Source organism: Bos taurus, chromosome 1 (genome assembly GCF_002263795.3).
Source record: "Bos taurus isolate L1 Dominette 01449 registration number 42190680 breed Hereford chromosome 1, ARS-UCD2.0, whole genome shotgun sequence".
NCBI classification, from domain to species: domain Eukaryota; kingdom Metazoa; phylum Chordata; class Mammalia; order Artiodactyla; family Bovidae; genus Bos; species Bos taurus.
In genome coordinates, this window is record NC_037328.1 from 45,490,843 (window position 1) to 46,644,275 (window position 1,153,433).

Genomic DNA, 1,153,433 nt, shown 5'->3' on the forward strand with positions numbered 1-1,153,433 from the left:
ATGCAAAAAAGCAAAATGGCTGTCTGAGGAGCTCTTACAAATAGCTGTGAAAAGAAGAGAAGCAAAAAGGAAAGGAGAAAAGGAAAGATATACCCATTTGAATTCAGAGTTCCAAAGAATAGCAAGGAGAGACAAGAAAGTCTTCCTCAGCAATCAATGCAAAGAAATAGAAGAAAACAATAGAATGGGAAAGTCTAGAGATCTCTTCAAGAAAATTAGAGATACCAAGGGAACATTTCATGCAAAGATAACCTCAATAAAGGACAGAAATGGTATGGACCTAACAGAAGCAGAAGATATTAAGAAGAGGTGGCAAGAATACACAGAAGTACTGTTACAAAACAGATCTTCACGACTCAGATAATCATGATGGTGTGATTACTCACACTCACCTAAAGCCAGACATCCTGGAATGTGAAGTCAAGTGGGCCTTAGGAAGCATCACTATGAACAAAGCTAGTGGAGGTGATGGCATTCCAGTTGAGCTATTCCAAATCCTGAAAGATGATGCTGTGAAAGTGCTGCACTCAATATGCCAGCAAATTTGGAAAAGTCAGCAGTGGCCACAGGACTGGAAAAGGTCAGTTTTCATTCCAATCCCAAAGAAAGGCAATGCCAAAGAATGCTCATACTACCATACAATTGCACTCATCTCACACGCTAGTAAAGTAATGCTCAAAATTCTCCAAGCCAGGCTTCAGCAATATGCAAACCATGAACTTCCAGATATTCAAGCTCATTTTAGAAAAGGCAGAGGAACCAGAGATCACATTGCCAACATCCCCTGGATCATCAAAAAAGCAAGAGTTCCAGAAAAACATCTATTTCTGCTTTATTGACTATGCCAAAGCCTTTGACTGTGTGGATCACAACAAACTGTGGAAAATTCTTCAAGAGATGGGAATACCAGACCACCTGACCTGCCTCTTGAGAAACCTGTATGCAGGTCAGGAAGCAACAGTTAGAACTGGACATGGAACAACAGACTGGTTCCAAATAGGAAACAGAGTACACCAAGGCTGTATATTGTCACCCTGCTTATTTAACTTATATGCAGAGTACATCATGAGAAACGCTGGACTGGAAGAAGCACAAGCTGGAATCAAGATTACCAGGAGAAATATCAATACCCTCAGATATGCAGATGACACCACCCTTATGGCAGAAAGTGAAGAAGAACTAAAGAGCCTGTTGATGAAAGTGAAAGAGGAGAGTGAAAAAGTTGGCTTAAAGCTCAACATTCAGAAAACTAAGATCATGGCATCCAGTCCCATCACTTCATGGCAAATAGATGGGGAAACAGTGGCTGACTTTATTTTTCTGGGCTCCAAAATCACTGCAGATGGTGACTGCAGCCATGAAATTAAAAGACACTTACTCCTTGGAAGGAAAGTTATGAGCAACCTAGACAACGTATTAAAAAGCAGAGACATTACTTTATCAACAAAGGTCCATCTAGTCAAGGCTATGTTTTTTTTCCAGTGGTCATATATGGATGTGAGAGTTGGATTATAAAGAAAGCTGAGCTCTGAAGAATTGATGTTTTTGAACTGTGGTGTTGGAGAAGAGTCTTATGAGTTTCTTGGACTGCAATGAGATCCAACCAGTACATCCTAAAGGAGATCAGTCCTAGGTGTTCATTGGAAGGACTGAGGTTGAAGCTGAAACTTCAATACTTTGGCCACCTGATATGAAGAGCGGACTCATTTGAAAAGACCTGGACTGAGAAAGATTGAGGGCGGGAGGAGAAGGGGATGACAGAGGATGAGATGGTTGAATGGCATCACCAACTCGATGGACATGTGTTTGGCTGGACTCTGGGAGTTGGTGATGGACAGGGAGGCCTGGCATGCTGCAGTTCATGGGGTCGCAAAGAGTCGACACAACTGAGTGACTGAACTGAACTGAATTTTAATTAATTTAATTTTAAATAGCCACCTATGCTTAGTGGCTATCATATTAGAGAGTGCTTGTCTGGAGGAAGAAGAGAAACCTTGAGTGTCAAGATTGGGGACATTTTTCCCTAGAAGTCCCCCAGTGGATTTTCCCAGATGTCTCTTTGATCAAAAGCTAGTCACATGCCTATTCTTAATTAAATATTGGCAAGGAAAACCATGTCCACAGGTAGCTTAAAATAATCAGGATTCATTGCAGGCACAACATTTTTAGCATCATTTGCTATGGTGTCATTTGTTAAAAAGATTATTCTTTTTCTACAGAATTGTTCTTACACTTTCATCAAAAATCAACTTTTTCAATTTATATAGGTTTATTTTGGAATCCGTATTCTGTTCCATTGCTCTATTCATCCTTTTTAATGCCAATAACATATTTTATTGAATACTACACCTTTACAAGAAGTCTAAAATCAAGTATTAATTTGCCTGTGAGGCCATCTAGGCCTAAAATTTTCTCTATGGGAAGGTTCTGGTTTTCAGTCCGGGGTTTTTGTTTTGTCTGTTTCATGAAAAATTCAATATTTAGTAGACACACAAATTACCTATTTCTTCTTGAGTGAATTTGTCAGCTCGGTCTTTTGAGGAATTTGATCGTTTATTTAAGTGGCCAAATGTGCTGATGTAAAGTTGTTTATAATGTTCTCTTATTATCCTTTTAATATCTGTGGAATCTGCAATAATTTTGCCTCTTTCATTCCTTTTATTGATTTGTATCTTTTTTTCCCTACCCCTGTTCAACCAAAATTTAGAAGTTGCATTTTCACTTTCATTCAGTTAGAAATATTTCTAATTCCCCTTTTGGTTTCTCCTTTGCTCATGGTTTATTTAGAAGATGGTTTCCAATATCCAGGGGTGGGATGGAGGGGGTGGGAGGAGAGGGGAGGATTTCCAGGGATCTTTCTGTCATTAGTTCTAATTTAATTTCATAGAGGCTGATAAAAAGTATTTTAAATGACTTAAATCATTTTATATTTATTGAAGATTATTTTTAAAATATTCTGTTATCATTGAGTGAATGATATATAAGTAGGGTTTCTGCTGTAATTCAAGTCAGAAACAAACAAGAAAATGTTGTCCAGAGTAGAACCATGAAAGGTAATCTAGCAGCTGTCTAATTATCTAACTAGATTGATGATAATGATGATCAGGTAAAGATGATAATGATGTTACTGACAGTGATGGTGGTTTTGTTAAATAGCAGCCATTGTTTACTGAATGGTCAACACTTAAAAAAATTTTTTTTTCCCACTTAGTGTTTTGTAGAACAGCTGGTGTTCCTCTTATCACCACTTACAAAACCCAGTCAGGGAAAAAAAAAAAAAAAATCCAGATGATCTAGATTTTTCCTCTAGCCTTCCCCTGAGAATAGTCAACTTTTTAGCTGTTTCCTAAACCATGTATTTTCATAGTCTGATCCTCATTAACAACTATTTTCATAGTCTGATCCTCATTAACAACAAAATTAAGGTTTGAGATGGAAAAGGCATAAGTCAAAAAATTTAAGAGACTTGCCCAAGTCAATAGTGTAGCTCAGTGGTTTACAAACTTTAGTGTGTATCACAATCTCCAGAGGGCTTTAAAACACAAAATTTCTTCTCTGAATCATTTTCGTATATCCAAAATTATATTTTAGAAAATTATTCTGGTTGATAAAAATGCAAATATCCAGTTCAAGTTCAAGATGGCAGAGTAGAAGGACATGTGCTCATCTCCTCCTGTGAGAATACCAAAATTGCAACTAGCTGTTGAACAACCATTGACAGGAGAATACTCAGTCATGAAAAGTGAAGTCGCTCAGTCATGTCCAACTCAGTCGTGTCTGACTCTTTGCGACCCCATGGACTGTAGCCTACCAGGCTCCTCCCTCCATGGGATTCACAGGAGGATACTGGAACCCACCAAAAAAAGATATCCCACATCCAAAGACAAAGAAGAAGCTGCAGTGAGACAATAGGAGGGGTAAAATCACAATAAAATTAAATCCCATACCCACTGGATGGGTGACCCACAAACTGAAGAACAATAATACCAAAGAAGTTCTCCCACTGTTGTGAACATTCTGAACCCCACATCAGGCTTCCCAGCCTGGGGATCCAACAAAGGGACTGAGAATCCCCAGGGAATCTGGCCTTGAGGGTGAGTGGGATTTGATGATGGCCTTCCAGAGGACTGAGGGAAACAGAGACTCTGGTCTTGGAGAGCACAAACAAAATTTTGTGCACACCAAGAGGAGAGGAGCAGAGATCCCACAGGAGACTGAACCAAAACTACCTGCTTGTGTTGGATGGCCTCCTGTGGACCTGTGTGTCAGCAGCGGCCCACCACAGGCACAGGAGCACTAGAAGGTCCCCCTTGGCATAAATCCCTTGGAGTTCACCACTTATCCAACCATAGACCCCATAGACCCCAGGGCTGAGTTGCCTCAGGCCAAATAACTACCAGGGAGGGAGTGCAACCCCACTCATCAGCAGGTAATTGGATTAAAGCTTTTACTGAGCAAGGACCTGCCCACCTGAGCAAGACCCAGTTTTCTCCATGCTAGTCCATCCCATCGAATAGCTTACACAAACCTCTTAGCCTCATCCATCAGAAGGCAGACAGAAGAAGCAAGAAGGAGCACAGCCTTACAGTAGCTAACACAAAAGCTGTATTACAGAAAGTTAATCATCATGAGAAAGCAGAAAGTTGTGTCCCAAATGAAGGGACAAGATAAAACCCCAGAAAAACAACTAAATGAAGTGGAGATGGGCAAACTTCCAGAAAAAGAATTCAAAATAATGATAGTGAAGATGATCCAGGGTCTCAGAAAAAGAATGGAGGCAAAAATTGAGATGATGCAAGAAATGTTTATCAAAGATCTAGAAGAACTAAAGAACAAACAGACAGACATTAATAATATACTAGATGGACTCAAGAGCAGAATGACTGAAGGAGAAGAATGGATAAATGACCTGGAGGACAGGAATGGTGAAAATCACTGCCACAGAACAGAATATATAAAAAAGAATGAAAAGAAACGAAGACAGCCTAATAGACTGGACAACATTAAATGCAATAATATTTGCATTATAGGGATCCCAGAAGGAAAAGAGAGGAAGGACCTGAGAAATATTTGAAGAGGTAATAGCTGAAAACTTCCCAAACACAAGAAAGGAAATAGTCAACCAAGTCCAAGAAGCACAGAAAGTCCCAGGCAGGATAAACCCAAGGAGAAACACACCAAGACACTCTGACAAAAATTAAAGACAGAGATAAAATACTAAAAGCAACAAGGGAAAAATGACAAATAACATACAAGGGAACTCCCATCAGACTATCAGCTGATTTCTCAACAGAAACTCTACAAACCAGAAGGGAATAGCAAGATATATTTAAAGCGATGAAAGAGAACCTATAACCAAGAATACTCTACCCAGCAAGACTCTCCTTCAGATTTGATGGAGAAATCAAAAGCTTTCCAGACAAGCAAAGTTAAGAGAATACAGCATTACCAAACCAGCTTTACAACAAATGCTAAAGGAACTTCTTTAGGCAGGAAACACAAAAGAAGGAAAAGACCTACAGAAAATAAACCCAAAACAATTAAGAAAACAGTAATAGGATTGTACATATTAATAATTACCTTAAATATAAATGGATTAAATGCACCAACCAAAAGACAGACTGGGTGGATGAAGACATGTGCATGTATGCACTTCCACTTACTACATCATTCTGCTTGACCTCCCCCCCAACTGCATGTAATTATTTTATATTGTTAATTACTCATGTACCATTATGGCTTGTAATTGTAATTGTCTTTTATTTTTTGTCTGGCTATTGATTGTGAAAACTAATAAACATCTTTTACTATTGTGATTATGTAACTATTACTCGCTTAATACCATTATATCATGATTGATCAAAAGAAAAATAATAGAACTCTATATCACCAAAACTAGGATCCAATAGAAAAACCTCTAATCACTTTTTTTAAATCCAGATGCATATCATAATTATCTTGAAATTTTTTGAAAAATACAAAGCTCAGGTATTGCTTTGTTTCTCCAGAGCTCCAGATATGTTTCTAATGAGCAGTCATGTTTCAAAACAACTGGACTATACTATGATCTTTTACTTTTGTCCACTTTGCTTCACTTTCTATTTCATATTCAGTGCTCCCATTTCATTTAGTTTATATTCTCCAATTTTTCCATCTCTTTTTTTTTTTTTTTTGATGTTCTCTCTCAAGCCTTTATGAAGTATAGTAGGAAAGCTTTTATATTCATATATATGTGTATAATACATATTTTAGAAAACTTATGAGTTTTTGCCTAACAAAAAAATTATGACATTTTGATTCCATTTTTTTTACTTAGTACAAATAGAATGCTAGATTTATAATTTAAAAATGTATATGCAATAGGTAACAAAGAGGGAGGAGCCAAGATGGCGGAGGAGTAGGACGGGGAGAACACTTTCTCCCCCACAAATTCATCAAAAGAGCATTTAAACGTCGAGTAAATTCCACAAAACAACTTCTGAATGCCGGCAGAGGACATCAGGCACCCAGAAAAGCAATCCAACTCTTTGAAAGGAGCGCGACTGAACAAAGAGAAGAAATACAGCTCCACCCATCAGAACACCGACACAAGCTTCCCTAAGCAGGAAACCTTGACAAGCCACCTGTACAAACCCACACACAGCGAGGAAAAGCCACAATAAAGAGAACTCCACAAACTGCCAGAATACAGAAAGGACACCCCAAACTCAGCAATTTAAACAAGATGAAGAGACAGAGGAATAGCCAGCAGATAAAGGAACAGGATAAATGCCCACCAAACCAAACAAAAGAGGAAGAGATAGGGAATCTACCTGATAAAGAATTCCAAATAATGATAGTGAAATTGATCCAAAATCTTGAAATTAAAATGGAATCACAGATAAATAGCTTGGAGACAAGGATTGAGAAGATGCAAGAAAGGTTTAACAAGGACCTAGAAGAAATAAAAAAGAGTCAATATATAATGAATAATGCAATAAATGAAATTAAAAACACTCTGGAGGCAACAAATAGTAGAATAACAGAGGCAGAAGATAGGATTAGTGAATTAGAAGATAGAATGGTAGAAATAAATGAATCAGAGAGAATAAAAGAAAAACGAATTAAAAGAAATGAGGACAATCTCAGAGACCTCCAGGACAATATTAAACGCTACAACATTCGAATCATAGGGGTTCCAGAAGAAGAAGACAAAAAGAAAGACCATGAGAAAATACTTGAGGAGATAATAGTTGAAAACTTCCCTAAACTGGGGAAGGAAATAATCACCCAAGTCCAAGAAACCCAGAGAATCCCAAACAGGATAAACCCAAGGCGAAACACCCCAAGACACATATTAATCAAATTAACAAAGATCAAACACAAAGAACAAATATTAAAAGCAGCAAGGGAAAAACAACAAATAACACACAAGGGAATTCCCATAAGGATAACAGCTGATCTTTCAATAGAAACTCTTCAAGCCAGGAGGGAATGGCAAGACATACTTAAAATGATGAAAGAAAATAACCTACAGCCCAGATTATTGTACCCAGCAAGGATTTCATTCAAGTATGAAGGAGAAATCAAAAGCTTCTCAGACAAGCAAAAGCTAAGAGAATTCTGCACCACCAAACCAGCTCTCCAACAAATACTAAAGGATATTCTCTAGACAGGAAACACAAAAATGGTGTATAAATTCGAACCCCAAACAATAAAGTAAATGGCAACGGGATCATACTTATCAGTAATTACCTTAAATGTAAATGGGTTGAATGCCCCAACCAAAAGACAAAGACTGGCTGAATGGATACAAAAACAAGACCCCTACATATGTTGTCTACAGGAGACCCACCTCAAAACAGGGGACACATACAGACTGAAAGTGAAGGGCTGGAAAAAGATTTTCCATGCAAATAGGGACCAAAAGAAAGCAGGAGTAGCAATACTCATATCAGATAAAATAGACTTTAAAACAAAGGCTGTGAAAAGAGACAAAGAAGGTCACTACATAATGATCAAAGGATCAATCCAAGAAGAAGATATAACAATTATAAATATATATGCACCCAACACGGGAGCGCCGCAGTATGTAAGACAAATGCTAACAAGTATGAAAGGAGAAATTAACAATAACACAATAATAGTGGGAGACTTTAATACCCCACTCACACCTATGGATAGATCAACTAAACAGAAAATTAACAAGGAAACACAAACTTTAAACGATACAATAGACCAGTTAGACCTAATTGATATCTATAGGACATTTCATCCCAAAACAATGAATTTCACCTTTTTCTCAAGCACACATGGAACCTTCTCCAGGATAGATCACATCCTGGGCCTTAAAGCTAGCCTTGGTAAATTCAAAAAAATAGAAATCATTCCAAGCATCTTTTCTGACCACAATGCAGTAAGATTAGATCTCAATTACAGGAGAAAAACGATTAAAAATTCCAACATATGGAGGATGAACAACACCCTGCTGAATAACCAACAAATCACAGAAGAAATCAAAAAAGAAATCAAAATTTGCATAGAAACGAATGAAAATGAAAACACAACAACCCAAAACCTGTGGGACACAGTAAAAGCAGTCCTAAGGGGAAAGTTCATAGCAATACAGGCACACCTCAAGAAACAAGAAAAAAGTCAAATAAATAACCTAACTCTACACCTAAAGCAACTAGAAAAGGAAGAAATGAAGAACCCCAGGGTTAGTAGAAGGAAAGAAATCTTAAAAATTAGAGCAGAAATAAATGCAAAAGAAACAAAAGAGACCATAGCAAAAATCAACAAAGCCAAAAGCTGGTTCTTTGAAAGGATAAATAAAATTGACAAACCATTAGCCAGACTCATCAAGAAACAAAGGGAGAAAAATCAAATCAATAAAATTAGAAACGAAAATGGAGAGATCACAACAGACAACACAGAAATACAAAGGATCATAAGAGACTATTATCAACAATTATATGCCAATAAAATGGACAACGAGGAAGAAATGGACAAATTCTTAGAAAAGTACAACTTTCCAAAACTCGACCAGGAAGAAATAGAAAACCTTAACAGACCCATCACAAGCACGGAAATTGAAACTGTAATCAAAAATCTTCCAGCAAACAAAAGCCCAGGTCCAGACGGCTTCACAGCTGAATTCTACCAAAAATTTAGAGAAGAGCTAACACCTATCCTGCTCAAACTCTTCCAGAAAATTGCAGAGGAAGGTAAACTTCCAAACTCATTCTATGAGGCCACCATCACCCTAATACCAAAACCTGACAAAGATCCCACAAAAAATGAAAACTACAGGCCAATATCACTGATGAACATAGATGCAAAAATCCTAAACAAAATTCTAGCAATCAGAATCCAACAACACATTAAAAAGATCATACACCATGACCAAGTGGGCTTTATCCCAGGGATGCAAGGATTCTTCAATATCCGCAAATCAATCAATGTAATACACCACATTAACAAATTGAAAAACAAAAACCATATGATTATCTCAATAGATGCAGAGAAAGCCTTTGACAAAATTCAACACCCATTTATGATAAAAACTCTCCAGAAAGCAGGAATAGAAGGAACATACCTCAACATAATAAAAGCTATATATGACAAACCCACAGCAAACATTATCCTCAATGGTGAAAAATTGAAAGCATTTCCTCTAAAGTCAGGAACAAGACAAGGGTGCCCACTTTCACCATTACTATTCAACATAGTTTTGGAAGTTTTGGCCACAGCAATCAGAGCAGAAAAAGAAATAAAAGGAATCCAAATTGGAAAAGAAGAAGTAAAACTCTCACTATTTGCAGATGACATGATCCTCTACATAGAAAACCCTAAAGACTCCACCAGAAAATTACTAGAACTAATCAATGATTATAGTAAAGTTGCAGGATATAAAATCAACACACAGAAATCCCTTGCATTCCTATACACTAATAATGAGAAAACAGAAAGAGAAATTAAGGAAACAATTCCATTCACCATTGCAACGAAAAGAATAAAATACTTAGGAATATATCTACCTAAAGAAACTAAAGACCTATATATAGAAAACTATAAAACACTGGTGAAAGAAATCAAAGAGGACACTAATAGATGGAGAAATATACCATGTTCATGGATTGGAAGAATCAATATAGTGAAAATGAGTATACTACCCAAAGCAATTTATCGATTCAATGCAATCCCTATCAAGCTACCAACAGTATTCTTCACAGAGCTAGAACAAATAATTTCACAATTTGTATGGAAATACAAAAAACCTCGAATAGCCAAAGCGATCTTGAGAAAGAAAAATGGAACTGGAGGAATCAACCTACCTGACTTCAGGCTCTACTACAAAGCCACAGTTATCAAGACAGTATGGTACTGGCACAAAGACAGAAATATAGATCAATGGAACAAAATAGAAAGCCCAGAGATAAATCCACGCACATATGGACACCTTATCCTTGACAAAGGAGGCAAGAATATACAATGGATTAAAGACAATCTCTTTAACAAGTGGTGCTGGGAAATCTGGTTAACCACTTGTAAAAGAATGAAACTAGAACACTTTCTAACACCATATACAAAAATAAACTCAAAATGGATTAAAGATCTCAATGTAAGACCAGAAACTATAAAACTCCTAGAGGAGAACATAGGCAAAACACTCTCTGACATACATCACAGCAGGATCCTCTATGACCCACCTCCCAGAATATCGGAAATAAAAGCAAAAATAAACAAATGGGACCTAATTTAACTTAAAAGCTTCTGCACGTCAAAGGAAACTATTAGCAAGGTGAAAAGACAGCCTTCAGAATGGGAGAAAATAATAGCAAATGAAGCAACCGACAAACAACTAATCTCAAAAATATACAAGCAACTCCTACAGCTCAACTCCAGAAAAATAAATGACCCAATCAAAAAATGGGCCAAAGATCTAAATAGACATTTCTCCAAAGAAGACATACAGATGGCTAACAAACACATGAAAAGATGCTCCACATCACTCATTATCAGAGAAATGCAAATCAAAACCACTATGAGATACCATTTCACACCAGTCAGAATGGCTGCGATCCAAAAGTCTACAAATAATAAATGCTGGAGAGGGTGTGGAGAAAAGGGAACCCTCTTACACTGTTGGTGGGAATGCAAACTAGTATAGCCACTATGGAGAACAGTGTGGAGATTCCTTAAAAAACTGGAAATAGAACTGCCTTATGATCCAGCAATCCCACTGCTGGGCATACACACTGAGGAAACCAGAAGGGAAAGAGACACGTGTACCCCAATGTTCATCGCAGCACTGTTTATAATAGCCAGGACATGGAAGCAACCTAGATGTCCATCAGCAGATGAATGGATAAGAAAGCTGTGGTACATATACACAAGGGAGTATTACTCGGCCATTAAAAAGAATACATTTGAATCAGTTCTAATGAGGTGGATGAAACTGGAGCCTATTATACAGAGTGAAGTAAGCCAGAAGGAAAAACACCAATACAGTATACTAACGCATATATATGGAATTTAGAAAGATGGTAACGATAACCCTGTATACGAGACAGCAAAAGAGACACTGATGTATAGAACAGGCTTATGGACTCTGTGGGAGAGGGAGAGGGTGGGAAGATTTGGGAGAATGGCATTGAAACATGTGAAATGTCATGTATGAAACGAGATGCCAGTCCAGGTTCAATGCACGATGCTGGATGCTTGGGGCTGGTGCACTGGGATGACCCAGAGGGATGGTATGGGGAGGGAGGAGGGAGGAGGGTTCAGGATGGGGAACACATGAGAAATAAAGGAATAAAAAATTAAAAAAAGAAAAAAAAATAGGTAACAAAGGTTTAATGTATAGCATAGGGAACTATAGTCAATATCTTATAATAACTTCAAATGGAAATAATTTCAAAAACAGAAAAGATGCAAATATCCCTCAGAACAGTAACACTGGGAGCTGGTATATTAAGAACCATTATACCTTAGAATTCATGAGGACATTTAGGACTTATTGGAGAATGGAAAACAGGAATACTTGGGCTTTTGAGAGAAGTAGGAGGAAGATAGAAAGGTATACAGGAAACTGAAACGACAATCATCCTAAGGACTTGAGTGTAATCCAGGCCTACAATAATCCTTATGGATGTGAGAATCTATACAGAACCTATGTTCACATCCCCTTCTCTTTTAAATCTAACCGTTCATCTAACTATCCATTCCTTGTTTCTTGCTTTCAGTTTCTTAGTCTTCCTCTAGCCTCAACACAGAACTTAAAAAAAACAGAGAGTAGAAACAGGGAACCACCTATATATCCCTAAGTTATCTCCAATTCAAGGCCACTTGTGGACCAGAACAAAATTTCTAAGGTTCAGCTTTTCATGATCCCATTTGACATGGTGAAATCAGTTTTCTTGAGGCTGCAGACCACACACTCATTACTAAGTAGGATCTCAGGTCTACTGCAAGAAGAGACTAGAATCCTTCAGGGAATTTATTCTCAATTACTATTCCAGACAAAAGCTGAGAATATAATATTTTCCCCTGCTTCTCTTTGCTGAAGTGAAAGAGATTGCCTTCCCTGAAATTATATGATTCACTGCAAACATCTGACATTAATTCCAGAAACAAGGCTCAAAATTAAAAGACATGGAGAAAGCAACAGAGACAGGCTGATAGAGAGTTCATGGGATGAAATGCAGCAACTTCTTGCTCTATGTAATATTAACTGTCACTGCCTGAACAGAAAATTCATGGCCTTTGATTTGTGAAATGCCTTATTCCTAGCACCACTACTCAGAGAAGATATTAAATTGGGTTACAGAATGCCAATCACATGAGATGATGCTGATGGAGCACTGAATTATTCACAGAAAACTGGGATTTCTCATTCCAAATGACTCAACTCATTTGCCAGCAAAGGGTGTGCTGTATCAACCAACCCTCTCAGGCAAATCTGGTTACCAGGCTAGGATCTGAAAGGCCATAAACCAGACTCCAACCATCTAGAGTTTTTCTCTTGCATCCAGATTTGTCTTTCTTAGGTAAAGAACATAACTCAACCCTATGGACATTAAAAGGATAGTCAAGGAATGCTTCAAAAAGAACATTATGTCTATACATTTGATAACCTAAGTAAAATGGACCATTTCCTTGAGATACAGAATTTGCCAAAATTCACATAAGAAGAAATAAATTAATATGAATAAGCCTATACCTATTAAAGAAATTGAATCAGTCATAAATGGCCTTTCAAAACAGAAAGCTTGAGACCCAGATGACTTCACCAGTAAATTTTAACAAATATTTTTTAAAAGAAATTAAACTAATTCTCTATAATCTTGCAGATGGAATACTTCCTACTCATTCTATAACTCATTCTATGATGTCAACATTACCCTAATACTAAAACCAGACAAATACATTAAAAAAAAAAAGCTACAGGCCAATCTTTCTAATTATGTAGATGCAAAATCCTCAACACAGACTGGCAAAATCAAATCCAACAATGTATAAAAAATAATTCTAGTAATACACTATAACCAAGTGGGATTTATCCTAGGGATACGAGGCTGGTTCAACATTCAAAAGTCAATTAATGTAATCCATCACATCAATAGATTTTTAAAAATCACATGATCATATCAATAGAGGCAGAAAAAGCATTTAACAAAAATCCAACATCCTTCATGGTATAAAATTCACCATATATTACAAATAGGAAGTTCTTCAATTTGATAAAGAATATCTACAAAACTCCCCACTGATCACATCATTCTTAAGGCTGAGAAATTCAAAGCTTTCCCATTAAAATCAGGTACAAACAAAGATGTCCTCTCTACTATTCCTTTTCAGTATAATATTAGAAGTTCTAATCAATACGATAAGATAAAGATGTGGTACATATATACAATAAAATATTATTCACCCATAAAAAGGAATGGAATTGGGTCATTCACAGAGATGAGGATCGGCCTAGAGACTGTCTACAGAGTGAAGTAAGTCAGAAAGAGAAAAACAAATATAGTATATGAATGCATACATGTGGAATCTAGAAAAATGGTATAGATGATCTTACTTTAAAGGCAGAAATACAGACACAGACATAGAGAACAAACATATGAACATCAAGGCGGGGAAGAGGGGGAATGAATTGGGAGATTGCGATTTACACATATACACTATTAATGCAATGTACAAAATAGATAACCAATTCTCCAAGCCAGGTTTCAGCAGTACATGAACCATGAATTTCCAGATGTTCAAGTTGGTTTTAGAAAAGGCAGAAGAACCAGATCACATTGCCAACATCCCCTGGATCATCGAAAAAGCAAGAGTTCCAGAAAAACATCTATTTCTGTTTTATTGACTATGCCAAAGCCTTTGACTGTGTGGATCACAACAAACTGTGGAAAATTCTGAAAGAGATGGGAATACGAGACCACCTGACATGCCTCTTGAGAAACCTATATGCAGGTCAGAAAGCAAGAGTTAGAACTGGACATGGAACAACAGATGGGTTCCAAATAGGAAAAGGAGTACATCAAGGCTGTATATTGTCACCCTGCTTATTTAACTTATATGCAGAGTACATCATGAGAAAGGCTGGGCTGGAGGAAGCACAAGCTGGAATCAAGATTGCTGGGAAAAATATCAGTACCCTCAGATATGCAGATGACACCACCCTTATGGCAGAAAGTGAAGAACTAAAGAGCCTCTTGATGAAAGTGAAACAGGAGAGTGAAAAAGTTGGTTTAAAGCTCACCATTCAGAAAACTAAGATGATGTCATCCAGTCCCATCACTTCATGGCAAACAGATGGGGAAACAGGGGAAACAGTGGAAACAGTGGCTGACTTTATTTTGGGGGCTCCAAAATCACTGCAGATGGTGATTGCAGCCATGAAATTAAAAGATGCTTACTCCTTGGAAGGAAAGTTATGACCAACCTATACAGCACATTAAAAAAGCTGAGACATTACTTTGTCAACAAAGGTCCATCTAGTCAAGGCTATGATTTTTCCAGTGGTCATGTATGGATGTGAGAGTTGGACTATAAAGAAAGCTGTGCACCAAAGAACTGATGCTTTTAAACTGTGGTGTTGGAGAAGACTCTTAAGAGTCACTTGGACTGCAAGGAGATCCAACCAGTCCATCCTAAAGGAGATCAGTCCTGGGTGTTCATTGGAAGGACTAATGAAGCCAAAACTCCAATACTTTGGCCACCTGATGCAAAGAACTGACTCATTTGAAATGACCCTGATGCTGGGAAAGATTGAGAGCAGGAGGAGAAGGGGATTACAGAGGATGAGATGGTTGGATGGCATCACCGGCTCAATGGACATGAGTTTGGGAGTTTGAGATGGATAAGGAGGCCTGGTGTGCTGGGGTTAATGGGGTCGCAAAGAGTTGGACACATTTGAACAACTGAACTGAACTGAGACTGTAGAGCTCAATGCTCTTTTAGTGACCTAGATGGGAATGAAATCCAAAGAAGAGGGAATATATATATACATATGTCTGCTTCACTTTACTGTACAGTAGAAACTAATACAACATATTAAAGAAACTATACTCCAATAAAAATTATTTTTAAAAAATACACAAAGAAAAGGAAATAAAAGATACACATATTGGGAAGGAAACATCAGACCCATCTGTCTTCATTCACAGATGCCATGATCATCTATATAGAAAATCTCTAAGAATCCCCAAAAAATTCCTGTGGCTAATAAGCAATTATATCAAGGTTGCAGGATACAGGGTTAATATACAAAAGTCAAGCACTTTCCTGTATACCAACAACAAATAAATGGAATTTGAAATTTAAAACACAATACAATTTACTCCCAAAATAGAAATATTTTGGTGTAAATCTAACAAAATATGTATAAGATCTGCATGAGGAAGACTATGAAATTGTGATGAACAAAATCAAAGAACGAAATAAATGGAGAGATATTCCGTGTTTATAATAGGAAGAACTGATGTTGTCAAGGTGTCAGTCTTTCCTAAGTTGATCTATGGATCAGCCCTGGGATTTCTTTGGAAGGACTGATGCTGCTACTTGACCTAAGACTTAATATGAAGCTACAGCAATTAATTGGAATTGGCAAAAGGATAGATAAATAGATCAATAAAACAGAATGACCCAGAAATAGACCCACACAAATATAGACAACTGATCTTTGACAAAGAAGCAAAGGCAATACAATGAATAAAAAATAATCTGTGCAACAAATGATGCCAGAACAACTGGATACTTACTGGCAAAAAAAGAAAAAATGAATCTTGACATACAGCCATCACAAAAATTAATTCAAAATGTATCAAAGACAAAACTTCAAAACACAAAACTACGAAACTCCTAGAAGATAACGTAAGAGTAAATCTAGTTGGCTTGGGTACTTTTCAGATACAACATCAAAGGCATAATTCATATAAGGAAGAATTAATAAGCTCAGCTTCATTAAAATTGAAACTCTTCTGCTCTGTGAAAGGTATTACCAAGAGAATGAAAAAACAAATCATAGACTGGGAGAAAATATTTACTGAAGACATATCTGATAAAGGAATATTACTCAAAACATACAAAGAACTCTTAAAGCTCAAGAAAATAATCTGATTTTTAAAAATAGCCCAAAGATCTTAACAGACAGACACCTGACCAAAAAGGATATACAGATAGCAAATAAGCATGTGAAAAGATGGCCAAATCATGTGCAATACTGTCAGGGAAATGCAAATTAAAACACCGACAAGATACCTCTACACACCTATTAGAATGGTCAAAATCCAAAACACTTACACCATGAAATGCTGGTAAGATATGAAGCAAAAGGAACTTTCACTCATTACTGGTGGTAATTCAAAATGGTACAGATATTTTGGAAAATAGTTTGGTGATTTCTTACAAAACTAATTATAATCTTACCATATAATCCATAAAGAAGGTTGAGCTCCAAAGAACTGATGGTTTTGAACTATGGTGCTGGAAAAGACTCGTGAGAGTCCCTTGGACTGTGAGGAGATCAAACTAGTCAATCCTAAAGGAAATCAATCCTGAATATTCATTGGAAGGACTGATACTGAAGCTGAAGCTCCAATACTTTGGCCACCTGAGGCAGAGCTGACTCATTAGAAAAGACTCTGATGCTGGGAAAGATTGAAGGCAGGAGGAGAAGGGGATGACAGATGATGAGACGGTTGGATGGCATCACCAACTTGATGAACATGAGTTTGAGCAAACTCCAGGAGATGATGAAGGACAGGGAAGCCTGGCACACTGCAGTCCATGGGGTCACAAAGAGTTGGACAAGATTGAGTGACTGCACAATGACAACAACATATTATCCAGCAATCAAGCTCCTTGGAAATTACCCAAAGCAGTTGAAAACTTATAACCACACAAAAACCTGTTCATATATGTTTATCACAGCTTTATTCATAACTGCCAAAACGTGGAAGCAACCAAGTAGGTGAAAGAAAAAATTGTGGTACATTCAAATGATGACCTACTGCTGTGCTGTGCTCAGTCACTTCAGTCGTGTGTGACTCTTTATGATGCTATGGACTGTAGCCCACCAGTCTCCTCTGTCCATGGAATTCTCCAGGAAAGAATACTGGAGTGGGTTGCCGTGCCCTCCTCCAGAGGATCTTCCCAACCCAGGAATAGAACCCATATCTCTGGCATCCCCTGCATTGCAGGCAGGTTCTTTATCATCTGAGCCACCTGGGAAACCTGATGAAATATTATTTAGTGCTAAAAAAAACATGAAATAAGCTATCAAGCTACAAAAAGACATGAACAAACCTTAAATCCATATTACAAAGTCAAAGAAACCAATCTGAAAGGCAACCTACTGTGTAACTTCAACTATATGGCATTCTAGAAAAGGCAAAACTATGGAGACAGTAAAAATAAAATCAGTTCTGTTGGACAGGTGGCACATAGAGGATTTTTAGGGTAGTGAAAGCACAGTTTGATATCATAATGATGGATAGTTAAGTCATTATACATATGACTAAGTCCATAAAATGTACAACACCAAGAGTGAACCCTAATGTACACTATGGACTTTGGTGATCACGATGTGTCAGAGTACATTCATCATTTATAACAGATGTACCACTCTGGTGGGGGATGTTGACAACAGGGGACCCTATACATGTATAGGAGCAGGGATTTATGGGAAATCTGACTATGGGAAATCTGACTTTCCCCCCTCTCTCCCTCTATTTAAGACTGCTCCTGGAGAAAAAGGAACCTCTTACATTGTTGGTGGGAATGTAAATTGGGGCAGCCACTAGGGAGAATAGTGTGCAGGGTCCTTAAAAAACTAAAAATACAACTACCATATGATCCAGCAATCCCACTCCTGGGCATATATGTGGACAAAAGTATGATTTGAAAGGATACATGTACCCCACTGTTCACTGAAGTACTATTTACAATAGTCAAGATATGGAAGCAATCTAAATATCCATCAACAGAAGAACAGATGAAGAAGATGTGGTATATACATGCAATGGAATATTTAGTTCAGTTCAGTTCAGTTCAGTCACTCAGTCGTGTCCGACTTTTTGTGACCCCATGAATTGCAGCATGCCAGGCCTCCCTGTCCATCACCGAATCCCGGAGTTCACTCAAACTCACATCCATCGAGTCGGTGATGCCATCTATCCAGCTCATCCTCTGTCATCCCCTTCTCCTCCTGCCCCCAATTCCTCCCAGCATCAGAGTCTTTTCCAATGAGTCAACTCTTCGCATGACGTGGCCAAAGTACTGGAGTTTCAGCTTTAGCATCATTCCTTCCAAAGAACACCCAGGACTGATCTCCTTTAGAATGGACTAGTTGGATCTCCTTGCAGTCCAAGGGACTCTCAAGAGTCTTTTCCAACATCACAGTTCAAAAGCATCAATTCTTCGGCACTCAGCCTTCTTCACAGTCCAACTCTCACATCCATACATGACCACTGGAAAAACCATAGCCTTGACTAGACAGACCTTTGTTGGCAAAGTAATATCTCTGCTTTTCAATATGCTATCTAGTTTGGTCATAACGTTCCTTCCAAGGAGTAAGCGTCTTTTAATTTCATGGCTGCAATCACCATCTGCAGTGATTTTGGAGCCCCCCAAAAATAACATTACTCAGCCATAAAAAAGAATGAAAGAATGCCATTTGCAGCAATATGGATAGAACCTAGAGATTATCATACTGAGTGAAGTAAGTCATACAGAGACAGATATCATATGATATCACTTAAATATGGAACCTATAAATGATACAAATGAGCTTATTTATAAAACAGAAACTGACTCATAGACATAGAAAACAAACATGGTTACCAAGGGGAATAGCAGTGGCAGAGGAAAAGATAAATTAGGAGTTTGGTGTTAACATATACACACTACTATATATAAACTATGTAAACAACAAGAAACCTACTATAACAGCACAGGGAACTATATTCAATCTTGTAATATTTATAATGAAAAAGAACAAATATGCATATATATACATGTATAATTTTTAAGATTGCTCTTAAAAAGTCTTAATGAGCAATCCTCAGCTATAGTTACAAATAAAATATAGATCCTTTGCAATTTAAAAAGAGAAATCACTCTAACAATAAATTGTATAGGCTAATGTATTTCATTTATTTGTTTAATATTTATGAAGAGCCCAATATGTGCCAGATACCCTTTGGGACCACAGAGAAGAGACCATTCCTTGCCCTAGAGGAATGAAGAAAAGCAATCCAGTGGTTACTAAATAATACGCTTAATCTTATAAATAGTGGTGAACACCTAATGTGCAGAAGTCCTATGAGGGCATCTATTGCTATCTATCCTGCTGGATGCAAGAAAGGCTTCTATAGGGACTTGATTCTGGTCAGTCTTAAATAGCAAGTGGGAGTTACAAAAACCACTTACTTTTTTTTTTTTATCATTTCTATAGTTTTGCCTTTTCCATAACATCATATAGTTGGAATCATATAGTAGATAGCCTCTCTAAGAGTTCTTTTTCACTTAGTAATATGCACGTAAGTTTCCTCCATGAGTGCCCATAGCTTGATAGTTCATTTATTTTTTAACACTGAATAATATTCCACCGCTTGCATAAAGCATAATTAATTTATCCATTCACCTATTGAAACACATCTTGACAAGCAAGGTCTCAGGTTCTAACAAAATAAGAATTTTTACTTCCTCATAATGGCAATTGGATCAATCAAATGGATGGTGAAATGAAAATAATGTAAAACAGAAAACTCAGTGGCAAAGAAACATGGTTTAACTCTAGTTAGAGCCATAGAAAATGAAACCAATCACTTTTCATTTTTACATAGAGTTAAACTATGTTCCTTTGTCACAAGCTCAGTGGCTAAAAACAACTCAAATCTAGAATTTTGGAGTTCTGGAATTTAGAAGTCGGACATGAGTGTCATTGGACTAAAATCAAGGTGTTGACAGGGCTCCACGCTTTTCTGGAAATTCCAGGAGAGAATCTGTTTCCTTGCATTTTCCACCTTACAAAGCTTACGTTCCTTGGCTCTCAGCCCTCTTCTTCCATCTTCAAAGTCAACAACGTAACATCTCTCAGACCTTACCTCCCTCGCCACATTTGTTTCTTTAACTTTTCTTAGTCTCCCTCTTCCACTTTTAAGTACTTTTGTGATTATCTTGGGCCCACCTGGATAATTAAGAACAAGTGGAAGTCACTCAGTTGTGTCTGACTCTTTGTGATCCCATGGACTATACAGTCCGTGGCATTCTCCAAGCCAGAATACTGGAGTGGGTAGCCTTTTCCTTCTCCAGGGGATTTTCCCAACCCAGGGATCGAACCCAGGTCTCCCGCATTGCAGGCAGATTCTTTACCAGCTGAGCCACAAGAGAAGCTCATAATTAATAATAATAACCCTACTTTTAAAATTTGATTGAAGCATAGTTGATTTACAAAGTTGTGTTAATTTCTGCTGTAAAGTGATTCAGCTGTACATGTACATGTTCTTTTCCATATTATTTTCCATTATGACTTATTACAGGATATTGATTATAGTTCCTTGCACTATACATTAGGTCCTTGTTGTTCATTCATCCTATATAGGATAGTTTGCATCTGCTATTCCAAAACTCCCAATCTTTCCCTCTCTCCCACCTTGGCAACCACAAATCTGTTCTCTATGAGTCTGTTTTTTTTTTTGTAGATATGTTAATTTGTATATTTTAGATTCAACATATGTGATATCATATGGTGTTTGTCTTTCTTTTTCTGCTTTACTTTGTTTAGTATGACAATCTCTAGGTCTGGCCATGTGCTGTAAATGGCATTATTTCATTTTAATAGCTGAGTAATATTCCTTTATATATATATTCCACATCTTCCTTATCTAGTCATCTCTCAATGGACATTTAGGCTGTTTCCATGTATTGGCTATTGTAAATACTGCTGCTACAAACATTGGGATGCATGTACCTTTTTAAATTATAGTTTTGCCTGTATATATAACCAGGAGTGGGACTGCTGGAACATATGGCAACTCTATTTTTAGCTTTTTGAGGGACATCCATACTATCTTCCATAGTGGTTACATGAATGTACCTTCCCACCAACAGTGTAAGAGGGTTCCCTTTTCTTCACACCCTCTCCAGCATTTACTATCTATAGACTTTTTAATGATGGCCATTCTGACTGATGTAAAGTGGGACCTCATTGTAGTTTTGTCATATCCTTATTTTGAGATCAATTGACTAGTAAACTTAATCTTAATTAAGATTAACCTTAAAACTTAAACTTAATCAAACTTAGATGCAAACTTCCATCTGCAACCTTAATTCCATGTTCCCAAATGTATTCACAGATTGTGGAATTACAATGTGAATGTCTTTGTGAAATTTTCCCAAAGAAGTCAAGTTTCTTTGAAATCACTCTAGGAGTTTGGGATTGACATACGTACACTACTGTATTCCAAACAAATAACCAACAAAGACTTGCAGCAGAGCACAGGGAACGCTGCTCAATATTTTGTGATCACCTAAAGGGGAAAAGAATTTGAAAAGGAATGGATACGTGTGTATGTGTAACTGAATCATTCGCTGTACATCTGAAACTAACCCAACATTGTTAATCGACTATGCTCCAGGGTAAAATAAAAATTAAAAAATAAAAAAAAATCACTATGGCAATACTATTCAAAGAACATAAGGAATGTGTGAATGTTAAATATAAATACTTTAGCCTTGAGAAGTTAAAATGGTTAAGAAAACAAAGAAGTGAAAATAAACCTGGAGTTTTAGTTGAGCTGTTTTCACACCCATTACTTGTTGATTCCACCTGAGGAAACACAGCATAAACCTAGCATTGTGAATGAATGAGCTGTGTTAAGAACTCTCTACTGGATTACTCTTTCCTTCTTGAATGGGTGGCCTCTCCCATGTCCTTGTCACTGGGTTTCACCTAAATCAAAGAAATCAACTCATTTAAACAAAGAAGTAGTTCTTAATGCTTCTCTACCAATAGCTATCAGAGCCTAAAAACGTTCACATCCTTTGACTTAATTATTCACACTGGGATATACAAACATCATCTAAACATCTTTAGGAAAATGTAAAGGTTTGCAACAGTACCAAACAACATAAGGCATAAAAAAAAGCAGGTTGATTATATACACTGAGGTACAATCTAATCAGCAAACAATTTAATCACTGAAAACCACATGGCGTTGGCTACATGAGAAATCTGAAATGCCAAGAGGGAAAAAAAATGCAGTTTATAAAGTGCTGTGTACTATATAAATACAATAATTTTCAAAATATGTATAGAATAAAAAGACTGGAAGGACATAAATCCCCATCAGTTGTCTGTACATGGTAAAAGCATGGTGATATTTTTCTTCTATTTTTCCATATCTGTGATAAGCAAGCACTGCTTGTGCAATGAATACTGTGGTCTGAATTCATATTTTGAAACCCTAACCTCCAAAGAGAATGGTATTAAGAGATGAAGGCCTTTGGAAGATGGTTAAGCCATGAGAGTGGAGCCCTCAAAAATGAAATGAATATCATTATTAAAGATGTTCCAGAGAGAGCCCAATCACCTTCCTCCACATGAGGAAACAACAAGTCCATGACCCAGAAGAAAGCCTTCACCCAACCTTGCTGGCACCTGGATCTTCCAGCTGGAGACTTCCAGCCTCCAGCACTGTGAGAAATAAATTCCTGTTGTTGAGAAGCTACCCAGTCTTTGGTATTTGGTTACAGCAGACCAAATAGATTAATAAAATGACAAAATGTTCTAGAAATAATTTTTTTCTTATTCCTAACTATCGCAATAAATACCTGGTAGCAGTAGATGGATTCAGGAGGGCTAGATGCAAACCCAGTAAATAATCAAGGTCCACACTCTTCACCCTGGTGAGTTATTCACAACATAGGGGCCATGTCACAAAATGTAGCGGAGTTCACACACTCAGCACAAGACAAAAGAAAAGCACCAGCCGGCAATGGTGTCTACATCAGTCACGTAGGCTGAGGCACAGTCAGTGAGTCTGTTCTGTCCCCGCATTTAGGTGAGAGTGATCTGCTTCAGACACTGCACTGGATGGTGGTACCTAAGCAGGCTTCATTCAGAACACAGCAGCTGATGGTGGTCATTCTGGGAAAGCCCAGCATCCATTCCATTGCAGACCCTGAATCATTATCTCTTGAACAAAGACCTAACTTTATTATGCTACATCACCCACAATACAAATGCAGAGAAATAGGAGTGGTTCCCAACTTTCAAATATCATATGGAAAAAGAGCACAGAGATGCACAAGGCACTGTCCTCCAGGTATAGGAGCTTCTGGAGTGTGTGTGAAGCCTCCCCTCATTCCTGGACCACTGCAGCTGTTTTCTAAATTGTGGCTCATTTCCTGGTCTCTGCACCTCCAATCCAATAAAAATCCTATAGATCCTGCAACCCTACCTGCTGTTTCCTCCCCCGACCTGACTCTTGCTGTCTGTTCTACCTACTAGCACTGAATACCTGCTACTTGTTTTCAGTTTATCTTCTAAGTAAATGTTATTCAATTTTGCCTCTGTATGCAGGTCAAGAAGCAACAGTTAGAACTGGACATGGAACAACAAACTGGTTGCAAATTAGGAAAGGAGTACATCAAGGCTGTATATTGTCATCCTGCTTATTTAATTTATATGCAGAGTACATCACACAAAATGCCAGCCTGGATGAGGCACAAGCTGGAATCAAGATTGCTGGGAGAAATATCAATAACCTCAGATATGCAGATGACACCACCCTTATGGCAGAAAGTGAAGAGGAACTAAAGAGCCTCTTGATGAAAGTGAAAGAGGAGAGTGAAAAAGCTGCTTAAAACTCAACATTCAAAAAACGAAGATCATGGCATCTGGTCACGATACTTCATGGCAAATAGATGGGAAAACAATGGAAACAGTGAGGACTTTATTTTCTTGGACTCCAAAGTCACTGCAGATGGTGACTGCAGCCATGAAGTTAAAAGATGCTCGCTCCTTGGAAGAAAAGCTATGACCAACCTAGACAGCATATTAAAAACAGAGACATTGTAGACAAAGATCTGTCTAGTGAAAGCTATGGTTTTTCCAGTAGTCATGTAAGGATGTGAGAATTGGACTACAAAGAAAGCTGAGTGCTGAAAAATTGATGCCTTTGAACTGTGGTGTTGGAGAAGACTCTTGAGAATCCCTTGGACTTCAAGGAGATCAAACCAGTCAATCCTAAGGAAAATCAATCCTGAATATTCATTGGAAGGACTGATGCTGAAGCTGAAACTCCAACACTTTGGCCACCTGATGTGAAGAACTGACTCCTTGGAAAACACCCTGATGCTGGGAAAGATTGAAGGCAGGAGGAGAAGGGGACAACAGAGGATGAGATGGTTGGATGCATCGCTGACTCAATGGACATGAGTTTGAACAAATTCCAGGAGTTGGTGATGGACGGTGAAGCCTGGTGCGCTGCAGTCCATGGGGTCGCAAAGAGTCAGAGATGACTGAGTGATTGAACTGATTCATTTTTGCATATGTATTTTGCATAATAGGTATGTGATATATTTAAGGAACTTATGGCTTCCCACTGAGAAGGCAATGGCACCCCACTCCAGTACTCTTGCCTGGAAAATCCCATGGATGGAGGAGACTGGTGGGCTGCAGTCCATGGGGTAACTAAGAGTCGGACATGACTGAGCAACTCTACTTTCACTTGTCACTTTCATGCATTGGAGAAGGAAATGGCAACCCACTCCAGTATTCTTGCCTGAAGAATCCCAGGGATGGGGGAGCCTGGTGGGCTGCTGTCTATGGGGTCGCACAGAGTCGGACACGACTGAAGCGACTTAGCAGCAGCAGCAGCAGCAGCAGCAGCATGGCTTCCCTGGTAGCTCAGATGGTAAAGCGTCTGCCTACAATGCAGGAGACCTGGGTTTGATCCCTGGGTCGGGAAGATCCCTTGGAGAAGGAAATGGCAACCCACTTCAGGATTCTTGCCTGGAGAATTCCATGGACCAAGGAACCTGGTAGGCTACAGTCCATGGGGTTGCAAAGAGTCGGACATGACTGAGAGACTTCACTCATGGCTCTGGGAGTGAGAAGGAATGGAGATGATGGTGGTTTAGTCTCTAAGTCATGTCCGACTCTTGCAAACCCATGGACTGTAGCCTGCCAGGCTCCTCTGTCCATGGGATTCTCCAGGCAAGAATACTGGAATAGGCTGCCATTTCCTTTTCCAGGGGATCTTCTTGACCCAGGAATCGAACCCATGTCCCCTGCATTGCAGACAGATTCTTTATCAGCTGAGCTACAAGGGAAGCTTTGGGAGTAATAAAGAATAACTTCCCTTGGATTATTTTTGTCTCCTTCTACTCCATGAATTTGAACTGTGGTGTTGGAGAAGACTCTTGAGAGTCCCGTAGACTGCAAGGAGATCCAACCAGTCCATTCTAAAGGAGATCAGTCCTGGGTGTTCTTTGGAAGGAATGATGTTAAAGCTGAAACTCCAGTACTTTGGCCACCTCATGCGAAGAGTTGACTCATTGGAAAAGACTCTGATGCTGGGAGGGATTGGGGGCAGGAGGAGAAGGGGACGACAGAGGATGAGATGGCTGGATGGCATCACCGACTCAATGGACGTGAATTTGAGTGAACTCTGGGAGTTGGTGTTGGACAGGGAGGCCTGGCGTGCTGCGATTCATGGGGTCGCAAAGAGTCGGACATGACTGAGCAACTGAACTGACTGAACTGACTGACTCCATGAATAAAAGGAAGGATGGGGCCAAAAAGGGAAAATAAGTTTAATGTGGAATCAGCCCAGTGATGACTATAAAAGCTATAATTAGGATCAGAATTAGACCATCGCCTCAGTGGAAAGCCCTGTCATCTTTTCAGTCTATGCAAACAGAGGCATTTAGATTGAGATCTTGTTTAAATGTGAGTTTACTTGGGAAAGACAAGTTTTTAGCTATTTTTAGTCAGTTTGCTGACTCATTTGAAAAGACCCTGATGCTGGGAAAAATTGAGGGCAGGAGGAATAGGGAATGACAGAGGATGAGATGGTTGGATGGCATCACTGACTCAATGGACATGGGTTTGGGTGGACTCCGGGAGTTGGTGATGGACAGGGAGGCCTGGCGTGCTGTGGTTCATGGGGTCGCAAAGAGTTGGACACGACTGAGCAACTGAACTGAACTGAGTCAGTTTGAGTGGACAACTAGTACTTTCTTCATAACACACTTTGATAGGAGGGAAAGACAAAAAAATATCAGGATGACATCTTGGAACCCCAGGTGAGGGCTCTATTGAGATAAGAAATAGCAGAAGAAATAGAAGCCAGGGCTGAACCCTTTAGCTTGTAACTTGTCTTATATATACTTGCAACCACAGTAACATGTCATTTATCAAATCAAGATTTGTGCATTTTAATGTGGCATCCCAATTTAGTGTTCAGGAAATCACAATCCAGGTGAAAAAAAAAAATGAACATTCTAAAATATACATCACATGGACCTGAAGTGTCAGGAGACTGTGTACTTTCTTTTCTTATCCCAAAGCATGAAACCTAAGGTATCTTTAGCTAAGAATGACTGCAGAGCATATGATTCTTTGCTTATAAAAGATCTTGGAATAAGCTGGGACTATACTTTTGGCTCTGAGTTGCAGATGAAGCAGGAAATGCAAAAATACTCTGGACTCCTTCACAAAGGCTCTCAGTGTAAATCTGAATAAGAAGCCCTTTTGGAAATTATGGGGGATTAGCAGGTGTGGGGCTTAAGTGTATGCATTCTCCTTAGCTGACTCTTAGAAGGGTCCCTATGGTCCAAGGGTCTATCTTGGGGTGACAGAAGGAGATAAAGACTTACACAGGCTAATGCACAGATACAAAGATACTTATGTTCGTCAGCAGCTGAAAGGAAACCATGAGTCACACAGAAAAGAAGGATTAAGTGTTTTAACAGGTTTTTTGCTTTTCCTGGATTTCTTACTAGGAAAAACTATCAGTGTTTTTTTTTTTTTTTTTCCTTAGTGCAACAAATACTATTTTTCAGTGCAGAGGCAAAGAGTGTGTTTATATGCACAAAACTAATTGGTTTTTTCAATGTATACTTTGCCTTCTGTTTCATTAAGGTGAAGAAAAACACCTTTCAGACTTCAAAAACTAAAGAACTTAAGCTTATGAAACTAAATGTTGTATTTCTCTGCCACTATAGGCAAAGGAATGCCTCTATTATACACTGGTTACAATGGTTCTATACTACAGAAAAAATACAGCAGTTTCAAAGAAAAAGCTCTCACCTTGATCTCCATAAGTTTACCAAATTTACTGAATTTTATCCAAAAAATTACACTAGCAGCAAAGCATGTGGCAGATGGTGAGAGAAAAGAAACAAACGAAAAACCCTAACAACGCTTATCTGTCTTCCAGTTATAGAACTTCATTCACTGTTTTTACTGGAAGATGTACAGCACAGCTTAAGCAAATGTGCATGAATGCATCGCTAAAGGAGGTCGTTTCTGTTACTTCACTGAATTATCAAATTATGGGTGATGGGGGCTGGTGGGCATGATGTTCAGCACTTACAGAAGGAATTAAACTATCATCTGCAGCCAAGACTATTTTAATTTTTTTTCATTTTCAAGCTTGTCTCCTGGTTTGTTAGCATAGGAACAGTATATTCTGAAATTACTTGGCCCTGAGGTTCCCACTTAGGGTTTTCATGAATTTAAGTTATCAGGAAAATGATGTCTTTCTGGTAGTGCTAATGGTTGGAACGGTTACCTCTCCTGTATGAAACACCTTGAGCTCCTCGGGAAGTTGGACATTTTGTCAGATTTGAACTCTGGCCAGTAAGAGATAAACTTAGCCAAAGAGAATAGCTATTAAGAAGTAGTCGGAATAAAGAGGGCATTGAGTAAGAATACAGTTGGAATTCAATGCCAGCCAAAAAGAGGAATAAAAGAGCCAAAGGATACTTCTTGTTATTAAAAAGCCTCATTAGATCATTTGCTTCAAAGTAAAGTTCAGTTTTGCACAGTAAGTTGGTTCATGTGGTGCTCATGTTCCTCCCTCTATACTGATGAAGGATGTATCATATTATATGAATTATATCAATTGTACTTTTAATGTCTGAATCCTTTCCCCCATCTCCAGTGGAACTGTGAGCTCCTTGTGGAGAGAAGTGAAGTGTTAGTTGCTCAGTCATGTCTAACTCTTTGCAACCCTTTCAACTGAAGTCTGCCAGGCTCCTTTGTCCATGGGATTTCCCAGGCAAGAATAGTGGAGTAGGTTGCCATTCTCTTCTCCGGGGATCTTCCCTACCCAGGGATCAAAGCCATGTCTCTTGCATTGCAGGCAGATTCTTTACCATCTGAGCTTTTGATGAATATACTTGGCTATCACAATCATGAGAATAACTGGAATTAAGGGCACAGTGTAACAAAGGAAAGCCTGAAGATGACAATTTGCATTCCCAAGACTGTCCCAGGGAAGAGGGCGTTCCCTCAATACAACTATTCCAGGTCTTTAAAAACAAATATCCAGTGGAAATAAATATCATGTGGAAATAAAAAAGAAACAAAAGAGCAATCTATCAATTATAGACTACAAAATATCATGAGCTTTCTTGGGAGGCAAGTCACAGTCAGAGTTATTTAAGTAGAGGTAACATAACTAATTTGTATGCAGGTCAGGAAGCAACAGTTAGAACTGGACGTGGAACAGACTGGTTCCAAATAGGAAAAGGAGTATGTCAAGGCTGTATATTGTTACCCTGCTTATTTAACCTATATGCAGAGTACATCATGAGAAACGCTGGGCTGGAGAAGCACAAGCTGGAATCAAGATTGCTGGGAGAAATATCAATAACCTCAGATATGCAGATGACACCACCCTTATGGCAGAAAGTGAAGAGGAATTAAAAAGCCTCTTGATGAAGGTGAAAGAGGAGAGTGAAAAAGTTGGCTTAAAACTCAACATTCAGAAAACGGAAGATCATGGCATCTGGTCCCGTCACTTCATGGGAAATAGATGGGGAAACAGGGGAAACAGTGTCAGACTTTATTTTTGGGGGCTCCAAAATCACTGCAGATGGTGACTGCAGCCATGAAATTAAAAGACGCTTACTCCTGGGAAGGAAAGTTATGACCAACCTAAATAGCATATTCAAAAGCAGAGACATTACTTTGCCAACAAAGGTCCATCTAGTCAAGGCTATGGTTTTTCCAGTGGTCATGTATGGATATGAGAGTTGGACTGTGAAGAAGGCTGAGCGCCGAAGAATTGATGCTTTTGAACTGTGGTGTTGGAGAAGACTCTTGAGAGTCCCTTGGACTGCAAGGAGATCCAACCAGTCCATTCTGAAGGAGATCAACCCTGGGATTTCTTTGGACGGACTGATGCTAAAGCTGAAACTCCAGTACTTTGGCCACCTCATGCAAAGAGTTGACTCATTGGAAAAGACTCTGATGCTGGGAGGGATTGGGGGCAGGAAGAGAAGGGGATGACAGAGGATGAGATGGCTGGATGGCATCACTGACTCGATGGATGTGAGTCTGAGTGAACTCCGGGAGTTGGTGATGGACAGGGAGGCCTGGCATGCTGCGATTCATGGGGTCGCAAAGAGTTGGAAACGACTGAGCGACTGAACTGAACTGAACTGAACATAACTAATTGCAGATGACGTTGTAAATGGATGCACTGAACTTTGGACTTTCAGGTTCCTTCCAAATTGAGAGCCAATCCTTTATCCCTAAAATGGGGTTGATCTAATCATTTGGCTACAACAACCCGCTGAGCACAGCCCATAATGATAGTTAGCATCCTTGCTCTGACTCTATAGTCACAGCTGAAAAGATTCCTTATTGGTTATGTTTCTAAGATAATTCTCCTAGCAAGAAGAAAATAAATGTTCTAAAAATGACTTAGCTTGATGTTAAGGTCAGGTACGTCTTTCATAAATTACAGATTGACTCTCTGGCACTAATCGGTCTTGTATGAGGATTTGATAACCCGCAGGAATCAGAGAAATATTTTTTGAGAGAGAGCAGTCAAAATGTCAGGAGCTAAGTCTTCTTATTGACCTCCCTGCCTCTAGTCTTGTTCTGCCTAATCCATTTTCTTCTCTGATGTAAGAATGACAATTTGAGGGCTTCCCTGGTGGCTCAGTGGCAAAGAATCTGCCTGCCAATGCAGGAAACACAGGTTTAATCCCTGATCTAGGAAGATCCCACGTGCTGTGGAGCAACTAAGTCTATGTGCCACAATTATTGAACCTGTGCTCCAGAGCCCAGGAGCTGCAGTTATTGAAGCCCATGTGCCCTAGAGCCCATGCTCCACAATCAAAGAAGCCATTGCAATGAGAAGCCTGCACACTGCAACTAGAGAAAAGCCCACTCAGCAATGAAGACCCAGGACAACCAAAAATAAATAAAATGACCATTCTAAAACATAAAATTAAACATTCTACCACATCTCTCCTCATAAAACCCTTAGATAGTATCTGCTGCTGCTGCTGCTAAGTCGCTTCAGTCGTGTCTGACTCTGTGCGACCGCATAGACGGCAGCCCACGAGGCTCCCCCGTCCCTGGGATTCTCCAGGCAAGAACACTGGAGTGGGTTGCCAGATAGTATCTAATTGCCTTCAAAAAGAAGTCTAAATGGCCCTGAATGATCTATGCCTTGACTACCTCTTGGCCTCAATCCCTGACATTCTCTCTTTTGTTCTATATTCAGACAACTGAACAATTGACATCTCCCAACTGTGACATCGTCCTTATCACTTTAACAGTGATTCTGTACTACAGCAGTTTGGCCCCTGGGGACATTTAACTATGTCTGGAGACATTGCTGGTTGCCTAAACTCATGGGATGCTACTGGGATCTACTGGAAAGAGACCAGAGATGTTGCTAAACACCCTGCAGTACATAAAACAACTCCTTACTTCAAAGAATTAACCAGCCTCAAATGTCAATAGTGCCTTTGTTGAGAAACTCTGCTTTAGATAAATGAATGATAGAAAAAAAAAAAAAAAAAACACTGATAAAAGTTCCTTTAAGAGAGTGTCTCTAAAATAGGGTTGCAAACTATGCCCATGGGTTAAATTTGGCCCATCGCCTATCTTCATAAATAAAATTGTACTGGCATACGGTCATTACCTATTTGTTCATATATGGTCATCTCGTCTATGGCTGCTTTTGCGACAGAGATAAACAGTTGCAACAAAGGCCATCTGACCCACAAACTCAAAAATATTTTCTATCTGGCTTTTTACAAAAAAAGAATTGCTGACTCTTGCTCCTAAGACTACAGAATATGTCATGTACAATTATGCCTTGTACACAAGAAAGAAAATATTTTTCCCAACTGGCATGGTATTTCTGTTTCTAAAGACTTAGATACAGGATAAGATACAGGATAACTGAATGGTCATCTAGTCTTCTATGGAAAGCAAGAATGAGCTTTGTTGGTGATACAGCACTAAAAAGAGGAATTTGGGGCTTAGAAGGAGTAGGTGATGATGGGAGAGGTGGAGTGGGGTAAGAAAATTCCTCCCTAGAAGTCTTTCCACTCAGCATTTTCTAAAAAGAGTCTGCCATGCCTTTTGATGCAGGCAGATTCTAATTTGTAAGAAGAGGTGGTTAGGATCAGTGAGGCAAATGACTATTATGAGGAAAAAAGCTAATCAAGTCTATTGCAGTCTCACCTAGCTCCTCAACAACATGAGCTTGTTTTATTGTTGAATCTTCCTTTAACTTTAGCAGATTGCAGGGAAACTCCAGGACATGGTGAGGGACAGGGAGGCCTGGAGTGCTGCGGGCCATAGGGTCACAAAGAGTCAGATCCCATGGACACACTGGGTAACTGAACAACAACAATAATAAAATGAAAATCGCACAGAAGCTGTGATAGATATGTGACACTTGAAATGTCTGTGTGAGTTTCCCTTTATGGCTACTGTTGACATGTGCAGCAGCTGAACAACAAAGACATATTTTATGTACACAAAATGCTAATTCAATGCATAAATTCTTTTCATATAATAAATACCAATTAATGTGTTTATAGAAACCAGTTCCTCATAACCACTGAGAATCCATATGCACATACATACCACACCCTGCTTCATATATCATGAGGTATTTATACTTAGGGAAGCATGGGAGCCCAGGAGAGGGAAATGAGTTTCCCTGGCTATCTAAGTGGGACATATTTTCCCTGGGTGGGTGATGTAGGGAGTGTGCTACTCCCGTAACGGGGACATCCAGAAATCAGGCAAACCAAAAATCAGGATCTTCCCAGATATCTCTAAAAAATAATGTGTGCAAGAAGCTAAGAGAGTTAAGGTTTGCAAAATCTAAGAGAGATTGTCCTGAGATTAAATACCTATCTCAGTAGTGTGATCTGCAAGTACAATGCTGACCCAACTAGTGCCTTTGTGAAAATTATTTTAAAAAATGCTTTCCATGGGGGATGTAGCTGTGAAAACACAAGATGAGAACCTGGAACAATAAGGCTGGGGAACTGAATGTGATTCCATATTAAGCCAGAGATCCTAAAGGCAAACTTTTCATAGGATAAAAACAATAAATTAGCAAAAATACATTAATTCACAGTATTATAGAAAGCCTAAACATACTATAACCATCAAAGAAATTCAACTAGTAGGTTAAAGTATTTTCTAGTCGAAAAAAATATATTTTTTAAGGTGAATTCTATGAAACTTCCAGAGAACATCATCTCTAGCACTTCCAGAGAAGAAAATAAGAGAAATATTCCCCAATGCATTCTGAGGCAAATATAACTGATGCCAAAACCTGAAAAGGATGCCCCACCCCCCGCAAAAAAAAAAAAAAAAAAAGATTACAGACAAATTCAGCAGAATTCGCTATTTCTGGACAACAACACCCCTGAGCTGAGCTGAGGAGACCAAACAAACATCATGGCAAGAAGACCATAATGACTAAAGGACCTACAGACAGTTTCGTGGCATGACCATCTAAAGCTTCCCTGCAATTGCGTGCAGATAGTGAATCAGGGTGAGCATCAAAAAACCTACTTGACCAAGGGAAACAGGTCCTAGGCAACTGCCATCTACAGAGCTGACATGCAGGCTGCTTTCAGATGAATAACTGGAGTAGGCAACTTCTCCCCTCTGCTTTTCCATGAACACAGATTTGATATGGTACAATCTGAAGACAGAGGTTGGCTTCAGCTAACAGATTATCCCTCAGTCTTACCAAGTTCTATACCTGTAGCCATGTCATGTGACACAGTACCAATTTCATTTATGAAATCACCCAGTCTCTGGATCTTAGAGATGTGCTCCTGGTATGGCATTTTTCTTTTTTTTCCAGAAAGTTAGTCTTCATCAGTAACAGAAAACAGTGCTGAAATGAACATTGCAATTTAAAATGCTGACATTTGGGGACGTCCCTGGCAGTCCAGTAGTTAAGACTTCATGCTTCCACTGCAGGGGGCATAGATTCCATCCTTGGTTGGGGAATTAAGATTCCATATGCCAGGCAGTGCAGCCAAAAAGGTTTTTTAAGTACTGACATTTGCTTTTATCAATTGTTGAACATCGTGGTCAGTAACAGTTGATCTTAGAACACAGAAAAATTTAAAACTACATTAAAAGAAATCATTTTATGATTGAGTAAATAGTGCAGGTCACCCACTTACGTATGGAGGAGATGATTTTCATATCCATATTGTCTTCATTCCCAACAAAATGCATGTAACGTTAATAAAGCAGAAGAGAAAGGGAGAGAAGGAGCAAGGTCAAATGAACAGATGCATTTGAACAGAGGCAAATAAAAACAAGTTTTATTCTAGTTCAACTAGAATTTGGGAACAGAGCATCCTTCATCTGGGAGACAGGTTGTTGAGGTTGAGAGAATATGGTAATGTCCTTCTCACACTTGTCTGCTGAAGAAACCCGAAAGCCCAGAATAATAATTACTGGAAGCCAGGCTTCAGCCTGCCACATACTAAGAATTTTTCAGTCTTCATTTCATCTTAAAAATCTAAGTGATTTTTTTTTCTATTTGGTCTATTATATATCCATAGGAATGCAGGAAGGCAAAATTCAGTGATTGTGCCTCCATCATTAGATTACAAAATCTTTAGGAATGTAAAATCTCAGTACCACCCCTCCAAATCTCAAAATTAAACTGAAATGTTAGGGAAAATGTGCCATGCTAATGGTGGGGGTATACTCCCAGACAGAAGGTAGGAGCTAAATTAATTAACACAACAAAAACATCTGGAAAGAGAAAAAAATGAAGTATAACTAGATTTAACAAGGAAGAAAATCACTGCTGAGTTGTTTTATGCAACTCATTGAACTCTCCCCATTGATGGTGCCAGATGGAGGAGGAAAATAAAGGGTCACATCACTTCCTAGAAAAATATCTCAGTGTCTTTAATTATCAGAGATGGAGCATTTGACTTCCAAAGAAGAAGGATATATTCTTCCTAAATCCTTGGGGATCAGTAGCTCAGAAACCAAAGACAGAAGACTTCAGGGCAATGAATCAGGATGAAATCAAAGAAATATTCCATTTTAGAACACACCAGCATAAGAACTCTAGAGTTGGGAAAACACTTTTCCCCTTAAAAAAAAAAAAAAAAAAAAGCAGCAGCATATATCAATGAACCAGTATAGAACAGGGTGAGTACCTAAATCTTAGTAATGTCTAGATTCAATGAACTTGGAAATCAGGTTAAATATTATGCTTGAATAACAACTAAAACAATGACAAGCCTTCACCAAAAGCCTGGGCTGTCCCCTTCTACTTGATTTCACAGATACATACATACATACATTGAAGCTATGGCCACGATTGCAGTTTGTGTGAGTGATAGCTATTGTTGGCATGTGGGTGTGCTAACTTTATTAATTAGAGATCATCTTGGCCCCCCTGGCCAAATTCCACCAGGTTTTCAAAATATCTCAGTGGAAATAAGCAATCAAATTTTAATATTTCAGGGGCTGACTACATGTATCACATCTCTTCCCTCCCCAGCAGTCTACTTTGAATCTTTTACTACTTCAGGGCACCTTCTTCAATGTTCTGAAAAAGATGGCTGGAATTCAAATCAATTCATTTTGCCTGTTGGGCTTCCCTGGTGGCTCAGTGGTAAAGAATCTGCCTGCCAGTGCAAGAGACACAGTTTCGATCCCTGGGTTGGGAAGATCCCCTGGAGAAGGAAATGGCAATCCACTCTAGTATTCATGCCTGGGAAATCCCATGGACAGAGGACCCTGGCAGGCTACAGTTCATGGGGTAGCAAAGAGTTGAACATGATTTAGCAACTAAGCCAGTTTCATAAGGCAAAGACATTGAAATACTACAAACTTATTTTTACAGTAGGTGTCTTAGATAAATTTTAATTTCCCCCACATTCATGGTAGTAACATTACTTATTACACCACTGTCTTTTTCCAACCATTATACCTACATTTCATCATTTCATCAGGAATTCATCATTTCCTGAATGTGAAATTTTACATGAATGTGAAAGTACTATTTTATCCCCAGAGGAAAGCAAGGACTGTTATTGCTATTCTTTACTTGTTAGACCAAGAAACTCATTCAACTTCCAGTTTCCTTCTCACAGTAAAGTCATGGGACCCATGAACATGGATTAAAAGTAGTGTGTAGTGAAGGTTTCATAAGCTCTAGCCTTCCAAGAGTGTAAGACAGTTTGCTTTAAGTCACTGCATACCTGGTACTGTCATTTCCCTTCACCCTAATACTGCCAGAAAAGCATTGCCCTGGAAGACAGAGATCCAGGTTCTAGTTCTGTCTAAACTACTCTTCACATATCTGCAGTAGCTTTATAACCTGAGTCTTGTGTTTCTCTGAGTCTTGATTTGGACTCCAAGGTTCCTTCCAACTATGACCTTCTTTGAGTTCTTCCTCTTCCAGCTCTATGCTTTTACTAACTAAAACTTGGAAAAGTTCAAGATTTATTTTTTTGAGCCTTAATGACTATTGCAACCTCTTCCAAGTTGGGAATCACCTACAGCTGTTACTCCAGCTTTGACCTCTAGGGAGATAGTCAGGAATGTTCTAATAAACAGGGCTAGCCCTTAAAATCCCATGGACAGAGGAGCCTGGTAGGCTGCAGTCCATGGGGTCCATAAGAGATGGACATGACTGAGTGACTTCACTTTCACTCATTGGAGAAGGAAATGGAAACCCACTCCAGTGTTCTTGCCTGGAGAATCCCAGGGACGGGGGAGCCTGGTGGGCTGCCGTCTATGGGGTCACACAGAGTTGGATACGACTGAAGCGACTTAGCAGCAGCAGCAGCAGCCCTTGGCTAAGCAGCCAAATAGGTGCAAATTTTGTTTTACACTCCTCCCAACTTCCCTTACAGAATGACTTTCATGCCAGTCAATTATCTGGTATATATGGAGTCCAACCTTCAGCAGTCAACTGAACATAGAAAGATGATGGCTGATATGCCTAAAATAGCATTCCTTCCAGATACTGTGTTGGAATAGAATCTTCTCAGCAAATGAAGAAGACCTTGAACCACCCCCCTATATCTGCCTCTCTTAGTTTTTCCCCATCTCTTCTACCCTATTAGATGCCTAGGCTCATCCTTGGCACCTCTTTCTTTCATTGTTGTTGTTCAGTCTCCAAGTCATGCCCAACTCTTTGCGACCCCATGGACTGCAGCATGCCATGCTTCCCTGTCCCTCACTATCTCCTGGAGTTTGGTCAGACTCATGTCTGTTGAGTCAGTGATGCCATCCAACCATTAGTCCATGAGCAAATCCAATTATCTCTACCTTTGAAGTCTATTCAAAATTCGACTATTCTTCACCAACATTATTGTTAATACTCTAGTTTAAGTATTTATATTTCAGACGTAGTAGATGGAGGGAAATAATAGAATAAGCAAAGAAAAAAATAGTCTAGATTTAATGTGGGAGTCAATAGATAGCAGAAAGAATGCTTTTTCCTGAATGATTGTCATACAGAGGTGTACTATATTAACATAACAACCAGTACTAAGGGAACACATTCTGTATCTAAATGATAACAGCTGCCTAATCATTCTGATTCCGCCCAGGCCCCTTGACAGTCTATTCTCCTACAGTAGCCAGATCCACTGTGTTAAAAGGCAAAGAAGATCATGCTTGAATGTCCCTGTGGCTTCCCATCTCTCTAAGATTCAAAGGCAAAATCTGAGAACGGCATACTGTCCCCACCACCTCTCTGATCTCTCTGCCTCTCCCCTGCCCTGCTCCTAATGCCCGGCTCCCTCGGATTCTCCAGATTCACCAGGCCTGCTGCTCTGCAGCTTCTTGCCTGCTGTCACTCTGCTTGGAAACCCATTTCTTTGGGGACCCACAAGATTTGCTCCCTCTGTACATCCAGGGCTCTGCTCAAATCTGTCTTTTAGAGGCTTTTGCAGACCGCCTTGTATAAAAGACCACACACCACCAACACAAACACACACACTCTCTCTACCCTCTTATCACCATCTATATAGCTTATTATCTCTCCCTTGCCTTCCTCCCCGCCTTTCACCAGAGCAAAGCTGCGTCTTGTTTACTGTTGGACGGGTGCTGCTGGCACAATGCCTGACATATCCCAAGCACTCAAACATTTATGAGACAAATGAACTGAGGCCTGGATGAATCACTCTAACACAGGAAGATACATGCTGGTCCTTCTTCCAGCTGCTCTTCAGAACACATCTACTACCACATTCTAGGAAAGTCATGACTGAATGGCATCTGGCGCTGGCGGGATGGGCTTTGCTTCATTACCTTCTCACAGTGCAGCAGTATATTGCTAGCATTCTGTTATATGAATGAGATTTCTTCTCTTTGCACTGTGTAGGTTTTGTCCAAATGCATAAAGGCACTTTGACTCATGTGTACATAGTACTATGTGCACTATGATCAATCTTTCATTTGGTCTATCAAAATAGTTTCTTAGAGAAAGCTCTAGGATGGGGAGGATTTTATGTGTCAAAACTCTGATTTCAATTATCTAGAGCTCTGGATCCCAATTCAAGGATAACTGAACTATATGTACACAAATAGAAATGAACATGAAAAGAACCAGAATTCACTAAATCTCTACTAGCAGCCAGCACTATGATAACAGCATAATAAATGTTACCTCAATAAATTTATGGTGTCATAAAGGTTCACATGAAAGTGATACGTTCATTGCATAAACGAAGAAACTGAAGTCCAAGGCGGTTTAAAAATTTAGCTAATATTTAAGTGAAAGAACTAAACTTCTGATGCAGATTTAAGTTTAAAATCTACTCTCTTTTGATACTAAAGACAAGACATTCACACCATTCCTGGGAAAAATTAGTCCTTTCTCTTCTCCTGACCCATCAGCCTACAGTTAATACTATTTGACTACGGATTATCTGAGGGGTCATCCCAGAAAGTGTTCTAAAAAGGTGTTCCCGAGCACAAACTCTACATCCTCTAAAATGAAGATTATCTAACCTGTACTGGGGTTTGATCACTTTTCAAGCTTAGGAAAACACTCAAACACAGATTGACATCATAGCTACATATTTAATTTCACATAAGTTTTAAGACATTTGAAACTATTATCCCAGCCTAGTTTTCTGAAAAAACAAAAACAACACCCAGTTGTGGATATGACTGGTGATAGAAGCAAGGTCTGATGCTGTAAAGAGCAATATTGCATAGGAACCTGGAATGTTAGGTACCTGAATCAAGGCAAGTTGGAAGTGGTCAAACAGGAGACGGCAAGAGTGAACGTCGACATTCTAGGAATCAGTGAACTAAAATGGACTGGAATGGGTGAATTTAACACAGAAGACCATTATATCTACTATTGTGGGCAGGTATCCCTTAGAAGAAATGGGGTAGCCATCATAGTCAACGAAAGAGTCCGAAATGCAGTACTTGGATGCAATCTCAAAAGCAACGGAATGATCTCTGTTCATTTCCATATCATATTCAATATCACGATAATCCATATTTTCATAATTCATATTCAATACCACAGTAATCCAAGTCTATGCCCCAACCCGTAACGCTGAAGAAGCTGAAGTTGAACGGTTCTATGAGGACCTACAAGACCTACTAGAACTAACACCCAAAAAAGATGTCCTTTTCATTATAGGGGACTGGTATGCAAAAGTAGGAAGTCAGGAAACACCTGGAGGAGCAGGCAAATTTGGCCTTGGAGTACAGAATGAAGCAGGGCAAAGACTAATAGAGTTCTGCCAAGAGAACACATTGGTCATAGCAAACACCCACTTCCAACAACACAAGAGAAGACTCTAAACATGGACATCACCAGATGGCCAACACTGAAATCAGGTTGATTATATTCTTTGCAGCCACAAATGGAGAAGCTCTATACAGTCAGCAAAAACAAGACTGGGAGTTGACTGTGGCTCAGATCATGAACTCCTATTGCCAAATTCAGACTTAAATTGAAGAAAGTAGGGAAAACCACTAGACCATTCAGGTATGACCTAAATCAAATCCCTTATCATTATACAGTGGAAGTGAGAAATAGATTTGAGGGACTAGATCTGATAGAATGCCTGATGAACTATGGATGGAGGTTCATGACATTGTACAGGAGACAGGGATCAACACCTACTGCAAGAAAAAAAAATGCAAAATGGTAAAATGGCTGTCTGAGGGGCCCTTACAAATAGCTGTTAAAAGAGGAGAAGCGAAAAGCAAAGGAGAAAAGGAAAGACATAAGCATCTGAATGCAGAGTTCCAAAGAATAGCAAGGAGAGATAAGACAGCTTTCCTCAATGATCAATGCAAAGAAATAGAGGAAAACAATAGAATGGGAATGACTAGAGATCTCTTCAAGAAAATTAGAGATACCAAGAGAACATTCATGCAAAGTATGGGCTCAATAAAGGACAGAAATAGTATGGACCTAACAGAAGCAGAAGATATTAAGAAGAGGTGGCAAAAATACACAGAAGAACTGTACAAAAAAGATCTCATGACCCAGATAATCACAATGGTGTGATCACTGACCTAGAGCCAGACATCCTGGAATGTGAAGTCAAGTGGGCCTTTAGGAAGCATCACTATGAACAAAGCTAGTGGAGGTGATGGAATTCCAGGTGAGCTATTTCAAATCCTAAAAGATGATGCTATGAAAGGGCTGCACTCAATATGCCAGCAAACTTGGAAAACTCAGCAGTGGCCACAGGACTGGAAAGGTCAGTTTTCATTCCAATCCCAAAGAAAGGCAATGCCAAAGAATGCTCAAACTACTGCACAATTGCACTCATCTCACACGCTAGTAAAGTAATGCTCAAATTCTCCACACAGGCTTCAGCAATACATGAACCGTGAACTTCCAGATGTTCAAGCTGGTTTTAGAAAAGGCAGAGGAACCAGAGATCACATTGCCAACATCCTCTGGATCATCAAAAAAGCAAGAGAGCTCCAGAAAAACATCTATTTCTGCTTTATTGACTATGCCAAAGCCTTGACTGCATGGATCACAATAAACTTTGGAAAATTCTGAAAGAGATGGGAATACCAGACCATCTGACCCACCTCTTGAGAACCCTGTAAGCAGGTCAAGAAGCAACAGTTAGAACTGGACATGGAACAACAGACTGGTTCCAAATAGGACAAGGAGTACATCAAGGCTGTATGTTGTCACCCTGCTTATTTAACTTATATGCAGAATACATCATGAGAAAGGCTGGGCTGGAGGAAGCACAAGCTGGAATCAAGATTGCCGGGAGAAATATCAATAACCTCAAATATGCAGATGACACCACCCTTATGGCAGAAAGTGAAGAACTAAAGAGCCTTTTGATGAAAGTGAAAGAGGAGAGTGAAAAAGTTGGCTTAAAGCTCACCTTTCAGAAAACTAAGATCATGGCATCCAGTCCCATCACTTCTTGGCAAACAGATGGGAAAACAGTGGAAACAGTGTCAGACTTTATTTTTTTGGGCTCCTAAATCACTGCAGATGATGACTGCAGCCATGAAATTAAAAAATGCTTACTCCTTGGAAGGAAAGTTATGACCAATCTAGACAGCATATTAAAAAGCAGAGACATTACTTTGTCAACAAAGGTCCGTCTAGTCAAGGCTATGGTTTTTCCAGTAGTCATGTATGGAATCAGAGTTGGACTGTAATGAAAGCTGAGCACCGAAGAACTGATGCTTTTGAACTGTGGTGTTGAAGAAGACTCTTGAGATTCCCTTGGACTGCAAGGAGATCCAATCAGTCCATCCTAAAGGAGATCAGTCCTGGGTGTTCATTGGAAGGACTGTTGTTGAAGCTGAAACTCCAATACTTTGGCCACCTGATGCAAAGAGCTAACTCATTGGAAAAGACACTGATTATGGGAAAGATTGAGGGCAGGAGGAGAAGGGGACGACAGAGGATGAGATGGTTGGATGGTATCACTGACTCAATGGACATGGGTTTGGGTGGACTCTGGGAGTTGGTGATGGACAGGGAGGCCTGGCATGCTGCAGTTCATGGGGTCACAAAGAGTTGGATGTGACTGACTGACTGAACTGAACTGAAGTTTTCTGATGTAATACAAATAACTGAATTCCAATTGTTGTGTAGTATCTTATAGCTCCTTCTCTATAGCCACTCTAGAAGCCCAGCCTTTCACTCAGGCCTACTTGGGGTGCACTGGGTTAGTCCTGGGAAAGCAGCAGAGAACAGCAAGCACTGCCCTTTGCTTATGAAATTTACAGTCTAGTGGGGCAAGCAGACAATTATGCAGTTAAGTATTTAACTACTTTTGGTTAAATGCTATCAACAGCTACAGAGTTGGGTATTAGGAATAATCTCTTCTAAGGCAGTTTCCTAAGAAAGTAATAGTTGAACTGAGAACTAAAGAAAGAAGAGGCATCCCTCAGTTGGAGGAATTGTAAAGTGGTGGCTGGGGTCAGTTTAACAGCGAAGCAAGCAGAATGTGACAAAGCTATGAACTGGGAAAGAGTTTGATGCATTTGAGGAATTGGAAGGGTGGCAATGTGGCTGGAAGCTGGATTGGAGAAGAGTGAAAAGAGATGATGACTGCAATGGTATGAAGCTTCCAAGGTGGAAAGAGGCCAAGTCCCATAGAACTTGTGGAGGATTCCAGGATGGGCCCCAACAGCAACGGGAACTAAGGAAATGTTTTCAACAGAGGTGATATGTTCAGATTTGCATTCTGAGGAGATCACTTGGATATTGAATGGAAAATGGCTTAGTGAGTGGAGGTTGAGATGCAGGGGCAGATGAGGGAGTAGAGGGAATGGATGCTGAAATATGTAAGAAGACCAGTGAGGGTGCAAAGGCCAGAACAAAACAAGAGTAGTAATGAAGTTGTAGAAATGCCAATAGATTTGAGATATATTTATATAGGGGAGTCAATAGAACTTAGAGCTAGACTGGATGTGAAGATAAGGGAGAGGGAGATGTCAAAAATGACTCCCAGGTTTCTATACATGATGTTGGCTGGATGGTATTACCGTATCCTGTGTATCCATACACAGAAGGAGTATGTTTTGGGGAGGTGGGTGGAAAGAGAATGAATTAGACTTGGACTCTGAATTGCCCCTGCTTAGCTGGTAAAGAATCCACCTGCAATGCAGGAGACCCTGATTCGATTCCTGGGTCAGGAAGATCCCCTGGAGAAGGGATATGTTACCCACTCCAGTATTCTTGGGCTTCCCTGGTGGCTCAGGTGGTAAAGAATCCACCTGCAATGCAGGAGTCCTGAGTTCAATCCCTGGGTTGGGAAGATCCCGTGGAGGAGGGCATGGCAACCCACTCCAATATTCTTGCCTGGAGAATCCCCATGGACAGAGGAGCCTGGTGGGCTACAGTGCATGGGGTGGCAAAGAATTGCACATGAATGAGCAACTAAGCACAGTACTGAATTGCCCATAGGACTTCCAGTGGGATGTTGAATGAGCAGTTGGCTATTTGAGGTCTAGAGCTCTCTGAACTTGAGATCTGAATGTGGAAATGGATGCAATCGCTTAGGGAAAGAACATAAAGTGTTAAGAGGATGAAGTCATGACAAACTAAAACATGTTAAGGTCAGGTAGAAAAGGAACGGATTAGCAAGGGAACACAGAATTTCCATCACACGCGGTCTTCATATTACAGCTCCCCTTGAAAGTGCCAGTTTGCTTGTTTACATGGCACCGCAAAAGTAGGGCATATCCAGGAAGCGAGAGGAGACAATATTTTCAACACTTCTCTGATAGCAGACAGAATCAAGGCAGGTCTTTGTGAACTGGCCAAAACCAAAAATTGTTTATGTGCCCACCCACAATTACATAAGGCTCTGAGTTTATTTTGATCATTATCCCTTCCAAAAACACGTTTTTATTTGTTAATCTTTCAATCTCAGTTTTTGCTATCTATTCCTATGCTTCTTTAAACTACTAGAGGTTTAACTAATTAGTATAATTTGGCAAAGCTATTTAGCCTTATAATTGTAGCTTACTTTAGGTAAAATATTACATGTATGTTCCCTAACCTCGCTCTCTTCCTTTTCTTCCCAGAGGAAATACCTACTCAGAATTTAGTGGGTTTTTAACATTTTTACCTTAAGACGTATGTTTAGAAATTATCAACTTCCAGACAGAAAGTAGATTCAATTGCTCAGAAAGAGCATGGTGATTATAAGAGCAGAAAGAATGGACAGAACCCCAGGAAGCAGGATGTAGAGGATTAGCAAAGTAAGAGAACCTGGAAAGGAGACTGAGAAAGACTGGCCAGAAGAGGAGAAAAGTCAGTGTCACCAAAGGAGCCTGAAGTTTCAAATAGGAAAGAGTGACCAGAGTCAAATGCTCAGGAGATCATTCAGACAAGATCTCTGAAAAGCATGGGGTGGATTTAGCACAATGTGATCTTGGGAAGATCTCTGAGGCCACCAACATGTGGACTTCTTTAATTCTATACAATGTGGATATTTTAAGTATATTTCTGCAACCAAGAAAAAGTGCTTCTTTCTTTACTGCTCTTTTTAACTAAAGCAAGTCAGGCCACCCCTCTAGCTCCACTTTGTTGAGCTGAAAGAAGAATAAGTTGCTTAGATGACAGATCAGGTTCTGTTCAGTTCTCACAGGTGTGATTGTCTCAATACCATATAATTAGTTACACTCTGTATCCTTGAGACTAACTATAAGCTGTGTTCTGGGGTCCTCCTCTGGCTTCACTGACACCTTCCTCTTTCATTCCTAAGTTCCCTCCTTGGAGTTCCGCTAACTCCTTACTATCCTGTGCTTCATCCTGAATCACTCTTCATGGTAACAGCCCACACTAACTTGAACTTCTCCTTACCCTCCCCTCAATTTCCACTTCATAGTAACTGTGGGTCTTTTGACTTTGGTTTCTACCTATAAATGATAAGAAGGGAAGCCCATGGTGGTCAGAGGTAAAGATTGCTACTGCTACTGCTAAGTCACTCCAGTCGTGTCCGACCCTCAGCGACCCCATGGACTGCAGCCTACCAGGGTCCTCTGTCCATGGGATTTTCCAGGCAAGAGTGCTGGAGTGGGATGCCATTGCCTTCTCCAGAGGTAAAGACTCCACCTGCCAAAGCAGGAGGCAAGACGTAGGTTTGATCTCTGGGTTGGGAAGCTTCCCTGGAGAAAGAAATGGCAATCCACTTCAGTACTTTGCCTGGAAAATTCCACAGACAGAAGAGCCTGGCAGGCTACAGTCCAAAGAGTTGGACACAACTTAGTGACTGAACAGCAGCAAAAATAAATAATGAAAACACATTACACATACCACTGAACAGGAAAATCATCCTGAGGTGAGTTTTGAGGACAAGAATTATGTATTTACTAATCTTTGGAAACCAGGTCTTAGATGATACTCAGCAAACAATAATCATTCAAAACATTTATTTTGAGTAAATGAAGGGACAGTGACTTTGTAATAGTCCCTTCATTTAATCAAGGTGACTTAAGAGTCTCAGGTTCAACCCCTGGGTCAGGAAGATCCCCCGGAGATCCCATGGCAACCCACTCCAGTATTCTTGCCTGGAGAATCCCAGGGACGGGGAAACTGGTGGGACACATGCATGACTATGTAATCCTGCCTGGGACCTAAGCAAGTGTAGATCTAATACTTGGAACTTCCTTACAACAAAGGGATTGCAATGCTGCCAGTCTGCTAGTGGTCCCACCTCCAACGCTTGGCAACATGGCTTCTGAAAATCGGCACCGGAGAACTGGGATAAACACGCTCAGCTACTACTCCCTGGTTTCAAAGCCCACTGAGTCAAGGTACATGATGGACTCTACTCCAGTGATTACACACTCAGTGACTCTACAACATCCTCTTGTTTCAACATTACACACAACTCAGTGAATTGGGGACCATCTGTTACTTACTTAGCCCTGTTTTCATTCCTAACTTAAGAGTAAGACTGAAATCCCTCTCATTAGATGACACTGAAACCCCCAAGAATCTTCACACTTCTTGGGTTCCCCAGTTTGCTCTGCACTCATGTACACTAAATATTCACACACAATGGAAAAGAATTTCCATCGATAACCATGATCTGTATTTGGGGGAGGAGCGTTGTTTTTGTAAAAGCAAAACATTCTATTTTCTGATGTAGTATTTGTCAGAACTTGAAAATAAACTCATTTATATCTATTCATTTCAGTATCAGCTAATGTCAGACTGAATTATGATATTGAAATGCTGTTTTACACTCTTTGACATGTGGAATTTTAAGAACAAGCACCATTTCTATCTGCCCATTTTTATGTCACCTCTACCAAATTCCTTTTACTTTATATTAACTTTTTTCCCCAAAGTTCAAGTCACTCCTGTTTTTTTCTCTCAAAACAAAAAAATAGTTAAACTTAATTTTTCCAATAAAGCAAATCTGGCACCTTATTTATTTATAGGTTTTTGCCAAGATCTAAAATCACAAATTCTCTCTGTACACTTTTCCAAATATTTTAGAGATATATTTTTGCTGACATTTTAAAGTAATATTTATACCAGTGAACTGAGCTTAAATAAACAGACCATTACTGGTATAGGCATTATACTATGATATTCTTTGAATGTACCACAAAAAGGTGTTTATCTCAATGACACTCCCCAAGGGAAATGAAATCACATATTTGCAGCCAACATAAACAAGTAAAGGTCTTGTTTCCTTTACCAGATCAAGGTTAAACAAGTGGGCCTGATTGAGTAAAGCATCACAGAACATATGTGGGTCAAAATTGGCACTCCCTCAAAGTTTGTGTTGAACTGAATTCAAATATCTGAAACTGCTTTTGAAAAAAAAATACTATTTCCTGCTTTTAAAAAGGCAAGTTAAAGATTGGATCATAAGCCATCTTGGATATGGCAATGCTCTTTCAAAGAACCCTGAATCTCTGAGCAATATTTGTTTAGTTAAACAAGGTTCGACCAACCCTATTGGAACCCTGGGGGAAATTTTTTGTTTAATGTTAGTATAATCCAACCTCAGGCTTCATGGATAATCTTTGTGTTTCTCCTGGTAATAAAGGAAGGAGATAGACAGAAATGATCACAGAAGAAGAGATGATACATTTGAAGGGCAAGGGAGAAATGAATTTATTGAATTCTTACCATATATCCAACGTTGTGCAGGGTCTTATTTAACTCCTAAAACAACTTTGCGTTTAAGTATCCCTGTTCTTTGCAAGGAGATCCAACCAGTCCATTCTGAAGGAGATCAGCCCTGGGATTTCTTTGGAAGGAATGATGCTAAAGCTGAAACTCCAGTACTTTGGCTACCTCACTCAAAGAGTTGACTCATTGGAAAAGACTCTGATGCTGGGAGGGATTGGGGGCAGGAGGAGAAGGGGACGACAGAGGATGAGATGGCTGGATGGCATCACTGACTCGATGGACGTGAGTCTGAGTGAACTCCGGGAGTTGGTGATGGACAGGGAGGCCTGGCGTGCTGCGATTCATGGGGTTGCAAAGAGTCGGACACGACTGAGTGACTGAACTGAACTGAACTGAACTGATCCCTGTTCTTTTATCACAGAGAACTAAACAAGATCATAGGGCTTAAGTATTAAAAACTCATCTCAAAATGCACCACTGGTAAGGGGTAAAACGGGCTTGTAACCCAGGTCTACCTGGTTCAGAGCTCAAGCTTATCTTAATATCCCCAGGAACAAGGAGATCAGGGAGCCAAATCATAGACTTTCATAGAGCCATTTGCCTGTTGCACACTCATGTTATAGCAGCATATTCACAATAGCTAGAGAAAGAAGCAACTCAGTGTCCATCACCTGATGGATGGATAAATGAAATGGGGTATAAACATACAATGGAATATTTTTAGCCTTTAAGAAAAAAGATGATTCTGACATGACACATGCTACAACATGGATGAAGCTTGAGCATATTGTATGGAGATAAGCCAGTCACAATAAGGCAAACACCATGATTACACTTGTATGAGGTATCTGTGGTGGTGGTGGTTTACTCGCCAAGTCATGTCTGATTCTTGCAACCCTGTGGACTACAGCATGCCAGGCTCCTATCTGCAGGAGTGAAACTCTGCAAAAGAAAGTACAATAGAACTGTGGTTGCCAAGGGTGATGAGGAAGGAAAGAATGGAGAGTTGTTATGAGTGTAGAGTTCCAGTTTGGCAAGATATAAAGAGTTCTGGAGTTTGGTTGTACAACAATGTGAATGTATTTATGTATTTAACTTTAAAGTTTTCTATTTTGGAATAACTTTATATTTACAGAAAAGTTGCAATCATGGTATAGAGAGTTCCCCTACTGTTAACAATATAATCACTGTGTGCATGCTCAGTTGTATTTGACTCTGCAACCCCATGGATTATAGCTTTCCAGGCTCCTCTGGCCATGGAATTTTCCAGGCAAGAATACTGGAGTGGGTGGCCATTCCCTTCTCCAGGGGATCTTCCTGACCCAGGGATCAAGCCCATATCTCCTGCTTTGGCTGGGAGATTCTTTTATTGCTGCACCACCAGGGAGGCCCAATATAATCACTATGTTTGTCAGAACTAAGGCATTGACGTTGGTATAATACCATTAACTAAACTCCAGACTTCAGACTTTATCCACATTTCTCCAGTTTTTCCTTGAATGCCCTTTTCCAGTTGCAGGATCCAAAAGAGGACACTGCATTACACTTAAATGTTAAGTCTCCCTCACCTCCTTTGGTCTGTAACAGTTTCTCAGATTTTCCTTGTTTTTGATGGTCTTGGCAGTTTTGAAGAATGCTGGTCAAGTATTTTGTAAAATGTACTTTGGATACTTGCTCATGACTAGACTTGGGTTATGAGTAGCAACTGGCTTTTCAATCTAATTTTAACTAAAATTTAAGGTTGATACTTGATTCAATTACCAGACAACTTTTAAGCATGTCTGGAAGAAACTGGGTATGTGAATCTACTTTTTCAACTATTTGTTGTTGTTCAGTAGCTCGGTTGTGTCTGACTCTTTGCAACCCCATGGACTGCAACATACATCTTCAACTATAAGTTTTATGAAATCCCATTTCAGATCAATGATTTTTGATGAAAATACAGCATTCAAATTGAGATGTGTTATAAGTGAAAAATGCATTCTGGATTACAAAGCCATAACACAAAAAGAAGGATGCAAACTACTGCACAAATAACTGCTTATATCTATTACATGTTAAAATGATAATATTTTGAATATACTGAGTTAAGTCATATATATTATTAATATTGCTTTCACCAATTTCTTTTGCTTAGAACAGATCTTTTCTTTCCTTCCAGTTTTATTGAGGTATAACTGACATACCACATTGTATAAGTTTAAGGCTGTACAGCATAATGATCTCATTTATATACATCATGAAATGATCATCACAGCAAGTTTAGTGAATATTCATCATCTCAAATAGATGCAACAAATGTGAATGTATTTATAACTACAGGATTGTAGTATTAAAATGGGTGAAGATGACAATGTTTATGTTATATGTATTTTACTATGATTTTAAAACAAACACCCCTGCCTAAGTTGTGTTTCCCTCACCTTCACCAGTCCTTTCAGTTCCTTTTCTGCCCAGTATTATGTATTTTTCCAAGGCAGGAATTGGGATTAATGAAATAACACTTTTACACAGACACTCTATTTTACAATCTATTCAAAGGACAAAAGCAATTTTTTACACATGGATACACATCCAGGGCACAAAACAGCCACTTAGTTAAAGAACACAAATTCTTCAAAGCATTTACATAGTCCAATGGAGACAGGTTTCTACATGAATTGACATTTTAAAGTCCTATCCAATGTTTGTGTCTAGTTTTTCCAGCCAGGCCAACTAAAAGGGTGAGAAAGAGGCCACTAGCATTTAATAAACTTCTGTAGCAGAGCACTTCACAAATGTAAGCTTATTTCATCCTTAAAACAACCTTAAGAAGTAGTAACAATAGTATCTTCATTTTATAGGTGAGCAGGTCAGGACACAGAGAGGTTAAGTAACTTGCCCAAAGTCACACAGCTAGGACATGGCCAAGCCAAAAACCTAAACAAAAACAGCCTGGCTGCCAAGGTTATGCTACATGGCCTGTCATTTGTATTTTTTGTGGGCCCATGGGGAAACAGTGGAAACAGTGGCTGATTTTATTTTTCTGGGCTCCAAAATCACTGCAGATGACGACTGCAGCCATGAAATTAAAAGACGCTTACTCCTTGGAAGGAAAGTTATGACCAACCTAGATAGCATATTAAAAAGCAGAGACATTATTTTGTCAACAACAATCCATCTAGTCAAGGCTATGGTTTTTCCAGTGATCATGTATGCATGTGAGAGTTGGACTATAATGAAAGCTGAGTGCCGAAGAATTGATGCTTTTGAACTGTGGTGTTGAAGAAGACTCTTGAGAGTCCCTTGGACTGCAAGGAGATCCAACCAGTCCATCCTAAAGGAGATCAGTCCTGGGTGTTCATTGGTAAGACATGTTGAAGCTGGAACTACAATACTTTGGCCACCTGAGGCGAAGAGCTGACTGATTTGAAAGGACCCTGATGCTGGGAAAGACTGAAGGCAGGAGGAGAAGGGGACGACAGAGGATGAGACGGTTGGATGGCATCACCAACTCAGTCGACATGTGTTTGGGTGGACTCTGGGAGTTGGTGATGGACAGGGAGGCCTGGTGTGCTGCGGTTCATGGGGTCGCAGAGTCAGACACAACTGAGCGACTGAACTGAACTGAACTGAACTGAAATATTCAACACACACACACACTCAGTCAGAAAATTTTAAAAAATTTAAATCTCTTTGTCTCTTTCACACCTGCCAATGTTACTCACTGACTTTATACAGAACCTCTTTTGGAAAGCACATCAAGTCTGGGAGCTTCCCGCCAGCGGCTCTCCTGCTCTCTCTGCCACCCTCTCTCTAGTAGATTCTGCTTCCATCTACCCCTGTTGACCCTCAGTTTTAGTTCACATCCAGCCTCTTTATTACCACTTGCCTGCTGACCAGGCTTCCCTGGAAGCTCCATTGAGTTGTCCTGCCTTATTTCTCCCTCTACGGGCATAGCTGTGGGTTCAGTTTCTCAACAATCCTCCTGATGTAAAGGCCTTCTGTGTGTGCAGAGTCCATGTGTCTTTGAGGCCCTGCATTCTTTCAAAACCTCACCTCCAGAGCCCCTCATATCCCTCTTGGTTCTCTGGCCTCTGTACATGTTTCCTGACCTGCTCTCTCTTTTCAGGCCAAACTTCCTCTTTTCTGGCATGAACACCTGAAGATCCTCAATGCACACAGCATGGAAAAGGGCATTTTGAAGTGAATTGTTAGTCACTTAGCCACATCCAACTCTTTGGGACCCCATAGACTGTAGCCCACCAGGTTCCTCTGTCCACAGAATTCTCCAGGCAAGAATACTGGAGTGGACTGCCATTCCCTTCTCCAGGGAATCCTCTTAACCCAGGGATTGAACATGGGTCTCCTACATTGAAGGCAGATTCTTTTTTTTTTTTCTTTGTTTTTATGTTTTTTTATTTTATTTAGTTTAACTGGAGGCTAATTACTTAACAATATTGTGGTGGTTTTCGCCATACATTGACATGAATCAGCCATGGATGTATATGTGTCCCCCCATCCCAAACCCCCGCCTTCCACCTTCCTCCCCATCCCATCCCTCTGGGTTGTGCCAGTGTACTGGCTTTGAGTGCCCTGTTTCATGCATCAATCTTGGACTTTTCATCTATTTCACATATGTTAATGTATATGATTTAATGCTATTCTCTCAAATCATCCCACCCTCGCCTTCTCCCACAGAGCCCAAAAGTCTGTTCTTTACATCCGTGTCTCTTTTGCTGTCTTGCATATAGGGTCGTTATTACCATCTTTCTAAATTCCATCAGCTCAGTTCAGTTGCTCATTTGTGTCTGACTCTTTGGAGCCCATGGACTGCAGCACACCAGGCCTCCCTGTCCATCACCAACTCCCAAAGTTTACTCAAACTCATGTCCATTGAGTCAGTGACGCCATCCAACCATCTCATCCTCTGTCATCCCCTTCTCCTGCCTTCAATCTTTCCCAGCATCAGGGTCTTTTCCAAGGAGTCAGTTCTTTGCCTCAGGTGGCCAAAGTATTGGAATTTCAGCTTCAACATCGGTTTTACCAATGGACACCTAGGACTGATCTCCTTTAGGATGGACTGGTTGGATCTCCTTGCAGTCCAAGGGACTCTCAAGAGTCTTCCCCAACACCACAAAAGTTCAAAAGCATCAATTCTTCGGTGCTCAGCTTTCTTTATAGTTCAAATCTTATATCTATACATGACTACTGGAAAAAGCATAGCTTTGACTAGATGGACTTTTGTAGGCATATATATATATGTGTTAATATACTATATTGGTATTTTTCTTTTTTACTTACTTCACTCTGCTATTAATAGGCTCTAGTTTCATCTACTTCATTAGAATGGATTCGAATGTGTTCTTATAGCTGAGTCATATTCCATTGTGTATATGTACCACAAATTTCTTATCCATTCGTGTGCCAGTGGACATCTAGGTTGCTTCCATGTCCAAGCTATTGTAAACAGTGTGCAGGCAGATTCTTTATCATCTGAGCCACCAAAGGGCATTTTACCTCAATCCTATTGTCCATAATTTCAGCTCTATAGCCTGAAACTCACCTAGCTGCCTCAAAAGGATGGGCTTCCCTGGTATTAGGGGCAGGGGGAAAGAGGGCGGTCAGTAAATAAAGCAATTGACCAGAAAAACCATTTTGTCAGCTGTGCTCAAACAAACCAAGTAACATTTGGTCCTGTAGCAGTTAAAGCAGGCAGGCTTCCCTGGTGGTCCAGTGGTTAGGAATCCACCTGCTAATGCAGGGGGTATGGTTTAGATCCCTGGTCTGGGAGGATTCCACATGCCGTGGGACAACGAAGCCCATGTGCCACAACTGCTGAAGCCTGCGAGCCTAGAGCCCATGCTCCACAAGAGAAGCCACCGCGATGAGAAGGCCACACACTGCAACAGAGTAGCTCCCATTCACCACTAGAGAAGGCCCACCCACAGCAGCAGAGACCCAGCACAGCCAAAAATGGATGAATAAAGAAAGAGATAAATCTTAAAAATAAATAAATAAATCAAGCAGAGGCAGGCAAGTTTTTTCTGTAAATGGCCAGGTAGAAAATATTTCTTGTAGACTTTGTAGGCTGCACAGTCTCTGTCCCAACTACTCAACTCTGCCATTGTAGGTTGAAGCAGCAATGGGTGAATAAATGAATGGATGTGGTTTCATTTCAATAAATGTTTATTCACAACAACATGTACTAGGATAGATTTGGCCCATGGGTCATAATTTGCTTCTCTCTCAATTAAAGCACAAGAAACCTTTGTGATGTTTTCAGCTTTTAACATGCGTTTCTGAAACCAAAGTCCGTCCTTATTGTTTTTTTAGACTATCCTGTACTTCACTAACTCTCCACTGAAAGTAAAATTAAACTAAAGTGAGAAACATGATCCATCACATCGTTTGCCATATTCCTTTAGGCCAAAGAGCACATCCCAGACATGACAATTATTCACTGCATCAAACTGATCAACATCTGCTAGCACATACACAGCCTCACTCGGGTACTTCTTAATTTCCATAAAGAATCTTCTCTTACAAAATGTTCATGAAGGATCAGCAGACTGAGTTTTTCCAAGTCTAGCTTTGAGATGGCCAAACAAAGTTTTGTGCAGGCATGTCACTGAGGGAACAGGAGAACAGCATGATGTGCTGAGACCTCGGAGATTAATGGTTCACAAATACCAGGCTCTGGGAAAAGTCTCACAATTTGGGACATTCAGGACTGTTCCACTTTATCCCCACAAGGCTCTGAGGTGTTCATTCATTAACTCATTTTTTCATTTGCTTAACGAAAGTTTTGGACAGCCTTCTCTGGGGCAGACATGTTGCTAGGCCCTGGGAATGCAATGAAAACACAGAAAGTGTAACAACAGGAAAGACTAGAAAAGAACCAGAGTCTGCCCTTGAAGAGCTTCCAGCCTGGTGTGTGTTATCTTACCAAACTTCCTGCAGTGATGAAAATATTCTTTACCTTGCACTACCCAACATGAGAGCCATCAGTGCCCAAAATGGTGGCTCTTGAGCACTTGAAATACAGCTGGGTGACTAGGAAACTGAATTTTAAATTTCATTTAATTTTACTTGAAGTTAAAATAGCCACTTATGGCTTGTTGCTGCTGTAATGGGCAGTGCAGGTGTAGTGGGAAAAACACTTGAATCAAATTGATATAATATTAAAACTATGTGCTATACCAGACCACCTGACCTGCCTCTTGAGAAACCTATATGCAGGTCAGGAAGCAACAGTTAGAACTGGACATGGAACAACAGACTGGTTCCAAATAGGAAAAGGAGTACGTCAAGGCTGTATATTGTCACCCCGCTTATTTAACTTATATGCAGAGTACATCATGAGAAACGCTGGGCTGGAAGAAGCACAAGCTGGAATCAAGATTGGTGCGAGAAATATCAATAACCTCAGATATGCAGATGACACTACCCTTATGGCAGAAAGTGAAGAGGAACTCAGAAGCCTCTTGATGAAGGTGAAAGTGGAGAGTGAAAAAGTTGGCTTAAAGCTCAACATTCAGAAAACGAAGATCATGACATCTGGTCCCATCACTTCATGGGAAATAGATGGGGAAATAGTGGAAACAGTGTCAGACTTTATTTTGGGGGGCTCCAAAATCACTGCAGATGGTGACTGCAGCCATGAAATTAAAAGACACTTACTCCTTGGAAGAAAAGTTATGACCAACCTAGATAGCATATTCAAAAGCAGAGACATTACTTTGCCAACAAAGGTCCGTCTAGTCAAGGCTATGGTTTTTCCTGTGGTCATGTATGGATGTGAGAGTTGGACTGTGAAGAAGGCTGAGTGCCAAAGAATTGATGCTTTTGAACTGTGGTGTTGGAGAAGACTTGAGAGTCCCTTGGACTGCAAGGAGATCCAACCAGTCCATTCTGAAGGAGATCAGCCCTGGGATTTCTTTGGAAGGACTGATGCTAAAGCTGAAACTCCAGTACTTTGGCCACCTCATGCGAAGAGTTGACTCATTGGAAAAGACCCTGACGCTGGGAGGGATTGGGGGCAGGAGGAGAAGGGGATGACAGAGGATGAGATGGCTGGATGGCATCACTGACTCAATGGACATGAGTCTGAGTGAATTCCGGGAGTTGGTGATGGACAGGGAGGCCTGGTGTGGTGCGATTCATGGGGTCGCAAAGAGTCGGACATGACTGAGCGACTAAACTGAACTGAACTGATGTGCCAAGAAGGACTGAGAATTCTGATAATTAATAACAGAAGGACTTGACCAGTTCAAGAAGGTCAGGAAAAACTTCTGTTAGGAAGTGGCAAGGGAAGAGAAATTTGAGGGGAAAAAAAAAAAGGATCAACAGTATATAGAAGATGCCGAAAGATCAAAAGAGAAAGCTCAGAAAAGTGAGTAAACTGTCTATTGCAGTGGTCCAGATGACCAATGATAGACATGGCTTAAATTCAGACAAATTTATGGGATGTACAGAAAGCAAGACTGAGGTATCCTGAAAGAAGACGATGTGAGAAATAAGGAAAGAAGATCTGTCTCAAGGATGAGAGCACAACTTGCAGCCCCTGGTGGAAGAGAGTGCTTTTGACTAAACAGAAAACACAGTGGGATGAGTAGGTCTGGGGGGATGTTATTGGTTTGATCTTCAACATGTTAAATTCGAAGTGCTCAGGACATCCATATGGTCTGCTGAATAGGCAGCACCTCAGAGGAGAAGTAAGAAATGAAGATAGAAATTGGTGGGCTATTAGTGAAGAGTGTATATAAATTCTGTCCCCATGATAATGTAAGGCATTCCTGGTCAGTTGCCACAAATTTTGGTAGTTAATGCAGAAAAGGCAGTATGTATAAATAGACTACATCAATGCAATGTGATAATTACAACAGGAGTTTATATGGGAGGAGATCAGGAAGGATTCAAATAGGTGGGAAATGGTGGTGGGGTTCACTTGTAAAAGCTTTATAAGAAAGTAAAACTATCTAAAAAGATGTGAAGTAGGGCACAAGAAATTCACACACGGTGGGTGCTCCAGGCAATTATAAAGGAGCAGGAGAGATGGAAAGATTCAGTTCAAGCTGAGGTCTCAGAGAACCAGCTGATCTAGGAGAGAACACTGTAGTTGAGTTTAACAGATGGAAACAAGTATATGTGGAACTGAGACAAGAATGAGCAGCCCACAGAATGAACAGTGGTGGACATTTTAAAATCGAATTGCTCGGTTTCTGCTTATGTGATAATTATATTTGAATACAAACAAGTTAAATATTTAATTTAAAAAGTGATGTCACAATACAGTTGACAGCAGGAACTGGCAAGTTGTTCATGTCTTTCATCCACTTTCCGTACACGGTTTCCATCTTAGGAGCATGTCACCTCTTAAACTGGTGAAAAGGCAGCTCACCAGTTTTAAACAATCTGCTCTTTGAGTGGCCATACGCATGACTGCATTTGCCTTCCCACTACTTCCTGAGCTGAGATCAATTTCTTCCATTTAAAGGTCTTCCTACTGGGACTTCCCTGGCAGTCCAGTAATTAAGAATCTGCCTTCCAATATAGGGGATGCATGTTCTATCCTTAATCAGGGAACTAAGGTCCCACATGCCACAGAGCACCTATGCCCAAGTGCCACAACTAAAGAGAAGCCCGTGTATCACAACGAAAGATCCAGCGTGCCACAACTAAGATCCAACACAACCAAATAAATGATAATATTTTAATTACAAAAAATAAAAGTCCTCCTACTGAATGATAGGCTAGTGAAGAGATAAACTGTGTTACAATTGCACTAATCAATAATTTTATACCTTGCCCTGAAAATTACAACACTAAAAACAAAAAGGGCTTCCCTGGTGGCTCAAATGGTAAAGAAGCCACCCAACTCTAGTATTCTTGCCTGGAGAATCCCCATGGACAGAGGAGCCTGGCAGGCTACAGTCCATGGGGTCACAAAGAATTGGGACACAACTGAGTGACTAAGCACAAAAACAAAAAATTTACATCGGCTTCCAAGTAGTAGAACCTGTTGACTGTAGTTGAGATTCTTGGAAATGTGTTCAGATTCTTTCAGGACACAAAGGGAACTGAATCTAAATCTGATCAAGTGTAAACAAACACATATTCAGGTATTTCAGGCCCAGACTTTGTACTCGTTTGTTCTACAGACATTGTCCCAGTCAGTTCCCCTCCCCTCCTACCCTGAGGCAGCCACCGAGAAGAACATGGCATCTATCCCTTCCAGTCCAAGCTTTTATACTTTTACTACATTATGAATATGAAAACAATATATGGGAATATATTTGCAATCTGAGGTCACGTTCCAGGAATAAATTATCTGTATTAACCTTCTTGATATCCTTTTGTTTGCTTGTTTTATTGTTGTGACCAATGTCAACCTGGGTCTTCTGCAAACATGCACAAGTAGCTCTGACTGGGTGGTTTTAGTTTGCTCACATATTTCAGAAACTTGAAAGATTCTGACAAGCCCTCTTTGCTGAGCAATCATTTTTGGGAAATAAACATGGCCTTATATTTTACCATATACAGTATTCTGACTCCTAATGTTTTGCTATTTGTGTTGTATATCTCTTCTTCCCATCTATTACTTGACTTTCAAATGTGTTTGTAACATGTTTTGTCAAAGGTATTAGTTTTAATTCAGACAAATTATCTGTCTTTTATTTTATGACTTATGGTATTTATCTCTTTAAGAAATTCTTCACTACCCCAAGTTCACAAAGATATTCTTCATGTTTACTTCTAAATCTTTTAAAGTTTCTTTTTTTACATTCTGGTATGCAATTTGAGACAGAGATCCAACTTTATAATTTTCCATATGGAGAGCCAACTGGCATCTCCATCTACAGAAGAGTCTATTCTTTCCCAAATGATTTGAACACCACTTCTATCCCAAGCGTTGTGTATCTACATGGGTCTTCTCTAGGCTCTCTCTTCTGCTCCATGGTACACCCCTGCACCAGTTCAAATCACGGTTCCATAGTCATGATGTCTAGCAGGGTGAACGTACCCACCATGCTTTTCTTTAAAAGTTCTTTAAAAGTTTTTTGTTGTCTGTGCTGATAAAGTAGACTTCTCCCCAGAATAAAATGAACAGTGTTTCTTGGAGTTGACCATTTCTTCCATTTGAAACTTAGAAGCTAATTGTCTCATTACATGAAAACTTCTACTGGAATTTTGAGTGGGATTGCACTGACTTTATAAGTCAATTCAGGAGAGAAGAAGTATTCTCACCATAGCCAGTCCTTCCATGTATCTACATGGTTCAGTTCCCAACTTATTCAAGTTTGCTTTTACATTTAAAGATTTCTTTTGTAATATTTCTTTTACATGTTTGGGTTGCTTAATTGCCAAGTATTCTATAAAATGGAGGTTTTATATTTCCAAATTGGTCATTACTAATCCAGGAATCCTATTTTTTTTTAATTTAGCCACTATGCTGAAATATTCAGTTTCATAGTTCATTTCCACTGGATTTTCTATGCATATACTCACATTGTTACAAATGATAAAAGTTTGCCTCTTTCTTTCCAATTGTTACAGCCCCTATTTCATTTCTTTGACAAGAAGCAGTGAGAGGGATACTTATCCTTTTCATATTAAATTAAAAACAACATTTTTAGCACAACACTTCACTTACATTCACATGACATTTGATTCAGATGATAGGAATAATAAGGATGTTTCCAATCATTTTTAGTTTTCTAAGACTATATCATGGATAGGTATTGATTCATCACAAATGCTTTTTCTATATCACTTCAGATAATATATAGCTTATACTATATTTATGTTACAGATATAAACTATATATATTTAATTTTTACACAATATATATTTTACACATTCCCTTTAATCTGTTAATATCATATACAAGTACATGCTGAAATAGAGTTATCCGTATGTTCTTGGAGAAACCCTAACATATACTGCTGGATGGATTTTTGGCTACTACTTCATTTAGTATGTTAATATTCATGCTCGTAAATGAAATTGGTCTGTATACTTTTTGCACTATAAATTATCACAGTTTGGGCATTGTATTAGTTTCCTATTGCTGCTGTAACAAACAACCACCAATAAATTTGTTTAAATAAATAAATTTAATAACAAATAAATTTAGAGGCTTAAAATAATGTACATTCATTAGCTCATACAGTTCTGGAGATCACAAATCCAAAACAGGTCTCAATGGGCTCAAAGTATCAGCAAGGCGGCACTCCTTTCTGGAGGCTCCTTGTCTTTTTCAGCTTCTAGAGGACTTCCACAGACTTTGGCTCATGGTCCTCTTCCATTTTCAAAGCCAGTGATTGCTGGTTGAGCCTTTCTTGTGTTACAGCACTCTAACCTTCTTTTCTGACTTCTTCCACTTTTCAGGACCTTTGTAATTCTACAGGGTCCACCTGGAAAATCCTTGACATCTATTTTAAACTCAGCAGATTTGCAGCCTTCATTCCATCTGCTACTATAATTGCCCATTGCCATGTAATGTCACATATTCACAGGCTCTGAGATTAGGATGTCTTCGGGAGATGGTTGTTCTGCCTACTACAGGTATCAAAAATATAATACCTTTAAAAGCACTTGGGATAGTTTCTCTTTCTATTTTGTGAAACAGTACAAGTTAGACATCGTTCACTCCTTAAAGCTTTAATGAAACACCTTCCTTGTATGACTCTTTTTCAGGGATGTTAATACTTGAATTAATAAGTGACTTTTTTTCTCCTTTAGTTCTCTTGTGTCAACTACCAGTTTAGACCCAATATTCCATGAGAGCCATAAAACTCCCGTCAACACACTGGATGATCTGTCCACCGCATTTTGTTTTTCCTGGAAAAATTCCACCAGATCCTTGTGTCTCTTAGCCCAAAACTAGAATGTTTGCTCTTTAGGAAGACCTAATCCTCGGAAAAATCCCTTTGTTACCGCCTTGGGAATTCCTTTTCCTTCTCTCCTGTGAGATTCTCCTTTCCCTGAATGTTTGGGCTTCTCATTTCTTTCTTTTTTTTTTTTCATTTTATTTGAGAGCTTGCCTGTTAGGGGTTTTTTATTTCATCCTGATACTTGACACATGTACAGTCATAGAATTCCAGGGGTAAATATTTTCCCCTGAACTTTAAAACGAGCCCTCTGCTGTTCTCTAGATCCAGGGCTACTGGTAAGAAACGCAATGCCATTCCAATTCCTGATCCTTTCCAGAGAAGAAAGGAAAATGGATGTGAATACTGTCTCTTCATTCTGCTTTAAAAACATTTATTTTATTGAAGTTCCAGTTCAGTCGCTCAGTCGTGTCCAACTCTTTGTGACCCCATGAACTGCAGCACGCCAGGCCTCCCTGTCCATCACCAACTCCTGGAGTCTACCCAAACCCATGTCCATTGAGTCAGTGATGCCATCCAACCATCTCATCCTCTGTCGTCCCCTTCTCCTCCTGCCCTCAATCTTTCCCAGCATCAGGGTCTTTTCAAATGAGTCAGTTCTTCACATCAGGTGGCCAAAGTATTGGAGTTTCAGCTTCAAAATCAATCTTTCCATTGAACACTCAAGACTGATCTCCTTTAGGATGGACTGGTTGGATCTCCTTGCAGTCCAAGGGAATCTCAAGAGTCTTCTCCAACACCACAGTTCAAAAGCATCAATTCTTCAGCACTCAGCTTTCTTTATAGTCCAACTCTCACATCCATACATGATTACTGGAAAAACCATAGCCTTGACTAGACGAACCTTTGTTGACAAAATAATGTCTCTGCTTTTTAATTTTATTGAAGTATGTTTAATTTATTCTTGAAGAGATGGGAATACCAGACCACCTTACCTACTTCCTGAGAAGCCTGTATGCAGGACAAGAGTTAACATTTAGAACTGGATATGGCATAATGGACTGGTTCAAAATTGGGAAAAGGTAAGTCAAGGCTGTATACTCTCACCCTACTTATTTAACTTATACGCAGAGTACATCATACAAAATGCTTAACTCTATGATTCACAAGCCAGAATCAAGATTGCTAGGAGAAATATCAGCAACATCAGATATGGAGATGATACCACTTTAATGGCAGGAAGTGAAGAGGAACTAAAGAGCCTCTTGATGAAGGTGAAAGAGGAGAGTGAAAAAGCTGGCTTAAGACTCAGCATTCAGAAAAACTAAGATCATGGCATCTGGTCCCATCACTTCATTGCAAATAGATGGGGAAAAAATTGGAAATAGGGTCAGATTTCACTTTCTTGGGCTCCGAAATCACTGCAGACAGTGACTGCAGCCATGAAATTAAAAGACGTTTGCTCCTTGGAAGAAAAGCTATGACAAAAATAGACAGTGTATTAAAAAGCAGAGACATCATTTTGCTAACAAAGGTCTGTATAGTCAAAGCTATGGTTTTTCCAGTAGTGATATATGGATGTAAGAGTTGGACCATAAAGAAGAATGAGTACCAAAACATTGATGCTTTTGAACTGTGGTATTACAGAAGACTCTTGAGAGTCATTTGGACTGCAAGGAGATCAAACCAGTCAATCTTAAAGGAAATCAACCCTGAATATTCATTGGAAGGACTGATGCTAAAGCTGAAGCTCCAATACTTTGGCCACTTGATGCAAAGAGCTGACTCATTAGAAAAGACTCTGATGCTGGGAAAGATTGAAGGCAGGAGGAGAAGGGGATGCCAGAGGACAAGATGGTTGCATGGCATCACCAACTCAATGGACATGAGTTTGAGCAAACTCAGAGAAATAGGGAAGGACAGGAAAGCCTGGGTTGCTGCAGTCCATGTAGTCACACAGAGATGGACACGACATACCAACTGAACAATATAGTTGATTTATAATACTGTGTCAATTTCTGCTGTACAAAAGTAATTCAGTTATATATATATTTATTCTTTTCTATTATGGTTTATTACAGGATATTGAAGAGTTCCCTGTGCTACACAGTAGGACTTTGTTGTTTATTGTCTCTTCATTCTTATGCCATGGTGAATTCCCAAAATGGACTTGATGTATTGAGTTCTCCAGGATTATATTTTCTGTCCAGTTTCCACAGTAGTCATTCTTGTTCTAAGTTTCCTAGCCTGTTTTTCTAGAAGCAGGTTTAGGGACAACACAGTCATTTCAGACTCCTTGCTTTATATGAGCAACCCAGTTCTAGCTCCTTCTGCATATAGTACCTATAGACCTAAAGCTTGCTGTAGCTCCCATGTCAAACCCCAGCCATAGAAGTCCATCTAGGCAGGATATGGACTTTCCTCGTAGCTCAGCAGTAAAGAATCTGCCTACTAATGCAGGAGATGTGGGTTTGATCCTTGGGTCAGGAGGATCCCCTGGGGAAGGAAATGGCAACCCACTCCAGTATTCTTGCCTGGGAAATCCCATGGACAGAGGAGCCTGGTGGGCTATAGTCCAAGGAGTTGCAAAAGAGTTGGACACGACTTAGAGACTAAACAATAACAAAACAAAGTCAGGGTACACCCATGAACCATTCCGGTTTAGCCTTGCTTATCTCTCTTATTTGAAGGTGTTTTCATTTTGTTCCCTGGGGATGTCCTTTTTTAAAAAAAAGAAAAGCTATTTATTTAAAATTTACTTTGCTTCCAAGTTTTCCCAAATATTCTATGGTTGAGTGCTGGAAGAGGCACATTTCGTGTTAGTTCAGCTTGTCAAACTTTAAAAATATCTCTAAAATGACATTTGAAAAGGTATTTTGGTCCCCCGGAGCAGGAAATACTGCAATCATTGCTTCATTTACTGATCCAATCAATCAGCATACTATGTGGGTGCCAGGTGTGTTAACTTTTTATCCCCAGAAATACAAACATTTATCTCCTGGATTAAGACATCTACTAGGCACACATTTGAACATGTTAAAACCAATCTGTGTCACATTTCCCTCAGATTTACAATAGGAAGGAAAAACAAACAAAAACAATTTTTTTTCAGTGGTTAAGTTACGATCCTGATTCTTCCTATAAACCAGCTTTAGAGAGGTCCCACTAATTCACTTGAAATTGTTCACATTTCCCATAACTTGATGAAATAGCTTTTCTCTTTACTGTGATTATCTATAGCTATAATGAATGAAGCCTCTCAATTTGACTCTTTGGTGGAAATAGTAGTGAAAGCAACATATTGTATTAGATGTGTTTTTTAGAATGTGATTACATGAAGAAAAAAGCAATATTTAGTTGCAATTTTAATACTACATCCTTTATTTTCCACATTTAAAAAGTATTCAAAGATTCCACATTTAATCACAGTTTAAAGTATCTCAGGAGAATTATTTGCCTTTAAGCTTAATGCTTTTTTCCAATTTTGTAAAACAAATAAAACACTTCATCAACTGCTTTGAAGGAAAATACATTAGCAAGGTTAAACACAGATAAAACTATCTTTTAGGACATATAAATTTACAGTTGGATCTCAAATTATAATGGACAACAACAAATTAAAATTTTAAATCAAAGAATGAAACTATTCTTGTCACCTCAGTGATTCATAATCTCCAGACATCAGCATATCGTGAACATATCTATGAGACTTCAGTTGGTTCATTCACTGTTTAATAATACCAACAGTCATGGAGGATCCATACTACCATAAACTCTGTTGTCCACAAAAGGTAAGACTAGTTAATAACATAAAATCTATTGTGCATTGTAACATGTCTCTCTTTGTTAAAATGGTGGCTTATTAAATTAGTAAAGTTAAATCAATATGCTTTCAGCTGAGCTCCCTGCCACTTACAGTTATTCTCTGATCCTTAAATTCATAAGGAAAATTGGTATCACTCCATACCCGATTGGGTCAGTGTAGTAAGTGTCCAAAAGTTTATATGAAAAAATTCTTATCTAGCCAAGTTAAATAGAATGAATTTATTTGCTATAGTATTTGATATGTTCTAGACTCATCACAGAAGTATCAAACTCAAGAAGAGAAAAGTCAAAGAAGAAAAGAAACAAAAAGCAGTTGAGGCTTTCACAAAACTTGAAATCTAATATTCCATCTCAAAATTCAGGGCTATTAAGCTATTAATTCTACATATTTAATCCAGCTCTGATATCAGCTTCTTATAATTTTTCCCATGTCTAGTGTTCATTTGAGAAACTTTTTTTGGTTTTGTTTTAAATAACAACAGATGGGAGTAATCATGGCTGAAACCCTAACCCCTCCTTCCCTGTTGTTGGCCCGATACTTTCCAAGGGCACATCTGGGCCTGGGATGGGTCCTTTTTTTCAGTTTTCTCAAAAGCATGTGACTAATACATTTCACATGTCTAATTAAAGGCCTTTTGTGTGGACTATGTGTAGCGAGAACCTCTTATGTGTCCAAGGTCACATGTCTAAATCTGTGAATCTCTAATGTCTCATTCTGAGATAGAGTTCATTAAATCAGAATGAGTGGGTGGTTAGAAAGAAAGGAAAAGAAGATAAGGAAATGGAAAGTTATAAATTAAGACTGTGCTCCAGAACATTACTATTGGCAGATCTGCTGAAATCAATATCCACCAAGGATTGTCATGATTTAGAACAGGAGGCGCCCCAGAGAACATCTAGTCCTTAGCAGCCTTGCCTGAATTTCTCATCTGGCCTCTTATCAACTTCTATTGATTAAAAAGTCTGAGAACTCTGGTTAGTAGTATCACCACCCAGGGCAGTAACTACTGAAGGCCCATTAACCAAGGTCTGAGAAACCCCATAGAGAGAGCAACTTCTTACCTGGGAATCAATATTTTGTCTCATCTTGACTAATGAGTAGGAACTTGATAGCAAAGGACAGAGAACAGTAAGCAAAAGAGCCCAAGGGAGCCCTAAAGGATCAAGTGTGTTCCTGGAACTGAGTTGCACAGAGAGGAGTAGGAGATGAGGTTGAGAAGATAGGTTAGGTAAAAATTCAGGAGTTTCAATTCCATAATTTAGTCATCTGAATCTAACAGATGTTCAAATAGCAGAGATGGTATATCATTTTTTTTCACTGGCATTGCTTAAACACTCAAGTATTTTAAAAACACATGTACATCCGTGGCGGATTCATGTCAATGTATGGCAAAACCACTACAATATTGTAAAGTAATTAGCCTCCAATTAAAATAAATAAATTTATATTAAAAATAAATTAATTAATTAAAATAAAATGGTCTAGAGTGGGAAAGAGATTAGGTCAAGGGATATGAGTAGGCAACAGGTCTCTACTCTTTCCAAGAAGGAAAAGATAATAATTTATAAAAAATAGAAGTAAGAACTGCATTTTATTTTTAAACTTAAATAAACTGATAGATTTAGGCAGGGATTATAAGCAAAATAAAGGAAAGGAGAGGGTGGAGGGAACATAGGTTTCTGACTTGGGAAACTGAGTAAAATCATTAACCAAGATTGTGAATAAAGGAAGTGTTAATTCTGAAAGTAAGAGAATGAAAACTTTGTTTCAGGACTCTGAAATCAGGGCGTAAAGGTCTAGACATAGCCTTTTGACCCCATGAAGAAAATTTGGAAGCATTCTGTACAGTGTGAACTACTCAATCTTATAATTAATAATATCAATCTAATAATAATTAATAACTACTCAATCTTATAACTTAATCTTATAATTAATAATAATAATTAATCTTATAATTAATATAATTCATAATCTTATAATTAATAAGTCCTTCTCTGGCTCAGTAATTACAGTTGGGACCACAAAAACTAAGGCAACATGAGTTTAAATAACCATCTACTCACAATTAACCATACATGCAAGCAAAATCATAACTACAGATTTTGAGGATAGTTATTTCCAGTTTGCCTAGTGTTTGTCTAGTTCACCAGTGGCACTTAAATGGAAAACATTATCATTAAATAAACACTTGAGTTCTGTTTTTTGTTTTTGTTTTTTTCATTTTTTTCTCTTTCAGAGGTCTCTTAAACTGTCCTCCTTTTTTTGCTTTTAATTGGAGAATAATTGCTTTACAATACTGTGCTGGTCTCTGTCGTACATCAACAAGAATCAGCCACAGGTATACATATGTCCCCTCCCTCCTGAGCCCCCTCACCTCTCCCACCCCATCCCACCCCTCTAGGTTGTCACAAAGCAGTGGGTTGAGCTCCCTTTTTGAGTTCTGCTTTTAATGGCCTTTACTGAATCCCTACAAAGTTAAAAAAATTATACCTCATTGTCTTAAAATGCAAAGCAAAACAAGAAACAGTTCAAGAACTCTGCTTAATATTTTATAATGGAAAAAACAATTTTAAAAAGAGTGGATATATATATATAACTGATTCGCTTTGCTGCACAGCAGAAAGTAACCCAACAATGTAAATCAACATACTCCAACAAAATTTTTTTAAAATAATAAAAAAAATTTAAAAAGAAATTTAAAGCCTGGAAGCTAAATAATAGCAAGTACAAGTTTCCACTATACAGAATAAAATATTATAGAAGCTATGAGGAGTAAGGGAAGAGTTCCTGGTAAAGAAGATAGAGCCACTATAGAAACCAATATAGAGGCTCTTCAAAAACCTAAAACTAGAACTATCATATGATCCAGAAATTCCATTCCTGTATATATATCCAAAAACATGAAAACATTAATTTGAAAAGATACATGTACTCATGTTCATAGTAGCATTATTAACAATAGCCAAAATATGGAAGCAATCTAAGTGTCCATCAACAGATGCATAAAGATGTGCTATATATGTACACTGAAATATTACTCATTCATTAAAAAGAATGAACGTTTGCCATTTGCAACAATATGGATGGGCCTGGAGGGTATTATGCTTAGTGAAACAGTCAGACAGAGAAAGACAAACACTCTATATTATCAATTATATGTGGAATCTAAGATATGAAACAACCAAATGAATCAAATAGAACAGACTCACAGATACAGAGAACAAATTGTGGTTACCTGTGGGGAGAGGAAAGGGGAAAAAACGAAATAGGGATGGAGGATTAAAAAGTAAAACAACAATATATAAAATAAATAAACTACAAGGATATATTGTACAGCACAAGGAATATAGTTTATATTTTATGAAAGTTAAAGTGTTAGTTGTTCAGTCATATCTGACTCTTTGCAACCCCATGGACTATAATCAGCCAGGCTCTTCTGTCCATGGAATTCTCCAGGCGAGAATGCTGCTGCTGCTAAGTCATTTCAGTCATGTCCAACTCTGTGTGACCCCATAGACGGCAGCCCACCAGGCTCCCCCGTCCCTGGGATTCTCCAGGCAAGAACACTGGAGTGGGTTGCCATTTCCTTCTCCAATGCATGAAAGTGAAAAGGGAAAGTGAAGTCACTCAGTCGTGTCCGACTCTTCGTGACCCCATGGACTGCAGCCTACCAGGCTCCTCTGCCCATGGGATTTTCCAGGCAAGAGTACTGGAGTGGACTGCCATACCCTTCTCCAGGGCATTTTTCCCAACCCAGCGATCAAACTTGGTTCTTCTGCATTGCAGGCAGATTCTTGACCATCTGAGCCACCTGGGAAGGCTTTATATTTTATAATAATTTCAAATGCAGTATAATCTAATAAAACATTACTATTAATATATTGTATACCTGAATCTCGGGCTTTCCAGGTGTCTCAGACAGTAAACCGTCTGCCTGCAGTGCAGGAGATCTGGGTTTGATCCCTGAGTCAGGAAGATCCCCTGGAAAAGGAAAATGGTAACCCATTCCAGTATTCTTGCCTGGAGAATTCCATAGACAGAGGAGCCTGTGGGCTACAGGCTATGGGACTGCAAACAGTCGGATACAACTGAGCAACTAACACATACATACAATACACCTGAAATTATATAATAAAAAATTAACACAGATACGTTATATAAATCTAAAAAGAGAACAGAAAGCCTTCTCAAGTATTCTCAGGTGATACATCAAATATTACATCTGTCTTAGCCAGCACAGCACACTAAAAAAGAGAAAGAAAAGGAAGAAGAAGGAGGAGGACGACAAAGGAAAAGATGCTTATGCTGAATCATGAAGGAGGAAGCATTTAAGAATTAGTGTTGACAATAACAAGTGAAAAAGCACAATTGAAGCTCATCAGGCTTGTAAATGGTTTGAAAAAAAGCATGGAAGAGGAAAAGTGTTACCATGTTCAGAGAATACCACAGTTGCTCTGTGTGGTTGTAACTTACTATCTGAGGCAGGAGTTCTGACTGGATGTTAAATTGGAGTCAGCTTGTGCGGGCCTTCGTAGTAAAATGAGGTCTAGAGATGGCAGCAAAAACGACATGTTGGGGAAAACAGCACAGATAACTGTAACAGGGCTTTGTTGGGGCTCTGATGTAGAAGACCTGCCCCCCAAAGGACTGAGCTGGATCACTGATGTTGCAAAGATTAGCCTAAGGAGCATCCCATGAGACTTCTTTTTTCATTGCCATACCCTAGTTCCTCTTGACCCCTTTCCCCTCTCACCAAATTAGAAATGTTACAAAACCTTATTTAATATACAAAATACACAGATTTCACAAAGGAGTCTGGTACCCAAAAGAAGTTACTAATGATTATCATTAGAATAATAATAAAAGTAATAATAATAACTAGAATTTGGAGCACTTTCTTTGTCCCAAGAGTGTACAGATTGTGTTGTTTGTGCTTACAATAATCCTTTAAGGAGGGTACATTATCACACCAGTTTTACAATGAGAACAATTTAAATGAACTTTTCACTGTTAAGAAGTTTGAGGGTTGGAATAACCAAGGTTGCTTGACATAAAAGTTCTGCTCTTTTCCTTATCCCACACTTGGCATCCACTCGTCTACGAGATTAACTTTTAAGGCATTATCTTTCTAAAACTCTCATTTTATATAACTCTCTGTACGCAAGGTAACTGAGGCATGGAGAAGGCAATGGCAACCCACTCCAGTACTCTTGCCTGGAAAATCCCATGGACAGAGGAGCCTGGTAGGCTGCAGTCCATGGGGTTGCGAAGAGTCGGACATGACTGAGCGACTTCACTTTCCCTTTTCACTTTCATGCATAGGAGAAGAAAATGGCAACCCACTCCAGTGTTCTTGCCTGGAGAATCCTAGGGATGGGGGAGCCTGGTGGGCTACCGTCTATCGGGTCGCACACAGTCGGACACAACTGAAGCAACTTAGCAGCAGCAGCATACTGCATCTTTGATGGGAGGTGTTTAAAAGTCAGGGGTGAAATAATGGAAGAGGCAAGGAAGCCAATGCACTTGGGATTGTTACTTCTCAAATGCTACCCTGGGTGTTCTCTAATGATTCAGGAATAAAGTCCCTTCTGAGTCAGTGAATTCAGTCAAAAGACAAGAGCAAAGCTAGCCAATGATTCACTGACCTTTGAAATCTATGTAGTAGATATCCAATAAAAACAACCCCCTTCCGTTTAAGATATAAGAGATTTACTCCACACCCAAGTGAACAGCACAGGGGACTTACAAGAATTGTTTTTCGTTTTTTCTTTTAAAACACAGAACATGGGCAGATTTCTTCTCTCTCAAGACTGGGTAATGCAATATTAATACCGTAAAGAAAGTCCTTTAGGGATACAGGTTATACATATAAAATGATTTATAGTAAGAAACTGATTTACAGTAAAAAAAAAATTTTTTTAACTGAAGATATTTTTAGAAACTACTTGTGTTTTTTAATAAATTAAAGAAAACAGACTCTTTGAAATGTAAGTCAAGGGACGAGCATAAAATAGAATCAACTAAAATAAAAGCCAAGATTAAAATTGTAAAGGAATTGACCATTTTAAGAAGGGGAAAATCTTACATTCTCATTACCAATTCTCTTGCCAAAAACAATTATGAAAGATGAATAAAAGATGTTTTAAATGTTTGAAAGCATCAGTGAAGGCATCAGAAAGCAACCAAGACAATCAGCAGTTGAGCAAAGTTTCCAAAGAAAAGAGGGGAAGACCGCACTGAACACACTCTGATGACTGGTTTTCCCCTCGGAGGTGTTGGTGATTTGGACCATCATTCCTAAACACAAAGTGGTAGACTGGGGCTTGGAGCAGTTCCATCAGGTCAGGAAGGACAGACCAAAGAGGCCAAAGCATGACAGGAGGAAGGAAAAACAAAGAGGATTGCCCAAAATGAAGCAGTAATTTGCCCTTGAGCCATTTGCCAATTCCTAAGCCTTTCCCAAGCAGAGACTGAAAAACCAAGCAAAAAATACAGCAAAGCCACTAGAGCCTGAAGCCAAGATTTCAGCAGTTCATCAGTGCTACAGAGACAGAAGTTGGAATTCATGACCCACCAAGATCGGCAGGGGTAGAGGGGGGGCGGGTGGAATTAGCACATATCCTTGCTTTTCAGTTGAGATACAACAATGAAGAAAATTATATTTTAAAATTTCCCATTAACTTAAAATATCCATTATAAAACTCAAACATGCAAAAGATTAGTTGGGCAAAATAAAATTCAGTTACCTATATGACAAAACTATGGGCTATAGCTTATTAGAAAGCAGTTTTTAGTAAGCAGTTGTATTAAAACTGCAGTTTTACTGCTTTTAGTAAAAATAATAATCATGAAGAAAGAGAATAGATAAATAAAACATTCAATTATAAATTACAACTAGATTAAAAATATTAATTTATTTAAAGAACAAAGATAAATAAAAAGAGAAAGCAATGAAATTACCAAAAAAATATAACTGACAAGTATATCTAACACATGTTGGAGAAGACTCTAGAGAGTCCCTTGGACTGCAAGGAGATCAAACCAGTCAATCCTAAAGAAAATCAGTCCTGAATATTCATTGGAAGGACTGATGCTGAAGCTGAAGCTCCAATGCTTTGACTACCTGATGCGAAGAGACAAATCTTTAGAAAAGACCCTGATGTTGGGAAAGATTGAAGGTAGGGAGAGAAGGGGACGATGGAGGACAAGATGTTTGGATGGCATCGCTGACTCAGTGGACATGTTTGAGCAAGCTCCAGGAGATGGTGAAGGACAGGGAAGCCTGGCGTGCTACAGTCCATGGAGTCGCAGAGTCGGACATGCCTGAGCAACAACAACACGAAACTAAAGAATCTGTTCTCTTCACAATTCAGTATGATGTCAGTTGTGGCCTTATCATATACAGCCTTTATTAGGTTGAGGTATTCTTTTCTTTACCTAATTTGATTAGAGTTTTTAGTCATAAAAGGATGCTGAATTTTATAAAATGCTTTTTCTGCATCTATTAAGATTGATCATATGATTTTTATCCTTAATTCTGTTAATGAGGTGTATCATGTTTATTGATTTGTGTATGTCGAATTATCCTTACATCCCAAGGATGACTCTCACTTAATCATAGTTTATTGTTCTTTTTCTAGCTCCTTGAGGTGGTAAGTTGCTTATTTGAGATCTTTCTTCTCCCTTAATGTAGGTGTTTATTGCTATAAGCTTCCCTTTTAGACTACTTTTGCTGCATGTGCATCATTCCATAAGTTTTGGTATGCAGTGTTTTGTGGGTTTGTTTTGCTTTTTTCCTAAGATTAGGGAAAAAACAAGGGTGCCCACACTTAGCACTTCTATTCAGCATCATATTGGAAGTCCCAGCCTGGCCAGTTAAGCAAGGAAAAGAAATTAAAAGCATCCAAATTAGAAAGGAAGAAGTGAAATTGTCTCTCTCTGCAAATGACAATCTAATATATAGAAAAATCTAAAGACTCCATCAAATAAAAACCTGTTAGAACTAATAGACTAATTCAATAAAGTTGCAGGGCACATGGTCAATATGAAAATTAATTGAAGTAGGAAATGGCAACCCACTCCAGTGTTCTTGCCTGGAGAAGTTCATGGACAGAGAAGCCTGGCAGGCTACAGTCCATGGGGTCACAGGAAGTCAGACACTACTGAGCAACTGAGCACACACACACACCTCTAAATACTAACAGAGAAATGTCTGAAAATGAATTTAATTAGAAAAAAACACATTTATAATAGTATCAAAAAAGAATAAAATACCTAGGAATATATTTAACCAAGGAGGTGAAAGATCAATACAGTGTAAACCATAAAAAATTGATGAAAGAAATCAAAGAAGACAAAAATAAATGGAAGAATATCCCAAGTTTATATATTAGAGGGATTAATATTGTTTCAAATGTCCATACTATGCAAATCAATCTACAGATTCAATGCAATCTCTATCAATATTCCAAGGGGACTTTTCATAGGAATAGGAAAATTCTAAAATTGCTATGGAACAACTCAAGACCCAGACTAACCAAAGCAATTTTGAGGAGGAAAAAAAAAAAAAAATGGAGATATTATGTGTCTGATTTCAAACTATATTACAAAGCTATAGTAATCAAAATGTTATGGTACTGACATTAAAAACAAACACATAAAACAGTTTAATAGAATACAGAGACCAGAATAAATTCACACATATACAGTCAACTACTCTTCAACAAGGGTGCCAAGAATACACAATGGGGAAAGGCTAGTGTCTTCAATAAATGGTATTGGGAAAACCATATATCACACAAACAAAACAATGAAACAACCCATATCTTACACCATTTACAAAAATTAACTCAAAAAAACAGAGTAAAGACTTAATTTTAAGAACTAAATCATAAAACACTGGAAGAAAACACGGGGAAATCTCCATGATGTTGATCTTGGCTGTGATTTTTTTATATGACACTAAAAGCACAAGGCAACAAAAGCAAAATAACCAAGACTACATCAAACTAAAAAGTTTATGGTAACCAAAGAAATCCATCAGCAAAATGAAAAGGCAACCTACTAAATAGAAAAAAATATTTGCAAATCAGACATCTGATAAGGAGCTAATATCTAAAATATATACAGAATTCATGCAACTCAATAGCAAAAAATAATAATCTGATTTTAAAATGGGTAGAAGAACTGAATAGGCATTTCTCCAAAGAAGACATCCAGGTAGCCATCAAGTACATGAAAAGGTACCCAACATCACTCACCATTGGGGAAGTGTAAATCAAAGCCACAATGAAATACCACCTCACACTTGTTAGAATGGCTATTATCAAAAAGACAAGAGATAACAAGTGTCGGTTAGGTAGGAGAACAGAACTACTATATACTGTTTTTGAAAATGTAAATTGGTGTAGCCATTACAAAAACTCTTTGAGCTCCCTCAAAAAATAAAAAGAGAACGTCCATGTGACCCATCAATCCTACTCCTGGGTGTATGTCCAAATAAAATAAAACCAGTGTATCAAAGAGATATCTGCACCCCCAAGTTCTTTGTAGCATTATCACAAAAATCAACCTATGGCAACAATGAAGGGTCCATAGACAGATATGGGTAAAGAAAGTGTAGTATGTGTAAAAAATGGATTATTTCCCAGCTATAAAAAGGAAGAAAAAATTTTTGATGTTTGTGACAGCATGGATGAATCTGGAAAGACATTATGCTAAGTGAAATAAGTCAGACATAGAAAGACAAATACTATATGATCTCATTTTATGTGGCTTCTAAAATAGTTTAATTCATAGAATCACAAAGTAGACTGGTGGTTACCAAGATTAAGGGAATGGGGGAAAGGGAGAGATGTTAATCAAAGGGTACAAACATTCATTTACAAGATAAATAAGTTCTTGGGATCTATTTCACAGCATGGTGTCTATAGTTGACAATATTGTACTATGTACCTGAAAGTGTTAATAGAATAGATCAAATGTTTTGACCAGAAAAAGAAATGGTAGTTATGGGACATTATGGAGTTGTCAGCTAACACTACAATGGTAATTTTTCAAAATATAAATGTACCAAATCAAAATATCATGTACCTTTCATTTGTACAATGCTATATATCAATTATATTTCAATAAAGCTGGAAAAATAAAATATTTTACCATTTATACTATTTTTTTTAATGTACATGTATGGAAAAGACTAGTTAGACATATCTCAAAGTAATAAATGTGGGCTTCTTTTCCTGGGTGGCAGGATTATAGGATGGACTATTTCTTTCTTTATGCTTTGACATTTTTCACAATAAGCATATAATCAGAAAAAAATATTTAAAGTAAACAAGTACTGGCCTTTCTCAAACTGTATAAACACATCAAAACTAGTTATTGCCAAAAACTTGTGAAAGGAAATGAAAGAAGATATGATTTGAGTCATATATAATTTGTTTATTCTTAAGTCAGCATGTTCAATAACTTTTTTTTAGTTTTCATCACTTTACTATTTCATAAAGGAGAGTGTTCTCAACTTCTGGGAATTGCAAGAATGAACTGGCAATATCCTACAAGTGTGTACCTATCTACCTGTGAGACAGAATTTGCTGGCTAATTATCAATAAGCTATTGCAAGAAGCTCAGAGAAATGAAATAAAATTTTCACTTTCAGAAATTACTCCAAGTCCTTTCCTGTGTCTCCCTCACTGAAGCTACCATTTTTAAGAATGTACGCCATTACCATCTGGGCACTTCATCACAGATTACAGCTTTATCACCTGTACTAAAGATATCACAAGGTAAAAGAGATTGCTGCTCAACAAAAACTTTCAAGGCAGATATTCTTCAAAAATCATGGTTACTCTACTAATGAGATGCCTCTTTCTTCCACCTCTCACTGACATATACAGGATTTATGACATATGTAAATTATTTCTCATTCAATATTTGTCCCAGTTTTAGTGCTAAGAGTTACCAAAAGTTGTTTCTTTAATAGTAAAGAGTACCTTAAAATTCTCTTTTATTTTAATCTCTATATGTCACTCCTTTCACTGGTAAAACTGAGTTATGGCCTACCATACAAGGTAACTGTTCAGTTCAGTTCAGTCACTCAGTCGTATTCGACTCTGCGACCCCATGGACTGCAGTATGCCAGACTTCCCTGTCCATCACCAACTCCCGGAGCTTGCTCAGACTCATGTCCATTGAGTCGGTGATGCCATCCAACCATCTCATCCTGTGCCGTCTCCTTTTCCTCCCACCTTCAATCTTTCCCAACATCAGGGTCTTTTCCAATGAGTCAATTCTTCCTATTAGGTGGCCAAAGTATTGCAGTTTCAGCTTCAGCATCAGTCCTCCCAATGAATATTCAGGACTGATTTCCTTTAGGATAGACTGGTTGGATCTCCTTGCAGTCCAAGGGACTCCCAAGAGTCTTCTCCAGAACCACAGTTCAAAAGCATCAATTCTTTGGTGCTCAGGTCATTGTAATGGTTTGAATACATTTTTGCTTCTAGTAATTGGGACTACTTCTCCCATGGAAGATTCAGTTCAGTTCAGTTCAGTTCAGTCATTCAGTCGTGTCTGACTCTTTGCAACCCCATGAACTACAGCACGCCAGGCCTCCCTGTCCATCACCAACTCCCGGAGTTCACTCAGACTTACGTCCATCGAGTCAGTGATGCCATCCAGCCATCTCATCCTCTATTGTCCCCTTCTCCTCCTGCCCCCAATCCCTCCCAGCATCAGGGTCTTTTCCAATGAGTCAACTCTTCGCATGAGGTGGCCAAAGTACTGGAGTTTCAGCTTCAGCATCATTCCTTCCAAAGAACACCCAGGACTGATCTCCTTTGGAATGGACTGGTTGGATCTCCTTGCAATCCAAGGGACTCTCAAGAGTCTTCTCCAACACCACAGTTCAAAAGCATCAATTCTTCGGCGCTCAGCTTTCTTCACAGTCCAACTCTCACATCCATACATGACCACTGGAAAAATCATAGCCTTGACTAGATAGACCTTTGTAGGCAATGTAATGTCTCTGCTTTTCAATATGCTATCAAAGTTGGTCATAACTTTCCTTCCAAGGAGTAAGCGTCTTTTAATTTCATGGCTGCAATCACCATCTGCAGTGATTTTGGAGCCCCCAAAAATAGTCTGACACTGTCTCCACTGTTTCCCCATCTATTTCCCATGAAGTGATGGGACCAGATGCCATGATCTTCGTTTTCTGAATGTTGAGCTTTAAGGCAACTTTTTCACTCTCCACTTTCACTTTCATCAAGTGGCTTTTTAGTTCCTCTTCACTTTCTGCCATAAGGGTTAGATTAAGAGACAAGAATAGAAAATCTGAATCCTTTAATTTGTGAATTTAATTTGTGGTTTTAAACATCCTCCCACCTTCTCCCAAGTTCCAGACCCAAAATTCTATCAACGATTTTAACAAAATAATCTATTTTATACAAACTTTTCCAAAGATTAGAAAATGAAGAAATGACTCTCTTCTTAAAATGAGGTCAGCATAACCTTGATATAGGCCAATTTTGCTCAAAACTGTTGCTGTAAAAATCTCTAAAAAAGTTAGCTAACTGATTTAAAAAACAATACTATATTATAGCTAAACTGGGTTTACTCAAAGTTTATTTAATATTTTTAGCTATCAATATTAATATCTAAAATAGTCATATAAAGGAGAAAACTTATTTGATCATTTCAATAGATCCAAAGTGCATTTGATAGACTTCTATATACAATTTCGAGAAAATAAGGAATAAAATCTCTTAGAAGATAAAAGGGGGGAAAGTGTAGCAGATGTCATACCAAAAATGATACAATACTGAAATCTTCTCCCAAAGATCAGGAACACTTGAAGGATGTTCACTGTCTATTACTATTCAACTTTGTAGTGGAGATTCTAGTCAGTTCAATAAAGCAAGAAAAAGAAAACAGAGGTTTGAAGTTCAGATGAGGAAGAAATAAAACCATAATTATTTATTTAAGGTCTGCTTGTAGAATATACAAAGTAATCTATAATAAATTATTAGAATAAAAAATGAGTTTTGCAAGGTTGCTAATACAAGATCAATATAAGAAAAATCTATTGCACTTTTGTACCAACAGCAAACAGAAAGTGAAATATTTAGAGGTGTCCTTTATAACAGTGTCAATATCCAATCCCCAGGAATAAATCCAAGAAAATGTGTGAAAAAAATTACTACAATGTTTGACTGAAAATAAAGACCATATAAAAGGTATGGCATTTCTTAGATAGAAAACTCAGTCATGCAAAGTTGTCAGTCCTATCCAAATTGGCCTATAAAATTGATAAAATGCTAATCAAAACCCAACAGAATTATGCACGCGCGTGTGTGTGTGTAGCTTAACAAGCTGATTCTAAAATTCACATGGAAATACAAAAGACTAACAATAACCAAGATGCTCTAAAAAAGCAAGCTAGAAGTACTCTAACAATAAATATTAATATATCTACATAATTAAGATCATAAGGAATCAACAAAAATATATACAAATAGAAAAGAATAAACAGTTCAAAAACACATCCAAGTGTGTACATACATCTAATTTAATGCAAAAGTGATACTACAGAGTAATGGAGAAAGTAATCTCTTCAACAAAATCATCCTGGGCAAATAGATATGGGAAAAATACTGAGCCTGACCCTTACTTCATACCATACAAACAGACAAAGTCAATCATAGCTGGACAGTACATCTAAATGTAAAAGACAAGGCAATGAGCCTTCTAGAGTTTCTTTCTCTGATACAGTAGTTCCTAGTCATAAGTAGCTATCTAAATTAATTAAAATTAAATAAAATTTAAAATTCAGTTCCCCAGTCTTACTAGCCACATTTCAAAGGCTCAATCCCACTTGAAAATAGTATTTGACAGCCCAGATACAGAATATTTCCATCATTTTAGAAACTTCTATTGGGCAATATTGCTCTAGAATATAATAAAGAATATCTTTATGACCTCAGCATTGGAAAGATTAATAAAACAGAACACACACAACAATGAAAACACTTAACCATTAAGGAAAAAATTGATCAATTAGGCAACATTAAACCTAAAAAGTTCCATTCACTGAGATACCACTAAGAGAATGAAAAAGCAAGCTGCAGATGAGAACAGATATTTTTAATACAAATAATTAGTAAAGGGCTTATACCCAAAATACGCAATTAACTTATACAAACCAGGAAAGACAACCCAATAGTAAAACAGGAAAGTAGAAAGGCATGTCCACAAAGAGGTGATCAAATAGCCTACTTTGCAGTAACCAAGAAAATGAAAATTAAAACCATTATGAGCTATCACTATACATGCAACAGGATGGTTAAAATTAAAGTGCATGAAAATACCAAGTATTGGTATTTTAAAAAAAAAGGTGGTGGGGGGAATAATGGGAAAAGAATACTCATACATTGCTGGTGAAAATGTAAATTGAAAAATTTTGGCATATATAAAAATATATAAATCCACATATTTATATACCCATCCACATCCTATAATAAGCAATTCCACTTCTAGTGGAACCCAACAGAAATATGTACACATATACAACAAAAATAGATTTGAGATATTCATTGTAGCAACATTATTTATAGTAACCAAAATTAGAAACAACCCAAATGATCCAATGAGGAAGAAATAAACCCATATGAGGAAGAAATAAATGAGGAAGAAATAAAACCATAATTATTTATTTAAGGTCTGCAGTTAATAGTAGAATGGATAAACTGTGCTATATGCATTACAGTAGAATGATACACAGCACTGAAAATGAATCAAATAAAAGCATATGGAGTCATTTCAAAAACAAAACAGACATACACAAAAGGATACATACAGCATGGTTTTTTTTTTTCATTTAGTAATATTTTTTTTTCTTTTAAGGAAGCAAAACCAGAGGGTTAGAAGTCAAGCTAGTGGTTTCTTTTGTGGGAGAGGAGGCAGTGTTTGAGAGGGAAAGGAAAGAGGCTCTGAGATGTCAGCCACCTTCTACTTCTTGACCTTGGTGTTTATGTGAGCATTTTCTCTGTGTTATAAATACATACGTTTTGTGCACATTTATGTATGTGTATTTGGTAGGGAAGCCTGGCATGCTGCAGTCCGTGGGGTTGCAAAGAGTTGGACACAACTGAGCGACTGAACTGATGTATGTATATTAAATTGTACAAAGTTAAAATTTTGTTTCAGTCTTTAAAATAAACTTATAAGGAGTAATTTTTTAATGGAAATGTTCTTCTGAGAGAACAAGTTAGTGACTCAAACTTTTAAAAATAAAAGAAGGAGCCCCAAGAAGTACAAGGCTTGTTCTAGTCGCAGTGAACATGGAACAGAGGTTAGCCCCAATTGCCTAACCGCTCTCCTTTATAGACCACTCCCATCTCCAAACCTTGGAGTACATCTAAGAGCCCTGATCCCTATGGAAGGCAGCTTAAAAAACACCAATCCATACTTCATTATTTTTCACAAATATTTGAGATTTTATTATTGGAAGCATAGAAGACAGTCCAATGAACAAGGCAAAGTCCTTGCCCTCATAGAGTTTTTATTCTTAACTGGACACTGAAATGTGAAAAGGCAATAGCTCAGCAAGTTTTCTTAAAGGAGAATTTAGTGGATAGAGAATTAAAGCTTTGAACTGAATTAAAAGCAATTTACACCCATAGAGGGATGACATTAACATGATCTGATGCTTCTTCGAGTCTTTACAAGCCAGAGCTTATATATCGGATTTATTTATTTTACAATATCTGAGGACCAACCACATGATCAACACTGTATAGACCCATTGAGATTTGGGTATGCACGATAGTGAATAACACAGGGATGTTTCCGGTACTCAGAAAATATACAGTCTAGAAGTGAGATAGACATGAAACAAAGTATGCAATCTATAATTAAATTCAAGAGAAGAAGCAGAGTTAGACACCGTACTGCTTTTTACCACCTGATGACCATATTTGGCCACCTCATACGAAGAGTTGACTCATTGGAAAAGACTCTGATGCTGGGAGGGATTGGGGGCGAGAGGAGAAGAGGACGACAGAGGATGAGATGGCTGGATGGCATCACTGACTCGATGGATGTGAGTCTGAGTGAACTCTGGGAGTTGGTGATGGACAGAGAGGCCTGGCGTGCTGCGATTCATGGGGTCACAAAGAGTCGGACACGACTGAGCGAATGATCTGATCTGATCTGACCATATTTGATCTGTTATTAACTTCACTCTCTAAAGCACTTGGATAAAGTCAATAGATTTTAATATTTTTCAGCCTATAAAAAGTTTTACAGCTTTTAAAATTCTGACAGTTTGGAGACACCTAAAGACCAGAGTACATCATGAGAAACGCTGGACTGGAAGAAGCACAAGCTGGAATCAAGATTGCCAGGAGAATATCAATAACCTCAGATATGCAGATGACACCACCCTTGTGGCAGAAAGTGAAGAGGAACTAAAAAGCCTCTTGATGAAAGTGAAAGAGGAGAATAAAACAGTTGGCTTAAAGCTCAACATTCAGAAAACGAAGATCATGGCATCTGGTCCCATCACTTCATGGGAAATAGATGGGGAAACAGTGGAAACAGTGTCAGACTTTATTTCTGGGGACTCCAAAATCACTGCAGATGGTGATTGCAGCCATGAAATTAAAAGACACTCCTTGGAAGGAAAGTTATGACCAACTTTGATAGCACATTGAAAAGCAGAGACATTACTTTGCCAACAAAGGTCCATCTAGTCAAGGCTATGGTTTTTTCCATTGGTTATGTATGGATTTGAGAGTCAGACTGTGAAGAAAGCTGAGCACCAAAGAATTGATGCTTTTGAACTGTGGTGTTGGAGAAGACTCTTGGGAGTCTCTTGGACTGCAGGGAGATCCAACCAGTCCATCCTAAAGGAGATCAGTCCTGGGTGTTCATTGGCAGGACTGATGCTGAAGCTGAAACTCCAGTACTTTGGCCACCTCATGTGAAGAGTTGACTCATTGGAAAAGACCTTGATGCTGGGAGGGATTGGGGGAAGGAGGAGAAGGGGATGACAGAGGATGAGATGGCTGGATGGCATTACCGACTCAATGGACATGAGTTTGGGTAAACTCCGGGAGTTGGTGATGGACAGGGAGGCCTGATGTGCTGCAGTTTATGGGGTCGCAAAGAGTTAGACACGACTGAGAGACTGAACTGAACTGAACAACCAGAGTCCCTTGGACTGCAAGGAAATCCAACCAGTCCATCCTAAAGGAGATCAGTCCTGGGTGTTCATTGGAAGAACTGATGTTGAAGCTGAAACTCCAATACTTTGGCCACAAGATGTGAAGAGCTGACTCATTGGAAAAGACCCTGATGCTGGGAAAGATTGAGGGCAGGAGGAGAAGGGGACAACAGAGGATGAGATGGTTGGATGACATCACCAACTCGATGGACATGGGTTGGGGTGGACTCTGGGAGTTGGTGATGGACAGGGGGGCCTGGTGTACTGCAGTTCATGAGGCTGCAAAGAATCAGACATGACTGAGTGACTGAACTGAACTGAAAGACCAGATAAGTCAGACTAGGGTTGGGATCCAAGGGTCAAAAATTCTTAAAGGTCCCCACGTGGTTCCAACATGCAGCCAAGGTTGAGAATCTCTAATTTTGGTGCAAATTTACTCTATATGGTTTAAATTTCTTTCATATTAACCTATAAGCCTATTTTCTATCATATTTAACATTTCAAGACCTTCTAATTCATATGTCTTCTTAGTCTCAGAAAATATGGTTCATTACCAAGTCCAAAATTCAGAGTGGGCACATATCCTGAGCTAAGTAGCTAGAATGTAAAAGTGGCCATTTCAGATAATCTTAAGAAAGCAGGAAGTAAGTTGTTTTACTTAATATTTATTTCAGCTATTATTTAACTCCATGCTTCAAACTTCAATATAATTCATGCAAAGCTGAAAAAGAGTCACATGTTTTTGGTGCTCTGAGGAGTATAGCATCAGTAAAGTAACTGCCATCAGCCCCCCCACCCCCACCCCAGGATGATAGCTTAGTGTCACTACCTAAAAGCAAAGAATTGGGCTGTTTAAAATATTAGACTCATCCTCTACAAACTGCTCTATGCTCCCAGATTTATCTATAATGTGTATGGTCAAAGGACGAAAGTTAGCGTTCAGAGGACCAAACCAAATACTGTGGGAAGAATGTAAAAAGGTCTTTCTTATTACCAGGTGGGCAAAGGATCAAGCATAAACAGAGACTAGGGGCTTTCCAAAGTGTTTCTCAGTTATTTTTCTCTTTGATTATAAGGCTGTCTTAGGCTGTGATGTTTAGAGATCAGCCAGCTGGCCTCCAAAATCAAGGGCAAGTGCTCTGGGTTAGAATTATGATGCCATGAAGATCTCTCTCCCTCTCGCTGGACAAAACAAAGTCTCGCCATTTTGCACTCAAGTTTCTAAGTTTTATTTTCCTCTAGGACTCTCCCACAGTTCTAAACTCACAAGTAAATCTTTCAAAAAGTTTCCCTATCCCAACTTAATCATGCAAAAATAAAACCACAAGAACAAGTCTGCAGTAGAAAAGAGTTCTCTGCAAAGCTAAAGACACAGGAAGGGATTCCTTAAGACACCAGGAGAAATAGCAGTCTATTTTCTAATTAGGGAGAAATTTCACAGCATTCAGAAAGAAACAAACCAAAGATACATTATTGTTTAAATTGTTTTAGCTAATTATTTCCAAGACTCAAGAAATTGCAGAACAATAAAAAAATGATTCTAAATCCTGTAACAACTACTCTTTACCAGGCATCACCTTAGGACCAGAGGTTACAGGAGAACACTGGAGAAGCAAGAATGGAAGCCTATAAGAGAAGACAGCAATGGCTTCCTAAGAAAAAGCTGTCAGGCAATCTTATGCAATCAGATTTCTTTGCTTTTTGCCCTGCTAGGATCTCTTGAGTTTTCACATAGAACAATGTTCTCCCCTTCCCTCCCCCTCCCCACCCCCCAGAATGACACTTCTCCTTAAATAGTTCTGTAGTTTAAAAAGCTCAATTTAATTTCCAGCTTTCTAAAGACCATCAAGTTCTCTTCTTCAGGGACTGAATGGGAGAAGTTTCTGTGGTTCCCTTGTATATTATAGTCCGTTGCAAAGAATTGAAACCTAATCTATCTGACATGAGCTGAAAAGAAAATTGATGCTAAAGGATATTAGCATCTCACATTTGGAGAGAGACTGGAAAAATCAGATTTGGAACCGGCAGAGGCAAAGGAAGGCTCTGCAGGCATGGTCACGACCAGAGTCCAGCACAGACCAGCCAGGAGGACGGACAGCCCCTCCTCCAGCCCCCACCCCTAGTGCTGGAGCCGCTCCCAGGACACTCCTGCTTCTGTCCTTAAGAACTCCTCCCCATCTATGCCTCCAACTTGGCTGCAGTAACTCCAAATCGAATCAGCCAGGCCAGCATAGCTGAGTGATCTAGTCCCAGAAGAGTTTCCTTTGCAGGCCCAAGAGCCATGTCTAGCGTACTTTGAGTCCTCCAACACTACTGAGACCTCTGACCAGTTTCTCCTGATGTCAGTATCAGTTCTGAGCTGCCATGATGTTACCTGTGAGTAGATTTGTCAGACAGTGAAGTCACCTAAAACAAAGTCTACCACTTTATAAAGTAAGCAGAAACTACTGAAGTATGCCTGAGCCCTCTCTAGGTCTCCCATGCCACCTGCCTTCCTCCCATATTCAGTACTCTGGGGTTTTCCCACATTTCTTAACACTCTCCAGAAAGAATCTGGAACTCAATCTCTGACTAGTCTTTTAGAATGACTAATACTCAAATAAATCTGTCAAGACTCAAAACTTTGCCTCATGCACTAACCCAGGGACAGCCTTGGGCTCTGCTCAGATGTTTCAGGGATTCACTGAAAAGTATCTTCCAAAGATTGAAGGCAAAAGGAGAAGAAGGCAGCTGAGGATGAGGTATGAGATAGTTGGATGGTATCACCAACTCCATGGACATGAGTTTGAACAAACTCCAGGAGACAGTAGAAGACAGGGAAGCCTGGTGTGCTATAGTCAATGGGTCCCAAAGAGTCGAACATGACTTAGTGACTGAATAACATCTTCCATCTAAGAGTAAAGACTTTGAATTAACCAATAATCCCTGCTGTTTCTTTTTATATTCTTTTATATGCTACACAATTTCTATAACTTATTTCAATTACAGAGTCTAATACAAGAGTCAAACATTAATGCCAGATATCTAAAAAAAAAAAAATCTCATTCTATTTTTGGATGCAAAAATTCTAATTCACTTTTTCCTGCAGTTACAGTTTTATTACAAACTTTCCCCAAAGAGTTAAAATCCCTATGATTAAGAGCTATATACTAAGTTTTCTTTATCCAAAAATCCTAGAACAAAAGTCACTGTGCTTTCTAGATAATTTTATCAGGTAGATCTGTGACAGCTGACAACCTGATCCCTGACTTGATATGATAGTTTACTTAAAAGTATAACTTCATACTCACATTAGTACCTATTCTGACAATGATATTAAATATTCTAACAAAAGGAACCCCATTACTCCCATTAGCATCACTTAGGCAAAAATCTAGAGTCATTTATCAGCAACATTCTCAGTTCAGTTCAGTTCAGTAGCTCAGTCATGTCTGACTCTTTGTGACCCTGTGAACCACAGCACACCAGGCCTCCCTGTCTATCACCAACTCCTGGAGTTCACCCAAACTCATGTCCGTTGAGTTGATAATGCCATCCAACCATCTCATCCTCTGTCGTCTCCTTCTCCTCCTGCCCTCAATCTTTCCCCGCATCAGGATCTTTTCCAATGAGTCAGCTCTTCGCATCAGGTGGCCAAAGTATTGGAGTTTCCAGCTTCAACATCGGTCTTTCCAATGAACACCCAGGACTGATCTCCTCTAGGATGGACTGGTTGGATCTCCTTGCAGTCCAAGAGACTCTCAAGAGTCTTCTCCAACACCACAGTTCAAAAGCATCACTTCTTCAGTGCTCAGCTTTCTTTATACTCCAGCTCTCACATGCATACATGACCACTGGAAAAACCATAGCCTTGACTAGACGGACCTTTGTTGGCAATGTAATGTCTCTTCTTTTTAATGCACTATCTAGATTGGTCATAACTTTCCTTCCAAGGAGTAAGTGTCTTTTAATTTCATGCCTGCAATCACCATCTGCAGTGATTTTGGAGCCCAGAAAAATAAAGTCAGCCACTGTTTCCACTGTTTCCCCATCTATTTGCCATGAAGTGATGGGACTAGATGCCATGATCTTAGGAGCCTCAGGAAGCCCAAAATTTCTTGCACTGTCCAAGTAGGCATAACACAAACTGAGTATCTTTTTTTTAAATGGGGTATTCAGGCAGTGACTAGCATCACTGAGGCAGTAACCTGAGAAGATGAGAGTTTCAACTTTACAACTATCCTTTCACTAGACACCTGACGCTCACTGAAGTGATAGCAGTTCTTCCTTTCCTGTGGTCATAAGACCATTGTCTAAAATGGCACCACAGGACTACTGAAAACCAAGAAAAATTTACTCATAACAACAGTTGTCAATGGAACATACCCTATGTGGATAGAAAATGAGGGACAGTTTTTCACAGCTGATTTTCTCATGGTATAATTGCCTAGAACACTGATGCCTACAGGTAAACCTATTATTTTCTAATAAATTTTGGTCATTTATCTCTATGACTTCTGAAACCTACCAGATGAGGAGCTCAGTTTACACTCTTATCAAGCTCTCTACATCCCTCATTTCTAGCACTGCTATCTGTAATCACATCAATCACCAAAGGTAATAACTTCATCCATACTTATTTTCTACCTTGTACTGTAATTCTCTATGACAGCATGACCTGACACATAGTTTGTTAATTCTAATTATTAGCCAATAAATATATATACATGTGAATAAATGAATCTCCATGGAAAAAGTAAAAGCACATTAAGATCTCATTGATGGGTCCCCTTGGAACTGTATTATAAAGTCTACTTATATTTTCTCAATAGACCTGAGACCTATTCATCATAAAAGGCATAATTACCAATTACTGACATGTCAAAATAATATTAGCTTTTGTTTTACACTCTTGGGTGATTAGACACATTATAAAAACTGTAGCTCCTTGGATCTACCATGGATCATGTCATGTGTTGTTAACACATGCAGAATAATGAACCCTCTCAAAGACATCCTTATTGTAAATTGCAAAACCTGTGAATATATCAAGATGTGACAAAAGAGACTTTGCAGATATAATTAAGCCGAAGATCTTCAGATGAAAAGTTTACTTTGGATTTCCTGGGTGAACTCTGTGTAATCACAAGTGTCTTTATAATATAGAGGAAGGCAGGAGTGTCAGAGTCAGAGAAAGAGATACAATGATAGAAAGGTGAAAGTCACTCAGTCATGTCTGACTTTTTGCAACCCCATGGACTATACATTCCATGGAATTCTCCAGGCCAGAATACTGGAGTGGGTAGCCTTTCCCTTCTCCAGGGGATGTTCCCAACCCAGGGATCGAACCCAGGTCTCCCTCATTGCAGGAGGATTCTTTACCAGCTGAGCCACAAGAGAAGCTCTGCTTCTGTAATGATAGAAGCACAGGCCAAAGTGATGTAGCCTTGAGCCAAAGAATGCAGTCAACCTCTAGAATCTGGGAAGAACAAGGAAATGAATCCCCCCCCCCCAACCCCCTCCAGAGCTTACAGAAAGGAACACAGACTTGCAGACTCATTTCAAATTCTGACCTACAGAACTATAAAATAATATATTTATGTTTTACACTTCTGAACTCAGTTCAAAAGGCCTGTACTACCCTAATACCAAAACCAGTGAAGGCACTCCAAGAAAAGAAAATTCAGGCCAACATTCCTTATGAACATGGATGTAAAAAAAGGTCAATAAAATATCTGCACACCTAGCAAAACCAAGAAGGAGATGCTAATGAAGAGCACTAATAGAATGCAGAGCAACTTATTAAACTTTCAAAGTCTTCTGGAGAATCCATGAACAACTGAAAAGAAAGATCTCTTCGCTCCCTATCAACTTGTCCACATCTTGCCCAAGAAAAAAATTGTTGTTTCTGAGGATCCATATTTTTTATTTTTTGCCACTTTCTCTTACATAAATTGCATATTTCCCTCTAATAGATTAAATCAATCTACTATTTGTACCTTTATCAACAGACTACCAATAATTATATGTTATTGAGTTAGACTTTGAAAGTCTTTGATAATCAGTTTCAAGTAGATTTAAAACAAGCTATAGTTTGAAATATTTGTGAAGAAAAGCCTTAAAAAGGCTCAGATAAGTGACATTCATTCAATGAAAGTTAGAATAAGTAAGTTAAAGCAAAAGGAGGAGAAGTCAATATACAACAGTCTGAGTTCTTGGTTCCAAACTGAAACTATTCTTGGCTACTTAAAAAGCCATCACATTAGTGATATAAAATGCTAACTATTGAATAGACTAATTTGGTATTTGGTAAGCACTATGGACTGAGGTTCATGACATTGTACAAGAGACAGGGATCAAGACAATCCCCATGGAAAAGAAATGCAAAAAAGCAAAATGGCTGTCTGCGGAGGCCTTACAAATAGCTGTGAAAAAAAGAGAAGTGAAAAGCAAAAGAGAAAAGGAAAGATATAAGCATCTGAATGCAGAGTTCCAAAGAAAAGCGAGAAGAGATAAAAAAGCCTTCCTCAGTTATCAATGCAAAGAAATAGAGGAAAACAACAGAATGGGAAGGACTAAAGATCTCTTCAAGAAAATTAGAGATACCAAGGGAACATTTCATGCAAAGATGGGCTCGATAAAGGACAGAAATGGTATGGACTTAACAGAAGCAGAAGATATTAAGAAGAGGTGGCAGGAATACACAGAAGAACTGTACAAAAAAGATCTTCATGACCCAGATAATCACGATGGTGTGATCATTGACCTAGAGCCAGACATCCTGGAATGTGAAGTCAAGTGGGCCTTAGGAAGCATCACAACGAACAAAGCTAGTGGAGGTGATGGAATTCCAGTGGAACTATTTCAAATCCTGAAAGATGATGCTATGAAAGTGCTGCACTCAATATGCCAGCAAATTTGGAAAACTCAGCAGTGGCCACACTACTAGAAAAGGTCAGTTTTCATTCCAATCCCAAAGAAAGGCAATGCCAAAGAATGCTCAAAATACCGCACAATTGCACTCATCTCACACACTAGTAAAGTAATGCTCAAAATTCTCCAAGTCAGGCTTCAGCAATACGTGAACCATGAACTTCCAGATGTTCCAGCTGGTTTTAGAAAAGGCAAAGGAGCCAGAGACCAAATTGCCAACATCCACTGGATCATTGAAAAAGCAAAAGAGTTCCAGAAAAATATCTATTTCTGCTTTATTGACTATGCCAAAGCCTTTGACTGTGTGGATCACAATAAACTGTGGAAAATTCTGAAAGAGATGGGAATACCAGCCCACCTGACCTGCCTCTTGAGAAACCTATATGCAGGTCAGGAAGCAACAGTTAGAACTGGACATGGAACAACAGACTGGTTCCAAATAGGAAAAGGAGTACATCAAGGCTGTATATTATCACCCAGCTTATTTAACTTATATGCAGAGTACATCATGAGAAACGCTGGGCTGGAAGAAGCACAAGCTGGAATCAAGATTGCCAGGAGAAATATCAATAACCTCAGATATGCAGATGATATCACCCTTATGGCAGAAAGTGAAGAGGAACTAAAAAGCCTCTTGATGAACATGAGAGTGGAGAGTGAAAAAGTTGCCTTAAAGCTCAACATTCAGAAAATGAAGATCATGGCATCTGGTCCCATCACTTCATGGGAAATAGATGGAGAAACAGCGGAAACAGTGTCAGACTTTATTTTTGGGGGCTCCAAAATCACTGCAGATGGTGACTGCAGCCATGAAATTAAAAGACACTTACTCCTTGGAAGAAAAGTTATGACCAAACTACAAAGCATATTGAAAAGCAGAGACATTACTTGGCCAAAAAAAGTCCATCTAGTCAAGGCTATGGTTTTTCCAGTGGTCATGTATGGATATGAGAGTTGGACTGTGAAGAAAGCTGAGCGCCGAAGTATTGATGCTTTTGAACTGTGGTGTTGGAGAAGTCTCTTGAGAGTCCCTTGGTCTGCAAGGAGATCCAACCAGTCCATTCTGAAGGAGATCAGCCCTGGGAGTTCTTTGGAAGGAATGATGCTAAAGCTGAAACTCCAGTACTTTGGCCACCTCATGCAAAGAGTTGACTCATTGGAAAAGATCCTGATGCTGGGAGGGACTGGGGGCAGGAGGAGAAGGGGATGACAGAGGATGAGATGGCTGGATGGCATCACTGACTCGATGGACGTGAGTCTGAGTGAACTCCGGGAGTTGGTGATGGACAGGGAGGCCTGGCGGGCTGCGATTCATGGAGTCGCAAAGAGTCGGACACGACTGACGACTGAACTGAACTGAACTGAACTGAAATATGCGTTTCCGTGGTCATTCAGACAGTTAAAAAATCTGCCTGCAATGTAAGAGACCCGGGTCTGATCTCTGGGTCAGGACAATTCCCTGGAGAAGGGAATGGCTACCCACCCCAGTGTTCTTGCCTGGAGAATCCCCATGGACAGAGGAGCCTGCTGGGTTACACTCATGAAATTGCAGAGTCAGACACAACTGAGCAACTAAGCATGCAAGTACTAAATAAACAACTACAAAAGTTTGGAGATTTCTAAAATAATTATAAAGACTGTATGGTCTATGAACAAAGTGTATAATTGTTCTTTCTGTAAAGGCATTCGGTTTATATAAACAATAATTTTTAAAGATAAAGCTTAGTATGTTTGCATTGCCATGGACATTCATAACATCATCACCAAAGCCAACCTCTTCAAGATTAATGTCCTAATTCTCTTGAGTGTTTATAGAAATATATGACTTAAACACGTTTTGCTCATACTGAGATTTTGCCTCAGGAAAGACATGTTCCCTTTCTCTTTTCTATTCTTCAATGGACACTAAGGCACATAGAGGTTAAAACGCTTGCTCAAACCATTCACCTCGCTGATAACACAGTCAAGCCTCCTGACTCCTGATCTAGGACTCTACATACTGCTATGGCCCCAAAATATGCAAACCAGAACACTGTGAAGAATGCCACACACTCTCATGCCATGCCCAATAAGATTTCAGGCATTTGGAGGTTTAGGTTAAAGATCCTCTTAGATTAGTTCTGTTCAGGGATCTTGTATTAAACACTCTGATTAACTGGCCTTGGTTTAGAGAAGGAGGCAAAATAGAGCTTCAATTTCCATGAAGAAGGGACAAGTATTTTCCTTGTGAAGTTAAACATGTGTAAAATATAGACACTTGTCAAGATTCTATTTGGTTTCTTTCACATGCAAAAATAATCTATTGCTGAAACCAGATGAGATGGGGATATGAGCCAAGAGAACTTTTAAAATGAAACTCTTCCCCCAGTTCACACCAGCATGGACATGGTCAATATCTCTTCTCACTTTCTGTATTTACGGGATCACTCTCTCTACTTTCTACTAAAAAATGTCTGAGAACTTATTTCCAGGCTGTTTATTTCAAATTAGATGAATTTGAACAAAGGTTAATCAGTCTCAATTGTTTAAAAGTGGGTCACAGATTCTGTTTCCCCTTAAATTAAAATGCCTCCTGACTGCTGATGTGAGAATACAAAAAAGCCGTCAATGAAGGAGGTGAGGTTAGAAAAGATAGGAGCTTCCAGCACTACTGCTTGCCTCCTAACTAGTACTCAGTCTGGAGGGGAACTAAACTCATCTGGGTTTGAGAATAGAGTGGGTATGAGCACTAAACTTTCTTTTCTAGCTTACTCTCTTGAAAGAAAATTCATCATTTTTACTTATGATTCTTTAATATTTCATAATAATCATTTTATTTTTAGTTTTATCTACAAGTTACTTTTAAGCAATGCTTACAATCATCATTACTAAAGTTCTTTTCCATAATGTATTCATAATCTTAATGTGCTGATCAAATGCTATGCAGTAGAAGTGTGCTGGCTTGGAGAACACAGAGCTAAAACCTAAGAGTTGTGAAAGAAATAGATGTATCTTTTTGAGGTTCAGTAAACCAAGGGATCAATCACAGTAAGACACATTTTATGGGAGGAAAATGATGTCATATTTAGCTGAGAATATAAATCATGAAAATTAAAGTAAGAAAGTAATGAAAACTAAAGTAAGAAAGTATTGAAAATTAAGGTAAGAAACTATTGAACCATTAGCAAGAAGGAAAAACTTCATGGAATAATTAATAGTTAAGAACAGAAAGGAAGCCATATTATTTCCTATGAGTTTAATATCCATTGTGCCAGGTTGCCATAAGGGTTGAGTACATAGGCACTGTGCCATATATTTTGACTCACATGGCACAAAGTAGATGACCAATAAATATTGGTTGAACTTGAATGTGAGGAGCAGAGAGGAGTAGAAAAGCAATAGTAAGGAGACAAGTTTGGTTGTTACTTAAGCACTAGCTATACTGGAGGAGTTCTAAGTAAATGAAACAATCTATTTTGGCAATTAGAATAAAATCTCTTTGCTTTTATGATCCATACACCTTTCTGTATGAGTTCTCACTTTAAAATGCTCAAGTTTTTCAAGTTATTCCAATATGAATTTATCTTTAAATCTAGTAATATATATGACCATTTAGAGCAAAACTTTGTTTTAAAAAATCCAATTGAACAAAACTTAAAAAAAAAAAAAGCCAATATCCTGCAGCAAGACATCTCATAAGCAATATTTGAGATCAATTTTACCAGTCTTACAATCCAAGGTCAAGAGACCTTGGACAAAACTGACTCTATCACTAATTAGCTGTGTCACCATGACCGCATCACTTAAATAAACTAGACCTCAATTTCAACATATATAGAGCAGTGCATGGGATACCTGATTATAATATTTCAAGATCATTTTTAAAAATTGTTTAATGGATTTATAGATACTTTATGTGTCCCTCATGGCTTATATTTAGTGGAATCATGCACAGAAGAAGTGATGCAAACCAGAACCAGAATAGACTACAGGGTAGTTTCTTAGCCTCAGAATAGTCAGTTTCCTTGGGCATGATCACTTTTGCATATTAATCTCATTAATATCCATCTTATAAGTTTGTCATAAAATTTAAAATAAATATACTTAAAAATATGTCTCATTATTAACTCTTATTCATTGCTGGAGGGAATATAAACTGCTACAGCCACTTTGAAACACAACAGTTCAGTTCAGTTCAATTGCTCAGTCGTGTCCAACTCTTTGCAACCCATGGACTGCAGCACGCTAGGCTTCCCTATTTACCACCAACTCCTGGAGCTTACTCAAACTCATATCCATTGAGTCAGTGATGTCATCCAACCATCTCATCCTCTGTCGTTCCCTTCTCCTCCCACCTTCAATCTTTCCCATCATCAGGGTCTTTTCAAATGAGTCATTCTTCACTTCAGGTGGCCAAAGTATTGCAGTTTCAACTTCAGCATCAGTCCTTCCAATGAATATTCAGGACTGATTTTCTTTAGGATAGACTGGTTGGATCTCCTTGCTGTCCAAGGGACTCTCAAGAGTCTTCTCCAACACCACAGCTCAAAAGCATCAATTCTTTGGCGCTCAGCTTTCTTTATAGTCCAACTCTCACATCCATACAAAATTACTGGAAAAACCATAGCTTTGACTAGACGGACCTTTGTTGGCAAAATGATGTCTCTGCTTTTTAATATGCTGTCCAGGTTGGTCAAAACTTTTCTTCCAAGGAGCAAGCATCTTTTAATTTCATGGCTGCAGTAACCATCTCCAGTGATTTTGGAACCCCCCAAAATGAAGTCTGTCACTGTTTCCACTGTTTCCCCATCTACTTGCCTCTACTTGCCATGAAGTGATGGGACTGGATGCCATGATCTTAGTTTTCTGAATGTTGAGTTTTAAGCCAACTTTTTCACTCTCCTCTTTCACTTTCATCAAGAAGAAGCTCTTTAGTTTTTCTTCACTTTCTGCTGTGGTGGCATCTACATATCTGAGGTTATTGATATCTCTCCCAGCAATCTTGATTCCAGCTTGGCTTCATCTAGTCCGGCATTTCTCATGATGTACTCTGCATATAAGTTAAATAAGCAAGGTGACAATATACAGCCTTGACGTACTCCTTTCCTGATCTGGAACCAGTCTGTTGTTCCATGTCCAGTTTTAACTGTTGCTTCCTGACCTCCATAAAGATTTCTCAGGAGGCAGGTCAGGTGGTCTGGTATTCCCATCTCTTTCAGAATTTTCCACAGTGTGTTGTGATCCACACAGTCAAAGGCTTTGGCATAGTCAATAAAACAGAAGCAGATCTTTTTCTGGAATTCTCTCACTTTTTCAATGATCAAATGGATGTTGGCAATTTGATCTCTGGTTCCTCTGCATTTTCTAAATCCAGCTGGAATATCTGGAAGACAACAGATTCTTATAAACACTTTTTTTTTTGCCATATGATCCAGCAATCTCACTCCTTAGTATTTATCCATAGGAGTTGAAAATTTATATCCAGATTAAAGGCCTGTACACAAATGAGTATAGCTACCTTGTTCATTGTTGCCCAAACTTGGAAGCAACCAATGCGTCCTTAAGTAGGTGAATAGATAAAAAAACTGAGGCACATCCAGACAATAGACTATTATACAGCACTGAAAAATAAAAGAGCTATCAAGTCACATAAAGACATGGAGGAAACAAATGCCTATTATTAAGTAAAAGAAGCCAATCTGAATGACCATTATAAAAAGGCTACAAAAAATAAATGCTGGAGAGGGTGTGGAGAAAATGGAAGCCTCTACATTACTGGTGGGAATGCAAACTGATACAATCACTATGGAGAACAAAATGGAGATTCCTTAAAAAAAAAAAAAAAAAAACTAAGAATAAAACTACCATATGGCCCAGTAATCCCACTATTGGGCATATACCCTGAGGAAAACAGTACACAAAAAAGACACATGTACCCCAGTGGTGATGGCAGCACTATTTACAACAACTAGAACATGGAAGCAACCAAGATGTCCATGGGCAGATGAAGGGATAAGGAAGTCTTGGTACATATATACAATGGAATGTTACTCAGCTATAAAAAGAAATGCATTTGAGTCAGTTCTAATGAGGTGGATGAATCCAGAGCCTATTATACAAAGTGAAGTAAATCAGAAAAAGACAAATAATGTATATTAATGCATATATATGGAATCTAGAAAGATGGGTACCGATGAACCTATATGCAGGGCAGCAAAGTAGACACAGACATAAGGAACAGACTTTTGGACTCAGTAGAACAAGGAGAGGGTGGGATGATTTGAGAGAATAGCATTGAAATGTATAAATTACCATAAGTAAAATAGATAGCCAGGGGGAGGTTGATGTATGCAGCAGGAAACCCAAAGCCAGTGCACTGGAGCAGCCTAGAGGGATAGGGTGGGGAGGGGGCTCAGGGTGGAGGAGACACAGTTATGCCTATGGCTGATTCACACTGATGTATGGCAAAACCATCACAGTGCTGTAAAGTAGGTATCCTCCAGTTCAAAGACATTTTTTAAAAAAGAAGCCAATCTGAAATGGCTACATACTACATGATTCCAACTATATGCCATCCTGGAAAAGACAGACTGTGGAGACAGTTAAAAGATCAGTGGTTGCTGGGAAGAAGGTGGGTGGAGAGATGACCAGATGGAGCACAGAGTGTTTTTAGGATTTTTAGTAGGGAAACTACACTGTATAATACTGTAATGATGGATACGTGATGTTACACATTTTCCAAACCCATAGAACGTACAGCACCAAGACTCTGGAAGTTGCGTGCTAATTTTTTGTCAATATAGGTTCATGGGTTGTAACAAATGCAGCCATCTGGTGAAGGACACTGATACTGAGGGAGACAGTGCTTGTGTAGGGGAACAAGTTAAATGGGAACTCTTGTACTTCCCACTCAATTTTTCTGTGAATCTAAAACTGCTCTAAAAAAGAAAGTCTATTTTTATAAAAATTACATTACACTAAAGGGGTTTAAATAAAATTCTAACTCAGTCTCTTTTCAAAGGTGAGCATGGATTTACCAGAAAATACACTCAACAAAATAAATGTGTTGATGGCAAAAAGATATATTTGTAGCTGCTCCACCACTCTCATGGGAGGAATGGTGGAGAGAAAGGGGAAAAAGTCAACTTGTCTGACTTAAGTATTAAAATATTTTTATTTTAACATTAACCAAGACTTTGCAATTATCAGAGAAGTCATTTAATAAAAAACATTAGACAGCATATAGACAAGGGAGAGAGAGAATAAAAGTGTTGTCCTTGATTAAACTCTTCTTTTTGTCAAATAAGCACAAGTATCCTTTCAAATAATCATGGCAAGACCCAACCCATTTAGGCAGCTGCTTTCCAAACTGTGCAGCTGTGCTATAATCTGGCTTATTGGAAATTCTCAAAATTGTGATATTATAGCCTAGGAAAAGCAAATTAGAGTTGAGAAACTCCACTGATTTCCAACATGAGGGAAAAGTACCTTGCATTTTCACATGATAAGTATTTATTTTTCAGAGATAAAATCTCTCCAGTATTGCTGTAGAATTATTAAAATGTCTCAGTTATAAGTCTGCAAACGTCTCTGTTACTTAAGTGAACAAGCCATAATGTTCAAATAATTATACGGCTGTCAGAATGGCACAGGTCTAGGAAGAGACAAGTGGGCTTGCAGAATTGTAGACATCACACAGTCATTCCTTTCAAGTCCAGGTCCTCACCCAAGAGCAGCTTTCATCTCTTTTCAGCCATAAGCACATAGTAAGATTATCCCCTGTTCAGACAGGTCACTTCAGCACAAGTCAGAAAACATGAGGAGACAGAAATACAAATATTCAAAACCAGCCTCAAAAAGAGTTATGAAGAATTCCTAAACATTTTGAGATTTTAAAACAAATATGTTGGCTCAACTCATTTGGAACCAATCAAATCTTTCCTGTTCACCTACTGTGAATAAAGGACAATGACATATCTATAACATTTTTGGATAACCACAGTAGTCTTTTCTAATTTCTAACTTCTTTCTTTCCCTTCTCAGGGACCAAATAGATACATGGTATTTTCTTTAAGAAAAAAAAAAAAAAGCAAACACTAAGACACATCGGGTTTCCTTATGACATTTTATCTGAGAAAATAGAATAACATCCATGTTTATTTTCCAGCTAGGATTGAAGATTTAGGTAATGGGACTATATGTTATACTCAGGACCAGTAGATGGCTGGTTAAAGAAAAGTTGGTTGATAGGAACAATCAAATATTGATTATTACCTTAAGCATTTTAACTAGAACATGAAAATATACATGTATTTACCAATCTTCAGATATAAGGAATTATTGCAATATCACATTCAAATTTTCAATTAGTCTCAGAGCAGGAAAGAACACAGGGTCCCTTGTCAAGGAGTTTCAGTGAAAATGCTTTCTGGATTAGTTTGATCCTTACTTCCAATATCAATTCTTTCATTCACACCTAATTAAGCAGCAAGCACAGTGCCATGTTTTTATTAACATCCAAAGCCTTTATCTTAGTTTTCATAGAAATAATTTTCCTTCAAATATTTGTTTCATTGATGTATATAGTGTCTAATTAGATTACATAATTATAATATAGTAAACCCCCACTCCAATACTCTTGCCTGGAAAATCCCATGGATGGAGGAGCCTGGTAGGCTGCAGTCCATGGGGTCGCAAAGAGTCAGACACAACTGAGCGACTTCACTTTCACTTTTCACTTTCATGCATTGGAGAAGGAAATGACAGCCCATTCCAGTGTTCTTGCCTGGAGAATCCCAGGGACAGGGGAGCCTGGTGGGCTGCCGTCTCCGGGGTTGCACAGAGTCGGACACGACTGAAGCGACTTAGCAGCAGCAGCAGCAAACATTTATTAGAGTGTATAATTAAAACTAAAACTGAAATAAAAAGATTCTAGAGTAAGCAATTTAATTAGTGGTAGCAGTATATGGTTGTGCTAGAGAGTAGCTTACAGCTTCTGTGAATAGGCTCCATATGCTATCAGTATGAGAACAGCCTTTAAGAGGGGAAAAAAACAGCAGCAAATACAGAAAGTTAGTGAATCAATGTCAATTGGAAGTGTTTCTATAAAATTAATTGGAGGTCTGGATTATGCCCATGAGAAAACAGGCCTAATTAACACCTTTCCCAAACATCATTCCAAACCCACATTATTTGGGTGTTTCTAAAAGTCTTATTTTTCTCTGGGGGAGGGTAGTTTGAGGATATTATGGGCAGTTTACAAGTGCTATAGGAATGTTTTTAAGCTTATTTTTTTAATTCACAGCTTTAAAAATCATGTAAATATATTCTGCATCACCCAGAAAGCCACTTCAAAGCTGAATTCTGCCTCCACAACAATGAGATCGTGGGAGCACCAATGACCACCTAAAGGCACAGAACTTAACTTTGTACGCAGGGATAAGCATGGCTAACTACTATCAGCTGCTAACACCTTACGTCAAACTAAGTTTTCTGCACTGTTGTTGAAGTAATTTTACCAACTATAAAGAAAATTTTCCTCTTACCAAGAGAATCTATACTTGAAAGACATGTCTTTCATAGAAATAGACTTCAGTTTAAGCAAATTTAATATAAAAACAACATCGTCTGGTGAAGAAATGTATTAATTTAATTGTCACAAATTATGGGAAACAGCATAAACTTAAACAGCATAAACATGGATTTAATCCACTAGGCTATTCAGGTATGACCTAAATCACATCCCTTATGATTATACAGTGGAAGTGACAAATAGATTCAAGGGATTAGATCTGGTAGACAAAGTGCCTGAAGAACTATGGACGGAGGTTTGTAACACTGTACAGGAGGCAGTGACCAAAACCACCCCAAAGAAAAAGAAACGCAAGAAGGCAAAGTGGTTGCCTGAAGAGGCCTTACAAACAGTTGAGAAAAAAAGACAAGCAAGCAAAAGGCAAGGGAAAAAGAGAAAGATATAATGAACTGAATGCAGAGTTCCAGAGAATAGCAAGGACAGATAAGAAAGCCCTCGTAAGTGAACAATGCAAAGAAATAGAGGAAAACAATAGAATGGGACAGACTAGAGATCTCTTCAAGAAAAATGGAGATACCAAGGGAATATTTGATGCAAGGATGGGCACGATAAAAGACAGGAATGAAAAAAAAAAAACAGACAGAAATGGCAAGGATCTAACAGAAGCATAAGATATTAAGAAAAGGTGGCAAGAATACACAGAAAAACTATACAAAAAAACTCTTAATGACCCAGATAACCAAGATGATGTAGTCATTCACTAAAGCCAGACATCCTGGAGTGTGAAATCAAGTGGGCCTTAGGAAGCATTACTAGGAACAAAGCCAGTGGAAGTGATGGAATTCCAACTGAACTATTTCAAATCCTAAAAGATGATGCTGTTAAAGTGCTTAACTCAATATGCCAGAAAATTTAGAGAACTCTGCAGGGGCCACAGGCAATGGCACCCCACTCCAGTACTCTTGCCTGGAAAACCCCATGAATGGAGGAGCCTGGTAGGCTGCAGTCCATGGGGTCGCTAAGAGTCGGACACGACTGAGCGACTTCACTTTCACTTTTCACTGTCATGCATTGGAGGAGGAAATGACAACCTACTCCAGTGTTCTTGCCTGGAGAATCCCAGGGACGGCAGGGCCTGGTGGGCTGCCGTCTATGGGGTCGCACAGAGTCGGACACGACTGAAGCGACTTAGCAGCGGTAGCAGCAGCAGCAGGGGCCACAGGACTGGAAAAGGTCACCTTTCCTTCCAATCCCAAAGAAGGGCAATGCTGAAGAATCAAACTGCACTCATTTCACATGCTAGCAAGGTAATGCTCAAAACCCTTCAAGTTAGGCTTTAACAGTATGTGAACCAAGAACTTCTAGATATACAAGCTGGATTTAGGGAAGGCAGAAGAATCAGAGATCAAATTGCCAACACCCTCTGGATCATAAAAAAGCAAGAGAATTCCAGAAGTCTTCTTCATTGACTACACTAAAGCCTTTGACAGTGTGGATCACAACAAAGAGTGGAAAATTCTTAAAGAGATGGGAATACTAGACGACCTTACTTGTTTCCTGAGAAACTTGTATGTGGGTCAAGAAGCAACAGTTAGAACTGGACATGGAACAATGGACTGGTTCCAAATTGGGAAAGGAGTATGACAAGGCTGTATATGGTCACCCTGCCTATTTGACTTATATGCAGACTACATGGTATTAAATGCCAGGCTGGATGAATCACAAGCTGGAATCAAGACTGATAAGAATAACATCAACAACCTCCTATAAGCAGAATATTTCATGGGAAATAGATGGGGAAACAGTGGAAACAGTGTCAGACTATTTTGGGGGGCTCCAAAATCATTGCAGATGGTGACTGCAGCCATGAAATTAAAAGACGCTTACTCCTTGGAAGAAAAGTTATGACCAATCTAGATAGCATATTCAAAAGCAGAGACATTTTTTTTGCCAAGGTCCGTCTAGTCAAGGGTATGGTTTTTCCAGTGGTCATGTATGGATGTGAGAGTTGGACTGTGAAGAAGGCTGAGCGCCGAAGAATTGATGCTTTTGAACTGTGGTGTTGGAGAAGACTCTTGAGAGTCCCTTGGACTGCAAGGAGGTCCAACCAGTCCATTCTGAAGGAGATCAGCCCTGGAATTTCTTTGGAAGGAATGATGATGCAGCTGAAACTCCAGTACTTTGGCCACCTCATGTGAAGAGCTGATTCATTGGAAAAGACCCTGATGCTGGGAGGGATTGGGGGCAGGAAGAGAAGGGGACGACAGAGGATGAGATGGCTGGATGGCATCACTGACTCGATGGACATGAGTCTGCGTGAACTCCGGGAGTTGGTGATGGACAGGGAGGCCTGACGTACTGTGATTCATGGGGTCACAAAGAGTCAGACATGACTGAGCGACTGGACTGAACTGAACTGAACTGAATGGCAGAAAGTTAAGAGAAACTAAAGAGCCTCTTGATGAGAGTGAAAGAGGAGAGAGAAGAAGCTGGCTTAAAACTCAACATTTGGAAAAACGAAGATCATGGCATGCCGTCTCATCACTTCATGGCAAATAGATGGGGGGAAAGTGGAAACAGTGATAGATTTTCTTTTCTTGGGCTCCACATCACTGAGGATTATGACTGCAACCATGAAATTAAAATACATTGGTCCCTGGAAAAAAAAATGTACAGATTAATACAAGTAAAGATATAAAACTGCTGTAATCCCTGTCTTCTTGGGGTTTGCCCCATGACAAACCTAGATGGTATACTAAAAAGCAGAGATATCACTTTGCCAACAAAGGTCCACATAGTCAAAGCTATGGTTTTTCCAATAGTCATGTACAGATGTGAGATTTGGACCATAAAGAAGGCTGAGGGCTGAAGAATTGATGCTTTCGAATTGTGGTGCTGGAGAAAACTTCTGAGAGTGCCTTGAACTGCAAGGAGATCAAACCAGTCAATTCTAAAGGAAATCAACCCTGAATATTCATTCGAAGGACTGATACTGAAGCTCCAATACTTTGGCCACCTGATGTGAAGAACTGACTCACTGGAAAACATCCTGATGCTGAGAAAGATTGAGTGTTGGAGGAGAAAAGGAAGACAGAGGATGAGATGGTCAGATGGCATCACTGACACAATGTATATGAGTTTGAACAAACTCCAGGAGATAGTGAAGGACAGAGAGGCCTGTTGCAGTTCATGGGGTCTCAAAGAGTTGGACACAACTTAGTGACTGAACAACAAGATCTAAATGTATTCATATCCAGCAAAGATCAAATTGATGTTTTCAACAGTTCAAATTTTCTACCTAGGAATTAAGAGAAGGCATTAGGGAAATCAGCTATAAATCACATTTTTAAATGAGGTGCACTAATCACTTCCAGAATTTGCAGATTGACATCAGTTTGAGAGCAGGCTTAGTGTTTAAAATATTACTATTTTCCACATGTGCAGAAATTGAGAACTTCAGGTATTTTCCTTCTTGGGTAATTTGACTAGGTGCCACTGTAATATAGAATTCAATAATAGAACATTGATGATCTTGTCTTGAATAAACATGGAAGTTTTAAAGTGATATATTATTGACAAGGGCATCTAGGATTGTTCATTGTTCGAGTTTTGGAGAAGAATGAACTGATTATAGTGAACAATTTAAAAAACTTTGAAATTATTAATCCCATTCAAAACACTTATATAAGCAGGCATTCTCTGCATTTGTAGAACTGAAGCTCAAACTCACAAAGTAAATATATTACACCCAACAAGAGGTAATTTTGTTTCAGCAAAACATGCATATTAAAATACATCATTAAATTATATTTGATTTTATATTACTTATTTGAAAATCTGTTTCACTTTTATAGTTGTGTAAAGAGTCATATATACAAGGACTTGATACACATGTACAAATGTAAAATAAGTAATAGTAAAACAGGTGCTATAAGTCCAGCAGAAGGCCATCCAGGTAGCGTCCATATCCTTTGGGGGTCCCACTTGTCACTATACACACCTCAGCCTGCTGGTATCACAAAGTATCCGAGGCTCCCCTGTGCCTCCTTTCCCAGGACTGTAATTAGACATTTCTCCAAAGCACCAATTCAGTAGACAAGATCTGGGCACCAAGTAAACTCACTGTTACTATGGTGCTATTTTTTTCTGTACGCTTCTACTGAATAGAATTAGAAACTATATTTTTATAATTGTTTTTATTGGAGGATAATTGTCTTACAATATTCTGTTGGTTTCCACCATATATCAACATGAATCAGCCACAGGTATACGTATGTCCCCTCTCTCCTGAACCCCCTTTCCATCTCCCTCCCCACCCCACCCCTCGAGGTTGTCACAGAGCACTGGGTTGAGACACCTGTACCCCATACTCATTGCAGCAATTTTTACAATAGCTTGGACATGAATGCAACTTAGATGTCCATCAACAGATGAATGGATACAGAAATTGTGGTACGTATATACAGTGGACTATTACTCAGCTATAAAAAAGAACGCATTTCAGTCAGTCCTAATGAGATGGATGAATCAAGAAATATATTTTTAAGTATTACAGATTCATATTGATTAGTTCATACTTATATTTCCAATTCAAATTCATTAAAACACACAATTCTGACTTACCTTCCCAATTCTATATCTGCCTCTTTTTCCTACAGCGAGAACCATTGTTCCCAATGTCAATATTTTTACTTACTCTCTCATATGATACACATACAAGTTTCAAGATCCCTCTTATGTCCTGCTCTTCTTCCCAAACACCTTAGTCCTAGAGCTATTAGATGGCCCAAAGTAAGACAAGCATTTCTATGTTATGGGGGAGCCATAGTGTCTCAGTGTAAGTAGTGGAAGCCCATCCAGGGTCCCTGAGACCTGCTTCTGTGATCTATCAGGTAGTAACACTAAGATATTATTTGCTTTTTGCACTTTTATTGTTTGACAAGAGTACTGTGGAGTTCTTCAACAGCTACAGGACTTCACATGAAAGCTAGATTTTCTTCATACATATATACACATACCTCTTCATATATATAGTCATATATATTTCTTCAGTCAAAACAACATAATACAGTAGTTTGAATGCAGAAGCAGATATGGAATCTAGCGGCCCTCTAGTAAACAAACATTAGAGATTTGCAGAAATATGAAACAGTGCTATACTTCTCATTAAATCTGTTTTGTTTTGGAAAATGTTTTTCATAAAACTATTTTATTTATATTAACATGCAATAGGTTTACCATTATTATTTTTAATGAAAAGAATTCATTTAAAATATTTAATTGATAAATGTTTTAAATTTTCTTTGTGTTTTAATTGCTAAATATTAACTCAATAAATTGGAGAAGGCAATGGCACCCCACTCCAGTATTTTTACCTGAAAAATCCCATGGATGGAGGAGCCTGGTAGGCTGCAGTCCATGGGGTCACTAGAGTCGGACACGACTGAGCAACTTCACTTTCACTTTTCACTTTCATGCATTGGAGAAGGAAATGGCAACCCACTCTAGTGTTCTTGCCTGGAGAATCCCAGGGATGGGGAAGCCTGGTGGGCTGCCGTCTATGGGGCCGCACAGAGTTGGACACGACTGAAGCAACTTAGCAGCAGCAGCAACTCAATAAATTAAAAACAAATTAAATTAATAAATAATTCACATAAATTAAGGCTCTTTGGAGTCCCCCATAATTTTTAAGAGTGTAAAAGAGTCCTGAGGCTCTCATACAAACTGAGAACCAATGCCTTAATATAACGCTGATAAGAAAAAAAAAGGAGAAAGAACTCTGACAGGAAAGTATTATTTACTCAATCATGTCTAACTCTTTGGGAACCCATAGATTGTAGCCTGTCAGGCTCCTCTGTCCGTGGAATTCTCCAGGCAAGAGTACTGGAACGAGTAGCCATTCCCTTCCCCAGGGGATCTTCCTGACCCAGGGATTGAACCCAGGTCTCCTGCACTGCAGGCAGACTCTTTACCATCTGAGCCACCAGGGAAGCCCCAGATAGTAACATATAGGAACTTACATATAATAACCAAATGTAGTGAATGTGTCTTGTTTGAATCTTAATTCTAAAAAATCAAAAAAAGATATTTTTGAGATATAAGGAAACTTCAACTATGTAGTATTAGATGACATTAAGAAATTTAAATTTTCTTTGGTTCAAAAATGGCATAGTGATTACGAAGGAAAAAATACAGGTAAAATTAAATGATGACTAAAATTTGCTTTAAAATGACTCCAGAAGAAAAAAAGTAGCAGGGAGTAGATGAAATAAAATTGGGAACTGTTGATAATTCAGGATGATGGATATATAAGTTAATGATAATACTCTCTACATTTGTATTATGGAAATTCTCCCAAATAACATTACAAACAAAGAGAAACAATAAAAACTCAGAAAACACTGATTTTGAAGATTTTCAGGGATGCATGCTAAGTTGCTTCAGTCATATCTGTCTCTCTGCAACCCTATGAACTGTAATTCTCCAGGCTCCTCTGTCCATGGAATTCTCCAGACAAGAATACTAGAGTGAGCTACTATGCCCTTCTCCTGGGGGATCTTCCTGACCCAGGGATCAAACCCACATCTCCTATTTCTCCTGCTTTGGCAGGTGGGTTCTTTACCACTAGCGCCACCTTGAAACAATTTTGTAATTGATAAAGTTTAATTTCTAAGCACTGTGAATGAGAATTTCAGTAGCTGTTCATGTACTTCTACTTCAAAAATTTCCCCAGATTATTATGCAGATATCTCTGATTCTATGGGAAATACCAGGAAAGTCTGAAGTTGCAAAATAAATTCAGTTACTGGAACGGGAAATACTTAAACCAATTAAGGGATTCTAGTAAGAAAAACAGTTTAGAGTAAACTAGAAGCAAGATTTTTTTTATTCTTAACCAAGTCAGATCAGTTAACATTTTCCAGCAAGAAAAGGAAACTTGCTCAAGTATTAAAGTCTTCTGGGAACAAGTTAATTAATCAATTTAATTACACAGGTGTCTTATGCAAAGCAGAATTTGGGGAGGTAAAGTATGTGTATAATAGAGTTGCTACCCTTAAACCTAGTTAGAGATCTAAGAGACAGGAAGACTTAAATATACAAAACAATGTGTGGCAGAAAAGATAAAGTTTCCTGTGCACTTGAGTAGGAGTTATTCCATCCTCCACAGAGAGACTATGGTTATAAATGCTCCCCATGTGGCGCAGTGGTAAAGAATCTGCCTGCTAATGCAGGAGACACAACAGACACCAGTTTGATCCCTGGGTCAGGAAGATCTCCTGGAGATGGAAATGGAACCCCACTCCAGTATCCTTGCCTGGGAAATCCCATGGACAGAGAAGGCTGGCAGGTTACAGTCCATGGGGTCACAAAAGATTCATAAATGACTGAGTACAAGCACATCATTTCATCCTCCAGCACTATCCTTACTCCATCCCTGATATTAAAGCAAGACAGGTGTTGAAAATTACTCACTCCACATAGACTCAGTAAGAAATGTCCATTCAGAAAAGATATTTAACTAAAAAATAAAGCTATATATAAAATAATAAAGGAGGCCCATGCCAGTTATACTATACTTTAATCATGAATTTAAATGGAAAACCAAGGACTATCAGGTGTACACATGAAGAGAACCAACATTATAAAGAGAAAGACTCCCTACCCCCCAAAAGAGAGAAAAAACAAAAACTAACGATTTTGAGATCTTAGTGGAAATAATTCAAGGTGTAGAAGAAAAAAACTTGTAAGACAAAAAAATTTTTTAATTTACTCAGAGTTAGAAATTATATCCATAACACTAAAACAGAAAGCAATGAAAAAGGAAGAGAATTAGAAAGAACTTTAAGGAATGTTTTAATAGCCAGGATAAATATTTGGTATAATGACTGGAAAACAAAATTTTAGTAATCTCCCAGAACAAGAAGACCAAGACACGAACTATATCAAAGACAAGAGACGCACAGAACCAATCCAGGAAATTCAATTTACAGGAACGTCAAGGATTGAAAAGAAACTATCGAGAGAAAAAGTTACCAAAGGGGAAAATTTCAGAGTTAGAGGTAAATCTTCTGATTGAAAGGACCCACCAAGTATACATTAAAGTTATTTCTTAATAATATTTTTTAAATATACCTTGAGGCACTGCTCTGAAATTTTAGGTCAAGGATAAAGAGTAAACGCTAAACAAAAACAAAAGAATAAGAATAATACTGACACCAAACTTCTCATCAGCCACATTAGAAGCTAGAATGCCATCATAAATTAAGTGCATTACTGGCTCAAAATAATAATCTCACTATATCAAACTCTTTGCCTCATAAATTTGTAGTCTTCTCTCATCTAACTCTTAGCTTAACCAAATGGCTTACATTGACCAGTGAGTTTTAGCGAAAGAGATGTGAAAGGAGTTTGCTTATGTTCGGTCTTTCTCTTGGATGGATCCCTGCCACTATCATGAGAACATATTAGGATAACTTGGAAGGAAAATAAAAGAGTGATATGGAAACCAGCTCAATCACTCCAGATGATGGCCCAACCTACAACTAGCCAATTCCCAAATATGTGATTCCATTTAAAATCAGCAGTCATATAGCTGTTCTCAGGAGATCACAGACTTGTAAGTGTCCCAACTGACACTAAAATAACTGCCTGGACAATTCATAACATTGAATGGTTGGTTTGATTTCTTCCATATTGTAAAGCAATTATCAATCAATTAAGAATAAATAAATTTTTTTTTAATGGTTGAATTTATTTGAGCTTCTACATTTAAAGTGGCTTCCCTGGTAGCTCAGCTGTAAAGAATCCACCTGCAATGCAGGAGACCCCGGTTTGATTCCTGGGTTGGGAAGATCCCCTGGAGAAGGGATAGGCTACCCACTCCAGTATTCTTGGGCTTCCCTCGTGGCTCAGCTGGTAAAGAATCTGCCTGGGATGTGGGAGACCTGGGTTCGATCTCTGGGTTGAGAAGTTCCTCTGGAGAAAGGAAAGGATACCTACTCCAGTATTCTGGCCTGGAGAATTCCATGGGCTGCATAGTTCACGGGGTCACAAAGAGTCGGACATGACAGAGCCTCTTTCACATTTAAGGTATTTTGTCATGCATCATTGTTGTGGCAATAGATAACAGACAGAAACACAAAGGACCAACGCCCTCAAATATTTGAGGAAAACTTTTAAACCTAAAATTCAATACCTAGTCAAACGACCAATCAAGAGTGAAGGCAAGAACAAGACATTTCACAAATGCAAGAATAGATATCTATTGCTTTTCATGTATCACTTTCTTAAGAAATCGCTTACAAATGTTTTCCAGAAAAATTCCAAAGCAAGACAGAACAAGACACTGTATCTAGAAAACAGTGAATCCAATCCAGAATTTTCAAGACAAAAGCCATGCTCTAGGCCCAGGAAGAATATCAAGAATATCAAAGTATTGGCTAAGGAGGACACAGGTTTCGATCTCCAAGTGGGGTGAGGAGCAGGGACTCAGCAAAACAGTAAATATGACTGAGAGATCAGAAAGTAGTGATAATATAATAAAGAAATAATAGTGCAGGGGTGACATCAGTGAAAGTGGAAGAGTAAGGACATCTGAAAAGCCTCTCCATAATAGCAATGAGAACACTGGTAAAATTTGCCAAAATCAACTTTTTTAGAAATCTGGAAATGAACTAAAGGCTTGTAGCAGTCCAGAGAGCATTTGTTCAAAACAAGTGACCAAATCTCAGTAAATACAGTGAGTTTTGTAGCATTTTAATTTGCCCAATTCTCATCCCCTAGCTTTGCAGTATGCTTGAAAAGCAATAACCCATGATCATAGTGAAAACCAGCAGCCACTCTATGGGGCTCCTCTTACCCAGAACACTATTATTTGACTTATCTGCTCATGCCCTGGAAGACCCCACTCACAAGATGTTTTTATCTTCTTCAAATCTCATTAAGTCTGTTAGTTATTAGTGTCCAACTCTTTGCAACCCTATGGACTGTAGCTCACCAGCCTCCTCTGTCCCCAGGATTTTCCAGACAAGAATACTGGAGTGAGTAGCCATTCCTTTCTCCAGGGGATCTTTCCAACCAAGTCATCAAACTCAGGTCTCCTGCACTGCAGGTGAATTCTTTACCATCTGAGCTAACAGGGAAGTCCAAAACTCATCCAGTGTGACAATTATGTCTTCACATGTGAAGGAATGAAGTTGGACATCTTATCTTACACAATATACAAAAATTAACTCAAAATGAATCAAAGACCTAAGAGGTAAAGCTATACAATTCTTGGATGAAAATAGGTTTAATTTTTGTAACCTTAGATTAGAAAATGATTTCATAGATACAACACTAAAAGCATAAGCACTGCAAGAAAAAAAAAGATAAGTTGGACTTCATTAAAATTAGAAACTTTGTGTTTCAAAAGACACTATCAAGAAGGTGAAAAGACAATCCATAGAATAGGAAATCACATATTTGATAAGTCTAGAATTCAGAATATTTTTTAAAAAAATTCTTAGCAACTTATCGTTAAGACAACACATTAAAAAATACACAAAGAAACTGAACAGATGTGTCTCCAAAAAAGGTACACAAATGTCCACGTACACAAAAAGATACTCAATGTCATTAGCAAATGCCAATCAAAACTACCATGAGATATCACTTCACACCAACTAGGATGACTGCAATTAAAAAGAGAAACAATAACAAGTATTGGTGACAGTGTAGAAAAATCAGAACCCTCATAAAAATGATGTAAAAGGATACAGCTGCTTTGGAAACAGTTATGATTACTCAAAAGTTTAACACAGAGTTATCACATGAGTCAGCAATTCCATTCCCAAGAGAAATTAAAACCTAAGTTCACACCAAAACTTATACAAATATTCACAGCAACAATATTCATAGTACCCAAAAAGTAGAAATAATCCAATTTCCATCAACTAATAAATAAATATAATATATCCATAGAATGGAATATTATTTAGCTACATAAAGGAATGAAATACTGATATGCTATACTATGGATGAACATGTCACAACATGGATGAAACCATTATGCTAAGTCAAAGAATCCAGACACAAAAGTTCACATAGTGTTAGGATTCCATTTATATGAAAAGTTCAAAATAGACAAATTCAAAGACAAAAAGTAAATTAATGGTTGCCAGCATCTGGGGTAGAGAGGAATGTGGAATGATTGCTAAACTTTAGTTTTAGCTAAAGTGCTAAACAAGTTTCTTATTTAGGATAATAAATTATTCTGAAATTAGATAGTGGTAATGGTTGCACAACTTTGTGAATGTCTTGTACTAAAAGCAACTTAATTGCATACTTTAAAAGGTTAAATTTTATGACGTGTGAATTAGAGCTCGATTTTTAAAAATAGTAGAGGATAAGAACCTGTGGCGGATTCATTTTGATATTTGGCAAAACTAATACAACTATGTAAAGTTTAAAAAAAAAAAAGAATCTCAAAGCTCCATCTCTTCAAAAAGTCACAGTCTAAATATGTGGCAAATTGAAATGGGAAATAATATTAAGCAACTGGTAGAGTATAAGATGGAGAAGGCGATGGCACCCCACTCCAGTACTCTTGCCTAGAAAATCCCATGGACGGAGGAACCTGGTAGGCTGCAGTCCATGGCGTCGCTCAGAGTGGGACACAACTGAGCGACTTCACTTTCACTTCTCACTTTCATGCATTGGAGAAGGAAATGGCAACCCACTCCAGTGTTCTTGCCTGGAGAATCCCAGGGACGGGGGAGCCTGGTGGGCTGCCGTCTCTGGGGTCGCACAGAGTCGGACACGACTGAAGTGACTTAGCAGCAGCAGCAGCAGCAGCAGAGTATAAGAAAAAAGAACTCATGACTTCTGGTTTCTGGTACAACATAGGAGTTTAGAAGTCACCACTCTATCCTAAAAATAAACAAAAAGCAGAACAAACTGAAGTATTAAAATTTTTTCTTAGATGTACAAAAGAATTAAAGTCATGAAGCAAATTGGTGCCCCCCAAACTGGAGAGACTGACAAGTGAATTCAACAATCACAACTTATGGTTCAACTCACAAGCTGAAATTTCTACAGCAACCAGTGCTATGGTAGAAAAATCAGGAAGGTGATAAATTTTTGAAGGCTCAGAGTGAACACATCTGACAGTGAAAAAAACTTCAGGAAACACTAGTAATAGGAGAGCCGCATTCATTCTTTTATGGCTTTTATCTCTAGGATATCAACCAGATTCTTACAGTAAATATCAGGGAGAAATCCCCTTATGCTTCCAGCAAGGACCAGGGAAATGAACCAATTTGAAAAACACCAGAACACACTGTTCTTCTTAACAAGGTTTGCCCTCAGGGGAAACTATTTGACCAGAACCTAAACCCACTAGAGCTTTAATCACAGTTCAGCTGACCTGGAGGAAAGGAAATGCACAACTCCAGCCCTTCGTAGCCTTCCATGTAGGGAAAGGGAAATGCCCTTCTGCAGACCACTCAAGTCATACTGTTTCACTTCAGTTCAGTTCAGTTCAGTCTCTTAGTCATGTCCGAATCTTTGCAACCCCATGAATCACAGCACGCCAGGCCTCCCTGTCCATCACCAACTCCCGGAGTTCACTCAAACATGTTCATCGAGTTGGTGATGCCATCCAGCCATCTCATTCTCTGCTGTCCCCTTCTCCTCCTGCCCCCAATCCCTCCCAGCATCAGAGTCTTTTCCAATGAGTCAACTCTTCACATGAGGTGGCCAAAGTATTGGAGTTTCAGCTTTAGCATCAGTCCTTCCAAAGAACACCCAGGACTGATCTCCTTTAGAATGAACTGGTTGGATCTCCTTGCAGTCCAAGGGACTCTCAAGAGTCTTCTCAACACCACAGTTCAAAAGCATCAATTCTTTGGCACTCAGCTTTCTTCACAGTCCAACTCTCACATCCGTACATGACTACTAGAAAAACCATAGCCTTGACTACACAGAGGGAAAAGAAGACAGAAGTATTTGTGAAGTTCACAGTTCAGAGGGATAGATTCACTACCTAATCATAGGGCTACAGAATGCTTCTCCCTTTCCTGTACCTTGTCACCATGTTACCAAAGGCCTGTTTACAACAGTTCCTTTCATCTAGTACATGTGTGGAGAAGGCAATGGCACCCCACTCCAGTACTCTTGCCTGGAAAATCCCATGGATGGAGGAGCCTGGTAGGCTGCAGACCCTGGGGTCACGAAGAGTCAGACACGACTGAGCAACTTCACTTTCACTTTTCCCTTTCCTGCATTAGAGAAGGAAATGGCAACCCACTCCAGTGTTCTTGCCTGGAGAATCCCAGGGACGGGGGACCCTGGTGGGCTGCCGTCTATGGGGTCACACAGAGTCAGACACGACTGAAGCGACTTAGCAGCAGCAGTACATGTATGTTCAACTATTAAAAATTATCAGACATACTAAAACACCAAAACATAGTCAGAAGGGACAGAGCATTCGAAGCAGACATGGTAGAGATGCTAGCATTATCAAACCAGAAACACTTAAAACAACCGTGGTTACTATGTTAAAAGCTTGCTATGAGAAAACAATTGTTTTGAGTTGCTATGTAGCCATTTAACAGAATAACAACTATGCTCAAACTCAGAGTCTGGATCTTAGATAAGGACCTGAGCTTAGGATTCCTGCCACAAGTTCCTACCTTGCTTTTTCCAGGGCACCTTTTAAAATAGCTACTTAGAGTGGAGCCCACAAAAATTAGTAACCTCAGCCCCAATCACCTTATAAGTAACAGGAGATTCCTTCTACCTCTTGCTTACCTGTGACTCTGGATGGAGGATCACACTTCCTCCAGCTCATTACACAGATTGCCTCCCTCATTTCTGGGATTTGTAAGTAATAAATCTTGTGACTTTACTTCCTTTATATGAGTATATTAAAACTGCACTTTCAACCAAAATGTCCCTATAGTTTTCACTTGCCCATAGTGGGAGCCCAGATGACGAGGGAGCTACCTGTCAAACCCATGTGGGTGGTTTGTGCCTCCTCATTCAGCAGGTCATAATCTGCATATTCTTAATACACCAGCTACAGGCCCAGTGATACAAGGCTTTAATAGATAAAGTCAACAGCATGCAAGATCAGATGGTCAATTTAAGCAGAGAGATGAAAATTCTAAGGGAAAAAACAAAAGGAAATGCAAGAGATCAAGAACACTGTAACTGAAATGAAGATCTCCTTTAATTGGTTTATTAGTGAACTGAACATGGCTAAAGAAAGAATCTCTGAGCTTGAGGATATCTCAATAGAAACTTCCAATATTAAAAAGAAAAGGAAGACTGAAAAAAAAAAAAAAACCCGAATACTCAAGGACTTTGGTACAACTACAAAAAGTATAACATGTATATAATGGTAATATCAGAAGAGGAAAGAAAGGAATAGAAGAAATATCAAAACAGAAATAAGTGAGAATTTCCCCCAAATTAATGTCAGATATCAAATCCAGATACAAGAAGATCAGAGGACTCCAAGCAGGATAAATGCCAAAAAACTATATCTAGGCATATCATATTCAAATGATAGAAAATCAAACATAAATGAAAAATCCTGAAGGAAATCAGAGGGAAAACACCTTACCTGTAGCAGAAAAAAATATAAGAATTACATCTGACTTTTCCTCAGAATCCATGCTGGCAGAAAAGAGCAGAGTGAAATACTTTAAGCATTGAGAAAAAAGAACCAAAAACCTAGAATTCTGTACTCTGTGAAATTATCCTTCAAAACTGATGAAAATAATAAAGATTTCCTCATACAAACAAGATTGAGGGGATGTGTTGCCTCCTTAAAAGAAACATTTAATAAAAAATTTCTCCAGAGAGAAGAAAAAGGAAGAAAAGAAGAGCATCAGAGAAGATGTGAAGGTAAAATAAAAACTCTTACTTTTCTTATTCTCAGTTGATTGAACAGATTAGTTTTCTCAGAATAATAGTAACAATGTATTCAATCATGTGTGTTAATGTGTATATTGTATGTTTGCTTATAGACAAGTGAAATGAGAGATAGCAATGACACAAAGAACAATGAAGAAATTGGCATTATTTCTTTTTATTTATTTATTTTAATTGGAGGCTAATTACTTTACAATATTGTATTGGTTTTGCCATACATCAACATGAATCCACCACGGGTGTACATGTGTTCCCCATCCTGAAGCCCCCTCCCACCTCCCTTCCCATATCATCCCTCTGGGTCATCCCAGTGCACCAGCCCCAGGCATCCTGTATCATGCATCGAACCTGGACTGGCGATTCGTTTTACATATGATAATATACATGTTTCAATGCCATTCTCCCAAATCTTCCCACCCTCAACCTCTCCCACAGAGTCCAAAAGACTTGTCTATACATCTGTGTCTCTTTTGCTGTCTCGCATACAGGGTTATCGTTACCATCTTTCTAAATTCCATATATATGCATTAGTATACTGTATTAGTGTTTTTCTTTATGGCTTACTTCACTCTGTATAATATGCTCCAGTTTCATCCACCTCATTAGAACTGATTCAAATGTATTCTTTTTAATGGCTGAGTAATACTCCATTGTATATATGTACCACAGATCTCTTATCCATTCGTCTGCAGGGCAAAGGCTAATAGAGTTCTGCCAAGAGAATGCACTGGTTGTCGCAAACACCCTCTTCCAACAAAATAAGAGAAGACTCTACACATGGACATCACCAGATAGTCAATACAGAAATCAGATTGATTATATTCTTTGTAGCCAAAGATGGGGAAAGTGAAAGTGAAAGTCATTCAATCATGTCCGACTCTTTGCAACCCCACGGACTATACAGTCCATGGAATTCTCCAGACCAGAATACTGGAGTAGGTAGCCTTTCCCTTCTCCAGGGGTTCTTCCCAACCCAGGGATCAACCCAGGTCTCCCACATTGCAGGCTGATTCTTTACCAGCAGAGTCACAAGGGAAGCCCAAGAATACTGGAGTGGGTAGTCTACCCCTTCTCCAGGGAATCTTCCCACCCCAGGAATTGAACCAGGGTCTCCTGCATTGCAGGCGGATTCTTTACCAACTGAGAAATCAGGGAAGCCCTAAAGATGGAGAAGCTCTATACAATCAGCAAAAACAAGATGGAGAGTTGACTGTGGCTCAGATCATGAACTTCTTATTGCCAAATTCAGACTTAAATTGAAGAAAATAGGGAAACCCACTAGACCATTCAGGTGTGACCTAAATAAAATCCCTTATGACTATACAGTAGAAGTGACAAATAGATTCAAGGGATTAGATCTGATAGACACAGTGCCTGACGAACGATGGACGGAGGTTTGTGACACTGTACAGGAGACAGGGATCAAGACCATCTCCAAGAAAAAGAAATGCAATAAGGCAAAATGATTGTCTGAGGAGGCCTTACAAATAGCTGAGAAAAGAAGAGACACTAAAGGCAAAGGAGAAAAGGAAAGATGTATCTATTTGAATGCAGAGTTCCAAAGAATAGCAAGGAGAGAAAAGAAAGCCTTCCTCAGCAATCAATGCAAAGAAATAGAAGAAAACAATAGAATGGGAAAGACTAGAGATCATTTCAAGAAAATTAGAGATACCAAGAGAGCATTTCATGCAAAGAAGGGCACAATAAAGGATAGAAAAGGTATGGACCTAACAGAAGCAGAAGATATTAAGAAGAGGTGGCAAGAATACACAGAAGAACTATACAAAAAAGATCTTCATGATGCAGATAACCATGACAGTGTGATCACTCACCTAGAACCAGACATCCTGGAACGCAAAGCCAAGTGGACCTTTGGAAGCATCACCACGAACAAAGTTAGCGGAAGTGACAGAATTCCAGCTGAGCTACTTCAAATCCTAAAAGATGATGCTGTGAAAGTACTGCACTCAATATGCTAGCAAATTTGGAAAACTGAGCAGTGGCCACAGGACTGGAAAAGGTCAGTTTTCACTTTAATCCCAAAGAAAGGCAATGCTAAAGAATGTTCAAAGTACTGCACAATTACACTCATCTCACACACTAGCAAAGTAATGCTTAAAATTCTCCAAGTAAGGCATCAATGGTTTGTGAGCCATGAACTTCCAGATATTCAAGCTGGATTTAGAAAAGGCAGAGGAACCAGAGATCAAATTGCCAACATCCATTGGATCATCGAAAAGAGAGTACCAGGAAACATCTACTTTTGCTTTATTGACTACACCAAAGCCTTTGACTGTGTGGATCACAACAAACTGTGGAAAATTCTTCAGAGATGGGAATACCAGACCACCTGACCTGCCTCCTGAAAAATCTGTATGCAGATCAAGAAGCAACAGTTAGAACTGGACATGGAACAACAGACTGGTTACAAATTGGGAAAGGCGTATGTCAAGGCTGTATATTATCACCCGGCTTATTTAACTTCTATGCAGAGTACATCATGGGAAATGCAGGGTTGGATGAAGCACAAGCTGGAATCAAGATTTCTGGGAGATACATCAATAACCTCAGATATGGAGATGATACCACCCTTATGGCAGATAGTGAAGAACTAAAAGAGCTTCTTGATGAAAGTGAAAGAAGAGAGTGAAAAAGTTAGCTTAAAGCTCAACATTCAGAAAACTAAGATCATGGCATCTGGTCCCATCACTTCATGGCAAATAGATGGGGAAACTATGGAAAAAGTGACAGCCTTTATTTTTGGGGGCTCCAAAATCACTGCAGATGGTAACTGCAGCCATGAAATTAAAAGACGCTTACTCCTTGGAAGAGAAGCTATGACAGACTTAGACAGCATATTAAAAAACAGAGACATTACTTTACCAACAAAGGTGTGTCTAGTCAAAGCTATGGTTTTTCCAGTAGTCATGTTTGGATGTGAGAGTTGGACTATAAAGAAAGCTGAGCACAGAATTGATGCTTTTGAATTGTGATGTTGGAGACAACTGTTGAGAGTCCCTTGGATTGCAAGGAGATCAAACCAGTCCATACTAAAGGAAATCAGTCCAAATATTCATTGGAAGAACTGATGCTGAAGCTGAAACTCCAATAGTTTGGCCACCTGGTGGGAAGAACTGACTCATTGGAAAAGACCATGGTGCTGGGAAAGATTGAAGGTGGGAGGAGAAGGGGATGACAGAGGATGAGATGGTTGGATGGTATCTCTGACGCAATGGACAAGAGTTTGAGTAGGCTCTGGGAGTTGGTGATGGACAGGGAAGCCTGGCATGCTGCAGTTCATGGGGTCACGAAGAGTCAGACACGACTGAGAAACTGAACTGAACAAATTATGAAAGGGGTTTCTTTTAAAATTCTGTGTTGCCATGATGATGCCTGACTCCATCTGAACTTAATTTTTCTCAATCCTTGAGCTAACCAATGTGTTTTTCTATGGAAATATTTGTCTTAAGTTATGTCAATAACCTATGTATATACTCTAGAGTCTCTTCAAGTCAATTGGACTCAGAATCGATAAGGGCTCAACAAACCAGTATGTTTTACTCATACATTTTTCTCCTAATCTATATTAATTAAACTATATATTTTCTTGGAAAACTGCCTCTCTTCAAGATTCATGTCAATCATTTTCTGGCCTGGGATGCCAGTGTTATTTCAAAGTGCATGTTGTGGGTAAGGGGCTTGGTGCCACTATTGAGTTTTGAGACATCTTTCTATATAGCTCGCTAGTAGCTATAATACATCCGTCTAAAGACTACCTTGGGGCACTCTTTCTGCCCCCTTCTGATATCTATGTCAGAAGCTTTCTCTATCTCTTTTATACTTTAATAAAACTCTGTTACAAAAAGCTCTGAGCAATCAAGCTTCGTCACTGGCCCCAAATTGAATTCTTTTCCTCCACAGGCCAAGAATCCCAGTGTCTTTTCATGGCTCAGCAACAACCTTTCAATAGCACATTTAAAAAAACCATTGTGCCAGGTCTATTCTAAATCTTACTCATCCACTGTGATCAGCCCCAAAAGCACACCATTGGGGAGGAAAATATCCATGCAATCATAAAAAGCTTAAAACCAATTTTCTTTCAAACCCAGTGATGTAGCCTTTGGGAATTACATCAGACAGCACTGCTATGAAAAAACTGAAATATTCACATTTTGCTTATTTTTATATGAAACTTTGTGCAGCCTTCACCTTGGATCTCCAGAGGGCAGGCATACAATCATGAGCATCATGGAGTTAGCATGAAAAGAATGCTTGCTATGGTAAAGGTCTCAAGTTACAGTCTAAACTTTGAAGGAAAGGTACATTTGAAGATGAAACTAGGGTGAAGTGTCTGTTACAACTTAAATAAACTTTTAGTCTGGCAATCAAATGTCCTGTAACTCCAAAACTCAGGACCTACCCCTGGCCAAGCTGCAGAGCCAGAAACACCATTTGTAGGGCCCAGTGCAAAATGAAAACTCAGGGCTACTTGTTCAGAAAACAGGATAAAAATGTTTTCTTTCCTTCTGCTGTCTCTCAGTTTGCCCTGTCATGGTGGATTTTTGTTGTTTTTATTTTGCCATTGCATGTTACTCTCCCTTGGACACAAACACACTTGCAGGGCATCAGGAGAGCCTGGGTCCTTTCCCTCTGACTAGGTGGTCACAAGTGCCCAAAACTGACCTCTTCCATGCCCAGACCCCTAACAGGGATGGAAGGCAACATCAGGGGAACAGCTAGCAGAGAACCCAACCCTGGAAGGCAGAAAGCTGCCAGAAGATGGGACTTCACGTGAGCCAAAGCTCAAAGTCCCCAGTGTGTGCTTCATCATCCTGTCAGACATTACTTGTAAAACACCAATTCCAAATACATTATTAAGAATTTTAAGGTGATGCCTATAGAGCATTAAATCCCAAGTGCAAAGTCCCATTCCAAGTATAGGTCTCATGCAACTCACTGCACTTATCACACACCCATGAGGCTGGCCTTGCCAAGTAAGACAGTCTGTAGCCTAATTTAACATTACAAAGAAGGCTGGAACACAAGGGAAAGAGTGAGGCTCCCAGAAAGTAAAATACACCCTCAGACATTCAGACATTACCACCTGCAACTCTGTGCTCACAGATGCTTCCTGCCATGGGACAGGAAGATCTGTGCCTTTGGGGAAAAATGTTGTGGATTTCTGCTAAGTAACCCAAGTCTACTAACTTTGCCTCTATCACTCAGACAAGTGCATCTGGTGTAATTTATCCAAGTGTCAGTGTCTGGTATTTTCTCAAACCTACTAGACATGTACTCAAGACCCATTTATTTAAGAATTAATCTAGAGTGTATGCTCTCTTAGGGCAGTAATGATCATCTTTGTATCTTTAATTTACAGTACCCTGCATAAGTTGATGTTCAAAATATGTTTTCTTGAGTTGAAACAGTGACTGCTTTTCAAATTACTCTATACATAAAATAAAAGTCAACTTTTTAAAAATGGATGGTAGCTAGAACTGTCAGAAAATCTATTTGGTGTATAAATGTGTATACTTATATGTACACTCACACACACAGTCTTAATTCTATATATTTTTCTCAGAAGTTCCATGTGGCTATCAAGATGAATCCTACAAATAAACAGATTGAAAATTGCCACAAAGTCTTAATCAGAAGGAAATCTATTTCAAATCTATTTTGGTTAAAATGCAAAATAAATAAAACAATATTTACAAAAAGTATTTAAATAACATGTATTTAAATACATGTATAAAATACGAAGAGTTTATGACATAATTAAATAAAAAACCAAGAGGAGCTAATATAATACCTCAAGTCTTCCAAAGAAAACCATTTACTAATACATACAAAGTAAAAAGATTGGAAGGAAATGTTACCCAGTAATACTACCATTCAAAACATCTACTTTTGCTTTATTGACTACGCCAAAGCCTTTGACTGTGTGGATCACAACAAACTGTGGAAAATTCTTCAGAGATGGGAATATCAGACCTCCTGACCTGCCTCCTGAAAAATCTGTATGCAGATCAAGAAGTAACAGTTAGAACTGGACATGGAACAACAGACTGGTTACAAATTGGGAAAGGAGTACGTCAAGGCTATATATTGTCACCCTGCTTATTTAACTTATATGCATGGTACATCATGTGAAATGCTGGACTGGATGAAGCACAAGCTGGAATCAGGATTGCTGGGAGAACTATCAATAACCTCAGATATGGAGATGATACCACCCTTATGGCAGATAGTGAAGAAGAACTAAAGAGCTTCTTGATGAAAGTGAAAGAGGAGAGTGAAAAAGTTGGCTTAAAGCTCAACATTCAGAAAACTAAGATCATGGCATCCAGTCTCATCACTTCATGGCAAATAGATGGGGAAACAATGGAAACAGTGACAGCCTTTATTTTTGGGGGTTCCAAAATCACTGCAAATGCTGACTGCAGCCATGAAATTAAAAGATGCTTGCTCCTTGGAAGAAAAGCTATGACCAACCTAGACAGCATATTAAAAAGCAGAGACATTACTTTACCAACAAAGGTATGTCTAGTCAAAGCTATGGTTTTTCCAGTAATCATGTATGGATGTGAGAGTTGGACTGTAAAGAAAGCTGAGCACCAAAGAGTTGATGCTTTTGAACTGTGGTGTTGGAGAAGAATTTTGAGAGTCCCTTGGACTGCAAGGAGATCAAACTAGTCCATCCTAAAGGAGATCAGTCCTGAATATTCACTGGAAGGACTGATGTTGAAGCTGAAACTCCAATACTTTGGTCACCTGATGAGAAGAGCTGACTCACTGGAAAAGACCGTGCTGCTGGGAAAGATTGAAGGTGGGAAGAGAAGGGGATGACAGAGAACGAGATAGTTGGATGGCATCACCGACTCAACGGACATGAGTTTGAGCAAATTCCAGGAGTTGGTGATGGACAGGGAAGCCTGGCATGCTGTAGTCCATGGGGTTGCAAAGATTTGGACATGACTGAGCAACTGAACTGAACTGAATACTAGCATTTGTTTCTAGGTGTATAAGATTATGAAGGATTGGAGGGACTTCTAAAATTTATCTTCTGTATTTCTTAAAATTTTTCTCCCTCAATAAGCCTATGTTGCTTTTATAACCAGGAAAAAATTACAAAATAAAGCTTTGGAAAGAATAACTTTCAGTCATTTAAACCAGTAGTTATTTTAACAACAAAGCATTTTGGCCATCGATAATATGGTCCCCAATATACTTTAAAAAATAAATAGGGACCAGCGTCCTTAGGCAGTTTAAGTCTTTATCACCAGGCAGAAAATATTTCATTAGTTGGAAGCAGCCCTGAAGTGCTGCTTAGAAACTTGCTGATTTTGAATCCAAACCCCAACCAGTGGTTGAGAAAGAGGCATTTGAAATGGTCTTTTATCCCACTTCTCTGATTCACATTTTATTTAGGATATTGGTACTTTTAAGTAATTCTTGGTTATGATTCAGCAGCAAATAAATCCTGAAATCCAAGTGATTGAACAATAAGGGTTTGTTTTTTATTTATTAATATATCAATCCCGCACAAATCAGCTGAGCAAGCAGAGACTCAGGGCTCTAGCTTTTCAATCATGCAACTCTAGCATCTTGGATTTCTTCACTTCCAGTTACACAGATAAAAGAAAGAGGTGGGGAAGGCACATTGGTCATTAACTGCCCTGACAGAGAGACAGAGAGAGAGAGAGAGAGTGTGTGTGTGTGTGTGTGTGTCCTGAAGGAGTCACATTGGTCTCACCCTAACTGCAGAGACTGGGAAATGTAGAAATGTACAAGGATGTTTAGTTATTATTAACAGTGTCTTTCAAGTATTTTATTTTAAAATTTCAAATAATGTTAAAGGACACAAGGTTTATCACAATAGGACAAAATTTAAGAAAGGTTATAAAACACTATATTAGCAAAAAAGTCATTTTTCAAACATTAATATACTTGAAAAAAATTCTAAGAGGATAAGACAAAACAGACTCTTGAGATGAAGTGGGGTTGAGGATGAGATTAAATAGGGTTGAAAGCAAGAAACAATACCCTAACACTTACCATCCTCTGATTTCCAAAGGTTCTACATGAGGCCAAAAAAAAAAAAAGTGGGGCCTTTAAAATGTCCCAGCAGAAGTTGAGAGTTGCCTCAATTTGTTACAAAATTTTATTTGATTTATGCTGCTTACAGTGAACTTCAAAGAGATTCATGCCCATGGTTCCTAAATGTTACATAAACACAATTTTCTATAAACATCAGTCTGGAACTCTAGCAACCTGTACAGAGTTGGTAGACACTCAGCAGAGCAAACTGGCAAAGGACTTTACTCTCAAGCCTTCACAATTGAGCATAGCTTTGTCCATTTTTCTACTTATTTAGTAGAATGCCCATTTAATGTTTCTATTTTCAGGTAGCAATGCACATTCTCTATGGTTTTGCACATCGGTTTAGATTTCTCAAAAACATTATGAATTTACGAGAAAGACCATTCTCCAATCATGTCCACTGCCTAATATTGTGCTCTGTATATTCAGCAGGCTTCTATAAATGTTACAGTTTGATTTATAAATATAGTAAGTAAAATCAGTGGGAGATACACTTGAAATATGATTATGCTAATGTATATGCATGAAATAATTTTTTAAATGGAGCCTCATTCCTATTACTTGGATTAAGCGCATTAGTGCCAAAATGTGAGATAAGTTACTATATCATATTTTCCTGTAAGTGGCCAAGAAAGATTTAAGCTAGAATAATGCTTAACCAAGTTATATTTTTCAGATATTTTTAAAGGATGATCCTTACTTCTCCACTTCCACAATCAAGATGGAGGAAGGGAACAATAGTTTTGCACTATTTAAAGAGCATTTAGTATTCTCTTTAGATCATAGGTCTTCAACTTTGTTTCCCTATAGCTCTCAATGGTTTTATAATGTCTAGATGGCAAACTATAAAATTCTTATTTGCTGTTAGTGTGAAATCAATAATTTTATTCATTAAGGAATGGAACCTCTGAATAAATGATTTTCTGTGGCTCTTATTAACTTACTGGGCTTCCCAGGTGGCACTAGTGGTAAAGAACCCACCCGCTATTGCAGGAGACATAAGAGATACGGGTTCAATCCCTGGGTCAGGAAGAAAATGGCAACCCGCTCTAGTATTCTTGCCTGGTAAATGCCATGTACAGAGGAGCCTGGCAGGCTATAGTCCATGGGGTCACCAAGAGTCGGACACAAGATTCGCACAATCACAACTTACTACCCTCTTGAAAAAGAACAAATGATCAGTTTAATTTATCAAGAAATCTCTAAGAAAATTCACAAGTTTAAATAGCTTTTGAACCTAAAACAACCAAAGATGTAAGCCACCTCAGCATATCCTTCAACAATTTTTTCTTGGTTTAGACAGACTCTTCAATTATTACATACATGAATAAATTGGGCATCATTTCAACTCCCTTATCTTGGACACATTGCTAAAATAATTAAATTTAACTTCCAATCATGGGGAATTATATAGGCATGAATTGATAAGAGTCCTGCTCCAATTTTTCTTTTCTTCCATGATGTCAATAAAGTTTGTAACTGAAACCCATCTCACAGACCTTCGACTGCCATTTTCTCAGCACAAATGTTCCTGCTCTATTACTCTGCTCTTGCAGAAGAGATGACGTGCCACTCACAGGACAACTTTTACACTGCTATACCTCTCAACCCTGTGCGGCAGAGTTAAGAGTTTTTCTGATGTCTGAAAATCAGAGAGGGCTCGGGCCGTTTACGTGGATGTTAGCGGTACTATAAGTGTCCATTTACTAGTCTGTCTCTCAGATTAAACTGTGAGCAACACGATTTGTATATTCTGTAATCATTGTATTCTGTTTCCAATATAAATCTCAACACTAACAAATGTTTAATTCTTTTTCTTTTTAAGTAACAGGTGTTCGTGGAATACTAACTTTTAGTTAAATCAATATGTTCAGGAGTGATGTGGCAGATACCAATGTGTAATTAAGTTATTTGAAGATTTTCTCCCTTCTCTCCAAATTCTTTCCCAATGCCAATCTTCTAACAAAAGGACCTCCTCCTTTTGTCCTTGACTTTAATTAATGTTGAAAAATAGTAAAGGAGATTATTTCAAATAAACCACCACCATGAATTCTAGCTGCATGAAGAAAACTAGGAGCTTACAAGGCTTAGAAATTTTGTTTTCCTTAAAAAAAAAAAAAAAAGACTAATAACATGACAAACCTCAGCAATGCATTTGACGCTAAAATGCCTCCTCATATTTGCAATCCATATATAGTTTTTGTGGCTCTTCTCTCCCTCTCCCTCTCCTATTCTCCTGCCCATCACCAACTTTCTTAGCTGGAACAAGATTTGTATTTTGAAGTTTTCTATGGAAGGAGGTTAAGTCCAGTTAGCTGGGAGCATTAAAAAAAAGAAGAAAGAAAGAAAGAAAAGGGGAAAAAAGACTGCCACAGCCTGTTACTCAAAATAGGAAGGGATTTTGCTGGTAGTTCAGTGGCTAAGACTCCCAGTGCAGGGGGCCTGGGATCAATCCCTAGTCAGAGAACTAGATCCCGCATGCCGCAACTAAGACTTGGCAGAGCCAAATATATAAACATTTTTTTAAAGAACAGGAATGAAACCTAGAAATGCATTAATTAACTCTAGAGGTCTGTTCCCCTTGAGAATGTCCTCCCAGCCAGTTTCCAGATAGTCCAAACATATGAAATACATAACACCTTAAAATATGAAATAAGGTTGACAAAGAGAATAGGAATTAAAAAAGAAAATAACTCTCCATAAGATATTTGATTGGAAGTTGGGAGACTCACCTATTAAGAAGCTATGGGCATGAATCTAAGCCTGGGGCAATGCCTGTCTGCACTCGACTCTAGTCCAGTGGTTACTGCCGTTACTGACACCACTAATCATTAGACTCAGCTGGAGAGCTTGCTAAACCACAGTTAAAATATAAATTGTAATTCAAAAGGTCTGGGATAGGACTAAGGATTTGCATTTCTAACAAGCTTTCAGGTGTGATAATGTTGGTCCAGGACCACACTGAGTAGCACTGCTCTTGACTACCTGGGGGAAAAACACAAAACCAAAAACTATTTTCACTAAGAATCAAAAGATATAACAATGTCTAGTTGTGAGGAATAAGATACCAAAATGTCTAGCATAATGGTAGTGTTATTGACCTGCTTGGAAATAAAAAAGAAAACCAATTAGGAGTGTAAAAGAAAGATGAATTTTGTTTTTATAAATGCTGGATTAGAGATGACAGGGTATCTATATGTCCATGACCTGTAAGAGGGCGGGAAATAGATGGCCGCCACAGGCATAGAGTTAGAATTCAGGTTTAAAGGTAAGTACTTGTGAGTCTCATCAACACAGTAGCTAAACCCAAGAGAACATAAAGCCTCTGGGGTCTGAGAAGACACCAGAGAGCTATGTACAGAACCTCAAAGAAGTCAATATCGTGGGTTAGGAACATGAAACACATCAAAAGAGGGAGAAGGACTAGTTGCAATGATTATGATGAAAGAAGAGCCAGTATATGAGTGAGGGTTGTGGGCATTCAAAGAAGGGAGAGTTATATTTATTAATAAGTTGTCTCTGCTGAGTGTCTCAAAGAGAATGAGGAAGATGAAAACCAAAGAGAGATGCTCCAAGATTAAGCTCGAGAGTCACCAACAAACTTTGGAAAGCACTGTATCGGCAGCATGGAGCAGAAGCCAAACTGCAGATGGTTAAGAACAAAATGGGAAAAGAAAAAGCAAGGCAGTTGGCACAATTAAAACAGGAGTACTGTGTTGAATTTAAACTTCGGTTATGGAACTAGGATTCAATGACATCTATGATGTTTACAACTTTCTTTTTCATTTTCATTTTAAATTTCCAAAGAGTCATCAGTAGGTTGTGGTAGGCTGGAAACTGGTTCCTCAAAAGATATCCACACTCTCATCCCTGATTCTGGGAAAGATTGAGGGCATGAAGAGAAGGGGACAACAGAAGATGAGATGGTTGGATGGCATCATTGACTCAATGGAAATGAGTTTGAGCAAACTCCGGGGGATAGTGCAGGACAGGGATGTGCTGCAGTCCATGGGGTTGCGAAGAGTCAGACATGACTGAGCATATAAACAACGTCCCTGAAACCTGTGAATATTACCTTCTATAAAAGAAAGGTTTGCATCAGATCAGATCAGATCAGATCAGTCGCTCAGTCGTGTCCAACTCTTTGCGACCCCATGAATTACAGCACGCCAGGCCTCCCTGTCCATCACCAACTCCTGGAGTTCACTGAGACTCACGTCCATTGAGTCAGAGATGCCATCCAGCCATCTCATCCTCTGACGTCCCCTTCTCCTCTTGCCCCCAATCCCTGCCAGCATCAGAGTCTTTTCCAATGAGTCAACTCTTCACATGAGGTGGTCAAAGTACTGGAGTTTCAGCTTTAGCATCATTCCTTCCAAAGAAATCCCAGGGCTGATCTCCTTCAGAATGAACTGGTTGGATCTCCTTGCAGTCCAAGGGACTCTCAAGAGTCTTCTCCAACACCACAGTTCAAAAGCATCAATTCTTTGGCACTCAGCCTTCTTCACAGTCCAACTCTCACATCCATACACAACCACAGGAAAAACCATAGCCTTGACTAGACGAACCTTTGTTGGCAAAGTAATGTCTCTGCTTTTGAATATGCTGTCTAGGTTGGTCCTAACTTTCCTTCCAAGGAGTAAGTGTCTTTTAATTTCATGGCTGCAGATGTGATTAATTTAAGGGTCTGGAGGAGATTAACCTGGACTATTCGGGTGTCTCTTAAATGCAATTACAGGTAATCCTAAAAGAGGGAGATAAAGGACTCCTCACACACCAGAACTAGAAAGCAAGGAGACAACTGAAATTAAGATATTATGCTCCTGAAGGCTCTGCTAATGGAGGAAGAGGCCAAGCAACAAGGGATGCAAAAAAGGCTGCTCCAGAAGCTGGAAAAGACAAGGAGACAGATTCTCACATAAAGCGTGCAGAGGGGGGTGGCTCTGCTAATGCCTTGATTTCAGCACAGTGAAACATTTCAGCTTCTGAGCCTCCAGAACTGTAAGAGAATAAATTGTGTTGCTTTAAGCTATCAAGGCTGTGGTACTTTGTCACAGCAGTGAGAAGAAACGAATATATAGATCAATACTCACTCTTGCTGCTGCTGCTGCTGCTAAGTTGCCCCAGTCATGTCTGACTCTGCATGACCCCAGAGACGACAGCCCACCAGGCTCCCTGTCCCTGGGATTCTCCAGGCAAGAACACTGGAATGGGTTGCCATTTCCCTCTCCAATGCATGAAAGTGAAAAGTGAAAGTGAAGTCGCTCAGTCGTGTCCAACTCTTAGCGACCCCATGGACTGCAGCCCACCAGGCTCCTCCGTCCATGGGATCTTCCAGGCAAGAGTACTGGAGTGGGGTGCCATCGCCCTCTCCGAACACTCACTCTTATCTGGCAGTAAATTTAGTCTATACAGTCATCGGTGTGCACGTGTGCTAAGTTGTGTCCGACTCTGCAACTCCATGGACTGTAGCCCACCCGGCTCCTCTGTCCATGGGATTTCCCAGGCAAGGACACTGGAGTGGTTTGCCATGCTCTCCTCCAGGGGATCTTCCCAACCCAGGGATCAAACCTGTGTCTCTTATGTCTCCTGCACTACAAGCAGATTGTTTACTGCTGATTCATCAAGGACAACCCCATTCAGTCATCTACTCATACCAAAAAAAAAAAAAAAAACTACTCTGGATTCATGGAAACATACTTTACCATATGTTATATACAGAGCCAGTGGGAATTTGCTGTATGACTCCGGGAAATCAAACCAGGGCTCGGTAACAATCTAGAGGCATGGGATGGAGAGGCGGGTAGGAGGGATGTCCAAGTGGGAGGGGACATGAGTAAACCTATGGCTGATTCATGTTGATGTTTGGTAGAAACCAATGTGATACTATAAACCAATTATCCTTCAATTAAAAATAAATGGGCTTCCCTGGTGAGTCAGATGGTAAGGAGTCTTCCCACAATGCACGAGACCTGGATTCGATCCTTGGGCCCAGAAGATCCCCTGGAGAAAGGAATGGCAACCCACTCCAGTACTCTGGCCTGGAGAATTCCATTGGCATAGGAGCCTGATGGGTTATGTACATGGGGTCGCAAAGAGTCAGACATGACCGAGCAACTAACACAGGTACAGGTAAAAATAAATTAATTTTTTAAAAAACCCACTCTGAGAGATTATGAGCTATTCTTAAGTGGAGGTTTATTCCTCTTCTCACACCCAATTTGGTAAGAAACAGATTTGCTGTGTTAGATGAACTTGGGGAATGAAAAGTAGTAAAAGTGTTAGTTGCTCAGTCAGGTCTGACTCTTTATGACCTCATGCACTGTAGCCTGCCAGGCTCCTCTGTCCACGGAATTCTGCAGGAAAGAATACTGGAATGGGTAGTCATTCCCTTCTCCAGGGGATCTTCCTGACCCAGGGATCACACCCAGGTCTCCTGCATTGCAGGCAAATTCTTTCCTATCTAAGCCACTAACGGAGGATATCACTACTTAAATAATTTGAAGAGTTAGACAGAAGATATGGATTTTAGCCTCTAAAATGTTAACTTTTTAAAATATGGTTTGGCCAGCTAGCCAAAATAGGTGGTCCAACCAGCATTTTAATCAGATCACATGCCAGAAAGTATAGTCATCAGCACTTCATAACACAGATCCTGAAATGAAAATCTCATTTTCCCAGTAACCATAAAAAAAAATCAAGGAAAAAAATTATGACAAAAAGAAATGAAACTTAAAGCAAGTCACATACACACAGAAAGAGATATTTGACTGTAGAAAATTTTTTCTATGCAGCCAAAGTTACCATAAACAAATGCCCATTAGGGGACATTCTTATGAAAGAGACCCAGGGACAAGTAAACTAGACCTATTCTCTATCACCAGGTAGAATCTGACCACGTCAGAATATCACTCGAAGTACAGGATTGAATAGTCATCAGAATTCTGCATGTGGACCTGGCTGGGTGTTTTGCTCCTACCCACTTCTGATAAAGGACTAGTGTCTGGGTTGCACAATAATGAGATGCTGTGATAAAGAGCTGGCGACACAACATTCTCATTACTTCCAAAACAATTAAGTAAACAGAGAGTCATTCATGGTGTAGTTGGCGAAGGGCAATAATTCTCTACCCTTGCTACACATTAAAATCACCTGAAGGGCTTTTAAAACATTTGATACAGGAAGAGCAGGACCTTCCCCAGGCATTCTAATCCAATTCACTTGAAGTGAGGCAAAGAGCCTATATTTTTTTAAGCTTCCCAGTTACATAATCTTTCATCATAAAACAAAATGGATATATTTATTCCTCAGCAGCAAATCTGTGGCACAGAAGGCCTTTAAAAAAGTAATGAGTTATCCTCTCATCAAAGATACACAGTCTATAATCTGAACAGTCTTACTCAATAATTCTGAAAGTAAAGATACACCCTCCTAACCATATGATCATCTCAGTAGATGCAGAGAAAGCTTTTGACAAAATTTAACACCTATTTATGATTTTAAAAAGTCTCCAAAAAGTAGGCATAGAAGCAACCTGTGAAGTGAAGTCACTCAGTTGAGTCCAACTCTTTGTGACCACATGGATTGTAGCCTACCAGGCTCCTCCATCTATGGGATTTTCCAGGCAAGAGTACTGCAGTGGGTTGCCATTTCCTTCTCCAGGGGATCTTCCCAACCCAGGGATTGAACCAGGGTCTCCCACATTGCAGGCAGATGCTTTACTGTCTGAACCACCAGGGAAGCCCAAGAAACAAAATACCTCAAGATAATAAAGGCCAGAAATGACAAACCCACAGCATATATTCTCAACACTGAAAAATTGAAAGCATTTCCTCTCAAATCAGGAATGAGACAAGGGTGCCCACTCTCACCACTATTATGCAACATAGCCTTGGAAATCCTAGCCACAACAATCAGAAAAGAAAAAGAAATGAAAGGAATCTAGCTGGAGAGGGTGCACAGAAAAGGGAACCCTCTTGCAAACTGATACAGCCACCAAAGAGAACAATACAGAGAATCCTTTAGAAACAAAGAATAAACTATCATATGACCCAGCAATCCCACTACTGGGCATATATCCCCAGGAAGCCATAATTTTAAATGACACATGTACCCCAATGTTCATTGCAACACTATTTACAACAGCTAGGAGTTGGAAGCAAACTAGATGTCCATCAAAAAATGAATGGATAAAAGAAATTGTGGTACATATACACAATGGAATATTACTCAGCTATAAAAGGGAACACCTTTGAATCAGTTCTAATGAGTTGGATGGACCTAGAGCCTATCATACAGAGTGAAATAAGTCAGAAAGACAAAGACAAATACAGTATACTAACACATATATGTGGAATATAGAAAGATGGAACTGATGATTCTATTTGCAGGGCAGCAAAGGAGACACAGACATGAAAAACAGACTTAGGGTCACAGTAGGGGAGGGAGACGGTGGGATGGCTTGAGAAAGTAATATTGAAACATATACAATACTATATGTGAAATAGCTAGCCAGTGGGGATTTGCTGTATGATGCAGGGAACCCCAGAGAAGGCAATGGCACCCCCACTCCAGTACTCTTGCCTGGAAAATCCCAGGGACAGAGGAGCCTGGTAGGCTGCAGTCCATGGGGTCACTAAGAGTTGGACATGCGTGAGCAACTTCACTTTCACTTTTCACTTTTGTGCCTTGGAGAAGGAAATGGCAACCCACTCCAATGTTTTTGCCTGGAGAATCCCAGGGATGGCAGAGCCTGGTTGGCTGCCATCTATGGGGTTGCACAGAGTCGGACATGACTGAAGTGACTTAGCAGCAGCAGCAGCAGCAGGGAACCCAAAGCAGGTGCTCTGTGACAACCTAGAGGGGTGGGATAGGGAGGGAGTTGGGAGGGAGGGTTAAGAGCAAGGGAACATAGGTATAGCTATAACTGATTCATACTGATGTATGGCAGAAACCATTACAATATTGTAAAGTAATTATCCTCCAATTAAAAAAAAAAAAAGATATATCTTCCTTTGGGACAGATCTGGTTTACGGTTAGAAATAATTTCAAAAGCTACCATTATGAGTCCCCCTGCACCCTAGAAACCTCTCACACATCAACATCTTTTCCTTTCTATAACTTCACAATTAATCGTTGTGATTTTAAATCTTCTGTTCTCTATAGTGAAAGAGTACAATGTAGTGATGAATTCGCTAAAGAAGCTTCATATTTGTATGTTTGAAGACAGATGTAAAGGACTTACAAGATCAGACAAGACATTTGGCACACATTCACGCAGGCACAACCAAAGCTCTTGAGTTATTTTTCCAAGCTGATATATTTGCCAGGCAAAAACAACAACAAAAACCTGTCAGGGAGACAGGAGATTTCAGCATGAATTCCTAAACATTCTGTACATAAGCACACAAACATCTTCACACTCAGTAATAAACCTTACTCAATTTCTCTCTGTGGTGAAAAACACACCCTTCAATTTCAGCATTGCCCTGTTGATTAAGGAATGTAATCCTTAATTGCCGCAGAAAGCCTCAAAGCAAACGCACTGGGCTGGGTTTACATCCTATAGCATTTTGCTCAGTTTCTTGGGTTCTGCATAAGTATTTGACCTGCTAGTATGTATCTATACCATGTAGTTTGAGTCATTTCTTAATGGCCAGAAATATTCCTTTTTAAACTCTATATCCTAAAACAACTGGTATCAGTTAACACTGAATAACAGTCATCTAAAATCTTCTTTATCCTAAAGCAGGAGCTCACATGTATATGTATCCTCATTTACTACCCTTGAGTAAGTAAGTGAAGTCTGCCCACATTCAATTTGTCAGATGTACCTCTCCTGTTAAGATACTCAGTTATGGAGAGGGGTAGAATGGGGTGGGAGATGGCAAGAAGGTTTCAGAGAGAGGAGACATGCATACTTATGGCTGATTCAAGTTGATATATGGCAGAACCAACACAATATTGTAAAGTAATTATCCTCCAATTAAAAAAATATAAAAAAATTTTAAAAAGATACTCAATTATGGGTGGAAAGGGGAACAGGCAGCTGGAAGTGGTGGCAAAGACAGCTTCTTGGCTTTAGGGTCTCAGAAGAAAGTTCCCTTGGTGTCTTCATTTTCCTACATTCTCCACTTCCCTGGGGGACTTCAGAGACTGCCACGATTGCAAACACTGCTAAGGGAGAAGCCCAAGGCCCCGGAGGAGAATAGGTTTGGGTGACTGTGACTGTCATGTTGATCTGTGGTCAAATGGGCATTCCTCTGGGGGAAACCCAGAAATATCAGGGGAGAGGGTCCCTTCTTATCAAGGGTGTGGAAAGTGCTACATAAGCATTTGGAGGAACAAACAGAAAGTGGCTTTACTGGTGTCCTTGCTCCCCTTTGTATCCCTATGCTGGTGAAATGTGATCATGCTGAGTTGTTACCATGTGAGGATGCCAGAAATGTTCCACATGTCCTTTCACCTGACGCTTCCAAGCCCTCTGTCCATTTTTATTGTCCCAGACCCCTCCTCCAGCAGCACGAGCCATTTGTGAATAAGGGTTGAGCTTGGGGAGTTGAGGCTGAACCTTAGGGTGTGTGAGATATTCAAAACCCATGTGCTTTCCTCTACACTCTGCCTGTGTGGGTCAGATGTGCAAATAAATGAAACACAAAGTAGAGGGTACCTTCTGCAGAATTTACTACTTTTAAGAAAAAAAAATCCAAAACATAAAAATTTGACAAAAGGAAGCCTGCGTATCTTTCCAATGTCATCCTTGAACATCATCTAACAGGCCCACTTAAGGATTCTTTCTTTCTCTGGGAGAATATACCTTTCTCTGACTTGCTACAAGATCATGTAAAAACTTCTTAACTTTTGCCCAGAAGAGATGCAAGTCATTCCTGTTCAATAGGAAACAAAAACTCAAATATTATGATTGTATTGCCCTTGAGGATATGAACAAGTTTGTCTCTACTTAGCCAATTGATTTTAGCATGGCATGCCCAATAAATTATATAATTTGCTGTTCATCAAACAAAGAATTTATTGGACCAGATTATCATCCTGCCAGTCCTCTCATTCATGAGTTCCATAAATCTTTGACAAGTGCTCACTTTGTCTTACAGAAGTGTCATGATAAGTTTTGGGAAATCATGCTTTGACACTAAAACACATTGTGAAGTTTTGGCACAGGGAGTGTTTTTACACAATAGGGGCCAAGACAAAGAAAAGGCTTTACAGATGAAATGGCCCTGAGATAAGCCTTGAGACATGGATGAGATTTCACCAGTGGTGGTAGGAAGGAGAGCCAGTGCAAGCAGAACTTCAAACATTTACATGTTTACATGGAAAAATGAAAAAGAGGTTCTAGATCCTCCAGAAATACTTATTTTTGACCCATTTTATGAAATCTTCTAAATTAAATATTATCAAAGAGAGTCAATCGATGAATGAAAACAATGATATATTATAACCAAATAGAACTTATTTCGGGAATAGAAGGGCTATTCAACATCTGAAAAATCCATCGACATACTAACTATAATGTAAAATAGCATGTGCCCATCCCTCCCCTAGTCCCTTCACATTGTAATTGCCCTTCTCCCATGTACAACGAAGAACACTTTGTTCACATGGGCTCTTTCTAATTCTTATTTTTCTCCCCTTCTTCCACAACTGGTTCACAGCATGACAAAAGTATGGCAACACCTCAGTTCTTGTAACCTCAATAAAGTCAGCTAAAGAGAATGGATATCTGGAGGTCAGGCTGTCCTCAAAGCTATATAGAAGGACAGAAGCCCTGTGAGATCCAACACTGCCTTCTTCATACCTCAGTCTGGGGCAGTTTGCTCACACTTCTCTTAGGACCTCCTAAAGAGGTCCCAGAACCTCTCAATGACAATATGTACTTCTCTGGCTTAGCTGAAGTAATGTTGTGTTCAGCTCATTTCCTCTCATGAACCCATTGTGTTTTTGTTTTTGTTTTTTTCAACTGGGTAGAAAACATTGTTTCATTCAGACTTCACTGTGTTGAAATTACAAAGTTTTATAGAAAGACAGCTACAGTTAATTTATGATAAGTCTGTCATTTTGGCTTCCTAAAACCACAAATATATACTCCCCCGGGCATTGGTTTATTTAAATTAGAGGGATTTGTTATTATTTTTAAATAAAAGAGCTTCATGGCTTCAAGAATCTCTGTTGAAAATTATTAGCCTGTGGAAAATCAGCCATCCACACAGAACAGTTAGAAAGAAGTCCAACAGCTTAATTTGCCTAATCAACAACTCAGAACCTTCAGCCTCAAACTCAAAATATTTTCCAACTCATTAAAAGAGGAATTGCTTGTATTTGTCATCCACAAACAGCACCAGTGGACGCTGCACAAGATAGCAATCTAAACGAAGCATCCTTTTGGGTAATAAAACCACAGCTGCTGCTCAGTCAACAATACTGTTTATTATATTCAACTACCAAAACCAAACAAAATATACAGTGTTTAAAATGGGCCAGCTAAACACCCACTACTTATTGCATAAGCACTATCAGGAAATACTTTACATCATAAACATTAACTGTTATTCTCACTAAACACAAAGCTGCTTCTCAGTTAATAGTTACTCAATTCATCCTTCAAACCCCACTCCTCCTTCAGCAATAATCATTTATGAGCACCTACCATGTGGCTGGCATGAGTCCTTCCTAAACGATCCATATTAGTGAGTTTTAGTTTTTCACATTCCAAATCACATCCTTCACATCTGACAGATTTAAGTAAATGGCAACTCCTTCTAATGTTAAAAGATCATTCTTAAATTTATGGTCATATTTTAAATCTAATCGCCTGAACAGATTTCATTTTAAGCAAATATGAATTCACTCCTACGACACAGATTTCCTTCTAGAATAGCTTCCTACTGGAGACTTTTATTAAAAAAAAAAACACAAAAACAAAAACAAAGCTCAAGGCAAGGAAAAACTCCAGAAATCTCTCTAGCATTCCAAAAACAACTTTGAAGTCCTGATGAGTGAAATGGAGTTTGAATAGTTAATCACACTCTATTAAGAATGCAAAAGTAGGAAGTCAAGAAGTACCTGTGGTGGATTCATCTTGATGTATGGCAAACCAATACAATATTGTAAAATAATTAGCCTCCAATTAAAATAAATAAATTTAAATTAAAAAAGATAAAAAAGAAATACCTGGAGTAACAACCAAATTTGGCCTTGTAGTACAGAATAAAGCAGGGCGAAGGCTAACAGAGTTTTGCCAAGAGAACGCACTGGTCATAGCAAACACCTTCTTCCAACAACAAAAGAGAAGACTCTACACACAGACATCACCAGACGGTCAATATCGAAATCAGATTGATTATATTCTTTGCAGCCAAAGATGGAGACGCTCTATACAGTCAACAAAAACAAGACTGGGAGTTGACTGTGGCTCAGATCATGAACTTCTTATTGCCAATTCAGACTTAAATTGAACAAAGGAGGGAAAACCACTAGACCATTCAGGTACAGCCTAAATCAAATTCCTTATGATTATACAGAGGAAGTGACAAATAGATTCAAGGGATTAGATCTGATAGACAGAGTGCCTGAAGAACTAAGGATGGAGGTTCATGACATTGTACAGGAGGCAGTGATCAAGATTATCCCCAAGAAAAAGAAATGCAAAAAGGCAAAATGGTTGTCTGAGGAGGCCTTACAAATAGCTATGAAAAGAAGATAAGTGAAAGGCAAAGGAGAAAAGGAAAGATATACCCATTTGAATGCAGAGTTCCAATAAATAGCAAGGAGAAAAAAGAAAGCCTTACTCAGTGATCAATGCAAAGAAATAGAGGGAAACAACAGAATAGAAAAGACTAGAGATCTCTTCAAGAAAACTAGAGATACCAAAGGAACATTTCATGCAAAGATGGGCTCAATAAAGGAGAGAAATGGTATGGACCTAACGGAAGCAGAGATATTAAGAATACGTGGCAAGAACACACAGAAGAACTGTTCAAAAAAGATCTTCACGACCCAGATAATCACAATGGTGTGATCATTCAGGTAGAGCCAGACATCCTGGAATGTGAGGTCAAGTGGGCCTTAGGAAGCATCACTATGAACAAAACTAGTGGAGGTGATGGAATTCCAGTTGAGCTATTTCAAATCCTAAAAGATGATGGCGTGAAAGGGCTGCACTCAATATGCCAGCAAATTTGGAAAACTCAGCAGTGGCCACAGGACTGGAAAAGGTCAGTTTTCATTCCAACCCTAAAGAAAGGCAATGTCAAAGAATGCTCAAACTACTGCACAATTGCACTCATCTCACACACTAGCAAAGTAATGCTCAAACTTCTCCAAGCCAGGCTTTAACAGTTTGTGAACTGTGAACTTCCAGATGTTCAAGCTGGTTTTAGAAAAGGCAGAGGAACCAGAGATCAAATTGCCAACATCTGCTGGATCATGGAAAAAGCAAGAGAGTTCTAGAAAAACATCTATTTCTGCTTTATTGACTATGCCAAAGCCTTTGACTGTGTGGATCACAACAAACTGTGGAAAATTCTTCAGAGATTGGAACACCAGACCACCTAATCTGCCTCCTGAGAAGTCTGTATGCAGGTCAGGAAGTAACAGTTAGAACTGGACATGGAACAACACACTGGTTCCAAATAGGGAAAGGAGTACATCAAGGCTGTATATTGTCACCCTGCTTATTTAACTTATATGCAGAGTACATCATGAGAAATGCTGGACTGGATAAAGCACAAGCTGGAAACAAGATTGCCAGGAGAAATATCAATAACCTCAGATATGCAAATGACACCTCCATTATGGCAGAAAGCGAAGAAGAACTAAAGAACTTCATGATGAAAGTGACAGAGGAGTGTGAAAAAGTTAGCTTAAAACTCACCATTGCAATGGAAAGAATAAAATACCTAGGAATAAATCTACCTAAAGAAACAAAAGACTTATATACAGAAAACTATAGAACACTGATGAAAGAAATCAAAGATGACACAAAAAGATGGAGATATATACCATGTTCATGGATGGGAAGAATCAATATAGTGAAAATGTGTATACTACCCAAAGCAATCTATAGATTCAATGCAATCCCTATCAAGCTACCAACGATACTTTTCAGAGAACTAGGACAAATAATTTAACAATTTGTATTGAAATACAAAAAAACTCAAATAGACAAAGAAATCTTGAGAAAGATGAATGGAACTGGAGGAATCAACCTGCCTGACTTCAGATTATACTACAAAGCTACAGTCATCAAGACAGTATGGTATGGCACAAAGACAGAAATATTGATCAATGGAACAAAATAGGAAGCCCAGAGACAAATCCATACACCTATGGACATCTTTTCTTTGACAAAGGAGCCAAGAATATACAATGGAGAAAAGACAATCTCTTTAACAAGTGGTGCTGGGAAAACTGGTCAACCACTTGTAAAAGAATGAAACTAGAACACTTTCTAACACCAAACACAAAAATAAATTCAAAATGGATTAAAAATCTAAATGTAAGACCAGAAACTATAAAACTCCTAGAGGAGAACAGGCAAAACACTCTCAGACATAAATCACAGCAGGATCCTCTGTGACACACCTCCCAGCATATTGTAAATAAAAGCAAAAATAAACAAATGGGACCTAATTAAACTTAAAAGTTTCTGCACAACAAAGGAAACTATAAGCAAGGTGAAAAGACAGCCTTCAGAATGGGAAAAAATAATAGCAAATGAAGCAACTGACAAACAACTAATCTCAAAAATATACAAGCAACTCCTACAGCTCAATTCCAGAAAAATAAACAACCCAATCAAAAACTCGGCCAAAGAACTAAACAGACATTTCTCCAAAGAAGACATACAGATGGCTAACAAACACATGAAAAGATGCTCAACATCACTCATTATCAGAGAAATGCAAATCAAAACCACAATGAGGTACCATTTCACACCAGTCAGAATGGCTGCTATCAAAAAGTCTACAAGCAATAAATGCTGGAGAGGGTGTGGAGAAAAGGGAACCCTCTTACACTGTTGGTGGGAATGCAAACTAGTACAGCCACTATGGAGAACAGTGTGGAGATTCCTTTAAAAACTGAAAATAGAACTGCCTTATGACCCAGCAATCCCACTGCTGGGCATACACACTGAGGAAACCAGAATGGAAAGAGACACGTGTACCCCAATGTTCATCATGGCACTGTTTATAATAGCCAGGACATGGAAGCAACCTAGATGTCCATCAGCAGATGAATGGATAAGAAAGCTGTGGTACATATACACAATGGAGTATTACTCAGCCATTAAAAAGAATACATTTGAATCAGTTCTAATGAGGTGGATGAAACTGGAGCCTATTATACAGAGTGAAGTAAGCCAGAAAGAAAAACACCAATACTGTATACTAACACCATATATATGGAATTTAGAAAGATGGTACTGATAACCCTATATGCGAGACAGCAAAAGAGACACAGATGTATAGAACAGTCTTTTAGACTCTGTGGGAGAGGGCAAGGGTGGGGAGATTTGGGAGAATGGCATTGAAACATGTATAATATCATATGTGAAACGAATCACCAGTCCAGGCTCGATCCATGATACAGGATGCTCGGGGCTGGTGCACTGGGACGACCCAGAGGGATGGTATGGGGAAGGAGGTGGGAGGGGGGTTCAGGACGGGGAACACGTGTACACCCATGGCAGATTCATGCTGATGTATGGCAAAACCAATACAATATTGTAAAGTAATTAGCCTCCAATTAAAATAAATAAATTTATATTAAAAAATAATAAGAATAACTTAAAAAAAAGAAAAAAAAACCTTAAAAGCTTTTGCACAATGAAAGAAACTATAAGCAAGGCGAAAAGACAGCCTTCAGAATGGGAAAAAATAATAGCAAATGAAGCAACTGACAAACAACTAATCTCAAAAATATACAAGCAGCCCCTGCAGCTCAATTACAGAAAAATAAACGACCCAATCAAAAACTCGGCCAAAGAACTAAACAGACATTTCTCCAAAGAAGACATACAGATGGCTAACAAACACATGAAAAGATGCTCAACATCACTCATTATCAGAGAAATGCAAATCAAAACCACAATGAGGTACCATCTTGCACTGGACAGAATGGCTGCTATCAAAAAGTCTACAAACAATAAATGCTAGAGAGGATATGGAGAAAAGGGAACCCTCTTATACTGTTGGTGGGAATGCAAACTAGTATAGCCACTATACTAGTTTAGAAAAGTTTAGTTTAGTTTTAGAAAAAAAAAAGTTTAGTTTTAGAAAAGGCAGAGGAACCAGAGATCAAATTGCCAACATCCGCTGGATCATGGAAAAAACAAGAGAGTTCCAGAAGAAACATCTATTTCTGCTTTATTGACTATGCCAAAGCCTTTGATTGTGTGGATCACAATAAACTGTGGATACTTATGAAAGAGATGGGAATACCAGACCACCTGACCTGCCTCTCGAGAAATCTGTATGCAGGTCAGGAAGCAACAGTTAGAACTGGACGTGGAACAACAGACTGGTTCCAAATAGGAAAAGCAGTACCTCAAGGCTGTATATTGTCACCCTGCTTATTTAACTTATATGCAGGGTACATCCTGAGAAACGCTGGACTGGAAGAAACACAAGCTGGAATCAAGATTGCCAGGAGAAATATCAATAACCTCAGATATGCAGATGACACCATCCTTATGGCAGAAAGTGAAGAGGAACTAAAAAGCCTCTTGATGAAAGTGAAAGTGGAGAGTGAAAAAGTTGTCTTAAAGCTCAACATTCAGAAAACAAAGATCATTGCATCCAGTCCCATCACTTCATGGGAAATAGATGGGGAAACAGTGGAAACAGTGTCAGACTTTATTTTTCTGGGCTCCAGAATCACTGCAGATGGTGACTGCAGCCATGAAATTAAAAGACACTTACTCCTTGGAAGGAAAGTTATGACCAACCTAGATAGCATATTCAAAAGCAGAGACATTACTTTGCCAACAAAGGTCCTTCTAGTCAAGGCTATGGTTTTTCCTGTGTTCATGTATGGATGTGAGAGTTGGACTGTGAAGAAGGCTGAGGGCCAAAGAATTGATGCTTTTGAACTGTGGTGTTGGAGAAGACTCTTGAGAGTCCCTTGGACTGCAAGGAGATCCAAGAAGCTGAGGGCCAAAGAATTGATGCTTTTGAACTGTGGTGTTGGAGAAGACTCTTGAGAGTCCCTTGGACTGCAAGGAGATCCAGTCCATTCTGAAGGAGATCAGCCCTGGGATTTCTTTGGAAGGAATGATGCTGAAGCTGAAACTCCAGTACTTTTGGCCACCTCTTGCGAAGAGTTGACTCACTGGAAAAAACTCTGATGCTGGGAGGGATTGAGGGCAGGAGGAGAAGGGGACGTCAGAGGATGAGATGGCTGGATGGCATCACTGACTCGATGGACATGAGTTTGAGTGAACTCTGGGAGTTGGTGATGGACAGGGAGGCCTGGCGTGCTGCGATTCATGGGGTCGCAAAGAGTCTGACATGACTGAGCAACTGAACTGAACTGAACTGAACTGATAGCCACTATGGAGAAAAATGTGGAAATTTCTTAAAAAACTGGAAATAGAACTGCCATACAACCCAGCAATCCCACTGCTGGGCATACACACCAAGGAAACCAGAATTGAAAGAGACACACATACCTCAATGTTCATCGCAGCACTGTTTACAATAGCTAGGACATGGAAGCAACCTACATGTCCATTTGCAGGTGAATGGATAAGAAAGCTGTGGTACATATACACAATGGAATATTACTCAGCTATTAAAAAGAATGCATTTGAATCAGTTCTAATGAGGTGGATGAAACTGGAGCCTATTATACAAAGTGAAGTAAGTCAAAAATAAGAATACCAATATAGTATATAAACCCATATATATGGAATTTAGAAAGATGGTAATGATGACCCTATATGTGAGGCAGCAAAAGAGACACAGATGTAAAGAACAGACTTTTGGACTCTGTGGTAGAAGGTGAGGGTGGGATGATTTGAGAGATAGCATTGAAACATGTATATTACCATATGTGAAATAGATCGCCAGTCCAGGTTTGACGCATGAGACAGGGCACTCAGGGCCGGTGCACTGGGAAGACTGAGGGATGGGATGGGGAGGGAGTTGGGAGCAGGGTTCAGGATGGGGGACACATGTACACCCATGGCTGATTCATGTCAATGTATGGCAAAAACCACTACAATATTGTAAAGTAATTAGCCTCCAATTAAAATAAATTAATTAATTTACAAAAAAAAAACCCTCAACATTCAGAAAACTAAGATCATGGCATCTGGTCCCATCACTTCATGGCAAATAAATGGGAAACAATGACAGACTTTACTTTGGGGAGCTCCAAAATCACTGCAAATGGTGACTGTAGCCATGAAATTCAGACATTGCTCCTTGGAAGAAAAGTTATGACCAACCTAGACAGCATATTAAAAAGCAGAGACATTACTTTGCCAACAAAGGTCCGTGTAATCAAAGCTATGGTTTTTCCAGTAGTCATGTATGGATGTGAGAGTTGGACTATAAAGAAAGCTGAGCACTGACGATTTGATGCTTTTGAACTGTGGTATTGGAGAATACTCTTGAGAGTCCCTTGGATAGTAAGGAGATCCAACCAGTCCATCCTAAAGGAAATCAGTCCTGAATATTCATTGGCAGGACTGATGCTGAGGCTGAAACTCCAATACTTTGGCCACCTGATTCGAAGAACTGACTCATTTGATAAGACCCTGATGCTGGGAAATATTGAAGGCGGGAGGAAAAGGGGATGACAGAGGATGAGATGGTTGGATGGCATCACTGACTTGATGGACATGAGTTTCAGTAAAGTCCTAGAGTTGGTGATAGACAGGGAGGCCTGGCATGCTGCAGTCCATGGGGTCGCAAAGAGTCGGATACAACTGAGCGTCTGAACAGAACTCAAACATGCCAATAGCTTTATCAAAATATGTGTTCACCAGCACAGGAAGGCAGATTGCTTACCTGATTCTTGGCTTTGATATACTCTGCCAACAAGGTTACTGGCAACATCAGGACTTTCAGAGATGACTCAGACAGTGCCAGGAATGGTTCCCTGAAGTTGCTTTTTCATGAAGCAACTCAGAAAGCCTTGAAAGATGTTCAGCTGTGGGGAGTGACTGGGTAAGAGGAGCTCAGCTGACAAGTAAATATCACTCACCTCACCCCACGACAGCAGGTCAAGCCATCCCTCACTTCTGAGCTGCTTCGCCATCTCCTTGAAATGTTTTGCAACCATAATCATCCATTTGAAGACAAACTTGACCCTAGCCAGGTTCTAAATCCCTTGAAGGCACAGGTTTTCAGATGCTCTGGAGTGTCTTAAGAACTACCTGGAGTGTCTCATCCTAGCTCTTTGGAATCAGTACCTTTGTAGGGCTGGAAACTGAGAATGTACTTGTTTACATACTGCCCAGCTATTTCTGAAAGAGCTGGTGTTATTTTAGAAACCCTGGTTCAGGACAAAAAAAAATCTATTTCCTAATGGACAGGTATAAGAAATTATTCAGATTGATGGGTAATGTCTCCTGGAATAAAAAGCTACCAGGCAAGAAAAAAAGAGTTGAAGTCTAGCTGAAGCTGACAGCTAGATCACCTGTCACTTAAATGTATATCAGGCTATACCAGTGTTGCTTCAAAAGTGATACCATCTATACTCTACTCAGTTAAATTACAAAAAGATGAAAAGGGAAAGAGATGTCATCAGCATAAGACTGATTCCTATGTGACTAAGCTCACAGACCACAAAGAGCCTAGACTAAGAACATGATTCTGAAGAGAGGAATGAAATTTGTGTTCCTCAGAAGCAGGAGCTGAAGCACTTAAAAACAAAGGTTTGGCACTGTTTCCAAACTGGGTGGGAGAAGGCATGGATGTGTATGATGCCAGCTGGGCCTTTCACATCTCCAACCTCAGCTGAGTCCTTCAGTTAATGCAGGAAAGCCCTGTGCAGCAAGCGGCCACACCATCACACCCCTTCTGTAAACAGAGGGGACACAAGCACACCCTGTAACCCTCCATCATCCTTCCCACTGTCTCCCCCTGGATGAGCTCCTTCTTGGAAAGGCCTAGTGTAAGCCCAGCTACTTTGCTGGATGACAGTTAACTGCAAATGTATCAGAGTAGATGTAGGCATTAACTTCACTTTGGGGAATCTATTCTGAACCCCAAATCAGCCTTCTAAGTAGTATCTTAAGAAAGAGGTGAGACCAACATTTCACTCTTTCAGTCATCTTTCAGGAATTCTTTTGGAGGCACACCAATGCTGAACCTCTATTTTTTTCAACAACCGTTGTCAGGACTGGCATAAATCTCTGGTCTGGGACCAGGCCTGTGCCAAGTAGCTATAAAATAAATCTGAGGCCTCTGAGACCTAGCCAAGGCTTCCTATGAAGGTATCAGAAACTCAAAAATACTGACCAAAGCTGAGGCTAGGCCAACATGAAAATACCCAGGAAAAGGTTATGTGTTTGAAATTTTCCACAATGCAAAGTTTTAAAAAAAATCATTGATTGGAAAATAGCGGAAATTAACACAACATTTTAGATCAACTATGAAAGTCAACATGTCAGTCGATCAATTGTGTCTGACTCTTTGCGACCATATGGACTATAACCTGCCAGGCTCCTCTGTCCATGGAATTCTCCAGGCAAGGATACTGGAGTGGGTTGCCATTTCCTACTTCAGGGGATGTTCCTGACCCAGGGATCAAACCCAGGTCTCCTCATTGCAGGCAGATTCTTTACCATTTGAGCCACCAAGGAAGCCCTAAATCAACTATACTTCAATAAAATAAAAAAATTTAAAATTAAAAAATAAAAGAGAAACAGATAAACCTTGGCTCACCGTGTATGATCAATGGAAGGATCAGAAAACATTCTTGGGGGCCTGTGATCCACAGCAGTCAACATAAGTAAAGAAGGCCTCAAAAAAAAAAAAAAACTGCCCTGCAATTACCTGCAAGGACAGTAAAGCTCCTGGATCCATGCATTTGAAGAACAAAACAGCTGAAGGGTTGAGAGTGAAACAGGCTTTGGTATTAAGAAACCCCCACCTAACTTATGTATTTAAATATCATCAACTAGGTCTATCATCCATATAAGATCAGTTCAAGAAAGACAGTGGCCTTGTGTTTCAGTGTTTAATTAGTTGAAACACTAATTAATTTCATTTTGTCATACTTAGATTGATCAGTATAAATTTATGCATGTGTATGCAGTCGTGTCCGACTCTTTGAAACCCCATGAACTGTAGCCCTCCAGATTCCTCTGTCTATGGAATTTTCCCAGCAAGAATACTGGAATGGGTTGCCATTTCCTTCTCCAGGGGATCTTCCTGATCCAAGGATTGAACCAGTGACTCCTACGTCTCCTGCATTGCAGGTGGATTCTTTACCACTTGAACCATTGGAGAAGCCCCATATCTATGATGAGTGTCTATTCCATAGTCTATTCCATATTTCAGACACTTCCAAGAGTGATGAAAAGGAAATCATGTCAACTGAAAGTAGAACTACGCAGCACTGCATCCAAACCTACTGTAGCCCCTACTATCTTGACACTGACTCTGCACTTCTAGGCCTGACTCCCAGACTTTTTATGAATTGACCTTACTTTCAAAGTCCAAGGCTACTTCCCATTATTGTCCTCTGCTCCAAGCAAGAAAACCTCACTGCATTGCTACAGGATGTCATAATCCCCAGGTCACATTGTTGCTTCTCTCTTCAGAGTTTCCAAGTCCTGGTTGGGAATTGCTTTGCCCACATTTGGGGGATTGTATTGTGTTGAGAGTATCATAGTTGGAAGTGAAACTGGGTCCTAGCTCTCTGCAGAGGCATTGTTAACTATCTTAACCAGGTCCTTGACTCTAATGTGTACCCATCCCCAGCGTACTTCCTGTTCCTGGTATTTCCATTAAATAGAAAAAACAGACAAGTGAGGCCACATCTCCCTCCCCTACCCTCCCCCGCTTCTCTCTGTCCTACAATTAAAATACTTATACCATATTTTCCAATAGTACATTTTATTGAGCAGTGGGAACAAACTGTTCAATTGATGGCAGATCACAAGAAATCCCAGGGACCTAATAGCCTAAGTTACTCAGATGGCGGATACCGGTCCCAGACACTATTTGTACCTTTTCAATCTCCTTGGAAATCTCCTTGAATCTCCTTGAAAATACTATTTAAGCCCATTAAGCTAATTTCCTAAGTGTCAATGATAATAGGAGATCAAATTGCAGATTGAGAAATGAAAGATTTGGAGACTGAAAAATAAAGAAGGATGACCTCATATGTATTCTTTTTCATCGTTTGGCAAATATTTACCAAATCCATGCTGTGTGTTAGGCATTGCAACAAGAGCTGGGGATATGAGGGAGAACCAGTCAGACATGAGAGGTTGCCTAGAAAAGCTCAAAAAACAAGATACACTCTCCCATGCCCAGCATGGGTCTGAGCTGGGTAAACATACTAACCTTTTAGATTCTTGCTGAAGCCATGACTTTGAAGTCCCCACAGGCCCAGATCCACCACAGCACTGGCTTAAAGAGATTCCTGTGACACCAGAGTGGCATCAACAACCGAGGCTCCTTTCCAAGTTTTCAAGGTGACAGTTTCAGTTCCAAATCAGATAAGGCCATTCGTTGGGACATTTAATAGAAGAGTTTAATTTGTCAGAGTTCAGTCTTCTGAACGACTTGCTTTGCTGTTAAGATAATATCTGATAAGAGTGTTACGTCTTCAGAGGAAAAGTACCATATAAAGACCAAACTCCTGGTGTGGTTTTTTTCCGTTGTCTATTTTCTAACTCTTTGAGTGGCCATTCTTAGACTATTTTGCTTTACAGGATCCTGCATTCTTGCCATTAGTATTTAATATGACTGCAAAGCTGGGGGTGGGGGACACATTTTTGCCCTAAAGCAGGGGTCTGAATGCTGAATTCCTTTCAGTTGCATGATTGGATGAGACTGGATATGAAAAATTACTTGTAGCTGAAACATTCTCTCATGACATGAAATTTTCTCTCAGGGGAGCAGCACAGACCCAACATAATGCTAGTAGAGTTCTGGGGTCCAGGCCTTTATCATGTCAATGGTTACACAAAGTGACAAAGCCTAAGATGAGTTCATATCCCAAGAGATGGATCAAAGGAGTTTCCTGGGTCAAAACTAGGAAAGCATCACAAAAAGACAAATATTATATGCTTCCACTTATATGAAGTACCTGCTGCTGCTGCTAAGTCGCTTCAGTTGTGTCCAACTCTGTGCAACCCCATAGACGGCAGCCCACCCGACTTCCCCACCCCTGGGATTCTCCAGGCAAGAACACTGGAGTGGGTTGCCATTTCCTTCTCCAATGCATGAAAGTGAAAAGTGAAAGTGAAGTCGCTCAGTTGTGCCCAACTCTTAGTGACCCCATGGACTGCAGCCTACCAGGCTCCTCTGTCCATGGGATTTTCCAGGTAAGAGTACTGGAGTGGGTGCCATTGCCTTCTCTGATATGAAGTACCTAGAGGTGTCAAATTCATAAAGACAGGAAACATAGAGGAGATTGTTAGGGGGTTGAGGGGATGAAGGGAATGGGGAGTTATTGTTTAATGGGTAGAATTTCAGTTCTGCGAGATGAAGAGAATTCTGGAGATTAGTTGCACAGCACTGTGAATGTACTTATCACTGCCGAATGGTACCCCTAAAAATAGTTAAGATAGTAAATTTTACATTACATTTTACATCTACTTTACCACAACTGAAAAACAAAACAGGAAAGCCAAATATACTGATGGATAAAGAAAAAAAATATTCAGTAAAGACAAAAATGGACAGCAAAACCCCCAAATAGACAGGATTAGGACAGACATCAACTCGGGGCAGGGACTGCAGTGAAGGGACAGTGCCCAGGAATGTTTTAAAAATCAGGGTTTTATATTCAAATTTTACTTTTGTCAGAAGTTGACTATGCGATGATGCTATGTGGTTGTCCTGGTTTAGAGGCACCAGTCATAACAGACATATACAGTAGTAAACACCTCCCGGACCACACTAGACAGACAGGCATATACCTCAGAGACATGTGGTCCTGAACCTTTAGATCCAGCTTAAGAACAGAGCAAAACTTTTCAAACTGTACCTAACATATTGTTCCCCTGGACCTCACCAAATTGGGAAAGAACCTCAGAAAGAAAAGCATTCCTTCTCTGGTTAATGGTCTTTGAGAAGCAGCAAGAAGAGAAGGAAAGGATTAAAGTGGCATGACAAAAAAGAATCACAGAAAAATACTGAGCATTATAATGTCCCATTAAAATTTTACTACTTGTTTAGAAAGTCTTTGTAATGTTTGCAGTTTGCCACTCAAAAATAATCTGATCATTCTGAATTTAGACCAGAAGAGATTTTCAGGCTACAGCCCATAATATCACACTCCAGAGGGCCAGACTCTAATTTCCAACTGCCTGATGGCTATTGACGCTTAGTTGTGCCCTCTGGACTTCAAGCTCAATTTGCAAAATTGAAGACAGACCAAACATGCTTTTCCTCTGAGTCCCTTTCTCAGTAATGGCACTAGCATCCTCACAGTCACCCAGGCTTGAACTATTGGAGTCAAAGGAATTCTCCTCAACCCACAACAATTTGGTTGCCAAAGCCCTTCAACTATGCTTCAGTGATATTTGTACCCCCCCCCCCCCGCATCCACCTGCCAATCTCCTCCTTTCCCCAGAATATTCCAATACCCTAATCCAGCTCTTAGTATTAATCTTTTGGTTGGTATGATGCTAAAGATTCCTAACTGGCCCCAGGTTGGACTCTTGCTTTCCACTCCAACTTTAAAATAGCCACCTGTGTTTTATGCTTACGGTCCCTCCTTAATGGGCCATCCTGCCTCATTCTGTGGGCTTCCCTGCATTCATGAACCAAAGTGAAAACTCCTCAGCCTCAACTTCAGATTGCCACACAACCTTCCTGAAACCTCCCTTAGCCCCAGTCTCCCACCGTGTCTCTTTGGGTACCTACGCTGTGCCATATTCAGCTACCCACCATTATCCAAACGTGTTAGGAAATTTTACAGGTCCGTGCTTTGATTATGTTGTTCCCTTGACTAAAATGCCCTTATTATCTTCCCTATCTTTTTCAATTATTGAAATTTTACCCATCTTTTACAATTCAGCCCAAACATCATCTCCTCCTTGAAAATTACCATAAACCTTTCCATTGAAATGATTCATTTCTTCTTCAGGCTCAACTGTTATTAAATACCTAATACTATGTTCGATGCATGATACAGGATGCTCGGGGCTGGTGCACTGGGATGACCCATAGAGATGGTAGGGGAAGGGAGGTGGGAGGGGGGTTCAGGATGGGGAACACGTGTACACCCGTGGCAGATTCATGTTGATGTATGGCAAAACCAATACAATATTGTAAATTAATTAGCCTCCAATTAAAATAAATAAATTTATATCAAAAAAAAAAGCTTACAGTGAGCTATAAACTTATAACATTCGGTCAGTCCTAAGGACTGAGGATGATAAGCACAAGGTAAGTGCTGCAGAATTGCAGACAGCATAGACTTGCCAAATATTGATCAGCAAAATGGGTTCCTCAGTCACTAGGGAGTTTGGGAGGGGGTGGTTCCCCAAGTGGGAATAATTTTTTGAATAGGATTTTAGTTACAGACGATGCAGTCAGTTGTTTACATGGAAACCTTCAGTTCAATGTAAACACATGAAAACCATTACTAAAATAGTTATATTCATGAGATGGGGGTGACTGTATTAAATCCATTTGCCAAACCACAAATGGTCCAATAAATGGTAACTTAAAACATGCAGGGGCAGGACAAACAAATTTCCTTGAGTTAAATTCATGACAGATGGAACAAAAAAGATAAGTACTTTTTACAGGTTTGCAATGTTGATTACCTTACCAACATTAATTCATAAAATTATCCATTTATCAGGTGATAATTCATGTATGATAGCATCCCCAAGAAAAAGAAATGCAAAAAGGCAAAATGGTTTTCTGAGGAGGCCTTACAAATAGCTGAGAAAAGAAGAGAAGGTAAAAGCAAAGGAGAAAAGGAAAGCTATACCCATCTGAATGCAGAGTTCCAAAGAATAGCAAGGAGAGATAAGAAAGCCTTCTTCAATGATCAGTGCAAAGAAGTAGAGTAAAACAATAAAATGGGAAAGACTAGAGATCTTTTCAAGAAAATTAGAGATACCAAGGGAACATTTCATGCAAAGACAGGCACAATAAAGGATAGAAATGGTATGGACCTAACAGAAGCAGAAGATATTAAGAAAAGGTGGTGGCAAGAATAAATGGAAGAACTATACAAAAAAGATCTTGCTGCTGCTGCTAAGTTGCTTCAGTTGTGTCCGACTCTGTGCAACCCCATACACAGCAGCTCACTAGGCTCCTCTGTCCCTGGGATTCTCCAGGCAAGAATACTGGAGTGGGTTGCCATTTCCTTCTCCGATGCAAGAAAGTGAAAAGTGAAAGTGAAGTCACTCAGTCGTGCCCGACTCTTAGCAACCCCATGGACTGGAGCCTACCAGGCTCCTCCGTCCATGGGACTTTCCAGGCAAGAGTACTGGAGTGGGGTGACATTGCCTTCTCCAAAAAAAAAAAAAAAGGATCTTACTGACCCAGATAACCATGATGGTGTGATCATTCACCTAGAGGCAGACATCCTGGAGTGTGAAGTCTAGTGGACCTTAAAAAGCAACAAAATAATGCTCAAAATTCTAGGCTTCAGTAGCACATGAATTGAGAACTTCCAGATGTACAAGCTGGATTTAGAAAAGGCAGAGGAACCAGAGATCACATTGCCAACATTCATTGGATCATAGAAAAAGCAAGGAAATTCCAGAAAAACATCTGCTTCATGGACTATGCTAAAGCCTTTAACTGTGTGGATCACAACAAACTGTGGAAAATTCTTCAAGAGATGGGAATACCAGACCACTTTACCTGCCTCCTGAGAAATCTGTATGCAGGTCAAGAAGCAAGAGTTAGAATAGGACATGGAACAACGGACTGGTTCCAAATTGGAAAAGGAGTACATTAAGGCTGTATATTGTCACCCTACTTATTTAATTATATGCAGAGTACATCATGAGAAATGCCATGATGGATGAAGCACAAGCTGGAATCAAGACTGCTGGGAGAAATATCAATAACTTCAGATATGCAGATGATACCACCCCAATGGCAGAAAGCAGAGGAACTAAAGAGCCTCTTGATGAAGGTGAAAGAGGAGAGTGAAAAAGCTGGCTTAAAAGTCAACATTTGAAAAATCAAGATCATGGCATCTGGTCCCATCACTTCATGGCAAATAGATGGGGAAAAAATGGAAACAGTGACAGACTTTATTTTCTTGGGCTCGAAAATCACTGTGGATGGAGACCGCATCCATGAAATTAAAAGATGCTTGCTCCTTGAAAGAAAAAACATGATAAACCTATAGAGCATATTAAAAAACAGAGACATCATTTTGCCCACAAATGTCTGTACAGTCAACGCTATGGTGTATCCAGTAGTCATGTATGGATGTGAGAGTTGAACCATAAAGAAGGCTGAATGTTGAAAAACTGATGCTTTCAAACTATAGTGCTGGAGAAGATTCTTGAGAGTCCCTTGGGCCACAAGGAAATCAAAGCAGTCAATCCTAAAGGAAATTAACCCTGACTACTCATTGGAAGGACTAATGCTAAAACTGAAGCTCCAATACTTTGGCCACCTGATGCGAATAGCCAATTCATTAGAAAAAGACTCTGATGCTGGGAAAGATAGAAGGCAGGAAGAGAAGGGGACAACAGAGGATGAGATGGTTGGATGGTGTCATCAGTACAATGGACATGAGTTTCAGCAAATTCTGGGAGATAATGAAGGACTGGGAGCCTGGCATGTTGCAGTCCATTGATGGCAAAGAGCTGGACATCAATGAGCAACTGAACAACAACAACAATCAGTGAGGTCATTTCCTTGGTTTTCCAGAGTCAGACTTAGAATACCCAAGAACTTTAAATAATACCCAGAGCTGCTGGCGGAAGTATAGCATTTAATAAGTTTGGGACATAAGGGCCACTTTTAATTTTGTCTCCCTTGAAAGTAAGGAAATCTTATTTCCACAATATTCCAAAATCATAGGCTTCTCCAAAGGCATGTCAACTATCAGTATGGTGATTTGCAGTTTTATCTTTAGCTAGAATACATGCTCAAGTAAAAGAATATAATTTGGTTTGTTGGGCTAAAGTTGTCAAACCTAAGGTTCTTTGCCTCAGTGATTTGAAAAGGAATTGATATTGCATGTGTAGCTGAGTATTTACCATTTTCATCTTTCAAGTAAGGGCCATCAGTATTCCATGGGAAATTAACATTTGTTAAAGGGGGTTTCTTGTAACTAGGTCGTACTAGGTGATCTATCAAAGTCAAACAGTCATAAGGAATTTTGTCCATGGAAGAAGGAGGAAGGGTAGCAGGGTTCAGATTGTTACAATGAACAAGTGTGATGGGGGGACAGTTAGCAAGAGAATTTCATAAGAAGTGAGATGCCTCACTGGAAGATGTTGAGTGTCATGTGAGTCCAAGATAGCTTAGACAGCATGAGGTAGAAAGATGGCAAAGAGGATCCACTGACAATTTCTTCAATGGCCTTAACTGGAAGGGTAGTACAGGGATAGCCATGTGGCGTGGAGGTTAACCTCGGGCAATAGGATCTAGGATTTGTGACCTAGAAGTCAGTGATAGTCCCTGTGTTTTAGAGTAAGTACTCCAAAGGCATCTCCCTCTTTTTTGTATACAGAAAGGAAATAAGAATAGTTTGGATAGCCAAGAGCAGGTGGATTTGTTAAGCCTTCCTTCAAGGTTTTAAAGGCCAGGTCATCTTGGTTTTCCCAATAATGGGATCAGATTTACGGTATTTAATAAGACATACAGTAGCAATTAAGGAGAGGTTTGGAACCAACTGTGACAGTAACCAGCTAGCCCAAGAAAACCCTGAAACTCAGTTTTAGGTTTTAGGGAGCTCAAGATGGTGCGAAGCCTATCAGGATCTAGGTATAACCTTCCTTGTATTAAATGTCCTAAATGTTCAACCTGAGCTTTAACAAATTGCTATTTTTCCTTTGAGATCTTGTGTCCCTGAGTGGCTAAAAGTTTTAAAAGTGAATCCTGTCTTCTTGTTCAGAGTCTTGAGAGAATGAGCAGAAAAATAAATCATCTACATATTGTAGGAAGGTGGAGCCTCCAGAAAAATTTTATATCATCCAGATCAGCTTTTAAAGTTTGTGAAAAGTAAGAAGGCTTTTCAGAAAACTTCTGGGGCATCACTGTCCAGGTATAATGTTTTTCTTTCCCAGTAAAGGCAAAAGGATATTGACTAACCTTATCTGCTGGAATATTGAAGAATGCACTGCATATATCAAAGTGGAAAATCTGCTTTCAGTAGGTATGGATGCTAATAACGCCATGTGAGAATTAAGAACAATGGAATGGGCAAGAATAACAAAGATATTTATCGCTCAGAGATCTTCAACAAATCTCCATCCTCCACCATTAGATTTTCTTACAGGTAAAATAGGGATTTTACAAGGACTGGTGCAAGGGACATAGTAAGTTCCTGCACTTTAATATTCTTCTATGATAGGTCTTGTGCCCTGTAAAACTTCTTTGTTTATAGGGTATCAATTCTGGGCAGAAGTTTTAAGAAATGAATTTGGATCTAAATGGGGTTGTGGGGGGGTGGGGGAGACTCTATGAATTCTGAATATATCTGTGGAAGATTTTGCCCACAAAGTAGGGGACAATAAATCTAATGATGGGGATAAGTATGAAGTTTGACCTTCCCTGGTTTGTAAAGTACTTATAAAAGAAAAAGGGTTTGGATTTTCTTGGGGATGAGATTCAAGGGATTTGAACTCAAGAGTTATTTCTCCTTTCATGAGAAAGAAATAGTAATATGATATTTTTCTAGGAAATCTCATCTTAGTAAGGGGACAGGAGTTAATTCACTGAGGAGAAATGAATGGTTATCTCCCAAAGATCCCAAGCAAAAGGATATAGGCTTAGAAACAGGGACTTATTTTAGTTTATTTGAGACCACCTCTATTTGAATAAATGTACTACTCTGAGAAAGAGATTGTATCATTGTAGTAGGGTTGTAGCACAGACAGGGCAGCTACATGTTGTAAGGGATTTGTCCCCTAATCTAGAGAGTAGTTCCCTATAGCCTATTTAATGATGCAATGGGAAACAGTCCCTGTGTTTCCTCTGAGTCCCACCGTTGGGAAGAGTCTGATTCACTCTCACTATTTGCAGATGACATGATCCTCTACATAGAAAACCCTAAAGACTCCACCAGAAAATTACTAGAACTAATCAATGATTATAGTAAAGTTGCAGGATATAAAATCAACACACAGAAATCCCTTGCATTCCTATACACTAATAATGAGAAAACAGAAAGAGAAATTAAGGAAACAATTCCATTCACCACTGCAATGGAAAGAATAAAATACTTAGGAATATATCTACCTAAAGAAACTAAAGACCTATATATAGAAAACTATAAAACACTGGTGAAAGAAATCAAAGAGGACACTAATAGATGGAGAAATATACCATGTTCATGGATTGGAAGAATCAGTATAGTGAAAATGAGTATACTACCCAAAGCAATTTATAGATTCAATGCAATCTCTATCAAGCTACCAATGGTATTCTTCACAGAGCTAGAACAAATAATTTCACAATTTGTATGGAAATACAAAAAACATCCAATAGCCAAAGTGATTTTGCGAAAGAAGAATGGAACTGGAGGAATCAACCTGCCTGACTTCAGGCTCTACTACAAAGCCACAGTCATCAAGACAGTATAGTACTGGCACAAAGACAGAAATATTGATCAATGGAACAAAATAGAAAGCCCAGAGATAAATCCACGCACATATGGACACCTTATCTTTGACAAAGGAGGCAAGAATATACAAAGGATTAAAGACAATCTCTTTAACAAGTGGTGCTGGGAAATCTGGTCAACCACTTGTAAAAGAATGAAACTAGAACACTTTCTAACACCATACACAAAAATAAACTCAAAATGGATTAAAGATCTCAACGTAAGACCAGAAACTATAAAACTCCTAGAGGAGACCAGAGGCAAAACACTCTCTGACATACATCACAGCAGGATCCTCTATGACCCACCTCCCAGAATATTGGAAATAAAAGCAAAAATAAACAAATGGGACCTAATTAACCTTAAAAGCTTCTGCACATCAAAGGAAACTATTAGCAAGGTGAAAAGGCAGCCTTCAGAATGGGAGAAAATAATAGCAAATGAAGCAACTGACAAACAACTAATCTCAAAAATATACAAGCAACTCCTACAGCTCAATTCCAGAAAAATAAATGACCCAATCAAAAAATGGGCCAAAGAACTAAATAGACATTTCTCCAAAGAAGACATACAGATGGCTAACAAACACATGAAAAGATGCTCAACATCACTCATTATCAGAGAAACGCAAATCAAAACCACTGTGAGGTACCATTTCACGCCAGTCAGAATGGCTGCGATCCAAAAGTCTACAAGCAATAAATGCTGGAGAAGGTGTGGAGAAAAGGGAACCCTCTTACACTGTTGGTGGGAATGCAAACTAGTACTCCACTAGAACAGTGTAGAGATTCCTTAAAAAACTGGAAATAGAACTGCCTTATGATCCAGTAATCCCACTCCTGGGCATACACACTGAGGAAACCAGAATTGAAAGAGACACGTGTACCCCAATGTTCATCGCAGCACTGTTTATAATAGCCAGGACATGGAAGCAACCTAGATGCCCATCAGCAGATGAATGGATAAGAAAGCTGTGGTACATATACACAATGGAGTATTACTCAGCCATTAAAAAGAATACATTTGAATCCGTTCTAATGAGGTGGATGAAACTGGAGCCTATTATACAGAGTGAAGTAAGCCAGAAAGAAAAACACCAATACAGTATACTAATGCATATATATGGAATTTAGAAAGATGGTAACAATAACCCTGTGTACGAGACAGCAAAAGAGACACTGATGTATAGAACAGTCTTATGGACTCTGTTGGAGAGGGAGAGGGTGGGAAGATTTGGGAGAATGGCATTGAAACATGTATAATATCATGTAGGAAACGAGTTGCCAGTCCAGGTTCGATGCACAATACTGGATGCTTGGGGCTGGTGTACTGGGACGACCCAGAGGGATGGTATGGGGAGGGAGGAGGGAGGAGGGTTCAGGATGGGGAACACACGTATACCTGTGGCGGATTCATTTCGATATTTGGCAAAACTAATACAATATTGTAAAGTTTAAAAATAAAATAAAATTAAAAACAAACAAACAAAAAAAAAGAAAAGAAAAGTTGTAATCACCTAGACCTTTTTGATCTATAGCAGTCCTTTTCCAGTGGCCAGTTTCTTTCACAATAATGAGAACCCAGTAGGGAGAGTTTGTTTGGGAGATTCCATTTGTTGAAGTTGAAAATTTTAGTTGCCCTTCCTTTGGAATCATCTTCTAGGGTGCAAGCTAACAGATTGGATAGATTGACAAGATCAGAGGTGGGCACTGCTTCCCATTCTATGCAAGTTCTCCTAACAGAGACCTGTTTAAACCATTTATAAAAAATTGATTTAAAGGCCACCCTGCTGGGTTCAACATCTATAACAAGTCCAAAACTGTCTTTAAAGGTAATTTGGAGTCTGCAATAGTAATCATAAACAGATTTGGCAGGCTTGGGAGTACACGTCTGAATTGTGTTCCACTCCACTGGTGTAGGGAAAGTGCTTAGGATGGCAAGATGCTGCCTTTCAGGTAAACCATGAGCTTGGTCATATAAAAGGGCCACTGGCTGACTTACTTCGAATTCCAAGGATTGTTTGCAGCTTTCCTAGTTAGCAATTTTCATCCAATACTGGGTTTAACCTTTTCCCACAAGCAACCTAGAGAAGCCAGGTTGTTAAGTCTGAAATATAATATTAAATAATTCTGCAAATCTACAAGAATCCTCAGTTACCTTAGGAAAATCTTTTATTATAGCTTGAGGTTCAGCTTTGGTCCATGGAATGCTGAGAAATTAATGATTTAGCAGGAGCCTCAGAAGACTTAATTTTTAATGGGAGTTGGAAAGCTTCAGCATTACAGAAGGAAAGTTCAGATTAAAGGAAAGGGGTCAGAAGAAGGCAAAGATGAACACAAAGGAGGTGGAGCCGTTGGGAAGGGAAACCTCACTGGTGCTGTGGAAGAAGAGACCTCTGATGATTTTTTATCTCCTTTCAGTTGTTTATTTGCTTCAGTTAACTCAGAAATAGTATTTTGCAAAGAGGCAATTTCAAAATCCCAAATACATTTAGAAGCCTCTAGGTACCAATTAAAACACCTATCTCACTCGGTTTGTTTAGTTCTATCGCCACAGTCTTCTAATTCAGTCTGGGAGAAAAACAAGTTTGGGGAGATCAAGAATTCCTCATAACAGCTCTTTAATTTCTAATTATCTTTAGTAAGGTTGACCCACTTAATCCAAAATGCATGTGAAGAGAGGCTACAATTCTTTAACATAAACCTGGCTGAGGTCCCTGAAGGACGGCCACCCTTAGAGCATTTAAATGAGTGGGATCTTACATGTCATAGGTTTTCTTGAGAGAAAAAGAAAAATTCCTAAATAGCCTGATGTGTGTGCTTTCAGAGCTGGGAGTTGTGTTTTGTTCTAGAGTGTGCCTTTCCCAAGATTCCCTTGATTTTCCTTCCTGGTGATGGCCTTTGCCCCGGTTGTCTGATCCATGACCATGTACCCCTTGTTGTAAGAAAACTGTCTTATAGTTGAGGTAACTTAATGTCAATCTGGCCTTATCCTCTCATAGGAGTCTTTGTCTCTCATAAGGAGGTGAAAGTGCTCTAACAGCATTTATTTGCTCCACTCATACCCACTGATACTGTTTTTAATTGCTTCTCTCAAGAATTTCCAAGGAATTATACTGAAATTCCAGTGTGCTTCAATAAGAAAACAAGTAAGTCCTCACCAAAGAGGATAAGGCCTTCATACAGATCCTGAGTAAAGTCAGAAAACTCAAGTCAAAGAAAAGGAGTTCAAGGGGACTTCCCTAGTGGTCCAGCGGTTACGAATCTACTTTCCGATGCAGGTTCGATCCCTGGTCAGGGAACTAAGATCCACATGCCATGGGACAACTAAGCCCACAAGTTCCAGAGTCCACGAGATGCAACTAGAGAAGCCCAAGTGCCAAAGCAACACAGAGCCCACACACTGTAAGACTCAACACAGCCAAACAAATAATGTTTATTTATTTATTTATTTATTTTTATTTTTTATTTTTTTACAATATTGTATTAGTTTTGCCCAACATCGAAATGAATCCGCCACTGGTATGTCCGTGCTCCCCATCTGAACCCTCCTCCCTCCTCCCTCCCCATACCCTCCCTAATGTTTTTTTAAAAAAGAGAGGAAGCAAGGAAGCTCAGAATCTGAGAACAGACTCACCAAACCAAAAGGAGATGGTAACGCACAGCAGTGATAAACACAAGGGACTTGCTGTGGGCACCTCACCTGATAACAAGGGTCCTTTTGCTTCAGAGGTCATCCCCTTTGGATCTCATTTTTGAGGCCAAGGTATGTTACCTATAGCTTATTATGGCTTGCCTGTCCTGAATTGTATTTCCCCTTGCCATTCCTGAATAAACTCATCTTTTTTTGACAATTTTGAGCTTGCCCCAGTTTACCTCTTTATTTAGGTCAATAACGCCAAGCCTGGTTTTCCAATCCCCATTAACAATTCTAGAAGACACCCAATCTCATTTGTAAATTGGGTGTTAAGTTGGAAGTAGAGACTGAAAAGCACCAGAATACAACTGTCAAAATATTCCGAAGTGAGGAACCAAACCAAACTGCAGAAATTTCCAAGCAGGCAGCTTAGAAATGTTTCCTCTGCTTAAAATAACCAGATTTAATGTCTACTCTTTGAAGTCAAGATACCTGACAGATTCAATGACCTTAACCCCTGGCCAAAGTTGATTTGTCAAAGAATGGAAACCTCATCCCAGCTTGACTTTCTGGTTATGCAGTTTTGAAAACAAAATCTAGCGGCCTTAAACAATAGTTTATTCTCTCTCAATATCCGGTCAGTTGCTGGGCTCAGCTGGAAGAGTCACTTGGCATCTCTCATGCACTTGCAGCCAGACATGAGCTGGGCCTGAAGTCATATGAAGGTCTGACAGAGTTAGATGTTTAAGAAGACTCACTTACATACCTGGTATTTGTTGCTGGGTATCAGGGGGAGCTCAGCTCAGACTGTCAACCAGAGCATATGCACATGGTATCTCCATCAGTTTGAGCTTCTCACAGCTTAGTGGCTGAGTTTCAACAGGGAGTATCCAAGAACTAGAATTGCAAGAGTCTCAGGTAGAAGTGTTAAGGGCTCAAAAGTCACATAGCATCATTCTTATTTAAGACAGAATCCCAAGGACAGCTAAGATTCAGGGAAGGGGTTTACATAAGGTCATTAGGGTACGCAGGAAAATGGCCCTCAGGGGTGTCCATGTTCTAATCCCTGGAACCTGTAAATATGTTACCTTACATGGCAAAAGGGACTTGGCAGATGTGATTAAGGATATGGGCCTTAACATAAGGAGATTATCCTGTATTATCCAGGTGTGCTGAATCTAAAATGTGAGTGCTTCAAACTCAAGAAACTCTCTCACCTGCAGAGAACCAGAGAAATGGCAGTAGGAGAAGGACTTGGCCTGTCGCTGCTTACCTGCAGATGGAGGAAGGGAGCCACGGTGACCTCTAGAAGCTGGCAAAGGCAAGAAAACAGATTCCACCCTAGAGCCTCCAAAAAGGAACACAGTCCTGCTGACACTTTGATTTCAGCCCAGTGAGACCCATGTTGGGCTTATCATCTATAGAAATGTAAGATAATAAATTTATGTTGTTTAAGCCACAAAATCTGTGGCAATTTGCTACTGAATAAGTAAAAAGAAACTAATACAGGATGAACACATACCAGGAAATATAGCTCGCTGGGAGATCATCTTTGGACACCAGCTCCTCCACCTGATCTATAAGGGTCACTTCTCAGAATGTAGAAATAGAACTCTAGACCACTCACTCTCCTAGATGAAAGAGACCTAAATCCAGACATTGCTGGTAGTATCCCATTTTATGACATGTGCTCTATAATCAGAATATACCACTTATAATAAAGGACATGAATTGAAGATGAATTCTCCAGGCCAGAATACTAGAATGGGTAGCCTTTCCCTTCTCCAGGAGATCTTCCCAACCCAGGGATCGAACCCAGGTTTCCCATATTGCAGGCAGATTCTTTACCAGCTGAGTCACAATGGAAGCACAGAACTGAAGATATCAACATTAATTAAAAAGTGAAAAATCTCAGACCCTTAATATTCTGTATTTATGTTGTGCAAAAGAAATTTTACTGATTTATTCAAACAATAAGTCTATATACTTCAACAATGAAATCACTTAAGCCTAGAAACAGTCATTTTGCCTTAACTAATAAATTTCTTGGACAAGAAACAAATGTAAACATGTGACTTGGTAAACATAAAATAAATATTCATATTTAACTGACCTTAAGCAGAAACTAGAATTAAAAGATATCCTATGCTCTTGGGTTGAAAAAATTAATATTTTTAAATGGCCATATGACTCAAAGAAATTTAAAGATTTAATTCAATCCTTATCAAAATACCCATGACATTTTTCACAGAGCTTTGCTTTTACTGAATCTTGGTCAGTAACTTGCTGAATTGAATCTAAGAAGGCCAAACTGGAGAAAAAAGGGTTTGGGGTGTGGGAGTAATATTGTTCTTATGAAAGGTCATAATTCTTAATTTGAAATTTTCTAAATTCATATATATCATAGTCTACCCAATAATTACTAAGTGAGCGAAAGAAAAGTGAATCTCTAAGCCAAAATGGTTAATGACAAAACCAATTCTATTCTTTTCACAATTTTTATTTCAAAATCTTTGATCTAACCTCCTGAGACTTTGCCAAGCAAAAGTTGGAAAACTGGCTAAAACAGTGTCATGGTGTCCATGTGCTTTATCTTCAGCACACTGTCCAGGGCAGTGTGGACCAGAATTATCTATGCACATGCCATGAGTGGTGGCTCAGATAGTAAGGATTCTGCCTGCAATGCGGGAGACCTGGGTTCAATCCCTGGGTTGGGAAGATACCCTAGAGAAGAGAATGGCAACCCATTCCATTATTCTTGCCTGGAGAATCCCATGGACAGGGGATCCTGGAGGGCTACAGTCCATTGGGTCACAAAGAGTCAGACATGACTGAGTGACTAACACATTCCCTTTCTTTTCATGCCATGAGTCACAGAGAGCCTACCTGTGACCCACCTGTCATGAATTGACAGTCTGTGTGACGGACAAGGGAAGCTGAGGCCACCATGTGACCATGTTGATGATTTCCTATCACCTACATTCCAAGAACATCATGTAGGAAATTTATTTTACTTATTAGCATCCCCCTGCCAATGCCCACTGTACATCTCTATAGTGTGCCAATGGACAATACGCACACCAGCCAGGGGTAATACCTCATGCTCTGCCCATGAGGGGATGGCTATATTATGTAATGGTGAAGGGAACAGCTTCTAGATTTAAATTCTGACTGTATCATTTACTATCTGTGTAACCTTGGGAAAATGACTGAACCTATCTTTGCCTTAGTTTCCTCACCTCTTCTAAGGGGATAATAATAATATCCACCACTGTTATCCCCCTTATTGTAAATGTCTTAAGGATATTACTCAATTTATTTACATAAAATTTGATAGTTACTAGCTACTATGATAGTAAGCACACTAAATAAATATTAGTTTTCACTATTATCATTGTTATTGTTTTAATTAATAAAAAGACATATGCCAGAATCAACAATATGAAGACAGATACTCTCATTGGGACTATCTGCACATGCAATCATGAAAGTTCGAATTAAAGTAATAAAATCCAGATCTATACTTCCTAGATTCATCTTACAAAAATTCCAAATATCTTTATTCATAAAAGTTAATGTATCAGTTTCCATGTTACCCCCAAGGAGAGCTCTTTCACATTTAATTTATCTAGTATTTTCATCCTCCATCAAACTCTGGACGGGCTAATATGATATAAATGGTTGGCCTGGAATAGTCCCCTCATTCCACCAATAGTCTTTTAGGGAAAAAATGAAGAGGTATGAGGGGAATTACTGGGGCTCAAAAACAGTCAGTTTGATTGTTTTTAATATGGGCAAATGATGAACACCCAGAACCAGGTAAAACACCAGATAATTGTTATCTGATCACTTTCTAAATAATTGTGTATTGGTTTTAGTCAACAACAAAATGAAGATGTGTTTAAAGTTAGATGCCTTCAGCCACACAGCATAAGAAGTGGTGATTTTAATTTGGTGTGGTTGAATTTCTACAGCTCTTGAGACTATATCTCTATGCCCAAATGGTAAAATAATCAGCAGATTCCATAAAATATTATTGCAAGAAGTCATTTGATTTCTAGCAGAAAAAAAATTATATATTCTTGGCTTTCATAGTGGTATTTGGAAGGCTGTTTTAGAATAAATTTTATTAGCCTAAAAAAAGACAGTAAATGAACATCCCAGCTGTTAGTCCATGAAGTAAAGCAAAGTGATTGTCCTTCTTGGGGGTTTTTCCTGCTTCACTTTATACATATACATACATACACGCACACACATATATATGTATTTAATTATCAAATGTCAACTAGTCCTTCCCAAAATTCAATTTTTAAACTATATTAACTTTAAAAGTTGGACTTGAGGGGAAAGTGGCAGTGTTCCTAAAGGGACAAGATATACTAATATATCTTATTGACTCTCTTTATGTGTTTGATTTCCAGAACTGTTGTTTTTCCACTTCTGGAATTCATATTCAGAAATGTGTATCCTCTTATGAAACCATTTTTTAAACACAATAAAAAAAATCCTGTTGATTCTCTAGGTGTCTCATGCTGACACTGTACCTTTGCTGAGAAATTAACAATAAAGTAAACTTTGGGCTGTTTATACAAAAATTTGGCATGGTGACAATATTTATGTGCCAAGGGGTAGAGCTGAACAACCTCAAGATGGAGATGAACAACACTTGGAAGCTGGTAGCTCATGTTTGATGCATTATAACACCTTTATGACCTCCACCCCAGCAAACCACAAGACTATGGAGAGACAAGGAATTTGTGCTCTGTAATTTCATCATTACCCGAGGGGTTATGAATTTTATTTCATCCTCATAAATATAAAATGAGATGACACAAGAAGTGTCGAGGTATGTTCTAGGACACAGATTTTCTCCATGCCGCCTCATATTTGGGACCTCCTCATGCTCTCAACACTGAGCCCAGCTATGTTAGAAGAAGCTACATTCCAGGCTCTTTCAACATGGTAAACATCAAGTAGTTTACAAATAGCAAGAACTACAAGCTCCTTAATTTGTTTTCTAACTTATCATGTCTAACAACATGAAACAGCAATTTATTTATGCTTGTCTGATTGCTTACTTTTTCCAGGAAAGAGATATTAGGAAAGGTTGTGAGAGCTAATAAAACCACAGTATTCTACTTGGGAATATTTATGAACAATCCCTTCTATAAACACAGGAACTGTAGTCACATCAGACTGATTGTCCAATGCACAAAACAATGAAAAGATCTTGAAAACAGTAACAACTTAATGTCTGAACATTTTCTTAACAACAAGCAGCTCACATACAACTGTAATTGTGGCCAAATGATTTTTCTAGTGTGAATTGTGTCAGCAAACACTGAAATAATTTGGGAGCAGAATGTTCATCACAAATGATCTCATTTCTAAAAAGGACATATGTACGTGTGCATGTTCAGGGCCACAATACAGTACTGTCAACACATGAAATAATCTGAGATTTCTTAATTTTCCACAAATGTGATGATCATTACAAAAAAAAAGATAGCATACAGTATTCAATTTTACCTTCAATCTCCTAGTTAAACATCAAAGCAACTCTGTACATATTAGAACTATACTTTCCTCATAAGATAATAATCTCTTTCAAAGACGTGGCAATTGCTCTCTGCAAAGCATACTATAAGACACTTACCAAGGTGAAATAGCAAAGATATTTCAATAACTCAACATCCTTAGACACTTCTAGTGGTAAAAATACTTGGAAAAGTCAAGCCCCAGGATTGCCAAACTTTACACGTGGACTTAAACCTTTGTTCTAATGTCAGAGCTATTTATTGAAGCTGTGGAATAAAAATGAAACATGTTTCATATTAAACACAATGAATCATGTACATATACCTAATGGTGAAAATTCTAAATATTGTGAAATGCAAACTCCCATTCAAAATTTAAAAGAGATATATTAAAAACTACTTTGTTTGATATGTGTGTTTTAATGTATGATTGTTTCATACAGCAGTTCTATAGAAAACCCAGTATTGAGTAGTCCTAGTAATAGGACAAGAAATATATTTTTTCATTCTCAATGAATTTGCTAAGTTTTTATACCACTCAAATCGTGTTTGTATTGAAATCTAAAGCACTTCTAGAATAGGGGGAAAAGTCTTCCAGCTCTTAATAAATATTTTGTTCTGTGTTGTTCAGTCGTTCAGTCGCATCCAACTCTTTGCGAACACATGGACTGCAGCATGCCAGGCTTCCTCGTCTTTCACTGTTTCCAGGAGTTTGCTCAAACTCATTTGAGCAAAGTCCATCAAGTCAGTGATGCCATCCAACCATCACATCCTCTGCTGCCCTTCCTCCTGCCTTCATCTTTCCCAGCATCAAGGTCTTTTCCAGTGAGTTGGCTCTTTGCATCAGGGGGCCAAACTACTGGAGCTTCTGCTTCAGCATCAGTCCTTCCAATGAACATTCAGGGTTGATTTCCTTTAGGATTCACTAGGTTTTGTGCATAAATGAATGAATAAAGGAAATCTAAAATTAAAACCTAAAAAATAATATAGCCTAAAATTTTTAAATAAAAGAAACTAAATCTTTATATTTGTTAGTTAAGAAGGAAGATGTTAGAATAAGCTATTAATGTGTTGCATAATCTTCCTCAGTCTCTCTCCAGAGGCTGTGCAAGAGCTGAAATCAGGCTACAATCTAGAAAGGTGTATCCATTTATGATCCACCCCAACCTACATAAAATGGATCATATCTCTGAAAACTTACTTTATCGTTACAACTGGCATAGAGCATATTATAGAGAAATTATGAAGGCCTTGGAAATAGTATTTCAATTAAGATACTGCCAAAATTTAATTAATAGTCACTTATGAAGACAGAGTATTTTAAAATTCATCTTAGGATATTCTTTTACTTAATTACATCGGAAAAGGAAAAGGAACATCTTGTGCATTTTAAACAGTCTGTGACTTGATTTAAAGGAAATCTTCCTCTAAATTTCAGTAGAAATAGTTTCTTGAACTTTGAACAACAGGACTTGAACTGAGCAGGTCTACTTATACTTGAATTTTTTTCGGTAGAAAGACTGCAATATTACACCATATGCCATTGGTTGAATAGCAAATACAGTAACATGGATACGGTGGAATTGCCTCTAAGGGGCTTTTCAACTGTGCGGAAGGTCAACAACTCTAACACCCCTGAGTTGTTTCAGGGTCAACTGTACTCTCTTAGACAAGTGCTTTTCAAACTTTAATGTGTTTACAAATCATTTAGGGATCTTGTTAAAATGCAGATTCTTCTTCCTGCAGGTCCAGGAAGGGGCCTAAGACTTTTTTCCTTTTGAACAAGATCCCTGTGATGGTGATGCTGATGGTCCTTGGACCACACTTTGAATGGTACTTTGAATAGCTGACAAACCAATTTAGAGTCTCTTAAAATCACCAATGTCTTTAGAAACTTTTACTTCAACCCAAGGTCCTACTTTTTCAAGTGAGCATTCTAAAGTTTTATTTCCGATTCCATCAAATTTATTTTATAAAACTAGCAACTCACGTCAAGTGCCAGAGAGACAGGCCTAATTTAACAGATTTTCTATCAAAAAAGAAAAAAGTTAAGCAGATGTCATATTGTATTCTGCTTCTCCTAACTGATGTTACTTAGAAATTTTTGCAGCCCACAGTATATCATAGAAAAATCAAAATGAAATATTATGATGTATGTGTGCATTTTTATGGAGCAGGGAGTTAGGGTGTCATATTCATCTCCTGGATAACATCCATTGCCAGCTGGCTAAACTTAAGAAATTCTGAACACTAGTCTTGCCAGAATTCTGCCCCCGCAACCTGGCTGACAGGTTTATCAACAGCCGGGAGGCAGAACAGGCCCCAGCCAGGCTTCCCCTCTCTGCAGTGCCAACTGCAGGCTGAATGTTTGGGCTTCAGCAGTAACAGAGGCAGACAGGCCCTAAAAATCTAAAAGGAACAGATACTGCTTTTACAAACAACAATAATGAAGAAAACAATTCTGACATTCAGAATGTTGTATGCACTTTTAAGGCAATGAGGGCTTAAGCAATCAGTGATATAAATTCCTCAGTGATACTTACTGAATATTGTATTTGAAATACAAATAATCATTATATTAGGAAATAGAAATCACTTTCCTTAAACAAATACATCTTTTAACTTTCTAGAATGTAAACCATACCAAAAAGAACAGAATAACAAACAGAACAATGGCCAGATATGTCAAATCCCTCTTCATCTGCATGAACAAAGTTGAGTAAGAAGACACGCTAGAGAAAGATCATGTGAAGAAAGCTGCTTGCCATGTGGGCATAGCCACTGTGGAAAACAGTATGGCAGTTCCTCAAAAAGTGAAATATAGAATTACCATAGGATCCAGCAATTCCACTTCCAGGTATATACACAAAAGAACTCAAACAGATACTCATACACTAATGTTTATAGCAGCATTATTCACAACAGCCAAAATGAAGAAACAACCCAAATGGCCATCAACAGGTTAATGGGTAAACAAAGGTGAGGCATTGTACAATGGAATATCATTGACCTTTAGAAAAGGAATGAAATCCTGATACATATTATAATATGGGCGAACCTTGTAAATATTATGCTGAATGAAACAAATTGGATACCAAAGGACAAATACGACTCCAGGTATGTGAGGTACCTGCTGCTGCTGCTAAGTCACTTCAGTTGTGTCCGACTCTGTGCGACCCCATAGACGGCAGCCACCAGGCTCCCCCGTCCCTGGGATTCTCCAGGCAAGAACACTGGAGTGGGTTGCCATTTCCTTCTCCAATGCAGGAAAGTGAAAAGTGAAAGTGAAGTCGCTCAGTCGTGTCCGACTCTTCTCGACCCCATGGACTGCAGCCTACCAGGCTCCTCCGTCCATGGGATTTTCCAGGCAAGAGTACTGGAGTGGGGTGCCATTGCCTTCTGTGAGGTACCTAGATTAGGTAAATTCATTGAGACAATACGTAGAATAGGAGCTACCAGATGCTAGGAGAGGAGTGTGGGGGAGCAATTACTTAATGGCAATAGAGTTTCTGTCAAGGGTGATGAAAAAGCTCTGAAAATGGATGGTGATGATGGTTGCACAACAGTGCGAATGAGTGTATTTAATGCCACAGGATTGTATGCTTAAAAATTAATATGGTTAGAAGCATATACAGTACCATATGTAAAACAGACAGCCAAAGGAAATTTGCTGCATAACTTAGGGAACTCAGACTGGGGCTCTGTTAACAACCTAGAGGGATGGGATTGGGAGGGAGATGGGAGGGAGGTTCAAAAGGGAAGGAACATACATATACTTATAGCTGATTCATGTTGATGTTTGGCAGAAACCAACACAATTCTGCAAAGCAATTATCCTTCAATTAAAAATAAATTTAAAGTTTAAAAAAAGGGAGGGGATTTATGTACACCTATGGCTAATTCATGTTGACATATGGCAGAAATGAAACCAATATTTTAAAGCCACTTATCCTTCAATCAAAAGTAAATAAATTTTTAAAATGAAAAAAACTAACAGTAACTTTTAAGTTATATATATTTATCACAATAAAAAATAGAAAAAATAATCCACTGAATACTTAAACAACCTGATTTAAATTTTTTCTCTTTTATTTACTTTTTTATTTTTCCCCATAAATTAAAAATTTTAACAAAAGCTAAGTGTAGAAAGTGGATCTTAGAAGACAGGCACATGTACTTAGAACCATTTTCTTTGCTCTATTTTTTTAGTGCTTCAGCTATTACAAAGGATCAGACTCACACATTTCAAAATCTTACCCAGTATCAAGTTTCCATAATCATGTAAAAGTCAGGTAATCCAGGGGCTCAGACAAAGCAGAGAGGATTTGGGGACATTGAGGTGGCTTCTCTTTCTTCTTATAATGAGCACTCACTCTCTGGCCCAGAATGATAGATGAGCTTGCCAATGGAGGATATATGGGGTTATCTCACACAGTAAGGGAAAATTTTATTCATGATACATCTCTGTTTTATACCCTAGCTTTCATATCAGTTTTCAAGGATATCTTGCTAAGAGCACTCCTGTTAGCAGAGATCATTAGCCTATTTACCCAGAGGTCCAGAATTACATTGTCTAGGCAGTTATGTTGGGTAACCTGCCTTCTTTCCCCTCGTCCAAAGTAGAGCACCCCTTGGTAATTTGGGGCAACCTGGCTTACAGCCCAGCTACATTAACTTCTTTCTCCTCATTAACTAATTTATTATGATTGCACATGTGAACTAGTATGTGTGCATTTGTCTTTAGAAACAATTATTTAAGGTACAAACCTGGTATGATATTTTCGTGGGAGTTTTCTGCTCCTAAAGCTTGATGTCTAGACCTTTCAGTTCAGTTCAGTTTCAGTTCAGTCACTCTGTTGTGTCCGACTCTGTGATCCCATGGACTGCAGCACGCCAGGCTTCCCTGTCCATTAGCAACTCCTGGAGCTTACTCAAACTCATGCCCATTGAGTCAGCGATGCCAGCCAACCATCTCATCCTCTGTCATCCCCTTCCCCTTCCACCTTCAATCTTTCCCAGAATCAGGGTCTTTTCAAATGAGTCAGTTCTTCACATCAGGTGGCCAAAGTATTGGAGTTTCAGCCTCAGCATCAGTCCTTCCAATGAATATTCAGGACTGATTTCCTTTAGGATGGACTGATTGGATCTCCTTGCAGTTCAAGGGACTCTAAACAGTCTTCTCCAATACCACAGTTCAAACGCATCAATTCTTTGGTGCTCAGCTCTCTTTATAGTCCAACTCTCACATCCATACATGACTACTGGAAAAACCATAGCTTTGACCAGACAGACTTTGTTGGCAAAGTAATGTCTCTGCTTTTTAATATGCTATCTAGTTGGTCATAACTTTTCTTCCAAGGAGCAAGTGTCTTTTAATTTCAGACCTTTATGTAAGGAGAACTCCCCAGACAGGTGCATCAGGTATCACCTGGTGAGAGTGAAAAAGAAAAGATGGGGTTTCTAAGTCCTCACATAGCTCAACAAGGTCCCAGATCCAACGATCCAGATGTAGGGAGCTAGAGGCAATGAAAACCTAAGGGAAAAGGAACACTGCTTTCACATCAGTCACCTTTCAGGCCAAAAGGCACTGAAAGGAGGGATGCATTATTGCTTCAGAAGGGCTTTCTGGGGTCTGCTTAGCTTATTCCATCTTTCCCATTCTCTGATGTTAACTTTTACATCATCTCGCTGCTTGGACTGCAGGATTCAGACATTTCTTTGCATCCCAGGTCAACCTTGACTTTAACAAGAACATAAATTTCTTCTTGCCTCAGATTCCTGGTTTGGCTTCAGCCCATTCCATACAGGTCCCACCTCTCAGGACCTGAGGCTGAATCAGAGGACTAGGTCTCCCAGAAATCTGGGGGGAAAACCTGGGCAAAACTCTCAAAGCTTCACGACTGGTTGTAGAAGCAGCTGCCACCCCAAGCTGATCACCATGCAGAAAAAATCGGCCCCTTCATATTGCCAACCTTCAGGACAGGACTTCCCCCTGCTCTGTTCCTCCACTGAGCCAACTCCTTTGCAAATGTGGGTTAAAAAACAGTAGCAGGGAGAAACCAAGGCTCTGCAGACTCTCTTCAAACCTCTCTGATGGTGGTGAGTCTGGACTCTACTATCACTACCTAAGATTCTGAGATTAATAGTGGCGCCAGGGAGCCAGAGGGATGGAGCCAAAACTGGTGCTTCGGTTTTGAGTATATAGTGCCCCTAATTAATCCCATCTGGCTTCATATAATTATCTAAGCAGAAGTGCCTTTGGCATTATTTGAATCACAGATCGAGCTCTAACTTCTGCTGATAGCTATAGAGCTCGTTCTTCAAAGCATGCAGCAATGCAAGCAGAAGGAATAATTTGCTTCTTATAGACATATGCCCTGGACAGGGACATCTTCTGGATGAAATACTACCAGAAACATAGTCAATAAGCACTGAAAAAATCCTTTCTGTAAATAGTGCCAAATACAATTTTAAAAACCTTATAAATCATGGAAGTTTAAAAAATAACAACACATCACAGTTTACTAAATATTTTCACCAATTTTCCCATTTGAAAGGAAAACAGGAAGTGTCACAATTTCCAATTTAAAATAATAGAAGAAAGAATTAACTTTAACTGGGAAGAAGAAAGAATTAAGATACTCTGTCTCATTAATAAATAACAGAGGAATAAATAAGAAAACAAACAACTAACTTAAGACCAAATTCCAACATCAGTTTTATATGTGTCCCTGTCATATAACGATGTATATGTCTCAACATGCTTGGTGGCAGGATTCATCTGCGTTCAGGTATTTCTGGTGTTCTTGTGATACAGGCTTTTCAGAAACTTACAATGCTAGGCAGTTTACTCAAGGGAAGAAAATTATTTGGTTTAAGCTATAGTTATTTTTTATATTTTTTAAAGAGCTGCTGTTATGATCACACCTGTCCTTTATAATCTTTACATATCAATCTTGGAAACAAGAAAAGCAGGATTTTCACTCTATTTATATTCACATCAGAGAAGTGCAACAAAACATTTCAGTGAAACGCTATGGCAGACAATCTGCTCCATTGCAGCAATGTGTTTGATGTGGGCTCTGGACACAAAGCAAACCCTCACAGTTGGGAAACGACAGCTGATGCTTTTGTCAAAGCCTGCCAGCAGCTGATGACCCTGCGCTCCCTAGTTCTGAGCGCATGTCTCCTGGTGGTGGTTCCTTGTGTATGTAAGTGCCCCACCAGAGTTATCTGGGTGGGTGGTCTATGGAACAGATGGAATTTATGGCCAGTTTTACTCACAGATGGGCAACTACTTCAAATGCTATTGCTTGATGTTTGATTGTGGAAAGGGACCTGGTTGATTCTCCCCAGAATCAAAGCAAACACTAATACTATGAGGCTATGGTTACTATTAGTATAACTCCTTTATGAGCAAGGGGAAGACTTAGCAACACACAACAAATCCTTCAGACCCATAATGAAAAAGGAATCACTTTTTGCCACTAAAAACAAAAAGAGGAAAGAAGAATGTTAGATGCCATTCTGTGTAAACCAATAGACAGCTTCTCTTTTCTCCCAAGAGTTCTATTTTCCCTCTAAAGTTCTAACGTATATCAAATCACTGCATAATATTTCTCAAAACTTTGAATGTCGACAAAAATTTCAAAACAAAAACTATTTATTTTTGAAAAATCTTTTCTCATTGTGAAAATAATTATTCACTTGCAATACAAATACCTTCAATTTAGAAAATACAAATACTCTTGGTCTTCCAATACCGTAAAGTATTGACATTATTTTCACTTAGTGTGAATGAAGGCTATGAGAACTAGCTTTAACCGGGAGGAACAAGGAATTAAGACACCAACTCATTAAGGAAGAACAGAAGACTGAAAGTAAAGGGATAGAAAAAAAAAAAAAAAACCCATGCAAATGGAAGTGAAAAGACAGCTGGTTTAGCAGTATTTAATCAGAAAAATAATTCTGTACAAAAGACAAACATGAGAATTATATAATGATTAAGGGCTCAATACAAGAAAAGAATATAGCATTTATAAATACATATGCATTTAATTTGCTGTTGTTGCTGTTTAGTCCCTAAGTCATGTCCAACTCTTTGCTACCCCATGGACTGTAGCACATGTACCCCATGTCCTCTGTCCTCAACTATCTTCCAGAGTTTGCTCAAATTCATGTCTATTGAGTCAATGATGCTATCTAATCATCTCATCCTCTGGCAACCCCTTCTCCTTCTGCCTTCAATTCCAATGAGTTGGCTCTTGACATCAGGCGGCAAAAGTGTTGGAGCTTCAGCATCAGTCCTTCCGATGAATATTCAAGGTTGATTTTCTTTAGGATTGACTGGTTTTATATCCTTGCAGTCCAAGGAATCTTCAGTCCAAGTCAAGAGCCTTCTCCAGCACCACATTCAAAAGCATAATTCTTAGACCCTCAGTCTTCTTTATGGTTCAGCTCTCACATTGCACATGACTACTAGAAAAACCATACCTTTGACTATATGGACCTTTGTCACCAAATTGATGTCTCAGCAAAGTGATGTCACTGTCTAGGTTTGTCATAGCTTTCCTGCCAAGGAGCAAGGGTCTTTTAATTTCATGGCTACAGTCACTGTCCTTAGTAATTTTGGAGCCCAGGAAAACATCTTCTTCCACTTCATCACTTCTTCCACTCTTTCCCTTTCTATTTGCCATGGTAAGATAGGATCAAATGCCATTAGTTTTTTTACTGTTGAGTTTTTAAGCCAGCTTTTTCACTCTCCTCTTTTACCCTCATCAAGAAGATCCTTAGACATTCTTCACTCTCCACCATTAGAGTGGTATCATCTGCATATCTGAGGTTATTGATATTTCTTCTGGCAATCTTGATTCCAGCTTGTGATTCACTGAGCCCAGTATTTCACATGACATACTCTGAATAGAAGTTAAATAAGCAGGCTGACAATATACAGCCTTGATGTATATTGTCCTTTTCCTCCTTTTCCTATTTGGAACCAGTCTGTTGTTCTGTGTCCAGTTCTAACTGTTGCTTCCTGACCTACATATAGGTTTCTCAAGAGGCAGGTCAGGTGGTCTGGTATTCCTACCTCTTTCAGAATTTTCCAGTTTGCTGTGATCCACACAAAGGCTTTAGCATAGTCAATGAAGTAGAAGTAGATGTTTTTCTGGAACTCCTTTGTTTTCTCCATGATTCAAAAAATGTTGGCATTTGATCTGTGGTTCCTCTGCCTTTTCTAAACCCAGTTTGTATATCTAGAAGTTCTCAGCTCATGTACTGCTGAAGCCTAACTTGAAGGATTTTGAGCATAATCTTGGCTAGCATGTGAAATGAGTGCAACTGTACAGCAGTTTGAACATTCTATGGCATTGTCCTTCTTTGAGATTGGAATGAAAACTGACCTTTTCCAGTCCTGTGGCCACTGCTGAGTTTTCCAAATTTGCTGGCATATTGAGTGCAGCACTTTAACAGCATCATCTTTTAGGATTTGAAAGTAGCTCAGCTGGAATTTCATCACTTCCACTAGCTTTGTTCACAGTGATGCTTCCTAAGGCCCACTTGATTCCACATTCCAGGATATCTGGCTCTAGATGAGTGACCACACCATCATGGTTACCCAGGTCATCAAGACCCTTTTTGTATAGTTCTTCTGTGTATTCTTGCCACCTCTTCCTAATCTCTTCTGCTTCTGTTAGGTCCTTACTCTTTCTGTCTTTTATGGTGCCCATCCTTATATGAAATTTTCCCTTGATATCTCCAATTTTCTTAAAGAGATCTCTAGTCTTTCCCATTTTATTGTTTTCCTCTATTTCTTTGCATTGTTCATTTAAGAAGGCCTTCTCATCTCTCCTTGCTTTTCTCTGGAACTCTGCATGCAGTTGGGTGTATCTTTCCCTTCTTCTCACACCTTCTGCTTCTCTTTATTTTTTCAGCTATTTGTAAAGCCTCCTCAGACAACCACTTTGCCTTCTTGCATTTCTTTTTCTTTAGGATAGTTTTGGTCACTGCCTCTCATACAATATTACAAATTTCAGTCCATAGTTCTTTAGGTACTCTGTCTACCAGGTCTCACCCCTTTAATATCAGAGCATCTAAATATGTAAAGCAAATATTAGCAGACATAATGGAAGAATTTGATAGTAATACAATAATAGTAGGATACTTGAATACACCACTTAGATCAATGGACAGGCCATCTAAACAGAATATTAATAAGGAAGTAGTGGCCTTAAATTCCACATTACACCACATAGACTTAATAGATACCTGAAGCTTCCCAAGTGTCACTAGTGGTCAAGAACCTGCCTGCCAATGCAGGAGACATAAGAGATGTGGGTTTGATCCTTGGGTTGGGAAGATCCCCAGGAGGAGAACGTGGCAGCCCACTCCAGTATTCTTGCCTGGAGAATCCCACAAGACAGAGGAGCCTGGAGGGCTACAATCCATAGCATCACAGAGAGTCAGACATGACTAAAGTAACTGAGCATGCATGTAGAACAAGCCATTGAACAAACAAAAACCCAGAATACACACTTTTTTCAAGTGCACATGGAATTTTCTCCAGGATAGATAACATGGTGGCCACAAAACAAGTCTCAGTAAGTTTAAAAAATTGAAATTATATTAAATATCATTTCCAGCCACAACAGTATGAAACTAGAAATCAAGAAAAATGGGAAAAAATGGAAAAAAACACAAACATGTAGAGATTAAACAACATATTACGAATAAAATGAATCAACAAATAAATGAAAGAAGAAATCAAAAAATACCTTGAGATGAATGAAAACAGAAGTTAAACTTTTCAAAATCTATCAGTTCAGTTCAGTCACTCAGTCGTGTCCAACTCTTTGCGACCCCATGAATCACAGCATGCCAGGCCTCCCTGTCCATCATCAACTCCCGGAGTTCACCCAGACTCACGTCCATCGAGTCAGTGATGCCATCCAGCCATCTCATCCTCTGTCGTCCCCTTCTCCCCCTGCCCGCAATCCCTCCCAGCATCAGAGTCTTTTCCAATGAGTCAACTCTTCACATGAGGTGGCCAAAGTACTGAGTTTCAGCTTTAGCATCATTTCTTCCAAAGAAATCCAAGGGCTGATCTCCTTCAGAATGCACTGGTTGGATCTCCTTGCAGTCCAAGGGACTCTCAAGAGTCTTCTCCAATACCACAGTTCAAAAGCAGCAATTCTTTGGCTGCGATCCAAAAGTCTACAAATAATAAATGCTGGAGAGGGTGTGGAGAAAAGGGAACCCTCTTACATTGTTGGTGGGAATGCAAACTAGTACAGCCACTATGGAGAACAGTGTGGAGATTCCTTAAAAAACTGGAAATAGAACTGCCTTATGATCCAGCAATCCCACTGCTGGGCATACACACTGAGGAAACCAGAAGGGAAAGAGACACGTGTACCCCAATGTTCATCACAGCACTGTTTATAATAGCCAGGACATGGAAGCAACCTAGATGTCCATCAGCAGATGAATGGATAAGAAAGCTGTGGTACATATACACAATGGAGTATTACTCAGCCATTAAAAAGAATTCATTTGAATCAGTTCTAATGAGGTGGATGAAACTGGAGTCTATTATACAGAGTGAAGTAAGCCAGAAGGAAAAACACCAATACAGTATACTAACGCATATATATGGAATTTAGAAAGATGATAACAATAACCCTGTGTACGAGACAGCAAAAGAGACACTGATGTATGGAACAGTCTTATGGACTCTGTGGGAGAGGGAGAGGGTGGGACGATTTGGGAGAACGGCATTGAAACATGTAAAATATCATGTATGAAACGAGATGCCAGTCCAGGTTCAATGCACGATACTGGATGCTTGGGGCTGGTGCACTGGGACGACCCAGAGGGATGGTATGGGGAGGGAGGAGGGAGGAGGGTTCAGGATGGGGAACACATGTATACCTGTGGCGGATTCATTTTGATATTTGGCAAAACTAATACAATTTGTAAAGTTTAAAAATAAAATAAAATTAAAAAAAAAAAAGCAGCAATTCTTCAGTGCTCAGCCTTCTTCATAGTCCAACTCTCACATCCATACATGACCACAGGAAAAACCATAGCCTTGACTAGATGAATCTTTGTTGGCAAAGTAATGTCTCTGCTTTTGAATATGTTATCTAGATTGGTCATAACTTTCCTTCCAAGGAGTAAACATCTTTTAATTTCATGGCTGCAGTCACCATCTGCAGTGATTTTGGAGCCCAGAAAGATAAAGTTTGACACTGTTTCCACTGTTTCCTCATCTATTTCCCATGAAGTGATGGGACTGGATGCCATGATCTTCGTTTTCTGAATGTTGAGCTTTAAGCCAACTTTTTCACTCTCCACTTTCACTTTCATCAAGAGGCTTTTTAGTTGCTCTTCACTTTCTGTCATAAGGGTGGTGTCATCTGCATATCTGAGTTTATTGATATTTCTCCTGGCAATCTTGATTCCAGCTTGTGTTTCTTCCAGTCCAGCGTTTCTTATGATGTACTCTGCATATAAGTTAAATAAGCAGGGTGATAATATACAGCCTTGACGTACTCCTTTTCCTATTTGAAACCAGTCTGTTGTTCCATGTCCAGTTCTAACTGTTGCTTCCTGACCTGCATACAGATTTCTCAAGAGACAGGTCAGGTGGTCTGGTATGCAAAAGCAGTTCTAAGAAGAAAGTTTATAGCAATATAGGCCTACCACAAGAAACAAGAAAAATCTAAAATAAACAACCTAACTTTCCATCTGACAGATTTAGAAAAGGCCCAAACTTAACAGAAGGAGGAAAACAATATAGTCCAGAGCAGAAATCAATAAAATAAAGTTCCAAAAATACACACAATAAAAAAGATCAGTGAAACTAAGAATTGGTTTTATGAAAATATAAACAATATTGATAAGCCTTCAGCCAGACTTACTAAGAAAAAAAGAGAGCCTAAATAAACAAAATTAGAGATGAAAAAGAATGAAGTAAAAGAAAAAGCCACATGCTTCATAAAGTGGCCTATCCACCATGGTATAGTTTAAGACTGTTACCTAATGGAAAAGTTTATGGGCAAAATATTGCCTCAATACTTAAAGTACAACTTGAAGGTCATTACTTTTTTCTGATTAAATCTCTACTTAATGCTCCTGAAAATAAAATATACTACTGAAATACTGTTTGAGTATTTCATGGCTCATATAAAGCCATGCAGGCTATGCTTGCATTAACAACATCCTGAGCATCAAAACAAGTAGGAAAACTGACAGTGGCTGGTATTAAGGTGGAGTCATTCCTGTCTTTTCTATGGCTATAGGACATGTGATTGGCAGCTGAAGCACATTCCAATCACAAGGTAAGCTGTACTGTATTTCATTTAGCAATTGCTAAGAGGCCAAGAAGTAGGAATTCCTCTAGGGCAATCCCTGGAAACAGCTATGGAAGTAAAGGAGTATAGTTATATTTGCCCAGATTTAGTAAAAGAATTTAACAAGTATGACACAGAGAGGCCAAAGTATACTGGAATCAAGCCAATCTCAAAGAAAGAATTTTCCATTGATGTTGGTTATGACAGATTCTTGGAACTTGAAATCTTTTTTTCATCCAAAATTTGCTAATCTGGACTTTACCTACCTAAGAAGTAGTAGATGAGGTAATTCAGCATTATCTTACTGATGTCTGAGTTCTCTCAAGTGAGTAAGAATACTGACCTCACTTAACTGGATGTGCAGAGATTTTGAGTGTCATTTTTATATTTTGAAGGAAAAAATGACCAAGTAAATGATACATTTCAAAAAGGAGCCTCATACACAACAATGTGAATTAATTTAATGCCACTGATTAGAACACTTAAAATGGCTAAAATGTAAATTTCTTGCTATATGTTACCAAAATAAAAAATATATATATATATATTTTAATTTAGGTGGCCTCATGACACTTGCCATTATTTATTCATGGGACAAGGAATTCCAATAATTAGGAAATGCTACCAACCTCACATAAAGAAAATTGGTTTTTGCTGCAAGTGTTTTTATAGCTGAGAAGCTAGTACAGTTGACACTTGAACAACAAGGGTTTGAACTGTGCAGGTCCACTTATATATGGATTATTTCAACAGTAAATAGTACAGTTCTACACATTCTGTAGTTGATTGAACTTGTAGATATGCAATCACATATATGGAGGAACCACATATACAAAGGAACTACGAAGGGCTCACTATAACTTATGTTTTTGACTGAGTAGAGGGTCCACACCCCTACCCCCACATTGTCCAAGAGCCAACCATGTATTTGATTAAGTCTAATTCCTTGGACTCCTTCTTGCTAAAAAAAAAGAAAAAAAATTAATAAAGATAGCCTGTTGGATCTTTTTTTTAAAGCAATGTTCCAACATCAGGTATTACCACACCAGTTTCAGTCTGTTTACTGAAATTTGTTTCTGGTTCATGTCTTCAGCAGATGCCACTGACCCAACCTATGAGAGGCACACAGTGCTTGCTGCAGGTGCAAACAGTTCTCTGCTCAGACAAATTTTCTAACCCCTCTCCTATGGCAGAAATGAAGCAGATGGGCAAAGCCAATTAAATCTCTATTAGCTGATTTGAGGTGATTCTAATGGATTTGTTCCCTCTTTGCTCTTTTTTTTCTTTTCTCTTCCCCTCTTTTCCTTTTTTTGTGTTTGTTTCTTGTTTTCTGTTGGGCTTTGTGTCTGGCTTCAAAGTGTTTTCAAGGTTTTTTCACCTGTAGCATGTATTTGCTAGCAAGGTTATGCTCAAAATCCTTCAAGCCAGGCTTCAGCAATATGTGAACCAAGAACTTCCAGATGTACAAACTGGGTTTAGAAAACTCAGAGGAACCAGAGATCAAATTGCCAACACTGACTGGATCATGCAGTAAGCAAAGGAGTTCCAGAAAAAGGTTCTGCTTCATTTACTATGCTAAATCCTTTGACTGTGTGAATCACAACAAACTGGAAAATTCTTAAAGAGATGGGAATACCAGACAACCTAACTAGTCTCCTGAGAAACTTACATGTGAGCCTAGAATCAACATGTAGAACTGGACATGGGACAACTGACTGGTTAAAAATTGGGAAAGGAGTACAAGGCTGTATTGTCACCCTGGTTATTTAACTTATATTCAGGGTGCATCATGTGAAATGCTGAGCTGAACGGATCACAAGCTGGAATCAAGATTGCCAAGAGAAATATCAATAACCTCACATAAGAAGATGACACCATCCTAATGGCAGAAAGTGAGGAGGAACTAAAGAGCCTCTTGATTAGGGTGAAAGAGGGGAGGAACTAAAGAGCCTCTTGATTAGGGTGAAAGAGGAGAGTGAAAAGGCTGGCTTGAAATTCAGCATTCAAAAAACTAAGGTCATGGCATCCTGTCCCATGATTTCATGGCAAATAGATGGGAAAAAATGGAAGCCGTGACAGACTTTATTTTCTTAGACTCCAAAATCGCTGCACATGGTACCTGCAGCCATGAAATTAAGACACTTGGGTTTCCCTGATGGCTCAGACAGTAAAGAGTCTGCCTGCCATGCAGGAAACACAGGTTGTATACCTGGGTCAGGAAGATCCTCTGGAGAAGGGAACAGCAAGCACTCCAGTGTTCTTGCCTGGAGAATTCCAGGGACAGAGAAGCCTGACAGGCTATATTCCATAGGGTCGCAAAGAGTCAGACACAACTGAGCAACTAACACTTCTCCGTGGAAGGATAGCTATGACAGTCCTAGACAGCATATTAAAAAGCAGAGACATCACTTTGCCGACAAAGGTCCGTATAGTCAAAGCTATCATTTTTTCAGTAGTCATGTACAGATTATGAGTTAGACCATAAAGAAGGCTGAGTACAAAGAACTGATGCTTTCAAGTTGTGGTGCTAGAGAAGACTTGAGAGTCAACTGGACAGCAAGAAGCTAAAACCAGTCAATTATAAAGGAAATCAACCCTAAATATTCATTGGAAGGACTGATGCTGAAGCTGAAGTTCCAATACTTTGCTCACCTGATGAGAAGAGCCACCTCATTGGAAAAGACTCTGATGTTGGGAAAGATTGAAGGCAAAAGGAGAAGGGCACGTCGGAGGATGAGATGGTTAGATAGTATCACCAACTTAATGGACATGGATTTGAGCAAACTCCAGGAGAGAAAGGAGAACAGAGGAGGCTGGCATGCTGCAGTCCATGGGGACTCAAAGAATTGGACACAACTTAACAACTGAACAACAACAGTGTATATCAGCACTTCATCCCTTTTCTTGACCTTAGTTGTTTCACGTAGCTATAACAAAATATCATAGACAAGATGACTTAGACAGCCTTTATTTCTCATACCTATGAAGCCTGTGAAGTCCAAGAATAGGGTGTTGGCAGATTTGAAGATTTGGTCTTTAGTGAGGGCCCTCTCTCTGTCTTGCAGAATTTTCACTGGATCCTCACAATGCAGAGAGAAGACAGTCTAGTGTCTTTTCCTGTTCTTATAAGGATACCAATCCTATTATGGGGGCTCTACTCTCATGAGTTCATCTAAACCTAATTACCTCTCAAATTCTCCACCTCTTCATATTATCACATTGGGAGTAATGGCTTCAATGGTGGATCAGGGGAGATAGAAATATTCATTCCATAGCATGACCCAATAATGTTCCATTGTATACATAATACTACATTTCTTCAATCCACTCATTAGTTGATAGACATTTGGGTTATTTCCACTTTTTGACTACTATGAATAATGCTATTATGAACTTTTGTATACAAGTTTTATGTGGCCACATTTTTCAATTCTCTTGAGTATATACCCAGGAGAGGAATTGCTAGTTCATATAGAGACTCCATGTTTAACCACTCAAGGAACTGCCAGTCTGATTTCCCAATGGCTGCACCATTTTACAATTTCATAAGCACCAACACTATTGTCTGTCTTTTTTTATTACAACCATCCATCCTAGTGGTACACACTAGTGATCAGTCGTGTCTGACTCTTTATGACCCCATGGACTATAGCCCACCAGGCTCCTCTGTCCATGGAATTTCCCAGGCAAGAACACTGAAGTAGGAAGCCATTTCCTCCTACAGGGGATCTTCCCGACCCAGGGATCAAACCTGAGTCTCCTATGTCTCCTGCATTGCAGGTGGATTCTTTACTTGCTGAGCCACTGGGGAAACCCTCCATCCTAGTGTATCTTGTGATTTTTGATTTGCAATTCCCTAGTGTCTAATGATGTTGAGCACCTTTCCTTGTGCTTATATCTTCTTTGGGCAAATGTCTATTGAACTCTGCCCATTTTTAATTGGATTCTTTGCCTCTTTTTATTGAGTATAAGAGCTCTTTATATTTTAGATATAAGACCCTTATCAGATATAAGATTTGCAAATATTTTTTTTCCTTTTTGGGCTTCTCTGGTGGCTCAGAGGTTAAAGTGTCTGCCTGGAATGTGGGAGACCAGGAGTTTGATCCCTGGGTTGGGAAGATCCCCTGGAGAAGGAAATGGCAACCCACTCTAGTACTCTTGCCTGGAGAATCCCATGGAGGGAGGAGCCTGGTAGGCTACAGTCCATGGGGTCACAAAGAGTTGGACACGACTGAGGATTATCTTCTTGGTAGTGTCCTTTGAAGCACAATTTTTTTTTTTTAATTTTGACAATAAATTGCTTTTTAAAAAAGCTTTTGGATGTCTGGATCCAGAGTAATATTTTCTTAACACATTATGAAAACTTTCATAGAGTTTTATAGCAGGTAGGAAGGTAATTTAGGAGTACAGTACAAGAAGAACAAGAGAGGTTAACTGATAATTAAAAGGGAAAATATTTTGATGAGTAGAAAATTGAATTTCCACATAGTTAATATATAAGATTAGAGCCTCTGTAATACATTTTTACTTCTTTTCATATGTGTAAATGCACATAAAGCAGATTGAAAGGAGTTATTGTATAAACACAAGTCAGAGAGGAAAAAAAATCCATGCTTGCCTCTAACTCTGACTATGTGGAACTAAGGGAAAAACAGAGTTGATTACTCAGGTTAAAAGCTGGGGATCTATAAATGACAAATAGCTATATTAAAGAAATTATTAACTTTATATACTGAACCACTGCTAATGACATTTTAATTAATAAAAGTTGCTTTTGAAATAAAACTTTCTGGTTAATTTCTCCACTCCCTTTGGACTCTTTGGTAGTGAAAAAAAAATTAAATTCAAAACACATATGAAACTTTTATAACAGTTTATGCAGAGCATACAAACTTCACAGTTTATAAATTCTCCTTACCTCAAGAAAGGCAATGGGCAGAAACAACCATGAACCACTCTTGTAGTCATTTCTGCAAAAATACTTCTCCAGTGTACTTTTAGCTATTCATTTCCTTCTTCTTTGTTGTAACAGACATAGAACATTATGTTAGTTTCAGGTATACAATGTAATGATTCAATATTTGTATATATTTCTAAATGCTCATCACAATATCTAATTAATGTCTATTACCACACACAATTACAAAAAATTTTTTTCTTGTGATGAGAACTTAAGATCTACCCTTGTAGCAATGTTCAAATATACAATATAGTATTATTAACTATAGTCACCATGCTGGACAGTACTTTGATGGGACTTCTGGAAGTCTGTACCTTTTGACCACCTTCATTCATTTTGCACACCTTCTACCTCCTGCTTCTGCCACCCACCAGTAAGTTCTCTGTATCTATGAGTTCAGTTTTGAATTATTTTTTAGATTCCACATATAAGTGAAATTATATGCTGTTTTTCTCTGTCTGACTTATTTCACTTAGCATAATGCCCTCAAGTTCCATTTGTTATCACAAATGGCAATATTTCATTCATATTTATGGCTGAAAGTGAAAAAGTGAAAGTCGTTCAGTGGTGTCCGACTCTTTGTGACCCCATTAACTATACATATATTATTCTGTCCATGGAATTCTCCAGGTAAGAATACTGGAGTGGGTAGCCTTTCCCGTCTCCAGGGGATCTTCCCAAACCAGGGATCAAACCCAGATCTCCCACATTGCAGGCAGATTCTTTACCAGCTGAGCTACAAGGGAAGCCCAAGAATACTGGAGTAGATAGCCTATCCCTTCTCCAGCAGATCTTCCCAACCCAGGAATCGAACCTGGGTCTCCTGCATTGCAGGCAGATTTATGGCTGAACAATATATAAATCACATTTTCTTTATCCATTCATCCATTGATGGATACAACTTGTTTCCATATCTTGGCTATTATAAATAATGCTACAATGAACATGAGGGTACACCTATATCTTTTCAAGTTAGTGTTTTCATTTCCTTCAGATAAATACTAGAAGTGGAATTCTTGGATCATATTGTGGTTCCATGTTTTAATTTTTGAGCAATCTCCATATCATTTTCCATATTGGCTGCACCAATTTGCATTACTGCCAACAGTGCATAAGGATTCCCTTTTATTCACATTCTCATCGATACTTGTTATTTGTTGTCTTCTTACTAATAGCCATTCTGAGTGGATGGAGTAATGACCTCTCCAGTTTTCAGAACATCCGATAGTGGAGTATGGTGCTTTGGAAGCAAAAAGGACAAAAGATTTCTCATCAGTTAGCTGAGATAAAGGATCATGGAGGACCTGCAGTCAACAGTCAGGGGTGGAGAAGGTTGGCCAAGATCTAGGCATACAGCTACGCAATATGCTGAGCCAGGAGACATCATTCCATGCCCCACCTGATGCCTGCTGCTTCCTGCCTAAAAGTTCTTGTGTGTATATCTTAAATCCCCAACTATGTTGTGATCTCCTTGAAGACCTTATCATATGTGAGGTTTCTTTCCTTTTAGTACAATGTTGGACACAAAGTACACACTTAGTAACTGAGAAACAGATTGCCAATTTGCCATGTCATTTACCAGCCTCCTCATTCTTTTCAGAACTGTAAACAACACAAATACATCTCAACTCTGCACACCAATGATGATGATGGAGTTTTTGTTCTAAAGTGGAAGAGTGACATGCCACCGTAGGGATTTTTTATTGCTCAGATGGTAAAGAATCTGTCTGCAGTGCAGAAGACCCAGGTTCAATCCCTGGATCGGGAAGATCCCCTGGAGAAGGAAATGGCAACCCACTCCAGTATTCTTGCTTGAAGAATTCCATGAACATAGGAATCTGGCAGGCTACAGTCCATGGGGTCACAAAGAGTCACACAAGACTGAGTGACTTTGACACACAGACTACTGACCACATAAAGTATGGTTGATCTAATGGAGTCGGAGATAGGATATGATGGTGAGACCCAATGAGAATATCAAAACTCACTCACTAAAAGGTCCTCATTCTTTTCAGAAGCAGCTAGAGGATGTGTGAGATGTGACTTTAAGTTCACTAGAGCTGAGGCTTAGCGTAAGGCTTCACAGGGACCTCTTAATGTTTAGATCCACTTAATGTTACAGCCTTTTTCTTGGGAAAAAATAAAAATAAAATTTTTTTAAGAATTAATGTTTTCATGCAAGTACAACCAAAACCTACATACAACTTTCTCAAAATTAAATTTTATATTATTGTAACATTGGAGCAATAAAAAGGATACTTTCAGAATTATCATGAAAAAGATTTGGCCATAAACTGTGACATCTTGGTGTTTAATACTATCATTAAAGAGCAGAGAGGTTTTGCACAACAAAGGAAATCATCAACAAAATGAAAAGGCAACTTACCAAATGAGAGAAAATATTTCAAAATCAAATTGATAAGGGAATACTATCCAAAATATATGAATAACTGTTACAACTCAAAAGCAAAAAAGTCAATCTGACTAAAAAATAGACTGAGGCTATGAATGGACGTTTTTCCTAAGAAGACATACAGATAAACAACAGATACATGAAAAGGTGTTCGGCATCACTCATCATCAGGGAAATGAAAATCAGACCCACGGTGAGATACCACCTCACACCTGTTAGGTTAGACCCTGGTAGGTGTCCAAAAAGGTTATGCTAAAGGCCCATCTGAGAAAATCACTCCATGATGTATTCAAATCATGCTTCACCACGTAGTGACCTAAGTCCTTAGACCAGGCTTATGCACTGCAGTAGTCAAGGTTCTCCAGAGAGAAACAGAACCAACAGGAGAGTCATTATGAGGAATTAGCTCACATGATTACAGAGGCTGAAAAGTCCATAGCCTGCTACCTGCAACCTAAAGACCCAAGAAAGTCAGTGGTATAAATTCCAGTCTAAGAGCAGAAGATCAATGTCCCAGCTCAAGCAAGCAGGCAGAAAAAAAAAAAAAAAAGAAGAGGTGAATTCCTATTTCTTCTACCTTTTGTTATATTCAGATCCTCAGTGGATTGAATGATGACATCTACCCTCACTGGGAAGGGCAAACTGCTTTAATGAGTTGCCAATTTAAATGCTAATCTCATCCAGAAACACCCACAAAGACACATCCAGAAATAATGTTTAATCTGAACACCCTGTGGTATCATCAGGTTGACACATAAAATAATCATCACATGTACCTTCTTCTTTCCTTCATAATGATTTGTCCTTAGTTCTAAATGCAAATGACCATCCACAGTCTTTTCCCCAAACACTTCTATTTTGACTGATAACCAAGATATTTACACTGGAATCCCCATTACAACATTAAAAAAAAAAAAAAAATTCAGGACCTGCCACAATCAGACCCCTTCCATCTCCACAATCAGACCTCTTCCATCTCTCCAACCTGATCCCTTTTACTCTCTGTAGTGGGTTGATTATGTCCACCCAAAAGATATGTCTAAGTCTTAACCCCTAGTACTCATGAATGTGACCTTATTTAGAAATAAGAGTTTTTACAGATGTAATTAAGTTAACGATCTTTGGAGAAGATTACTTTGGATTCAGGGTGAGCCCTAAATCCAATGACTGGTGTCCTTATAAGAAAAAGAGAAAAAAAAATTTTTTTTTTAAGTGGCTTTCGTTTTTTCTTTCTTTCTTTTTTTTAAGATTTAAATGTTTTTTTTTTATTTTATTTTTAAACTTTACAAATTGTATTAGTTTTGCCAAATATCAAAATGAATCCGCCACAGGTATACATGTGTTCCCCATCCTGAACCCTCCTCCCTCCTCCCTCCCCATACCATCCCTCTGGGTCGTCCCAGTACACTAGCCCCAAGCATCCAGTATCATGCATCGAACCTGGACTGGCAACTCGTTTCCTACATGATATTATACATGTTTCAATGCCATTCTCCCAAATCTTCCCACCCTCTCCCTCTCCCACAGAGTCCATAAGACTGTTCTATACATCACTGTCTCTTTTGCTGTCTCGTACACAGGGTTATTGTTACTATCTTTCTAAATTCCATATATATGCGTTAGTATACTGTATTGGTGTTTTTCTTTCTGGCTTACTTCACTCTGTATAATAAACACACTGAGGAAACCAGAAGGGAAAGAGACACGTGTACCCCAATGTTCATCACAGCACTGTTTATAATAGCCAGGACATGGAAGCAACCTAGATGTGCATCAGCAGATGGATAAGAAAGCTGTGGTACATATACACAATGGAGTATTATTCAGCCATTAAAAAGAATACATTTGAATCAGTTCTAATGAGGTGGATGAAAAAGAGAAAATTTAAGATACAGAGACACAGAGGAGAAGGAATTTTAAGATAAGAGGCAGAGACTGGAATAATGCACCTACAAGCCATGCAACCAAAGACTGCTGACAACCACCAGGAGCTAGGAGAGGGGCATGGAATGGTTTCTCCCTCAAAGTCTCGAGAGGGAATCAACTCTGTAACACCTTGATTTTAAACATCTACCCTCTGTGAGACAGGGCATTTCTGTTGTTTTAAACCACCAAATTTGTAGTGTTTTGTTACAGAAGCCCTAGAGAAGAATACTCTAGTAAATACTCCTCTCATTTTCCCTGAAATACATTAACCTCTTTCCCACCTCAAGACCTTTCCTTAACTATTCCCTCACCCAACATGTCATACCCTTCACCTTTTCACTTGTCCTTCCTAGCCTCTGGGACCTCTCTTAGTCCTATTTATTCCAATCAGTCTTCTCCAGCTATTCCTATCCACTTACCTTCTTAACTGTTCGCTGTACTATATATTATATACAGTCTTCCCCTCCTACTTAAGGTTCTATGTCTTATTTCCCTAAACAAATTGAAAGCTCCATGAATGCAGATTCTTATGCTATAACCTTAAATTTAGCAAGCACTTGACAAAACCGTATTTAATTACTGCATGCTGCTGCTAAGTCACTTCAGTCGTGTCCGACTCTGTGCAACCCCATAGATGGCAGCCCACCAGGCTCCCCCGTCCCTGGGATTTTCCAGGCAAGAACACTGGAGTGGGTTGCCATTTCCTTCTCTGAATTACTGCATAGCATCAGATAAACCAAGAGAAAGGGCCTCACAGCTGTAGTACCACCAATACTATACAGCAGAGATTTGCACAATATTGTAAATCAGCTATATTTCAATTTAAAAATAATTAAAAAAACAAATCTCAGTGACATTACTGCAGACTGCTCCCCAGATTCTATACCTCACAGGTTGAACTTATATAGCCCAATTAGAATAGAATGAATGGGAGCAGGTCATTCTCTGTGGTGCTGCTCAAGGCTAAACTTTCACCCCCAAAGCTATTACAGTCACCTTGTCATTGCTTTGTGAAATAAAAAGGGTACCTATGAGAAGTTACTATAGCAAAGCTATAATTTATACAGCATTATAGCAATAGTGATATTGAAGATCTTTGATGCATTTAGGTTGCATAGGCTTGAGGCTGCTGAACTCAGTATTAATCAAAAAGAAGACTCATAGCAAAAGAAAAATTTTCCAACCTTCCTCTGTGATACAAACATGAAGGAAATATTTTCTCTTATTGTAATGGCCTTGAATGGATATTTGCAAATTATCTTTCCTTTCTTCTTTCTTTGGTCTCAACCAATGACTTTAGATGAACTCTGTTAGCTGCATTCCTTCCGTACCTATTTTCAGGTAAGAAATAGTCTCAGGTAAGAATCCTTGACTCAACTCTTTGTAAAATGTAGGTAACCTGAGGTCTTCAAGTGCAAAGCTAACATGCTGCAGGGAAGAACCTAGAATGGAGTTATGGACCAAGTGTTGAGATGCTGTTAGGACAAGATACACACAAGACACTTCCCCCTCCGGCCTCTCTTGTTAGTACAATATGAGTTGTAATGGTACTAAGTGAGCAGAACTGAGAAGTTACATTACCAAGACAAAAAATCTTCATGGAAGTTTCCCTCTCTGAGTCAGACTTGAGCCAAGATATTGCCTGCCTCACATCATATAGCAGAATCCACATGACCAAAAAAATCTTAGGGATTCTCCAAGCTGAGAAGTCATTGCCTCCCCTAAATTATCCCAGAATCCAAAGGGGAATGGCTACTAGATCCTGGTGATACAACTCTTTCACTTACCTCAAGACGAGCTGAGCAAAGATCTCACATCAGTCTCCATGAGTCCAACCGAGAGAACTCCACAGCTCACTAACCCTCTCCCACTGGCCTGCCCACCACATGCCGCCCATAGCCACTGGAGTTGTAGAACTGCCACAGCAAGAGTTTACCCTTTCTCCTATTTTATATTTGGTCAGCACAAATTCCCAGAAAAACTGAGTCTCAAGAGACTCTCACAGTTTCTCCCTTTCTCCCTCCATCTCCTTTCCCCCACCATCACGTGCATGCATACATTAGAGAGGCTTGGTTTGGCATATTTTTCCTTTTTTCATAATTTACATTCATTCAATAGTTCACCAAGCATTAAAAAAAAAAACAAAAAACTTTATAAGACACTGGGAAAAAAAAGCATCGACCTCTTTGTGTGTCAATGATTACGATATGCAGGGCCCTCTGTCTCTGTCTGTGGCTGCAGCGCGCACACACACACACACACACACACACACACAGCTGGCCAGATAGCTGATGGGCACAAAAGTCACCGGCCACCATTGTGCTGGGCCTTCAGGCCTTTACAGTGAATCACCAACACTCCAGGTCTACAGATTATCCTGCACCTTTTAGAATAGTGGTTCTCAGCCTGGGTGCACATTAGAATCATTTGAGAAGTTTTATTTAAAAGGTGATGCCTGTCCATTCTAGGGATTCTGGTTTGACTGACTGGGAATGGTGTTCTAGGATCAGTGGATTAGTCTTCAGGAGGCTATGACGTACAGTCCAGGTCAAGAAAACCTGGAGGCGGAGGGGCAGGGGGAGGGCAGGACAGAGTTCCAGCCTCTTTTTTCCAAAGGCCCATAGTCTCTATGTAAATTCATATTTGCAAATAGATTTGGGAGGAAAGTGAGATGCTAACTCCTCTTACCATAAGTATCTTAACTCTCTCTGCCCACCAATTACAGCTATTTCCCTTTCACTTACAGTCAAAAGCAAATATAAAAAACTTTGTTGTAAACAACATTGTTTCTCCTTCCAGCTACTGTCTCAGTAGGAAGATGTAACTATTGTCATTGCATTATTACAGTAAAACGATAGCATTTCAAGGGACAATAAAATATATTGATCATGTAATCATGCCTTCTATTCACTAATTTTTCTCTAAATTCAAGGCCGGAAAAGGGGTCATAAATTTCCTATTTTGTGCAATGATAGCCTATTTTAATTAGAAGTAAGCATAGATAATTATCTGAAGAGTCTTCTTCTATTACAGGAAGCAAATTACTTCTCTTAAAAATATTAGTAAATAACACCCTTATGTGACACATGGTCATAACCCTGCTCCAAGAGAGGACAAGGCAAATTTATCAGATTTTGCTCTGTTTCATTAAATTCTCCACTCTTCAGAGCCTGCAATTTAATTGCAGGGAGAAACTATAAATGACCCTGCAGAGTGCTTGTGGAAGAATTAGCCATCATCTTTATTTATGAGTATTCTAAACAAAGAATCTAGCAGATATGGACACAGTCGATGTCTTCCAGGCCACACCAACTGGGGGTAAAAATAGGGTCACCATATGTTATAAACAGGAATTGTTGATTTTGTTCTCCATCTACTCTGCCAAAACTCTCATCCTCTCAAAATAATGCTCAAAGAATTCTGGGAGTTTTCAGGGGCTACAGAAGCTAATGCTTGTATTTGCTATGGATGTCTGCCCTTTCCCTCTGTCCTGCTCAAACTCAGTAAAGCTAAAGTGCATGTCTTGGAGAACACCAGAATTGAGAGCTACACCATCACCACCTTTATCCCTGGAGTGGCTGCTATTACACAGCCGATGTTGTCTGATGCAGTCAACACCTGTGGAGGTTCTAGGAGAAGGGCTGTTTCACTTTTGGCTCCTTCTTAGGGTAACCTTACCTTGGGACTTAAGTATGACTCCATGGAGTCTAAGCTGGAGAACAATATGGACAAAAGCCATTTGCTCTATTTAAAATCATCCCTTCCCTCTGGCTTTGCACCATTCTTCCAGAATCAAGCTTTTATATCTTCATTTTCCCCAATGAAATTTTTTATTGAGACACTTCAGTTTACCTATTTATCCCTCCCCACCCCTAGTCCTCCAAATTATTCATTCATTCATTCATTCAACAGTTAAACACTGTTGTGAATAACAATGACCTGGACAAGTACAGTCCTTTCCTTGAAGACTGAGTGCCATGAGCAAGTTGTCTGGTGGGGAGGTTGGGGATGCTGTGAGCTCTTAGAGGATGGGCAATTCTTCATGTGCATAGGCAAGGAACAGTTCTCAAAGGAAAGAAATGGCCTCAGAATAGAAACTATTTAATAAAAGAAGGAGTAGGAGCTTCACAGGCAAAGCAGAGAAAGATCCAGAGCTCAGAAACAGCGAGAGAGAGAGAGTGTTGGGAGGTGGGATGAGGAAGGGGCAGCTCCAGACATAAAGAGCATCATGCACAAAGTCTCAGAGGTTAGGTAGAACATTTCAAATTCCAAAGACAATCCGTAAGACTGACTTCCACCAGAAGTTTAACCTTTCTACACCAATAACTTGTCATCAGAAAGGGGACAAAATGACTGATTGGGCTTGCTTTCCTGAGTTTTTCTTTGAGCAGGTATTAATTAAGTAGGAACAGGCTCTACAGACAGATGGAAGCAGAGGTGCCAGAGAAACTACAGAAGTGAAGTTGCTCAGTCGTGTGCGACTGTTTGCAATCCCATGGACTGTACTCCTACCAGGCTCCTTCGTCCATGGAATTTTCCAAGCAAGAGTACTGGAGTGGGTTGCCATTTCCTTCTCCAGGGGATCTTCCTGACCCAGGGATCGAACCCAGGTCTCCTGCATTGCAGGCAGACTCTTTACCCCCTGAGCCACCAAGGAAGCCTGAGAAACTACAGAATCCCCAGTTAAATCTGAATTTCAGGGACTTTCCCGGCAATCCAGTAGTTGAGACTTCACTTTCTAATGCAGGGGGTACTAGTTCAATCCCTGGTTGGGGAACTAAGATCCCATATGCCTTGCAGCCAAAAAAATAAAATAAAATAAAACAGAAGCAATATTGCAACAAATTCAAAAGAAGATTTTAAAAATGGTACACATTCCCCCCCAAAAAAATCTGAATTTCAGATTATAAATATTTGTGTATATATATGTAATATATACTATTTAAAAGCAATTATTTTAATATGAATATGTCTAAAATATTGTATGACATATACTAAAAATTACTTGCTATTTATCTGGAATACAAATTTACCTGGCTGTACTATATTTTTATTTGCTAAATCTGGCAACAGTAGATCATGAAAGTGACCACAAACTTGGTCACATTTGTTGGAAAGTCAACTGGAAAAAGAAGAGATAAGATTACAAAAACAGACATCAATGGTAAAAACATAAAAAACATGCAGCTCACAGAAAAAAAGGACTACAGTAGGTCAAGCAAATTTTCTTGTCTGAATTCTAAACAACTAAAACCATGAAGAAGGCCTTACAATAGTGTATAGAGGATTCTTTGCCAGAAGCACTTTCTAAGAGAGGACTGCAGAGGAAGGACCCCTAAGATCGAGTCCCCAACTCGCTAGCAGTTGTCAGCCAGCCAAGGAACCTGATGCCAACAGAAGAGAGACAAATACAGTCATCAAACAGCAGGGTCAGCCACCCTTGGACTCTTGTCACACCCAGCCAAGGCAGTGACCCCATCGTGCTTCTTAAGAATTCTGATGGATGAAAGCACATTTAAATGCATGTGCATTTATCTTCTGGCTGCTCATTATAATACATCCTTATGCCCCCATGTCTCACGGTACAGTCCCACTACACAGGCACTACTTCTAGAAAGAAATGGATGAGAATCAGCATATCAACTGGGAGAAGAAAAGTTTAAAGCAGCAGGAAACAAAATAGATCAGGAATAAAATAGCAAAATAAGGTTTTCTGCTTTCTTAGTTTTGATCTGAATAACAGTAGTGTTTGATGAAGAAATTAAATGGGAAGAAGTGAAGTCATAATTTTTCATAGATAGACATAGCAAATCTGAGTTTTTAAGGTCTCCACTGGACTGGCTTTAGGGGTATGTGCGTGTGTGTGTGTGAGACAGACAGAGACAGAGAGGTCTTGAGTAATCAGACAGACATGAGAGAAAGACCGAAGAAAGAATATTTTTATTCTGTTGTAGCTTGAATAAATTGTTGACCTTAAGTGGAAATATACTAAGCTTGAAGACAGATGAGAACAAAACCAATAAATTTCATAAGACTGTAGTGAACACCAGATGTTGATAGTCTTACCAAACCAGACATCTGCTTTTATCTCTAAGAGACAAGAGAGATGTACAAAATATTTTTAAAGGATACAAAACATGAAGCATTAGAGATGAAAAAGTGCACAGGTACAGCCCCAGATTTCAAACTGAGAGGTACCCGCATGGTGCTCTGTCCATATATGCCTTACCCCAGGCTTCTGTCCCAGACCCCAGAGCTTCCCCAGGACATGATGGTCTCAGTTCTTTATATTCAATATTCAACCCCAATCTGAAATTATGGTCTAGTGCCCAGCTTTAAACTACTCAAAGCTGAAACACTTAGAAATCTGTCTTCCAACTGCCCGCCCCCTTCAATCCATCCTCCGTCACGTGACTGTGCTGAGTCGCTCAGTCGTGTCCAACTCTTTGCATCCCCATGGACTGTAGCCCACCAGGCTCCTCTGTTCATGGGATTCTTGTTCTTCCAGGCAAGAATACTGGAGTGGGTTGCCATGCCCTCCTCCAGGGGATCTTCCTAACCCAGGGATCAAACCAGGTCTCCTGCATTGCAGGAGGATTCTTTACCATCTGAGCCACCAGGGAAGTCCAAGAATACTGGAGTGGGCAGCCTATCCCTTCACCAGGGGATCTTCCCAACCCAGGAATTGAACCCAGGGTTCCTGCATTGCAGGCCAATTCTTTACCAGCTGAGCTACCAGGGAAGACTTATTGAATAGATGACAGCATTTGACGCACATTTCCTGAGTTGTTTTGCAGATATGGAAACCCCCCAGCAAATGGAAGGAGTGAACTACTTGATGACCATGAGCACATACCCCAGGGTTCCAGGAGCTTACGGACTAATACAGTGAGCCCCTGTAACACCACCCTGTTCCCTCACTATTACCCGGTCAGAGAATTGTGTACCAGCTGAATACATATCCTTTGACCCCACTCCCTAACCAGACTTTATAAAAAGGCTTTGCCAAAACCCTTCAGGAAGCTCAGGGCATTTTAGCGCATGGGCCACCCATCTCCTTGAGTAGCCCTGCAATAAACCATTCTCTGCTTCAGACTTGGATTTTTCTAAATTTTGGCTTGTTTGGTTTCACTGTTCATCAGGTACATAATCAGCTGAGCTACCAGGGAAGCCCTAAACCTATGTATGAAAATGAAAGTCACTCAGTCATGTCTGACTCTTTGAGACCCCATGGACAATACAGTCCATGAAATTCTCCAGGCCAGAATACTGGAGTAGGTAGTCTTTCGCTTCTCCAGGGGATTTTCCCAACCCAGGGATCAAACCCAGGTCTCCCGCATTGCAGGCATTCTTTACCAGCTGAGCCACAACGGAAGCAAACCTAAGTATACTTGTTCCAGGTTCCAATATGGAGACATCCTCTCTCACCTGAAGCAGTCAGAGCAGCGAGTGAACCATGTAGGTTGATCTTCCCACCCAGTTCTTTATATCAAGTTAAAATAAAAAGTAGTTTTCACTCAAGAGGTTCATATAATACTCTAGACTTGAATATACATTATATTTTTTTATAATTAAAGCATAGAAATTTGGGGGAGACATTAAAAAAATAATTTAAAAAAAAGAAAGTTAAGCTTTGCTTGTCTGAAGTAATATATAATAGAAGTGAGTCATGTTAAAAATTACCTTGGATGGATGGTCTAACGAGCCAAAGCTTCATTAGAAATCATGTTTTCAGTTGGGAGGAGAGATAAATCAGGAGTTTAGGATTAATATATACACACTACTATATATAGAATAGATAATCAACAGGGACATACTATATAGCAGAAAAATTTCTATATAATATTTTGTAATAACCTATATGGGAAAATAATCTGAAAAAAATAGGTATACTGTACTAGGAAAACTATAATCCAATATAAAATTGAGAATTAAAAAAAAAAAAAGTGGTGCTTTCAGATCAAGTCATCTATTGCAAAGTAAACACATTCTTAAAACAGGTGTTTAATTCCTATCCTTTCTTCTTTTAAGAAATAGTTTTCTTATTTCAAAAACAATATTGAATATATTTGAGTTAGTTCTAATGAGCTGAATGAACATAGAGCCTATTATACACAGGGAAGTAAGTCAGAAAGAGAAAGACAAATAGTGTATATTAATGCATATATGTGGACTCTAGAAAGATGATACTGATGGTCCTATTAGCAGGGTAGCAAAGGAGAGATAGACATAAAGAGCAGACTTTTGGACAGTGAGGGAAGGAGCTGCTGCTGCTACGTCGCTTCAGTCGTGTCGAGGGTGGGATAATTTGAGAGAATAGCATTGAAACATATACATTACCATATGTGAAACAGATAGCCAGTGGGAATATGATGTAAGATGCAAGGAACCTAAAGTCAGTGCTCTGTGACAACCTACAGGGGTAGGATGGGGAGGGATGTCGGGAGGTGGGGGCGTGGATTCAAGAGGGAGCGGACATATGTATACCTATGGCCGATTCATGTCAATGTATGGCAAAAACCATCATAATATTGTTAAGTAAGTATCTTCTAATTAAAAATTTAAAAAGATAAGTAATAGGAATGTAATGTACAACATTGATAAGTATAATTATCACTTGTACTTAACACTGCTGTATGTTATACATGAAAGTTAAGAGAGTGAATCCTAAGAATTCCATCACAAGGAAAAAAAATTTGTTTCTATTTCTTTACTTTTATATCTGTACGAGATGATGGATGTTCACTAAATTTACTGCAATAATCATTTCATGATGCATCTATGCCAAATCATTATGCTGTACATTTTAAACTTATACAGTGCTATGTGTCAATTACATCTCAATAAAACTGTAAGAAAAAAAAATACTGCTGTCTATGAAAAAAAAAGTTTGGGAAACCAAAAGAACAGAGAAGAAAATTTAAATCACCCATAATCCTACCACTTGGAAGTAACCACTATTAATTTACATGTTAGTATTCAGCCTCCTAGTCTTTGTTCTATATTTACATAAAGTTATTATAAAAATGAGATCATCCTGTGTTTATTGTTTAGTAATAACTTTACCTAAAAGATGCTGCTGCTAAAGTGCTGCACCACCCTGCTTATTTAACTACTATGCAGAGTACATCATGCAAAATGCTGGGCTGGATGAAGCACAAGCTGGAATCAAGATTGCCGAGAGAAACAATAACCTCAAACATGCAGATGACACCACCCTTATGGTAGAAGCGAACAGGAATTAAAGAGCCTCTTGATGAAGGTGAAAGAAGAGAGTGAAAAAGCTGGCTTAAAACTCAACATTCAAAAAAACAAAGATCATGGCATGTGGTCCCATCACTTCATGGCAAATAGATGGGGAAACAATGGAAACAGTGACAGACTTTATTTTCTTGGGCTCCAGAATCACTGCAGATGGTGACTGCAGCCATGAAATTAAAAGACGCTTGCTCCTTGGAAGAAAAGCTATGACAAACCTAGACAGTATATTAAAAAGGAGAGATATTACTTTGCCAAGAAAGGTCCATATAGTCAAAGCTATGGTTTTTCCAGTAATTATGTATGGATGTGAGAGTTGGACCATAAAGAAGGCTTAGTACTGAAGAATTGATGCTTTCGAACTGTGGTGTTGTAGAAGACTCTTGAGAATCCCTGGAACAGCAAGGAGATCAAACCAGCCAATCCTAAAGGATATCAGTCCTGAATATTCATCAGAAGGGCTCACGTTGAAGCTAAAGCTCCAATATTTTGGCCACCTGATGCAAAGAGCAGACTCATTAGAAAAGACCCTGATGCTGAGAAAGATTGAAGGCAGGAGAAGGGGATGACAGAGGATGAGATGGTTGGATGGCATCACTGACTCAATGGACATGAGTTTGAGCAAGCTGCAGGAGATGGTGAAGCCTGGTATGCTACAGTCCATGGGGTCGCCAAGAGTTGGACACGACTGAGTGACTGAACAACAACAACTTTACCAATAAATATATATTCAGGCAACATGCTTGCATCATTAAATATTCTTTTAAAACACGTAGGTAATTTTTTAAATTGAAGTATAGTTGACTTAAAATGTTGTATTAGCTTCAGGTTTACAGAAAAGTGGGGGCTTCCCTGACGGTTCAGCAAGTAAAGAATCCTCCTGCAATGCAGGAGACACAGGTGACTCAGTTCGATCTTTGGGTCAGGAAGACTCCCTGGAGGAGGACAGTGGCAACCCACTCCAGCATTCTTACCTGAAAAAAATCCCACGGACAGAGGAGCCTAGAAGGCTATAGTTTGTGAGGTTGCAAAGAGTCAGACATGACTTTGCGGCTGACACATACACATACAGCAGTGATTCAGTTATACATATGTGTGTATCTATTCTTCCTGACTGGTGGCTGAGACAGTAAAGGACCACCTGCAATGTGGGAGACCTGCGTTTGATCCCAGGGTTGGAAAGATCCCCTGGAGAAGGAAATGGCAACCCATTCCAGTATTCTTGCCTGGAGAATCCCCATGGACTGAGGAGCCTAGGGGGCTGCAGTCCATGGAGGTTGCAAAGAGTCAGACATGATTGAGCAACTAAACACAGCACACATTCTTTTTCAGATTCTCTTCCATCATCGGTTATTACAAGTCACTGAGTATAGTTCCCTGTGCTATACTGTAGCATAGGAGCATAACAAGGATATCCTTGCTGTTGATCTATTTTATACATGTAATATGTGTATATGTTGCTGCTGCTGCTGCTAAGTTGCTTCAGTCGTGTCCAACTCTGTGTGACCCCATAGATGGTAGCCCACCAGGCTCCTCTGTCCCTGGGATTCTCCAGGCAAGAATACTAGAGGGAGTTCCCATTTCCTTCTCCAATGCATGCATGCATGCTAAGTCGCTTCAGTCATGTCTGACTCTGTGTGACCCTATGGACAGCAGACAACCAGGCTCCTCTGTCCACAGAATTGTCTAGGCAAGAATACTGGAGTGGGTTGCCATTTCCTTCTCCAGTGTATATGTTAACCAAGTACTATAAAAGAGCTCATGTTGACCTTAAGTGAAAATGCACTAAATTTGAGGAAAGATGACAACAGAGCCATAAATTGGTTTTGTCTTGTAGATATGCCTTAATTTATTTAACCAATTCTCATTTATTCTCCACCACCAGTTTCCTCATTCTTGCTCCCACTCTCTTCTCTCCCCATTCAGTTCATATCAGTTGCTCAGTTGTGTCTGACTCTTTGGGACCCCATGAACTGCAGCACGCCAAGCCTCCCTGTCCATCACCAACTCCCAGAGTCCACTCAAACCCATGTCCATTGAGTCCGTGATGCCATCCAACCATCTCATCCTCTGTCATCCCCTTCCCCTCCTGACCTCAACCTTTCCCAGCATCAGGGTCTTCTCCAATGAGTCAGCTCTTTGCATCAGGTGGCCAAAGTATTGGAGTTTCAGCTTCAACATCAGTCCTTCCAAAGAATATTCAGGACTGATCTCCTTTAGGATGGATTGGTTGGATCTCCTTGCAGTCCAAGGGACTCTCAAGAGTCTTCTCAACACCATAGTTCAAAAGCATCAATTCTTCGGTGCTCAGCCTTCTTTATAGTCCAACTCTCACATCCATACATGACCACTGGAAAAACCATAGCCTTGACTAGACAAACCTTTGTTGACAAAGTAATATCTCTGCTTTTTAATATGCTGTCTATGTTGGTCATAACTTTCCTTCCAAGGAGTAAGTGTCTTTTAATTTCATGGCTGCAGTCACCATCTGCAGTGATTTTGGAGCCCAGAAAAATAAAGTCTGACACTGTTTCCACTGCTTTCCCATTTATTTGCCATGAAGTGATGGGACCGGATGCCATGATCTTTGTTTTCTGAATGTTGAGTTTTAAGCCAACTTTTTCACTCTCCTCTTTCACTTTCATCAAGAGGCTTTTGAGTTCCTCTTCACTTTCTGCCATAAGGGTGGTGTCATCTGCATATCTGAGGTTATTGATATTTCCCCCAGCAATCTTGATTCCAGCTTGTGCTTCATCCAGCCCAGCGTTTCTCAGGATGTACTCTGCATATAAGTTAAATAAGCAGGGTGACAATGTACAGCCTTGATGTACTCCTTTTCCTATTTAGAACCAGTCTGTTGTTCCATGTCCAGTTCTAACTGTTGCTTCCTGACCTGCATACAGGTTTTTTCAAGAGGCGGGTAAGTATCACATCCTTGTAGCTAGCTTATCATACATCTAGTAATTTCCTTGAGATAAATTCCTAGAAGTGTAATGGCTGGGTCAAAGGAAATTTACTATGCTTTCTGAACCGAATGTTTCTGCTTTCCTGCTGAATTTTTCTAGAATTAAGCAAGATTTCCACATGGGACATTTTGATGATGTATGAAGCTTACATGCATATTCTTGCATAATTCATTAACAGTTTCTAATTTCATTCTACCAAGTGGCAGATGTTAAACACATGTCTATTTAATTTAAAAAAAAAATCAGAGTTATTGCAACTTTCTTATGCTGACAGCTCCAGTCATTTCCAGTTCATTACACTGTATTACAAAATTAAATCAATTCATGAAAGCAGCTAAACCTTGTAAAACTAAGAAGAAGCATATTTCTGTCCAAAGTAGTATAGAGAACTATATTATTGTTAAATCTGAAGTCAGTGAACAGCTGGTAGACACACCAACATGAACACATCACATAGGCATTGTGCTAAGCAGAATAAGCTAGACACAAAAGAACATGTATTTATAAGTCTGTTTATGCAAAGTTCAAGAATAAGCAGAATTAATGGGGAGGGAAATCAAAATCGTGGTCATCTCTTGGAACTGACTGGGAAGCAGCCCATGGGAGCCTTCTTGGAGATATTTTATCTATTGGTCTGGCTGACCATTGCACAGGCATATGGAAGAAATGATTGAAAAGAACACACACAAGGAATTGGGAAACTGGGTCTGACATATACACACTGCTGATACTATGTATGAAATAGATGACTAATGAGAGTACTGTATAGCATAGGGAACTCTACTCAACACTCTGTGGTGACCTAAATGGGAAGGAAATCCAAAAAGAGGGTATATGTGTATACGAATAGCTGATTCATTTTGATGTATAACAGAAACAACATTTTAAAGCAACTAAACTCCAATAAAAACTTTTTCAAAGAGGCAACTATAAAAAAAAAACTCAAAAATACTGTAATTATCCTCCAATTTAAATTTTAAAAGATGAAAAAAAAAGAAATGCACTTTAAAAAAATTGAACAATACATTTAAATTTTGTGCACTTTTACTTTATGTATTTTACTGTAGTATGTTGTACTTTGATTTTTTTAAACTCCAAAAAAAATCTAAATTCTAAATCAATGGTCTACATATTTGTTTCCTAGGGCTGCCGCAAGAAAGCACCACAAACTGGGCAGCTTGACACAATAGAAATTTATTCTCTCACTGTCCTGGAAGCCACTAGTTGAAAACAAGACATCAGCACAGGCAGGCTCCCTCTAAAACCTGTAGGGTAGACTCCTTCCTTGCCTCTTCCTAGCATCTGGTGGTTGACTGGAAGTCTCTGGCATTACATGACTTACAGATGCATCATGCCAAGCCTCTGTCTTCATAAGGTGTCCTCACTATGTCTCTGTCATCACATGGATGTAAATTCTTATAAGGACACCAGTCATACTGAATTAGGGGCCCACTCTTCCCATCTGACCTCAATTAATTACATTTGCAACAGCCCTATTTTCAAATCAGGTCACATTCTGAGGTACTGAGATTTAGAATTTCAGTATACATTTGGGAGGGCTTCCCAGGTGGCTCAGTGGGTAAAGAATCTACCTACAATCTGCTTGCAATATGGGAGACGAGGGTTCGATTTCTGGGTTGGGAAGATCCCCTGGAGGTGGGCATGCCAAGCCTCTTCAGTATTCTTGCCTGGAGAATTCCATGGACAGAGGAGCCTGGCAGGCTACACAGTCCATAGGGTCACAAAGAGTCGGACACGACTGAAGCGACCAAACATGCACGCACATAATACATTTGGGGGGAAATGATTCAACCTATAAAAGTTTACACTCTTCTTTTAAATTTTTCTTCCAAAAATTTAAGTTCTGCAAAGGGACCAAAATGAAGAAAATGGTATCTGGAAGGGTTTACATTTGCTGCTACTGCTACTGCGAAGTCACTTCAGTCGTGTCTGACTCTGTGCGACCTCATAGACAGCAGCCCACCAGGCTCCCCCATCCCTGGGATTCTCCAGGCAAGAACACTGGAGTGGGTTGCCATTTCCTTCTCCAATGCATGAAAGTGAAAAGTGAAAGGGAAGTCGCTCAGTCGTGTCCGACCCTCAGCGACCCCATGGACTGCAGCCTTCCAGGCTCCTCCATCCATGGGTTTTTCCAGGCAAGAGTACTGGAGTGGGGTGCCATTGCCTTCTCCGGGGTTTACATCAGTCAGCAGTAAATAAGCTCTATATGCCAAGGGATTCCTCAGGAAATCCTCAGTCAGGACTACAGATCTGTCCTCAGTTTCCATAATATGTACCAGAGGGAGGGAAGACACTTGTGAAAAATGACAGAAGGGGAATTTGGATATGAACAGAGAGCTCACATGCACAGCACTTCAGTGCAGTATTTCTGAAATACTGATATGTTATGGTTCATTGTTGTCCCAGTATCCAGCCAGCTGGCTGCCTCAAGGGAAGCTTTTGGCAGCACAGCAAACAGCAGTAAAGAGTGAGCCTCTCTGAGTTTTATATTCCAGAGTGAGAAGATTATGTGTGTAGCCACAATACCTTGGGCAAAAATTTGGAGGCAGAGTTTCATCCTCAAAAAGGATTCTTTCCTTGGGATGGAAGAAAAAGAGAAAGGGAGATTACTTTCTAATTCCTGGTAGAGCTGCTTGGGTTGGGATAGGGTCAGCGAGGGAAAAACTGCAGCAGAAAAGACCATGGACAGCCTCACAGATATTTCCGCCCCAGGTGTGCCTCAGCATCAGCAGAGGGCCCAGGGCCATGTGGATGCCAAGGGGCACCTCAACAGAGACCCATAAAAGCCAAGACTTGAATGGGCCTCTTACCCAACACACAGCAACAAGAAATGTGATTCATTAAACCAATAACTAACTCTGACACAATGTGTCCCTATTTATGAGATAATCAAAAAGTAAATGCATTAATCAGAAAAATACATCTTTTGTCAGATCACACATTTCAATTCTGGGTTCAGAGATCACAGTCACCAAAAAAATTCAGCAAAAGAGAAAATTATTCAATGGCTCTAAGAGCATCAAGAAGGACAGGAACTAAAATTGAATTAGAGCTGAAACCTGGAACCAATGGTTTGACTTTTATCAACTGTTCAGTTCAGATCTAAAGAAGAAACAAAAAGTACTTGGCATGTCCAGGATATAAGAGCACAAAAGGAACTCAGACCAACAAGAGCTGGTCAAGTCTTGCCCACAAAAAATGAATCCAGCAGGAGAAAGCAATAGATGGGAAGCAAAGAAAGATCTGTGGAAAGGATTCCAATGGTAGCTGGGCATGTCTTGCTGTTTCTCTTAAATTTACCTGCCAATATTACCTTAACCATGAGTGGCTCCACAGCTGTAAAATATGTACTCTGCTAACAAAACCACTTTTAGAGGAACATCGACCAAAACCAGACATACATGCTTATACAAATTGATGCTGTCTTTGTAGACAGAACTGGCCTGTATTCACTGGATACGCTCATCGTTAAGTGGTGCTACCGTTTTCACACTGCTGAGTATTTCTGGCTTTCGCCTGACTTTTTAGATGACCATGATCTCTGAAACAAATCTAGAAAGTCTGATATGACCAGAGTCCTTTTTTTCTGATTTGTGAATTTATCTGTGTAATATATCTCTAAATATATATTTAAAGTGTTATAAATGATGTGTCAGCTTTAGTTAGAGGTTTAATCATTTTACTGAAAAGAATAAAATTACATGAAATTGCATCTCGGCAAGAAAATCCAGGATGTACAGTCATCACACGAGGAAAACTGGGCTTCGGAGAGAAGACAGCAGCAGTCCTTTGGAAACTGTCCCTCATTTCTGGCAGCAGAGGAATTTACCTCCGGAAAATTGATCACTCTGTGAATGCAAGGTCCAGCCCGGCCTCGTGTGCCAAGGAAGACCTAACTCTCATCTGGTGACGATAATGAGAAAAGAAGGATTCCACAGCTGAAGCAAAGCCTGTGTTGGGATCCAGTTTCCTTCAACTGCATTCAGACAGTCCCTGGTCTGCCATCAGCAGGCCCCTACGTGCTCCTCTCCATCCTAAGCACATGTGTGCTGCTCCGTGGATGTCTAAGGTCTCTTTCCAACAGACCTAGCCATGAGATGGACTTTTCTGCATGTTTGCAATTCTGTTAGTTACATTTTGTGCTCTGCATCTCAAATTAATCCATCAGCAAATGAACATTTTGGCCAGAGCAAAAATAGAGAATATTTCCATTTCTTTAAAAAATCATTACAAAAATTAAGCATTATTTCCATTCATTGCTTACTCTCTACCATGGACCTACACATTTAATCTTTAAAGTAAATAAGCTGATATCCTTAACCAAGATATAAAAGTATGACAGTTCTGAAATCATGAAAAAATAAGTGAAATGGACTCTTCTGGTGCTATGCAGGAGTCCTGATGTTATCTATAGATGGTAATGATAGATGAGGACCTTGACTCACAAAGAGCTTAAGACAGCAACTCTCGGACTGAATGTGTGTCAGAATCTCCTGGGATGTGTCAACTCCAGCATCAGAGATTGCTGCTGTGGGCCTGGAGGGGAGGACCAGAGATCTGCCCATAGGAGGGTATAACCTACATATTTAACTCAACCCAGGTGATTCTGTTGGAGGTGGTGTCCAGAATGCACTATGAAAAGATTGAAACCAGCCCCAGAGTCACAAAACATAAAACCAGCAGAGTCTCAGCTTAGAATCTGGGGACTGACAGGGGATAAGGAAGGTTTCCTTGCCCTTGGGCCTGACTCTCCCTCCTCTGCTCTGCTTCTCACCGTCAGGCTGCCCTTGCACTCACCCTGAAAACCATCGAAGTGAAAATTACACTAGAATTACAATTTGAATGGCACACCGCAAAATATACATCAACATACACCACTAGCTTACTAGACTCCCTTAATAAGTATCAGGTCATTTTAGTATCTTCATTTCACAGGAGATTGAAATGACACTCAAATTAGTTAACTATTGGGACCTCCCTGATAGCTCAGTGGAAAAGAAACCGTCAGCCAAGGCAGGGGACACAGGTTCGATTCCTGAGCCGGGAACATTCCACATGCCTTGGAGCAACTAAGCCTGGGTGCCACAGCTACTGAGCCCACACTTCAGAGCCTGAGCTCTACAACAAGAGAAGCCACAACAAGGAGAAGCCTGAGCACCACAGCTACAGTGTAGCCCCGCTCTCTGCAATTAGAGAAAGCCCTCGCACAGCAACAAAGATCCAGGGAAACCAAAACCAAATAAAATTATTTTTAAAAACAGTTAACTGTCCCAAAATTACACAGCAAAGAAGTACAAGAGCCAGACACAAACTTACACTACAGGTACACAACCTACTGCCTCCTTGAAGGGTCAAGTGCGCTGGATCAGCTTTTCCTACTTAAAAATTTGCCACCATCAGATAGCTCCAATTTCTCTCCTCGTTCTTCCATCAGTCAGTTAGTGACATTTACTTGGCGCCCACTGGGTTCAGAAGGCCAAATACAGGAACTCAAACAAAGGCCCACAATTACTCTCACAGGAGCTCAGGACGCTGAGAGTACTTTTCAGTTTACCCCTTGGCTTTTTCTGCAGGAGCACATCTGGCCTTCTGAATAGAGTTAATACTGGGTTACAAAAAAGCTTTTTCCAAATTACTTCCTGATTTGTATTCCGTTTCTAAAGCACAACATGTGTTGGGACAGTATTTAAATCATACTAAAAGCAGAAATTGGACTGCAAGGAGATCAAACCAGTCAATCCTAAAGGAAATCAATCCTGAATATTCATTGGAAGGAATGATGCTGAAGCTGAAACTCTAATACTTTGGCCATCTGATGTGAAGAGCCGACTCACTGGAAAAGACCCTGATGTTGTAAAAGATTGAAGGCAGGAGGAGAAGGGGACGACAGCGGATGAGATGATTGGATGGCATCACCAACTCAATGGACATGCATTTGAGCAAGCTCCAGGAGATGGTGAAGGACAAGGAAGCCTGGTGTGCTGGAGTCCATGGGGTCGCAAAGACTGAGGCATGATTTAGCAACTGAACAATAACAACAGCAAAGCAGAACTGGGAATTCTCTTCAAAATCAAACTGTCACTTGTAACTCAAGCCCCAGTGCAAAATCTGGAGCCATTTGCACTGACTATTGAGTGACTTCAAACTTGAGGAAAAAGATATTCAGTACCTTTGGGGCACAAATACCCTCCCAACTGCCAATCCTGCTGCTCTCAACCACCAGTCCATACCACCCTCCTCCTTGCAGATTCAAAGAGACTACTGGGAAGGAGTGGTATTTTCTAGAAGTCTGTGTAGAGTATTTTGGCTTCTACCACCCTTTCTTGAGAGGAAGAAACAGCATTGCTAAAAGTGAATGTCTTATAATACGAGGATTTATCTTAGCAGTTTTCACACTGTTAGCCCCTGGCTGTCTCCTAAATATTTTCAGGTGGTTCACAAGGTCAAAATTCATTTCATAAGAATCCTAAGGTATCGCTTGGCTTCTCACTGTTTTGATTTTTGCACAGATAGCACAAAAGCAATGGAGAGTAAAGCCACTGGTTCTTCAGCATGAATCAAGGCAGTGGCACCAAATTTAATCACTGTATCCTTTACCTGCAACACTCACAGTAAGAAGGGGGAAAATGATACCACAAAGATGTCCTTGATGAAGTAGTAAAAGTTATTCATTTTATTATATCCTATCGGAATACCAGACCACCTGATCTGCCTCTTGAGAAATTTGTATGCAGGTCAGGAAGCAACAGTTAGAACTGGACATGGAACAACAGACTGGTTCCAAATAGAAAACAGAGTATGTCAAGGCTGTATATTGTCACCCTGTTTATTTAACTTATATGCAGAGTCCATCATGAGAAACACTGGACTGGAAGAAACACAAGCTGGAATCAAGATTGCCGGGAGAAATATCAATAACCTCAGATATGCAGATGACACTACCCTTATGGCAGAAAGTGAAGAGGAACTAAAAAAACCTCTTGATGAAAGTGAAAGTGGAGAGTGAAAAAGTTGGCTTAAAGTTCAACATTCAGAAAACGAAGATCATGGCATCTGGTCCCATCACTTCATGGGAAATAGATGGGGAAACAGTGGAAACAGTGCCAGACTTTATTTTTCTGGGCTCCAAAATCACTGCAGATGGTGACTTCAGCCATGAAATTAAAAGACGCTTACTCCTTGGAAGGAAAGTTATGACCAACCTAGATAGCATATTCAAAAGCAGAGACGTTACTTTGCCAACAAAGATTCGTCTAGTCAAGGCTATGGTTTTTCCTGTGGTCATGTATGGATGTGAGAGTTGGACTGTGAAGAAGGCTGAGCGCCGAAGAATTGATGCTTTTGAACTGTGGTGCTGGAGAAGACTCTTGAGAGTCCCTTGGACTGCAAGGAGATCCAACCAGTCCATTCTGAAGGAGATCAGTCCTGGGTGTTCTTTGGAAGGAATGATGATGCTAAAGCTGAAACTCCAGTACTTTGGCCACCTCATGCGAAGAGTTGACTCATTGGAAAAGACTCTGATGCTGGGAGGGATTGGCGGCAGGAGGAGAAGGGGATGACAGAGGATGAGATGGCTGGATGGCATCACTGACTCGATGGACGTAAGTCTGGGTGAACTCCAGGAGTTGGTGATGGACAGGGAGGCTTGGCGTGCTGCAATTCATGGGGTCGCAAAGAGTCGGACACGACTGAGCAACTGATCTGATCTGATCACTTGCTACAAGTGTTTTTAATATCCTGTGAGAAAATGAGACACATATAAAGCACTTCAGCTGCATACTGAAGGACCCTGCTGTCATCAGGAAAAGTGTTATGTGAAGTTGTGAGCTGTTGTTTGTTTAGTCGCTCAGTCATGTCCAACTGTTTGATACCCCAAGGACTGTAGCCTGCCAGGCTCCTCTGTCCATGGGATTCTTTAGGCAAGAATACTGGAGTGGGTTATTTCCTTCTCCGAGTTATGAGCTGAGGTAGATGCTTTTTTGTGGAGTACTTTATTAGTTTTCTATTGCTACTATAACAAAATGCTGCAAACTTGGTATCTGAGAACAACACAAAGTTACATTTCTGTAGGTCAGTAGTCTGATGCAGATCTCACTGGGCTCAAAGTATCAGCAGTAAATTCCTCTGGAAGCTCTAGGAAAAAAAAAATCCCTCTCCCCCACCCCTCCTCCCTTTTCCAGTGTAGAGTCTATCTGCATTCTACAGTTCATGGCTTCTAAGTTCAAAACCAACAGGATAACATCTCCCAATCTCCTGCCTCCCTCTTTCACTTATAAAGACTCTTGTGTTACACTGGGTCCAGTCTCGTCATCCAGGACAGTGTCTCTATCTTCAAATCCTTATCTGAATCACATCTCCAATGTCTCTTTGGCCAGCAAAAGTAACATATTCACAGATTCCAGGGATTAATCACAGACATCTTGTAGGGGCGGGGGAGGGGGGAGGGGGTATTAATCTGCTTTCCACAAACATTATTTTCACTTGAAAGAATGAATAATAGCCAAACTGTGATTATTCAGATTTGGATATTTGGCAGATACTTTCTCAAAATCAACAAAACAAGCCTGTGACTTTTAGGAAAACAGCCTACAGTACTTATTACCAAAAATCAAGTTCTCAAGTGAAAATTGAAATTTAAGAAAACCTGTGTCTACCACAATGAACTTAACAACTTCCCAATACTTAAGGGCTTTTCTAATGAGGTTGGTAGTGTTATATTTTGGATAATGAATAATGAGATATGTCCACATTTGGAAGACCTGAACCAAATGAACCAACATTTTTCAAAGATTTACTGTATGATATTATGAAATCATGCATGGGTAAACAAATATTCAATGTGTAAGAGGCATCAATGGATTTTAATGTGACAGAATATGAAAAGTTTGTTGATATGGTTTTAAATTCCCCATTGCGACCAACCTCTAAGAAACTATAACTTTCACATTTTGATATAGTATTAAAGAAGGTTACTCACAACTACCGGAAGATGCTATCAAAATATTCCTCCCTTTCCACCTGTGTATCTGTGTCATGCCAGATATTTTTTGTTGTTGTTGTATCTTAATTTTTAAAAGATCACTACATTAAGGACTGAATGCAGAATGAGATAATAGAATCCAGGTATCATCTATTAATCCAGGCATTAAATATTTGCAAAAATGAAAAACAATGCCATTCTTCTTACTGATATTTGTTTGGGAAAATATAGTTGCTTTTTTCATTAAAAATAATTGATTATGTTGATATGTAATGGGTTTATCATTGTTATTTTTCAATGAATTAATAAATATTTTTCAATTTCTCAGTTGTATTTTCTAGTATGGTAAATATTGAGAGTTCTAATTCACATAAACAAAAGACACTCAGAGTCCGCGATAATTTTAAGAGAATAGAGTGGTCTTGACACCACTTGACAACCACTAACCTACCCTAAGCCTACCAGAGTAGGAAATGGAAGTGAAGAGTAGGATACAGTGGTGCCATTCTAATAATGATTTCAAGTGACCCTGAGAAATGCAATTTGCACCGCCTTCTCAATGCCCTGTCCCCAGGGAGAGGGCAGCCAAGCACAAGGGCAGCTGAAAAGGGTTGAGGCGGTAGACACTCTGCAGTAAGCATTCCCCTACCCCCACCAAATTCTGGGAGAATGCAGTAGTGTTCCCTACATGGGTGCCAGCACCTGTGACACTGCCACATAGAAGTCATCAGCCCTGGTCCAGGGTCAGCTAGAAAGGCAAAGGCAACTTACACTGTGTGATATCTGTCCCTTTCCTTCTCTTTCATCAGAGTGTCAACCACCTGAAAGCTAGAGAACCAGAAGGTAAGAGGGAGAATCCCAGAAGAAGACCACACACCATGAAAATGAGAAGGGTGCAGGACTAGAAGAGAAGACCCAGACCCACCCCACTGGCAAGTTCCTCCAGACACAACCCCACCAGTAACAGAAGAGATGGAAACTTTAAAATTAGAGCCTTTCATGTGACAGATTCTCAGTAACCAAACGGTCTGGAGGTTAATGCAACCTACCCAACATGTCATGAAGGAATCTGTTAATCAGTGAGTGAGCAGTTAGGAGACAGCCCCCAAGAGCACCCTCACTTCTGACACCAGCAGCAGAGTTCAGGCATCCCCAAGACCACTGTCACTTCAGGAACTAATTACAAGTTCATGGATCTCCAATGTCAACTACAAATGGGCCCTTGCCAAGAGCATTTACCAATACCATGAAATTAAAAGATGCTTACTCCTTGGAAGGAAAGTTATGACCAACCTAGATAGCATATTAAAAAGCAGAGACATTACTTTGCCAACAAAGGTCTGTCTAGTCAAAGCTACGGTTTTTCTAGTGGTCATGTATGGATGTGAGAGTTGGACTGTGAAGAAGGCTGAGTGCCGAAGAATTGATGCTTTTGAACTGTGGTGTTGGAAAAGGCTCTTGAGAATCCCTTGGACTGCAAGGAGATCCAACCAGTCCATCCTAAAGGAGACCAGTGCTGGGTGTTCATTGGAAGGACTTATGCTGAGGCTGAAACTCCAATACGTTGGCCACCTCATGCGAAGAGTTGAGTCATTGGAAAAGACTCTGATGCTGGGAGGGATTGGGGGCAGGAGGAGAAGGGGACGACAGAGGATGAGATGGCTAGATGGCATCACTAACTCAATGCACATGAGTTTGAGTGAACTCCAGGAGTTGGTGATGTACAGGGAGGCCTGGCGTGCTGCGATTCATGGGGTCGAAAAGAGTCAGACACGACTGAGGGACTGAACTGAACTGAAACAACAATAGCAACAAGGGTATTTACCATCTTCTTCTGTGGAGATTGAACCCCGTGCTGCTGAAGCTGTTGACCGTCAATACCCCCTGAGGGAGTTCAGGGCAGAGTGAGGCACTCTGTCCTCCAGAGAATCTGGTGGGACAGATCGTTAGACAGTTGGATATTTTTAGGTGCAGATTATATGATCCTAGTCCCTCAGTTCAGTTCAGTTGATCAGTTGTGTCTGACTCTTTGCGACCCCATGGACTGCAGCACACCAGACCTCCCTGTCCATCACCAACTCCCAGAGCTTACTCAAACTCATGTCCATTGAGTCAGTGATGCCATCCAACCATCTCATCTTCTGTCGTCCCCTTCTCCTCCCACCTTCAATATTTCCCAGCATCAGGGTCTTTTCTAATGAGTCAATTCTTCACATCAGGTAGACAAAGTATTGGAGTTTCAACCTCAGCATCATTCCTTCCAATGAATATTCAGACTTGATTTCCTTTAGGATGGACTGGTTGGATCTCCTTGCAATCCAAGGGACTCTCAAGAGTCTTCCCCAACATCACATTTCAAAAGCATCAATTGTTTGGCCCTCAGATTTCTTTTTTTATAGTCACATGCATATATGACTACAGGAAAAACCATAGCTTTGACTACCCGGACCTTTGTTGACAAAGTAATATCTCTGCTTTTTAATATGCTGTCTACGTTGGTCACAACTTTTCTTCCAAGGAGCAAGTATCTTTTAATTTCAAGGCTACAGTCACCATGTGCAGTGATTTTGGAGCCCAAGAAAATAAAGTCATTGTTTTCATTGTTTCCCCATCTATTTACCATGAAGTATTGGGACCAGATACCATAATCTTTGTTTTTGAATGTTGAGCTTTAAGCCAGCTTTTTCACTCTCCTCTTTCACTTTCATCAAGGGGCTCTTTAGTTCTTCTTCGCTTTCTGCCACGAGGGTGGTGTCATCTGCATATCTGAGGTTATTGATATTTCTCCCGGCAATCTTGATTCCAGCCTGTGCTCATCCAGTCCAGCGTTTCTCATGATGTACTCTGCTTTTAGTTAAATAAGCAGGCTGACAATTTACAGCATTGACGTACTCCGTTCCCAATATGGAACCAGTCTGTTGTTCCATGTCTGGTTCTAACTAATGCTTCTTGACGTGCATACAGATTTCTCAGGAGGCAGGTAAGAATGCAGAGTTGCCAAGAACAGCAAGGAAAGAGAAGACCTCAATGATCAATGCAAAGAAATAGAGGAACAGAAAAGAATGGGAAAGACTAGAGATTTCTTCAAGAAAATTAGAGATACCAAGGGAACATTTCATGCAAAGATGGGCTCGATAAAGGACAGAAATAGTATGGACCTAACAGAAGCAGAAGATATTAAGAAGAGGTGGCAAGAATACACAGAAGAACGATACAAAAAAGATCTTTATGACCCACATAACCACAGTAGTGTGATCACTTACCTGGAGCCAGATATCCTGGAGTGCAAAGTCAAGTGGGTCTTTGGAAGCATCACTACGAACAAAGATAGTGGAGGTGGTTGAATTCTAGCAGAGCTAGTTCAAATCCCAAAAGATGATGCTGTTAAAGCGCTGCACTCAATATGCCAGCAAATTTGGAAAACTCAGTAGTGGCCACAGGACTGGCAAAAATCAGTTTTCATTCCAATCCCAAAGAAAGGCAATGCCAAAGAATGTTCAAACTACTCACATTTGGACTCATCTCACATGCTAGCAAAGTCATGCTCAGAATTCTCCAAGAGAGGCTTCAATAGACCTTTCAAATGTTCAAGCTGGATTTGGAAAAGTCAGAGGAACAAGAGATCAAATTGTCAGTATCTGTTGGATTACTGAAAAAGCAAGAGAGTTTCAGAAAAACATCTACTTCTGCTTTATTGACTATGTCAAACCTTTGACTGTGTGGGTTACAACATACTGAAAAATTCTTAAAGAGATGGGAATATCAGACCACCTTACCTGCCTCCCAAACCTTCATCTTCTCATATCTAGAAAAGCACTAAATCCGTTCGCGGAAAAATCAGATCCTTGTGACTAAGAGAAAACCTCTTGTAAAGTAAGTGCTTGATTGCACTGAATTCCCCATTCGCCAAAACCTTATACATTGAACTTTCCCCACTACCTCTATGGAGCGGTCTCTCAGAGCTATCTGAGGTGCTGCCTCCCAGGCTGCAGTCCTCATTTTGCCCCAAATAAAACTTAACTACCAACTGTCAAGTTGTACATCTTTTTTAGTTGACATCAATACTACTTCAGATTCAATAATTCACTAGAAGGATCCATCAAACTCACTGAAAGCTGTTGTACATATGGCTTCATTTCGTCACAGTAAAACAATGCAGATTAAAAAAGCCAAGGGAAGAGATGCGTGGGGCAGAGTCCCGGAAAGTTCCACACACAGAGCTTCCAGTTGTCTCTTTCAGTGCATTCATGGACAGCATTAATTTTCCCATTAATAATGTGTGACAATACGCACAGAGTATTACCAACAGACTGCTGCTGCTGCTGCTAAGTCACTTCAGTCATGTCCGACTCTGTGCGACCCCATAGACGGCAGCCACCAGGCTCCCCCGTTCCTGGGATTCTCCAGGCAAGAACACTGGAGTGGGTTGCCATTTCCTTCTCCAATGCATGAAAGTGAAAAGTGAAAGTGAAGTCGCTCAGTCGTGTCTGACTCTTAGCCACCCCATGGACTGGAGCCCACCAGGCTCCTCCATCCATGGGGTTTTCCAGGCAAGAGTACTGGAGTGGGGTGCCATTGCCTTCTCCTACCAACAGGCAAGTTAACCCAAATGTTGGTATCCAGAGTCTTTACTCAGGATCACATGGCTCACCTCCACCTCCAGCCCCTTTTGAGAGTGATTTGACACCACATGACCCAAAGTCCCCACCACAGACCACATGGTTAGACTATCTGGTGTATCCCAAGGTCTCCAGATAAACAAAGACACTTTTATCAGGTAGAATACTTCAAAGGCTTAGAGATTACCTCCCACAGTTCAGTTCAGTTCAGTCACTCAGTGGTGTCCAGCTCTTTGTGACCCCATGAATTGCAGCACGCCAGGCCTCCCTGTCCATCACCAACTCCCGGAGTTCACCCAGACTCACATCCATCAAGTCAGTGATTCTAGCCAGCCATCTCATCCTCTGTCGCCCCCTTCTCCTCCTGCCCCCAATCTCTCCCAGCATCAGGGTCTTTTCCAATGAGTCAACTCTTCGCATGAGGTGGCCAAAGTACTGGAGTTTCAGCTTTAGCATCATTCCTTCCAAAGAAATCCCAGGGCTGATCTCCTTCAGAATGGACTGGTTGGATCTCCGTGCAGTCCAAGGGACTCTCAAGAGTCTTCTCCAACACCACAGTTCAAAAGCATCAATTCTTCGGTGCTCAGCCTTCTTCACAGTCCAACTCTCACATCCATACATGACCACAGGAAAAACCATAGCCTTGACTAGACGAATCTTTGTTGGCAAAGTAACGTCTCTGCTTTTGAATATGCTATCTAGGTTGGTCATAACTTTCCTTCCAAGGAGTAAGTGTCTTTTAATTTCATGGCTGCAGTCACCATCTGCAGTGATTTTGGAGCCCAGAAAAATAAAGTCTGGCACTGTTTCCACTGTTTCCCCATCTATTTCCCATGAAGTGATGGGACCAGATGCCATGATCTTCGTTTTTGAGGGCAAAGGTCAGACCTTTCTCCCAGCAGAGTTAAATTCTTTACTACACAGCAGGGAAGGGAGATTCAATTCAATGAAGCTGGTGAAACAACAGGCAAAAAGCAAAAAGACTTCATATTCATGCTCCACCCACGGACCACAGGGACACGGTCTTATCCTTCTTACCCATGACCTGAACTTTCCTCCCCGAGCCTCTCTTGGCACTGGTGAGAGTGATTGTGCATTGGTGTAGCCTGTACATACCCCTCCCCACCTGAGAACAGAAAATACCAACTAGACAGAATGAAAAACCACATGGGATAGAATTCCAACATAACATCCTCTCATTTTTATTAACCTCTTCTTAAAATGCAAATACAGTGGGAAAGTTAGGACACTGGTATCTATCATTCCAGCTTCCAGATGCATTAGTTTTATCTGACTGATTTTCATCCTGAATTAAAAGAGTTGTTTGGGAGAAAATAGATTAAAATATGGTGAGTTGTGGAAGGCCTCTCATTCAAGCAGTTGAGTCTTTGAAGCCACTACTGTTGTTAACTTTTCTTACTAATAGTGTCCAAAACTCCTAGAACTTTTCAAGAGCTAGGAAAGAAACTTCTCAAGTGATAATCACTTACTGGTATCCACCTGGAGCATCATATTGAGAAGGATTCTAAAGTCATACCTGAGCTCCATTCAAAAAAGTGTGGTAATCCATTAGTAAGGTCTGTAAAGCCACAAGAGAGGAGAGCAGAAGGATCCATGCCTAATATTTCTTATCCTTATCTACTCCTTTGACTTCAGCCCTTCATGCTGTTTTGGAGGGAAGCAGTACCATTTGTAGACCGTCAAAGTAAAGACTCTTGACTCTTCATCCTTGCACCACTCACTGACCAACCCAGCCATCTGGTCCAAGTTTCTGTCTTTGTGATAATGTTTAACTCCCAGTGGTCCAGAGACTGTGTATCATCCATCAAGCACCACTGGCTCTGAATTCAAGGGCAACAATTGTCCCTTCCTAGTTGTGCTGAGGGCTAATTTATCAGGGTGTTCTGAATGCCCAGACCCAAAAAGGAGATGGCAGAGGTGGGCTTAATTTCTCCAGAGCAGTGCTGCATACCTACCTCTAGTGATTGAGAGGCATCAAGTTTTAGCTCCAAGGCTCTGACCATATCACCACCAGCAGCAGCACAGCTATAATTTCTGTGTTTATTATGTGAAAGACATTAAGCTAAGCACCTTTAACGTTCTACCTACTCTGTAAGTTACATATGACTACTAGCCCCATTTTACAGAGAAGAAAACGGAGATGCAAAGAGGTTAAGTATCTTGCCCCAGGTTTAGCAAGCCTTTGAGTGGTTCACATGAATCCAGAATTTCTACTCTAAATATATCACATTTTATTGCTTATATCTTGAAAAAAGTAGTCAGGCACCATTGTGACCTAGGGTTTTAAGTCATGTAGATTACATATTCTACTCTATAATATACCTGAGTGTTTTAATACAAACATCCTATTTCCCAAACATCTTAGTACAGTTGATTCTCCAATAGGAGATGATGTATTTATCCTGAGACTCAGTATTCCTCCTGGAGTTCAGGTACAGTGTGAGAGAAACAGCAGCAGGACATTTTGATTTTGCTCTTCCTACACCTGATGATGGGGCTTCCCCAGCGCCTCAGCTGGTAAAGAACAGTTGATTCTCCAATAGGAGATGACGTATTTATCCTGAGACTCAGTATTCCTCCTGGAGTTCAGGTACAGTGTGAGAGAAACAGCAGCGGGACATTTGATTTTGCTCTACCTACACCTGATGATGGGGCTTCCCCAGCGCCTCAGCTGGTAAAGAACATTCCTGCCAATGCAGGAGACGCAAGAGACACAGTTCCATCCCTGGGTCAAGAAGTTCCTCTGGAGAAGGAAATGGCAACCTACTCCAGTATTCTTGCCTGGAAAATTCCATGGACAGAGGAGCCTGGTGGGCCACAGTCCATGGGGTTGCAAAGAGTCAAACGTGACTGAGTGTGCATCCACACACACACCTGATGATAAAACCTGTGAACTCAGAAAGCAGATGCTGTTATGGTGTTCTTTTCTGTCCATCCTGCATGTGTCTCTAAGAACAAGGGTGTGGAGGGCTCAAGAAAGAAAGAGGGGCTAGGATACTCTAGGTAAAAAGAAAAAGAGAAATATTTTCACTTGAATAATAAATATACAGATTGAAAGTATTTGAAAATCACTTCCTAATTTCACAGAGAAAATAAAAAGAAATAGTCATTATTAATTACAAGGAACCTACTAAGTGGCTCATGTAAATGGTCATGAAAGTAAAAAAAAAAAAAAATGTTTAAAGCTCTAGGCCTCACTTCCTATTCCACAGTTCAAGACCCTTGAGCCTTTGTCCTGTCACCTTTCCTAACATTAGTGACATGCTTCACATCTAAGTACTTGGAGATAAAAGTTCCACATCATCTCAAATACCCATAAGCCCAAACTTGTGGAGTTAACAGCAACAAAACATTGTATTGCAAATTACATATAATTACAAGCATGAAATAACACAAAGCATACGTCAGTAATATATTTAATATTGAGTCCAAATTCCATAAAGATTCCCTGGAGATTTCTGGGTCAACTCTCTGTGTCTGCCACACGATACAATACTGCATACTTTCAGTTATGTGTCATCTCCAGTATTTGATGAGTAACCTTCTGAAATGTATATAATTACTCCTAAGTGAGACATGTGGACAATAAAAACTGAAACCTAAAGGCTGACTTTTACTTGGCTTTAGCAGGTGACATCCTATAGACAAAATAATCAAATAAACCAATTAACCAACCAGGACAACATTTTTCTTTTTTTTTTTTTCTATATTCAAGAGTGCAGGAACATTGTCCCATGAACAGAGAGCAGCAACATATTGTCTACATATGGTTTTGCTCCTCCTTCCAAGTACTGAGCCAAAGCCAGACCTACCTAAATGAGGCCTACAGCAGAAGGGCAAGCTTGCTCACAGAGGAGGAGAGTGAAACGACCTGTGGAATCCCTGCTCTCAGCCTTTGACCAGCTGACTGCAGAGGCCAGGCTTGAACACCATCACAAAGAAAACTGGCTGTTGATTTGGACCTACCACTGGTGCTATCATCAGCAGTGGGCAAAGGCAGGCCTGCCACCAGGGGATACAGAGGAGGAACGGGGAGTGACAAGCTCAATACTGACCAAGTGCTTCCCAGGCAGAAGTGAAAACACGAGAGAAGGTCTTCAGGTCACGTTGTCACTCCTTCCAGCCCCTTCATCACACCACTTTCCACTGCTGGAGACCAGGTAGCACCTGGTCAAACTGAATACCTGACATCCACTTCTAACAGAGTATATTAGTTTGCTAGTGCTGTCACAGCCGAGTAATAGAAACCAAGTGACTTAAGCAACAGAAAGTTATGTCTCACAGTTCTGAAGCCTAGACGTCTAAGACCAAGATGCTGACAGGGTTGGTTCTGCCTGAGGACTGTGAGAGGGACTCTGTTCCAGGTCTCTCCTCTGGACTCTGGTGCTTGCTCTGGTGGTTGGCATTTCTTGGCTTACAGATGCAACATTCTGATTGCTGCCATGGTCTTCACACAGTACCCTTCTTTTATGTCTCTGTGTTGTTATTGTTGTTCGGTCATTCAAACATGTCTGACTCTTAGTGACCCCAAGGACTGCAGCATGACAGGCTTCCCTGTCCTTCACCATCTCTCAGAGTTTGCTCAAACCCATGTCCATTGAGTTGATGATGCCACTCAACCATTTCATCCTCTGTTGCCCCCTTCTCCTCCTGCCCTCAATCTTTCCCAGCATCAGGGTCTTTTCCGATGAGTCGGCTCTTTGCATCAGATGACCAAAGTATTGGAGCTTCAGCATCAGTCCTTCCAGTGAATATTCAGGGTTGGTTCCCTTTAGGATTGACTAGTTTGATCTCCTAGCTGTTCAATAAGGATATAAGGACACCAGTTGTATTAGATTAGGACCCATCCTATTGATACCATTTTAATTTGATCATCTGCAAAGATCCTATTTCTAAATAAAGTCACATATTCAGGTGTTAGGACTTCAACACATTTTAGGAGAGGACACAGTTCAACCAAAAACATGCAAGATCAAACCATCTCTAGTAAAAAGTTGAACTGGACTCTGTGACTCGGCTTAGAGCATGAATACTCCCTTCTCATAAAATAGAGACTGCCTGGACACAGGAAGGGGAGGGTGAATCAGAGCACACATTAAGGTGCAGTTACCTGTCCTCTAGCAGTAACATGCGATCCAATCAATGTCTGGGTTCTAATAGGCAAGGTTTCTTGGAAGCATGTTAAACTTAAGTGGCCACATCAGAGATGATTTTACCCATCTCAAGTCACGAAAACACTTGGAATCTGTTTTGTTCAAATGGCAATTGCCAAGATGCAAGGATGTATATACTTTTGTTCCTGTCCTGGCCCTTTTACCCTCAGTTCCATCCTTATCCTTTTCGTTCCCCTGTGTTCCATCTCAGGGGGCTGGCTGTGCAGGCTTTGTTTCCCAGGATCCTGGGACAGGTGGATTCTGGCCAGGGCAGGCCAATGCAAGATACTGAGAACAGATTCAAGCACAGGAGGAAGGGAGAACCTCTCCTCCTCACATGGCTTGTAGCAGCTGCACCTCCTCCAGACTCAGGATTTCTCTGGACAGTCCAGTGTTTCTCACACTTCTTCCAGATGACCTGACCTCCTAAGCACACTACACCCCCTTCTTGACCCTCCAGCCAACACCCTCCAGGGTGTTGGTGGATTCTCTGGGTTGCCTCAACGACCCTTATTTAGCTCTAGATTTTCCATCACCAGTTTAATCAATTCCCTGAATTAAATCCCCTCTGTTAGAGTCTGAAAGTAGCAATACCCCCAAAGCAATAAGCACATTTGGAGCCAGGTCTGTGTCTCCATGTGTCATTCTCCACTATAAGGAGTCAGAGGTATTTAGAGACATGGCTGGTTTCAGGGCTATGTCAGGGAAAGAATTAGATGAGGAAGCCAGCATGAGGGGCTCCCAACATAGAGACAATTTGAACATCAAAATAATGATAGTAACATTATAATTATTGAACAAATTATGAAACCAAGATTTTGTACTGATATGAATGGATTGATTAATTACTAAATTTTGATGACAAATTGGATATTTACATAGTCTGAAAGTAAACTATCTCTTCATATACTTAGTAGCTATAAAGGTGGAAGGATTAGCTTTATGGTAGAGAAGTCTGATAGACTTACAAGAATGTGATCAAAGGAAACATGATCCAGGATGAATCCATGAACACAACAAATGAAAAATGTGTGCTACCTGACAGGATGCATTGAGAACACAGCATCGCTCCAGTGTAACCTGAATCAAATCAAGAGGAAACATCAAAGTCAAAGATATCCTACAAAATAAATGGCCGACAAAGAACTAAACAGGCATGTCTCCAAAGAAGACATACAGATGGCTAACAAGTACATGAAAAGATGCTCAACATCACTCATTATCAGAGAAATGTAAATCAAAACCACAATGAGGTACCATCTCATGCCGGTCAGAATGGCTGCTATCAAAAAAGTCTATAAGCAATAAATGCTGGAGAGGGTGTGGAGAAAAGAGAACCCTCTTACACTGTTAGTGGGGATGCAAACTAGTACAGCCACTATGGAGAACAGTGTGGAGATTCCTTAAAAAACTGGAAATAGAACTGCCTTAGGACCCAGCAATCCCACTGCTGGGCATACACACCGAGGAAACCAGAATTGAGATACATGTACCCAAATGTTCATCGCAGCACTGTTTACAACAGCCAGGACATGGAAGCAACCTAGATGTCCAGCAGCAGACGAATGGATAAGAAAGCTGTGGTACATATACACAATGGAGTATTACTCAGCCATTAAAAAGAATACATTTGAATCAGTTCTGATGAGGTAGATGAAATTGAAGCCTACTCTACAGAGTGAAGTAAGAAAGAAAAACACCAATACAGTATATTAATGCATATATATGGAATTTAGAAAGATGGTAACGATGACCCTATATGTGAGGCAGCAAAAGAGACAAAGATATAAAGAATAGAGTTGGACTCTGTGAGAAAAGGCGAGGGTGGGATGATTTGAGAAAATAGCACTGAAACATGTATATTACCATATGTTAAACAGATCACCAGTCCAAGTTCGATGCATGAAACAGGGCACTCAAAGCCGGTGCACTGGGACAACCCTGAGAGATGGGATGGGGAGGGAGGTGGGAAGCGGTTCAGGATGGGGGACACGTACACCCATGGCTGATTCATGTCAATGTATGGCAAAAGCCACTACAATATGGTAAAGTAATTAGCCTCCAATTAAAATACATTAATTAAAAAATAATAAATGGCCTAGAATCTTCAAATGTGACAAGATCATGAAAGTTTATGGTTCTTTCAAAGTAAAAAAAATAAACCCCTTTGTTGAAAGCTCAGAATGACTTCTGTTTTCTGTACATTTGATTGATATTCTTGCTTTCTGAACAGTAAGCTCTTACAGGCAGAGAGTGTTTTTATATCTTCCACAACTCAAGCCCAGTGGTGTACACATAGTTAATACCAAACATGTATTTGTTGACTTGACCAATGAAAGAACTCAATAGTCAATTTAGTGAATATGTAAACTTCAACTAGCAAAGTTAATTAGTCCAACTAACTAAATTGGTCTGAGGGCCTGAAGGTCAATTATCCATCCTTATGAGCTACAGTAACATGCTGACTCTTGGGCTTCATTGTAACCCCAGCTTGAGCTTGCACTTGCATTGGATATTAGGATTTAATAGCATGCTTTTATTTAAACCCTCACTTTGTCTTTTTGTCTTCACAGCAACCCTGCAAGATAGGCAGGATGGTTTACTTCTACTCTATAGATGAGGACAAAGGAGAGAGAGTTAAGTGATTCTTTTGATTCAGCCCAAATTACCCCAGTTAGGAAGTAGCAGAGCAGAGATCTGAACTCAGCTAGTTTAACTCCTGGGACTAAATAAGAAGGGAGTGTTCCTGTAAGGTGACTCATCCAGCCAATTGTTCCAACAAGGATCTGAGTGGCCAAGAGTGTCAACAGCTTCATTTCCACATATGAAGAACCACATGATTAGATGATAATGTCTTAAAAAGTAAACTCCTTCCCTCTTTGACAGAGAATCTGACTAGCATCTTAACACAGACTTACAGGCCCTTCAGGTAATATAGGTAATAACAGATTTATAAACAATCACACTGTTGAACGTCCTAGACATCAGAAATGTGGTGCAGAAAAACCTGATCAGTGGTTTTAAGATGTCTAAAAAGGCATCTTGCTAATAAACATTCTAAAGTTTAAAGGTAAATAAATTAGAAAACACAAACATTGGCTTGATATTAAAGCATGTTAGCTACAAGGGGATCTTCCCAACCCAGGGATCAAGTCCGGGTCTCCTGTATTGCAGGCAGATTCTCTACCATCTGAGCCACCAGAGAAGCCCACGTAAATATTTACACTTTGAAAAAAGCATGCATAGGTACCAATACTTAAACTAAATTAGGTTCTGTTTTACATGTTGCTTTGCTTTCCAATTTTTTCACAGTGAGCACGAGCATCTTTTACTTAATTATCTGCTTTATCATTGTTGTATTTACAACACTAGTTAGATCACTAAATCACTTGTTGACTTAATGAATCAATAAATCAAAAATAGAGTAATAAACTAAAATGTGGGGTCAAATTGTCTACAATATTAAATTTTTACTTCACATACTTCTCTTCATGTTTAAATTTTGGAAGTCAATACTAATTCAGATTGCTATACATTCCAACAAGACATTAAAAAGCAAAATTGTGGACACTGTTGAGCTAATATTTAGTACATCTAATAACTCTTCTCTAAAAAAGAAGAGCTTGTCAAAAAAGGCAAATTAAGGAATGTAGTAAAAAATGGAAACTTCAAAAAAAGAAAAATATAGTCCTGCTTAGCTAGAATTAGGAATCTAAGCACTGACCTTACCTTTTCCCTTGTTCTCTTAAGTGAAATTAACATAATTTCTAAGAATCTTTAGGTGTGACACCAGACTTCCCTAATGTGGAGTGCAAGGTGGCCCAGTCATCTGACAAATCCTATGGGATTAAAAGTGGAGCCTGAGAAACATACACCAAGAAAACTTATGCCCCCATAAAACAACTTGTTCACTCTATACTATGTTCATATCAGAACAAAGACAACCACGAAATCATAGAATTTTGGATCTGGAAACGATCTTAATGCTACCAAGTTCAACCTTTCCCCACTCCCACCCCTACTTACAGATGGGGACTTTAGGGCTAGAAATGGTGAGGGACTCACCCAAGTAGCAGAATTAGGAATAGAAAAATAGCTGTTCAATGTCCAGATCCAGGACTCTTTCAGCTTCCCCATACTTCCCATAATTTAATTTAAGATACAAATATGGTGAAGAGTAAGGTCAGCAAACTTTTTCTGTAAAGGGCTAGATAGTAAATTATTTAAGCTTTGTAGACCATATGTTCTACAATGGTCACTCAACTCTGCCACTTTAGCATGAAAGCCACTACAGACAAAATATAAATAAATGTTATGTCTGTGTCCCAATAAAACTTTATTTACAACAACAGGCAGTGGTCTGGATTTAGCCTGTGAGCAGTAGTAGTTTGATGGCCCCTGGTCTAAAGGAACAGCACTGTACTTCCTTAAACTTTGGATTCACTGCCTTCAGATTCATTGTTCAGTCTACGTATGTGTGAGTGCAGAACAAGAGTTGCATTTTGATCTGTATCCTAAAAGCCTCTGCTAAGTCACTTCAGTCGTGTCTGACTCTGTGCGACCCCATAGATGGCAGCCCATCAGGCTCCCCCGTCCCTGGGATTCTCCAGGCAAGAACACTGGAGTGGGAGAAAAGTCAAAAAACTCTCCCCAATCAATGTCATAAATTATTAAAATCACATACTGACAAACACACCTCAAAGAAAGAAAAAGTGAAGCGTGGGAAAACAGGCCAATGAGTGAAAGTTCTGATTATTAATTGGCTGCTTCTTTTTGCTCCTAGTCATTTAATTAATGAGATAAAATCAAGTGGCCAAACTTCCATGTTTTTTGGTATTTAGGGTAGTCATTAATTACCTACAAATCTCTGCTGCTCTCTGGTGGTAACATGAAATTGTTAGAAGACACTCCAGTAAAGTTAGTATAGTTGAATTTAGAAACTGAATTTATAAAATACTTTAGGATAATTAAAAAACTCAATGAGTGAGATGGAGAATTTTCTTATTAGGCAGAATTTTAACCAAATTCCTAAAATACTTTTCATAGAATATAGCATTTTCCTTGGTCTTAAATCCTCGTTTTTTTCTACTGGGACAATCACTAGTTTTTCTGACACCAGAAGGTTCCGTATTTTTTTTTTTCTCTAAAGTAGAAGCATCATAATTGATGAACCATGGCTCAGAAGAAGCTTTAATTCTTTCAGAATTTTTGGAGAGGGCACAAAAAAGTACAGCAGAGAATCAAAGGAGATTAAGTATCTGCCTGGCAGTTGGCTGCCAGCAAAGCAGTTTTCAATGCAAATTACAATTCCAGGTGACATATAGCTAAATGACAGCAGATTCTACTTATCTTTAATGCTGGGGGGTGGGGGGAATCTTATTTCTAATGCCTCAGTCACATCAGAGAAGCAGAGAACCCAACTTCAGTTTTCTCATCACTGAAAACTGTTCTTTGGGGATGGATTCACACTCATAACAGAAAACAAAGTCAGACCTCAATATTCATATCAGTACATTGTGGCTCCTGGTCACTCAAGCCAAACAAGGAGCAGAGGGATTGCAGAAACCAGGTAAGAAAAAGAATAGTAAGGACAGCTTGAAAACTCTGTGAGCACAGGGGTCAGGTGCTCCCAACCCACTGTGGTTAATGCACTCCACTCCAGCACAGAGACTAATATATTGTAGGGATTCAAGATGCTGTTACTGAATCAGTGAAGAAATACATTAATTAACCATTAGTGCTTATGAGAGTGGTTATAAACTACCTCGTACTCTACCTAGTACTTAGTACTCCAGATCCCCTGGAGAAGGAAATGGCAACCCACTCCAGTGTTCTTGCCTGGAGAATCCCAGGGTCGGGCGAGCCTGGTGGGCTGCCGTCAGTGGGGTCACACAGAGTCGGACACGACTGAAGCGACTTAGCAGCAGCAGCAGCAGTACTCTACAAATGATCATTTTATTCATATTAAAAGTAGAGAAGAGGTAAAAGACAAATCAGGAGATAATGGCAGAAAATGGCATGGCTAATATGGAAGGAAGTTCTTTCCAAACTCATAATTCCAGGACTTATTTCTCAGTATAAGAACTTTGGAGTTGCAAAGGATTTTAAGGCTTTTCTTGTGCAAAAATCTATCTGATGGTCTTTATTCACAATATTCCCACCAAGTGATGGTCACCCAGCCACAGTTCAAACACTTCCAGGGACAGGGAACTCTACATCTGCAAAATATGTTTTGTATTTTGGGAGGGAAAAGGAGTTGGAGCAGCCAGCAAAGGGTAGAAAAAGATTCAGAGCTGTGCTGTTTAATACGGTGGCCACCAGCCACAAGTGGCTATTGACCATCTAAAATGTGACCAGTTTGAATTGATTTTGAAAACTTAGTACTCCCAAAAAAGATGTAAAATACTCTATTCATTCTTTATAATGATTACATGGTAAAATCATAGTATTCTGTATAACTTCAGTTAAGTAAAATACATTATTATAAAATTAATGGCCCTGTTTCTTTTTACCTTTCCAATGTGGTTGCTAGAACATCTGCAAGTACGCATATAGCCCACATTATATTTCTACCAGACAGCACTGGTCTAGAGAACACATTATGTCTTTCTCTTGATTTAGCTAAAGAAAAGTGATGTCTTTAGGAGGCACTGATTTGGAAACTTTGGTCCACTTTTAGTATGGAAATCAAAATATTTTCAATTTGAATCTTGTCTGCTCTCTGGTGGTGCTTTTGTCCATGTATATTCCCTTGGCTATGAGATGGAAATAATAGTTTCTTCTCTCTACCTCCACAGAGAGCCATAGACTCATTATAAAACTCTCACAATTACAGACTCCCGTTATCACAGAGATGGTATATAAGAACTGCCTCCATTCAGTAAAAGGAAGAATCTTCTAACAAAGTAAGGACGGTCAGCTTGGCTAAACACTATCCCAGATAGCAGACAGATCCTACATTTTATATTACTGAAAGACTCATAGCAACTAACAATAGGAAAGGGGGAAAACGTTCTTAGGAGTTCCATGATAGGAAAAAAAAAACAATAAATCTTAATCAATTATTAATAAAATGTACTATTATTTTACCATATGACTACAGCTTATGTATACACAATCAAAAGTACTAATTCTTCAGTTAAAAGTGCATATGAAGGGATTTCCTTGGTGTACCAGTGGCTAAGACTCCAAGCTCCCAATGCAGGGGGCTTGGGTTTGACCCCTGGTCAAGGCCTCTTGACTGGCACAGTGGTAAGCAGTCTGCCTGCCAATGGAGGAGAGGCAAGAGACACAGTTTCCATCCCTGGGTCAGGAAGATCCCCTGGAGAAGGAAATGGCAACCCATTCCAGTATCTTGCCTGGAAAATTCCACGGGGAGAGGAGCCAGGCAGGCTACAGTCCATGAGGTTGCAGAGTCAGATCTGACTGAGAAGGCACACAAGCAAGTGAGGAACTAGATGCCACATGCCACAACTAAGAATTTGCACATAAAGATCCTGCCTGCTGCAACAAAAAACAGAGCCAGTATGCCACAACTAAGACCCTGTGCAAACAAATAAATTTTATAAAAATACAATAAAATTTACATATCTTGAAAAAGTTCAAACCTTCTTAGGTGGTTTGTTGAATAGTCTGGAGATAGTGGGTAAAATAATAAAATCAGTTCACTTTACTCATTTTACTCCCTGTCACAAATACGTGCAGGCTTTATGAGTGATTCCCACTAGCTTTACGCGCACACACACACACACACACATGCACGCACAGGCTAATGACCTAATTCCAAGGAGTTTCTCTTTTCTACCACTCACATTAAAGAGATTTGGGGTGGGATGAGAGGGATCTGTATTGATTTGGACAGGGTCACTTCTCCTTTCTCATAGTCTCAGGAGGGTTATCTGTCCCCAAGCCGATGCTCAGCTATGAGTGTCTGGAACAACAGAATCTGACAACTGATGTGTCAGAACTGTCAACCTGTGAAAAGTGGTTTTAGACAATATTTGAGTTGCCATGTGTTCCTAACATTACTTGCATAGGAAATGTAAAAAATGCATTTTCTGATATTTATGGCTATTAATGTCAAATTTAATAAGAAAATGATTAGAATTGTGATTTTCTTTGTCTTTGAAGGTTTTTAAGATCAGAGAAAAACCTTACCTATTTGAACATAATATTCCTTTTAGGGCAATGAAATACAAGTTCTCCAAGCTCTATCCAGCTACACAGACTTAAGTCACTAGGCTATTTCATGTAGCCCTTTAATGACTAAGAATCTCCTTATCTTGGGAGTCTTTTCTCTGGGTATCTCTCTTTATTTGAGGGCAGTGAGTTTGACAGAAATATTGAGTTAAGGACTGTTTCATCAGTATAAGTTCTAGGCATTCCAGGAAATCTAGTTTGATTTTCTGAAGAAAGGGAAAATAATCCAGTCTTTTATGAGGAAGAGGGTTAAAAAAAACCAGCAGTGAGGTTTCTCGTTGCCAGGCACTCATCTCTTCTATGGACCAAGGTCTCTGACCACTTATACTAATTGCAATGGAAGTAGAAACTTCTCTCACTCTGTTCTATTTGGCCACATGGTATACTGAATAATTCTACAAAGCTTAAAACAATCTAGATCAGTGGTTCTCAGGGAGCACCAGAATTAGCTGGAGGAGTTGTTGAAACACACACACAGTGCGTGATCCATTCTCCTAGTTTCCCGGCAGGTCTGCAAGTTGGGGGCGGGATATCTGATGCTCCGCTTCTCTGACATTTGTGTAGGCAGTACCAATGCTGCTGGTCTAGGAACTACATTTTAAGAATCACTGATCTAGAACAGATTATTCCAACAAATAAATGCAAAGATACACATGAGCAAGGGCTGTTCTTTCAGAATTCAGATTGAGATCTCCCCTCTAAAAATACTTTCAAAAAATTTATTGAGGTCATTTTTCAAAATAGTAAACCTAAGCATCAAAGTCTGGTTCATAAAGATGGTTTTCGTATGCTTGATTAAATAACTTGTGAATGCAACATAACATTTGATATGAAATATACTAATTTTCCATTGTGACTTTCTACTGGAAAAATAAACTGTACTGCTTCCATTTTTTTAATTGGAGTATAGTTGTTTTACAATGTTGGGCTAATTTCTACTATACAGCAAAGTGAATCAGCTATACATTCACATATATCTCCTCTTTTTTCGATTTACTTCCCGTTTAGGTCACCACAGAGCATTGAGTAGAGTTCCTTGTGCTACACAGTAGGTTCACTAATTATCTGTCTCATAAATGTTATAAACAGTGTATACATGCCAATCTAAATCTCCCAATTAATCTCACCTACTCTTTTCCACCTTGGTATCTATATGTTTGCTCTCTACATCTGTGTCTCTATTTCCTCTTTGCAGGTAAGATCATTTATACTACTTTTCTAGATTTCACATATATGTATTAATATGATATTTATTTTTCTCTTTCTGACTTCAGTTTGTATGACAGTCTCCAGATACATCCATGTCTCTGCAAATGGCACAATTTCATCCCTTTTTATGGCTATTATTCCATTGTATATATATACCACATCTTCTTTATCCATTCCTGTGCTCTTCTCATCAGGTGGCCAAAGTATTGGAGCTTCAGCTCCAGCATTAGTCCTTCCAATGAATACTCAGGGTTGACTTCATTTAGGATTGACTGGTTTGATCTCCTTGCTGTCTAAGGGATTCTCAAGAGTCTTCTCCAGCACTATAGTTCAAAAGCATTACTCCTTCAGCACCCATGGACTCTAACACACCAGGTTCTCTGTCCATCACCAACTTCCAGAGCTTGCTCAAACTCATGTCCATCGAGTCAGTGATGCCATCCAACCATCTCATCCTCTGCCGTCCCCTTCTCCTCCTGTCTTCAATCTTTCCCAGCATCATGGTCTTTTATAATGAGTCAATTCTTCACATCAGATGGCCAAATTATTGGAGCTTCAGCTTCAGCATCAGTCCTTCCAATGAATCTTCAGGACTGATTTCCTTTAGGATTGCCTGGTTGGATCTCCTTGCAGTCCAAGGGACTCTCAAGAATCTTCTCCAACACCACAATTCAAAAGCATCAATTCTTTGGTGCTCAGCTTTCTTTATGGTCCAACTCTCACATCCACACATGACTACTGGAAAAACCATAGCTTTGACTAGATGTATCTTTGTTGGCAAGTAATGTCACTGCTTTTTAATATGCTATCTAGGCTGGTTTTTCTCTCAAAGAGCAAGCGTCTTTTAATCTCATGGCTGCAGTCACCATCCACAGTGATTTTGAAGTCCAAGAAAATTAAATAAAGTACTCCTTGCAAACTGCTTGGCCACTGCCTCTTTGGAGCACACCTGTCCAACTTCTACCTATGTGAAGATGAACTACTTCTGACTGTATTGCTTTTCAATCATCACACAGACTGAGCACATTAAAAAAAATAAGCTGAGAATGAGGCATGATTATAAATAAATGTAATTAAGGCCAAAAGAGAGAGAGAAAAATAGACCTATGAATTTTATGGACAACAAACTAAGCCTGAGCCACAAAAAGTGATGTAGCTGCTGCTAAAATGAATCCTTCTCAGGTACGGAGATGTAATGCCCATCTTAATAGGAGACAGACTATGTCTGGAATGCTAGAGTAATGCTGTTAACTCCATTTTAGGAAAGTCATCAACACACAGGAGAGCCCACAGAGGTGACCAGGATGGTGGAAGCTCTGAAAAGTTTGTCTTTGGGGGAATATTTGAAAGAATCTAGGGTGCTGGAGAAAAAAAAGAGTTGGATGTGGGGTGGGGGAGGGGCACAGGGGCACATACACAGTCTCTGGAAATACTTGAAGAACTGTCACAAGAAAGAGAATTTACACTTTTTTTTTCTCAGCAGGTGAAAGAATAGGAATCTATGAGAATATCAGGTAGATCAAGAACACACAGCTTTGAAGTCAGATGGTGGTGGATTTAAGACCTTGTTCCAGCCACTGTTGAGTGTATAGACTTAGACAAGTTATTTAACCTCTGTGAGCCTCAGTTGTTCATCTGAAAAGAGGGATGTCAGAAGTAGCTACTCCTGGGTACAAATTAAATGAGATAACCAGCACAATGCCTGACAAGTGTTCACATACTCGTCTGCATCAATGAATTAAACAGAGATGTCTGAAAATGCAATGAGCTGCCTTTGGAGGAGGAGCTTGAGCACACGCTAAAAGATCATCTGCCAGGGATGAACCAGTGAGAATCTCACATTGGGTTGAACTAAGTAACCTGTAAGACCAGTGCAACAATTCTTTACCGCTGTTAACCGGCACTTAAATTTCTCTCTTCTGTGTCCCCACCCCCTTAGTGCAAGACTTCTCACAGTTTCTCATCATTAGTTATAAACACATCCATCACCTACCTAGTCTGAGTGCCTCAAGGTCAGACTACGGCTCATCCAAATTTGTTCCCCGTGCACCCTGCCCAGCGCTTGGCATAGAGCAGGCTTTCTATAAACACTTGCTGAATGAAGACACCCAGGACTAGGCCCTACCCGGGCTTGCAGCTGCTTTTCTACCTGTGTGGAAATTTCTCCAGAAAGGGTCTAGTTAATATTTAGTCCTGGAAGTTTTAGAATTCTTGCAATTATGCTGGAAACATCACTCAGTAGACCTTAATTTTCTGGGTGAATAAAGTCCTCTAATTGCACAGTATCCAGTTTGGAAAAGTTCCTGATGCCCAGCATGTGACTGCCCCCTCCCCAGGCGTCCAGACCATGGCTCTCTGAGCTCTCCTGAACACACTCCACAGCCGCATTTTCCAGCTGAACTACTTTCCAACAGTTCAGTTCATACCCATGGAAACCCTTATGCACATCTTCCCCCTTTTCTGTTCCAGAAGTTTCTAAAAGTAGCAAGAGGCATAATAATGCAGTCCAGCCATGGTATGTCAAAAATAACAAGACCTGCTTATTTACCAAAAAAGCATGTTTGCGTAAGTATCAACTGATTCCTTTAGTGCCATAGCTCTTCTCTGGATAAAACCAAAGTATCTTTCAGGACCTCAGACTTATTAACCTTTAATATGTTTGTCTAAGTACTTACCAAAATATTAATTTTCTTTTGGTTACTCAACAAAAACTTGATGACCAAGTAAACCGTGTTCTGATGGCACAACAGAAATGAGACAGCTTCCAAATGAGCTTAACTTACAGTCATGGAATAGCACAGGCTATCAGAGAAAGTATTTCAACTTATCATTCATTGCAGGAAAAAAGTTTCACACTTTATACTCCGAATAAAACCTGTTCTGAAAGAACCAAAACTCTCCACACCACCTAAAAACCCAGAATGGGATATAAGTAAGAGCAGTCCATGAACTGCCAGTCCTGTTAACCCACAACACATCACCATGTGATGCTAAACATCCTGCCAGGGGGTCAGTTCCAACACCACACACTCTCTTCTCTGGAATGTGGTAAAGGAAAGTCTGAAAGCAAAGCCAATCTTGGCAAAAGCTCTTGTTCTTTCACATCTTCCAGAGACGTGAGGCTCCAGGAGCACTCAACTCCCCACCCCTGCGCATGACTAAATCAGACTCTTATAAACTTCAGAACAACAATTTCCTTCTGGTTCAAACAGTACGTGCAGCACCCAGAGCACAGACCCTACCCAAACTGCAAAAACAAGAAAGCATATGTTTTCCATCAGCATTGAGTTCCTCAGCAATAATTTCTTATTTCTTTATGATATTCTTGAAGCCCATTTTTTTCTATAAACTGTGTATGAGTTTTTTGGTGAGGAGAATATTTTTTTAAAAAGCTTTTCCTAAGACAGTATCTGTCTAGATCTCCGTATAACTTTCTAATTCTTTATGTCATTTGCTGTGCTTCTGTGTCACATCCTTACTGAGGAATTATCTACTCTGGCAGGAATATCTATATACACTCTGTTACATTTGGACAAGGATAATCAAAAAGACTTCTATATGCTTTTCTCTGTGGGACAGCAAAGAGTCAGACACAACTGAACAACAACAAAATGGCTTTTCTGACTATTATTGAAAGAATAAATCGGGAAATGTGAGACAAATGGTAAGCACCCTGGTACCTACTGACTCTGCTGATGTTTATGACTTATTATTACTGTGATGTATGTGGTAAATCATTAGTAGGCTTTATAGTTTTGTGTTTCTCTTCCTCTGTGCCATGAATTTAGGGTTACATGGGTTCAGAGTAATTTTGCAAAGTGACATGACTTTCTAGACAACACTGTTAAGAGAGGGTCTTGTATGCAGAGTTCATTAGTCAGGGCCACCTGGCAAAACCAATTTGACATTTGTGATGACACAAGGAAAGTCCTTCACAATCATTACACCTCATAGACTGTAATCAGGAAGGACCTAACATAAGTGCTGCCCACAAAAGGCAGCAGGGTGAGCAGAACACAACAATTCCCTGGTGGCTGAGATGATAGAGTCTGCCTACAATGAGGGAGACCCAGGTTCGATCCCTGGGTCAGGAATATCCCCTGGAGAAGAAAATGGCAACCCACTCCAGTATTCTTGCCTGGAGAATTCCATGGATGGAGGAGCCTGGCGGGCTAAAATCCATGGAGTTGCAAAGAGTCGGAAACGACTGAAGCAACTGAGCACATGAGCAGCATGCATGGAGATCATTTAAGGAACACCAGCCCACAGTCACACCGGGCAAGGGCCTCCAGTGCTCTGCCTCCATATGCAAGGGAGTTTAAAAGAGGAAGGAAAGACCACCCGGACAGAGGTGGGCTCTTTACAGTCACCAACATAACCTCTGATTATACAGTGGAAGTGAGAAATAGATTAAAGGGATTAGATCTGATAGACAGAGTGCCTGAAGAACTATGGATGGAGGTTCCTGACATTGTACAGGAAGCAGGGATCAAGACCATCCTGAAGGAAAAAAAATGCAAAAAGGCAAAATGCTTGTCTGAGGAGGCCTTACAAATAGCTGTGAAAAGAAGAGAAGCAAAAAGAAAAGGAGAAAAGGAAAGATATACCCATTTGAATGCAGAGTTCCAAAGAATAGCAAGGAGAGATAAGAAAGCCTTCCTCAGTGACCAATGCAAAGAAATAGAGGAAAACAAAAGACCAGAAAAGACTAGTGATCTCTTCAAGAAAATTAGAGATACCAAGGGAACATTTCATGCAAAGATGGGCACAATAAAGAACAGAAATGGTATGGACCTAACAGAAGCAGAAGATATTAAGAAGAGGTGGCAAGAATACACAGAAGAATGATACAAAAAAGATCTTCATGACCCAGATAATCACGATGTTATGGTCCCTCAGCTACAGCCACACATCCTGGAATTGAAAGTCAAGTGGGCCTTAGGAAGCATCACTATGAACAAAGCTAGTGGAGGTTATGGAATTCCAGTTGAGCTATTTCAAATCCTGAAAGATGGTGCTGTGAAAGTGCTGCACTCAATATGCCAGCAAATTTGGAAAACTCAGCAGTGACCACAGGACTGGAAAAGGTCAGTTTTCATTCCAATCCCAAAGAAAGGCAATGCTAAAGAATGCTCAAACTACCACACAATTGCACTTCATCTCACACGCTAGTAAAGTAATGCTCAAAATTCTCCAAGCCAGGCTTCAACAGTTCATGAACCATGAACTTCCAGATATTCAAGCTGGATTTAGAAAAGGCAGAGGAACCAGAGATCACATTGCCAACATCCACTGGATCATCGAAAAATCAAGAGAGTTCCAGAAAAACATCTACCTCTGCTTTATTGACTATGCCAAAGCCTTTGACTGTGTGGATCACAAGAAACTGTGGAAAATTCTGAAAGAGATGGGAATACCAGACCACCTGACCAGCCTCTTGAGAAATCTATATGCAGGTCAAGAAGTAACAGTTAGAACTGGACATGGAACAACAGACTGGTTCCAAATAGGGAAAGGAGTACATCAAGGCTGTATATTGTCACCGTGCTTATTTAACTTATAGGTAGAGTACATCATGAGAAATGCTGGGCTCGATGAAGCACAAGCTGGAATCAAGATTGCCAGGAGATACATTATTATGCAGATATGCATAAAAACGATATGCTTATCTCCTCAGCTATGCAGATGACACCACCCTTATGGCAGAAAGCAAAGAGGAAGTAAAAAGCCTCTTGATGAAACTGAAAGAGGAGAGTGAAAAAGTTGGCTTAAAACTCAACATTCAGAAAACTAAGATCATGGCATCTAGTCCCATCACTTCATGGCAAATAGATGGGGAAACAGTGGAAACAGTGAGAGATTTTAGTTTTTTGGGCTCCAAAATCACTGCAGATGCTGACTGCAGCCATGAAATTAAGACACCTGCTCCTTGGAAGAAAAGTTATGACCAACCTAGACAGCACATTAAAAAACAGAGACATTACTTTGCCAACAAAGGTCCATCTAGTCAAAGCTATGGTTTTTCTAGTAGTCATGTACGGATGTGACAGTTGGACTATAAAGAAAGTTGAGCACTCAAGAATTGATGCTTTTGAACTGTGGTATTGGAGAAGACTCTTGAGAGTCCCTTGGACTGCAAGGAGATCCAACCGGTTCATCCTAAATGGAATCAGTCCTGAATATTCATTGGAAGAACTGATGCTGAAGCTGAAACTCCAATACTTTCATCTGATGCAAAGAGCAGACTCATTAGAAAAGACCCTGATGCTGGGAAAGATTGAAGGCGGGAGGAGAAGGGGATGACAGAGGATGAGATGGTTGGATGGCATCACCGACTCAATTAACATGAGTTTGAGTAAACTCCGGGAGTTGGTGATGGACAGGGAGGCCTCGCATGCTACAGTCCATGGGGTTTCAAAGAGTTGGACACGACTGAGAGACTGAACTGAACTGAACATAATGTCAGGAATCTTCACAGCCCTTCCCCTGGTGTTGAGGGCCCTTGAATGTAGCCAGTCAGACTGCCCAACATAAAGCTGAATTTGAAACCATACTTAGAAATGTCCATAAGTAAAGTGGAAGTCACTCCAGTAGTGATAAAACCTGCTCAATAAAGGTAACTTTTACATTTTTTCACAAGCCTCTACATCAAAGATGTTAAGATCAACAGTCATTCTCTTTGTAAGAGATTACAAAACACTTTGGAGAAGGCAATGGCAACCCACTCCAGTACTCTTGCCTGGAAAATCCCATGGACAGAGGAGCCTGGTGGGCTGCAGTCCATGGGGTCGCCAAGAGTCAGACATGACCGAGCGGCTTCCCTTTCAGTTTTCACTTTCATGCACTGGAGAAGGAAATGGCAACCCACTCCAGTGTTCTTGCCTGGAGAATCCCAGAGACAGAGGAGCCTGGTGGACTGCTGTCTATGGTGTCGCATAGAGTCGGACACGACTGAAGTGACTTAGCAGCAGCAGCAGCAGCACAAAGCACTTACAGCTCACATGCCTAAAACTCAAAGTGAGATTATACAGGAGGGCTCCTCCACAAGGAAGATACCCCTTGCAAGAGGTGTTTCCTTGAGAAAAACAGTCTCACAATACTAGTAATTAGTGTGCATACTAGTGCAATAGTCCAGTTACAGAAACTGGTAACAAATCCCCCAACTTATTCTATAAGAATCCCAAACATACAAAAGAAGGAAATGATTAGACAGGGACTTGCCCCCACCTCCTTGAGGACATCACCACCAGATAATATCAGAAAGATCATCTGGATCTACTGAAGTGCATCTAGGATAAGTCATTCCAAGACTCACATGAAATGCCTCATCCCACTGACTTTATGGAGTCTAGCCTTAAAATCCATCTCAGTACACCAGAACACCACTTTCCGTATTGCCTCCATATGTCAGGTACCATGCTACATAATCGGAGCCTTGGGGAGATGATAAGAGGGATGAAATAATATTTTTTAAAGTGGCATCAGAAATCCTTTTAAAGAGGAGACTGTTTCTGTTTAGGAAAATACTTTGCAGAGCTTCCTGGAAGGTTTGATGTCATCCTGAAGATATGGGCTTATAGGAGCCTAGGAAACAAAGAAACAGCTAAACCCATTTCAACAGAAACTATGGGGTGAAGGTAAAAATGGAAAATAAAAAAGACAGGAGGATAGAGAGTAAATGGAATAAAGGGAGACCAAGAAACCTGTGAAGCAGATTAATAGTGACAACAGAAATAACTGGAGGACTTTCCAAAATAGAAGAATTTAAACTCTGTGTGGGTGTATAATAAAAACCCCTTTTAAACATCTGATTCTTATAAAGTCATCTACCCATATTTTTTTTAAAAAGTAAGGAAACTGTGTCAGCTTATCTGGATCAAGCCTTTACTTCAATTCACTTGAAAAAGTAAAAGTGAAAGTCACTCTTTGCAACCCCATGGACTATACACTGCATGGAATTCTCGAGACCAGAATACTGAAGTGGGTAGCTGTTCCCTTCTCCAGGGGATCTTCCCAACCCAGGGATCGAACTTAAGTCTCCCACATTGCAGGCACATTTCTTTACCAGCTGGCTACCAGGGAAACTCAATTCACTTAATCCTCTCTAAAAAGAAAAAAGAAAGGGAGGGAGAGAGGAGGAAAGGAGTTTGAAACTGAACCTGTAATCAATTGAATGTACCCAGAGGATCACACTGGTTATACCATGTACAAATAATGACGGTAAGTAAGACTGAGGGGAAATGAGCCATGGGAATGAAGCCCTAAAGTATCAACTCCAGATTGTTAACCTCCCTAATGCATCAGCTCTGGATTGTTCTTCTTAGCATCCTTGCAAAGTGTGACCATGCCCAAGTAGAGCAACAAATACAAGACACTGTAATAAGCACACAAATATTTCTCAATCTGTGAAGAACATTCCCAGTTAAGGAATTCTTCACTTGGAAATTCTTTTTGCCCCTTAAAAATTCTATTGCTTTATAGAGACCCTGCTAAAATTCCAAATTTGCTAGTCATAAAATCCATATTATTATACAGGTTTTTCAGTTTGTGGTATAACTTTTCATAAAAATTATCTCATTTAATACCTGTGAGGTTGGTGTTATTATGGTTCTCAATTAACAGATAAGGACATTGAGGCCTACAGAGGTAGATTATCTTTCCCAACATCATGTAGCCTATAAAGAAGTCCCTGGTGGCTCAGATGGTAAAGAATCTGCCTGCAATGTGGGAGACATGGATTCGCTCCCTGGGTTGGGAAGATCCCCTGGAGGAGGAAATGGCAACCCACTCCGGTACTCCTGCCTGGAGAATCCCATGGACAGAGGAGCCTGGCAGGGCCCACAGTCCATGGGGTTGCAAAGAGTCAGATGACTGAGCGACTAAGCACAATACATAAAGAAGTCAAGACTTGAACTTGTACCTTCTGAGGATAAATCCTTTGACTTTTTTTCTACATCATGTTCTCTGACCAATAATGAGAAGAACAAAGTTCAAGTTTTAGAAGCAGCCATATAATATTTCAAAACACAGGTGAAAGCAAGAGATTTGTAAAGCCATACCTATGCAGCCTGTATTCATCCCTCAAAATAAAAGCAGTTTTCAGGCGTCCTGCTCCCACTCTATTTCTACCATATTCTCCTTTCACAGAAGTCAGGTGCTGCCAAGTCCTCACTGCCTAAAAGGAAAGGCTCTCCTTGGCAGCTCTTTGCTGGAGGACAATTCCCAAAATGTCGAGAGACTTTTAATTTCAAATTCTAGACTAGCTTATTAGTATGAATATAAATTTCTGTTTCTTACTACTGATATTTCATCTAATAGTGCTGGAAAACGAGCTCTGCCACAAAATACCATCTGCCATGAAGCCCTGTTCTTAAATAATGCCCCATACTGAAAAGAACTGCATTCAGATTGACAAAGGGGCTTTTGTGGTTATCAAAGAAAGAAAGAATTTCCAAAATAATCCTAATATCACTACTTGATGGTTTAGTCTATCATCAAGCTGTTGGTAGGTGTTTTCTCTAAAACTAAGCTTTTTCTTTTAGAACTATGCAGGTTACTGTGTGTCTTTTATTCAGTGCCCATGACCTCTTACTTACATATAAATCTCAAAGGATAGAATTTCTAGCTGATGCCACAAACATTACCATATTAAGTGCAGGCCTTTGTTAGAAATTCTTCTGTAAGCAAAACCATCCACTCACCTTTGCAAGTTGATCAAATCATTACTTGATTGACAATGTCTTAAGCTGGATGTAGAAAGAAAAACTGGCAAAGAAATTTGAATTTTCATAAAGACTGAGCATGAAGCACCTTTCCATAGAGGATGTCTTTTATGGGAAATGATGTAGTTATTTACAAGGCCATTGTTTCTAGCCCATGTTGAAAGTTTTCACATAAATATATTACCTTCAAACTACATCTGGAAACCTGACATTGATTTTTATATGAAAAGATGATAAATCACTGTAAAACATGCCAGGCCTCTCAGTAGAGCCCATGAAATACACACACATTTCCATGTAAACTAACCAAGGAAGCCTGATCAAGAATGTAATATTGATTTGGAACAATCATTCCAGGGAAGAAACTTTTGATAGCATAAGACTTATACTCAAAACAGTTTAAAACAATCCTGGCTCCATCTTGCAGTTATACAAAATGAATCACAGAACTTTAGAATAAAAGAGACTTCATCATCTGTTCAACCTCCTCATTTCAGTTGGATGGGAAAGAGGCAGGATGGTGTTTCTATTTGTTTTTTATGTGCATTCCAATTTTTTTTTACTTTTTATTACATTTTTAAACACACCTAAAGGTAGGTAGCCAAGTACAATAAACTCCCTTGTGTGAGTAACAGTCAATCTAGTTGAGTTACCAATCTTTTAACCTCCTTACCTTTTACAATGAGTAATTTAAACCCAGAGAAGTAACGTGACCAAGGTCACTTAGTTATTTTGTGGCCAATCCATGACTTAAACTTCTAACCAGCCCCATTCCTCAACTAGTATCTTTCCCACTCTTTCCTCATAGCTCTTGCCATTTGTAATACATGCGTTGGTCAGATGCTTTCATTTCTATTTTTATCACCACACCCACAAGCAAAGTACCATTATGAATGAATGATGTAGAAGACTAATGCCACCCTAGCCTAGGCTGTAACACCACCCTGACCAACTAAATTATTACAAACACCTCTCCACGTTCAACAACAGGAAGAAGTTCTGCTGCTGCTGCTGCTGCTGCTAAGTCACTTCAGTCGTGTCTGACTCTATGCGACCCCATAGACGGCAGCCCACCAGGCTCTCCCGTCCCTAGGATTCTCCAGGCAAGAACACTGGAGTGGGTTGCCATTTCCTTCTCCAATGCATGAAAGTGAAAAGTGAAAGGGAAGTTGCTCAGTTGTGTCCAACCCTCAGCGACCCCATGGACTGCAGCCCACCAGGCTCCTCCGTTCATGGGATTTTCCAGGCAAGAGTACTGGAGTGGGGTGCCATGGCCTTCTCCGGGAAGAAGTTCTGCTGACTTACAATGGAACACTTTTCAACAGCTCTAGCAACTATCTTCTCCCAGATCTGCCTGAGAATGTTTCATAGAAACCAAAATACACTGTCTTTGTTTTCTGCTACATCTATTTGCTTCATGGGAAATAGATGGGAAACAGTGGAAACTGTGGTAGATTTAATTTTGGGGGGCTCCAAAATCACTGCAGATGGTGATTGCAGCCATGAAATTAAAAGACTCTTACTCCTTGGAAGGAAAGTTATGACCAACCTAGATAGCATACTCAAAAGCAGAGACATTACTTTGCCAACAAAGGTCCGTCTAGTCAAGGCTATGGTTTTTCCAGTGGTCATGTATGGATGTGAGATTTGGACTGTGAAGAAAGCTGAGCACCGAAGAATTGATGCTTTTGAACTGTGGTGTTGGAGAAGACTCTTGAGAGTCCCTTGACTGCAAGGAGATCCAAGCAGTCCATTCTAAGGGAGATCAGTCCTGGGTGTTCTTTGGAAGGAATGATGCTAAAGCTGAAACTCCAGTACTTTGACCACACCATGCGAAGAGTTGACTCATTGGAAAAGACTCTGATGCTGGGAGGGATTAGGGGCAGGAAGAGAAGGGGACAACAGAGGATGAGATGGCTGGATGGCATCACCGACTCGATGGACGTAAGTTTGAGTGAACTCTGGGAGTTGGTGATGGACAGGGAGGCCTGGCGTGCTGCAATTCATGGGGTTGCAAAGAGTCGGACATGACTGAGCAATTGAACTGAACTGAACTATCTGCTTACATTCAACATAAGAGACCAGATCAAATCAACGTAAAGTTATATCATTACAATTAAGTTTCCAGATCTTGTGCTGTCCACTCCAACCTTTAAATCAAACCGAACTACTTATGCAGCATTCAGTTGGCAGTCTATAAAAACAAGCCAGTCCTAGCTTGTAAACCTGCAATCCTCTTGTTTTGTTCCTTAATCTTGCTCTTGCTTGACTCTATGCCAGTTTGAGCCAGTTTCCAACCCCTATCTTACCATTTGTACTTTATGACTAATTTTGTCTTAACCAACTTGGTATCTTTGTTGTGCTTTCAAAAATCAATTCACTGTTTGATTTCTCTTGGCCTTAAGTGCCTTAATCCACCCATTCTCTTGCCATTCCTTTGGAATCCAAACCCCTACAGAGAGGAATTTAGTGGTATGAAGCCAAGGCTGCTGACAGATGAGTGTGTGGCAATTTCATGTTTATGGGCTGGGAAGTCATTATTCCCTCCCAGGGAAACTTGGCTACCATTAAGGTTTAACAATGCTTTTTCACACAGACCAACTGAGAGGTCATCTCATCCACCAATATGAAGAAAGAAATCATTGTTTTCTGCCTTTTACAATTGGCAAAGGTAATAGAGATACTTCATGTCCCTTTTGTACTCATCTGATAACCTAGGAAAGCCTCAAAAATAGATTCCAACAGACATATTAAAAGGATTAACCTTATTTGTTGATTTTCTTGCCAAGGAGTTCAAATTTCCTTTTCTGCATGGAAGCGTTTGTCATATTTGAGGTAAAATTCCCCAGAGTAATGTAAAAGTAGTACGTAAAAGAAGACCTATTTATCTCTACCCCATGCTCTACAACCCATCACACTCCCTACCTTTCACACATTAAGATATTACTTTATTTTTTTCAGTTTTTTCCTATTCCATCTTTGACATCTATATTTGAAGAGTAAATAAGTCAATAAATAAATATACAGTTAAGGCTCTAAAAAAAACACACTAACCCAGCAGAGGTAAGACATAGATCTGGATTTGTGTGCGTGTTTGTGTATGTACGTGTGGATGTGCACATATGCATGCATGGATGCTCACATACATGTTTTGAAAGCAGAAATTAATTTGTATTTATTCATTCTCTGAAACTTCCAACCTCCCCCATTTCAACAGCATAAGTTTGTAAATTGGTGAGTTCACGACTGGGGGCAAAGTCTGTTGCCAAAAAGCAGACCAAACTAGTCCACCTGGGAACAAAAAAGCTCATGATGTTTGTCTTGGTTGCATCTAATGAGCCTGGAACATAAATAATTATTTAATCTTAAAAGAAAATATAATATCCTTCATGACTAAACTGTTAACCTACCATTTATTCTCTTCTCACTTTTAAATCTGCCACCTAGCACTCTAATATAAACAAAACAAAACCTCAAGAGAAGAGCAGGCCAATAAACAAACAGAAACCATTTCTAAAGCTGGATACACATTCCTTTCTGTCATAAAGTAGTACCCAGTCTGGGCTTCTCTGGGGTTCAGATGGTAAAGAATCCTCCTGCAATGCAGGAGACTCAGATTTAATCTCTGGGTCAAGAGAATCCCCTGGAGAAAAAATGGCAACCCACTCCAGTATTCTTGCCTGGAGAATTCCATGAACAGAAGAGCCTGGCAGGCTACAGTCCATGGGGTTGCAAAGAGTTGGACACAACTGAGCTACTAAACAGATAGACATAGTACCCAGACTAAGCATTTCTGTTTCTATTTAAAGACTCCATAATGCTCCCTGTGCCTAGAACTTGAAATTTTAGAGTCATCTGATTATTTTCCTTTTCCTGTACTTCATATCCAACTATTCTATAAACATTGTCAACTTTGCCCATATAAAATGTCTTCAATGCATTCATTTTTCTAAAATCTTCCATATCCCTATCCTCATTACATCATGCCGGGACTATGGCAATAGCCATTTAACTGTCCTCCTTTCTCTGTTCTAATACTATACACCACAGTGTCAGGCGAAGGGGAAAAAAAAGCCCCCATGCTGCCATCAGCATGTTTCTTACTTCCAAAGCCCTCCCAGCGTCTATCAGAGTAAGTTCTCAATGCTCCATCTTGTGCTCCTACCCACCAAAATGTGTCCCCACAGCTTCCCAGCCCAGTGCTCTGCCCAGGTAGGCCAGTCTTCTCACCTGCCCTGAACAGCTACTCTTACACTACTCACCCACAATGACTATGAGAATCTAAATTGAAACTGGGGCCATGTTTAGGACTAATCTTCCTGGTTCAGCCTATTAACCCCACAAAGAATTCTTTCTTCTTCTGACTCTCCTGAGCACTAGAGGGAGCTTGCTCCACCCAATCTTGTACTTGATTTTATTCCCTGTGTTTGTGTCCTGTCTTCTCAACTAGATTGCAGAACCTCTAATCCATTTAAGGTGCCTAACATCTACCCTGTTTAACAGTTGCTATGGGAAATGACAGGTCTGAAAAAAGTAATTAAAAAAAAAAAAAAGAGTAAAGATTGTGCTTCATACATCTTTGCCTTTCCCACAACAATATGCTGAGTGTGCTGCAAGTATTTAACAAATAGTTGCTTTTAAAAATATTACTGAAGCAATGAGCTAGGAAAATCTCTAAAGAAAGGTCAGTCTTGAGATGTAACTAAAGAAATGGAGATGAACACAGTTTCTACCATAATAAAAGTATCAAGATCAAATGAATGTTACTCATCACTATATCAATATTTTGTATACTGTGGGCTTTTCACTTCACATAGATTATTTATGAAGCCTGTTGTTGTGTGTTAAGTAGCTTCAGTCATGTCTGACTCATTGCAAGCCCATGGACTATAGCCCACCAGGCTCCTCCATGGACTTCTCCGGGCAAGAATATTGGAGTGGGTTGCCATTTCCTTCTCCAGGGGATCTTCCCAACCTAGGGACTGAATCTGGATCTCCTGCACTGTTCAATACAAATTTTTAACAAATACAATATATGTTTTTCTAAACATTAAAATTGGCCATATATTCAACACCCAAAAGTTTATAACTCAGAATAAAAAACTAAGAATATTTTTAAGTAATTGAAGTAAAAATTCATTTTTAACAGCGACCTAGATGACACCACCCTTATGGCAGAAAGTGAAGAGGAACTCAAAAGCCTCTTGATGAAAGTGAAAGTGGAGAGTGAAAAAGTTGGCTTAAAGCTCAACATTCAGAAAACGAACATCATGGCATCCGGTCCCATCACTTCATGGGAAATAGATGGGGAAACAGTGGAAACAGTGTCAGACTTAATTTTTGGGGGCTCCAAAATCACTGCAGATGGTGACTTCAGCCATGAAATTAAAAGACACTTACTCCTTGGAAGGAAAGCTATGACCAACCTAGATATTCAAAACCAGAGACATTACTTTGCCAACAAAGGTTCGTCTAGTCAAGGCTATGGTTTTTCCTGTGGTCGTGTATGGATGTGAGAGTTGGACTATGAAGAAGGCTGAGCACCGAAGAATTGATGCTTTTGAACTGTGGTGTTGGAGAAGACTCTTGAGAGTCCCTTGGACTGCAAGGAGATTCAACCAGTCCATTCTGAAGGAGATCAGCCCTGGGATTTCTTTGGAGGGAATGATGCTAAAGCTGAAACTCCAGTACTTTGGCCACCTCATGTGAAGAGTTGACTCATTGGAAAAGACTCTGATGCTGGGAGGGATTGGGTGCAGGAGGAGAAGGGGACGACAGAGGATGAGATGGCTGGATGGCATCACTGACTCGATGGACGTGAGTCTGGGTGAACTCCGGGAATTGCTGATGGACAGGCTGCGATTCATGGGGTCGCAAAGAGTCGGACACGACTGAGCAACTGAACTGAACTGAACTGAATATTCAGGTAAACAGTATGTAAATATCACAAAACTGACTTATACTAACTCACCTTTGATTTAAAAAATAATAATAGATGAAAGGCCACTCTGGCCAAATTAATTTGAACAAAGCTTATAACAAAGCAGTGACTAGAAAGTCAGGCCTGGACATGCTCTCATGCTGGCTACAGAGAGCCCCTCCATGCCCGCAGAGGCCCAGTCTAACCAAGGCCCTGTAGTCAGTCTAAGACCCAGCTTACAGACACGAGGAGAAAACTGGCCAATGGAAAGAAGGTTCTGTGGCTTGACTGCCAAGAAAGGGTGATAAGAAAAGTCTTGAAACCTCAATGAAATAAATCTACTTCTAGAAATCTTTCTTAAAGGAACATGCAGAAATACAGAAAATACAATCATTCTGACAATTTTTAAACAATAGGAAATAATCTAAAAGTGACCAAAATATATGAACGAATGGCCAATGTAAGTTTTGGTAAAGCCATCCCAGAACTCTCAAAGCACATGCTGAAAGTGGCCAGAAAGGTCACCGAGACAAGTGAAATAGGCTAGGTGATATGAAATCTCCTGATTTTAAAATATATTGGCAAGTAGTTCAAATACTCGGAGAAGGCAATGGCAACCCACTCCAGTACTCTTGCCTGGAAAATCCTGTGGACAGAGGAGCCCCTTAGGCTGCAGTCCCTGGGGTCGCTGCGAGTCAGACACGACTGAGTAGCTTCGCTTTCACTTTTTACTTTCATGCATTGGAGAAGGAAATGGCAACCCACTCCAGTGTTCTTGCCTGGAGAATCCCAGGGACAGGGGAGCCTGGTGGGCTGCCGTGTATGGGGTTGCACAGAGTCAGACACGACTGAAGTGACTCAGCAGCAGTTCAAATACTCAAGAACATCACAAAAGCCAAACAAAACATATCCATGGGCCACACTTAGCCACACACCACCAACTTGATTTCTGTGGTGAAATCTTTTTGAAAATTATGATTAAAGAATGTTTAATGAAAATGTTCTTTGTATAACATCAGATTAAAAGGGGGAGGGGAGTATGATCCTAATAACGTAAGAGACATATATTGTGGGAAAAAAAGACCAGCAAAAAATCATTATAGCTGTATCTGGAGAGACTGTGGATGATTTGTTTTCTTTATACTTTTCTATATTTTCAATATTTTCTTCAAGTGAGTATTTATTACTTTATAATATAATGTTGCATCGCTAACTGGGTGATGTCCCTAAAGGGGGGCAATTCAGAAAGGTTGACATTTTTTTCCCAATTCATCATGTTAAATTTTGTATATAAAAGGCTGTTTGTAAGGCCCTAAAATTTTGAATTGCTGTGAGGCTGAAAAATTTAACATCATTAATGAGATGTAAAGTATTGCTGAAAGAAGTTATGAAAATAATGCAAATACATACTATATATAAAGCACTCAGCCCAAACACACTCAACAATGGTATTCAGAAATACTTCCCTTTGGTATTTGCCAAATACCTTGTCTTGTCTTGTATGCTGACCTCAGGTCACCCTGATTCTGAAACCATTATCACATGGCTTAATTACTAGCTTTCCTGAACCTTCTCCCCAGCTTATTCTCTGCCCCCATCACCACCCATGTCTCAGATTCTCATCACCATGACTGACAGGAAACCATATCCCTGAGCCCTTCAGAGTCTCCTTGACTAAGCCCCTAACCCCTGGTTATCATAATCCAATAATAAAAATGTGATTCTAACACCTCTAGGGAAGCTTTGTCCAAATATTGGCTAGAAGCTTGTAAAGTATGTGTTTACCATAGCCTGCTTTCCCTTCCCTTTTTGCTCCCCAATTAGCCAAAGTTTACAACTTATCCTAGTCTTTATTTTCCACTCTGCACCTTGCTGGAACTCTTTGGAGAAAAAGTATGTGTAGATTTAGAAGAGCATGTTCTCTTATCCTCAGGAATGAATGAGATGAGACAGTGGATTAATTCTGAGATAATCAGGCAACTTTTCATGAAGCATATTCACATAGATTTGCTTTTATGTTTTGATTGGCAAATATGGAAGTTATTTTGCATTCTTCAAACTCAGATTGAATAAGAGTGGGAGGAAACTTGCCTACCTGTCAGGAAGGTATAAAATTTCATTATGGGTCAGTGAGCATTGCCTGTGGTCTTATTTTTTGGTAATTCCAGAATCACACAGGACCCTCAAACATGTAGCAGACCTTTGAAGACAGGCATATGAAAGAGAACCACAGTATCATTACAAAAAACATATTTCTTTGGAAAAGTAAATTTGATGATAATATTCACATGTAGACCTCCTGATTTTTTTTTTTTTAAGTGTTCATCTAAAGAGTATCTATGGACTTCCTTGGTGGCCCAGTAGTTAAGAACCCATCTTCCAATGTAGGGGACGTGGGTTTGATCCCTGATTGGTGAACTAAGATCCCACAGACCTCAGGGACAACTAAGCACACATACCACAGCTAGAGAGCTTGTGCGCCAACTGCTGAAGCCCACACACTCAGGAGCCTGTGCTCCACAAGAGCAGTCCGCACATGGCGATGAAAATGCAGTTCACCAAAAATAATAAATGTCTAAAAAAAAAAAAAAAAAGAAGAGTGTCTAGTTTAGGGGCTAGGAAAAAAGATGTCATCATTTATATGCCACATGTCTACTCGATACTTTTAAACAACAGGCTGTACCCTTTGGCCTCTGTTTGCAGCCACTCAACACTCTCCCATCTACCCAGCACTGGGCTGCACAGCCTCAGGCACAAGCTTTGTGTGGTGATGACTCTGAAGCACAGACACTGAGCTCACATAGTAACCACCAGTACAAACAGGTCACTAGGGCCAAGGCAGAGCAAGATGCCAGAGCTAGAAGCCATCAGCAACTCAAAACATATGGAAGGACAAGAAAGCACATTAGGGAGAAGGGCAAGGTAGAGACTTTCCATGTTCCCTTCAACACAGAAGCACCTCCCTCCCCAGTGGTGGCTGAAATAGGAATTAGATATCCAGGCCTGCCTGCATGGCTTGTGAGTTCTGTACAACACGGTCTAAGTTTTGGCAAGTTGACTAATACTAGAAAATCAAGTCTCATGACCACCTCTGTTGGCTAGAATTACTGTATTTTCCAGTCTCCTAGAAAATAAAAAGGCAACTGGAAGAAGGAAAGTTCCCAAGATACTTTACTTCCTGTTTCTGCTTCTGAGGAATAGTTTTACTAGGGAATAGAATTATCTGCCCCTTAAATCAGTATAAAATTTGAGAGGTTAAAAACATGTGCCGACTTACATAATGTAGCAATAAAAGATGGCCTCAACAGTGAATATTTTAGGTAATAATTAATTCAACCCGACCTTCCATTCTAAATCAAGCTTTGTACTAGAGACAAAGCTTTCTAAGATAATTAGATGGAAACCCTGGAACAACTGATTTGCAAGGTAATATGTTTATCTCTGTCAGTTGCCACGTAACTCTCATCTATACCCCGTCAGTTCTGGAACAGACAGAAGAGCCTGGCCCTCCCGTGATGCGCTGCTGAGCCCTCCCAAGTGGGGGTCACTGTGAGGTTCTGATGTAAACGTGGATGTGGAGAGCAGCACAGTGTATATATCAGGCCAGGGACAAGAAGAAACGATGAAATGCCATCAGTCAGTGTGACTCCCACCTCAGTGCTGAAAAAATACTGGCAAAGTCAGTGTTTTTATAACATGCTCACTAACATTATCATATACCTGCTCTCTCCATCTCACTGAAAAGAATCACCTGACATTATAGATCTTTCCAAACTATCAATTTTATATTTTAAGTCAAAATTAATTTAAGACTGTCTTTAAAATAGAATAATGTCTAAACCTGCTCATTAATGGAAAGTCCGTTTAAGTTTGCAGCTTTGCAATTCCAAGTTAAATTCTGATTTTGAAACATTGCTGGCAAATATGAAAGTAAAATAAGAAAAAGTGAAGCAATGGAAAAATCTCTCCTGGCTCATAGTGTTGAACAGAAGGTATTTCCAATCCTCAACATGTGTTTTTGAACTTTCTTTTATGAGGAAGAGAGATCATTCCACTACTGTCATGGAGAACACTTCATAAGGAAAATAAATTTCTCTAGAAATAAGTTCTATTTACATCTACATTTTTAAGAGAGATACGCAGCATTTTAAAGTGGTGACTCCAACCCAAAGTCTCCTTACCTGGATACTTTCAGGAGTATCCTGGAAATCCTGCCCTGGAAATGGGCCATTAAATCTATTTTCCCAGTAGTAACTACAACACAAATTACTAATTGATTATTCATCTAAAATGAAATTGTCACTAAATGGTAGAATGAGATCTAGATGCTCATTTTATCTGCAGCATTTCAAATCCAAATAGTATAAAAAGAAGAAAAGGTCAAGAATTATTTTTTTCTTTAATTCAGATTGACTTTCTCTCATAAGGAACTAAGATACCAGAAACCACAGAATCTTTACAGAAAAAAAAAAGAAAAACTTCACAAAAGCTTTCTGTATAAAAACTTTAAAACAGAAAAGTCATGTCCATTGTAAACTAAAAAAGGCAGGGAGAAGGTCATCTTGACCAATTATTGCTAAAAAGCAATTAGAAATTAAACTAGTATCTGTTTTTGTGCTGTGCTTAGTCTCTTAGTCGTGTCTGACTCTTTGCGATCCCATGGACTGTAGCCCGTCAGGCTTCTCTTTCCATGGGGATTCTCCAGGAATACTGGAGTGGGTTGCCATTCCCTTCTCCAGGGGATCTTCCCAACCCTGGGATCAAACCCAGGTCTCCTGCATTGCAGGTGGATTCTTTACTGTCTGAGACACCAGGGAAGCTCAGTATCTATTTTTAGATCTTTATAATTTAGTTTTTCTTCAAATTGAAATCTGTGTTTTAGTTTTCTGTACTTCCCAAGCAATAGCAATTTTAAAATCTGAATCAAAAATGAGCTTCCCAGGGCCTCCCTGGTGGCTCAGTGGTAAAGAATCTGCCTGCCAATGCAGGAGACACGGGTTCAATCCCTGGTCTAGGAAGATTCCCCATGCCTCAGAGCAACCAAGTCCTTGGACCACAATCACTAAGCCTGTTCTCTAGAGTCTGGGAACCAAAATGACTAAACCCACATGCCACAACTATTGAAGCCCGCACACCTAGAGCCTGTGCTCTACAAGAGATGTCACCACAATGAGAAGGCCCCGCTCACCACAGCTAGAGAAAGCCTGACCACAGCAATGAAGGCCCAGCACAGCCAACACAAATAAATAAGTTTCCTTCATTCACATAGGAAAGAAAACATCTAACATTTGTCTTGTGACCACATAAACTTTTGATGTTTTCATACGAGCAGCAGTATCACCTTCCTTGAGCATGTGACAGTTACCTGACACCAAGCAAAACTAAGATCCATCCCCTTGGAGCACAGAGCCATGTAGATGCTTCCAAGCCCCTACATCCTGGGAGGGAAGGATAGGACCTTCTTCCTGGAGGAGTCTGGCATGACACCTTCTCTTTTCAGGGCCTTTCCCCCGGCGCACAGGGACAGCGGTCACTCTGCTGGGATTAAGTTACTTAAATGGGAAGACAAGCCATCTTTCCCACATGGTAAGCCTTGGGAAACAGAGGAAATACCAACACTGGTCACTGCTATGTATAGGATGAACGAGATCTACTTTGAAAGTACATCATCTCTAACTTTCACAAAACATAATTACTAGAACCTAAATAAAACTGACAGGTTTATCCAAGTATTCATTCTTCCTCAGGGCAGTGTTTTGTTGTTTTTTTTTTACAAGGGAAGAACTGAGTCACACGTACATCAGTGCCCTGCCCCCTCATGCTCTTATTTTATTCTGCCCTACACAATAAAGAAATAAACAAGTAAAAAAAATAAATTAATTAAATTAATTAAAAAAAAAGAAATAAACAAGTAATACATTTTTAAATTGTTTTTTAAGATGAAACAATGCCTTTTATATTAAGGCATCATACTACCTGTGCCATCAACAGAAAGTACAGTCAAATTAGTTCCTACAAACCCACCTGTCTGCACAAGCTCCCCGACCTTCGCCCCTCTGCCAGCCATAGCACTTGAAGCTTCCCCTATGATCCGGCACCATTCCCCTTACTATTCCACCTCTTCATCCCGCCTTCCTCCTCAAGTCTGTGGTTAAGAAACACAGACAGGTTATTACATTTCAATACAGCAGTCCAGATGGTCTGATAGGGTTTTGCAAAATGCTTACTGCTTTAGGTTCTGTGAATTACTCAATAAGATTAATATAAACATATGAATCTGAACTCTTGAAACATTTAGGATTGTTTCTAAATCTCTATAAACTATTTCTTTAAAAATGGTTTGTAAATCACTCAAGTTCTACTTAATTTGCTTGCTAGTCATTAAATACATAGGACCCATTATCTCAAGCAAATTGAATGAATACTGTAGACCAACTCTAATCAAGCACTCTTCGGTCTTGTGAATAATAAGTGAGCAAGATGTGGTCCCAACATCAAAGAATTCAGTTTAGTGGGAGGTCCAGAGGATGAGATGGTTGGATGGCCAATGGACACCAACTCAATGGACATGGGTTTGAGCAAATTCCAGGAGACAGTGAAGGGCACCGAAGCCTGGCATGCCGCAGTCCATGGGGTCACAAAGAGTCGGACGTTACTTAGTCACTGAACAACAATATAGGTAAAAATTACAACACAACCTTGGTGAATAGTGGAGTGGAAGCACATACTTGGTACAGAAAAAGGCATAAAAGATAGAGCTTCTTTTTGGAGGCTTTCTCAAAGCCCCACGTGCTAAAAATATGCATTCTTCCCCAAATCTGCCATGGTGTGTGCAATACTGACAGTTGTGGTTGTTCATTTGGAATAATAAATTACTTACAGAAATACCACATACAACATTGGTGTTATTTGGAAAAACATGATTCCTTAACATCTACTATTATATTAGCACAGATCCATTTGTATAAAAAAAGTGGAACACAAGATATGTGTGTGTTTTGGTGAGATACCTTACATGTCATGGGACATAGCCCATCAAGGACTAGCTCAGATGAGACATATATTCAGAAGTACCCAGAAGGTGGACCAGCAGGGTGAACACATGACCAAAGAGTAACTAGGCCTTGTCCTGACCAGACTTTTATTAAAAACAGGTTATGATTATTTCTTCTAAAACTAGGTCATTAATTAATCAATATGTATTTATTGGACACATTTCTCCCAGTTTGAGTTTTTATAATACAGTCTTTGGAGTCAAATCAAGACCACCCTTTTCTTTCCTAAGACTGATTTAGGACATCATCATGCCATCTTGCCAGCAAGACATCATGCAAACAGGGGAAAAAAACATTAAGTTGAGGTTTCTGATGCTTAGGTAAGCGGTAACTGACCTACCCAGGCAGAATTGCTTTACATTGCTCTTATACCATGTTCATGCCTTCTTGTTCTCTTGTAGACAGGTCACCAGTTCCTTCTCTTGTTATAGACCATCTGGTGTTAGCTGCTCACCCTTAATCTTTCTTTAATCAACTCCACCAGTTTTCCTTCCATCCCTGCCTTAAGCAAATGAGGAAAAAATGAAAGTTTCTAAGACTTTAAAGACTGAAGTTCAAGAGAGGCCAAATAATAACTCAGTATCATTAACTATCAACAAATTTCGGGGCAACAATTGGGCTCTGAATCTGTCTTCAATTCTCGGAGACTCTCACTTCACAAAGTTTAATCAAAGACTATCCCTCCCACACCATGCTCACACTGAATGTATTTCTGAGTGGTAATTACAACTGAACTACTGCTACAATCTACAATGTTTTCTTCTAATTGACAAAAAGTGTAGGGAAATTCTTGAAAGAGAAGTTTATTAATAATGAAAATGGCAAACTCTATACATGAGAAAAAAGACCGTTCATATACATAAAGACTGTTAAATTTTTATTTCTAATTAGCTAGTATTAAGACTAGAGCATGTCAAGCAAACAGTACAGTAACATGAGCTTATCTGATCCATACTTTAAATACAGTGTCATCATAAACAAGATGAAACAGAAAAATCTTTCGGTGTCCACACTCCATATTGAACATATATTATGGTATGTACAGTCACTTCATAATCATCACAGTCCACATACATAAATAATTATACCTTATTCTCTGATATTATGGTTACATTTTTCCTATTTATTCCCTTAACCACTAAAAAAAGCAACTAAGTGAAGGAAAAAAGGATAAGGAATCATTTCAACTAGGCTGTAGCTGTAAATTGTGTGTTTTGCTCTGTCTTATTACCCCAAGGGGAGTGATTTAACCTGTGTCTTGTTAAATCAAACAGGTAGTGTAAGGTTTTACAAAATGCATGACTAAAGGAAATTTCTATTTATATTCTTTACACCATCAGTTGCTTTCTGGTACCCTCCCACCTTCTCACCTCCAGCCAGGTTCTTCTGGAGAACACAATGCAACTGATTTGATGATTATGACCGTCACACCATTTTTCTGCATTCACTGCACACTTGGGAATAGAATGAGCTAGGCGGCATGACTCATTGCAGCTGGATTGTAAATTTGAAAGGCTGGCCCCACCCATTCTACTGGGAATTGTTAGAAACATTTTAAGAAAAAAAAATGACCCATATTTTTCTTAGCTAAAATATTTCAACTTAATAAAGGTAAGTTTTCCTCCTAAATCAGCTGTTTCCTCATGGAGCAAATATGTTACCTTGTTTTCCCATTTCAAAATGAAACTTCAATTCACAGGCTGATAGATGTCAAAGTATCCATTATTGAAAACATGGAAATGACACAAAGATGCCCACTGCCTAAAAATTATGAGATGGATGAAGGCAAACTTACCAAAAAAAGAATGCAAATAAATAGATCAGGTACACATTTGAGTCAACATGGCTTTAGAGCCTACAAAGAACATTTGTGCAATTTTCATCTTTTGTCAGAAGTACTAATAAATCAGGGTTGTTCAATTATATTACCATTTACTATGTGATTAAAAAAAGTATGAGAAGAGGAGCAGCCAAGCCATGATGACCAGATACTGAAGAAGAGAAAAAACAAAGAGTGGGATTAAAATCAGGTAAAACTTGCACTTGTGTTATTATGTGAAGTAAATGGGACTTTACAGCACATAACTGTGAACAAATACCCTTAAACCACTGCCATGTGGAAATGGAGTCCTACATACCAAATAAATTTCTCATTATCCAGAACCCAAGAATCCTGTATGTATACTCAACTATGAAGGTTACATCTGCAGGACTCCAAAGCACCTTCTGAACCAAAAAAACAAAAACAAAAAACCACGTTGAATTCTTTACCATGCACTCTCTAGTTGTGGTGCACAGGCTCTGGAGCTCACAGGCTCAGTAGTTTATAACACGCGGGCTTAGTTAATCCGTGGCACGTGGGATCTTTCCAACCCAGGGATCAAACCCTCATCCCCTGCACTGCAAGGTGGATTCTTAACCACTGGACCACCAGGGAAGTCCCAAGGGAAAAGTTCTTTTTAAAAGCTCTTTCAAGATAGTTTGTCCTGTAAGACCAATAGCTCTTTTAGCCCTTACACTGTGAACAGCAGAGGGTCTTCACCATGGAAACTTCATTCTCCAGTGTTTCTCATTGTGGTTCAATGATGACAAAGGTAAGGCCAAAGTCTTTATTCCTGAACTGGGGAGCTCAGGTCTCACCCTGAGAGTTCAGGAGTTCCTTCTATTAACAGATGTGGAGCAGACATTTGCGCAGAGTCAGCAAGAGATTTGCTCTTCAGAAATATGTCAGAATTCTTACTTCACTGATTGGCTTCTGGAAACAACAATCCTCCTTCAGCCCCATTCGTGCTTCTCATAAGTGTTCCACGAGGTGGCCAGTTCTACACCCAAATCATGTCCATCTAGACTCTGCCAGCAAGCAGACATTCATTTAAAATGTTGCTTCCTAGGGTTAACTGGGTTAGGGTTAATAAAAACAAATTTTCTTTTTCATCTACAACAAGCAAATTTAGAATCTTCAACAGAGAAATCTTAGGAAGTTTTACAAATAAAATTAAGCATTAAGTAGTGACAAATGTCATTAATATTTACAATGCTTTAAAGATAAATATCATTTCCCTTTCAAATGAGCGCAGTAGAAAATATCCCAGCAGTGGCTTGTACCTATGCTGAACTTTTAGAGAATCTATTATGTGAGTAGGGAATGAAAGAGAATCCCAGGAAACAGGAAATACCAACCTATATAAACACACACTCCTAAAACCTATGACCCATACATACTTTGCAAAATACCTAGACATCTTCAAGGCTTTCAGTAGCTTTATTGTGGCATGTACTCATTCCAGCAATTTCGTTTCTGGTGTCTTCATAATGAGTGAAATTGGCAATCATTAAATTGAGAAAAAAAAAAAGGAACCAAGTATTTTAGCTCATGGTCAATCTATCCCTGCTTAATAGTATCTGGTCATAAAGAAACCAAAATATTAAAGATTATCTTTGACTAACATGAAGATACCTAACATGAAACACGCCTGCATCAATAATAGCCTATTTGCATACACAACTCAATATTAGGAGTGATAGGGCACTCTCCATGCCCCCTCCAAGGCTACCATTCACAAAGTGCTAGGAAATAGAGTAAAGCTTCCATTTTCAGTTAAAATTTATATAAGATGTGACTTTTTCCTATGTATAGAGAAAAAAAAAGTTATTTTAATTGCAATGGAAGTCCTGCCCTGTTTTATGTAAGCAGGAGTGAATTTAGATACAAGGTATTCATAAAGAAGCAGCCAACCTATACCATAGGAGGGAGTTAAATACTGTTTTTGAAATTAAAACACCAGGAACTAGAGGAGATACAAGGTTTGCACAGGTCATGGTGAGGTAGCAGCAGCAGAGTCAGGGAACCCATCTGTTCTGACTCAGCATACCCATCAATCAGCAAAGTATACTCTCAGTACTGTGGTCTTGACCCAACACCCTCTCCTTCCCTGTCCACTTGATTGAATTCATCTTTAGTCTATGGAGAACCCTCTAAACTTTATACATGTGTGTTGGCCGAGACAGCTTTAAAAAACAGGATATTAACATAATTAACAAAATAATGTGGTTTTGATTAACAGGCTCCGGAAACTGAAAACTCTGGTAGAAGCACAAAGTACAGGCCTAACTCTATCCTAAAGCAAAAAGGTTGCTTTTTCTTCAACGATTTGATTAAAAAAAGGCTTAATATTTTAGTTAGGTGAATGTCTGACCATAAACTATGTTAAAACTACTTCAAAAGCTTTTCATTTCACCTGAATTAACATGCTGCAAATATTCAGCTATTAAGCTTACTTCGTCTGGTAAGAGTCTCACCTTGTCTTCCTGCTGTGAAACCTGAAGCACAGTTGTTAAGAGATACTCTCAGAGACTCAGAAGCAGATAGCAAATGAATCCCCAATTCCCAGACCCGGCTTCTTCCTTATAGAAAACTTTCCAGAATTCACACAGTTTTGATTCCCTTTAAATATAGCTTACCATCACCTCAAATAGCAAATAGATGGGGAAATAACAGAAACAGTGACAGCCTTTATTTTGGGGGCTCCAAAATCACTGCAGATGGTGATTGCAGCCATGAAATTAAAAGACGCTTGCTTCTTGGAAGAAAAACTATGACCAGCCTAGACAGAATATTAAAAAGCAGAGACATTACTTTGCCTACAAAGGTCTGTCTAGTCAAAGATATGGTTTTTTCAGTAGTCATGTATGGATGTGAGAGTTGGACTACAAACAAAGCTGAGCGCCGAAGAATTGAGGCTTTTGAACTGTGGTCTTGGAGAAGAGTCTTGAGAGTCCCTTGGACTGCAAGGAGATCCAACCAGTCCATCCTAAAGGAGATCAGTCCTGAATATTCATTGGAAGGATTGATGCTGAAGCTGAAACTCCAATACTTTGGCCACCTGATGTGAAGAGCTGACTCATTTGAAAAGACCGTGATGCTGGGAAAGATGGAAGGCAGGAGGAGAAGGGAATGACAGAGGATGAGATGGTTGGATGGCTTCACCGACTCAATGGACATGACTTTGAGTAAACTCCAAGAGCTGGTGATGGACAGGGAGGCCTGGTGTGCTGCAGTCCATGGGGTTGCAAAAGAATGTTCAGACACAACTGAGTGACTGAACTGAACTGAAATACAGCTTTTGGTCTTTGTGGATATAAATACCATCACATCTCTGGCCAAATTCTAAAATTTTAAACCAGAAAAAAATTTTGAGTCCCGAATTTAATTTTTTAATAGAAAACTCTTCTTTCAACAGAGTTCCAAATCCAGGTTAATTAATATGATGTAATGAGTGATCTCCATCTTCTCTAGGCTTCTAATCAGTTGCAAATATGAGTTTTGATTAAAGCTCTTCCCTGCTATGAAACAAACAAAGAGCAATTAGTTGAAAAAAGCTAAAAGGTACTGAAATGAACTTTTGTTGAAATGTATTGTCAAACTATCTTCCTAAAATCACCAATCCTTTCTTTGCAGGAAAGTTGTCCTGTGCTTTGCTAAGTTAAAAAAAAAAAATCCAGTCTACAGAGACTATGTAATATTTTTACTGAATCCTAAACCAAGTCCAGTAATATTTTCATGAGCTATTGGTAGATGAAAACTCCAGACTACATGAAAACTGAAAATGTACTGGTCACGTCCCTAACATTTTTTCAATGCTGTCTCCTGACTTTGAACAATCCCCTTAGGGTTATAGTGTCTGTGTGAACATTCTTTTGTTTCACTGGATCTTGTTTAACTCTTCTTTGTTATATGATTTTTTTTCATATATTTTAATGCCAAACAGTTTACCAGAAGAAAGTGAAGCATGTAGTCAATCTGGCTGTCCCTAACTAGGCTCTCCTGGTTCCTCTCTGGATTTCTTAGCCTAGATGAGATACTTTTTTAATTCAGGAAACACAGATGGCTCTGAGGGGCTTATAAAAGGGTCTTAGGAAAGATTAAAAAAAAATCAGTCATCTTCTTTCTATTGGATACCACTGAAGTTGTGCCATAGGTCATCTACTGGCTGGAGATACAGAGATTAGCGGATATCCTGGATTAAAAGGTAGAATCCTATTAATATTGCTTTGACAGCACTCAAGCAAGGTTTGCAGTAACTCCCATTGGCCAAGTCAGATGTTCAGAGAGTTTTCTTCTTAAAGGAGTATCTACCATGCATGTGGAACCAGAAAAGCATCTTCCTTAGTTTCCTTTGGTGTCAATCCATCCGTTCCTATCAAAGGAACCATGAGTGAGGGGCTGCCTGTCAAAGAAAGGGGATTTGGAGCAAAGGGGCAGAGGCTCCAACCAGAACCACATGTGTGGTTGATCCTTTATCAGTTTCTTCTATAAGCAGGCATGAATTGCTCTAGTTTTTTTCTTCTAAAAGCCAGGTGCCATTATCTGGCCTGGGTGAGACCCATCCACAAGGAAGCACCTTTCAAAGGGCAGCTGTAGGACCAAATATCAAAACCAAATAATAATCCCACCCACTACCCTCAGTTAACATCTATAAATGGTCTCTTTACAAGGGTATTGTATTTTTGTAACCTACGTCTTGTTATGGATCGTAAGATGCAAAGAGAAGACAAAAAAACTATGGACACTTGCCCAAAATGTATGCTGAAAAAAGTAATAGAAAAAGACATATTGAAAAGTAAGGTGAAGTTGAAAGAAGCAAGGGACGCACTTTAATGAGATCTGCCTCATTCAAAGTATACCTAAAAGGATCTACAGAGATAGGAAAGGAAGTATATGTTAAAATATGTGAGCATTTGGTTATTCAAACAGGTGACTCTATGCTAATAAGAGAAAATATGACAGAGCGAGGAAGCTCTAGTCCAGAACACAGAGTGTCTTTGTTTTCAATCTTCACTGGCACTTGCTGTCATCTGTGATCCTGAGTAAGACTCTCCATTTCTTTGATGTTTCCTTTCTGCACTCACACAACTTAAATAAGAAACATTCAACTTGTAAAGGCACTAGAAGGAATAACTGCAGAATCAGAGTGGATGTGGATTAACTGTAAAGAACTCAACAACACTGGTTACCAACAAAACCCCTGTCATATGGACAGGAATTATGTATTCACACTCGTGGCCCTACTGTAAGGCGAACTGTTTAGAATCTGGGTGCAGGTACTCTCTTAAATGCTTACATTTGATGTTCTCTGACAAAAGCTGCAAACTCAGGATCCCTGGCATACAGTTCCAAAATTCTCATCCTTTCTTGGATTTCCTTTAAGGGAGGGAGGAAGGAAGGAAGAAGAAGAAGAAGAAGAAGAAAAAAAAAAGCCATACATTACATTAAAAAAAAACTTTAATGGCCATTTAAAAAAGAGGTCTAATTTTTATAAGAGACTGTAGCTTTCTGGATGGTACAGGAGAGAGCTACAGAAAACAACAGACTTTTCAAAAAAAGGTGGAAGTTGTGGCTACTACATGAACTGCTCTGAATAAATCAGACGTATATTTCTAAGGAGTATGGAGACATTTGCTAACATTTCTAAGGGAGGAGGAAGACATTTGCTAATAACGATACAGGAATCACTGGGTAGGAAATATGATACAACACAGAACTATATCCTGGCTACATATCACACTGAATGGGAGGTATCATGAGGAAAAAAAACTAATCGTGAAATAATTTCCATTCTTTCTTGAAGCCTAAGTATACACATGAACACACACACACACACACCCCAGCAGAGCAACAACAGAAAAACCAAGTTTCCTACCTCTCTGGAAAGGTCACTGTTCTCATACATTTGTCTGATCTCTTCCCTGCTCAGACCAGCAATCATCTCTCTGTCTGTGGAGCTGTAGAAGGGCCGCTGAGGATAGGGGCCCTCATACTGCTCGAGGTCGGCCTCGTAACTTTCAAACACGGGGTTGTGCTTCACGGCTCTTTCTACGGATGAGAGGCCATCACGCTGCCTGCTGGAGCCACAAAAAGAAAAGTATAATTGACTCAGGTTCTTTTCTGGATGCTCAGCTATTCAGGAGACTATTTACCTGGAGCAAAATTCCTGTTGAGGAAGAAAAAGAGACTAATTGGATACAAATGGGAGGGGAGTGACTGTGGAAAAGATCCAGATCAATCTCAAATATTATTTACCAACTTGTTATCACTATAATTTCCTCAACTACTTGATAAGTGCCCTGTGGGGCCAGTTCCTTGTCTCTTTATTTTTTATTTGCCCTAAAGTGCCTGGTACCTAATGAATGTTGATGGGGAACTATGTCTGCTGATAGCATTTTATTAATATTAATGGAAATGTTAAATTTTAAGGAATATTAAATATTAAGCATTTCATTAAAATCAGTGGGAATAGCATCATTATTTCCAGCATAGACAAATTAAAAATCAGTGTGTAAATACTATTCAGCCATAAAAAGGAACACATTTGAGTCAGTTCTAATGAGGTGGATGAATACAGTGCCTCTTATACAAGAGTGAAGTAAGTCAGAAAAAGAAAAACAAATGTACACTAATGCATATACGTGGACTCTAGAAAGATGGTACCGATGAACCTATCTGTAGAGCAGCAATGAGACACAGACGTTGAGAAGTGATTTAGGGACATGGGTAGGGGACGGGGGAGGAGAGGGTGGTATATATGGAGAGAGTAACATGGAAACACACATTACCACATGTAAAATAACCAATGGGAATTTGCTGTATGACTCAGGGAATTCAAGCTGGGGCTCGGCGACAAACTACAGGAGTGGGATGGCGGGGAGGTGGGAGGATGTTCAAGTGGAGGGAGACATGGGTAGACCTATGGTGATTGACGTTCATGTTTAGTAGAAACCAACACAATACTGTAAAGCAATTATCCTTTGATTAAAAATAAATATTTTTTTTTAAAAATCAGTGTTTAACCACACAAAGAAAGTAATAGAAATAAAAACTCATGGGGGAATGGGCTTCAATTAAATTCAGTTCAGGTCTACAACTATTTACTGAGCACTGATTGTGTGCCTAGGAATTTTCTTAGATGCTGACAATACAAAGAATTTGTTTGAATCTCTCTAGAACAAGATCATGGTCCAATGAAAAGTCAGAACCAATAAAAAATGTAAGAATGATAACAGAATTATGTTCTGGGTGCTATAGGAAACTAGGAGCAGTGCCTCCTCAGCCAAGCCAGAGGGTGAGTGGAGGTAACCTAGACCGGAAGCAGACCTGGAAGCACAGAAGCAAAGTACAGCCAGTGACTGTGATCACATTACACCAAAAGGTCCCTGGATCGCTAGTCTAGCAAGTAGAATAGGTTCTATCTCCTCTATTAATGAATCTATACTTAACTAAAATGAGAATCAGATTCTATTTCTTGTCAGATTCTTCAGATCAGATCAGTCGCTCAGTCGTGTCAGACTCTTTGCGACCCCATGAATCGCAGCACGCCAGGCCTCCCTGTCCATCACCAACTCTCGGAGTTCACTCAGACTCACGTCCATCGAGTCAGTGATGCCATCCAGCCATCTCATCCTCTGTCATCCCCTTCTCCTCCTGCCCTCAATCCCTCCCAGCATCAGAGTCTTTTCCAATGAGTCAACCCTTTGCATGAGGTGGCCAAAGTACTGGAGTTTCAGCTTTAGCATCAGTCCGTCCAAAGAAATCCCAGGGCTGATCTCCTTCAGAATGGACTGGTTGGATCTCCTTGCAGTCCAAGAGACTCTCAAGAGTCTTCTCCAACACCGCAGTTCAAAAGCATCAATTCTTCGGCGCTCAGCCTTCTTCACAGCCCAACTCTCACATCCATACATGACCACAGGAAAAACCATAGCCTTGACTAGACGAACCTTTGTTGGCCAAGTAATGTCTCTGCTTTTGAATATGCTATCTAGGTTGGTCATAACTTTTCTTCCCAGGAGTAAGTGTCTTTTAATTTCATGGCTGCAGTCACCATCTGTAGTGATTTTGGAGCCCAGAAAAATAAAGTCTGACACTGTTTCCACTGTTTCCCCATCTATTTCCCATGAAGTGGTAGGACCGGATGCCATGATCTTCGTTTTCTGAATGTTGAGCTTTAAGCCAACTTTTTCACTCTCCACTTTCACTTTCATCAAGAGGCTTTTGAGTTCCTCTTCACTTTCTGCCATAAGGGTTGTGTCATCTGCATATCTGAGGTTATTGATATTTCTCCCGGCAATCTTGATTCCAGTTTGTGTTTCTTCCAGTCCAGCGTTTCTCATGATGTACTCTGCACCTAGATGTAAAGTCTGCCTAATTACCACTGGAGTGAGCCAAAGGGGAACAAACTAACAGATCTGGTCCTTACATGGGCCTCACCTTATCTCCATCACCCTTCCAACCCCTCCTGCACCACGCAACAGGCAGTCTGGCCCCACTCAAGGATGCCATTCTTCCATTGTGTAGTGAGATTCATGCATGCCTCTCTGTTTGTTCCTTCAACTGGCTAGAAAGTTTTCCATCTACCTCCTGCAGTGAACATCTACTCTTCTGTCCAGTCAAATATCATAACCATCATTAAAGCATCTAAGCTGCCCTCCCCTAGGGAAAACAAATTACTCATCTAGGCATTCTAGCAGGTTGTTCAAACTGTTGCTTATGTTTGTTTCCAGACTGACACCCTCTGAGGACAGGGACCATGTCTCTTCTGTACTTTATAGCCCTCTCCCCTCCATTCAGACCCCTTCCAGTACTCAGGACACATAAAGTACAAAATGAATGAATAAAAGGAATATTTTATTCCATCAGAGAGCAACTGTTGTTATTTACCTGGAGGGTCTCTCTCTTTCCCTCCTAACATATTGAGCTTGAAGAGCCTTGATGATGAAGAAGACAACAGCAGAAGAAATGAGGACAAGTCCAATCATGGAGGCAATGGTGACGCCAATCACCAAGGGCTCAGACACAAACTCTTCGCAGTGCTCACCACGATACCACCAGTTCTCACCCACCCGGCACCTGAAACAAGAAGTGACCAAGCCCCAAATGAAATCACTCTGTTGAAAGTAACAACAGCAGAACCTTCAGTGGGACTGAGCACAGGTAGAGAGAGAAATGCTGACCACAGGAATCTTCAATAAAGAGGTGAGTAAGATTAAAGGCTGGGCATAATGCCTGGCACAGACTCAAGAGGTCCCCAGTGACTACTTGTAAAGACTGATAAAAGAATAACTAGACTTATAGAAAGTAGTCTAGTCAACTCTGTTGTTTATGGATAATGAAAAACAGGCCCGTTTTCGATAAAGGAAAAAATTGGAGTTAGATCACACAATTTGTCAACCACAGCTGGTCTAGAACCCAGGTCCCCAGACTCCTCACATCCTTCCACCACACTGCAGAGATCCTCCAAACTACAAGGCCACACACTATGTAAAAGCATCCTCAATTCCCAGAGCAGCAATCACTGCTCTATAAAATCAGATTTATTTTTTTGAAAATCAAGAGACTATTTTTCCTCTTAGTTTTATAGCCAAACTTTACATACAGAAAATCTGAATCATTTCCGCCTATTTCCTCTGCTTTTGACATTGATGCCAACACTTTCCCCTTTTGAAATTCACAGACTGTCCTCTTATTGAGGTCCCTCCCTGCTTGTTCTCAGCATCCTCTCCTTCACACCTTGTGACTTTGGTTGGATGTGGTAGGGAGGATGGTTGGTTCTGCTCTGTTTAAGTAGAGTGACCAGGGAAGTCTGCCTGAATCTGCTCATCTGTCTGGTATATTTTCTTTGACCCTACTTTAAAAAATAGAAATTAGATACTTAAACTATCACAACTTTAAATACTTGCTATTCTTTATTTTGGAATACTCATTTTGACCAAAAGCAGCCCAAAGCTGTTAAAAACATAATTCAAATAGAACAATAAAACTCCTCTGTTTCAGATACAGTACAAAGTGTTGATTATATATCAAAACACAATTTGAGCAGCAATCGCCTTGTTATCACCACTAAAAACCATTACACAAAGATCTCTAACTATTCTAAGTACTCTCCAGAAGACACTAGGCAATGTTTTTCTTACAGCTTTGTAGAACATAAGATAAAATAACCCATTGAACTGGGTATAATTCAGGCCTAATAACTGATTCAGTCTTCACATGTGAACTAGATGGCACCCATCTGGTAGCTCAGTTGGGAAAAAACCTGCCTGCAGTGCAGAAGACCTGGGTTCGATCCCTGGATCAGGAAGAAGAAGGAAATGGCAACCCACTCCAGTATTCTTGCCTGGAAGAACAAGAATCCCATGAAGAGAGAAGCCTGGAGGGCTACAGTCCATGGGGTCACAGGAATCGGACACGACTTAGCAGCTAAACCACCGCCACATCTATTACCTAGATATAACTTCTCTAATAAAAATTGTTGTGATCATCCTAACATCATAGGCACAGATCTCTTTCTTCAGAGGAAGTATCTCTAACCTTGTGAAGCCAAAATCTCTCCCTACGACATACCTACAAATGGCCCCATGTCCAGGCATGATGTCACACTTCCCATCATTCAAGCAGAAGTTGGGCTGTAGGTCACAGAGACTCTGACAGGGCAGATCTTCCACACTCAGGTACCCAGGGTAGCATCTGCACTCTGCCTCTCCACTCCAGGGATTGACCAAACACTCAGAAAATTCATTGCATGCTTGAAACTTGCAAGGGTTGGCTTGATCACCTAAAATACCAAACAAACCAAAGAATGGTATAAGGAAAGGCAAAACATAGGAATTGGGGTATAAGAAGCCCCTCCAATAAGGGTCTCCCATTCAAAGTACCATGGGACAATCCCCTTCCTGAATCACTGAAATATATCACCACCCACACCACAAAAAGTTTCCGATTCGCCCTTGACTGATGATAGCTTTTGTCAAATTTCTTTGAAATGCAGAGCCAAATTATAGGATCCAGTGACCTGGGCGAGCCTTGACCTGTTTTATATAAGAAGGATGTAGAAGATTTAAAATCTATGTATTATAGGTCTAAATTAAACAGTTTTCACGTACCATTCATTTCCACCAAGCCTATTCTGCTGTCGTGGTCCTCTACTCCGCACATCAGGCTGCATACCCTACTCCTACCCTCACCTCACTGAGAACATGGCATGGAGAGACAGAGTATAGAGAAGAACTGGTGGAAGCCTCAGGGATGAGTACAGCCACAAAAGAGCAGTCTAAGAACATTTGAGATTTGTGAAAGTTAATATCATGAAAACATATCAGCCCCACACCACCTCAACAGTATTTTGGCTTTAGTAATTCCAATTTCAATTCATGGGATGAGAGAAAGTAACATTTAAAAAAATTATTTAGGACAAAAACCAGTCAAAAATGATATAAAAACTGACCATAGATGGGCCTTCCATCCTATCATGGTAAAACTGCATGTTCTTCAGTGGTGAATGGCAATCTCTGAATTACAAAAAGGCAAATGGTAAAGAAGATACCACAAATAGAAGAAATCACTGGAAATGACCCATGAACTCATCTATATGAAAAAGCATAAGGTTTAGCTAGAAGATGAAGGGAAGGTTGAAAAACAGAAAGCATAGTCTCTCAGTTTCCAGGTAAATTAATGTTGCTTTGAGAATCAATAACTTCCTTGCTGCTGTGAAAATTCAAGACATTTTGCATGAATCTGTGACCTTGGAATATGTAGATTCTCTGCAGCTAATCTTTCTTGGCCTTATGTAGGAATGAGAGGGGAGGTATTGGGTAGAATACTGTCCCCTAAAATTCATGCCCACCTAGAACCTCGGAATATGACTTTGCTTGGAAATAGGGTCTTTACAAATGCAATCAAGTTAAGATGAGGTCATACTGGATTAGGTTACCCAAAGTCCAATACCTGGTGTCCTTATAAAAAGAGAGAAATCTGGACACAAGGACACAAACACACAGGAAAGAAGGCCATATAAGGACAGAAGTAGAGACCAGAGTGATGCATCTACAAGTCAAGTAATATCAAGGATTGCTGGCAAACACCAGAAGCTAGGAAGAGGCAAGATAGGCTTCTTTCTTAGAACTTTCAGAGGGGACATGGCTCTACCAACATCTTGATTTGCATTTCTAGCCTCGATAACTATGACAGAATAAAGTTCTGCTGTTAGAAGCCACCCAATTTGTAATCTTCTGTTACAGAAGTCCTAGGAAACTAATACAGAGGACCAAAAATAAAATGCTCATAGAACAAGAAGAATATACAAATGCGCTAACAGATGGCAGTTTCCACAAGGGAACTACACAGCAGGATTCCACTGTGTATTTCCTAAGTCTTCACATCCTGGTCCTCATATTCACTTTGTGGCTTTGTAATCAGAAAATAATCTAATCCTGGCCTAGGCTGAAATCTGTCCCTGTGAGGGACAGAAGTGTATCTAGGGGGTGGTAAGGATAGTACTGAACATTTCATGCAGGGATGGGAACAATAAAAAACAGAAATGGTAAGGACCTAACAGAAGCAGAAGAGTTTAAGAAGAGGTAGCAAGAATACACAGGAGAACTATACCAAAAAGGTCTTAACCAGATAACCACAATGGTGTGGTCACTCATCTAGAGTCGGACACACTGGAGTGTGAAGTCAAGTGAGCCTTAGGAAGCATTACTACAAAGCTAGTGGAGATGATGTAATTCCAGCTGAGCTTGAGCTATTTCAAATCCTAAAGGATGATGCTATTAAAGTAATGCACTCAATATGCCATCAAATTTGGAAAACTCAGCAGCAGTCACAGGACTGGAAAAGGTCCTTTTTCACTTCAATCCCAAAGAAGGGCAATGTCAAACAATGTTCAAACTACTATACAACTGCTCTCATTTCACAGGCTAGCAATGTTATGCTCAAAATCCTTCAAGCTAGGATTCAGCAGTACATGAAATGAGAACTTCCAGATGTTCAAGCTGGGTTTAGAAAAGGCAGAGGAACCAGAGATCAAATTACCAACATTTGTTGGATCATGCAGAAAGCAAAGGAGTGTCAGAAAAACATCTACTTCTGCTTCATTGATTATGCTAAAGCTTTTGACATTGTGGATCAGAACAAACTGGAAAATTTTTAAAGAAACAGGAGTACTAGACAACCTTACCTGTCTCCTGAGAAACCTGTATAACCTATATGCAGGTCAAGAAGCAACAGTTAGAACTGGACATGGAACAACAGACTGACTCAAAATTGGGAAAGGAGTACAAGGCTGTATATTGTTACCCCGTTTATTTAATTTATACGTAGAGCAATCACATGAAATGCCAGGCTGGATGAATCACAAGTTGGAATCAAGTTTGCCGGGAGAAATACCAACAACCTTAGATAAGCAGATAATACCACTAATGGCAGAAAGTGAAGAAGAACTGAAGAGTCTCTTGATGAGGGTGAAAGATGAGAGTGAAAAAGCTGTCCTAAAACTCAACATTAAAAAACTAAGATCATGGGATCTGATCCCATCACCTCATGGCAAATAGAAGCGGAAAAGTGGAAGCAGTGATAGATTTTATTTTCTTGGGCTCCAAAATCACTGCAGATGGTGACTATGACCATGAAATTAAAAGACACTTGCTCCATGAAAGGAAAGCTATGACAGACCTCGAGAGCATATTAAAAAGCAGACATCACTTAGCCAACAAAGGTCCATATAGTCAAAGCTATGGTTTGTCCAGTTTTCATGTATGAATGTGAGGGTTGGACCATAAAGAAGGCTGAGCACCAAAGAACTGATGCTTTTGAATTGTAATACTGGTGGAGACTCTTGAGAGCCCTTTGGACTACATGATCAAACCAATCAATCCTAAAGAAAATCAACCCTAAATATTCACTGGAAGGACTGTTGCTGAAGCTCCAATACTTTAGCCACCTGATGTGAAGAGTGGACTCACTGGAAAAGACCCTGATCCTAGGAAAGACTGAAGGCTAAAGGAGAAGGGGGTGGCAAAGGATGAGATGGTTAGATATCATCACCGATTCAATGGACATGAATTTGAGCAGACTCTGAGAGACAGTGGAGGACAGAGGAGCCTGATGTCCTGCAGTCCATGGGGCCCAAAGAGTTGGACTCGACTTAGCAACTGAACAACATCAAAGGATGTTATTGCACAGTCCCCCCTTGTTGATGGAAGTTCAAGAATTTCTGAGATATTATATGTGAAAATAAATTAAGCAAGAGACAAGTCAATCTTATCTTTAGCCAATGTTGAGATAAAATAATATTTTAATCTGAAACGTTTTAGCTAAAAATGTATGTGTTAATAGGGAAAATTCTATTTAAAATTTCTAAAACTCTGTGACCACTCTGTGGGTGTAGGTGAGTGCCTAAGGAAAGGAAAAATAGAATCCATAAGGGGAAAAAGATAAATGTTTCCCCCTTTTATTTCCAATCAAGGAGAGAGACTGAGACCAATATTTAAATCATGCAAATAAGAGATTGGCATTTTAAAGTCTCTTTCTAGTCTTTTGTGCAGATATAAGGTAGATGTTCAGAATGGATAGCTCTCCATTTGGAAGAATATTTAATGACTTTATGGGAAAACAGAGGGAGACTTGGAGCTATGCTTGAGATAGGAGACAGCGATCTAAACTGTAGAATGAATTACATTCTGGTTTTCCAGGGACAGGCGAAGAGAAGGATTGATGGGTCCCAGAAAATGGGAGTAGAGGAAATATGAAGAAGGTCTGATAAAATAGCCAGAGGTGCCAGAGTAATGTAGCAGTTGACTCTGTCCTGGAGGAAAAACTGGCTGTTAAAAGACAACTTTGAAAGGGTGGCTGAAAAATTTTGGGATATTTATACCTAACGGTAATATTTTTTTAACCCATTTTCTGTACTATGACAAAAACTCCTCTATCACCCTCATATCATCAGCAAATATCTGATGGAATCAACTGCCCTGTGTTGAGGGTATTTTGGGAAAATAAAATATGGGACTGTGATCTGTGTTGGATTAACATAAAGAACAACCACAAGGGTCAAGACAAATGGTGAGATTGGAAATTCAATAGAAGAAAGTCAAAGCTGGAGAAAATTAAGAGATAGTTAAATTCCCTGATAATTCCTAGAGATGTTAGGGCTTGGAGGGCCTAGGATGCAGGTTTTACACTGCACATGGTGAGGACGAATGCAAATTCATTTGAATATTAAGGGAAAAGGTGGCTCTATAAACCTTGATGACTTGGCATACATCTGACATGTGAGTAACATACAAAATTGAAGTAAATGTACTTATTTATATACTTCTCTTCAAAAAGAAGTGGGTAGACTTTTGCAAAAGGTTTATAAATCATCACTGCTTGCATTTACATGGCTAGTCAAATGCTTTTATATATGCTATTTGTTTAATCCTTAGAATAGCCCCATGAAATACTGGCCAAGTAATACTACCCCGTTTGCTGTGTAAGGGAGTAAGGTTCAGAGATAAAACAGCTCATCTAGGATCACACAAATGATAAATGGCAGAGCAGAGGCAAGAAAGCAGGCCTTCCAAATTATAATTAATTGCTTCTTCCACTACACCACATGACCACATGGCAAAAAATGTGCAAATGTCCTTAAAGAACTCAAGTGGCAAGAGATGCGGATATAGGGGAATTAGCTAAATCATTTTCCTCACTTTCAATGAATAATGGTCCTTCATGGAGTTCAAAGGAAAGAATGTTTGCTTCTTTCCTGGTTAAAGAATAGGGCTGACTTCCAAACCAGTTTGAGAGTAAAGGGCACTGGAGAAATTCAAACCCAGACATTCCATCTTACTCCTACTCAAAACCATGCTCCTCTGGTATGCAGAAGGTAAAAAAGAAAAAAGTCTGAGCATCCACCAGTATTCTCTGCATCCAACTCTTTCCAATAAAAATAATGGTTTATTTCATTCATTCACAGTATTTTTGAGTACCTTCTATATGCAGAGGTTTTGGCTACAAAGTGGCTAATTAAACAGACAAAGTCTCAGTCTGTGCGGATAGTTCCACTGGGAAATATAGCTATTAAGCAACTATGTGCATAAATTAGCATGACTACAACAGTTATAAATTTTACAGAGGGAAAAGAACCAGTCTAGATTATGAATCAGTGAAAGTCTTGAGGAAGAGACATTTGAACAGAGGCATAAAGGGTAAGCAGAAGTCAGCCAAGAGGGGAAAGAGATTAAGGCAAAGACAGAGTGTGCAAAGGTTTCAAGACAAGAAAAGTTTTGGGAATCAAAGGAACCCAAAACAAGCTAGTCCGAGTAGAACACAGTGAGTAAAAAAGTTCGCTTCACTGGGCGATACTGGGGAAGAAGATAGGAACCAGGCCCGTGGTTACTGAACCGGGTAGCCACTGAAAGTATTTCAAGCAGGAAAGTGAAATAATCTGATCAATGCTCTAGAAAGAGTGCCCTGGGTGCTGTCTGAAAAACGAATGGAAGGGGATGGGAGAGAGGAAAAAAAGTGAGATAGTGGGGAGACTGGTCCAAATGAAAGATGATGATGGTCTGGCCTAAAGAAGGAGCAGTGAAGGCAGAGAAAAACACACAGATCTGAGATATCTAGAATTCAGAATCAATGTAAGTTTAGTGAGTGACTAAAAGTTAGAGGTGATGGAAACTGAGGTATCAGAGTGACTCTCTAGGTATCTGGCTTCAGTAGTGGAGTGGATATAATTTCCATTTAACAACAGAGACAAGCTGAGAGAAGCAGATTTAGTTGGAAGGTACGAAGAGATGGAAAACAAGGGCTCAGTCTTAGCTTCAGGGCTTAATCTAAGCTTGATATACATAGAATATATCCAAGTTGAGATCATCAACTATGTAGTTAGATACAGATTCTGGAGCTCAGAAAATAAGCATGATCTGCATATAAAAATGTAGAGAGTTACTGACATTTATATTAGACTTACAATAATGGAAATAGATAAAACAACATGGAAGAATAACATAGAAGGCGAGAGAGTTCACATCTAATGGGCTTCACAACATACAGAGGTAGCAAGAACACATTCAATGGATTAGTAAAAGAGAGAAAAAGATGGAGCAGGTAGAAAAGAGAATGGGAGCTAAGTAAAGATAGCATGTGGGACAATCCTTCTGAAAAGAGAATGATACTGACACCCTTGGAAGAGATAATTTACTAATTATCAAAATGCAGCAAATTTGCCTGACTTAGTCCTCTTCTACCTATAAGTATTGAACTTACCCAATTCAGTGTGGAAGAAAATACACACGGATAATAATTAGATTCCACTAAGAAACCATGATAGTATTCAATATCATTACCTGATTCCACATCAAGGGAGTATTTATCAATAGCCAAGTTCATGGTTTGGTAGGCAGTAGTGCAAAAGTCTTCCAGAATCACGTAGACAGCATTGGTGACGTTAGGAAGGACAGACCTGGTGAACTTCATTCGGCTATTCACCACAATACTGCCATTTCTGAAGTTCAGGATTTCTAAATTCTGGAATCCAGTGAGATTTGATTGGAGATAGGGAACCAGCTACAATACATGTAAAGTGGTCAGTTTATTGACAAAGTTTTACATTTTGTTCAATACACCAAAAACAAAGAAAGACGAACCTCTCCACTTTTCCAAACTGTATTCTGTTTACATTATTTAAATTGTTCATCAACAAAAGTATGAATTGTGAATTATTTGAGTCATGAGGTTATCAGAGTTATTTAGGAAACCCATGGAACTCACAGTTTTAGCCACCAGAGAGTTTATTCTCTGTTTCACTAAAGGATCGTGACAGTGAAAGTATTATAGGTACCTACAAAGCAATCTCACAATAAAATGTGAAAATAAATCTTAAACCTGTTTCAATCCTAGAAATTATGGAATAAAAAATCCAGTATCTAAGTTGTCATATCACTGTTATGCCACATTTGTGTTTTCCTTTTTTTGTATCCACCTGCCTCATTGTTTTCCTACCAACCCTAGGCTATTACACTATTTGGAGATGATAGGAAATGAAAGTCTACAGCAGACCACATTTTCCTTGGCTGAGATCTTATGTTGTGGGGAAAGACGGGTGGTTCATATATGATTATTCACTAATGCCCGTATTTCACTTCTTATGCTTACCAGTTCTAAGAATCTTTGCTCCAGGGCTTTATACTCCAAAGAGTTTTTATTAAACAGATCTTCTGAAAACATCATGTTAGTCACTCTGAGGCTGAAGAAAACCACCACAGCTCCTACGGCTTGGGTATGACTCAGGTCATCACTTCTTGTGGGTTGAGCCACAACAGCCATCTCTGTGGAGTGGATATTTGTAGACATTTCCACATAACTACCAACCATGCCACTTTCCTCAGGGATTAGCTCAGGCTGATAGTAATCTGTGCCTATCTGGTCCAACTCTAATGAAATATCCTGTACACCCATAATGACTTCATCTTCCAGCAGGGTGGAACTTATGGTTGAAGGCAATTTGGTAGACTGTGTCATGGAAGCTTTCAACCAGAGCTTGTCAGTACTCTGTGGTGTACTTGCCAATGTGTCTCTGGACAGTTTCCCTAAGGGAGAAGTTCTTGCCCAAAAGACATCTGACTCTGGCACTGTGGTCCTCAAAGGCTGCACATCTGACTTTTCTATTGAAATCTTGCTGTCAAACCATTCATGGTTAAATGACTCTGTAGTCTGCTCCATATCCTCCTTTAGAAAGTGTTCTACTTGATCTGCTTTATCAATAGAAGCAGAGACTGCCACAAATGTCAGCAGAGGAGGTGATTTGGTAACTGAGTAATAATCAATGTCGGGTACCTCTGATGTGTGCTTGGGTAGAACTGGAGATGCAGATTGAGTTGTGGTCTCTGCAAAGAGGGACACAGTAGGTCCACCAAGGGGCTCATCTTCTGCAAAGTTTGTAGACCCATCAAAAGGCCCATATTCTGAATGCTCAGCACGTTGATCTGCAGAATCTATTTTGTCATCTATAACTGGTTTCACATCTATACCCTCAGTTAGCAAAAGTGAATCCTCAACTTCAAGCCATGACTTGGACAATGGTTCAGTGCTCTTCTCTAATGAAGTCTCACTCCATGGCCAAGTAATCAGGTCTATCTTTTGCCCAGACCCTGAACCCAAACCACTTTCAAACATGAACTCTTTTTCCATAGTTGTGTCTGGCATCCAAGAGCTCACTTCTAATTGGTCTTTGACTTTGGAGGCCAAAGAGTCCATGCCAAACGGTGTAGTTACTTCTTTAGCAAGAAGATCAAATGTGACAGAGGAGACTGGATATGGTGAGGATGGCAAAGATACCCCAGAGTCTTCCATGGATGGTGGTGTTTCTTTTGGCACAGGATAAGTAAATGGACTTGAAGGCAATGGATTAATAGAAAGAAAATCTTCTGACACTTCAACTTTCATTAATCCTAAAAATAGAGTTTTCCATTAATCAATCTACAAAGATGCCAAAATATATTCCCAGTCCTAATAAATACCTGTTTTTCCCCATTAGATCATGACAGACAGTTGCTGACTTTTACTTTGCCAAATCCAGCAAACAACAAGAAGGGATGATTATATTTTTGTGATGTGGTACAGTCACTCATGATTATAACCCCCTTCCCTGTGGATAACAAAACATCAGGTACTAAAATAACTCATCTTCAAACACTTTGGGTTTTTTTACCCCGTGAAAACAGAGAACTGCTGGTAGCCATATTGACAACAAAGACTGACTCTAGTAAAACCTTAGGAAGAAAATTCCCTAGAAATTGAATTCCCATTTTCTGGCAATGTTTATTGTCTACCATTCTTCAGGTTCACCCAATGTTCAAAAAGCTGGGCTCATTATTTATATCTTTATTCATCTTCCTCTTTCACCTATACTCTAGCCCTGAGTCTCACTGATTTGTCCTCTCCTGCCACATCTAAACCATCTACTTGACTTCATTTCTTAATCTCTGCTACAGCTTCCCCAGTTCAGACTTTCCCCTTCTCAAGCCTAATGCAAGCTAAAAATCTCTATTGGCCCCAAATTAATCCTATTGAAAGATACTGGCATAATCTTTGAGGCTGTTTGTTTACTACTAAAATATTCAAGCAAGTAGAGTAGTTCTTAAATAGTAATATAATTTAATTATATATCCTTTAACAGAAGCTTCAAAATATCTATTAGGTGATCTCACCCAAGATATTCATTTCTTATTATTTACCCATTTGGACTCTCCATTCCAACCCATTAAAGCCAATTGTTCCCTTTCTCACACAACTTTTCCAAGACATTTCCTCTCAGTGAATGTGGCCATGCTTTCTTCTAACCCTAGTCTCTTGCTCTCTTCAAAACCTCTGTCATCTAATGCAATAAATTGTGAAAAGTGATTAAAATTCCTTACCATCTTCTAATGAGTGAGACCCAGAAGTCCTTTCTTCAGAAGCCACAGGCAGGTCAGTCTGAAGCACTGCTGGGGTGACAGAATGAAGAGTCAAGCCGCTAACATCTAAAACCTCTGGGGAAGAACTGAGGCTCACCTTCGAGGGAAAGGCTAATTTGGGTGTAGACACTAAATCACCCAAAGGGCTTTCTGACCAGAGTTCCCTGCCAGTGGCTGAAGGAAGGCCAGAGCTGAAACCAAGTGGTGAAATACTGCTCGTGGTGGATTCATCTGCTGAGGGCCATTCAGCTTGAGGGGTATTATCCTGGAGGGGCAAAAAGAGGTTAAATCATATCATAGATAAAAGAAACACATACAAATAATTTCAAATAATCATCCATCCATCTACATTCCCAGATTTTACAGGGACAAAAGGCAATGTAATATTGTGAAAGGGATGGGGGATGGGCTCTAGAAGCAAACAGATCTATAATTAAATCCCAATTCAACCACTTACTAGTTGGAAAATCTAGAGAAAAATCAATCAAGGTATCACTTTAACCTCACCTAAAAAGTAGGAACAGATGACATATTATCTTTAAAAGATCCCAAACAAAATGAGTTTGTGGGATAAAACATTGTTTCTCTTGCTTTAGATGGTTCCTTTCCCTCTATCTTATTGGTGTGCTTTAAATACACAGAAGTTACTAATATCTTTACTTTGTTGTCAAAAACCTAAGCACGTTGCTCACAGCAGGAAAAACAATCGGTAATTTTATTCATCATTCTGAAAGGTATTAAAAATTAATTATAGGTCTTTTATTTTTATAAGAAATGCCACCAAGTGAAATGTGGTCTCTTACCTTGAATAAGTAGCCATATCTGCAAATTATAGCAATATCTGTGAATTATAGTACCACCTTTACTAACATAGTATTAATCGTATCTTAAAATTTAGCTGGTGGCTCAGGCAGTAACGTATTTGCATGCAATACAGGAGACCTGGGTTTGATCTGCATGCAATACAGGAGACCTGGGTTTGGAAGATCTCCTGGAGAAGGGAATGGCAATCTACTCCACTATTCTTGCTTGGAGAATCCCATGGACAGAGGAGCCTGGCAGACTACAACCCATGGGGTTGTAAAGAGTCAGACATGACTGAGCGACTAAGCACACACTCAGGAATAGAAAAGTGGACAGAAACACAATCCTTGAACACATTAATTATTTAATCTTGTGCAGATCAGTCTATGTAAAAAGGTTTAATGATGATTTTAATAGGTAAAATGGCCATGACATTGGATAAGAGTTTATATATTCTAATCTATATTGAATAACAAAACCCAAGAAGTGTCAAATGCATATAAGGAATTCATAAAATATTTCCTAGGTGAAAACTGAAAAATAGGAAAGATCAATAATTCTCTACTCTAAATAGCATTAAAATCTCATGCAGATTTTTTAAAGACACCAATGCCCAAGCCACACACCCCAGAGATCCTAACTTAACTGGTCTAAGAGTTGGGACCAAGACATGGTATTACACTCTTAAAGGTTCCTCAGTAAAGGATGGAGCCTCATCACATGCCCATTGTATTATACCTGCCTGGGTTTCTAAAATACTTCTTTAGTTGTTGAATCATTATATTTTCTCATTAACTGGAAACTTTAAGAAAATTTCCACAAGCATAAACCTGCCTGAAAACTAGAATTCATGGGATAGCTATGAACAAAATGAAGTCCATGGAAACTAAGAACAAGAAACTCTGAACAGAATCCCTTCCACCTTCCTCCAGGAGATTCCTGCCAGAGGTGGTGAACTTTCACTGGCACATACGCTCAAGCCTAACATGCTTTTTAAACAAAAGCACACAATTTTAAGGTGGCTAACTATAGTTTAGTCTATGGCCATGAACTAACTCAACCTACTAAGCTATGGAGGGACTCAACTCAGTTACATCACCTAATGTCTTTTATGCTTTGTCTACACACTTTCTCTCGTCTCTCCATCAAGGGTCCACATGATGAAGCATTAGATAGCACACTCCCTCAATCACAAAGGAGGAAACAGGAGGCAAGAAATTACTGAGCATGTCCGAATTCATCCCTTCTTCTAGTGACAAATGCACAGTAGATCATTGGGTATACATAGAAATACTCTCAGTTTCATCTACTATTTCTAAACTAAAAGCACTAAGTCAAGTAACTAATTTTCTTTTGTGGAACTCAGTGACACCAACACTTCGTTCCCTGTTCAGACTCTTTTAATTAGGTCCTATTTTAAGTGAGCCATCCTATTGGTTACTTTTATCTGTCACAACCCTAGCCCCTTCTCTTCCCTGATAACTTCATCACCCCCGCTCCCTTACGAGTGGTCTTCTGTTTGAGTTTGCACGTTTAGAAGCGGAAGATCAAAAAACAGGAAGACTGAGAGGTTAGGGTATTTCTTTCCTCTAAGCCTCCATACTGTGTGTCCTGCAGTAGCTCTGTCCCTCAAAAAACTAAAGCTTCAGCTCTTACTGGGCTCTGGTCACTGCATTTCCTCCCCCTGCCCTAAAACTCAATGGATGGGAATGGCTTCTCATTGCTGTTAGTCTCAGCACACTTTGAGATTTCCTTTTTTCATTCCCTTAACCTCACACTACTATCCAGGGGGTTCTGCTACCACTGAAACCCTAACTGAGCCATGTTCTGTAGTGCAATGTATTTTAAATATCCATAAAAGTTTGCATCATTTTTGTCAAAAGGTGATTACAAGATATGTGATGAAATACAAATGGCCAGAAAAAGAAGAGAATGGATTAAAACAACAACATGAACCAAACATGATATCATTCTGGCAAAATTTAATTAGAAATAAAGAATCTAAAGAGTAAAGAGGGAAGTGATGAAAAGGGGATGGTGCAATATTAGTATATATTTTTGGCAATGTGACTTGGTCAGAAAGAGGAATTAGACAAAGACACATCTGAGCATTAGATTGGAGTCTAGTGATCTGAGTCTGATGAACTGAATATATAGAGAAAAGCAAAATATATATCAAAGGAAGAGGAAGACCATCTTCAAAAGACTAGATGTAACTGCTGCAAATGATATATTAAAAAAAAAAAAAAAGAAAGAACCATTTAAGGATAAGAAATTACCTCTTGGGAATTCTCTCATCAGAAGTGAAACTGAGGATATCAATCATGAGTAAGGCCAAAAAGATGATTTAAATCATGGGAAAGATTTCTGGCATTTTTCTAGTAAATTTTAGTATTTAAGAGTATGTCATCACCAGGAATGAATTTAACCTTCATAACTTCAAAACTCTATATAGGGAAAGCAGCTTGTGATCACTGACCTATGTACATGGTGCTTCTATATAACCTAGCACCAAACAGATACATAAAGTTGCCTTATATTTCTGACTAGAGAGTCTAAAAGTTTCTGGGTCCTCAAAAATGAGCCAAGAGTGATGTCAGCAAGATGAATGAGTAAGACAACCCCAACTCATACTCCCCTTTCAACAACAGCAATTTTCACCCTTTGTGGACAAAAGTGACTTTGTGGGAGCTGCAGGATTCAGTACTATATACCAAGGGACCCAGAAGGAGTCTGGCCCACCTGGCACATAGGGTAATAAGCATACAGACTTCAGCCCTGACTGTGGACCTGAGGTGGCCCATGAACTAGCTCCAGCCCCTCTTGGACACAATCTGGGAGCCACTGGAGAACAATAACTTGGACAATCACCCGTAAATGAGAGAACCATTGTGGAAGTCCAAGAGTCCAAAAGAGTAGCTCCCAAAATACCACTAAATCCAAGTTCAGACACACTGTTGAAGGTAAGCTAAACAGTTTCACTTTACCCACCTCATCCTTCCCACATGGCAACACAGCCCATGGCCAAGAGAGCACCACTCTGCACAAGATTTCTGCACAGAGGAAAGTGAGAGTGTGTTAGTCTCTGGCCGCCCCAGCTGTGCAGGTCCTTGTATTTCTCTCACTCTGTCCAGAGTACTGAGTTGTAAGATGCACAACTAGGGGATGGGAAGTGGCTGAAAGAAGAGCAGCCAGGACTCTGAACGTATTAAAGGGATACAGATCCTACTAACTGCATGACGGACTCCATCAGGAGGCCTGACCATGAGTTGCCAAAACGCTTTGCCCACTGATCCCCCTTCCATAGCCCACGGGCGCCTCCAGTACTGTGTGTGCCTCACCCCCACACACACCTGCTCCACCCCATGGCTGGTTCCTTGTATGCCCTTCCCATGGCAGAGAGAGCGAGCTTTGGCAGACAGCTAGTGAACAGAAAGCCATCCTGAATCTATAGGCCAGGGAGAGATGACAAACTTTAGCTTCTGCACTTCCCTTGGGAAAGCAAAAGGAAAGCTATCATCACTCAGCCCGGTGCACTGCAGGATCAAGAGAGGGCACACAAACTTAAGAAATCTGCCACAAGAGGTAGCAAGAAGCATGCAGAAGGTATATCCATAGGAGGTCTGAGAAAAACAGAAAGAAAATATTCTAATAGTTATATGAAAAGATATTAAAAAATCACCTTTAACAGGGAAATGCAAGTCAAAACCACAACAAAACATCATCTCACACCTGTTGGAATGGCTATTTTCAAAAAAGATAAAAGTGCTAGCAAAGGTGTGTGGAAAAGGGACCCATGTGCACTGTTAGTGGGAATGTAAATAGGTATAGCCATTGTGGAAAACAGTATACAGTTTAAATTAAAAACAGAACTACCATGTGATCCAGCAATCCCACTTCTGGATATATGGCTGAAGAAAACTAAATCAGTGTGTCAAAGAGTTCTCTGTACTCTTATGCTCAGTGCAGCATTATTCAGAATACTAAGACATGGAAACAACCTGAGTGTCCATCAGTGGATAAATGGATAAAGATGCGTTACACACATACCATGGAATATTATCTAGCCATGGAACAGAAAGAAGTCCTGCCATTTATGGCAATATGAATGGACTTGGAGGGCATTATGCTAAGTAAACTAAATCAGAAGAAAAGGTCAAATACTGTATGATACCACTTACACATAGAATCTGAGAAAGCCAAACTCATAAAAACAGTTGTGTTCTCTAGGGGCTGGGGGTGAGGAGATGGAGAGACGTCAGTCAAAGAGTACAAACTTGCAGCTATAAGCCAAATAAGTTCTGGGTATCTAATGTACAACATGGTGGCTATAGTTAACAGTACTGTTATAAACTTGAAATTTGTCTAAAGAGTAACTCTTAAATGTTCTTACCACCAAAAAAAAGATAAATATGTGAAGTAATGGAGCTGTTAACTAACTCTACTGTGATAAGTACTTCAAATCATCATCTTGTACACCTTAAATTTATACAATGTTCTAGGTCAATTATATCTCAAGAAATGGGAAATAAAAAGAATTGCCCAGATGGAGACAGCAATTCCAGAGTTCAATTCCAAATAAATGAAAAGACAACAAATTGAAGTCTAGAATGTAGAAGTAAAACAAATAGAAGCTTTTGTTTTGCCAAAGGTTTAGTACTTTATAAGGCCATCCTTCGGTTTACAAAAATCTTATGTTAGGAAGGGGGGCAGAGCATGCACATATATGTGAACATAATAAAAGTACCATATTTTATAACTAGAAAGACTCTTAAGAATCATTTAGTCAAAACTTGCCTATTAAAAATAAGGAACTGAGGTTCATAGTCAGGAAAGGCCCACAGTCACAAAAAATAGAGAAAAAAAATCTGAACTAGATTCTGAGTTACTAGAGTTCTGTCCTTGGGTTTCACTCACCATATAGGACTTTTTGTTGAAGAATACGTACAAGTGTATATACCCAGAGGGCAAAAGGATTTCCAGAGGAGAAACTAGAGCTAGCAGATTTGGCAGTCAGTTCTCATTCAGGCTGGCATGTGTGCAAAGATCCAAAAGACTCAGGTGAAAAAAGAGCAGAGAAAGGAGGAAAGACCATTTTCTAATATTTAAATGTCTGCTATGTTGAATATAGAAGCTATTTGCATATAAGGGAATTCTTCCTTTCTCATTTTTTTCTATTATCCTAAAATTATGTATGTATTCAATTTTAAGTAAGAAAGCCATTTAGTCAATACTAAGTTCTGTCCCTCAAAAAAGCTGTTATGATGATAAGAATCATACCATACCAGAGAATTCATTTGCTTTCCTCTTAATTATCTAAAACCACTTCTAGAAATGTATTAAAGCCACCTGTGCTTCCAGTTGAGTCAGGTATATTTATATTGTTGTAATTCTAGGTGTGCATTTTTTCAAAATTCTAGGAGAGATGACTAAGCTCCTCAACCTATACCTAAGAATTTGAGTTTTATCATAAAGAGCCTACGACCTGACACATATTAGGAAAGGCAGTTGAATCCTCAATGAAAAAGAAATCCTCAAGCAATATACATGATTTCAATATACCTGTAAACTAAATTCCTTTTCATTTTCTAAAAATTAAAATAATAAACAATTCTGTAATGAAAGTTTAAGCCACAGGTAAGCAACATAAAATGTGAAGTAAAACAACTTGATTTTTTTAAAGAAAGAAAGAAGACCAAAAAAAAAAAAAGAAAGAAAGAAAGAAAGAAGACCATCTATTCCAAACAAGTACCCCCTTAAGAAAAAAAAAAAAAAAAATGGCATGGCAATGAAGCTTTCTCATATATTTTGAAAGGTAAACACATACATGCCAGGAATAGCACTTCATTTATTTTTATATGAATAGATGTTCCCATAGTAACAAATTCAACTCCCGAATTCTTCTTTTAGCTCAATGTAGTATATCAACAGGTTCAATATTATATTGGCCAGTTTCAGTTCTGCTAATGCCAATTGAAAAGCTTGCTAAGTGCTATAGGAAGCACACTGTTCAACAAGTGATTTTCCAAATCAGAAGGCCAAAAGGCATCAAATTCAATATCCCCAAATTACTACCTTTAAAATAACTTCTAAAAATAAAATCTGGTTAAAAAAAGAAACAACAAAAACCTCACTTCTATTAGAGTAGAGAGGACAGAGAGGAAGAAGGGGGAGGAAGGGGAGAAGCAATAACCAGACACTTCTAGTTAATCATACTTTTCTTTCATGTCTTATTATTACCATTAACATTCCAATGTCTCCTCAAACTGAAAAACCAAGGAGTTGGCTTAAATGCAAATAGACCCACAGAACAAGCAACATAAATGAACAAATGAGTACAGTTAGTCAGTGTCTGCCATAACTAAATGGGCAGCCTCTTTCAACCAAGCTCTAGCCATTTCTTGCAATGGAAAATGTAAACAATGATTTTGGATCTTCCGGTTTTCAAAAGAAATTGAAAAATCTGCATTTTTATCAAAAAATCTCCTAATTTTTAAAAATTGACTTAAAAAAATAGCCCCAAAGCACATGCCTATAGCTGGATATCTAGTCAGATCATCTCAAGTTTGCAAACCCTGGCTTATATAAAATTTGTGTCTTTACATCATTCTAAGTTATCATCACAGATCTGTGGTGACAGAAGCCCTGACCATCAGTATGTCTTCTCTAGTTGGCGGGAATGCATACTTGTACAGCCACTATGGAGAACAGTGTGGAGATGCCTTAAAAAACTGGAAATAGAATTGCCTTATGACCCAGCAATCCCACTGCTGGGCATACACACTGAGGAAACCAGAGTGGAAAGAGACATGTGTACCCCAATGTTCATCTCAGCACTGTTTATAATAGCCAGGACATGGAAGCAACCTAGATGTCCATCAGCAGATGAAAGGATAAGAAAGCTGTGGTACATATACACAATGGAGTATTACTCAGCCATTAAAAAGAATACATTTGAATCAGTTCTAATGAGGTAGATGAAAATTGAAGCCTATTATACAGAGTGAAGTAAGCCAGAAAGAAAAACACCAATACAGTATACTAATGCATATATATGGAATTTAGAAAGATGGTAACAATAACCCTGTATGAGAGACAGCAAAAGAGACACAGATGTATAGAACAGTCTTTTGGACTCTGTGGGAGAGGGAGAGGGTGGGTTGATTTGGGAGAATGGCACTGAAACATGTATAATATCATATAAGAAACGAATCGCCAGTCCAGGTTCGATGCAGGATACAGGATGCTTGGGGCTGGTGCCCTGGGATGACCCAGAGGGATGGTATGGGGAGGAAGGTGGGAGGGGGGTTCAGGATGGGGAACACGTGTACACCTGTGGCAGATTCATGTCGATATATGGCAAAACCAATACAATATTGCAAAGTAAAAAATAAATAAATAAAGTAGCCCAAAACAACTGTTAAAAAAAAAAAGAAAAGAAAAGAAGCCCTGACCAGAATGGGATCAGAAGGAACAGAGGCCAGAGGCATGTGTTTGCAATGGATCACCACTCCCTGCCACCACACCCTGAATGAACGCCTATGACAGCACCACCTTATTTGTGTACAAGTCTGTCTACCACCACCAGACTGGAAACTACCTCTTGTAGGCAAGACCACACCTTATTCATCTTAGTCTCCCCAGCACTTGGCACATGAAAAGGACAAAATAAATACACTTGAATGAGTAAGTGGATGAATAAACAAACACCAAACGAATGTAATCTCTGATGTCAATCTCCCTCTAACCTTTTTTCTCCATTATGGAACTTGGTGAAAAGAGTATTTTCAGTGACTCCACATTTCAAAACTGAGTTGCTCTACACCTGAGCAGAAGGAATGGCTGCTCATATTGATGGTTAAGCCAGTTTGAGGCAGACTTTCTAAATTTCCACTGCTGGATGAAAGCCAAGAAACAGATGTTTGAAATTAATTTAACATTAGTTTCTTTTCTGCCATATGAGACAGAAAAGAAGTATCAAGAGGGTAGAAGGAGTGGGGAATATAGAAGAAGGGAATGTCCAGGGTGCAACCATGTGATAACAGAAGATCCTGGAATCGTTGTAGACAGTTTGGTCTTTAGTGGTATTGTGGTGGTTGTTCTACTGACACTGCAGGAAGCTACTTTCTTTTTGACTGGTTGCTTCTGGGTAGGTGTCATGGCAAGTGGAGGCTAGAAGGGACAGAAGTGTGCCCAGGGGAGTTGAGTGGTAGGAACAACAAAAAAAAGTTCATTCCATGCTGTTTCTGTGCAAATGGGAATATTTTCTGCCCAGGATAAAGGGAGGCTGATTTAGAGTCCCACGCAATATTTCTCATTTGTCAACCAGGCACTATTTTTACTCTTCTTTCTCTCTTTTCCATACGTACACTGTTCTATAGGCTCTGGAATATATAAACATTTTCTTCAATACAGTCCCTGTAACAAAAAGCTATACTCTGTACCTATGTACATCAAATTTACATTTCTGGGTAACTTTTAGAGAACAACTCAGTGGGCACTTACAGTTTAATTATCACCAAACAAGTATGAACCACAAATAACCTTTCTACCATTTGCGGACTTTGGCAATGCTGAACGTATGGACTTCATTTAACCACTGCAGAAGGCTTAAATTATCTGCTCATGGTTGGGTCCATGAGTTGACAACTATGAATAATGTTCCAAGGATGATGTAAGAGAATATTTGAAATAGGAACAGCTTGGGAAATCCATGATGCCAAAGTAAGCAGGCAGGTGTACAAAGACGAGAAGTTTTAGAGCCTGGTTCTAGGCATAAAACACAGAAACATACTTACCAGAATAGATGGTAGGGCCTGCTGAAGACTTGAACTTTGAGTGTTCCAAACTTGGTCTTCACTTTGGGGAAGTAAAACCCCTCTCACTAAAGAAAGAATAACATTAAAGAAATTTTTAGTTGAGACACTACTGTGTTTAAGGTTCAGAGACAATTAAAAACCAAGTTCTTCCTTTTTATAAGCTTAGATTTGGGTAGAACAAATGGAAGGATCTTGCCTAGAAAACGCTTGATACTTTATTCAAATATTTTACTTATATTAGCACCATCTATCTAAATTATAAGACTCCAACATAAATATTCTTCCCATTGTTACATTTTGAACACTCCTATTTTCTTTCCTTTCTCAAGCATTTTTTACTCTTTTCAGGATTCCCATGAAGTATCTGTTCTAAAATTGACTTTTTTTTCATTTTAATAAGAAAGTTGAACTGAAATTCCAATTCATTTGGCTGATGCCAAAAATGGAGAAAATTATACAAAACTATTTCCTTTTTGGCAGCAAAACTATTTCCTTTTTGGCAGAGAGTACCTTTGAAAAATAGGGTAAGACACCAGAGAGTTTATCACTATACCAATACTAAAGAGTCACAAAGTTAAGAGAGTAGATTATATAATTCAACTCAGTAAGATTTACTGAAACCTCACTAGTTACTATAGACTTTGATTATATTGAGGCTATAAACACTAATAAAGCCAAGTTCCTCTTGTGGAAGTGTTCCCTATGTCAGAGAGATAAATAAAACAATATGAGAGGCATTTATATAATGTATGTGAACACAGACCAAAAAATAGAATGATTTTTCCTGGAGGAGAGAAGGAATCAATAAAAATTAAAAAGAAGGGGTTGCGAGAAAGGTGATCTGGTGTATACACCAAAAATAGAAGCAAAATCTCTGTATTTACCTGTTCCTACTGCACTGACACCTGGGTCGGGAAGATCCCCTGGAGAGGGAAATGGCAACCCACTCCAGTACTCTTGCCTGGAAAATCCCATAGACCAAGGAGCCTGGTAGGTTACAGTCCATGGGGTTGCAAAGAGTCAGACACGACTGAGTGACTTCACTTTCACTTTTCACTGCACTGACATAAAGGGATCAATCAAAAATCAAACTTTATTTTTGGAAAATAAGTACTTTCCAAAACTTTTTCTCGACAGTGTGTTCAGTTAACTTGTCTTCTATGGAAAACCAGTAGCGTGAAATCAAAGATGAATATATATTTTAATGACGATCAAGTTACCTAGGAAGCTGCAGCCATTCAGAACTCTGAAGCTGGCGTAACAACAGAAATGTATTTTAGGAACAAAATTCTGAGCAATTGAAATGTGTATCTACTGAAAGGCAAAGCACCTGAATTAGTTTGTGCTGGATATCCTAAAGCTTTTGTTAAACTTGCTGTGAATTACTGACCTCTTTCTAGGACACCTTCTAGAAGGTAGCTCCACATAAAAATAAGACCTCACTATGCTCTTTATGGATTTAGTATCCTAAACAGCCTCATTTTGCCTATTGCATATCTTAATCCTCATGCCATTGATTCACCAGAAACCCCTGATTAATCTACCTGAATTAGCTGCATGGCTAATAGTCATTAGCTTAATGACTATGAACTAAAACAGGGAAAGGAAAATATGAACTATCTGGAAATAAAGCTAAAGCACCATTCATATCAGGATGTTTTCTGTATGATGCAGCCTAGAGAGTGCTAAGAACCATATATATATTGGGAATTTTGTTTTATGAGAATATACTGGGAAAGAAACTAAAACCATACAAGGACTTAATGGTTATACAACTTACCATTGATAAGCTGAAGGGAGTCAGGATCTGGATTCAAAGAAGAGCTCCCCAGCAAAAAATTCTGGTGCAGTGTCTCAGCAATATAATCTCTGAAGTTACTAATTGTATAAACAGCAGTGGGCTTATCATCCAATTCTACAAGACCATGGTTTTCCACCTTGTTGGAATGTAGGCTAATTAGGTCCCAGGTAGTATTGCTGATAGCCTCCCCATTGAAGGTAACTGCATAGTGAACATCTATGCCACTGTGGATGACAAGAAAAACAGATTAGGTCCTGCCAAGGAAACACAAAGAAAGGAACTCTGAAGCCATGGAGAGCAAACATTAGACCTAGGAAGAGTCTCATAAGGCAAGGATTCCATCACCATTCTCCATAGACTCTGGATGGCAACATTTAGCCATACCCTTCTCCTTCCAGAAAACAGAGAGTTTACAGCTCTAAGAACACGGAGGCCACAGAGCCAGCCTGTATAATACCTGAGCATCTTCTTCCCCCCATGTTCTCACTCCTTCAAAATCAACTGTTCCTTTTCACTCTCAGTCAGCTTCCTTCTTCCCCTATTAGAGTTTCTCCTCCCTGATTTAAAAAAACCAAACCAAACCTTCTAACTCCACCCAACAATGGGAAATCCTCTTATATCTCAGTACTGTTGCTGGACGATTTATGTACTCCACAATGGGGAGTGAAATAGTAAAGCAGCTTAATGACTGTGAACTGAAACAGTTATCTATTGTGAAAGGAAAATATGAACTATTTGGAAATAAAGCTAATTGATGAGTTGTGAGTTTTTTAAAAAAATATCATGCTAGAATATCTTCTAATATGACAGCTATCTAAGTCTCTTCTTTGATAGCCCAGACAATTTACAGTCCCATAAAGTTTAATAGTGCATTGTAAAAAACTTACTAAGAAGTGATGGTTTTTTGGCCCACTAGGAATGATAACTCCAAAGTTTACGACTTTACTTGCCTATAGGACATTTAGCAAATTAGTTAATACAACTAACAAATTAGTCCAATTTGGCGGGGCTTCCCCGGTGGCTCAGTGGTAAAGAATCTTCCTGCCAATGCAAAAGACATGGGTTTGATCCCTGAGTTGAGAAGATCCTCTGGAGAAGGAAATGGCTACCCACTCTAGTATTCTTGTCTGAGAAACACATGGATAGAGGAGCCTGGCAGGCTACAGTCCACGGGGTCAAAAGCAGCTGGATACAACTTAGTGACTAAATAGCAACAACATCTAACTTAGCATTCCTTTCCCAGTTAACTATATATATTTCTTCCAAATGCTCTAGAAACTACCTCTCATTTTTCTGCTGGCTCCCTCATTAATGAGTTGAATAAAATTTTGAAAAGTGTTAATAAATAACTTTGTCTGGGAATGGGGCCTTTTCACTATCTTTCCACAGGCAAACAAAGAGACGATTTCTTGGAAGAAAGGATAAAGTGAAAATAAATAAGTAGGACTTGATATGTCATTTGACATTTTCTTAAATAATCATTTTGAAGAAACATCAGAATATAAGATTTTTAAACCAATAGAACTACACCTTATAGACCAACTCAGACTTATCTAACAGCTAAAAACTAACATTTTTGTAAGTGCTTACAATGACAGGTTATGTCCCAGGCTTTGTCTGATTTAACACTCATAACAAATGTGAAGGTTTTATTATCTTCAGATTATTGTTAAGAAACTAAGCTTTAAAGAAGACTTGCCTAAAATATTACAATATATAAAGGGGTAAAGTCAAGATTCAAACACAGATCTGCCTGACTCTGACACCAGCATTCTGAATGACTACACTACACTCAGTAACTTTAAACTATTAACAAAAAAAAAGTCATCACGAGAACAGCTTTGCTCTACTCATCACCCTCACTTCCAGCCAGTCTGTGAGACACAGCCATCAGAAACAATACCCTACAAGCACACCAAGATCCTCCATCCTCTCAAAGATGCACCACCCTCTCAAAGATCCTCCACCCTCTCAAAGATGAACCACTGAAGGCAGATGTGCACGGAAATAATCTGCCACCTTCAGACATTCTGTAGGAGCAAAACGATGCCCAAACCAAATCACTCAAAAAAGCATTTCCTCTTCTGATTCACTTATATATTCCTTGATTATAGACTGTGCTGTTTTGTAAAAAGATTTTGTTTATAGTGAATGCCTTGCAGTCTGTCCTTGAGTTTCTATCTCCAATGTCTGACTTGGTACCTGGCATTCAATGCCTATTAAATTAACAGAAATCTATACTTGCCTGACTAGAGAGAGAAAACTCCAGCCTTAATTAAGGTATTCACATGTCTTTAGAATAAAAAAAATGTCAGAATAATGAGAGGGGTCTCATGGAGTCTAGAAAAAGGGCTACTTAACTAATTTATCTTACTATGAGTGAAAAGCCTGTAGCAGTGCATTGTAGCTTCCTTGTAACACAGAACCCTAGATTGGAGATAGCTACAATAGGCTAGCATGACTTTGATATTGGCCATTAGGATCACCCAACTTCCCTTCTCTGATCTCAAGCTGGCAAAAGAACTTACGATCATAATTTCCTACAGATTGTCCTATGGGGAAAGAATGCATGAGCTAAGCCAATGCAATAATTAGTCAGCTGGCAGATACATTTCTTGCTTTAAATAGATCAATCAGCATCCTAGAGAATGCACTATATTTTGTAGTTTGGTAAGCATAAATTGGTCTTAGGAGACCTCTTCTTCCTGGGAACTCTGGCAGTTCTGGACTTGCCCTGGGTCTACAGGGGACGCCATGAAGGTGTTACCCCTTGCCTACCACAGAAGCAGTGAGGCACAATGTTCCTGTCCCACTCTGAGTATCATCAATAAGGCTTTCCTCCCCAGTCTGATAAGCTGTCACTTCCAATGGTGTGCTTTAGGGAACCTTACAGTGGTAACTGAGCATCTCAACACTTGGATGCCTTGCTGAGTGATAAGACATCTGCTTGTCATCTCTAAATTCCCTCAATCTCTTAATTTATCATGTCAGAACATGTTGATTCATGAGTAACTCCTGATCTCCTTTTGTAAAGAAATAAATTCAGTAAAATATGGTCTGGAAAAAAAAAAAAAAACGATGGCCCCAATGTGAAATTGAACAGTAAGAGGGACACCTACTGGTCAGAACTCACCACACCACGTGTGTCCTAAACATCCCTCACAATGCCTGGCTCCTAGTAGTTCAATAAATATTTTTGAAAATAATGAAAAAACAAATGGTTAGTTTTATTCACTAATGTAGCAGATAGAACCATTGACTTTGTGACACTTAAATGACAATATGTGATATTCTTGACTTAATCGGAAGGGTGCTCAGTCTCTAAATATGCAGGTGGAGCAGTGGCCTGCCGATGCAGGAGATGTAAGTTTGATCCCAGGGTCAGGAAAAGCCACTGGAGTAGGAAATGGCAACCCACTCCAGTATTCTTGCATGGAAATTTTCATGGACAGAGGAGCCTGGTGGGCTACAGCCCATGGGTTCCAACAAGACAGAAGAAACTGAGTACACACATTTTTCACCCTAAAGAGCTTGCATATTAACCTCATACATTTCTGTCTTCTGAGTAATCATTTTAGGGACACCGCTTCACAGGCAGAACATAACTCTGTGAGCATGATCTTTCCAAGCTCTGCGGGATGGCACATGCCTGCATCTCCAGAAAGGCAAGCTTCTCCCTGGGATCTATGCCCAACCTAGTAACCTGTTAACATGATTCTAAGACAAGAACCAGGGATAACGGGAAAAAAAATGGAGGAGAGGAAATGGCTGTGCCAGTTAGCACTCCAGTTGCTTCCTGGACTCGACAGAAAATCAGACAAGGCGAGTCAAGCTCTTATTGAGAGCCCATCATGTGCTTTGCATGACTTTTAAACATCATAAGGAGAAGATCAAGAGAAATGTTTCTGGATCAAGAAATCTGTGCAAATCAGGCAGTCTGGGTTAGATTAGTGGTCTTACTCTTTACTGGCAAAATATAATTTTTCTCCCAGTGTTTTCCTTGGACATCTAAAAATAACACTTCTAATATCATCTACCCTGTCTGGTAAAGATATATTCATTAAAGAAGATAAAATGCCTCACAGAGATATTTCAATTCATTATCAAGTTTCTGTCCTAGAAAGAGAAATCAAAGAAATGCTTGAGGAATCAGAAAATCATCTATTCTCAGATTCGAGAACTTCACTTCAGTATGACCCAGAACAGACTTAGTTCTGGCATGGTAAATGCAATACAGAGATATCTCAGGATAAAGAGCAGAATAAAAATAAGCCAGAAGAACAAGGAAGTACATAAGATGCAGGATACACACTGAGGACAAAACATTATTTGATTGAAGAAAGCTGGGCTGCCTTTCTGCACTCAGCAACACCAAATTAACCAACCGTCCCTACAGCATCACCTTTCACCTTCTAAACTACACTGAAACAACTGCTATATAGAGGAGAGTCTCTCTGACTGCTATTTCCAAAGACATCAATCATGTGGAGGGGAAATTTATTCACTTCAGATGTCCTCATTGGCTGTCTGACGTGTGCAAGTTTTAAATAGAAAAAATAATATTACATCTCATGACGATCAATCAAACCAGAGGTATTTCAAGAAACTCAGATATTTCTTCTTCTCTCACACTTCTATTAGGAAGAAAGTTCATACAAGGCCTGGAGTTGAATTTTTGAAGTGTGGACACCAGGCAGATATTTTGTTGATTCACTTCAAATGGGTCCTACTAACTTAAAATAATGTGTGCCACTTGAAAGAGGTACAAAGCAAACAGAAAACTTCATGTGTATACAAATACTTACGTACAGAGACAGGTTATATATATATATATTACATAGACTACTTCTGTGCTACACATTCACTCATATGCTACACATTCACTCATACACAGCTCAAAATAAAAGAATACCAAGAAGTTGTGAATAAATCCCACCAACTGGTTAATATCCGACAATATTGAACAGTTTTTGAAACTGTACTTAGGTTAAGAATTCTATCATAAAATCAAATGGCTTCATATTGAATTGTTCTCTGTGTCCCCATAGAAAACTCAGCACTCAGCAACTGAACACCATTCTTTGACCAGAGGGTTCACATCAGAATTCAGTTATGTTTTAACAGTCTAGTCTTCCCAGTTCAATTCAGTACAGTTGCTCAGTCGTGTCCGACTCTTTGCGACCCCATGGACTGCATACAGCACGCCAGGCCTCTTTGTCTATCACCAACTCCCAGAGTTTACTCAAACTCGGTGATGCCATTCAACCATCTCATCTTCTGTTGTCACCTTCTCCTCCCACCTTCAATCTTTCCCAGCATCAAGGTCTTTTCCAGTGAGTCAGTTCTTTGCATCAAGTGGCCAAAGTATTGGAGTTTCAGCTTCAGCATCAGTCATTCCAATGAATATTCAGGACTGATTCCCTTCAGGATGGACTGGTTGGATCTCCTTGCTGTCCAAGGGACTCTCAAGAGGCTTCTCCAACACCACAGTTCAAAAGCATCAATTCTTCAGCGCTCAACTTTCTTTATAGCCCAACTCTCACATCCATACATGACTACTGGAAAAACCATAGCTTTCATTAGACCTTTGTTGGCAAAGTAATGTCTCTGCTTTTTAATATGTCTAGGTTGGTCATAACTTTTCTTCCAAGAAATAAGCGTCTTTGAATTTCATGGCTGCAGTCACCATCTGCAGTGATTTTGGAGCCCCCCAAAATAAAGACTGTCACTGTTTCCCCATCTATTTGCCATGAAGTGATGGAACCAGATGCCATGATCTTCGTTTTCTGAATGTTGAGCTTTAAGCCAACTTTTTCTCTCCTCTTTCACTTTCATCAAGAGGCTCTTTAGTTTTCCTTCACTTTCTGCCATAAGGGTGCTGTCATCTGCGTATCTGAGGTTACTGATATTTCTCCCAGCAATCTTGATTCCAGCTTGTGCTTCATCCAGCCCAGTGTTTCTCATGATGTACTCTGCATAGAAGTTAAATAAGCAGGGTGACAATATATAACCTTGACATACTCCTTTCCTGATTTGGAACCACTCTGTTGTTCCATGTCTGGTTCTAACTGTTGCTTCTTGACCTGCAAACAGATTTCTCAAGAGGGAGGTCAGGTGGTCTGGTATTCCCATCTCTTGAAGAATTTTCCAAAGTTTATTGTGATCCACACAGTCAAAGGCTTTGGCATAGTCAATAAAGCAGATGTTTTTCTGGAACTCTCTTGCTTTTTTGATGATCCAGAGGATGTTGGCAATTTGATCTCTGGTTCCTCTGCCTTTTCTAAATCCAGCTTGAGCGTCTGGAAGTTCACAGTTCACATATTGTTGAAGCCTGGCTTGGAGAGTTTTGAGCATTACTTTGCTAGCATGTGAGATGTGTGCAATTGTGCGGTAGTTTGAGCATTCTTTGGCATTGCTTTTCTTTGGGATTGGAATGAAAACTGACCTTTTCCAGTCCTGTGGCCACTGCTGAGTTTTCCAAATTTGCTGGCATATTGAGCGCAGCACTTTCACAGCATAGTCTTTTAGGACAGTTAGTAAATACTTAGTAAATACTTGCTAAAATAATATAAACGAAAATGAGGAAGTCAGAAAGCCCTTTGCAAATGTAAGATATTATATTTATATCTTATATGTGGTGGTGGTTTACTCACTAAGTTGTGTCCAACCCTTTGCAACCATGTGGACTGTAGCCCACCAGGCTCCTCTGTCCATTGGATTTCTCAGGCAAGAATGCTGGAGTGGATTGTCATTTCCTTCTCCAAGGAATCTTCTTGACCCAGGGATGGAATCTGTCTCCTGCATTGCAGGCAGAGCAGATTCTTTACTGACTGAGATACCAGGGAAGCCCCTGATCTTATATAAATGAAGGCAAAATGACATGGATTGATCTGGAGGTATTACACTGAGTGAAATAAATCAGACAGAGAAAGATAAATACTCTATGTTATCACTTATATGTGGAATCTAAAAAATTAAATAAACAAATGAACAAAACAGAAACAGACTCACAGATATATAGAACAAACTATGGTTACTGGTAGGAAGAGGAAAGGGGGGAGGAGCAGGATAGGAGTAGAGGATTAAGAGATACAAACTACTATGTATAAAATATGCTACAAGGATATACTGTACAGCACAGAGAATATGGCTAATATTTCATAATAAGTTCAAATGGAATAAAATCTATAAAACCCTGAATCACTGTGTTCCACATCTAAAGCTAATACTATAAATTAACTCTACTTCAATAAAATTAAAAATTTTTTAAAAATTAAATGAAGAAATGTTATTTTATCTCTAAACATCCCTATGCTTAGCCTATGAATTTGCTTCATATATTCTATATTATTATTATTTATCTTTCAAGAGAAAGTAAATTTTAAACAAACTTGAATTCAAAGACAAAAAGACAAGCAACTTTCACAAAGGGGACTGACTATGCTTTTAAGATTGTGCTTCTAAGACACTCCAGAGAGCAACTGTTTTCACAAATGAACTGTGATAGAAATCAGCTTTCTTCTTTTCATTCACCACTTAAAATGACACTTGGTTATATCACTCAATGACAACTGTATACTTGAAAGTGCTTTATGAATGCCAATTTTTATACTAATTTTAAATTAAGCATAACTTAGTATTTTAAAGTATTTGACAAAGGCTAATTATACAGCACAGGGAATATAGGCAATCTTTTATAATAACTAAAAATGCAGTTTAAGTGTAACCTTTAAAATCACGATGTAGTACACCTGAAACATATATAGTATTATAAATCAACTATACCTCAAAAAAATAAAAGTTTTAAAATAAAAATTAAGAGATTAAAAAATACAAGTACTTGTTAGTCAGCAGTCTATGATAGAAGTCTGTAAACTACAACCTATGAGCTAACTCCAGCCCACTGTCCATGAGTTAATGGATTTTATATTTTTAAATGGTTGAAAAAACTCAAAATAACATTTTGTGACACGTGAACACCATATGACAACGATATTTCAGGATCTATAAATAAGTTTTATTGGAACACAGCCACACTCATTCATTTTCAATGTATCGCTTACACTACTTCCAAGTGAATAGATATGACAGAGCTTATGTAGTGTGAAAAAGTATAAAATACTTAATATATGACTCTTAACAAATAATGTTTGCCAAATGATCTTTAAAAAGTTGGACAGTGATACTGGAAGTAATAAAAGAACTGAGCCATGTTCCTTTAGACCTAGGGCTACCATATTTTCTAAACTATTTCCTAATTAGGTCAACAGTACAGAAAGTGTCAAAAGGTACTCTACCTGCCATTTTCCTTAGGGGACCTGAAAATAAAAATAGAAAGTGTTAAGCAGAGTTTAAGCAAGTTATAATTGTCATATAATTAATCAAAGTACAAGCTCTTAATGTATTTCCTCTGAAATGTTTCTTCAAATGAAAATGCTTGTATAGTACTGCTGCTGCTGCTGCTGCTGCTGCTAAGTTGCTTCAGTCGTGTCCGACTCTGTGCGACCTCATAGACAGCAGCCCACCAGGCTCCCCCGTCCCTGGGATTCTCCAGGCAAGAACACTGGAGTGGGTTTCCATTTCCTTCTCCAATGCATGAAAGTGAAAAGTGAAAGGGAAGTCGCTCGGTCATGTCCGACTCTTAGAGACCCCATGGACTGCAGCCTTCCAGGCTCCTCCATCCATGGGATTTTCCAGGCAAGAGTACTGGAGTGGGGTGCCAATACCTTCTCCGTGTATAGTACTGCTGCTAAGTCACTTCAGTCGTGTCCAACTCTGTGCGACCCCATAGACGGCAGCCCACCAGGCTCCCCTGTCCCTGGGATTCTCCAGGCAAGAACACTGGAGTGGGTTTCCATTTCCTTCTCCAATGCATGAAAGTGAAAAGTGAAAGGGAAGTCGCTCGGTCATGTCCGACTCTTAGCAACCCCATGGACTGCAGGCTTCCTCCATGCATGGGATTTTCCAGGCAAGAGTACTGGAGTGGGGTGCCATTGCCTTCTCTGTGTATAGTACTCCTGCTAAGTCGCTTCAGTTGTGTCCGACTATGTGCAACCCCATAGACGGCAGCCCACCAGGCTCCCCCATCCCTGGGCTTCTCCAGGCAAGAATACTGGAGTGGGTTGCCATTTCCTTCTCCAATGCATTAAAGTGAAAAGTGAAAGTGAAGTCGCTCAGTTGTATCCAACTCCTAGCAACCCCATGGACTGCAGCCTACCAGGCTCCTCTGTCCATGGGATTTTCCAGGCAAGAGTACTAGAGTGGGGTGCCATTGCCTTTTCCGTGTATAGTACTAGATAATGACAAATACCTGTACAATGAAGGAAGAAAGCAAAGGTGGAGAAAGTATTCTATTTAAAAATCTATAGTCTTTACTGTCTTTAAACTTCTTAAAAATACTTTTAAACAATTAATACGTGGTTATCACTTTATAAATAGACTTTTTTCAGTAAATGAGCAGAGAACTCCAGCTGTTGGCATTAACAAAATTGATAACATTTTTGGGGGGATACAATGTTAAATGTTATGTGTTATGTATACAATGTTACAATACTAATGTTAAGTCGTATTAAAATTAATGAAAAGAAAATCAGATAATGTATAGTAAGATTCCAAGGAGTTGGGAAAGGTCTAAATTGACTAACCTATAAGATACTGCATAGTTTTTAATATTTATTTATTGATTTTCTGTATCAGACACTTAAAAGGACTTTCCATATGTCAAGAACTATGCTATACACTTCACAAAAATTAATTCTTTCAATCTTCCTGAAAACTCATTAAGGACCATGAATATCCCCATTTACAGGTAAAGAAACTGAGGAATAAAAACACTAAATAATTTACCCAAAGCATTTCAAAAGTTATTTTTAAATAAAGCACGATTCATATAAATTGTATATATTACCTTTTTTTATATAAATAAGAAATTAAAGCTTGTTAATTTACCCAAAACCATCCAAGCAGAAGTGCCAAAGGCAGGATTTAAACCTAGGCAACTTGATCTCAAAGGCCGTGTTGCCTTTCATATGCTGTCAAATGAGAGAGGACTTCAAAAGCCTCAGTTTCTCATGTGAGCTTTAGTCACAACTGGAGACAGTATTCCTGCAAAGTGCTATGGCTGAACTGGGGAGACAGGTCATGGTATGAGAGGAGATGGAGGGTCAGTTTACCATGCTTGCCCTTGCCCCTGCATCAATAACTAGCTGAGTTCCTAGATAAAGTACATACATTTCCTGTGCTCTGGTTTCCTCACCAGAAAAAAAATGAGGATTACAGTAACTATCTCACAATACGGCTATTGGGATTAAATGAGTTAATAAGGATAGAAAGCCTGGCACACTATAAATGCTATGTAAGTGCTTGCTGTTATTTCTGGAAAACTCAGAAGTTGTGACAAGACTATGCCAAAGTTAAGATGTAGACACTGTCAATTAAGCCCGTGCTCCCCTGCATCTAATAGCTGGGCCACCGTCACCATCCACATGCTCCAAAGCTTCAGAGGACTCCGTCTAGCACTGGGTAACAGCCAGAGACATAAAGATAGCCACTTTGTTTCAAAATCCCTCTTCTGCTCTCTGACCTTGGGCTAATACTTCATCCTTCTAAACCTATTTGTTTTTCTTCCAAATAAGTATTAATAGCAATATTTTTGCTAAAAGAGTTGAAGATTATGTGAACTCAGGAATGTAAAGTGGCCAGTACAAAGTATTCACTCAATAAAATGTGCACAAGTATGATGCTTCAGGTCTTAGACAGGGAAGCAATGTCCTAAAAAGAGGTGTCCGATTTACCTAGAATTGCTATGCTGCTAACACATCCCCTCCAGAATGACTATACATCAAGACGTCAAAGGGACCTCACTGGAGCACTGATGAGCCTTTAGGAGCATACTAGATCACATCTAACCTTATCCAGGTTCCCCTCAGTGCCAAATAAAAACACATAACTTCTCAGCAGCAAGTTGGAGACATGAATTCCTAAGTTCTTACCCTGGCCCAACTACAGATCTAGCATATCTCCTTGAATGTATTATTTTGCCTTTTTTTACCTCGGTTTCCTCATCTGAAAAACCAGAATTAGGAATAAGAATTTAACAAAAGAACACCAAATTAAAGAATCCACGTAATTTTTTCATCACTGTTGTTAAAAGTATATACAATAAACACAAAAGGATAATCCATTTGAAATAAAGACTGCTATAAAACCTATGCATTTTAAAAGTCTATTTACCTAAAGTCAAGTACACGAATGTCCTTGTAGCCTGGTAACCCAGTAAATGCATTTTCCACCTATCAAAAATAAAAAATTTGTAACTACGTAGAAATGTAAAAAAGCACACACAAAATGTTTTTAAGAGTAGAATATAAAGTGCACTGTTTGTAAGTATTAGAAACTTGTACACATACACGGATATACATGGATTAGAAAGCTAAGAAATTTCTAATTGTTACAGTGTTACAAAATAGTTTTTACCACAACCCTGCCACATTTTAAAATTTTTGTTTTTTAAGGTTTTGATTTACTTTAATATTAATTTTTTCCAAATTACAAAAAACATACTTTTATTGGCAAAACACTATTTTTTCCCTTATGTGATGAAATGTGAAAAAAAGGACTAGTTTCAAAAGAAACTGTAATTAAATTTTAAAATGTAATTGTATGGATTAGAATCTGGCCACAGCACACACTGACACACAGACAGGTGTTCATTTCCTGTGAGTGTAAACTGTCTGGTGGCATCTGTTTCCTGTTCCTATGACACCAAGGACTGTGAACACAGCCAACATAAGAAAGAAATCTGCACATGTGGGCTTAGGCTTTGTTGACTGGTGGTGACAGAGGAAGTTATAAAGCAGTGACTGGTCAAAATATCAATTTATGAGCATCACAACTGCAGAAACCAGTTTTATCACCAAGTTTCTAAAATCAGACTACATAAACCAGTATGAGCTTAGTGACTAAAGCAGGGGGAAGTGATAGATTGGACTAAATACCAAAAAATATGAGGTTCTGTACAAATACACATTTAACAAAATCAAACATTTTACCCACAACATTTCAGAAGGTGACGGTCTCATTAGGTTAAGTCACTATGGGGCTAACATCAGAACAGGAGAAGTTATTAGTGGACTTTGGGGCTATTTGCCAGCAAATTTGGAAAACTCAGCAGAGGCCACAGGACTGGAAAAGGTCAGCTTTTATTGCAATCCCAAAGAAAGACAATACTAAAGAATGCTCAAACTACTGCACAATTGCACTCATCTCACATGCTAACAAAGTAATGCTCAAAATTCTCCAAGCCAGGCTTCAACAGTATGTGAACTGTGAACTTCCAGATGCTCAAGTTGGATTTAGAAAAGGCAGAGGAACCAGAGATCAAATTGCCAACATCCGCTGGATCATCAAAAAAGCAAGAGCGCTCCAGAAAAACATCTACTTTTGCTTTATTGACTATGTTGTGTGGATCACAACAAATAGGAAAATTCTTAAAGAGGTGGGAATACCAGACCACCTGACCTGCCTCCTGAGAAATCTGTACGCAGGTCAGGAAGCGACAGTTAGAACTGGACATGGAACAACAGACTGGTTCCAAATTGGGAAAGGAGTACGTCAAGGCTATATATTGTCACCCTGCTTATTTAACTTATATGCATGGTACATCATGAGAAATGCTGGGCTGGAAGAAGAAGCACAAGCTGGAATCAAGATTGCTGGGAGAAATATCAATAACCTCAGATATGCAGATGACACCACCCTTACGGCAGAAAGCAAGGAGGAACTAAAGAGCCTCTTGATGAAAGTGAAAGAGAAGAGTGAAAAAGCTGGTTTAAAACTCAACATTCCGAAAACGAAGATCATGGCATCTGGTCCCATCACTTCATGGCAAATAGTTGGGGAAACAATGGAAACAGTGACGGACTTTATTTTCTTGGGCTCTAAAATCAGCCATGAAATTCAAAGACACTTGCTTCTTAGAAGAAAAGTTATGACCAACCTAGACAGCATATTAAAAGGCAGAGACATTACTTTGCCAACAAAGGTCCATCTACTCAAAGCTATGGTTTTTCCAGTAGTCATGTATGGGTGTGAGAGTTGGACTATAAAGAAAGCTGAGCAGAGAAGAATTGATGTTTTTGAACTGTGGTGTTGGAGAAGACTCTTGAGAGTCCCTTGGACAACAAGGAGATCCAACCAGTCCATCCTAAAGGAAATCAGTCCTGAATGTTCATTGGAAGGACTGATGTTGAAGCTGAAACTCCAATACTTTAGCCACCTGAAGTGAAGAACAGACTCACTAGAAAATAACCTGATGCTTGGAAAGACTGAAGGTGGGAGGAGAAGGGGATGACAGAGGATGAGGTGGTCGGATGGCATCACTGACTTGATGGACATGAGTTTGAGTAAACTCTGGGAGTTGGTGATGGACAGGAAAGCCTGGTGTGCTGCAGTCCATGGGGTCACAAAGAGTTGGACACAACTGAGCGACTGAACTGAACTGAACTGGAGCTATCTCTGGGCACCTGCTTTTAAAACCAAGTTCTCATAAAATCAGGAGAATTAGATTTTTTTTTAAATCTTGGTTCACCAAAAATCCCTCTGCCTTGTGGATAAAGAATCCAAACCCATGAAATTTTTTGGCTACAATAATTCGCCTTGTTTTATTCTGAGAGAAAACAGAGAAGTGCTAATTCTTAGAGGATGGGGGTGGGGATAAACTCCACAGGACTAGGAATGCAAAGACTGACAGTTAGTCTCGGCTATTTTTCACTGGCAGAGTGGCCAGGCACAAGTCTTCTTTCATAGTATTAATGCTTCAATGCCCACTAAATATATCAGTTCTTAAGATTAAGATGAGCATAGCTAAAAGTACTTCATTAGCTGCAAAATGCAGTGTTATTGCATGTTGTTATTAATACTAAACCCATCTTGCTCCTTGGAAGGAAAACTATGACAAACCTAGACAGCATATTAAAAAGCAGAGACACCATTTTGCCAATAAAGTCTGTATACTCAAAGCTATGGTTTTTCCAGTAGTCACGTGCAGATGTGAGAATTGGACCACAAAGAAGGCTGAGCACCAAAGAATTGATGCTTTCAAATTGTGGTGCTGAAGAGGACTCTTGAGAGTTCCCTGGGCTGTAAGGAGATCAAACCAGTTGATCCTAAAGGAAATCAGTCCTGAATATTCATTGGAGGGACTGATGCTGAAGCTGAATCTCTAATACTTTGGCCACCTGATGCAAAGAGCTGACTCACTGGAAAAGACCCTGATGCTAAGAAAGACTAAAGGCAAAAGGAGTAGAGGGTGGCAGTGGATGAGATGATGTGATGGCATCAGTGACTCAGTGGACATGAATTTGAGCAAATTCTGGGAGATAGTGAAAGGCAGAGGAACTTGGGTCGGACATGACTTAGTGAGTAAACAACAACAAACCCATCTCTTCTGGGGCTTTGCCATTTTTTGACTTTAAACATGTTTTCTAATTCATCACACCCAGTTAGCTACTACATAGATGCCCAGCTGTAAGAAGTCATTCCAGTTTATTAGCAACAAGATTAATAACAGGTACAATTTACTGAGTGACTGCTATGTGCCTGGTGCTTTGAAATATTACTTCTAATCCTTGCAACAATCGCAAGAGATACATAGTTTCCCCATTATGCAATTGAGGAAACTGAGACTGAGATATCAACTAATTTGCCCAGGATCATCCATTTGGTGAGTGACTGAATCAGAATTCATTCAATCATCAGTCTTTCTAACACTGAAGCTCATACTCTTCTTACTGAATCACATGCCTCATCCTCTTTCCTTTGATAAATATGATTTTATAACTGGGACCAGGAGTGGGAGAACTGTGAGGCTCACCACAGCTTCTCACCTGAATTAAAATGAAGGGGACTTGGGGCTTCCCTAGTGGCTCAGTGGTAAAGACTCCACCTGCCAATAAAGGAGACATGGATTCAATTCCTGATCCGGGAAGATCTCACATGCCATGGAGCAATGAGCCCATGCACCACCACTACCACTGAGCCTGCCTTCTGAAGCCCAGCAGCCGCAACTACTGAGCCCACAGGCTGCAACAACGGAAGCCTGCAGACTCTAGAGTCCACACTCTGCAACAAAAGAAGCCACTGCAGTGAGAAGCCCACACACCACAATTAGAGAGTAGCACCTGCTCACCGCAACCAGAGAGGTCTGTGCAGCAACAAAGACCCAGCACAGCCAGAAATAAATAATAAATAAAATTATAAAAAATAATTGAAGGGGACTCTGTATGATATAAAGGAAAGAACAGTTTCAAAGGAAGGAGGAGACCTGATTTTCCCTTCCACTCCTAGAAGCTGAAATGATCACAAACAAGTTACTCACCCAGAAGGGTTTCATCTATAAAATGGAGCTGATTATCCACCTGGCTGCTGTTAGCAAACTGACACACAGCAGCCTGCAGAACACAAAGCACTATGCGAGGACACGGTGTTGATTCTGTGGCTGTCGTCAGGTATCCACACTCCAAAGCCTATCACAATGACCTTTCCCTCTCTGATGTCACTCTTGGTGGCACCCCAAGTTTATCTTTCTCAGCTTATCAAAAAAAAAAAAAATGTAACAGCTCCTGAATCTCAATCCTCCCAAGCAGGCTTTCTTTCTCCCTCCAGCATTACCCGAAAAAATAATACTGAAAGAACAACTCCCATGACTGTGTCCTGAAGGGAGAGAGCTTGAGGGTCTCCTTTAGTTTGCAGTATATGTGGAGACAGGACCTTTCAGAGACACAACCCTGACTCTGCAGCTCCACACAGGGAAGTGGCTATCGGTAGACATATCATTCCATGTAAAAGGACCCATATGTAGAAATAGGCCAGAGAAGGAACTGATCCTTCATCACCCTCAAATCACCTTGAGCCAATAGCTATCTACCTCATAAAGTCCCTGCTGGAAATGTTTTTCAGAGTGTTTATTACACCTTCTCTAAATATGCAGTCATTTAGCACAACTGTTTATCCAAACATGGAGGTTTATTAAAGGCTCCTTAATCCAAGAGCAGAGAGAACCAAAGAGCTGATCCAAGACACTGTCTGATGCCAAATGGACACTGGCCTGGCTGACATTTCTTCCACATACCATATAGCCTCACAAATTGGCCACACAGCTAGGAAAATTAATTGTCTAGCCCACACTCCCTGTGTCTGATGGCTGCAATGATGCTGCTTGGCTGAGAGATGTATATTTTTATTTCTCATCTAGACACAATGTCTAGAGAAGGAAATTAGTCCGAGGTAATGGAATCAAAAATCTTGGCCACAGAAAACTCTATCAAGAGGGATGGAAAAGAAATAAACAGGAGGACTAATGTACCCTCTCACTTGACAGAGAGAGAGGAGATGGGCCCTCAGTATCTTGAAAAAAATCTCAACTTCAAGTCCCTAGATAGAATTCTTCCAGAAAGTAAAGTTGTAAGATGGTCTAATGCACAATTCTGTAAAGAAACTCTCTTTTAAAAATACTTCTAACCAAGGAACAGAGATAAAAGGGAAAATTTACTTTTCACTGGATGTCCTTTTGTCCCTTGAGCTTGGGGCTTCATACTACCTATGCATTAACTATTCAAAAATGTTCACCTTTAAAAAAGAATAACAAATACAAAATGAAAAGAAATTAAATTTATTGTTCCCTCAAGGAAAATAACACACTACATATAGTATCTCAAAGATGCTCATTTCTCCAAATATTGTCAAGTAAAAACCATGCCACAGAACACATTCTTCCTTCGCTGTGTGGCCAAAGCTGGAAATAGCATTTATTTGTTGGCATATGGCAAATGGATACAAAACTTTGTTTCAGTGAAATAGTTCATCTTTTGGTGAAATTTTCACAGAGCTTTCTAAAGAAATGGCTAAATCACTACTCACCAAATCAAGTAGCTGGAAAGCTTAAGTCTTAAACCTACCTTTAACCAGTGTTAACATGGGAAATTTACAACTCCAGCAAACTATCTTGTATACAAAAAAGAATAAAAACATATCCTCAAAATCACCCACCTCTGAAATAAAGTCTTCTACAAGGCGCTGGTGATGAAAGCTGGAGGGGTCCTGTAGTTCTTCATTGTACTGTTCCCCCAAAAGGTGGATACTGAATTCTGCAACCTGCTCAGCGGCTGTTTTTGTGGATTCTTCTACCACATTCTCAATTTCATTGCTAATCTGGATTTTTAGCAAAAGAACAATAAATGTCAATGTTCACTCATTCAGTCAACAAATATCTACTGATATGATATGCCAGACACTGTGCCAAAAGCAACTTCTGATGATGACTATATAATATTTGACTTTGAAACTAACTGGTAGATTTTAAGACAGGTTATTATTAAAATTACTAAAATTACTGTGTATTTGTTCATTCCTTTGAATACACAGTGATTGTGGTCACTGGTTCAGGGAAAGAGAAAATTTTCCACAGATAACCACCAAAGTTCACCACCTGTGAGTTAGTAGAAAAAGCTGAAGTTACACATTGCTAATTATTAGAGAAATGCAAATTAAAACCACAATGATATATCACCTCACACATGTCAGAATGGATATCATCAAGAAGTCTACAAATAAAAATGCTGGAGAGGATGTGGAGAAAAGGGAATCTTGATTCATGGGTAGGAATGTCAATTAGTGCAGCCACTATGGAAAATAGTATAGACATTCCTTTAATAGAACTTTCTGAAAATAGTCCTGAAAACAGCCATTAAAAAAAAGTGAGTCGCTCAGTCATGTCCAGCTCTTTGCAACCCCATGGACTACACAGTCCATGGAAATCTCCAGGCCAGATTACTGGAGTGCATAGCCATTCCCTTCTCTGGGGGATCTTCCCAACCCAGGGATCAAACCCAGGTCTCCCATATTGCAGGAGTATTCTTTACCAGCTGAGCCACCAGGTAAGCCCAAGAATACTGGAGTGGATAGCTTATCCTTTCTCCAGTGGATCTTCCCTACCCAGGAATAGAACCAGGGTCTCCTGCATTGCAGGTGGACTCTTTATTAGCTGAACTACCAAGGAAGCCCAATAAAACTCAAATATATTTCCCTACAAATTCCCACTGATCCCAGTTCTGAAACCTGGATGCATATAAAAACTACAGGCCCCAGAGAACCTTCAAAGAAGGATAGGCACCTATCATCTTCTCTGACTTTTCACTAGTTCCTTTTCTCCAAACACTTCTCGGGCTCTTAATGTCTCCCTTAGAGTATGATACACATAAGTGAGGTCTGATAATTAAAATATGGTACAACTATCACTTTCCTGATAGCAGATTCTAATTTCTGTTAATGTAACCTAAAAGTACTATTACTTTACTAGTTTTTCCTCATACTGCTGAGTCATATTGAAACTAATAAAAACCTTTAGCCTTAAGGAATTTTGTACAAGACTTTGCATTCTTCAATATTAAATTTTCCCTCACTAAATTTAAATAAAAACTTCCATTTTCAGTATTACTATAAAAGAAATATCCTTAGTAACCTTGTTGCAATACAATGCCTAAAATGCTGACTAAATTTTTTAATGATTTTAATGCATATCTGGTTTGCAAGAAAATAAACCAGAAATCAAAAGAGATAGGCTAGAAAAATCCAAAGAGGTGATTCAGTAATCTATGCATACACAGTGTATCTAGCAATCTCTTGTGACCTAGGCTTCAGTTTCAAATACTACAAGGGAAAGGATATAAAGTGCCAGGTGTATACGTGTTGAAAAGTCAGATCAAAGACGCCTATCTAGACAGTTTGAACAATAAATTAGACTAAGTCGAAGGAAGAATAAGTGAACTGGAAGACATTTCTGAATGCAACATAGAGGAACAAAGAAATGAAAGTTAAGAACGAGTGGTTAACAGACAAAAGGTATAAAATGAGGGAGTCAGACATATACCCAATCATATGAGACAACACCTGAGAATTTTCTCTCTCTATATTTTTGTGGATTTGCAGTATCCTCAATACTGTATTATATGCTACTATATTGTACTTGTAGTGATGCTTCCTAAGGCCCACCATCACTGCAAGTGACCTGAAGTGCGAAGTCAAGTGGGCTAGTGGAGGGGATGGAATTTCAGCAGAGCTATTTCAAATCCTAAAAGATGATGCTGTGAAAGTGCTGCACTCAATATGTTAGCAAATTTGGAAAATTCAGCAGTGGCCACAGGACTAGAAAAGATCAGTTTTCACTCCAATCCCAAAGAAGAGCAATGACAAAGAATGTTTAAAATATCACACAATTGTATTCATTTCACATGCTAGCAATGTAATGCTCAAAATTCTCCAAGCTAGGCTTCAATAGACATGAACCAAGAACTTCCAGATGATCAAGCTGGATTTAGAAAAGGCAGAGGAACTAGAGATCAAATTGCCAACATTGGTTGGATGACAGAAAAAGCAAGAGAATTCCAGAAAAACATCGACTTCTGCTTCACTGACTACACCAAAGCCTTTGACTCTGTGGATCACAAAAAACTGTGGAAAATTGTTAAAGAAATGGGAATACCAGACTACCCTACCTGTCTTCTGAGAAACTTGTATGCAGGTCAAGAAGCAACAGTTAGAACTGGACTGGTTCAAATTGGGAAAGGAGTTCATAAAGGCTGTATATTGTCACCCTGCTTATTTAACCTATATGCAGAGTACATCATGAGAAATGCCAGGCTAGATGAAGCACAAGCTGAAGTCAAGATTGCCAGGAGAAATATCAACAACCTCAGATATGCAGATGACACCACCCTTATGGTAGAATGTGAAGAGGAACTAAAGAGCCTCTTAATGCAGGTGAAAGAGGAGAAAAAGCTAGCTTAAAACTCAACATTCGAAAAACAAAGATCATGGCCTCCAGTCCCATCACTTCATGGCAAATAGATGAGGAAACAATGGAAACAGTGAGAGACTTTATTTTCTTGGTCTCCAAAATCACTGCAGATGGTGACTTGCAGCCATGAAAAAGACGCTCCTTAGAAGAAAATCTATGACAAATCTAGACAGTGTATTAAAAAGCAGAGACATTACTCTGCTAACAAAGGTCCATCTAGTCAGAGCTATGGTTTTTCCAGTAGTCATGTATGGACTGTGAGAGTTGGACCATAAAGGAGGCTGAGTACCAAAGAATTGATGCTTTTGAACTGTGGTGTTGGAAAAGACTCTTGAGAGTCCCTTGGACTGCAAGATCCAATCAGTCCATCCTAAAGGATATCAGTCCTAAATATTCACTGGAGGGACAGATGCTGAGGCTGAAGTTCTAATACTCTGGCCACCTGATGCAAAGAGCCGACTCAAGGGAAAATAACCTGATGCTGGGAAAGACTGAAGGCAAGAGGAGAAGGGGATGACAGAGGATGAGGTGGTTGGATAGTATCACTGACTCAATGGACATGAGTTTGAACAAGTTCTGGGAGATGAAAGACAGGGAAGCCTGGCGTGCCACAGTCCATGGGGTCACAAAGAGTCAGACACAACTGAGCGACTGAACTGAACTGATGTACACTGATTTTTTAGACAGAATGCTACTGTACTCTTAACAAACTACAGTAGAGGTAAACATAACTTCTATATGCACAAGGAAACCAAAACGCTCATGTGACTTTATTGCAATACTCACTTTATTATGGCCATCTGGAACTGAACCCACAGTATCTGAGATATGCCTGCAGTTATACTATATTATAGTATACTTATAGTAGTACACCATATAGTATTTGGGAGTCTATAGTTTTACAAAAATGGGTATAGGAGTGTGTTTATGCTTATTTACTTTGCTTTGGATTTATTGTACTACCTTAACATGAGGTTTTTAGTCTATTATAAATTTGAGAAATTCAGTCATTATCTTTCATCATTACGTAAATACAGAGAGGGAGAGAGACAGTAGTATCTTAACGGTAGGAGAAAAAATGGATTACCCACAAAAGAATAAGAACCGAACTGTTAGTTGAGTTCTTAATAGTAACTATAAAAGTTAAAAGATAGTGAAATAAAATCTTGACAAAAAAAACCCAAAGACCTTCTATCTAGAAATTTATACAGATTATAAGTATCTTTCTAGAATAAGGGTATAACAAGGAAATCTTCAGGTGACCAAAAACAGATTGAACCAGTGAGAGATTCTTACTAAAGTAATACCAGACGCATATATTTCAGAAGGAAAGTTATTCCAAAAGAGAGTCTAAAATGTAAAAAAGAATTTTAAGAAAATAAAACAGTACACACCTGGGAAAATGTAAAAACGTTTAACTATATAAAATAAAAATGATTCAGTCAAATTTGTAAGATTAAAAAGAGAGAACTAAAGGAGAGAAAGAAAGAACAAAAATACTGAAAATAACATATAAAACAGTAGGGTAATCACTTGAATTACTTTAATGTTCTAATGTTCCTGCAGACTCAGGATAAGGATAAAGATTTTGAAAAACTTAAACTTTGCTAGATTAAAGACACATGATAACATACAGGGTAAATACTAATAAAACAAGAATAAAGTATGTAATTTCTAAAACAGTATCTGAAAAATGTATTCAGGAAAAAACTGAACTGTAAAACTGTACATTAGGCTTCACTCTGAACTAGTCATGTATGCTTGTACTGTTTTGTCTTCCTACTGGTTCTACAAATTACCTTCAAATTACTCTGTTACGAAATGTTCCAACTGATTACACATAATCCCTTCATTTACATTACAGTGAGTTTTATCTCATTCTGTAAAAGTTTCCAGACCTACACCATAACATTCAGCATCAAGTTCAGAACTACAGTATCACTTTTTATTCAAATATTTATCAAATGCCAATATTTTTTGTACCATCTAATTTGGACACAGTTTTACTGAATACTAAAGGTACTGTATTGATACAAGGATCCCAAACTGGCTCCAGCCTTGCTCAGCAACAGGGAAGGTGGTGGACAGAGTGGGATGACATGACTTGACTTCATAGCTGGTAAGAGAAGGTGTAAGGTAACAAATTGTACCTTTCTAGTGAATATGTTCAATCAAAGTTTGCTCTGTATTAAGGAATCTGTGATTTACGAATATTTAATAAAATTTCTAATGAAACATTTTCATCTTCTTAGAAGCATTTACTTTTCAAAAAATTTGGAATGTGACAGCCAACTTAATGCTTCTTAGTGGACAGATTTCTATTAGTAATGATGCATTTAAAAAGTACAATACTTCTTTAAACTACATAAAATCTATATCCTTTCCCTCTGAAGAAGAGAAGACTAAGTCCTGATTTATTAAGAGACAGAGTACATAGGCAAAAACCCTCACAATAAATTATGCACACAGCCCACAGAAGACAGTGGGCTTACCATGATGACAGCTCCCCAGGCTCCACGTCATTTAATTTACAATTCAAATCTATTCTTTGCCAAAAGCAGACTTATTGGGCTCTCCAAGGAATCTCAGATTCTTTTTAATGTACTGGTTTTAGAATCTACATTTCCATAAAGAGAACCACCTGAAGTTTTGTGTTGTCTGGCAATGAACAATAAATCTCTCTAAATCCCTGTTCTCCACGTTAGAAACTAAATAATGAAACGGAACATCACTCACACTGTCTTCTGGCCTCTCCAAGCTGCTCTCTGAGATACCTTCGTAGGAGGTCACCCCTGGATATGGAACACTGAGACCAGCATCTAAAAAGAAAAACAAAAACATGTGTATGAATTCAGTCCGTGACTAAATCATAATGTCTATCAGGAAACAATAAACTGATTTTGATGCCATTCATATTAAGTCATTTGCTTTTTCATCTGCAAAACTGTGTGCATTTTAACCTCAAGACACATGAATTTCCTCAGCACAAGAAATAAATATGACTCATTCAACAAGCATTTACTGATACCTCCTATATGTCAGCCTCTATGCAAGCCTCCAGGGATACAAAGTCTCTATCCTTAAGGAGTAAACTAACTTGTAAAACTCTCAGAGAGGGAAGTAGCTGAAGATTGGAATTGGCCAAAAATTATAATTGTTGATGCTGGGCCTCACCATGCTATTTTTTGTACGTTTGAAATTTTCAACATAGAAGAACTTTTTTAAAAAAAATTAAAAATAAAGAAATCAACTACTAATTTACAGGAAATATAGAGGTCAAAGAAACATACAAACAAAATATACCACAGAATGCAATTAGAAAAATCCTTACTCTGAGAAACTCTAAAAGACAAATGACAAATAGTGGAGCTACAAAGGTTCTACCTTTTGACATAAGCAGTGATTACAAAGTGTTTGCCTTAAACCAATTCTTTAGGTTGTACATTTGTTTTAAGGTTTTCAGATTCTGTATTATGTACTTAATAATTAAAGATTCTTAAGTAACCCAATTATAATGTCATAAAATAAGTGAAAAAACACTGCTTTTTCTTGAGACTTCTTCAACAACAAAAGGAGAGACAAATTGGTATTTTTTAAAATATGAGCTGAAAATTGTGCTTCCTTGCAACTAAACAATAAATTTTAAAAGATAAGTGAATAAAGGCACAAAAGCATACCTCCCAGTGTTGACATGTCACCAACAGGAACTGGAGATGACAATTCAGAGCTAGGAAAAAAAATGTCTGGAGTTAATAAAATGACAGAAATGTAAGGGTTTATTTTGGGGTTTGTTTTCCAGAAAGGAATTCACCTGATCTCCAAATAAGGATTCTCAAACCAAAGTACTAAGTAGCAATCAAAAAAAAAAAACTCATTTATTTTACATTTTTTGATGCCTACTCAACCTGAATCACCCTACATAATATTACATAGTACTACATATTATGTAATATGCATATATATATGTACACACACACATAATATACCCTACATAATACATAATACTACATAACCACTCTACATAGTACTTCCTTACTATTTCATAACCCTGTTTCATTTTTTTCCTCAGTTCTTTTCACTATGTGAAATCATTCTGTTAATTTATTTATCTATTTCTTTGTCTATGTCCATACCCTTCATCTTCTAGAATGGCATTTCCTAATATGGTAGTCAGTCAGGTAATTTAATTTAAAATTAAATGAAGATTCAAAATTCAGAATCTCATCCACACTATCCACATTTCAGTGTTCAACAGTCATACATGTTTAATGGCTATTTTATGGAACAGCCTAGTAAAGAACATGTTCATCATCACAGAAATATCTATTTAACAAGACTGCCTCAAGAATGTAAACTCTAAAAAAAAAAAAAAAAAAAAGAATCTAATCTAAACTCCATGAGATTAGGGCCCTTATTTGCCATATTTGCACTGTATCTTCATCTTAAAACAGAAACTACCACTTAATAGGCACTGAATAGATATTTTTGGAATAAATAAATACTATTGACCAACCAGTCTAGTGTAGAAGGCACTTGGCATACAGCTGTGAACAAAATACTCATGGTCTATGAACGTTACCACCTAACAGAAAATAGTAACAAACATAAACGCAACAAGCAGTTCAGACACAAAAGTACTGGCAGTCACGGGGAACATATAAGCCCAAATCTCATCTCATTTGAGAGATCACAGAATCATGAAACTTCGTAGAATAAAACAAATCAAGCTTAGAGACATGATTTGCTATAGGCTACATTGCTCCCAGGTTTCAGGTCCCCTGGCTTCAGGTCCTCCTTTTACCATTCAACCCTGCAACTATAGGCAAAGATCAGAAGAGATCAGAGGATAATCTGAGAAAGTCCTTAAAGAAAGGGTGTTTCCACCAGTCTAAATCTCCACACATCCCCAAATATATAAATTACAGTAATTGAAAACTCTCTTCAACTTTCTACAGGCAGGTTTCCAAAGATGATTTAAACACAGTCAAAATGTCTCCCTCTTAGACTCGCTTCTGTCTCAGTGAGCCCCATCTTCACTTCAGAACCACTACTTCAAATTGTCCTGCTGCATTAAACTAGATCATGGGGTCACAGCCACCAGATAAATGTGGCACACATCCTGAAGCAGCAATTTTCACTTTAAAGTAAAAGCACAGTTCAGTTCAGTTCAGTCGCTCAGTTGTGTCCGACTATTTGCAGCCCCATGAATCGCAGCACGCCAGGCCTCCCTGTCCATCACCAACTCCCGGAGTTCACTCAGACTCATGTCCATCGAGTCGGTGATGCCATCCAGCCATCTCATCCTCTGTCATCCCCTTCTCTTCCTGCCCCCAATCCCTCCCAGCATCAGAGTCTTTTCCAATGAGTCAACTCTTCGCATGAGGTGGCCAAAGTACTGGAGTTTCAGCTTTAGCATCATTTCTTCCAAAGAACACCCAGGGCTGATCTCCTTTAGAATGGACTGGTTGGATCTCCTTGCAGTCCAAGGGACTCTCAAGAGTCTTCTCCAACACCACAGTTCAAAAGCATCAATTTTTTGGCACTCAGCTTTCTTCACAGTCCAACTCTCACATCCATACATGACCACTGGAAAAACCACAGCCTTAAAAGCACAGAGAGCTAAGCAAAAACTGATATGAATTTGGACATGTATAAACTGCTGTATTTAAAATGGATAACCAACAAGGACCTACAGTTATAGCACATGGAACTGTGCTCAGTGCTATGTGGCCACCTGGATGGAAGGGGAGTTTGGGGGAGAATGGATCCATGTATAGTTCAGTCCCTTCGCTGTTCACCTGAAACTATCACAACATTGTTCATCAGCTAGATCCCAATACAAAATAAAGTTTAAAAATAAATAAATAAAACATAATATTAAAACATGTATGGCTGTATTATAGAGTACAATATAAAGTTTAAATGAATATTAAGTTACAATATGATCATTTCAAAGACATTTCATGACTGGAATTGGAGTGGGGGAATCAGCTGAGGCCATGTTCCCTAAACCCCCAAGCTTTGGTAGAAAATTTGAGAAACATAGGCTAAAAAAAAAAAATCTCACCATAAAGATTCTCCTGGTTTTTAAAAATACTATCTAAAAAGAATAACATATTAAACCAAGACACCAAACGTATCACTACTTGTTATTTTTGGTACACTTGCAGGAACCTGCTTACTTAGCTGTCATTCAAAAGAATATAAAGGAATATGACATCTGGATAAGTCATTTTGATGAATGATGAGTAGAGGAAGACCTGGGTGATAAGAAAAGGTCACGGAGCTAGCCAATGAAGGAACTGTGGTGTAAAACAGGCCCATTTGATTCCAGAAACCTCTCTCTTACCCACATTAATTCCACACTACATGGCCTTTATGTGACCCATATTCCCTAGAAGGGCAACCAGGATGGTTTTCCTTGGTCTTAATGATAGTGGTGTTACATCAGCTAAATGACCTAAAAGTCAAAATGTGTAAGGACCCAGAAATAGGAAGGGAAATCTAGTGAAAGCTGGAGAGCAATTAAGTATGAAGAGCAAAGAGGTCAAAGTAAAACAAAGCACAATACAGTAATCAGCATAGGAAGTTGAGATGACATGGCAGAGAAACCAGACTTCACCAGGGATCGGTCAAATTGTCTCCCACATCAAAATCAAATTTAAGCTAATTCTCTAAGTCAGTAAGTAAGCATTCAGAATGGAGAAGTTCACTTACTTCAATAGAATTAGATTTCACTTACTGAATTCAAAATAACTTTTTTTTTTTTTCAAAATAACATTATTTTAATGATGGTAAGGGCTTCCCCAGTGGTTCAAATGGTAAAGAATCCACCTGCAATGCCAAAGACCTGGGTTCGATCCTTGGTTTGGGAAGATCCCTTGGAGGAGGTCATGGCAACCCACTCCTGTATTCTTGCCTGGAGAATCCCCATGGACAGAGGAGTCTGGTGGCCTACAGTCCACAGGGGCACAAAGAGTCGGATATGACTGAGAGATTAAGCACAATGATGGTAAGTGGGCAACTCTCAGTAATTTAAAACACTTGTCCAACACTCCCAACACTTAATCCCTCATCTTCCCACACTTCTTTCAAAAGACAGTAGCATGAATCCTTTCACATTTTCTCATTAGGGATGACTCCTACAGGGATGCCCTAGAATGTCGCTCACAACAGAATTAGAATACAGAGCTGTATTGAGTTTAGAGACAGAAATGCCTCATTTCTAGGCCAAGCCACAAATTTGAAGTTGGTCAGCTAAGATCTTTAGCTTAATGTGAGCAGCAAACAACCGTCTACTGTCTCATCTCCTCAGCTTATCCAGCACATAATTTTTTCCTCACAGCTACTGGCTAATCATGTCAGTGGAATTCAGATGGAACTGTGTCAAAAATACCACAGTCACATGGAACCTATGTTTAAAAACATACTAAGGGGACTTCCCTGGTGGCAGTGGATGAGAATCCACCTGCCAATACAGAGGACACAGGTTCGATCCCTGGTCCGGGAAGACTAAACGTGCCACAACTAAGCCTGTGCACTAACCTGCTCCGGAGTCCATGAGCAACAACTACTGCAGCCCATGTGCCTACAGCCTGTGCTCCACGGCAAGAGGAGCCACAGCAGTGAGAAGCCAGTGCACCACAATGAGAGAGCAGCCCCCACTCACTACAACCAGAGAAAAGCCACGCAGAGCAACGAAGACCCTCCACAGCCAAAAATAAATAAATAAAATTGTTAAAAATAAATAACAAAAATACAGTAAGACAAGCCAACAATCATTTCATACCTAGACTACTATTCCCTTTTACAATTTCCTTTCCTTTGCTTTGCTCTAGAACCTGTTAACTATAATCAGCACTTAACAAGAAAAAACTTAAGGCAAGGAGTTAGGAATCCTGGGTGCTAGTTCCAGATGTATCACTAACCTTGTATATAGCTTGGGAAGATGCCTCAGTTGCTCTAGGCCTCAAGATCTAACCTCTAAAACAAGAATATCTCTTTCTCTACCTACTTCACCAAGGTGTTGGTGAAAACTAAATAAAATATCATTATACAGAAGCATTATGTAAAGGATGAAATGCTAAACGAACATAAAACAGGGGTGGGAGTTGGATCAAGATGGCCGAGGATTAGAACAAAGAGCTCACCCTTTCCCACAAATACATAAAAAATACATCTACATATGTAAGGATTCTCATAGAACATCTACTAAATGCTGGCAGATCTCAGACTTCCACAAGGGCAAGAAAATCTCCATGTAACTGAGTAGGACAAAAGAAAAAGGAGAGAAAGGAGTAGGATGGGACCTGCACTCCTGGGAGCGAGCTGTGAAAGAAGAACAGTTTCAACCAGACAGCAGCAGACAAGTGGAGAGAGGCCTGCTGCACAGAGGGCTGGTGCCCCCCTCCTGGCAGCACTCCCCAGCCTGAGACACTCATCTGCTGGGGGCGGGGCTGGATACTGAGACTCCAGTTTCCATGCTCAGAGACAGGGAGGACTGGGGTTGGCTATATGGTGACACCCTGAGGGAGCCAGGGTGTGGTGCGTCACACAGAGGGAGTCAGGAAGATGCCTGGACCCATCAGAAAACCAAGGTGCCACTGCTGGGGAGCGTAGAAGGAAATGTGTGCAACTGCCATGGGAGCTTCTTTTTCAAGGCAGGACACCACTTACCCTCTTCTACATAAGTTCCAGGTGCAGCTATTGCTGCCATCTTGGACTCCAGAGGTAGCTGGGACTGCTGCCCTGTGTCCCTGGGAGTATGCACAGGGCCAGGCACCTGAACACTGCTATAAAAGTGATCGTGGCCAGCACATGCTGAGAAAAGAGACAGCAAGCTTTCAAATCAAAAACAGCTCTCATGCCAAAAACGTATTAAACCCACAAGCTACACAGGGACGCTCATGCTTATAAACAACTCTCCAAGACAACAGTAGATAATTGTTTCCCCTAAACTCACAGAATGAGAGAAATACAGCAAAATGAAGAAGCAGAGGAACCACTCCCAGTTAAAAGACTAAGAGAATTCTCCTAAAGGAACAATGAAACAGACCTCTTCAGCCTAATAGACACTGAGTTCAAAAAGAAGGTAATGAAAATACTGAAGGAATTAAGAGAGGTTATCACTAGAAATGCAGATCACTATAAAAATGAACTAGCAACTGTAAGGAAGAACCAAGAATATTGAAAATTTATTTGCTGAGATGAAGGCTGAGCTAAAGACAATGAATAGCAGAATAAATGATGCAGAAGAAAGAATAAATGATCTTGAAATTACCCAATCAAAACAGCAGACAGTTTACAGTAGCTAGGACATGGAAGCAACCTAGATGGTCCATTGGCAGATGAATGAATAAGAAAGTTGTGGTACATATATATAATGGAATATTACTCAGCAATTAAAAAGAACACATTTGAGTCAGTTCTAATGAGGTGGATGAAACTGGAGCCTATTATACAGAGTGAAGTAAGTCAGAAAGAAAAATACCAATACAGTATATTAACGCATATATATGGAATTTAGAAAGATGGTTAACGACGACCCTATATGCAAGACATCAAAAGAGACAAATAAAGAACAGATTTTTGGACTCTGTGGGAAAAGGTGAGGGTTGATGAGGGGATGAGGTTGATGAGGGATGATTTGATAGAACAGCACTGAAACATGTATATTACCATACGTGAAATAGATGACCAGTCCAAGTTTGATGCATGAAACAGGGCACTCAAAGCCAGTGCACTGGGACAACCCAGAGGGATGGGGTGGGGAAGGAAGTGGAAGGGGCGTGGGGGAGGGTTGGGACAGCCACACCTGTAGCTGATTCATGTAAATGTATGGCAAAAAGCACCACAATATTGTAAAGTAATTAGCCTCCAATTAAAATAAATTAACTTTTAAAAAATAGCAGACAGAAAACCAAATGAAATTAAAAAATGAAAGCAATATAAGAGACCTATGGGACAATATAAAGTGTGCACTCTATGCATAATAGGGATTACAGAAGGAGAAGAAAGAGAAAAGCGGATTCAAAACATATTGGAATAAATTATGGCTGAAAACCGCCCAAACCTATAAAAGGAAACAGATATTCAGATATAGGAGGCAAACAAGATGGACCCAAACAGACCTACACCAAGACATATTATAATACAACAGGGTTTAATGGAGTTACATGTCAGCCCAAACAAATAATATATATGCTTTTACATTTGAATCAATTCTAACGAGGTGGATGAAACTGGAGCCTATTATACAGAGTGAAGTAAGCCAGAAAGAAAAACACCAATACAGTACAGTAACACATATATATGGAATTTAGAAAGATGGTAATGATAACCCTGTATGCGAGACAGCAAAAGAGACACAGACGTATAGATCAGTCTTTTGGACTCTGTGGGAAAGGGCAAGGGTGGGCTGATTTGGGAGAATGGCATTGAAACATGTATATTATCATATGTGAAACGAATCGCTACTCCAGGTTCGATGCATGATACAGGGTGCTTGGGGCTGGTGCCCTGGGATGACCCAGAGGGATGGGATGGGGAGGGAGGTGGGAGGGGGGTTCAGGATGGGGAACACATGTACACCCGTGGCAGACTCATGTTGATGTATGGCAAAACCACTACAATACTGTAAAGTAATTAGCCTCCAATTAAAATAAATAAATTTATATTAAAAATAAATAAATAAAAGTGTATTTGGCTTTGTGATCATGATGGGCATCGTCAAGTACAAATCTAACTTATTGGAGATATCAAGAAAAAAAAATTTCACAGATCAGTCCTTACACTGAGAATAACACCAGGGACCTGATAATAGACTTGGATGATTGAACAGAAACTCAATTACTCATCCAAAAAATACTTAGTAAGCACACGTCCTAGGCTGACTTTGTATTGAAGATAAAACTGTAAGAAGATGGTAGGGAGTTAGGTGACTGGAGCTAAGGGGTGATGTTTTCAAGATGTCTGGCTGGAGACAAGTGGTGGAGGAGGATTTTTTGTAAAATAGGTAACTTGGGAAGATTTGAGCATGTTTAAATATTAATAAGTAGTTGGTAATGGGAGAAGCTGAAGACTCAGGAGAGAGAGAAAAAAACAATTACAGGTTGATGTCTAAGAGGACAGGACTGATGCTAAAGCTGAAACTCCAATACTTTGGCCACCTCGTGTGAAGAGTTGACTCATTCGAAAAGACCCTGATGCTGGGAGGGATTGGGGGCAGGAGGAGAAGGGGATGAGAGAGGATGAGATGGCTGGATGGCATCACCAACTCGATGGACATGAGTTTGAGTGAACTCCAGGAGTTGGTGATGGACAGGGAGGCCTGGCGTGCTGCAATTCACAGGGTGGCAAAGAGTCGGACATGACTGAGCGACTGAACTGAACTGAAATGAATGGGAGAAGCTGAAGACTCAGGAGAGAGAGAAAAAAACAATTACAGGTTGATGTCTAGGAGGTAAGATGGGATATGAAGTCCTGAATAACGGGTAGGAAATGGTTTTTTTAAAACAGACTTGCTAGATGACAGTAAGGGGAGGTGAAATCAGTACACAGCAGAGTGTCTGGTGTAAGTCATATGTTAGCAGTTGGGTTACAGTTTACATAGAAGAAGTAACTTAAATTACAGAGAAGTAATGTGGTAAGCAGAAGAGTGATATCCCAAAGATGTCCATATCTTAATCCCCAGAACATGTGACTATGTTATTTGCAAAGGAAAGTAAGGTAACAGATAGAATTAAGGGTACTGATCAGCTGGCCTTAATTCTTAAGTAGAGACCATATCCTCTGGTTTTATCAGGTAGACCCAATGTAGTCATGCATGTGTATGTGTGTGCTAAGTTGCTTCAGTCATGTCTGACTCTTTGTGACCCTACAGATTGCAGCCTGCCAGGCTCCTCTGTCCATGCAATTCTGCAGGCAAAAATACTGGAGTGGGTAGCCATTCCCTTCCCTAGGGGATCTTCCCAACTCAGGGATAGAACCCACATCTCTTAAAACTCCTGCACTGGCAAGCAGGTTCTTTACCACTAGTGCTACCTGGGAAGCCCCAGGGTAGTCATAAGGACCCTTAAATGAGGAAGGAGGCAGAAGAATCTCAGAGTGACAGAATGTGAGAAAGTAAGCCACTGCTAGTCATAAGCCAACCAACACGGGCAGCCTCTAGACACTGAAAAGGGCAAGAAAACAGATTTTCCCCTAGAGTCTCCAGATAGGTAACGCAGGTCTGCCAACATGCTGAGAATCATGTCAAGCTTCTGCACTATAGAACTAGAAGATAAATTTGTGTTCTGTTGGGAGAAATATCAATAACCTCAGCTATGCAGATGACACCACCCTTATGGCAGAAAGTGAAGAGGAACTAAAAAACCTCTTGATGAAAGTGAAAGAGGAGAGTGAAAAAGTTGGCTTAAAGCTCAACATTCAGAAAACAAAGATCATGGCATCTGGTCCCATCACTTCATGGGAAATAGATGGGGAAACAGTGGAAACAGTGTCAGACTTTATTTTTTTGGGCTCCAAAATCACTGCAGATGGTGACTGCAGCCATGAAATTAAAAGACGCTTACTCCTTGGAAGGAAAGTTATGACCAACCTAGATAGCATATTGAAAAGCAGAGACATTACTTTGCCAACAAAAGCCCATCTAGTCAAGGCTATGGTTTTTCCAGTGGTCATGTATGGATGCGAGAGTTGGACTGTGAAGAAGGCTGAGCGCCGAAGAATTGATGCTTTTGAACTGTGGTGTTGGAGAAGACTCTTGTGAGTCCCTTGGACTGCAAGGAGGTCCAAGCAGTCCATTCTAAAGGAGATCAGTCCTGGGTGTTCATTGGAAGGATTGATGCTAAAGCTGAAACTCCAATACTTTGGCTGCCTCATGTGAAGAGTTGACTCACTGGAAAAGACCCTGATGCTGGGAGGGATTGGGGGCAGGAGGAGAAGGGGACAAAAGAGGATGAGATGGCTGGATGGATGGCATCACCGACTCGATAGACATGAGTTTGAGTGAACTCTGGGATTTGGTGATGGACAGGGAGGCCTGTTGTGCTGCAATTCATGGGGTCGCAAAGAGTCAGACACAACTGAGCAACTGAACTGAACTGAAGCTACTAAAGTTTGTGATAATTTGCTGCAGCAGCAATAGAAAACTAATACAAAAATCTCAACACAGAATGAGAGCCATCTCAAGAAAATTATAAAAATAAATTTAAATATAGAAAGTGATTAAATTAAGGGTTTTAAGGGATGACTACAATATTCACTAGCTTCCCTGGTAGCTCAGACGGTAAAGCGTCTGCCTACAATGCAGGAGACCCAGGTTCAATCCCTGGGTCGAGAAGATCCCCTGGAGAAGGAAATGGCAACCCACTCCAATATTCTTGCCTGGAAAATCCCATGGACTGAGGATCCTGGTAGGCTACAGTCCATGGCGTCGCAAAGAGTTGGACACTACTGAACGACTTCACTTTTACAATATTCAACTTAAAGAGGGGCTAAATGAATTCCCAGGCCACTCCCAGTATTAGCTAACTCCAGGTCCCCTCATTTCAGCAAGTACCATAGTTGATGCTTTTCATCCCACTCCAACCTGGTCTGCTCTAGTTTCATAGGAAGGATATCAACTTTTAAATTTTCAAATTCAGTTATATGTATTTCAAATTTAGTTCATATGTATTGCTATTTTTATACATGCCCTATTTTCTAAGGATGATAAATAATACTTTGAGTCCCTTCACATCTAGGACATCAACAAAACATATATGACACACTCAGTTCTCTAATTTGTTTATTTATGTATTTGTTTCAATGGGATTAACACATATTTCCAAGAAATAGTAGATGAATGCAGCAAACCGCACCCAACCAAAGTGAGCTATGTAGAAATACACAAACTACACCTCAAACATCTTCCAGCTACTCCATGTGTTATGTGTTATAACATCAGCCCACATATGGTGTTACAACTTACAACTTTTCAATCTATTTCAGATAACCTTCCTTCATCCCTTTGTAACTCATGAGTTACGATCTTCCCAATGTCTGTTTTCACAGGCAAACTCCAAGGCTTCTTCCAGATTACAAGTGATACTTATTATTATAGCTTTTATACACTTCTTAACCATGTAAGATGTGCTATTGTTTTCATTAGGTACAACCATGAAGATTACTGGCAGGACCCACCAGATTGTTAAGTCTACTGCATGTGTATTGGAATGGCAATCATAAGGAACCTCTGAGCTCTGCCTCTTGAAGGTAAAGGACCCACGCCTAAAGCACCACATGGCCCCACATCTAAGCTGGTGCTGAATCCCAGGCCCTAAAACAGACTTGGTGGTACTGTTAGTTATATGAAGTGAGACCACAAGGAGTCCCACTTCCCTCCTGCTTACTCACACTTGATTTGGAACTTACATATACCCCACTACCACCAAGAGATGCAGTCTAATTATGCATTTGCCTGGACTCTGCTGCCCAGGCTACACCTCTGGACACTGACTCACTTTGTTGGTTTTTCAATCTGTTGTTCCATCTAACTTGAGACAAGATTATGGATCTGAACTGCATGCCCTAGTGATTTTTTTTTTCACCCCCAAAAAGTCACCTACATACTGGCATAACCTAGATACTGAATATGGATAGAATTAGAAATCATTAGTCCCTGTACACTCAAAATCCCTCACCTTCCATGATCTGCTTTGTCCTGCCACTGCTCAGGAGCCAGAAACAAGCTTAATCCTAAGCCTAAAGGCCCACAGAGCCATGACTCAAATCACTGGAGGATTCATTAAAGCTGTGCTAGTCTTATGCTTCAAGATCACAAACATCATTAAACCATAAAGTGACCCGCACCACAACCCCATCATTTAATCAACCATCCTCCACTAAGATGTACCATTTTAGATAAACAGTATTAGCCTGTAAGCCTCAACAATAGTAGATCATTTTGTATTCCAGTTCCAAAAATCTATTTCCTCACCAAGAGAAAGGAACAAGTCCACCTCTTAGTAAGGTCAGTCAGTAAACAAGCACAGTGGCTCTGAAGGTGGTTTGGAAAGGGAAGTGGCCTCAAGATGAGGAAAAGACTTTGAGACTTACCCACAGGCCTGGTTATAGGAACAAGAAATAGGAAGGAATCATTAAATTTGGGATGAGCCTTAGAACAGGTATGATAGATCTCTGTTGCCAAACATGAACTTAGTGGGGAAAAAGACACTTACCCACTTACAGTCTCCTTTGCATATGTCAGTTTCTAAGGAAAACAAAGATACAAAAATGATGATGTGAGTGAAAGACAGTTATTAAAGCAGTAAACAAAACTTATTGCACAAAGAACACTAATGCCCTAACACAGAATCTATGTTATTATTCTTACAGTTAAATAGTTAAAGTACGAATGATGCAAAGTTTATTTTGTGACTCAGAACATCCCACCCACCACTCAGTTTCTGTGTATGTTCCCCAAAGTCCCTGTGCTCTCTTAATGGACACAGATTAACAGACTTTACCTGCTAATCATTCCAGAAAGGTCTACGGGTTAGAGATGGGTAGAGTTTTACATTAATCTTCCATGGACTTAGAACCAAAGTGTTTTGTGATCTACTACGTTTATAGAAATTCCTATCATAGAGTAATATCATCATGTGGATAAAATAATTATAAAATCTAATTCTCCAGAATTCAGACAAAAAGATAAACTGTATCCATAGTTGGATTATTCCTTTGGGGCATTCAAAGAAAACTGTGTCCAAGTTATGTCTAAACTAGTGGTTTTATTTTGAGACCAATATGATAATCTGGAATCAAATTCTATTTTCTCTTTCTCAGCTATGGAGGCAAATCCAAAAAATTTCTCTGCTGCTAGGCCTCAACTTCCTTATCTGTAAAATGGAGAGATGATTACTCTAAATAATTCTCAAGATATTTATAAATAACTCACTGTTCTTTTTACTCTTCACACTCTCCTAGAACAATCTCAGCCAGTCTTTTTTTTCCTAAATTTTAATCTAACACCTTCAACTTGGATTTTATTTCCTTTAATTAATCTCTCAATACATATAAACACAGAAAAATCATCAATTAATCAATTTGTACTATTAGCTTTAAAATTTTATAGGCCAGCATGGTAGTTATTTTTAAAATGCTGGAATTCTGAGTTCTAATAATTGTCAACCACATAAATTCACCACCTATGAGTAAACAGTTGTTATATTTAAAATCAAGCTAAAAAAAATAGATGTATATATATGTATAACTGAATCACTATGCTGTAAAGCAGAAATCAACACAGCAATGTAAATCAACCTTATTTCAATTTTTTAAAAAAAGGTAAAATCGAGCTTCCTTCAGTTTTTGGACAGCCAGTGATCACTTAAGTAACATTCTCAATCCCTCTCATGATTTCAAGTACTACCTCAAGGCTGGTGATCCCTATAGCTGTATTTATAACTCAGACCACTCTTCTGGGCTTCATATCTAAATATTAAGCAATTCACATTTCAAAGATGGCTCAAAAGAATGCATTAAAAAGCAAACTCACTCTCCCCGTCAGTGTCTACAAGCTGCTTCTTTGCCTGAGTTCTCAGTGGTAGCCATCAAAGCTAGAAGTTGGGAGGCTTCCAGGGTCATGCTTTTATCATTGCCCACTCCCATCCAATCTGTCACCGAGTCCTACTAATCCTTTTCCTATTTAGATCCCCTATGTACCCTTTCTCTACTTCATGGTTTATGTAGGATTCTCATCCCCTCAGGCCTCAAGTAGCAACTGATCTCTGCTCATCTTGTCCCCTCTAATCTATCATCTGGTGTACAGAAACCACAATAACCATTTTACAGTTCAAAACTGTACAATCAGCCCCTGCGACTTGCCAACTTACACCCCTTCAATGGCTTTCTATCAACTACAAACTTCTTAAGCTATCCACCCCTCTAGTCTGATCTCCTGTCAAATCTAGTCTACTCTTCTGATACACTGGCCAACATATACATGTATTGTTGTTAGTCACTAAGTCGTTTCCAACTCTTTTGTGACTCTATGGACTGTAGCCCACCAGGTTTCTCTGTCCGTGGGATTTCCCAGGCAAGAATACTGGACTGGGTTGCCATTTCCTTCTCTAGGAGATCTTCCTGACTCAGGGATTGAACCCATGTCTCCTGCACAGGGAGGCAGATTCTTTACCACTGAGCCACCAGAGAAGCCCACATTTTATTATATACAACTAATAATAATAAAATGTAAGAAGTACAATACTAAAGAATGAATAAAGAATTATGGTGTTCAAAAGATTATGTGAGCTAAATCTGCTAGGATGGGGGTTGGGGGTTGTTTTCTCATGAAGGAGGTTACATCTGAGCTGAGGACATGTAGGACTTGAATAAAAGGAAGAAGGATATAAGAAGCCTCTCACACAGCATGTGCAATCTACCACATAGATCATATAGATCTAAACAGTTTCCTTCTCTTGCCATGAATACATGCAACATGAAAAAGGTAAGATGGGCAGATAATTTGTCTATATGCATGCTTGTTTCTCCTTTGCTAAGAATAAACTAAATCTAAAACAAGGAAACCACGTAAGCAAATTCATGCATAAGAACCACATTTATACTTCACTAAACATTTATCCAATGATCTATACCCTCTATCTTTAATCAGTTGTCAATTTAACTTTGAACTGACAAAATGCAAAACTCTGGCAAGAATGTTTGATTCTCACAGATTAATATTCTTAGCCTAAATCTTTGTAGAGTATTATTTCCAAATACTTACATTTATAAACAATCCTGAGGTTCTTGCTGGCTTCACAATGATTATTAATTATAATGGCCAGATCTAGAGATACAAAGATTGGCCACCCTGTGGTAAGTCATCTGAAGAGCCTAATTCAACAAAAGAGTAGGGATCTGGCATTCACTCTTTCTTCCTTTAGGCCTGAGCTCTGTATATGTGCTTCTATAGTAGTACAGTAGTTTCTTCTTGTTACTACATTTACCTGCATAATTAAGCTTCTGTGTTCCACAGACTGACTAAAATGTGTGCCCATTTCAAATATAGTCGTGATTCCATCCTCACACAAATTCATCCAATAATGATATTCCTCACGCCCAGGAAGTCGATCCCAAAAAGTCCTGAAGGCTTCCCAGACAGCTTCCTGGCATACTGAAAAATAAACAGAGGTATTTTTTTATGGAAAGGACTTTAGGGTTCTCACAATGACCACGGACCTGTTATTTCAGATTCCTGAGACACTCTTGCACACAGTGTCTATTCTGCAGGGACATAGGGATGATTCTCATTCAAAGCCCTTCTGTACACCCCATTTAAACTTTCTAGACCTGAAGAGAATCTGCACTCCCCACTCCTTTCCCTTGCAAAGGAAACTGATTCACCTCCTCATAGGCAGGGGTTTTTACTTCTCTTAAAAAAAAAAAATCGATGTTTATGTTTTAGCAAAGTACAGCTGATACGGAGAATATTTCAAAAGGACAAATAACCTGTGGTATATCCATATGATAGGATTAGAATTCAGTGATAAAAAGAAATGAGGCTTCAAGCCATGAAAAGACGTGGAGAAGATTTAAATGCATTTAAATGGTATGGGGAGGGAGGAGGGAGGAGGGTTCAGGATGGGGAACACGTGTATACCTGTGGCAGATTCATGTTGATATATGGCAAAACCAATACAATATTGTAAAGTTAAAAAATAAAATAAAATAAATAAAAATAAATAAATAAATGCATATTGCTAAGTAAGAGAAGACAATCTGAAAAAGCGACATACTGTATGGGTCCAAAGATAATACCTTCTGGAAAAAGCGAAACTATATAAATTGTAAAAAGATCTACGGTTGTCAGGGATTGGGGGGAGGGAAAGATCCAGGAGGTCGAAACGGATGGATTTAAGGGCAGTGAAACTATCTGTATGACACTGTAACAGTGGACACATGTCACTGTACATTTGTTAAAATCCACAGAAAACACAACAGAATGAGTGCACTCTAATGTAAATTATGAAACTACTGTCTTGAATCCTGTACTAGGGCTCAGACTATGCATCTTATCTAGTATGGAGAAATCCAGAATGGAACAAAGTCTTTTTTTAGGGTAATACAGTTTCCTTTCAGAATTGTGGAGCCCAAAACATGAGGAACAGTCAATTTACTGCATAAGGCAAGAAAAAGAAATCCTGGAGGGATGGGGTGGGGAGAGAGGTGGGAGGACACATGTTTACCTATGGCCAATTCATGTTGATGTACGGCAAAGCCATCACAATATCGTAGAGTAATTATCCTCCAATTAAAATAAATAAATAAATAAATTTTTAAAGAAATAGAAGACATACAAATTGGAAGATAAGAAATAAAACTATGTCTTTATTTGTACATGAAATAATCACCTATGTAGAAAACCCTACAGAATATATGAAAGAGCTACTAGAACCAATACGTGAGTTTACAAAGTTACGGAATAAAAGATCAATACATTAATCAACTCTATGTTTATATACTAGCAAGGAACAATCAAAGACCATTTTAAAAAAATACTGTTAACAACAGCATGAAAAAAGTGAAATAAATCTGACAAAAAGATGTATAAGATCTAAACACTAAAAATTACAAAACACTACTGAGAGAAACTGACAAAGATCAAAATAAATGAGGGGATACATCCATAGAGCAAGAGAGTCAACACTGCTAAGATTGCATCTCTTCCCAAATTGATCAACAGATTTAACACAGACCAAATCAAAATTCCAGTAGCTTTCCATGTACAAATTGGCAAGCTGATTATAATATTTATATGGAAGACAAAGGACCTAGCATAATCAAACAGATTTAAAAAGAACAAAGTTGAAGGACTTGCACTATTTGATTCAAAGACTTATTATAAAGCTTACAGTAATCAAGACAGTAAGGCATTGGCATTAAAACAGACAAATAAATCTGTGTAAGAGAATAAAAAATGAAGAAATAGATCCATCATACACAGAAGACTGATTTTCAACAAATGTACAAAAGCTAGAAAAGATAATCTTTTTAATAAATGATGCTGGAACAACTGGCTATGCAAATACGAAAAAAATTAACTTTGACTCATATACACCAAATACAAATATTAACTCACAGTAGATCAAAGACCTATATGTAAAACCAAAAAATTATAAAACTTCTACAGGAAAAAATAACAGAAAATCTTTGTGACTCTGAGCTAAGCAAACTTAGATCCAATACCAAAAGCAAGTATGAAGCAAAAAAAAACCCATCTGACATATCAAAATCTAAAACTGTTCCTCAAAAGACATTGTTAAGAAAAACAAAACAATAAACCAAACATTGGGATAAAATTTATGCAAAACATATATCTGACAATGAATTTGAATTTGGAATCCATAAAGAACTCTTATAACTCAATTATAGGACAAATAATCCAATTATTTTTTAAATCAGCAAAACATTCGGATAGAAACTTCACCAAAAAAGATATATGAATGGCAAATGAGCACATAAAAAAGTGCTCAATGTCATTAGCCTTCAAGAAAACACAAGTTAAAACCACAATAAGATGTCACTTCATATCTACTAGAATGTGGTGGTTTAGTCATTAAGTCATGTCCGACTCTTGCAACCCCATGGACTATAGCCTGCCAGGCTCCTCTGTCCACAGGATTTTCCAGGCATGGTTACTGGAGTGGGTTGCCATTTCCTTCTCCAGAGGATCTTCCTGACCCAGGAATTGAACCCAGGTCTCCTGCACTGCAGTCAGATTCTTAACCGACTGAGCTATGAGGAAAGCTGCATCTACTAGAATGGTTACAGCTTAAAAAGACCGACTATACCAAGCATTACACAGATGTGGAAAAACAAGAGTCCCAATACACCACTGGTGGTACAACTACACTGGAAAACAGTTTTGGCAACTTCTTAAAAAGTTAAACATAGAACTATCATGTGATCCATCCATTCCATTCCAATTAACCAACAGATATGAAAGCAGATTGTTCATACAAAAAAATTTTTCACAAACATTCATGACCACTTTCTCTATAATCACCAATAACTGAAAACCACCCAAATATCCCCAAATGCAGTATATCCATAAAATGTAATAATACCCCAAAATAAATGGTAATGAAGTATTGCTACATCAAAAAATCACAGATGAGTCTCAAAACAATTAAACTGAGTAAAAGAAGCTAAACAAGAGTACATAGTATGAATACATTCATATATATAAGTGTAGAAAATGCAAACAATACCTGGTAATAGAAAGCAGATTAGTGGTTACCTCAGCTCTTAGGTCAAGGGAGGTGCTCAGGGAGGAAGGGATTATAAAGGCACTTGAGAAAATGTTTGGAGGTAACTGAAAAATTCATTATCTTAATTGCAGTGATAATTTAAGGATCAATACATTTGTCAAAACTAATCAGACTATATACTATAAATATGCACAGTTTATAGGCTATATATTAAAAGGTCCAACTACTAATATAATTTTTTGAAGGGAGGATACTATTAATTACTTCCTACTCCAAGCATCCCTAAATATCTGGTTAATTTCAAAAGTCATTAAGTTGAGTGCAGTTGCTTCTTGCGTAAATGGAGATATTCTTCAAATGTGTTATACCAAACAGCAATTGATATCAAATTATCTATGAAAGGAAAAACTCAGCAAACCATTAGAGTGAATTAGTTCAGTGGAAAGAACTAAAATCCTTGGTTGAACAGTGAGTAGATCTAAACAATGTTTAAACAACTGGTTTTAGCAGCATAATCCAATTATCTCTCCAAATCTACTCAAAATCAAGACCTATGTTGAAATATTCATTTCCCCCTTCCCAGAAAAATATCTACTACTGCTTCACTGACTACACTAAAGCCTTTGTGTGAATCACATCAAACTACCAGACCACCTTACCTGTCTCCTGAGAAACCTATATGCAGGACAAGAAGCAACACTTAAACATTGAACAACTGGACATGATTCAAAATTGAGAGAAAGGAGTACAACAAGGCTGTATACTGTCCCCCTGCTTATTTAACTGCTATGCAGAGTACATCATGCAAAATGCCAGGCTGGATGAAGCACAAGCTGGAGTCAAGACCACCAGGAGAAATATCAGCAACCTCAGATACGTAGATGATACCACTCCAATGGCAGAAAATGAAGAGGAATTAAAGAGCCTTTCATGATGGTGAAAGAGGAGAGGGAAAAAGCTGGCTAAAAACTACTGTTTGAACTAAGTTCAAACAAATTTTGAACTTAGCTCAACACTGAACTAAGTTCAAACAAAATGTTTGAACTAAACATTCAAAAAACTAAGATCATGGCATTCGGTCCCACCACCTCATGGCAAACAGATGGGGAAAAAGTAGAAGCAGCAACAGTTTTATTGAAATCATTGCTGCTGGTTTCAGTATTTGGACCCACCAGCCAATAAGAATATTTCTTAGTTCTTGCTTAAAAAAAATAAGACATACTGAACTGTGTAAAATGCACCCATGAAATTGAGACTGTGCTACATAAGTACTACAACACAAAGTAAACCAAGTAGATGTAGAAAATTCATCTTTTCAAAGGATGAAAGTACCAAATGTTGTCAAGATGTAAATCATTCTTTTAACTAGAGTTTCTGAATCAGTATGGAAATGGTTCTAGAAGGGGAAAAGAGACCTCTGAGAACTTCCTCTTAAAGGAGGTTAAATATACCATCAGATAAGATTAAGGAGAGGAAAATGTTGAAGTAGTGATAGATTCTCTTTTCTTGGGCTCCAAAATCACTGTGGATGATGACTGCAAGCCATGAAATTAAAAGACGTTTGTTCCTTGAAAGGAAAGCTATTGCAAACCTGAAGTGAAGTGAAGTGAAAGTCACTCAGTCGTGTACAACTATTTGCGATCCCATGGACTATACAGTCCATGTGATTCTCTAGGCCAGAATACTGGAGTGATTAGCCCTTTCCTTCCCCAGGGGATCTTCCCAACCCAGGGATTGAACCCAGGTCTCCTGCATTGCAGGCAGATTCTTTACCAACTGAGCCACAAGGGAAGCCCAAGAATACTAGAGGTAGGTAGTCTATCCTTTTGCCAGCAGATCTTCCCTACCCATGAATTGAACCAGGGTCTCCTGCATTGCAGGCAAATTCTTTACCAACTGAGCTATCAGGGAAGCCCATGGCAAACCTAGACAGCGTATTAAAAAGCAGAAGCATCACTTTGCCAACAAAGGTCTGTATGGTCAAAACTACAGGTTTTTTTTCAGTAGTCATGTACAGATGTGAGCGTTGGACCAGAAAGAAGGTGGAAGAATTGATGCTTTTGAACAGTGGTGTTGGAGAAGACTCTTGAGAGCCCCTTGGACTGCAAGGAGATCAAACTAGAAATCCTAAAGGAAATCAACCCTGAATATTCATTGGGAGGACTGATGCTGAGGCTGAAGCTCCAGTACTTTGGCCACCTGATGTGAAGAGCCGACTCAGTGGAAAAGACTGATGTTGGGAGAGATTGAAGGCAAAAGGAGAAGGGGCAACAGAGGATGAGATGGTAAGATACCATCACAGATTCAACAAACAAGGAGATAGTGGAGGACAAAGGAGCCTGGCATGCTGCAGTCCACTGAGCTGCAAAGAGTCAGACATGATTTAGTGAATGAACAACAATCTTTCCCCCATGGTAACCATAAGTTTTTTCCTACATCTGTGACTCTATTTCTATTTTGTAAATAAGTTCATTTGTACCATTTTTTTTACACTCTACATACAAGTGATACTTTATGATAAACTGGTACTTTTAAAGTACTTAAATGATTTTAAACCATGTCCATGTCCTCTCTTGAAATAACATAAACTTTTCTCTGAAGCTATATAAATACCAAATTCTTAATAAGTCTGTTTTCCATGGTTAGTAGAAAGATAATATTTGGTTCAGTCTCTACCAAAAGTATGACAAATTTTGAATTGTAAAGAAATACAACAACTGTTTTTGAACTACGTTTGAATTTCACCATGGAGCCCAAGGGTATGAATATTTGCTTACCTCGGACTTTAAAATATTTCACATGGTTTGCCACAGCCTCTGTAACACTTTCATCTGGGCAAGTTTTCACACCATTAGGAAATAAAGTAGATCGCTTTCTTCTGAGCAACCAATGTCTCTCAGTTTCTCTGCTGTCCAGAGGTTGTTTCTTTTTAGCAGATAGAGAAGAATCTGTGGATTCTGAGTCAGTCTGGAGAAAAGAAACTGTACTCTTGGGTTCTTGGATCTCTTCTAAAGACAAGTATGTTTGTGCTACAGAGTGAAAGCATAAACAAAACTGATGATGATGAATGAAGATACAGAATGAGAGGAAATAAACAAAAACTGACATCTGCACTATGTCTGGATTTTTAACTCAATGCTCAAATTACAGGCCTATATGCTTCAAGAGAATGACGTATTCAATTTTTTCTCCATTTAATTCCTCCTCTTTATTTCAAGACTGTTAGTTATTGAAACCAAGTATATATTCAATTTCAACACAAGAAATAAGAAGAGGTAAGGTGTGAATCAAGAAACATTAATGAAGAGGAAAACCAGAATTATTGAAGAAATTATCACACAGTTTAAATGAAGCAATATTAAAGATTGATAGAGTAATATTTGATTCAATTCCTTACAGCAATCATATCAAATAATGTTTTTAGAGAAAATATACTACAGATATAAAGAAAAATTTAAAAAGTAACACAGATTTTTAAATACCTGTTAACGATGGAAGGTTTCCTTCTATCAGGACAAATATCAAAATACACAGAGAAATCTTCCCAAAATGAGGAAACATAATCATTTGAGCCAAAACCAAAAGGAGGAGGAGAGGCCAAACTCTGTAACTGAAAAGCCTTGAAATGTCCAGTAACAAACTGTTACAGAAGAAGTCTAACATTTATAAGTTTATCTTTAAGAACTAACAACCATTCCAACATCATTATAAATTAGCTGAATAAAAATGGTGTCCTTTCAAAGTACCTCTCCCTTCTTTTCTGAAATAACTAACATGCTATGAGAGCAGGAGAGATAAGCTAATTAGGACAGATGGGAAGAGACAATTTCTTTGTTCTAATCTAGTCAGCTAAGCTCTTTATTAACACTATCCTTGCCTTTAATAAGCAGTCCACATAAAAATAATGTTTCCCCAAAAATAATAATGTTACACATACAACTCAGAATTTTACAATTTTTCTCCATCTATTAGATTTACATATTCTCTGATATTCTCTACAACTGATTTAGAAGCATAAAATGCCCAGACCAACTATACTTGTCTACATCAGAAATAGAGAACTACATATAAAATAAAATCAGTTTTCTTGGAGCTGTTTCTGTTTATAATAAATCTACTGTCTTGTAAGCTACTGTCTGTCCCTCCTTGATTAACAAACTTGAAAATCTTCCACTGTAACCACTCTATCTCCTTCCTCATCTATAAAATAGAACAGGAATAGTAAAAATAACTCATGATAGAGATAGTGTAAGCATTACAGAAATATTAAACTTTTTCTAAATCCTAGTTAAGTGACTGGCTTATGACTTTAAAAAGAAAGTCAAGTTTGTTTTTTTATCCCAAGAATTGTGAAATAAAAACAGTATTAGCTTCTTTAAGAAGGCTTTCCCTTTCCACTGACAACGCTCTTGCAACCTCTCTACCAGCTCTCAGTATCACAGTCACACACATACCCTAAGCTGAACACACTCTGGTGATGCCAAAGAAACCATGATTTTTTTAAACAAGCATACTGAAACTGTTCATGTGTTCATTTCTCCTATTAGACTATAAATGACCTAGGAATAAGAGCTGTCATTCATTTTTTTCTACCTTGTACATTTCCTGATAGTAGCAGATGCTCAAAAAATGTTCCCTGAACCGACAATCAAAATTAGCATATGCCTGTTAAAACAGAAGAAAAATTAATCTAAGCATCAACTATATGACATGTACTGAGTATCACACAATTTAAAATTTCTATCTAAAAATCGGTCACCTTTTGTAAGGAAAAAAATTACACCTCAGCCTAATGAATTGGAAATATGTTTAATATAAAATGTTGGTATTCTCAAAGCATTATTTCCATATGAATTTACGAAAATGGATTTTAAACAATCTTCAAAACATATAAGGGACAGTGGTTTCTTTGAAAAACATACAAACAAAAGTTAAGAAGTCACAATAAGATGTATTATATACTTGTTTTCCCAAAATTAGATATACAAAACAATGAATAGTCATCTAAAAAAGTTCCCTCCCCAACAAAGACACTGGGAATGAAACATGTAATTATAACTGTTTTTATAGGAACTCTCCAAAGGACAAATATCTTTAACAATAAAAAGGTGATGACACAAACATAAGGACACTAAGGCTTAACTCAAGTCACATGATTCTGAAATAAAACATCCCAATTGTTAGCTTCATCTTAAATTGCCTTTCCTTCACTGCTATACAGTTACAACATAAATCTAAGAGATGCCTAAAAGAGAAGATTAAAATAATATTATTAAAAAAATTTCTTATCTGAGAAAATACAATATAATTGTCCCCTCAAAATATTCCTGATAACATTAGAAGGTTGTAAAGAGTTGAATCATATGTAATACCATCATTATCACATCAATTCAGGACTGTTACCTGTCAGAACATTTAATAAAAACTTATGCTCCATCTGGTTCTTAAGTCTCTAAAAATTACAATTGAAAAATATAAAAGCAATGAAAGCAATCTGGCTTTTGCAGACAAATACTGGGTAAACAGAGCTATAAAATTATGTATTCAGTCCTAACAATTAGTATATAAGAATTCGAGGATTTTTTTTTTAATTAAAGTTATGAAGACACCAGTTTTATCTTCTATACTTACAGAAACTGTATACATATTCTGGGATGTCAGAGTAGGATAGGAGTCAATATTTACATAGCTATACCTCAAATAAACTAAGTTGAGCTACATATGCAATTTTTTGTGATAGCTAAATTTTTTGCTCCAAATTCACTCTGAATGAACGAACTAAATTCTCAGATCCCCACACATGACAGCAAAAGAAACAAAACAAACAACAGTTAGAGGAACAGTTCCATTTAGCAACTGAGAAAAATAAGCTGCGCTTTGAAAGAGTGAATTCTTATCACCATCCTAACATTGTTTTCTCTTATGCTATACAGAAGGGATGCCGTAAATGGCATTTTCTGAAGCCTTGATACTAAATTCTTTTTTAAAAAAAATACATAGTATTCATACTGCATGCTTGAGCTGCAAAGAATAAAACTACAATACAATGTGACTTGTCAACCAATTTGACAAGCACTGGGGCTGGCACCAGGGAGGACCTAACTCCCTTCCACTCCCAGTTATGTGGAAGTACAGATCACACAGCTGTATTATCTACAAAAACATTCCCACATTACATATACTATTGCATAATCCAATCATATTTAATCAGAAAATATTTATGAAATATTTTGAATCAAATATTTATGAAACTTTAATTCCTATCTAATACATTAATCTATATTACACCCATTTGCACTCCATCTATCAGATCCCAACAATTCTAATCATATGTCTTATATATTTTAAATAATGTACAATGACTTATAAAACTACTGCAAGTTATTTTCTTCTCTGTGAGCTGGCCGACACAAATGCCGGTAAGCGGCTTTCCGGTAATCGTATAGAGCATCTGTGTCATGTTTGTACAGATTAACTAGCTACTGCTGCCCTTCTGCTGCTGTAAATGAAGCTTCAAAATGAGCTCTCGAATATCTTCCCGTTTGGTCTTTATTACATGACGAGGGAACCATTTCTCCAGATGAATTGGAAGTTCAAAGTTAACAATAGGATCCTAATGAGAGAAAAGACAATGTAATCACTTTAGCAGTATAATTCAAATTCGCTCAAAATTCATTTTTATAAGAAATGAGAAATTGCTAACTTTTTAAAATAACAAATCCCACTGCTGGGCATACACACTGAGGAAACCAGAAGGGAAAGAGACATGTGTACCCCAATGTTCATCACAGCATTGTTTATAATAGCCAGGACATGGAAGCAACCTAGATGTCTATCAGCAGATGAATGGATAAGAAAGCTGTGGTACATATACACAATGGAGTATTACTCAGCCATTAAAAAGAATACATTTAAATCAGTTCTAATGAGATGGATGAAACTGGAGCCTATTATACAGAGTGAAGTAAGCCAGAAGGAAAAACACCAATACAATATAATAACGCATATATATGGAATTTAGAAAGATGGTAACAATAACCCTGTGTACGAGACAGCAAAAGAGACACTGATGTATAAAACAGTCTTATGGACTCTGTGAGAGAGGGAGAGGGTGGGATGATTTGGGAGAATGACATTGAAACATGTAAAATATCATGTATGAAATGAGATGCCAGTCCAGGTTCGATGCACCATACTGGATGCTTGGGGCTAGTGCACTGGGACGACCCAGAGGGATGGTATGGGGAGGGAGGAGGGAGGGGGGTTCAGGAAGGGGAACACATGTATACCTGTGGCGGATTCATTTTGATATTTGGCAAAACTAATACAATTATGTAAAGTTTAAAAATAAAATTAAAAAAAATAACAGCTTTAGTGAGACATAATTCACATAACATACAATTCACCTAAAGTATTCAATCGAATGATTTTCAGTATATTCAAAGTTGTGCAACCATCACCACAATCAACTTCAGAGTATTTTCATTAAACTGCTAACTTTCGAACATCAAAATTAAACACCATATGTTCTGCTACAATTCATTTAAGTGAATTAGCGCAAACAGAATTAGTAAACAATGATTCAGTACAACATAGAAGTCAGGTTGGTTTGAACACAATCTTCTCCAACATGTTACTATTTTGTACTATTAAAACAAAGAGAAAAGTCAGCAGTAAATGAAGAATCTCAGATAAAAAACAGAAAATTCTACATTAGTACCTTCTTTTAGTCTAGGAAAACAACCAATTTAGTAGTTTCAAGAATTGCTACATTTTCCATTATGTTAAGCTTAACAAGGAAGTTGCAACTGCAAAGACAATTCTGCCTGTCTTCAAGAAAATAAACAAATAAATGCTGAAGACTACCCTAGATCAAGAACCTGATCTGCCTCTTGAGAAATCTGTATGCAGGTCAGGAAGCAACAGCTAGAACTGGACATGGAACAACAGACTGGTTCCAAATAGGAAAAGGAGTACATCAAGGCTGTATATTGTCACTCTGCTTATTTAACTTATATGCAGAGTACATCATGAGAAACGCTGGACTGGAAGAAGCACAAGCTGGAATCAAGATTGCCGAGAGAAATAGCAATAACCTCAGATATGCAGATGACACCACCCTTATGGCAGAAAGTGAAGAGGAACTAAAAAGCCTCTTGATGAAAGTGAAAGAGGAGAGTGAAAAAGTTGGCTTAAAGCCCAACATTCAGAAAACGAAGATCATGGCATCCGGTCCCATCACTTCACGGGAAATAGATGGGGAAACAGTGGAAACAGTGTCAGACTTAATTTTTGGGGGCTCCAAAATCACTGCAGATGGTGAGTGCAGCCATGAAATGAAACGACGCTTTCTCCTTGGAAGGAAAGTTATGACCAACCTAGACAGCATATTCAAAAGCAGAGACATAACTTTGCCAACAAAGGTCCGTCTAGTCAAGGCTATGGTTTTTCCCGTGGTCATGTATGGATGTGCGTGTTGGACTGTGAAGAAGGCTGAGCGCCGAAGAATTGATGCTTTTGAACGTGGTGTTGGAGAAGACTCTTGAGAGTCCCTTGGACTGCAAGGAGATCCAACCAGTCCATTCTGAAGGAGATCAGCGCTGGGATTTCTTTGGAGGGAATGATGCTAAAGCTGAAACTCCAGTAGTTTGGCCACCTCATGCGAAGAGCTGACTCATTGGAAAAGACTCTGATGCTGGGAGGGATTGAGGGCAGGAGGAGAAGGGGACGACAGAGGATGACATGGCTGGATGGCATCACTGACTCGATGGACTTGAGTCTGAGTGAACTCCGGGAGTTTGTGATGGACAGGGAGGCCTGGCGTGCTGCGATTCATGGGGTCGCAAAGAGTCGGACACGACTGAGCGACTGAACTGACCCTAGATCATGTTTATAAATCTGATGAAACTATTAGAAGCTAGGTGTAAGAAGGACTTACTTAAAAAGGAAATTAAGAATCCCAGGGTTTAAAGCTGAAATGATGGGCTGACTGTGATTCTAGGAGCATATGTCAGTGGAGATTTAACTGTGCAAGTATTTTTATTAGAATTAATGTTGTTTTTCTTAGGCCTAGTTACAAAGTTCCACAGGTTTTGAGTGATCAATCTGAAACCTGTTTTTTTCCACCCACTGTCTGTTATATTACTGCACAAATTTGTGAAACACAAGGTTTAGTTTTTTGAGTTCCCCACCCCCTAGGAATCTTAAGTGGTGCTACAACCTAAATGAGATGTATACTCTACAGACTAGGGCTACATAAAGTAGAATTATATAGCAGATTCAGAATATGTTATGTAATAAGACATTCTGGATAATCTAAAAACAAAATCAAATCTCTTTGGAAAGAGTATTAGAAGATCAGAATTCTCATCCTATAAGGCAGTTCCAGTGTAGAATAAAAAAGGAAAAAGAAAACATAATAACACATTTAGTGGTTTCCATTGTGTATACCATCTTCTACTATAATCAATTCTCCCCAATTATATCAAAAGTTGTAACTGCATACTATAACCTTCATGCTTTGAAAGTACATTTAAGGATTATCTAAACAAGCCTCTGGTCAAAAATACCCTGTTTCTACAGCCATCTTCATAAATAATACTGGTTATGACTGAAGTAATAAGCTAACAGTTAAAAAAAAAAAAGTGATTCCTTACTATTTAAAACTCTTTTTAATGTTGCTACAGTTCGTATAGAATCTCTGACGAGCTAGAAAATAATACCCATTCTTGTCATTGTACTTATGTAGCTCATGGTTTTCTGAGATTCTTCAATACACAAGTCTTTGGTCTTAAAATTTTTCTTCAGCTTTGTCTGTCTTATTCTCTCTCTGCCTCGAATCCATCTGCGACTCCAATTATATATGTAAACTCCAATTAGACTTTTGACTGTACCATACTTGTCTCTTTTGCGCTGCTCTCTTCTTTACATGCTTTTTCCTTTCTTAGCTACAGTGGGATACTTTCTAGTGTCTTTTTTTAAAGTTCCCTAATCCTGTCTTCTGTTGTATTCAGTCTGCTATTAAACCCAGCCAGTAAGTTCTTAATTTTAGATATATCAGTATGCACTTTCAGTTCTAGAATATCCACTCAACACTTTTTTTAAAAGCAGATTCCATTTTCACCCATATTGTTCATCTTTGACTATTTTCTCCAATAAATTAATCAAATTATTTTAAAGTTCTTATCTTTTAACTCCAATATTTGGGTTATATATGGTTCTATGTCTTTTTTTTTTTTTTTTCTTGATTACCTCTAACATTTTCCTGCTTCTTTGCTTGCCCAATAATTTGTGATTATATGTTAGTAACTGTGAATAAAAAACTTATTTATATCTTTACATACCTTAAAGAAGCTTTCCACATATTGCAGTAAATACACACCACAATCACTGCTATTATCCTGTTTAGGAACTTTAGGGCACAGGTCCACCATGTTTGTTTTGCTGAATTCACGATGAGTTTTTCGTTTAACTTCCCATTCTACCTCTAAATACCTTAAATCAACAAAATGTAGAGTGACGTGAATAGAACTTTCTTTACTGTTATGTAAACTTTCACAAGGACTTCCCTGGTGGCTCAGATGGTAAAGTGTCTGTCTACAATGCAGGAGACCTGGGTTAGAGCCCTGGGTTGGGAAGATCCCCTGGAGAAGGAAATGGCAACCCACTCCAGTACAATTGCCTGGAAAATCCCATGGACAGAGGTGCCTGGTAGGCTACAGTCTATGGGGTCGCAAAGAGTCGGACACGACTGAGCGACTTCACTTTCACTTTTCACTTTCAAACTTTCACGAAGATGTAAAAGCATCTGCTGCCAAATATGTTGCCTCCAGCCACATTTCAAAACACTTAAACCTTAACAGTACAAATTATAACTTGTGAGGCTTCAAAAATGCTAATAAAATCATCTGAGTTTCAAACTAAAAACTAGACTTTTTTCAACAACTCAACTTTTACAACTTATATAAGTCACTTATATTTACAAAGTAAACTTCAGTTGTTAGTTTTTTCCAGATCCTATAGCAAATTTTAAAATTACCAACAGACACACAAAATAAGAATGTGAAAGAGTTTTTTCCTAAAGTGTTACTTTTGTTCAATTGTGAATACAAATTTCAAATTTACTTTTGATATAAATCCTTGAGAAATGTTTTATACATAATGGGGTTATTATTAATTAGATTTATAGACCTCACCTAAGTACTTAATAAAATATAACTTCTGATCTAATTTTTTAAGTAATTCTTAAGGCAACTTACCAATTATTGAGATTATAGTAAAATCATCACTACTTACTCTCGTAAATTCTGAACTGTGTTTTGTATAGAAGCAGCTTTCAAGGAATCTAGTATGAGAATGCATGGCCTATGAAAAGCAAAGAAAGAAATCAAGATGTACGTATTTGTATATGAAGTAAACATAAATATCTAAACTATGTGTTACAGCATGTACGCACCTTTTACACATCTTCTTTGGTACTGTCACATTCATCTCAGGACTCTGAAATAACATGAATTTTTATGACTTTGAAATTAAAGCCAGTTTGAATAAATAAATTTTCAGTCATTTTAAAAAATGTTTCAAATAACTTTAAAATTTCAAATGAGAGTTCTTTTCATCATCTCAACTAAGCCAAATTCGTTTTTAAAATTTATTATTTTCTGTCACTGGTGAAAGACTTTATAAACTTTTACATGTGACCTTAAGAAGTTATGGAGCTTTAAAATAGCCTAAAAACAAACTGGAACTTGAATTACTTGTATTCAGAGTTGCCATCTTAAACAAAGATAAACAAGTTAATTGAATCTGTCCTTAATCACATTTTCTTAACTCAGTAAATGAAGTCAGTAGCGACACACTTCTCCCTTTTGAAGCACAAGAAGCAAAGTATTAATGTATATTAAGGGACAAGAGAGGGCTTCCCTTGTGGCTCAGCTGGTAAAGAATCACCTGCAAAGTGGGAGACCTGGGTTCAGTCCCTGGGTTGGGAAGATCCCTCGGAGCAGGGAAAGGCTTCCCACTCCAGTATTCTGGTCTGGAGAATTCCATGAACTGTATAGTCTACGGGGTTGCAAAGAGTTGGACACAACTGAGCAACTTTTCACTTTCACTTTCAAGGACAAGAGATGGGGTATTTTGTTATTTTTGCTGACAAATTTAAGAATCAATAGATCAAACTTTCTTTAATATGCAGAACTTCTCAGTTATCTTTATTATGCTAATATAACAGTAAATCTCAAAGACGGAAATAGAACACAGGATTTACTCAGCTTCAGTTCAGTTAAGTCGCTCAGTCGTGTCCGACTCTTTGCGACCCCATAGACTGCATACAGCACGCCAGGCCTCTTTGTCCCGGCAATCTTGATTCCAGCTTGTGCTTCTTCGAGTCCAGAGTTTCTCATGATGTACTCTGCATATAAGTTAAATAAGCAGGGTGACAATTTACAGCCTTGACGTACTCCTTTTCCTATTTGGAACCGGTCTGTTGTTCCATGTCCAGTTCTAACTGTTGCTTCCTGACCTGCATACAAATTTCTCAAGAGGCAGATCAGGTGGTCTGGTATTCCCATCTCTTTCAGAATTTTCCACAGTTTATTGTGATCCACACAGTCAAAGGCTTTGGCATAGTCAATAAAGCAGAAATAGATGTTTTTCTGGAACTCTCTTGCTTTTTCCATGATCCAGCAGATGTTGGCAATTTGATCTCTGGTTCCTCTGCCTTTTCTAAAACCAGCTTGAACTTCAGGGAGTTCACGGTTCACATATTGCTGAAGCCTGGCTTGGAGAATTTTGAGCATTACTTTACTAGCGTGTGAGATGAGTGCAATTGTGCAGTAGTTTGAGTATTCTTTGGCATTGCCTTTCTTTGGGATTGGAATGAAAACTGATCTTTTCCAGTCCTGTGGCCACTGCTGAGTTTTCCAAATTTGCTGGCATACTGAGTGCAGCACTTTCACAGCATCATCTTTCAGGATTTGAAATAGCTCAACTGGAATTCCATCACCTCCACTAGCTTTGTTCATAGTGATGCTTTGTAAGGCCCACTTGACTTCACATTACAGGATGTCTGGCTCTAGGGGAGTGATCACACCATCATGATTATCTGGGTCATGAAGATCTTTTTTGTGTAGTTCTTCTGTATATTCTTGCCATCTCTTCTTAATATCTTCTGCTTCTGTTAGGTCCATACCATTTCTGTCCTTTATCGAGCCCATCTTTGCATGAAATGTTCCCTTGGTAGCTCTAATTTTCTTGAAGAGATCTCTAGTCTTTCCCATTCTGTTGTTTTCCTCTATTTCTTTGCATTAATCGCTGAGGAAGGCTTTCTTATCTCTTTTTGCTATTCTTTGGAACTCTGCATTCAGATGCTTATATCTTTCCTTTTCTCCTTTGCTTTTGCCTCTCTTCTTTTCACAGCTATTTGTAAGGCCTCCCCAGACAGCCATTTTGCTTTTTTGCATTTCTTTTCCATGGGGATGGTCTTGATCCTTGTCTCCTGTACAATGTCACAAACCTCATTCCATAGTTCATCAGGCACTCTATCTATCAGATCTAGGCCCTTAAATCTATTTCTCACTTCCACTGTATAATCATAAGGGATTTGACTTAGGTCATACCTGAATGGTCTAGTGGTTTTCCCTACTTTCTTCAATTTAAGTCTGAATTTGGCAATAAGGAGTTCATGATCTGAGCCACAGTCAGCTCCTGGTCTTGTTTTTGCTGACCGTATAAGCGTCTCCATCTTTGGCTGCAAATAATATAATCAATCTGATTTTGTTGTTGACCATCTGGTGATGCCCATGTATAGAGTCTTCTCTTGTGTTGTTGGAAGAGGGTGTTTGTTATGACCAGTGCATTTTCTTGGCAAAACTCTATTAGTCTTTGCCCTGCTTCATTCCGTATTCCAAGGCCAAATTTGCCTGTTACTCCAGGTGTTTCTTGACTTCCGACTTTTGCATTCCAGTCCCCTATAATGAAAAGGACATCTTTTTTGGGTGTTAGTTCTAAAAGGTCTTGTAGGTCTTCAATAGGTTCAACTTCAGCTTCTTCAGCATTACTGGTTGGGGCATAGACTTGGATTACTGTGGTACTGAATGGTTTGCTTTGGAAACGAACAGAGATCATTCTGTCATTTTTGAGATTGCATCCAAGTACAGCATTTCGGACTCTTTTGTTGACCATGATGTTACTCAGTTACTCGGCTTAACTGACTTTAAAATCTTTTTTATCATAAATGCATCTTAAAACAGAACTCAATTTGGGAAACCTGCCTCTAGAAGCAAGAAAAAAACTCCCCTATTCTGCCACGGTGACATTAAAGAAGAAAACCTTCCTTCTGCCCAGTCTGTTCCAGTGACAATAAAGACATAAGCCTTTGCCAGCGAGGCTACTGCTATCTGTATGTAAGAAAAATAATTAGGTGACTACCTTAATCAATTAAGATACCAAATCTAGACCATAAATATCAGTTTAGAGGTATATTTGAAGAAAAGTTAACAGTAACTATCTTAGCCACAGAAGTCATATGGATTAACCATGAGTCCACTTTGAATGATTTTTACCAACAATTTATAAAAATAGAAAGTGGAATGTAAAATATTGTATAGGAGGTGGTGACCAAAACCATCCCAAAGGAAAAAAAAAATGCAAGAAGGCAAAGTGGTTGTCTGAGGAGGCTGAGAAAAGTAGAGAAGCAAAAGGCAAGAGGAAAAGAGAAAGATATACCCAACTGAATGCAGAGTTAAGGAGAATAATAAGGAGAGATAAGAAAGCTTTTTTACATAACCAATACAAAGAAATAAAGGGAAACAATAGAAAGGGAAAGACTAGAGATCTCTTCAAGAAAATTGGAGATATCAAGAGAACATTTCATGCAACAATGGGCATGAAAAAAGAAACAGTAAGGACCTAACAGAAGCAGAAGGGATTAAGGAGCAGCAGCAAGAATATATAGAACTATACAAAAAAAGGTGTTAATGACCTGGATTAATGGTCTGTATAACCATGATAGTGTGGTCACTCACCTAGAAATAGAAAACCTGGAGTGTGACATCAAGTGGGCTTTAGGAAGCATTACTATGAACAAAGCTAGTGGAGGTGATGGAGCTATTTCAGTTGAGCTATTTCAAATCCTAAAAGATAATGCTGTTAAAGTGCTCACTCAATATATCAGCAAATTTGGAAAACTCAGCAGTAGCCACAGGACTAGAAAAAGTCAGTTTTCAATCCAGTCCCAAAGAAGGGCAATGCCAAAGAATGTTCAAACTATCACACAATTGCATTCATTTCACATGCTAGGAAAGTAAATGCTAAAAACCCTTCAAGCTAGGCTTCAGCAGTATGTGAACTGAGAATTTCCAGATGTACAAGCTGGATTTAGAAAAGGCAGAGGAAATAGAGATCAAATTGCCAACATTCATTGGATCATAGAGAAAGCAATGGAATTCCAGAAAAACATCCACTTCTGCTTCACTGACTATGCAAAAAGCCTTTGACTATGGAAAATTCTTAAAAGACATGGGAATACCAGACCACCTTACCTGTCTCCTGAGAAACCTATATGTGGGTCAAGAAGCAACAGTCAGAACTGGACATGGAACAACAGAATGGTTCAAAATTGGGAAAGGAGTATGTCAAGGCTGTATACTGTCACCCTGCTTATTTAACTTCTATAAGGAGTACATCATATGAAATGCTGGACTGGATGAATCATAGGCTGGAATCAAGATGGTCAGGAAAAATATCAACAACCTCAGGTATGCAAATGATACTACTCTAGTGGCAGAAAGTGAAGAACTAAAGAGCCTCTTGATGTTGGTGAAAGAGGAGAGTAAAAAAGCTGGCTTTAAACTCAACAGTCAAAAAACTAAGATCATGGCATCTGGTCCCATCACTTCATGGCAAACAGAAGAGGAAAAAGTAGAAAGAGTGACAGATTTAGGTTCCAAAATCACTGTGGATGTTGACTGCAGCCATGAAAAGACACTTGGTCCTTGGAAGGAAAGCTAGACAAACCTACACAGTGTATTAAAACCAGAGACACACTTTGCTGACAAAGGTTTGTATAGTCAAAGCTATGGTTTTTCCAGCAGTCATGTACAGATGTGAGAGCAGGAACTTAAAGAAGGCTGAAAGTGAAAGTCACTCAGTCATGTCAGACTCTTTGCAACTCCATCAACTATACAGTCCATGGAATTCTCTAGGCTAGAATACTGGAGTGGGTAGCCTTTCCCTTCTCCAGGGAATCTTCCCAACCCAGGGATCGAATCCCATCTCCCACATTACAGGCGGATTCTTTACCAGCTGAGCCACAAGGGAAGCCCAAAGAAGGCTGAGCACTGAAAAATTGATGCTTTTGAATTGTGTTGTTGGATAAGACTCTTGAGAGTCTCTGGACTGCAAGGAGATCCAACCAGTCAATCCTAAAAGAAATCAACCCTGAATATTGATTGGAGGACTGATGCTGAAGCTGAAGCTCCAATACTTTGACCACCTGATACAAAGAGCTGTCTCACTGAAAAAGACCCTGATGCTGGGAGAGACTGAGGGCAGGAAGAGAAGGAGGCAACAGAGGATGAGAAGGTTGGATAGCATCACCAACTCCATGGACATGTATTTGAGCTCCCACTAACTCTGGGAGATAGTGAAGGACAGGGAAGCCTGGCATGCTGTAGTCCATGGGATCACAAAGAGTTGGATATGACAGCAAGTGAACAACAATTATTGCAAAAATTGATGAAATGATGAAGAATAAAAGTACATTTTCCCATAGAAATTGGAAAATTAGCTGACCAAGAAAGATGATCAGATAGACTACTAAATAAATGAATCTAGGAAGTTAAAGTAAGATAAACAGATGCAAAAAGAAAGACAATTTCCCTTGATATCTTTCCTATACCAACAAAATAAATCAAAGAATCATGCTGCTGCTGCTGCTGCTAAGTCGCTCTGTGCGACCCCATAGACGGCAGCCCATCAGGCTCCCCCGTCCCTGGGATTCTCCAGGCAAGAATAATGGAGTAGGTTGCCATTTCCTTCTCCAATGCATGAAAATGAAAAGTGAAAGTGAAGCCGCTCAGTCGTGTCAGACTCTTAGTGACCCCATGGACTGCAGCCCACCAGGCTCCTCCATCCATGGGATTCTCCAGGCAAGAGTACTAGAGTGGGCTGCCACTGCCTTCTCATAAATCAGCATAATTTAATCATATGGTCCACCTGTATCTGTCATAGCCTACCTAGCTAAGCCTTATTTGAGAGAGAGAATTGTTATATTCATGAGTTTTCCTCCCTTCACATTTATAAAAACACACTTACTTGAGAATCTTCTGTACCTGAGGACAGTGCGGAAGAAGTATGCAGATCATTATCTAGTTAGAAATAACAAAACAGTTATGTGTGTTTATTTTATGTCTACTACAAAGTAGAGGGATAAAAAATGTAATGTGTATGCACACTAGTAGTTAAAGGAAAAAGAATACCTGGGAACTACTCGATTTTTTTTAATGGTTAATATTACAAAAAAATTCAAGTGATAGATAAAACAGACAATGCTTAATCAGCTGTCATCAGACAATACATAAACCCTACAGCCAAATCTTGAAATACCAGTTAGCTGGGCCAGTTTCCTATAAAAAGACAACCTTCATAGAATGCTCATTTATCAAAATCTCTGCTGTTTTAACGCAGAGGTCCATTAATTCGCCTAGTAATAATTCTTCTAACACATGATCATAGGGTATTGCATAAATAAACTTTTACAGCACAGGAGAATTAGACAAAATTGAAAATAATCAGTTATTTTTTCAGTTTTTCTTTCTCCCACAAAAGATACAGGCTTTGGCTAGTATTAATGTTAATGACTAATATTAATTGTGCTTGCTGCTTAGGCTACAGCTATAAAATATAGTTTGATTTTTTTCTCAAAGAAAGTAGGCTTATTTACCTACTTAAGATCTATCTGGGTTGCAACATAAAAATCATGGAAGAAAGAGACCCCTATATTACCTAATAAAATTACAAGTGTCGACACAACCTGTCTTGATTTATACCAAGAGAAAGAAAAAAAGAGTAGATTTCAAGTTATGCCTGAAGATACATGATATGAATTCTTAGCAAGAATATTTTATAAAAAGTGCTATGATAAACTTAACAGTATAACTTTAAAATTACATTTTGTTTATACATGAGTCTACATGAAAATTTCAGATATTCTAATAAACTAAATGATAAAAAATAATTATACTATTTATACAACCTTGCAACCTCATATTGTTCTCTATAATCATTTTACCTTTGCCATCATTATTAAAAATATGATCCACATTAAGTTTATCACCTATTGTTCTGCTGTCATGGTGGGATTCCTCAGCCTGGGAGTACTGGGGTATAGTTTGTGGAAAATCTTCATATACAACTTCTTCTAACCATGGAAAACAAATGACTGCAAGATACCAGTGAGACCTGTTGAAAAAGAAATATAATCTTAACACAAAATCTAAACAATATAGAAGAATATGTTCTAGAACTATAGCTGAGAAGGTGGGTATGACAAATATTAATTCTGAAGAAGTTCACTGTAATATCTGAACAAACATTTCACAACTAATTTAAAAAGTACTACGACTTCTTAGGGTAAAATCTGAGTAATTCAAACTTACTTTTATATAATTAATATTTCCTGCTGAGGATTTGCTTTAATAAATAAACAGACTTACAGCATCATCTTTTTTTCTTTTAGTGCTTAAAGAGTTTGTTCTCTTAAATATTTGAAGATTCACCCTGAATGCTTTTTCTTTTTTGTTTAGAAAATCTTTTCTTGAGTACCCCTCACCTCCAAAAAAAAAACTATATGCCTCAGTCATTATAGTCTTGTGGGCATTTGTCATTTTATTTTTTTTACTATATACAACATCAGCACTGTCAAACCAAAATCCAAGACAAATAATCTCATTTATTTTAGCTACTTCCTTAGAAAAAATTTAAACGTAACACCTTGATTGATATACCCATACTTTTTTACTGATTACTAATCTAAAAATGCACAAAGTACTTTTCTCCACCCTCCAATTTTTAAAAAAAAATAATCTGAAATACTCACGACTCATTTACAGGCACAAAGATGTAATCTTTGTTAAAGATGTTTATGTGACGAGTCCATGTTCTTACTCTCTTATGTCTTCTCTGAGCCATTCTGGGAATAAAAAGATAGATATATTTGGTAGACAAAAAATTCAAAATTTAAGATAAGAATTTCAAGAGTCATTTTATACACTGAAAAATGCTACTTTTAGTTTATTTAACCATCTTCTTCAAGATACATAATATTTAACAGACTGGAAAATGTGCTTTTATTAACATCTGGCTGTTTTTAAATATGACCACTATTTATAAACATAAAATAATGGATAAGAGAAAGGCAGCAATTCATAAAATGCTCTAGAGATTCTAAAAGTGTCTGGGAACAACTGTATATGAACAGCTATACCTATTTATTCTGATATAAAATACTATCATTAAACCTTAACAGAACTGTCTAAATGTTGTATGTGTGATGAGGGAGTTGTTAAAACTTAACGGAAGAGGAGGGATGAGGTATATATTCTTAAATTTTTAAAGATGAAACTCTTCTCCCTTTATCTCATTTATAGGAATATTATAGAACAAGGAATTCCCTGGCAGTTCAGTGGTTAAGACTTTGCTTTCCAATGCAGAGGATGCAGGTTCGATCCCTGTTCCGGGAGTTAAGACTCCACATGCCTCCTGGACAAAAGACCAAAACGTACAACAGAAGCAATATTGTAACTAATTCAATAAAGACTTTAGAAATGGTCCACATCAAAGAAAAAAAAAAAAAAAAAGAACATCATAGGACAACGAGTTAAGCATATGCACCATCCATCTTTTATTTTATTTCTTTAATATTGGATTCGTAATAATGAAAATCACTCACACTGCCTTAAAGGAATTTACAAAATAATGAAGACAGAAAAAAAAACAACAACAAATAACTAAAATGTAAGTTTCATAAGGGATACAAATGAATTATGGTGATGGCATCTAAGAAAACCATCAAGAAAAAGGTTGGCACACACAAATAATAGTTCCTTTTCTTTATGTCATTAGGGAGTTAAAGAAGGAAGATATCAAACCAAGTTTGGATGTCAAAAAAGGTTCTAGGAAAGGGATGGCATTTCACAGTTGCATAAAGGAGGTTATGGTATGATATTTGGCTCAGTCCTAGGAAGGACCTCTTTTTAGTTAGAAAATTAAACAAACAATGGTTTGTTCTTATATATTTATATACCAAGTAACACAGGAAACAGATATCTTTGCTCTATCCCTGTCCATGAGAATATCTAACCAAACTCACGGGAGTAGATGTTGGGAGTAAAATGGAATCCAGAATGGGCTAAAAGATGTGGTAGGAATCAGACACCACGCAAAAGAACAACTTTGTAAAATAATGAGTCATATGTTTACCAATTTTCTTATTTCAAAGTGATCCAACCATTACAATGATTATAAATAATTATTTTTACCTAGTACAGAATCTCTTTGTTTTCCATTTGAAAAATCTTAAGAGACAGCTGGTTTTCTTTTGTTTTATGTTGGTGTTTGATAAATTTCCTGATTATGCTAACCTTACGTCACTGGGAATACATCAGACTTTGGATGGAGCAAGGATGATAAGAGGGAATATAGGGCCACAATATAATCTCTTACACTCTGTTCCTAACTAACTGGAAAATTCTCAATTAACAGTTCCCTCCTTGTTCAATAACATACATTATTATCTTTTGTTTTGAGTTCCGAGTACGTTCTAAGAACTGAGCAAAATGTACCAGGTATAGAGTAGAAAAAAAGACAGATGTAGTCCCCGACCTTATGGAGCTTATATTTTAGAATGAGAAACTGAAAAGAAAAAAAGCAAATATAAAAATTATTGGAAATAGTTTTAAAATAAACTAAGAAGTACCAGGACAGAAAAAAAAAAAAGTGCCAGGAGAAGAAATTTCTGTCAGAAAACAGCAAAGAGCTTAGCATATTCAAAAACTAAAAGAAGGCAGGCTGAGCTGAAGTATAGTAAATGAAGGGAGAGGATGTTGTGAGACGAGTTTAGGGAGATGGACAGAACTGGATCTTGCTGAATCTCATAAACCACAGTGATGACTGTGTCTATCATTTAGTCTGCTATTTCCTAACGTTAATAGCTTGAGCTTCCTGTAGGATTCATTGGCCATAAATTATGGTTTGTATCACTTGCAAGTTTGTTTCTGGATTCTTTTTTTTTTTTAAGCCAATCTGTAGCAGTTCTTTGTGTGAATACTAACTATATACACATTAGCCAAGCATTAGTATGAGTATTGGTGTGTGTATATGTATGTATGTGTTCATATGTATATGGGTACGTGTATATGAAGATATATTATGCATAAGATACATGTAGTATCTCTCTTACCCTGGAAGAAGTCACTCATCTAATTTATTTTTGTCTTATGTTTATATATGATCAGGCAAATAACATTTAAGTTTTTTCTAATTTTTTAACCAAAAACAAATTTTTAATACAGCAGAATCTACATTTTCATTTCCTCAGTTTCTAAGTAGGTATGCCAACTGCATAATCTCCACACTGACTAGTAATCTTAATACAAAATGTGGGATTAAGTGTAGGGTGCCAACCATCAATTTCAATACACATAAAATAAAAGAGGAGGGCATGAGAAATGTTAAATATCTAATTTGTTTACTACATCCTCCCCTTCCATATATCCCCCTCTGTTAACCCTAATTATAAGGAATATTTTCATACTGTGATTTTCTTCTTAGTTGATCCTGGAAGGCCTTGTCTACCAGCACAAATTTCAAACCTATAAAGACACTCAAAATATGGATGACCACACATTCCAGTTTGTCTAGGTATACAACCAATATACACAGGTTGCCCAATGTAGCTATTAATAGAGCCTCCTTTTATTCACTCAAGTGTTCCAATTTAGACCATAAATTATACAGCTGCAATACTATAAATAAGAGAAAGAGCTTGAACTTTGACATCAGAAAGCTATATCCAACTTCTGATAACTTATCTAACTTTTTTAAGCTTCAGTTCACAACAATGGCCATTTAGCTCATAAGACTATTGTAGAATCAAACAATAACCTTATGTTCACTGTCCTGGTTCCAAGCAGGTACTCAATAAATGTTAATACTCTCTCTATTGCTATTCTTTTTCTCCAACAACACAACAAACTCAGTTTCCCCATTTAATCATCTTTTTAGTTGCTTATTGCTCCTATTATTTTAATGGAATGAAACAACTCTCACAGCCATCTTATTGAAGGCCATCAAGTGAAACAAAAACATCTCTGGACCAGCGGTTAAAAGATAAAGATTTAAGTACCATCAGTCTGTCACTTTATCAGAATTCTGACAATCTTCATTGGCCTGCTTCCTCATCTGAAAAATGCCTTACATATCTAAAATCACTGTTTTGGGAAGAAATAATGTACAAAAACGTACCTTGTAAAGTGGTAGAAAGATGTTTACATTAACTTTTAAAAAAAAATAAAAACTCTTACCACACAGATTATTACACAGAGTATTAGGGGTGGGGAGAAAGATGAAATGGCTCTCTGCTCACAACTATTCAAGTTACTGCTAAGATTAAAAAAAAATCACTCCTTATTCTTTTTTGCCTATCCCTAACCACTGCTCAGACCCTGATGCTGGCAAAGACTGAAGGTGGGAGGAGAAGGGGATGACAGAGGATGAGATGGTTGGATGGCATCATCGACTCAATGGACATGAGTTTGGGTGGACTCTGGGAGTTGGAGATGGACAGGGAGGCCTGGCGTGCTGCAGTCCATGGGGTCCAAGGAGTCGGACACAACTGAGTGACTGAACTGAACCACTGCTCTGTAAGTTTTAGAATTAATCAAAAAAATACTTGGACAGAAATTCAGCTAAATTGTGGGCACAAACATAGTATTTTTTATAATGTTGCTGCTGCTGCTGCTAAGTCGCTTCAGTCGTGTCCGACTCTGTGCAACCCATAGACAGCAGCCCACCAGGCTCCGCCGTCCCCGGGATTCTCCAGGCAAGAACACTGGAGTGGGTTGCCATTTCCTTCTCCAATGCATGAAAGTGAAAAGTGAAGGTGAAATCGTTCAGTCGTGTCCGACCCTCAGCGACCCCATGGACTGCAGCCTTCCAGGCTCCTCCATCTATGGGATTTTCCAGGCAAGAGTACTGGAGTGGGGTGCCATTTTTTATAATGTTACCTCAGTTTAATTAAATAGTAGTATGTTAGTGAGAGTCCAACCAGGAAAAAATAAATCACATATATTTAAGACAGATAAAATGTAATGCAAATTATTGGCTACAGTGGTGATAGAAAAAGTGCAAAGCCACAAAAGGCAATCAGTGAGGCAACCAGAGCTGGGCACAGTAGGACAATGCTACACCCAATGCTGAAGGGGAGAGTGAAGAAGTAGTGGCTCCAGATGAAAGTTAGAGCTCTGCCTGTCCAGTGAAAGAAGGGCCCACAAATGAACTAGAATCACTATCAAAATAACTGCCCAAGGCAAAGAGGGTAAGGAAGAAACATCCTGACATCTTCTTTCCTTGCCATCCAACCTCCAATATTCTCAACAGACAATTGGAAATGCAACCTGCAAGAGTCAGCCTCCCTGTGATGAGGAGCAGAACAGTGGAAGGGTGAGAAATGCCTTTCAGAACAGACAGGCCCAGGACACGCACAAGTGGTAATACTGCTCACTCTAGGAAATACAGTAAGAAGGTATTTTGCTAGGAGCATCAAAATAGTAATGCTTTCCTCTTAAAACTTAAGTATATTGGAAGACTGACTTACGAAAGATTTGGATTATCTTCTGTTAAATTATTTTCCTTTCTTGTCAAGCATTTGTAGAAAAAGCTACTAAAAATATGACTTCGTTCAACAAGTTCATCTGATGCCTTCTCCAATATAAGATACCTATAAAGTAACAACACCACAAAAGTCAGTTATTTTTAGATTTTACCTGGTTTTCCTCCAATTATTTTATGAGTTCTGAAAATCTTCATTTGTATGTCCAATTAGAGTCAAAGCAATCTTGCAGTTTGCTCTCATTTCAGATCTTTTTTTTGCTGTTGTTGTTCTTTAACTACCTTACCTTCTATCAAGGTCAATTAAAGCCGAAATTTTCCATTTTCTCATTCATTTACTTAACACGTATTTCTTAAGTTCCTAGTATGTGCTAAGTACCGTATTTATACTAGCAACATTAAATAAGAGGGGGAAAAAACAAGTTCCTGGCCCCAGAAAAGTGAGGGTAAAAAGGAAATATTAATCAAATCATACAATCACATATAAAACTAAAACCATGACATTCCTAAATAAATCTAGAGAAACTTTAATAACTCTTGAGACACTACTAATTGCTAAATCATTAGTCCATTTCCATATAAAACAATTCAACACAAGCTTGTATTTCAATCACTTAGTGATTAAATCTCTCATATTTACAGAACTCTGGTATTTTAATAGTTTAAAAAGGTTCAAAAATGACCTTGCAATTTCTTTTTTTAAAAAAGCATAACAGACAAATTCAGTTTGAATTTTTTTTAATGTGGTCATGCAGAGCATATACTGTGTGAAAGGAGACACAAAGAATGCCTTCGGTGTGCTCCAAGTATTCTTTTATCTTAATCTGAATGATGATGACATGGATACATATATATGTGAACATTCATGAGCTGTACACTTAAAATTTGTGCACTTCCCTACTTGAAAGATATTCCTCAATTTTAAAAATAATTAGGAAGTAGTTTAAAAAATTAACATAGGATCCCCTCTGAAAAGAATTCAAAGAGACAGAGATACAGGCACCTCAGTGAAAAAGAAGTATAGAAAAATACTCTTAGAATCAAATTATAAATAAAGTTTTAGTAATTATTTCCAATAAAATACATCAAAATTAACACCAAAGATGATCTAATATATCTCACAAAATATAAATTTGACACTACTTAGGGCTACAAAACTTAGTAAGATGTAAGATGCTCAACCTTTAGAAGGAAAAATCATCATAACGCCACCAATAACTTTAAAATAAGGCAAAATATTATATGAACCATAAAAGAGATACAAAAAAGATATTATGAGAGTTAATAATACCTGTTTAATCAGGAAAGGTTTTCAAGAAGGTAACACTTGTGAGGAAGGGGAGTAAAATTTCAAAGGGGAATAAAATTTTAACATGTTAAGATAAAGAAGAGAAAATTCCATGAAGCAAGAGTAACAGGGCATTAAGGCAGAAGAGTGACTAAGGAATGGGCTTTGTTTAGTAGACTGTTTATAATTTAATTTTGCTGGAGACCTGGGTTCGATCCCTGGGTTGGGAAGATCCCCTGGAGAAGGAAATGGCAGCCCACTCCAGTATTCTTGCCTGGAAAATCCCATGGACCGTGGAGCCTGGTAGGTTACCATCCATGGGGTCGCAAAGAGTCGGACACAACTGAGCGACTTCACTTTCACTTGCTGGACTATGCAATAGGCACAGGGTTATTAGTAAATGGCAGAAAATACAGATTAGTGTCATATTATCAAAACACTCAAATGCTTGACTGAACTCACTTTGACAGGTAATAAGAAATTAATAAAAGTTTCTAATGAGAATTGCATTCATCAAGTGGTTTATGAATAATAATGGTGATAATAATATACTTAACAGGAAAACAAAGACAAAGGATATAAAAAAATAATTTAGATAAGATAAGTATACTAATGGAGAAGGCGATGGCACCCCACTCCAGCACTCTTGCCTGGAAAATCCCATGGATGGAGGAGCCTGGTAGACTACAGTCCATGGGGTCGCAAAGAATCGGACACGACTGAGCGACTTCACTTTCACTTTTCACTTTCATGCATTGGAGTAGGAAATGGCAACCCATTCCAGTGTTCTTGCCTGGAGAATCCCAGGGATGGGGGAGCCTGATGGGCTGCCATCTATGGGGTCGCACAGAGTCGGACACAAGTGAAGCGACTTAGCAGTAGTAAGCATACTAAAAAGATCGATGACAGAGACAGATAAATGAACTTGAGAGACGAAATCTACTACTCAGGCAACTGAGTATGTAGAAAAGAAAGAGAGGGTGAAGAGTCAATGACAATGGAAACTTCACTTCCAGCCCAGATGGAATAAGAGGGATCAGATTTACACTCCTATTTGAAACAAGCAAAAAATCAAACAAAATACATGGAGCAATAGTTTTTAAAACACAGCACATCAGCAACAAAGAATACTGACCCTTGAGAGATGGTCAACTCCATAACTGCCTCAGCTTACTGCCTTGATACATTTCAGATTACAACACAGAAAGCAATAACCCAGATGAAAGATGTAGACTCCCTGAGTTTAGGAGATGCTGAGAGTCAGAAAATACTCTTGCTGCTACTGCAGCAAGAGTTTGCAGATCAGAATATTGGAAAGGAAAAAGCAGTATAGATAGAAAACTCCAAACATATGCAGAGCATCCTCCTCAAGAATTTAGCAGAATACTGATCACTGCATTATGTAAGAAAGACACTTAAGACTGGAAAAGGAACTACCTGAAAAAAGTAGAGAGAATGGTACCCAGCATTCATTGTAGGAATACTGCCTGTTGCTACCAGCCAGGCTGGAAAACCTCATAATTCATGAGAAACTGAGTACCGTATTCAGAAGGGTCTTTCCTCAGTAGTGGGGATTAATCTGTTGGTCTTACCTAATAAGTCTTAAAAAGCAAGAGTTTAAAACCACTGAACTGTTTCCAAATCAGTTCAGTTCAGTCTCTCAGTCATGTCTGACTCTTTGCAACCCCATGGACTGTAGCACACCAGGATTCCCTGTCCATCACCAACTCCCAGAGCCTACACAAACTCATGTCCATCGCATTGGTGATGCCATCCAACCATCTTTTCCTCTGCCGTTCCCTTCTCCTCCCACCTTCAATCTTTCCCAGCATCAAGGTCTTTTCAAATGAGTCAGTTCTTTGCATCAGGTGGCCAAAGTATTGGAGTTTCAGCTTCAACATCAGTCCTTCCAATGAATATTCAGGACTGATCTCCTTTAGGATGGACTGGTTGGATCTCCTTGCAGTTCAAGGGACTCTCAAGAGGCTTCTACAACACCACAGTTCAAAAGCATCAATTCTTGGGTGCTCAGCTTTCTTCACAGTCCAACTCTCACATCCATACATGACTACTAGAAAAACCATAGCTTTGACTAGACAGACCTTTGATGGTAAAATAATGTCTCTGCTTTTTTTTTTTTTTTTGTCTCTGCTTTTTAATATGCTGTCTAGGTTGGTCATAGCTTTTCTTCCAAGGAGCAAGCATCTTTTAATTTCATGGCTGCAGTCACCATCTGCAGTGATTTTGGAGCCCAAAAAAACAAAGTCTCTCACTGTTCCCATTGTTTACCCATCTATTTGCCATGAAGTGATGGGACCGGATGCCATGATGTTAGTTTTCTGAATGTTGAGTTTTAGGCCAAATTTTTCACTTTCCTCTTTCACTTGCATCAAGAGGCTCTTTAGTTCTTCCCTTTCTGCCATAAGGGTAGTGTCACGTACATATCTGAGATTATTGATATTTCTCCCAGCAATCTTGATTCCACATTGTGCTTCATCCAGCCCAGCATTTCGCTGATGTACTCTGCATATAAGTTAAATAAGCAGGGTGACAATATACAGCCTTGATGTACTCCTTTCCTTATCTGGAACCAGTCTGTTGTTCCATGTCTAGTTCTAAATGTTGCTTCTTGACCTGCATACAGATTTCTCACAGGTGGGTCTGTGGGGAGTTTTGGAATCTCAGAAGGCAACATAACCAGGAGAGAAAAAAGAAAACCCACAGAATACAAGCCTAACCGCAACTGTGGAAAAGGAACTTTCCCACCAAAGGCTCTAACCTAATAACCTAAGGCACAGCCTGGCTTGCTGACAGAACAAAGGATTGAGTGAATACCCAAGGAGAGATAGCAGGCTGCATACCGGCCCCTCCCCGCCCGGAGGCAGAAAGGCAGGCAGATAGCCAGAGCTGGAAGGCAAGGGGCTGCTGCAATCTAAACCCCAGAGATGGCACCTTCCATCAAACTGTGAGCAGGCTCCCAGCTGCTAACCAAGTTTTTCTGAGATCCTGGATGGTTGACAGCCACCAGGAGGGTTGCAGCCTGAGATCAGCTCTCCAGGAGACATATGGCACAACTGAGACAGTGCTCTCATGGCACACCCAGGAAACCAAGCAGCCGGGACCAAGGAGGTGATTAAGACACATGGCCCACCTAGGACAGTGCACTCTCCAAGATCCTGGTTGCTTGAGCTGCTCAGACCAGGAAAGTGCACAAAATGCATGCCCAACCCACAGAGACTGAGCCAGAACTGTGTCTGAGTGTCTCCTGTGGAGGTATGGGTTAGCAGTGGCCTGCCCCAGGGACAGGGACTCTGCATGCAGCAGACCTGGGTATGGCATAAGCCCTCTTGGAGGAGGTTGCCATTAGCCCCACCATAGAACCACCAGAACTTACACAGGACTGGGGAAACAGGCTCTTGGAAGGCACAAACAAAACCTTGTGTGCACCAGGACCCAGGAGAAAGGAGCAGTGACTCCACTAGAAACTGACCCAGACATGCCCATGAGTGTTCAAGAGTCTCTGGAGGAGGCGAAAGTCAGCAGTGGCCTGCACAGGGTGGGGGGCACTGAGTGCAGCAGTGCGTGCATAGGACCTTTTGAAGGAGGTCACCATTATCTTCATTACCTCCACCATAGTTTGGCCTCAGGTCAAACAACAAGGAAGAACACAGCCTTTCCCATCAACAGAAAACTGGATTAAAGATTTACCCAACATGGCCCCGCCCATCAGAACAAGACCCAGTTTCCCCCTTAGTCAGTCTCTGCCATCAGGAAACTTTCATAACCCTCTTATCCTTATACATCAGAGGGCAGACAGAATGAAAACCACAATCACAGTAAACTAACCAAACTGATCGCATGGACCACAGTTTTGTCTAGCTCAATGAAACCATGAGCCATGGTGTGTAGGGCCACCCAATATGGATGGGTCATGGCGGAGATTTTCCAAATAATCTGTTTCAAAACAAAATTTAAAAATATTTATAGTAATATACCAGCACTCAGTAAAAATATCACCAGACATGCAAAGAAAAAAAGAAAAACAGTATGACTCATAATGAGGGGAAAGATCAGTCAATTGAAACCAACCCAGAACTGACAAGGATGCTAGAATAAGTAGAAAAAGACATTTTTAAAGTTATTATATAATAATTATATTCCATATATTCGAAAAGCTACATACATGAAAGATATTTTTTAAAAGACCCAAATAGAACTTATAGAGATTCATTCTACAAAGTCCAAGAAGAATAGTAGATGGTAACGTGAGACTTTTAAGTCTTATCCTTATTAGAATAAGGATAGCACTACTATTAAAATGATAGGGCTGAAATTATATGATGATAATAAATTGATTTGGGAATGGTCAGTGAAATAATCAGGAGACATCTTGAAAAATAAATGTTAGAAATGTGGGTCTAAGGATATAGTACAAAATGAGGACAAGAGACAAATTATCGCTGCATGAAAGTTTAGAAAACTTTTTTATAAATTCATTCAGCTATAATTTTATAAATTCATTGGCTATATAAAAAATTGAAAACTGTAATAGAATAGTGATATAGATTCTTAAAATGTTGGTTAACTTTTACAGCGCTTAAGGACACATAAAGAACTATACAGTTGTTTCGTCCTGGTTTCCAAAATGATGTGTCATTATGTAAGTACTTTCGTCAATAATATTATAGTCAAAGCATCAAGCATCACTGACTCAATGGACATGAGTTTGAGCAAAATCTAGGAGATGGTGAAGGACAGAGATGCCTGGCGGGCTGCAGTCCATGGGGTCGCAAGGAGTTGGACCTGACTTAGTGACTGAACCACAAAATAGTCAAAGAAGTATCAACCAACAGCAAGCAAATAACAAAAATGAAAACAAATGAAACAAGAATAACTCTTCTGAAGTATACAGTATCTATGGGAAGTAAAGGAATGAAACAACTTGTCAACAGTAGAAAACTTCACTAGACAAAATTTTTCAAATCTGAAATTTGAGTGGGTTATTTTCAGCTAGAGTTAAAATACTTCAGAGGTATTTACTTTAAGATTCACATCAAAACCTGTAAAACAAATGACATAGTGACATGATCATGTTTCACTGTACTTACTTAAGATAGAAATCAATGATTACATCATTAAGAAACTCTCCTTCTTCTAAGCACTCCAGATCTTCATTAGTTACTCCTAAACCCCCTTTAGTAGGTGGTGGAGGATATACAATCAACCTTAAAAAATAAAAATATAAGTAAAATATATTAATAATGAAAACTCTAGTCTCAAAGGGATTTGTTCTTTGGGACAATACAGGGCAGTAGTATTCAATAACTAAAATCTTAGGGTAAAATATCTGACACAACACAATCAACTATATTTTCCTTCCTTTGTTTTCACAAGCTACTAATACTACTGTCACTGAGTATCTTTTCATTTCCAGTCCTTCCCATGTGGGCTAGTCTCAGTTTTTGTCTAATCAACAGGTTATCTCACTATCACTGAGGATGTCTCTCTTCTGTACAATATTTAACTTTCAACAAACTGAAGTAATAAACCATATAAGATTCTCCTATGCTCCAGTTTCCACTGTTAAGTTTGAATACCCAAGACTAAAACAGTCAGCAGTCAAAAACTATGTTCTCCTACTAATAACTAGCCTATACCAGCTGGACAATGAAGAAATACATGGGAACTTAGGAGGCAAGTTTCCCATAACAACATGCTTACAATATAAAACTTAGGAGAACATAAAGGAAATAAACCATCAGATCACAACCAGAAAGAAGTGGAAAACAAAATGACAACTAATTAGGCATTTTTTCCTTTGGTTCTCTCTCTTAAAGTTCAGAAATAAGAGCAGTTGTAAATTCTGGCTATAATCTTGAAACAGACAGGGTGGTACTCACTGTACAAATATAGTCAATAATAAAGGTATAATATGTACTTGTTGAACTAGAAAGATTCAAGAAGGTAAGAATCAACTGCAATTGATTTAATCTTCGTAACCATTGCACCTAAATTAAATAATATGGGAAATTTTTAAGTCATAAAATGATAATAACTATTTAATGACTATTTCCCTATCCTGTGCTGTCCGTTTGTTTTTTAACAGAGAAAAGGAATCATGTAGAGGAATAGAAATTATTCTCAAATGCAAAGACTGCCTTATTCTACTTTATTACCATAAGAAGACACAAGAAAGACCAAATATGAGCAAGAAGTAACTTGTGAAGGGAAGTTCTGATAAACTTCAAAGTACCCGAAATTGAGGCACACTTTAGTAAGCAATTTCTCTTTTCCTACCATATATTCAGATATGGGATATATAATCTTAAAAACCTTATACTTCTATTCAAATATTTTCAATAAAGGCTTTGACACATTTGACATCTTGGCTACCATTTCTGACTTCTTAAAACATAAAACTAAGTGAAGTGGCATTGACTTGTTTTCTTGATTATTTTTATTATTAACTGTCAGCAAGAAAGCAAAACTGAAAACATTTAAAAAGGTAAAATACTTAAAATCAGTAACATGAATAAAAACTACTAATGTGCCCCCCTATTACAAACAGGATATGACACAGTACATACTTCTGAACAGGTCCAGTGTGCCTGACTTCTCGCCATTCCTCATCTGGATTAGAAGTAATAGAAAGCGAGTAGCAACCACTGCTTTGCTTCTGCAGTAAGGTGTAAGTAGGCTTGGCTGTATCTGTATTTGAGGGCTGACCCCCGCCAAAAAAAAAAAAAAAAAGGCAAAGTAAAAGGTCTCCTTATACCCGTACAAATACATATTAACTCTCAAAGGGACAAAGTCAGAAGTTAGACTTGTAGGAGAAAATGGGACAAAAAGAAATACACACCAGTGAGTTATATACATACACATATACTCTTATAATTTCTACAAAGATATAATCAAATCAAAATAATACTCTGGAGCAAAAGATAATGTACTATGGATCAAAGTTTAACCTCAAGTGTTACTTATAGGTCCGGGTTTTACAATTTTAGAATCTGAAATCAGTGCTGTTCAAAATGAACAAAAGAGGTGATAAGTAGTAGGAATGTTTTTAAAAGACTGATAAGGGTTTATAACAACATAAACCGATATTTTATTATTAAATGGAGAACTATGATACAAATTTGTATATACAGTGTAATTATCAAGCAAAATTTTTACAATATTATGCAAAAGCCAGTGGTGAAGTCTTACACCTTATCTTTCACTAATGTGTCTTTCTACAGACCTTTAAAATAACAGATTAAAATAACCAAACCCACATGTGAGTGCATGTGTATGTGTGCACACGCCCCCATCACAGAAAACTTAAACACTTTTCTTTCTGCAGGTATTTGGCAGAGATATATAAGCCATAAGTATATTAACAATCTCCTATAAAAATAAATACAGCATTTTAAAACTTACCATTAATTGTTTCAAGATTATCTTAGATTTATAAGAGTTATAAGCCTCTAAGGTGGTGGTGGTGGTGGTGCTGCTGCTGCTGCTAAGTCGCTTCAGTCGTGTCCGACTCTGTGCGACCCCATAGACGGCAGCCCACCAGGCACCCCCGTCCCTGGGATTCTCAAGGCAAGAACACTGGAGTGGGTTGCCATTTCCTTCTCCAAAGCATGAAAGTGAAAAGTGAAAGTGAAGTCGCTCAGCTGTGTCCAACTCTTAGCGACCCCATGGACTGTAGCCCACCAGGCTCCTCCATCCATGGGATTTTCCAGGCAAGAGTGCTGGAGAGGGGTGCCATTGCCTTCTCCTAAGGTGGTGCTAGTGGTAAAGAACCCACCTGTCAATGCAGGAGACGTGAGTTCAATCCCTAGGTGGGGAAGATCCCCTCGAAGAGCATGGATAGAGGACCTTGGCAGGCTATAGTCCATAGGGTCTCAAAGACATGACTAAAGCGACTTAGCATTTAGCAAGCCTGTCACAGATTCCCCTAATACTAACATCTTTTAAAAAACCACAGTACAATTATCAAAACTAAGAAATTAAAGTTGTATGATACTATAAACTACAGACTTTATTTTGATTTTACTACTTTTTCCAGTAATAAATTTGTTTCAGGATCCTACAATTCCTTCATCTTTCTTTATTTTTCATGACCTTGGTATTTTTTAAGACTGTTGGTCAGTTATTTTATAACTGGGCTTGTTTGATTTTTCTCATGATTAGACTGAGGTTATAAAATATTGAGAAAAACAATATAGAAGTGATATACCCTTCTCCATGCATGATGTGACAGGTACATCAATATATTTTATTACTGGTAATGTTAACTTTGATCATTTGGGCTAAAGTGATATCTGTGACATTTCTCCACTGTAAAGTTACTATAGTGGAGGAAAAAAGTTACTTCTTTTTCGTAATTAGTATTTAAGGTGAGACACTAAGATTATGCACATATCCTGACCTACTTTAAGTTTTCACACATTAAATTTAGCATCTCTCCATGGATCTTACCTGCAACAATCATAACTATGATTTTTCTAGTGGTGGTTTTATATTTCTCTTGTTCCTTTTACATTTTTTAATTGCAATATTTTTCTAAGAAAAAATTATCCCTTGCCCACCTTTTATTATTTGTGTTTTCATTCATCTGTTCAGTTAATCACATGTATCAATACACATTAAAGGGTATATATCTTATTCTCTAGTAATAATTGCACGTATCATTACTGATTTTGTTGATCTGTTTCTAGCTTTGGCACTGGGAATTCCTTTAGGTTGGTTCCTGTGACCTTTGACAAAGCATAGCATTCTAAAATCATGCTAATTTCAATGAAAGAATTTTTATCCAACTGCTTCCCTCCCCCTCACTAATTACATTAATCATATGCTAACCTGAGACACAGATTTCATCTTCATTTCTTCAGTAGTAGCAGCAGGGAAAGAACAAGTTGAAGCACAGTAATAATGAATAAAAGAACTTTCTTTTGAAGACAGGTTCTGAAATAAAGGAAGTGCCTGAACCCAAGACAATGGATAAGAAAGCTCTAATTCTCCATTGGTTGTACTTATTTCTGTCATAATGTCTTTCAATTTCAATTCTTCTCTCTGTGAAATAGAACTGTGTAGCTCAAGGAAAATGAATTCAGTCGATTTTGCTATGAAAGAAAAAAAAATCGGTTTTTATTGGTAGTATTATTTTGCAAGGGGATTAAAATTAAAATAATTTGATTATTAGTAACAATAAGGATGGTATAAGGCTCAACAAACTATTTTGCATCATAGTTAATAACCCAGGCAAATTGAATTCCAAAACAACCATTAGTAGCCTAGAACCAAAACTCACAATTTTAGACTCCTACTGCATTAGAATACAAACTCCACAATGGTACTGTATTTCCAGTACCTGGCATTTATTAGATGTGAGCAAATATTTGTTAATGATTGAAATATATACATTATATACAAAACAGACAGCCAGTAGAAAACTGCTATATAGCATAGGGAGCTCAACCTGCTTGCTCTGTGATGATCTAGAGGGGTGGGATGGTGGGGTGGTAGGGAAGACCAAGAGGAAGGAGATATGCGTATACTTATGGCTGGTTCACATTGTTGTATGGCAGAAAAAAACATTATATTATAAAACAATTATCCTCCAATTAAAATAAACAATTAATTAAAAAAATTTGTTAATGAGTATGTGAATAAGTAAATGATGACTAAACAATTATTTTTCTCTAGCCTTCTCTATATAGCAAATCTGCTCATTAAAATTTTCATTCCAACACTTCCTTCAGAATCATCTTCTTTCATTAGTCATTTCAACAGTGGTTTCAAATGACATTCTCACCTCCCACAATGATTATAAATGGCTTGAGCATCTTCCCAACTCCTCTGCTATTGGATCATAAATTTCCCAAATTAATTTGGAAGCAATCAAGATAACAAAATAAGGAATTTTAAAGATTTAAAATTCAGATCATTACTTAACATCTTTAATATGCAAGGCAGTAGGAGGGGAAAAGGTAGAGAGATTAAAGAGATAAGAAAGAAATTTACTAATCTGATTTAACTAATTCTAAACCAGACTCCTTAGGAGTTGGAAACTAAACAAAGTTGGAAAATATTTCAAGATACATATATACCGATAGGAACATTGGAAAAGTATTCAATCCAGTCTTAGAAAAATGATACATAAGTAAGTATATCAAGTTTTCTTTTTTAGAAACTAAAGAAAATCTTGAAAGACTTCTGTATTTTATTTAACTTTGCCACTGATTAGTTCTGTCATAGGTCATTATGAAATCAGGGCAAGAACTCTTATGATAGGCAGCCAAGGATGTCAACTGACTAAAAGGTAAGGTACTGCTTTTATTTTAGAAGATAATTTTAATTGGTTGAGTAAAATTATAAGGAGAAATTATGAATAAAGTAATTTATCTTAAATAATATCAAGGGATAAATTATTTTTAATTCAGTGAACTTAATTTCAATTCAATGAAATGATTACATTCTACTAAATTATTTTAGAGGAAAATTATTTTATAGGAGTTCTCAGATAATCTTGACATTTAAAAGAAATCTTTTTATACTCACATTGCTGGCTGAATACAGAGTTTTCCAGTTGAGTCTGAATCTCCTGAAGATAATTTGAGGAGACCCAAAGAAAGAGGATAGCATGACTTTTTTTACTGTGATCATCATCTTTATTTTTCCATAATCCAAATCTCTTTAAATGTGTGGTATCCACTAGCAATGAAATCTCATGCACGGACACTGAAAAAAGTAAAAGATAACAAGGTAATAAATTAATCTGTTTAGGAATACAACACATGCACTGTATGACTCCTCTTTAACAATATATTTTTCAAAAAGAATTACATGCAATGTTTTTCAAAAATATTATTTATAGCACATTTCAATAAACTTGGCTGAAATACCTAAACACTATTATTAGAGTAAAAAAGATCATATAAATTAGAAAGGGCTAAATAATTATTAAATGGTAATAAAAAGTAGGAAGTTAGCCTCTCACCATTATATGATCTCAGACTATCTTATCAATGCAGTAAACTAAGCACAGTGTAACTAAGAAAATTATATAATTCTATTTTGGTCAATACTATCAACCAAGATTCCAAATGCTATCATAAGCCACTTAACACCTATTTCCCTTCTAAAACATTTATCCAAAGATTCTCAAGAGTAATATGAGCTTCTGAAGGATCTAGGATAATTTTTTTTTTGGAGGCACCGCAGTTTGCAGGATCTCAATTCCCCACCAAGGATTAAACCTGGACTATGGCAGTAAAATTAAATTATTTTTAATTAAAATTTTAAATTAAGAAATTAAAAGACGCCTACTCCTTGAAGAAAAGCTATAACCAACCTAGACAGCATATTAAAAAGCAGAGACATTACTTTGCCAACAAAGGTCCGTTTAGTCAAAACCATGGTTTTTCCAGGAGTCATGTATGGATGTGAGAGTTGGACCCATAAAGAAAGCTGAGCGCCAAAGAACCATGGTGTTAGAGAAGACTCTTGAGAATCCCTTGGACTACAAGGAGATCAAACCAGTCAATCCTAAAGGAAATCAGCCCTGAATATTCATTGGAAGGGCTGAAGCTGAAGCTCCAATCATTTGGCCACCTGATGCAAAGAACTGACTCACTGGAAAAGACCCTAATGCCAGGAAAGACTGAAGGCAGAAGGAGAAGGGGACGACAGAGGAAGAGATAGTTGGATGGCATCACTGACTCAATGGACATAAGTGAGCAAGCTTCGGGAGTTGGTGATGAACAGGGAAGCCAGGCATGCTGCAGTCCATGGGGTCACAAAGAGTCGAACATGACTGAGCGACTGGACTGAACTGAACTGAATGGCAGTAAAAGCCCAGAATCCTAACCACGAAGCAACCAGGGAATTTCTAGGATGAAATCTCTTAAAATTTTCCGAGGTTTTACTGCTCAAAATTTTGAGGTAATCTGAATTAACACTTTTCCCTTTCATTTAGTGAAAAGAATCTCCTGGAAGGACCTTATTTTGTAACTCAAAGACACATACAAAACTGGTGTAAAGAAGTCCTGAGGTCATCTGGTTCAACTGTGAGAAAACAAGTAGCTGAACTAGGAATATAAATATCAGTTAAGTACAATCCCAAGACTGTTACCTATCTGAAATAAATCTCTTACTACTCCTCCCCCTGTTTTTTCCTGGCACAGTGCTACTCAAAATGCAACATTCTCAGCTTGCAACATTGCCATCAGCCCGGAAGCAATTGGAAATACAGAATTCAGGCCCCACACTGGATATACAGAATCAAAATCAGCACTTAGAGAAAAATAAAAAAATAAACAGGTAATCCAGATGAACGTTAAAGTTTGAAAAGGATTTTACAATGAGCATTCAAATACTCATTAACTTGTCATCTTAATGTTTTCCAAGATAGCTATTCTATTCATTTTTTCTTTATTTCTTTCCCATTTCCTCCTTCCTTCCGCTATTCTTTTCTTCCATTATTTCATTTCTTCAGGTTTTTTCCTTGTTCTCTTTCTGGATTTCTATTTCTCTTCTGTGCCTGTCCATATGCATGCCTGCCTGACTTGCTCTCTTTCTATCCTGTCATGTCTTATTCTAACCTACCTCCCCTCTTCTTTTACTACTTACTGGCTCCTTTTTTTTTTTTTGTATGTCTTTTTTTAATTGAAATATAGTTGACATATAATATTAGTTTCAGGTTACAACATAATGGTTTGATTTTTGCATACATTATGAAATGATGACCATAATAAGTTTAATAACCATCTTTCTCCCTATAAAGTTATTATAATATTACTTACCATATTCCTTATATTGGAGATTATATTTCTGGGGCTTATTTATTTTAAATAAATTTATTTTGCCTTATTCACTTAATTTTGTCCAGCTCCCCATCACCCTCCTCTCTGGCAACTAGCTGCTTGTTCTGTTTATATATGAGTCTGCTTCTCTTTTATTTTTAGATTCCACATACAAGTGTGATCATACAGTATTTGTTTTTGTCTGCCTCATTTTGCTAAGCATAGTACCCACTAGATCCACCCATGTTGCCACAAATGGCAAGATTTCATTTTACAATGGTTGAGTAATATTCCATATATCTCGCATCTTCTTTATCCATTCATCTATCAATAGACACTTAGGTTGCTTCCACATATGTTTGCTTGGCTACTGTGAATAACGAATGCTGCAGTGAATACTGGGGGTGCATGTACTTTTTCAAAATAGTGGTTTGTTTTCTTAGAGTAAATATCCTGAAGTGAAATTTTTGGGTCACACAGTTCTATTTTTAATTTTCTGACCAACCTCCATACTATTTTCCATTGTGGCTGCATCAATTTACATTCTGAATGTATGCCAACAGTGCAAGAGGGTTTCCCTTTTTTCTGCATCCTTTCCAACACTTGGCTTCCCTAGTGGCTCAAACGGTAAAGAATCTGCTTGCAATGCAGGATACCCAGGTCTGATCCCTGGGTCAGGAAGATCCCCTGGAGAAGGGAATGGCAGCCCACTCCAGTATTCTTGCCTAGAGAATCTCATGGACAGAGGAGCTTGGCAAGCTACAGTCCATGGGGATGCAAAAAAAGAATCAAACATGACTGAGCAACTAACACTTTCCAACACTTGTTATTTGCTGTCATTTTGATGATGGCCATTCTGACCGCATGAGGTGGTATCTTGCTGTGGTTTGGATTTGCATTTCACTGACAATCAGTGATGTTGAGTATCTTTTCATGTATCTGTATGTCTTCTTTGGAAAAATGTCTGTTCAGGTCCTCTGCCCATGTTTTAGTTGTTTGTTCCATTGATGTTGAACTGTATGCATTCTTTATATATTTTGGATATGAACTCTTTATCAAATATATGATTTTCAAATATTTTCTCCCATGCTGTACACCTGAAATTAATATGTTGCATGTCATTTATACCTTTATTTTAAAAAAAGAATTTGAGAGGTAGCTCTGTTGCATAGATCTTTATCTACAGATTATAGCACTATCTTTTATGAAATTTTCTTTTGAATCACAGGTCTTTGTTTCTTCTAAATAGCTAATGTTATATTGTTCCATAATAACTTATTAAAATTTCCTAATTAAAAATATCAGGGTGTGTATATACACACACACACACATATACATATTCTAATATATTACATATGCCTTATACATTCTTACTACTTATAGTAGCTTCCTAATCATTATATTTATTCTAATAATACATAGTTGTAGATTCTGTACATGGTATATGGGAAGAGTCCAACTAAAGTTACTTCAATCTCATCTTCAGTCTGGGGAAGGTTTCTTCTTCCCCAGTTCATTTCTGAAGTGCTATCTGTATATATTTTTCTTGCTCATTCTTTTCATAATTTATTCTCTAAAGAGACTGTTCTCTGTTGCTTATTATTAGTTCTCTTAGTGTTGTTTATTCTGAAAGGTTTTTATTTGGGAAGAGAATGAGAAACCTCAGTCTCCACAAATTACAGGTACATTTTCTAATCCACTTTGTACTTTATCTAATCCATTAGATAAAAGTGTACTTTATCCACTTTTTCTAATCCACAGGTACTTTATCTAATTCATTAGGTAACAAATGGTATAAATGCTCTTTCTTAATCCCTATGCAAAGCCATTTACATGGTTGTGTGCAACACTAAAAATTTTCTTCATTCTTAACTTACAGTTTCTATTTTCATCCATTTTTATATATCAAAACTCTCACTATAAAAACTATTTTTCTTATCCCTTAATATTACTTTAAGTCATTAAAATAATATACCATTTTAAGTGTTACAAAATATTTTAACTCCTTTGGAAGCTACTAAAATAGTGTTAGGTTGAAACACATTATTAATCTTACATTTATGCAAATTCTATAGTGGAAAAAAGTATGAAAAACTAGTTGCAGAAATACTTCAGAATTTTTGCTGACCAGTTTTATACTCAAAATTACAGTGAAAAGAGGTCATAAGACAATGATAGCTTACCTTGAAATGGGATCTTAATATACTTTGTTGTGAACTAAAGAAAAAACAAAAAAGCAAAACAGGAGTTACCACTCAAAATGTGTTACTATTCAAATTTTTCAAAAAATTGTTCTTCTTTAAACCACAAGTAAGTAATCAAAGTCTATGTACTAAAAGTCATAAATCTTTTCCTCTTAAACTAAGAAGATATTTCATTGTAAATACTTTGTCTTACAGAAGTTTAAGAACCCTGTGCAAGGAATTTAATTTTCAATATGCTCATTTATAAAACCAGTAAGACTATACGTAATATATTTTCAAAATGTTTCCAGAATATTTAAGGAAGAAATAAGATAAAGTCCAAAAGAACTGCCAAGAGACCTCAGAGTATCAATGATTTTGGTTAATTAACTACAAAGCAGAATTTGATTCTTATCTCTGTTGACATTCCCAGGATTCATTTTTCTTTGTTTCATGTTATACATTTCCTTCTGACTGAGATTCAGCAAGGTTCCCGCTCATTCCACTACATCTGTGCCAAGACACTAAATTTTCTCTAGGTATCTTTTGTATATATCTGATCTCCTTAATTGTTGATTTTATAATAAACTTTCAAGAGTTATGGAGCACCTAAATCTTACGTGTACCATCTAAAATAGAGGTCCCTTCAAGTCTGTCAAATTAATTCATGCCTATTGATTTGTTACTTGGTTAGGTTTCCCTTTTGATCAATACATTTATGAAACTGTTGACCAAATCAGGGATATAGCCTGTGAGCAGAAAACAAAATTTAAAATGGTGTTGGTACAGGGGTACCTAAATTAACTACCAACAAAGTTCCAAATAAGTAGCAAACAATGTTTGGTGAAACCACAGGTTTACTATGCCTCTTTTTTTTTCTAATTAAAAATTTTTTTCATGCTGTAGTTTCCCAAATATAAAACTCACATTTCATTGTGTTAAGTTAGCCACTAAAGCAAAATTTGAGCAAAAGGACAAATGGGGTTCAAATGTTGCCTCTCTTATCCCTACTACTTTTTATAAACAATAAGTAGGTAAACTTAGGCAACTTACTGAACCTCTCAGCTCTAGGTCAGAACATTAATCAAGAGGAGCTATCATCATTAGACTCTAGCATCTGATTCAGTATGTTATCTAATCTGATTTAGTCAAATACATCTTATTACTATGTCACTTTCATGTAACTGCTGTATATTTCGTGTATATACCCCTTGCTAAATTCTTTCTGACATGTTTCACTGGGTCATTAATCTCATAAAATATATCTTAGCAATTGTAAATAATGAGCTATAGAAAATGAATATAAGAAGTGTTTGCTATTAAGATTTTACAGTCATTACTATGAAATTATGAATTAGAAGTAGTACATCTATATATCTGGCTGCTGCTTTCTACATTATTGTTTCCTTCTCCCACCATAAGCAACCTTGTCCTATCAAAACTTTCAACTTGGCAAGAATTACATACTCATTTTGCCTTTTTCAATGACTAAGCCAACATGCAACCTTCCCAAAGTCAAAGCCCTGAATGCAGCAAAAAACTGAATCCCTAGTTAAGAAATCAGAAAGATGTTCTTGTGGCAATAAGGTAATCCCAAGTTCTCTGAAATCATACCATATCTATTTAAACTTAAAAATAAAGCTGAACATAAGAGATTTTTTGTAACTTCTAACAACAGCCAGTACAGTTTTTTTAATATATACTTAATAAACATTTTTCCTATTATTAACAAAGTTAAGATCTAAAAAATTAAATGTGCAGCATTCTCTACTGCAGCATTCTCAACATTATAAAAAAAAAAGGCAATAATAACTTAAATGTACCACTCTAAAATAATGGCTCTAACTTATATAAGAGTTTCCCACTACAGGTATTTCTCTAGTGCAGCTCAACTGTAACTGTCATGACAGAGAACAATATCTCCAGCATCCATAACAATACACAGCAGATACTCATTAAAGATCTGGAAAATGACTAAGTTTAATTCTCTAATATACTATCCCCTCCCAAAAAATAAGACGTTCTTTACCTTATAAGTTATATAGAATATGATAAACTCTGTCTGAACAAGAATATATATTAAGTTTTTTGAAAAGCTTGAAATTTTTAAGACTTTTACGTTTTTCCTGTTTTATGTTATTCATTATATTTTTCAACCTTAAAACTTCTTAAAATCCCTCCATAGTAACATAACTGTTTTAATTTTTGAAGAATTCCTCTCAACCTTTCTTCACACACATATATTTTACCTGCATATATTTACTTTAATTTACTAAACCACATTCCTATAATCAGACATTTAAGATTTTTTGTTTTTAATTAAAGTCTGCATTCCAATAGACATGAGACAAATGTTTAAGACCTGCTTTATGACATTTATTGAATATCTGCAGTCCTATATTACTTGTAATAGCAAAATACTGGGGACAACTGCAATGTCCAACAGTCAGGAATTCAGAACAATCCAATCATTCCAAAATAGGTAGGTGAATTAATTTAATGTGATTATGGTAAGTTAGAAAACAGTATGCAGAATGGACTGCTCTGGTGGCTCAGTGGTAAAGAATCTGCCTGCCAGTGCAGGAGATGCAAGTTCAGTCCCTGAGTCAGGAAGATCCCCTGGAGAAGGAAATAGCAACCCACTCCAGTATTCTTCCTGCGAAATCCCGTGGCCAGAGAAGTCTGGCAGGCTACAGTCCATGGGGTCACAAAAGAGTCAATTAAACAACAATATATAATGCTACATCCTTTGGTTTTAAAGATATACAGTTAATATGGAGAATACAGAATGATGTAGAGTTACTACTAATTGTCTCTGGATAAGCAAGATTACAGGTATTCTTCAAATTGTTCCTTTATTCATTTGTGGATTTCCCTGGTGGCTCAGCTGGTAAAGAATCTACCTGCAAGGCAAGAGACCTGGGTTTGATCCTTGGATTGGAAAGATTCCCTGAAGAAAGGAAAGGCTGCCCACTACAGTATTCTGGCCTATACAACTTCATGGACTGAACAGTCCATGGGGTGGCAAAGAGTCAGACACGACTGAGCGACTTTCACTTTATTCATTTGTAGTTTTTTGTTTGGTTTTGGTTTTTGCCCATAACAAGTCTACCTGAGTGTATAATAGCATAATTAATACACTAATTAATGAAAACCCACTGAGGAATATTTATGTTAAATTTTTCTCCCTTAACTAATCAGTTACTATAACATATTTAGGTTACCTAATTTTTGGCCATTACAAAGAACTCTACAGAAAAAACTGGTCAAACCTGGGTTTTAAATGAAAAAGCTAAAAAGTAAGGGGAAAAATTAAGAAAAAGTGAACAAAATTTCTTAAAGTAATTTTAAAAATCAACCTAGGCATATCAAAAGCATTAATATCTGAAAATTAGTGATCAGAGAAGATACATTTTAAACAGAATTGCTGTGATGTTTTCAATCAAAGCAATTTTAACTATATCATAAGCTACCACTATGGGTACTTCCCAGAATTTGTACACGGTTACTCTGTTGGGATAATAGAGTGCATGGTACATGGTCACCAAGTAAACATATACTTCACGTCTTAAATCATATACTGTCCTCTCTGTGATGTCTTCCCTGACTGCTCCAGCCAGAGGAAAGGAGAGATCATGTCTTAACATTTTTATATTCCCTACCCTATCTATAAGACAGTGAAATATTGCTAAATCTTCTAGGAAAATACTTGAATTATAATTTGATATAGTCAATTCAACTAATGTTTATAAGTGCCTATTTAAGTGTGAGCCATTTATGTAAAGTATAAGAGGGAGTAAAATATGGTTCCTCATCACAAGATGCTTAAAGTCTAATAGAGAGATCTAGGCAAGAATACAAACAAAAACACAAAGAATCAATCTTACAACAGATGTACAAACAAAGTGCTGTAAGTACACAGTAAAAGGAGAAGTTAATTCTGGCTAGGAAGAAGAAATCAGGAAAGGTTTTCGGGAAGAGGAGGTATTTCAGATAAGCCTTAAAATATTTTAACAGGCAGAAAAAAGTAGTGAGAAAATATAGAGAACTGAGCAAAATCTAGCATGGCTTTCATATATAAAATGTGAGGCATTAATATTGAAAAGAAAGTGGAAAAATAAGAGGAACTATTCCTGGATATCCTTAAAGTAACAAGTTTAGGAATTTGGAGAGCTCTGTTGTTGTTCAGACACTTGGTCGTCTAAGACTCTTTGCGACCCCATAGACCGCAGAGTGCCGCGCTTCCCTCTTCTTCACCATCTCCCAGAGCTTACTCAAACTCATGTCCATTGAGTTGGTGATGCCATCCAACCATCTCTTCCTCTGTCATCCCCTTCTCCTCCTGTCTTCAATCTTTCCCAGCATTAGGGTCTTTTCTAATGAGTCAGTTCTTTACATCAGGGGACCAAAGTACTGAAGCTTCAGCTTCAGCACCAATCCTTCCAATGCATATTCAGGATTGATTTCCTTTAGAATTAACCAGTTTGATCTCCTTGCAGTCCAAGGGACTCTCAAGAGTCTTCTCCAATACCACAGTTCACAAGCATCGATTCTTCAGCACTCAGCCTTCAGCACTCAAATCCACACGTGACTACTGGAAAAACCATAGTTTTGACTATGTGGACCTTTGTTGACAAAGCAATATCTGTTTTTTAATATGCTGTCTAGGTTTGTCATAGCTTTTCTTCCAAGGAGCAAGCATCTTTCTATTTCATGGCTGCAATCACCATCTGCAGTGATTTGGGAGGCCAATAAAATAGTCTCTCACTGTTTCCATTGTTTCCCCATCTATTTACCATGAAGTGATGGGACCAGATGCCATGATCTTAGTTTTTTAAATGCTGAATTTTAAACCAGCTTTTTCACTATCCTCTTTCACCTTCATCAAGAGGCTCTTTAATTCCTCTTCACTTTCTGCCATAAGGGTGGTACCATCTGCATATCTGAGGTTATTGATATTTCTCACAGCAATCTTGATTCCAATTTTGATTTTGGCAGCATGAATCCAGAAGATTCTTGCTTCATCCAGCCGGTATTTTGCTGGAGAGCCTGGAGGGCTGCAGTCCATGGGGTCGCAAAGAGTCAGACACAAGTGAGCAACCAAGCACAGCACTCTGCATATAAGTTAAATGAGCAGGGTGAGAATATACAGCCTTGACATACTCCTTTCCCTATTTGGAACTAGTCTGTTGTTCCATGTCCGGTTCTAACTGTTGCTTCTTGACCTACATACAGATTTCTCAGGAGGCAGGTCAGGTGGTCTGGTATTTCCATCTCCTTAAGAATTTTTCACAGTTTGTTGTGATCCACATAGTCAAAGGCTTTAGCATTGTCAATAAAGCAGAAGTAGATGTTTCTCTGGAATTCTTTTGCTTTTTCTATGATCCAACAGATGTTGGCAATTTGATCTCTGGCTCCTCTGCCTTTTCTAAATCCAGCTTGAACATCTAGAAGTTCTCAGTTCACACACTATTGAAGCCTAGCTTGGAGGATTTTGAGCATTGCTTTGCTAGTATGTAAAATTAAAGCAATTGTACAGTAATTTGAACAATCTTTGGCATTGCCCTTCTTTGGGGTTGGAATGAAAACTGACCTTTTCTAGTCCTGTGGCCACTGCTAAGTTTTCCAAATTTACAATAATTTAAACTCAGTTTATAATAATTTAAATTAATAAAATAAGATTCACTCTTTTTGCTATCAATTATACTCCAAAGAAATATTTACTTTACCATCAAATAAGTGTTAGAACCCAAAGAATATCAGTGTTGCACATGATTCTTTTCATACATAATCTTCATTAGAGTAGTCAGATTAGAGACATGATTTTAGGGCATTCCTCTACAGTTTCAAAATTTCCTATTTAAAGATATGTTTCAAAACAGATATATTAACATATTCAAAATGTCCTATATAAACTAATATCAATTCCATTTTCATTTGCACTAAAGAGGCAATCTGAAAATTGACCTTGCCCAAAAGCAAAACTAAAGAAAAAATATATATACTTACTGTAACACAACCTTTAGAAGCTCCTTTTATTTTACCAATATAAACAGAAGTAAATATAAAATCCAGTTGTAGATCCATCTCATTCTTAGGTATAAGACAGGAAATGTTTTCCATGACAGGATTATATGAACATAATTCAGATGAAGTCTATCAACAAAAAAATTATAAAATGCATGTAATGCTAAGTATTATATAAATGTTGACAATGATTTTTTAAGTCATATACGTCTTTAAATTATCATTAATGAGTTTGTGAAGGATTTTACACTGTTCTTACTGTCAAGAAACAGTTATCTAGATTTTTCCCTTAAAAAGTATGATTTACTTTGATAAAATTACTCTAGTTGAATTCTAAATTAATTCCATAGGGCCTACAATACAGAAATACATCCTTCTCTGTATCAAATTCATGATTTTAAATTCAGTATTCCCTAATGGGCTTTATTTATTTTTAACTCAACAAAAATAAATTAAGATTTATATAATGTTTAGTTTAACATGCGTTTTTAAATATCTCTTCTAGTCACCAGAACAACCCCATAGGGCAAGTTATTTTTTTATTTATGCATTTCATAAGTAGAGCTAATAGATGTTTGGACTGGTTAAGTGACTTGCTTAAAATAACACTGCTACTAAGAAGCAAAACTAAGACAAATCAGCTTTCTATCTGCAGGTCAAGGGATATTTCAAGCATATAAAATTGTTTCTATAAACCAAGATGATGCTGTTAGCTATTGCATTCTTAGTGCACAAGAAGGGATATAACTGCCTAAGAAGCACTGATATATCAAATCTATATGATTTACTATGTGCACTATGTCTCAAAAATCATTCCACTTCTCCTCAAAAAATTCACAACTCTGCTTTTAAGTTATAATAGACGACCAGGCAGTATCAACAGCAGCAATTTTCCATGATCTCTTCTGAGTTCTACAATGCTTTCAGATGACTTTTTCAATTCCATATTTGCATAGCTGTTGCACATTATGCCTCTTTAACCTTGATATTGCTAATGACCAAATAAACCACGAGTAGAGCAATTATTGGAGAAGGCAATGGCACCCCACTCCAGTACTCTTGCCTGGAAAATTCCATGGACAGAGGAGCCTGGTAGGCTGCAGTCTGGGGCTGCAAAGAGTCGGATACGACTGAGCGACTTCACTTTCACTTTTCACTTTCTTGCATTGGAGAAGGAAATGGCAACCCACTCCAGTATTCTTGCCTGGAGAATCCCAGGGACAGGGGAGCCTGGTAGGCTGCCGTCTATCGGGTCGCACAGAGTCGGACACAACTGAAGCGACTTAGCAGCAGAGTAATTATGCATGGGTATTCACTCTCCTACCTCTAGAAAACGCTGATTAATCTTCACCTCAAACATGCGCTCTACTCGTTATTTTTAATCCAGCTCACAATGCCATTTATCTGCTTAACAGAATTTTTTATCATTCTCATCTTTTATTGTTTACTGTACTCTTCTTATCCCTTAAGCAAAAAAGGGGGAATCTAATCAACTACAGATGGTTCTAATTAGTCAAATAACTGTGTGTTTTAAGTGATAAATTGAGAAGAGGAGTTATAAAAAATTCCTTATTGGGTCTCACAATTGGTAAAGACTAACTGCCTTTTAAAAATGGTCAATCCATACTTCTAACAACTTCATTTAAAACTGGAAACAAGGAAGGGTGCAGAGGTATATTCTGCCTAACAGATCTTGGTAGATCTCTATGTTATTTACTGCTTGGCTGTGATCATATGTTGTCAGCTCTACAAGGGATATAATTTTCCTTTAACATGATCATTTCATACTGCACTGTTAATTTACATGCTGCCAAGGGAACTGCAGTTCATTTAGAATTTTGAACGCATTATCAACACTTTTAATTACAAATACAGCTACACTATCAGGTAGGCTGCTGGCCCAGATGGGCAACAATTGCTACATTTTAACAAAAATTCACAACACAACTACTGAGGTGATTTCTGTATGAAGTAACAAATGCAACAGAAACACCCATGAAATAATAATCAACCTATCAGACTGTTTTCATTGAACTGACTAAATTCTTCATCACACTCTACAGAATAACAGTCTTTGCATTATTCAAAAACAATTAACATAAGTTAACCATAATTCTGCACTGGTAGTGACTGACAATCATTTCTTTAAAACAGGAAAATCAGAAGCTGATAATATGAATGAATACTGACAATAAATAACTTGAACCTTACTTTAGAGCTATACTCTTCTAAGACGTATGTCAAAAACACCACTGGCTGACATTAAACCAACACACACTTCCACTTCTGTAAGAAGGAAGAGACAAAGGACTTATCAAACTGATAGGTTTGTGACACTTTTCTAAATGCTTTCATATGTTGTTTCATTTAATACTCAAAATAATCTTGTGAAATAGGTGTTATCACTCTCATTTAGTATATAAGTAAACAGGCTTAAAGTTAAGGGACTTGTCCAAATGGCAGATCCAAGATCTGAACACAGCTCTGTATAGCTCAAGATGTCAGGTTCTTTCCTCTATATCACGCTTTTTTAATAGCATGTGAGGAAAAGGAATAATTCCACGTAGCCCTTGTACTACAAAACTACACAAATACCAGAAACCATTTCATTCTATAAAATATTTTGATAAAGTACTTAAATGTCCAATGAGAAACCAAAAAGAGAATATTTGAGTCAGAATATTTAGACTGAAAAAATAAAACTGACCAAAAGAAAAATGATATTAAGCCTTTCACTTCAAAATAAAGACAATTATATGCTTCCCTCAAACTAATACAAAAGTTATCTTAGAATTCAAACTAAGAAATATGTTATTTTTACATAATATTCTGCTTGATGAAACAAAAAAATAGTCATTAGCCAATAGTGTATATTTCACTGTTAATCTGTGAGAAGACAGAAATAAATTACCTGTACAGACTCACAAGTAATCAATGGTAGTTCTGACACTACTGGTTCAGAAGTACTCTCACTTTCATGAGAAATGGCATCATCCTGCTTAGGCTGTAATTTAAGAATTTCTGAACTTTTCTGTTCAGTGGGTCCTTCTTCATCACTAGAAACAACAACTAAAATGGAAAAATGTACTTTTTTTAATGTGTCACAATAATCACATATAAAAAGAGAATTTTCTAACTCATGCAATGTATCTTTAATAATTCCACTGAACTGAATAATCTAACTTTATTCAGTTTCGATAGTAGCCCATCATTCATTATCTGATTTATGCTGCTACTGCTGCTGCTAAGTCGCTTCAGTCGTGTCCGACTCTGTGCGACCCCATAGATGGTAGCCCACCAGGCTCTGCTGTCCCTGGGATTCTCCAGGCAAGAACACTGGAGTGGGTTGCCATTTCCTTCTCCAATGCTACTTGCATACAATGTTTTCACATCAGTGCTATTATTTGGCAGTTATCTGCAACCTTACTCTCTGGAGGAAGAAGGTATTTTAAAATAGATAAAGCCATTAGGATAACTTAGGAACAGATTCTAGTTCTAATAATATATTATTGCCATCATTCTCGGAGAAGGCAATGGCACCCCACTCCAGCACTCTTGCCTGGAAAATCCCATGGACGGAGGAGCCTGGTAGGCTGCAGTCCGTGGGGTCGCTAAGAGTCAGACATGACTGAGTAGCTTCGCTTTCACTTTTCACTTTCATGCATTGGAAAAGGAAATGGCAACCCACTCTAGTATTCTTGCCTGGAGAATCCCAGGGACGGGGGAGCCTGGTAGGCTACCGTCTATGAGGTCGCACAGAGTCGGACACGACTGAAGCGACTTAGCAGCAGCAGCAGCCATCATTCTAAATTGTACTTTAAGTCCTGTTACATTAGTTTCTTCTAGGAGGAAGAAATGAATGGCAAGGGAAAAATGTGGGAGACTAGTCACTAGATATCCTTTAGAACCTTTTTTGTACCATGTGACTGTATCAAATACTTGAAAATTAAAATCAAAATTAATGACAATAAATAAATAGCACTTAAACTCTCTGTACTTCAGTTCAATCAATCAAAATGACAATAATGGTCCTTACAGATTTGTGCCAAAAAAACCCCAAAAAACTGATGAGATACTGATGAGTACACTAATAAAAAAAAATTACTTCTGCTTCCAAGTACTCCATTCCTTACCTAAATCAATACTACAAAATTAATGACATCCCAAAACTCCAAGTCTTTTTTTTCCTGAAGGTAATATATTCCTGAATATATTTCCTGAAGGTAATATATTCCTGAATATATTTCCTGAAGGTAATATATTCCTGACCTGAAGGTAATATATTCCTGAATATATTTCCTGAAGGTAATATATTCCTGAATATATTTCCTGAAGGTAATATACACGGATGTAATAAATAACACAGTGCCTCAGCAAAATTTCTTTGACAGAAGAAATAAAACAACTAAGCAGAGTAGAGACAATTAATAGCTTTTATTATCCTCATGTTACTTACTTGGTTCAGCAGAGATAAATGATAGGTTCCCTTCACTGTGTTCACTTAAAACAGGTTTTTCTATTGTGTTCAATTCATTCTCATCCTTCACAACTAGAGTAGAATTCCCCACAGTATCAGAGGAAATAGAGCTCTCAAAAGTTTCCATGGCTGAACATCCAGAGGTCATTTGAGGAGAAGCACTCAAAGCCAACTCCTGACCACAATCTGAGGGTAGTTGAGCAAAATCACTTTCTATGGATTCATATGTAACTTCTTCAAACAGTTTTGGATCCTCATGATAGTTTTCACTTGACTTTTCCAACTCAGTGAATACTGCTGGGTCATTTTCTTGCTCTTTCTGAACATAAATAAATGCATATGAAAATCAGCATTTTTCAAATTTAGCTAACATGAAGAATCTTTTTTAAGTTTAAATTCCTATAAAAGTAAAAATACTATATCATTTCTATAATTATAGGAATAGAAAAGTACACAATTACACTATATTACTTGCAAAAGTCTCTCAAGTATTAATATACAGATATAAAGCTTGGTCTATCCAATCAGATGCCTAAATAGTTTTTAAAAGGATGGGAAGGGGAAACACCCATATTTACAAGTGGTTCAGAAGGGTCCCACAATCTAAGTCAACTTTAAATAAGAGAAAAATTTTTTACAGCTTTACTTTGCAAAAGAGGCCATTTGACATTATGTGACTTTAGTTACAAGAGCAAAAAAAATAAAAACTTAGGATAACAATATGAAAAATTAAGAAAATCAATCACTGCCTTCATATCTCTCAGTTCAGTCGCTCAGTCATGTCCAACTCTTTGTAACCCTATGGACTGCAACACATCAGGCCTCCCTGTCCATCACCAACTCCTGGAGTCTACTCAAACACATGTCCATTGAGTCGGTGATGCCATCCAGCCATCTCATCCTCTGTCGTCCCCTTCTCCTCCTGCCTGCAATCCCTCCCAGCATCAGGGTCTTTTCCAATGAGTCAACTCTTCGCATGAGGTGGCCAAAGTACTGGAGTTTCAGCTTCAGGATCAGTCCTTCCAATGAACACCCAGGACTGATTTCCTTTAGGATGGACTGGTTGGATCTCCTTACAGTCCAAGGGACTCTCAAGAGTCTTCTCCAACACCACAGTTCAAAAGCATCAATTCTTCGGCACTCAGCTTTCTTCACAGTCCAACTCTCACATCCACACATGACCACTGGAAAAACCATAGCCTTGACTAGACAGACCTTTGTTGGCAAAGTAATGTCTCTGCTTTTGAATATGCTATCTAGGTTGGTCATAACTTTGTTTCAAGGTGTAAGCGTCTTTTAATTTCATGGCTGCACTCACCATCTGCAGTGATTTTGGAGCCCCCAAAAATAAAGTCTGACACTGTTTCCACTGTTTCCCCACCTATTTCCCATGAAGTGATGGGACCGGATGCCATGATCTTCGCTTTCTGAATGTTGAGCTTTAAGCCAACTTTTTCACTCTCCTCTTTCACTTTCATCAAGAGGCTCTTTAGTTCCTCTTCACTTTCTGCCATAAGGGTGGTGTCATCTGCATATGTGAGGTTATTGATGTTTCTCAAGGCAATCTTGATTTCAGCTTGTGCTTCTTCCAGTCCAGCGTTTCTCATGATGTACTCTGCATGTAAGTTAAATAAGCAGGGTGACAATATACAGCCTTGACGTACTCATTTTCCTATTTGGAACCAGTCTGTTGTTCCAAGTCCAGTTCTAACTGTTGCTTCCTGACCTACATATAGGTTTCTCAAGAGGCAGGTCAGGTGGTCTGGTATTCCCATCTCTTTCAGAATTTTCCACAGTTTATTATGATCCACACAGTCAAAGGCTTTGGCATAGTCAATAAAGCAGCAATAGATGTTTTTCTGGAACTCTCTTGCTTTTTCCATGATCCAGCAGATGTTGGCAATTTGATCTCTGGTTCCTCTCCCTTTTCTAAAACCAGCTTGAACATCTGGAAGTTCATGGTTCACATATTGCTAAAGCCACACATCTCCTTTACCATATAAATCTAAATCATGTTTATAATTATAACTCAAAGGCACTGCAAAGTCCTGAAATGCCTTGTGAATCAAAGGACTCAAAAAGCTATCTCCAAAAAACAAAAAGCTATCTCCTTACACTTTTATTGTTAACTATACACTAAGTTTTTGAAACTAAGTAACGTATGCATTAAGTATTATAATTTCTGCAACAGATTTCCTAAACTCTGGAAAAAAAGAAGTCTATAGCAACTGGAAGTAAACTACTACTGATAAAATAGTCTGGTAATAATTTCACAGACCAAGTGAAAAGCAATTGGCTAGATAGTATGACTATTATGTGGTTAAAATAAGACAGAGAGAAGAAATACATCTGTAGGACATATAACAAACCACTAAATATAAAGGCTGGTATCAGAGGAGAAATAGTTTAAACTTTTTTACTTGTTAATAATATAGTTAGCACTCTGTATGTGCCGGTTCCACCAACTGTGGGTTCCACCAACTGCAAATGGAAAATATTTCCAGAAACATAATTCTAGGGATTTACAAAAGGCAAAACTTTAATTTATCATGCACAGGCCACTATTTACATAGCATTTATTTTTCACATCCATTTATGTAACATTTACAATGTATTAGTTGCAAGCAGTCTAGAGATGATTTAAAATGTACAGGAAGATGCAGATTATATGCAAATATTAAACCCTTTAATATAAGAGATTTAATTTAAACGTCTATGGATTTGGTATATCCAAGGTCCTGAAACTAACATACTGTAGATACTCAGTGATGACTGTATTTGAAATTTGTTCCCATAACTATTACTGCAAGAAAAATATTTTAAGTTGCATTTAAAGTATTAAAAAAAAAACAGAATCAAAAAATAGGCAAAGAAAAAAGTCTGATGATAAAATCAGAAAGCTAGAAGAACATTATTTGGTCACAGTCAATTCATTTTTATCATAGGACAAATTATTTCATATGACATCTAAATACCTCTACTTACTGTCTGTTCTGCTGACTTATACAGAGAAGCAGGATTATGAGTATCAGGTAAATTACTTCTAAGCCTTTTCTTTCTCTTCCTGGAAATCAGAGTGGGTTCCATTCTTGAAACAGAATTTGTATCATCCTTGTTTCTACTCCCCACTTCAAGATGGTCACAATCTCTACTTCCACTACTGAGGTCTAAAAAACAAGAGAGACATTTTTGGCCAAAAAGTACAGAAAGGATCCTCTTCAGAAGAGCTCAAAGAAAATCATCAAAATTGCTATACTACTCTCAGAGCTAGTTTTTTTAAACTCTACTGTTAAATAAGCACACCAACATGAATAAATATAAAGACACATCCCATCTTAAACTGCATTCACAAAGCAAATGTTCATTGTACAAAAAATATGAGATAAAGGAAATATATTAAAAGGTAGTATTAGTAACCAAAGTAAAGCAATCAAACCATATTTTGCTTTTGCTATAATTGCATTTGACTATGATAAAGAAAAGTCTTAATAAAATTTTGAAAATTAGTGTCTTAAATGCTTTTTAAATTCACTGTCATTTTAGAAATTACAACTAATTTAGACACTGGTTTTCTTTTTTAAATGTAAGTTTAATACATATATTTAGTAACTGAAAAGGGACAATAATTTGAAACAGTAGAGTACTGATCACTGCTCTCTTAAAAGAAGCCAAAATATTTCTCCTCAGCAGACAATTGTGGTATGTAATCATTCATAAGGCAATCAATTACTTTCAGTTTATTTCTTTTTTGAAAAAAAATCAAGACCTTTAATTTTAAATCTCCAATAAATCTATTACCCTACAGAAAAGGAGGGGCCTCCCTGGTTGGCTTAGATGGTAAAGAATCTGCCTGCAATGCAGGAGACCTGGGTGCAAGCCCTGGGACGGGAAGATCCTTTGGAGAAGGAAATGGCTACCTACTCCAGCCTTCTTGCCTAGAAAATTCCAAGGACAGAGGAGCCTGGCAGAGTCCATGGGGTTGCAAAGAGTCAGACATGACTGAGCGACTAACATGTTATCACAGAAAAGGAAGTGCTACCTTTTTAAAGTCAACAAAGTATTATTATGAAATGCATTTCAAGTATTATCAAACATGCATAGTATTTCAGTTATCAAATATATGTACTATACAAAAATACGTTCCAGAAGGTTCTACCTAAAGTTATCCTAACTAACTGAAGATTATCCTGAATTTTTTTGCTTTCTGAATTATATCATATAAGTACCAACTCAGATATTATACCATTTTATATAAGAGATTTAAGCATTTATGGATTTGGTATGTCCAGGGTGCTGGAATTCACACAAAGCAAGTCCCAAAGCAGCTTCCTTGAATTCATAAACTTAAACCCATGTAACACTGACTGTTCTGACCACTTCATTTACTCAACACTACACACCTTCTATTCAAATTACTCTTGCTCTTACTCTAGCTTTATAAACATCTAACAACTAACATTCATAATACTTCTTTTTCATTGCTTAAAATTAAGGCAGGCATGGGGACAGGACTGAGGCCAAAAACTCAAACCATGAACAGTCTTCCAAATTCCAAAGACAACTCTTAACTCTCTCCCCCAGAAAAATAAACTACCCCCAAATGATCAACACAGTATTTTGAAAATCACAATAAATTTTATTTGCAATTCTATAAACTGTAATGGTTTCTTTTGTAAACTGTAAGCAGTGAAGGACAGGGAAACCCAGCGTGCTGCAGTCCATGGGGTCACAGAGAGTAGGCCATGACTGAGCAACTGAACAACAAAAACTAAAAAGGTAGTCAAATATAATTTCTACATATAATACTGGATCAAGCTATAATTTTGAAACATAAATACTACAGCAAAAGAAACTGATGCAGGATTAGCTCAAGATGGCAGAGTAGTTGGACAAGAGCTCATCACCTCCTTTTGAAAACATCAAAATCACCACTGAACAACCACCAACAAAAAAATGCTCAAATCCACCAAAAAAGGATACCCAACATCCAAAGACAAAAAGGAGTTCTCAGTGAGATGGTAGGAGGGGCACAATCACAATAAACTCAAGTTTCATACCCACAAGGTGGATGACTCAAAAAGGGGAAAACAATTTAACTACTGAAGTGAAAATTCGGAGCCCCACACCAGGCTTCCAAACCTGGGGGTCCAGCAACAGAAGGAAGAGTCCCCAGAGAATTTAACTATGAAGGCCAGTAGGGTTTGATCACAGGTTTTTCACAGGACTAAGTGAAACGGAGACTCCACTCTTAAAGCGCGCATACAAAGTCTGTGCAAACCAGAACCCACGGTCAAAAGGCAGTAACTTCATAAAGAGACTGGGCAGACTTAACTGCTAGTATTGAAGGGCCTACTGGGGAGGCCTGGACTCAATGAAAGGGAAAAGAACACTGGCAACAGCAGTTCTAAATGACACACTAGACCAGGTGGACTTAACTGCTATCTACAGACCATTCCATCCAAAAGCAGAAGAATACACATTCTTCTCATGTGAAAATGGAATATTCTTTGCATTGAACACATGCTGGGCCACAAAGAGAGCACCAGTAAATTTTAAAACACTAAAATCATATCAAGCATCTTTTCCAACCAAAACACTATGAGATCAGAAATAAACTATGAGAAAAAAAAACTAAAAAAAACAAGCATGTAGACTAAATATGCTATTAAACAGTCAATATAACACTGAAGAAATTAAGTTCAGTTCAGTCACTCAGTCATGTCCCACTCTTTGCAACCCCATGGACTGCAGCATACCAACTGCCCTGTCCATCACCAACTCCTGAACCTTGCTCAAACTCGAATAAATCGAATTAGTGATGCCCTCCAGTCATCTCATCCTCTGTTGTCCCCTTCTCCTCCTGCCTTCAATCTTTCCCAGCATCAGGGCCTTTACCATTGAGTCAGCTCTTCGCATTGGATGGCCAAAGTATTGAAGCTTCAGCTTCAGCATCAGTCTTTCCAATGAATATTCAGGATTGATTTCCTTTAGGATTGACTGGTTGGATCTCCCTGCAGTCCAAGGGACTCTCAAGAGTCTTCTCTAACACCACAGTTCAAAAGCATCAATTCTTCGGTGTTCAGCTATCTTTATGGTCCAACTGTCACATCCATACATGACTACTGGAAAAACCATAGCTTTGACTAGATGGACCTTTGTCAGAAAAGTAATGTCTCTGCTTTTTAATATGTTGTCTGGTAGGTCATAGCTTTTCTTAAATGGAGCAAGCATCTTTGAATTTCATGGCTGCAGTCACCATCTGGTACAGTGATTTTGGAGCCCAAAAAAATAAAGTCTCTCACCGTTTCCATTGTTTACCCATCTATTTGTCACGAAGTAATGGGACCAGACACCATTATCTTAGATTTTGAGTACTGAGTTTTAAGCCAGCTTTTTCACTCTCCTCTTTCACTTTCATCAAGAAGTTCCTCAGTTCCTCTTCATTTTCTGCCATAAGGGTGGTGGCATCTGCATATCTGTGGTTATTGATATTTCTCCCGGCAATCTTGACTCTGGCTTATGCTTCATCCAGCCGGACATTTCACATGATATACTCTGCACATAGGCTAAATAAGCAGGGTAATAATACACACCCTTGACATACTCCTTTCCCAATTTGGAAACAATATATTGTTCCATGCCTGGTTTTAACTTTTGCTTCTTGACCTGCAACAGATTTCTCAGGAGGCAGGAAAGGTGGTCTAGTATTCCCATCTCTTGAGGAATTTTCCACACTTTGATGAGATCCACAAAGTCAAAGGTTTTGGCATAGTCAATAAACAGATGTTTCTCTGGAACTTTCTTCTTTTTCTATAATCCCCTGGATGGTGGCAATCTGATCTCTGGTTCCTCTGCCTTTTCTAAATCCAGCTTCAACATCTGGAATTTCACAGTTCACATACTGCTGAAGATTCACTTGGAGAATTTTGAGCATTACTTTGCTAGCATGTGAGATGAATGCAATTGTGCAGTCATTTGAACATTCTTTGGCATTGCCTTTCTTTGGAATTGGAATGAAAACTGACCTTTTCCAGTTCTGCGGCCACTGCTGACTTTTCCAAATTTGCTGGCATATTGGGTGCAGCACTTTTACAGAATCATCTTTTAGGACTTGAAATAGCTCAGCTGGAATTCCATCACCTCCACTAGCTTTGTTCATAGTGATGCTTTAAGGCCCACTTGACTTTGCACTTCAGGATGTCTGGCTCTAGGTGAGTGATCACACCACCATGGTTATCTGGGTCATGAAGATCTTTTTGGTACAGTTCTTCTGTGTATTCTTGCCATTTTTTCTTAATATCTTCTGCTTCTGTTAGGTCCATACCATTTCTGTCCTTTATTGTGCCCATCTTTGCATGAAATGTTCCCTTGGTATCTCTAATTTTCTTGAAGAGATCTCTGGTCTTTCCCATTCTATTGTTTTCCTCTATTTCTTTGCACTGATCACTGAGGAAGGCTTTCTTATCTCTCCTTGCTAGTCTCTGAAACTCTGCATTCAGATGGGTATAGCTTTCCTTTTCTCCTTTGCCTTCAGCTTCTCTTCTTTTCTCAGCTATTTGTAAGGCCTCCTCAGACAACCACTTTGCCTTTTTGTACTTCTTTTGCTTGGGGATGGTCTTGATCATTGCCTCCTATACAATGTCACAAACCTCCATCCATAGTTCTTCAGGCACTCTATCAGATCTAATCCCTTGAATCTATTTGTCACTTCCACTGTATAATCGTAAGGGATTTGATTTAGGTCATACCTGAATGGTCCAGTGGTTTCCCTACTCTCTTCATTTATGTCCGAATTTTGCAATAAGGACTTTATGATATGAGCCACAGTCAGCTCCCAGTCTTGTTGTTTTTGACTGTATAGAGCTTCTGCATCTTTGGTTGCAAAGAATAAAATCAATCTGATTTCAGTACTGATGATTTGGTGACATCCATGTGTAGAGTCATCTCTTGTGTTGTTGGAAAAGGGTGTTTGCTATGACCAGTGCGTTCTCTTGGCAAAACTCTGTTAGCCTTTTCCCTGCTTCATTTTATACTCCAAGGCCAAATTTGCCTGTTATTCCAGGTATCTCTTGACTTCCTACTTTTGCATCCCAGTCCCTATAATGAAAAGGAAATCTTTTTTTGGTGTTACTTCTAGAAGTTCTTGTAGGTCATCATAGAACCATTCAACTTCAGCTTCTTCATCACTAGCAGTTGAGGCATAAACTTGGATTGTGTGTTAGCTGCTCAGTCATGTTTGACTCTGCAACTCCATGGATTGGGGCTCACCAGGTCCCTCCACCCACAGGATTTTCCAAGCAAGAATACTAGAGTGGTTTGCCATTCCCTTCTCCACAGGATCTTCCCAACCCATGAATCTAACCTGGGTCTCCCAATTTGTAGGCAAACTTTTTACCATCTGAGACACTAGAGAACACTCAAAGTGGAGCATAGACTTTATTACTGTGATATTGAATGGTTTGCCTTGGAAATGAACAGAGATCATTCTGCATTTTTGAGACTGTGCCCAAGTACTGCATTTCAGACTCTTCTGTTGACTATGAGGGCTACTCCATTTCTTCTAAGGGGTTCTTGCCCAGGAATAGCATGAAAAGGCAAAAAGATATGACACTGAAAGATGAACTCCCCAAGTTGGTAGGTGTCCAATATGCTACTGGAGAAGAGTGGAGAAATAACTCCAGAAAAAATGAAGAGATGGAGCCAAAGCAAAAACAAATCCCAGTTGTGGACGTGATTGGTGATGAAGTAAATTCTGATGCTATGAAGAACAATATTGCATAGAACCTGAAATGTTAGGCTCATGAATCAAGGTATATTGGAAGTGCTCAAATAGGAGATGGTGAGAGTGAACATTTCAGGAATCAGTGAACTAAAACGATCTGGAATGGGTGAATTTAATTCAGATGATCATTGTATGCATTACTGTGGGCAAAAATCCCTTAGGAAAAATCAAAGAGGATATCAAACAAATACCTAAAGACAAATAAAATGAAAGCACAATGATCCAAAATCTATTGAGATGCAGCAAAAGCAGTTCTAAGAGAGAAGTTTATAGCAATACAATCTTACCTCTGGAAGCAAAAATCTCAAATAAACAACCTAAGCTTATACCTAAAGTGACTAGAGAAAGAACAACAAGCAAAATCTAAAGTTAGTAGACAAAAAGAAATCATACAGACCAGAGTAGATTTAAGTGAAATAGAGCCAAAGAAAACAACAGTAAAGGTCAATGAAACTAAATGCTAGTTCTTTGAAAAATAAACAAAATTAATAAACCTTTAGCCAGAGTTATCGAGATAAAAGACTCAAATCAATATTAGAAATGAAAAAGAAATTGCAACTAATATCACAGAAATACAAAGGATCATAGCTGTATGCCAATAAAACAAGCTGGAAAAATTCTTGAAAGTGAAAGTGAAGTCGCTCAGTCATGTCTGACTCTTTGCAACTCCATGGACTGTAGCCTACCATGCTCCTCAGTCCATGGAATTCTCCAGGCAAGAGTACTGGAGTAGGTTGCCATTTCCTTCTCCAGGAGATCTTCCCAACCCAGGGATCGACCCTGGGTCTCCTGCATTCCAGGCAGACGCTTTAACCTCTGAGCCACCAGGGAAGGTACAATCTTTCAAGACTGAATCAGGAAGACAAAGAAAATACGAACAGACCAATTACAAGCATCAAAATTCAAACTATGACTTAAAAACTCCCAAAAAATAAAAGCCCAAGACCAGATGGCTTCAGAATTGAGTTCTATCAAACACTGAGAAAAAAGCTACACCTAGCCTTCTGAAACTGTTCCCAAAAACTGCAGAGGAAGGAAAACTCCCAAACAAATTCTGTCAAGCCACCATCATCCTGCTGTCAAAACCAGAAAAAGATATCACAAAAAAAAAAAATTACAGGCCAATATCACTAATGAACACAGTCACAGAAATCCTGAACAAAATACTAGCAATCTGAATTCAAGGATACATTAAAGGTGCATACACCATTATCACATTGGATTTATCCTAGGGATGCACGGATTTTTCAAAATCCACAAATCAGTGTGCTACACCACATCAACAAACTGAAGAGTAAAAGCCATATGATCATCCAAAAAGCTTTTCAAAAGAAAAGCTTTTGACAAAATTCAACACCCATTTATAATAAAAACTCTCCAGAAAGTGGGCAACATAATAAAGGCCTACAAACCTACTGTTTGTAGAAACAAACCTACAGTTAATATCATACTCAGTAGTGAAAAGCTAAATGCATTTTCTCTGAGATCGAAACAAGATTAGGATGTCCACTCTCACCACATTTATTCAACATAGTTTTGGAAGTCCTAGCTATAGCAATCAAAGAAAATGAAATAAAAGGAATTCAAATTGGAAAAGAAATTAAATTGTCACTGTTTGCAGATGCATGATACTATACATAGAAAATTCTAAAGACACTACCAGGAAACTACTGCAGCTCATCAATTAATTTGGTAAAGCTGCAGGTTACAAATTAATACACAGAAATCTACTGCATTGCTATACACACACTAAAAATGAAAGATCAGAAAGAGAAATTAAGAAAACAATCCCATTCACCATCACATCAAAAAGAATAAAATACCTAGGAATAAACAAACCAAGACCTGTACTCCATAAACTATTAAGACACTCATGAAAGAAATAAAAAATGACACAAACAGATGGAAATATATATCATGTACTTGGATTCAAAGTATCAATATTGTCAAAATGACTATACTACCAAAGGCAATCTACAGATTCAATACAATCTGTATCAAATTATCAATGGCATTTTTTATAGAACTAGAACAAAAAAATCTTAAAATTTGTATTGAGACACAAAAGACCCTGAATAGCCAAAGCAATCTTGGGAAAGAAAAATGAAGCTAAAGAAAGCATGCTGTTCCCTGACTTCAGACTATACACTTCAAAGCACAGTTATCCACACAGTAGGGTACAGGCACAAAAAGAAAGATAGGTAAATGGAATGGAATAAACAAACCCATGCATCTATGGTCAGTTAATCTATGAAAAAGAAGGCAAACTATAAAAAGGAGGAAAAAACAGTCCCTTCAATAAATGGTGCTAGGAAAACTGGACAGCTACATGTAAAAAAAAAAAATGAAATTAGAAAATTCTTTAAAACCATACACAAAAATAAGCTTAACATAGATTAAAGACCTAAATGTGAGACCACACACTATAAAACTCTTAGAGGAAAACATTGGCAAAACACTCTCTTGACAAAAACTGCAGCAATATATTTATGATCTATCTCCAAGCATAATGGAAATAAAAATAAAAATGAACAAATGAGAACTAAACTAAATGTTTTTGTACAGTTAAGGAATCATAAATAAATGAAAAGAGAATCCAAAACATGGGAGAAAACAATTGAAATGATGTGACCGACAAGGGATTAGTCTCCAAATTTTACAAACAGCTCATGTGACTTAATATCACAAAAAACAAACAATCCAATCAAAAATGGGCAGAAGATCAAACAGATACTTCCCCAAAGAAGATATACAGATGGCCAAGAGGCACATGAAAAGATGTTCAACATTACTAATTATTCAGTTCAGTTCAGTCGCTCAGTTGTATCCGACTATTTGCAATCCCATGAACTGCAGCACACCGGGCCTTCCTGTCCCTCACCAACACTTTGAGTTTGAGCTTACTCAAATTCATGTCCATCGAGTTAGTGATGCCATCAAACCTTTTCATCCTTTGTCATACCCTTCTCCCGCCTTCAATTTTCCCCAGCATTAGGGTCTTTTCCAATGAGCCAGTTCTTCGCATCAGGTAGCCAAAGTACTGGAGTTTCAGCTTCAGCATCAGCCCTTTCAATGAATATTCAGGACTGATTTCCTTTAGGACTGACTGTTTGGATCTCTTTGCAGTCCAAGGGACTCTCAAGAGTCTCCTCCAACACAACAGTTCAAAAGCATCAATTCTTCGGTGCTCAGCTTTCTTTATAGTCCAACTCTCACATCCATACATTATTGCTGAAAAAACCATAGCTTTGACTAGACAGACATTTGTCAGCAAAGTAACGTCTTTGTTTTTTAATATACTGTCTCAGTTCAGTTCAGTTTGGTCGCTCAGTAATGTCCGACTCTTTGTTGGCAAAGTAATGTCTCTGCTTTTTAATATGCTATCTAGGTTGCTCATAACTTTCCTTTCAAGCAGCAAGCGTCTTTTAATTTCATGGCTGCAATCACCATCTACAATGGTTTTGGAGCCCAGAAAAATAACGTCAGCTACAGTTTCCACTGTTTCCCTATCTATTTCCCATGAAGTGATGGGACCAGATGCCATGATCTTATTTTTCTGAATATTGAGCTTTAAGCCAACTTTTTCACTCTCCTCTTTCACTTTCATCAAGAGGCTCTTTAGTTCTTTGCTTTCTGCCATAAGGGTGGTGTCATCTGCGTATCTGAGGTCATCGATATTTCTCCCAGCAATCTTGATTCCAGCTTGTGCTTCATCCAGCCAGGCATTTCACATGATATACTCTGCACACAAGCTGAATAAGCAGGGTCACAATATATAGCCTTGACGTACTCCTTTCCTGATTTGGAACCAGTCTGTTGTTCCATGTCCAGTTCTAACTGTTGCTTCTTGACCTGCATACAGATTTCTCAGGATGCAGGTCAGGTGGTCTGGTATTCCCTTTAAGAATTTTCATGTTGATATATGGCAAAACCAATACAATATTGTAAATTTTAAAAAAAAGGTGTTGCTTAAACCAATAGTTCTGAGAAATAAAACAGTGATTTCTTTAGCTCAAAAAAAAAAAAAAAAATTTTCCACAGTTTGTTGTGATCCACACAGTCAAAGGCTTTAAAGCAGAAGCAGATATTTTTCTGGAACTCTCTTGCTCTTTGCTGATCCAACGGATGTTGGCAATTTGATCTCTGGTTCCTCTCACTTTTTGTAAATTCAGGTTGAACATCTGGTAGTTGATGGTTCAAAATTGCTAAAGCCTGGCTTGGAGAATTTTGAGCATTACTTTACTAGCGTGTGAGATGAGTGCAATTGTGCAGTAGTTTCAGCATTCTTTGGCATTGCCTTTCTTGGACTGGAATGAAAACCGACCTTTTCCAGTCCTGTGGCCACTGCTGAGTTTTCCAAATTTGCTGACATGTTGAGTGCAGCACTTTAACACCATCATCTTTTACAATATGAGAGAAATGCAAATCAAAAGTATAATGATATCTATCACCTCACCCAGTCAAAATGGCTATCATCAAAAAATATACAAACAATAAATGCTAGAGAGGGTGTGAAGAAAAGGGGACCCTCCTACATGTTTGGTGGGAATGTAAATTGGTGCCGTCACTACAGATAAGAGTATGGAGGTTTGCAAAAATAGAGCTACCATATGATCCTTCAATCCTACTCCTGGCCATATATCCAAAAAAACATAATCTGAGAGGATACATACACCTTAATATTCATTGCAGCACTGTTAACAATAACCACGATATGGAAGCAATCTAATAGCCATCAACATAAGAATGGATAAAGATATGGTACATATATACAATGGAATATTACTCAGCCATTAAAAAGAATAACATAATGCCATTCGCAGGAACATAGATGGACCTGGTGATTACCATACTGAGTGAAGTAAGTCAGACAGACAGAGATAAATATATGATATTTCTTATATGCAGAGTCTTATAAAAATGATACAAATGAACTTATTTACAGAACAGAAACAGACTTATAGACTTAGAGAACTATGGTTACCAGGGGGGAAGGGTAGGAGGAAAGAGTAATAGAATTTGGAGCTGACATGTACACATTTCTGTATTTAAAGTGGATAACCAAGGACTGCTATATAGCACAGGGAACTATGCTCAATATTCTGTAACAACCTAATTGGGAAAATAACTTGAAAAAGACACATGTATATTTAGATACATGTATATTTGTAACTGAATTGCTTTGTTGTACACCTGAAACTAACACAATACGGTTAATCAACTATACTCCAATATAAAATATAAAATTTTTTAAAAACTGATGAAAGAACTAAGGCTTGGAAAACCCCAATATAGCAGTTTTTCTCCAAGAAGTTCACTAACTGCAAATCAGTCAAGACAATCTCATGGGAAACTGGAATAAATGTATTAGATAGCATCAGACATTATTTTAAAAAAACAGGACTCTACCTGAAATATATATATATATATATATATATATATATTTAACTTGCAAATATCGTTACCATATAAAATTAAACAGCTAACAAATTCCTATAAACAAAAGAATGTTAAATATTTCCAATGTATTATATTCATAAAAGCAAGTTTTACAAGGCAAACTTAAGGCACTACAAAATAAAGGTATACTGAGTGTGAGGAATAGCTCAGTTGGTAAAGAAACTGCCTGCAATGCAGGAGACCTGGGTTTGATTCCTGGGTCAGGAAGAGCCACTGGAGAAAGAAATGGCAACCCATTCCAGTATTCTTGCCTGGAGAATCCCATGGGTAGAGGAACATGGCAGGCTGCAGACCATGGGGTCGCAAGAGTCAGACACAACTTAGTGACTAAACCACAATGTTTGTATATGACAGATCATAACTAGACTTATCATGGTGATTATTTGAAATGTACAGAAATACTGAATCACTATGCTGTGTAACAGGAACTAATACAGTGTTGTATAATTTGATTATAATTCAAAAACAAAATCAGAAAATGAGACAAGATTTGTGGTTATCAGAGACAGGGGGAGGAAGAATCGAATGAAGGCAGTCAACATGTACAAAATTCCTATTATAAAATAAATAAGTTTTAAGAGACATAATATATAACATGACAAATGAAATTAACACTGCTCTATGTTATATATGAAAGTTGTTAAGAGTAAATCCTGAGTTCTCATCATAAGGAAAATTTTTTTCTAGATAGGTAAATGGAATGGAATAAAAAGCCCAGAAACAAAACCATGCATCTATATGAATAAATGGATGTTGACTAAACTCATTGTGATAATCATTTCATGATATATATAAATGAAATCATTATACTATTCACCTTATACAGTGCTGTCAATTATAAAAAACTGGAAGAAAAAACTTTTTTCAGTGGTATACCTGGGATTTAATTCAGAACACCCATTAATTTATAGGCTTTTGTTAAACAATTGGTATTAGACACAATTATCTATAGGATGAAAATACTGTGAGTTTTAATAATGTTTCAATAGCTAACTTTCTTTAAAACACTTTACCTAAGAGGAGAACCTTCAGGGATACTAAGAAACTATATAGTGCTTTTTTTATCATTCATTTTTCCCTGCTGTAAGTCTAGAATTTGTTACTTTGAAGGAATACTGAAGGACATAAATTAGAAAGCTTTTTATTTAACTATTCCTACTCTACCAAGAAAAGTAATGAAGGTTTAACAGTGTTTTGATGGTATCTGAATTGAGCCCACTTGCACAAATACAAATCCACCTTTATTTTTATACTGTAAGCAAGGATAATTATTTCTAGGAAAAGGACAATTTGTTTAAAAAAAAAAAAAAAGTCCTCCATTACATGCAGATCGTATTTAGTAATCAATTGAAAGATTACATCTACAGTCATAATACTTTCTCTAGAGACTGCCCTCGTAAGAGTTACAGCTGGTTTCCTGTATACGTCAAAGATACTAGTTTCCTTGCAAGTGTTCTCTTCTATGAAAAAGAGTATTTAAAATGTGAAAACAACTGTGTTCCAAATGAAATACAAAAAATTTTTACACAATATCATTAAAGGACCACCTTTTCTTGTGAATAATTTATAAAATCATTCAGAAAACAAAATATTTCAACTAGCTTGAAGCTATCAATAATCGAAGAGACCCTGGAAAGTGTTAGTTTCACACATGACTAGTTTATGAATTGGTTTTGGTGAAAATTTGTATATTAAATTATTTAAAAGTCTTTTTAAAAAGAGACAAAAAGAAGTCAATTCATTAATCCTACAGGCAAGAAAACCTACAATGAATATTTAGAAGTCTGGGATGTATTTACCTTTAAATTTGCTAAAAGTGACTTGTATTGGAATCCTCCTACTAGAGTTGAGAAAAATTCTAATGAATAAAGAATGTACCTGTGGCTGATTCATGTTGATGTATGGCAGAAACCAACACAATGTAAAGCAAATGTCCTCACATTAAAAATAAATAAATTAAAAAAAAAAACAAGAATATATTTCATACTAGGAAGACAGGCAGTGGAAAGCCAATAATAATAATAGAATTAGCAATAATATCAATGACTAGACAGATCCATGGCTCAGACGGTAAAGAATCTGTCTACTAATGCAGGAGACCCAGGTTCGATCCCTGGGTCAGGAAGATCCCTTGGAGAAGGGCATGGCAACCCACTCCAGTATTCTCGCCTTGAGAATTCCATGGACTGAGGAGCCTGGCTGGCTATATAGTCCATGAGGTCTCAAAGAGTCAGACATGACTCAGTGATAAACATTTTCACTTTCATGAAAGTAATATTTAGAAACAGACAAATTAACATTATAACTTTATTGCTATATGCCAGCCAAACAAAAAAATGACAAGAAATAATATTCAAATTTAACTTCCAGATTTAGTAAATAAATCAAGAGATGTACACTGTAGGATACAAATAGTAAATTTAGCAATTTTCTTTGTGTTGCTAAAAAATCTCTCTTTACTTTCATGGATAAATATAGTTATAATTCAAATAGTACTAAAACTACAATAGACAAAAATTCAAATGGCAACAGTTTTCTGAGGTTCACAAACCTTTAGGCTGAGTATCAGACATAAAAGAAATGCCATCATCATCTCTTCGTTTTTCTTTAGTGTAAGAAGTCTGCTTTGCATAATTGTCTGTCTTACTTGATTGTGAACTGCTGCAAAACAAAATATTATTACACTCAATTCTTCTAAGCAAAAATAAATTTAGAAGCCAGTTGGCATATATTCAAGATAAAAATAACAGATCACAAATAAAGTCTTATATAGCAGAGTATGTGGTCTGAACAGTAGAAAGAATATTAAACTATGATTTGAAAAATAAGTTCTCCTTCCTATTCTATCTTTAAATTCTCCATGTTTCTTTGAAAGAAAAAAACAAGAAATGTTTTATTCTTCCAAAATTGTGCACAGGCAAAGTGAACAAAGAAAAATACAAGTGCTAAATATATCAAAGGGATCTAAAAAGTAAACATTCCCTGAACACAAGTAGATGATAATCACACTTATGTGTAATCAAAAAATAAGTCAAAAGTAATCATTAATATGTTTGATGCATAGTTCACGTATCAGAAGTTACATACAAAATAAGACTTAGGGTGTGGTAACAAATTTTACCTACAGAGAAAATAGTTTAAAATATAAGCTACTGGTTAAATATTTCAAATGTATTAAAACCAAATTTTGGATGATTAACATAATACCACTACTATGAAAACATAATACAATAATAGTATGGGACATTAATACCTACCCCACTTTCAGTTATCATTAGATCATCCAGACCCAAAAAAAAAAAAAAAATCAAGAAGGAACATTGGAGTGAACCATAAACTTGATCAAATAGACCTAACATGTTTTTATAAAACAACACAGAACATTCTCCAGGATGTTTTAAGATAGGTCACAAAGCAAATCTTAGCAAACTTAAGACACACACAAAAAAATCTCTCCCAATCACAAGAGCATAAAACAAGAAATCAATAACAGGAAGAAGTCTGAAAAATTCAAAAAAAAATAGGAAGATTAAACAATGTGCTCCTGAAAATCAACTGGCTAAAGAAGAAACCAAAAGGAATATCAAGAAGTATCTTGAAACAAATATATACATAAGCAAAAATTTCAAAATCCATGAAATGTTCTACGAGGGCAGTTAATAGCAATAAAAGTTACATTAAAAAACAAGAAAGAACTCCACTGAAAAACCTCACTTTACACCTCTTGGAACCAGAAAAAAATATAAATTAAGCCCAAAGTTAGCAGAAGGAAAGAAACAATAAAGACCAGAGAAAAAGTAAATAAAAAAGAGATAAGAAAAACAATAGAAAAGATCCAAACTAAGAGCTTATTTTTTAAAACAAAACTGACAAACCTTTAGCTAGACAAACCAAGAAAAAAAAAAGACTCAAAGAAAAACAGATCATCTAAACACTACTATGAATAATTGTATGCCAACAATATGGATAACCTAAGAGCCAGTCCATCGTAAAGGAAATCAGTATTGAATATTCATTGGAAGAATTGATGCTGAAGATGAACTCCAATACTTTAGCCATCTGATGTGAAGAACTGACTGATTTGAAGACCCTGATGCTGGGAAAGACTGAAGGTGGAAGGAAAAGGGGACGACAGAGGATGAGATGGCTGTATGGCATCATTGACTCAATGGACATGAGTTTGAGTAAGTTCTTGGAGTTGGTGAAGAACAGGGAAGTCTGGTGTGCTGCAGTCCATGGGTCACAAAGAGTCGAACACAACTGAGCGACTGAACTGAAGAGCCAGTGTTATGGGGAGGATAAAAAAACCTACTGGCTGGACTAAGGGCAAAAAGACTTGTACTGGGCTGGCCAAAAAATTTTTTCAGGTTTTTTTCAGTACCATCTTATGGAAAAACATGAATTTTCTGGCCCACCCAATAAATAAAATCATTACAACTGGTAGTACAGAAATACAAAGTATTGTAAGTGATGATTATAAAAAGTTATACATCAACAAATCATATAACCTAGAAGAAAGGGACAAATAATTAGAAACATACAACCTACGAAAATATATTATGAAGAAAAAGAAAATCTGAACAGATCAATAACAAATATGGAGACTGAATTAGTAATCAAAAACCTTCCAATACAGAAAAGTTCAGGACCAAATGGTTTCACTGGCAAGTCTATCAAATAAGAATTAATGCCAATCTTTTACAAACTCTTTCAAAAAGTTTACGAGGGAAGAACACTTCTAAACTCAGTTTAGAAGGCCATCACTAATACCAAAGCTAGATAAGGACAGGACGGTAAAAGAAAAATATAAATCAAATACCCCTGATGCATAGGGATGCAAAAACTCTCATCAAATTATTAGGAAACCAAACTCCACAACACATTAAAAGAATCATACACCATGATCAAATGGGACTTATTCAGAGATGCAAGAATGGTACAGCATACACGAATCAATGTGATAAAGCACATAGGTAAAATGAAAGATAAAAATCATTTGATCCCTCAAAAGGTACAGAAAAAGCATTTAACAAAATTCAACATCCTTTCACTATAAAACTCAAAAACCTGGGTATATATGGCTGGTTCGTGTCAATGTTTGGCAAAAACCAACACAATTCTGTAAAGCAATTATCCTTCAATTAAAAAATAAATTAAAAAAAACCTGGGTATAGAAGGAACGTACTTCAACACAATAAAGGCCAGTATCACAAATGACACCTAACATCATATGAAACACTGAAAGATTAAAAGCTTCTCCTCTAAAATGAAGAAGGGTACCCATTCTGATCATTCTTATTCAACACAGTACTGGTAATAGTGGCTATAAAAAATTAAATATGAAAAATAAATAAATAAAATGAATCGATATCAGAAAGGAAGACATAAAATTGTCATCATTTGCAGATGATATGATTTTATAGAAAGAAAACCTTAAAAAATCCAACCAAAAAAAAAAAAAAACAACTCTAAGAACTAATAAATGAATTCACTAAAGTTTCAGGATACAAAATCACCATACTACAATCAGTTGCATTTGTACACACAAATAATGAACTATCTGAAAGAGAAATTGAGGGAAAATCCCATTTAAAACTACAGCAAAAAAAATAAAATTATACTTAGATATAATCTAGAAGGAAAAAGAGCTGTACACTGAAAACTGTAAGACACTGATGAAAGAAACTGAAGAAAACACAAATAAATGGAATGATATTCTGTACTCATAGATGGGGAAAAGTTACATTGCTAAAATGTTCACCCTATGTAAAGCAACCTGCAGATTCAAAGCAATCTTTATGGACATATCAATGGCCTTATTCACAGAAAGAGAACAATCTTAAAGTTTGCATGCAACCACTAAAGACCCCAAATAGCCAAAGCAATGTTGAGAAGGAAAAACAAAACCAGAGGGACTGATTTCAATCCCTTCATGATTTCAAGCTAAATTACAAAGCCATAGTAATCAAAACAATATGGAAAAATAGACACATAAATGACTGAAACAGAATAGAGAGCCAGAAATAAATCCAGGCATGTGTGGTCAACTCATGTATGACAAAGGAGCCAAGAATACACCATGGGAAAAGGATAGTCTCTTTAATAACTGATGCAGGAAAAACCTGACAGCCACATACAAAAGAATGAAACTGGACCAATATCTTATACCATATACAAAAATCAACACAAAATAGATTAAAGATTTACATATATAACCTGAAAACATAAAATTTCTAGGAAAAAACATGAGCGTAAGCTGGTTTTGGCAGTGATTTTTTGGATTAAACACCAAAACAAAAACAACAACAGAAAATAAGTGGAACCACAAAGCTGTACAGTAAAGAAAACTATCAACAAAATTAAAAGGCAACTTATGGAGCAGGAGAAATAGTTTTAAGTCATCTATCTCATAAGGAAGTTAATATTCAAAACACATGATATATAAAGAATCCATACAACTCAACCAAAAAAACAGAACAATTTCATTAAAAAATGGGCAGAGAAACTGAACAGAAGTTTCTCCAAAGACTACAAGCAACCAACAGGTACATGAAAAGGAGCTCCACATGCACTGATCATCAAGGAAAGGTATGTAAAAACCGCAATGAAGTATAACTTCACAAATCTGAGAATGGCTATTACCAAAAGAGAGAAACAAGTGTTGGAAAAGATATGGAGTGCTGTGGAAATGTAAATTAGTGCAGTCACTATGGAAAACAGTATGAATATACCTCAAAAAATCAAAAATATAACATACAGTCTAGCAATTCTACTTCTGGGTGTTTATGCTTAGGAAACAAAATCACTACCTCAAAAAGATACATATACCCCCACGTTCACTGAAGCATTATTTGCAATAATGAAGACATGGAAACAACATAAGTGCACATCAATAGATGAATGGATAAAGAAAATGTGACACACACACACAGTGGGATATTTTTCAGTCATAAAAGAAAAAGAAAGAAATCCTGCTATCTGTGACAACATTAATGAGCCTTGAGGGCATTATGCTATGTGAAATGAAACAAAGACAAATAGCATATGACTTCACTTACATGGGGAATCTAAATTTAAAAACAAACCAACACATGCATAGACACAGGCAACAGGTTGGTGGTTACTATAGCCAGGAGCATGAAATGACTGCAGGTGGTAATAAGGTACAAGTTTCCAGTTATTTAAAAAAAAAGTCTTGGGGATGCAAGGTACAGCATGATGACTATAGGTAATAACTAATAACAAGAGTGTACTGTATATTTGAAAGTTGCTAAGATAGTAGATCTTACAAGTTCTAATCACAAGAAAAAAAATATAACTACGTGGTGATAGGTGTTAACTAAACTTATGGTGTTAATCATTTTGCAATATATACGTATATGAGATCATTATGTTGTACATCTAAAATTAATACAATATTCTGTAAGTAACATATCAATTAAATTAATTCAGTTAAAAAAGACAAAATGAAAAACAACTGAGAAAGCAATTTCGTACTAATTAGAGTAGCCATAAAATTAATTAAATCTTTACCAACAATCTTCTCACCCATGATAATTACTAACAAAACAACTCATTATGGTATTATTTAACTGGGTAAAAATTCTGAAAATAAAAAATTTTTAAATAAAAAACTATCAAATTATTAACCTACAGTCTTCCTTTATAGTACAATATATATATCAATTACTACATTTTCAAAAGTATTTAACAACATAGAATTCTAAATTTTATTGAAGTATAGTTGATTTACAATGTGTTAATTTCTAGTGTAAAGCAAAGTGATTCAGTTATACATGTTGTGTATACATTCTTTTTCATACTCTTTTCCATTATGGTTTATCACAGGATACTGAATATAGTTTCCTGGCTATACAGCAGGATACTGTTCTTTATCCATCCTATATGCAATAGTTTGCATCTGCTAATCTCAAACTTCCAATCCTTCCCCATTCCCTTAGAAATTTTTACATTTATAAAAGTACTAAAATAATCAGCAGGAATAAATCAAGGGCCCTTGTACAATAAGATATGAAATATACACTAAGTGACCTCAGGAAAATTGCAGAGTAGGTAACTTCTATGCAGAGTACATCATGAGAAACACTGGACTGGAAGAAGCACAAGCTGAAATCAAGATTGCCAGGAGAAATATCAATAACCTCACATATGCAGATGACACCACCCTTATGGCAGAAAGTGAAGAGGAACTAAAGAGCCTCTTGATGAAAGTGAAAGAGGAGAGTGAAAAAGTTGGCTTAAAGCTCAACATTCAGAAAACGAAGATCATGGCATCTGGTCCCATCACTTCATGGGAAATAGATGGGGAAACAGTGGAAACAGTGTCAGACTTTATTTTAGGGGGCTCCAAATTGACTGCAGATGGTGAGTGCAGCCATGAAATTAAAAGACGCTTACTCCTTGGAAGAAAAGCTATGACCAACCTAGATAGCATATTGAAAAGCAGAGATATTACTTTGCCAACAAAGGTCCGTCTAGTCAAGGCTATGGTTTTTCCAGTAGTCATATATGGATGTGAAAGGAACTGTGAAGAAAGCTGAGCGCTGAAGAATTGATGCTTTTGAACTGTGGTGTTGAAGACCCTTGAGAGTCCCTTGGACTGCAAGGAGATCCAACCAGTCCATTCTGAAGGAGATCAGTCCTGGGATTTCTTTGGAAGGAATGATGCTAAAGCTGAAACTCCAGTACTTTTGGCCACCTCATGCGAAGAGTTGACTCATTGGAAAAGACTCCGATGCTGGGAGGGATTGGGGGCAGGAGGAGAAGGCGACAACAGAGGATGAGATGGCTGGATGGCATCACTGACTCAATGGATGTGAGTCTGAGTGATCTCCGGGAGCTGGTGATGGACAGGGAGGCCTGGCGTGCTGTGATTCATGGGGTCGCAAAGAGTCGGACACGACTGAGCGACTGAACTGAACTGAACTGAACTGAGGAGACACCAACCATGTTCTCACCTAGACAACAGCGCTGGCAGAATCCGATGAAATTTGGAGTTCTGGAGTCTACTGAAGGCTTGTAACTTCTAGTCAAAAGGTTCAACAGTAACTTTGGTCAATTAAGGCAATTTGGATGGTAGCAGTTACCTATACCCAGCTCTGAGACAAGCAGCCAAGTCCAAGTTCTTAGAACAGTTTGCACAGGCTTACAATCACCAAGATGAGCAATAAGGGCCTTGTCTTTCAAATATTGGGAATCTGTATTCTGATCACTGACTGCTGTCTCTGATTATGGATAAGGAGACATAGAGACAGGCAGCCATTGCTGTAACAACCATCACCATGTTGCAACAGTCTCTCCATTCAGCTAAAACAACATGCAGGAGATTAAAAGAGCTAGCACCTATTTTGTTCTATTTCTTCGCTTCATTTTTCCTATTTCCTCCTTATGGGAAATAAATATTTAAGGACTAAGATATTAAAAAGTAATAACATGTACAAGGAAATTTAGAAAGTCACAAACATGACCATGGAAAGACATAGGCTCAGAAAAGACCTGAAAAGACCTTTTATTTACATATTAGACTGATACCTGGAATGGGGACATATTGCAACAATTTTAAAAACTAAGCAAACAAAGGGAAAAAATCCAGCAAATGCTGGGGAAGGAGAAGAACCTGATCTTCAAACTTCGCATCTTATAATATCCAAATGTCAAGTTTTCAAAAACAAAAATAAAAAAATCACATGACATTCAAAGAAACAGGAAAGAATGGCCAATTCAAAAGAAAAAACAAAAACTAATCAACAGAACCCGTCCTTGAAAAAAAAAAATAGCAGATGGCAAACTCAATAAGTAAAGACATTAAAACGACCATCTTCAAGATCCTCAGGGACCTGCCTGGCAGTTCAACAGTTAAGAGTTGCACTTCCAATGCAGGGAACACAGGTTCAACCCCTGGTAAGGAAACTAAGATTCCCACATGCTGCACAGCATGGTGAAAAAGGAAAGAAAGAGACAGACAGACAGAAAGAAAATCTTTAACAAAATCAAGAAAATGATTTGTGTGACAAGATGAAAATATCAATAAAAGACAAATGAACCAAAAGGAAATTCTGGAGCTAAAAATGTACAATAACTGAAATGAAAATTTTATTAGAGATTCAAAAGCTGATTTGAGCAGGCAGAAGAAACAGTGAGTGAACCTGAAAATATGACCATAAAAAGGACCAAATCTGAGGAACAGAAAGAAGAAAAACTTAAGAAAGGTAAACAGAACCTAAGGGACCTATGGGACACCAAGAAAGGGACTAATATACACATTGCTGGTATCTCAGGAGAAGAGACAGAAAAGGGCAAAGATATTATTTAAATAAATAATCACCAAAGAAGTCCAAATTTGATGAAAGACATGAATATAAACATCAAAGAAACCCAAGGAACTACGCGTAGAGTAAACTGAATGAGACCTATATCAAGAAAAGTTATAATTAAATTGTCCAAAGACAAAGGCAAAGAGAGAACTCTTTCTTGAAAGCACAAAGAAAAAAAGTGACTCATCACACATAAGAGATCCTCAATAAGATTATGAGAAGATTTCTTATCAAAAACCATGCTGGCCAAAAAACACTGAATTGGTATATTCAAAGGAAAAAATCTATCAACAAGGAATTCTATATCTGACTATACTATCCTTCAAAAATGAGAACAAAATCAAGACATTCTAAGATAAACAAATCTAGATAGCACGTTAAAAAGCAGAGACATCACTTTGCCGACAAAGGTCCACATAGTCAAAGTTACAGTTTTTCCAACAGTCGTGTATGGATGTGAAAGCTGGACCATAAAGAAGGCTGAAAGTGAAAGTGAAGTCGCTCAGTCGTGTCCGACTCTTTGCAACCCCATGGACTGTAGCCTACTAGGCTCCTCTGTCCATGGGATTTTCCAGGCAATAGTACTGGAGTGGATTGCCATTTCCTTTTCCAGAGGATCTTCCCGACCCAGGGATCGAACCTGGGTCTCCCGCACTGTAGACAGACGCTTTATCGTCTGAGCCACCAGGGAAGTCAAAGAAGGCTGAGTGCCAAAGAATTGATGCTTTTGAACTGTGGTGCTGGTGAAGACTCTTGGAGAGTCCCTTGGACTGCAAGGAGGTCAAATCAGTCAATCCTAAAAGAAATCAACCCCAAATACTCATTGGAAGGACTGATGCTGAAGTTCCAGTACTTTGGCCACCGGATGTGAAGAGTCAACTCTTTCGGAAAAGATCCTAAATGAGGAGAAAGACTGAAGGCAAAATGAAAATGAAGCAGTAGAGAATGAGATGGTTAGACAGCATCACCTACTTAAGGGACAGGAATTTGAACAAACTCTGGGAGATAGTGGAGGACACAGGAAAAATTCTCATTAATATACCCCAAATGGTTCATATTGTTATATATCCTAACCACATGGTTCCTGGGATGAAAGGATGGTTCAACATACAAGAATCTATCAATATAATAGCCTGATATGCCACAGTCAATGGGGTCACAAAGAGTTGGACATGACTTGGTGACTGAACAACAATAACTAAGGTAAACAACAGCTGAGGAAAATCATTACCACTATAAGTAAAACCAGCCCTGTAAGAAAAACTAAAAATAACTGGTAAAAGTAAATCCATAGATAATTATAAAATCTACTATTACTGTAATTCTGGTTTATAATATGCCTGTTTGTTTGATACATGATTTAAGAAACTGATACATTCTTTAAATTATTAGACTATGCTTTTGAACAAACAACACATAAAGATATAATTTTATGACATCAATGACTTAAAGTATGTGAGGACAGAGCTATAAAGGAGCACATTTATGAAATTAAGCTGGTATAAATTCAAACATGGTTCCTGGGATGCAAGGATGGTTCAACGTACAAGAATCTATCAAAATAATACACCACATTAACAAAATGAAAGAGGAAAACTACATGGTCATGTCAATTAATACAGAAAAAGTACTTCACAAAATTCAGTACCCTTTCCTGATGACTAAAAAATGAAATTCAACAATCTAAGAAAAGAAACTACCTACATCATCATAGCAAAGATCATATATGAAAAACACACAGTAAACATCAAACTCAATGATGAACGATGGACAGCTCTTCTTCTAGAAAAAGGAATAAGACAAGGATGACCACTTTTACCACTTCTAGTCAACACAGTACTAGAAGTTCTAGCCAGAGCAATTATACAAGAAAAATAAACATAAAAGCATTGAAACTGGAAAGAAATACTCTGTTTACAGATGATATGATCTTGCAAGTAAGAAACTCTAAAGATTACACACATACACATACATAAACATAAAAAATGATTAGAGGTAATAAACAAAAGAAGAAATTAAGGAAATAATTCTATTTACAATAGCTTCAAGAAGAGAAAAAACTAAGCACTTAACCAAGGAGACAAGACTTGTAAAATGAAAATTATAAAACATGGCTAAAAGAAATTAAAGAAGATATTAATGAATGGAAATACAACTCATGTTCATGGACTAGAAGACTTAACATGTCAATACTACCTAAAGCAATCTACAGATCCAATGCGATCTTATCAAAAACACAGTGACATTTTTCAAAGAAATAAAAAAAAACTTATCCTAAAATGTATAGGAACCAGAGAACAAATTACCAACATTCACTGGATCATCAAAAAAGCAAGAGAGTTCCAGAAAGACATCTATTCTGCTTTATTGACTATACCAAAGCCTTTGACTGTGTGGATCACAATCAACTATGAAAAATTCTGAAAGAGACGGGAATACCAGACCACCTGACCTGCCTCTTGAGAAACCTGTATACAGGTCAGGAAACAACAGTTAGAACTGGACATAGAACAACAGACTGGTTCCAAATAAGAAAAGGAGTACGTCAAGGCTATATATTGTCACCCTGCTTATTTAACTTCTATGCAGAGTACATCATGAGAAATGCTGGGCTGAAGGAAGCACAAACTGAAATCAAGATTCCCGAGAGAAATATCAATAACCTCAGATATGCAGATGATACCACCCTTATGGTAGAAAGTGAAGAACTAAAGAGCCTCTTGATGAAAGTGAAAGAGGAGAGTGAAAAAGTTGGCTTAAAGCTCAACATTCAGAAAACAAAGATCATGGCATCTGGTCCCATCACTTCATGGCAAATAGATGGGGAAACAGTGAAAACAGTAGCTGACTTTATTTTTCTGGGCTCCAAAATCATTGCAGATGGTGACTGCAGCCATGAAATTAAAAGACACTTGCTCCTTGGAAGGAAACTTATGACCAACCTAGACAGCACATTAAAAAGTTGCACATTTGTGCAACTGTGGTGTTGGAGAAGACTCTTGAGAGTTCCCTGGACTGCAAGGAGATCCAACCAGTCCATCCTAAAGGAGATCAATCCTGGGTGTTCATTGGAAGGACTGATGCTGAAGCTGAAACTCCAATACTTTGGCTACCTCATGCGGAGAGCTGACTCATTTGAAAAGACCCTGATGCTGGGAAAGATTGAGGGCAGGAGGACAAGGGGAAGACAGAGGATGAGATGGCTGGATGGCATCACCGACACAATGGACATGGGTTTGGGTGGACTCCGGGAGTTGGTAATGGACAGGGAGGCCTGGCGTGCTGTGATTCATGGGGTCGCAAAGAGTTGGACACGACTGAGTGACAGAACTGAACTGAAAATGTATACGCAACAAGAGTCAAAACAATCTTCAACATATTTGGAGGGATCAAACTCCCTGATATCAAAACTTACTACAAAGCTATAATAATCAACATATATGGTACTATCATAAAGACAAATATGGAGATCAATGGAATAGAATAGCACCCAGAAATAAAGCCACACATATATGGTCAAATGATTTTCAAATGGCTGCTAAGTCCTTTCAATGGGGAAAGCACAGCTTTTTCAACAAATGATGCTGGAAAAACTGAATATCCACACGCAAAAGAATGAAGAAAGACCCTCACCTAATAGTCTTATACAAAAGTTAGCTCAAAATGGATTGAAGGCCTAAAAGCATAAACTGAAACTATAAAACTCTTAGCATAAGGGAAAATGTTCAGGACATGGGATATGAGAGTATTTTCTTGGATATGACATCAAATAGAAACATAGATAAACTGGACTTCATCAAAATTAAAACTTCTGGGGGCTTCCCTGATGGTCCAGTGGTTGAGACTCCATGAATCCACTGCAGTGGACAAGAACGAGTTCAATCCCTGGTCAAGGAACTAAGATCCTGCATGCCATGTGGCATTACCCCCCAAATTTTTTTCAATTAAAAAAAACTAACACTTCTGTACACCAAATAGCAGGAACAATAGAGTAAAAAGGCAACCCACAAAATGGGAGATCTATCTGCAAATTATACTTTATGACAATATTAATATATTTTAATATTCAGAATAGAGAGAACTTCTAAACTCACAGATAAACAACCTGATTCATCAATGGGCAAAGGACTTGAATACACATTTCTCCAAAGAAGATACATGAATGGCCAATAAACACATGAAAAAGATGTTCAATAACCCTAAAACCACATTAAAACCACAATGAGATATCGGTTCACATCCATTGGAATGATTATCATGTAAACACAGAAAATATCAAGTGTTATAAAGGATGTGAAAAAAACCAGGACCCTTGTGTACCACTGTGGCAATGTAAAATGATGTAGTTTTACATTTATAGAAAACAATATGGTGGTTCTCCAAAAAATTAATGATAGAATTATAGGATCCAGAAATTCCACTTTCAGAAATACACCCAAAAGAACTGAAAGTATATAGAAACACAGATACACGTACACTGATGTTCATAACAGTTTAATTATTCACAATCACCTAATGGTGGAAGCAGCCTAAGTACCCATAGACATTTGTAGAACACCCCAGAAAGTCAAAAAGGAATCAACACTTCAATAAGGAAAGTTATCTCCAACCAGTTGTTCTGGGTCTAATACCTCATTTTAAAAAATCATAAACTAAAACAGCAGCTGACTAACCTATTTTTATACTTCGGGTTGAGGAGGTCTTCCCAAGAGCAAACCAGAACCAGGAGTCAAAAACTGACAGATTTTACAAAATAAAACTTTTAAGTCTCAGTGCCATAGAAGTTACTATACACAAAGTAAAATTACAAAAACAAACTTGAAAAATTTTTTTCCAACACGTATAACACAGAGATAATACCTTTCATAAGAGTTCTTACAAATTAGTAAGAAACAAATGAAATACCTCAATACACACAAGACTTAAGAGAAAACTCATGTAAGAAATACAAAACCCAGGGCCATTGTTCAGAGGTAAAGAATCTGTCTGTACACCCGTGGCAGATGCATGTTGATGTATGGCAAAACCAATACAATATTGTAAAGTAAAAAAATAATAATAATAAAATAATAATGATAAGTTAAAAAAAAAAAAGAATCTCTCTGCCAATGCAGGAGACGCAGGTTTGATCCCTGATCCAGGAGGATCCCACAGGCCTTGGACAACTAAGTCTGTGCATCACAACTACTGAGCCTGTGCTCCACAGCCCTTGACGCACAACTACTTAGCCCACATGCTACAACTACTGAAGCCTGTGCACCCTAGAGCCTATGCTCCACAACAAGAAGCCACCGCAATGAGAAGCCATGTGCCATAACTGGAGAGTAGCTCCCACTTGCCATAACTAGAGAAAGCCTGCGTGCAGCAAGCAAGCCATCCAGCCACCTCATCCTCTGTTGTCACCTTCTCCCACCTTCAATCCTTCCCAGCATCAGGGTCTTTTCTAATGAGTCAGTTCTTTGCATCAGGTGGCCAAAGTATTGGAGCTGCACCTTCTGCAACAGTCCATCCAATGAACATTTAGGACTGATTTCCTTCAGGACTGACTGGACTGATCTTGCAGTCCACGGGACTCTCAAGAGTCTCCTCCAACACCACAGCTCAAAAGCGTCAATTCTTTGGTGCTCAGCTCTCTTTATGGTCCAACTCACATCCATACATGACTACTGGAAAAACCATAGCTTTGACTAGACGAACTGTGTCAGCAAAGCAATGTCTCTGCTTTTTAATATGCTGTCTAGGTTGGTCATAGCTTTTCTCCCAAGGAGCAAGCATCTTTTAATGGCTGCAATCACCTTCTGCAGTGATTTTGGAGCCCAAGAAAATAAAGTCTAGTCTCTCAGTGTTTCCACTGTTTCACCAACTATTTGCCATGAAGTGATAGGACTGGATGCCATGATCTTAGTGTTCTGGATGCTGAGTTTTAAGTCAGACTTTTCACTCTCCTCTTTCACTTCCAATAAGAGGCTCTTGAGCTCCTTTTTGCTTTCTGCCATAAAGATGGTATCATTTGCATATCTGAGATATTGATATTTCTCCTGGCAATCTTAATTCCAGCTTGTGCTTCATCCAGCCCAGCATTTTGAATGATGTACTCTGTATATAGATTAAATAAGCAGAGTAACAAAATACAGCCTTGATATACTCCTTTCCCAATTTGGAACCAGTCCATTGTCCCACGTCCAGTTCTAAATGTCAATTCTTGACCTGCATACAGATTTCTCAGGAGGCAGGTAAGGTGGTCTGGTATTCCCATCTCTTGAATTTTCCACCGTTGTGATCCACATAATCAAACGCTTTGGCATAGCCAATAAAGCAAAAGTAGATGTTTTTCTGGAACTCTCTTGCTTTTTTGATGATCCAGCGGATGTTGAAAATTTCATCTCTGGTTCCTCTGCCTTTTCTAAAACCAGCTTGAACATCTGGAAGTTTACAGTTCATGTATTATTGAAGCCTGGCCTGGAAAATTTTGAGCATTTCTTTACTAGCATGTGAGATGAGTGCAATTGTGTGGTAGTTTAAGCATTCCTTGGCATTGCCTTTCTTTGGGTTTGGAATGAAAACTGACCTTTTCCAGTTCTGTGGCCACTGCTGAGTTTTCCAAATTTGCTGGCATACTGAGTGCAGCATTTTTCACAGCATCATCTTTTAGAACTTGAAATAGCTCAACTGGAATTCCATCACCTCCACTAATTTGTTCGCAGTGATGCTTTCTAAGGCCCACTTGAGTTTGCACTCCAGAATGTCTGGCTCTAGGTGAGTGATCACACCATCGTGATTGTCTGGGTCATTTAGATCTTTTTTTGTATAGTTCTTCTGTATATTCTTGCCACCTCTTCTTAATACCTTCTGCTTCTGTTAGGTCCATACATTTTCTGTCCATTATTGTACCCATCTTTGCATGAAATGTTCCCTTGGTATCTCAGATTTTCTTGAAGAGATCTCTAGTCTTTCCCATTCTATTGTTTTCCTCTATTTCTTTGCATTGATCACTTAAGAAGGTTTTCTTATCTCTCCTTGCTATTCTTTGGAACTCTGCATTCAGATGGGTATATCTTTCCTTTTCTCCTTTGCCTTTCACTTCTCTTCTTTTCTCAACTATTTATAAGGCCATTTTGCCTTTTCGCATGTCTTTTTCTTGGGGATGGTTTTGATCACCATCTTCTATACAATGTTATGAACCTCCATTCATAGTTCTTCAGAGAGTCAGTCAGTCAGTAAGTCAGTTCAGTCACTCAGTCGTGTCTGACTCTTTGCGACCCCATGAATCACAGCATGCAAGGCCTCCCTGTCCATCACCAACTCCCGGAGTTCATTCAAACTCATGTCCATTGAGTTGGTGATGCCATCCAGCCATCTCATCCTCTGTCGTCCCCTTCTCCTTCTGCCCCCAATCCCTCCCAGCATCAGGGTCTTTTCCAATGAGTCAACTCTTCGCATGAAGTGGCCAAAGTATTGGAGTTTCAGCTTCAACATCAGTCCTTCCAATGAACACCCAGGACTGATCTCCTTTAGAATGACCTGGTTGGATCTCCTTGCAGTCCAAGGGACTCTCAAGAGTCTTCTCTAACACCACAGTTCAAAAGCATCAATTCTTCAGCGCTCAGCCTTCTTCACAGTCCAACTCTCACATCCATACATGACTACTGGAAAAACCATAGCCTTGACTAGACAGACCTTTGTTGGCAAAGTAATGTCTCTGCTTTTGAATATGCTATCTAGGTTGGTCATAACTTTCCTTCCAAGGAGTAAGCATCTTTTCATTTCATAGCTGCAGTCACCATCTGCAGTGATTTTGGAGCCCCAAAAAATAAAGTCTGACACTGTTTCCACTGTTTCCCCATCTATTTCCCATGAAGTGATGGGACCAGATGCCATGATCTTTGTTTTCTGAATGTTGAGCTTTAAGCCAACTTTTTCACTCTCCTCTTTCACTTTCATCAAGAGGCTTTTTAGTTCCTCTTCACTTTCTTCCATAAGGGTGGTGTCATCTGCATATCTGAGGTTATTGATATTTCTCCTGGCAATCTTGATTCCAGCTTGTGCTTCTTCCAGTCCAGTGTTTCTCAGGATGTACTCTGCATATAAGTTAAATAAGCAGGGTGACAATATACAGCCTTGACGTACTCCTTTTTCTATTTGGAACCAGTTTGTTGTTCCATGTCCAGTTCTAACTGTTGCTTCCTGATCTGCATATAGGTTTCTCAAGAGACAGGTCAAGTGGTCTGATATTCCCATCTCTTTCAGAATTTTCCACACAGTCAAAGGCTTTGGCATAGTCAATAAAGCAGAAATAGATGTTTTTCTGGAATTCTCTTGCTTTTTCTATGATCCAGCGGATGTTGGCAATTTGATCTCTGGTTCCTCTGCCTTTTCTAAAACCAGCTTGAACATATGGAAGTTCACGGTTCACGTATTGCTGAAGCCTGGCTTGGAGAATTTTGAGCATTACTTTACCAGTGTGTGAGATGAGTGCAATTTTGTGGTAGTTTGAGCATTCTTTGGCATTGCCTTTCTTTGGGATTGGAATGAAAACTGACCTTTTCCTGTCCCGTGGCCACTGCTGAATTTTCCAAATTTCAGACACTCTATCAGATCGAATCCCTTGAATCTAATGTCAGTTCCATTGTATGTTACCACATAGTACTATGTAAGGGATTTGGTCTTAGTCACATAAGGCATTTTTCCTTAAACTCTGAGTTGTTATGGCAACAATCTTTAAGACTAGCTTTAAACCCAGAGCTGATGATTACACAACAAAACAACTCATCCTACTCCAGGGTATGATCTTCCTTAAGTTCTATACTAATGATAATACAACAAAAATGTACCTTGCTTAAGAACATGTTTCTCCTTAACAAAACCTTATGACTAATCTTGTTATCTTGTGGGAGTGGGTCTGGTAAGACCTTTACAACCCTGAGACATTTTTTTGATTTACTGTTAATAACCAGCTCAAAAAGTATACAGCTCCCTTGCTAAGACTAGTGATGGGGCACTCTCTGTCCCCCTTCCGATGTCTACATCAGAAGCTTTCTCTGTCCTTTTTCACTGTAATAAATCTTCTGCCACACAAAAGCTCTAAGTGATCAAGCCTGGTCTCTGATCCCAAAACTAAATCTTCTTCAGAGATCATGAATTCATGAATCTGGTATCATTCACTGTAAGCTACCAGTATCTCTCCTTAAGGAGCTCACTGTCTAGTATAGGATGAAGATATAAACACTTCTAGTGCAAAATGATAAAATACATTTCTACTACCTCTGATCATATATTAAATTTATTAGTAACTGGATAATGCCACTGAAACACTCTTTTTTATTTTCAGCAAATTCAGAAAAAGGATAAAGTTAACATTGTCACTGAGAATTCGCTAAGTAGAATCTAAGTGAAACAGAAAATATTCTCCAAAAGAAGAAAAATTCATAAAATTTATGTTAATAAGAAATAAACAGAATTTATAAAAACAGAATGTTATAAAGTAAGAAATTTATTATAGATACTTTAAAAGGTAACTATGAATACTCTTTAATGTAATTAGCCTTAAAAGAGAAATACAAACCAGAAGTTACCTTTGGATGATTAGGGGTAGAAAGGCAATTAAGATTGGATCAACAATTATTCACTCAGATCACAACTATTTATTGTAGTGCTAGAAAGCGGAAAATAAAATAGAGTTTCACGGTAAATGAAAGTTAAAAGATCTAGTATTATGTACTAACTGACATCCCCAAGCTTTTTAACCACAATTTTTTTTTTTTAATTTACAACCACCATATGAGCCTCTCCTAGTACTTTGCTACAAAGTCGTTCAGTCATGCCCAGCTCTTTGTGACTGTATGCACTCTAGCCCACCAGGCTCCTCTGTCCATCGGATTCTCTAGGCAAGAATACTGGAGTGATTGCCATGCCCTCCTCCAAAGGATCTTCCCAACCCAGAGACTGAACCCTTGTCTCAGGCATCTCCTGCACTGGCAGGTGGGTTCTTTACCACCAGTGCTACCTGGCACTGCTGATTTCCATATTTCTTATTAATACAGTTAAGCTATGTACCAATTCAGCTACCTCATATCATTTTTTTGGTGAGGAATGCATACAATCACTCATTCAGCAGATGCTTAGTGACTAGGCAGTGTTCTAGAATCTGAGTATAAAAACAGTAAAAAAGAAAAGAAGGGATGGATGGATCGATGGAGAAACAGATGGGTGGATAGGACAAAGAAAGATGAGGAACAGACATATGTCAGGGGAATGAATTTCAATTACACCAGAAAAGATGCAGTAGGTAACTAAATTTTCATTACAAGCCTACATCCATTTTCCCAAACACAAGTAGAATGATCAGTACTTTCTGAAACTGACTCTTAACTATGGGCTGCTGGTTCCCATAGCAACTCCAGTCACCAGGGGAGAAAAGTTAACACTAGTTATTTAGCAGTAACACATTTCTCAGGGGAGAACAGAAGAAGGCTCATGAGAATAAGTGCACAATTTATTTTATTTTGAGTAGAGTTATCACTAAACATACCTTTCAGATAAAAAGAAGTTCTTGTGAGGATTTAGATTTTGACAAGATTCTAGGCTGCCATCAGATGATGAAGAAAGCTGCTCTGATTGCAAGTTGTCTGTATCACCCAAATTGGCCTCAGTTACAGATGAGGTCTTTATGTATTTTCTTCCTAACTTCGTTCCCAGGACATTCGTCAATATAACTCTGGGTATCCTGTCATATAAAATAACAAACACTGTACTATACTGAAATTTGCAGTAAAAAAAATTCTAGGAAGTTGAAGTTTCAAACATTTTCAACTTAGCATAAGTAATCTATTAGAATTATACCATCCTGGAAATCAACCCATAAATACTCAGTATTTTGGATGAACACTCTTTTTTTGTTTCTGGAAGTACTTACATCTTATAAACTGGCATAGATTGGCCTGCCACTATATGGCTTTAAGTATACTAGTGGATGCTATTGGAACTGCTTAAAATTTTAACCAATTTTTCTCAAAAAAAAAAAAAAAAAGGTTTTTCCTTTCCAGTAGTTATTAAAAATACAGAGACTACAAACCAATTCAAAAAAATCTTTATTCTCTTTCAACAGAACGGTCTTTGGTAAATAACAACATATTCATAATTGGCAAATGATAAATGCTAAATCCAACAAGAAAGACATCATTCAGACTGCATCTATAGTAATGACAGATTCCTTAAGAAAAACAGCACATATATTGATGGTAATAAATATGTTTTACATAATAGCATCAGGAAAAAGGGTCAACAAAATTAATGTTTAGAAAACTAAAGCATAGTTTTTAAATTGGTGGGATTCATATAAAAACTAGTAATGCAAGCCTGGTATCTTCTTAAACAGAAGAGGATGGCCTAACCTTCCGTTTAGCCAGCTGTTATTATGAACAACTGATACTCGTTGCCATACCACAATGACGTCTTTAAAGCAAATACCTGACCCTGAACTAACAGGCCTAGATCAAATTATTGTGATTTTTAAAATTTGTGTTAGCATTTTCTTTAAGTTTTCCTATCTCCTGTTTATGAGATGTTCCCCCTGACTGTCACTTGCAGCACTTCACTGACATTTTGTGAGAAATAACAGATAACACCTAGAAAGGACCAAAGTACTTTTGTTTAAGTAAACAATGTGAGCTTCCCTGTACTCTGCTACATTTGCTATACCACTCAGAAGGAAGGGAAGGGAAGTCGCTCAGTCGTGTCCGACTCTTAGCGACCCCATGGACTGCAGCCTACCAGGCTCCTCCATCCATGGGATTCTCCAGGCAAGAACACTGGAGTGGGTTGCCATTTCCTTCTCCAATGCATGAAAGTGAAAAGTGAAAGGGAAATCACTCAGTCGTGTCCGACTCTTAGCGACCCCATGGACTATAGCCTACCAGGCTCCTCCGTCCGTGGGATTTTCCAGGCAAGAGAGGTACCCTTCAATTTTCACTACAGAATAGAAGCACTGTGTTCTTTTCACTATGTTCCAGACAATGCAGAATTTCAGATCCTAGGAGAAGTGTAAAATAATTCAGTCTCCCCTTTATTTTAAACATGAAGAACTCAAAGCTCATAAAAGGTAAATGGTTGCCCAAGTATAAGCAACTCTAGCTCCTAGAAGAACCTAGGCTTTTGGGTTTTTTAAATTTTATTCCATTACACTGCATTTTCAATACTAACTTGCCACAGCATCCAGATAACTGAGTTTATCTGTAGATACTTTGCTGCTGCTGCTGCTAAGTCGCTTCAGTCGTGTCTGACTCTGTGTGACCCCAGAGACGGCAGCCCATGAGGCTCCCCAGTCCCTGAGATTCTCCAGGCAAGAACACTGGAGTGGGCTGCCATTTCCTTCTCCAATGCATGAAAGTGAAAGTGAAGTCGCTCAGTCGTGTCTGACCCTCAGCGACCCCATGGACTGCAGCCTACCAGGCTCCTCCGTCCATGGGATTTTCCAGGCAAGAGTACTGGAGTGGGGTGCCATTGCCTTCTCCGGTAGATACTTTAGGAATCCTTAAATATATCCATTTCCAGAACAACCTCCACAAAAAAGTACTGGGTTGATTAAGCAGTATATGATCTTCAACAAGGCTATGGTAAATACAACTCTCTGAACTCAAAAGTTTAAGTGAAGGAAGAAAGGAAATAAAGTAAGCCATTTAGCACAATCACGAATTGTGGAGAGTGAAGAACAAAGATATTTGTCTTTCTCCTCTCATGATTTAAGCCTCTAAGATTCCTATTTATTACTGTCTACTTTGTATATTTGATGCCTGACAGAACCCTCCTTAAAATCCTGCATTTGAAGTAGGAATGAAGACAACAAAAGACCAGTAAGGAGTCTCAATATTTCTTCTGACCTCACACTAGGAATTGCAGGTAAATGAATAAAGAAAACTCAACTGCAGTTCTCAATCTTTAGGGAGAATGTAGGATTATTAGAAGAGAGAATTTTATTCAAGTAAGAACTATTTTTCTTCAAATCAATCAGTTCAGTCGCTCAGTCGTGTCCAACTCTTTGTGACCCCACGGAATGCAGAATGCCAGGCAACTCCTGGAGCTTACTCAAACTCATGTCTATCAAGTCAGTGATGCCATCCAACCATCTCATTCTCTGTCGTCCCCTTAAATTTTACTTACTTTTAAGAGATGAGAGAATTTGATACACTAGTTGATAGCTCATTTTAAGAATTGATGATATACTCTTCATGTTCCCCTATCATTACTGAATTCTAAAATGTAGTTCATAACAAAATAATTCAAGAACTGTAGTATTTAAAATGTGGAGGATAGAAGAAGAAATATCCTCCCAAGAAAAAAATCAGCTATAATTCACTTGTTTAAATGCCTGACTATAGTAAGTTTAAGTACGTTTTTAAATGTTGAGTCCCTAAAGAAAGCTCCAAATAGGAGAGAAAAAGTCCATAGAAGGGTAGTTCTCTACAAAGTACTGAAGAGAATAATCAGCAAAAATAAGCAAACAAAAAAATGTACAAATATCAGCAAGGAAAAGAATAATTATAAAGATTAGAATTCTCTTTTGAATAACAAATGATCATTCTATTCTATTACGGTTTGTTTTGCTGCTAGATTGTTGAAGAAAGAAAAACCAGAGCTATGAAAAAAGAACCTTAGAAGGTAAATGAGAATTTTTAAGCTAAACAAATAGTTTAAAACTCTTTCCAAGAAGAGAAAAATTTGAAAATTCCCCCAAAACCCATTTGAAAAGATTATACACGAATCTACAATAGAAGCCACAGCTCTAAAGTACAAAAGCCCTAAAGGGCTCTGAAGCCACCAGAAGGCTCAAGGAGCTAACTTAGTATGTCTACCATGGCAAGTAAGCCAGAAAGAAAAACACCAGTATAGTATACTAACGCATATATATGGAATTTAGAAAGATGGTAACGATAACCCTGTATGTGAGACAGCAAAAGAGACACAGATGTATAGAACAGTCTTTTGGACTCTGTGGGAGAGGGAGAGGGTGGGATGATTTGGGAGAATGGCATTGAAACATGTATAATATCATATATGAAATGAATCACCAGTCCAGGTTCGATGCATGATACAGGATGCTCGGGGCTGGTGCACTGGGATGACCCAGAGGGATGGTATGGGGAGGGAGGGGGTTCAGGATGGGAAACACGTGTGCACCCATGGTGGATTCATGTTGATGTATGGCAAAACCAATACAATACTGTAAAGTAATTAGCCTCGAATTAAATAAATTTAAATTAAAAAAAATAAATAAATAAAACACTTTGGCCATTTAAAAAAAAGGAAAGCATTCTACTACTGTGAACAAATGCCACAAGAAAAAAATTAAAAATAAGAATATTTAAAGGTTAATGAATTCAATATCATGTAAAATATGTAATAAAGTCCAGTCCCTACTTTACTTATGAAAAAAAATTAAAGGTCAGAAAAATGAAAAGCAGTATGGGCACAGAGTTAGTTAAGAGCAAGGACTTTGGAGTGAAACACAGGTTGAAGTGTTTCAACTTCAACTAGTAATTATATAACCTTAGGTTGGGTACTTACCATAATTTATGCCTATTATCACTGATCTCCTCATCTCTAAGATGTGGAGAATAGTAATATCTACCTTAAAAATGATTAAGATTAAATGAAATAAAAGATGTAAAGCAATTAGCACAAGTCCTGGCACACAGTCAATTTATAATAAATGGAAGCTCACTTTAATCTGCCTATTATTGAAGTCTTCCCCAAACTTATAAATTATCTTTTCAATTAGCATTTAATTGTCATAATTTATCATGCTCTGCTCTGCGATCTTAATGAAAACATCTTCTTAGAAAAGCATATAATTAAATAGTTAGCAATATCTATAGTACTCCTAGCTCTTCATAACACACACCATAGCCCAAACATCTTTCTTTAATTATTTACAACTTAATGTAATTTGGGTACCTTGAAGAAACAGAGTTTTGTGTGACAACCTTACAGAATACAAATGTATAAAGTGATAACTAAGTTCATAATATCTAAAATGCCTTTTGGTATACAATTTATAAATTAGCACTACCATGGAAATTCTAGGGCTAGCCAGCAGTACAAAAGATTCTGAATGTTAACAAGAAATATGTAAAAGTGTATACTTCATCTCTTATACTATCTCAACACAGCAGGAAGGACTGAAAGTTGCCATTTCACACAGTCCATCCAATTTTTTTCTCAAGTATGCAAACAGTATCAGTAAGTAAAACAGATTCAATTTTACTTACTAATATTATGAAAGTGAAAGTTTTAAGTCACTCAGTTGTGTCCGACTCTTTGTAACCCTATGGACAGTAGCCTGCCAGGCTCCTCGGTCCATGGAATTCTCCAGGCAAGAATACTGGAGTGGGTAGTCATTCCCTTCTCCAGGTGATTGTCCCGACCCAGGGATTGAACGTAGGTCTCCTACATTGCAGGCAGATTCTTTACCGTTCGAGCCACCAGGAAAGCCATGTTGAAAGCACATTTCAAAACATAATATGCTAAACCAAAGAACCAAATTTTGTAACAGTGAAATGAAGCAGAAAGTATACTGGCCTGAGAAATAATATCATTTATTGAATGTGTCTCTATACACATTCTGGTCCTTAACTGTTTCAATTACAAATTGTGAGTTCCACCCCACAGATAAGTAGCAAGGTAAATATAAGACTGAAATAAAAAATGGGAGAAAACTGAAAATCTGATAGGAGCTATTAAGATATCCTTGATGTTAAGAGCAAATTTTTAAAGAAATGGAACCCTTGTTGATAGATAACATAATTGCATCTGGCATTAAAGCTATAAATAACAAGTAAAAAAATAACAATACTAATTTAGTTTTTATTTTGCTACAATTTAGATGAACATTTTGCTAAAATTGTGCTGTGGCATTTAATAGGGTTTCTATAAATCTATTCTTATCCCAGATGGTATCATTCAAAGTATTACTTTCTAAATCAGTTTAAGCTACATAAATTTTTTTTAATTTTTCAATTACCTTCTTAAAATAATATACAAATTTTCTAAATTTACCCTTTTCTTTTACTAAGCAATATTGTAAGTGAATAAAGTATCACTCAACTATACCATTGCTGGCTTAAATAAGTCTTAAGGTTACAGGAATACCAGGGTGTCCAAAAAGTCATACCATCACAATATCTGGAATATGTAATTTTTTTAAACTCCAAACATATATAAACTTAAGAAAAACACGGGTAAATATAATTACACCATTTAGGGAAATCCCAAGAACCAGGAGTTAACTTTTTTTAACAGAATATTGTACACTGTCCTAGTATTTCTCTAATAATCTCTGGTGTTAATCAATGAAGACAAGATAAAGATGGTTTACCTCCTCAAAAGTTTTGCACGTATCTCCCACTAGGTTCTTTCTTGCCTACTGACCAAGGCTTATAAAGATCTGGAAATATTCTCCCAGGAAAACAGATATGAACCACATATGGAGATAAAACCTAAACTAAAATATGGTTTATTTATTTTAAAAGATATGTGTGTATCCCACATACTGCTAGCTTGACATTTCTAAAACTCTTGACTTGTTCCTTCATTATTTAATAAGACTGATTGGGATCACATATTTTCTGTTTTTCTTCTCAACTTTATCCAGAAATTAAAAGGCTAAACTGTCTTCATTAAAGGGCAACATACTTAGATCACTACCTTTAGATCCCAGAATGTGCTTTTCTGTACATCTGAAACTATTACAACGTTGTAAATCAACTATATGCCAATATAAAATTTTAAAATTACTTAAAAATAAGTAGACAAAACTTTTAAAAAGTAAAAAAAAAAAAAAAAAAAGAAGCCATTGCTGGGAATGAATAAGTAATTTTGGTTTACTTGGTAGTTAAATTTTAAGTTAAAATTAAGAACCAAACATAAGTTTTTCTTCCTTTCATCTTTCTGAAATAATGACATCTTAGCCAAGTAAAATGAAAATAAGACAAACAGTATCATGTCAAAGTTAAGCAAAGTCTGAAGAAAGTCTAAGTCTCCTATTCTAGATAGCAAGTTCCACACAGAAAACATCTATCCAAACCTATACCCTAAACAGCTCTCCAATTTTCTTATTTGAAGCTTATAATACCTCTTTTCCTGTCTGAGACCAAAATTACAGAGCAGATCGTTGGTTTGGGTGGAGGAAAAGACATTTCAATCAAAGAGACTGGAACTGCTAAGTAATCTCAGCAAACGTTTATTGAGAATTCAGTATGTGCCCAGTAATGTGTAAGGAAAAAATAAAACGTAGTCTCTGCCCTTATGAAGCTTATAGTAAGGGAGGCAGAGAAATCACATTAAATGTTATGGGTGCTATGATACAGAAAAGGCAGCTTTCCCAAAGGGATCAAAGAAAGATGTGGCAGCTGGAATCGAAGAAGGCTTCCCAAGAAGATGGAAATGAGTTCAGTGTTAAAGACCAATATCAGTCAATAAATGGGAAAAGGAAATTTTTCCCAAGATAAGAGGACAAAAAGCTCAGAGGTATAAAACAACATTATACATTCAGTGAGCTACCAGCAGTTCCTTAATTCTAAAGCACAGTACTGAATGTGGAAGAGTAGACAGACACAAGGCTAGAGACAATCAAGGTGCAATCATTATGGACGTTGTAATGCCAAGGTAAAGAGTTCGAACTTTAACCTAAAGATTATCTGGAGCCACAGAAAGATGTTAAATAGCAGAGTGACACATAACATCTTCATACTTCAGCAAAAATATGGTGAAATAATGAAGACGAAAAAAAAGACTATGCACAGGAAGCCCAATAAAATTACTATCAGAGTAATAAAGGCACAAAGTTATCAGGGTTTGAACTGGGGCAGTGATGAGAAAGAGGAAGAAAAGATCATTTGAAGACAGATTTAGGAGGCAAAAATAACTAGACTTGATAAATGATTAGATACAAAGAGTAAGGGAAAAACAGGAGCCAGGACAATTTCTAAGTTCTAATGCAAAGAACTAAGTGTAAAAAGGAGTCATATATTCAGACAGGGAGAAGACAGGAAAAAAGGAACAAGTCTGAAAACAAAGATGATTTACTCACTTTGAAACAAGCTAAACCTAAGACACCTGGAGCTGAGGGGAAGGTCTGGACTAAGTGGCAGCTCATCTGAGTAAGGGAACAGAAACACACATACACAGTAAAAAAACGAATTAGAATCTTATTGGGACTCTATTTCACATTATATTTAAGTTTCCTGAACACATAATCTAGCTGCTAACAATTTCTGGTAAGAAAAACTATTCTGGGGGATGACGCATTACACTGTTCTCCTCACACTGTTCTAATTCAAAAAGATCAGACATGGGATGAGGGGATGGATGTCATCTGGAGGAGAGCTGGAGCTTCTTCTCAAAAGAACCAAAGGGATTGGAAGGCCCATCCCTTTAAGTAGCCCCCTTTATTTAGATCTATCAGCACAGTAAAGGAATAGCTCACCTGTACTAAGAAAGAAAACCGATGTACTTCAGGACAATGAGAGTAAATTGCTTCTTCATAAATTACTAAAGCTAAGTGTCTAAGATTTTGTGTGCTTTAGAAAATTTAATTTACATCAGGTATGATATAGTACGGGAATTCTTGTTATATAGCTTTTTATGTTATTGCATTTTTTAAAAGAAGTGTCCTTTAAAAAAAAAAAGTACTGCACAACACTATGTTCAAATGTTGTGACAGAGTTCTACTTTAGTTTTTAAAGTAATTGTGCTGAAAGTCACCAAGTTTCAGCTGGATCTTGGCTTAAAGCACTTATAAATTGTTATCCAGGGACTTCCTTGGTGTTCCAGTGGCTAAGACTACGCTCCCAGTGCAAGGAGCCTGATTAAATTCTTGATCAGGGAACTATATCCCACATGCCATAACTAAGACCCAGCACAGCCAAATAAATGGATAAAAAATAAATATTAAAAATACTGCTAAAAAAAAAATTGCCATTAAGGTTACAGACCAAATAATCAAAGCACCATCTAGCTAATGGCATGCTATTCTAATTGAAACTAAATACTTCCCCTAAAAAAATAATTCACTTAAGGGTTAAAACTGTAAATGGAAATACATTTAAAACATTATGTTATAGGTCAAAAATTCCCAAAGCTAATTTCTAATTTTTAGTCCCAAACTTCACATACAATTTAAAAAATATATATATAGAACAAAACAGGTCTTGTTAGCTTTCAAAATTAAACTGCATATTTATTATTAAAAATCTGGGAGTAATAATTCAAAATCATCTCCTGTTTTTTAAATGCATGTAAAATATAAGAAAGCTCACAAAATAAAAAGTGGTAAGGACCTAGATTAAATAATATTTAAAAGTTATGTTAAAGATACTTGGCATGCTGCAGTCCAGGGAGTCACAAAGAGTCAGATGCAACTAAGCAACTAAACACCAACAAATGATAAGAAGCAGAAAATTTAAAAGATCCATAGATAGACAGACATTTTTTTTTTCTTTTCATCTTTAACATACCTTTGAGATAATATTTAGGTCCTTACTTAACAAAATCTAGGTCCTCATCTACCTGTCTATATCTAGTTCTTCATTTTATATACGTGAATCTCTAAAAATATGTATATGTGAATCAAATTATTAAGTTAAATGTACTAAGAATATTATTTGTTTTTAAAAATAATTCTAACCCAATTGATTTAACAAAATGTAGAGTCATTAACTTTGTAAATTAAGATTGTCAGCTTTAAGATTTGAGGGAGTTACACGTGTATATGCCGATTTTCTTAAGGATCATTTCCAACAATCTTATTTTTAAGATCATTGGACTTAAAGTACTTCCAGTGCAGTAAGCTGAACAAAATCAATACTGAACAACATACCTTTCAGACAAATTAAGGCTTTGGTGAAGAGGTTCTAATTTTTGACATGTCTCTAGGCTGTCAACAGATGTCGAAGGCAATGAGTCAGACTGCACCTTGTTGGCATCACATAAATTAGCATCGTTTCTAGGTAGGGTCTTTCTGAATTTTCGTCCTAAATCCGTCCATAGGACATTCGTCAACATAACTTTGAGTTGCCTGTTATACACATAAATAATTAATACATACAGTACTAAATATTATATAATACATGTATTCATCACAAATTATAACAAATGAAAACCTTCAGGAATTCTAATTCAGTTCTTCAAGCAATTAACCAGAATAGTAAATACCATAACAAAAAAAAATCTGCCTAACCATTCTCAAATATACATGAAAAACTAAAGCACATTTCACTTAAATTGGGATTTCCTTCAGAATTCTGTCTGAAATACTACAACTGTGGTCACACACATGCACAGCTGTTGGGATTCCTGGTAACTAATCTGTGCTTACCCACACTATCCGTGGAACAATATTCATTTGCACATCACCTCACAAAGGCAACCACTTCCTGCATTACAAATGTGTTCTTAGTTTAGTATTTGTTGATTTGGAAACATAATTAAACCTAAAGATAACAGTACATCATCTACAGTCTTAACTCTATATAGTCTTAAGATACATTTAGGTTTACCTTATTTCTAAAAATAGGTCAACTTAAAACACTGTATGTATACCAATTTCAAAAGTAAAACTGATAAATCCAAGCACTGTCAGCTTTTTGCCTCATTATATTTTGCCCATTACTCATTTAACAAATCTTTGTACCAATGATACTTGGAGAACTGTGTTCAGTTCTTGAACCATGAAACACAGTACTGTGAACAGGCTACCAAGTTGATGTAAAACAATGTCAAATGAGGAATTGTGGGAAGAATTGAAAATGTTTAATTAGAAGAGTGTCTATTCTACTCCCTAGTATCAGTTTTAGACCCTTTTTGTTTAACAAAAGTAAGAATATTAAGAAACAGAAAGCAGTGTTTGTGTATGTTTAAGATAAAACATGTCAAAGAAATGACTTGTTTGCACCTGCCCCTTGGGGCTGTATCTTCAGATCATCTAGTAGAAGAAGTGGGAGCTGCTGCTTCTTCCAAGGAGCCACTACAGAAAGCACTTACAGATTTTAGGATTATCATTAAACAATAAAAAGATGAGAGACATTGCTATGAATGAATAAAAGTTCATTCTTCATCCAACAAATACTTACCAAATACCTTCTAGCAAAACAATTGGCAACAAACAAAACAATTACAGTTCCTGCCTTTGTGGAGGTTACATTTCAAGGAAGAATTATCCAATTAGCTATTTAATTACAACTGTAATGAGCAATATGAACAAAAAGTACAGATGCTGCATTTCTACTGAACCAGATAAGGGAAGTTTTACTAAGAATATGACTTTTACTGAAGTTGAAACTATCCAAAGGAAACAAGTGGAAAATGAAGAGCGGTTCAAAAAGGAGTATAAAATGTAAATGCTCAGACATGAGGAAAGTTTGTTCAAGAAAATTAAAGGACTTACCTGGCTCAAGTGCTTAGAATGAAGAGGAAATTTGTATAAAGATGGGCAGTTAGGCAGAACTGTGTGGATTATATTGAGGATTTGAAACTTTAATGTCAACAACAGTATCTATCCCCTAGTTTTAATAAAAGAATGATGATATCATAGCTGTATTTTTAAAAAGATGACTTTGATCTTTTGTGAAGAATAAAGAAAACATGAAGAGAAAAAATAATGAATTTACAGAGGTGATGGTGACTTAGGGATAATTTAATGGAATGGTGGGAGCAGAAACAGGAAAGAAGAAAAGGGACATGGATACAGCAAATGTAGGCAGTTGACACAGAGCTATGAAAGGGGGATACAGGACAAGCTGCTGCTGCTGCTAAGTCGCTTCAGTCATGTCTGACTCTGTGCAACCCCATAGACAGCAGCCTACCAGGCTCCCCCGTCCCTGGGATTCTCCAGGCAAGAACACAGGAGTGGGTTGCCATTTCCTTCTCCAATGCATGAATGTGAAAAGTGAAAGTGAAGTCACCCAGTCATGTCCGACTCTTTGCGATCCCATGGACTGCAGCCCACCAGACTCATCCGTCCATGGTATTTTCCAGGCAAGAGTACTGGAGTGGGGTGCCATTGCCTTCTCCGATATAGGACAAGGACTGAGGATAAATGTAAGATTCAAGATAGGTCTTCTGAGTTAATTATTGGTTACTTAGCTTAAGATTGAAAATATTTGTGTAAGTTTAAGTGCTTACGGGAAAGAGTTCAACAAAGTAGGAGACGTTGATGATACAGGAGACAGAATAATTAACATTATAATTAAGTTTCTTAAGAAGTGGCATAAAAAGAGCTAGTATTTATTGAACATGCACAATATACCAGAAACTACGCTAAGCCCTTTATAATGCTTTACTTCATTTAATCCTCACAACTAATCCATGAGGTCAAAGCTATGGTTTTTCCAGTAGTCATGTATGGATTTGAGACTTGGACCATAAAGAAGACTGAGTGCTGAAGAATTGATGCTTTTGAATTGTGGTGTTGGAGAAGACTCTTGACAGTATCTTGGATTGCAAAGAGATCAAACCAGTCAATCCTAAAGGAAATCAATCCTGAATATTCATTGGAAAGACTGATGCTGAAGCTCAGTCCTTTGGCCTGAGCTCCAGTACTTTGGCCACCTGATGTAAAGAGCCAACTCATTAGAAATGACCCTGATGCTGGGAAAGACTAAAGGCAGGAGGAGAAGGGGATGACAGAGAATGAGATGGCTGGATGGCACCACCAACTCAATGGACATGAGTTTGACCAAGCTTCAGGAGATGGTGAACGACAGGGAAGCCTGGCGTGCTGCAGTCCATGGGGTCACAAAGAGTCAGACACAACTGAGCAACTGAACACCAACAACTCCATGAGGTACAAAGGTAACTATTCTTCTGTAACTGAGAAGACCAAGACAGAATGATTAATAACTTGGCCCACAGTAAAATGGGTTGAATAGTGAGAGTGGGATCCAGAGCCACACACTCTCAACTCTGTTGACAGCACTCTTAACTGCTCCACTGTGCTGATTTATGATGGCCTTCTTCCAGAAACCAAGATCATTTTTTCAGAGTGATATGAAAGGTAAAGGAATACAGGGTTGAGGAGAGAAAAGGCTTCAAATCTTCATTGTGTAGAGGGGGAACACAAGACGACTAGCAAAACACAGTAGGATTATCTTGGGATTGAGAAATCCAGTAAGATTAATAATTATGAATTTATAATGCCACAAACATACTCTGTTTTGTCATTTTTTTCCCATTAGTGCTCAGCCACCTTGATGTCAGCACAATGCAAACAGATAATCAGGTTCACAAACAATTATTAATTATGAAGGAAAAAGGCATCTTTGTAACTAAACATCTGTCAGCTAGCACCTTAACCAAGTGGTCAAAGATAAGGCTACCAACAGTGGGACAAGGAGATATTATGTATCCTCTGATATGACGCAATAAGCAAATGACATCAGCTAGGAAGCATTCTTGCCAAAAATGTAACATGGACCTAATCATAAGGCCAAACCTAGACAAATTTTTAAAATCTAGTATATAAGACATCTTACGAGACAACTGGCCTGAGCTCTTCAAAAAAGTCAGTGTCATGGTTTAAGAGGGTGAAGAGATGGTGGGATTATTCTAAGATTAAGAGACTAATGAGACATAAAAACCAAAAAATATAATGCATGAACCTCAATTTGATCCTAGATTTTAAAAAAAAAGACATCTTGGAGACATTTAGAGAATTCTGATTCTAGATTTTACATGAGATGATAATATGAAATTATTATAGGGATTTCTCTGGTGGTCCAGAGATTAAGAGTCCACCATGCAGTACAGGGGATGAGGGTTGGATCCCTGGTCAGGGAACTAAGGTCCCACATGCCATGGAGCAAATAAGCCCACATGTCGCCCTAGTCAGGTTTCTGTGTACCATAACTACTGAAGGCCACACAGAGCAACTATTGAGCCCGTGTGCAGCAACTGGAGAGTCTGTGCACTATAACCAAAGATCCCACATGATGCAATGAAGACCAGGTGTGCCACAACTAAGACTCGACATAGCCAAATAAATAAAGTAAATATTTTTAATGTAATTAAAAGCCAAAAATGATATTAAAAAAGAAATTAGTATAAATCTTCTTCATGATGTATTGTGGTTATCATGTAAAAGAATTCCTTGTTTTTAAGAAGTACAGGCTAAAGTATTCAAAGGTAAAGTGCCTGATGTCTGTGACTTATTCTCAAATAGTTCTGGAAAAAGTGTATGTGAATGTGCATATGTGATATGCACTTAAATATATGAATGAAAGACTGAGAAAGCATAAATGTGGGAAAATGTTAACAATATTTCGCATGTTTGTTATTCTTAACAAAATAATTCCACACCTGGAATCCTGTACCAAAAAAATACAAAACGTATGGGGAAAAGTCATGCATGAAGATGTTCATCACAGTATTATTTATAACAGCAAAAAAATACAAGCAACTTTAAAATCCCAGCAATAGCAGAATGGTTAAGTATATACCATGATAAAACCGCTTAACAGAATGTTACTTATTGATCTCTTAAAATCTTCTACTTTAAATTTTAAGGATGGCTGGCTGTGTTGTTTCCTGCTTTCTATTTGTCTTTATTTCTATTTTTTATGCTAAGCAAACACTATTTATGTAGAGAAATATCAACCAATTTATTCTGTAAAGAACAGTAAACATGCTTACCTAGCCAAAAAACTATTAATTAGTGAAAAGAAACTATTTTTTACATTCAGGATTACTCTTTTATAAGGTTTTACAACTGTATAACTTAAAATTCTAAATGATCAAATGAAAACACTTGTAAAATCCTAAGGATATATAAGTTCTACTTTTCAGTCTGATTAGAAAACTATTAGTAATCTGCTAAATTATTTGAAAAAATATCCTAACGGTAATTTAAAAATTGTTAAATATGAAAATCTCCAATGTTGGAAAATGTCATTTTTCTATTCACCCAAATCAAGTAAGAATCACGATTGGTACATGTTATGCATGGCTGAGTCCCTTCAACGTTCACCTGAAACTACCACATTACTAACTGGCTATACTCCAACACAAAAAGTTAAAAAAAAAAAAGAATTACCATTGGTGATTTTACTGGTAATTCTAATTATTGGTTCTAAGTGAAAAAGACAATTGGGTTCTCTGTGAAAATACTTATTTCACGTTCATAAATTTGCTTTATTGTAATCTGACTAATAATATTCTAATTAAAGGTAAATTTTTAAAACTTCTATATTTAAATGCCCTAGCATTCTTTTTAAAAATCCCTTTAATATTTATTTAAGAATATAAAAATCATCTATAAAACACATTCCAGTTTGAAAAGAATAATCCAAATAAATATACCTCACACTATTAGCCAGGGTTTGTTACTCTATTTAGTTAAGTATCTAGAGACCACATAGGAATCAACTCTATATTATTGATTCAGAACATTTTTTTAGGATCTCATTTTTATTTATGTTTTATTGGAGGATAATTGCTTTACAATGCTGCAGTGATCTCTGACATACATCAATGTGAATCAGTCATATTTATATACATTTCCCTCCCCTCCTGAGCCTCCCTCCCCTCTCATTTCACCCCTCTAGGTCGTTACAGAGTGCCAGGCTGGGCTCCCTGTGTTATATAGCAGCTTCCCACTAGTTACCTGTTTTATACATGATAGTTTATATATGTCAATGCTACTTTCTCAATTTGTCTAACCTTCTCCTTCCCCTGCTGTTTCAACCAGACCATTCTCTATATTTGCATCTCCATTTCTTCTCTGTAAACAGGTTCATCAGTACTATTTTTTCTAGATTCCATATATGTGTATTAATAGACAATATTTGTTTTTCTCTTTCTGACTTACTTCACTCTGTATAACAGGCTCTAGGTTCATTCACCTTGCTACAACTGACTCAAATTTGTTCCTTTTTATGGCTGAGTAATATTCCATTGTATATATGTATCACAACTTCTTTATCATTCACCTGTTGAGGGACAGCTAGGTTGCGTCCACGTCCTGGCTATTGTAAACAGTGCTACAATGAACACTGGGATGTATGTGTCTTTTAGAATTGTGGTTTTCTCAGGGTATATGCCCAGTAGTGGGATTGCTGGATCATATGGTAGGTTTATTCCTAGTTTGTTGAAGAATCTCCATACTGTTCTCCACTGTGGCTGTATCAATTTACAATTCCACCTAGCCCTATTATTTCTACAGATATTCAAATAGAAACTTAAATTCAGAATAAAGAAAAACATTCAAAACCTAAACTTAGTATTTAGGGAGACACACTTAGGTGGCAATACTATCCCAAAAAAGTAAGATTAGGAGACAGGTTAGTTTTAAAGGAGAGGAAAGGGAGTTGTAACTACAAAGGTACATGGAATTTCTGGGCTAATTTTCTATTTTATACCTGAATGGTGGTTATATAAAAACATATTAAATTATAATAAATAATTTATTAAACAGTTTACCCTTTATTCATTTTTTGGTAGATGCATTATATTTCACAATAAAAATAAAGAGTAGAGGACAGCTAAATGAAGATCTCCACCTAACCCAACATTCTATTGATGATATATATACCATCCCTGCTAAAATACATGCATAAGCTTTTTTTTTTTTTTTTTTTGTGGCCACACCTTAAGGGATCTTAGTGGGATCTTAGTTTTCTGACCAGGGATCAAACTGGTGCCCCTTGCAGTGGAAGCGAGGAGTCTTAACCTCTGGACTACCAGGGAAGTCTCATCTAAGCTTTTCTTTTTTACTATGATTTATTTACTTGTCTACAATAGGTCCTAGCTGCAGCATGTAGGATCTTCAATCTTCATTGCAGCATGCAAACTCTTGGTTGCAGCAAATGGGATCTAATTCCCTGACTGGGACTCCAACCAGGGCCCTCTGCATTGGGAAAGCAGAGTCTTAGCCAATTGGACCATCAGGGAAGTTCTCACCTAAGCTTTTTAGAATCATCCAACAGTCTATTTACAAAATGTCCCCTTCTAAGCTATGAATTATTACTCTACTATTCATTTAATGTACAAGGGAAAATAGTTGCTGATTGATGTACTCAAAGTTTAAAAATTATCACTCCCAGAAAATAAAAATTATATCACATTTCTTCTGTAGTACTTATCATACACGTAAAAATCTGTAATTATGAAAAAAAAAAAACTCAGCAAAACCACAATAGAAAAAAAATTTTTTTTCAAATTTTGTTCGATTTAAATTTTTCAACAAAAGCAGTTTTTCAATGAATGCATAAATATTAAACTTGGCTAAATTCAAAACTCAGGAAAAAAAAAAAATCACTTCTCAAAACATGGTGTCCTATTTTTAGATTCTAGAAACTGACAGCTGGAATGAAGGCAATGTTTTAGTTTCTTTTTTCATAATTTAATTTTAGTATTTCTTGTCCTTCAAAAAAAAAGGGGGGGTGCAGGAAATAAAAATATGCTACCACAAAACATGCCTCTTTGGCACAAGGATTATTTTGAACTGAAAGCAACTGAGAGTAGATGCCAAAAAGGCTCCCTGTCCACTCATTGCTTGCCTAAAAGCAGGTTTACACTATTTATCACCAGAGACTCTTTATCAGCCCAGGAATATAATTCACATAACAAGCCTTACTAATCAAACATTATCTCCTATTAGTTTCCCCCATATACGTTCTATTCCACAGTTCGCCATCCTTGGAATAGCAAATCTTTTTCCTCTGTCTTATCACTTCTCTAGAAATTTATTGTCCTTTGTTAATACATTATATAAGCCTAAGCTGTAACTACTCCTTTGAGTTACTCTTTATAGGATTTCTCCCATGTATATGCACACTGCATGTGTTGAATAGATTCTGTTTGTTTTTCTTTTATTTATCTGTATTTTGTCTGTCCAATTATGGCCCCAGTCAGAGAACCACTGCGGGGTAGAGGTTTGTGTCCTTCCTCCTCAAGGACAAAATAAATGAACACATCACAGAAAAGACACACGAATAGCCAATATGTATGTGAAAAGATGCTCAATATCATTAATCTCATTTTTCTGGTCTTTTAAAAACAGTTTGTCTTTTCAAAAAATGGGAAAGGGAGCAAAATATTTCAACAGATACTTTAGAAAATATACAAAATAACAACAGACACATGAAAAGATGCTCAATATCATCATTCATCAACAAAATGCAATTATTACCACAATTAGATATCACCACATGGGACTTCCCTAGTGATCCAGTGGCTAAGATTCTGCACTCAAATGCAGAGAGCATGGGTTTGATCTCTGACCAGGGAACCAGACCCCACACGCAGCAACTAAGCCTATGTGCTGCAACCACTGAACCCACACAAATAGCCCACATGCTGCAACCAAGACTCAGTAGAGCCAAAACAAACAAATAAAAAAAATTTTTAACATAGTTCTTAAAAAAAAAAAGATATCACTACACATATATTATAAGGGATGATGACAGAGACTGACCATACAAGTCCTGACAGGAAGATTGAGGAAGTAAAACTCTACTGCATTGCTTGTGCAAATGTAAATTGACACAATTACTTCTGGAAAACACTTGGCGGTTTCTTAACAAAGTTGAAAATGTACTTTCAATGACTCAACAACCCATCTCCTAGGTATTTACCCAAAAGAAATAAAAATGTGTCCATATAGGCACTTGTACATGAGTGTGCACACAGCAGTTTTATTCATTGTAGTATTCATTTTACACAGAACTAGAACAAAAATATTTTATATTTGTATGGAAACACAAAAGACCCCAAATAGGCAAGGCAATCTTGAGAAAGAAAAACAGAGCTAGAGGAATCAGGCTCCCTGACTTCAGACTATACCACAAAGCTACAGTAATTAGAAGAGTAGATATTCCTACAAAAACAGAAATACAGATTAATGGAATAGAACAGAAAGCCCAGAAATAAATTCACACACTTATAGTCAATTAGTCCATGACAAAGGAGGCAATAAATACACAATGGAGAAACACAGTCTCTTCAATAAGTGGGGCTGGGAAAACTGGATGGCTATATGTAAAGTATAAAATTAGAACATTCTTTAACACCATATACAAAAAGAAACTCAAAATGGACTAAAGCTCTAAATGTACGACTGGACACTATAAAACTCTTAGAGGAAAACATAGGCAAAACACTCTTTGACATAAATCACAGCAGTATCTTTTTGGATTCACCTCCTAGAGTAATTGAAATAAAAACAAAAATAAACAAATAGGACCTAATTAAATTTAAAAGCTTTTGCATAGCAAAGGAAATCATAAACAAAATAAAAAGACAACCCACAGAATGGGAGAAAATATTTGCAAGTGATGAGACAGACAAGGGATTAATCTCCAAAATATACAAACAGCTCATGCAGCTCTATATTAAAAAAAAAATAATCAAACAACCCAATCAAAAAATGAGTATAAGACCAAATTAGACATTTATCCAAACAATACATATAGATGGCCAAGGAGCATATGAAAAGATGGTCAACATCACTAATTATTACAGATATGCAAATCAAAGCTACAATGAGGTATCATCTCACACTGGTCAAAATGGCTATCATCAAAAAATCTACAAACAATAAATGCTGGAGAGTGTGTAGAGAAAAGGAAACTCTCCTAAACTTTTGGTTGGAACATAAACTGGTACAACCACTACAAAGGACAGTATGAAGATTCATTAAAACAAATACAAAAATAAAAACAGAACTGCCGTATGATACACCACTGCCACTCCTGAACATAAATCAAAAAAAAAATCATAATTTGAAAAGATACACGCACCCCAATGTTCACTAAAGGTCTATTTAACAATAGCCAAGATATGGAGGCAACTTATATGTCCACTGACAGAGGGATAGATAAAGAAAATGTGGTACAAATATACAATAGAATATTACTCAGTCCTAAAGAAGAAAGATCCATCTGCAAAGGCATGGATTGACATAGAAAATACTGTACTTAGTGATACAATTCAGACTGAGAATAACAAGTACTATGTGAATATAAAAAATGATACAAATGAATCTATACACAAAATAGAAAAGACTCACAGAAACAGAAAACAAATTTATGGTCACCAAACAGGAGAAGAAGGAAAAGAGGGACAAATAAGGATTATGAGATTAACAAATACAAACTACCATACATAAAACAGATAAGCAACAAGGATTTATTGTATAGCACAGGGAATTATATTCAATGTCTTCTAATAATCTACAATAAAATATAATCTGAAAACATATACAACTGAATCACTTGGCTATACACACAAAATTAATTCAATATTATAAGTCAATTATATTTCAACTTTTAAAGTTACTGATCACAGATCACCATAACAAATATTATAATAGTGAAAAGGTTCTGAAATATTGCAAGAATTACCAAAATGTGACACAGAGACACAAAGTGAGTAAATGTTTTTTTGAGAAACGGTGCCGATAGATTTGCTCAATGTAGGGTTGCCTGCAACATTCAGTTTGTGAAAAACAGAGATCAGTTCAAGATGGCAGGGTAGAAGACGCGCTCTCACCATTTCTTATGAGAGCATCAAAATCACAACTGCTGAACAACCATCAACAGGAAGACACTGGAACCCACCAAAAAAGATAACCCATATCCAAAGACAAAGGAGAAGTCCCAATGAGACAGTAGGAGGGACACAACTACTATAAAATCAATTTGTAAAAAATGCAGTATCTGCAAAGTGCCAATAAAGTGAAGCACAATAAAACAGAGTATGCTTGTATCTTATGAGTAGTGTCCTTATAAAAATGGCAGAAACAGATATACACAAAAGGAAGACAATATGAAGACATACAGGGAAAATGTGTAAATATGGAGGACTGAATGCCTGAAGAAAAGAGGAGGGAGACATGGAACAGATCATTCCCTACTGCCTTCAAAGGAAGCATAGCCTTGCTGACACCTTGACTCACATGAAATGTAAATAGATTAAGTAACCTAATCAAAGGTAGAGACTGTGAAAGCAGCTTATGATAAAATAAAAAACAAGATCTTCTATGTTCTGAATGTATGTGTGTATGTGTGCCAAGTCGCTTCAGTTGTGTCAAGCTCTGTGCAACCTTATGGACTGTAGCCCACCAGGCTCCTTTGTCCATGGGATTCTCCAGGCCAGAATACTGGAGTGGGTTGTCATGCCCTTCTCCAGGGGACTTTCCCGCCCCAGGGATCAAACCCGAGTCTCTTAACGTCTTCTGCATCGGCAGGCTGGTTCTTTACCAGTAGCTCCACCTAGGAAGCACTCTGAATGTATGTCCCCACTCAAAATTCATATTTTTAAATTCTAACCCCCAAAAGTGATGGTATTAGGAGGTGGGGACTTTGGGAGGAGCATGAGGATAAAGCCCTCATATATGGGATTAGTGCTCATAAAAAAAAAGTTCAAGAGAAGGCTCCTTCCACTCTTTGAGGACACAGCAAAAAGATGTCCATCCGTGAACCAGGAAGCCTTCATCAGATACTGAATCTGGAGGTACTATGATCCTGGGCTTCTCAGGCTCCAGAATCATGAGAAATAAATGTTTTTGTTTATAAGCCACCTACTCTTATAGTATTTTGTTACGGTAGTCGAAAAAGACTAAGATAAGATCCAACTGTATGCCTCGAATAGAGACACACTTTGGACTCAAAGAAATAAATAGGTTCAAAGTAACATGATGGAAAAAGTATACCATGCAAACAGCAACCTTATGACAGGTAGAGTGGCTATACCAGTATTAGACAAAATAAACTTTAAAGAAAAAAATAACATCAAGTGTGTGTAGAAACAATGAGGACTAATTCATTGACAAAAGGGTTAATTCATCAGTGGGATACACTGACTATAAACATGCGTGCGTGCTCAGTCACTCTAGTGGTGTCCGACTCTTTGCAACCCTAAGGACTGCAGCCCACCAGGCTTCTCTGTCCACAGGGATTCTCCAGGCCAGAAAACTGGAGTGGGTTGCCATGCCCTCCTCCAGGGGATGTTCCTCACCCAGGGATCAAACCTATGTCTCCTGTCTCCTGCATTTGCAAGTAGGTTCTTTACCACTAGTGCCACCTGGGAAGCCCGACTATAAAATACATATATAATAATAAGACGACAAACTCATTAAGCAAAAACTAACAGAAAGGAGAAATTAACAATTCAATAATAATAGCTCAACATTTAAAACCCCTGTCTTGATAGAACAATGGGACAAAAAAATTCACAGAGGCTTGAATAACACTATCAACCAACTCAATCTAAAAGGCATCTAGAGGCACTCTAATAAATAGAAACAAAATGCACATTCTTCTCAAACACATGGAACATTCTCCAAGAAAGACCATATGCCAGGCCACAAACAAACCTCAGTAGATTTACAGGAAGTGAAATCATATAAAACATTCTCAGATCACAATGGAATTCAATTAACAACAACAGAAAAGTCATCAGAATGTAATGTACAGCATTGTGACTATGGTTAATAATACTATAATGTATATTTGAAAGCTGCTAAAATATAAAACTTAAAACTTGTCATCACAAAAAAATTGTGACTGTCAGTGATAGACGTCAACTATACTTATTGTGGTGATCACCTCACAATATATACAAGTGTAGAATCATTATGTTGCATACCTGAAACTAATATAATGTTATATGTCAATTATATCAATAAAAGAATATCTTTGAAATTTAAAAATACATAGAAATTAAACAATACACACTTTCAAAGCAAGTGAATTAATCATACCAGAAACTAGAAAATACTTTTGCTTAAAAAAAGAAAATCACAAAACACCAAAATTTATGAGGTGCACCTAATAGAGTGCTCAGAATAAAATTTAAAACTAAACACCTATATTAGAAAAGAAGACAGATAGATCTCAAATCAATAACCTAACTATATATCTTAAGAAATTATAAAAAAAAGCACAAACTATGTCCAAATCAAGAAGAAAATAAGATTATAGTGGAAATAAATGAAATTAAATATAGAAAACCTGCAGAGAAAACTGATAAGACCAAAACTTGGTACTTCGAAAAGATCAAGAAAATCTACAATTATCCAGGTAGACTGAACCAAAAAACAAAAAACACTCAAATTATTAAAATCAGGAATGAAAGAACAGTCATCACCAGCAATATTGCAGAAATTTTAAACAGTGATAGAATACTATGAACAAATGTATGCCAACAAATTAGATAACTTAAAATACACAAATTCCTAGAAAAACAGAAGCTGCCAAAACTGACTCATTTTTAAAAAGTAGAAAATTTCAAAAGACTTATAACAAGCAAAAATCTGTATTTGTGTAATTTGAAAGCTTCACAGATACACACACATATGCATGCAAGCACATTCACCACCAATAACCAAATGGCTTCACTGATGAATTTTATCAAACACTTAAGAATTAATCACAATCCTTCAGAAACTCTTCTGGAAAACAAAGTAAGACAGAATACTTTTCAGCTCATCTTAAAGGCCATTATTAGTCTCACTCCAAGGCCAGACAGAGACAACATTAGAAAACAGCAGATTATTTTCCCTTCTGAATACATACATAGATATCCTCAATAAAAATCCTAGCAAACTGAAACCAGTAACAAATAAATGGGATCATAAATCAAGATAAAGTGGGATTTATCCCAGGAATAGAAAGTTGGTTTAAGATCTAAAAATCAACTTATGTAATATATTATATTAATAAAGGATACAAATTATATGATATAAATGCAGGAAAAACATTTGACAAAATCAACACACATTCATCACAAAAAGCCTCCAACAAATTAAGAACACAAAGGAACTTCCTCAACACAAAAAAGGGCATGTCTGAGTCTATTTAAGCTACAACAATACATCACAGACTCAGCAGCTTACAAATAGCAAACATTTATTTCTCACAGTTCTGGAGGCTGTGAAGTCCAAGATTAGGGTGCCAGTCAACACGGTCAGCTCTCGGGTGAAAGCCCTCCTCTGGGCTGTAGACTGCAGACTCCTCAAAGTGTCCTCATGTGGTAGAGGGCACCAGGAAACTCTGAGAAGTCTCTTTTATAAAAAGAGCACTAATCCCATTCATGAGGGCTCTACCCTCATATCTGAAGCACTCCCTCAAAGACCCCACCTCCAAATATCATCACATTGGGTATTAGGATATCAGTATACGGATTGCTGGAATATACAGACATTTAAACCATAGCAGGGAATCTATAAAAAACCTATAGCTAACATCATACTTAATGGTGAAATACTAAACGATTTCCCTCTGAGACTGGGAACAAAGCAAAAATTTCTACTCTCACCACTTCCATTCAGTTCAGTTGCTCAGTCGTGTCTGACTCTTCCATTATACGTTGTATATTCTAACTAGGACAGTCAGGCAAGGGGGAAAAAATTAAAGGCCTACAGCTGAAAAGGAAGAAGTAAAGTCAAATTTATCTGCAAGTGACATGATCTTGTATATATATCCCAAGCAATCTACTAAAAACTTCTAGAACTAATAAGACAAACAGGGTCACAGTATATAAATCTGGGCTAATATATATAAATCAATGGGATTTCTATACACTAGTAATGAAACATCTGAAAATAAATTTAAGAAAACATTTCCATTCATAAGAGCATCAAAAGAAGAAAATACTTGGGAATAAGTTCAACAATAAATGTCCAAGACACACTGAAAGTTATAAAATATTGTTGAAAGAAATTGAATAAGATCTAAATAGATGGAAAAATATATTCATGAACCACAAGACTTAATTTGTTAAGATGGCAATACTTTCCAAGTTGGTCTGCAGATTTTCAACATGTCCTCCATCAAAATTGTTGGCTGTTTTGCTAAAAATGACAACTTGATTGTAAAATTCAGCTCCTTAGCTCCTCCCCTGGTGGTCCAGTGGTTAAGAATCCATCTTGCGATGCAAAGGACATTGGTTTGATCCCTGGTCTGGGAAGATCCCACATGCCGAGGAGCAGCTAAGCCTAGGCATCACAACTTCTGAGCCAGGGCTCTAGAGCCCACAAGCTGCAACTATTGAGCCCATGTGTCTAGAGCCTGTGCTCTACAACAAGAGAAGCCACTGCGATGAGAAATCCATGCACAGCAATGAAGAGTAGTCCCACTTTCCACAACTAGAGATAGCCCAAAGACGCATCACAGCAACAAAGACCCATCACAGCCCCAAAATAAAATAAATAAATATTTAAAAAAAATAAAATTCAGCTAAAAATGCAAAAAGCCCAGAACAACCAAAACAATTTTGAAAAGGGACTTCACTGGCAATGGTTAAGTCTTCATACGTCCTCTGCAGGGAGCATAGGTTTGATCCCTGGTCAGGGAACCAAGATCCCACATGTCACGTGGTAAAGCCAAAAAAAGGTTTTTTTTAAAAATTGTTTTAAATCTTGAAACTACTATAAAGTTGGAAGACTCACATTTTCCGATTTCAAAACTTACCACAAAGTTACAATACAGTGTGCAGTACACAGTGGTACTGAGGTAAAAACAGACATATAGATCAATGGACTAGAATCTCAAATCCAGAAATAAACCCATATATTAACGTTAACTGATTTTCAACAAAGGTAGCCAAGAAAAACTGGTACCTCTTCAGCAACTATTGCTGGGAAAACTGCATATTCACAAACAAAGATATAAATTTGGATGCCTATCTCATGCCATACCTAAAATTAAATCAAAATCGATAAAAGACCTAAATCTAAGAGCTAGAACTATAAAAATTCTCAGAAGAAAACCCAAGAGTAAATCACCATGACCTCAGATTAAGCAACAGTTTCTTAGATATGACAACAAAAGCACAGAAACACAAGAAAAATAGATAAATGGGATTTCATCAAAGTGAAAAAAACTTTTGTGCTTCAAAGGACACCATCAATAAAGTGAAAAGCTGAGTGACAGAAAATACTTGCAAGCCATATATCTAATAAGGACTTGTCTCCAGAAGATGAAAAAAAAAAAAACACCTCTTAAACTCAACAATAAAAAGATAACACAATTTTTAAACAGGAAAAGGATCTAAACAAACATTTCTCCACAGATATACAAATGACCAACAGGCACGTAAAAAGACACTCGATGTCATTAGGAAACATTTATTAAGACCACAATGAAACATCATTTCATACCCACTAGGACAACTATAGAAAAAAAGGAAGGAAGGAAGGGAAGGAGCGAGGGAAAGCAAATATTGGTAAGGACAGAGAGTCCCTGATACATTTATTTACTGAGGGCAGTTCACTTGAAAGGTGAGAATTCAGACTAAATAGCTTACAAAGAGCTCTGATATAAGTTCAAGAATTCCAATTAGTCATCTAACTTGTGCCAACTCCCAATAATTTTAATTTTTACTTTGTTACCATCATTTTTTATTCATTTACTGTTCTTAAAAAATATACTCTTTTGCAAAATAACAACTTTTTAAGCATTTACTGTTATCTAATACTAAAAATTTAGCTCTGAATTCCTTCTAGTAAAAATTGTAATTTGAATCCCACAGCTATCTAATTTCAGCATATCCATTACTCATTAATACTATGACTATAGGACTGCAGTTGCTAACTGGAGCAGTTTTTTTCACTACAGACCACAAATGATGAACCCAGCATTTTAAGGAGTTTATATATAACCCTTGCTTTATTAGATAAATCTTGCCAGATGTTCCAAACACACAAACAAGGAGTTAAGATGACAGAATCACAGAAAGTCAGAGCTTAGATGCAACCATAAAGGCCACTGAAGTCAATCACTGTATTTTAGAAGTTGTGGTAACTGAGACCCAAAAAGGTTAAATGAATCATTCATGGTCACACTCTACATAGCTTAAAGACCATCCTGTGTCACACACATACATGTATCTTACCTTTCTGGTGATATCTTAGAAGTGACAGGATGACCACGTACACCTTTTTTACTTTTATGGTCTAGAGAGAGGACCTTATTTCTTAGGCTCCTTTTCCACTAAGGAAAAAAAAAATGGAATTTGTAATTCAATAATAGAGAACACAACAATTATAAGGCACTTAAATTTTCTTTTTATTTAGAAATTAAAGATAAACAGCCAAACTCATAAAGGTTCACAGAGGGGTAAAAATGCAATCTACAAAAAAACCTGGCATCTTTTGCTGGTGGAGAAACAAAAGCCCACTAAATAATAGAAGAAAGACATTTAAAAATATAAAGGTAACTTTAGTCAGGAAATTGACATTTTAAAATTCAAAAGCTTACATAACCAAAAGATGGTAAATGTGTTTAAGGAAATATAAAAATAATTACATGTCAAATTAAATAGAATCTGCAACTCTGAAGTAACTGCATTTATAAACAACTAGAAGGGATTACACGGAGAAGGCAATGGCACCCCACTCCAGTACTCTTGCCTGGAAAATCCCATGGATGGAAGAGTCTGGTAGGCTGCAGTCCATGGGGTCGCTAAGAGTCGGACACGACTGAGCGACTTCACTTTCACTTTTCACTTTCATGCATTGGAGAAGGAAATGGCAGTGTTCTTGCCTGGAGAATCCCAGGGATGGGGGAGCCTGTTGGGCTGCCGTCTATGGGGTTGCACAGAGTCAGACATGACTGAAGTGACTTAGCAGCAGCAGAAGGGATTACAACTAATTCCCTATGAACTGTTACATGGAGAAACTTTATGAAAGAGTCAGATATCTTATTAACACTGCTTAAATTTAATCTAACTAGAAACAACAGTTAAAACTGATTTAGTTAATATGCAACAGTGTGAGTCTAGACAAAAAATTATTTATCTTCTCTTTACATTAGTTTCCTTATGTGGTAAGAGTTGTGTGTGTGTGCTCAGTCACGTCCAACTATTTGCAACTCCACGGACTATAGCCCACCAGGCTCATCTGTCCATGGGATTTCCCAGGCAAGAATACTAGAGTAGGTTGCCATTTCTTCCCAGGGGATTTTCGCAACCCAAGGATGGAAACTGCATCTCTTGCGTCTCCTGCATTGGTAGGCAGATTCTTATACACACACACACACATACACACACACACAATGGAACATTACTTGGCCATAAAAAATGAAATAATAACATCTGCAGCAACATGGATGCACCCAGTGATTATCGTACTAGGTGAAATAAGGCAGAAAGAGAAAGACAAATACTTTGTGATATCACTTACATGTGAAATCTAAAATATGACACAAATGAACTTATTTATGGAACAGAAACAGACTCAGGGACATGGAAAACACTTATGGTTACTAAAGGAGAAAGGGGGTAGAGGAGGGAAAAAGCAGGAGTTTGGGATCAGCAGTACAAACTACTACATATAAAATAAACAACAAAGTCCTACTGTATAGCACAGGGAATATACTCATATCCTGTAACAAGCCATAATGGAAAAGAATATCAAAAAGAATACGTATACATCTGTACAACTGAATCACTTTGCTGTCCACTTGAAACTAACACAACAATGTAAATCAACTACAATTCAATTTTTAAAAATACTGTCTTCCTCAAAGAGGTATCTATATATCCATGTTCAAAGCAGCACTGTTCACCACAGCCACAAGGTGGAAAAACTCAAGTGTCCCATCAATAATAATATCAATAATAACAAAATGTGGCATATACGTAAGTAAGGAAATATTACTTACCCTTAAAAAAAAATGAAATTCTGATATACATTACAACATGGATGAACTCTGTGAGATAATAAAAAATACTCATATTGGTCTCTGCCCACAGTTCCTGACACAGAACTCCTAAAATCCTTATAATTTTCTTGGTAATAAGAGCATCTTTTGCTATAATATTGGTTTTAACCCCAATTCTTGTCACAAGGCTTCTAAAACCCTGGTTAATTTCCTAGGTGACAGGAGTGTCTTTTGTACTAATGAAGTGACTCTAGGTGAGCTTCTGGATAAGGGCTAGTCACCAGAAAGACCAAGTCAGTATTATGAGCTTAGAATTCTCATCTTTGCCTCCCATTCCCTGGAGATGGGAGAGAAGCTGGAAACAGAGTTAATTATCGGTCATGCCTATGTGAGGAAGTCTCCATTACAATCCCAACAGTATGAGGTTTGAAGAGCTTTCAGGCTGGTGAAACCCATCCACATACCAGGAAGGCGACAATCCCGCCTCCACAGAGAAGAAACTCCTGCAACTCGGGACCCACCAGACCTTGCCCTATGCATCTCTTCATTTGGCTGCTCATCTATATTCTTTATCATGTCCTTTAATAAGCTGGAATATGTACACATGTGTTTCCTTGAGTTCTGTAAACTGTTCTAGCATAAATTAATCCAACCTGAGGAGGAAGTCATGGGAACCTCAGATGTATATCCAGCTGGTCAGAAGCACAGATGACAACCTGGACTTGTGACTGGCATCTGAAGTGGAGTGGAAGCAGTGTTGAGACTGAGCCCATAACCTGTGGGATCTAAAACTATCTCCAGGTAGTGTCAGAATTGAGATAAACTGCAGGACTCCCAGCTCATGTCCCAGAGGACTGTTTGGTGGGGGAAAACCCACACACACGTGGTGGGAGAAGTGTTGTGAAAATGGTAGTAATCTGAGAATAAAGGAGAAACACAGGAGGAAGAGGGCTTTTCCCAAAGCGATGACATTAGGCTAAGTGAAATAAGCCAGTAACAAAAAGACAAATACTCTATGATTCTAGTTATACGAAGTATCTAGAGTACATAAAGATAGAAAATAGCTTGTACACAGAAATAGAAAACAGACTACATCAAACTAAAAAAATGTCTGCACAGGAAAGAAAACCATCAACAACATGAAAAAGTAACCTATAGAACTGGAAAAATTATCTGTGAAACACATATCTGATAAGAGGTTAATATCTAAAATATACAAAGAACTCATACAATTCTATAGCAAAAACATATAATTTTACAATGAGCAGAGGATTTGAACAGACATTTTCCCAAAAGAGACACACATATGGCCAACAGGTATGTGAAAAGGTGCTTAATATCACTAAACATCAAGGAAATGCAAATCAAAACCACAGTGAGCCATCACCTCACACCTGGTAGAATGGCTCTTATCAAAAAGACAAGACATAAAGAGTTGGCAAGGATAAGCAGAAAAGGAAACTCTTGTGTACTGCTGGTAGGAATGTAAATTGGCAGAGACACTATGGAAAACAGTACAGAGGTTCCTCAAAAAAAATTATAAAAATCACCATATGATCTAGCAATTCCACTTCAACTTCTGAGTATTTATCCTTAGGAAACAAATCACTAACTGAAAAAATTATCAACAACCCTTGTTCACTGCATTAATTATTTACAATAGCCAAGAGGTGTAAACAATCTAAGTGTCCATCAGTGGATGAATGGATAAACAAAACATGTTATATACATAAACACACAGACACATGGAATATTATTCAACCATAAAAAAGAAGGAAATCTTGCCATTTGCAATAGCATGGGTGCACTTTCAGGGCATTATATTAAGTGAAATAAGTCAGAGAAAAAATACCGTATGATCTCACTTAGATGCAGAATTTTTTTTTAACTCATCAGTACAGAGAACAGATTTGTGGTTGCCAGATGCAGAGGTTGACAGTTGGGGAAAATGGGTGAAGATGGTCAAAAAGTACAAATTTCCAGTTATAAGTAAGTCCTGGGGATATAATGTACAGCATGTTGACTTAGTGAACAAAGCTGTACTGTATATTTGAAAGTTGCTAAAAGAGTTATGAGATGGTTGGATGGCATCACCAACTCAATGGACATGAGTTTGAGGAAGCTCTGGGAATTGGTGATGGACAGGGAAGCCTGGTGTGCTGCAGTCCATGGGTATAGCAAAGAGTTGGACAAGACTGAGTGACTGAACTGAATTGAACTGAACAGAGTAGATCTTAAAAGTATCATCATGGGGAAAAAAAAATTGTAACTATTAATATGTATGGTGATGAATGTTAACTAAATTTACTGTGGCAATAATTTTGCAATTTAAATATGTATCAATCATTACAGCTTTCAGCGACAGTGAAGCTGGGGAGATTCCAGCCAGGAAAAGAATGTCAGATCTCATGGTCCTCCTAGGTTGTTTTTTTTTTTCAGCTGCACTAGGTCTTCATTACTGCATGCAGGCTTTCTCTACTTGCAGAGAGTGGGGGGCCACTCTCTAGCTGCAGTACATGGGCTTTTCATTGTGGTGGATCCTCTTGTGGAGCTTGGGTTTTAGGTGAGTGGCCTTCAGTAGCTGCTGCACATGAGCTTAGTGATTGTGGCGCATGGGCTTCGCTGCCCTGAGCCATGCGGGATCTTCCTGGACCAAGGATCAAACTGGTGTTCCCTGCATTGCAAGCCGGATTCTTAACCACAAGACCAACAGGGAAGCCCCTTCCTAGATTTTTGACGCTCTCCTGAAGCCCTTGGATAGAATGGCTTGATCCCAAAAACAAATAAATCACAAGTTGTGGTACATACATACAATGAAATATTACTCAGCTATAAAAAGGAACAAAATTTGAGTCAGTTGAACTGAGATAAATGAACCTAGAGCCTGTTATACAGAATGAAATAAGTCAGCAAAACAAGTACATATATTAACATATGTAAGGAATAGAGAAAAATGGTACTGATGAACCTACCTGCAAGGCAGGAATAGAGATGCAGACATAGAAAACGGACTTCCAGACACAAAGGAGTGAGGAGAGGGTGGTCGAACTGAGAGAGTACATTGAAAGGTATACGTTACCATATGTAAAACAGAAAGCTGGTGGGAAGAAGCTGCATAACACAGAATGCTCAACCCAGTACTCTATAACAACCAAGAGGGGTAGAATGGGCTTGGGGGTAGGAGGGAGGTTCAAGAGGGGAGGGACATACATACTTATGGCTGATCCATGATGTTGTATGGCAGAAACCAATACAATGTTGTAAAGCAATTATCCTCCAATTAAAAATAAACTAAGAAAAAAGAAATGTAGTTAAATTCACCAGCTGTGAAAGCCATACAGCAAACTTTTCTTCAAGATTTTTTCTTAAAATAAAGTATGTATATGAAAAAAATTTTTTTTAATTTTAATTAAAATTGAAAAGTATTTTTAAATAGATAAATATTATATGTGTGGATACTTGATCAGTCATGTCTGACTTTTTGTGACTCTATGACTGTAGACTACCAGACCCCTCTGTCCCTGGAATTCCCTAGATAAGAATATTGGGGTGGGTTGCTATTTCCTTCCCAAATTATGTTATATACCTAAAACTAACACAATGTTACATGGTAATTATATCTCAATATCAAAAAATATATCATATTTGGCTCACCAAATGTACCACATTAATGCAAGATGTTAATGATAAGGAAACTATGTGTGAGGGTAGGGGAGAGTAGTGTAAGTACACAAGTACTGTTTGTACTATCCCTTCAATTTTTTGGTAAACCTAAGACTACTCTAAAAAATAAACTCTGTTAATTAAAAAAAATTAAGTAAACTGACAGTAGCAAGTGCTGGTACCAGAAGTTGCCACACATTACTGGTGGAAATGTAAAATGGTATTCTGGAAATCAGTTTGGCAGTTAGGTATATACTTACCACATGACTCAGGAATCCCACTTCAAGGTATTTATCCTAGAGAGATTAAAACTTCTGCTCACAAAAAACCTGTGTTCTTAATTGCCAAAAACTGGAAACAACCCTTATGTCCTTCAATGGTTCATTTGGGAATGGATAAACAAAATCACTGCAGATGGTGACTGCAGCCATGAAATTAAAAGACGCTTATTCCTTGGAAGGAAAGTTATGACCAACCTAGACACCATATTCGGAGAAGGCAATGGCAACCACTCCAGTACTCTTGCCTGGAAAATCCCATGGGTGGAGGAGCCTGGTAGGCTGCAGTCCATGGGGTCACTGAGGGTCGGACACGACTGAGCGACTTCACGTGCACTTTTCACTTTCATGCATTGGAGAAGGAAATGGCAAGCCACTCCAGTGTTCTTGCCTGGAGAATCCCAGGGACAGGGGAGCCTGGTGGGCTGCCGTTTATGGGGTCGCATAGAGTCAGACATGACTGAAGCGACTTAGCAGCAACAGCAGCAGCAGACAGCATATTAAAAAGCAGAGACATTACTTTGCCAACAAAAGTCTGTCTAGTCAAGGCTATGGTTTTTCCAGTGGTCATGTATGGATGTGAGAGTTGGACTGTGAAGAAAGTTGAGCGCCGAAGAATTGATGCTTTTGAACTGTGGTGGTGAAGACTCTTGAGAATCCCTTGGACTGCAAGGAGATACAGCCAGTCCATTGTAAAGGAGATCAGTCCTGGGTGTTCATTGTAAGGACTGATGCTAAAGCTGAAACTCCAATACTCTGGCCACCTCATGCAAAGAGTTGACTCACTGGAAAAGACCCTGATGCTGGGAGGGATTGGGGGCAGGGGGAGAAGGGGACGACAGAGGATGAGATGGCTGGATGGCATCACCGACTCAATGGACATGAGTTTGAGTGAACTCTGGGAGTTGGTGATAGACAGGGAGGCCTGGCGTGCTGCAATTCATGGGGTTGCAAAGAGTCGGACATGAACTGAACTGAACTGAACTGAACTGAAACAAGCTATTGATATAGTTTGTTATTCATCAACAACAAGGATGAATCTCACTGGCACTAAACTGAGTGAAAAAAACACTCTCAAAACATTAAAACATTACATGCTCCATGATTACACTCATGTGACACTCTGGAAAATGTAGAAGTACAAGGAGAGAAAACAATGTTAGCATAGATTATGGATGAGGATAAGAAGAATCTACAAAGAGGATAGCACCAGGGAATTTTTTGGAGTGATGGAACCATACAGTATCTTCACTGTGATGACAGTCCTATGCGTCCATAAAGATCCTGTGGCTCATAGAACTTTACATCATGAAAAAACTGATAAATAAATACAAACACACATACACTTTTATTACATTGGTGGTTGCAAAAATGTATACATTTGTCAAAATTCAGAGATCACTTAAAATGGATTAATTTAATTATATATAAATTCACTGTCAAATATATTTGAGAATAAATATAAAATATATATTTAAAGGGGCAAAATATTTGGACACATAACAAAAAAGAAGATACACAACAGCTTATCAACATATGAAAATATTTTCACTACTATATATAAATTAGATAATTAATGAGAAACAACTGTAGACCACAGAGAACTCTACTCAGTGTTCCATGGTGACCTAAATGGGAAGGAAATCCAAAAAACAGGAGATGTATGTATAAATACGGGCTTCCCTGCTGACTCAGTGGTAAAGAATCTGCCTCCCAATGCAGGAGATTCGAGTTCAATCCCTGGGTCAGGAAGATCCCCTGGAGAAAGAAATGGCCACCCCCTCCAGTATTCTGCCTGGGAAATCCCAGGGACAGAGGAGCCTAGTGGGCTATATATACAGTTCATGGAGTTGCAAAAAAGTAGGACGTGACTTAGCACCTGTTCAAGTCACATAAAAAAAAAAATGACTTAGCGACTGAACAACAAATGTACACATAGAGCTGATTCACTTTTCTGTACAGGAGAAACTAACACAACATTGTAAAGCAAGTACACTCTAATAAAAAAAAATATGAAAATATTTTACCACCATTGTTCATCAGGGCAAAACAAATTAAAAGTCCCAAAGTTCACCAACAGAAGAATTAGATAAATGAATTGCATTATACTCATATAATAGAATATTGCTCAGCAATAAAAAGGAACAAACTACTAATAGGTAAAAAACAAAAATGAGCTTCAACAACATTTTACTAAGCAAAAGAAGGCAACACAAAAGAGTATACACTGAAAAAAATAGGCAAAAGTATCTTACAAATATAGAAATTAAAAAATTGGTTGTCCAGAACAGGGTGGGAATAGAGACAACAGGCAAAGAAAAGATACAAGGGTAAGGGCAAAGTGAACTTTCAAGGCTCATGACAATGCTCTATTTCACTGAGATATTGGCTGCATATGTTACATTAGTCAAAGCTCATCCAATTATATACCTAAGATCTGTTTTATATATCTCAGTAAAAAAAAACCACACAATTAAACAAGTTAAAATTCTGCTAAAGATTATGGAAACTGGCATTTATCCCTTTTTCTTTCATTGAAAGCTACGGTGATGTGTGGGAGAAAACATGAAGCAAGATTTTGGTACCACCTCAAAGTCTACAAACTATGAAGCACATTTAACAAATACTGTTACATCTAAAGCAACAAGGGACCAAGGTAGTGCTGACACATTTGCCACTTCAAATCTCAAATAGGATGTAGATTTCCCAGAAGTTAAGTATCACTATCCTAAAGAAGACATCCAACTAGTGTAGGAAACTAGTCATAAGAAAAGAAAATTTGTCTCTGAGGAGGCTGAGGAGGTCCTGTTTCACTTAGTGGGTCAGAGAGAACAAGAGAAAATACGTTGTTACTTCTAAGGAAAAGAAACCTGCTGAAACAAAGAGGAGTTAAGGAAGAGAAGAGAGCAGATTGTATAACATAGAGACCTAATATCTAAAGAGCTCTCTGGTGATCCATGTCTGCCTCTTGAAGGCCAAAAACTAAAGACAGATTATATGACCCAAGGGTAGAGGAAGACACGCATTTAGTAAGACACTTCTTAGGAAAACAAATTCAAATCATATCCATTTACTTAGACTGTGTGTATTTAAAATGATATATTTTTACTCCATCCAGTATTCCAAAGCATAAAATAAAATATGCAAATATAGATAAAATATTCCTAAAATAATGTATTTTTTTCTTCTGTTAGCAACAATTTCACTACATGATAACATTCAGTACTAACTAGTAAATTGGTAGAAATATGGGATCTCTCATGGTGGCAATACATATTGGTACAAATTTTCTAAGATAATTTTTCAGTATTTATAAAAATTTAATATACAAACTTCCTTACACCTAGTAATCCCACTCAAAAATGGTTCCCTGCTTATGAAAAATAAAGGTTGCTGCAATACTATTTCTATTAGTAAAACTCTAGAAACAACCAAACTGTCTAATATCAGTGCACTAAGTGACTAAATTATCGGATATAGTATATTTGGGGAGTATTGTAAAGCCAATAAAAAATAAGTAAAAGAGGTACATCTAAATGTGTTAAAATAGAAAAAAATATTAAAATATTACTAACTAAAAATGGCAGAACACAGAACAAAATGTATTTCATGATCCCTCTTCAGCAATGATCAAAAAATATACAGTCATACATGGGCAGCATGCTTTTTTCTTCTTGAAAGGAATGGAAAAAAAAAAAAAACTGTCAGTAGTGACTGCATTCAGGAAATAGTCCCATTTATTATTTTCCTTGTCTATACCCTGTATAAAAAACAAATGTTATTATTTAATAACTAAATTTTTAAATAACATTAGGGAATTTCTTGGTGGTCCAGTGGCTAGAAAACTGTACTTTTCAATGGGTTCAACTCCTGGTCAGGGAACCAAGATCCCACAAGCCATGAAGCACAGTCAAAATAAACAAAAAAATAAATAAATAATGTTAAAGCAACTAATACTAACAGCTAATCTTTCCTCTGAGAACAAGTTTTAATAAATGGTTAATTTTTCCTGTCTATAACATAAAAATACATATATTCAAGGTGACTTAAAGTCTGTTATCCTAAAATACTACCATTATGAGCTGAACTGTCCCCTTCAAAATTCGCATGTTGACGTCCTAACCTTTAACATGTATGTACGTGAAGATAGGGCCTTTACACAGGGAGTTTATGTTTAAATGGGGTCAAAAGGGTGGGAACATAATTTATAAGACTAGTGTCCTTATAGGAAGAGGAAGAAACTCCAGGGATGTGTGTGCACAGAAAAGAGGCCATATGAGAACACAGCAAGAAGGTGGCCATCTGTAAGCCAAGGAAAGAGGCCTTAGAGAAAACAACCCTGCCCGCACCTTGTCCTTGGACTTCCAGCCTCCAGATCCTGAGAAAATAACTTTCTGTTGTTTAAGCCACCAACCTGTGGTATTTCATTATGTTAGAAATGTAAACCAATAAAACTAGCAGACCAATATGTATATTCTCAAACAGAGAACTGGAAAATCTGAGAAAAAATTCCATTTTTAAAACACCGACCATGAGTAGTGCCAGTCAAGAAAAGAAAAAACATATAAAGTGCTATCTTAAGCCTTACTTATGAGAACTCTATAGTATTACTTAAAAGTGATAAAATTGGTGCAGATTTATAATTAGGCTGTCTTTTAAAATAACTGTGTCACTTTTTACAATATATCCTCTTTAAATTTACAAAACAAAAAAAGCAAGGGATTTTATTAGCGTTAGCGTTAGTTGCTCAGTCATGTCTGACTCTTTGCAACCCAGTGGACTGTACCCTCCAGAAGCTCCTCTGTGCATGGTATTCTCCAGGCAAAAATACTGGAGTGGGTTGCCATTTCCTTCTCCTTTAATAAGCTTAATATTATCATAAATTTAAAATACAATATATAATAATGAGATTTAAATTCCATGAAAAAAACAACCATTCACAATACACTATTCTTAGATTTAAACTGAAAAATGACCCTAACCTAAAAGCATGATATTTCAACATATGCCAGAAATAAATTAAAACCTGCAATTATGTAATACAAGAAAATAAAAAAAAAATATATGAAAATTAAAATTAAGCTTTATTAAAATATTTTAAAACCCAAGAAGAGAGTTTTTATTTACCCCCTGCAAAGAAACATCCCAGTGTTCTGAGCTTCTGAGTTTGGACAGTGGTGACTGAACATGAACATCCTCTGGTTTTGCATTTAATATCTTCGTTATCTGAAACCAAAATGACAAAATAATTAGTTTAATTGAAATATAAGTAAGAGCTGAATGAGCTAACAGAACCACTACATTACTTGCATTAATATTTTGCTATTACTTTCAAGGAGTTTTAAGTTCAGTGCTTAATTTAGAGGTAGTTAAATATATGGAGAAGGCAATGGCAACCCACTCCAGTGTTCTTGCCTGGAGAATCCCACGGACAGGGGACCCTGGTGGGCTGCCGTCTATGGGGTCGCAGAGAGTCGGACACGACTGAAGAGACTTAACAGCAGCGGCAGCACTTAAATATGATTTTATAAAAAGCCTCTTTCACTCAGTATAAAAGTAGATAAATGAGGTATCACAATAACTACTTAACTACTCTTACTTGCAGTTTCTTCCTCTTCTAATCTCTCAAACACTACCCCCTGAGTTCTCTACTACACAAATCTAATTATGGCTACAATCTTAAACTACAATGGTGCCCATTACTTACAGATGTAACTCTTAACAATCTGGCTCTTTGATGTCACTCACACATCACAAACTCTACACCTTAACCACACTGAGTTTACTCAACCTTCTTCAGGCATACATCTCTAGATCTCTGTATGTACTGCTCCTTTAACCTAGAATGCTCTTCTCTCTATTTCTCCCCTATTAAACACCTCAGATTCTGCAAAAAATTATTCTTATCCACACAATCGTCACTCCCATACCGGGGCTTTCCTTTCTCTGGGTATTAGTACTTGGTAGTTTATAAGATAGCATGATATGTGTAATACAATTATTCATCTACATGTTTGTCTTCTTCACCAGACTGTGAAGGGACTAAGAGAGTGTACTCTGACTTAGTCACCTTTATATTCCAAAGTGAATGGTTTACAATACACCGAATAAACAAATGAATGGATGGATTGTAGCCACAAGCTTGAAATCATCTGTTTAGAACTTAAATAATTTTACTTTCACATTATAAATGATGGTTAAGCATCAAGTTCAGCTTATTATATAACATAAAATAAGCACTGGGCTTCCAATATAATAAGCATCGGGCTTCCCAGGTGGTGCGAGTGGTAAAGAACCGGCCTGTCAATGCAGGAGACATAAGAGACGTGGGCTCAACCCCTGGGTCTGGAAGATCCCCTAAAGGAGGGCATGGCAACCCACTCCAGTATTCCTGCCCAGAAAATCCCACAGACAGAGGAGCCTGGTGGGCTATAATCCATAGGGTTGCAAAGAGTCAGACATGACTGAAGTGACTCAGCATGCATAATAAGCACTGTATCAACTACAATCAGTAACACCATAAAATGGTTTCAGTACGAGTAAAGCAAAAGGGCTTCCCTGGTGGTCCAGTGATTAAGAATTCACCTTGCAATGCAGGGGACACCACTTTGATCCCTGCTCTGGGAAGATCCTACATGCCGTGGGGAAACTAAGCCGATGTGCCAGAACCACTGAGCCTTAGCTCTGGAGCCTGCAAGCCACAACGACTGAAGCCCACACATCCTAGAACCTACGCTCCCCAACAAGAGAAGCCACCACAATGAGAAGCCTGCGCACTGCAACTACAGACTAGCCCTTGCTCAGAGCATCCAGAGAAAGCCTGAATGCAGCAAAAAAGACTCACTGAAGCCAAAAATAAATAGATAAAATTATTTTTAAAAATCTACAAATGGTAAATGCTGAAGACGGTGTGAAGAGAAAGGAACCCTCCTACACTGCTGGTGGGAATGCAAACTGATATAGCCCACTAGGAAGAACAGTATGGAGGTTCCTTAAAAAACTAAAACTAGAGCTACCGTATGATCCAGCAATCCCACTCCTGGGCATACAACTGAAGAAAACCATACTTTGAAAAGATACATGCATCCCAATGTTCACTGCAACACTATTTACAAAAGCTAGTAGGTAGAAGTAACTTAAACGTCCACCAACAGAGGAATCAATAAAGAAGATGTGGTCATATATACAATGGAATATTACTCAGCCATAAAAAAGAATGAAATAATAGCATTTGCAACAACATGGCAAGAATACACAGAAGAACTGTACAAAAAAGTTCTTCATGACCCAGATAATCACGATGGTGTGATCACTCACCTAGAGCCAGACATCCTGGAATGTGAAGTCAAGTGGGCCTTACAAAGCATCACTATGAACAAAGCTAGTGGAGGTGATGGAATTCCAGTGGAGCTATTTCAAATCCTCAAAGATGATGCTGTGAAAGTGCTGCACTCAATATGCCAGCAAATTTGGAAACCTCAGCAGTTGCCACAGGACTGGAAAAGGTCCGTTTTCATTCCAAACCCAAAAAAGGGCAATGCCAAAGAATGCTCAAACTACCACACAATTGCACTCATCTCACATGCTAGTAAAGTAATGCTCAAAATTCTCCAAGCCAGGCTTCAGCAATACGTGAACCATGAACTTCCAGATGTTCAAGCTGGTTTTAGAAAAGGCAGAAGAACCAGAGATCAAATTGCAAACATCCACTGGATCACGGAAAAAAACAAGAGAGTTCCAGAAAAACATCTATTTCTGCTTTATTGACTGTGCCAAAGCCTTTGACTGTGTGGATCACAATAAACTGTGGAAAATTCTGCAAGAGATGGGAATACCAGACCACCTGACCTGCCTCTTGAGAAACCTATATGTAGGTCAGGAAGCAACAGTTAGAACTGGACATGGAACAACAGACTGGTTTCAGATAGGAAAAGGAGTATGTCAAGGCTGTATATTGTCACCCTGCTTATTTAACTTCTATGCAGAGTACATCATGAGAAAGGCTGGGCTGGATGAAGCACAAGCTGGAATCAAGATTGCCAGGAGAAATATCAATAACCTCAGACAGGCAGATGACACCACCCTTATGGCAGAAAGTAAAGAGGAACTAAAAAGCCTCTTGATGAAAATGAAAGAGGAGAGTGAAAAAGTTGGCCTAAAGCTCAACATTCAGAAAACGAGGATCATGGCATCTGGTCCCATCACTTCATGGGAAATAGATGGGGAAACAGTGGAAACAGTGTCAGACTTTATTTTTTTGGGCTCCAAAATCACTGCAGATGGTGACTGCAGCCATGAAATTAAAAGACGCTTACTCCTTGGAAGGAAAGTTATGACCAACCTAGATAGCATATTCAAAAGCAGAGACATTACTTTGCCAACAAAGGTCTGTCTAGTCAAGGCTATGGTTTTTCCAGTGGTCATGTATGGATGTGAGAGTTGGACTGTGAAGAAAGATGAGCACCAAAGAATTGATGCTTTTGAACTCTAGTGCTGGAGAAAACTCCTGCAAGGAGATCCAACCAGTCCATCCTAAAGGAGACCAGTCCTGGGTATTCATTGGAAGGACTGATGTTGAGGCTTAAACTCCAATACTTTGGCCACCTCATGTGAAGAGTTGACTCACTGGAAAAGACTCTGATGCTGGGTGGGATTGGGGGCAGGAGGAGAAGGGGACGACAGAGGATGAGATGGCTGGATGGCATCACCAACTTGATGCACATGAGCTTGGGTGAACTCCGTGAGTTGGTGATGGACAGGGAGGCCTGGCGTGCTAGACAGGTGATGGACAGGCGTGCTGCGATTCATGGGGTCACAAAGAGTCGGACACAAATGAGCGACTGAACTGAACTGAACTGGATGGACCTACAGATTGTTATACTGAGTAAAGTAAGTCAGACAGAGAAAGACAGATATATGACATTGCTTATTTGTGGAATTTAAAAAATGGTACAAATGAACCTATTTACAAAACAGGAATAGAGTCAAAGACATAGAAAAGAACCTTACAGTTACCAGAGGAGAAAGGGGGTAGGGAGGAAGGATAAACTGTGAGATTGAGATTGACACATACACACTGTTGTTGTTTGGTTGCTAAGTCGTGTCCAACGCTTTGCGACCCCATGGACTGTAACCCACCAGGCTCCTCTGCCCATGGGATTTCCCAGGCAAGAATACTGGAGTGTGTTGCCATTTCTTTCTCCACATACACACACTATTACATATAAAATAGATAACTAATAAAGATCTACTGTATAGCACAGGAAACTCTACTCAATACTCTGTAATGACCTATATGGGAAAAGAATGTTGAAGAGTGGATATATGTACATTATAATTGATTTACTTTGCTGTATACCTAAAACTAACACAACACTGTAAATCAACTACACTCCAATAAAGATTTTTTAATTAAATAAATAAATAAAACTGGCCATAGTAGCAAGATAATGGGCTTCCCAGGTGGCACAGTGGTAAAGAATCTTCCTGCAAATGCAAGAGACGTGGGCTCAATCCCTGGGTCAAGAAGATACCTTGGAGTAGCAAATTGCAAACTGCTCCAGTATCCTTGCCCAGAAAATTCCATGGACAGGGGAGCCTGATGGGCTACAATCTATGGGACTGCAAAGACTTGGACACACATACACACATAGAAGCAATGTAAAATCTCTTTTTTTAACTCCTTTATTAATCTCACTTAAGCTAAATCCAGAATTTTTCCTTTTATTTTTTGCTGCCTGGCATGGCTTGCAGGATCTTAGTTTCCAACCAGGAATCGAACCCAGGCCCACAGCAGTGAAATCACCGAGTCCCAACCACTGGACCACCAGGGAATTTACTAAATCCAGAAAATTAAATGAAGAAACCACACCCCACAAATTTGAAGTAAGCAAAGGCAGAGTAAGAGTACCCAAAGCTACACTCTCTGTGTGGTCTTGCAAGGTACTGTTGATTTCACAGCCCTCCTTTATGATATCTTCTTCTCACTCTTTTTTTCCAAAAACTGTGCCAAATTAAAGTTCTTTGTGTATAATTAGAATGCTTCAGAGTAAAGTGGCTACTAAATTATTATAATGCAAATCAAGGTACTGCTGCTGCTGCTGCTGCTAAGTCACTTCAGTGGTGTCCAACTCTGTGAGACCCCTATGGCATTTAAATCACAAAATTCTATAGGAAAAAAGATTATCTTTCTAAAAACAGATCAAATCTTTTTCAACACCTTCTAGGTAGGTAGAAACCTCATTTTGCTTGTTTTGCTATTCCTGGCTTATATGAAAGAAATAAATGAAAAAATGTTTAAAAAGATATATACCAAATAGTAACTTTCAGCGCATAACTTGAATACAACACTTCAACATCTACAGTATCATAAATGAATGCACATGAGGTACTCTAATATATTCGATCATCAAATAAATGAGTTATGTTTTACATAAATTTAAAATAATATTTGAAAAGTATACTGGTACATTTTATAATGATTTAAACAAGCCTGGTCCCAGAAAGGACTTCCTATGTTCTAGTTAACCCTTGATTAATTAGGATATACCACTGGTGGCTCAGATGGTAAAAAAGACCTAAGTTCAATCCCTGAGTCAGGAAGATCCCCTGGAGAAAGAAATGGCTACCCAATCCAGTTATTGTTACCTGGAGAATTCCTTGGACTGAGAAGCCCGGAGGCCTTGGGGTCGCAGAGAGTTGGACATGACTGAATGACTAACACATCCCCCAAAAAACACTGATTAGTTATAGATTTACAGTATTTTCTTTAAAATTTTATTGAAAAGACAAATACCAAAACACTTTCAATATTATTAACTCTAAAGATAATCCAAAAGTTAAGAGCAAAACTAATACATACCTTATGTAACTCTGAAGACGAAGGCTTTTTCCTTTTCCCTTCTGTGACAATTTCTACAAAGACATGATAAAAATTAGCATTTAAGAAACAACAGAACAGAATTAATCCTTTCATAGCTGTCTTCTGTCTTAAAGTAACTTTTCTTGTTAGATTTACAATTTATAATGATATACTTCACAGAACCTGAAGGACTTACATAAAGGTTAAAAATAAACAGAAGAGTAACAGATTCTCATAAAATTTCTTGATTAAACAATGTATGTACAATGACAACTGAAATACGATAGGTAGCTGACTCTAAGAACTAAGTAAGAAATTCCCTGGCAAAAATCCTAGTATCCGAGAGGTCTTTGATATATTTTGGTTGAACTGTAAGACCAGATAAATTCTTATAATGGGGAACAAGGGGGCTACGGGAGAGGAGAGCAGAGGGTAAGGGCTACATATCTAAGCTTCTATGCAAAAGAGAACAGCTTAGATCTTTCTTCACCATTTTTCAGACTTCCTAACGGATGTTCTTTGTTTCGTTTTCTTTCCTTTTTTTTTAATTTTAAATTTATTTTTCTAACTGAAGGATAATGGCTTGACAGATTTTTGTTGGCTTCTGTCAAACATCAACATGAATGATTCTTTTCTTCAGTCAGCAAATACGTACTTCATGTTTATCATGTGCATGGCACTGTGCCAGCCAGTGGTATTGGGTAGTGAGCAAATTTAACACAGTTAAGTCTTCCTGGAACTTACAATTCACTGGAATTTCTCAATTTTCATAATAAAAATCAATCATAGAGACCCACACATATGTGGTCACTTATTTAAGACAAACACACCCCCCGCAATTCAGTGAGGAAGGGATGATCTTTTCCATGAGTAATGCTAAAGCAATTTTACAACCAAATGATGTAAACAAATAAGTAATAAACATATGATACACAAAAATTATTTATAAATTGATCAAAGATTTAAATATCAAAGGCAAAGCTTCTAGAATAAAAATGAAGAGAATATTGTCATGATCTTGGGGTTGGTAAGGATTTTTCAAACAAGATTCAAGTAGTACTAACCATAATGGAAAAGATTAATAAACTCAACTTCATTAAAATTAAAAACTTTTGTTCACCAAACCTCATCACTGAATGAGAAAGCAAACTGCAGACTGGAAGAAGATGATTTATAACACAGTTATCTATGTACAGCACGCTGACTATAGTTAATACTGTGTAATACATGTATCTGTCAAAGGACTCATAACCAGAATACATAAAGAACTCCTATAAAGCAAAGGCAAGACAACCCAGTGTTCACAATGGGCAAAACCCTTGAATAGGTACTTCATAAAAATTAAAAAAAAGTCCAAATGGCCAATAAATGTATGAAGTGTCTACTCATTATTAAAGTAGCCCAATTTCATTATTACTAGGGAAGTGCAAGCTAAAATGTCAATAGAATATCATTTACCCTTAGGGTAAAATTAAAAAGACAAGCAATATCAAGTTTTTTTGTTTTTTTTTTTTTACAATATCAAGTATTGGTAATTGGTCATATTCTATACGACTAGAAGTCTCATCTACTGCTTGTGGGAGGGTAAATGAATACATCTACTTTGTCAGTCAGTATCTTCTAAAGTTAGACACCTGCTTACTTAATGTCCAACAATAACATTAATAGATATTTAACCAAAAGAAATGAGTGACTATGCTTCTAAAAGGCATAAGAATGCTATCCTATAAAATGCTATCCTATAAAACAGGCATGTATAAAAATGCTATCTTTGTTCTTAATGACGAAACCTAAAAACAATCCAAATATCCATCATAGGAGCAAGAATAGACCTTTTTAGACAATAGAAAACTACATGAATAAAATTTTTTATACAATAGAAAACTACATAGTAATAAAAAGAATGAATACCTGCTATGCACAATATGAATACATCTCACAGACATTATGTTCAAAGAAAATTAGATGCAGAAAAATGTACGATTCTATTTATGTGGAATTCAAGAATGGGTAAAACAAATCTATGATGCTATTAGTTAGGATGGTGCAAGTACCCAAACAGGGAAAGACTACTAACTCACTGGGACAGGATACAAGTTGGTCTTCTGAGATGCTCAAAATGTTCCAATCTTCAACTAGGTGATAGTTATACAGGTGTATGTATACAAGTATAAAAAGTCATCAAACATCAAAGACATGGTACTGTGTCATATGTAATTGTTGTTTGCTCACTAAGTTGTGTCTGACTCTTTGCGACCTTGTAGACTGCAGCAAGCCAGGCTCCTGTCACCTTGAATATCTCCCAGAGTTTGCTCAAATTTATGTCCATTGTGTCAGTGATGCTATCTAACCATCTAATCTTCTGCTATCCCCTTCTCTACCCCCTTCTCCTTTTGCCTTCAATCTTTCCCAGCATTAGGGTCTCTTCCTATAAGTGGGTTCTTCACATCAGGTGGACAAAGTATTGGAGCTTCAGCTTTGGCAACAGTCCTTCCAATGACTATTCAGGGTTGATTTTCTTAAGTATTGACTGGTTTTATCTCCTTGCTATAGAAGGGACTCTCAAGTCTTCTCCAGCACCACAATTCAAAAGCATCAATTCTTCAGGACTCAGTCTTTTTGAATGGTCCAACTCTCACAAACATACATGACTACTGGAAAAACCATAGCTTTGACTAATCAGAACTTTTATCAGCAAAGTGATGTCTCTGCTTCTTAATACACCGTCTAGGTCTGTCAAAGCTTTCCTTCTATGGATCAAGTTTCTTTTAATTTCATGACTGTAGTTACCGACCTCAGTGATTCTGGAGCCCAAGAAAAGAAAATCTGTCATTGCTTCCACTTTTCCCCTTTCTATTTGCCATGAAGTTATGGGAGTGGATGCCATGATCTTAATTTTTTAATGTTGAGTTTTAAGTTGGCTTTTTCACTCTCTTTCACTTTCACCAAGAGGCTCTTTACTTCCTCTTCACTCTCTGCCATTAGAGTGGTAGCATCTGCATATCTGACATTGTTGATATTTCTCCTGGCAATCTTGATTCCAGCTTGTGATTCATCCAGCCCAGCATTTCACATGATGTACTCTCCATATAAGTTAAATAAACAAAGTATCAATATACAGCCTTGTTGTATTCCTTTCCCAATTTTGAACCAATCCATTGTTTCATGTCCAGTTCTAACTGTTGCTTCTTGACCCACTTACAGGTTTCTCAGGAGGCAGGTAAGGTTGTCTGCTATTCCCATTTCTTTAACAATTTTCCACAGTTTGTTGTGATCCACACAGTCAAAGGCTTTAACGTAGTCAATGAAGGAGAAATAGATGTTTTTTCTGGACTTCCCTTGCTTTCTCCATGATCCAATGAATTTGATCTCTGTTTCCTCTGACTCTCCAAACCTAGCTGGCATATCTGGAAGTTCTCAGTACACATACTGCTGAAGCCTAGCTTGAACAATTGAGGATAACCTTGCCAGCATGTGAAATGAGAGCAACTGTACCACAGTTTGAACATTTTTTGGCATCACCCTTCTTTGTAATTGGAATGAAAACTGACCTTTTCCAGTCCTGTGGTCACTGCTGAGTTTTCCAAATTTGCTGATATATATTGAGTGCAGTACTTTAACAGCATCATCTTTTAGGATTTTAAATAGATCAGCTGGAATTTCATCGTATCCACTCACTTTGTTCGTAGTAATGCTTCCTAAGACCCACTTGACCTCACATACCAGGATGTCTGGCTCTCAGTGAGTGACCATACCATCATGGTTATCTGGGTCATTAAGACATTTTCTGTATAGTTCTTCTGTATATTCTTGCCACCTCTTCTTAAGATCTTCTGCTTCTGTTAGGTCTCACCATTTCTGTCCTTTATTATGCCCATCCTTGCAAGAAATGTTGCCTTGGTATCTTCAACTTTCTTGAAGAGATCTCCAATAGTCTCCATTTTACTGTGTTCCTCTATATCTTTGCACTGGTCATTTAAGAAGGGCTTCTTATCTCTCCTTGCTATTCTCTGGAACTCTGAATTCAGTTGGGTTTATCTTTCCCTTTCTCCCTTGCTTTTCACTTATCTTCTTTTCTCAGCTATTTGTAAAGCCTCCTAAAGCAACCACCTTGCCATCCTACATTTCTTTTTCTTTAGGATGGTTTTGGTCACTGCCTATTGTACAATGTTATAAACCTCTGTCCACAGTTTTTCAAGCATTCTCTCTACCAGATCTAATCCCTTGAATCTTTTCATCACTTTCAAGGATTTGATTTAGGTCATACTTGAATGGCCTATTGTTTTTTCCTACTTTCTTCTTTTAAGCCTGAATTTTGCAATAAGGAACTCATGATCTGAGCCACAGCCAGCTCCAGGTCTTGTTTTTACTGACTGTATAGACCCTCTCATCTTTGGCTGCAAAGAACATCATCAATCGGATTCCAGTACTGACCATCTGGTGATGTCCATGTGTAGAGTCATCTCTTAGGTTGCTGGAAATGGGTGTTTGCTATGATCATGTTTTCTTGACAAAACTCTGTTAGCCTTTACCCTGCTTCATTCTGTACTGCAAGGCCAAACTTGCTTGTTATTCTGAGTATCTCTTAACTTCCTACTTTTGCATTCCAGTCCCCTATGATGAAAAGGACATCTTTTGTTTTTTTTTGGTGTTAGTTCTACAAGGACTTGTAGGTCTTCAAAGAACTGTTAAACTTCAACTTCTTTGGCATCAGTGCTTAGGGGGCAGACTTCTGTCATTTTTGAGGTTGCACCAAAGTACTGCATTTTGAACTCTTCTGTTGACTATGAAGGCTACTCCATTCCTTCCAAGGAATTCTTGCCTACAATGGTTGTCTAATTAAATTCACCCATTACCATCCATTTTAATTCGCTGATTTCTAAGATGTCGATGTTCTCTCTTGCTATCACCTGCTACCATGTCCAGTTTACCTTGATTCATGGACCTAATATTCCAGGTTCCTATGCAATATTGTTCTGTACAGCATAGGACTTAACTTTCACCACCAGACACATCCACAACTGAGCATCATTACCACTTTGGTCCAGCTGCTTCATTCTTTCAGAAGCTATTCATAATTCCCCTCTGCTCTTTCCCAGTAGCATACTGGACGCATTCTGACCTTGGGGGCTTATCTTCCAGAGACATATCTTTTTGCCTTTTCATACAGTCCATGGGGTTCTCCAAGCAAGAATACTATTGTGGACTTTGATTTCTTACTCCAGTCAACCACCTTCTGTAAGAACTCTTCAGTACGACCTGGCCATCCTGGGTAGCTCTGCACCCATGGCTCATAGCTTCCTTGAGTTTGTTGCAACCATGAAGAGACTATATGTGGTACCTCAACTTAATAATTAAAAAACATTTAAAGTAACAGTTATAACAAATGGGCTAAAACTTATCCAGAAATCTACAGACCTGAAACAATTTATCTCATTTCATAAAAATAGTGTGAGTTTCACCAAATGCATTTCCTCGAGTAATCACTGACATAAAAATCATTTTAACTTCTATACTTAAGCTTTTGATAGTTTTAAACAATTGTCAATAAAGTAGTACTTCTTTTTTTTATTATTTTTTTTATAAAGTAGCACTTCTTGAACTACCAAAAACAAGTAACACTTAAGTAAATGTTAAGAACCTCTTAAAAAAAATAGAAAGCCTTTCTTATGTAAATTCAATTTCTAGTCAATTTTCAACTTAATATATAGGGTTTCCATGATCCAGTGGATGTTGGCAATTTGATCTCTGGTTCTTCTGCCTTTTCTAAAACCAGCTTGAACATCTGGAAGTTCACGGTTCACGTATTGCTGAAGCACGGCTTGGAGAATTTGAGCATTACTTTACTAGCGTGTGAGATGACTGCAATTGTGTGGTAGTTTGAGCATTCTTTGGCATTGCCCTTTTTTGGGTTTGGAATGAAAACGGACCTTTTCCAGTCCTGTGGCCACTGCTGAGTTTTCCAAATTTGCTGGCATATTGAGTGCAGCACTTTCACAGCATCATCTTTCAGGATTTGAAATAGCTCAACTGGAATTCCATCACCTCCACTAGCTTTGTTCGTAGTAATGCTTTCCAAGGCCCACTTGACTTCACATTCCAGGATGTCTGGCTCTAGGTCAGTGATCACACCATTGTGATTATCTTGGTCGTGAAGAACTTTTTTGTACAGTTTTTCTGTGTATTCTTGCCACCTCTTCTTAATATGTTCTGCTTCTGTTAGGTCCATACCATTTCTGTCCTTTATCGAGCCCATCTTTGCATGAAATGTCCCCTTGGTATCTCAAATTTTCTTGAAGAGATCTCTAGTCTTTCCCATTCTGTTGTTGTCCTCTATTTCTTTGCATTGATTGCTGAGGAAGGCTATCTTATCTCTTCTTGCTATTCTTTGGAACTCTGCATTCAGATGCTCATAACTTTCCTTTTCTCCTTTGCTTTTCCCTTCTCTTCTTTTCACAGCTATTTGTAAGGCCTCCTCAGACAGCCATTTTGCTTTTTTGTATTTCTTTTCTATGGGGATGGTCTTGATCCCTGTCTCTTGTACAAGGTCACGAACCTCCATCCATAGTTCATCAGGCACTCTATCTATCAGATCTAGAAAGTTCTAGATCTATCAGATGGTCTATCAGATCTAGAGAGTTCCAGAAAAACATCTATTTCTGCTTTATTGACTATGCCAAAGCCTTTGACTGTGTGGATCACAATAAACTGCGGAAAATTCTGCAAGAGATGGGAATACCAGACCACCTGACCTGCCTCTTGAGAAACCTATATGCAGGTCAGGAAGCAACAGTTAGAACTGGACATGGAACAACAGACTGGTTCCAAATAGGAAAACAAATACGTCAAGGCTGTATATTGTCACCCTGCTTATTTAACTTCTATGCAGAGTACATCATGAGAAAGCCTGGGCTGGATGAAGCACAAGCTGGAATCAAGATTGCCGGGAGAAATATCAATAACCTCAGATATGCAGATGACACCACCCTTATGGCAGAAAGTGGAGAAGAACTAAAAACCTCTTGATGAAAGTAAAAGTGGAGAGTGAAAAAGTTGGCTTAAAGCTCAACATTCAAAAAACGAAGATCATGGCATCTGGTCCCATCACTTCATGGCAAATAGACAGGGAAACAGGGGAAACAGTGTCAGACTTTGTTTTTTGGGGGCTCCAAAATCACTGCAGATGGTGACTGCAGCCATGAAATTAAAAGACGCTTACTCCTTGGAAGGAAAGTTATGACCAACCTAGATAGCATATTCAAAAGCAGAGACATTACTTTGCTAACAAAGGTCCGTCTAGTCAAGGCTATGGTTTTTCCAGTGCTCATGTATGGATGTGAGAGTCCGACTGTGGAGGAAGCTGAGGGCCGAAGAAGTGATGCTTTTGAACTGTGGTGTTGGAGAAGACTCTTGAGAGTCCCTTGGACTGCAAGGAGATCCAACCAGTCCATTCTGAAGATCAGCCCTGGGACTTCTTTGGAGGGAATGATGCTGAAGCTGAAACTCCAGTACTTTGACCACCTCATGCGAAGAGTTGACTCATTGGAAAAGACTGATGCTGGGAAAGACTGGGGGCAGGAGGAGAAGGGGATTACAGAGGATGAGATGGCTGGATTGCATCACCGACTCGATGGATGTGAATCTGAGTGAACTCCAGGAGTTGATGGACAGGGAGGCCTGGCGTGCTGCGATTCACAGGGCAGCAAAGAGTCGGATACAACTGAGTGACTGAACTGAACTGGACTGATATAGGGCTTCCCTGGTGGCTCAGTGGTAAAGAATCTGCCTGCCACTGCAGGAGACATGGGTTTAATCCCTGATTCAGGAAGATGCCGCAGGGCAAATTAAGCCTAGCGCCAAAAATACTGAGACGAGACTACAGACCTCAGAAGCCACAACTACTGAGGCCAAGTGCTGCAATTGCTGAAGCCTGAGCACCAGAGCCTGTGCTCCACAAGAAGAGAAGCCAATGCTGAGAAGTTCATGCTCTCCAGCAAGAGTAGCCCCTATTTGCCACAACTAGAGAAAAGCCTGTGCAGCAACGAAGACCCAACACACCCAAAAATAAATAAATAAACATTTTTAATAAATAAATACACTTTTAAAGTAATACAAGTTGTCTAAATTGAAGTTCATAGATTTTTTGCATATTTCTTTTAATTAATACTATTGTGATTTCCCAAAATTTTAGAGGTTTTTATAACTGAGTTGTTCCAACCTATATAAGACTGGTTGGAGTATTTTAATAAACATACGATGTACCTCTGCTTGTGACTGTCTAGTATAACACAGTGCTCAAGGATAAAATTATTAAAGCCAGAAAACCTAAATTTATATCTTGGCTTACTAGCTGTGACTTCCCTGAGACTCAATTGCATCCATGCATGCTTTGTAGTATCCAACTCTTTGGGACCTCATAGACTGTAGCCCACCAGGTTCCTCTGTCCATGGAATTTTCCAGGCAAGAATATTGGAACAGGTCGTCATTTCCTAATCCAGAGACTTAGTTTCTCATCTCTAAAAAGGGGAGTATATCCAGCTTTTCGATTGCTAAGATTAAAGTGAGATAGGCTAATCTCCCTTAAAAAAAAAAGCAAAAATAAACAAATGGGACCTAATAAAACTTAAAAGCTTTTGCACAGCAAAGGAAACCATCAACAAAATGAAAAGATACGTATGGAATGGGAGAAAATATTTGCAAACAACGTGACTGATAAGAGCTTAATTTCCAAAATATACAAACAGCTCATATAATTCAATATTAAAAAAAAAAAAAAAAAAAAACTATGGGCAGATGATCTAAGTAGACATTTCACCAAAGAAGACATACAGACGGCCAGAATCACTTAATAAACAATCACTTAATTGCTAATTAATAGAGAAATGCAATTCAAAACCTCAATGACATATCGCCTCACACCAGTAAGAATAAATATCATCAAAAAGTCTACAAATAATAAATGCTCGAGAGGGTGTAGAGAAAAGGAAACCCTCCTACATTGTTGGTGGGAACTTAAATTGGTACAGCCACTATGAAATACAGTATGCGGGTTCCTTACAAAACTAAAAATAGAGCTACCATGATTCAGTAAACCCACTCCTGGGCATATATCCAAAAAAGATGGAAATTCTAATCCAAAAGATACAAGCAATCCCAATGTTCACAGCAGCACTATTTATAAGAGTCAAAACATGGAAGCAAACTACATGTCTGTCAACAAGTAAATGGATAAAGATAAAATGGATAAATGGATAAATATTCCACACACATAATGGAATATTACCATAAAAATGAAATACTACCATTTGCAGCAACATGAAAGGACCTAGAGAATGTCATCCTAAGTGAAACAAGTTAGAAAAAGATAAATATGACATGATATCACTTGAATGTGGAATCTAAAAGGTAATACAAATGAATCTATATACAAAACAGAAATAAGACTTATAGACATGGAAAACAAAGTTATGGTTATTAAAGGGGAAAGGAGGGGCAGGAGAGAATAAATTTTGACTATGGGATTAGCAGGGCAAAGCCAAGAGAATGCACTGGTCATAGCAAACACTCTCTTCCAACAACACAAGAGAAGACTCTACACATGGACATCACCAGATGGGGTCAACAACGAAATTAGACTGATTATATTCCTTGCCGACAAAGATGGAGAAGCTGTATATAGTTAGCAAAAACAAGCCCAGGTGCTGACTGTGGCTAAGATCATGAACTCCTTTCTCCAAATTCAGACTGAAATTGAAGAAAGTAGGGAAAACCACTAGACCATTCAGGTATGACCTAAATCAAATCCCTTAAGATTATACAGTGGAAGTGAGAAATAGATTTAAGGGACTAGATCTGATAGACAGAGTGCCTGATGAACTATGGACAGAGGTTCATGATACTGTACAGGAGACAGGGATCAAGACCATGCCCAAGAAAAGGAAATGAAAAAAAGCAAAATGGCTGTCTGAGGAGGCCTTACAAATAGCTGTGAAAAGAAGAGAAGCGAAAAGCAAAGGAGAAAAGGAAAGATATACCCATTTGAATGCAGCGTTCCAAAGAAAAGCGAGGAGATATAAGAAAGCCTTCCTCAGTGATCAGTGCAAAGAATTAGAGGAAAACAATAGAATGGGAAAGACTAGAGATCTCTTCAAGAAAATCTGAGATACCAAGGGAACATTTCATGCAAAGATGGGCACAATAAAGGACAGAAACGGTATGGACATAACAGAAGCAGAGGATACTAAGAAGAGGTATCAAGAATACACAGAAGAACTATACAAAATAGATCTTCATGACCCAGATAACCATGGTGGTGTGATCACTCACCTAGAGCCAGACATCCTGGAATGGGAAGTCAAGGAGCCCAAGGAAGCATCACTATGAACAAAGCTAGTGGAGGTGATGGAATTCCAGTTGAGCTATTTCAAATCCTCAAAGATGATGCTGTGAAAGTGCTGCAAATCTCTCAACATGCCAGGAAATCTGGAAAATTCAGCAGTGGCCACAGGACTGGAAAAAGTCAGTTTTCATTCCAATCCCAAAGAAAGGCAATGCCAAAGAATGCTCAGACTACTACACAATTGCACTCATCTCACATGCTAGTAAAGTAATGCTCAAAATTCTCCAAGCCAGGCTTCAACTGTACATGAACCATGAACTTCCAGATGTTCAAGCTGGATTTAGAAAAGGCAGAGGAACCAGAGATCAAATTGCCAACACGCGCTGGATCATCGAAAAAGCAAGAAGAGTTTCAGAAAAACATTTATTTCTGCTTTATTGACTATGTCAAAGCCTTTGACTGTGTGAATCACAACTAACGGTGGAAAATTCTTCAAGAGATGGGAATACCAGACCACCTGACCTGCCTCTTCAAAAATCTTTACACAGGCCAGGAAGCAACTGTTAGAAATAGATATGGAACAACAGACTGGTTCGAAATAGGGAAAGGAATACGTCAAGGCTGTATACTGTCACCCTGCTTATTTAACTTATGTGCAGGGTACATCCTGAGAAACGCTGGGATGGGTGAAGCACAAACTGCAATCAAGATTGCCGGGAGAAATATCAATAACCTCAGATACGCAGATGAAACCACCTTTATGGCAAAAAGCAAAGAACTAAACAGCCTCTTGATAAAAGTTAAAGAGGAGAGTGAAAAAGTTGGCTTAAAGCTCAAAATTCAGAAAACTAAGATCATGGCATCCAGTCCCATTACTTCATGGCAAATAGATGGGGAAACAATGGAAAAAGTGAGAGACTATTTTGGGGGGCTGCAAAATCACTGCAGATGGTGACTGCAGCCATGAAATTCAAAGACACTTGCTTCTTAGAAGAAAAGTTATGACCAACCTAGACAGCATATTAAAAAGGAGAGACATTACTTTGCCAACAAAGGTCCATCTAGTCAAGGCTATGGTTTTTCCAGTAGTTGTGTATGGATGTGAGAGTTGGGCTATAAAGAAAGCTGAGTGCTGAAGAATCAATGCTTTTGAATTGTGATGTTGGAGAAGACTCTTTGGGAGTCCCTTGGACTTCAAGGAGATCCAACCAGTCCATCCTAAAGGAAATCAGTCCTGAATATTCACTGGAAGGACTGATGCTGAAGCTGAAACTTCAATACTTTGGCCACCTGATGGGAAGAACTGATACATTGGAAAAGACCCTGATGCTGGGAAAGATTGAAGGGAGGAAAGGGGGAGGAAAAGGGGACGACAGAGGATGAGATGGTTGGATGGCATCACTGACTCAATGGACATGAGTTTGAGTAAACTCCTGGAGTTGGCGATGGACTGGGAGGCCTGGCATGCTGCAGTCCGTGGGGTTGCAGAGTTGGACACGACTGAGCAACTGAACTGAACTGATGTGATTAATGGACACAAAGTACTACACATAAAATAATTAAGCAATAAGGATTTACTGTATAACACAAGGAGAAATATTCACAAGCATTTAGTATGACACAGGAAATAACATTCAATATCTTATAATAACATAATGGAAAATAATCTAAAACATATATATATATATATATATACACACACACACACACATACACACTATATATATAGCTGAATCACTGTGCTGGACACATGAAACTTACACAATATTGTAAATCAACTATACTTCAAAATAAAGTGAGATTGTCTATATTAAAATATTTAGATTATATCTGGCAAATAGTATAAAATATGTAAAAGAAATAACTTATTATTTTATACTAAAATATCCCTCTTTAAGAAACATTAATGCATTTGTATTAGCATATAGAAAAATTCTAGTTATTCCCATTCTAAATATATATATATATATTCTTTACATATTCAAGTTAAATAATTAGAAAGCATGACTTTTTCCCAAGTAGTTTGTGGAGCCATTCATCACTTATTTATTCCATAAACATTTACTTTAAATAACAATAATTTCCATTGCCAGGCACTATGCTAAATACTTTACTCACATTATTTTACTTAATCCTAACAAAGGCCTTGTGAATTCAGTAATGGCATTATCACTATTTTATAGATGAAGATGTTAGGTTTGAATAATCTAAATAACTTGCCCAAGGTCGCCATGTTAATCCATCCCTGGTCTGAGTCCAGAGTTCGTATTGTTAACCAGCACACTCTAGGTATGCTAGATGTTATGGGGATAAAAAATAAGACAGTCCCTGTCACAGGGTTAACAGGATAACAGCAGAGGTTAAACAATGCAGCAGCTAGAATAGATGATGGAATCTGGTAAGCCTACGTAAGAGGTACAGAGACCTTTGAAGTTTAAAATTAGGAATACTTTTTCTAACTTTGAATTATTTTTTGAAATATTTTCGAGTTAATTAGGAGATAGTTCTTAAAAGGCACAGTTGAACTGGATTTTGAAGTAAGTTTTGGATAATAAGTTTTAGATAGGCAGAAATAGGTGGGAGCACAGTGCAATGCTAAGTGCAGCCAAACAGTGAATTACCCAACATAGGGGACAGTAGGTCCCCTACATATGAACCTTCAAGTTATGAACTTTCAAAGATGCAAATATGCACTTGCATGTCCAAACACCTAAGTTACTTCACATGTCTCGTGCATACTGTCAAATGCCTGCATCCTCTACAGTGGCTGTGTTTTTGTGTGCTTTACAGTATACAGTAGTACAGTATCTTTAATTCAAGTCCAGGATGTCCAGAAGCAAGAGGGTAGATAGAACTGAATCCAGCAAGGAACCAGATCCTGTGCCATCAACATCAGGTGTGAGTGAAACTGCAGCTTGCCCTCCATCTCTTATTGCTGACGATCCTTCAGCTCTACCATCTCCCACCCTCTTCCTCTTCCGGTCCGTAACTCTTCTTGCCTGTTCACTCGATGCCACCCCCTGTATACCAGCTGTTGTACTGTACTACTGTATTTTTCAAGGTACTGTAAGATTAAAAATGTTTTTAGTGTGTTTGTTTCTTTGTGTATTATTTATATGCAAAGTATTATAAACCTATTACAGTACAGACAATTCTGTTAGTTCAGTACCTAGGCTAACTTTATTAGACTTACAAACACACTCACAGAATGGAACTTGTTCATATGTTACATATCAATAAGCAGCAGCAGCTCACATTAGCCTGTCTCCTAAATTATTTAAGACTCATATTAGAGGTAGCCATCTGAGAGACAAGTTTGAGACAGCATCATTATAGCAACGTTCCAGTCGGCATCTTTACAGCTACTCAATCCTATCTATAAACCACTCCTTGTGTTACTACATTCCTCTAATATACTTTCCAATCCTTTCCCTTCTATCACCAGGCCTGGGAATCACATTTCAATGCCCTATATTTCAATCCCTACAGCTTATTACAGTGCTATTCTCTCATCTCAGACAATGCCTCATTACTCTTTCCACTACATTTTTTTTTAACTTGACCCTTGAGTACATGTCTTTTTAATATTCTTTTCGCTTCTGTTTTTTTTAATTGAGGTATAGTCGTCATCTATACTCTTCTCTATCTCCTCCCTAGCCCACCAAATTCCTTTCCCAAGTCAATACATTTTCCTTATAGCCTTCTCACTGAACATTTCCTCCACCTTAGTTTAACCGACTCCTTTTTATTACTTATGCTTTTATTACATAATTATATAATTAAATTATACAGATTTTTATTGACTACACTATTTTTAAAGACACTCTCAAGATTCTTCTCACATTTATAAAAATAGGGGAAGAGATTAACAACCTCCTTCCCCACCACCACTTTCAACTAATATTCAATCCTTATTGCAACAATTCCCATAACTTGTATTATTACCTAATCCATATTATAATTGCCCTGAACTGACCCAAGATCCTCTCCAACATTCCTAAATACTCTGATTCTTGATTCATAGTTTTCCTATCATTAAAAATCTACCATCATACTGGAGCTCTAAAACTTTCAAAAATCAACTCACGAAATACAATGGACTCATCTTAATTTACTTGAGTCCAACAAACTACTTCACATCACATTCCCATTTCCACAACATGCATTAATGAATGGATGGATTTAAGAAATAGCATTACACTTTGCGGGCTTCCCTGGTGGCTCAGACAGTAAAGAATCTGCCTGCAATGCAGGAGTTCACAAATGTGAATTTCTATTCTACAATACACTGTCCTTTGACTCTTTTGTTTTCTCACTCACACTAAACACATGTTACCCCCACATCTTATAACACCCTTTAGTCCTAAGTAAAACTAAATTATTTTCGGCCCCAATTCTTGCTCCTGGACTGCTTAGCACCGTTAAAGAAAATCACATAATTTTAATAACCACAACCACTACTATCTATGGAGTCACATTTATTTTAACAAAGACTTTTTCAAAACTAGTTAACAGTTTCATTCATTCATAATTGACCTCCTACTGTATTTTGAGCTCTAAATACCACCTGAAAGTCTTTCTCAAAAGATGATGTTGACTCCTGTTTCACTTGTAAGTCATGACTGCAATAGCCTTAACTTCTCAAAATTTATCTGTATCTTTATCCATCTTCCCTCCTTTCTGCAAGTCTTAACAAGCTGTCCTTTGAGTCTCCCCATTTCTCCTAGGACCTCACCCTATCAGTTATCTTTCATCTGGTATCTTTCCCTCTCCACTGACCCCTTACCTAGGCCACACAAATCTATCCTTTCTACCTAATTCTGTACTCCTTGTTCCAGAGAACTCCTTTCCTTCATAACTCATTTTCTGCTTCCTCACACCACTCATCATTTAGCCTCTTGAAATGTCTTTTCTCCTACTGCTGTACTAAAATCAGTGGTTTAAAAAAAAAAAAAAAAATGACCTAATTGCCAAATCCAGCATCCTCATACTACTTTAACTCTCTGACTTACACTGTTTTTCACTCTCCTTTCCTTCTCAAACCTATCATACTCCTTCTAATCTGCCTATCTAACTGCTTACCAGTGTTTCTTCCTCCTTACTTTGAAATTAAATACATGTGATTCAACACTTTTCTCACTCCGTAGTTTTCCTGTGGGTAATTCTATCTACTCCAATGGCTTCAGCTAACATCACGACAAATAACGTAATATTACAATGATTACTTGTATCTTCTGGTTTTGAACTTCAATTATGGTTCACTGGATGATACATAATATACAGATATCATCTGGACCTATTTTTAAAAGTGTACCATCCTGTGACACTAGATTCTCAAGATGAAACTGAGGGTTGAGGGAAAAGTTTCAAAATCAATCAAATTTGAAAAACACTGCATGTGCAGTCACTCTCTTGGAGAGGCAAAATGTATATCAGCATAGCAAAAGCTCCAAAAAATCCTGCAGTATGTAACATTTTCTTATAACTACAGTTGTCACACTTATTTGTCCATGAAACCTTTTTTCCAAGTAAGGTCCATTAACATCCTATGAGAGTTAAAAAGATTAAAATTATATTTTCTAATCAGAAAAACCACATTTTAAATCCTGGCTCTGCTTCTTTTATTGCTAACAGTTACTTACCCTCCCTAAATTCCAGGCTCCTCATCTGTAAATCAGATATAATAACCAGCTCAGGAAGCTTTTGAAGGAACTACAACATTTGTAAAATTCTCAGCACACTGTTTAGAACCTAAGTACTCAAAAAACATTATCTATCCTTAAGTGCAAATGAGAATCAACAAAGATTTCCAAGATGTTGCCTTAACAGTTGACAACCTGAAAGGGAAAGGGAGAAGGATGTCACTCAGTCGTGTCCGACTCTTAGCGACCCCATGGACTGCAGCCTACCAGGCTCCTCCGTCCATGGGATTTTCCAGGCAAGAGTACCGGAGTGGGTTGCCATTGCCTTCTCCATGACAACCTGAAATTTCCTTCGACTTTCCTGTTATAATTCAAAAATTCATTTGAACATTGTGATCTATGACTCTATAATATCTGTCATATTGTTGCTGTTGCTAAGCATTTCCAATGGTCATTCTCCCTTGAATGAATGACCCATGCACTTTATTATTTCATTCAACTGTCAGTAACCTGTCTCTGGTGCCAATAATTTTTAATCTGTGTCCCCATGTAATTCACTGCTTTGATATGCTGTGAACTTGGAAATAATATATTTATCTTTATTGGGGTTATAAATAATTTAAACACATAGATACAATATAATACAAAGAAAGCCTGCAGAAGCTTCTCATGAGTGAGATTTAGTATATAAAAATACCCTCTCCTCTCATGCTCAGAGGTGTTTCATATTTAATTCCTGATTCATAGCCATATTCCAGAAAAGTAGGTAATCAGATTTTGTGGTACTTCTATTTATGGACTGTTTATTATTAATAATTCATTTAAAAACAATAAGCACATTGCATGTTAACATTTTTTATTTTTTAAGCAACTTTATTTCCCCAAAATTAAGAAGAGTGGCCTTATTTTACTTTTCCCAGCTCTTTAACATCTGACTTACTGAAAGACAGATGCCTTCCTCTATACGCTTCTGCATTCACTCTGTTGTGATACAAGTCATGTAACCTCTGGAAAACTGTTCTGTACACATGTGGGAGATTAAGAGGAAAAGGCAAACCATGCCTTAAAATTATGAAAGTCTGACCACAGACCCAAAAGGAACTCAGGGAACCTAGAGATTCCCAGACCATACCTTGAGAACCAGCACCCAAAACAAATAAGCCAGAAGCTATTCAGCTCCTACAGTTGCCAATTATGTGAGTCCATAAATACTTGTTTTGCGTTTAGCTTAAACCCACTGGAATTGGGTTTCTGCTACTTGTAACTAAAAGAGGTCTGAGCAGTACACTATGCAAGGCTTAATTCTTCCATGTTCAGCAGGAAGTTTAGGAAAACCTAGTACAGACTCACAGAAGAAACTTTGTCTTATTTTCTCTTTCTATGCTATCCACCTTCCTTATACCTCTAACTTAAAATTTGTTTTATTAATCAAATTTCTATCTTTGGTTACTTATGAAAGTCTCATGACTACAAATGTCATTCCAGTCATTCAAGTTCCAGTTATTCCTAGAATGCACGCGTGCATCCAGTTATCAGTCGTACCTGACTCTTGGTAACTCTTTAGACTATACTCCTCCAGTCTTTTCTGTCTATGGAAATTTCCAGGCAAGAATACTGGAGTGGGTTGCCATTTTCTTCTCCAAGGGATCTTTTCAACCCAGGATTGAACCCAGGTTGCCCACACTGCAGGCAAATCCTTTGCCGCAGAGCCACTGGGGAAGCCCAATTAGCAACCATCCTAATGAAATAGCAACTGCATGCATACAAATGTCACACAGAATTCAGGATCCTTTTAAGCCAACAGACTGTTCTGAGAATTCGTATGAGAAAATTAAAAACACACTATTAGGAAAAAGGGCTTCCCAGGTGGCGCTAGTGGTAAAGAACCTGCCTGCCAGTGCAGGAGATATGAGAGACATGGGTTTGATCGCTGGCTTAGGAAGATCCCCTGGAGAGCATGGCAATCCATTCCTGTATTCTTGTCTAGAGAAGCCCTATGGACAGAGAAGCCCGATGGACTACAATCCACGGGGTCGCAAAAAGACAGAAGTGAAGCAATTTAGCACAATTAAGAAAAAATTAATTCTTAAAAAAATTCATATTCATCTGTTAAAACCAGATGAATACTGGAGAACAGCTAGTTAATATAAGATCTGAAAATGGTTTTTATTCTACATTAACAATTACTTTTCAGAAAGGGCAGCTCCAAAAGGGAAGTCAGCAAGAAAAAAAAAAAAACCTCTCCAGAGGGATAACTCCCATAACTATCAATGTCTTTTAAGAATTAACAATTTTACTCTCAAATTTTACTTTCTACAACTACTGGCATCAAATTAACTGTAATAAAAAAATAAATAAATCTAAGTGTAACCAGGTAAAGATGATGGGATCTGCTGAAGAGTAATGCTAATATCTTGCCCTTCCCCCTGAAACAATGTACTAAGCCAAGGAGAAATGCATTTATTGAAAGAAGGCTGTGTTTGTTAAAGTGAGGTATGACTACTCCCAAAGTTCTGTGTGAGGAAGCACACAAATGACACCAGACAAACATTCTGCCTTTTCCTTATGTGTCAATTTTACTTAAAGGTTTTAGGGGAGAAAAAAAAGTGTAATAAAATAAACATGATCTACTGGCAGCATACATATACATACACATGTGTGTATATATGTATATGGCTTTTCAGGTGGCACTAGTGGTAAAAAAAATCCACCTGCCAATGCAGCAGACACAAGGGACATGGGTTTGAGCCCTGGGGTGGGAGGATCCCATGGAGTAGGAAAGGGCAACCCTTCATGTATTACTGCTTGGAAAATTCTATGGACAGAGAAGCCTAACTGGCTACAGTCCACAGGGTCAAACAAAGTATATATGTATATATACGTAAGTGTGTATATATATATATATATATATATATATATATATACACACACATATATATGTGTGTATATATATGTCAGGTCAGTTTATTTCTCTTCCTTGGTTGTTATACAACAAAAATTTGAAAGGTTTAAAACAATAGACAAGTTACAGCTCAGTTCAGCTCAAGCAGACAGATCTTTTATTAGACAGACACTCTCAACACACAGCAGCAGGCTCACCCCAAAGGAGTCATCCTCCCTATTCCTTTTGGCTTTCCCCTCTGTATACTTCCTGTCTTCTTTTTTTGGTTGTGCCCTGTGCAAATATAGGGCTTGTACCCACTACCAATCAATGAATCAATGAAAGGGAATACAAATGAGCATTCGTTCAAGGCCAACTGACAAATGCAACTTATATAACAGCAGACTCTGCTGTGTATGTCTTCCCATAATTCAGTGTTATAATCAGATGTATATATGTGTAGAATGTTTACAAACCCTTAATGGGTTCCTAGCTGCCTAAGGGTACTTGAGGAAGCCCCTGTGATTAGTTTGTATCCAGTGTATCCTAGGGTGCATGTGCTAGAGTTGGAGAAGTTACCCCCTGGTTATTTTGTAGCAAATGTGTGAGCTCCTGGGTGTGTCTGGGATGGGGTTTAGAGATCAGCTTGCATCCTTTTTGGCTAGGCCATCCCTCCTTGCTCATGTCTAACACACACACGAATCTGAATGTGTGTGTACTCAATCATGTCCCACTCTTTAAGACCCCATGAACTGTAGTGGGTTGCCATTTCCTATTCCAGGGTATCCTCCCCACCCAAGGATCTAACCTGCGTCTCCTGCAACTCCTGCATTAGCAGGAGGATTCTTCACCAATGCACCACCTGGGAAGCCCTATATATATACATATATATTAATATAATACATACATATACTTTCAAAGGCAAAGAATATAGACTACACACACATACACACACACACAAATGGTAACACTGGTTGCTTATGAAAAGGAATTTCAGGTTTTCCGCTGCTTCAAGCAATGTCCCAGAGATCCTTGCTCACGCTTCTTTGCAGCCAGAAAAAGACTGAGATGCACTGCCACAAGGGAACTCAAATAAATTTAGAATTGTTAAGACTATCTATTCAACAACAGACGGCACATTAAGAAATAAGAAAATGAAATGATTCGTTGTGTGTTAGTGTACTAGACTGTAAACTTATCAAAGAGCCCCTACTCCCTCCTCCTCTGGTAGGTCCACGGGACTTAAAACAGGAACTTAGGTACCCTTAAAGGACGAGATCTTTAAGGAAAACTTGCTGACTGGGAGGAGCTCCACCTGACTTCTTACAACACCCTCTTTTGTGTTTCTAAAATCCAGTACCCAAAACTAAAGATAATCATTTAACTGCCAAAGCATTTTCAAAAAGAAAAATATGCTGAGAATAAAAACACAACGAAACAGGGCTTCAAGTCCTTTGTTAGACTTTTTAATCACTTTTGGAAGAAGGGGGTGTCTAGAAAAGAAAAGGGTTATTAAGCGGGCTGGCTCCTAAGTCCACGCAAGGCACGACGTTTGCAGCAATTTAGACGAGAAATGTCTGGACAAGGAAATGGCAACCCACTCCAGTGTTCTTGCCTGGAGAATCCCAGGGACTGGGGAGCCTGGTGGGCTGCCGTCTATGGGGTCGCACCGAGTCGGACACGACTGAAGCGACTTAGCAGCACAGCAGACGAGACATGAAGTGTCAATTAACAAACCCCGCCTCTCCTTCGCAGCTGCTTTTACCTGCCTGGGGTGGGGGCGGGGGCGGGGGCGGAATGAGAAAGAGGCAAACTCAAGAATCAAAGGAAGAGGGGAAAGTGGGGTCAGGCGCCGAGAAGCTGGAAATGAAACAGCAACATTGGTGGAATTACGAAGAAGGCGTGGCAGGAGAGCGACAAACCAACCGGGAAGACCCGTGGTTCGACGAGACCCAAGCAAGGTGCTAGCAGGAAAACAAAAATGAAAGGGGTGACGGGGTGAAAAGCGACTGAGGCTTTGATGACAGCTCGGACTGGGTCTTCAACCCGCAGGGGCCGGGGAGACCAGGGGACCTTCCATTGTGCGGGGCCCCACCGCTCCCTCCCCTCCGCTCCCCGCACAGCCGAGCCAAAGCCGGAGCCCGAGCCGGAGCCGGAGCCCTCACAGCTCCGGGCCGCAGCTCCCGTCGCCGCCTGTGTCTCCCCTTTGCCCGAGGTAGGAGATAATATGCTCAGTCCTCCTCCGACCCTTTCTCACCAGCAGAAGATCGTCGTCTCCCGGCCTTCCCCTTGTCCATCTTCTCCTCCTGCTGGAATCGCAGTCGCTGTCACCTCAAGCCCCCTCTGAGTAGGGGAGGGAGGGGGAGGGGAGAGGGGGGAAAAAAAGCCAAGAACGTGAGAATTGCGCTTGCGCAAGAGCAGTCGCCGGCCTCAGACCGGAAATTACTGCCCCTCCCACCTCCATCCGGAAATCACTTCCTGGGACTTGTTTGCTCTGTGGGTTAGCCGCTCAAGTGTTTGTTTAAGTGGCGTTTTGTGCCTATAGGACACTGAGACTGGGTGTGAGGTTTTAGCCCATAAAGGTTTTGTTGACTTGAAGATGCGGTTGACTAAAAATTAAAGCAAGGAAGCTAGGAATTCCCCCACTTCGCTACCCCATAAATCGTCCTTTGATGGTATTACTTTACTCGTGGCGTCTGCTATGTGTCTGTTCTCAAGGCGCTTCCTCAAATTTAGAAGCAAAAAGACTTTAACAAGACAAAAATCAATAGCCTGTTAGTTTAGCAGTTGGAGTGGAAATCAATTAAGTCAGCTGAGGGAAAAAAAGTAATAGGATCTCTTCAAAATCCAAATCCATAATTTTTAAAGGACAGGGAAAAAGCTGGACCCCAATTTTTTAACGTAAAATAATGAGATGCTATAAAGTGGGTGGCTGTATATTAATTTGTTCAACTAATTTTTATTACAGTACTTAAGGGAATAACCCTGACTTCAACGAACTCAACGATTAGTACTTTGGGGCTGATTACTTTTTTAGTCCTTTCATAGGACCCATCAGTTTATAAAATTGTTCTATTTGATTAGCCATAAAGTACATATTTGAATACTTTTTTTAAGTGGGTAAACTTTAATCATAGTAAGTTTAACAAAATAACACAGAGCACTCTGGTTAGAGGCAAATGATACTGGAATGTTCCAGCAGTTTAACATCCGCTCCCCTCTCCCCCATCTTGCCAAGGCTGGTAATGGGACTTAACTTGTTCAATTCACTGCCAGAGCCTGGCTTTTGCTTTTTTAGCCTTACTTTTTAATTACTGTGTCGTCTGTGTTGGAGCTAGGGGTAAGTCTCCAGGTGATAATGCCTATTGGGCTCGGGGGAGTGTCTTGCAAGGTCAGAATGGCTGAAAAGCAGAAATACGTCAGGACTTGCTGCGAATGAAATTCACTACAAGGATTTCATTTAGAGGCTCAGTTTATTTCTTTTTAGCAAATAAAAACACTGCCTAATGAAAATATCTGAATTTTATTATATAAGTCAACTTTTTTAATTGAATTTTACTCCAGAATCACGCTGGCTTGATTCATCAGCGGATATTATACGAAACAGAGCTGGGAAAAGATGGAAATAGAGGTAAGAGATGGAAACATAAAAAAGGAAATTCTAAGTAAGCCTAATCCATTTCTGTGCAAAGCTTCCTTAAAAGTAAATGGTTTTAAAGTTTAGCAGTAAGTCAACCTATTAGAAATGACATTATAAGAAATAATATTAGTCAACTTGCAAACATATCATTTAAACTTATCATTCAACCAAATATAGCATTTCTGTTAATACAGAGAGTGAGTCAGATTGTTTCTTTGAATGGAGCTGGTTTTGAATAACATATTTGAAGATAAATGACCTTTAAGCTCAAAAACTTGAAATTTGCTTTTTAAACCAGTATTTTTATTGTTTTTACAGTATCTACTGCATAGTTGTATTGCAAACAACTTAAAGGACTAAAAAGTTCCATCTTTTGAGGGAGTCATTTAACAATCTCACTCTGCAGTTTATGAAAGACTAATTACATGATCTTTTGTTTTATAGTGTTTTATGATGTTGAGGTGAAAGCTTCCTTATTTTAAAATAAGTGAATTGTGAACTTTTAAAATAAATGAATCATTCAAAAAAAGTGAATGATTCCCTTAGTATGTTTGTAGATAAGGTCATTTCTTTTATGTATGTTTAGCTCACCATGTATAGAGCCTTTTAAATTAAGATTGTTTGAGATTAGAAATTCATCAGCCCAGTATTTTATAGGAGGAGAGGATGGACAGGTTTGATCTTAATGAGTATGGTTCTTTATTGGGTGTTAAAAGTGTATATAAAGTGTTTAAATTAGATATTCTATTTTTGTTTTGACTATAGGATTAAAAGCAGTGGCTATGATTTTTTTAATAGTTACAGGACATGATGGCAGTGTTAAATTGATCAACTCTTTATTTTACCCATTAAGTAACAATGTCTTTGAGGAGAGCTTAAACTAAAAATGACACTTCTCTTCCCAAGTGAATTAACTTTTAAGTACAATCTGAATATAAATAGGTTTGGTTGGTGACTAAATATATCAAGGAACAGCTATATATGAATTCAGGGGAGAGTTACATGTTGAAGTGTATTAGCCAAGCAATGTAAACTACAATAAATTGTAAAGTACTGTCTGCCTTTTCATTCTACAGGATACTCTGCACCTTGCTCCTTTTCTCTCCACTTAAATACTTGTCCTTTATTTATCGGTGTGCCATATTGGTTATCCAGTTTGCAAACTCCCATTCTTTTCCCCTGAGAATTGTTTCTCAAACAACTAGGTACAAACGCACTTAACAAAGGTGAAAAAGAGGAATTGAATGCCATATATTACATGCTATTAGAAAATACCGATTTTGTTTTACTCTGATTGAAAGAAAAGTTAGCTAACAACATTCTTTAGCTCTTTGGTTTAGTTTAGTTGATTTAGGTTTAGTTCATTGAGTTTTACATACTAGGTTATCTTTCTATTTCAGTAGAGAAAAGGGCAGTTTGTTTGAATAAACAAAGTATTTTTAGATATAAGAGATAACTGCTTTTCTGTACAAACCTCATCCATGCCAGACTATCAAATAGACCCTCCTTTTGGAGAGCAATTTAGCAGTATCCGGTAGAATGGAAGATGTCAACATGACTTAGAAATTCCACTTGTAGGCATATTGCCTAGAGAAACTCTTGATATGTGCACAAAAAAATATATAAGAATGTTCATTGTAGCTTTATGTGCTTAGTCACTTAGTTGTGTCTGACTTTTTGTGACCCCATGAACTGTAGCCCACCAGGCTCCTCTGTCCATGGGGATTCTCCAGGCAAGAATACTGGAGTGGGTTGCCATGCCCTCCTCCAGGGTATCTTCCCAATACAGGAATTGAACCCAAGTCTCACTCATTGCAGGCGGATTCTTTACCAGCTGAGCTACCAGGGAACCCCACTTTGTTTATAATCGTGGAAAACTGGAGCAGCCTTAAAGTTATTCAACAGAATAATGGTTAAACCATGGCATATTCAAGCAATGGAACACTATAAATTAGTAAAATGAATGATCTCGGACTGTGCTTATTAATGTGGGAAAAAATCACAATGTTGAGTGAATAAGAAAGGCTGGGCAAGAGAGAGATTTTTTTTAATTTCATATTTCTCAAAAAGAAGATCATCCTGTCTTATTTTACAGAAACTTCCATGTGTGAGACACTGCATAAAATGGCTTTTATCTATATTAATTCTCACAACAGCCTTGTGAAATGTTATCCTATTTTGCATTTATGCATTGAAAAAATATTTGTATATCCCAGACACTGTTCCAAGTACTATAGATAGAGCAGTTAATTAAACAAAGTTCCTGTTCTCACAGAGCTTTCATTCTAGTGAGGAGAGACAATTTTTAAATATACAATTATATATCAGGTGGTAATGTAGGCTATGAAGAAAAATAGAGTAGAGTGGCAGGATAGAGGGTAATATCATTTGCTGTTTCAGATAGTATAAACTAAAACTCAGAAGTTGAAGAAACTGAAACTGATAGAGGTTAAGAAACCAGCTAAAAGTCATTCAACTTAACATTTGGAGCTAGAATTTAAACCCAAATCAAGTAATCTACTTCCAGAGGCTCCTCCTATCTGTCACTTGCACTCTAGGAAAAGATATTAATTACATAACAGCACCTGAGATCAGCAACACTGAAGGAAAAGTTTTTAAAGGAACAGAAAATAGCAGTCTATATAGGTTGGATAATTTGGATAACCAAATACCTTCATAAAGTACTGGTTGGGTATGGGAGTCAGATTCAGAAAGTGAGAAAAGAGTTAAGAAATCAAAGCAAGCTGGCACTGTTTTGATTTTACCTTAAGCCTTGAGTGGCACTGAAAATCATTTTAAGTGCTATTTATTGGAAGTGGGTTGTGGTTGCTAGTGCGAGTGTTCAGAAATTCAGGAGCAAGAGTATTAATGTATTTGTTAAGAACATGAATTTGAGTCACATAGCCTCAGTACCTAATCATTTAACAGTTGTTTGATTTTAGCACAAACCACTTAACCTTTTTTTTTCTCCCCAAAATAAAGTCTATTGAGGTTTTTTTCCTCCCGGGACTTAACCTTTCAAGGACTTTTCTTTCCCTTTGGGCTATGACTACAATAACTAAGTTAACTTCTCAGTCACTTTTAGTTTCAAACATCAGAATAACCATATCTTCTATTATTAGATAACTTGATCATAATCTCCAGTGCCTGGTTCACATTTCACATCTACTGCCATCCCCTGTCGTTTATTTAATAGCAAAAATATTTAAATGCTTACTGTGGAGATAAAGACTAACCAAATGAGAAAAACAAAATCTATTCATTCTGAGCTCACTATAGCAAGGGAGTCAGCCACCATCACTTGCATTCTCGCAGTGACTCAAAAGCCAGCAGACGAGCAGGAAAGCTTTGTAGTGGAAAAAAAGGGAAGGCTGCTGGCATGTCCTGATTGGACCATATCGGCATGAGGAAGCTGTCTACAAGCTAATTAAAAGGGAGCCATCCTGTGTCACTGGTTAGGGGTGCCTATGTGGCTTTCTCTGGTGGGTCCTAAGTTGGAAGCAGGTATAAAAATTACGGAAGCTATAAGTTATTAACCAAGTCTTGGGACTTGCCTGGTGGTCCAGTGGCTGAGACTCCACATTGCCAGTGCAGGGGACCCCAGGGTTCGACCCTTGGTCAGGGAACTAGATGCCACATGCTGCAACTAAAGATCCTGCATGCCACAGCTAAGACTGGGCACAGCCAAATAAGTAAATAAATACAAATCAAGTCTTGGCCATTTGGGGCCAACTGTGACAGAAGTTATTGTTTGACTTCTCAGATTGTCACTAGAAGTAAGCAGTCTCACTTCCTGAGATTCTGCCTTTTAAGACTGGCTTCCAGGGCTGTTTATTGTAGATGAGAGATTTACTTCCTGGGCAAGTTGCTGCAGATTGTGGGTCAGAGTTCTGTTTTTATATATGGTCTATCCATTGTCCCTTAGTGTATTCAACTTCTCACTACTGTGCATTTTTCACAATTATTTTGAGTTAAAATCTCTACCATAGGTTAATATATTAATGTCTTCATGTTTGCTGTTTGGTCACTAAGTTGTGCCTGACTCTCTTTGCAACCCTATGGACTGTAGCCCTCCAAGATCCCCCATCTATGGGATTTCCCAGGCAAGAATACTGGAGTGGGTTCCCATTTCCTCTTCTAAGGGATCTTCCCATCCCAGGGTTCAAAACCACATCTCTTGTGTCTCCTGCATTGGCAGGCAGATTCTTTACCATGGGGCCACCAGGGAAGCCCTAATATCTTCATAAAGTGCTTAACTTAACATGATTTCCCACAGGAAGACTTAAGCAAGATGAAATTTGTATTTTATTTTTTTCTAGTACTGACATAATACTGCTTTTTACTTTCAGTGGTTACCAGTGACTCAGAAACTGAGCTTCCGAAAATTTATTGAACAATCTGACTTACTAGAAGAACTTAAATATGACTTCAATGAAAAAGCTGAATTGAGACACACTGAGACACATGGGCCTTTTGCCTTTAACTATTATAAAAATGTCCTGGAGAGGAATAGCAAGCGCTACTGGGCCCTTGGCCATTTGCTTGAACAATACATTTATGAACTTTTGGAGAAAGTGTGCAAATTACAAAAAGTATATATCCCACCAGAGGCTGATAAGGAACCAAGAAGCTTCTTTTTCATGAGTGAGAGAGCGTTATCAAATCATCATTCTGCTCTTCTTGTCCTCCTTCAAGACCATGGGGTCTTTAGAGCTGGTCAGTGGAGTCAGCAAGCAATAATACATCATGGTCTCCAGCATGGAAGTCAGATACCATGTATTCAAATGGCATTGCAGGCACATTATGATGTAATTGTGCTAAACCCCAATGACAATTTTGTGGACCAGCATACAGGAGAAGAGTGGAAAGGCCTTTTAACACAAAATGGTGAGTTCGCTTCCAAAAAAATGGTTCAGACAAAGAGCTTTTTCTCTCTCCAGGAGTCTCTCCAATGTATTCCAAAAAGATGCAGCAACACCCCTGAAGAACACATGGCTTATATTTGGGATTACTTCATTTCAAAGACTGAAGGCAAGGATGTTGCTTTCATTGTACATGGTTATGGAGGCTTGGTTTTTATGGACTTGCTTGTTCGTAAAAAGTGGGATGTGATGAGCAAAGTATACGCTGTTGCACTTATTGACTCTGAACATCATGTAGGACACCAGTTGGGACGCGATGTCCAGTTATTAGAATGGATAAAGCAGCACTGCCGTGAATGGGTGACAAGTCCAAAGCCTTTGGATAAACCTGCAACAACCGTTTTGAAAAAGGAGTTTCCTATAGTTTCTGCTGGTACAGAAAAACACAACTTAGCCCCTTCCTCTAGCCTTCAGTCAATTTTTAAATACTTTAGAAAAGCTTTGAAAGCCAAAGCAGCTAATTTCTCTCGAGTGTCCATAGTGACTAGAAGCTCCACAAAAAGAAAGCAAAGTGCTTAAGTTACTTTTTTTTGTCATCTAAGATTGTTTTGTCCCACTGAAACTTTGCAAATGTAGATGCTAGAAGAGAAGAACACTTCCAACTCACATGCAGTATTATGTTCTGACTTCAAGTCTGATTTGCTGAATTTGTTTAAAAGCAAATATGTTTTGCAAATATGTTCTGTAGCCTACTGATGAACCAGGAAGTCAGTACCATCATTAATATTTTACAATATTAGTCAAAGTAGTCTTGTTAGAGGATCTTCTTAGGAAAAGATTTCATATGGTTTAATGACACCAAAACTGTAATTGATAGAAATTAAATATTAAGTCAATATTTGACTTCTGTATTATTAGCACTATATTAAAATTATAAATGAAAATAAAATTAAGTATCATAAGGAAACTCCATTCTTGGTATATTTGTGAGTTTTTTATTTTTCTTATGTGTGTGTTTACTCATACCTTTGCTAATATCTGACTGTCTACTATGTACTAGTAAATATTAATGTTGGGCACATTAACAAGGCCAACAGTGCCTTTATCTTTCTTTGAGGTTCACAAGGAAAAACAAATTACAAGTGTGAAGAGTGTTAAGAAATAAAGGGCATCATGGAACATCTAATATGAGAGCTAATAATAGCTTTGGGGTTCAGGGAATACTCCTTTGACAAAATGATGCCTAGTTTGAAGAACAGTAGTAGTTACCTGGGAAAACAAAGTCACAGTCAAAGGAATCACATGTGCAGAAGTCCTGAGGCAGAAGAAAGAAGTCCAGTTCAGCAAGAGCTAAAAGATTATAGAATAGTAGTAAAGGAAACATTCATTAAACATTCATGACATTCATTAAAGACAGGAAAATTCAAAAGTGATTGGTGCAATGGGGATTTTGTAGTGGGGGAAAGATAGGACTCAACTGCAAATACAATGATGGGAGTGGGGGAGGAGTTATAGCCAAGTAGCAATGAATACCAAAGGCAGTGGCACCCCACGCCAGTACTCTTGCCTGGAAAATCCCATGGACGGAGGAGCCTGGTAGGCTGCGGTCCTGTGGGGTCTCGAAGAGTCGGACACGACTGAGCAACTTCACTTTGACTTTCCACTTTCATGCACTGGAGAAGGAAATGGCAACCCACTCCAGTATTCTTGCCTGGAGAATCCCAGGGACGGGGGAGCCTGGTGGGCTGCCATCTATGGGGTCACACAGAGTCAGACACAACTGAAGAGACAGCAGCAGGATTCTTACTGCAGGCAGGGCAGGGCTGGGAAGATATTGACAGTGGAGTATGAGGAATTTTATCAAATATAATAGAGAATGTTCAGACACCAAAGGTGAGATTTTCACTAACTGACTCAGCAGAATTTTTGCTACACCTGGACTAAACAGACCAAGGGCAGAGCCCAATGTCAGAGCCTACTCAAGAGAAGGGCTCCGAGCAGCCAAAATCAGATTTGATGGACAGAAGTTTTGTCAGTAGCTGCTAAGTTAAGTTGGAGAAATAAACAGGCAGCTTACTTAAGGCTGCAATGTCGAAAAAAAAAACTTTATTCTAATAACAGTGGAAACCATTGGATGGTTTTAGACAGAATACTAGCAGATTTACACTTTATAAAGAATATCCTAATTGTAGTTTAGAGAATAGTTTAGAAGCAGAACACGCTTGGAAGCTAAGAGATCAAATAATTTTGGCAGTAGTTTGAGAAATGTTCAATGCTTTTTTTTTTATATAAGTGTAAATGTCTTACAGTATTTAAGTGTACAGCAAAATGATTCATTTTTTTGTGGATTATATTCCATCATAGATTATTATAAGATATTGAATATAATTCCCTGTGCTATACAATAAGGGGCTTCCCTGGTAGCTCAGCTGGTAAAGAATCCACCTGCAATGCAGAAGACTTGTGTTTGATCCCTGAATTAGGAAGATCCCCTAGAGAAAGGGACAGCTACCCACTCCAGTATTCTGGCTCAGAGAATTTCATGGACTGTATAATCCACGGAGTCACAAAGGGTCAGACACAACTGAGCAACTTTCACTTTTTCATACAATAAATCCTTGTTGCTTCTCTATTTTATAATAGTTTGCATCTGTTACTCCCATACCTATAATTTATTCCTTCCTTTGCTTTGGTAACCATAAACTTGTTTTCTATATCTATGAATGTTTCTTTTGTATGTACATTCATTTGTATTATTTTTTTAGATTCAACATATGAGTGATACCATGTATAATTTGTCTTTGACATTTCACTAAGCATAATATTCTCCAGATCCATCCACATTGCTGCAAATGGCAATATTCCATTCTTTTTATGGCTGAGTGATATTCCATTTCATTTGCATATGACATCTTAATCTAATCATCTATCAATGGGCATTGGGTTGCTTCAACATCTTGCCTATTGTAAATAGTGCTGCTATGAATACTGGGGTGCATGCATCTTTTCAAATTAGTGTTTTCATTTTTCTCCAGATGTACACCCAGGAGTGAATTGCTGGCTCATATGATAACTCTATTTTTGGCTTTTCAAGGAACTCCCATACTGTTTTCCACAGTGGCTGCACCAATTTGCATTCCCACCAACAGTATACAAGGGTTCTCTTTTCTCCACATCCTCTCCAATATTTGTTATTTGTAGACTCTTTGATGAGGGCCATTCTGACAGGGGTGAAGTGATATTTCATTGTGATTATAATTTGCAGAGAAATGCTTAATACATGTAATGAACAAAATTTTGTGATTGGAGGTCAGGAATAAGGAGAAGGAAATAACAAGGAGTGTTCCCAGATGTTTTGTCTTCAGCAACTAGTTGGACAGAAATACAATACTATTTACTAAAAAGAAAAAAGAGAAGTATCATTTACTGAAATAGGACTACCGGTGAAAACTTTATTTTGGTGGTTCCAGAAAGTTTTAAAGAAAGATAAAGGAATAGGTTACAAGTTTTTTTTTTTTTAGCTCTGCCCCTACATGAGTACTAGAGGAAAACAGATGTTACATTTGAAAATTTGACTCTGCCATATCTAATGGGTCATATGAATTTTTTTGTACATAGCTCTTTCTAGTTCTTCTAGTGTTCTAATTCCTAATGGTTTTGTTTTGTTTTTGGTTTTGGGCCACATCACACACCATGTGGGATTTTAGTTCCTCAACCAGGGGTTGAACCCATCCCCTGCACTGGAAGTGAAACCATTTACCTCAGATTGGGACTTGACCCCACATGGCTGAGACTTGAAACCAGTCAAAACCCAGTTTGGGACTCAAACTCAGCCAAAACTCACAGTCTTCCCACTGAGGTCACAGACCTGGTTTAGGACCTAATGAAGCTCAGGTTCTTGATGTTCTCATCACAGAAAGAATTCAGTAAGAGACAAAACGATAGGTAAGAAGTGGAGTTATTCAGAGAGAAACACACTCTACAGACAGTGTGGGTCAACACAAAGGGCCAGTGCAGTGGCCTTGAAATGTGGTGTGGTTGGCTTTTATGCGCTGGGTAATTTCACAGGCTAATGAGTGGGAGGATTATTCCAACTAGTTTGGGGAAGGGGGTGGGGATTTCCAGGGGTTAGGCTACCACCCACTTTTGGTGTTTGATGGTCAACCTTGGAACTGTCATGGCACCTCTGGGTGTGTCATTTAGCCTGCTGATGTGTTACAGTGAGCCCATACAGAGGATCAAGGTCTAGTCAAGTTGACTTGTCTGCCATTTTGGACCCATTTTGTTCTAATCAGTTTATGTTGTGCCCTCCAGCTATATCATTCTTTCAAAGGTGGTGCCCTGCCCTCTTCCCTCCTGTTTCAAAAGCAGACTCCTAACCACTGAACCATCAGGGAAGTTCCTCTTAGTTCTTTGTTTTTTCTAAACCTAGTTTAAGGCCACAGGACTGGAAAAGGTCAGTTTTCATTCCAATCCCAAAGAAAGGTAATGCCAAAGAATGCTCAAACTACTGCACAATTGCACCCATCTCACACGCTAGTAAAGTAATGCTCAAAATTCTCCAAGCCAGGCTTCAGCAATACGTGAACCTTGAACTTCCAAAGGCAGAGGAACCAGAGATCAAATTGCCAACATCTGCTGGATCATGGAAAAAGCAAGAGAGTTCCAGAAAAACATCTATTTCTGCTTTATTGACTATGCCAAAGCCTTTAACTGTGTGGATCACAATAAACTGTGGACAATTCTGAAAGAGATGGGAATACCAGACCACCTGACCTGCCTCTTGAGAAACCTGTATGCAGGTCAGGAAGCAACAGTTAGAACCGGACTTGGAACAACAGACTGGTTCCAAATAGGAAAACGAATACGTCAAGGCTGTATATTGTCACCCTGCTTATTTAACTTACACGCAGGGTACATCATGAGAAATGCTGGGCTGGAAAAAGCACAAGCTGCAATCAAGATTGCCAGGAGAAATATCAATAACCTCAGACAGGCAGATGACACCACCCTTATGGCAGAAAGTGAAGAGGAACTAAAAAGCCTCTTGATGAAAGTGAATGTGGAGAGTGAAAAAGTTGGCTTAAAGCTCAACATTCAGAAAATGAAGATCATGGCATCCGGTCCCATCACTTCATGGGAAATAGATGGGGAAACAGTGGAAACAGTGTCAGACTTTTATTTTGGGGGGCTCCAAAATCACTGCAGATGGTGACTGCAGCCATGAAATTAAAAGACACTTACTACTTGTAAGAAAAGCTATGACCAACCTAGACAGCATATTGAAAAGCAGAGACATTACTTTGCCAACAAAGGTCCGTCTAGTCAAGGCTATGGTTTTTCCAGTAGTCATGTATGGATGTGAGAGTTGGACTGTGAAGAAGGCTGAGCGCCAAAGAATTGATGCTTTTGAACTGTGGTACTGGAGAAGACTCTTGAGTCCCTTGGACTGCAAGGAGATCCAACTAGTCCATTCTGAAGGAGATCAGCCCTGGGATTTCTTTGGAAGGAATGATGCTAAAGCTGAAACTCCAGTACTTTGGCCACCTCATGTGAATAGCCGACTCTGATGCTGGGAGGGATTGGGGGTAGGAAGAGAAGGGGACGACAGAGGATAAAATGGCTGGATGGCATCACTGACTCAATGGCTCTGAGTCTGAGTGAACTCCGGGAGTTGGTGATGGACAGGGAGGCCTGGCGTGCTGCAATTCATGGGGTCGCAAACAGACTGAGCGACTGAACTGAACTGACACTATAATTTCTGTTATGTACTGAATGTTTGTGTCCCCCACCAAAATTCATGGTGAAATTTTAATCTCCAATGTGATGCTATTAGGAGGTGGGATATTTGGGAGGTGATTACACCATGAGAGTAGAGCCCTTATTACCAGGATTAATGCTATTATGGAAGAAACTCAGAAAGCTCCCTTCTGCAATGTGAGACAACAACATCAACAACCTCAAATATGCAGATGATATCATGCTAATGGCAGACAGCGGAAGAGTAACTAAAGAGCCTCTTGATAAGGGTGAAAGAAGAGAGTGAAAAAGCTGACTTAAAACTCAACATTCAAGAAACTAAAATCATGGCATCTGGTACCATCATTTCATGGCAAACAGGAGAAAAATAGAAACAGTGAAAAATGAAAAACCAGTTTTCTTTCTTTGGGCTCCAAAGTTTACTGCAGATTATAACTGCAGCCATGAAATTAAAAACCACTTGCTCCTTGGAAGAAAAGCTATGACAAACCTAGACAGCATATTACAAAGCATAGACATCACTTTGCCAACAAAGGTCCATATAGTCAAAGCTATGGTTTTTCCAGTAGTCATGTATGGATGTGAAAGTTGGACCATAAAGAAGGCTGAGCATCAAAATATTGATCCTTTTGAACTGTGGTACTGGAGAACACTCTTGAGAGTCCCTTGGATAGAAAGGAGATCAAACCAGTCAGTCCTAAATGAAATCATTCCTGAATATTCATTGGAAAGATGGATCTGAAGCTCAAATTCTTTGGCTACCTGATGTGAAGAACTGAGTCACTGAAAAAACACTGATACTGGCTGGGGAAGAATGAAGGCCGGAGAAGGGGACAACAGAGAATGAAATGGTTGGATGGCATCACCAACTCAATGGACATAAATTTAAGCAAACTCCAGGAGATAATGAAGGACAGGGTGGCCTGGCATGCTACAGTCCATGGGGTTACAACGAGTTGGACACAATTTAGTAATTGAACAACAACAGCAACGTGAGACACAGTGAGAAGACAGCCATCTATGAAGCAGGTCTTCACTGGACACTGAATCTACTGATACCCTGATCATGGACTTCCCAGATCTAGAACTGTGAGGAATACTTTCTGTTTAAGGCTCCCAGCCTATAATACTCTGTTGCTACATATTAGATTACCCCAAAACTTAGTGACTTAACACAGTATTTATTATCTCACAGCTTCTGTTCAGGAGCAGCTTAGTTGAGTGATTCTGGTTCAGGATCCCTCAGAAGAGCACACACCAGATGATCTGAAGCATTTAACTCAGAAATATGTATTTCCATAATCCAGACATTGTAAGACCACTAATATTTTAGTGGTTAGGGCAACATTTAACATTAAAATAGCAACTAAAAGTTAGGATTGATGGAGATAGGGTCCAGTATATTTATTCTGTAAAGTTTAGGCTTAAAATGTTAAGATTTTATGACCATGAAAAAAAAAAGACAAGCCATGGTGATCTACAGTTGAGCCTTAGTAACTCACTGTATGGACTTGTTACACAGGCTGCTTCTATTAAAAAATTAACCTAACACTTGTTAAAATAGTAAAGAAGACTTTATTCAAGACTATTGCAATTAGGGTTACTGCCAACAGAGAAGAAAGATCAGGCTCAAGTCTAAACACAACAAAGACAGGTAGGAATTAACACTCAAGAATTAGAGTAGGGGTATTAAAACTGTTTACCTCAGATTGGGACTTGAACCCACATGTCTGGGACTCCAGCCAAAACCCAGTTTCAAACTTGAACCCACATGACTGGAACTCGAACCAGGCCAAAACCCATGGTACCTGGTTTCAGGGCCTAAAAAAGCTCAGGTTCTTGATGTCTCACTGCAGAAAGACTTCGTGAGAGACAAACTGATATGTAAGAAATGGATTTATTCGGATTCAGAGAGAAACACAGTCCACAAACAAGAGTGTGGGCCATCACAGAGGGCAAGTGTACTGCAAAATGCAGCACAGTTAGTTTTTATAGGCTAGGTAATTTCATATACTAATGAGTGGGAGAATTATTCCAACTATTTTTGGGAAGGAGTGGAGGTCTCCAGGACTTGGGCTATCACCCACTCCTTGGTCTTTTGCCCTGCAACTGTCATGGCACCTCTGGGTGTGTCATTTTGCTTGCTGATTGAGGATCAAGGTCTAGTCTTGTCTGCCATCTTGGTCCCATGTGATTCTAATTGGTTTAAGTTGTGACCTTGGGTCATGTCATTCTTTCAAAAGTTGTGCCCTGCCCCTTCCTCTCCTGTTCAGTTCAGTTCAGTTCACCAACTCTTTGTGAAAGTACATTAACAGGGAGGGAACACGCACCACCCATCAACAGAAAATTGGATTAAAGATTTACTGAGCATGGCCCCACCCATCAGAACAAGACCCATTCTCCCCCTCTGTCAGTCTCTCCCATCAGGAAGCTTCCATAAGCCTCTTATCCTTCTCCGTCAGAGGGCAGACAGAATGAAAACCACAATCACAGAAATCTAACCAATCTGATCACATGGACCACAGCCTTGTCTAACTCAATGAAACTATGAGCCACCCAAGACAGACAGGTCTGGCAAACCACTTCAGCATTCTTGCCTTGAAAACCCCATGAACAGTATGAAAAGGCAAAAAGACAGGGCACTGAAAGATGAACTCCCCAGGTCAGTAGATGCCCAATATGCCACTGGAGATAGGTGGAGAAATAACTCCAGAAAGAATGAAGAGACAGGCAAAGCAAAAACACCACCCAGTTGTGGATGTGACTGGTGATGGAAGTAAATACTGCATAGAAACCTGGAATGTTAGGTCCATGAATCAAGGCGAAATTGGAAGTGCTCAAACAGGAGATGGCAAGAGTGAATGTCGAAATTTTAGGAATCAGCCAACTAAAATGGACTGGAATGGGTGAATTTAACTCAGATAACCATTTTATCTATTACTGTGGGCAAGAATCCCTTAGAAGATATGGAGTAGTCATCATACTCAACAAGAGTCTGAAATGCAGTATGTGGATGCAATCTCAAAAATGATAGAATGATCTCTGTTCATTTCCAAGGCAAACCATTCAATATCACAGTAATCCAAGTCCGTGCCCCAACCAGTAATGCTGAACAGTTGAAATGAATGTTGAATGGGTCTATGAAGACCTACAAGACCTTCTAGAACTAACACCCAAAAGAGATGTCCTTTTTGTTATAGGGGACTGGAATGCAAAAGCAGGAAGTCAAGAAATACTTGGAATAACAGGCAAATTTGGCATTGGAGTACAGAATGAAGCAGGGCAAAGGCTAATAGAGTTCTGCCAAGAGAATGCACTGGTCATAGCAAACACCCTCTTCTAACAACACAAGAGAAGACTATACACATGGACATCACCAGATGGTCAACACTGAAATCAGATTGATTATATTCTTTGCAGCCAAACATGGAGAGGCTCTATACAGTCAGCAAAAACAAGACTGGGAGCTGACTGTGGCTCAGATCATGAACTCCTTATTGCCAAATTCAGACTGAAATTGAAGAAAGTAGGGAAAACCACTAGACCATTCAGGTATGACCTAAATCAAATCCCTTATGATTATACAGTGGAGGTGAGAAATAGATTTAAGGGACTAGATCTGATAGACAGAGTGCCTGATGAACTATGGACAGAGGTTCATGACATTGTACAGGAGACAGGGATCAAGACTATCCCCAAGAAAAAGAAATGCAAAAAGGTTGTCTGAGGAGGCCTTACAAATAGCTGTGAAAAGAAGAGAAGCGAAAAGCAAAAGAGAAAAGGAAAGATATACCCATTTGAATACAACGTTCCAAAGAATAGCAAGAAGAGATAAGAAAGCCTTCCTCAGTGATCAAAGAAATAGAGGGAAACAATAGACTGGGAAAGACTAGAGATCTCTTCAAGAAAATTAGAGATACCAAGGGAACATTTCATGCAAAGATGGGCTCGATAAAGGACAGAAATGGTATGGACCTGACAGAAGCAAAGATATTAAGAAGAGGTGGCAAGAATATAGAGAACTATACAAAAAAAGATGTTCATGATCCAAATAATCATCATGGTGTGATCACTCACCTAGAGCCAGACGTCCTGGAATGTGACGTCAAGGAGTCTTAGGAAGCATCACTATGAATAAAGCTAGTGGAGGTAATAGAATTCCAGTTGAGCTATTTCAAATCCTAAAAGATGATGTTGTGAAAATGCTGCACTCAACATGCCCACAAATTTGGAAAAGTCAGCAGTGGCCAAGGACTGGAAAAGGTCAGTTTTCATTCCAATCCCAAAGAAAGGCAATGCCAAAGAATGCTCAAACTACCACACAATTGCACTCATCTCACACACCAGTCGGAGAAAACAATGGCACCCCACTCCAGTACTCTTGCCTGGAAAAGTCCATGGACGGAGGAGCCTGGAAGGCTGCAGTCCCTGGGGTCGCTGAGAGTCAGACACGACTGAGCGACTTCACTTTTACTTTTTACTTTCATGCGCTGGAAAAGGAAATGGCAACCCACTCCAGTGCTCTTGCCTGGAGAACCCCAAGGACGGCGGAGCCTGGTGGGCTGCCGTCTATGGGGTCACACAGAGTCGGACATAAGTGAAGCGACTTAGCAGCAGCAGCAGCAGCACACACCAGTAAAGCAATGTTCAAAATTCTCCAAGCCAGGCTTCAACAATACATGCACCGTGAACTTCCAGATGTTCGGCTGGATTTAGAAAAGGCAGAGGAACCAGAGATCAAATTGCCAACATCCATTGGATCATTGAAAAAGTGAGAGAGTTCCAGAAAAACATTTATTTCTGCTTTATTGACTATGTCAAAGCCTTTGACTGTGTGGATCACAATAAATGTGGAAAATTCTGAAAGAGATGGGAATACCAGACCATCTGACCTGCCTCCTGAGAAATCTTTATGCAGGTCAGGATGCAACAGTTAGAACTGGACATGGAACAACAGACTGGTTGCAAATCAGGAAAGGAGTACGTCAAGGCTGTATACTGTCACCCTGCTTATTTAAATTATGTGCAGAGTACATCATGAGAAATGCCAGACTGGATAAACCATAAGCTGGAATCAAGATTGCCAGGAGAAATATCAATAACCTCAGATATGCAGATGACACCACACTTATGGCAGAAATCAAAGAAGAACTAAAGAGCCTCTTGATGAAAGTGAAAGAGGAGAGTGAAAAAGTTGGCTTAAAGCTCAACATTCAGAAAACAAAGATCATGGCATCTGGTCCTATCACTTCATGGCAAATAGATGGGGAAACAATGGAAGCAGTGACAGACTTTATTTTTCTGGGCTCCAAAATCACTGCAGATGGTGACTGCAGCCATGAAATTAAAAGATGCTTGCTTCTTGTAAGAAAAGTTTTGACCAACCTGGACAGCATATTCAAAAGCAGAGACATTATTTTGCCAACAAAGGTCCATCTAGTCAAAGCTATGGTTTTCCTGTAGTCATGTATGGATATGAAAGTTGTATTATAAAGAAAGCTGAATGCTGAAGAATTGATGCTTTTGAACTGTGCTGTTGGAGAAGACTCTCTGGGAGTCCCTTGAACATCAAGGAGATCCAACCAGTCCATCCTGAAGGAAATCAGTCCTGAATATTCATTGGAAGGACTGATGCTGAAGTTGCAACTGCAATACTTTGGCCACCTGAGGTGAAGAATGACTCATTTGAAAAAACCCCGATGCTGGGAAGGACTGAAGGTGGGAGGAAGAGGGGAAGACAGAGGATGAGACGGTTTGATGGCATCACTAACTCAATGGACATGAGTTTGAGTAAGCTCCAGGAGTTGGTGACGGACAGGGAAGCCTGGCATGCTGCAGTCCATGGGGTTGCAAAGAGTCAGACAGGACTGAGTGACTGAACTGAACTGAACAGTATCAGTGGATCCAAAACTAAGAGGAAATCTCAGGAGTAGAGAGAGTCTTGCTAAAGGCCACCCAAGGGCTTAGACATGAGGAATGAGGAATGATAAACTTGATTAGATATCAAGGTTCGGGATGACTTAGCAGGAATCTTACTAACAGTGACCTATGCACTCTCACCAGAGAAGGCAATGGCACCTCACTCCAGTACTCTTGCCTGGAAAATCCCATGGATGGAGGAGCCTGGTAGGCTGAAGTCCATGGGGTCGCTAAGAGTCGGATACAACTGAGCGACTTCACTTTCACTTTTCACTTTCATGCATTGGAGAAGGAAATGGTAACCCACTCCAGTGTTCTTGCCTGGAGTATCCCAAGAATGGGGGAGCCTGATGGGCTGCCATCTATGGGGTTGCACAGAGTCGGACATGAATGAAGTGACTTAGCAGCAGCACTCTCACAGGTCAAGGTCAAGGACTAGTCCCAGGAGAGGACTCAGAGGAGCTTAACTAAAATGTGGCCAAGGAGAGTTTTTGTCACTTGAGTGTCCTCACAACAGGGCAGCTAGCTTCCCCTGGGATCAATCACCCAGGTGAATGGGCAAGCAGGAAACTACACTATCTTTTATGACCTATGCTCTGAAGTGGCATACTGGTCTACTCTTTTCCTATTTGTTAGACACAGGTCACTAAGTCCAAGGGAAGAGGAATTAGACTCCACCTCTTGCTGCTGCTGCTAAGTCACTTCAGTCGTGTCCGACTCTGTGCAACCCCATAGATGGCAGCCCACCAGGCTCCCCCGTCCCTGGGATTCTCCAGGCAAGAATACTGGAGTGGGTTGCCATTTCCTTCTCCAATGTGTGACAGTGAAAAATGAAAGGGAAGTTGCTCAGTCATGTCCGACTCCCAGCGACCCCATGGACTGCAGCCTACCAGGCTCCTCCACCCATGGGATTTTCCAGGCAAGAGTACTGGAGTGGGGTGCCATTGCCTTCTCCCCACCTCTTGAGAGAATGCCAAACAATTTAAAGACATATTTTAGACAACCACATCAGAAATAATGCCAACTGAAACTAATGGTATAGCAGCTCAATGCAGTTGTTGCTTATAAAATCATCTTGGCTCTGGGAACATGTTTATCTTGAAACAGCTGTGTACTTAGCTACTGCTTTCCTTTTTCTCTGCAAAACATCAAAATTTTTGCCACAAATTGAAAAGAAAGCTTATTTTCATTTTCCTTCCTAGGGTCACCCTAAATAATCCCTTTCTCTGCCTTCTGATGTAGGTCTATTTTAGCAGCTTGAAGTCAAAAAAAGGACAGCTCCAGATTTCTGGCTATAAGCTGTAGACCAGAGACGTGCCCTGATAGAGGAAAGACTGATATGGGAGTCTGATATGCCACTTCAGGAAAATCCTAAGGTTTTTGGACACCAGTGTGTGATCATTTTTTCCCCTTTTTGTGGAAGATACCAACAGTTACAAGTAACAGGTTATGATCATTGTAAGGAAAGTATAAGATTTGTGTGTCGCCTCCCAATACTAAACATGGACTGTAGCCTGCTAGGTTCTTCTGTCCATGGGATTCTCCAGGCAAGAATACGGGAGTGGGTTGCCATTTCCTTCTCCAGGGGATCTTCCCCACCCAGGGATCGAACCCAGGTCTCCTGCACTGCAGGCAGACTCTTGACCCTCTGAGCCACCAGGGGCTTACCTAATACTAAACATATTTTTAACAAAAAAAGAAAACATGTTGTTTGTGAATTTGCTATGGGAAGTCTCTGTTAAAGAAGATGGCAAGAATTTCTCTTACTTCCTTTTCAAGGTTTCTTCAAAGGCAGTGGTTCTCTGTCTTCAAAGTACATAAGAATAACTTGGAAGTCTTAAAACACCAACTGCTAGGTGTCACTGCCAGAGTTTCTAATTCAGTAGGATTGCTAGGTGGGGCCACAAAATTTGCCTTTTAACAGTTCCCAGGTGATGCTAATGTTGTCAGTCTGAGGATCACACTTTGGGAACGACTGTTTGAAAGATTAGGAGTTACCAGAGAGGTAATAAAGTTAAATCTATCTCATGTGAGGTGAAAGTTATCAGGGATGATCATCTGGACCAAAGTTCCTCCCCTGAAGAAAGCAACAAAAGAGGTTTATTGGCTGAACCCATGTTTTATGGTCCCAATGATCCAACTGACACATTTGTCTCTCTCCCCACAGGAAAGGAAGTGGTGTGTCTCACTTGTCTTTCACGACCATTACCTCCAGTTGTCTACCATATAATTTAAGGGCAAATACAAATTAAAAATAAGAGATGTAATCCTCATTGTTGAAAACAAAGGGATTTCTTCCCCTCACACTTTCAGAATTTCTTTCTCCTTTTCAAATAGATGTAAATATTCATAATGGCTAAATAAGCTTCTTGCCCATCTCACAACTCAGGAATGTTTCCTCTAGAACCTGAAAGCCATCTTTTTAAAATATAAAGATCAAGGAAGGTAGTTCCCCTATCTCATAGTTCTCATGCCAGGGCAAGAACTTAAGTTTGATGGATGCCTTACTCCAACTGGCAAAACCATGTCCTGTCAAAAAGATTGGATAAAGCTAATTAACAAATAAAAGTAACCTCAATTATCATGGTAAAGTTAGGATGAACTTCACATGACAAAGTATGCTGTTAGGTTCTCTTGAGGACTGTTTATTGTTTATTTTGAAAATATGTTTGCAGTGGGGGTTATCTACTTGGCTAGTTAAGGGGGTGAGATTCCTTTCTGTCTTCACAATCTCTTCACAGATTGCCTATGATGCCCACCACAACCTGGTTTAGTGCTTATTCAAAACTAAATGTTTTCTTTCTTTACTATCTTTGTGGAGAGGATTTGTGGCTTGGGGGAAATCCTGTTTTTAGCAGTATTTCCTAAATAGTTCAGTTAGTAAAGAATCCGCCTGCAATGCAGTAGACCTCAGTTCGATTCCTGGGTCAGGAAGATCCACTGGAGAAGGGATAGGCTTCCCACTCCAGTATTCTTGGGCTTCCCTGGTAGCTCAGCTGGTAAAGAATCCGTCTGCAATGTGGGAGACCTGGGTTCAATCCCTGGACTGGGAAGATCCCCTGGAGAAGGGAAAGGCTACCCACTCCAGTATTCTGGCCCAGAGAATTCCATGGACAGAGGAGCCTGGCAGCCTACAGTCCATGGGGTCCCAAAGAATCAGACACGACTGAGTGACTTTCATTTGTGTGGTTTCTGTAGCGTAGTCGTTATCACGTTTGCCTAACATGCAAAAGGTCCCCGGTTCAAAACCGCATGGAAACAGCTTCATAGGGGCTTCCCTGGTGGCTCAGGTGGTAAAGCGTCTGCCTGCAATTAGAGAGACCCGGGTTCGATCCCTGGGTCGGGAAGATCCCCTGGAGAAGGAAATGGCAACCCACTCCAGTATTCTTGCCTGGAAAATTCTGTGGACTGAGGAGCCTGGTTGGCAACAGCCCTTAGGGTTGCAAAGAGTCAGACATGACTGAGCAACTTCACTTTTCCTAAATAATACATCCCAGTTCCCAAATCCTAGAACAATTAGGTAACAGAAGACACTACCTACCCTCGGGCTGAGAGAGGAATGGTCAAGGTATTGCATAGCAATAAACTTTGCAAGGCATGAAAGGACAAGAAAATCCTTTTATTTGGCCTCTGACTCTTAAGTATCCTAAAACTTTCATCTCACTTTTTAAAAATCAAAATAATATCTGCCCCAGAAAGCAGAGACCTCCCTAATTTTAGTAAACTGTAAGACAGGCCCACACCAAAAGAGAAACTTCAAATGCTACTAAATACAGAGTACAAAGTTGAGTTTTGAATCAAAAACTGTACCATACTTATACCCTGACTTGGATTTCTAGATCATCTCTCATGACCCAACCCACTGTAATCCTGCCACTGACTCTTGTGGTCATGGCCTGAATCTTGGCTGTACCAAATATATATTGCTCCACCAAAACATTCACAAAAGTAGATGATACCTGGCTCTTTTCAGTGTCATATTGTTCAGTTTGCTTACTCAATTACATCTATTCACCTGTTTCTGATCTCCTACTCAATTCCATCTACTAACCTGTTTATCATCTCCTTTGTTGGCAAAATGGAGGGGGGGCGGAGATCACATAACAAGATAGAGTGATATCACTACAAATACTCACAATCCTTTAAGCTAGGCTTCAGCAATATGTGAACCAAGAACTTCAAGATGTACAAGCTGAGTTTAGAAAAGGGAGGGGAAGCAGAGATCAAATTGGCAACATTCCCTGGATCACAGAGAAAGCAAGGGAATTCCAGGAAAACATCTGCTTCATTAAAATTCTTAAAGATGTGGGAATACCAGACCACCTTACCTGCCTCCTGAGAAACCTGTATGAGGTCAAAAAGCAACAATTATATCCGGACATGGAACAATGAACCGGTTCAAAATTGGGAAAGGAATATGATAAGGCTATATATTGTCACACTGTTTATTTAATTTAAATGCAAGGTACATCTTGCAAAATGCCAGGCTTGATGAATCACAAGCTGGAATCAAGATTTGCTGGGAGAAATATCAACAATCTCAGATATGCAGATACCACTCTAATGACAGAAATCGAGGAGTTACTAAAGAGCCTCTTGATAAGGGTGAAAGAGAGTGAAAAAGCTGGCTTAAAACTCAACATACAAAAAAAGATTAGAGCATGTAGTCTCATCACTTCATAGCAAATAAGAGAAAAAGTGGGAAGAGTGACAGATTTTCTTCTCTTGGGCTTCAAACTCACCATGGATGGTGACTGCAGCCATGAAATTAAAAACTTGCTCCTTGGAAGAAAAGCTATGACAAACCTAGACAGTGTATTAAAAAGCAGAGACATCACTCTGCCAACAAAGGTCTGTATAGTAAAAGCTATGGTTTTTCCTGCAGTCATGTATGGATGTGAGAGTTGGACCATCAAGAAGGCTAAGTGCCAAAGAATTGAGCTTTCAAACTGTGGTGCTGGAGAAGACTCTTGAGAGCTCCCTGGACTGCAAGGAGATCAAATGAATCAATCCTAAAGGAAACCAACCCTGAATATTCATTGGAAGGACTGATGCTGAAACTGAAGCTCCAATACTTTGGCCACGTGATACAAAGAGCTGACTCAATGGAAAAGACTGATCCTGGCAAAGATTAAAGGCAGGAGGAGAAGGGGGCAATAGAGGATGAGATGATTGGATAGCATCACTGACTTAATGAACATGAGTTTGAGCAAAGTCCAGGAGATAGCAAAGGACAGGGAAGCCTGGCATGCTGCAGTCCATGCAGTTGCAAAGATTTAGACATGACTTAGAGACTGAACAAAAACAAACAAACTGAATTAGATTGTGTGTTAGTAGCTCAGTCATGTCTGACTCTTTTCAATCCCATAGACCACAGCACACCAGGCTCCTCTGTCCATGGAATTCTCCAGACAAGAATACTGGAATGGGTTGCCATTCCCTTCTCCAGGGAATCTTTCCAAAACAGGGATCAAACCCAGGTCTGCTGCATTGTAGAAGATTCCTGACTGTCTGAGCCACCAGGGAAACCCAAATTAAATCATAAATAGAGCCCAACAACATGACTGTCATTCCCTAGTCAGCTGACACTTCTTTTCCTTTTTTATTTCTAATTGTGATTTTAGGGAAAACATAAGTTTACCATATTAACAATTTTTAACTTCGGTAGTGTTGTTGTGCAACAGATCTCTAGAACTTTTTCACCTTAGAAAACTGAAACTTTATACCACTAAACACTTCATTTTCAGCACCATCCTCTTAGCCCCTGTAAATGCCACTCTACTTTCTATTTCTATTGCTGACACAAATAATCAATACTTAAACTATTCTAAGAAATAGAAAAGAGTTTTACTTGAGCCAAAATGGGGAATATAGCCTAGGAGGAAGCTTCTTAGTGGTTCCAAGGATCTGTTCCAATGAAGCATGGTTTTCAACACAGTTTTAAACCTTATTATTAAAACAAAGAACACACATCAAACACAACAGGGGTGCAATCATTCAATGTTTCAAAACAGACAGATTAGTATGAATTCAATGAGATAGCAGGATCCTGGTGTCTGGGAAGGAAACATCATCATCAAGAAACTATTAAACAATGCCATAGGTAGGGAGCTATTTATCTTTGTCTTAATTGAGGGCATTCTTTACCTTAATAGTTAAAGCAGATATGCTGTATAAGCATTCAACAGGTCATAATTCAGGCTGTTTTAGTTCACACAAAGTTCAGGCAGAACCATAGATAAAAGCCAGAAGGACTTCCCTATACCAAAATATGTGAAAAACTTCTCCATCACTCTTAGTATGTCACATTAATTATTCATGACAGTATCAAACCTTCTCCCTTTCTTCACTCTCCACAGATTCTTAGCAGACTACTTCCTTCAGAAATGGGAACTCTTAGCGAAAATCTTACTTCCCTGGTGGCTCAGCCAGTAAAGCATCTGCCCACAATGCACGAAACCCAGGTTCGATCCCTGGGTTGGGAAGATCCCCTGGAGAAGAAAATGGCAACCCACTCTAGTATTCTTGCCTGGAGAATTCCATGAACAGAAGAGCCTGGCGGACCACAGTCCATGGGGTCGCAAAGAGTCGGACACGACTGAAGCGACTAACATTTAGCAAGAATAGAGACGAAGATGTAGAGAATGTACTTATGGACACAGTGAGTGAAGTCGAGGGTGGGACAAATTGAAAGAGTGGCATTGAGATATATATACTACCATATGTAAAACAGACAGCTAGTGGGAAGCAGGTGTATAACACAGGGAGCTCAACCCAGAGTTCTGTGATGATCTAGAGGGGTGGGGTGGGGTCGGGGGGAGGGAGTTCCAAGAGGAAGGTGATCTTATGTAAAACAGACAGCTAGGGGGAATCTGGTGTATAACACAGGAAGCTCAACCCAGGGTTCTATGATGACCTAGAAGGGTGAGGTGGGGCGAGGGGAGGGAGGACCAAGACGGAGGTGATCTGTGTATTATTATGGATGATTCACATTGTTGTATGTCAGAAACCAACACAACATTGTAAAGAAACTATCTTCCAGTCAAAAATAAATTAAAAAAAAAGAAACTGGAACTCTCAAATTACAACTGCCATATCTACAAACTGATTTCCATCGCTACCTAAGTTTCTTCCCTTTTTGTTACAAAGGAAGTACTCCTCCTGTACAAGAGCGATCCTCTCCAACTGTCCTCTGAATCCTTTCTTTCCTTATTCCCATGTTAACAATCCGATCAGTTGGTCAAATCTCTCCCAATAAGAGTAAAAATAACGGAAACTTCCTGGACACCACACCGGATGCTGAGTTCACCGAACTGCCAACTTTCATAAAAATGTTTGAACTCGACTTCATTTTCTCATATTCCATTCATCCGTTACCCACTCTCACCTGGCTTCAGCCCCCAAATCTCACAATGTGGTTCCAATCGTCTTTGTACTGCTAAGGTCAGTGGGTGTTTTTCAGCCTGTGTTGCACCACAGAGCTACTTTCCAGGCCGCAGACGCACCCCTAATGGTGTGACGTCATATAGCAGCGCCTGGAGGAAAGGGCGGGATTTCCGGCTTCTAGTCTTTCGTCCACGACGGGAACTGTGTCGAGTGATAGGCAAGCTGTGAGTCACGTACGGCGCTCATCCCTTGGCAGAAGTTCACGGTAGAATCTTGGGTGCTCTTGGGTTCCTTGCGGTTTGCACCCGCGGGAGTTATTGTCTCTGCACTGCGGGTATGGGCGGCTTTCTTGTCTCCCAGCGTGTGTGGCGAGGTGGGAGGAAGCGGGAGGCCTAAGGTACTGGAGCCTGTGCGCAAGGCCGGCCCATAGATAAAAGGAAGCCCAGTGATTCATAAACTGTAAGTAGAACGATACCCGGAGGGCTTCCCTATTGGCTACGCAGCTAAGAATCTGCTTGGCAATGCCGGAGACCCGGTTAGATACATGGGTTGAGAAATGGCAGCCCACTCCACTATTCTTGCCTGGGAAATCCCATGGACAGAGTAATCTGGTGGGTTACAGTCCATGGCGTCTAAAAGAATGAGACACGAGGTAGCAACTAAACAACATCAACAAGGTACAATACATGAAACGAAAGGGTGTTGCCTAAAATGATATTCTTGTTCACTGTTTAAATTGGGGGGAGGCGAGTATTTCTATGATATCCTAAAAATAGTTATCAGTTACAAAGACAAAACTCAAGACTTTTTCTGAAATACATACCTCTCATATTGAAGCTGAGAACTCTCGCTTAAATATTTAGAAGAGTCTAAAGTAAAATGCTTTCTTCTTTAAAAGCTGTCTGAACTTGTTTTAAATAAGAGAAGCATTGACCGGGAGTATTTAATCGAAAAATACTTGAATGATAAATGTGAGCTATATACCGCGAAGCATTGGGTTCAGTGTCAAAATATAAACACAGGCCTTGTCCAGATTACCATGGTGGTGGTTTAGTTCCTAAATCGTGCCTGACTCTTGAGACCCCATGGACTGTAGCCCACCAGGTTCCTCTGCCCATGGGATTTCCCAGGCTAGAAATATTGTAGTGGGTTACCATTTTCTTCTCTAGGGGATCTTCCCAACCTAGGAATGGAACCCAGGTCTCCTGCATTGCAGGTGAACTCCTTCACTGCAGGCGGACTCTTTACCAGCTGAACTAAGAGGGAAGTCAATAGGAGGAATAGTTAATCTAAAGTTTGAGGTGACAAATAGCTAGAGATGTAGCTGGAGATAAGCAAAAGGTGATTTTGTGGGGGGAAAAAAAATTATATGCCACATATATTAAGTTTAGAGTTTGACCTGGTAACAGTGAGTTTAGAAGTACACATTGAGGAGGATGAGTGTATTGATCTGCACTAGCTCTAAATTGTTTAGAGAAGAGGGAGAGCAAATTTTGAAGCTAGGAGACACAATTAAGGAAGTTGAAGAGAAGTGAATGGATTCAAGAAGTACTTAGAAAGTAAATGATTATAACTCAAATTAGGAATGGAAGGTGTGAGAGAGGACAGTAATGAAATGACTCCCAGTTTCTGACATCAGCAAATGGATGGATATTATTGTCCCTTCCTGAAACAACAGAAGGAAAAGCAGATTGGGAAGGAAAGGGAGACAGATTTCAGTTTGTTGCATTTGAAGTGTCATCTCATACATGGTGATCAAAGTCAGGGAGGTAGATCAGAGTTCATAGAGAAAATATTTAGATTGAAAAGAGGTCTAAGGACAGAACTCAGAAGCATATCCACCTTGTGTGTGTTTGGGGGAGGGATGGGGGATCGAGCTGAACATCAGTGCACAGGTCAGACACCTAGGAATATGCAGTGTCAGTAAATGAAGCCAAGGGAAGAAGGAATTTTTCAAGTATTTTAGTTGCATTTTGTGAAAAATCGAATTCCTTTTTTTTTTTTTTTTTTTGCTTCAAGTCAAGCATTAGTTTCACATCTTTAAGCATCTTCATTGTTTTGTGGACTTCCAGACCTATAGGATAAAATTGTAGAGCTTATATATATATATATATATATATATATATATATTTGCCCTAATTCTGGATATTTTGTTTGGCAATAACATTATTTGCTGCAGAGTAAAGTCTATATTGGAGAAGGGAGATTTTATTTTGTTTTTAAATCAGAAGATCTCTCTAGGGACTTCTTGGTACTCCAGTGGCTAAGACTTGGCGCTCCCAACATAGGGGTCCCAGGTTTGATCCTTGATCAAGGAACCAGATCCCTTATGCTGCAACTAAGACCTGGTACAGCCAAATAAATAAATATTTTTTTACAAAACTTTAAAAAAATCTCTCTTTTGAAAACATGAGGGCATTGGCACAGTGGCTGCCAAATGGTTTTTACTAGTTGCCATTTTCTGTAATGTTTCTGCCCTTTGTCTTTACATATTGCTCATTGAGGATCTTTTGTTTGGGTCTGTATCTAGGCTTAATAGAAAATGGAGAGTATAGTGCTATCTCAGCCATATAGTACATAACTTTGTTTTTCAGTAACATTGATCTTCTGGGTCCCCAGATACAAACCTAAGTAGGATCTTCAAGGTATCCTTTGTCTAAAACAAGAGTGAAATTCATATGTCAAATAAGAACCCAAAAGAGTTTTCTCCACTTTTTTCCTAATGAATGATCACAGGCTGTAGGCCACAGGAATCAAGAAAAACTAATGGCGCAACAATTAAGTTGGACTAAGATTCCACTTTGTGTTTCAGAATCAATTGTATTTTGATATCTCAAATTTATACAATCTTTAACTTTTCATTACATTTTTCTTTTTTTATAGGGCTTTTCTTACATGCCTGTTCTCCTCAAAATGAGTGTCAGTATCACCTTCTTAAGACCTTTTGCCAGAGTTTTAGTGCCATTTACCCTTCATAGGAAGAGAAGGGTTTTGTATTCAACAATTATGCAGAGATACATGTCTTCCAAAATACCAGCTGCATCCTATCCTAATAAGGAGAGTACACCACCTTCTGAAGAGCTGGAGTTGGACAGGTGGAAAATTACAATGAAATCTAGTGTGCAAGAAGAGGATGTTTCAACAGCCACAAGTAGCGAGGATGAAGATCCTCTAGCTGCCACCAGGGAGTTAGTTGAGATGTGGAGGTTGCTTGGCAAAGAAGTACCAGAACACTTCAGTGAAGAAGAGCTCAAAACCCTTATGGAATGTGTTTCTAAGTCATCAAAAAGGAAATATTTAAAATACTTATATATTAAGGAAAAAATGAAAAAAGCCAGACAAATAAAAAAGGAAATGAAAAAAGCAGAAAAAGAAGAACCTAAAAAAGATCAGCTACCAGAAACCATTAAGGAAGATAAACAGCAAAACTTTCTATTTCTACGACTTTGGGACAGGAATATGGACATTGCAATGGGCTGGAAAGGTGCCCAGGCCATGCAGTTTGGACAGCCTTTGGTTTTTGACATGGCTTATGATGACCATATGAAACCAAAAGAATTACAGAATGCTGTTTCCCAACTTTTAGAAAGTGAAGGATGTAACAGAAGAAATGTTGATCCTTTCCATATTTATTTCTGTAATCTTAAAACAGGTGGTGCCTACTATAAAGAGTTAGTTAAACGTTATGGAGAAAAATGGAACAAATTGCTTTTAACAGCAACAGAAAAGTCTCATGTAGATTTATTTCCAAAAGATAGTATTATATATTTAACTGCAGATTCTCCCAATGTTATGACTACTTTCAAGCATGACAAAATTTATATAGTGGGGTCTTTTGTTGATAAGAATATGCAGCCAGGCACATCCCTAGCCAAAGCAAAACGGCTGAAGCTGGCAACAGAATGCCTTCCATTAGATAAATATTTGCAGTGGGACACTGGTACCAAAAATCTCACTTTAGATCAAATGATGCGTATTTTGTTATGTCTGAAAAATACTGGTAGCTGGGAAGAGGCTCTGAAGTTTGTTCCTAGCAGAAAACATGCTGGTTATCTGGAGATATCTCAGCATTCTCAAGAGTTTCTCAACAGAATGAAGAAGTCAAAGACTTTTAATTCATTTCCAAGAGGCTCTATAAATAGACACAGGAAAAGCAGCTTGAAGGAGAACATTTGATAGCTTAAAAATAAAGTGGTTTAGGAATACAGTTCTATTAGTCCATTTCATCATGAAGGAAATTCACTTCTTTTTCTTTTAAAGGTTGTCTTTCCAAACTGAAGTATTGTCTTTCTCCAATTAATCAAATGTGTAAAACTTCAGAAATATATTTTGTTTACTATAGAAACAAACAAAATCTTAGAAAGTAAAAAGTTGTCCATGTTTGTTTGAGCCCAGTAAAAGAATTGTACCATTTGTGTGACTTTTTTATGACTAATTTGAGTCTCAGACTCCATTTTCCTTAAATGTTCTTTCAGCCATGTCAACAACCTTTCATCAAAATTGATGAAACCCCAGGTGGTGGTTTATTTAAGGTAACATTTGGTACAGTGGTGGGCATGTCATAGACACTAAGGTATATCGTTTAACTGAGGCTTTGTTAAGATGTCCCTTGGAATGTCATGAGATTGAGCTATATAATGAAAAATGTGTTTGTAGAGATAAAATTTATCTCTTGTCCTCTTAGGAAAAAAGATTTTATTTGAAGAGTGTCATTACAGCACTTCCCTGTTGTAGATAAAAGTATTTTCTTTTCAAGGAGATACTTCCTTTTTCCCAGTCCTGTGATTTGAATGGAAGCTGCCATATTTTTACAGGCCTTGCTCCCCTGGCCACAGCTGATTATCCCAAGAAAGACACCTCACTCACACTTTGAGATGAACATCTGACTTTTAAGTGAGGCCAGTCAGAAAATTCTTTTCCAGGATTTTTGGACTTCTCAAGATAGCCTGTGTTAATTCCTTTTTAGTGGTGAACTTTGAGAGGAAGCTATCGTGCCCATTGCTTTTTCTATGAAGGGGATACTGAAAGGAACTTTAGGAACCACATTCATTGTAGACTTGCACCATTGAAAAGTTGGAAAACATGGGAATAGAAATGGCCAAATATTTCTACTTGGTTTCTGAATTGGATGTTAGCCTGAGGCATGCTATCCAGTACATTTATTAAAGCAGAACTCAGTCTTTTACTAAATATTAAGTACTTATTCTGTGCCAAATTGTTACTGTGCAGTTTGTTGTTGTTTACTCAGTCATGTCCAACTCTCTTGTGACCCCATGGACTGTAGCCCACCAGGCTCCTCTGTGCATGGGATTTCCCAGACAACACTGTAACAGGTTGCCATTTCCTTCTGCAAGGGATCTTCCTGACCCAGGGGTCAAACCTGCATCTCCTACATTGAAGACACATTCTTTACTGCTCAATCACCAGGGAAGCCCTACTATGCAGAATTTAAACAACTAAATTTAGGTATTATCATTAATACTTTTTTATAGATAAGGAAAATGTACTCAAAATAACTGCCTTTTGGGCTTCGCTGGTGGCTCAGTTGGTAAAGAATCTGCCTGCAACGTGGGAGACCTGGGTTCAATCCCTGGGTTGGGAAGATTTGGAGGACGGCATGGCAACCCACTCCAGCATTCTTGCCTAGAGAATCCCCATAGACAGAGGAGCCTGGTGGGCTACAATCCATGGGGTCACAAAGAGTAGGACAGGACCAAGCAACTAAGCACAGCACAATTCTGCCTTTAAGTATTATCACAATTCAAAAGGTCTGTCTTGACTTTTAACCTACAAATTATGGCCACTATAATAAGGCAAGAATGAAATGCAATGGAAAAACGAGACACCTAACCTAAATTCATGGCATCTGGAAAGGCCTTGAAAAAGTCATGCGTAAACTTAGAATTGAAACAACTGCATTATGAATGAATTTCAACTCTTAGACCCTACTAAGTAGCAAGGTGCTAATACTTAAACTGCTTGAGATACAACCAGAAAGTAAAATAACGTAAATAAGTGATTAACATCACCTGACAGGATTGGCACTGGGGGAAAGCAAAGAGGGTTCCTGGACCACCCCATGAGTATCCAGTGTTCCAGCCCTGCTCCCTGGGTACCAGCTCCACTTCATAGGTTCTAACGTTGCTTTTTTAGATTGATCAGTTTCTCAAACTTTGTTTTTCTCATCTTATAAAACATTAGAAATAGTTCTTGACTCACATAAAACATTCAATATGGTGCCTGGCACCTAAGTGCAAAATAAATATAAACTAATTCAGACTATACATTCAAAATGTATAGCGTTTCTAATACAATATGTGCAAGTTATGTCCCTTTGGGGACACATACTTCTGTGTAACAATATGCTAAGATGTTTCAGTGATGCAACACTGGACTTTTTTGTGAATTTTTTTTCCTTCCCAATAGCCAAGCAGTAACTGACTTCTAAGATTGCTTCTAAATCACAGTGGCAAGCTTCCACAGTTTGAGCTCATACTGATGTTAGTTTTATAGATTTTTTTAGAATTTGGAATTTAGCAGAACCTCAAATACTGCTTCAGTTTCTTATAACTAGATAGTCTGATCTCCTGAGCGTGAAGTAGGAAGGAACAGCTTTTCCCTTTATCTCAACCACCCAATAATTTATTCTATAGTATTCTTTCCCTTTGAAGGTAACTTGTTTCCTAAGGTCTTCCCTTTATTACCTATTAGTGACATTTTCAAATAATAACGTTTCTAGTTCCCTCCTGCTCTTCAAACATACTACCAAATTCCCAGATTTTAATAATTAAACAATTTTAAAAATCCTCTATTTGCTACTATTACCCCTACTATATTACAGTTTAATTTCTAAGCCAGATCCTTCAAGTCAGTGTTCAGAACACAGCTTCCATTTCCTTTACACCACTGCTATTCAATAGAGATTCAATGCAATCCATATATGTACTTGACCCAGTAGCCATGTTAAAAATAAAAACTGAAATGAGTTTTAACATATTTAATCCATATGCCTACATTATTACTTCAATTTGTATTAGTTATTGAAAACTAATGTGATTTTATATTCATATTGTTTTTCAAACTAAACATTCAAAATCTGATACGTATTTTAATGGTTACAGAACATCTTAATATGAATACTAGGCTGCTCTCACCTTCTGAAATGGCTCACACTCTGGAGTGAGTTTCTCGCAGCACAACTCTCACTTTCCTAGGTGACCCCACCCCCTGGGGCCACCTCTGGCCTTTTGAGATAGCTCACACTCTTCTATGGGGTGTGTCTCTCATTAAATAAACCTGCTGTTCACTTTAATAAATAAATATATGAATACTAAATTTTCAATTGTTAAAATGCAGTCAAACCAAAACAATAGATGTGTTTAACAAAAGCTAACTGCTTCAGTTTTTTAACTTAAATGAGTTCAGTCCTTCAGTTGCACAAACCATGCTTTAAGGGCTTAGAGGCTGCCAAGTTGAAAAGTGCAGCTCAATAAACCTTGATAAACCTATGATCTATTCTGTGCTTATATCAGTTCCATTGTTTCCAGACAGATTCAGTAGCCACTTCTTACTAATTAATGGACCATGAAGATCTCACTCAACTCTTTCCTCTTTGAAATCCTCTTCCTTGTTTCTATATCACCACAATGGTCTTCCTTTTTCCCAGTCTAGCAGCTTATCTGCCTCATTCATTCATTTAGCAAGTATTTACTGAGTACCTACTATGTGCCCAGAAGCACTTTAGGAGCCTGGCAGGCTATGGTCCATAGAGGTGCAAAGTTGGACATGACTCAATTGACTTAACAGACACACACACACACACACAAAAGCACACACACACAGTCACAGAGAGTCGTATACAACTGAGTGACCGAGTACACAGTTGAAAAGTATAGCTGATTTACAATGTTCCATTTTTCCTTTTTGGAAAGATCTCATTTTGCTGACTAGGGATTGCACCCAGGTCATGCAGGTGAAAGCCTGGAATCCTAACCACTAGGCCACTAGGGAACTCCCTTTTATGTCTTATTTACTGCTGTATCCCCAGGACCTGGTACAGTGCCTGGCACATAAAGTGAAAAAAGAAAGTGTTGGTCACTCAGTCATGTCTCACTCTTTGTGACCCCATGGACTGTAGCCCACTGGGCTCCTCTGTCCATGGAATTCTCCAGGCAAGAATACTGGAGTGGGTTGCCATTTCCTTTTCCAGGGGATCTTCCTGACCCAGGGATCAAACGCAGGTCTCCCACATTGCAGGCAGATTCTTTACTGACTGGGCCACCATGGAAGATGCAGCTTGATATATGTTGAATGAATCAACCTGATTCATTTAAAAAGGATAACTTTAGATGCTCTATTGACACCAGATTAAATGAGAGGGACCAGTTAGGAGGCTACTGCAGAAACAAAAGCAAAAAAATAACAGTGAGTTGGATCAGAGTGGTAGCAGTTCAGTTCAGTTGCTCAGTCGTGTCCAACTCTGGGACCCATGGACTGCACCACACAAAACTTCCCTGTCCATCACCAACTCCCAGAGCTTACTCAAACTCACGTCCATCGCATTGGTGATGCCATCCAACCATCTTATCCTCTGTCGTCCCCTTCTCCTCCCACCTTCAATCTTTCCCAGCATCAGGGTCTTTTCCAATGAGTCGGTTCTTCACATCAGGTGGCCAAAGTATTCAAGTTTCAGCTTCAGCATCAGTTCTTCCAATGAATATTCAGGACTGATTTCGTTTAGGAAGGACGGTTGGATCTCCTTGCAGTTCAAGGGACTCTACAGTGTCTTTTCCAACACCACAGTTCAAAAGCATCAATTCTTTGGCCCTCAGCTCCCTTTATAGTCCAACTCTCACATCCATACATGACTGCTAGAAAAACCATAGCTTTGACTAGACGGACCTTTGTTGGCAAAGTAATGTCTCTGCTTTTTAATAGGCTGTCTAGATTGGTCATAGCTTTTCTTCCAAGGAGCAAGCATCTTTTAATTTCATGGCTGCAGTTACTATCTACAGTAATTTTGGAGACCAAGAAAATAAATTCTGTCACTGTTTCCATTGTTTCCCCATCTTTTTGCCATGAAGTGATGGGACTGGATGCCATGATCTTCGTTTTATGAATGTTGAGTTTTAAGCCAACTTTTTCACTCTCCTCCTTCACTTTCATCAAGAGGCTCTTTAGTTCTTCTTCACTTTCTGCCATAAAGGTGGAGTCATCTGAGTATCTGAGGTTATTGCTATTTCTCCAAGCAATCTTGATTCCAGCTTGTGCTTCATCCAGCCCAGCATCTCGCATGATGTACTCTGCAATAAGTTGAATAAGCAAGGTGACAATATACAGCCTTGATGTACTCCTTTCCCAATTTGGAACCAGTCTGTTGTTCCATGTCCAGTTCTAACTGTTGATTCTTGACCCGCATACAGATTTCTCAGGAGGCAGGTCAGGTGGTCTGGTATTCCCATATCTTGAAGAATTTTCCACAGTTTGTTGTGATCCACACAGTCAAAGGCTTTGGCATAGTCAATAAAGCAGAAATAAATTTTTTTCTGGAACTCTCTTGCTTTTTTGATGATCCAGCAGGTGTTGGCAATTTGATCTCTGGTTCCTCTGCCTTTTCTAGAACCAGCTTGAACATCTGGAAGTTCACAGTTCACATACTGTTGAAGCCTAGATTGGAGAATTTTGAGCATTACTTTGCTAGTGTTGACATGAGTGCAATTATGCAGTAGTTTGAAATTCTTTGGCATTGCTTTTCTTTGGGATTGGAATGAAAACTGACCTTTTCCAGTCCTGTGGTCACTGCTGAGTTTTCCAAATTTGCTGGCATATTGAATGCAGCACTTTCACAGAAAATACCAAAGAGACACTGGAGACTATGAGTATAAACAATCCTTTCAAAGAGTTTCTATATGAAGGGGAATAGTAATGAGGAGGTAGAGGGAGTTATGAGATCCCAAGAGTTTTTTGTTTTGTTATGGTTGCTTTGTACATATGGAAGATAACGTTAGAGGGAGGGATGGGATTTATTGCACCAGTAACAGAAAAGAAGACAGAAAATAAAAGTACAAATTTAGATACCACATCACAGATACAATGAGAATATACAAAAGTTCTGTTTTGTTTCTATTATTACTGAAAATAAGAATCAGATTCATCAGTTGAGGAGAGAACAGAGAAACTGTGAAATAGTCTAAACAAGTGAATGAATTAGGGCCAGGGTTCTCAATGTGTGGTCTCCAGACTAGCAGCCTCACTATTTGGGAACTAGTTAGAAATGTATGTTTGGGGGGGCCCACCCACTGAATCTACTGAATCAAAAATTTAGTGGTACCAGAATTGTAACTGTTTTAAGAAGTTTTCAGATGATTCTAATGTATAAAAACTTGACAATGATATAGGGAAATATAATGGGATTATAGCCTGGATTAAGAACCTACTAGGAGAAGGCAATGGCACCCCACTCCAGTACTCTTGATGTACTTGCCTGGAAAATCCCATGGATGGAGGAGACTGGTAGGCTGCGGTCCATGGTGTCACACAGAGTCGGACACAACTGAAGTGACTTAGCAGTAACAGCAGTGGTAAAAGAACCCTCCTGCCAATGCAGGTTAGAAACAGGTTCAATCCCTGGTTCAGGAAGATTCCCTGGAAGAGGGCAAGGCAACCCACTCTAGTATTCTTGCCTGGAGAATCCCATGGACAGAGGAGGCTGGCAAGCTGCAGTCCACAGGGTCATACAGAGTCAGACACTAGTAAAGCGACTTAACACGCAGACACTCAAGGTTAGTGAAACCAAGATTAGCCACGTTTCTTCTCTGATTTTTTGTATTTCTCTGCCTGAATTCCAGGTTCACCTCCACCTCTTACTTTTCAGTGCCCCTGTTTCCTCTTCCATAAAAGCAAGAGTAACTTTAACAGTTGATTTCATGTTAAAAAATTGCAGATTGTGCTTGGCATATAGTAAGCATGAATTTACACTGCATAGTATAGCTATCACCTCACACATTACACATTTAAATTATAGTAATTGTTGTTTCTATTAATCTTCATTTTCAGCTTATTAAGTCACTATTTGAGTAGCTCTTAGAGACTGCAAAAAAAATATCTACTGTTAAGCAAGTACCCACCATGAGCCAGGCAATGTATTACAAAACTTTACCTGTATTATCACACTTACTCCTCTCAGGAACCCTATAAGTATTGGTACATTTTTATAGTTAAAATGTATTAAGATTACCTTATCAGTTCAAGCTCACAGAATTAGCAAATATCAGGGTTATAATCTAAATTAAGTTTTGTGTGATTCTATCAATGTTGCTGCTCTTTGCCCTGCACCCAACTGCCTTTTCACCCCTTAATCCATTTATTGGGGTGATTCCTGCAAGTTGGCATTCACTTCTTCAATGGGTATTTATTGAAAACTGGTGTAATCTAGGTCTGAGGGAAACAGTGGTGAGCAATTTAGGTACAATATGACCTCAAGGAATTGACAGGCGAATGGGTTAGTATCTTCCATCTTTAACTTCTACAGTGTGGTACATGGAACTGGATAGCTTTATGTGACCTCTCTAAAATTCATTTTTGTCATTTAAAGACAGAAGCATCTATGAGTAAATACATTTGTAACTATAAATGAATAGCTCATGTTTATGTCTCCATTTAAAAAATGATTAAAGTGAGTGTCTCAGAAATTCCTTGGCCATCCCATGGTTAGGACTCCATGCTTTCAGTGCTGAGGGCCCTAGTTCAATCCCTGGTTGGGGAACTAAGGTCCCAAAAGCCACTTGGTGTGGCCCCAAAACAAAACAAGAGAGTATCATCCATTAAGTAACTTTTGAAGAGCACATCTAAGAAAAAGAAACAAACATGAATTAATTACATGCTCCCTGGTAGCTCAGCAGTAAAGAATCCGCCTGCAATGCAGGAGATGTAAGAGATGCAGGCTAGATCCCTGGTTGGGGAAGATCCTCTGGAGAAGGGCATGGCAAATACTCCAGTATTCTTGCGTGGAGAATCCCATGAACAGAGAAGCCTGGTAGGCTACGGTCCACAGGGTCGCAAAGTTGGACACGAATGAAGCAACTTAGCACACTATGTAAAATATTTTGCTGGGCACTTTTACATATTGTCATAGATGATGAACCCAAGACTTCAAATCACCGTATCAGCAAACCACCCTGTTTCTGTCATGGTGACAGAACACACTTTCATTCTTTCTGCTTTCCCTAAGACTTGGACCCTGACAAGTCATCCACTCACAGATACAGAGCACATTTCACATATGAAATGAGCCATATAATGTGCTGTAAAGAAAATAAACTATTTAAATGGTTTCTGTGGGCAAAGAAATTTTGAACCATCTAGGAAGACCTTTAAATACATATATATATTGAGGGAAGTACAAAGTGACCAAAGCAAGGCATTGTATTATCACACTTGATCCCCAAGACTACTCTCTGAGGATGTACAAATTATTATCTCTGTTTTATAGAGAAGGAAACACAGGTCTGTAGAAATGCTGAAGGTTTACTCAGTCAGTAAAGGGATTCAAACCGATGTTCTGACTCCTTAAGACCAATTTCTGTAACACTGACAGCAAACCCAGTAACTACAGTTCTACAGGCAAGGAATAGCAAGAGAGCAGTATAAATATAGACAAAAAGGGAAGATGAAGCTGAAAAGTTAGGATGGGGCCCAATATGATGCTTGGATTTCATTCTGCAAACCCGGAGAATCAACTAAAGTTTTCTAAGAAAGGCAGAAACTACTGCGATCTTTAGGTAATCAAGTGTCTTGACACAGAAATCCCTTGCAGAAAAAAATCAGTTTTACCACTTGCCTCTATAACCTTAGACAAATTTTTCTTTAGCCTCAACCCTCACAGCTAATTGTGTGCTGCGTGTGTGCTCAGTCGCTCATTTGTGTCGAACTCGGCGACCCTATGGACTGTAGGCCCTAGAGCTCCTCTGTCCATGAGCTTTTCCAGGCAAAAACACTGAACTGGGCTGCTGCTTACTACTTCAGGGGATCTTCCCGACCCAGGGATCGAACACGCGTCTCCTGCGTTTAAGGCAGACTCCACCACATTAAGATTACCACATTAATTAAGAGAACAATTCGCATTGGATTACCGTTCCAATTAAACAGTAGTGATGATTAAACGCCCACTCCAGTACTCTTGCCTGGAAAATCCCATGGACAGAGGAGCCTGGTAGGCTGCAGTCCCTGGGGTCGCCAAGAGTCGGACATGACTAAGCGACTTCACTTTCACTTTTCACTTTCCTGCATTGGAGAAGGAAATGGCAACCCACTCCAGTGCTCTTGCCTGGAGAATCCCAGGGACGGGGGAGCCCCGTGGGCTGCCGTCTTTGGGGTCGCACAGAGTCGGACACGACTGAAGCGACTTAGCAGCAGCAGCAGATGATGATGATTAAACGATATAGGGTATGACACAAGGGGGCGCTCGATAAACGTGGATTTCCCTTTTAAGTAGGAAAAAGAATTTGGTTTGTGTTTTTTTTTTTTTTTTAATAGGTACACATGATCCAGCAAAACCAGAATGAGAGATCCTGCTAGCTTCAGCTGCAACCACACCTCAGTTGGCAAAAACATCACATAAGCTCACCGTTTCCAGGGTTACGCTCTCACCTCTCACTTTTCTCAATCCGCCACTGGACCAAGAAAATCTAACCGACCCCTAGCAAAGCCCCCGTAAACTCTCTACAGTACCACCCAACTTACCCCGCCCTTCCCTCATAGGCGGCTCGCTGATGATATCATATCCACTTCCGTTTCTGAAAGGTCCTCTCCTCATTCGCTATGGTCGCTCTAGGCTGACGCGTCCACGGCTGGCTCTGAAGCTCAATGGTTGCTGGGCGGGGCCGTGACGTCCTTGGCGTGGCTGCAGGGGAGGCCGCGGCGGGGAAAATGGCGGACGGGAAGGCGGGAGAGGAGAAGCCTGAGAAGCCGCAGCGAGCTGGAGCCGCCGGAGGTGAACACAACCCCAGCGTCGCGGGCTATGTGGGATGCTCTGAGCCTTTCTTTGAGCCTCCCGGGGTGGGGGGAGTAGACTGGGGAGAGAATGGGCGGATCTGGCTCTCACCCGGCCAGGTGCTGGGCCCAGACGAGCCCCGGGCACGCCCGGTGCGGCCCACTGGGATCCGGGCCCACATCGCCTCCTTACCAGGGAAGAGCCGGTCACTGTTCGTCACCTCCTGGCCCCAGCAGAGACCCTGCTTCCGAAGAGAAGGGAGATGGGCATCAGAAAGGGGGACCGAACTCGGGGTGGGACTCGGAGTGGCGGTGCCCGAGCCGCTACCGCCACACCGGAGATGCACATCACACAAAACGCACACGCGCGCTAACTCAGTGCGAGTCACCGAGCAGTGACCGCAGGAACTGGCCGCAGGCCGAGTTTCCGACGGTGCCGGCCTCTCAGTTACACCTAGGAGTTAGTTTGCTGCTCTCTTTTCACTGAGGAAGTGGACTGTCCTGGCCTTTTTCATTCCTTCATTTTTAAGCCTAATACTAATCCTCTAAGGGCTGGGTCGAGGCGATGGAGGGAAAGAGGAATACCTTTGCCTGTCTCCTGGTTTAATCTTTGGGGTCTAGGATTAGGGTTTGATTGCCTTTCTTTGAACTGTCTGCCTTTTATGTCCTAGGCTGTTGCCAGCCAGCTGCCTGCCAGATATTTAGGTGGCTAAATAAGCTAGTGTGACTCTTCCCTATTTGTTACGATGTCAACTCAGGTTGCAGCTATCTTTATTCTGTCACCTCCAACCCTCTAAATTTGGGTCTTGTGCATTAAGGAAAAGAAACATCATGTAATCTCTCAAGCTTTCCCGTCCCTTTGTCCTAACAAGGCTAATTTAACACGTGCGAACTGATACTGTCTTTAGAACGTTTTAAGTACCACACTGTCCTAATTCTTCAAGTCTTATCCCTGAAAGTATTTAATATGAGATAATACATAAAATTAGTAGTATATGAAGGTAACTGTTAGGACCTCCTAACAAGTTTGATGTGAATTAACTTGGGAACGAAATTGAAAAAAGTGTAGTATTTGGTTACTTTGGACCCAGAATTTCCTTTTTTAAAAATACATAAGGTGCTATTAGTTGAGCCTAAACTCCTTTCACCGTTTCCACTCCCCTCCCTTCTTTTTTGTTGTTGTTTTACTAGTAAAACAGCTTATGAAACAACAGTTTAAACCGTTTAGTACTACCTCTTTAGCGGCTTTTTGTGGCCAAAATTGGAACTTAGCAAGTAAAATTACAATTAAAATTAGTTTGAGGAAAAACCAAGATCTGTAGCCTAAAAAGCCTTATCTGACTTTTAGACTACCGTTTAAGAATGGTTTTTTGTCTTGAATGAGAGTATCTGTGTTTAATGTGAGCGAAAATGTAGTTTGAGGGAATTCCCTGAGGGCTTAGCGGTTAGGCTTCCCAGGGTTTCACTGCCTGGCCTGGGTTCAGTCTCTGCCGGGGGAACTGAGATTTCACACCTCACTTGGCTGAAGTTGCCGAAACAAAACAGAAAAATGTACCATAAGTGTCAGAATAATTCCACTGTGTAATTTATCCACCACCCTTTCAGTTAGGGATAATTTATTCAGTAGTATGAATATTGGTGTTTCTGTGTTAGCATATTTTTGTCATGAGCGTGATACAAAATTACCTTTTTTACTAAATTGCTATCAGAAGTTGTCTCCTTGTTAGTGACTTAGGCTGATACTCTTTAATAACGTCTACATAATTGCCTTGAGTGTGCTTTCCTTTATAAAATAGTAGTTACATGTTAACCATTTTTGAATGACATGTTTTTAATGAAGTTGTGCCAAAAAACATAGTTAAAACATTCACGCCATCCATGGATATTGCTAAATTGATAAAATTTTATGGCAAGTAGGCAGTATTTAACACTTAGCCAGTTTGTATTGGGGGGGCGTATCTAGGGATTTTTCTGATTTTTAACTCCTACTGAACAGTCCCTTAAATTGGAAATATAAGTATTTTTTTTAAGAAGTTAACATGAATTTATATTAATAAGAGAAGCTACTTACTTGAACTAACTGCTCTCACCTTTAAGGGGAGGGATAATGTTAAGGGTTAGGCTTTGGATAGCTTTTCTCTTTTTTCTTCCCTTTGGCTAAATTTTTGTAGCTCCTTGAAATAAGTAGAAATTTTAGAGCTATTCATGTTGTAATCATACTCACCTCAAGCTATTTTATGTTTCTAATAACTATGTTAATGAAATTGATGTTTCTTCTGTCAAGAGGGTCTTGAATATATTCTCATTTAAACTGCACACCAGTCCTATTAGAGATGTGGATATACTCTTTTTTTCAGACAAAGAAGCTACCAGAATGCAAATGGGTCAGGAAGGGTATCCTTATGGACTTAAAACTTACTAGGTAATTTTTTCAAAGTAAGGTACCTTTTTTACTCCCAAGGCCCACCTCTCCTCCTCAACTAGTCAATGAAAGACGAGAAAAAAAGAAATGCTAGTACTGTGTGTAGTTTGATTTCACATTAACTAATCTACACATTTTATTTGCTCAGAATACAAACTAGATAAAATCTCTTATTTAGATACTCCTTGATAAAAAATCTAATAATTTAATAACTGTCCATGTTTGGTATAAAGTGATTTATTTTTTTAAAACTGCATATTTTTTCACTCTTTAAAATGTAAGTCACATTGTTAAGATTTTTCACATTACTAATCTGTGACCATTCAAAATTTTGTTTTCCACAGTGCCAGAACAGAAAACATCTCAGTAAATAAATTGAAAACAGCAGTTCATGAATACAAGCCCCACCCACCCCACCAACTGCTAGAGTAGTACATGTTTATTTAAGGGAAAACACTTAATGGACTTTAAAACACTTTATAATGGTCTTGATAGTTTGCCTCTTCAGATGACAGGAACACAGATGTGAATAAAATTTGAGTTGCTAGCAGTTGATTAGTTAATAGTAGTTTTCCCAACTCCTCTGTTCATGTTACCTTTTTCTAGAGCAGTAATTATAGAAATCTTCCCCAGACATCATAGGAGTGGACAGATAGTATTACGTTCTATGTATTAGCACAGATTAGTTCAGTTAGTTTTCACACTTAATGTTGTTATTAATATTATAGTAATAACTATCCTTTTCACTTTTCCTCATATTTATGCTTTGATTTTTCTAGATTCTTTGTTCCCGAACTATTTTTTGGGTAAAAGGATTCCTAGAATTCAGAATAGATAGGTTTTAAAAGAACCAGAAATTTTGACTAATGATAGCCCTTGAATCACAGTTCAAAGAGCAGAGTTACACTAGAATCAAGACTAAATGTTCTTTTTGTGCTATTTGTTTTGATGTTTTTCAGAGTTTGTGATTGCACAAACTTGTGCCTTTAGTGGTGTATAGATTACTTCTATATGTGAATTCACTGTTTTTTTTTAATGTGTTTCAATACATAGAGCCAATAAGTTTTCAGTTTTAGCTGTGCCCGTCGCAGAGAAGTAGTAGTTATCACTGTTTGGGTTTTACTGTAAAATTCATACTTGATTAAAACTATAAGGATACAGAATAAAATTTGGCATAAATGATTTTAGTGATAGACTGAAAAATAATGTTTGCATAATACTGTCTTTTTAAGAAATTCTAAATTGAATTCTATATTTCAAATATTGAGTAGCAATCTTACATTCTTTGGGTGCTTTTGTAATTTTATATCTAAATAAGTCAATTCAGACAGCCATTGCAATGCTCTTTCTTTCCTAAGGAAATCCCAAAACCTAATACTGCTTAATTTCTCCCCTACATTGTTATTACAACTTTCACCCCTTGTCTAAAGGTAATAAAGAGTTTCTTTTATTTTCCTGTAAACAAAATCAAATGTTCTGTTCAAAGTGCTTATTAATTTACCTATCCCATCATTCCAAAATTATATAGATTGATAACCTCTTGTCCTTTATTACTCGTCAGTCTGTTTGATTTCCCCTTTTCCACCCATTCTTGCTGTTTGTCATGTTTTCCAAACTGTTGTCAGGGTCATTCCTTAGAGAATCTTCTCTTTCTCCATAAATATTCATCTGGTGTACATTGTACAGGGTAAATTGGTAAACTTGGGAAAGAAAATATTTAATAATCAGCCAATTTTCTTCTGTCTTGCTTCCCAGTATGTTCTTAAATAGCTTTCATGTGTAACGTTCAAGATGTTTACTCATTTCATTTGTTAATATAAACAAGCAAAATTACTGAAAGACATCTTGCATTCCATGTCTACATGTGTGTGCCTTCTGTTAGAAATTATCATTTTTAGCTCATCTGTTTTTATGATGAAAAAATAATGTGTGAACCTAAGTATAATTGTTGATCACTCTTTAAGAATAGGCTAAACAGATGATAATCAAGCTTTGAGAGTAGAATTAAGTTACTAAAGAGGGGATGACCTTGATGTCTTCCTTGAAGTTCCTTTCTAAAGATTGTGTGAAATGTTCATGAAGAACACGTCACTCAAAGTTACTGCAGGCTGTACTATGTAGTTTGGGACATAATGGGCTGGTCATAAAAAGGTACTTTGTATAACTAGTAGTATACTATTGAAGAATATTAGGTGTTTTATTAGTCAAATGTATTATTCTATGATGTGACTAATTGCCAACAAACCAGTTCATGTAGAAGAGTTTATAGTTCTTAATTTATGAAAAGCAAAATTCCACAGGTAATTAGATTATTATGCAACGTAGAGTGTTTAGTTGAAGGGTCTTTTGTGAACTCTATTTTTATAATTTTAAATTGCTCTGTATTTTATGCTAGTTAATTCATGGGAGCCTCTTCTACTGCCACACAATCTCAGTTCCTGCTGTATACTCTAACAAACAGTGGAAGAGACTGTTGGGTCAGTAGGTGACAACTGCAGAGGTATCTTCCTTATAACGATGCTTTTTGAGGTTGCTGCTCCCATCAATCTGCTCAGTAAAAATAGCTCATCTTGGTAAGTTGTTTCGACTTCACCAGGACCTGAAGAAGAAGCAGAAAAACCTGTGAAAACTAAGACTGTTTCTTCCAGTAATGGAGGGGAAAATTCCAGTCGCAGCGCTGAGAAGCGATCAGCTGAAGATGAAACTGCAGACCTCCCAACAAAGCCTACAAAGATCTCCAAGTTTGGATTTGCCATAGGTAGTCAGACGACAAAGAAAGCCTCAGCCATATCCATCAAACTTGGCTCAAGTGTGAGTTATTTTATATATTATATTTGTAATGGGTTTTAAGGATGTGTTTTGGAAACCTTTTATTGGATTATGATAAATTAAGTATAAAATGATACATTGGTGCATGAACTTATAACATGTAAGTATTTAAGAAATTATTAGTATATTCAAGAAAAGTCTGGATGAATTATAACTCAAGCTGTTTTTTAAAAAGGTTTGGAATATGAGAAGGAACAAATATTGTAGGCAATATATGACTTGTAATAGCTTACAATTTCCTAACTTGTGCAAAACCTCTGAAAAATAAAAATATAATATACTGATGTTAAAAAATAGTATCTCTAGAAATCATTTGTGTCGTAAAAGATTAATGTTAGTGAGGTACTGCTTAAAAAGAGCTTCCTGATTAACTTACTTTGGAGCTACAAATGGATGTTGAGTATCAAAACCTATGATAATAGTCCTTTGTAAATCAACTTTTGATTTCTTGTTTTTAGATGTAAACCTTGAATTAGTACTTATTAACTGTTGAGTGTCTGGAAAATAACTGAAATATTAGATTGAAGCATTAGACATTTGACTATTTCTGATCTACAGAAGAGATAATTTCCTGTAATTCAACTAAATAGGTCTTCTCTTTAAGAAAAAGGAAGTTACTTTAATAGCATATTGCTGTTGACTTTAGAATATGGTTATACATTCTTGTACAAGGAGTATAATCCTAAAATTAAAATTGCTTTGGTTTATTCATGTCCTGTGAAAATTAATGCTCAGTTGCTAAGTACATACAGCTTGATATCTTCATTAGGTATTCAAAGATTTTTAAATGGATCAGGAGAAAAAATATGGATCAGATTGCTACTAGAGTGCGTGTGTTTGAACGACATGTCTAGTTTTTATAAAGCTAGTATTCCTTAGAACCCCCGCTCCTGCCATATGCTGTTTTGCCTTCTCTTTTTGTAAAAAATTTAGTCTGAACAAAAGGCATTCAGCATATAACTTCATTATTTCATGATTCTTTTTCCTACTTGAGCTGATTCTTTTGGTTTAATCTGTTTTTTATAACATTGCATATACCCACCTGCATAAATATTTACTCTTTTTGATTGTCATTAAAGATGTGGTTCTCATGTACACTTCTCATATAGGTGTTCCCCTTGGTAATAGATTTTACTGTGGTTGAACATACCACATAAGTCAGATACTTATGTACTTTTTCTAAGTAATTGAAATGACTTAGTAATTGCTGATCATTTTAGTTAGGAGGGTTATGCTTAAAAAGGCCTATTCACTAAAACTTAAACTTTTAGAAAACAACCTTTTTTTTCATAAAATAAACAAAAGTGTAAACATAATCTTGGTGAAGTGAGATGTAGGATGTGAAAATAGTTGAAACTGTTGCTTTTGATTATATGATATGAAAAGATAGTCAAACAACCAGCGAATACTCGAGTTGTGTGTAAAACATCAAATACATGACATGTTTTAAGAGTAAAGGGTGTTTTCTAGAGTCACTATGTATAATTTCCAAATGAACATTTTCATTTCTTCAAAAGTACACACTTTATAAAGGTGTTTGTGTTATATAAGAGAGATGGTTAATTTTGTTTCAGCAGCTCAGAGATGATTTTATTGGGGAGGTGATGCTAGAGCTGACTTTAAATACAAGAAAGAGGCAAAAGGACTCAGATAAAAAAGAGAGTTTAATGCAGGGAATTCCCTAGCAGTCCAGTGATTAAGATTCAGTCCTTTGGCTGCTGTGGGCTTGTGTTCCTTAGTTGCAGAAGAGCGCACAGAATGCGCAAGGTACCTTATGCAAAGGCAATTTAAATGTGAAGCCACATGATGCATTCAGGAAATTGCTCATTGTTAGGAAGTAGTAGTCAAATGGAGGGATAGAAAGCCCCCCAAATAAGACCATAGGACCAAATCATAAAGGTCCCTAATAAAATTTGGTTTTAGTTTAGGTTCTAGAGGAGTCATGGAACTATTGTAGACCCTATAAACAGATTTGCGTTTTAGAAGCAGTACCCTGGTACTAGTATAGAGAATTAGAGGGATAAAAACAACAGAAGGCAGGAAAATGGTAAATCTAACATAGTTCAGGCAAGAAATGCTAAGGGGCCTTAGGTGTTGGTAACGTGGTAACCAGTAAGCTGAGAAGGCAGGGGGAGATTAAAGTCTGTTTAATAGAGATCTAGTTAACAGGACCTCACAATAGAATGTGCAAGTTGAAGTAAAGGTTTTCTGGCTTGGGTACTTCATGAGCACTTCAGTACCCCTCGGATCTCTAAGTGGCACTGTCCAGTGGCAGCCAGCTGATAGAGAAAGATGAATCTTGGTGTCTTTCTCAAGGTAATCTGTGCTTAATTTTAATGTTACTATGGGCAAGTGTTGATATTCATTTTCTCTTAACCTGTACTAAGTACCTTTATGTAAATGATATTAAATTATAGATCCTAACTAGAAAATCTTTGACAGGAGGAAAACAAATGGCCATATGATTAATAAAAGTAAAATCTACTGTTGATAACCCACATTTTCAAAAAAGAAAATGGATTTCTCCAAAGTTTGTTCTTAGTTCCTTACTATATGTTTCTATGCAAATGTAACGTTGCACCTTTGATGTTATTCCTGTCGTTAAATAAGCCTGTGTAAACATTGTGTGATGATATTCTTTTTTTAATGTTTCTTCTTCAGAAGCCTAAAGAACCGGTTCCAACTCTTGCTCCAAAAACCCTTTCAGTAGCAGCAGCTTTTAATGAAGATGAAGATGTAAGTTGATAGCTAGTTTTCTGTGTTTTACTTTAACCTGTTCTTTAAGGACAACATTAGTGGCAAATTGTCAAGTTGTATTAATGGTACCAGTGAACTTTTTTTTTGGCAACTCTTAACAGTTTGGGTTTGTGTGTGTTTTTTCTTTTTCTTTTTTAATGACATCTGCACAATCTGGATATTTCTATCAATTTGGTTGTGGGATTATTTAAAATAGACTTTGGGGGGCAAGGAACTTAAATCAACAAATGCTCATTATGAGTAATAATACGTATGTGTGCTCTGAATACCTGAGTAATAGCTCCCAAGAACAATATGGATAAGAATTATACCTTCAGAGGAGCACAAAACGTGGGGCTGGAGTGATTGGCAAGAATATTTAAGAGGAGAAATGTGCTGCTGCTGCTGCTAAGTTGCTTCAGTCGTGTCTGACTCTGTGTGACCCCATAGACAGCAGCCCACCAGGCTCCTCTGTCCCAAACATTAGGCAGGGTTTTGACAAACCAAGGAATACTTTTGTAAATTAAGATATCAGCTTTCAAATCACAAATGGTAATGCTAAGCAGCTGTGTTTGACACCTGGAGGTTTTGTAGAAATTTTAGGCAAGGATGAATATGGAATGATTGGATAGGTAAATTCAGTGGTTATCACTGTATTCTCCCTTGGACATTTACTCATTCTACACATTTGATTGGTTTCTGTATGCTAGGTAGAGTGAGATTAGAAAGATAAATCAGACATGTTCCTCTAGGAATTCAGCCTAGCAGTACAGGGACTTACACATAAAATGGTCCAAGATAAAATCAAAAGTACCTGAAAAGATAAAATGATATAAGAGAGTTAGGTGAGGAAGAGAGGCCAGGTAACTCGATGCATGCGGTGTTATGGAAAGACCACTGGACTGGCAGTTGGAAGACCTAGGTTCTTTTCCTGTCCTGTTCAGTTATTAACCAACAGAGAGCCTTCAACTAAATCAGTTTACCTTTTGGAGCCTTAGTTTTCCAACTTGTAAAGTGAAGTGATCTAAATATAGATGACAGGTTTTTAAACCATTTCTTAAGAGTTCTGGGGTTCTGTGGAAATGTCTCAGGAGCTACTGTGGTATTGCATACTTGGTCGCTCAGTTGTGTCCATCTCTTTGTGACCCCATGGACTGCAGCCCACTCAGGCTGCTCTGCCCCCCTCCAGGCAAGAATACCAGAGTGGGTTGCATCCCTCCTCCAGGGGATCTTGCCAGCCCAGGAATCAAACTTAGATCTCCCACACTGCAGGCAGATTCTTTACCCACTGAGCTACCCAGGGAATCCAAGGAATACTGGAATGGGTAGCCAAACCCTTCTTCAGGGGATCTTCCCGACCCAGGAATCAAATCCGCTAACAAGCATGACTCTAGTCTCCTGCTGCTATTTCATTTATGTCTGCTCTCTTATCTATTTGGTATTTGGAAATCCAAGTAGTATTCTGTTGAGGAAAAACCTTTTTATGTCCCTCTCCCTCAAAAACATTTTTGAAAAGCATCGACTTAAATTTAATGTTTTCTTTCATGTCTAACCAGAATTCTTAAGAGATTATGTAGCATTTTGACCTCTACAGATTATGTCAGGGAAGGACAGTATAGGAAGAAGGGAATACCATGTGCAGAAGTAGAAAGGCTGAAAATTGTAAGCACTTACATAATGCTTATTTTGAATATCTAACAAATTGAGTCTTTGCACATATCTTTATTTTACCTTCCATATATCCCTGTGAGTTGTATGATATGGTTATTCTTATTTTCCAAATGGAGAAATTAAGTTATGAGTGCATGAGTATGTGCTGATGCACACAAGTGTCATCTATAACTTAGAACTAGAACTTGGCTTTCTGGTTTCTCGTCCTGTATTCTCTTCCCTTTTTTTAAAGAAATTTTAGACAGCTTCAGACAGCACTCTTTCTGCTATAAAATGGTAATGATAGTTAAGGATAAACTTGTCTCTTAGTTAAAAGAACAAATGCATCTGAAATCTTCATCTGAGGACCTCCCTGGCAGTCCAGTGGTTAAGTCTTCGCATTTCCACAGCAGGGGGCGTGAGTTTGATCTCTGGTCAGGGAATTAAGATCCTGCATGCCTTACAGTGCGGCCAAAAAAAGGAAATAAAGTCTTTATTTGGTTTTTATTTTTCTGTGGAACATAGTTAGCCTTGGATATATATCTTAGTCTGAAGTATAGTGGACAGAGAACATGTTCATTTGTTTAATTTTGAAATTTAAAAATACTTTTTCAGTTCTCTTTAGTTTAATTTGTAGAATGTTCCCCAGTTTGGATTTGTCTGATGTTCCTTTATTATTAGATTCATGTGCCTCTTGGCAGGTGTACCACAGTAATGATGCCAAGTTGTCAGTGCATATTATATCAGGAGCACATGTGTCAATATGTAGTTACTGGCAATGCTACCTTTGATCATTGGGTTAAGTGGTGTCTGCCAGATCTCTCTACTGTCAAAGTACTGTTTTGCCTTTTATAATTAAAATTTATCTTGTGGGGTTATGTTTTAAGAATACATGAAAAAACCTAACTACTTAAGCATTCATTCATGAATGTTAACATTCATTGATGATTCTTACCAGAATCAGTTCTATTATGTTTGCCAAATGGTGATTTTTTTTTTCAATCTTTCCTCCTGTCTATGTTTATTAATTGTCTCACTTAAGGAAGAGCTTTTCCTTATTTATACAAGTGTAGCCTATTCAATAGGCTATAATGCTCAAATTGTCCCAGATTTGACCAGTAGAAACCTTTTTAAGGTGTATCTTGAGATGACTGCTTAAAAAAATAATATTTATCTCAGCAGTAATATTTACACATAAAAACATCTAAAAGACACTTGTCACATTCTTTTTCACCAGCTGTAACTGTGGAAAAGCAGTAAGGAATGAGCTTTCAAGATGTCTTTACAGTAAAGAAGACATTTTTGAGAAGAAGCAATACAGTGAAGTGGTTTAGAGTGTTTTTTTGGTGTCCAGCTGTTTTGTGACTTTGGACATGTTAACCATGCGTACTTCAGCTACAAAATTTGAATGATGATACTCATCCCATTTGGTAGGATTGTTAGAGTTTTCAGAGTAGTGCATATTAAAGCATTTAACACAACATGTAGATTCTAGTAAACAACTAGTTTTAGTTCTAAAGTATCAGGTTTTTACCAGAATTTGTTCTTTTTGCAGATTCAGCACTTGAAGCATAGGTTTCTTTAATGTAGTTAAAATGTTACTTTTTTAACCAAAATTTACAGTTGATATAAAATGTAGCATTATTAGTATCAAGTGATTTTAATATAGTTGACCCTTGGCCAACACAGGTTTGAACTGCATGGGCCTATTTATACGCAGATTTTTTTTTCACAAAACATGTGCTACAGTACTACACTATCCCAAGTTGATTGACTCCTTGGATGTGGAACCATGGATATGGAGGGCTCACTGTAAAGTTATACACAGGTTTTTGACTTGAGGAGGTTTGGGTCAGGGGTGGTACCCCTAACCACCCCCTGCATTGTTCAGGAGTCTGCTGTATCTATATGCAGTCATTTCTGTGTGTCTCTTTTTTTCCCAGAGTGAACCAGAGGAAATGCCTCCAGAAGCAAAGATGAGGATGAAGAATATTGGAAGGTATAATTTTTATATAATATTGTAGAAAATTATAGTGAATGTAAAGCAAGAATAAATTGCACATAGTCCATTAGTGTTCAAGCTTTTCTTACATATTTGGGCAAACAGTTTTGTTTTCTAATATACCAGTATATCGCTCCTGATAAGAGAAAATTAGTATTTTAAGAAAAAATAGCAACAATATAATGCTATTTCTTTTCAGATACGTGTAATCTATATTTCTTCAAGTAAACAGAAATGTTTCCGATTTAAAATTTTTTTCAGGTATAAGGAAATGGCTTTCACTCATCTCACTTATAGTATCATTCCCACCACTTAATCTTGATTGTATGTGCTCCTTTTTCCTTGGTAATATAGATGCTAAATATCAAAACAAGATAAAAACCATCTTTAAATTTTCCTCTGTTTGTTATTATGGAAATAACATTAATTTCAGATCAACATGATATTCAGTTTCTTGTCTTTGTGCATAAATGGATAACTCAGAGGTTAGTAAGGAAGCTGCGCTTCAAAACAGCCTCTACCATGCCCCCATTTCTAGCAAATGTATATTCTACCAAGAACTAAATGTTAAGTCTTTCAGCATCAGTCTTAAGACTCTGCCTTTGGTTCCAATGGGAACAGTCCCAGTGGCTGTCTGCCGGCCTCCCTTTCATACAAGACTCTAAAGTAAAAAATACATCTGACATTATAACCAAAATATAAACCAAATCTATACCTGCATATATCTAAACATTTAGAATCAAAACATGTTCATAATATGACAACCATTTTACATGTGATACATCTTCATTTTTTTTTCTATTTCATTTTTTGTAAATACTGTTGGCAAGTCACCAAATTCATTTAATGACCCTGTTAACGGGTCACATGGAGAAGGAAATGGCAGCCCACTCCAGTATTCTTACCTGGAGAATCCCATGGACAGAGGAGCCTGGCGGGCTCCATGGGGTTGCAAGAGTCAGACATAACTTAGCAAATAAACCACAGTGGGTTACAATCAACTGTTTTTAAAACTATAGTGGTTGCCACCTTTAGCTGTTTATCAGAATCACCTTAAATGTTTGTTAAATCTACAAATTTACCTGGCTCCTCCTCAGGCCCACTGAATCTGAAATTTTAGGACTGGGTCTGTGGAAAGGGTATTTTTAAAAACATCTGTTGCAGCTTCTGATGTTTGGCCTCCATTTATAATGGGTGCCAAACAGACATTTTGAAAGAGTTAAAAACATGGCCCAAAAGTCATTATATAACGTTTTAAATAAATTTCTTTCTTTTAACACAGGGATACACCAACATCAGCAGGACCAAATTCCTTCAATAAAGGAAAGCATGGGTTTTCTGATAACCAGAAGCTATGGGAGCGAAATATAAAATCTCATCTTGGAAATGTCCATGACCAAGACAATTAAATGATGTGTTTTGAAATTGGGGTGTGGGGTGGGTGTAAAGTTAAAAGGAACAGTTTCCTTTTTTAAGGAATGGTATAAGACTATCTTTGGAGCCGCCTTTTTTTTCGTTTTCTTTTTTTTAAATATTGAGTGATACACTAATAAATGAGAATTTGAAATTAGAGGTAATTTATGTTTTATATACAGATTTCAAGACATTTACTAATTTTGTAGTTTCATGTGATTAGTTTCCAAAGGTTACAGATACTAAAAAATTCAGAAATGGTACCTTTCTAAGAATTGCATATTTTTTTAGATACAACTATTAGCACATTAGGAGGGAAGCAAAAAGTTGTCTATTTAAACTGTAGGCAGTTACTCTCTAACTTAACTCCCTTATTAACCTAAACTTGTCTGGCTCCCAGGAACAGCCTTATAGAGAAGGGAGTATTGTATTGGGAGGAAAATGTTACTGGACTATTGACTGAGAAAGTAAATTAGATAAAATACAGCTTTTTTTTTTTTTTTTTCCCTAATGGGCATTTGTTTAGTTTCACATCATCATTAACTAGTTATTGCATTGCTATCAGTGGATACAGATGCTTAAGCTCTTTAGAAAGAACATTTTAAAATTTTATGTAAACTGTTGAGTATTTAAAATAGCCCACTTCATTTTAAGGGTCTTGTCTACCTTCATTAGTCTTCAAAGAACAGACATTTGCTACCAAAGTAAATCCGTATTTTGAATGTGCTTCTCTTGATTTTTGTTATTAGCCAGTTCCTGTAAGCATTTCCACCAGATCTTGAGGCAAATCATAAGGAAGCTGTTTCTTTTAAAATAACAAACCACCACCAAAAATTTAAATGTACATAATAGTTAAATGTTTGGCTGTTCTTATTTTTTAAAGGGTATAAACACCAAAAAAAAAAAAGGTGGGAGGGAGCAACATTGTATGACGATGGAAGATAAGAAAGATGCACTTTCTGTAATTTTATCAAAGCATTTATGTTACTAACTTGTGAAATCCAATTTGATTTGAACTTATTAACAGGAATTCTTATTTAGCACAAAAATATGGTTTACTTTAACTGTATACTTGCTAACCAGTGGCCTCTCAAAAGCACATTTTAGATACTGAAAATGAAAGAAAATGCATCTTTAAACATATTTTATGGAATCTTCGACCACATATACTTTGTTAATCTATGTGTTGTAGGATTGTGTTTATTTTGTATTTTTGTATTGTATATGAATTCTTTTTTAATGTGACAGTTAAACACATCTTTTAAAGCATAGACACACATAGAAAAAACATACGGTATAATGATTTCCTTGAAGACTACAATGTTAGATTTGGAGGCAGCTTCAGACTGATTGGTGGTAACTACTTGCTGAGCTCTTTAAATAAGTAATAACTCCAGAGAAGCAGCCTGTATATATTCCTAATCCTTTGTTCACTTGCATTTGAGTTTAGAATAAGCCCCAAGTAAAACAATGGAAGTGTATATAGAACTATTAGTTCTTACTTACATGATTTAATTATATCAAGATAAATGAATTTAACTTGCTTTAATGTAGGCAGACTTTCCATTTTTGTTCATTCTCATGTTTATGTTGAAATAACATCCCTCTCCTACATTTCATTTTCTTGACTCAAATATCAACCTACGGTCAAGATGGGAGAGAAACAACTAAGATGATTGTCTTTACTAAAATACCAATAAATTTGTCAAACTCTATTAGTGTTCTTATTTTCTGTTCCAGTTAATTGTTGCTGGGTTTGTTTGTTTTAAGCAAAGAGACATGTTGTTATTACTATTGCCCAGATTGTTGGCTGAAGTAATGGGAGATTTAAAATTGTTTTTTGGAATCTACATAACTGAGCACATAGTTTGAGAGCATTATGATATCTCGGGTTTGAAGAGACTTAATCCAAATTCTCCCCTCCCTCTACTGCCAAAATGTCATCTAGTGTGTGCTGTAGGAAGTCCTTGCCAAAGCATATCTTCGAAAATTCCTAAGTGTTAGAAGGTATTCTGTTACTAGTGGCTGCCATTGAGTATCTCTGAATATTTTCTTAATGTTTACAATGCTCTTGTCCAATAGGTCAAGTCTTAGTAAATGAAAAGATTGAACTACATTTTAGAATTAAGATTCATTTCTAGTTTAATTACAAATTAAGGCTATTAATTTGTTTTCTTATAACTAATTATCAAGGTTAGTTTGATACACTGTGGAGCAATTTTTCAAGTTACTTTCTTGCTGAGATGATACTTTTTAATTTTTTTCAACTTCATTTTGAGAAGATTTCAAACTTAGAAAACATTGCAAAAATATATGAAGTATTTCCCATGTTCTTCTAGTGACAACATATAACCACAGGACAATTGTCAAAATCAGGGAATTAACATTATTAAAACACTGTCACCTTTTACTACTATTCTACAGACCTTACTAAGATTTCACCATTTGCTCCACTTTTACAAACTGGCCTATACTTTTCAAAAAGTCTAAGGTCGTAAAAGACAAACTCCGAAGAGTCCCAGATTAAAGGAGTTTAAGAGAGATGACAGTTAAACAAAGTGTGATAATGAAGTGAATCTTCAACTACGGTCTTTTATGACCTTAGACTTGTTGAAAAGTACAGGCCAATTTGTAAAAGATCTCCCAGTTTAGGGTTTCCCTAATGTTTAAATTGTTTAATGCACTTTTGGCAAAAGACACCTGATGGATACTCAGTGCATCTGCAAGCACATGATGTCAGTTTGTCCTCTTACTGCTGCTGCTAAGTCCCTTCAGTCGTGTCCGACTCTGTGCGACCCCATAGACAGCAGCCCACCAGGCTCCCCTGTGCCTGGGATTCTTCAGGCAAGAACACTGGAGTGGGTTGCCATTTCCTCCTCCATGTCCTCTTAATAGTAATGTTAATTTTGACCACTTGGTTAGGGTGGTATTTGCCAGATGTATCCAGTGTCAAATTTGTAATTTTTCCATTTGTAATTAGTATCTTATGGGGAAATTATTGTCTCATATTGCTCATATTTTTGCCCACTAATTGGCAGACATTCATAGTTTTTGTTTCTGGGGGTTTTTTCCTTAGGCTTTTTATTGAAACAGTTATTAATGTAGGATTTGCCAAATGATGAGTTTTCTATTTTCATCTTTGCTTCTACTTTTAGTAGTTCAAATTCTGTTCGGAAATTTCCATCTGCATTCTTTATTCAAATACTATGTTGATAATGGGCTCATGTGTTTTTAATGTTATTCCATAGGTTAGAGTGCATTACTATCATATATTTTATTACTCAAACTCCCACATTTGCCCATGCAAACCCCTTTGCATTGACCCCTGTGCCTTTTTGACATGTCACCATTCTTAATATTTTCTGGCACCAGAAGATGTTCTGGACTCATCTCGTATTTTCTCTTCTCTCACCTTAGAATCAATGATTTCTGTAAGCATCCATGGTTCCTTTCAGAACCTATTTAGAAGCCAAAATCTGCACTAAGTGTACACTTTGGTACTGAAGTGTCATTGCTTCCAGCCTGCTTAACAGAGCTAGAAAAATATGTATGTATATATACATCTGTATCAATTTCTAGATCTGTTAGGTGTTATGTATTTGTGTGTGTGAATTGTATGTGTATATGTATGTATATACTATGTATGTATCTCCTTGAGTTCATATAGATACTTCCATTACAACACCAACACCAGATTCATTCTAGTCTTTCTCCTTTCTTATTTATTACTCGTCCAACAGTAAGAAATCTGACTTTGACTATTTATAATCTTTTCACTTATGTGCTTAATTTCTAGAATACACAAGGTAGTTCCAGAGTTATTCGTAATTTCCCAATAAAAAACTACTAACTATATACAAATATAGTTCCTTTATAGTATTAAAAGTACATAAAATACTGGTTTACAAAGGTTAGTTATTTGCTCCCCCTTTTAGGGTGGTTGTATTACTCACTTGTAATGCATTTGTGTTTCATAATTCCTGCTCACTCCTTGTTAATGTTATTTGAAATATTAGCATAGGTCTAAAAGTTAAAACTGTACAAACATGTCACTCCCTATTCTTTCTCATTCTCTTCCTCCTGTCCTTTCTATCTTGTTTGCACCTATCCCCTATAAGTAATCCATCTTTGGTTTATCCTTGTTTCCTTTTGAATAAATAAATAAATTGGTGTTTATTATATCTGATTTCTTACATGAAATGTAATATAGTTAATCCTATCCTCTCCACCCCGCCCCACCCTTTATAGTATATCCTGGAAACTATGCCAGTTCATGGAGATCTTTCTCAAAAAAAATTTTTAAAGGCTGCATAATACTCTACTGTGGGAATATACCATAGTCAGTGCAATTATTCTTATTTGTATGGGCATTTAGGTCATTCCCAATGTTTTGCCATTACAGTGCTGTAATTGAATAACCTGTACACGTGTATTTTTTTATTGGGATGTATCTTCCTTCAGGTAAACTCCCAGAAGTAGGATGCTGGGCCAAAAAATATATATGCATATACATATGCATATCTATTCTTATTAGATATTGTCAAATTCTCCTTAAGGATTGTACCAGTTGGTTTCCCCACCAGAAATGTATGAGTGCCTCTTCCCACAGCCTTGCCAGCACAATGTGTTTGCCATGCTTTTTTAATTTTTGCCATCTCTGATAGGTTTTTTAAAATGGGATGTTAGAGTAATTTTAATTTGCATCTCTCTAGCTATGAGTGAGATTGAATATCTTTTCATAGGTTTAGGGGAAGTTTGAGATTCTTTTTATGAATAGCCTATTTCATTCCATTTTATTATTGGGTTTTTGGTCTTTCTCAAATTTTAAGAATCTGTCATTTTTTAACTTTATATATTCTGTAAATATTCTATCCCAATTATTAGTTGCCTCTGGCTTTAATTATGGAGTTCTTTGTAATACAGAAAGCTTCCTTTTATATATAGTGAACTTTGCTTATTGATTTTCAATTTTGTTAGTAGTTATAAAGACTTTCTCTATACTGAAGTCAAAGATGCGTTCATGTTGTTTTTGTAGTGCTTCATTTTAAAATGTATTGTTTCATTTTAAAATTTAAAGATTCCTCATCCACTTGGAGTATATTCTTGTGCATTTTTGAGGTCAAGATCTACTTTTAGTTAAATCTTTATGATATTAAGCCATCCTAATCAGAAGTAGTGTGCTTTTGTATTTTTGGGGTGTTAAATTTTTTCTCATAGGTTTTGCATATTTCTTGTTAAACTTCTTCCTAAATAGTCAGTCATCTTTGTTGCTATTAAAATGAGGTTTTCTCTATCATGTGCTGGTTATTTCAGGATATGAAGGCAGTTTCTATATGTTAATTCTGTCTCCTGCTATCTTACTAAATTCTTCAGAGTTTTATCATTGATTCTCAAGAATTTCCTAGGTGTACCATAATATCATTTGCAAAGAGATGACTTTTATCAATTTTTGTGGTTATTTTTCTTGTCTAATTGTATTCCTTAATACCTCTAATACAATATTGAACAGTAGTAGAATAAATGGATATCCTTGCTTTATTCTCAGAGCAATGTCTCCAGGGTTTTAAATAAGCCCCTGACTTTAGGACCAAGGTAAACATGTTAAAAACAAAACATAAATTCCTAATTTTTAAAAAATAAAACATTTGGCTGTGCCAGGCCTTAGTTACAACATGCTGGATGTTCAGTCTTTAGTTGCAGCATGTGAACTCTTAGTTGCAGCGTTTGTGATCTAGTTCCCTGACCAGGGATAGAACCTAGACTCCCTGCATTGGGAGCATGGAATTTTAGCAACTTGACCACCAAGGAAGTCCCCATAAATTCCCAGCTCTCCTAAGAGCTTTTATCAGAAGTAGGTGTTGAATTTTTTTGAAAGATTCTTCAGCATTTTATCAGTGAGGGCAAACTAATACAAAGAATTGTTAACATCAGAACTCTCAGGTGTAGAAGTAGCAACTGCAGGTAGAAACTGACTACCCACAAGGCTGAGAGAATAAGTGAATAAGGGAAAGACATCTCAGAGGAGGGGCCCAGAGGCAGAAATCAGATCTTTGAGGAGATAACAGCTGCTAGTTTCAGGGAAGAGCAACATACCAAGCTTCCCATCGCCACAGTGAAGACAAATTTTGGAAACTCATGATTGAACTTCTGCATGAAAAGTCCCTTGGTGATATGTAGCCCTTTACCCCCACAAGAATCCACTGTTAGTAATAATTGGTTTTAGTTATTTACATTTTACTTCATTTCCCTATAGTTTCCAAATTTTCTATGTTTATCCCACGTTACTTGGATAACTGGAGAACTGAGTGGGGAATAGAGGTATCTCTAAATAAGGTAAATTAGCTGTCATGCTTGGGCCTCACGGATGTGAGAACTTTTCAGACCAAAAGCCTTGGGCTACATCACAATAAACACCTACTAAATTATTGCACGTGGACATAGAACTCTTATTCACATCTTGTGTTTTTTTAATGTAGATGTTCTGTTCTAAACTTTGTTTTCTTGTAAGTATAAGTCCTCTTTGGGAGTGTCTTATTTTTCTTATCAGCTGAATTCACATTGCTTAATATTTAGAAAAAAAAGTTGTATACTATGTAGAATATCAAGGATGACAAGTATAACTGATTGATGTCATCCAAATACACCAAAAATGAATTTCACTCAGAATCCAGCAGTATTTTCCTGATCTCATGATAGTTATATAGCTGAAGTTATTTTATTCCTGCTTTTATTTTATATATATATATTAATATATATCTAAATTATATTTAGATATAAAGATTTATATTATCTATTATATATATAACTGCTTTTAGAATTCCATGACTAATCTTAGTTAATGTGAACTGGTAAGATCAGTAGCAACTATGAATTTACCCATGTAACCATGACTGAAAATAAAGTTCCTAAATAATACTTGAAGAATATATAATTATTATGCCGTGATTTTAATAAAAAGAAATATTGTATCAACATTCACACAACTAAGATCATGGCATCTGTTCCCATCACTTCATGGCAATTAGATGGGAAAACAATGGAAACAGATTTTATTTTCTTGGGTTCCAAAATCATTGCAGATGGTGACTGCAGCCATAAAATTAAAAGATGCTCATTGGGAGAAAAGCTATGACAAACCTAGACAGCATATTAAAAAGCAGAGGATTACTTCGCTGACAAAGGCCCATATAGTCAAAGCTATAGTTTTCCAGTAGTCATGTATGGATGTGACAGTTGGGCCATAAAGGCTGAGCATCTAAGAACTGATGCTTTTGAACTGTGGTGTTGGAGAAGACGATTCTTGAGAGTCCCTTGGACTGCAAGGAGATCAAACCAATCAATTCTAAAGGAAATCAGTCCCGAATATTCACTGGAAGGACTGATGCTGAAGCTCAAATACTTTGGCTACCTGATGCAAAGAGCTGACTCACTAGAAAAAACACTGATGCTGGCTGGCAAAGATTGAAGGCAGGAGAAGGGGACAACAGAGGATAAGTTGGTAGCATCACTGACAATGGACATGAGTTTTGACATCGGGAACTGGTGGACATCCACAAGATGGTGAAGGACAGGGAAGCCTGGTGTGCTGCAGTACATGGGGTCGCAGAGTCGGACACGACTGAGCGAATGAACACCACCACCTTTGTATCAAGTACTGCAAAGAAAATAATATGGAAAGAATGCAAGTATTGATACTAATTAGGTAAAGTATTTGCAAACGGTTAAAGCAGATCTAACTGAAGATGCAACTGAGAATGAAAAGGTGTGTATGTGGGAATACGGTTATATAAGGAATGTCTACTTTTCCACTTAGTTTTGCTATGAACCTAAAACTGCTCTTTAAAAGAAAGTTAAAAAAAAAACCTAAAATGTGGACAGTGGTTTGACTTAATAGATTGACAAGGTATGTCTCTTAACCATGAATCTAATAATACTAAGTTTGATATAAGACCCCCCCAAATATATTTGCTGTGAGAGAATATTAATCTGTGTATGAACAGTTATATGCATTACCATACCAGTAAATTTCCCAAAACATCATTTAAATATAGTTACATTCTCAAAGGGTCACTCTGAGAAGATAATGTCACTTTCCCAGTTGATTTTAAACAGGTTTGTTCTCATTCTATCTTATTTGAATGCTACAGTAGGCATCGACTATGAGATGCTCCAAGGAAGACAACTGGGAATCTTAAGTATACATTTTACTACAGGCCTTGCTTTCTCCAATAGGAGGAACTGAAGAAGCAGGCATGGGACTTCCCTGGTGGTTCAGTGGTTAAGATTCTGCACTTACAACGCAGGATGTGTGAGTTTGATCCCTCTTGGGGGAACTTAAGATACCACGTGCCACACTGCCAAGAACACAAAAAGAGCTGCCGTTCTGTGCCATCTCTTAAGGGGTGCTGGTAGTGCCATCATACTGAAATGGAGAAAGATCCTGACAACAGCCATCTCTTGTCACATTACACACTTTCATTACTAACTTATGACTTCCCTGCTGTGGACATAGAGCCACTAGAAAACTAGGAAGGTTCAAGATTAAGAGCAATTTCAGATATTAATCTGAAGTAATGTAAGAAAAAAACAGGGCAAGCATGAAAACTGGAAAGCCAAGATATTGGTAATATACTGCATTTGTGAGTTTATTAAGTCTTAAAAGAGTACTATGTTAACAGGGTTTCCCAGGTGGTGAAGTGGTAAAGAATCCACTTGCCAATGCAGGAGATCAAAGAGATGTGGGTTTGATCCCTGGGTCAGGAAGATCCCCTGGAGTAGAAAATGGCAACCCACTCCAGTATTCTTCCTTGAGAGACCCTATGGAGAGAGTAGCCTGATGAGCTAATAGTCCTTGAGGTTGCAGAGTCAGACATGACTGAGCATACATAGAAGCAACAGATCAGAGACATTGCTAAGGAATTCATTGGCTGAATCACTGACGGAAGCATCCCATGACTAGGGGGTCTGGATCTAGGTACCTGGAGAATAGTAGATGCTAAAGAGAAAACTAGCACACACACACACACATATATATACAGGATAACTTTTAAAGTTTAAGAAAAACCTTCAGTCAAGATTTAGGAAAATCCACAGAGGGTTTTCTAGGGGAAATGGGGTCAACATAAGGCCTAATTGTATAACAGTAATTACCACTGGTGTGGGAGTTAATGAACTATATGCCTCTTACGTGTTTTCACATCTGTTGTAAAGTGTTGATATGTATCTGAATTTACACTGCCTACAACTCATGAAATGGATGCCCGTGTGCCAAGAACTTAACAGCAAGGAATGAAAAACTCAAGTGGTAGATTTATATGCAAATATGTCAGTAATTTTTTTTTGTTTAAATTTTGAGAAATCTTTATTTGCTTTACACAGCAGTAAAATTTGTATATTATACATTGCCTTTGTGTGGGTTCAGTCACTAAGTCATGTCTGGTGTTTTTGCCACCCCCTTGACTAGCCCACCAGGCTCGTCCATCCATGTAATTTTCCAGGCAAGAATACTGGAGAGGGTTACCATTTCCTACTCCATGTCATGTTTTCTAGTTGGCTTTCCTGGTGGCTCAGATGGCAAAGCGGAGAAGGCAATGGCACCCCACTCCAGTACTTTTGCCTAGAAAATCCCATGGACAGAGGAGCCTGGTAGGCTGCAGTCCATGGGGTCGCTAGTCGGACACGACTGAGCGACTTCACTTTCACTTTTCACTTTCATGCATTGGAGAAGGAAATGGCAACCCACTCCAGTGTTCTTGCCTGGAGAACCCCAGGGATGGGAAGCCTGGTTGGCTGCCGTCTATGGGGTCGCACAGAGTCGGGCACTACTGAAGCGACGCAGCAGCAGCAGATGGCAAAGAATCTGCCTGCAATGCAGGAGACCAGGGTTTGATCCCTGGGTTGGGAAGATTTCCCTGCAGACAGGAATGGCTACCCACTCTAGTATTTTTGGAGAATTCCACGGACAGACGCAGGCTACAGTCCACGGGTTACAAAGAGTCAGACACGATTGAATGACTGAGCACTTTCTAACTGAACTAATATTCCTATGAAAAGACAAAGATTGGCAGCCTGGACTTTTTTTTTTTTTCAAAACCACCATAGGAAATTTTCTGGTGGTCCAGTGGCTCAGCCTCCATGTTTCCACTGGAGGGAGCATACGTTCAATCCCTGGTCAGGGAGTTAAGATATTACAGGCTGCACAGCCAAAAAAGCCAATCATATACTATGTATAAGAGACATACCTTAAATATGAGGTTATGAGCAGGCTGACAGCAATAAGCATGGTAAAATGTACCACGTGAATACCACCCCCCCAAAAAATCCTGATGTAGATATTTTACTATTTTAAAAATATTCATTTGGTTGTGTCAGGTCTTGGTTGTGGCATGCAGGATCTCCTGCTGCAGTATGTGAGCTTAGTATCTGCTGCACCGGGGCTTATTTGCCCTGCAGCATATGTGATCTTACTTCCCCAAAGATGGAACCCAAGTCCCCTGAACTGTAAGGTGGACTCTTAACCCCTGGATCACCAGGAAGCCCCTGTAGCTATTTTAATTTCAAAGTAGACGTAAAGCCAGGAGCATTACCAAAGGCTCTTCATTTTACCCTTTCATAATGATACGAGGTTTAACTCACCAGGAAAACAATTCTGTATTAGACAACTAGTAACAGCTTCAAGATATATGAAGCAAAAACTGCCAGGATTATTAAAAGGAGGAGAAATAGGCAAATCTACATTCATACAGGTAGAGGTATTTTTCTAACTGATAGAACCAACAAGCAGGAAAAAAAGAATAGGGGTACAGGATATTTGAACAAAAATAATCATTTAATTGACACATATTAAAACAATGCCTCCACACTGCATAAAATTAAGTTCTCATGAAACATTTACAAAAATTGACCACTGCTTATCCATAAAAAATAACCCTCATCAAATGTTAAAGAATAAAAAATACACAATATATTTTTAATCACAGTAAAATAATTTTAGAGATCACTAACAAAAAAGATAACCCCAAAACCCTCTATGTTTAGAAGTAAAATATATGTGAAAGAATAAATTATAATGAAAATTAAAAAATATTTCAAATCAAGTAACAGTGAAGGAGTACCATATCCCAATGTGTGGAATGCTGTGAAAGCTGAGTTTAGAAGAAACTCACAGCATTAAGTATATACATTAGAAAAGATAAAAGTCAGCAGGCCTTACCTGAATGGTGGTAAACTGGAAAGAGGCAGCAAATTAAGCCCAAAGTCAAGATGGCTCAGTGGTAAAGAATCCGCCTGCCAATGCAGGAGATGTGGGTTCAGTTTCTGGGTTAGGAAGATCCCCCGGAGAAGGAAATGACAACCCACTCCAGTATTCTTGCCTGGGAAAATCCCATGGACAGAGGAGCCTCGGGGGCTATAGACCATGGGGTCACAAAGAGTCTCAGCGACTAAGCAACAACCTGTACTCTTAACATTTATAACATTCTGGAGAAATCCAATAAACAGCAGTATTCACTTCAAAACTTCAGATAACAGACTATAAAATAAGCCTGATATATTTATCCAAACAGTACATGTAAAACCCCTGTTTAGGAACCTCCATGGTTCCTTAAGGTTTAAACTGCCATTATAGGTTGAATCCTCTAATTCAGTTATGAGTGGGAAGCATCATGTACAGTTACACCACAGCTATTAAAAAAGATAAAAAGACACTGAAGGTCTAGACTAAATCCAGCAGTTAAAGTAACTGTGAAATTACGTAAAAAGCCACTGAAATTTAATAAAACAGCACTAACAAGCAGATTTAATCAGGAGATACCTGATCTGACAACAACAAATCAATGTGTGCTTTTAGAAAGGAATTATTATAAACGGTTTCTCCATGGAAATATAAAACTGAATTTTTGGAATCTTTATACTTACTTCTGCATGAAATTTATGTAATTCTCTAAACACACTTAAATTATCCAAACATGGCAGTTAATTGTACTACTTTTGATTTTGTTGTTAAGATTATGTTTAATAATAAGTCTTAATAGTATTATATGTTCCCTCAGTGGTTATTTTTTATGTGTTCAATTCCCCTCCTCTTTAAAAATGGATTAACTTAATAATAAATAACAGCAACTGACTTATGAGCTGAAAATAGTGACAAGCTTAACTTCAAAGCTTATGCTTTAAACAAGATTCAACATCTTTTATTTACATATTTATGACATACATTAATGGTCTTACCCAATTAACTAAATCTAATAACAGTGGTGACAATGGAACATAAAGACAATTCCAAATTTTAGATTGAAATACATTTTCACTAACTGAAACATACGATTAAACAAGCAGCCATTATAAAGCTGTAGACTGTTATGTCAATCCACTTAAAATTGAAAGTCAGCCACACAGCTACCGAAACAATGGGAAATGTGCAAATGCAAATATTACATATGCAGGTATAGCACATGCATGGCATCACATTTATTTTTCTTTTAAGCCACTTAAAGTAAACCGGAATAAGCATTTTAATAATATATATACATCAAGGCACATTCTTTTCTTGTGCTTTAGGAATGATTTACATGTGATTTGCTTATATCTTAATTTTACACCTTATATTAGCTTATTCTAATACTTAGAAGTTTAATTTTAACAATTATAACTTGAGTGGTAGTATCCCAGGAGAGAAATGTGATATCTCCCCATGGTTATTTTGAAAAATGAGAAAATTAGATAGCTTACAGAGGTGGGAATTTAAAAATCAAACACACAAATTAATTTTTCAGGCAACTTTTAAAAAGAATTTACTTTTAACAATTTGGTGGGCCATAATCAATTCCTTTAAGTAGTATACTATAATGAGGGTTGAACTGAAGAATTTTCAATATTCTGAAATTACTTGACAATCATATGGTATCCACAGGACTGCTGTAGATACCTATATTGCTATCCTATTTCTAAACTGCAGTTTTTTTAACAAAATTAAACAATTAAACATGATACAAAAGCTGCAAACAACCAAACCTAGTTTTAACCTTTTCCCCCACCCCCATTTATTTTCTTGTTATCAAGGAGAAACTTCCCATCAACAGAGATTATTAACAGTGTTCTTTGCTCATGGTCAATTTACTTGCCTTGAAGGTTAGCATAGTAAGGCTTAATAGGCATTTCATGCATTTGAATTGCATTTGAAAAATTAGCTATTCATTTAAGGGTTCCCCATACAGATTAAGTACACTGTGCAAACTTGATTACAACATGTAACTCATTAAGTGCTTTACAACAGAATAAAGAATCCCTGACTTTATAAAGGGATAAAATAAATAGTAAGTCAAGAATCACAGATGTGAAGCATTTAAAAAAATGTAACATACCTATGCATCCTACTAAAATGTTTTATATTAGAATTTTTAACCCATAAACAGGGCAAATGAAATCACAGAACCTCTATATTTTGAGAATAAACAAGAAAGCCAATTAGTACAGCCTTTTAAATTAAAAGTATATATAATCAAGTCAAAATGCAAATAAAACTGTACGGTTTTTAATTTAGTACAGTTCTTTTTAAACATTAATTCGTAAGAAGTATACCATGATAATCCACTGCCACCAAATAGATTTGTTTTCAATTTGTTTACAGTAAATGGACTTTTCTACAGAACCATTAGCTAGACAAATCGTTGTATGTTAAAACACCACCAAATAGCCCAGAGCCTGTACATACAAACTCCAGGCAGATAGTCATACAGTATTGTAAACAAATGTTCTGTGAGTTCAATATACATGAGATGTCGCTTCTTTTTATCTCTATTACTACATTCATTCTGTTTCTGAAATATGTGCCACCTCTACTTCAACAGTTTGAATAGCTTCTGCGACTTCAGAGAGCTTCTGTCCTTGCTGCTGTGCCAACACATAATTAACCACTTGCATAATACTTTGGTCAGAGAGTGTAGATACTGACGGACATTCTTCAGTCGCTGCAACAGCTTCAAGAGCTTCCATAGTTTCTCCCGTCACTACCACAGTTTCAAGTTCTTGAGGACCATTGTTTTCTTGTTCCTGCATATCTGCTGTTAAGATGCTAACAGCATGCTCCACTTGAGTTCCCTGGTTATGAAACTGAAGGGTATCTTTTTCCAGCATGATCTTGCAAGGCACATAATCTCTGTGGAATTTAGTCATATGTTTACGGAGTGTTCTAGCATCTATGTAGGCTTCACTACACACAGGACAGACATAAGGCCGTTCACCTGTATGTGTTCTGACATGGCGTTTCAGAGATCGGGCATCAGCCCAAGCAACTCCACATGTTAAGCACTCAAATGGCTTAACTCCTAGTAAAAGGAAAAAAAAAAAAAAAGGAAAAGAGAGGTGGGTGTGTGTGTGTGTGTGTGGCAAGGTCCAAGTACCAAAATTTATTACAGCTGCCTGATAAATAATGCTTTAAAGTACAGTAGCCCATAAACGTTACTATCTTGACTATGGCCATCTTTTAGTTAGGGCCAAATGGTTTCCCTTAGAATAAAGCAGATTCTGGATATAACCTCTCTAAAGATGTTCCTATGGATAGAAGTTACTCTGAGACAATTTTGAGTTTCTGTGAAAGTCCCTTTACACCTTCCCAGCAATCCTATAATCCTAGGATAAAAAAACAGAAGCTCAAGTAATCCATTCCAGAATAAAAATATTAATACAGAATATTAAGCTCACTAAGAAAGGAATCTACCTATCTACACAACAATTAGGTAGTCAGATTCACAATCACTGCTATTATTTGAATACACCTTCCATAATATGGGATTAATCTCTCATTAAGGAAGATAAGATAACAGACAAGAGGAATGGAAAATGAAGAACCACTACTGGACTGGTCTGTATTCTATTTAAAGGTCTATCTATTAACCTCCATGAAGTGCAGTTACCTCCATGGTTGTTCATGTGTCTTCTATACTCTCTCAGCTGAGTGAATTTTCTTCCACATTGTTCACACACCCGTTCCAGGTTCTGCTTTGCTCGTCCTTTTTTTCCATGGGTAGCTTTCTTTACATGCCTTCTGAACAATGCTTTTTCGTAAAATTCTTTGCCACATATATTACATCTAAAATAGACGAAAAACTCAAATTACCTTTTCCTAAACACCAAAACCATACTAATGGACTAACAATTAATCCAAGTACATACATATCTCAATTAAGCTCAGATTCACCCCAGATTTACCCACCTGTACGGCTCAGTGACAGAATGAGATTTCACATGGGAATACCAGTCTTTCTTCCAACTATAGCACTTATCACAAAATTGGCACTGGAATGGCTTCACACCAAGATGTTTGTTCATGTGCTGGCGAAGGTCTCTAGCTTCAAAGAAACTTTTCTCACATCTGCAATAACAAAGTCCATTCACCCAAATGGATCATCTTATTCTTTTAAAAGAAGTTTCCAAGAACTCAGTATATTCCTGGGTTTCTAGAACTCTACAAGATGATCCCAATTTAAAACAAAACAAAACAAAACCTTAGTATTGCAATCTTGCATCAAGGCTGGAGTGTGTTAAGTTCCTTCAGTTCCAGAGTACTAGAAACATTTTAGAAAGAATCCTGCAAAGCTCCCAAAGGTTATCATAAAGGTGATTATCTTCTATCTTCTCCTCAACTCCTTGGGATGTGCCCTTTTTACATCCCTTTTCACCCTCTCCCATTCTGTCCATCTGCTGGGGGTAGGATTTACTCCTGCCCATAAGGATGGAGCAACTGACTTAGGTGTAGGTCAATCAGAGCACAGCATTCTCTCAGCCACTGTGATTGATCCACACAAGACCAAATGCCTTAGCCAGATTCAATAGGAGTGACCTCAGGGCTTTTACAGGAACATGAGAAATGCAGCTTGACAATTTGGGAGTTGAGGGGATGTGAGGCTGAAACCATTGCCACTGTCTTATCCACATTGAGTCTCACAGACATCAAGTGCTAATGAATCTGAAATCAATTTACATTAAACCATTCAGACTCCTAGTTCATTCAAGCCAGTTTAAACTGGGTTTTCTTACATTTGCAGCTATAAAGGTATGCATAATAAACTACTTTTCTTTTAAAATAAGACTGAGTAAGGGGACTCCCTGCGGTCCAGTGTTAAGACCTCCCCTTCAAATGCAGGGGGTTGTGGGTTTGATTCCTGGTCAGGGAGCTAAGATCCCACATGCCTCATGGCCAAAAAACCAAAATATAAAACAGAAGCAATACTGAAACAAATTCAAAAAAGGCTTTAAAAATGGTACACATCAAAAAATCTGTAAAAAATAAAAATAAGACTGATCAGAGTGACATCAGCAAATATGGGCAGAGTTGGTAACTCCAAAAGCCCAACCTTCCACAAAATCAGTAGACAAAGTGGCAAAAACAGTCAGAATCAATTTTACTAGTGCTCTGGAAACTGATTAAAAGTTTACAGCAACCAGGTAATTATTTAATTAAGAAAAAAATTGTTGAATCCTGGTAAAAGAGCTTTGTGGCATTTCAACTCACCCTGACCCCATCCCCTGGCTCCTCAGCTCAGTAGACAGAATTCATTCTCTCTATGGGTTCACAGTATTAGAGGGACTTAAACCGAACTGTAGTTGTTTTGAACTACCTGGTACCTCTCAAAGTGCTTGCTTTTATGTAGCCAAATTCCCCCAGGGCTGAGGACTTGGGAGTGGTGGGAAGAGTAGACAGGAGGGATTGGTTGGAAACATTTAAAGGTAAAGGTATTAGCCACAGCTGCTGGGGCAAGGAATGGCAGTTGGGAGGAAAGGCTGGAGAATGAGATACTTCAGGAAATAAGACCTTTGAAAAACTCTCACATATTCCCAGGCAAATTATTTGCCCAGGGCTGGCACATGCTCGGAAAAGAGCTGAAAATGCTCCATGCTCTCACTGATAGCTGACTCTGCACAAACAGAAAGAGAAGACCATGGCAGGATTGTAAACTGCCTGGCTGAGTGTTAAAGGCATTCTGGATCAGTGGTGATGCTTGCACAACACTGAATGTACCGAGAGCCACTGAACTGAACACTTTAACATGATAAATGCTATGTTATATGAACTTTATAAAAGGGATCTCAGGAGGTTCTGGGAAAAGAGGGAGAGGAAAGGAGTCTGAAGAAAAAGAGAAATGAGCAACAAGTCCAGTACTTCAGAAGAATTGCCTATTAAGAATCTCTGCCTGGCACCAAGGGACCGTTCATTCCTATAGTCCCTACCCCTAGGCCGCACATTTGAAGAATTTCTTTAAGGCATTTAAAATGAATGATTCATATGGTATGAGATTTATAATGCAAATAAAACTGCTAAATAAATAGGAACACCTAGACAAAGGCAAACTGATTAAAATCAAGAGTAAACAAATAGTATTTTTTTTTAAAGTAAAATAATAGTTTACTATTAGATTCAACTATTTTCTTTTTTCAGTTTTACTGAGGTGTAACTGACAAAACTGTAAGGTATTTAATGTGTAAAACATGATGATTCAATATGTATGTATACACACACACATGCACATTGTGAAAGGATTCCTATCGTTAATTAACACATCCATCACCTCAGATATGTATGTGTGTATGTTTATATAATTACATATGAATATTCAAGTTCCATTTCCTTAGCAGAGTTCAATTACAGTTGAACTTTGAAAGAGACACATTATCAAGTGATACTGTATCAAACTATATCTAATCAACTTCAGCCACCTCAAATATTTTCCTTTGAAACAACTTTCAAATGAACTAAGAACATCAATTAATTGAATGGTTCACATACTAAATACTTACTGAGTACAATGATAGCCTCGAACCTCAGGCTTTGGTTGGTGTTTCTTTAGGTGCTTGCTAAGCCCAGAGCCTCTATGAAAAGACTTTCCACAAACTGAGCAAAGGTACTTGGACTCTCCTATAAGAATTAAAAAGCATGTCACAAATCCAGTGATCGGGTGCTCTTCTAACAATGCTTTATGTCATACTTCAGAAGCTACTTTATCAAGTGAACACAGAAGCTATGACTTTTGGCACCCACCTTCTAAGAATAACAAACTATGTCAAATATCCTATTTCCTCTCAGTATAGTACTAGTGAGGCCACTACTGCCCAAAGAATTTGGGAGGTTTGCATGGTCATCTGGATTATAACAGTGTAGAGTTGTATACAAGTTCTACAGCAGATTATCTACCCTTCATCAGCCACTTCTACGTAACTGCTTTAAACATGTGCAAATTAGTATATGTGGACTAAAAATTCTAATAAAATTATAAACCACATACTTGTTGACAGCTACATCTGCTTATTGCTTAACTTTTTTAAAAATTAATTTCTTTTAATTGGAAGATAATTACTTTATAATATTGTGGTGGATTTAGCCATACATTGACATGAAGCAGACATGTGCACTAATTAAAAAACTTTTATACAAATAAGATAGCTCTAAAACTAGATGTAAGAACAATTTTTAAGCTTTACTCTCATTAATTAAAAAAACTGCACATATACAGTCTTATAGCATAATCAATACACTAGGTAAGCTAACAGTATATAACATGTAACTATGTCAATGTAAATTTCTCATTACCTGTGTGAATACTCATATGTTCTTGAAGACTCCTTTTGGTAACAAATGACTTCACACATAGTTCACACTGGAACTGCTTCTGTGATTGATGGAGACTCTGGTGTAATTTTAGACCGTGTTTGTAGATGAAAGTCTTTCCACAGACCTAAAGCAGCATGGGTATTTAAACAAGTAAAACAGAAAAAGAGTTAAGGGCTGTTTCTGAAGAATGAAGACAGAGAAGCTAGTATGCTATTTTAAATTAAAACCTTAAATTATAAACAAAATGACAACGTTTAAGTTGAAACAAGGGCCTAAGATTTTAAGCTCGTTGATTATCTCCTCATTCCGTACATAACAAATATTTCTATTTTTCTTACAACCATGTAATCTGTGGAAGAACTTAAAACAGTACCAAAAAACCCTCACACTGTCTTTTCTGAAACTGGTAAACAATATACATTAAAAGAGACATGGAAGCTTAGTCAAGAACAATATACTCATTCACATCTATACCAACTAAAACAGTGCTTCTCAAACTCTCTGATGAGGTACCAGTTTTTTTTCCTTTCCTCAATCTATTAGGGATTTTTGTTAAACACAATAGAGATGTCAAACAGCGTCAAATTGCCATTACAGTTTCTACATGCTTACTCTCCATTTTTTTTACTTATCTTCCATGGCCCACGCATCTTGAGTAGGGCTACAGTTGAAGACCAGAGGTCCAATTAACACTTAATTTTTAAATATATGAATACAATGATGCTTAGGACTTGGCTTCAAAATAACTGAAGGGAAGGGGTAGGAAGGGAGTGAGTGACAGTACATATAAAACACAACTAAGCATAGATAACCAACAAGGACCTACTACACAGCACAGGGAACTACACTCAGTATCTTCTAATAACCTATAATAGAAAACAATCTAAAAAAGAATGAATAAATAGCTAAATAACTTTGCTGTATATCTAAAACACAAAATTATAAATCAACTGTATTTCAATAAAATTTTTTTAATTTAAAAAACTCACAAATGACCATGTGTTGATAACTACTAAAGCTGGATAAAGGGTACATAAGGGTTTATTCTATTCTTTGACATTCTTTTTTCACATAATACAATGCTTAAAAAAACAAGAGAGAAAAACATTAAAAATGTTACTGGTTCCAAAACTATCAATAAAAATAGTGGGTCATCCTTATATGCAAAGCTACAGGTGCTGCTAGAAATTTTTCACTGTTTCAAATAGCCCAAATCTGGCTTATCACAGGATTCTGAACCAGCAATCAGATTTTGACATTTAGTCTCCAGCTCTGGAGAAGGACACAGACTTTAGGCAGAATTTCTGCTAAGATTTAAGTCACAGGTTCCTTACCAAGCCAGGCTGGCCCTGCCGAACATGAAGGTATGATTTAGAAGCTGGTTATTCTCACCAGTACCACTCTGAATTCCATCAAGTCTCCTGAACACTCTAAACAGATTTATTTCAAACTACAACTTCAGACAACAAATTAAAGAGCAAAAATGGGAATCATCCTTGACCTAGGCAACAAACTGAAAAAGTTATGGACTTTATGGGATATTTTACTAAAGTGATGTGGCTCCAGATTCAACCAGTCTTACTGTCAGTTATATTCCAGTCTTCTTTAAATAACAAAATAAATATAATGACTTTACCTGGCATGCATGTGGTTTTACACCTGTGTGCTTTAACATATGTATTCGAAGAGAATATAATTTAGGCAATGTCCTTCCACATATGGAACATATAAATTCTCGTTTGGTTCTGCCCTTCTCAGACGATGACCCTGATGCCTCATTCGATGCGGAACTGGAAGAGGACGAAGTAGGTGCATCTTTCCTGGTATGTCGAATAAGGTGGGCTCGCAAGGAGGCACTGTACTGAAACTGTTTCTTACACAACTAAAAGAAAAAGTAAGTTCTGCCTCAATGTATTTTCATTACAAATATTAAGTGAAATGCAACTCATATTTCAACTTGCCATTTGTCTGTTACAATTACATAAACACATACACTCTATAAAAGACACAGTGTACCAGGTACCAGATTATACAGATAAAAGGGACAGACCCAGTCTCTACTCTGCAGGGGTTTATAATCTAACCACAGAAAAAGGATTTACATGTAAACAGGTGAAATATTTAAGAAGGGGGAGTAATCAGAGTAAAGAAAAGCCTCAGCACTGAGGCTGGGCCTTGAAGGAATAGTAAGACAGACAAAAGGAAGCACACTATCATTACACGAATACTAACAGTTGTTAGGTGGAGCAACACAGGGGCTTGAAAAAGTGGGAGGATAAAACTGTGATAGTCCTTGGGACTTGTTTGCTTTTAATTTTTACATTGTGTTTGTTTTTTATGTTTCATTTATTTGGCTGAGCTGTCTTAGCTGTGACAGACAGGATTTTTGGTCTTTGCTGCGGCATGTGAGATCTAGTTCCCCCACCAGGGGTTGCACCCGGCCCTGTGCACTGGGCGTGCGGAGTCTTCGCCACTGGACAGCAAGGAAGGTCCAGTCCTTGAGCTTTATCCTGTACTTGCTAAGTACTGCTGAAAGCCTCTGCTCTTTATTTTAAAATCAAAGTTATACACAGTCATGATCCATAAGACTTTTTTTAAAATAAATAAAACTGGCCTGTTGGTCCACTACTTCTACTTTTTTGACACTTTCTTAATGATCATCTCTGCAATTCTGAGTAATATGAATAATAGGAGGTGAGTATCTCCACCTTTCACTCTCTACACACACAGTTCCTTTCATTACCATACTTGCTCAAGACAGCTTTATCATCATTTTGGTGAGATCAATTTCAGTGCTTACATTATTTGATGACGCACATGTTATTACAGCTGGACAATATAGTACAGTATGATTTTCTTCCCTTTCCTTTTGCTTTCCCTTTTACTTCTCTTCATATTTAGTGCTAATTTGTTGTCAAACATTCCCTCAATTGTTGGCTGAGAGAAGGTTTAAACACATCACCTTGTGGGATATCTCCGTCAAAGCACTATGCTGTGTTCCAAACTGGGGCAACTGTCTCACAGATTGGACCCCATGTTTTCCATTTCTCATGTTTTGATCATTTTGGCGGAATACCTCTACCAACAGCTTCCCGAGAAAAGGAATTTAGGGGGTAAAACTCTGCAGACCTTGCAAGTCTTGAAACTGTTCTTACTGTACCATCGCAAATATAGTCTGACTATTGACTTCAAGTTAGAAATCATTTCCTTTTATAATATTAAAAATACTGTGCCTTTATCTTCTAGCTTCCACTGTTGCTGCTGAAATGTCTGAAACTATTCTAACCCTTTTCCTTTCTCTCTTCCAATTTGTAAGATTGTCTTTGTCTCCTGATTCAGAAATTTCATAATGCATTTGGTAAAGAATTATTTTAAACCATGATTCTGAACATGTGACATGCCCTTTTAACAAGGAAACGTCTATGTTCAAGTTCTAAAATGTTTTTTTCATTGCATTAATGATTTCTTTCTCTTCATGCTGTTTAGAATTACTTGGACATTAGAATACAACTAGACCAATCCTCAGTTTCTTTCACTCCCATTCTTACCTTGTGTTTTCTTTATCTTCTGAGTGATTTAGTCAATTATGTTTCCTAACTTTTCAGAGACTTTTTTATATGTTATACATTTTATTCCTAAAAAACTATTCTGTTTTCTTAAAGTTTCCTTTTAAAAACATAGTACATGATTATTGTTTCACTGACATAATCTTTTCCTTTATCTCTAATATAAATCATACTTGTGGTTTGGGTTTTATGTGCATTTTTTTTTTTTTTTTTAGTTTTCTTCTAACTGCATAGTCTTGAATTCCTCAAAGTTGTTTTTCACTTGAAATATTTGTCATGAATCTGTATACCTGATGTTTATTCACATTTCAGAGTAAGATATTTAAAAACTGGCTGGAACTTGTGTGTAAGTAGGGAAGTAAAATGGTCAACCCCTGGCTTTAGTGAGTGGTATCTTTAGGTCTTTTTTTTTACTGGGCTTCAGATTTCTCATCTCTAAGAAATCTTTCTATTTTAAGGTTAAGGGTTTGGCTGTTAACATTCCAGGACTTGAGTAGAGAAAGAGCACTTTCAATATTCAGTATAGAAGCTTCTACTTTCCCTTGTTGGGTATACCACACTGATACATTCACCCTCATTATCCACAGTGTTCTCTAGAGCAGTGGTTTTCTTTTTTAGAGAGTAGAAGATGGATCTTTGACTGAAGGCACGGTGGTAGTGATTCACTTGCTCTTTCTAACCATCAGCCTTACCTCTACTTTCAAGGTCACTAGTACCATTAATTCCTGAGCCTCCTGGTAGTTCTGTAATACAATTTGGATTGATTCTTAGCTTTCCATGCTGAAAGCCTGGGAATGAGCCCTTTCAAATCTAATGAATCAGCGACTCCATCTAGGGACTTCCATGGCAGTCCAGTGGTTAAGACCCCACACTTCCATTGAAGGGAGCATAGGTCTGATCCCTGGTCGGGGAACTAGGATTCCAGTGCTATGTGGTACAGTCAAAAAAAAAAAAGACTACATTTATGTATCCGAGGCCAGAATTTAGTTGCTATGGTCTCCTGTTCTTTTTGCCTCTCTATGAACTTTCTAAAAAGATCATTTTACTGTCATCTTTCTACAGTAGAAGTAAGTCACTGAACATTTTTTGACAAGAACATGACATGTATGAATCAGCAGATAACTATGACAGCAATATAAGGGAGAAGGAGAATACAAATGGTAGCATAATAACAAAGCAGTAAACTAGATTCTATTTATAAAGAAGTTAGAGCCATTTATAATTAGCTTTCCAGATACTTACTGGACACTTGTAATCTCTAGCTCTTTCATGTTTCAGTATGTGCTTTATAAGGGCATATCGTCTCTGAAAAAACATTCCACATTCCCCACATTTATGGGATGCTTCTTCTTCTGTATTCTCTTTAGCATCCCTTTTCGGCTGTTTCATCTTTTTTCCTCTTTGAACTAATTTCTGAGCCACCTGATTAAAGAACAGAAAACACAATCCAAATTTAACTATCTCAAATTCACATTACCTTATTAATAACATTGGTATTTAAAACATTAAATTGCTTTCCTGCACCCATTCCCCTCCCCCTCAAAATATTTTTCACCATAAGTTTATCAATAGAATGCTTTCAACTTAAAGCTAAAACTACAAAGGTGAACTCTTTCTTCTTCATACCTGTTGAACTGCTGACTTGGGAATAGCTTTCCGTTTCTGCAGCTTCTTCTCCATTCCTTTGTGTAGTCGGATATATCCCCCTTCATTAACAGAACGCTGCCGAAGTCTGCTTCTATAAGTATCATCATCGGGGCTCTGGTCCATCAGTGCTGTCGGTTCAGCTAGATTTTCCTCATCTTTCGAGGACGGGTCAAGGTCCTGCCTATGCTCTGAAATGTCTTCAGCACAGATATCCTCAGCTGCTGTATCATTTCCCGTATCAGTGTTTCCTGGAGAGCTACTGATTACATTCTCTTGTGAAGGCTTAGGATGAGTACTAGAAACTGTGCTATCTTCTCTGCTGTTTAAAGTTTCCAGTTCTGTCTGGTTGTTTTTTGTTACTAAATCAACAGACTCCATTTCAGGATGGGAATCAGTTACACAGCCCACAGGTGACGCGGTGGCTTCAGCCTGTGAAGAAACCTGGGGCTCAGGTTGTTGTCCCAGCTCTCCATTCTGCTCTGGCAATTCTCCATTCATCAGTAGTACGATCTCACAATCCCCAAGTTCAGTGGATAAAGTTGTTGTGGTTCCCGTGTTGTTAGCCACGGGAGGTGCTGTACCTCCACTTTGTTCTTGTAAGTCCTGTGTAGATGCAACTGTTTGTACTTCACCCTTCTTATACACAGTTAGCTGCTTCTCTTCCATTAGTTTATGCACACTTTCACAGATTTCTAAAACTTCTGACATAAAAAGATGACGAGCCAAGATGGCTACATCAGCCATGCTACAGAAGTCAAAACTTAGCACAGAAGTATAGGCAAATTCCAGTAAAGGAAGGAAACTAGCCTTACAAAAACCTATGCGAAACAAGGAAGATGAAAGACAAAAAAGTCAAATCACCACTAAAACACCTTGTAAAAACAACTATTGTATCATTATGACAATATAAAATACAATATAAAGGCAAATATAACCATTTATTCTGCAATTAAAACACTCTGGAATTGTTTTGAGCTCTGGCTGCTTATTAAGCCTTGACTAACTCACTTCCATGAGTCGTGTCTCTCAATACCTAAAATAGAAAATAATATCACACTTACTACCTCAAAGAGTTGTTGTAAGGCAGTCATTTTCAAACTGTACTCCTTAGAACCCCGGGGGTTCCTCAAATTTCCCTCAAGAAACAGCTGCTGGAGAATGGAGGGTACAAAAAGAGAGGGAGGCAGGTGAGAAGGCAGGGTCCAACCAACCCGTCCCCTAACCTCACTGCAGTAAACACAGCTGTGCATTTCAAAACAGAAGCTCATATAAAAATTTGATTGTGAACAAAGTATTCTATCACTAAAAATTTTAAAACAAGGTCTATAGCAGAGGGTCAGGAAAGTTTTTCTGTCAAGAATCAGATAATAAATACTGCAGGCAATAAGGCATCTGTTTCAACTACTTAATTCTGCCACTGTAGCTGGAAAGAGAAACCAAGTATTGTAACATGTATGTAAAGGAGTGTGGCTATGTCACAATATAACTTTATGGAGGAAAAAAAGGGAGGACTGCCCTTCGGGCTATGGTTTGCTCATCTTTGGTCTAAGGAATAAGACAAATTACTACACACCAGGCATTAGGTTCCCATTTTATGTGAGAAAATAAGATCAGTTCCATTCTAAGTTCTCAGTACTTCACATTCAAAAACCATTGTTAATATTCCCATGATTCAGAAATTAGAAGATTACATGGTCGTAAGTCCAATTCCATCTCCATAACCAGACCGAATTAACAATTTGTACAGCTTTTTAAGAGTCTCTTTATACAGCCCAATAAATACTCTTCTGTCTCCTTCTTACAACAGGTATTGTATTACACACACTTTACTGTGCCTTGCTTTTCTCATATGTAATAATTTATCTTAAGAGATCTTTTATTAAAAATGACAGAGGGCCAAAGCAAAGTTTAAAGCAAAGCAAAGTTTAAAAACTCATGTTTGCAGTATTTTTCAGTGTTGACTGAAGATACATAAAATCTGGTCCTTTTACATAGGCAAATAAGGGATAAACAAGTAACAGGCATACAAGGAAGCCTTAACCTATGAGATGTACTAGGAGTCCGGTTGAAAACTGGGGAGACTACACATCAACATGACTAACATCACTAATTCAGTCATTCCTAGGAAAGCTGATAATTAAGTTGCCTGAAGCCATATTAATACTGCTACAAATTATGAAATTAAGTTAATAAGCTTGAGGTAAGAAAGAGTATTTCTTAAAAAAAAAATGCACTTTGGTCTTTTACCTAGTACCTTTTTAATTTCTAAGTTGAAGTCAATCCAGAAGCATGGAAGAATACTGTTAAAATGATCATATTACCAAAAGAAATCTACAGATTAAATGCAATCCCTATTAAATTACTCATGACATTTTTCACAGTAGTAGAACAAATAAACCTACAATTTATAGGGAACCATAGAAGATCCAGAGTTGCCAAAGCAATCCTGAGTAAAAAAAACAAAGCAGGAGGGAGGCTTTAGACAATAAATACAATGCTACAGTAATTAAAATAGTTTGGTACTCACACAGAAACAAACATATGGATCAATGGAACAGAACAGAGAGCCCAAAATAAACCCAAAAACCTAGAGTTGATTAACCTTCAACAAAGGATCCAAGAATATGCAATAGGAAGAAGTCTCTTCAACAAAGGGTGTTGGGCATGTTGGAAAGCTACACGTAAATCAATGAAATCTGAATGCTCCTTCACATGATACACAAAAATAAACTCAAAATAGCTTAAAGACTTAAATATAAGACATGACACCATAAAAATCCTAAAAGAGACCATTGGCAAAACATTTCTTGACATAAATCATACCAACGTCTTCTTAGGTCAATCTCTCCAGGCAATAGACATAAAAGCAAAAATAAACAAATGGGACCTAATCAAACTTACAAACTTTGCACAGCAAAGGAAACCACAAACAAAAAGGAAAGGTAATCTATGGAATGGGAGAAAATATTAGCAAACGATGTGACCAACAACAGTTTAATCTTCAAAAAACACACAGCTCATACAACTTAACAGCATCAAGAAAACAAACAACCCAATCAAAAAATGGACAGAAGAACTAAATAAGACATTTCTCCAAAGAAGACACATAGATGGCCAATAGGCAGAAGAAAAGACAGTCAACACTGCCACTGTGGAAAACAATATGGAGGGTCCCCCCAAAATTAATAACACAGTTGTCACATGATCCATCAATCTCACTCCTGGGCATATCTCCAGACAAAACTATAATTCAAAAAGATACATGCACCTCTATATTCACAGCAGCATTATTTACAATAGCTAAGACATGGAAACAATCTAACTGTCCACTGACAGACTAATGGATAAAGAAGATGTGGTACACTCAGCCATTAATTGCAGCAACATGGATGGACCTAGCAATTATCATACCAAGTGAAATCAGAGAGATAAAGACAAATACTATATGGTATCACTTATACCTGGAATCTAAAATATGACACAAATGAACTTACCTACAAAACACAAATAGACACACAGAGAACAGACTTGTTGCCAATGGTAAGGGTAGTGGAGGAGGACCAGGGTGGGAGTTTGGGGTTAGCATATGAAAGCTATTATATAATAGGATGGGTAACAGCAAGGTCCTACTGTATAGCACAAGAAACTCACTATGCAGTGATAAACCATGAAGAAAAAGAATATTTTAAAAATATATATATAAAACAGAATCACTTTGCTGTACAGCAGAAATTAACACAACATTGTAATCAACCATACTTCAATTTAAAAAATTTGGTTCATAGGTAAGAAGGATTACTGGGCTTTTGTTTACTGAAGTACAGCAGACATACAGTATTACATGTTTCAGGGGTACAACAGTGTCCCACAATTTTTAAAGGTTATACTCCCACTTGTAGTTATTCCTTGTACTGTATAATATATCTTTGGAGTCAAGTATTCTTTAAGAGCAGTGCTGAGCAAACACCATTGATTGCTACTGACTAGACTCTCTGTAAAAATTAACTTACAGAAAAGTAATAGCAAGTGCAAATGAATTGTAAAAGAATAAGAAGTTATTTCTGTCAGGGTTGGAAAGGTAACTCCAAAACTTTATTGGTTTATTTCTCTATAGAGTATTAACCAATTTTTCATCCATCAGCAAATTCATTTTGAGCAAAGTCATTTCTCTGGTTGAAAGACAATATATACAATTCTTAGGAATTCTATACGAAGCAGTTTTAACATCGTACTGGTTTCTGCAATTAATTATATAAGACCTTGGACTATAGTATTTGCATAAGTTAAGTTTTTAACATTTAAAAATTATGTTTTGGCCAAAGGGTAAAGAAAGTTTTCCTGTAAACAGTGAGATAAGCAAATATTTTAGGTTCTGTGGACCACTGGTTTTTCTAGCAACTATTCAATTCCACCTTTGTAAATTCAAAAGCAGCCACAGACAATAAGCAAATGAATAGGTGTGGTTGTCTCAATAAAACTTTATTCACAAAAGTGGTCAGTGGGCCAAGATTTGGCATACAAGTTGTAGTTTGCCAGCTTCTTTTTCTTTTAAAGCCAGTAAAACTTTAGTAAAAAAAAAAAATTTTGAAATGAGAGAAAATGCACAAGGAATGAAAGAGAGATCTATAGTCACTGGAAGCATTTATAAAAGGATATAAAAAAATTCTACGCTGGGGCAGAGCTTCCTTGCCTGATAGCTGGCATCTCTTACAAACATCCTACACTAATAAATCTATTTCTTGCCTATCACTTTGCCTCTTGCTGAATTTCTTCTGCACTAAAAAATTGTTTTTTGTGCCAGAATTCCTTGGGAGTCCAGCGGTTGGGACTCTGAGCTTTCACTGTGGAGGGCCTGAGTTTTATCCCTGGTCCCAGAACTAAGATCCTGCAGGCTGCACAGCATGGCCAAAGTAAAAAAAATTGTGCCAATAAATCTGAAAATTTAGATGAAAGAGACATATTACAGCAAATACACAACCTTCTATAAATTACTCAAGATGAAACAGAAAATCTATAGAATAATTTCGTAACTATTAAATGTGTCAAAATTAGTAGCTAGAAATCTTGCCCCAAAGTCTACTACAGGCCAGTTAATTTTAGCCATCATTCTACCAAATATTGAAGAGATAAATCTAATTTCATAGTAACTACTTCAGTGAATGTAAAAATTGGAAGGAACACACAATTTGTAAGATTAAGCTGACACGACAAACTGTGAAAAAGAAAAATTACTCCTAAGTACAGATGCAAACAGTCTAACGTTAGTACTCTAAACCAGTTTGTACAAACCATTCTAAGCAGTTTGTACAAAATATGGTATGTTGTGACTAAAGTGGATTTATTTCAGGAATGAAAAACTGGGTTAACATTAGTAAACCCATGTAAAATTTCCCACATTAACAGAATGAAAAAGATGGTCTCAACAGACACAGAAAAAGTACAGTGGTAAGTCCACATTCATTTCAAAGGGAATTTCGTTAATGTTAAAGAGGGTAAAGGATTATCTATTTAAAACATTTACCAAACAATATATTTCACAGTAAAAAAACAAAAACACCTTTTCTTTAGAATGGGAATAAGTGAACTCTTTATCACTACCTCTATTCAACTGCTATTTTTTTTTTTTGAGGTTCTAAATGGCACTGTAAAGTAACAGGAAAAAGTTAAAAATATAAGGACTGGAAGGATAGAAACAAAACCATTACTATTAGCACATAATATATTTGTTTTATATGGAAAATCTCAAAGAATCTACAGGTAGATGTCTGAATGACTAAGGTAATTAAGCAGTACTACTGTATTTAATAATCAACAATTAATAAAAATAAATCAGAGATTATATAATTTTAAAAAATTATAATAGTATCAAAAAGTATAAACTACCTTAAAATAATCTAACAAAAGATGTGCAAGGGAGTTCTCTGGTGGTCCAGTGGCTGAGACTCCATGCCCTCAATGCAGGGGGCATGGGTTCGATACCATGGGTCAGGAAACTAGACCCCACATGTTCCAACTAAGTGTTCACATGACATAACTAACAGTCCCACAGGCCACAGCTAAGACCCAGAATAGCCAAATAAAGAAACAATTTTTTTTTAATGTGCAAGACTTTTATGGAAAAATATAAAACTTTATTAATTCAATATAATCCCTATCAAAATACATTTTTCTTCCTTTTGTGGAAGTAGATAGCCTGCTTTAAGTTTATGTGAAAGAGCAAAGGGCTATGAATAAGACTCACCAGAATAACAAAGGTGAAGATTTCCATTATTATTATAAAGATAAGGTAGACCAAGCAATAATAGGGGGGGAAGAGACAACCAACAGACTACAAAAAAATGTAGAATCAGTACCAAGCATGTGAACATTTGTTTTTTAAGAGAATTTGCATGGTGGATGGGTAGGAAGAGGAAGTTTTCAATAAATTCTGAGACAAGTTATCAAAATGGAAAAAAATGAAATCAAATATTTATCTCACACCATTAAAAAAATTCCAAACAGATTAAAAGTTAAATATGAATGAGAAACTATAAGACAATACATGAAAGTACCTTTATGACTGAGTAGGGAAGAAATTTTTGAAAGCATAAACAATGAATTCAACAATATTAAAGTAGGTAACAAGAAAACAGATGTACATTTTATCATTTTTAAATATTTACATATAATTAGTCTATTTAAAAATCAAAGATTTTAATAATGTCTGCTTCACTTGCTATTGCTATTTGCTGAACAAAATATAAAAATAAGCATATGGAATGAAGAATAACCGAGGTATTTTCCTGAAATAATAATAGGATGCTGTGCTGCAGTTATCTGGGAAGCAGAGATTTCATTTGCTATAAGCTGCTGAGAAACAAAAGAGCAGCATTCTTCTTTCTGCTTCAGATGCAAGGAAGATAAGGAAAAAATTTCAAAGCTAATATATCAAGACTACACTTGTGATAAGTTTTATTATTCAGATGGCCCAGAATAAGATGTATTTTCTCCTCTGAATCACCAAAGTAAATATCAAATCTAGAATGTAATGCTCCTCTATGCTTCATAAAAGCTCTTGTTCATCACTGTATCCCTAGAGCCTGGCCAGTTCCCTGCACAAAGTGGATACCTGAGAAATCTTTTTTAGTAATTAAACATACAGCTACTATTAAGAAAAAATATATGAATTTAACTCGCCAGAGTAAGATAGAAAAGGTTCAGTGGCTAACTAGGTGAATATTATATACCCGAATAAAGTCACTTTTTTGCTTTAGAAAGGGGAAATGACAGTTCACCCAGTGGCGTCACTTATTTAAGAGTTATAGCAAAGTAACAGTATAAGAAAATGTATAAATAAGGTTACCTATTTTAATGCTTCCTAAATTTTCATTTGTTGACTCCTAAGCCAATATATAAATTCTAGTGAGGCCAAAGGAAAGTCAAATTACTCATTTACAATAATAATGATAATTTAAAAAAAAAAAAGACACCTAGAATTCTGAGTATTCTATACTGACGTTATTATCAAATCTACATGAATGATGATTATTAACCTTAAAAAATGAAAAACAATAGACATATAGAAGTGTTTTATATGTCCAAAACATAAGATTCAGTCAGTCAATTTTAAAATAATATATTTATTTAGTGTAATAACTTTGGTGTAGTTACAGATTTCTCTCAAACTGTTTTAACAATGTAAATCACAGAAATTCTACTAGTGCTACCACTCTCTTGCCTAACAGGCAGTGGTAGGAAATGACAGGCTTTTCATATATCTACCTTGGAAACCTTTCTAAAAGGAAGGAGCTTACAGTTAAGCTTAGTCTGATGCTATAAATGGGCTTCTTCCACTTGAGCACAGATCCTAAGTTTGTAAGATACACACACCCTTTTTCCAGTATGTACTTATTAACAACGAGTATCAGAAAATTCTTACCAAAAAAGAAAAAAAAAGAAAATTCTTACCAGAAAGATCCACCACTGCCTCGTGACTGGAAACAGCTCCTTTCTCAATAAAAAGATCTCGAAAATATTCACTGTTAGCTGACAGAACAGATTTATGAGCTTTATACTCTTCTCCTTCAATTAACAAAGTAACGTCACAGAACTGGTTAGAGAGCCTCTGTTCATTCAGCTGTTTTAAGACAGCCTGACAATGTTTTGGAGAAGAACGTTTCACTACTCCTCTGGTGTCAACCTATCAAAATAAGTTGGAGACCAAGAGTTGCATTATATATCATTTGTATTCTCACCCTTAACAAAATTTAAAACAAGACACATTATTCATTTGTAAAAATTCCACTAATATGAATAGTCCAATATTCTTTATTACCTATGTATTTAAATAAAAAGATAAGTCGTACTCACCATCTTCCGCTATGTTCACTTTACTTGATCCAATGAAAACCTACATCTCATTTCCTACTGCCTCCTTTTATTGGTCAGAAATTTATCTGATAATGTAAGACATTAATGCAGGCAAAAAAACAAAGACCTAGCCAGTTTAAGTTTACCTTGCTGCATGACCCACAGACTGCTTCCAGAAATGTATTCTGTCTACCTGTACCAATACACCAATTAAAAAGACGAGGGGAGGAATAATTTAACAGCAAATCAACAAGTTACATTATAAGGAGAAACAACATGAAAATTTATGATTAAGGAAGAGGCAGTATTAGCGAACATTTAGCACCTGTACCTGGTGGCTCAGATAGTAAAAGAATCTGCCTGCAATGCAGGAGGGAGACCAGCGTTCCAGTCTGGAAGCTCCTCTGGAGAAGGAAATGGCAAGCCATTCCAGTACTCTTGTTTGGAGAATTCCATGGACAGAGGAGTGTGGTGGGCTACAGCCCATGGGGTGGCAAAGAGTCTGACAGAAGTGAGGACTAACACTTCAGCACATTTAACAGTGACAGTACCAACAGGGAAGCAGTTTTAGAGGTTCAAGAAAAAATACTATAAATACTAACACACTAGTTACAGATGTAAAAGCTGAATGGAAAGCTCCACTTACAAACACAAGTTCATGTTTGGATACTGGCTTCTTTTTCACAGGCTTGGATGCTGTAGTTGGAGGCGAAGTAAAGTTGCTCAGGTCATCCTCTGATTCATTACTTTCTTCCCCAGATTCAAGATCTAGTCCCAATTCTTCCAGCATTTCTGAAGCATCCGATATAGGACGCGAGCGATCTAGTTTCTCCTGGCATTTGCTACATTGTTTAATGTAATCTTTGACTTGCTTTAATATACCTACAATGAAATAAAAATTAACTAGTCAAATTCGATACTGCTGTCATTTGAAAACTAACGATTACACTAATTATTTAATCTTTGTACACTAATGCATATTCAAGTGCATGTGTACAGACACACACATACCCATAAAGTATGTAGAGTGAACATTTTAAGATACATTTTTTTCTTCAAAGATATGTTATAAATGACAATCTGTTTCCATGCTGACAGACTGCTTTGTTGTTTACTCTTACCACGCATTTACTCATCATAAAAGGATTATGCAGCACCGCCCATTTCCACTTCAGATTCAACTCACTTATGCAATAGGAACTATATGAAATTGTCAATATTCAACTGCTTTGACTGAGCAACTTCACTTTCACTTTTCACTTTCATGCACTGGAGAAGGAAATGGCAACCCACTCCAGTGTTCTTGCCTGGAGAATCCCAGGGACGGGGGAGCCTGGTGGGCTGCCATCTATAGGGTCGCACAGAGTCGGACATGACTAACTCGACTTAGCAGCTGCAGCCCTTTATAAACAGTAATACTGTGGCTCATACTAATGACACCCTACTCTATGAACATGAGCCCTGACCATGCCTTGGTCAGTGGAATATGAACGGACATGATGAATGTCATGTGTTATCAGAAGCTTTAATTCCCTGTCCCCTCAAAGGACATTCAAGTGCATGTGTACTTGAATGTGTCCTGGAACATGCTATATGCCAGGGGGATAATGTCCTTTACCCTGAACTGCAGATGAAAAAAAACAGGTGGAGCCAATCTGCAACCTGTACAGGATCACAACCAAAACTTGTAATGGGTGTAAAATCTCATCTTTGAAAGCAGAGATCTTAGGGTTTTATTAAATAACAGTATACACAATCTTTGAACTGTGGTGTTGGAGAAGACTCTTGAGAGTTCCTTGGACTGCAAGGAAATCAAACTGGCCAATCCTCAAGGAAATCAATCCTGAATACTCATTGGAAGGACTGATGCTAAAGCTTCAATATGTTGGCCACCTGATGCAAAGAGCCGACTCATAGGAAAAGACACTGATGCTGGAAAAGATTGAAGGCAGGAGGAGAAGGAGATGACAGAGGATGAGATGGTTGGATGGCATCACTGACTCGACGGACATGAGTTTGAGCAGGCTCCAGGAGATTGTGAAGGACAGGGAAGCCTGCGTGCTGCAGTCCATGGGGTTGCAAAGAGAGGGACATGACTGAGCAACTGAACAACAATACACAATCTAACAAAAGTTGATTATACACAAACCATTCACAAAACCCTATTTTACATTTCAATTTCCAACTCAGCATGCTGGGGGGTTCAGGGAAGAGTAGGAAGCAGGGAGGAATACTTTACATGCATACATACCCTCTCCATCATACTTGTTAAGGGAGGACCACCAATTACTTGTCATTCTACATACAAGGAAAATGAAGCCCTAAAAGTTAAGTCACCTCTAGTAAACTACGTAAGTCTGCCCCGAGAAGCCATGTGGTTTTCAGGACATGCTATGTACCCTGAAACATTGAGCCAGGATGCTATTTATCCATCCCTATGGCAGAAACTTCTCCCATAAACCCCAAGTAAAACGCAAATGAAAAGATTTGTTACCTAAAATGATACAGAAAGTGAAAAGTGGAAGTCACTCAGTTGTGTCTGATTCTTTGTGACCCCATGGACTATACAGTCCATGGAATTCTCCAGGCCAGAATACTGGAGTGGATAGCCTTTCCCTTCTCCAGGGGATCTTCCTAAACCAGGGATCAAACCCAGGTCTCCTGCATTGCACACAGATTCTTTACCAGCTGAGCCACCAGGGAAGCCTTATATTGTAAATTCCTGAAAAGAGTTTCAAAATGACAAATTATACTAAGTTCCTTGAATTTCAACTTTCACATAGTAGTTGAGTAAATTTCTCAAACTGTATTTGAGAAATTTAGTAAATATGTTTCCCACACTTACTAAAAAAAAGAAAAGTATACACTGGAAGAATAAATTCAGAAAATTATACTGATTTTATAGCTATACAAATGAATTTCATCATATTAGAAGCTGAGTTCTACAGTAACCTGTTAACATAGAAATCTGCCCAATTTATTTGTTCACCACCCCCCCACTCAGAATATATCAAGAAATATTAGAGTTAAATCAACTTTTATAAGAAAGGTATTTATATGTGCACAAATAAGAGAAGAACAGAGTTCTTATAGTCTAGTTTCTGAAAATATTAAAGTCAATAATAAATCTACACCTGTATTAGCTATAGCAAGCAAGTTTTAACAGATTGATAATAAATGGGTTGAAATGAAACATTTCTGAGGATGAGTGGCTATGATGGCTGCACAACAATGTGAACAGTGTGCATTTAATGTCACTGAACTGTACACTTACAAAAGCTTAGAGTGGTAAAAGAACCCATGGGTATGTGAGTGGGAGAAGAAACAGGTAAGAGAATATATATATATATTTCTAAGTAAGAACCATACTAGTAAATAAAGAGCTGCTCTGGAAATTTCCAAGTCCAAAATAAAGATGACAAGAAGAAACAGCTTTCTTCTAATTAACTTTGGTTGTATTTCTAAAAAATTTTACAATGCTACACAGTTCAGCATATTCTGCATACAGCAGACATTAATCAAACTAAAACCAGTTGAGTTCAAACCACTGGAGAAATTACACAGAAAGCATATGAACAAAAAGAAAACTACTGGGGCTTCCCTGGTGGTCCAGTGGTTGAGAATCTGTCTTCCAAAGAAGGGGAATCAGGTTAGATCCCTGGCTGTGGAACTGAGATTCCACAGGTGCCAGGGAATGAAGGCGGCGCTCCACAATTAGAGAGCCCACACACCACAAGAAGACCCAGTGCAGCCAAGATAAAAATTAAAGAAGAATGAAAAATACAAGGAGAAGTTCCACACACACAAAAAATGATTAATTACTATATTAGAGTGGGTCAGTTGTCCAAATAAATAATCCTGTTTCACAGGTCCTTTAACTCAAGTGTTGGTGTTCTGATGGGATCATTTCAAATCCAGCCTTACAGATTCAGGAACTTGATCTCTGGAGCTTGCCTAGAGCTGATTAAGCTGAAAGAATCTGACTCAAATTAATCACTGAAGAGACATTAACATATTTGAGTATTTTCATTTTGAGACTGGGTAATTACAAGGGGCAGAAAACTACTTAATGCAGGAAAATTAGAATCCACTGACCAGCTTTTTGACCATGTTCCAAGTTACTAACCTCTCTGTGCCTGTGTGTTAATCACCATATGCAAAATGGGGATAAGAGCACTTACCTCACAGAATGTCACAGTGATAAAATACTAATATTTCTAAGTCACTTTGAACAGTGTCTGATATAAGTTAACTACTACTACTACTACATAAGTGTTAGAAAGTGCTCAAAGGTCAACTTTTCTGGTACCTTGAAAATCTCTACATAAAATACCAGATGAGCATTAAGAGGTTCTTTACTGAGCCCAGTGGGTAAATGACCTCTGATAAAAACAACCTGAAGAACAGTTTCTCACTCAATCTCAGTTGTTCTCAGTCTCAACAGTGTAGACATTTTGGGCCAGATGCTTCTTGATGGGGGGCAGGGAGAAGTTGCAGGGAGAAGTTAAGTAGGCTGTCCTGTCCTGCATACTGTGAAATGTTTAGGAGCATCCCTGCCTCTACCCAACCAGAGGTCAGTCAATAGCCACCCCACAAACACCACCACCAGTTACCACAACCCAAATTCTCTGGACATAGATGTTCTTTAGGAGGCAAAATTGTGCAGGGTTGAGGACCACTGCTCTAGAAATCTACCAGAATGAACAATCTGCTCCTGTCAACTGTTCAAGAACCTCTCCCCTCCCCATCAGTGGTGAGGCCCAGAGTATTGGCTCCTATTTCTAGCTCCTTCCTGTATTAGTCACTCAGGTTTGTTTGTTTTTTTCTTCAAAGTTACAAAATAGTTACAGCTGTATTTACCTAGACCCAGTTCTTGATGGGTTTTCAAGGATTACACCCTCTTTTTCTAGATTAGATAATGGCAGCATTGATTTATCCTCATAGAACAAGTCAGTTCTTTGGGTAGGAAGCTCTGCCTATAGCTAATTTAACCTATTACATGATTTTGCTAGCTTAATCTTTTTTTCTATTAATTCAATTTTTTTCTTCACATTCTGCATTAACTGTAGATCCCCATGAGTCAGCATTTGACAGAGTCAGGGGAGTCATTTATTTTGAAACTCCAGCATACGATTACAATACAGAATAAAATAAAGGGGTGAGAAGACAATTATATCTATTAACATTTTACATTCTTAAATAAATTTGCTATATGTCAACATTAGACATTCAGTCAGAGTTTTTCACTGTGCTAAACAACTGAAGTTGCTACAAACTGGCCCAAGTACCAGGTTATAATGGCAGTGTTTATGAGGGCAGCATTCTGGAAAAAGCAGCATAATTAATGAATTCCAGTAAACTATCCTTGACTGTGAAATAGTTTTCTTCTTGGCATCTACACTGATCAAATCTTACTCAGTTCAGTTCAGTTCAGTCGCTCAGTCATGTCCGACTATTTGCGACCACATGAATTGCAGCGCCAGGCCTCCCTGTCCATCACCAACTCCCAGAGTTCACTCAGACTCACATCCATCGAGTCAGTGATGCCATCCAGCCATCTCATCCTCTGTCGTCCCCTTCTCCTGCCCCCAATCCCTCCCAGCATCAGAGTCTTTTCCAATGAGTCAACTCTTCGAATGAGGTGGCCAAAGTACTGGAGTTTCAGCTTTAGCATCATTCCTTCCAAAGAAATCCCAGGGCTGATCTCCTTCAGAATGGACTGGTTGGATCTCCTTGCAGTCCAAGGGACTCTCAAGAGTCTTCTCCAACACCACAGTTCAAGAGCAATAATCCTTCGGCGCTCAGCCTTCTTCACAGTCCAACTCCCACATCCATACATGACCACTGGAAAAACCATAGCCTTGACTAGACGAACCTTTGTTGGCAAAGTAATGTCTCTGCTTTTCAATATACTATCTAGGTTGGTCATAACTTTTCTTTCAAGGAGTAAGCGTCTTTTAATTTCATGGCTGCAATCACCATCTGTAGTGATTCTGGAGCTCAAAAAAATAAAGTCTGACACTGTTTCCCCATCTATTTCCCATGAAGTGATGGGACCAGATGCCATGATCTTTGCTTTCTGAATGTTGAGCTTTAGGCCAACTTTTTCACTCTACACTTTCATTCATCAAGAGGCTTTTTAGTTCCTCTTCACTTTCTGCCATAAGGGTGGTGTCATCTGCATATCTGAGGTTATTGATATTTCTCCCAGCAATCTTGATTCTAGCTTGCGCTTCATCCAGCCCAGCATTTCTCATGATATACTCTGCATATAAGTTAAATAGCAGGGTGACAATATACAGCCTTGACGTACTCCTTTTCCTATTTTGAACAAGTCTGTTGTTCTATGTCCAGTTCTAACTGTTGCTTCCTGACCTGCATACAAATTTCTCAAGAGGCAGGTCAGGTGGTCTGGTATTCCCATCTCTTTCAGAATTTTCCACAGTTTATTGTGATCCACACAGTCAAAGGCTTTGACATAGTCAATAAAGCACAAATAGATGTTTTTCTGAACTCTCTTGCTTTTTCCGTGATCCAGTGGATGTTGGCAATTTGGTCTCTGGCTCCTTTGCCTTTTCTAAAACCAGCTTGAACATCTGGAAGTTCACGGTTCACGTATTGCTGAAGCCTGGCTTGGAGAATTTTGAGCATTACTTTACTAGCATGTGAGATGAGTGCAACTGTGCGGTAGTTTGAGCATTCTTAGGCATTGCCTTTCTTTGGGACAGAGATTGGAATGAAAACTGACCTTTACCAGTCCTGTGGCCACTGCTGAGTTTTCCAAATTTGCTGGCATATTGAGTGCAGCACTTTCACAGCATCATCTTTTAGGATTGGAAATAGCTCAACTGCAATTCCATTACCTCTACTAGCTTTGTTCGTAGTGATGCTTTCTAAGGCCCACTTGACTTCACATTCCAGGATGTCTGGCTCTAGGTGAGTGATCACACCATCGTGATTATCTGGGTCATGAGGATCTTTTTTGTACAGTTCTTCTGTGTACTCTTGCCACCTCTTCTTAATATCTTCTGCTTCTGTTAGGTCCATACCATTTCTGTTCTTTATCTAGCCCATCTTTGCCTGAAATGTTCCCTTGGTAGCTCTAATTTTCTTGAAGAGATCTCTAGTCTTTCCCATTCCTTTGTTTTCCTCTATTTCTTTGCATTGATCGCTGAGGAAGGCTTTCTTATCTCGTCTTGCTATTCTTTGGAACTCTGCATTCAGATGCTCATATCTTTCCTTTTCTCCTTTGCTTTTTGCTTCTCTTCTTTTCACAGCTACTTGTAAGGCCTCCCCAGACAGCCATTTTGCTTTTTTGCATTTCTTTTCCATGGGGATGGTCTTGATCCCTGTCTCCTGTACAATGTCACGAACCTCTGTCCACAGTTCATCAGGCACTCTATCAGATCTAGACCCTAAAATCTATTTCTCACTTCCACTGTATAATCTTAAGGGATTTGATTTAGGTCATACCTGAATGGTCTAGTGGTTTTCCCTACTTTCTTCAATTTCAGTCTGAATTTGGCAATAAGGAGTTCATGATCTGAGCCACAGTCAGCTCCTGGTCTTGTTTTTGTTGACTGTATAGAGCTTCTCCATCTTTGGCTGCAAAGAATATAATCAATCTGATTTCGGTGTTGACCATCTGGTGATGTCCATGTGTAGAGTCTTCTCTAGTTTTGTTGGAAGAGGGTGTTTGCTATGACCAGTGCATTTTCTTGGCAAACCTTGGCAAAATTAGTCTTTGCCCTGCTTCATTCCGTATTCCAAGGCCAAATTTGCCTGTGACTCCAGGTGTTTCTTGACTTCCTACTTTTGCATTCCAGCCCCCTATAATGAAAAGGATATCTTTTTTGGGGTGTTAGTTCTAAAATGTCTTGTAGGTCTTCATAGAACTGTTCAACTTCAGCTTCTTCAGCATTACTGGTTGGGGTATAGACTTGGATTACTGTAATATTGAATGGTTCGCCTTGGAAACAAACAGAGATCATTCTGTCGTCTCTGTCATTCATTCCAAATCTTATTAGCCCAGATAGTCTACAGGACTTAGAATATAAATCTGAGAGTCCATTTGCAGTGTATGACACATTAAAAACTAATAATTAAAAATATCTGTTTTAACAATATTAGTTCCAGGTCTAAGGATGTTGATTTTTCTCTATATATAGTTTTGTTAATTTCTTTTTTCTTTTTAGCTGCCCTGAGGGGCATGCTGGATCTTAGTTCCCTAAGCAGAGAACCGCTGGACTATCATGGAAGTCCCTAGTGTTGTTAATTTTAATAGACTTATAGTAAACAAATAAACAAGCAAAGTGTTCATGTAAGAAACATCAAAATGAATAGCTAATAATCAAAAGCAAACTCTTCTGATACTTATTGACTATGAATTCTCATATTAATAAGAAAAAAAAATGAGATAAAATAGTATGATAAACTCATTACATGTTAACAAAAATAGCATTTATATGAAAAATACTATTTACCAAAACATAAAAAAATTAGTGAGAAAAGCAGTGCTACTTTATAGTTTTGCCTTTTTAAAGTGTCGTTTAACAAAAGACACGATCATATATGCATTCAATATAATGCCATAAAGCACATGTGATATAGTCTTCGGAGAACTCCACTGTATACTCCTGAGAGAATGAGTGAAAAGGAAAATGATACCTTAGTATTATGAACATAATTTTGACTTTGGGGATTCTCTTAAAGGATCTCAGAGCCTCTGAGTTCTGCAGTTTAGTACAAAACTTAAGAGAACAGCTGTCTGGACATTCAAGGACTTCAAAATTCTACACAACCGTCAATGTATTTCTTATTTTAAAAAAACGAACATAAACACAGTCTCAGGAGTTTTTGTCTTTTAAGACACTGCATACTAAAAAAACCAAAATACTGGATTAGCTATCACTCACAGATAATCAATTTAGGGAAGAAAATTCTGAACATTAAACTCCATTTAGCATCATATAATAGTAAAGTCTGAAATCCCAAAGGTCAGCTCCTAGTGCTTTTGATTTTCCCATCTGCAATACAGAGACATAAATGTTTCCAATTTACATGGTCTGATGAAGCTTAATAGGTGACAGGGCTTCCCAGGTGGCGCAAAAGTAAAGAATCCGCCTGCCAATGCAGGGGAGGCAAGAGAAACCGGCTGGATCTCTGGGTTGGGAGGATACCCTGGAATAGAGAATGACAACACACTCCAGAAATCTTGCCTGAAAAATTGCATGGACAGAGCAGCCTAGCGGGTACAGTCCATGGGGTCACAACGAGTCGGACACAACTGAACACATATACACAAATATGTGAAGATAAGTGCTCAGCACTATACTTGCATGTAAAAACTTGACCTGTCTTTTCTTCAGCTGTAATTATGTTAACATGCCATAAAAATATTAAACCTGAGACCTTTGTTCTATCTCTAAACAAATCAATCTTAACAAACTGCAGCATTTACTTATTATTCCTTCACAGTTGTGTCTCTTTACAGGAACTCAATTTAGATATTGGTTTAAAATGTAATATAAATTAAGGGAAAGCATTTTAGAACATACAGCTGGACTGTTCTTGAAAACACGAAAGCAGCAAAACGAAATATTTAACAAATTTCATAAACTGAAAAGAACTTCGAGAAACTATTCAGTAGTCGAACTTCCTAACTCACAGGTAAGTTACGGTAAATTCATTTCTGTAGAGCCATACGGAATCCTTCCTAACAAAACCTCTTCTATAGGCCTGCAAACTTTTATTAATGATAACCAAACAGTCTGAATACTCATCAACTTTTTGGAGAGGGCGGTAAAAAACAACCAACCAACGGTCCTTTCTCTCCTTTCCTAACCTGGCTCCCAAGGAATTAAACTTAAAGCCACACTCCCCCGGACCAGAACAATCACAGAAACCGCATCTTTTCTGGGTTGACGTAGTGCCTCAGTTTCCAAAGCGCTCTTCCCAATATCAGAGAGAAGGACATTAAAATATCCAGAATTGAGAGCATCTATTACATTCCTATCCTAAAAACTAGGCTCAAATGATTGGTTCAACAGTCACTCGAAATCACTGCTGCACACAATTGCATGATTCCTTATTCACGCCGCGGTATAGCACAATCATGAACCCTGGTAAGTAGGTCCGCAAAACCTCAAGTTCACTGGCCGACAAGCTAGGGGAAGGCATCGCAGAAAGCGGCTGGGCTGGGGGCAGACCGTGCTACCCCCAAACCACCAGCGTAAACAAGAGCTTAAAGCGCAGCATCCGCAACCGCCGCCCAGAAGCTTCTGCTAAGAAGGACCCGCCCCATCCCGCGCGGCCGAAGGAGGCGGGCCCAAGGCAGCCCGCGCGTCCCGGCCCCTCCCCGCTGCTGGTCCGGCCCCCGGGGAAGCCCCCTTCGCCCCACCCAGGCCAGGGCCCGCCCCCAGCTTCCCCGGCCTCCTTCCTGTGGGAAGTGCGGCTCCTTTCGCGTCCCCCACCCTCTGGGCTATGCCTGGCGGGCGCTTAGCCGCCGGGCACAGGTTAGGCTAGATAGGTTAGTGGAGTCCGCGGGGAGGCTGCGGGGAACCTCACACTCGCGGATGCAAGACGGGCCTGCCGTCGCCTGCGGGCCTTGCCTGGGACCGAGCCGCCAGCCCGCCCTCCCTCTCGCCGCGGGCGAGGTCGTACCTCGCCACCAATACGTCTTGGACAAGTCGTGCCAGGTCTGATGCTGGGTGTGGTGAGTGCCGCCTGGGCCCAGGTGCGCAGCCTCGATGAGCCCCCGGCGCCGCTCGGGCTGCAGCACCACCTCCAGCTCGGCGAACGTCTTGCGGTGCCGTTGCCGCCGCTGGTAGTACAAGGTCCCGTCCCGCACCACGTAGCAAGCGGCCGCCTTGCGAATTTTACGCTTGACATTGCCCTCGGTGCCTGGCGCGTACGGCTCGCACTCGTTCGTCAGGTAGCGCAGGATGGCCTGGTAGCTCTCTTCGCTTGACATCGCTGACGGCGGCTCCCTGAAGGCGCCTGTCAGTGGCAGGGAAGGAAGACAGAGCACTAGCTCCGGGCGGATGCAACAGCAGCGGCGGTACTATGGGAAGGACCGGTTGTATCTACAGTGAGTGCTCTTCGACGGCGCCCGCAGCGCAGAGTGAGAACGGACGAGTTGGTAACCAGGAGGAACTGCACTTCTCCAGCGCGCGGTATCCGCTGGCGACTGACAAAATGGCTGCTGCACCACCGGAAGTGACGCAAATCAAGGGCAGTGGGTGAGGGAGCTGAACCCTGATTGGAGCGCCATGGCTTTCTGGCTTGATCTAGCCGACTGAGTGACGTCAGGACTGCGGGCGGACATTTTGGAAGCGGGTAGGCCCTGCCTGGAAGAGCCAAGAGAGTTTGAGCAGACATATTAAGTCCTGGCAGTTTCCCTTTTTTTATTTCCCCCTTCTTTCCCTTGCTCTGAGCACGTGTAGGAGCTGCTGGGCAGTTAACCCTGTCTGATACCCCAAGGTGCAATGGAATCTTCTCCGTCTGCGTTTTGAGACAACCAAAAACATAAAACACAAAATACTGAGGTCTACAGCCCCTGAATATAAGACCAAAGAAAGTCCTTTCACGTGGAAATGTAGTTTTCCTGTCAAGTGTTACAAAACTTAAATCCATCCGTGGTAGGAGTTACTATAGTTTCTAAGATACTGCTGGTTCCAAACTACCCGTGGATAATTCTGCAGTGATCAGCTTACGCAGTGACAATTTACCCATTAAGTCAATCATGTTGGCAAGGAGCGGTGAAGATGAGCTAGCACTGTTTTTTTTTTAGTTTGGGGAAGAAAAACACTCGGTTTTACACCCAACATATACTGAATGCACCAAAGGCCACGGCGATTCGAACTGCACTTTCCAAGGTGAGATGTAGGTCCTATGTCAGATTTTTCACTGGTAGACGGGAGGGGTCGCCCTGGTCATCTCTCCGTAGACTGAGTCTGCCTAGCAGTTAGGAGACTCAGGCCTACGACATTCCAAACCATCCGGGGTCTGGCACTTAGGTGCTTTACTGGAGCCTGAAAGCCAACTCTCTCCTGACCCTGCCTAGGTCTGCAGTCGCTGATTGAGGCGCTGAGCCCTGCGGAGACAGGTGAGGGCCGACTGCAGATGAAAGCAGTGGGCTCAGAAAGCGGGGTATACTAGGTCTCCAAGGCACTTGCCAGTGGGGACTGCAGCAATTAACAAACGGCATACTTAAGGCACTTCAATATTCTGGCTGTAGCTAAGTGAGCTCCCAGTCCGAGGAAAAATACAACTACCAGGCCTGGGGTTTACTTAGGGCCACTCATTTCAGACCACAGCTAGGGGAGGGAGGTGTGAGAAGGTGGAGATACATCCGTCCCCAAAACTGATGTCCAAATCCACTCTCCATGGGATGTGTATGTTTCAATGCTTCAGTGTGAAATATACGTCTTTTAAAACTGATGTAAATAGATTAAAATGTTAAGTAAACAATTTCTGGACGGCCAAGAGAAGCTAAGTTAGAAATAGAAATTACCTCTCATGCCAAACACAACCGGAGATTCTCTTGTGCCTTTGAGCCAATAGAGAAAGGTTTTAATAAAATGTTATACAACTGGTCCAGTGGTCTTACTGAGAAAAGCTAAAACTTCCTGTCCTATGAGAACAGGTGTTTAGTATTTTGGGTTTCCCTGGTGGCTCAGATGGTAGAGAACTTGCCTGCAATACCAGAAAGACCCATGTTGGATCTCTGGGTCGGGAAGAGCCTCTGGAGAAGGAAATGGTAACCCACTCCAGTATTCTTGCCTGGAGAATTCCATAGACAGAGGACCCTGGCAAGCCATAGTCGATGGGGTTCCCACGACTGAGTGACAGTTTCATTTAGTGTTTATATCTTCCTAAACTTCAAGCTATTCATGACTGAAAGATAATCAGAATAGGGCAGTTCCATTTTAGACATTTAAGACGGGAAAAGCAGTGCTTTAAGGGGACATTTTATTGTGTTCAAAAGAACATGTACCTCTGTATTCATGTTGAGTATTTTGATTGACCTTTTTTCTTAAAATTTCATTAAAAAAAAAATTACAGTAGGGACTTCCTCAGGAGTCAAGTGGTTAAGACTCAGCCTTCCAATGCTGGGAGTGTGGGTTCCATTCCTGGTCAGGAAGCTAAGATCCCACATGCCACAGGGTGCAGCCAAAAAAAAAAAATTTAACTATTCCTATATATAAAATCACATTTCTCAAGAGGATATAGCTTATTTCTTGTTGTATCCTTGCAACTTGGTGGTGTGGAGTGCTGGTACATTGGATGATCTAATTTTCATAGATGTGCAAGCCTCTTAACACCAATTATGATTACTATTTTTTTCATATAACAATTACATAATATAGTGACTTGTAACCTGAACATCGAGACATTTTTGCAATTTTAAGGACAGCTCTGTCAGACTCCCAGCTCAAGAACTATTTTTTCTAATACTCAAGAGGTTGCATCCTTAGGGAATTCCATGGCAGTCCAGGAGCAAATTCAATGCTATGGGCCTGGGATTTGATCCCTCGTTGGGAACTAAGGTGCCACAAGCATCACACCACAGACCCTTCCTCCCTCCAAAAGTGTAGTCTTCATTTAAGCTTATTTTCTGGAAGCGAGAGCAGATAATACAGGTGAGTTTTAAGTAGTTTTAGCTCAGCTATAAGCTAATGGTTAAAAGGTGAGATACTAGAGAACCAAAGGCATCCCCAATAATGAAATGTGTCTATCATGGAAAAGGGTAGTTTAACAAGAAAACAGCCCATTAAAAACGCTTACTTTTTGCAAACAGAAGTGACAGGAAAAAAAAAAAAAACCAAACCCACATCTTTTAGCAATCAACCTGGACTACAATCTATACAACAAAAGGCAGTCTAAAATCTACATAATGCAACATAACGTGTCCTTACAGCCTCAGGTGAGTAAGAACTGCATTTAACCATACAGATCTTATTTAAAGATGAATATTTAACATCTCTCCATTTAAGAGACTTGTATTAGGAGTAGTAGGAGGCATTATTCCTGAGAAATGAACTCTTTAAAGAATACTTAGCTCTTAAATTCTTAACTACTATTACTGTGTAGGCCAAACATGCCTGCTTTAAGAGTAAAAATTCCACCACAATCTAAGTTATAGTCAGATCTTTATTCAAAAATCCAATCTGCCGACTTAGCGTTTTCCACCAACTCGAGGAGCAGAAACCTTCACAGGCTTCACAATCTTTTGCTTAGGTGCTGCCTTTGTGGGAGCCTGTAAAAAGAGAACATGTTATGTGGCATTATTCCATTTGAGTTTTTCTTTTCTTTCAGTCACTGCTCTTATGCCCATATTGTTTGTATCCTAGATTGCGTTCCTAATTATTTGTGTTCCTAATATAAAGAACTCCGCTCAAGTTAAAATTCTACCTTTATATGAAATATAAATGTAAGCCAAAGAGGAAGACTGAAGTAACTGAGATACAACTAGATGCAGTGGGGGATCCTCAATTATATCCTAAGAACAGAAAAAGATCCAATGCTAATTTCCTGGTTTTGAAATTTTTACTATGGTTATCTAAATGGTTTAACACTGATAAAAACTGACTAAATTCTAAAAAATTACAGAAAATTTTTACTGAAAACTTGGAAGTATTTCAAAATAAACTCTGCCTTTCTCTCATTTCTATATAACACTTACAGACACATTTAAGGCTCTAGCAAAGGACCTCTTTGGAGTCCTGAATCACTCACCTAAAAACCAATCATGGACATCATTTTCATTAAAGCCTTACACTAAATTCCTTAAAAAATTTTTAATTTACCACAATTTGGGTTAAAAATAAATCCTCCTGTTGCTCTAAATGAGAAATCTTAGACAATCTGACAATTACCTTTGCAGCAGCCATTGCTGTCTTTTTAGATGCTTGCTTAGCCTTTTTTGCTTCCTTGGCAGCCCTGCGGAGTTAAAAACAACAAGCAAAAAGCACTTTACTCCTTAAGGGTACAGCTTATTAACAAAAGGCTATAACAAGCAAAAAGCACTTTTTTTGACTGCAAGTAGATCCAACCAGTCCATTCTAAAGGAGTGATGCTAAAGCTGAAACTCCAGTACTTTGGCCACCTCATGCGAAGAGTTGACTCATTGGAAAAGACTCTGATGCTGGGAGGGATTGGGGGCAGGAGGAAAAGGGGACAACAGAGGATGAGATGGCTGGATGGCATCACCGACTTGAAGGACGTGAGTTTGAGTGAACTCCGGGAGTTGGTGATGGACAGGGAGGCCCGGCGTGCTGCAATTCATGGGGTCACAGAGTTGGACGAGACTGAACTGAACTGAACTGATAACAAGCAAAAAGCACTTTACCCCTTAAGGGTACAGCTTATTAACAAAAGGCTAGTGTTTGGGGACAGAGAAGGCAATGGCACCCCACTCCAGTACTCTTGCCTGGAAATCCCATGGACGGAGGAGCCTGGTAGGCTGCAGTCCATGGGGTCGCTAGGAGTCGGACACGACTGAGCGACTTCACTTTCACTTTCCTGCATTGGAGAAGGAAATGGCAACCCACTCCAGTGTTCTTGCCTGGAGAATCCCAGGGACGGGGGAGCCTGGTGGGCTGCTGTCTATGGGGTCGCACAGAGTCGGACACGACTGAAGCGACTTAGCAGCAGCAGTGTTTGCGGAAAGTAGAAATAACATATTCCTTCACCATCTGCAGTTATTTGTACGATAAATCCAAAGGATTTAATAACAAATGTAATTAACCACATCAGCTTAACATTAGAAACTGTATAGTACCTTTATAACTGCATACAGAATTTCAACAAATCATTTAGACTTATAGTATAAACTTCTGTATTATTAAACACAAACATTTACAACTGACAATCCTTATAAAGATTCAAGTATCACAACACAAAATAACATCAGATTAAGATTCTGTTCTGTAAACCCATACATAACCTAAATTCCATATAACTGAAATGGCCCATAGTGACATTTATTACCTGATAGCTTGTTCTCGTTGAGCCTTCCTAACTTCAGGTTTCTGATTCCTCTTGGCCATTATATCAGCAAGAGAAGCACCAGTTATGGCCCTTTGGAATTTGACTGCACGGCGAGTTCTTTTCTTTTGAATTTCTTCCTATAGAACAAAAAGATGGTAAGCATGCTTAGAAGCCTTGCTTCATGAATATGGGAGAGAAATGAAATGTCAGAAGGCGACAAAGGAGCTCTTCCTTGGACCTTTTGCACTAATCCCATTCATGGTGGCTCTGCCCTCATGACTGTTTCATCTCCCAAAGGTCCCACCTCCTGACCTTGGAGGTCAAGGAATTTTGGGAAGAAACACAATTCAGACCACAGGAATATTCAACCAGGGAGTTCCCTGGTGGTCTAGTGGTTAGGACTTTGAGCTTTCACTGCCAGGGGCTCAGGTTTAATCCCTGGTTGGGAAACTGACATTCCACATGTTGCAAAGCACTGCCAAAAATAAAAAAAACCTCCCAAAACAATTCATGCAATTATTTGAAATGAGATATACAAATATATTTTTAAAGCATCTATATATAAAATACTGCAATATTCAGGTAAGTTTTCCAATTATAAATTGGTTAATCCTGATTATTTACTACTTTATTTAAAAAGACAAAGTTAAACTCTTAAGAAAATTAACTGAACAGTACTTTAAAAGCAATTTTAGTATGATTGCTCATGATAAAGAATGTGCTTTTGGAAAAAAAATTAACCTCAAACTCTGATTTGTTTTTACTCAAAATACTGACATTAGGAGAAACAGTCAAGTTAGAAAACTGATTAAGACAGGAAAGCCACCAAATGTTAAGGAATGTTGGAGTATCAACATAATTCAAACATTTGCTGCAGATTCTATACCAGAAATCTATAATACAGTACTTATGAGAAGAAAGATCTTGCCTTTAAGTCCAAGGAAAAATAAAATATACTTGAACTGTTTATTAAGGCAGGGATATGCAAAATATCTTAAAATTTTTAATGGGACATATGGAGAAAAGAGGACACATTTGTGGTTAGTCAAATGCTCATTTTAAACTTTATAAAGATGAAATCTTACTGGATAAAATGCTAGTATTTACCTATTTATAATTTCTCAAATCCACTTAAAAATATATTTTCTTATTGTGGTAAAATATATACAACTTTAAGTTGATCATTCTAAAGTATTTTTAAGTGTATAATTCAGTGGCATTAGGTACCTTTGCAGTGTTGTGCAAACACCATTTCTGTCTCAAATATTTTTTCACAATACAACAAACTGCACCCATTAAATAAGGGCTTCCCAGGTGGCTAGTAGAAAACAACCCGCCTGCCAATGCAGGAGATGTTAAGAGACACACAGGTTCGATGCCTGAGTGGGAAAGTCCCCTGGAGGTGGGTCACGAAAACCCATTCCAGTATCCATGCCTGGAGAATCCCATGGACAGAGGAGCCTGGTGGGCTACTGCCTACAGAGTTGCAAAGAGTCAGACATGACTGAAGCAACAGACACAAATGAAGTGACTTAGTACCCACACATCACATTTTATTATCCATTCATCCACTGATGGGACATATGATTGTTTCCATTATAATAGTTACAAATATCACCATACATGTTTATCTGTTCAAATCCCTGCCTATAATCCTCTCGAATATATACAGCCCTAGAACTGGAACTGCTGGATCATATGATGGTAATTCTCTAACTTTTTGAGAAACTGCCAATCACTTTCCACAGTGCCTGCACCATCTTCATTCAGCAATGCAGGGTTACAATTTCTCCACACCACCACCAACATTTGTAATTCCTCCCACCACCCCTCCCCCTGTTTGGATAAGGGCCATCCTAATCCTAATGTCACATTCACGAGTTTTTTAAAAATACTGTGTTAAACTTTGTTGACTGACTGTGTCTGCCTCTGCGACCCCATGGACTATAACCCGCCATGCTCCTTTATGGAATTTTCCAGCCTTTTTTCCTTCTTCACATTTTTCCCCCCACATTCACTTTTAATTTAGAATTCTCCTTTCCTCTGAATTCCCATAATAATTTTCTTGCCATGTCACTCAAACTTTTTCTCAAAATCTCTTTCATCAACCTAAAAGACCACTCCAAAAAACACATACAGAACTTCCCTGGTGGTAAAGTGGTTAAGAATCCACTGCCAATGCAGGGGACACAGGTTCCCTTCTAGGCCCATGAAGATTCCACCTGCCTGGAGCAACTAAGCCAGTGAGACACAATTACTGAGCCCCCAGAACTAGAGCCTGCGTTTTCCAAGGAGAAGCCCACCCCAACTACACAAAAACAAAGAGCAGCAACAAAGAGGCTGTGTGGCTATAAATTAAAAACACATCCAGTCTTAAGAACAAACTAACATGCTGGAAGACTTAGCGATATGATACCTACATTAGGAATAATTCTATAAGCATTATAACCAATAACAAGTTTCCGTAAGAACTATTTAGTTTCCACTCAAACATCTTAAACATGTCCATAGTGCCCTATAACTCACGTGAGCTTTATGTAATTTACTCACTCTGGAAAGGGGATGCTGTCAAATTTCAACTCAATTTTTACTGTGAGCTGAAGATACAAGGAGGCAATCCTTTTATCAATCATTCTCACTTTACTGTTTGATGCTCAATAGTTATAGAGTATTTTCACATACAGTCTCATTTAATTAGTTTTATAAAGCAGCAACTGACGCTCAAGAGGTTTAGCAACTTTAGAACAACATTAACAAAGTGCGTTTCACTTACCGACTGTCCCTTTTTGTGTTTTCTTCTGTAGAGGACAGTCCAGTTGATCTGACGAGGATTCCTCTTGGAAAGGAATGCCGACTCACATTTTGCGTTAAGAAACTGGAAAACCTGTCATGACAAGTTCAAAGTAGGAGCCTGAGCTTGAAATTATTAGTAAGTCAATATTCTAGTGATATCCTCTCATTTTACAAAATTGAGATCCACGCAGACCAAAAGGCTTGTGTCACAGAACTGGCAAGAAACCGTCTCTGCGTTTGGGCCTGTCTTTTCCCGAGAGGAGCAAACCTACGTTCATACTGAGGGGTGGGGTGTCAAATTGTGGGAGGGATCCTGCCCCTCCTGAGATGGACCTGATTTCCATAAAATAGCCAGATACCTCTCTGGGCCACTGCTGTTACACCGGAACATTAAAATTATACAAGCCCCTAACTTCCGACCTGATCTACCCTTGATCAAGCTCAAGACTGATTCACTTAGAGGCTTCTGACAAATACTGCACACAGGGTCCCGGTTCAAGCTTTTCAGGGACCAACAATGACGTGGTAAAGGACCCGGCTTAGACCGAATGAGACCGGTCTTTCCTTAGAAGTACACGGTACGTTTAGCCCACGCGGCCGTTCACCTTCCCGTCGGTCCGGGCGTAGCGCCTCCCATGTCCTGGGTAGATCTTGTACCCGCTGAAACTGCACAGCTCGACCCTGTAACGAAAAGTGAAAGCCCATTAGCTGGGATGGCGGGTATCTTCGGCTAGGAGAGGCCATGCCTGGGATGCCGGAGAGGCGCTCAGAGCGAAGATGGAAGAGGATTGGGATGCAGGGTTCCCGCTTACTTCATGGCTGCTACTGCCGGGGAGAAAGAAAGATGGCGAAGAGAAGGAAAGGATTATGGGAAGAGGCCTTATAAGGTCCTGGGAAGGCACTCTCCTCCCACAATTCTTTTCCCTAACCCCGGCTCTCTGTGATGACGTCACGTCGCCTGGGCCACAAGTCTAGACTTCCCCAGCTGCTGCCCGCTTCTCCTGGAGTAATTGCGCTAGAGGCTATCGAGCCTTTGCAGGCAAAGTGGGAAGGACAGTCAAGCAGGTAGGCAGGCAGGCAATTGGTTTGAGTAATTCGAAGAGCCACGTCCTACTGCAAGAAATGTGAACTGCAGGGGGGCGGGGGGGGCTCCTTTCTCCTCTACTTATCATAGTTTAATGATGCACAGATGAATACCCTGCAGGTAAAATCTAAAATCTCATTTTGCCAGCACTCGTGCTAAAGCACTTGCATACATCGATTTCTTCAGTTTACTAAATCTCTATTAAGTAAGCGTCGAAGTATTGCGAAATGATGACTGCCAGGAGTGGAGGAGTTCTTTGCTCAGCTGCCACCTATTGGGGGTGGAGAGGTGGATTGGCCGCCGGTGGTTGCTAAGAAAACCTTGTCTGGAGAAGGCACCTCTCTGCCCAGGCCCACCAGGAGGGCCAATGCCTGGATCGCTTAAACACTTTGTGATGCTAGATAATTTCAGCATTTGATTTGTTGTTCAGTCGCTCAGTGATATCCAACTCTTTACAACGCCATTGAATACAGCATGCTAGGCTTCCCTGCCCTTCACTATCCCCCAGAGCTTGCTCAAACTCATGTCCATAGAGTCGGTCGTGCCATCCAACCATCTCGTCCTCTGTCGTCCCCTTCTCCTCCTGCCATCAATCTGTCCCAGCATCTGGGTCTTTTCCGTTGAGTCAGCCCTTTCCATAAGGTGGCCAAAGTATTGGAGCTTCAGTTCCAGCATGAGTCCTTCCAATGAATATTCTGGACTGATTTTCTTTTGGATTGACTGGTGTGATCTCCTTACAGTCCAAGGGACTGTAAAGAGTATTCCCCAGCACCACAGTACTAAAGCATCAATACTTCGGTGCTCAGCCCTCACATCCATACATGACTACTGGAAAAACTATAGCTTTGTATATTCAGACCTTTGTCAGCAAAGTGATCTCTCTGCTTTTTAAAATGCTGTCTAAGTTGCTTATAGATTTTCTTCCAAGAAGCATGTGTCTTAATTTCATGGTTGCAGTCACCATCTGCAGTGATTTTGGAGCCCAGTAAAAGAAAATCACTGTTTCCATTGTTTCCCCATCTATTTGCCATGAAGTAATAGGACTGGATGCCATGATCTTAGTTTTTTGAATGTTGAGTTTTAAGCCAGCTTTTTTACTCTCCTTTCACCTTCAACAAGAGGCTCTTTAGTTCCTCTTCTCTTCTTGCCATAAGGGCAAGATTGATTCCAGCTTGTGCTTCATCCAGTCTGTTATTTCATATGATGTACTCTGCATGTAAGTTAAATAAGCAGTGAAATGAGTGCAACTGTGTGGTAGTTTGGACATTCTTTCGCATTGCCTTTCTTTGGGACTGGAATGAAAATTGACCTTTTGCAGTCCTGTGACCACTGCTCATTTTTCCAAATTTGCTGACACATTGAGTGCAGCACCGTGACAGTGTCGTCTTTTAGGATTTGAAACAGCTCAGCTGGAATTCCATCACCTCCACTAGCTTTGTTGGTAGTGATGCTTCCAAAGGCCCACTTGATTTCACACTCCAAGATGTCTAACTCTAGGTGAGTGATCACACCGTCATGGTTATCTGGGTCATTGAATCTTTTTGTATAGTTCGTCTGTGTATTCTTGCCACCTCTTCTTAATATCTTCTGCTTCTGTTAGGTCCATACCATTTCTGTCCTTTATCGAGCCCATCTTTGCATGAAATGTTCCCTTGGTATCTCTAATTTTCTTGAGATCTGTCTTTCCCATTCTATTGTTTTCTTGAGATCTGTCTTTCCCATTCTATTGTTTTCCTCTATGTCTTTGCATTGTTTCTTAGGAAGGTTTTCTTATCTCTCCTTGCAATTCTTTGGAACTCTGCATTCAGATGGGAATATCGTTCCTTTTTTCCTTTGTCTTTTGCTTCTTTTCTTTTCTCAGCTATTTGAAGGGCCTCCTCAGACAACTATTTTGCCTTTTTGCATTTCTTTTTCTGGTGGATGGTTTTCATCACCACCTCCTGTACAATGTTATGAACCTCCATCCATAGTTCTTCAGGCACTCTGACTATCATATCTAATCCTTTGAATCTATTTGTCACTTCCACTGTATAATTTAGGTCATACTTGAATGGCCTAGTGGTTTTCCCTACTTTCTTCAATTTAAGTCTGAATTTTGCAATAAGGAGTTCATGATCTGATCCACAGTCAGCTCCCAGTCTTGTTTTTGCTGAGTGTATAGAGCTTCTCCATCTTTGGCTGCAACGAATATAACCAATCTGATTTCAATATTGACCATCCGGTGATGTCCATGTGTAGAGTCTTCTCTTGTGTTGTTGGAAGAGGTCATTTGGTATGACCAGTGCATTCTCTTGACAAAACTCTGTCAGCCTTTGCCCTGCTTCATTTTGTACTCCAAGGCTATAGTTCAGCATTTGATGGAGAGTGGCAAAAGGCAATCCATGAATTGTGTAGGAGACGATACTTGACTAGAAAACAAATACAATGATTGATTTACGCTGCTAGTTGGAGCTCAGGGCAGGTTGCTCCAAATTATGCCTCAATAACATACGGATTAGTTTGAATTCAGTTTACTTGAAAACTGGTAGGTGCAAGAAGGTTACTTTGAGCTTCCTGTCTGTCCCCCTGAAAGCAGGAAATAAAAGGAAATAAATACTTTATTGCTGTACAGTAGCAAAGGTAGGAAGACATCATTATTACCAGAGACAGGGAATTCATGGCAGAGAATTTTGTATAAGCAGACTTTGATATTTCTTTACTAATTTACTACTCAAAGCCCAAGCTTTGCTTAAATTCCTTACTAATTTTTATTGTTCCTTTGTCTAAAAAATATAAAAGCTGTCTGCTTTGGCCACTTCTTACTTAGGACTTAACTCTATGTGAGAACTCTGTGCACATGAATTAAATTTGTTTTTCTCCTGTTTATCTGTTGTGTGTTAATTTTATTATTAGTTCAACCACAAGAAGTCAGGATGGGTAAAGTAGGAAATTTGCCTCTCCTGGACACTCTGTATAAGCAACTCACCCTAAAAATGTGGTAGAAGAGATATGGAAAGTCCAGCAAGGTTGCTGACTAATATTAAGAAAGTGGCACATCTGTTGGAAACTTTCTCAGGAATGAATTAACAGATCTGAATAGAATTAAAGAACTAAAGGAAAGAGAAGGACTGTGACAGCCTGACCAATTCTGACCAGCTGTTGAGAATACCTGGTGTACTTAGATGAATTTTTCTAAATAGACTGAGGGTAGAACTTCAATGCGGAGAAGGCAATCGCACCCCACTCCAGTACTCTTACCTGGAAAATCCCATGGACGGAGGAGCCTGGTAGGCTGCAGTCCATGGGGTCGCTAAGAGTTGGACACGACTGAGTGACTTCACTTTCACTTTTTACTTTCATGCATTGGAGAGGGAAATGGTAACACACTCCAGTGCTCCTGCCTGGAGAATCCCAGGGATGGGGAGCCTGGCGGGCTGCCATCTATGGGGTCGCACTGAGTCGGACATGACTGAAGTGACTTAGCAGCAGCAGCAGCAGAACTTGAGTGCAGCATCCTAAAAGATGATGTTGTTAAAGTGCTACACTCAATATGTCAGCAAATCTGGAAAACTCAGCAGTGGCCACAGGACTGGAAAAGGTCAGTTTCCATTCCAATCCCAAAGAAAGGTAATGCCAAAGAATGTTCAAACTACCACACAATTGTACTCGTCTCCCACGCTAGCAAAGTAATGCTCAAACTTGTCCAAGCTGGGCTTCAACAGTATGTGAACCATGAACTTCCAGATGTTCAAGCTGGATTTAGAAAAGGTAGAGGAACCAGAGATCAAATTCCCCACATCCACTGAATCATCGAAAAAACAAGAGAGTTCCAGAAAAATATCTGTTTTATTGACTGTGCCAAAGCCTTTGACTGTGTGGATCACAACACACTGGAAAATTCTGAAAGAGATGGGAATACCAGACCACCTGACATGCCTCCTGAGAAATCTGTATGCAGGTCAAGAAGCAACAGTTAGAACTGAATGTGGAACAACAGACTGGTTCCAAATAGGGAAAGGAATACGTCAAGGCTGTATATTGTCACCCTGCTTATTTACCTTATATGCAGAGTACATCATGAGAAATGCTGGGCTGGATGAAGCCCAAGCTGGAATCAAGATTGCTGGGAGAAATATCAATAACCTCAGATATGCAGATGACACCACCCTTATGGCAGAAAGCAAAGAGGAACTAAAGAGCCTTTTATTGAAAGTGAAAGAGGAGAGTGAAAAAGTTGGTTTAAAACTCAACATTCATAAAACTAAGATCATGGCATCTGGTCCTATCACTTCATGGGAAATAGATGGGGAAACAATGGAAACAGTGACAGACTTTATTTTGAGGGGCTCCAAAATCACTGTAGATGGTGACTGCAGCCATGAAATTCAAAGACACTTGCTCCTTGGAGGAAAAGTTATGACCAACCTAGACAGAATATTCAAAAGCAGAGACATTACTTTGCCAACAAAGGTCCGTCTAGTCAAAGCTATGGTTTTTCCAGTAGTCATGTATGGATGTGAGAGTTGGACTATAAAGAAAACTGAGGGCCAAAGTATTGATGCTTTTGAATTGTGGTGCTGGAGAAGACACTTGAGAGTCCCTTGAACTGCAAGGACATCCAAGCAGTCCATCCTAAAGGAAATCAGTCATGAATATTCATTGGAAGGACTGATCCTGAAGCTGAAACGCCAATACTTTGGCCACCTCATGCGAAGAACTGACTCATTGGAAAAGACCCTGATGTTGGGGAAGATTGAAAGCAGGAGGAGAAGGGGATGACAGAGGATGAGATGGTTGGATGGCATCACATGTCCATCACTCAGTGGACATGTATTTGAATAAACTCCGGGAGTTGGTGATAGACAGGGAAGGCCTGGCGTGCTGCAGTCCATGGGGTCGCAAGGAGTCGAACACAACTGAGCAACTTAACTGAACTGAAGTCACAGGGAAATTTATAAAACATGTTACATGAAAATACCAGTCCCAAATCCATGTACAGTATATATCCATTTTTGTTAAAATACAGAGGCAGGGAGTCCAGTGGATAAAAATAGTTTAAAAGGAAACACACTAACATGTTACCAGTGATTATCTCTGGGTAGGGGAATTATGGAAGATTTTTATATTTACTTTTTGCTTGACTGTATTTTCTAAGATTTTTACAGTAACTTTTTTTTTCTTTAAAGCTGATACATGCTGCATTGTTTTAAAATAGAAAATATATCCTGAAGGACAAAGAGAACAACTAAAGATATATTTAGACTCCTTTGGAGGTTATTTTTTGCGAACTCTTGAAAACTTTTGTAACATTCTGAGCTCAAATAACTATGTAGGAAAGCTATTCTGATAATTACTATAGTTAGATCACTTGTATCAGCAACACTGGCATATGCCCTATATGAGAGACACATAATTTACTGTTACTCTGAATTTTCTTTCTCTTCAGAGAAATTTTTCTCTGAATTGGCCAAATTTGTCCTATCTCTGGCTGATGTCAATGGAACCCCAAATGAGGCGGACAATCATATATAATTACCGAATGAAGACTTCAGTATTTGATATCTAATTGGAAGTTGAATACTTCTCTCCCCCCTTTATTAGTCAGGGTTCTCCATGTGCACAAATATAAGAAGAGGTTTCTTTTAAGGAACTGGCTCGCATGATTATGAAGCCTAGGGTTTAAAAAATCGGCAGGGTTTGCAGGCAGGTTGGAGACCGTGCAAGGAACCAGTGTTGTAGTTCAAGTCCAGAGCCTGTCTGCCTGAGAATTCCTTGCTGTTCCTGGAGGTCAGTCTTTTGTTCTAAATATTTAGATCTGCAGCTGATTGGATGAGGCTGACCCACATTATGGAGGACAGTCTGCCAGTTTAAATGTAAATCTTATCCCAAAACACTCACAGAAGGCATCCAAAATAATGTTTGATCATGTATCTGGGTACTATGGCCCAGCCAAGTTGACACATAAAATTAACAGTTACACCATTTTTTTTTTAAAAAAATGAATTAAGTTGGGAGGGAGGATAGAAAGTAAAACTACCACTTTTATAGAAATGAACTTTTTGAGCTTTTAAGACCTTAGTCTTCCAAGTATAAATTAAAATTACATTTTATTTAAACATTTGCTTAATTTTCAACTGGAAATATGATAAATCATTTACATAGGTTTCACTGACTTTTGGAAGCACTCTAAATAAAACTGTCAAGGATTCCTTTATTATTCTTTAAAAAAAAATTTTTTTAAGTTTATTATTCTTTTAAATAAAAGTCAGCTTCTTCCCAGTTTGATAAAGACATCTGAAAAGTATATCACAGTAACTTTATTTTTGAAATTTATTTATACTTTCACCTCTTCTCTTTCTCAGATTTTAGCTGATATTTAGGAGGAACACAAGTGATTAGTATCTCATCTTCAGATGGCGAACTCTTCTACATTATTTTGGCCCTGATATTTCATGCTATTTAGGACTGATGCTTTAAGACTGTTCTGATAGCCTTCCTGTAATCTCACTGCTTTGGAGAATGGTGGGCTGGCAATCATTCACTGGTTCTGAAATCGTGTAAATCAGATTGGGACTTGAACCCATGGTCTTTTAACTAAGATCACACCTGGTCTCAGGACATAATGAACCTCAGGTTCTTGATGTGTCATCGTATAAAGAATTCAGTGAGAGACAAAGTGATAAGTAAAACTTTATTTTCCTGGGCTCCTAAATCACTGCAGATGGTGACTGAAGCCATGAAATTAAAAGGCACTTGCTCCTTGGAAGAAAAACTGTGACAAACCTAGATAGTGTATTAAAAAGCAGAGGCATTACTTTCCTGACAAAGGTCTGTATAGTCAAAGCTATGGTTTTTCCAGTGGTCATGTACGGTTGTGAGAGTTGGACCATAACGAAGGCTGAGCAGTAAAGAATTGATGCTTTTGAACTGTGGTGTTGGAGAAGACTCTTGAGAGTCCCTTGAGCTGCCAGGAGATTAAACCAGTCAATCCTAAAGGAAATCAACCGTGAATACTCTTTGGAAGGACTGATGCTGAAGCTGAAGCTCCAACACTTTGGCCACCTGATGCAAAGAGCCGACTCTTGGAAAAGACCCTGATGCTGGGAAACATTGAAGGCAGGAAGAGAGGGGACAACAGAGGATGAGATGGTTGGATGGCATCACCGACTCAATGGACATGAGATTGAGCAAGCTCCGGAACATGGTAAAGGACAGGGAAATGTGGCGTGCTGCAGTCCGTGGGGTCACTAAGTCAGACACAACTGAGCGACTGAACTACAAATCTTCACATAAACACAAAAAGTCACATAAAAAAACATAAATCAGATAAAAAGCTTTTATTGTAAAAAGGCACATTTGCAAAATGTTTACAGTGTCAAAATTCTTTATATTAATAACATGGTAAAGGACAGGGAAATGTGGCGTGCAGCAGTCCATGGGGTCACTAAGTCAGACACAACTGAGCGACTGAACTACAAATCTTCACATAAACACAAAAAGTCACATAAAAAAACATAAATCAGATAAAAAGCTTTTATTGTAAAAAGGCACATTTGCAAAATGTTTACAGTGTCAAAATTCTTTAGATTAATAACATCTTAGTTTTAAAACTTTGAAGTTATTATACTTCTTTCAAATATAAATTCTCACCCTAATTAGAAAAATCTCTTTTGTTTGTCAAGAGAATGGCACTATCCAAAATGTTGTTCCAGTTTTCTGTCTACCTAGTCTCTTAACTTCATGTTATTTTAACTTGTACATAGTACTCTCCTGAAACTACTCTGTAAAAGGTTACCATCTCCTATTCCAACAGTCTCCTTCCTACCACTATTCTACCTTTCAATTCATTCTTGTCATATGAGCAATTTAACCTTTCTGAAACACAAGTTTCATTTTGTCAGTCCCTCAATCAAAAGCACCAAGTGAAAACTAGTGGAATGAATAGTGGGAAGTAGGGTGAGGCCAGGTTATGGTTGACCTAGAAAGTTAAATTTCAAGAGAGAAGTTTTTGAGGAGGGAATTAATATGATAAAATGTGTTGTTTTACTTAAATCATGCTAGTAGCAATGGGCAGATGAATTAGAGATGGGGAAGATGAGTCAAGGCGATCAGCTGTTGCAGAAATCAAGTATACTGGGCTGATAGGAGGGAAAGTCTTTCTTGTGGGTTTCTGGGCCAGCCAAGAAATGCTGCCTTGTTGAGAAGTTCATGGCCTTGTTCAGTAGAATTCTCCAAATTGCCTGGAGAGTGCATTGCAGGGTTTAAGGAATATACAAAATGAAGCAATTTAGTTAAAGTGTAGCAATTTGATTTTGGATGCAAAGGCTGAAGTACAAAAATGTCTGTGGTATGATTATAAAGTGTTGCTGGTTCACTTGGGCATGTGAGACTCTGCCCAGGGACTATGGCTGCTCTCTTTAGGAGCTATGACTATACTCAGTTAACCCCATAAAGTGAGTTCTTTGGCCCTTTTCTCAAGAAACCAGGTCAGACAAACCAAACCAAACTCTGGTTGTGCTATTGCTGTAAACTAGCAGAAACCTGTGCTCCTCAAATACCTTCTGGGCTTCCAGGAGCCCCCTCCCAAGTCACTACCCTGCAAAGTTGGAGAAAACTGTGAACCCTTTCTTGTTCCATGAGCTAGAAATTCACCTCAGACTTCACCGACTGTTCCAGGGAACAAAGGTTAGTAGGAGAAAGAATTCAGGCTTACATTTTTCTTATACCTGTATAGTAAGACTGTGCTTTCTACATAAGGGGGTTCTTGGTTAGAAGGAAAAAAATTCCTAGTCTTAATTCCCTCTTGAGAGCTAGGAAATTTGTCTTCAGACTAACACAGTGGGAAACAGGGTTTGTTTATTTATTTATTTTAAATTAAAGCAGCTGTAGTCAGAGAGAAGGAGGATCCAGGAAGGAGGGAATGCTCACAGAATCAATTGCCTGGAAACCTAGAAGCATGAGTTACAGGGATTTTTTTCAAACAAATTATCAGAGATGTTGGACATGGCTGTCTCAGAAAGACGGAAATTCAGAATAAAGATTGCAAGAGGGAGTGAAGGAGTAGGTAGTGGAAATTGGAAGCTCCACATTGTCGGGTGCCATCAGATTAGTTTCATTACCACCTGCCTCCACGTGCAGTCTGTGCTGTCTTTTCATCTTGTACTTCTGAACTGTTTAGAGTCCACCCATCTTTTAAGCCTTAGCTCCATTTCACTTCCTCCTTCAAGTCTTCTCTGAAGATTATAGTTTCTATTTCTTTCTCCATTCCCTGAAAGCTTATTGAGTTCATAGTTACAATCACACTAGTTAGCATGTTAATAGTCATATCAAAAGTCCCCTACAGTAAGGCAGTGTAATTTTTTAGTTTGGAGACTTTACTGTAAACTTCTTTTGTATACTGCTTGGAAAAATTCTGAGTTTTATACTTATTATAACGGGCTTCCATGGTAAAGCATCTGCCTACAATGCGGGAGACCCAGGTTCAATCCCTGGGTTGGGAAGATCCCCTGGAGAAGGAAATGGCAACCCACTCCAGTACTCTTGCCTAAAAAATTCCATGGACAGAGGAGCCTGGTGGGCTAAGTACCATGGGGTCACAAAGAGTCGGACACGACTGAGTGACTTCACACTCACTCACTCAATACTTATTAAATACACCTCTAGGTCTAAAGTTCTGTTAACTATTCAAGAACAACTACTTAAATATTTGATACTGTATAAAAGCTTCTATCCCAACATGCTTTAACTAAATTTTAAATAAGACGTATCGATTTTGACTAAACAAAATCCTCTATAGCAGAGTTGAACACTTTGAACTTATTCAGAAATGTCAATAAAGGGGGCAGCACCTCTCCTACCCTACCCCGCACCGCCCGCCCCCGCCCATTGCTAAACTTTTAGCAGTAAGTCCTCAAATTCGGTCTGCATAGAGTAGAGACCTTATAGTCATTCCGATGATAAAAGTGTCAAATTTCTAAAACATCTAGAAAAGAGAGCGAAATGATCATTTAATAATAGTTTGCTTCTCTGCCAAATTAGGGAGTTGACCAGGTTTCCCAAACTCATTGCTGCTTAGATTCTAACCTGGGTTTCGCATCATTAATTTCAGGCAGCCAATTGGGCCGTTTGGGTGCCGTGCATCCTGGGAGCTGTAGTTTCAAGCTCGCTCCTCCCGACCACTAGCTCCACCGAGCAGTCGGAGGACGGTTGCCTGGTATTAACAGCAAGCGGGAAGTATGGCGGCGGCGTGTGCCGCCGCGGCTTTGCCTCCTGGAGAAGGTAAGGCGATCCCCACCCTTGGGTGCCAAGGTTTACTCCATAGAACTGAATTAAATAGTTGCGAGGTGGAGAGAAGAAGACTAGGTTTAATGGGTGCCGTTCTGGACCAGTTCTTTTGATGCAGAGTTGTGGGCTTCGCGGAGGCGCGCTGCCCTCTGGGAGTTGTAGTCCCTTGGGCGCTGCCTCGCTCTGCGGCGTCGCGGCGAGGTCCAAGCAAGGGACTACAAGCCCCCGAAGACCTTAGCGCTACCCGGCGCCGCGGATCCCGCGCTCTTAAGGATACCTGGTCTGCGGGTTTCTGGCTCCGGTGACCGTTCTTGGATGTCTACGTTGAGTTCTGGGTACCCAGGTGAAAACTACAGGATCTCCCTCTTTCTCTCAGTTCCTAGAACATTCAAGAAACTTATCTAACACAGTTCCCTAGATTGACGTTGGGCCCTTTCTTGGAAGTGTCCCAGTGGCCAAGATAAAATCTGAGGATTATTCAGAGCCCACAGTTCACCACCCCTTGTTATGCAGACGGTATTCTGGGATCTCGTTTGGTCGCTGCCAAGCGGAGCGCGGGGCGTGGGTGCTTCCGTGGGTGCTGTGGGAGCGGAGCTCCTTTGTTTTGGTTACAGCTCGGAAGCTCTGGGTCACAGGCAGGGCGGAGGGTCGAGGCCCTTTTCCACCACTTAGTTCTGGCTCATTATGTGAGAGAGAGGGTCGAAGAGGTGTTTCGATCCCTTTGAATTGTGTGCAGAGGCTCCGCATTTTCCTGGGTCGGTATATAGCTTTCATCAAACTCTTAAATCCAATAACCACCTGTCCTCCCAAATGCTAGAAGCCATTCGACAATGGAAAAACGTTGATATCCTTCAGGAGAGCTATCTTGCATAATTATTTCCCGCAGTTATCTTAATCTGGGTAGAAATTTGAAATTGTCAGTTTCTCTAGCCCCTCCCCCCTCAGATATCTACTACTCTTAAACTCCACCTCCCCAGCCCACCGCGGCTATGAATGTACTGATAATAATAGCAGTTAACATTTATAGAGCACTTTTTATATGAGCCAGATAATGTTCTGAGTGTCTTTTTTTAAAAAACATTATCTCATTTTCTCTGTAACAACATTATAAGGCAGGTATTATTATAAGTATTCCTATCTTAGTAGAAAAGTGAGCCTCAAAGAGATCAATAACTTGCCCAATAAACCACCGTGTTTAGTGGAGCCAGAATTTGAACATCTTTTAAGTATACCAAATCATATTATTGAATGCTGTGTGCCAGGAATGGGATTAAGTGCTGTTCATACGGTTTCGATTTTCATCTCCATATAAATGTAATGAAGTAGGTATATTATTCCCATCTTGTAGATAAGTCAACATAACTAATACTTTGATTTTCAAAATAGTTTGGGCACGTTATGGTATACTGGTAGTTAGATTGTAAGCAGGTTGATCTCTATCAAAAGATTAGTTACATCTAAAAAAATACTGTCATTACTTAGGCATAAAATATGGAATAATAGTTCACATTTAAATGTGAAGAATTCCAGAGTATTTAATATCACAGAAACTTGAGTTGTTGTTCTTCAGTCACTCAGTCATGTCCCTCTCTTTGTGACCCCATGGACTGCAGCGTGCCAGGCTTCCCTGTCCTTCACCATTTCCCAGAGCTTGCTCAAACTCATGTCCATTGAGTAGATGATAGCATCCAACCATCTCCTCCTCTGTCCTCCCCTTCACCTGCCTTCAGACTTTCGCAGCATCAGGGTCTTTTCCAAGAGTCAGTTCTTCTCATCAAGTGGCCAAAGTATTGGAGTTTCAGCTTCAGCATCAGTCCTTCCAATGAATATTCAGGACTGATCTCCTTTAGAATGGACTGGTTGGATCTCCTTGCAGTCCAAGGGACTCTCAAGAGTCTTCTCCAATACCACAGTTCAAAAGCATCAATTCTTTGGCACTCAGCCTTCTTTATGGTCCAACTCTCACATCCATATGTGAATATTGAAATCTAGATATAATGTGATACTTCTAAGGGAAAGTGAATAATTTCATTCTGTAGTCACTTAAAAATCGATTGCTTTAGTTTTAAACTCTTGATATTTATTTTACTTTAGTGTTTTCTAACTCTAAATGTATAAGATTTTATGAATATAATTTTATCCCTGTGCTCAGCTTTGTATTTGTGTTTTCTAACAATTTCCCTTCTCTTTTCAAGGATCAGTGGTCAATTGGTCAGGGCAAGGGCTACAGAAATTAAGCCCAAACTTACCCTGTGAAGCTGATATTCATACTTTGATTCTGGATAAAAATCAGATTATTAAATTGGAAAATCTTGAGAAATGCAAACGATTAGTACAGGTAGGTATTGCTATGTAGGGGAAATAGTTATATAAGACCAGTTTGTTATTATACAAAATAAAGCAGTAAGATAACAAATGTAACTCTGTAAACCTAGAAAGTAGTAGGTATTACCTTAAATTAAAAAGAATTAATAGCTAAAATAAATTTTAAAATAGAATAGTAAAAAATTTAAAAATTAATTTTCGCATGATGACTATTAAGTGATAATTTTAAAATTTCTCCTGAAAATTAACACTTTTTGTTAATTTTAAAGTCACTTTAAAGTAGACTATACAAAGAGCATTTGTTAAAACAGAAAACATTTTATGTTGGCTAAATAACATAACATTTTATGTTACCTCATGGTGGAGGTAAAGAGTTGATTCATTCGTTCATTCAACATTTATTGGACCGTTCTTATGTGTCTGACATTGTTCTAGATTTTGATGGAGACAAAGTAAGGACTCCATTATTGTGGAGTTCACATTCTCAAGTAGTTGCTGTGTTGAAAATATTTTCTTTTAGTACTTGGAGGAGGTGTGGGATTGTTCAACTTTATCTCTATTTTCTGTTGCTTAGGAGTGACTGCAATAATAAATAGTTACACTGCAGAATATTTAGACAATATATGTGAAAAGTATAAACTTAGTTTATATATTTGGGAATGTTTGACCATATAAACAAATCTTTTTAACCACCCTAATGTGAAAGTAATATTTATATTTTAGCCTAAGAATAATGATATGTTTTCTTTCCTCAGTTGTCAGTGGCTAATAATAGGCTGGTGCGGATGATGGGTGTAGCCAAACTGACCCAACTCAGGGTGTTAAATTTGCCTCATAATAGCATTGGCTATGTGGAAGGCCTAAAGGAACTAGTTCATTTGGAATGGCTGAATTTGGCAGGAAATAATCTCAAGGTGAATTCTTTCTTTCTTTTTTTTTTTAGTAGTGTTTTTTAACTTTACAAAAGTATTTGCTATGAAAAAGGAATTTAAGCAGTAGAGAATTAAGTAGAATAAAAAATGAAAGTATCCACTCCCATTCCCCAGAGATAATTTCAGTTACCATAAACTCAAAAAAAAAAAATTTTGAAAATTCATGCAGAATTAAGCTCTTAATTCATGCAGAATTAAGCATGTTTAATGGTACAGTGGAGAATATACTGTTTTAAAAGTCAGGAGCTCTCAATTCTGGTCCTGCTTCCACCACTTAGTAACTCTATCATTTTGGGTAAGTTAATCAGTATTTCTGTGTCTTTTTTTTTTTTTTTTCATTGTATTTTTTGTTTTCTGTGTCTTATTTTTTGATATTGTAGACAAGGGAACTGTATTAAATGAAGAGAACTGACTTATCAAGCATGTAAGGTTTGCTCTTCTAACCACCTTAACTGTTTTAAGTCATTCAGTCTCATGACAGCCTATAAAGCAGGTACAATCTTTATGTGTATTATATAGATGAAGAAACTGAAGTACTGAGAAGTTAAGTAACTTGCCTAAGCTCACATAGTCAAGAAGTTGCTGAGCCAGGATTTGAATCCAGGCAGTTTAGCTCCAATGTTAACTTGTAAACTCTATGCTATATCAACTGTCATGTGTCATCATTGTCCTTCAAGCTGTAAGTATCTGGCATGATATGATCCTCTGATTTAGAGGGATAATGAAGGTAGAAACTTGCTATATAACAATATGCCAAATTCTGTTGGCACTGCCTTGTCTTTCTCTTGCGAAGCACTGTTCCTCTGCTTCTGACAATAAGAAAGAGGGAAGAGGGTCAGCTACAAGAAAGTAGGGAAGACTTGAATTTTTTGATATTGTGTGCATGAAATACATTTCCTTTTCTTGTAATAGGCCATGGAACAAATCAACACCTGCACCTCTCTACAACATCTCGATTTATCAGACAATAACATACCCCAGATAGGTGATCTATCTAAATTGGTATCACTGAAGGTAAGTGTGTTTTCTATGTCATTTCTGAAATTTTATACTAAAATACCACGAGAAAGTGACCTAATTGATCCATATATATATAGGTCTGCAAGAATAAATTGTGTTCATTATGATAAAAATTCTATTAAGTTCAGTTCAATTCAGTCGCTCAGTCATGTCGGACTCTTTGCAACCCCATGAATCACAGCACGTCAGGCCTCCCTGTCCATCACCAACTCCCGGAGTTCACTCAAACTCATGTCCATCGAGTTGGTAATGCCATCCAGCCATCTCATCCTCTGTCATCCCCTTCTCCTCCTGCCCCCAATCCCTCCCAGCATCAGAGTCTTTTCCAATGAGTCAGCTCTTGCATGAGGTGGCCAAAGTACTGGAGTTCCAGCTTTAGCATCAGTCCCTCCAAAGAACACCCAGGGCTGATCTCCTTTAGAGTGGACTGGTTGGCTCTCCTTACTATACCAGAAATTAAGTATGAAACTTTTTGTTGTTAATTTCTATTACTGATTTACTTTAACTGAAACTGGTCATTGTAGTTAAAGTTAATGCTTATTTACTGTTCAACAAACATGATGAAATTCCCTTCATGCCTAATCCGTCAACATTAGCAACTTTAGTTGTGTAGCATCAATAGTGCATAATGTGTTGGTGGGGTTAAGAATAATCATTCCTGTTTGACACTGAAGATTGCTATTTCCTTTTAGTGGTAGATATTATTAAATTATCAAAATTAACCTCACTTTAGAAAGTCTGTGGCCTATAGCACTTTTTATGGAGGGGAATGCAATAAAATAAATATGTAACAGTTGGAATCAACAGCTTCATAAAACATGAGTAGGCTTTTTCCATATTTTAACTCCGTTGGATATCATTAGCATAGATGAATTCATTAAGCCTCAGAAATAGTATTATTAGCTCAACTTTTGCCATTTTTTTAGCAGAAATCATTTTTAGCAACAATTACTTTAAACAATTTGATGTAGTCAGATACTGAGATAATTCAAATGAACTAAAGATGATTGCAAGTTTTTTTTTTTCTTTCTAGAGTGGAGGCATAATTACTTTTTCAGAATCCTGGTGTTGAGAGTCTTCAGTTTATTTTTCATTGTTGCTGTCTTAATTTGAATTTGAGTCAGGTTTATCAAGTTCATTCTACCTTCCTCAGGTTTTAAGTTACCAAGAGAATATAGTTGCAAATCGTAGTTTGTGGATTCTCTCTCTCTTTTGGAAAATTTGCTTTCTACCTGATTGTTTCTCTTTTTTGTTGTTGTTGTTGTTTGGGTGGCACGCAGGATATCTTATTTCCCTAACCAGGGATGGAACCCATACCCTCTGCAGTGGAAGCTCAGAGTCCTAACCACAGGTCCACCAGGGAATTCCCTGTAGCTTTGTTTCAATGAATGTTTTCTTTCACTTTTCTCACCCTCTATTTTGATGTTTTAAAAGGAAATGAACAAGTATGTTGAAAGGTGCTCAAGTTTAAATAACTTGCAACATGCCTTTTGCTAAACTAAGCATATGTTCTTTGGCAAGTCTTTAAACTTTCTTGAGCTTAGAATATGGATGTGAAAAAAGAGTTGGACCAAATGACCACCTAGGACCCTTCTAGCATTAACAGTCTTTGATTTATGTGTGATGAGAGGTTATATTAAAATAGATCACTTCCTTTTGTATACCTTATTTTGGTTTTATTAAAATAGACCAGTTTGTCGATTTCCATTTGTAATTCATTGCATTTTTACTTTCAAGACCCTGCTGTTACATGGAAATATCATCACCTCTCTTAGAATGGCACCTGCTTATCTACCCAGATGTCTTGCTATACTTTCTTTGGCGGAAAATGAAATCCGGGACTTAAATGAGGTAAAATTTGAGGGTATCTTATGGGATCATGGGAGCTGGAAACTCAGGAGAGATGCAGGAAAAGGTGGTGAGCTTGCTTTAGATGAGCATCTTGGAAGAAACTGCTATCAGGGTGAAACACTTGGCTCCAAAAGACTATTATTTTTCTTTCCACTTTTATTTAATGTCAGTAGGTTATTAAGGCTTAATTTCATTTGTAATGCTGCATTCTTTACTCCATTGAGAAGTGATCATTGGTGGAGGGACATCTACATTAAAGGGGTTAATAAGGCATACTCTGTACCTTTTTCTGGCTTCTATTAATGTTTTCAAAATAGGGTTCTCTTTGCTAGGAAGCAGTACTTTCTAAAGGACTTTGTGCAGCAAGAACAGATGGCCATATTGTTGGAATTTTTGGAATCAGTGGATAATATAAGAGTGTTACTTGTCACTTTTCAAAACAAGAGGGAAATTGTTGCATTCTCAAACTTCCAGAGATGTGTAATCAGCGGAAGCCCTGTGCTTGCCACTGAGTAGTCCATTTCATTCAACAAAGATGTCCTTTGTTCCAGGTCTCTTTTCTGGCATCCTTAACTGAACTGGAACAGTTGTCAATCATGAACAATCCATGTGTGATGGCAACACCTTCCATCCCAGGGTTCGACTATCGGCCATACATCGTCAGCTGGTGCCTAAGCCTCCGAGTCCTAGATGGATACATGATTTCTCAGAAGGAAAGGTGAACGTAACCCCTTTAACGTCACATTTATCATGGAAATTAACTGACAAGCTCATTTCTAGCTTACTACAAATTAAGAAGCTGAATATTGCTTGAAATATGAATTTAGAAATTAGTCATTAGTACAGTTATATAGTAGGCTTCCCTGTTGACTCAGACGGTAAAGCATCTGCCTGCAGCGTGGGAGACCCGGGTTAGTAGACACTGTGCTGTTCATTTAGGATTTTCTATCTTTTCTAAAAAAGAATAATAAATAAGTATCAGTCTTAGAGGTTGGGGGTAGTGAGTTTAATTTCATGCCCAACATACAACAAATTGAATTCTAAAGATTCTTTTGTTATTCAGTTGTTTGGGGCTTGGAGCATTTTTGTATAGAGACCATGTTATGGGTGCTGTGTGGGATTTTAGATCAGTCCCACAAAAACTTGCATCCATCATATTGTAAAGGCAATATTAACAACACCTTTGGACCCAACTACTCTTTATGAAAGTGACTGTGGGAAAATGCATGCAGAGTTCCAATTTGGAGCTGGTAGCAGTCATACTGACTGATCATCACCTTCTAGCTATGAAGCAGTGGAAGTGGGAATCCCCTTTCTCTAGATCATTGATGATTTCTTCAGCTCAGAACTAGGACCCCTGCATGATGGGGTCTTCTGGAAGCTGGCACATGATCAGTGGGATCAGAACTATAGGGGAGGTAAGGATCAAGGTTGTAGACAAGAAGGGGTGGAGTTAGAGAGGATAGTGAGAATTGAGATGACTTTATCCTCATCACTGCCTCCTTCCACCTCCTCTTTTCACTGCATACATATGTGCATTCATGGGCTCAACTCACATCATGTTCTTCCTCACCGTTTTTGTCCTTCTGTTGCAGAGACTGATGGTCACTTGGGGTGGCAGGGGGGAGGTTTCCAGTGGAAGGAGGAGTGGTAGATACTGACAGGGTTTTCCTTGTCTTTCTCCCTTCTGTTTTCATCTCGTGAACAGGGTGGGGGCAGTGAGGAATGGCAGCCAGGAGCTACACAGTGGTGGTGCTGGGGAAGGCTGATGTATGTCAGCTCTAGTTTGCCTGCAGACAAGTGTGGCTTTTCTTTTTTCCTGCAGTGAGTGCTGCTTTGTACTCAAACACCTTGTTGGTGTTTCAAACTTGGTTAATTCTAAAGCTGGAATATGGATTTACTTGGATTTTCTTTTAAGAGAAAGACATTACCAGATTTTTCTAGGGGAGTAGGACTGATAACATTTTCACATGTGGAAGGTATCATGGTGAGATGGGCCGAGAGAGGAGGACTGGTATCATTTTCATATGTGGGAAGTACCATGGTGAGATGGGCCGAGATAAGGGTTTGGCATAAAAAGAGACCTGGGAGGAGAAATGAGACCTGGTCAGGAGAGACAAGAGAAAGCTTCACATCTTTCCCTACCACCCATTAGCTGTGTGGCCTGGGCAAGTTCCTTAACTTCTTTGATCTTTAGTTTTCTCATCTGTAAAATCTGGTACCTAACTTTGAAGTATGCTCTGAGGATTAAAGATTGAGGATTAAGAATAATGGGTATAGCATACTGATCATGTGGTAGGGGCTTAATAAATAATAATTGGCATTATTACTTAGGAATGTGTGTGTGTTCAGTCGCTCAGTCATGTCCAGCTCTGAATCTTTGGACTGTAGCCTGTCAGGCTCCTCTGTCCATGGGATTTTCCAGGTAGTAATACTGGAGTGGATTCCTATTTCCGCCTCCAAGTGATGTTCCTAACCCAGGGATCGAACCCACATCTCTTGCATTGCAGGTGGATGCTTTGCTACTGAGCCATTGGGGAAGCCCATTACTTAGGGATAAGGACTAGGAATTGAAGAGGTTTTTGTTTGTTTGTTTTTGGCTGCACCACTCAACTTATGGAATCTTAGTTTCCCAACTAGGGATTGAACCTGGACCCTCAGCAGTGAGAGCTTGGAGTCCTAACCAATGAAATGCCAGGCAATGCCTCACAAGCTATGTCTCTATACTGTGGAAATGGTTTTAATCAAAGTGACTTAAAGGTGAATTTGCATCTTTTTAAAAAACTTTCTCCCTAAAGTTTTGCAAATATCTAATTTCAGAGACTTCAGGAGGTTGGGAAGAGTAGACTTTTTTTGAGGGGGTAGCTTCTGTCTCTGATTCTCTCTCTGTGGGGTTCAGTTCAGTTCAGTTCAGTCACTTAGTAGTGTCCAACTCTTTGTGACCCCATGGACTGCAGCACGCCAGGCTTCCCTGTCTATCACCAACTCCCGGAGCTTATTCAAACTCATGTCCATTGGGTCAGTGATACCATCCAACCATCTCATCCTCTGTCATACCTTCTGCCTGCTTTCAGTCTTTCTCAGCATCAGGATCTTTTCACATAAGTCAATTCTTCCCATCAGGTGGCCAAAGTATTGGAGCTTCACCTTCAGCATCTGTCCTTCCAATAAATATTCAGAACTGATTTTCTTTAGGATTGACTGGTTTGTTCTCCTTGCTGTCCAAGAGACTCCCAAGAGTCTTCTCCAACACCAGAATTCAAAAGCATCAATTCTTTGGCACTCAGCTTTCTTAATACTCTCTCATACTTATACTTTTATACTTATATTCATCCAGCCCAGCGTTTATCATGATGTACTCTGCATATAAGTTAAATAAGCAGGGTGACAATATACAGCCTTGACATACTCCTTTCCCTATTTGGAACCAGTCTGTTGTTCCATGTCCAGTTCTAACTGTTGCTTCCTGACCTGCATACAGATTTCTCAGGAGGCAGGTCAGGTGGTCTGGTATTCCCGTCTCTTTAAGAATTTTCCAGTTTGTTGTGATAGCATATAATTTAGAAATAGTTTAAATAGTTTAAACTCTCACATCCATACATGACTACTGGAAAAGCCATAGCCTTGACTAGATGGACCTTTATTGGCAAAGTAATGTATCTTTTTAATATGCTGTCTAGGTTGGTCATAACTTTTCTTCCAAGGAGCAAACGTCTTTTAATTTCATGGCTGCAGTCACCATCTGCAGTGATTTTGGAACCCCAAAAAATAAAGCCTCTCACTGTTTCCATTGCTTCCCCATCTATTTCCCATGAAGTGATGGGACCAGATGCCATGATCTTAGTTTTCTGAATATTGAGTTTTAAGCCAACTTTTTCACTCTCCTCTTTCACTTTCATCAAGAGGCTCTTTAGTTCCTCTTCACTTTCTGCCGTGAAGTTGGTGTCATCTGCCTGTCTGAGGTTATTGATATTTCTCCTGGCAATCTTGATTCCAGCTTGTGCTTCATCCAGCCCAGCGTTTCTCATGATGTACTCTGCATATAAGTTAAATAAGCAGGGTGACAATATACAACCTTGACGTACTCCTTTTCCTATTTGGAACCAGTCTGTTGTTCCATGTCCAGTTCTAACTGTTGCTTCCTGACCTGCATATAGATTTCTCAGGAGGCATGTCAGGTGGTCTGGTATTCCCGTCTCTTTAAGAATTTTCCAGTTTGTTGTGATAGCATATAATTTAGAAATAGTTTAAATGTAATACTTTAGAATATCTATATAATCAACCATTGAAAAGAAGACTAAATGTAACCAGCATTGCGGAGTTCCTTGTCCCACTCATCATAACTCCCCTCCCCACTATACTGACTTTTTGATAATTTAGAAAGATTATTTTTTTTCCTTGTTGTTATGGAGCTCCCACCAGAGTAGCAAAAATTAGAAGTATGAGCAATATGTTTAGTTTTGATGGCTATGTAGAGCACTCTCATTAACTGTTCTAGGAGTATAAATCATGCAGTCACTTTGAAAAACTAACAGTATTTACTGAATTTAAACATATAAATACCCTATGACTCAACAGTTTGACTCTGCTATATACCCTAGAGAAACAGGAGCTTATGTATGCCAGAAAAAATGCGTAAGCATGTTCATAGCAGCCTTATTCATAATCACTCCAAACATAATCACTCCAGCCTTATTCATAATCACTCCAATTTGGGAGGTATGTGGGACGTTTGGGAAATGTCAGTCTGTAAAGAAATAACTACAAAACTGTTATCACATCTCAAAAAATTTAACAAGAATTCCTTAATAACACCAAATATTAAGTGCTTACGTTTAGTCCTCATAAATGCTGTTTTTAAATAGAATTTTGGAAACTGGTTCCAAATAAGGCCATACATTGTAATTGCCTGATGTATTTAAAATATATCTTTCTTGCTCACTTTTTCAGTATCTTAAAAGTTTACTGTTTATTGCATGCTGCATGGGTTGGCTGTGCTGATTTGGTCATTCTCACTTGGGATCTTGTGATGTGATCACAGTCAGGGCTGGAGTCATTTGAAAGGTCAGCTTGGCTAGAGGTCCAAGATGATGCTTTCAGATCTCTCTATGGGCCCCCTGTCTCTTCGCTTTGCTTTCTCTTCTCTTTTTGGTTATTGAAGAAATCAGATTATTTGTCCTACAGAGTTTCCTACTGTATTTATTTTGCCAATTGCTGCATCCCCATGTGCTTTGACATATTTTCCCCTTTTGTGTTTTCTGTAAATGGGTAGTTGGAGGTGGAGGTTTGATCAGATTTTTGTGGGTCAAGGACAGCTTTTTGGGTCCTGTTGAGAAGCACATGGTATCTGGTTGTCTCTTATGAGAGGCTATTAATGATCAATGCCTAAATCATTAATTCATTGAGAGTTGCAAAATGGTGAAATTTTAATTCTATAATTCATTTTTAAATAAGCTGGAATACTTCTGTGAAGTAACTATTTGGTTACTCATTGGTATAGTTTGTATAGGAAAGATGGAATTAATAATATTTAATTCTCCCCCTTTATCAGGTTTTAAAAATAATGAGATGGTAGCTCACTAGCATCCTTCAACTGTGACCAGTTGGCTTTAAAAAAACTATCATTATGAGCTAATGGATTTAAACACAATTTATGTATTTAGGTAGTTCAGTTTGACAGTGAATGGAGAGAATACTTATTGCTTTTTTGAAGGTAATTTTAAAAAATTTGTAACCATTTAGTACAAATCATTGGAAGTGCTGCTAAGCAAAAAAAACAAAAAACGTTTAAACCATTACAAGAGTAAGGAGAGTAAAGCAGAGGATAATTTTTCTTTTTAACTTAAATGTTACTCATGAAAAACATCTAGTGATGCTGGAAAGGCAAATTAAGAAGGAAAATCATTATTGCTGGAAAATGTATCTCGTCTACCCCAGTGCCAGCCTTTCTTTCTGTCCCCCAATTCCAGTTTAAAAGCTGAATGGCTGTATAGTCAAGGCAAGGGGAGAGCGTATCGGCCTGGCCAGCACATCCAGCTTGTCCAGTATCTGGCTACAGTCTGTCCTCTCACTTCTACGCTGGGCCTTCAAACTGCAGAGGATGCCAAGCTAGAGAAGATTCTGAGCAAGCAGAGGTGAGCGCATTTATCTGTAGCGGCTGATGAGACTTTCCTGCAGAGTTAGTAGGATTGGAGAGAGTGCTGAAGCCATGTTTCTGGATCCCTGGGGCCCTGGTCACCGCAGCAGTCTTGCAGAGGAGCCAAACCATGCAGTGCAGTCTGGTTTCCTCCCCAGCAGCTGCATTGCTTGCTAGTCATTTCCTGAGTGGGGAGAGCCTCGCAGCCTGGCAGCCTGGGATTTAAAATAACTTCATTTGTTCTTTTAATGTGGGTGTTTTACATGGGCTTTAAAATACTAACCTTATAGAGACTTCCCTGGTGGTCCAGTGGTTAAGTATCCGCCTGGCAATGCAGGAGACACAGGTTTGATTCCTGGTCTGGGAAGATGGCACATGCTGTGGAGCAGCTAATCCTGTGCACCACAGCTACTGAGCCCGAGCTCTGCAACAAGAGAGGCCACTTGGAGTGAGAAGCCTGTGCACCAGAACGAAGAGTAGCTCCTGCTCACCACAACTAGAGAAAGCCCATGCACAGCAACAAAGACCCAACACAGCCAAAAATAAATAATAAATAAAACTTTTAGAAAAAACTTAAAAAAAAATACTAATGTTATATAGCTAGAAGCATTTTTAGTAGTCACTTCTTTCATCAGAGATCCTGTCTTTGAAGGTTTGTGTGTATGTGTATATTTATGATGGTGTCTGACTATGTGATTTAAAAATAAATTTCTTAACATTTTCTACCCATTAGACTTTGTAATTCAAAGTCATTAAATGTATGTACTTTGAAAATTTGTAAACTTCTCCCTTCTTGACATTGTTACCTGTCGAATTGTTGAAGGAAGCAGAGAAGCTTGCTTTTTTTGATTTGTGTTGAATCACATGAGGTATTCTGATTTTAGATTTCACCAGAGGCAGTTAATGAACCAGAGCCACAATGAAGAGTCGTCTCCTGTTGAATCAAGGGCATCCCTTGTGCCAGAGCATTCCAGCCCCATTCAAGATGGCCAGGTAGTCCCAGAAAGCGGTAAGAAGTTAACTGATCTCCAGTCCCTTTTTGTTTGATCTATTTGGTATCATAAAACAGGAAATAGTACATATTTTCAGAATGTTTTATTTGTTAGCTCAGGTGAACATTTGGATCTTTGATTGTGTGTATATATATATATATATATATATATATGTATATTACACAAATGGCAGCTTCCCTTTTCTCTTAGTGATAAAGAATCCACCTGCCAATGCAGGAGATGTGGGTTCAACCCCTGTGTCAGGAAGATCCCCTAAAGAAGGAAATGGCAACCCACTCCAGTATTCTTCCCTGGAAAATTTCACGGACAGAGGAGCCTGGCAGGCTATACAGTCCATGGGGTCATGTTGCAAAAGAGTCAAACACGACTTAGTGGCTAAACAACAGCAATATACACAGACATATATAACTGTTAATTTTTAGTCTTAATTTTTGAAAACATTCAGAGGACTGCAACCTTTTGACTTGACCTAGTACTTTGATTATTTTTATGATTATTGCAAGAATTAAGTTTCTTAAAAATATTTGGTTTGATATTTTAAGGCATTTTGGAGGAAATTACTGAAATGATTTCATTGCCTTTTACTATATTTGAGGGATTAGATTTCATTAAAGGGATACAACTGAAAAAAAAAATCCCTCCTTAAATATTTACTGTTTCCAGTGATACTCTGTTGATTCTTTTAGAACCCGTCATCCAAGTCAATTCTTGGGTTGGGATAAGCAGTCATGATGACCAATCACATGCTGTTAAGAATAACTTTCCAACCCCTGTACACACTGCAAGATATTCTCGAAATGACCTGCATCTGGAAGACATCCAGACCGATGAGGACAAGTTAAATTGCAGTCTCCTCTCTTCAGAGTCTACTTTTATGCCAGTTGCGTCAGGACTGTCTCCAGTATCACCTACAGTGGAGCTGAGGCTGCAAGGCATTAACTTAAGCCTAGAAGATGATGCTGCTGCAGATGAATCTGTGAAAGGGCCTGAAAACCAGGACTTATCAAACAAGGAAGAGGAAAAGGCTTTGGGGGCTGCAAATGAGAATTCTGTTCAGATGACAAAAAGTGCAGTTGGTACAGAGATAAATGAGAAAGATGGACTGTTACCTTGTCCTGAGCCAACAGTCACCAGTGCTGGCTTGAAGGATCACACCCACAGTCTTACGTCTTTTCCTGAGTCGGTTGGACGCAATGTCTTCCATACGCAGCCAGACAGTGAAGAAGCCAGGTCTCAAACAGCTTCAGAGAAAGTTCCCTGCAGGCTGTTAACCCAGAAATCTGTTCCTTTGGGACAAGATAAAGTTGCCCTCCAGAAACTGAATGAAGCAGCCACCAAGCTTCAGGCCTGTTGGCGGGGCTTTTATGCCAGGAACTACAACCCACAAGCTAGAGATGTGCGCTATGAAATCCGTCTTCGCAGGATGCAAGAACACATTGTCTGCCTAACTGGGGAAATAAGGAGGTGGGTGAGAAGTCCGTTTTAAGGCTTTTACTGTGAAGATGCTGTTTTGTTGGTTTGGGGGTGTCAGATTCTTAACTTTCATTCAGAACACTGAATCAAACGCTTGTGGCTGGGACACTTTGCATACCATGTTGCCACTCTAGGTTTATCTCTGACACCGTACTGAAAGCAGCTTGAGAGCAAGGACTGCGATATGTGCCTCCGTATCTAGTGCTGAAATTGGAATATAGATGCAGCATAGCAGTAAATGTTGAATGAAATGCATGCCTTATGGACATCTATGTACCTAAACACAGAAGATAAGAAAATGTAGAAAAGCTGAATGAGCATAAAAATGAGAAGATGAGGAAGTCTACATAGAACCCAGTAGATGACATAAGAATTAAGGAAAATAGTAGGGACTTAGAAGGGGTTAAAATTTGGGGGCTATGGTGGAAGTTATGTGTTCATTCTATGACTCACAGTTTTCATGACTGTCACCCAGGGAAATTAGGATTTCATAGATTTATTCTGAGTATCAGTACTGCACCTGGCAGTATTTACTGAGATTATCAAGTGGGAGAGGAGGAAGAGTAAGAGAGACTGAGAAGGGACAGCCAGAGTGGGAGGAGAACTGGGAGAGAGTGTGTCCCAGCTCCAGCAGGGCCATGTTTCAAGAGAGAAGAGAGGAGCTGTAATGGGACCGAGAATTGTATACTCGATTCAGCAACTGGTGGTGACTGTGTCTTGAGGGTCCCCAAAACTATCCCCAGGTTTGATTTGCAAAAAGGACTCTTGACTCAAAAAAGCTATTCCTTATGATCATGTTTATTATGGTTTATTAGAGTGAAAGGATATAGATACAGTCATCAAAGGAGAAGACACACAGGGCAAAGTTCAGGAGAGACCAAGTACAGGCTTCTAGTTGTCTTCTTCCAGTGCACTTTTACAGGTGGGGCTCAATTCTTGAAGCAACAATGAGTGAAAACACATGAAGTATTGCCAACCAGGGAGCTTGCTCAAGCCTTGGCATCTGGGGTTTTTATTGGCAGACAGTCACCTAGGTCAGTCCATATGACTGACCTTAACTACTCAGACCTCAGCTCCCACCCAAGGTCAAACCGATAACATTGTAGCCCAGGGCCTCAGGTGAACCAAACTGGTATTCACCATAAAGCACATTGTTAGCATAAAGCAAGGTCTCAGAGGTACAAAGGTGCTCTAATCGGGCAGGATATTCCAAAGGCTTAGATGTTATCTCTCAGAAGCTGGTCAAGGCCAGTCCTGTCTTTCGGATGTTCCAGTTTGAACATTTCAGTCCTGCTAAATTAACCCTTTCCTGCCCAGTGAGCTTCCTAAGAGTAGCTTCAGGGGGTAGTGGGATGAAGTCAGTTTGGAAAGGACAGAATAGTGAAAGAGAGGTGAAGAGTGAGCACAACCAGCTTTGGACGAGTGTTGCTGTGAGGAGGAGAAGGGAGCAGGTGGTTGCCAGAGGAGAATCTGGAATTAAGAAGCTTCTTTTTTAAAGATGGGAGATATAGAGGAGGTTTATGTGTTGGTGGAAATGATTCAATAAGGAAGGAAAAACTGATGGTGCAGAGCAATGAAAGAAGTGCAGGGCGGAAGTTCTTGAGAAGGTGAGAGAAGAGGTTCGGTGCACAAGCAGAGGGAGTGAGGTAGGAGCAGGGGCAGGTAAGGTGGTAGGTATTGATGGTAGGGGATGCGGAAGTCCTGTCTGATGGGTGCTTCTCTTTTTCCAGTAATATACAAGATGTGGTCAGCACTTGGAAATGAGGGGGTGAGGTGTGAGATGAGAGGCTGAAGGAGAGAGGTGTGAAGTATGGAGTATTTATCTTAAAAGTGAACTTACAAAGGGAATGGAGAATTCTTGGAAAGTATGAGGAAAAACTTAAAAGTGCGAAACAACAAGTCAAACTGTGATTTTTATCAGCAACTCTCAGCTGTTGTATTCTGATTTTGGACCCGGTTCAGCCAGGAGTGGGTTTTTCCCAGGTGAATATGGTAGGGGAGAGAGGGAAGGAAGATCAAGGGAGCTGAAGACATTTTGAAGGGAGATGATTATAGTGATAGATCTTGGAATTTAAATGAGGTAAAAGGAAAGACAGGAGAAAGACATCATTTGTATGGTGGTCATAGATGAGGATTGGATGTCCAGGTTGTTGCAGATTGGGGCAAGAACAAGTGAACTGAGAGGTTTGTGTTGGTGCTTGAAATCGTTGTTTTAAATGGTATAGTCAAAATACTTGAGTCTGGAGTGGGGACTGACATGACTTAGCAACTACACTGCCACCACTACCAGAGTGGGACTGAAGATGATTGTTAGAGCATCCATGTGAGTGTCAAGGGCTCCAGAAATGACCAGGGGAACAGGACAGAGAAGAATACTAGTGCTGAGGCTTCAGTGAATGGGGGCCAATAGTGGGAGCTCAGAATTTGAAAAAGAGTTGGAGGAAGTTTAGCAAGATGGCTGGAGTTCTTGCAGGAGGAAAGTTAAGAATCATTTGTAAACAGCAGTGGGAAGCAGTGTTCTGACCCTGATGTATAAGTGAAAAAAATAGCTGCTACTTGAGAGGGCTACAGTGCCCTTGGACGTGCGTCTGATTTGGTCAAGGAAAAGTTCAGCGAAGAAGCTGAGTGTATATATGGGGGTTTGCTGATTATAATTCAGGAGTCCCACATGGTGCAGTAAGAAGGCTTGAGGGGCTGGAGAAAGTAGGTCAGAGTTTCAGAACAAAATGGGGTGACAGTTTGAGAGATTGGACAGCTAAGGGAATCCTAGGTTTGTGATAAGTTTTAAGTATGGAGGGGAGACAGTGAGCCCACAGTGAAACTTTAATGAATGAGGGCAAGTTATGCACAGGGAAGTCTGTTGATGATAGCAAGGAGCATGTCAGGACCTGGAGCAAACAGGGATGTGAAATTTGATGGGATTAATCCTGCTGGTCTCTTTAAAGAGAAGACCAGTTCTCTTCTTCTCTTTGAAGCTATGATCCTGATCCTTTCTGCTGCTCTTGCTCCTTCTGTGTGTTTGGCTGCAAAATTGAGGCCAGATAAAAAAGAGCCATTTAATATTTTATTTTTCAGTACTGGCAATACTTTGTAGAATCAGTATAATCTGAATTGCAGTCACATCTAATTTGGCTTCTATGTTGAGTCATAGTTTAAAACTAAAGTTTCACTTAGATATTCTAAAAATGGAAAGCACTTATTAGATTATTAATCTCTTTCCAATGTATATGTTTATTTGTCATAATAAGAAGTACAATTCAAAGCACCCTTTCTTGTGTCAGTAATGGACTTTGAATTATTGTAGATTAAAAAAAGAAAGAGATGAAGAGCGGATTCAAAAATTTGTTCAAGAAGAGGCTGTCAGATTCCTTTGGAACCAGGTAAGCCCGTTCCTGCTGACTTACCTACTGTGTAAATGAAGAAAAATTCTAGATTTACTGAGATAATCATAGAATAGTTACAGGTAAGGTAGCACCCTTCCTCAAGGTTAAGGATGTGGTTTGTGTTCACTGCCACTAACTCTGAACTAGGACAGTGAATTTTGTTACATTTTATTCTGAACAAAAATATTTTCATAATTTTGACCAGAAAGATAAAGAACTATAGCACTGACCGAAGAAGGATATTGGACAAACTGTCCAATAGATATAAAAGGACCAATTTAAGTTTCAAGTAGCTGTTTTGTTTTATCTTTTAAGACTATTTGAATGAAAGATGACTGAAACTGTGTGTGATGGCTACAATATGTGTGTCCTAAAAAGTCCACATGACTTCCAGGTAGAGAGTTTGAATCCTGAAATAGCATGCTATGGGGACAGTTCAGACATCAGTTTTACTACTATTGTATCCCCACAAATAGTTCTCGGTGATTATTCCTTGGAAGTATTTTTAGAAAAGAATTGGTTATAATAGGATTTTATCTATACTGTTATTTTTGAAAATACATAGTAAAAGGTCTGGAAAGATAAATATCAAAACTACTATCAAGGATTATCTTGAAGGATGGTCTAAGGAAACTAAAAAAATCTCTATATTGCTTTCCTGTTGCAGATGTTACAGTCAAATTCTGAGGTTCTAAGTATACTTTAAAAATGTAAAGGTCCAGGAATCCCCTGGCAGTCCAGTGGTTAGAACTGCACCCTTCCCCTGCAGGCCGCGTGTGTTTGATCCCTAGTCAGGGAACTAAGATCCCACAAGCTGTGTGGCGCGGCCAAAAGAAAGAAAAAGAAGTAAAGGTCATACTATCAAGAACTCCAGGAATTTTTAGGTATTTTAGAGTTGTGTATACTTCATTGTTAGGTTTTTTCCCCTCTCTTTTTAAAATAATTAATTTTTGGTTGCGCTGGGTCTTCACTGCTGCAAGAGGGCTTTCTGTGGTTACAGGAAATGGGGGCTGCTCTTCACTGTGGTGCTCAGGCTTCTCGTTGAGGCAGCTTCTCTTGCAGAGCACAGGCTCTAGGCACACCAGTTTCAGTAGTTGTGGCACATGGCCTCTGCGGTGTGTAGAATCTTCCCAGACCAAGGATTGAACCTGTGTTGCCTGCATGGGCCGGGGGATTCTTATCCACTGTACCACCAGGGGAAATCCTACATTGTTAGTTTTTAAAAACTCTTATCTGAAATGGGTATCTAGCATGAGACTTCCATTTTAGAGAATCTACTCATATTAATAGGTTCTATTGTGTCTTGTTAAATAGACTTCAGTGTATTGAGAACCTTATTGACCCCTTAGTGAGCTGTATGTGCGTTATTGTGCTTCTGATTATCTTTATAGTAGAAGCAAATGAATTGCTTTGACCCATCCCTGCTTTCCTGCTTTCCAACAACGTGAACCACTTTTGCCAACCAGGTCTAAGCTGGGGGGCTGTGGAAAGGATCAGGGGAGTCAGGACATTTCTAACTCCAGTTTTGCCATCCGCCATTTACTGACTTCCTGAGTGTAGGGGAAAAAAAACCTCAAAGGACAGTTGTAAAATGGGCATGATTTATATTTTGTAGTGAAACTATATCCTTTGGTTTGCAGGTAAGGTCTCTACAAGCTTGGCAACAGACTGTGGACCAGCATCTAAGTTCCTGCCATATTGATGTTCCCCCTATATCAAGTACTCTGGTGCCATCTAAACCTCCATTATTCACCCAAAGTCAGCAGCCATCTTCTGATCAAAATTCTGATTGGTTCATTGCTCCTGATGAAGCTCCTCAAGAGAAATCCTTACCAGAATTTCCAGACTCTGGTTTTCATTCCTCCTTAACCGAACAAGTTCACAGTTTACAGGATTCTTTGGATTTTGAAAAAAGTTCCACAGAAGGTAGTGAAAGTTCCACAATGGGGAATTCCATTGACACTGTCAAGTATGGCAAAGAGTCAGACGTAGGGGATGTTAGTGAAGAACATGGTGAATGGGGTAAGGAAGGCTCAAACAATGAGCAGGATAATAGTCTGCTTGAACAGTATCTAACTTCAGTTCAGCAGCTAGATGATGCTGATGAGAGGAGACACTTTGATGAAGGGATGGGAGATAGTAAGCTTCACCTACCTCGTTCCCCTGAAAGGTTAGACGTCTTATCTGATAGCGCTTCTATAGATGTTGCTCAAGGTGTATCTCCTGCTTTGCAATATGAAGTCAGCCAGACACCAGAGAATTGTGAATTAAATGCAGAAGTACAAGGGCAGCAGTCAGAACGTGATTCTACATTTCAGGTATTGCATGTTGGTATTATTGTTTAGCGTGTCTGGTTGCTTGAAAAGCAGAAGTCTATTTAATTTAAGAATATTTTCAGTTGGCTTTTTTTGGGGAGAAGAAGAATATTTCTCCCAATTTTGTTACTATTTTTTTTCCCCCATAATCTAGGTACTGAGCTAAATCTTCCTTTTTGTTTTGTTAGTTTTTTATTCAGCTATAATGTATCAAACAATATTTATATTGAAAGCCACATGCACTTTATTAACAACTAAATTGCATCAACAGTATTCCTATGTTTTGATGTATTCATTTCCTTTCAGAAATAAACTAGAATACCTTAAAGGAGATAGGGATTTTACCTTAAAGATACAAATAAGAGAATTTTGATTCTTCTGTATGTGAGAAAGTTAATTATATAGTGAGGAATGCAATTTGCTACAGTAAATATAAATGACAGATAGGAGGATTGTGAACTATTGAAATTTGCCAGCTTCTTTGGAGTAAGAACGTGTGTTTTTAAGCCTTTTTCCTCCCTATGAATCCACAAAAGACTTCTTGTAAGCATAAGAAGAAAAGGTAAGATGATAGGATTTTTCAGTGGGGATAATTAAATTGTTTCATGGAAAACTTGAATGTTATGTATCAATTTCAACATATGAAGCAAAGTTTTCTGTCCAGAATTAAAGTGAAGCTTGTTTAAAGGGCAACACAAGAATATTTCTGTTAGGTATAGACTCCATTCACTTGAGATAATAACCCAGCAAACATTTATTATCTTTTCATTTAGTGATTTTTCACCCCATAGATAAGTATTCCCTGGTGGCTCAGTTGGTAAAGAATCCATCTGCAATGTGGGAGACCAAGGTTCTATCCCTGGGTTGGGATGATCCCCTGGAGGAGGGCATGGCAACCCACTCCAGTATTCTTGCATGGAGAATCCCCATGGACAGAGGAACCTGGCAGGCCACAGTCCATGAGGTCACAGAGTCAGACACGAGTGAGTGACTAAGCCCATGCACAGATAAGCATTTATGTGCCAATATATTGCCAGAAATTAATGTACACTTTCTTTGTTCCTGCTTTATATTTGCTTATATATTTCCGCAGAGGCCCATGGTCATTTACTTCACTCTTGACCTCATAGAAAAGAACATCTAAAATAATACCAGAGGTAGAATAGGAATGACATTTTTTATAAGGACTATTTTCCATCTAAATCTGAAAAAGTGCCACATTTGGAAGACAACTTAATGGTGGTAAAGAAAAAATAAACCTCATTTATTTCTTTACTCATTAAAAAGAGTATATATCTGTAACTCCAGGAAGAAATGATAATATTGTATTCGAATGTTAATAAATGCATTCGCAAACCAAGGATAATTTTTGGAAGCTTGAGATTCTAATCTTTGAGAATGTTCTAATATCATTGAACACACATATCTGACTTCCCCCCAGTCTGTGTGTAATGATTTAAAACTATGGCAATAATTAAGTCTTCTCTAAATTTAGGTGCTAAATATGTATTCATTAGTCACTAGGTCCCCTTCTTTGAAGTTACATAAAATAAAAGCTGATCCTTCCAAGAATAAAGTCAGGGATCACATGTTATACTATGTTGAGAGTTAGAAACATTTCTTCACTGTGGGTAAGATGTACTTTTCTTGGTTTTTAAATATATAGCACTCAGGTTGAGAAGACTTGGATTTCATTCTCAGAAATCCAGAATCTCTTGCAAAGGAAAGATTTTCTGTCTCTTATAAACAAACGGCAGTCTTACATTCAGAAGATTTTCCCTAGTGAAGCATGTGTAACATTGATGTGTGTTAAATAAAAATAGAATTTTTAACTTTTTGAATAATGCTGAATATCTTTCCTGAATGATTTTGAATTTCTTAAATCTACCCTATTTTTCTATTTTATAGTTAAGTGCCTCATTTGCTGCCCGTAGTTCGACAAAGGAAAACCAACTTGCACTGCACTAGTACCAAAGTGCTGCTTCATGGTGCATTAATTACTTGTTAATTTCTCATAAAAGCTCCTGAAATGTTGTGGTTCAGTATTACCTAGTAGGTTTCTTCCGATGTCTGCTCCCTGTTCTTTTTTTTTGAGAAAGGGCAAAACACAACTGAATTCATTTGAGTATTAGCATTTACAAGCAACATTTCCTTTTTTTACCTTTGCCTTGATTTTCTATCCCATAAATGGTATTCAGCATACTTTTAATTTGAAATTGGCAGAATATGATAATGACTAATATCCTACTCTTCATTCTATTTAACTTTACTAGTGTTTTGAAGTGCAAGAATGTTAAGTAGCCCCCAACCTTGACTGTACAGATTATCTTGAATGTAAATAGGATGAAAATAATGTATATTAGAATGCAGGAAAACTGTGGCATAGATAATATATTTTAATAGGTTTACAGTGTAATTTAAAATTATTTAACCAAGATATTTGGTTTTAACTCTGTGGGCTCTTCATTGGTCTGGCTGACGAGGGAATGGGCCTCGTATGGTTTGGGAAGTTGAGCTTTACCACAGTATTTGTGTTTTTCTAATAGATGTTTAGTTCAGCTGTGGTATTTTAATTCAACTCTCTTGATTTATGGCCAATTCAGCATATCAATTAGATATTTCTTCAGAAGCACAGAATCATACCATGTGAGAATTTTAAGGACCTTAGAGATTGTCTATTCTAATCTCTTTGTTTTAAAGATAAAACTAAAGCACAGAGAACTTAGATGACTTTTCTGAGGTTATAGCTAGTTTATTGGAGAAGGCAATGACACCCCAGTACTCTTGCCTGGAAACTCCCATGGACAGAGAAGCCTGGTAGGCTGCCGTCTGTGGGGTCGCACAGAGTCGGACACGACTGAAGCGACTTAGCAGCAGCAGCTAGTTTATAGGAAAAGAAACTGTGGAAACTTAAAAGTTACTTTATTCCAGAATTTTATTATACACATTCTATTATTCTTTACTTTTAGTAAGTCAGTAGAAAGTCTGTACTTATTTTTCATTGTCTTTGAAAGCGGAAAACTACTTCTAAAAGAGCTAGAGCTCTGCCACTCAAGGCAGAGTTGCTTGTAGAAAACAACTGATTTGTTCAGAACCCTGAGTGAATTTTCTCCAAGAAATGTGATTTGATTAAAATGAGTTTTAAAGAGTAATACAGTAGAAACTAACATTTAGAAAGAATAATTACATCTTGGAGTCTATTTCATTGATGACAAGAAGTATAACAGATTGCTGAGATATATAAAATTTTCTAGTGAAAAGCTAGTTTGATTATATTTCATCTTCAAGTTCCTCAGAACAACAGATGTTAAAGTTTAACTCTCCTGATAATGCAGAAAGCTTCAATCATGACAGTTGATACATAAATACTGTAGTTTGGTTTTATAAATTCAATTACAAAAGGCCTTATAATATGCATGTTTTTAGGAAAATATTTAACCACACAGTTGTTAGTATATATGGAGAATACTTTATTCTTCAATATAAGGGTGCCATTCTTGAGAGTGGATTTGTCCTTTGTTTTGGATTATTTTAAATATATAAACACCATAATAGTGTATTTTCCTGTTAATCCTTAAGATAGGTCTAGCTCTACTTTTAATAAGTATTTTCAGAAACAACATGGACTTAAGATGTACTGTCTCCCTTTAGTTAGATAGTTTTTTTGGCACCAATTCTTAGACTTGGATTTATAACAATAATATAAAATATAAAAAAATTTTTTCTCTGAAGAATTAAGACATAATAAAAAGGGAAAATATAAAAATGAGTCTGGTCAGTTTCCCACTTGCAAGTGAAAAGTAAAAGACTTGTTTATTTATTTTGCCACATATTTATTGTAATATTTTAACTTTTAAATATATGACCTCCTTATTTATGAAATAAAACAAAAATGGTCTGTAAAGGACATTCTAAGCATTTTTAGTGATATTGTTTTCATTGATCAAACCTATTGTGCCATATTAAATTTAAAAGTCAAGTAAACTGAGTAGTCCTCATAGCCCCGAAAGAAACAGATAATTCATTGTCTTTTAAAAATGAGGTGCTTTTTATTTGTGAATGAGTAGAAATCATACTATAATTTAATTTCTTAATTGATTTTAGTGGATCACAGGAATCAGTCTGTAGAGGCTTTGTTCATTTTCTGATTAAGTTTCTTTGAGTGTTTTGTAACCATTTTACTGTTAATAATACGAGTTTAAAAATAATTTGACTTTTTACTATTTTTAGGTTTCTCTTTTATTGTAGAAATAGTAAATGATTTAAAGTGGTTGTGGATTGTTTTAAGAAGGTTTAATTTATATTGTACTTAATTTGTATTTGAGTCTCTAATTCTAAATAAAAATTTGTATATGTGTTTGAGTGATTCATTTGTTTTTTATAATGAATAGTTGTGTGGTTGTAAGAAGAGGACGACTCGAGATTTTTTTCTTTTGGGCATGTCCAGAAGAAAGGCCATTTGAAGACACAGCAAAAGGGCAGCCATCTGCAAGCCAGAAAGAGAGGTTTCATCAAACACCAAACCTGCTGGCATCCTGATCTTGGACTTCTAGCCTCCAGAAATATGAGAAAACAAATTTAAGTCACTCAAACAGTGGAATTTTGTTTAAGTCACTCTATCAGTGGAATTTTCTTATGGCATCTTAAGCACAATAATATAGTTGGTTAATTAAGAATTGATTTGAGCAAGAAATAGTAAAAAATGATATATATTCCTTAACATTAAAAAAGTTCTTTATTGAAATATAATCGATATAAAATGAACTGCATATATTTAAAGAAACAATTTGATGCACTTTGACATATGCCCATAAAACCATCACAACAGTCAAGAAAATGAACATACTCATCACCCCTGAAAAATTCCTCATATTCTTCATAACTCATCCTTCTGCTTTGGTTTCTTTTACTCAGCATAATTATCTAGAGATTCACCTGATAGTTCATTCCTTTTTATTGCTGAGTTGTAGTCCATTGTATGTATTTGCTATGATTTATTTTTGAGTTCTTCCAACCTTAAAAGTTTTCCTCCAGCTTTATTGAGAAATAGTTGACAGAACATTGTGTGAGTTTAAGGTATACAACATTTTCACAATAAGGTTAGTTAACATATCCATAACTTCACAGTTATAATTGTGTGTGTGTGTGTATGTGTTGAGAACTTTTGAGATTTATTCTCTTGGACTTTACTGGTGGTGCATTGGTTAAGAATCTGCCTGCCAATGCAGGGGACATGGGTGTGATCCTTGGTCCAGGAAGATTGCACATGCTGCAGGGCAAGTAAACTGGTGTGCCACAACTACTGAGCCCATGCCCCCTGGAGCCTATACTCTGCAACAAAATAAGCCACCACAATGAGAACCCCAAACACTGGAGGGTAGCCCCTGTTTGCTGAAACTAGAGAAGGTCCCGATGCAGCAATGAAGTCCTAGCATAGCCGTGAAAGTGAAAGTCGCTCACTTGTGTCCGACTCTTTGCAGCCCCATGGACTACACAATCCACAGAATTCTCCAGGCCAGAATTCTAGAGTGGGTAAGCCTTTCACTTCTCCAGGGGATCTTCCCAACCCAGGGATTGAACCCAGATCTCCCACATAGCAGGCGGTTTTTTAACCAGGTGAGCCACATGGGAAGCCCAGCATCGCCATAAGTAAGATCTGTTAGCAAATTTCAAAGAGTTTTATGGTATCATGTTTTAATGTTTGAGTCTCATTTCGAGTTAATTTTTGTGAGTGGTGTAAGATAGGGCTTTGATTTCATTCTTTGGCATGTGAGTATCAGTTTCCCAACATCATTTATAGAAGAGACTGACATTTCCCTATTGAGTATTCTTGGTTCTCATCAAATATTAGTTGACTGTGTATGCATAGGTTTATTTCTGGCCTCTCAATTCTGTTCCATTGTTCTATATGTCTTTTTATGCGGGTGACATGCTGTTCTGACTACTATTGCTTTGTAATCAGGAAGCATGATGCCTCCTACTTGGTCTTTTTTTTCCTCAGTTTTGGCTTTTGGGGTTCTTTTGTCAGTCCATATGACTTTTGGGATTTTTTTCCCTATTTTTGTAAAATAACATCATTGGAATCTCATTAGGGATTGCAATCTAGGTGGCATTGGGTAATTTATTATTTTTAATATTTATTTTTATTTATTTGTTCGGCTCTGCCAGGTCTTAGTAGCAGCATGCAGCATTTTCGATCTTTGTTATGGCATTCGGCGCCTTTAGCTGTGGCGTGTGAACTCTTAGTTGCGGCATGTGAAATCTAGTTCCCCAACCAGAGATCAAACCCAGGTCCCCAGCATTGACAGCGTGGAATCTTAACCACTGGAACACCAGGGAAATCCTGGGGATACATTTTTAATATTGTGTATCCAATGACAAATTTTCGTAGTTATGGTCTTTATTTTTTTGTTACAAAGCATTTAGTTTCTGGCATATTATAAGAATTGACATTTCAAAATTAAATTATTCCATGGAACTTTTCTGGTGGTTCACTGGTTAAGAATCTGCCTGCCAATACAGAGGAAAAGGGTTTGGGGCAACTAGGCCCATGCGCCACAACTACTGAACCTGAGCTGTAGGGCCCCAGAACCACACCTACTGATGCCCGCACGCCCTGGAGCTCATGCTGCACAACGAGAAGCCTGCCCACAGCAACTAGAGGGCAGCCCCCGCTCACCACAAGTAGAGAACGCCTTCACACAGCAGTGAAAACCCGGAGCAGCTATAAATAGGGAAACCCAAACCTATAATGCACCGTTGGAATTTTTATTTCCCAAAAATGGAGACCCTAAAAAGCTCTTATAAAACCATTCAAATACAGAATACCTCTGAATAATTTCTCCCTCTAATCTTTGATAATTTTCTTCTCCATACCTAACTCAATAGCGGTTTTTTGTTTTACTCTTTTAAGTAATTCCATTTTGAGTCTTTCTAAAGCACTCAACTATTTGTTTTCCAAAGATATTTTCTTTTTACACTTGATTTCAAAAGTTCATAGACAACTATATCATATCATTATAACATTTTAAGTGTTATAAACTGAGAAACCGAACTCAAGTTGGTGAGAACGGAAGCACGTGCTCTGGAGAGAGTACTGAAAGCAAACCAGCAGAATAAGATTCTTTCAGATTTCGATTAACTAACATAGGGCTGAGAGGATATCCTTTCAAAATGTAGTAATTGAAACTGACTCTCAATTTGGTGATTAGATGGATATCGGTAATTGTTTTAGACATATCTGAATCAATAGGAGTGTTAGTTGTTCAGTTGCTAAGTCATATCTGACTGTGACCCCGTGAACTGCAGCAGTTTCCAAACTTTTTGATAATTAAAATATTGGGGGGGGGGTTTCATATTGCATGGTCCTACATATATGACATTCTGGAAGAGGCAGCATTATAGGAAAAGAAAAAAGGATTTGTGATAGCCAAGAATTGAGGGAGGGTGAGGCTGCACGTGGGAATTTTTAGATGATGAAAGTATTCTGTACAGTACTGTGGTTGTGGATACATGATTCTAGATATTTGTCAAGACCTCTACGGTAGTACACAAAGACTGAAGTTTCACTATGTGCATATTTTACTCCCCAAATCTCAACTAGGATATCGGGGAGGGGGGTGTCTCAGGATGGAGTGAGGACTAGGATATATAAATCTAACTGTATTATAGATGAATGACATAAACTCCCAGAGAGAGAGAGGAAAAAGGGAAATGATGTAAGTAACTTCGGAAAATTGTTTTGTGTAGTGTAAATATCTTAGTCTGTTTTGGCTGCTATAACAGAATACCATAGACTGGGGGGCTAATAAACAACAGAAATTTATTTTTCACAGTTCTGCAGGCTGGAAATCCAAAAACAAGGCATTCAGTGTCTGGTGGGGGCTAGCTTCCTGTTTCACAGATGGCTATTTTTTCACTGTATCATCACACGGTGGAAGGGGTAAAGGAACTCTTTGGAAAGAGTGGAATAAAAGAATAGATGTTGGGTCTGAAAAAGGGAAAAAATATTCCCAAACAAGGCAACAAATTCAGCTGAAGCTGTGAACTTTTATTTCTTGGAAAGGAAGTATTCCAAGCCAAAGCTTCATGTGTGAAAGACTGCCCTTCCCAACAAGAAGTAATTAAGGTTAAATGAAGTCATAAGGGTGGGGCCATAACCTGAACAGAATGGTGTCTTTATAAGAGGCTGCTGCTGCTGCTAAGTCGCTTCAGTCGTGTCCGACTCTGCAACCCCATAGACAGCAGCCCACTAGGCTCCTCTGCCCCTGGGATTCTCCAGGCAAGAACACTGGAGCGGGTTGCCATTTCCTTCTCCAATGCATGAAAGTGAAAAGTGAAAGTGAAGTCGCTCAGTCGTGTCCGACTCTAGCGACCCCATGGACTGCAGCCTACCAGGCTCCTCTGTCCATGGGATTTTCCAGGCAAGAGTACTGGAGTGGGGTGCCATTGCCTTCTCTGCTTTATAAGAGGAGACAGCAAAGAGTTCTCATTCTCTCCGCCATGTAAGGACACAGAAGGTGTTTATCGTGTTTATCTACAAGCCAGGAAGGGAACTCACCAGGAACTGAATCAGCTGCATCTTGAACTGGGGCTTCTAGCCTCCAGAACTGTGAGAAAATAAAATTCTGTTGTTTAGGCCACTCAGCCCATGGTATTTTATTAAGGCAGCCTTAGCAGATTAATACAGGTACCAAATACCTCTTCTAGTCTCCTACCCTTGGCAGCATCTTCTCACTGTTCATGGTGTTTTGGAATAGGGTGGATGGTATCCAACGTGACAGCAGTCACTTATTTTGAACAATGGCTTGGTGGCTCTTGATGCCCAAATTTCATGCACTTGTTCAAAAGGAGGAAGCACAGGAACTGAATCAGGAGCTGACATGGGCTCAGGAGGGCTTATGCTGCAAGTTTCTGACATTGCATTTCCGACTCTTTGTGACCCTATGGGCTGTAGCCTGCCAGGATCCTCTTTCCATGGGGTTTTCCAGGCAGGAACACTGGAGTGGGTTGGCATGCCCTCCTCCAGGGGATCTCCCCTACCCAGGGATCGAATCTGCATCTCTTACATCTACCTGCACCGGCAGGCTAGTTCTTTACCACTAACACCATCTGGGAAGCCCCAGATTTGCTGGTGAATATCCCTCAAGTTAGCTGCATCAGAAACAGGCTTAATTTGCTTTTGTTTACCTAAATTTAGGCTCCACTCTTTGTTTTACTTAGAGAAATAAAGTTTAGTAACTTTAGCATCTAAACTGTTTCTGCAGGTAGGTCAGAAATGACTAGGTCCTTTGGTTTCGTATCAAAAACACAAACCTATGTTCTCTTTTTTTTCACAGCTCAAAGTTAGATTATCATAAATTCAACATTTTGAAATTCCTTATGCTAGGTCATAACCTGAGATTAGGGAATTCAAGAGGAAGAGATTTGGGATACTCTCCTAGGTACTTTTCATTTGTTTTCTCACTTATTTCTAAGAGCAGATAGTGTTATACCTAATTTACAGTTGAGGAAACAAACTCAGAGAAGTTAAGTAATTTGTCTGGCATGGCAATGCTAGTAAGAGACAAAGCTGTGAATTAGACTCATTCAGGCTAGGATCCAAAGTGCATGTTTTTTTTTGTACAGTGGGATTCTGCCTTACACCCAACTAAACACAGAGTTCCAAAGAAGAGCAAAAAGAGACAAGAAGGCCTTCTTCAATGAACAATGTATAAAAATAGAGGGAAACAACAGAAGGGGAAAGACTAGAGATCTCTTCAGGAAAATTGGAAATATCAAGGGAAACTTTTGCCTAAAGATGGGCATAATGAAAGCCAGAAACGGTAGAGACCTTGTAGAAGCAGAAGAGATCAAAAAGAGATGGAAAGAAAACATGGAAGAATGGTACAGAAAAGATCTTAATGAACTGGATAACCACGATGATATAGTCAGTCACCTAGAGCCAGACATTCTAGAGTGTGAAGTCAAGTGGACCTTAGGAAGCATTGCTGTCAATAAAGCTAGTGGATGCAATGGAATTCCAGTAGAGTTATTCAAAACCCTAAAAGATGATGCTATCAGAGTGCTGCATTCAGTATGTCAGAAATTCTGGAAGACCCAGCAGTAGCCATAAGACTGGAAAACATCAATCCTCATCCCAATTCCCAAGAAGGGAAGCACTAAAGAATGTTCAAGCCAGCAGACAATTGCACTCATCTCCCATGCTAGTAAGGTCATGCTTAAAATCGTGCATGCTAGGCTTCAGCATTATGCGAACCAAGAACTTCCAGATATCCAAGCTGGGTTTAGAAAAGGCAGAGGAACCATAGATCAAATTGCCAACATTTGCTGGATCATAGAGCAAGGGAATTCCATAAAAAACATCTACCTATGTTTCATCGACTTCGCTAAAGCCTTTGACTGTGTGGATCATAACAAACTATGGAAAGCTCTTAAAAGAGATGGGAACACCAGACCATCTTACCTGTCTCCTGAAAAACCTGTGTGCTGGCCAAGAAGCAACAGTTAGAACCCTGTATGGAACAATTGATTGATTCGAGATTGAGAAAGGAGTGCAACAGGGCAACTGAACAACAACAGTTCAACAATTCTGCATTGGGAGTATGGTGACTTTCCGTCAGAGATCTTTTAAGAATCTAGAGGTGATGGACAGGCATCTCTGGTCCTTCCCACTCTTTTTTGTGTCTGTAATAACTGTAAAAAAAAACGTTGTTTTTAGTTGCTCAGTCGTGTCTCTTTGCGACCTCATGGACAGCAGCACTCCAGGCTTCCCTGCCCATTATCTCCTGGAATTGCTCAAACTCGTGTTCATTGAGTTGGTGATGCCATCCAACCATCTCATCCTCTGTCACCCCCTTCTCTTCCTGCCCTCAATCTTTCCCAGCATCCGGGTCTTCTTTTTTCAACAAGTTGGCTCTTTGTGTCAGGTGGCCAAAGTATTGGAGCTTCAGTTTCAGTACCAGTCCTTCCAATGGCTATTCAGGGTTGATTTCCTTTAGGATTGACTGGTTTTATCTCCTTGCTGTCCAAGGGACTCTCAAGAGTCTTCTCTAGCACCACAGTTTGAAAGCATCAATTCTGTGGTGCTCAGCCTTCTTTATGATTCAACTCTCACATCGGTACATGACTAGTGGAAAAACCAGAACTTTGACTATACAGACCTTTGTTGGCAAAGTGATGTTTCTGCTTTTTAATACGCTGTCTAGGTTTGTCATAGCTTTTCTTCCAAGGAGCAAGTGTCTTAATTTCATGGCTGTAGTCACTGTCCACAGTGATTTTGGAGCCCAAGAAAATAAAATCTGCCACTGTTTCCACATTTCCCCCATCTATTGGCCATGAAATGATGGGACTGGATGCCATGAACTTAGTTTTCTGACTGTTGAGGTTTAAGTCATCTTTTTCACTCTCCTCTTTCCCCTTCATCAAGAAGCTCTTTAGTGCCTCTTCGCTTTCTGCCATTAGGGTGGTGTCATCTGCATAGCTGAGGTTGTTAGCATTTCTCCCTACAATCTTGATTCCAGCTTGTGATTCATACAGCCTGGTATTTTGCATGATGTACCCTGCATTTAAGTTAAATAAGCAGGGTGACAATATATAGCTTTGAGGTACTCCTTTCCCTATTTTGACACAGTCCGTTTTTCCATGTCTGGTTCTCAGACTGTAAAATATAAGATAACTCAAACGCCTTGGGGTTATGAGTGCCTGTGTGATTGGGGGTTAATAAAGATCACTAAGGTGGTCCGAAACCATCTAGAAGTCAGTATGTCCTGTTTAAGTATTAATATTTGCCACTTGCCAGACAGCCAGACTGGGAAACATAGGTGTCAGGGAGTCCAAGTATGGAACACAGGACTTAATCAGAGCAGAAGTCTATCACATTGGGCTGCGGATCCTTAGGCACAGAGGAAACAGAAATCACCTTTTATGAGTAGGAAAGGCTGATCCTCGAGAAAGAAGAATGAAATGGTTACTCCAGAAGAGGTTACCTCATGTAGAACCTCCTTTTATTTCAGTCATATGGGTCACTCATGCATACAGGCCTGCTTTGAAAACTTCTGAATCAGCACATAGAGTCCATTGTGGTCAGTAAATATCAAATATTTTGACCTTGAGACCACAGTCTGGGCAGTCTGCTTTTGGAGCCTGCCTTTTGCTGGGATGAACTGGGTTAACACCACAGCCCTGTGCTTCTAGCCCTGAGGAATACAGCGCAGCCCCGCCATCCCTTCAGCTTTCTTGAGCAATTGCTTCTGTCTTCGAAGTACTCCTTTCAGTTCCTGAATTTCACATAGTTGCTGCGGACGTTTTATGGCTTAGAAGAAAGTCCAAAATAGGATTAAGTGGTTTTTCGGTGGTGGTGGTGGTGGTGGTTAGTATTCAGGCCTTTTTGCTAGGTCACGTACAAGGAGAATAAAAGCAACGGGGTTGTTTTCAAGGATAAGAAAATACGTCCAAGTAAGGAAAGATTCAAGGACCAGCCTGTTCTGTGCTCGAGCTTGGCAGACCCATACAGGGAACAAAACATTGCGCCACTGAGAGGAAAGACGGCCCAAGTAGGGGCATCTCCAGTTGTTCCCTGGGACACTCTGATGTCCGAAGGCGACAGGAGCCGGGTCCCGATAGTGGGCAGAGCTCAGATCAAAGGCGACAGCAGCAGGACGCCCTCGCGAGGGAGAAAAGTTGCACGGAGCTCCGCGGGGGTCAACTCTGCGTCCCGGCTCTGGGCAAAGCTTAGCGCTCCAAGGCCGCGGCTGTCAGTCTGCACTCTCGGCCCCGCCCCTCCCAGAGCTGGACCAATCGCAGCCGGGGGTCGGGGGTGAGGCGACGCAGCGGAGCCAGGAAGCCAGGGCCGGGCGGCCTGGTGCTGCGGCTATTGTGCAGGTTGTCCCGGTCCCGGGCAGCTGGAGAGCGCACGGCGGGAGGCCAGACCTGGATGGAGGTGAGTGCGGGCCTGCGGCTTGTGCTCCAGCGCCGGGATGGGCCCCTGTCGCCCGAGCGAACCACTGCCTGGCTCCTCCCGGACGCCTCTCGGCTGCTAAGACCCTTTTCTCCGCGCTTTGGCTCCGGAGTTCCCGGCCCGATGCAGACGAGCTGCCGCCTCTGAGGTCATGGCTGGGGTACCTGAGCCTGGAACGCTAGCCTCCGGCTGAGTTGGAGCTGGTCCGGAGTAGCTCGAGCAGCAGCCGGTCCCGGGGCGGGGCAGGGCGCGAGCATCTCCATCCTCGGCTTTCTAGACTTGTCGCAATACCCGCGGGAGCAGCCGCAGCGCGGCGGAGCCCAGAGTTGGGGGCAGCTGAAGACCCTTCCCCCTGACACCTTTTCTGAGGGAGTACCGAACACTTGGAGACGGCTCCCTCCTCAGCCCCTAACTCCAGTCTCATCGCTGCTTTGAGCCCACCCTTTTGGCTGGGTGTCCTCTCAGGCGTTGGATTGTTCTGGTTTTACTGTCGTTTTGGGACATCAGATTTAGGTCGCTTGGGTAGAGTGTGACTTTTACAAGGTGAGATGTGGAGACTCAGCCTGGCCTGTCGCTCGTCTCCACTTGATCAAAGACCACTAGGGTGGTGGTAAGAGGGATTCTCAGGCACGATTTATACAAAATTTATCATTGTAAAATTTCCCTTGTTTTCATTATTTACCCTAGGGGAGGATTGTTGCCGCATTTTCTAAAAATAGAGGCGATGGGTGCCGCTCCTTACTGTGGTTAATTATCTGTTGGAACATCAGCGTGTGTTTGAAGCTGGCGGCACTCCCAGACCGTGATAATCAATTGTCTCACAGAGTAAAACAACACAATGTTCCTCCATAGCGTTTGGGCTCCGCTTTCCTTTGACTGTGTTTAATACGTTCTTTGTGCCTGTTATCCTCACAGTCTCTCTGGGCCTGATACAGTGCTATTAATTTGTTTCTGAGAAAGGAAACGAAGGGACATATCACTGAAGTAGGGTTGGCTCTCCCCATTGCCCCAGAATCGAATTGTCCTGGAGGGACGATGTAAGTTACAATGGAAACATCATTTCAGAAAGGCCATCCCTGACCAATTTGTACAAATGGCACCCTCTGGCCACTCTGTACCAGTGGTTCCCCTACTTGGCTGTGTATTATAATTATCTGCAGACCCTAAATAAAAAGCTGTTTCTCTGGCTCTACTCCCATGGATTCTGATCCAGTTGATGGGGTGTTGTGCAGGCATTGGTATTTGTATAAGCTTCCAGATGATATTAATGGGCATGCGAGATTAAGGACTACCATGTTTTAATAGCGCATTAAAAACATGCCCTATTTTCTTCTTACAGCATATATAGCTTTGTGACTTATTTGATTTGTGTACTTCTCTGTCCTGTGTTTACCCCCATCGCGGCCACCCTACCATCGGAGGCGGTGGGGGAGGGGGGGATTATGAAAGCATTAGTGCTGCTTTAAAAGGAGAAGAGAAGGCCTAGGTGAATCAGCATCTTGGGCATGTGAGGTGGGGGTACATGAAAGAGAAGGGGGTCTGTGGAATTAAATCAGGAAGCAAGTCCTGCAGATGTCTGTCCTTGTGCAGACTTCTGTCCCTGCTTCATTTTTGTTCAAGGATGATCTCATGTGGTCTTGGATGAGTCTCCAGTTTTTTCTCTAGATGGTGCCCTGTTAACTTTCAAAGTCTTACTCAGTACCCTATGAAATACAGCTGTTCTTTGGAGAGTTTGAGCTAGGAGAATTCAATTATAGGTATATTCTGTGTAAATTGTCTTTTGTATGGGTGTCCTTGCATTCCAAATTCTAATTCCAGATACTTGCTCTGATAAATACATTTATGTGACTAGCGGGTCAGAGTATTTAGGATGAGGACTGTCCCAGAAACTAGATGTGTGGTTGTTCAATAATATACTGTTTTTGTGAAATGGTTGTCTAAGAACATTCGCCCAGTGTGGAGTTGCTGCCTCATTTTCTTTTTAGTACCAAACTCAGGTATTTCATTTGTGTGACTGACGATTGCAATTCCAAGTAAGATGGGAGTAGAAAGTCAGATGTCATTGTTGTTAAGTTGCCAAGTCATGTCTGACTCTGGGACCCATGAACTGCTGCATGCCAGGCTTCCCTGTCCTTCACCATTTCTTGGAGCTTGCTCAGACCCATGTCCTTTGAGTCGGTGATGCCATCCAACCATCTCCTCCTCTGTCATTGCCTTCTCCTCCTGCCTTCATTTTTTCCCAGCATCAAGGTCTTTTCTAATGAGTCAGCTTTTCCCATCAGGTGGCCAGATTACTGGAGCTTCAGCTTCAGCATCAGTCCTTTCAATGACTATTCAGGGTTGATTTCCTTCAAACCTGATCAAAACTGGTTTGATCTCCTTGCAGTCCAAGGGACTCTCAAGAATCTTTTCCAGCACCACAGTTTGAAAGCATCAATTCTTTGGTGCTCTGCCTTCTTTATGGTCTAACTCTCACATACATAAATGACTACTGCAAAGACCATGCTGCTGCTACTGCTGCTGCTGCTGCTAAATCACTTCAGTCGTGTCCTACTCTGTGCGATCCTATAGACAGCAGCCCACCAGGCTCCTCTGTCCCTGGGATTCTCCAGGCAAGAATACTGGAGTGGATTGCCATTTCCTTCTCCAATGCATGCATACATGCAAAGTCGCTTCAGTCGTGTCCGACTCTGGCGACACCATGGGCAGTAGCCCACCAGGTTCCTCTGTCCACGGGATTGTCTAGGCAAGAATACTGAAGTGGGTTGCCATTTCCTTCTCCCGGAAAGACATAGCCATGACTGTATGGACCTTTGTTGGTAAAGTAATGTCTCTGATTTTTAATACACTGTCTAGGTTTGTCATAGCTTTCCTTGCAAGAAGCAATCGTCTTCTAAATTCTTGGCTGTAGTCACCATCTGCAACAATTTTAGAGCCCAAGGAGAGGAAATCTGTTACTGCTTCCACCTTTTCTCCTTCTACTTGCCATGAAGTGATGGGGCCAGATACTGTGACCTTGATTTTTTTAATATTGAGTTTTAAGCCAGCTTTTCATTACGTTGGGCTTCCTTTGTGACTCAGCTGGTAAAGAATCTGCCTGCAGTGCAGGAGACCTGGGTTTGATCTCTGGGTTGGGAAGATCCCCTGGAGAAGGGAAAGGCTACCCACTCCAGTATTCTGGCCTGGAGAATTCCATGGACAGTCCATGCGGTTGCAAAGAGTCAGACACGACTGAGCGACTTTGACTTTCACTTGTTAGGTATCTGACTTCCTAAAGCAGAAGTGGAAGGAAGTCCAATACCTTGGACTAATGGCAGTCGGTATAGGTTTGCCACAGGTCATAAGGAATTTAGTTTGGCACGTAAACAGTCTTAATCAAAATTTGACAAAACAGACCCAGCAGATCATGGATTTTACTTTTTGCTTGTTCTTTGAACATAAATATGAAGCATGAGTAAGTGTGTTCTAACCAAAGTGCTGACGTTGAGAGTCCTCATGGAGTGATCACAACTTTTAGATGTGTCCAGTACCTCTAGCTTTCTCTAGTGGTAGGATGGAGCATTGAAGTGCATGATTATTCTAATCTTTAAGAAAAATAAGGACCTGCTGTATAGCACAGGGAACTCAGTACTCTGTAATGAGTAAAGCCTATATGGGAATGTAAAGCCTATATGTAATGTAAAGCCTTTATGGGAAAAGAATCTTAAAAGGGGTGGGGGTATGTATATGTATAACTGATTCACTTTGCTGTATACCCAAAACTAACATCACATGGTAGATCAACTATACTTCAATAAAATTAAAAAAAACACAAAAACATATGAAGGTTTTATCTGTGGTTTATATTTTTTCCAATTATATTGCTATTTATAAGGTTTTGACCTTCAGCTCAGATCTGAGAGTAATTTTCTCTGTGTAAGTTTGTGATTATAAATAGCCAGGTCTTTTTTTTTTTTTTTTTTAGTGCTAGGAAAGGAAATGTTCCTATCCTTATTCTACCCACTACTTTGTCCTGAAATCTTTGTACATCTCTTGCTTTAAAATTGTATTCTTGATTTCAAATATATTTTCCTTTACTTCATTTTCAGTATCTTTAACGTGTGTTTCATGTACTTGTCTCTGTTGCAGCAGGAAGAATGGTATACAAATGAAAAACCTCAATATGTGCTTCAAATGTGACAAGAAAAGAATAAGGGCTATCATGATTGAGTTCAGACTTTATACTGAAGGTGAGTAAACCCTAGTTTCTTAGTTTCAAAAAGTAGCTCTTCTTGGGAACTGGAAATTTCCAGAAAAAGAAAAAAGGTAAATTAAACTCAATTATATATTTTTATTTTGGATTTGATCTTGGAAACTTTTTAGAGTCATTCCTATGTAACACTTTTTCTTACTCAATTCTAAGGCAATTTGAGATACCAAATAATATTTTCCTGCTCTCTTTGCAAATAGATTTCTTGTTATAATGCCTAGGTTTTATATTTGTAGGAAAACCCCAAAAATCTGTTAGAGATTTCTTTTTTCACTTTGGAATCTTTCATTTTAAATTTGTTTTCTTGTATCTGATTTAATGCCTTATTTCTCCTATGGCTCCTTTTTAATTATTACTTTTAGAAACCAGCTTAATTCTTTATATTTGTGACTTATATTTCCTGGTGGAGATGAAGGAGAAAAACAAAACCTGCCCAAAGATGACAACTATCAACATTTTAGTATATGTCTTTTTAAAGAGAGGTCTGGCTAGTACACCTCAGGCTATAGGTGTACAAATGGATCTTTCAGTCTCAGCATTCCACCTACTTGTAGCAGGAAGTAGGTCTTTTCCAGGCGTGACCCTCCATGAGGATTTTCATCAGAAGTCCCTGCCTGTGAGGGGCTTCTTGCATATTTGCATTGCTGCCTATAAGGCCTTTTGTTCCTTTAGCTCCGAGGTCTCCAGGCCTCACCGTCCTTCTGCACCATTGCTGTGCTGCTTCTGACCAGCTTGAGCCATACTGACATCCTCTGGACTCCTGGCCTTCGTGCAGTACATAGACCACAGCTGCAGTGGTACAGCTGAGCTTCTGTGCAGTATCATGTTTGGTCTTCTCCCTCTGGCCATCAGGGAAACCTATGGTTCTTATGGCCAACTCCTTGAGAAGGGTTTCTGCAGAGGAGCAGTTGGGGCCCTGGTGACAGAGTTATTTCCTTTATTTCACAGTCATTTCCTTCCTAGAATTTGCAGGCATTTCAGGGTGGGTAGGTAGCTGAGTCTTGGAGAGGGGCCGGTGTTTTGGGGCCATGAAATGGTTAAGTGCAGTCTTTCATATTACCTGGCGTCTCTGTGGAGGTGGCCAGGTACCGGGGTCCAGCCCCAGTGGATCCAGGAAACTCGAAGCGGGGACGGCGTCAGCAACCAGGATACAATAGAATTAAAGATATAAAGAGTGGTTAAATAAGGATAGCTCAGTAGGAAAATTCAGTGGAGAAAAGAGGCTGAATAACTTGGTTTACGTGGAAAGCCAGTAAAATTCCAAGACAAGGAATTTGCGTCACCTATGTAGGCCACAGGCGTCCTCCCGTTCTCCCGAAGGAGAGGAGACACTAAGGCCTCCCCAGTCAGATCTTAGAAGCCCAGGCATAATTAGTAGGCTTGACGAGCCTCCACACTACAGATGGGAATTCAGCCAGAAGGTGAGAGAAAGAACAACATGGGGAGACCAAGCTTCAGTGAACAAGGCCCGCACTTTATTTTCCAAAGTAGTTTTTATACCTTAAGTTGTGCATAGAGGATAATGGGGGAAGGTCAGCAGTCCTTGATCCTTATCGAAGCCAGGCTTTCAAACTTATCATATGCAAAAGTTTAGATGATCTACATCATCTTCTGGCCAGGGGGCCTGTTAACATTTTATGACCCTTTCTTCAGAAAACTTATTTTTCTCTAAAGGTGATTATTCTAAAGTCAAGCGCCACCCTCCAAAAGCATTAGATAAAGTTGCATTCCTATAGGGCAAAGGTGTGGTGGGCTATAACAAGAAAAGAATTAACTCAAGGGTCCAAGGTTACAAACAGTAAAGCTACTACTTATATTCCTATACACCGATTATATTAATCAATACACTCCCAGAGACACAGTAGGTAAGGGATATGGAAACTTAGCAGCAAACATTGGCCCAAGAAGTGAAAAACCCTTCATCAATACAATTTCTAATCAATCTTTAACTGCTCAAAGGAATCTGTATTTAGACAGTTTAGAACTTCTCATGCCTCTCATGGTTGGGAGGCTGTGAACAATCACATGTGGCCAGAAGAACCTGTTCAGGCAGGCTAGAGGACTTCCAAAGGAGTTTGTAGGTTGAAACACTCTTGTCACGCCCAAGAACTTTATTAACTGGAGCTGTAAGTTAACTCTTTTTCAGAGAGAGGTGGTGGGGGACAGCCCCCCATAAAGTCAGAGGTGTAGGTGAGAGCACAAAGCAGTAAAGTAGGCAGACTCTGGTTTTGGGGGTAGGTGCTCGAGAATTTCCAGGGGGACTCCTGAGGCTCGATCCCGCCTTTGCGTATGCCGAGCCTCCTTCCTCATGACCTTTGCCACTGTCTGAGTTCCTCACGCTGGCTCCCGGCAGCCAGGAGTGCGAGATTTCTTTCTCTTTAATATAGGAGGGAAATACCTTTTACCTACTATGAGTGTAAGCTTTGCCAGGAGGATTTCTGGCACTTAGTACAGTGTGCAATACAGAGTTGTTGTTTAGTTGCTCAGTTGTGTCTGACTCTTTGTGACCTCATGGCCTGTAGCCACCAGGTTCCTCTGTCCATGGGATTTCCCAGGCAAGAAAACTGGAGTGGGTTGCCATTTCCTTCTCTAGGTGATCTTCCTGACCCATGGATCAAACCCGTGACTCCTGCATTGGCAGGTGGATTCTTTACCACTGAGCTACCAGGGAAGCCCCAGGCCTCCGTAATTATTCATTGTGTGGATTGTTGAATCAACATATATCATGCAAAGAGCTGAGTACTGGGAAGGAATCCAAAAGTATGGTACATTGTTATCTTTAAGTTGCTTTTTTTTTTGATATATAGTTTGTTTTTTTTTTTCAATATAATCTTTATTGGTATAGTTGGGGAGACTAGAAATACATACAAATATAGAGATCAGCTGAGAAGTGGAAAAAGTAAGTGCTGTGGGAATTCTCAGGATGGAAAGCATATTGGAATAGCTTAGCCTCATTTCCTTTATGACGCTGGGGTGAGGAAGGGTTGTTGTCTGTCCTTGTGGTGTGGGAATGGGAACAGATTAGATCAAAGGAGTAGGGGAGTGAGGGAAGAGGGGGCTTGCCAGGTCCAACACAAAAGGGGGGAGTGTTGGTGCAGCTGAGGTATCCTGAGGCCCTCTGCACTGAGATTATGCACCCTCTTCACCTTGACCTCTCTACCCCGCTTTCCATGGAAATCGTCACTAGGAACAAAATACTACCATCTTCACTGCTTACCTATATCATAATAGCAACTGGGGAGAGTATTTTAAAAATGATTACATGGAAGAATAGTAAGGAGCAGCCTACTCTCAAGTCCTCTGCCTTCAGCAGGTGTGATGAAGGATTAGGGTGACCTGTTACTCCTCAGGCTTAGCTTTCATCTCCTGCATCTTTAGGGCAGGTGTCTTTCCTCTTGTGCCTTGTTACTCAACTGAGGGGGCATCAGGGCTGCCTGTGGGGTAGGAGAGCCAGAAATCCAAAGGGTGTTTGCTGTCTCTTGACATACAGAGGGATGGCATTCCTGTTTTCCAGAGGTTATCAGAATGGTTTGCACCTAATCCCAAAACTCCTTATAAAATCACAGGTTTTCCTCTTGTTGTTGATTCATTAAGTTATGTCCAACTCTTTGCAACCTCATGAACTATAGCCTACCAGGCTCCTCTGTCTATGGAATTTCCCAGACAAAGAACACTGGAGTGGGTTGCTATTTCCTTCTCCAGGGTATCTTCCCAACCCAGGGATTGAACCCAGGTCTCCTGCATTAGCAGACATATTCTTTACCACTGAGCCACGAGGGAAGCCCATAATTACCCTAGTAATCTTGAGAGTCCCTTGGCCTGCAAAAAGATCCAACAAGTCCATCTTAAAAGAGATCAGTCCTGGGTGTTCATTGGTAGGACTGATGTTGAAGCTGAAACTCCAATACTTTGGCCACCTGATGTGAAGAGCTGACCCATTAGAAAAGACCCTAATGCTGGGAAAGATTGAGGGCAGGAGGAGAAGGGGATGACAGAGGATGAGATGGTTGGATGGCATCACCGACTCAATGGATGTGGGTTTGGGTGGACTCCAGGAGTTGGTGATGGACAGGGAGGCCTGGCGAGCTGCAGTTCATGAGGTAGCAAAGAGTCAGACACGACTGAGCGACTGAACTGAACTGAATGTAATAAAATTTAAACTGTAAAGGAAGGGAAGTTATTTATTTAGACCTCTTTAGAAAATTAACACGTGAATTTTGTAATTTCTAAGAATCTGAAGATGTTCTTCTTTGCTCTCTTAAAAGTTAAAACATAAATAGGAAGCAGGAGAGGTGTCTCTATTTACATGAAAACCTGGAGCTGGGTTTGAGTAAATTGTCCAAATGTGGAGTAGTTCCTACTGTGCTCTGGCTGTTTGCTTTCTCTTATGACTCTGGGCCTTGGATAAGGTTAAGGAAGAGGAAATACAGTGTTTTTCGTTTTACTCCACCCTAAGCTGTCGTAATTGGTGATCTGTTTGCTCATCTCTCCTCTTTGAAGGAATCCTTTGGAGAAAAATGTGCTTTTTAAATCCATACCAGTTGCTCTTCTATACAAAGAACTCTTAATGAAACTAAACAGAATAGAAGAAGATCAAACTGAAAGCTCATCTGCATCTCAGAAAAGCATAGACATGGAGTTTTTAAAATTTTTTATTGAAGGATAATTGCTTTACAGAATTTTGTTGTTTTCTGTCAAACCTCAACATGAATCAGCCATAGGTATACATATATGCCCTCTCTTTTGAACCTCCCTCCCATCTCTCTCCCCATCCCACCCCTCTAGGTTGATACAGAGGCCCTGTTTGAGTTTCCTGAGCAATACAGCAAATTCCTGTTGGCTATCTCATTTACATATGGTAATGTAAGTTTCCATGTTACTTTTTCCATACATCTCACCCTCCCCTCTCCCCATGTCCATAAGTCTATTCTCCATGTCTGTTTCTCCTTTGTTGCCCTGTAAATAAATTGTTCAGTACCATTTTTCTAGATTCCATATATATGCATTAGAATACGATATTTCTCTTTCTCTTTCTGACTGACTTCACTCTGTATAATAGGTTCTAGGTTCATCTACCTCATTAGAACTGACTCAAAGCTGTTCCTTTTTATGGCTGAGTAATATTCCATTGGCTGTGTATATGTACCATGACTACTTCATCCATTCATCTGTCAGTGGACATCTAGGTTGCTTCCATGTTCTAGCTATTGTAAATAGTGCTGCAGTGAACAATGGGATACATGTGTCTTTTTCAATTTTGGTTTCCTCAGGGTATAAGCCTAGGAGTGAAGTTGCTGGGTCATATGGTGGTTTTACTCCTAGTTTTTTAAGGAATCTCCATACCGTCTTCCATAGGGGCTGTACCAATTTACATTCCCATCATCAGTGCAAGAGGGTCCCCTTTTCTCCACACCCTCTCCAGCATTTATTGTTTGTAGACTTTTTGATGAGGGCCATTCTGACTGGTGTGAGGTGATATCTCATTGTAGTTTTGATTTGCATTTCTCTAATAACGAGCAATGTTGAGCATCTTTTCATGTGTTTGTTAGCCATCTGTAAAGACATGGAGTTTTGAGCAGTGAAAGGAGCCATGGGTCGGCCATGGGTGATCAAGACACAGCCAGACAATGTGGATCAACTTCGTCAAACTACGGCTGTTCTGCTGTCTGCTTGCAGTGTTGATGGTGGTGGTGCTGGTCGTCAACGTTACTCAGGTAGAGGTGAGTCCTCAGCATGCTTCTTCATAACTAAGGGAACCACATCAGGGGATTTGGGGCTAATGAGTCTGGAAAATATTGATCATCAGGAAACTAATCCTGGTCACAGTTCTTGTTTTCATTTATTCAGTAAGTATTTGAGTGCCTTCAATGGTTGTATACTGTGCTAGTCACCAAGGGTGCAGTGATTTCTTCACTCTGGAGCTCATATTCTAAATGTGCATGGGAGAAAATATGAGTTATAAGTAAGCATAAAATATAATAATAAATGATAATTAGAAATTGTGAGAAGTATTGTAGAGAAAAGAAAGTGGGTTACTGTGTTGCTGTTCAGTTGCTCAGTCACGCCCCACTCTTTGTGACCCCATGGACTGCAGCATGCCAGGCTTCTCTGTCCTTCAGCATCTCCCAGAGCTTGCTTAAACTCATCTCCATTGTGTCATTGATGCCATCCAACCATCTCATCCTCTGTCATCCCCTTCTCCTCCTGCCTTCAATCTTTCCCAGCATCAAGGTCTTTTCTAATGAGTCGGTTCTTCACATCAGGTGGCCAAAGTATTGGAGCTTCAGCTTCAGCATCAGTCCTTGCAATGAATATTCAGGATTGATTTCCTTTAGGATTGACTGGTTTGATCTCCTTGCATCCAAGGGACTCTCAGTAGTCTTTTCCAACACTACAGTTCAGTAGCTTTAGAATGATGAAAGAAAGCCTTTCAAGGAGGGGACCTTTCATCTGACTCCTGGCAAAAAACTGAAGGAGATTTTCAGGGGATGGAGTTCATGGTGAGTGTTATAAAGACTGTGTGTGGCTCTCAAGGCAGGGACCACATATTATGGAACCCTTACAGTGCCTGGTGCCAAGAAGGTATTTAGTAATAGTCCCCTTTCCCCTTCTCTTCTAAAAATTCCCTTCATGAACTCACATACACTGAAATTTATGGAGTATTTCCTATCTAAAATCATGCTGTTCTTTTAATTTTGTTGGCTTGTGGTGCTTCTCAGGTGACAGGTCCAAGTTAATTCTGGTATCTCTTTGCTCTTTGCTGTGCACTGACCGACTGTCCAGCATCCCGGCCCTGCAGGAGTTCAGGTTATACTGTTCTCTTTTATCCTTTCAGATGTTTCTTTCCCCAGTCTCCAGGAGTTTGCTTACGCACATATGCTCTTTAGTACCCTGCTGAATACTTATTTAGGACTCTCTGCAGATCTCCTGAGTTCCTTTGTGTGTAGCTCTCTTCTCCTGTTACTGTCCTATGGGTTCTAATCGGCTGTAAGACTCTCAGCTCCATCTCCTCAATTTAGGGGGTTCACCAGGCTCCTGCTGGGTTCTGTCTCATACTGCTGCAGCCTGGAGATGCTCTCAGGGCTGTCAGCAGAGGGCAAACACTCACAGGAATCATTTTCTATATTTCCCATCTTTCAGGTTGTCAGCAAAGGGCAATCAATCATGGGAATCATTTCCTTTATTTCCCATCTTTCAGGCATCATTTCTTTTGTTGTATAACGTGCTATGTCTGGAGAACCACTGTTTCAGGTGGAAGAGTAAATCTCACCATTTCTCTGTCTTGGTTGCAAGCAGAAGTCTAGGAGACTTGAAACTGAAGGGAAAGACTTAATAGAGAAGCTGGAGAGAAGAAGGTTCAGTGGACAAAGAGGAGCTGGAGAGGATGGGACCTAGAGCACAGACAGAGCACATAATGATATAGGATGAGGGACACGTTTCATAGTATGTGTTCTTGTTATCATTTTATTATTAGTTATGTAGGGGGAGGTGTGCTTCTTCCTCTGATGTAAGAGGGAAAATTGTCATAATGGGTGGTAATGTGGATATGTCTACTGCTGGAAGGTGAAACATTGAGGGAGTTCTTGTCTAGACGGGAGGTGGAAGGTGGGAGGAAGGTGGTGCCCAGAAGACTGGTACAGATGGGCTTGAAAGAATGGGAGTGGGGGATGGAGCTTGATCCTGCAGGATGATAGAGGGACAGTGACTTTCCGGATCACATGTGTGCGTGGTGCTTATCTGCACTGATTTTGTGAGGGTGTATATTTTACTGCATTCAACAGTCTGGGTGTAAGAATAGAGAAGATGGTTGTGTGTTATGAGGTCTAGGATGGCTGGGAGGTAGGAAAAGGGAGAAGGAGACACTTGAGAGGGTAAGCCATTCATTTGTGGGTGCTCAGGCCTGTCCAACTCTCTGTGACCCCATGGAGTGCAGCCCTCCAGGCTTCTCTGTCTATGGAATTTTCCAGGCAAGAATACTGGAATGGGTTGCCATTTCCTACTCCATGGGTAAGCCATAGTTCACATCATTAATGCTATTGCAGTCAGGAAGGAATATTAGGAATTATTGTTAGAAACCCTCTTAATAGTCCTGCTGTGGTTCTTAGAAACTTTTGGAAAATGTCCACTAACAGCTCCAACTGTCTGCATGAACACAAACCAAACAATAATGGAGAAGGGAGGTGGCAAGTAAGAAATGATATAGGACAGTTTTGATATTAAAAATTATATAAACAGATCTTTTTGTGGAGTGTGGTAAAACACTTTGCCTTGTCTAAAGATGTCATCTTGTCCAGGCTGAGAATATTGTCATGACTTTTAAACCATTCAGTTTATTTCTGTGACATTAATAGTTAAAGAAGCCTGGGGTGTGGGGTGGGGAGTGGGAAAGGCTTGAACCTTGGCCATCTGCCATCCCTTAATCCCTGGTCCATCCTAGGCTTCTGATTGTGACTGTACTTTGCTTGCAATTAGAGTATCTGAGCATTTTCTAAAAAGTACAGACTCAATTTTAATTAAAAATATCACATAAGAAAATTAGCCATTACAGTGATGAGGGGAGAAAAAGCATTTTATCTCACTCTCAAGTTAGTCTTCTTTACATTGTATATATGGAGTATTTTGCAGTTTAAGAATGAAATATTTCCTTTGTCACAACTATTACATTTTTATTTATTTTTCCAACATAAAATGTGATTAGATACTTTAAACTCTTCAACTTCTGAAACATTAATAAATATTTATTGAATGAAAGTTGAATACATTAAAAATAATTCATGGGGCTTTTGAAAAATGCAAATCCTAAGACTTCTTGTCTGCTCCATCTCAGGTGTATCACAACACAATCCCCACATTTCCTAAGATATGGTCAAATTCAGTTATATAAGTAAAGGAACAAATGAAATCCACAAACAAGCAAAACCCCTCTAGTTAGGTGATTTTGAATAGAACAACTACTATAGTAAATTCACAGATTTCTGAATTTCTAAAAGTCTCTGAATGTCACATTGGTATAAATGGTAGGCTGAATAAGGCCCCCAAAGACGTCAGTGTTTGAATTTCCAGAACCTATGAATATGTTGTCTAATAAAAGGAACTTTGCAGACAAGTTGCAGTTAAGATTCTTGAGGCAGGGATATTATTCAGGATTATTTGGGTGGGCCCAATATAATCATGTGGGTCTTTATAAGAGAGTGGCAGAAAGGTAGATATGGTATGATACATAGATATAATAATCTACCTGGATATTAGATATAAGAGTGATGTAGGTAGAAACCATGCTCTCCTGGCAGAAAGATAGATTTGATATGATAGGTAGATATGAGAATCTACCTGAATATTAGATATTAGAGTGGATATTAGAGTGATGTAGGTAGAAACCATCCTCTCATGTCATATATGAGAAGGAAGTATATGTTTTGATATCTAGCAAAAGGTTGTAGGGAGAATTCCGTGTCATTTTTCTGATAAACTCTTATTGAGCATTGGCTATATTTGTTTGTTTTTTCCTTATTTATTGATATTTTAAACATATATGTTTTCTGATTATGAAAACAGTACCAGTGTTTTAGGGCTTTTGGCTGCAAGTAAAGAAAGCTGGTTCAATCTGGTTTTAATATTAAGGAATAATATTCATTTAGAATAGAAGTCGGGAGGTAGGTTGGGCATAGTTTAGGCTCCATTTCTCTGTAAGTCTCTCTGCTGTGTCCTCCTTCATGCATTATCTATGGCATCCACTTTCACGGTTGGATTTTACGTTTTTACACAGCAGCAGGTAGTTGCTTTCTTACACATGTCCAGCTTGAGATACGGTTTTTTTCATTGGCAGGTAAAATCAGAGAGCTGTTCCCAGAGTACTGGTGATGTCTGGATTTGGATGCGTGCATCCCTCAGAATCCTCCAGCAGCTTTTCATAGAATACAACTGGGTCACAGGCCCAATCCTGAATCAGTCGCTTGGGATTATCCTTTGAACAGTCAGGCCCTGAACTGACAAGTCAGTAAATCGCAGTGCAATGAATGAGGGATGGGCAAGCATAGGGTTCACTCTGGTCCACACCTTACAGCGGCTCCAGGAATGACTGCTGGTGTTTCCTCTGGGCTCTGAATTTTAAAATATGGCAGACCTTGAAGTTGTCCTTGGCACTGACCTAAAACAGAGTTATCATTTAGGAAAGTTAAGCAAATTGACCTTTTCGCAGTCTTTTGTATTCATCCGTTTTGGCTGCACTGGGTCGTAGCTGAGGCTTGAGGCATCGTCAGTCTTCGTTGTGGCATGTGGTATCTTTAGTTGTAGTTTGTGGGATCTAGTTCCCCGACAAGGGACTGAATCTGCTCTCCCCTGCATTGGGAGCTTGGAGTCTTAGCCCCTGGACCACTATAGAAGTCTCTCTTTTTAAGTAAAATCCAGGTGACTTGGGCTTCCCTGGTGGCTCAGACAGTGAGGAGTCTGCCTGCAATGCAGGAGACCCACGTGTGATCCCTGGGTCAGGGGAGAAGGAAATGGCAACCCACTCCAGTATTCTTGCCTCGAGAATCCTATGGACAGAGGAACCTGGCAGGCTACAGTCCATGAGGTCACAAGAGTTGGACATGACTGAGTGACTAGGACTTTCACATTTCAGGTGAGTAGCACCAAGTGTATGGTGATTCTTGGATTGGGCTGCATGGGTCATTTTTCTGGTCTTGAATTAGTAGCTTATGGCTACCCAAGGAACAAGAGTGACTGTGGGAGAGGAAAAGAGGAAAAACAAAGGAGAAGGGGGCATGTTGTGAGCACATAGCACATGGTTTGGTCCTTAGTGTTTTGTCATGGCCTCACAAGAACTAAAAAGGAAAGGGAGGTGGGAATATTTCCTAAAAGATAATCAAAAGGTAAGGGAACTTTTCCTGTTTTTAAAAAGTTGAGATATAATTGGCAGACGAATGGATAAGAAAGCTGTGGTACATATACACAATGGAATATTACTCAGCTATTAAAAAGAATGCATTTGAATCAGTTCTAATGAGGTGGATGAAACTGGAGCCTATTATACAGAGTGAAGTAAGTCAGAAGGAAAAACACCAATACAGTATATTAAAGCATATATCTGGAATTTAGAAAGATGGTAATGATGACCCTATATGCGAGACAGCAAAAGAGACATAGATGTAAAGAACAGACTTTTGGACTCTGTGGAAGAAGGCAAGGGTGGGATGGTTTGAGACAATAGCACTGAAACATGTTTATTATCATATGTGAAATAGATCACCAGTCCAGGTTCGATGCATGAGACAGGGTACTCAGGGCTGGTGCACTGGGATGACCCAGAGGGATGGGATGGGGAGGGAGGTGGGAGGGGGGTTTGGATGGGGAACACATATATACCCATGGCTGATTCATGTCAATGTATGGCAAAAACCGCTACAGTATTGTAAAGTAATTAGCCTCCAATTAAAATAAATTAATTAATTAAAAAAGAATAAAAGACCTGCAATTTTAAAAATTGAGATATAATTTACATATAATGTGTAAGTTTAAGGTGTGCAATGTGTTGATTTGATACATTTGTATATTGCAATATGATTATCAATACAGTGTTAGCTAGCACTTCTTTCATGTCACTTAATTACCATTTCTTTTAGGTTGAGAACAGTTAAGATCTTGTCTCTTAGCAGCTTTGAAGTTTATTACGTACACTTACTTACAGTAATACAGTAATACAGTTTTGTTGCCTATTGTCACTATGCTATGCCTTCCATCTCCAGGATTTATTTATATACCTGTTGCAAGTTTGTACCCTTAAACAATGTCTACCCAATTCCCCCATTCCCTAGCTTCTGGTAGTCACCATTCTATGTTTTTATGAGTTCAGTTTTTATTAAAAACCCTTGATTCCATTCACACACACTGCACTCCCCCACCGCCCCCCACCACACTGCCTTACAGGATCTTAGTTCCCCAAGCAGGAATCAAACCCAGGTTTCTGTTTAGAAATTCACTGAGAGCCGAATGGGCATTCTTTTATAGTTTACAATATTTTTTCCTTTGGCTGCTTTTTTAGGATTTTCTTTTTATACTTGTTTTTTGACAGTTTCACTATAATGTGTCTTGGAGAAGATCTTTTTGCATAGAGATAATAGGGTGATCTATTAGATTTTTGAGTTTGGTTGTCAAAGTATATCCCTAGGTTTGGGAAGTTCTCAACTATTGTTTCTTTAAATAATCTCTCTGCCCTCCCTTTTCCCTCTCTCAAACCATGATTATTCTAATATTTGTACACATGGTGGCATCACATAGAACATGTAGGCTTTCTATGCTCTTTTTCATTCTTTTTTCTCTTGTGTTCTCTTCTGATTGGGCTGTTTCAGAGTTCCTGCTCCCTTATTCAGTCTTCCATTTGATCTTTCTGTTATAGATGCTCTTTATTGCATTTTTCATTTTATTCATTGAATTTTTCAGCTCCAGAATTTCCATTTGCTTCTTTATGATTTCTTTCTCTGTAAATTTCTGATTTTATTCATGTATTTTTTTATTTGTCTTTGTTGTAATATAGCCCATTGAGTTTCCCTGAAGAGCTATTTTGAATTCTTTTTTTTTTTTTAATTTTATCTATTTATTCTTGGCTGTGCTGGTCTTTGTTGCTGCTTTTCTCTAGTCGGGGAGAATGGGGCCACTCTTTAGTTGTGGTGCGTGAGCTTCTCACTGCAGGGACTTCTCCTGTTGCAGAGCACTGGCTCTTGGCATGCAGATTTCAGTAGTTGTAGCTCCTGGGCTCTATAGAGCGCAGGCTCAGAAGTTGTAGTGCACGGGCTTAGTTGCCCTGTGGCATGTGGGATCTTCCTGGATCAGGGATCAAACCTGCATCTCCTGCATTGGCAGGCAGACTCTTCTGAGCCACCAGGGAAGCCCAGCTATTTTGAATTCTTTATCAAAGGCTGAATTCTGTGCCTTTGAGCATGGTTATTGGAGGATGATTGTTAGTTTTCTGTGATGACATGTTTCCGTGATTCCTTATGTTCCTTGTACATTTGCATTGCTGCTTTCATGCTTGAAGTAGCAGACATCTGCTGCTGTCTTACTGGTTCCCTTCAGGTGGGGTAAGATGTTCATCAGTCCTGTTTTAGCTGTCTATTTTGCTTGCCCTCACATGGGTACACTTGCTTTCCACATCTTGCTTCTTGTGACACAATTCTTAAGCTTTTCTTAAGACCCACCAGGCTAGCCGCTGTTAACCTTTTGTTTTCCAGAAAGAGGAAGTATAGCTTAAATTTGTGTTTCTCTCTTGCCCAGAAAAACTGATCTGTTTTTCTGATAGTGTTCTGTTTAGCAGAGTCTCACTTGCTGCCTCATTTGGCAGCATACACAAGGAGCTGCTGGCTCCAGAGTGTGCGGAGGTGTGGGTTTAGCACACAGGGCACTGGGGGTGCCTGTGGGCTCTGTTGCAAGACTGTTGGGTGAGGCATTAGGCTTGTGGGCGGACTTCCTGCCAAACTCCTGAGCACACTTAGCAGGAACTGTGTCCCTTCAGTGACCTTTGATGTTCTTACCTGCCTCTTTCCTGAACCCCTCCCTCCCTGGGGTCATGGAGGTCCCCCTTTAGTACTCGGAGAGCTGCAGAATTAAATGGGTTTCTCTCACAGCGGGGGTCAGTGGGCACTAACTGGTCACTCTCCTCATCTCTCTTGGATGAGGACGCTGCTGGGTGCTACAGCCTTGGGCTTGTTATGCTGGGGGAGGGGCAGTGCTGGCGAAGTTCCTCTTACCCTCTCAGTTTCATCCAAACTTGTATTTTTTCTTTCTTTCTGGAATTTCTCTTTGGGAAGGCTGAATCCATTGGTATTTTCCTGGGTCACCACTCTCCAGGTTGTCCCTGACTGTGGCCAAGCAGGACTGGGACAGGTCCACTGGCTGTGCTGACAGCACCGAGGTTTATCTGCCTGTTACTAGATACGCACATGGGCGAGACTGCACCTAGGCCCTGCGCATGTGGAGCTGGATCCCACGATTCCCACAGAGGCAATTTTGTTTTTGGGTGGGTCCTACATTTGTTGTTAAAAAGGGGGACAAAAATGGAGGAATGTCTTATGCCATGTCATGATGCTGATGTCAACTCTGCTAGGGAAACATTTTCAAAGTCATTATTATCCTTTTTAATAAACAAATAATACTGTGTATTCTTTTAAAATGAAGGAGCCTAATGAAATTCTTCCAATTGAGAGTTTCTGCATGTACATGTAGAATGAAACAGAAAAAGTACAGAATCCAAGAATATCATTAAAAACCCTTCTATATTTGGGGATTATTTTTACCTTGTTTGAGATTATGTTGACCTTGCATAGCATTTTGAAGTGGTTTGGCATGGATGGGGAGCCTGAGGGCTTGTTTGAGTGGTTTGTAATGGGTAATAGGTTGAGAGTAATTCTTGATTTTGTTTTCCTGTTGTTGTTTTCTCTTGCAGTTTAACTTATTGCATAATGTAAGAAGCAGTTTCCTGGGTTAGGTACTAAAAAGGTTCTGCATCTAGTTTCCAATGTGTGTAGGGTACACCAGGCAACTCTTGGACACCAGCAGCATGACCTATAGTTCTAATCGGTTCTGACACTATAACTGAGCAGGACCCTGTGGAGCCTTCCTGGACAGACCCCTCCACCTCATGTCCTCTGCCTACTTCGTGTTTGCAGAAAAGTTGTAGTCTTCCAGGCCTTCCCTGACTCACAAAAGTCTGGCCTAAGAATTAATGATTGAAAGGATGTGAACACATAGTGATAGAAGTAACTGCTGGGCCAGGAGAACTGGTAACAGTTTAAACAGTAAATCAGCCACATGGCAGTCAAAGAGTTTTTAGTTCCTCCCTGAAATACATGGATAACATGTATAACAATCCAATAAGCATTCCTGAGTTGTTTTACAGATTGCTTAAAACCCCCACCAAATGGAAGAAGTTAACTATTTGATGACCATGGGCTTACTGGAGCCTGAAGATTGATTATGTTAGCCGCTGTGACACCACCCTGCTATCTCACCATCAACCAAGCAGAGAATTTTGTATGAGCTGATAACATCCCCTGTGACTCCCTTCCCCCACTTTGCCTTTAAAAATTCTTCCCTGAAATCCATCTGGGAGTTGGGGTGTTTTTGAATATTAGCTGCCCTGGACTCCTAGTCTGGCACCTTACAATAAACACTGCATTTTCCTTCTCCACATTCTATGGCAGTAGATTGGCTTTACTATGAGCAGGCGAGCAGGCCCACGTTTGGTTTGGTATCAACACTATCTGAAGATAGCATCAAATCCCACATGTTAAGGTCTTAGTCCTACAAGACTCCCCCCCAACCCCCTACTTAAGATGCCAGTCACCAATCTAGGTAGTCACCTGTGCTTCTAAATGACTAGCTGTAGATTAGAAATTCCAATGACTCCTGCCTTGGCTTCAGTTAATTTTGCTAGAGCAGGTCACAGAAATCTGAGTAACATTTTTTAAATTAATTAATTTATTTTAATTGGAGGATAGTTTCATTATAGTACTATGGTGGTTTTGCCACTCATCAACATGAGTCACCCACAGGTGCACATGTGTTTCCCCATCCTGAACCCCCCTCCCACCTTCTTCCCCACTCTCCACCCCTCTGGGTTGTCCTAGAGCACCAGCTTTGAGTGCCCTGCTTCATGCATCGCTTCATTGTACTGGTCATCTATTTTACATATGGTAATACATATGTTTCAGTGCTAGTCTCTCAAATCATCCCACCATCCCCTTCTCCCACATAGTCCAAAAGTCTGTTCTTTACATCTGTGTCTCTTTTGCTGTCTCACATATAGGATCATTGTTACCATCTTTCTAAATTCCTTATATATGCATTAATATACTTTATTGGTGTTTCTCTTTCTGACTTACTTCACTCTGTATAATAGGCTCCAGTTTCATCTACCTCATTAGAACTGACTCAAATCCATTCTTTTTTTTATAGCTGAGTAATATTCCATTGGGTATATGTACCAAAACATGCTTATCCATTCATTTGCCAATGAACATCTAGGTTGCTTCCATGTCCTGGCTATTGTAAACAGTGCTGCAATGAACATTGGGGTACATGTGTCTCTTTCAATTCTGGTTTCCTCAGTGTGTATGCCCAGCAGTGGGATTGCTGGGTCAAATGGCAGTTCTATTTCCAGTTTTTTAAGGAATCTCCACACTGTTGTCTGTAATGTCTGTACCAGCTTATATTTCCACCAGAAGTGTAAGGGGGTTCCCTTTACTCCACTTCTGCATTTATTGTTTGTGCATTTATTGTTTGTAGACTTTTTGATGGTGTCCATTCTGACTGGCATGAGATGATACCTGTTTGTGGTTTTGATTTGCATTTCTCTAATAATCAGTGATGTTGAGTATCTTTTCATGTGTTTCTTAGCTATCTGTATATCTTCTTCAGAGAAGGCAATGGCACCCCACTCCAGTACTCTTGCCTGGAAAATCCCATGGACGGAGGAGCCTGGTGGGCTACAGTCCATGGGGTCGCTAAGAGTCGGACACGACTGAACGACTTCACTTTCACTTTTCACTTTCATGCATTGGAGAAGGAAATGGCAACCCACTCCAGTATTCTTGCTTGGAGAATCCCAGGGCCAGAGGAGCCTGGTGGGCTGCCGTCTATGGGGTCGCACAGGGTTGGACACGACTGATGCGACTTAGCAGCAGCATATCGTCTTTGGAGAAATGTCTGTTTAGTTCTTTGGCCCACTTTTTGATTGGGTTGTTTGTTTTTCTGGTACTAAGCTACATGAGCTGCTTGTATATTTTGAAAATTAATTCTTTGCCAGTTGTTTTGTTTGCTATTATTTTCTCCCATTCTGAAGGCTGCCTTTTCACCTTGCTTATAGTTTCCTTCATTGTGCAGAAACTTTTAAGTTTAATAAGGTCCTATTTATTTATTTTTGTCTTTTATTTCCATTACTCTGGGAGATGGGTCATAGAGGATCTTGCTGTGATTTGTGTCAGAGAGTGTTCTGCCTGTATTTTCCTCTAAGAGTTTTATAGTTTCTGGTCTTACATTTAGGTCTTTAATCCATTTTGAGTTTATTTTTGTGTATGGTGCTAGAAGTGTTCTAGTTTCATTCTTTAACATGTGGTTGACCAGTTTCCGAGAAACATTTTACTTATTTTACTTACAGGATTACTGGTCTATTAAAGTAGATGAGTAGTTACCTAGGACTAGGGTGGGAGTATAGGTTTGTGAAAATGTGGATTGACTGCTAATGTGAACAGAGTTTCTTTTGGGGGTATGAAAATGCTATAACTGTGGAGATGCCTATCCAAATTATGAATATACAAAAATCTCATGAACTGTTCACTTAAATAGGTGAATTGTATGGTATGTGAATTATACCTCAATTAAACTTAAAAATAGAAGAGAAAAAGATTTCTGGTCTGTTATAAAAAACTAATTCAGAAATAGCCAGAGGAAGAGATATACAGGGCAAGGTGTATGAGAAGGGCATAAAGGTGCCGTCTTGGTCTGAATGTGCCATTCTCCTTGAATCTCCAAGTGTTCACCAACCTGGAAGCTCTCCAAACCCCATCCTTTTGGGGTTTTATGAAGCTTCATTCCATAGGCATGTTTGATTCATTTGTGACTGATTTCAGCCTCCAGCCACACTCCCTTTACTGGAGGTCCAGGGTGGAACTGAAAGTTCCAACCCTCTTATCACGGTCAGGTCTGACAACCAGCTCCCATCGTGAGGTATTTTCCAAAAGCCACCTCAGTAACACGAGCCCAGTTGTGGTGGAAAGGGGCTCGTTAGAAGTAACAAGACACACATTTCCCTTTTATGACTCTAAAGTGTTTTTAGGAACTGAGGACACAAAACCAAATATTATAGCAAAAGATGTTCCCATTTCTCTTATCATTAAAATTCTAAGGATTTTGGGAGCTGTGAGCCAGGAACTGTGGATGAAGACCAAATGTATATTGCTTATAAATCACAATACTGGAGGTACATAATTATTTTTCCTGTCCATTTGTTCAACCACCTTCTATTTATTAGGAAAATAATTAATGAAAAGTATAAAACACTCGAAAGAATAGAGAGTACATAAGTACTTAAGTATGTATTTGAAATTCCTCCCCAGTCTTCAGAGTCACTGTAATTTCTTGGATATAACTGCTTGTTTGTAATTATGTGGGTGGTTAGCACTGCTTACACATTGCATAGTTATATCTTGATTTGTCAGCTTTACACTGTACCTGCTGACCTTTCCACATCAGGCAGAGCAGCGTGGGTGGTTAAATAAAAACACAGACTGAAGTCAGATTGCTTGGGTTCTAGTCCAGGTTTGCTGTTTATAATCTGTGTGACCTTGGGCAAATTATCAAATTACCATTCTTTGCTTCAGTTTCCTTGTCTATCAGATGGCCTAATAATAAGACTTACCTCATGGGATAATTTAAACATTGTATTAAAAGATTTATATAAAGTCTTTAGAAAAGAGTGTCTGGCACTTAGGTGTTTAGTAGATGTTGGTTGATGTTGCTGTCCCTGTTAAAGATAATGAAAGATGAGATCTTCTGCTGACTCATAATTTCTGTCACTCTCTTTCTAAAATTTGTAAAATATTTTTTTTCTGTGTATTAAATAATGTACTTAGGCCTTTTCTTTCCCTTAATAGGGTTAGATAGTACATCTTAACTTCCTCCTTTAAGTGAAGAAGAAGAGCACTTCTATATTATGTTACGTTTGATTTCTGTTAGCTATCATATTACTTTTGCATCATCAGGCTTTATAATCTTTAGTTTTATTGCTCTAACTATAATTAAGGATAACATACACTCTTTATGGATTGATTCTTATTCTTAAAAAAATACGGTATTATTATGATCATGTAAATGTTACCCAGTATAGAACATGATCCTTTGAAACCAAACCTTTATCTCTTGATGGAGAATGTCCCAAGCATCAAGGTCAAATGGATCCTTTTTACACAGTACATCAATTGCTTAATCATGCTGCATTTTAATTTGCTTTATATTTTAACCATGACTTTCTTATACCTCTTCTTGCTTTTTCTGGAGTGCTAACTGCCCTTTTTTTTTCTCCTGATGAGAGAAAATAACATCTTCTATAGCATATTATGAGGATCTTCCTTCATATAATTTGTTAAATCCATTTGCTTCTTCAAGGCACTTTTTTCCCCCCTCTGAGCACTCTATCTTCCTATTTCAATGTTCACTGATTATTATCTTGACCTGTTGCCCAGCTGTTGTTCTGAGTTTGCTTTTCATTAAATTCCTGGCTCATGTCTTTCACTTCCTTGGATTTTTCTTTCCAATTTACTGGATTAAATCTTCAAATAATGTTTTCCTGAAAGGGCACATGGGAACTAAGCTTACATGTCTGAAATGGCCTTTATTTTGCCCTCTTCTTTGATTTTTATTTGGGTTTAGAATGCTGTATTCAAAGTCCTTTTCCCTTAGAACCTTACAACTTTGCTCCACTGTCTTCACATTTCCTGTGGGGTAAAAGACAAGGCTAATGCCAATCTAATTTTTTTTTTTTTAATTTAAAAGTATCTTTTATTGGTAATGTTGTTCTTCTTTCTGGAAGACAGAAGAACTTTTTTCTCTACCTCTGAAATTTTACAAAGCTCTAATGTGAGGTCTTTTTTTGGGTATAAAACTTTATTGTTAAACAGGCAGATCTGTTCACTAATAAGAAAACAGTTTAAACATCTGAATTTTAGAGACAGTATACAATTTTGAGATACAAAATATTAGAAAGCCATTATATTATACAGTATGTAGAGCAAAATATCACAATATAAATAACAATTAATGTCCAAGCTAGAAAAGACTGAAGTGCTTTTAAGGTCTTGTCTTCTAAGCAGGAAGGCCAAAGTGAAGATTAAGAACCATTTCTAAGAGAGTGTAAGTCATGGTCTTCAGGAAGCACTGGAGTTCTATTAAGGTACTTTCATGTATACTTGGGATGAATCCTATTTGGTCATGGTGTATAATTCATTGTACATATTGTTGGATTCAGATGTGAAGATGACACCACCCTTATGGCAGAAAGTGAAGAGGAACTAAAAAGCCTCTTGATGAAAGTGAAAGAGGAAAGTGAAAAAGTTGGCTTAAAACTCAACATTCAGAAAACGAAGATCATGGCATCTGATCCCATCACTTAATGGGAAATAGATGGGGAAACAGTGGAAAGAGTGTCAGACTTTATTTTTGGGGGCTCCAAAATCACTGCAGATGGTGACTGCAGCCATGAAATTAAAAGACGCTTACTCCTTGGAAGGAAAGTTATGACCAACCTAGACAGCATATTCAAAAGCAGAGACATTACTTTGCCAACAAAGGTCCATCTAGTCAAGGCTATGGTTTTTCCTGTGGTCATTTATGGATGTGAGAGTTGGACTGTGTAGAAGGCTGAGCACCGAAGAATTGATGCTTTTGAACTGTGGTGTTGGAGAAGATTCTTGAGAGTCCCTTGGACTGCAAGGAGATCCAACCAGTCCATTCTGAAGGAGATCAGCGCTGGGATTCCTTTGGAAGGAATGATGCTAAAGCTGAAACTCCAGTACTTTGGCCACTTCATGCGAAGAGTTGACTCATTGGAAAAGAGTCTGATGCTGGGAGGAATTGGGGGCAGGAGGAGAAGGGGACGACAGAAGATGAGATGGCTGGATGGCATCACCGACTTGATGGATGTGAGTTTGAGTGAACTCCGGGAGTTGGTGATGGACAGGGAGGCCTGGCGTGCTGCGATTCAGGGGGTCACAAAGAGTCAGACACGACTGAGCTACTGAACTGAACTGAACTGAGAGTTGTTTATAGTATTACTTGATTATCCTTCTAATGTGTATGGGATCTTTAGTGATGTGTCTTCTTTCATGTCTGATAATAATGATTTGTGTCCTGTCTTTTTTCCTTAGCCTTACTTCAGGCTTAATCAATTTTATTGATCTTTTCAAGAAAACTGGGTTTTGGTCTCATTGTCTTTTCTCTATTGATTACCTGTTTTCAGTTTCATTGATTTCTACCCTAATTCGTAATTTCTTTTCTTCTGCTTACTTTGGAGTTGATTTGCTTTTCTAGCTTCCTAAGGTAGATGTTTAAGTGATTGATTTTAGATCTTCATTTATAATAATGTGTATTCAGTGCTGTAAATTTCCGTCTAAGGCCTGCTTTCACTGCATCCACAAATATTGAAAAGTTGTTTTTTCATTTTATTTGAGTTAAAAAGATTTTAATTTTTTATTGATGTTTCTTCTTTGACCCTTGTGTTACTTAGAAATGTGTTGTTTAATCTCCGGGTATTTTGGAATTTTCCAGCTATCTTTCTGTTATCAATTCCATCTTTCTTGTTTAATCCCATTGTAGTCTGAAGGCAGACATTGTATGATTTCTATTCTTTTCAGTTTTTTTATAGTATATTTTATAGGCCTATTTTGGTGAATGTTTCATGTGAGCTTGAAAAGAATGTGTCTTCTTTTGTTGGATAAGTGGTTTATAGATGTCCATCATATCTAGTTGATGGTGATGCTGTTCAGTTCAACTAAGTCTTTACTGACTTTCTGCTTATTGGCTCTATCCATTTCTATTTTTTGTTTGTTTTTTCGGTCATGCTCTGTGGCATGTGGGTTCTTAGTTCTGCAACCAGGGAATGGAACCCATGTTCCCTGCAGTGGAAGTACAGAGTCTTAACCACTGAACCACCAGGGAAGTCCCTGATCCATACATTTCTGATAGTGGGGTATTGAAATCTTTCATTACAACTCTGAATTCATCAATTTTTTCTTTCAGTTCTATTAGTGTTTACCCTGCATATTTTGGCTTTCTCTTGTTAGGTACATACATGTTAAAGATTGTTATGTCTTCTTGGAGAATTGACCCTTGTATTATGTAAAATACCCTTCTTGTTTTTAGTTTTTGGTTGCACTGGGGCTTTGTTGCTGTGTGTGAGCTGTCTCTAGTTGTGGTGAGCAGGGCCTACTCTTCATTTCTGTGTGCAGGCTTCTCACTGGTGGCTTCTTTTGTGGAGCACAGGCTCTAGGCATATGACCTTCAAGTAGTAGTGGTGCACAGGCTTCAGTTGCTCTGTGGCATGTGGAATCTTCCTGGATCAGGGCTTGATCCGCCGCATTAGCAGGCAGATTCTTACCCACTGTATCACCAAGGAAGGCTCTGTAATACCCTTGTTTATCTCTGACTTTCCTTGTTCTGAACTCTACTCTGAGGTTAATATAATTATTCTGATCTCTTTCAATTAGTGCTAGCATGGTATATCTTTATCCATCCACTTTCTTTTAATCTATATATGTCTTTATATTTAAAGTAGATTTCTTGTAGGGCAACATATAGTTAAGTCTGACAATCTCTGTCTCCTAATTGATGCATTTAGATAGTTTATGTTTAAGGTGATTATTGATATAGTTGGATTAATAGCTGTCATATTTGTTACTGTTTTCTATTCATTGTCCTTGTTATTTGTTCCTGTTTTTATCTTCAGCTCTTTTTCTGACTTTTGTGGTTTTAATTTAGCATTCAATAGATGCCATTCTGTCTCCTTTCTTAGTGTGTCAATAACGCTTCTCATTTTACTTTAAGTGGTTGCATTAGAGTTTGCAATATGCACTTATAACTAGTCCAAGTCCACTATCAAATAATACTGTACTGCTTCATGGGTAGGACAGGTACCTTATTAATAATAAAATATTATTAATTGCTCCTTCCTGTCCCTTGTATAATTTCTGTCATTCATTTCACTTGTAAATAAGCACACACGCGCACACACAGGTATAAGTGTACATGGTCAAATACACTGTTGCTGTTATTATTTTTGAACAAAATTGTTATGTTACAGTTAAAAATAAGAAAATAGAAGTTTTTTATTTTACCTTCAGTTATTCCTTCTCTGATGCTCTTCCCCTCTTTGTGTAGATCTGAGTTTCTGACCTATATGATTTCCTTATCTCTGAAGCCCTTCTTTTAACATTTCTTGCTAGACAAGTCTACTGGCAACAGATTCTCTTAATTTTTGTTTGTCTGAGAAAGACTTTCTCTTTCACTTTTGAAGGATAATTTTTCTGGGTACAAAATTCTAGGTTGATGACTTTTTTCTTTCAATGTGTCAAGTATTTTACTCTATCTTCTTCTTGCTTGCATGGTTTCTGAGAAGTTAGATTTAATTCTTATATTTGCTTTGCTAAAAGTAAGGTGTGTTTTTTTTTTCCCTTTTGGTTTCTTTCAAGATATTTTATCTTTGGTTTTCTACAGTTTAAATGCAATATGCCTGGATATAGTTATATTTTGTATTTATCCCACTTTATGTTCTCTGAGCTTCCTGGATTGTTGGTTTGGTATCTCACTTTTTTTTTTTTTTAACGTTAGCTCATGTCCTTATTAACCAGTATACAATTACTTGTCTTCTGGTTTGTTGAAACAGTAGGTCAGACAACATTTGCCACAATAATGTCTGTCAAAATGACTGGCCATAAAAACTCCAGCACCACATTCATCTGAGGTTCACTCCCGGCGAAGGTGACTGATTTTGCCATTCTCATCCACCTTATAGTATTTCAGAACAGCCAACTTAACCTTCTTTCTTTTATGCTTGTTCTTCTTGTGAGTGTTATAAGACTTCTTCCTTTTCTTAGCGCCACCACAAAGTGTCAACACAAGATGAAGAGTGGGCTCCTTTTGAATGTTGTAGTCAGACAAAGTTGGAGAAGGCAATGGCACCCCACTCCAGCACTCTTGCCTGGAAAATCCCATGGACAGAGGAGCCTGGTAGGCTGCAGTCCATGGGGTCACGAAAAGTCAGACAGGACTGAGCGACTTCACTTTCACTTTTCACTTTTATGCATTGGAGAAGGAAATGGCAACCCACTCAGTGTTCTTGCCTTGAGAATCCCAGGGACGGGGGAACCTGGTGGGCTGCCGTCTATGGGGTCACACAGAGTCAGACACGACTGAAGCGACTTAGCAGCAGCAGCAGTCAGACAAAGTACATCCATCTTCCAGTTGCTTGCCAGCAAAGATCAGTCTTTGCTGGTCAGGAGGAATTCCTTCCTTATCCTGGATCTTGGCCTTTACATTTTCTGTTGTATCCGAGGGCTCCACCTTGACAGTGATGGTCTTCACTGTCAGGGTCTTCATGAAAATCTGCATCTTGGCAGCAGTTCCACTGCAGATAGCAGATCCAGAAAGGTGTCTGACTTTAATTTGGGGAAACTTTCAGTCATTATTATTGCAAATGTTTCTTCTGTTATGTTTTTCTGATCCTTTTGATATTCCTATTTGGTGTATCCCACAGCTCTAGAATATTCTGTTCTCATTTTAAATTATTTTTTTTCTCTTTGCTTTTTAGTTTTGGAAGTTCCTATGTACATTTCCTCAAACTCAGAGATTCTCCTTAGCTGTGTCCATTCTGCTAGTGAGCCTTTCAAAGACTTCTTTCATTTCTGTTACGGTGGTTTTACTATCTTGATTTCTTTCTTTTCTTTTTTTTTTTCAATATGTCCTTTTCTTTCTTTCTTTTTCTTTTTTTTTTTTTATTGAGGGGAGGGCCTTGCTGTGTGTCTTCTTGAATTTTAGTTCCCCAACTAGGGATTGAACCAGGGCCTTCAGCAGTGAAAGTGTGGAGTCATGATCATTGGACATCCAGGTAATTCCCTTGAATTTCTTTCAATTTCTATTTTTCAAAGAAAAGTTTTATATTTACAACAAAGTTGAAAGGAAGTGTTTTATATCTGGATAATATCAATAACCAGTGTTGTGACTGAACTGGCCCTTGTGGCTCTTACGATTACAGGATGCCCTCAGCATTAACCATCTGGAAACTGTGGGGCAAAAAGGAGGAAGGTGTATTACTCTTAGGTCCTGGAGGATACATGGCATGCCTGGGGCCTCACACCTAGGTCATGGTAGACAAAAAGAGAGAGAGCGTGGGCCTGAGGTTGTTTTTATTGGGCTCAAGGTGGGTGCCTGGAGTTTCATGGGTTTATTCTTTATTGGTGAACTTAAAACATGAATAGGAATTTAAAGCATGGGAAGAGAAAAACAAGTGGCCCAAAGGGTCATTTGTCTCAGTCAACCAAGATCCCTAAAACAAAGAAGCCGTAAGGGCACGGGAAGACCGTGGCTCTTTATATCTCATCATGTGAATGTCTTGACAGTCAAAATTGAAGTCAGACACTTGCATTACAAAAAAGAAAATACAACTCTTGGGGCTTACACTGCAGGAAGATTATAGGTACTTCCCATACACCTTGTCTTTATGTATGCATGGCCTCCCCTGTTATTATCATCACTCACTGGAATGGTACTTCTTTTTTAATTTTAACCAAGGGTGAACCTGCACTGACACATCGTGATCACCCAAGGTCCATAAGTTTACTTTAGGATTCATTCTTCAGTTCAGTTCAGCCACTCAGTCATGTCTGACTCTTCGACCCCATGGACTGCAGCTCACCAGGTCTCCCTGTCCATCACCAACTCCTGGAGCTTACTAAAACTCATGTCCACTGAGTCGGTGATACCATCCAACCATCTCATCCTCTGTCATCCCCTTCTCCTCCTGCCTTCAATCTTTCCCAGCATCAGGGTCTTTTCAAATGAGTCAGTTCTTCACATCAGGTGGCCAGAGTATTGGAGTTTCAGCTTCAGCATCAGTCCTTCCAATGAATATTCAGGACTGATTTCCTTTAGGATAAACTGGTTGGATCTCCTTGCAGTCCAAGGGACTCTCAAGAGTCTTCTCCAACACTACACTTCAAAAGCATCAATTCTTCGGCACTTAGCTTTCTTTATAGTCCAACTCTCACATCCATACATGACCAGTGGAAAAACCATAGTTTTGACAAGGTGGACCTTTGTTGGCAAAGTAATGTCTCTGCTTTTTAGTATGCTGTCTAGGTTGGTCATAACTTTTCTTCTAAGGAGCAAGTGTCTTTGAATTTCATGGCTACACTCACCATCTGCAGTGATGTTGAACCCCCCAAAATAAAGTCTGACACTGTTTCCACTGTTTCCCCATCTATTTGCCATGAAGTGATGGGACCAGATGCCATGATCTTAGTTTTCTGAATGTTGAGGTTTAAGCCAAATTTTCACTCTCCTGTTTGACTTTCATCAAGAGGCTCTTTAGTTCTTTCTCATTTTCGGCCATAAGGGTGGTGTCATCTGCATATCTGAGGTTATTGATATTTGTCCCGGCAATCTTGATTCCAGCTTGTGCTTCATCCAGCCCAGCATTTCTCGTGATGTACTCTGCATATAAGTTAAATAAGAAGGGTGACAATATACAGCCTTGACATACTCCTTTCCCAATTTGGAACCAGTCTGTTCCATGTCCAGTTCTAACTGTTGCTTCCTGACCTGCATACAGATTTCTCAGGAGGCAGGTAAGGTGGTCTGGTATTCCCATCTCCTTCAGAATTTTCCACAGTTTGTTGTGATCCTCACAGTCAAAGGCCTTGGTGTAGTCAATAAAGCAGAAGTAGATGTTTTTCTGGAAGTCTCTTGCTTTATCGATGATCCAGCAGATGTTGGCAATTTGATCTCTGATTCCTCTGCCTTTTCTAAATCCAGCTTGAACATCTGGAATTTCACAGTTCACATACTGTTGAAGCCTGGCTTGGAGAATTTTGAGCATTACTTTACTGGTGTGTGAGATGAGTGCAATTGTGCGGTAGTTTGAGCATTCTTTGGCATTGCCTTTCTTTGGAATTGGAATGAAAACTGACCTTTTCCAGTCCTGTGGCCACTGCTGAATTTTCCAAATTTGCTGGCATATTGAGTGCAGCACTTTCACAGCATCGTCTTTCAGGATTTAAAATAGCTCAACTGGAATTCCATCACCTCCACTAGCTTTGTTCATAGTGATGCTTCCTAAGGCCCACTTGACTTTTGCATTTCAGGATGTCTGGCTCTAGGTGAGTGATCACACCATCATGATTATCTGGGTCATGAAGATCTTTTTTGTACAGTTCTTCTTTGTATTCTTTCCACCTCTTAATATCTTTTGGGTTCACTCTTCGTATTATACATTCTATCAGCTTGGACAAATGTATAAGAATGTCTGCCAGTCATTATAATTTCAGCTAGAGTATTTTTCCTTAGTTAAAAATCCTCACTGGTCTGTCTGGTTTTTTTTTTCTTTTGATTCCTTCTTGGAATTTTCACCTCTTTCTTTACATTGCCCATTATTTCTTGCACGTTGTTTGCTTTTTCTATTAGAGCCCCTTAGTGTATTAATCATAGTTGTTTCAAATTCATGGTCTGATTATTCCAACATTCTTGCCATTTCTTAGTCTGGTTCTGATGCTTGATCTGTGTTTTCAAAGTGTGTTTTTTTCCTTTTAGTATGTCTCATAATTTTTTGCTGAAAGCTGGACATGAGGTACTGCCTAAAAGGAACTCCAGTAAATAGACTTTTCATGATGTGGAGATGAAATGTAGGGGAGGTGAAGCATCTTATAATCCTGTGATCTTCCTGTGTTAATGAGTCTGTGAACTTCAGAGCTGCTTCTTAGTCTCACCCCCTCAACTCTTAAATTGTATGGAATGTTTAGAATGGACTGGTGTTGGGTATGTCATTTACCTCAGTTTGGTTGGGCTCTGATAAAACCACAGTAGGTTAGGCTCTGGTAAAATAGTTTTTCTTGAGGGCAGGTCTTGTTTTAAAAAAAAGAACAGAATACTCTTGACATCCAGTAGTCCCCCGTCCACAGTGTCACTTTCTGTGGTTTCAGTTACTCCTGGTTAACTGTAATCTGAAAATATTAAATGGGAAAATTCCAGAAATAAACAACTTCAGTTCAGTTCAGTTCAGTTGCTCAGTCGTGTCTGACTCTGCAACCCCATGAATTGCAGCACGCCAGGCCTACCTGTCCATCACCAACTCCTGGAGCTTACTCAGACTCACGTCCATCGAGTCAGTGATGCCATCTAGCCATCTCATCCTCTGTCGTCCCCTTCTCCTCCTGTCCCCCCCTTCTCCTCCTGTCCCCAATCCCTCCCAGCATCAGAGTCTTTTCCAATGAGTCAACTCTTCGCATGAGGTGGCCAAAGTACTGGAGTTTCAGCTTTAGCATCAGTCCTTCCAATGAACACCTAGGACTGATCTCCTTTAGGATGGACTGGTTGGATCTCCTTGCAGTCCAAGGGACTCTCGAGAGTCTTCTCAAGCAATAAACAACTTACCCATATGAAATTGTGCATTGTCCTGAGTTGCATGATCAGCTGTTGTGACATCCTGCTCTCTCCCACCCAGGATCCTCAACCACTGACATCATCGTGGCTCAATACAGGGTCACCTGAAGCAGATGATCCTCCTTCTGACATTATTATCGTCAGAAGGTCAGTAGTAGCCTGATGCTGCATCACAGTGCTTTTGTCCTTCACCTCACCTCATCTCATCATGTAGGCATTTTAACCTTTTACCTCATCAAGTACACCACGATCAGATGTTTTGAGAGAGAGAGAGATCACATTCATATAACTTTTATTACAGCAAATTATTATTAGTTTTATAAGTTAGTTTTATTATTATTGTTGTTGTTTAGAGCTTCCCTAGGGACTTAGATGGTAAAGAATGTGCCTGCAACATGAGAGACCCAGGTTCAATCCCTGGGTTGGGAAGATCTACTGGAGAAGGGAATAGCTACCCACTCTTACTGTGCCTAATTTATAAATTAAACTTTATCATAGGTATATATGTATAGGAAAAAGCAGTATATACGGAGTTTGGTATTACCCACAGTTTCAGGCATCCACTGGAAGTCTTGGACATATCCCCTGAGGATACAGGAGAACTACTGTACTTCAAAATGATTCCTTTCCCCCTTGTCCTTCTGGAAGCACAAAAGGGATTTTTCTCTGATATTTGCTGTGAGACCCTTATAACACTGGTGAGCTGTGGTTTTTTGAAACAATGTCATCCCAGTAAAGTTTTTTTTTCTTTTTCCAAGTAAGTTTTATTAACATTTAAACTGAAGCAGGGATTTATTTGGTTGACGTAAGGAGGTTTGTCATAGCTATGGTTTCTGTTTGTGTTTTTCTCTTCAGTACTTGGACCGTGAGACCGCTTCGGCCACATTCATAGACAGTGGCGGCCAGTTTGTTTCCTCCCAGGTGATAAGGATCAGCCGGAACCCTTACTGCGGCTATGAGCGCCAGATTCTGTCCAGCCGGGAGCGCCTGGAAGAGGACTCCTTGTTGGCTGCCCTACAGTGGCAGGAGCCTGACGTGGGCCCAGTCCCCTTTTTGAAGAGCACCGACCCTTCTTCCAGCTATTTTGTCATCTTGAACTCTGCAGCCTTCTTCAGGGTGGGAAGCCAGCTAGAGGTGCTGGTTCATGTGCAGGATTTTCAAAGAAAGCCCAAGAAATATGGTGGAGACTACCTGCAGGCCAGAATCCACTCCCCTAAGCTACAGGCGGGGGCCGTGGGCAGAGTGGTGGACTACCAGAACGGATTTTACAAGGTCTTTTTTACTCTGCTCTGGCCAGGTCAAGTCAAAGTGTCCATATCTCTGGTCCACCCCAGTGAAGGGATCCGAGTTCTTCAGTACCTGCAGGAAAAGAAACCAGACAGAGTCTATTTCAAGAGCCTCTTCCGGTCAGGGAGGATTTCTGAAACTACAGAGTGTAACGTGTGTCTTCCAGGGAGTCTTCCCCTGTGCAACTTCACAGACCTCTACACTGGAGAACCCTGGTTCTGCTTCAAACCAAAGAAGCTCCCTTGTAGTAGCAGAATTAACCATTTCAAAGGTGGATACCTGAAGGGCCTCCTAACTGCTACAGAGAATGCTTTCTTCCAGAGGTATGTGCCCCTTGTCCTAGGTGGGGATTGAAGAGTCCCTTTCCGTTGTCTTTGTCCTACTTAGGAGACTTTCTTATTTTGGTTATGTGCTTCTTACATCTCTCCAAACTTGGCCCAGTTCAGGAGAGGTGGTAAGAAAATAAACAAAGATTTATATTTTGTGATTAGTATGTTTATTTCAGGGACTTCCCTGGTGCCTCAGATGGTAAGGAATCTGCCTGCAATGCAGGAGACCTGGGTTCAATCCCTGGTTTGGGAAGACCCCTTGGAGAAGAGAATGGCTACCCCCTCCAGTATTCTTGCCTGGAGAATCACATGGACAGAGGAGCCTGGTGGGCTACAGTCCATGGGATTGCAAAGAGTTGGACATGACTGGGTGATTAATATGCACGCGCGCACGCGCGCGCACACACACACACACACACACACACACACATGCTTATTTCAGTTCAAATTAAATACCTTAAATTTTTGTTCTTTTACCTTAACATCTTTTACTTCAGAACTACATAGCATGTTTATAGCTGTATAAGCAAAATCACTTATTCACAGAACAGATAAAAAAATTATCTAAGAACAGGGCTACTAGAGGTCTTACAGTCAAGCTAATGTTTTAGCTTCATGTCTCAGAAACTGAAAAAAGTCTTAAGTGTCACATTATTAGTTGTTAAAATCATATAAACATTTATTGATAGGAAAAGGTAGGAATGTGGTAACATTGCTAGATTGATTTAATGATAAGCATGAAGAATAACTACCTGGTGGCAAGCGTCTGCCTGCAATGCAGGAGACCTGGGTTTGATCCCTGGGTCGGGAAGATCCCCTGGAGAAGGAAATGGCAACCCACTGCAGTATTCTTGCTTGGAAAATCCCATGGACGGAGGAGCCTAGTGGGCTACAGTCCACAGGGTCGCAAAGAGTCAGACACGACTGAGTGACTTCACTTTCACTTTCCTTCTATGAAGATTGAAGGCAGGAGGAGAAAGGGATGACTGAGGATGAGGCGTTTGGATGGTATCACCAACTCAATGGACATGAGTTTGAGCAAGTTCCAGGAGTTGGTGATGAACAGGGAAGCCTGGTGTGCTGCAGTCCATGGGGTCAAAAAGAGCTGGACACGACTGAACTACTGAACTGAACTGAACTGATGGGAAACCAGGAATATCACAACGAATTATATTTTTCAAGTTAATAGCTATTCAAATTTTTGCATTATTGAGCACATATTCCTATTTTTGAACATAGGTATGAAACTTTTTCAGTATAATGATCAATATATGGCATAATATGCAGAAGGAAATATATAGAACCAGTATGAGGTAAAATTTCCATTTTCTTCAACATTATATGTGTGCGTGTGTGCATGCTCTGTCACTTCAGTTGTGTCCGACTTTTTGCGACCCTATAGACAGGACTGTAGCCCCCCAGGCTCCTCTGTCCATGGGATTCTCCAGGCAAGAATACTGGAGTGGGTTGCCATGCCCTCCTCCAGGAAATCTTCCCGACCCAGGGATCAAACTCGAGTCTCTTACGTCTCCTGCATTGACGGGCTGGTTCTTTATCACTAGTGCCTAAAATAAAATAACATTCCTAAGAAATAAAAAAGGTAGAAAAATTACATAGTCAGAAAGTATAATTATTTGAGAGAATGTAAAATGCTTTTTATTTTTAAATGATATATATATACTTTAAAAATATTCCCTTGTAGAGATGGTTCTTGTTGTTTTAGTTGCTAAGTTGTATCCGACTATTTTGTGACCCCATGAACTCTAGCCTGCCAGGCTCCTCTGTCCATGGGACTCTCTAGGTAAGAATAGTGGAGTTGATTGCCATGCCCTCCAGGGAATCTTCCCGACCAGGAATTGAACCCACATCTTCTGTTATCTCCTGCATTGGCAGGCAGACTCTTTACCACTGAGCCACCTAGGAAGTCCATGTAGTCTGTAGCAGCTTCTAAAATAAAGCTCTGGTTTTTTGTTTTTCTCGTAGTCAGCTTTTGGTGGCAAAAGTTTAAATACATTATTTGCTAGAATCATGCCATGCTTTCAGAAGCCCAGCAGAGGGCGCACTGCTCCCAGTATATTTATTGTACTAGTTTTCCAAGAAGGCAATGGCACCCCGCTCCAGTACTCTTGCCTGGAAAATCCCATGGACCGAGGAGCCTGGTGGGCTGCAGTCCATGGGGTCGCTAAGAGTCAGACACGACTGAGCGACTTCACTTTACTTTTCACTTTTATGCATTGGAGAAGGAAATGGCAACCCACTCCAGTGTTCTTGCCTGGAGAATCTCAGGGATGAGGGAGCCTGGTGGGCTGCCGTCTATGGGGTCGCACAGAAGTTGGACACGACTGAAGTGACTTAGCAGCTTAGCAGCGGTCTTCCGAGGGGTTTGTGTGTGTGTGTGCGGCTCAATACAAAAGGTCTTTAGTCTTATTCTTTAATTAGGCACATTATTTATCAATAGGACTTCCCAGGTGGCGCTAGTGATAAAGAACCCACCTACCAATGCAGGAGACGTAAGAGATGTAGGTTTGATTCCTGGGTTGGGAACATCTCCTGAAGGGAGGGCATGACAACCCACTCCAGTATTTTTGCCTGGAGAGTCCATAGACAGAGGAGCCTGGTGAGCTATAGTTTATAGGATCACACAGAGTCAGACTTAGCATTTACACACACCATGAACAGATTATTTTATTTCTGTGTACTTTTTGCCTCTGTATGAGGAGTGTTCAGTTACTCTCTTTTAGGAGTGTGTTGTCAGTCTACCTAGGGGTTTAGCAGAACCCTTCTGCTAAATGGAAGAAACATAACTTGTAATTTACTGAAATGCCACGTGGAAAAAAAGTGGGGAAAAGGTCAGAGAACTAAGTTAGTGTAAAAATTTTAAATGTTCCTAACACCAAATCCTACCGTTAAAACCAGAAAACACCTGTGAATCCAGAAGGATAAAATAATGTCTGTCCTTGCCTTTACTTGCATATCCTGGATGAGGCTGGCTGATGTAGTAGAATCTGCCAGATCTGTAGTAGAATCATTTAAAAAATTCTACTTACTTAGAAGTTTGCTGGGAAAGTATTTGAGGTGGCATAGGTTTTTGAAAACAAAACATTTGACAGAATCCTGATATAGATTTTAATTTTTGCATTTTTACTCTGTTAAAAATCTGAAATTTTGCATTAGGCTAACTAAAAAGAGAAAGAGAAAGATGGACATTGATCATCTGAGGGATGGATGAGTCCCCAGTTAGGATTCTGCTCTAGGCAAGGCTTAAGGAATCTGACTTAATGCTCCCCGTAGTCTTGCAGCCTGAAAACCAAGTAGTGACAAAGTAGACATTGTCATCAGTGTGAGCCATTCTCTGCGTCCAAGGGATTAAGCGATTCAAACAAAATTTGTCATTTTGGAGTTTGCAACCTAAGGGTGAAGCAGTGAAAAACTAAGAACCTGTTTAATTCTTATTCAGTTTATGTGTCCGTATAACCTGCTTATTATAAGATACCTAATTTATTAAGTATCAATTGTATGAATTAACATTTATAAGGATATTTCATCTTTAGACAGCTCTTTGAAATCCCATCTATTTAAAAATTTGCAAATAAAGATACATATTGAAAAATAAATGTTCCTAAATTTAAATAAATAAATTAATTCTTTAAATTAAAAATATTTGAGCTTGTACTCTTTTTATTCCTCTTTCAAGTGGTGTCAATATCAAAATGCCAATTAACTCCAGTGGACCTGATTGGGTGACTGTGATTCCCAGGAATATAAAAGGTAAAAGGAGCAAATGTGATGATTTGTTGTTTTTCCTGCTCAGTGTATTGAGTCTCTGTAGTTTCACTGAAGATATAAAGCCCCCTTTTAATTTGCCCTGGTTACTACTGGGCATAGTTTGCATTTTAACAAAACTTCCAGGTGATTCTGATCCATTGGTACAGGATATTATTAAGAGTAAAAGAATTAAATTTAGAAGATGAAATATATGTGTTTTGTTTTTTGCAGAATAGTTATAATGAGCTATAGTCACTGGTATAAAAGAAGGATAAACATTATTATTTTTTAAAAATTTATTTATTTGGCTTTGTCGGGTCTTAATTGAGGCATGTGAACTCTTAGTTGTGGCCTGTGGGATCTAGTTCTCTGACCAGGGATCGATCCTGGGCCCCTTGCATTGGGAGCACAGAGTCTTAGCCACTGGACCACCAGGGAAGTCCCAAGGATGAACATTATTAAGTGGCTTATGTATTGGAAGGTGGTCACTTCTTGGCCTTTTGGCTAAGATCAAGTGCAGAGGGAAGATGAGGTCCTTTTAGCTGTTGAAAACATGTATGTGGTATCCCACAAAGCAGAGGGTGCAAACACTAATGCCCCAGGGATGAGGTGTAGAATACGCGTGAACCTAGCCGTGTGAGTATCGGCCATACGCACACCTTGTGTAAGTGGTGGGAAGGAACTGCAGAGCGGGGACCGTCTGAAGGTGGCAGCCCCTTGGTTCCTACACGTGGTTGATATGCAACAATGTGGACCCAACACAGCCAGGTCGAAAGATTTTTTTTTTTTCCATCAAAAACCTGAAGTCTTAATTTTTGAATGTGCATCTCCAGATTTCAAAACATTGGCATCCTGTTAAAAACCTAAAAAAAAATTATATTGTGTGGGCTAAATAAAACTTGTGGTCTTGATGCAGGCAGGACCCTGCCAGTCTGTATTTCTGATGTTCACTGTCAGTTGCCACAAGAAATCCCCATCTTTTCCTGTTTGATTTACTTGAACCCAGTGAGTTCCTAATCTTAGAGGATGCAAATGTGAAACATCATGAATGGAAATTGCTTGCCTTTTATCGGCCAGGCCCTCGATCCCACAGTCGAGATGTCAGTAAACATGGTACCCCCAGTATACTGTATCCCTTACATGCTCCCATCTGTCACTTCTGGAGGCTCGGACTCACCAACACTTCTGACCCTCTGTTCCACAGCCCTGGTTGTCTAGCTCACTAGATTCAGTCTGATGGGTTTTTAGAAGACGAAAGAAACCATGAATCAGTAGGAGCAGGGTACCCGGGCTTGGATGGGTACCCTGTGACCCCGTGATGTCCCCAGTTGTCCAGTGGGATGGTCAGAGGGAGGAGCTGTAGATGGTTTGCTTGCACCTGACAGGTCTTAGAGTTCAGCCAGGAAGTGGCTGTGGCTTCACACAAGGAGCAATAGGAAGGTCCTCTTAAACGAACGGGGTGAAGAAGTAGAGGAAAACAATAGGATGGGAAAAACTAGAGATCTCTTCAAGAAAATTGGAGAGATCAAGGGAATATTCCATGTAAGGATGGGCAAAATAAAGGACAGAAATGGTAAGTGCCTAACAGAAGCAGAAGAGATTAGGAAGAGATGGCAAGAATATACAAAAGAACTATACAAAAAAGATCTTAATGACCTGAATAACTGGAATGGTGTGGTCACTCACCTAGTGAAGTGAGTGTGAAGTCAAGTGGGCCTTTGGAAGTATCACTACAGACAGAGCTAGCAGAGGTGATGGAATTCCAGCTGAGCTATTTCAAATCCTAAAAGATGATGCTGTTAAAGTGCCATACTCAATATGTCAGCAAATTTTGAAAACTCAGCAGTGGCCACAGGACTGGAAAAGTTCAGTTTTCATTCCAGTCCCAAAGAAAGCCAATGCCAAAGAATGATCAAACTACCATACAGTTGCCCTCAGTCTGCTTGCTAGTAAGGTTATACTCAAAATCCTTCAAGCTAGGCTTCTAATAGTACGTGAACCGAGGACTTCCACATGTACATCTTGATTTAGAAAAGGCAGAAGAACCAGAGATCAAATTGCCAACATTTCTTGGATCATAGAGAAAGCAAGGGAATTCCAGAAAAACATCTACTTCTGCTTCATTGACTATGCTAAAGCCTTTGACTGTGTGGATCACAACAAATTGGAAAATTCTTAAGAGATGGGAGTACCAGACCACCTTCTCTGTTTCCTGAGAAACCTGTGTGTAGGTCAAGAAGCAACAGAACTGGACCTGGAACAATGGACTGGTTCAAAGTTGAGAAGGAATAAGAGAAGGCTTTGTATTGTTACTCTGTTTATTTAACTTATATGCAGAGTACATCATGTGAAATGCAGGGCTGGGTGAACCACAAGCTGGAATCAAGATTGTGGGCAGAAATATCAACAACCTCACATATGCAGGTGGTACTGCCCTAATGACAGAGAGTAAAGAGGAACTAAAGAGCATCTTTATGAAGGTGAAAAAGGAGAGTGAACAAGCTGGCTTAAAACTCAACATTAAAAAAACTAAGATCATGGCATCTGGTCCCATCACTTCATGGCAAATAGAAGGGGAAAAAGTGGAAGCAGTGACAGGTTTTCTTTTCTTGTGCTCTGAAATCACTGCGGATGGTGACTACAGCCATGAAATTAAAAGACACTTTTAATTTCATATTAAAAAGCAGAGGCATCACTTTGCCAACAAAGGTGTATATAGTCAAAGCTATGGTTTTTCCAGTAGTCATGTATAGATATGAACTTGGACCATAAAGAAGGCTGAAGAATTCATGCTTTTGAATTGTGGTGCTGGAGAAGACTTGAGAATCAAACCAGTCAATCCTAAAGGAAATCAACCCTGAATATTCATTGGAAGGACTGATGCTGAAACTGAAGCTCCAATCCTTTGGCCACCTGATGTGAAGAGCCAATTCATTGGAAAAGACCCTGACGCTGAGAAAGATTGAAGGCAGGAGGAGAGGGAATGACAGAGGATGAGATGATTGGATAGCATCACTGATTCAATGAAGATGAATTTGAGCCAACTCTGGGAGATAGTGAAGGACAAGGAAGGCTGGCATGCTGCAGTCTGTAGGGTTGCAAAGAGTCTGACACGACTGAGCCACTGAACAACTATAATTTTGTTTAGAGAAAAGAAGTATTCAGTAACTAATGAGGCTTTGATGGGTTTTTAGAGGAAGAAAGAAACGATAAATCAGTGGGAGCAGGGTACCCTGGGTTTGAGAAAACTGTTTTAGAGCAGGTAAACAATTGGAAAGAAAAGAGAAGGACAATTACTTTGTGTAATAACAAAAAGTCCAGCATGGGGGAATGTCATCGATGTTCAGCTTAGTGACCAGCAGAGGGCACTCAAAGATCCTAAATGAAGGGCTCCCATTATTAGTTTCATTCCTTTTCCGTCCCTCCTTGCCTTCCTCCCTAATTCTGTCATTCCCTTTGTCTTCTTTTTAAAATGTCTTGTTTTCTGTTTATTTGAGACTTAAATAAGGGTTGTGGAAATAGTACGAAGTTCCTGTATAGACATTACCCAGTTTCCCCTTACACTAACTTCTTAAGAAATCACAGCTGTGCTTAGTCGCTTAGTCATGTCTGACTTTGCGATCCCATGGACTGTAGCCCTCCAGGCTTCTCTGTCCATGAGGATTCTCCAGGCAAGAATACTGGAGTAGGTTGCCATTTCCTTTTCCAGGGGATCTTCCTGACCCAGGGATCGAACCCAGGTCTCCTGCATTGCAGGTGGATTCTTTAGCGTCTGAGCCACCAGGTACGCCCAAGAATACTGGAATGGGTATCCTATCCCTTCTCCAAGGGATCTTCCTGACCAAGGAATCGAACTTCGGCCTCCTGCATTGCAGGCAAATTCTTTACCAGCTGAGCTACCAGGGAAGCCCAAGAAATCATACAACACTTAACAAAAATAAGAATGGAACATCCATGTAACATTATTAAGTAAACTATTGGGTTTTATTTGGATTCCATCAGTTTTCTGACAGATGTCCATTTTTTGGTTCCAGAATGCAGTGCAGACCCCACATTGCATTTGGTTGTACATTTCCTTAGTCTTCCCACTGTGACAGATCCTCAGACTCTTGTCTTCTATGACCTTGACACTTCAGAGGAGCACTGGTCAGATATTTCTTAGAATCTCTCTGAACTTGAGTTTGTTTAATGTTTTCTTATGAGTGGGATGAGGTTATGCATTTTTGGGAGGAATAGGACAGGAATGATGCTGTATCCTTTTGCGGAGGTACATGATGTCCAGATGTATTACTAATGATACCTTGATCACCTGGTTTAAGTGGTGTCTGCCAGGTTTTCCATTGTATCTATTTTCATTGTAATTATTTTCATCTTTGTATCTACATGATATTCTGGGGAGATACTTTGAGGCTGTGATAGGCTAAATAATGGCCCCTAAAGATGTTGTTGTTGTTGTTAAGTTGCTCAGTCATATCTGACTCTTTGTGACCCTATGTCCATCGAATCAGTGATGCCATCCAACCCTCTCATCTCCTTGGTCATCCCCTTCTCCTCTGCCCTCAGTCTTTCCCAGCATCAGGATCTTTTCCAGTGAGTCGACTCTTTACATTAGGTGGCCAGAGTATTGGAGCTTCAGCTTCAGCATCAGTCCTTCCAATGAATATTCAGGGTTGATTTCCTTTAGGATTGACTGGTTTGATCTCCTTGTAGCCCAAGGGACTCTCAAAATATCCAGATCTTAAACCCTCAAAAATATCCAGATCCTAATCCCTCAAATTTGTGGATGTTATATGTTATATGGCTAAAGAATATGTTATATGGCTAAAGAAACTTTGCCAGTGTGACTAAGTGAAGGTTTTTGAGCTGGGGAGAGAGTATCTGGATTATCTGAGTGGGCCCTAAATGCAGTCGCAAGTGTCACTTTAAGAGGGAGGCAGAGGGAGGCTTCCTACAGAAGAGAAAAGGCCATGTGAAGATGGAAGCAGAGAGAGATTTGAAGATGTCATGACCTTGGCTTTAGTAACAGAGAAATGGACCATGAGCCACAGAATGCAGCTCTAGAAAAGGCAAGGAAACAGATTCTTCCCTAGAGCCTCCAAAGAGAGTGTGGCTCTTCCCACAGCTTAGTTTTGGCCTGGTGATAGTGAATTTGGAGTTCTGGCCGTCAGATCTGTAAGAGAATAAATTTGTGTTGTTCTCAGCCACTAAATTTGCGGTAATTTGTTACAGCAGCCACAGGAAATTAATAATACAGAAACTATGTAAAACATTCTGTTTTTGTTCAAACTTTCATCTACTAACTTTAGCATTCATCACCCGATCTTCCCAGTAGCAGTTACTTCTGTGGTGTTCTAATGGTGATCTGCTCTCTCTCTCCTTCTAAAGACATTTAGTAATTGGAATTTTTTTGTAAGGAAGAGTTGTCTCTTCTTTATCATTTGTTAATTTCATCAGTATAGGCTCATGACTATTTCAACTATTTCTTTGAATTATAATCCAATTCAATTGTTCAGATTGTTCCCGTTTTGGTAATTGGGAACTTCTTTCGCTTGGCTCTGTGCCCTTTTGACAATGCTTTCATTCTTTTCATTAATTATTTCTTTTCTTTCTTTCTTTTTTTTTAGCTCTTCCTTACTTTCTGAAGGCACCACAAGATATTTCAGGCCCATTTTGTATTTTCTTTGCTGAGGCCATAGAAGGGCTCATAGTCTTTCCACTTTTATTATTTCCACCTATGAATCCTATACTTTGAAGATTTTATTTTCCCTTTGACATGTTGATATTCATTTATTTATTATTATTTTGACTGTGCTACAAGGCTTGTGGGATCTTTGTTTTCTTTTTTTCCTCTTTTGGTCTCACTGCTCTGTGTGCAGAATCTTAGTTCCTGCTGCTGCTGCTAAGTTGCTTCAGTCGTGTCCGACTCTGTGCGACCCCATAGATGGCAGCCCACCAGGCTCCCCCGTCCCTGGGATTCTTTAGGCTCCAACACTGGAGTGGGTTGCCATTTCCTTCTCCAATGCATGAAAGTGAAAAGTGAAAGTGAAGTCGCTCAGTCGTGTCTGACTCTTAGCGACCCCATGGACTGCAGCCTACCAGGCTCCTCCATCCATGGGATTTTCCAGGCAAGAGTACTGGATTGGGGTACCATTGCCTTCTCCGCTTAGTTCCTGTACCAGAGTTCAAACCCTGGTCACAGAGTGAAAGCATCCTAACCACTGGACTGCCAGGGAATTTCCTTATCTATGTGTGGAATTAACAATTCCTTAGTTAATTGATTTTCCTCCTCAAGCAGTCTTGTGGATTGCTTGAGATTGCCAGTGCCACCCCCATGCACGGACACAATTCGAGCACAGAAACATAACTTTAAGTTAGACTAGACTACCTTATTGGAGAAGGCAATGGCACCCCACTCCAGTACTCCTGCCTGGAAAATCCCATGGACGGAGGAGCCTGGTAGGCTGCAGTCTGTGAGGTCGCTAAGAGTCGGACACAACTGAGCGACTTCACTTTCACTTTTCACTTTCATGCATTGGAGAAGGAAATGGCAACCCACTCCAGTGTTGTTGCCTGGAGAATCCCAGGGACGGGGGAGCCTGGTGGGCTGCCATCTATGGGGTCGCACAGAGTCGGACACGACTGAAGTGACTTAGCAGTAGCAGCAGACTACCTTATTAAAGCCAAGCATCTGACAGGCTTTTCCAGGGTCAGAATTATTGCTGGATTTTTATAAGCACCAGCATTGTGGTCCTCAGACCACTAGCCTAATGTCTCAGGCACTTTGATGGCTTCTAATGTCATCAGCAACTAAACTAGAGCTCATGTGTTGGGGGGAGCTTAATCAAAGTTTAGAATATAACTAGATCTAATAACAATAGAATAAATATCAACATCTTTATAGCTTTCTATTGTTTTTCTCTATTGAAATTTGTCTTATAGGCAATAGAGCACACAGATATGAGGCATATAGCACAATGGAGTTTTACGTCTGTACATATCTTTGTAGGGTGACTCCCCAGTGATCCATGCCCTTCAGTTGTATGACAAAGTTGACTTAAAAAGAGAGAGAGAGATTATCCTGGGTCGATCTGACCTAACCATATAGGTCCTTAACAGTGACCTGGTGCTTCTAGAAGAAAGAGATTGAAAGTGTGAGAAGGATTTCAGGTGACGGAGATTCTTCATTGCTGGTTTTAAAGATGAAGGAGGCCACTGGGCCAGGACTGTAGGCAGCTTCTAGGAGCTGAAGGCCCTTCCCTGGTTAACAACTAGCAAGGAAATGAGAAACTCAGTCTGACAACTGAAAGGAACTGAATTTAGCTAACAATTTGAATGAACTTGGTAGCAGATTCTTCTCCAGAGCCTTCAGAAAGGAACACAGCCCTGCTGACATCCTGATTTCCACCTGTGAGATCCTGAGCAGAGAACCCTGCCACACCGCAGCCCAGACTCCTGACCTGCAGAACTGTGGGAAAATAAATAATCCTTGTTGTAAAATGTAGTTATTATATTTTTGTGTATTTATTGTTTGGCTGTGCTGGGTCTTCGTTGCTGTGCACGGGCTTTCTCTGGTTGTGAGCAGGGGCTTCTCTGTTGCAGTGCACGGGCGTCGGGCGTCTCACTGTGGTAGCTTCTCTTGTTGCAGAGCACTGGCTGTAGGCGTGCAGGCTCAGGAGTTGTGACACATGGGCTTAGTTGCTCCATGGCACGTGGAATCTTCCCGAGAGAACCTATGTCCCCTGCACTGGCAGGAGTCTCACCCACTGTACCACCAGGGAAGTCTGCCCCTTGTTTTTAAGCTATTAAGTTTGTGTTGATTTCTTGCATAGCAATAGAAAATGAATTAACCAACTACTACCCAGATCAAGATATAGAGTGTTTATAGACTATCCAGCGTATTTCTAGCACTCTAGTTTAGCCCCTTGCAGTGAAAAATGCACTTTCGCATATCATAGTATTGAATTTTCACAACAACCCAGTAAACCAAGGTCCTCAGACATGCAGATGACACCACCCTTATGGCAGAAAGCAAAGAGGAACCAAAGAGCCTCTTGAAAATGAAAGAAGAGAGTGAAAAAGCTGGCTTAAACCTCAACATTCAAAAAATGAAGTTCATGGCATCTGGGCCCATCACTTCATGGCAAATAGATGGGGAAACAATGGGAACAGTGACAGACTTTATTTTCTTGGGCTCAAATTCACTGTCGATGGTGACTGCAGCCATGAAATTAAAAGATGCTCCACTTGCTCCTTGGGAGAAAAGCTATGGCCAACCTAGACAGCATATTAAAAAGCAGAGACACTACTTTGCCGGCAAAGGTCTGTCTAGGCAAGGCTATGGTTTTTCCAGTAGTCATGTATGGATGTGAGAGTTGGACCATAAAGAAAGTTGAGCGATGAAGAATTGATACTTTTGACTGTGGTGCTGGAGAACTCTTGAGTGTCCCTTGGACTGCAAGGAGATCAAACCAGTCCATCCTAAAGGAAATCAGTCCTGAATATTCATTGGAAGGACTGATGCTGAAGCTGAAGCTCCAATATTTTGGCCACTTGATGTGAAGAACTGACTCATTTGAAAAGACCCTGATGCTGGGAAAGATTGAAGGCAGGAAGAGAAGGGGGCAACAGAGAATGAGATGGTTGGATGGCATCACCGACTTGATAGATGTGAGTTTGAGCAAGCTCCAGGAATTGGTGAAGGACAGGGAAGCCTGGCGTGCTGCAGTCCATGGGGTCACAAAGAGTTGGACACGACTGAGCGACTGAACTGAACTGAAGCCAAGGTCCACGTCCAGTTAACTTAGGAAATCAGAGGATTGGTATCCTACACGTTTTTGTTTAGTCTCAACTTTGTGTCTGACTATTTTGCAACCGCATGGACTCTATCCCGCCAGGCTCCTCTGCCTATGGGATTTCCCAGGCAAGACATAACAGCCAGCAAGCCTAGTATCATTTGGGGAAAGGAAGCCCCCTCCTACCACCATTTCAGTAACAAAATGCGGTCTCTATGAATGGTGCCCCCTCTGCCATCACCCATCTCCTCAGCTCCCTAAGAAACCTTGGCAAGTCACTCTGACTTGCTTTCTTTACCTTTAAGAGATATTTGGACTAGCTTTCTCTGAGGTCCCTTTCAACATTCTCTGAATCTACAGGTATTTCTACCTCAGATAGCATGTGTAAGATGCTTAGCTTTTAGAGAAAAGAAAGAAAAAAAAATTCTTAAAGTTTTGTAGGGGGAATTCAAGGTTCAGTAAAAACTCAAACCACTGTGATCTCTAAGGAGCTAGGCACTCCTCGAGTTCCCAACACTGGACGGGGTGTGGCCGGACAGCTCAGCACAGTGTCCTCATTCCTTACCTCCCGGAGGTGGCACTCCTGTGCTCGAGTTCCTAGATAGGGAATTGATTGCCTCCATTTCTTCTTGGTCTTGTCCTTCTTTCCCCTCCTGAGTTCTAATTCCCTGCCGGAAAAATAAAAGGACCCATGTTGGTACGTACACATCCCTACCCTTATTTCACAAGTGTCCCTCTCATACTGCTCTTTCTAAATGGTTTAGGGAAATTTATCTCTGCCCATTTTTCTCATTTAGTCCCATTCGTGGCCCAGATAGCCCTTATTATGGCTAATGAATGATATGGAATGATGCTCTTTGGAGGAAAATTTAAGCTATGGGCTTTTAAAGAGAAGCCAAGACATTTTAGAGAAGTAGGGACCTTACTTGCAAATAATCAAAACTATCCCTTCTGATTTTGCATAAAGATCTTTATGTCTGCTCTTACAACCACCTCCGTATAAATTTCCTTCACCATCAATGTTCAAGATAAACATAAAGTTGAATAATGACTCGGTTATGTTTTTAAATTATTTTTATTCCATTTATACAGTACAGCTTAAGTGAAAATTCTTTCTGAGCTCCGAGAAACACTGACCTTTTAAACAGTTCAGACTGCTTGAAATTTAGTCGGGAAATGTCTTTGTCCCAGTTGACCATAAGAGGGCGATGTAGGTACACATATTCCTCTTTAAAAATACCTTTTGTTATCTAGTGCTGCATGTTTAAAGAATTAATGTGAGGTTCAGTAATTGATTTGCTTTGCTTGACTTAACTCTGATAGTAAATATAATTAACATTTGAATGGAAATGGTAATTGTTTCCGGTGTGATATACATGTTTCTTTGTAACACTTACTTGACACAGAATAGCTGAGTATACTAACTTAACCTAGCAAAAATTGTGACTTTAAAATCACTTTTGATCCCCATTCCAGTAGATATTTTCTTTGGGCCCCAGGTGTGTTCTCTGGCCTGTGCAACCTTGATGTGTTGATATAATAAGGAACTTTGGGCAAGATGAGATGACATGGCAATGCCTCATTTAGTAGCATGTTGAGAAATTGCTTTTGAATAAGCCAAACATTTACCCTACCCCCCAGTTTTCTTTGATAGTCACGTTTGCCAAAAAAGCATTTATAATGCTGTTTGCTTTTCAATTGAGACCTTGAACCTGCAAAGAATTTGCAGATGCCTAAGAAAAAGGATTAAATATGCCCCTGTCAAATAGGGCATCTTCTTTGAAGGGAATAAAACCAAAATAACTTTGAGTAATATAGATAATATCAAGAAGTCAAAGAAGGGGCCTCCCTGGTGGCTCACTATGAAAGAGCCCACCTGCCAGTGCGGGAGACATGGGTTCAGTCCCTGTTGTGGGAAGACCCCACATGCCACAGGGGCAGCTGAGCCTGTATGCACCAGAACTGTGGAGCCTGTGCTCCAGAGTCCAGGAGCCACAACTAGAGAAAGGCCCCTGCAGCAGCGAAGACCCAGCACTGCCATAAATAGATAAAGAAAAGAAAAAATGAACTGGAGCGAGCAGATAGGCATTGGAAGGAGGTAGAATTTTTTTTTTTTTTTGATAAAAAAATCAAAGAAGCTGAAAATAGTCATGAGTAGGAAACTTACTTAAATTTCAATTTCTAAGTCATATGAGCACTTGGATTTTGAATTGTGGTTAAACAGGTGAGACTATAGAATTGCTGGATTATGATCAAGATTTGAACCTTGGGGTGTATAAGGGAGTGATACAAAATGATTGGTGGTTTTTGGAAGATTATAAACTTGAATAATAAGCGTTAGAAATGAATAAATGTACACTTTTCCAGAAAAAAGCCTAAAAGAAAATGGCTGGTATCCACAGACATCTTGTTTTGGGAAGTGATATAACACAGTGGTTAAGAGCATGGACTTGGGGGCTCACCTGCTTGGATTAGATCCTGACTTTGCTACTTCCTGGCTCTGGAACTGAGGTCAAGTTACTTAACTGTTTTGAAAGGTAGGACCTATCTTGAAGGGTGATCGTGAGCGTCCGATGAGAGAATACATTTAATTGCTCAGAACAGTGTCTGGTGCAGAGTAAACGTGCAGGAAATATTAGGCATCCCTGTTGAAGCATGTAAAGTGCTCTGTTTCCACTGAAAAATTCCAGTGGCATTTTCTGAGGGAGGTGTTTGGTAAGAAGGGTGTTGACTGTCACTGTGAAAGGTGTCCTGATGCTTGTGTGATCATGTGTAACTACGCTACAAGCATGAGTACACACTGCTGATGCAATTTTTTTTTTTTTTAATTTGGCCACACTGGATCTTAGTTGAGGCATGTGAGATCTAGATCTAGTTCCCTGACCAGGGATGGAACCCCAGCCCCCTGCATTGGGAGTCTTAGCCACTGGACCCCCAGAGAAGTCCCTGATGCAATTTTACTATTTTTCATTGTGTATAAGGACTTTTGAACCTTTTGTGTTGTGGAGAGTAATTCTTTAGACCTTGTGTCAGTGGTTTGTTTTCTGTGTTCAGTGATGGTTTTCTGAGTTAATATTTGATTGTGGGACCCATTGATCGAAACTTTTGAATGAGCTGAGAAACATTAAGGACTAATACTGCCATGCATATATAAATGTGAATTTAAGTTGTTACTTGCCTCGCAGGCATTTGGGTGAGCCGTAACCCCAGATAGTGCTTAGATCTACACATTTCCTTGGTTTTTGCCTGCTTTTATCTTGAGAAAAACATGCTTCATCAGAGGGAATGGTCAACGTCCCCTTTCCCCTTCTGTCCACAAACATCCTCACACCCATTTTAGATCTTCCTATTTTTGTGCAAAGCAGAACTTTTTGTAGGAGAGGGAAAGTCTGGGATTTCTTTGAGATGTGACAGCCGGAGGTTGTCAGCAGGCTAACAAACATAGGAGCATAATTGTGTTTTAACTTGAAACATTTTTTATGTATGACTTGTTGGAAGAGAATTTCAGAATATCTTTTTTTCTTTCAGAAACCAACAGCCTAGAACTATCTCAAGGCTTAGGAACTTTTCCTTCTGGTTATTATTACAAAGATCAGTGGAGGCCCAGGAGATTTAAGATGCGCCAGTTTAATGACCCTGACAACATTACAGAATGCTTACAGAGAAAAGTGGTGTACTTGTTTGGTGACTCGACAATCAGGCAATGGTTTGAATACCTCACTACGTTTGTTCCAGGTTGGTACTTTGCTTTTTGTTTCATAACTCCCATACACACAAGATCCAGCTCTGAAATAAGCAGACCCAGTCTGGTGCCTGCAGAAAGGCATCAGATGAGGGAAAACTGACTTCTCCGAAGGACTAAAGGCGAGTCCTGATGCTGGAGAGATGAGTGATAGTTTCTGACCAGTGGTGGGGCTGGCATGCATCAACGAAAGCTCTGGCTGCCTGTTGCAGTTCAAAGCACTGACAAGCCGTGTGACCCTGGACGAGTCATCTGCTTCTCAGGGCTTCGTTTCTCCAAGTGTGCGATAAGGTGCTGGACACTCACCTCACAGGTGTGAGGTGACACCCTTCTGACAGTCTAGGCTGTGAAATGGAAGTGAACATTTCCTGTTGTTTCTCTTCTAGTTCTGTTTGGTCCTACTCCAAGTTTATAACAGATTTAAGTGGAAGGAGTCAGACAAACTGTAGTCCAATTTACTGCATCCAGGCAACAGAGTGTCCCCGTGTCACCCATTGGGTGGTCGCTGTGTGACTCTGAGATGAGCTGCCTCTCACCAAGGGAGTCTGGCCAGTCCAGCCTTCTTAGCTTCCTGGTCTCACGGCTGGGCTCTGGGCAGCTCTTCAGACTTGGAATAAAACCCTGCTTATCGGAGGGCCGTCCCTTATTCTCAGGAGGCCTTTTCCTCTTCCCAGAAAGGGTGTGGATAGAGCGAGGAGGGGCGGATCCAGGGCAGCAGGACTGAAAACCCTGCTTAGAGTTTACAGAGCTGACGAACAGCTTTGTGGGAAATGTGTTGTTTTTTTTTTTTTTTCATTTTAAATTAATTTTTATTAGAATATAGTTGATTTACAATGTTGTGTTAGTTTCTACTGTACAACAAAGTGAATCAGCTATACATGTACACATATCCCCTCTTTTTTTAGATTTCATTCCCATTTAGGTCACCACAGAGCACTGAGCAGAGTTCCCTGTGTTATACAGTAGTTATCTATTTTATTATCTATTAAGTTTACTATCTATTTTATTATCTATTATCACTAATTATCTATTTTACACAGGTAGTGTATATATGTCAATCCCAGTTTCCCAGTTCATTCCACTCCCCCATCCCTCCTTAATATCTGTAAGTTTGTTCTCTAACATCTGTGTTTCTATTTCTACTTTGCAAATAAGTTCATCTGTACCATTTTTGATGGCTGTTTATGGACAGGACTTTTCACAAAACAAAATTCCACAGTTGTGAGTGGTTGTGTGTGGTGTTTTTCATTTTTCTCTTCTGTTTATTATATCAACTTAGTTTCAAGTTTCATTTGAAGGAAAGGAGGAAGTAGATATGACCCCCATAAGTAGAAAATTAATTATGATTTTGATTTGCTTATTTAAAAAAAAATTGAAACAGACATAGCAGAGTTCTAGTTCATAAAAGACAAGTTAAGCAGGAGAAGGGAAACCATTTGTATGGCATGATGCTAGGCACAGTTTGGTGCTGACCAGGCAGAGCCTTCCAGCAGTCGGTATTTGCTTGGTTCTTAAGTTCTAATGAGCTTGGTATTTCCTTTAATAGCAGTGATCGCATTGAGTGTCTTGTTCATTTTCCACTGTAGCCTTTGCAGACAGATTTTTGCCTGATAAAGCCTTGTGTCAGTGCTTGATCTTAATCTGAAGAAAGAATGGTAAATTGAGCTTTTATGCAATTTAATTGAGGCCAAATGCTAAGTAGTAAGGAGAATGAGGTATGAGATTCTAGAAGAGCCTGGGTGGGACCTCATGGAAAAAAAGTGAAACCTTAACTTTAACCCTTAAAAGTAAATAATATGGGACAATTATAGTTTGATGTTACTTCTTCAGAATTGACTGTAAACTCCTTGAAGGCAAGGACTGTGACTTATCCATCTGAGCATTGCTGACTTTTTTTTTTTTAAGCTAGGAAACTAATTTATTATTTACTTTCTTTTTTTTTTCTTTTTGGCCATGCCATGCAACATGTGGGATCTTAGTTCTGCCACCAGGGATACAACTCCTGTCTCCTTTGGTGGAAGGGTAGAATCTTAACCACTGGACCACGAGGGAAGTCCTGCCTTGCTGGCTTATAATACATTAGTGCTGGCACAGAATAGATGCCTGCTGCTGCTGCTGTTAAGTCACTTCAGTCGTGTCCAACTCTGTGCGACCCCATAGACGGAAGCCCACCAGGCTCCCCCGTCCCTGGGATTCTCCAGGCAAGAACACTGGAGTGGGGTGCCATTGCCTTCTCTGGAATAGATGCTTAGGCAATGTTAATTCAGTTGGGTTGCCAATGGCTATTTAATCTGGTCTGTATAAGGCACTTGTAGGACTCTTTAGGGATATGAGACAAATCCTTTTTCCTCATGGGGTCAATGTTCATCTGTGAATTATACAGCTTCTTTTAGGGGTAATGAGGGAGGATTATCACTGATTCCTGGAATCATCAGAGGAGCTGGCCTTGGAAACCCAACTTAGATAAAGGGGAGGGAGTGAAGGGAATTCTAATTTGTGCTGCTGTCTTTGTTACGACACAGAGAGAAGTTTTCTAAGACATTAACAGAGTTTTCCATGCATAGGGTGAAATTGAAAGTCAGAAGAAGCAAGGTTGCTTCTTTTCTTTTGCTTATTATAAAAAGAGGTATTTGGTTACTGTTATGTGTTTGTTAAAAAGCCGAAGTTATAGTTCTTGACCTGGAAGAAATATTTATCTGTTAGAACAATAATGTGTAAATGTCAAATTGATGTTTAGATATCAACAGTCAGTCAATACAAACAGGAAGATTTCTTGGCCTAACAGTTAGAGGTAAACAGGTTATTTTACTTCTGAGGTCTAGAATCTACTGCTGATGATATTACTTGTAATTTCTTGCTTATGGAGTGACTTAATAAATATGTTAGAATAAAGGTCCATTGAAGCTGGGGAGAGGTGCCAAGGTGAAGTGAAGTAAGTGTTTACATTTGTACCTTTTTGTTGTTTTACTTTAAAAAAAATTCTTTTTTATTTGAAGGATAATTGCTTTGTAGAATTCTGTTGGTTTCTGCCAGACAGCAACATGAATGAGCCATAGGTATACAGATGTTCCCTCCCACCTCTCTCCCCATTGTTGTTATACTTTTATTAAAAAAAGTTGTTCTTTGAAGCCACTAACTAAAGGATAATAAAAGTATATGGCTTTGTTTAACCATTCTTATGAGTCTGACTTTTCCTTGTTTCAGATTTAGTGGAGTTTAACTTGGGTAGCCCCAAGAATGTGGGTCCATTCCTGGCAGTGGACCAGAAGCACAACATCCTGCTCAAATACCGCTGCCATGGTCCACCCATCCGCTTCACGACCGTCTTTAGCAGTGACCTCCGTTATGTGGCTAATGAGCTGAATGGCATCGTGGGAGGGAAGAACACAGTGGTTGCCATAGCTGTGTGGTCTCATTTCAGCACCTTCCCCTTGGAAGTGTATATTCGGCGGCTCAGAAACATCCGTCGGGCTGTGGTCCAGCTCCTGGACCGAAGCCCTAAGACTGTGGTAGTCATCCGGACAGCCAATGTCCAAGAGCTGGGACCTGAGATTAGCCTTTTCAACAGCGACTGGTATAACTTTCAGCTGGACACCATCCTTCGGAAGATGTTCTCAGGGGTTGGAGTGTATCTTGTTGATGCCTGGGAGATGACCCTGGCCCATTATCTACCCCACAAGTTACATCCAGATGAAGTTATTGTGAAGAACCAAGTGGACATGTTCTTGTCCTTTGTGTGCCCCTTGGAGACCTAGCCTGCCAGAGGGGACTGGAGGAATCGCTTTCAGTGACCTTCTCTTTCACCTGCACTACAAAAAGATAAACTTTTTTACATAGGTGGCCCCATGGAGAGATGGCTTCTATATGTACTGAAAATTTAGAAAGGAGCTGGACTTTATATAATCATTGTAAGGAGCTTGGAAAATACAGATTACACTTATATCTACCTATAGGATTTTTTTCCTATCTTGACTTAGCCACGGGTGAACCATTATTAACAGCATATACACATTATACTGCCCTTGTAACCAAAGATACTAATGAATGTGTCTGAACTAGCTTCTCTTGGCAGGGGATATTACTGTGCTATAAAGTGTGAAAAATGTTCTGACCTAAGTAAGGGGCAAGTTTGGTTGGCAGTGGAGTGTTTGTAGTTTATCTGGTAAAGGAGCATATTTGCATGAATAGCATAATTGGTCCATCTTCAGTGGAGGTGAATTTAACCCAAGGCTTGCAGTCAGTGGCTCCTGTAACACACTGAAGACAGCTGTGTCTCAAGAGTTTCTTTTGATGATCCAGTTTTTTTCTGAATTACTTGAAAAGGCTGGTATCCTTGGTCAGAACTTTCTAATGAGAATATTTACAGTGTCCTACTTTAATCTGGAAAAGAAGCAAAAGGGAAAGATGAAAGCAGTATATATATAATTGATATTTGTATTGGGTGATTGTTACTTGATTCAGCTAAGGATGAATACTTATTCTAAAATAGCCACTTTTGGAACTGAAAGGGAAAATATATAAAGGCAGCTTTATTTTTGTGTTCTGAAGTTCAAGGGTTTTAAGAATTGACTTTTATGTAAAGATTGCTATTGTTTGTTATAAAGTTGTGCAAATTATTTCTAGCAATACCGAGTGTTTCTTTTTTGGTTGTTATTTTGAATTGCATACCCAAATTAGAAATTAAAATCTAATTAAAGATTAAATTTATATATTGAAACCTGTGAAGGGTTGATTTGGGCATAAGGTAATACTTATGTTTGGAAGTAAAAGGTGCTATTCTTACTGGCTACCTTAAAATAATTGAATTATCAATTTTACTTGACTGTCTTTATCTTATTAATTTTAAATAAGTTTAAGTTGATTTGTGACCACTTAGTCCTCTTTTCTTTTTAAACCACATAGAGCCTAGTTTTATTTATCCCTAAAGGAACATGTGATGGACATGACTTTGGGTAAACTCCGGGAGATGGTGAGGGACAAGGAAGCCTGGTGTGCTGCAGACCATGGGGTTGTGAAGAGTTAAATACGACTTGGCGACTGAACAATAACAAAGGAACATGTGAAGAAACGGGAGGCTTCAGAAATGAAGAAAAATGCCTAATGCATTAAAAAATACACTCAGAAGAATGGGTCAAAGAATCTGAGTTTTTAACTTAAAACAGAGATACTGAGATCTTCCTTTCCTAGCCTTGAGGGCCAGCTTCAAGTTTGTAAAATAAATAAATATAATTTTAAATTATTTTCCGAGTCTGAAGTAGACCAGGTAGTTAAATATATTAATATAGTTGAATTTTAATGGTCTTTAAGCTTTAGAGTGTTTAATGATCATTTATTTGAGCAAAATGCAGAAAATTGTGGAGTCAGCCTTAGTGGCAGACATCCGAGGATTCTGATGCAATGGTGGTAGTCTACATTTTGAGAAACACCAAGGGAAGAGGGAAGATAGAACTAAGAAAATAATATCTTTTTGTCTTATTTTAGGGGCTTTCCCCATAACATTTAATTCTGACTAGGATCTAATAATGTAGGCAATATTAGCTCCATTTTATAGATGAAGAACTTGAGTTTGGATTTGAACTAAGGTGCATGACAGTCCATAGCCCTTTTCAACAGGAACTTTTTGGACTTCGTAAAGTTTTATTTTTCATGAAAGAACTTTGGAGCATTTTCTCAAGTGTCACTGGGGAAGGCTGAGTCATGTCTTCCTAGGAGAATTTCAATTTTCACTGCCCCTCCGGAGCTTTGGAGTGATGCTACTTGTTTGTATAAATGATTTCATGTGACCTCATCTAGTTATTTTTTGATTTAGTGACATTATGTCCTAAAGATTTGATGATACAGTTTCTTAAAGTATGCTCATTCATTCTGCCCTCCTTCTAATTTGTCTTTCTACACTCATGTGGAAATTTAAAAAAAAGCCTAAGTGCAGAGTTTGGAATATTACCTAGGCCATTTCTAGATACAATATTTTAATTTCTTCTAAAAAGTTTAACTTAAGCCAATACCACAGAGTTGTGACTGTTAGCATGCCAATCAAATAATATTTTAATACTTTAAATATATATTTTCCATTGTAAGTATAAAGGATGTTAAATATTGAGTTGGCCATGGAAAAACCTGAATGAACTTTTTAGCTAACCCAATATAAAAAATTATGAAATCTAGAAGAAAACTTATGGATAGGGTCCATAATTCTACCATCTGAATGCAATGAGCATTAGCAATTTGGTTTGATTTCTTCTAGTTTTTTTAAATCACATAGCTGTAATCACAGAGAACATGTGATTTGTATCTTTTTAAATTTAACATATAAATATTTTCCATGTTTTCATGACTTAATTATAAAAGTCTATAACAGTTTAGCTGAGTAATATCATTATATACATAGCTTGGCCATTCAGGTTTATAATAAAATATTAAAACAGTGGTTTATATATAGTTTATGTATGTGTGTGTTCTTAGTCGCTCAGTTGTTTCTGACTCTTTGTGACCCCGAGGACAGTAGCCCACCAGGCTCCTCTGTCCATGAGGATTCTCCAGGTAGGAATACTGGAGTGGGTTGCCATGCCCTATATATATATATATATATAAACAGTGGGTTAAAATACTGATTTTTATTTTGGAAAGACAGTGTTAACTTCATTTAGTGGGTCTTCTAATATTCTAGAACTCAAATGATTGATTCCATGCTACTTGTGAAAGGGAGACTCCATAATAAAGCCTTTCTATGCAAATTATATCCTATGAAAGTTAAGAGTAACTTTTCACCAAGCAAATATGTTTGGTGTTTCAATATGATCCTTTTTTTTTTTTTTTTTTTTTTACCATTCTGAACAACCATCATTTTATTAAATACCAATTGACTGATACTTCCCAGCTTCAGGTATTAAGTGATACATCAGGGTGCTTGACAAGCACGTAGAAGGTAAGCCTCTATATCTGTGTGTTAGATACCAGAGGTGAGTCTGTTTCCTGGCTATATTAAAGGAAATAGCAGTTACTCAGAAAGAATTCGGAAATAAATACCCAAGGGAAACAGCAGAAATAAGACCTGCCCCTTCTGAGCCTTCGGTCCTCCCTGCCCCCCAAAAAGCTGCTCAGCATTAGCATTATCTTCGCAGATTTAGCTTGTTGCTCATGCCATAAATCCACTTTTAAGTGTATTCTTTCTTTTATGTTAGCAGTATTCTCTCCAGGGTTTATGCCTACAGTGGAGTGCTTTTGTCTGACTGCTCAGTGTGCAATAAATGACTAAGATATGTGCTTTTTTTCTCTTTGAAAGTGAAACTGCAGTCCCAGAGTGCAAGGGGTGCGTAGGAACCCTGGGAGAGGTGGGGGGTGGTAGAAAACAAGAGGATGGTCCAGGGCAGCGGTTTGGGGGATACAGAAGGTACAAGGGCACAAAATACACTTCAATTTCACTTTGTCTCAAAAGTGCACTTACAGTTTAACTTTTTAAAGAAAGTGTGAACTTAAGTGTGTTATATTTTGCTTTTTATTCTCAGTGGTAAAGAATCCCCCTTGCTGATGCAGGAGACAGTTGGATCCTTGAGGGGGAAAGATCGCCTGGAGGAGGAAATGGCAACCCACACCAGTATTCTTGCCTGGGAAATCGCATGGACGGAGGAACCTGGAGAGCTAAAGTCCATGGGGTCACAAAAGAGTCTGACACGGCTGAGCAACTGAGTGTGCTCGTGTCCACACACTCAAACACACACACACTCACACATTCTTCCTGAGATGAGAGGAAGTCAGCTTCTTTCAAGCTCTGCTGTCTTAAAGCTTTGAAGACCTTCTGGAGTTTAGGTCTAGATGCCCATTCCTGTTGGAGAACCAGACATTTCCTGTCTGATTCTAAAGCTGGATTGTAACACTGCGGGGTGGGTGTGGGGTGGCAATACAGAGATGACAGTAGAAAGTATCCCTAAAGAAAAAAAGCCACAGTGAAACCAAACGTCCTAGAAGAAATCCTTTCAGAGTTGCCTAATAGTTCATTGTTTAAATTCATTCCACATGAAAATTTTTGTGTTAGAGGAACTCTGTTTTACTTACATCTGATTCCTTGTCCTTTAGTTTGTCAATTAAGGCACACAATAGGGACACTGCTTTCTGACTGCTGTGTTTGAAGGGCTCGGTTGTAGAAAGCACCCCCGTTTCCCCCCTCCCTGCCCCGACCCATTTAGGGGGCTGTTCAAAAAAAGCCAAAGAAAAAGAGAAGGTGGATTTAAGGAGGTAACTCTAATGCCCGGCTGTAACTTCACTGAGACATTTTCAAAAGGCATCCCCAAGAAAAACGTTTTATTCATAAATCTGTTTCTGATTCCTCTGCGCAGTTCCAGTCCAGGTCTTGGAGCCTGCCCTTGAGGGGAATGTCCGTGACTTGGGTCAGTACCTTTCTGGCCTGGGAATTTCCAGGGTGCAGAAAAAAAGTCCACGAACTGAGTCCTTGCTGCTCCCTTCCTGCCTCCTCTGCCCCTCCTCTGTGCCCACGCAGCCCCTTTCGAATGAGAGTTTGACCGTGTTCTGTATTTTAGAAAACTGTTCCTTAGCTTCCCCCGCCCCCATCCCTTTCTAGAGCAGTGAGCAGCAAGCCAACGCTATAAAGGGGGCCAGGAGAGGGGCTGGCCTCCTCCAGCCAAGAGGTCAGACACCGAGTTCTTAGAGAAAAAGGCTGCTTAACTGCTGCTGCTGCTGCTTATCATGTAACCTCAAAAGGAAACTGATCATCTTTCTCATGCTCTCACGTACTTGGGTTATTATCGCTGATTACAGCTGGAAACAGTTGATTTGCCTTTACGTATTTGTATGACTTGACTCTTCAAACACAAAGGTATATTTTTATTATTTGATATTTAGTATGAAAAAGTCTCTTAAATGATGATTTTTTTTTCTTTTTCCCATATCCAGATTCTTTACTTTGGAGTCACTTTCTGATACTTGTTTGGGGGCAAAATATTAGGGGGCAGGTATTTTGGGGAAGGACAATCTGGGATGTCTTTTTAGTTTGGTGATGACTATGGATTATGTCTGTTCTTTTTGAAGCCAGGAAAGACTAAGATGCTGATGGAGGAGGTGGATAGAATGGGTGATGAAAGTATCATAAAACTAATGTACAAACATTTAGTTAGCCAGTGAAGTACAACTATGATACTCCTGGGTAGCAGTCTCCCAGGAGGTTTGAGTGTGGGTTTAGTGGTATATTTCTCACCAAGGGTAGGCATAGAGCTATATCTTTATGGAAAAATTTTTCTGAATAGGTCAAAATGTTGTATAGTTTGTAATTCTTAAGTTACCTTTGTAAAATGAAAGACACGCATTACCAATTTTATGAATGAAGGAAACGTTGAAGTTTGATAACTTGGCGGTTCCTTCAAATCTATTACACTCTGGGATTTTGTATGAATAAAAATGCATTTCTAGGTAGGATGGATTGAAAGTCTCTCCATGAGTATTAGTGAACTGGCTGGCCATCATGAGGTGGGGTGTCTCAGAGGACGACATTTATTACATAAATTTTAAGCACTTGGTAATATATATTCCCTCACTTTAAATCTGGCATCTAAAGAAATACATTAGTGATCAGGTGGGATAAATTTTTGTTTTGGGGTGGTTTTTTTTTTTTTTTTTTTGCCTCTCTTGTCAGTAAGTTGTTTAGACAGTAGAAGGAGAGAAAAATTTCCGAGGCTTATTCACCACCCTCCACAATCCTTGCGGAGAAGGCAATGGCACCCCACTCCAGTACTCTTGCCTGGAAAATCCCATGGACGGAGGAGCCTGGTAGGCTGCAGTCCATGAGGTCGCTAAGAGTCAGATACAACTGAGTGACTTCACTTTCACTTTTCACTTTCATGCATTGGAGAAGGAAATGGCAACCTGCTCCAGTGTTCTTGCCTGGAGAATCCCAGGGACGATGGAGCCTGGTGGGCTCCCGTCTGTCTATGGGGTCGCAGAGTCCGACACAACTGAAGCGACTTAGCAGCAGCAGCAGCCACAATCCTTGATAGAGCAGATCAGCCACACAGATCATCTAAATGTTCAGATGACCCTAAAGTCTTTTTATTTGGCTTCAGAGCACAGTGTCTGGTCCACATCTCCCCACCCCCTCATTATAATATCATTTGCTTTGGCTAAAGACACAGTTGGTTAGGGTACAGGGTACAGATGCTATAGAAGAGACAGTCTGGGAAGAGTTAGCACAAGAAGTGGGCCCACAGGGGTTCCCTGGTGGCCTAGTGGTTAGGATTCCAGGCTTTTAATGCCGGGGAGGGGGGGTGGGGGGGAGCCTCAATTAAATTCCTGGTGGAGGAACTGAGATTCCCTCAAGGTGCGCAACACAGCGGAAAAAGGGAAAAAAAGACGTGGGTGCACAGCAAAATATCATGGTCAGCGATCAGCACTATCCGTCCTTGCAGGGAGGTGATGACCATGCTCAGCACAAGTTAGTGGTCCAACTTCTGACCTTTCCTCATTGAGGCAAGCCTCTATCATTCTGTTTTGTACTGAAAGGAGTCCAGAAACAAAAAAAAAAGTCCTCTCAGATGTTAAAGACCTGCGGAGAGCCCTGCTGAGAGGGAAGATTTTCTAATGATTCTGGGATCCAGGGTGAACTGCTCCTGAGAAAGCCATTTCCCTTTGGCTCTAAGCTGACACTGATCTGGTGGCCTCTTGATTTTCTCCCCAGGTTAACAGGAAGATCAGGAGGCTGGCTTCACCTTTTGGCTTTCTTGGCCTGATGCTGAACTCCTGATGGTGAGAAAGGTTGATAATCCTCATTCCAGATGTTACCTGGGTCTTGACTGATGTAGTCAAAGTGGGCAGTGGGATGTTTTCTAAAGTTTCTGTGATTCTTGGATTTTTGAACTTGCCTCAAAGTTATTATGAACTTTTTAGGCGTTTTACTGTGATTTCTTGTGAACTAAGAATTTTTTTTTTTTTTGGTGGTTCAGCATCTTTTTAACCAATTTGAATTTCCACTATTTTCCACAAGAGGAAGACTCATGCATATATCTAAGAGGGGAATTCAGCTCTCTGATGACTGGCAGTTTCGGGGTTATGTAATCTCACAGACTTAGAGAGTACCATGCTCCATACAGTTTTGGTGAAGCCCGTCATTAGAGCTAGCATACGTGGTTTCTGATTAAAGCACTTCCTGTTCCTTTAATTTGAGACAGACTATGAGGTAAAACACTTTCCTTCCAAACTAAGTGAATGGAAGTATTTTACTGCTTCTTGGGGAAAGTTCATGGATAGGGAATTAACATTTATTAAACACTCATTTAGGGAGATGACCAACAAAGTCTCATTCAGCTATCACAATGGCATCTGAGGTAGCATCAGTAGCCTTATTTTATAGGCAAGAAAGTGAGGCTCAGAGGGATGGATCATGGATTCAGGGTCACCCAGATCCTAAATGGCAGAGCTTGAGTTAAATCTGAGAGACCTTGTCCCCACAGCCAATGCACCAGGCCACTGGGATATTAGCGGAGGAACAATGGAAAGACATCAACCTCTTTCCAGAGTCCTAACTTCCAAGGGTCCCTCCTTTTCCTTCACTCATACCTGGCTGCCATCCACTCCCTGTTCAGATCTAACTGCTCATTAGTTATGGTAGTTGATAACCTCCATGACCCTTTATGTTTTAAGAAGACCACAGGAAAATCTTTCAGACCTCAAAGAGCAAAGCAAAAGGGTGGAACTGATGGAAGTGGTTGGACTACACTTTGGAGAGAGGCAGCATCTTACTTATTGAGCCGTTTTTGGACACAACAGCTGGAACTGTAAAGGAAGTGGAATCCAGCTGCTTGTTCACGTTGCTCCTCTCAGGATGCTTCCTGCCCTGCTGGAAAGCTAAGGCTTGGATACTAGTCATACTAGTCAAGCTAGTCATACTTCTGGTGAAGGGCCCTCTGCTGCTGCTTCTGAAGACAGAAGCTGCAGGCAACCTGGCAGATCCATTCACCTGCTCTCTACCATCCCTGCTATCACAGAGTGAGTTAACTACCTGAACTGACTTCTTTGTATGTGGGGGTAGCCCCCAGGATGGAAAATTCCATGCTTTGTATCTATTTTTTCTTTTTTAATTTTTTTGCCTGATCCTTTTCGAGTTTGCTTTTTCTATAGGGTCCACAGTATAGGATGCTTGGTTGCATGCTGAGTTGCTTCAGTTGTGTCCTATTCTTTGCAACTCTTTGGACTGTAGCCCACCAGGACTGTAGCCCTCCTCTGTCCATGGGATTCCCCAGGCAAGAATACTGTTGTGGGTTGCCATGCCCTCCTCCAAGGGATCTTCCTGAACCAGGGATCAAACCTGCATCTCTTATGTCTCCTGCATTGGCAGGGGGGTTCTTTACCACTAGTGCTACCTGGGAAGCTATAAGTATAGGATGAGTGGAGTAATAAATGAATATACTTGGATGGTTAAAAAATAAAATGCTGTGATTAATGGAGGAAGAATTTCAATACCTGTCTTTTAAGGCAGTGTTTCTTAAACTTTAATGGTGTGTAAGAATTACCTGGCAATCTCACTGAACTATAGATTCTGTTTCAGGAGGTCTGGAGTGAAGCTTGTAATTCTGCATTTTTTAAAAGTGTGGAGTACAATTGTTTTACAATGTGTGTTAGTTTCTATTGTACAGAAAAGTGAATCAGTCACATGGACATATATATCGCCTCTTCCTTGTATTTCCTTCCCATTTAGGTCATCATAATCTGTTTTTAGTCTCTGCTTTCAATTATTTTGGGTGCATACCCAGAAGTGGGATTACTGGATCATATGCTAATTCTGTTTAATATGACCATTTTCTATAGCAGCAGTACCAGGATGCTTTTTAACTCATGTTGTGCGGTGTTTGGCCAAGTGCAGTGAATATGACAGAAAGGGATATGAAGTTCAGAGTAAATAATCTTCAGAATAATTCAGCACCATGACTATTACATCAACCTGTCCAACACACTCACCCTTGCATGTTCACACATTACAGTGTGTGTGCTTACAAGTAAGTGCATGGCTGGGGAGTTAATACACATGGATCAGATCTTTTTGCAAATGTGGACCACTTGAGTGGAATCCTATGTTTAAAAGAAACCTCGGGAGGCTTGTGGGAGATTTAAAAGGATCAGAGCTACAAAGGCAATCTACAGATGTGAATGGAGACTAACCCAACTGAGGGTAGGAATTACAGGAGTTTGGATTTTCATTCTCCTTTCCTTTCTTCTATCTCCTTCTCTCACCTCTGCAGCATATGTGTGCAGGCACTCCATGAATTTTGGTTGAACAAATAAACCAGAATGGAAAGAAAAATGAAATAATTATTTGTTTTCTAACCTGTGAAAAACTATTTTGAAGGCTGTAAGAACTTGCTATTTTATACCTCTGTCCAGGGTAAAGGAGGTGGATTTAATTAGGGGTGGAAGACAAGGGTTGGAGATATGGAAAATGAGCCCTAGGCAAGGCTGTTGAATTTACCCTTGGCATCTCTAGTGGCAGGACAGAGGAACTAGAACTATCTGAAGGATGGCAGATGCTGATATACCTAATGTCAAAATCTAGGGATGGCCCCAGATTGCAGCCAAAATGTTTGTAGCAGAAGGAGGTAGAATGTGTGACAATATTTGCTAAAGAACATGCGGTCTTCATCCCGTTCCTCACTTATATGTTTGTCAATTATCTGGGTTTCATGTCATTCATCTTGTGGGAGAGCTTTCTTAAAATGAAAGATAGCCTTTTTAAGAAAGCCTTTTAAGAAAGGTTACTGTTTATATCTTAGTGTAAATTAATTTTGAAACCCCTTCTTGACATTTTACTGGAAGGGGAGGGCTCCGAGACTGCCCTGATCAGATTGCAGATATGGGGTGACATGCAGCGGCAGGAGAACATTCACTCCGATGTTCTCAGGTGGCATCCTGTCCTCTAGGCTAGGGCTCCAAGTTTGACTCCATGAGTCTCCTCCTCCATATTCTCTTCAAGTTGTGCCAGTGGTACAAACAGGCCACCAGCCTATCATTGATTGAATGATAACCAATCAGTGGAGCCTTGGAGCTTTGAAAAATGGGTATCAACTACAACTATCACAATTGAATGTATGCTATGTGCCAAGAGTTGTGCTAGGCATGTCGTGTATACTACCTCATTTAACCTACCTGCTGGCTGAATTCAGGGATGTACCCATTTTATGGATGAGAAAACAGAGTCATAGAGAAGTTAATTAAAGCTTCGTGGCTATTAGGTAAATGAAGCTGGGATTTGACTTGAAGCAGGTTTGTTTGACTTGTGCTTTTAAGCAAGGGGTGAAGAATATCACAGGCAAGAATTCTAGCTTGGATAAAAGTCTGGGATGAATTAGTGTGCTGTTTTCCAGCATCATTTGTAAGGACTGCATGTTGAGTAGTAGACAGATATGTGAACAGATAGTGTACATTAGTCTGCTCGGGCTGCCGTAACAATACTACATCCTGGGCAGCTTAAATAACAGAAGTTCATTTGCTCACAGTTCTGGAAGCTAGAAGTCCAAGATCAACATGCCAGCGGGTTTCTCCTGAAGCCTCTCCCCTTGGCTGGCAGATGGCTGCCTTCTCATGTGTGCATGTATGGCCTTTCCTCTGCACACACGTCCGTGGTGTCTCTTTCTCTTTTAACAAGGACTTCAGTCAAATTGGATTAAGGCACATCCTAATGGCTTCATTTTAACTTAATTATCCCTTTAAAGGCCCTTATCTCCAAATACAATCACACTCTGAGGTCCTGGGGTGCGGCCTTCAGCATAAGAATTTGGGGAGTACATAATTCAGCCCATAACAGATCTGATGCAGCTGGATTTTGAAGGGGATGAAAACCAGGCCTAGGGATTTGGTTTTGATGTGTGAGGTCATGGGGTCCAATTGTGGTTGAACAGGGCTTTCCCAGACAAATTTCCAGCTGCTGTTCAATGTGATACTTGTGAGAATGAGGACTATAGGACATGTGGGGAATATTTGGAGAATGAACTTTTGGTACTTTTTTTTTTTTACAGTGGAATGAAGGAGCAGAAAGAGTTGAAATATTAAGTCCTCTAGATGTTTCCAGAAAACTGTTGAGAGTCTTGGTGAGGGCTAAAGGAGCCAGGGGGGAGCTAGGTTGGTTTTAGTTTTGTTGATTTAACTCTTGGCATCATGGATTTAGAACTCAGAGATGAAGTTGGAGCTGGAGTTAGGAATCCAGAGTTTTTAATACAGGTCAGTGTTGACCTGTGGAGTGGGGAAGCTTGCTCAGAGTTCAAAACAGACAGGAGACAAGAACTCTCAGATCTCAAACTGCTGTGTTGTCACGTAGATTTGGAGCATAATACAGAAGTTTTCCAGGACCTCTTTGGCTAAAATAGCATCTCTCTCTCCCTTTGCCTTGCTTTGTTTTTCTTCATAGCACATTATCACAGTCTGGCTTATTTTTCAATTTTTTCTTTTTTGGTTATGCTACATGGCTTGTGGGACCTTAGTTCCCTGACCAGGATAGAACCCTGGCCCCCAGCAATGGAAGTTTGGAGTCCTAACCACTGGACAGCCAGGGAATTCCCCTTTATATTTATATAGCTGTTTTATTACTGTCTGTCTTTTCCAGTAGAATGTAAGCTCCATGAGACCATAGGCTATTTTTGTCCAGGACTGAATTCTTAGTACCTAGAAGAGGGTTCAGAACATTGTAGGTGCCCAATAAATATTTGCTGAAAGAAGCTATAACTAAGTTAAATTTCATGTCTAATAGAATTTAAATTGATGACAGATTGCTAAATATTGTCTTTTTATCTTTCCTTAAAATATTTTTCCTTAACAAGTATCTTTAGATAAATAAACACACTGGCACATATATTTGAGAATCTTAATTTTAAACTGTATAGTTTAAATTTTTGTTTTGTTTCTGTTTGTGTTTATCCTTAAATTCTACTTTCCCCAAATCATGATCATGTAGTCCCTTCTCTGCAGTGACATCCCTTTATGAGAAAGTAGGTGTGACTTTTTTTTAAAAAATCCAAGTGTTTCAGCAATCTGGTTACTCTTATCAGATTATCTGTTTGCATCTACTCTCTCTGCTGTAATTTTTATAGAAGGTTACTTGTGGAGTCTTCTGTCATCATCTCTTTTCCTTTTACTCATCGCACCTGTATTTAAAGATTCATCTCTCCGTGTACCTATGTAGGTGCCAACAGTCTGTTCAAACTTAAGTCTATTGCCTTTCTCTACAATTTTCTCCAGAAGGCCTGCTGTTTTACGGTATTCTGTCTCATAAAATATAGGTCGGCTAGGCATTTAAACCAAGTCCAGCTTACTTCTTTTTTCTAAGAAATCATAAATCAAAGGTACCTGAATCTTCTTGTATTTTATACAGATGTGAAGTCGCTCAGTCATGTCCTTTGTGACCCCATGGACTGTAGCCTACCAGGCTCCTCCATCCATGGGATTTTCCAGGCAAGAGAACTGGAGTGGGTTGCCACTTCCTTCTCCCGGGGATCTTCCTGACCCAGGGATTGAACCCAGGTCTCTTGCATTGTGGGCAGACGCTTTACCATCTGAGACACCAGGGAAGTCTTATTAAATCTAGTTCCTCTTTTTTAGGTAGTCTGAGTGGTATAAACGGCACTAGAATTATTGGGTAAAGTAATTTAGAGCGATAGTTCTCCAACAAATCAGGAATTCTTCCTTAATGGTCTATCAAAATCACTGGGGAGGTGTTTTCAAGGGCCATGCAACCCCATTTTGGGGGTTGCATACCAGAGGGGTGGTATGGGGAGGGAGGAGGGAGGAGGGTTCAGGATAGGGAACACATGTATACCTGTGGCGGATTCATTTCAATATTTGGCAAAACTAATACAATTATGTAAAGTTTAAAAGTAAAATAAAATAAAAAAAAAAAGAATCCCCCTCCAAAAAAAAAAAAAGAAATTCAAAATAAATCCCTATAAATGTATGTGAAAAAACCAAGCCCCCAACTCTTTCCCTCCCCAAAGCCCCCAAACTTTAAGTTTTAAATTCTGAATCAAGAGTTCTAGAAGTATAATTCTTCTTGATAAAATTCTTCCTCATAGAAGACCCTAATCTAATTTCACAGATATGTGTCACCTGTGTTTAAAAGGGAAGAGAAGATTATGGCCATGAAAATTTTTAAAAAGATAAGTCAACATATAAATCAATCCAGTCAACATGTTTGTTAAACAGCTGTGTACTGAGCACTTAGAAGTATGGTATCCTATTTCTCTATTAACAAGGCATTATTAAGCTCAAATTATCTCACCTTTCAAATTTAGCCTTTTCTTCTAGGAAAAGAGAAGGTTTAAATCATTACCTAAAAGAAAGTGGAATAATGTTTGGGGGTTTCCTAGCTTCACATCTTTGCAGATGCACATGGGCCAATACCTTACACAAAGGAAGAGTGAAGGGTCTTCTCTCAAAAGCCTTCTTTGCTTAATGACTTCTGATTCCAAAATTCAACTGTGAAACATTCAGTTATTTGGGCTGAATTATCTTCAGATCTTTTTTTCTCTTGAAAAAGTAATTATTCCCATGAAAGGAAACAAAGTTATTTATTTATATTACAATGTGAATCAGTTTATCAGGGTATATTTTTTTTAATTTTTACTTTACATTGAAGTACCATTGGTGGCTCAGATGGTAAAGAATTGGCTTGCAATGTGGGAGACCTGGGTTCAATCCCTGGGTTGGGAAGATCCCCTGAAGAAGGGAATGGCTACCCACTCCAGTATTATTGCTTGGAGAATTCCATGGACAGAGGAGCTTGGCAGGCTACAGTCCATGGGGTCGCAAAGAGTCAGACATGACTGAGTGAATTTCACTTCACTTCATCACTGATGAACAATGTTGTAGTTTCAGGTGTACAGCAAGGTGATTCAGTTATCAGCATTTTCTTTTTTAAAAAAGTATTTATTTTTGGGTGTCATGAGTCCTTGTTGCCTCGTGGGCTTTTCTCTAGCTGCAGAAAGTGGAGGGCCACTCTGTAGCTGCAGTGTGGGCTTCCCATTGTGGTTGCCTCCCCTGTTGTGCAGCATGGGCTCTGGGGCACATGAACCTCTGTAGTTGCGGCATGTGGGCTCAGCAGCTGCAGGCTCCAGAGCACAGGCTCAGTAGGAGTTGCACAAGGGCTCAGCTACTCCTGGGCATGCGGGATCCTCCCGGACCAGGGACTGAAACCACGTGCCCTGCATTGGCAGGCCAATTCTTTTCTACTGAGCCACCAGGGAAGTCCAGTATTTTGCTCTTAAAAGCTGAGCTACCTTCCCAGAGGATGGAAGGTTGTTTTTTTTTTTTTTAATAGTAGGAGGATGTATAGGGAAGGATAATTCTGGACTATGTGTTACTGTCTGGAGTCTATAGATTTGTGCAGGAAAAGAGTAGCAAAAAGGAAAATGGAGAGGAAAAAGGGGAGTTTGGTGAAGACTTCTTTCTTCATCATTCTGTTTCAGGCAGTTCAGATTTTAGTAACTTTACAGCAGGCAAGAATGGACAATAGTCCTACATCCACTATATATGATGGTGGTTTCTTTCATATATGTGGAAATGAAATATCTGAGTTGTCGACAAGGCAGAGAAAGCAGAAGCAACCACAGAACTGGTAATTCTCTGTCCTTTTAGACAAAGCATACCTTATATTTCTATTTTGGATAAAGTTCTATTTTCTGTGTCTGTTTTGGATAAAGTTCATTATTATAAATAGAAACCAGGAAACACCCTCATGAACTGAGAACAATTTACTCTACAGGTGAATTTTAGGAGAGTGCACTTGTATTATGTGAGTCTGGATCATTACTTATTAGATACTATAGTATATCAGGTGAGCCCTTCAGACCAACACTGAACGTTACTCCATCGTACACAGCAGATAATTTTGCACAAATCATACACACATTTATAGCATGTGAATATCTCCTCAAATTCAATGGAAAAACATTTCATTTCTCTGGAAATAAAGTGTTAAAGGGGAATACAAATTTGTTTCATCTTCCAGTTTACATACTGGAATTTCACTCTGTTGCTGGACTGGAAGGCATCTCAGGGTATTGTAGCACTGCTGTGATTCAGCCTCTGTTACAGGTGTCTACATTTACTGAGATGTTTAGCTGTGTGGCCTGGCTTTGCACAAGTAGCCTGTTTTTCCCGTCTATCAGAGACCAGGCCTTGGGTACTCACTGGAAAGCAGTAGAGTTACTTTATATCATGGACTTCGTAAGTGCTCAGAAAATATTTGTGAGACAAAGTGGAACATGGCACCTTTTATATATACTTTATGTAAGAGAAAGCCCCAGAGAGATGTCTCCAGAGACACTCCAGCATTAATTTTTCCTTGACACAATCAGTGCATAATATGCAAAGTTGTGTGTACTGCACATACGGTACTTAGAGGTGTTCCAAATTCATTCTGTCAGCACTGAGGAGTGTTCCAAGATGTGCAAATGTTTCATTAATTCATCCTCATGATGATTAGGTTACTAGACAGGTAGATTTGCCTGCTTTGAGAAGTTTCCTCAAAGGAAATATAAAGGTGTACTATGCTTTGCTATCAGATGTTAATAATTTGCTTCAAACAGGATCCAGGAAACTATCTTCAGAGCCAATTTTTTCATCTTCCCAGGCCAAAAGACACAAAATAGTGTTACGTCATTTGTAAGGAAGCAGCTTGTGGCTCTCCATAACTCTAGCTCTCTGGGCCATAGCCAGGTATGTCAGATGCTATGGGTGATCTATTGGGAAGTATTATGAGTCTCAGTAGAACTGAGTATATGTATCTCAGTAATAGTATCTGAGTATATGATACTACAAGATAGAATGTTCATGTTTCTGGATGTAAGCTCCATCAAGACAGGACTTTTTGTTTGATGCACCCAGTGCCTAGAAAAGTACCTTCCATTTAGAAGGCAGTATCATATTGAAGAATAAATGAAAATATAAAATATATGGTCTAATTTATTCCTCTGCATTAAAAAATCTATTGAATACCCAGAAATTTAGATGTTTCTTGAGATGTTCAAAAGTGTTTTACATTGATACAGAGATAATACATTGCTATTTTCAGAGAAATCATTAAAAAAATCACTGTATTAGATAATATGATATCTGGTTTGAAAACTCCTGAAAACATTTTATGTTCTTTACAAAGTTGATATGAACCAAAGAATCCTGGGCTAAGACAACTGAGTTTTTTAAATTTGGAAGATACCTGAAATAGTTTTATAGTAATCCAGGTGCTGAGAATGAAGGGGCCAAAGCATCTATTTTGATGTCTGTGATGTTGCACAAAAGTAATTTTGGAAGCACTTACATTTGTTTCTACCAATCAATTAATGTACTGTGTAACAGGTTGTTGGCTGCTCACAAGGGATACATGTCCGGGGAATTTATAGTGGAACAGAAGGGACAGACTCACCCAAATGGATGACTTCAGCACAGCTTAAGAGCTGTGTTGTAGCTCTGCGTGGGGGTGCAGAATAGGGGTCTTTATGCCAGTCTGGGAGTGAGAGTGAGGGTGGGAAGGAGGGAAGGTCAAGGAAGGCTCCAGGGGTGTTAGATATTGATCTGAGTGTTGGCAAAGATGAGTATGAGTTGGCCAGGTGAGGAAGAGTAGAGCATTTATGCAGAAGGGACAGAGGAAGCAAAGTCCCAGATCTGTGAGCGACTATATTCAGTTTGGGGCTTCCCAGGTTGGCTCAGTGGTCAAGAATCTGCCTGCCAATGCAAGAGCGTAAGACACTCAGTTGTGTCTGACTCTTTGTGACTCCATGGACTGTAGCCCGCCAAGCTCCTCTGTCCATGGGATTCTCCAGGCAAGAATACTGGAGTGGCCAATGCAGGAGACACAGGTTCAATCCTTGGGTTGAGAAGATCTCCTGGGGTAGGAAATGGCAACCCACTCCAGTATTTTTGCCTGGGAAATCCCATGAGGAAATCCCAGACAGAGGAGCCTGGTGGGTTACAGTCCATGGGGGTCACAAAAGAGTTGGACACAACTTTGCAACTAAACAACAACAAATATTCAGTTTGGGAATGCTACAAGTAAAGAGGAAGAGGAGACTTGTGATCAGGGCAGGGCTTGGACAGCTGCCATCCTAAGAAGACTCAACTCAATGCTAAAGATGACTGGGAGCCATTTGAAGCATCCTTAAGTGGAATAAAGAAATGTTTAGATTTGGGTGTTATATGGCATGCTGATGGCAGTCTGGAGGATGGATTTTAGGTGGACAAGGCTAGATGGGTAATCATTTGGCTCAGGTGAGAGACAAAGTCCTGTCTTGGCCAGTTTAAATAGCGATGAAGAAGAGAGGAATGTTCCAGAGTCAGGTGTTCAACAATTATTTGTTCAATATAGAACTGTTATTTTGAATGATATATTGCCTACGTCCTACTAATAAAACAAAAAACCTTTACTTACTAATTTATGTTAAAAACTATAATTTCTATACTAGAAAAAATAGTATTTTTAAAAATTATTTATTTATTTATTTTACTTTTGGTTGTACTGGGTCTTCACTGCAGTACACAGGCTTCTCATTATGGTGGCTTCTCGTTGCAGAGCATGGGCTCAGTAGTTGTAGCTGGTGGGCTCTAGAGCACCAGCTCAATAGTGGTGGCACAGGGGCTTAGTTGCCCCATGGCATGTGGGATCTTCCTGGACCAGGGATTGAACCCATGTCTCCCGCATTGGCAGGTGGATTCTTAACTACTGGACCACCAGGAAATTCCCAGAAGAGCAGTATTGTTTTCCAGTTTTGTAAATCTCTTAAGGTCTGACTTTACAGAAGACAGTCTCATAGCTTTCTGCAGTTATAGAAAGGAAATTTTTCCTCATACAGCTATGTAGTTGGAAAAGGAAGAAATGTTTTAATAGTTATTTCAGGTAATTGTAGATATTCTTTTTTAATATTATACCTAATAAGTGGTAACTCCTTAAAGGATAAATGCAATGTGGAATCTGAAACCATATTATGTACCTTTTGTTCTCTGATACAATTAATATCCATTGGTCTTTCTTTCACCTTGAATGGATCTTTTACCCATGTGTGATTTTGTAAGTTTTGTAATGACAACTTCCATTGTTCATTTGGAAAATATTAGTGTATTGAGTTATGCAAATTTTGTAATGTTGTCACCTTTCATTATGTAATACAGAAAAAATTGTATTTGTTAATAACATATCACTATTGACCTCATCAAAAACATCTTCAAATATTGGGAAGTTCTCAAGCTCAGGTTGTTAGAAGTTTCCCAAGTTCTAATTTTCATTTGAAGGCTTGAATTTTATCACTGGGAAAAAATACTGTCAGTTGTTTCTTGACAGTCTTGCTTTGTTCATAAAGAAAAAATCTGACAAATACCCAAATCTCAATAACCTGTTTGTCAGTCAAGAAAAATTGGTGTTCCATGTAAAACAGTGACTAATTAGCTCTCAACTCAAACAGTATTTGATTAGAATCAATGGCAATGTCGTATCATTTCATTCAACTTAACAGACCAAATGCCTTTCCGGACAACTGTCATAATATATTAAGGATACATGTATTTCAAGGGTCATGGTTTTTTTTTTCATGATCTTTTTTTCATTTAACATACATAGTACATGATGTAAACAACTAGCATAAAATTCATAAAAATCCAGTTACCTTATCAGTTTACTCCTGATACATTCTTTCATTTTCTCCTTAGTATCATTGTCCTATTTTAACACTACACTGTTTCTGCTAAGCACTTTAAGAGGCTTATCTTTTTTTAGGAATACTGCCCCAGTCTTTTTTTTTCTTTCCTAATGTCATAGCAATAGCTATTTTTATCACGGTCTTGCCCATCCTAACCTTCCTCACACTAAAGCAAAAATATTTTTAAATGCTAAAAATGCATAAAATACTGAGCTCTAATACTGTTCGTCATGTATATCGAACCTACTACTACTCTGTGTTGCCATAAAAGATATTTATAACCTACTGCACCAGAAGGAAATGGCAACCCACTCCAGTGTTCTTGCCTGGAGAATCCCAGGGATGGAGGAGCCTGGTGGGCTGCCGTCTATGGGGTTGCACAGAGTCGGACACGACTGAAGCGACTTAGCAGCAGCAGCAGCAGCACCAGCTGCTACAAATGTGACCAAGGCCAAGTGTGCAGTGTAGCCCAGGGCATCTGTTCTAAACTGACTGGCCTAAAACATAATCATAGCTTGCTGGTGGAGCTACATAAATAAATACTGCTATGAAAGGAGTCTTCTGAAAACAAAAACAAAAGCAAACTAATTTGACTAGTTTTATCTTTTCCCAGCATATAAAAGTTATAACACTATTTTTAATGTTTTTCCTATGTGAAATTTCAAATAATTACATGTAAACTTACTGGGAAGGGAATTATTTAAAGGTGGGAAAAATAGAGGATAAGTTTAAAAGTAAAATTTAAAAAATGTAGTAACTGCTGGATGTACAAAACACATTTATGGGAGAAACAGTGGGAAATAAAGCAGAGCACACACTTCTCCTCTTCCCGCCCAAGTTTTAATAAAGTTAGTATTTATTATTGTTTCATCTATGACTCCTTAAGTGAAACCGGCTTTTCCCCACTCCTTTTTTTTTTTCTTTTTCTTTGCAAATGGGTAGTGGTGAAGAATATGATGTTGACTAGTTCATTTTGTTGTAAGGCACCATTAATTTTACCCACCATTGCTTTTGTACTATCAGTCCAAATGTCAACACAAATGTTCCAGGATAAATGATGAAATTAAAAAAATTATTGTATACTTCAAATGACTCAGCACCTCATGTTTGTTGTCATCATGTGTTTATATGAAAGATCTTTGATGATTAACTGGTGCTGATTCCTGATGAATACATTCAAGAGAGCAAGTCCAGACAGTTGGCAGATCTGTCCAATTCTAAGACAAAAATGCAGTTCTACAGAAAAGGATCAGTCTACAGCTAGATCTTTAATTTGATGTTACTGTAACATTGGAAAGTGGCTGTGCCATGGTTTCTTTTGCTGACTTCTCATCTAGAAGGCACTCAGAAAGCTAAACTCCACCAGGCTTTATTGTTCTCTCATTTATTCAGCCAGTGCAGTTACAATAACTTACTCTATAAGATACTTCACTGGCTTTTTCTTTTCAGGTTTGAAGAGCTGCACCAAATAATTTTTGGCTTTTCAAAAGTTTATTACATCCACATTTAAAAAGTCAGTGCCTCTTTTTAAAACCCTGAATGTCTGCTCTAAAAATAGTAGTACAACTTAACTGGCACCACATTACTATGCAGAATGCTCTATCATATAAGACACAATAAGGTAAATTATTAACATCTATAAAGTCAAAGAAAAGGACAGCACCATCAAGTTTTTTTTTTTTTTTTTTAAACTTACAGTTCCTTCCAATTGCTTTGGAATAGATTTCTCCTTCCATGAGAAAGGGAACTCTGATCTGTCATTTTCATCCTTTTCTATATCTTCAGATGTAGACAGTGCATCTGAGCCTTGAGGAAATGTCTTCTGATATCTCTTTCTAAAGCAAAAGATTGGGCTCCAGACTCAGACAGATAAAGATTTTGATCTCTTCTCCACCTATGATGAGTGGTATAAACTAGGCAAATTCTCAAGGGCTCATTTTTCAAATACTGTTTCTGTGGTCAGGAATCTAGGAGTGGCTTTAAAAGAGGGGTTTCTAACTTGAGGTTACTCATACGACTACCTTCGAGATGTTGGTCAGTGCTGTGGTCATCTGAAGGCCAGACATAGAGCTGGAGGATCTGCTTTTAGAATGGCTCACTCACATAGCTAGCAAGTTAGTTCTGTCTCTTGGCCTCAGTGGACTTTCCCAGAAAGTCCTTGTATGTATCATGGTTGGCCGTCTTCACAGAGTGCATGTTCCACTGTATTTGATCAGAACAGTGGCAGTGTCATATAACTCAACCTAATAGACTAAACTTGAGTTTATAGTTCAACATTTAAATAAGCATTTAATTTTTGTAGTGATGTTAACAAATAACCATTCTTGATCGTGTATTGGAGGTTGTGGTCTTTTTTAAAAATTTATTTTATTATTTATTATTAATATTTATTTGGCTGCACTGGGTCTTCGTTGCTGTGTCTGTGCTCTCTCTAGTTGTGGTGAGCGGGGGCTACTCTTTGTTGCCCGGCGTGGGCTTCTCTTTGTTGCCCGGCGTGGGCTTCTCTTGTTGTGGAACATAGGCTCTAGGGGAGCGGGCTTCATTGGTTGCAGCATGTGGGCTCAGCAGTTGTGGTGCAGGGGCTTAGTTGTACTGAAGTGTGTGGAATCCTCCTGAACCAGGCATCGAACCTGGATGGTGGTCTCTTTAAGCAGTATGATTGCTTTGGTATTTCATAGAAAACTTTGAACATTTATTTTGAAACATTAGTCTACTGACCATATGTATCTATATTAATTTCCCCAGAGGCCATGATTTTGAAGCTTGAATTTTTATATACCAAGTGAAATGGGAAATAATTTCAAGGGGAGAAACAACTTTGTAGAAAAAAAATTGCCATGAATTTATTTGGATGGCCATTTATGGCCTTTATCATACATAAAATTTTAGTTGGAAGGAAAAAAAAAGGAAACATTTTATTGAGAAAGTCTAATATCTCATTTGGAACATCTTTTAAGTAATTTTGGTTTCTGAGGAACTGCAGTTACTGGACCCTTGTATTTTCTGCAGCTACATCAAGGGAGTTGTTTCCTTTTGATTTTTTAAAAAATTTACCAAAACCCCAAAATTGGCAGGAGAGAAAGGCAGCAAGAAGTTCCTCATCCATTAAAAAGTATACATGTGAATCAGTTCTAATGAGGTGGATGAAACTGGAGCCTATTATACAGAGTGAAGAAAGCCAGAAAGAAAAACCCCAATACATTATAATAACACATATATATGGAATTTAGAAAGATGGTAACGACAACCCTGTATGCGAGACAGCAAAAGAGACACAGATGTATAGAACAGTCTTTCTGTGGGAGAGGGAGAGGGGGGGATGATTTGGGAGAATGGCATTGAAACTTGTATAATATATGTGAAACAAATCGCCAGTCCAGGTTTGATGCATGATACAGGATGCTCAGGGCTGGTGCACTAGAATGACCCAGAGGGATGAGATGGGGAGGGAGGTGGGAGGGGGGTTCAGGATGGGGAACACGTTTGCACCCGTGGCGGATTCATGTCGATGTATGGCAAAACCAATACAAAATTGTAAAGTAATTAGCCTCCAATTAAAATAAATTTATATTAAAAAAAAGGAATACTGAGAGAATGCCAAACAATATTAATGTACTCCATTATGACTTTGACTATATTTAACAACTTGAAAAATTTTCGTTTTTTTATGGTGCCATCAGCCTGCTACTTAATAGAAAATGTTTTATTGACATTTATGTTCTTTACCTAATGATATGTATTTAAATGATGGCTGCCATCTTTATTAGCAGTGACTGTTGAAAGAGTAGTAAGAGAATAGAGAAAACTGGTTTCATTCTAATTGTGCAAACTGAGAATATAACCCTGGGCTGAACAGTTTACCAATTTGGCTACAGAGTATAGTTAAAAATACCATCATGCTCCAACACTGTATGATTGTTTTAATTGTGAATTATTATTTTTTTAAAAAGTCCATATTGTCTATTTGTTCTTAAAAATAAACATACTAATTATTTAAAGAAAAAAAAAAAAAGAAGTTCCTGGGACAATGCAACATCCCTGAGAAACAAGGAAATGTTTACTTTGGAGCCCCCACCAGGTCTTACAACAATTCAACAATTGAGCTCAACAATTCAAGCTCAACGTCTCCCTCCTCCCCTGCCTCACTCACTTCTTCCTCCTGGGACCCTAACATCCTACTTTCCCTGATTTCCCTGTGATCTGAAGCTGGCATCCCTATTCACATGGTCATCTGGCCCCAAACCATAGCCTGACTGGGGACCCCTTCATTGCTGCCCATCTCCAAATAGGTCCAACCTGTGCCTTCTGCCCTAGTAATGCTGCCTTGCTCTGTTTTCTTTCCATCTACTTTCTTCTTTCTCACTGCTTCTGCTCCAGGGTCAGGCCGGTTCTCTCTTGGGCCATTACAGCGATTTCTAATAGCCTCTGGGCCCCTGAATCTCACCTCCTCTGACCTGCTTCTGGATTAATTTTTGCCCGCCCCAAATTCTTTCATGTTCTCTCAATGTTTGTTCAATAAAGACCAAGTGTCACTGAAGGTGCACCACCCAAAGGCACCAAGTTACCTTTTACATTGTGTTATGATCTTCCCTTGACTATCCTAAAAGGGACCCTTCTCTTCATCTGACTACTTTTCTTAATTCTTTGCTCATGTTGTTCCCTCTTCCAAGAAATGCTGTGAGTTGAAACCTCACTCATTTTGGGGGGTCTATCTCAGATGTTACCTTCTTTGCAAAGATTTTCCTGATGACCTCACTTTTCCCTTCACTAGATATTGTCTTTCTTTTTAGGATACTCACTGAACTGAACTTTGTATCCCTCATGATATTTAATCATAATCGGTTTCTTTTAATATAGTGTGTACTTACCTTATCATTCTTTCAGGATTATAATGTACTTGAAAGGACAGACACAATCATTAATCTTTTGTTCCCACTAACGCCTAGCCAAGGTTTTAGCAAGTAATTGGGACTTCAATTAAAAAAAAAATTGGGCTTCCCTGGTGGCTCAGTCGGTACAGAATCTGCCTACAATGCGGGAGACCTGGGTTCAGTTCCTGGGTTGGGTAGATTCCCCTGGAGGAGGAATAGGTTACCCACTCCAGTATTCTTGGGCTTCCTGGGTGGCTCAGTTGGTAAAGAATCCACCTGTAATGAGGGAGACCTGGGTTTGATCCCTGGGTTGGGAAGAGCCACTAGAGAAGGGAACGGCTACCCACTCCAGCATTCTTGCCTGGGGAATCCCCATGGACAGAGGAGCATGGTGGGCTGCAGTCCATAGAGTCCCAGAGTCAGCCACGACTGAGTGACTAAGCACGGCACACAAACCGCTGTGTGACTCCATTGATATTTTAAGACAGGAAAGAGCAAAGTTCCTGTATTTATCCGACACGGTGGACACTTACGCAGCATAAACGTAAATACAGACATAAACGTAAATACAGACACATACATGCATGTATAGTTATCACTCTGCTAAGACGTCTTTGTTTCAATGTTCAAGGATTCAGGGGTGTAGGCCAATGCTTTTTATTTCCAGTCGGCACCAAAAATGTTGCCCAGATTATAATTTGACGACAGAAAAATGGCTTCAACATCTCTTTCAGTTTAGGATTTGAGACCCGGCCAAAAGCCATGTTGGCAAACTCTTACTAAGTTGAGCAGAGACTGGCCCGTATGAACCTCCCGGAGACGCCGGGGTTGGGGTTGGCGAGGAGTCGGGCACTGGGCGGCGGGAGGGCTGCGTGGCGCGGATCTTCCAGCACTTCCTACTCCGCGGAACCGGGCCGACCAGTTCCCACCGCCGCCTCCTGCCTCTTGGCCCCACTTTGCGGGCCAAGCCCACGCCGCGCGCCCTCTTCCCCGCGCCGAGGCCGGGCTGGGGGCGCGCCGAGGCAGAGCCGATTCGGGCATCTTTCGGCGGGAGGCCGGAGCGGGGGTCCCAGGGCAGGGGACGAGGGCCGAAAGCCAGGAGGCCGCCCTCCCTCTGGGTTTCTAGGTGAAGGGCAGGAAAACAACCGGCCGGTCTGGGCGGGGCGGGGCGGGCGGGGCGAGGGCGGAGGGCACACATTGCTTCATCCTGTACATTTTACTGGAAACCGGGCGCATCCGGAGGAGGGGCCGGGAGGCGGTCCCGACGCCGCCAATGGCCCAAGCAGGGCGCGGGGGAGGCCGGCGAGGCGGTGGCCCCTTCTCTCCGCCCCTGGTCTCGAACGCCGGTTAAAAAGTCGGGCACTCCGGGTCCGCGCTCGTGCCCGCGCCGTCCTCCCGCCAATACCCTGAGCCCGTCAGAGCTAGTACCATAGCCACAACCGGGAGGCAGCCGCGCGCAGCGAGCCGGGGGCACAGCTGTCTGGGGTCCCCGAGCGCCGAGCCTGGGAGCATGATTGTGGACAAGCTGCTGGACGACAGCCGCGGCGGAGAGGGGCTGCTGGACGCGGCCGGCGACTGCGGCCTCATGACCAGCCCGCTCAACCTGGCCTACTTCTATGGCGCGTCGCCGCCCGCCGCCGCCCCCGGCGCCTGCGACGGGGGCTGCTCGGCGTCTGGGCCCTCGGCGCCAGGCTCGCCCGGCTCCGACTCCTCCGACTTCTCCTCCGCCTCGTCCGTGTCCTCCTGCGGGGCGGTCGAGTCCCGGCCGAGAGGCGGCGCCCGTGCTGAGCGGCTGCAAGGTACCCACCGGCCCCAGCGGGGCGACCCTCGGACCCCCGGACTCCCGTCGGCCCACGCTCAGGGAGGGGGGTGGTCTGGGCTGCCCAGATGTGAAGTACTTCGGCCAGATTTTAGGGGGATTCTGCTCCTGCCTTAGTGGCGGTACATAATCACACTGGTAGTCATTTTTAGGCCACGACGGATGCCTTGCCCTGTGCTGGGCGTTTAATATCACTCGATGCCCTTTGACCGTCTGTGAAATCCGGGTGCCATCGGCTGGCCTGTTAGCTGGAAACACACTGCTCTGATATGGGGGTGGAGGGGGGAGAAATGGACCACGCTGGCTTTTCTCTTCGTTTTCTTCTTTTAAAAAACGCCTTTATTAAGCTATAATCCACATACTATGGCGAGGTTTTGGAGCCGATGCAGGTGTACCTTTTTCTCGTGTCTGTTTTAGTGAAAGGCTGTAGCGGGCGATAAAGGTTTGAGTACAAGGTTGAAGGTCATGATTTATTTCTTCCTAAGTACGTATTTGTGAAAATTTTTACGTAGAAGGACTTTATAAAGAAAAGAAACGGATATTATCAAGATGTGAGATGAAGCTGGACTGAAAACCAACGTATACCTTGAGTTTGATTTTCCGAAGTCTGCCCCGAATTTCTGCGGTCTTGTTTTTGTTTTCTGTGCTTTAGAGTGGTTTGGGCTGTATGTAGCAGAGAAAGGCGTAATGTTTCCGGTCTACCGCTGTGAATTGTTAGTTTCTTTTCTTAATGAACGGAGTTGCATAATTTGGGGGAAAACAGGATGCCACTGTGGGTAAACCAGAGAACGTCTAGATAATCTCACATTTTGGAAAATGTAATCAACATGATTTTAAAGAACGTTCTCTTTCAGGTGTTCCCCACTGCTAGCCATTCCTGTTTTGGTTGTGTTTTAAAGTGTGATTTGTCATTTTCATTTAAAAAAGTGATTCAAACCGCTGGACTCTATAAACGCTTTCTGTATTTTGAGTGTGCAGTAAATGCCAAAATGTTGTGTTTATCTAAACCTTTTTTACTCCCTCCTCATTTGGCCTTCATCTGGCTGAAACTATTTTACTAGTTCTTTGGTTTACCATAGGGGATTTCTGAAACTGAATTTTTCTCCTTGTGACGTTGAATTATTAACTGCTGTCATTCCAGAGAGATGCCGTGTTAGATTCCGGCAAGATATGTCTAGACTTAAACGTAAAACTAGCTGTTTAATTTGCCCTATCATTGAGCTGTTTCTCATATGTTTGATTATATATATATATATATATATATATATATATATATATTTAAATTATGCCTTGGTTTTTGTCCCATCTTATTTTTTCCTACTCTCAATGGAATTGCTGAATTATTCATTTCCTGACTGTGTGTTTACTCTGTGTTCAACTCATCCCAAGAGGTTGTGACATGGTAGTGGTCAGAGGGGAATGCTGTACTCATGTACTAGGTTTTAAAGTGTATTTTAAAGCTTAAATATGAAATGAGATTATTTCCTTTTTACTTAGAAGGCCTATGTGAGCAATTCCGTAAACAGTCAGTGAGGGGAAATCCTGTGTGTGTAGTGTGGAAATGTGTTTAAGCTTAGTGAATTTAAAGCAGCTTTCTCGGCATAGCTTGACTGGGGGAAATAATAAACTAAGACATTATTAATTGTTAGGCTTTGGTACGTTGTTTTGTGCCTTCTTCGGTGAGTGGAATTGATAGACTTTACAATTTCTGTGTGGACAGAAACCCTTTGGTTTAGAAAGCTAAAAATTCATCATTTAGCCATTGCTCTCCCAGGTTTTTAAAAAATCTAGAATAATTACAGATTTATGAGAGTCAGGATTGCAAAATCTGCAGTCCTCTCTCATGCCGTATTTAGGGCTGAGAGAGAACTAATGTGGGTTTGTCGCTTGTTTCTGGTGCTCCCTGAAATGACATTTTTATGAGCTTTACTTCCTTAGGGTTCCTGGTGGGGAAAGGTATCAGGCAAGGTAGACTCCTTAAGCAGGGCTGGGGACTGACGTGCAAGGTCATCGGCCTGGGTGAGCTGAAGAGACTTTGTGGTCTGTCAGTTGCGAACTTTATCATGTTGGACAGCTGTGCTTTTGAAGTTAGTAATATTCATGTCTTTGAAGACACTCACTTGGGATATGTTTTTGTTTTTTGTTTTTGAACAGTTGAGCCCCATATGGGAGTTGTAAGGCAGCAGAGAGGACCCTTTCAAGGTGTTCGTGTGAAGAACTCGGTGAAGGAACTCCTATTGCACATCCGAAGTCATAAACAGAAGGCTTCCGGACAAGCTGTCGATGATTTTAAGGTGGCACTTAACTTATTTGTTTTGGGTTGGGTGGCAGGGAGGTTAGTCTGTTAGGGTTATTACTTTCATAGACCACAGAGTACAAAGGACAGCATATTTGTCCTGCTGTGTGCTAGATTCCTGTTGCTGGGCCCAGTGCTGGGCACTTGGCAGCTGTGCAAGAGAAATTTAATGAATGAGTAAACGAAGGCAAGTTGGGGGCAAGGAAATTAATGTGGTTCAGTTAAATGGAACATTTTGATTAGAATGGAAAAACTCAAGTTGCCTTATTAATTTTACCTTGACCCAAGTTGAACTAGGTGAAAATGCAAATGGGGGAAGTTGTAAGGTAGGATGGAAACTAACATAGAAAATAAATACTGTTAGAATGGTATATCATATGTTCATGCAAACTACAAAGAATGGTAGAGATATGTTTATTGATATATGTTAATCAGGAAACCATTTATCACACACTAAATTGGAAACTTTTTTTTCCTTATAGACACAAAGTGTGAACAGAGAGCAATTCACAGGTAAGGGTTACCTCTATTTATAATATTATGGGGGCTCTAGGGTAAAATAGTGCACTGTAATTAGGGGTAAAATTTTGTGAAGTAAAATGATCTCAGATTCCATTTTCCTTTCTCGGGTATAGAATTGAAGAACACAGTATCATATAGTGGGAAAAGGAAAGGCTCTGATTCACTGTCTGATGGACCAGCTTGCAAAAGATCAGCTTTATTACATACCCAGTTTTTGGTATGTATCTCACTATTTTCCTCTGAATACCCTTCAGAAATTACTTTTAGAATAATTTTGGAAGAGAATGTGCAACTTCCTTTTTCTTCCTTTCCAGACACCGCCTCAAACACCCACACCCGCGGAGAGCATGGAAGATGTCCATCACAATGAATCCAAACAGGACAGCTGTGCCGATCTGCTTCAGAACATTATCAACATTAAGAATGAATGCAGCCCGGTTTCCCTGAACACTGTGCAAGTTAGCTGGATGAGCCCTGGGGAGGTCCCTCAGGGCTCCCCCCACGAGCAGTGTCAGGACCTCCACAGAGGGCAGGTCTTCTCTCCACCTCAGAAATACCAGCCCTTCCAAGTCAGCAGCTCCCCACACATGATGGATCAGGCTTCCATGTACCAGTATTCACCACAGAATCAGAGCGTGCAGCCACCGCCACAGCACTACACCCACAATCCAGCCCTGGAATACAGCCCTTATTCCAGAACTTCCCAGTCCCCCAGCTATGAGCCACACTTGTTTGGTCGAGAACCACAGTTCTGCCCGGACCAGAGTTTTGCACCCCTTTTAAGTGATCCCCGGCAATCTGAGAATATTGCTGTTCCCCCTCAGACTGCTCCCAGTGTTCAGCAGCAAATTGACACCCACCTACAGAACTTCAGCCTGATGCCACCAGATACCTGTGAGGCCCTGGCAAGGCCAGATGCAAGCTCTACCCCTTTAAGCACACCGCTGCCCTTCCCGAACCTTGGCGGAAATCCAATGAGCACCACACAGTTAGGGAAATCATTTTTTCAGTGGCAAGTAGAGCAGGAAGAAAACAAATTGGCGAATATCTCCCAAGACCAGTTTCTTTCAAAGGATGCAGATGGTGACACGTAAGTATATCTTTTTATGTTGTTAACCTAATTTGGTAAGCCATGGTTGTTGGCCACGGTGGGCACAGGGTATGCCAATTTAGATCTGAGTAAGTGATTGGCTAATCTAGATAACTAGTGGAGGCAGAACGATAGCTCATATTTCAAGGAAGAGTTTTCTTTGTTTTTTTTTTCTGGGTGAACAAATTACCTGTTCCAAATTAATAAAAATGTATTTGGCCTCTTTGAATAATTGGTTTTGAAAGATTAGCACAGATTATGTCTGTAGAGCAAAATCAGTTAGATCATCGTTGGTTGGTCATGATCAACCAGGAGTTGATTTGTAGATTGATTACAGATGTGTCCTCACATCTTTGTGAACCTGAGCAAATTGTTTAACCTCTCTGTACTTTAGTTTCTGGGCATGTAAAATGGTACTATCTCCCTCATTGGGTTTTTATGAATATTAGAAACATTGGATTTAATGCAATCAACATGGTACTTGGCGTACTTCTTTCTGGTAACCTACTTCATCTTGTAACACAGATGGGTATTGTCAGCATAGCAGAAAAGACAGATTATGCTCTGTGCTGTTTCATTTTTCATACTGTTTATGGGGTTCAGGAGATAGTGAAGGATAGACAGGCCTGGTAGGCTGCTGTCCATGGGGTCACAAAGAGTCGGACACAACTTAGCAACTGAACAGCAATAGCAGCAGCTGTTTCATTTGGGTATACCAGCACATCAAGAAATGGGCTAAAGGAAGAATTTTTTTTAAAAGATGAACTTAGTGAAATCAGAAATAATTTACCTCTTTTCCTTTTCTCTCCCCCAGGTTCCTGCATATTGCTGTTGCCCAAGGGAGAAGGGCACTTTCCTATGTCCTTGCAAGAAAGATGAATGCGCTTCACATGCTAGATATTAAAGAACATAATGGACAGGTGAGGATTTTTTTAATTTTAATTAATTTTTTAATTGGAGGAAAATGGCTTTCAATGTACTGAAGTCTTTACAGGAGGCTTCGGTAGTCTTGAGCCTTCCTCCCCTCCCCCAGGTAAGGATCTCGACAGAGGGAAATGGCAAAGGTGTGGTCAAGACGATAGCTGGTCTCATATTTGAGTGTCGATTATTTCAGAGTTCCAGACCAAAAGAGTTCAGTTAATATTAACTTTGGGATGCTGACTCTGTCACTGCCCACCTTGAAGTTATTAACGTTAACTTTGTAGTCATTTGACCAAAGACTAATGGGGTGTAATAAAGCCTCACCCTAAGTTTATTTTAGTTTCCTTGTATCTTACAACTTATTAATAGGATTCATTTTTTCTATGTGGGTTTTTCCCACCTCAGTCCTAGTTTAGGTTCATATTCCTTGTTATGATAGTTTTATAGTTTTTACAATATATATATTTTTTTTCCTCTGCATGTCCACAGAGTGCCTTCCAGGTGGCCGTGGCTGCCAATCAGCACCTCATCGTGCAGGATCTAGTGACCCTCGGGGCCCAGGTGAACACCACTGACTGCTGGGGAAGAACGCCCCTTCATGTGTGTGCGGAGAAGGGCCACTCCCAGGTGCTTCAGGTAAGAGGCAGCAAGCCAGGCTTCCGTTACCACGGGGATAGGGCTGAGAAATTAGAAGTTGGGTGCAGGTTGCCTGTTGCAATACTCTCTTCTGAGTTGACTTATTCCTTTCTTGGGACACTTGTAGATAAGTATTTGGCAGAGCTTGTCTTATGCTGAGTAAATGTCTACTTTCAAATCCTGCAGGCAATTCAGAAGGGAGCAGCGGGGAGCAACCAGTTTGTGGACTTGGAGGCAACTAACTATGATGGTAAGCAGTGGACATGTTATTGGGTGAAGAAGCATTCAGAGAGAGGGGCCCTTTAGTTCCAAGGGCATTAAGTTCAAAACCAAGAAGAAAGGGAGTTAATTAAAGCTAAAATATTCTATAAATAAAGTTAGCGCTAAGACCCAATGGAGGAAATCCTCAGATTTCCTTAGTGGTTCTTGGAGAGTTGATGGGAGGCTTGATCTCTGCTTTCTTATACTTTTTTCTAGGCCTGACCCCTCTACACTGTGCAGTCTTGGCCCATAATGCTGTGGTGCATGAACTCCAGAGAAATCAACAGCCCCATTCACCTGAAGTTCAGGAGCTTTTGCTGAAGAATAAAAGTCTAGTTGATACAATTAAGTGTCTGATTCAAATGGGAGCAGCAGTGGAAGCTAAGGTAAATTCACAGAAGAGTTTAGACACGGAATGTGGGAGAGAAGTGGTTATAGCAGAAGAGCTTGTTCTCAAGTAGAGATTAAAACTTTCTCCTCTTTTTATTTTATCCCCCCCCTCCTTTTTTAAAAATTAATGGAGTTAGTAGCAATGTATGGATAGTTGAGGAGCTTAGATTTAAAAAGATCATCTCATTTGCTTTCTTGATTTGTGTTTAATCTATGGCTTATTATTCAGAAGATCATTCAGTTGTGACATGAATTAGTCTTTATTTGAAAGGAAAAGAATATGCTTGAAACTGATATTTTCATCTTGGTTTCAGTTGTCATACACAGATAATAAAGGCACTGCATTTCGTAAGGGTTTCTTCATTGTTGTGGAATCTGGACTTAATCTTCTGTTTTTTTAAACTGGAAAATATTTTGTTATCTTTAAATCTGAAGTTTCTTTACTGAATATCTGCTGTGTGCAAGGCACTGAGTTAGGGGCTCTACGGGAAGATGCCTAAATCATAAGCCCCTTGGGTCCTTGGGGAGCTTACGGTCTAATAGAAATGGTGAGAGAGATAGCTAACTGTCAGTCTACAGGATGGCCACCAAGTCTGGAAACACAGGCGGATACACAATAAATGGTTTCTTGTGCTATATCACAGCCCTTGATAAAACAGTGTAGTCTATTTCTACATTTTATGGCCACCTGGTGTATAAGGGTAGATGTGATAAGAGGCATGCAGGCAAATGAAAAGGGAATTTCAAAGGAGAAATGAGATTTCATGGAGCTTGGGATGAAAGAAGGGTTTGTGAAGAAGTGAGTACTTCAAGTGAGTCTCCACGGGTGAGTCAGACATAGGCGAGACTGGGTGAGAAGCGTATGTCTAGGGCGTGGTGTCAGATATTCACTGTCTTCTACCTCTTCCCTTTGACAAGGATCGTAAAAGTGGCCGTACAGCCCTGCATCTGGCAGCTGAAGAAGCAAACCTGGAACTCATCCGCCTCTTTTTGGAACTGCCCAGTTGCCTGTCTTTTGTGAACGCAAAGGTACTTTTAGGAATACTCGAGAACTGCCCGAGAGTTGGAATGATCTTCTTTATACCTTCTTCAAGCTTTTGAGCTGCTTTTGTGAAAGTCTCCTGTCCTCACGGGTGTCATTTTCTCTTGGTCTTCAGGCTTACAATGGAAACACCGCCCTCCATGTTGCTGCCAGCCTGCAATATCGGGTGACGCAGTTGGATGCAGTCCGCCTGTTGATGAGGAAGGGAGCAGACCCAAGTACTCGGAACTTGGAGAACGAACAGCCAGTGCATTTGGTTCCTGATGGCCCTGTGGGAGAGCAGGTGAGGGCCACAGAAGGGAAAGACATACTTTTAGCATTGTCCTGAAACATAAGAGCAGTGGGCCAGCTGGCACCCTTCGGGTGGGCTCTGTCAGTTCAGATGGGCTCTGTCAGCATACGTGTCTCAGCGGTTGTCACTGTTGCCCTTTGGAGTCAATTGTTTTGTTTCCAAAGGAGGAGTAAGACATTTAAGGCTGTGTCCGTAGACCCCAAATGGTTAGAAGTCAGGCAGTCTTTGCTTTTCTTCCAAGATGACAAACTTAGGTTTGAACTAAGTCAGAATGGTTTGACATTTGGCAGTTGATGAAAGAGGAGGAAGCAAGGTTCCTGTAGACATTAAGAAAATAGAATCTAGTTTTGTGAGTAAGTGAGGAACCTTCAAATAGTGTGGGTATTAGATGAGTCAGAGTGTTCAGAATACTTCCAGATGCCTGAGTGCTCCATAAACGTTAGCTGTTAACAAAGATTTCTGTCTGCTAACTGATCCTAAGTAAAAAGTGGGAAAGTTATTTATGTAACTTTGAACCTAGAAATAGTTTATACTTTAAATAAAATTATGCTTTACTTGTCATATGATTCTGTATTACATTTGGAGATTGAACAGTTTCATATGACTAAACTTTTCCTGATAATAAGACCTGACTCTTTAAGAACTTAACAGATTTTTGATGAAACTTTTCCCCTGGAGGAAATGAGGTGATTGTGGCTGTAGGTCATTGTATACTGTAATAATCACAAAATAAAATATATGGAATGCAATTTAGCCTTTTCTTTGATATACAGCCCTCATTGTGGCCACAATGTTATAGTAACTCATATTTGTAGATTTCTTGATAGCTGAAAACGAATCTCTTGATAACTTGTAGTGGTATTTTATACTGCTTAATACTTAGGAAAACTTTGCAGGATGAAGGTTAAACTGGAAAGACTGAGATTCAGAGTGGTTCCAGGCACAGGAACCATCGTTAAATAGTAAATGACAGAGCCCTAAGTGTTACCTTCCGCTTCACTGTTTGTGGTGTGAATTCATAGAATGAGGTTCTCAGGGAGTATCGAGCACGGAGAGTTGCTTAACTCTTTGTTAAATACATGTTCTCAGATTATTCTTCTTTCTGCTTTTGTATTTCTGTTTCTCTCTGTTTGAAGGGAGGATCTTTTCCTTTGCTTTTATTATCAGACTATAGTCATTGTGTCTCCTTTTGGTAGCTATCAATTGCATCCCTGACTCCAATCTTCTTTCTTTTAATTTGTTGCTTCTAATCTGCTGTGGGCTGAGAGACATGATAAAATTTGTCAGGCTGGGGTATAAAATCAATGACTCAGCTCTCAGTGAGCCTGGGGGCTTTCCCGTGATCCATATAGTCATGCACAGAGGCTTTCATTCTTGGATATCTTGATAGCTATCTTGACTCGAAGGGCATTATAATTTACTTATATCTATAAGAAAGACTCTGGGTTCTTAGTTGAGGCTGACATCAAGGTAGGTGAGATATGTATAATCATGATTACTGCCTTGTTTTACATGTTCTCATAAATAACAGAAGATTAGGAAAGGAATATAGGTCTTTGTTAAACAGTTGGAGATGTTCAGCTTCAAATAATTTTTTTCATGGAGATGCTTTACTTTCTTGTTCTCAAAGATCGCTATAGGAGAGCTGTAGTAAATAAACCTTAAAAGAAGTTGTAGGTTTTTTTTTTTTTTCAAGTCCCCTTAAAATCTTGACACATACTGTTGTGTATTTCTTCATATACTTACTTATAAGTAGGCAGGAATTATATATAGAAGAAAGGAAAGAAGCTCTGAAGAGGTGGTACTTTGATTGTAAAAAAGAAATCTCACAAATCCTATTGGTTTCCTTTCCAGATCCGACGTATCCTGAAGGGAAAGTCCATTCAGCAGAGAGCTCCACCGTATTAGCTCCATGGGTTTGGAGCCTGGTCGGCAATACTCACTGTCAGTTAGGCAGTCCTATTGTATCTGTACATAGACCATTTGCTTTGTATTGGCAAATGTAAGTTGTTTCTATGAAACAAACATTTTTAGTTCACTATTATATAGTGGGTTACGTTAAAAGAAAAGGAGAAAAATACCTAATTCCTCTTGGCAGATTTTAATATTTCATGCCCAGGTATCTGGGATCTAGACATCTGAATTTAATCTGAGTGGTAAAATCGACTTCAATTAACAGTAGCTTTTTGGCTTTGATTTATGGTATCAGGTACTGCTCACGTAGCTATCGCCAGTTTAAAAGGAGGTGAATCGTTAACTTTTTTTTTTGAAGAAAAATGAAAGCATTTGAAAGTTAAAAAATAAATCTGGACATAGCCTTGAGACTTCATTTGGCCTGATACATACAGTACCTGGTAGTTACCTGTTGAAAAGTCTCTGTAGTAACTGAACTGAATGAAAGGTACCATGGTTAAAGTTTGATCTTTGCAAACTGTGTATAATTGTTATTTTTGTCTTTTAAAATATTTTTACATATATGGTCATTAACATGACCACATTTGAAATGTGTAAATCAATAAAATAGAAGATAACAAGTGGATATTCACTGTTTTTTAAAATTATATGCCTTCAAAGGAACTGTGTAAGCACCACCTCTGTAGATAAAACAGATGGAGAGCTGTTCCCTTAGTGGCTGGCAGAGCTCTGACTTGTAAATATGCTTTCAGATGAGATATATTTTGCATGCTATTAAAGAGAATACCTCTTTAAGACGCACTTTCTAGAATTTTGATTTCCTGTTCTGTTGGAATTTTTGTTTTGACTTTATAAGAACAACAGAAAGTCAATATTGAAATGTGTTTTACTGGTTTTCTGTTGTTCAGATAATGATAATGCACCAAGATGTTCTATATTACTATTAAGAAAAAACATATTTTTTAGTAACTTGAATTATATTAATATTATTTTGCTTATCTCTTGCATACTCTGAGGAACATATTTGACTTTGATTGCACATTAATTCTTTGTAATAAATTTGATTTATGAAAAACCTCTTATCTTTTTTTCTTTTAAATGAGAAGTGTCATAAGCAATTGACTGACTAATCATCTTTGTAGTTAAGTACTTAAATCCTTTTAAAATAGATAACCTTTGGATCGATCACATTGTTTGACCCAGTATGTCTTGTGGACAAAAGTTAGTTATGGTTATTTGGTATCTAAAAGTATGGCTGTTATGTGAATCTGTCCATTCACAATGGAAAAACTCATGCATTGCTTTAAATAAACATTAATTGAATAATACTGTTCTTAAGGATGTGAATTTTCTTTTCCTAGACCTTATATATATTTCTCAAGGTTGAAAAGAGCTGTTAATCACTAATCTAAAACCTTTAAATTAGCCAATATATATTAATTTGGTTTTTTTTTCAGAGTGTGTTTCCTAGTTATATGATCTTTAACATGAAAAAGCTCTTTGTCAAGTTCATTAGTAGAGATTTACTAGGTTCTGAAAATATCATGGATGTTTACTAGATACTGTTGATCATTTAGAAGTTTATGTGCTAAAAAATATAAGTCTTTATGACTTTTTAATACTTTATTTTGTGGGAACATAGGAAAAATGATTTGGAGATTACCAGGATCATTCTGAGAGATGTAAACGTGGGGACGATAGTAAATGGGGTCCCTCCCTTTTCCAACATGTCATTTTGATATGTGAGAACAAACACATAAGTGTCTGTCAACATCAGTCAATCACTGCACATACATTCTAGATCTAGTAACCTCCTTTGAGAATATGATGTGCATATACACACAAATTAACTGAAACAGTACTTAGCAAGCATGTGATTGTGTATCTGTGCATACAAAGCTGTCTGATAGATAATATGAGGTATTCAAAGATATTTATTAATTAAGATACATATGTAGGAGACATGGCATGTACTTGATTAACAAAAAGAGGAAGAAATATAAAGATTACAAAGAGAAAAACTTTATATCTGAATGGGGAGAACTAGGGAGACTTCAAGGTAGAATATTTGAGCTGTATTTTCAGAAGAGCTGAATTTGAATGTTCACGCAAGTGGAGAGGGAGGAGAATGAAACAGAAAACTACATGAACCAAGGCAGTCATGTTTGGGGGAACCACGAGTGATTCAGTGTAGCTTGACTAGCCAAGCTATTTGGATGGCCAGTAAGTTTCATCTTGTGTTCTACCTCTAACTAGTAATATGAATAGCATATTGAGAAAGATCTTCAGGCAGTCTAGGGGCTTTGGCAGGAGAGGGTGCTGTAATTGATTATCATATATCGGCTGTATGGGTATAGAGGGTGGTTCTTGATGGAATGTTCCTTAAAGAGTGACCCCCATGGAAGCCAAGACTACGAGCTCATTGCTGCAACCTCAGTGCCTAGCAAAGTGCCTGGCATAGAGTAGGAACTTAACACTGGTTAAATGAGTGAATGAAGGTATGTCAATCCTGCTTGGGATCATGGGTTTTTTGGGGGAACTGGTGTTTCAAGCCAGACATAAAGTACTAACATAAAATATTAATGAGTTAATGACTATCACAGTTCTAACTTAGATCAGATCAGATCAGATCAGTCGCTCAGTCATGTCCGACTCTTTGCGACCCCATGAATCACAGCACGCCAGGCCTCCCTGTCCATTACCAACTCCCGGAATTCACTGGGACTCAGGTCCATCGAGTCAGTGATGCCATCCAGCCATCTCATCCTCTGTCGTCCCCTTAATGATATCGATAAGTTAATGAAAAATGGCATAGCTGGCACTCAAAAAAAAATCAGGCAGTCCTATGCAAAGAACTAATTCTAATACTGTAGTTCGGTGTTTCACTAAGGAATTCCCTGAAGTATCAAAGACCAAACCTTCCAGCTCTATTTGTTAATCAAATCAGTCACATTTAATATCCTTTCTATATTTTTACTTAATCAGGAGTGGAGAATTTTCTCAAATTCCTCTAACCTTTAGTAAATGTCAACTTCTTGAACTCAGTACCACTGACTCGTTTTCTGATAACATCAGCTCTGTATTGAACATGACTCAAGGGAGAAACCAACTTCAGTGACTAAGTTCTTGTTGGTCTCTCTGAGATATGGCCCAGGTACAAGGTTTTATACATTAGTTAGAGCCAGATGACTGGGTTTTTGGTTTTCCTGCTAATGCCCAGGATTTGTCCTTGACAGGAGGGGAGTGACCATCTTACTCCTTATCAGAGGCTCCACACCTAGCACAACATCTGACACTTCGGACACGTTCAATAAATACTTCTTAAATCGAATTTAATTTCATGGCTTCCTTTTTAGTTTATATTTTCTCTATATTTTATACCTCAGTGTATAGACATTTTTTCATATGGAATTTATGATTTAATTCTGAAAGATGTTTTTCTTCAGCTGTGCACCAAGTCTGGTTTAGCTTTATCTTCTCAGTCCCCTCATTCCACCTTTGGTGTCTGTGTAGACTCAGAAACATTGCATGGATGACACGTTTCCAGGTGGACTAAGTGGAGATCGTTCTCAAAGTGTGTCTAGCTTTCTTATATGTGTCCTTTGTCCTCCAACCCCTTGTCCCCTGGTCCCTCCATCACGCTATTCTCCTTGTCTATAAGCCCAAGATTTGGGGATAAGAGTACCAGATAGCTAGTCCAGCTGCTCAATGCCCTAGGTTCAGGGTTTCAATCTTTTTTGTTTTTAAACTTTTAGTTTTGTATTGGGGTATAGCTGGTTAATGAACAATGTGATAGTTTCAGGGGAACAGCAAAGGGACTCAGCCATACATGCATATATGTATCCATTCTCCCCCAAACTCCCCTCCCATCCAGACTGCCACATAACACAGCAGAATTCCCTGTGCTTTGCAGTAAGTCCTTGTTGATTATCCATTTTAAATACAGCAGTGTTTACATGTCCATCCCAAACTCCCTGTCCTGTACCCACATCCTTCCCCCTAGCAACCATAAGTTTGTTTTCTGTGAGTCTCTGTTTTGTAAGTAATTTTATTTGTATCATTTCTTTTTAGATTCCGTAAGTAAGGGATGCATACAATATTTCTCCTCTGACTTACTTCACTCAGTATGACTATCTCTAGGTCCATCCAAGTTGCTGCAAATGGCATTATTTCATTCTTTTTAATGGATGAGTGATAATCCATTGTGTCTGCCAACGCAGGATATGCAAGAAACGTGGGTTTGATCCCTGCATCAGTAAGATCCCCTGGAGGAGGAAATAGCAACTCACTCCAGTATTCTTGCCTGGAAAATTCCATAGATGAGCCTGGCAAGTTACAGTCCTTGGGTTTGCAAAGAGTCAGACATGACTGAGTACACACACAGTATTCCACTACATATATGTACTGCATTTTCTTTATCCATTTCTCTGTCGATGGGCATTTAGGTTGTCATTTAGGTTTCAGTCTTTGCCACCAAAGACATCAGCATCTTTTATGAAGCTTGTTAATCATGCAAATACCTTAGCCCCACTCCAGACACACTTAAACAGAATCTCCAGGGTTTTTAAGGCTTCCAGCAGGTACAAGTGAAGATGATTCTAGTGCACAGTTTAGTCTAAATTAATTAGGAAATGCAGATTTTGGAGAGTAGCTGTGACTGGGCCGTAGCTCTGTGGTGGTAACAGAATGGGTTGCTGAAATGCCTATGGGGATGAGGTGGCAAACTGATGAGGGCTTGCTGTGTGCCAGACGTGTTGGGTCCTGTGTTGTAGAAACTAGCTTTGAAGGAGAGGTCGGGAGTCAGCTAAACTGGTTTTTTTGCTCCCAGAAAACACTTTCCTAAGGTCATCTGGCTTTTAATTCTTAGGTGTATTAGTTTCCTAGGATTGTGTAACAAATTACAAACTTGGTGACTTAAGCCACCAGAACAGAGAAATTTATTCTCTTACAATTCTGGAGGCCAGGCATCTGAAATCAAGGTTTCTAAGAACCATGCTCTTTCCAAAGGCTATAGAGAAGAGTCCTTCCTCACCTCTTTCAGTTTCTGGCAGCCCCGTGCGTTCCTTGGCGTGTGGCAGTGTGACTCCAATCCCTGCCTCCGTCTTCACATGGACTTCTCCCCTCCCTGTGTTCTCCACTGGGTGTCTCTTATAAGGACACTTGTCATTGGATTTAAGGCCCAGATAGATAATCCGTGACGACCTCATTTTGAGATTCTTTAATTACATGTGCTAAGACTTTTTCCAGTTGAGATCATAGTCATAGGTTCTGAGGTTTATGATGTTTATATCTTTTTTGGGGGTGGGGCACTAAATTTAACCTAGCAAAAGAAGCTTTATATTCTTTTCTGTTACTATTATTTCTCTCAAAGTGATTAAGTTGAATACCTATTTTTGAGCAATTCTGTAGTTTGTCTTCAGAATCTATGTGGATCTCTTCCACACAATTATTGATTTAATGGATGTTACATCATCTCCATTTTATTTATTAACTATAATGCTTGGCATTGACCAGGAACCTCATTGACCATTGATAAACTTTAATAGAAACCATAAAATAATTATTGAGATAAAATTCTAAAAATTATTGTAATGATTTAAAGAACTTCCATTGTTTGAAACTTACAACAAATCTTCTCTGACAATCATTAGTCATTCTACCCTCTGGCACATGTATGAATAAACCTGCTCCTCTCCACCTTGGATCACACTACCTAGAGTTGCCCATGTGAGAAGCAACATGATCACAAATTAAATGCCTGTATTTTAGACCAACTGACCTTATAATGATAATACCAGAATAGGCACTCATTGGAAACTGCAGACTTGAAAGTGAAAACTCAACTCAAGGAAAGCCATGGTTTCAGAAAGGAAATATCGATCTATTTTGCCAAGTTCCACTGAAATGTACTTTTTTAGGCCTAAATATTATTTTTTTTAAGTGGAAAGGATTCTGCCTGTTAATCTGAATAAAGATTTCAGTAGTTCTGTGGACTTGGTAATTAGATCCAGCATGCATTTCTTGTTGGAACAGCTTAGTATCTTTGGGCTTGACAATAGGGACAAATTTCAGATTGTGAAATGCTACTAGGTTTCTTAGCTTAATTGATTTGGGGCTTAAGTTTGAAATTGCTGTTTATTTTCTTAATTCATGGTATCCTAATTCACATGGCCTTCTCTCTGTGAGTGCAGCCAGTGTCTCTTCTCAGGCAGGATTTTAGTTTTAAGTACTTGCATGAAAGTGTGGAATCCCTCTTGACTGGCTCTCCTGAAAGCCTCAGGTACCTCACTGCCCTGCAGGTGAGCTGCTCCTCTCTCTGCACTTAAGTTTCTTGTTTAGGCCATTATCCCAGTGGGAGCCTGCCCACTGAGATCCGTCTTTTCGGATTGGCTCCAAATGTTTTTTACATTGGATATCACTTTCATTCATTTTTTTTAAAAAGCCTATCTCTCCACTATTCCCAAGAAGGGTTCCTTCCAGAGTTACTTTAAAATTGTCAAAAAATTATCCTTTTTAAAAGGCTCTTGCACATATGGAAGTGAGAATTATTAATCTTAAGGACAGCAATTTTGTCTGGTGTGACTTCTTATGTCTTTCTGAAGAAAATTTTAAATATATCACTTGGGAAAACAAGCAAACGTTTAAATCTTTTGGGTTCTATGCAAATCTTTCCAGACTCCTGGAAAACTTTTTAAAAAGGTAAATTTCTGGACTCAACTTGTAGAGAGTTGAAAAATAATATACTATATTACTTTAAGTATAAAAATAAATGAATGAGACTCGTCTAGGGTCTCACAAAATGATTTTTTGTATAGAGCAAATAGGGCTACATTAGACAGGTAGATTTTTCCAAACAAACCCTCTAAATTTGGTGAAAATATGTCCAGTTTTTTCATGTGATGCAGAAGACAGAGAAAGAGATCTATAGACAGAAATTTAACTTACATTGTTTATTATACTGTTTATTAATTTCCATACATACTCCAATCATACAGGCCAGGCCATACATTGTTTAAAGCTCAGGAATTTATAGACAGTTAACAGGTTCTCTATTATGCCATTATACTATTTCCAAAGCTATAGAATGAGTCAGTTTTGTTTCTTCCCGCAATTGTTAAATCTGTTATCAAGGACAAATGTATATTGAATTAGTCAATTTTTTTCTATCTTTCCTGCCACCACCCATGTTTAGGTTTTCCCGGATTACTACAATAGACTTAAAAAAATAATTTTACTATGAAAAATTCAAATATACTCAAAAGTAAAGAGAATATTATATTGAACACTCATATCTGGCATAAAGCTTCATCAATTGTAAATATTTTGCCATTCTTCCCCCTTATTTTTTTCTGGAGTTAAAGCCTACTACACTCATCATAGAAAGTCAGTGTGTATCTCTAATGGATCAGCAATTTTTGTCCCTGATAGCTTTGTAATTATTCTTTCTCTGATCTCATTTTTCTCACCAATCCCCAGATTTCCAACCATTTAGCATGCTGCTAAGTCACTTCAGTCGTGTCCGACTCTGTGCGACCCCATAGACGGCAGCCCACCAGGCTCCCCTGTCCCTGGGATTCTCCAGGCAAGAACACTGGAGTGGGTTGCCATTTCCTTCTCCAATGCATGAAAGTGAAAAGTGAAAGTGAAGTCGCTCAGTCGTGTCCGACCCTTAGCATGGACTGCAGCCCACCAGGCTCCTCCGTCCATGGGATTTTCCAGGCAAGAGTACTGGAGTGGGGTGCCATTGCCTTTTCCACCATTTAGCATACTCTTACAGAAACTTAAAAAGTTTTCAAAGGCTCAGTGTTGCTCACTAAATCAAGTGCAAATTCTTGTCCTGGTTCACAAAGCCATCTTTAACTTCCCTCAACTGTTTAACCTTATCTTCTGTTGTTCTCCAAAAGCTATCAGGTAGGTCTCCTTGCTGCTCATCAGAGGCTTTGTTTATTTCTGTCTGTAGTCATGCTCTTGCCTACCCAACTTCTGTGGATCCTTGAAAGCTCTGCTTGACTGCCACTTCCTTTATGAACCTTTCCCCAGGTCATACTGACTTCTCTCATGTCTGAACTCTTGGAATTTAAACTGAGTTCCTATAACCTTAAATCTGATATTTTTAATGTTATCACAGTCTTAATCATTGTAACCTGGAAAGTGGATTCTTAATCACTTACTAGCAGCATTTGTTTTTAAAAACATCTTTAAAATGTTTGAATGAAGGCTATCATTAGGGATACAACGAAGGTAAATAATGCTGGACAAATGAAGTGTCAGTATGGTAGACAGAATTCTAGATGCCCATGACCTCTACCCCTGGTGTTACTCCTGTGATTATATTATGTTATATGGGAAAAGTAACTTTTCAGTTGTAATTAAGGTTGCTAATCAGTTGACCTTAAACTAGGGAGACTGTTCAGGTGCACCTGAACACTTTAAAAGCATAGAGTTTTCTTTGGCTGGTCACAGAAGAGGGAGTCAGAGAGATTCTAAGTCTAAGAAGGATTCAACCCACAGTTATTGACTTTGAAGACAGAGGAAGGTGCCCACAAGCTAAGAAATTCAGGTAGTTTCTAGATATCCAGAAAGAAAACGGGATCTCAGTTCACATGCCCAAGGACGTGGATTTTGCCAACAACCTGAATTAGCTTGGAAGCAGATTCTTCCTTAGAGCCTTCAGATAAGAGCTCATCCCAATTGACTATTTTGTCCTTGTGAAGCTCCATGCAGAGAATACAGCCAAGCCCGCCCAGACTTTTGACCTGTGGAACTGTGAGCTTGTAGTGAACTTTTGTACATTTCCTGCTGTTCTTCCTTTTTTTTTTTTTTTTTGGTTTCAGTTTTATTGGGGGTATAATTGGCATACAGAACTATATAAGTTTAAAGTGTACAGAATAATGACTAGACATATGTAAGTTGTGAAATGACTATCACAGCAGGTTTACTTAACATCCATCACCTTATATGGTTATAAAGTTTTTGGTTTCCCTTGAGGTAAGAACTTTTGGGATGTATGCTCTCAGCAACTTTCAAGTATACAATAGTGTTAACTACAGTCATCATGTTGTACATTATATCCTTACTACTTATTTATCTTTTAGCTGAAAGTTTGTAACTTTGACCACTTTCACCCAATTCTCCTACCTCCCACTTCTCGCCTCTGGTAACCACATATCTGTTCTCTTTTTATATGAGTTTTTTTTTTTTTTTATTCCACATGTAAATACATAGAACACTACATGAATTTGTGTCATCCTTGTTCAAGGGCCGTGAAAATCTTTACTGTATGGTTCCAGTTTTTGTGTATGTACTGCTGAAGTGAAGCATCCTGCTATTCTTATCAAGGCTCCAAATCAGTAAGGGAGGTGTTCCAGTAAGTTGAAGCACTCGTTTTAACACACATGGTCACTGCACAGGCTTAGCAGTGCCCTTTTGTCCATCAATTTCCCACTACCTGTAGGAAAATTTTAAGGAAAAGAAAGTCCATCTTGCCTATTGCCCACGTTTTCAAAATAGTCTATAAGAGGGTCCTTGAGCAAAAAAGTCTATAAGAAGGTCCTATAAGAGGCTGCTTGAGGGGGGTGATTAGGACAGTCTCTCTGACCATTAGTAGCATTGGTTCACTGTGCAGACTCTCTCTGTTTGCTGCAAGACCGGTGTTTTCTAGAAGTATTCCCCTAAACTCTGCAGCAGCCAAGATATTAGATGGTAGGAGACCTTGTTTATAAAATAAATCCAGACACTCACTTTAAGAACTGGTCAACAAATAGTTACTGAGGATGCTTAGAAATTTGAGAACTGAAGTTACAGTTTCTTCTGCAGCTTAGAATCAGAGATGATGGGCAGGTTTTATTATTATTAGTTTAACAAGCTTAAGTTTCTCCAGCCACGCATATGTAACAAAAATGAATGGTTACATATTCATTTGGGGTGCTTGTGAATGATTCAAAAAGAACTTGTTCCTTACAAAGTTTATTGCTGAATGACTCATTATAGGGTAACGATGAAAACAAGCCTTCTAATTTAAAGAGTTATGCAAATATTACTTTAAAAGTTAACTTTGTGGGGTACAATTTCCATACAATAAAATGCATATATTTTAAGTGTATAGTTAAGTAAATGTATACACTCATATCATCATCATAATCAAGGTACAGCTCATTTTCTCACAGATCCCTCATACACAACCTCTGCAATCAGTCTCTTCTTTCAGCTAGTTTCAGGCAACCATTGATTTCATTTTTGTCAGTATAGATGAGTTTTGCCTTTTCTAGTGTACATACAAATGGAATCAGACAGTACACATATCCTTTGTATTGAGTTCCTTTCACTCAGCATGATGTTTTTGAGACTCATTCACAAGGTTGTATTTATTAGTAATTCATATTTTTTATTGCTGAGTAGTATTTAATTGTATTAATAACACAATTTGTTAGCCTATTGGTGGGTGTTTGAATTGTCTCAGTTTTGGGCTATTATGAATAAAATTGCTATGGGCAGTCTTTGGGTGGAAGTAGGTTATTTCATTTTGGTAAATACTTTGGGGTGGTATAGCTGGTTGATGTGATAAGTATGTTTAACTTTAAAAGAAACTGTCCAGCTGTTTTTCCAAGGTGACTGCACCATTTTCCAGTCTCAATAGCGAGAGAAGATGCTATTCTCAGTCTTCCTCAATACTTGGTATTGTCAGCCTTTTGAAAGGGTGTGTGGTAGTATCTTTCCAATGGATATGTAGTGGTATCTGATCATAGCTTTAATTTACAATTTCCTGATAATTAATGATGTTTAACATCTCTTCTTGTGCTCATCACCACACGGGTATCTTTGGTGAAGTGCCTGTTCAAGTTCTTCTGCTCATCAAAAAATAATTAGATTGTATCATTATTATCAAGTTATAAAACTTTTGAACTATATTTTGAATATAAGCCCACTGTCATATATGTACTAAAGAAACTTCTCTCAACTTGTAACTTGCCTTTTTGACATTTCTTTAAGAAGTCTATTTTGCCTCATTTTTCACCTTCTTCTTCTTCAGGGCCTCTAATTACACGTATTTAGGCTATTTTCTGCTGTCCTATGGGTCTCTAGGGATCTACTTATTTTTCTTCAAAATATTTTCTCTTTATTCATTAGCTTGGATGATTGCTATAGATTTGCCTTCCTATATTCAAGTTCATCAGTGACTATTTCCCTCTCCTTTCTGACCTACTGTGATATTTTTTTGGCATTGTAATTTTTAAGTTCTAAAATTTCCATTCAGCTCTTCTTTATAGTTTACATTTCTCAGCAGAGTCCTTACATTTTAACTCATGATGTCCCTATCAGCTTAATTTTTTGAACATATTTAAGCAGTTGCTTAAAAAACTCTTATTTTCTAAAAACATCATCTCAGTAATTTTGGGACTGGAGTTTTCCCCTTAACTCTGGGTCACTTTGCTGTTTTTTGCACATCTAGTAATCTTTAGAATTATGTACTGCACGTTGGTGGTGGTGCATTGTACAGGTTCTGGACTTTTGTTATCTTCCTTTAAGAAGTGTCACTGTTTCTTCTATTATGCAGCTCATTTACTGATTGATTACCTGGCACCCTGTAGGCTTGTTTTTATTCTTTGCTAGAGGACACTTGTTGGAAAACTCAATATGTTTCCCAAGCCCCTCAATTATTGTGGGTCTCAACTTCTAAATTCAGTTTTCACTGCAGATCTTTTAAAGGCTTGGTTTTAGACTTTGTTAGGGTAGTTATTGGGTGGACCTTGCCAGAACGTCCATGTCTTCTAGCACTGTTTGGTATCTAGTATGTCTATTCTGTTCTTGTCTCTATGGTGACTGTTTTCTATAGTTACTACAAGCCTCAGGTACTCTTGCCATGGGCATGTGCATCTTAGCTTTAAGGCAAGGACTCGTAGAGAAACTTCTGCACAAGTTCTGGCTCTCTCCCTTCTCTCTATCCCCAACATACCTCCTTTACTTTCTGGTGCCCTGCCCTGCAGATTCTGATTGCTTCAGCTTTCCTCAGCTCTGACCTCTGCCTCTTCCACTCAACAGGACCATTGTGCTCTGTTGAATTCTAGTTTGCTATGTCATGGTTGGGCAATTGTGCCCAGGTAAAGATCCAGGGAAATCACAGTGCTCACTTTATTTCTCCTCTCTCAAGGCTCACAGTGTTGTGTTTCCTATTGTCTAAATACAGTGTTTTAAAAAATGTCCATTGTCTAAAAACAATGGCTTTATGTGCTAGCTCCAACTTTATTGTTTATAGCAGAAGGGCTATTCCAACATTGCTCCATATCTGGAAGTGAAAGTTTATAAGATGTGCTGTTAAGGATTAAATAAGGTAAAGATGAATGGATTTAACCCCAAAGAGACCCCAAAGCTTCTTTTTGCACTGAAAAAGCATTTTTAATAGTCATGAATCCCATCCGATGGCTCAAGGCCCTACACGTAGGAAGTTAATGTGATGGGTCGAGTGTAGTTCTTCTACACTGTTTCCAGAAATGGAGCCCAAGAGCCATCTCTTTAAGAAATAAAAAGAAGCTTTCTAAAAATAATTGGATAGTAGTAGTGATAGCAATAACAAATTACTATTAGTGAGTACTTAATGCTCTAGGTGTTCTTATTAAGGCTTTATTTTTATTAACCAATTTATTCTTTATAATAACCCAGTCTTTAAGTCCTAATTACTAACCTGAATATTAAAATGACTAATTAATAATCCTGTTTAGAGATGAGAAAATTGTGGTATTAATAGGTTAAAAAAACTTTCTTGAGGTGACACATCTGGTAAGTGGTAGATGAAAAGCCTTTTCCAGTTTCTATCATAGAAATGTTACACAGCATAAAGGATCTCAGAAGCACAGAGTGTATTCATGTGTAAATGAGTAGGTGAGTTTGTGATGGTATTGGTGAGCACATGTGAGCATGTGAGAGTGTGTGTGGATAGGTGAGGGCTCCTGCCTCAGGGTCTTCCTAAATGGTGTTCTTTCTCTTGATTGCCCACCCCTCTTCATCTTAAATCAACTCAATCTTATCTTTCAGGATTTAATGTCAATATCAGTATTTCAAGGATACCTCTCAGGTGTTTTCATAATGTGTTCTTATTTCTCTTTTTTTTTTTTTTCTTATTTATTTCTTGCTATCACAATCATAATTGAATTTACAGAAATATTTAATGGATGTCTTTTCCACTAGACTGTAGGCTCCATGGGGCCTGTTTCCCACCATGTCTTCAACATGTAGCACAGTTTCTGGTTATGTGCTCAATGTGTATTTGTTAAATGAATGAACGAATGTCCAAGAGCAAGTGACTCTTCTCATGTTGCTATAAACTTATTTACTTTTGAGAATTGCAAAAGTTCTTTTTGGCCTTTTCCTCCAATTAAAAAAATTACATATAGTAAAATTTATTCTTTTTGATATACTTTTTGCAAAAGTAAAGAGTTATGTGCAACTGACAAAGGCAATTTCCAAAATATACAAACTGCTCATACATCTCAATAACAACAAAAAACCTTACCAAAAAATGGGCAGAAGACCTAAATTGACAGTTATCCAAAAAAGACATACAGATGGCCTATAGGCACATGAAAAGACGTTCAACATTGCTGATTATCAGAGAAATGCAAGTCAAAACTACAGTGGTCAAAATGGCGTCACCAAGAAAAGTCTACAAATAACAAAGGCTGGGTAGGATGTAGAGGAAAGGGAACTCTCTTACACTTTTGGTGGGGATGTAAATTGGTACAGCTTCTATGGAAAACAATAAGGAAGTTCCTTAAAAAGCTGAAAATAGCACTACCAACGATTCAGCAATTCTATTCTTCTTGCTAACCCTTTGTAGTCAAACTCTACCCACAACCCTTACTCTCTGGCAAATACTGAGCATTGCTTATTTTATATTAACCTGGCTCTTTCCTTTTGCTTCCTTCCTTGTCTAATTTCAGTTATCTTACTGCTCCTTAACACTCCTGAATACTTTATCAGAGAAATAAAATTACTTCTAGACTGTTGCTGCACCCATTATGTCCCACATGGAGTTATTTAAACCAATAACTTGACTACTTGAAAGAGTAAGAAGAGAGACACTAGGCCAGTTGGCATTTTTGTCAGTGGCATGTTATTTCTACTTTTTTAGCAGCTCCGGCATCTGTATGCATCTCTACTTCACTGAAAGTCAAAGTGTTAGTTGTTCAGTTGTCTCTGACTCTTTGCGACCCCATGGGTTATTGCCTACCAAGGTCCTCTGTCCATGGAATTCTCCAGGCAAGAATATTAAAGTGGGCAGCCATTCTCTTCTCCAGGATTCTTCCTGATGCAGTGATCAAACCTGGATCTCCCTCATTGCAGGCAGATTCTTTACTGTCTGAGCCACCAGGGAAGCCCATTAGTCAATGAAAAACTACCCCTGCCTTCCTGATTTGTCCAGATTAGTGCAATGGCCTCCATACTAGTTCCCATGCCTCCAGTACTCCTTCCAGTATCACATCTTTTTGCTTTCTCATACTGTTCATGGGGTTCTCAAGGCAAGAATGCTAAAGTGGTTTGCCATTCCCTTCTCCAGTGGACCACGTTTTGTTGGAGAAGACTCTTGAGAGTCCCATGGACTGCAAGGAGATCAAACCAGTCAATCCTAAAGGAAATCAACCCTGAATATTCATTGGAAGGACTGATGCTGAAGCTGAAACTCCAATACTTTGGCCACCTGATGCGAAGTGCCGAGTCATTAGAAAAGACCCTGATGCTGGGAAAGTTTGAGGGCAGGGAAAAGAAGGGGATGACAGAGGATGAGATGGTTGGATGGCATCACTGACTCAATGGACATGAGTTTGAGCAAGCTCTGGGAGTTGGTGATGGACAGGGAGGCCTGGCGTGCTGCAGACCATGGGGTTGCAAAGAGTCAGACATGACTGAGTGACTGAATAGCAACAAAATACTCCTTTGCTTATGTTTAATCTCTACCTTTTCTCCAGAGCAACTTTCTGAGCCTCTAAGACCTAAAACTCTTCATTGGTACCTTATTGAGCCTCAGCAAAACATTCACAGCTCTTCATGGGGTCCCCTGCTTACTTCTGCAGAATTATCCCTATTGGATCTTGTACCTTGTATTCTGTGATGTTCTAGTGGTCCCAAACTATTTGGCATTTTCCAAATGTGAAATAGGTTTTATGTCCTTATGCTTTTGTTCACACTTCCCAGAAAGACTTTCCTCACTGTATCTACTCATTATCAAAGACTCAATACAGGCTGGCTCTTCTCAAAGGCATTCTTCTCAAAGACCAGTTAACTGTTCTTTATTCCCTCTTTTTGTCCCCACAGTCACCTATCCACCCACTTGCCATAACACCCATAATTCCTTATTGCAAACCCATGCTCACATATTTATCTCCCATTTCCTAGAAACAAAGCTCTTTGAGATCAAGTCTATCTCTTGATTCCCTTTGAGTTCTCAGTGCTTGGCACAGAGCCTCACATATAGCAGGTGCTCAATGCACATTTGCTGAATACAACAATGAATAAAGTTTTTACTGTATTATTATATTTACACTTTAATAACTTACTTTAAACCTGTTTTAAATTTATCTAGTTTTTGAAGTTTTTGGAAAATTTTTGACCAAGTACTCTCCCATTTCACGAGACACTGCTGATTCTATTTGTGGGGCCACATGAAGTTCTCTCTGGCTTTCGTTCAATCACTATGCATCTTTCTCTGTGTGACCTGGTCTGTTGGCGTTATTTCAATTGGGCTTACCCATGGCTGTCTGCTTGCGTGTAGAAACTCAACTTGCAATTGTAGCAGTAAAAAAAGGGAAAAACAGGGTATGTCGAAAGTGAACATGAATTTCCCATTAGTGGCTAACTGTCTTTGAACTTCCTCTCCACTGAGGCTTAGCTATCACTAAGCTATCACTTAGCTAAAGTCAGAGCCATCACTGAGCTCAGGTCTGGACTGGCTACAGGTCACACTGTTACTCAGCTCTTTATCTGTTATATTCAGTGTCATATTAACTTTATGAGCTGCTACCCTAAAAATCTTAGTCCTCAGGTGTTTGGGTTCAACATATTTGCCATTGAAGTAGAGTGAGGACATTAAATCCTCTAAAAAATTCTGTACAACCAATGCTGTCATGTAATTAAAACAAACAAACAAACACTGACACAGGATATGATTCTTATCAATAAAGTACCCACATTTGTAACCAGCCAGCTGTTGGTCAGGAGTGAGGGCAGGTGAGAGAAGGGAGGAATATTCTGTATTTTCATCTCATCAAACCAGGTTTATGGTCTAGGTAGGTATTTGCTTCATCCCCGTTGCATGCCCACAAGTATAAACTTGGAACCTTCTGGAAAGGCAGCTGTCACCTGTTAGGACAATTGCATAGTCTAGGACAAATTCAAGTTGTAAAGAAATGATTAGCACCATGGTTTCAAATTTTCATAAGACCAATTTAGGCCCCACCAATGTTTCTCAAATCTGCATTTTACAGTAGGATCAGCTGGGCAACTTTCTAGAAAGATATTCCTGGCTTATACCCCTGAAGACTGCATGCAGTTCAGTACACTTGGAGGGGACCGTTGGAAGCTATACTTTAAATAATCTCTCTGGATGATTCTGATGCACAAAGATGAAAAACTCTTTTTCTTGGATGGTTGGAGCCAAACTGGATATTATCCTTCTGAAAGGCATCCTCAGCATTCTGAGTTTGTTGACAGACTAATGTGCCTTTATTGAAACAGGTTCCAAAACACTGGCACTTTTTGCCCCAAACCTCATCTGTTTTCAATGTCTGGAAGTACATTTGATTTTGTGGAAAACACCCATGAGCAGAAAGCAAAGATGGAAACCAAGAAGGACTCAGGCTGAAGAGAAGCATCAGGAGTGACCCAGAAGTTCTGAGCTTAAATTCTGCTGGGATAAGCATCCTCTGAACAGAGTTTGTGGAGCATCTCTGGAGTACCGTGCATCAGCACCGCACAGCGGATTCCCTGTGCAGTGAACTGAGTTTACATTTTCACACCCTCCTGCTTTGACTTACCTCATCGTTAACAGCCTAGTGCCAACCCAAAGTTTGGACATGTTTGACATGGTGGTTGCACAAATGGAATTGGAGCAGAGTAGTGATAAGAGATACACAGCTGCCTGCAGAGATGAACAGATATGTGGATGTCTTATCACTTAACCTTTTTTTTTTTTTTTAATGAGTTGAATTTCAAAAGGTTGGTCAAGTTCTCCAAGTTTGGTTCAGGTCTCTAAAAGTTAGGCTTGGTCTCCATATGTGTGGCACTTTTCTTTATAAGCTCTGGACTTAGGAGTGTGTGGTGGGGAGGCAGAAGAGTGGTCGCAGCTGAGGATTTTCACTTAAGTTGAATAATAAATAACAAGTACTATGCTTGAGATGGAGAAGGCAATGGCAACCCACTCCAGTACTCTTGCCTGGAAAATCCCATGGATGGAGGAGCCTGCTAGGCGGCAGTCCATGGGGTTGCTAAATCGGACACGACTGAACAACTTCACTTTCACTTTTCGCTTTCATGCTTTGAAGAAGGAAATGGCAACCCACTCCAGTGTTCTGGCCTGGAGGATCCCAGGGATGGGGAAGCCTGGTGGGCTGCCATCTATGGGGTCACACAGAGTCGGAAATGACTGAAGTGACTTAGCATGCTTGAGAAGCATGACATTTTAACAGATACTTTAAAGAAAGAATTTTATTTATTTATTTATTTATTTGGCTGTACCGGGTCTTAGTTTTGGCAGGTAGGGTCCTCAGTTGCGGCCTTTGGGATCAGGGAACTAGACCAGGCCCCTGGCACTGGGAGCACGGAGTCTTAGCCAAAGGACCCCAGGGAAGTTCCTCACAGAGACTTTTTAAGCAACCACTTTCCAGTGCTATTTTGATCTTGGGAGATCAGGAAATGGAGACAGCACACCTGAACCTTGTAGCAGAAGGTGGAAACCCTTCAGCACATCTCAGGAAACTGACTATTAGCTATCACGAAGGCAGGGGATTGCTGTAGTTTCTTTTTGAAATGATCTCATGAAACAAATGAGCAATTTTTAGTCTTCTACATTCTCATTTCTGGTAGAAGGAATTAGTGGAAATTTTACTGTTCTTAAAATAATGAGACATAATTATCCTTAAGTTTGGAAAACTAGAAAAGGATGTTAAAATCAGGGTCTTCTTACAGGAAGGAAGGAACCTTAGAGATACCAGGTTTAGCCCCTGGAATCACCTTTATCCTTCTCTCTCAAGTGGTTGTCTAGCTTCATATTGATAGACAAGGATAATCCAGCTATTTTCCTTGATAAGTCACTGAAGTTCAAATGCAAAGATGGGTGAGCACCTCTGACTTGCTTCTGCCTCTCTCGAGTGCAATACATCAACACCAGCTATCACCAAGGCCAAATAGTTTACTCAAGTTTTTGGCCAAGGAATTACTTGGGTAGAACAGAAAGTCCTGCATAACCTCTCTTGTCTGCCAAACAGTGTTGGCATTGGAGCCATTCACTGTAGAGTGAGAGTGAGAATTTCCTGGCTGTTTGAATATGTCATTCAATCTTTCAAATCTTTGTGTTCTCCCTATAAAATGTAACTTGCATGGCCTGAATGATAACACATGTGGAACATAGATGATATACAGTAGAGACAATAAATTATATACCTTTGCTTGGGCAAGTAGCAATTTTTGTGATGACATTAAAATTATTTTGTGTTACTGATTGTACTCTTCCAAAGTAGGACAGACATGCAACTGGTTTAACACTGAGAAGGAAAAACAAATCTAATTTGGAGGAGTAGATAAAGGTGAGTCTGTTAAAAGCAAACAACCTGAGGCATCTCTCTTCGTAGATAGCATCCTGTCTGTCTCTGCTTTGGCAAAAGCATGTGTGGGCAAACAACTACATTATTTGATATTGTCTTAAAAAGATCAAGCTCCAATGACAATGTTTGCATCTATGGCAAACATTCTTAAAAGGATAAGTTCATTTAAAACATGCAGACAGAAGTCTTCATGTTTTGTGCAAATTCATTTTTAGTAACTACACTTTACTTGCTTTTTCTCTTTCACACCAACTTTTGGTGGTCAACATTATTGTCTCCCTAGCATTTCTTTCCGAAGTCTAACTTTCACCTTCCCTTTCTGGTCCCAGTCATTTCCACAGCTTGACCACTGCTTTCCTTGCTCTCTCCAGCTCCCAGTCTCCTGCCCTATGAATATTTCATGGGAAGGGTACCTAGACTTGATAACTTCTTATTATAATCATGACAATAGCACAGATAAACTTCTTTACTAGATAATTTTGTAGGCATGGTTTGGTTTACCTAATAACCCTGTCTAGCAGGTTACCTCAGTTCTAAGAATGAAGGAATGACGTTAGGAGAAATGGTAGAGTAAATAATATCAGATGTTGACAGGGTTGATCTTATCTTTTATTAATGCTCTGCTTTATCTATCATACAATATTGCCTCCTTTTCAGAGAAAGGTCTTGTATTGACTGGTAATCTGCATTCCAAAAGTCTTGATTCCAGGCATTGTTTTAATGAGGGCAGTACTTTATGGAGTCTCTCATATAGTTATATGTATGCCTGTGTTATGTTGGTCTGCTGCTGCTGCTAAGTCGCTTCAGTTGTGTCCGACTCTATGCGACCCCAGAGATGGCAGCCACCAGGCTCTGCCGTCCCTGGGATTCTCCAGGCAAGAACACTGGAGTGGGTTGCCATTTCCTTTTCCAATGCATGAAAGTGAACAGTGAAAGTGAAGTCCCTCAGTCGTGTCTGACTCTTCACGACCCCATGGACTGTAGCCTACCAGGTTCCTCCGTCCATGGGATTTTCCAGGCAAGAGTACTGGAGTGGGGTGCCATTGCCTTCTCGGGTTAGGTTGGTCAGAAAAGGGAAATTGTCTTAGTAGTAAAGAAACTGCTGAGTATCCAAAAAAAAAAAAAGAGAAGGAAATATATTATACAATACAGAAAAAGAGAACATTGGAGCTACTAAAACAAAAGATAATTTGAATACAAGTTTGCAATCCACATGAGTCTGTAATCTTGCTAATGAGATTCCCTGAAGGCTATTTTATAACCTTGCTGCTCAACTTGTGGAAAAAAAAAATTGTTGACAAAACAAAGGCTATTCTGTCAGTTCCTTGTTGTGGTTGTGAGATGAATTTATGTAATAAAGTGCTATTTAAAGCATGGGCTATGGTTTTATGCAGCTGACTTTACTTAATTCTAAAAGAAAAGCTCATTGAACAGTGTGGCTCAACCTGATGGAGGTGTAGCTTTAGCTACATAAATTTCTGAAATTCTATAACATTCCTGAGAGATTGGTAAATATTTTTCTCTTTTTGTCACAGAAGAGGCTAAGATAATAATAATAACAATGATACTAACAAAAACTATGGTACTCTATAAAATTTGAAAATCATTCTTTATATTAATAGGATTGGGAAGTATTGAGGGAAAAGGCAGGTCCTGTTGTGCTTCATTATTATTTTGCAAGTTAAATCATTACTCTGGTTTAGGTTGGTGGCTGAATGACAGATACTGTTTTAAGTAAGAGTAAGAGACTATGGGTGTCAATTGAGAACTATATAAAAACTCGCACTCAATGTATTGTTTTTCCATTCCGTTATTCTCTTTTGTCACAGATTCAAACACACTTTATATGTACCCATATAAAGCAAGTAAAGTGTAGTTACTTTTTTAATTTTTAAATTTTGGGGGGTAAATGTTAACATATGTGTATAATATCATTTCAACATAAAATTATTTAGATACTGTAATTTTTTTTTACTAAGGCTTCAAAATTCAATGTGCATTTTACTAACAAGTCAACTTGAACTAGCCATATTTTAGGTAGATGATAGCCACATGTGGCTTGTAACCATACTTTTGGCCTCCTGGGTCTGATGAAGAACAGTAAACAACACAGGCATGACCATTATCTGTAATATTACTTTCTTTTTTGGCACTGCTGCCAAGTCGCTTCAGTCGTGTCCGACTCTGTGCGACCCCATAGACGGCAGCCCACCAGGCTCCCCCGTCCCTGGGATTCTCCAGGCAAGAACACTGGAGTGGGTTGCCATTTCCTTCTCCAATGCATGAAAGTGGAAAGTGAAAGTGAAGTCACTCAGTTGTGTCTGACTCTTAGTGACCCCATGGACTGCAGCCTACCAGGCTCCTCCATCCATGGGATTTTCCGGGCAACCATTGCCTTCTCCCTTTTTGGCACACATACCTGAATTTATATATCCAAATGCAGCCAATTTCCTTCAAAATGAAAGCATGTTTCTACACTACTGACAGGTTTAAGATTTTGGAATTTCACTTTTTCAGAACCTTTTAAATACTGTCAAGGGTGTTAAGTTTTGCTACTTAGAGTGGAGTTGATTTATGGTAAGGCTGAAAGCTCTTTGAAGCCAAGTGAAGTAGATGACTGGGCTGAGTAACATCATTGTGCTAAAACATGAATCAAGAATATGAGCAACTCTCCCATCTCGTGTTTCTTGTTTTATAAAGAGCATTTAATAACAAACAGTGATTTGCTGATCCCAATGCTGCCTTTGGCAGAGTCAAAAGTTCAAGGCCCTGCCTGACTGAGCTCCATCTAACTTTATAGATGTACTTGCCATGATACTGCAAGAACTCTGGTGACAAGAACTACATGACCTTCCCTCCATCCTTACTAGCCTTATGCTTTTGCTTATATTGCTCCTTATTCTCATCGACTTGTACTTATTATCCTTCATTCCAGAGAAGTTTTAATGTGGCCCTCTTTATTTGTGTTGAATTCTATTCATCTTTAAGGATCTATATAATTATAGTTCCAATAGCTTCCCAACTGGAAACAAATCTTTGAGTATACCTATATTCCCATGTCTCCTTCTATTTTGTGGTATAGCTGTTAGATTCTAAACTTTCTGCTTAAGTGCCTTCAGTTTTGTAGGACTAGCATCTAGCCCAGCTTCTTCTCCTATTAAATGGGAATAATAAATCTAAATAAATCTAAACAATAAATAATAAGACCTATATTATTTCTTTTTCCCCACCCTTGCATTTCATTTGCTTATTCACTTGTTTAAGAATGATTTATAGATCACCCAGTTTCAATTTCTGGGTTGTGAAGATCTCCTGGAGAAGTGAATGGCTACCCACTACACTTTTCTTGCCTGAAGAACTCTGTGGACAGAGGAGCCTGGCAGGCTACAGTCCATGGAGTTGCAAAGAGCTGGACATGACTGAGCGACCAACACAATACTTATAAATCAACAACACTGGAGAAGGAAATGGCAACCCACTCCAGTGTTCTTGCCTGGAGAATCCCAAGGACAGGGGAGCCTGGTGGGCTGCCGTCTATGGGGTCGCTAGAGTTGGACACGACTGAGTGACTTCCCTTTCACTCTTCATTGTCATGCATTGGAGAAGGAAATGGCAACCCACTCCAGTGTTCTTGCCTGGAGAATCCCAGGGACGGGAAGCCTGGTGAGCTGCCGTCTATGGGGTCGCACAGAGTTGGACACGACTGAAGCGACTTAGCAGCAGCAGCAGCACTGTACAAGCAATGAGTGTGTAAAGATCAATATGATAACCTTCTTCTTATGGAATTCATAGCTTACTAGGGGAGCCAGTGACATGATGAAGTTATTGCAAAACAATGCAATAAATGTTATTACAGAAATAAATGTAGGGTTAAGATGTGACCCAGAAGACAGAATAGTCAATTCTGTCTTTGAGTGGTGGGGGACGACTCCATAGAACAGGAGACACACTAGGTCTGTTTCTCAAAGGAAAAATAGGTGTCATCAAGTAGACAAAGAACAAAAGGGCATCCCAGAGAGAGGAAAATATATGAAGGCACAATATATAAGACAATATTATATCTCCAGTCAATTGCAAAATGTTGAGATTTGGTAGGTAAGAGATGAGATTAGAGACGGAAGAGGGGCAGATTTTGGAGAGTCTTGTGTAATTTGCAAAGGAGTTTGGACTCTGTATAGTTGAAAGGGAACCTCCAAAGTAATTAAATCACAGAGATATCAGGATTGGGTTGTTATTTAGAAAGGTCTGGAGCAGCAGAGAGTAAACTTTGAGTTTAAAGGGGAGTGGTGAGAGGGAAGAAAAAGAAAAATAGGATGCAGGCTGTTTGTCTGGTTAGGATGCTAATATAAGGCAATGAGATAATAAGTTCATAACATAATAAGTTCAGGTGAGGACTGATAAAGGCCAGAACTAAGGCAGAGGCAGAGGAGAAAGGGAGGGACCAGTCAAGTCTGAGAGAGATTTAGGGGACAGAATAGAGGGGATTTGTGACTATACTACATTTGGGCTGATGCAAGGATCAGATGTAATAATATATGCTCAAGAATCAAATATGATAGACTCTAGAAAGATGAAGAATTCTCAAGTAACTGGTAATGGTATTGGTAATATAAAACACCTTCTTTTGTTTAGTCACTAAATTGTGCCCAGCTCTTTGTGACACCATGGACTATAGCCTGCTAGGATCCTCTGTCCATGGGATTCTCCACGAAAGAATACTGGAGTGGGTGGCCATTTACTTCTCCAGGGGATCTTCCCAACCTAGGGGTTAAACCTATGTCTCCTGCATTGGCAGGCGGGTTCTTTACCACTGAGCCACCAGGGAAGCCCTCATCCAAACACCTTACATATTAGCAAAGAAAATGTATTAGGAATGTCTGCTAGATAAAGCCATGTATTTTCTCCAGTGTCTTAAAAATATTTGTGATCTAAAAGGAAATACTTAAAGAAATGAAAGTTCAAACTAACTTGATTATTTTCTGCTAAATCTTTAATTCAGATTCAGTGATTATGAAATGCTAAACTTGGTAGAAATGGTGGGGGTGAGATGAAGAGACGAAGGGGGTGATCTTGGTGTAGGACTCTCACAGCTCCAAGCCATGTGTTCTGCAAGTGTCTTCAATAGAGCGTGGGCCTTTGCTTCCTAGAACTTTTTGGAAAGACTGTGGTCTTTTCTCTCCCCTCAGGAGCACTAAGAAAAAACACTGCCTTAAGTCTCCCTCCATCATCTTCGTTGTGAGCAAAAGAAGGCCAACCACAATGGCCTAGAGAGAGACATTGCTTTGCTAATTCCCCACAAAAAGTGAGATCTGAAGGAGCGAGGTGTGCTGTTTGCATATGACAACATCAGAATGGGCAAGAACCTGCCAGTTCCTGCTGGCTTCATTCACGTACTGCCCCAGGAAATTGGCAATGCTCTAACTTAGGAAAAAACCAGGTTTGACCACGCTTTAGACAGTATGGGTTTGCTGATGCTGCTGCTAAGTCGCTTCAGTAGTGTCCGATTCTATGCGACCCCATAGATGGCAGCCCACCAGGCTCCCCTGTCCCTGGGATTCTCCAGGCAAGAACACTGGAGTGGGTTGCCATTTCCTTCTCCAAGAGTATGGGTATATTATGTAGTAAAACATAAGAAAGAGAGAAAGATACACAAAAGGTAGAGATATGACACAGAATTTCATGTTGACCTATTTGCAAGAGTCTAAGATGTGGAATGGGGAGAAATGAGACTGGAGAATGAGGCAAGGGCTGGATCTTAGAGGGCCTTGGATTCTGTTAACGGAGTTGGTGTAGGAGGGAGGGATCCCCAGAAAAAACTTGGTCAGGGAACAACCAGGATCAGGTTGTAATATAGAAAGACCTGAAACCTGTGTTCAGGATGGACTGTGGCACACAGCAACTCTGGGGAGGGTGAGATTTGAAGTTCCTGTTTGTCCAGCAAGAACACATGGGATCTGAAAAGGTTGTTTGCATTTTGCTGCTCTTCAAGTCCAGGGGAACTTAACTTAGGGATTCCCACTGTAAGCCAGATATCAGGTCTTTATTACCCTGTCATCTTTCATCATATATAAACCTTCTTCATACTGGCCTCTCAGCTCTAGCCTGAGAATCATTGGTTCTTGCCCCAGGGGGAAGGTGGAGCAGAGAACAGGAGGTTTCAGTGGGGCTCCTGTAATCACCAAGGAGAGGCAGATGGCTACAAAACCCAAACAGAATGTGAGCTGGCTGTCTTAAAGTGTGGCTGAAACCTAACAAACACCTCACTCTAATTTTTCCCTCCCTACCCTTGGGTGAAAATGAGTCAAGCAAGAGAGTACCCAGGGAGAATGCTGGGACAGTCTGGTTCTTGACAAAGAACGAGGCCCCATGATCATTATTAGGGAGAAAGGAAGATTACAGAGGTGCTAGAATTTTTCTGATTTTTCCTTTTTTTTTGTATTTATTTATTTTTCCCACTTTTACCCCTGCTTAGATGATACCATTTTTTTTTTTTTTTGCTCTCTCTCTAATCTAGTTCTTCAGCATAATAAAATTTCTCTCTTCAGAAAACCTATCTTCATTCTGAGTACTTAATAGATTCTTAAAATTTGCCAATGAACTTTGTTTTAAAAGGTTTAATTGAAATGAGGGCAACATTTAGATGTAGTAGATTTGTTGATTACTGGGGGTGGAAAGACAATTTCAATAATCTGTGTTGCTGCCATCATTGAGTCTCTGTTCCAAAAGGCATCTTCAAGACTTAACAGCTCTAACTTGATCCACTGGCAACTCTGAGTGGCAGTTACCCTGCCTGTGAAGGTGAAGGTCTAGTCCAGGTGGCACTGGTGGTAAAGAACCCACCTGCCAATGCACAAGACTGGGGTCTGGGTTGGAAAGATCCCCTGGAGAAGGGCATGGCAACCCACTCCAGTATTTTTGCCTGGAGAATCCCAAGACAGAGGAGCCTGGTGGGCTATGGTCCATGGGCTCACAAAGAGTCAGACACAACTGAAGCGACTTAGCACTCACATGAAGATGAAGAGCATGGGGATCTCATCACCTTCTCAGGCAGTCCTTCTGACGAAACTGAAATCTCCTTCCTATAATGGTCACCCACTCCTTGTAGTTCCACTTTCCCATGCAGTGTAACTTTTACCCTTTTCTCGTAGTAGAGAGGGGGGACAAAAATCATAAGCACAGCAACTTTTGCCTCCAGCAAACACTAAGACTAGCGCCATGCATTTTGCAATGATCTCTCCCTGATTCAGTTTGCTTCGCTTTGCAAATAGTTATGTCCTCCCCTCTGCCCCTCGTTTCCTTTTCTTTAGTTCACTCTTTCAATACATAGAATAGGAATCTTACCAACAGTAGCGTAAATTCTTTTTAAAATTTTTAATATTTTTATTTTCTTGTAAAAGTTTATATATTTTCAAATTCTATTTGCCTGGTTTTAAAATCTTTCACTTATTTCTTAATCTTTGTCTTAACCATTGCATTTTTTTTTAAATTTCTAATTGAAGGATAATTGTTTTACAGTATCATGTTGGTCTCTGCTGTACAACTGTGAGTCAGCTATAAGTTTACATATGTTCCTAAACCTCCCTCCCAGCATAAATTCTTGGTCCTCAAGCCATTCACAATATGGAGCACCCAAACAATCCTGTCTTGAGTTTTAGATCAAGGCCTGAGTGTCCATGAACTGAACTTTGGTGGATTTTTTCCTTTTTTTTTTTTTTTTTTTACTGGTGAGACCCTGTAGCTTTGCTGAGAAGAATCTGGCCTCCTGAGCAAAGTGGCAAATGAAATTCCCAGAATCTCCCATAATCATGGGGACAGACCCTTTGAACTTAGTTCTTTTGCTACTAAGGTGACTGCTGAAATTATCTTAAAATAACAGGTTAGTCACAATTCAAGATGCAGTGTTGAAATCTTACCTCTCTTTGTGACCTCTCTTCCTCCCTCTCTAGAATAAGTGGGTGGGCGGGTAGATGTGTGTGCAGCAAAATATGAGAGGAAGAAGTGGGCTGAGTAGATGGAATGGTTTCTTAGTGTGGTTGGGTCTCACAGCTTTTTATGGTTGTTTTGTTCCTATCCTTCTAACCCCCTTTTGACCACCTCCTTCCCCATCTCTTCACCCCAAACCCCCAAAGCCCACAACTGCAGTCAAGTAATTAAACACACAAGACAAAGAAAACTGCCTCTGTGTGAATATGCCTCTCTGGTCACGCCATCCCTGAGAGACGCCTCCGTTGTCAACAATCACAGGCAGAATTTCTCAAGTGAGCCAGGCACGCAGCAGACTCTGCACCCTCGAGGCAGAAGGGAGAGGGAAGGCCGGAGCTTTTGGAAGGGTTTGGACCTGTTGGTTCCTGGAAACCAGGAGGAGGGTGGGGCAAAGGCACACCCAAGAATCCTGGCAGACTCAAGGGAGAGGAAGAAAAAAAAATCTCTCATGTTCATAGTCACTTGTTCATTTGACAAAATCTGGGATCTGGTTGGTCCCCTGGGCTTCTGGCTGAGCATGGGTGAGAGACATCTCCTGGGTTTGTAGATCTGGCATGACTGCGGATGAGCTGATTTCAAACAACTTTCTAATGTAAACTTAAAGTTCACTCCCTCAGAACTCTAAAATAAAGTGAAAAGTGTTAGTTACTCAGTTGTGTCCGATTCTTTGCGACCCATGGAATGTAGCCCGCCAGTCTCCTTTGTCTGTGGGAATTCCCAGGCAGGAATACTGAAGTATTCTCCAGGAGATCCTCCTGACCCAGGAATTGAACCCAGTCTCCTGCATTTCAGGCAGATTCTTTATCGTTTTTCTAAAGCTCCACCTCAAATCTAAACAAACGGTTAAGTTCTAAAATGTTAGTTATGCATTTTGTAAATTTTCTGTCCTTAGAGTCCTAGCATGGGATGATAAGTTTGCTACTGATCACTAAACTCCACCTGGGATGCTTTTAGAAAATGTTGTCGCCTGGAGCTCACCCAGGACCGATTAAATCAGAAAAATGATCATTTGGGTTATTAATACCCCTGTAAAAGTTTCCAGTAGATTGAATGAGCAGCCAGGGTTGAGAGACACTACAATATTTGAACCAACCTTTCAACAGTATTTCTAGAGGTTTACTCAGTATTCACATTGTGCTACATTTTGAGACTAGAGATAAGGAGGTGATGAAGGCCTTCAGTGAGAGGAAATGACAATAGCTATTGGAGTGTGAGGAGGGCTCAGTCTGAGAAAGGAGAAAAACCAGGAGGGAAGACAGTCCAGGAAGGTAAAGGAGGACAATATTCCAAGGAGTTCAGGCTGATCAACAGAATCTGTGTTGCTGAGTAGTCCTTAATGTGATAATTTGAAATGTCTCTTAATATTGGATAATAGGAAGATTGTTGGTGACTTTGATGTGATCAGTTACACTGCAATTTCAGTTGGCTGAGGAGATAAGGAGATGAAGATAAATATGGAAAGAAGTGCTAAGAATTCTGATTATGAAGTGACAGAGTCTTGAATGGGCATACAGGGTCTAGGAATTTTTTCTTCCAGTTTTATTGAGACATACTGACATATAACAGTTAGTTTAAGGTATACAATGTAATGATTTGTTATTTGTATCAACTGGGAAATGATCACCACAGAAAGTTTAACATCCAGCACCTCACATAGTTAGAATTTTTTTCTTGTAAAGGGTACTTTTAAGATCTACTCTCTTAGCAACTTTCAAATATACAATGTTAACTATAGCCACCATGTTATATGTTACATCACTAGAACTGATTTATCTTGAGGCTAGAAGTCTGTACATTTTGACTACCTTTACTCATTTCTTCCAGTTCCCTCCCTTCACTTCTGGCAGCCACCAATCTGTTCTGTTTCTTTAAGTTTGGTTTTTTAAAAAATATTCCACATATAAGTGAGATCGTACAGTTTTTGTTTTTGACTTATTCCACTTTGCATAATGTCCTCAAGGTCCATCAATGTGACAGCAAATGGAGAGATTGCCTTCTTTTTTAGGGCTAATATTTTATTATATATATATATATAAACTTATGATCATTTCACAGTTAATGCATATATCAAATCATTATATTATATACCTTAAACTAATATAATGTTATATTTATATCTCAATAAAACTGAAAGTGCAAAAAATTCTTAGACCCTACATGTCCATTTAAGACTGTCACTTCATAATCAGAATTCTTAGCCCTTCTGTCCATATTTATCATTTCCTTATATATATATATTCACACCATATTTTGAATTTTAAAAAGCTTAGTAAAGAATAGTTTAGATCATTTGTAAATGCTAAAGGGAGAGGAGTGGATGATGATATAGGAGAGGAAATTTAGCAGATGAAACATGATTCGTGAGAGTGCAGAAGGGATGGGATCCAGAGCATGGGTCAAAGGTCCAGACTTAGACTGAAAGTGAGTAGAGACTCTGTTTCCATTGTAATGGTGGGGAGGATGGAATTCCTGGCATGGATGCAGAACAAGTTTCAGGCATGGCCATGGGTGGCAATGTGAGATGTTTATATGCCAGCCTCTTAATTCACTGTGATGTGGAGGTGAGGTTGGGGGCCAGGTTTCTTAGTAAGCCATTCCCCTTGGAGACTTCTGGAACTATTGAGGTTGAGTGACAGCCACAGTTGGGCATATTTCATTTCTCACTCCCCTAACCTTATCCCTGACACATGGATGTGTGTGTGTGTGTGTGTGTGTGTGTGTGTGTGCGCGTGTGCATGCACTGTGTCTGAATGGTGCTGAGTTAGGGCAGTTTGCGGGATACTTTGTCCTCTCTGTGTGGCGCTCTCTGTGTCTCAACACCCTTGCCTCCACTTCACTCATTCCCCCTGCCTCCTGCAAAACCATTCTGTCTTTTCACTGTTCTTTATTCCACTGTCCTTCCATAAGGCTAGCTGGCTGATACAGTGTATTGAAAGGTGCTATATACTCTTGGTCTTCACTCACAGCTCAGCTGGTAAAGAATCTGCCTGCAATGCAGGAGACCCCAGTTCGATTCCTGCTTTGGGAAGATCCACTAGAGAAAGGATAGGCTACCCACTCCATTATTCTTGGCCTTCCCTTGTGGCTCAGCTGGTAAAGAATCCACCTGCAATGTGGGAGACCTGGGTTCAATCCCTGGGTTAAGACGATCCCCTGGAGAAGGGAAAGGCTACCCACGCCAGTATTCTGGCCTGGAGAATTCCATGGACTGTAAGTCCATGGGGTCTCAAAGAGTCAGACATGACTGAGCGACTTTCACTGTGCACTATGTTTCTAGCCTTCTGTAAAACAGAGGCCCAAATTACATGGCAAGAAGAAACAAAGCCATTATGAGAAGCCAGGTTTCTGGGTCAGTGATCTTTCATCTTCATCTTATTGTTTCTGTCTTTACTCTCAAAGTTTAAGCCTTGGAAAGAGGTGGCAAAGGCCCTGAAAGGAGGGCTCAAAATGTAACATACAACAGCTCCCAAGGGGGCTTCCCTGGGGGCTCAGCAGTAGAGAATCCGCCTGCCAATGCAGGAGATGTGGGTTTGATCCTGGATTTCCCTGGATCAGGAAAATATCCTAGAGAAGGAAATGGCAAGCCACTCCAGTATTCTTGCCTGGGAAATCCCATGGATAGAGGAGCCTGGTTTGATACAGTCCATGGAGTTGGAAAGAGTCAGACTTATCTTAGTAACTAAGCAACAGGAACAACAACAACAACAGCTTCCAAAGGACAACTTGATAACAGTTTTCTTAACGAAACCACAGGTCTGGTTCAGTTGATTTAAATCCTGCTTGAATCATACAACCTTTGGATTCAGCTCTATGATTGGTTGTTGGCATGATGATTCACTTAATGGAGAAATTGAGAACATTACATGAATTTTAAAATTGTGATAAAATACATGTGACATAAAATTTTAGCCATTTAAGTGGTTATTTTAACCATTTTAAGTGTATTGTTTAGTAGTGTTGTTCTCAGTCACTTACTTGTGTCCAACTCTTTTGCGATCCTATCTATTGTAACCTGCTAGGCTTCTCTGTCCATGGGGTTCTCCAGGCAAGAATTCCTTCTCCAGGGGATCTTCCTGACCCAGGGCTCAAGCTCCTGAGTCTCCTGCTTTGCAGGTGATTCTTTACCTGCTGAGCCTTCAGGGAAGCCCTCAGTAGTGTTTAATGTATTCAAATTGTTGTGCAACCAGTCTACAGAACTTTTTCATCTTGCAAAAGTTAAACTATATAACCATTAAAAACAACTCCTTGTTCTCCCTGTCCCCAGATCCAGGCAACCACCATTCTACTTTCCATTTCTACAAAGATGATTTCTCTAAGTACCTCATACTAGTGGAATCATATAATATTTGTCTTTTGTGAGTGGCTTATCTCACTTAGCATAATGTCCTCAAGGGTCATCCATGTTGTAGCATGTCGGAATTCCCTTCCTTTTTAAGGCTGAATAATACTATATGTATATATTACATTTTGTCTATCCAATTGTCTATTCATGGGCAGTTGCCTGCTTCCATCTTTTGGCTAATTGTGAATAATGCTGCTGTATACATATGTGTACAAGTATCTATTTGAGTCCCTAGTTTCAATTCTTTTGGGTACATACCCATAAGTGGAATTGCTGGGTCATAATCTCATTTTTAATTTTTCGAGGACCTGTCATACTGCCTTCCAAAGATACTATATCATTTTACTGATACATTCCTACCCATAGTGCACAAAGATTTCAGTTTTTCCACATCCATATAAACACTTGCTATTTTTTTTTTTTTGATAGTAGTCTACCTAATGGATGTGAGGTAGTAGCTCATCATGGTTTTGACTTGCATTTCTTTAATGATTGGTCACTTGTATATCTTCTTTGGAGAAATGTCTAGTCAAGTCCTCTGGCTGTTATTTAATCTGGTTGTTTTTTGTTGTTGAGATCAAGAACATTTAAAGATTTTTTTGCAGTGTGTATCTAGAGTGACATTGTGGGTTTATTTAAGTCCAGGTTCTTTGACTTCTTTCCAGTGACTCTGTCACAGTCCCTGTTGTGAAACACAGTAAGCTCCTCGAGGTAAATTCCAAGTTTAGGTAGCATTTGATGTGGCTGTATCCAGTTTTAAATTTTAATTTATGATAATAGGGTCAGGATTTTAGATAAACCAGGTACTATGTCTCTTGATATAGCACAGAGGAAGGTATCTGTTATTTTCTGTGCTGATGGCATTGTCCTGTGCTGTTCACTAGGAGGAACAACTCAGTGTCAGGTATGCCATGTTTAAAATGTGTTCCTGTGAGGTCTAATGAAGGGCTAAGTCTAGGAATGTTCCAGGGGTCCTGGGGTGGTCGATGTATTTTGGGACCAACACATCCCACTGGAACATAGGAGATTTAATTCTGCTCCACAGTAATGATGCCACAGGAGCCACACTGAAGTTCATAAGTGGCAGATGTGGTTGGTTGTTAGCTTCTCTCTCAAAAATATTTCAGGCCAATCTTAAGAGCTACAGGGATAGAAATTTAGGCCTTCCCTGTACTCTTTAGTGTCCTAAGGGCAGACCCAGAGGTGTTTTTTTGAGAAAAGTCTTATTTACCTGTAGACACTCTCAGTCCACTCTGTGTTAAGGCCTTATTAACAGACAAGAGCGTGAAGCAGATCCTCTGCTTTCCTCACTGTCTACACATCTGGGGTCTAAGCACAAGAGTCTTCTCAGTCAACTTATCAGTAAACTCCTTTTTGGATTGTCTTCTATATAAACCTTGTGAAAACCCTGATGAGAAAAATGGTTATGTGAGATGTATAGCCAAAGAGAGATACTAAACATTCATCCCTGCAGCTTTCTCTGAGAGACTTTTTGGTATTAAGCGGCAGCACCCCAAACCTGGCTCTGTGGTATATTGTTCTGCCTTCACACAGAAAATTCAGAGTCCAAACTAAGACACAACAACGTTCCTTCAACTTTTATTGAGCCCCTCTATAACATATAGCATATATAGAACATCTCAGATTCTTTTATCTTTTCCTTTTTAAAATTAAAACCACAGCAAGCACTATCCTGTTATTATATAAGGCTATTCATAGTAAATTATTTTCAGAGCCAGAAAAAGAAAAAAAGACTTTTCCAAAAGCAGTTTTTCTTTTTTTTGAATTAAACTTTTAATTTTCTATTGGAGTATAACCGATGTGGTAGTTTCAGGTGGGCAGCAAAGGGACGCCACCGTACATATAGGTGTATCCATTCTCCCCCAAACCCTCCTTCCTCCAGGCTGCCACATAACATTGGACAGAGTTCCCTGTGCTACACAACAAAAATAAAATTATGCAATTCGGTGAATTTCTTTGCTTTTGGCTTGACTGTCAGGGAGATTCATTTTAAACTCAATTATTTTTTTAATGTAATATTTTTTGATCTCAGTATTTGCTGACCTTGCTTTGTTTTGTGTATTTTCTCTCTCTTTTAAAGGTGCTTGCAGGGTTGATTTCTTCTGAGGCTTCTCTCCTGGGCTTGTAATGGCCAGCTTTTCCCTGTGTGCTCACATGGCCCTTCTTATGTGTTTATTCTTTTTAAACAGATTCACTTAGGCATACTTTACTATAAAAACAAGCCATTTAAACTGTACAATTTCATGATTTTTAGTAAGTTTATAGAGTTGTGCAACTATCATCACAACCTAATTTTAGAATATTTTCATCATCTTCCAAAGATCCCTTCCCTCAACCCTAGGCAACCAGTAACCTACTTTCTACCTCTATAGACCTGTCTACTCTGGATACTTCATGTAAACGGAGTCATACAATATGTGGTTTTTGTGACTGGCTTCTTTCATTGAGCATAATGTTTTCCAAGTTCATTCACATTGTAGCATAAATCGGTACTTCATTCCTTTTTATTGCTGAATAATATTACATTGTATGGATATACCACTTTTTATTTATAGTTGATGGGCACTTGTTTCCAGGTTTTGGTTATTATGAATAATGTTACTACAAACATTCACTTACTAGTCTTTGTATAGATGTATATTTTTATTTCTCTTTGGTAGATACATAGGAGTAGAATAGATGAGTCTTATGGGTAATTTATGTTTAGAAACTACCCGACTGTTCTCCAAAGTAACGGTCCATTTAGCAATTCCACCAACAACATATGAGGGTTTTAGTTTCTCCATGTTCTCACCAACACTTGATATTGTATGCTTTTTGGATTACAGTCATTTCAGTGGATGTGACTGTGAAGTGGTGTCTCATTGTAGCTTTAATTTGGATTTAGTGGATTTCCCTAGTGACACATGATGTTAATATTTTTTTCATATACTTATTGGCTTTCATGTACCTTTTTTTGGTGAAATGTTTATTCCAATCTTTTGTTTATATTTTAATTCAGTTATTTAATTCAATTATTATCATTGAATTGTAGCAGTTCTTTATACATTCTGGATGTGAGTCTTTTATCAGATATGTGACTTGCAAACATTTTCTCCCAGTTTGTGGTTTGCCTATTTTCTTAAGTGTCTTTTTGAAGTGCAAAACTTAAAAATTTTTTTTTTGCAGGATTGCTCAGAACCAAGGAGTTTCCCAGGATATGGGGGTTGCACTGCTAAGACAGAGACAGTCTGGGCTACCCTGGGTGGTTGGTCACACTAGCTGGAGCATCTGGGAAATCAATGCAGGCAAGAGTTATTTTTAAGGAAGTCAATTGGCAGGAAGTCAGGATCTCAAGGTCAGGCTCCACTTCTGAGCAAGAATTAGGTTTAAGAAGAGAAGGGATGGAAAGAATAAAGTAAACCCCAGCCCTAGAGACATTAGGCCTATGCTTTTTTTTTTTTTTCCTTTCTCTTAAAAAAATTAAAAAAAACTTTAAAATTTTGCAGAAGTCCAATTTACCAATTTTTTTCTTTATAATGTTTTTGATATCATATCTGAAAATATTTGCCTAACTTAAGGTCAGGGAGATTTTCTACTATATTTTCTTCTTAAAAGTTGTATAGTTTTAGTTCTTACATATAGTAAGAGATGTTAGGTTTGTGATTCATTTTGAGTTAATTTTTGTTGTTTGGTATGAAGGGTCCAAATTCATCCTTTCCCTTGTGCATATCTAATTTCCCAGCACCATTTGTTGAAAAGATGGTTTTTGTTAATTGTTGACTCTGTTTTTATTACATTTATGCCTTTCAAGAAAAGGTGAAGTAGGTACGGCATAAAGAAATAATGTCTGAACAAAGATGAAGAGAGTCTTCTGTGTTGGAGTTTTAAGTATTTACATGAGAGAATGAGCATCTGGCCGATGTTTTAAAGAATAAGTTGAACCAAGGTTTTGTTTTGTTTCCTTCATCTCCCCCGTTCCTCCCCTACCCCCCCACGCTGGACATCTGCTTCCCTCCTGTGAGAGGAAGTGAAAGAGGCATAAACACAAACTATGTTTACCGTGTTGTTCCCTTTTAAGAAAAAAACCCTACTCTGCAGGGTCAGTTTAGTACTGAATTACCCTATACCAAGAGCTCTATTGCAGTTTTTGGAAGCTGACTTTCCCCAGGAAGCAGAACTGCTATTCCTAGTTCTCAGTGTTATGTAATAAATATAGCTGGTCACTTTTAAGGATGCTGACGGGAGTCAAGAGAGATCACTGAAATCTTCTTTATGTATTTGACTTACTGATGAATTTCTCACAAGAAGTATCCTAGAAGATATCACCAGGGTTGGGAACCCTCCACATCCAGATCCTACATGTATTTTCAGTAATGGGTAGAGGTAACAGCAAATAGGAATACATTCAGATGCTTTCTGGGGTTGACCAGTACAAGTACCAAAACCAGCATCCTTGGGGAAGTCTGTCCCTGGAAAAAATACCATCCGTCTGCTCTCTTTAGTCCTTAAGAATAGGATGAGTATATCTTCCTTTCTGGAAATTTACTGAGTTCCTCTGTTTCATGGTGCTGACCTAGCAGCTATAACTTGGGCACTTTTCTACTCTAGCTTTGCCTAAGATCCCTCACAATCAGGCCTGTGGCATCATCAACATAACAATGTAATATGAATATTATCTACAAGATAAGTCTTTTCCTGCCTTTTAAAACTGGCATTGTTGAAGGCAGTATGTAGATACCATTGAGATGGCAAACTCCCTCTCATTAAGTAGCTCTGACCAGAGAAAAGTCTTGAAATGATGCCTGAGGGATAAAGTTGAATAGCAGGATCCTGTTTTCAGTCCTGTATTTTTCTTTTTTCAGACCTAGAACTCAGCTGAGGGGTTCATCACCTGCTTTGGTTAGACTTATTCTTCTGACATCCTTCTAAAAGGAGCTCCAGAATCTCCATCTTCCTCCATCTCTAGGCACCTTCTTTAGTAGTCTGGCACTCAAGAGCTACGTGAGTCTGGTCATTGGCACGCAGAAGGCAATGGCAACTCACTCCAGTACTCTTGCCTGGAAAATCCCATGGCCGGAGAAGCCTGGTAGGCTGCAGTCCATGGGGTCGCTAAGAGTCGGGCACGACTGAACGACTTCACTTTCACTTTTCACTTTCATGCATTGGAGAAGGAAATGGCAACCCACTCCAGTGTTCTTGCCTGGAGAATCCCAGGGACAGAGGAGCCTAGTGGGCCGCCATCTATGGGGTCACAGAGAGTCGGACATGACTGAAGCGACTTAGCAGTAGCAACAGTGTGGCAGCCACTTGCTGGTAAGAGGGCAACTTCAGCATCCAGGGGAAGTTCCCCTAAAATTCTGACCCACTGTTGGTCAGAACAAGGAACTCCACTTAGTTTAACATTTATTTAACATGCACACCTTCTGGATTCCTTGAAGCTTTTTGCTAGGTTTTGTTGTTTTGCATTTTAGAATGATATTCAGGAGCAAGTGCTTTATTGGGGGAAGAAAAGGAGAGGAGAGATTCTGAGCGCACAGGATATCTGAAAAGAGCAAGGTGGGCCAGGGAAGAGAGGAAAGGTTGGAGAGCCTTTGTCTACTTCAAAATTTTGCTGAACCCCTTGCCCTGACAGCAGGGGTGATAGATATGCAGGTAGGTCCTGCATTGCTGCTCGCAAATCACACCAGCATTGCAATAGTGGCCTTCTACAATCTGTGCACCCACCTTTGTTGTCTGACACAGGGGAATGACACAAATGGTAGGAATGTCCAGCCAAATAAGAGAGTTTATTACACATGGGAGTTAAGAACGAGTTTTGGACAGGTGGTACCTGGTGGCACCAGGGAAAAGATGCCTTAGGTGGCTTCCCTTTCACTCATGCATTCAGAACAAACTTACTAAACTGGGAACATGACCAAAATGTCCTTAACGTTGCCCTCAGCCTGATTAAACTTCAGACAGATTTCTTTCTTCCTGACTATAAGGTCACCGTCATCTTACAGAGCATTTACTTTAGAAAACTTGCAATCGTAAATTCTTTGCCCATTTGAGATGTAAATGTCTTCCTAGCCTCTTGACTGTTTTACAGTCCAGGACCACTTTGTCAAGGACCCGTGAGCCATCCTTTGAAATATTGATGTAATCAGCAAGAAAGATGACACCCAGATCTCCTGATTTCCTTGGGAGCCTAGGAATGGCCTAAACTTGATAAACAGAAGTGTCAATTAGCAAACACAGCTTAATCACAATGACCAACCTCCCTCCTACATCCTTTAGTACTTTTCCAGTAGCACACCCCAGCACTTAAAAACCCTCTTGCTTTTTGTTTCTAAGGAAGTTAAGTTGTCTCTCTCCTCTAGTGCAAGAGACTTGACCCCTATTGCAATAGTGAATAAAATATTCTTCCTTGCCAGTAAACTCTATTCTCTGCAACTTTTCTCTAATATGTAGAAACTTGAACAGTATTTTATCTGAACTGAATCTGAAAAGCCATCGACCAAGAGGACAGGATAACTTTATCACAGTACACTGTTATTTGGGCTCATTACTAGGGGTTTTACACATAAAACATTTCATGTGCTATTCAGCTCAGTTCAGTCCCTCAGTCGTGTCCGACTCTTTGCAACCTCATGAATCACAGCACACCAGGTCTCCCTGTCCATCACCAACTCCCAGAGTTCACTCAAACTCATGTCCATTGAGTCGGTGAGGCCATCCAGCCATCTCATCCTCTGTCGTCCCCTTCTCCTCTTGCCCCCAATCCCTCCCAGCATCAGAGTCTTTTCCAATGAGTCAACTCTTCGCATGAGGTGGCCAAAGTACTGGAGTTTCAGCTTCAGCATCAGTCCTTCCAATGAACACCCACGACTGATCTCCTTGAGGATGGACTGGTTGGATCTCCTTGCAGTCCAAGGGACTCTCAAGAGTCTTCTCCAACACCACAGTTCAAAAGCATCAATTCTTCAGCACTCAGCTTTCTTCACAGTCCAACTCTCACATCCACACATGATCACTGGAAAAACCATAGCCTTGACTAGACGGACCTTAGTTGGTAAAGTAATGTCTCTGCTTTTGAATATGCTATTTAGGTTGGTCATAACTTTCCTTCCAAGGAGTAAGCGTCTTTTAATTTCATGGTTGCAGTCACCATCTGCAGTGATTCTGGAGCCCCCCAAAATAAAGTCTGACACTGTTTCCACTGTTTCCCCATCTATCTGGCATGAAGTGATGGGACCAGATGCCATGATCTTAGTTTTCTGAATGTTGAGCTTTAAGCCAACTTTTTCACTCTCCTCTTTCACTTTCATCAAGAGGCTTTTGAGTTCCTCTTCACTTTCTGCCATAAGGGTGGTGTCATCTGCATATCTGAGGTTACTGATATTTCTCCTGGCAATCTTGATTCCAGCTTGTGCTTCTTCCAGCCCAGGGTTTCTCATGCTGTACTCTACATATAAGTTAAATAAGCAGGGTGACAATATACAACCTTGACATACTCCTTTTCCTATTTGGAACTAGTCTGTTGTTCCATGTCCAGTTCTAACTGTTGCTTCCTGACCTGCATACAGATTTCTCAAGAGGCAGGTCAGGTGGTCTGGTATTCCCATCTCTTTCAGAATTTTTCACAGTTTATTGTGATCCACACAGTCAAAGGCTTTGGCATAGTCAATAAAGCAGAAATAGATGTTTTTCTGGAACTCTCTCACTTTTTTGATGATCCAGCGGATGTTGGCAATTTGATCTCTGGTTCCTCTGCCTTTTCTAAAGCCAGCTTGAACATCTGGAAGTTCACGATTAATGTACTGCTGAAGCCTGGCTTGCAGAATTTTGAGCATTACTTTACTAGCGTGTGAGATGAGTGCAATTGTGTGGTAGTTTGAACATTCTTTGGCATTGCCTTTCTTTGGGATTGGAATGAAAACTGACCTTTTCCAGTCCTGTGTCCACTGCTGAATTTTCCAAATTTGCTGACATATTGAGTGCAGCACTTTCACAGCATCATCTTTCAGGATTTGAGATAGTGCAACTGGAATTCCATCACCTCCACTAGCTTTGTTTGTAGTGATGCTTTCTAAGGCCCACTTGACTTCACATGCCAGGATGTGGCTCTAGGTGAGTGATCACACCATCGTGATTATCTGGAGCAGCGGCTGCGCTTTGCTGGAGCAGCCATGAAGAGATACCCCATGTCCAAGATAAGAGAAACCCAAGTAAGACAGTAGGTGTTGCAATAAATTCTGAATCAAAGCCAGAATGCTTCTCTTTTTTCTTTGCCATATACATACATTTGGGCTATTTTATACGCATATATGTATGCATGCATGAAAGCATGCTCAGTTGCTTCAGTCACATCTGACTCTTTGTGACCCTGTGGATTGTAGCCCTCCAGTCTCCTCAGTCCATGGGATTCTCCAGGCAAGAATACTGTACTGGGTTGCCACGCCCACCTCCAGGGGATTGTCCTGACCCAGAGATCAAATCTGCATCTTCTGCATTCCAGGTGGATTCTTTGCCCAGTGAGCCACCTGGAAAGCCCATATCTATGTATACACACACACCATTGTATATGTACACAAACACACACAATTAGTAACAGCTGTCATTTTTTGTAGGCCCTATATTGTGCCAGGCACTCTGTACTTTGTATATGCAGTACTTTACAAGCATCTCCTTATTTAATCTGTACAGCATTTCTGTGACTTAGGTACCATTATTTATTTCACAGTAGAGAAGCTGAGGCTGAGAGAGTTAAGTAACAACCGCAAATTGCTGTCAGTGGGATTTGAACACAGTCCATCAATCTACAAATCATGGCATCAAGGTTTTACTGGTTGCCATTCAAGGGGTCACTGAGTTATCTCATTAGGATTCTGGCCCAGAGGAAAACTTTTGGCAAAGTAATGTCTCTGCTTTTTAATATGCTGTCTAGGTAGGTCATAACTTTTCTTCCAAGGGGCTAGTGTCTTTTAATTTCATGGCTGCAGTAACCATCTGCAATAATTTTGGAGCCCCCCCCCAAAATAAATTCTGTCACTGTTTCCATTGTTTCCCCATCTATTTGCCATGAAGTAATAGGACCAGATGCCATGATCTTAGTTTTCTGAAGGTTGAGTTTTAAGCCAGCTTTTTCACTCTCCTCTTTAACTTTCATCAAGAGGCTCTTTAGTTCTTCACTTCCTGCTGTAAGTGTGGTGTCATCTGCATATCTAAGGTTATTGATATTTTTCCCAGTAATCTTGATTCCAGCTTGTGCTTCATCCAGCCCGGCGTCTCTCATGATGTACTCTATGTATAAGTTAAATAAGCAGGGTGACAATATACAGCCTTAACATATTCCTTTCCTGATTGGAATCAGCCTGTTGCTCTGTGTCCAGTTCTAACTGTTGCTTCCTGACCTGCATACAGATTTCTCAGGAGGCAGGCCAGGTGGTCAGGTATTCCCATCTCTTGAAGAATTTTTCACAGTTTGTTGTGATCCACACAGTCAAAGGCCTTGGCATAGTCAACAAAGCAGAATTAGATGTTTTTTTGGAACTCTTTTGCTTTTTTGATGATCCAGCGGATGTTGGCAATTTGATCTCTGGTTCTTCTGCCTTTTCTGAATCCAGCTTGAACATCTGGAAGTTCACGGTTTGTGTAAGGGAACCCCATCTCCTAGTATGCCCCAGCCCCCCATTCCCCTCTACCAGTCACCTGAATTTCTGCTTTGTGGTCTGGCCCAATCTCTTGCAGCAGCCATTCTGATCTTCATTTCAGGGTTGCTCTGACAAGGATAGCAGCATTCTCCCCTGGTGCTTTGAGCACACACTATGTATTCCCTCAGTGGACTTTGAGGATAGTAGCAATTTCCTCTCTGACTCATGCCTAGGAGCAGGCTCCAACATTTTCTCTGTCATTCTTCCAATGGTCTGTCTTCTTAGCAGCACTTGGGTGATGAATACAACTCAAACAATGCACTGTGATGTCACCAGACCACAAGTGATGTCAGAAGGCACAGCAGTAACCAGAGCATCAAGAAGCTGACAGCAATGGTTTCTATTTATTTCAAAATATCAGCAATGCCAGATAAATAAGTCCCTGTTAAGAAAACCTAAGTCTTTCTAGTTTCTCATTTTTTAATGAGATGGAAGGAAAAAGGTTTAGCTGGAACTAACTTCAGCACTGTTTGTATCAGTATCTGTGCTTAAAAGAATCACAAAATTTCCATACATCTTACCCTCTCCTACCCTCCAAAAAATAAATATTTTAAAAAAAATCACAAAATTTTAGAAGCATCGCACTGCCTAGAAAAAGTATCTCAAATTATAAATGGTTGTTACCAAAAATTCAAGTCCATGTGCCTGATGCACAATGAGGCCAAACAATACCGAAACATCAGACTTTGGAACAGAGGTTTATTGATGGCCATGCAAGGAGATGGGTGCCTCATGCCTTAAAAACCCAAAACTCCCTGAAAGCTTTCAGCAAAACCCTTTTCTAGGAAAGGTGAGGGAGGGGTGTGGTTAGTTGTTGTAGACTTCTTGGTGTCAGATTCTTTGTTCTTGAGGTCAGGTCATGGTCAGGTAATGATGTTCTTGTAATTCTCTACGAAATGAATGTTATTCTCTGTTCTGACAAGAAAGGGCAAGGTCCCAAGGCACAGCTTTTACCCTCCAAGGTCTTGGTTCTGGCTAAGAGGAGGTAGATCTCAGTTGGCAGTTTCCTCAGGGCCATGTCTCCAGACTCTGCCCAGGTGTCATCACTGAGGGAGCCAGGCATCCAACCCAGCTGGCCCTCAGGCTCCTCAGACTGCCCAAACAGGGGCAAGGGGGTGCGGCGGGTGGAACCGGGTACCATAGACTGTGACCCAGGTAGATGGCCACTGCTCTTAGGTCACAGAGACGGGTTGGGGAGAGGTTCACCGCTGCCTGAAGGCCCAGGCCAAAGCCAGTGGGTGGCCAAGGAAGGGGTTCTGGAGTCCTGCAGGACAGAGCCCCAAGCCTATTCCCTGAGTCCCCCAGTTTATCCACTGGCCTAAGGCGAGGGAGAGGGCTGGGATCTGCCTCTTACCTCACTCTCTACCTGAGGACCACTACACCACATACTGTTGCCTGAATCCGTCACTAACTGCCCCCGATTGACAGTTGGTTGCTTGTGAGCGGGGCCCTGCCTTGCCGACCAATGGCTGAGCAGGACCACAATCAGTTGCTCACTAACAGCTGATTGCTCCTGGGTGCGAACCACTGTGGTGCTGACCAATGGCTGAGCAGGACCACTAAGGGCAGCTCACTGACAAGCTGGTTGCTTGTGGGTGGGACCCACTGTGGTGCTGACTGATGGCTGAACAGGGCCACTAACAGTGGTTCATTGACAGCTGGTTGCTTATGGGCAGGGCCCATTGTGGCACCACCAGCAGGGTGAGCTGGGGGCATTGCCTGGTAGTGGTGTGGTAATGAAGCTCAGTGATGTCTGTGCTAAGGGCTGCACTCCCCTGTGCTCTGTCACAGGGCTATGAATGTCTCCACACACTGAGGCAGGTGGTAAGTCATGTTTTTACTTCACAAACTACCCCACTCATGTGGAACACAGTGAGGTTTTATTCTGTGAACCTATGGAAAGCACCTTGCAGGTTTGTGAATCGGGGCCATTTGGATTGAGGGGACCAATGGTGAGGTCATGAAAAGGTTTTGCCTCCAGGTTTTCTCCTTCCTCCCTGTTGCAGTGGCTCTCCTCTCAGTTCAGTTCAGTTCAGTCACTCAGTCATGTCCTACTCTTTGTGACCCCATGAACTGCAGCACGCCAGGCCTCCCTGTCCATCACCAACTCCTGGAGTTTACTCAAACTGATGTCCATCATATCGCGAACCTCCATCCATAGTTCTTCAGGCACTCTATAAGATCTAATCCCTTGAGTCTATTTCTCACTTCCACTGTATAATTATGATTTGATTTAGGTTGTACCTGAATGATCTAGTGGTTTTCCTATTTTCTTCAATTTAAGTCTGAATTTGGCAATAAGGAGTTCATGATCTGAGCTACAGTCAGTTCTTGGTCTTGTTTTTGCTGACTGTATAGAGCTTCTCCATCTTTGGTTGCAAAGAATATGATCAATCTGATTTTGGTATTAACCATCTGATGATGTCCATGTGTAGAGTCTTCTCTTGTGTTGTTGGAAGAGGGTGTTTGCTATGGCTAGAAAGGGGAATGGCAGAGAAGGGAATGGCAAGCCATTTCAGTATTCTTGCCTTGAGAACCCTATGAACAGTATGAAAAGGCAAAAAGATAGGACTTTGAAAGATGAACTCCCCAGGTCTGTAGGTGCCCAATATGCTACTGGAGATCAGTGGAGAAATAACTCCAGAAAGAATGAAAAGACGGAGGCAAAGCAAAAACAACACCCATTGTGGATGTGACTGGTGATGGAAGTAAAGTCCGATGCTGTAAAGAGCAATATTGCATAGGAACCTGGAATGTTAGGTCCATGAATCAAGGCAAATTGGAAGTCGTCAAACAGGAGATGGCAAAAGTGAACATCGACATTTTAGGAATTAGCAAACTAAAATGGACTGGAATGGGTGAATTTAACTCAGATGACCATTATATCTACTACTGCCATTAGGAATCCCTTAGAAGAAATGGAGTAGCCATCATGGTCAACAAAAGAGTCTGAAATGCAGTACTTGGATGCAATTTCAAAAACGACAGAATGATCTCTGTTCGTTTCCAAGGCAAACCATTCAATATCACAGTAATCCAAGTCTATGCCCTGACCAGTAGTGCTGAAGAAGCTGAAGTTGAACGGTTCTATGAAGCCTACAAGACCTTCTAGAACTAACACCCCCAAAAGATGTCCTTTTCATTACAGGGGACTGGAATGCAAACGTAGGAAGTCAAGAGATACCTGGAGTAACAGGCAAATTTGGCCTTGGAGTACAGAATGAAGCAAGGCAAAGGCTTTCCTCTCACTAGGCCTGTATGTAACACATTCAGCACTTGCCTCAGATTTAATGTAAGAATTTTATTTCTATTTATTATTGTTCCAGATATTTTTCAGTGCTGAAGAAATTTTTTGCAAAAATCAACATATATTATCCTAGACAAGGTAAGTTAAAGTACCTAAAAGTAATAATTTTCCCGAATTGCAAACACTTTGTGGAAAATTTGAAGTGTAGGAAATTACTGATAATCCCATTAACCCAGAAGCAATCATTTCTAGCTTTTTTTTTTTTTCCTTTAAGTCTTTCATTCTGAAGCTCTGTTGTTTGCAAATGAAAAGACATGGCCCCTGCCTGATAGGAACTTACAACTTAAAAGGTAATACAAATGAGAAAAATTTAGACAAAATAAGATAAAAAGCAGATTACATATAAAATAAAGATGATGCTAGGAGATAGAAACACCAATTTTTCTATAAACATATCTGTTCAATTTTTATACTAATATAAGAAGCTTGTAAGAATTCATATACAGAGCCAAATTTAAGAAAACAGGTGAGTTTTTCTCTGAAACTAGTTAATTAGTGGCTCTAAAACAATAAGTGAATGAGCATCATGAAAACAGCTAATGAGTAAATTGGGGATTAAGTAGGAGCCTAGCAGGGCTTTCCAGGTGGCTCAGTGGTAAAGGATCCACATGCCAATGCAGGAGACGAAGAGATGTGGGTTCAATCCCTAGGTCAGGAGGATTCCCTGAGTAGGAAATGGCAACCTGCTCTAGTATTCTTGCCTGGGACATCCCATGGGTAGAGGAGCCTGGGGGCTACAGTCTATGGGGTCACAAAGAGTTGGTCACAACTGAGTGACTGAGCACACACACAAACACACAGGAGCCTAGGAAGTCAGAAAACAAATCTAAGATATTTAGTACATATTGTATCTTTGATAGGCTCACTGATTTCTGCAGTGTCACTGAGACCTACACTGCCTGGAATCAGCCACTTTCTGCCTTATCTGCTATTTACATTTGCCAGCAAGCTGCTTCTCCTTTCTAGTGTTTCCTCATTTAAAAAAATAGAAAAGATAGTTTGTTGTGAGTATTAAGTGAGATAATTCATATTAATGTATTTAATACAGTCCCTGGTATGTAATAAGTGCTCAAGAAATATTAAGCCTTGTTAAAGGCACTCTAAGGAAGTGGATGAAAGATCAAATTCTGATCAGATTGCCTTGTCACTCTTGTGGCTTTTTTCTACTTGCTTGTAGGATCAAATCATCAACAGCAATCTCTATTTAACAACTTTTTGTCCCAAGAATTTGAGAATGAACCAGTTTTTTCTTTGAATTGTTTTAAGATAATCATGAATTTATCAAAGTAACCATTCGTGATTTGCTTCTGGGAAGTCCAGAGTTTTCTAAGGAAGACTTTTACATCATAAAGCCTCTGCTAAAGTAGTAGTTATTTATTATTAATGAAATCACATGCATTTTCACCATTAAGATGGAAAAACCCCCAAAAGAATTCTTTATCTTAGAAACAATAATGTTGACAATAATGTTGGATACATTTGAAGTCCATTACAACTTGGCATTTTGCAGCCCTCAGAGATGCCCCTATGGTGAGATGATGGAGAAAAGAAGCAGATTGAACGTTAACATGTGTTACACTCCATAAATACTATATATTTATGGAAAAGTAAAAAACCTTTTACCCACTATTCAGTGTTTAGCATGAGATTAGGATAATTTTTTAAAACATACATTTTATTTCATTTTTAACTTTTATTCTTATTGGAATACAGTTGATTAACAATGTTGTATCAGTTTTCGATGTACAGCAGAGTGATTCAGTTATATGATACATATACATGTATCTATTCTTTTGAAAATTCTTTTCCCATTTAGGTTATTACAGAGTACAGAGCAGCATTCCCAGCGCTATAGACAGTAGGTCCTTTTTGGTTATCTATTTTAAATATAGTGCTGTGTACATGTCAATCCCAAACTTCCTATTTATCCCTCCCCATCCCTTTCCCCTAGTAATGATAGGTTTGTTCTCTAAGTCTGTTCTCTAAGTATGTTTTAAAAACATACATTTTAAAAACTAACATTTATTGTTTTCATATTATAAAATTAAACTATGTTTATTCTAGAAAATTTAGAAAGTAGGAACAAGAAAAATTTTAACATTTTTATATACTTATGCCAGTTTCTATATAAATGGGTATTAATGTATTTGTCATTATAATATGAAGCTTTTAACTTTTAAATTCATAAAGAACCAATAAGTCAACTGACTTACTTTGGTTTGCTGGGCACTGGCTTTTATCAGAAGATCCTGTTGTGTATGTTGGAGGAGACTAGTTGTTCAAAATTACTGTTTGATTTCTTTTGAGTTTTTGTAGCATAGGATCTTGTTACAGTGTGGTCTGGGAGCCCATAGCATCAGCATCAGCTGGGAGTGTATTAGAAATGAAGAATTTTCAGCTTTACCCCAGACCTAGTGAATCCCAACTGTATAATATGATTCGTAGGTGATTTGTATGCACATTAAATTTTGAGTAACATTAGTATAGGAACTACTTGACAAAGTATTCAATATTTTTTTTTCTCTAACAAGACAGTCATTTAAAGCCTGATTAGTCCTTATTCCCAGAACAACATCTTCTCCAACCAGATGATGAGCTGCTTCCTGGGTTCTCATTTCCACAAAACCAGTGTTGGAACGAGTCTAGTAAGAGATCCACCAAACAGCCTGCAGGAAGAGTTTTGCTAGCTCTCCCAGTCAGGAGATGAAAGACACAGAATGAGCCTGGGACACACCAACATGCCAATAAAACTCCGCAGATTTGAAGTCTTCGTTGTGCAGCATTTTATTACTTTATCAAAGCGCTCTTCCTGGACTCAGTGTTGAATGACCAGTAAATGGTGTTGAATCAGTTGATAAACTGATTAATGAAGTTTATCAATACCATTTTCATCAATGGAGATTTTGATGCAGTGGTCTATTGACCTGGAGAACTGAATCTGGCTTAAAGACCAAAGAGAAAGAGAACACTCCAAAACAACACAACCTGTCAGTTGAGAAGCTTTTAAGATGGGAGTAAATGTGTACTTTCTCACCCTCCTATTCCTTATTTGCTGGAATAGGAATGCATCGACAAAGCAGAGCTATGGCAATTTCCTGGTAGGCGTGACTAATAATAATAGGCTACATTTAACAACATTTTATGATTCACAAAGTACTATAGCAGTGCTTCTCAGACTGTAATGTGCATATAAATTACTTGAAGATTTTGCTAAAATGAGGATATTGATTCCTAGCAGGTCCAGGGTGGGGCCTGAATTTGTCCTTCTAACAAATTTGCAGGTGGTACTAATATTGCTGGTCCATAAAATGTATTTTGAGTAGCAAGTTCTTACCATGATCTCTTTTGAGAGTCACAAATTCTGGGAGGTAGGTAGAGCAAGCATTTTTTCCCCTCCTCTTCATCAGAATATTGGCTCTATGAGGGTGAGGATTTGGATATGTTGCTCATTGCTATATCCCAAGTGCCTATAATAGTAGGCACACAGTACATTTTTATTGGACGGATGAATGGCTGAATCTTAATTTTATAGAGGAGTTTAAATAATGCTTTAACCAAAGTCACATTCTATTAAGTGGTGAAGCTGGCATTTGAGGCTAAAAATCTACCCAAATCTGAGTTCAGTAAAAAATGAACCTATTTAGTGAATTGACTTTGTTTTTGGTAACAGAAAATTTTTTTTAAAGGAACTTTAAAAATTGAAGTATAAAGGAATGGCCAAATCATAAGTGTGTAATTAGTTTATGTGTGTAATTAATTTATGCAGAGGAGCATTCAGAACCATCTCTCAGATCAAGAAATTACCAGTTCACCAGAAACGTGCCTCCCACTTCCCTCCAGTCATGATCCTCTCCTTTAGAGGTGGGTGCTGTTATGACTTCTATCACCACAGAATAGTTTGAACTTGATAGAAGTAATATTTTATAAGAGATACTATTTAGTGTTTGCTTCTTTCACTCAATATCATATTTGTGTTCTTGAAGATAGCAAGAATTTACTCATTTTCATTTTATAGTATTCCATTGTGTGTATTGTGTTTGTTCCACAAATATACCAAAATTTGTCATATAGTTCACTGTTGATGGGCGTTAGAGTTGATTCCTGTTTTAGGCTAATATGAATAGTGCTGCTACAGATATTTTTGCACATAATTTTTGGTGAACATATGTACATATTTCTATTGGATGTATTAGTATATTAGAAATGCAACATTTCCGATTTGGAGTACATCAGTTCTTCTTTTATTTATTTGGTTGCACTGGGTCTTAGTTGTAGCACACAGGATCTTCGTTGCGTCATGAGGGGTTGTTTTGTTGCATGGTGTGGGCTTAGTTGCTCCACAGCATGTGGGATCTTAGTTTCGCAACCAGGGATTGAACCTGTGTCCCCTGCATTACAAGCTGGATTCTTAACCATTGGACCAGCAGGGGAGTGCCTATTTCATTTCTGGTAGACATCACCAATTTTTCAAAGAGATTATATCAGTTAATTGTTTTGTTTTTTCTGTGATTTTTTAAAATGGTGATTAAATTCAGAGGGAAGACTACTTTAAAAGTCACCATTAGTTTTCTATTAGCTGTAAAAGGTTAGCAGTCATGAAATAAGAACAGGTTATTTTATTTTATTTTTTTTAGAACAGGTTATTTTTAAAAAAGGACAGTTAGAAATGGAAAATATGATAACAGAAATGAAAAGCTCAACAGAACAATGGAAATCTCTAAGAAATTTGAAGAAACAAAAAAAGATATGGAAAATAAAAAAAATAAAAAAATTAAATTTTTTAATTTAAAAAATTAAATTAAATTTAAAGGCTCAATACCTTTAATGTTCAAAGGGAGAAAAAGGAAAGAGGGAAAAGAGAAAGGAGGAAATCATTACTCAAATAGAGAAAAATTTCCTCAACATTGCTTTTTCCTCTGTGTTTTTTTTGACCTCTGTGTTTCATGGCAAAGTCTTACCACGTTTATCTCTGACCTTGCTTGCCTATCACATTTAAGAGTGTGGCCCTGAAAGAACTGAGCCTGTGGTTGAGGACTACTACAAGCTTCACTGTACTTGTCGATCCAGTTGGACTACTATTTCTAGAAATAAACGTTAGAGTTTCCAGGTTGAAAGGATCCATAGATTTCCCAGCAGAGTTAAAAATAATTAAAAAAAACTCACTCCATGATATATAATTTTTTACTTTCTCAAGTTCTACAAATTTCCAGAAAAAAGTCACACACAAAAGATAAAAATCAGATTACCAAGGAATTGTTGATAGCAACAACAGAGGCTAGAATATAATGAAACATTGCCTCCAAATTTTTGAGGAAAAGTGATTCCTAGAATTCTACACTCAGTGAAATTCATAAACAAATGTGAGGATGGAATAAAATCATTCAGATTTTTCGGACTCATGCTCTGAAAAATTTAATCTCCTATGAGCTTTTTCTCAGAGATATGATCTATTAAAATGAGAGAGTAAACTAAGAAAGAGAAAGACATAGGAAATAAGAAACAGGAGATATAATATTAGAGATTGCAAAAGACTCTTCAGAATGAATGAAGGGAGAGCTAGGCATCGGGTATAGAGACAACAGGCATTAATGTCTAGAATTGTTAGAATAAATTTTATTCTAATTTTACCACTGATAGCTATTTAACTTTCTTGAGGTTTATTTTGCATACATCTATTGGGCTTCCCTGGTGGCTCAGATGGTAAAGAATTTGCCTGCAATGTGGGAGACCTGGATTTGATCCCTGGGTTGGGAAGATCTCTTGGAGGAGGGCATATCAATCTATTCTAGTATTCTTGCCTGGAGAACCCCATGGACAGAGTAGCCTGATGGGCTACATACAGCCCATAGGGTTGCAAAGAGTCAGACACAGCTAAGCAACTAACACACACACATATGCAAATATATAAATGCATATATATATATAATATACATTTTAATCTATAACTAGGGCTCCCCAGGTGGTTTATCAGTAAAGAATCTACCTGCCAATGCAGGAGATGCCAGAGATGCAGGTTTGATCCCTGGGTCAGGGAGATCCCTTGGAGAAGGAAATGGCAACCTGCTCCAGTATTCTTGCCTGGAGAATCCCATGGAGCCTGGTGGGCTACAGTCCATGGACTTGCAAAGGATCTGGCACAACTGAGTGAGCATGCACAATCCATGATTAAGATGTGTATTATTTTGGCCAGTTGTTCTTGTGTCTATTCCTAGTGAATCTTTTGTTGATATCCCGAGAATCTTATTTGAAAGCACCTTCAATCATTTCTCCTGTGTATGCAAAGATACTGGGAAACAGCAGAGAGGACAAGAGAGAGGAAGCAGGAAGAAGGAAGACTTGAATATTCCCACAAATGCATGATTAGTCTATGAATTAAGGAGAGTCTTTGTCCCTGGATAATTCAGGATGAACACACTTCCCCTTCACCCCGAGCGAGAGCAGCAAGTTTACTCTGGGAGGCTTACATGGTGACCAGTGCAGAAAAGGAATCCTGTAATACAATTAAAGACCCATGGCTATTTAATTGACACAGATGTTTGGGTATGAGTCACTGGAAAATGATCGTCATTTTTACTGTGAAATGAGACTGGTCCAGGTGAGGCTAGTCCCTCAAAGGAAAACCCAATGTGGTGCAATGTGCCCAGGTAAGGCAGTGGGTGTATTTTGAACACCAAATTGCCTCTGGCTCAAATTTCCTTAGGTTTAAGTCCTATGTCTTGTTTGTAACCCCTCTGTTACTTGCTGCTGTTCTCTGTTACTTGCTGCTACTAAAAACTGTTCTCACACTTGAGTGAGCCTCCGAATAACGTGGAGGGCTTATTAAAACACAAATTCATGAGTCCTACCTCCAGATATTCTAGTTCAGTGAGAGACTCAGAATTTTCATATTTAACAAGTTCTCATGTGAGTCACACTTTTTGTGGCACCAAGAACAGAATTTTGAGAGGTTCAGATAAGCAACAGGCGAGTTCAATGGGAAAGAGGCAGTGTGTCAGGTGCTCCCAGCGATTGTTTTTGTTTTTATAATGAAATATAGCATCTGGTCCCATCACTTCATGGGAACTAGATGGGGAAACAGCGGAAACAGTGTCAGACTTTATTTTTCTGGGCTCCAAAATCACTGCAGATGGTGATTGCAGCCATAAAATTAAAAGATGCTTACTCCTTGGAAGGAAAGTTATGACCAACCTAGACAGCATATTCAAAAGCAGAGACATTACTTTGCCAACAAAGGTTCGTCTAGTCAAGGCTATGGTTTTTCCAGTAGTCATATATGGATGTGAGAGTTGGACTGTGAAGAAAGCTGAGCCCCGAAGAATTGATGCTTTCGAACTGTGGTGTTGGAGAAGACTCTGGAGAGTCCCTTGGACTGCAAGGAGATACAACCAGTCCATCCTGAAGGAGATCAGCCCTGGGATTTCTTTGGAAGGAATGATGCTAAAGCTGAAACTCCAGTACTTTGGCCATCTCATGCGAAGAGTTGACTCATTGGAAAAGACTCTGATGCTGGGAGGGATTGGGGGTAGGAGGAGAAGGGGACGACAGAGGATGAGATGGCTGGATGGCATCACCGACTCGATGAAAGTGAGTTTGAGTGAACTCCGGGAGTTGAAGATGGACAGGGAGGCCTGGCGTGCTGCAATTCATGGGTCTTAAAGAGTCGGACACGACTGAGTGACTGAACTCAACTGAGCCAATAAACAGAAGACTGTACAAAATGTACTTAAGCAAATATGTGTTTGTTCCATTTAAAGGATAGTGTTTTAAAAAACCCAGGAACTCACCAGTCAGGTCAAGGCATTTAACTTTCTAGCACATTGGAACATCCTTGGGGCAACTTGGCTAGCTTTTATTTTGCTTGCTTTTTGCCATATATGTTCATGACTGAGACGGGCCTGTAATTTTCTTTTGTGGGTGTTGCCTTTGTTGGCTTTTGTAATCAAGGTTGTGCTCATAAACAGAGCTTAGTATTTTTTCTCTTTTGTATTCTGGAATAGTTTGTGTTAAATTAGAATTCAATTATATTTAAGCACAAATTTTTATGCATTCAATAGCCAAATATTCCTGCCGTATATGAAGAAAAATATGTCATAGAAGCCAACATAAGTGACTTAAGTTCTGATTCAGTATCTTTTTTAAAAATTGATTTTTTATTGGTGTACACCTGACTTACATTTGTGTTTTCTGCTGTACAGCAGAGTGAATTGCCACACATATACATTTACATACATCCACCATGTTCCAAACTCTATTCCTGTATAGATCATTCAGTTCAGTCACTCAGTAGTGTTCAACTCTTTGAGACTCTATGGACTGCAGCATGCCAGGCTTCCCTGTCCATCACTGACTCCTGGAGCTTGCTCAAACTCAGGTCCATTGAGTCGGTGATGCCATCCAACCATCTCATCCTCTGTCGTCCCTTTCTCTTCCTGCTTTCAATCTTTCCCAGCATCAGGGTCTTTTCAAATGAGTCAGCTCTTTGCATCAGGTGGCCAAAGTACTGGAGTTTCAGCTTCAACATCAGTCCTTCCAATGAACATTCAAGACTGATCTCCTTTAGGATGGACTGGTTTGATCACCTTACCATCCAAGGGATTCTCAAAGTCTTCTCCAACACCACAGTTCAAAAGCATCAATTCTTCAGCTCTCAGCTTTCTTTATAGTTCAACTCTCACATCTGTACATGACTACTGGAAAAACCATAGCTTTGACTAGATGGATCTTTGTAGGCAAAGTAATATCTCTGTTTTTTAATATGCTATCTAGGTTGGTCATAGCTTTTCTTCCAAGGAGTAAGTGTCTTTTAATTTCATGGCTACAGTCATCATCTGCAATGATTTTGGAGCCCCTCAAAATAAAGTCTGTCACTGTTTCCATTGTTTCCCCACCTATTTGCCATGAAGTGATGGACCGGATGCCATGATCTTAGTTTTTGAATGTTGGGTTTTAAGCCAGCTTTTTAATTTTCCTCTTTCACTTTCATCAGGAGGCTCTTTAGTTCTTCTTCTCTTTCCGCCATAAGAGTGGTGTCATATCTGAGGTTATTGATATTTTTCATGACAATCTTGATTCCATCTTGGGCTTCATCCAGCCTGGCATTTCTCATGATGTACTCTGCATATAAGTTAAATAAGCAGGGTGACAATATACAGCCTTGACATACTCCTTTCCCTATTTGGAACCAGTCTGTTGTTCTATGTCCAGTTCTAACTGTTGCTTCCTGACCTGCATACTCAGGTTTCTCAAGAGACAGGTCAGGTGGTCTGGTATTCCCATCTGTTTAAGAATTTTCCACAGTTTATTGTGATCCACACAGTCAAAGGCTTTGGCATAGTCAATAAAGCAGATGTTTTTCTGGAACTCTCTTGCTTTTTTGATGATCCTGCAGGTGTTGACAATCTGATCTCTGGTTCTTCTGCCTTTTCTAAATCCAGCTTGAACATCTGGAAGTTCTTGGATAATGTACTGTTTGAAGCCTGGCTTGGAGAATTTTGAGCATTACTTTGCTAGCGTAGGAGATGAAAGCAATTGTATGGTAGTTTGAACATTCTTTGGCATTGTCTTTCTTTGGGATTGGAGTGAAAACTGACCTTTTCCAGTCCTGTGGCCAATGCTGAGTTACAGAGCACCAAATAGAGTCCTGTGCTATACAGCAGATTCTTATTAGTTATCTCTTATATATAGTAGTGTGAGTCAATATCTTTAATGATAATAAAACTATTAAATTTTCCCAGTTCTTTAATCAGATTTTGTAAGTTGATATATTTCTGAGAGTTTTCTATTTCACCAAAGGTTTTGAAGGTATTTTCCTTTAAAATTTCCTCCTGGGGATGTAATTGATATATAACATTGTGTAAGTTTAAGGTATATAATGTATTTATTTGATACACTTATATATTGCAATATGATTCCCACTGTAGCTTTATAACACTTCTATCATGTCACATAATTACCATTTCTTTTTTGTGATGAGAACTTTTAAAACTTGATCTTTTAGCCATTTTGTATGTGTGCCTGCTATGTGTGCATGCTAAGTTGCTTTAGTCTTGTATGACTCTGTGTGACCCTATGGACTGTAGCATGCTAGGCTCCTCTGTCCATGGGATTCTCCAGGCAAGAATATTGGAGTGGGTTGCCATGCCCTCCTCTGGGGATCTTCCTGATCCAGGGATTGAACCTTCATCTCCTATGTCTCCTGCATTGGCAGGTGGGCTCTTTACCACTAGCACCACCTGTGAAGCCCCATAAAACAGTATTGTTGACTATAATCACCATGCTGTGCATCAGATCTGCAGAATTTATTCATCATCTAGTTGCAAGTTTGTATCTTCAACATCTTCTCAATCCTTCCACCTCCCACTGCCTCCTAACCATCATTTTGACATCCATTTCTATGACTTTGATTTTTCAAGATTCTGCATATAAGTGATATGCAATATTGGTCTTTCTCTGTCTAGCTTATCTCACTTAGCATAATGTCAGTAAGCTTCATCCACGTTGCTGCAAGTGGCAGGATTTCTTTTTTTTCATGGATGAATAATGTTCTATTGTATACATATGTCCACCACAGTGTCTTCATCCATTTATCCACTGACAGACACTTAAGTTGTTCCCATATCTTGGCTGTTATGAATAATACTGCAATAAACATGAGGGTGCAGGTATCTTTTCCATATTCTGTTTTCATTTTCTTTGGATATATACTGAGGAGTGGGATTCCTGGATTATATTATTTAAAAAGTTTTTAGCAACCTCCACACTGTTTTCTGTAGTGGCCAAATCGATTTACATCGCACCCACAGTGCACAGGAGTTCTCTTTTTTCACATTCTCGCCAACGCATCTCTTGTCATCTTGGTGGCAGCTACTCTGACAGGTTTTTGGAGGAGGTCATGGAGAGGATGTGGCCACCAGTTGACCCAAGAGCTGACTCGGGCAATCGGGGGCTCCTTCCCACCTCCAGGTCCTTGGAATGTATCCTCCACCCACTGTTCCCACAGCCTTGGGGAATGCGGGCTTGAGAAAGCAAGGTGTGGTTGAGACACGTTTGGACAGTATACATGACTGAACCCAGGTAAGGCCTGTGTATAAACCGTAAGATGCTGTCTGGTGGGTGCGAGATCTACTCGTCCTGCAGCCGCCCACAACTAGCCTCATGTGTAAGTTCCTTTGTTTACTACACCTGCCACTTTCCAATCTCAAGTGGTCTGCTTCCTTCTTAAGGCTCTCTTTGCTCTCTGTGTACAGGCGCCAGTTTAGGAGCCAACACAGGTGTGAGATGATATCTTGTGTTGGTTTTTCATTTCCCTGATGGTTAGTAATGTTGAACATCTTTTCACGTGCCTGTTGGCCTTTTGTATGTCTTCTTTGGAAAAATGTCTGTTCCGTTCCTCTACCCAGGTTGATGCTTAGAACTTTAATTTTCATAACTTTCTTCTTTTCTAATACAGGCTTTTAAAATACCAATTTCTATCGCGTTTCTGCTTTAGATGTCTTGCCCCAAGTTTTGTTTGTGGTGCTTTTATTGTTATTCAGTTATAATTTTTTCTATTTTCCAACTTAATTTGCTTTTTGATTCAAGAGCTGTTTAGAAGTTTATTGAATTTAAACATGAACATTTCCTGGATATCTTTCTACTAGTGATGTCAAGTTTAATAACATTGTGGTGTGGTCAGAGACTATGCTTTGAATGAAACCAATATTTTGGTTTGTTTTTGAAATTCGATTTAAGGATCATTGTGGGTCAATCTTTGTGTTTCAAGTGTTCTTGAAAGGGAAGTATGTTCTGTAGTTGGGGCTAATTGTTCTACTATGTATATATTTTAAATCTTAATTATGCTTTTAAATTTTATAATTATGTAATTAAATACCTTCTATGTTCTTGCTGATTTTTTAATATTCTTTTTTCCTTTTTAAAATTTTTATTGAATTATAGGTGATTTACAATGTGTTAATTTCTTCTGTACAGCAAAGGAACTCAGTTATACATATATGTCGTTGTTGTTGTTCAGTCGCTCAGTCGTGTCTGACTTTGTGACCCCATGGATGGCAGCATGGCAGGCTTCCCTGTCCTTCATCATCTCCTGGGTCTTACTCAAACTCATGTCCCATTGAGTCGGTGATGTCGTCTGACCATCTCATCCTCTGTTGTCCCCTTCTCCTCCTGCCTTCAATCTTTCCCAGCACCAGGGTCTTTTCTAATGATACATATATATATATATATATATATATATATATATTCTTTTTCATATTCTTTTCCATTATGACTTATTATAGATATTGAATATAGTTCCCTGTGCTACACAGTAGGTCCTTGTTGTTTATCCATCCTATATATAATAGCTGACATCTCCTAATCTCAAATTCCCAATCCTTCCTTCCCTCCCTCTCCTCCTTGGCAACCACAAGTATATATTCTCTATGTCTCTGAGTCTGTTTCTGTCTTGCAGATATGTTCATTTGTGTTATAAGTGACATCATCTAGTATTGGTCTTTCTCTTTCTGACTTTGCTTAGTATAACAATCTCTAGGTTCATCCATGTTGTTGCAAATGGCATCATTTCATTATTTTTAATAGCTGAGTAATATTTTATTTTATGTATGAACACACATACACACACACACACACACACACACCAGATCTTGTCTATCCATTTATCTGTGGACGGACATTAAACTTGTTTCCATGTCTTGGCTATTGTAGATGGTGCTCTAGGAACATAGGGGTGCATGTGTCTTTTAGAATCATAGTTTTCTCTGTTTTTTTTATATTCTTGGTCTATCAGATATAGAAATATTTATTACACTATCACTGTATGATATTGCATATTTCTATTTTTTTTCTGATATCTTTTCCTTAAGTATTCTGAGGCTGTGTCAAAAGTTGCATAAACATTTTTTTTGTTACATGAAATGTACCTTTTGTCATTATGAAGTGACACTCTATCTCTAGTGGGGTTTTATGCCTTAGAGTTTATTTCATTTGATATTAATATAGTTGCATAATTACATAATTAATCTATATAGTTTGCTGATCCATTCCTAGCCCTGTACACTGCTTACCTCCTTCTCTCTTCCCCTGCTGCTCCCTGGTCCCACCAGGTCTGACACTGAACACCTGGAAGATGACTTTGGGGGTGAATGGTAACAGGAGTCCTTATTTGTCTTCCTCTCCCCCAGTCATTCTTCCCCACCCAGAGAAGTCAGAATAGGTATACAGGACAGGGGTAAAATTGCCCCATGCATTCAACACAGGGATGACTATTCAGCTCTGGTGATTTTCTGGTTCCTTATTTCTGTGGTGATGTGTAAGGACTGAATCATGGTAGCCCCGTGGTGTTGACAATGGAGTCACATATGAAGAATTGTTACTCCAAAGGGCCATGGAGCCCTAAGAAAGATCTTGAAGAATGCACATTAAGAAGCTTAGTTCCAAGTAACAAAGCTACTATGTGGAAATTAGATCTGGAGTTTTCCTGGAAGTGCTCCAGTGAGAAGATTACACTGGTAAGGACTGTCCTCTCATTTAGCTCATATATACCTATGGGTTCCTTTCCCTATTCCCCACTCCCCCCTGTGCTCCTAAATACAATCTGCCTCTCTGTTGATAGTGACATCTTATGTGGAAGGTAACGGGGACAGTTTAACAAGGTTGCAGTCTTTTGACATTCCTCCCAGCAGGAGGTGGGGTCTGTGTCTCTTTTGCTAGAATCTGGCTGGCTTTGACCACATGGAGTGATGCTAGCTGACCTCTGAGGCTTGATCAAAAAGACCATGCAGCTTCCTCCTTGCTCATTGGAATGCTTGTCCTTTGAGCCCTGAGCCCTCATGTCATAATTCAGATTGCCCTGAGACCGCCAAGCTTGAGAGGACACATGTAGGTCCTCTGGTTGACAGTCCCAGCTGAGCTTGTCCTTCACCAATCCCGGGACAAGTGCCAGACATTTGATTAAAGAAACCATATTGAAAATGGATTTTCCTGTCCCTCCATTCCAGCCATACTTTTTGAGTCACCTCACAGCCTTTGGAGTCATCATAGCTGAGGCCCCAACCAAAACTGAGCAGAAATGAGTCATCTCTCTGTGTTCTGTTAAAGTTCCTGACCTCTAGAATGGGACAACATAATAGTATGTTTGTTGTTTTATGCAGCTCACTATATTTCAGAGTCACAGGGCTTCCCCAGTGGCTTAGATGGTAAAGAACCCACCTGCAATGCCAGAGACCTGGGTTCAACCCCTGGGTTGGGAAGATCCTCTGGAGTAGGGCACGGCAACCCACTCCAGTATTCTTGCCTTGGAGAATCCCCATGGACAGAAGAGCCTGGTGGGCTATAGTCCATGGGGTCTCAAAGAGTTGGACACAAATGAGCAACTAAGCACGTATTTCTGAGTGGTTTGTTATGCTGATAGATAACTGAAACAATAATGCCAACAAACAGGCAGTTGGGAGCTCAATTTTCTCAGTCTATCATTGAAGTGAAGTCGCTCAGTCGTGTCCGACTCTTTGTGACCCCATGGACTGTAGCCTACCGGGCTCTTCCGTCTATGGGGTTTTCCAGGCAAGAGTATTGGAGTGGGTTGCCATTTCCTTCTCCAGAGGACCTTCCCGACCCAGGGCTCAAACCCGGGTCTCCGGCAGTGTAGGCAGAGGCTTTACCTTCTGAGCCACAAGGGAAGTCTCTATTTATTCACAGTTACTTATTTGCAAAGATCAGAAAATCAGGATTATATGGTTGGATATAGAAATGTGTACATAGTAACAACTGCCTTCACTTTGGTGCTTGGCTTAAGATCTTTGTAAATTAGTTGCCAGACTGAGCAGAATCAACCATTTTAAGGCATAAAATGTGTCAAGGCTTTTCACTTGATACACTTGGAAGGAGATTATTTCTCTCCATCAATGGACAGGGAAGCCTGGCGTGCTGCAGTTCATGGGGTCACAAAGAGTCAGACACAACTGAGTGACTGAACAACAACAAAAGGGCTCATTCGTCACAAGTAGATTTCCTCTACTTGTGGTTAAATGCCTCAAACAATAATCTGAGGAAATTTGGTGTCTCTAGCCTAATCCTGATTTTATTCTGAAAAACAAACAAAATAGCACTTCAAGGCTTCTTCCCTCTGACATGGACTATTTGTTTTAAAATGTGGCTCTGAGGCAGTCTGCATGGTCTTTTGAGGACATCCCAGGGGAAAGACAGCTTTATAGATTAGCTAAACATTATACCTGCCAGATTTCAGATGGTGCCAAAACTTTAGCCTTTTCTTTTTCCATTGAAGTACTGGAAAGTATTGTAATACTTCATTGAGAGTGATGGATGGGGTCTATTTAATAAGGACTTTAGTACTTTTATTTTATCCTCATTGCTTTGTAAAGTAGACCTTTATTTTTCATACTTTTTATGGATGAGTTTCCTCTTTATTACCATGAAACCCAGATACCCAAATCCTTGACTAAACTCATTGGCAATGTTTATTCTACTTATGTATAAGCAAATAAAGGAAGGCACTCTGGTACAGCTCTCTGAACTTGGATCACATACAGAGTTTGGAAGTATTATAAACACAGGGAAAATCTTGGAGTTTATTAACTAAGAGTTGATAAGAAAACTGGACAGTGAAAAGGCTGAGAGTATCCAGCTGACTCTATCTCTGACATGTCCCTTGAGTTTCTTTCAGCTTCACCATTTTCTTCTTAGACTGTTACAGAAGGCTGCTGCTGACTTTTTGTCCTTAACCTTGGCTCCCTACCAGCTGCTTTCCATGTGGCAGTTATACTGGAGGGGTGCAGTCAGTCAATCAGTGAGTCCAGTCGCTCAGTTGTATCCAACTCTTTGCAACCCCATGGACTGCAGCATGCCATGTTTCCCTGGCCATCACCAATTCCTGGAGCTTACTCAAACTCATGTCCATTGAGTCAGTGATGTCATCCAACCGTCTCATCCTCTATTATCCCCTTTTCTTCCTGCCTTCAATCTTTCCCAGTATCAAGGTCTTTTCCAGTGAGTCAGTTCTTCACATCAGGTGGCCCAAGTATTGGAGCTTCAGCTTCAGCAACAGTCCATCCTGGAGGGACACAGGCTACATCTTATTTGTGATTGTCCATGCATTGCCTAGCACAGTGCCTATTTCATGGTTGGTATACAACAAGTGTTGGAATAAATATTGAAAAATTATATTACTTCTATGAAATATTCAGTGGACCCACATGGCTTAAAAAATCGAGTCTACTTTCCTTGGCATGACACCAGCAGCCAATAGATAGACTCAGGCATCTGAGTGCCACTCAATGATCAGAATGGGAGTGTGATGGCAGTGAGAGGAGCTAAGTGCTGGGTTGCCAGAAGATTTAAATGCAAATATCCCAGGAAAAAGTGATAAAATTTACATAAATGTGTACCTATATGTATATGTGTGTCTATATATATATATATAGACACACATACACATACACATGCTGCTAAGTCGCTTCAGTTGTGTCCGACTCTGTGCGACCCCATGGACTGCAGCCTACCAGGCTTCTCCGTCCATGGGATTCTCCAGGCAAGAACACTGGAGTGGGTTGCCATTTCCTTCTCCAATGTATGCAAGTGGAAAGTGAAAGTGAAGTCGCTCAGTCGTGTCTGACTCTTAGCGACCCCATGGACTGCAGCCTACCAGGCTCCTCCGTCCGTGGGATTTTCCGGGCAACAGTACTGGAGTGGGGTGCCATTGCCTTCTCCACACATACACATATATGTATATAAATGAGAAATGCAGAGTTCAGTGATAATAATTTGCTCTCTACGTTGTATTTTGCACTAAATCAGGTGCCCCTTTTCATTTTTAATTTAGAAAACCTTACTATTCACCTCTAAATAAGTCTAAGGTAAAGTTAAAAAATTAAATACTTCTTACGGGTTTAAAACTCAATCTGTTACATTTACAGATTTTTTTCATGGCACTAAAAGCTATTGTACACATATTAAGGGCTTCAGAAGTGAATTTACCACCTGTATTAAAATGTACATTGCTTTATTAGTAGAAACACTTTTTTTTTGTTTTAAGCTATTATGATTTTTGATAAAGCTGCCAGAATCTCTGTGTGAAAAAAGACAGTGAAAAGGTAGAATCCTGTATTAGTAAGAGGGTGGTATTCGGTGACTCTCTGTGGCTTCCAAGGCCCTGAAGGGGCCTGTGCACCAGGGAGCTTTGCTCTCACGGCAGGTTCGAAGCAGACTTGACAGGGAGTCAGACCTAGAGAGCAGGAGACAAGGGCTGTGTGAAAGTTGCACAGTTTGGTAAAAAACCAGAAACCACTTAACTAGAAATCTTTTCTCACTTGCTTTTCCTGACAGGAAAAGCGAATACTGAGAAACACTAGTTTGAGATACTAGGCAGTGCTAAGGGGTTAGGGGAGCCTCCCAGGCTCCTATCTTTCTCTCTCTACAGGTGCCTCCCCACAACTCTCCACAGAACATGGAGAAATCCTTCTGAAAAATGCCTCAGGTCATGCTGTGCTGTGCTTAGTCACTCAGTTGTGTCCAACTCTTCATGACCCCATGGACTGTACCCCGCCAGGCTCCTCTGTCAAATGGAATTCTCCAGGCTAGAGTACTGGAGTGGGTAGCTGTTCGCCTCTCCAGGGAATTGTCCCAACCAGGGATCGACCCATGTCTCCAATATCTCAGGAGGGTTCTTTACCATCTGAGCCACCAGGGAAGCCCAAGAATACTGGAGTAGATAGCCTATCCCTTCTCCAGTGGATCTTCCCAACCCAGGAATAGAACTGGGATCTCCTGAACTGCAGATGGATTCTTTACCAGCCGAGCTACCAGGGAAGCCCCCAGGTCACGCTACCTCCTTACAAAAAGATCTGCGGATTAGGGTTTTGCATAACACCCACAGATAAAGGCCAAAGTCCTGGATTCTGGCCAAATTGAAAACTTATCTCATGCCACTCTTCTCTTTGAGCTTTTGGCTTCACCCATCCTGGAAGTTTCCTGGTTGTTTCTGGAAAACCCCAGTGCCATGCTATTTTCAAGGCCTGTACACTTGCTGCTTTCTCTGTTGTTAACATGTTTCCCCCAGATATCCACATGGCTTGTTTCCTTGTTTACTTAGGTCTTTGCTCAAATGCCACTTTTTTAGAAGCCTTGTTTGACTACCTGATCCCCCATATTTAGCACTCAGTCCTTCCTGATAATAGTGTCTTAGGGATATGCCTACTTGCTGTCTACCCCACTGGAAAGTGAGTTCCTTGAGAGCAGAGACTTTGCCTGTTGTGAATACTGATGAAATCCCTGTGCTTGGAATAATGTTTGGTATGTAGCTGGTGCATAGTGAATATTTGTGGAATGGATGAATGAATGAGTATATGAGAGCAATACAAAGTAATAGGTTTGGTGGAAGAAAGTCAGGCAAGTGGGTTTATAAATATTTCTTGAGAACATTTCCTCATTATAGTAGATTTTCCTGATAGGAACAATTGATTTATCTGAGCTGAACTTTGTGGAGATAAAAGGAGAGAGGAAAGGAGAGAAAGGACAGGATAGATGTGGGAGACAAAAAGGTGGCAGAAAGCTGAGCGCCAAAGAATTGATGCTTTTGAACTGTGGTGTTGGAGAAGACTCTTGAGAGTCCCTTGGACTGCAAGGAGATCCAACCAGTCCATCCTCAAGAAGATCAGTCCTGGGTGTTCTTTGGAAGGAATGATTAACTAAAGCTGGAACTCCAGTACTTTGGCCACCTCATACGAAGAGTTGACTCATTGGAAAAGACCCTGATGCTGGGAGGGACTGGGGGCAGGAGGAGTAGGGGACAACAGAGGATGAGATGGCTGGATGGCATCACTGACTCGATGGACGTGAGTCTGAGTGAACTCTGGTTGTTGGTGATGGACAGGGAGGCCTGGTGTGCTACGATTCACGGGGTCACAAAGAGTCAGACATGACTGAGGGACTGAACTGAACTGAACTGAACTGAACTGAAAGGTTGGGATGAGGGGTGGTGTGGTTCTCTACTCAGGTAGCAGATTCAATCAAGCCTGAAATATTAATAGTCAGTGCCTTTGGTAGGAATTCATGGAAAGATTGTACTGAATAATCTTAAGGGTTTCATTGACTAATAATAAAGATGTAAAACAGATTTTCAAGGAACTTGGTAAGTGGATAGTGAAGATATATTGATGTGGTCAATGTAGGAATTGAAAAATTAATCACAAGCCCCAGAGGAACATTAGAGAACTGATAATATCACCTCCTGAGGACATTGAATGCTGTAGGGCACTTAAGGCTTTCTCAAGGGTAATTTGAATTACACGAGATTTTCACTTTGTGGGCTGAGCAAGATGTGACTCTGTTGTGAAGAGAGAAGGAAAGACCAGGATCTGATCTGGGTGTGCACTAAAATTGGTAAAGGCTGAAAATGGAGGATGTGTCACAATGGAAGTGGTTCTGTGTATCTGTCTTTCTAGCTGCTAAGTATTTAGGAAGGGCCTTGATTTTGACCAAACTCAAACTATTAGAAGTTGTGAAATCCAAGTACTTCTTTCTAGTTTATTGTCACCTCCCCATGACACAGAGTTGCAAGGTTGGATATAGGCTGACAGTTTCCCTGTTTGTAATATAGGTGATGATTCATTAGGATTTTTCCAATGAGCACGACATTGAATGAATGAAACTTCTTGTCTTGGTGCATGTCAAAGACATTGGAAACCATTACATGCTTTGCCTGTGATCAGTAGCCTTGGGACTGGCCTCTGCGAGGGTTTTGCAAATCCACTCAATCATCTGTGCATTCTTCACATAACCTTACATGGCAGGGCTGAAGTAGGAATGCATGTACACCACATCGGGGATAGTGACGATAGGGGTGAAGAGGAGTTCAGAGGTCTAGATGATCCACAGTTACTTGTAAGCTTTGGTATACTCTGGGATACACAAGAATACTTTTTGAAAATGAGCTAGAAGTTGAGATCTGCATTACTGACATATACTTTCATCTCTTTCTCCTTTTGTCTTGGTGGTTGGCTCACAGTGACCTGTGTTCTAACCCTGAGAAATTGCTGAGTCTTTTTTTTTTTTTTTCCCAAGAGGAGAATGGGAAATAGATAAGCAACTGTGATGTCATCAGGGTTTAGGAAGCTTCCTCAGTCATACAGAACTGTGTTATTGACCTGGGCCTGCTCTTTTTGCTTTTTACTGTAAGAGGTCCTAGCTGGTTCTGTTTGCTTGTTTGTCTTCATGGGATCAGTTTCTGAAGTGAAAAGATACAGCCTTTTGTTAACCTCTGAAGGGTACCCAATGAAATGAAAATAATAGCACAAGTTTAGGATTGAGGGTAGTCTTTGTGGGAAAATTATGAGATCAAATCTCTAATTTCCTCCATGATCTAGGTTTGTAAGGAAAATAGTTCTCTCACTTTATTTCTTCTGTTTCAAAGTCACTTTTATTGGTGTGGGGAATTGCAGATTTTATTGCTGGCACAAAGATGAACTATTTTGACAACCATCTTCTAAATTAAAATGGGTGATAAAGAAGTTCTGGTGGAGAAATATACAATGAAGCTTAATGATAGAAAAGACCCAGCCAGTTTTTAAAATACTGGGATTGAAATTTTATGGTTTCTGAAGATGACTCACTGCTTAGCTGTGTCATGAGTTTCATTTTGAAATGAAAGACACTATGCGGTTTTCATTTGAGGCTTCACGTCGATGCACAAAGGAAATGAGCCCGTATTGGGAAGTTAACTTGAAATACATATAACTAATGATAAAAAAAAAAGTGTCAAACTGTTGTTCAGCCAACCTCCTCAACTCTTTTCTGGCATTACCAGGCTGTTCTACAATTATAAAATACCTGATGTCTTCTCCTCTTGTCTGAGAACTCCTAAAGGGCAGGAACCAGCTTAAGCAATAAAGCTGTTGAGTGAACAAGTGAACATCAGCTCTAAGAGAGTGAAAACCTCAGCTCAAATCTTTCCGGGTCATTGATGATGAGAAGGCTCTCTGTGTCCTCTATGTATCCACACACTTGACTTATGCACAGTCTTGGTTAGAGAAGCTGTTTTACAGGGTTATTTTCACAATAATATTCACATTCCCACACTTGGATATTCTCTTGAAACCAATATGGGAAAAGGGGTGGTGAATATAGGAAGTGCAGGGGAAACAAAGCAAATGTGATAAAAAACAAATAAGCTTAATTATTTTAAAGTTGATTTAACTTATTTCAATTTACTTCCACATAGTCTGAAGAGGTACAGTATTCTGGACTCTTGTGATAACAAACTCTTGTGATGAGGAGGGAGGCAGAAATAAGATGTCGTAGATAACGAAAGGAGTTGTGAGGTGGTACAATTTAATTTTAGATGTATGGGCTCTTAAGTCAGACCAGGACTGAAGCTGGTTCTACTGTTATTAGCTCTGAGAACTTAGAGAAGTTAGGAAGTTAACTGAGCCTAATGCTCAGTTGCCTTTTTTTGCAAAATGGGAATAATAATAAAAATATACTATAAGGTTATTATGAGGATTAAATGATACATTCATGTATATCATACACCCAACTTGGATTACCAGATCAATCAATGTGAGCACTTAGGGATTAAACAGCAGAATGGAAAGAGCTAGGAAGATAGCTCTAGTAACTGAGTTTACTTTAAAGTTTCTGTAAGATACAGCATTTTGTTATGAGATGGCATTTATTACAGGTAGACCAATCAAAATCACCATGTACTTAATAGCCTTTGAAAATAAACATTGATATCAGCACTTGCTTTCCCCAGATTTACTGAAGTAAATTTATCTTCAAACTTCTCCTCTAAAGAACACAGATGAGAGTATGAACTGCTTCATTTCTGACAACCAAAAAAGCTGTCTTCATTGTCCAAATTACAACCAGGCAGTCCAAGGAAGATATATTCCCTTTTGGGAGAATGGCAGTTTAGATTCTGGAAAAAATAGAATAAATGCTATAGAGAGTGGCTGAAGAAATTGTTGAAGTCTGGTAACGTTTCAAAACTGAATTTCCATTTTCTGACCCATGAAAACATTTCTCTTTCTTTTAAAATGTGGGACTCCAAACTTGTGGGGGAGAGTCTTTTTTCCTGTTTAGCAGTCTTACGTTTTATTGAGAATGAGGCCATTCCATATGAAATCTCTCATTATCTCCTGGAGGGTAGTCTCTGCTCCCTTTGTCTACTTCAGAAGGAGGTATCTTGTTCTTTTCCTTACCCAGAACACTGCTTTTGATTTTGTTACTGCTCCCCTCCGCTCAGTTTGGCTCCATCCTTTAGGTACCATCTTTCTTCCATCTTTAATCTTTATTCCTCTGCCTAAAAGTAGGGTGAGGGCCCTTCCTATTCTAAAATAACCCTCCTCCGACTCTGCTACTTGAGCAAGCTACTACTTATCTTTCTTCCGCTCACCGCCAAACTTCTAAAAGAGTTTGAATTCTGCTTTCACTTCTTACTCATGCATTCACTTCTTAACTCTTTGCAATATGGTTTCCACCTCTAGCCCTCTATGAAACCGCCTTCTGGAAGGTCACCTGATCGATCTTTCATATGCAACATAATAAGCATTTCTTAGTCCTCTTTCTCCTTGTCTTCTCTGCAGAAATTTCCCTTCTTGGAACATTCCCCTCCTATGGCCTCTATGATACTGTGGTCTGCTGGTTCTTTAAACTTTCTGAGAACCTTTCTTTTGCCTCCTTCACCAGCTGCTTTTTCTTCCTACTTCTGCTCCATAATGAAGATATTCTCTTCTCCACAGGTAACTCCTCATCCTCTCACTGTGCTTTGCATGCTGATCTCTTCAATCTCTTTTCCCTTCATCTCAAAATCTCTCTCTCCTGATGATTTCAAAATCAGCAATTTCAAACTGTTGTTAGGATTCCCTTATTCAATCAGCCAGGTTTCAAACTCAGCATATTTAAAACTAAAGTTATTTACTTATATTCATTAAACTCCAAACTCAGATTGTCTTTATTTTGTTTTTATTAATGACACCACTATTTTATTAATTTATTTTTTAATTGATGGAAAATTGCTTTACAATGTTGTGTTGGTTTCTGATGTACAACAACATGAATCAGTCATAATTATACATACATATATATATGCTCCTTCCCTCTTAAGCCTCTCTCCCCTCCCTCCATCCCACCCCTCTCGGTCATCACAGAGTGCCAGGCTGTGCTCCCTGTGTTATATGGCAACTAATGACACCACTATTAATGTCTGATCTTTCAAAACTCCTTTCTCTCTCTTCTCCTTCCCTCTCCCATCCTCCTTCCCTCCCTTCCTTCCTTTCTTTTTTCTTTCTTATTTATCATCCTGCATGCCTAATACATTATTGGGTATTGAAGATCCCATAGGTTTTGTAGTACAGAGGGTAGGGAGAGCATCTATTTTGGAATTACATAAGTCTGGGTTCATGTCATGGTTTTACTACTTAATCCCTTTTTGGCCTTGAGCAAATTACTTGAGCTCTTAGAATCTTGGTATCCTTATTTATAAAATGGGGAAAATAACATCGCCTCCATGGCCAGTTGAGAGCATTTGAAAAGAGCTGCACATTTTCTACTTCTTAATACATAGTAATTTAATTCTTTTCCCTGGGTCTGGCTCTCTTATACCTGCTTTTCATTTCCATTAAATGCAATGACACTTGTAGAAGTACTTCAAGAGGTTCCTGACAAGTAGGTGTTTATCACGTGTTGTTTTTTTCCCTTTCCTTCCTTCTGTTGTATTTCCTCCATTCAGACCTACATTGTTACTCGTCTGAACAATTGATGGGGCTCCTCCATGACCCTGGCTCCTGCTGGACATCGGGACTCACGCTCCTCCCACACCACTGCTGGTAGGTTGACCTTCCTTGGGCTTCCTCAGATGAGGCCACCCTCCTGCTCAGAAACCTTTGCTGCTTCATTATTTTCCAGAAAATGAGATAGGAAAACATAAGGTCCAAGTTATTTTCACAGACCTATATGTCACAGTTTTTTTATACATGGTCTGCATGCCTCTAACCTGTCCTTACTTTTCTCTTCGGTTGCCTTTCCTCCTAGGTCTGGAATGACATCAAACCAGACCCTGTCTACCACACGTGCTTCTATTATGATCACGCAAACACTTTCCCTCATCACCCAAACACTTGGAAGTTCTCTCTCCTTTGACTCCACAAAGACTTTGCACTTCTCATCCTCAACTTATTCCCATTTTAGTGGTTATTTATTCATTTACACTTTCCAACTTCTCCCTCCCTGAGAGCGTAACTCTAAGACTGTAGCCAGTTACTGTATCTATGTTTTGAAGTAGCCGGTCTAGTGGACTCTCAGTATGTTTTGGCTTAATGAGAATAATAAACCTTTGCTATACAGACCCACTTGTGAAAGTCTTTTAGACAACAGAACCACTGTTTATGAGAGGAGAAAGAGAAATAGAGAAAAGGGATAATAATAAGAAAGAGAGGAAGGAAAAGGAAAGGCAGTTCATTTGGGGGGAACAAAGCTGTCATTTTCTGATTGGGTCAGAAAAGTATGAAATGTAAAGAAATATAAGTCCCCTCAAAAGTCACAAAACTAGGATTATGCTGACAGAGCGAGGGAGTTTTGCAAGCAGTCTTCATTCTAATCCCATTCTAATTCTTGGCATAGTATAATGATTAACATCCCTGACAGAAGATAGGCTGGCAAATTGCCCTGTATCTGAAAATAAAGGAAATGCCCTGGAAAGAATGAGATGTGGTAAAAAGAGGAAATGACAACATCATAAAAAGTCTAGCTCTTAGTCATCGCAGGAGCACCCCAAATCTCGGCATTTGTTGAGTAGCCTGAGGGGATCCTAGCGTCCCTCTTGTCACTGTGTAAAAGGCAGTCGCTTTGACATAACCAGAGATAAAGCAACCTAGGTACACGGAGGTGGCCTAAAATTTTGGGACTGTAAGTATACAGTATATAAGATTTTGGGGCTGAGTATACAAATGATACTCAATAAAAGCCTGTTAATTGATGTACCACAGTTTGTGACAGAACTTCTCAGTCATCTTAGGGTGACAGAACTCTGGGATCTGATCCAAGAATAAGGTAAAGTGAGTGAGTGAAGTCTCTCAGTCGTGTCCAACTCTTTGTGACCCCATGGACTGTAGCCTACCAGGCTCCTCCCTCCATGGGATTCTCCAGGCAAGAGTACTGGAGTGGGTTGCCATTGCCTTCTCCAGGGGATCTTCCCGACCCAGGATCGAACCTGAGTCTCCCGAATTCCAGGCAGATGCTTTAACCTCTGAGCCACCAGGGAAGCCCAGAGTAGGGTAAGCAGCTCAGAAAATGTTGGGGTTTGCCACATCAGTCAGTAACATCAGGACAAGTAGGATTGTCTTGGCTAAGATATGATAAAAGCCATATGTTCTCTTGTTTTACAAGCTTAAATCATAGGTGAGAACTTGATGAATTTCAAGAAGGTCTTTGGGGAGCCAAATTTAGGACGATTTTAAAAGTTAAGATGAGAATTAGTTTTTCCCCGGCGAGGCATTTCTTCTAGCTAAGAGAGTTTATGTCTGTGTGGTTGATAAACTTCCATTTCATCGTGAATTTTTCAAATACAAAGAATATTTAAAACCTATTTTTAAGCCTAATTTAGAATGTTAATTATCCCCTTGGATACATTTGGAAAATCAGCACAAGTCTCTGAGGAAGTGTGTTTTTGGTGAATTTTGCAGCAGAGCTTGCTTGAGCATTCAGAGTTTGCGAGTCTCAGGCCATGATCGTCATCCCTTCATTTGCGGGTCTTAGATTCGCCAGTCTTAGATATGCCAGTAACTTAGTGAAAATTTATTTATTCATCATTTTACCATCAAATACACCATTATAAATATAGCAAGCAAAGATGAAGGAAAGGACCATATTATTAATATTGGGGTTTTTAATTCTAATGCAAGGTTAAAAAAAAAGATTGACTTCAGTTTCCCAAAACAGTCATTTATGCTTTTTGAGCCATGCTGCTGCTAAGTCGCTTCAGTCGTATCTGACTCTGTGCGACCCCATAGACGGCAGCCCACCAGGCTCCCCCGTCCCTGGGATTCTCCAGGCAAGAACACTGGAGTGGATTTCCATTTCCTTCTCCATAGAAATGAGTTACTTGACATGATGATTTTTCACTTGCCTTCCTCTCTTCCTCTCCAGTTTCTACTAGTATGAAGGCTTCCCTTTCTCAGGATGTTCTAAAACTGCCTTTGAGGGAAACTTCAAGTTAGCCTTTTTGATTGTACTTTTTTCATTGAATTCTGGTGCTTGTCCTTAAAATTTGCAAGATTGGTTCTTAAAGAATTCTGCTAACATGATGGTCTCAGGCAGTGATTATTCCAGGATTTCTTGAATAAAGATAAGCAAAACTTCATTAAATTTCCAAAATACTAAGGAAGACCCTTTAAATTCACATGTGAAAACAGCCTGTGATTGCTTTCTGCTGATTTACTACTCGTTTGACAGGATATTGCAATCATGCTTTCACCACCAGGTTCATGTGGGAAATCTTAGGATTGGCTCCATAACTGTCACTTCACATCTGTGGACAATTTCAGGTTTCTCTGAATTTCCCTCATTATCTTTTGAATTTTCACTGGTTTCAAATTTGCTCATCAAACTTCCTGTTTTTAACCGCTGATCCATGCTCCCAGTTGAAAATGCAATTTGAAACTATTCAGTTGAAAAAGTTAAGTATAACTTTACAACACAAAAAACCCCCCTCAGAATTTGGGGTTATTTTGTGTTATGGGAGAATTCACTGTTTGGAAAAAGACATAAACATGGATATATATTTATAAAAAGGTATTTAAATGTCATAATTGTAGTGGTAATTTAACTGGTCTGGGAAGTGTGTGTGTAAGTGTGTGTATGCAGAAGTTAGAAAAGCCCCACCGACTCTAAACAGGACAAATGCATTAAAAAATATATGAACTGTAAAGACTGGACTTGCCGAGAGATTATGTAACCTGATACACTACCACTGTTCTTCTCATTAGGTAGTGAAACTGCCATAAGCGTGATCTCATCTAAGACATGTTTTCAGCTTTCCTTACTGGAGGAGCCATACTTGTTGATTGGAGCAGAGGTGGTAACTTGACTAGCCTGGACCAATCAAAGACTCTTTTCTACAATAAGGGAGTTGGGACGAAAACTTTCCAGTTTAATTCCATTTTCTTGTGGTCAGAATTCTAAGATGACTCCAATCTCTCTTTAGGTAGATGCAGTGCTAACCTGCAGCGACTTTGGAAAAGAGGTAGTGGCTGGTAGCACCCAGTGATATCCTGAGTTACTCAGAACGACTGGCTCCTTTGAAAAATGAGCAGAGACCACTATGTATTTTTGAGTTCTTATATTTACTTTTTATGCTTTTCTGATTCTTCTCTAAGGCTTTTAGTTGTCATTTATTTTTGCAGTTTTGTTGCCTATAGAAGAAGAGAAAAATAGTTATGCTGTTACCCAATTCTGCCCCTTCTGGGTCCATATTTTCTATACTGGCCCTTCTGAACTTTTTAGTTGAAGATGTACCACAAATACATCTGATCATTGGGAACATACTGGTTTCCCAGCGTATCTTGGCAGAGTTGTAGCCTTTTTCCTTTTGGTTCACCTGTGATAATGTTGGACTCTTCCAACAGGAACTTTGGCAAAAACTAAAGGTGGAGTAGGATGGGAGTGGAAGGGTGAGATGGTGGGAGAGCATAGACATCAATGAGTTTGCATAGTTCACAGTTCTGATCTGTTTCTTATGTACAGCCAAGATCTAGGATGGTTAACATAGCAAATCATTTCTCTCCTAAAGAATTTGTGTTCAGTATATAAAGAGTTACTGAAGAGTATATAAAGTTAGAGTTACTTCTAACAAAAAGACAAATTATCCACTTATAAATGGGAAAAGGAATTGGATAAACATTTCACCAAACGACATATAAATGGTCAATAAGCACATGAAAAGATGCTCAACATCATTAGTCATTCAGTTCAGTTCAGTTCAGTCGCTCAGTCATGTCTGACTCTTTGCGACCCCATGAATTGCAGCACGCCAGGCCTCCCTGTCCATCACCAACTCCTGGAGTTCACTCAGACTCACGTCCATCGAGTTGGTGATGCCATCCAGCCATCTCATCCTCTGTCATCCCCTTGTCCTCCTGCCCCCAATCCCTCCCAGCATCAGAGTCTTTTCCAATGAGTCAACTCTTTGCATGAGGTGGTTAGGGAAATGAAAATCAAAACCACAATGAGACACCACTTATTATCCAATAAGATGGCTAAATTAGAATAAAAAACAACCAGGCAATGACAAGTGTATGTGCACGTGTATGTGTGTGTGTGTGAACATGCACGTGTGTACTTTTTGCTGGACTGCTGTGTCTTCATAATATTCTACATACTACTGGGCCACACTGAACTATATTAGCTATATTTGGGTTTTGCTGTTACAGCATTTTATAGTTTAGTGTGATGTTTACCATATGTTATTGACCTCATTTAATCCTTGCAACTATATAAGGTTGGCAGAATAGATCATTATTTCCTCCTTTTTGAAGATAAAGAAGTTCAGGCTCAGAGATGAAGTGGATCCTGTAAATGGCATATGTACTCAGTCACTTCAGTCGTGTCCAACTCTTTGCGACCCCGTGGACTGTACCCACCAGGCTCCTCTGTCCATGGGATTCTCCAGGCAAGAATACTGGAGTGGGTTGCCATGCTCTCTTCCAGGGGATTGTCCTGGGGATTAGACCCAGGGATCTAACCTACATTTCTCCATCTCCTGCTTTGGCGGGGAAGTTTGTTTTTTTTTTTTTTTAACCACTAGCGCCACCTAGGAAGCCCATAAATGGTTAAACTGGGTCTTGACTTCAGGTTGTTCTTATAGGATACCATGCTACTTCTCCAATAATACTGCCTTACATTTCATTGCAGTGTTTAGATAACTTTAAAACAGTGCATTCGTCTATATTACTTCATTTTTTTCTTGGCTGTACTGCACAGCTTGTGGGGTCCTGGGTCCTGGACTAGGGATCAAACCTGGAATCTCAGCAGTGAAAGTGCAGAGTCCTAACCACTGGACTACCAAGGAATTCCCTATATTACTTCACTTTAAACTTTACAACCAACCAGTGACCTAAATAGGCCATGTAACATATAAATGAATTATATTTATTTAAGGTTGAAAAAAAATGACACTCAGAATGATCATAAGTTGTATTTCAAGCATTGCCACTCAGCTTGGACAAATTGTTTAACTTTTCTTATTCTAAGCGTTGTGACATGTCAATTGAAGGCTCATATTACATGATATCAAAGGTCCTTTTGAAGCCTACTACTTTATGATTCTATCATTTAGAATGTCCCTCCATTAGTAATGTTAAGCTCTAAACAATTAAATTACTCATAAAGTCCATAGTATTTTAATAATTTCATCTAATTGGACAAAAAGATTCCAACACATCACAGTTAACCTTTTATGGTAAATACTGTGTTGAGCTTTTTTTTTTTTAAGCAGAACAGTTTCTGCTATACCAGCACTTTGCAACCTGGCTGTGGAAAAAAATACCCTTAATATTTACCTCAGCAGGAAGAGTGCATCAGAAGAAATTCTTTTATTTCCTATTTACTTGCTGTACTATATATCATTTGTTTTCATTTCTTTGTAATAATGCATTGATAATGTATTTAAAAGACATGTTAAAAATGCTTCTCATAGTTTCACATTTTCTTGGCACCTGAAAATAAAATAGTGAATTAATTGTTTTCAGAATGCTTCTCAAGAATTCTGTGACCTTTACTTCATAACTTAAAGGTAAATTTCAGCTCTTTCCAGGATATTGGTTTAGGAGAATTGGTGGGTGTGAATGTTACCTAACAGTTTCAAAGTTATCTGTATAATCTTTTGATAACAATCAATTAAGTTTCGTAGTCTCTCAAAATTTCCTCTACAACCGAAGAAATTAGTGATCTTAAGGAGCAGCTATAGCACTTTAAAAAAAGTCTCCATCCCCTCCGTTTTTTAAAAATTATTTTTCTTTTTGTCCTGTTCAAATAGGCTTTAAACACACAGATAGTGCTTTCTGGTCATTGACCATATGGGAAATTATCATCTTTTCATTTCCCCCAAATTGAAAGAAGTTCACTGAAAGAGGAAGACTCTCAGTGATAGGCTGAGTTAAACACAGAAAATCAAGATGTATGGGAAAATCTTGAGAAATGGGAGAGTCAGTTTCAGGACAGCTTAATTTCAGTCATGTTCCTTTTGATATTTTTATAAAGGCCACCAAGATTCCAGAATAGTTTCTCCCACCAAACAATAGTTCGAAGATAAAGCCCACCAGGAGGTATATGAGTACAGAGAAATTTATTTGAAAAGTATAATAAACTATTAAATGTGTTATACTAAATTTCCTACTCAGTCTTATAGAGCCAAAAATTAACTTTAATTATTGCATAAGAAATGGCTGTTGGCAAAACTAATACAATTATGTAAAGTTTAAAAATAAAATAAAATTAGAAAAAAAAAAAAAGAAATGGCTGTTTAGAGATGTGTTTACAAACCAGTTGTACTTCATTTAATGAGTTAAAACCTAATCACATTATGAAATATTTATTCTAATTAGTCAGACCTCATTTATTGTATTTCATGAAATATATCCATTTCTTTTTTCTCATGATTAGAAATACAATTTTAAAACCTATAATTAAAAGTAAAATATGTGATAAGGTGAATAGTTTTAGAAGCTGTTTTAGATGAACTGTGAGCTAAAAGGTACGTAGCTGTAATGCAAGAATGTGTTGCACTAGGACAGTCGAGGCAGACCAAAGTTTAACTGTATCAGGAGGCTTTGGGATATTTTATAACCTTTCGAAAGGTGGTTTTCCTGGATCTTTTCCATAGAACATATTTCACTGAAGATTGAACATAGTTCTTCAAGTTTATAGTATCTTCAAATATACTATTTGGCATTTACTGATTCCTTAAATATATGAATATAGGATGCATTTTGCTAAACTATATTCTACATGTAATTCAATGTAATAGCACCATGATCTTTTCACCTTCATCTTTATTGAGGCATAATTGACAAAAATTGTGTATATTTAAGGTATATGACTTAATGTTTTGATATAGGTATACATTTTTAAATAACTGCTGCAATCAAGTAAATTCATCACTTCTTTTAGTTACCATTCCTTTCCTTTCTTCCCTGCTTCCTCCCTCCCTATCTTCCTATCTCCATCCTTCCCTTCCTTTTTATGGAGGGAATACTTAAGATCTACCCTTCTTAGCAAACTTCAAGTATACAGTGTGGTACCGGTAACCATGTTCACCTTGCTATACATTAGGCTTTTAGAACTTCATCTTGCATAACTGAAACCTTGTACCCTTTAACCAGCATCTCCTCTTTTCCCCCTCTCCTGAGCCCTGACAACCATCATTCTACTCTCTTCATCTATGAATGTGACAGTTTTAGATTTCACACACATATGAGGTAATGCAATATTTATCTTTCTTTGTCCGGTTTACATCACCTGGCATAATGTTCTCCAGGTTCATGCATCTTGTTTAAATGTCAGGATTTCCTTCCCCTTTAAGGCTGAAACGCCACTTTTCTTTTCCACTTGCTTTATTCATTCACTCACAAATGGACATTTACGTTCTTTCCATATCTTGGCTATTGTGAATAATGCTACAATGAACATGGGAGAACGTATATTAATTTGAGATACTGATTTCATTTCCTTTGTTTATATACACAAAAGTAGGATTGCTAGATCATAGGGTAGTTCTATTTTTAATTTTTGGGGAAATATCCGTACTATTTTCCAAAATGGCTATACCAATTTACATTCTCCTCAGTAGTGTACAAGGTGTAGTCTCCTTTCTGTATATTCTTGCCAACATTTGTTATCTCTTATCTCTTGATTAATAACCATTCTAACAAGTGTGAAAACTCTCACTTGTTTTCATTGTAAATAAATAAAAATGTTGTGGTTTTGATTTGTATTTCTCTGATGATTAGAGATACAGAGCACTTTTTCATGTACCTCTTGGCCATTGGTATGTCTTCTTTTGGGAAATGTCTTTTCAGGTTCTTTACCCATTAATTTTTTTTTTTTTTTGCTATTGAGTTGTATGAATTCCTCCTATGTTTGGATATTAACCCCTTATTGTAAATATTTTCTCCCATCAAATAAGTTGTGTTTTCATTTTGTTGATGGTTTCCTCTGGTGTTTAGAAGCCTTTCAGTTTTGATGCATGTCTTTTTTGGTTTTGTTACCTGTAATTTTTGTGTCATATCCTAAATATCATTGCCCAGGTACAATGTCAAGAAGCTTTTCTTCTTCTAACAGTTTTATGGTTTCAGGTGTTATGCTTAAGTTTTTGACCCATTTTAAGTTTGGAGTGAAATAGGGGTCCAGTTTCATTGTTCTACAGGTGGATATTCAGTTTTCCCAGCACCATTTTTGAAATGACTAACATTTCCCCATTGTATATTCTTGACACCCTTGTTGAAGATTTATTGACTCTACAAAAGTGGCTTTATTTCCAGCTCTCTATTCTGCTCTGTTGGTCTATATATCTGTTTTTATGACCATACCATACTGTTTTGATTACTGTAGCTTTGTAGTATATTTGGAAATCAGAAAGTGTATATCTACAGCTTTGTTCTTCTTGCTCAAGTTGGCTTTGGCTGCTTGAAGTCCTTTGTGGTTCCATATGAATTTTATAATTATTTTTATATTTCTGTAAAGAATGATGTTGATATTTTGATAGGGATGGCATTAAATCTGTAGTGGTTAGTATGAATATTTTAACAATGTTAACTATTCAAATTTGTGTGCATGCAATGTCTTCATTTATATATGTCTTTTAAAATTTCCTTCATCAATATCTTATGATTTTGAGTGTACAAATCTTTCACTTCTTCAATTAAGTCTAATCCCAAGTATTTTGTTATTTTTATTCCTGTTATTAATGGGATTCTTCTATCAATTTTCTTTTTGGATTGTTCATTGTTTGTGTATGGAAATGTGACTGGTTTTTGTATGTTGATCTTATATCCCACAGTTTTACTCAGTTTATTAGTTCTATCCTCTTTACTGGGCTTCCCTCAGCTCAGTTGGTAAAGAATCTGCCTCCAATGCAGGAGACTTGGGTTTGATTTCTGGGTTGGGAAGATCCCCTGGAGAAGGAAATGGCAACCCACTCCAGTATTCTTGCCTAGAGAATCCCATGGACAGAGGAGCCTGGCAGGCTATAGTCCATGGAGTCTCGAAGAGTCAGACACGACTTAGTGACTAAACAACCACAACTATCCTTTTTATACTGAAATTTTAGTTTTCTACATGTGATTATGTCATCTGTAAGTACAGATATTTTTACTTCTTCCTTTCTGATTTTGATGCCTTCTTTTTCTTATTTAATTGCTCTGGCCAGGACTTCCAGTTAATACGTTGAGAAGCGGTGAGAATGGGCATCCTTGCCTAACTAGACCTTCATATCGATTATGGTGTTAGTGTGGGTTTTCATGTGTGGCCTCTATTATGCTGAGGTAAGTTCCTTTTATGGGCTTCCCTGATGGCTCAGCTGGTAAAGAATCTGCCTGCAATTCCTGGGTTGGGAAGTTCCCTTGGATAAGGGATAGGCAATCCAGTGTTCTTGGGCTTCCCTGCTGACTCAGATGGTAAAGAATTCGCCTACACTGCAGGAAACCTGGGTTTGATCCCTGGGTTGGGAAGAGCCCCAGGAGGTGGGCATGGCAACCCACTCCAGTATTCTTGCCTGGAAAGTCCCCAGGGACAGAGGAGCCTGGTGGGCTACAGTCCATGGGTTCACAAAAAGTCGGACATGACTGAGCAATTAAGTACAGCACAGCAAATTCCTTTTATAACTATTTTGCTGAGAGTTTTAATCATGAAAGTGTGTTTAGTTTATAGTTAAATGCTTTTTCTGAGAAATGATCATGTGCTTTTTTTCTTTCACTTTGTTAATGTGGTATTATTCATCCATCAATGGACAATTGATTTGCAAATGTCAAACCATCCTTGCTTCCTAGTTTTATGTCCCAGTTAATCATAGTTTATGATACTTTTAATGTGCTGTTTAATTCAGTTTGCTAGTATTTTATGAGGGTTTTTTGCTTATATGTTTGTCAGGGGTATTGCCTCATAATTTTCTTATGGTATCTTTGGTTTTGGAATCAGAGTGATGCTGGCCTCGTAAAATGAGCTTGGCAATTTTTTTGTATTTTTTGGAAGAGTTTTAAAACATTCAGTATTAATTCTTTGAATGCTTGGTAGGACTCACCTATAAAACCATCAGGTCCTGGGCTTTTCTTTGTTGGAAGATTTTTGATTACTGATTCAGCCTCCTTATTTGCTATTGGTCTGTTCAAGCTTTCTATTTCTTCTTGATTCAGTTTTGGTAGGTTGTGTATTTCTAGGAACTTGTCCATTTCTTTTAGGTTATCCTCTTTATTAGTGTATAATTGTTCATATTAGTTCCTTATTATCCTTTTCATTTCTAAGGCATCTATTGTAATGCCTCCTCTTTCATTTCTGATTTTATTTAGTTGAGTCTTTTCTCTTTTTTCTTAGTATAACTAAGGGTTTGCTGATTTGTGTATCTTTTCAAAATGTCAGCTTTCAGTTTTGTTGATTTGTTTCTGTTGGTTTTCTATTATTTATCTGGTTTAATTCTGCTATAATCTTTACCAGTTTCTTCCCTTTTATTATTGCTGTTGCAATATCACAAAAGCTTTGATATGTTTTCATTTTCATTGTCTCAAGATACTTCTAAAATTCTCTTTTGCTTTATTCTTTGACCCACTTGTAGTTCTATAGTGTGTTGTTTAGTTTTCACACATTTGTAAAATTTTTTTTGTCTAGATGCTATTGATTTATAATTTCATCCTCTTATGGTCAGTAAAGGTACTTGAAATGATTTTGATCTTAAATTTGTTAAAACTTGCCTTTTGATCTAATGTTATTTATTCTGACTAATGTTCTGTGTTTGTTTGAGAAGAATATGTAGTCTTCTGTTGTGTTGGAAAGCTCCTTATATGTCTGTCAAGTTCATTTGGTCTACAATGTTGTTCAAGTTAGTTATTTCTTTATTGATCTTCTGTCTCTGTGTTTTATCCATTATTTTAAGTGAGTTGTTTAAATCCTATACTATTTCTGTATTGCTGTTAATTTATCCTTTTAGATTTTTCAGTATTTGCTTTATGTATTTAACTGCTCCAAAGTTGCATGCTTACGTATTTATAATAGCTATATCTTCCTATTGAATTGAGACGTTATCATTATATAATGACCTTTGTCTCTAGAGACAGTTTTTGAATTTTATTTTCTCTGATATAATAGCCACTTCTGCTTTCTTTTTATTACTATTTGCATAAATATCTTTCTTCATCCCCTCACTTTAAGATATGTGTCTGAAATAGACAGTATTAAGCCTCAAGTGAATCTCTTATAGACAGTATGTCACTAGACTTTGTTTTTAATCCATTCAGGCACTTTATGCCTTTTGATTGGGGAACTACATCCATTTACATTTAAAGTAATTATTGATGGGTAAAGACTTATTATTTCCATTTTATTAATTGTTATGTCAGTTTTGCAGTTGTTTTTGCTTTTTCTTTTCCACTTGTTGTCTTCTTTTGTTATTTGATGATTTTTGTAGTGATTCTTTTGACTCTTTTCTCTTTTCTTTATCTATTATAGGGTTTTTTCTTTATGGTTACCTTGAGGCTAACATAAATTTATTGCAATTATAAGCATCTCTTACATGTTGATAGCTTAATCACAAATAAAAACTGTATTTTCACTCTCTTCTCCCACACATTTTGTGTTCTTATAGTCAGAGTTTGCTTCTTTTTGTATTGTGTATCCATTAACAAATTTTATCTTTTACTGTTATATTAGGGTTAAAATTAATTTAGACACCACCATTACAGTTAGCATTACAATGTTAAATTATTCTGTGAAATGGCAATCCATTCCAGTATCCCTTCCTGGGAAATCCCATGGGCAGAGGAGACTGGCTGGCTACAGTTCATGGGATCACAGAAGAGTCAGATACAACTTACTGACTAAATAGTCCATTAATAAATTTTATCTTTTTACTATTATGGTAGAAACTATTTTAGGCACCATAATTACAACTAATATTACAATGTCAAATTATTCTGTATTTGTCGTATCTTTACTTTTGTCAGTGAGATTTATGTTTTCGTGTTGCTGTTTGGTGTGTTTCAATTTGAAGAACGCAAATATTTCTTCTGTAATAAGAGAGGCTGGGTGGTCATGAACACTCTCAATTTTTGTTTGTCTGAGAAAGACTTTATATCCCCTTCAATTTTTCAGCTTTACTGAGATATAATTAACAAATAAAATTGTAAGACACTTAAAGTGTACATCATGGTTTGATATATGTGTACGCTGTGGAATGATTTGTCTCTCCTAATTAGTGATCACTTATGTTGATGTCTATAGTCTATTATAGACTATATGGGTTAATTTGGTGGGGGAAGCTAAGTGAAATAAGTCAGACAAAGAGACAAAAACTGTTCAAAGTCACTCATATGTTGAACCTAAAAATACAACGAACTCATAGTTATTTTCAAAATAGTGAATATGACAGAAAAGAAGCAGACTCACAGATATAGAGGACAAACTAGTGATCACCAGTAGGGAGAGAGAAGTGGGGAGGGGCAATACAAGGGTAGGGAATAAGGGGTACCAGTTATTATGTATAAAATAAGCTACAAATATATATTGTACAATATGGGGAATATAGCAGTATTTATAATAACTATAAATGAAGTATAACTTTAAAAGTTGTGAACTTGTAAACAATGCTACTACGAACATTGGGCTGCATGTATCTTTTCAAATTAGTCTTTTTTTTTTTTACCCAGAAATGGAACTACTGAGTCATATGGTAGTTTTATTTTTAGTTTTTTTAAAAAAGCCTCCATGCTGAGGGTGTGGAGAAAAAGGGACCCTCTTACACTGTTAGTGGGAATGCAAACTAGTACAACCATTATGGAGAACAGTGTGGAGATTCCTTAAAAAACTGGAAATAGACCTGCCATACGACCCAGCAATCCCACTGCTGGGCATACACACCAAGGAAACCAGAACTGAGAGACACGTGTACCCGAATGTTCATTGCAGCACTGTTTATAATAGCCAGGACATGGAAGCAACCTAGATGTCCCTCAGCAGATGAATGGATAAGAAAGATGTGGTACATATACACAATGGAGTATTACTCAGCCATTAAAAAGAATGCATTTGAATCAGTTCTAATGAGGTGGATGAAACTGGAGCCTATTATACAGAGTGAAGTAAGTCAGAAAGAAAAACACCAATACAGTATATTAACACATATATATGGAATTTAGAAAGATGGTAATGATGACCCTATATATGAGAAAGCAAAAGAGACAAAGATAAAGAACAGACTTTTGGACTCTGGGAGAAGATGAGGGTGGGATGATTTGAAAGAATAGCATTGAAACTTGGATATTACTATAAATGAAATAGATCGCCAGTCCAGGTATGATGCATGACACAGGGCACTCAGGGCTGGTGCACTGGGATGACCCTGAGGGATGGGGTGGGAGGGAAGTGGGAGTGGGGTTCAGGATGGGGGACACGTGCACACCCATGGCTGATTCGTGTCGATGTATGGTGAAAGCTACTACAATATTGTAAAGTAATTAGCCTCCAATTAAAATAAATAAACTAAAAAAAAAAGCCTCCATACTTTTCCACAGCAGCTTACACTCCCACTAATTTACACTCCCACTAACAGTATTTTAAGGTTCCCTTTTCTCACATCTTCACCAACATTTGTAATTTGTAGAATTTTTGATGATAGCTATTCTGAGAGGTGTGTGGTGATATCTCATTGTGGTTTTAATTTGCATTTCCCTGATTATTAGCAATATTGAGAATTTTTTCATGTGCCTGTTGGCCTCTGCATTTCATCTCTGGAAAAATGTCTATTCAATTAAAAAATCTGCCTATTTCTAATCTGGTTGTTTGTTTTTTGATGTTAAGTTGTATGAGCTGTTTATATATTTTGTATGTTAATCCTTTGTCGGTATCATTTGTAAATATTTTCTATCATTCAGTAGGTTATCTTTTCATTTTGTCAATGGTTTTCTTTGCTGTGCCAAAGCTTTTAAGTTTAATTAGGTCTCATTTGTTTATTTTTGCTATTCTTTCCTTCACTTTAGAAGACAGATCCAAAAATATTACCATGATTTTTATCAAAGAATGTCCTGTCTATGCTTTCCTCTGGGAGTTTTATGGTTTCAGGTCATACATTTAGGTCTTTAATCCATTTTCATTATTTTTGTATATGGTGTCAGAGAATGTTTTAATTTCATTCTTTTACAGCTGTCCAGTTTTCCCAGAATCACTTATTAAAGAGACTGTCTTTTCTCAGTGGAATATTCTTGCCTCCTTTGTCATAGATTAATTGGTCATAAATGCATGGATTTATTTCTGGGCTCTCTATTCCATTCCATTGCTCCATGTGTCTGTTTTATGCCCGTCCCATACTGATTACCTTAGTTCTGTAGTATAGCTTGAAGTCAGGAAGCGTGGTTCCTTCAGCTCTATTCTTCTTTTTCAAGATTGTTTTGGCTATGCAGGGTCTTTTGTGTTTTTCCATACAGATTTTAAAATTATTTGTTCTGTTTCAGTGAAAAATACCATTGATATTTTGATAGGAACTGCACTGAATCCATAGATTGCCTTGGGTAATATAGTCATTTTCACAATATTGAGTCTTCCAATCCAAGAACATAGTACATCTTCTCGTCTGTTTTGTGTCATCTTCGATTGCTTGAATCAGTGTCTTATCGTTTTTGGAATATAGGCCTTTTGACTCCTTAGGTAGATTTATTCCTAGGTAATTTTATTCTTTTTCATGCAATGATAAATGGTATTATTTCCTTAATTTATCTTTCTGATAGTTCATAGTTTACAAAAATGCAACAGATTTCTGTATATTATTTTTGTATCCTGCAATTTTACCAAATTCATTGATGGGTGCTAGTAGTTTTCTGGTGGCAACTTTAGGATTTTCTGTGTACAGTATCATGTCATAAACAGTGACAGATTTAGTTCTTCCTTTTCAATTTGGCTTCCTTTTATTTCTTCTGATTGCTAAGGCTAGGATGTCCAAAAGTGTGTTGAATAAAAGTGGTGAGAGTAGCATCTTTCTCTTGTTTCTGATCTTAGAGGAAATGCTTTCAGCTTTTTGCCATTAAATATGATGTTAGCTGTGCTAATGGCCTTTATTATGTTGAGATATGTTCCCTGTCTGCCTGCTTTCTGAAGAGTTGTTTTTTTTTTTTTTGGTCATAAATGGATGTTGAATTTTGTAAAAACCTTTCCCAAATCTATTGAGGTAATCATATGCTTTTTATTCATCAATTTTTTAATGTAATGTATCACATTGATCAGATTTGTGGATATTGAAAAATCCTTGCCTCTCTGGAATAAATCTCACTTGCTCATGGTGTATGATTCTTTTAATGTATTATTTGGTTCGATTTGCTAGTATTTTATTGAGAGTTTTTGCCTCTATGTTCATCAGTGATATTGGCCTGTAATTTTCTTTTTTTGTGTGAGATCTTTGTTTAGTTTTGGTATCACAGTGATGCTGGCCTCAGAATGAGTTTGAAAGTGTTCCTTCTTATAAGGTTTTTTTGGGATAGTTTGAGAAGAGTAGGTGTTTGGTAAAATTCACTTGTGAAGACATCTGGTCCTGGATTTCTGTTTGTTGGATGTTTTAAAATTACAGATTCAATTTCATTACTGGTAATTGATCTGTTCATATTTTCTATTTCTTCCTAGTTCAATCCTGGGAGATTATACCTTTATAAGAATTTGTCCATTACTTCTAGGTTGGCTAGGACCTATATTCCTAACTAAAGCCCTGTTTTACCTCATTCTAGTATTGCACCCCACTCCAGTACTCTTGCCTGGAAAATCCCATGGATGCAGGAGCCTGGTAGGCTGCAGTCCATGGGGTCGCTGAGTCAGACACAACCGAGCAACTTCACTTTCACTCTTCACTTTCTTGCATTGGAGAAGGAAATGGCAACTCATTCCAGTGTTCTTAGCTTGAGAATCCCAGGGACAGGGGAGCCTGGTGGGCTGCTGTCTATGGGTCGCACAAAGTTGGACACAACTGAAGCGACTTAGCAGCAGCAGCAGCTGCTGTGTTAGCAATATGTCATAAATCTGAATAAAGAGTATAGCTGTTTTTATCAATCTCTTTGGGAAAACAATGGATCCAAGCATTTTCCCCCTTAATTTCATTAAACTAAATCACCATGAGAGGTTGATATTTCCCTTATAACTAGATTTTGGGAGAAGAAATGATAGAAATTTATTTTTGATGCCACATTTTCTCAAAAATCTTCCAAAATAATATTTTAAAATGTCCATGATTTTGTGACTTTCTTGGTTAAATAGTAGTGTTGATTTATTTATATATACATTCACTTCATTGCCCATCTATGTGGATTGCTTTGTAGATTAGCTTGTGTAGGGGGGATACTGTGGTGCAACATCTAGATTTCCCACTTCAAGACTGAGGCACTCCTTTTCTCATTTCCCTGAGTATTGGCTGCAGACAGCTTTCACACAAGTCCTTATTGGGGATTGCTTTCAGTCTAAGGGAGCTTCTTTGCCCAAGTCTATACTTACTGTTTGGAAGCAGCCTGCATCCAATGACCAAGTGGTATGCAAAATGTTCTAGGTGCCCTTGCTTTCATTTGTAACAACTCTGATGGTTTATTATTGCACCTTAGGTCCCCATGGTATTTGGCAAGAACTCTGATGTTTCTTCCTTTAAAAAAAAAAAAAAATATATATATATATATATATATATATGAATTAATGAATGAATGTGAAGTTGCTCAGTCGTGCCCGACTCTTTGCAACCCCATGGACTGTAGCCTACCAGGCTCCTCTGTCCATGGGATTTTCCAGGCAATAGTACTGGAGTGGATTGGCATTTCCTTCTCCAAGGGATCTTCCCAACCCAGGGATCGAACCCAGGTCTCCCACATTGTAGACAGATGCTTTACCGTCTGAGCCACCAGGGAAGTCCATATATATATAATTGAAGTATAGTTGACTTACAATGTTTCAGGTGCACAGCAAGGTGATTCAGTTATACAAATACATATATATATTTTCAAATTATTTTCCATCATCGGTTATTACAAGATAGTGACTACAGTTCTCTATGCTATGCAGTAAACCTTTGTTGTTTGTTGCATATCTACATTTAAATTAGAAAGCTAGCATTCTGTTCATACTAAGTCAAACAAATGGAATCAAAAAGTCATAATTTTTTTAGACAGAAATTCATGTTTTCTAAAATAAATATTATACAGGTGTATACAAAAGCTTTTCTACTACATTGGATAAAGACTGGAGAAAGAATATAAAAAAAAAGAGATGGAGAAATTGGAGAACATAAACTAAATGAAATGGGAGCACTGAATATGAAACAGAAAAAGTGAAAAAAACTAGATAAAAGTAAAAGATCATCATATAGTTCAGTTGTTTTTAAACATGACTTCTCATTAGAAACATATCTGGAGCTCTAGAGAAAAAAGCAATACCTGAGCATTTGTATTTTTCAAAAAATTTCAAGATAATTCTGATATGCATCTGGATTTTAAAAAGTGATTACAGGTTTTTCTATTTGATCCTAGTTTGGTAATATATAGTTCTATTATTTTTTCTGTTGACCAATCATGATACAATGGTATTAAGTGAATAATAGTTACATAATCACAACAGTAAAAGATCTTTATCAGTTTTAAGAATCCATTAGTGAAGTGAAGTCGCTCAGTCGTGTCCGACTCTTTGCTGCCCCATGGACTGTAGCCTACCAGGTTCCTCCATTCATGGGATTTTCCAGGCAAGAGTGCTGGAGTGGATTGCCATTTCCTTCTCCAGGGGATCTTCCTGACCCAGGAATCGAACCCGGGTCTCCCACATTGCAGGCAGACGCTTTACCGTCTGAGCCACCAGGGAAGCCCTTCATAATCCATAGCCAGACAAAAAATAAAAGATAATTACAATTGCAACCCTTAATGGGAGCATGATTAACTTAGCAATATAAAATAATTACATACAATTTGGGGGGATCAAGCTCCAAAATCACTGCAGATGGTGACTGCAGCCATAAAATTAAAAGATGCTTACTCCTTGGAAGGAAAGTTATGACCAACCTAGACAGCATATTAAAAATCAGAGACATTACTTTGCCAACAAAAGTCTGTCTAGTCAAGGCTATGGTTTTTCCAGTAGTCATGTATGGATGTCAGAGTTGGACTATAAAGAAAGCTGAGTGCCGAAGAACTGATGCTTTTGAACTGTGGTGTTGGAGAAGACTCTTGAGAGTCCCTTGGACTGCAAGGAGATCCAACCAGTCCATCCTCAAGGAGATCAGTCCTGAATATTCATTGGAAGGACTGATGTTGAAGCTGAAACTCCAATACTTTGGCCACCGGATGCGAAGAACTGACTGATTGGAGAAGACCCTGATGCTGGGCAAGATTGAAGGTGGGAGGAGAAGGGGATGACAGAGGATGAAATGGTTGGATGGCATCACCGACTTATTGGACATGAGTTTGGGTAAACTCCAGGAGTTGGTGATGGACAGGGAAGCCTGGTGTGCTGCAGTCCTTGGGGTCACAAAGAGTCAGACACAACTGAGTGACTGAACTGAACTGAACTGAAGCAGAGTAATGTGGTAAGTGGAAGAGTATACATGCACATGTTTTCATCAGTCTATATCTTTTGATTGGTGCATTTAATCCATTTATATTTAAGGTAATTATCAACATGTATAATCCTATTAATGTTTTCTGAATTGTCTTTATTGAGTTTATTTTCTTTAGGTCTTTTCCTTCTCTTGTGTTTCCTGCCTGGAAAAGTTCCTTTGGCATTTATTGTAAAGCTGGTTTGGTGGTGCTGAGTTCTTTTAACTTTTGCTTGTCTAGAAAGCTTTTAATTTCTCCATTAAATCTGAAAGAGAGTCTTGATGGGTAGAGTATTCTTGGTTGTAGGTTCTTCTCTTACATTGCTTTAAATATACCATGCCATTCCGTTCTGACTTGTAGAGTTTCTGTTGAGAAATCAGCTGATAGCCTGATGGACGTTCCTTTGTATGTTATTTATTGTTTTTCCCTTGTTGCTTTTAATATTTTATCTTTGTCCTTAATTTTTGTCAGTTTGATTACTATGTGTCTTGATGTGTTTCTCTTTGGGTTCATTCTTCCTGGGACTCTCTGTACTTCCTGGACTTGGTTGACTATTTCCTTTCCCATGTTTGGGAAGTTTTCAGCTATTATCTTTTCAAATATTTTCTCAGGTCCTTTCTCTGTCTCCTCTCCTTCTGGGACCCCTATAATACAAATGTTGGTGCATTTAATGTTGCCCCAGAGGTCTCTTAGGCTGTCTTCATTTCTTTCCATTCTATATTCTGTTCTGCGGCAGTGATTTATACCACTCTGTCCTCCAGGTCATTTATCTGTTCTTCTGCCTCAGTTATTCTGCTACGGATTCCTTATAGTATATTGTTCATCTGTTTGTTCTTTAGTTCTTTGGTAAACATTTCTTGCATCTGTTCGATCTTTGCCTCCATTCTTTTCCTGAGATCTTGGATCATCTTCACAATCATTATTTTGAATTCTTTTTCTGGAAGTTTGCCTATCTTCACTTCATTTAGTGTTTTTCTGGGATTTTATCTTGTCCCTTGATCTGGGACATAACTTTCTGCTTTTTCATCATGATTAACTTTCTATAATATGGTTTTTGTTTTGGCCAGTGTGAGACTGTGCTTCTTTTTGCTTCTTCTGTCTGCCCTCTGATGGATAAAGCTAAGGTGCTTGTGTAAGCTTCTTAATGGGAGGGACTGTATTTTTTTGGGCTCCAAAATCACTACAAATGGTGATTGAAGCCATAAAGTTAAAAGACGCTTACTCCCTGGAAGGAAAGTTATGACCAACCTAGAGAGCATATTCAAAAGCAGAGACATTACTTTGCCAACAAAGGTCCGTCTAGTCAAGGCTATGGTTTTTCCAGGGGTCACGTATGGATGTGAGAGTTGGACTGTGAAGAAAGCTGAGCACCGAAGAATTGATGCTTTTGAACTGTGGTGTTGGAGAAGACTCTTGAGAGTCCCTTGGACTGCAAGGAGATCCAACCAGTCCATTCTGAAGGAGATCAGCCCTGGGATTTCTTTGGAGGGAATGATGCTGAAGCTGATACTCCAGTACTTTTGGCCACCTCATGCGAAGAGTTGACTCACTGGAAAAGACTCTGATGCTGGGAGGGATTGGGGTCAGGAGGAAAAGGGGACGACACAGGATGAGATGGCTGGAAGGCATCACTGACTCGATGAATGTGAGTTTGAGTGAACTCTAGGAGTTGGTGATGGATAGGGAGGTGTGGCATGCTGTGATTCATGGGGTCGCAAAGAGCTGAACACGACTGAGCGACTGAACTGACTGACTGACTGTAGTGTACTGTTAGTTGCTCAGTCATGTCCCAACTCTTTGGGATCCCATGGATCATAGCTCACCAGGCTCCTCTGTCCTTGGGATTGTCCAGGCAAGAATATTAGAGTGGATTGCCATTCCCTTCTCCAGAGGATCTTTCCAACTTAGGGATCAAACCTGGGTCTCTTGCGTTTCAGGCAGATTCTTTACTGTCCAAGCTTCTTGATGTGAGGGACTGGTGATGGGAAAAACTCTGTATTGCTCTGGTGGGCAGGGCCTTGCTCAGTAAAGTTTAAATCCAATTATCTGTTGATGGGTGGGGTTGCACTCCCTCCCTGCAAGTTGCTTGGCCTGAGGCCATCCAGCCCTGGGGTCTGTGGGCGCTATAGTAGCGTTAATGGTGAACTTCCAGGTGTTCAAGCTGGTTTTAGAAAAGGCAGAAGAATCAGAGATCAAATTGCCAACATCTGATGGATCATTGAAAAAGCAAGAGAGTTCCAGAAAAACATCTATTTCTGCTTTATTGACTATGCCAAAGCCTTTGACTGTGTGGATCACAATAAACTGTGGAAAATTCTGAAAGAGATGGGAATACCAGACCACCTGACATGACTCTTGAGAAACCTATATGCAGGTCAGGAAGCAACAGTTAGAACTGGACATGGAACAACAGACTGGTTCCAAATAGTAAATGGAGTACGTCAAGGCTGTATATTGTCACCCTGCTTATTTAACTTCTATGTAGAGTACATCATAAGAAATGCTGGGCTGGATGAAACACAAGCTAGAATCAAGATTGCCAGGAGAAATATCAATAACCTAAGATATGCAGATGACACCAGCCTTATGGCAGAAAGTGAAGAAGAACTAAAGAGCCTCTTGATGAAAGTGAAAGAGGAGAGTGAAAAAGTTGGCTTAAAGCTCAACATTCAGAAAACTAAGATCATGGTGTCTGGTCCCATCACTTCATGGCAAATAGATGCGGAAACAGTGGAAATAGTGGCTGACTTTATTTTTTTGGGCTCCAAAATCATTGCAAATGGTGATTGCAGCCATGAAATTAAAAGATGCTTACTCCTCGGAAGGAAAGTTATGACCAACCTAGACAGCATATTTAAAAGCAGAGACATTACTTTGCCAACAAATGTCCGTCTAGTCAAAGCTATGGTTTTTCCAGTAGGCATGGATGGATGTATGAGTTGGACTATAAAGAAAGCTGCGTGCTGAAGAACTGATGCTTTTGAACTGTGGTGTTGTAGAAGACTCTCGAGAGTCCCTTGGATTGCAAGGAGATCCAACCAGTCCATCCTAAGGGAGATCAGTCCTGGATGTTCAGTGGAAGGATCGATGTTGAAGCTGAAACTCCAATACTTTGGCCACCTGATGTGAAGAGCTGACTCATTTGAAAAGACCCTGATACTGGGAAAGATTGAGGGCAAGAGAAGAAGGGGACGACAGAGGATGAGATGGTTGGATGGCATCACCGACTCAATGGACATGAGTTTGGGTGGACTCTGGGAGTTGGTGATGGACAGGGAGACCTGGCGTGCTGTGGTTCATGGGGTTGCAAAGAGTCAGACACGGTGGAGTGACTGAACTGAACTGAACTGAATGGTGAACTCCAAGACAGTTACACTAAGGGGAACCTTCTGGTGCCCTGTCCCTGGGGTGAGCCCCTGCCGACCCACGCCTCCACAGGAGGCCCTCCAACACTAGCAGGTAGTTTTGGTTCAGCCACCTGTGGGGTCACTGCTTCTCTCTTCTGGGTCTTAGAGTGCACGACATGTTGTTTGTGCCCTCCAAGACTGGAATCTCTGTTTCCCTCAGTCCTCTGGAAGGCCTATAATCAGATTCCCTGGGGATTCCCAGTCCCCTTGTTGAATCCCCAGGCTGGGGAGCCTAATATGGTGTTCAGAACCTTTACAATAGTCTGAGAACTTCTGGTACTATTGTTCTCCAGTCTGTGGGTCACCCACCGAGACGGTATGGGATTTGATTTTTTTGTGTGTGATTGTGCCCCTCCTACCATCTCACTCTGGCTTCTTCTTTGTTTTTGGATGTGGGGTATCTTTTTTTGGTGGGTTCTAGTGTCCTCCTGGGGCTTCTCTGGTGGCTCAGAGGTTAAAGCATCTGCCTGCAATGCGGGAGACGCCGGTTCAAACCCTGGGTCGGGAAGACCCCCTGGAGAAGGAAATGGCAACCCACTCCAGTATTCTTGCCTGGAAAATCCCATGGAGGGAGGAGCCTGGTAGGCTACCATCCACGGGATTGCAAAGAATTGGAATCGACTGAGTGACTTCAGTTCACTTCAGTGCCTCCTATCGACAATTATTCGGTAGCTAGTTGCAATTTTGGTGCTCTCACAAGAGGAGATGAATACACATCCTTCTATTCTGCCATCTTGAACCAGAAAGTCTGACCTTTCTGTATCAGAGTTCAATCTCTCCTTTAACTAATCCTTCATTCCTCTCCCCATTACATATGTACCTGAGATGAATGAAATCTTGATGCAGTCTCCACCACTGCAGTCTCCACCACAGTCTTTTTCCTAGGGAACATGACCTAAAATAGGTAGGGAAGAGTTTCAATTCCAAAATGATTTCTTCTTGTTAGTAATTCAATATTCTTCTGGTGTATCTTCCTTCTTCTAACAATTGTGTATCCTGGGAAATCAAGCATTTTCATAACTGGCATAGTACAATATAAATCAGAAGGTGAGTCCATTAAAAATAAAATTTAACAGAAGTCTGGATTCTTGCCAATTCTTTCTCTGCATTAAGATGCTTAAAGATCTTTCCACATAATGGCACATGACCAGAAAATTGAAGCCATTGCTTCAGTTTCAGGTGCCCACTATACAAAAGGCATTTTGAAAAATTAAAAAAATAAGACATGATTCCTGCCCTCAGGAAAAAAACAAAAACAAACAAAAAACTATAAAATAGAGGAAGAGAATGGTAACATTAGTGTTTCTAAGAAAGTGTTATGACTTCTGATTAGTGAGGGATTAATCAGTTTTATCTGGGGTAATCAGAGCAGCCATCTGAAAAATGTGATATTAAGAGGGCAGAAGGGCTCCATGTGATCAAGGATAAGATCTTAGTCAACTCAGTGTTTTAAATCAGTTAACTGCCTTTTTAGGCACTCTTGACTCTCTGACATTTTGTTAATTCTGGATGGCCCAATATGAGTCAGTGCAGGGTTAATTGATTTTTCCAGTGAACTCAGGTCAGCTAACCTTTATGTGACTTCAAACTCCCATTTCATTCTTTTCATAATCCAGCCATAAGATCAAGCGACCTTCTCAATAACTTAATTTTTCAGGCTTTGCCAAAAGTGTTTTCACTGGTTTCTCATAACTCTGTATGGGATAAATCATGAGAAAATTTAACAAGGGGTTGTGTATCCACTTATGTTGATGAATCATTTGCTTCAAGTCCTGGATTCTTCTACCTCTTCCTGCCTCATTAACTCTAATTGCTTCTATTTTGTTAACAAGTGGTTTTGTCTGCATTTTTGTTGGAAGCAAAAGATCCTGTGAAGGTGGAATCTGTCATGAGTAAAAATTATGTCAATTGAAGTGAAATATAATTTAACCTCTTTTCCTTTAAATTTAGACTTGAAATTATCATTTCAACATAAGGATTCAATAATCTGAGTTGGAACCAGTTCTGAGTCAATGTTGTACTGAGGGATGTCCCATTCCTGAACAGAGCAGGGGATTTAACGGCAATCTGTCAGCTAAATTATAATCTTTGAAAATCTCCCCAAAATGCTTTTTTCTAGGTTCCTTACATACTTCTCAGGATATATTTGTACCCAAAGCAGCCTAATGAGCCTGAAAAAACTGTGGACTTGCCATTTCCATTGATTTGTGGCCATTAAATAGAAATCCCTGAATTTACTAGTGGACGTGAGTCAGCTGCTAGGATTTGCTCATGAAGAGCCTCTCCATCTACTCATCTGTCTTGGGATAGGGGGCAGCTCTGAAGATGGTCCTGAGAAGTCCAGTGTTACAGAGCTATCTTCTAGGGCCTCAACTTGAATCTTGTGGTTGTGGTTGCCTGAGGGTTTACTACTACTACTAAGTCGCTTCAGTCATGTCCGACTCTGTGCTACACCACAGACCGCAGCCCACCAGGCTCCCCCGTCCCTGGGATTCTCCAGGCAAGAACACTGGAGTGGGGTGCCATTGCCTTCTCTGGCCTGAGTGTCTAGGCTTGTACTATAAATTCACCTAGAGGGAAACTGACTCAAAATCACATTACATGTTGGCTCTGTGATAATTATGATGATATAATATGTAAAAATACGTACAGAAACTGAACAAGCTGGACCCCAATTGAAGTTCTGATTATGATGGGAAGTTCTCTTCGAATTTTACAAGTCTGTTGAAATTAAGTGAATTATGGTAAATTAAACCTTTATCAGTGTTTGGGACATAGTAGGTGCCAAGTACATGTTTTTCTCCTTTGTCTTCCCTTCCTTTCCCTGTGAATGTAAAAACAATGATCATGGAAACTGACAAACATACCAGTTGATTAATTACCCAGCAAATCATTTTAGGTACTTTACTGTGTGTCTGGTGTTACAGGATTCGTGTAGGACACCAGAGATGTTATATAATGGCCAAATCCTTAAAAATATGTTATTATAACTTATTTTTCAATGTTTTAAAATGTATATCACATAAAAATGACTATTTTAAAATTACTTTAACAAAAATTTTAACCAAAATAAGTGTATAATTCTGTGGCATTTAATATATTCATAATGTTGTGCAATAATTACCCCTATCTCCTGAACTGTCTTATTTTCTCAAGCTGAAACTTTGTATCCGTTAAACAATTATACCCCATTTCTTCCTCCCCTAGCCTCTGGTAATTACCATTCATTTTACTTTCTGTTTTTATAAGTTTGACTCTTCTGGTATCTCAAATAAGTACAATCATGCGGTAGTTGTCTTTTTGTGACTGGCTTATTTCACTTAGCTTAATATTCTTAAGGTTCATCCATGTTGTAGCATGTATCAGAATTTCCTTCATTTTTAGGGTTGAATAACATATCATCGTATTTATATAGCCCATTTTGTTTATTCATTCATCTGTTGATGGACATTTGGCTATAGTGAACAATGCTGCTATGAACAGAGAGGTACAAACGTATGTTTGAATGCCTACTTTCAGTTCTTTCGTGTATATATCTGGAATGGAATTGCTGGATCAAATGGTAACTCTATTTTTAATTTTTTGAGGAAATGCTGAACTGTTTTATGCAGTGGCTGTACCATTTGACATTCCTACCAGCAATGTACAAGAGTTTCAATTTCTCCATATTCTCATCATACTGTTATTTTCCACTTTTAAGAAATAATAGCCATCCTAATGAGTGAACGATTATCTTTTTGTGGTGTTGCTTTGCATTTTTTCTAATGACTAGAGGTGTTGACATTTTCTCATGTGCTTATTGACTATTTGTATATCATGTTTGGAGAAATTCCTTTTCAAGTCCCTTTCCATTTTTGAATTGGGTTGTTTATATTTTCATGTTGAGTTGTAAAAGTTCTTTAACTATTCTGGATATCAATCTCTTACCAGATACCTGACTTGCAAATATTTTCTCCCATTCTGTGAGTTGTCTTTTCACTCTTTTGATAGTGTTCTTTGATGCACAAAAGTTTTTAATTATGATGCAGTCCAATTTATCTGTATTTTGTTTTCTGTGTTTTTGGTGTTATTTAAAGAAATCATTGTAATTCCTATATAAAGATTTTCCATTATTTAGAAACATGCTTTTTTTTTTTTTTTTTAAAGAAAAGTCTTAATGGAACTAGACCAGTGGATAATCATTTCTAATTGAAGAGAGTAGAAACTAAGTATATAGTTGTTCAGAAAAGGAGAGAACAATCCAAGTTCCTGAAAGAATCTTAATTTTCCATTAATTTGATTCCAGCAAGAAGAAACAAATTGGAAAAACAGAAGACACAGTGTTTGCCCAATCAAAAGGGAGCTCTCTAGGATGAAGACAAACACTTGGAGTAAGTGATTGTTGGATAATCATTTCAAAGAAATAATTTGGATTTGTATAGTACTTTGTTTATATTTATTGATTACATATGCTTTTATCTCCCTAATCCAAATAAACCTTCAGGAACAGGAAAAAGCTTGTTTTGAGGTAGTAGACTGATGGTGCATGGGAGTAAATGGTTAAGCAATTTTTGTAAGCAAGTAAATCTAATTTTGCAATCCAATTTGGGAGATCCTTCACTTGTCACTGAAAATTTCCATTTGTATGGTTTTGTTTCATTGATGAAAAGAAAATATTTGCATACATGTGTCCTAAATTTTCCAGAGCACTTGCAATTTTAAGTTATTTTGTACTAAGACAAGAGACCTTGGTTTTTGATTTAGAAAGGAAGGATTTCCAACATATTCTAGTTAATATTTTTTAATGTCATGCCAATCATTCTATCAAATACCTTTCACATCACAGTATGAATTTGCAATAAAATACTGAGTAGTTCCTTAAGATTGTATGGGTCTGTTAAAAATTCCAAACTGAATTTTATTGCATCCCAGTAGTTCAAGGCTAACTCTCAATTTTTGTTATATAATTTTTTGTTGGACTAGTATTCAAACACACAATTCCTTTATCCTATTCCTTTATTTTTTGGGGGCTGAATTTTCTTCTTAGGACTAATTGATTCCCATCTTTGGGAGGGGCCAGATCATGCAGGGTCCTGTGTGTCTAGACCAGATGTATGCATTTTATCTGGCATGGACTGGGCGCAGGATTATATAGGTTTGTAGAAAGGCTCGCTCCGGCAGCTTTATGGAAAAGGGACTCAAAGCAGGTAGGATGGGGCCGATGGTTTAATTCTTCTCTTTTCCCTTCATATCCCAGCCTCACTGAGGAAAGGATCCTTATATTGGGTATCATAATCCCATGCTGAAAGAGGGAGAAAGGGGTTTTCCAAACAGAAATACAACCAACATCCAAACACAAACATGTTCCTATGGGTTTCTACTGTCAAAATCCTGAGATGTCTTTTATAATGTTTACCAGGCAGCCAGCCTGTCAACCAGGCTCACTAGCATTGAGGCTTCACTTTCCTTTTTTTGTAAGCTGGCAGGTTTCTTCACTTGCAGTTTGCTTATCTTCTCTATAGAGCAACTGCTCAGATGCTGAACCTTGGCAATTGGGACATGCAATTTATATTCTGAAATGAAGGCTCTATATTTGTAATTTCCCCTTGAAAAATTTCAAATATATACAACAAGAGAGATGATGTTATGATTTCTCCCATACATTCCCAGCATCTGTGTTCAGTAATTAGGAATATTTTGCCATATTTGCTCTATTACTAAACACATTGTTTTGCCAAATTATCTCAAAGGTAATTCCAGACCTCGTGTCATTTCACTCCTACATACTTCTGTGGGCACCTTGTAAAAATGTAAACATTTTCTTATGTAACTACAATTCCATCATCATGTTGAATGGTATTAAGAAGAATTCTTTGGTATTCTCTAATATACAGCCTAAATTCAAATGTCCCTGATTGTCTAAAAATATCTTTCTATAGTTAGTTTGCTGAACTAAGATCCAAATAAGATCAAATATATTTTATAAACATTCCGTCGTACTCCAGATATTAGGCTTCCCCCCCTTGCCTAAGAACTTCCTTAATCCCAGCCTTTTCAGTTTGCATTTGGGTAAACTACAATTTTGGAAGCCATTCAAATTCATTTCATTAAAATAGTTAGTATGTGTTATAGGCTGAATAATGACCCCTGGTAATAAGTTCAGTTCAGTCGTTCAGTCGTGTCTAACTCTTTGTGACCCCATGAACTGCAGCATGCCAGGCCTCCCCATTCCTCACCAACTCCTGGAGTTTACCCAAACTCATGTCCATTGAGTCGGTGATGCCATCCAACCATCTCATCCTCTGTCGTCCCCTTCTCCTCCTGCCTTCAATCTTTCCCGGTATCAGGTCTTTTCCAATGAGTCAGCTCTTTGCATCAGGTAGCCAAAGTATTGGAGTTTCAGCTTCAACATCAGTCCTTCCAATGAACACCCAGGACTGATCTCCTTTAGGATGGACTGGTTGGAGCTCCTTGCAGTCCAAGAGACTCTCAGGAGTCTTCTCCAACACCATAGTTTAAAAGCATCAATTCTTTGGCGCTTAGCTTTCTTTTATAGTCCAACTCTCATATCCATACATCACTACTGGAAAAACCATAGCCTTGACTAGATGGACCTTTGTTGGTAAAGTAATGTCTCAGCTTTTTAATATGCTGTCTGGTAATAAAACGGGTCCTAATCTCAGGAAGCTGTGAATGTTACCTTCTACTGCAAAAGAATCTTTGCAGATGTGATTAAATTAAGGCTCTCTCCATGAGGAGAGCATCCTGGATTAACAGGTGGGCAATAAATATAATCACAAGTGTCCTTTTAAGAAGGAGGCAGAGGGAGATTTGACACAGATTGGAAGACCATGTGATGGAAGCAGAAGGAAAGAGAACCGTAGAGAGAAGATACTGTACTACTGACTTTGAAAATGGAGGAAGAGGTCACAGGACAAGGTATTCAGGTGGCTATTAGAGACAAGAAAAGGAAAAGAATTCTTCCCTAGAAACTTTAGTGAAGGGGCACGATCCCCCTGGTACTTTGATTCTGTCCTAGTGAAACTGACTTCAAGTTTCTGGCCTCCAGAATTATAAGAGAATACATTTGTGTTGTTCTAAGGAACTAAGTGGACAGTAATTTGTTACAGAGGCCACAGGAATCTAATATACTATAGTTCAAAGGTATTTACTAAGAAAGAATTCCATTCTCTGTAGAACATGAAATAATTCAGAGATCAGAGCTTCCGGAGAGGCAACATTTAGTAGAGGGAAAGGTAATGACCTGGGAACTGAATTCTTGATTCCATCCTGCCAGGTTTTTGGCCAAGTCACTTTTCTGAAATTCTGTTCCCACATATATAATGATCGAGGGAATGAATGGCATAAATAATACTCGAGGGCCCTTGATTCTCCCTACCCTGTTTTACCAGATGAAATCAAGTAGGGGCAGAGGAAAACAACAGAGTTCTTATAAAAGGCCTTGAGGCTGTAGGAGATGTGGGGAAGGGAGGAAGGAAGGAAACATTGCTTGGCAACAAAAGTTACTTTACATCAATGTTTGCCAATGTTTGCGCAGACTTGGAATATGTTTATATGCTGTGGATGGTATTGCCTTGGGTCTTACTGAGAGCAGGGCACTGGCCAGTCCGCGTTTTCTTCCGTGAGTCACATATAGCCACAGCCGCCTGATCTCCAAATCAGGGCTGTAAGGGGCTCCAAACCTAGAGGCTGAAGACAATATTTTTTGAGATTTCTCATTCCAGAGAAGTCTCTGAATGCAGAACTTGGGTGCCTCTGAGCTTTTTTTTTTAGGTAACAGTTTTCCTAATAAACCTGCAAGAGGTTTCTTCATAAATAAATATTTAGTAAGTGTGTAATGGTCCCTCTACTGGGTTAAAAGGTTTTTATGTAAAATCATTCAGTCTTCACTAATGTCTGTCTCTGTGAAGTAGTTATCAGCACCTCTGTTGTGCTGGCAGAGAAACTGAGGCTCAGAGAGGATAAGACTTTCCCCATGGTGAAAATAGCTGGTAAGTGGCCAAGTCTGAAATTGGTCGCAGGCCACCTGGAACCAATGGCCACGTATGGGAGATGCTTTTCTCTTTGAAAGGTAACTTGAGGTGATGTGGATGGGCACATAAGGCATCTAGCTGTGTGTCAGACTCCCAGTCTTCCTTTTCTCTAAACTGTTGCTTTTCCGTGTTGTCTTCTTAGATGAAAGAACAATGAGAAAACTTTGTTCCTGGGCTTAGAAACTGCCATAAAAGAAGTACAGTCACTTCTCACCTACCACCTGGAATCACTTTATTAGTGCCTAAGAATTTGGAAAAATCTGAACTTGTGTTGCACTGGTAATCTCTAAGATATGCTTTACTATTTACCTAAATACTTGATTCTTTTTTCTTGGATATTGTTCATAAGTCTTCCTTAGATTATATGTTCTTTCAGTCCAAGAATGATTTTATTGCTTTTTTTTTCTATACCCTCCCATTTCTCCAGAGTGTTGCTGAGCATATGAAATAAGTTTTAAAGATTATTTACTTTCAGTGGATCATAGAAAGGTGCATGGAAGAATATATATTTTTTCCCCCATCTTAAAGTGGAGATAATGATATTCACCTGAATAAAAAGAAATTTTATTTTGACCACATTGTTTTCCTAATACAAAGACTTTGGTTTCTTCTGAAACCAGTCTCTGAACATATCTTTTGGGATCCATGAGAATTTTTCCTTTAAAAGGAGTCAATACATTTCCTGACGTTGAAACCAATTTAGCTTTTCCTTTGTTCAGGATAACTTAGCTCATTCTGTAATTGATCAGGGCTTCCCTGGTGGCTCAGATGGTGAAGAATCTGCCTGCAATGCAGGAGACCTGGGTTCTATCCCTGGATTGGGAAGATCCCCTGGAGGAGGGCATGGCAACCCACTCCAGTATTCTTGCCTGGAGAATCCCCATGAACAGAGGAGCCTGGTGGGCTAGAGTCCATGGGGCTGCAAAGAGTTGGACATGACTGAGTGACTAAGCACAGGATAATCGATTAAGGTGGATCTGTGTACACACACATCCTACCTATACATAATATTATTTTCTGAACCATTGAAAGTAAGGGGCAGACTTAATATCTATTTTACCACTAAATATTTCAATGTATATTTCCTAAAAAGAACTTTATCTTATGTAAATACTGCATAATTATTAAAATCAATGGATTTTTACATAGAATAATTTATTTAATTATTGATACAAAACTATTTTATAAACAACAGACCTTATTCAGATTTTTCCAAATGTTTTACTAATGCCATTTATAGTAAAAGAAGCAAAAGAGTTTTTTCCTGGTCCAGGATATGATTCAGAATAACAGGCTGCATTTAATTGTTGTGTCTTTTTTTGTCTCCTTTAATCTGGAATTGCTTGTTAGTTTTGCTTTGTCTTTTATGACCTTGACCCTTTATTTTTAAAGGCACAGACCATTTGTTTTGTAAAATTGCCCTCAATTTGGATTTGTTAAATTTCATCTCTATGATTCAATTAAAGTTATGTATTTCTGGTTGGAATACCATCGAAGTATTTTTCTGTCCTACTAAGATTGTGGGTTTGTCTGTTTCCTTTTTAGTTTTGTAATTTTTTTTTTGCCTTATATTCCAATGCTGTGCTATTAGGGGTATATGAATTTGTTATATATTTCTTCGTGGGTTAAAACTTTTATAAAGTGTCCCTCTTTACCTCTAGCAGTGCTTTTTGCTGTGAAGTCTATTTTATTTATTTTTTAATATAAATTTATTTATTTTAATTGGAGGTTAATTACTTTACAATATTGTATTGGTTTTGCCATACATCAACATGAATCCGCCACGGGTATACACGTGTTCCCCATCCTGAACCCCCCTCCCACCTCCCTCCCCATACCATCCCTCTGGGTCGTCCCAGTGCACCAGCCCCAAGCAACCAGTATCATGCATCGAACCTGGACTGGCGATTCGCTTCATATATGATATTATACATGTTTCAATGCCATTCTCCCAAATCTATTTTAAATATGTATCAGATCCTGTCAGTACCCTCATTTTCCTTGACTCTCGCCATTTTTATGCACAGTGGTGCTTACTGCGATCACCTGTGGCTCTCCATCTGAGGGCTTTCTCTGGTTAACTAGGCTTGTGTGCAGGGCAGATAGGCCATTAGTTCTGGGAAGCTGATGCCCCAGTAGCAGTCCTTATCTTAGGACAGATGGGAACTGGAGGATAAATACCTTAGCTTCATTGAGTAGGGGAACTCTGAGGAGTATTCTACCTCTCTCAGAGATCCTTGGTGGGGTTGAATCCGTTTCCTATAAGGTAATCTGATCACTAATACATCCAGTATTGTTTCCTTTCTTTCTTGTATCACTTGTCATCCTTCCCAGTTCTCCTTCTGGAGCTTCCTGGAATCACTTCCCAAATAAACTATGTGTTTTCAAATATTTGTCTTAGATCTGTTTCAGAGGGAACTCAACCAAAGACAGTTTTAAGTGATTCAGTGTTTGCACAACATATCTCTTGTGATTTCCAGTCTTTTTGTATCCTTTTATTGTATATATCTGGAGGAGGGCATGGCGACCCACTCCAGTATTCTTGTCTGCAGAATCCCCAGACAGAGGAGCCTGAGAGTCAGACACGACTGAGTGACTAAGCACAGCACATTGTGTATATATTTCAAGGAAGCAGTACATACTATTTTGTTTTCTTTATTTAATGATACAGTCATTTGTGTTTTAATTGAATTATTTAGTTTATTTCCATTTAATGTAATTACAGATGTATTGGGGTTGAAATTTTAACCTTTGCTTTCTATTTCCCCTTTTAAGCTATTTGCCTCTTCTTCACTTGTTTTAGATTGATTTAATGTTTTTCATTATTCTATTTTGGTCTGTGTTAGCTTGATATTTGCAACCCCCTGATAGCTCAGTTGGTAAAGAATCCATCTGCAATGCAGGAGGCCCCAGTTCAATTCCTGGGCTGGAAGATCTGCTGGAGAAGGGATAGGCTACCCACTCCAGTATTCTTGGGCTTCCCTTGTGGCTCAGCTGGTAAAGAATCTGCCTGCAGTGCGGGAGACCTGGGTTCAGTCCCTGGGTTGGGAAGAGCCTCTGGAGAAGGGAAAGGCTACGCTCTCCAGTATTCTGGCCTGGAGAATTCCATGGACTATATAGTCCATGGGGTTGCAAAGAGTAGGATGTGACTTTCACTTTCTTTCACTTTACTACTATTGATTAGAAATCACCGTATCTATCCTCAACTTATGAATATCAACTTTGCTAGTTGAAGCTGTGACTCATTGTTCACAGCTGACATTCATAGTGTGTGGTTTTATTGCTATCAGTAGCTTATGTCAATTCTTTCCTAGCTTTTATTACTCTTTTCTTTTTACTTGGGCGAGCTGACCAATAATCTTACAGAGAGCTTAAAAGCAGGAGGGAGTAATAGTGAGAATGGTGAGGTTAGAGATCAGGGGAGGTATCATCATGGAACCAAAGAAACTATTTTTGATTTTTGGGGTTTTAATGACATCACCTTTTCCTTTGCTCCAGTTACGTTTCCTTTAGAATTTTTCAGCCTCTGATGCTTTGCCACTAATCTTCCCATAACTGTCCTTCCAACTCTATTCTTCCTGCTGTCTCCTCCTGTTCCTTTCTCTAACTCTGTATTAGTTTACTAAATCAACTGTTACAAAGTACCATAAACTTGGTGACTTAAAAACAAATTTATTGTCTCACTGGTTTGGAAGCTAGAAGTCTGAAATCAAGGTGTTGGTAGGGCCATGCTTCTTCAGAAGGGTCTAGGGAAGAATCCTTCCTTGTCTCATTCTAGCCTCTTGTGGTTGCCAGCAGTCCTTGGCATTTCTTGGCTTGCAGAAATATCACTCCAATCTTCGCCTCCATGTTTGTATGTTTTGCTCTGTGGTTTCACATGGCAGTCTCCCCTTTGTGAATGCTCAAAATCTCCCTCTTCTTTTCCAGATACCAGTTATTGGTTTAGGGCCCACCCTAATCCAGTATGACCTCATCTTAACTTGCTTACTTTTGTAAAGACTATATTACCAAATAAAAGTCACATTCTGAGGTTCCAGAGAGATGTAAATTTTGGAGGAACATCATTCACCCAGAAAAAACTTACCCTATTGTGCAGTAAAAGTAGCACTGGCCTAAAAATTGAAATAGTCCTAAGTACTCTGTCTGTGCTACTAATTTTATGGGTGGAGACTTTAGAATTCACAAGCAGAGGTTCAAATCTCAGCTGTCACTTAAACTCACTGAGCCTCAATGTTTTCATCTGTAAACCAAGGATAATTATACCTGTGTTTTAGATTGGACTAAATAAGATCACACTTTTTAAGTGCTAGGCATAGCGCTTAGCACATTGTTGGTGTTTAACAAATGCTGATTTTCTACCCACATTCCTTAGTTTCTTCATGGTAAAATTGTGAGGTTATTTTCAAGATTTTTCCAGCTTCAAAGTTATGATAGCTTCTTTAAACTGTTGCTTCTTCATTCCCTGCCTGGCCGATTTCTCTCTCACCTTTTCTTTTTGACAAGTTAGGCTCTTCATTCCAGTGTTTTGTGCTTTCCCCCCTTCATTCTCTTCCTAATTTTCTTTTCCCCATTTTTATTCCTTGTGAATATTCACCTGCTTTGGCCAGTAACAGTCCCAGTTTATGCCTGTTGTACCAATGTAGTTATTGATGTTCATTCATAGTACTCTGACTTGGATCATGAGTTATATGGTCACCAGCTTAGAATGTTTTCATAGTACTTGGACCTTCCTGTATCATTGCATGATCTACAATACATCAGGTGTATTTTACTTTGTTTTGTGGGTCTGTTTCTTTGGCAGAATTGAGGGAAGCAATTGGGAATGTTTTTCCATGTTTCCCCAAAGTCTAGCAGGTGTCCGGCTCATGGGAGCTGGTGCTCAGCAACGTTTGTTGGACATGTGAATGACCTGGAAACCTTGCTTCTTTCTGTGTAGAGCAGGTGCTCACTAAATACTCTTTAAATTGAAGTAGATTGCTGCCCTTTATGAAAGTGAAAAATGAACCCAATAGGAACACTATTCTTTCTGCCTTCCTTTATTTGTCATCATTAGCTTAGAGATCTCATTTTACTTCCAGATTTGTGACTCAAAACAGCTAGCCTCACCCCTAGTGGTTTTGATTCTTTGAAAACTGAAATTATCCTTTTCACGACTCCAGTGGGCGCTGTGGTGACCTGCTTTCCAGTTCCTGTGTGCTTTAGGCAAGTGTGGTGGAGGTGGTTTAGTCTATAAGTCATGTCTAACTCTTGTGACAACGTGAACTGTAGCCTGCCAGGCTCTTCTGTCCATGGGATTTTCCAGGTAAGAATTCTGGAGTGGGTTGCCATTTCCTTCTCCAGGGGATTTTTCCCACCCAAGGATTGAATCTGGGTCATTGCAGGCAGATTCTTTACCACCTGAGCTACCAGGGAATTCCCTTAGCCAAGTGTACCTCCATAATTAAAATCTTCCCATCAGCCTGGGCTCCTGAGGCTTTCTCTACTCTGTTGTCTGTTTCAGAAGCACTTTATCTGCCATCTTATTTCTAGCTTTGAGGCCACACCCTCTGCTGATTGCTTCATTTTGTGGCCATGCCTGTATAAGTGAAATTAAGTGGATAATTAAATCAACAATGGGTTTAATTCAGCCTCAAAGCCTGACACTTCTGTTACTCAGTTCAGCACCCCACCCCACTTTTTTTTATTTGTGGGCTGGGATTTTCTATGCTATGGGAACATTTTCTGGGCCTTGGCATTTAGTTCAAATGGTGGAATACATTTTCCCTCTTCAGGAATTATGAAATCAAATCCACCTGGATTGAGTAAATGGTTTGCTCTTTTATCTAATGGCTGAAAATCAGCACTTACTCAGTTTTCAATAAACAATTATGGATAATTTACTAAGTATAGTTAATGATACCAATAATTTTTGACTTTGGGAGTTCTGTAGAGACTGTGGAGGTATGCTGCTCAAATCAACCTTCATGAGGACCTCCTGTTAGGAGTGTGGTTTGTTCATTGTCTACAGCTGCAGCCTCTTTGGGACCATCCCCTGCTCTCACACTGCCAGACCCCACTCCTCCTGGGTTCTTCTCAGCTAGTGACTGAGTGTGGCCATTTCTGCCCAGCACAGGACCACCCTGCCATGGGTAATCTTTGCCTAAGGACTCCCAGTTGGCCTGACTTAGACTTTCTCAAAGATGTTCTTTAGTCTGATCTTCCTATTATCCTGTCTTTTTTCCCTTGTCTCTTCTTTCCGAAGAGTCAGACCTGCATCATGGTCTGCATCTGAAGACTCTCCCCATCAAGAGTGCTGCCTCTTCTCTTAATTCTTCACAGGCATTTCTCCCAAGAAATATCCTGCATGACTCATTTCATCTTGACACCCTGCTTCTTGGAAGAATCAAGCCAACACAAAATCCCATCCAGTAATGTAGATGAAATGTGTGCGCAAGTAATGCAGAATACTAATCATTCCATTCCTCTCCAACACTAATTGGTAGGATTAAAGTACAGTAGGGACATACAACCTTAGATGTAAAAATATGTACATTTTCCATAGTATGTCATTTCCTTGAATGCAAGGATGATGACCAATATAATTCTTTGTTCAGTTTATAGGACACATGACATGGGTGATTAAAAAAAGCATTTAACAGGAGAATAATAATAGAAGAAGCAGCAATAATAATAGTAATTTGAAGGCTCTCTTTATGCCAGGCATTAGGTGCTTCATATAATTATTTTTAGTCCTCATAACAACCTCACAAAGAATATATTGTTGTCATGCTCATTTTGTACATGAGAAAAAATGAAAATATAGTAGTTTGATAAATGGTTCAAGGTCAACTTGGAGCTAGTGAATGACTTTGCCAGGGTTTGGATTCAGGGTCCTCTAAAGCCCTTAGGTTTCTCATGATATCCTGCTTAGTCCTAGGGGTGATCTTTAAACTTAGGCCAGACCTAAATCAACCTGGTAAGTTTGAGCAGTATTCCTTCCTATGGTCTAGAGATAGGTTAGACTAGAGTCTTGGTCTATTGAGTTATTTATTCTAAACATTTAGTGTGGTATTTTAAAGGAATTAAAAAGAAATTAAGATATCTTTCTCCTTTCTTATTATGTTTGTGATCTAGAGTCGTGGAGCAAGAGAGTAGCCAGACAGAAAGAAGCCAGACACAAAAGCTCATGTTATATGACTTCATCTGTATAAAAATGTCCAGGATAGGCAAATCTACAGACATAATAAATCAGTGGTTGTCAGGAGCTGAGGGGAGACTAAGAAGTGACTGCTAATGAGCTGCGGTTTCTTTTTTGGGTGATGAAATGTTCTGAAATTAGATGGCAGTGATAGTTGTACAACCCTGTGAATATATTAAAAACCATTGAATTATATGTATACTTTAAAAGGGAAAATTTTTATGATGTGAAATATCTCTAAAAAATTATACATATACACAGAAGACTCTCAGACTCTTCAAAAACTCATAACTGTTGAGTTAGATGAAGCTTCTCACATTATGAATTTTTTTTCTTAATTTCTCTTCCTGATAGTGAATAACACTTTGTTATTAGTGTATAGAAATGCAACAGATTTATGTTTAATGATTTTATATCTTACTTCACTGAACTCATTTATTCTAATAGTTTTTTGGTGGGATCTTTAGAGTTAGCTATATGTAGTATCATGTCAGCTGCAAATAATAACAATTTTACTTCTTCCCTTCCAATGTTGTTGGTGGTGTTCAGTTGCTCAGTCACGTCTGATTCTTTGAGACCCAATGGACTGCGGCATGCCAGGTTTCCCTGTTCATCACCAGCTCCCAGATCTTGCTCAAACTCATATCCATTGAGTTGGTGATGCCATCCAACCATCTTGTCCTCTGTGGTCCCCTTCTTCTTCTGCCTTCAGTCTTTCCCAGCATCAGGTCTTTTCTAATGAGTCAGCTCTTTCCATCAGGTGGACAAAGTATTGGAGCTTCAGCATCAGTCCTCCCAATGAATATTCAGGACTGATTTCCTTTTGGATTGACTGGTTTGATCTCTTTACAGTCCAAGGGACTTTCAAGAATCTTCTCGAACACCACAGTTCAAAAGCATCAATTCTTCGGCACTCAATCTTCTTTATGGCCCAACTCTCACATCCATACATAAGTGAAAATGAAAGGCACTCAATTGTGTCCGACTCTTTGTGACCCCATGGACTATATGATCCATGGAGTTCTCCAGGCCAAAATACTGGAGTGGGTAGCCTTTCCCTTCTCCAGGGGATCTTTCCAACCCAGGGATTGAACCCAGGTCTCCCGCATTGAAGGCGGATTCTTTACCAGCTAAGCCACAAGGGAAGCCTGTACATACTACTGGAAAAAACGTAGATTTGACTAGATGGACCTTTGTCAGCAAAGTAATGTCTCTGCTTTTTAACATGCTCTGTAGATTTGTCATAGCTTTTCTTCCAAGGAGCAAGCATCTTTTAATTTCATGGCTGCAGTCACCATTCGCAGTGATTTTGGAGCCCAAGAAAAGAAAATCTGTCACTGTTTCCATTGTTTCCCTATCTACTTGCCATGAGGTGATGGGACCAGATGCCACAATCTTAGTTTTTTGAACATTGAGTTTTAAGCCAGCTTTTTCACTCTCCTTTTCCATCTTCATCAAGAGGCTCTTTAGTTCCTCTTCTCTTTTTGCCATAAGGGTGGTGTCATCTGCATATCTGAGGTAACTGATATTTCTCCTGGCAGTCTTGATTCTAGTTTGTGCTTCATCCAGCCTGGCATTTTGCATATGATGTACTCTGCATATAAGTTAAGTAAACAGGGTGACAATATACAGCCTTGATATACTCCTTTCTCGATTTGGAACCAGTCCTTTATTCCATGTCTGGTTCTATCTGTTGCTTCTTGACCTGCATACAGGTTTCACCAGGAGGCAGGTAAGGTGGTCTGGTATACCCATATCTTTAAGAATTTTCCAAAAAGTTTGTTGTGATTCACACAGTCAAAGGCGTTAGCATAGTCAATGAAGCAGACGTTTTTCTGGAATTTTCTTGCTTTTTCTCTATCTAACAGTTGTTCACAATTTAATCTCTGGTTCCTCTGCCTTTTCTAAATCCAGCTTGAACATATGGAAGTTCTCGGTTCACATACTGTTGAAGCCTAGCTTGGAGAATTTTGAGCCTTACTTTGCTAGCATGTAAAATGAGTGCAATTGTGCCTGGAGAATCCCAGGGACGGGGAAGCCTGTTGGGCTGCCGTCTATGGGGTTGCACAGAGTCGGACACGACTGAAGCGACTTAGCAGCAGCAGCAGCAGTGCAATAGTTTGAATATTCTATTTCTTGTCTGATTGCTGTAGCTAAGACTTCTAATTCATTTTTGAATAACAGTGGTGATAGTATCCTTGTATTTTTCCTGGTCTTAGAGGAAAAGTTTAAACTTTTCACCACTGAGTATGATGTTAGCTGTGGACTTATCACATATGGCCTTTATTATGTTGAGCTACATTTCCTCTATATCCACTTTGCTTAAGGATTTTAATAGTAAATGAATGTTGGATTTTGTCAAGTGCTTTTTCTTAATCTATTGAAATGATCATGTGATTTTTATTCTTCATATTGGATAAACCATATCCTTCAGATATCCTTCATATCTTCAATATGGTATATCACATTGATTTTGCAGATATTGAACCATCTTTATTTCTTGGAATATGTTCCATATGATCATTATATATTATGTATTGTTGATTTTGGTTTGATAATATTTTCTTTCTGTTTATCAAGTATGTAATATGTAATCTCCTTTTTTTTTTTTTAATAGTGTCTTTGTCTGATTTTGATATCAGGGTGATACTGGCTTTTAGAATGAGTTTGGAAGTGTTCCTTCCACTCCAATTTTTTGGAGCAGTTTAAGAAGCAAAGCTATTAACTCAACTTTAAATGTGTAGCAGAATTTTCCTGTGAAGCTGTCTGGTCTTGGACTTTTGTTTGTTGGAATTTTTTTTCATTACTTGTAGTCAATCTGTTCAGATTTTCTGTTTCTGATTCAGTCTTGGAAGACTGTATGTTTCTAGGAATGTATGTATCCATCCATTTCTTCTAGGTTATTCAATTTGTTGGCATATAATTGTTTATAGTAGTCTCTTATGATTCTTTGTATTTCTGTGGTGTTGGTTGAAATGTTTCTCTTCTCATTTTAGATCTTACTAATTTGGGACCTCTGTTTTCTTGATGACTAAAGGTTTGTCAAAGAAAGCTGAGCACCAAAGAATTGATGCTTTTGAACTGTGGTGTTGGACAAGACTCTTTCCTTTTTTTTTTTTTCCTAATTTTATTTTATTTTTAAACTTTACATAATTGTATTAGTTTTGTCAAATATCATAATGACTCCGCCACAGGTATACATGTGTTCCCCATCCCGAACCCTCCTCCCTCCTCCCTCCCCATACCATCCCTCTGGGCCGTCCAGTGCACCAGCCCCAAGCATCCAGCATCGTGCATCGAACCTGGATTGGCAACTCGTTTCCTACATGATATTTTACATGTTTCAATGCCATTCTCCCAAATCTTCCCACCCTCTCCCTCTCCCACAGAGTCCATAAGACTGTTCTATACATCAGTGTCTCTTTTGCTGTCTCGTATACAGAGTTATTGTTACCATCTTTCTAAATTCCATATACATGCGTTAGTATACTGTATTTATGTTTTTCCTTCTGGCTTACTTCACTCTGTATAATAGGCTCCAGTTTCATCCACCTCATTAGAACTGATTCAAATGTATTCTTTTTAATGGCTGAGTAATACTCCATTGTGTATATGTACCACAGCTTTCTTATCCATTCATCTGCTGATGGACATCTAGGTTGCTTCCATGTCCTGGCTATTATAAACAGTGCTGCGATGAACATTGGGGTACACGTGTCTCTTTCCCTTCTGGTTTCCTCAGTGTGTATGCCTAGCAGTCAACTCCTACAGCTCAACTCCAGAAAAATAAACGACCCAATCAAAAAATGGGCCAAAGAACTAAATAGACATTTCTCCAAAGAAGACATACAGATGGCTAACAAACACATGAAAAGATGCTCAACATCACTCATTATCAGAGAAATGCAAATCAAAACCACTATGAGGTACCATTTCACACCAGTCAGAATGGCTGCGATCCAAAAGTCTACAAATTATAAATGCTGGAGAGGGTGTGGAGAAAAGGGAACCCTCTTACACTGTTGGTGGGAATGCAACCTAGTACAGCCACTATGGAGAACAGTGTGGAGATTCCTTAAAAAACTGGAAATGGACAAGACTCTTGAGAGTCCCTTGGACTGCAAGGAGATCCAACCAGTCCATTCTGAAGGAGATCAGCTCTGGGATTTCTTTGGAAAGCATGATGCTAAAGCTGAAACTCCAGTACTTTGGCCACCTCATGCGAAGAGTTGACTCTTTGGAAAAGACTCTGATGCTGGGAGGGATTGGGGGCAGGAGGAGAAGGGGACGACAGAGGATGAGATGGCTGGATGGCATCACTGACTCGAAAGACGTGAGTCTGAGTGAACTCCGGGAGTTGGTGATGGACAGGGAGGCCTGGCGTGCTGTGATTCATGGAGTCGCAGAGTCGGACACGACTGAGCGACTGAACTGAACTAAACTGAAAGGTTTGTCAGCTTTGTTTATCTTCTCAAAGAGCCAGCTCTTTGTTTCATTGATCTTTTGTATTGTTTTCAGTCTCTATTTCATTTGTTTATGCTCTGATCTTTATTATTTCTTTCCTTTTTACCAACATTGGGCTTTTCTTATTCTTTTTCTAGTTTCTTTAGGTATAAATTTTTAGGTTATTTATTTGAAAATCACTATGACCTTTCCTTTTAGAACTGCTTTGCTGCATCCAAGAGATTTCAAAAAATTGTGTTTCCATTTTCATTTAGCCCAGGTATTTTTTGATTTAGGGCTTCCCCAGTGGCTCATGGTAAAGAATCAGCCTGCAATGCAGGAGCTGCAATTTTGGTCCCTTGGTCAGGTAGATCCCCTGGAGGAGGGCATGGCAACCCACTCTAGTATTCTTGCCTGGAGAATCACATGGACAGAGGAGCCTGGCAAGCTACAGTCCATAGGGTCACAAAGAGTTAGACATGAGTGAAGTGACTTAGCATCCATGGACACGTTTTTTTGGATTTCTTCACTGATCCACTGCTTGTTCAGTATATTGTTTACCCTCCATGTGTTTGAGTGTTTTCCAGTTTTTTCTTGTTGACTTCCAGTCTTATAGTGTTATGGTAGGAAAAGATGTTTGATATGATTTCAGTCTTCTTAAGGTTATTTAAGAGTTGTCTTATAGATAGCATGTGATCTATCCCATGGAATGTTCCATGTGCCCTTGAAAAGAATGTACATACCTCTGCTTTTGGATGGAATGTTCTCTACATATCTATTAAAGTTCTTGGGTCTAAGGTGTTGTTTAAGGTTAAAATTTCCTTGTTGGTTTTCTGTCCATTGATGTAAGTGGGCTATTAAAATCCTCACTAGTGTTGTTACTGTCAATTTCTCCCTTTATGTCTGTTAATGTTTGCTTTATGTATTTAGGTTCTCCTATGTTGGCTAAATATGTATTTTTGAGTGTTACATCCTCTTCTTGGATTGATCTCTGATCATTATGTCCTTTATCTCTTGTTATAGTCTTTAAATTCTGTTTTGTCTGACATGAGAATTACTACTCCAGCTTTCTCTTTCTTTCCAGTCACATGGAGTAATTTTTCCATCTGTTTACTTTCAGTCTCTGTGTGTCTTTTAGATCTTGTAGGCTGCATATATATAGGTCTTGTTTTTTTGCATCTGTTCAGCCACTCTATATCTTTTGTTTGGGGCATTAGGTCCATTTACATTTAAAGTAATTATCGACAGGTTTGTTCATTTGTCATTTTGTTACTTCCGGTTATTTTTCTAGTTCTTCTCTTTTCCTTTCTTCTTTAAGTCTCTTCCCTATAGTTTATGATTTTCTTAAGTATTATATTTACATTTCTTTATCTTTTTTGGGGAGTACTTATTATAGGTTTTTGTTTGTGGTTAACATGGGATTCACATCTATCTATCTATCTATATATGGCTATATATATTCCCTCTAGTACTTGTTTAAATTGATAGTCACTTAGGTTCAAATACATTCTATTTTTTTTTTTAATTTACAATATTGTATTGGTTTTGCCATACATCAACATGAATCTGCCATGGGTGTACACATGTTCCCCATCCTGCCCCCCCTTCCACCTCCCTCCCCATACCATTCCTCTGGGTCATCCCAGTGCACCAGCCCCAAGCTTCCTGTATCATGCATCAAACCTGGACTGGTGACTTGTTTCATATATGATATTATACATGTTTCAATGCCATTCTCCCAAATCATCCCACCCTCTTCCTCTCCCACAGAGTCCAAAAGACTGTTCTATACATCTGTGTCTCTTTTGCTGTCTCTCATACAGGGTTATCATTACCATCTTTCTAAATTCCATACATATGTGTTTGTATACTGTATTGGTGTTTTTCTTTCTGGCTTACTTCACTCTGTATAATAGGCTCCAGTTTCATCCACCTCATTAGAACTGATTCAAACGCATTCTTTTTAATGACTGAGTAATACTCCATTGTGTATATGTACCACAGCTTTCTTATCCATTCATCTGCTGATGGACATCTAGGTTGCTTCCATGTCCTGGCTATTATAAACAGGGCTATGAAGAACATTGGGGTACACACGTCTCTTTCAATTCTGGTTTCCTTGGTGTGTATGCCCAGCAGTGGGATTGCTGGGTCATATGGCAGTTCTATTTCCAGTTTTTTAAGGAATCTCCACACAGTTCTCCATAGTGGCTGTACTAGTTTGCATTCTCACCAACAGTGTAAGAGGGTTCCCTTTTCTCCACACCCTCTCCAGCATTTATTGCTTGTAGACTTTTGGATCGCAGCCATTCTGACTGGCATGAAATGGTACCTCATTGTGGTTTTGATTTGCATTTCTCTGATAATGAGTGATGTTGAGCATCGTTTCATGTGTTTGTTAGCCATCTGTATGTCTTCTTTGGAGAAATGTCTATTTAGTTCTTTGGCCCATTTGTTTGATTGGGTCGTTTATTTTTCTGGAATTGAGCTCCAGGAGTTGCATGTATATTTTTGAGATTAGTTCTTTGTCAGTTGCTTCATTTGCTATTATTTTCTCCCATTCTGAAGGCTGTCTTTTCACCTTGCTTATAGTTTCCTTTGTTGTGCAGAAGCTTTTAATTTTAATTAGGTCCCATTTGCTTATTTTTGCTTTTATTTCCGATATTCTGGGATGTGGGTCATAGAGGATCCTGCTGTGATTTATGTCGGTAAATACACTCTAGAAGGACTTCATTTTCTCTCCTCAAGCCCTAGGTTTCTTGATTTGATGTTATGTTTTACATCTTTTTACTTTATGTATCCATTAACTAACTGTAAAGTTAATTTATGATTTTGTCCTTTAATCTTCATGTTGGCTTTTTAATTGGTTGATCCACTGCCTTTACCATATATTTGTCTTTACCAGTGAGATTTTTTGCTTTCATACATTTTTGCATTTCTAGTTATGACCTTTTCTTTTCCCTTTAACATCCTTGTAAGACCAGTAATGAAGTTTTATCATTTTTGTTTGTTTCGGAAACTCTTTCTCTCTCTCTCAATTTGGAATGATAGCCTTACTCAATTGTAACTTTTTTTCACTTCAGCACTTTAGATACATTATGCTGTTCCCTTATGGCATGAAGTTTCTACTTTAAAACAGCTGATAGCCTTACAAAGCTTCCCTTGTATGTGACTCACTTTTCTTCTCTTCAGTTTAGTTCAGTTCAGTCACTCAGTCGTGTCCGACTCTTCGCGACCCCATGAATTGCAGCACACCAGGCCTCCCTGTCCAACACCAATTCCCAGAGTTCACTCAAACTCATGTGCATCAAGTCTGCGATGCCATCCAGTCATCTCATCCTCTGTCATCCCCTTCTCCTCCTGCCCCCAATCCCTCCCAGCATCAGAGTCTTTTCCAATGAGTCAACTCTTCGCATGAGGTGGCCAAAGTACTGGAGTTTCAGCTTTAGCATCATTCCTTCCAAAGAAATCCCAGGGATGATCTCTTTTAGAATTGACTGGTTGAATCTCCTTGCAGTCCAAGGACTCTCAAGAGTCTTCTCCAACACCACAGTTCAAAAGCATCAATTCTTCGGCACTCAGCTTTCTTCACAGTCCCTCTCACATCCATACATGACCACTGGAAAAACCATAGCCTTGACTAGACGGACCTTTGTTAGCAAAGTAATATCTCTGCTTTTGAATATGCTATCTAGGTTGGTCATAACTTTCCTTCCAAGGAGTCAGCTTCTTTTAATTTCTTCTCTTGCTGCCTTTCAAATTTTCTCTTTAAAATTTTCCATTTTAATGCTGAAATGCCTTGGTGTGGGTTATTTTGGGTTCATTTTGTTTGGTGTTCTCTATGATTTCTGGACCTGGATATTTGTTTCCGTCTTCAGTTTAGGGAAGTTTTCAGCCACTTTTTTTTGGAGCTGCACAACATGACTTGTGTGATCTTAGCTCCCCTACCAGGGATTGAACCTGGACCACATAAAAGTGAAAGTGGTAAGTCCTAATCACTGGACTACCAGGGAATTCTCATCAGCCACTATTTCTTTAAATAATTTTCTGGCCCTTTCTCTCTTCTCTTTCTGGGACTCCTATAATACAAATATTAGCATGCTTGATGTTGTCATGAGTTTCTGAAAGTATCTTCTTTTAAAATCTTTTTCTTTTTAATGTTTTGATTGGATGATTCCCATCATTCTATCTTCCAGGTCACTTATATATTCTTATGTAGCATATAAGCAATTCCCTCTAGTGTATTTTTGTTTTTCACATGTCTGTATTCTTCAGCTCTGGTTGCTTCTTTTCTCTATTTTATAATTCTTTGTTGAAGTTTTCACTGTGCACTTTCATTTTTTTCCCAAGTTCTGTAGATCTTTATGACTGTGACTTTGAAGTCTTTATCATGTAAATTACCTATCTCTGTTTCATTAGGCTTTTTCCCCCTGGGTGTTTTTGTCTTTTCTTTTAGAATAAACTCCTCTTTCTCCTCATTTTGTTTGATTTTCTGTGGTTGCTTCTATAAATTAGGTGAAATAGTTACCTCCTCTGGTCTTGAAGATGTAGTGTTGGGTTGGAGCATTCCCTATGTAGACTGTATGTGCTGGGGTCACTTTGGCAGACCGACTGGGGCTGAAGCAGGCATGGGTGCAGGGGAGAGTTGCAGGGTGCACTGGGTTGGATCAGGGTTACCTTGGTTGAATGGCTAGAAATGGAGCAGTTTCAGGTTAGAGCTTTCCTAAGACAGGCCAAAACTACTGTCCTAGTGGGATGGCTGGAGCTTCAATGGGCACAGTGTGTGCCTGGGCTGCTGCCTTGGAGGGACAGCTGGCATTGGAATGGGTGTAGGCCAGGAGCATGTTGGGGTGGTGGCTTTGGTGGACTAGCTAGAGTGCCAGGCACTTTACAAACTCATACCTGAGCTGGAACTCAGAGAGAATGAGTTTATGTGTGAGACCTTTGAAAGCAGAGTTTAGATTTCCTTCAGCTCTCGGACCCTCCCAGACTTAAGCCCTATTGTTTTTCAAAGCCAGTTTTATGGGCTCATCTTCCCAGTGCTTGTCCCCAGAGCCGAGGTACCCAATGTGGGACTTGAACCCTTTGTTCCTTAGGGAGTACCTTTGCATTTGTGACATCTCCTTCTACTTGTGGGTCACTGTGCTGGGGTTTGACTAGATTATGGGTCTTCCCTTCCTACGTATGGTGATAAAGAAAAACCCATTGTTTTTCTTTGTATCGTTAATTGTAGATGAGCTTTTCTGCTAGTCTTCAGGTGCTTTTCAGAGTTTTTCTAGAAGTAATTAATTGACAGTAATTCTGTCAAAGTAATTGTCTAAATGTAACAGTTTTGGTGTCTGTGGAGGAGATGAGCTCAGGATCTTTCTATTCTGCTGTCTTGATCCTGCCTCCTGATTCTTGATTCTTACCTTGTCTTCTGAGAAGCTGAATGGACTTTACTCTAAAATGTATGCATACAATCCATGCTTTTAGACTTCTTTTCAAGATTTCAGTGTTCTCTATTTGGATGTGGGTGTCTGAACCAAATAATCAGTCAAACTCTCAACTCTGGATTTGGTCCTGGATCTAGTTGTCAGCCTCAGATGATGTCTCAGTGATTACAACAAACAAGATGACCTAGACAAGACTCCTGTTTTCATCGGTGGATCTTGGGCAATTTCTGTCCCCAGGTGCCTGGCAGGAACATTGATTAAGACATCCTTGCATGTCTATTTGGAACCCAGGAGGTTGTGCTGACTGCCAACACTATATACACTCATTTGGCTCCCATGGGTGTGGGAACTTCATGTTCTTGGCAGAGGACAGAGAAGCTTTGATTTTCCCCGCAAGTCCCTTCTGCCACTAAGTACAGGGTGCCTCTGCAAGGATGGGTTCCAGGTGGGGAGCTTTTCCTTCCATGTTCCACCTTTAACTATGGCAACCAGTTGTTGTAGGGCTCTGATTGAGTTTTTGTCTCAATTTTATAGCTGTAGAGTGAGATTAACGAGAGTAGATACAGTGTTGTGCTGATACGGGACAAGTTGGAAAGAATCTTATGAATCATTATGTCCCACACAGACTTACAGATAGTAAATGATAGTTCATGGCACAGCTGGGACTAAATCCAGGTCTCTGGATTTCTAGTCTAGGATTGTTTCTGTCTTGCTTTGACCTCTCCTAAGTAACTGTGTTCAGAAAAGTGGAAGCCGAAATAGAGCGTGGGTTGATTTATGAACTCAGAATCTTATGCTTCACTCTATTATATATGCAGCAACTTTCCAAACTGGGCTTTGTATTTCCTTCCTCTATCTTTCTCTTTAGGCTATTTTCTAGCCATTTTGGGGATAAGTTTTCAAATATTTCTGAGGTAGAACCTCAGAATTCAGCTTATTTCAGCATCATGGAGGTATTTGGTGGGTGAAAGATGAATAAGACCTAGCACCTGACCTGGAAGCATGCACAGTCTAGAAGAGCAACAAGCATAAACATAACACAGAATGATAGTTGCCATAATAGAAATCTACCTAAAGTATCAGCAGAGAAAATGTGCTGACTGAGTAGCGTCAGGGAATGGAGCATGGAAGGTAAGGAGATGGAAACTAAGTTGGAATTTGAAGAAAAACAGAAATTGGAATTGAAAAACTAACTGACTTTTAAAAAATTGAAATACAATTGATTTACAATATTGTGTTAGTTTCAAGTGTACAGCAAAGTGATTTGGTTATACACATATATATATAATTTTAAAAATTCTATTTTCAAATTTTAAAAATTAAAAAAAAATTAAATCACTTTGCTGTACATTTGAAACTTTCGTAACATTGTTACTCAACTATACTCCAATATAAAATAAAAAGTTTTTAAGAAATTGAAGAAAAAACTTGATTAGGAATGAAAAAAAATACTTTTCCATTTTAGGTTGTTATGAGATAGTGAATGCATTTCCCTATGCTAAACAGTAACTCTTTGTTATCTACCTATTTTATATATAGTAATGTGTATCTGTTAATGCCATACTCCTAATTTATCCCTGCTTCCCCTTTGGTAACTGTAAGTTTGTTTGCTATGCCTATGAGTCTGATTCTGTTTCATAAATAAGTTCATTTGTACTATTTTTTAGTTTCCGTGTATTAGTGATATCATATGGTATTTGTTACTGACTGACTTTTTAATTCATGCTTCTACTCAGGTACTACTTTATTTAGCATAACAAAATTGTATTGTAAATGCTTCCAAAAGATAACATCCAGACTGGTACAAGTTAGAACTTAGGCTACATGCAGAACAACTCACCAGGAAAGTTTAGGACTTGGCTCAGATACTGTTTAAATAACACACCATTACTTTTTAAAAATTTATTTATTTTTTAATTGAAGGATAATTGCTTTACATAATTTTGTTGTTTTCTGTCAAACATCAACATATATCATCCATAGGTATACCTATGTCTCCTCCCTCTTTAACTTCCCTCCCACCTCCCTTCCCATCCCATCCCTCTAAGTTGATATAAAGCCACCTGTTTGAGTTCCCTGAGACATACAGCAAATTCCCATTGGCTATCCATTTTACATATGCTAATATAAGTTTCCATGTTACTCTCTCCATGTATCTCACCCTCTCCTCCCCTTCCCTGTGTCCATAAGTCTTTTCTCTATGTCTCTCCATTGCTGCCTTGCAAATAAATTCATCAGTACCATCTTTCTAGATTCCATATATATGCATTAGTGTACGATATTTACCTTTCTCTTTCTGACTTACTTCACTCTGTATAATAGGCTCTAGGTTCATCCACCTTACTAGAACTGACTCAAATGTGTTCTTTTGTTGACTGAGTAATATTCCATTGTGTATATGTACCACAGCTTTTTATCCATTCATCTGTTGATGGACATCTAGGTTGCTCCCATGTTCTAGCTATTGTAAATAATGCTGCAATGAACATTGGGATACATGTGTCTTCTTCAATTTTGGAGTAACACACCAGTATTGATGAAGCTAAAGACAAGCACTGCTGTCCCTATAGCCAGAAAACAGATAGATATGGCTCTTAAGGTTAAATCAGTAGCATTTGTTAGTATTTTTTGAGCATTTATTGTGTGTTGTACTTTGTGCCTATTACAAGCACTACATTATTTAATTCTTACACTAATGATATAAAGCAGGCACCAGTATTTTTTACAGGTGAGAAAACAAAAACTCAGAGAAGTAGAGAAGTAATTTTGCCCAAGGTCAGAGAGTAGAAAGTAGTAAGCCAGAATTTGAACTCAGGAGTGTCTCGTTCCAGGGACTGAACGTTTAACTCATATGTATGTATGTGTGTGTGTGTGTGTGTGTGTGCTCAGTTGTGTCCAACTCTTTGCTACCCCATAGACTGTAGTCTGCCAGACTCCTCTGTTCATGGAATTTTCCAGGCAAGAATACTAGAGTGGGTTACCATTTCCAGCTCCAGGAGTTCTTCCTGACCAGAGAACAAACCTGTGTCTCTTTAATCTCCTGCACTGGCAGGTGGATTCTTGACAACTGCACCACCTCAGGGTTGTAAGAATTCCCATCCCTCTAGCAATACATGAGATGCAACCCGCTTTCCTATGACAATACATAGAAATTTGCTACATTCTTCTTGGTCCCCCACAGAATGGCTGCCCCATAGTTTAGGTAATCTCTTACTGGTTGACATTTATTTTATTTCCAGATTTCAATATTACAAACAATGCATCCTTGAACATTTCATGTATCAGTTTCTGAGTCTCCTTCTAGGAAATACCTACAAATGGAAACCCTGCTTCAGAGGCTATGCATGTGTAATTTTTGCCACTCTGACAGTTAGATGAAAATGAAAACAGGCTTTGAATGTTTATTTTTTCTGATACTATGTCTTCATATACTTACTGCCTGAAAGGAGTAGTCATTAAGAGCAAAGTCCTGGAATGAGATTGTCTGGATGTGTCCCCAATGTTCTCTTTTGATGACTCTTTGTAAGGAGCCAGCTAAGGGCAGATTACTTAACTCTCTCTGCCTCACAGGGCTGTTAGGAGAGTTTCATGGGCTAATACTTGCAAGGTGCTTCTACCATAATTTATGTGATTCTCCTAATTAATTTAATTTCACTGGAGAGAATGTATATTTAGACAGTATATGTCCTACTATTCAGTTTTTTGGTGACTTCTCTCATCCTTTCAGTTCCTTTTTAAATGCCCTTTACTTTTCTTTATTTATACTTTACACATTTTTTAACCTTACTCCTAAGCTTTTATGATTACCAGAGAGAGTTTAACACACTATAATTAAAGTTTAACACACTATAATTAAATAAAATTAAATTAATTTTTAATAAATTAATAAACATTCCTGATATTTAGTTGAGTCATTGTGTTGAGAGTTTATACAATGTTACAGATTTCAGGTTACTTTTATTGTTTACATTATATCCTAGCACTAGAGCCCACTATCAGTATAATTAGGTCTGGATTCAAATCCTAGTTCTGATTTTAATTAGTTTTTCAATGAGTTTTTTGGCTATATAATTTCACCCTTGTCGTCTAAGTTTCCTTACTAGAAGTAAGGGAATTAGACTATGCTATTTTAAGCTCTCTTCTTACCCTAAAATTTTATTATTCTTTATATTCAAAAGACCTAATTGCCAGAGAGCCTGACCTGTAGGCTGGGGTCACGTTACACAGTAAAGAATCTGCCTGCAATGTGGGAGACATGGTTTGATCCCCAGGTTGGGAAGATCTGGAGAAGGGAATGGCAGCACACGCCACTATTCTTGCCCGAGAAATCCCATGGACAGAGGATCCTGGCAGGCTATGGTCCATGGGATTGCAAAGAATTGGACAGGACTGAGTGGCTAACGCTAACAGTATCACAAGTTCTTTAGAAGGAAATCCTATGAATGTAGGGTACAGTGAATAAGAGATTAAAAATTCACCTTCCCCACAATTCTCTCTAATAGTATGTGTACTTTTTTGGGGGAAATGATTCCTTATTTTCTTCTACAAATTCATGACATACCTCAGAGAGCTAGTTCAAAGCCCTTCTCTGGAAGTGAAGTGAAAATTGCTCAGTAGTGACTCTTTGTGACCCCATGGAATATACAGTCCATGGAATTCTCCAGGTCAGAATACTGGAGTGGGTAACTGTTCCCTTCTCCAGGTGATCTTTCCAACCCAGGGATCAAAACCAGGTCTCCCACATAGCAGGCGGATTCTTTACCAGCTGAGCCACAAGGAAAGCCTTCTCTGGAAGGCACTTTTTATTGGCCTCCTTTGATGTGGCAAATGCCATACAGAGGGAAGAAATTCACTGTACAAATTCCTATACAATAGAGTGTTGAAATTCATTGCTCTGGGGGGAGTTATAGACTTTGATAGAGTTTCAGTCACAGAAAAAACTTGGAGGAGGCTGGAAATAAAATGCCACACTGTATGAAACTTGGGCCAATGACCTTTTTCTGGGGTTAGTTGGTCCAATAGCTACAAATATTATGTTAACTCAAACTGAACTGAGCAAATGATCTTTAATAAAACTGGCACACTGGAACATCCTCAGATTATTTTTATAATTGTTTGGATCTGTAAATGGCTACTGTGTAGGGACTGTGGTAGAGAGGCATACAGGAGGAGGAACTCTGGAGAGTAGTGATGAGGCAAGGATGTGACCCCAAGGTATATCTCCTACTTCAGAAGAAAAACCTTTGTGTCCCTGGGGAGGCGTAGCGAAGAGTTAGTTTCTCTGAAGCTGGGATGTGTTGGTTTGGCATTTGCCCTGGGCTGTTGTATTCTCTCTGTAGAGTGGTCTTGAAGCTAGGAAGTTGAACAGATGGTAAGGACCCAGTAAGGTGTCTGAGAGACAGAGAGAATGAAGAACAGAGGTAACAGGGCAAATAGGAGAGGCAAGATGAGTCTGGAATGATAAGCCACACCTGCTGAGATGACAGAAGAATGAGGAAATAATAAAACAGCATGTTGGGTGGGACCCACATACTTTTCAATCAACTATATAAATGCTTTTCTTGGAGTGGAGACTAGGTGTTATCTAGTTAGTCAAGTTTTAACTGCAAGCTGGGCTTTCTCACTCCTGCTCATAACTTCCCCTCCCCCATTTATTCACTAAAACGCTTCACATTTATACACCATCGGCAATGTATTGTTTAGTAAGATAGAGTCTGATCTTAAAGAGCTTAAAGCCATGTGTTCAACCAACCAGCTGCTGCAGCTGCTAAGTCACTTCAGTCATGTCCAACTCTGTGCAACCCCATAACGGCAGCCCACTAGGCTCCCCCGTCCCTGGGATTCTCCAGGCAAGAACACTGGAGTGGGTTGCCATTTCCTTCCCCAATGCATGAAAGTGAAAAGCGAAAGTGAAGTCGCTGTTGTGTCTGACTCTTCGCAACCCCATGGACTGCAGCCTACCAGGCTCCTCTGTCCATGGGATTTTCCAGGCAAGAGTACTGGAGTGGGGTGCCATCGCCTTCTCTGGAGCAGTATATAATTTTGCTTGTTCTCATTTTCCTTCCCAAACCCCACAACCTTGTTTATTAAGCAAACTCTCATGTGTGTTGTGCCATGTTTCAGGTAGTTTTCCAGGCATTACAGACACCTACACATTTCATGTTCATAAAAACCCTATGGGGTAGGGGCTGTTACTATTCTCATTTTATCTATAAGGCAACTGTGGGCATGGAAGTTAACTCTCCCAAAGTCATATAGCTAGTAAGTGGCAGAGCTGAGATTTGAACCAGTGACTCTGGCTCCAGAGTCTATGGTCATAACAGTTTTACTACATTGCATGGTTTTGATTTTGAATTGGTTGCTGCTGCTGCTGCTAAGTCGCTTCATTCATGTCCGACCTGTGCGACACCATAGACGGCAGCCCACCAGGCTCCCCTGTCCCTGGCATTCTCCAGGCAAGAACACTGGAGTGGGTTGCCATTTCCTTCTCCAATGCATGAAAGTGAAAAGTGAAAGTGAAGTCACTCAGTCATGTCCGACTCTTCGCAACCCCATGGACTGAAGCCTACCAACCAGGCTCCTCCATCCATGGGATTTTCCAGGCAAGAGTACTGGAGTGGGGTTGCCATTGCCTTCTCTGTTTGAATTGGTAGTTGTTCACAAAAAAGAAAAATATTTGAATGATGAACACAGGATCTAATTTTAACCAATTTCCTGTTGGAGAAGAAAAGAGTTCATTTTCTTTTTTAAAATAAGAGCCAAAAAAAAAAAAAAAAAAAAGAGTCAGTTGCTTCTAATTAGTTTAGGACCTACATCATTTTTTCACTGTGCAAGAAATGACTTGAGAGAATAGGGTGCAATGAGGGAATGATTTAATTGTCCATTAGGGTTTCTTCCAAAGTTCAGGCTATTTCTATGAAGCCAAAAGAAAAGAGGCTGTCCTTGTGTTCACCAGGGCCAAAGTGATTGCCAAATCTGCTACCCTCCAGGTGGTTCTGCTCTTTTACTTATTAAACAGCTGCTGCTGGGATTCCATTTATGTGCTGTTACTGGGCTGGATGAGATGGACATCCATGGAAATACACACGTGGCATCTGCCATTAATGAGCTTATAATTTAAAGAAGGAGACTAAACACACACATACCATCTTTAAATAAACTTCACAAATCTAGCAGCATGTGAGCAAGCACTCAAATAAAGATTTCAGGGGTGAAGATCAGAGGGGAAACTTTATGGAAAGGCTGACTTTGAATAGATGGGGAGATGGCATATTGAACCTATACACCTCTGCTGATTCTCTTAGTCTTATCTGGTTCAAGAGCTTTGACCTCTTCATCCATCTGCTCTGCCTCAGCTGGGAGCCTGACAAAGTCTGTGGTCTTTGACATTCTACCACCCAAGACTGGCCAGCTCCATGCCTGGACTCTCTGGTTCCTTTCACACTTTGAGACTTGTATGATACATCATGCTACTGAGCATGGGCTCTATCTACCTAAGCAGCTCTTCAGGGGTCCAGAAGACACAACCTAGAAGAGAGTTGACTTGGGCAAAGACCAATAAGAGCCAGAAAGAATTTGGGCAGATAAGCACGCTTTCCTTTTCATCCTTCAGTGGACTCATTTAAGACAGTTTCTCTGACCAGCCTGTCTGGAGACATTCTGGGTAGCTGAGTAGGTGACCTGCTAAGTGACTGAGATTCTTCAAGCTCATAGTGAAGTAGAGGCCATTGCTGTTATGTTATCTTTTATTGCTTGTCATCATTCCCTGTGTCCCTTTCTTTTTCCTTCACTTCTGTCCCATGATTGCATTTCCCTAAAGAAATATCCCATAATTTTTGCCACACTTTCTGTTTTCTAGAAGTTTTGGAGTAAGACAGAAGAGATGAAAATCTTTGTAGAGTATAGGATATACAAAGGAATGATCTGGATTGAGAACATATATGTTGGGAATAGCCATGGTCAAATTTTAGAAGGCCATGATGAGAGACATATAGATTCTTGGAAAGCTTTTGAAGAGAGGAGTGCCATAGTGGAAACTGGAGTTTAGGAAGGTAGATCAGTTCAATTCAGTCACTCAGTCATGTCTAACTCTTTGCTACCCCATGGACTGCAGCACACCAGGCCTCCCTGTCCATCACCAACTCCTGGAGTTTACTCAGCTTCATGTCCATTGAGTCCGTGACGTCATCCAACCATCTCATCATCTGTCGTCCCCTTCTCCTCCTGCCTTCAATCTTTTCCAGCATCAGGGTCTTCTCCAATGAGTCGGTTTTTCATATCAGGTGGCCAAAGTATTGGAGTTTTAGCTTCAGCATCAGTCCTTCCAATGAATATTCTGGACCGATCTCCTTGAGGATGGACTGGTTGGATCTCCTTGCAATCCAAGGGACTCTCAAGAGTCTTCTCCAACACCACAGTTTAAAAGCATCAATTCTTCAGTGCTCAGCTTTCTTCATGAGACTTCCCTGGTGGCTCAGAGGATAAAGCGTCTGCCTACAATGCTGGAAACCCAGGTTCAATCCCTGGGAGGAAGATCTCCTGGAGAAGGAAATGGCAACCCAATCTAGTATTCTTGCCTGGAATATCCCATGAACAGAGGAGCCTGGTAGGCTACAGTCCATGAGGTCACAAGAGTCGGACATGACTGAGTGACTTCACTTTCTTTCTTCATAGTCCAACTCTCACATCATACAAGTGATGGGGGACTACTGGAAAAAACCATGAAGGAATATCAGGTTGAAATAAAAACGGGTGGTGGAGGTGGAGAGAACTGGAGGCAAGAAGACTATTTATGATTTAAATGTGAGGATGAATATAGGACCATGCTATAGAAATTAAATGGTGGATGAGGAACCTTAGGAAGGCTTTAAGCTATCTTAGTAAAATAAGAAGTCATTCACTAGACATGAGTAAGAGGGAGGTACAATGAAAAGATTAAAGGAGGAGGGAATGCCAGTGAGTATGACACTCCTGAGGTCGTGCTACTGAGCAGCCATGGTTTAGACTGGGTCATAGTGCTTTATGCTGAGCCTGGCTATGTGGCTGTAGTTCTTCCTGCTCTCTATCAATATGCTTCTAAGGCACATATGGGAATTCTCATTTCATGATGAGTTTGTGTACTATAAAAATTGCCAGAGTACTGATGAGATACTTACATGGTCTATTCAGTATGTATCTTGTTAATTATGTTTTGTTAATTTTATAAATTAATTTTTAACAGTTTAATATTAATATGTTAAAATTTTGCTAATTAAAATGACTACTATGGAAATCGTTATTTACAGTACTTTTTAAAGAACAAAGAGATGAACCCTGTGGTTGTATATCAATTGGCTCATCTTGTAAAGCCAGAGTAACCACACAGCACTCATGTAGTCATGACTTTTGTCTAGATCTTGCTGTTCATGAGAAGGCAGAAGTGGGTGGAGCAAGCCATGTATTCATTCTGGATCTGAAATGCAAATGCGTAAGCTCCATTTTATTAATTTTGTGTAATCCTCAGCTACATTTAAAAATACTTCTGAATACTTTTTGAGTTGTCATGTACTTTATACATTGGGCAGTTATTGAACACTTGAGTTTGTGTTGAAGTTCCCATGTCCAGGATTGTTTGTTTGCCTGGAAGAGAGAATAATTAATATTCCAAAGCATTACTTGAGTACAGTTTATATGCTGAGGCAGGTAGGCAGAGGTAAACTATAAACCAAGGGAGATAATATAGCTACCCAGACTCTGAGATAAGGCTAGCAAAGAATCTTTAAGTTAAAACAAATAAAAAAACCCTGAAAACATGAAGTTTTTGATTTGTTGTGCATGATATTATGGTTTCCAGGGACCTGAAGTGTTGTCTGGCTGATGACTCAGAAGTCTGCTTTTGACTCAGCTAGTTGGTCTTTCCGTGGTGGCACAGGTACCAAAGCACGTCCTTTTTCAAGGGGTGGTATTCCAGTAGAGGTGCCCCATTTGTCTTTATGTTTATGTGATCATCATACTTATGATAGGATCTCATTTCCTTTGAACCCTCAAAATCTATCTTGCAGAGTTCAAGCCTGATCCAGAGGTGAGTGTCTCAGCTGCTTTTTTGTCTGAGTTTATTGGTAGGGAGTCAGCTGCTAACTGACTACTGAGAATCAGTCATCAGTAACCAACTGGTTTCAGTTTCATCACAGGAAGATGTGAGCCAGAAACAACATTTAGAAATCAACCAAGGGCTTGTGGGAGTCTGACCAGTGTCATAGGTAGAAGGTTGAACAGTGCTGAGGAAGTTTCAGAAATGGGGGGAATTTAAAAAGTGGAGGGAGTGTCACATTTTGAAGTGATGGGGGAGGGGCAAAAACACCCAAACCATCTCGACAAGGAAGTATGAGTACAAGGAACACGTGCAGGAAAGCTGAAGAAGACACAGACTTAAATAAAAAAAAACACAAAAAACAAAGAACTGTTATCCTTAGGGGAAAGTATGTGCTATGAGTTAGCTCTATTAACCACCAAGATCCTTATACCAGAAGATTTGAGCACTGCTTAAAACATTGCTACGAGGTCATGGAAACTCTCTTGGCTTACTTTCTGTCAAATTATTTCCAATCTTTCTACACATGAACTCACCTCAGTCCCCAAATGTGCTTGACTGTCTCGCCTTGTCTGGGCTTGGTTGCATTTTGCTTTGGTCTATTTATCGCGGTTCTGACCTATTAGCTTCACACAATGTTGCCTGCAATAAATGTCTGTCAGTATTACGTGTCTTGTTCATAGGTTTGATGTTTCCTATATATGAGCTGTCCATTCCTCAGGACACAGATGTCCAGTATTTATTGCTCTATCTGGCCTGTTAAGAAAATACTCTTTCTATGAAAATAACATAAAAACAAAATAAAACAGAACTTGACCAACAAACTGATCAATCAGCCCATCCCCCCAAATCCGCAAAGATTCGCATGTCTGGAGAGTAATTGCAGGGACCCCAAAGCAAGCTGCCTGGATTCCCAAGGCAAATGCCCACTGAAGAGTCTCCCAGGCTGTAGCCACTGATCCCAACTTCAGCTGTGGGTGAGAAAGTATGACTGAGCCAGCAGGCTGCTTCACAGATGCTCAGCTGGCCTCAGAGCCTTGCTGATGCCAGCTTTTCACATGACCTGATTATGTCTCTAAATGTACAGAACTGATATCTGAAGGTTGTTTGAGTTGCTCTGCAAAGTGCTGGTATTTACTTTGGGTTCAAGGATTTGCCTTCTGTGTCTTTTTTTAATATAGGAGAATGAGACATGAAGAAAAGTAGCTTCCACCAACACCTCTTGACAGACAATCAGTGTTGTCCTTGGCAAATCCAATGGTGTTTAATTCTTTTCTAAACTCCTTTACTTTATCTTTCTATACTTTCTTCCTTGGAGACTAGGTTAATTTTGATCCCAACTTTCACTTCTCTGAAGAGAATGCTTGCCTCCATTTATTGAGCTCCAGATTTTCACCTGAACTCTAGTCCTCATTTATAGCTGCCTACTAGATGTCTCCAGTGTTATGAGATGATTTGGAAATCATTATGTTCCAGGTTAAAGTTACTTTCTTTAAAGTTTCCCCACAGAGAAAGACAAATATATCACTTATATGTGGACTTTAAAAAAATGATACAAATGGACTTATTTACAAAACAGATATAGACTTGTAGATATAGAAAACAAACTTATGGTTATCAAAGGGGAAGAGAGCAAGAGAGATAAATTAGGAGTTTGGGATTAACAGATACACACTACTACATATAAAATAGATAACCAACAAAGACCTACTATTATGTTGGTGCAAAAGTATTTGCGGTTTTGCATTGTTGAACTTTGCTGTTTGATATTGGAATACATTCTTAGATAAATGTGGGTTATATTATACACCACTTTAATGTGCATTTCTCACTTATGTTTTTCTGTTAATGACATTATTTGCTGTTTATTTTATATGTATTTCAGATAGGGAAATGATGTTAGACAAAAAGCAAATTTGAGCAGTTTTCTTATTCAAGTTCAAAATGGTCATAAAGTAGTGGAGACAACTCACAATATCAACAACACATTTGGCTTATGAACTGCTAGTAAATGTACAGTGCAATGGTTGTTCAAGAAGTTTTGCAAAGGAGATGAGAACCTTGAAGATAAGTGCAGTGGCCAGCCACTGGAAGTTGACAAAGACCAATTGAGAGCCATTAGTGAAGCTGATCCTCTTACAACTACATGAGAATTTGTTAAAGAACTCGATGTTGACCATTCTACAGCCATTCAGCATTTGAAGCAAATTGGAAAGGTAAAAAAGCTCAAAAATGGGTGCCTCATGAGCTGACCACAAATTAAAAAAATCGTTGTTTTGAAGTGTCATTTCTCTTATTCTATGCAACAACAATGAACCATTTCTTGATCAGGAGTGTGACCTGCGATGAAAAGTGGATTTTTATACAACTGGTGATGACCAGTTCAGTGATTGGACTTAGAAGAAGCTCTAAAGCACTTCCCAAAGCCAGACTTGCATAAAAAAAGGTCATGGTCACTGTTTGGTGGTCTACTACTGGTGTGATCCACTACAGCTTTCCTGGTGAAACCACTGCATCTGAGAAGTATGCTCAGCAAATCGATGAGATGCACTGAAAACTGCAATGTCTGCAGCTGGCATTGGTCAACAGAAAGGGCCCAATTCTCCTCCATGACAATGCCCAACTGCACATCGCACAAACACTGCTTCCAAAGTTGAATGAATTGGGCTATGAAGTTTTGCCTCATCAGCCATATTCACCTGACTTTTCACCAACTGACTATACCACTTACTCAGGCATCTCAACAACTTTTTGCAGGGAAAACACTTCCACAAACAGCAGGAAGCATAAAACGCTTTCCAAGTGTTCATCAAATCCAGAAGCATGGATTTTTATGCTACAGGAATAAAACAACTTATATCTTGTTGGCAAAAATGTGCTTATTGTAATGGTTCCTATTTTGATTAATAAAGATGTGTTTGAGAAGAAATGGTATTGACTTAACAGATGCAGAAGATATTAAGAAAAGGTGGCAAGAATACACAGAAAAATTAAACGAAAAATATCTTCACGAGCCAGATAACCACGGTGGTGTGATCACTCACCTAGAGCCAGACATCCTGGGTCTTAGGAAACATCACTGTGAACAAATCTAGTGGAGCTGATAGAATTCCAGCTGAGGTATTTCAAATCCTAAAAGATGATGCTGTGAAAGTGCTGCACTCAATATGCCAGCAAATTTGGAAAACTAAGTAGTGGCCACAGGATTGGAAAAGGTCAGTTTTCATCCCAATCTCAAAGAAAGGCAATGCCAAAGAATGTTCAAACTACTGCACAATTGCACTCATCTCACACACCAGCAAAGTAATGCTCAAAATTCTCCAAACTAGGCTTCAACAGTACGTGAACGGAGAACTTCCAGATGTTCAAGCTGGTTTTAGAAAAGGTAGAGGAATCATAGATCAAATTGTCAACATCTGCTGGAGCATCGAAAAAGCAAGAGAGCTTCAGGAAAACATCTACTTCTGCTTCATTGACTGCACTAAAGTATTTGACTGTGTGGATCACAATAAACTGTGGAAAAATTTTCAAGAGATGGAAATACCAGACCATCTTACCTGCCTCTTGAGAAATCTGTATGTAGGTTAAGAAGCAACATTTAGAACCAGACATGGAACAACGGACTGGTTCCAAATTGAGAAAGGAGTATGTCAAGGCTGTATATTGTCACCTTGGTTATTTAACTTATATGCAGAGTATATCATGTGATGTGCCAGGCTGGATAAAGCACAAGTTGGAATCAAGATTGCCGGGAGAAATACCAATAACCTCAGATATGCAGATGACACCAACCTTATGGCAGAAAGTGAAGAGGAACTATAGAGCCTCTTGATGAAAGTGAAAGAGGAGAGTGAAAAAGCTGACTTAAAACTCAATATTCAAAAAATGAAGATCATGGCATCCAGTCCAATCACTTCATGGCAAATAGATGGGGAAACAATGGAAACAGTGACATATTTTCTTTTCTTGGGCTCCAAAATCACTGTGAATGGTGACTGCAGCCATGAAATTAGAAGATGCTAGCTCACTGAAAGAAAAGCTGTGACAAGCCTGCACAGCATATCAAAAAGCTGAGACATTACTTTGCCAACAAAGTCTGTCTAGTCAAAAGTATGGTTTTTCCAGTAGTCATGTATGGATGTGAGTGTTGGACCATAAAGAAAGCTGAGTGCTGAAGAATTGATGCTTTTAAACTGTGGTATTGGAGAAAACTCTTGAGAGTCCCTTGGACTGCAAGAGCATCAAACCAGTCAATCCTAAAGGAAATCAGTCCTGAATATTCAAATATTCAGCTGAAACTCCAATACTTTGGCCACCTAATGCAAAGAACTGACTCATTAGAAAACACCCTGATGCTGGGAAAGATTGAAGACAGGAGGGGAAGGGGATGACAGAGGATAAGATGGTTGGATGACATCACCAACTCATTGAACATGAGTTTGAGCAAGCTCTGGGAGTTGGTGATGAACAGAGAAGCCTGGTGTGCTGCAGTCCAAGGGGTTGCAAAGAGTGGGACATGACTGAGTTGACCGAACTGAACTGATAATGATTTAAAATTTGGAGTCCAAAACCACAATTATGTTTGCTGCAACCTAATTACTTTGCCAAAAAAGGTCCATCTAGTCAAGGTTATGGTTTTTCCAGTGGTCATGTATGGATGTGAGAGTTGGACTGTGAAGAAGGCTGAGTGCTGAAGAATTGATGCTTTTGAACTGTGGTGTTGGAGAAGACTCTTGAGAGTCCCTTGGACTGCAAGGAGATCCAACCAGTTCATTCTGAAGGAGATCAGCCCTGGGATTTCTTTGGAAGGAAAGAAATCCTTTCCAGTCCATGGGGTCACAAAGAGTCGGACACGACTGAGTGACTGAACTGAACTGAACTGAATATATAGCAAAAAGAACTATATTCAATATTTTGTAATAACCTATAATAGAAAATAATCTGAAAAATGTATATAACTAAGTCACTTTGCTTACCTCTGAACCTAACACAGCATTGCTAATCAGCTATATGTCAAATAAAGAAAAAAGCTTTCTCAATTTGCTCCCAATTTTATATTTCTAAGTCTGGAATTGATAGATTATCTTTTAGTCCCTATATACATTTAATACCTTGTTCTATCAAACCCTATTTTATATAGTTCTTTACTTTGTTTTCTTTCTCTTTAATTTTCATTGCCACCCTCCGAGTCTCATGTTCTTATATAATAGCCTTGACTAATCTTCCTACTGCTAGATGTATCCTCTTCAAACATCATCTTTACTGTGAAACTGTTGCTCTCCATAGCCTACAGTGCAAAGCAAGCAATCCTAGTTGAGTCTGCTCTAATGTAATCTACATACTTAACCTTAACTTTTCCTACTAGGTTTGGGAGAATCTGAACTCTGGGTAGGCTCACAGAGAGGTGGACTTGATAAGGAGGAGATGGAACATGTTATAAAAGCAGCTGTCAGGTCACCAGTGCAGGTTTCTCAAATTCCGTATTGAGTTGGAAGGCAATGGCAACCCACTCCAGTACTCTTGCCTGGAAAATCCCATGGACAGAGGAGCCTGGTGGGCTGTGGTCCATGGTGTTGCTACGAGTCAGGCACGACTGAGTGACTTCACTTTCACCTTTCACTTTCCTGCATTGGGGAAGGAAATGGCAATCCAATCCAGTGTCCTTGCCTGGAGAATCCCAGGGATGGAGGAGCCTGGTGGGCTTCCATCTATGGGGTCGCACAGAGTTGGACATGACTGAAGCAACTTAGCAGCAGCAGCAGTAGCAGCAACTGTCCTATCAATGTTGGGCATAAGAAATGAATTAGATACCTGGGTGAAGCAGCCTGGTTCAAATTTCAGATAAATACTTGGTCTCTCTTGTGCTGATGCCAAATGAAATGAGAAGGCAGAAAATGGAAATTGGATTATGCTATAGCAGGCTGGATTTGAGTTAGACAAAGAAGAGAAAAGTAACAGTAAATATTTGAATGCATTTAACTCTACAGAACTTTTCTGATGAAGATTATATGTGCAGTAAACCAATGAAGGACTAAATATATTTGCAAATATAAATTCATACCTAAAGTATTGTGGAGAACGATATGCTTTCTATTTAAGAATAGACTTAAAAATTATTAGCTGACCGTAGAGACTTGGGAGTAGCATGTGAAAGAGAATTCTGGGGCAGGTACTTTGAAAACTAGAGGAATGTGGTATCATTTTTACTTCTTTCCCATGGTAATTGCATTAGGTATGACAAGTAAAGACTGACTTCCACACAGAGGTGGAGCATTTCCCAAAATCTAAGGAGATCAATTTCACAATGATCTAGTATAGGTTGATGTTCTTCCTCCCTTTATTCAGCTTTTAGAAAATGGCTTATAACTTTTGCCTTCAGAGATGTAATGTTTGCTTTCCATGAACAATAACCCACTAGGCCAGGTTTGGCTTAACCTTCTGAAAGATTCCAGCTATAGCAGAGGTAGAATAATCCATCACCTAAGGGCACATGAGGCTGCATCTATTTGAGGAACAATCAACGGGCATGTAGATACTGGGATAAAGTGCTGATTTGGAAACCAGTTTATACATGGGTGTTCCTGGCCTGGTATAAAGACAGGCCCCCTGGGACAAATTTCATCCTTTTATCTTTGAAATAGACTATGAGAAAGGGTCTGTGGGTAGCTTCCTTTCCAGACAAAGAGAAGCTGGTAGAAGTTGGGTAGATGACTTTCATGGCCAAAGAGGCCAACAATTCTGGGTACATGAGTGATGCGAGATGAGGAAAGGCAGGTGCTTCACACACTGAACATCTTAACTCTCAGCATGGGATCAGAAGCTACCTTTGAACCTTTGTCTCTTCCAAATCAAATACTAGCAATTTCACTTTGATTACAAGGACAATTACTTTCTCTTACTATAATCTTTTCAGTATTCAACTAGACTATGTAAAACTGCCATTAACAATCTGTGAGGTCAATTTGCTGATGCTCAAAGTCTATATATGTGTTCTAGTTTCTAGTTGTTGGATAAGTTGGAACTGATGATAAACTATAAACTGAAATAAACTATCTTAATCCCAATTGACATTTTAAAGATGTCCATTTATCATTCCTGCATTATTAAAGTAAGTAGTTTAGTGAGAGGGCAAGATGGGGTCTACAGTAATACATAGTTTTTTGACTAAGGAAGAAGCCAGCAGTTGATTTCCTCTCATATTTTTATCCTTATGGTATATGATGAAGCAATACATGTTGTGAAATTGATATGATAAAAACTGAGACACTGTAACATATTCTGAACGTCTTATATGGATCTGGGTCTAACCCAGGCACAATTTGAAGCAAAGATAATAATGTTATATTCTTACTCACCCCCAACCCCCAACCATTCCATTTTGTTGTGAACAGAGATTTTTTTAAATCCAAAAGCAGGACTCACTTAAATGAGTTAACATAGATTTGTTTTTCTCTTTCTGACTTCACTCTGTATTGTAGTCTCTAGATCCATTGACATCTCTTAAAATGACACAGTGTCGTTCCTTTTTATGGCTGGATAATATTCCGTTGTATATATGTATCACATTTACGTTTATCCATTCCTCTATATTCATGGAATGTAGAAAAATGATATAGATGAACTTATTTGCAAAGCAGAAATAGAGACATAGATATAGAGAACAAATGTATGGATACCAAGGGAGGAAGAAGAGTGGGATGGATTGAGAGATTGGGATTTGCATGTATACAGTGCTGTGTATAAACAGATAACTAGTAAGAACCTACTATATAGCATAAGAACTGCTCATTGCTCTGTGGTGACCTAGATGGGAAGGGAATCCAAGGAAGAGGGGACATGTGCATATGTGTGGTGGATTTACTTTGCTCTACAGCAGAAACTGACACAACATTGTAAAGCAGCTATACTCCAATTTAAAAAAAGTCGGATTCACTTGCTTGAATCTGGACTCCAAGGTCAAACTATACCCACTATGTTTTCCATGGAGCAGTCCCTGGGCAGCTGTGCCAAACAAATTCATTTGTTTTTACCAAGAATGGAAATGACCCAGAATTGACCAAAGTTTGCACTTGCCACTCTAGAGGAGGGCCAATCTCTCAGTTAATGTGGAATCTTGAGTCTCTTTGGCTTTGCTGGTTCTATGAGGTTGGGAGAATTTATGAATCTGAAAAAAGAATTATGTTCGCCTAGAAAGAAGTGAAGTTGTTCTTACCTTGCCTCATTAGTATTCCATTAATCAGAGGGTTATATATTTCTCCAAGGCAGGGTGGGAAAAGTTTTCTGAAGGCAGGATGAGAAAGAAACTGGACGAATGAAGGATGTAGAGTTTGTAGAGGTAAAAGGAGAAGGACTAACTTGTGGGCTGTCTTCAAGAGGAATGAATGCAAAGTATTAGCTTTCTCTGTTGTTTGTATTTTTCCTTGCAGATACCTCGACCATGAGTATTGGTTTCAATAAGGAAGCAAAATGAATTCCGACAGGAAGGCTGGGAGCTGTGACTGGCAGAAGAAAAATGAAGCCCAACAGCATGGAGGTGTGTCACTCTTACTCACTGGGTTTTACCTTGATCTACACTCAGTTATCAACATCTTTTCAAAATGCCTGGCACTCATTCGTGAAATAGGATACAGGTCCTGACACTGAAGTGATGGATGAACTTTCAGGTACATTGTATTGAAATAAGCCTCTCTCCTTTTCCTTCCACACTGTGAATTCATTACTATATCTGTCCATTCAAGAGTCATCCACTGAGAGCTCATTATGTGATAGGCATAGTGGTAAGCACTATAGATTATCAAACACTTAGTTCCTAGAAATGTTATAACAGTAAACAATTTGCTTTTTTTTAATTTGCCTTTATTCTAAAATTTGTTTTGGTTTTATGACTCATGCTAAAGGTTTCAAACCAAGAATCCCCAAATGAATAAAGAAGGTGGAGATATTTGTGATGATTTATGGCTTTTTAGATCTGCATTGCATTGAACTCATAAAGGCACTACCTTATTCATTATTTAAAATATTGCAAGGCAATTATGAGTAAGGTAGGCTCCTGACTGACTCCAGAGGTGCCCTAGTTGTTGCTCAGAAGTCAAAGTACTAGCCTTTTTTGTTCTATTCTCTCTGTGTTATCCTGTACAACATTTACAGCAAATGAACCCTTGTATTTGTCAGTATGAATTTTATGCTTATTACTATTTATGGTGTAATGCTATAGTAATACCTGCATAAACTCACAGGCATGGATTTAGGAAATGTGAAGGGAAAAGGAGACCATGAATCAAAAAAGAAATCTTGAAATAACACAGAAAGAAACTGACAAAAACAAGAAGTACACATCCTTTGGTGGGAGGATGGAAGAGAAACAAAATTGTAATTATCATTTAAAGGACTCATGAATATGTTACCCTTTTCATGGTCACAGTGAAAGAAATACAGGTGATGAGGGCTTCCAGTGGAAAGGAAGAATGGCAAGGAAGGGTTAGTAGGTGACTTGTCTCCCTCCTGAGAAGGAAAAAAAAGTGGAAACTTGAGCAATGGTGGTCAACGTCAGTGTTAGTAGAGAGAAGAGATGGTGGTATAGCTATGAGGCTTGGGGAGGATTCTCTGACCACCTTCAAGGCTGAGTGTATGCCATGCAGGAGGGTATTTTATGGAAAGGGTGGGCCAGATACCAGTGAAGATGTGGCGAACACAAATGTGGGAGGTGTTGGGGAATTTGATTTAATTTCTGATTTCTGTGATAGTTTGGAATTTTAATTAAACACCTTAGCAAAACTTCCTGGTAGGAGGATTTGGCCCATATTTCAAATATTTCGCAAGTGCTGGGGAATGGAAATTTCCAACTGGCAGCATTTCATAATTCTGATAACCTGGGGAAATTAGTATAGCAAGTATAGGTTTCATTCTTGAATCACACACTCCCCTTCCCCTGAAAATATCAGTTTAATCATATGGTTACTTGAGGTGTTAGTTTCAGAGAAGGTTGGGCTACAGCACAGCCTATATAGGAACGATGCATTTTGAAGAAATCTAATGTGTGCTCCTACACTCAAGTCTCAGAGAATCAAAATAAGGACCTCTTCATTTGTAATAAATAGTCAAATCTCAAATGAAGTCTATAGCTGTTTGAAAAACATTCTGCTGTCCTTTCTTCAGAGGTTCATGCTAATAGATGCCTTGGATCCTCTCTCGACTATGGGTGTCCAATGGTCTTAGAATGAATGGTGATAATAACTCAGCCAATCAGTGCTTGTCTGAACAGTCTCCTGAGAATAGGTGCTGTGAAATACAGAAAGAAAGGAAGACTGGGTTGTGAAGGAGGATGAATTTACTGTCAGGAGTAGTTGGATTTAGACAAATACAAGACAAAAAAGAAAGGTCATTCATGCATTCCAGTGATGGGAGAAGAGAAAAGCAAAGTGAGGAAGTGAGGGGAAAAAAACCCCCATTACCAAATTGACAAAAACAAAAAAACAAAAAACCATCTAACAAAAACTAGATTGATGAATGACCTTTAGCTGTGGAAAGATACTATTCTGTTGAAACATGAACTGAAAGGATTTCTTTTGAGGGCTAATTTACATTTTTTCTTTTTCAGTCTTCAACTTATATGAGTAGATGCGTGGTTCTGCATGGTTAGTATGTTTGTCTCTCTGAAAAAGAAAAATGGATCAGCTTGATATAGCTTGATGTAAGCAGTCAGGTGATGCCTGTGAGAGACATGACTAAAGCCAGACTAAGTCTCGTTAGAAGAGGGGACATTTGGGGGCTTGCCTTGAGGTGGTATTTTATTGATATAATTTATGGAGGGATTTTCCTTCCCAGCTGAGTATGCCCGACAGTGGTCTTGTTTCAGGGAAACAGGACCCTTCTAAGAGGTGCTGAGGGCATAGGCCCAGTATAGTCCAGTGGTACTTGAAGACATTTGGGGTGGGCAAAAAGATCTCCCCAAAGATAGCCTTATCTGAAAACTGTGGATTATATTACTTTACCTGTTGCATATGTGATTAAGGTAAGGATCTTGACATGAGAGATTAAGCTAGATTATCCAGGAGGTTCAACCTAATCACACATGTCTTTAAAAGTTGAGAAACTTTCATAGTTGGGTCGGAGAGAGATGTGATGATAGAACAAGGATCAGACCGATATACTGTGAGAAGGACCCATCCACTGTTGCTGGCTTTGAAAGTGGAGGAAGAGGTCTGTGAGCCAGGGAATGTGGGTGGCCTTTAGAGACTGAAAAGTCCAAGGAAATGGAGCTTCCAGAAAGAAACATGGCTGACCTCTAGAACAGTAAGAAAACAAATTTATGTTGTTTTAAGGCACTAAGTTCACAGTAATTTATTTTAGCAGCAAAAGAAAACCATCTCTTTGTTGTCTCTTGCTAGTTCATTTCATGGATTCTGTCTAAATAATAAAGTGCTGTGTTAGGCTAGCTCCCTAAGGAGAATTTTGACCATAGAATATGATTTTAAAAGCCGAATTAGGTAAATAGATCTTCCAGTAGATACTTTAACAAGGTAATATAGTCACTCTTTTTACTCATTAATACTTTTTGAGCCCTAATTATCAGCCAAGCATTTTATTAGGTTCTTGGAGTAAAATCTGAGTGAAGATAGGCTCTATCCTGCTCTTGAGGAGGAGCTTATGGATTTGTTGGGGAAGATTGACTATCAAACCAGAAATTCCAATGTATAGAGTGGATAAACTTGCTTTTCTTTGTTGTCCTCACTATGGGAATTTAGAGTTCACCTTCCTTTACTAAGTTAAACTAGTCACCACTCCTTCATCCAATTTTAATCTTCTGCAAATTTGTTTAAATCGGGTTTGTTGCTATTTCTCTGGTTATTTTTATCTGTTTTTAGGGGGCTATGAGGCTTATATCTTGTGTGTATTATTGGCCTTGATTTTTCCCTCAGGAACTGGTGCAGCATGACCTTGCATTATTCCTCTGGAAAAATGAACCATAAAGCAATCCCTCCTTGCACTAGTGCTGAAGTAGGAGAAAAAAAGAAAAAAACAAATAAGGCTACAGCCTCGATTTTAGGAGGTGAGAGAGGTACACACAGAACTTGCAAATAATTTAGCATTTCTTTCTGCTGAGCTGGTTCAGAATAAGTTGGAACAAATGATGAGCAGGAGTTATTTTATGAGTAAAATAATTCAGGTCATGGTTATTTGTTGCTACCAATTATTTTCTAAAATTAGAAGTCCTAAAGGTGTTGGCAAGTTCTTCTGGTGAAGGCATATCAAGCCACTGGTGATCAGCTCCCTAATTCTGACAGATATATCTGCCCAGGCAAGTACCTAGACCACGAATAACTAGGTTAGTTTTTCTTCTTGCCTCTCGTGCCCCTCCTTTTGTTAACTCTACCAACAAAGGGAGGGTATCAGGCAAAGGGAACGATACATGTATTACTAAGCAAAAATGTTTGGAAGACTTACAGCTGTAGAGTTCTCTGCCTGTTAACATCTAGTCAGATATGTTCATCTGAAAGGATGGTCTAAACCCTTTCTGTGTTTTAAGGTGATGCCCTTTTAAAAACATGGCCCCGATTCATACAGATTAAATGGATGTTCTTATTTGTTTCTGTTGGTCCTTTATTCATATTTCAGACATTGTGCTTCTGTGGCAATCTAGTCTCTGGCCTCTGCAGGAAGGGTACAGTGACTCTAGAAGGGAGTATGCAGAAGTGGCAGATGAATGAGAGAAAAATTACGTTGAGTTAAATCCTTTCAGGGAGGTGATCTGTGACTATGTGATCAAATGTACAGAGGTTAATTGCTCTTCCTCTTTTCACACATGGCTGCCTTGCTGCCCAATCCCGTCTGTATGTGCCTGAAGAGAGCAAACTATAGCTGTTAAAAATTGGAGGTACAGAGAGGGTGTAGTGTGAGAACAAAGGTGTTGGGAGTGGGCATGTGACAAATTGAGGGAAGAGCAGGTGACAAGCCTGGGCAGAGACAAGAAGCAACATTCAGGCTCTGCTGTGCTTAGTCACTCAGTTATGTCTGACTGTTTTCGAGGCAGTCAGACATACATGATGCAGACTACATGAGGCAGATAACCAGAGCCTGAGAATATCACAAAGCTTCAAAGTCAAGGCTGTGAATTGATAAGGGATTTCTCTGTCTTCCATTTTACACATGAAGAAATCATCTTACCTATTCTGTAGATTCAGGTGTCTAACCAAAAATTCCATTTGGGCGGGAAAAATGCCAGAATTCTTCCCCACCCTCTAACAGATTTGTTCACAGCAATTTTTATACCAAGGCAATGTATCAGGTTTGGCGCAGATGACCTGGGTCACCTAGGGAGAAATTATTCCCATGATTCAGCCATGCCTGACACACTCAAAATTTAGATATATAGAGGGGATAAGGAGCCTGCATAGAATATTTAACAGGCAAAAACAGTGGAGTCAAAGAAAAATCATGAAAACAGTGGTCTCATAAAAGCCAAGGAAGAGAGTTTCATGGAGTGAACTGTGAACTCATGGGGAAAATAGCATAAAAGTGTAAAAAGATGTGTCTCCTGAATTTGAAAACATGAAACAAAAGGAAGTCAGGTTAGAATGGGTTTTTCATTAACTAATTCTTGATGTCCACACACACTTTTTTTGAGGACTTACTATGGCAGAAAGTGAAGAGGAACTGAAAAGCCTCTTGATGAAAGTGAAAGAGGAGAGTGAAAAAGTTGGCTTCAAGCTCAATATTCAGAAAGCTAAGATCATGGCATCTGGTCCCATCACTTCATGCCAGATAGATGGGGAAACAGTGGAAACAGTCAGACTTTATTTTTTTGGGCTCCAAAATCACTGCAGATGGTGACTGCAGCCATGAAATTAAAAGACACTTACTCCTTGGAAGGAAAGTTATGACCAACCTAGATAGCATATTCAAAAGCAGAGATATTACTTTACCAACAAAGGTCCGTCTAGTCAAGGCTATGGTTTTTCCTGTGGTCATGGATGGATGTGAGAGTTGGACTGTGAAGAAAGCTGAGCACCGAAGAATTGATGCTTTTGAACTGTGGTGTTGGAGAAGACTCTTGAGAGTCCCTTGGACTGCAAGGAGATCCAACCAGTCCATCCTGAAGGAGATCATCCCTGGGATTTCTTTGGAAGGAATGATGCTAAAGCTGAAACTCCAGTACTTTGGCCACCTCATGCGAAGAGTTGACTCATTGGGAAAGACTCTGATGCTGGGAGGGATTGGGGGCAGGAGGAGAAGGGGACGACAGAGGATGAGATGGCTGGATGGCCTCACTGACTCGATGGACATGAGTTTGAGTGAATTCCAGGAGTTGGTGATGGACAGGGAAGCCTGGTGTGCTGCGATTCATGGGGTCGCAAAGAGTCGGATACGACTGAGCGACTGAACTGAACTGAACTGAACTATGTAACAGACATTATTCATTGGGTGTTTGAGGATTGATGGATGAGAAAACAGACCTGATGTCTACTTTCGTGGTAACTTATGGAGGGAGGCAAATAAAAAATAAAGCAACAATTGCAAAGGCAGGGATGACCTTTGAATATTGGAGGAAGAGAAAAAAGATCTTTTCATCTGAGGCATAGTGACTGAATGGGCTTCCTTGGTAGCTCAGCTGGTAAAGAGTCTGCCTGCAATGCAGGAGACTCAGGTTCAGTTCCTGAATCAGGAAGATCCCCTGGAGAAGGGATAGGCTACCCACTCCAGTATGCTTGGGCTTCCCTGGTGGTTCAAATGGTAAAGAATCTGCCTGCAATGTGGGAGGCCTGCGTTTGATCCCTGAGTTGGGAAGATCCCTGGGTTGGGAAGATCCCCTGGAGGAGGGCAATGGCAACCCACTCCAGTTTTCTTGCCTGGAGAATTCCATGGACAGAGGAGCCTGGTGGGCTCCATGGAGTCCCAAAGAGTCGGACACAACTAAGTGACTGAGCACAGCACAGCACACAGTGATTTAACAGAAGGCAGGATACAGGAAGCTTGGGGCTGGTGCACTGGGATGACCCAGAGGGATGGTATGGGGAAGGAGGTGGGAGGGGGTTTCAAGATGGGGAGCACGTGTACACCCGTGGCAGATGCATGTTGATGTATGGCAAAACCAATACAATATTGTAAAGTTTAAAAAAAAAAGAAAAAAAATTTAAATAACAGAAGGGAAGGATTAAGAGAAAACATGAGATGACCAGGGGCCAGATCACAAGGGAAAAGTCTGCTAGATTACATGGTAAGGGACTACAAGTTTATCACACATGCAATGGGAAGACTTTAGAGAAGTTTTTACATGGGTGCAATGCTATTTGATTTTAAGAGTGAATGAGAGGTGAGAAAGTGAAGACTATAAGTAGAGTCAACTTCTTCAAGATATCCTGCTGGGTAGAGTAGTGACTAACACTTATTTAGGGCTTGTCATGACCCAGTCAATATTTTAACTATTTTTATCATCACTAATTTAATACTACCTACTCCTATGTTGTACAAAGCTAGTGGACATGATTGAATTGCAGTTGAGCTATTTAAAATCCTAAAAGATGATGCTGCGAAAGTGCTGCACTCAATATGCCAGCAAATCTGGAAAAGTCAGCGGTGGCCACAGGACTGGAAAAGGTCAGTTTTCATTACAATCACAAAGAAAGGAAATGCCAAAGAATGTTCAAACTACCACACAATTGAACTCATCTCACATGCTAGAAAAGTGTAATGCTCAAAATTCTCCAAGCTGGGCTTCAACAATATGTGAATGTTCAAGCTGGATTTAGAAAAGGCAGAGGAACCAGAGATCAGATTGCCAACATCCTCTGGATCATCAAAAAAGCAAGAGAATTCCAGAAAAACATCTACTTCTGCTTTATTGACTATGCCAAAGTCTTTGACTGTGTGGATCACAACAAACTGTGGAAAATTCTTAAATGGGAATACCAGACCACCTGACTTGCCTCCTGAGAAATCTGTATGCAGGTCAGGAGCAACAGTTAGAACTGGATATGGAACAGACTGATTTCAAATTGGGAAAGGAGTACGTCAAGGCTGTATATTGTCACCCTGCTTATTTAACTTATATGAAGAGTACATCATGAGAAATGCTGGGCTGGAAGAAGCACAGGCTGGAATCAAGATTGCCAGGAGAAATATCAATAACCTCAGATATGCAGATGACACCATCCATAAGGCAGAAAGTGAAGAACTAAAGAGCCTCTTGATGAAAGTGAAAGAGGAGAGTGAAAAAGTTGGTTTAAAACTCAACATTCAGAAAACTAAGACCATGGCATCTGGCTCCATCACTTCATGGCAAATAGATGAGGTAACTGTGGAAACAGTGACAGACTTAATTTTTTTGGGCTCCAAAATCACTGAAGATGGTGACTGCAGCCATGAAATTAAAAGATGCTTGTTCCTTGGAAGAAAAACTATGACCAACCTAGACAGCATATTAAAAATCAGAGACATTACTTTACCAACGAAAGTCCATCTAGTCAAAGCTATGGTTTTTCCAATAGTCATGGATGGATGTGAGAGTTGGACTATAAAGAAAGCTGAGTGTTGAAGAATTGATGCTTTTGAACTGTGGTGTTGGAGAAGAGTCTTGAGAGTCCCTTGGACTGCAAGGAGATCCAACCAGTCCATCCTAAAGGAGATCAGTCCTGGGTGTTCATTGGAAGGACTCATGTTGAAGCTGAAACTCCAGTACTTTGGCCACGTGATGCGAAGAACTGACTCATTGGAAAACACCCTGATGCTGGGAAGATTGAAGGCGGGAGGAGAAGGGGATGATGTGGTGCATGAGAGGGAGGGCTGGCCCAAATTGGCTTATGGGGTGTCCAAACTGGGGGTCACAGTCTTATCGAGAATCCTGGCCTGGTGCCTGAAGAAGAAGAGGAAAGCTGACAGGATTCTGCTGAACTCGTGCTGCCCCGGGTGGGTGAAGACGAACTTGGGGGGCGCTCATGCCTCCAAGACGGTGGAGGAGGGGGCTGAGACTCCTGTCCATGACAAAGTTGTCCAAAACTGGTGAATATCTGTGGCGGCCCTCGAGGCTTAATAAATGTCTGGGGAGTGAATGGGAAAAAAAAAAAAAAGGATGAGATGGTTGGATGGCATCCCCGACACGATGGACATGAATTTGAGCAAGTTCTGGGAGTTGGTGATGGACAGGGAGGCTTGGCGTGCTCCATCTATGGAGTCACAAAGAGTCGGACATGACTGAGCAACTGAACTGAACTGAACTGAACTCCTATGATGAAGCAGGAGCTATTACTAGTTTTACTTTGCTCACAGGTGAGGAAACTGAAGCATGAAGAGAGGACTCAGAATAAAGTGGAGTTTTCATTTTTACTTGCTTGTTTTTCTTTTGAGAGGACAGAGGTAGAGCTTTTATTTTAATGAGAGAGAAAATGGAAAGTATGAACATAAATTCAGGTAGTTTTATTGTTCGAGAGATGTTATGAGTCTTCCCCCTTATGGTGTCAGTTTTCTCAGTGTTCATCAGCTGAGGAAGGAGTTTCCAGGAGGTGCAGGGTAAAAAGTGACCAGGCAGGAGAGGAGGATATCAATGTGCTGAGAAATGTTTAACAACTTATTTTCTTATTTTCCCCTAAAAGCTTATCCTTTACACTGAGGTCAATAATTAAGGTAAGGATCAAAATGCATTCGTTTTCAGATGGCAATCCAATTTACCCAGTAGTGCTTATTCAAATGACTGTCCTTATCCTCTTTACTAAATTGCAGTGCCACCCTTGTCAATTAGCTTATCTTATATGTCTGGATCTGCTTCTGGACCCTTAAATCTCCCAACTCCACCGGTCAGTTGAAAACCTGTATTTTTTTCACCAACATTTTCAGTCTCTACAATGAAGGCTTAAATAAGATCTCTTGGGTTTGTTTTTACAACTACCAGGAATTTTATTGAGGTCAAGTATGAATATCTACATATGAAATACAAGGTCCTCTCATTACCTTCTCCAAATACAATATGAGGTAGATAAGAAGAGTATGATGCATTGCTCAGATTCTCCTATGGGACAGAAAATTTTATTTATTTAACTGCTGGGAATGCGGTCAACATTCAGCCCTTAGGTGCCAGGCCTCCTCAAGATCACTATATACAACTACCTTGCCCAAAGTCGCACCCTCTTCCTGGGGTGGCCCACATCAAATGGCTGCTCTTATTGACTGCCAATATCATGGAATGTGAAGCTAAAGGGTGCAGGAGGTAGAGGCACTATGGAGATTAATGGGGCTTTACCTGTGTCTCCTAGTGGAGATGTTCCTCCTTGAGGAACTGAGACCTCTAACTCTAAAGAGCCCTGAGTTGCAACAACAGGAAGCTTCTCCAAACACTTGGGGAAACTCCCTAAGTGGGTCACTGGTAAGTGGGGCCATGTCTACTTCCACTGCTTAGTTCCTGGACTCATGTATTCAACCTATTAGTGATCTATTAGAAATCATATAAAGGTCAATGATTTCTGAAGTATAATATTCTAAAGGATGGGATTCCTATCCTTGCAAGGTATTGCCTCTGATCTGTCATTTTAGTGAGTTGTCCTTGGTACAGTATGAGCCAAGAGATTTCGCAATCATATGCCAACTCCTGTATTTCCTTTGCTGTTGTTCTTATGATATGAGGTGATATAATGTGGGATGCTGGGACAATGAGTCAAATACCTTCTAAGCTTTCAGGCCTGCAAATAGAAACTAATCCTTACCTTGAATAGTTGCATATTAGTATCAGAATGAATTGTTACCTTTTCCAAGGTAGAAGGGGTATACTGAAGTCAGCTTGCCACCAACTGGCTGGTTGGTCTTTATTATTGTATAATAAACCACCCCATAACTTAGTGACTTAAAATAATTCTATTTTGCTCTTGATATCCTGGTTTAAGAAGTCAGGAAGGACTGACCTGGCTAGTATGTTTCTGATCCACATGGCTTCAGCAGGAGTATCTGAGGCTAGAGGATTCACTTCTAAGGTGGCTTTTTCCTCAGAAGTCTGATGTCTCCATGTACCTTGGTCTGTCTCTCTCTTTGTACGTGGTGTCTCATTATTCAGGTTTCTGTAGATGGCTTGGTCTTCTCACAGCATGGTTGTCTCAAGGTAGATATCTCAAGCTGCTTGTTGGGCAGATGGTTTCTCTCAAAAAAAAAAAAAAAGTTCTAGGAAAGAGCATTCCAGTAACAGTTGCAAGGCTTCTTACCCTTAGCTTTGAAAGTTACAGAATGTTTGTATTTCTATTGGTGAGTCATTAAAGCTCAGCCTGGATCTGAGATAGAGGAGTGGATTCTACCTATGGATGGGGGATGGCATGTGCATACAGGGAAGAGGGGAATTGATGGTGGCCACACCGGAGACAAACTACCACAGTCTCATCAAGAGTCCTGTAACATCGATTTAGGGTTGACAGGTAGGAGGTCTAGCAGTAGTAGTAGCTGGATCAACTTTGATAAGTGGGAGCCCATGCTTTTCAGCTCATACAAGGCCTCATTTCTGCCACCATGGCTACTTTTTTCATGTGTTCAATGCAAGGAATGGCCAATGCAAACTAACGTATGTCAGCTGTCAAATAATTTTGTCTATCTGTGTATTAGTGATTTTTCTATCATAGATTCTCTTTAGGGATTATATGCAATATAAAACCTTTAGACTTTGAATCCATTTCCATATGTCAATCCACATCTCATGCTCCTACTGTAGATTTTCTTGACCCAAATCTTTCAGTATTTCTCCTTCTAAAACCTTGATCAGCTGTGCTAAGTCATTTTGCACTGGTCACTTTTTTTTTTTTTAATTGCAAACAGATACATATCTCCCAAAGCTTGGCCCAATGGGAAGATTTCCTCTCACCATTCTCTTTCACAGTCACCATTGAATAGGAATATAATTCAAGCACTGTCTTTTTAGGCTTACACCCACATACTGAGCTGGCCAATCCATGCTGAGTCACTTCAGTCATGTCTGACTTTGTGTGACCCCATAGACGGCAGCCCACCAGGCTTCCCCATCCCTGGGACTCTCCAGGCAAGAACACTGGAGTGGGTTGCCATTTCCTTCTCCAATCCATGAAAGTGAAAAGTGAAAGTGAAGTTGCTCAGTCATGTCTGACCCTCAGCGACCCCATGGACTGCAGCCTTCCAGGCTCCTCCATCCATGGGATTTTCCAGGCAAGAGTACTAGAGTGGGGTGCCATTGCCTTCTCTGGCCAATCCATGGACCAAGCTTAATCATTTTGCCTTCACAAATATAGTCAATCTTCTCCAGAGAAACAGAACCAAGAGGGGATACATGTGTGTATTTAGGCCAGAAGTTGCTGTAGAACCAGGAAGAGTGGATGCCTTAGCTTGAAAGCCAACAGGCAGGAGCATTCTCATATTCAAGGGAGGATCAACCTTTTGTTCTAGTCTGGTCTTGGTTGGTTGCATGAGGCCCACCCACATTCTGGTTGGCAATCTGCTTTACTCAGTCTACCAGTTTAAATGTTAATCTCATCTAAAACTACCCTACCAGAAACACGCAAATAATCGTTGATCAAATATCTGGGCACCCTGTGGTCCACCCAAATTGCCACATAAATTAACCATCATGGCAAGCTAGTCTTAAAGTAATTGCTATGTGGCCATATGTTTGAACTGGTGCAATAGTGGTTGATGACAATGACATGCTGATCTAGCTACCTCCTCATAAAGCTTGCTTGAACCCTCCAGACCTTTTCATGCTCAATCTCAGATGTTCCAGTTGCATCTCATGATGGCCTATTGCTGGACCTTCAGACCTGATTGTGATTTTGTAGGTCTGACAGCTTTATCATCAGCAGTTCTAGCTGGTGGTTTACCTGATGCTCCAGGAACTAGCTCTGTATCTCTACTACGGTTCAATAGAACAGCAGAATTTGTTGTTCATCAGATATATGATTTTCCATTGCAGGGGATGTGGTCATAAGATTCAAGAATCAGGGCTGCTTGTACCACAGGCTGGGTCTGCTAGCTTTCTCTTTCCTGGTTTGGGCCTTATAGGAGCCCAAGAATACTGAAGTAGATAGCCTATCCCTTCTCCAGAGGATCTTCCTGAACCAGGAATTGAACTGGGGTCTCCTGCATTGCAGGTGGATTCTTTACCAGCTGAGCCACCAGGGAAGCCTGGTAATATCCCAGGTATGGAATATAGTCCCTTCAGAACTTGAAGAAGCCCTTATGTGTTGTACTTCTTGATGAGAGATACAAAGTAAAATAATTGATCCTTTACTTTGGAGGAAATGTCCAACATGCTCTAGATCACTAAGCCTCTAAAAATTTAATTGATATGTCAGTCCGCTGAATATTTGTAGAATTTATCTCCCACTTTCTTCTGTTCTGAGAGATGCCCAGGTGGTCCAGGCAAATACATACGGTTAACAACTACTGTTGTCCATTTCTAAGGGAATGTGAATTGTTTTTTTTTTTTTTGGGTGATTGGAAAATAATGCATTTGCCAGATCAATTGAATCAACAACATTTGTGGAATATTCCTTAATTTTCAGTTCAGTTCCGTTCAGTTCAGTCACTCAGTCGTGTCTGACTCTTTGCGATCCCATGAATTGCAGCATGCCAGGCCTCCCTGTTCATCACCAACTCCAAGAGTTCACTCAAACTCACGTCCATCCAGCCATCTCATCCTCTGTCGTCCCCCTCTCCTCCTGCCCTCAATCCCTCCCAGCATCAGAGTCTTTTCCAATGAGTCAACTCTTCGCATGAGGTGGTCAAAGTACTGGAATTTCAGCTTAAGCATCATTCCTTCCAAAGAACACCCAGGACTGATCTCCTTTAGAATGGACTGGTTGGATCTCCTTGCAGTCCAAGGGACTCTCAAGAGTCTTCTCCAATACCACAGTTCAAAAGCATCAATTCTTCGGGGCTCAGCTTTCTTCACAGTCCAACTCTCACAACCATTCATGACTACTGGAAAAACCATAGCCTTGACTAGATGGATCTTTGTCGGCAAAGTAACATCTCTGCTTTTGAATATGCTATCTAGGTTGGTCATAACTTTCCTTTCAAGGAGTAAGTGTCTTTTAATTTCATGGCTGCAATCACCATCTGCCGTGATTTTGAAGCCCCCCAAAATAAAGTCTGACATTGTTTCCACTGTTTCCCCATCTAGTTCCCATGTTGTGATGGGACCAGATGCTATGATCTTAGTTTTCTGAATGTTGAGCTTGAAGCCAACTTTTTCACTCTCCTCTTTCACTTTCATCAAGAGGCTTTTTAGTTTCTCTTCACTTTCTGCCATGAGGGTGGTGTCATCTGCATATCTGAGGTTATTGATATTTCTCCCAGCAATCTTGATTCCAACTTGTGCTTCCTCCAGTCCAGCGTTTCTCATGATGTACTCTGCATATAAGTTAAGTAAGCAGGGTGACAATATACAGCCTTGATGTACTCCGTTTCCTATTTGGAACTAGTCTGTTGTTCCATGTCCAGTTCTAACTGTTGCTTTCTGACCTGCATATAGGTTTCTCAAGAGGCAGGTCAGGTGGTCTGGTATTCCCATCTCTTTCAGAATTTTCCACAGTTTGTTGTGATCCACCCAGTCAAAGGGTTTGGCATAGTCAATAAAGCAGAAGTAGATGTTTTTCTGGAACTCTCTTGCTTTTTTGATATCCAGTGGATGTTGGCAATTTGATCTCTGGTTCCTCTGCCTTTTCTAAAACCAGCTTGAACATTTGGAAGTTCACGGTTCACATATTGCTGAAGCCTGGCTTGGAGAATTTTGAGCTTTTCTTTACTAGCATGTGAGATGAGTGCAATTGTGCGGTAGTTGGAGCATTCTTTGGCGTTGCCTTTCTTTGGGATTGGAATGAAAACTGACCTTTTCCAATCCTGTGGCCACTGCTGACTTTTCCAAATTTGCTGGCATATTGAGTGCAGCACTTTCACAGCATCATCTTTCAGGATTTGGAACAGCTCAACTGGAATTCCATCACCTCCACTAGCTTTGTTCTTAGTGATGCTTTCTAAGGCCCACTTGACTTCACATTCCAGGATGTCTGGCTCTAAGTGAGTGATCACACCATCGTGATTATCTTGGTCGTGAAGATCTTTTTTTGTACAGTTCTGTGTATTCTTGCCACCTCTTCTTAATATCTTCTGCTTCTGTTAGGTCCATACCATTTCTGTCCTTTACTGAGCCCATCTTTGCATGAAATGTTCCCTTGGTATCTCTAATTTTCTTGAAGAGATCTCTAGTCTTTCACATTCTGTTGTTTTCCTCCATTTCTTTGCATTGATTGCTGTTAGTTCATATATGCATGAGTTGGATTGGAATGTCCAACTCTCTGCTAACTCCTGGATAGCCAGCCAGGCTATTCTGTCCATGGAATTCTCCAGGCAAGAACACTGGAGTGGGTAGCCATTCCATTCTATAGGGGATCTTCCCAACCCAAGGATCAAATGCATGACTCCTGTATTGCAGACAGATTCTTTACCATCTGAGCCACCAGGGAAACCCATAGGTCCTAGCAGTTTTAAATTGAAAATTTGATTAAAAAAAAACCCAAAATAAGATATTCAGATTTTCTATTTGTTTTGTTAGTTTTTTTAAAGGCTTTTTCCTTAACAAATTATTATTTCTTTTATTTTTTTGCCATACCGCACAGTGCATGAAATCTTAATTTCCCAACTGAGGATCCAAGCTGTGCCCTAGTGGAAGAGCAGAGTCCTAATCACTGGACCACCAGTGAATTCACTTGTTTTGTCAATTTTGATAAGTTATGTTGTTGTGTTCTCCCAAACTACTGATGGTGATGTTCTTGGCTGGGAGTCCCTAAGGCACTCGCCCAGCCTTACAACCTTAAAGAACCCTCCCCTATCCTTACTAATATTGTGGCTAGCCTGGCCCTTGTGGTTCTATTATGAATGCTGGATGCACTTCAGCAAGAAAGGATCAGGGAACTTTTAAGAACGAGATCTATTACTCACAGGTCCTATAGTGTACACAGCATGCCTGAAAGCCACACGGCAAGGTCTTAGAGACACAGAGAGAAAACCTGGAGTTCTGCCTTTATTAGGGTCCAAGAGTAAGGTGTCTAGGGCATTGTGAGTTCACTGTTTATTGATGAATTTAAAGCATAAGTGTGGGAATTCAATAAATGAGGAGTCACTAAAGTGGTCAGTTATCTAGGTTACCCAGAGCTTTATAAAAGGAGTATTTCATGTGTAGGAGTGGACTAGTTTCTTATCTAGTTGTTTTGTTCTGTCATACAGCTGGCAGTACATTTATTTGAGATGCATATCTTTAAAATGGATGCCTCAGCAATCAAAAGCTCAAAGTCAGGCACTTACATTATAATTAAAACTTAATGTCAGGCCTGTTTATGACATGTTTTTCAAGATATGTGTATATTTCATGTAAGTTGTGCTATTTATTGGCAAAAAGTTGTTCAAAATAGCACTTTTTATTACTTTTAGTATCTATAGGATCTTTTATCCAGGTCATTAAGAACTTTTCTGTACAGTTCTGTATATACTTGCCACCTCCTCAATCTGCTTCTGTTAGGTTCCTGTGTTTCTGTCCTTTGTGCCCATCTTTACATGAAATGTTCCCTTGATATATCTAATTTTATTGAAGAGATCTCTAGCCTTTCCCATTCTATTGTTTTTCTCTATTTCTTTGCATTGAGCACTGAGGAAGACTTTCTTATCTTTCCTTGCTAGTCTCTGGAACTCTGCATTCATTTGGGTGTATCTTTTCCTTTCTTCTTTGCTTTTCATGTCTCTTCTTTTCTCAGCTATTTGTAAGGCCTCTTCAGACAACCACTTTGCCTTTGTGCATTTCTTTTTCCTGGGGATGGTTTTGGTCATCATTTCCTATACAATGTTACAAACCTCCATCCATAGTTCTTCAGGCATTCTGTCTACTAGATCTAATCCTTTGAATCTATTCATCACCTCTACTGTGTAATCATGAGGAATTTGACTTAGGTCATACCTGAATGGCCCCTTGGTTTTCTCTACTTTCTTCAATTTGAGCCTGAATTTTGCAATAAGGAGCTGATGATCTGAGTCACAGCCAGCTCCAGGTCTTGTTTTTGCTGACTGTATAGAGCTTCTCCATCTTCAGCTACAAAGATTATAATCAATCTGATTTCAATATTGACCATTTCATGATGTCCATGTGTAGAGTCATTTCTTGTGTTGTTGAAGAAAGTGTTTGCTATGACCAGTGTGTTCTCTTGGCAAAACTCTGTTAGATTTTGTCTTGCTTCATTTTATACTCCAAGGCCAAACTTGCCTGTTACTCCAGGTATCTCTTGACTTCCTACTTTTTCATTTCAGGCCCCTGTGATGAAAAGGACACCTTTTTGGTGTTAGTTCTAGAAGGTCTTGTAGGTCTTTATAGAATCCAACTTCTTCAACATTAGTGGTTAGGGCATAGACTTGGATTATTTTGATGCTGAATGGTTTGCCTTGGAAGCAAACTGAGTTCATTCTGTCATTTTTGAGATTGCATCCAACTACTGCATTTCAGACTCTTTTGTTGACTATGAGGACTACTCCATTCCTTCTAAGGGATTCTTGCCCTCAGTAGTAGACATAATGGTCATTTGAATTAAATTTGCCCATTCCTGTCCATTTTAGTTCAGTCAGTTCAGTAGCTCAGTTGTGTCCAACTCTTTGTGACCCCATGAACTGCAGCATGCCAGGCCTCCCTGTCCATCACCAACTCCTGGAGTCCACCCAAGCTCATGTCCATTGAGTCGGTGATGCCATCCTCTGCTGTCCCCTTCTCCTCCTGCCCTCAATCTTTCCCAGCATCAGGGTCTTTTCAAATGAGTCAGCTCTTTGCCTCAGGTGGCCAAAGTATTGGAATTTCAGCTTCAGCATCATTCCTTCCAATGAACATTCAGGACTAATTTCCTTTAGGATGGACTGGTTGGATCTCCTTGCAGTCCAAGGGACTCTCAAGAGTCTTCTCCAACACCACAGTTCAAAAGCATCTGTGCTCTGCTTTCTTTATAGTCCGAGTCTCACATCCATACATAACTACTGGAAAAACCATAGCTTTGACTAGACGGACCTTTGTTGACAAAGTAATGTCTCTGCTTTTCAATATGCTGTCTAGGTTGGTCATAACTTTCCTTCCAAGGAGTAAGTGTCTTTCAATTTCATGGCTGCAATCACCATCTGCAGTCATTTTGGAGCCCCCCAAAATAAAGTCTGACACTGTTTCCACTGTTTCCCCATCTGTTTCCCATGAAGTGATGGGACCAGATGCCATCATCTTTGTTTTCTGAATGTTGAGCTTTAAGCCAACTTTTTCACTCTCCTCTTTTACTTTCATCAAGAGGCTCTTTAGTTTTTCTTCACTTTCTACCATAAGGGTGGTGTCTTCTTATCTGAGGTTACTGATATTTCTCTGATTAGTTCACTGATTCCTAAAATGTTGATGTTCACTCTTGCCATTTCCTGTCTGACCACTTCCAGTTCACCTTGATTCATGGACTTAACATTCCAGGTTCCTATGCAATATTGTTCTTTATAGCATCAGACTTTACTTTCACCACCAGACACATCCACAACTGGGTGTTTTTTCCTCTTCCGTTCAGCCTCTTCATTCTTTCTGGAGCTATTTCTTTGCTCTTCCCCAGTAGCTTATTGGACAGCTACCAACCTGGGGGGCTCATCTTTCAGTGTAATTTTTTTTTTTTTTTGCCTTTTTATACTGTTCATGGGGTTCTCAAGGCAAGAATACTGAAGTGGTTTGCCATTTCCTTCTCCAGTGTACCATGTTTTGTCAGGCCCTGACTAGCAGGGACATGCCCTTCAGCTGCTCCACATAGCCAGAGGACATGTCCGGTGCCGTGGTTGTCCCTTTGCTTGTCCTCTTGAGTGTGTAAAACCTTCAGTAGTTGCTAGGTGTTGGTCAAGATGCTGCCTAGGGGCCTGGGAAAAGGCCCTACTGGATAACCATGATGGTGTGGTCACTCACCTAGAGCCAGACATCCTGGAATGTGAAGTCAAGTGGGCCTGGAAAGCATTACTACAAACAAAGCTAGTGGAGGGGATGGGATTCCAGCTAAGGTATTTCAAATTCTAAAGATGATGCTGTAAAAGTGCTGCACTCAATATGCCAGCAAATCTGGAAAAGTCAGCCATGGCCACCGGAATGGAAAATGTCAGTTTTCATTCCAATCTCAAAGAAAGGCAATTCCAACTAATATTCAGATTACTGTACAATTGCACTCATTTCACTAGCTAGCAAGACTATGCTCAAAATACTTCAAGCAAGGCTTCAGTGGTTTGTAAACCTAGAACTTCCAGTTGTCCAAGCTGGATTTAGAAAAGGCAGAGGAACCAGGGATAAAATTGCCAACATCCACTGGATCATAGAAAAAGCAAGGGAATTAAAAAAAAATCTACTTATACTTCATTGACTACACTAAGGCCCTTCACCGTGTGGATCACAACAAACTGTGGAAAATTCTTAAAGAGCTGGGAATACTCAACCACCTTATCTGCCTCCCGAGAAACATGTATGCAGGTCAAGAAGCAACAGTTAGAACCAGACATGGAACAATGGATTGGTTCAAAATTGGGAAAGGAGTATGTCAAGGCTGTATATTGTCACCCTGTTTACTTAACTTCTATGCAGAGTACAGCATGTGAAATGCCAGGCTGGATAAACCCCAAGATGAAATAAAGATTGCAGGAGAAATATCAATAATCTCAGATATGCAGATGATACCACTTTGAAGGCAGAAAGCAAAGAGGAACTGAAGAGCCTCTTGATGAAGGTGAAAGAGGAGAGTGAAAAAGCTGGCTTCAAACTCAACATTCAAGAAACTAAGATCATGGCATCTGGTCCTATCACTTCATGGCCAATAGATGGAAAAAGTGGAAACAGTGACAGATTTTATTTTCTTGGGTTCCAAAATCACGGTGAATGGTGACTGCAAGCCATGAAATGAAAAGATATTTGCTCCTTGGAAGAAAAGCTATGACAAACCTAGACAGTGTGTTAAAAGCAGAGACATCACTTTGCTGACAAAGGTCCACATACTGAATGGTATGATTTTCCAGTAGTCATGTACGGATGTGAGAGTTGGACCATAAAGAAGACTGAGCACAAAAGAATTGATGCTTTCAAACTGTGGTGCTGCCCAAGACTCTTGAGAACTGCTTGAACAGCAAGGAGATTAAACCAGTCAATCCTAAAGGAAATCAACCCTAAATATGCATTGGAAGGACTGATGCTAGAGTTGAAGCTCCAATACCTTGGCCACCAGACCCTGATGCTGGGAAAGACTGAGGGCAAGAGGAAAAGGGAGCAACAGATGATAAGATGGTTGGATGGCATCTCAAACTTTATGGACATGAGTTTAAGCAAACTCAGGGAGATAGTGAAGGATGGGGAATCCTGGTGTGGTGGAGTTCATGGGGTCTCAGAGAGTTGGACATGACTTGGCAACTGAACAGCAACAGCAACAACAGGATCTTTAGTGATATACCTTGTTTCTTTTCTAGTATTTGGACATTATATATTCTTCCTTTTTCTTAATTTCTCTTGCTAGAGATTTATCAATTTTATTAATCTTGACTTGTTAATTTTTTCTAATGTTTTGCCATTTTCTGTCTTTTTTCCCTACTCTTATTTTTTATTTCTTTTCTTTTAGTTATTTTGAAGTTTCTTTTTTCTCTCTCTTTTTTAAAACTAGCATCTTTGGGCTTCCCTGGTGGCTCAGACAGTAAAGAATCCACCTGCAGTTCAGAAGACCAGGGTTCGATCCCTGGGCTGGGAAGATCCCCTGGAGTAGGGCATGGCAACCCACTCCAGTGTTCTTGCATGGAGAATCTCCATGGACAGAGGTGCCTGGTGGGTTACAGTCCATAGGGGTCGCAGAGTCAGGCATGATTGAGTGACTAAGCACAGCACAGCATCTTAAGGTGGATATAGATTTTTATACCTTCCTTCTTTTCTGTATAGTACTGAAAATAGCACATTTTAAATTAAGGTTCAGTGAAAAAGTTGGCTTAAAACTCAGTATTCAGAAAACAAAGATCATGGCATCTAGTCCCATTACTGCATGGCAAATAGAGGGGGAAACAGTGACAGACTTTATTTTTTGGGGCTCCAAAATCACTTCAGATGGTGACTGCAGCCATGAAATTAAAAAAGATGCTTACTCCTTGGAAGAAAAGTTATGACCAACCTAGACAGCATATTAAAAAGCAGAGATACTACTTTGCCAACCTTTATGTCAAAGGTAAAGTCAAAGTCTGTCTAGTCAAAGCTATGGTTTTTCTAGTAGTCATATATGGATGTGAGAGTTGGACTGTAAAGAAAGCTGAGTGCCGAAGAATTGATGCTTTTGAACTGTGGTGTTGGAGAAGACTCTTAAGAGTCCTTTGGACAGCAAGGAGATCCAACCAGTCCATCCTAAAAGAACTCAGTCCTGAATATTCATTGGAAGGACCAATGCTGAAACCCTAAAACTTTGGCCACCTGATGCAAAGAACTGACTCATTTGAAATGACCCTGATGCTTGGAAAGATTGAAGGCAGGAGGAGAATGGGATGACAGGGGATGAGATGGTTGGATGGCATCACCAACTCGATGGACATGAGTTTGAATAAGCTCCAGGAGTTGGTGATGGCAGGGAAGCCTGGTGTGCTGCAGTCCATGGGGCCGCAAAGAGTTAGACACAACTGAGTGACTGAACTGAACTGAATTAAGGTTCTAAGTTTATTTACCGTTAATATCATTATAAATCTGTTAGGCTTAATGCTATCAACTTGTGTTTTTGTTCTATTTTCCTTTTATGATCTATTTTATTCTTTCCTTTTTTATATCTCTTCTCCTAAATCGAATATCTTTAGTATTCCATTTTGCCTCTGCTATTGACTTTAATATATTACTGCTGACTTTCAAAAACTGTTCTTCTACTTCTCAAACTTTCTTAAAACTTTATAGTTTTCACTCCTGCTTTTTTTTTGCTTTTGTATTATATATTGTATTTATACATAGACACTAAAGGCTACAATAGCATATTATTTTTAACAATCAAGCCTATTAAAGAGATTAAAAAATATCTGTATGAATAATCTTTTAAAAAGTAATATGTTTTCCAAAGTTTTTACTTTTTTGGTGTTTCTCATTCCTTCTTGCTGAACTGGATTTCTATTTGGAATCATTTCCTTTCAGTCTAAGAAATTTCTTTTAGCATATCTTGTAATTCAGGTGTGCCTGTGAAACATTCAAGTATTGCGTGTCAAAAAATGTCTTTGTCTTTATTTCACTTTCACTTTTGATGAATAGTTTTTCTGGTCATAGAATGCTAAATTAACTTATTTCTTTTAACATTAAAAAAAATTCCATTGTCCTGTGGATTCCATTATTTGGGGTAGAAAATCACCATTATTGATTATCTGCCCTCCTAGCCTGAATATTGATAATTACTTTCAGTTTAGTGATTTTTTTTTTCTGATGTGTCCATTCTGCTGATAAGCCTATTGAAAAATATCTTTATTTTTCTAATTTTATTTTTTATTTATAGCATTTCCACTAGCTTTTAAAAATTGTTTTTAATTAGAGTATAGTTGATTTACAATGTTGTGTTAGTTTCAGGTGTAGGTCAAAAGTGTGTCAGTTATACATATACATGTATCCAGTAGGTCAATACAGAGTGTTGAGAGTTCCCTGTGCTATACATTAGGTCTTTATTAGTTACCTATTTTATATATAGCAGTGTGTATATGTCAATCCAACTCTCCCAATTTTTCTCCCCTGTCCCCACTTTCCCCTCCAGTAACCATTAGTTTGTTTTCTATATCTGTGACTCTGTTTTGTAAATAAGTTCATTTGTACCATAGTTTTTAACACAATTTTCATATCTCTTCTGAAATTCCCTGTCTGTACATGTATGCTGTCCTCCTTTTTCTTTAGATCTTGCAATATGTTCATTCTAGTTACTTTAAAATCCCTGTATAATAATTCAAATCTCTGATTTATATCTGGATCTGATTTTATTGAGTGTTTTCTCTCTCTATTAGTAAGCTCAGCTGCAAACACAAACCACAGACTTAAATAACAGACATTCATTTTCTCATAGTTTTGGAGGCTGGAAGCCCAAGTTCAAGATGCTGGCAGAGTTGGTCTCCAGTGAGTCTTCTCTTCCTTGCTTGCAGGTGACCATCTTCTCATGGTGTTCTCACATGGTGACTTTCCTCTGTAAGCATGGAGAGAAAGTAAGGTGTCTGGTGTCTCCCGTCTTCTTATGAGGATACCAATCTTATCAGAGTACAGCTTGACCATTATGAAGTTGTTTAACCTTAATTATCTTCTTAAAAGCTCTCTCTCCAAATATTAATACAATTACATTAGGTTAGGGCTTCAATATATGAGTTTTTTATTTTTATTTTTGGTGGGGCAGGAATGGGGGACACAATTCAATTCATAACACTTTCTTAGGGATAAGTTACATGATCTTATCTCTTTATCTGTCTAATAAATTTTGATTGAATTTTAAACTCTTAAGTGTAAAGAACACTGGGCTTCCCTGGTGGGTCAGTGGTAAAGAATCCTCCTGCCAATGCAGAAGATGCAAGTTCAATCACTGGGTTGGGAAGATCCCCTGGAGAAGGAAATTGCAACCCACTCCAGTATTCTTGCCTGGGAAATCCCATGGACAGAGGAGACTGGAGGGTTACAGTCCATGGAGTTGCAAAGAATCAGACATGACTTAGCAACTACAAACACACAGACAAAGAGCATTAGATCTTGAAGTAAATAATATTTTTGCCCAGGAAAGTCATATCTCTTCTTTTGTCAGGCCACCAGGAGACCCAGTGAATCTTTTTTGGGATTTAGTGGTTATGTTAGTTGGATTCAGTTCACAATGGCTTTAAAGTATTTGAAGGTGAGATAAGGATCTTTGCTGTAGCAAGCTTGGGATCTATGTGCCTGGATCTTTCCCTGTTCTTGGCATTTAGCAGCCCCACATGCCTGCATGTCAGGGAGTCTTTCTCATTTATATTGTTTTCCCAACGACAAGTCACTGCTGCCGAGGCCCAAAGTGGCCACAGTGTTTTTCTCAGTTCTTTAGCCCTGACATCAAACTTGATCAAACCCCTTGTATCTGAATCTCAAAGGAGTCCTCTCAGTTGTTCTGTCCATTTTTCAGTGATACACTTTTATTGCCTTGCACTCAGTGTGAGGAACATTTCTTTTACTTTTCCTGTTCTCAGACTTCACATGCTCATTTCACAGCAGGCCTCACGCTCTTGCACGGCGTGGTTTCCTCCGGTCTTTTGCCACATTCCAGCTACAGGCGACCCTGTCTTCATACTTAATGAAGGCTTAGAGTTGGTGATGGACAGGGAGGCCTGGCGTGCTGCGGTTCATGGGGTCACAAAGAGTTGGACACGACTGAGCGACTGAACTGAACTGAACTGAGAGTGCCTGGAGCATTTCTGTTAGTTCTTCTGCTTTTCCTTCAGACACCCATGCCCCTTCTGCCTAGGCCTCAGCATTCTTTCTCAGTGCCTCTGGTCTCATTCTAGTCTTTCCTGTGAATGTGTAGAGAAGGCCTATGGACAAATATTGGCAGATGGGTGGAGATTCTCTTTGTGTCTGGGCATTTTAGAGATTAAAGCTTTATTTAAATAAAGTTCAGGGAGGCCTGGCGTGCTGAGGTTCATGGGGTCACCAAGAGTCAGACACAACTGAATAACTGAACAGAACTGAACTGATATATCAGACATGATTTTTGACTAATATATATGAAAGTTCAAAAAAAAAAAAAAAGTTCAGCTGTTTTTTTTCCTCCCATGTCAAAGGAAGCCTCCTTTTTCTTCTGCTCTGCCAGGGATGACAGCAGACATAGGACCATTCATGTCTAGGAGTGTGAGCTAAAACAAAGTATCAGATTGTCAAACAGGCTCACAAGAATCAGAAATTATTAGCCAGTATCAAATTTTACTAATGATTTCAGTTAGAAATGATAAAGAGTCTTAGACAGAGCAGCAAGAGATCTGAGATGCTAAGGGTGGCTGTCAGGTTTTTCCCTTCTACATCAAACACAGGCTGTCTAGTTCAGAGTAGACAAGATCTCTGAGTGACGTATTGGGACATTATCTCCTGGAGTGGAAGTATTTAATCTAAAATACACCTCCATTTAATACCCTGGTTTATGTGACATTTTTCTAGAGGGCATGGCTCATAAATCTATAGATTCTAGGTTTATTATTTTTATTTTATAACTGACACATAGCGTTAGATTCAGATATACAGTATAATGCTTAAATGTATGTATACAATGTGAAATGATCATCATAATGTCTAGTTGACAGTCATTACCATCCTTGGTTGTAATTTTTCCCCTTGTGATTAGAACTTTAAAGATCTATCCCCTGCCTCTAGCAACCACTAATCACTTCTCTGTATCTGTGAGGTTTTGTTTTGTTTTGTTTTTGGATTCCAGATATAAGTGAGATCAGGTAGTATTTGCTTTTCTTTGACTCATTTCACTTAGCATAATGCCCTCAAGGTCCATCCATGTTGTCATAAGTGGCAGAATTTCCTTTTTTAATGACAATAATATTCCATTATATATCATATTATTTATCTATTCATCCATCTATAGACCCTTAAATGAGCATGCCGTGAATAAAAGGGTGCAGATATTTTTTTGAGCCTGTATTTTTATTTTCTTTAGCTAACTACCCAGAAGTGGGATTGTTGGATCATATGGTAGTTCTATTTTAGATTTTTGAGGAACCTCCATACTGTTTTCCAGTGGCTAGACCAATTTGTAGTCCCAACAATAGTGCAGGAATGTTCCCTTTTGTCCACATCCTCACCAACGCTTGTTATTTTTTGTCTTCTTGATGATAGCCATTCTGACAGGTGTGAGGTACTATCTCATTGCATTTTTGAATTGCATTTCCCTGATGATTAATATTCCATCCAGCTTGCTGACTCTATTTCCCAAAGAATTACGTTGTGCTACCTAAACAATCTGGTAGGCTCCAGATGGGCATTCTCTGGACCTCGTATAATCCCTCTGTTATATAGCTCCCTCTCAGCAGTCATTAAAACCAATGAAGCTGCTATGAAGAAAGTATTCATTTGTTACTTTAGGGGGAAAGAGGATATTGATTATGAAACTTGCCCTTGCTACATGATATATTTGATTTTCCACTTGATAACTATGTCAGCTTTTTTGGCAGGCTCATCTGCTGTCTTTTTAAAATATAACTGTTATATAAAAGAGAGTATTGACAGTAATAGAAAACAGCTTCTAAAGAGGAAATGATTACAGGAAAGAGGAAGTTCATGGGCATCAAATAATGGTGTCAGCAATTTCATGCAAGAGTAATATAATTAATGTTTAAGCTTCTGAAGTCACAAAGAATTCAAGAGAGAAAACCCCTTATCTATTCTTCTTCCTCTTCCCCAGCTGGACAAAAAATAATTTGGGAGCATTACGCCATAGCTTTGTGGCTTAGGTTAGAGGTTGGGGTAGGGTACAGACTCTCAGTTATCATTTACTGTAACCATGTTCAGAAAAAAAAATTCTAAACAGTATTGCTGCCTCTGAAACTGCTGGAATTTCTGAGTTAAATAAAGTCTGATTATTTCAGGGATCTGTTCTACCCACAAATTAAAATACACCTAAGAAAATAATTCTGGTATTTTCCTTCCTGGAGAAGATTGTAAATCACAAAGATCTGCTAGTCTTTCCAAGGGGAAAAGTCTTTTTTCTGATGTACTTTTGCTAAAGTAAAAATAAAAATGTCTAGCTCCCTTCTCTTTTTATTTTTCTAATTTATTAAAAAAAATTTTTTTTTGGACGTGAACTATTTTTTTTTTTAAAGTCTTTACTGACTGGATCATGAAGAAAATCTCCTCCCTTCTGACTCCATGGACTGTAGCTCACGAGTCTCCTCTGTCCATGGAATTTTCCAGGCAGGAATATTGGAGTGGGTTGCCATTTCCTACTCTAGGGGATCTTCCTGACCCAGGGATGAAACCCATTTCTCTTGTGTCTCCTGCATTGGCAGGCAGACTCTTACCACCAATGCTACCTGGGAAGCCCTTTTAATAACTAGTACATATTAAGTGACAAATCCAATAGGTGACCAAAGCAAAAAACCCAAACAGATGAAACAAAACTTATTTAGTGAAGAAAGTGAACGTGACAGTCGTTCAGTCGTGTCCAACTCTTTGGGAACCCATGGACTACACAGTCCATGGAATTCTCCAGGCCAGAAGACTGGAGTGGGTAGCCATTCCCTTTTTCAGTGGGTCTTCTCAACCCAGGGATTGAACCCAGGTCTCTCACACTGCAGGTGGATTCTTTACCAGCTGAGCCACGAGGGAAGCCCAATTGTACCTTAAATAAGATTTCATGTCATCTGCATAACATTTTTTAGCCAGGAAGAAACTAAAGGCTGGCATTTTACTGAAATGTAAAGCTTCTGGGACCAGAAGCATGGCTGTTTATCTTGGAATCCTTAGAATCTTGCACAATGTTTGGAATATAGTAAGTTTTTAAATGAATGTTTGAATAAACAGATGGTTGAATAAACCAGAAGAAAATCTGGAACTGACTGTTATAAGGTAGCATGCTGCCATAGGGACATGATGACCATAGTCATCATGCTCAAGTGAGCATCTGATAATTTGGATTCTGGCAAAGCCCAGCGTTTATTGTTCCCGGGCAGTTGCCACCAGCTCCACCCACCAGTGGGACAAAGATTACATAATCTAACTTTAACTTGCCCGTCCAGCTTTATCTCTCAGTATCCTGTATATGAATTCTCTCCTTTGGTCAAACTTTTCTAATCATTCTCTAAACACTTCATACTCTCCTGCTTCTCTATGCCTTTATTCACACTGAACTTGAAATCTATTCCCTGCATCTTTGCTTACAAAATCCTACCTATTCTTCCAGGTCTTATCTTAAACACAAAATAATTCAAGAAGATAACACCCCACCCCGCCCTCAGTCATCCTCAGTCTAAGCAAGACTGCTTTAAAGCACATTATCTCTTCAACCACACACATCATTTACATATTCCTTCACTGAAATTATTTGAGAGATCAAGTAATCCACTTCACAAATCATTTGTCCCTTTATAAGGCATTAAAGTTTGATGAATTGACTGATTAGTTTGGCATTATATACTTACTGATTACTTACCTATTTATTAAGCATTAGGGGTCAGAGGCAGAAAAAGGAATCTGATAAGTAAGTAGAGAGATTGTTTTGTAGATGTGGGAGGAACACTGAAAGAATGCTGTGTCATAAAGACAACAGAGGAGGAGACTCTTAGGAAAGGATGATTTGTTATGTTAAATGTTGCAGAGTTATAAAGGTGAAAGAGATTTGGTTTGTTACTACATGATCAGATAATGATGTCTGAGATAGTCTAGTTTCAGACTATTCTATAGTGTGTAAATTAATACAGGGCAAAAGCCAGATTATAAGGAATTTGGAATGAGTAGAGGATGAAGAAATAGAGGTTGCAAACATTGGGAAAAGTTTAATGATGAGAAAGAGAAACACAGGATAGCATCTCAGGAAAGGAAGATTTCCTTCCTTTTTTTTAAAATTGTTGTGGTGGTGGTAGCTTTGTTGTGAGAACAAAGAAACTATTGACAGGTTTAACTGAAGGTGAAGATGGAGGAGAGGAGAGTCATTTGAACAGTGCTCTCCAAGGGTTGCCTCATTGAGGAAATTTCTATGACTATCCATCACAAAACTATCGTGACAGCAAGTCTTTCAGACTTTTGCATTATGAAATAGAATGCTTAATAGTAGTACCTGAACATCTTGTTTGTAAAAAGAGAAATTAGAAGGTGACACCACTCACCTTGTAAAGGGATTACAAAAGGATTGTTGGGTTGTTTAAAGTGCTAATTTCTCAAGTATTTTTTACAGGTCATTAAATGCTCAACAATGGTAAAAACTAAAAACTATAGTGCTCTAAACCAATGCTGATTAAGTATCACCAGAAATTAATATTAAAAATTAAAATAATGCTTTTTAGCATTATTTAAGGACATTATTATTCAGAGATACTTACATTTCTGGTTTAATTTTTTTACTTCACCAAAAAGGAAGCTAAGTTACCATTCTGTCCTGTTAAATATAAAGTACTTGAGTCTCTGATGATGGGAAAGATTGAAGGCAGGAGAAGGGGATGACAGAGGATGAGTTGGTTGGATGGCATCACCGATTCAATGGACATGAGTTTGAGCAAACTCCGGGAGATAGCAAAGGACAGGTAAGCCTGGTGTGCTACAGTCCATTGGGTTGCAAAGAGTCAGAAATGACTGAGCCACTGAACAACAGCAACAATCTGGGTCCCTGAATAGGATCCTTAATTGTTTTTTGTCTTGTGGGAAAGTCTTATCGGAAAAGTCATTTGAACCACTTAGGTGGGCTGGAACATGGTCAAGGAATGGACAAGGAGATGACTCATCATACTAGGAAGTTCTGAATGCATATGACCTAGAGAACTAATGTTACACCTATAGTCAACATTTTATTATGAGAAGTGCTGTATGAGATAAAAATGAAAATCTTTATGTTCTATAACATTTTTTTAGACCATCAAAGGTGATATAGCACCTACTTAGGGAAAGTACTCTGATTTTAACTACTATACACACTGATGAAAGAGCCTTAAGGATTACAGCAGTATAGTGCTGAGATATTTGACGGGGGCAAGACAATTCTTGGGTTCCTTAGAATGAAAGTATTTTCAGATACTTGAATCCTGCAGAGCTGCAGAAGGACCTGATGAAGTATTTATTTGTGTTCTGACCAGCACTTGCATTTGAAAAATTATTCAGGCTTGGGGGTAAAAAGCACTGAAAAGGAGTAGAGGGAACAGTACCCAGTACTCACACAGGGCTAGGAATAATGTGTTCCCACTGGACTGTAAAATGTCATAATTCACAGGTGGGGTACTTAGAGATTCTTGCTTCTTTAGTGAGAAATAATTAGATTAAAAATAAACACAGCTCTGGTCTTGCCTAACAGATTTTAAGAGCAAGACCTAAAATGATCAAACTGTTTCAGAATAACTTAACTGCATCCTAGAACAAAGCTCAGTAGTATTTTTAGAATATCAAAATACTCAGTATTCAACAAGACAAAATTCATAATGTCTGGCACCCCATCAGAAATTATCAGGCATGCAAAGGAGCAGGGAAATATGACCCATAATGGTGAGAAAAATCAATCAAAACCAATCCCTAACTGGTACAGATGTTAGAATTAGCAGATTGACATTTAAACTTTTTTTTTTTAATTTTTAAATTTTATTTTATTTTTAAGCTTTACAATATTGTATTAGTTTTGCCAAATATCAAAATGGATCTGCCACAGGTATACATGTGTTCCCCATCATGAACCCTCCTTCCTCCTCCCTCCCCATACCATCCCTCTGGGTCATCCCAGTGCACCAGCCCCAAGCATCCAGTATCGTGCATCGAACCTGGACTGGCAACTCGTTTCATACATGATATTATACATGTTTTAATGCCATTCTCCCAAATCTTCCCACCCTCTCCCTCTCCAACAGAGTCCATAAGACTGTTCTATACATCAGTGTCTCTTTTGTTGTCTTGTACACGGGGTTATTGTTACCATCTTTCTAAATTCCATATATATGCATTAGTATACTGTATTGGTATTTTTCTTTCTGGCTTACTTCACTCTATTATAACTATATTATATATGTTCAATAAAATTAGAACATAAAACACATAGAGTCCCAAATCAACTTCTAGAGATTAAAATCACGATGCCTGAGATAATAAACATAATAGATAGAATTAATGGCAGATTAGACATCATAGTTTCTTTGGCATTACTGGTTGGGGCATAGACTTGGATTACCGTGATATTGAACAGTTTGCTTTGGAAATGAACAGAGATCATTTTGTCGTTTTTGAGACTGCATCCAAGTACTGCATTTTGGACTCTTTTGTTGACCATGATGGCTACTCCATTTCTTATAAGGGATTCTTGCCCACAGTAGTAGATATAATGTTGATCTGAATTAAATTCACCCATTCCAGTCCATTTTAGTTCACTGATTCCTAAAATGTCAACGTTCATTCTTGCCATCTCCTGTTTGACCACTTCCAATTTGCCTTGATTCATGGACCTAACATTCCAGGTTCTTATGCAATACTGTTCTTTACAGCATGGGACCTTGCTTCTATCACCAGTCACATCCACAACTGGGTGTTGTTTTTTTATTTTTTGCCTCCATCTCTTCTTTCTTTGTGGAGTTATTTCTCCACTGATCTCCAGTAGCATATTGGCCACCTACTGACCTGGGGAGTTCATCTTTCAGTGTCCTATCTTTTGCCTTTTCATATTGTTCAAGGGATCCTCAAGGCAAGAATACTGAAGTGGTTTGCCAGTCCCTTCTCCAGTGGAAAACATTTTGTCAGAACTCTATACCATGACCCGTCCATCTTGGGTGGCCCTAAATGGCATAGCTGTTTCATTGAGTTAGACAAGGCTGTGGTCCACGTGATTAGATTGATTAGTTTTCTTTGACTGTGGTTTCAGTCTGTCTGCCCTCTGATGTGCTGTCTCAGCACCTACTGTCTTACTGGGGTTTCTCTTACCTTGGACGTGGAATATCTCCTCTCGGCTGCTCCAGCACTTCTCCCCTTTTCTTTATAAGGCAATGGAATACAAAAGTAGGAAGTCAAGAAACACCCGGAGTAACAGGCAAATTTGGCCTTGAAGTACAGAATGAAGGAGGGCAAAGGCTAATAAAGTTTTGCCAAGAGAATGCACTTGCCATAGCAAGCACCCTCTTCCAACAACAAAAGAGAAGACTCTACACGTAGATATCACTAGATGGTCAACACTGAAATCAGGTTGATTATATTCTCTGCAGCCAAAGATGGAGAAGCTGTATACAGTCAGCAAAAACAAGACTGGGAGCTGACTGTGGCTCAGATCATGAACTCCTGATTGCCAAATTCAGACTTAAATTGAAGAAAGTAGGGAAAACCACTAGACCATTCAGGTGTGACCTAAATCAAATCCCTTATGATTATACAGTGGAAGTGAGAAATAGATTTAAGGGACTAGATCTGATAGACAGTGTACCTGATGAACTATGGATGGAGGTTTGTGACATTGTACAGGAGATAGGGATCAAGACCATCCTCAAGAAAAAGACATGCAAAAAACAAAACAAAACAAAACAAAAAAAATGGCTGCCTGAGGAGGCCTTTCAAATAGCTGTGAAAAGAAGAGAAGCGAACAGCAAAGGAGAAAGGAAAGATATACCTATTTGAATGCAGAGTTCCAAAGAATAGCAAGGAGAGAGAAGAAAGCCTTCTTTAGTGATCAGTGCAAAGAAGTAGAGGAAAATAATAGAATGGGAAAGACTAGAGATCTCTTCAAGAAAATTAGAGATACCAAGGAAACATTTTACGCAAAGATGGGCTCAATAAAGCACAGAAATGGTATGGACATAACAGAGGCAAAAGATGTTAAGAAGAGGTGGCAAGAATACACAAAAGAACTGTACAAAAACATCTTCATGGCCCAGACAATCACAATGAGGTGATTACTCACCTAGAGTCAGACATCCTGGAATGTGAAGTTAAGTCGGCCTTAGGAAGCATCACTATGAGCAAAGCTAGTGGAAGTGATGGAATTCCAGTTAAGCTATTTCAAATCCTAAAAGATGATGCTGTGAAAGTGCTGCACTCAATGTGCCAGCAAATTTGGAAAAGTCAGCAGTGGCCACAGGACTGGAAAGATCAGTTTTCATTCCGATCCCAAAGAAAGGCAATGCTTAAGAATGCTCAAACTACCACACAATTGCACTCATCTCACATGCTAGTAAAGTAAAGCTCAAAATTCTCCAAGCCAGGCTTTAATAATACATGAACCGTGAACTTCCTGATGTTCAAGCTGGATTTAGAAAAAGCAGAGGAACCAGAGCTTTGGCATATTGACTATGCCAAAGCCTTTGACTGCGTGGATCACAATAAACTGTGGAAAATTCTGAAAGAGGTGGGAATACCAGACCACCTGACCTGCCTCTTGAGAAACCTGTATGCAGGTCAGGAAGCAACAGTTAGAACTGGACATGGAACAACAGACTGGTTCCAAATAGGAAAAGGAGTACGTCAAGGCTGTATATTGTCACCCTGCTTATTTAACTTATATGCAGAGTACATCATGAGAAATGCTGGGCTGGATGAAGCACAAACTGGAGTCAAGTTTGTAGGAGAATATTAATAACTTCAGATATGCAGATGACACCACCCTTATGGCAGAAAGTGAAGAGGAACTAAAAAGCCTCTTGATGAAAGTGAAAGAAGAGAGTGAAAACGTTGGCTTAAAGCTCAACATTCAGAAAACTAAGATCATGGCATCTGGTCCCATCACTTCATGGCAAATGGGGAAACAATGGAAACTGTGGCAGACTTTTTTTGGGGGGGGCTCCAGAATCACTGCAGATGGTGATTGTAGCCATGAAATTGCAAGACACTTTCTCTTTGGAAGAAAAGTTGTGACCAAAAAAGATAGGTTATTAAAAAGCAGAGACATTACTTTGCCAACAAAGGTCTGTCTAGTCAGGGCTATGGTTTTTCCAGTAGTCATGTATAGATGTGAGAGTTGGACTATGAAGAAAGCTGAGTGCTAAAGAATTGATGCTTTTCAACTGTGGTGTCGGAGAAGACTCTTGAGAGTCCCTTGGACTGCAAGGAGATCCAATCAGTCCATCCTAAAGATCAGTCCTGGGTGTTCATTGGAAGGACTGATATTGAAGCTGAAACTCCAATACTTTGGCCACCTGATGCTAAGCGCTGACTCATTTGAAAAGACCCTGATGCTGGGAAAGATTGAAGGAGGAGGAGAAGAGGACAACAGAGGATGAGATGGTTGGATGGTGTTGCGGACTCAAGAACCTTAGTTTGGGTAAACTCTGGGAGTTGGTTTTGGACAGGGAGGTCTGGCATGCTGCAGTCCATGGGATCACAAGGAGTCGGACATGACTGAGCAACTGAACTGAACTGAACTAGACATTACCAAAAAAAAAATAGTAAATTTGAAGACACAGCAATAGAAGCAATCCAAAATGAAGTACACACTGAAAAAAGGAATAAAAAATGAACAGCATCAGTGAGCTCTCAGACAACTTGAAGCAGATTAATGTAGATGTAATACAAGTTCCTAAAAAAGGAAATACAGAAAAGTATTTGAAGAAATAATAGTTGAGGGTTTTCCAAATTTAGTGAAAATTATAAACATACAGATTAAAGAAGTATATTGAAATGTAAACAGAAGCAACTTGAAGGAAAAAAAAATACCAAAACACATTATCAAATTGTTAGAAAATGATAGAGAAAAATCTTATAAATGGTAAAAAATGATATAGTATGTATAGAGGAACCAAGATAATGATGGTAACAGATTTTTTCATCAGAAACAATGCAACTGAGAAGAGAATGACTCATCTTGATGTATATACCAAAAATAAAAAGCTGTTACCAAGAATTGCATACCCTGTAAAGATATATTTTAGAAGTGAAGTGAAGTGAAGTGAAGTGAAGTGAAGTGAAGTCACTCAGTCGTGTCCGACTCTTTGCGACTCCATGGACTGTAGCCTACTGGGCTCCTCTGTCCATGGGAGTTTTCCAGGCATGAGTACTGGAGTGGGTTGCCATTTCCTTCTCCAGGGGAACTTCCCAACCCAGGGATTGAACCCGGGTCTCCCGCATTGTAGGCAGACGCTTTACCATCTGAGCAACAAGGGAAGCCCTATATTTGAGAAACACAAGTGAAATAAGAATTTTTAGACATGCAAAAGCCTAAAGAATCCATGAGCAGAGGTATACAACAAGAAATGTTGAAAAAACGTGTTCAGTCAGAAGGAAAAAGATAGCAGGCAGAAATATGGATGCTCACAAAGAAATGAAGACGACTAGACATACTAATTACATTGGTAAATATATAAGATCAGTTCAGTTCGGTTGCTCACTCATGTCTGACTCTTTGCGACCCCATGGACTGCAGCAAGCCAGGCTTCCCTGTCCATCACCAACTCCTGGAATTTACTCAAACTCATGTCCACTGAGTCAATGATGCCATCCAACCATCTCATCCTCTGTTGTCCCCTTCTCCCCCTGCCTTCAATCTTTTCCAGCATCAGGGTCTTTTCAAATGAGTCAGCTCTTCACATCAGGTGGCGAAAGTACTGGAGTTTCAGCTTCAGCATCAGTCTTTCCAATGAATATTCAGGACTGATCTCCTTTAGGATGGACTGGTTGGATCTCCTTGCAATCCAAGGGACTCTCAAGACTCTTCTCCCACACCACAGTTCAAAAGCATCAATTCTTTGGTGCTCAGCTTTCTTTGTAGTCCAACTCTCACATCCATACATGACTACTGGAGAAACCATAGCCTTGGCTAGACAGACATTTGTTGGCAAAGTAATGTCTCTTCCTTTTAATATGCTGTCTAGATTGGTCATAACTCTTCTTCTAAGGAGCAAACATCTTTTAATTTCATAGCTGCAGTCAGCATCTGCAGTGATTTTGGAGCCCCCCAAAATAAAGTCTGTCAGTTTCCACTGTTTCCCCATCTATTTGCCATGCAATGATGGGACCAGATGCTATGACTTTAGTTTTCTCAATGTTGAGCTTTAAGCCAACTTCTTCACTCTCCTCTTTCACTTTCATCAAGAGGCTCTTTAGTTCTTGTTCACTTTCTACCATAAGGGTGGTGTCATCTACATATCTGAGGTTATTGATATTTCTTCCACAATTTTGATTCCAGTTGTGCTTCATCCAGTCCAGTGTTTCTCATGATGTACTCTGCATATAAGTTAAATAAGCAGGGTGACAATATACAGCCTTGACGTACTCCTTTCCCGATTTGGAACCAGTCTGTTGTTCCATGTCCAGTTCTAACTGTTGCTTCCTGACCTGCATACAGATTTCTCAAGAGACAAGTCACGTGGTCTGGTATTCCCATCTCTTTAAGAATTTTCCAGATATTTTTCTTATTTAAATATTTTGAAAGAAAATTAAATATTACAAAGATAATAACAATGTGATGTGTGGTTTATAACATATTGTGTTAGGGAGAATTTTAAAAAATTGTCCCCCAAGAACCATGCTCTAATCTCTGATACCTTTGAATATTATAATATCATTATCATTGTGTTATATTCTAATGTTATTCCAAAGTTATATTTTACAGCATAGTTGACCTTGAGATAGAGAGATTTTCCAATTGTATCTACCTAATCATAAGTGTACTTTTAAAAACAAGACATTTTTCTCCATCTGGTGGTTGTGAGGAAGATGCAGAGATTGAAAGCACAAGAAAGATTTGATGTCCTGGTGCTGGCTTTGTAGATGGAGGGGTTCTTCTACAGAGATTAGAGAGTAGTCACAAGGAGCTGAGAATGACTCCTTGTGTACCATCAACAAGGTGGTTTGGAGCTGAGGTCTTCAGCTCTAAAATCACAAGGAATTGTCAGTAAGAGGAATGAGATTGGGAGGAGACACCATACAGATGAGAGTGCACTGGGCTTATACTTGATTTCAGCCTGTGAGATCTCAAGTTGAAAATCTAGCCAGGTCACCCTAGACTTCTTATAGAATTGTGAGATAATAAATGGGTATAGTGTTAAGCCTCTAGTGCGTGAAGTCACTTCAGTTGTGTCTGACTCTTTGCGACCCTAGTGGTTTTCCCTACTTTCTTCAATTTAAGTCTGAATTTGGCAATAAGGAGTTCATGGTCTGAGCCACAGTCAGCTCCTGGTCTTGTTTTGCTGACTGTATAGAGCTTCTCCATCTTTGGCTGCAAAGAATATAATCAATCTGATTTCGGTGTCGACCATCTGGTGATGTCCATGTATAGAGTCTTCTCTTGTGTTGTTGGAAGAGGGTGTTTGTTATGACCAGTGCATTTTCTTGACAAAACTCTATTAGTCTTTGCCCTGCTTCATTCCGTATTCCAAGGCCAAATTTGCCTGTTATTCCAGGTGTTTCTTGACTTCCTACTTTTGCATTCCAGTCCCCTATAATGAAAAGGACATCTTTTTTGGGTGTTAGTTCTAAAAGGTCTTGAAGGTCTTCACAGAACCGTTCAACTTCGGCTTCTTCAGCGTTACTGGTTGGGGCATAGACTTGGATTACTGTGATATTGAATGGTTTGCCTTGGAAATGAACAGAGATTATTCTGTCATTTTTGAGATTGCATCCAAGTATTGCATTTCAGACTCTTTTGTTGACCATAATGGCCACTCCATTTCTTCTGAGGGATTCCTGCCCGCAGTAGTAGATATAATGGTCATCTGAGTTAAATTCACCCATTCCAGTCCATTTCAGTTTGCTGATTCCTAGACCATTCAGGTATGACCTAAATCAAACACCCTATGATTATACAGTGGAAGTGAGAAATAGATTTAAGGGCCTAGATCTGATAGATAGAGTGCCTGATGAACTATGGAATGAGGTTCATGACATTGTACAGGAGACGGATCAAGACCATTCCCAAAGAAAAGAAATGCAAAAAAGCAAAAGGCTGTCTGGGGAGGCCTTACAAATAGCTGTGAAAAGAAGAGAAGTGAAAAGCAAAGGAGAAAAGGAAAGATATAAACATCTGAATGCAGAGTTCCAAAGAATAACAAGAAGAGATAAGAAAGCCTTCTTCAGTGATCAATGCAAAGAAATAGAGGAAAACAACAGAATAGGAAAGACTAGGGATCTCTTCAAAAAATCAGAGATACCAAAGGAACATTTCATGCAAAGATGAGCTCGATAAAGGACAGAAATAGTATGGACCTAACAGAAGCAGAAGATATTGAGATGGCAAGAATACACAGAAGAACTGTACAAAAAAGATCTTCACGACCCAGATAATCACGATGGTGTGATCACTGACCTAGAGCCAGACATCCTGGAATGTGAAGTCAAGTGGGCCTTAGAAAGCATCACTATGAACAAAGCTAGTGGAGGTGATGGAATCCCAGTTGAGCTATTTTAAATCCTGAAAGATGATGCTGTGAAAGTGCTTCACTCAATATGCCAGCAAATTCGGAAAAGTCAGCAGTGGCCACAGGACTGGAATAGGTCAGTTTTCATTCCAATCCCAAAGAAAGGCAATGCCAAAGAATGTTCAAACTACCACACAATTGCACTCATCTCACACGCTAGTAAAGTAATGCTCAAAATTCTCCAAGCCAGGCTTCAGCAATATGTGAACCGTGAACTTCCTGATGTTCAAGCTGGTTTTAGAAAAGGCAGAGGAACCAGAGATCAAATTGCCAACATCTGCTGGATCATAGAAAAAGCAAGAGAGTTCCAGAAAAACATCTATTTCTGCTTTATTGACTATGCCAGTGTGGATCACAATAAACTGTGGAAAATTCTGAAAGAGATGGGAATACCAGACCACCTGATCTGCCTCTTGAGAAATTTGTATGCAGATCAGGAAGCAACAGTTAGAACTGAACATGGAACAACAGACTGATTCCAAATAGGAAAAGGAGTTCGTCAAGGCTGTATACTGTCACCCTGTTTATTTAACTTATATGCAGAGTACATCATGAGAAACGCTGGACTGTAAGAAACACAAACTGGAATCAAGATTGCCAGGAGAAAATCAATAACCTCAGATATGCAGATGACACCACCCTTATGGCAGAAAGTGAAGAGGAACTCAAGAGCCTCTTGATGAAAGTGAAAGTGGAGAGTGAAAAAGTTGGCTTAAAGCTCAACATTCAGAAAACGAAGATAATGGCATCCGGTCCCACCACTTCATGCGAAATAGATGGGGAAACAGTGGAAACAATGTCAGACTTTATTTTTCTGGGCTCCAAAATCACTGTAGATGGTGACTGCAGCCATGAAATTAAAAGACGCTTACTCCTTGGAAGGAAAGTTCTGACCAACCTAGATAGCATATTCAAAAGCAGAGACATTACTTTGCCAACAAAGGTTCATCTAGTCAAGGTTATGGTTTTTCCAGTGGTCAGGTATGGATGTGAGAGTCGGACTACAAAGAAAGCTGAGCGCCGAAGAATTGATGTTTTTGAACTGTGGTGTTGGAGAAGACTCTTGAGAGTCCCTTGGACTGCAAGGAGATCCAACCAGTCCATTCTGAAGGAGATCAGCCCTGGGATTTCTTTGGAAGGAATAATGCTGAAGCTGAAACTCCAGTACTTTGGCCACCTCATGCGAAGAGTTGACTTGCTGGAAAAGACTCTGATGCTGGGAGGGATTGGGGGCAGGAGGAGATGGGGATGACAGAGGATGAGATGGCTGGATGGCATCACTGACTCGATGGACGTGAGTCTCAGTGACCTCCAGGAGATGGTGATGGACAGGGAGGCATGGTGTGCTGCTATTCATGGGGTCGCAAAGAGTCGGACACGACTGAGCGACTGATCTGATCTGATCTGATCTGAGACCCTAGCCTGCCAGGCTCCTCTGTCCCTGGGATTTTTCTAGGCAAGGATACTGAAGTGGTTTGCCATGCCATCCTTCAGGGGATCTTCCCCACTCAAGGATCAAACCTGTGTCTCTTATATCTCTTGTATTGGCAGGCAGAATTTTTACCACTAGCCCCACCCATCACCTAGGAGTTCATAGTAATTTGTTATGCAGAAAACTAGAAAATCAATACACATATGTAGAAACTAATATACTTATGTAGAAATAAAATATGTAACAAAACACAGAAACTGAAATGGGCAAATGAATGTATACCTTTGAAACAGAAGTTTTAGTTAATACTGTCAACAAAGGAGGTAAATTTCAGTTATCGAAGATATTCAGTTAATTTAGAAAGACAGAAAATTAAAAAAAAGAACAAATATCATGAGACAGATAAAAGAACTGAGATGATAGGCTTAAACCTAACTATATCTAAAGTTACATTAATTGTAAATAGACTGCTGCTGCTGCTGCTGCTGCTAAGTTGCTTCAGTCGTGTCCGACTCTGTGCGACCCCACAATCGGCAGCCCACCAGGCTTCCCCATCCCTGGGATTCTCCAGGCAAGAACACTGGAGTGGGTTGCCATTTCCTTCTCCAGTGCATGAAAGTGAAAAGTGAAAAGTGAAAGTGAAGTCACTCAGTCATGTCCGACTCTAGCGATCCCATGGACCTCAGCCCACCAGGCTCCTCCATCCATGGGATTTTCTAGGCAAAAGTACTGGAGTGGGGTGCCATTGCCTTCTCTGGTAAATAGACTAAACACTCCAATTAAAAGGTAGAAATTATTTCATTTGATTAAAAGGAAGCTCTAACTCTATGTTATCTACAAGAAATGCACTTTAAATACAAAGACACAGGTAAATAAAAAATAAAAGGTTGAAAAATAATATGTTGACATTAGTCAAAAGAAAAATGAAGTGGTTATAGGGTATATTAATAACATAAAGCAAATTTCAGAGCAAAGACAATTACTTGGGATAAAGGAGATCATTACATAATAATAGAGATGTCAATTTATCAGGAAGAAATAACATTCCTGAGGGCTCATGCTTTCAGTAAAAGAGCAGAGAGCTTTGCTTCAAAATATATGGAACAAAAACAGAACTGTAAGGAGATGTAGACAAATCCACAGTTATAATCATATATTTTAATATAATTATCTCAATAGTTGATAAAACAAGTAGACAGAAAACTAGTTAAAGTGTGTACCTTGAAAGACAATTAACCAGCATTTAACTAACTGGCATTTATAGAATACTTCATCAATTCTAGCAGTTTATTTTCAGATGCAGACATTTATTTTCAAGTGCATGTTGAATATTTACAAAGATCATATTCTGGCCCCAGAAGTCTTGGTATCTTTAAAAAGATAGTAGCCATCTGATGTGTGTTCTCTGGCCACTAAGTTAGAAATCAGTAACAGAAGGATCTCTGAAAAATGACCAAATAGTTGGAAACCAAATGACACATTTCTAAATTACTCATGAGTCAAAGAAGAAATCAAAATGGAAATTAGAAAGTACTGTGAACTGATGAAAATGAAATCACAACATATGAAAATCTATCTGTTGGATGCTACTAAATTAGTAGTTATGACAAAATTTACAGCACAAACCAAAGGAGAAAAAAGACATTCAGCTTGGAAAAGAAGAAATAAAATTGTCTTTATTTGCAGACAACTACTTAGAGAATTCAGTGTCTTAAAAAAGCTTCTAGATCTAATAAATGAGTTAGCAAGGTTGCAAGATACTTCCCATGAGGTGCTAATTATAAAGAACTTGTCTACCAATGCAGAAGACATAAGAGATGTGGGTTTGACCTTGGGTCAGGAAGATCCTCTGGAGAAGGAAATGGCAACTCACTCCAGTATTCTTGCCTGGAGAATCCCAAGGACAGAGGAGTCTGGGGGGGTACAGTCCATAGGGTTACAAAGAGTCAGACATGACTGAAGCGACTTAGCACGTAGAAAAAATTGTATAAGCTAGTAATGAGCAATCAGAAATTGAAAAAAAATCAAAAATATGAAAATACTTAGAGTTATATTTGACAAAAGATAAGACCTGTATACACTGAAATGTGCCAAACATCATTGAGAAGAACTTAATAATGGAAAGATATACAGTGTTCATAGGACAGGAGAATCAATGTTGCCATGATGTCATTTCTCTTCAAAATAAGCTAGAAATTCAATATAATCCCAATCAAAATCCTCACAGACTTATACATATACATTGCAATATAATTATAAAATTCAAATGAAAAAAATGAAGACCCAAAATAACCAAGACAACTTAGAAAAGAATAAAATTGGAGGATTAACATTATCTGCTTCCAAGTCTTATAAATTAACATAATCAAGACAGTGTGCTAATGGTACACAGATGGACAAATAGGTAAATATAATAGACCAGATACTGTGAAGATAGATTCGCATATATATGGACAACTAAGGGCACAAAGCAATTCAGTGGAGAAAGGCTAGGCTTTTCAACCAGTGGTGCTAGAACAATTGGATATTTATGTGCAAAACAAAGGACTTTAATTCTTATCTTACACTACATATAAAGCTTAATTCAAAATGGACCATAGACTTAAACATAAGAAGTAAAACTATAAGATGTCTAGAAGAAAATACAAGAGAAAATCTTTTTGACCTTAGATTAGGCAAAGACTTTTTAGACATGGCACCAAGGCCCAGTTTATAAAAGAAAAAAATTATAAATTGAACCTAATCAAAATGAAAAACTTCAGCATTTTGAAAGACTCTGTTAAGAGAACAAATAGAGAAGCCACAGACTGGCATGAAATATTTGCAAATCATATCTAATAACAATTTCATATTCAGAATATATAAACTACTCTTAAAACCCAGCAATAAAAATACAAACCCAATTTAAAAAGTGGAAAAAACTTAAAAAAACACTTCACTTAAGAAAATTTACTATTGGCAAAGAAATACATGAAAAGATGTTCAACATCATCTGTTATTTAAGATTTGTTTGTGCTTAGTTGCTCAGTTGTGTCCAACCCTGTGACCCCATGGACTGTACCTGCCAGTCTCCTCTGTCCATGGGGATTCTCCTGGCAAGAATACTGGAATGGGTTGCCATGCACTCCTCCAGGGGATCTTCCCGACCCAGGGATCCAACCCAAGTCTCCGGGTTTGTAGGCAGATTCTTTACTGTCTGAGCCACCAGGGAAGCCAATTATTCAAGAAGTGCAAATTAAAAGGACAATGAGATTTTACTGTGAACCTGTTAGAATGGTTAATATTAAAATGTCTAACAAGTGTTGATAAGGATGTGTAGTGGCTGTAATCCCTTATCCCGCTGTTGGGGATGTAAAATGATACAACCTCTTTGGAAGACAGATTGGTAGGTTGAATAATGGCTACTCAGAGATGTTCATATCTTAATGCCCAGAACCTGTGAGTAGATTTCATCATAAAAGACTTTGTAGATGTGACTAAGTGAAAGATCTTAAAGATCCAGGAGATTATCATATCCACATGAGTATAATATAATCACAAAGGTGTCCTTATAAGACAGAGTCAGGAGAATAAGAGTCAGTAGTAGGCTGTGTGACCACAGAAGTAGGAAGTTAGTGTCCTGGGAAAGAGGCCAAGAACCTGTGGAATACAAGCAGACCAGCAGTTAACAAAGGAAGGCAAATAAATTTCCCCTGAATCTTCCAGAAGGAACAGTCTGGCTAACACTTTAACTTCAAAATTTTGACCTCTAGAGCTATGAAATAAATTTGTGTTGTTTTTAAGCCACTTAATTTTTTTTTTTTTTTTTTGGTAATTTGTTACAGCCGCAATACAATGCGCAGATCCTTTAATGTTAAGCATATATCTAACCTAGAGGTAACCTAGTCTTTCCTCCCCTAGATATTTACACAAGAGAAATGAAAGCACACGCTCATCCAAAAACCTATATCTGAGTGTTTAAACTGCTTTATTGAGTGCAGCACTTTCAAAGCATCATCTTTCAGGATTTAAAATAGCTCAACTGCAATTCCATCACCTCCACTAGCTTTGTTTGTAGTGATGCTTTCCAAGGCCCACTTGACTTCACATTCCAGGATGTCTGGCTCTAGGAGAGTGATCACACCATCATGATTATCTGGGTATGAAGATCTTTTTGTGCAGTTCTTCTGTGTATTCTTGCTACTTCTTCTTAATATCTTCTGCTTATGTTAGGTCCATACCATTTCTGTCCTTTATCGAACCCATCTTTGCATGAAATGTTCCCTTTGGTATCTCTAATTTTCTTGAAGAGATCTCTAGTCTTTCCCATTCTGTTGTTTTCCTCTATTTCTTTGCTTTGATCACTGAGGAAGTCTTTCTTATCTCTCCTTGCTATTCTTTGGAACTCTGCATTCAAATGGGCATAACTTTCCTTTTCTTCTTTGCTTTTTCAGTTCAGTTCAGTTCACTTCAGCCACCCAGTTGTGTCTGACTCTTTGTGAGCCCATGAATAGCAGCATGCCAGGCCTCCCTGTCCCTCACCAACTCCCGGAGGTCACTGAGACTCACGTCCATCAAGTCAGTGATGCCATCCAGCCATCTTATCCTCTGTCGTCCCCTTCTCCTCTTGCCCACAATCCCTCCCACCATCAGAGTCTTTTCCAATGAGTCAACTCTTCGCATCAGGTGGCCAAAGTACTGGAGTTTCAGCTTTAGCATCATTCCTTCCAAAGAAATCCCAGGGCTGATCTCCTTCAGAATGGACTGGTTGGATCTCCTTGCAGTCCAAGGGACTCTCAAGATCTTCTCCAACACCACAGTTCAAAAGCATCCATTCTTTGGCACTCAGCTTTCTTCACAGTCCAACTCTCACATCCATACATGACCACTGGAAAAACCGTAGCCTTGACTAGACAGACCTTTGTTGGCAAAGTAATGTCAAAGACCTCCTCAGATAGCCATTTTGTTTTTTTGCATGTCTTTTTCTTGGGGATGGTCTTGATCCCTGTCTCCTGTACAGTGTCACGAACCTCCATTCATAGTTCATCAGGCATCTGTCTATCAGATCTAGTCCCTTAAATCTATTTCTCACTTCCACTGTATAATCATAAGGGATTTGATTTAGGTCATACCTGAATGGTCTAGTGGTTTTCCCTACTTTCTTCAATTTCAGTCTGAATTTGGCAATAAGGAGTTCATGATCTGAGCCACAGTCAGCTCCCGGTCTTGTTTTTGCTGACTGTATAGAACTTCTCCATCTTTGGCCGCAGAGAATATAATCAATCTGATTTCAGTGTTGACCATCTGGTAATGTCCATGTGTAGAGTCTTCTCTTGTGTTGTTGGAAGAGGGAGTTTGCTATGACCAGTGCGTTCTCTTGGCAAAACTCTATTAGTCTTTGCCCTGCTTCATTCTGTACTCCAAGGTCAAATTTGCCTGTTACTCCAGGTGTTTCTTGACTTCCTACTTTTGCATTCCAGTCCCCTATAATGAAAAGGACATCTTTTTTGGGTGTTAGTTCTAAAAGGTCTTGAAGGTCTTCATAGAACCGTACAACTTCAGCTTCTTCAGTGTTACTGGTTGGGGCATAGGCTTGGATCACCATGATATTGAATGGTTTGCCTTGGAAATGAACAAAGATCATTCTGTCATTTTTGAGACTGCATCCAAGTACTGCATTTCGGATTCTTTTGTCGACCATGATGGCCACTCCATTTCTCCTAAGGGATTCTTGCCCACAGTAGTAGATATAATGGTCATCTGAGTTAAATTTACCCATTCCAGTCCATTTTAGTTTGTTGATTCCTAGAATGTCAGCGTTCACTCTTGCCATCTCCTGTTTGACCACTTCCAGTTTGCCTTGATTCACGGACCTAACATTCCAGGTTCCTATGCAATATTGCTCTTTACAGCATTGGACCTTGCTTCTATCACCAGTCACATCCACAACTGGGTATTGTTTTTGCTTTGGCTCCATCCCTTCATTCTTTCTGGAGTTATTTCTCCACTAATCTCTAGTAGCATATTGGGCACTTACTGACCCGGGGAGTTCCTCTTTCAGTATCCTATCATTTTGCCTTTTCATACTGTTCAAGGGGTTCTCAAAGCAAGAATACTGAAGTGATTTGCCATTCCCTTCTCCATTCTGTCAGACCTCTCCACCATGACCCGCCCGTCTTGGGTGGCCCCACATGGCATGGCTTAGTTTCATTGAGTTAGACAAGGCTGTGGTCCATGTGATCAGATTGGCTAGTTTTCTGTGATTATGGTTTCAGTGTGTCTGCCCTCTGATGCCCTCTCACAACACCTACCATCTTACTTGGATTTCTCTTACCTTGGACGAGGGGTATCTCTTCACGGCCGCCCCTCCTGACCTGGAATATGGAGTAGCTCCTCTCGGCCCTCCTGTGCCAGCACTCAGTATGCCAGCAAATTTGGAAAACTCAGCGGTGGCCACAGGACTGGAAAAGGTCAGCTTTCATTCCAATTCCAAAGAAAGGCAATGCCAAAGAATGCTCAAACTACCACACAATTGCACTCATCTCACATGCGAGTAAAGTAATGCTCAAAATTCTCCAAGCCAGGCTTCAGCAATGCATGAATCATGACCTTCCAGATGTTCAAGCTGGTTTTAGAAAAGGCAGAGGAACCAGAGATCAAGTTGCCAACATTTGATGGATCATCCGAAAAGCAAGAGAGTTCCAGAAAAATATCTATTTCTGCTTTATTGACTATGCCAAAGCCTTTGACTATATGGATCACAATAAACTGTGGAACATTCTGAAAGAGATCAGAATACCAGAGCACCTGACCTGCCTCTTGAGAAACCTATATGCAGGTCAGGAAGCAACAGTTAGAACTGGACATGGAACAACAGACTGGTTCCAAATAGGAAAAGGAGTACGCCAAGGCTGTATATTGTAAGCCTGCTTATTTAACTTATATGCAGAGTACATCATGAGAAACGCTGGACTGGAAGAAGCACAAGCTGGAATCAAGATTGCCAGGAGAAATATCAATAACCTCAGATATGCAGATGACACCACCCTTATGGCAGAAAGTGAAGAGGAACTAAAAAGCCTCTTGATGAAAGTAAAAAAGGAGAGTGAAAAAGTTGGCTTAAAGCTCAACATTCAGAAAATGAAGATCATGGCATCTGGTCCCATCACTTCATGGGCACTAGATGGCGAAACAGTGGAAACAGTGGCTGACTTTATTTTTTTGGGTCCAAAATCACTGCAGATGGTGATTGCAGCCATGAAATTAAAAGACATTTACTCCTTGGAAAGAAAGTTATGACCGACCTAGATAGCATATTAAAGGGCAGAGACTTTGCCAACAAAGGTCCGTCTAGTCAAGACTATGGTTTTTCCAGTGGTCATGTATGGATGTGAGAGTTGGACTGTGAAGAAAGCTGAGTGCCGAAGAATTGATGCTTTTGAACTGTGGTGTTGGAAAAGACACTTGAGAGGCTCTTGGACTGCAAGGAGATCCAACCAGTCCATCCTAAAGGAGATCAGTCCTGGGTGTTCTTTGGAAGGACTCATGCCGAAGCTGAAACTCCAATACTTGGCCACCTCATGCGAAGAGTTGACTCTTTGGAAAAGACCTGATGCTGGGAGGGATTGGGGGCAGGAGGAGAAGAGGACTACAGAGGATGAGATGGCTGGATGGCATCACCAACTCGATGGACATGAGTTTGAGTAAACTCTGGGAGTTGGTGATGGACAGGGAGGCCTGGCATGCTGCGATTCTTGGGATCGCAAAGAGTTGGACACGACTGAGCGACTGAATTGAACTGAACTGAAACTGGTTTAATAAATGCTAGACAAAACCTGGAAAAAAGGTCAAATATCAAAGGTGAATGAACAAACTGATCATGGTAATCCAGATAATGGAATCTGGAGCTAAGAAATAATGCTAAAAACAAACAAACAACTGTTGACAATTATCCCAAATGGATGAATCTCAAAATAACTATGATGAATAAAAACCAGAAAAACAGTGTACATACGAAAAGATGCCATTTTCAAAATTTCTGGAAAGCTCAAGCTAATCTATAACAATCAGTATTTGCTTGAATGGGAAGGAGGGAGAAAACAGGGAGGAGTGAAAGGGAGAGATTATAAAATGTCATGAGGAAACTTTTGGACCGATGGATATTTTCATTGTCTTGGTTATGGTGATGGTTTCAGAGGAATATATACCATTAAAACATATCAAATTGTTCTTTAAATATAGATTATTATTTTGTGGGAATTACACCTAAATCAGAGCAGCAACAGCATCAAGAAAATACACCTCAGAGCGTTGTTGTGAAGCTTAAATGAGAAGCTATGCATATCACTTGCTGTAACTCCTGGCACATAGTAAGAACTCAATAAATTTTGGCCATTATTATATTTTTACTTCAGAGGATAGAATGGTAGAGCAATAATTGATTGTGAATTAACAAGAATCTTTTGAAATAAATATCAGGGCCAACTTTCTCACAGTTGTTACTGGAGAGGAAAGTGAGGATGAGACTTATTAAGTATAGCATTTTATTAAATACCCTGCACAAAATCATGATGAAATCAGGATGTGGCTTGATAGCAGTCTTTCTATTTTCAAGTAAGAGCTGTGGAATCCTTTCTTATTCTTGATTTATAAACTTTGCTTACTAACTGACAAAGGGTTCTATTGTTTTATGAGGGTAATAGTAGTTGCTTAACAAATATCTGTCAGATTGAACTGAATTAATCATCGTCTCATCTCTGTAATTCAGGAACTTGAAATTCATGGCCATGTGCACTTTGTAAGTTAATTAACTTCAACTCAATCTGGGGGATTCCTTGCCTCAGGGTACTTAGTCTTCCCTGATGTGAAATATTTAGGTGACATAGACAGGAAGCAGTGACTTATGAGGAGAGCATGCCTGGGGAACTCCAGAAAGTGTCAGGGGAGTGTCTAGGAGAGGTGGAGCTGGGCTGGGCCAGGGCTGACAGTGTACTTTCATTTCCCATGGTTTCCACATGTGCTTTCCTGAGTAGAGAAGACTCTTCAAAAAATAGATTCTTGTGTTTCCTTCCCTAGTTATTGTTCTTGCGGGTTAAGAGCTGAGTTCTTCTGGGTGGCATGAGAATTCTTTCTTCTATATTATGTCTATCCCTGAAGTTAGTGAAGTTGCTCAGACGTGTTCGACTCTTTGTGACCCCGTGGACTGTAGCCTACCAGGCTTCTCTGTCCATGGGATTCTCCAGGCAAGAATACTGGAATGGGTTACCGTTTCCTTCTCCAGGGGATCTTCCCGACCCAGGGATCAAACCCGGGTCTCCTGTATTGGAGGCAGACGCTTTAACCTCTGAGCCACCAGGGAAGCTAATCTGTCTCTAAATATGGCACTGAGCTGGTTACACGGATAGATTCCATACAAAACTATTTTTATAAATCATCATAGTCATGAGAGTATATTACTTAGTCAAATCCCAAAGTAGAAGAGTTTTTGACACTGGTCAAGTTTAACATCTAAGTGAGGATAGGAATTTAGATTTTAGTCTTCTTTAGCGTTGAGTGAAAACCTTTTCTATACTGACAACAGCTGGCTATGGTATAGAGTATAATTAAAAAAAAAAGGCAATTTTCTGATTATAAAAGTACTACAAGGACAGGATTCTTTTCACATATAATTCGTGTATGAAAGATGTCCATTATCATTAATAATCAGGGAGGTGAAAATAAAAATCACAGTGAGTTACCATGGCATTGACAAATTTCAGCCCAACAATTTCAAGTGTCAGTGAGGGTATAGAACAACAAGAACTTTCACATCCTGCAGATAGGAGTGTATGTAAATTTATGGCAATCTCTCTCTCTCTTTTCTAATTGTCTGCAATTCAGGAGACCCAGGTTTGATCCCTGGGTTGGGAAGATCCCCTGGAGAAGGGAATGGCACCCCACTCCAGTATTCTTGCCTGGAGAATTCCATAGACAGAGGAGCCTGGTGGACTATAGTCCAGGGGGTCGCAAAGAGTTGGACATGACTGAGTGACTAACACTAACATAGCTGATTTGCAATGTTCTGTTAGTTTCAGGTGTATAGCAACATGATTTATATACACACACATATGCATATTTTTTCCAAATTTTTTCTTATAGGTTATTACAAAATATTGAATATAGTTCCCTGTGCTATACAGTAGTTCCTTGTTGGTATCTATACACAATAAATATATAGTAGTGTGAAGATATGTGTACCCCAATGTTCAGTGCAGCACTATTTATAATAACCAAGACATAGAAGCAAAATCAACAGATGAATGGATAAAGGAGCTGTGGTACATATATACAGTGGAATATTGCTCAGTAGTAAAAGAGAATGAAACAGTGCCATTTGCAGCAACCTAAGTGGACCTGGAGAGTATCATTCTAAGTGAAGTCAGACAGATAAATATCATATGATATTGTTAATATGTAGAATCTAAAAAAAAAAGATACAAATGAACTTACATACAAAACAGAAATAGATCCACAGACATAGAACACAAGTTTATGGTAAGGGGCTATTGGGGGGCACAGGGATAATTTAGGAGTTTGCAGCAACCACTTTGAAAACAGTTTGGTATTGTCGAGTAAAGTTGAATTTGTGTGTACTCTGTGGCAAAGCCATATCATTCCTAGCTTCATAATCCAGGGAAACTCTTTTTTTGCATGTGTGTACCAGTATGTAATGAGAAATAGAAAACTCCCCCACTGAAAGAATCCAAAAATTCATCTCAAGAAAAATGGAGAAATAAATTGAAATATGTTCAAACAGCAGAATACTACACAGCAGTGAAAATAAGTGAACTATAGTGGCATGCATCAACATGAGTAAACCTCCAAAACATAAAGTTGAGGGCAAGAAGAAGGTCATGGAAGAACACATAAGTAGAGGCTGCATTCTTTTTTTGGACATGTTAAATGTGAAGTGCTGATTGAAGGTACCGGTGAAAATACCCAGATTATGGTTGGAAACACAGATTTGAAGCTCAAGATTCAGGTAGCATGTTTAGATGGCATTTGATGAAGTGAAAACTGAATCCATTAGTGAGAATAACAGGATAGAGTAAGGTTGGTGATGGGAACTCTTATAAAAAACTGAATTTAGTGAGTGGAATAATGAAATAAAAAAGGCAGGTTAGAGATGTAGGAAAAAGAGAATGTAGTGTCTGAAGCTAAAGGAAGAGTCAAGACAAGCTACATAATTAGTAGGGCTTAGTGGAAAAGGAAATATGGGGCCCCTGTTGAAAAACTGTTAAGAATTTAAAAACAGAGACAAAAGAGTCCTAAACTGCATGCAGAGTCTTTCTAAATATGGGTCACTGTGTGACTGCACAGATTGCATGTCTTGGAGGCCAGTCCAGGGAAAAATTCTTGGGACTTGCAATCAATATGGTGAAACACATTAGAGGATTGAGAAAGAAGAATGAAGAAAAAAATATATATTTAAATCCTTTTTTGCTTCTCTGATTTTGAAAGTAATACTCATTTAAAGCATATTTGTAAAAGCATAAAAATATGTAAAAAGTATCTATAATTTGACTTATTTATCAGTAACCTTTAATCTGATAACTTCTAACATTTTGGTAGTTTTTTTCCCACTTACTTTCTGAACAGACATACACATTAACATGCTTTTTAGTGTTAGTGTTAGTCACTCAGTCGTATCTGACTCTTGCAACCCCATGGACTGTAGCCCGCCAGGCTCCTCTGTCCATGAAATTCTCCAGGCAAGAATACTGGAGTGAGTTGCCAGTTCCTGCTCCAGAGGATCTTGACCCATGTCAACACTTTAACACAAAATGAGACCATATTCTATAATTTTGTTACTTAAAATTTTTTAACATTCTATCATGGGAATTTTCTCATGTCTTTGAATGTTCTTTGAGAAAATGATTATTAATAAAAAAGATTATGTGACTAAGCTGGTCACTGTTGACCTTGGCGAGGTTAGATGCACATAAATGAGGAATAAATGGAAGTTGAAGTTGGAGGCATCAAGCATAGATACTTTTCCACTTGATGGTTGCAAGAAGACACAGGAAGAATGATATCTCATGGAGATAGGATGGTTGATGGAACTTTGTATGAGTGTGGGAGACCTGGATGTAATTATTGGCTGAGAAAGGATGCCAGAGGTGGGTGTGATGATGAATAGAATACATTCTTGGAGGAGTTGGGAAAGGAATGGACACATGTAATGGAAGCAGCAGTACAAACATGCCTTCCTCTAAAAAAGAATAGGATGGATTATGCAAGCTGAAAATTTGAAGTATGGAAAAGAGAAAGCTATTACATTTACATCATACAGAGCGCTATTAAGAAAATGGAAGATGACGAGGTACGTAGACTTTGAGATTACTGATAACAATTTGATTCAGCGTAAGTAATAGAGGCTTAGTCAGAGATAAATTCCAAAATTGTGAATAGAAGTGCAGGCCCAATTGAGGCCAGATTTTGGAATGAAAAGAAGTGACTCAAATTCGAAATTTTCTTCAGTAATATTCAGCAGCCTGATAGGAGTGTGGAGAAAGTGGATGACAGTTTGCTCAGAACTGAAGATTGCCAAGGCCAGTGTTATGGAAAAAGGAAACATAAAGGATTCTGGAGTACTAATATGGATTATATTAACTTGTTCATTATGATAGCCACAGATGGCTAAAAAGACAAATAAAGAAAGAACCGAGGTAAGGGAGAAATGAACAGGTTGAAAGCTGTGATGAGGGTGACTGAGCAGCAATTTCAATAAATATGGAAAGGGAGGAAGGATACATAACAATCAAAGAAAGGAAATCTCGACTTAAAATCTTGTAAGCTGAATAACAGATCCAAAGGTAAATGTGGGTGGGTGCTTCAGTGAAGGTGCAGAGGTGGTGTAAAAACACTGAGGCTGATGTGTGGAAAGCACCATTCATATGGACATTGAGATGAACAAGGTATTACCATGAATCAGTTGAGAGAAGACTGCAAGACAAAGGCTAAACTATCAAGAGAGTTACTGGTGGGTCTGGAGGTTGGTGGAAAGCAGCATCAAGGAGGGAACAAGGAGTCAACAGGAGAGGCATTGCTGAGAGCTGGTGGTAGAGGGAAGGTGTGGCAGTGGCTGGAGGAGGTTAGAATATGTTGCTTCCTAAATTAATGTAATTCTGAGGAGTGGTGGACGGAGACACTGCTGGGGAGTTTTGACGTTAGTCAGGGTCACGGGAGGAATAATCCAGGAGAAGTCTGAGGATGTAGGTGAGCTAGTTCACAGTCAATTCATTTTCACAGAGCACAATGTTGAGCATTGTCTTACATATCTGAATGTCTATAGGGAGTCTTGTATCCATATCTATTTCCAAACTCTATCTTTATAGTACCTCCAATATATCACCATTAAACACCCTTTTCATTTAATATTTTCAAGTCTTTAAAGTCTCCAAAATTTTCACCCATTGTTATGATGAATGACAAGACTTTACCAGACAGGTTAAATGAGTTGGCCAGAATAAAAGGAATAGTGTTGAATGTGGCAAAGAAAAAGATAATAACGAGGGACACTGGTGATTACAATAAGGAACTCAAAACACACCTCAAGTTGGTGACAAGCATAGATGAGTCTAGAACTCTCACACTTTGTCTTTGTTTCTCCCTTTGAGGTATCTGTGCGATTTTGGCAATAAACAGAAAACAAGATTTTTCTTATGCACTTTATAGTGTGTGTCTGCTGTCTTTGATGTTCAAGGGAAATCATTGCCTTTAATCATAAGAGTTGAAAGCCAGATATAACAAAGTAAGGAAATGGAATTTTTGATTGTTCATGTTTACCTTGTGCTTTACATTTAAGCATGTATTAGCTATCATTGTTTGAATTGCAGGCTAGCATCCTCTTTATATTTGTCCTTTATTTTCTTACTCTAGGATACTTTTGAGTATGGGTTTATAAAAATTTTTCCAGCGGTGCTTTGTAACCCAGGAACAAAAATAGAGAAATTATGTGCAAGAGATAACAAGGGTTGGGAGTTTGTAAATGTATTGCCCTTTTCTGTTTAAAGAACATTTAGAATTTTGGTTTGAATGAATTGCAAAATATGAGCATTTTTAAACTGTACACTTTTTTTAATTAGGTTATAAAGTCTATGTCACCAGATAAAATATCTTGAAATTTAGAACTACTAAAAGATCAGGAAGGGCGGCGGTGAGGAGATACCCCTTGTCCAAGGTAAGGAGCAATGGCTGTGCTTTGCTGGAGCAGCCGTGAAGAGATACCCCACACCAAAGGTAAGAGAAACCCAAATAAGATGGTAGGTGCTGCAAGAGGGCATCAGAGGGCAAACACACTGAAATCATACTCACAGAAAACTAGTCAATCTAATCACACTAGGACCACAGCCTTGTCTAACTCAATGAAACTAATCCATGCCCGTGGGGCAACCCAAGATGGGCGGGACATGGTAGAGAGATTTGACAGAATGTGGTCCACTGGAGAAGGGAATGGCAAACCACTTCAGTATTCTTGCCTTGAGAACCCCATGAACAGTATGAAAGGCAAAATGATAGGATACTGAAAGAGAAACTCCCCAGGTCAGTAGGTGCCCAATATGCTACTGGAGATCAGTGGAGAAATAACTCCAGAAAGAATAAAGGGATGGAGCCAAAGCAAAAGCAATACCCAGCTGTGGAGGTGACTGGTGATAGAAGCAATGTCCGATGCTGTAAAGAGCAATATTTCATAGGAACCTGGAATGTCAGGTCCATGAATCAAGGCAAATTGGAATTGGTCAAATAAGAGATGGCAAGAGTGAATGTCGACATTCTAGGAATCAGCGAACTGAAATGGACTGGAATGGGTGAATTTAACTCAGATGACCATTATATCTACTACTGCAGGCAGGAATCCCTCAGAAGAAATGGAGTGGCCATCATGGTCAACAAAAGAGTCCAAAATGCAATACTTGGATGCAATCTCAAAAACGACAGAATGATCTCTGTTCGTTTCCAAGGCAAACCATTCAATATCACAGTAATCCAAGTCTATGCCCCAACCAGTAACACTGAAGAAACTGAAGTTGAACGGTTCTATGAAGACCTTCAAGACCTTTTAGAACTAACACCCCCAAAAATGTCCTTTTCATTATAGGGGGCTGGAATACAAAAGTATGAAGTCAAGAAACACCTGGAGTAACAGGCAAATTTGGCCTTGGAATATGGAATGAAGCAGGGCAAAGACTAATAGAGTTTTTCCAAGAAAATGCACTGGTCATAACAAACACCCTCTTCCAACAACACAAGAGAAGACTCTATACATGGACATCACCAGATGTTCAACACCGAAATCAGATTGATTATATTCTTTGCAGCCAAAGATGGAGAAGCTCTATACAGTTAGCAAAAACAAGACCAGGAGCTGACTGTGGCTCAGACCATGAACCCCTTATTGCCAAATTCAGACTGAAATTGAAGAAAGTAGGGAAAACCACTAGACCATTCAGGTATGACCTAAATCAAATCCCTTATGATTATACAGTGGAAGTGAGAAATAGATTTAAGGGCCTAGATCTGATAGATAGAGTGCCTGATGAACTATGGAATGAGGTTCATGACATTGTACAGGAGACAGGGATCAAGACCATTTCCATAGAAAAGAAATGCAAAAAAGCAAAAGGCTGTCTGGGGAGGCCTTACAAATAGCTGTGAAAAGAAGAGAAACGAAAATCAAAGGAGAAAAGGAAAGATATAAACATCTGAATGCAGAGTTCCAAAGAATAGCAAGAAGAGATAAGAAAGCCTTCCTCAGGGATCAATGCAAAGAAATAGAGGGAAAACAACAGAATGGGAAAGACTAGGGATCTCTTCAAGAGAATCAGAGATACCAAAGAAACATTTCATGCAAAGATGGGCTCGATAAAGGACAGAAATGATATGGACCTAACAGAAGCAGAAGATATTAAAAAGAGATGGCAAGGGGGAGGAGCCAAGATGGAGGAGTAGGACGGGGAGAACACTTTGTCCCCCACAAATTCATCAAAAGAGCATTTAAAAGCCAAGTAAATTCCACAAAACAACTTCTGAATGCCGGCAGAGGACATCAGGCACCCAGAAAAGCAACCCAACTCCTCGAAAGGAGGTAGGAAAAAATATAAAAGACAAAAAAAGAGACAAAAGAGGGAGGGACGGAGTTCCGTCCCGGGAAGGGAGTCTTAAAAAGAGAGAAGTTTCCAAACATCAGGAAACCTTCTCACTGCTGAATCTGTGCCGAGCTTTGGAAGCACAGAGGGCAACATAACAGGGACAAAAAATAAACAATTAGAACTCGCAGATTGCGAGCCCTACGGTAACTCCCCCAGCGGAGAAGCAGCGCAGACACCTGCACACGCCATTAGCAAGCGGGGGCTGGGCAGGGAGGCACGGCGCGGGCTGCATCGCTTAGAGTAAGGACCTGGTCTGAATACCCTGAGCACTATCTGAGCAAAATAATCTGGGTTAGCAAACCAGACTGTGGGATATCTATCACGCGAAAAGCCAGCCCTAACCTAAGACACCGCCAGGCCCGAGCACCGAACAAAGGACTGAACAGAGATAGCCTGCTGCAGACCTTCCCCCTCCGGTGACATGCAGCCAGAGCCAGAAGGGGGCAATCGCAGCCCCAGAGAGACATTATCTATACAACTGTAAGCAGGCTTCTTTGCTAACTAAAACTTCTTGGGGGTCTGGATGGTCAACATCTCCCTGAGAAGGTGTGCCGGTTGTACACCTAGATAACCGAGCGGCAGGGAGGCGGTAAGTCGCAGCAATCGCGCTCACCAAACACCTCATCACCTGAGCTGCTCGGACCTGGGAAGGGCACAAAATGCAGGCCCAACCGAGTCTGTGCCTCTGAGGACTACCCGAGTGCCTGAACCTGAGTGGCTTGGACCTGGGAGGTGCAGGCAGCCCAGGGCCGACCACGGATGGTTCCCAGTGGAACAACCTAGAGTCTGAGCAGTGTGGGCAGGAAGGCTTCACGTGCCATGAGCGGGGGCAGACCCAGTGTGGCTGAGGCACTGTGAGCACACGCCAGTGTTACTTGTTTGCAGCATCCCTCCCTCCCTCCCCACAGCGCGACTGAACAAGTGAGCCTAAAAAGAAAAAAAAAAAAAAAAAGTGTCCTCTACCGTCCCCTTTGTGTCAGGGCGGAAACCAGACACCGAAGAGTCCAGCAAACAGAAAAAGCTATAACAGAGGGAACCGCCTTGGAAGCTACAGGCAATAGATTAAAACCCTGTGGTTACTACTGACTACATAGAAAGGGGCCTATAGATCTTGAGAATATAAGTTGGACCAAGGAACTAGCCAAAATGAACTGAACCCACAATACTCACAACAAAACAAGAGAAGGTCTTTCCTTTTTTTTTTTTAATTAAAAAAAATTTTAAGTCTCTATTATTCCTTTAATTTTCACTTTTATAACCTATTACTTTGCAAAAAAAAAAAAACCCTATTTTTTTTTTCTTACAGCAACTTCATAATATATACTTTTATAATTTTTTGACCTTGGTTTTTTTTTTTCTTCTTCTTTCTTTAACATTGTATTTTTGAAGTTCCAAACTCTACTCTAGATTTTTAATTTTAGCTTTTGTATTTGTTATCAATTTTGTACCTATAGTTTTTTTTTTTTTTTTTTAATAATTTCTGTGACTTTTTCCACCCCTTCTGTTTCTTTCTCTTCTTCTTTATATAACACTTGTAATATCTAAATTCCAAACTCTACTCTAGATTTTAATTTATGCTTTTTGGTATTTGATATCAATTTTGTACCTGTATTTTCTTTATAATTTTTGTGACATTGTTTGTTTTTGTTTATGTTTTTGTTTTCTGTCTGTCTTTTTCTTCTTCTTTTCTTTAACATTGTATTTTTGAAATTCCAAACTCTACTCTAGATTTTTAACTTTTGCTTTTTGGTATTAGTTATCAATTTTGTACCTATATTTTCTTTATAATTTTTGCGACCTTGTTTGTTTTTCTTCGTTTTTTCTCTCTTTTCCTTCTTCTTTTCTTTAACATCATATTTTTAAAATTCCAAACTCTACTCTAGATTTTTAATTTTTGCTTTTATGTATTTGTTACCAATTTTGTACCTTTAAGAACCCAATCTTCAGTACCCATTTTTCACTAGGGAATGAGATTACTGGTTTAACTGCTCTCTCTTCTTTTGGACTCTCCTTATTCTCCACCAGGTCGCCTGTGTCTCCTCCCTAACCCCTCTCTACTCTACTCAACTCTGTGAATTTCTGTGTGTTCCAGACCATGGAGAACACATAGGGAACTGATTACTGGCTGGATCTGTCTCCCTCCTTTTCATTCTCCCCTTTTATCCTTCTGGCCACCTCTATCTCCTTCCTCCGTCTTCTCTTCTCTGTATAACTCTGTGAACATCTATGAGCGGTCCAGTTGTGGAGTGCACATAAGGAAGTGATTATTGGCTAGTCCACTCACTCCACTATTGATTCCACCTCATCTCATTCGGGTCACCTCTAACTCCCTCCTCCCTCTTCTCTTCTCCATGTAACGCTGTGAACCTCTCTGGGTGACCCTCACAGTAGAGAAACTGTTCATCTTTAACGTAGATGTTTTATCAATGGTGCTGTATAGAAGGAGAAGTTTTGAAACTACTGTAAAAATAAGACCAATAACTGGAAGCAGGAGGCTTAAGTCCTAACCCTGACTCCAGGGAACTCCTGACTTCAAGGAACATTAATTGACAGGAGCTCATCAAACGCCTCCATACCGACACTGAAACCAAGCACCACACAAAGGCCAACAAGTTCCAGGGCAAGACATACCAAGCAAATTCTCCAGCAACAAAGGAACACAGCCCTGAGCTTCAAGATACAGGCTGCCCAAAGTCGCCCCAAAAATATAGACATCTCATAACTCATTACTGGACACTTCATTGCACTCCAGAGAGAAGAAATACAGCTCCACCCACCAGAACACCGACACAAGCTTCCCTAACCAGGAAACCTTGACAAGCCACCTGTACAAACCCACACACAGCGAGGAAACGCCACAATAAAGAGAACTCCACAAACTGCCAGAATACAGAAAGGACACCCCAAAATCAGCACTTTAAACAAGATGAAGAGACAGAGGAATACCCAACAGGTAAAGGAACAGGATAAATGACCACCAAACCAAACAAAAGAGGAAGAGATAGGGAATCTACCTGATAAAGAATTCCGAATAAGGATAGTGAAATTGATCCAAAATCTTGAAATCAAAATGGAATCACAGATAAATAGCCTGGAGACAAGGATTGAGAAGATGCAAGAAAGGTTTAACAAGGACCTAGAAGAAATAAAAAAGAGTCAATATATAATGAATAATGCAATAAATGAAATTAAAAACACTCTGGAGGCAACAAATAGAATAACAGAGGCAGAAGATAGGATTAGTGAATTAGAAGATAGAATGGCAGAAATAAATGAATCAGAGAGGATAAAAGAAAAACGAATTAAAAGAAATGAGGACAATCTCCGAGACCTCCAGGACAATATTAAATGCTACAACATTCGAATCCTAGGGGTCCAGAAGAAGAAGACAAAAAGAAAGACCGTGAGAAAATACTTGAGGAGATAATAGTGGAAAACTTCCCTAAAATGGGGAAGGAAATAATCACCCAAGTCCAAGAAACCCAGAGAGTCCCAAACAGGATAAACCCAAGGCGAAACACCCCAAGACACATTAACATAATTAATCAAATTAACAAAGATCAAACACAAAGAACAAATATTAAAAGTAGCAAGGGAAAAACAACAAATAACACACAAGGGAATTCCCATAAGGATAACAGCTGATCTTTCAGTAGAAACTATTCAAGCCAGGAGGGAATGGCAAGACATACTTAAAATGATGAAAGAAAATAACCTACAGCCCAGATTATTGTACCCAGCAAGGATCTCATTCAAGTATGAAGGAGAAATCAAAAGCTTTTCAGACAAGCAAAAGCTGAGAGAATTCTGCACCACCAAACCAGCTCTCCAACAAATACTAAAGGATATTCTCTAGACAGGAAACACAAAAACGGTGTATAAATTCGAACCCAAAACAATAAAGTAAATGGCAACGGGATCATACTTATCAGTAATTACCTTAAACGTAAATGGGTTGAATGCCCCGACCAAAAGACAAAGACTGGCTGAATGGATACAAAAACAAGACCCCTACATATGTTGTTTACAAGAGACCCACCTCAAAACAGGGGACACATACAGACAAAGTGAAGGGCTGGAAAAAGATTTTCCATGCAAATAGGGACCACAAGAAAGCAGGAGTAGCAATTCTCATATCAGATAAAATAGACTTTAAAACAAAGGCTGTGAAAAGAGACAAAGATGGTCACTACATAATGATCAAAGGATCAATCCAAGAAGAAGATATAACAATTATATATGCACCCAACACGGGCGCACCACAGTATGTAAGACAAATGCTAACAAGTATGAAAGGAGAAATTAACAATAACACAATAATAGTGGGAGACTTTAATACCCCACTCACACCTATGGATAGATCAACTAAACAGAAAATTAACAAGGAAACACAAACGTTAAACAATACAATAGACCAGTTAGACCTAATTGATATCTATAGGACATTTCATCCCAAAACAATGAATTTCACCTTTTTCTCAGGCACACATGGAACCTTCTCCAGGATAGATCACATCCTGGGCCATAAATCTAGCCTTGGTAAATTCAAAAAAACAAATCATTCCAAGCATCTTTTCTGACCACAATGCAGTAAGATTAGATCTCAATTACAGGAGAAAAACTATTAAAAATTCCAACATATGGAGGCTGATCAACACGCTGCTGAATAACCAACAAATCACAGAAGAAATCAAAAAAGAAACCAAAATTTTCATAGAAACGAATGAAAATGAAGACACAACAACCCAAAACCTGTGGGACACTGTAAAAGCAGTCCTAAGGGGAAAGTTCATAGCAATACAGGCATACCTCAAGAAACAAGAAAAAAGTCAAATAAATCACCTAACTCTACACCTAAAGCAACTAGAAAAGGAAGAAATGAAGAACCCTAGGGTTAGTAGAAGGAAAGAAATCTTAAAATTAGAGCAGAAATAAATGCAAAAGAAACAGAAGAGACCATACCAAAAATCAACAAAGCCAAAAGCTGGTTCTTTGAAAGGATAAATAAAATTGACAAACCATTAGCCAGACTCATCAAGAAACAAAGGGAGAAAAATCAAATCAATAAAATTAGAAACGAAAATGGAGAGACCACAAAAGGCAACACAGAAATACAAAGGATCATAAGAGACTACTATCAACAATTATATGCCCAAAAAATGGACAACGTGGAACAAATGGACAAATTCTTAGAAAAGTACAACTTTCCAAAACTCGACCAGGAAGAAATAGAAAATCTTAACAGACCCATCACAAGCACGGAAATTGAAACTGTAATCAAAAATCTTCCAGCAAACAAAAGCCCAGGTCCAGACGGCTTCACAGCTGAATTCTACCAAAAATTTAGAGAAGAGCTAACACCTATCCTGCTCAAACTCTTCCAGAAAATTGCAGAGGAAGGTAAACTTCCAAACTCATTCTATGAGGCCACCATCACCCTAATACCAAAACCTGACAAAGATCCCACAAAAAAAGAAAACTACAGGCCAGTATCACTGATGAACATAGATGCAAAAATCCTTAACAAAATTCCAGCAATCAGAATCCAACAACACATTAAAAAGATCATACACCATGACCAAGTGGGCTTTATCCCAGGGATGCAAGGATTCTTCAATATCTGCAAATCAATCAATGTAATACACCACATTAACAAATTGAAAAATGAAAACTGTACGATTATCTCAATAGATGCAGAGAAAGCCTTTGACAAAATTCAACATCCATTTATGATAAAAACTCTCCAGAAAGCAGGAATAGAAGGAACATACCTCAACATAATAAAAGCTATATATGACAAACCCACAGCAAACATTATCCTCAATGCTGAAAAATTGAAAGCATTCCCTCTAAAGTCAGAAACAAGACAAGGGTGCCCATTTTCACCATTACTATTCAACATAGTTTTGGACGTTTTGGCCACAGCAATCAGAGCAGAAAAAGAAATAAAAGGAATCCAAATTGGGAAAGAAGAAGTAAAACTCTCACTGTTTGCAGATGACATGATCCTCTACATAGAAAACCCTATAGAGTCCACCAGAAAATTACTAGAACTAATCAATGATTATAGTAAAGTTGCAGGATATAAAATCAACACACAGAAATCCCTTGCATTCCTATACACTAATAATGAGAAAACAGAAAGAAAAATTAAGGAAACAATTCCATTCACCATTACAACGGAAAGAATAAAATACTTAGGAATATATCTACCTAGAGAAACTAAAGACCTATACATAGAAAACTATAAAACACTGATGAAAGACATCAAAGAGGACACTAATAGATGGAGAAATATACCATGTTCATGGATTGGAAGAATCAATATAGTGAAAATGAGTATACTACCCAAAGCAATTTATAGATTCAATGCAATCCCTATCAAGCTACCAACGGTATTCTTCACAGAGCTAGAACAAATAATTTCACAATTTGTATGGAAATACAAAAAACCTCGAATAGCCAAAGCGATCTTGAGAAAGAAGAATGGAACTGGAGGAATCAACCTACCTGACTTCAGGCTCTACTACAAAGCCACAGTTATCAAGACAGTATGGTACTGGCACAAAGACAGAAATATAGATCAATGGAACAAAATAGAAAGCCCAGAGATAAATCCACGCACATATGGACACCTTATCTTTGACAAAGGAGGCAAGAATATACAATGGATTAAAGACAATCTCTTTAACAAGTGGTGCTGGGAAATCTGGTCACCCACTTGTAAAAGAAGGAAACTAGAACACTTTCTAACACCATACACAAAAATAAACTCAAAATGGATTAAAGATCTCAACATAAGACCAGAAACTATAAAACGCCTAGAGGAGAACATAGGCAAAACACTCTCTGACATACATCACAGCAGGATCCTCTATGACCCACCTCCCAGAATATTGGAAATAAAAGCAAAAATAAACAAATGGGTCCTAATTAAACTTAAAAGCTTCTGCACATCAAAGGAAACTATTAGCAAGGTGAAAAGGCAGCCTTCAGAATGGGAGAAAATAATACCAAATGAAGCAACTGACAAACAACTAATCTCAAAAATATACAAGCAACTCCTACAGCTCAATTCCAGAAAAATAAATGACCCAATCAAAATATGGGCCAAAGAACTAAATAGACATTTCTCCAAAGAAGACATACAGATGGCTAACAAACACATGAAAAGATGTTCAACATCACTCATTATCAGAGAAATGCAAATGAAAACCACTATGAGGTACCATTTCACACCAGTCAGAATGGCTGCGATCCAAAAGTCTACAAGCAATAAATGCTGGAGAGGGTGTGGAGAAAAGGGAACCCTCTTATACTGTTGGTGGGAATGCAAACTAGTATAGCCACTATGGAGAACAGTGTGGAGATTCCTTAAAAAACTGGAAACAGAACTGCCTTATGATCCAGCAATCCCACTGCTGGGCATACACACTGAGGAAACCAGAAGGGAAAGAGACACGTGTACCCCAATGTTCATCGCAGCACTGTTTATAATAGCCAGGACATGGAAGCAACCTAGATGTCCATCAGCAGATGAATGGATAAGAAAGCTGTGGTACATATACACAATGGAGTATTACTCAGCCATTAAAATACATTTGAATCAGTTCTAATGAGGTGGATGAAACTGGAGCCTATTATACAGAGTGAAGTAAGCCAGAAAGAAAAACACCAATATAGATTACTAACGCATATATATGGAATTTAGAAAGATGGTAACAATAACCCTGTGTACGAGACAACAAAAGAGACACTGATGTATAGAACAGTCTTATGGACTCTGTTGCAGAGGGAGAGTGTGGGAAGATTTGGGAGAATGGCATTAAAACATGTATAATATCATGTATGAAACGAGTTGCCAGTCCAGGTTCGATGCACGATACTGGATGCTTGGGGCTGGTGCACTGGGATGACCCAGAGGGATGGTATGGGGAGGGAGGAGGCAGGAGGGTTCAGGATGGGGAGCACATGTATACCTGTGGCAGATCCATTTTGATATTTGGCAAAACTAATACAATTTTGTAAAGTTTAAAAACAAAATAAAATAAAAAAAATTAAAAACAAAAATAAAATAAAATAAAATAATTTCCAATTAAAAAAAAAAAGTAGAAAGAGATGGCAAGAATACACAGAAAAACTGTACAAAAAAGATCTTCACGACCCAGATAATCACGATGGTGTGATCACTGACCTAGAGCCAGACATCCTGGAATGTGAAGTCAAGTGGGCCTTAGAAAGCATCACTACGAACAAAGCTAGTGGAGATGATGGAATTCCAGTTGAGCTATTCCAAATCCTGAAAGATGATGCTGTGAAAGTGCTGCACTCAATATGCCAGCAAATTTGGAAAAGTCAGCAGTGGCCACAGGACTGGAAAAGGTCAGATTTCATTCCAATCCCAAAGAAAGGCAACGCCAAAGAATGCTCAAACTACTGCACAATTGCACTCATCTCACACGCTAGTAAAGTAATGCTCAAAATTCTCCAAGCCAGGCTTCAGCAATATGTGAACCGTGAACTTTCAGATGTTCAAGCTGGTTTTAGAAAAGGCAGAGGAACCAGAGATCAAATTGCCAACATCCACTGGATCATGGAAAAAGCAAGAGAGTTTCAGAAAAACATCTATTTTTGCTTTATTGACAATGCCAAAGCCTTTGACTGTGTGGATCACAATAAACTGTGGAAAATTCTGAAAGAGATGGGAATACCAGACCACCTGACCTGCCTCTTGAGAAACCTGTATGCAGGTCAGGAAGCAACAGTTAGAACTGGACATGGAACAACAGACTGGTTCCAAATAGGAAAAGGAGTACGTCAAGGCTGTATATTGTCACCCTGCTTATTTAACTTACATGCAGAGTACATCATGAGAAACACTGGGCTGGAAGAAGCACAAGCTGGAATCAAGATTGCCGGGAGAAATATCAATAACCTCAGATATGCAGATGACACCACCCTTAAGGCAGAAAGTGAAGAGGATCTAAAAAGCCTCTTGATGAAAGTGAAAGTGGAGAGTGAAAGTTGGCTTAAAGCTCAACATTCAGAAAACGAAGATCATGGCATCTGGTCCCATCACTTCATGGAAAATAGGGAAACAGTGGAAACAATGTCAGACTTTATTTTTCTGGGCTCCAAAATCACTACAGATGGTGACTGCAGCCATGAAATTAAAAGACGTTTACTCCTTGGAAGGAAAGTTATGACCAACCTAGATAGCATATTGAAAAGCAGAGACATTACTTTGCTAACAAAGGTTCGTCTAGTCAAGGCTATGGTTTTTCCTGTGGTCATGTATGGATGTGAGATTTGGACTGTGAAGAAAGCTGAGCACTGAAGAATTGATGCTTTTGAACTGTGGTGTTGGAGAAGACTCTTGAGAGTCCCTTGGACTGCAAGGAGATCCAACCAGTCCATTCTGAAGGAGATCAGCCCTGGCATTTCTTTGGAAGGAATGATGCTTAAGCTGAAACTCCAGTACTTTGGCCACCTTATGCGAAGAGTTGACTCATTGGAAAAGACTGATGCTGGAAGGGATTGGGGGCAGGAGGAGAAGGGGACGACAGAGGATGAGATGGCTGGATGGCATCACCGACTCGATGGATGTGAGTTTGAGTGAACTCCGGGAGTTGGTGATGGACAGGGAGGCCTGTCGTGCTGAGATTCATGGGGTCGCAAAGAGTTGGACACGGCTGAATGACTGATCTGATCTGATCTGAAAAGATTATGTGGTATGAGAAATACCTATAAACTGAGGAATTCATAGTACATATGATTTGGCATACATACAGGAACCAGATACAGTTATTTGATAGGTTTTTCAATAAAACAGTAAACCATGGAGAACATAAACCAAAAAAAAAAAAAAAATCAAACTGTTCAAACATTTCATATTTTTTTACAGTGATGTCCAATGGGAACCACATAGCTGTTAATAAAAGGAAGATTTTAACTGGTGAGTCACTCATCAGTTATCAAGTGTTTCTTGATGGATTATTATGTGATAGACTTTGAGCTAGGAAAAAACCTATTTCTGTAGCTTTAGGAAGCATCACTATGAACAAAGCTAGTGGAGGTGATGGAATTTCAGTTGAGCTATTTCAAATCCTGAAAGATGATGCTCTGAAAGTGCTGCACTCAATATGTCAGCAAGTTTGGAAAAGTCAGCAGTGGCCACAGGACTGGGAAAGATCAGATTTCATTCCAATCCCAAAGAAAGGCAATGCCAAAGAATGCTCAAACTACCGCACAATTGCACTCATCTCACACGCTAGTAAAGTAATGCTCAAAATTCTCCAAGCCAGGCTTCAGCAATACATGAACCGTGACCTTCCAGATGTTCAAGATGGTTTTAGAAAAGGCAGAGGAATTAGAGATCAAATTGCCAACATCCGCTGGATCATAGAAAAAGCAAGAGAGTTCCAGAAAAACATCTATTTCTGCTTTATTGACCATGCCAAAGCCTTTGACTGTGTGGATCCTACCTCTTGAGAAACCTATATGAAAGTCAGGAAGCAACAATTAGAACTGGACATGGAACAACAGACTGGTTCCAAATAGGAAAAGGAATACATCAAGGCTGTATATTGTCACCCTGTTTATTTAACTTCTATGCAGAGTACCTCATGAGAAACGCTGGGCTGAATGAAGCACAGCTGAAATCAAGATTGCTGGGAGAAATATTAATAACCTCAGATATGCAGATGACACCATCCTTATGGCAGAAAGTGAAGAAGAACTAAAGAGCCTCTTGATGAAAGTGAAAGAGGAGAGTGAAAAAGCTGGCTTAAAGCTCAACATACAGAAAACTAAGATCATGGCATATGGTCCCATCAGTTCATGGCAAACAGATGGGGAAACAGGGGAAACAGTGGCTGACTTTATTGTTCTGGGCTCCAAAATCACTGCAGATGGTGATTGCAGCCATGAAATTAAACAAACTTACTCCTTGGAAGGAAAGTTATGACCAATCTACACAGCATATTGAAAAACAGAGACATTACTTTGCCAACAAAAGTCTGTCTAGTCAAGGCTATGGTGTTTCCAGTAGTCATGTATGGATGTGACACTTGGACTATAAAGAAAGCTGAGCACTGAAGAATTGATGCTTTTGAACTGTGGTGTTGAAGAAGACTCTTGAGAGTCCCTTGGACTGCAAGATCCAACCAGTCCGTCCTAAAGGAGATCAGTTCTGAGTGTTCATTGGAAGGACTGATGTTGAAGCTGAAACTCCAATCCCTTGGCCACCTGATGCAAAGAGCTGACTCATTTGAAAAGACTCTGATGCTCAGAAAGATTGAGGGCAGGAGGAGAAGTGGACGACAGAGGATGAGATGGTTGGATGGCATTACCGACTCAATGGAAATGAGTTTGGGTAAACTCTGGGAGCTGGTGATGGACAAGGAGGCCTGTCATGCTGTGGTTCATGGGGTCTCAAAAAGTCAGACACACTGAGCAACTGAACCAAACTGATTCCTAGCAGAATTTACAGTTTAAGAAAGACAATGCATATAGACACTTGAATCAAAAATTGAGGAAAGAAACTCATTAAAGACACTTAAAATATACATGTGAAGACACTTAAGACATGTAAAGAGACTTAAAATACTTGTTTTCTGATTAGGTTCCAAGAAATTGGAGCAACTGAGGTTGTCAGATATTTCTGTTATATTTTGATTGTCAATTGCAAAAGGCTGAGTTTTACTGACTTTGTCTTCCCATATTATTGTTATTATTATTGCTAATTTTAAAGTTGACCATTTTGACCTTCATTTATACATGACAGTTGCCATGTTAGGAATCATGAAGTCACAGATCCTCTGAGCATCAATAAATTCAAGGCCACATAGTTCTGGAGATGAGGGCTCTGAATTCCAGAGCAGTGATGTGACTAGCAGTTAATTGGAGAGACAAGACTTCTCTAAGGATTCAGAGCATCCCCTAAGGTTTTGGTCCCTAGACTGTAACTAGCGCAGAAATGTGGGGAAGTTGTACTTTTGTGAGCATAGAAGAAAGAGAGGGATAAAGGAATTAAAGTCTACTCTTCAGGTTACTAGTGGAGGAAAACTAGATACTGATGAGAAGAACTACCATCAAAAAGATATAAGGGGACTGGAAGTCCTAGATCCTTGATTTGGTTACAGTTCCCAGGAAGGGACTTAAGCTAATGAAAGTCAAGAGAGTTATCAATATTTGTATTTAAATAAACTACCAACTAAATATTAAGGAAAAGGTACTAAAAGCTTTGTCCTTTGGTATTTATTTTATTTCCAGATTGTCAGCTTTTAAATGTCTGTACGTATGTTAATTACTTATATATTTTAAAAAAGAGCTCTACCAAACAAGAAAGCACAATTATTTCCATCTCAGGTAAACTATACCTGAAATATGGTTAGTAGACAGAAAGCCAAGAGACATGATAGGGAGACTTGGGCAAAAACCTCTCTAGTTTGGTAAAATGAAAAAAGAAGCCAAGATTATTTCTACTACTCAGGCCATAAAGACATCAATATCATCTTGTGGCTTCTTAATTTAATCGAAGACACAGTTCATTAGGACACAAATAACCTCTTAAGTAATAGTAGAAATATTGAAAAATAGCTATAATTTATTGAGCACCCACTCTTTACCAGATTTGCCTCATTTGCTTCATATATATCTTTTTAAATTAACTTTTTATTGAAGAATAATTGCTCTATAGAATTTTGTTGTTTTCTGTCAAACCTCAACATGAATCAGCCATAGGTATACTGAAACTTTTGAAACTTCCTCCCATCTCCTTCCCAATCCCACCCCTCTAGGTTGATACAGAGCCCCTGTTTGAGTTTCTGGAGCCACACAGAAAATTCCCATTGGCTATCTATTTTACATATGGTAATGTAAATTTCCATGCTACTCTTTCCATATATCTCACCCTCTCCTCCCCTCTCCGCTAGTTCGTAAGTCTATTCTCTATGTCTGTTTCTCCACTGTTGCCCTGTAAATAAATTCTTCAGTACCATTTTTCTGGATTCTGTATATATGTGTTAGAATATGGCATTTATCTTTCTCTTTCTGACTCACTTCACTCTGTATAATAGGTTCTAAGTTCATCCACTTCATTAGAACTGACTCAGATGCATTCCTTTTTATGGCTGAGTAATATTCCATTGTGTATATATACCACAACTTCTTTATCCATTCATCTGTCAATGGACATCTAGGTTGCTTCCATGTTCTAGCTATTGTAAACAGTGCTGCAATGAGCAATGGGATACATGTGTCTCTTTAAATTTTGGTTTTCTCAGGATATATACCTAGGAGTGGGATTTCTGGGTCATATGGTGGTTTTATTCCTAGTTTTTTAAGGAATCTCCATACCATCTTCCATAGTGGCTATATCAATTTACATTCCCATCAAGAGTGTGAAAGTGTTCTCTTTGCTCCACACCTTCTCCAGAATTTATTGTTTATACGTTTATGAGGCCATTCTGACTGGTGTGAGGTGATATCTCATTGTAGTTTTGATTTGCATCTCTCTAATAATGAGCAATGTTGAGCATCTTTTCATGTGTTTGTTAGCCATATGTATGTCTTTGAGAAACGTCTGTTTAGGTCTTTTCCCCACTTTTTAATTTGGGTTGTTTGTTTTTCTGGCATTGAGTTGTATGAACTCCTTGTATATTTTGGAAATTAATCTTTGTCAGTTGTTTCATTTGCTATTATTTTCTCCCATTCTGAGGGTTGTCTTTTCACCTTGCTTATAGTTTATTTTGCTGTGCAAAAGCATTTAAGTTTAATCAGGTCCCACTTGTTTACTTTTGTTATTTCTGTTACTCTAGGAGGTGGGTCATAGAGGATCTTACTTTGATTTATGTCATCGAGTGTTCTGCCTATGATTTCCTCTAAGAGTTTTATAGTTTCTGGTCTTACATTTAGGTCTTTAATACATTTTGAGTTTATCTTTGTATATGGTGTTAGGAAGTGTTCTAATTTCATTCTTTTACATGTAGCTGTCCAGTTTTCCCAGCACCTTTTATTGAAGAGGCTGTCTTTGCCTCTTTGTATATTCTTGCCTCCTTTGTCAAAAATAAGTTACCCATAGGTGCATGGGTTTATTTCTGGGCTTTCTATCTTGTTCCATTGGTCTATATTTGTGTTTTTGTGCCAGTACCATACTGTCTTGATGACCGTAGCTTTGTAGTATAACCTGAAGTCAGGAAGCTTGATTCCTTCCACTCCATTCTTCTTTCTCAAGACTGCTTTGGCTATTCAGGGTCTTTTGTGTTTCCATATGAATTGTGAAATTTTTGTTCTAGTTCTGTGAAAATACCAGGGTAATTTGATAGGGATGGCATTAAAACTGTAGATTGCATTTGGTTCAGTTCAGTTCAGGTCAGTTGCTCAGTCCTGTCCGACTCTTTGCAACCCCATGAACTGCAGCATGCCAGGCCTCCTTGTTCATCATCATCTCCTGGAGTCCACTCAAACCCATGTCCATCGAGTCAGTGACACCATCCAGCCATCTCATCCTCTATTGTCCCCTTCTCCTCCTGCCCTCAATCTTTCCCAGCATCAGAGTCTTTTCAAATGAGTCAGCTCTTCGCATCAGGTGGCCAAAGGATTGGAGTTTCAGCTTCAACATCAGTTCTTCCAATGAATACTCAGGACTGATCTCCTTTAGGATGGACTGGTTGGATCTCCTTACAGTCCAAGAGACTCTCAAGAGTCTTCTTCAACACCACAGTTCAAAAGCATCAATTCTTCAGTGCTCAGCTTTCTTTATAGTCCAAGTGTTACATCCATACGTGACTACTGGAAACACCATAGCCTTGATTAGACAGACCTTTGTTGGCAAAGTAATGTCTCTGCTTTTCAATATGCTGTCTAGTTTGGTCATAACTTTCCTTCCAAGGAGTAAGTTTGTTTAGTTTCATGGCTGCAATCACCATCTGCAGTGATTTTGGAGCCCAGAAAAATGAAGTCAGCCACTGTTTCCACTGTTTCCCCATCTATTTCCCATGAAGTGGTGGGACCGTATGCCATGATCATAGTTTTCTGAATGTTGAGCTTTAAGTCAGCTTTTTCACTCTCCTCTTTCACTTTCATCAAAAGGCTCTTTGGTTCTTCTTCACTTTCTGCCATAAGGGTGGTGTTATCTGCATATCTGAGGTTATTGATATCTCTCCTGGCAATCTTGATTTCAGCTGTGCTTCTTCCAGCCCAGCGTTTCTCATGATGTACTCTGCATAAGTTAATAAGTTAAATAAGCAGGGTGACAATATGCAGCCTTGACGTACTCCTTTTCCTATTTGGAACCAGTCTGTTGTTCCATGTCCAGTTTTAACTGTTGCTTCCTGACCTGCATACAGGTTTCTCAAGAGGCAGGTCAGGTGGCCTGGTATTCCCATCTCTTTAAGAATTTTCCAGTTTATTGTGATCTACACAATCAAAGGCTTTGGCATAGTCAATAAAGCAGAAATAGATGTTTTTCTGGCACTCTCTTGCTTTTTCAATGATCCAGCGGATGTTGGCAATTTGATCTCTGATTCCTCTGCCTTTTCTAAAACCAGCTTGAACATCTGGAAGGTCATGATTCATGCATTGCTGAAGCCTGGCTTGGAGAATTTTGAGCATTACTTTACTAGCATGTGAGATGAGTGCAATTGTGTGGTAGTTTGAGCATTCTTTGGCATTGCCTTTCTTTGGGAGTGGAATGAAAGCTGACCTTTTCCAGTTCTGTGGCCACTGCTGAGTTTTCCAAATTTGCTGGCATACTGAGTGCAGCACTTTCACAGCATCATCTTTTAGGATTTGAAATAGCTCAACTGGAGTTCCATCATCTCCACTAGCTTTGTTCATAGTGATACTTCCTAAGGCCCACTTGACTTCACATTCCAGGATGTCTGGCTCTAGGTGAGTGATCACACCATCGTGATATTCTGGGTCATGAAGATCTTTTTTTTGTAGAGTTCTTCTATGTATTCTTGCCACCTCTTCTTAATATCTTCTGCTTCTGTTAGATTCCTACCACTTCTGTCCTTTATTGAGCCCATCTTTGCATGAAATGTTTCCTTGGTATATCTAATTATCTTGAAGAGATCTCTAGTGTTTTCCATTCTATTGTTTTCCTCTATTTCTTTGCTTTGATCATTGAGGAAGGCTTTCTTATCTCTCCTTGCTATTCTTTCGAACTCTGCATTGAAATGGGTATATCTTTCCTTTTTTCCCTTGCTTTTCGCTTCCCTTCTTTTCAGAGCTATTTGTAAGGCCTCCTCAGACAGCCATTTTGCTTTTTTGCATTTCTTTTTCTTTTTGCATTTGGTAGTGTAGTCATTTTCACAACATTGAGTCTTCTTGCCCAGAAACATGGAATATCTCTCCATCTGTTTACGTCACCTTTGATTTCTTTCACTGATGTCTTATAATTTTCTGTGTACAGTTCTTTTGTCTCTTTCAGTTCAGTTCAGTTCAGTCGCTGAGTTGTGTCCGACTCTTTATGACCCCATGAATCGCAGCATGCCAGGCCTCCCTGTCCATCACCAACTCCCAGAGTTCACTCAAACTCACATCCATCCAGCCATCTCATCCTCTGTCATCCCCTTCTCCTCCTGCCCCCAATCCCTCCCAGCATCAGGGTCTTTTCCAATGAGTCAACTCTTCACATGAGGTAGCCAAAGTACTGGAGTTTCAGCTTTAGCATCATTCCTTTCAAAGAAATCCCAGGGCTGATCTCCTTCAGAATGGACTGGTTGGATCTCCTTGCAGTCCAAGGGACTCTCAAGAGTCTTCTCCAACACCACAGTTCAAAAGCATCAATTCTTCAGGGCTCAGCTTTCTTCACAGTCCAACTCTCACATCCATACATGACTACTGGAAAAACCATAGCCTTGACTAGATGGACCTTTTTTTGGCGAAGTAATGTCTCTGCTTTTGAATATGCTATCTAGGTTTGTCTCTTTAGATAAGTTTATTCCTAGATTTTAAATTCTTTTTGTTGCAATGGTAGATGGGATTGATTCCTTAATTTCTTTTTCTGATTTTTCATCAGTACTATACCAAAATGCAAGTGGTTTCTGTGTAATGATTTTGTATCCTACAACTTTGCTAAATTCACTCATTAGGTCTAGTAATTTTCTGATAATATCTTTAGGGTTTTCTATGTACAGTATCATGTCATCTGCAAACAGTGAGAACTTTACTTCTTCTTTTCCAATCTGAGTTCCTTTGATTTCTTTTTCTTATCTGATTGCTGTAGCTAGGACTTCCAGAACTATGTTGAATAATAGTGGCAAAAGTGGACACCCTTGTCTTGTTCCTGATCTTAGGGTGAATGCCAGTTCTTCACCATTGAGAATAATGTTTGCTGTAGGCTTATCATATATGGTGTTTACTATGTTGAGGTAGGATCCTTCTATGCCCATTTTTGGAAGAGTTTTATTCATAAATAGGTGCTGAATTTTGCAAAGGCTTTTTCTGCATCTATTGAGACAATTACGTGGGTTTTATCTTTCAATTTGTTAATATGGTGTATCACATTGATTGATTTCTGTATATTGAAGAATCCTTGCATCCCTGAAATAAGCCCAGTTTGATCATGGCATATAAGCTTTTTGATGTGTTGTTGAATTCTGTTTGCTAAAATTTTGTTGAGGATTTTTACATCTATGTTCACCAGTGATATTGGCCTATAGTTTTCTTTTTTTGTGTTGTCTTTGTCTGGTTTTGGTATCAGGGTGATGGTGGCCTTGTATAATGAGTTTGAAAGTGGTCCTTCTTCTGAAATTTTTTGAAAGAGTTTTAAAAGGATAGGCATTATCTCTTCTCTAAATGTTTGCTAGAATTCTCCTGTGAAGCCATCTGGTCCTGGGCTTTTGTTTTTTGGGAGATTTTTGGATCACAGCTTCATCAGTGCTTATAACTGAGTTGTTCATAATTTCTGTTTCTTCCTGGTTCAGCCTTGGAAGATTGAACTTTTCTAAGAATCTGTCCATTTCTTTCAGGTTATCTATTTTATTGCCATATAGTTGTTCATAATAGTCTCTTAATGCTGCTGCTGTTGCTGCTAAGTTGCTTCAGTTGTGTCCGACTCTGTGCGACCCCATAGACGGCAGCCCGCCAGGCTTCCCTGTCACTGGGATTCTCCAGCCAAGAATACTGGAGTGGGTTGCCATTTCCTTCTCCAATGCAGGAAAGTGAAAAGTGAAAGGGAAGTCCCTCAGTCGTGCCCAACTCTTAGCGACCCTATGGACTGCAGCCTACCAGGCTCCTCTGTCCATGGGATTTTCCAGGCAAGAGTACTGGAGTGGAGTGCCATTGCCTTCTCCGAATAGTCTCTTATAATCCTTTGTATTTGTGCCTTGTCTGTTGTAACCTCTCCTTTTTCATTTCTAATTTTATTGATTTGATTCTTCTCTCTCTTTTCTTGAGTCTGGCTATGGGTTTGTCAATTTTGTTCATCTTCTCAAAGAATGAGCTTTTAGTTTTATTAATCTTTTATGAATCTTTACTATTGTTTATTTCATTTCTTTTTCATTTATATCTGCTTGGATCTTTATGATTTATTTCCTTCTACTAATTTTTTCCCCTCCTTTTTCCAGTTGCTTTAGGTATAAAGTTAGGTTGTCTAGTCAATGTTTTTCTTGTTTCTTGAGGTAGGATTGTATTGCTATAAACTTCCCTCTTAGAACTGCTTTTGCTGCATCCCATAGGTTTTGAGTTGTCATGTTTTCATTGTCATTTGTTTTTAGAAAATTTTTTATTTCCCTTTTGATTTCTTCACTAACACATTGGTTATTTAGAAATGTATTACTTAATTTCCATGTGTTTGTGTTTCTTACAGTTTTTTTTTTTTTTTGTAATTGATATCTAGTCTCATAGCATTGTGGTTGGAGAAGATGCTTGATACAATTTCAATTCTCTTAAATTTACTTAGGTTTGATTTGTGACCCAAGATGTGGCCCATCCTGGAGAATGTTCTATGTTCACTTGAGAAGAAGGTGTATTCTTCTGTGTTTGGATGGAATGTCCTGAAGATATCAATGAGATCCATTTCATCTAATGTATCATTTAAGACTTGTGTTTCCTTATTAATTTTCTGTTTTGATGTTATGTCCATTGGTGTGAGTGGGATGTTAAAGTCTCCTACTATTATTGTTTACTGCCAATTGCTCCTTTTATGTCTGTTTGTGTTCATCTTATGTATTGAGGTGCTCCTATGTTGGGTGCATAGATATTTACAGTTGCTATGTCTTCCTCTTGGATTGATCCCTTGATCATTATGTAGTGTCCTTCCTTATCTCTTGTAATCTTCTTTATTTTAAGGTCTATTTTGTCTGATATGAGGATTGCTACTCCAGCTTTCTTATACTTCCTTTTTGCATGGAATATATTTTTCCAACCTCTGACTTTCAATCTATATTTGTGTTGAGGTCTGAAGTGGGTTTCTTGTAGACAGCATATATATGGGTCTTGTTTTTGTATACATTCAGCCAGTCTGTGTCTTTTGGTTGGAGCATTTAATCCATTTACATTTAAAGTAGTTATTGATATATGTGTTCCTATTGCCATTTTTTAATTGTTTGGGGTTGATTTTGTAGATCTTTTTTCTTCTGTTGTATTTCTTGACTGTACAAGTCTGTTTAACATTTGTTGTAAAGCTGGTTTGGTGGTGCTGAATTCTCTTAACTTTTGCTTGCCTGAAAAGCTTTTTATTTCTCCATCAATTTTGAATGAGATCCTTGCTGGGGACAGTAATCTTGGTTGTAGATTTTCCCCTTTCAGTACTTTAAATGTATCCTGCTATTCCATTTTGGCCTGCATAGCTTCTGCTGAAAGATCAGCTGTTAAGCATATGGGGTTTCCCCTGTATGTTACTTGTTGCTTCTCCCTTGCTGTTTTTAATATTCTTTCTTTGTGTTTCATCTTTGTTAGTTTGATTAGTATGCGTCTTGGCATGTTTCTCCTTGGGACTCTTTGTGCCTCTTGGAGTTGATTGGCTATTTCCTTTTCTGTGTTGGGGAAATTTTCAACTGTAATCTCTTTAAAAAACTTCTCATACCCTTTCTTTTTCTCTTCGTTTGGGACCTCTATAATTCAAATGTTGGTATGTTTGATATGGTCCCAGAGGTCTCTGAGACTGTCCTCAGCTCTTTTCATTCTTTTTACTTTATTCTGCTCTTCAGAAGTTATTTCCACCATTTCATCTTCCAGCTCACTGATTTGTTCTTCTGCTTCAGATATTCTGCTATTGATTCCTTCTAGAGTATTTTTGATTTCAGTAATTGTGTTGTATTTCTCTATATGCTTATTCTTTAATTCTTCAGGTTCTTTGTTAATTGAATTTTGCATTTTTCTCCATTTTGTTCTCAAGGTTTTTGATCATCTTTACTATCATTATTCTGAATTCCTTTTTCAGGTAATTTTCCAATTTCCTCTTCATTTATTTTGACTTCTGTGTTTCTAGTTTGTTTCTTCATTTGTGCAGTATTTCTCTGCCTTTTATTTATTTATTTTTTTTTCCTTTAAGTTACTGTGTTTGAGGTCTCCTTTTCCCAGGCTTCAAGGAAAGTTGAATTCTTTCCTTGAAAAAGGTTGAATTCCTTCTTCCTTTTGGTTTCTGCCCCCCTAATGTTGGTCCAGTGGTTTGTATAAGCTTCCTATAGGGTGAGCTTTGTGCTGAGTTTTTTGTTTGTTTTTCCTCTGATGGGCAAGGCTGAGTGAGGTGGTACTCCTGTCTGCTCATGATTGGGTTTATATTTTTGTTTTATTTGTGGTTTAGATGAGGCATCCTGCACAGGGTGCTACTGGTGGTTGGGTGATGCTGGGTCTTGTATTCAAGTGGTTTCCTTTGTGTGAGTTCTCACTATTTGATACTCCCTAGGGTTAGTTCTCTGGTAGTCGAGGGTCTTGGAGTCAGTGCTCCCACTCCAAAGGCTCAGGGTTTGATCTCTGGTTAGGAATGAAAATTCCACAAGTGGTTTGTTATAGCCTTAAGGGAGAGTAAAACAAATATCCAAAAATGAGAAACCAAAGATGAACCCCAGACAAATGGCAGTTAGAAGCTCAGGCAAATAATAATTAAAATAATGGAATATACACATATACACACACGAGCAAAATCAAAACAGTCCAACAAAATTTAAGTATGATAGATTGATCCAGTGAACAAAAGAAATAAAAAAATTATATTTATCAGTTAAGAACAAAACTAACAAGCACAAACTGGAAAACCAAACTAAAGCAAGGTGCCAAGTGGGGAATAAAGCAATGAAAACAAAACTAACAAATATGTTGAGAGGAAAGGAGGCAAAGAAAAGAAAGAATAGATATGCAAAGTTAAATAGAGGTAGATAAAGAAGATTTATATACATTAGGGATTAACTGGAAGGGGAAAAGAACAGTAGGAAAGCAAACAAAGGAATAAATGTAGAAAAAATAATAATAGGTTTAAAAAATTAAAAATTAAAATTCAGAAAAGAGAAAATAGAAGAAAAAGGAAAATTCCACAGAACTGCAAAAGCCCAATTTAGAGGCAGAGATTTATGACAACAATAAAAAATGTGAGGAAAAAGAAAAAAAAAAAAGCTCAAAAGCTTAATTGGATTTCTTAGTGCCAATAAAATTGACATCTACAACAGAGGGAGGGAAAAGGAAAAAAAGAAAAAATTAAAAAATCCAGAAGAATCTACAGAACAAGTCAAAAAATAAGAATAATAAATGTTTTTCTTGAGTCTCTGCTGTCAGAGTCCTTTCCTGTGCTGTCAATTACAGTCCACCTTACCTCCCTGGGATGCCCCCTAACACTGTACTGATCTCTGGGCCTGCTGTGGGGGCTGCTCAGATTCTAATCTGGTCCTGCTCATGTGTGTTCTTGCCTCCAATGTCCACAGCTATCAGAGCTAGTGCATTTTCTTTTGTGGGAGTTCTCAATGGCCATTTATATATTCCACAGACACAGTCTGCTTAGTTGATCATGTGGATTTAATCTGCAACTTGTACAGCTGGTGGAAAGGCTTTGGGTCTTCTTCCTTAGCCACACTGTCCGTGTGTTTCAATTATGGTTTTACTTTCATGTCTATATGTGGATCGTCCACAGGGTTGCAAAGAGTCAGACAGGACCAAAGCAACCCTGCACGCATAAATACAAGACTTTTTTTTTTTTTTTTTTTGCTGTGGCAGCTCTGCCTCAGTGAGAACTGAGCATGAAGGCGGTGCAGCTGCTTGACTTGCAGGGTCCCTAGTGGCGCCAAGTGTTCAGGGACACAAATTGCCTCCACAGCAGGAGTTATGGCCCTATCAGAGTCTTTTTTCAAGTCTCATGTAGCTGGGGAGCAGAAGGCCTCTTTGTCCAGTCTTTCTCTGTAGCTCTGCCCATCCAGATACTTAGAGGGCCCCCTTGCATGAGGTCCTTCTCTGTTGTTCGGCACGTCAGTCACATAGAGGGGCTCCCTGACTGGAGTCCAGTAGTAGATCAGTGCATTGGACACTTAAAGGGGCACCCTGCATGGGGTCCTACTCTGTAGTTCAGTGCATCAGGCGTTTGGTGGGGCAGCCTCTCTATTGTTCAGTTGCTGACCCTGGTGTGTGGGGAGAGAGAGGGTATGGTGATGGCTTCAGCCCATACGAGTGACTCAGCGGTATCGCCTTGCTTTCATGGCTGCCTGGCTTTCTTCCACAGGCATTTCCCACCATGATCTCCTCCCTCACATCGCCTCGATCTGTCTCTCTGCAGTCAACAGCAGCCCTCACACTGGGATTGCTCCATAATCCCTAAACTCCAGCTCCTAGCTGCTGCCCCTTCCAGGAGACCTGAGTTCCTGCCCGGCTTATGTATGTCTGTGGCAAGGACTGTCTGATTCTCATTCCATTCAGACTGCCACAGATCAGCTGTTTCACTCTCAGCCTTAAATGTTTCTCCTCTGACTCAGACAATTGCCCCACTGTGGGGATCAGACCTCTGCTTCAGTTTTCCCACCCACTGAGGGTAGGTCCAGTCCTACTAATACTCCTGTTTTTCCCCCTAGTTCCTTTGTCCTACAGAGTTTTGTGTGGTTCTATATATTCTTTTCCACTGGTCAGGTCCTCCTTTCTGCTCTCAGCTGGTGTTTTGCATGCTTTTCTGTGTCTGAAGGTGTATTCCTGATGTATCCGTGGAAAGAGATGTATTCCATGTCTAACCTACTCCTCTGCCATCTTGTTCTCCCCAACCTTTTTTTAGCAACAGACATCTCTCTGCTTCATATATATTATCTTTTATCTTCACACAAGTCACTTTGTAAGGTGCATATTGTTGCATCATTTTGCATTCTTGTACCTTGGGGTCAGGATCCTGCCATGATGTGTTCAAGGTCAAGCACCTAGTGGCTAAGCTCAGTGGGCTCCACCGTGGGCTCCAAAGCCAATGTATTTCTGTGTCACTGTTAAAACCTAGAATGTGGAATGACAGCAGCAAAAACTATTTATTTAGAGCTTCAGATTTTTTCTTCTTCCAGTTTTATTGAGATATAATTGGCATATAACACTGTAGCTTTACATACATCATGAAATGATTATCATAATGAGTTTAGTGAACAACCATTATCTCATATAGATACAAAGTTAAAGAAATTACAAAAAATTAAGATTTACTCTAACAACTCATATATAACATACAGCAGTGCTTAACATTTCATCCCTGGTACTTTTTTTTTTTTTTTTAAATCCCCAGTACTTCTTTATCTTATGTCTGGAAGCTTGCCTCTTTTGACCACCTTCACCTAATTTCTCCTCCCTCTACTCCCTGCTTCTGGTAACCATAAATCTTATGTCTCTTTCTATGAGTTTGTTTTAAAAGTATAATTGACCTATAGCATTATGTTAGTTTCTGTTGTACAACATGGTGATTTGATATTTCTGTCCATTCAAAAATGGGCACTGTGGTAAGTCCCATTACAATGTCACTGTGCAAAAATGTTATAGTTAATCTGTATATACATGTGATATTTTAAAGCTGCTGATCTGTTAGGTTCAAACACATTTTAACAACTCTGCATTTTTACTCCCCATCCCAAGTTTACTGTTTCTGATATAATATTTTATGTTCTTTTGTGTATCCCTTAACTACTTATTGTAGATCTAGATTTTGCTTCTTTTGTCTTTTGACCTTTGCCTTAGCTATATACATGATTGATTTACTACTTTTATTGTATATTTGCCTTTACCAACGAGACTTTTCATAATTTTCCTGTTTCTAGTTGTGGCCTTTTATTTTTTGACTAGAGAAATCCCTTTATCATTTCTTATAAAGGAGATAGCAAGCAAAGCTGGGGTTTAGCTTTTGCTTGTCTGTAAAACTTTTGATCTCTCTGTAAAATCTGAATGAAAGTCTTGCCAGGTAGAATTTGATTGTAGGTTTTTCCCTTTCATACTTCAAGTGTGTCATGCCACTCCCTTTTGGCCTGCACAGTTTCTGCTGAAAAGTCAGCTGATAGCCTTATGGGAGTTCCCCTCTATGTAACTTGCTGCTTTTCCCTGGTTGCTATTAATATTCTCTATTTTTATTTTTTTGCTCTGTTAATTACAGTATGTCTTGGTGTGATCCTCTTTGGGCTGATCTTGTTTGGGACTCTCTGCTTCCTGGACCTGGATGCCTGTTTCCTTTCTGAGGTTAGGAAAACTGTCGGCTATTATGTCTTCAGAAAGGCTACTTGCCCCTTTCTTTCTCTTCTTCTGGGCACTCTTCTAATGTGAATGTCAATATGCTTGATGTTGTCCTGGAAGTCTCTTATACTGTCCTCATTTCTTGTTATTAAAAAAATTTGTTTTTCATTTGGCTTGAGTGATTTCCCCAACTCTGCCTTCCAGCTGACAGTTTCTCTGTATCATCATTTCTGTATCATCTCTGTATCACTACTAAATCCGTCTAGTGTATTTTTCATTTCAGTTACGATATTCTTCATTTCTGTTTGGTCCTTCTTTATATTTTATCTTTGTTTAAAACTTGTAATTTCTCACTGTGTTCTCTGAGCATCTTTACAGATCATTACCTTGAACACTTTTTTGGGTAGATTGCCTATCCCGCTTAATTTAGTTATTCTTTTGGTGTTTTATCTTGTTCCTTTGTTTTGGACATACTCTATTACCTCATTTTGCCTAGTTTTTCCCTTTTATTTCTATGTATCCTGACCTTGGGTAAGTGGCTCTTTGTAGGAGATATGTTATGCATCCCAGCAGTACACTCTCTTCTGGTCATCAGAGCTCTGTGCTCTAGTGGTCTGCTCTATTTGGGTTGCATGGGTTATTCTGCTGTGGAGAGCTGACTATTGTGAGCAGTCTGGTAGGCATGGCTGGCCCCTGGTCTGGTTGGTTGTTGGGCCCTGCCTTGTGTGAAGGCTGCTGGCTTCTGAGGCAGGGCTCGGTCATGAGTCTGCTGGCTGCAGGGCCCTGAGATGTATGTCCCAGGGATGTGTGTCCCAGGACTAGTGCTGGCCCATTGGTGGGCAGAGCTGGGTTTTGGAGTGGGTGGTTGCAGAGCTGTGCAGCCACTTATGTCTAGTATCAGCCTGCTGATGGGCAGAGTCAGTTCCTGACATGGCCAGCTGTGGGGTCTTGGGGATCTCAAAGCTGATGTTGGCACGTGGGTGAGTAGGGCTAGATCCTGTGTCAGATGGATGAAGGGCCCAAGGTGTCCCAGAGCTGGGGTTGCTTTGTTGGGGGGCAAGATCAGGGCCCATGGAGTCTCTGGGCTTGTGCTGACCTGTTGCTGGGCAGGGCTGGGCCGCAGGGGAGCCCAGGGCTAGTTCCTGCCCACTGGTGGGTGAGGCTGGGTTCTAGGGCTGGGGATGGCTCACTGGTGGACAGATATGGGTCCCAAATTCTTTGACTACTGGGCCCTGGGGTCCTGGATTGTTGTTTTGGCCTGTTAGTGGACTAGGCCAGTGCCCAAGGGGTCCTGGTGCTACCCACTGGGGAGTGAGGTTGGTCCCAAGGCTAGTGCTAGCCCATTGGTGGGTAGAAACAGTTCCCAGGGCCTCTGACTGCAGGGCCCTGGGTGGCCCAGGGCTAGTGCTGCACACTGGTGAGTGGGGCTGGGTCCTGTGCCCTCTGATGGACAGGACTGGGACCTAGGATGGCAGTGGACTCAGTGAAGTCCTAAGGCAGCAGGCCTGCTGGTGGGCGGGGCTGTGCCTCTGCCTGGCTAGTTGCCTTTCAGTACTGGTGCTGAAAGGCTGAGGGGCAGGGCCAGGTCCCAGTGCTAATAAGCTAGAAGAAGGATTCCAAAATCACATCTACCAATATCACAGTCCTCTACCACAAGAGCCTCCTAGTTTTCCTGAAAGTAAGCCCTGCTGGCCTTCAAAGCCAGATGTTTTGGGGCCTAATTTTCCTGATGCAGGACCCCTGGGCTGGAAAGCCTGAGGTGGGTCTAAGTCTCTTCTTGAGGAGAACCTCTGCAATTATAATTATCCTCCTGCTTGTGGGTTGCCCACCTGGGGCTATGGGTGTGACTATACCATGTCTGTTCCTCCTCCTATTTCATTGTGGTTCCTTCTTTAGCTGTAGAAGATCTCTTCTGTTAGTCTTCTGATTTTTCTCATCAGTAGTTGTTCAGGGTCTTCTCCAATGAGTTGGCTCTTTGCATCAGGTGGCCAAAGTGTTGAAACTTCAGTTTTAGTATCAGTCATTCCAATGAATATTCAGGGTAGATTTCCTTTGGAATTGACTGGTTTGATACATTTCAAAATATGTGCCATCAAATACACTGGAACATGCTCTATGAGTTTACACAGAGAGCTAAGAATGGTTTTTTTTTTTTTTCCTCTCAAAACATTCTTTTCTATCCCCCCAGATTTGGAGACTAAGAAACCCCCCAAAAATTAAATAAAGGAAACTGACATTATATGTTTGTGAGGTATGTGAATATGAAGTTTTAGGTGTTTAAAAACATATAAGAAAACAAAATTGCTCATTTGAGGGTTGATTCTCTTTAAAAATATAAATATGACCTTCGAGTTCTTAAGGTGGCTCTGGATTTACCATAGCAAGTAGATGGGGACCTTCTGGCTGAAGGATGACTGCTGACGCTAGGGGAGAAGTTGTGGGAAGAAAGGTTTAATTTCTAATGAAATTTATTAATTAACCCAGAAAATATTTTCTAATATATTACTAGGTGCCAGGCGTTATTCCAGATGCTCAGGGTACAGCAGTGAACAAGACAGATCAAACACTCCATCTTCAAGGAGCTTATATTCAGAATAGTTGATAAATTAATTTGCAGGAAAAAATGCAATGTTGGGGGAATTAATCTACTAGGTCCAGGCAAGGAGCTGGTCAAAGAGCTCTAACATGGTTGCCAGGTAGATACAAATAAGAAATGGACTGGGAAAGCAAGGGCCTGAATGGATTTTCCTCACTGCCAAGCAGTCCGTAGTGAGGGGTTGCTGATGCCCTCACATGATCATGATGAGGGAGTTAGTGACTCACTTACTCTCAGTTGAAACCACACCAAGCCGCTGTGAAAGCTCACATGGTTTTTTACTGGAGAGTTTAGGTAATTTTCTCAAAGTTCTATGAGTCTGTGGGTAGGGGGAAGAAAGGGGTATCTTGCCCATAATATATCTCCATAGCTCTCCTGCTTTCTTGTTCCCATAGGGACCAGGGTTCTGTGCTTAGGCCTGGGGGATCAGGAGGGCTGTCCCACAGGGATAACCATTTCTTAATAGTTCTCTCTTCTTTTCTTTCCACAATTTCTTTTCCTTTAACCCCTTTGCTGTTGATATTTTCACGTGTTGGCTAAGTTGCTTCAGGTGTATCCGACTGTGACCCCATGGACTGTAGCCTGCCAGGCTCCTCAGTCCATGGATTTTCCAGGCAAGAATACTGGAGTGGTTGCCAAGCCCTCCTCCAGGGGATCTTCCCGACCCAGGGGTTGGACCCCTGTCTCTTTTGTCTCCTGCATTGCCAGGGGGGTTCATTACCACTAGCTCCACCTGGAAAGACCAGTTTTTGCCTAAGCCAACACATTTTTACTTTGGCCATCTCATGCAAAGAGTTAACTCATTGGAAAAGACTCCAATGCTGGCAGGGATTGGGGGCAGGAGGAGAAGGGGATGACAGAGGATGAGATGGCTGGATGGCATCACTGACTCTATGGACGTGAGTCTGAGTGAACTCTGGGAATTGGTGATGGACAGGGAGGCCTGGCGTGCTGCGATTCATGGGGTCGCAAAGAGTCGGACGTGACTGAGTGACTGAACTGAACTGAACACATTTTTTCCTAGGACTCTCACTACAATAGTCAAATTTCTAGTCTCTTAGTTTGTTCTTATGAACTGCAAATTTTGTAGCCTCAGGCATTACTGATTATTAATGCTTAACATGATACTCTGACTTTATATTCTCTTAAATGAATAACTCTGGTTAACTGCTAACATACTGGCGAAGATAAATGATGTCTGGTTCTAATTGTTTCCCTATATCCCTTAGATTCACCCCCACCCTTAGAAAGATGAGAGGTGGTTTAGGTGATACCGGTACAGTAGCTTTGTAATCAGACTAGACTCTGTTTCACTCCCTCTACCCTCGGGAGTTTCTGTTATGCACTAGAACCAATTGTCTGTCAGACTTCAGGACAAAGGATGGATGGAAAGGGACCAGTGGAAAAGATTGTTTAGGAGGAGAGGTCTTGAGTCAGTAATTGTTCTGTTAAACCTTGTGGGTAGTTGTCACAGAAGTTAACTTTTAGTTTAGCTCTCTCAGGAAAGATGCAGGTAGGAGTGAGGCAGGTATTTTCTTGAATACCTACTGTGTGCTCAACATTGTCAAATGCCATTCATTTGTTATTTCACCTCATTCTCACAAAAGTCCAGTGATATCTCATTTTATAGAGGAAATAGATGCTTAGAAACACTCAGGTCACACAGTCAGGATGTGGCAATATTTAAATTAGCTCTGGGCAAATCTAATGACAGTAGTCTCACTGCTATTACTCTGGGGGTGTTTTCCAAAGGTAGAGAACATCCAGGCAGTACTAGCAGTTCCTTCTGATGCCTGGACAACCCTCAAGTCATGTGATGGTTGTTACTCCAACAGTTCTCCAACTTGCTTTTAAAAGTAAGGTTTTAAGCTCAAATGCAGTTAGGGGATTTGTAGAAAAAGGATAATTTCCTTTGCTGATCTAAGCATAGAGATTAGACTTTGGCAGAGTTGTATGGTAAATTTCTTTTTTTTTTTTTCTCTTCATACTTTATTTTATGAATGTTTTAAATGAGTATCCGTGTAGTTGCTAAGTCATGTCTGACTCTTTGTGACCCCATGAACTGTAGCCTGCCAGGCTTCCCTGTCCATGTGATTCTCCAGGCAAGAATATATCACCCTAACATTCAGAAAAACGACAAAAGCATTTGCATTTTGAAAAAATATAATCTTAAAATGTTAGATTAGATTTTAAGCTGCTATGAGAAACAAAACTCTCTCATATACTACTAAATGGAGTTTTAAATTCATGAGATTGACAAATGGAAATTTGACAGTAAATATTTAAAGTCGTAAATATGAAATCTATTTGACAGTACAATTCCTCTTCTATACATTAATTCTAAAGGAATACTGATATTGTATGGTAAATTTCTATCTTACTTTCTCTCTTTATTCCTACCTCAGGCCAGCTTTCTTTCTCCTGTTTTGAAATTAAACCTTTAAAATATCTTTAGTAAGATAATTAGTAAACAGACCTTAGGAGAAACAAGAATATAAGAGATGATAAAGAAAGCATGCAAAATTAAAGACAAGAGAATAAATTCATCAATAAAATGATTGGGGTACTTGGATATTTAAAGCCAAAATGCACTTGAAACCTAACCTTATATAATACAGATAAACTAGAAATTTCTTGGAAAATTGAATATAAAATTTTAAACTATAAAATAGTAAAAGTATTCTAAATACAAAAAAAGCACTGAAAAAATTGCAAGGAAAAGTATTTAGGTTTTACTGTATATTAAGATACAAACAACCAGAAAGGCAATTTATGGGCAAATAACATGTTAGGAAAAATATAAGATAAATAGATGAAGAATTAAGAAGTTAAAGATGCTTCTGCTTTTATGAAAGAAATTCTAAAGCAAGGTTTCATTTATTTCTCATGTAACCATGTTTTAAGATATGGATCATTATGTTATCTTGCTGAGATCTCTTTAGAGCTAATTGTCAACAACCCCTATAATTTTAAGTTGTGCAGATTTGATGTCATGACATATAGGTCCCATTGGAAGTTCTTGATAAGTGGGATAAGTAGCACTGAGCTGTGAGTGAGTCCTGTGTAAAGTTGCTGGAAAACTAACCTAGCTGGGCATAGATTCTGAACCTAGGGGTTTTAGCCACTCTACTCTAAGTCAGTCACCCATCTGAACTGGCATCCAGCCCACACTTAATCAGAATTCATGGAGATTATGAAAGACAAAATGTCTTATGAAATCTAGATACCACTATAGTCATGGGGTTCTCCTGCTCTCTCATGAGTTGAATTTTCAAAAATGGAAATGAGCTCAGTCTCCTATGACTTGTTCTTAGAGTATACATGATGTCTTCCAGTGAACCATCATTCCTCCCCCACTTTTAAAAAATATTTATTTATTTGGCTGCATTGGGTCTTAGTTGTAGCACATGGGATCTTTCACTGTGGTCAGGTTGCTCAAGCACATGAGCTCATTAGTTGCAGTGTGCAGGCTTAGTTGTCCCACGCCACGTAGGATCTTAGTTCTCTAATGGAACCCATGGCCCTTGTATTGGAAGATGGATTCTCAACCTTGGGACCAACAGCAAAGTCCCCATTTCCCCTTTATAAATTCACAAAGAAAGTGAAGTCTCTCAGTCACATCCAACTCTTCACAATTCCATGGACTGTAGCCAACCAGGCTCCTCTGTCCGTGGGGTTTTCCAGGCAAGAATACTGGGGTGGGTTGCCATTTCCTTCTCCAGGGATCTTCCCAATCCAGGGATTGAACCCAGGTCTCCCGCACTGCAGGCAGACTTTTTACTGTCTGAGCCACCAGGGAAGCCCATAAGTTCACAAATATGTTTAGTAATGTTTTTGGTAATATTTTTATTATTTATCTAGAATTTGTAGTCTCCAACTTCATTCCTCTTTTGAAATGGAATTTAATTTGCTTTTCTTCACTTGTCTTCCCTTGTGGCTCAGCTGGTAAAGAATCCGTCTGCAATGTGGGAGACCGGGTTTGATCCCTGGGCTGGGAAGATACCCTGCAGAAGGGAAAGGCTACCCACTCCAGTATTCTGGCCTAGAGAATTCCACAGACTATATAGTCCATGGGGTCGCAAAGAGTCAGACATGACTGAGTGACTTTCACTTAATTTGCTTTTCTTCACTGTCTAGCACAATTCCCCTCTCTTCATTTCTAAAGTGTTTTAAGATTCTTACCCTTCCCAGTCTTTCAAAAAAAAAAAAAAAAGGGAAGCATAGGTGAATCACTAGTAAGTCCGAAGAACATTTTGTCTGAGCTTGTGTGTTTCTGATGGGAGTTATCATTTCAACAAAATGAACTATTACGTGTGTTTTTGTGTACTGGGGAAGGGGTTGGAGGAGGAAGGAAGGGCAGGAGCGGGGCACCGATAGCTTGCTTTTATCCTCCTGTCTGTGTCTGGGGCCTGGAAAAGTGTTAGGGGAACAAAGCTACATGGATGGTACACAGGGAGGTAAAATTTTACTTGTTGAGCTTATTCATTACTTTTTATTGTACTTCTAATTATTATTGGGGTTTCCCTGATAGTTCAGTTGGTATAAAGAATCTGCCTGGAATGCAGGAGACCCTGGTTTAATTCCTGGGTTGGGAAGATCCCCTGGAGAAGGGAAAGGCTACCCACTCCAGTATTCTGGCCTGGAAAATTCCATGGACTGTATAGTCCATGGGGTTACAAACAGTTGGGCATATAATATGTTGAATAATAATAGCTGAATATGGGCATATAATGGGGACTCTAAGAGAAGGAAAAAAAATTAAGAATCTGCTGGGTTCATGGAATTCCTTTCTACTGCAAATTCTTGAATATGTTGACCTCAAGACCGATTCAAACAGAACCAAATTAAACCAATAAACAGACAAACACCCCCACCCCCCACCTCCAATAACCAATGATTATTTCAGACCACCAGTTAAATAAAATCTTGAATGTTTAAAACATTTCTTTTGGACAAAAATTATTACAATTGAGGATACTTCTGACAAAAATTGAGAATGCCATAAAATTTGGTAGCTGATGATGTAGCTTGCCCTCAGTTAAACAGTTCATATTTAGATAGCCTTTAGGTGTAGATACATTTATATGATCTATGAGTGAAAAAGAGCTTGAAGTTTGCATCTTTTGCAATCCCACCACATTCTTTTTTGTTGTTATTTTTAATGGCAGTAAAGTGCTGTTTCATATGCTTGTCATTGTAAGGGTTTTCTAAACTGAGCTCTGGGGTTTGTTATTTCAGGCTTCCTGCTCAGCAAGCCCCAGGCCATGTGACAGTACTTCTGCTCTGTTTACCAATAGTGTGAGTCAGGGCTTGTGGTTGTGGCACAGACACCCCCACAGCAGCTTTATCCCCTCTGACTTAAGGGAAGGCACCAAAGAACTGGAAGGGAAGCTGGAAGATCCAGTGGTCGTGAGACACCATCTCTGTATAGAAACTTTTGTCTAATGGAGTTTAGAAACTATAGGCTGAATTGTCCCTTAGTCTGAAAGAAGGTTCCTGTTCATGAAGTATTTTTTGTGTAAAATGATGCAAAATCATTACTTCACAGCTGAACTTTGCTATTAGCCACTTAGCTAGTTTCTTTTTTAAACAACAACAACAAAATTTTATTGCGGTAAAAGTCACATAATGTAAATCGTACTACTTTAACCATATTTAACCGCAGAGTTCAGGGGCACTAAGTACATTAGCACTGTTGTGCAACTCTCACGGTCATCCATCTCCTGAGCTTTTCACTTTCCTAAACTGAAACTCTGTTTCATTGAACACTACATCCCCATTCCCTCTTCTCCTCACCTGCTGCCCCACCCCAGCCCTTGGCATCTACCAATGTACTTTCTGACTCTGAATTTGACTATTCGAGGTACCTTGTGTAAATGGAATCAAACAGTGTTTGTCTGCACCTACTGTATAATGGAATGAAATTTTAAGGTTAACTTCATAGATGTTCTACAAACAGATATACCTTCTTTTTTTCTTCCTTGTGCTATACAGTAAATTCTCACTAGTTATCTATTTTATACATAGTAGTGTATATATATGTCAATTCCAAACTCCCCTCTTGGTGTCCATATATTTGTTATCTACATCTGTGTCTCTATTCCAGCTTTGCAAATAGGTTCATCTCTACTACTAGCTGTGTTCTTTACCTACAATCTTCAACCCATTCAGCATATTATTATCAGATTAATCTTTCCAAACCATAGTTCTGCTTGTCAAGATGATGACTACTCCCAAGCATTGCCCTGGACTGAATTTGCTTCCTCTATGAAAAAGTGAAGGAAAAACATCGTATGCCCACTTTACAATCATTGAACAGTTTCTTAATTGGAAAAACTTTATAGCTGAATACTATTTCTTGGTAAATAAAGCAGTTGCCTTTATAATAAGTCTTGCAATGAGAGATAGATACCAGAACAAATATACAATTCACAAGGTAATTTCAGATTTTATTGAGTTAAAATACTGAATTATTTCAGTATTGTCTAATTTATGTCTTGAATTTTGGCATAGGAAGAATTTTCAGTATAATTCACAATGTGTAGATTTATAAGCACGGCAAGAATATACTTACAGCTAATGCTAAGTAAAAGTTGTATTTTCTTCTGAGTTATCCTGAGAGACCAATTTTTTAGAAAAATTAAAATTGGGAATTCCCCAGTAGTCCAGTGGTTAAGGCTGTGTACTTCCAATGCAGGGGACATAGGTTCGATCCCTGCTTGGGGAACTAAGATCCCATGTGCTATGTGGCATGGCCAAAAAATAAAATAAAATTATTATAAAATCTATTCAGTTGTGACTTAGCTGGTGCTCACCAAATGCTCCATTTCCCTTTATTTCTTAGCTTCCTTTGGGGCTACTAATAGATAGAATGTAGGAAAGACACATGTCTCTTTGTAGGCCAAGGCAAATTGGGATGCCACACATTTGAGTTAGCGTTGGCACTCTGTCAGCCAGTGTTTCTGAGACTGTGGGCAAGAGAGAATTCCAAAGATAAGTGCTGGGCATGGAACCTGAGTGAGAAATGAACTTTTTGAGATTAGAGAGTTAACATAAACTAACCACTCCTAACACAACAGTTAAACAGTGAGTACCAAGGGTCAGATACTCCTGTAATTGTATTTGAAATAAATGAAATATGAATTCCTTTATCTTCCTTGAGTGGTCTTTTTCTGTTATGGGGGCACCTGGCTCCTGTTGAGATATTTGAGGCATCCTGCTTTTCATCTTAAAGTCTTGGTCCCAGTGTATTCTGAACTGAGGCTGAAGATGACCAAATGCTTCAGCACTATATGGCTGATGCTGGTCTATGGGGCAGGACTAGTGTGAGGCTTCTGCCCCTCCCCTTGCTGGTGTATCTTGTCATAGAAGCTGTCAGCTCTTGGCACTCAATCATGTGCATCAATAATCATGACTCCCTCTAGACTGAAAATCACTGTGCCCTCTGAGTGCTTTCTACAAAAAGTCTCTAATTTTAGCCTCACCTTCCGAAGTAGGAGACCTTCACCTCTCTTTCAAATCTTAGGTATTACCACAAGACCGTTCTAGTTTATTTGGATTCCTAGACATGTTTGTCTTTTCTTACGTCTTGTAGTCATGTCATTGCTTCTGTCTGTATGTCTGTCACCCTCCCTTTCAAGTTCTACCTTGTCTTCAAGGTGCAACTCAAGTATCACTTTGTTTTGATACCTTCTCTGAACCATGTGAAACTTCTTATAGATTCATAATCCCTTATCTTCAAGTCTTAAATTCAAGACACTCTGAAAACTGAAAGTTTTCAAATAACTCATTTGGCAGCAAAACCTAGACTAATCTGAAACAAATTGGAGAGAAAATTTGAACTGCATTGACTTGTCTTTATTTATCTGTAGTTTTAATCTCAGATAGTGTGTATATTCATACTCATACTCTGATTGATTGTTAAATGCTACCCTAGGCCCTTCTGGGATAATATATAATATTACATATTATATATTATATAATATTACATATTATATAATATTACATAATATTACATAATATATATTATATTTATATATAATTTATAATATTTATATATTATATATAAATAATATATATTTATAATATATATAACATATATAATATTACATAATATATAATATTACCTGTCTAAAATCTAAAATAATCTGAGTTCAGAAACTCATCTAACACCCAGGAGTTTTGATAATGAAATATGACTTTGTTATTGTCCTTATGGAGAAATTACTGTATATCTCTGTTTTTAAATTTTATGATCCATCTGAAGATTCTTTAATAAAACTAACTTCTGGCATAGCTTGGAATTCTTGATAGCAAAATATTCTTTATTAGTGTTTGGGTACGGATTGTCACAAGTCATAAATTTAGTTGTATGAAATGTGCTTGCTCTATTTTCTTATAACTGAATTTAGTTTTTACCTCAAGGCTCCATCTCCACTGCCAGAAAGCATCAGGTAAATTTAAATTAGTGATTACTCAGTCAGTAGGCTGCAGTCCATGGGGTCGCTAAGAGTCGGGCACGACTGAGCGACTTCACTTTCACTTTTCACTTTCATGCATTGGAGAAGGAAATGGCAACCCACTCCAGTGTTCTTGCCTGGAGAATCCCAGGGACGGGGGAGCCTGGTGGGCTGCTGTCTATGGGGTCGCAGAGTCGGACACGGCTGAAGCGACTTAGCAGCAGCGGCAGCAGCAGCAGCAGTCAGTTAAGGTTTTGACTTGGTTAGTTCAGGGAAATAAGTCTGAAATTCCCACTGAAATCATGGGGCCGTCATTCAGTCACTTCTCACGATCCCCTTGGAGGCAGAGGAAGCTTGAAGCTTGCAGATACTTCTCTTTGGCCCTTTGGGACCTAGATTTGCAGTCCCTCTCTCCCCAAACTGTTTAACTCTGCTGTTGCCAGACTATGTTGATGATGGGGAAAATGTATCGAAATCTGCAGTAAGTGCATCTGCTCTATTGGTGTATGGGAAGTGAGGCACAGCTTTCAGAATTCCCCAGATCTAATGGAACATTAGTCATTTTTTTCCTCCCCACCCTCAAGGAATAGGAATAGGGCCAAGCATTTGGAGTCCTAATGGCTTCCCTAACTTCAGAAGGATTATTAATTAATGGATTCTGTCAGTTCAGTTCAGTCGCTCAGTTGTGTCCAACTTTTTGCGACCCCATGGACTGCAGCACGGCAGGCCTCCCTGTCCATCACTAACTCCCAGAGTTTATTCAAACTCACGCCTATTGAGCAGTGACACCATCCAACCATCTCATCCTCTGTCGTCTCCTTGTCCTCCTGCCTTCAATCTTTCCCAGCATCAGGGTCTTTTCAGATGTCAGCTCTTCACATCAGATGGCCAAAGTATTGGAGTTTCAGCTTTAGCATCAGTCCTTGCAGTGAATATTCATGACTGATTTCCTTTAGGATAGACTGGTTGGGTCGCTTTGCATTCCAAGGGACTCTCAAGAGTCTTCTCCAACACCACAGTTCAAAAGCATCAATTCTTCAGCATTCAGCTTTCTTTATAGTCCAGCTCTCACATCCATACATGACTACTGGAAAAACCACAGCTTTGACTAGACAGACCTTCGTTGGCAAAGTAATGTCTCTGATTTCTAATATGCTATCTAGGTTGGTCATAACTTTTCTTCCAAGGAGTAAGTGTCTTTTAATTTCATGGCTGCAGTCACCAGCCCCCCAAAATAAAGTCTGACACTATTTCCACTGTTTCCCCATCTATTTGCCATGAGGTGATGGGACCAAATGCCATGATCTTAGTTTTCTGGATGTTGAGTTTTAAGCCAACTTTTTCACTCTCCTCTTTCACTTTCATCAAGAGGCTCTTTAGTTCTTTGCTTTCTGCTGTAAGGATGGTGTCATCTGTGTATCTGAAGTTATTGATATTTCTCCCAGCAATCTTGATTCCAGCTTTTGTTTCATCCAGCCCAGCATTTCTCATGATGTACTCTGCATATAAGTTAAATAAGCAGGGTGACAATATACAGCCTTGATGTACTCCTTTCCCTGTTTGGAACCAGTTTGTTGTTCCATGTCCAGTTCTAACTGTTGCTCCCTTACCTGCATACAGATCTCTCAAGAGGCAAGTCAGGTGGTCTGCTATTCCCATCTCTTTAAGAATTTTCCACAGCTTGTTGTGATCCACACAATCAAAGGCTTTGGCATAGTCAATAAAGCAGAAGTAGATATTTTTCTGGAACTCTCTTGCTTTTTCCATGATCTAGTGGATGTTGGCAATTTGATCTCTGATTCCTCTGCCTTTTCTAAAACCAGCTTGAACATCTGGAAGTTCATGGTTCATGTATTGTTGAAGCCTGGTTTGGAGAATTCTGAGAATTACTTTACTTTGCTAAAATGTGAGATGAGTAAAGTTGTGTGGTAGTTTGAGTGTTCTTTGGCATTGCCTTTCTTTGGGATTGGAATGAAAACTGACCTTTTCCAGTCCTGTGGCCACTGCTGAGTTTTCCAGATTTGCTGTGAGTGCAGCACTTTCACAGCATCATCTTTCAGGATTTGAGATAGTGCAAGTGGAATTCCATCACCTCCACTAGCTTTGTTCGTAGTGATGCTTTCTAAGGCCCACTTGACTTCGCATTCCAGGGTGTCTGGCTCTAGGTCAGTGATCACACCATCATGAGTATCTGGGTCATGATGATCTTTTTTTGTATAGTTCTTCTGTGTATTCTTGCTACCTCTTCTTAATATCTTCTGCTTCTGTCAGGTCCATACCATTTCTGTCCTTTATCGAGCCCATCTTTGCATGAAATGTTCCCTTGGTATCTCTAATTTTCTTGAAGAGATCTCTAGTGTTTCCCATTCTATTGTTTTTCTCTATTCCTTTGCACTAATCACTGAGGAAGGCTTTCTTATCTCTCCTTGCTATTCTTTGGAACTTTGCATTCAAATGGGTATATCTTTCTTTTTCTCATTTGCTTTTTGCTTCTCTTCTTTTCACAGCTATTTGTAAAGCCTTCTCAGACAACCATTTTGCTTTTTTGCAATTCTTTTTCTTGAGGATGGTTTTGATCACCACCTCCTGTGCAATGTGATAAACCTCCATCCATAATTCTTCAGGCACTCTGTTTATCAGATCTCATCCCTTGAATCTATTTCTCACTTTCCCTGTATAATTGTAAGGGATTTGATTTAAGTTATACCTGAATGCTCTAGTGGTTTTCCCTACTTTCTTCAATTTAAGTCTGAATTTGACAGTAAGGAGTTCATGATCTGAGCCACAGTCAGCTCCTGGTCTTGTTTTTGCTGATTGTTTAGAGCTTCTCTATCTTTGGCTGCAAAGAATATAATCAATCTGCTTTCAGTTATAGTGTAACTAGTCATATCTTAATTCACTCACTCCTTATTTGTCAATTGGAACTTGTGCCAGCCTCCACACTTGTTTCCCGTCCTTTATTGCTCCCTGATCTTGGCTACTTCTAAAATGTCACTGGAGTATTTTTTTTCCTAAATAATGACTAGATAGTTATACTGCCATACTGCTCTTAATTTTGTTAAAAGATTAAAAAAAAAAAAACACCTTTGTTGGCTTTTCGTTTTTACAGGCTATGATTAAAATTCTTTGCCTTGGCTCATAAGATGTTTCGTGATTTCTAGCATCATACTGATAACTAACAATTATTATGTATCTCCTGTGCTAGTCAGTATAATAGGACATTTCAGTTAGTCTCGTCTAACCTTCACAACTCTGTGAGGTTAGCAGTTCTATTTCCAGTTTGTTTTTTTTTAATGCGAAAGCTGAGCTTAGAAAGGTTACATAGTCTTCCCAAAGATAATGAATAGCATACTCTCTTCTATTACTCTTCTTTCCTATGCATGCTTATGGCTTCACAGCACCCAAGTCCTGACTGAAACCAATGTTGGCGTGTATACTATTCCCTGTTGGGCCCTTCTGTTTTCCCCATGCTGGGTCCTCTGCCTGGGAGGAGAAATGAAAAGAAATGAGAAGAAATCTTATTTGCTGGTCAATCTTTAAGTCTCAGGATCCATATCATAGATTCCTTTCTCTGCTTAGCCATTTCATCTCTTAGAGGCACCATGCCTTATGAACCAGCAACCCTTTGTGCCAGGCCACATCAGTGGGTGGTGAATCCTAGGTGTGAAAAGTGTCCTTTAGCTTACCCTTCACTCAGGGACTATTGATTGCATCACAAGACAGTTGTTTCAGAAAATGGAGGAAGAGTCAAATATAGAGAAACTTTAGAGTACTGTGGTATTCCTACTGTAGACCACCTAATATCTGCTGTTGTTTTCCTTCTTAAAAAAAATTTTTTTTTTGGATACATTGAGACCAATGTCCTTGTACAAGAAGGAGTTGGTACCCAGGGTTCCCAGGTGGCACTAATGGTAAAGAATCTGCCTGCCAATGCTGGAGATGCAAGAGACAAAAATTTGATCCCTGGGTTGGGAAGATCTCCTGGAGTAGGAAATGGCAAACTGCTCCAGAATGCTTGCCTGGAAAATTCCATAGACAGAGGAACCTGGTGGGCTACAGTCCATGGGACCACAGAGAGTCAGACATGACTAAGTGACTAAGCACAGGTGTGTTTCCTTTAATGAAAAAATGATAATTGTGGTAAATTTCAATAATGGAAAATTTATCATCTTAACCATTTTTAAGTGTACAGTTCAGTAGTGTGTAGTATATTAACATCATTGTGCAATCAATCTCTAGGACCTTTACATCTTGCAAAACTGAAACTCAATCCCATTAAATAACTTCCCATTTCCCTTCCCCACTAGACCTGACAACCACCATTCTACTTTCAGTTTCCATGAATCTGACTACTCTAGGTCCTTCGTCTAAGTGGGACTATACACTGTGACTGGCTCATTTCACTTAGCATAATGTCCTCAAGGATAAGGCGATATCTCTTTGTAGTTCTGATTTGCATTTCTCTAATAATTAGTAATATTGAGCATCTTTTCATGTGCTCCTTGGCCATCTGTGTGCCTTCTTTGGAGAATGTTTATGTAAATCATCTGCCCATTTCTTGATTGGGTTGTTTGTTTTCTTGGTATTGAATTGCATGAGCTGCTTGTATATTTTGGAGAGTAATCCCTTGTCTGTTGCCTCATTGGCAAATATTTTCTCCTGTTCTGTGGGTTAGCTTTTCACTTTGTTTATGGTTCCCTTTGCTGTGCAAAACCTTTTAAGTTTAATTATGTCATATTTATTTATTTCCACTTTTATTTTCAATAATCTAGGAGATGGATCTAAAAAAGATCTTGCTGTGATTTATGTTAGAGAATATTCTGCCTGTGTTTTCCTCTGAGTTTTACAATATCCGGTCTTACATGTAAGTCTTCAATCTATTTTGAGTTTATTTTTGTGTGTGGTATTAGGGAATGTTCTATTTTCATTTTTTTACATGTAGCTGTCTGATTTTCCCAGTACCACTTATTGAAGAGACTGTCTTTTCTCCACTGTATTTTCTTGCCTCCTTTATCATAGATGAGGTGACCATAGATGCATGGGTTTATTGCTGGACTTTCTATCTTGTTCCATGGATCTATAGTTCTGTTTTTGTGCCAGTACCAATATGGTCTTGATCACTGTAGCCTCATTGACTCAAGGGTTGCATATATTCCACGACTTAAAATTATTATCCTCTGTCATTTAACAAAAACAAACAAACAAAAACAAACAAACAAAAAAAACCAAGCAAAACAAAAAACCAATGTCCATAGAAAAAACACACATGCAGGAAAAAAAAAAAGCTAAAATCTTTGTCCAATCTAGCAGTGCCTGTGAGAAACTAGGAAGTTTGGCCACAAAATTACAACCCATAAACTACCCTTCTCCTGGGGCATCTTCTCTCAGGTGCAGTCACAGTGTCTAAGAGGAACTAAGCAGTTTCAAGGGTGTCAGCCTTAGAAATATGACTTTATATGGTATTGTGCATATCTGCATGTTGAGTCATTTCAGTTGTGTCTGACTCTTTGTGGCCCTGTGGACAGTTGCCCACCAGGCTCCTCTATCCATGGGATTCTCCAGGCAAGAATACTAGAGTGGGTTGCCATGCCCTCCTCCAGGGGTCTTCCCAAGCCAGGGATCGAACTGCGTCTGGCTGCGTCTTCTGCATTGCAGGTGGATCCTTTACCCACTGGGGTAGGAGCCACCTGGGAAGCCCTTATAAAGTGTTAGCAATTACCAAATTTCCCAACTAAACCAGGAGCTTCTGCGGGACAGGGGTTGTTCCTGTAAATTTATGTATCTCCATTGTGCCTGGCATTGTGCAAGTCCTGTAATAATTCATCAGAAAAATGCGTGTTGAATGCCCGCCATGTGTCAGTGAGTCAACCTGGGAGTCACTGAAGATATAGCAGTGAATAAAATAGACGAACATCTCTGCTCTTATGGACCATGGAGCATGGTGGTGGGGACTGACTATAAGCACATAGGTGTGTGTGTAGTAGATGTATATGTAACAGAGTAGGTATGTGTACTAATGCTGTGGGGAAAAAAGCAGCAAAGGAGAATAGTAAGTGGCAAGAGGAAGGTGGTTGCAATTTCAACCTGGATTCACAGAAGGTTCACTGAGATACGGCATTTGGCCAAACACCTAAAGAAAGGGAGTGAGGTATGCTGATTGCTCTCTCAAAGAAGTGTGTTCTAGCTAGAGAGAACAATGAGGGCAGAAAGCCCAAATTGGAGTGGGACTTAAGTTTTGGAGAGTTGCAAGAGGACCACTGTATCTAGATCAAAGTGGGTGGGAGGTAGGAGAAGTGGTCAAATACAACACAGAGAGCCAGACTGCAGAGGGCCTTATAGCCACTGAAAGTCCTTTGGTTGGGAAGTCTTTGGGAAGGAGACAATATGTGTTCTGAGCAGAAGATGGACAAGATCTGATTTACATTTACATACATCACTTTGGCTACTGTGCTGAGAATTTATTAGGGGCCAAGTGTAGCAGTAAACTCTCCCAAAAGGTATTTATTGGTTGAGCGAAGTGGAGTTTACGCTGTCTGGACTTGGGCATTATAGGAAGGGTGGGTCAGGCTGTCAGCCTTCACAAAATGGAATATGCAAATTCCAAAAATGCCACGCCCCTAGCCAAACTGCTCATGGATGAGCTGGGTAAGGACAGCACCCTCCAGAGAGTGCATCCTGATGTCAGTGAGTGTGGGCCAGGAACTGCAGGGCAGTGCCTGCTGTCTGCTTTGGGGTTAAGGCAGTTAGTCTGTTGAAGGCCTTATGATCAAATAACATGCCGAGGTTGGCAAATGGGACAGCTGCCCACAGAGGAACTCTTTCATTCTGAATGAATGGGTCAAACTCACCGTTGAGAAATGTTTGCAGGACCTAGATCTGAGGGAATTTGAGCAAAATGTCAATGGGTTTTTGGCAGTGGCCACGGGTGGTGGCTACAACTGAGTGGTTCCCAACAGAGAAATTCTTCTTTATTCTTTCATTAATACTAATGAAACTGACTCTGATGAAAGGAAATCACATGATGAGACCACAGTTGTTTCACCGAAAGTGCTACTCGCTTGAGTTGTAAAGCTGTTTATAACCTTTAACCTTGGGCCTATGCCTCAAGGAAATAAAGGAAACAACTAAAAAGTGATTTATACAGACATGTCTTGAATTGAAAAGGGCATAAGACTGAGATCAATTCAAGTGTTTAAGAATAAAGTAATAACTAAACAAATAATCAAAAAAGTTATTATAAGAAAATGGAATGCTGCTGCAAAGTCACTAGAAATAAAAGCTCTGGGGGGTTCTTTTGGTCACTGAAAAGTTCAAAAGAGATTGTTGAAGTGAATAATGCACAATACAGAATATTTGTACAGTTGTACCTATATCAAATATGTAAACTCCCAAAAAATGGATTTAGGGAAGTGGAAGAAGAGTTTATAAATAAATTTATAGAAATGAAAGTTGAGTTTAAACTTTTTAGTTTCTTTAATGTAAAATGATTAAACTATAGACATAAACACACAAAAGAAAAGTCTCCAAAGTTGAAGAGGGTTCAGCATTGAAGGTACAGGATAAAGCTGCTGGATTTTTGTCCTCATACATTGTTTAAACTTTTATTGCTACTCAATACCTAAGGCCTTATCTTCCCTAATATGTTCCATTCATTATATGTTCACAAGACTGACGAAGAAGTAGACAAAAGTGAGTGCCCTTGGTTGTTAACCTCAAAAGTCCATCAGGACAAGGGGGGAAAATCCTATGTTGCCTGTGTACTTGGTCACTGAAGAGTCGCCAATGATCCAAAGGCCGTATATGGCTTGGTCAGCTGTCAGAACATTCTGCCACTTGATTTTGGGATGGAATATTATAAAGCTGCCCCTGTGTGGCTACTTTATAAACAAGCTGAGATATTTATATTGTGGTGGTTAAAATAGTACCAAATTTTACTTGCAAAATTTCTCTGTTTAGCAAAGATAGTGATAAGGACATACATCTGTTTTTCCTCCAAGGGGTTCAATAAACTTGTAAAAAAAATTTTTTTTTTTGTAATATTTAAAATATAGACCACCACGGATGGTAGGAATTATTGTTAATTTTATTCTTTAAGTATTCCTGTACTGTTTGAATTTTTAAAAAATATGAACATATTATTTTTGTAACAAAAGGTACATTTGTTATATTTCAAAGAAAAAATATTAATATCTAATCAATATTTTAATTTTTGTATTGGCCCTTATACAGATTAATATAGATCAGACTAACATAACATTAAAAGTTTCTATGTAATAAGCTGGGTTTAAAAAAGGCAGAGGAACCAGAGATCAAATTCGTTTAATCATAGAGAAAGCAAAGGAATTCCAGAAAAACATCTACTTCAGCTTCATTGACTATGAGAAAGCCTTTGACTATACGGATCACAACAAACTGTGGAAAATTCTTAAAGAGGTGGGAATACCAGACCGCCTTACCTGTCTCCTGAGGAACCTGTGTGCAGTCAAAAAGCAACAGTTAGAACCTTACATAGAATAACTGACTTGTCCAAAATTGGGAAAGGAGTACATCAAGGCTGTATATCGTCACCCCAGTTATTTAACTTGTATGCAGAGTACATTATGTGAAATGCTGGGCTGGGTGAATCACAAGCTGGAATCAAGATTGCCAGGACAAACATCAACAACCTGAGATACGTGGATGATACCACTCTAATGGCAGAAAGTGAAGAGGAACTAAGGAGCCTCTTGATGATGGTGAAAGAAGAGAGTGAGAAAGTTGGTTTACTTATGGTTGATTCATGTTGAAGTTTGATAGAAAACAACAAAATTCTATAAAGCAATTATCCTTCAATTAAAAAATAAATAAAAAAAACAATAAAACATTCAAAAAACTAAGATCATGGCATCTGATCCCATCATTTCATGGCAAATAGAAGGGGAAAAAATAGAAGCAGTAGCAGATTTTCTTTTCTTGGGCTTCAAAATCACTGTGGATGGTGACTGCAGCCATGAAATTAGAAGACTCTTGCTTCTTGGAAGGAAAACTACAACAAACCTAGACAGCATATTAAAAAGCAAAGAGGGGTAAAGGTTCATATAGTAAAAGCTATGGTTTTTCCAGTAGTCATGTACAGACGTGAGAGCCGAACCTTAAAAAAGGCTGAGTGCCAAAGAATTGATGCTTTTAAATTGTGGCTCTGAAGAAGACTCTTGAGAGTTCTTTGGGCTGCAAGGAGATCAAACCAATCAGTCCTAAAGGAAATTAACCCTGAATATTCATTGGAAGCACTGATGCTAAAGCTGAAGCTCCAGTACTTTAGCCACCTGATGTGAAGAGCTGACTCATTGGAAAAGTCCCTGATGCTGGGAAAAGACTGAAAACAAAAGGAGAAGAGGGCAGCAAGAGACGAGATGGTTAGATAGCATAACTGAATCAATAGACATGAACTTGAGCTAACTCTGGGAGATGGGGGAGGACAGGGAAGCCTGGCCTGCTGCAGTCCATGGGGTTGCAAAGAGTTGGACACGACTTAGCAACTAAACAACAACAACAACATGTAACAACCCTTGTTAATGCCAATCACAATGCTTAAAAACAGACAACAAACTCTGTTGACAAATGAATGGATAAGGCAGATATGGTATATTTATATAATGGAATACTACTCAGTCATAAAAAGGAATGAAATAATGCCATTTGCAGCAACAGGGATAGACCCAGAGATTGTCATACTGAATGAAGTAAGTTGGAAAGAGAAAAACAAGTACCATATGATACCACTTATATGTGGAATCTAAAATACGACACAAATGAACTTATCTATGAAACAGAAACAGATTCACAGAGATAGAAAACAGACTTGTGTTTGCCAAAGAGGAAGGGGAATGAGAGGGATAGACTGAGTTTGGGATTAGCAGATGCAAAAACTATTAGATATAGACTAAATAAAAAAAAGTCCTGCTGTAAAGTACAGGGAACTATATTCAATATCCTGTGATAAGCCTAATGGAAAAGAATATGAAAAGAAAGTATACCTGTGTATAGCTGAATCACTTTGCTGTACATTAGAAATGAATACAATATTGTAAGTCAATTATACTTCAAAAAGTAAATTTAAAAAATAGGTGACTAACTGATAGGGACTATCCGTTAATATTTGATACAAAAGATTTTATAAATCACTAAAAAATGATGAGAAAATGTTTAGAGATATAAATAGACAATTTACCGTAGCCATTCATTGTTGGCTATAGTCAGAGACTATAGACATTCTCCAACATTTCAGTCCATTTAGAGACTATAGACATTCTTATACTTTCCAAATTAATACATTCACTCATTTCCTGGAATTAAGGTTTTAAATGAGACTATCCTTTGACCCACATGTTATACTTCTGAGCAATTTCCTAAGGAGGCAATTGTAAGTTTATACATACATTTTATGTTCAGATTGTTTGTTGTAGAATTGCTATATTATCTGTATAGCCATTAAAATTGCATGGAGAATTACAAAATCAAATGCGAAAGTATCCAGATTTGAGGGAGAATGGGAAATGGTGGGTGTGGGGGACCTTGAGCAAACACTCCAAACCCAAAAGGTGTTGCTGATCTGGGTCCGAACTTACCTTTGGGACTGTGCTCAGTGTCTCTAGGTCTTCCAATTTTTCAAGATAAGATCCAAATTTGAATTTTTACATAACATTTTCTGTATTTAAAAATGTGGGCTTCTCCATCAAAACTTTTTAAAGTCTTTATTGAATTTGTTACAATATTGGCTCTGTTTTTAATGTTTTGGTTTTTTGCCTGAAAGGCATGTGGGGTCTTAGTTCCCCAGCCAGAGATCAAACCCACATCTCCTGCATGAGAAGATGAAGTCTTAACCACTGGAACAACAGGGAAGCCCCAGTCAAAACTTTTAAATCACCATGTACACCAACATTGTATGGGCAAAACCCAGGCTTTTTAAACCCTTGATATATATCTACCTACTTATGTATTTTTACTTTCAAAATTTGTGTATGTACAGAATGGTGAAAATAACATATATTTCGTGTTTAAAAAATAATTTAAAAATCCTCAATCATGCTATTCACCCACCTTTGGAAGCAGAACGTTAACAAAATCTGTGTGCTATATAACAATTACGTTTGACTCATTTCCCTTCAACTCCCTTCTGGGTGGTTCTTTAGTGCTTACATATGCTTCATAAATGACTGCTGGAAATAGAGGAATGAGGTTTGCCTGTTGTCTGGGTCTCTCCCCTGAAGTGTGGTCTGCCTCCCTACCCAAATTGGTATATCAAGCTATGTTCATAGAGATGTAAAAAAGTGATTAGTAATACTCAGTGCAACTGAACATGTACTCGGTACTAATCTCTTTAATAGCTTATGACAAACTTGTAAAGGAGGTACTATTATTACTTCCATTTTACAAATGAGGCAATAGAGGCACAGAGAGGTCAAGCAATTTGCACAAAGTCACAAAGCTAGTTAGTTGGGATGGAATGCAAACTCAGTTCTGTTTGACTCCCCAGCCTGCACTTGTAGCAGTCTTCTTTCAGATGATATGAGTCCCTTAAAGGCTCTCACTGTAGGAATGGCAGGGGTTCAATTACTACCGTTCTTGGGGTAGCTTCTCGGACTTCCCCAGTCAGGGTCTCTCTCTCCACTGAACCTTCTGCCCAGATCACTCACTTGCTCCAAATATCCTCCTGATCCTTTTCATAGACAAATGTTTCATCTTTTCTCTGTGTTGGCTTAAACTCTGGTAAGACCAATTATACCCAGTAAAATGCCTCCAGTAGTAACCCAGATACTGGTTATTTTTTCCCTTGCTTTTGTTTTCAAGGCCCGACTTTCATGCTACATTTGGTGTGTTACTTATTCACTGCCATATAACAAACCAGTCCAAACTTAGTGTCTTAAAATCACAGCCATTTTATCAGCTCATGATTCTACGGTCAACAGTTTGGTCTGACATCCTCTGCTGATATCCCCCGGAGTGACTTTTGAAGCTGCAGAGCTTTAAGCATCTGAATCAGGGCTGGATGATCTAACAGGACCTTGCTCGCAGTTGGAGCAGGTGGTCAATCAGCAGGTTGGGCTCTGGAACTCAGCAGGACCAGCTCTTCTCCACTGGCCTCTCACCTTCCAGTATGGGCTAGACATGACTCCTTCAAGCTTCAGTTTCAGGGCTGTGTTCCAAGGGAACAAAGGCAGAAGCATTTACTTTTTCTATATTCTGTTGGACACATCAAGTAAAAAACGATCCCAGATTCAATGATAGGTGAAGTTGATTCTTTATCTTTTTTTTTTTTACACCTTCTGATACCCTTTACTCATGTTTTCCCCACCCCTGCCGTTGGCTGTCTTCAATCTTCTGTCTGTATCTATGAGCTTTTTCTGTTTTTAATGCCATATGTAAGAGATATCATATGATATTTATCTTTCTCTGGCTTATTTCACTTAGCATAATGCCTTCAAGGTCCATCCATATTGTCGCAAATGTTCAAAGGATTTATCTAAGCAGAAAAGTCACAACCAGAAATACGAAAATTATGAAAGGTAAAATCTAATTTCCAGGCAATTACTAAATAATAACAAATACCTAGTATATTGATGTTGAAATTGTAGATTCAGGGCAAAATGCACTGAAGGGGACATCTGCCTTCCATACTGGTAAAAAGAACAATCTACTAAAAAGACACAACAATCTTTAATTGTTATGCACCTTAAACATGGCCTTAAATTATTAAGAAATAAAATATGGTAGAGTTATAGTTGAAAACTCAAGATTACTGTGCTTCCACAGTAAAGTGAGGTTGACTTTAATAACACCCCTCCACCCTGCCCACGGAGAAGGCAATGGCCCCCCACTCCAGAACTCTTGCCTGGAAAATCCCACAGACGGAGAAGCCTGGTAGGCTGCAGTCCATAGGGTCGCTAAGAGTTGGGCACGACTGAGCGACTTCCCTTTTACTTTTCACTTTCATGCATTGGAGGAGGAAATGGCAACCCACTCCAGTGTTCTTGCCTGGAGAATCCCAGGGACAGAGGAGCCTAGTGGGCTTCCGTCTATGGGGTTGCACAGAGTCGGACACGACTGAAGTGACTTAGCAGCAGCACTAGCAGCACCCTGCCCAAATAGCTCAATTGAAGATGAGCACAGGACTTGGACTGATATTTCTCTAAGAAGGCATACAAATATTAAACAAGCATACAAGAAGATGCTCCACATCACTAAAGCAAATCAAAGCCTCACTGAGATATCACCCATTAGGATGCCTACTATCAAAAACCCAGAAAATAACAAGCGTGGGTGAGAATTTGAAGATATTGGATCCCTTGTGCACTGTTAGTAAGAATGTAAATGGTGCAGCGACTATGGAAAACAGTATGGCGGTTCCTCAAAAAATTAAATCTACCGTATGATTCCACTTGTAAGTATATACCCAAAAGAATTGAAAGCAGAGGCTCAAGGAGATATTTGTACACCCATATTCATAGCAGCATTATTAATAATTGATAATAGGTGGAAGTAACCAAGTGTCCATCCACAAATGAATGTAAAAATAAAGCATTAAATACACAAGCAATGGAATATTAATAGCTTTAAAAATGAAAGGAAATCAGGGACATGCTAGAACATGGATGAACCTTGAGGGGATTATGCAAATAAAACAGGCCAGTTACAAAAGGACAAATATTGTATGATTCCACTTATTCGAGATACCTAGAGTAGTCAAACTCATAGACAGAAAACTATGATGGTTGTCAGATGCTGGGAGGAATCACGTGTTACTGTTTACAGTTTTGTCAGATGAAAAGAGATCTGTGAATGGATGGTGGTGATTGTGGGAGAACAAACAATGTAAACATATTTAATGGCCATTGATTGCACACCTAAAAATGGTTAAGTTGATGTATTTTATGTGTGCTGTGCTTAGTTACTCAGCTGGGTCCGACTCTTTGCAACCCCATGGACTGTAGCCCACCAAGCTCCTCTGTTCATGGGGTTTCTCCAGGCAAGAATACTGGAGTGGGCTGCCATGCCCTCCTCCAGTGGATCTTCCCAACCCAGGTCTCCTGCATCATACATGGATTCTTTACTGTCTGAGCTACCAGGGAAGTCCAAGAATACTGGAATGGGTACCCTATCGCTTCTCCAGGGCAACTTCCTGGCCCAGGAATTGAACTGGGGTCTCCTGCATTGCAGGCAGATTCTTTACCAGCTGAGCTACCAGGGAAGCCCCATTTTATGTATATTTTACCACAGTTAAAATGAAAAAAATATTATGTTTGATGTACTTGGAGAATGATTTAATGAGGACCAGCAGGATGGAAAGAGACCAGCTGGAAAATTCTGCAAATCATGGAAGAAATAATGGTGACTGTAATTCAGGTAGTTTAAGTAGGGTTGAAGTCAAAGGGAGGGATGGAGAAATAATTAGAAGGTAGGGACAAAAAGAATTGATGTTTGAACAGATATGAGTAGATAGGGAAAGAGAAGTCAGTTTGGATATTTGGTTTCAGGCTTGACAACTGGGCGGAGGTTGGAGCCATTTCCTGACAGCCAGGAAGAGGGGTAAGATGGTGAATGCAGCTATGACAAAAAAAAGTATAAGATGTTTGTGAGACACCAAAGTGAACAATATCCCTTGTTTTGACTGCTTCACATCCTCCTTGCTTCCACCACTAACACACACCGTTGACTTTCTTTATATGTATAATTACACAAAGAAATACTTTTATTCACCTCTGGGGTGTATTTGTGTTACTGCAACATAGCATTAGAGGTAGATCCTGGAATGACTCAAGTACATGCTTTTTTCAAATAACATCTATTTCCTTAAGGTCAGAGAATACTTAATGCAAATAAACAGGTTGTGGTCTCAATGGACACTAGAATCCCAGAGGCAGAACACTAACAAGAAGCTTGCGTAGACATAAGGCCAAGTTCATTTCATTCTCCTTCACTCTAATGCATCCTTTCTAGAATTTCACTGATGGTGTAGGTAAGAAGATCCACAACTGCGAGCATCCACCTGTTTTCTTTTGCTCTTTTCCTTCGTGCACACAAAATATTTTTGTAAAAGTAGCATAATGAGTCTCTAAATTTGGCTTGTTTGTATTTAGTGGTGACTTTGATGCTAACGGAGCATATTCAGGACATGATACTTAATGTAGATAGGTAGCAAATCTATCATGTTTTGATGTTATCCATTTGGTAGCAGGCATTGTAGATGACAATTTTCCAACATAAGTCCAAGTGTAATGGTAGAAGCTAGGGTTCTGCATTTGAGTTCACAATCCTGGCAAGCTATGTGATCCTGGGCAGGTAATTTAACTACCCTAAACCTCAGTTTCTTCACCTTTAATTAAAAAGAGACAAAAACATCTGGTTTTTAGAGTTATTGTAAAGATTAATAGATGCAAATGTACTTTTAGTGCTACTTAACATAGAGTTGCCATTTAATCAGTTTCTCTCCCCTGGTGAACTGTTCTTAGATTAAATACAAGATTTCCTCAAGCTACCCCAAACTGAAGGTAAAAAAGGGACTACAGCAATAGTATAAATGTTCCCACCATTTGGGTGGAGAGTTTTAAATTCGCTTCAGAGAAATCTTCTCAAATATGTAGAGTCCCAGGACTCTCTCACAACAGGTAATGGGCACAGTGTTTCTAGCTCACACTGGTTTGCCATATTCTCTGCTTTGATTGTACAGGATTGTTTGTTCCTGGGACTGCTGTTTCTGGTGAAGCAGATGCAAAAGGTGCCAAGAATCTTTTGGTGCCTTTGGGCAGATGTTCGGAAATCCCCTCCTGTCACCGCCAGCTTCTATCTCCTGCCATGGAGGCTGGACATTATACAATGCCAAAACCACTCACAGGGCCCCTGTTACTGCAGTTGCTTCCTTGGCATGTGGAAACCACTTCATGTTCCTCCCTGATGTGGGGAGACCTCTCTTCTGTCTTCCTGTTAAGCTTCATTCTTTCTGTTTGTACATTTGGTCCCTGTCTCCTTGGGGATTCCATCATGAGTCCATGGGGCCTGGGCCGGAGAAAATTTGACTGAATGGAATCATACTGAAAATCTGCCCTCTGTTCTAACACCGAAGCTTTCTTATCAGACCAAGCTTTTATGTAAGGGCTGCTCTTCCTTGAGGAAAAGTTATTTCCAATTTCTCCTGTAAGTCAGAATTCCTCTTACCACACCCCTTAGGGCCGTCTCAGTAGTCTTCCAGATCTTCTAAGGTGAATCTTCTTAGGCTCTGATCGAGAATCCTGCTACACTTTCACATGCAGCTAGGAGGAGTTTTAGTAGACTTTTCCTTTGAAAAGGAGGAGGGAAAAGAAAGAGCACTGTGAAATGATAGTGTTAAGTTAGGACATGACAAGCTGGGGGCCTGAATTTGGGTAGCAATCATGGAAAGAAACGGGGTATCTGCAAGAAGCTTGATGAAAGAACAGACAGATATAACCAGTGACAAGACTAAGGAAAGAGGCCCTGATGGTTATCATGGATGATTCTGAGTTTTCTTGAAATTTCTTGGAAATCTGATTTGCCTGCAAAAACTGGAATTCCTTATCCTTAATGCAAATTGTTGGCATCCTGTGCTCCCCACACCCACCCTGCTCTGACTCCCATAAGTTCCCCAGTGTCTACATTGGAGGCCCTTCTTCCTCTTCTGTTTTATGAGCACCAGGCTTATGGGCGTGACGTTATAGCTTGTCTGCTTACCTTACATGTGATAGTGACATGGATATGCTGGCCTTCATGAACCCATTGGCCAACTGGTCTCCCAGGACACTCTTGTCAGTATTGCTTGTTCTCAGCAGGAGTTGGAAACACGAGCTCTGGGATTCCTCTGGGACTGAAGATGGATGTCATTCTCAGCATTCAGATTTGCTCTGAATGAATATTCTTCACAAGCTCATGGTCAGGAGCAATTTAAGAGGTATTGGGAACCAAAAAGTTGATTGGATTTCCCCTCTCCCCCTACTCTCTTCATAGCCTATATTTAGGCTTCAGCCTACTAAAAATCTTTTAAGAGGAGCATACGGCACATGTTTGAAATATTAGTCTGAACCTTAAGTAATTGAACAAGAGCAGGGACAGCTCTGGGCAATTCTCTGACGCGGTCTTCGGCAGCCCTGTGGTTGTGTCTTCTTTTTCATCGGTGACCTTGTACTGGCCTCCAGCTGCTTGCAGCTCTTCACAGGGAATTTCAAGAGACCAGCCTTCAACTGTGGATAAGCCTTTCCTTCCCCAGGTCTGATATCAGATTGTCATATCCCTAGAGCTGTGAAGATAAAAAGTGTATATTAGTTGCTCAGTCATGTCTGACTCTTTGGGACCCCGTTGACTGTAGCCTGCCAGGTTCCTCTGTCTATGAGATTCTCCAGGAAAGAATACTAGAGTGAATTACCATTCCCTTCTCCAGGGAATCTTCCCAACCTAGGGATAGAAACTGGGTCTCCTGCATTGCAGGTAGATTCTTTACCATCTGAGCCACCAGGGAAGCCCATGGGTGTTTTAATAAGTAGTAGTGGTAGTAAAAATAATAACAACAACAATAATAGATAATATTGAGTGCCTGGCATTGTGCTTTTCACACACCATCCCATCTAGTCCTTATACTCATTTTAGGAGACAAGTGTTATTGGCCCACCTTACAAATAAGGAGATACTGAAATCCAAGAGTATAAGTAAGTTTGCAAAGGTTATGTGACTTGCAAATGCCGGAGATAGACTAGGACTGCAGCTCTCTCTCATAATATACACCTAGATCAACAGTATTTTTAATCTCTGTATTTCCAGGTGTGATTTCTGATGGGGATTTCAGGAAGCAAAATAAGCTCTCAGAGACTTATCCCTGATAAAGGCTTTATCCAGCGGGGCTCTAATAAGCTTGCTTTTAATTAAATAAGCTCTTTGCAAAGCTCTCTTTAGCAGAGAAAGACCACATACCTTAGTTCAAATTGTTTATGAAGTCTCATAATCTGTATTTTTTTCAGAATATGAGGGCATATGAGCTGTTTATCTTTAAAATTTTTTTAAACTTAACAGCAACGAAGGAAAAGTAGGATCCGTAAAAATATTTGCTGTCTTTGGCATTTCCACTTCCTCTTTCTCAGTAATTCTGTGGGGCTGTCAAGCCCTCCATACCTGCCTGAGCAGAAACCCTCTCTTACTGGGTTGGCCTCAAGCAAAATGGGAGAGTGACAGATAGTGGAACACAGACACACTTAGTGCTCCCAGCTTCTTCCTCTCTAGTCTTTTCCCTGGCATTCTAGGCATTTTGTAAACAGTAAAATAAAATGCAAATAAGACAAATTTCCTTTTCCCCTCAACCAAGAGGGGATCTTCAGACACATTTTCGGGTGATTTAAAGTAAATATGGTTTTTAATTTCATGATATTGGCATTTCAGTTATATTTTTAATCGCAGAACAAAAGGTTTTTTGGTTAAAGTTCCTTTAACCAAGGCAAGGAAAGAATTTCAGTTTCAAAAGATGTGAGGGTGATGGCATGGGGGACACAGAAGGAATGAATTTTGATAAGATGAGCGTGATATATTTCCTGTTTTCCCTAAAGCAGAGAGGCTTCATGAGAAAAGACTTGAAGGTAGCCATTTCTTTACTTATTTTTTTCCCCCTTTGGTGGATTTTGGCAGGGCTGCTCTGTCAGATGATACTAAAGGCGGGTTTTCCCCACTCTGTTGTACAGGGAAAGAACCAGGTTTAAAGGAAACAGAGCTGTCCTCAGCTCCTGGCTTGTTGATCTGGGCAAGGTCCTTACCACCTAGTGCCCTCCAGGGATGGAGGGACTCTGATGAGGGCTTAGAGAATGGATCAAAGTTTACCAAATACATTAATTGAACAAATGGAAACCTTTTAAATAAATACAAAAGATTATGAAAACTGAGTGCTGGTTATGTGGAGTGGTCTTGATCTGAAAGTCTCTTAAAATGGAATTATTGTTTTTCCTCTGGTTATAAAAAACTTAAATGCAATGCAGAACAGGCTTTTCCTCCCATCTCGCCCTACTCCCACTTCATAAAAGCAGCAGAGATCAGTGTCAAAGTGGCAGTGATAAACATACAATGTCTTGTTCGGTGTGCCACAAAAAACTCATAGTATTATACTGCCCAGCCTGTGGTTACTGCACTGGGAAGATCCTCCTTATGTTTTTGCCTGGTCAAGTCCCCCTACCTCCTAGTTTCTGCCTAAATTATGAATTTTTAAAAATTGAAGTATAGTTGATTATAATATGACATGAGTTTCAGATGTATAACACAGTGATTTAATATTTTTATAGATTATACACCATTTAAAGTTATCACAAAACAATGGCCATATTTCCCTGTGTTATATAATGTATCCTTGTTGCTTACTTATTTTACACATAGTAGCTTGTATCTCTTAATCCGCTACCCCTGTCTTGTCCCTTCCTCTTCCCTCTCCCCATTCATAGCTACTAGTTTGTACTCTATATCTGTGAGTCTGCTTCTGTTTTTTTATTTACATTTGTTTGTTTTATTTATTAGACTCCACATATAAATGATAACATAGAGTATTTGTCTTTGATGACTTATTTTACTGAGCATAATACTCTCTAGGTTCATCCGCATTGTTGTAAATGACAAAATTTCATTCTTTTTTTATGGTTAGTATTCCATTATATATATATCTATCTCTATCTGTATCTATCTATCTATATATATATGTATACACACACACACACAAAATATCTTCTTTATCCATTCATCTATTGATGGACCCTTGGGTTGCTTCCATATCTTGGTTATTGTAAGGAATGATGCTATGAACATTGGGATAAATATATCTTTTCAAAGTGGTGTTTCCACTTTTTTCCAGTTATATTCCCAAGAGTGGAACTGTTAGGCCATATAGTAGTTCTATTTTTAGTTTTTGAGCACCTCCATACTGTTTTCCCACTCTTGCCTGGAGAATCCCATGGATGGAGGAGCCTGGTAGGCTGCAGCCCATGGGCTTGCTACGAGTCGGACGTGACTGAGCGACTTGACTTTCACTTTTCACTTTCACACAATGGAGAAGGAAATGGCAACCCACTCCAGTGTTCTTGCCTGGAGAACTGCAGGGACGGCAGAGCCTGGTGGGCTGCCGTCTATGGGGTCGCACAGAGTCGGACACGACTGAGGCGACTTAGCAGCAGCAGCAGCATACTGTTTTCCACAGTGGCTGCACCCATTTACATTTCCATCAACAAGGTACTAGGTTCCCTTTTCTTCATTTCCTTGCCAACATTTGTTATTTTTAGACTTTTGGACACTAGCCATTCTGACAGGTGTGGGGTGATACCTCATTGTAGTTTTGACTTCTATTTTCTGATGATTAGTTATGTTGAGCATCTTTTCATGTGCTTGTTGACCATCTGTATGTCTTCTTTGGAAAAATATCTATTCATGTCTTCTGCCCATTTTTAACTGGGTTATTTTTTGATATTGAGTTGTATGAAGTGTTTATAGATTTTGGATGTTAATGCTTTATCAGTCATTTCATTTTCAAATATTTCCTCCCATTCAGTAGGTTGTCTTTTCACTTTGTTGATGATTTCCTTTGCTGTGCAAACCCTTTTAAGTTTAATTAGTTTAATTAATTCAATTATTTTTGCTTTTGTTTCTTTTGCCTCAGGAGACAGATCCAAAAAGATATTGCCATAATTTATGTCAAAGAGTGTTCTGTCCAAGTTTTTCTATAGGAATTTTATGGTTTCAGGACCTTAAGTCATTTTGAGCTTATTTTTATATATGGTATGTGTGAGTTTTATGCTGCCTTGAAGCTTCTCATCTCTTTGGACCATGTGAAAAGCAATCCCACGCCTTTGTTGTTGTTTACATTCATTGAATTTATTGAGACCTGTGGGATCCCATCATACAGAGGACTCTCTCAAACAAACCTATCATGATCTCACCCTTGTATTCCATGGTCACAGCTCACTGCTTATCACTCTTTTCCTTAAAATTCTCTCCTTCTCTTTGACCCAACAAAATAAACTGACTTACAGCCTAATCATCCTATAGTGAGGCCCACTGTTGAGTCTTTCCTATTTTCACAGTTTCTAATCAGCTTTTCAGTCTCTTAAATAGGTCCCTCTTAAATGTGAATGAACTTTCAAAGATCCCTAGAGACTTGAGGAAAAACTCCATGAAATGAACTCAGAGGAAGGAAAGACAGTGTAGGAAATAAAGAAAAAAGACCAGATTATCAGATAAGAAAAAAATAAATCCATTAACAAAGATAGGAGTCAATAAAAATGAATATTAAGAGAATAAAATAGAGTTCTAGAAAAAATTGACACTAGAAATTAAACATTAAACTAAAGGCTTGATAGAAAAGTTGAATAAATGTTGAAGACTGAATTGTCTCCCCCACCAAATCCATATGTTAAAAGCTAACCCCCCAGTACTTCAGAAGGTGACAATATTTGGAGATAGGGATTTAAAGAAGTGATTAAGTTACATGAGATTCTTAGAGTGTGTTCTAATCCAATGTGACTGATGTTCCTATAAGAAGAAATTAAAACACAGAGAGAGGCAGCAGGTGTGTGTGTGTGCAGAGGGACAACTTGTGAAGAGCAGGAAGAGGGCTGATGTGTGTAGGTTGAGGAGATAGACCTCAGAAGAAACCACTTCTATTGGCAACTTGACCTTGGACTTCCAGCCTCCAGAATTGTGAGAAAATAAATTTCTATCCTTTAAACCACCCATTCTGTGGCTCTTTGCTATGACAGCCCTAGCAAACTAATATAGTAAATTTCCCAGAAAATAGAATAACAGAAACCACAAAACCAAAATGAACAACTCAAAACAAGAAGACGGAAAATGTAGAACAAAAAGAAATTAGACAAAGAATCCAAGTGGGCCAAGATCTCATAAGAGAAAACAGACAGATGTGAGAGAGAAAAGTATAGAATAAATAATATAAGAAAATAAGATTAAAAAGCTTTGCCAAGTGCCTAGTATAACAGTGAAAACAAACCACACACCAAGTCACATTACTGTGAAACTTCAGAACAATGGAAATAAAGCACAGAACTTAAAATCCCCCTGAAAGTATAAGAAAGAAAAAGAAAGGTCAAAAGTTTACCAAATACAATTAAACAGAAACCAGAATGATATTGGATTTCTTAACAAGAGAAAGTGAAAATTGCAGGTGAGTAACTGTAGACTTATTTTATTAATCAAATTTGTCTCTATGACTGTAACTTAAGAAACCTCAAGGAACTTTTCGATTAATATGTAAGAATGATTTGTTTTGTGTCTAACTCAGATTATTAAACACTATTACTCTTAGTAAGTTGTAGTGTATTCTACATCAGTGTTCAATAAAAGTTAAAGGAAAATAAGAGAATGAACTGTGATTTGTGTCAGTGGGTTTTGCTGTCACCAAAGAATTATACCATTGTGTTGATCAGATGACATTTGGATAATATGATTCTGTTCTAAACCACAGAACTAAAGGGGACTTTTTCAAAAGACAGAGAATAGGAAAGCAAATTAAACTAGAGAGAAGTCATGTGAGAAAAGGGTGAAGGAGTTTAGGATTTAAAAACTGAAAGAGGAATGCCTTAATGATGCCAAAAAAAAAAAAAGGTTAAACCTATTTAACGTGGACCGGAGACCAGTGAGTCTTCTGGGAGATCCATTTTGCTTCAGCAGAAAGATATACTAGTTTTCTTTTGTTGTTGTAACATATCACCATAAACTTAGGGGCTGTGAACACTGCAAATTTGTTATTTTTTAGTTCTAGAGGTCAGAAGTCTGAAATGGATCTTAATGGGACTTAAGTCAAGGCTTCAACAAGGCTACACTGGAAAATCTGTTTCTTTGCCTTTTCCAGTTTCTCAAGGCCACCTTCATTCCTCGGTTCCTGTCTCCTTTCTCTTTCTTCAGATCTTCCAGTCTCCCTGACTCTGACCCTCTCATCTCCCCATTTATACAGACCCTTATTGGTTCTACCTGGATAATCCAGGATAATCTCCTACCTCAAAATCCTTAACCTAATTGATCTATACATTCTGCTTTACCATAGGAGGTTATATATTCAGAGGTTTGGGGGATTGGGATATAAAATCTTTGGGAGCCATTATTCTGCTCACCACAGTTGATAAGAACTTTCTAATTGCCACTGTATTTTAGAGATGGTATGGGTTGTCTTGGGAACCAGTGAGTTTTACCTAGTGCTATTGCTGGGAATGTTCAATCAGTAGAAATGCTGAGGGGGAATTTTGTGGGCAGTACTAAGTGACTAAGTGACTCAAAGTCCCATAATCTTGGAAAAAAAAAAAACAACAACTACTCTCTTATTATGATATAGAAAAATCTGAGAGTGCACGACACTAAGGCAGCTAGATGAAAAGAAAAATCAATTAATCTTATATTTTATGATACTTGCACAGAATTTGAACTTTTCACGCATGCATGCATGATCTAAAAGATAAATAAAAATAGTTTTATGTTCTATCATATAGAATCAATGAGTAGGCTGGAATAATAGAGTATAAACAGTATTGCTTATTGGTTATCTATAATCATCATAAAGCCTTTAAAAAATATGTTGCCTTACATTTTCTACTCTGCTTTGGTTCCATTCTGCTTTATGAAACTACATAGATTAAGTTCAGCCCCTTTTACATAAGACAGCCCTTCTGATATATAAGCGTTCCCTTGTGGCTCAGTTGGTAAAGAATCTGCCTGCAATGCAAGAGACCTGGGTTTGATCCCTGGGTTGGGAAGATCCCCTGGAGAAGGGAAAGGCTACCCACTCCAGTATTCTGGCCTGGAGAATTCCATGGACTATACTAGTCCATGGGATCACAAAGATTCGGACATGACTGAGCAACTTTCACTTTCACTTCACTGATATATAAAGATGTCTGCCATATCTTCCCGGAGAAGGCAATGGCAACCCACTCCAGGACTCTTGCCTGGAAAATCCCATGGACAGAGGAGTCAGGTAGGCTGCAGTCCATGGGGTCGCTAGGAGTTGGGCACAACTGAGCGACTTCACTTTCACTTTTCACTTTCATGCATTAGAGAAGGAAATGGTAACCCACTCGAGTATTCTTGCCTAGAGAATCCCAGGGATAGAGGAGCCTAGTGGGCTGCTGTCTATGGGGTCGCACAGAGTGGGACACGACTGAAGTGACTTAGCAGCAGCAGCAGCAGCCATATCTTCCAAGTCTAATCATCCACTTCTTTGGTTAGGCTATAGTGCCTTTATTTTATATTAAATTCTGGACTTTAAATTAATTGGTTAAGTAGATTGGTTAAGTTGGTCAAATTTAATCTCTCTCATCCATTGTTCTGGCCAAGGCCAACAATATATGTATATATTTAATATATATTTAATTATTTATTAAATAATATATTTTATATATTTAATATCTATTTAAGTTTATTTTATTCTAGTATAGTTGCTTTATAATGTTAATTTCTGCTGTAGAAAAGTGAATCAGTTATTCATATATATGCATTTTTTCATATTCTTTTCTATTATGGTTTATCACAAGATATTGAATATATTTCACTGTGCTATACACTAGGACCTGGTTGTTTATTCATTCTATATATAATAGTTTGCATCTGCTAGTCAAACCCCTAGTCCTCTCCTTCTCTACCAACCACAAGTCTGTTGGCAACTACAAGTCTGTTCTGTATGTCTGTGAGTCTCTTTTGTAGATAGGTTCATTTGTGTTGTATTTTAGATTCCACATGTAAGTGATATCAGATGGTGCTTGTTTTTGTCTTTCTGACTTACTTCATTAGTATGATCATCTCTAGGTCCATCCATGGTGCTGCAAATGGCAGTATTTCATTCTTTTTATGGCTGAGGAATATTCCATTGAGTATATATATATATATATATATATATATATATATATATGTAGTATATATATATAGAGAAAGAGTATATATATATATATATATATAGGGAGAGAGAAAGAGTATATGTATATATATAGAGAAAGAGCATATATATAGCGAGAGTAGTATATATATATATAGTATATATATATATAGAAAGTATATATATATATATATATGTATAGAGGGAGAGAGAAAGAGTATATATATATATAGAGAGAGAGAGAGAGAGAGAAAGAGTATATATATATATATATATATATAGAAAGAGTATATATATATAGCGAGAGTAGTATATATATATAGTATATATATAGAGAGAGAGAAAGTATATATATATATATATATATATATGGAGAGAGAAAGGTATATATATATAGAGAGAGAGAGAGAGAGAGAAAGAGTATATATATATAGCGAGAGTGTGTATATATATATATATATATATATATATATATATATAAACATTTGGGTTGTTTCCTTGTCTTGGCAGGATTTCCCAGGTGGTGCTAGTGATAAAGAACCTGGCTGTAAAGGAGACCTAAGAGATGTGAGTTTGATCCCATGTTGGGAAGATTCCCTGGACGAGAGCATGGCAACCCACTCCAGTATTTCTGCCTGGAAAATCCCATGGACAGAGGAGCCTGGCTGGCTACAGTCCACAGGGTTGCAAAGAGCTGGACAAGACTGAAGTGACTTAGCACGCATACATGCATGTCTTGGCTATTGTGCATACTGCTGCTGTGAACATAAAAGTATAAGTATGCCTTTGAATTAGAGTTTTTTCAAATATACACCCAGGAGTGGGATTGCTGGATCATGTGATAACTCTGTTTTTCGTTTTTGAGGAAACTCCATACTGTTCTGCATAGTGGCTGTATCAACTTACATTTCCACCAACAGTGTAAGAAGGTTCCCTTTGCTTCACACCCTCTCTAGCATTTGTTATTTGTAGACTTCCTAATGATGGCCATTCTGACCTATGTGAAGTGGTACCTCATTGTAGTTTTAATTTGCATTTCTCTAATAATTAATGATATTGAGCATCTTTTTATGTGCCTCTTGAAGGCCAGCAACATATTTTTTTAAAAATCATTTCTTCATAAGGTTTTTTTTTTTTTTTTTCTGGTGGGGGAGTGCTGTGAGAAAAACATTATTTTCATGACACTTGTAATTGAGTGAGGATCTTTATTTGTTGGTGTTAATTCCTGCTTTGGGTGGACAGTTTTCTAAATGATGTTTGAGATAAATTGTTCAGCAAACTTCACTGAACATTACTAGGGTAAAGCACTTTGCTGCTGCTAAGTTGCTTCAGTCGTGTCCGACTCTGTGCGACCCCAGAGATGGAAGCCCACCAGGCTCCCCCGTCCCTGGGATTCTCCAGGCAAGAATACTGGAGTGGGTTGCCATTTCCTTCTCCAATGCGTGACAGTGAAAAATGAAAGGGAAGTTGCTCAGTCATGTCCGACTGTTAGTGACCCCATGGACTGCAATCAGGCTCCACCGTCCATGGGATTTTCCAGGCAAGAGTACCCAAAGCACTTTGGGGACATATAAATAAGTGGTCTTTGCTTTCAAGGAGCTGATCTGCTATTCTGTGACACTATGCTTTGCCTATTTGTCAGGTTAATCATGGAACCAATACAATTTGATATAAATAATGTACACAGGAGTCTTCTCTCCACTAAAGAAACTTAAGAGAGCTGAACTTTCTTGGTTATTATTCCTATATTACTCAAAAGAGAGGGGAATTAGCATTTTATTTTAGAAAATTGTGACCCTTCAAAATCAAATATTTCCTCCCTTATTATCCCTGAGACACAAAAAATGCCTAGAGGATCAAGATTAGACTAAGGCATAAGTAGATGGTCAGTCAATGGTGTGGTACCTACTCAAATATATTTATCACACTGGCCTGCTCCTGGCACTGGAAATTTTATTATTTGTGATTCATTCCTTTATATACAGCATTGCCCACTCCCAGTAATCTCCTTTAGAATTGTTTGTCTTTCCACAGCAAATCTCTTGTTGTGACAGTTTAATAAGGCAAATTTACTCTTTAAGTTTTAGAATTAAGCTGCATCAGATTGAGAAAGGTCTTGAATAGAAAATCTAAAAAAGAAAGTTGAAGGAGCTGAAAGTTGCTAGCATCAACATATTTTACAGATTTGCTCTGGCTAGGATTGTTTCCACTGTGAACTCCCTACTCCAAGAGGCATTTGAGCTTGTAACTAGAAATAATTGCTAAGTGAAGTTTGACGGTCCAGGAATTGGAAGTGAATTTGGCATTTTGAACACAAATGACCTTTTAACACGTTGTTGTTCAGTCACCAAGTCATGTCTGACTCTTCATGACCCTATGGACTGCAAACATGAAAAGGTCTGAACAATAGCACTTAGGTCAATTTTAGAACATAAATGCACCTATAACCCTGAAGAAATAAACAGTGTACTACAGTTGGGTTAACAGAAAAATTAGATAATTTAGACTCCAAACATTTATGTTTCTTCAGTTTTAATGCTTAGCTTAGGTAAAATAAAAGCATATCATCCATATTACTGAGATGATCCTTTCCCGTTTATTTGGTATTTTTTTTCAGTAGGTAGAAATGACACATTTGGTTTATTTTAGAAGTGATAATTTTGTAAAGATAGCTTGTTTTTAAATGCAGCCTATTCAGACTCCAGATTATTTTTGTAGACTTTTTCTTTAGAAGGGTCCCTTCACACATAGCAAGCCATCATTTTGTTTGCCTTCTTTCTCCTTCTCACTTTACTTTCCACCCCAACTTCCCAAGTTTTCTCTGAAGTTTCCAATTCTTTTTTTCAATTATACAGAGTGATTTCTATCTTTCTACAAAGTTTTATCACCATCCAATGCCAAGGCCCATCAATTTTAGCATTATGTTCTATGCTGGCTTCTCAGAACATAAACAACTTTATCCGTAAGAGGAATTCTTATACTAGGTGCTATGAAAACTAAGGCTTCCCTGGTGGCTCAGACAGTAAAGTGTCTGTCTGCAATGCAGGAGACCTGGGTTTGATCCCTGGGTTGGGAAGATTCCCTAGAGAAGGAAATGGCAGCCCACTCCACTATTCTTGCCTGGAAAATCCCATGGACGGTAGAGCCTGGTAGGCTACTGTCCATGGGGTCACAAAGAGTCGGACACGACTGAGTGAAGGGAAGATCAAAGAGAAAAGATGAAAACTAAAACAAACAAACAAAAAACTCCCAAACCAAATTCTTTTATTGTTGATATGACCAAACTTTGGCATCCATAGGAAATAGCGGATAATTTTACACTTAATTAATGATTATCTTCATCCACTAAAGGCAATCATTACACATTTTTTTAGCTTTAAGTTAGTGAATATATTATGTATATTTCATAGTTGACCTTTGAACATTTTTTATTTTATTTTTGGCTTTTTCAGGTCTTAGCTGCGGCACATGGAATATTTGTAGCAACATGCGGGATCTTTTGTTGTGGCACATGGGCTTCTCTCTAGTTGTAGCACGCTGGCTTAGCTGCCCTGCAGCATGTGGGATTTTAGTTCCCCAATCAGAGATCGAACTCATGTCCCCTGCTTTGGACCACCAGGGAAGTCCCTATAGTTGATCTTTTAATCCAAGTTTTCATTTAATTCCATTACTAGGGTTTGAGCAATGTGGTCCATTTGAATATTTATAAGCCAGTGGAACTGAACAATGAGTTTCATGAGGAAAAGAGTCACAGATTAAACAATGAAAAAGTCAATATATTCTTTTATAAAAATTGTGGTAAAATATCTATAACATGAGACCTACCCTCTTAACAAATTTCTAAGTGTACAGTACAGTATTTTTAACTATAAGCACAATGTTGTACCGCAGATCTCAAGAGCTCTTCACCTTACATAATTGAAGCCTGTACTCATTGAACAGCCCCATTGAACAGCTCTCCCCTCGTCCCCTGGTAATCATCATTCTACTTCCTGTGAGTTTAGCTACTTTAGCTACATCATAGAAGTGAAACCATGCAGTATTTGTCCTTCTGTGGCTGGTGTATTTCACTTAGCATAAGGTGAAACCTCAAGGTGTAACCTTGTTGTGTTGTATGATGGGATTTAATTAGAAGTAAAATAATTTTTTACTAGCAATTAAGAATTATGACTGTCTAGGAATGCATTGGATTTTCTTCCAGAGGAAGTTCTCAAGTAGGAATAAAGCTCAAACCAGGAATATATTTGCTGTTATTTTTGTTGTTCAGTCACTTAGTCACATCCTACTTTTTGCTACACCACAGACTGTAGCACACCAGGCTCTTCTGTCCTTCACTATCTCCTAAAGTTGGCTCAAATTCATGTCCATTGAGTCAGTGATGCTAACCATCTCATTCTCTGCTAGCTTTTTTTAATGTCTCTCAATTAATTATTAAAAAAAAACCCAAAGTAATGAATTTGGGGGTGGCAATTTAGACAAGGTAGAGCTGCATAAAGAATGTTTAGTAATTTCCTCTCTTCCACTCCTGTTCTCTGAGTTAACAAATATTAGCATTTTGGTGTGTCTCTTCTAGACTTTCTTCTATATTTACGTAAAGATGTACAATAAAATTGCATACACATACAGGGTTTTTAATTTCAAAAATGAGATCATGAAAATATAAGTCTCTCCAGACTTCACTTACTAATATATTATTGACATCTTTCTAGGTCAATATAGGTATGTGTCAGTCACTTTGTAAATAGTTGTGTCATCTTCCATATAACTGATATACCATAATTTTCGGAAGCACTCACCTCCTTATTGATATTGTATCAGGGGTCTCCTGACACGTGCCTTTGGACTACTGATTCCAGTCACAATTGAAGCAAATATAGAATCACTTAAACTGACAGTTTATTGCTTCAAGCATGTGCCTTGAGTCTTTCTGTCCCGCTCTGCCTCCCACCTCTAGGACTTCTCTAACGGTTGTGCTCTCACCTCCGACCTCCAGTGGATGAGCCTGTAAGTTATTCAGGTGGCAGAATCAAGGCCTTATGACCCTCAGGGGCGACCACATTCCACTCTAATTTTGGTACTTCCACCTTCTCTGTCTCACTATCCCTGGCCCCCTATTCCTGTCCCTGAATCACTTTCCAAATAAACTGTGGCTGCACAAGTTTCATAAGGCAGGCAAACAGGTGATTTTTACTGTTAAGAAATGTTTTTAAAAAATTAAAAAAAAAAATGCTTTTCCAAATTTCTGTTAGATTTTTAAACTAAGTATGTCATCACATTACATTTCCACAAGACTGTTGCAAATTGCAGGCCTCTCAGCAGTGTGCACTGATGCCCATTGATATGCATGCTAACCAGCAGGGGTGTCATTACTCTGTGGTTTTCTCCACTCTGGTTTGAACAAAATGTTGTGTCACTTGGCTGTAATTTCCTTTTCAGTGACTTTAGGGAGGTGAGCATTTTTCCATGTTCTTAGAGATTTTTTTTACTTCAATCCATGCAATGAAAATAAATCCCCAATAGATTAAACATAAATGAAGAAACATAGCAAAAATATTCAAAAATAATTCAAGAGAAAGCTTGTTTAACTATGTATGAGAGAAGACATCAAGCATGAAGGAAAGACATTCTTAGCCATAAATAAAGGTGGACAGATTTGACTACATTAAAATTGAAATTTAAAAATTTTAAGTTTTAAAAATTAAGTTTTACAAAGTTTTAAAAATTTTTAAAATTGAAGTGTTAAAATTTTTTAGTTGAGCAAATAAGACTGAGAAAATTTTAATAAAAAATCCAATTGTGAAAAGTTAAATGATGGATTGGCAAAAATATCCACAAAATATTTAACAGACACTATGAACTGATAAGGTCAAACTACCCTATAGAAAGACAGTCAATGAATAAAAAGAAAAGCGAAGAGGTATGGTGTCTTCCTTGCTTTTGCCAGTGTAATTTATGTTATTTTTGAGTACACACACACACACACACGCACACAGAGGCTCATGAACCCAGAATGAATTTTTTCAAGAGAATTTGCCCAGACAGAGCTTACTTGACAGGGGAAATAAATCAACTGCTCTGGAATTTTAGGGCCATATCTGTATAATACAATAGGAGTTAGAGGAGATCTAATGTGTTTTGCTTGGCCTTCCCTGGTAACTCAGATGGTAAAGACTCTGCCTGCAATGCCGGAGACACAGGTTTGATACCTAAGTCAGGAAGATCCCCTAGAGAAGGGAATAGCAACTTACTCCATATTCTTGCCTGGAGAATTCCATGAACAGAGTAGCCTGGTTACAGTCCATGGGATTGCAAAGAGTTGGACACGACTGAGTGACTCACACTTTAATATATTTTGCTCACCTTGACATGAGAAAAACTTCCTTGTATTATCTAGACTGCTACTTATACACCTAAATTCACTCAGCCAGCATCATTCAGTGGATCACTACCAATATATTGGATAAGGTGATTTCTAGACCTTAAAAATTCACTTCTTTGTGTGCATAGTTCTCCCAATATCAGCCACTAGGTAGAATCCCTAAGGCACCACGGTCTGCACCATTTATTTTGATATCTTAAAAACATTAAAAATATCATTTTACATACAGCATAAACTAGATAGACTGCAATACAGCAATGTCAGTTGCTTGACGTTTCTATTTCTTCTCTACTTGATGCTGCATGGTGAAATAATAGTATTTCTTAATCCTTATTTGTATTGACTGAAATACCATGAATTATGACTCTCCTCCACAGCTGATGAATTATAAAGTCAAAATTCTGTTCATACACAAATAAAATGCTTACCTATATTTGGCCTTTGGACATGACTTCCATTGGGGAAGATCTCATGAGATATCAGATCCATGGGCTGTATCAGGTGTGCCAGATATACCTGATGACATGGTATTTCTAGATAGATTTCAAGTTTACGATTTCAATAGACCTGTGAACTACAAAAGTTGGGGGCCATGTTTCCTTCTCCATTAAATTAATCACCATTTGCACCCTACTGGTAAAGAATCTGCCTGCCAATGCAGGAGATGTAAGAGATGTGGATTTGATCCCTGGGTTGGGAAGATTCCTTGGAGAAGGAAATGGCAACCCACTCCAGTATCTTGCCTGAGAAATCTCTTGGACAGAGAAGCCTACAGGCTACAGTCCATGGGATTGCAAAGAGTCGGACACGACCAAAGTGACTTAGCATGCTACTTATTTTAAGTGTAACTAGAGAGAGGAATGGAGAAGGTGATGGCACCCCACTCCAGTACTCTTGCCTGGAAAATCCCATGGACGGAGGAGACTGGTGGGCTGCAGTCCATGGGGTCGCTGAGGGTCAGACACGACTGAGCGACTTCACTTTCACTTTTCAGTTTCATGCATTGAAGAAGGAAATGGCAACCCACTCCAGTGATTTTGCCTAGAGAATCCCAGGGACGGGGGAGCCTGGTGGGCTGCTGTCTATGGGGTCGCACAGAGTCGGACACGACTGAAGCGACTTAGCAGCAGCAGCAGCAGCAGCAGAGAGAGGAAAAAGTCTCCAAATGCAAGTGCTCACTGGGAGAGGAGAGAAGAACTTAATTCTTCCTTCTGTGGTTGCTATTGTTAAATTACAGATGAAAATGGTTAGTGACATTAGACAGTGAAAAGTGACTTCGGATGATGTATTTAGAACCTGAGATAAACAGAAATGTGATACAGTTAATTGTATATTCAAACAATTGAATTTACTTTATTGGATTTTCCCAAAATTGCATAAACCCTTAACTTGGAAGATACTTGTCAGTAAGGTTAGGTTCAAACTTATATTTCTTAAAATCAACCAGTGCATATGTAAAAACAGTAAAGAAACTTCTCTCTAGTTCTGTCTACATAATTTATGTTTGGAGCATGAGGTTACATATATATTATTTGTAGCTGGTTGTATGACTCATAATTTACAAGGATTTAAGGTATTGTGTAGTTAATAGTTAACTGCCTGTGAAGTAGAGAAGGCTATTTTTATGGTCCTGACGTGAAAGACCCCAGTACTGGTTTATCTGTGAGGCAGTTGTGGGAAAGTTATAAAGTAATCACAATTGACTTCTATTTCATCCTTTGACATCAAGACCATTTTATAGTTTGGTGTTGGTGTATTTTTAGATTTTAAAGGCATGGCTGGTGTATTTAGTAGCATTAATCTCTGACTCAAAGATTTATTGTTAACCTTTATCATTTGTTTTTAGTAGAGAAGCAGCTATGGGATGGCAAAAGGCTTCCACTCCTCCAATCTTTTTACCTGGAACGAGAGGTCATTAAGTATTTTACTCGCATGCTATGGAGTAAGAGGACTTCTCTGATACCTCAGTTGGTAAAGAATCCACCTGCAATGCAGAAGAGCCCGGTTTGATTCCTGGGTCAGGAAGGTCCCTTGGAAAAGGGAAAGGCTACCCACTCCTGTATTCTGGCTTGGAGAATTCCATGGACAGTCCATGGGGTCACAACCAAAGAGTTGGACACGACTGAATGACTTTCACTCACTCACTCACGGAGTACGAGGTCTTTAGTAATTAATTTAGGAAAAAAATGTGACTGGGGACAAGAGCAGGAGATGTGGAGTCCTGTACAGCAAGTGCAGTTTACTATATTTACGTATATTCTTTAATTCTCTGTGTGTGGATCTATAGATATTTCATTCAAGGGCTATCTTTCAAAGTTATCAGCTTAGAAAGTTTTATACTTACTCCAGTGATGGAATCTTTGTTTATTAAATATTTATAATAGATAAGAATCTTAAAATATCAGTGTTTCTAATAATATTTGGCTTTAATTATATAAGACAGTTTCTCACTTTATGCATCCGTATGTATCCAGCAGGGATTTGAAAAGACTGAAGACTGTTCTGTGATAACTCTGCATGCCCCCACATTTTCATCCCATTTAATTTCATTCAACTCGTTAAGATACTTGATAGAAAGATCCATGAAGTGGGAATTCAAAGATACTCCTGTTTCTGACTCTACAATTTGATTTATATGACCTTGGGTAAATCATCTAGCTCCTGATCCAGATGTAAAGAAAGAAATACTTAACGTTTGCCCCTGGGAAATGCTACGAATTTTTTTAATAGTCACACAGAAAAAGTTTTCATGTGAAACTAGGTTACAGTATTTGTTTTCTCAAGAATTTGATATGGTTAGTCTCTTGTGAAACAGGTGGGAGGATAGTAATCAGCCGAAAATGATCTCCCTGAAATAGTATTTTCACTTTGTTCATTTTGAAGTTTCACAGCCATTTCTAAAACGCAAGATAATAAAAATTTAACACTGTTACTGCTGAGAGAAGCTTTAGGCTTGGAGGTAGAAGGAAGCCATGTATTGGGCTAGGCACCTTATTTTATAGTTTTAGGGACAAGTAAAGGTACTTCATTATAAGCTTTTTTCTATTTCCTTTAGAACAGTCTAAAGTTTGCCATACAAATTACTAGCACATACAGGTTAATCCCTGATTAACTCTGCAATGACTTCTGATAAAAAATAATGCTGACCATACAACACAGACTGTTATTAATGGACAGACTTATATAATAACTTTCTTATAGAGTCCAGAAAATTGTATATTACTCAAAACTGACTGGTTTTATTTTAGTAAAAGGATATTCCAATATTATATACCTTCATTTGATTATTTAATTTCTCTCAACTTTAGTCTTCTTATCAGATAAATAGTTTATACAATATTTCTCATAACACACACATCTAATAACTTTTAAAGAAATAAATAATAAAAATGAGAAAGAAACATTATATATGATAAAAGTATTAAAACTATTATTTACTGTGCTTATTTTGCAATAGTTTCTGTTCACCATTTTACCTGTATTATTTCACTTAAGCTGCTCAATAAATATATAGGTATCCAGTATTGTTATCACCCCAAGTTTATAGATGAAGAGATAGGTTCGGAGAGATTAAGTAATTTACATAAGGTCACATAGTTGGTAAGTGGCAGAACAAGGTCAAAACCTAGACAGTATGATAGATAACCAACAAGGACCTACTATATAGCACAGGCAAATATACTCAGTAATCTATGGGATAAAGAAATGTAAAAAAATAGATAGGCATGTATGTATAACTTAATCACTTTTGGTACACCTGAACCTAACAAAACATTGTGGCTCAACCATACTTCAATTTAAAAAAAAAGAAAAACATGTTGTTTTCAAAAACAAAGATCCTATGGCTCCTGAGTATCCCTTTAAGAAGTGAGTACATACCAAGAACTATATACAAAGTAGTAGCTTATAATAATGATTAAAGGACAAAGTCAATCATTTCATTCACACTGAGCCAGATTTCCTCAGGGCTTTGATTCCTAGTGGTCAGAAAGCCCATTCTACCAATGCCCTGGCCCAGGGTGGACTGAGCAAGCCAACTAACGTTAGGGAGCCATCAGACCATAGCTGCCCCTTCTCACCTATTGGCCTGAGAAAGGTGATTGGGCCAGGCCAGCTCCAATTGGAGCCCTCATGACATACCTGACCAGCACGACTGGAGAACCGTCGTCTGCTCAATTGATGGGCAGTTCTCCCATGGAGCCCAGGCTTCCTTTTGCTTCTGAAATGACTTTCTGGCAAGGTCTTCTGCCATCAATATTAGCAATGAAGGCTGAAAACAGCTTAAAGGCCTAATAATCCATTTGTAATCCTAAACCTGGATGTTGAAGAGGATAGATAATTTTGTCTGCTGTGTGGTAGAAAGGATTCTAAATTATGCTCCCCAGCATCCCTGTGAGCGGCAGGCCCTGAGTCTCTCATTTCTGCCTCAACCCCTGCAACAACTCTTCCTTCTACTTAGTATCCACCTTGGGATTCTGTGTGAGATTTTGTATCATAAAGTATTTTCTGGATACATTTATAATTACTAATGTGATATGAAGGTCGTTTCATTTTTTCATTAGAAAGAAGATGCACATTCAGACCCAGGGGATACATTAATTATTGCATTCTTTCAAGGGTCCTTAAAAGGATGCAATTAATAAGACGTTAAGATATGACACTTTTGTAGCTGACCGATCTTTATTCCTTTTTTTTTTTTAAGGATATTATGCCTTTTGTTTTATGCCTTTTTTTTTTTTTTTCTTGCAAGGATATTAAGTCTAAGAAAGATTAGAAGACAAGGTATTTAGAATGTCTTAAAAAAAAATTCCTTTAGAGGAAAGGAAATCCTTTCATAAGATTGTATAAATAGAAAAACTCTGGCTCTTATTTCGGAAAAAGAATCATGCATGGAAAATCCCCATTTTGAAGGTCACTTTTAACTGAAACTGAAAGAAACAAATTCAGAGCATAAAACCAGAGAAAGAGACACAAAGTAATATTTTTTAAGTTGTAAAAATGTGATAGCTTTCCAAAGTGTTATCTCTGGGAAAGTTGTGAAGTCATTTCCCAATTTTCTTGAATTATTTGATCATCTATCCAGAAAACAAAATTAAGTATTTATTAAGAATTTTGAGGAAAATTCCTAGCCTTACACAGAAGGAACCCTTTTTTTTTTTTAATTGGAGTTCCTTTAAGGGGATTTTTTTTTTTTTTTTTTTTTTACTGTTGAAGGAAATGTTTCATTAACATTTTACATAAAGTTTCCTTAAGAGTAGGTCATAGGGGTGGGGGTTGGGGAGTGTCAATAACATTGTGTTAATTTTGGCTTTGAGTGTTTTCTCTGTAATTTGTCAGTAAACGTTACTTTGTCTTCTGTGATCACAGAATGTCTGAAGAGATGATTTGTATGTTGTTGAAAGGTGGTTGTGGTCTTAGAGTTGTCTCAGTGACAAAAGAGGTGTATTCCTGAGTTCTTTTCTGGGGAGGATGGAGTTTGGAGGTTTGTTTTCCTGCGGAGTAACTCTGATATCAGAATCATCTGCTGGCACTTGTACTTTTATATCCCTTATAATGCTTCAGGAGAAAACTTGAGAACCATGTTTCTTGGGCCATTTTGCTTGTCGGGTTCCAAATTGTCAGGACTCTGCCAATGAGGTATTTTCATATGGGATCTCAAATGAGGAAGACGGAAGCGGGCAGACACTTTTTTTTGTCTGTTCCTTGGCCTTGGTGGGCTACTTAGCTGCCCAGAGCTGAGTGGTGGCCATTCTACCCATTTTGGAGCTGTGAGAAGCTGCGAAGTTGGCAGCAGCTACTTGCATGGTTCCAATTTTCCGTGGCAGCAGCTTCCTTTTTTCTTTGTGGTCACAAACTTGACACTTACCACTTTTGTTGATTATTGATTATTTCCTTTGCTGTGCAGAAGCTTTTTAGTTCAATACAATCCCACGTGTCTACTTTTAGATTTTGTTGCCTGTACTTTTGGCATCATATCCAAAACACCATCGCCTGACCAGTGTCCAGAAGCTTTCCCCGTATGTTTTGTTCTAGTAGTTTTAGAGTTTCAGGTCTCATGTTTAAGTTCTTAATCCATTTTGAGTTGATTATGGTATGTCTTGTGTGGTGAAAGTCCAATATCATGCTTATTCATGTGGCTATTTAGTTTTCCCAACCCGATTTATTGAAGAGTCTATTCTTTCTCCATTGTGGGTTCTTGAGGCCCTTAGTAAAGGACACTAAAAGAAAAAAAAGTTAGCTACATGTCAAAGTCCCTAAATAACACAGATGCAAAAATCCTCAACAAAATATTAGCTAACTAAATTCAACAGCCACATTAAATGATCTTACACCATGATCAGATGAGATTTATCCCTGAGATTCAAGTATGGTTCAACCTACACAAATCAATAAATATGATACACCACATTCACAGAATAAAAATCATATGATTATCTCAATAGATACATTTAAGCAAGTTCAACATCTTTTCATGAAAACAGCTCTCAGTAAATTATGTCTAGAAGGAACGTACCTCAATAAAATAAAGGCCATATGTGAAAAACCTACAGATTATATCATAGTCAATGGTGTAAAGCTGAAAGCTTTTGTCTGAGATCAGAAACAGGAAAATGATGCCCACTCTCACCACTTCTACTCAGTATAGAGCTATAAGTCCTAGCCAGAGCAGTTAAGCAAGAAAAAAATCCGAACTGGAAAGGAAGAAGTAAAATTGTCTTTGTTTGCCAATGACTATCTTATATATAGAAAACCATAAAGATGCTACCAAAAAAAAAAAAAAAAAACCAGTTAGAACTAATAATCTAATTTAATAAAATTAAAGGATACAAAATCAACATACAGTCAGTTGCATTTTTATAAACTACCAGCAAACTGTCTGAAAAAGAAATGGAGAAAACAATCCCATTTACAGTAGCATTTAAGCAATAAAATACTGAGGAATAAATTTGGCCAAAAAGGTGAAAATCTCTACACTGAAAATTATGAGACATTGGTGAAAGAGATATTGAAGAAGACACAAATAAATATAAGGTTATTCTGTGCTCATGAATTAAAAAAATGAGTACTGTTAAAATGTGCATGCTGTCCAAAGCAATCCACAGACTCAATGCAATCTCTATCAAAATTTCATTTCAACAGCCACATTAAATGATCATACACCATGATCAAATGAGATTAGATATTTTTCACAGGAAAAGAAAAAATAATCCTAAGGTTCATATGGAACCACAGAAGACACAAACCAGCCAAAGTAATCTTGAGAAAGAAGAACAAAGAAGGAGGCATTAAACTTTCTGATTTCAAAATATAAGCTGTATGGTATTGGCATAAAAATAAACACATAGATCAGCGGAACAGAATCGAGAGCCCAGAAATAAATTTATATATTTACAATCAACTCATCTTACACAAGTTCTATATTCTTTATAAATGTAGTTACTGAATACATTCGGACACCTTATTTTATTCACAGATTGAATAAATGAGTATCATGGCTTTTACAAGCTAAGTAAATTAAAAGTAGTCATTTGGAAGGGTGTTGCTGGAGGAAACTGAAAACAAAAAGTGCAAATGATCATATGCATGGAGAAGATACATTGATCAAAGTAAATTAAATGACTGAAAAAATATCAGCCTGGGGGCAGTTAGTGTGGGGATTCACAATTTTCATTCATTAAGAGTCACAAAGAACATCACTATATCACAAAACACTACTGTATCCCACTGTTCACAGTGGGAATTCTAAATAATCAAAAAAAGTTAAAAATTTCTTCATGTTGTTCCATAGAAGCATTCAGGGAAGTATGTCATACAGTTTTAAAATTTTTCATTACAAAAAACTGCACAAATTGAGAAACGGATGCTTTATATGATATACTTTCAAGTTTATGAAATGGATGTACACATCAAACATTTCATTTTTAAAGGATGCCAACAGGCTAGCTATTGCTTGGTATCACATTCTCAGGATAAATATTAGGATTTTAGATTCTTGGAGTTAAAAGGCAACTTTCTGTTAAGCTTTCTCTAGCATTGAATAATTACACCAAACAGTTCACAATTTCAGCATCAAGTGATTTAAAGGTGAAACAGAGGACCTGTGGCTAGTTGTACAGACTTGAGGTCCTGGAACCAAATCTCAATTGGAAGCTCAGCTCCACCAGGTATTAAGCAAGAAATCTTGGGGACCTCCCTTAACTCCTCCAAGGCTCAGTTTCTTCTGTTGTAAGTTGGGGTAATAAAGCCTAAGAATTAGGTAGTTAATATGTATAAAATAGCATAGTGCTAGGCACTAACAAGTACCCATCTGTGATCACTTATTTATCTTATAGCTATGTAGCATCATTATTATATTACACCTACTTACAATTCTTAGTGTATTTTTCTGTGTTGAAAAACTCATTTTTGTTAAGGCAAGTAATATGATCATGCTAGAGATGAGTGAGAATTTTCTGTGTTTTGGTTGGTTTACCTCTGCCGTGGACTGAGCTTTCAAAACCAGGCATATTGGGCATATTAGGCTGGAAGTGATAAAGAAGAAATGTGGGGCAAATTAAAGGAATGTTGAGTTATAAACAGTTGGATATCAAGGAAAGGGAAACACAGAACTCTGGTATGGTCCTATGGGCACTTAAAAGTAAGTAGGTCCAGTCAAGTAGGCAGAGACATTAGCAGAAAAACAGGTGGCAGGTGAGTATTGAAGTCAGGTGAATATCACCACTGAGGTTCCAGAAAATATGGTTATTCCCCAGCAGCTGAGAGTGAAGGAATCAGCAAGAGCTGAATAAAGTATCAGGTCTCAGTAATCAGATAAGGCAAAGCTCTTGTCCTTTTAGCAGACTGCTGCTGCTGCTGCTAGGTCGCTTCAGTTGTGTCCGACTCTGTGCGACCCCATAGATGGCAGTCCACCAGGCTCCCCCGTCCCTGGGATTCTCCAGGCAAGAACACTGCAGTGGGTTGCCATTTCCTTCTCCAATACATGAAAATGAAAGCGAAAGTGAAGTCGCTCAGTCATGTCCAACTCCTAGCGACCCCATGGACTGTAGCCTACCAGGCTTCTCCGTCCATGGGATTTTCCAGGCAAGAGTACTGGAGTGGGGTGCCATTGCCTTCTCCGTTTAGCAGACTAATGAATTGGAATTTATAGAAGCAAAGGTAGAAACCCAAAAGATAGAATGGGCCAGCGCTGCCAGAAATGGTGCAGGATCAGTATCTATGTAAGTACTTGGGGTCTACTGCAAATTTATTGAGTGCCAGGTGTCTTCAGCTGCTCAGACTACTTTAACAAAATGCCATAGACTGGGTAACTTAAACCAGTAGACATTTCTCAAATTCTGGAGCTTGTGATGTCCAAGATCAGGTTGTTAGCGTGGTTAAATTCTTGTGAGGGCCTTTTTCTGTGGCTTGTAGAGGACTGCCTTCATTCTGTATCTTCACATGGAGGAGAAAGAGCTCTGGCGTCTCTTTCTCTTCTTCTAAGGATTTTGATCACATTGTGGATGGTATCCTCATGACTTCATCCAAACATACTTGTCTCTCAAAGGTGCCACCTTCTAATACTGTCACACTTAGAGTTTGGGCTTCACTATATGAATTTTAGAAGGACACAAATAGTCCATAACAGCAGTCTCAGGCAGTAACTTATAGGTCTTCTCTGTTGCAAGGTTAGGGCTCCTAAGTGACATGTTTTTCTTGAGTGTTAGGCAGTGTTAGTTACTTTTGCAAAATATGGTAAAGGCAGGTAGGAGCTTATATTCAATAGAACATCTTCAAATTTTTAATCATGTTGCAACTGAATACTCCAGAGTTCATGATAAGTTGAAGAGATGTTCTTTTTATTTCTTTTTTAATTACTGAAATTGTTATACTGTGATTCTTCATAATGGTTTTAGCTCAAAGGTATTTGAATGTAGTGGAAAGATTAACTGAATTTGAATTAAAAATATATTAATTATGACAGTATTGCATGGGAAAATTAGTTTAGTTGTGTTTAACTTTGTTGTGGGAAGGACATCCACTGGAACCTAAGATATATGTTTGATGTTTGTAATAATTATGAAGATATTTGTAATAATTATGAAGATATTAAGAAGAGGTGGCAAGAATACACAGAAGAATTGTACAAAAAAGATCTTCACCACCTAGATAATCATGATGGTGTGATTACTGACCTAGAGCCAGACATCCTGGAATGTGAAGTCAAGTGGGCCTTAGAAAGCATCACTACGAACAAAGCTTGTGGAGGTGATGGAATTCCAGTTGAGTTATTTCAAATCCTGAAAGATGATGCGGTGAAAGTGCTGCACTCAATATGTCAGCAAATTTGGACAATTCAGCAGTGGCCACAGGACTGGAATAGGTCAGTTTTCATTCCAATCCCAAAGAAAGGCAATGCCAAAGAATGCTCAAACTACCGCACAATCGCACTCATCTCACATGCTAGTAAAGTAATGCTCAAAATTCTCCAAGCCAGGCTTCAGCAATACGTGAACTGTGAACTTCCAGATGTTCAAGCTGGTTTTAGAAAAGGCAGAGGAACCAGAGATCAAATTGCCAACATCTGCTGGATCATGGAAAAAGCAAGAGAGTTCCAGAAAAACATCTATTTCTACTTTATTGACTATGCCAAAGCCTTTGACTGTGTGGATCACAATAAACTGTGGAAAATTCTGAAAGAGATGGAAATATCAGACCACCTGACCTGCCTCTTGAGAAATTTGTATGCAGGTCAGGAAGCAACAGTTAGAACTGGACATGGAACAACAGACTGGTTCCAAATAGGAAAAGGAGTACGCCAAGGCTGTATACTGTCATCCTGCTTATTTAACTTCTATGCAGGGTACATCATGAGAAACGCTGGACTGGAAGAAACACAAGCTGGAATCAAGATTTCCAGGAGAAATATCAAGAACCTCAGATATGCAGATCACACCACCCTTATGACAGAAAGTGAAGAGGAACTAAAAAGCCTCTTGATGAAAGTGAAAGTGGAGGGTAAAAAAGTTGGCTTAAAGCTCAACATTCAGAAAACGAAGATCATGGCATCTGGTCCCATCACTTCATGGGAAATAGATGGGGAAACAGTGGAAACAGTGTCAGACTTTATTTTTCTGGGCTCCAAAATCACTGCAGATGGTGACTGCAGCCATGAAATTAAAAGACGCTTACTCCTTGGAAGGAAAGTTATGACCAACCTAGATAGCATATTCAAAAGCAGAGATATTACTTTGCCAACAAATGTCCGTCTAGTCAAGGCTATGGTTTTTCCTGTGGTCATGTATGGATGTGAGAATTGGACTGTGAAGAAGGCTGAGTGCTGAAGAATTGATGCTTTTGAACTGTGGTGTTGGAGAAGACTCTTGAGAGTCCCTTGGACCGCAAGGAGATCCAACCAGTCCATTCCGAAGGAGATCAGCCCTGGGATTTCTTTGGAAGGAATGATGCTAAAGCTGAAACTCCAGTACTTTGGCCACCTCATATGAAGAGTTGACTCATTGGAAAAGACTCTGATGCTGGCAGGGATTGGGGGCAGGAGGAGAAGGGGACGAGAGCAGATGAGATGGCTGGATGGCATCACTGACTCAATGGACGTGAGTCTGAGTGAACTCCGGGAGTTTGTGATGGACAGGGAGGCCTGGCGTGCTGCTATTCATGGGGTCGCAAAGAGTCGGACACGACTGAGTGACTGAACTGAACTGAACTGATCTGAATAATTATGAGAAACTCAAGGGAAAGACAATGGGAGCACAGGATTTTACACAACTGATGTTAAAAGTTTTGTTTTTTAAAACACTTTTTTTTCTGGGGAGAATTTTAAGGAGTTTAATTTTGCATATTTTAGAGTTGGTAGGAGTCTAAAAAGTTACATTCTTAAGGATCTCAGTGAAATCACCACAAAGTTTCCAGATGGTACTTGTAAAAATCTTGTACTCTCACATTAAAGAAAGCTTTGCTGGAAGACCTCTTCTTAACCCTCTAATACCCTCTTCCTCTCTACTTAACACTTTATTTTAGAAACATTTACATTTGAGAAGGTAGAAAGAAAGTTTCTTAATACTGTGTAAAATTACTTTCAAGTTTTGGTGAAAAGCATGGTTTTCTTTTCAAAGAAGAGAATACTTCTTCCATGTAGCTTATTTCTGGGAAAAATTTTTGCCAAGATTTTTAAAGCCTTTACATGTCATTGCTTAATTTAACTAGAAAGTGAAGAAGATATTAATAAAAAAATCTTTATTTCTAAGCTTGTTGGCCTATTCAGGCTCAGAATGTAGGGCTATCATAGTCCCATGAGCTTTCAGCTTCTTTTGTGAATTACTCAAATTTAATTACGATTAGAAGACAGTGTGTTTTGAGAAGAAATGGAATTTCATTTAAAAGAAAGATCATTAGGGTCTTAGAGATTATAGAGAATACCTATACAGTGTGATGATGTAGCTCTATAGTTGATGGTATTTGGGCTACAGTAAGACTTTTGAGAGATCTTTCATGCAAAATCAGTCAAAGGAGTCTCACAGAGAATCAAAATAGTCTTTGACCACACAATGAATCAAGTCAAATGATTAAATGTTTATTATTAGGCTATAGTCTTGGAAAACTGAGTTGGTGTGGTGAATTTTTCTCTGGGCAATATTTTTGTAAAGACAGCAGGAATGGATAAATACAAAAGAATGTTTTGTTGTCCAAGTATGGTAGTGAAAGAGAGGATTAGAAAAAGAAAAATGAAAGCAAGAGCAGTGGATTTCTAGATACAATTGGTAGAAGACACAACTTCTTTTGTGAAATCAGGAAAGGAGCTAAATATGGCAAGAAAAGCATCAGTGAGAATGCCTGTTGGATGGACTAGCCAGGGCAGTTAGGGCAGAGAGACAACAAACGTTTTTATGTTGCTCACTGCATGGCTTGTGAAGCTGGGTGGTATGGTATTACTGTCACTGTCACTGTCCCAACCAAGCGGTATAGAACTAGTGGAGAGAGGAGGGATATTTGTGGGGAGGGATTGGACAAGTAGTTCTCAGAATTGGCAGCATCTTGGAATCTTCACAGGCTGAGAAAGTGAGGTCCAGTCAGTTCAAACGCCACTCAGCCAAGAGATTTACCTCACTCTGATGTTATACCAGCTCTAAACAGAAACAGGAAAAAAAGTAATTAAATCATACCATTTCCCAGTACTACTTGGAATTTCCCCAGAATTTCCATTCTAACACCAAGCTATATTAGCTAAAATAGAATTAAGTAAACAAAATAAAGAAGATTTTGAGGTGGGAGAAGGGTAAACTGCTTTATGCACGCGTGTGTGCTCAGTTGCTAAGTCATGTCTGACTCTTTGCTACACCATGGACTGTAGCCTGCCAGGTTCCTCTGTCCATAGGAATTCTCCAGGCAACAATATTGGAGTGTGTTGCCATTTCCTTCTCTAGGGGATCTTCCAGAACCAGGAATCAAACCTGTGTCTCCTGCATTGGCAGGTGGGTTCTTTACCACTGAGGCACCAGGGAAATCCCAAATTGCTGATTATATTCTATGAGAGCAAACACCATGCTGTATACATTTCTTTCTTGTTTTAAAAAAAAAAGGAGAGGGAAATTCTACAAAGAATGATTTTTACTAGACTAGTTTGATAAATAAAAAAATATCAAGCAGTTTTTAGGTCTGTATAGTTAAAACTATGGTTTTTTCAGTAGTCATGTACGGATGTGAGAGTTGGACCATAAGAAGGCTGAGTACCAAAGAACTGATGCTTTCAAATTGTGGTGCTGGAGAAGACTCTTGAGAGTCACTTGGACTGCAAGGAGATCAAACCAGTTAATCCTAAAGGAAATCAACCCTGAATATTCACTGGAAGGACAAATGCTTCCAGTGGCCACTTGATGCGAAGAGCCAATTCACTGGAAAAGACCACCATCCTGGGAAAGATTGAGGCAGGAGGACAAGGGGACAACAGAGGATGAAATGGTTGGATGGCATCACCAACTCAATGGACATGAGTTTGAGCAAGCTCTGGGAGATGATGAAGGACAGGGATGCCTGGCGTGCTACCATCCATAGGGTCACAAAGAGTCACATGACTTAGCAACTGAACAACAAGAAGCAGTTTTTTATTTATCAGAATAATCCAGTAAAAACTTTCTCTGTAAAATTTCTCTCTTTTTCTAACAAAATGGAAAAGGAGTATACTACAATATAGTGTTTGCTTTCATTGAGTATAATCAGTTCCATTTCATGTTAAATTCTTTAAAAAATCTGTTTGTGCATACTGAAATATCAGTGCTTTTAGAATTTACTAATATTATGGGGTACCCTTTTGAACACTAAAGATTTTATTGATACTTTTCGCTTTCTGGAGGGGCAAATATTATGGAAAGCCCAATGTGTGAGCCTTCTGTGTGTAGTCATGATTTTGGGTGTGATATCATCAACCCATTCAACAAATACTTCTTGAGCATTTAGGATGTACCATAGACTGTGTTAAATTTTGAGGCTGCCAAAATGAATGGGTGTGAAATCCTTTGTGAAGCTGTCAGATGATCTCCTGACCTGAGATCAGTAGGCTTGTGGTATCACTGAGAGCACTCAAGTGCAGAAAGAGTTATAACAGCTGATAAGAAATATATTAGAGTACAACTTCTATATCAGGCAGGAAGTTCAAAATTATAAATTTCATTTAATTTATATATTTTATAATGATGTTGACATTCCAGATTAGAAACTTCTAATACATTAAATTATCAGTGAATACAAATTAAATTTCATTTAATTTACATGTTTTATAATCATAGTGACATTCTAGATTAGAAGCTTCTATTCATTTAATCTGTGAATATATAGTAATTATGTATTTCTTTTGTCAGCTGACTGCTCTTCTACTTTTTGTCAGTTGGCTGCTTTTCTAGATTCATCTCTACCTACAATTTCACCTTTCAGCTGATCTTCTGGTTTCTCTTCTCTTAGCACTGTGATATGCTACTCATGACTGCTGCTGGGAAAATCTAGAGCAGTGCTGTTCAATAGAAATACAATGTGAATCACATATGTAATTAGACTCTTTTGCTGCTGCTGCTGCTAAGTCGCTTCAGTCGTGTCCGACTCTGTGCGACCCCATAGACGGCAGCCCACCAGGCTCCCCTGTCCCCAGGATTCTCCAGGCAAGAACATTGGAGTGGGTTGCCATTTCCTTCTCTGATGCAGGAAAGTGAAAAGTGAAAGTGAAGTCGCTCAGTCGTGTCTGATTCTTAGCGACCCCATGGACTGCAGCCTTCCAGGCTCCTCCGTCCATGGGGTTTTCCAGGCAAGAGTACTGGAGTGGGGGTGCCATCCCCTTCTCCTAGACTCTTTTAGTAGCCACCTTAAAAATAGTACAAAGAAAACATTTGAAATTAATTTAAACAATACATTTTAATTAACCTGCCGTATACCAAATGACTGGAAAAGGTCAGTTTTCATTCCAGTCCCAAAGAAAGGCAATGCTAAAGAATGTTCAGACTACGACACAACTGCTCTCATCCTACATGCTAGTAAAGTAAGGCTTAAAATTCTCCAAGCTAGGCTTCAACAGTATGTGAACCAATAACTTCCAGATGTTCAAACTGGATTGAAAAAAGGCAAAGGAATCAGAGAGCAAATTGCCAACATCCATTGGATCAGCGAAAAAGCAAGAGAATTCCAGAAAAACATTTACTTTTGCTTCATTGATTATGCTAAAGCCTTTGACTGTGTGGATCACAACAAACTGTGGAAAATTTTTCAAGAGTTGGGAATACCAGACCACCTTTCCTGCCTCTGGAAAAACCTGTATGCAGGTCAAGAAGAAACAGTGAGAACTGGACATGGAACAACAGATTGGTTCCAAATTGGGAAAGGAGTACGTCAAGGCTGTATATTGTCATCCTGCTTCTTTTACTTCTATGCAGAATGTGTTAGTTGCTCAGTCATATCTGATTCTTTGTGACCCCATGGACTGTAGCCCACCAAGCTCCTTTGTCCATGGGATTCTCCAGGCAAGACTACTGGAGTGGGTTGCCATTTCCTTCTCTAAATATATGCAGAATACATCGTGTGAAATGCTGGGCTGGATGAAGCACAAGCTGGAAATCAAGATTGCTGGAAGAAATATCAATAACCTCAAATATGCAGATGACACCATTCTTATGGCAGAAAGTGAAGAGGACCTAAAGAGCCTCTTGATAAAAGTGAAAGAGGAGAGTGAAAAAGCTGGCTTAAAACTCAGCATTCAAAAAACAAAGATCATGTATCCAATCCCATCACTTCATGGCAAATAGATGGGGAAACAATGGAAACAATGACAGACTTTATTTTCTTGCTCTCCCAAATCACTGCAGATGGTGACTGCAGGCATGAAATTAAAAGATGCTTGCTCCTTGGAAGAAAAGCCATGACAAATGTAGACAGCATATTAAAAAGTAGAGACATTGCTTTGCCAACAAAAGTCCATATAGTCAAACCTCTGGTTTTTCCAGTAGTAATGTATGGATGTGAGAGTTGGACCATAAAGAAGGCCGAGTGTCGAAGAATTGATGCTTTTGAACTGTGGTATTGGAGAAGACTCTTGAGAGTCCCTTGGACAGCAAGGAGATCCAACCAGTCAATCCTAAATGAAATCAATCCTGAATATTCATTGGAAGGACTGATGCTGAAGCTGAAGCTCCAATATTTTGGCCACCTGATGTGAAGAGCTGACTCATTAGAAAAGATCCTGATGCTGGGAAAAATTGAAAGTGGGAGGAGAAGTCGACGGCAGAGGATGAGATGGTTGGATGGCATCACTGACTCGATGGACATGAGTTTGAGCAACTCCAGGAGTTGGTGATGGACAGGAAACCCTGGCGTGCTGCAGTCCATGGGGTCTCAAAGAGTCAGACACGGTTGAGCAACTGAACTGAATTTAACTGATCTCAAATGATATTATTTCAATATGTAATCAGTAAAAATGTACTAATGGGATATTTTACATTCCTATTTTTCTGGTACCAAGTCTTTGAAATCTGTCATATATTTTACGCTTATAGCACATCTCAGTTTGGACCAGCCACATTTTAGGGGCTCAGTAGCCACATGTGGCTAGTCACTTTCCTATTGGACTGTGCAAGAACTAAGTACATCTTTTCTACTCTTCCTGTTCCTGATGAAAATATGATGTTAAATTGTCATGCATTACAATTCCACCATGAACAATTTCTAGCTATCAATTAGCCTTATCTGTTTTCAGATCTTGTTCTTAGTAAAATGTGTCTGCTTGTTAGATCATTAAAGTTACTTTCTCTTTGCTGTTTTTACCCCTTTGATAAACTCCTCATCTGCCAACCCATCAATTTTACCTGGTTCAAGATTTCAACCTACTTTTTTCCCTCAGGAAGGCTTTACCAGATCTTGTTTTCTGCTTTCCTTTGTACTAAGATTGATAATCACATTACCAGTTGATACCTATATATAGATATAGTACCTGCTGCTCCTAAGTCGCTTCAGTCGTGTCTGACTCTGTGCGATCCCATAGACCGCAGCCCACCAGGCTCCGCCGACCCTGGGATTCTCCAGGCAAGAACACTGGAATGGGTTGCCATTTCCTTCTCCAATGCATGAAAGTGAAAAGTGAAAGTGAAAAGTGAAAGCGAAGTCGCTCAGTCGTGTCCAACTCTTAGCAACCCCATGGTCTGCAGCCTACCAGGCTCCTCCATCCATGAGATTTTCCAGGCAAGAGTACTGGAGTGGGTTGCCATTTCCTTCTCCAGATATAGTACCTACTTCATATCATTTCATGGTAAGCAATTTATGTTGTCAGCCAGAATATTTTGATTCTCTATAACCTCTCTTCACAATAGGTCAAAGTGAGTGTTCATTGATTGGCTGACCAAGATTTGGTAGGCTAAATTTTTTAGAAGCATAAATAAAGTACTGAACCATATTTCTTATTCTGTGTAATTTCACAGGTACATTCATTCATCTACCAAATATTAATTGAGCACTTATTATGAGTTAAAGACTGTGTTATGCCGTGGCTCAATACATCATGCATCTTTCAGTGTCAACACTTGGTCTTCTGTGGGATTGAAATTTATTTTACTGTTTTTATATCCCCTGCTTTTTAGAATTATAGAGCTGGAAAACATACAGAGACCATCTGGTGTTCACTCTCTGAAGTTTGCAAATTGTTGGAACTGAAGTCCTTAGAGGTTATATAATTAGATGGTTTATAGAGCTTATTGGTAGTGGACCTGGAACTGGAATTCAGGTCCTGTTTTTTCTCTGGTACATTATGTTTCCTCTATATTGTGGTCACTGGAATAAGCACATAAATTTACAAACGCTGTGTAACAAACCTAGATTTTATGCCAAATGAGACACCTAACACTATTGCATGCTAGAACAAATTTTCAAGTTGAAAACTTTCTTTTGTCTTAAGTATTTTTCATTCTTTTACTGTGGCAGATTTTTAAAAGCGCTGCAGCTTTCACAATCAAATGTTAGTTTGTGGATTAGAGGCAGTTAGAAAGAAGACAACATGTTCCCAAAAGTTAATTATAAATTTTATTTTTCCAAGACTTTCTGCTTCCAGGATTCTGGCTCATCAGTCAGTAAAATTATAGGTGTGTCTGTCACCAACATGAACGTCTGCAAGGAAATTTGTTAAATGATACTTCCAAAGATAAATTTCAGGTTAGCCTAGAGCTATACCTCAGATGATAAAAATCCAGTTTCACAATATTGTCTTTAACTTTGACAAGTAACAGAATACACAGAGTTTGTATTGACAGACAGAAGTGGTATTATAATATTCTTTAATTAATATCTGAGTCCATATATATAGCAATGAAATTTCTTAAACAGAAAATATATTTAACTTTTTCTTACTTTGAGTATTTTATAAAAATGCTTTCCTTAGTTATGGTGCTTTTTCTTGGCTGTGTCACATGGCATGTGGGATCTTAGTCCACCCACCAGGGATTGAACCCAAGCCCCTTGCAGTCAAAGTGTGGAGTCTTAACACTGGACTGTCAGGGAAGCCCTCAAGGGGCTATGTTGAAAGGTATTTGTTGTAAAAAACAAACAAACAAAACAAAACAAAAAAGGTATTATTGTGGTAGAATATTATCTGCACAAAATATGTTTGTTAAATAATATTTTAAGGTGTAATCTTTATTTTACGGCATTTGAATAATTTCAGGTGCTTATTCCTGGTGCTCACCTTAGACCGACTGGATTTGTATTTTTTTGTGGACGGCTATCAGTTAATGGATTTTCATTTTCAATACATTTTTCAGGTGATTTTTATGCACATGAAATTTTGGGAACCTCTGATTTGAATACAGAGAAGAGTGTACATTTAAAAACATTTCTGTCCCTCAAGATACTGATGTTTTCCCTTCCATCTGTTTTCCCATGTTTTGTTGTGTGTTAGTTACTCAATTGTGTCCAATTCATTGTGACTCCATGGACTGCAACCTGCCAGGCTTCTCTGTCCATTGAATCCTACAGGCAAGAATACTGGAGTTGGTAGCCATTCTCTTCTTCAGAGGATCTTCCTGACTCACAGATTGAATTTGGGTCACCTGCATTGTAGGCAGATTCTTTATGATCTGAGCCACCAGGGAAGCTGTCCATGTTTCATTGTTGTTCAGTCACTCAGTCATGACCAACTCTTTGCAACTGCATGAACTTCAGCACTCCAGGCTTCCCTGTCCTTCACCGTCTCCCAAAGCTTGCTCAAACTCATGTTTATTGAGTCTGTGAGGCCATCCAATCATCTCATTCTCTGTCATCCCCTTCTCCTCCTGCCTTCAATCTTTCCCAGCATCAGGGTCTTTTCAAATGAGTCAGCTCTTTGCGTCAGGTGGCCAAAGTATTGGAGCTTCAGCTTAAGCATCGGTCCTTCCAGGAAATATTCAGGGTTGATTTCCTAAAGGTTGATTGGTTTGATCTCCTTGCTATTCAAGGGACTCTCAAGAGTCTTCTCCAACACCACAGTTCAAAAGCATCAATTCCTCAACACTCAGCCTTCTTTGTGGTCCAACTCTCACATCCATACATGACTACTGGAAAAACCAGAGGTTTGACTATATGGACTTTTGTTGGCAAAGCAATGTCTCTACTTTTTAATATGCTGTCTACATTTGTCATGGCTTTTCTTCCAAGGAGCAAGCATCTTTTAATTTCATGCCTGCAGTCACCATCTGCAGTGATTTGGGAGAGCAAGAAAATAAAGTCTGTCATTGTTTCCACTGTTTCCCCATCTATTTGCCATGAAGTGATGGAACTGGATGCCATGATCTTAGTTTTCTGAATGTTGAGCTTTAAGCCAGCTTTCTCACTCTCCTCTTTCACTTTCATCAAGAGGCTCTTTAGTTCTTCTTCACTTTCTGCCTTAAAGGTGGTGTCATCTGCATATGAGGTTATTGATATTTCTCCTGGCAATTTTGATTCCATCTTGTGCTTCACCAGCCCAGCATTTCTCATGATGTACTCTGCATATAAGTTAAGTAAGCAGGGTGACAATATACAGCCTTGATGTACTCCTTTTCCTATTTGGAAACAGTCCATTGTTCCCCGTCTGGTTCTCACTGTTGGCTTCTTGACCTGCATACAGGTTTCTCAGGAGGCAGGCAAGGTGGTCTGGTATTCCCATCTCTTGAAGAATTTTCCACAGTTAGTTGTGATCCACACAGTCAAAGGCTTTCAGTTCAGTTCAGTCATTCAGTCATATCCGACTCTTTGTGACCCCATGGATTGCAGCACACCAGGCTTCCCTGTCCATCACCAACTCCCAAAGCCTACTCAAACTAATGTCCATCACGTCGGTGATGCCATCCAACCATCTCATCCTCTGTCATCACCTTCAATCTTTCCTAGCATCATGGTCTTTTCCAATGAGTCTTCTTCACATTAGATGGCCAAAGTATCGGAATTTAAGCTTGAGCATCAGCCCTTCCAGTGAATATTCAGGATTGATTTCCTTTAGGATTGACTGGTTGGATCTCCTTGCAGTCCAAGGGACTCTCAAGTCTTCTCCAACACCACAGTTCAAAAGCATCAATTCTTTGGTGCTCAGCTTTCTTTATAGTCCAGCTCTCACATCCATACATGACTACTGGAAAAACCATAGCTTTGACTAGATGACCTTTGTTGGCAAAGTAATGTCTCTGTTTTTTAATATGCTGTCTAGTTTGGTCATAGCTTTTCTTTCAAAGAGCAAGCATCTTTTAATTTCATGGCTTAAGTGTAGTCAATAAAGCAGAAGTAGATATTTTTCTGGAACTCTCTTGCTTTTTCTGTGATTCAGCGAATGTTGGCAATTTGATCTCTGGTTCTTCTGCCTTTTCTAAATCCATCTTGAACATCTGGAAGTTCTTGGTTCACATACTGTTGAAGCCTGGCTTGGAGATTTTGAGTATTACTTTGATAGTGTGTGAGATGAGTGCAATTGTGTGGCAGTTTGAACATTTTTTGCCACTGACTTTCTCTCTGATTGCCATGTTTTGTTAATAGAAATAAAATCACCTGCTATCCATTAAGTTGATTGCCATGACTAGGTATTCTGAAGATTCTTACCGAATCATCTGCTCAGTTAAATGGATACCTTTATTTAATTTTAATTTCAGTCAATTAAATATTCAATATGATATTTTCAAGGTAGTTACCCAAGCAAGGCTCTTTGGAGAACAACCAAATGTGTTTCAGAACTGAGCCTCCCTCATACTGTGCGCCATTATTCTACCATGTTGCTGTGTTCTGTGTCTATCCCCCTGCTTGAATGTGAATTCCATGATGGTTAGGCACCAATCTAAATTATTTTTGTGTTCTCAGTCCCAGGACCATGCCTGGTGTGAAATAACTACTAATTTTTTTAATCTGTATTTGGATTTTTTTTTTTTTTACTATTAAGCTATGTCATAATGGGACTTAGTCTTTTTTTATTTTTATTATATGTCATGCTATACATGGTAAGTGGTGGGAATGAGAAAATAATGACATAGAATTAATCAATGCATAACATGAAATTTAAGTGAGTTTATGTTAATCTGCCAGAGCCAGAACTCATTTGACCTGAAAATTACAACATGTCTTTATTTCTCAAATTTAGTTTTTAAAATTTAAATTAAATGGTAGTGAGACACATATGGGCTTCCCATATGGCACTAATGGTAAAGAAGCCACCTACCAATGCAAAAGACATAAGAGACATAGATTCGATTCCTGGGTAAAGAAGATTCCCCTGGAGGAATGCATGACAACCCACTCCAGTATTCTTGTCTGGAGAATACCATGAACAGAGGATCCTGGTGACCTACAGTCCATAGGGTCACAAAGAGTTGAATGCAACGAGATCCAAGCAGTCCATTCTAAAGGAGATCAGTCCTGGGTGAAACTCCAGTACTTTGGCCACCTCATGCAAAGAGTTGACTCATTGGAAAAGACTCTGATGCTGGGCGGGATTGGGGGCAGGAGGAGAAGGGGATGACAGAGGATGAGATGGCTGGATGGCATCACTGACTCGATGGATGTGAGTCTGAGTGAACTCCGAGAGTTGGTGATGGACAGAGAGGCCTGGCGTGCTGCAATTCATGGGGTCACAAAGAGTTGGACATGATTGAGCGACTGAACTGAACTGAACTGAACTGAAGGTGACTTAGTGTGCACACATGCAGTCAGACATTTTGGTCATTAATTTTTGTATTTTGTAGTACTTAGCAATTCAGAATTAAAATGTTTTGGGCAGTAGAGCTGCATGAGCTAGGACTATTATCTAAGAATTTAACTGCCAGTTTATGTCACATCTTATCTTCCAAAGCCAAAGTGATTAATTCAAGATGACATTTATGCAATGACGATAATTAAACTCCAAGAAATAACAAGTAAGAATACAAATACATCAACATATTAACCATTTCTTACATATATTTAAGCTATAAATATCTGCAAATACATTAATATAAGCTTTAGATTTATTCATATCTTCAATTTGCAAAGTTTTAGTGTAGTGTGTTACATATGAATGTGTATGTGCATGTGTTCAGTCACTCAGTCATATGTGACTCTTTGCAACCCCATGGACTGCAGCTCTCCAGCCTCCACTGTTTATGGGATTCTCCAGGCAAGAATAATGGAGTAGGCTGCCATTTCATGCCACTGAGATATGTTCCAGGAAGTAGGATAGAATGATCAAGTGGTTAAGTTTGAAAGCCAGGGTGTGTTCAGCTACCACAGGTAACTCTAGAGAAGTGTTCAGGGAAGTATAGGTGGGTTTCAATTTATGCTTATTATTAATATTTTATTTAAATGTAGTAATATATTCTATTAAATTTTATATACTTTTCTGTGTATTATCACATAGATGTTTCCTAATACTATTAAAATTCTCTAAGTATAACATTTAATTGAATGAATATACATATTTTATGGGTTTCCCTGTTGGATCAGATAGAACATCTGGCTGCAATGCAGGAGACCCAGGTTTGATCCCTAGGTTGGAAAGATCCCTTGGAGAAAGGAATGGCAACCCACTCCAGTAGTCTTGCCTGGAAAATCTCATGGACAGAGGAGCTTGGGAGGCTACAGTCCACAGGGTCTCAAAAGAATCAGTTATAACATAACGGCTAAACAACAACAACAAAGGGTTCAAACATATGATTCAGATGAAGCAGAAAAGGGAAAATTTCACCATGTGGATTCTAATAATGCTCTGCCTGCCCAGATCCCCTCTGGTGACTTTTATTACTGCTGAGTGCCTTCTCCCAGCTTTTGTAAACTTTCCTTTATGGAGATATCTTTGACATACAAAAATTATATATTTTTAAGTTGCACAACTTGAGGTTTTGATATATGTATACATCGTAAAAAGATTACCACAACCCAAGTAATATATCCATCACTTCTGCATAATTATCACTCTGAGAGTGTATGTGTGTGGGAAATATCACTTGCCACTCTCTTCAGATGACTACCTTGGGGCTGTAAGAGCCACTTTGCCACAGGCACAAGGAACCTGGAATTCTAGGGCATTCTCCATCAGAATCTCACCTTACTATGTAGCTATTAGTTAATAACTGACTGCTTCCAAAATATGAAAGCTCAGCACACTTGGTTTGAGTAGGAAAAACTGTGGAGTATAATTTGCACTTCAGAATTCCCCTGCAGGATCAGGCTGAAACTACCCATAGGGGACTTTACCTGAAAGTTACATCATGTTTGGCTTCTGCTCTACTCTTAGCTGCTTCCACAGAGCCTTTTCCAGTGTTTACTGAGTGTACTTCTTCAATAAATTATTTGCAAGCCGAATCTTATTTCAGGGTCTGCATTTGGAGAGCTTCACCTAAGAAATCCTGTTATCAAGTGGCTTCAGGTTTTATGCTTTCCCCATTCTTTTATTTCTTTACATAGTTGAACTCATACTGCAGCCACACAATCATTACTTTTATTATCAACCGAATAGCAGCAATCTCATTAAATATTTCAACCATGTCATTAGTGACTTCACAATTTTCCATTGGTGTCCAGTTTAATATACATTTTTGGATTGCCAAATATTTTTGCTATTGCTTTAACTTTATGAAAAGTTGTCTGCTGACTAACTCAACGTTTTCCTTATTGTATTACCCTAGGATATAGTCACAAAATGTCCTCAAACATTTTCATAATGTAAACTTTGCAAAAACTAGGCCAGTTAAAAAAGACATTATTAATGAATGAGTACACTAGCTTGACTACTACCTTGGCAATACTGAATAAAAACAGTTTAAGCATTAATTTCTTAGGTATTATATAGCACTAAACATCATATTGACAACAACAATTTATTAAGCACTTTCTTTGTGTTAGGATATTATCAGATGCTTTGCCAAGATTATTTTGTTCAATCCTGCAAACAAACATGTGAAATGATTATGATGATGAGGGAACCAAAACAGAAATATAAATACTTTGTGAGGCTCTTACAGCTGGTAGGTGGCCAAGCTAGGACTTGACATAAGGTTTAACTGTGAACCTGTGCTCTCCACCAATTTTCTATCAGTGTCATTGTTTAATTTGTATTTATTTTTTACTACTAGCTATATTAAGCATTTCCTCCATTTGTTTATTTGCAAATTGTATTTCTTCTTGTATGGATTATCTGATTGTGTTCTGCCAATTCATCTATTAGAATATTGATGGATTTTCTCACCATTTTATATAATTTATGAACTATTATATACTATAGTTTGGGGCCCTCTGCAAATAATATTTGTTGAAAATATTTGGATCCATTTTATTTCTTAGGTTGTTTTTATTATAAAGTTGTTATTTTACTGTTTTTCTGTATATAACTTCTTCAAATTAATAGAAACATCAAATACGATTGTTTCAAAGAGCTAATATGCTTTACTATTTTTTAGAATTTCAATTTATAAAATGTTTACTTATTTAATTCAAATTATGTATATATGGTATATACTTTTAGCATATTGGCTATTTTGGAGACAAGAAGAATGAAACAACATATAGGGTAGTTGTTTAGCAAATGCATGCACAAGTTGGATGGAGTTGTGTGAGGGAAGGTACTGTGTGCTGTTACATATAGGCATGGAATCTGGTTGGAAGGCTTTTCAATTAACCCACTCTTGATATGACAAGAGCCTGAAATAGGGTGTTTGCAATGGAAGGCAAACAAGGAAATAGTAAGACAGGCTCACATAAGCTCTGTGTCTTCCCTTTTCGCTTTATATCACACGTTGAATGTGAAACACTATCAGATGGAGAATACTGAAGGATTCCTAGTAATTTGGGGTTTTACAAACATAAACATTATTCTCTGGAAAAAATATTGTAGTTACAATTCAGGTAAAAGCGCATTTATTTTTTAGACCAAATTGTGTGTCTTTAGAATTGATTTTTACCTAAACAAGCTACTAATTATGAAATCATTGTCTACTGAGCCAGAGAAGCCATGCTGGCATCTATCTCCTGTGGATTTATGCATCTTTATGGATTTAATGTGATGGGGAAAAGATTATTGGAAGTAAATTATGCATTTCTGCTCTTTAGCTGTCATCTGTAGCTAGTTGCTCGTCTCCTGGTTCTATGACTTGTTCCAAAGGCAGTTCTTGTGGTGTTGGAACACCACGAGAATACAACCCACAACTGACCTCATTTAAAACTAGTCTAACTAGTTAACCCAGTTACTTTTACAGTTTGAGTGACAAAGTTTTATAATATTTGAGGAATATAAGGAAATAGTTAATATAATAATGGCTAACATTTGAGTAGAACCTTACTGTTTACACATGCTTTCACAATATATTTAATCATAGCATAAGATAGAATTACCTTGAATCTAAAACCTACCTTCAGTTTCCATGCATTATACAATGCTGAAAGAACTGTTTTCAGTTAGTAGAAAGGAAGGCTTAGAGTTGTTTCCTAACAAACATCAGGTATCAAGGGTTGTGGTGTGAAAGAAAGGAAAACATAAGCAAATGGATAAATAAGGGGAGAGGGGCAAAATCTAAAAAGCATATCTGAGAAATAAATTCCTCATAGTGAAGACTGGGTGTCTGAAGGAAATTTCTTTCTTCTCTAGTTTGAGTCTACTGTTGGGAATGATTTGTAAATGTTTAAGCTTGATGGCTAGAAATTGAATAGTTGCTATCCCCAAAGCATGTGAAACATTTTTAAGTAATGATTTTTCACTCATCAAGGTTGATGATAATGATGATGATGAAAGTTAATGTTTACTGAGACTTACCAAGGATTACGTACTATACTGACAGATTTATGTGCAATATGTCATAATTCTTACAATAATCTGATGGAACAATCTGTTTCCCCATTTTTAAACAAGGGAAAATGAAGCATAGAGACTTTGATCAATAGTAAGTGGCTATAATGTGATTGGATACCTGACTGTGTGTGTGCTAAGTCACTTCAGTCATGTCTAACTCTTTGCAACCCTATGGACTGTAACCTGCCAGGCTTTTCTGTCTATGGGGTTCTCCAGGCAAGAATACTGGAGTGGGTTGCCTGCCATCCTCCAGGGGATCGTCCCAACCCTGGGATGGAACCCTTGTCTTCTGTGTCTCTTGCATTATAGGCAGGTTCTTTAACACTGCTCCTAAGTCGCTTCAGTCGTGTCGGACTCTGTGCGACCCCATAGACTGCAGCCCACCAGGCTCCCCTGTCCCTGGAATTCTTCAGACAAGAACACTGGAGTGGGTTGCCATTTCCTTCTCCAATGCATGAAAGTGAAAAGTGAAAGTGAAGTCACTCAGTTGTGCCTGACTCTTAGTGACCCCATGGACTGCAGCCTACCAGGCTCCTCCGTCCATGGGATTTTCCAGGCAAGAGTACTTTAACACTAGAGCCACCTAATCCCGGATACCTGATTACCTGACTCCAAAGTTTAAGTATTGAATGATTCTCCTCTTCTATAGGACATATATTAGGGAAACCCTAGAAGATTTGTCTGTTAAAAAATCTTGCTATTTAGCAGTATATTCTAATTGGGTGAACTGCTCAGGGAAATTTGACACCAGTAGTCACTGGTTATTTTTGCTTGTTAGGGGAAGATCCTCTGGAGGAGGACATGACAACCCACTCCAGTATTCTTGTGTGGAGAATCCTATGGACAGAGGAGCCTGGCGGGCTATAGTCCATAGGGTAGCAAAGAGTCAGACACGACTGAAGCAACTTAGCATGTATGCACATTCTTGTTAATGGGTTTCCCCAAGCAACGTACAAAACCTACTGTTATGCAGGCCACAGGCTGAGCTTACTTCTGTACCCGACCACTGACAAGATGCCTGGTGCCTTCGTGAGACAGCTGGCATGGCCGAAGTGGGAGGGACGGCGAGCCCCCACAGCACGGCCCTGTGGTCTTAATGTTTGGCTTTGCTCTGTTACTGATTTACTGATTATGCCTATTTTGTAGATAAGAAACCTGAGCCCCAGAGAGATTTGCCCGGTTTTATTAAATGTTTATCCTTGGTGGTGAGCAGGAAACAATGTTTTGGACCTGAAGAAAATTTCATGGAACATAAGTGGTATAAAGGTCTTAGATCTCCTCTTCTGGAAAGCTACTCTGGAAACTCCATAAACTGCAGAATATCCATCAGTTGAGATAATTTTCCATAGGAAGTAAAAGGCTTTCTATATTTGGTTGGGTTCTAAAAATACTAGGCTCTAATAGAGAAGAGATATTTCTCTGCTAAGAAAATAAATCTTTTTTTTCTTTTTTTCTCAGAATGCTAACTTCCTTGCTTCTTGCCTTTTCAGAGAATGTGTTTTCTGTCAGCAGCTAAGAGCACAGATCTGGTTGCTGATCAAGACTGAAGTGAGGCCTGAGAAAGTGCAGAACTGAGGTAAAAAGTTCCAGGAAACACTGTAAATCCTGTCACAATGTTCTGTGGTATTTCAAATGCTTAGAAAAAGGTGAACCTGAGGTGAATATGAAAAAGGTAAAGGCTTAGTTTAGCCTGAGAAACATAAATGGAAAAGCAAAATGTAAATTTTTGTTTTTAGTATAAAATAAGGATGGCTTTTTGCTTATGTTGAAAAGAGGAAACATTAGTTAATTTGAGTGTGGGACACACTTTGGATAAAATCTAAATTTTTAAAATCATAATCCTTAAGGCTTTTAGTCATTTGGCCTCACAGACTCTGGTCATGGTGACTTTCATTTATTTCCTTCTACACTTGTTTTGGCCTAAGGACCTTTTGCCTCTGCCATTCCCTCTGCCTGTAAGGCCTCTCCTGTTGCTTTCACTTGGAGGGTTCATCCTCATTATTCAGATCTCAGTTCAGTTGTCATCTCCTTAGAAAGCCTTTGCTGGATCACCCTATGCAGCCCTTGTGTTCCCCCTCACTGCCATAATGTTTGCTCTCGGTTTTCCTCTCCTCTGGGACGCATGGGAAGATGGCACTTTCCTGACACTCTTACAGGCAGGCAGACCTCTGGGGTAAGTTTTAGGCAACTGGATATAGTTAAAAAGGATGTGATGATTGAGTCTCATCAGCCATGATATTATCTCCGAGCAAAGCATGGAGCAGAGCCCCCCTGACATAGGGTGTAAGAAAAAGCTCCAACTGTCTTGTTTTAGAATACTGAGATTTGGACGGCTGTTTGTTATTGTAACATAACCACCCTCATTTGTCTGAAATATCATCCTTCTGTTTTATTTTCTTCAGAGCACCTGTCCCTCTTTGAAATGATCTCATTTATTTATTCTTAATCTCTCTCCTACTTCCAAACATTGCTAGGTGTGTTCATCGCACAGAACATACTAAAGGATTAAACTTCCATGTGGCTCCCCATCAAACCCAAACAATCTTTAACATGTCTCTCAGAATAGCCCTCAGGCCCTCTGTTAACAGCTTTGGCATGAATCTGGTAAGCAAGGAGAGGCCCATGAATGGCCCTTGGTGAACCACCCAGTACTCGATGCTCTTCCTGGCCCAGCCCACTTTTCCTAACAGAGGGAAACTACTTAACTTATTCCATAAAGACTGTAGACTAGCAGAACCGGACGAATGGACACTGTTTCCTATCCCTAATGAGAGTCTCCTCCAAGCATGTTCTATAGGAAAGAAGAAGGTGTGTGTTTCCCTAGCCAACACACATTCTTTTCTCCCCCATCCTCACCCTATTCAGCTGGATAGGTCTGATTATCCCTGTAGGCTGGGGGGTATGGTGGTCCCAACAGGTGCAGGTCACCAGCCCTGCCTTGGATGTGTCAATTTGGTGTGTAAAACTTTAAAGGAATGTCTCCATTTAGAAAATGAAACTTCTGCTCTGCATCAGTAGTTTCCAAATTGTGATTGCTGAGGTGCTGCAAGAAGCAAAGAGATTACTGACTGCTATCCCTTCCTGTGTTTCCTCTTCAGCCAAAGCATCTCTTTTTTACAAAAATCTGCTTCATATATTGAAGATTCTGTATAGTTATTCATTTGAATATGAATTTGTTGCTTTAAAAATGAGTTAAAAAATTGGACTAGATATCTTCTAAATCTCCTTCTGTTTCCAATGTTCTAAAAATCTAGGACTTTGGTATGTTTAAGGTAGTGTGCTGGGCACAAGGTACAGTGAGGCACATGAAAACTGATGAAAACATCACCAGTGACTTGCCAATTTGGCAGAAGAAAGAGACTCTTGCATAAATAATAGTAGAAAATGAATAAAGTTCGGGGGAAGGATGGAGGAGAGGAGTGTGCCAAGTGCGGACTGTTTGTGAAAGTCACCACCAAATGCAAGGCCTGCTCTTATAGGTGCTTCCCATCCCATCCCAGCAGCGTGCTCAATGATGGGGAATCTTCTCCAGGTCTTGACACAGGCTTTTATTGCTTCTAAACTGACTTTGGTGCCCAGTTTGCCAGTACTCAGCTTCCTGCTTTGTTTTCTTATTCATCCCTGGGTCTTCTAATCTGCTATATTCCATGCCTTTTAGCAATTTTATTTCCTATTAAAAATACTGATGACACATGGCTAACAATTTAAAAATATAAAATTTACTCCACTGTCAAGAGATTTAGAGATGAGAAATATTGATAGCTAAATTTATAGATTTGTGTCACTGGTGGTACCTCTAATAACCTCTAATAACTCAGAGACAAACGTGTTACCATGTCTTATTTCAGAAGCGTCCTCTGATTATCCATAGTTCTGATAAAGGCTCTGCTACTGTCTTTGGATCTGCAGCTGTTATTTTCACTCACCTTGGCTTTAGTTTTTTCCGTGTATGAAGAGGTTAGATCTTTCTATCTTTCTGTATTTTAATCTTTCTCTTTTTTTATGGTCATCCATTCATTTATTTAAATTTCTAATTTAACAAATAGGAAATATATTCATGTGCCTTAAAATTCAAGTTTAAATTTTTATTTCCATGGGGTTGCAGAGTCAGACGTGACTAAGTGACTGAACTGAGAATTCAAATGCTACAAGCTTACACACAAAATTTCTCACTCCCACTCCTGCCTTCTGTTTGCCCAGTTCCCACCCTTACCCTACCCCATTTCTGTTGTTGTTTAGTCACTAAGTTGTCTCTAATTCTTGCAACCCCATGGACTGCAGCGTGCCAGGCTTCCCTGTCTTTCACTATCTCCGGAAGTTTGCTCAGACTCATGTCCATTGAGTCAGTGATGCCATCCAACCATCTCATCCTCTGTCATCCCCTTCTCTTCCCATAGATAAATATTTTTATTACCTTTTATTAGATTTTCTAGATCTCCTTCCAGGAAATTTCCCTGCAAACATAAATAGAAGTATCTTACCCCTCTTTCCCCCATTGGTATAATTGAGGAGCACATTGTATACACTCTTGGTACATAAAAGCCTATCTTTTCTAGTGATAGAATATGTCTTCTTTCTTTTATATAGCTGGTGAACATTCCATTTTACTGGTGTAGTTTAATTTATTTAGCTAGTCTCCTAAATATAGTTGTATGTATTGCTTCTTATTTTTTGCTATTATAACTATGTTGTAATAAATATCCTTGTGCATGTGTCATTTTTAATGTATGCAAATATATCTGAGAAGAAATCCCTAGAAGTGGGATTGCTAGGTGAAAGGGTGTAAATTTTTAATTTTGATAGCTGTAATCAAATAGCCCTCCATAGGCACTGTATTTACTGCAAGACTCTTCCACTGAAATTGTATGAAAATGCCTGTTTCCCCACAGCTTCACCATCAGAATATGCTCTCAAACTCTTGGATTTACCCAGTCTAGTAGGTGTGATATGGTATCTCAATGCAATTTTGATTTGCATTTCCCTTTTTATGATTCAGGTTAATCATCTTTTAAATGTTCAAGAACCATTTGTATTTTAAGATTCTGTTCTTAATCCTGAGATTTCTAATTGGCTTATGGCAAAAACAGTACTCCTCTGGTTTATCTAGAGCTTCATCAAGCCATGTCCCCAGACTGTGAATGCTTTCTGTGTTCTCTTCAGCCTTCTCATTGGTTTTATACTTGGGAACAAGTATTTTATATTTAGCCTATTATTCATCATCTGTGTTCATCTTTTAAAAAAATATTTTTTATTGAGATATATTTGATTTACAATGTTGCATTATTTCTGCAGAATGACTCAATTATATATATATATATTTCATATTATCTTTCATATTCTCTTCCACTATAGTTTATCACAGGATGTTGAATATAGTTCCCTGTGCTATACAATAGGATGTTGTTATTTATCTATTCTGTATAAAATAGCTTGTATTTATGAATCCCAAATTCTCAACACTTCCCTCCCCTACCTTTTTTTGTTCTTTTCTCTTTCTCTTTCCCAATTTGACCATGCCACATGGCATGTGGGACCTTAGTTCCCCAATCAGGGATCAAACCTGTGGCCTCTGAATTAGAAGCACAGAGTCTTAACCACTGGACCACCAGGGAAGTCTCATGTTCATCTCTTTTTAATTCTATATTATACACTCACCTGACTTTTGTATGGCAGAGTATGGCTCCTTGCTTTCCAGGAGTAACACTTCTAGCCAAAGCAGTTGCTGAGACATTCATTAGGATTGCCTCACTGCTACATAATTCCCTATAGCCTATGTTAACAACAAAAAAACCAACAAACAAGCAAAACAAACAAAATACCAATAACTTTTTCTTCTTGTATTCAAATCCAAGAAGGCTAGATATTCTCTCACTGAAGAGAGAGTAATCAGTGTCATGAATGTGTGGAATTTTCCTGTGGCTTTTGACCTGATAAGACTATTTGCACATAAATACTGTATGAAGTCAAGGCTACGGTTTTTTCCAGTAATCATGTATGGATGTGAGAGTTGGACTATAAACAAAGCTGAGTGCTGAAGAATTAATGTTTTTGAACTGTGGTATTGGAGAAGACTCTTGAGAGTCCCTTGGACTGCAAGGAGATCCAACCAGTCCATCTTAAAGGAGATCAGTCCTGGGTGTTCATTGAAAGGACTGATGTTGAAGCTGAAACTCCAATACTTTGGCCACCTGACTCGAAGAGCTGAATCATTTGAAAAGACTGTGATGCTGGGTAAGATTGAAGGCAGGAGGAGAATGGGATGACAGAGGATGAGGTGGTTGCATGGCATCACCGACTCAATGGAAATCAGTTTGAGTAAAGTCCGGGAGTTGGTGATGGACAGGGAGGCCTGGCATGCTGTGGTTCATGGGGTCGCAAAGAGTTGGACACGACTGAGCAACTGAACTGAACTGTGTGAAGGCATGTTTACATCCTGATGCAAATTCATGGTGGGGATGTAGAGGGACTTGGCAAAGAGGATATGTGAGAGATTTGGCAAATACAAATGTGTGCAGAAAGAGGTCATGAGCTGTGGTGATATCTGACCTCTAAGTTCTGATGTAGATCCCTCTGTCAACTTTAAAGTATCTGGGTATTTGATATTTGACATGATATACAATATCCATTTCCTTTGTTAAAGGGCAAAGGACAGTACTTTCATTTTCTTGTATAGGAAGCACGTTTATAATATGGCTGTAAAGAGCAATATTGCACAAGAACTTGGAATGTTAGGTCCACGAATCAAGGCAAATTGGAAGAGCTCGAACAGGAGATGGCAAGAGTGAACGCCAACATTCTAGGAATCAGCAAACTAAAATGGACTGGAATGGGTGAATTTAACTCAGATGACCATTTTATCTACTACTGTGAGCAGGAATCCCTTAGAAGAAATGGAGTAGCCATCATAGTCAACAAAAGAGTCCAAAATGCAGGAATTGGATGCAATCTCAAAAATGACAGAATGATCTCTGTTCATTTCCAATGCAAACCATTCAATATCACAGTAATCCAAGTCTATGCCCTGACCAGTAATGCTGAAGAAGCTGAAGTTGAACAGTTCTATGAAGACCTATAAGACCTTTTAGAACTAACACCCAAAAAAGATGTCCTTTTCATTGTAGGGGACTGGAATGCAAAAGTAGGAAGTCAAGAAACACCTGGAGTAACAGGCAAAGTTGGCCTTGGGGTACAGAACGAAGCAGGGCAAAGGCTAACAGAGTTTTGCCAAGAGAACGCACTGGTCATAGCAAACACCCTCTTCCAACAACAAAAGAGAAGACTCTACACATGGACATCACCAGATGGCCAACACTGAAATCAGATTGATTATATTCTTTGCAGCCAAAGATGTACAAGCTCCATACAGTCAGCAAAAACAAGACCAGGAGCTGACTGTGGGTCAGATCATGAACTCCTTATTGCCAAATTCAGACTTAAATTGAAGAAAGTGGGAAAAACCACTAAACCATTCAGATATGAAATAAATCAAATCCCTTATGATTATACAGTGGAAGTGACAAATAGATTTAAGGGACTAGATCTGATAGACAGAGTGCCTGATGAACTATGGATGGAAGTTCATGACATTGTACTGGAGACAGGAATCAAGACCATCCACAAGAAAAAGAAATGCAAAAAAGCAAAATGGCTGTATAAGGAGGCCTTACAAATAGCTGAGAAAGGAAGAGAAGCAAAAAGCAAAGGAGAAAGGGAAAGATATACCCATTTGAATGCAGCATTCAAAAGAATAGCAAGGATAAGAATGCCTTCCTCAGTGATCAGTGCAAAGAAATAGAGGAAAGCACGGAATGGGAAAGACTAGAGACTTTTTCAAGAAAACTGGAGACACCAAGGGAACATTTCATGCAACGATGGGCACAATAAAGGACAGAAATGGTATGGACCTGACAGAAGCAGAAGATATTAAGAAGAGGTGGCAAGAACACACAGAAGAACTGTACAAAAAAGATCTTTATGATCCAGTTAATCACGATGGTGTGATCACTGACCTAGAGCCAGACATCCTGGAAAGTGAAGTCAAGTGGGCCTTAGGAACCATCACTACATACAAAGCTAGTGGAGGTGATGGAATTCCAGTTGAGCTATGTTGAATCCTAAAAGATGATGCGGTGAAAGTGCTGCACTCAATATGTCAGCAAATTTGGAAAACTCTGCAGTGGCCACAGGACTGGAAAAGGTCAGATTTCATTCCAATCCCAAAGAAAGGCAATGCCAAAGAATGCTCAAACTACCGCACAATTGCAATCATCTCACACATTAGTAAAGTAATGTTCAAAATTCTCCAAGCCAGGCTTCAGCAATATGTGAACTGTGAACTTCCAGATGTTCAAGCTGGTTTTAGAAAAGGTAGAGGAACCAGACATCAAGTTGCCAACATCGCTGCATCATCAAAAAAGCAAGAGAGTTCCAGAAAAACATCTATTTCTGCTTTATTGACTATGCCAAAGCTTTTGACTGTTTGGATCACAATAAACTGGAAAATTTGAAAGAGATAGGAATATCAGACCACCTGACCTGCCTCTTGAGAATTCTATATGCAGGTCAGGAAGCAACAGTTAGAACTGGACATGGAACAATAGACTGGTTCCAAATAGGAAAAGGAGTACGTCAAGGCTGTATATTGTCATCCTGCTTATTTAACTTATATGCAGAATACATCGTGAGAAACCCTGGGCTAGAAGAAGTACAAGCTGGAATCAAGATTGTTGGGAGAAGTATCAATAACCTCAGATATGCAGATAACACCACCCTATGGCAGAAAGTGAAGAGGAACTAAAAAGCCTCTTGATGAAAGTGAAAGAGGAGAGTGAAAAAGTTGGCTTAAAGCTCAACATTCAGAAAATGAAGATCATGGCATCTGGTCCCATCACTTCATGGCAAATAGATGGGGAAACAATGGAAACAGTGTCAGACTTCATTTTTTTGGGCTCCAAAATCACAGCAGATGGTGATTGCAGCCATGAAATTAAAAGACGCTTACTCCTTGGAAGGAAAGTTATGGTCAACCTAGACAGCATATTAAAAAACAGAGACATTACTTTGCCGACAATGGTCCATCTAGTCAGGGCTATGGTTTTCCCAGTGGTCATGTATGAATGTGAGAATTGGACTATAAAGAAAGCTGAACACTGAGGAATTGATCATTTTGAACTGTGATGTTGGAGGAGACACAAGAGAGTCCCTTGGGCTGCAAGGATATCCAACCCATCCATCCTAAAGCAGATCAGTCCTGGGTGTTCATTGGAAGGTCTGATGTTGAAGCTGAAACTCCAATACTTTGTCCACCTGACCTGAAGAGCTGACTCATTTGAAAAGACCGTGATGCTGGGTAAGATTGAGGGCAGGAGGAGAATGGGACAACAGAGGATGAGATGGTTGGATGGCATCACCAACTCAATGGACATGAGTTTGGGTGTGTTCCGCGAGTTGGTGTTGGACAGGGAAGCCTGGCGTGCAGCTCATGGGGTCGCAAAGAGTCGGACATGACCCAGCGACTGAACTGAAGCACATATCCAAAGTATCAGGATATTTACTAGCATAATGCAGATAATTTTGATGGGAGAGATGCCATTATTCCACTATTTCTTAGGAACCTGGGATGTTAGTTCCATGAATCAAGGTAAATTGAAGTGGTCAAGCAGGAAATGGCAAGAATGAACATTGACATTTTAGGAATCAGTGAACTAAAATGGACTGGAATTGGTGAATTTAACACAGATTACCATTATAGCTACTCCCGTGGGCAAGAACCACATAGAAGAAATAGAGTAGCCATCATAGTCAACAAAAGAGTCCAACATGCAGTACCTGGATGCAATCTCAAAAACAGCAGAATGATCTCCATTTCCAAGACAAACCATTCAATATCACAGTAATCCAAGTCTATAACCCAACCAGTAATGCTGAAGAAGCTGAAGTTGAACGGTTCTATGAAGACCTACACGATCTTTTAGAACTATCACCCAAAAAAGACGTCCCTTTCATTATAGGGGACTGGAATGCAAAAGTAGGAAGTCAAGAAACACCTGGAATGACAGGCAAATTTGGCCTTGGAATACGGAATGAAGCAGGGCAAAGGCCAACAGAGTTTTGCCAAGAGAATGCATTGGTCATAGCAAACACTTTATTCCAACAACACAAAAGACAACTCTTCACATGGACATCACCAGATGGTCAATACTGAAATCAGTATTGATTATATTCTTTGCAGCCAAAGATGGAGAAGCTCTATACAGTCAACCAGAACAAAATCAGGAGCTGACTATGGCTCAGATCATGAACTTCTTATTGCCAGAATCAGACTTAAATTGAAGAAAGTAGGAAAAACCACCAGATCATTCAGTTCAGTTCAGTTCAGTCGCTCAGTCGTGTCTGACTCTTTGCGACCCCATGAATCGCAGTACGCCAGGCCTCCCTGTCCATCACCAGCTCCCGGAGTTCACCCAGACTCATGTCCATCGAGTCAGTGATGCCATCCAGCCATCTTGTCCTCCTGCCCCCAATCCCTCCCAGCATCAGAGTCTTTTCCAATGAGTCAACTCTTCACATGAGGTGGCCAAAGTACTGGAGTTTCAGCTTTAGCATCATTCCTTCCAAAGAAATCCCAGGGCTGATCTCATTCAGAATGGACTGGTTGGATCTCCTAGCAGTCCAAGGGACTCTCAAGAATCTTCTCCAACACTACAGTTCAAAAGCATCAATTCTTCAGTGCTCAGCCTTCTTCACAGTCCAACTCTCACATCCATAGATGACCACAGGAAAAACCATAGCCTTGACTAGACAGACGTTTGTTGGCATAAATATATGCCATATATTGATATTTATATGCCATATACTGATCATTCAAGTATGACCTAAATCAAATCCCTTATGATTATACAATGGAAGTGACAAATAGATTCAAGGGATTAATTAGATCTGATAGACAGAGTGCCTGAAGATCTATGGACAGAGGTTCCTGACATTGTACAGTAAGCAGTGATTAAAACTATCCCCAAGAAAAAGGAATTGCAAAAAAGCAAAATAGTTGTCTGAGAAGGCCTTACAGATAGCTGAGAATAGAGAAGGGAAAGGCAAAGGAAAAAAGGAAAGATATACCCATTTGAGTTTAGAGTTCTAAAGAATAACAAGGAGAGATAAGAAATCCTTCCTCAGTGATCAGTGCAAAGAAATAGAGGAAAATGAATAGTTGGGAAACACTAGAGATCTCTTCAAGAAAATTAGAGATATACAAAGGGAACATTTTATGCAAATATGGGCACAATAAAGGTCAGAAATGGTATGGACCTAACAGAAGCAGAAGATATTAAGAAGAGGTGGCAAGAATACACAGAGGATCTATACAAATAAGATATTCATGACCTAGATAACCATGATGGTGTGATCACTAACCTAGAGCCAGACATCCTGAAATGTGAAGTCAAATGGGCCTTAGGAAACATCACTACAAACAAGGCTAGTGGAGGTGATGGAATTCCAGTCAAGCTATTTCAAATCCTAAAAGATGGTGCTATGAAAGTGCTGCACTCAATATGTCAGCAAATTTGGAAAACTCAGCAGTGGCCACAGGACTGGAAAAGGTCAGTTTTCATTCCAATCTCAAAGAAAGGCAATGCCAAAGAATGTTCAAAGTACTGCACAGTTGCAATCATCTCACACACTAATGCTCAAAATTCTCCAAGCCAGGCTTCAACAGTATGTGAACCGTGAAATTCTAGATGTTCAAGCTGGATTTAGAAAAGGCAGAGGAACCAGAGATCAAATTGCCAGCATCCGTTGGATCAGTGAAAAAGCCAGAGAGTTCCAGAAAAACATCTACTTCTGCTTTATTGACTACTCCAAAGCCTTTGACTGTTTGCATTACAACAAACTGTGGAAAATTCTTAAAGAGATGGGAATACCAGACCACCTGACCTGCCTCCTGAGAAATCTTTATGCAGGTCAAGAAGCAACAGTGAGGAGGAGGAGCCAAGATGGCGGAGGAGTAGGACAGGGAAACACTTTCTCCCCCACAAATTCATCAAAAGAGCATTTAAACGTCAAGTAAATTCCACAAAACAACTTCTGAATGCCAACAGAGGACATCAGGCACCCAGAAAAGCAACCCAAGTCTTCTAAAGGAGGTAGGAAAAAATATAAAAGACAAAAAAAGAGACAAAAGAGGGAGGGATGGAGTTCCGTCCCAGGAAGGGAGTCTTAAAAAGAGAGAAGTTTCCAAACACCAGGAAACCTCACTGCCGAATCTGTGCCGAGCTTTGGAAGCACAGAGGGCAACACATAACAGGGAGAAAAAAAAAATAAACAATTAAAACTCGCAGATTGCGAGCCCTAGGGTAACTCCCCCAGTGGAGAAGCAGCGCAGACGCCTGCACACGCCATTAGCAAGCGGGGGCTGGGCAGGGAGGCGCGGCGCGGGCTGCATCGCTTAGAGTAAGAACCTGGCCTGAATACCCTGAGTGCTATCTGAGGGAAATAGTTTGGGCTAGCAAACCAGATTGTGGGATATCTACCACACGAAAAGACAGCCCTAACCTAAGACACTGCCAGGCCTGCCCACGGAACAAAGGACTGAACAGAGAGAGCCGGCTGCAGACCTTCCCCCTCCGGTGACAGGCAGCCAGAGCCGGAAGCAGGCAATCGCAGCCCCAGAGAGACATTATATATAAAACTGTGAGCAGGCTTCTTTGCTAACTAAAACTTCTTGGGGGTCTGGATGGTCAACATCTGCCTGAGAAGGTGTGCCGGTTGTACACCCAGACAACCGAGTGGCGGGGAGGCGATAAGTCGCAGCAATTGTGCGTGCCAAACACCTCATCACCTGAGCTGCTCGGACCTGGGAAGGGCACAAAACGCAGGCCCAACCGAGTCTGGGCCTCTGAGGACTACCCGAGTGCCTGAACCTAAGCGGCTTGGACCTGGGAGGTGCATGCAGCCCAGAGCCGGCCTCGGATGGTTCCCGGTGGAACAACCTAGAGCCCGAGCAGTGTGGGCAGGGAGGCTACACGCGCCGTGAGCAGGGGCAGACCCAGTGTGGCTGAGGCACTGCGAGCTCACGCCAGTATTATTTGTTTGCAGCATCCCTCCCTCCCTCCCCACAGCACGACTGAACAAGTGAGCCTAAAAAAAAAAAAAAAAAACTGTCCTCCATTGTCCTCTTTGTGTCAGGGCGGAAACCAGACACTGAAGAGACCAGCAAAGAGAAGAAGCTATAACAGAGGAAACCGCCTTGGAAGCTACAGGCAATAGATTAAAACCCTGTGGTTACTATGGACTACATAGGAAGGGGCCTGTAGATCTTGAGAAATGTAAGTCGGACCAAGGAACTAGCCAAAAATGAACTGAACCCACAATACTCACAACAAAACCAGAGAAAGTCCTAGATATATTTTTACTATTTTTATGATCATTCTTTCTTTCTATTTTTTTAAAATTAAAAAAATTTTTTTTTCTTCTTCAGCAAACTTCATATATATTTTTTTTATAATTTTTTGACCTTGTTTTTATTTATTTATTTTTTCGTCTTTTCTTTAACATTGTATTTTTGAAATTCCAAACTCTACTCTAGATTTTTAATTTTAGCTTTTTGGTATATGTTATCAATTTTGTAACTATAGTTTTTTTTTTTATAATTTCTGTGACTTTTTTTTTTCTCTGTTTCCTTCTCTTCTTCTTTTATATAAAATTGTATATCTGAAATTCCAAACTCTACTCTAGATTTTTAATTTATGCTTTTTGGTATTTGATATCAATTTAGTACCTGTATTTTCTTTATAATTTTTGTGACATTGTTTGTTTTTGTTTATTTTCTCTCTTTATTTTTCTTCTTCTTTTTTTTAACATTGTATTTTTGAAATTCCAAACTCTACTCTAGATTTTTAACTTTTGTTTTTTGCTATTAGTTATCAATTTTGTACCTATATTTTCTTTATAATTTTCGTGACCTTGTTTGTTTTTGTTTGTTCGTTTTTTCTCTCTTTCCTTTCCTTCTTCTTTTCTTCAACATCGTATTTTTGAAATTCTAAACTCTACTCTAGATTTTTAATTTTTGCTTTTATGTATTTGTTACCAATTTTGTACCTTTAAGAACCCAATCTTCAGTACGCATTTTTCACTGGGGAGCGAGATTACTGGCTTGACTGCTGTCTCTCCCTTTGGACTCTCCTTTTTCTCCACCAGGTTGCCTGTGTCTCCTCCCTAACCCCTCTCTACTCTACCCAACTCTGTGAATTTCTGTGTGTTCCAGATAGTGGAGAACACTTAGGGAACTGATTACTGGCTGGATCTGTCTCCCTTCTTTTCATTCCCCCCTTTTATCCTTCTGGCCACCTCTGTCTCCTTCCTCCTTCTTCTCTTCTCTGTATAACTCCATGAACATCTCTGAGCAGTCCACTTGTGGAGTGCACATAAGGAAGTGATTACTGGTTAGCCCACTCTCTCCACTATTGATTCCACCTCATCTCATTCAGGTCACCTCTAACTCCCTCCTCCCTCTTTCTTCTCCATGTAATGCTGTGAACCTCTCTGAGTGACCCTCATGGTAGAGAAACTTTTCATCTTTAACGTAGATGTTTTTTAAATGGTGCAGTATAGAAGGAGAAGTTTTGAAACTACTGTAAAAATAAGACCAATAACTGGAAGAAGGAGGCCTAAGTCCAAACCCCGACTCCAGGGAACTCCTGACTCCAAGGAACATTAATTGACAGGAGCTCATCAAACGCCTCCATACCAACACTGAAACCAAGCACCACACAAGGGCCAACAAGTTCCAGGGCAAGACATACCAAGAAAATTCTCCAGCAACAAAGGAACACAGCCCTGAGCTTCAAGATACAGGCTGCCCAAAGTCACCCCAAAACCATAGACATCTCATAACTCATTTCTGGACATTTCATTGCACTCCAGAGAGAAGAAATACAGCTCCACCCATCAGAACACCGACACAAGCTTCCCTAACCAGGAAACCTTGACAAGCTGCCTGGACAAACCCACACACAGCGAGGAAATGCCACAATAAAGAGAACTCCACAAACTGCCAGAATACAGAAAGGACACTCCAAACTCAGCGATTTAAACAAGATGAAGAGACAGAGGAATACTCAGCAGATAAAGGAACAGGATAAATGCCCACCAAACCAAACCAAAGAGGAAGAGATAGGGAATCTACCTGATAAAGAATTCCGAATAATGATAGTGAAATTGATCCAAAATCTTAAAATTAAAATGGAATCACAGATAAATAGCCTGGAGACAAGGATTGAGAAGATGCAAGAAAGGTTTAACAAGGACCTAGAAGAAATAAAAAAGAGTCAATATATAAAGAATAATGCAATAAATGAAATTAAAAACACTCTGGAGGCAACAAATAGTAGAATAAAAGAGGCAGAAGATAGGATTAGTGAATTAGAAGATAGAATGGTAGAAATAAATGAATCAGAGAGAATAAAAGAAAACAAATTAAAAGAAATGAGGACAATCTCAGAGACCTTCAGGACAATATTAAACACTACAACATTCGAATCATAGGGGTCCCAGAAGAAGAAGACAAAAAGAAAGACCATGAGAAAATACTTGAGGAGATAATAGTGGAAAACTTCCCTAAAATGGGGAAGGAAATAATCACCCAAGTCCAAGAAACCCAGAGAGTCCCAAACAGGATAAACCCAAGGCAAAACACCCCAAGACACATATTAATCAAATCAACAAAGATCAAACACAAAGAACAAATATTAAAAGCAGCAAGGGAAAAACAACAAATAACACACAAGGGAATTCCCATAAGGATAACAGCTGATCTTTCAATAGAAACTCTTCAAGCCAGGAGGGAATGGCAAGACATACTTACAATGATGAAGGAAAATAACTTACAGCCCAGATTATTGTACCCAGCAAGGATCTCATTCAAGTATGAAGGAGAAATCAAAAGCTTTTCAGACAAGCAAAAGCTGAGAGAATTCTGCACCACCAAACCAGCTCTCCAACAAATACTAAAGGATATTCTCTAGACAGGAAACACAAAAACGGTGTATAAATTCGAACCCAAAACAATAAAGTAAATGGCAACGGATTCATACTTATCAGTAATTACCTTAAACGTAAATGGGTTGAATGCCCCAACCAAAAGACAAAGACTGGCAGAATGGATACAAAAACAAGACCCCTACATATGTTGTCTACAAGAGACCCTCCTCAAAACAGGGGACACATATAGACTGAAAGTGAAGGGCTGGAAAAAGATTTTCCATGCAAATAGGGACCAAAAGAAAGCAGGAGTAGCAATACTCATATCAGATAAAATAGACTTTAAAACAAAGGCTGTGAAAAGACACAAAGAAGATCACTACATAATGATCAAAGGATCAATCCAAGAAGAAGATATAACAATTATAAATATATATGCACCCAACATGGGAGCACCGCAGTATGTAAGACAAATGCTAACAAGTATGAAAGGAGAAATTAACAATAACACAATAATAGTGGGAGACTTTAATACCCCACTCATACCTATGGATAGATCAACTAAACAGAAAATTAACAAGGAAACACAAACTTTAAATGATACAATAGACCAGTTAGACCTAATTGATATCTATAGGACTTTTCATCCCAAAACAATGAATTTCACCTTTTTCTCAAGCGCACATGGAACCTTCTCCAGGATAGATCACATCCTGGGTCATAAAGCTAGCCTTGGTAAATTAAAAAAAAATAGAAATCATTCCAAGCATCTTTTCTGACCACAATGCAGTAAGATTAGATCTCAATTACAGGAGAAAAACTATTAAAAATCCCAACATATGGAGGCTGAACAACACACTGCTGAATAACCAACAAATCACAGAAGAAATCAAAAAAGAAATCAAAATTTGCATAGAAACGAATGAAAATGAAAACACAACAACCCAAAACCTGTGGGACACTGTAAAAGCAGTCCTAAGGGGAAAGTTCATAGCAATACAGGCATATCTCAAGAAACAAGAAAAAAGTCAAATAAATAACCTAACTCTACACCTAAAGCAACTAGGAAAGGAAGAAATGAAGAACCCCAGGGTTAGTAGAAGGAAAGAAATCTTAAAAATTAGAGCAGAAATAAATGCAAAAGAAACAAAAGAGACCATAGCAAAAATCAACAAAGCCAAAAGCTGGTTCTTCAAAAGGATAAATAAAATTGACAAACCATTAACAAGACTCATCAAGAAACAAAGGGAGAAAAATCAAATCAATAAAATTAAAAATGAAAATGGAGAGATCACAACAGACAACACAGAAATACAAAGGATCATAAGAGACTACTATCAACAATTATATGCCAGTAAAATGGACAACATGGAAGAAATGGACAAATTCTTAGAAAAGTACAACTTTCCAAAACTCGACCAGGAAGAAATAGAAAATCTTAACAGACCCATCACAAGCACGGAAATTGAAACTGTAATCAAAAATCTTCCAGCAAACAAAAGCCCAGGTCCAGACGGCTTCACAGCTGAATTCTACCAAACATTTAGAGAAGAGCTAACACCTATCCTGCTCAAACTCTTCCAGAAAATTGCAGAGGAAGGTAAACTTCCAAACTCATTCTATGAGGCCACCATCACCCTAATACCAAAACCTGACAAAGATCCCACAAAAAAAAGAAAACTACAGGCCAATATCACTGATGAACATAGATGCAAAAACCTTAACAAAATTCTAGCAATCAGAATCCAACAACATATTAAAAAGATCATACACCATGATCAAGTGGGCTTATCCCAGGGATGCAAGGATTCTTCAATATCCACAAATCAATCAATGTAATACACCACATTAACAAATTGAAAAATAAAAACCATATGATTATCTCAATAGATGCAGAGAAAGCCTTTGACAAAATTCAACATCCATTTATGATAAAAACTCTCCAGAAAGCAGGAATAGAAGGAACATACCTCAACATAATAAAAGCTATATATGACAAACCCACAGCAAACATTATCCTCAATGGTGAAAAATTGAAAGCATTTCCTCTAAAGTCAGGAACAAGACAAGGGTGCCCACTTTCACCATTACTATTCAACATAGTTTTGGAAGTTCCGGCCACAGCAATCAGAGCAGAAAAAGAAATAAAAGGAATCCAAATTGGAAAAGAAGTAGTAAAACACTCACTATTTGCAGATGACATGATCCTCTACATAGAAAACCCTAAAGACTCCACCAGAAAATTACTAGAACTAATCAATGACTATAGTAAAGTTGCAGGATATAAAATCAACACACAGAAATCCCTTGCATTCCTATACACTAATAATGAGAAAACAGAAAGAGAAATTAAGGAAACAATTCCATTCACCATTGCAACGGAAAGAATAAAATACTTAGGAATATATCTACCTAAAGAAACTAAAGACCTATATATAGAAAACTATAAAACACTGGTGAAAGAAATCAAAGAGGACACTAATAGATGGAGAAATATACCATGTTCATGGATTGGAAGAATCAATATAGTGAAAATGAGTATACTACCCAAAGCAATTTATAGATTCAATGCAATCCCTATCAAGCTACCAACAGTATTCTTCACAGAGCTAGAACAAATAATTTCACAATTTGTATGGAAATACAAAAAACCTCGAATAGCCAAAGCGATTTTGAGAAAGAAGAATGGAACTGGAGGAATCAACCTACCTGACTTCAGGCTCTACTATAAAGCCACAGTTATCAAGACAGTATGGTACTGGCACAAAGACAGAAATATAGATCAATGGAACAAAATAGAAAGCCCAGAGATAAATCCACGCACATATGGACACCTTATCTTTGACAAAGGAGGCAAGAATATACAATGGATTAAAGACAATCTCTTTAACAAGTGGTGCTGGGAAATCTGGTCAACCACTTGTAAAAGAATGAAACTAGACCACTTTCTAACACCATACACAAAAATAAACTCAAAATGGATTAAAGATCTAAACATAAGACCAGAAACTATAAAACTCCTAGAGGAGAACATAGGCAAAACACTCTCTGACATACATCATAGCAGGATCCTCTATGACCCACCTCCCAGAATATTGGAAATAAAAGCAAAAATAAACAAATGGGACCTAATTAACCTTAAAAGCTTCTGCACATCAAAGGAAACTATTAGCAAGGTGAAAAGGCAGCCTTCAGAATGGGAGAAAATAATAGCAAATGAAGCAACTGACAAACAACTAATCTCAAAAATATACAAGCAACTCCTACAGCTCAACTCCAGAAAAATAAATGACCCAATCAAAAAATGGGCCAAAGAACTAAATAGACATTTCTCCAAAGAAGACATACAGATGGCTAATGAACACATGAAAAGATGCTCAACATCACTCATTATCAGAGAAATGCAAATCAAAACCACTATGAGGTACCATCTCACACCAGTCAGAATGGCTGCGATCCAAAAGTCTACAAGTAATCAATACTGGAGAGGGTGTGGAGAAAAGGGAACCCTCTTACACTGTTGGTGGGAATGCAAACTAGTACAGCCACTATGGAGAACAGTGTGGAGATTCCTTAAAAAACTGGAAATAGAACTGCCTTATGATCCAGCAATCCCACTGCTGGGCATACACACTGAGGAAACCAGAAGGGAAAGAGACACGTGTACCCCAATGTTCATCGCAGCACTGTTTATAATAGCCAGGACATGGAAGCAACCTAGATGTCCATCAGCAGATGAATGGATAAGAAAGCAATGGTACATATACACAATGGAGTATTACTGAGCCATTAAAAAGAATACATTTGACTCAGTTCTAATGAGGTGGATGAAACTGGAGCCTATTATACAGAGTGAAGTAAGCCAGAAAGAAAAACACCAATACAGTATACTAACGCATATATATGGAATTTAGAAAGATGCTGACAATAACCCTGTGTACGAGACAGCAAAAGAGACACTGATGTATGGAACAGTCTTATGGACTCTGTGGGAGGGGGAGAGGATGGGAAGATTTGGGAAAATGGCATTGAATTGAATACATTGAATGGCATGTATAATATCATGTATGAAACGAGTTGCCAGTCCAGGTTCGATGCACGATACTGGATGCTTGGGGCTAGTGCACTGGGACGACCCAGAGGGATGGTATGGGGAGGGAGGAGGGAGGAGGGTTCAGGATGGGGAACACATGTATACCTGTGGCGGATTCATTTTGATATTTGGCAAAACTAATACAATTTTGTAAAGTTTAAAAATAAAATAAAATTGTATTTGGAAAAAAAAAAAAAGCAACAGTGAGAACTGGACATGGAACAACAGACTGGTTCCAAATCAGGACAGTCAAGGCTGTATATTGTCACCCTTCTTATTTAACTTATATGCAGAGTACATCATGCTAAATGCTGGGCTGGAGGAAGCACAAGCTGGAATCAAGATTGCCGGGAGAAATATCAATAACCTCATATATGCAGATGACCCCACCCTTATGGCAGAAAGCAAAGAAGAAGTGAAATGAAAGAGCTTAATGAAAGTGAAAGAGGAAAGTGAAAAAGTTGGGTTAAAACTCAACATTGAGAAAAGTAAGATCATGGCGTCTGGTCACATCACTTCATGGCAAATATATGAGGAAACAATGGAAGCAGTGACAGACTTTATTTTGGGGGGCTCCAAAATCACTGCAGATTGTGACTGCAGCCATGAAATTAAAAGACATTTGCCCCTTAGAAGGAACTCTATGATCAACCTAGACAACATATTAAAAAGCAGAGACATTACTTTGCCGACAAAGGTCTGTCTATTCAAAGCTATTGTTTTTCCAGTAGTCATGTATGGATGTGAGAGTTGGACTATAATGAAAGCTGTGCACTGAAGAATTGATGCTTTTGAACTGTGGTATTGGAGGGGAAGATTCTCGAGAGTCCCTTAGACTTCAAGGACATCCAACCAGTCCATATAAAGGAAATCAGTCCTGAATATTCATTGGAAGGACTGATGCTAAAGCTGAAACTCCAATACTTTGGCCACCTGGTGTGGAGAATGAGTCACTAGAAAAGACTGTGATGTTGGGAAAGATTAAAGTTGGGAGAATGAGGGGATGACAGAGGATGAGATGGTTGCATGGCATCTTGACTCAATGTACATGAGTTTCAGTAAGCTCTGGGAGTTGGAGATGGACAGGGAGGCTTTGTGTTCTGCAGTTTATGGGGTCGCAAGGAGTCGGACATGACTGAGCGACTGAAATGAACTGATGCCATCCAGGGTTGGCTTCAGGGATATGTGAACTGTGCATTTTCTTAGGGCCATGTACTCAACAGGGCCTCATGCTTAGTTTAATGCTCCTCTGCATTATGAAATTCTTAATTTTTAAATAAAGGGGTTGATCCATCATTTTCATTTTGAGTGAATCCAACAAATTATGTAATGGTTCTGATACAACCTGAGATTAGATTGCCTGCTGAATCAAGTTGGTTTGTAGAGCAAAGTAAAATGGATTGATGTTATTTGTAAAAATCTATGAATATCCTTCCTTCTTTTAAGGTAATTGACACTTTTGTTTATAAATTTAGATTGGAAGTGATAGCTATATTATTGGGTTCAACAGAAAAGGATGATATTTATTTTAAGCCTTATCAGTTCAGTTCAGTCGCTCAGTCCTGTCCGACTCTTTGCAACCGCATGAATAACAGCACACCAGACCTCCCTGTCTATAACCAACTCCCAGAGTTCACTCAAACTCATGTTCATCGAGTCCATGGCTGGTGTTGCCATCCAGTCATCTCATCCTCTGTTGTCCCCTTCTCCTCCTGCCCCCAATCCCTCCCAGCATCAGGGTCTTTTCCAATGAGTCAACTCTTCACATGAGGTGGCCAAAGTACTGGAGTTTCAGCTTTAGCATCATTCCTTCCAAAGAAATCCCAGGGCTGATCTCCTTCAGAATGGACTGGTTGGATCTCCTTGCAGTCCAAGGGACTCTCAAGAGTCTTCTCCAGCACCACAGTTCAAAAGCATCAATTCTTCAGTGCTTAGCCTTCTTCACAGTCCAACTCTCACATCCATACATGACCACAGGAAAAACCATAGCCTTGACTAGATGGGCCTTTGTTGGCAAAGTAATGTCTCTGCTTTTGAATAAGCTATCTAGGTTGATCATAACTTTCCTTGCAAGGAGTAAGTGTCTTTTAATTTCGTGGCTGCAATCACCATCTGAAGTGATAGCTTACTATAAGCAGTAGACTACATACAGCCATGAGAAGCAAAATTAAGAGTGGAATATATTCCCTGTGCTCTTGTGAGTCAGTACAGTGAACACCGTTAAGAATCATTTCAAAGTTATTCAGTGTGTAGCCATTTCTTTCTACATAGAGATGCTAGGTCTCATTCCCACATATGTATTTAAATTTAAAATCTTAATTCCAGTTACTTGCAAAAATGACATCCAAAAAGACTTGAAGATTCAATTTTGCCTGTTTGATCCTAGAGCTTTAACTGTCCTTTGATAATTGGTTGCCAAATAATCTAATGCTAAAATAAATTTTCAAATTAAGATACCCAAAAGTTTAACCTGAAGATATACTAAATAGTAAGTCCTTTTTCTTTCTTTGAATATACAGACTCAAAAAGAACTGAATGATCTACATTCAGAAGGTTTGTTGTCTTGGGTCGGGGTGAAAAAACAAACACAACCATTCAGAAACAAAAACAAAGGCAGACTGATTTCGATATTAGAGATACTATTGCATAATCAATGCACTGTGTCATAATTGGAAATATGAGAACCTGTTTAGTAAAAAGAATCCTCATTTCTCTGGAGCCCTAGGAAAGGGAAGAGTTATATACAAAGTAATTTTGTTTCTACCAAACAGGACCTCCACAGTATGGTAACAACAGCTTGCTTCTGTAAGTGGCGAGAAGGGCGGGAAGGCCATAGTTTATGATACACTAACTTATTCTGCATGCTTTTTTTTTATTCCATGAAATTAAAAAACCATAATACCTTAAATGGGCCAAAGTTCCACTCTTTATCAGTGCTTCTAGCTTAGATGTAATGTTACTTCTGAAAACCCCTCAAATAAATATTTTTGGAGATTCCAGAAGAGCTCCCTTTGTGCCAATAACCTAAAATATAGGTTGCTTGTCTTGATCTACAAAAGCAACATGGAAAGTGTGGTTGAAGTATTGTCTCTAGAAGCTATCCCATTTATACAGCTAAATTATTTTGAATTTAATTCATTCAATTTGGATAATTTACCTTACATTTTAATATATTTCAGTTGGTAGTGTTTTGATTGTCTCATTATCTTAACAAGAGGTATTGCCTTTCAATTTTCTCTGATTTTTAGATACATCTTAAATAAGAATTAGAATGAATTTTTTGGTGCACCTAATTCCCCCAGGCTCTATTTATAATAAAAATTAAGAATCTATTATTACTTAATTCTCTTGAGAGTAGCATTGACATACATTCACTACCATGTGTAAAATAGGTAGCTAGTGGGAAGCTGCTGTATGGAACAGGGAGCTCAGCTTGCTGCTCTGTGATGATCTAGGGGAATGAGATGGGGAAGATGGAAGGGAGGCTCAAGAGGGAGGGGATATATGTATAGTTACAGCTGATTTGCACTGTTATACAGCAGAGACTAACACAACATTGTAAAGCAATTATATTCCAACTAAAAAATAAATTAAAAAAAGAATTTCATTAAAAAAGCCCTATAAAAGCCCTATTGCTTAATTCTTTGGAGCTTGATCAGTTGATTTCAGTATTCTAAGTCTTTTTGTTGTTGAGAATTGTCCTTGAGTAAGATTATATCTGCTAGGTAATTTTAATGAGCTACATTTGGGAAACTTGACCAAAGGATTGCTGGTTTTTAACAATCTGTGCTAATGTTGAAATAGCAGGTGGAGGAAAATGGAGTGATGTGGGCCTCTATAATGTATCATGAGTTACCAAATTATTCAAAATCTGATGCTAGTGCCATGGATTTGGTTTCTTATGCACATTAAGTCCTTTACATATATGCTAATCTAACCTTCCCCCCAACCTACAGTAGTATTATTAGTATAGTATTATTACTAGAGAAGTAAGAACCTGCTTAAGTTCATAGTATATATTGGTGTTGAAGATGCTTTGACTCTAGGTCTGACTCCAAAATCCAAGCTTTTTAACCACTGTCTTTTACTCAAAAATTTAAAATATGACCACCACTCATTGTCTACCAGAGTGTCATTTCCACTGCTGGCTATGATGAGTTTAGGAAATGTTACCCAATTCAGGGCATCATCATCATCATGATTATTAATAACAGGAGCTCTTATTGCATGTTTACTCTTTTCCCAGCCCTGCTTTAAAGATTTATAAATATTGCATTTAATAGGTAATGCCAAATATTCCCATTTTATAGTGAGGGAAACTGAGACTTAGTATTAAGTAAATTTTCCCAAGATAATGGAAAGAACTCATGTCAGAGTTGGATGTCCTGGATACACATTCAACTCTGTATCCTTCTCACCCTAATTAACCTCCTAAAAGCCCAGTCTCCGAATGCCAACACATTGGGAGGCAGGGCTTCAACTTATGAATTTTGAGGGAACACATTCAGTCCATAACATCATCTGAGAGTTAACATAGCATACTGTACATATGAGTGTACAACACACACAGACACACAGACATACATGCAAAAAGAAGGCTCCATCACAGATCATAGATGGAATATTAATTAATATTGTTATTTCCCGTTTAAACTACTGTGTCAGTTTTTTTTCTCATTAAGTACATTTAATAGTAAGCAGAATGTTATTAATTAAATAATGTTTTATTTTCTCATGTAACAAGAAACCCAGAGACAGATGGTTGCTGGTGTTGTTTAGTAGCTTGAGGCTGTTGGGTTTGAAGTCTTTATGATTTTCTTGCCTTTCTTTCATTGTTGCAAGATGGTGGCTGTAGCTGTTGTCCACATTTCAGGCATGAGAAATAAAAACTGAGAAAGAATGAAAAGGTGTATGCCAGATGAGTCTTTAACAGGTTTTTCTAGGAGCTCCACCCAATGACTTCAGCTTACATTTTATTGACCAGAACTATATTACAGTGGCTGCCATTACCTACTTGTAAGGAAAGCCATGAAATATAGGTTTCTCCTGCTTCCTTAAAGTACAGTGTTTCTATGAAATGTTTTGTTAAGGTGAAATGGCATGAAGCAAATAATCAGTTACCTGAGGACACATCTTGCTAACGGATGCACAAAATAAGCGGGGACAAAGCACAGATGCTCACAGAGTTCAAAGCTACGGTGGCTTGATGCTGAGATGTTGAGTGTAGTTCCCGGGGAAGGAGCTTGGTGGGGCCACTCTCGTGGCTTGGTGCTCTCTGTCTCTATAACAGCTGCTGCAAAACAAACACTGAATGCTATTTTCATCTTTTGCCTTTTTTCATAAAAGCAAAATCCTCTTGGGATTTCTTTTGGTTAGTGAAAATACTTACTAACATAAGTCTTTCATGAAAGCAAAGTGGGATAAACCAAACTTTTGAAAAGCCGGGGATACATGTATAAGTTTTTTTCTGGGAATATTAGTATGCCCTCTAACATGTGTATTGTGTTAATAAGCAAGTAGAGAAATAGAGATAGGGAATTGGAAGTCTGAATTATGTACCACAATTCCATCCCAATAGCTGAAAAGCTATTGTGAATTTACAGACCCTCCTGCAATGGATAGATAATCCTCTCACATAGCAGATCTTTAGGAAATGCCTGCCACAAAGGGATTTTTAAACAATATATCAAAAGGAAACCATATTTAAGGGATCAGAGAAGGTAGCATACTTTAGGCACTGGAGTCCTTACTCAGGACAGCCACTAGTTTAATCCAGTTGCAACCTGTGGAAAATTTTTTGTGGTTGGCAGATGTGCTGCCTCAAGTCTGCCTTTTGGCTCACATGATGATTCCTGCTTCTGATTTCCTGTGGTTGGAGCACACTGTTTTCTTTCTTTCAGAGACATCTTGTTCTTGTCTGAGTTACCACACCATTACTCATCTTCTGTTGGCTCCTTGTTGGGTTTTCCATAATGTTATCCAAGGAGATGCAGAGACATGAAAATCACTGAGCTGCTATAGGTCAAGAGTAGGGTGTTGAGATGCACTATTCATATTTCTTCCTTTCAATATTTCTTAGGATATATTTCAGACCGAGCGAGGCAGACATCCTCTGATTAGCACCCATAGTAATTGCTGCTTTAAGCTTGCCTTTTACTCCCTAGGTTTCTATACTTAAGTTGGTCCAAGGAGTTGGTTTCCTAGAGTGTTACTGATGCAGGGGAACAGAATTGGAGTTTATTTTTTTACTTTACTTCAATCTCAAATTTGTAAATTGGTGTGCAACTGCTCTACTTTCTGCTATAAGAGAGATGAAAAGTAAATTTACCTGTTTCTTTACTTTTTAATTTTATTTCTATACAATTATTTGGGTCTTCCCCTTTTTATTTTGATTGGCAATTCCAGTTTTTTTTTTTTTTTTTGACTATGTTGTGTGGCATGTGAAATCTTAGTTCCCTGACCAGGGACCAAGCCCATGTCTTGATCAAGCACAGAGTCTTAACTGCTGGACTGCCAGGGTATTCCTTACCTGCCTCTTTAAAAAGCTAGGGTTATAGATCACTGTGGTCACAATGCATAACGTTAGTTATGTAGAGAGTGGAGCAAAAGCTAGGGACATTCATAGTTAAGTTGGCTTCCCTTGTAGCTCAGTTGGTAAAGAATCTGCCTCCAGTGTAGGATACCTGGGTTCGATCCCTGGGTTGGGAAGATTCCCTGGAGAAAGAAATGGCAATCCACTCCAGTATCCTTGCCTGGAAAATCCCATGGACAGAGGAGCCTGGTGGGCTGAATCCATGGGGTTGCAAAGAGTCAGGCACAACTGAGCAACTAACACTGTAATACTATAGTTGAGTCAGGTGAAGGGATATGAAAGCAAACAGAAGATTCATGCAAGAAACATGGCTTGGGTGGAAGGCACAGAGTATGGTTACTAATTGGAATGAGGAGAGGGAAAAGGGAAGGCAGAGGAGATCAAAGTTGATTCTGGCGTCAGCACTCTGAGGATGGAACTGCCATTGGGTTAAAGAAACTCAAGATCTGTTTGGGAGTAATAGTAGGGACGATGTGCTCTGTGTTCTCCCATATATTAGTACTTTGTGGTGATGGTAGAGGATGAAAGTATCACTAAATAGACTGGTATGGGTTATTAAAATGCTTAGCTGCAAATCTCTTCCCAATCACTTTGTGGACAGCATTTGATTTGAATTTTGAATTCAGATCTATTGGGTAACATGCATAAAACTCATTATATATGAAAATGAGGTGAGAATCTGTATTTCATCACTATCCCATCTCTCCTGTGTGTGCTAGTCACTCAGTCCTGTCTGACTCTTTGCAACCCCATGGACTGTAGCCTGCTAGGCTCCTCTGTCCAAGGAATTCTCCAGGAAAGAATACTGGAGTGGTAGCCATTCCCTTCTCCAGGGGATATTCCTGACCTAGGGATCAAACTCACATCTCCTGCATTGCAGGCAGATTCTTTACTGCCTGAGCCACAGGAAGCCCCGTCAATTCTCAGATACTATAAAAATTTGGTGTGGAAACTGAGGCACAACTGAATTCCCCCACCTCATGCCTCCATTTGCTAGTTCAAGGTCTAGCTGTACACCCTCCTGCTCTCCATCCCCAGTGGAATGAGCTGCATGTAGGCAGCCTTTTGCCAGGGGGAGGATTTCAGGAGCCCATCTGGTAGCTCATGTGTGGAGAGGCTGGCCAGGGTTAAGGGCTGTGGATGGTGGAGCAGGAGGAAGGGTGTTGTTGGAGGAGCAGCTGCTGTGTGTGTGCATGGGGGGATGGTCAGCACTAAATAAGGGACACCAGCTGGGGTTCCATAATAATATCAGTGGGGGACAGGCAGAGACCTCTGCTGTCCATATGGGGAAACTGAGATGGAGCCTTCAGTTTCCAATTTTTGAGAAAGGGGGGGCCTGCCATCAGCTATTGAGGTTCATTCATCTTCCCCAGGAAGGCACCACGGCCCAGGAGCTGCGGTGTTTGTCAGCAGTACCTCAGTGACATGCAAGCAGGGACAGCGGCTGGGTCCCCTGGCCACACAGACCCCCTCCACTCCTGCCACGCTGAGGGGCACCCTCCTCCACCTTAGCTGCTGGGGCAAGGAGTGCCTGGCCCAGGCACCTGCCAGCCGGCCTGCCTTCCCTTGCTCACGTGCCTGAGAAAGTCTCATTTTTAGCACCTGGACTCTTTTCCCTGCCTGGAGGGAGCTCAGGGGACAGAGTGAGAAGAAAGTAGCCAAGGGGGACAGGAAGATCTGGAAGTAGGGCCCCAGGGAACGTCTGATCGTTCTGTTCTCCCCACCCCAAGGGTGCCCAGACACAGAGAGCGGCCCTTAGCCACCATGCAGCGTGGAGTTGAAGAGGATGCTGTCCTGGTTCTGAAGCTGGTAGTTCAGCAGTTCCCAGTCGGCATCGTTAATCAGCACCAGAATCCCTGACTGCAGGGATGAACAGCTGTTGCCTTGGATGAACAGCTCTGGCCACTCTGCTCTTTCAGCAAATTCTTCTTGATCCAGACAAGGAGGTTCCTCCAGGTAAGGTGACTTGATGCTTCTCCATACTGTTGAACAGGAGCTCCGCACTGCCTCTGAACTCCACCTTCACTGACAAGGGTGCTGCCATGTTGAGGAAGCCGAACTCACCGGAACTCCCCATCTCTACTAGTCTCTTCCATATCCCTGAGCCTGAATGATCACATACTCCAAGCAAATTGAACTTTATGTGTTAAATACTTTTTTTCTTTAAAATTGTAAAATAATATTGTCTCTTTCAGGTTTCAGGGGACATCTTTTTATGTTTGCCAAATTGGTACTCAGCTTTCCTAACTCAGCATTTTCCAACTGACTTTGATCACATGGATAAATTACTTGCTTGCATGGCAACCTACACATACTCTAACAACAATTCTTTAATATACCCACTTTGTAAAGTGATTTCTATTGACGATTGATGAATTATTCCTGGATGATAAAGAGTCTTTAAAATAAATGAAGATACTTGACTCTTCTGATTGGCACCCATACAAATCACTACTTTAAACTTGTCTCTCTAGGTTTCCATATTTAAATTGGTCCAAGGAGTTGTTTTTTCTGAGGCAGGGAAAAAGAATTGAGCTTTATTTCTTTACTTCTTTCTTGTCTTTGGTAGGACTCTGTATATGGGCCACATAGTGTGACAGCAGCTATATGCTATCTCCATCACAATTGTGCACTTGGAATATAAAAAGGGCAACATTAATATAAATTTCCATGTCCCATCATCCCTGCCAGATTAGGGCACATCAAAACAGGGTTCTATGTATCTTGAAAGACCTTTGACCTCTCTATTATATAGCTCAGCTAGCAAGTGTGTATGTTTTTTAGCTCTATCTTGGTTCCATTTTATGCTCTGATTCTTACTTATTTAAGCCTATTTTTATATTTTAGATCTGTAGGCTCCTTTAAGTGATTTTTGGAAGAGGAAGTACCCGCATATGCATCAGTGAACCCTGGTATAGCTCCCAGAAGCTCTCTCAAGCCTGATTGTGCATGTAGATTCGATGTAAGTAATAGAAATCTTTTTTGGTTTTGGTGAAGAAAGTATTTCTCTCATGTATTTTCTTAGCTGTCACCAGCCAGTGGGTACACTCATTAGTCAAAAAACAAGAAACAAACCTAATACTTGTTGAGCCCCTTTTATGTACCAGAAACTTCCGAGCTTTTTACTTATTTAATCCTCTCAACGATTCTGTGAGTTAGGTCCTGCCATTATCGCTACTTAATAGATGTGAAAATTGAGACCCAGAGACGTTGGTGAGTTGTTTGCACAGTCAGCGTGGAACCTGAGTTTGAACCCAGGTCATTTGATTCCTGAGCTCACATGATTAATAAGAACATGATATTGTCTCATTAGAACAGAATAATCACAGTTACACAGGCCCCGGTCCCTTTGTTCTCATAAGAGCTTTAGTTCTTTATAATGTGCCCTGAATATTCTTCACCACCAAGGACAGTGTCACATGTGCTCCCAAACTACTTAACTATTAAAGGGCATAACTTGCATGTCCTCCAGGCATTAATGGATCCTGGAATCCTTGGGAAGCCACTGCTGTGGGGTGGGGCAGGCTGTGGCAAAGGGGAAAACACCCTTTCCTTGCTGTGTCATACTCTGGAAGTCAGGCCTCAAACCTGTGCTGAGCGTTTGCTGAATTTTATCCCCCTCCTTTCAGAGTTTTACTCAGTCTCCTTCCTCTCTCCAGGTCTCAAACATTAGTCCAACTGGGACTTACAAGAGTTAGTGCCGCCATGTTGGGTCCACACCCCTCATCCATCCCTTCATAAAACTCTTTGTGGTTAGTGGAGCTCATTATGCATAACTCTTTCAACCTGGGTTTTCTCCTTAGAGACTTCTCAGTCACACAAAAATGGGCTTCTGTCAGCACATTCTTCAGTTTTCTAAACATAATTGGGCAAGTCTGAATCCTGTAGTAGGCTTCTTGGAACTCTCAATTCCATCCCATGAACCACCACTGGTTCCCACAAATTGGAGCCTTCCTTCTAAGATTCCCATAGCTGCTGTGGGCTCCATCCAGCCCAGAGGGGAAGGAGAAAATCAACCTACTTTTCTTTTCTTTTTTAAAATTGATTTCTTCCTTTAATTATTTCTCTTTTTAAAATTCATTTTTATTTATTTCTTGGCCATGCAGCATGAGGGGTCTTAGTTCCCAGACTAGGGATCAAACTCATGCCTCCTGCAATAGAAGTGTGGATTCTTAACCACTGGACTGCCAGGGAAATCCCTCAAGCTGCTTTTCTGATTTGCACCTACTCAAACTTGGGTCTCAGGCTATACTCTAGACATCATAATTTTCTGGCAGGCTATAATGATAAGTCTGATTTGCACATCTGCCCTAACCTGGTAGTGAAAACTTTAATACATGTGACATGTTAAGCCTCAAGGCTTCCTCATGCTGAAAGCAGAGCTTGCTTTCATTCCCAACTATTTCACTTCTGTGAACAGATTTGAGATTTCTTGAGCACATTCTCATCTGTATAGTCTACAAAGGCATGAGTGACGGTTTTGCTATGATTCAGTCATTTTTTTTGCATTTTCTTATAAAATCTAAGATGGGTACTTGGGTTTTCACCTGTGTCACGAAGTAGCCTCACCAGGTGTGAGAATCTGGTGGTCTTTCCTACTTCCCTGAAAGCCTGAGTTTCCACACAAGCATTTTGCTGTGAACATCCTTGACAACCTATTTGATCTATGTGGGTCTCATCTGCATGTCAATTTGCTGCATCCTTGCCCTTTTCTTCTTTGACTATTTTATCATAAACGGAACTATAAGCATTCCCTTCTGCCTTTTGATGTAGATTTATATAGAAAGGTAGCTTACTCTGCTCTACATTTCCTAATGACCTTTAGTATTAGAGGCAGTGCCTCGATGCTTTCATGTACCAATGCCTTGGTGCACTTCAGTTTACTCTGTTCATCTTTTTGCTCACTTTCATTTACATCCCATCCCACCTAGCCCCACACCAGATAACCTGTGCAGAGTGGGCTGCTGTCTGTCTATGGCATGTCCTGGTTATTGGTCAATCACTAGGGAATTCTTCTGGGGGAGGGTAACTGCGATGGCTTTGATACCTTTTACATTAATCCATCCATGCCTGCCAAGAATCTTACACCACTCTGAGGAAGCATAAAATATTTTTACAAATTTAAAGCCCATAGAGGAGGGCTTAATACTGAACTTCCAGGGCTTACTTCTTGATCACTCTGGGAAAAAGTTTGCAATGTTTTGCAGTTGTTACTCACCGTTTTGAGTCAGTCCCCAACAAGGGTCCTTCTGCCTGGAGTCTTTCTAACCCATTGAAGGGGAGAGACCAAGTCTGATCCAGAAGCAAAGGAAAACTTATTCTTTGAACAGGGAATGGATAGATGTGAGTTCACACTCTAAAGCAGCGGTCTCCAATACTTTTGGCACCAGGGATTGATTTTGTGGAAGACAGTTTTTCCATGGACCGAGTATGGGGGTGGGGGGGATGGTTTTAGGATGATTCAAGTGCATTACATTTATTGTGCACTTTATTTCTAATCTAATGCCACGGTTGATCTAAAGGAGGTACCAGTTTAAGGTCTGGAGGTTGGGAACTCCTGCTCAAGAGCATTAAACTCCCTTGATTGGTCATGGGCGGGGCTGCTTTATAGAGATCTCTTCAGGGAGGGGCGGAATTCTCTGGAGAAGGCCAAGGTGCAGCTCAGTGCTCTGCGCAGCGCCTCTGCACGCAGCCTACCGCCGCTGCCATCTTGAATCACTGAGTAACACGCAGTCCGTGGTGGCTTTTCTCAGGAGGACCCCTGGTATGAAGGGCCTCGTGAGGCACTCTACACACTGCGCCCTGTGAGCAGGTGACCCTAGACTAAGCACAAAGAAAAAAAAAGTTTAGTCTTTATTTTATTACCCCGATTCTATTTTTATTTCCTGGGAATTTTTACTGGGCTTTGTCAGTGATACAAGCTTGGGCAGGTTATTAAAACCCATATAGATCGTCTCTTAGATAGGTCTGGATACACCCATTCTTGTGTGTTTCAAAGGCCCCTGGAAGGTGGTTTCCATAACTCCTCACTTCGTGAGGGTAGCACAGCCCCACATGCATCTCTTAGCATTGCTCGGCAAGTCATTTGGCAGTTTGTTGAGGAGGGACAAGCCCTAGTTGTAGAGGCAGTAATAGCAATGAATAGCAACTATTTTCAAAAGCACCCACCATGTACCAGACACTGTCACTTTCTGTACATTATCTCATTTTATCTTCACGTAATGAGGTAGGTATTTTCCACATTTTACATATGACTAAGATTAAGTAACCTATTCAAGATCCAATTTCCCAATGCCTCAGCAGGTGTGGCTTGTTTAATTTCCACCATTTTCACCTCTACTCACAGAAACCTGGATGATGGAGATGTGCAAACTACCCAGCAAGCATAGAAATTAATAATGATGTTATGCTGGTGTGCTCTGAAATGATACTTTGAATTTTGGGATTCTGCTGGGAAATAGCCTTTTGTCTCAAAAACCTGGTTTGAGTCTTTCATCAATTAAATAAGCTTTCTGGATTGCAGAGTATATGCCTCTGTATGACTGCTGCTGCTGCTGCTAAGTTGCTTCAGTAGTGTTCGACTCTGTGCGACCCCATAGATGGCAGCCCACCAGGCCCGACTAGTTTCAGTTTATTGATTATGTGAATGTAGCGATAGATGGAGAAGGCAATGGCACCCCACTCCAGTACTCTTGCCTGGAAAATCCCATGGACGGAGGAGCCTGGTAGGCTGCAGTCCATGGGGTCACTAAGAGTCGGACACACTGAGCGACTTCACTTTCACTTTCACTTTTCACTTTCATGCATTGGAGAAGGAAATGGCAACCCACTCCAGTGTTCTTGCCTGGAGAATCCCAGGGACAGGGGAGCCTGGTGGGCTGCCGTCTATGGGGTTGCACAGAGTTGGACACGACTGAAGTGACTTAGCATAGCATAGCGATAGAAATGCTTTAGATTTTGTAACAGTCCTTGATTTTTAAGATATATTTCATTATTTTTATATATTTAACATTTCTCCTTTTCACATGCTCACTTCATCTTGCCTCTCTTTTTATTTGGTTCATGTTGATATACACAGTCTGTCAAGTTCACCAGCAATGGAAGTAAGTTGTTTTTCTTCTTTTTCCTGCATACACTGTGTGACAATAAATATACTTCAAAAAGGGAAGCATAAAGGGAAATTAATTAGAATATCTGTTTGATTCCATGGCACCAATAAAGACTGGACCTTCCATGGATAAAGTAGGCTTTAATGTAAATCTTCTTCCCTTGAGAGATGTCATTTAAGGTCAACCATGCATTTCCCGCTAGAAAGCAGATCCTGGATGTTGCTACCTATTTAGGACATTTATGAAACCACATTCTCAGGATTGGCATGGTGCTGATGAGTGGCAGTTAATTCCACAACTAGGAAAGATGTCGATGCTTTTCTTGGTAGAGGATGTTAATCATATTTGCCCTCCATCAGAGATCAGTGTTTTTATCCTATGAGGGATCTGTGCCCATCCTTCTTCTGAACAGCCAAGTCTTGAAAGGTACAACTAGGCCTTTGTTCATACTTTTTCCTCTCCTGCAGAACATATAGTTCTTGGCACATAGTGAATAAGTGTTTCTCTTAACTTTTCCACTACAGTGTTCTAAGGGCAGTGTGAATTTGTATTTCTTGTCCATTGGTGAGGCCTGGGGGAAAATTTAGAAGCACTTCATGTCAAAAAGGACATTCTTCTATTTTATTTTTTTTTAATTTATGTGTATTTTAAAACGTGACATAACCCTTAAAATTTTTTTCTTTTAAGTTCAAATAAAATGAATGCTCTTGAAAGATATTATGTTACACTGAGGCTTTTGGTGTCTACTGGCCTACCATTGTATATTCTCAGAGGTACAATACTTTAGGTTTAAAAACAGAAATATTTGTTTTAGTCATTTCAGGCTGCAGTAACAAGGTAGAATAGATCAGGTGGTTTAAACAGTAAACACTTATTTCTTGTAGTTCTGGAGGCTGAGAAGTCCAAGATCAGAGTACTAGCATGATTGGGTTTTAGTGAGAGTCTTATTCGTGATTTCCTTATTGATAATGTACATTCTATGGTTTTGACACATGTGTAATGAAATGTATCCACGACTATGCTGTCATGAAGTTTCACTACCATAAAAATCCTCTGTGCTTAGCCTACTCCTCCCTCCCACTCCACTAAGCCCTGGCAACCCCTGATCTTTTTATTATTGCCACGGTTTTGCCTCTTTCAGAATGTTGTAGAGTAGAACTCATCGTATGTAGCCTTTCCAGATTGTCTTTTTACACTCAGTAATATACATTTCATGTTCATCTATGTCTTTTCATGCCTTGACAACTCATCTCTTTTTAGTACTGAATTATATTCTGTTGTCTGGATGTACTATAGTTTATTCATCCATTACCTATTAAAGAACATTTTGGTTGGTTCCACATTTTGGCAATGATGAATAAAACTGCTTGTAAACATTTGTGTGTAGGTTTTTGTGAGTTCAGTATAGTTTTTACTTACCCTTTTTCCTTATGCTAAGTGGAAATCTGAACTCCTATCACTTATCTGTGTCAGTGACCTAATACCATCTAGTCCCTATTCTGTGCATGAAAACAACTATCTAGGAATTCCTACAGTTTTTCATATTTTAAGCTAAAAAGCACCAATTTGGCTAACTTTTTCTTATGTTGTATAGGATATTAAGTCCTATACTATATGTCTTATATAATATAAGTCCTATACAATGCTAGGAAATATTCAATTTCCTAATTACCCATTCCCCACTCCCCCACCTGACCCAGATAAGCTCCATTGTATGAAAAAAGGAAGACCGTGAACAGATATGGCTGTATCACCCCAAGAGAACAGAGGGACCATTATTACTCTCCCTGTTTTGGGCAAAATACCCTGTTAATGTAATTTAAGTTTGTATCCACCCTTTTGGAAATCTTGCTACTAAATTTGTTTAAAATTTTTGTGTTTATTTTGACAAACTTATTGTTAGGTCAGTCTTTGCAAAACAGTACTTTTTCCAGAGGACTTTAAGAACTTAAAAGCTGGACATTTTATATGTCCCTAGTAAAATTTTTCTTATTAATTTTGATCCACTATTCTAGCTTGTTGAATGTGTTTTCTTCCTTTAAAATATAGGTTCTATAATCAAATGTATTATCCATTGCTCTTTATTCAAAATGTTGTCCTTATGCTAAAGAATCATCTATTCATGACAGGGTTTTAAAAATCTTGAGTTAGAAAACAAAGATATTCCCTAACTCCTTGCCAGAGATAAATATTATCAGCATTTTAGTATATCTCTATCTAGTCTTCATCTCTATGTACATACATATATCCCTCTATGCATTTATTGCAATACCAGATATCTGTGATGCATATGATCGTATGGTATAGTTTATTTTATAATTTCCTTTTTTCTCACTTCATTCATCTTTTATTCGATATATTTTAAAAATACCCTTGAAGTGCATAGTATTGTAGGAAATACAGTGATGATCAATGCAAATTAATTGCTGTTTATTTAGTTAGTCTCATGACTTGACATTTAGATTTCCCCCAGATATTTTGCCAGAAATAACACCATGTAGCTAAAGCCTCGCAAACATCTGTGACTATTTCCTGAGGAAGTAGAACTGTGACTCAAGAAGTAAGTAAAATTGTAACAGGTTTTGATATGTTTCAGTAACTTGTCCTCCAGAAAATTATGACATAATCTGTCTGTCATTTAGCTGTTTGAAAGCTTGGTGACTATTCCTTTTATTTGTCAGCAAATTATTGATGAAAAATTTGCAAGAGAGGACCAATGACAAGATTTTGGAGAAAACTAGTAAATCATTCTTTCAAAATTATATTCATTAATCAGAAGTCTGTGAGGACAATTGTTTGCTCAGTTGTTTTATACCTTGTCCATATTCTGTTTTTAATCAACTAGGGTTTCACAAGAAAGTTTGTTGAATTTTTTTGAAATCGATATAGTCTATATCTACATACTCCCTGTCTCCAACAGTGTAACAATCCTAGGAAATAATATTTTATTAGTTCAGTATAACATTCTCTGTAAATGATACTGGTTCCCAGTGCTCACTATTTCCTTTAACAGCACTGTCCAAAGGAACTTTCTGCAGTGATAAGTATTACCTGTGCTGTTCAGTATAGTAGCCACTAGCCATATGCGGCTACTGAGTACTTAAAATGTGACTAGTGTGACTCAGGAATTGATTTTTATTTTTTAAAAATTTAAATAATTTAAATGATGAGATTTGACTAGTGATTATAGTGGACAGTGCAGCTTTATAATATCTGGCAAACCACCTTTCTAATAAGTATTGTATAATTTGAGTTTAATATTAAACTGAGAAACTCACAGTTCCTTGTGAATGAAGCCCACATTTCATTCACAGAACACTGATTTACACTGGTCTCTCTCACTTTGTTCTTAATTGCAATTTTTTATTTTACTACATCAACTCATAATTTTTTAAAGATTTCTGACAATGATTCTGTGTCAATGATTAATATCATCAAGTTGTTGTCAGGTGCTGGGATATAACTGAATCTGGAATATAACTGATAACTAGTTTTTTCAATGTGGCTTTATTTCCTTTAACAAGACTTTTCTTATAATGTGAACATCATTTTCCTTGATGAAGATGTAAATAAAAAGAAAAGTTGAGTAATTTTTTTTCTACTTTTCATCTTTGACATTATTTTTATCTTTCATCAATAGCTGGCTTTTCCCTTACTCATTTTTCTTAAAGTTGATGTAGCTAATAGGATCCTTTCTGTTGTCAATGACATTTTTGTCATTGACAAAATGTTTTGTTTTGACAAAACTAAAATATTTTGGTTATTAGTATTCTTGTTAGAATACTATTCTTTTACTTCCATCTACAATCATAAGGCTTTTATTTCCCCCTAGTTTTTTTAAATGTCATTTAATAATTTAAGTTCAACAGGAACATGTATATCCATATATATACTCCTTTAACTGTTTCTCTCTGCATCCCCTAGGAATCAGATTTGATTATATTTTAAATCAGTTCACCCCATTCAGTGGTGTTGACAGGCCTTTAATTGCTAGGCAGTGAGTCCAGACTGGAGATTGTTAGGTGAATTAGATATGAGTGTTCCCATCAGAAGACTTTACTAAGGTAAGCCAACTTGTATACTATAAGCCATATACAGTAAATATAGCATATGCTTATTAAGAGTAATCACAATGTTCTGTGGGAGCATAGCAAAGAGATAGGATTAATTTTGCTTGTAGAGCATGTAGAATGGGATAAGGAGGCTGTGAAAAATCAGAGAAGTCTGGAACAGAAGTGATGTTTGATCAAGAATGAATAAGAGTTTGTGGGACAGAGAAGCTGGGTAATGTGATATCCTATTCATGAATGTGATCAGTTTGGTTAGTTTTCTGTGATTGTGGTTTTCATTCTGTCTGCCCTCTGATGGATAAGGACAAGAGGCTTATGGAAGCTTCCTAATGGGAGAGACTGACTGAGGGGGAAACTGGGTCTTGTTCTGATGGGCGGGGCCATGATCAGTAAATCTTTAATCCAATTTTCTGTTGATGGGTGGGGCTGTGTTCCCTCCCTGTTGTTTGACCTGAGGCCAAACTATGGTGGAAGTAATGAAGATAATGGCTACCTCTTTAAAAAGTTCCCACGCACGCACTCAGTGCCCCGACCCTGCAGGAGGCCACTGCCGACCCATGCCTCCACCGGAGACTCCTGGACACTCACTGGCAAGTCTGGGTCAGTCTCTTGTGGGGTCACTGCTCCTTTCTCCTGGGTCCTGGTATGCACAAGGTTCTGTTTGTGCCCTTTATTTTCTTGGGCTCCAAAATCACTGCAGATGGTAATTGCAGCCATGAAATAAAAAGACTCTTGCTCCTTGGAAGTAAAGCTATGACCAAACTCAGTTCAGTTCAGTTCAGTTGCTCAGTTGTGTCTGACTCTTTGCGACCCCATGAATCGCAGCACTCCAGGCCTAGATAGCATATTAAAAAGCAGAGACATTACTTTGCCAATGAAAGTCCATCTAATCAAAGCTATGTTTTTCCAGTAGTCATGTACAGATGTGAGAGTTGGACTATAAAGAACGTTGAGCACCAAAGAATTGATGCTTTTGAACTGTGGTGTTGGAGAAGACTCTTGAGAGTCTTTTGGACTGCAAGGAGATCCAACCAGTCTATCCTAAAGGAAATCAGTCCTGAATATTCATTGGAAGGACTGATGTTGAAGCTGAAACTCCAATACTTTGGCCACTTGATGTGAAGAACTGACTCACTGGAAAAGATCCTGATGCTGAGAAAGATTGAAGGCAGGAGAAGGGGATGACAGAGGATGAGATGATTGGATGGCATCACCAGCTCAATGAACATGAGTTTGAGGAAGCTTTGGGAGTTGGTGATGGACAGGGAAGCCTGGCATACTGCAGTCCATGGGTTTGCAAAGAGTCGGACACGACTGAGTGACTGAACTAATTCATAAATGAAACATAAACAGAAGCCAGATAATATATACTGTGCTTCAATTAGTTCTGAAGCTGGAGTAGAGTACTTCTTGGGTGAATGAGCAGAGACGAGACTGAAGTTAGGGAACAGCTAAATAATGAGGGGTGGTGAATGTTTTCTCAGGGATTTGGATTTATTCCAAATGGAATCAACTTGAATGTTCTTGAAGAGAGAAGGGAAATAGATTCTCTTAGAAAAACAATTCTGGCAGTGTGAACACAGGATATGTTAGATTTTGGAAAACTTGTGGCAGGGAAGCCATTAGTCAAGAGGATGATGAACATACAATTAGTTCAATGCAGAGTAATACAAGGAGTTCAGATTGAGTGACATTTAGAAGGTAGAATTGATAGGATTCAGTGGCTGACTGAGTGTGAGGAAAAGGAAGAGGCAGGAAGATGATTCACAAGTTTCTCATATTTTTAGTGTTTTTGTTTGAGTTCATTTTTTCTCTTGAATCACTTTCCCTTTAGGATCTCTGGATATGAGATCATGTCTATCTTTCCTCTGAACTTTTGGAAACTGTTTCCCAGTGGTGAATGAGTGTGTGCTGATTTTACAAAGTGTTCCAGACCTCCTGTCCTAGGAATTCCAAGATGTGCTCATCACATTTTAAAAACTTCTTTATTTTGAGATCATTTTAGATTTACAGAAGAGTTGAAGAAATAGCCCAGTGAGTCCCCATATACCCTTCACCAGCCTGTGTTTGTTAACATCTTACATAATTATAGAACAATTACCAAAACTAAGTATTAAGCCTTAATTCAGTTACTTTTAACTGAATTACAAAATTCATTTGAACTTCGCTCATTTTTCCATAAATATTCTTTTTCTTTTTTTTCTATTCCTGGATCCAAGCAAGGATCATACATTTCATTTAGTTGTCATGTTTCCTTAGTATCTTCCAATCTGTGACAATGCCTTAGTTTTTCTTTATCTTTTATAACCCAGATGATTCTGGAAAGTACTTTACTAGGGTTGTTAACTTTAATCAGTTAGCTAGGTTGGTGTCTCTTAGGATCGCCACTAAAAAGTTACTATTTCCCTCTTCTTATTACTCAATATTTTGTGGGAATCTTTGAGAACATGCAAATATCCTTTTTTCACTTAAACTTTCACCCACTCATTTTAGCATCCTGAAGTGCATCTTACTTTCAGCAGTTATTACGTTTGTTCTAGTTGTTATTTTCTATGTGTTAATTGAAATTTTTCCTTTTTTTAAAAAAAAAAAAAAATAGACTGATTTAAACCAAACTTAAGGAAATAAAATTATGCTATTTTTTCCAGCTTTATTAAAATATTATTGACAAATAACATATGTAAATTTAAGTTATACAACATGATAATTTGATATCCATATATGTTGCAAAATAATTACCACAATAATGTTAGTTTAGTTAACACCTGTATTCCTCCCATAATAAGCATTTTTTGTGTGTGTGTGAAGGCATAACATTCAAGATTTACTCCCTTAACTTTTGAGTCTATAATACAGTATTGTTAAATATATTTGCCATCCTGTACCTTAGATTCCCCAGAATTTATGCATCTTATAGTTAGAAGTTTATATCCTTTGACATGTTCCCACCCCACAAAACTCCAAGCCTCTGGCAACCATCAATCTACTCTCTATTTTTATGAATTTGACTTTTTTAGTTTCTCTGTACATGGAATATCATGCAGGGTTTGTCTTCATCTGTCTGACTTATTTCACTTAGAGTAATGCCCTCAAAATCCATCTGTATTGTTACAAATGGCAAGATATATGGCTGAATTATATAATCATATAACAAATATACATGCATATAATATATAAATATAATATTTTCTCTATTCATTCATCCATCAATGGACACTTATACTGTTTCCATGTCTTGGATGTTGGGCAAAGTGCTGCAATGAACATGGTGCAGATATCTTTTCCAGATATTGTTTTCATTTCCTCAGGCTATTAATACAGAAGTGAGGTTCCTGGATCATATGGGAGTTCTATTTTTAATTTTTTGAAGAACACCTCATACTGCTTTCCATAATGACTGAAATAATTTGCATTCCCACCAACAGTGCATGAGGTTTTCCATTTCTCTACATTCTCATTTGTTGTTTAGTCACTAAACTGTGTTCAACTCTTTTTGACCCCATGGACTATAGCCCACCAGGCCCCTTGCCATGGGATTTTCCAGGCAAGAATTCTAGAGTGGGTTGCCATTTCCTTTTCCAGAGGATCTTTCAGACCCAGGGATTGAGCCCACATCTCCTGCACTGGTAGGTAGATTCTTTACCACTTAGCCACATTCTCATTAACATTTTCATTCTAGCAGGTATGAGGTGATAGCTCATGTAATGCTTTCATAAGGAAGAATGGTGTCTTCTCTCTCATTGGTTTATGTAATTATTTATTTATAAAAGGATGGATTCATGGATGTTAAATTATTATTAGGGTTATGAGTCTATATTCATTTTAGTTAATCTGTTGATAAATATTTTTCAACTTTGGCTATTGGCTACTCTTTCAGGCTCTTATGCCATCTGCAGATGTTTGCATCCTTTGTTTTTGAGTCCTTCCTTATTGTTTAGGACCATGCTGTGTATGCTCTTCTGGTATTTTCCTTGCCTCAGCTGTGAAATCAACCAGTTCTCCAAGGAGTGCTCATAGCATTTTAATATTCGTGTCACTTCTGCTTCACTAAGCAATTCCTTTTTGATCAGAATTGAGTCAAAAACACAAGAGTGACAGATTAAGTGTTCTCTTTTGTGCTTCCTCAAATTTTTGAGAAAGAAAAATTTCAGTAGGATATACTGAATTTGCATTCAACAAATAATTATACGAGTCCTCTCTATGTCAGTGCTGGGTTAGGTATGAGGATGTACCCTCCTCTGAGGGAGTATTCTCTAGGCAGCTTGTCCCATATTTCAATACCATACACTGATAGAAGAGCTCCTCTTTAAGCAAACTCAGGTTTTCTTTGTCATGCCTCTTCTGATGACACAGGATTCCATTAACCTAAAATGTCCCTGACTCCCAATGTGTTGAGGTGTACTCAGGGGGTGTCTCATATGTGCTTACAAACAAGGCCAGTGAGTCATGTACAGTTACTATGAGGAAACCTCTATTCCTTGTTTTGTTGCTTGAGCTTCCTTCCTCTGTTTTGAGTCAACAGAAACAATGTTTTTCCATTTAAATAACTTTTGGTTAGTGACGTAATTCCCTAATTATGTCTGGTTACATTCCTGAAGATGTAAGAATTAAAAGATCAGATCAGATCAGTTGCTCAGTCGTGTCTGACTCTTTGCGACCCCATGAATCGCAGCACGCCAGGCCTCCCTGTCCATCACCAACTCCCGGAGTTCACCCAGACTCACGTCCATCAAGTCAGTGATGCCATCCAGCCATCTCATCCTCTGTCGTCCCCTTCTCCTCCTTCCCCCAATCCCTCCCAGCATCAGAGTCTTTTCCAATGAGTCAACTCTTCGCATGAGGTGGCCAAAGTACTGGAGTTACAGCTTTAGCATCATTCCTTCCAAAGAAATCCCAGGGCTGATCTCCTTCAGAATGGACTGGTTGGATCTCCTTGCAGTCCAAGGGACTCTCAAGAGTCTTCTCCAACACCGCAGTTCAAAAGCATCAATTCTTCACCGCTCAGCCTTCTTCACAGTCCAACTCTCACATCCATACATGACCACAGGAAAAACCATAGCCTTGACTAGACGAACCTTTGTTGGCAAAGTAATGTCTCTGCTTTTGAATATGCTATCTAGGTTGGTCAGAACTTTCCTTTCAAGGAGTAAGCGTCTTTTAATTTCATGGCTGCAGTCACCATCTGCAGTGATTTTGGAGCCCAGAAAAATAAAGTCTGACACTGTTTCCACTGTTTCCCCATCTATTTCCCATGAAGTGATGGGACCAGATGCCATGATCTTCGTTTTCTGAATATTGAGCTTTAAGCCAACTTTTTCACTCTCCAATTTCACTTTCATCAAGAGGCTTTTGAGTTCCTCTTCACTTTCTGCCATAAGGGTGGTGTCATCTGCATATCTGAGGTTATTGATATTTATCCCCACAATCTTGATTCCAGCTTGTGTTTCTTCCAGTCCAGCGTTTCTCATGATGTACTCTGCATATAAGTTAAATAAACAGGGTGACAATATACAGCCTTGATGAACTCCTTTTCCTATTTGGAACCAGTCTGTTGTTCCATGTCCAGTTCTAACTGTTGCTTCCTGACCTGCATACAAATAGCAATAATAAAAACTAGAAAAAACAAACAAACAAACAAAACAAAACAGGAAATGGTAAGAAAAGTAAGTGATGTGATTTCTGGACATCCTAAGATTTAAGCATGTTTTCCTGAATTTTTTCTCAGCAGAAATGGAAAACAAATATGTCTATTGACTGAGCCAGACCTGAGAGAGAGAGAGCAAGGGAGTCCACTGATGCTATGTATACAGGCCAACATTCCTGGTCACAAGACAGGCTGAAGGGTAGAATTAAAGGGGCACATATGTAGCATATGACAGAAGAGGGTCACGCAAGAAGGAAATGGTAGTACAATAGATTTCTGCTATGCAACCTGATGCTGAGAATTCAAGAATTACATAGTTGGTCATTAATTTCATACTTAAACCATTCAGTTGCATTCACTCGCTCAGTTGGGTCCGCCTCTTTGCAACCCTGTGGACTGCAGCACACAGACTTCACTGTCCATCACTAACTCCTGGAGCTTGCTTAAACTCATATCCCTTGAGTCGCTGATGCCATCCAACCATCTCATCCTCTGTTGACCCCTTCTCCTCCTGCCTTCAATCTTTCCCAGTGTCAGGAAAACTCTTTTCATATGAGTCAGTTCTTTGTATTAGATTGCCAAAGTATTAGAGTTTCAGCTTCAGCATCAGTCCTTCCAATGAATATTCAGAACTGATCACCTTTAGGATGGACTGGTTTGACCGCCTTGCTGTCCAAAGGACTCTTGAGAGTCTTCTCCAACACCACAGTTCAAAAATGTCAGTTCGTCAGTGCTCAGCTTTCTTTATGGTCCAACTTTCACATACGTACATGACTACTGGAAAACCATAGCTTTGCCTATATAACCTTTGCTGGCAAAATAATATCTCTGATTTTTAATATGCTGTCCAGGTTGGTCATAGCTTTTCTTTCAAGGGGCAAGTGTCTTTTAATTTCATGGCTGCAGTCACCATCTGCAGTGATTTTGGAGACCAAGAAGATAAAGTCTGTCACTTTTTCCATTGTTTCCTCATCTATTTGCCATGAAATGATGGGAACGGATGACATGATCTTAGTTTTATGAATGCTGAGTTTTAAACCAATTTTTTCATTCTCCTCTTTCACTTTAATTAAGAGGCTCTTTAGTTCAGCTTTGCTTTCTGCTATAAGGGTAGTGTCATTTGCATATCTGAGGTGATAGCTATTTCTCCCAGCAATCTTGATTCCAGCTTGTGCTTCATCCAGCCCAGCATTTCTCATGATGTACTCTGCACATAAGTTAAATAAGCAGGGTGACAATATACAGCCTTGATGTACTCCTTTCCCTATTTGGAACCAGTCTGTTGTTCCATGTCCAGTTCTAACTGTTGCTTCCTGACCTGCATACAGATTTCTCAGAAGGCAGATAATGTGGTCTGGTATTCCCATCTCTTGAAGAATTTTCCACAGTTTTTTGTGATCCACACAGTCAAAGGCTTTAGCGAAGTCAATAAAGCAGAAGTAGACATTTTTCTGGAACTCTCTTGCTTTTACAGTGGTCCAACGGATGTTGGGAATTTGATCTCTGGTTCCTCTGCCTTTTCTAAAACCAGCTTGAACATCTGGAAGTTCTCATTCACGTAGTGTCAAATCCCATCTTGGAGAATTTTGAGCATTACTTTGCTAGCGTGTTAGATGAGTACAGTTGTGTGGTAGTTTGAACATTCTTTGGCATAGCCTTTCTTTGAGACTGGAATGAGAACTGACCTTTTCCAGTCCTTAGGCCCCTGCTGAGCTTTCCAAATTTGCTGGCATATTGAGTGCAGCACTTTCACAGCACATCTTTTAGGACTTGAAATAGTTCAACTGGAATTCCGTCACCTCCACTAGCTTTTTTCGTAATGATGCTTCCCAAGGCCCACTTGACTTCACATTCCAGGATGTCTGGCTCTAGGTGAGTGATCACACCATCGTGGTTATCTGGGTCATGAAGATATTTTTGTGTAGTTGTTCTGTGTATTCTTGCCACCTCTTAATATCTGCTGCTTTTGTTAGGTCCATTCCATTTCTGTCCTTTATTGTGCCCATCTTTGCATGAAATGTTCCCTTGGTATCTCTAATTTTCTTGAAGAGATCTCTAGTCTTTCCTATTCTATTGTTTTCCTCCATTTCTTTGCACTGATCATCGAGGAAAGCTTTCTTATCTCCCCTTGCTATTCTTTGGAACTCTACATTCAAATGGGTATATCTTTCCTTTTTCCCTTTGCCTTTTGCTTCTCTTCTTTCCACAGTTGTTTGTAAGGCCTCCACAGGCAACCAGTTTGCCTTTTTGCATTTCTGTCTCCTGGGGATTGTTTTTAATCACTGCTTCCTGTACAGTGTCAGGAACCTCCATCCATAGTTCTTCAGGGACTCTATCAGATCTAGTTCCTTGACTCTATTTCTCAATTCCACTGTATGATCATAAGGGATTTGATTTAGGTCATACCTGAATGGTCTAGTGGTTTTCCCTACTTTCTTCAATTTAAGTTTGAATTTGGCAATAAGGAATTCTTGATCTGAGCCACAGTCAGCTCCCAGTCTTTTTTTTTCTGCTGACTGTATAAAGTAGCATTATTTTGTGGCCCTTTTTGTAGGCTATTTCAGCATAATCTATAATCCAACTGCCTGATTCACATTTTCACACAGAAGTTTTACTACTTCATATGTTTTCTATTGGTTTAATATTATAAAGTATTCCATCTTTATTTCTAATTTATACAAGTTATAGAGAATGAGGGCCATGTCATCAGACAAAATGGGGATTCAATTAGCAAGTCCAGAAGGCAGGAAAAAACTAGAGGTCAATTGATCTAGAAATAAGGAGGGTTGAGGGGTGGAGGGTTTCTCAACCTTGTCAATATTGACATTTTAGGTCAGGTAATTGTTTGTGGTTGGGGTTATCCTGTGCATTGTAGAATTTTTAGCAGCAGCTCTGGTCTCTACCAACCAGAAGCCATTGGAGTTTTGAGATCTTGCCTCCAAGTTGTGACCACCAAAAATGTGTCTAGAGATTGCCAAATAGTCCCCGGGAGCAAAATTGCCTGCCATAGCTTAAAAGAAAGGAGACTTAAATTACACAGAAAAAAGAGAATTGTGTTTGCATCTTGATTTATATAAATCAAGTGTAAAAGATTATGAGACAGCTGGAAAGATATCAATAACTGGATATTTGATAATTGTTAGGAATAATTGTTAAATTTGGAAGTGGGATAATAGTATTGTGATTATATTTTTTAAAGATTTTAAAAATTGTTGTACCTTGAGTGATATATATTGAGATATTTAAAATTAAACTGATATATCAATATCTTCTATTTACTTAAAAAATACAGTGAGATGAGTGGGTGAATAAATGAATGTTTGTTTAGATGATTGGAGACTGGCCAAGTGATGGGTCCCTGGGGTGGATTCATCATGCTATTTTCTAACTTTTGTATGTGTTTCACATTTTCCATAATGAATTTTTTTTTTAGAGTGATAATAGTATAAAATGGTATTTAGACATAATCAGATAGGAGCCTGGAGAAGGCAGTGGCACCCCACTCCAGTACTGTGGCCTGGAAAATCCCATGGATGGAGGAGCCTGGTAGGCTGCAGTCCATGGGGTCGCTAAGAGTCGGACACGACTGAGCGACTTCACTTTCACTTTCCACTTTAATGCATTGGAGAAGGAAGTGGCAACCCACTCCAGTGTTCTTGCCTGGAGAATCCCATGGATGGAGAAGCCTGGTAGGCTGCCATGGATGGAGAAGCCTGGTAGGCTGCAGTCCATGGGGTTGCACAGAGTCGGACTCGAATAAAGTGACTTAGCAGCAGCAGCAGCAGCAGATAGGAGCCTGGTAGGCTGCAGTCCATGGGGTCGCTAAGAGTCAGATACGACTGAGCGACTTCACTTTCACCTTCACTTTCATGCATTGGAGAAGGAAATGGCAACCCACTCCAGTGTTCTTGCCTGGAGAGTCCCAGGGATGGGGGAGCCTGGTAGGCTGCCGTCTATGGGGTCGCACAGAGTTGGACACGAATGAAGTGACTTAGCAGCAGCAGCAGATAACTACCAGAAAAAACAAATAAACAAAAAAAAAACAGAAAAAAAGCTAAAAGGAGATTAAAGTGGTAGTTTCTGGGGAGGGTTACAGTGAAATTAGAGTACGGCCTTCTCATTAACCTTTTAGCACTAATCCACTATTAAACCTGTGTGCTACTAATTCTTTGACAAATAAGAAATAATATTTAAAAACCCTCTAAAATCCAAAATAAACACTGGAGAGATGCTATTGATTATTCTTTTTGTGATTTAGATTTAGTTGGATCTAGTTCTATAAAAATTCCTATGTCTAGAGATCAAGTTAAATAACACCACAAAAAATCAATCAGCTGAATCTAGAATGTGGAACACTCTGCATAGCTTATGACTTGCTTTTGATTCAGATCCAGTTACCTTCTTTTTCTCTTCTACCTCTTTTTTGGGAACACATTAAGAGAACAAAAGCCTTCTGGGGAGGTGGATATTTACCTTTACTTCTTGAAGCTTGTGGCAAACAGATAAAGAAGACTTTTTTCCCAGGCATAGTTGCCAGTTCCTTGCCCCCTTCTTTACTTTCTTTTAAAAATGTCTTCTGGCCTAAGCTGCATTTGTCAGTTCAGTTTTTGTCAGAGCCCTTTGTTGGGGGAGAAGGGAACATTTGTCAAACTATTATTAAATAATAGTATATTATCTCTTTTTTTGTTATTGATTGTCATTTGTATGATGACTTGGCAAGAAGCCCAGAATGGGCAAAGAATAAATGGATTATGGTACCCAAACCCCACCCTGAGCTCTAAAACTTTTCATGGTTACAAGCAAAACAAACATCTTTTGACCTACTATCCCTAATCCATGTTGGATGCATAATTATACTTCTTTTGTGGTGACAGATTTCTCAGAACTCCTAGGAGACAAAATAACATAGTGACCCAAGGCTGTTATAGATGTGCAGGCCAACAGGATAAGGTGCTTTGAAATGTACTCTAAAGGCTCTTGCACTGTGAGGTCTGTTCACCAAGGTTCCTGTTACCATGGTGCTCAAAGCCACACATTTTAGAATCAACCCTTTGTGTAAATGCATGAAATTTCTAGAAGCTTTCTAATAAGATGCAAACGTGTTACTTGGGAGAAACAACATGTCGACTCTGCATCCACAAATTGCCTAAATATGAATTAGTTTATCCAGTTATTTGAGTTTTAAGGAAGTTTTTCAAAGAAGGAATTACAAAGCAGAATTTTCTGTGGAGAACCATGAGAAAACTCAGAAAAGTTATGACAGTAATAAAAGTAGAAGCAAGGAAAACATGAGGAAATGCTTGGGAAGCTATAACCTGGGTGGGGAGAATACTGGCCAAAGAGGGATCACAGAGCTTTAAAAGTCGAGACAAAAAAAAAAAAGTCAAGACTAGCACTGTGCATTAAAACCTTCTGCAATGATGAAAATGTTGTTTATCTTCACTATTCAGTACAGTTGTTATTAGGTATATGTGACGACTGAGCACTTGAAATGTAGCCAGTGCAACAGAGGAACTGAATTTTAAATTTTATTTAATTTTAATTAAAATTTAGGTAGCCTCATGTGACTTGTGGTATTTCTATTGGAGATGTCTAGATGAAGGATATAGGGGATGGGAAAAAATCATAGAAAAGCAAGATGTGGGGGAGTCAGAGACACATTTCACTTAGTTCACACTTTTATAGTATCACTTTAGTAGCAAGTACTTTACAAATTATGTTATATATAGCAAATTAACATGTATCATGAAATTTTGTATAGATAATAGAGATTGATAATAATAAGCCATATTGATTAGATTTGTCCTTAGTGATCTTATTTTACTCATGAGCAGAGCCAAATGAAGGAAAAGAGAACACTCACTTAAAACTATCAGGAAAGGGAATTTTTTTTGGCTTAATAGTCAATTTCAAACTTTTCTATATTTTTTCTTTTGAGCAATGATTGTTTTTTTTCAGTGTCAATGCCAAATCAAGGTGCTTACAAGGACCATAGTCAAGTTCACTGAGACTCAGCTAGGGTGGAGCCAAGAATATTCTTCCCAATTCCCTCAGAAGTTTTGCCACCCTTGGAAAAATCAGTCAAACAAACCAACCCAACTCTCTTTTAATGCTAGTTGGGCGTCAGTTCAGTTCAGTTCAGTTCAGTCACTCAGTTGTGTCCGACTCTTTGCGACCCCATAAATTGCAGCATGCCAGGCCTCCCTGTCCATCACCATCTCTGGGAGTTCACTCAAACTCACGTCCATTGAGTCAGTTATGCCATCCAGCCATCTTATCCTCTGTCATCCCCTTTTCCTCCTGCCCCCAATCCCTCCCAGCATCAGAGTCTTTTCCAATGAGTCAACTCTTCGCATGAGGTGGCCAAAGTACTGGAGTTTCAGCTTTAGCATCATTCCTTCCAAAGAACACCCAGGGCTGATCTTTAGAATAGACTAGTTGGATCTCCTTGCAGTCCAAGGGACTCTCAAGAGTCTTCTCCAACACCACAGCTCAAAAGCATCATTTCTTCAGCACTCAACTTTCTTCACAGTCCAACTTTCACATCCATACATGACCACAGGAAAGACCATAGCCTTGACTAGATGGACCTTTGTTGGCAAAGTAATGTCTCTGCTTTTCAATATACTATCTAGGTTGGTCATAACTTTTCTTCCAAGGAGTAAGCGTCTTTTAATTTCATGGCTGCAGTCACCATCTGCAGTGAGTTTGGAGCCCCCCAAAATAAAGTCTGACACTGTTTCCACTGTTTCCCCATCTATTTGCCATGAAGTGATGGAACCAGATGCCATGATCTTCATTTTCTGAATGTTGAGCTTTAAGCCAACTTTTTCACTCTCCTCTTTCACTTTGATCAAGAGGCTTTTTAGTTCCTCTTCACTTTCTGCCATAAGGGTGGTGTCATGCTTATTGGCATAGAAATAGAATTAGCTTCCTAGTATTACTGAGATGCATAATAAATTTTTTTGATTGCTTTTTATCAAGGCTGAGCTGTTCAGAAAGTATTAATAAACTGGCACCAGAAAATTTCCCTAAATCACTTGGTGGTTATTGAGGGCCATGCATCCTAGATGAGAAAGAAAATAATCTCTTTAAACATAGCATAAGCCAGGACAGTCTTTCTGTTGTTCAGAAGACAGGGTCCCCTTTGGAATCTTTAGAAGGTTTTCCTAATTAATGTGGCATTTCACAAGTCATCCCTATGCCAAATGATTTCTCTAGAGATAGAAGCTTCTCATTTCAAGCCATGTGAAAATCCCCTGCCCCCAAATTTCTGCCTGTGTCTAGAGTTTTAAAATTCTTGTGGTCACCCATGACTCTGAAATGCTGTTTCCTCTGAGCTAATTGACTTGGATCATGAATCATCTTGCCAGTCTGGAGCTGGTATTTCTGTTCTGTACTATGTTAAATCAGATGTGTGATTATTCCTCTACTCATTTCCCACAAAATCGTACTATCACAAAGCATATGCATCAGAATTATTAAAGATTTGTGTATAAGTTATGACTTACAACTCTCTCTGAAAATTGTCTTGAGGTCAGTGGAAGTGGAGGATACTTTCTTGTGACACATAAAAAGCAGGGAGACCAAAGAACTGATGGTGGTCACCAGGGAAAGGGTAGGAAAGTGGACCCATGGCCATAAGCCAGCGAACTTCAAAAAAACTTTTTGAAAGGAATGAAGATATGTTTAAAAGCTGAACACATGGATGTAACATTTTGCCGACATCTTTCTCTCATTACTAATATGTAAGTTGTCTTAACATGGAAGGGCTGATTTCCTTATCAGCAGAAACCCAATCTTCCTTATAAAAAGAACACTTTGGTTCAATGGTGACCTGTATGGAAAAAAGAAGATGAAATGTTGTGAAAAAAGAAATAAAACTTAAATTTACTCATCTTTGTCAGTTGTCTTCCTAAGTTGTTCTTATCACTATTATACTGTTCTTACAGGTTCACTGGAAGCTTTTTGGGATTCTTGTGGAATTCTATCCATTTTCAAACCCCATGTCAGGAACAAATGGTCCAAATATCAATTCTATCTTTTCTACCTCTTCTGGTTTCTTTCATGGACAGCTCCACCACCAGACTTGTTTGAAATTTTATCAGAGAGTTACTTCATAAAATTTATAATATTACAAGTACCTCAGGAAAGAAATCAAGGATGACACAAACAGATGGAGAGATACACCATGTTCCTGGATTGAAAGAATCAATATAGTGAAAATGACTACACTACCCAAAGCAATCTATAGATTCAATGCAATCCCTATCAAACTACCAATGGTATTATTCACAGGATTAAAACAAATAATTTCAAAATTTGTATGGAAACACAGAAAGACCCTGAATAGACAAAGCAATTTTGAGAAAGAAAAATGAAACTGGAGGAATCAACTTTCCTGGGTTCAGACTATACTACAAAGCTTCAGTCATCAAGACAGTTTTGTACTGGCACAAAAACAAATATAGACCAATGGAACAAGATAGAAAGCCCAGAGATAAATCCACACACTTATGGGCACCTTATCTTTAACATAGGAGGGAAAAATATGCAATGGAAAAAAACTGGTCAACTAGGTGTAAAAGAATGAAATTAGAACATTTCCTAACACCATGCACAAGAATAAACTCAAAATGGATTAAAGGCCTAAATGTAAGACCAGAAACTATAAAACTCTTAGAGGAAAACATAGGCAAAACATTCTCTGGCATAAACCATGGCAAGATCCTCTATGACCCACCTCCTAGAATAATGGAAATAAAAACAAAAGTAAATAAATGGGACCTAAATAAGCTTAAAAGTTTTTGCACAATGAAGGAATCTATAAGCAAAGTGAAAAGACAAACCTCAGAATGGGAGAAATTAATAGTAAATGAAATAACTGACAAAGAATTCATCTCCAAAATATTCAAGTAGCCCATGTAACTCAATACCAAAAACAATTCAATAAAAAAGTGTGTATACTTAAACAGGTATTTCTCCAAAGAAGCCATACAGATGGCTAATAAACATGTAAGATGCTTAATATCACTAATTATTAGAGAAATGCAAATAAAAACTACAATGATATATCATCTCACACTGGTCAGAATGGCCATTATCAAAAAGTCTATGCTATGCTATGCTAAGTCACTTCAGTCGTGTCTGACTCTGTGTGACCCCATAGATGGCAGCCCACCAGGCTTCCCTGTCCCTGGGATTCTCCAGGCAAGAACACTGGAGTGGGTTGCCATTTCCTTCTCCAATGCATGAAAGTGAAGAGAGAAAGTGAACTCGCTCAGTCATGTCCGACTCTTAGCGACCCCATGGACTGCAGCCTACCAGGCTCCTCCATCCATGGGATTTTCCAGGCAAGAGTACTGGAGTGGAGTGCCATTGCCTTCTCTGATCAAAAAGTCTACAAACAACAAATACTGACGAGGGTGTGGAGAAAAGGGAACTCTCTTACAGTTAGTGGGAATGAAAATTGATAGAGCCACTATGGAAAATAGTATGAAGATTCCCTAGAAAACTAGGAATAAAGCTACCATATGACCCAGCAATCCCACTACTGGGCTTATGCCCTGAGGAAACCAGAATTGAAAGACACTTACCCCAATGTTCATTGCAGCACTATTTACAATAGCTAGGACAACCCAGATGTCCATTGACAGATGAATGGATAAAGAAGTTGTGGTACATATACACAATGGAATATTACTCAGTTATAAAAAGGAACACATTTGAGTCAGTATTAATGAGGTGGATGAACCTAGAGCCTATTATACAGCATGAAGTAAGTCAGAAAGAGAAAGACAAATATGGTATATTAACACATATATATGGAATCTAGAAAGATAGTATTGATGATCTACTTGTAGCACATCAAAAGAGATATAGACATTTTGGACACAGTTGGGGAAGGAGTTCAGTTCAGTTCAGTCGCTCAGTCATGTCTGACTCTTTGTGACCCTATGAATTGCAGCACGCCAGGCCTCCCTGTCCATCACCAACTCCCGGAGTTCACTCAAACTCATGTCCATCGAGTAGGTGATACCATCCAGCTATCTCATCCTCTGTCGTCCCCTTCTCCTCCTGCCCCCAATCCCTCCCAGCATCAGAGTCTGAGGGGGTGGGATAATATGAGAGGATAGCATTGAAACATATGCATTACCATATATAAAATAGCCAGTGGGAGTTTGGTTTATAATGCAGGGAACCCAAAGCCAGTGCTCTGTGACAACCTAAAGGAGTGTGATGGGGAGGGAGGTGGTAGGGAAGGTTCAAGAGGAAGGAGACATATGTATTCTTAGCACTGATTCATGTTGATGTATGCCAAAACCTATCACAATATTGTCAAGTAATTATTTTCTAATTAAAAATAAAATATATTAAAAAACTAATTAATCACATTCTCTTTATGGAAAGAATGGCCTATAAAATTATTTTCAGAGCTTGTAACTCCGTGAAAGTGAAAGTCACTCAGTCATGTCCAACTCTTTGCAACCCCATGGACTAGTCCATAGATTTCTCTAGGCCAGAATACTGGAGTGGGTAGCCTTTCCCAACCCAGGGATCGAAGCTTTAGTCTCCCACATTGCAGGCGGATTCTTTTCCAACTGAGCCACAGCGAAGCCCAAGAATACTGGAGTGGGTAGCCTATCCCTTCTCCAGCGGATCTTCCTGACCCAGGAATCAAACCGGGATCTCCTGCATTGCAGGCATATTCTTTGCTAACTGAGCTATCAGGGAAACCCCTTGCAACTCCTCAGGGAAGACAAATGGAATAGGTTATTAAGGAATGATAATATAGTCTTAGGATGTTCAGTAAGATTATGCAGAGGTTTTCAGTTCAGTTCAGTCACTCAGTCATGTCTGATTCTTTGAGACTCCATGAATTGCAGCACGCCAGGCCTCCCTGTCCATCACCAACTCCTGGAGTTCACTCAAACTTACGTCCGTCGAGTCGGTAATGCCAGCCAGCAATCTCATCCTCTGTCGTCCCCTTCTCCGCCTGCCCCCAATCCCTCCCAGCATTAGAGTCTTTTCCAATGAGTCAACTCTTCTCATGAGTTGGCCAAAGTACTGGAGTTTCAGCTTTAGCATCATTCCTTCCAAAGAACACCCAAGACTGATCTCCTTTAGAATGGACTGGTTGGATCTCCTTGCAGTCTCGAGACTCTCGAGAGTCTTCTCCAACACCACAGTTCAAAAGCATCAATTCTTCGGCACTCAGCTTTCTTCACAGTCCAACTCTTACATCCATACATGACTACTGGAAAAACCATAGCCTTGACTAGATGGACCTTTGTTGGCAAAGTAACGTCTCTGCTTTTGAATATGACATGTAGGTTGGTTCCTGACCTGCATATAGATTTCTCAATAGGCAGGTCAGGTGGTCTGATATTCCTATCTCTTTCAGAATTTTCCACAGTTTATTGTGATCCACACAGTCAAAGGCTTTAGGATAGTCAAAAAGCAGAAATAGATGTTTTTCTGGAACTCTCTTGCTTTTTCAATGATCCAGCGGATGTTGGCAATTTGATCTCTGGTTCCTCTGCCTTTTCTAAAACCAGCTTGAACATGTGGAAGTTCACGGTTCATGTGTTGCTGAAGAGGTTTTAGATGTGTTTATAACAAGAAGCTTAGAGTCTGGACTTAAGATTTCTGAAGTTTAAGCCTAGAAGTGTGAATGGATTATTAAATAATATTTTAGATAAAATTTATTTATGGTGAAATTCACAAATCCTATGTGTAAAATCGAATGAATTTTGATGAATACATTTGTATAACTGTCATGCAAATTAAGATACAGAACATTTCTATCACCTCCCCCTCCAAAAAAAATCCCCTACTTCTCCTTTCAGACAATCATCATTCTCCTTAGGCAACTACTATTCTGAGAAATATATTAATTTTGCATTATATAAATGAAATAATAATGTGCTCCTTCATGTATGACTTCTTTCATTCAGCACAATGTTTTAAAAATTCATCCATGCTGTCACACGCATCATTATTTTGTTCCCTTTTCAGTTGCTGAATAGTGTTTGTCATATATCTTCATTTGTTTTACACTTCTTTTAATTTACAACAGCATCCTGCAGTTTTCAGCGTACTAATTCCGTACATATTTTTAAAGATTTGTACCTAATTGTTTATTTTATTTTTTTAATTAAAAATTTTTCATTGGCGTATGGTTGATTTACAATGTTGCATTTTAGTTTCAGGTGTACAGCAAAGTGAATCAGTTGTCTCTGTACATATAGACATAATGGCCTACATCATATAGGCCATTAGAGAGTATTGAGTAGAATTCCCCGTGCTATACGGTAGGTCCTAATTAGTTATCTATTTTATATATAGTAGAGTGTATATGTCATTTCTGATCTCCCAATTCTCTCACCCCCCCTTACCCCACTGGTAACCATAAATTTATTTTCTGCATCTGTGACTATTTCTTTTGTAAGTAAGGACATTTGTACCATTTTTAAAAAATTTCACGTACAAGTGATACCATATGATATTTGTCTTCCTCTGTCTGACTTCAGTTATTTTTATTTATTTTTTGGAGCTGTTTTTAATGGTGTTTTTAAAAATTTGTGTCCAATCATTATTTATTACTATATAGAAATACTGTTAATATTTGAATTTTGAATTTGTATCCTGAATTCTGCTAAATCAACTCATATGTTCTAGAAGACCCCCTGTTTAAAAAAAAAATTCCTTCAAATTTTCTATGTAGACAATCTTTTCATTTGCAAATAGAGACACTTTTGTTTCTTTGTTTTCTAGTCTGTATGTCTTTATTTCCTTTTCTTGTGTATTATACTGGCTGGGACATACTGTTCTTGTATGGATGTGAGAGTTGGACTATAAAGAAAGCTGAGCACCGAAGAACTGATGCTTTTGAACTGTGATGTTGGAGGAGACTCTTTTTATATGGAATTTATTTATTTATTTATTTTTAAAATTTTTTATTCCTTTATTTCTCATGTGTTCCCCATCCTGAACCCTCCTCCCTCCTCCCTCCCCATACCATCCCTCTGGGTCATCCCAGTGCACCAGCCCCAAGCATCCAGCATCGTGCATTGAACCTGGACTGGCATCTCGTTTCATACAGGACGTTTCACATGTTTCAATGCCATTCTCCCAAATTTTCCCACCCTCTCCCTCTCCCACAGCTTCAGCATCAGTCCTTCCAATGAATTTTCAGGGCTGATTTCCTTTGGGTTGGACTGGTTGAATCTCCTTGCAGTCCAAGGGACTCTCAAGAGTCTCCTCCTTTCAACATTCAAATATGTTGGCCACCTGTCATGAAGGGCTGACTCATTGGAAAAGACCTTGATGCTGGGAAAGATTGCAGGTGGGAGGAGAAGGGGACTACAGAGGATGAGATGGTTGGATGACATTACCGATGTGATGGACATTAGCTTGGGTAAACTCCGGGAGCTGGTGATGGACAGGGAAGCCTGGCATGCTGCAAGTCCATGGGTTTGCAAAGAGTCAGACATGACTGAGTGACTGAACTGAACTGGATAAGAGTGGAGAGAGGGCAGACCTTTGCCTTCCACCTGATCTTAGAGGAAAAACATTCAGTCTTTTACCATCGAGTATAGTGTGGGATTTTTGTAGATGCATCCTTTCAAGTTAAAGAAGTTTCCCTCTATTCCAAGTTTTCTGAAAGTTTTTATTATAAAAGACAATTGGATTTTGTCAAATAATTTTTCTTTATTAATTGATATGATAATGTGGTTGTTTTTCCTTAACTTGTTAGAATGATGGATTACATTGATTGATTTTCAAATAGTGAATCCCCCTTACCTTCTTAGGAGGAATCCCAATTAGTAGTGATATATTTATCATTTTATATTTTTGTTGGACTTAATTTGCTAATATTTTGTTAAGGAGTTTTGTATTTATGTCCATTAAGTATTCTGGTCTGTAATTTTCTTGTACTGCAAAGCAAGAGACGTGGGTTCTATCCCTGGGTCAAGAAGATGCAGTAGAGAAGGGAATGGCAGCCCATGTCAGGATCCCTGCCTGGAGAATTCCATGGACAGAGGAGCCTGGTGTGCTGCAGTTTATGGGGTCACAAAGAGACACAACTGAGTGACTAAGCAAACACAGTAATAAATATTTCTCCAAACACTGCTTTGGCTATATCCTACAAATTTTAATATGTTGATTTTTCATCTTCATTCAGTTCAAAGTATTTTCCAATTTCTCTCATAACTTCCTCTTTCAGCCATAAATTATTTAGAATTACGGTGTTTCAGTTCAGCTCAGTTCAATCGCTCAGTCATGTCCGACTTTGCGACCCCATGAACTGCAGCATGCCAGTCCTCTGTCCATCACCAACTCCTGGAGTTTACTCAAACTCATGTCCATTGAGTCGGTGATGCCATCCAACTATCTCATGCTCTGTCATCCCCTTCTCCTCCTGCCCTCAATCTTTCCCAGCATCAGGGTCTTTTCAAATGAGTCAGCTCTTCCCATCGGGTGGCCAAAGTATTGGAGTTTCAGCTTCAACATCAGTCTTTCCAATGAACACCCAGGACTGATGTCCCTTAGGATGGACTGGTTGGATCTCCTTGTAGTCCAAGGGACTCTCAAGAGTCTTCTCCAACACTACAGTTCAAAAGCATCAATTCTTTGGTGCTCAGCTTTCTTTATAGTCCAGCTCTCACATCCATACATGACTACTGGAAAAACCATAGCTTTGACAAGATGGACCTTTGTTGGCAAAGTAATGTCTCTGCTTTTTAATATGCTGTCTAGGTTTGTCATAGTTTTTCTTCCAAGGAGCAAGCATCTTTTAATTTCATGGCTGCATTCACCATCTGCAGTGATTTTGGAGCCCAGAAAAATAAAGTCAGCCACTGTTTCCACTGTTTCCCCATCTATTTGCCATGAAGTGATGGGAACGGATGCCATGATCTTAGTTTTCTGAATGTTGAGCTTTAAGCCAACTTGTTCACTGTCCTCTTTCACTTTCATCAAGAGGCTCTTTAGTTCTTCTTCACTTTCTGCCATAAGGGTGGTGTCAACTGCATATCTGAGGTTATGAATATTTCTCCCAGCAACCTGGATTCCAGCTTGTGCTTCTTCCAGCCCAGCATTTCTCATGATGTACTCTGCTTATAATTTAAATAAGCAGGGTGACAATATATAGCCTTGATGTACTCCTTTCTCTATTTGGAACCAGTCTGTTGTTCCATGTCCAGTTCTAATTGTTGCTTCTTGACCTGCATACAGATTTCTCAAGAGGCAGTAATGTGGTCTGGTATTCCCATCTCTTGAAGAATTTTCCACAGTTTGTTGTGATCCACACAGTCAAAGGCTTTGGCATAGTCAATAAAGCAGAAATAGATATTTTTCTGGAACTCTCTTGCTTTTTGGATGATCCTTCAAATGTTGGTAATTTGATCTCTGGTTCCTCTGTCTTTTCTAAAACCAGCTTGAACATCTGGAAGCTCTCATTTCTTGTACTGTTGAAGCCTTGCTTGGAGAATTTTCAGCATTACTTTGCTAGTGTGAGAGATGAGTGCAATTATGCGGTAGTTTGAACATTCTTTGGCATTGCCTTTCTTTGGGATTGGAATGAAATACCAGATATTTAGAGATTTCCTAGTTATCTTCCTGTCATTGAATTCTAGTTTCATCCCATTATGATCAGGGAATATATTTTGTATGGTTTCATTACAAAAGTTTGTTTTCTTTGACCTAGAATATGGTCTATCTTGAGGTATGTTTCATCTGCATTTGAGAAGAATGTGTATTTTGTCTTTTGGTGGAATTTTGTAAGTGTTAATTAACTCCAGTTAATAAATAATATTGTTTTTTTTCTTTGATGTCTTTGCTAAATTTAAAAACCTTACTTTATTGATTATTGAATGAGAATGTTGAAGTCTCCAATCTTAATTAGAAATTTCTGTTTTTAATTCTTTAAAATTTTGTCTTGTTTTAGGGTCTTTATTGTTCAATAATTCATGTTTAAGATTGTTATATTCTTGTGAATTAACCCTTGAATCATTATCGAGTGTCTTTCTTTATCCCTTGTAATTTTCCTTGCTATATGTTTTCTTTCTTTCTGGTACCATAGCCATCCCTATCTTCTTTTGGTTAATACTTGCATACTATACCTTTTTTTATTCTTTTACTTCTGGTTTGACCATATGATTACGTTTATAGTGGATTTGCTTTAAACTATAGTTGTGTCTTTTTTTTTTTTTTGGTACATTTTGAAGTCTACATTTTAAAAGTGATGCATTTACAGTGTTTACTTTTAATATAATTATCTATGCTTGGATTTATGCATGTTTAAAACAAGTATGTCTGCTGCTAAGTCACTTCAGTCATGTCCGACTCTGTGCGACCCCATAGACGGCAGCCTACCAGGCCTCCCCGTCCCTGGGATTCTCCAGGCAAGAACACTGGAGTGGGTTGCCTGCTTTATCATTTTTTTCTGTTGTTTTTCTCTGAGTTTTGTTCCTCTGTTTCACTTTCCTGTTTTCTTGTGTGGTATTTAAATGTTTTCTTAGTATTCCCTTTTAATTTATCTATTAAGTTTTTAGGTCTTCCCAGGTGGTGCTAGTGGTAAAGAACCCGCCTGCCAGTGTGCGTAGACATAATAAGAGACACAGGGTGGATCCGGTCAGAAAGATCCCCTGAAGGAGGGCATGGCAACCCACTCTAGTATTCTTGCCTGGAGAATCCCCATGGACAGAGGAGCCTGGCAGGCTACAGAGTCCATAGGGTCGCAAAGAGTCAGACATGACTGAAGTGACTTAGCACATTGAGTTTTTTATTTTATTTTTTAACTTTACAATATTGTATTGGTTTTGCCATATATCAACATGAATCGACCACAGGTATACACCTGAGTTTTTAGCTATCCCTCTGTGTGTGTTTTTGTGTGTATTTTCATAGTTGCTCTAGAAATTATAATACATTTATACTTAACTTGTACAGTCTACTTAAAATTAATATTTTATCACCTCACATGGTATATGTAGAAATCCTACCACATATAGAACCCTTAATGTTATAATTTTCATATGTATTATATTGGCATATATTGAAACCCCATGGCGCAATGTTATAATTTTTGCTTTTACCTATCATAATTACTTAAAGAACTTAGCAGAAAAATAGTGTCGTATTTATTCAGATAGTTATAACTTCTGTTGATCTTCCTTCACTTTCAAAGCTTCAAGCTTCCTTTTTTTCCTACAGATCTTCCTTTAGCATTTCTTTCAGAGTAAGTCTGCTGCTGACAGATTCTTTTAGTTTTTCTTCACCTGGTAATGTTTCAATTTTTTCTTCATTTTTCAGGGCAGGATCCAGGGTAAGAGTCCTGGATGTATGACTCTTAATTGATAGATCTTTTATTTCAGCACATTAAAAATTATGCCCTTCAGGCATTCATGGTTTCTCATGAGAAGTCTGTGGCATTTCCAATTGTTGTTCCCATCTATTCTTGCCTGGAGAATTATGTAATGCATTGTTATATAATGCATTGCATTTTTTCTGGCTGCTTTTGAGAAATTTATTTTGTTTTGCTTTTACTTTTCAGAAGTCTGGTGATGATGTGTCTGGGTATAAATTTCATTTAGTTTATCCTGTTTGGGGGTTCATTGAGCTTAATTCTGTAAGTTTATGTCTTTTTCCAAATTTAGGAAGTTTTCAGCCATTATTTATTCAAATGGTTTTCTCTATGCCTCTTTTTTCCCCTTTTCTTTTGAGTTTTAAATAGCATAAATGTTAGATCTTTTGATATTGTCTTATAGCCCCTTCAAGTTATGCTTATTTTTAAAAATCTTGTTTTTCTCTTTTTTATTCATATTAGATAGCTTCTATTTAGATCCTTTTCAAGTTTATTAAGACTTTCTTCTATCACCTCCACTTTTCTATTGAACTTATTCGGTAATTTTAAAATTTTATTATTATATTTTTTAATTCTAAAATTTCCATTTGTTTTTTAATATATTTTTTTACATATTCTAGTTGTATACTAAGATTTCCATCCCCATATTTCTATTTGTTTCTTATATACTTTACTTCTGGAGCATAGTAATAATAGCTGCTTTATAACTGTTATCTGAAAATTTCAACATCCATATCATCTTTGGATTAGCATTTGGCATAGCCTTTCCTTTTCAAGATGTTCAGATTTTCCTAGTGTTTTGTGTGTCAAGTACTTTGGGAATGTATCCTGTATATTTTGAATGTTCTGTTATGTGACACTAGGTCTTGTTTAAATCACATGGGAAATTTTTTCTTTTTTTCTTTTAACAGGACATCAACCTGGTTAAGTTTAGATCCTACTCACCTTCTGTGAACTATGACTACAAATCAGGTTAGTTTTCAGTCTGTAGAGTGCTTTTCTGATTGGTCTGATGGTGAGCATCGTCAGTGGCTAGTCTGGGATCTGGTCAGTGATCTGCCTGGTCATTTATCAGAGCCTTTGATATGCTTTTTGAGGTTAGATCTGTGAAGTCACAGCTTTAAAGTGCACCTGAGCATTCACACAAAACTATATGGAATCTTTAGCTCCATTTGCTCTATAATGTACCTGATAGTTTCTGGCTCCTAGTATCCAATCCACCTCCCATTTCTCTGGCAATAAATCTAGGGCTTTAGTCTCCTCACTCTCTTGTACCTTTCCCATAATTGCCTCTGCCCCTGGGGTTAAGCAGTGGCTATATAAAGAGAAACAAGCAATGGGATTCCTTGTACATTCTTGACTCCACTAAGAACCAGGCCATCTGGCCAGAGAGAAGGGTTACCCTCTTTTCTGCCCAACCACTGTTGTCATCATCACCACAACCATTGTGGAAGTGCCTGGGAATTGGGATGATTTACTTAGTAATTTAACTGTCTGCTAGAAAAACAAATCAACATGCTTCAGAGGATGATAATAGAATCCAGAGTCTCCATATTGTATCATTCACTGTTTCTGGTTATAATAACAGAGCAGGCCTGCTAGAAAAACAAATCAACATAGTTCAGAGGAAGACAATAGAATCCAGAATTGCTATGAGGTATCATTCACTATGTCTAGTTATAATAACATGGCAAGAAATTAAATTAGTGGATGATAAACTGAAATTTGATTTTACGTTTGGTAGATAGAAGACTGGTTTTTAGTTTTGTTTGGGTGAAGTATGTGGGAAGCCCAAGATGTTTATCAAGCCTCAAGACTTTAATCCTTTCTTCCTTACAGAGTACAGCAAATCACATCTCTGTTAACTTCTTCCAGCCTTCTAATTGTTGTTTTTCACTGGGTCCTTGGGGCCAAACTCTGTCCTCTGATAGCTAATACCGACAAGCCTCTCCTTAAATCCTTGGTGAATGCAGATTAGGGAATATCCTTAGTGGAAATGTCTTATATACAGAGATTATACACAATAAAATCCCTCTTTCACTTTCTTCCCTCCTCTGGTCACTCTGCAGTGACTTTGAAGAGCTGTTTCTTATATCCTGTCCCATAGTTTATGATTGTTATCTATGGGATGGTTTCTCTGCTACAAGCTACTCTACAAATACCAGAATCAGAAAGTATATTTATTCATTCATTTACCTACCACTTTGGTTTATGTTCGTATTTTGCCATATTTATTTTCATTTTCTTTTTGAAAATAAAATCTTATAGATTTGAAGGCTATTTGTATCACCTTCCCAATCCCATTCTCTTATCTTCTTTCCCAGAGACAGCTGATAGTTGATTGGTGAAGAGACTCCTGTTCATGTTTCTATATACTTACCGCCTATTTGTATAAATATATTTATGTAAAGTATTTCATAATATTCTACAACATTAAACATTTTTCTAGATCTATCCACATTGTATATCTAATTAATTCATTCGAACTATCAGGTTACTATTTTAAAGCTGTTAGTGGTTTTCTCTGTTGCACTAAGGGTGGAGGCATAATTTATCTTTTAGTCAATATTTTGCTTTTATTTTTGAAAAAAATTTAGATGACTCTTCAAATTATGCGTAGGTAAACCCAAACTGCCACTCTGGAATGGAAAGTTAGGGACAAGGAAAAGCTCATCTGTTCTATAACAGGAAACCTTGACTCTGTTGTGGGCAGGGTGCTGTTTCTGCAGATTTTATGATCTAATGATTATTAAGGGGGGAGCAATAGAAACTGAGGGCTCCTTTGGGGTACTTCAGTCTATGAGAGGTAATATGGACCTAGCAGATGTCAGCAAGCCACAACACTAAAGAGGGAGAAGTCCAGGTGAGAGCCTTGCACTGAAGAGATATGACCAGTTGTCTCAAGAAGGAGAAATAGGTGATATATATTTTTAAGCTTTTCAGTTCATGTCCAACTCTTTACAACCCCATGCATGGCAGCATGGTGCAGGCTTCCCTGTCCATCACCAACTCCCAGAGCTTGCTCAAACTCATGTCCATCGAGGCAGTGATGCCATCCAACCATCTCATCCTCTGTTGTCCCCTTCTCCTCCTGCCTTCAATCTTTCCCAGCATCAGGCTCTTTTCCAGTGAGTCAGCTCTTTGCATCAGGTGGCCAAAGTGTTGGAGTTTCAGCTTCAGCATCAGTCCCTCCAATGAATATACAAGACTGATTTCCTTTAGGATTGACTGGTTGGATCTCCTTGCTGTCTAAGGAACTCTCAAGAGTCTTCTCCAACACCACAGTTCAAAAGATGAATTCTTCAGTGCTCAGTTTTCTTTATAGTCCAGCTCTCACATCCATACATGACTACTGGAAAAACCATAGATTTGACAAGATGGGCCTTTGTCAGCAAAGTAATATCTCTGCTTCTTAATATGCTGTCTAGGTTTGTCATAGTTTTTCTTGCAAGGAGCAAGCATCTTTTAATTTCATGGCTGCAGTCACCATCTGCAGTGATTTTGGAGACCAAGAAAATAAAATCTGTCACTGTTTCCATTGTTTCCCCACCTATTTGCCAAGAAGTGATTGGACAGGATGCCATGATCTTTGTTTTTTGAATGTTGAGTTTTAAGCCAGCTTTTTCTTTTAAATATATTTTATTTTTAAAATTTACAATATTGTATTGGTTTTGCCATATATCAATATGAATCCACTACATGTATACACGTGTTCCCCATCCTAAACCCTCCTCCCCCCTCCCTCCCTGTACCATCCCTCTGGGTCATCCCAGTGCACCAGCCCCAAGCATTCAGTATCGTGCATCGAACCTGGACTGGTGACTTGTTTCATATATGATATTATACATGATTCAATGCCATTCTCCCAAATCATCCCACCCTCTCCCTCTCCCACAGAATCCAAAAGACTGTTCTATACATCAGTGTCTCTTTTGCTGTCTCGTATACAGGGTTATTGTTACCATCTTTCTAAATTCCATATATATGCGTTAGTATACTGTATTGGTGTTTTTCTTTCTGGCCTACTTTACTTAAGCCAGCTTTTTCACTCTCCTCTTTCACTTTCATCAAAAGGCTCTTTAGTTCCTCTTTGCTTTCTGCCACAAGGGTGGTGTCATCTGCATTTCTGAAATAATGGATATTTCTCACGGCAATCTTGATTTCAGCTTGTGCTTCATCCAGCCCAGCATTTCTCATGATGTACTCTGCATATAAGTTAAATAAGCAGGGTGACAATATACAGCCTTGATGGTACTCCTTTCCCAATTTGGAACCAGGCGGTTGTTCCATGTTCAGTTCTAACTGTTGCTTCTTGACCTGCATACAGGTTTCTCAGGAGGCAGGTAAGGTGGTTTGGTATTCTTACCTCTTGAAGAATTTTCCACAGTTTATTGTGATCCACACAGTCAAAGGCTTTGGCATAGTCATAAAGCAGAAATAGATGTTTTTCTGGAACTCTCTTGCTTTTTCGATGATCCTGTTGGCAATTTGATCTCTGGTTCCTCTGCTTTTTCTAAATCCAGCTTGAACATCTGGAAGCTCTTGGTTCATGTACTGTTGAAGCCTTGCTTGGAGAATTTTCAGCAGTACTTTGCTAGTGTGAGAGATGAGTGCAATTGTGCGGTAGTTTGAGCATATTTTGGCATTGCCTTTCTTTGGGATTGGAATGAAAACCGACCTTTTCCAGTCCTCTGGCCACTGCTGAGTTTTCCAAATTTGCTGACATATTGAGTGCAGCACTTTCACAGCATCATCTTTTAGGATTTGAAATAGCTCAGCTGAAATTCCATCACCTCCACTAGCTTTGTTCGTAATCACGCTTCCTAAGGCCCACTTGACTTCACATTCCAGGATGTCTGGCTCTAGGTGAATGATCACACCATCATGGTTATATGGGTCATTAAGATCTTATTTGTATAATTCTGTGTATTCTTGCCACCTCTTCTTCATATCTTCTGCTTCTGTTAGGTCCATACCGTTTTTGTTCTTTATTGTCCTTTAAGCTTTTAGTTTGACTTTTAATTTCCCTTTTTAATGTCCTAATCTTCAGTAAAGAAGCCTGGACACTTGAGAGGTGTAGCAACAGAGATTCGTGGAGCATCAGCAGTGAATATATAATAACCTGCTTGGCTTTCCTGATGGCTCAGATGATAAAGAATCTGCCTGCAATGCAGAAGACCTAGGTTTGATCCCTGGGTCAGGAAAATCCCCTGGAGAAGGGAATGGCAACCCACTCCTGTATTCTTGTCTGGAGAATCCCATGGACAGAAGATCCTGGTGGGTTACAGTCCATGTGGTCACAAAGAGTCAGACACGACTTAGTGACTTACAAATATGCACACACACACACACACACACATGCACACACACACATGCGCATGCACATAATAGCCAACACAGGTTTTTGGAATGTATATGAGCAGTCATTGGGACCTTTAAAAATATTTAGAAGGTCATCTGAAAGACTGACTATTATGCTGTGCAAATAGAATGGGAGAATTTGATTACTGATTTTTAGAAAGTAAAGGGAGGGCCTCTGAAAACTGCAGTCCTTGTAGTGTACTTAATAAAAGGGCAAAAAAAAAAAAAAAAACCTGATCTACCCCAGGAGTACAAAACAACCATCTCCAACATTATTAATCTCATCATTTGACTTCAGGCAATTTAAGAATGCTCAATGCAATACTTGAATTACAGGAGGTGTTTCCACAAGTGAATTTTCTATAAAGTCATAAAATTAACTGTACTTTACTCTCTAAATTGGTTCAAGTTCTGGGTAGAGGTAACAAGTCCATATTTAATAGTTACTTAAGAGCAACTACAAATCACAAATTGCCTAAAAAATTATGATTCAGCTGGAGGAAGAAAGTGTTTAATTTCAAATAGCTTTTAAATTGAAAAATACATTTTTAGTTAAGTGAACTACGAGAACTTCATGGGGAATCCTTCAGCAAAGTTTTTCTACCAATTGCTTCTTATTGTATACATTTTCAAGCTTTAATGTTCACACATTTTTCCAGGCTGCACTAAATGAATACTCCTAGATGAGTCTTAGAGCCCTGCAGGTTTACGACTGAGAAAGAACCCCCCCCCCAAAAAAAGTCCCCTCTCAAAATAGTGTTTTTCATTTTTTATTTGAAATGAGTTCCTTTTTATCATATGACTTTTAAAATCACTGGTCTCTTTTTTCATCTGATTTCTAAGGTATTCATGGTAATTGAACCAGGTCATTATTTACAAATGTTTCTAAAAATGGAATTTTTCCTCATAGAAGAGATAAATCTTTCTTCTCAAATGATAATGTTATTTATATTTACAATTACTCGTAGAAAATCAGGCTATAAATCCCATTGAAGGATTGGTTATTGATCAGTAGAATTTTGGAAAAAAGCTTTTTATCACTATTTTTATGTCTTAAGGACTTCATCATTTAAACTGCACTTTAAATATTTCTCACAACATAAATTGAGCTAATTGGAAGCTTATGTTGCCTAAAACTTAGACTTTAGCAGCTCTCTTGCAGTTTATATTATTAGCTATGGCCAACTGGCTTAAAGCTTTAACTTACAAGCAATAACTGTGATGCTTCTTGCTATGTTCTGGAGGAAATTTCAGTGGGTTTTTTTTTTTTTTCTGTTAGAAAGTATAAGTTGATGATATGTAAGTTATTCTACAGTAATGCTCATTGTCCTTGAAGTCTTGAGTTCTGGAGGAAGAGCATTATGAGAACGTGGAAACAGAATATATAAAAGCCCTCAGATAGCCAGAAGCTTTGTGTGCTTGGGGACTAGCAAGGAGGTCAGTAGAAGTGGGATGTGTAAAGGAGAGAGAAGTCGCAGATGAAATAGGATGTAGGTGGGGCCAGATTACACTCAACCTCACAGGCTACAGGAGTTCTATATTTATGAATATGGAATTATGCCCAAGATATGCTTTAGTGAAAAAACATTGTTTTGAACAGCATGAATAAAAAGATACCCTTTGTATAAAACTCTATATTCATTTCCATATATGTCTAAAAACAGAGAAAAATTGGGGTGTACATACTAAGTTCAGTTCAGTTCAGTCGCTCAGTCGTGTCTGACTCTTTGCAACTCCATGAACTGCAGCACGCCAGGCCTCCCTGTCCATCACCAACTCCCGGAGTCTACCCAAACTCATGTCCATTGAGTCAGTGATGCCATCCAACCATCTCATCCTCTGTCATCCCCTTCTCCTCCTGCCCTCAATTTTTCCCAGTGTCAGGGTCTTTTCAAATGAGTCAGATCTTCACATCAGATGGCCAAAGTATTGGAGTTTCAGGTTAACATTAGTCCTTCCAATGAACACCCAGGACTGTTCTCCTTTAGGATGGACAAGTTGGATCTCCTTGCAGTCCAAGGGACTCTCAAGAGTCTTCTCCAACACCACAGCTCAAAAGCATCAATTCTTCAGCACTCAGCTTTCTTTATGGTCCAACTCTCACATCCATACATGACTACTGGAAAAACCATAGCCTTGACTAGATGGACCTTTGTTGGTAAAGTAATGTCTCTGCTTTTTAACATGCTGTCTAGGTTGGTCATAACTTTCCTTCCAAGCAGTAAGCATCTTTTAATTTCATGGCTGCAATCATCATCTGCAGTGATTTTGGAGCCCCTAAAAATAAAGTCAGCCACTGTTTTTACTGTTTCTCCATGTGCATGTTCAGTAAAATGCTAATACTGGAAATCTCTGAATGCTGAACCTTAGGATATAATCATCCTACTATTTGTATTTTTCTGTATTGCTTTGTTTACAAAAACCAACAGATACATACCAAATGTGCATTCATGAAAATTGGGCTAGAATTTTTTTGAATAAGATTTGAAACTAAGACAACATTGTCATTATTGTGACTTCCAAACTCTTGCAAAGTAGGAAAAAGAGGGATTTATAAAGAAGAGTTTGTTGAATTTCATTAACAAATATAGAAATAAAGTGACCTATATACTTTTGGGAGGTTTCGTTGAATATGGAAGATAGAAAAAAAGTCCCCCCAAATGCAGAGTACACAGAATACAAATATTCAACAAAACTTCCTTTACTATGTAACTGTTAAAAACAAGACAACAGGCTCAAAATGGAGTCAGTTACACTAAACCCCACGTCACCAAACTGACAATTAGTTTCCGTTTCATCCTCTCCCAGAAATGGAATCTTAAACCAGTCAATCAGGAATCACCTGGTGTGCACTCGTGAGGCAATCTTCCTGATAGACTCCTCTACTGCTGCTAAGTCACTTCAGTCGTGTCTGACCCTGTGTGACTCCATAGACGGCAGCTCACCAGGCTCCCCTGTCCCTGGGATTCTCCAAGCAAGAACACTGGAGCGGGTTGCCATTTCCTTCTCCAATGCATGAAAGTGAAAAGTGAAAGTGAAATCGCTCAGTTGTGTCCGACCCTCAGCAACCCCATGGACTGCAGCCTTCCAGGCTCCTTCGTCCATGGGATTTTCCAGGCAAGGGGACTGGAGTGGGGTGCCATTGCCTTCTCTGGATAGACCCCTGCCATCCCCTAAAAGGAAATGATCTTGCCACAACCAATCCATGTTTTAGCTTGTTCCTGGTCCCTTCTGCCTGTAAAGATCTTTCATACAGTTCCTCAGAGCTTCTTTCTATCTGCTAGATGAGACACTGCCTAGTTCATACATTTCTGAATAAAGCCAATAAGATCTTTAAAATTTGCTCAGTTGAATTTTGTCTTTTAACAATGCCAAAATAATTTTCCATATACAATTTGTAAAGTGTAAAATAAATGATAAAACATTCCAGAAAAAGAATAACAAAAGGAAGGAGGTGGCAAAGTAAATAGGACAAATAATATTTAAGCTACTCATGAATTTAATTACTCATTCTTTCAATACAGATTTTAACATAATCTATACTAAATAAACAAGGGTTGTGTGCGAGAAGTCTAGTTGGATTAAATTCTCAGGGGTGTAAGAATAAAAAGTGACCACAAAGGGAAGCAGACCTGGCAGAAAGATAGCACAGAAACTGCTTGCTGTCTTCATAACAGCATGGGAAGACTCTATCAGGGTTTCAGTATTCTAGCAAAAAATACATTAAAAAATCCTCCATGGATTTACGTCTCCTGTTAAAGTCTTCCCCTTGTTATATGCTCTCCTTTTTACTTCTCCACATTTATCTGTGGTTCCTATCCTCATACAGAAATTTGTGTGGTATCCATGGAGTTATGGGACAGAGGATTCACTTGAACCAGCTTTGTATCTGACGTGTAACAAACACAAGTCAAATAGTTTCATGGAAAACCACTAAGGAGAATGGTGTTATTCCAGTGTTGGACTACTTCCATAGATAATCTGAGCACTTGATTTTTTTTTTTCTGCCTATAAAAATAGCTTGGGTTCCATACCATATATGGAGAACAAGCTTTTCTGTCTCTATTCAATTAAGCAAATGCCTGTTTCTTGGCAAGGAAAGAAGAAAAGCATTAATCATTTCCAGTTCATCCTTATCAGGATGTTTACTTCTAAAAGACAAAGATTTGATTTATACCTTTTTTTTTTAAAATTATGGCCTCCAGGTTTTTTTCTCAATATGGATGATTCTAAAAAAACTCCAAAAGAGCTTATTTGTAGATACATATTGTTTAGAAAAGTAGCATGGGTGAATAGTATGAGAATGCTTTAACAATGATTACGGATAACCTACTGTTTGCTCAGGTCTGTCATAACCTAGAAACTAGATTTGTTATAATAAATCAAGTTTGATGGTGGGTCTTTGAGGGCTCTGGCTGCTTTTAAGACCCTCCAAAATTTCCATTTCTCCATATGTATTATATTGTTGTCATAGTTGGATTTTATTTCTGACCTTGTTGAAATCTACCCTCTGCTCTTCAATCTTAGCTCTGTTGCTCCATCTGGTAGGATTGCACCTAACTTTTGTCTTCCTACATTCTATGGGCTTAGATTTAACTCTCAATTCTTTCCCCAGTAGCTGCTACAGTTGGCCTGGCAATCATTGCCAACATAGTTCCTCTTAGACTTTGATGCAGCTATCGTATAAGTAGAGCTGAAGCTGGCACCCAGACTACAGTGGAATGATCCAGGTAGAGGCTGCATTGGGCTGCATGGAGGAGAGGTAAAACTGAGAGAAAGAAAGCAGAAAGATGAAAACCCACGAGTCTATGTCTTTAGATATATTGTCAGTTTGTCTTCAATAGAGGGGAGGTTATAAAGGGCTGTACTGATCACTGGTGACTTTCTGCAAACATACCTCTCTGTCCACCTCAGGATCAAGATGAAACAGCCCTTTTCCATCAAAAGCCACAGGTGTTGGCTGAGTATGCCTTTTTCCTAGTTAGTCCTGACTACTACTAGTTTAGAATCTTTAAAGGGACTGTGATGTTTGAAATTTTTAGGACTTAGGACTTGCAGATTCACTTTTTAAGTTAAAAAGAAGTAAAAATTAAATTAATTTTATTGAAATTAGTATTTTGTCAGTTTGTAGTATACTAAATAATAATTTGACCTATGAAAATATAAACTGATCATGACTTCTAATAACCATATAACTTTATAGAAAGCTATTATACTAGTGATCATATACCTTACACTATACATTACATTCTTATGGCTTATTTACTATACAACTGGAGGCTGGTACCTCTTAATCTCCTACATCTATTTTTGGCCACCCTCCTTCACCCTCTACTCTTTTGGCAACCACTTGTTTATTCTCTGTATCTATGAGTCTATTTTTGTTTTTGTTTTATTTGTTTGTTTTTAATTCCATATATGTGTGAGATTTTTCTTTTTCTGACTTAATATTATTTCACTTAGCAAAATATCCTCTAGATTGTCCATGATATCAGAAATGGCAAGATTTTCTTTTTTATGGTGAATAGTATTCCATTGTGTGAGTGTGTACACACCATATCTTCTTTATTTGTCTATTAATGGATATTTAGATTTCTCTCATATCTTGACTATCATAAATAATGCTGCAATAAATACAGGAGTGCATATATCCTTTCAAATTGGTGGTTTTGTTTTCTTCAGCTAGATACCCAGAAGTGAAATTGCTAGATCATATGACAGCCCTATTTTTAATTTTTGGAAAGTTTCCGTACTGTTTTTCATAGTGGCTGCACCAATTTACAAACGTATCAACAGTGCAAGAGGGTTCCATTTTCTCTGCACTCTTGGCAGCACTTGTTATTTTTTGTTCTTTTGGAAACAGCCATTCTGATAGGTGTGAGGTATTATCTCATTGCAGTTTTGATTTGTATTTTCTGGATGCTTGATGATGTTGAGCATCTCTTCATGTGTCTGTCAGCCATCTGTGTGTTTTCTTTGGAAAAATGTCTATTCAGGTCCTCTGCCCATTTTTTAAATAGGTTCTTTTTTTTCCCCTTGATATTGAATTATATGAGTTATTTGTATATTTTTTGTTAATCCCCTTAGTGATATATCATTTATAAATATATTCTTCCATTTAATAGGCTTCCTTTTCAGTTTGTTGATAATTCCTTGGCTGTGAAAAAGCTTTTTGGTTTGCTGTAGTCCCATTTATTTACTTCTGCTTTTGTTTCCCTTGCCTAGGGAATACAAAACCAGAAAATAACGCTAAGATCAATGTCAAAGAGTGTACTTCCTGTTTTATTCTGGGTTTTTATAGTTTCAGGTTTTATATTTAAGTCTTTAATCCATTTTGAGTTAACTTGTGTATGTGGTGTGAGAAAGTAGTCCATCTTGATTCTTTTGCATCTAGCTTTCCAGTTTCCCAGTACCATTTATTGAAGAGGCTGTCTTCCCCACAGTACAAGCCAACAGACCATGTAAATGTGGGTTTATTTCTGAGCTCTCTATTCTGTTCCGTTAATCTGTGTGTCTGTTTTGTGCCAGTATCACATTGTTTTGATTACTGTAGCTTTGTATTTTAGTCTGAAATCAGAGCATGTGATTCCTTCAGCACTGTTCCTTATCAAGATTGTTTAGGATATTTGGGGTCTTTTGTGTTTCCAGTCACATTTTAGAATTATTTGATCTAGTTCTGTGAAAAAATGCCACAGTATTTTGATAGGTATTGTACTGAATTTGTAGATCGCCTTGGAGAGTATAATTTTAACAATAATAATTCTTCCAATCCATAAACATGGTATATCTTTCCATTTGTTTTTGTCATCTTTAATTTCTTTCATCAGCATCTTGTAATTTTCCAAGTACAGTTGGTTTATTCCTAAATTGTTGTTTTTTTTTTTTAATTGATGGTAAATGGAATTGTTTCCTTAATTTGTCTTCCTGATAGTTTGCTTTTAGTGTATAAAAATGCAACAGATTTCTGTATATTAATTTTGTATCCTGTAACCTTACTGAGTGCATTAATGAGCTCTGCAAACAGTGACAGTTTCATTTCTTCATTTCCAATTTGGATTGTTTTTCTTTCTTTCTTCTTTTGTCTGATTTCCATGGCTAGGACTTCCAGTAGTATATTGAATAAGAATGGTGAGAGTGTCTTGTTCCTGACATTAGAGGAATTGCTTTCAATTTTTCACTGTCGAGTATGTTAGCCATGTGCTTGTCACATATGGCCTTTATTATCGAAAGTTGCTTGTTCCTTGGAAGAATAGCTTTGTCAAACTTAGACAGTGTTTTAAAAAGCAGAGGACATCACTTTGCTGACAGAGGTCTGTATAGTCAAAGCTATGATTTTTCCAGTAGTCATGTATAGATGTGAGAGTTGGACCATAAAGAAGGCTGAGTGCTAAAGAACTGATGCTTTTGAACTGTAGTGTTGGAGGAGACTCTTGAGAGTCCCTTGGACAGCAAGGAGATTCAACCAGTCCATCCTAAAGGAAATCAACCCTGAATATTCACTGGAAGGACTGATGCTGAAGCTGAAGCTCCAGTACTTTGGCCATCTGATGCAAAGAGCTGACTCACTGGAAAAGACCCTGATGCTGGGGAAAATTGAGGGCAAGAGGAAATGGGAGTAACGGAGGAAGAGATGGTTGGATGGCATCACTGACTCAGTGGACATGAGTTTGAGGAAACTTAAGGAGATAGTGATGGACCGAGAAGCCTGTTGTGCTGCAGTTCATGGGGTTGCAGAGTCAGACATGACTTAGTGACTGAACAACAACAACAGTGTTGAGGTATATTTCCTCTATACACACTTTGTTGAGAGTTTTTTTTTTTTTAATCATAAATGGATGTTGAATTTTTTCAAAAGCTTTTTCTGCATCTATTGAGATGACCATGTGATTTTTTTATTCTTAATTTTGTTAATATGGTATATCACATTGCCTAATTTGAAAATATTGCACCATCCTTGCATCTGTAGGATAATTCCATTTGATTCTTTTAATGTATTGTTGATTTTTGTTTGCTAATATTTTGTTGAGGATTTTTGTATATGTATTCATCAATAATATTGGCCTGTAAGTTTGAATTCCAGTATTTTGGTCATCTGATGCAAACAACTGACTCACTGGATAAGGCCCTGATGCTGGGAAAGGTTGAGGGCAGAAGGAGAAGAGGGTTTCAGAGGATGAGATGGATGGATGGCATCACTTGGGCAAACTTCGGGAGATGGTGAGGGACAGAGAGGCCTGATACGTTACAGTCCATGCAGCCAGAGTCAGACACCACTGGGTGACTGAACAACAATAAAAGAACAATTTTCTTTTTTGTGATTTCCTTGTGTTCTTTTTATTATTTTAACTCACAGTGTGAACTAAATGTTCTTTGAGTATATAACTATGGCCTTTGAGGTAGCTAAGAAAGATTTGTTTTACTCTAATTGAGGAAACTTAAAAGAAAAAAAGTAAATTATCTATGAATTCATTTCCAGGTTTTGCAGAATCAGGGCTAGATCTTAGTAAGTTTCCTGGAGTTTACAGGCAGCCTGCTTCTTTGCCACATAGTACTAAATGTTCTTAACCTAAAGGCAGCATAGAGGACATCTCTTTCCTTATCAGTTTCTTAGTTCCTGGATTCAATGTTTTCACAGCAGGAAGGAAATAGCTGCCCAGAATCCACAGTCCAAAGGGATGCTGGAAAAATAGATCTCTCTTATTTCTTTGAATGAAAGGGAGATACTCTTTGTCTTGCTGGCACACGATTTTATTGGCCTTTATACTTGTTTACACCAGTGCAAAAAATGGCTCACTCATGTCTTCTAGTATGTTGATAGCAATGTGTGTGTGTGTCTGTGTGTGTGTTTGTATGTGTACCTGGATGTATTTTCAGGTCATAGCCATCAATATATTTTTGGAACACTAGTTTCACAAGGTAATTTCTGAATGGCACTTTTATATGACATTTCCCTTCCTATAGGTTCATAGTACTATTATCATATTAAAGAGACTAGAAAGTCCCAACAGAGAAGGCAATGGCAACCCACTCCAGTACTCTTGCCTGGGAAGTCCCATGGACGGAGGAGCCTGGTAGGTTGTGAAGAGTCAGACATGACTGAGCGACTTCACTTTCACTTTTCACTTTCACGCATTGGAGAAGGAAATGGCAACCCACTTCAGTGTTCTTGCCTGGAGAATCCCAGAGATGGGAGCCTGGTGGGCTGCCGTCTATGGGGTCACACGGAGTCAGACACGACTGACGTGACTTAGCAGCAACAGCAGCAGCAGCAGAAAGTCCCAAAGTGAGAAGACGGTTGAACTTTGTTTGACCCAGAATTTCTCCAGCTTCACTTGACCATGAAGTCCTTTGTTCAGGTGAAAAGTGAAAGTTTTAGTCGCTCAGTCATGTCCCACTCTTTTCAACCTTATGGACTATGGCCTGTCAGGCTCCTCTGTTGATGGAATTTTCCAGGCAAAAATACTGGAATGGGTAGCCATTCCCTTCTCCAGGGGATCTTCCTGATCCAGGAATCAAACTTGGGTGTCCCATATTGCAGGCAGATTCTTTACTTGTCTGAGCCACCATTAATAATATTTCAGTTCTATAAGTAAATGTATTAAGAAATACTAAATTATATACTTTTTTTCTGAAGCATTTTGATGTCTACAATAGCCAGAGATATACAGAGACATTTGAAAATATAGTCTGATACCAGTTTCAAAGTTTTTGTTGGTTCCTTTAAGCTTACCTCAGTCAATTCCAATTCTTAAAGCTTTGATCTGTTGAAGCACTATTAGGTCACCAAATTATAAAATCCTTTCTATGCAAGTAGCCAACAATAAAGCAGCTTGTTAAGACTTCTAAAAGTTTTTTTTTTTTTTAAACTGGAATGTTTCTTTTTCTGAAGTAAGTTGTATTAGGCAAATTCTATTTCTGTTAAGCAAATCAATAAATTTATTTTATTCAAGCCAGTCCTATTAGGCAAATCAATAAAATTACTTCTACCAACTTCTACCATTTGATTGGTAAAGTTGGGACCAACAATATATAGATTTGAAGGGAAATACATGCTCATCCCAGGAAAAAAACAGAAGTGAAGAAATATGTTCCTCAGATATGTGAGGATTCCAGTCTTTGATGGCATTTGTTGCAAAAGGCAGCAAGTAACATTTAATATAATAAAGACTTTTGGTTCCTTATATTATTCATTGAATAGAAATTTGGAACTATTTTGATTAAATCTAAGGGAAAAATTTCTAAATTTCTTAGGCATTTGCCTGCTGTTAGAAAAAAGGATGGAGAAAGGTACAGAGTTATTAATTAACTTCTGCAAAAGACACTGTTGATTAATAGTTCAGAGCTAAATTTTAATTAAGGCCAGATCTTCCAGATAATTAAGTGCTCACCTAGATTATTACCAGGATATCTTACCAGGAAAGTTATTAACCTATAGACTATTTCTGATCCTCCTTCCCCTCATCTTTCCCTCTCTCCTTTTAAAAGTATAACTTATTTTTTTTTAATTACTATGACTTCAAGAAACAGCAAACAAACACCAAAGAACAGGTTTACTATGATGCCTGAAATATTGATTAAAGACACAATGTAAATAACTTATTTGAAGTTAAAACCACAGATATCTTTTCCAGGCTGCACATGTATAGCTTTCTGACTTACTTAAAAGAGAACATCCCATAGCAGTGATTTGGAATAGTGTGGATTAAATCAAATGGCACAGACTGGTGATCTAGATAATAAAAATTCCCTTTCATACCCTTATTTGTGATTTTAGGCAAACATCTAGTTTGAGGATCAGCTATATGAGGATAACTGTTACCTTAAAAGATTATTTTTGTTTTATAACTTCCAGTGTAGAAATGGTTTGGTACACAAGACTATAGAGGATAGTGTAATGAACTTCTAATACTGGTCAGTCAGCTCAATAATTATCAACATTTTGCCAATTTTGTTATTTTTATCCATTCTTCCTCTGTTCTCTTGAGTATTTCAAAGCAAATCCCAGAAATCATGTCATTTTTTAGCATGCGTCTCTAACTGATAAGCCTTTTATATTTCACAATAAGTATGCCATTACTCAATCTGACAATCTGAGAATGATTCCTTAATATCATCTAATACTGAGTCCATATAACATCCTCTATTAGCCTCCCAATTTTACGCTCTAACTCTAGGTCATCTGTAACTTCACTAGGACTCTCATCTCTGGGAAAAAGCAGATCAATAAAGGGAACAAGTGGAAAGCATCTTTGCTCTTTTTTTCACTCCAAAGCACCAATGTAAATCCACTCTTTCCATATCTCCCTAATTCTGCATTCTGTTGCTACTACTTAGAGCAGTATTTCAATGTCTAAGAATTGGGAGCAAGGACAGGCTATTTTTATAATAAGCCAGAGATGAAATTCTAGAATTTAACCTGTCTAGAATCTCTTTTCCAAACCCTTTGGGAGGCACATGATCAGGAAGTGGATTTAGCTGTTGATTTAGAAGCAGGATTTCCTCATAAGGAGTAAGATATTTTCATTAAATGATATGTCTGTTTATATTTTCAAGTAATCTATAGTATCCTTAGTTGTAGTGGCTCACTCGTTCATATCTTCAGTGAACTTTTATTTAGTGCTAATTATGGGTAAGGCATCATTTAGTAAGGGAAATATAGGATATAAAACAAAAAGTACTCTACAGAAAATAAAGTACAGTGGGAACTCAGAAGCAAACTGTTTTTTAACTTGGGTGGTTTACAGACAAAAGGAGCATTTGAATAGAACCTTAACAGACTTCTAGAATTTGAGCAATTTGAAAAGGAAGAAAGGCCATTTTGGGTGGAGGAAAGAGAGTGAGCAAAGGCACAAAGGCAGGAAAAATAAAATATGTGCAACAAATAAGATCAGTCTGGTGAACATGAGACTCTTCAGTCCAAACATCACAAAATATCGTGACTAGCCATGCAGCTAGGTGTAGATATTACGTAATCACTCAGTAAGCAGAGATTCCAGTAACTGCTATCAGTCACTGCTGCCAGGAACTACTAATCAGGCAGCATGTTTAGAATGTCAAGACGATGATTGTTAATATGTGACCAACCAAGGAACTTGGTGCCTGGTAGAGGCATCTGGCCCAAAGTGATATAATAAGTAATCCAACTGGGTAATATTTTACCTTCAAAACCAACCCAGTGGTTGGGTCAATAGGCAAACACTGTTACTGTTCATTTGTGAAGAATATTTTGGCAACTTCAAGAGGCTTGAGAGGAACAGGCTGCACACGTGAAGCTTCTTTTGCTGTAGAGCGGGATGTTCCTTAGGACATTCATGTGGCAATATCATATATTTTTTTGCTTTCTAAACTCAAAATGTTAAAACTATATCATTAACATAGAAATAGAAAAATCTTATTGACCTCAACCTCAAGCTTACAATTAATGTGTCTTTCAGCTAAAGAGTGAATTCAAATGATGGTAGCATTGCTGATTTAAGTTTTCTTTGTTGCATTCAGCACTGAGCTAAAATGTCCTAGATCAGAGAATGATTCCAAGTCAAACTAGTTCAATGTCCTAGTCCAGGCTATGTGCTTTATGGGCCCTGAGAAAAAGGCTTTTCTTTTATTCCTCAACATTAGCTAGAAATGCATTTTCAGCTAACATTTGTCATGTGTTTATTATATACACAGCACCGTGTCAGGTACCTCATAAGCATTACCCATTTTAATCTTCAAAACAACTCTATGACAGAGGTTAATATACTGATCTCTGTTTCAGAGATGAGGAAGCTGGGGATTAGGGAGGATTAGTAATTTATACCCTGTCACATAGCTAATAAGAGGGGCAGGGCTGATTTTTGAGTCCTGTTGGACTGTTAAAGCAGGCCATGGGCATCTGAGCAGGGACAGAGGCCTGTGTGTTGTAATGAGAAGCAGGCAAGAAGAGGCTATCGCTTTCGTCTGCCTTTCTGTCTCTTCAATTTCTACCCTGCTCTTCTTCCTGCTTCCTCATTTTTTGCTATTTTTCAAAATCACAACTCCTCTATTTCCGTGTTCCTTGCATGTAAATCTTTTTTTCATTTATGTATTAATTTATTTCTCATTTCACTCACTGATTTATCTCTATGGTAGCAGGCTTTGTCTGCTAGGAAATTACAAGGAGAGCTAGTAAGTGAATGAATGAGTGGATACAGTACAATGAAATGAATGGAGTACAGTTGCTTTGAGGGCATAAAGAAGGAAAAATATAAAAATTTGAGGCCTGGAAGATTATGCTTGAATTGTGTCTTGAAGGAAGAGAAATTAAATGAGGAAGCAGGAAGAGGTTTCCAGGCAAACACACTAGCATCTGTATAGTCATTGAGTTGGGGCAATAGCCAAACATAACTGGGATCTGATGGTCATATGGGATGGTGGAATAAATGCAGAGTGTTTCCTGGGAGTGTTGAGAGATGAAGTTAGAGAGAAAGGCAGGGGCAAGCATGTAAAGTTCTTCAGTGCTAAATTAAGGAGTTTGAATGTTAACTTGAAAGTTACAGGAAATTGTTGAAAGGATTTAAATTACGGAAATACATGATTTTTTACTTTAAAAATAGCATTCTGATAATCATCGCTTGCATAGCCAGTTCCCATGCCTCGAAAAGGAGGCCCTAAGTTTGCACCAAGATTGTACATTACTGGCCTTGAGAGATTTCAAAGCCTTCATCACCCTGTGATCTTCCCTGATAGAAAGAGTTTTTCACCCTACTTCCTGATTCAGAAGTCTTGCTCAGGTGGGTACAAGGCACCCTACATAATTTGGTCCTTAGAGATGAAATTTATTGTTGTAACCATGAGAGCCTGCTTGCTAGGCGCAAGATGCTCAGGTGTTACAGAGACATGCAGATCCCACTTCCTCTCAGAAATCTCCCCACCTACATTCTCATGTCTCTGGAGGTTCTGGGCCACTGAGTTACTGTAATAGTCTTCTATTTTTTTCCTCTGCTGTTACTCTTGAAATCTGGGGAAGTTCAGGTGAACACCTCTGCAGAGAGTAAGTTCATTGAGGCAAATGGGAGGTGTGATGTTGCAGCAGGAGCAACAGATGGCATCAAACAACTTGCATCCAGCAGACAGTGTGAGTGCCTTTAGCCAAGATGCAACTTCAAGCAGCTTAGAGCAACGGTGGTCAAATGTTTTTGCTCACATACCCCTTAAAATACCTGGGTGAATCTAGGTACCTCATCATATATTAGCAGCAGATAACTACATTTTTTTTAACTGTATGTCTTAGTTGCAAATGTAATTTCCAGTCTTTTGTCTCTGCTGACATTTTAAACGTTTAGTTTTAACAGTCTATTTTAAAACAAATTCAGATGCATTCAAAAGCACTATATCTTTGTACTCCCCTTTCCACATTTTATGTGTTTGATGTCACAGTTTACATCTTTTATATTGTGTATTGATAAATTATTGGAGTTTCAGTCAATATTTTTTTTAACTTTATGCTAGAGTGTTAAGTGATTTACCCATTACCATGACAATCTTTGAGTATTCTAAATTTATGTATTAATTTTTACTTTCACCATAGAATTTTATACTTTCATTTTCATCTTCAGCTTGAAGAACTCCCTTTCACGTTTCTTATAAGCCAGGTCTAGTGGTATGGAACACCTTCAGCTTTTGCTTGTTTTGAAAACTCTTTATTTCTCTTTCAGTTCTTCAGAACAGTTTTGCCAGTTTCAGTATTCTTTGTTGGCAGGTTTTTTCTATCAGCACTTTGAGTATATTGTGCCACTCCTTAATGGCCTGTGAAGTTCGGCTGAAAAGTCTGATGATAGATTTATGGGTGTTCCCTTGAACTTAAATTATTTTTCTCCTGTTCTTTTAAGATTCTCTCCTTGTCTTTAACTTTAGACAGTTGAATTATAGTGTATCTTGGTGTGGGTCTCTTTAGATTCATCTTTTTTGGAACTCTTTGAGTTTCCTGGATCTGGCTGCTTGTTTCTTTCCCCAGGTGAAGAAAGTTTGGGGCCATATTTCTTTGAATAAACTTTCTGCACCTTTCTCTCTCTTTTCTGGGAGAAGAGTATATTGATCCAGTTGACATCCCATAAATGTTGTCCCATAGGTCCTTTAAGATATTTTAATTCTTTCTTTTTTTTTTTTTTTTGGCTTCTTTGACTAGAATAATTCCACTGCTCTATCTTTGAACTCATCGACTCCCTTTCCTATTGACCTGGTCTGCTATTTGAATCCTTTTATATTGAGTTTTTTAGTTCAGCTATTGAATTCTTCAGCTCTAGGATATCTTTAGTACATTTTATTATTTTCTATTTACTGAAATTCTTACTTTGTTCATTAATGCTCTACCCTGATAAATATCTTTATGATCATGTCCATGACTTATCTCTGCTACATTAAGATTGATTTCTAGAGATTTATCTTGTTCTTTTTGCTTAGAGCATATTCCTTTGTTTCTTTATTCACCTTGACTCTCTGTGTTGGTTTCTATATGTTAGGTAGAACAGCCACCTCTCCCAGTTTTGTGTAGGAGATTAACATCATCAACTAGCCTAGATTGAACTCCTTGTTGTCTCTCAAACCTTCGTATTAGTCCAAGCTTCCATCTTTGGTCTTAGCAACTCTGAGTAGTAGTATATGTGTGTAGTATATGTGTGGGTCCAGTCACTCAGTCTTGTCCATTTCTTTGTGATCCCATGGACTGTGTCTGCCAGGCTCCTCTGTCTATGGAATTTTCCAGGCAAGAATACTGGAGTGGGTTGCCATTTCCTATTCCAGGGGATCTTCCCAACTCAGGAATCAAACCCGAGTCTCTTGTATCTCCTCGACTGGCAAGCAGATTCTTTACCACTGAGAAGCTCCTCTGAGTGGTAGAGGGTGTACTAAGACCCATTAGAGACCCACAGAAGAGGGTTAACAGTTAACACCTCAATGTAAGCTGATTAGAAACCAAATTCTCAGGCAGCAGCTGGGAAACTGGGAAATGGGCATTTCTGCATGTTCCATCTGCAGTGAGTTTGAGTGTATTATTGTTGGGGGTGCTTGTGTTTAAAGACTGCCTTTGTTTGCTATAATCCTGTGGAACTCATGAATGCAAGGCCTGTTGGCTATCAGAGCGAGGTAATTTGAGAGCCAGTCCCTACACTGCAAGCTGTAAAAATCGGGGTGCTAGAAATGTGTACAAACTCCTTATAGGGAGATATCAGTGGCTTGCTTTTCTTGTTGAAGTGAGCAGGAAAGAGAAGGTGGGGAAAGTGCCCACTGGCTCTTTTGGACTCCAGAGAGGATCATAATTAGCACCAAAGTGTGTGTTAATCAGAAGCTGGACTCTCAAGTTGTAACTTGTAAAAGATGCAGTCAAACCCCTTACAGTTAAAGACTGGGAACTGGGCATTTTTGCTGCCTCTTTTGTGCTGAGGCCTGGGGGATAGCTTTGGTGAGTGTTGGCATGCCCATTGGGCTTCCAAAAACTGCATGTTAGTTTGCTACATTCCTGTGGGACTCATGAATACAAGCCCCTATTAGAGCTAGGGAATCCAGGGTCCTGTTTTTCTGGTGCAAACGCTGGGGCACCAGGCTTGAACAAGTTTCTTCTAGAGATGATAGTGACCTGTTTTCTTGTTGGGAGAAGGCAGTGGAAGTGTCCACTGAATCCCCTGGCTCCATGAAATAACAGCCAGCTTCCAGAATCATGCTAATTAGAAGTCAGACCCTCAGGCAGCAGCTTGTAAAGTATACAGTCAAACCATTTTCAGGGAAAGACTAGAATGCCCCTAGAGATAGCTTTTTTTTTCCCTTTCCTTTTGCATTGATCCCTTAAGGAGATACCTACTTTGATGCTTGCCCATTAGGAACTGCTTCTTTGCTCTAGTCCTGTGAATTTTGTAGACTCCAGCCCCATTGGCTTTCAGGAGCTAAGAGGTGTTTTGAGGATCATCTCTCATGTGGTAGAAATAAAATTCAGAGGGCTAGATGTGTGGTCTAAGCCCTTTGATCTTCAGTACAAGTTAAGAATTGAGGCTTCCTTTCCAATTGTATGGCACTATTCTGGGAGTGGGCTTTGTGGTGAGAGATGTCTCTGCCCTTCTTATGTATTTCAATTTATGTAGTTCAATTTTTTCTTTTGCCCAGTGTGTAGGAGTCATTTAGCTAGTAACTGGCTTTCTTTCAGGGAGATAGATACTCCTTATATAGCTGTACATTCAGCACATCTGTGAGAGTAGGGATATTCAGGAGCCTACTATGTCACCATTATTGATCCCTCCCTCTGTCTGATATTGTTTTGTAAACTTCTTGAACTTATACTTCTGTTTCATTTTCCTTCCTAGATTTATGCTAATATATTGTCTTATTTTTGAAAGTCTTAGTTACCTTATCACACTTTTTCTTAAAATATATGTATTTTATTGAAGTATAGTTGACTTACAATGTTTTAGGTGTTCAGCAAGGTGATTCAGTTACACAAATACACATATACTATTTTTGAAATCATTTTCCATCATCGGTTATTACAAGTTAGTGACTATAGTTCCCTATGCTATACAGTAAACCTTTGTTGCTTGTTGCATATCTATTTTTCAATTAGAAATCTAGCATTCTATTCATAATAAGTCAAACAAGTGAAATCAAATGTCATAAATTTTTAGGTAGGCAAAAATTCATAAATTTTCTAGAATATATATTATACATATTTATATATACGTATAGAAAAGCTTTTCTACTGCACTTGATAAAGGCTTGAGAAAGAACATCAAAAAGAAAAAAAGAAAGAGATGGAGAAATTGGAGAACACAAACTAAATGAATTGGGAGCACTGATTATGAAATATGAAAAGTGAAACTAGACAAAAGTAAGAGATCATCAAATAGTCCAGTTCAGTTCAGTTCAGTTGCTCAGTTATGTCCAACTCTTTGCAACCCCATGGACTGCAACATGCCAGGCCTCCCTGTCTGTCACCAACTCCCGGAGTTTACTCAAACTCATGTCCATTGAGTCGGTGATGCCATCCAACTGTCTCATTCTCTGTCAATCCCTTCTCGGCCTGCCTTCAATCTTTCCCAGGATCAGAGTCTTTCCAAATGAATCAGTTCTTCACATCAGGTGGCCAAAGTATTGGAGTTTCAAATAGTCCAGTTGTTTTTAAACATGACTTCTCATTAGAAACATATCTGGAGCTCTGGAGATAAAAAGCAATACCTAAGCATTCGTATGTTTCAAAAAAAAAAAAAAAAAAAAAAAATCTCATATGCATATGGATTTTAAAAAGAGATTACAGGCTTTTCTATTAGATCCTAGTTTAGTGATATATAGAGTTCTATTATTTTTCTGTTGACCAATCATGATACAATGGTATTAAGTAATAGTTATATAATCATAATAGTAAAAAAATGTTTATCAGTTTTATAACCAATAGCCAGACAAAAAATAAAAGGTAATTATAATTGCAAGCCATAATGGGAACAATGTAAAATAATTACATACAATTAGGGGGAGGGGTCAAGTAGAGCGATGTGGTAAGTGCAAGTGCATACATGCACATGTTTACATCCAGCCAGCCAGTCTTTGTCTTTTGGTTGGTGCTTTTAATCCATTTACATTTAAGTAATTATCCATATTACCATGATCCTATTACCACTTTCTTAATAGTTTTGGGTTTATTTTCTGTAGGTCTTTCCCTTCTCTTGTGTTTCCTGCCTAGAGAAGTTCCTTTAGCATTTGTTGTAAAGCTGATTTGGTGGAGCTGAATTCTCTTAACTTTTGCTTGTCTGGAAAGCTTTTGATTTCTCCATCAAATCTGAAGGAGAGTCTTGCTGGGTAGAGTATTCTTTGTTGTAAGTTCTTCCCTTTCATCACTTTAAATGTATCATGCCATTCCCTTCTGGCTTGTAGAGTTTCTGTTGAGCAATCAGCTGATAGCCTGATGGGAGTTTCCCTGTATGCTATTTATTGTTTTTCCCTTATCGCTTTTAATATTTTATCTGTCTCTAATTTTTGTCAGTTTGATTTACTGTGTGTCTTGGGTTGTTTTCCTTGGGTTTCTTTTGCCTGGGACTCTCTATGCTTCCTGGACTTTGTTGATTATTTCTTTTCCCATGTTAGGGAAGTTTTCAGCTATTATTTCTTCAAATGTTTTCTCAGGTCCTTTCCCTCTCTTCTTCTGGTACCCCTATAATGCAAGTGTTTGTACATTTAATGTTGCCTCAGAGGTGTCTTAGGCTGTCTTCATTTCTTTCCATTCTATATTCTGTTCTGCGGCAGTGAGTTACACCACTCTGTCCTCCAGGTCATTTATTTCTTCTTCTTCCTCAGTTATTCTGCTATTGATTCCTTTTAGTGTATTAGTCATTTGTTTGTTTGTTCTTTAGTTCTTCTTCTGGTCTTTGGTAAATATTTCTTGCATCTTCTCAATCTTTGTCTCCATTCTTATCTTTTTTCTTGCCTCCATTCTTTCCCAAGATCCTGGATCATCTTCACTATCATTATTCTGAATTCTTTTTCTGGAAGATTGCCTTAATTTAGTTGTTTTTCTGGGGTTTTATAACATCCCTTCATCTGGACTTTCTGCTTTTTCATCGTGATTAACTTTCTGTAATATGATTTTTGTTTTAGCCACTGTGAGACTGCTTCTTCTAGAGCTTCTTCTGTCTGCCTTCTGATGGCTGAGGCTAAGAGGCTTGTGTAGGCTTCTTGGTGGGAGGAACTGGCAATGGGAAAAACTGGGTCTTGCTCTGGTGTGTAGGGCCTTCTCAGTATTTAATCCAATTATCTGCTGATGGGTGGGGTTGCACTCCCTCCCTGGTATTTGTTTGGCCTAAGACAACCCAACCCTGGCATCTCTGGGCTCTATGGTAGGTTTAATGGTGAACTCCAAGAGGGTTTATGCCAAGAGGAAACTTCCAGTGACCCTGTCCCAGCCCCTGCTGACTCAGGCCTCCACAGGAGGCCCTCCAACACTGGCAGGTAGTTTTGATTCAATCTCTTATAGGGCCACTGCTCCTTTCCTCTGGGTCTTGGTGCACACAAAATTTTGTTTGTGCCCTCCAAGACTGAAGTCTCTGTTGCCCCAAGTCTTCTGGAGGCCCTATAATCAAAACCCACTGGCCCTCAAGGCCAGATTCCCTGGGGATTCCCAGGCAATTTGTTGAGTCTCCAGGCTGGGAAACCTGATGTGGGGTTCAGAATCTCTACAACAGTGGGAGAATTTCTTCAGTATTATTGTTCTCCAGTCTGTGGATCACCCACCTGGTGGTTATAGGATTTGATTTTATCCTGATTGTACCCCTCCTACTGTCTTGCTGTGGCTTCTTCTTTGTCTTTGGATGTGGAGTATCATTTTTTGGTGGGTTCTGGCATCTTCCTGTCAATGGTTGTTCAATAGCTAGTGGCAATGTTGGTGCTCTAGCAGGAGGAGATGAGCACACATCCTTCTACTCTGCCATCTTGAACCAGAAGCACACTTTTCTGTCACAAAAATAAATACTGTTTGTTTATTTTTGTTTTTATTTCTATTACTCTAGGAAATGGATCAAAATAGATACTACTATGATTTATGTCAAAGAGTTTTTAACCTATATTTTCCTTTAAGATTTTTATAGTGTTTGGACTCACATTTAGGTCTTTAATCCATTTGGAACTTATTTTTGTGTATGGTGTGAAAGAATGTTCTAATTTCACTTCTTTTTACATGTAGCTGTCCAATTTTCCCAACACCATTTATTGAAGAGGCTGTTCCCCTACTCCCCCCATTTTATAGTCTCAACTCCTTTGACATAGATTAATTGACCATAGGTGCATGGACTTATTTCTGGGGTTTCTATTCTGTTATGTTGATTTGTATTTCTATTTTTTGTGTCAGTATCATACTGTTTTGATGACTTCATCCTTGCAGTATAGTCTGAAGTCAAGGAGACTAATTCCTCCAGCTCTGTTTTGTTTTTTTTTTTCCCCTCAAGATTGCTTTGGTTATTTGGGGTCTTTTGTGTCTCTATACAAATTTTAAGATTTTTTGTTGTTCTAGTTCTGAGAAAAATGTCATTGTTAATTTGATAGGAACTGCATTGAACCTGTAGATTGCTTTGCATAGTATACTCATTTTCACAATATTGGTTCTTCCAATCTAAGAACATGGTATATCATTCCATATGTTTTTTTTTTTTTTTCTTTCATTAGCATCTTATAGTTTTTGGAGTACAGGTCTTTTGTCTCCTTAGGGAGGTTTATTCCTAGGCATTTTATTATTTTTGATGTGTTGGTAAATGGAATTATTTCTTTAATTTCTCTTTCTGATCTTCCATTGTTAGTGAATAGAAATGCAACAATTTCTGTGTGTTAATTTTGTATTTTGCCACTTTACCAAATTCACAGATAAACTGTAGTAGTTTTCTGGTACCATCTTTAGGATTTTCTATGTGTAGTATCATGTCATCTGTAAACAGTGATCGTTTTATTTCTTCTTTTCCCATTTGGATTCCATTTATTTCTTTGTCTTCTCTGATTGCCATGGCTAGGACTTCAAAAACAAGAGTGGACATCTTGTCTTGTTCCTGATCTTAGAGGAAATGTTTTCAGCTTTTTACCACTGAGTGTAATGTTAGCTGTAGGTTTGTTGTATATGACTTTTATTATATTGAGGTACGTTCCCTCTATGCCCACTTTATGGATATTTTTTTTTATCATAAGTGTGTGTTGAATTTTATCAAAAGATTTTTCTGCATCTATTGGGATGATCACATGGTTTTGATTCTTAAATTTGTTAATGTTATGTATCACATTGATGGATTTGCAGGTATTGAAAAATCTTTATATCTCTGGGATAAATCCCACTTGATCATGGTATTTGATCCTTTTAATGTATTGGGCTGGAGAGGGTGTTAAGAGAAGGGAGCCCTCCTATACTGTTGGTGGGAATATAAATTGGTACAGCCACTATGGAAAACAGTATGGAGATTCTTTAAAATAACTAAAAATAGAGCTACTATATGATCCTGCAATCCCAGTCCTGGGTATATATCCAGAGAAAAATTTGGTTCAAAAGGATATATGTACCCCAACATTCACTGCAGCACTGTTTACAAATTGTCAAGACGTGGAAGCAACATAAATGCCCATTGATAGAGGAATGGATAAAGATGTGATCCATATATACAATTAAATATTACTCAACCATTAAAAAATGCAATAATGAACTTGTAACAACATAAATGGGCCTAGAGATTGTCATACTGAGTAAAGTAAGTCAGAAAGAGAAGTATCTTAGGATATCACTTACATACTGCTGCTGCTGCTAAGTCACTTCAGTTGTGTCCGACTCTGTGTGACCCCATAGACGGAAGCCCACCAGGCTTCCCTGTCCCTGGGATTCTCCAGGCAAGAACACTGGAGTGGGTTGCAATTTCCTTCTCCAATGCATGAAAGTGCAAAGTGAAAGTGAAGTTGCTCAGTCGTATCTGACTCTTAGCAACCCCATAGACTGCAGCCTACCAGGCGCCTCCATCCATGGGATTTTCCAGGAAAGAGTACTGGAGTGGGGTACCATTGCCTTCTCCGATCACTTACATGAGGAATCTAAAAAGAAATGATACAAATGAACTTATTTACAAAACAGAAATAGACTTACAGACTTAGAGATGGACTTATGGTTGCTAGTGGGAAGGAATATTTAGGGAGTTTGGGATTGACATGTAGACACTGCTATATTTAAAATGAATAACCAACAAGGACCTACTGTAGAGCACAGGGAACTCTGCTCAATACTATGTAACAACCTAAATGGGAAAAGAATTTGAAAAAGAATAGATACATGTATATGTATAGCTGAATCACTTTGCTGTACACCTGAAGTTATCATAACATTGTTAATTAGCCGTACTCCAATCTGAAATAAAAGTTGAAAAATATATTAATATACATAAATTGTTTTAAAAGTTTCTTGTGAGTATAGGACCTAAAGGCAAAAAGTGAACAGCTACTAATGACCAAAATGAAAATAATATGAAACACAATCATTTAACCTAATAAATCTCTCATGGAGCTATTTATTTTTTGCCTAAAAGTTGGTTTACATGGTAGAACAACATGAAGGAAGGCACAGAGGAACCACAGACCACAGAAGCATGGGCTGGTGGTGGCAAGGTGACTGGAACATCCAGCCTGCTGAGGGAGGAGGGGCTAAGGTAATAGGGATATCATAGTCAGATTATTAAGGCTCCTGGGAAACAGTTAGAGAAAGTTTACAGTCAATTGTAATTATGTGTGGCAAATATGTTGTATAAAGTCAGCATGAACATTGAATTAGCAAATACCAAACTGTTTGTCTTAGGGGAAATACAATGTTATTCCTGTGAGCCTCTGTTTAAAACATTTTCTTCCTTTTTTGATGTTTGTTTCTATTTAAAGACTTCAAATTTAATACATATCATTGATTCATTAACATTAGATTTATAGCCAACAGCATTATTGCTCATGCCTGTACAGGGATTGCCTAGCACATGTATTTTCTCCATAAGGTACATCACAACCTTCTTAGGCTCAGGAACAGTGGACAGGACTTCAGCACTATGCTTAGGGGCCCTTGTAAACGACAAAATCAACAACAAACAGCACATAAATATAAAAACCATGGCACTAAATAGACTATGAAAGGATAATTTTTTATAGTCTAAGAGCTGAAACAAGAAGGCAGAGCATCACCTTGTTCAAAATAAGCTGGGAATAGGTACACTGGGTGACCCAAAATTTTCACTACTTTGTACATGTTCATGAATGATCTTGAATGTGCCCTCGTATTGGTTGTGGAATCACAAATAAATTTTAGCAAGTAGGCAAGTTTGCAAATAGGAAATCTGTGTAATGATAGATTATACATTGGTGAGGTATGCTGTAACCAGCCATTAATGAGATAGAGCAGAGGAATGACATAATGAGTAATATTTAGGAATTTGACTCAGTCATCCATTCTTTGTGAATTAGACATTAAAGGAGCCTCACTGTGTTAAAGGTTGCAAAAGGTGCTTGGAGTACAAATGAACAAAGTGGTTGGTCTTAAGGAACAGAAACCTAAGCATAAAGTAGCCTACAGGGAAAGCCTGGGAGAAAAAGCTGGAGCAATTAGAAGTCTTGTTGGTACACTTATTCTTTAGGTGCTGAGGACCAGGTTTTGCAAAGTAGCCATGGGATCAAAGGCAAACATAAAGAGAGAATTAAAGGTTTTCATTTTTGCTTTAATAGTAGTAGAGTGAGAGAGACTGCCCATTGATTCTAAACTTTAGGCTGAGGGAAGGTATTCTAAGTACATGTGCTTGTGTTTCTGCAAAATTATCTTTCTCCTATTGGTGGGAATGTAAATTGATACAGCCACTATAGAGAACAGTACAGAGATTTCTTTAAAAAGCTAGGAATAAAACTACCATATGACCCAGAAATCCCTCTATTGGGCACATATCCTGAGAAAATCGTAACTAAGAAAGGCACATGTACCCCCATGTGTATTGCAGCACTATTTACAATAGCCAGGACATAGCAGCAACCTAGATGTCTGTCAACAGGTGAGTGGATAAAGAAGCTCTAATACATATATACAATGGACTACTACTCAGCTATAAAAAAACATAGATTTGAATCAGTTCTAGTGAGGTAGATGAACCAAGAACCTGTTATACAAAGTGAAGTCAGAAAGAGAAAAGCAAAAACGAAATATCATATACTAACACATATGAAATCTAGAAAAATGGTACTGATGAACTATTTGAAGGCCAGGAATAGAGACTCAAACATAGAGAACAGACTTCTGGATACAGCGGGGTCAAGAGAGGGTGAGATGAATTGAGAGAGTAACATTGGAATGTATATATATATTTTCATATGTAAAATAGATAGCTAATGGAAGTTGGTGTATAACACAGGGAGCTCAACCAGGTGCTCTGTGACAACCTAGAGGGCTGGGATAGGGTGGGAGGTGGGAGGGAGGTTCAAGAGGGTGGGGACATATGTATACCTATGACTGATTGATGTTGATGTATGGCAGAAACCAACCCAACACTGTAAAGCAATTATCCTCCAATTAAAAATAAAATTGTCTTTCTCAAAGTAGGAAGCTTGCAGATGGAAATAAGTTCCCACTTTCCCCAGGACAGCTGTTTGCTTCAATTATTATTAAGCCCAGAATGGCTAAAACTGCTTTCTTTAAAATTAACAATAGTGGTGGTTTAGTCACTAAGTCATGTCTGACTCTTGCAACCCCATGGACGGTGGTCTGCCAGGCTCCTCTGTCTTTGGGATTCTCCAGGCAAGAATACTGGAGTGGGTTGCCATTTGCTTCTCCAGGGTATCTTCCTGACCCAGGAATCGAACCCTGGTCTCCTGCATCACAGGCAGATTCTTTACCAACTGAGCTACAAGGGAAACAAAACCAAAAGCCTAGATTTATCCTGCAGGCAGAACACATAAGTTTTCCAGAGTCCAGAGATGTTGTTGATTTCTTTTTGGATGAGTTCTGAAAAATTCACTAACAAACTTCTGTTGACTTCATGTATTCACATTGAACATGTGTAGTAACCTTGGTCAGCAGCAAAGGACTTGTTAACCTTCCTTTGGTATATGCACAGTTACCTTAATTATTTGTTTTCTATTTTATAATGGTGTTTGAAAATAGGGTTTTTTGTCTTTAGAGCAAGAAGTATTTCATGTCTAGTTTTATTAATTAACAACATCTTATTCTTCTTGGGAAGAACTTGATGGTTCTTCTGGGTCTGTTACTACTGTGCTGATTCACTGTACCCCAAAGAGCTTCTCCTCTTCTTGAGTGGGTAATAGATCAGATGGGTATTAATTTTGAATCAAGTAAATTAATCAAATAATGATCCCCTCCTTGAGTTTCAGGCATGTGGTAGGCCTGGGGATGAGAAAGACAGATAAAGTTTATGTCTTAAAAAGAGCTCACATTTGTCAAAGGCCTAAGGTATTCTCCAGACATTAAACTTCCACTTAATGCTTTATCCTGCAACTGCTTACCTCTAAACACTAATAAAAGGTAGATCAAGAAGAAGCAGCTTCAGTCTTAATAAATATCTATTCCTTTGAATTTAATGTTTATTTTCTTTCAAGTTTTGTGAGATCCTTATATATTTTAGACATTAATCTCTTACCAGATATATGGTTTTCTCCCATTCCACAAGTTGCTTTTTCACTCTGTTGATTGTTTCCTTTGCTGTGCAGAAGCTTTTTAGTTTGATGTTTCCCTTGTCTATTTTTACTTTTGTTACCTGGGCTTTTAGTGTCATACCGATGAAATCACTGCATTTGTTACCCATGATTTTAATGTCATACCCATGAAGTCGCTGCCAAGACCAATGTCATGAACTTTAAACATGTTTTATTTTAGAAATTTAAGAGTTTCAGACATTACATTTAAATTTATAAACCAACTTTGATTTTGATTGTTCTGCATGATGTAAGATAAAGGTCCAACTTCATTTTTTTACATATGGATATCCACTTTCCCAACACCGTTATTTGAAAAGGCTATCCTTTCCCCATTGTGTTTTCTTGGCATCCTTGTCAAAGATCAGCTGGCTATATATGTTTGGATTTATTTCTTGGCTCTCTATTCTGTTCCTTATATCTATATATCTGTCTTTATGCCAGTGTTATACGGTTTTCATTGCAGTAGCTTTGTAATATATTTTGAATTTAGGAAGTGTGATGCCTCCAGCTTTGTTCTTATTTTTAAAGATTGATTTGGTTATTTGTGGTCCTTTGTGATTACATATGAATTTTGAAGTCATTTTTTCTATATCTGAAAAAAATGCAATTGGAATGTAATGAAAATCAAAAACCACAGTGAGATATCACCTCACACCTGTCTGGATGGATATTATGAAAAAAACAAAGACAACATGTGTTGGCAAGGATGTGAAGAAATTGTAAACGAGGAACACTGTTGGTAGGAATGCAAAATGATGTGGATACTATGGAAAATAGATTGTTCAAAAATAAAAATACCATATGATCCAGCAATTACACTTCTTGATATTTATCCAAAATAAATGAAATTAGGATCTCAAGTGATATTAGCACCTTCATGTTTATTTCAGCACTATTTGCAATGGAAAAACTAAATTTCCATCGATAGATGAATGGATAAAGAAAATATGGTATCTGCATACAATAGAATATTATTCAGCAACAAAAAAGAAGGAAATTTTGTAATGTGCAAACATGGATGACCTTAAGGACATTATGCTAAGTGACATAAGCCAGTCACAGAAAGAAAAATACGGCATGATTCCACTTGTATGAGGTATCTGAAAGAGTCAAATTCTTAGAAGGTGGAGGAAGAAATGGGGAGTTATTAATCAACAGGCATAAAGTTTCAGTTAAGCAAGATGAATATGTTTTAGAAATGTAGTGCACAACATTTTACCTAGTCAGCAATACTATCTTGTACACTTAAAAATGTGATAAGAAGGTAGATTTCATGTTAAGCATTCTTACCACAATAAAATGAAATTTGAAAAAAGAGAAAAAGAACCCAGCCTCTTCAGCCAAGTCTCTGCTTTCAGATGTCCCTAGAAATCTCTTACACTCACTGTGCAACAAATACTTTCAAAGATGATCCTTTACAAGGAGACAGAAGATAGAAATCAAGTTCTAGAGGAAATGTGACTCAAAACAAATATCTTTCCTAAGAAAGTTTTCCGATTTCCCATTTTTTATTCATTAATTTATTTCTTCTTCAAAATGTCTAGGCAATTGAAACACTTTGATTCTCCATACCATGGACATTTTCTTATTAGGCCATTGACAGCAAGCTCAATGCATTGAAAAGTAACATAAGTTCACACACACAAGTGTAACTATAAAAAAACACTTTTGGCTGGCTTCTCTTGAAAGTTGCCACCCAGAAAAGAGTTTGATTAGGGAGTCTTCTATGTAGTATTTTAGCTGCAGATACATGTTCATGGTTGTCCTCTCTTTATCTAGCTAGTGATTAAATTCTCATGCCCTGCCTTGGTTTTTAATCCTAGACAACGTGGTCTTTGTTTTAATAAATACCTGTGCCTATATGGATTATTTTAGGAAGGTCACATAATACCAATGTGTCTGAGGCAGTATTTCTTGCAGAGAAGTTTAAATTAAAGGAAACCTGTTCAAGCAGAGAATTCTGTAAATGCAGTATTGTGGGAGTTGTTGAGAAAGGGGGATAAAAGGCTGTTTTAATTGTATCTCTTCATAAAGTTGTTGAAAACAATATGAAATCATTTGGTCCCATCTGCAGAAGGTGGTGCGGAGAAGGCAATGGCACCCACTCCAGTACTCTTGCCTGGAGGATCCATGGATGGCGGAGCCTGGTGGGCTGCAATCCATGGGGTCACTAAGAGTTGGACATGACTGAGCGACTTCACTTTCACTTTTCACTTTCATGCATTGGAGAAGGAAATGGCAACCCACTCCAGTGTTCTTGCCTAGAGAATCTCAGGGATGGGGGAGCCTGGTGGCCTGCTGTCTCTGAGGTCGCACAGAGTCGGACACAAGAAGTGACTTAGCAGCAGAAGCAACAGAAGGTGGTGAGGCTTGTCTGCAGCAGGAAAGCGAAGGTAGTGGCCTATGGGGTGTGATGTGCGGGTAAAAGGGCCAATGACTCTAATTATGAGTCTTTCTAGCCTTAAAATCCCACCTTCCCAGTCCTAAGAGGATAATATTAGAGTAAATTCATTGATACTTGTAGAACTAGTTAAAACAGAAATTGTGATAATAGTAATTATCTTATAGGATTATTGCATATGTTAAATGAGATGATCTATGTACAGTACATTGCAAATATATATATGTGCTAGCTACTGTTGTTATTATAATTATCATATACACCTGAAGTCCTTACACTTCCCATCAGGGTTTGAAGAATTTTCTGGTTAAACTTCACTTCCTTTTAAGTGATGACTTCTTTAAAAACAGATTTATTGAGGTATAATTAATATTCAAAAACACACATTTAATATCTAAATTTGATGGGTTTGGACATATGTATACACGTGTGAAACTGAAGCACCTGATACTTTGACTGAGTCCTATGCCATTGGGATAAGTCATTTGTCAAACTATCACTGGGGTGCAGCTGTGTTCAGCTGAGTACTGTGGGTGCCCTGTATTTGTCACTCTTGACTAAATGGGACAAGTCACTGTGGAGTAATTTGAAACCTAATAACTAGTATCCCATTTCTAAGAGATATTTTGGTTAACAAACCCCTTTCTAAGAGGTAAGTAAGCTGGGCTTTGTTTTTCTCATCCAGAGTTGATAGCCAAGATCAGATAAAGCATGAGGATGTGTTCATGCCTGGAGTAGGCAGGAAAGGGAATCTTGGGCTTGGAGCCGATGATGAAAGACTGACTCTGTTGGGAGGGATGGCCTTGTGTGGTGCCAAGCTCCAGGCGCCTCTAGGACCAGGTTGAGCATGATGGAGGTAGGAGGGTGTGGGAGAGTATTTTGCCAAGGGCGGGTGAATAGTTGATGTGTCACTAAAATTCCCAGCAGGCTGCCTATAGCTCTCTGGCTGTGCAGTATGTTGCCAATGCCTGAGGAGAGATGTCAGGGCTAGTTTGGAAGGCTGCAAATTAAAAATGACTTACAGTTTTGGCCAGCTCAGTCTCTTCTGATCCAGCTAATTTTATAGTTATTCCAGTTCAGCCCAGTATCTCTCCTCTCAGTCTTGTCTTCCCCTGGGAGGCAAAGTTAAAAAGGGAAAGAAAAAAGAAGATGTGGAAAAAGAAAAAAACATTCCCCTCCCAACCCCCGATGGAAAAGTTGATTAGACTTTTAGATCCCTACCTCCTTTTTCATCTTCACTATATACACAAATCAAGATTTTAAAAATTTATTCCTGAAGAAATGGCTCCCTCCCCTAACTGCTAATGAAAATAGTGTTTCTGCCAAAATTAACATTCTAGCCTCATTTTCTAAATATAGAGTAAGAGGTATCATGTTACCTTTGGATCAGTTTTGTACACTTGAAGAATTGCAATTTCTTTCAGTTATGTATTGTAGGAGTCTGATATTTTAAGAAAGGGTCCCATTGAGTCTTGTGGACTTTATAAAGGCAGTGTCTCTTGGTATGCAGGAAACTAGTTGGGGTTTAAGTAATAAAGCAGAAAAACTAAAATAGATGTAGTTATGTTTGCACCTCAGACTGGTAAAGTGGGTGAGCCCAGTTTTACTCCCATGGGGCTGATGAAAGTTTATCTTAGGGCGCCTGAGTGATTCCTTGGAGGAAAATCAGGGAAATGCAACCAATATTTTATGCCAGAGGGCATTCCTGTTGACCACAGAGAGGAACAACTTGTTGAGAGGACATCTCTGGAGCATTTTTGTCAACGCAGAGAGAAAGATCAGCCTAACTTGTATGAAAGGCATAAGAGAGAGAAGGCATGCTCATTCACTCTTAAAAATTTTTTTATTATAGTATAGTTACTTTATAATTTTTGTTAATTTTTGCTGTATAGCAAAGTGAATCAGCTATATGTATACATATATCCCCTGTTTTTTTTGGATTTTCTTTCCGTTTAGGTCACCACAGAGCATTGAGTAGAATTTCCTGTGCTACACAGTATGTTCTCATTAGTTAACCATTTTATGCATAGTCGCATAAAATACTACTGCCCTTTGGTGTCCATATATTTGTTCTCTTTGTCTGTGTCTCTATTTCTGCTTTGCAAATAGGTTCATCTGTACCATTTTTCTAGATTCCATATATATATATTAATAGAATGATATTTGTTTTTCTGGCTTACTTCACTCTGTATGACAGTCTCTAGGTCCACATACATCTCTGCAAATGCCTCAACTGCATTCCTATTTAGGGCTGAGTAGTAGTCCTTTATATGGAAGCAACCTAAATGTCCATCAACAGAGGAATGGATAGAGATGCTCATTCAGTCTTAGTGCAAAGAGAAGCTTTCTCTGTCCCCATCACCCTATGATGCTCCCTTTCTCAGCCCTTCTCCCTTTACCTATCCTCTTACCACGTCTGAATGTGAATTCTCCATAAGAAAGGGGTTTTGTTGCTCAGTTGTGTCCAATTCTTTGCAGCCCTGTATTGGAGAAGGAAATGGCAACCCACTCCAGTGTTCTTGCCTGGAGAATCCCAGGGACGGTGGAGCCTGGTGGGCTGCCATCTATGGGGTCACACAGGGTCGGACAGGACTGAAGTGACTTAGCAGTAGCAGCAGCAGAACTGTAGCCCACCAGGCTCCTCTGTCCATGGAATTCTCCAGGCAAGAATACTGGAGTGGGTTGCTCTTTCCTCCTCCAGGGGATCTTCCTGAGCCAGGGATAAAACCCAGGTCTCCTGCATTGCAGGCAAATTCTTTACCATCTGAGCTGCCAGGGCCTTCCCAGGTGGCACAGTGGTAAAGAATCCACCTGCCAATGCAGGAGACACAAGAAATGGGGGTTTGATCCCTGGGTTGGGAAGATCCCCTGGAGAAGGAAATGGAAACCCACTCTAGTGTTCTTGCCTGGAGAATCCCATGGGCAGAGAAGCCTGGTGGGCTACAGTCCATGGGGTCACAAAGAGTCAGACATGACTGAGTGCAGCACAGAACAAGGGCTTGTCTGTCTTATTCACTGTTAAATCCTCAGTGCTTAGAACAGTCCATAGCACCCAGTGAGCATTCTATAAATCCCTTATTTTTAAATTAATAAATGGATAAATTTAAACTTAGGGGAATATTAAAGATGTTGCATGATGGAGTAAGGATCTAAAGAGATCTGTTGAAACTATAAGCAGAATCTACTAGGTAAAATTTAATAAGAAAAAATGGGAAACCCTGCCATGGGTTCAAAGTTCAATTATAAAATGTTCTGAGATGGGGAAATATAACTTGGTGGTTTCTAATGTGAAAAATTTAGTTGACAGTAAGTACAACATAAATTAGCAATGTGCTATGATTATGATAGAAATTTAATATGACCACAAGTCCCATTGATTAAGATATGATATCTAGAATAGAGAGGCTGATAGTGCTTGTCTTCTTTATGCTGGTCAGCTGGTATTGGAGTACCTATGTTCTATTCTGTATGCTGTACTTAATATTAACAAATGATGTATGTAAATAAGAATGTGTTTAATGGAGACTATCCAGAGAAGTAAGGGGATTTGGAATGGGAGGGATAATTGATAATATTGAGGATGTTTTTAGTGAGCTTAAGAAAGAATTCAATGAGCTTTAGTCTTCCTGTATCTGAGGGACTGTTCTGTGAAGGTTCAAGATTTGCTTCCTGTGGTAGCAGAGCCTAAAACTAGGGCAACTGGGCTGAAGTTTCAGAAAGACATATTTTATCTTATTGCAAAGAAGGATTTCTAAATTTGTCTGATCTCTATGGAGTCTTGCAGGGAAGTGAATCTTCTGTATCTGGAGATATTCAAACAGTCTGCACAAAGATTGCACAAAGACTTGAGTGCCTGTTTGAACCTGAGGATCAATGAGATATCTTCATTAGAGATAAGCAGTGTGAGCAGGTGAAGCAGCCAGGATGGGTGAGATGCTTCACTGATATCAGGGCCAGCCAGACACTGGAATTCTATCCACGAATTACACAGCTTAAAGGCAATTTAAAAGTGTTCTAATTTATCTGGTCTGGCTCTGTGACACCTGATTAATGTAACTCAAATCATCTGGAATTTGTATGTGGGCTTAATCATTTATTGAAGACTGCTTATTGTACACTAGATCTATACTAAGTAATTGCTAGGAATTGAGACAGAATAATGAATAAGATTCAGTCTCTGTCCTTAAGAATCCTAGGTATCATGCTCATAGGGCTTCTGTACTACTTCAGCTTGGAGGCTTCATTCTCAGACTTCATTGAGCATTTGATTCACTTCCTTATATAATCTTTATGCTAATTAGTTCTCCAGACAGACATTTCCTAAAGGGAAGGGATTGTTTCTTTTTGTCTTTGAGTGTTCACAGAATTTCAAAGCACAATGGTTGATATAAGAGTATGTGTTTATAAATGCTTATACAGGAATCCCTCCTTAATCATAAAACTCCTAGAAAACATAGATGACAAGCTCCTTGACATAGGTCTTAGTGATGCTTTTTAAAATCTGAACCAAAAGAAAAAGCAACAAAAGCAAAAATAAGGCAAACTACATTGAACTCAAAAACTTTTGCTTAGCAAAGGGAACTGTCAATAAAGCTAAATGGCAGCCTACTGAATGGGAGAAAATATTTGCAAATGGTATATCTGACAAAGAGCTAATATCCAAGACATATAAAGAACTCATACAATTCAGTCAAAGTACCCAAACAATTCAATTAAAAATGGACAGGAGATCTGAAAAGACATTCTTCCAAAGAAGACATTCATGTGGTCAACAGGTACATGACAAGATGCTCAACATCATTAATTATCAGGGAAATGCAAACTGAACCACAATGAAATATCACTCACATATATTAGAACAAATTTTAAAAAAGACAACAAATAGCAAGTGTTGGTGAAGATGTGAAGAAAAAGGAGCCCTTGCGTATTGTTGGTGGAAACACAAATTGAAGCAGCCACTATGGAAGACATTCTGGTGATTCCTTAAAAAGTTAAAAAATAGAGCTACCATATGATCCAGCAATCTCATTTCTTGGTATTTATCCAAAGAAAGCAAAAACACTAACTTGAAGCCTTAATATCAATAATTCCCCTTTATTGGAAGGGGATATGTTCCAAGACCCCAGTGGGTGCCTGAAATATTGGATAGTATCAAATCCTATGTATACTACATTTTCCCCCCATGCATACATACCAATGATAAATTTTAACTTATAAATTAGGCACAGTAAGATATTAATGACTAACAAAATAGAAAAAATTATAGCAATATACTGCAATAAAATTATATGGATATGGTCTCTCTTAAAATATTACACAAATTTAATGATTTTTTCTGTATTAATGAAGCATTTATCATATACTGTGGATGTAACTTTTGCAGTTTTAAGTGCACAAGCAAATGTAGCATGGATTTCCTTTCCTTATTCACAATTTCATGGATAGAAGACTTGTTCTTATCATAGATCCTCACAACCTCAGCACTTTAGTAAGTCAAGAACTTTCACCTTTTCACTTAAAGGAAGCACTTTGTATATCTGATATATATCTGTATATCTCTTTGGTATATCTGAATTGCTAGTATCCCGACTCTTCCACTTTGGGGCCATTATTAAGTAAAATAAGAGTTACTAGAAGACAAGTACTGTGACACTATGGCAGTCTATCCAATAACCAAGGTGGCTATGAAGTAACTAAAAAGAAGATAAATTGGATAAAGGGATGATTTACATCTCAGACTATATGGGATGGGACTGTGTGAGATTTCATCATTCTATTTGTAATGGTGCACAACTTAAAGCTCCTGAATTGTTTATTTCTGGAATTTTTCAGTTACTATTTTTGGACTGCAGTTGACTACAGGTAACTGAAACTGTGGGAAGCAAAACCATGGACAAGGGAGGATTACTTTATAAACATAATGGCGCTCTGCAAGTGAGTTGAGAACCAGAAGAAATCCTAAGAAAGACCAGTGGAGGTACAGTGGCTTAAGAACTGGAAGAATAATTAAGAAGTCTCCTCTTAGGCATTGAGGATGGGAGTAGGAGTGGATTGGAGGTGATTGTGGGAGCTGACAAAGCCTGATTGGTTCAAGGATGACTGTGTCTTGGGAACAAAGCCACCAGACAGGCCGTTACAAAGAAGTTGGTCTTTACTCAGGGGTCTCCCCAGCATCAGGAATCAAGTACATCATTCAGTACCCAATAGCACACACAGGAATGAGTTGAAGAAGCACTAGAACTCCAGGGTTTGAGTCATCTACAGGGATAAGGAGAAGGTAGTTTCAGAGCAGTCTGAGGCTCAGTGCTAAGGTAGAGAGGCTCTCTCCTTAATGCAAGGGATGGGATGAGGCTCAGAGGATCAAGTTAGAACATAAGAAGAGTACTTATATCCACTGTCAGAGAGCACAGGCTAATTCTAAAGAATAGCGTTCAGAAAAAGTTGAACTCTTAAATTAAAAAAATTTTTTTTCATTCTTTTTCAAATTCTTTTATTTAGATTATTACAGAATTTTGAGCAGAGTTCCCTGTGCCATACAGTAGGTCCTTGTTGTTTATCTGTTAGCAGTGTGTACATGTCAATCCCAAACTCCTAGTCTCTCCCTCCTGCCCACCCTTCTCCCCTGGTAACCACAAGTTCATTCTCTAAGTCTGTGAATTGGTGTCTGCTTTGTAGATAAGCTCATTTGTATCATTTTAAAAGAGTCCACATGAAAGTTATACCATATGATATTTGTCTTTTGCTGTCTGATTTCACTTAGTATGATCTTCAAGTCTATCATGTTACTGCAAATGGCATTATTTCATTCTTATTTATAGATGAATAATATCCCATTGTATATATGTACCACATCTTCTTTATTCATTTATATGTTGTTGGACATTTAGGTTGTTTCCATGACTTGGCTATTGTGAACAGTGCTACAATGAACATTAGGACACACGTATTCTTTTAAACCAAGTTTTTTTCTGGATATGTGCCCAAGAATCATATGGTAGCTCTGGATCATATGGTAGCTCTACTTTTAATTTTTTAAGGAACCTCCACAATGTTCTCCATAGTGAATCTACCAATTAACATTTCCACCAACAACGTAGGAGGGTTCCTATTTCTCCACACCCTCTCCAGCGTTTATTGTTTGTGGATTGTTTGATGAAGCCCATTCTGACTGGTGTGAGGTGCTATCTCATTGTAGTTTTGATGTTCATTTCTTTAATAATTAGTGATGCTGAACATCTTTTCCTGTGCCTTCTTGGCCATCTGTATGTCTTCTTTGAAGAAATGTGTGTTTAGATCTTCTGCCCATTTTTTGATTGAGTTGTTTTTAAGGTAGTGAGCCACATGAACTGTAAATAAAGAAGTTTAACTGTTTGTAAATTTTGAATACTAATCCGTTGTTGGTCACATAATTTACAAATATTTTCTCCCAAACTGTGTGTTGTCTTTTAATTTTGTTTATGGCTTTCTTTGCTGTGCAAAAACTTTAGAGTTTAATTAAGTCCCATTTGTTTATTTTTGCTTTTATTTCCCCTATTGTGGGAGATAGATCAAAAAAGATAATGTGATTCATGTCAAAGAGTGTTCTGCCTTGTTTTCCTCTAGGAATTTTATAGTATCCTAAATGTATAGTATAGTATACTTTAGGTCATCAATCCATTTTTATTTTATTTTTGTGCATGGTGTTAAAGTGTCCTAATTTCATTTTATTACATTTAGCTGTTCCGTTTTCCCAGCATTATCTATTGAAGAGACTGCCTTTCCTCCATCGTATAGTCTTGTCTCTTTTGCCAGAGATTAATTGATCATACGGAGAAGGCAATGGCACCCCACTCCAGTACTCTTGTCTGGAAAATCCCATGGATGGAAGAGCCTGGTAGGCTGCAGTCCATGGGGTCGCTAAGAGTCAGACACGACTGAGTGACTTCCCTTTCACTTTTCACTTTCATGCACTGGGGAAGGAAATGGCAACCCACTCTAGTGTTCTTGCCTGGAGAATCCCAGGGACGGGGGAGCCTGGTGGGCTGCTGTCTATAGGGTCGCACAGAGTTGGACATGACTGGAGTGACTTAGCAGCAGTGGCAGCAGCAATTGATCACGGGTGCATGGGTTTTTTCCTGGGCTTTCAATCTGTTCTATTGATCTGTATTTCTGTTTTTGTGCTAGTACTATACTGTTTTGATGTCTGTAGTTTGTAGTATATTCTAAAGTCAGGGAGCGTGATTCCTCCAGTTACATTTTTCTTTCTCAAGATTGTTTTGTCTATTTGGGATCCGTCAGGGAACGTTTAATTTTAAGGAATCATATATGTTGTTTTCTGTTTCTCAAGGGCCCTCTGTTCCTTATCAGTTCCTGGAAAACAGGAATGAGCAGAGCTGCACGCAGTTCTCAAGACTGAGGCCATGAGGCAGAATGCATACATGGATTCCTTTCAGTAACCTTTTACTTTTCTGTAAAACTACTTTGTCATGTTCCTATTTCCAATACATAGATTGTCTTCTGGCCGTGTATTGATTGTTATTCCCCTAGTTACTGTTGTTATGGCCCTATGACTATTGTTATTCCCTTAGTTACTGTTATTATGCATCTGGTTTTGGTGTTTTTTTACTTAACTTTATTTTTTGCCTAAAGCTTCCTTGTATTACAATATATAAGCACACAGTGCCATGAATAAAGCACCTTTGTTCCACTAGAGACTTGGGTCCCCCACGTCCTTCTTTTCTTCACCTTCTTTTCATTGACTCCTGTCCCCAGGTTCTGGTCTGTCAAGAAGATCATAACAGGGATCTTTTGTGTCTATGTGCTGTGCTGTAGCTTGATAGGCTCCTCTGTTCGTGGGGATTCTCTAGGCAAGAATACTGAAGTAGATTGCCATGCCCTTCCCCAGGGGATCTTCCCAACCTGGGGATTGAACCTAGGTCTCCTGCATTGCAGGCAGATTCTTTACCATCTGAGCCACCAGGGAAGCCCAAGAATACTGGAATGGGTAGCCTATGCCTTCTCCAGGGGATCTTCTCAATCCAGAAATTGAACCAGGGTCTCCTGCATTGCAGGTGGATTCTTTACCAGCTGAGCTACCAGGGAAGCCCTTTGTGTGTCTACACAAAGATCTTGTTTTAGTTATGTGAAAAATGCCATTGTTCATTTTATAGAGATTACATTGAATCTGAAGATTGGCCTTGGGTAGTATAGTAATTTTGACAATATTGATTTTTTCAATCCAAGAACATGGTGTATTTTTTTCATTTGTTTGTGTCATCCTTGATTTCTTTCATTAACATCTTTATAGTTTTTGGAGTACAGATCTTTTGTCTCCTTAGGTAAGTTTAGTCCTAGGTATTTATTCTTTTTGATATGATGGTAAATGGAACTGTTTCTTTAATTTCTCTTTCTGATTTTTCATTGTTAGTGTATAGAAATGCAACAGAATTCTGTGTATTAATGTTGTATCTTGCCACTTTACCAAATTCATTGATAAACTGAAGTAGTTTTCTGGTAATGTCTTTAGGATTATCTACATGTAGTATTGATGTGTAGTATCGGAGAAGGCAATGGCATCCCACTCCAGTACTCTCGCTTGGAAAATCTGATGGCCGGAGGAGCCTGGTAGGCTGCAGTCCGTGTGGTTGCTAAGAGTCGGACACGACTGAGCGACTTCACTTTCACTTTTCACTTTCCTGCATTGGAGAAGGAAATGGCAACACACTCCAGTGTCCTTTCCTGGAGAATCCCAGGGATGGGGGAGCCTGGTGGGCTGCCATCTATGGGGTTGCACAGAGTTGGACATGAGTGAAGTGACTTAGCAGCACCAGCATGTGTAGTATCATGTCATCGGCAAACAGTGACAGCTTGATGTCTTCTCCATTTTGGGTTCCTTTTATTTATTTTTCTTCTCTGATTACCATGGCTAGGACTTCCCAAACTATGTTGAATAAAAGTGGCAAGAGTGGACATCTTTGCATTGTTTCTGATATTAGAAGAAATATTTTCAGCTTTTCACATTTGAGTATGATGTTAACTGTGGGTTTATTATATATGATCTTTATTATGTTAGGTTATGTTCCTTCTATCCTCACTTACTGGATAGTTTTTATCATAAATGTGTACTGAACTTTTTCAAAAGCTTTTTCTGTATCTTTTGAGATGATCACATGGTTTTTATTCTTCAGTTTCTTAATGTGGTGTATCACACTGATTGATTTGCATTACTAAAAAATCCTTGTATCCCTGGGATAAATCCCACTTGATCATGGTGTATACATACATTTTATTGCTGGCTTTGGATTGCTAGTATTTTGTTGAGTATTTTTGCATCTATGTTCATTGTGATAGTGGCCTATAATTTTCTTTTTTGTAGTATCTTTGCCTGGCAGAATGAGTTTGGGAGAATTCCTTCCTCTGCAGTTTCGTTTTGCAATAGTTTCAGAAGGATAGGTATTAACTCTTTACATGTTTGATAGAATTCACCTGTGAAGCCATCTGGTCCTAAACTTTTGTTTGTAGGGTTTTTTAAATCACACTTTCAGTGTCAGTACTTGTGATTGATCTGTGTTCTTTTTAAATTTTTTAAAATTAATTTTAAAATTATTTTATATTTTTGGTTGTACTGGGTCTTCACAGTCTTTTTCTAGTTGCGGAGAGTGGGGGCTACTCTCTAGTTGTGGTTCATGGACTTTTCATTGCAGAGCATGGGCTCTAGGTGCATGGGTTTCAGCAGCCGCAGCACACAAGCTCAGTAGTTGTGGCTTGCTGGCTCTACGGCACTGGCTCAGTAGTTGTGGCATATGGAATTAGTTGCTCCGTGGCATGTGGAATTCTCATGGGCCAGGGATTGAAGACATTTGCCCTGCAATGACAAGTGGATTCCTATCCACTGTACCACCAGGGAAGTCCAGTTGGCCTGTTTCTGTTTTTTTTTTTTTTTTCCTTGTTTCAGTCTTGATAGATTGTAACCTTTTAAAAATTTGACCTTTTCTGCAGGTTGTCCATTTTACTGGCATAGTTGCTTATTGTAGTCTCTTATGATTCTTTGTATTTCTGTGGTGTCCATTGTAACTTTTCCATTTTCATTTCTAATTTTATTGATTTGAGTTCTCCCCCTTTTCTCTTGACGAGTCTGGCTAAGGGTTTATCAGTTTTGTTTAACTTTTCAAAAGTGAGTTGGAAAAAACTGAACTCTTTGCCCAGGTCTTTTCTTGGGCAAAGAGAATGTTTGATTTGGTCTAGCAGCCAAAAGAGAGGATTGTGGTGAGTAGAAGGAACCAGGGCTGGGTGCCCAGCTGAGATGGCTAGGTTGATGCAGGTACATGTTATTTCATTTGAACAAACAATACATGCTTTGTATCTTAATCTTTTTACATTTTGAATTTTGTTTTTTTTTTTCTCATGGTTTCTCAGTAAAAATTCTTTTGCAAAGTCCACACTTATTGAGTCTTTTCATAAAAGTGTGGAGTTAAGAGCACATACTGTGGACTCTGGAGACAAACTTCTAAGACTGTTAGCTTTGTGCTTACTATCTGGGTATCTTTGAGTAAATGTCTTTACTTTCCTAATCTTCTCTGTTCATGTTGTAAAGTACACTGTGAGGATTAAGCGAGATAATTTCCATAAAGCTCATTGCATACTATTTGAGTTCAGTCAGTGTTATCTGTGTGTTTATTAATGTTATCCAGGTAAAGAGGCAAGATGGCACTATGAGGGTTGTCTGTCCCCTAGCTTTAAGGGACATTTCCTTGTATTTGAGAAAGAAGAGATACGTTCTGCTTTGGGCATGTTGAATTTATTAAGTCAGTGGAAATCTGGGTTGAATTATAGCTCAAGGTCTAGAGTTCAGAGTGGGACAAAGCAGAAGATTTGAATTTGTGTGTTAAGATGCAGAGATGATCATTCAAAGAGAATGCCCAAGAGTGAGATATGAGGAGAGTTCAGAGAGGGACAAAACAGAAGATTTGAATTTGTGTGTCAAAATGCAGAGATGGTCATTCAAAGAGAATGCCCAAGAAGACTCTTTAAGAGGAGAGGTGAAGCCATGTTTCCAGGATGTCTGTCTTTCATATTCAAGGATTATCAGAGGAAATAGACTTTGAAGGGGATCAGAGTGAGCAGCCAGAGATAAATAAAAAAGCAGGATAGAGAAAGGTTGAGGAAGTCAAAGGAGGCATGTTTAACTATGGAAGGAGTTGTCAAGGAAGATAACTCAAGTGAGCCAGAATTAGAGGTGGCCATGAAATCTGGCAGTTATTATATCACTTATTTCCTTGGTCAGGGCAGGCAATGGAGAAGTCATGACGAAACCAAACTGCTGTTGGTTGAAAAATAAAATGACATATTTACATATTAAAGGAAAAATCAGATGATAAAATCATGTACCTAGCATGACCCATTGTTTACTTAAAACAATGAAAAGAGATTTAAGAAATTTTTACATTGGTGATGGTCATTAAAGCATAATAATTTCTTTGATAATACCAATTGGTAATTGTTTTTAAAGAGTGAAAGTTCAAGCTTCCCCTGTTTTTTTTTTTTCTCATTTGCATCTCATACTATTTATTTGTCTTTTATTCTTTTCCATTATATTTTATTACCTGATATTGAACATAGTTCCCTGTGCTATATAGTAGGATGTTTTTTATCTGTTTTACACATAATAACTTGCATTGCCAGTCCCAAACTCCTAATTTGTATCTCCTCCCTACCTACTTTCCCCTTTGGTAGCCATGACTTTGTTTTCTATATCTATGAATCTGTTTCTATTTTTTTTAATTGGAGGATAATTGCTTTACAATGTTGTATTGGTTTCACCATATAACAATGTAAATCTGTCAATATTATTTATATATAAATATGTATACATATATATATATTTATATATATGTATATATATAAAATCACTCCCTCTTCAGTCTCCCTCCCATCCCACCTATCTAGGTCATTACAGAATTCCAGACTGGGCTCCCTGTGTTATGTAGCAGCTTCCCACTAGTTATCTGTTTTACATATGATAGTGTATATACATCAATGCTACTTTCTTAATTTGCCCTACCCTCTCTTTCCCCTGCTGTGTCCACAAGTTCATTTTGTGTCTGTATCTCCATTCCTTCCCTGCAAACAGGTTCATCAGTACTATTTCTCCAGATTCCATGCATACATGTTACTATGTGATATTTTTCTGTTTTGTAAGTTCATTTGTATAATATTTTAGATTACACATATAAGTTATATCATATATTTGTCTTTCTCCATCTGACTTACTTCACTGAGTATGATAATCTCTAGGTCCATCCATGTTGCTGTATTATTTCACTCTTTTTTTATGGCTGAATGGTATTCCATTGTGTGTATATGCATACCTGTCTGTAGTGTGTGTATGGCTATCATCTTTATCTATTTATCTGTTGATGAATATTTAGGTTGTTTCCATATCTTGGAAATTGTACATTTTGATGCTGTGAATATTTGGGTGCATATATCTTTATGAATTAGAGTTTTCGTCTTTTCTGGATATATGCTCAGGAGTGAAATTGCTGGATCATATGATAATTCTATATTTAGTTTTAAAAGTAACTTCCATATTACTTTCCATAGTAGCTGCACCAATTTACATTCTCACCAAAAGTGGAAGAGGGTTCTTTTTCTCTACACCCTCTCCAGCATTTGTTATCTGTAGACTTAAAAATTTTTTTTAATTTTAATTGGAGGCTAATTACTTTATAATATTGTAGTGGTTTTTGCCATACATTGACATGAATCAGCCATGGGTGTACATGTGTTCCCCATCCTGAACCCCCCCTCCCACCTCCCTCCCCATCCCATCCCTCGGGGTCATCACAGTGTACCAGCCCTGAGCACCCTGTCTCATGCATCGAACCTGGACTGGCAATCTCTTTCACATATGATAATATACATGTTTCAATGCCATTCTTTCAAATCATCCCACCCTCGCCTTCTCCCAGAGTCCAAAAGACTGTTCTATATATCTGTGTCTCTTTTGCTGTCTCGCATATAGGGTCATTGTTACCATCTTTCTAAATTCCATGTATATGCATTAGTATACTGTATTGGTGTTTTTCTTTCTGACTTACTTCCTCTGTATAATAGGCTCCAGTTTCATCCACCTCATTAGAACTGAGTCAAATGCATTCTTTTTAATGGCTGAGTAATATTCTATTGTGTTTATGTACCATAGCTTTCTTATTCATTCATCTGACGATGGACTTTTATTTTTTTATTTTTTTTTAATTTTATTTTATTTTTAAACTTTACATAATTGTATTAATTTTGCCAAATATCAAAATGAATCCACCACAGGTGTACATGTGTTCCCCATCCTGAACCCTCCTCCCTCCTCCCTCCCCATACCATCCCTCTGGGTCGTCCCAGTGCACTAGCCCCAAGCATCCAGTATTGTGCATCGAACCTGGACTGGCATCTCGTTTCATACATAATATTTTACATGTTTCAATGCTATTCTCCCAAATCTTCCCACCCTCTCCCTCTCCCTCAGAGTCCATAAGACTGTTCTATACATCAGTGTCTCTTTTGCTGTCTCGTACACAGCGTTATTGTTACCATCTTTCTAAATTCCGTATATATGCGTTAGTATACTGTATTGGTGTTTTTCCTTCTGGCTTACTTCACTCTGTATAATAGGCTCCAGTTTCACCCACCTCATTAGAACTGATTCAAATGTATTCTTTTTAATGGCTGAGTAATACTCCATTGTGTATATGTACCATTGCTTTCTTATCCATTCATCTGCTGATGGACATCTAGGTTGCTTCCATGTCCTGGCTATTATAAACAGTGCTGCGATGAACATTGGGGTACACGTGTCTCTTTCCCTTCTGGTTTCCTCAGTGTGTATGCCCAGCAGTGGGATTGCTGGATCATAAGGCAGTTCTATTTCCAGTTTTTTAAGGAATCTCCACACTGTTCTCCATAGTGGCTGTACTAGTTTGCATTCCCACCAACAGTGTAAGAGGGTTCCCTTTTCTCCACACCCTCTCCAGCATTTATTATTTGTAGACTTTTGGATCGCAGCCATTCTGACTGGTGTGAGATGGTACCTCATAGTGGTTTTGATTTGCATTTCTCTGATAATGAGTGATGTTGAGCATCTTTTCATGTGTTTGTTAGCCATCTGTATGTCTTCTTTGGAGAAATGTCTATTTAGTTCTTTGGCCCATTTTTTGATTCGGTCATTTATTTTTCTGGAGTTAAGCTGTAGGAGTTGCTTGTATATTTTTGAGATTAGTTGTTTGTCAGTTGCTTCATTTGCTATTATTTTCTCCCATTCTGAAGGCTGCCTTTTCACCTTGCTAATAGTTTCCTTTGATGTGCAGAAGCTTTTAAGGTTAATTAGGTCCCATTTGTTTATTTTTGCTTTTATTTCCAATATTCTGGGAGGTGGGTCATAGAGGATCCTGCTGTGATGTATGTCAGAGAGTGTTTTGCCTATGTTATCCTCTAGGAGTTTTATAGTTTCTGGTCTTACGTTTAGATCTTTAATCCATTTTGAGTTTATTTTTGTGTATGGTGTTAGAAAGTGTTCTAGTTTCATTCTTTTACAAGGGTTGACAAGTTTTCCCAGCACCACTTGTTAAAGAGATTGTCTTAATCCATTGTATATTCTTGCCTCTTTTGTCAAAGATAAGGTGTCCATATGTGCGTGGATTTATCTCTGGGCTTTCTATTTTGTTCCATTGATCTATATTTCTGTCTTTGTGCCAGTACCATACTGTCTTGATAACTGTGGCTTTGTAGTAGAGCCTGAAGTCAGGTAGGTTGATTCCTCCAGTTCCATTCTTCTTTCTCAAAATCGCTTTGGCTATTCGAGGTTTTTTGTATTTCCATACAAATTGTGAAATTATTTGTTCTAGCTCTGTGAAGAATACTGTTGGTAGCTTGATAGGGATTGCATTGAATCTATAAATTGCTTTGGGTAGTATACTCATTTTCACTATATTGATTCTTCCAATTCACGAACATGGTATATTTCTCCATCTATTAGTGTCCTCTTTGATTTCTTTCACCAGTGTTTTATAGTTTTCTATATATAGGTCTTTAGTTTCTTTAGGTAGATATATTCCTAAGTATTTTATTCTTTCCATTGCAATGGTGAATGGAATTGTTTCCTTAATTTCTCTTTCTGTTTTCTCATTATTACTGTATAGGAATGCAAGGGATTTCTGTGTGTTGATTTTATATCCTGCAACTTTACTATAGTCATTGATTAGTTCTAGTAATTTTCTGGTGGAGTCTTTAGGGTTTTCTATGTAGAGGATCATGTCATCTGCAAATAGTGAGGGTTTTACTTCTTCTTTTCCAATTTGGATTCCTTTTATTTCTTTTTCTGCTCTGATTGCTGTGGCCAAAACTTCCAAAACTATGTTGAACAGTAGTGGTGAAAGTGGGCACCCTTGTCTTGTTCCTGACTTTAGAGGAAATGCTTTCAATTTTTCACCATTGAGGATAATGTTTGCTGTGGGTTTGTCATATATAGCTTTTATTATGTTGAGGTATGTTCCTTCTATTCCTGCTTTCTGGAGAGTTTTTATCATAAATGGGTGTTGAATTTTGTCAAAGGCTTTCTCTGCATCTATTGAGATAATCATATGGTTTTTATTTTTCAATTTGTTAATGTGGTGTATTACATTGATTGATTTGCGGATATTGAAGAATCTTTGCATCCCTGGGATAAAGCCCACTTGGTCATGGTGTATGATCTTTTTAATGTGGTGTTGGATTCTGATTGTTAGAATTTTGTTAAGGATTTTTGCATCTATGTTCATCAGTGATATTGGCCTGTAGTTTTCATTTTTTGTGGGATCTTTGTCAGGTTTTGGTATTAGGGTGATGGTGGCCTCATAGAATGAGTTTGGAAGTTTACCTTCCTCTGCAATTTTCTGGAAGAGTTTGAGCAGGATAGGTGTTAGGTCTTCTCTAAATTTTTGGTAGAATTCAGCTGTGAAGCCGTCTGGACCTGGGCTTTTGTTTGCTGGAAGATTTTTGATTACAGTTTCAATTTCCGTGCTTGTGATGGGTCTGTTAAGATTTTCTATTTCTTCCTGGTCGAGTTTTGGAAAGTTGTACTTTTCTAAGAATTTGTCCATTTCGTCCACGTTGTCCATTTTATTGGCATATAATTGTTGATAGTAGTCTCTTATGATCCTTTGTATTTCTGTGTTGTCTGTTGTGATCTCTCCATTTTCGTTTCTAATTTTATTGATTTGATTTTTCTCCCTTTGTTTCTTGATGAGTCTGGCTAATGGTTTGTCAATTTTATTTATCCTTTCAAAGAACCAGCTTTTGGTTTTGTTGATTTTTGCTATGGTCTCTTTTGTTTCTTTCACATTTATTTCTGCTCTAATTTTTAAGATTTCTTTCCTTCTACTAATCCTGGGGTTCTTCATTTCTTCCTTTTCTACTTGCTTTAGGTGTAGAGTTAGGTTATTTATTTGACTTTTTCTTGTTTCTTGAGGTGTGCCTGTATTGCTATGAACTTTCCCCTTAGGACTGCTTTTACCGTGTCCCACAGGTTTTGGGTTGTTGTGTTTTCATTTTCATTCGTTTCTATGCAAATTTTGATTTCTTTTTTGATTTCTTCTGTGATTTGTTGGTTATTCAGCAGCGTGTTGTTCAGCCTCCATATGTTGGAGTTTTTAATAGTTTTTCTCCTGTAATTGAGATCTAATCTTACTGCATTGTGGTCAGAAAAGATGCTTGGAATGATTTCTATTTTTTTGAATTTACCAAGGCTAGCTTTATGGCCCAGGATGTGATCTATCCTGGAGAAGGTTCCATGTGCACTTGAGAAAAAGGTGAAATTCATTGTTTTGGGATGAAATGTCCTATAGATATCAATTAGGTCTAACTGGTCTATTGTATCGTTTAAAGTTTGTGTTTCCTTGTTAATTTTCTGTTTAGTTGATCTATCCATAGGTGTGAGTGGGGTATTAAAGTCTCCCACTATTATTGTGTTATTGTTAATTTCTCCTTTCATACTTGTTAGCATTTGTCTTACATATTGCGGTGCTCCCGTGTTGGGTGCATATATATTTATAATTGTTATATCTTCTTCTTGGATTGATCCTTTGATCATTATGTAGTGACCTTCTTTGTCTCTTTTCACAGCCTTTGTTTTAAAGTCTATTTTATCTGATATGAGTATTGCTACTCCTGCTTTCTTTTGGTCCCTATTTGCATGGAAAATCTTTTTCCAGCCCTTCACTTTCAGTCTGTATGTGTCCCCTGTTTTGAGGTGGGTCTCTTGTAAACAACATATGTAGGGGTCTTGTTTTTGTATCCATTCATCCAGTCTTTGTCTTTTGGTTGGGGCATTCAACCCATTTACGTTTAAGGTAATTACTGATAAGTATGATCCTGTTGCCATTTACTTTATTGTTTTGGGTTCGAATTTATACACCATTTTTGTGTTTCCTGTCTAGAGAATATCCTTTAGTATTTGTTGGAGAGCTGGTTTGGTGGTGCAGAATTCTCTCAGCTTTTGCTTGTCTGAAAAGCTTTTGATTTCTCCTTCATACTTGAATGAAATCCTTCCTGGGTACAATAATCTAGGCTGTAGGTTATTTTCTTTCATCATTTTAAGTATGTCTTGCCATTCCCTCCTGGCTTGAAGAGTTTCTATTGAAAGATCAGCTGTTATCCTTATGGGAATTCCCTTGTGTGTTATTTGTTGTTTTTCCCTTGCTGCTTTTAATATTTGTTCTTTGTGTTTGATCTTTGTTAATTTGATTAATATGTGTCTTGGGGTGTTTCTCCTTGGGTTTATCCTGTTTGGGACTCTCTGGGTTTCTTGGACTTGGGTGATTATTTCCTTCCCCATTTTAGGGAAGTTTTCAACTATTATCTCCTCAAGTATTCTCTCATGGTCTTTCTTTTTGTCTTCTTCTTCTGGAACCCCTATGATTCGAATGTTGTAGCGTTTAATATTGTCCTGGAGGTCTCTGAGATTGTCCTCATTTCTTTTAATTTGTTTTTCTTTTATCCTCTCTGATTCATTTATTTCTACCATTCTATCTTCTAATTCACTAATCCTATCTTTTGCCTCTGTTATTCTACTATTTTTTGCCTCCAGAGTGTTTTTAATTTCATTTATTGCATTATTCATTATATATTGACTCTTTTTTATTTCTTCTAGGTCCTTGTTAAACCTTTCATGCATCTTCTCAATCCTTGTCTCCAGGCTATTTATCTGTGATTCCATTTTAGTTTCAAGATTTTGGATCAATTTCACTATAATTATTCGGAATTCTTTATCAGGTAGATTCCCTATCTCTTCCTCTTTTATTTGGTTTGGTGGGCATTTATCCTGTTCCTTTATCTGCTGGGTATTCCTCTGTCTCTTCATCTTGTTTAAATTGCTGAGTTTGGGGTGTCCTTTCTGTATTCTGGCAGTTTGTGGAGTTCTCTTTATTGTGGCTTTTCTTCGCTGTGTGTGGGTTTGTACAGGCGGCTTGTCAAGGTTTCCTGGTTAGGGAAGCTTGTGTTGGTGTTCTGGTGGGTGGAGCTGTATTTCTTCTCTCTGGAGTGCAATTAAATGTCCAGTAATGAGTTATGAGATGTCTATGGTTTTGGGGTGACTTTGGGCAGCTTGTATCTCGAAGCTCAGGGCTGTGTTCCTTTGTTGCTGGAGAATTTGCTTGGTATGTCTTGCCCTGGAACTTGTTGGCCCTTGTGTGGTGCTTAGTTTCAGTGTCGGTATGGAGGCATTTGATGAGCTCCTGTCTATTAATGTTCCTTGGAGTCAGGAGTTCCCTGGAGTCAGGGTTTGGACTTAAGCCTCCTGCTTCCAGTTATTGGTCTTATTTTTACAGTAGTTTCAAAACTTCTCCTTCTATACAGCACCATTGATAAAATATCTGCATTAAAGATGAAAAGTTTCTCTACTGTGAGGGTCACTCAGAGAGGTTCACAGCGTTACATGGAGAAGAGAAGAGGGAGGGGGGAGTTAGAGGTGACCCAAATGAGATGAGGTGGAATCAATAGTGGAGAGAGTGGGGTAGCCAGTAGTCACTTCCTTATGTGCACTCCACAACTGGACCACTCAGAGATGTTCACGGAGTTATACAGAGAAGAGAAGAAGGAGGAAGGAGACAGAGGTGGCCAGAAGGATAAAAGGGGGGAATGAAAAGGAGGGAGACAGATCCAGCCAGTAATCAGTTCCCTAAGTGTTCTCCACCGTCTGGAACACACAGAGATTCAGAGTTGGGTAGAGTAGAGAGGGGTTAGGGAGGAGACACAGGCGACCTGGTGGAGAAAAAGGCGAGTCCAAAGGGAGAGGGAACAGTCACGCCAGTAATCTTGCTCCCTAGTGAAAAATGGGTACTGAAGATTGGGTTCGTAAAGGTACAAAATTGGTAACAAATACATAAAAGCAAAAATTAGAAATCTAGAGTAGAGTTTGGAATTTCAAAAATATGATGTTAAAGAAAAGAAGAAGGAAAAGAAAGGGAGAAAAAACAAACAAAGAAAAACAAACAAGGTCGTGAAAATTATAAAGAAAATACAGGTACAAAATTGATATCTAATACCAAAAAGCAAAAATTAAAAATCTAGAGTAGAGTTTGGAATTTCAAAAATACATTGTTAAAAAAAAAGGAAGAAGAGACATAAAGAGAGAAAACAATCAAAGAAACAAAAACAAACAATGTCGCAAAAATTATAAAGAAAACACAGGTACAAAATTAATATCACATACCAAAAAGCATAAATTAAAAATCTAGAGTAGAGTTTGGAATTTCAGATATACAATGTTATATAAAAGAAGAAGAGAAAGAAACAGAATAATAAAAAAAAAAGTCACAGAAATTATAAAAAAAAAACTATAGGTACAAGATTGATAACATATACCAAAAAGCTAAAATTAAAAAACTAGAGTAGGGTTTGGAATTTCAAAAATACAATGTTAAAGAAAAGAAGAAAAGAAAAAAAAAAAAACAAAACAATAAGGTCAAAAAGTTATAAAATATATATATATGAAGTTTGCTGAAGAAGAAAAAAATAGGGTCTTTTTTTTTTTTTTTGCAAAGTAATAGGTTATAAAAGTGAAAATTAAAGGAACAATAGAGGACTTAAAAATTTTTTTTTCTAAAAATTAAAAAAAAGAAAGAAAGAAAGAAAGAATGATCGTAAAAATAGTAAAAATATATCTAGGACTTTTCCTGGTTTTGTTGTGAGTACTGTGGGTTCAGTTCATTTTTGGCTAGTTCCTTGGTCTGACTTATATTTCTCAAGATCTATAGGCCCCTTCCTATGTAGTCCGTAGTAACCACGGGGTTTTAATCTATTGCCTGTAGCTTCCAAGGCGTTTCCCTCTGTTATAACTTCTTCTGTTTGCTGGTCTCTTCAGTGTCTGGTTACCGCCCTGACACAAAGGGGATGGTGGGAGAAACTTTTTTTTTTTTTTTTTTAGGCTCACTTGTTCAGTTGCACTGTGGGGAGGGAGGAAGGGATGCTACAAACAAATAACACTGGCGTGCGCTCGCAGTACCTCAGCCACACTGGGTCTGCCCCGGCTCACGGCGTGTGTAGCCTCCCTGCCCACACTGCTTGGGCTCTAGGTTGTTCCACCGGGAACAATCCGAGGCCGGCCCTGGGCTGTATGTACCTCCCAGGTCCAAGCCGCTCAGGTTCAGGCACTCGGGTAGTCCTCAGAGGTGCAGACTCCGTTGGGCCTGCGTTTTGTGCTTTTCCCAGGTCCGAGCAGCTCAGGTGATGAGGTGTTTGGCGAGCGCCAATGCTGCGACTTATCGCCTCCCTGCCACTCGGTTATCTGGGTGTAAGACCGGCACACCTTCTCAGGCAGATGTTGACCGTCCAGACCCCCAAGAAGTTTTAGTTAGCAAAGAAGCCTGCTTACAGTTTTATAGATAATGTCTCTCGGGGGCTGCGATTGCCCCCTTCCGGCTCTGGCTGCCGGTCACCGGAGGGGGAAGGTCTGCAGCCGGCTATCTCTGTTCAGTCCTTTGTTCCGAGCGCGGGCCTGGTGGTGTCTTAGGTTGGGGCTGGCTTTTCGCGTGGTAGATATCCCACAGTCTGGTTTGCTAGCCCAAAGTATTTCGCTCAGACAGTGCTCAGGGTATTCCGAACAGATTCTTACTCTGAGCGATGCAGCCCGCACCGCGCCTCCCTGCCCAGCCCCAGTTTGCTAATGGCATGTGCAGGCGTCTGCGCTGCTTCTCCGCTGGGGGAGTTACTGTAGGGCTCGCAATCTGCGAGTTTTAATTGTTTATTTATTTTTTCTCCCTGTTATGTTGCCCTCTGTGCTTCCAAAGCTGGGCACAGATTCGGCAGTGAGAAGGTTTCCTGGTGTTTGGAAACTTCTCTCTTTTTAAGACTCCCTTCCCGGGACGGAGCTCCGTCCCTCCCTCTTTTGTCTCTTTTTTTGTCTTTTATATTTTTTCCCTACCTCCTTCCAAAGAGTTGGGTTGCTTTTCTGGGTGCCTGATGTCCTCTGCCGGCATTCAGTAGTTGTTTTGTGGAATTTACTCAACGTTTAAATGCTCTTTTGATGAATTTGTGGGGGAGAAAGTGTTCTCCCCGTCCTACTCCTCCGCCACCTTGGCTCCTCCCCTGACGATGGACTTTTAGGTTGCTGCCATGTCCTGGCTATTGTACACAGTGCTGTGATGAATGTTGGGGTACACATGTCTCTTTCAATTCTGGTTTCCTTGGTGTGTATGCCCAACAGTGGGATTGCTGGGTTGTGTGGCAGTTCTAGTTCCTGTTTTTTAAGGAATCGCCACACTGTTCTCCATAGTGGCTGTACTAGTTTGCATTCCCACCAACAGTGTAAGAGGGTTCCCTTTTCTCCACACCCTCTCCAGCATTTATTTTTTGTAGACTTTTTGATAGTGGCCATTCTGACCGGTGTGAGATGGTACCTCACTGTGGTTTTGATTTGCATTTCTCTGATAATGAATGATGTTGAGCATCTTTTCATGTGTTTGTTAGCCATCTGTATTGTCTTCTTTGGAGAAATGTCTGTTTAGTTCTTTGGCCCATTTTTTGATTAGGTCATTTATTTTTCTGGAATTGAGCTACAGGAGCTGCTTGTATATTTTTAAGATTAATTCTTTGTCAGTTGCTTCATTTGGTATTATTTTCTATGATTTTGAAGGCTGTATTTTTACCTTGCTTATAGTTTGGAAGTTTACCTTCCTCTGCAATTTTCTGGAAGAGTTTTAGTAGGATAAGTGTTAGCTCTTCTCTAAATTTTTGGTAGAATTCAGCTGTGAAGCTGTCTGGTCCTGAGCTTTTGTTTGCTGAAAGATTTCTGATTACAGTTTCAACTTCCATGCTTGTGATGGGTCTGTTAAGATTTTCTGTTTCTTCCTGGATCAGTTTTGGAAAGTTGTACTTTTCTAAGACTTTGTCCATTTCTTCCAAATTGTCCATTTTATTGGCATACAGTTGCAATAGTAGTCTCTTATGATCCTTTGTATTTCTGTGTTGTCTGTTGTGATTTCTCCATTTTCATTTCTAATTTTGTTGATTTTATTCTTCTCCCTTTTTTTCTTGATGAGTCTGGCTAATCGTTTGTCTATTTTATTTATCTTCTCAAAGAACCAGCTTTTAGCTTTGTTGATTTTTGCTATGGTCTCCTTTGTTTCTTTTTCATTTATTTATGCCCTAATTTTTATGATTTCTTTCCTTCTACTAACGCTGGGGTTCTTCATTTCTTCCTTTTCTAGTTGTTTCAGTTATAGAGTTACGTTATTTATTTGATTTTTCTCTTGTTTCTTGAGGTGAGCTTGTATTGCTATGAACCTTCCCCTTAGCACTGCTTTTACTGAGTCCCATAGGTTTTGGGTTGTTGTGTTTTCATTTTCATTCATTTATAAGCATATTTTGATTTCTTCTGCGATTTATTGGTTATTCAGAAGTGTGTTATTTAGCCTCCATATGTTGGTATTTTAAATATATATATATATATTTTTTTTCTGTAGTGGACATCTAATCTTACTGCATTGTGATCAGAAAAGATGCTTGGAATGATTTCAATTTTTTTGAATTTACCAAGGCTACATTTATGGCCCAGGATGTGATCTATCCTAGAGAAGGTTCCGTGTGCACTTGAGAAAAAGATGAAATTCATTGTTTTGGGGTAAAACGTCCTATAGATATCAATTAGGTCTAACTGATCTATTGAATCATTTAAAGTTTGTGTTTCCTTGCTAATTTTCTGTTTAGGTGATCTATCTATCAGTGTGAGTGAAGTATTAAAGTCTCCCACTATTATTGTGTAACTGTTAATTTCCCCTTTCATACTTGTTAGCATATGTCTTACATATTGCGGTGCTCCTATGTTGGGTACATACATATTTGTAATTGTTATATCTTCTTCTTGGATTGATCCTTTGATCATTATGTAGTGTCCTTCTTTGTCTCTTTTCACAGCCTTTATTTCAAAGTCTATTTTATCTGATATGAGTATTGCTACTCCTGCTTTCTTTTGGACTCCATTTGCATTAAATATCTTTTTCCAGCCCTTCACTTTCAGTCCGTATGTGTCCCTTGTTTTGAGGTGGGTCTCTTGTAGACAGCATATATAGGGGACTTGTTTTTGTATCCATTCATCCAGTCTTTGTCTTTTGGTTGGGGCATTCAACCCATTTACATTTAAGGTAATTATTGATAAGTATGATCCCATTGCCATTTACTTTGTTGTTTTGGGTTCAAGTTTATACACCTTTTCTGTGTTTCCTGTCTAGAGAAGATCCTTTAGCATTTGTTGAAGTGATGGTTTGGTGGTGCTGAATTCTCTCAGCTTTTGCTTGTCTGTAAAGCCTTTGATTTCTCCTTCATGTTTGAATGAGATCCTTGCTGGGTACAGTAATCTGGGTTGTAGGTTTTTCTCCTTCATCACTTTAAGTATGTCTTGCCATTCCCTTCTGGCCTGAAGAATTTCTATTGAAAGATCAGCTGTTATCCTTATGGGAATCCCCTTGTGTGTTATTTGTTGTTTTTCCCTTGCTGCTTTTAATATTTGTTCTTTGTGTTTGATCTTTGTTAATTTGATTAATATGTGTCTTGGGGTGTTTCACCTTGGGTTTATCCTGTTTGGGGCTCTCTGGGTTTCTTGGACTTGGGTGACTATTTCCTTCCCCATTTTAGGGAAGTTTTCAACTATTATCTCCTCAAGTATTTTCTCATAGCCTTTCTTTTTGTCTTCTTCTTCTGGGACTCCTATGATTTGAATGTTGGGGCATTTGGCATAGTCCCAGAGGTCTCTGAGGTTGTCCTCAATTCCTTTAATTCTTTTTTCCTCTCTGCTTCATTTATTTCCACCATTCTATCTTCCACCTCACTTATCCTATCTTCTGCCTCAGTTATTATACTGTTGGTTCCCTCCAGAGTGTTTTTGATCTCAGTTATTGCATTATTCATTATTGATTGACTATTTTTTATTTCTTCTAGGTCCTTGTTAAACATTTCTTGCATCTTCTCAATCCTTGTCTCTAGACTATTTATCTGTAACTCCATTTAGTTTTCAAGATTTTGGATCATTTTTACTATCATTATTCTGAATTCTTTTTCAGGTAGACTCCATATCTCCTCCTCTTTGGTTTGGTGGGCTTTTATCATGTTCCTTTACCTACTGAATATTTCTCTGCCTTTTAATCTTGTTTAGATTGCTGTGTTTGGGGTGGCTTTTCTGTATGCTGGAAGTCTGTGGTTCCTCTTTATTGTGGAGGTTCCTCCCTGTGGGTGGGGTTGGACAAGTGGCTTTTCAAGGTTTCCTGGTTCAGGAAGCTTGTGTCAGTGTTCTGGTGGGTGGAGCTGGATCTCTTCTCTCTGGAGTGCAATGAAGTGTCCAGTAGTGACTTTTGAGGTGTCTATGGGTTTGGTGTGACTTTGGGCAGCCTGTATACTAATGCTCAGGGCTATGTTCCTGCATTGCTGGGGAATTAGTGTGGTATTTCTTGCTCTGGAACTTGTGGGCTCTTGGGTGGACCTTGGTTTCAGTATAGATATGGAGGCTTTTGGATGAGCTCTTGTTGGTTAATGTTCCCTGGAGTCAGGAGATTTCTGGTGCTCTCAGGTTTTGGATTTAAGCCTCTTGCCTCTGGTTTTCAGTCTTATTCTTATGGTAGCCTCAAGATTTCTCCATCCATACAGCACCAATGATAAAAACATGTAGGTTAGTGGAGAAAAGATTCTCCACAGTGAGGGACATCCAGAGAGGTTTGCAGAGTTACATGCAGAAGAGAAGAGGGAGGAGGGAGACAGAGGTGACCAGGAGGAGAAGAGGGGGAATCAAAAGGGGAGAGCACAATCTAGCCACTAATCAAATCCCTATAAGCTCTCCACAGCCTGGAACACCCAGAGAGGTTCACGGAGTTACATAGAGAAGAAAAGAGGGAGGAAGGAGATAAAGGTGACCAGGAGGGGAGTCAAAAGGAGGGAGACAGATCTATCCAGTAATCAATTCCCAGAGTGTTCCCCACAGCCCAGAAAACCCAAAGAGATTCACAGAGTTGGGTAGAGAAGAGAAGGGGGAGGGAGGAGATAGAGGTGACCTGGGGAGAAAAAGGAGAGTCAAAAGGGGAAGAGGGCAATCAAGCCAGTAATCACACTCATAATGGGTACTGAAGATTGGATTCTTAAAGGTACAAAATTGATAACAAATACTAAAAAGCAAAATTAAAAATCTAGAGTAGAGGTTAGACTCTCAAAAACACAATATTAAAAAACAAAGCAAAATCACAAAAATTATAAAAAGTATATATGAAATTTGAGCATTCTTTGGCATTGCCTTTCTTTGGGATTGGAATGAAATGGACCTTTTCCAGTCCTGTGGCCACTGCTGAGTTTTCCAAATTTGCTGACATATTGAGTCCACAACTTTCACAGCATCATCTTTTAGGACTTGAAATAGCTCAACTGGAATCCCATCACCTCCACTAGCTTTGTTTGTAGTGGTGTTTCCTAAGGCCCATTTGACTTCTCATTCCAGGATGTCTGGCTCTAGGTGAGTGTGAGTTATCACACCATCATGAATATCTGGGTCATGAAGATCTTTGTTGTACAGTTTTTCTGTGTATTCTTGCCACCTCTTCTTAATATCTTCTACTTCTGTTAGGTCCCTACCATTTCTTTCCTTTATTGAGCCCATCTTTGCATGAAATATTCCCTTGGTATCTCTAATTTTCTTGAAGAGATCTCTAATCTTTCCCATTCTATTGTTTTACTCTATTTCTTTGCATTGATCACTGAGGAAGGCTTTCTTATCTCTCCTTGCTATTCTGTGGAACTCTGCATTCAGATGCTTATATCTTTCCTTTTCTCCTTTGCTTTCACTTCTCTCCTTTTCACAGCTATTTGTAAGGCCTCCTCAGACAGCCATTTTGCTTTTTTGCATTTCTTTTTTTGGGGATGGTCTTGATCCCTGTCCCCTATACAATGTCATGAACCTCATCCATAGATTATCAGGCACTCTGTCTATCAGATCTAGGCCCTTAAATCTATTTCTCACTTCCACTTTATAGTCATAAGGAATTTAATTTAGGTCATACCTGAATGGTCTAGGGGTTTTTCTTACTTTCTTCAATTTAAGTCTGAATTTGGTAATAAGGAGTTCATGATCTGAGCCACAGTCAGGTCCCGGTCTTGTTTTTGGTGACTGTATAGAGCTTCTCCATCTTTGGCTGCAAAGAATATAATCATTCTGATTTCGGTGTTGGCCATCTGGTGATGTCCATGTGTAGAGTCTTCTCTTGTGCTGTTGGAAGAGGGTGTTTGCTATGACCAGTGCATTCTCTTGGCAAAACTCTGTTAGCCTTTGCCCTGCTTCATTCTGTACTCCAAGGTCAGATTTGCCTGTTACTCCAAGTGTTCCTTGACTTCCTACTTTTGCATTCAACCTTTATAATGAAAAGGAAATCTTTTGGGGGCGTTAGTTTTATAAGGTCTTGTAGGCCTTCATAGAACCATTCGACTTCAGCTTCTTCAGTGTTAGTGGTCGGTGCATAGACTTGGATTACCGTGATATTGAATGGTTTGCCTTGGAAATGAACAGAGATTATTCTGTTGTTTTTGAGATTGCATCCAAGTACTGCAAACTACCAACAATTACACTCGTCTCACACGCTAGTAAAGTAATGCTCAAAATTCTCCAAGCCAGGCTTTAGAAATACATGAACTGTGAACTTCCAGCTGTTCAAGCTAGTTTTAGAAAAGGCAGAGGAGCCTGAGATCAAATTGCCAACATCCACTGGATCATCAAAAAAGCAAGAGAGTTCCAGAAAAACATCTATTTCTGCTTTATTGATATGCAAAATCCTTTGACTGTACGGATCACAATAAACTGTGGAAAATTCTGAAAGAGATGGGAATACCAGACCACCTGACTTGCCTCTTGAGAAATCTGTATGCAGGTCAGGAAGCAACAGTTCGAACTGGACATGGAACAACAGACTGGTTCCAAATAGGAAAAGGAGTACGTCAAGGCTGTATATTGTCACCCTGCTTATTTAACTTATATGCAGAGTACATCATGAGAAACGCTGGGGTGGAAGAAGCACAAGCTGGAATCAAGATTGCTGGGAGAAATATCAATAACCTCATATATGCAGATGACACCATCCTTATGGCAGACAGAGAAGAAGAACTAAGGAGCCCGTTGATGAAAGTGAAAGAAGAGAGTGAAAAAGTTGGCTTAAAGCTCAACATTCAGAAAACAAAGATCATGGCATCTGGTCTGATCACTTCATGGGAAATAGATGGGGAAACAGTGGAAACTGGCTGACTTTATTTTTCTGGGCTCCAAAATCACTGCAGATGGTGACTGCAGCCATGAAATTAAAAGATGCTTGCTCCTTGGGAGAAAAGTTATGACTAAACTGGACAGCATATTAAAAAGCAAAGACATTACGTTGCCAACAAAGGTCTGTCTAGTCAAAGCTATTGTTTTTCCAGTAGTCATGTATGGATGTGAGAGTTGGACTATAAGGAAAGCTGAGCACTGAAGAATTGATGCCTTTGAACTGTGGTGTTGGAGAAGACTCTTGAGAGTCCCTTGGACTGCAAGGAGATCCAACCAGTCCATCCTAAAGGAGATTGGTCCTGGGTGTTCATTGAACAGACTGATGCTGAAGCTGAAACTCCAATCCTTTGGCCACCTGATGCTAAGAGCTGACTCATTTGAAAAGACCCTGATGCTGGGAAAGATTGAGGGCAGGAGGAGAAGGGGATGACAGAAGATGAGATGGTTGGATGGCATCACTGACTCGATTGACATGGGTTTGGGTGGACTCTGGGAGTTGGTTATGGACAGGGAGGCCTTGCATGCTGTGGTTCATGGAGTTGCAAAGAGTCGGACACGACTGAGCTACTCATCTGAACTGATATGAAATTTGCTTTAAAAACAGGGTCTTTTTTTCCCCCAAGGTAATAGTAGGTTATAAAAATGAAAATTAAAGGAGTAATAAAGGACCTAAAAATAAAAAAAGATTTAAGAAATTAAAAAATGATAATAGTAAAATATATCTAGAAATTTCTCTGTAGCTGTTGTGGGCAGTGTGGGGTCAGTTCAGTTTCAGATAGTTCCTTGTTCCAGCTTATACCTCTTTTCAATGTCTATAGGCCCCTTCCAATGTAGTCGTTGCTAACTACAGGGTTTTAATCTATTGCACTTGTCACTTCCAAAGCGGTTCCCTGTGTTTATTTTGGCTTCTTCTGCAGGTCTCTTCAGTGTCTAATTTCTGCCCTGACACAAGGGAGTGAAGGTGGTCACTTATTTAGGCTCATTTGTTCAGTTGTGCTGTGGGGAAGGAGGAACACTGCAAACAAATATATCTGGCATGTGTGGGGAGTGTTGGCAGTGTCTGGGCCATGCTGGGTTTGCCCCTGCTACCAGTCTACACTGCTCAGGCTCCAGATTGCTCTGCAGGGGAACTGTCTAAAGCGGGCCCTGGGTTGCCTGCACTTCTCAGGTCTAAGCCGCTCAAGGTTCAGGTTCTCAGGTACTCCACAAAGGCACAGCCTCGGTTGGGCATGCGTTTTGTGCCCTTCCCAGATCCGAGCATCTCAGGCAACCAGGTGCTTGGCGAGTGCACTCTCCCCTGGTGTGTGGTGTGTCTTATCACCTCCCTGTTCCCAGCCCCTCGGTTTCCTGGGTGCACAGCACGAGCGCCTTCTCGTCTCCGGTGTGCCCTGTGTTTCCTCTGGGGAGCTGATCTCTGGCTGCGACCCTCCTGGCAGATGTCAACCGTCTAGGATCCCAGGAAGACTTCGTTAGCAACTGGGAGCCTGCTGGCTGTTTGGTAAAGGATGCCATCTATGGGGCTGAGATTGCCCCTTTCCAGCTCTGGCTGTTGCCTGCCTGCCTCTCTGCCTCTGGTGGGGGATGGGCAGGTATGAAGCCGGCTAGCTCTCCTCTGGTATTCACTCAGTCCTTTGTTCTGAGAGTGGGCCGGCAGTGCCTTAGGCTAGAGCTTTTTACAGGAAAGTTCTTTCTCTCTCTTTTTTCTCTCTCTCTGGCTATCCCACAGTTTGGGTTGCTATCTCATGTTAGCTCCCTCAGATTGTCCTCAGGGCATTCTGGCCGGGTCCTTACCCTAAGCAATGCAGCCCATGCCTCCCTGTTCAGCCCCCACTTGCTGGTGGCAGATGCAAGCATCTGGGCTACTTTCCTCTGGGAGTTGCAGTTAGGCGCATGATCTGTGGGTTTATTTTATTTATTTATTTTTCCTCCCCATTATGTTGCCCTCTGAGATTCCAAAACTCCTCACAGACCCACTGGTGAGAGGGTTTCCTGGCGTTTGGAAACTTCTCCTCTTTCAAGACTCCCTCCCTGGGATGGGTCTCCATCCCTAATTCTTTTGTCTCTCTTTTTATCTTTTATATTTTGTCCCACCTCCTTTCGAAGACAATGGGCTGCCTTTCTGGGGGCCTGGTGTCCTCTGCCAGTGTTCAGAAGTTGTTTTGTGGAATTTGCTCAGCGTTCAAATGATCTTTGGATGAATTTGTGTGGGAGAAAGTGGTCTACCTGTCTTATTACTCCGCCATCTTAGGACAGCTCCCTATCTATAGACTTTCTAATGATGGTTATTCTGACCAGTGTGATGTGATACTTCATTGTAATTTTAATGTGCAGCTTTCTAATGATTAGCAAGGTCGAACATCTTTTCATATGATATGGGCTATTTGTATTTGACTATTATTTTTAATTCTGCACTGCTTCTGCTAGCTTCTGACTATCAGACTTTGCTCCCAGTTTCCGATCTGCATTAAACTCCAGGGCTGAGCTCTGTTTCCTGTGGCTGATTTTCGGTGCTCTCCAAAGACTGAGCAATTAATTACACAGCCCTGGCTCTTCCTGCTGCAGCTTGTTTTGTAACAGTATTCCACCTCTACCCATCCAGATTGAACCCTGGGGCACAAATCCCGGCAGAAATATGCGCTCTTGCCAGCTGCTTGGGGGGCTGGGAGAAGGGTACTGTGTTTAGGAGTTATGTGATAGAGACATAGATGTTTCCAAGGAAGCTTAACTGATTAGCTCAATGAAGTCTTAACAAAATTGGAGCCTGCTATGGTTACTATAGGAAACATGTTCCCACAAAATCACTTCTTACTTTTCCATGCTGAGTCATGTCCTGCTTCTTTCATGTTCTCAAGTCAGATAATAGTTATTGTCGATGACACAAAAACATTTTACTAATTAGAGAGTTTTACACTCTTGAAGGTTTATTTTTAAGTTCAATTCTAAGAGACCAACCTAGACAGCATATTAAAAAGCAGAGACATTACTTTGCCAACAAAGGTCCGTCTAGTAAAAGCTATGGTTTTTCCAGTGGTCATGTATGGATGTGAGAATTGGACTATAAAGAAAGCTGACCGCCGAAGAATTGATGCTTTTGAACTGTGGTGTTGGAGGAGACTCTTTGAGAGTCCCTTGGACTGCAAGGAGATCCAACTTGTCCATCCTAAAGGAGATCAGTCCTGGGTGTTCATTGGATGGACTGATGCTGAAGCTGAAACTCCAGTACTTTGGCCACCTGATGCGAAGAGCTGACTCATTTGAAAAGACTCTGATGTGGAAAAGGGCAGGAGGAGAAGAGGACGACAGAGGATGAGACGGTTGGATGGCATCACCAACTCGATGGACTCCGGGAGTTGGTGATGGACAGGGAGGCCTGGCATGCTGCGGTTCATGGGGTTGCAAAGAGTCGGACACAACTGAGAGACTGAACTGAACTGAACTAAGAGAAGAAGCAAGCCATAAGTTTTGGGACTAAATCTTTCCATTCGCCTCAAGCCTTCAGAGCACCCCCACTGGTCTGTGTGAATTAGGGGAAATTCCAAACCTTTCTTTGCCTTAGTTTCCTCATATGTGAAAGAGAATTATGATGCCAAACTTACCATTTGTTGTGAGAAATTCATGTGATAATGGTACGGAGGGTTTATATAGCTGATTTCTTTTTTGTACGCTTTCTTCAACTCAACTTCATTTTTCTTCCAGAAAGTACCTTATCTTTTTCTTAATTGAGAGGGAAATATCTAAAAAAAAAACATAGTCATTCAGTTGAATTGTAATTTCCATCTCAAAATGTTCCTTTATGTCCAATCTTTCTCTGTCCCTCCGTAATTTTGAGCTCGGTCTGCTACCTTCCTTCAGAACTTGATTCTGTAAGTATGATGTTTTCGAAATATTAACCAGTGCTATTGTTTTTCCCTCAGATACTTTCTTTTCCATCTTTCTTTCTACCTTGCCGCCATAAAAATAACAAGACCGTACTCACTGTCTCAAGAGTGGGAGAAAGGTCTGAGACTTCTGTTTCCCTCTTAAGGATTAGAGGAAGAGAGAGACCTAGATCGAGGTGACTTGAATAGTAAGGAATTTAACTTCCCACTGTTTACCTCCCTGACCTCTAGGGATTCCTTGGGTTGTCAGAATACAGATGGATAAGGAAGGGCAGGAAAGCTGGGGAGTTTCTGAGGAAAGTCATGCATCCTGCTCTGGGTCAAGTCCAGGGATTTGGCAATAGCTCCAGAAAACTTGTGTGACCTGAGAGCAGAAAGGGCCTATAACTCACTTCCCTTTAGAGCTCTGGGTAGGTAGTGAGACAATAGAGAAAAATGGTTCTGTGGTATTCTAGCCAGATGGGACACCTCATAGAATGTCTCATGCTATTGTGAATTGTGGTGAGGGTAGTAGCCAATGATGCCTTTGCATTAAAGAATGGTGCAGAAAGGACAGTGCAGACAGACATCAAAGGATATGTTTCCAGGTTCCCAGATGGACTAGCCACCACAGACAAGATGTGATCATGGATGAGTCAGCAGGCGCCAGTGTGGGGAGATGCTTTAGAAGTTGGAATGCAAGTGCTCTTTCAATTCTCCATCTCTACTGCAAACACATAAGACACATAGACATACAGACACACACGTCAGCCTGTATACATCAACCATGTACATATACATGCATACCCTAGCACTAGGTAAGATTCCAGAATTTAGATGAAAACAAAACTCAGGGAAAATTAGATTACATTTCTACCACTGTAGTGAACTGGAGAATCAGAGAGATTGGATTCTGGAAAAAATAAATTGTGTTTCTTACACATCAGGCTTTGTAGACTAAGATATATATTTGCCACAATTTATTAACTATCCTTTCTTTCTATTTATTCCTCTTTTACTTTTTTTTTTTTTTTTAACTGAGATATAATTGACATGATCACCACAATAACCATCTGTCATCATCAGTTCAGTTCAGTCGCTCAGTCGTGTCCGACTCTTTGCGATCCCATGAATCTCAGCACACCAGGCCTCCCTGTCCATCACCAACTCCTGGAGTTCACACAGACTCATGTCCATCGAGTCAGTGATGCCATCCAGCCATCTCATCCTCTGTTGTCCCCTTCTCCTCCTGCCCCCAATCCCTCCCAGCATCAGAGTCTTTTCCAATGAGTCAGCTCTTCACATCAGGTGGCCAAAGTACTGGAGTTTCAGCTTTAGCATCATTCCTTCCAAAGAAATCCCAGGGCATATCTCCTTCAGAATGGTCTGGTTGGGTCTCCTTGCAGTCCAAGGGACTCTCAAGAGTTTTCTCCAACACCACAGTTCAAAAGCATCTATTCTTCGGCTCTCAGCCTTCTTCACAGTCCAACTCTCACATCCATACATGACCACTAGAAAAACCATAGCCTTGACTAGACGAACCTTTGTTGACAAAGTAATGTCTCTGCTTTTGAAAATGCTATCTAGGTTGGTCATAACTTTCCTTCCAAGGAGTAAGCGTCTTTTGATTTCATGGCTGCAGTCACCATCTGCAGTGATTTTGGAGCCCCCCAAAATAGTCTGACACTGTTTCCCCATCTATTTCCTATGAAGTGATGGGACCAGATGCCATGATCTTCGTTTTCTGAATGTTGAGCTTTAAGCCAACTTTTTCACTCTCTACTTCCACTTTCATCAAGAGGCTTCTGTCACCATACATAGTTACGAAATATAAAAATTTTTAAATTTATTTTTTCTTTGTTTCTTAAAAATTGAGGTATAGTTGATTTACAGTATTATGTTAGTTTTAGGGATAACAACATAGAGATTCAAAATGTTTATAGGTTATATTCCTTTTTTAGTTTTCAGAAAATATTGACAATTTATTTTGTAGTTTATTTACTTTATACATACTAGTTCATACCTCTTAATTGTCTACCCCTATCTTGTCCCTCCCTAATGCCTTCTCTCCATTAGTAACCACTAGTTTGTTCTTTATATCAGTAAGTTTGTTTCTTCCTTTATTTTTTTCTTCCTTCTTCCCTTTCATCCTTTCCTTCTTTCTCTCTTCCTTCCTTCCTTCTGTTCTCTCCTTTCCTTCCTCCTTCCTTCCTTCCCTCCCTCTCTCATTCCTTTCCCTATTCCCTCCCTTCTTCCTTCCCCTTTCTCATTTTGCATTATCCATCTCTGTCACTTTCCATAGCTTCTTTCCTCTTGATTTATGTACATACTCAGGACTTTTATAACATTGCTGCCAAAAAATTGTAAAATCCAGGACCTATACCTTATTAATACTGTCTGTTTGGAGCCCACCAGATTTCAAATAATCTCATTATTCTCTTAGCTCCTGTTTGTGTCAATTGGTATAGAAAATACTAGACTCCCAGGTCCCATTTCATCTACCACTTAAGTTCTCATACAGTTTGGCAAATTTCCAATATTGTACTATGTCCAATTTATCCCCAACTCCTGAACTTCTATTGGACCGTTTGGAACTCATGAGACATCATAGTGAAAATTTTAAGGCATCAACGGTTTGAATTCTTGTGTCCTTATGTTTTCAAGCCCACGTTCCCGTCCTCCCCTCCCATGCCCTGTATTACAGAGGGCAGAGCTCCTCAAAACTCCCCCATTAGCTGGCTGCCATCTAGATTCAGCCAATAGAAAGTAATGATGGGACATAAAAGGGTGACAGGAAAAGAGAGGCCAGGGCACCCTTATTCTCTCCCCTTCAGTCTCCAGCAGTGGCTACAGCTTCTCTTTGGCTCTTAATCCTTTTGATGACTTTCCTCTGTGGTCCCATTTCCCACGAATTCCAGTTCCTGCAAGGTGGTCCAGTTCCTGGGCTCTGGTACCATCACCTCCTCCTCTGGGTTCCCCAGCCAAATCAGTGATGGACATACTCTTGCCAATTTCTGAGTTTCTTTACTGTACCTTCAGCTGTTCCAAGGACTTTATAACCAGGTCTTTGTGAACAGGAGTGTGGTGGGTGGAGGGGGGGCGGGGAGAAGGAGAGGGTGAAACAAACCGAGAGAGAAGAACTGGAACATATATATTACCATATGTAAAATTAGATTGCCAATGGAAATTTGCTGTATTATGCAAGGAATTCTAATCTAGTGCTCTGTGACACCTAGAGGGGTGGGATAGAATAGGAGGTGGGAGGTGGGAGAGGGAGGGGACATACATATACCTATGGCTTATTGAAGCACAAGCTGGAATCAAGAATGCAGGGAGAAATATAAATAACCTCAGATATGCAGGTGACACCACCCTTACGGCAGAAAGTGAAGAGGAACTAAAGAGACTCTTGATGAAAGTGAAAGAGGAGAGTGAAAACGTTGGCTTAAAATTCAACATTCAGAAAACTAAGATCATGGAATCTGGTTCCATCACTTCATGGAAAATAGATGGGGAAACAGTGGAAACAATGTCAGACTTTATTTTTTTGGGCTCCAAAATCACTGCAGATGGTGATTGCAGCCATGAAATTAAAAGACACTTGCTCCTTGGAAGAAGAGTTATGACCAACCTAGACAGCATATTAAAAGGCAGAGACATTACTTTGCCAACAAAGTTCTGTCTAGTCAAGGCTATGGTTTCTCCAGTAGTTATATATAGATGTGAGAGTTGGACTATAAAGAAAGCTGAGCGCTGAAGAATTGATACTTTTGAACTGTGGTGTTGGAGGAGATTCTTGAGAGTCCCTTGGACTGCAAGGAGACCCAACCAGTCCATCCTAAAGGAGATCAGTCCTGGGTGTTCATTGGAGGACTGATGTTGAAGCTGAAACGCCAATACTTTGGCCACCTGATGTGAAGAACTGACTCATTTGAAAAGACCCTGATGGTGTGAAAGATTGAAGGCAGGAGGAGAAGGGGATGACAGAGGATGAGACGGATGGATGGCATCACTGACTCAATGGACATGAGTTTGAGTAAACTCTGGGAGTTGGTGATGGACACGAGGCCTGGCTTGATGCAGTCTATGGAGTCGCAAAGAGTTGGACTCGACTGAGTGACTGGACTGAACTGAACTGAACTAATTCATGTTGATATATGGCAGAAACTAACACAATGTTGTAAAGCAATTATCCTCCAATTAAAAAAATTTTAAGTAAAAAATAATGTTAGCTATAAAGAAAAAGGAAAAAAAAAAAAAAGAGCTACCTTGTGTGGGTTTTTTTCTGACCCAATCCCTAAAATACACTTTTTTTCACCTTCTGGCTCTGACTGAAACCAAGATCTGCTTCTGAGGATCCTATTTCCTCAGCAGTACTTCCAATCTGGGACAGCTTTTATATCCTATTGAATCTATATGTGAGTCAAGTATCTGCTTGTTTCTTACTGCTATTTTCTGTTCTTCTTCCACTCTCTGAAAGCCATTTCAACTTTGAATCTCATTTGAATCTCAATTTCATTTAGACTATGTCATCTACTCTCTTTCATCTTATCCTCCTTGGGTCATTCATTTATGGGTGATATTAGCTACTGGCTCTTTGTTATTCTCTTCAGTATGATTCATGCCTTAATTCTTGGATATATGAACACTCATGTAAATGACCTCTCCAACATTCTGACTTTTCCACTTCTGAAACTTTTCTCTGCTGATAATGTGACCTTCTACTCTACCTTAACTATCCATTTTCTTGGAGATATTCTGGGCCTTATTATTTTCAATAACTACAACTCCCTCAAAGTCTTAGTTCAAATATATCCCAGCCCCTGATCACTCCCTTTAGTGACCTGTATTTCCAGGTCATACTCTCTAGTACTCAAATTTCATCAGTCCCTCCATCCCAGCACGGTTTTCAGTTTATTGATTCTTCTCCCTTTTCAGTGCTTATTATTCTCCATGCCTTTATCTAGATCTGATTCCATGTCAATTATTACTTACTCCCATGTATACAGCTTCAAATACCTCAAACTGCTCTCTTGCTTTATTGTACTCACTTATCAAAACTCCATCCCTGATTAAAACCAGTTTTCTGTCTGCTCCACACCTGAATCTGAGCAGGTGCATACATCTGGGCAGAAATGTAGCTTTGTGCTTTTTTTCCTCTAAGATCGCTTTAGCAATTTGGGGTCTTTTGTGGTGCCATATAAGTTTTAGCAATTTGTGAAAAATGTCATGGATGTTTTGACAGGAATTGCATTAAATCTGTGGCCAAAACCTTCAACTACTATTATTTACCACTTCACTTGTACATACAAGCTGTCCATGAAGGCTGACACTGAGGCCAAGTTAGCCTGAATGCAGAGGCACCACCATGCCAGAGGCTTGGATTGTGAACTCCAAATCTGGACATGAAGAGAATTCTATTTAGAGAGCAAGGGCTATTATGTATAACGAATGTCTATTTTGTGCTTCCAAGTGTCAGGAATAGAGAAGTTAATAAAATATGGTTCCCTCTTCAAAACACGTATCATGTGACTATTGCATCTGTGAACTGGACACATGACAGTTTTGCCTGTTTAGTCAGCATATTTTGTGAACACCTGGTCAATCTCTTTAGGATTAGTAAGCCACAAGTGAACTCCTTTTTGTCTAAACCACTAAATTAAGTTAATTCCTACCATATGTTAGCTACTCATAAAAATACCACCAGAAACTAGTATAAGAATATAAATATTTGATTCCTTTAAAGATTCATTTCCAAGTTTTCTGAGTAAACTGTATGGTTAATAAAGAAAATAAAAGGAGAACAAGATGGCAAAGGAGTAGGTGGATGTGGAGTACATCTCTCTCCATGGATACATCAGGAATACACCTTCAGACACAGAAGTACATGCAGAACATCAGTTGAGAGTAGACAGGAGTACCTGACCAGTGGAAAGGAATATATAGAACCACACAAATCTCGGTAGCATGAAGGAACCAGGGGGAAAAACAGGAGTGTTAGGAGAACTAGACCTGCCCTTGGCGGGTGGGGGAACTGAAGCAGGGGTCCTATCCCCACATCAGGGCAATTGTCTGAGTCAGAGGAGAAACATTTAAGGGTGAGAGTGAAACGCTGATCTGTGGCCTAAATGGAATGAGAATCAGATAGTTCTTGCCTCAGCCATACATACTCCAGACAGGGATGAGGGTCCCCTGGAAGGTGCAGCAGCCTAGAACTGGAGTTTGGGGAGTATGGAGCAACCCCAGGGTGAGGGCTGCTGTTGACTGTGGAGAGATGGATTGAGGGAAGGTGAGGGAGGAGATTGTGATGGGAATTGCCTGTGGAGGAAAGCTGGGCAGCCATGGAGGCAAGGTGATATTGCTGAGTCATGTGTAGTGGGTGGAGCCATCACCATAGCCTCTCTCTCCCCACACACCAGCGACAGCAGCTGAACAATAGAGAGGCTGGCCCATCAAATGCCTGATGCACTGAACTACAAAGCAGGAACCCACCCACGGTCCTCCTTTAAGTGCCTGACATGCTTATCTACAGAGTAGGACTCCAGCCAAGGGGGCCCCTCTATGTGACTGACATGATGTACAACAGAGATGGACCCCAGGCAAAGGAGCCCTCTAAGTGCCTGAACAGATGGAGCAACGGAGAAAGACTGGCCAAAGAGGCCGTCTGATCACCAGCTACAAAAGGCTAGAAAAAAGACTCTGATAGGGCTGTAATTCCTGCAGCTGAGGCAGTCCGTGCCCCTGCACACTTGGCACCACCAGGATCCCCACAAGCCAAGCAGCTGTGCCACCTTCACACTCAACTTTCACTGGGGAAGAGCTGCCACATGCAAAAAAGTCTTATGTCTATGTGTGCAGGGTTGCTTCGGTAGTGTCCCACTCTTTGTGACCCTGTAGACTGGCCTGCCAGGCTTCTCAGTCAAGGAGGGGGTTTTTCCAGGCAATAATAGTGGAGCATATTGGCCAATACTAGTTGCCATACCCTTCTAGAGCACTATATTTCCTGCTGCTCTAGCTGCCAACTCCCCTGAGTACCTGGTGTCACCAGAACCCCTGGGATCCAAGCAGCTGTGCCACCTCTGAAGGAGGGAACAGACAGAACAGGATCCATCTTGAAAGCATGACTCTATCTTAGGCCGGACTGTGAATGCTGGGCTACATGAATGGTCACCCTCCAAATGAACTCTGAACTCTGTACCCAGTGTCTATGGAAACAGTATACCAATGGAAAACCAGACCCCCCGGATGGAAGAGACTCAGGACTTGTACTTAGACTCTCCATCGCCTAAAATAATGCTCTAATTATCTCTGTAACAGAACGGAGTCATAAATATTATGCTTATTGGGGTATGACCATAGACCTATTGACAATTGTACGCTGTTAACTACCTAGGCTTAAGGCACATGAATCATGGATTAACTTTTATTTTATATCTCTTTTCCTTTGTCCAGACTAGTTTCAGGGAATTTGGGAAGGTGGATTTGAGTATGTACACTTAGGGTATATAAAGTTTTGGCAAAAACTGGTCAGGGTCCTTGGCTAAGAGGAGACTCTGCCTTGGGCCTGTGGGTGTAATAAACTGAGCTCCACTACTTGTGATGTCCTTCTGAGTGAGTTTATTTCCTGGTACGCTTGGCTATAACATCTTCACGCCTGGCCCTCACAGGGGCAAGCCCAAGTCCTTCAGGGAGCCTCAGGAGCAAACCCCAGTGGACGACTCCCATGTAGAGGTGGAAATAAAACCACAATTGAAACCCAGGGGAAGTGTGACTAAGGAAGAAGACCCGAAACCTTCCCACCAGCTGTACAAGCTGCAGAGTAAATCCACACGATCAGTTAGGAAGACTCTGTGTCTTTGGAATATATAAAGGGTCATTGAGAGCTCCCACAAAGTAAAACGCACTAGTTCTGATAGCTGTGGACATTAGAATCTGAGCTGCCCCCACAGGAGGACCAGGGATCAGCACAGTGTTGGAGGGCATCCTGGGGAGGTGAGGTGGACTGTGACTCCCAGCAAGGGAAAGGATTCTGACAGCAGTGACTCAAGAAAAACATTTATTGTTCTTATGTTTTGACTAGCTCTGTAGATTCTTTTACTTCCCTGGTGGCTCAGAAGGTAAAGCGTCTGCCTGCAATGCGGGAGACCTGGGTTTGATCCTTGGGTTGGGAAGATTTTGGATTTTTTTTCTTTTTTGTTCCTTACCTCTCCACCCCATTGAAATTGTTGATTTTATTAGTACTATGAAATCTAATTAAGCTTTTGAGGTTTGCTTTATTTTTTCCTTCTTAGTCATATTTTTTATTGCTGTTATAAACCTCTACCTCTACATTGAGCTTTAACAGTTCTGTGGAGTTTTCCTTTTTTTTTTTCTTATCTCTTTTTTTTAATTTTAATTTTTTAAACCTATTATTATTTTTATACATTTATTCTTTTGTTTGCTTTTCCTACTGTTCTTTTCCCCTTGCAGTTAACTTTAATGTATATAAATCTTCTTTATCTATCTCTATTTAACTTTCCATCTATTCTTTCTTTTCTTTCTCTCCTTTCCTCTCAACATATTTGTTAGTTTTATTTTCATTGCTTTATTCCCCAATTGGCACCTTGCTTTAGTTTTGTTTTCCAGTTTTTGCTTTATTTGGTTTTGTTCTGGTAGATATAATTTTTGGTTTCTTTTGTTCGCTGGGTTGATCTATTGTACTTTTTTTTTTTCTGTTGGAGTGTTTTGATTTTGCTAATGGATGTATATGTATATGTGTATATTCAGTCATACTTTTTATTATTGCTATAAATGTCTGTCTCTATGTTGGGCTTTTGCAGTTATGTGGAGTTTTCCTTTTTTTTTTTTTCTTCCTTTTTTCTGTCTTCTTCCATTTTTTTCTTTTCTCTTTTTTATAATTTTAATTTTTAATCTTTAAAAAACCTATTATATTTTTCTACATTTATTCCTTCATTTTCCTTTCCTACTGTGCTTTTACCTTTGCAGTTAATCTTTAATGTATATAAATCTTCATCTACCTCTATTAAACTTTGCATACCCTTTCTGTCTTTATTTCTTTCCTTTCCTCTCAACATATTTGTTAGTTTTCTTTTTAGTGCTTTATTCCCCACTTGGCACCTTGCTTTAGTTTTGTTTTCCAGTTTGTACTGTAGTTTTGTTCTTAACTGGTAAGTATAATTTTGATTTCTTTTGTTCACAGAGTGAATCTACTGTACTTTATTTTTTTTTGGACTGTTTTGACTTTGCTCATGGGTGTATATATATATGTGTATATTCCATTATTTTAATATTATTTGCCTGATCTTGTAACTGCCATTTGCCTGGGGATCATCTTTCATTTCTCATTTTTGGATATTTGTTTTAATCTAACTTAATGTCGTAACAAACCACTTGTGGAATCTTCGTTCCTGACAAGAGATCATGCCCTGAGGCTTTGGAGTGGGAGCATTGACTCCAAGACCCTAGACCACCAGAGAAATAACCCTAGGGAGTATCAAGTAGTGAGAATTCACATAAAGGAAACCACTTGAATACAAGACCCAGCATCACCCAACCACCAGTAGCCCCCTGTGCAGGACACCTCATCTAAACAACAAACAAAACAAAAATACAAACCCAATCATGAGTAGAAGGAGTACCACCTCACTCAGCCTTGCCTATCAGAGGAAAAACAAACAAACAAACAAAAGCTCAGCACAAATGTCACCCTATAGGAAGCTTACACAAAACACTGGACCAACCTTAGGAGAGCAGAAACCAAAAGGAAGAAAGAGTTCAACTTTGAGACCTGGGAAAAGGAGACCTCAAACACAAAAGTTAAAAAAATAATAATTAAAAGGCAGAGAAATACTACACAGATGAAGGAATAAACTAGAAACACAGAAACCCAAATAAATGGAGGAAATAGGCAAACTGACTGAAAAAGAATTCAGAATAGTTATCATAAAAATGATCAAAAACCTTGAAAACAAAATGGAGGAAATGCAAGAATCAATTAACAAAGACCTAGAAGAATTAAAGAATAAACATACAGAGACAAACAACACAATTACTGAAATTAAAAATACTCTAGAAGGAATCAATAGCAGAATATTTGAAGCAGAAGAATGAATAAGTGAGCTGGAAGATAAAACGGTAGAAATTCTGAAGAGGAGAATAAAGTGAAAAGAATGAAAAGAACTGAGGATAGTCCCAGAGACTTCTGGGAGAGTATCAAACACACCAACATTCAAATTATAGGGGTCCCAGAAGAAGAAGAGTAAAAGAAAGAGTATGAGAAAATTTTTGAAGAGATTATAGTTGAAAATTTTCCCAATATGGAAAAGTCCAAGATGCACAAAGAGTCCCACACAGGATGAGCCCAAGGAGAAACAAGATAAGCCAAGGCATATACTAATCAAACTAACAAAGACTAAATGCAAAGAAAGAATATTAAAAGCAGCAAGGGAGAAGCAACAAGTAACATACAAGGGAAACCCCATATGCTTAACAGCTGATCTCTCAGCAGAAACTCTGCAGGCCAGAAGGGAATGGCAGGATATAATTAAAGTATTGAAAGGGAAAAAAATCTACAACCAAGATTACTATACTCAGCAAGGATCTCATTCAAAATTGATGGAGAAATAAAAACCTTTTCAGAGAGGCTAAAGTCAAGAGCATTCAGTACCACCAAACCAGCTTTACAACTAATGTTAAGGGGACTTATATAGTCAAGAAATACAAGAGAAGAAAAAAGATCTACAAAATCAACCCCAAACAATTAAGAAAATGGCAATAGGACATATATATCAATAATTGCTTTAAATGTAAATGGATTAAATGCTCCAACGAAGAGACACAAACTGGCTAAGTGGATATAAAAACAAGACCCATATATATGTTGCCTCCAAGAAATCCACTTCAGACCTCAAGACACATATAGACTGAAAGTGAGAGGATGGAAAAATATATTTCATGTAAATGGGAAGCAAAAGAAAGCTGGAGTAACAATCCTCATATCAGACAAAATAGACCTTAAAATAGAGAAGATTACAAGAGATAATGAAGGATACTACATAATGATCAAGGGATCAATCCAAGAGGAAGACATAGACTGGTAAATGTCTATGCACCCAACATAGGAGCATGTCAATACATAAAGACAAACACTAACAGACATAAAAGGAGAAATCTACAGTAACACAATAATAGTAGGAGACTTTAACACCCCACTCACACACAGATAATCAAAACAGAAAATTAATAAGGAAACACAAGTCTTAAATGGTATATTAGATAAGATGAACTTCATTGATTTCTCAGGACATTCCATCCAGATGCATAATAATATGCCTTCTCAAGTGCACACAGAACATTCCCCAGGATAGACCACATCTTGGGTCACACATCAAACCTCAGTAAATTTAAGAAAATTGAAATCATAGTAAGAATCTTCTCTGACCACAGCACTATGAGGCTAAATAACAATTATAAGAAAAAAATTGTAAGAAACATAAACACATGGAGATTAAACAACACATTTCTAAATAAAAGGTTACTGAAGAAATCAAAAGGAATATCAAAGAATTTCTAGAAACTAATGACAATGAAAACATGACACTCAAAACCTGTGGGATGTAGCAAAAGCAGTTGTAAGAGGGAAGTTTATAGCAATACTATCCTACCTCAAGAAACAAGAAAAACAGAATAGAAAGGTAACTGTACCCCTAAAACAACTGTAAAAGAAAAACAACCACAACAACAAAAAAACAAAATTAGTAGAAGGAAAGAAATCATGAAGATCCAAACAGAAATAAATGAAAAAGAAATGAAAGAAGCCATCGGAAAGATTAATAAAGCTAAAAGCTGGTTCTTTGAAAAAATAAACAAAATTGACAAGCCTTTAGCCAGACTCATCAAGAAAAAAATAGTAGAAATCAAATCAACAAAATTAGGAATGAAAAAGGAGAGGTTACAACAGACAACGAAGAAGTAAAAAGATTATAAGAAACCATTATGAACAACTATATGGCAATAAAATGGATAACCTGGAAGAAATGGACAGATTCTTAGAAAAGTTCAATCTTCCAAGACTGAACCAGAAAGAAAATAAATTATGAACAACCCAATTATAAGCACTGAAACTGAAGCTGTGTTAAAAAATCTACCAAAAAACAAAAGCCCAGAACCAGATGGCTTCACAGGAGAATTCTATCAAACATTTAGAGAAGGGCTAATGCCTATCCTTCTAAAACTCTCAAAATTTTCAGAGGAAGGAAAAGTTCCAAACTCATTCTACAAGGCCACCATCACCCTGATACAAAAACCAGAGAAAGACAACGTCAAAAAAGAAAACTACAGGCCAATATCATTGATGAACATGGATTCAAAAATCCTCAACAAAATTTTAGCAAACAAAATTCAGCAACACATCAAAAAGTTCATACACCATGATCAAGTTGGGTTTATTCCAGGAATGCAAGGATTCTTCAATGTACACAAATCAGTCAAAGTGATATACCGTATTAACAAATTGAAAGATAAAAACCACATGATCCTCTCAACAGATGCAGAAAAAGCCTTTGACAAAATTCAGCACCCATTTGTGATTAAAACTCTTCCAAAAATGTGCATATAAGGAAGCTACCTCAACATGGTAAAGGTCATATATGATAAGCCTACAGCAAACATTATCCTCAATGGTGAAAAACTGAAAGCACTCCCCCTAAGATCAGGAACAAGACAAAGATGTCCACTTTTGCCACTATTATTCAACATAGTTCTGGAAGCCCTAGCTACAGCAATCAGATAAAAAAAGAAATAAAATGAATCCAGATTGGAAAAGAAGAAGTAAAACTCTCACTATTTGCAGGTAACATGATACTGTATATAGATAACCCTAAAGATAGTATCAGAAAATTACCAGAGCTAATCAGTGAATTTAACAAAGTTGCAGGTTATAAAATCAATACACAGAAATCACTTGTATTTCTGTATACAAACAATTAAAAATCAGAAAAAGAAATTAAGGAATCAATCCCATTTACCGTTGCAACAACAACAAAAAATTAAATATCTAGGAATAAACTTACCTAAGGAGACTAAAGAACTGTGCACAGAAAATTATAAGACACTAATGAAAGAAATCAAAGATGACATAAACGGATGGAGAGATATTCCATGTTCCTGGGTAGGAAGAATCAATATTGTGAAAATGATTATACTACCAAATGCAATCTACAGATTCAGTGTGATCCCTATAAAATTATCAATGTCATTTTTCACAGATCTAGAACAAAAAACTTCACAATTCGTATGGAAACACAAAAGACCCTGAATAGCCAAAACAGTCCTGAGAAGGAAGAATGGAGCTGAAGAATCAACCTTCCTGACTTCAGGTTATACTACAAAGCTACAGTCATCAAGACAGTATGGCACTGGCACAAAATCAGAAAAATAGACCAATGTAACAAGATAGAAAGCCCAGAAATAAACCCCATCACCTATTGGTACCTTATTTTTGACAAAAGAGGCAAGAATATACAATGGGGCAAAGACAGCCTCTTCAATAAATAGTGCTGGGAAAACTGGACAGCTACATGTAAAAGAATGAAATTAGGACACTTCCTAACACCATACACAAAGATAAACTCAAAATGGATTAGAGACCTAAATGTAAGACCAGAAACTATAAAACTCTTAGAGGAAAACATGGGCAGAACACACGATGACATAAATTAAAGCAAGATCCTCTATGACCCACCTCCTAGAGTAATGGAAATAAAAATAAAAGTAAACAAGTGGAACCTGATTAAACTTAAAAGCTTTTGCATAGCAAAGGAAACTATAAGCAAGGTGAAAAGACAACCCCCAGAATGGGAGAAAATAATAGCAAATGAAACAACTGACAAAGGATTAATTTCCAAATATACAAGCAGCTCATGCAACTCAATGCCAGAAAAACAAACAACCAATTCAAAAGTGGGAAAAAGACCTAAGCAGTCATCTCTCCAAAGAAGACAGACAGATGACTAACAAACACATGAAAAGATGCTCACTGTAGCTCATTATTGGAGAAATGCCAATCAAAACTACAATGAGATATCACCTCACACTGGTCAGAATGGCCCTCATCAAAACGTCTACAAACAATAAATGCTGGAGAGGGTGTGGAGAAAAGGGGATGCTCTTGCACTGTTGGTGGGGATGTAAATTGATACAGCCACTATTGAAGATGGTATGGAGATTCCTTAAAAAACTAGAAATAAAACCACCATATGACCCAGCAATTCCACTCCTAGGCATTTACCCTGAAGAAACCAAAATTTTAAAAGACACATGTATCCCATTGTTCATCGCAGCACTATTTACAATAGCTAGAACATGGAAACAACCTAGGTGTCCATCGACATATGAATGGATGAAGTAGTTGTGGTACATATACACAATGGAACAGTACTCAACCATAAAAAGGAATGCGTTTGAGTTAGTTCTGATGAGGTGAATGAATCTAGAATCTATTATACAGAGTGAAGTGAGTCAGAAAGAGAAAGATAAATATCATATTCTAATGCATATATACAGAATCTAGAATAATGGTACTGAAGAATTTATTTGCAGGGCAGCAATGGACAAACAGACATAGAGAATAGACTTATGGACATGGGGAGAGGGGAGGAGAGGGTGAAATGTATGGAAGGAGTAACATGGAAACTTACATTACCATATGTAAATAAAGAGCCAGTGAGAACTTGCTGTATGGCTCAGGAAACTCAAACAGGGGCTCTGTATCAATCTAGAGGGGTGGAATGGGGTGGAAGATGGGAGAGAGGTTCAAAAGGGAGGGGATATATGTATACCTATGGCTGATTCATGTTGAGGTTTGACAGAAAACAACAAATTTCTGTAAAGCAATTATCCTTTAATAAAAAAATAAATTAAAAAGAAAGTAAAATAGTAGCTCTGCCATCTACTAGATAAATATATTTTTTAGAAAAGTAATATATGTACATGCTTATTATATGAAGTATTTATATATTTTATATATTTAAATATTTATATATTTTAATCTTGAGCATGTCACTTTGCTTTTCTATACTTTATCAACTATAAAATGGGGATACAAATGTTCTACCACATCCAGAGTTTTATGAAATTTAAAATGCATCTGCTAGTTTGATATTTAAAATAGTCATGGGAAATATTCCAGAGAAAATAACCTCAACTCTTTGTTATAAATTTTGTTCAGTGAAAAATGTAAATAATGTTTGCTAGTGAAACCCAAAGGTGATGGCTTGAAGGCACTGTTGGGCATTATCAAGTTATGCGTCTAATCTAGCAATCTAATAAATTGCAATACATCTAATGATAATTTTAAAAAAGCAAGTCAGTCAGAGCACTTTACTCAAGACCCTATAGTAATTTCAGTTCAGCCAGAGTAAAATCAGGATCTTTCCAATGGCCTCAGGAGTCCCTAGGACTTTTTTGTGCTCAACTTTATTACATTACTGACCTTAGATGTTGCTCCAACCATCTTGGCCTCCTAAATGATTCCCCCTTAAACTAAGTACATTTATACTTTAGGTTCATATACTTTTCACTGGCTGTTACCTTTGCCTGGAATTTCCTTCCAAATGAGTACCTTACCTTCTTAAAGTCCTTGCTCAAATCTTATTTTCATAATGAGGCCAGTTGGACTACTGGGTTTAAAAATTGCAATGTCCTCAGCACTCGGGTCACTCTCTCACCCTGTTCTTTTTCTTTTTTACCCCCATGGGACTCAACACCTCTTAACATATTGTGTAATTTATTTTTTGTCTGTTATCTATCCAAATAGTACATGAGTTCCATGAGGGTGGACTTTTATGGTCTCCAGTAAAAAGAAATGTTCCTGGAACATAACAGTTACTCAATGATGATAACTAAAAGAAAAATGTGAATGTTGGCACATAATCCTGGAATAATGTCTAATAACTCAGAGAAAAGGAAGGTCTTCTGATACGTTGGGTGCAAAAGTATATTCTCTCAGGATGGGAAGATTTCACTTCTCAAATAGATGAAGTGAATCATTGCTGTAAGTGGTGAAGTAAGTGACAGAACTTGGAGTCTCTGGCCTGTACTAGTTCCTGCAGCAACTCTGGGTACCTGTAGATCTCAGTTGAGCCCCTTAGAATGTGGTCTAGCCAAAGACTTAGCCAGAAACAGCTGCCCACCTTGTACCTGGGAACTTGGTAAGAATGTAAATTTCTCTTCCCTCAGGGTGGGGCCTATGAATCTTCATTTTAATTTAGCATCGTTGTAATTGTCTTAAACAAGAGCCACAATTAAAGGGAAAACTGGCCTAATTTATGTACACATCAAGGGCATTAGTTTTCACAGGAAATTCATGTCCAGTCAGGGTTTTAAAGACATGTTTCATGGTTGCTCCATTCGTACAAGGAGGTGGAATAGGCTTCCTTGGCAGTGGGGAATGTTGAGGGACTGAGTGCTTAATTCTTTTGATCTTGAAATAAAAAGAGTAATTTACCATAAAAACAAATTTATTCAGCAATATCAGAGGATTGCAATTCAGGACATGCGAATTATGGTGACCACAGGCAAGTCCAAAGAATAGAAGAGACGAGCTTGCTTTTATAAAGGAAAAAAAGAAGTTAGAAAGAATTGCTTCAAGGAACCCAAGGTGGTAAATGCCTCTCAATGGCTGAACTGTTGCTGGGGAAGGAGAAATTCTTTCTTCTTCAGGCACCTTCCTTTACAGGGATCTGAGTAGTTAGTGAAAGCTCCTCATTTATGATTCTATTTTAAATGTTTCCTTTATTTATTTTCATAACTCCCAGTTTCTAGGAGGCTCTCTTCAAACCATTTAAGACAGATGGATTTCAAAAAGCAATTAATTCTCAACATGAATTCATTTCTGAGCATTCCATGGCTGAGTTTCTGCATCTTGTCAAAAGAATTTTCTGAGGAAAAATGGAGCAATTTAGAACAGATGGCTCAGTGACAGGAGTTATTTTGGCCATGAGAAGTATCTTTAGACCCTGATTCTGAGCCAGTCAGGCACATTGCTTTTCTGAGAACCCCCAAGTTTTTTTATGCCTTCTTGTTGCACTTCCTGCAACCTCCATATCCAAATTCTTACCCTGGGCCAATGTCTCAGTTAACTGGCAAAGATTATGTTAGACATTTCCTGCTCTACACTCAACTTGTGTCTTTAGTGTCTGTCTGGCTTTGCTATCTTTTTTCCCCCATCTTTATTTTAAAGAAAAAAAAAGTCATGCAAATATTCTGGAACTATAATCTAACCTGCAGCATTTTACTTTCTTTAATAGGATCCTAGAAGAACTCATTAACTCAGTTGCAACATCCATGAACTTTTTCTCATCGTGGGTCTTTTATTTCTTCTCTCCTCTTCCCCTCATACTGTTTCTTCTCATCTCTTTCTTCCTCCTTTGCACTTTCTTGGGTAGATAACTTTTTATTTCCAATGTTCTCTCTTGATTTGGGCCTTCTTTTCTCTTGAGCACTTTAGACTCATAGGATGTTGGAAGCAGCAGGTCCTTAGAGATCATCTGCTTCAAGACTCATCTTTAAGGTAAAGATGCTGAAGCCCAGGCAAGTAACAAGATTTGCCCAGAATTCAGAGAGTTCACAGAACAGGAGCCCTGTCCTCTGATCCCCAGGTCAGTTCCCCTCCACAGTGGGCTCTCTTTTCTTCTTTTTCTCTAAGGTAGACCTTGCAGTTGCCAGCTCAGGAGCCACATTTAACCCATGGGCAACTTTTGTTTGGCCTGAATATAAGTAAAAAGAAATCATTTGTCATTATTTAAAAATGGATGATTTCAGAAAAGATCTGGAGGTGGACAGACCATGATTCCTGGAGCTGAGAGCCCTGGTTCAAATCCCAGTTAGACTTCTTACTAAGTGGGCATAGAAGAGTTAGAGGAATAAATGGCAATATGTGTAAAGTGCACACAACAGTGTCTGGTACTTGGCAAGTGCTGCATGTGTCTGATGTCACCTGCCTCTTATTTTTATAGTCATGTTGTTGTGAAGCTTGCTTAGCACCAAGAAGCCCATCCCATTTGTGTACCCTTCCTGTCCTCTGTGTGCAGCTCCCTCACACACCTGTGTGTCTTCCAAGCGCCAAATCTCTGACTCCAAGTTTTCCATCAGAAGTTTTAAGAATAGTGAAATTGTACAAGCTCACTCTTATATAGAGGGACAGTCTGTCTGGAGTTTTTTTTTAAAGCATAAAGTAACAATATTAAAGAGGGAGAAATGCAGTTGTGCTACTTCAGATATGTAGAATAATGCTGTGATCAGGGCTTGCTGAGCTGGGCTTTTGATGCTCGGGTGGTGTGTTTCAAACTGCAGAGGTAAACTCATTAGTGGAAAGGGAAACCAGTTGAGGAAGGTGTGACTAGAATTTTAAAAATGGAATAAAGTAGATGTGTTTCATTTTGTTCTACATTATCAGGACAAAAATTTTTTTTATGGAATCCTTTTCAATTGCGTATTTATGTGTGTATTGGGATAGGATGAAACATGCATTTCTTATTGTAAGTCTTCATCTAGAAGTTAGACAAGCTTTCTAATTTTTAGATAATCTTTTATTTTAAAAAGATTAAAATAAAAATATTGTATTTTAATAAATTTTAAATATTATATTTAATTTATAATTTAAAATATATTTAAGATTGAAATAAAATCTTGTATTTTAATAAATATAAGATAATCCTGTATTTTAATAATTAGATAGGGATAATTCTTAATTGGCAGTACTAATGGATTTAATAGGATAAACCTACATTCCTCTCTTTTGAAAAGACTTGTCTTTATATTATTTATTTGTTTAACAAACCACTTTGTCACAAGTTCAGGGAAAATTCCATTAGCAAAGGATTGTGTAAGAGGCTTGTCATCCAGCAGATTTGTTGAGGTGTTCTAATCATAACATATTCTCGAAAATAATAATAACCTTGAATAATAAATTTTTTTTTGGGTTCTTATCCATGAACATGAGGAAAGTTTGAGACTATGCATAGTTTATATTGTCAGTATAGAGGAGAGGATTTAGCTGTTAATAATTCTTTATTCTTCCATCCTGTGCAATTTCCTCATGCCATTTCAGTCAACGCTCACCAAGGCCCATATTCTGGCTGCCTGGCAACAGACACTTTAAACATATTCTATGATCTGAACTTTCAAGACATCCTCTATTCTTCTTTGTGGCTCCAAGGCTTGATTTCACTTTTATAAACATAAGGAAGGAGGTCCTCGAGAACTGTTTAAGGTTGAACGTGAGGCTACTTTAAACTTTTACCCTCCAACTTGAATTCCTGGAGGTAGTTTATCCAATAAAGTAGCCAACTATCTCCCCAAATGTATAACTTATTTTGTATAGATGAACTACCATACTGATACATTATATGCATTATAAAACACACAGAACAGTAGAAGTAAAAAGGGGTAAGATGAAATAAATCAACTTTCAAATAATTTTTAAATGATAAAAAGTCTTGCCAATAATATTTATTATATTGAATATCTTTGTTATATTAAAACAATGTGATATTGAGAATCGAAGTTCTAGTTTTAAGTATAGTTCATTTCAGCACTTACTTTTAGTGGCATAATGTTATAGGTGGAAAAGATACCTCACATCGATATATAGACCCTAATGAAGAAGTATGTCATTAGCTGCTATTGCTTTATGTGATACTTTTTAATCTCAGTGCATCAATTATGCTAAAGTTTTATTAAAATTCAGCTTGTAATATCTATCTTCCTTTATGACAGTTACTGTTTTAAAATTAATCAAAATGGATTCAATATATACTGAAGTATTTCATTTGGAAGATTTTTATTTGGGTTAAATAATTCTGTTCCTATATTTTAAAGTGTGCAGATAATGAAAGTTGTTATAGGTGATACACATCATTTATAGCAACACAAACCCATAATGGTGAAAGTATTTCTTAGTATTCATTTTCAGAATCTTTTTTCTATATTTTTTATTGAAAATCAGCTACAGCCTTACTCAGACAGGTTTTGTTTGCTTATTCCTTTAAAAAATTAATCATTAAGAAAAAGTCAACAAATTTGGATCCGTTGTGTTTGTGAAAGAAAAAATGGGTATCTTATCAGTAAGTTCGATACCTTTTTAGTACTTTGCCATGAAATAATCAGGAAATTTTAAGCACTTTAAGAGAGTTGCATCATTACTCTCCATCTCATTATAAAGTATTGCAGAGATCTTGGTTTTATAAAATCAGTTGCATTAATGACATTGTGTAGTACTTTGTGCACTTCCGTTTCATTTTCTTTGCTGTAATTGCTCGTCTTTTAATGATAGAGTACATAAATTTCGTTTGATTTGCTCTCTCCAAAACGTACTCCAATAATTTAAATTGTTATAGTTTTTATTACATTCAAAGCTTTCAATCCATCAAGAGTTAGCTTAAATGATTTTCATTCATACATCAGAGAAGTAATTTACTAAGTAGAATAAATCTTTGCATATCATTTTAGTTTAGTTGTTCACAAGGAAATTAGTGCTACATAAATGTTGTTATTGGAAAAAAACTAGAGTATATAATAAGTATAGACATGTGAAAAATATATATTTTCATCCAGTTGTATAGTAAACCTCCCATACTGGTTCATACTTATTTCTTTAAATACGCAATATGTTTATATTTTCCAATAGTATTTTCTGACAAAAAATATATTTTAATTTGTAGCCATATTATTTCTCATATTTTGTCAGCTGTTTTTACTGTAGGAAGGACAATCTTTACTAATGGTACATAGTTTTCTTTTTGTGCTTAAGTAGGGACTTTAGTATGTATTACATATTTAGTGAAGTATTATAAAGGCCTGGGTTAAGTGTAGCATGGTATTTTGAACCACTACTAAAAAACTTTGGTGTTTGTCATCATGTTGACATGATTAGTGTGTGTCTTAGCAATTATGATGGCTTTCAAACTAACATTAACTAATGTTTCAAGATACAGTATCTACTTATGGCAAGGTAAATCTTTAATGATGGTGAATATAGATGTATATTTCACAGACTCTTCTTGATAATTTGAATAATTTGGGGCAAATTCTTGTTAGGTTAAATTGGTGACAACTTACTTGAAATAAAAGTAAAAATTCTGACATTGTCTTATTGCCTTAAATTACTTGGGGCAAATGTGCTTCCCAGGTGGCACAGTGGTAAAGAATCTGCCTGCCAATTCAGGAAATGCAAAAGATATGGGTTTGATCCCTAGGTTGGGAAGGTCCCCTGGCAACCCACTCCAGTATTCTAGCCTGGAAAATTTGAGGCAAGCCATTCAAAATTTTTTCCATTACTTTATTATGGAATTTTGCAAATAAATAAAAAAATAAGAGAGTATAATGAATCTGATATGCCTTTTACCTAGTTTTAGTAATTATCACTGCATGGTACATCTTATTTCCCCTATATATATATCTTCCTACTCACCTCACCTCAGATTATTGTAAATCAGTTCTCAGACAATGTATCCTTTTACCTGTGTATATTTTGGTATATACTTCAAAAAATGATTGTAATATTGAACACATTAAAATTAATGATGCTTTAAAATATTATTAAATATTTAGTGTTCAAATTTCTGTTATTGTTTTATAACTTTGTTTTTATTTTTGAGATTAAAGTAATATGTTGAGGATACATTTTGGGAGTAGCTGGTACAGTACTTTCTGTTTGACTGGTTTAATGTTGGAGAAAAGAGAGAGAAAGAGTTTGAAGGTAAAATTTTTTGGGTGAGTGAGGGCATTGTATGTTGACATGAGGAGAAATGTAGAGGTGGTGAGATTGAGAAAATGAAGACTTCAGTTTAAAATGTGTGGAAATATCAAGATGGAAATAACAAGTTGACATTTGGATGAATAAACCCAGAACTCATAAAGGAGGCATGACTGAGATATAGAAATTTGGGAATATATGTGGCAGAGATAATATTTAAAACCATGAGAATAAGAGACAAAACAAGGTAAGACTGTAGCATAAGAGAACTCAGATCTAAGATTGGCCAATTCTAACTCCTTAAAGAGAATGAGAAGGTCTACGCAGAAAAATCAAGGTTGTGTGCAGAGGAAACCCCGAGAGAGATGGTTCAGGAAAGCAATAGGGGTCAACAGTGTTGGGTGCTGCAGGGATGTTTTATGAAATGAGAATGAAAAGTCCCTTAGTTATTCTGAGATCCTGCTCCTCCACTTGCATAATTTCTACTGCTGAGAGAGTCACTTAACATACCTGAGTCTCAATTTAACCATCTGAAATGTGATGCTTATGAAAGATGGTGTTGGATGGTCTGGGTAAGGGGTGTTGGTCAGGAAGTGCTAGGCATTTCATCCAACACTGTAAGTGGGTTAGTGTGAGTAAAAGGTGATATAGACAATTTTCTCTGTGTGTGTTTAGTGGCCACGTCATGTCCAATTCCTTTGGGACCCTGTGGACTATAGCCCATCATGCTCCTCAGTCCATGGGATTTCCCAAACAAGAATACTGGAGTGGGTTGCCATTTCCTTCTTCAGGAGATCTTATCAACAAAGGGATCAAACTCTCATTTCCTGCATTGCAGGTGGATTCTTTACTGCTGAGCCACTGGATTCTACCAACTCTATAAATCTGTGAGGTGTGAGAACATTGTACCTTATGGGACAGACAAAGGGATTTTCCAAGTTACTCTGTAAATTACTAGGTAAATATAAAGTGACATTTCTGTTTCTGAGACAATAAATGTCAAAGAGAATTTTTCTGTGCACTGGTTGTGGCAGATTTAAGGCAGATGCAACCATGATGTTGATTTCATATAGAAAAATCTGGAGACAAGATTGTCAAGGCTGTGATCCCAAGTGTTAGTGCATCAGCATCTTAGGAGTTTTGAGGTCCTTAAGGCTTTAAGATTTGTTGCCTCTAGTGTTATTAAGTTATGACCACTAGAAAATTCTGTCTTATCTTCATATCAGAGAGCTATCTAGAAATAATGAATACTCTGAAACCCCCATTTTCAGTTCAGGACCCTGTGCTTCTGTCCCTCAGTGCGACTCTCAGAACCTCCCACCCCTGTCCCTGTCAAATAGAAGTGGTAGAGGAAAGAGGATGATGATCCCCATTCTGCAGGTTCTTGCCCTGGAGATGGTGCTGAGGCTCCAGGTGCATTTTGGTATCTTGTGCAGGAAGAAATCAAATCCTCAAGCAGCGATCCCATGCGTTAGGGAAACGAACCCAGAGCACTTGGGATCAGGAACTCAGTTAGTGTGTTTCTCATGTGCAGGAACCTGATCTTGGGTCCTCACACAAAATCTTGTATGCAGTAAATGCTCAATAAGTGCTGTTAAAAAAAAAAAAAAGAAGAATGCCTTACCCATTCAGGCTATATGCATCACTGGGGAGGCTAGGCCAGCCTTTGTCATTGGCCTATGATGTCAGTTCCATGGGATGATTTTGAAGTTGCTGTCAATCACCCTGTCCCCCCAGTTATTATGCTTCTGGGTGATTGCAATTCTACTTTTGGAATTCCACCAATAAAAAGTCTTGTTCTCTGACAAAATGCAAATATGCCCAGGAGAGCAAAATTTCATCATCAGATTCATATATCTTACTGAATTTGAGTTTTTTCGATTTCTCCTGAGAGGAGAGTTTGACTAAGGATATTTAGAGGAGAGAGAGAGAGAGTAGGAGTGATGAAGGGACAGGGGAATAGTAGCTACAAAATATCTGAGTTTACAGACACCACAGTTATGCCTAGAACTGGTTCTGATTGGTAGCTTCACAAGGCAGCTATCCAAGGACAATGTGTATTCACTATTACTCATTTTTTCCCACTCATTCCTTTACACTTCAATAGAAATACAGGCAATGGGTCAAGTGCCACATACACAGGCAGTCGCATATGCTTAACACAGTCATACCTAGATGCACAAAGAGGACAGGAAACATTTTTAGTCTTGCAGCCCCACTTCCTTGCAACTGATTGATTAGCACAGTAACATGAGCAAGCACTAAGCCCCAGGCTTCAGGTGACACATTCAATTAATGACATTCAGGCATGCAAAGAAAGATAAGCATTCTGGTACCAGGCAATTGCAAATTACAGACTAATGAATGCAATTTTGTTTTCACAGATTTTCCTATTTTACTCTATAACACTGGGATCAACATTCATTAGCTCAGAAGGCTCTAGGTTCAGGCATGCTGGCCAGGCATCAATATAAGGTAAACTGTATTTGTCAATGTGGATGCCAGATTAGATGGAATTACCAAACTTAATCTGACCTCTAGTGGCATTTGGTAATAATGAGCACACTTGAAATACACCTAGAAGCTTTGCTGTGGGAATCCTGCCATGTTTTATTTTAAAACTGGAAGAAACCTTAGAGATGATCTGCTTGGCAAGCATCCCACCCACTGCTCCATTCTGCAGTTGGGTGGGATGCAGAGGAGACTGAGCTCTAGAAATATTGAGTGATTTGAAAGGTTGAAGAGCTAATTGATAGTAAAGACACTAATGATAGAATCCAGGCTTTTATATTTCCATGCAAATATGACACTATCATCAAAGAAAAGTCAATAAGAAAATATGTTTAAATGTTGAGAAGGATAAGCTGAGATATATAAACTTAATGGCTTTTTGAATACTGTGAGTCAAAATCATCAAGGCACTTTCAGCTCAATATCTGAATATTTTACTTGAAAGCATATGGAAACTCAATCAAAATTACTGACTGCAGTTGAAATTCTTTTTTTTTTATGTTTGATACATTGATTCTAATAGTATTTGTTTTTTTAAGTTAATTTATTTATTTTAATTGGAGGCTAATTACTTTATAATATTGTAGTGGTTTTTGCCATACATTGACATGAATCAGCCATGGGTGTACATGTGTTCCCCATCCTGAACCCCCCTCCCACCTCCCTCCCGATTCCATCCCTCAGGGTCATCGCAGTGTACCAGCCCTGAGCAACCTGTCTCATGCATTGGAACTGGACTGGCGATCTCTTTCACATATGATAATATACATGTTTCAATGCTATTCTCTCTAACCCTCCCACCCTGGCCTTCTCCCAGAGTCCAAAAGACTTCTATACATCCGTGTCTCTTTTGCTGTCTCACATACAGGGTCATTGTTACCATCTTTCTAAATTCCATATATATGTGTTCAGTTTAGTTGCTCAGTTGTGTCCAACTTTTTGCCATCCCATGAACTGCAGCACGCCAGATCTCCCTGTCCATCACCAACTCTCGGAGTCCACCCAAACCCATGTCCATCGAGTTGATGATGCCATCCAACCATCTCATCCTCTGTCGTCCCCTTCTCCTCCTGCCCTCAATCTTTCCCAGCATCAGGATCTTTTGCAATGAGTCAGCTCTTTGCATCAGGTGGCCAAATTATTGGAGTTTCAGCTTCATATCAGTCCTTCCAATGAACACCCAGGACTGATCTCCTTTAGGATGGACCAGTTGGATCTCCTTGCAGTCCAAGGGACTCTCAAGAGTCTTCTCCAACACCACAGTTCAAAAGCATCAATTCTTCTGCTCTCAGCTTTCTTTATAGTCCAATTCTCACATCCATACATGACTACTGGAAAAACCGTAGCCTTGACTAGACGGACCTTTGTTGGCAAAGTAATGTCTCTGCTTTTGAATATGTTGTCTAGGTTGGTCATAACTTTCCTTCCAAGGACTAAGCATCTTTTAATTTCATGGCTGTAATCACCATCTGCAGTGACTTTGGATCCCAGAAAAATAAAGTCTATCACTGTTTCCACTGTTTCTCCGTCTATCTGCCATGAAGTGATGGGACCGGATGCCATGATCTTAGTTTTCTGAATGTTGTTTTAAGCCAACTTTTTCACTCTCCTCTTTCATTTTCATCAAGAGGCTCTTTAGTCCTTCTTCACTTTCTGCCATAAGGGTGGTGTCATCTGCATATCTGAGGTTATTGATATTTCTCCTGGCAATCTTGATTCCAGCTTATGCTCCCTCCAGCCCAGCATTTCTCATGATATACTCTGCATATAAGTTAAATAAGCAGGGTGACAATATACAGCTTTGACGTTCTCCTTTCCCAATTTGGAACCAGTCTATTGTTCCATGTCCAGTTCTAACTGTTGCTTCCTGACCTGCATATAGGTTTCTCAAGAGGTGTACTGTATTGGTGTTTTTCTTTCTGGCTTACTTCACTCTGTATAATAGGCTCCAGTTTCATGCACCTCATTAGAACTGATTAAAATGCATTCTTTTTAATGGCTGAGTAATACTCCATTGTGTATATATACCACAGCTTTCTTATCCATTCATCTTCCAATGGATATCTAGGTTGCTTCCATGTCCAGGCTATTACAAACAGGGCTGTGATGAACATTGGGGTGCGTGTGTCTCTTTCAGTTCTGGTTTCCTTGGTGTGTATGCCCAGCAATGGGATTGCTGGGTTATATGGCAGTTCTTCTGATGGTGACTTCAGCCATGAAATTAAAAGATGCTTACTCCTTGGAAGGAAACTTATGACCAACCTAGATAGCATTTTCAAAAGCAGAGACATTACTTTGCCAACAAAGGTCTGTCTAGTCAAGGCTATGGTTTTTCCAGTAGTCATGTATGGATGTGAGAGTTGGACTGTGAAGAAAGTTGAGTGCCGAAGAATTGATGCTTTTGAACTGTGGTGTTGGAGAAGACTCTTGAGAGTCCTTTGGACTGTAAGGAGATCCAACCAGTCCATTCTAAAGGATAATAGTCCTGGGTATTCTTTGGAAGGAATGATGCTAAAGTTGAAACTCCAGTACTTTGGCCACCTCATGCAAAGAGTTGACTCATTGGAAAAGACTCTGATGCTGGGAGGGATTGGGGGCAGGAGGAGAAGGGGATGACAGAGGATGAGATGCCTGGATGGCATAACTGACTCGATGGACATGAATTTGAGTGAATTCTGGGAATTGGTGATGGACAGGGAGGCCTGGCCTGCTGCAATTCATGGGGTCACAAAGAGTCAGACACAACTGATCGACTGAACTGAACTGAACTGATGGCAGTTCTATTTCCAGTTTTTTAAGGAATCTTGACACTGTTCTCCATAGTGGCTGTACTAGTTTGCATTCCCACCAACAGTGTAAGAGAGTTCCCTTTTCTCCACACCCTCTCCAGCATTTATTGTTTGTAGACTTTTTGATAGCAGCCATTCTGACTGGCATGAGATAGTACCTCATTGTGGTTTTGATTTGCATATCTCTGATAATGAGTGAGAAATATTCTTTAAAAAACAAATTATTTGGCTGCCTTGGGTCTTAGTTGTGGCACTCAGGATCCTCATTGCCTCAAGTGGGATCTTCGCTGCAGTGAATAAACTCTCTAGTTGTGGCCCGCATCAGCTTAAGTTGTTCAGTGGCATGTGAGGTCTTAGTCCCTGACCAGGGATCAAACCCATGTCCCCTGCATTGCAAAGCAGATTCTTAACCACTGCACCACCGGGAAGCCTATTCCTAATGATGAACTTCTGTTTTTTTTTGTTTTTTTCTTCTATGAATCTACTCTTCAGAACTATCATGACAATAATCAATACATGGGATAGTTGTGATGATTCAATTAGAGGAACATTTGGTCATTTGATTCAATACTCAATTCCAGATTTTGGGAATGTTCAAACTGGGACAAGATATGAGTCTTTGTGTACTTGGTTCCAGTCTTCAATAAAATTGCAGGCAGTATAAGTAGGGAAAAAGAATGCAGATTTCAAGTTGGAGCAGACCTGGGTAGAATTCTGGCTCATCTCTGTATTTCTATTGCTGCTGTAACACATCACCACAAACTGAATGGCTGAAACAATACAAATATATTCTATATCTCTGGAGGTTAGAATTCCAAGGTGAGTCTCAAGGGGCAGCAAGGCGTGAGCAGGGCTGGGTCATTCTGGAAGTTTCAAGGGAGAACTTGTTTCTCACCTCTTCTACTTGGGGCTGTTGGCATCCCTTGGCTCCTGCCTGTATAGCACCCCAGTCTGTTTCCGTGGTTGACCATATCACCTTCCCTTTAGTAGCCAAATTTCCCTCTTATAAAGACACATGTGATTGCATTTAGAGGGCACCTAGATAATCTAGGATAATCTTCCTAACTCAAGAGTCTTAATTTAATCATACCTGCAATGTCCCTTTTGCCATATTGCTGTCACAGGTTTTTGGGATTAGGGCATGGGCATCTTTTGGAACCATTATTCACCTGCTGCAATCTCTTACCAGCTGTGTGACCTTGGTCCTATCATCTTGACCTCCTTCTTATAATTGGTTGTGAGGGTTAAAATAGAGGTTGGATGATGTGTCTAGCAGGCTGCTTGGTACTCAATAGATGCTCAGCAATATTCCCTCTTTGTACCTTCATTTAATCAATAAATAAAATTTCTAACAGTATATTACACACATAAAAGAGGAGATGAATTCAGTGTAGTCCAAGATCTGTTTCCGGAAGTGAGATTACCATCACTAACAGTGGGTGTCACCAATCCTAAAACACAGTATTTCTCAGTCCAGCGTTTCCCAGGTGATGGGCTCCTCTCTGCAGCCTCCTGAATTATGCATTTTGCATTCTGATTTTGGAAACTTGGTTACTTTCTTCATCTCATTGCTAGGCTCCTAGTTTGTATAGATAAAGACTTCATCACTGGTAATCAAATTAACTGTATTTTAAAATAATTATGTCCTGTGGCAATCAATTACACAATTCTAGCAGATGGCATATAAAGCGTGCACTGAATGGAACGATCACTATATTCAAGTCTACCCAGTTTTACAGTTTCTACTCAGCCATGGGCTTGGTCTACCTGAGAGAGACACTTAAAAAATGTACTATTGTATTTGGCTCTATATGTATTGCTTTCCTCCTGTTTTTTTTTTTTTCCTTTTCAATATGACTTAAAGAGGACAGCTATAGTAGAACTCAGTTTCCTTTCTTGGAAATGACTCATTGATAATCATTCTGAAAGCCTTACTCTAGAACTCTTCCTTGGTGATGCCATAAATTACAGGTTATGACTGGGTTGTCACCAAGCTGAGTAGTCTTCTTGGGTAGCATAGGGTTCACAATTTTAAAGTTTCGTGTCTTCAAATGGGCAAACTGTCTGTAGGCTTCCCAGTGATAATACCACCACTTTGTAGGATACCACATATATAGGGTTCCAGACATTTCTGTGACCCACCAGGTCCCTGAAAGCATTTCTCCAGGGCAGGAACAGACATCTGAAAAAGAAAGTGAGGAAAGAAAGGCCTTCAAAGATTCCCCCTGCCTCCTCTAGTCAAAACACTATTTCTTATCTTGAAGTCCAATGGACACTGCTACATATGGCTATCTTTACCCTATGATGACCCTTTCTTTTTCAGTGTTGCTTACATGCATTAGAGTTGTTGTCCACTGGTTCTGAAAATAACTGGTTTATGGCTGTAGCCAAGTTACTCAAAGTGCGTAGATCCTATACATAGGAGAGAAGTGAAATAATCTGCAAAAATACGTTAACATTCTGTGATTCAATGCTTTAATGATTTTGTCAGAGGAAAAGGTTAACTTTTCGCCAATAAAAAATCCATAATAAATCTTGAGGAGGAGGAATGGGTTGGATGTGCAGGTGGAATGACCTTGAGAGAGAGAAGAGAAAGTCAGAGCAGCTCATAGTATCTTCACTGGTGACTCTGGCCCGAAATAAATTCACTGGGCCCTATCTACTGTTTTTGCTTTGCTCTAAACTATTTTCCATTTTTATTAGATGGTCATTAAGAGTTCCTCAGCTCAAAAATTCTTAGATTCTTTGTTTGGCTTCTATGCAAGTTAGATCCCAGAGAGCACATTTATTTGTTAGCAACAGCTTCTGTTTCTTCTGCCAGTTCTTTGTGCGCTATTTTTCGTGTGCTGCACTGCATCAGAAATTTCTGGCAAGAACAAAATATTCTAAAGGTAGAGTTTTCAATAGGAAATACTGTAAACAAAAGCATCAGTCATCGCTAAATCAACAACTTCAGAGTGTGTATCTCTAGCCTTAGGCTTCTAAAGATACATCAGGGTATTGGTTTCTCCATAGTTCTGTGGATACTCTGACCCATGAGAGGTAGAGGTATTTTTCAGCCACAAAAGCCTGAACAGATTTGCAGTTACAGACTTGGGAAAAAGACTGCGTGGATTGCTGACTACAGGTAAGGCTGAGCTGCAGTTGACTCTTAATCCACTAGATGGAGGTAGAGGAATGCAGAAAAGTATCCTTCGGTTGTTTATCAGGTTGACTGTGCAGAATGGACGCGACTGAAGCGACTTAGCAGTGCAGAAGCTCAGGGGAAAGCTTATCTGTCATTAGGTAACATGGCAGGTTTTATCACAGACAGAATGCATGAATCTAATACCTTCGAACACTGGTGGAAAATATTGGCTTGAGGTCTAAGATTGTTGCAAGATCTTTAGTTCAGTTCAATCACTCAGTCATGTTTGACTCTTTGTGACCCCATGGACTGCAACACGCCAGGCTTCCCTGTCCATTACCAACTCCCGGAGTTTACTCAAACTCAGGTCCATCAATTCGGTGATGCCATCCAACCATCTCATCCTCTGTCATCCCCTCTCTTCCTGCCTTCAATCTTTCCCAGCATCAGGGTCTTATCAAATGAGTCAGTTCTTTGCATCAGGTGGCCAAAGTATTGGAGTTTCAGCTTCAACATTAGTCCTTCCAATGAACACTCAGGACTGGTCTCCTTTAGGATGGACTGGTTGGATCTCCTTGCAGTCCAAGGGACTCTCAAGAGTCTTCTCCAACACCACAGTTCAGAAGCATCAATTCTTCAGCGCTCAGCTTTATAGTCCAACTCTCACATCCATAAATGACTTCTGGAAAAACCATAGCTTTGACTAGATGGACCTTTGTTGGCAAAGTAATGTCTCTGCTTTTTAAAATGCTGTCTAGGTGGGTCATGGCTTTTTTCCCAAGGAGCAAGCGTCTTTTAATTTCATGGCTGCAGTCACCATCTGCAGTGATTTTGGAGCCCCCCCCCACCCCCCGCCCTGAAAAGTCTGTCACTGTTTCCATTGTTTCCCCATTTATTTGCCATGAAGTGGTGGGACCAGATGTCATGATCTTAGCTTCTGAATGTTGAGTTTTAAGCCAATTTTTTTCACTCTCCTCTTTCACTTTCATTGAGAGGCTCTTTAGTTCTTCTCTTTCTGCCATAAGGGTGGTGTCATCTGCATATCTGAGTTTATAGCTATTTCTCCCAGCAACTTTGATTCCAGTTTGTGCTTCATCAAGCCTTGCATTTCGCATGATGCAATCTTCATATAAGTTAAATAAGAAGAGTGCCAATATACAGCCTTGACCTACTCCTTTCTCTATTTGGAACCAGTCTTTTGTTCCATGTCCAGTTCTAACTGTTGCTTCTTGACCTGCATACAGATTTCTCAGGAGGCAGGTCAGGTGGTTTGGTATTGCCATCTCTTTCAGAATTTTCCACAGTTTATTGTGATCCACACAGTCAAAAGCTTTGACATAGTCAATAAAGCAGAAGTAGATGTTTTTCTGGAACTCTTGTACTTTTTCAATGATCCAACAGATGTTGGCAATTTGATCTCTTGTTCCCCTGCCTTCTCTAAATCCAGCTTGAACATTTGGAAGTTCATGGTTCACGTGCTGTTGAAGCCTGGCTTGGAGGATTTTGAGAATTACTTTACTAGTGTGTGAGATGAGTACAATTGTACTATGAAGACCTATAAGGCCTTCTAGAACTTACACCCCCAAAAGATGTCATTTTCATTATAGAGGACTGGAATGCAAAAGTAGAAAGTAAAGAGATACCTGGAGTAATAGGCAAATTTAGCCTTGGAGTACAGAATAAAGCAGGGCAAAGGCTAACAGAGTTTTGCCAAGAGAGCACACTGGTCATAGCAAACACTCTCTTCCAACAACACAAGAGAAGACTTTACACATGGACATCACCAGATGGTCAACACTGAAATCAGATTGATTATATTCTTTACAGCCAAAGATGGAGAGGCTCAACACGGTCAGCAAAAACAAAACCAGGAGCTGACTGTGGGGGATCATGAACTCGTTATTGCCAAATTCAGACTTAAATTGAAGAAAGTAGGAAAAACCACTGGACCATTCAGGTATGACCTAAATCAAATCCTTTACAATTATACAATGGAAGTGACAAATAGATTCAAGGAATTAGATCTGATAGACAGAGTGCCTGAGGAACTATGGATGAGGTTTGTGACATTGTATAGGAGGTAGGGCTGAAGACCATCCCCAAGAAAAAGAAATGCAAAAAGGTAAAATGGTTGTCTGAGGAAGCCTTACAAATAGCTGAGAAAAGAAGAGATGTGAAAGGCAAAGGAGAAAAGGAAACATATATCCATTTGAATGCAGAGTTCCAAACAATAGCAAGGAGAGATAAGAAAGCTTTCCTCAATGATCAATGCAAAAAAAAAAAAAAAATAGAGGAAAACAATAGAATGGGAAAGACTAGAGATCTCTTCAAGAAAATTAGAGATACGAAGGGAACATTTCATGCAAAGATGGGCACAATAAAGGACAGAAATGGCATAGATCTAACAGAAGCAGATGATATTAAGAAGAGGTGGCAAGAATACATGAAAGAGCTGTACAAAAAAGATCTTCATGACTCAAATAATCACGATGGTGTGATCACTCACCTAGAGCCAGACCTCCTGAAATGTGAAGTCAGGTGGGCCTTAGGAAGCATCACTATGAACAAAGATAGTGGAGGTGATGGAATTCCTGGAAGATGATGCTGTGAAAGTGCTGCACTCAATATAACAGCACATTTGGAAAACTCAGCAGTGGCCATCGGACTGGAAAAGGTAAGTTTTCATTCCAATCCCAAAGAAAGGCAATGCCAAAGAATGCTCAAACTACTGCACAATTGCACTCATCTCACACGCTAGCAAAGATCTTTTGATTTTATGCAAAAATTATATTCTGTGTCATCCTTAAATAGCAGTCCCTACCTTTGCCTAATTTGGGCATTTTTTTAGTATTTTTGCAGTTGGAACTACTAAAGGTCTTTGCTTTCAGCCCACTTCAACCCCAAATCCCAAGGAACTCCTCACAGCAGGAGGGGTAGCAGCTGCCTCTGTGTAGGTGCCTTTCATCAGCAGAGTTGTGGTCCTACATGGGAAGTTTCTGGTTTCTCAGGGGGTATTAATTTCTACCTCTTACTAAGAGTCCCATGGTTAAGAAAATCAGAGAAGAGGAAAATGATTTAAATGCTGGTTCAGTGCTTCCCAGATGGCACCAGTGGCAAAGGACCCACCTGCCAATGCAGGAGACTGATGAGATACAGGTTCCATCCCTATTGTTGGGAAGATCTCCTGGAGGAGGGCACAGCAACCCATTCCAGTATTCTTGCCTGGAGAATACCATGGACAGGCAGGGGTACAATCCATAGGGTCGCAGAGTTGAACAGGAGTGAATGGTTTAGGACACATGTACAGGCAACAAATAACAGTGATATTGGAATATTGACCAAGACTAAATTCACTGACAATTGGTAAGATACTTGAGCACAGCTAGTACCCCAACTTTCTTTTTCTTTCAACTAGTTTTCCTTCCTTTCTTCCATTTACCTCCTCTGTCCTGCTCATTCTTCCCCACTTCCTCTCTGCTTATGTCTCCCCTACCCTTTCTGTTTCTCTCCGTCTCTCCCTTTCTTTCTCTTCTTTATGGTCCAGAAGATCTTGGATCTGGAACCCGAAGGGTACCCTTCCAGCTTTGGATTCCCCCACTCTGTTTTCTCCCTGCTTTCACTTTGTCTTGGATTTTACTTGACCCTGTATTGAACCCCTCCTCTGATGGACACTTTGGTACCCAATCCTCTGTCTTCTGGCTGGAGGCTACAGTCCTATAAACACAAATAGCCCACTTAAATAAAACTGTCCATCTTGTTCCTATGCCTCTGCCCCTAGAGTGTATCTCCTAATGTGTAGATATTGTCTGGGTCACACCTGAAACTTTTAATGAAATGTAGGGCCAAACAAATAACCCTGGGAGTGGGAAGGAAAGGAAAGGTGGCAGGCAGAATGTGAGACATAGTCT

General features: G+C 38.9%; 10 protein-coding genes, 1 long non-coding RNA gene, 2 other non-coding genes and 3 pseudogenes across 48 annotated transcripts; 8 read left to right on the forward strand and 8 right to left on the reverse strand.

The window, feature by feature from the left end:
- The first annotated feature begins 168,611 nt into the window (after positions 1 to 168,611).
- Positions 168,612 to 175,242, forward strand: LOC112447055 (actin-related protein 3-like; annotated as a pseudogene).
- A 72,971-nt stretch (positions 175,243 to 248,213) lies between these two features.
- On the reverse strand, positions 248,214 to 326,853 carry IMPG2 (interphotoreceptor matrix proteoglycan 2). 9 transcript variants are annotated; one of them, XM_024994088.2, is made up of 19 exons: positions 325,631 to 326,853; positions 324,926 to 325,177; positions 318,885 to 319,051; positions 316,113 to 316,144; positions 304,569 to 304,618; positions 303,628 to 303,710; positions 298,086 to 298,247; positions 292,272 to 292,330; positions 289,337 to 289,357; positions 281,019 to 281,263; positions 279,218 to 279,303; positions 269,577 to 269,880; positions 267,316 to 268,610; positions 266,508 to 266,727; positions 259,744 to 259,954; positions 258,061 to 258,249; positions 255,050 to 255,248; positions 254,471 to 254,550; positions 248,214 to 252,692 (listed from the first exon to the last, which is right to left on the reverse strand). In XM_024994088.2, exons 1-19 carry the CDS (start codon positions 325,809 to 325,811, stop codon positions 252,677 to 252,679), a joined length of 3,852 nt encoding a protein of 1,283 aa, XP_024849856.2. In that variant the 5' UTR covers positions 325,812 to 326,853; the 3' UTR covers positions 248,214 to 252,676. The 9 variants fall into 9 exon arrangements, with proteins under 9 accessions (XP_024849856.2, XP_024849845.2, XP_024849868.1 ...); XM_024994077.2 differs by having other exon boundaries at positions 255,050 to 255,251; XM_024994100.2 differs by having other exon boundaries at positions 255,050 to 255,281.
- An 88-nt stretch (positions 326,854 to 326,941) lies between these two features.
- SENP7 (SUMO specific peptidase 7) lies at positions 326,942 to 511,620 on the reverse strand. Of its 11 annotated transcripts, none has more exons than XM_059874759.1 (26): positions 511,442 to 511,620; positions 511,000 to 511,159; positions 471,950 to 472,035; positions 450,830 to 450,882; positions 445,096 to 445,194; positions 434,259 to 434,356; positions 417,250 to 417,447; positions 407,908 to 408,102; positions 389,597 to 389,706; positions 375,789 to 375,970; positions 372,783 to 373,122; positions 371,238 to 371,395; positions 368,309 to 368,455; positions 362,300 to 362,333; positions 357,874 to 358,053; positions 356,173 to 356,435; positions 353,910 to 354,043; positions 352,431 to 352,547; positions 346,021 to 346,143; positions 341,245 to 341,337; positions 340,483 to 340,607; positions 339,462 to 339,514; positions 333,604 to 333,647; positions 333,444 to 333,512; positions 332,492 to 332,642; positions 326,942 to 328,761 (listed from the first exon to the last, which is right to left on the reverse strand). In XM_059874759.1, exons 3-26 carry the CDS (start codon positions 471,987 to 471,989, stop codon positions 328,624 to 328,626), a joined length of 3,144 nt encoding a protein of 1,047 aa, XP_059730742.1. In that variant the 5' UTR covers positions 471,990 to 472,035; positions 511,000 to 511,159; positions 511,442 to 511,620; the 3' UTR covers positions 326,942 to 328,623.
- Positions 382,345 to 382,416, reverse strand: TRNAS-GGA (transfer RNA serine (anticodon GGA)). The gene has a single exon. It is a non-coding gene; the product is annotated as a tRNA-Ser (tRNA).
- On the forward strand, positions 471,474 to 479,166 carry LOC524181 (putative protein FAM172B). Of its 4 annotated transcripts, none has more exons than XM_005201253.5 (3): positions 471,474 to 471,907; positions 473,257 to 473,323; positions 477,682 to 479,166. In XM_005201253.5, exons 2-3 carry the CDS (start codon positions 473,312 to 473,314, stop codon positions 478,771 to 478,773), a joined length of 1,104 nt encoding a protein of 367 aa, XP_005201310.2. In that variant the 5' UTR covers positions 471,474 to 471,907; positions 473,257 to 473,311; the 3' UTR covers positions 478,774 to 479,166. The 4 variants fall into 4 exon arrangements, with proteins under 4 accessions (XP_005201310.2, XP_002684768.2, XP_024849886.1 ...); XM_002684722.6 differs by having other exon boundaries at positions 471,474 to 471,653; XM_024994118.2 differs by lacking the exon at positions 471,474 to 471,907 and adding an exon at positions 472,026 to 473,032.
- TRMT10C (tRNA methyltransferase 10C, mitochondrial RNase P subunit) lies at positions 497,439 to 501,672 on the forward strand. Of its 4 annotated transcripts, none has more exons than XM_005201231.5 (2): positions 497,439 to 497,718; positions 500,143 to 501,672. In XM_005201231.5, the coding sequence occupies exon 2, from the start codon at positions 500,155 to 500,157 to the stop codon at positions 501,433 to 501,435; it is 1,281 nt and encodes a 426-aa protein (XP_005201288.1). In that variant the 5' UTR covers positions 497,439 to 497,718; positions 500,143 to 500,154; the 3' UTR covers positions 501,436 to 501,672. The 4 variants fall into 4 exon arrangements, with proteins under 4 accessions (XP_005201288.1, XP_005201287.1, XP_005201289.1 ...); XM_005201230.5 differs by having other exon boundaries at positions 497,439 to 497,524; XM_005201232.5 differs by having other exon boundaries at positions 497,439 to 497,483.
- Positions 511,180 to 526,015, forward strand: PCNP (PEST proteolytic signal containing nuclear protein). 2 transcript variants are annotated; one of them, NM_001038205.1, is given in 5 exon segments: positions 511,180 to 511,249; positions 516,267 to 516,481; positions 519,161 to 519,235; positions 522,829 to 522,884; positions 524,170 to 526,015. In NM_001038205.1, coding segments are annotated over 5 exon segments (537 nt in total). In that variant the 5' UTR covers positions 511,180 to 511,185; the 3' UTR covers positions 524,297 to 526,015.
- A 9,092-nt stretch (positions 526,016 to 535,107) lies between these two features.
- On the reverse strand, positions 535,108 to 568,034 carry ZBTB11 (zinc finger and BTB domain containing 11). Of its 2 annotated transcripts, none has more exons than XM_015470868.3 (11): positions 567,129 to 567,673; positions 557,113 to 557,348; positions 556,065 to 556,296; positions 548,097 to 548,935; positions 547,713 to 547,892; positions 544,541 to 544,786; positions 542,884 to 543,028; positions 542,094 to 542,211; positions 539,512 to 539,670; positions 539,213 to 539,388; positions 535,108 to 535,586 (listed from the first exon to the last, which is right to left on the reverse strand). In XM_015470868.3, exons 1-11 carry the CDS (start codon positions 567,436 to 567,438, stop codon positions 535,558 to 535,560), a joined length of 2,670 nt encoding a protein of 889 aa, XP_015326354.2. In that variant the 5' UTR covers positions 567,439 to 567,673; the 3' UTR covers positions 535,108 to 535,557. The 2 variants fall into 2 exon arrangements, with proteins under 2 accessions (XP_015326354.2, NP_001192485.2); NM_001205556.2 differs by lacking the exon at positions 535,108 to 535,586 and adding an exon at positions 538,069 to 538,624 and having other exon boundaries at positions 567,129 to 568,034.
- Positions 568,035 to 570,606: 2,572 nt separating this feature from the next.
- On the reverse strand, positions 570,607 to 576,107 carry RPL24 (ribosomal protein L24). The gene is made up of 6 exons (NM_174455.3): positions 576,065 to 576,107; positions 575,858 to 575,933; positions 575,233 to 575,343; positions 572,460 to 572,596; positions 571,346 to 571,409; positions 570,607 to 570,726 (listed from the first exon to the last, which is right to left on the reverse strand). Exons 1-6 carry the CDS (start codon positions 576,067 to 576,069, stop codon positions 570,646 to 570,648), a joined length of 474 nt encoding a protein of 157 aa, NP_776880.1. The 5' UTR covers positions 576,070 to 576,107; the 3' UTR covers positions 570,607 to 570,645.
- Positions 576,108 to 586,479: 10,372 nt separating this feature from the next.
- Positions 586,480 to 611,404, forward strand: CEP97 (centrosomal protein 97). 2 transcript variants are annotated; one of them, NM_001192424.1, is made up of 11 exons: positions 586,480 to 586,593; positions 588,795 to 588,937; positions 589,680 to 589,838; positions 590,769 to 590,870; positions 592,614 to 592,727; positions 593,279 to 593,445; positions 598,697 to 598,861; positions 599,748 to 599,872; positions 600,563 to 601,340; positions 604,654 to 604,729; positions 606,373 to 607,772. In NM_001192424.1, the coding sequence occupies exons 1-11, from the start codon at positions 586,551 to 586,553 to the stop codon at positions 607,075 to 607,077; spliced, it is 2,577 nt and encodes an 858-aa protein (NP_001179353.1). In that variant the 5' UTR covers positions 586,480 to 586,550; the 3' UTR covers positions 607,078 to 607,772. The 2 variants fall into 2 exon arrangements, with proteins under 2 accessions (NP_001179353.1, XP_059741994.1); XM_059886011.1 differs by lacking the exons at positions 586,480 to 586,593; positions 588,795 to 588,937; positions 589,680 to 589,838 and adding an exon at positions 589,854 to 590,151 and having other exon boundaries at positions 606,373 to 611,404.
- Positions 611,405 to 619,920: 8,516 nt separating this feature from the next.
- On the forward strand, positions 619,921 to 675,080 carry NXPE3 (neurexophilin and PC-esterase domain family member 3). Of its 7 annotated transcripts, none has more exons than XM_024990032.2 (8): positions 619,921 to 620,548; positions 624,134 to 624,234; positions 629,040 to 629,117; positions 629,804 to 629,974; positions 653,304 to 654,058; positions 657,759 to 657,832; positions 670,150 to 670,356; positions 673,568 to 675,080. In XM_024990032.2, the coding sequence occupies exons 4-8, from the start codon at positions 629,882 to 629,884 to the stop codon at positions 674,116 to 674,118; spliced, it is 1,680 nt and encodes a 559-aa protein (XP_024845800.1). In that variant the 5' UTR covers positions 619,921 to 620,548; positions 624,134 to 624,234; positions 629,040 to 629,117; positions 629,804 to 629,881; the 3' UTR covers positions 674,119 to 675,080.
- On the reverse strand, positions 647,494 to 648,419 carry LOC100139732 (ubiquitin-ribosomal protein eS31 fusion protein-like; annotated as a pseudogene).
- A 3,701-nt stretch (positions 675,081 to 678,781) lies between the features above and the next one.
- NFKBIZ (NFKB inhibitor zeta) lies at positions 678,782 to 710,412 on the forward strand. Of its 3 annotated transcripts, XM_059888399.1 has the most exons (13): positions 678,782 to 679,193; positions 681,045 to 681,112; positions 701,875 to 702,014; positions 702,499 to 702,529; positions 702,652 to 702,755; positions 702,853 to 703,628; positions 704,443 to 704,548; positions 705,039 to 705,185; positions 705,372 to 705,435; positions 705,663 to 705,832; positions 706,755 to 706,865; positions 706,994 to 707,161; positions 709,025 to 710,412. In XM_059888399.1, exons 3-13 carry the CDS (start codon positions 701,886 to 701,888, stop codon positions 709,076 to 709,078), a joined length of 1,860 nt encoding a protein of 619 aa, XP_059744382.1. In that variant the 5' UTR covers positions 678,782 to 679,193; positions 681,045 to 681,112; positions 701,875 to 701,885; the 3' UTR covers positions 709,079 to 710,412. The 3 variants fall into 3 exon arrangements, with proteins under 3 accessions (XP_059744382.1, XP_059744411.1, NP_777151.2); XM_059888428.1 differs by lacking the exon at positions 681,045 to 681,112; NM_174726.2 differs by lacking the exons at positions 678,782 to 679,193; positions 681,045 to 681,112 and adding an exon at positions 699,093 to 699,700.
- Positions 710,413 to 718,299: 7,887 nt separating this feature from the next.
- On the reverse strand, positions 718,300 to 718,405 carry LOC112448293 (U6 spliceosomal RNA). Its single transcript, XR_003036661.1, has one exon. It is a non-coding gene; the product is annotated as a U6 spliceosomal RNA (small nuclear RNA).
- Positions 718,406 to 755,494: 37,089 nt separating this feature from the next.
- Positions 755,495 to 843,645, forward strand: LOC112446989 (uncharacterized). Its single transcript, XR_009494908.1, has 4 exons — positions 755,495 to 757,081; positions 776,958 to 777,054; positions 803,716 to 803,800; positions 843,014 to 843,645. It is a non-coding gene; the product is annotated as an uncharacterized lncRNA (long non-coding RNA).
- A 176,659-nt stretch (positions 843,646 to 1,020,304) lies between these two features.
- On the reverse strand, positions 1,020,305 to 1,020,622 carry LOC785485 (ubiquitin-related modifier 1-like; annotated as a pseudogene).
- Positions 1,020,623 to 1,153,433: the final 132,811 nt, after the last annotated feature.

Bases quoted from the DNA above. Each gene is read 5' to 3' on its own strand.
- SENP7 (XM_059874759.1), bottom strand. From the start codon at position 471,989: ATGGACAAGGGGAAGGCCGGGAGACGACGATCTTCTGCTG. The intron at 368,456-371,237 runs GTAATTTATTTC...TTTTGTTGATAG, and splicing joins TTACTTGTGAGTCTGTACAG to ACTTCATCTGAATTATGTTC. The intron at 332,643-333,443 runs GTAAGTAGTGAT...TGTTGATTTAAG, and splicing joins ACAGTTCAGAATTTACGAGA to GTATTTAGAGGTAGAATGGG.
- CEP97 (NM_001192424.1), top strand. From the start codon at position 586,551: ATGGCGGCGGCGTGTGCCGCCGCGGCTTTGCCTCCTGGAGAAG. The intron at 593,446-598,696 runs GTGAACGTAACC...CCCCAATTCCAG, and splicing joins ATGATTTCTCAGAAGGAAAG to TTTAAAAGCTGAATGGCTGT. The intron at 598,862-599,747 runs GTGAGCGCATTT...TTCTGATTTTAG, and splicing joins AAGATTCTGAGCAAGCAGAG to ATTTCACCAGAGGCAGTTAA.
- NFKBIZ (NM_174726.2), top strand. From the start codon at position 699,412: ATGATTGTGGACAAGCTGCTGGACGACAGCCGCGGCGGAGAGGGGCTG. The intron at 699,701-701,874 runs GTACCCACCGGC...GTTTTTGAACAG, and splicing joins CCGTGCTGAGCGGCTGCAAG to TTGAGCCCCATATGGGAGTT. The intron at 705,436-705,662 runs GTAAGCAGTGGA...ACTTTTTTCTAG, and splicing joins GGAGGCAACTAACTATGATG to GCCTGACCCCTCTACACTGT.
- IMPG2 (XM_059890046.1), bottom strand. From the start codon at position 325,811: ATGTTAGACTTCTTCTGTAACAGTTTGTTACTGGACATTTCAAGGCTT. The intron at 298,248-303,627 runs GTGAGTGATGTT...CTAAAAATCCAG, and splicing joins TGGAGAGGCCAGAAGACAGT to ATTAGCAATGAAATTGAGAA. The intron at 259,955-266,507 runs GTAATGATATTG...TTGGTATTTTAG, and splicing joins CTCCCTTGATGTGGAATCAG to GTGATCAAGCCAACCCTTGC.
- ZBTB11 (NM_001205556.2), bottom strand. From the start codon at position 567,438: ATGTCAAGCGAAGAGAGCTACCAGGCCATCCTGCGCTACCTGACGAAC. The intron at 548,936-556,064 runs GTAAGAATTTTC...TGTTTCGCATAG, and splicing joins GGCAGTGGTGGATCTTTCTG to GTTTTTGTAAGGCTAGTTTC. The intron at 539,389-539,511 runs GTGGGTAAATCT...CGTCTATTTTAG, and splicing joins TCTGTCACTGAGCCGTACAG to ATGTAATATATGTGGCAAAG.
- PCNP (XM_024991968.2), top strand. From the start codon at position 516,188: ATGCTTTTTGAGGTTGCTGCTCCCATCAATCTGCTCAGTAAAAATAGC. The intron at 519,236-522,828 runs GTAAGTTGATAG...TTTTTTTCCCAG, and splicing joins CTTTTAATGAAGATGAAGAT to AGTGAACCAGAGGAAATGCC. The intron at 522,885-524,169 runs GTATAATTTTTA...CTTTTAACACAG, and splicing joins AGGATGAAGAATATTGGAAG to GGATACACCAACATCAGCAG.
- RPL24 (NM_174455.3), bottom strand. The intron at 572,597-575,232 runs GTAAGTGAAACG...TTTGTTCTATAG, and splicing joins AACACAAAAAGGGACAGTCG to GAAGAAATTCAAAAGAAAAG. The intron at 570,727-571,345 runs GTAATTGTCAGA...CTCTTTTTACAG, and splicing joins CAGCAATGGCTGCTGCAAAG to GCTCCCACAAAGGCAGCACC.
- TRMT10C (XM_005201231.5), top strand. From the start codon at position 500,155: ATGCCTGTTCTCCTCAAAATGAGTGTCAGTATCACCTTCTTAAGACCT.
- NXPE3 (XM_059885092.1), top strand. From the start codon at position 644,789: ATGATGCTAAAGCTGAAACTCCAGTACTTTGGCCACTTCATGCGAAGA. The intron at 657,833-670,149 runs GTAAAAGGAGCA...TTTTTCTTTCAG, and splicing joins GATTCCCAGGAATATAAAAG to AAACCAACAGCCTAGAACTA. The intron at 670,357-673,567 runs GTTGGTACTTTG...TCCTTGTTTCAG, and splicing joins CCTCACTACGTTTGTTCCAG to ATTTAGTGGAGTTTAACTTG.